Here is a 1153433-nt window from a genome sequence, read left to right as displayed (position 1 = left end):
GGCAAAGTCACCAATGTCAGTTCCCCAGAGACTCTGGAGCAGAATCGAGGGGTGAGGGGGCATAAATGGGAGCTCCCCAACTTTTGCTCTTCTCTGAACTCTGCCCTGGGTGTGCCCCATGTTGAGATGGAGTCCAGCGCTGGGGGAGTCACCTGTCATACCCAAGAAAGAGGCTGATGTGTACAAGAGACCTGGATACCTCTCTTGATGGTGCTTAAAATATTTCGAGGAAGCTGCTTGCCCTCATTCACCACACTTCTTCACCTGCGGCCTCCAAGCCCCGCAACGGCTGTTCCCTGAGCTAGATTAAGCTCTTTCTTCTAAAAGTCTGCCTCTGGATTGTCTTCTTTTAGTCTAAAAACAACCTAACTTGGTAAAGTTTGGAAAAAATATCAGCCATGATCTTGCCAAGCATTGCCATTTTTCCTATTTTATTCCAATCTTGGTTCAAGCGGTAACCTTCTTTTACCACACCATCCTGTGTCCTATTTGTAAACCTGGGATCAGAAGCCTGGTCCCTGTCCTTATGATACTTTCAGTTGGCACAACACCCCTCCCAGGCATGTAGATTCCCTCTGTCTGTCTTTCTGGTCCTCTCTCCATCTTCACCCTGCTCTGGTTGAGGGGCTGACCTGCATGTCCACTTGCTCTCATGCCTTCTGGCTTTTGGTGGGGTTTGGCCAGTGTGGGTAGGGACCAGCCAGAGCTTGTAAAGAAGGAGGAGGGAAAAGTTGAGGTATCTATGTATATTCTTTTGCTAGGGCTGCCTTAACAGAGTACCATGGACTGGGTGGCTTAAACAAGAGAAATTTATTTCTCACAGTTATGGAGGCTGGATGTTCAAAATCAAGGTGCCAGCAGGTTTGGTTACTTTTGAGGCTTTTCTCCTTGGCTTGCAGATGGCCACCTTTTCACTGTGTTCTCGTGTGGTCTTTCCTCTCTGTGGCATGCTCCTGATGTCTCTTTCTGTATCCAAATTTCTCCTTCTTATAAAAGTACCAGCCAGATTGGATGAAAGCCCACCCTAACAGCCTCATCTTAACTTAATCACTTCTGTAAAGGCCCTGTCTCCAAATACAGTCACGTCCTGAGAAACTGATAGTTAGGGTTTCAACATGAGTTTTGGGGAGATGCATTTTAGTCCATAATATAATTACCCTTATTCCCTTTCTGTCAGGTCACTGAGTTCTTGCTGTGCCCCTCAACAGTAGGTCATGACTCTTGTCATGCAGCCCAGACTCATTTTTCTTTGTCCTCATCAGGCCTAATAGAGTTAATGTGTTGGGTTGTTACCAGCCCCTGGAGTGTCAACACACACGCCCATGCCCACACCTTTATAAATAGTGCCCTTATTAAATTCTCTCACATTATCCATTTCGAGCGTGCCATCTGTTTCCTGCTGGGCCCCTGCCTGATACACAAGGTATGGTGGCAGACTCAACAGTACTCTGGGCATGTCTGAGGACTTCTGTGTGGCGGGGCGGGAGCCACACTGTCTTTCCTTGGTGTTGGAATACTCTGCCCCGGTCTCTTACTAAAAGCATAAGGATAGAGAGAGAGAGACCTCATGCGACAGCAAAGCAAAATTCTTAAAACAGAACGTTGCATATCTCTGTAAGAGTCTCGATGGCCTTTCCCTCACACAGATGTCAGTCGAATGTTCTACTTGGCCGCCCCTCACTTTCCTCCAGCTGTCAGCCCCAACTCTCAAATTCCTGTTATTTATTTTGTATTATGCAATTCAGTAGGCCCCCTCTACACTTGGGGCTTCATGTTTCACACCCAAAGAGGCCTCCTGGCACTGGACCAAATAGAGGAGCTTTCCAGGAGACTCTGCCGCCAACTGTAAGCTAACAATTTCCCTTCTGCATTATGACCTCTTCGTCTGGTATCACATCATGACGATCTTTCCACGTGTTCTTAGTCTCAAGATATTTCAAAGAGGTACCATGCCTCAATTTATCTAACCATTCTCCTGTTGTTGGATCAACAAGTTTTTAGCCCCAATTCCTTTCCTCTTTATTTCCAAAATCTTAGGGGTGAGGAAGTGGTCTCTACACACAGTGTTTTCGGTCACCTTTCTAAATGGAGAGCACTGACTTCCCCTGAGTTATTCTGAGCAGATGGATGTGGGTGGTGCCTGCCAAGGCCCAAGGTATTCAGGATCATCATTGAAAGGGAGTCACGAATACCAGAAACGCTCTCTGTTGACCTTGTAGCTCATCCGAGAGGGAACAGTTGCCAGGCCTGTCAGATGTGAAGCCTGTGTTAAAGGAAGTATGAGCTTTCGATCTGAAGTCCTACAACTTGTATAATAAGGCCAAGGAGAACAGTTCTTTTAATGTTGAACTGAAGAAAGGCAAAATTTCCCAAGGTAACATGGCATCCTCAAGAAAAAGAGCGTTGAGTGGTTAAGAAAGTTTGAAAAACATTCTACTCATCTCTAATGCATGTAGTAAAGTCTGAGTCAAGCCATAGGAAACACTAATTTTTAAGATTTCTTAAACTGGTTAGACTTTTGTTGTTGTCGTTGCAACATCAATTAACATCTCACAAAACTTGAGGTTCATGGAATAGACTTTAGGAAACATTGCCCAAATGGCTCGAAGGCTCTTCTGAACAAAAAGAGAAGGTAGAATGAGCACAGATGGTCATTGCTTTATAATCCTTTAAGAATTGCTGGTACAAACACGAGGGTTAACTAGAGGGCTGGATTAACGAGGCCATGCTTGTCCTCGATCGGGCTAAACAGTGGCAGTCCTGGGTTATAGAGCAGCACAGGAAGAAAATGTGAATTAGGTCAAAGAAGGTTGACGTAATTGAGTGGCAGGCTGCGGTTTCACAACCACGGACACGAAGAAGGTGTTAGGGATATTCGGGGCATATTGTGAATCTTTTGAGAAAAATCAACACAGAAAAAAATCCTAGTTTTCTCCTAGACTGTTCCTTACTACTGTGTTTTTTGAAGACTGGATCCTGAGCCGGGGGGTGGGGGCCGTGTCTTAGATTTTCCACTTAACCAGGAACCTGGCACTGTCACCTTTAGGCAGCACAGGGAGACTGGAGTACAGACAATTGGGCTCAGGCCCACCTTTCTAATTAGTTCTGAAACAATGGCATGTGAAGTGGGTGATCCTAATTCTGTGTCATTTTAATGCCTTCATTGCCTGAGTTAATTTTCCCAGGTGCCAAAGAGGACACCGCAGGGTCAGGAATGGCCGTCAGCTATGACCTCCCTCTCCCAGTTTCAGCCTCTCCCCAAGGTCAGAGCAGAGCCCAGGGGAAAGAAACTGGTGGGAGTGTCAAGCTGTGGCTGCCAGAGGCAGGCCCAGGAGCCACGGAGTTCTCCACAAACCCTGAACTGGAGCTGCAACAAGGGAAGAAGTGTTCTCTTCTTGCCTAGAGGGACAACTGCCCTCTAGAGAGATGGGGGGAAAGGAAGGGAGTAAGCATATCTGAGGTGGGAAAAGAAAGAGTCAAAAAGATCATCGTCTGACTGGTCTGGGTGCCCACTTCTGCAATTCCAGTGAGGCGCAGCTGAGTGGAGGACAAGGCTGGTCCTTCTCGGCCTCAGCTTCCCCCTACAGTGATGATTCAGCCCTTGGGTGGAAAAGCTGCCTGGCAATAGGTGCTCAGGGACAGGCTTTTGAGTCACATAGTGGGACTCCTCCCCCATAAGACTGACCATGTGCATGGCTCCCTTGTGAAGCTGCCCCTTGCTCATGCTGCTCAGTGAGAGACAGGACAGTGGTAGCCCCAAAGAGGAGGGTTGCAGAGAAATCAGCTGGGACCATGCAGAGGGCCAAGCCATGTGGCTTATGGAGAAGGACAGGGATGTGGCACAATACCCTCAGGCCTGGTGGTGTTATTGAAAGAACCTAACGATAATAATGATAATAATAATAATAATAATAATAATAATAATAATAATAATAAAAAATGTCAAAAATAACAGCGAGAACACAACAATGATAATGAAAATAGTAACAACGACAAAAGAATATCTCAAGCCTTAGTCATTCAACTAATTCTCACTGAGTACCTCCTAGATGCCAGGCACGTGCTAGGCAACCAGCATATACGTATAGAAGGTCTTTGCTTTTATGGCGTTTACAGTTCAGGGTGGAGTGAGTTCACAAACACATAATCGCACTGTGATCATGGCAACATTTCTGGGGAGAGCTTACCAGGTACCAAGCATTGTGCTCTTTACCTGTACCACCTCATTTAATTCTCACAAAAAAACTTAAATGTGGCTAATGCTTTTATTATCCCATTTTGTAGATGAAGAAGTTGATGCTCAGAAAGATGAAATTCCATACCTTCAGAAATCAAGACAGTGTATAATTGAATATGGAGAGAAGGACCCAAAGTTATCCACTACCTTTCTTTAGCTCTTGGAGGTGAGGCTCAATTCTGATGTAAAGATGAGGAGAGCAGAACGTGTCTGTGGAGGCAGAGAATAGGGGGTGAAGGTCCGGGCAGTACCACGTGTCAGGCAGCCACATGCAGAATGCCAGGCCCAGGCTCTAGGCATCTGTGGGTGAGGATGGTGACATAGATTGTGTCCAGGTGCTTTCTGCCCCATTGTCCATCCTTAGAGGCAAGGACCTGTTCGCTGCACCTGCAAGAGTGCAGGTCGGGGGATCCCCATGGAGGTGTGGGCTGGCGAGGGGTTTTCCTGCTAGGGACCTTTGCATTCCATGGCCTAAAGACCTTGTACATCTTATAGGCCACAGGACATTTGGGCGTGAGCTGAAGTCTGGATGTAAGAGTGGGCAGGGCATTTGGGACAGGAGGGGACACTGGCGGGGCGGGGGCCCTGTGCATCAGGGAGAGGAAGAGGAATGCTGGGGGCAGTTTGGGTGTGTCTTTAGTACCTGCATGAAGCCTGGGAGTTCATTCTGCACGTGAGGGAGCCACTGATGGTTTAGGCTTGGCTGACTTGGCGGAAGAGCACTGGTACAGACTGGCTGCAGGTCTTGGACCCCAGGCCTGCAATGGCTTGACATGGTGGTATCTTGGCTTACCTAAAGGCTGTCTGGAGGACAGTCTGATGGCCCTGTCCTCCAAGAGCCCAGCTGCCTCCCAAAGCCTGGCATACCTGCCCTGCCAGCCCACACCTCCATGGGGATCCCCTGACCTGCACTCTTGCAGGTGCAGAGAACAGGTCCTTGGCTCTAAGGATGGACATTGGGGCAGAAAGCACCTGGACACAATCTATGTCACCATCCTCGCCCACAGATGCTTAGAGCCTGCCCGCCTATCAGCCCTTTGGGGCCACCGATGTTCTCATCAGGAAATTGCCTTCTTTTGGGCTTCTTGCAACGTGACTGAAAAGGGGGAAACTGTCAGTGCCTTGGAGAACCACATCTGGTTGCATCTAAAGTTCAAGGGAATGACATTTTTGAGAGTCAGGGAGGTATCGACAACTAGGACTATTCACCTGGTGTAAAATGGCCCCAGATGCTCCAACCAGTAGGATCTCCTTGTTGCAACCCGGCATTGGGATTTTCAAAGCTGCCAGAGGAGCTTTGATCTGGTGTGTGATCAGAGCTGGGAACTATCACCCAGCAGCATTCTGTAGCTTTTTAGTCAACTGTGACTCTGAAGTTGGTCAAACATCCCCAAGTCAAAGTACTTCCTAGAGACTCCAGGGGCTGATTCTGGAGGTGATTGTAATACTTAAATTTCTTGAAATACCCTCAAGTCCTGAGAGGAGAGTTCTTGGTTCTCTGTGTCTGAGAGGGCTCTGTCCTTGCCTGTCCCCTCCTGTCCATCACAACTATTTTTTCCTGCTCTAAGGCAGGATGCTCACCTCAATCTACTTCTCAAACCATTTTTTTTTTTTTTTGACAACTCTCGAAGATAAAATCTAAAAAATCATCTAAGAAGACATGTGTAACCCACTGGAAATTTCAAGGCAATGAGTCATCACACTCCCGGGCCCCCTCAGATTCTTATGTAAGGTTGAGTCACTTTTTGTGAGGTCCGTGTGTAGCAGAAAAATTGGAAAGCTCTCAAGATATAGTGTGCGTGTGTGTGTGAAAGAGAGGGAGAGAGAGACAGAGAGATCATTCGCAGCTTTAAGAGACTGGTGGTAACTCTGAATTAACTTCTGAGATTCTTCATCCACTATACTTGTTCTCCATTTTTCTGTACTTTATTTTCCATCCACAGTGACTTTTTGCTCCAGAGCGCAGGCATGAATGTCCTGTCACCCTGCTGCTTGGGCTAAGGCATCATTACCCCTGGGTCCCCAGGATGAACATGGGTGGGATGTATCTTCTTGGCTCCCCACCAGGCAGATTCTGGGTGGGGCTGTGTCCATACTAGAAGCAGACCTCAGGGCCCGAGAGGTGGATAAGATATATCTAGGCCCAGCCTCCATGTCTGGGTCCTGTTTATCCCTGGTTTTCCTAGAAAAACACAGAGGCTGTGGAATAGGGTCCAGGAGAATAATTGTAGGTGCATCAAGGGAGCAAAATGAAGGAGCCAGTTCATTGGAGAATGAGGTCGTTCTTTGAGAGCTTGACCACAAAACTGAGACACAGATGTCCAAGCAGAGAGAGGCAAAGTCATCCTAGAACAAGAGAATGGGCTACAGGATGGCAAGACCGATGTTATTCTAGAGGGAAAAGATGTCTGCCAATGAAAAGGGGCCAAGTTTGTGATGGAGATGCAGAAAAGAGCTGGGCCCTTGCTTGTGTCCACAACCAGCTCACACAAGCCAGAGTGGGAGGGGGATCTGGCCGTATCCTCCCAGAGATCGGCAGGTCTGCTGGGGAGGTGGATTTCTCGTACCGTTGCTGCCTGAGATTTTCAATCATCCACACTTAGTAAGGACTGTCCCTAGTTCTGAGTCTGGGCTCCCCAGGACTCAAGAGCTGGGTAGGAGGGAAGGGGAGGGATGCATGGATGGATAAGAGGGCAACTAGGTGTTGATCATTTTCCTTGTAAATGAGTAAATCCATCTTCTGGTTTGATACAGCAGTCCTGTGAGCTGGCCTCATATGACTCCCTCCCTCTACCACCAAGAGACACAGATGAAAGATAATCAGGAAAGCCCCTGGAGGTAATGAAGCCATGAGCAAATGCCATTCCCTGGAAGCCACTTACTTCCGCAGGGGTGTCCCCCAAATTGGCACGGATCTCACCCCTTTTCTTCTGACTTCTTAAGTTGTGCTTGTCCAGTAAAGTAGTCACTAGCCACGTGTGGCTGTGGAGCACCGGAAATGTGGCTGGTCTGAATTTGGATGTGCTATACGGCCAATACATATGGGATTTTGAAAACTTAGTATGAAAAAAAAAATGTAAAATATCTCCTTGATCTTTTTCTATGTTAATTATACATCTAAAAAAATTATATGTTGACAGACAGAAAAGGTTGAAAATCACATGCTATCACTTATATGTGGGATATAAACTTAAAAGCAACAAATGAACAGGACCAACAAACAGAGGCTCATGGACGTGGAGAATGGACTAGTGGTTACCGGGGGTAGGGGAAGGGAAAAAAATAAATAAAATGTTAAATAAATAAATAAGTAAATAAATAAAATGTTAAATTATATGTTGAAATGACAATATTTTGGATATATGGGGTTAAATAAAATTAATTAGAATTAATCTCATTAAAATTAATCTCACCTGTTTTTTTTTTTTACCATGGGTCCTGCCCCAAGCACCATCAAAATGAAAATGAAGAGACAAAGACAAAAGAATGGAAAATAGTGACAGAACGTGGGAGCCAAAAATTAGATGGATGAGTGGCCCTGGACTCTGCCAAGCAGATCAAGCTGAATGTGAAATCGTACTGGGTTGAGTGGTGTCTCCCTAAAATTTATGTCCACCTGGAGCCTCAGAATGTGACCCTATTTAGAAATAGTATCTTTGCAAGTATAATTGGTTCAGTTAAAATGAGGTTTTGCTGGAGCAAAGTGGGTCCTAAATTCAATGACTGGGATTCTTCTTATAAGAAGAATCCCTCTGTGCGCAGCTACAGAGACCCAGAAAGAAGGCCGCGTGGTGAGGAGGACAGAGACCGGAGTGAGACAACTGTCAATCAAGGAATAGCCGGGCAACCAGCAGAAGCTGGAAAAGGCCAGGGGAGATTGTTCCCTAGAGACTTCAGAGGGCGCATGGCCCTGCCGATGCCTTCGCTTTGGACTTCTACCCTCCGTAACTGTGAGAGATAAATTTCTATTATTTTAGGCCACTAGATTGTGGTAATTTTTTACGGCAGCCCTAGGAAACTAATATACTTAGCATGAAAAAAAGATTGTAAAATATCTCATCAGTAACTTTTTATGTTAATTAAAGTTTGAAATAATAATATTTATTTGGGTTAATATAAATATATTGGGTTAAATAAAACATATGATTGAAATGAATTTCACATGTTTCTTTTTTAAAATGTGGCTATTAGAAAATATTAAATTACTTACATAACTCTCATTTATGGCTTGCATTTTATTTCTATTAGACAGAGCAGTTCTAGAGTGAACAAAATACGGTGTTATGATACCCTGGGGTTCTTCATCTGGAGAAGAGAAAGTGGTGAAGCTTTTGAACCGGAAGCCACGAAGACAGGAGAGGTTTTTTTCACGAAGCCCCCCAGACAGGACATGTCAACATGTCGGCAAGAGATTAGGCCTGAAGGAGAATGAAACGCCCTAGATGAGATGGCAAGAGGGGCCAGGAAATGTCTTCCTTTATTTGTAGGAACCCTGTGCTGCTTCTGGCAGGGGCCAGAGGTCAGGGGTCAGGGGGTAGGGGAGCTCCCCATTTCAGGACAAGCACCCCTCCCCAAAAGAGATCTCTGTCCAGGACAGGCCAGGGCAGGCAGGATGGTCGAGGTGGGCTCACTCCCGAGTGCCAGAGTCCCACACTCCCCACAAGTTCAAGGGCAGTGACCTATAGCCAGGCCAAGTTTCTGGAATCCTGTTGGAATGCCGGGGCTGGCTGCAGGCAGTATGGGAGTGGGGTCATGGGGTTACCCAAACAGCTCACTGGCTCCGGAGGGTGGGGATGGGGAGAATGGAAGGTGGGGAGAAAGAAGCCACCTGGTTTAGCCAGACCGGACTCATGTTTTCCTTGGCCAGAGCTGGGATTCCTCTCAAGGTTTCTGCCTGGAGATAGCAGCTGAGCTGAGTGTGGCCAGATGCTGTATTTCATTCTGTTTGTCCAGGCTGAGAGAGGAACCGAAGATCACTCATGGAATGTGTGAGTTATGAAGATCTCTCTTGAAGCGTGTGATTCTAGTGGGGGCTGTGCGATTGATTGTCTTTGGAGGTGGGAATTCAAGGGCGTACGGAGTTATCGAGGGTCTGTCTCATAACCCCCAAACAGCTCCCCCTTTTCAGGGGTTCCTGGGTTGCAGGGAAGCAGGCTCAGCTGCTCTGGTTATTCTTAAGGTTCCAAGAGGGCACTCAGAAGTGACCCTGAAATGACTCTCTAGAGCTCCTGTCAGAAGAGACTCTCCCTCCCTCTGCACACTGTAGCACCTATTATTATTATTGTTGTTGTTATTGTCAGATGACTTGCCTAAAAGAACTCCAGACAGATTAAGAGCTCAGGTCATCCAAATCCCCCATGCAGGCCACCTGCACCTCATCAAGCCCTTCCGTATTTGATTCGAGGGGCACCTGGTTGTCCTTTCTACCTCTGAAATTCCATCCCTGGGGAAATTGTCCCAGCTAAAATACCAGCTCACTCCAAGAGGATTAATACAGCAAGTCAGTCTTTCCACAGATATTTACTGAGTGCCACAAGGTCACGTGCCAGACCTCATCCAGGCCCTGGGGCCCAGGGTTGAGCAGTGCCTCCTTAAACCCTGCGGTTGGATTAGCTCTCCCTTCCCCACTTTCTGTGGAGACCTTCAGGAGTTCTCGAGGCATGGTCAGGGAGTATAGGTTTTGATTGATGAAAACTGGCCCAGCCAAGGGCTTGGGATCTAGCCATGGTATTGGGCCTGGACTCTGCAGTGTCAAAGCAAAGGTCAGAGCCAGCATCCCAGCCTATGATGTCCAGTCTCCCGCGGGGTCTGGATGTCTCTGCCTCTCTCGGCAGGGAGCCTGCTTTCCTCCCTGGGCCCATCTCCAGCTCCCAGGCTTCTCTGGTCTGCTTCTTATCTCTATCTTCAGTGTTTAGAAATGTCATCTTGAGCAGCCAGGGCTGTGAGCTGCTGTGAGAACAAGAAGAGTTTAGCTGAGGGTGACAGGGGTCCCCCAGGGCCTGGATTCAGAGCTCAGAGCTTGTCAGAGCTGGAGAGGCCACCAGAGACCAGCCACTGCAGGCCTCACCAGCCCGCCTCACTTTGGGAAAGTCAAGATTTGTAGTTTTGGTAGATGGGCAGAGAATCAGATGCTTTTTCTATCCCCTTACTTCATTTTTTTTTGAAAAAGCAACATTGGCTTAAACATAAAGTGATCATTTGGGCTTTTTGAAAGCAGGAAAAAGAAAGAGATGACCTTTGAGAATAATGAGTCCCCATCCTCCCTGCCCCCACCTCGCCTTAATTAGGAAAATGCCTGCTGCTGTGGCTTTGACTCCAGAGGAGATGGGAGACCAGATAACACCCTAGTGGTTCAAAGGCATTTTCCTCAAGGGCCCAACTGTTTGTAAAGCCTCTGAGAAAAACTTGGCTAACCTCTTGGTCCAGCTGCTAGCCTCAAAATCAGGCTTCTTGGCCTGTCTGGGAAGCTCATAAATCCTGGAGCCTGTGAGAAGCTCCACTCTGGAGCTTGCCCGTTTGCTCAGATGCCTGGCTGCAGGCATTGGGCCATCCTCAGCCAGTCTAGAAGCCATGCAAATAAGCACATTTATCTGAGGCAGATCTCATCTTCTGAGGAATTGTATCCCTTTTGGGGCATCAGCGACCAAAGAGTCCATTGTTCCCTGCCTTTCTGCTATGGCTCTTCCCCAGCTGACAGATTTTAGCACATCAGATGGTGTTAGTACAGTTCCGACAACACTGTCACTCTTTTGCCCCCCAGGGAGAGTGGTGGTTCTTCTAATATCTATTTAACCCGTTATAAGTCACCTAAAAGGTAGATGTACATATTTCAGGTCAAAAAATTCAAATGTACTGCCCTCCCTGAGGCCAGAACCAAGCACAGCTCGAGGCGAGCTGAGAGGGGTGTGTTTGTTAGGACTGCTTCAAGTCTGAGAGAAAAGAAGGAACCTTCCCATCCAGGGATGTATGGGAGCACTGGGGAAACATTAGTCTGGAGGCCTCCAGGATGTGCAATATCAATGTTAAAGGGGCACAAGTTAGCAGTTAGGGTGGAATGTGGGACTCACCAGGGCCATGCAGCAAGTGTGAGGCTGATGAAGCCAGACAGCTAAGGAAGTAAATCTGCAGATGCTGGGCATGGCAGTGGGCAGGAGGAGGCACGAGAGTCCTAGACAACGTCTAGGCTACTCCGTGCAGCTCAAGGGTATCAGGAGTGGGGCTGTTGGCCAGACTGGCTGCCCAGAGCCTGTGTTCTAGCCCACCCTGGCTCCTCAATGGCTACCTTGCTTTGGACCAGTCCCTTTGACTCTGTGCCTCAGTTTTCTTTATCTGTGGCAGGGGATGGTGGTGCTGAAGGAAAGGACAGAAACACAAAGGCTATAAAAAATGCTTAGTACAAGGAAGGAGCCAGCTGAGGAGAGGTGACTGCTATGGGGACCACCGGCCAAGCATCGCCTGCTGAGTTCCATCTTGGGCCCAGGAGCCATCAGGGTTTATAACCACGAATGATCCCGAAATGGCTCTTGAACTATAATGCCTGACAGGAGGGTGGTCCTGGTCCCCTAGCGGGCACACAGCCTATTCTCTGCTGGCTGGGGGCATTCTGCCTCTTGGGCCAGGGAGGTCTTGGTAGAATGATGTTTCCCCAAGAGATCCTGGCTGGCCCTCTCCCTTTCACCCCACTCCTTCCTGCTCGTGTGTTTGGGATTAACATGTATCCCTGAACCTTTTCATTTTTCTACTGAGATGGAAACTTGGCCAGTGACCAGGCCTGGACGTGCTCTCTGTGTGGCTGGGCTCAGGCCAAGCTCACGATAATTGTAATCACATGTGAGGTGCTCGCTGGCTCGCTGGGCACTGGGGCGGGGGGAGGCGCACAGCTGCCAGAGGGAAGGGCGCTGGGCCGGGCGTCTGGGCTCTGGGTGAATGTACAGACAGCATGGACTTGGGTTCCTGTCTTTGCTTTTCTGACCCTTGGTTTCTTCCTTCATAAAATGAAGGGATTGGCTCAGAGGACCTCTGAGGGCCCTGCCTTTTCTCTGGGACTCTATCTGGGATGGTATGAAATAGGGAACAGCTCTTATGGGTCCCTTTGGTCTTCCCATCCCTGGCCCAGCCTTATATGCTCAAAGAGAGGGACCATGGCCAGGGAATGACAGGAGGGCTCCAAGGAGGCCTGCCTCTGCCCTGCCCCATCTACCTAGATGCTTTCTCTCAGGACACAGAGCAAGGAGGGCTCTCTGAGCCAGTGGGGGCTGAGACTGTCATGCCATGAAGGCAAACCCAGGGATAACTAGGGTGGGATTGAGGGTCCTAAGAGAGGGTCTGGAAAAAGAGGCAGAAGAGTATCCAAGACATTTACCAGCTACCTAGCACGAGGACAATCCTGGTTCCTATCCTTCGCTAGCCTAGGGACTGGAGCTGTCTCGTGCTTGATTTAATCTGCTCTCCAGTATAACATTACGTGGAGCACTGATGGGGCAGCTTGAAGAATTTTTTGTCCAGTAGATTGTTGTGTTTTTTTTTGTTTTTTGTTTTTGTTTTACCCATTCATATCGGAGTCTCAGAGAGCCTGAGAATAAGGAGCAGTTGAAGAGCTGTGAATAGTGGTTACCTGGCTTACTGCTATTGCCAGGAGCCGAGCTACCATTCTAAAGCACACCGTCTGAGTAGGGGGTGATGAGAAGAGTTTCTCTAACCATAACCTTTGGAGTTTCTCCCCTCTCTCTCCCCTTTCTGCTTGCACATGTGTCTCTTCACCCTTTTTCCTTTGTCAGTCTCTCTCATTTCCTCCTCTCTTCTTCTTTCCTCCTTTCTAGGAAGAAAAGCAAAATGACATAGTGGAAAGAGAGCGGCTTCGGAGCAGGCAGTTTTGACCTCGGCGAGAGCCTCAGGCTTCTAATCTTAGAAACTGGGATAATGATATCCTAACCCCGCCATTGCTGGATAGATTAAATAGGATAACATATACAAAACTTCAGGCAGCACATAGAACAGTGTTAGGAAAAGGCGGCAAATACTATTATTTACTCAGAATATCAACTGAAATTTGTCTTAAAAGATTAGTTGTATTTAATTAACATTTTTTTCCATTCTTAATAAAAATCAGGTAGTTTAAGCTTTCTTTCCTCCTCGCTCCCATAACATTGAGTAATTATGCTCAGGTAGATTGCTCTCTGTTTCCTTGTGGCTTCTGGGTTTCCCTCTTTGTGTCTACAATCCTAGAAGCAAAGAGGACTCTCACACTGGCGCTGGCCACACCCCCTGGGTCTCTGTCCTAATGGGTAAGGGTGTGGCAGAGGGGCTTTCCTGTCTGGAACGTGTCTCAGAGGAGAGCTTTAACGTTCATCTTGTGGGTCTAAGGCCACACACTCAAGATGGCTCCTACCAAACAAACAAACAAACAAAACCAAGCCTAGCAAACAACGGTTCAGGGGCTAATTCGTCGCTTTATATGAAAGCTTCCACTTTCTAGGAGAAACTTTTTACATTCCAGAAGGGTTTTCCTCCCACATCATTTTACATAGCTTCTTCATCTGTGCCAGTCAGGATTTGGTCAGAAAGAAAGAAGCCACTCTAGATATCCCAAATACGCAGCATTGTAGCACTGGGGATTTCGGGGCTTTCATAACTGACAGGAGGGCTGGATGAGGGCAGGTCAGGGGAACCCATCAGATCCCACAAAACAGGGAAGCGCCAGGATTTGCAGAGAAGATGCTGAGATCATCCCAGGCACTATCGGCACCGGAATGGGTAACTTGCAGGAGCTCCCCGGAGGCTGTGGTAAAGCCCACACTCGCCCGTGCCAATCCGGAGAAGGAGGGCTTCTCCTGTTCAGCCTTCCGAATCCAGGACAAGTGCCTCTGCTGTCAGAAGCTGACTTAGAACCACTCTGGCAAGGAATGCAGGGGACTGATGACCCCAGGGTTCTCCCCTGGAAGCAGAGGAATGTGCAAAACTAAGTGGGGTGCTGTGGTCCTGGCCAGGCTAGGGGACCGGCACCCCTTCCAGTGCATCCTTTCCTGTCTTTTTAGCCGAGTAGCCACCCCCCATTCCTTTGGCTACACTTGGTAGGAACAAGGGGTTCATAAACCACTGTGCCAAGGAAGCAGGGAAAGAGTGGAACTGGGAGGAGATATGGACCAGATTTGTGGATGGATTTGCTGTGGGGAATATGAGAAAGGGAGGAGTCCAGGATGGCTCATGGGGTGCTGACACCATTCACTAGGACCAGGGCAAAGGAGGATAAGTATGTGAGGAAGGCAAAGCTGGAGGGCCGATGCATGATGGGAGTGTGGCAAAAAGGGCCCAAGACCTGTGGAGACCCCAAGAAAGTGATGACATGAGGTTTCTGGGGAAATGGTGGTATTATCAGTGACAGCATACACTGTTATTTTGATGTGTTTTATTTTCACACCTTTATTGAAATATAATTCACATAGCATATAATTTACCCATTTAAAGTTTACAATTTAATAGTTTTTAGTATGTTCATAGAATTCTGCAACTATCACCACAATTAATTTTACAACATTTTTATCACCCCCTCCACAAAGAAATACTATATCCATTAGCAATCATTCTCCATTTTCTTCTGAACCCCCCAGTCCTAGGCAACTACTAGACTATTTTCTATCTATATAGATTTGCCTTATCAATATTTGGCCCTTTGTCACTGGCTACTTGCATGCAGCATAATATTTTCAAGGTTCATCCATGTTGTAGCATTATTAGTACTTCACTCCTTTTAATTGATGAATAATAGTCACTGTATGGGTTTATCGCATTTTATTTACCCATTCAACAGTTGATAGACATTTAGGTTATTCCATCTTGGAGATGTTATGAATATAGCAGTTATAAACATTCACGTACAGTTTTTGTGTGGACATATGCTTTCATTTCTCTTTAGTACATACTGAAGTGGAATTTCTGGGTTGAATGGGAACTGTATGTTTAACTTTGAGAAACTGTCAAACGGTTTTCTAAAGTGACTGCACCATTCTGAATTCCCTCCAGCTATGTATGAGGGTTTCATAGCCTCACTAGAATTGTTTATTCATCTTCTTTATTATATTCATACTAGTGGGTATGAAGTGGCATCTCATGCAGTTTTGTGATTTAGATTTTCACTTCCCTAATGCTTAATGACATCAAGCATCTTTTCATTTGCTTGTTATCCATCTGCATATCTTCTCTGGAGAAATGTCGATTTGATCCTTTGCCCATTTTTATATTGAGTTATCTATGCTTTTATTTTATTTTTTAATTTTAATTTTTAAATTTAGTTTCAAATATACAGTATGCTGGTTAGACACCCATATAGTTCATAAAACGATCCCCCCAATTGCGCCCTCCCTCCCCTGACCCTCCGCCCAGCCAACATATTGTTAACTGCATTCCCTATGCCGTGCTCCCAATCCCTGTGTCCACCCATCGGCTACTCGTTTGTACTTCTTTAGCCCTTCACCCGTTTCTCCCAGCCTCCAAATCCCCCTCCCCTATGTCTGACACCAAATTGTTCACCATATTTGTAAGTCTGTTTTCAATTAGTTTGTTCTTTTTATTCCTTAGATTCCACATATAAGTGAAATCATTTAGTGTTTATCTTTCTCTGTCTGACTTAAATACCTTCTAGGTCCATCAAAGCACTATCTTTTTCCATCGCCATCCTTTTCACATGTAGGGGTCTTGTTTTCTTATCCTTTCAGCCACTCTTTTCTTTTGATTGGAGCTCTTAATTCTTTTCCATTTAAGGTACTTATTGATAGGAATGTAGTTGTTACCATTCTTTATTCCTGTTTTGATACATGTTTTTTCTTCTTAAAGAAGTCCCTCCAACATTTTCTGTAATACTGGCTTGGTGGTGATAAATTTCTTTAGCTTATTTTTGTCTGGGAAGCTCTTTACCTGTCCTTCAACTCTAAATGATAGTTTTGCTGGATAAATTATTCTTGGTTGTAGATCCTGGGTCTTCATCCTGTTGAATATATATATATATATATATATATATATATATATATATATATATATATATATATATTTTTTTTTTTTTGGCCAAGCCTTTCTGTCCTGCATAGTTTCTTTTGAGAAATCAGCTGCCAGTCTTATGGGTATTCCCTTATAAGTAATTATTTGTTTTTCTCTTGCTGCTTTTAAGATTCTTTCTTTGTATTTAAACTTTGGCATTTTAATTATGATGTGCCTTGGTGTGAGCCTCTTTGGATCCCTGATTTTGGGGATTCTCTGAGCTTCCTCGGGTTTTGTGTCCATTTCCTTCACCAGGTTAGGGAAATTTTCCATCATTATTTCTTCAAATAGCTGTTCAACATCTTGATTTTCTTTAGTTACGCTGATCAGACGAATATTTGGAGCCTTAATAATATCCCATATCCTCCTTAAATTACTTTTATAGTTTTGGCTTCTTTTTTCTTGCCATTCTGATTGAGTGTTCCGATTGGGTATCTTGTCCTCTAGATAGGGCATTTGATCCTTTTCTTTATTCACTTTGTTAATTTCTTTGTTTGTTCTATTTAATATACTTCTCATCTCAGATAATGTATTCTTCATTTCAGACTGGTTCCTTTTTATAATTTCCATTTCCATTTTTATGTTGCCTTTTTTTTTTTTCATCTCTTTGTTGAAGTTCTCACTGAATTTATCTACACTTCCCAAAAGGTCATTGAGCATCGCTATAACCAGTGTTTTGAACTCTGCATCTGTTAGATTACTTGACTCCATTATATCTGGATTTCTGTTCTGTTCTCTTATATGGTTTCTGCTTCTTTGTCTTCCCATTTTGGCTTCCTTTCCATGTCTGTTTTTGTGTACTAAGCAAAGCTCCTAAGTTTCCCAGTCTAATTAGTGTGGATTTGTGAGGTAGGTGTCCAGTGGCACAGTCCTGAGGGGGGTTCAGCTACAGACCAAATTTATCCCTAGCCTGTGCCCCTCCAGGACCACCTGTTAAGATTCAGCAAACAATCCACAGATACTGTGCTTATAGTTGCCTCAAAAGACCACACCAGAAACCGAGGCCAGCTGCCTCCAGTGTGAGTCCAGGTGCTGCTCAGCAAGGACTACCAGACTCGCTGAGGCTATAGCAGGATGTGGCTTGGATGGAGCCATGAGTTGGGGGAGACAGGGTTTCAGGGAATCCTCTGGGCAGAGCGGCCTCTGTTATCCAGTTTGATGACATCACGGCTATGGCGGCTCTGTGTTGGTGCACTGAGAGCGAGGAGGGCTCAACAGGGAACAATGGATACTGCTGGCACCCCTGTGCAGAATGAGTCTCGCCTCAGCCCTCGCTCCAACGATGTCTCCCTGTAAGTCCTCAGTGTACCCTGCGCACAGCCGAATCGGCACTGGTGCTCAGAGTGAACAGGTCTGTCACCGCGAAAATCTGCTCACAGACGTGGCTTCTTTAAGAAGCATCTGCTGCTGCCGCCACCTCCATCTCACTTAGCTGCTTGGGACTGGGCGGCCCCACGTCCTCGCCCAGTCCTACCTTCTACCGTCGCAGAGTGTTTTCTTGGTCTTCTCCCTAGTTGTATGGCTTGTTCCTCTAGATCCCAGGCGATTTTCCTTGCTGTTGCTGCTCCTGGTTTCCATCACTGCTTTGATTTGGTCGCCAGAGGGATGAACAGAGCCTCTATCATCTACGCAATTATTTTTTCTCCTCTATTCTTTTATTTTGTGAATTATAAGTGTTCTTTATATGTACTGGATGCAAGTCCCTTATCAGATACATGATTCACAAATATTTTATCTCACTCTGTGGGTTGTCTTTTCACTTTCTTGATGGTATTCTTTGTAGTACAATTAAAATATTTTTATCATATATAAATAAATAAAAACAGCTTTATTGAGGTATAATTTATGATTTATAAAATTCACTACTTTAAATATGCAATTCAATGATTTTTTAAGTTAGTTTACAGAGTTGTGTGTCACCATAACCATCATCATAATTTAGTTCTAGAACATTGTCACTATCCCCAGAAAACACTCGTGGCCATTTGCAGTCAATTCCTGTTATACTGCCTGCTATAGCAAGCCACTATAGATTTGCCTATTTTGGATATGACTTAAAAATGGAATTGTATAACATGTGGTCTTTTGAAAATGGCTTCTTTCACTCAGCATAATGTTTTTAAGGCTTATCAACGTTATAACATGTATCAGTAGTTCATTCCTTTTTAATTGCTGTCTAGTATTCCATTGTTTATCCATTCACTAGTTGATGGACATTTAGGTTATTTCTAGTGTGGAGCTATTATGAATAATGCTGTTACGATCCAATATAATTGTCTTAGATAACTCGGGCTGTCATAACAAAACACCATAGACGGGGTGTTTTAAACAGAGATAGTTATTTCTCAGTTCTGGAGGCTGGGAAGTCCAAGATCCAGATGTTGGCAGATTTGATTCTTGGTAAGAATTCTTTTCCTGGCTTGTTGATGGCTGCTGTGTCCCTGTTCCCTCACATGGCAGAGAGTAATTTGGGCTTTCTCTTTTTATAAGGGCACAAATCCCATCATGGGGCCCCACCGTCATGATCTCATCTAAATCTATTACCTCCAAAAGTCCATATTTTCAAAAACCACCACATTGGGGGTTAGGACTTCAGCATATGATTTGGGGGTAGGGGGACAGACAAACATTTAGTCTCTAATAGTAATATCGATATGATTAAATTTACATCTACCATTTGCTATTTGTTTTTGATATGTCTATTTTGTTCCTTTGCTTCTCCCTTATTGCCTTCTTTTGTGTTAAATAGATATTCTTCTAGCATACCATTTAAATCATTTTGTTTGTTTTTAAACTGTGTTTGTTGAGTTATTTTCTTAGTGATTGCTCCAGGAATTACAATATGGATATTAACTTATCACAAGATAGGAGGATATTTGACATTTTTTTGATAATTTTTTAGCTTGAACTATTTAATAATTTAATATGTAATAAATAATTTTATTTAAATATTTAATATCATTATATTCAACTTATATTAATTTAAATTATTAATTAAATCAATTTAATAAATATTTAATAAATGATAAATTTTAAATTATTTCCTATTTAGGCATTTGGTATATGGTCTCTTTTCACATCCCTTCCCCAGGCCCTGCACAGGTTGGGGACAGACCTGTCTTTCTTATATTTGTATGCATATATTTTTTTCCCATAGTTATATTCATAGTATGAATTATGTTATTATGAATACTATCATTCTATATCCTATATACATTTTAAACTTAACATTTTGTTGTAGCATTTTTATATGTCATAAATCTTTGCGAACTTCTTTCATAAAAGCTGCATTGTATTTCATTGAGAGAATAGGGCAGACTTTAGTTTACCATTACTTTGCTTTAGACATTTAGGTCATTTTCAACTTTAAGCTTCTTGTTTGTTTTTTTAAGACCACAATGAGCATCTTTATGCACCTGACTCTTTTCATGTTTTTGAATCTTTAGTATAAATCCTGAGTGGTAGGATTACTCTGTTGAAGAGAACCAATATTTTTCCAGTTCTTGGTATCTTATCACTGTATTATTATCCTTGAGAATTGTTAAGATGTAATTGTTATCACACCTGCATGAGCACTGAGTGTCAACCAAAATATTTTTCTATTTAACTTTGCATTTCTTTGGCTATCAGCTAAGCTGGACATTTTTCTATAAATGTTTACTAGTTATAATTTTATGTGAATTGCTTCTTCTTTCTTATGTAAAATGCCCCTTGCCTATTTATATAAAAAAACTCTTTGTTTTTAAACTATCAGTTTGTATGAGTTCTGTATGTAATATTCTCTCCTCAAAACTTTTTAGGAAGGAGGCAGAGTCTAAATAAATAAAAAGAGACAATAATCTTTTATCTCCCTTATTTGCTGTCAATATTTCTCACCACTTTCCCCTTTTCAGTCATTTTTTTTTTAATGTAAAACTTTATGTTTTTCTGTAGTCAAACCTGCTAGTCTTTTCTTTGTGATTTCATCAATGATTTCCAAGTTTAATAAAAGACATTCTCCCTCCAGAGATTTTATAAATGTTTAATTCGTTCTTCTAGTTTTCCTAGGTTTTAAAAAAGTATGTGACTCTCTAATCTCTGTAAAATTTCTCTGTGAAAACTTCCTCTGGTCTGAGGAAGTCTCATTTCAAAGCATGTTTCTCAAACTCAGCGATTTCCTTCTCTGGTTTCTTACTTGTGTGGGAACTTGGGGTCTCAGCCTGACCACTACCCACAGGCCACCTGTCTCGAGGGATGGAGGGTGTAACACAAAATCAGAACTTGCCTCTTGACCTAAACCCACATCTGAGGTGGCAGCACAAGGTGGCATGACTTGGAACTTGAGTTTGATGCCCCCTGGCTGTGGACCCTCAGCCTCCCATTCCTCTTCTGCAAAATGAGCCAAAGAGCTCTGACTGACAGAGCCGCTGTGAGGATGATAGGACATGAGATACAGAAAGTTCCAGAACACTGCCTGGTCCGTCATGGATCTCTCAGGGCTCTGCCTTTCCATTGACTTGGCTCCTGGGTTCCATGTGGTGTTCAGAGGTGTTCCTGAGCCTTACTCACTGTGCAGTGTGGGCTGCCTATCAGAACAGATAAGTGTTTACTTCCTTAGATGAGAAAGGAAGGTTAGAAGGGTTAGATGGCAGAGTAGCAGATACTCTTGACTGCTCTGATATACTGTGTCCTCCAGTATCACTCTGCCTCATTGTACCTCAGCTTTTCCGCTTCCTCAAAATATAAAATGAAGCTAATTGTCTTTATTGGTCTTTACTGCTGAGGAGTTACTTGACGATCAAATGAACGACTCTGAAAAAGGCCATGGAAAAATCCAGAGGCAAGGCAGAGTCCCCATGGGCCGCTCTGTCCACTCCTCCCTCAGCTTGGACACAGACGAAGCCTTGTGTTAGCTCTGCGAGGCTCCCCACCCTTGCTCCCCAGGAAAACCACGCGGAGACTCTGTGAAGGCCCCTTGTGCCTGTGGCTCACCAGGCAGGAAGCCCAGGGCTTGGCTGAGGCTCCAGGAAGCAGAGTGTGGAGGTGAGCCGCACTCAGGCCCAGCTGTGTTCAGCTTGGAGCAGCTTCTGAAGATTCAGAGGGCCAGGGTGATGAGGAACCTTAGGTTTACCCAGGCCAGCCCTGTTTCATAGTTGTGGAAGTTCAGAGGGAGCCAGTTAGCAGCAGTGTTAGAACTTGGGCCCTTCCACTTGGCCTCTGCTGCTGCAGTGGCCTCCTTGGGAAGGGCTCCCCTGAACTTTCTGGAAATTTTTTTGCAATCTGATGACATTTTAGCAAAATTGTATGATGTTAGTGAATCAGAGCGCTTTGACAAGCATGGCAAAGCATGAAGAATAAGATGCCTCATAGTCCTGAGGGAGTTTCCTGAGAGTAGAATTTTCCAGGAAGGGAAAGAAGCGCTTTGAGCAGGAGTTTGGTTTTATTGGAGCAACTGGAAGAACTGGGGGGCAGTGGCTGGAGGCAGGCAAAGGTGCTGTGGAAATCTGATGCCAGCACTCCACCCTGGTAGTTTGGCATTTAAAAACAAAATCACTTTCCCTTGTAGCATGTTTTAGGTTTGAGGGACTAGTAATGGGTCTCAAACCTGGCTGCACATTAAAATCCTCTGGGATGCTTTTAAAATCCCGATGCCCAGACCAAACCCCAAACCAATTATAGGGAGTCTCTTGGGATAGGACTTAAGCATCAGTGTTCTTAAAGTACCCAAGGGAATTCTAATGAGCAGTCAAGGTCAAAAACCACCAGCCCCTGCATTGCTTTGCCAGCTAGTTTGTGAATCTAAAATTCATAAACACGTGGGGCAAATGCGTAATCCTGTTCACCACATGCCTTGTCCACAGGGAGACCATAGGGAGAGATTTCAGTTTTCTTCTCCATCCCCCACCACACCAACCCAATCTTACTTCCTGTCAGGGCCCTGCCAAGGCCTACCTGCTCTACGAGGCTGTCCCAAATCAGGGTTATTTATTTCTTCCAAATCCCTACGAAATCACTGGGCCACTGACTTGATTAGGGACCCAGGGCCAGCCTGCGAATCTTCCCTATGCCTGTTTCATGATGTGGGTTGTTATTTCTGCTTTCAGTCATGTGTATATTCTCTGCCCAACTAGATGGTAAGCTCCCCAAGGGCAAGACCCCCATAATTTCCCTTTTTAGAAGCCCTGGGCTGCCCAAGAGTCTTCAGTTAAGACCTGTTGTCTAGGAGCTGAATGAATTCCTTGGATCTACCTGGGTCACACTCAACGCATTAATTTTTGACAAGGACTCTGGGAAATTGTCATTACTATTATTATCATTATTTTTTAATCTTCATTTTATGATGAGGAAAATGAAGTTCAGTGAGGTAAACAGTTCGTATAAAGTTACAGATAGAGGAAGTGGCAATACACCAGATCTATAGGGCTTCCTTTGGGGTTCTGCTAACACTAGTAAGTCCCCAGAGCAGGCAGGACCTGCCTGGCGGCCAAGCCTGGAGACCGTCTCCTGGAGAAGGCCTGACCTGCCTGTGGGGAGGCCATCTGTGAAGAACTATTTCGTTTCCAGTTCCTCAGACTGGGGAGAGGATGTAACTGGGTGTTACAATGGAAGTTTCTTTTGAGATCTTAAGATGATATATATCAACTCCCAGATTCGCTGGAGCAAAATGCAGATTTTATAGGGAGACATTTTTAAACTTGCCTAATGAAACTTACAGCCCTTCTCATGGTTGAAGGTCAGGTTTTTGAAGATTAATGGGAGATTTTGGGGAAAGGATTCATTTATTAAATGGCATTGTTTCTCCTCTTTTGAGAAAGAGGAATGGATAGTGCCTTCCTCTCACATTAAAAGCATGAGGGGGCTTCATTAGAGCTTCTCATGGAGGTGAATCTGGGGTCCCTAGACTATGGGGCCATTGGTGGTGCTGGATTTTCAGAGAAATCTAGAGGTCTAGAGATGGTTGGCCAGCCGCTCAAGTGGATGAGCTAAAAGAGAGACTGCTGTTTCAAGATAAGCCTAAGGTTCCTGAGTTTTCTGGGAGAAAGGATGCATGGATGTAGTTCGTGGAACAGAGCAGAGAGAGCCTATTGTGGATTAAATTATGTCCACTCCCAAAAGGTATATTCAAGTCTTAAACCCCAGTACCTGTGAAGGTGATCTTATTTGGAAACAGGGCCTTTGTAGATGTATTTCAGTTCAGACAAAGACACGTGGACTAGGCCAGGCCCTACATCCAATGACTGATGTTCTTATAAGGAGAATGAAACTTGGAGACACAGAGATACAAAACCACAAGGGAGAAGGCCATATGCTGATGCAGGCAGAGACTGGAGTGACGTAGCTACGTGCCAAGGAATGCCAAGGATTTTTGGTGATGAACAGAAACTGGGAAGAGGCACGGAAAGATGCTTCCTGAGAGCCTTTGGAGGGAGCTGCTGACACCTAATTTCAGACACATAGCCTCCAGGGCTGTGAGAGAGTACCTTTCTGTCATTGCAAGCCACCAGGTTTGTGGGAATTTGTTATGCAGCCCTAGGAAAATAATACGGGGTCCATGTGGGGCCCTGCGCTGTCTTGTTCAGCGGGGCTGCTCAGAGAGCTTGACGGGGCCTCAACAGACAGAAGCCAGAGAGGCCCACCGGATCCCCTGGGGCTGAGGAAGGAGGAAAGTGATCTTTAAGGCATTCACCCAGGTCCAAAGAATTGTAGGTTAGTGACCTCCAGAGATGGAACATCTTTAAAGAAACCCACAAAAGTGCCTTCATGAGGAAAAAAAAGTCACTTTGAACCATCTGCAGGGCCTAGAACTGATGAAACCAGCCTATGCTAGTACCAGTGAATTAAGAGCGGTCCTTTTCCCCTCTCCTCTCCATGTTCTTTCCCTGACCCATATCCAGTGGAGTCAGAAACAATAGCCAAAGAGATGAAGAGGAAGTAAAGGAGAAAGAAGAAGCCAGTCACCTTCTCCTCAGGTAGCTGGCAGGTAGCTGGGGGAGAGAGAGAGGCTGTAATTATGAAAAGTTCGGGGGCTATTTCATGGGACCGAGTATTCTAAGCACCTTAATTAAAATAGTGTTTTGCAAGCATGTATTATTTAAAAATGAATAGAAAGGTCACAAGACAGAATACCTTGTCCCACTGAATAAAGACAAAAATAAAGTTGCTTTGTAATTTCACCCAAGTTCTGTCTGCTCAGTGTAACAGTTCCATCTGAAGCAAGTGGGAAGAGGAGGTGCCTGCTAAAAGCTAAGAAGTGGTTTCCAGAGGTCACATGCAGGCACACAGATGCTCCTAAGATGCAAGACACTGACTGGGAGATTTGGAGGGGTGGCCACGGACTGTCCTGGTGCCTCTTCCCCTTCCTTTCCCCACCCAAAGAGCATAGTGGGTCAGTGTCTTGTGCAGCCAGGGGCCAGTCGTGGGGTCCCTGAGCCTACTGAAGTCAAACCAGTGAAGTTACCAGGCTCCTGGGTTGGAGGCCAGCTCTGAGACAGGCCCAGCCCTGGGGCAGGGGGCCTCCCTCACATCCTGTGGGAGCCCCTGTGACAGACAGAGGCTGCAGAAGCTGCCATGGAGGGAGGGTACAGAGCACAAAGTGGGTCAGCTATGGTCCAGGTCAGGCCTGGAGGTCCGATCAGGCTGTTCTTCCCCACAGAGGGACCGACCCGGATGGAAAGTGTCTTAGCTTGGGCTGCTGTAATAAAATACTGTAGACTGGGGGACTTAAACAGCAGAAACTTATTTCTCACAGTTCTAGAGGCAGCTCATCTGCTGCAGCTGGGATGGCCTGTACCACGCTGGCCACCAGGCTTCCCTCCCCGCCTTCCTGCCCTGAGCAAGCTCTTCCTATTTTGGTGAAGAAAGAAGCCACCTCTGAGTGGACCCCATGCTGCATCCCCAAATGGACCGGTCCCTCCCGGCGTAAGGGACTTGTTTCTATGGCGGAGTCTGGCTTCCCCAGCATTGCTCTTGTTAATCCATCGCCCCTTCCTCATGCTCTGCCTCAAGCCAACCTAGTTCCTCAGTGTGGGTGGGGTGTCAGCCACTGTCCTTCTAGGCAGGAGGCTTCAGGGCAGCCAAAGCACAGTGACACATGGTCTCATGTGGGAAGAGAATATTTAAAACCTGAGTTATCATTCAGAGACTGTAACATGTGGTTTCCAGAAGCGCAAGGGCACTAATTCCCTGAAGGGGAGGGGGAGGGGAAGTGCGGAAAAGTGTTGGAAGGGCGGGGAAGGTGGGTGGGGTGGGATCAAGACTGACTTACTTAGGGCTGGCCTGGGAAGAACGCTACCTGCCCATGAGTGTGGGTCGGTTCCTCCTAGATCCCGTAAGTGCCCCCCGCCCCCGCCACCCTTGCCCTGTAAAGACCCCACTCCCCGGCATATTTCCTGCAGCATCAGCAACAAGTTTCTATTTTTGCCCAGTCTCCCTGGTACAGCTCACTCCACTCACAAAGTGAGCCTGTTTGCCAAATGCTTCCCTTCTCCGTGTCAAGAGCTATTTTGTGTGAAGGAGGAGTAGTCACATTTTTCTTGTCCCCCATGACGCAGGCAGGGGGAGGCTGGGGAGACAGGAAAGCAGGGCCCTGAGCTCATCAACTAGTTGCAAATGTGCCGCTCAGGATTTGGGCCGTTCCCTGAATGTGGCCAGCTGGACCAGGCGCCTGGCACAGGGAGCAACCCCCCAAACCCGCCTACCCTGAGAAGGAGAGGCCCCCCCAGAGAAGTGGTCACAGGGTGGCCAGTGAGCATAGCCAGAGAGAGAGTGACGACATGGCTGTCTGTCCTCTCCTATGATGCAGGATCCTCAGTTTTCATGGAATCGACAGATGGAGACGCCTTCAGTTCTGGGGCATTAGGGAGGTAGAAGGGGCTTCCAGACTGGGCTGGAGAGCCTGAATGAAACTCAGTGGACTTCAGGATGATGCTTCTGTGTCATTGACTCTCTCCCCAAAAAGCTATCTAATTGACCAGCTAGCCACCATCTCACATAGAGTCCTCATATAGGGCAGAATCTCTGGGCAGGCCATCCCTCCCATTAGCTTCTATGCAGATGCCTTCAGCTAAGGTCTCAACCACTGGTCCAATCTGCCAGAGCAGGTAGAGAAAGCGGTTCTGCTGATCACATGGCATCAGCCATAACAACTTCCTGCAGAAGGAACTCTTTGGGGCCACTTTCCTGCAAGGGGCTCTGGGAGAGGCCTGCGAGTAGAGCAGCCTTAGTGATACCTAGCCACCAGAGCCTTGAGGCAGGTTCTTCATTTACTCAATAAATATTTGTTGAGCGCCTATTCCGTGCTGGGCTGGGGATATAGAGACCCAACCCTCAGGGAGCTTAAAGTTTGGTAGAGAAGCATGAGAATACGCCATGATTATAATCAAGTGAGACACATTCATTAACAGGGAAAGACGGGGCGTTCTGGGCTCTCGCGGGGTCTCGCTCAGCACTGGAGGTCAGGGAAGCTTCTTAGAGAACAAAGACACCTAAGATGATGCCTAATGATGCTAGTTAAATGAAGGGGGATAGAGAAGGGCTTCTGGCTGAGGGGACAATGGGGGCAAAGACCTCAAAGTGAGTACTTTCCAGAACTGATGCCCAGAGCAGGTAGTGGAGAGGGAGGAGGCGACAGGAATAACCAGGAACCACTTACAAAGGGACTTGCACATCCTGTGTTCTGAGAACTGTCTTGAGTCCTCAGCCACAATTTTTCTCAGCCTCCATCTCCAGCAGGAAACCCAGTGGGAAATAGTTACTTTCTGCCCTCAGAGAGAAGAAAACAAAACCCCAACAATCTGTGCCTCACCCCAGAATGACAAAGCTCACTCATGCTGGTTGGGGTGGCACAGAGGATGGAAGACTTTCTCTTCTAAAAACAGTGCTTATTGCTTTCCTATTTATAAAGGTAATACGTACTCTACGTAGAAAACTATAAAGAAGGAAATAAAATCCTATACAATCCCTTTACGCGGAGATCATTAATGTCAACATTTTGTGTTTTCTCCTTCCAATCTTTTTGTTCGTTTGTTTTGTAGCTGAGGTGAAACTATAAATATGATTTTATTACTTGCCTTGTTCCCTTAACAAAAGTATGTTCCCATGTTGTTAAAAAGTCTTCGCTTTTAAGGAGGGCATCATGCGGACTCTCTTGGGTTCCCCACAGCCTGTGGACTCCAGGCCTCAGCAGTGGTGAAGACAGGGATGCTGGAGTCAGCTAATCATCAGAATCACATGGGGGCCCCGGGGACCACCCATACTTTTGAAATCAGATGAGGATTTAAAAAACCCCAGAGGATGCCCTGAAGCTATTCACGACCAGCACCAGGGAGGGATTACTTAGCACCTGCATAGCTTCTAGGAACTCACTGAGTTGAGATGTCTCATTTTATATCTAACAAAATAATACCTACCTTGCAGAACTATCTGGGAAAGACAAAGATCTTGCTCCTGGAGCTTAGGGTCTGGCATATTTTAGGTGCTCAAAAAATAGTAACTGCAGCCGATCTAGTTCCGAGCAGTAGCCTTTCTGCCATTTCCCAATAGACAGACCCTCTGTTTCTACACCCAGGCCTGGGAAGGGATTTGCTGCCCTCATTCTCTTTTACATCAAATACAGAATTTATGTTCCCCCTTTCATTCTTTCAGAAACTCATCTACTGTATGATAGTCATTAAAAAAAAAAAAACAAAAAACTAAGAACACATTGCCACAAGAGAATATATATAATCAGGACTGTCCCAGAAAAACCGAGGCATGTGGCTTTGGATGACCAGGGAAGACCTGGAGGGTTCTAAACACATGGCGAGGAGCTATTGAAACCCCTCTTCCCATTCGGTTGAGGAGGTAAGACTTTAGGAAGGAGAAAAAGTAAACTAGCCTTCATTGAATGTCTGCTCCAAGTGCAGTGTGGCTGTCGTCTTGTACAAACCATTAGTTACCAGTTGCTGATGAGATAAGCCCAGAAACTGTGAATAAACACTTACAAATTTTTAGAACCATTTCATATTGCCACAATATGAAAGTGTAATCATTTTTTCCCTAGTTATTCATTTTTTTTTTGAATTTTACAAAAGCATTGGTCAGTGACTGGACATTTAAAAAACTGGTCCTTCACAGAAAGATTCAGAGGCATTGGTCTAGAGACTGATGCACGATATCTTATAATCCTCACACAGCAGGGTCTTGAATCAGGGGATCCCTTCTCCTTCGCTCACCCACCCATAAAAACAGCACCCATCCCAATGTTGTTAAGCGTCAGCCAGAGGAGGGCAGCTCTCCCCTGTTCCACTCCAACCATGAGGCAAGGCCGAGACTCCCCAGGAAGACCCCAGAGGGAGTCCGGGGGCACCCGATTTCCCCTGGAGATGGGGGCATGAGGCCCTCAGAGTGGGCCGACGTGGGAGACTGCCATGTTCCTGAGGCCTCTCAGGAAAAAAATTCCCAAGATACCCTCTGCCCTTCATTTGGAATCATCCGTCCCTGTCAGGGAGCCTTCCCGCTGCTGTAGCTGCTGACCTGAGCTTGCAATCAACTAATAGGCAAGCCACTGCTGTAGACTGGGAGCCGTGCTAGCTGCTCTGGGGGCGCGCTGGATAAAGTTATTTTTGGTAAGCACTTACTCTGATTAACTCATTTAACTTTTATGATGACCTCATGAGATAGGTCCTATTTTTACCTTCATCACACAGGAAATTCTTAAGAAGGTTAAGGGACAGGTTTATAACCACACAGATAATAGCAGAACTGGAGGTCACCTCAAGCCTGCCCTACTTCAGACTTCCAGCTCCTAACCACAATTCGATGTCATGGACCTGCCTTGGAAGGGCCTGCTGTCTAGTTGGGTCTGTGGGACCCTTGAAGAATCCTAGAAGAGTCAGATACTCTGGACTGTAAGCCCAGGAACCTAGAGGAGGGAGGAAACTGGGGTGGAGGCCATGTGGGACTTTGGGGAAGGAGGCAGATGCTCTCAAGGTCCTGCTCCTTGGCCTTTCGGTACTCCCCTGGGAGCACACTCATATCCTGTGTCCCTGCCCCCTCCCTCTCCAGACATGATCTCACTGCTCCTCACCCCAGAGGCCTCAGAGAAGAAGCTATTGTTTCCTCCCACTCAGGAGAACTTGGAGACTCAGGAGGTCCTTTCCCCCCTGTCAGGGCAGCTCGCAGTCCCCGCAGTGACAGGGATGGATGGCCGTCACTATCCTATGCTCCTCTGTCCTTGAAACAGCTCTTCCCACCTCCTGCCCCAATTTACAGCATAATCTCTCAGCCTCCAAACTACCTCTTTTGCTCTTTTTCTTCCTCTGAGGATATGCAGTAGGAATCCCCGAGGAGAGAGCCCTGCTGAGAGTCCTCCCACCTTCTGGTCCCCCTGTTTCCCCACCCCCACCTCTGGTGCTCTCTGCTCTGCAGAGGGGGCAGAGTGGGGCAGAGTAGGACCAGGCAACTGGCGTCAGGAGCTCCGAGCCAGTATCCGGTGGCCTTATTCTCTCAGTGGCCAGTCATTTAAACTCTCAGCCTCTTTATACTACAAAAGGAGGTTGGTTGTGAAGATTACATGGGATATGGCTGTGGGAGCTCTTTGCCAACTCTAAGTGACTCTACCTAGCTTATTGACATCTTGCCCAGGCTTCAAAGTTCAGTTCAAGCCCCCTGCCTCCAGGGAGACCTCCCCGACTATACCAGTCTGAACCAAGTCTTCAGTCTAAAGGGATCACCATCGCACCTGGTTACCCGTTCGCTGTGTGCTCCTGCAGCCCTAGAGAGCCATGTGAACACCAAGTATCACTCTTATGTTGGAATCCACCATGCTGCCTCCACAGTCCCAGACCCAGCTGAAGCTCAGGCTTGCTCTACTCATAACTTCTTCGTCTTAGGACTTCTTAGGCTTCAAGTGCTTTTACCAGGATGGCCAGATTTGAGGAATCTCTTAACAACCCATGGAGATGGCTTGGGGAGACATTTTTGTTATTCCTACAGTACGGGTGAGAAAAGTGAGGCTGAGAAGCCCAAGAGACCTGGCCAAGGTCACAGGATTGGGTAACTGATTGCAGAGTCAGGATTCAAATCCAGGTTCTGAAGTTCTCAGTACTCCCCAGGGAGCCACATTTGCTCAGGGCCTGAACGAAGCCAATAAGGCATCGGAAATGTGTGTACCTGGGCTCATAAGCCTTTGTAAGTGGGCTTTTGGCTTTTGCTTTTTCTGCTTTCCCCTGCTCCCTCCACCTGGCATCCCTGACCTCCCAGAAGCTGTCCCTCAGTCTGCAGAGACAGCTTAAACATAGGGACGTGGGGGCACAGGGACGCTAATAGGCCCTGCACACCACATAGGTCTGGATCTCAGATGCAGCAGGCAGGGCTTTGCTTTTGGCAGGACAAAAAGTCCTGGTTCCCAAGGCCCCAGAGGCCAGAATGGGGTTTTAAATAGCCAGTGACAGGCTGATTGCGAGGCCCCCGGTTAAATTAGTTGTCAGTGCTTGATTGAATCAGGTTTAATTGTTAGTTGGTGCTGAAATGATGAATGAGGTATGACTTTAAATAGAAACCATAAGTGTTTCAACCTCGCCCTGGGTGGGAACTGCCAAGTGGAGATCTGGTCTCCTGTTCAAGGGTTCCCTGGAGGCGGAAGCAATAGAGAAGGTAGACCGAGCTGGGCTGGCCGGGCTGCCTCACCTGCTCCTGGTGGGTTATTATTTCAGGAGAATCAACCAAGAAGAGCCTGATAGGCATTCAGGAAGATGCGGTCTCAATAATTCAGTCGATCAACCAATCCACCGGTCACTTTCTCACTGCCCTTTGGCCCAGCTTGCTTATTCCTATGTGTGCCCAGATCGATCCTCCCAGAGTCGAGAGGAGAAGAGTGGGGCACAGCAGAGTGGGAAAGCCCACTCTGCTCGGGAGCCAGGGGTCCTGCACGCAGACCTCAGTGTCCCCCATCAACTGTGCGGCCTTGGGAAGTTATATGAGCTCTCCGAGCCTCAGTTTCCACATCTGTACATGAAGATGAAGCTTGCCCTACCTACCTCCTTCTTCGGCCAGTGCCTCCCGTACCTGGCCCTGGGCTAAGCTGGGGTATGGGGTGTGGAGTGCGTGGGCGGGAAGAGGGAACCCCCAGTATGACCTCTAGAGCCCAGGGGCTCTCCTCACCTACAGGTCCCCACCCATTCGGTGGTGCTTTGGCACCTCCCTCGGTGTTGCTGGATAGTTCTGGTTCTCAGGGCCGGGGCAGGAGTCCCCATTTGCTCATTTCACCTGGGACCTCTCTGGCAGGCTCACCTGGCTGCTCCTTTCACCTCCAGCTTCTCCAAATTCCCACCTGGATCCAAGTGGGACAGTCAGAAGAGGGGGCCAGAGAAGCCCACAGAGATAGAGTTCTGATGGCCAGTCTCCTTAGGAGGCTACCCACACCTGTCCCCACATCAGTGCTGGGGCAGGAACAGAGATGGTCAAGGGTCATCGGGGTCATCTTCCCAACTCTGATAAACAGGGATGGCCAAGGGCAGAGATCTGCTTTTCCTTTTTTTTTGTCTGGAGTTAGAATTAGAACATCCAGGTCCTGTGGGAGGAAGTGACAGGGAGGCAGGTTTCAGCTCAATCCTAACACCTTTTAGGAGGAGCTTTCTGGGGGAACACCAGCATTGCTCAGACAAAGCCTGGATGGATCTTCTGTTGAGAGTGGTGCAGAAGAGACCCCTCCTGGGCTGGGACAGACAGAGCTGGAGTCAGAACTGAAAGACTACATCCTCGAGCCGAACTCCTCACTTAACGACCTCAAGCCAACTGCTTCGCCTCCCTGAACCAGAGGCTCTGCCTGTGTGGAAATGGGAAAATAAGGCCTTCCCAAAAAGGTAGTGTGAGGATTCCACAACATGGACCAACAGACGCAAAAGCACTCCCTGCTTGACCCAGTGTTGGCATTTGGCTGCCATGAATCAAAGCCAGGTGGGGGTTTGGACCAGAGGACGGTGACTACCCCCTGCAACCTGAGTGACTCTGACTTTAATCAGCATGCCGGCCACAGGTAGCCAAATCCCCAGGTGCATACAGCACCAGGTGAAGCCCCACAGTGTTGAGAGGGGATCTGCTAAGAGCAGCAGTTAATTGCAGCACCATGTCCTCAGCTTGACTTCTTCTGGGAGGGGAAGAATGGAGGGGGCGGGCAAATCTTATGATCTGTCTGAAGTGGAAAGAAAGCTCTTATCTCATTTCCTTCTCCTAGCTACATATGACAGAGATGACTGTGGCATGGCCATGCTGGGGGAATGATGGGGACCGACAGGCCTGGGCCACATTCTCTAGGTCTTCTTCCCACAGAGGCGGCCAGAGGGGAAAAATCAAGCCTTCTTTGCGGTGCCAAAATAAACTTGCATTGTTTCCAGCAACACAGAGGCCCTGAGTGAAGCAGCTTCTGCCAAACCCTATAAGGAAAGGAGGCTGGGGGAGGGGCGGGAGGCCTGGAGTGGGAGATGAGCCCCCAGTTCAGGTTTCTCCTGACTTCCAGAAAACTCCATATAGGCACGCCCTAAAGCAAATCTGAGACGGCACTGCGGGAATCTGGGCTTTCAAGGGCAAAAAGAAGGGACTGGAACTCCTATTTGTCGAGTATCTATGGGGTAAAGACTTTGCTTATAAAGAGAGTCGTGTTTGTGGGCTGGGGGATGCACACAGGCCTGAGTTCAAATTCTGACCCTGTCATTAGCGAACTCTGTGGCTTGGGCAAGCAAATAATATTGCTGAGCTTCCATGTTTCCAGTTTCCTCAGGTACAATGCAGCTTATAGGAGGTTAACTCAGGTAACACAATCAAGTGCTTAGCACGTGAAATGTACTTCTCATTACTATTAAATAGCTGCTATTAGTATTAATAATAGTAACTTTCATGACAATGCTGAGAAGTAGTTATTGTTCTGTAACTACTGCAAGTATGGAAACTGAGGCTCAAGAGGGATTGAGGCACTTTTTCAGGGCCTGACAGTTCATGAGTGGCAGGCTCAGGATTCAAACTCAGGTCCTACTGGCTCCAAGGCCCAGACCTGTCACACCTGCATCTGAGATGGGGACCCGACTAGGTTTCCTGATACCGATGCCAACTTGCTCCAAGGCTGGGGGACTGGAAAGCAGAGAAAACAGAGGCCGCTGGGCATCATTTTCATGGCCCACTTGCTTTCTAGACTTTGCCAGTTCAGCCACTGTCCAACTGGGCCTGGCCTACCACCAGTGCCCAGGGCTCCCCTTGCCAGGCCCCGGGGCTCCTCTGTCTTTGGAGTATCTCTTTGGAGTGGTGTCTGCACAGCTGGCCTCCAAGGCCCTCCTGGACAGCTTACTGGCTCTGTCACTCACTAGCTGGGTGCCTTTGGACTTGTTACTTATGCTCTCTGGACCAGTTTTCTCATCTCTAACACTGGAGCAATAGTAGCTAGCTTTCCATTTCCCCGTGAGAATTACATGAGATAATGAACATGACAGTAAGTGTTCGGAAAGTGTTAAACCCCCCTCCTGGCCATCCCTGTGTCTTGAGACAAGTACTGCAGGAGCCATGGGACCAGAGGGCCCCAGGCCGGGACCTATTTTTCATTCTTAGATATAGACTCTCTGCATGTCATCCTTAATGAAAAATGAATAACTCATGTGTTCATTTCATTAAGTGCTGCCCCCACAAAAGTGTGGGCTTATGCAATTCTCCGAAGACTGTCAACTGGAAGATATCTCAGAATTCCTCATAAATCAAAAGGTTTCATTTTGCTGCCAAGACAGTCAACTTTCTTTGCCTTGAGTCAGGCAGAGGGTGGTGCTGGGCTGGGATCAGAGTCAGGAGACCTGCCTGCTGGTCTGAACTCTGCCAATTATCAATGCAGAAAAGGGGCAAACTACTTATCTCTGAAGCCTTGGTTTCCCCAACCACCTGAAAAATGGGGAGTCCTACTTGATGATCTTCTATCTTCTCCAATGTTAAAATTCTGGAACCTGATCTTTTCTTCTCTCTGATTCTCTCTACCCTCCCAGGCTCCACCTCTCCAGACCCCTTCCCACCCTCTCCTCCTTCTAATGCATAATCTCTATCTCTCCTGTCAATCAGGCCAGAGCAGCCCTAGGCAGAGACTGTGGAGAAAAAAGCATCTATGCATTCCTAGCAGAGGACAATCTTCTAATGCCCCTTATTGCAAAAGCAGCTCTTTTTTTGGGGGGGTAAAGAGAAGGGCAGCCAAAATCTGTATTTCTATTATAGGGTCCAAGGGAGGGATATTTGCTCATGAGGCTAAGGATGAATACATTTAGAAGTAACAAATGGCCCCTTCTCTGGCTGTGGCTTTGGGAAGGAGTCCTGGGCCAGCTCAAGGGGATTTTGTGGTCGCCTGGTGGTGAAGGTTCTAGATCACCCAGAGAGGTCCGTGGACTGAAGGGGGCATAGTGGAGAGTATACAGGGTGATCGGCCCAGAGGGAATTCAGCTTCCTAAAAAGCAGGCAGTCAGAGCTGGTCTCTTGGAGAGGGGAGGAGAAGGGAGGATAGCTAAAATATTTGAGTTTCTTTGCCATCGGATCTACCTGACTGACAGTAGGAGATAAAAATCCAGGACTGGAAAGACTGCCAAGTGCAGGACTGGAAGAAGAGAAGGAGTGAGAGAGAGGGACAAGGACAGGGATGGAGAGAGGCAGAGGGGACAAAGAGAGAAGCAAAGAAAGGAAAGAGGTAAAAAGAGAGAGAGAGGAAGAGAGACAGGAGGGAAGGAAAGGAGAAGGGGAGGGAAGGAGAAAAGCAGGCAAGAGGAAGGACAACGTTCCCCAAAACTGTGTGATCTGAGTGACTGCCCTCCGCGATTGAGGGGGTGAGGGCACATCGGGAACCAGCCCGCACATGGAGTGACTTTCTGACACCCCACTTCCTGGGTCATGGTTGTGCCCTGGCAAAGGGACACAGCAAATGTTCAGGGTTCTGGACCTCCTCATTCCACAACCCTGGGAGCACTATTTACCTAAAACACAAAGTGAGTAAGTGCCCTCCAGCTGTGTGAGGAGGTAGGAGGCCTTGGGAGGCTGGCAAGAACCAAAAGCAAGTCCCAGTAGCATAATTAGATGAAGACATAACTTAGTATTCAAAATACAGTGTGTATTGTCCCAGTCACTGAATCATTAAACGAGCTTTACAATCTCTTCATTCGTTCTGAAAATAAAACCCCCTACTCGTTAAAGACCTTTAATATCTGTATCCAGCCATCGACCTACCCTTCTGTCCATTCATCTGGAGTCTATCCTTTGAGATGACTTTTAGTCAAGTACCTACAGTGTGCCAGGCACTCTGCTTTACAGGGTCAGTCCTTGCTCTCAAGGGTTTCTATCGCTATTGGGGAAACACACATAAATAATTTATGGTAATACACCATTACAAGTGGAATAATAAAAGCATTACTTATTATTATCTAGGAAAAACAAAATGAGACAAATCTACTCTGCCAATCAGCGACTCCAGGGAGTCTGCAATGTGGGTCCCCTGGCTTCCAGTAGGAGGCGCTCTGCTCTCCCTGACACTCAACCGTAGATGAGCTGTTTGGCTAGTACGTCCTGAGTTCAGAGTTGGCGTCTACATTTTTCTTCTTTTATTTTTTTAAAATCATTTTTAACATTCATAAAATTTATTCATGGTTTAAAAAAAATTGTAAAGCAGAGATCTTCGTAACCACTCATGAGGTCAAGAAATAGGCTAGAACAGCTCAGTACTTGCGAAGTCTCCCCTCCCTCGCTGCCTCAAAACTCCCCCTGTCTCCGGAGGTTACCCTCTCCTGACCCTGTGTTCATCATTACCTTGCTTTCCATTAAGGTTTCACCCTTAACAATATTAGGGCGAACTATAGGAAATTACCATTTTTGGATGTCCTCGATTTCATATAGTTGAAGCGAGTAGTTTAGTCCATTTTTAGGCTTGGTAAATGAATAGCCAATACTGTACGTGTTTGTTTTAAGTTGAGATACAGTTGACCCCGAGAGGCCTGTTGCGCCTCCCTCTTCCGGGAGTAGACTCAACCCTGTCCTTTCACGTGCCTCCCAGTGGAGTTTCCGCGGCCAGGCTGGAGTGACCCACCAGGGGACTTACTCCCGCGTTCACAGTATGTTTCCGCGTAGCTCTTTTTATCCAGTATCATTTTTTAAAGTCTTCCCTTTCTCACTGCTTTGTGATCCTACCTCTCTCATATGTCAAGTATCCACACACATGTGATTCATTCATGGGCTCTCGATTCGGTTTCATCGATCCAGTTCCCTATTTCTGAGCCAATGTCACACTGTCTTAATTACTATGACTTTATATAAGTTATGATATCTGGTAGGACAACTCCTTCATCCGTTTTTTCTTCTTTTCCTCATTGTACTTTTATATGAATTTTCCAATAAGCTTACTAAATTCTACATGCAAAACTACTGGGATTTTGATTGGGATATATAGAACCTATTTAAAAATTTGGGAAAAATGACATCTTTACATTACTGACTCATCATCCATAAATATAGCGTGTCTTTATATTTCTTAGAACATTTTTTATTTTCAATCAAAATTTAATAATTTTTTAATAGAAATTTAGTAAAATTTTATTAGACTCATTCATAAATACTTCATTTTTGTTGTAAATGAAAATGAACAATTTCATTTTCATAATGCTTATTTTTCATGTATTTAAATAAACTCATCCTTTGTACATTAATCTTCTACCAAGCAATTTTTTTTGGAGGGGTAACCTTTCTTCCATTGTTAATCTATAGGTTTGGGTCTTCAGTTATCTTAATAGGTTCTGCTGACATCATCCTGGGAATTAACGAAGCCCAGCGCAGGCTGCCAGCCTTGTAGCTCAAAAGGAGGGAAAAAAGGTTGTGTATTTGCAGCCAAAGAGGAGTTCATAAATTTTCACAAAATTACTAAGTGTGTGTAATTTATGACCAATTGCCTGAGGAGCAGAGAGACGGCGGAGAGGAGACATAATGTTCTTGAGCGTGGCGGGAGCAGCTGGTGAGGGGCTGTGGGCCCCGGAGCAGTGTCGGGCAGGGTGAGCCAAGCTTCCTTCAGCTCTCGTGCCAGGAAGTCTGTGGGCTTCACACAGACAGCGCTGCACCATGGCCAGCTTCGGAATGCTGCGGAGTCCCAGGTAGCACCCGAGTGAGTGACGGCTGCCCAGCACACCAAGAGCCCCTACAGACTCAACATGGCCCTTCCTGCTGCAGTGGAAATCTAAGGTGTCCAGAGACAGAGATGTCACCAAGGCTGGGCTGATGACCCAGGTGCAGGGCAGCTGTAGATATTTGGGTGACAAACTCTATGTCAGCCATCCAGCTCCCCTCCCTTATACACCATGAGTGTTCACTTGTGGAGCATGTACAGGTCAAGAGCAAATTATTTGTGCAAGATGGCCTCCAAAAGGGAATCAATATTCTATCTTGGTACAGGAAGCCGGGAAAAAAAATAAAGGAAAACTCTACAGGTGTCTCAGGACACCCAGAACCTTTTGCGAACCCATTTTTCAGCAAGGACATACTGAAGTCTGGGCAGCTCTGACCTTTCCAAGGTCACACAGGTGGTGAGTGGTGAGATAAGTTTCAAGTTCCTATCTGATAGCCTAATACCCACATTCTCCCCCAGCTGCTTCTCTCAGGTGACAATCAAGCAACGGTGTTATAGCTCCCTAAACCTTCTTACTAGGTCTAATAATATTGAATATTATCTGTACACATTTAAAGTTTTGTTTCTTTTTTCTCAGTCTTAACCCTTACATTTTTTTCTTTCTTTATTGAAATGAGTATGACTCGCAGTTCAACGTTGATAGAAATAATGATAGTAACCATTCTTGTCTTGTTCTCCATCTCAAAGGTAGTAGTTGGATAAGATAATCTCTTGCAATGCAAAGATCTTGATTTTCCTCATAATCACATTCTTACTCACAGCTTTCTAGTCTTTCTCCTGGTCCAGAGTAAGAGTCATAATTTGTATCTAGACCTTTGAGAATTGCACATGTCCGGCCTGAATCTAGAAGATCCTGAAGTCTGATCTCCTATTCTTCAACATTTCATACTTCTTTAGTCATTTCCTCTGAAACTCAGTTCCTCCTCAAATTCCTAAACCATTTCTGGTTCACCATTTGAATCACGACTAATTTTCAAAAAAACTATGATGGCTGAGAGGTTGACTGTGCCCATCTCCTCTTTTTTAAAAAAACCTTTCCTGACCTCCTTTAGGGTAGGAGAGATGGATAGTGCCTTTGCTGCCACATCTAAACTCTGCCTGAAAGAACTGAGGTGTTCTATGCTATGCGATGCTACGCTGTTTTCTCTGGGTGTCTAAGCTGCATTCAGGTGTAATAGCACCAGGAATAGCATAATAGGACTCACCAGATTAGCTCCCTTTCATCGGAGAAATGCCTCTTTGCAAATGTCATTGAAAACATGCAAGTTGGCTCGGAAACTAAAAAGAGACCAATTAGAGTACAACCTGCTGACTTGCATGTTGTACTCTACTGTTACTGAGAACTGATACGAGTTATTGGGAGATTTGCCAAATAACTACTGAAGAGAGTGTTCACCATGTTGTTCAACGTTCCTTGCATAAAGACCCACAGAATACAATCTTTTGGAATTTAATATCAGCACAATTGGTCTCTCCTGTTGAACTAACATGTTTCTGTCATAATGTTAACCCTTTTGGGAATTATTTTCAAATGAAATGTAAATCTTATTGTTCTGGGGTTTCTTATCCATTGAAACAATGTTTGGGGCAGGAGGTAAGAGGAAGGCAGATAGAATACTAACTAGCTTGACATATTCAGATTAAATTTTGTCTGGGTCTATAGCAAGATTCTCAGATGGGAAGCTAGCTGTCATTGGGAGAAAAGGTTTTTCTAAATTTCTTGAACTCTCATGCAACATATCAAGAGTTAGACCTGCCTGACTTGATCTTAGAAAATGAAGAGGGGAAAGCCTGTTTCTTCTACTCTGAAAGACTCTGACAGGGAAAAGAGAGGTAGAGAGAGAACGGGTGGGTCGGGCAGAAGGGTTTTTCTCTGCCACTGCCATGGCCACCTCTTCCGCTTGCCTCATCAATGTCAGGGCACAACCTGGCATGTTGGGAGTTTTAAAGCATCCAGAGAAGTACGAACGAGAAGATAGTGAGTGTCTTCTTATCCAGGCAGACAGGGGTTGGGGGAGAGACCACAAGTCCAGGAGAAGCACCCGCACCGTGGCATGGAGGCGCAGCAAGAAGTGGTAGGTAGAGGAGCCCAAGACAGCACCCGAGCAGGTGCTGAGAGAGCCAACAGAATGGCATAAGGCAGGCCTGGCAAGGGGACTAAGTGGTCTCCCAAACGCCTGGCAGGGACCAGGGGCTGTGTCCTGGCACAACATCTGGAAAAGCAAGATGGGGCCCATCCCACTGCAGTGATCATCGGTTCAGGGAGCAGGCTAGTTCAGCCCCTTGCAGTGGAAGACAGCGAGGATCCGAATCATGCCACAGGAACCCGAGAACCTTCTTCTGGGCTGCCAGGAGGGTCTGGTCAGAATCATTCACCGACCTGGTTCTGCAGGCAGAGAAAGCAGTTTCCCAAAAGTTGAGATTGGCCCAAGTCACCAAGATACCTCGAAAGACAGTTTTGGTTACCAAATCAGACTGAAAGTTTACCAAACTGGGCAAAATTTAGGTTCCCTCCCGCCCCTGATATCTAATGGAACTGATTTTTAAAAATTGATTAGCTATAAATAAAATAAGAAAACTACTTTTTTTTTTTTAACAATTGTATTATAAAGTGAATGCATGTGCCCCGCTACACATCTTTTTTATGAAACCGAGAATTATTTATCTCATCACGGTCTCTTTAGTTTCTGAGCCGACTTGTAGGTTGTACTCAATGACAGCATGCATATTTGCTTAGTTGGGGGGAAGAACACAGGTTTGAGCTAGGCAGTGGAGTTTGTGGCTTGGGGCTGCATTATGACTTTTCGGGGTCTTAGGCACTTTGATATTTCTCAGCCCTTTTCTCCACTAAAAAATAGCAAAAATTATATTTTATGATTCTGTTAGTATAAAGAATATATTAATATTATATATTAAGACATTTTCTCTAACCTAAATTTTTTTTTTCTTCTAATTTTAAAAACAACTTTAAAACATTTTCCTGGGTACAGGAAGGTCTCGTGGGCCCCAGGCCCTGTGCCTGCTGCGCCTAATGGAAAAGTTGCTTGTGCCCACACTTGCCCTGGGCACATCTCTTTGCTCTTGTCTTTCTCGTCTGTGAAATGAGGTTGTTGGATTAAATGACAGAGTGCACGCAAGAACTTGGTGCACTGTGATTATAAATGCTGGTTTCTTTCCTTCAATGTCGTAGATTTGATTTTTTTATTTCAGTGATCTTGCTGCATATGTGGTGTTTACTGTGAGTCACCTTCAAAATCTCTTTGGAAGTAGGTGGGGTATAAATTATAAATAAAAATTCCTTTTTACTTCCTCAGCCCTTAGCACAATGCCTTGCTTTATATTCTCAATTCTTGTTTGTTGAGATGCCGATAAACAGCTCCCTCCCTTGCCAGCCTCCACCCACCACCCTGTCCCACCCTGGGCCTGACAGACTCTAAAAGCATCCTTCTTTCTTTTCTTTTCCCTCTCTTATCTCCCTCAAAAATTTCCTTTCCTTGCTGGCCTGCTCTCAGATGGTTGTTAGAGTGAGGAAGGCACCCACGAAATGTCAGACACTGAACTGGGTGATCCCCCCACAGCCCTGCTCTATCTATGAGGAGGCTGTAAGGAATTTGCTCCATAAATCATATGACAAGGATTTGAACCCAGGCCCATCTGGCCATGACAGGGTGTGGTGTGTTAAGCCTCCGAGATTTGTAGTTTATAGAAGGCTACTTGAGAAGCAACCCAAAGGAACGCCTTTCCTGTGTGGAGAGGGGGACATTTTCAGATGATCTGAGGGGATTTCTGGGTGCTGCTCAAACCAAACCCTGTAGAAAAACATTAAGTCTTTCTCGGTGTATGCTCAGCTTTGTCATTGTCACCCGGGCCCTGCCATTCACTAAGGTGAAGGACTGTGTTGAAGCCCCGTTCCTGAAGTTATAGGGGAGTGACACCAGAAGTTAAGGGGAACAGTAGGAGCCTCAAAGACCGAGTTAGGGGTTTAAAATGGTGTGTCTATTAAGAGGATAGAAATTAAACACATTTCTTTCATTAGTCAGGCCTTTGAGTGCTTATTATCTGCCAGGCAGGGGGACTTTAAGACGGTACCAGAGCACTCAAAGGATTAGTGCACATGAGGCATCTGGCATAAACGTTGACTCAGACAGAACCAAATGCACAGAAACACAATGAACACCTACTGTCTGCATGCTGGGGAGATATGTACGCATGAAACATCTTCCCTCTGATTCAAAAGAAGAATTGAATTGCCTGCGATGGAATAAAACCTGAGATTAAAAAATAGAAGCATGAGCAAGTTTATTTATGTCCTATTACACAAGCCCTTCCATTCTCCACCTCCACCCCCACCCCCTCGATCTGTCACATTCAGGGATACGAGCATTCAAATGAATTAAACAGATTTGATGGCATGTCAGGGCTGGAAGGAGGAGAAAAGGAGAAGGTGGGGGAATGAGATGGAAGCACAAATGAAAAAGAGAACGAGCATCGTAAGTTAATACACGAGTCTCCTGGAGAAAACGTCGGGGGTCAGACGGAGACTTGGCATGTTCTAGTTGGAACAATCCTATTATTAATGATAGTGATAAAAGTTCACGTGTATTAAGTGTGTCCAGTGACAGGCACTGTTCTAAGCCTCTTACACATATTAGCACATTTAATCTTCCCATGATCCTGTGAGGTAGCTTCTGTCACGATCCCCGTATTACGGGTGAGAAAGCAAAGGCTCAGAGAGGGGCCATGACTTAACCCAAAGTTCTGCCACCAAAAGGCAGACTCCCACCTGACCCTGCACTTGTTGGCTTCTGCTCAAGTGCCCATGATGCCCTGGGACAGGTGAGGTCAGGGTGGGCTGTGCAATACCGCTACAACCTAGAGGGATTTAGCGCGGACAGCGTGGAGTGGGGCTGCTGGGGGCTGCTCCCTGCCTCGCCACTCACTAACTCCTTGGGACCAGTTCTTTGCCCTCTCTGTATCTCAGATTCTTGATATATTAAATGAGGGTTGACGATGATGATGGCAATGACACACCTCATAGGGTGGTTGTAAGGATTTAAAACGATTCTACATAGACAGGGTTTAGCATAGTGGACCAGCCCGACCAGCTCTTGATAAATGGCAGGCTTTCCTGAGACTGTGATTTGCTTCCTGGGAGAACTCCCAGTCATCCCGTCGGGGGCTTCGTGGACGCCCTGTGGACACGTGTTGACTCAGCACCAGTGTCTAGCCTTTAGTGCTCACACATGTAGGGGCTGGAGGCCTGCAAGGGAGGCCAGGCCGCAACATGCAGTGGCAGAACGACGATGAGAAGGGACCCTGTCCATGGAGCCTGGCCACAAACTGAAGGCCAGGCTGGGAAACGAGGATGGCTGTGCCAGGCCTGTGGGAACAGCTGAGACTCGGGCAGCCCGGGATTGGCCATGGGGATGCTGGAGGACACGGGCTCGTCTCTACCTCCAAATGGGGGCACAAGACTCTCCTACGCAAACTAATTAGTGGACCAGGCAGGATCCTCCCAAGGTCCCGGCAGTCTTGGCTGTCAGAGAGGTTTGGGCAAAGCAGCAGGGAGAAGGCCAAGTGGCTGTGGGAGGCAGCATGGGGGAGGGGGACGTGACTTGGCCACCCCAAGGGCAAGACTCAGGTCTCCTTTCCCCACTTTTGGTCAGATCTCCATGCTTTTAACCAGATCAATATGACTTCCTCTCCCCTTTTCTGCTTTTTGGTGAGAGGGACACTCTCTGGTCATAGGTGAGCATGGCCAAGGCCAAGTCCTCCTTTCCAGAGCTGCCGTGGGTTGGGCTGACTCTGCAGTTTGAATGTGCCCGGCTCATTCTGCTCTATGCCAATAAATGAACCACTAAAAAAAGAAGACCTTCAGGGACATGTTCATGCAGATGATTCTGTCCCACCTGTCGCAGAGGGAGGCACGGCAACCATCTGTTAGATTATTTATTCCCACCCCTCCCAGCTCATTTTTAACCACAGATTTTCACAGTTTGCATTACTTATTTAAATATGTTATTTAAAAAGACACATAACATTGCTAAGTAAGGAGATGGCAGCTTTTGCCCATTGAAGCCTGTTCTTTCCATCCTCTGTGGCTGGCTGTGGCTCCACGGGAGACAGTCACGTGCATTCCTGAGTGTCTCTTGACCACACTGGATTTAGGCCTGGGTCCCCCCTGGACTATCTGCTCTGGCTGGATTCAGGGTTTAGGACCTGATGCTCTTCCCTTGAGTGGGGAGAGGGGAATGCAGAGCCAGGATTCCAGCCCTGGAGCTTCATTTCTGACTCTCCTTGTCACTTACTGTGAAATTTAACGTGACACATCTTTAACACTAACCGTGCGACCCCAGTGTATTGATCTCTACTCTGGGGGATGTTGATCCCTACTTTAACCCAGGGACGAAACTGTATGGTCAAACACACGCTCTTCAAGGCACACTGTGCAGCCAGACCATTAACTCGGTTATTCAGAACATACTACGTGCCAGACACCGTGCCAGGCACCAGTGATAACTCAGGATGAGAGATGAAGTCCCCGCCCCCATGGAACTGACACTGAAGTGGGGAGAGACCGACCAGAAAAACCAACAAAGGCAAATCGCGTTAAGTGCTGTGAAAGGAACAGATTGGGCGCCATGCTAGAAAAAGGAGACTAGCGGGAGGCCCAAGGGGAACACGGGCCCCGGGGGAGTGACGTGGAAGCCGGGACCTCGAGGACGGGAGGCATTGCCATACGCCACATGGAGAGGAAGTGTGTGCAGTCTTGGCAATGAGGAGAGTTTTACATATTGAGGAGCAGGACAATAATTCGGCCCTGGGCCTCTTTCCTAGTCCCTACCTGCAAGACCCTGGGTCCCCTCCGGGCCTTTCCTGCCTTTGAATGACCAGAAGGACCAGCCCCTGTGCTTCTGCCCATTCCCAGCAGAGTTCCTCGGAGGGCCTCGTGTCCCTATTCACCCAGTCGTTCCGGACACTGCCCGTGCCTGCACCTGGCCAGAGTCCCAGAGGAGTTCTGAACCCGGCCCCTGCCCGGACAGACACTCACATCCTGCCCTGCTGCCGCTGCATGTGTCTCTGACCACCTCCCCTGCAGCCTCCTCAGCCTGCTTTGTTCTGCTGCAGCCACAAGGCACCGTTCGCTGTTCCCAGCCTCTAGCCTTCGGTCCTCCTGAGTATCTGCCTTTCCTCCTGGTACCATCTAATGTCTTCTTTAAGGTCTCTTTAAATGTCACTCCCTGCCACACTCCCAGATGCTTTCCCATCTCCTTCCTCTACATCCCCAGCACTTCCCATTGTTAGTACTGGAGTCTTTCTCCCCAGCAATCCGGGCTCCGATGTGCATTATATTTGCGTATTTAGTAGCTGATGCAGAGCAGATTATCAAAAAAGGTTTGTTAAATGAATCCCTCATGAGCACCTTAGAATAATAATCTCCTTCATTTATTCAGCATTTACCAAAGCTCTTTCAAAACTCTGTTCCCTTTTACGCTCACGACACTCTGAAGAATAGGTGGTGACCCCCTGCACAGGAAGGGAAATGGAGAAAGTTTTCTCGACTTACTCCAGTTCACACGCACGCTGGTTGGTAGCAGGGCTGAGATGCTGTCCCAATGTCCTTACTCCTCGTCCGACCTCGGAGCACTCAAAGCCTGGAGCCAGAGGAAACCCAGATTTCTCAGTGATAAACATTAAGGTATAAGTTGAGCGTACACACCTATTATGACACAAACTTTTAAAAAGTGCATCTTAAGATACAAGATATAGGCTTTCAGTCATTCATTCAAGAAGCATGTATTGAGTACCTGTTGTATACCGAGCTGTACTAGGTTGTATACTGTACTCTGGGAGACGCCAAAGAATTACAAGTACCTTCTTTGTAGCATTCAGAATAATTTGGGGGAGAGGGCCTGGAGTAAATACAACAAATGGAGAACAGGAGTCAGTATAAGAAATACATGATCAGGTACATGCAGAAACTCTGTATGGCACAGGGCAGCTCCAGAAAGGCCCTTGGGGAAGACTCCAGGAAGTGACTGCGTGTGAGAAGAGGAGGGAGCGCAGAGAGGAAGTGTGCGGATGAGTTGCAGGGACAGGAAGGTGCAGTGGGAATCGGGGCACTGTGGGGGGCGGCTGGCTGCAGGGGGGAGCTTCCCGGGGGCACTGTGGGGGCGCTGCTTCTGTGGGCCAGAAAGAACCTTGAGAGGACCTTTCTGAATGTCTTGTCCATAAGTAAAGCATTTCTCTTCCTTGGTTACTAGAAGCAGTTCCGAGGAAAACAAACTCAATCTCGACACGAAAATGATGCCTCATTCCAGGGTGTTCTTAAAGGGTAGGATCCGTCTTTCCGAATCAACTCCGCTTAGCTCAGCTCAGCTCAGTTCAAGTCAAGGCAGCTCAGCTCAGCTCAGCTCAGCTCAGTTTAACCTCGCTCCTTTCATTACCTGCCTGCCAATCGCAGGTGAGCGCTCCCTATCCGCAGCAGCCACAGACAAAGCTTGTGAAGTAAGTCACACAAACAGAGAAGATTTCTATTTCTTCTCTGTCCCAACCTCAGTCATGACAAGTCACTCCCCTTTACCCCCACCTGCCTCTGTCCTGGGCTCTCTTAACCAGAACTAAGGCCTAGCTCCTTTAGTGAACATGGGACCTGGGGGTGGCTCGCAGTCTCCAGCACTGATGGGAAAGCCCCTGGAGGACACTAAGCTCAGCTGAGAGTGTGGCTCTTCCTCTCTCCTTGCAAACCAAACCCATGGTGAAATGGGCAGGAGGAGAGAAGGCCTGTAGCTCTATCTGACCAGACCACTGAAGTTGTGCTGGAACTCCAGAGAGGATCTAGTGTTCCTAAGCTGGCTTTGAGGTGGCAAGGAGGTTCCTGAAAGACCCAGCAATGCGAGTCTCATGAGAAATCAGGTTTAGTGGGGCCCTTCTTTATTTCCTCATTCAGAGTCAGGCATCAGGGCTGAGCAGGCACCAGTCTGGGCTCTACTTCCTTTCACCCTGTCATCAGGCAGCACTAAAGCATTTCCGTAGTTCTTTAACCTTTAAGACCTAAGGGTCACTGTGGAGCAGATCACATGCAGAACATCTCTGGCTGAGCCTATGGCCTCATCACAATGTCCTTGAGCCATTAATGGTCTATAGAGGCCATCAAGCAAAAGGTTTCACATTGTTTTCATGAGTCAACACAGGAGCCAGTCGCTGATGAAAACATTTATTATTTTCCAACAGATTTCCTGGGGAAAGGTTCCCCATCTCTCTTCATAGTGTCTCTCAATGTTTGACATATCTTGTTCAGCTCTAACCTGAATCTTATTTCCTACCATAATATAACCCAGTTCTTTTGGTCTGGTCCTCAGAGTGAGAAACTGGCCCAGTGAGTAAGAAACTCCAGGCTCTTCACCATTATACAGAGGGTGGGAAGGTGGAGAAAAAAGAGACAAAAGAAAAGGGGACATTCTTACGATTATTTTTAAACCAACAAGCCGAATTATGGTAGATGCAACAATAACTATGACCATTCCTATTTAGTGAGTGCTCACTCTGTATTAGGCCCCTTCATGGACTCTACGAACATCTCATTTGATCATCATGTGTAGCCTCATTATCTATTCTATAAATAAGGAAATTGCAGCTCAGAGATGAAGTCACTTGCCTGATATCATAGTAGCTGAGGGCAAAGCTCATCTCTAAGTAGAGGCTTAGAATTTCAATCTTATAATATTCATCTATTTAAAAAAACATTTGTGGAGTATCTACTACATGCCAGGCACTGTTCAAGGCATTGAGGATGTGCACAAAAACAAATATACTGACAAATATCTCTGCCTCACTGGTTTCACAGACATTCACAGAATCACAGCTGCAATGGAAGGCCAGCAGTTATGTACAGATGAGTAAACGAGGCCCAAAGACACTGAATGGCATGTTATTGGTCATTCGGGAAATCTAAAGGCAGAGCCAAGTGTCCTGACTCTTGGCTCCTCCTGGCTATTCCTGCCAATTTTGGAATAGAACATTTACTATATATTCTGGATTCCCCAGCCAGGACGTTCTCCTCACTGCTTTGCAGGGGTTATCTTAGCCAAAGACCACTAGACTCAAGTTCTGAGGATGCTGGCACGTCTGCTCCTGGTGCGCAGAGCTGTCTGGGTGTCTGCCATTGGCAGAGGACTATGTTCCTTGTCTTATGGAAATATATGAATGCAGAGCATTGCTTTTCTTTTTTTTTTTTAAATGCATGATATTTATGAGTTTTCCCCCCTGGGGCTTACCATGTTCTCACATGTGAACATGGCAAGAAGGATAGAGACATTTTTAGATCAGTAAGTACAACCAGATGTGTGGATGGGCCTGAAGAAACACAACAAGCTTTTGTGAGGGATGCAGAGCCCTTAGACCAAGCCTGTTTCCCTTTTCTCTGAGGAAATGAGTTCACGAACTGGCAAAAATCCACAGGTCCAGGTGTTCTGTGAATAGGAGGAGTACCAGCTCCACGTACCTCCTGCCAGGCCAGGGGCCTGTTCCTGCAGCCATTCACCCGGCTCCCAAGGGCAGAGATGATAGTCAGGCACTGGACGTAATTCTCTCTCATCTCACTCCAACAATCACACCCATGGAACTGATGAGGAAACCGAGGTTCAGTTTGGCTGAGTGATTTAGTCAGAGTCACAGGAGTAGACTGCAAGCAGGGCTGAGATTCAGACCAGGGCAACTGGGCTCCAAAGTCCGTTTTCCTTTAGAATACTACATCGTCTCTCTAGACCACTGTCTTTCTTCCAGGAGCTCATTGGCCTGGGGAGACCTGTAGGGCTCCATTCCAGGTAGTGGACAATAAAAAACACCTCCTGGCAGTGTTGGAGCAGGCAATGATGAGGTTACAGAGAGGAAAAAGTACTCATCTTTGAGAAATTCAAAACCAAAGGCAAGGCAAGACACAGAGGCATCCATAAGTTGTGAATGACACAGGTTAATACACAACCATGGCTGATTATGGGGAAGCAAGTGGTGAGTGCTTTAAGAGCTCTGAACCGTGACCTGGATGGGAGGAATTTGGAGGAGCAGAGGGGTGTGAGAAGCATAAGAGGCTGAGAGTGTAAAAAGAGCAGGGGCACAGAGGGAAGTTAAATAGGTGGGGTTGGGGAGATGAGAAGTAACACTTATTGAGCACCTATTGTGTATCATGAGTGGTGCTGGGAACTTGTGTATGTTATTCCGTTTATTTAAATCAATTGTATTTAGTTCTAAATTACATAAAAGAAAACATACACATTTTAACTGCACAGCAGAGCTTCAGCGACCTGTGTGACAGTATTAAGAAGTCTAGTGTTCGTGAAGCTGGAGTTCCAGAAAGATAAATGAAAGGGAGAAACAGAAAAAATGTTTGAAGAAATTATGGCCAAACCTTTTTTTTCCCCCTAATGAGAACTATAAATCTACAGATCCGAATGTCTTACGCCATCCTGCAATATGATCAAGTTTCTGAAAAACAGTGACAAAGAGAACATCTTCAAAGCATCCAGAGTAAAAAGGCACATTTTGTACAAAGGAACAAAGATAACACTTACCACAGACTTAATATTAGAAACAATGCAATCCAGAAGGCAGTGAAATGCATCTTAAAGTGTTGGAAGAAAAAATATGTCAACCCAGAATTTTAAATCTAGCAAAAATATAATTTAAAAGTGAAGGTGAAATGACTTTTTCAGACAGACAAACGATGAGAGCATGTGTTGCCAGGAGGGCTGAACTTAAAAAATACTGAAGTTCTTCAGGCGGTAGAAAAACGATGCCAGATGGAAACTTGGATCGACACAAAGGACTAGAGAGATCAGGAAATGGTAAATATGATGGCAAAAATAAAAGCCCTTTGTTTTTCTCATTTAAAAAATTTTTAAAAAATAATGATTTAAAGCAAAAGAATGTATTGTGGTGTTAAGAACATACGCAGCAGTAAAATGCATGACAACAACGGCGCAAAGTACGGAAGCAGAAAATGGAAGTGTACTTACTGTTGTAGGGTTTTATGTCATGTGTGAAGTAGTGTAATGTTATATGAAGGTGGACTGTGACACATTAATTATGCATATTTTAAACCCTAGAGCAACTACTAAAAAAATAAAACATGGTGATACAGTTAGCAAGTCAATAGTGGAAATAAAATGGAATACTAAAAAAATGCACAATTCATGCAAAAAAATGACAAAAGAAATAAAAAGGAGACAAAGAATGGATGGGACAAATAGGAAATAAGTAGCAAGGTGGTAGATATATACAGTTGACTGTATCAATAATTGCATTAAATGTAAGTGATCTAAACACCTTCCCTTGATGAGTAGATGGGTTTCAGAAACAATGACCGCCTCCCCCCACCCCACACACACTTTTGAGATAGATGGCTCAGAGAAGGGGAGTTTAGTGCAAGGATCTGTGTGGAAGAAATGGAGACTTCTAGAACAGGAGCCTTTACTCAGATGGCTCCCCTGGCAGCTGGGACTGAGATGGAAAACTTGTTTCATGCTAAGGCCACACGTCTGACCAGGAACCCGCAGTCACTAGTCTTTGCGGCTAAGTGCCTGCTCCATTCTCCCGCCTCTGCCTCTGGCTCTTTCTGGTCTTCTGACCATATGTGACTATCACAGTGATCACCTGCTCCTGGACCCTTGCTGTACCACAACCTTCTTCTTTGGTTCCCATTTCCAAATGTCAATCGTTTCTCGTCCCGAAGGAGGCATTGTAGTGGCCCAGATCATCTTTTTCACCAGGCCATAAGCTCAGTGGCCTTGGGAGACGTATCCGAAAGTCAGAGGCCCACCTGGTCCAGTCAGTGTACCTGCGATGGGAGGAGGGGCAGTTTCCATGGAAATGGGTATAGGAGGATGAAACAAGATTGGCCTTGCATCTGACATCTTTTTCCTTAATGGGAACAGAGACAAAAAACATTCTTTTGACCATTCGAAGATGGCCTTCTCATGATACTCTCCAAAGAGAAGACAGATGTCATCTCTAAAGTCCAAGGTAATTCCATGGCAACTGGAATGTTCAAGAATTCACAGAGAAAAAGTTTCTGTGTGGTAAAAACTAGACTCAGACTGCGAAGGTTTGAAAAGAAGATAAGAGAACTTTAGTTCACCGTTGCCCTCTTGGAGAACTAGGCATAACAGCATAACATTCCTAACTGACTCTCTTATTAAAGACTCTCCTTTTTGTTTGATTCCAGCAGAGGGGTTTCATGATTTGCCTTGTTAAGTCTTCACTTTCCCGGGAGGGAACTGAGAAGGATAGAGTGAAATGCTGGTCAAGACACAGGCTGTAATTCCCTAAAGGCGTTGGCTATGACAAACAGGCAGGCGTTGGAATAGAAAGGGTATATCGATCAACACACCTCTCCTCTGCTCCCTAAGCCCCCTCTGGGATTCTGAGTTCTCCCACCCACAAGGCAGCCCCACTCTATGTGGATGTAGAGTCAGTGGGGGCGGGGAGGCCCCTACTTCGGGCTCCACAGCCAGCCCTTCCAGGAAGGCTTGGAGCTGCTCCCTGGCCTGGGACCACCCCTGGGAAGCAACAGGCTAAAAGCTCTGAGCCAGAACCTCAAAACCACTGGAAAGGTCACGGAATTCTGCCAGAGTCAAAGGTAACATGGCCACAGAGCAGCCCACCTCACCCAAGGTCGGGAGAGAAGAAGCCCAGCCCTGCTCACACAGCCTCTGGGAGAATGCACTTTATTATTACTGCTTTTATCCTATTAACACAAGGAATAACTAGTGTCTTCAACATTCAAAATCCCATACTTGGAAGCCACAGGAACTAATAAAAATACAAAACCTACGAAGAGTTGGCCACTTGTGTGGGCTTTAAGAGGTTCAGCTGGATTTGAGACCTGTCACACTCAATCCTGAGCTTGGCCCCATGTCACTGGGTTGCCTTGCCTTAGCAAGGTCAGACAGACACCAGTCAAGTTCCAATGTTCTATCCAAATGTTTTCATCTCTAGAACCACTTGCAAGAAGTAAGACTTGGAAATCTGCTTGATTAGGAGAGCTTTCTGTTAGAGAGTCCAGCCAGCTGCACTCGGGGCCTGAGAAGACAGGTGCAGTGGAATCAGGGTAAGCAGGACTGGCCCAGGCCTCAGGTGTCTGCATCCAGGTGCTGCTTTTCCGCCCCCAGCAGCCAGCCCTGCCCACTGTTGTCTTAGTGCTGATTGGCCCCAGATGGGGGCCTGGAGTGGGGGCGAGCACATGCCGGGCTCTGGGAGGCCCCCACCCACTCCTGTAGGATGCTATCTCTTATACCTGGGAATGAGTCTCAGAGCATGAAGAGGGAGTGGAGGAGAGAGACAGAGAAGGGAAGAGAGCCACTGAGGGAGACTCCCGGGAGCTTTGAGTCATGAGCTCTGGTCAGCTGACAGGTGAGGCTGCTGAGGACCCATCGAAGGTCAGGCAGAATGTATCTGAGAGTCACCCCACTGAGGGCGAGGAGGCTAGAAAGGTGAGGGAGCTGGGCTGTTTCCACCCACCCTGGTCCCTTGTGATTTGAGGAGTGTTCCTAAAAGGCGTTAACTCCCCAAAACTTTCATGTTGACCTGCCGGAGATCAGAGCATGCTTCTGGGACCGGAGGAGGCCCTCAGGAGGAGTCTCAGGTGATTGGTGTAGGAAGTCATCTACATGTACAGGAGCAGTCCTCTGAGCCTGCAGGTGACCTCTGGTGGGCCAAGGCAATGCGCGTGGGACACAGACCATGCCACACTAAGGTCCCCAGGCTGACTCTCACTGCTGAAGCTGCCATTATCTGTGGTGACTCAGGAAGCTGGCTCTGCCTCTAGAGTCAGCCCCGAGCAGTTCTCTTTACCTCTAAGGCTTGTTTTCCTCTTCAGCGGAAATGGGAGTATTCATACTTCCCCCACAAGAATGTTGTCAGCCCCAAAGGAGGAAATGAATGTGAATACCGGAAAGGGCTCTAGAAACAAATGGTCATGGAGAATAAGCAAGTCCCCAATCCCCGAAATACATAGCAGGATGTCTGTCACCCCTGCACACCATATCCCTGTCCCCAGCTCTGAACGTCACTGCACGAACCTGAAAAATATTCTGAAATAGCATTGCTGTGTGGTTTTTGAGATAGATGACATATGCCAAAATTTGTATTATTTGATTCATTTACCATATACTGCAGTTACTATTATAAGCCTGACCAACTGTTATGGAAGTTTCAATATACTAAAAACTGGTGTGGCTACACTAGTGCATTTCTGCTGAAAGCGACTCTCCTTCACCTTACCTGCCTGATCCCAAATGTTCTCACGGCCTCCAGCTCCTTCTGTTTCTTCTCTTTCCTACCAGCACATCCGGCACCCCCCTACCCGCCCCCCCCCCAGCCCCCAACAAGGAGACGTTTCCTAAGGAGCAGTTTCACCCCAGGGCATGCCCACCGAAAAGTCAAGAGGGCTTTCTTCTTTCTCCTCCTGTTGTACTAGACACCTAAGGAGACATTCAAATAAGCAAACAAAACAAGACAAAAACAGTTCCACATGCAACACTTCCTGAGGCCGACTCTGTGTCAGGCACGTGACAGTGCTGGCGGTGCAAAGATGAACGAGAGGCTGTGCTTGCTCTTCAAGCGTTCACAAGCATGTGAAGCATCTGGTGTGAAAGAAGGAGGGGGGTGGGCTCTAATGCAAAACGAAACCAAAAAACCCCAGTTATAATGGAGGTGTGAGCAGAATACTTGGAACACAGAGCGGGTGGGAGGTGTCAGAGAGAAGAACCGAGAGGAGGTAACAGGGCCTGGGGTTGAGCAGTGCTCTGCCAGGCCAGGCAGGGTGGGCAGACGGAAGGAAGGGCAGGCTGTCTGTGGAGAAAGAGCAGCAGGCACAAAGGCAGCGAGCTGAGGGGTGGGGGTGGGGGGTTCTGGGGCTCTCAGAATTCCAGAGTGGCCAGAGCTCAGAGTGCATGGGTGAGAGAGCGGCTAGAGAGAGGTTAGAGAGGTGGTCAGTGGTCAGACCACAGAGGCCCTTGTGTGAGATCAGCCTGAGGGATCTGGATTGCATTTGTGGCTCTGGCAGTCAGTGGAGTTGTGATCCGTAGAACTGATATTCGGGAGCTGTGGTGAGAGGGGCAGGCCCGAGTAACCAGGGAAAGGCAAAGGCAGGAGAGGTGGGAAGAGCACTGCAGACGGCCATCTCTCCCTACGGTCAAGCCTGGCGCTGGCCCCCCAGCCTGGGCTTCACAGAAGGAATGCTTCTTCTCACGATGAATTTTAGGGGTGTCACATTTGCTTGTCATTGTTTTATATAAAAAGCCTTGCTGAAAGCAAAATTAGAAATCACCATTTAATCTCCTTCTCAGGACTCTGAATAACCTCTGTGGGAACGCAGCACAGAACTTGGGACCTGGGATGTTAGAACAAGAAGGGGCCTTCGGGTTCCTCTAGTCCAACTCCTTATTTGTTGGCAGGTCTTCCAGAAACTTTGCTCGAGTCTCCTGAAAACAGATCTAGTGCAGTCAGACCACGAGACTGAAGGGCGGAGTGTGTGGCTAAGTAGGTGCCAGAATGAAAATCGCATCAGGTACTGTTGAGAAAGTGGCTTTTGACCTTCCAGATGCCATAGTTACCACGGAATAGTTTCCATTCTTACCAAGAACTCACATTTATGATTAACATTGCTGAGGCCAAAGAGGTAATGCGGGGAGCAGGGACCTGGAGCCGATGATCAATCCTGGAGGCCCTCTTCTCAGTAAGCATTATCTCATCTCCCAGCCTGGTTTCGAGAACCTGCTACCAGCTTTTATTTAAGTTGCAAATAACGGCCACAATGCTCAGTAAAAGCTGATTGCATCTGTTTATGTCTCACCCTACAGTTCTGAACAAATAATGTATATTTAGGATCTTAGCGTCTCAAAAATTACATTGGGATCGGGAGAAAGATAAATTATCTTGCCACCTGCAGTCATCCGAAATGGCTGTGCCTTTGTATCCCTGCCTCTCTGTCACTGGTTGCAAACTGCCCTGGGAAGAGCATGACCTTGAGCAAGGCAGTTCTTTGGAGCGAGATGGCTCTGTGCAGCTGAGGCCCACCCTGAAGGAGCTGCTAGCTGGCAACTCACGACTGCCCATGCTTCCCGCAGACAGGTAGCAGGATGGGGATCCGGGCGGTGCCTCTCCACGTCTACCACAGACACTGGTGCCCTGACCCTCTTAGTCATTTTATTTGGACAAGCTCTTTTGGCTGACTATAACTCACTCTGGAGTGTCCCTCCCATCTCCTTTTGCTGCCTCCCCCAGTTCTCTTGGTTCGCTTTCTATCCTCCTTGCTCAGCTAAATGGAATTTGAGGGCAGGAGAGTGAAGACGAAAAGAACTAGTCCAGCCCTTTCCTTTTACCTCTCCAGTTCTGGCCATGGCCACATGCAAATATTTACAGCCCCAGTGACCTCCAATCCCTCAGGTGTGGCTCCAGCTTTCGGTGGGAGTGCCTGTGTCCAAACCATCAAGCCCCTGGAGTAGTCTTCCATCCTGCCTCTATTTCTATCCATCCTTCAAGGCGCGTTTTAAGTCTCGCCGTTTCTGTGAAAACCCAGAATCCCTTATGGTACCCTACTCTCATTGCTCATAAACTACATGTGAGCTTTTGCTCACATTTGAGGTAATATTTAACTACATATTTTTTATCATTTTATGCAAGAAACCTTCTCAAACATTAATAATTGAGTAGTAGGGATATCCACCTTTTTTAATCCCTGAAGAGTCTGAATAGTATTGGATACATGGTATGTACTCATGTGTTTCTGTATTGAATCAAAGGAAATTTCTTTTAGAAGAAAATGTTTAAACTATAAAGTGATTAGATTCCCGCGATATACAAACATTTCTAGCTGCTTGCAGTTTCTTATTTTAAAAAATATTAGTGTTCATGAAAGGATCTGGAGGAGTAACGTGAGAATTTAAATTCATTAATTTATCGAACAGCAAAACCGCTATTTCTGGCTTCGTAACCAGGACTGAACGGGCTTCCAGAGCCACACTGCAAGGTGGAAGGAACTAACGGATCCAGGTTAGAAGTGTGGCTCTTGAACTGCTAACCTCAGGAGCCACCAATTATTTCTCTCAAAGCATCAGCGACTCCTAAAATCTAATTTTAAGCTCTATAAAGTGCATCAAATAAAGAAAAAGTAGCATACTCCCTCTTGGCATATTTAAGATAATTTAAACTCATTTAAAACCAATGGCTCCCTAGACAAATGATTCATCCAGTGTGTGGTCTGGGGACTCCTCGGAGCTCTGAGACCTTTTCAGGAAGTCTGAAGTCAAACTATTTTATAATAATATGAAGACATTATTTGCTTTTTTTCAGTGTCATCCTCTCATGAGTATACAGTGGAATTTTCCAGAGGCCATGTGGCATATGATATCATCGCTCTGGCACTAATGAGATGTATGTTTTGTTAATTCTTGCGATTTTGAGGATTTTCTAAGGTGGTAGGTTTAAGGTATAAATATGTGCATTTTCAGAGATTAATTCAGTTTGTTCTTAATACTCTATGTTCTTACTTTTTTTCCTAATACCTGTTATAATTTCTGTACCTACATTATTGTCCAATGTATTCCTTTAAAATCCCAAAATTTTAGTTGTATCTATTTGGAAACTCAACAAGAAATAAGTATGCTTTGTTGTTTTTGCAATAAAATTTTCAAATTTTAAAAAGTTTATTTAAAATTATTATTATATTAGAATTCATCATTTTATTCTAAAATAAAGAGAAAAATTATTCATTGGACATTTTTCTTATCTTTAAGGATAGATCATTGCTTAAAAACAATGGACAAAAAGACTCACTCTCTTAATCTATACCTGTAGCATCTATGTCCAAAGATGTTGAAAAAGATGAAACTGAAATATCAGAGTTCCTTAACTCATGGAAGAATTAACCTCAAAGGAAGTGGATGAAGCTGTTAATAAGAAATGAAAATACATTGAAAGGTACTTCCCCTCAAGTTTATGGATGCTAATAATTCACCTTTTTATGTCTTATGCAACAAAACAATTTCGAGTGATCATTTTGAGACTGATCAGAGTTTAAAGAAAAAGGAATAGCTTAAATGTAGACATAATGTACTCTTTTAAAGCTAAAAATTATTTGTTTCAGGTTTTCAAACTAGAAATAGAAAAGATACTAAACCATTTTACAAGGTGAGTTATTGTATTGCAGTGGCTGGAGAAGTACATCCAACAGCTGAAAGAATAATAAAGCCTTGCACAGTTGGTGTTGCTGGATACAAAGCTGGTAAAGGCCAGTGTCCCTTCTCAAAGACAAAAACTTGTCAAATCGCAGATTTCTCTGCAACATAAAGTTAATATCTAATCTACAGAATTGAATGTGTGCCTTAAATATGGACAGGTCAACAGATATGACTGGTTTGCTATTTTGCTTATATTTGCCTATATAAGCCCCCAATGAATCACTGAAGATCTTTTATTATATGAATGCTTAGTAACGAACACATGTGCTGAAATGGCAAAAGTGCTGAATAACTTTTTTGAATCTCAGGGTTTATCCTACGCAACTGTGTTGAAATTTGCATTGATAGTGCAAAAGCAATCAGGGGCAAAAATGGTGCCTTCGCATCAGTCAAGGCAATGAAAACAATCTGTGCTAGGAATTATTGCATTCTTATCCACCATGCACTGGCAAAACAAAAAAAGCAAGCTTCTGCTAAGAATGTCCTTGAAGCAGTAAGAATTAATTTTATTAAATTTCAACTCCTTGTGTACACATATTTTTAATATTGTGCGACAAAATGGAAGTGCGCCAAAGTATTCTGCTGCATCCTGAAACGGTTGTCTTCAAGAAAAGCAGTTGTGTGACTGTTTTGAGTTTCAAGCTAAATTAGCTGCTTTTTAATGGTACACTATTTTTATTTGAAAGAATGACTGACAAACTGTGGTTATTCATACTTGAGTATCTGGCAGACATTTTCTTTAAAATGTCACTTCAAAGAAACCAACTGACAGTATTTGTTGCTAATGATATAATTTGAGCTCTCAAGCAAAAATTAGAGTTTTGGAAAACTTGTATCCAATATTATGAGTTGCCCAATACTTAAAGATGAGATCAGGGGTTTTATTACAAAATATATATTTTTTTCAATATTGTACATTGAAATGAGTAAACATTTGGAAGAACTGCATAACTCGATGAACTAATATTTTCCAAATGACCAATGCACGATGCTACAAAATCCATTCAGAGTGCAAGATGAACCACTGACTTTTAATGTAATAAGTTCATTGATAAGAATTTCAGACTTTACTTTGCAACGAGCCTTTAAGAAACTACAATTCATTGAATTTTGCTTTGGAATCATTGGAGAATATCCACAATTATTTGAAAAGCTAATAAATATTAAAACCGTCCTCTTCTTTTACAACTACACATCTATGTTATCCAGAGCAACGTATGCCATAGACTGAATCCAGATATTGATAAGAATATCCAGCTGTCTTCTATTAAGCCAGATATTAAAGAGATTTTCAAAAATTAAAGCAATGCTCTCTTATTGCTGAATCGTTTTGCAAAATAGTCTTTTTCAAAATAATGTTATTTATGTTAATGTATAATGGGTTTACTATTTTTAAAAGAAATTATATTTAAATTTGTTTTAATTTCTAATATGGTAAATATTGATTTAAAAGGGCAACAAAGAAGAGGTCCAGGGGGGGGGGGTGGTCATCAATAATTTTAGAGTATACTGGAATTTTGAGACCAAAAAGTTTGAGACTGCTGTCCTAAACTGATGGGAACCTAGAGTATGTTAGGAAATGGACTGCAGTGACCCGAGGCATGCATCACTTAGAGGAGGGAAGTGGTTCTAACTCCAGAAGGAAATAAGAGAACTTAGACACAAGTAAAGGCCACACAACTGCCATGCCTGAAAGTCTGATGGGGACTTAGAAAACAGGTTTTGTAGGGTTGGACCATGTCTTTTCTTGGTAGTCACTTATTAGACACAGAGATTTCCTGGTAGGTATGGGGATATTCTTCTGCCAAGATGTGGGGTCAGGACATCTCAGATGGTTGTTACTATTTTTAACCCCTTAATATATTTAACCAAAAAAATTCAAATTAAGTATATTTTGGGTCCTTCAATTTTATTCTTTCATTCAGTAACAAAATAATCAGAGGATCAAAAACTGTAAGGCTTTAAACTTAACTAGAATTACCCTAAGAAAAGATCAATGGTAAATTGGGATCAGGATTGTACTCACCTCAAAATTTTTCTGGTTTATGTAAAAAAAAGAAAAGAAAAGAAAAGAAATCCATGGAATTAACTTTCTTTAACTTAATGGAGAATCAAATGATTTAAGGTAGAATCGAGCTTCAATTCTAAGGATATGGCCAGAGTAGTCTGTTTTGGAATTCCCTTCATTCACCTTGACCTTCCTTTCCACACTGCCAGACCTAGGAGAAATATGGGCCTAACACCAAATAGCACACATGCTGTTACTCAAGCCAGGACCTAAGGACAAGATGTGCACGGGGATGTGTCACAAATTATTAAAATCAAAATATTACCTTCTTTGGCTTGATCTATACTGCAGTGTTCAGAGACATTCCTTAAAAGGGTAATATAATTTTCAGAACATTCTGTTAGAAACCGCTCCAGTGTAGGTCCCAAGGACGAGATCCTAAACACTTCAGAGAATGAGAAAGCACCGCTCTGGTATCCATCTGGCGTAAATAGAAGCATTAAGAGTGACCTACGTGGCCTTCTACTGATGTCCCACTGCTTCTTGTCTCTTTTGTAGGAAAAACTTTGTTAATTAGGGAGAAGCACTTTCCTCCTTTACTGATGCACTACAGGTCTTGCGAGCCCCACTTCTCAACAAATGGAAGGCACTTGAACTTCAAAGCAAAACTGACACCTTCTAAAGCTCTACAATTCTAGAATCAGGTGTAAATGCCATCTCTTTATAGTTTAAAGGGAGTATATAATCAGCAGAATGCTGCAATGAGTCCTAAAAAGATTGTCTCAATTTCAAAATTAATGAAATCAGAGACGTTTAACTATAAGGTAGTCAGCTAATTGAGTCATAAGGTTAGAATAAAGAACAATGGCTTTTTATTAAAGTTTCTGATATAGGTAAAACTAGTAGTTAAACTTCTACTAATTCCAGAGATAAATTCTTTCGCTTTATGGAAAAACTAGTAAGGTAAAACTAGCAGTTACACAATGCTATCTTATTCTTTCCCTTCAAATTGAAGAGATTTAGGTTTTAGGGCAAAAGATCATTTGTTACGCTTTTTAAATATATGCATAATAGATATTTAAATTACTTTATTTTTGAAAACTTTTTCTTTCTTTCAACCAATATTTTCTGAGTGCCTGCCATGAGCCAAGCACTGGGCTGGGTACCAGGGATGCAGCTGGAAACATAATGGTAAGGTCTCTGCCCTCAAGAGGCCCCCAGTAACAGCTTAGCAATGATTCTGTGTATAAAATGGAGAGTGACAAATGTGATGAAAAGGGACACAGAGAATTTTTCAGAAATCTCAATCACGAAAGGAGCCACACTGGTTTTCAAAGTCTCAGGCAGCAGTTGATAACAATGTGGATTTCCTACAAGCTGACAGTTGTGATCGTCTGCATTGGTGGTACAAGACGGCTACGACAGGTCTTACGGTTTATTGCAGCCATGCCTCATGCCAGGTGTGTGGGTGTGTGTGTGTGTGTGTGTGTGTGTGTGTGTGTGTGTGTCCCAGTTCTATGGTCATAGCCAAGGTTATAAAATAGAATGGTGCATTTAGAGAAAAATAATTAAATGTTGATGAAACTTTTCTAGGTGTATTGCTACATTTCTACCATGATGTAAAACATAAACTAAGTTTGTAATAACTATACTTCTATTAATTTCAGAGATAATTTTTTTTTTGCTTTATGGAAAAACTAAAACATTTTATAAGCATTGAAATAAAAATTCGAATAGAATTATGATTGGTTTTATCCTGCTTCCAAGTAATTTTCTGAGCAAGATTTAGAGATAAGGCTTCAACATTTTGACTAAGTCCCTCAATGAAACTCCACATTAAATCAACAGTGTGTAAGAGAAATACTGGCTGAATTTATATTTCAGTCAAGCTTTCAGCAGAAAAAAGGAAAACCCAATTGTGATCAGCAACTCTAGATTTCAGTTTGGCACTTCTACTAATGGGGTAATATGCGTGATGGATATAAGGATAACAAAAACAATAATGACATTTACCGAGCACTTACTATATGCCAGGCACTGTGCTATGTACGCACTTCTCAAGGATCATTCAATATAGTATTCCCACACCACACGGTGGTAGTGTTCAAATCCTCTTCCTTCATATGGTGTGATCTTTTTAAACATGCATATTTTTAATGAGATAGATGAAGAAAATAAACCTGGGGGGTTAAGAAACTTACTGGTTAGTAGGTAGCTGGGCTGAGGCATGACCTGGGCAGTCTGACCATAGCTACACAGCAAAGAAATTAGAGTTTATCAGAAGAAAAGTGTTATAAAAAGAACAACTTTCTTAGCTTAAAAATTACTTTCAGTAAATCGGTCTTACAGTAACTCATGTACACAAATTACGAAATGTTCATTTTTCCAAATGTCGCAGAGTTCTGAAAATGACCGGTGCTTTATCTGCCATTTCTTATCTGAGATAATTTCCAAAATATGATTCTGTGAAATAGGCAGATATTTTATGACAAGCAACAAAGGCCAAGAGAAATTGTGATTTGACCAAGATGACATGAGTAGTGGTCGAGTCTTCCAAGCTGGACGCAAGTCTGCTACCACCCCCTCCTTCCAACTCCCTAAATTCTCAGAAGGTCTCATATGTTTATTTAAGGGCATTGCTTTCTGCTGAAAAAAAATGACAAAGTGCCATATAATTTATAGCCTGTTATTTCACAGGTATAGTGACGTCCAATGACATAAGACTAGTGCCTTAGTGTTTCCCAAGGCACTCGTTTGTTCTGCATATTATCCATGGGTTTCTCCATTCACCACAGGAAGGTCATCATATTAATAATCTCCTTAGCTCTTTTTTAAAGCTATATGGATGGATAGCTTTGTGCCTACACCACAAGAGAGAATAGACTCCATATCTACATTTCATCCATTCAAATATGATCATGAGTCAGTCCCCTTGAGTCTCTTCCCTCATTTAATGATTGAAGAAATAGCAATCCTATACCACTAGAGGTTCAAGTGGGTGAACTGAGACTATAATCACAGTCTATTTGAAAACACGATGCCTTACTTTGAGTAGCTCTTCATTTCCAAAGCAGCATTCTTTCGTGGCTTTACTAAAAAGCTTTAAGGTCATAAAAGCAATTACTTCTCTCTCTCTCACCTACCTCCCTATCATCTATCATATTCCTTCTTTGTCTTGGAACTCACTAGAAGCTACCAAAAGAACTTTGAAAAAAAAATGCACGTTTTAAAAAATCACACCATATAAAGGAAAAGGATTTAAACACTAAGTATGAAAACAAGATTGGGGAAAGAAATGAAGGGGGAAAAAAGTAGAGATGTGTCCATTTGATTTTATCATCCCCAGGGCCTTGCATTCTGTATATTCAGGCAGAAAACACAATTTATATTTTTTGTAGGAAATGTACTCTGAAACAATTTTAATCTATTTCCCATTTGCCCCAAGAATACTTGTTCGTGGAAGCAGTGTTCACCCCAAGATAATTTGTGGATTATGGTCCTAACCTTAACCCCAAAATTTGCCATGAAATATCTTGCTTTTATTATTATTTTTGTATCACTCTAGTATATTGATAGTCTTTGAAAACAAATGACATCATTCTATTTATAGAATGTTTTTAGTAGTGATATTTCCATTTCTAAAATATAGTAATTCTCCATCTTTGAAAACGTCAAATCCTAGAAAGCATAGTATTCCTATGCCTGATGTTAAATTAATGCTGGCAGTGAGGGACATTTTTTTTCTAAATGGGAAAGGGGTTAAAAGTTTCAGATATGGCATATTTCTAATTTTCTGCTTTTGATAAAATACCTAACTGTATTCTTTTAAATACAGGTATTTTTCCAAAGTTCACATGACTCCACTTCACTTTAATGAAAGATCTACATTAGTACCTGCCTTTGCTAACTGAAGGAAATCTAAAGAGGATTTTCACTTTAACGACAAAAAGCGTTCAGCGTTTACTTTACAGGGAGCCATTATAGAGGCAGCGCACCCGCCCCCACCCCCCCCCCCCCCCGATCCCTCCCCCCCAGCGGTGAGAGTGTGAGAGTGGCCCGCCAGGCTCCTTCCCTTGGAACCGCACTCCACATCTCAGCATCAAGCCGCCAGAGCTTTGAACTGTGTCTGCGAGCATCAGTGCTGTGTCTTGACTTATTTTGTGCATTCATTAGTAAGACATGTCTTAATTATTTCTTTGCTTTACATCATTTTGGCTTATGAAGTTTCATAGGAACGCTCTACTTTGGGATAGTGGGAGCAACCTGCACAGCTGTGACATGTTTAAAAATTATCATCCAAATGCATTAACAAAGATATCTGATCTTACTACCAGGAAAGCATTTCGATTTAAACACGCAGTTTGTTATATTTGAGATAAGTAGATGATGTCTAAAGAGTCAGTGGTAAAATGTTAAAGGATGATGGGAAACCTCAGCTATCCAATTCCTATTCTGAAAAATGCCGGCCAGAAGGAATTGATGGTCCAAAAGGATGAAGAGATTCTAGAAAAAACAGAGCTGCTATAAATATGTTCAAATACCTTGGCTTAATGTTTTCCAGAGAACTAAGAGTCCCCAAAGAAGGTCTCTGAAGGCTGAGTCATCAGAGGTGTTGAGGAAAATGGAAGGCATGCTGGGAGACTAGAGTCTAGCTTTAAAGAGGAGAGGCAGGAGGTTCCACAAACTTCAGACCAATGAATTTGGCATAATCCTGGGCAACATTCGGGGTGGATAACTAAAGGTAGGGCTTGTGAGAATTTAGAAAAGAGAGTGGTAATCTCTGGGAACCAGCACGGGTTCACCAAAAAACTTATCTTTTTTCCTAGGACAAGACATATTAAACAGCATATTATGGAAATAGGTAGAGCAATACAGATTTTAGGACATGTGATAAGATTTTCATAGTTTTATCAGTAGAGAAATACAATTAAGTGGATTAACTTGTTAATTTATAACAAATATTGTGTCTACTCTGTGTTAAGCACTCTGCTAGGTACGGAGGATAAAATAGCAAACAAGAGATACATGGTCTCTGTTCTCAGAGTTTCTCAAGAGGGAGAGTCAAAACCCCAAAACCCAAATAAATAAAATATTTGTAAGCTTTTGTAATAAAAACTGAAGAAAACAAAGGCAGGGCAAAGATAGAGAATAATAAAGGAGAAATCTTCATATGGCATGATCAGGTCTTTCTGAGGAGGTGCCATTCAAGCTTAGATATAAAAAGTGAGCAGAATCTATTTTGCTATGAGGAAGAGTAGGAAGATGAGAATTTTGGGAGGGAGCAACATGTGCAAAGGCCCTGAAGTGGGAAAGACAATGAAGTGCTGGAGGCATTGAGAGAAGGCCAGCGTGACAGGAGAGTAGAGAGCAAGACAGAGTCGTGCTAGATAAAATTGGAGAAACAGACAGGAACACTCCCCAGATCATTGGAGATTATAAATCAAGGAGACCCTAGTGGCCTATTCTTTCAACACTTTTATCAATGGTTTAGAATCTATTTTTATCAGTTGTAACAATCTATTGTCATTTTGAGATGACAATAAAAGAGGACAAAGTGTCAAAAGAAATAATTTGGCTGACAAAAATTAGGATCCAAAAAGTAAAGTGTAGTGGGTAAGAGCTTAGGTTTTGGTCTCAGACCTGTGTCTGAACTCTCCCTCTGACATTCACTCTCTGTGACTTTGGACAAGTTACTTGACCCCTCTAAGTCAGGTATCAAAGACAAGTAAAGGATTAGACCCAGGTAACTCAGGTACATCTTCCCTATTACATAATCATCTGTCAGTATGTACATGGTTTGTTTGCTTGGCCAGGAAGACATTCTGGCAGCTTTCTTTGGGGTTATTTTAGGCATGTCACCTAGCCTCTGACAGAATTGTTTATAGATCAAACGTAGGCCCTTACATTTATTTTGTTCATGTCACCAATAAATTAAACTACCTTTCAGAATATATATTTGAAGAATGAAAAAATTAGCATAGCCAAATTTTAAGAATTACTTTTGGCCTTCAAATCCTATTATCAGCATTAGGAAAGAACTTGCAAAAAGACAATATTTTAAAGATTTAATTTACAAATTTATATCATTCAGTGTTGAAACTACTATAGCAAAGTATTTCTCTATTCTTGTAATGTTATTAAAATTCAATGCTATCTCAATTATATCCAAGGGCACCTAAAAATATTTATAAAATTAGGTGACAAAACTTTTAATTATTCCAGTTTGATTTTTTAAAATATCTTAGAGCTTGAGAAAAGCACTAAACATTTAAAATTCATCCTAAAAAATAGAATTAAATAAAATATAATATTAAGTTCATAATTGTATATATTTTAAGACAGATGAGGAAAAAAAACCCTTCAGTGATTCACGTTATTAAAAAATACCCTAAAATCTTGGGTTTCTCATTAGAGATGCTTAGTAAATATCTAGAGAAATAAATGTCAGGCAGTAATATATTTCTAAATGTAATACTGACTTCTAAATAAAAATTTAATGCTGTTTTCCCTTAATAAAATTAAGAAATGAGAAAAACCACAGCAGGTCTCAAATTATGCTTTGTTGTAATGTTGATAGGATGCTATAGGACCGTAACTCGTTTATATCAAGTAGCCTATGGTAAAATCAGTTTCATTGTGTCACTTTGCTTAAGGCTGCAGAACCTATAGGTGACATTAAGTGACCACTTACTGTAACCAATCACAATAACACTTGGGGGATTAAATTCAACAACTGCCTCTTAAATCTTATTTCACCACCATTTCTCAGCACTTTTGTCAAGTACAATTTTTTTTTTTTTTTTGGTGTTTAGGTTTTACTTAATTTTCCTATTTTTTTTTCTATGTAATTGTAGCTAGAAGTGGTGGTTTTCCTTATTTGATCAAATATTAGTCTTTGCATTAAAAAGGTACCTTTTCAATTATGCTATCTCGAGTTAGCTTTATTTAAAAGCAGGACAACTATGGCCAAGCCACTCTGAACAAGCCCAATCCCATCTGATCTCAGAAGCTAAGCAGGGTCGGGCCTGGTTAGTACTTGGATGGGAGACCACCTAGGAAGACCATGTGCTGTAGGTGTAAAAGAAAAAATAAAAAACCAAGAGATTGTAAACTGACACGGTCCTTGCAATCTGTGAGGTCAACCAAGGGTTGCCTCGCCTAAAAAAAAGAAAACAGAAAACCAAAAATAAAAATAAAATAAAAACAGTACACACATTCATATTAAATAGGAGACACTAACTTTCTTATGATTTGTTTAAATGAGAAACTATGACATATTTAACGAGAAACCTCGCATGCAAGCAAATTGTTTGCTTTTCCTTACCCAGGATTGTGCTGCTTTTTTCTTCTGCTCCTTCTCTCAGATGCACTCTTCAGTTTATTTCAGTGTTGTCTGATCTAGGCAAATCTCACAGGGTTTCCTGCCTCCAATCTCCCCCAGTTATATTCAAATTTGGAGTTTCTGGCATAATTTCTAATTCTATCTTGCTTAGGAACCTAGATACATCCAGACTCTTCAGTCTCTCATATCAAATGATACAATCAAAGGGTTCTTCCGCCTCAGCCCTACCCCTCTCCACTTGCTGCGGACCACTCTATTGCCCCACCTTGCTTCTCTACCTCCTTCTGCTAAGTCAAATTCTTAGACATTCTTGTGATGAAACAAATCCAAGACATCAAATCCCTCTGCCTCCACTTGGGTCATGTTTTTTTTTCCTTATCAAGCATGCAACCAGTTTTTCTTACTTTTTGCTTGGTCTATTTTCATAATTATCATTATACATTTATATATTTGCCCATGTCCTCACTAGTTTGTAAATCTGTGAGGTGAGGGTTCTCATCTTCTAATGAAATTTTATTTCAAGAAAACATCTATTGTCTGGGCCTTTGCAATCTCGGTTATTCTAATCATTGACTGACCTGCCTTAATGTCTGAAGTGATCTAAGAAAACGAGGTCCACACTGAATCAGATGAAGAGTAGAATTTGGAGCACATCTGAGTGTACCCTCTAAAAGTGATTCGAGGCCTATAACTCTTCCCATCTCTGCATGTTACCATCAATCTATATCTGTATTTTAAAAACTTTGATCTTCTTAACTGTTAAAAATGCATGGAAATAGTGGAAGGGAATACAATACACATTAATAGCAGTTACCTCTGGAAGATTACCAAGTGGGAGTTGGGAGGCAGAAGGTTGGGGTTGGTGACAGTAGAGATGATAATATGGACTTTTTAATTTGGTACTGATTCTTTATGATTTTCAGTAGTAAATATTCCATAATGAACTTCCATTTCTTATAAAAATTTGTACTAAAAATACACGAGTAAACTTGACATGGAAAGCATGACAACCAAATTTGATGTGGATAACGTTTTAAAATGAGAGCAAGGTTAAGCAAGTAGTTGGCTTTAAAACAAAAGAGAGAATCTTGAATTAACACATGAAGGTAAATGTTGCTGTAATTACTTCCCCCGAAATACTTAACCCCATGCAAAATTCCTAACTATTGCCACCCTGCCTTATGGTTTTAAATACTATCCATATAGTACCTCCTATTTTACTCCCCCACTTAACTTTATATTCATACATCCCATTGCCTATTCAATGTATTTATTGGGATAATTAATAGGAATCTCAAAACTCAACATATCCAAGGCAGGATTCAATTTACACCCTCAAATTTGCTTTTACTGGTTTTCTTGAATTCTCAGCTCATGACACTATCGTCTTTGCTCAGGTCAAAACTGTTGCCATCTTTGATTTCTTCTTCACATCGAATCCATTGCCAAATCCTGCCAAGCTTTACCACCAAAATATGATTTCTCCCTACAACTACCACCCCAGTCCAGGCTCCCACCTCCTCTCACCCAGATGACTGCAACAGTCTCCCTTATTTTGCCCTTGTCACTCCCCCTACTTAAAAGCCTCTGAATGGCTTACTAACACTTTCAGAATAAAATCTAAATTCCTTACTATGGGCTCAGAGCCCTAAGTGGTCAGGCCTTTGCAAAATGCTGTTTTCTTTGATCTTGGTGATGATTCTCTTCTCACCATTCCAGGTCACTATTCCCCTAATGATCATATAAATGTCTTATACCCCAATGTGTATACCCATCACCTAAAATGGTGACCGGCACATGGGTCTTCAAAAAAATATTTGTTGAATTAATGGCTGAAATGAGTCTAAATGTTCAACCAAGCTTCCTGGGCATGAAAACTCATTTCAAATAATCCATACTCTGCAATGGCAACCCTTCTACCTACCCCCCAAAACCACCACCCACCTTCCACAAAAATCTCACTCCAAACCTCCTTAGAACAAACCATTTAGAAAGTCTATGTTCTGTATCAGCTGTTGAATATAAAAAACACCCCTGAACCTCACTGATAAGTAGTTTTTATGCACACACAAGAAGCAATATTGTCCCCTACAGAAACTTTTCTCACCTTTAGGTCAGCCCTCCGTATTTTTATAAAATTTCATTTAGGTAAAACTGTATGGGGTATAGTATAAGTGAACCAACTAGTGTGATGTGCCCTGTGTTAACACACTCTCAGGGATGGATATAGTTTCTGCATCTTTCCCAGACATCCTGATTCGCTCATTAGCCTCTTTTCCTCTACCAAGAAGCAATTTTACAGCTTTCTTTACTCCAAAAATACGAGATCTAAGACCGCTATCAATAAAACTTACCAAATTACTGTTTAGTGCTAAGGAGCAAAAGAAGCTTGGGATAAACATAAATTGCATCCAGATCTAAATGTCAAATGCAGGGTTCATAAACTTCACATTTTGTCAAAATGAAGCTCAGAAGTGTCAATTTTTATGGTTCAAGCGATTATATATCTTATGTAAACATTCTAATAGACCATAAGAAAACATCAGTTTGTGAGGTATGATTATTTGGGCTAAATTTTGTCTAAGAAATATAAATTTAATTATGACTCTTAATTTAACCAAGTTTTTCAAAAATTTTTTACTGTGATTAACCAGAAAATAGTGATGAATGCTTTCTTTTCATAAGGTGATTGTATTACAAACAAGACTAAGAGTAGCATGATTAAACTTTAAGTGCAGATAATTAAATTAGAATGATACAAGGATAGTCTATGTATATATAGAATAAGGCCTCTAAATGACTTGAAATCAGATGGTAATATTATTGTCTAAAGTAATATTAACATCACAAATGTGTATATATACATATGTAGAGAGGGAATGATAAAGTGAAAAAATGAGAATGAATATGAATCAGAGTAACCTGTCTTTGAATTAATTCCTTCACTATGAAGGATGTGTCTAAACTTCTAAAGAGTTTCCTGGTTTGTATTAAAATGTTCTCCCAAAAGACCACAAAAACACAAATTTCGTTGACACACTACAATGGGATCCAGAAAAAGACACAGTGAATATAGACTTAGGTGCAATTTCATGCTGGTGATTTTTCTTTTTTAAAACGTTAAGCCACTGATTTTTTAAGAAAAAATTTTAAACCAAATATTGCATATTAATATTACACACAAACTGAAACATAAGTGACTTTTAGCACAGTGTATACATGCTTACATAAACTCAAATATTTACACATTTAAAACAATTTCCATTTAACATATGAAAGTTCTGAAATACATAAAAGCATTGATACTTTCTATAAAACTACAATTAGAACATCAATTTGCTACAAGCATATAAAACATCAAGTGCTTTCATAGAGTTTCAAGTTACCTCTTTAAAACAAGATCTTGCTTGCATATATAGTCCTTCTCCAAAACGCAGTATGGACTTTTCCTTCAAGAGGTTTACTTTCCAGGTACATTTTAAGCTCAAGAAAACGAACCCAACAATTATGCAGAATAAGTATGTCATAACAACTTAATTGCACATAATGCTTTAAAGTAGGTTTGGATGAAGTTCTCAAACACTTTGGTATATGTTCTTCAGGGACTTCTATTAGAAATAGCAGGAATTCTAAGTCCCTTCAATCCCCATTTTGTTTTCAAATGGACAAATCTTTGGTTAAAGTTCTACATTTTGGGCATTTATTATTAATTAAGATGGTCCCCAAACCAATAAATGGCACTGACTTCATTTAACTTGTTTCTGGTGCAGTGGGAGGCTATAGATACTTATTTATTATGACACGTCATTGATAGTTTCAATTTTTCACTTATAAGCAGAGAAATCAATAGGTTTAGTCAATATTTCTCTGTTCATTTCTTGTTATAATCTAAACTGTACAGTAATTTGCAGTAAGTATGGATACTGTTCCACAGTATATGTAATTATGATTGGAAAGATATACAGCATTAAATTCAGAGTTAGCTTACTCGGAATAAGTCAACAAAGGCTGTACAGTAATTCTGCATTGACTATAGTAAGTTGTCAAGTAATGCTTATTTAAAAACCCCAAACCATTCCATTTACAAGAGAAATTGTTGCAAATGTATAAAACAGCAGATATACAAGGAGAACACCAAACATACTTTATTAGCACAAAAAAGCAGCCATAACAAGGCACAGCAAGCAGAAACATATATTAGCAGTCAAAGGGTTAGTGTTGCATACAAATATAGCTTTTCTTTTTTTGTAGCCTTGGCAGTAGCCATCAGGATGTAAAATAACTTTCTGTAGCAGCAGGTAAGGAAACTAAGGAGCACTCACCAGTGGTACAGAGCACATTAACGAAAGACACAAGAATGAATTTGACTACTTTAGTGCAAAATGTCTAGGACAGAACTATAAATTCAGTTCAATTCTAAGAAGCAAACACTAGAACTTGGTATTACTTCCAAAATAGCTCACTCAAGTAGTATTGCATACTATTCTAAGTGACAAAAAGGTGCTAAGTATAGTTATTTACAGATACAATGGTTGTACAGTACCTTTTAAATCTGCAATTTAGGTTTCGGATTTGCCATTAAAAATTAACTGCACTGAAATTCTATAAATTGTACTTAAGCAATTCAGCTATGAGAGTTTACAACAAAGAGATAAATACTGCCATCCAAATTATTACAGTTTAACAATAATCTTAACATCAGCAACCACTGTAGTTATTATCTGACTTGTCTGGGCATCTTCTAGTCTTATTTCCTCCATGGTTCACGAACTCATCATGGGTATTAGGAAAAGATCCGATGTTAATGAATCAACAATTAGACTGCACATGTCAACTTTAAAAATCACACACAGGACTACACTGCAGCAGCTAATCCCAATGTGTTTTAAGTTAAAGCACTCGTTAAAAAAATTAATATCTAAGACTTTTAAATAAAATTCTTCTACCAATTTTATATGTCTGAAATTTTAAGAACTATTACTTAGAATACCTGGTTTACTTAACAGTACCTTTTGAAGAAGAGAAAAGGAGACTGACTATAAACTCTACCAACACTTAAGTGAACTGCACTATGCCCTTGTGGCCAGATAATTGCATTTTTCCCCCCAAAGGAAGGCAGTCTTTATTTTTTGGACTTCCAAAGCTTGATTTATAGTAACTACAAATACCACTACTTTTTGGAAGGTCATAGAAACATTTTTAGAAAATATAATAATTTCAAACATTAGTCATACTGTTGAAATACTCATCCAATATTAACAATTTGTTCTTCAGTAAGAAATAGAATTCTTCATAGCAAATGCCCCAGAGTTGCCTCACTCAATTACTAGTCATTAAAAACCAAACGGTTAGCTAAATCAGCAAAATGTTTCTGTAGTCTTACTGAATACCTGTAGTTCTATCCTGTTGTCTCAATAGGCACCAAGTTTTTCTGAGTAACAGCAGATCGCATCTGACAGATACTAACACTAAGCTTACATACTGTACTGAAAAAAACCTAACACTGATACGTGTGCTTGCTATAGGTGTACTGTCTGATGCACATAAAAGCAGACCTAGTAATGCCCTTTGGGACAGGGGAGTTTACTTTGCCTTGACTGGTTCTCGTTCTAACCAGCGAACTCTAACTTTTTGTTTATAATGATACTCTTTTAAAAAATCCTGTAACATTGACGGTAAAGGCAGCCCATCAATGCCATCGTATGTAGTGCATCTGCAGATTACTGCACGGCAGATATACTGCAGGCTAAAAGGGAAAGTCCGATTTAGTGAGATAGTAAGCAATGGTTCAAAAAACATGCAAGAACTGGGATCTTTATAATGTTCCAAAAGTCCTGTTACAGTGGAAGAGTGAAATACACATGGGTCATGAGCATCGAAACTAAAGTTGTGATTCCATTGTTCAATTCGGGCATGCAGGGATCTGTTGTAGCGACGGAAGCTCACAGAGAAGAGGTAGTCCTCCTGCGCAGAGTCCCTGAGCAAAAATGTGCCTTCAGGTTTCCCTTCAAGAAGGGCTTCTGCTTCATAACGGTCCATCACTCCCCAGTAACAGGGATTACCTGTAATCTGAAGCAAATCGGGCACGAGGCAGTGTATGTAATCAATCTGTGTGTGGACTTTCCATGCTCCCTGTCTGCTGACGTGGGCGTGGCTGTCTCCAGATACCTGACGTTGCTTCTGCCTACGTGACTGCAAACACAGGGTGGTTGTGTCCTCTTCTGAGTCACAATTAGCTTGTGGAATTGCAGAACTGTCCCCAGTGATTTCAGTCATTCCAGGAGCTAACTTTGGTCCCAGTTTATACAATGGATTGACCTGTGCAGTGGCTTCAAATGTATGTATTTGTGCATTGGGAGGGGGGTCAACCCCTTCTTCAATACTAAGCCGTCTTCTCTCTCTCAGTCTATCTTCTTCATCCTCTGTAGAAACCAAGGATGGATCAAATGTATCAAAAAATGTTGAATGTGGGCTCACAGGGGCTGTATGCTGTTTAATCAAATGCCATTTTTGGGCTAAATCTGAGCCAGCAGGAAAAGGGCATTTCTCAAGCATCAATTCAGAAAGGTGTATTTTTCTTTTATTAGAAAAGAGAGGCTTCGACTGCTTGTTGTAAGTTCTCATGGGAAAACACAAGCCCACAGTATCTTGCAACCTCTGTCTCAGAGAGCGACCTCCTACAGTTCTGCTGGACACGCTGTCCATATCATGTACAGAGCTGACGCCATAGCGCCTCTCTCTCCTTTGAAGTCCACTTCGAGTTCTACCAAACTTTTTATCAGTATCCAGTGAACTCTGTGTCTTTGTAGAACAGGAATGTTTCTTCTTCCCACCCCATGGAGCATGTCGAGAGTAGGAATCTCTTCTTGTAAGTCTTGTTCCTGGGGTGACACACGAATCATTATCCTTTTCAATGCTTATTTCAACAATCTGAGGAATTTCAGTAGCACAGTTTTGGTTTCTCCTTGAAGAATTCTTTGAAGGGCTTAATCCCAGTTGTAAGGCAATGTTTTCTCTTAAGGGACTACTTTGTTGCTGAGGAGTGGAGTCTCCCATACTGCTGTTTTTCTCTCTCACAGGCAAACATCTGCTGGAGTTCATGTCCACATTTTCACTACGGCTTCCTCCCTCATGACTGAAGAAATTCTGACACCTGTATTTGAAGTTATTCCACATTTTCCCCACTTTATCCATTGATTATAAGACCTAAAGATGAAACAGGAAAAGGAGAAAAATAAGTTAAAGTGGCATGTGGAAATAGAAAAGACAGTACCCTCCCTTCCCAATGGAAATGTCAGTGATGCTGGTCAAGAATTCGCCTTACACCGCAGTGCTAAAGTGATAAGATGAACATTCTGTCAGGTCACCAGGCCCTTTTGTGGCACTGCACCATTATTCAACTAGTCCTCACTTACCATTTCCTTTTAGTAGAATACTCAGAACTCAGGGAAAAGGAAATAAACCCTCTCAATTAAACTCTGATTTCTTTTTATCATGTATCAACCTTAATTTCATTATGACACTGATTGTCTCCTTACTTTGCATAATTTAGGCACATTCTCAAGTTTTAATTAAAAGGAAAAATAGATTCTGTATTGCTGAAGCATATCTGTATTCAACTTCTCAAAAGTTATAATCAGGACCACATTTGTATAACACATTAAAACTAATTCAAAAACCTGTAAGTAGCAATCTTCCCAATTTCATTTACCAAACTGCTACTCCACTCATCTAGCAATCTAAAGCTTACAGGTCAATCACTTGTCAAAATTCCCTATCTTCCCTCCCCACCCTATAATGTATCAAATTTTATCCATGATTTTGAAGCAGTTTGAGTAGAAAGGGCAATAGGAGAAATATAATATTCAAGTTTAAATGGCAAGGTGTCTTTAAGCTTCTCAATTCTCAATTCTAGAAGAGTTTAGAATAGAGTAATAGGAAAAAAGTTATGATACTATAATAATAAACAAAAGAAAAACATGCAATTTGACATCTTTATTCTTGTTCCTATAAAAATTTTAAGCAGTTTAGGGCACTTTACAAATAAATTATTTTAAAATTACAATATTGACAGGCACAGTCTCTTTCAATAACCTAAAAGCCAATGTTAGAAGAAATGGAAAAACCTGAACTTAAAATTCAACTGGGTTTGTGACATGACAGCAGAAATTTTTTTAAAAAGATATTTTTTTCTATTTTGCCATTTAAGCAATATGGCACTCTTTTCCCCCAGAATTTTTTGTTCATGTTTATCTCATTATTTATTATTCTTTACAGTTTAGAATCTATATTTAAAAGCTATTCGAGTATTTTTTCTTAATAGTGGTGAGTCATTGATCCTTCCATAATTCTGACTAATCCTCTTTATCATAAATACTTGTATTTTCAAGAAGCTGACTAAGGTTAAGATAACAACAAAGAATAAACTTTCTTAAACTGAATGATATATCTTCCCTTTAGTTTGTTACAGAAAGAGGTCTTGGACTAACAATGCTCTTGGACTAATGACAATGAAAACAGAGATTTTGTCTCTGAAATCATGAAAGGTACTTTCAAATTACTCTTTATTAAAAGCATATATATACATACGAGTTTACATGGTAGGTGGTACATATTCTAATAAAATCTATGAGATGGAACTGTTAAATTTTGTTAAACTTTATCAGAACATTTTCCCTCCTTCTCCTTGCAAAAACCTTTTTTTGTAAGCCTTCTTTGAGGCTTATACCATCTGAACTGAATATGCCTTTTATCATTTTTTGTTTTTACAGTATGATTTCTGTTCTTTGCTCACAGTCCTATTATATACAGGACTAATTCTTGCCTCATTCTCGATGACTCCAAAATCCTTGTAGATGTACTCTTCCAATAACCTAGCCCCTCCTAGCCTAGTTTCATTCTCATTTATTTTTAAGTTGTTTATTTTTACCTAATTCATACATTTTTATGGGTTCAAAGGTCAAACATTACTACATGGCTTATGACAAAAAATAGCACTGTCTGCCACATCCTTTCCATCCTTGATGCCCAGAGAATCAAGCGAAATTATTTTAAATTCTTTCACCTATTTCTGCTGGTATTTCCTCATTTCTACGTAACATGTTCATATTGTTATTGGTTGAGAAATTTCTAGGTTGGAAATAACTTACTCAGAATTTTGATGGCATTACTCTAGTGGGGCTGTTGCAATGCTCAATATCAGACTTTTTAGTCTTATATGACCTGTTTTTATTTCATGAAAAAGAGTAGCTTCTTCTCTTTATCTTTAGTGTGGACCTTTTTTACATTTATTTTGCTGGGTCTTTTCAATGTCCTTCCCACTGCCCTCTTCCTTCTCTCTTGAAAGCCCTTTTTATTAGATACTAGACCTTAGTTTCTCTTCTGATTATCGTATATTTTCTTGTCAATATTGCATTTCTTTTCCTCTTCTACTGTTTGGTAGATTTCTTTGGCATCACTTTCCAACACTCCTATTGCATTTAAATTTTTCTTATCATAGTTTTAATCTCCAAGACCATTTTCTTGTTTTCTATTCTTTTTAATTGCTATTTTAACTTCTTGGATGTAATATCTCATTTCTCTAAGGACACAGAATTTTAAAACAGCTTTTTTTCTTTTAACATTTCAAATATTTTTATCTGTTTCTTCTTGGTAACTTTTTCTCGAATTTTTAAATCTCTGGTTTTTTATTTTTTTATTTTTATTTTAGAGGCTTTCCACAAGTTTTTGATGATCCCTGGGTATCTATCCATCAGCATTAACATGCTAATGAAAAGCTCCTTCTGCTTGGGCAGCTCTAAAAGACAGAAGTAAAAGGACACTGCTCTGCAGTGGGGTATGAATGGTTTTAAATAAACTACTTGCCACAATTTCATCACCATTTCTCTTTATTTTTGTCATGTATACAGGAGGCCTACAGAATCCTAAGAGAGACCATCTAGAGCATTGTCTCTTAAACTATCCGTAATGTAGAGCCAGTTTCTTTTTAGTTTTGCAGACTGATTTTTTGGTGAAATATAATAAGAATTACTGGAAATATGAAATGTAAAAACAGACATGAAATGCAAGTGTCGATTTTCTATTAGATTGAATGATCAGAAAAATAACTGTCGAATTGCTATAAAATATTTTAAATGCTTATTATGTTAATTTCTATACCTAACTTGTCAGACTGGTAATGAACTGTAGAGACTGGCACCAATTCATGGCCAATACTTTGAGTAGCTCCGGTTTAGAGCTGTCCTGTCCAATACATGTGGTTACTGAGCCCCTAAAATGTGGCTAGTGCCACATACTGAAATGATATAACTGGGTAAATATATTATTAAAATTAATTTCATCTGCTTCCTTTTACTTTTTCAATGTGGTTACTAAAAAACTTGAAATTACATATATGGTTCAAATTATATTTCTTTTGGACAGTGCTGATCTAGAGCAGGGGTCAGGAAAATGCAGCGTGAAGACCAAATATGGCTCGTGGCCTATTTCTGTATGAATTCTAGTTTTTACATTTTTAAAGGGATTAAAAAAAAAAGCCCCCCAAAAACGTTGACAGAGACCACATGTAGCCTGCGAAGCCTAAAATATTCTCCACCTGGCCCTTTACAAAAAAAGTTTGCTGACCCTGGTCTAGTGTGTTAAGATTATAAACCAAACCACTATAGACACTAGAAGAGTAATATTCAAGAGGTCCAGAAGTCTCTCTTCTCCATGTTTATAATATATATTTTGTAGCTATCTAAACATATTCTTTTCACAAGCCAATTATATCAGAAACATGTCTGTTTTAGAAAGCAACCAAACTTAAAAGCACTCATCTCCTTATACAGTTGTTTATAAATTAAACAAGGAAGACAAGCAGAAAACATTTGTACTTGCCAGGTTATAGATGGCAGTTTCTAACACTAAACATTTGGGTTCAGTTTTAAAGATAAAACATGAAATTTAGTAATTTCTTTATTCCTGATCTGAATACTGTTGATAAATTGTGACAAAATATTCTAATTTAAAGAAAGACTATTATGCTTCCAAACCTTTTGGGGATAGAAAGCAGAATTTTTTCTTGATGTGGGAAATGCTATGTGGGAGGCTGTAATATTGGGAATAAAAAAATTCTGATGATTCATAAAAGAGTCCGCATAAGAATCAGGAAGGCATTTCAACTATCTTAATACTTAAAATGTCAGTTTTGAGGTTCTTTTGTTTTGTTGTTCAACTTTTAAAAAACCCTGAGACCTAAATGACAACTCCATTACTCTATGGTTTTATATAAAGTTACACATGGCTAAAAATGTGTTAAATTTCAATTGTATTGATTTTAGAATGAAAGTTCATCATCCATTACAATCTTTCACATTTCTATGCCTGCATAACTATCTTTAAACTATCCAAAAAAAATTTCTAAAAACTCATTCCTTCCCCAAGGACAATCATAATTTTAAACTGGTTTTGTAATGCTGTTGTAAGTTAAGTAGCTTTTGTTGCAACATGATATTTAACAGGATAAGCTATAAATTAGAATTATGGAAAATTAGAGGTCAAATTCCATTACTAGAAAAATTTACATATATAAAAAAATTAAAGACTACAGTCAATGGCCCTCTTCCTGCCAAGTTGTATCTATTACAAAATTTCCACAAAACAACTGAAGTAGTTTCCAGGAATTCATTTCAATGGGACTTAATCCACACTTTATTAGAAAAAAAATTGAATTTGACAAGTTTTAAGACTACATGGCATGCCACAGTGGATAAAGAGGAAGAATGTGACTCAACTCAAATCCCTCCTTTACTGTTTAGTCTAGCTAGACTACTTAGTCATAATAATACCTTTCCAACAGAAATTCCTTCAGTTACAGTAACAAAAATTGGGACGCATGGATTGATGAAAGTATTTCTGTGCCAAATTCTGATACAAGAGGCAGTTTAGGAGATTCAACTTTCGATTAATATTTTGGTGGCATTTCAATAATTTTTAGAAGATAACATGTTTAATATTAAGACTGGCCCAGAAATCCAGGGTTGCATGGCTGTCATAGCTATACATAGGTACAGACCCTTAAAAATTCTGAAAACCATCTGGGTTTTAAAACAATTATTTATTTTTTGTTACTTACATACTTTATTGTGACTAACTGGATGCCTATTTAATTTTTATACTAGTATTTAATATTATGCTCAACTATATAAAATTACTGTTTTGTGGGCAATAAATGGTCATATAATTCAACCTCGGAGTTCAACTATTACAATATACATAATATGTTCCTATAGGAGATCATGTATATGTGCACTCAAACAATGTGGAGCCCGTTGATCTAATATACCTGGAAACTTCTGTTCCCACTGGTTGAGTTATATTTTCACTGGGTTAGTTATGTTAGCTTCCAAATCTGTTCATACCACTTGCACTTAATTATGTGATTTAATTAAGTATTCGTTAACCTAATGAAATGTAGGCGAGCAGGGAAGACTGAGTTGAATGACTTCAAAATACTTAATAAAAGTGATATACTTATGCTATTGAATTAGGTATAGGCAAGAAAAATTTTTAAAAATTAGAAAAAATATTGCAAAGATCTATAAACATTCTAAACTCAGAATACATCAGAACAGTCTAAATTCTTGTTCTATTTAAAAACTCAAACTGGAAATCTTACGTGATACATTATGGGTATGGTTTCTACAAGATAAATATTATGGAACTGTCACAAGTGGACCTACTGTTAAAGAAAAGACCTTGGGCCCTTAATCAAAAGACTGACAAATGAACGTGCAATCTTATTTTTAGAGTAAAATATTTAAGGTGTGCATCCTTTTTATAATTTCATACTTTATTAGACTTTGTAGACTGCTAGTCCTGATTGAATCAGATAAGAGGTCTTCCTTAATAATCATTTAATTAAAATTTATAGTACTTGCAAGAAGGAGTGGTACAAAGTTTTAATGGTAACAGAGAGACATGATCTAATTTAAGGGATGGTAAGTAAGAAAGATTTCTCTCTAAGGAGGTGATAATTCAAAATTTTGTCCTGAAGAATGAGTAAGAATGAATTAGGACAATGTTCTGTAGGCAGAGGGAACAACATTTGCAATGGCCCTGAGGCAGCACTGACCATGGCATAAATAATGGCCAACGTTAACACAGACTAATGAGTGAGGAGAAGAGTGCCAAGATGAAGTTGAAGATGTAGGCTTTGCAATCCATAAGACAACAAGAAAGAACACTGACGCTGAACTGAAGACTACTGCAGGGATCCAAGTAAGAGCTGGACTAGGGTGGTGAGAGTAGAGATGGATTTGAACTACTTAGGAGACAAATCTACAGGAATAATGATTGATTGGTAATAGGGAATGAGGAAGAGGGAGATGTCAAAAATGACTGCCAAGTTTCTGGCTTGCTGAAACAAGTGGATAGAGGTGCTATTTCAGAGAAAGAAAACACAATACAGTAGTTTTGGCAAGTAGAGAGTTGAAGGGAGTTAATGAATTCAATTTAGAAAATATTACAGTTAAGACATTGCGACATCTAAGTGAAGCCTCATTAGTACCTTAGTGTATATTCATATAATGAATTACTATACAGCAGGGATGATAAACTAGTTTCTTGTGTCTATATAAATGAATCTCCAAAACATAATTCTAGAGAAATAATGCGGATGATATATGCATCATGAATTCATTTACCTTTTAAACAGGCAAATCCCCAAATATATTGTTTAGTTATACATATATATAACACACATATATAGTTACACACACACATATATACATAAATAAAAATATAAAAAGCAAGGAAATGGTTACCTATTTGAGGGAGGGATATAGAATTAGGGAACGGTACTCAGGAGGCTTCTAAACACCAAATTTTCTGTTTCTTAGCCTGGGTAATGCATACATGGTTCGTACTTATTAAGTAGTCTTTGGACTGCATTTACATCTTATGCATTCTTTCCTGTACATGATACACTGCATAATAAAAACTTTTAAATTATACAGGTCACATTTTGACCACAATGGGAATAACCAAATATTATTCCACTGGGAAAATAAAAAACTCTCATAATTCTTAGGTAAAAGAGGAATTCAAAACTGAAAATTACAGATTTAGAAAATAGCATTATTAATATTTAGCAAATTTTTTTTTCTGAATGGCAATTTGCCAATATTTATCAAAATACTCTGACTCTTTAACATGCTATCACACATTCTAGACTAGATAGTTAACCTAAAGCGGGCAAAGTTAAAAAATAACAAAAATAAAAACCAACAACCAGAACAAAACTCTGTACTACATTAGAGAAACCTAAAAGTTTGCTGACCTCTGTACTACATTAGAGAAGCCTTTTAGGCTTCTCTAATGTAGTACAGAGGTCAGCAAACTTTTTCTGAAAAGGACCATATAGTAAGTAAATATCCTGGGCTTTGCGGCCATCCATGGGTTCTCTGTGGCAACTACTGAATTCCACCACTGTAGTCTGAAGGCAACCATAGGTAATATGTAAATGAATAAGCATAACTGTATGTCAAGAAAACTAAGGTCAGTGAAATTCAAATGTCATATAATTTCCACTTGCCTATCTATTATATGAAAGTCATCACCCTTTGTGTAGGCTTGAATACCACTTAGAAATATTCTGTTATTATTATAACCAGTGGATCTACATTACTAAGTTCTAATTCTTTTCTAGACTACTACTTTTAATTACATGGTCAGCTGAGTATGTGTTTGAAACTACATGCCTAATTCAAGAGATGAAGTTTAAGAAGTTCTTATATTTATTTCTGCATATCAAGAAAAATATAGTAGTCCACTTTTAAAAAGAAAAAAGAGAACATAAAATTGAATTAAGTCACAGTCTTATATAATATCCCCCCAAAAATGACAATTTAAGGACTGTCTCTTGTTCTAATAAAAAACAAGTATCTAAAATTTGCATGTTTCTTAAATTTTACTCACATAGTGTCATGGATGAGGGTGCTCTAGGCTGTCAAAATACCATTCTTAAACCCATATCATTTGCAGAGACGCTGCCTGCGCTTTGCTTAAGGCACAAGCATGTGATAGTCATTGGGGTAGTGGGAAGAGAGCAGGTTGAATTCCAGCTTTACCACTTAAGAATACTGTGAACTTGAATGTATTCCTTCTCATTTCTAAACCTAAACTGGTCTCTTGGTAAAATAAAGTTAACAATACCTATGCTCATGGGTTAGATATGAGGATTAGAAACCATACCTATAAAACTTTTGGCTTATAGGAGACACTCGAAAGACAGTGGTTTTAAACACATTATCAGTATTATCTAGCATAAAGCTTTAGTTTTTCTTTCTTTTAAAAATAATTCTCTCTTGGAGGGGGGAGGGGAGAGGGAGAAAATAAAAAAATAAAATGTTAAAAAAATTATGTATATATAGCATGAAAAAATAATCATCTGGCATTTGAAGAAAAAAAATAATTCTCTCCTTTCTTATGGGTCATGCTACAAATGTCAATATTGTCCTATGTGTAATATCTGCCAGACTGAAGGTTATATTAATAACCTTCCTAGGAAACACTATGAGGATTTCAATGTTCCTTAGCAGTTGAAGCTACGGCTCATCTGCACCTAAACTAAGCATAGCTAATCTGGATAGTACTGGGCAGGGCCTGGGAACACAGTCCTTGCTTCATTTTTTTTTTTTTCTGCTTCAAAATTCCTTTTCAGCATATAAAACACTGTCACAATTTAAATTTTACCATATAGATATTGCACACTAGAGAAGCATAAAATCCTAATACGTTATGCTTCATTTTCTATGGAGCAAGTATTTTATGTAGTATATTAACAAATATACCATTCATTGAAACGTTTCTTATCTAGCCGGAATTACTGGCAGACTGGCTTGGAACACAAAGAACATGTGCTTTAGCTTCAGAGAACCCTGGTCAAGTTCAAGCACTCATTAGCTGTGTGAAATCTAAGTCTCAGTCATTCCATCTAAAAACAGGACAAATCACCCCTTTTACAAGAGTTTTTTAAGAGGATAACATGACTTAAGGTAAGTACAGCTGAGTATATAATAGTGGCTCAAAAATGGTAGCTTCTGTTTTATAACCAATTCAAAGCAGGAAAGGGTACATGTTGTTGCTAGTAGAAAAAAAAAGCTGTTTTATGTCTAGGGAGAGATTACTGGTGAGTTAGACTTGCCTTTATCTCCCACCTCAAGGGAGGCTACTTCAGTTAGGCAAATCGAGCAACTTTACTAAGCACCGCAACTGTATATGATTGGTATTGCAGGCACTGCCTCTATGGATCATGCTTTCTAGAACACAGGGCATCAAACCCTCCCACAAATCTCCCTCAACACCAGAAAGCAGCTACAAACAAATAACAACAAAAAAATATAACTCTCAGTTGAGGAATTTAGTGAATCAAGCTACTACCTTGGCTAGCCTTAATCCAGAAAAGAATCTCTAATTTAGGGAACCGCCTAACAATGAGCTCGCTGTGATCCTGCTAATAATTTACAAAGAATATTCAGTTATCAATGGTAAGTGAGCTGTTGTCATTTGGACCATTCCCTTCTCTAGGAAGGATAACCATTTTATAACCCTAGCAGTCTAGTATTGTAATAAATACAAAGACTCTAAGGACTAAAATAAAATTATTTTTATTACAATATTTTTTTTTTACTTTTTATCTAAAAATACTTAAATACATGTATCATCCTTTTACAAACTGAAGGATATTACTTTCATATGCCAAATTTTAGGCCTAAAGAAAACAGGGTCTTCAAATAATCTGATGATTTGTAAAAAGGAAGGGAGGGAGGGAAGGAGGGAAGGGAAGATGGGAAGAGAGAAGGAAGAAGGAAGGAAGGAAACATAATCAGGACAACTTTCCTTGTTTTTGATATAGATTTTCTGCCAACATGAGAAAAAAGAAAGTTTAAGCATCTCAAAATTAATCTATTCTTTAGAAGGATACCTGGGAAGGATATTGGGAGAAGAAAAGGCAAATAAAAATACCTTTTAACCATTTAAGAAAACTAATGCCAAGAGAAGCATTTTGGCCAAAATTATAGACTAGGAACTCCAATTAGTACACTCCAGTCTTGTGTTCTATATTACCATATAACATACAATTTTATTTTTAAAAAAATTAGGAAAATTAAAAAAAAAAAAACCCTTTAGCTTGTTAATAAAACTGAAATAAAAGCACATCAATCAAAAGTTGAGAAACAAGTTGAAAAGGTGATAAAATATATTAATTTTAACATTTACTGATACTACATAAAAAAGACATTATAATAAAGTTCAAGCGGATGGTAATACTTAAAGCCCTTGCTCTATGCATATTTACTCTAAGCAAACTTTATTCTCTGGACACCAAGGACACAGCAGCTTAGAAACTGCAAATTAGAAAAGGCGAGGAGGTGGGCAGTTAGAGAGAAGTGCTATGAACAAGTACACTTATCAGAACAAGACCAAAAAACCTTAGAAAGCATAACAGCCTGGGATTATAAACTACTACATGGATACGTACTTCAAGATATTTCAAAAGGGAAGAAACAGATACAAAACAAAGATTTAAAGGATAAGAGACCATTATGAACTTTATGCCAATAAATTAAAAAACTTAGAAGAAATGGATAGAATTTTAGGAAATATAAATTTCCCAAACTGACTAAAGAAGAAATTAATAATCAATAGCTCAGTAATCAGTAATTTAAAAATTTTTGCACAAGGAAAGCACCAATCCAGGCAAATGTTCCAGGTGGACATCAATTCATCTAACTGCTATAATTTCTTATCACTGGTGGCCATAGGAAAAGGTTAGGGTCAAAAGAGAAGTGACAGCCAGCACAAAAAGGCAAGAAAAAGAAATAAATGTAGATTAATTGAAAAGGAAGAAATAAACTTTCCATTTTCAGATGACATGATTGTCCACATTGAAAACTCTAAGGAATCTTAATTTAAAAAATCGTAGAAGAAAAACTAAATTCACAGGATCACAGGATACAAAATCAACACAAAAATCAAATCATATCTATATATTAACAACAGACACGAGGACACTGAAATTTTAAAAAACGTAACAAAGGATGTGACCTTAAAGGGCAAGGAAAGAGACTAATAGGATATTTCTTTAAAATAATTCCTTCAGCAAAAGTCCTGACTTTCGTATGCTCCAGAATGAGATTTAAATGGCAGGGGACAAAATATGCTAGATATTCTAGAGTTACCACTGCTTTTATACTTCCTCTATGGAGTGTGAACTGTAAGAATGTTGTCTACAGTCCAGATACTCTGTAGGCATATCAGGTCCATTCCTCCTCTCCATCCCCACTGCTCCTCTCTCAAGTTCAGTCTTCAACATCATCTGCGCATACATATTAGTTTTAACAGTTGCCTCAGCAGGCTACCTTCTTCCACTCTCACTCACCTCTAGAACATCTTCCGTAACATTGACCCCAGGATTTCAAGCAGCTTAGAAAAAGTCAAGAGACACTATGTCTGGCTACTTCCTCCACACTTTAAGAACCTAGCACAAAAAAAAAACACAACAAATTACTGTCCTCATTATTATAATTTAGGAATATAAAAATAACATAGCTGAAATTGTGTCAACTGGAGAAAAAAGGTGAATGACTGTTTGTTTTACGTGTATAAAAAGTTTTTCTCTTAAAAGGGAGAATTCTGGTTACTCTTCAATCCTTCTGAAGGTAAAACCAAAAAACTCAGAAAAAAATTAATATTTCAAATAGTTAAAAATGTAAATAAACAACCAAAAGTACTTTGTGGGGCAATATTAAAGAGGGTTGGCAACCCTCTGTATCTAGCCAGCCCAGGTAGTCTTTCCTCTACAACCAACAGAATTGACCAAACTTAAAGATCTGTGTTTTTTTTTAATATTAGCCTTTTTAAATATTAGAATGTTTTTAATGCTTTACTCATAGCATTCCACAAACAGATTCAAGTTAAAGTTCTATTAGTAGCGTAACAGTTACAACTCAGATTTCTAATCATACTACTATTCAATTAAGCTAAAGTATAATTACAATGTCCAACACACTGAATTATCTAGATAGTCTTATACTGTAAAGCTAGTCATGTTTCAGTCAGGTGCTAACTTAATGTTTAATGTAAAAACTACAAGTTTAATGCAAGCTAAAAAAAATACTAATAAAAGCAATAATGTTCTGTCAGTCAACACAAACTTTTCCCTGCCTGTCTCCCACTAGAAATATTTCCTCTACACTTTAATAGCTACTTCCAAAGAACACAGCTTAGAGGGTTCTTTTACAGATAAAGTAAGTTTAAATAGCTTCAAAGATGAACTGAGCAGTTTAAAGTACAGTAAATTCTCAATATTCTTTGATAATGAAGAAAGCAGTATTTCATGAAAACAAAAAAGTCTTAGACATTCTGTCAGATCTGAAATGAAGTAAGATACTTAAACAGTATATATTACAATTGTTTGAAGTGTTGCAGGTAAAAATAGTCTGCTATTGCTTGCAGATAATCCTGAAAACTCACTTATATAATTCTCCACCTTGTCAAATTACAAGAGACTCTAGTTTTCATAATATCAAACTTTCCGAATGAACACTTGGATCTAAGGTGGATGAACCATTCCACAATTGCTATTTCTAAGTAGAAATCATAAACATATATAAACCAAAATATAATTTTATTGAGTTTATAAAAGGCCTTGTATCATTCCATGTTCTATAAAAATAGTATCAAAGACATCATTTCTCATATAAAGACCTACATAAAAAATTTTTCTTTGACTTTATTGCTAAGATTTCTCTCTTTAAAAAAGTGATATGCTTCCTTTAAGCAGACAATGAAAAACATATAACTCACTTATTTTCTGCTGTTACCAACAGGAAATCCAAATGGAAAGCCTTAGTTTATAAATTTCTGATAGACCTGGAAATCCCCCTCCCACTTCCTTATATATGTTCAAGTGTGGGTTTATGGTCAATCGTCCTTTTTTTCCCCTTTCTTTTTGGAAGCAGATGGGAATTAAAAAAAAAAAAAAAAAGTTAACAGTCAAGTTTTCTGAAACTTGAAAACTCTGTACTTCTGGTTCTAAAATCCAGTAATTTCAAATGTTCCCATAGGGGAAAGGGTGAGAATTTCAATGGGCTCTAAAACTGGATAAACCTATCATAAAAATAGTAGTAAATTATAAGAAACCATATGACTTCTCAAAGAAGAGAAAGTCAATTTAAGCAAAATACTGAAGAAACCAAAGGAAATCAAAATACTTAATAACATAAAAATTTTAAACTTTTACATGTGAAAACATGTCATAAACAAAATTCAATATATGACAAAGTGTTACTATATTTGTAAGAAAAAGATAAAATACCTCAATAGAAAAATAGCAAAAGATATGTCCAGAAAAGTCACAAAGTCAATATATACTTGGCGATAAATATATGAAAAAAGGTCATTCTTGGAATTTATGAAAGATATCAAAATAAAATGTGACATAAGATTTTTTACTTATTAACTTGATAATCAAGTTTTTTTTCTTTCACATTTTAATTTAATGGTAATATCTAAGCATGGGAATTGCAAAACTAACATATTAATGTAAGGACATAAATCCACGTGGCATTTCAAGAGAGAAATTTTATATTACATACCCAAGCTTTAAAAAGATATATACCTTTGGCTCAAGACTTCACAATTAGAAATTTATTCCTCCAAAAAATAATCAGATAAGGACACACAGATTTATATACAAGAGCTATTCATCATAGCATTAGTTACAGTAGCAAAAAACTGGCAATGACTGCATTGTTCAGTTTATAGAGGACTGGTTAAATAAATTATAGTACTTTCAGATGCTGAAGTAATAGAAAGACATTAAAAACCATGTTTCTATAAGCATTTAATTTTCTGGAAATGTTCATGATACCAAATGAATATGGTTATAAAACAGTATTTGTAAACTGACTTCAACACACATACACATACAAACATGTATTTTAATAAAAAGATTATGGGTAGAAAATACCACTGTGGTTATCTTGGGTGGTTCTTGATTATTGTAATTTTCTTTTCTTCCCCTGTGTTTTCTAAAATATTACATTCAAATTATTAATTTCCGAATGGGGGAAAAATGCGATTTCAAAAGGAAGTAGATCTTGAAAAAGATCTAATTTCATATTATATACCCCAAATTAAGTGTAAAATGCAGAAGAATTAAAGTATTAAAAAAAAACTTTTTAAAGAAAAGGAAGGGGAACAGTGGGAAAGGAAAAGACACACAAAGAAATGAGGGATTAGAAGGGCAGATAAACACAATCGATGGAGAAAGGAATAACAAACAGAGCTCTCCACTAAAGCCAGCCTGATTTTCTCAAACAGTATTGGGGATGAGTAGTAACACTGGATTGGGAAGTAGGAAACACCATTTACAAAAGAGTACCAGTAATAAGTAATGTGCATTCTTTTGGATAGAGATACTATTTATAGGATAACCCACAGAAATAGATTATGTGATGCTATATAACATTAACAATTCTAGTGCAGCTGAGCTTAGAAGATTAGTTTCTAAAATAAATTTAAAAAGAAGAGAAAAAGCAGTGGTAGGAGCAGTGGGTATTCCATTGTCATAAAAATTTTCTACTTGTTAATAAAAAAAGTGGCACTCTGATATGAATTCAACTCTTACATATCAATCTCTTATAAATTCAACTCTTTCCTTGTGTATCAGTCTCTTCTCGTTGTTGGGTATTAACATTCACTCAGGTTGTCAAATGTAGGTATGTGTGGTTGGGGAGAAGTACTGGTTTTAAATGTGAATTTTATGATATGGGAAATAAGAATTCTCACTAAAATCCAAATCAAAATTAGTAAAACAAATGGAGCTAGACCTCAAGGATACCGGAACTGAGAGCCTGGTCCATTTCCATGATTGCCCTAGGGAACCAAACAGCAGGAGTATTTGAATTGAAACCTGTATTTGTAGAATACTTCTTAATGTCTTGTAGTATACTAGAATTCCAGGGGACATGATTTATGAACTGCTGGAATAGGGACTAAAGCATTAAACATCTCTATATTATTACATGCTGTCACAGAATCTTTCTCAAGAGAAAGGCAGTTACTTATCTACAAGGGAGCTCCTATAACACTGTCAGCTGATTTCTCAACAGAAACTTTGCAGGCCAGAAGGGACTGGCATGAAATATTCAAAGTGATGAAAAGCAAGGACCTACAACTAAGGCTATTATTTAAAATTGAAGGAGAGATAAAAAGCTTCCCAGACAAGAAAAAGCTGAAGGTGTTCATCACCACCAAACCAGTATTTCAAGAAATGTTAAAGGCACTTTATGAAGAAGGGGAAAAAAAGAACGTAAGTATGAATAATAAAATGGCAATCCCTATGAAACATACATATGAATAATCACTTTAAATATAAATGGATTAAATACTCCAATCAAAAGATGTAGGGTAGCTGAATAAATAAGAAAATAAGACCCATGCATATGCTGTCTACTAAAGACCCACTTCAAATCAAAAGACAGATCGGGACTGAAAGTAAAGGGACAGAAAAAGATACTTCATGCAAAAAAAAAAAAAAAAAAAAAAAAGCTGGGGTAGTTAATACTTATGCCAAACAAAATAGATTTTAAAACAAAGGCTATATTAAAAGACAAATGAAGACATTTCATAATGATAAAGAGATCCATCAAACAAGAGGATATAACTTTTGTAAACATTTATGAACCCAACATAGGAGCACCTAAATTTATAAAGTGAAGATTGACTGACATAAAGGGAGAGATTGACAGTATAGTCATAGTAAAGGACTTTAAAACCCCATTGACATCAATGCATAAATCTTCCACACAGAAAATCAACAAGGAAACAATGGCCTTAAATGACATATTCACCCCAAAACAGCAGAATATACATTCTAAATTTTCAAGTGCACAGACCACGTGTTAAGCCACAAAAGAAGTCTCAAGAAATTTAAAAAGAATGAAATTATAACGAGCATCTTCTTCAATCACAATGGTATGAAGCTAGAAATCAATTACAAGAAAAAACTGAAAAACACAAACACATTGAGGCTAAATAATATGCTGCTAACAATAAATGTGCTAACGAGATCAAGGAAGAAATCAAAAGATTCCTTGAAGACAAATGAAAATGAAAACACAACAACCCCAAATCTATGGGACATAGCAAAAGCAGTCCTACGAAGGAAATTCATAGCAATACAGGCCTACCACAAGAAACAAGAAAAATCTCAAATAAACAGTCTAACCTTACACTTAAAAGAACTAGAAAAAGCTCACAGTGAGAAGGAAGGAGGGAAATAATAAGAACAGAAATAAATGAAGTAGAGTCTAAGGGAAACAGTCCAAAGATCAATGAAACCAAGAGCTGGTTCTTTGATAAGATCAACAAAATTGACAAACTTTTAACCAGATTCATCAAGAAAAAAAATCAGAAAGAGGAGAAACCGACCAACACCATAGAAATACAAAGGATTATAAGAAAATACTATAAACAGTTAAATGTTAACGAATTGGATAATCTGTAGAAAATGGATAAATTCCTAGAAACATACAATCTCCCAAGACTGAGTCAAGAAGAAACAGAAAATCTGAACGGAGTAATAACTACGAATGAAATTGAATTAGAATTGAAAAAGTTCCCCCCAAAACAAAAGTCCTGGATCGAATGGTTTCACAGGTAAATTTTACCAAACAAGGAAGAATTAACACCTATCTTCCTCAAACTAACTATTCCAAAAAACTCAAGAGGAGGGAAGGCTCCCAAGCTCATTTTACAAGGTCACCATTACCCTGATTCCAAAACCAAACACATTACAAAAGAAGAAAATTATAGACTGAACACAGATTCAAAAATCCTCAAGAAAATATTAGCAAACTGAATTCAGCGATACGTTAAAAAGACCACACCATGATCAAGTGGGATATTTCCTAGGATGCAAGTTTGGTTCAATATCCACAAATTAATTAATATGATATACCACAAAAACAAAATGAAGGATAAAAATCCTATGACCCTATCAATAGATGCAGAAAAAGAGTTTGACAAAATTCATCATCCATTAATGGAAAACTCTCAGCAAAGTGAGAATAGAGGGAGCATATCTCTACATAATAAAGTCCATATATGACAAACCCACAGCTAACATCACACTCACTTTCACCACTTTCAGACAACGAAAGGAAGGGAGGTGAGAAGGGAAGGGAAGGGAGAGGAGGGGAGGGGAGGGAAGGGAAGGGAGAAAGGAAGAAAGAAAAAGAAATAAAAGGCATTCAAATTGGCAATAAGTCAAACTGTCAATATTTGCAGATGACATGCTACTATATATAGAGAACCCTAAAAATTCCACCAAAAGGCTATTAGAACTGATTAAATGAATTCAGGAGAGTAGCAGGCTACAAAATTAATATCCAGAAATCAGCTGTAATTTTATACACCAATAATGAACTATCAGAAAGAGAAATTAAGTAAACAATCCCATTTACAATTACATCAATAGAATAAAATAAAATACCTAAGATAAATTTAACCAAGTAAGTAAAAGATCTGTACAGAAAATTATAAGACACTGAAGAAACTGATGAAGATATAAAAAAAAGGAAACATATACCATGTTCACAGATAGGAAGAGTCATTAAAATGTCCATACTACACAAGGTAATCTATAGCATCAACACAATCCCTATCAAAATACCAATGACATTTTTCAGGGAACTAGAACAAAGAATCCAAAAATTTATATAGAACCACAAAAGACCCTGAAGAGCCAAAGCAATCATGAGAGAAAGAACAACAAAGTTGGAAGTCTCATGCTACCTAATATTAAGCTATACTAAGAAGCTATAGTAATAAAAATAGCATGGCGCTGGCATAAAAACAGATACATAGTACAAGGGAACAGAATAAAGAGCCAGAAATAAACCAATGCCTATATGGTCCACTAATCTATGATGAAGAAGGCAAGAATATACAATGGGGTAAAGATAGTCTCTTCGATAACCGTGTTGAGAAAATTGGACAGATATATGCAAAAAAAAAAAAAAAATGAAACTAGCCTACCTTCTTATACCATACACACAAATAATTCAAAATGGATTGAAAGCTTAAATGTAAGACATGAAACCATAAAACTCTTAGAAGAAAACACAAGCAGTAAACTCCTTTACATTGCTCTTAGTAATATTTTTTGATATAAGTCTTCTTGAGCAAGGGAAACAAAAGAAAATATTTAAAAAAAGGAGACAACACCAAACTAGAAAGTTTCTGCATAGCAAAGGAAATCTTTGACAAAACCAAACAAAAACACCCTACTGAATGGAGAAGATATTCACCAATGATACATTGATAAAGGGTTAATATAAAAAATTTATTTAAAAAACCTCATGCAACTCAACACCAAAACAACAAACAATCCAATTAAAAAATGGGCTGAGGACCTCAACAGACATTTCTCAAGAGAACACACACAGATGATCAACAGACATATGAAAAGATGCTCAGTGTCACTAATCATAAGAGAAATACAAATTAAAACCACAATTAGATATCATTTTATACCTGTCAGAATGGCTGTCAGTAAATCAAACGACAAGAGCTGGTGGGGATGTGGAGAAAAGGGAACCACTGTACACTGCTGGTGGAATAGCAAATTGGTGCAGGCACTATAAAAACCAGTATAGAGTTTCCTCAAAAGATTAAAAATAGAACTCCCTTATGACCCAGAAATTCTACTTCTGGATATTTATCTGAAGAAATCCAAAACACTAATTTGAAAAGATATATGCACCCCTATGTTCAATGCAGTGTATTTACGATAGCCAAGATATGGAAGTAACTTAAGTGTCCATCAATAGACAAGTGAATTAAGATGTGGTATAGATATATACAGTAAAATATTACTTGACCATAAAAAAGAAAGAAATCTTACCGTTTACGACAACATGGATGGACCTATAAGGTATTACACTAAGTGAAATAAATTAGACAGAGAAAGACAAATACCATCTAATCTCATTTACATGTGGAATCTAAAGAACAAAATAAATGAACAAACGAGACAGAAACAGACTCATACAGAGAACAAACTGATGGTTGCCAGATGGGAGAGGTGTTGAGGGACTGGGTAAAAAAGTAAAGGGATGAAGAATTACAAATTGGTAATTACAAAATAATCATGGAAATATGAAGTACAGCATAAGGAATATAGTTAATAATTCTGTAAAAACTACGTATAGTGCCAGGTGGGTACTAATCAGGGGGATCACTTCAGAAATTATATAAATAAATGTCTAATCACTGTGCTGTGTACCTGAAACTAATAGAAAGTAACACTGAATGTCAACTATGATTGAAAAATTTTAAAAATAAAATAAAAAGAAGGAAACATAAACCCTCACTGAAGGAAGACACCTTCTTTCTTGACTTCAAGGAATGCCCACAAGTAATTTCAAGGATAATAAACAGAAGGCACAGTGAACTATAGCATACAGAAGACATCATGAGTGAAAACAAGAGTCCATAGGAAATAAAAGTATCAGCAGTCAAATTCTTTCCAATGAGAAAATCCTAGGCCTAGATGGCTTCATTGGTGACTTCTATCATTTAAAGAAAAACAAAAATTCCAATCTTACACAAGCTCTTTCAGAGATCAGAGAGAGAAGTACTCCCTAACTTATTTTATTAGGCTCATAAAACCTAATACCAAAGCTTTTTAGCAAGGACACAATGAGAAGAAAGGATATAGGGCCAATGGATATAGATACAACTTTTAAAAATAAAATGTTAGCAATCTGACTCCAATAGTATATATAAATGATCAAGTCAGATATAGCCTAGGAACACAAGGTTGAATTAATATTAGAAAATCAATTAGTGTGATTTTATAGCACTGATAAGTTTCAGAACAAAAAATATGATAAGCATTTCATAAAACTCAACATCCATTTGTGATGAAAATTTTTAGCAACCTAGAGGTTTATTTATTTAAAAGTAAACCTCGCCTAACTTGATAAAGAGCACTCCCAAAAAATGACAGCTAACTTTATCGTTGATAAAATGCTGAGACTGCAATCAGACAAAAATGCTTATTATCACCTCTTCTATTCTACATTGTGATAGAGGTCCTAGTCAGCAGAATAAGGCAATTTAAGAAATAAAAGGCAATCCTGCCATGCCCTAGCGCCAATCCAGTCACCCAGTTCAGCCATGACTAAAGTGGTCCTCACCTTCGACAGCTATGGGAAATCATGATTCTCTAAGTTCTATCAGCCTTACAGTGAAGATATGTAACAGCAAATCATCAGGCAGACATTCTACTTAGTATTTGAGAGAGATGAAAATGTTTGTAATTTCCTAGAAGGGGGATTATTAATTGGAGGTTCTGATAACAAACTGATTCACAGACATTATACAATGTTATATTTTGTCTTCTATGTGGATTCTTCAGAAAGTGAACTTGGCATTTCAGATATAATTCAAGTATTTTTGGAAACATTAGACAATTGTTTTGAAAATGTCTGTGAACTAGATTTAATTTTCCATGTAGATAAGGTTCACAATATTCTTGGAGAAATGGTAATGGCCCCAGGGAATGGTACTGAAGGCCAACATGAATGAGATTGGTACACAAACTGATGCACGAAATTAACTGGAGAAATCTGAAGCTGGTTTAGCGGGAGCTCCAGCCCGAGCTGTATCAGCTGTAAAGAATATGAATCTTCCTGAGATTCCAAGAAATATTAACTTTGGTGACATCAGTATAAAAGTGCCAAATCTACGCTTTTTTAAATAAAAAATTTAAAAAGCCACTCCAAAGTAAAATCCAGGGGAAAAGTTATCTAAGTTTACTATGCAGTTGTTTACCAAAATAGAGGAGTGTCTTAACTTTTGCTCTTAGATTTAAGTCAAAGCACTGTATAGAAGTTGTGTAAAATCAGTATGGCAGTTCAGTGTTGCTTTTCTTGCTCAGTGATTTTGAAGAAAACTGAGTAGTTCCAGTGTGATTTTTTCTTTCTCTTCGAAACTTCATTCCTGTGACTACATAAGGTATGCCTCTATGTATTGGTTACAACAGTATTTCAAAAAGTGTTTGAGACATTTCTTTAAAATTATGTACAACCCAGAATGTTGGTGTTTCATATGAATCACAGGTGCAGTACTCCTTAATTCTTTCTGTTATTTGTCACAACTGTTATTTAAAGAACCAAGTACATATTGCATGAACACATTATGACCCTTTCTCTTAGTTTAAATAAACTCCAAGGTTGAGGGGAGGAGGAGAAGAAAATAACCACTAACTTTATCTCTACAGATTAGAAAGGAACAATTATCATTATTCCTGGATGAGATAACTGTATATTTCAAAATAAAAAAAAATCCAAAATGGATCTACCAAAAAAAATGATTAGAATTAATAAGAATTTGGAAAGGTGGGTAGATACAAATCAGTATGTAAAATATCTATTGTGGCCCTATAAGTCAGCAACAAACAGAAAATGAAATGTAAAAAATATATACCATTTGCAATAGCATCAATGCTATTAAGTACCTAGGAGAAATCTAAGAAAAGATCTACAAATCTCTAAACAAATTAAAAAAAAAAAAAAAAGCATGACCTGTAAGGGAAAAGGATTATATATTACATTGAAAGTAGAAACTACTCTATTAATCAAAAACACAGGATAGGAAACAAAATTCTCAACACATAAAATTAAGAAATTAAAAGACTAATATCCAGAAAGTATGAAGAACTCTTTAAAAAATCAGTAAGAAAAGAACAGATAACCAAGTAGAAAAATGGGTAAAAGACTTTAATAGACACTTCACAAGAAGATATCCAAATATAAAAAGAGGCTCACGGCTCACTCTCCTTAATAAAACTATAAGAGACACCACTCTCTCCTGACCAAAATATTTTAAGTTTGTCAATACCAAGTGATGGTGAGAATGTGAAATATAAGAATGCTCATATCCTGTTGGGTGAGTATACATTGGTTTAACCACTTCAGGAAACAGTTTGGTATTATCTAGTGAACTGGAAGATATGAACTTCCTATTATCCAGCAATTCTACTCCTAATTATAAACCTCAAGATACTGGTGCCCATTAACACCAAGAAAAATGTGGTTATAGCTGAGTTTTTCAATATTTTGAAACAGCAGAAAACACGTTATGGTGTATTTATATGGTGGAATAGTGTGTATAGAATGGATTGGAGAAATGAAAACATTACACACAAACATCACATGGATGAATAGCATAAAAATAAGTCAAATGCAAAAGACATCTGTATGTATGTGTGCAAAAGAGGGAAAAGTAAACTACATCATTTAGGGATACATACATAGGTGGTAAACTTTAGAGAAAAGGAAAAAGTATTATTACCAAAGTAAGAATATGGTTGCTTCTGGGAAATTGGAGCAGGTAGAGACAGATGGGGTTTGACTGGAAAGGGCCACCACATAGCAGGCTTGTGGTATACTGGCAACATTCTATTTCTTAACCTGGGTGGCTGAATATGCATTTTAATTACCCACTAAACTGTACCTTTACATTTTAAGCACTGTCCTATATATCTTAGATTTTATCATAAAAATGGGAATTAAGAAGCAAAAATGAAACGTACACGAGAGAGAGAACAAAGAGCAGCAAGTAGTATTTGTTGTAGGCATCTTCAGTGAAACCCAAATAATAGTCCATCTCTATACTAGACTATTATTTCTCTAATTATATTACCTTTATTACTGTAACATATTATATCTTAAGACAATTTCTAATTCAATTACAGGAAAAATACTCCTTTGCCAAGTTTTTTTTCTACTTTACTCCATATGGTTGCTATATACACAAAGAGCCATTCCAAGAGAGAAAGCCATAAACATTTGGTACAGCGAATCCAGCTAAATGTTTCACTAAAAGAAAACATGAAACATTGGATTACATAGTGGTAGATTTACTTCAAATGTTATGAAATTAGACTTCATGTTAAATAGTTAATTTATTAACAAAATATTTAAGAACGCAATTCTCCTTGATGTGACACTATTCTGTCACAATAGCTATTCATACTAAGATGTTATTCTTTATGAAAGAATCTAAGTTCTTGCCCTGTTCTGCATCTTACTAGCCATGTAAGGCAATTTGGATTTCACTTTCTTATTTAATAGTATGAAAGGAGAACTTTAGTTTTCTAGATATAATTTTTGAATTTCATCTATTTAACTAACCTAGTCCCTTAAGTTGAAATAAAGCTAATGGGGAAAACTTTTATTTGATTTTAAGAGTTTTTACTTATATCTAGAAGCTATGAGAACTTATGTTCTTGGCTTTACAGTTATAATGTGGTATTTTTAGGACCAACTATACCTCAAATACAGTTGGATGTGTATGGGAAACACACTTTTGGTCCACACATCCCACCCACTTTTCAGTCCACTAATAGCCTAAAAAGTCTGTCTCAAGTTGGCTATTCCTCATCACACCTCAAATTCACTATATCTATAATTAACTTAACATTTCTCCCCAAACTGGGATATGAGTACATTTCTATGGAATTTCTAGAAATTTATTTTTACCCTTCTTCCACTTAACACTATTATATTTAACATTACCTAGCTGAACAGTTTCTTTTTCCAGCATGGTTCTAAAATTTACCTTTTTTTTGCACTTTCACTGCCAGTAACCTTGTCCAGATTTCTATTGCCACATTCCTAGATTTCTACAACACCTTAATCTCTTCTCTCTTCCTAGACTCATAACACCACCAGACTCATTTCCTTTCAGGAATATTCAACAGTCACATAGGGCATCTTGTGGCTGACTTTCACTCAGTGCTATCCATAATTAGGCCTCATTTTATCCAAAGTTAATTCTCCTTACTCTGAAACATCTCCAACACCTTGTCCTTCACCATTCAATTATATTTTTAATGTCTACATTAAGTTCTGATTTCTCTAAAAAGATTTACTACCTATACCACGATTTGTTCTTTTCTTCTCAGGCATGTACTTTTTCTCTCTAAAACAGTACGCCAAGGGGAGGGATAGAAATTTACATCCAGATTTTTTAGAAAAAGACAAAAAGGTGTTAGAGCCAAGGTGCTCTATTTTATTCTGGTGCTTGGTCTTCGCTCAAGTAACTAAGTAAATCAACAGCTGGTCTGCGAGTTGGCTAGTGAAGTATTACGCACCATTCTGCCAAATGGACTAAATAGTCAGCTGCAACTTCTATGAGATTCTGTTTAAACCACAGGGCGTGTATTCTACTTACGTAACTATTTGAAAACTTGATCAGAGAATTTTAGTAAAAGAATCTGATTGCTAATTTGGACTATGTACCCAGTGGTATAGAGAACAAGACCCAAAATTTTCTAGGCATTAGTCATATTATTGGCAAACAAACATTCAATAATAATTGTCACTAAACTTCCATCTAATAAGAAAAGAGATCAGTTGATAGGAATGAAGCTAATTTTCCTTATTCTACCCATTCTTAACTCTTTTCTCTTAAATGCTAGAGCAATTTCATAAAAGCAAAACCACCAAGCTACAGCTATAATAATTTCTTTCAATGAGAAAGTCACGGTAAAATTTTCACATATCAAAAGGATACGGATTCACAGGGTGTACTCTCCCCTATCTTGACCATATAATCAAGTAATTCTTCATTAAAACAAAATCTAATCTTTTCTTGAGAAAAGCCACTATATTTCCTTCTAATTCCACTCTTGTAACTACTTTCCAAATTTGACACCAAAATAATGATTTTCATAACTTAGTGTAGTAATTTATACTTCAGAAACTATGATTAGGAGAAAGGGTGAATTACTTACTATAAAAACAAGTCCCTGATGTAGATGATTATTTTTATTATTTTAACTTTTCTTAAGTTTTCTTAAAAAATGGTATGAAATTATATGGTTTCTGTTTGGTGGTAGTGGTGGTAAAATTACAATAGAATAAGACACTATTTGTATTGAAAATACTTGAAGAAAACAAAATCTTACAAAATCTTACACAGCATCTACTGATAAATGAAAAGATAAATAAAATGTTGTATATTTTATATATATAATGGAATACATTCAGCCAATTCTGACACATGCTAAGATATGGATGTACTTTGAACTGGCTGTCACAGGTAAGTAATAGCTGAACAGCATTCTAGTCTATAGTAGGAACTTGGTATTTGATGATCAAATACCTTTTCATATAAAAGAAGTTATAAATATGAGGGGAAAATAAATTAATTGCTACTTAAGGTTACTAGTTTTAATTTTTACTCAAGCAGGTAGTATTCTTTTCTTTTCTGCAATAATCATGTATTATTTTTGTACATTTATAGTTTTGTAATTTAAAAACAACCACTCATGCCCCATCAAAAAAAAAAAAAAAAAAAAGGGTAGCAACTGAGGCAGCAACTGATACCTCATAGAAGTATTAGAGACAAATTATGGAGAGAGTATATGGCCTCAGTGAATTAATACTTTCTAAAGTTTTAAAGACCAGAAACTCTTAAAATGTCTCACACAATGTTTCCATTATTTTTGTCTCTAGCTCTTCCTAAACTTAAGTAGTGCATTTTAGACTTTTAACAAATCTTTATTACATGCTGAAAAGACCCTAAAACTTGTGTGGGATACTGGAATTTATTAACTAGAAAACTGTAGGACATGGTTTTAAAATATTTTATCCTCTCATTCTTGTTTTCAATTTGTTTTAGAAAGTGTCTTTGGTATCTTCAATTAGATTATGAGTTTTACCAGTACCGTACTCCGGTAACAGGTATCAGAACACTTGCTAAGAACATTGAAAAAAAAGATTTTAATTTTTTAAAGGGTGGTTAGGTGGCTTTCTTAATTTAGACTTGTTATTCAAATAATTTGTGTCTAACTTTTGTTTGAAAGAATGTAGTTATATTTTTTAAATCCCTGAATATCATTTGATATTTACTCATTCCTTACAATGGTTATTCTGTATTACAAAATAATTTGGGCAAAAATAGGAATCCAGTGGGCAAAGAGACCTTTGACCCATGTAATTATTTCTCAATGAATGCACTTTAAAATAATAAAACTTCTTCAATGATGATTCATCATACCATTTTTAAACATTGTAAAAATGAAGCTAACAGTGAATCTAACTACTGTGAAAGCTGGTTATAAATTCACCCAGCTCATCACCATAAGGGAGACCAATTCTCATGGCCCTAGACTTAAAAAAAAAAAAAGGATTATAGTAAAAGCGACTTCTAAGAATACAGAAAGGACATAGTTGCTAGGACATAGCGTCTACAGCTTTACAATATTCTCAAAGGGGTCAAGCCTATTAAAGATCCACACCAGTTCCTCCAGGTATTAATTACATTACCTCACTAGATTCCCAGACTCCAGTTGAGTCTCCTTTAATCTACCCTCCATAGTGTCACCAGGGAGTGCAACATAAATCAATGTTAGAAAATATAATTCTCTTTTCAAAAATTTTTGGTGTTCTTTACCCCATGAGTGATTAAAATGTAAATTCTTTCAAGTAGCGTATAGGGCCAATAAGAATCTGGACCCTGCCTATTAAATTTTCCTTCCTTCATTCATTCCTTCTAAGTTCTAACCTTCTAACATTGAACTACTTAAGTTTCCTGAACACTCAGGCTTACATTTGTATGTTTTTTCACAATACTGCTGTTCCTATAACCTAGAATGTCCTCCCCCTACTGATACTATACCTGGCCAAGTACTATACTCATTCATTAAGTCTCAGTTCAACTGCCACCTTCTCTGTCAAGTTCTCTAAGACTCCTCCAGGCCTACTGAAGAAGTAAGTGCTCCTCTTCAGTGGGGCATTGGTAAACTAGCTCTCAGAAGGGGGGAAAAAAGCCGATAGTCAGTTCTGCTCTAACGTTTGTTTTGAAAACTCAAATTTGTTTCAGTGTGCCTGTTACATTAGGGAACAACATGGGCACAACATGAATCCCATTTGCTTACGTGCCATTAAACTTTAGATGAATGCAGAAAACTGTACCCAACTGCACTGAGCCTGACTATGAATATACAGCACACACATACCTCAAACATATTCTAGCTACCTCAGTTCACCCATCAGAAGCCACACCCACTCACATCTGGTATTTAACTTTTCCCTCAGATTTCAGGCACCCTCCTTCTACTACCTCACAATAGCTCACAAGTGACAATCTTTCCCGGGCCCACTTCCACAGGCAAACTGAGTGTTTTTTAAGGCAAAATATTGTATTTATTATATTTATATTCTTCTTAACCACTTTAACATGTAAAGTGTGCAGCTATTTTTATTAGGTTTCTACCTTTTTAAAAAATGTGTTACTGAATAAATTTTTGAGTATTGTGCCCAATCCCATTTTTCCCGAAGCTTGGTGATTTTTAGGAATGCACGTGGCCTGTTATAGCAGAACCGACTGCATGTAGCTTTTACTGATTTCTGTGGTGTTTGTACCAGCACAGATGATTTCAAATAGACTCTCTGGTCTGGCCTGGCTCCAACACACCATCCTTGCAGTACTCTGTACGTATCTTTATTACATCCAGCGTTCACCAAAGTGAATAGATGCAAGGCAACTGACTACAGAAAAAGATGTTCAGTATTTTTAGTCATTATGGAAATCCAAATTAAAAGCATAATGAAATTGACCAGCTAAATTTTTTATTAAAAATGATAATGCTAAATACTGGTGAAGATGCAGAACAACTAACTCTCATACATTGCCAATAGGGATGCAAAAATGGAACAGCCATTGTGAAAAAGTCTGGCAGTTTCTTGTAAAGTTAAATATACAATTACCATATGACCCAACAATTCTTCTCCTTGGTATTTATCCTGGAGAAATGAAAACTTGTGTTCACAGAAAAACTTGGACATAAATGTTTATAACAGTTCTATTAAAAATTGTCCAAAACAGGAAATAACCCAAATGTCTTTCAGAGGTGATTAGATAAATTATAGTGCTATTTATCAATGGACTACTACTGAGCAATAAAATGAATGAATTATTGACATATGCAACAGCTTGAATGAATTTCAAAAGCATTTGCTGAGTAAAAAAAAAAAACCAGTCTGAAAAGGTTACACGCTGTATGATTCCATTTATATGACATCAGTGGTTGTCAGTGGTTAAGATGGGATAGCCAGGGATTAGTGGCATTATACAAAGGGATAGCACAAGGGAGTTTTGGGGATTATGGAACAGTTTTGAATTCCAATTGGGGTGCTGGTTACTTGGATCTACACATGAGTTAAAATGTATAGAGCTATCCACCCTTCCTCCTCCAAAGTCAATTTCGCTATATGTTAATTTTTTAAAGCTTTAAAAAAGACATAGCATAAACTATTTTAGAACTTTCTAATTCTTTACAAATTAAAGCTCAAAAGTAATGTTTTAGTTATGTGTACATCAGTGAAATGGGAGTATGCAGAGACAAGCTAGCTAAATAATTTAATTACTGAGTGCTTAAATATTCCAAGCTCTAAGGGTCACGCAAGAGATCAAAATGGTATACATTCTCACACTTGGCTGAGACAACACAGATCTATAAGATAGACACCCAAACTATAAATAAGAAAGTGCTATGTAGAACAATTGAAGAATAACATCTAAACAGATATCAAAACAATCCTTGACGAGTCTCCCATGAAAATTAAATGGTAACGCAGAAGAGAAAATAAATTCATCTGATGTAGAGAGGCACTGGGATACAGTGAAAAGAAGAGTATGTTGTAGTGTAAAGACCTATCTCTGCTCTGCCACTAAAAACGTTTGGGTTAAGTCCCAACTGCTCCACAATGCATAGTTAGTAGGCATAGTACCTGACATAAAAAGGACATTTGTTCATTCACTCTGATTTGGATTTGGCTAAGCAAGGAAGGGAGGGGCAGAAGGGGCTCTTAGAAGGGATTCACTCAGGATCTCTTCAACTGAGGACTATGACAAGCTCACTGATTAAATTCAATACTGTCTGCTCATACCATATGAAAGGATAGTGACACCCAGAAGAAGGAGCTGGGCATTCTCTTTGCCTCTTCCAGAGCACAGCCTCTTACATTAAGGGCCTCATTGTCCTGAGCCCAACTGCACTGTTGCCTCACAGTCCCAGGGACCCCCTACGATTCATCAGCTGTCTGGCTTAGTTTCAGTCTGGTTCTGCATCTCAGTAAGGTCATCTAAAAAAAGGAAATTGGATCAGGTCATTTACAACATCACAATATACAAATAAAAAATTAGAAAGATTAACCATAGAACACAAACCTTACTAAGTTGTCAGCTATGAGTAAAAGTAGATAATATTAAATTTATTATCTGGACTTGTTTGTTCTACAAGAAATATCAAATGAGAAATGCCAAATTGGAAAAGAAAATACTACTGAATTATCTAAAAAATGATTCTTATCTCAGTCTCAAAATATTAAAACACAAACGATGCAAAGATTTGTCACGGTTCTTCACTAGATTGAGTTAATTTTTATGATTTAGAACAATATTTTTGTAAATCAAGTAGTGTTAGCACCTCTGCAACACCAAGTGCAGTAGAGTTCCCAGCAAAGTCTGCATGCAGCAAAAAAAAAAAAAAGGTCAACAGTGCCTTACTCTCCAGACCTCAAATCCTGAAGAAAACAAATCATTTTACAGTTACTGATAACAGTTAATGAATGGAACTGTGTGCTACCCATTGTCTAGTCACTTTACATGGATTACCTTACTTACTTCTCACAACAATCCTATGAGGTAGCTAGTTATCACAATTGCAATGATGAGAAAATTGAGGCTCAGGAAGTTGAGAAATTTGCCCACAGCTACAGAGCACTTCACAAAGTCTAAAAATAAGGTAATCATAAAAGAATGTACCAATGTCTCAAGCCTTCAGGAAAACATTCTGATCAGTGGACCCAGTTATTCACATCTCTTTGGCAAATATAGCCCCATAATGAAGATGTGGGCTATCAAACTATCATGACTTGATATTATTTCTTAATGTAAATTAAGAAATTAGTTTTGTTTTCCATGTAAGTCTTCAGTAAGTTTGCTTAGCATGAAATCAGTTCCCCTGACAGAGAAACAGACACCAGACTATTCAACTTAAGGTAATTCGCTGAGGTCTGGCATGAATGGCACCTCCCTAGAGAACATGTCTATTTCTTTGTTCATTAACCACAACATTCTTTTGTCTCTTCTTTTGAATATTAACTTTCTCCACTGGATTTCTAATATGTTCTATATATAGCAATAAATGTGAAGCTGAGTCACCAAAATGAGTTCCTAAAGAGCACCAGGTCCATATGCTTAACATGCTAGAGACAGAGCCAGCAAATATAATATTTTATCAAGAAAACTAAAGATTTCCATTCTTTAACATAAGGACATCTACATCTACAAGGAGGTGGGCAGTAACAGTGGCTGAGAAAGCAAGACCAAAAATTCTTAAAAAAAAAAAAAAAAAGCTTTGAAAAAAAAGAAAGCCGTATTAAGTCCTTTCAAATGTACAAAAAAGTATTTGACAGAAACCTACAATTTCAAACTATGAAACATGGGAGACTGCCTTCATTTGGAAAAAAATTAGAATATATATATTATACATACAGTTTCAGAATAAATATCTCTTTCACTAAATCAAAACTAATAAAGTTCAAGCTAAAATACCTGCAAAAAAAAAAAGCATAATCAAGATGAAAAAACTAAAATTACTCAAGTCCTTCCAATCATTAATTTTATCAGAATTTTAAAAGTGAAAGTAAGTTGTTTATGGATGACGATGCACATAGAATGTCCTTATTGTAGAAAATATGAAAAATATTAAATAGTATAAGAGATGACTGAAAAATCTAACTACTTGGCTGGCATCTTTTATTTTATATCCTTTTAAATAAATGTTTCCTTTTTAAGAAACTCAAAATAAAATATCATCCTACTTTTTTATTTATGATATTGTGAACATTTTCTTATACCTTTAAAGCTCATGAGTTTTATCACCTGCCAATTATTTTTTATTATAATTGGTATACTGAACAAAAAATTTAAGGAACATGATTTATAGTGGTTCTATAATATTTTGTTATAATGGCTGTAGCATAATTTAATCATTTAAGAGGCTTCCAATTTTTTAATTTTATAAACAGAACTGTAATAAGTTATACACATGAGCACATACGTTTGGCCACATCTCTTATTTCCTTCTAATAAATTCCTAAAAATGGAATTTTGGACAAGGGGTATGAACATTTTTAAGGATTTAGAATATTGCCAAATTGTCATTGTAACAGACTGAATATGTCTCCCCAAAATTCATATGTTGAAATCTCATCCCCAATGTAATGGTAGCTGGAAGTGAGGCAAGGTAATTAATTAGATCATGAAGTTGAATCCTCATAAACAGGATTAGTGCCCTTATAAGAGGCCTACATTGCTCTCTTGCTATTACATGAGGATACAAGAAGTCTGTAGTCTGCAATCCTGAAGAGGGCTCTCACCAGAACCCAGCCATGCTAGCACCCTGATCTGAAATTTCTAGCCTTCGGAACAGTTAGAAATAAACTCTGTTGTCTGTAAGTCACCCGTTGTTTATAATAGCATAAATTTATAGCATTTTGTCATAGCATCCTGAGCTGATTGACATCCATTTAGAAAGTTGTATCAAGTTATGTTCTTACCAACAGAAAATACTTGCCAACAACTTGATTCTTTTTTTACCTGAGAGATCTACTGAAGTATGCAGTCTACATCATCATAATGATTGTAACTTCTTAAGTTTTTTCCATAATCTTATTTCATAAGCTTAGAGAAAAATCTTTTAGGAAGTAATATCTCTTGTAGTAAATAAATACTTATCTATGGCAGACCAATTTTTCCAGTGTTATTTCATTTACAAAATTTACCTCTGTTAATTAAATTAACTAAAAAACTAGTATAAATTGCACAAATCCATTTAAAAAACAAAATTATTCTTCTATGTATATATTTGAATTCTGAGTAGAAAATATTTGGGATTTAAAAATTTGAAGATAGCTAAAAACTTTATAAATGTGATGAAAACAATACATAGATCCGAGGAGCTCAATAAACCCCAAGGATAAACAGAAACAAAACTACACAAAGTGGCATCATAATAAAGTTGCTGAAAAACAGTGATAAAAAAAAATCTTAAAAGCAGCCCAAAGAAAAAGCATATTACACACAGTGAAACAAATATAAGGGATCACGACAAAGTTCTTATCAGAAACTATGCAAATAAGATAATGGAATAACATCTTTAAGGTGCTGGAAGGTGGGTGGTGGAATCCTGAAAACCTAGAATTCTGTATCCACTAACACTAACTTTCAAAACAGAAGACAAAGAGAGAGAGAGAATGGTGTGCTATAGGAACTACAAAAGGAAGTTTTTCAAGCAAAAGATATATGATACCAGATACAAATGTGATGTACAGAAAGAAATGAAGATCTGAAGAAATGGTTAAATGAAGGTAAATATTAAAAAGTTTTCTCATTTTTAGTTGCTCTAAAAGCTCACTTCTTGAGAAAAGCAAAAGGAATAGTGATGGAGTTAAAGCAAACATAAAATCAAAATGTACAACAAAGCACAAAAGGTGGGAGGGAGGAATTAGGAGTATACTCTTAGGTAAGATTCTTGCATTACACATGTGGTGGTATATTATTTGAGGGCAGAATGTTATTAAGTAATTAATTATAAGGGCTACCATTTAAAAATTTTTGAGAGAGCTGTTATAAACCAATGGAAGAAAAAAATAACCACTCCAAAGCAGACGGAAAACAGAGGAAAAAAGAATAGTAAGATGGTACATTTTAATATAGCTATATCAATAATTACATTAAATGTAAATGGTCTAAACAAGTGGTTGGCAAACTTTTTCTGTAAAGAGCCAGAAAATATTTCAGGTTTTAAGGACCATATGTTCACTGTCCCGACGGCTCAGCCTTGCCACTGTAGCACAAAAGCTGCCACAGACAATATGTAAATGAAAGAGCATGACTGTGTTCCAATAAAACTTTATTTACATAAACAAGTGGAAGGTCAAGTTTGTTCTGCCAGCGACAGTTTGCCAACTAACAGTCTAAACGCACCAAATAAAAGAGATATTGTCAGACTGTATAAAAAAGCAAGACCCATATATATACTCTCTACAAGAAACCCACTTTAAATATAATGATATAAACAGGTTAAAAGTAAAAAAGGACTTAAAAAGATATACCATACAAATGTTAATCAAAACAAATTTTAGTATCTGAAACAGACTTCAGAACAAAGGAAGTAAACATAAAAAGGGACAATTCATGATGAGAGAGGGTCAAAATTTAACAATCTTATATGTGCTTGTATCTAACAGTGCCATAATAGTGCTGTAACATGAAATGAAATCCAACAGAACTGAAATGAGAAGCTGAGAAATCCAAAATAGGTGAAAAATTCAACTCTCCCCTCTTAGTAATTGATAAAACAAGTCAACAGAAAATTAGTAAAAATATAAGAAGATATATGAAGACCAACCTAATCCAATTCATATTTGTACAACATGACCTAGCAACAGGAGAATATACATTCTTTTTAAGTATACATTGATCATTCACCAAGAAATACCATATGTTGTGCCGTAAAACAATCAAAAAGCTTAAATAGATTGAAATTATTAAGAACATGTTCTTCTTTTACCACTATGGTGTTAAACGAAAACAAAGTAACAAAAGGATGCTTTGAAAATCTCAAATACTTGGAAATTATTTGACACCACTCTTCAAAACAACCCCTGGGTCAAAGAAAAAATTACAAGAGAAATTAGAAAATATTTTGAATGGAATGATAATGAAAATATACAGCTTTGTTAATATTTAACAAAAATAAATTTTAAAATCAATGATCTAGGATACTAGATTTATTAGGATGACCATTTCATAAGTTATATAATTATTTGATCACTATGTTGTAAACCTAAAACTAATATAATATTGTATTCCAACTATAACTGAAAAAATATATTTAAAAAAATGATCTAAACTTTCACCTTAAAAGCTAGAAAAAGTGAAGCAAATTGAAGTCCAAAATAAAGAGGAAAGATGAAATTTAAATAAAGAGCTCAAATCATGAAACAGAAAACAGATAACCACAGAGAAAAATCAACAAAATCAAAAGTTGATTATTGGAAAGGACTGATAAACTTGATAACCCCTAGCTAGACGATTCAAATGAGGAAAAGGAGAAAATGTATCCATTATCAAGAATGAAAGAGGGACCGTCAATACAGATCCTACCAACATTAAAAGGAAATACTGTTTCATAAAATGTATAATTTACTTTCGAGCTGATAAATTTGACAAGTTAGATGAAATGGGCAGATTCCTGGAAAGACATAAATTACCAAAACAGGCATAAAAAGAAACAGAAGATCTGAACAGTCCTATATCTATTCTTTGAAAAATTGAATCCTAATTCAGAACCTTTTCCCAAAAAATCAAAAACAAAAACAAAAACACCAGGCCCAGCATTGAATTCTATCAAACATTTAAGGAAGAACATCAATTGTACATAAACTTTTCCATAAAAGAAAGGAAGAAAAAACACTGCTGGTAGAAGTGTAAAATGGTAAACACACCTTGGAATTTGTTCTGTCAGTTTCTTATGTTAAACATAAACCTATCTTACTACCCAGCAATTCCATTTCTAGGTTGTCACCCACAACAATATGTGTGTCACAAAAAGCCTTGTACAAGAATGTTCATAGCAGTGTATAGTCATGCTACCCTGAACAAGACAGATCCCGTCTGATCTGGGAAGCTAAGCAGGATTGGGCATGCTTAGTATGTGGATGGGAGACCAGCTAGGAAGACTGACTGCTATAGGCATAAAAAATAAAAAAAAAAAATAAGGGATTATAAAATGACAAGGTCCTTGCAATCTGTGAGGTCACCGAAGGGTTGCTTCACCTTAAAAAAAAATGTTCATAGTAGCTTTAGTCATAACATGAAAACTGGAAACCCTTTCTATAACAATAATAAATTATAGTATATCCATATAATTGAATACAAGTCAACAACTAAAAGGAACTAACTACATGTTACATGTAACATGGATGAATCCACATTTTAAAAAAGAGTTTCATATAAGTCTTAGCCCAGGAATATAATTTTACTCCAGAATTATAGAAGTACATAATAAGAAAAAAAATGTAAGAGATTTAGGTAGTTTACAAATTAATCAGTGCTATATACATCATAAACTATATATAACAGTTGTCATCTTCCTTAAGTGCTTAATCGCCATTTAAGTCTCACTACAATACTCCTCTGCTTATGTTCAATCTTCTATGCATGCGTTTCAAAAAGTTCCAAATCCAAATCTTAGTCTTCAATCATCTAACTATCCTAATTTCTCATTAATCCCAACTCAAACTGTGCATTTAAGATAAGGAATCCTGTTCACCAGTTCCTTTCTTTCTCTTCCTTAATGTTCTACTTCCTTGGTACTGTTTTTCCCATTCCTTTAATAGTGGTATTCTTACCTTTTGCTGCACAGACTTGTCTTTCTGAACCAAAAACTCATCTTTTCCACAAGTGCTAAACCAACCACCTCAGATTCTTTCCAAATTCTCTAAGCACTTGAAAATCTTGCTCCTAATAGATGTTTTTATTTTACTGAATTTGGATATCTCTTCTCAATGACTCACCAAATCCATCCCCTAGTTTAGAGAGAACCTTTGGAGGAGAATTGAAGGGTCTTTCTCTTGTGTTGTTTTTACTTTTCTCTTTTAAAGCGCATTTTATTTTCCAGAGCCTTAAATTCTAAAGGGTTGGAAGGGTAGGAGAGCAAGACAGGCAAAGAAATGATTGATCAGAGTTGCTCTGGACTAGATTTTAAAGGTGAAAAAAAAAAGCCTTTAGGCTTCAGTATCTATTCCTACTTCACAGCCCAAGGAATCAAAAAGTATTTCAAAAAGAGACTTTATGTGAAGAATAAGGAAATGTGTTTGTCTGTAAATTCCCTATATTGTACTGAACGGCCAGACAGGATGAAGTACACTGCCTCAAGGACACTAAAGTAGTTCTGGCTTTCTGGCAGCAAATATTTCTAAGTATTACTTGTAAGGCTAAGGAGTTGAGGTTTGACTGGAGGTGGGCAAAAGGTAAATATTAAAAAATGTCTAAAATACTGCCATTTGCAACAACATGGATGGATCTCGAGATAATTATGCTAAGTGAAGTAAGTCAGACAGAAAAATTTTTAAATCACATATCACTTATATGTGGGCTATAAACCTAAAAGCAACAAACGAACAGTACGAACAGAGACTCATGGACATGGACAATAAACTAATGGTTACCAGAGGGTAGGGGAAAGGGGATGGGGGTAGGTAGATGGGGTAAAAGGGGTCAAATATGTGGTGACAGAAAAAATTTAACTATGGGAGGTGAACACACAATGTAAATATATATATATGCCTTACTGGTAAAACGTACAACTGAAACTTACTGGATTTCGTTCACCAATATCACCATAAAAAAATAAATTAAAAAAATAATAATCTATGATTACTAAAAGAAATTTAAAAAATCTACACACCCAAACTAAGTGCCAGTATTGGCAGTTACTTTTTGTTCTGCATGCATTATTACTTAGGAATTACAGTCATTACTTGTCTAATTTCATAACTTTCAACTATAAACTTTACACTTTCCAAATCACATTTATAAACCTGACCATGCTCCTAAGCTAAACCCATATTTCCAACTAACATATAGGTCATGGTATTATACATATCTAAAAAGTACAACTACTTACCTGAAAGCAAACTCAGAATTCCCCCCTCTCTTATAAACTAATATACATTATTCTACTGCCAAGTCAGGAACCTTAGACTCATTCTCTATCACATCCAAACACTAACCAAGTCTGGAAGACTTAAAACTTCTAAATAGCTCTGCAATCTGCTCTTGTTTCTATCCCCACTACAACTTCTTAATTCGGACCATCATAATCTCTTTCCTAACCTAGGGCACAGATGTAAACGGCATCCTTGACTGTGACCTACCTACCAGAGGCCAGAGAGACGGCCTCATTTACTCACTACCTCCTTTACTCACCCTGCCATATGTATTACTTACTTGGTGAACAAATGTCTCCAATCTGTTCCTCCAGACTATTCTCTTTATTATTGCTATAATCAGTTTTCTAAAACACTGAACTATTTGTGTCACTTCCCTGCCTATAAAACAAAAATCTAAACTTTTAGTATAGCATACAAAATTATTCACAATTTGTTCCCATTTTACCTAGTCTGATTCCCTAATTTTCATTTGTACTCAACAGACCAAACTTCGCTTTTCTCCTTAAACACACTATGCCTTTTCATTTTTAATAATCTAGAATAAATAGTAACTCAGTCCAGCTTATTTTCTTTTTATGAGCACCCTTACACTATTTAAAGCTGTTAGCTAAACCTGTACAGCAGTAATGAGTGAAGAAATGATCACACAATACAGCCACTCTCTCTTAGCTTATTTATTAACATGGTCAGTCCAGACTAAATGGAAAAGTGAGTAAAATATTTCAACTACCTGCTGAGTTTCTTCCTTATAGTAAATTAATACTAAGTTTTCAGTTACAGACTTATTATTCTCCTTTTGATTGACAGGCAAAAAGAGACCTATAATTCAATTTTCTTCACATCCATTTCCTTTCATCTTTAACATGTCCCTTTCCCCACTTCTGCTGTTTCTCCTCTTACATTTTTCTCATCCTGCTATGTTTTCACAGTATCCTCTTTGTCCACCCTTCATAAGAACATCAGTATTTCTCTATCACTCTTATTGCTAGAACTCTTAAAAATTTACAGAGCACTGTCTATAGCCATGCCACCCTGAACAAGCCCAATCCCGTCTGATCTCCAAAGCTAAGCAAGGTTGGACATGGTTTGTATTTGGATGGGAGACCACTTAGGAAGACCAGGTGCCGTAGGTGTAAAAAATAAAAAATAAGGGATTGTAAGCTGACAAGGTCCTTGCAATCTGTGAGGTCAAACAAGGGTTGCCTTGCCTAAAAAAATAAATAAAAATAAATAAATAAAAATTTACCAGGCACTTTAACACAGGCTTACTTGGTTCTAACAACTGCATTTTTTGGGATTCCAAAATCAAGAAATATAAAATGTGTATGTGTAACATTACAAACAGCAGATACTGCCCTTATATGTAGTTCAAAAAGTTCAGTGATTCATCCAATATATTGCTATATTCCCTCTGCCTAGAACTCCGTAACCCCTCTTAACGAACCTGCTCATCTTAAGGCACAGTTCATGGCTTCTCCTCCTCAGAGCAGGAACAGTATGCACGTTTCATTGCTATCAGAATGTTTTCACATCACTATTTAACATCACTAAAAGAATCCAGATCTCTGGACTCCTATTCTGGTGTCTTTTCTACCAAACAATATATATTTTTTAACTGTTGCCTTTATTAATGACCATTAATGATCCAGCATTTTATAAAATCAACAGGAGAAACGTTTAATGGGCAGGCAGTGTTGATTTAGCAATCTCAAGAGTAAAACTGTACACCAAAATATCCCTAGTTCCCTAAAAATCAGGACTTTTTTTAAATCAAGAATTTAAGGAATGTCTAAATCCCTTGAAAATATCTAGATACTATCTCTTGTGGTAATGACATTCAAAGCGGCTACAGCAAGGGAATAAAATAACACTTCATAAACCCTAAATTAAACTATTACAAGTCTTAAAAGTTGCCTCTTAATATCCTGGGAAACATTTAGGATAAACAGTTAAAAGACTAGAGCCTTAGTCCCAATTCTACCACATATTCGTCTGCCTTGGGAAAGTCATTTCACCTCCCTGAGTCGAATTTCCTCTTTGCTAAAATTGGATAATGCCACCTACCTTTCAGAATTAAGAGAATTAAATAAAAGAATGACTGCAAATCACTTAGCTTGGAACATAATAGTCAAAAATGGTAACCCCTTTTATAATTATTTTTATGTACATCATCATTTTTGTTTTCAGAACCATGCCTAACCTGGTTCTTGGACTTTGTAACCCAGCAGCAACTACAACAAATACCTTCAAGGAAGTTATCTTCATGACTTCTGGATTCCCCTCCTGAGTCATAACTCAGGTCCTAAACATATAATTTGGAATATCTCCTAAATGCATTATCTTGTTCTCTGCCACATGAAAACTCATCAAAGAATGTTCCTGTAGCTTCTCCTTTCTGGCTTGGCTTTTAACTACCTGGAACAGCACACAGTCAGCTGCAAACCTGGCAACTTTTACTGCCAGTCTGTTTTTTAAATCAGTTATAAAAAATGTTAAATAAAAACTGGTCCCAACACCAATCACCTGAAATATAATGAGGTTAGACTATTGTTCCATGTTAATAAGAAAAGCAAAAAACTAAATAATTAGATAAATCAGCTCCCCTTTGGCTACATGCATATTTTAACCCTTAAGATACTTGGACTTCTCCCAATGCATTATATTTAATGTTTAGTAAGTTTACCATTTAGCTTTAGAATATATTTTAGCAGTTTTCCTAATACAAAAACATGCTCATCTATAGAATTCAGGATCTACGCAGGGAAAAAACTCCCACAGAATCCTGGTTTTTCTCAACATTTTTCTCTATTCTTAATTCTCTCTTCCTCTGGCTACCCACCATATATGCAGGCTCCATTCCATTATTCTATCTTTCATGTTCCATTTTAAATACACGTATCACTTAAGCAAGTGTTTATCCTTTTCAATTACTTAAAATACAGCATAACATATACTTGATGACCACCTCTAACTGAAGAATCTTGCTCAGAATAAAAAGACTGGATATTATTCCTGTTATAGTAGTCTTCAAATAAAATAAGGAAGCTATAATTTGAAGATAACTGCAGAGGAGATAAGCCTGTTTCAAAAATATTTTTTTTCAAAATTATCATCACTGCTTCCTCTTATTAGCTTTGATAAAATTTTTCTGTATATCTCATCAAAGTAAAGGTATATTTAATTTTGGTGTTAAACGGCATTTAAGTAAAATGCTTATGAGGTGTTAGAGAACCTGTGGAAATACATTTCCACTACATTGTATTTGGCAATAGTGTCATTATGGTCTCTCTTAAGTCATTCCTTAGAATTTTTCACCTACATATAGAATAAAGCCAGGCAACTAATTTTTAGTTAAACCTCTCAGATATAAATTTACCTAACATTACATGAATCAACAGTCTAACCAATTACCCTTCAAGATTACTTCCGCTCTAACCAGATTCAAAAGCCCTTCCTCTCCTTAAAAGTAAGATAGTTGGCTAACCTGGATGAAAAATTTATTAAGCTAGGTAAAGCAAATGATTCGTATTTTCCCTCTATTATTCTCTAATATCTACATTGAAGCTAAGTAGTTTGCATGGTCTATATCCTCAGTCCATATCTCTATGAATTTTAAATGGCAATTCACAATGCCATAATTATTTTTTGAATAAAGAATATTCCAACTTAAAGAAAAATTGAGCAATGGTTGAATTTTATAACACAGTATTTCTGATGTCTTTTGAAACTATATTTAACTAAATATCACATAATTAGATTATGTAATAGACCTAAAGAAAAGATCTGTATGACAAAGTTCTATAAAATTCCTAAAAGTATGTTGAATCCAAAAATGTACAATAAATTGTAATAATTCCATAATCTTTATTATAATAATCAAAAGAAGATTAGGAATCGGTCACTCTCAAACATTAAAATTTTTTATCAGTTAAAAAAAATAATATGACCCTGAAAACTTTTGATGGCTCCATATAATTCGCTTAGCCCAGTTAGCATTACTTCAGACTAAAGGAATGACCCATATATTTATCATCCGAAGTACCATCAAAAAAGTATCTGCCTGAGACCTAAAACAATAGAGCAGGAATCTACTACTGCCATTAATGAAGATGCTCTTGAGCTATAACTTGTTTCTGATTTTAATCTCTAACCAGTAAAATAAATTCATTTTAATGAAACTCTAAAAATAAGAGCAATTAAAAAATATTATGTGATATACATTTTAAAATAATTGCTATTAGCGGTGGCTCCATAGTGTAGTAGTTAGCACATCTGCTTTACATGCAAAAGGTCCTCGGGTCACACCCCAGATGGAGATGGAGCCCAGGACCATACCCCAGTATGCCAGGTCCCTCAGGGGCAAATGCCAGGAGCTTGTGGGAGGAGACGCCCCGCCCTCAGAGATCCAGTTCTTAAGGTGAAACAGCAACATCCACAAGTTAGGGGTGGAAGGGGTGGGGAGTGGGAATTAAAGAGAAGAGGATAAATAAATAAACAAATAAATAAATAAATAAAAACTGAAATTAATGTTTAAAAAGAGGCATAAAAAATAAGATCATGTGTGACAAGTGGTAAGAAATTACATGTTGTTACAGGAGGTAAGCATGTTGTGAGAAGGAAATACCACAAAGATGCCTGAGAATCAAAATAAATGGAAGAAGAGCTGCTATAAAAACAATAGAACGTCATAAAGCAGAACCAAAGAATATCCAGAAGAAATCTACATTGTCACCGTAAAAAACATTTGCTAAACCACATGTTCCCGATACTACTTATACCTGGGTTATAGCAAATTAAAAAGAACAAACTGTTACAAAATTGTTGTTGCACAAATTTTATCACTAAAACCTAACAGTTTAATGAATGAAGTCATCAAAATATTCACTTAATAGAAAGCAAGGTTTAAAGATCTTCTCATGGTTCCACAGGCAGAAAGGGGTCTCAATAAATAACAGACCTTAAAATTCCTGGTTTCCTCATCTAAGCTTACTCGGTAGGCCTCTAGAATTCACTGTATTTTCAGTAGAATACTAGCAAATTAATTATTAATATTTTGGCTCTGAATAATGAAACTACAAGGGTCTCCCAACATCATTCAGAAAAAGACACATCCAGTTTAATTTGATATGCCCACCTAATTAATGGACCAAGATGAACAAAGAGAGGAGGAAAAAAAATGAGAGCATCATTTGTACTACTGCCCCTAAGGCAGACTATTATTATATTATTAGATCATGTATTTACCTAGGATTTTTTTTTTTTTGTAGACTCACAGTGACTTCGTTAATAGCAAGGAGACAAATGGGCATAAAAGTGCCTGTATCTATATCTAAAGAATCATAAAAAATAATATCTAATATTTGTTGTATCCTTACTATGTGCTATACCCTATGAGGTACTACTCTCACTTTACAAATGAAGAAACCTAAGTACAAATGGTTAAATCACTTGCCAGAGATCACAACGTTATTATCTGGCTGAGATACAAACCCAGACTTTCTCTATTACAACTATGGTAGAAATTATGTTTTCACAATTATCATGTAATTATACTACTGCTCTTTTTAAAAGTATTGGAATGTATTTCAACATAACAAAACCACCACCACACTAACTGAAAATAATATTTTAAAGTATAATTTATCTTGCAAATATGACCCCTTTGAATTCTGAAAATCTTTAAGCAATTAAATTTTAGCATAAAAATTATAGAACACTAGCCTACACTAAGAAGTTCATCTAATATTTTAATCTATATGACAATGTCTTTTTCCAATGACAAATAGCAGCACTTCTACCAACAATGCAGCATATCATTTTCAACTTTTCAGTAAAAGCTCATCCAATGTTAAATTATTTCATGTATAAAATTAGTCAACTCAAACTTACACATCCTTAGAAGGGAACATTATAAATAATCCAAAAACCATATATATTTGGCACTATAATGCATTAGAAATAAATGCTGTGAACGTGATAAAACAGAAAAACCCTGGAGTAGAGTCCTCTAGAGACCTTCCATCAATCCTGGCTCTATCACTATCAATTTCATCCCTTCCACTGCTCTGGATCTTGGTTTCCAGATCTACAAAATAATCATCTCCATGGTCTACTCTTCCACTCTAGAACTGTGACTCATACACACAGGTATTTTTTCCAAGCTTCCCATTCTCATTCTGTTTAGGTATTACCACTACTTTGCAGGCATTAAGTAAGCATTGCTGTCCCTTAGGTCTACAAATGGAGAAAATAGTCCATCCTAAACAAAGGTGACAGGGGATAGCCTTTAAAACCACTGATATGCTATAGATAAGTCAGTCCCAAAGTGAGTAACTAGAAGCTATTATAATGTTAAAAGGTGTTAGGTTTCAATATTTTAGGCGACTTGTTTTGTGTGCCAGTACATTCTCTCTAAGGGCGAATAGAAAAATTCAAGGACAATAGGGAGAAAAAAATGTAATTATTCATTAATTATTCGAGAACTAAGAAGGTGCCAACTGAAAATATTAACACTTTTGCAGAAATGTTGTCTCTCACGAATTATATTAGAGAGCAAAAATTTCATCTATAAAATTTTCTCAAATATATTTAAGTACTCCCTAAAAAAGCTTTTAATTTGTAAATTTTGAGGAATTAGTAAGATACCATATATATGATTAAGGAAATATTTAAAATATTAAAGATTTAGCTGTCAATTTTTAGCTGCTGATTGTCAGTGAAGCGATGAACCTTCACTGGCTGTTAGGGAGGTGGATTTTGTGGACTGCCACTGCCTAATCCTGGTACACATTTTCTACGTTTCTAATCCGTTCCCATGAGTGTTATGCAAATACGAGATTATTAAAATTAAACTAAACATTTGATATTAATATTCCCAACTGTTAGAAAACTCAACCTGATTTTAGTATTGCTTTTTAGAGCTGCTAGCTTACCAACATCTTCCAAGTTCAACATTTAAGATACCTTAAAGCTTCTATAGAATTTGTGGTTCAATTTTGCATGACCTTGTAAAGAAACAATTAAAAGCAAGGTAAAAAAAAAAAGCATGTGAATTACTTATTAATCTTGTAGAATAAAACTCAGTAGCAAACTATAATAGTACAGTTCAGCCTAAACGTTAAATTGGGAAGAACTAAGCCACCGCTATAGATGGAGAAATCTGAAGATCTTCAGCAGACGGAGAGGCTGATACAAGAATTTCAAGGTGCAGCTATGAGGATTTCCAGCAAAACTGGAAAAACACATACATACACTTTAAAGGATAATTGAAAATGCTCAGCTGCGAGGCACCTTTTGGTTGGAATGCCAAAAGAAAATGTCAAAATCACCTTCTAACTCCGATCCCCCAGCCTTCAAAGTTCAGAACCAAGACAAAATGTGTAAACTGTTCCTTAGCATCCTTCTTTAAATGCGACTCTCTGTCCAGAAAGTCACTTCGCTTCAGCTACCTAAATGCCCAAATTCCACCATCCGAGAATCTTAGAACCCCAAGTAGTTGCAGAGCGGTCTTCCATCGCCCGCCTGCGCATCCCGTTCAACCTCGGGTTAAACCCCGGAGGTGCTCCAGCCACTTTCCCGATCCAAGAGCCTCAGTTCCCTCTTATCTCCCAGTGGACCGCTTGTCGTCGACCTTGAGGACCCCTGAATCGGAGCCATAGAGCCCCAAGTAAGTTGACCGGTGCCCCCTTTCCTGAGCTGCGCGCAACTGCCCCACGGTCTCGGGTGGCCTCCCTCCAACCCCCCGATCCAGCACCATCCGGATCACGAACGTCCTATCAGACCGGGGCGACCCCCTTCCCCTTAGGCACTCTATGTTCCTTCACAGGAAAAACCATTCCACAGAAATGCATCGAGAGCCTACTAAGCGCAAGCTCCCACTGTCAACTCTAATACCACCACGCGCGGCGCGGTCTGCACCGGGCTCGCAGTCCACCGCCCACCGTCCTCTTCCCAGCCAGAGGGCCGATGCTGCCTCCGCCCGGGTATGGAGGCGCCGGCCGGAGGCGGACTGCGCCGGGAGCGGGCACGGGGGACCAGAGAGGCGGCCGCTAACGGCGGCGCGGGGGCAGGGGAGCGGGCGACGGCCGGGCCGGGAGCGGGCCACTCACCGGTCCGGGCGCGCAAGGCGGCCTCATCCAGGGGCACCTGCGGCCAGGCAGGACGGGCCCGGACGGCGCAGTCACCGAGAGGGCGAGTCTGCCAGCCCGCCGGTCCCGTACCGTCCCCTCCGACTGCCCGAGCGAGCGCACTCTCGCTTCCTCCGAACGCAGCTCGGGGACCCCAGCTCCGCCAGATGCCCCGCCAGGCCCCCACCCCCTTCCCCAGCCACCTCCCCCTCTTCACCCTTTTCCCCTCCCCCCTCCCCCCAACCCCCACCAAATGGAAAATACCTCCCGGGGCGGGGGGCGATGGGGGCACGCCTCTCTGAAGGGCAGCCTACCGTGACCAATAGCAAGCGGAGCTCTGGAGAGGCGGGATTCCTAGTAGCCAATCCGAAGGCATGTAGGGGAAGGCCGAAGGAAGAAGGTAGGGAGCAAGAGGGGGACGGCCCGGGAGTCAAGGAGGTCCGGCCGCTCGGATGCGCGCAGTGCGCGGCTGCCATTTTGGAATCGGGCAGCTGCGACCGCGGCCGGGTTCGGCCCGAGGGGAAAGGGAGGAGCCAGTCAGGTGGGAGAGAGGCGGTCACGTGGACATGAGGGGCGGAGTAAAGCGGGCTGCCGCTCGAGGGGAGGGGTCGGCGGCGGCGAGTCACGGGGCTGAGGGTCATGTGGTCGGAGAAGGGCCTTCAGTGGGCTTGGTGGTGGGAGGTCAGAGGTGAGAGAAGGAGAAAGGCATTGTCTCTCGTTTCAACTGTTAGGGAAAAGGAAAGGAAAAATAATGAATGGGTGGCGTGAGTGCCAGGTCGGAAAATGTGAATGAGTCTCCTTAGCTGTATCCAGCATGGAGCCTCCTCCTTAAAACATTCCAAGATCTACTAGAAACCGGGCACTTCGTTTAATTCAAGTATTGCCATCTCAACTCCCAGCTGTCACAAACATGACTCATAGATCGGATGGAGGAGTATTTGTCTCCCACATTTTCCTGCACTTTATATGGAAGGGCCCTCAGCCTAGAAATGGCTGAAAGGGTAGAAGCACAGTTGAGGCATTGTGACGCTGCCAGGACTCTTACCATCTGGCCTTCCAGAAACCTGTCGTCCTTCACAAACTTAACGGACAGTTCTGTTAGGCATACCATGATTGTGTTCCAACGCGCCTCCAAATTTAACAAAAAACTTGCTTATGCGACCCTGTTAAGCTCTCTTTCTTATTACAATTTATGCTTCAAATACAGGCTAAATTATACTCCCTACTAATCCACTGAAAGTGCGCCTCTTAAGGTTACCAGTGATACTTGTGACCAAGTTCAAGGGTCTCTTTAGTTCTTATTTGATATCTGATGCAGTAGACTCTGAACTACATCCTTCTTGAAGCTTTTTCACCTCCCCAGTGCACCCCTTACCCCAGTTTCCCTGAAACCATAAACCCTAGGTTGTCTTTCTCTTCAGTTAGCCTAAATCTGTTCTCTGTTGGTTCTTTAAGAGAGCCCCAGGATCTGATCCTTGGTCCTCTCCTTAGCAGTACATAGTTTTCTGCTGTATACTTAGTGATCTAACTATTTTGATGGATGAGTGCACCTTAAATGAGGTCCCGATCTGCATATCTAAGTACTTTTGGACATTTCCATATCCAAATTGGAGCTCGAATACTTTCAGAAGTCTACAAAACCTGTGCCTTCTCTGTTCCTTACCTTCTTGGATAACATCACCATCCATTCATTTAGCCAAATCAGGAAACAGGAACCTGGGAGTAATCTTCCAGGCTACTCTTTCACTGCTGTGACACCTCCCTACCCCTTCTTACTTTGTCAAGTTGACTATATTCACTAAATGCCCTTTCCTCTTCATTTCTACAGCCACTGCCTCACCTGAGCCATTTATTCATTAGGCCAGTAGTTACTAAGCACTTTACTCTGTGCCAGGCATTCTTTTAGATGCTTAGATATAGTGATGAACAAAACTGACAAGGTTCCTAAGTAGGGTAAAACAAAGAGACCATGAGTAAATTAGGAAATAAACAAGATAACTCAGGGGGTGCTAAGTGCTATGAAGGCCAAAAACAAACTAAATGGAAACCTGAAAGAATCTCCTGAAGTTGTTGCCCAGCTCTTCACCTCATTCTTCCCCCAGTCCCCCCAACACCTTCTCATCCTCTCTTTTTGTTCTCAAAGAGATTAAGACTCCTTTCACTTGGAATCTTGATTTCATTCTTTTTCATCTGCTAGAACTTTCCCTTATGTTACAGCTGCCTGAATACAAATCCCCCAACTAGAAGATAAGCGACTTTGAGGGAGAGGATCATGCCTTATACATCTTTGTGTCTCCTCAGTGCCTTAGTTCAGAAAGGTACTCACCTTTGTGACTGTTAAATGAATTGGTGAATCCCCTGACACTTGAATCAGCTGCCACAAAAGCATCTCTGGCCCAAACCAGAATGGAAGGTCGGTGAACTCACCTATTAGAGTGTAGTGATAGTGACTGATGCCTCGTGGCAGGAAACGGTAATAATGAATGAGATCACGTGTGTTGGTCCCTTCCGGGCCTGGGATTCCATGATTTTGCACTCCATGCATGGCAGTAGTTGCTTCAGAAACATTATTTACTTGACAGTGCCAAGTACACATGGGCAATTTAAAAGTACTCTTTGTTTCTGGCGATGAGCTTCAGACCCAGAGCCCTCTGGGTGAAATGCCAGGATAGGCAATGCAGGAAAGTTTGCTGTTGTCACTTCACTTTGTATTTCCAGGCCCTTGGGTATTGCACCCCAACAGGGAGGGAGATGTTGCCAGTTCTGTCATAGTCATTGCACTTCAACCCAAGTGCTGGCAAAGGACAGTACGTAATTATGAAGTATTATTATGGTTTTTATCATTATTAGGCACCCAGCCGCCCAGCCCAGGAAACCACAGTAGTAAAACACTGAGAAGCCAAACTCCTCTCCCAGCTGGCATGAATCAATACCAGGTGTATCGACACATAGTCTTGCAGTTCAACTCATCGGAATGAGTGCTTCTCTCCCCTCTTTTCAGCAAAATAAAATTTTAAATGAACGGAAAAAGGAAATGTAAAGAAAGGCCGTTGACACTATCTTTAAATCAAGTTCCTTTTTTCCCCATCTCCCTAGAACGTTCTCTTCAATTTTCTTCTTGACCTGCCAGTCTTCTAAACATCATTCCCCAATGTCTCCTGAGGATGTATTAGGGTGGGAGTATAGAGCCCAGGTAAGAGTTCTTTCACTTTCAAAAAAACTTATGATACAGACTAAATAATTCATAAAATGTAGTCAGGCTTGCCTTTTATTAAGTGCCTATTCAGTGCCATACTCAGTATGTTTGCTTGTGCTATCTGACTTAATCCACATCACCCTGCAAGGTAGGTTTTATCATCCTCATTTTCTTCAAGGTCTCAAAGACAGTAAATGACAGAGCTGAGATTTCAGCATGATGATACAAATTTGATATTTGTATATTCATGGTAGATGTGTCCACACTAGTGGATGAATATAGGTATCAGAATTCACCTCCTTTTATCAAATTAAAAATGTTTTTTGGGTTGTTTTTTTGTTTTTGTTTTTGTTTTGTTTTGTTTTTGTACAAAGTAGATTTTAAGCTGAGCACTGAAAGGACGATTCAGAAGTGATGCTGAGGGAATGGTGCCAAACAAGGAAGCCAAATTGGCCATAAGCCTAAAATCAATCAATAAGGAAAGATTTCTTGTTCAGCAGTGAGTCATATTATATTCTTCAAGTACCTTTATTGTCTCAGCTCTTCCAAATGTGGAAGTCAACTTAGGTGTAACAAGTGTGGGCTAAGGATGGAGGAGGGTGGTTTGGGGAGAGAATACAATTTTGGATAGAGAACTCCCAAATGGCCCATAAACTGGCACATCTAGCACTGGCTTCTGAAACAAATGAAAGCATGGCAGTTTTCCGTGCTGCCGATCAGTTGTTTTTAACTGATATATGTAGAGCAATATCTCATTCTCTTTTTTCTAAAACACTTGATTAACAATTAAAAAAAAATTAGTTAGCACTTACTATGTTGTATGAAGTGGTTTACTTAGTTTTTAAAAGAGATTTAAGATTCAATAAAATGCACCAATTCTAAGTGTAGAGTTTGATCTGTTTTGAGAAATGTATACCCTTGTAACCACAATCATAATCATGAAAAAGAACATTTCCATCATCCCCCCCAAAATTTTCTTGTGCCCCTTTTGCAGTAAGAATTTTAATACAACTTGTATTCTGATGGCTCCCAAATCTAGCTCTCCGGCCTCAATCCTGCTTTCAAACTCTAAGCCCATCTTTTTAGCTACCTGCTTGACATATCTACTTGGATGTTACAAACGGGCTCCTCAAACCAAAAATGAATAAAAGATAAAACAAATGCTTTATCTCAGTTAACAGAAAACCCTCATCTCCTTTCTCCAATTCCCGCCTCAGACTATTTTTCTGTATTCTTCAATCTGCTTGAGAGAATCATCTACCAAGTTGTATAAGCTAGAAATGTTTAAAAATAACCTTTACTCCTCCCTCTTTTCCACCTCCACAAAAGTGATTCTAATTCACAGAAACATTTTGTAATCAGTCCTTTCCATTTTCATTATCCTTCCCCAGACGCTTAAATGCTCTTGCATGATCTCAAAAACCGCCTAACTTATTTCTTCATGCTCCAATTCCTCACTGTTTCAATCTTCTGCACTCAGTGACTGCCCATTTGCATACAAAATGGCACTGAAAATCTTTCACAGTATGGCCCCAACTTCTCCTTCTGGATGCCTTTGCTCCCTGCCACGTGGAGCATGCTATACATTTTCATCTTTCTCTCCTTCACATATCTGTCTGAAATGTGTCTCTTTCTCTACCTGAAAATTCCTGCCTATCTTTCAGAGCCCCATTTATATACTTTTTTTCAGTAAAACCTTCCCAGACCTCTCCAGATAAAAAGTCTTTCTCTTTGTTACACTTAACCTCCTGTAGTATGTTGCACATACATTTATCACACTGAATAGATACAGTAGTGAATAAAACAGGAAAGCTGAGTCAAAGAAATCTGGGTCTAACTTAAAAATCTCACTCATTACTTGCTGTGCCATCCAAGACAAGTCACATAACCTCTCTTAGTTTTAGTCATTTAATTTATAAAATCATAATAATAACAATTATAATAATACCCTACCTCATAGGACTCTTGTGGTGATCAAATGAAGTAATTATAAATGTGAACATGATTTGCATTATGTAGATATTAGATACTATGATTACAAAGTTGTATCTTTTGATAGATTTGACCTTCTTGAGTGAAAAACTAATGTCTGGTCATCTTTATATCCCTTGTACCTAACATGGTGCCTGGGTCTGTCTGTTACCTAGATTGGTTTATGACATTTTTTGTAGAATCATATTCTTGCAATTAACTCTCTTAGCCTATTTTCTAAAATGTTTCTTCAAAAGCTAAACATGACATCTTTATTTCTTTTTATAATTATTTGTTGCCTTTATAATTAGTTACATTAAAAAGTCTCTAAAGAAATAAATATGCTATACATGATTAATTTTAAATTCTTTCATTTATTCAACAAAAACTTTTTAGAGCCATTAATTGCTTACACTAGAGAACCTCCTCACTATTTGTGAATATGTGCAATAGTCTACATTCTAGGTAAAGCTTTAACTTAACTCCTTATGAATGAAAGGTAATAGTTGCCAGCATGGTCTCTCGTTTGTTATTTCTTTGTTATTTCTAGGTGCTGGTCATATGGAGACAAACAAGAGACTTCATAGAACTTACATTACAGTGGGGACAATAAGCACAAACCAACAAATAAAGATATTAATCTATATAGTTAAAGGTGCTACAAATAGGACAATGTTGAGTGTGGGGCTGATGTGACTAGAGTAGTCAGTATAGCCTTCCTGAGAGTGGCTTTTGAGCATCAATGATGAGAAGGAGGCAACCATAGAGAAAGAAGGGAAAGAGCCTTCCAGACAGGGGGAAGATCACAGACAGAGGCCTTGAGACAGGATCAGGCAAAGTAGATGTGAAGGACAAAAAAAGGCCGATGTCATGCAGAGGGAGTGAGGGGCAGTGGTAGGAGGTGAAGTCAAAGAAACAGACAGGAGCCAGATCATGTAGGGCTTGGAAGGTCAGAGTAAAGAGTTTCAATTGTATTCTAATTGTAATAAAAATCACTTAAGGGTTTTAAGCGGGAGTGTGATATGATATGTTGTTAAAAAGATTGCCCCAATTGCATATGGAGAATGCAATCTGGGGGCAGTGGGAGAGAGGAGCAGAAGGCAAACTAGTTATTTTCGTCCACACTTGATGATGTTGGTAGTCTAGATTAGGCTGGTGGTGCTAAAGATGGCAAAGAGTAATCGGTTTGAGGGTGTGTTTTACAGAGAGAACTGGAAGGTCTGATAAATTTAATGACAGTGAGTTAGGAAAAGACATTAAGATGACTGTTAGGACTATGGTCTAAGCAATAAGGTAGATGAAGTTTCAGTTTACTGAGTTTACACAGTGCCTGTAAAGGCTCTGCATTAAGCTCTATGCAAAGCTCAACGAATAGGACAACAGTCCTTGTCCTCAGAAAACTCACAGTCTAATGGGGAAGACTGCCTCCTACACTGGTAATTTCTGTAGGGTGTTTTAAGGGCAATGACAGAATTATACATAGGTTACAATGAGCATCAAGAAGGAGCCCCTAAGTCCAGTGCAGCTGAGTGAACCAAGAATCTCAGTCTCTTAGGAAAATAACTAGAGAACCTCCTCAGCATTTGTGAATTTGTGCAATAATCCACATTCTAGGAAGGTTTAATTTAACTTTTTATGAATAAAGTATAATAGTTGCCAGCAGGATCTCTGGTTTGTTATCCTTTTTAAGAGAAGTGGAAGGAAGGATATGGAAAAAGAACGAGGAGGATAAAGAGACTGGACAGAGGCAAGATATTTAGCTAACAGGAACAGGGGTTCGAGTGGTCTGGGCTTCTGCTGCTGCTGCCCCCTTCTCACACCCTACCAACAGGGTGCCTTCGGTTGAGATGGATTCAGATGTTTTGTTTAATTACAACTGTAATTTTAATAAAATTACCACACGATTCCTGAATGACTTCTCTCAAGCTTTTTTTCTTTTCGGTATTTAATTATTTATATTTGACCAGCTGATACATTCACATGTGAATATGTGCCTTTCAAAGATCAAGGCAAAAGAAAAAATTATATAGTGAAAAGTCTCTGCCCACCCTGATCCTTCCATCCAGTTCTCCATGCCCACCTGTACTCACAGGTAGAGATAACTATTTATATTGAATTCTCTATGAACCCTTCTAGAATTTCTTCGTACAATTCAAGCAATTCTTATATTTCTTCTCTTCCCGCCTTCTTGCACAGAGATGGTATATTATATCCCCTGATATGCATCTTGCTTTTCCCTCTAACAATGTGCCTCGGAGATCTTTCGTATCAGTATTAAGAGAGCTTCCTTTCTTTTTTTGAACAGACGCATAGCATTACACTGCAATATATGCCATAGTTTATTTAACCATTCCTCTATTGATGAACACTTTGGATGTTTCTGGTATTTACTATTACAAACAATGCTGTAATGAATAACCTGGCACATATGTCTACATGTATATCCTTAGGATAAATTCCCAGAAGTTTCTCAAATAAAATCTTCCAAAGAAATGTTCTAAGATGATGTGACTGGGTTTCCAAATTAGAACCTCAGCTTTCCAAGGATTAACTCTCATATTCCATTAAGAATAGTTCTTCATTTTTTGGCCTATAAATTATATCTTTGTATTTTTTCCAGTAAGGACATTTAAAAAATATATTTAATCTGCTACTCCTGCGTAATAGTTGGCATGATGTTTAAAAAAAGAAGAGCAAGAAAGAGAGAATAAAATTCAGTTTGATTATGTCCCAGTTAATGAATTGCAAGCTCTGAAAAAAAACTTTTTGAGTTTTCTTAATTCAACGTATCTAAGCATCTCTAAAACGAAGTCTCAGATGGGGATGATGGGTTTGAAGTTGAGAACTCGTAAGGTGTACATTGCCCCAAACAGCTCTAGTGCTACCCTATCTCCAGGGCCAAATAAAATACTCTTGAGCCACCTTTTATTAGCATCCCTTTTCATTTCCCTTAGTAATTTTTTCATTTTCCCATAGTTACTTTTGGAAAATAGGTTTAAGGGCTTGGTAAATGGGTGGACTTTGATAAATGTGCTTTATAATTGGGTCATGTAAAGTAAGTATTCTATTTTTACACTAGCTTCTTCCCCTCAAGACTTTTCCTTATTTATTAGATTACAGATACATGAGACCAGGTTAGAAGACTCCTAGGGTGGTTAATTTACAGGAGATCTTTGGGAGAACATATACAGATGCAGAAATAATATAAGTGATATGTCAGTGAGAGCTGACATTTTTACATATATCCTAAGAATCTAACTCAGCCATATTGCTATTATTATTATTAGAAAATAAAATTATCTTTCCACATAGTACTTCTCTTTGGTTCTGTTCCATGTGTGTGGAAGTTTTTAAAAAAATTATAGCATGAGAGAAAGCATTTAAAAATAAACTGTGAGGTTTACAAGGTGCAGTAAATAGCTATCCAGAAAGCTTTTCATAGCTCTCAGGCTCTCTTCCTCGGGAATCACAAAATCTACCAATTGTAGAACTGTCTAATCAATCTCTCTGAAGAGTAGCTAGTCTCAGCTCTAGTTGAAACTATCTTCTATTTTTAAAATGGTTCACATAAGGATATTATAGTCCCTCTTTTGGGCATTGCCTTCCTCCCACCTCCCCTCCCCACAAGCCCCCCAATCTGGTAAGAATTAAACATTATCCTTAGGATATAGCCAGAATTCCTTCTTAAGTGAAAAGCAATACTTGATGAAATTTTCTGCAGGTCCCTGAGTACATGTAGAAAGCACCAGTTCTACTAACCACACTCTTATTTTATTCAGGGGACTGTGATCTACCCTTACTCTCAGTCCATGGGCTAATAAATTTACCTTTTTGATTAAACTAGCTTAGTTTATATTTTTCATCTCTGGCAAGCAAAGGAGTTTTAGTTGATATAATACCTTCAAACAAAATTAGACAAATTAAATTCATGATGTTCCAATGGTTTGATAAATTACAAGATTTCCCCAGATAATTCCCAGACTCCTCTCTTCTTGCACTTGGAGTGAATTTACCATTGTAGCATACCCATCCAAACACCAAGCCAGAATTTTCTTCCCCTTCCCCCAAGGACTCCTTCAGTTATATATTTAAACCCAGCCCACTGGTGAGGTAAAAGAAGGAAGGGAACAGATGGCAACCTGATTCATATTCCTTTTACAGGGAATTAAGCCAATTTATCTTGGGGGTCAGTTCCAGTTCAGTTTCAGCAGTGAATGAAAGTTGTTTGGATCTATTTCTGGTTCAGGCCTGTAATCAATTGCAATAATTCAAAATCCTTCACATGGGAAAATATTTGGGGGGGGGGGTTAAAGTTTTGTTCCAGTTTGAGAGAACTAAGTAACATGGAATCAAGTTGCACCTGTCTTATTAGGTCTTTGGTACTAAAAGAGGTAGCATAAGGACAGGATAGGGAGGTGATTAATAGTATACCTAATACTAAGATAATCAGCCTAGACTGCATCCATAATAAGCAGTGTCATAAAACCTACTCTTTGAATTTACTTTTAATAGTTCTAATCCACAGGAGAACACACTATCATATCATATATGACCTACCGGATTTCTAAAATATAGGTTGAAACATCTTTTGAAAATTTTGCCTCTTTTAGAGGAACTAATATCTTATAGTGAAAGAGAATTACTTCTAACTAAAGTGATATTCTGTCAATATCTTAAGGCAGTAAAACTTAGTGAGCAATTTGGGGACAGTATTATTCTCTGGAAATGTTATTTAACATCTAAGCTCATAGTCTATGGCCATGCCACCCTGAATATGCCCAATCTTGTCTGATCTCAGAAGCTAAGCAGGGTTGCACCTGGTTAGTAGTTGGAATACCAGGTGCTGTAGGCATTAAAAAAAAGAAAAATCTAGGCTCATAGAGGATATTGAGCTAAATGAAATAAGTCAGATAGAGATAGACAAATATGATTCCACATACATGTGGAATCTAATGAACAAAATAAACAACAACAATAGAAATAAACTCATAGGTACAGAGAATATTTTGAAGACTAGTAATTGGGATGGTGTTTGGGGGGATGGTGAAAAAGTGTAAAGATATTAAGAAGTATAAATATATAGTTACAAAATAGACATAGAGATATAAAGTATAGCATAAGGAAAATAGTTAACAATGTTGTAATAAATATATACGGGGGAAAAGGGGTACTAGATTTAGTGGGGTGATCACTTTGTGAGTTATAAAGATCTCTAATCACTATACTGTACAACTGAAACTAACATATTATTGTATGCCGACTATAATAAAAAAAAACTCATTGAATTATACAATGTAAATACAAGCAACTAATTGTCTTATATTTCAATAAAACTGGAAAAAAATCTAGGTTCAGAATATCAATTAGACCATTTTTAAACTGCTTCAGATAGTGGATATGTTCTGATGTGAAGTATCCTTTGTTTTATTACTTCATTTATATGTGAAGCTATATACATTTATAAATAATACTAACCATATAAATATATAAATATATAAATATGCTATATATTACTTATAATTTAATATGTATTTATTTTATATAAATAATTTCAAGACACTTATGAAATGTTCCAGGATATTTTTTGATAGTGGGTTGTATGCAAACAACAGACAGAATGACAGATGCCATCTATATATTTTACAAAAACACCTCTTGTTTATGCATGTCTAAGCAGGATGTCAGATTTGACAAGATGCAAAGAGATGTCTTACAGATGGCACACATGAGTGGGACGGGTCTTCCCAAACTAATAGGGCTTGTGAAAGCAGTTGTCATTAGTATGTGCATGTCTGTCACACCTGTTCTGCAAAGAAATTTCTGCTCGTAAATATAGATCTTCAGAACTGGAACCCAGAGCTAGCTGAACTTAATTCAGTTTTCCATTAGTTCAAAAAAGACTATGACCGTCAAAATGGATTGCATATCTTGTGAGACCTTTATGTTTCCCCTGCTCTGTGTTATTTGAAGTTAAAGTTTGGGATTAAAATCTTTTTACTTGGTCCTTGAAAAAAAACCCATAATTAATCTTATAGCATTAAATTAATTGGTGATGTACTTTGGAGAGAATAAACTCATGTTCTGCAAAAGGGCTTGGATATACAGAATTTCAATTCTTAAAATGATGTAATTTTCTATAATATTTAGCCTGTCATTTTTAGTCTGGTATTCATATAATAGGAGATTTCGAAGAAAAAGCTAAAGAGAGGATAATTTGCTTGGTAGTGCTTCTGTTCTTTTGTTCTTTTAGTATCTAAAATTAACCAACATCTGCAGTGTCAACAAGGACACCATATGGCATTCAAGTTTGTACTTTTCCTAAGTAATGCATTCGAGGCAATGTAATCTGAGAGGAATTCTGAGATGATAATGAGTAGAATGCCTTAGATTGTATAGCACTTTATAGTTTCAAAGTAATTTAACAATTAGGACCTTATTTGAGCCTCACAACAACATTTAGAGGTAAGGAGATCAGGTATTCCTCGTTCTTGTTGAACAGTTGAGAAGATGTAGGTCCAAAGCATAGAACAGAAATGACCATAGTCACAAACGTGGTGAGTAGCTGACTGAGTTACACCAGATTCTATAGTTCACCTTTTCTACCATATTACTAGGATCAAGTTAATGATAACCCATGTCAAAATAGCATGTTTTCAAAATTACAGATCCCACAAACAACTCTATAAGAAAATAAAAAGAATTCAATACCAGAAACTACATAATAAACATGCATGTTTGGTTTTCCGAAGTTTAATGGACTTTCTTTGTTCAATTAAGTTAGTAGATGATTTCCACAGAGGTTCATCTAGTTACTCTTGTGATTTCTCATTTTAGCTACAAAAAAGGAGTTCTCACCAAAATACTTTTCTACTTGTGAAATCATACCTCATAAATCTTTATTTGTCATATCTAGAAAATTTAAAGACTTTCCTGTAAGAGATCTTGCAACTAAGAGTGTTTTCTTCACGGTAATAAATTATAATTTACATCTACTTGAATTTTGAAACATTTCATTTCAACTCAAACTTCTATAAGTTTCCGCATCACAGCAATCATTCAGAATTTCTGGGACAAGAAAGAAAGCAGTTTAAAGTTAAGGAATGTATTAACTTGTGACTGATACACAGACATAAATTTAGAAGGACCTTATTTTTGAAAGCATAAATAACATTACTGATCCATACTTTACAGAAATTTCCAGCTATGTAATATTGTCATTTCTACTTTAAAATGCAGAGAAATTCAATTGCTTCCATTTTTGAAACTTTGAGACTTAAAAATCATGAATGCTAGCATTCTTGAAGAGGAACACTGTGAGTTTGTAATTTCAAAAAGGTACTGGAGTTCTCAAACATTGACAGGCAGATATGTTTCCAACAAGTGGAAACACAGAACTATACCGGCAAAAGGAGCAGCCAGCAAGAATTTTAATCATGATAGGGCTCAGTTTTTGCTGTTTTTGACTTCACAAAAGTGCATCTTTAGGAAGCATCTTCTACTAAGTAGAAAGCCATCAAGAAAAAAAGCCATCAAGAAACAGCATTAGAGGTTGCTGACACCGCAGCAACCAAAGCTTACTTAAAACTTAAAAATTTCCTGTTCGTTGTTTAAATATGTCTCGAACCGCAAACGGAAAAGCAATATTTAAATTTGATATTGCCCCAAATATTCTTGCGACTCTAATATCCTACCTACTCTGTGTCCAGGATTAGTGGAAAACACTAAACATTTTGAAAAGGTCATCGAACCTAAGTAGATGACTGTTATCTTTCCATGCATGTGAATACTTGGACACAGGAGCAATAAAAAAGAGAAATGGAGAGAAAGAGACAAGAGGAAAGATATGGAATGCACTTTGCTCAAAACAAGTCATTGGGAGGAATTGCGGAGAGTTGGAGAATTTGGGTAGAAAAGCCTTGAGGGAGGGGAAGCTAAATCATTTCAGCAGGCAGTAACTCCATGTGGCTATGGATTCAGGGGAATCTATAAGGAAGGAGCCAAGGGTGATAGAAAGGAGTGATTGTGGTAATCTGACTGCAGAGAGATGGCAAATACAGAGCTGAGGAGAAGGCAGTAGCATGAGGTGGGAAAGTGCCCAAGGCATCCTGAGAACCTGAACCGTGGTTGTTTTTTCTCTTTGCTTATTCAGTCAGATCTATCTAGTTTTTTCTCCCCTTTCCTACCATCTCCACACCTCTGCCTCCACTCCAAGAAAAATCTGTTTTCATAGGCCCAAGTTTGTTTAATTTAGGCCTTATGTACCCACTAAATTATTTGTGGAAATGAACTAGTAATCATTATTCAGCAATGACTTCAGCATTAATCAATCAGAATTGGAATGATACCACTTTGTTCCCAGTCAGCCCACTCAACCGCAGACCTCCTTAGGCTATAGTGCAGTAACTACAGCTATTCTACTGCTGATTAATGGACTGGACAGAAAAGTGTTGGAAAGGCCAATGCAACTCCCTCAATGGCCCAATGCTTTTTGCCAGATCAGCTTAAAAAAAAAAAAAAAGGGCAGCTTATTATGTCAAACCATGTTAGCCAATACCTGTATTGTTTGCTGAAATATAAAGCACAACAGTACATCCTGTTTTCTTGCAATTTATTAGAAGAAAGAATATGAGAAAGTCTTAGACCATGCCTATAATATACAAGATAACTAGACAATTCTGTACACTCCTACACTGCCCATTGGAACATGTCATTTACATTCTGATATAGTAATGATTACTCTCAAAATTGGATGCAATACCACTGCCACTTCCCCTCCCTGCCTAGATACTCCTGAATGGTGACTCTCGGAGGCAGTGGAAGAAGGACATGCTCTTGCTAGCTGTCACTAAAAAAGATCAATAACTTAACCTCACACATATAGCTAATTCGCCTGCGTCTTCCAAATCACTTACCTAGTCCACATATATCATTGCTACAGAGAAATCAGGTTCCCCAAGGTCATCCGAAGTGTGTCTGTGGAAGATAGCTAGACCCATGGGACATTGCCTTTTCCTCCACAGAGGGACTTTTTCTCCACAAACACTCTTAGGATGGCCTACTGGGGTTTGTGCACTCTTAGAAAACTGATTTTTCTTGTGTGAAAATATGGAGAGCCAGGAAGAACAGAACACAACATAATTCATCCCTGAATCCCTCATCCTGCTGATATGCCCCAGGGTGGAGCTATTCTTGCTTTCACAAATAATTCTATCCTGAGTGAAACAACGTGTTTAAAAGAAGTTTCCAAATAAGTCTAAAACTCTAGGTGTGGAGACTTGAGTGTCAGTTAACAAGGGCAATTTAGAATAGAACAGAGGTTGGAAATTAGAAAAGCCACGAGGCATGGTGATATAGTAAAAGGTCAGTTCTGTCAGTAACCAGTTGCACGCCTTTGGTCATTATGGCCATGTCTGTTTCCTCTACTCTAAAATAAAAGGAATTTGGTGAAAAAAGCTTTTAAGAAATATTGATTTCTGTTCCCTCTGTATTTCCCCCCTTTCTCTCTCCCATTCTTAATGGTTCTGTGTGTCTTTGGCTCAGGAGAAACTTGTGGCTGGACTTTCAGGCTTTAGCTCTGAATAAACCCATCAAGGAGAATATGATTTGAGGAGAGTTATATTTCCGCAGAAATACAGCTGTGAAGATCTGTTCTCTCAGAAACAGCAAGGCTGTCACCTGCTTCATGGCAGTACCTCTGCTATGTATGCCTCAGGGAGGTTGTGTCTTTGCCAAAGAGTCCCTCTTTTCTAGAAAATAGCAGAGAGGCAAACCCAAAGGGACCATGCAGATTGGGACTGGCCTGTGTGGAGCAATGATAGGAAAGGCCTCCAGATGTTCTCACGCTTAAGATGCCTGGTCCCAGCCAGAGCCCTCAGTAAGTGTACAAACTATACTTCAGACTGACCTGAGTTGAACTTCCTGTTCACACAACAGCATGCAGGCTCCAAGTTTAAGTTGAATTACCATACTCTGAAGACTTTAAGGAAACATCAATGGTAAGATTACCATTAGTTTGTGTCTCATTACTAGTTATTAAAACTAAGCCTAAAAAATCTTGCACACCGTAGGAAATCTGCTTTCTTAGCACCGAATTCACCAAGGGTTTACTTTTCTTGCGCCAGCCCTTTTTGGCCTTCATGTTTTCTCATTTGCGATATTTTATTGAGAAATATTTTCAATACAAATACAGTGTATGTGTGCACGTGTATACACATATGAGATCATCATAATATTATTCTACACCTTACTTTTTTTCCGCTTAATAATATGTCTGAGATATAGACCTATCTCATTTTTACTTATTGAGTTTCCACCTAATAGACATTCGCTTCCACCATTACCCCAGCTTTTTAGCAATTACAAACAGTGCTGCAGTGAACATACCTATACATAAATCTTTGCATATTTCAGTGAGTTTATCTTACAGACTAGCAGTGGAATTGCTAGGCCAAAGGATATGTGCAGTTTTAATTTTAAAGCCACTTTTTATTATGAAATAAAACACTAATACAGAAAACCAAAATAAACGAATGCAGAGCTTTATGGTTTGTTATAAGGTAAGCGCCCTTTTAACCATCACTCAGATCAAGAAAGAATTTGATCAGCTATGTCAGAAGCCCTCCCTGTGCTCTGTGGCAATCACAACTATCTCCCTTCCCCTGAAAGTAATCACCATACTGACTTCTATAGAAATCGCTTCCTTCTATTTTTTGTGGTTTTATCAGCCAAGTGTCATCCCTGAACACTGCAGTTTAGTTATGTCCATACAATTTCTCAGTTGAAGAGCTTAGGGCATTTGACCTGCAGAGTTTCCTGCAGTCTGGATGATGCCAGTTGTATTCTCTTGATGCAATTCAGCATGTTCCCCTGTCCTTCATATTTCATGCAGACTGGCAGCTGGATTTGGAGGCTTGGTGAGACTCAGGTTTTGAGTCTCACTTTTGGCAAGATGATGGATACGTCATTAGGAGGTACATAATGTCTGGCTGTCTCTTTTTGTGACTTTAGCAAATACTGATGCTCAATACCTAGATCCAATTAATTTATTGTGAGCTGCAGAATATTCTAATTTTGTTTTTCTTTTTCATTTATTAGATGGAATAGTTCTATAAAAGATACTTCCTCCTATCTATTATTTGTTTAATCACTGGTACGATTCAGAAAAGAAAAAGCAAGTTGATGCTTGATTCTTTCCCTTGATTTATCAATTTTCAAAATAATGAATGTTTCCTGTCATCCTACAAAGGTGATTTTTTTATTTCAGTCATCATGAACTCATGTATTCATCATATTTTATGGGTTACAAGTCATTGCAATCATTGTTCTTATTGCAGCTAAATTTGTCCCATCTTTGGCCTCTTTCATTGGCATTTGAACCCTTTTGACATGACCCTAGTAGTCTTTGGTAGCTTCCTTGTTATCTGATGTGACAAGATGTTCTAACCTCATCTTGTATATCTCATGCCCAAGACCTGAAATCTGCCATTTCTCTGACAAGCCATGGTTTCTTTTAGCAGGAAATGATGTTTCAAAACCACAATCTAGGCACTGAGTGTATTCATCACTTTTCCGTTGGTCATGGTTTCTAGGCCTTTTCATATCTATATCTATATCTATATCTATTTAAAAATAAAATACCTTATGAGCTTATTTTGATACTTCCAGTTAAAATTTAGTACAATAGGTTTACAAACGCAATAGATTCAGAACAATACTAATACCACCAATATGACTGCTCAGAGTTACATTTTTTCATTTGCATTCTGTGTTTGCCTCTATTTTTTAAAAGTAATTTTTAATATATCTACATTGTCAGAATATATAGCCATTGTGTACTATACTCACCCTTTTATCCCTCACTTTACCCTGACTCTACAAGTAGCTATGTATTTTAACATTCACTAGTCTTCATATTAATATGGCACTAGTCACTCTGAAGATTGTTTTCTAGAAGATACATAGGAAGGGTTCACGGGAATAATATTCCCTGAGATCTTACATGTTTATAATACTTTGTGTCCTTTGTACCAGAAAGTCAGTTTTTCTGGATATAAAATCCTCAGCTCACATTTAATTATGAATCTCAAATATTTTACTCTGTTTTCTTCGGACATAAGTGTTAGTGTTGAAATATCTGATGCTAACCCAATTTTCTTTCTTATCACACTCTCTTTTAAAAACTATATATGCCTGAAGGAATTTTTCTTTAAAATTCAGTAATTTTATTAGACCATGTCTTGGATCATTATTTTGAATCTCAGGTACATGGTATGCTTTTTCCATATGTAGTTCTATATATTTTTTTTATTTCAGAAAAGTTTCTTAATTATCGTAAAAGAAATATTTTTTCTGGTTCCTTGCTTTGCGTTTCTTCTTTAAGGATTCCCATTATTGGATGTTGGCTTTTTTTTTTTTGCCTAATGAAAAGATTGGTCACTTTCTCGTCAACCTTTTTCTTTCTTCAGTTCATATAGATTTTTAAGGTTTTTTCCTCCTTTTTACATTATATTTATTTTAAAGTATTATTGTTGCATTTATTTGTTTTTGTTTCTTGTAATTTTGTTTTTACTTTTGAAATAAAAATTTTTATTAAATATAAATAAAAATATTCTTTTCTCAGATCTGCTTCATTTCTGATATTTTTTCTAATTTTGATTCATGTTATCCTTTTAGGCATTGTGTAACTTTTCTAATTCCTTTCACTTCATTTTGAAATAGTAAGTTACAATTTTTCTTTCTTGTTTGAGGACTTGCCTCTCTAGAGTGATTTCATTGTAGGAATGTTATTCTGCTCCTTATTCTCTTTTCTCCAATAATGTTTGCACAGGATTTGACCTTCAATGTTTTCTGTTATTCAATTGTAAAATTATTTTTTTCTGAACTTTTAGAGGAATACATGGTTTAGTTAAAAGGTATGGCTCAGGAATTAGAAAAGCTAACTTCACAGAAGTCCCTCTTTTGTTGTTTTTGCAAAGTCTTCAAAAACAAGATGGCTGGATTTCTGGCTCTGTCATTCTCCCCATTTTTATCTGAAATTTCAGTTCCTTTATCTCTGTTATCCTAGTTCAGCTCAATTTTGATGCTACTCCCCAGAGCTTCTCCTCATTGTGGGCCCTGTCCTGGGAAGATGCCCTCCATGGTTCATCAGACTCAACCATCCATAAGGTTTACATGGCTTCAGCCTCTTTAGTTTATCTGACTGGGGGCTCCATGAACTCATCACCACGGAGAGCAAAATTCTTCCAGATTAGCTACTGGTATCACATTAGCCCACTATACTTTCTAGTGAATGCCCATGGGGTATTTTTTTGAGCTTTACTTTTCACAGATCTTTGGGTGTACTGTCCCCTTTGCTTCCTCCTGCATAGGTGCTGACGTAATGCAGGTCTTGTGTCTAACCCCTTCCACTTGTATTTTGACGTTCATGGAGCTACTTTCTCACCTAGCTTTTTCTGTTACTTTGCTAACTAGTTACTTTGTTTTTGTGAAGGGATCTGGGGAGATTCAAAGCTACACTGCCACCTCTCCTATCTTTGCAGAATCCTCTCCTCGTTTTAAAATTTGATAGACACTACCTGAAGGGCGATGTGTTTCCTGCGAACATTTGCTTTGAATGAATAGATCTCTATTTCTAAACAGCGAAAGGAAAATGGTGAAGATTCTAGGAAGAGGCTATAGATCCTGTGCATTTTCATTCTGAACCAAAAGTCTGTGAATAGGTATCAAAGAGCTTTGTAAATAAGAGCTAGTGGGATCTCAAATTCTGTGGAACCCTTACAGAATCTTAATGGGTTTTTCTGAGGTGATTAATGAAGCTAAAGGGTGGGTACATACTACCTTTCAGAGGCCCATTCAGGAAGAAGGTGCATATGAATCCCTCCATTAGCTATAGCATCTTTGAAGCAGAAACTGAAGATCTCTGCAGGGTCAAGTTTGAATATAAATATGTCGGAGAGTTTATTTGGGCATCTCTCAAACCACAGGTCACATGTCTGTTTTCTTTAGCTTTCTTCAAAAATTAAGTCAGCTGGGAAGGACAGTTGGTGTTTATTATATTCTCTATTTCAACAGGGTTCTCATTAACAACAAGCAGCTTCTGACAGAAACTTTTAGTTATATTCTCAAAAAACGAGCTTTTCTGGACTTCACAGTTTATGTCTATACTATAAAAATGAGTCTAACACTTCTAAAACTAGCAACTCAAAGTATTGTCTAGTCAACTGGTACAGATATTTAAGGTAAAAAAAACCATTTTGTATTTAATTTATCTTTCCAGACTGATGTGCGGAAGAGTCCTAGTGATTGACTAATTATATATTTTAAAATGTTAGACTCAGTCCTTCTTCCTTATGCTTAAGGAACATTTGTCCCAACATTTGTCCCTGTGAATTTTGTTGGTTCACTCCCAATTCACTGATATACAGTGCCACCTACTCAGTGGCCTGATCATGTAAAGTTGAAGATGCCACCTACATCCTCATGCAGCCCTGATGGCATGGAACCCATCACTAGAAAATTCAGGCTGAAAACTCAGTGGAGGCTTTGTTTGGGGAGTTTTGAGGCCGATGATGACTCTCCAGACTAAAAGTACTTAGAATGGACAGTTCAGGGAAGGATTGAAGACAAGCTGGAGCACCTATACTACCAATTTCATCAGCTTTAAAAAGAAGACAAAAAAAAAAAAAGCTTCTCTTGACTGAAAGGGTACAATACTGCCTTTTTAAAAGATATAACAATGAAATGAAATATTTAAAAGCATCAGTTTCTAAAACCAATTCATTTATTTAAATGTATATTGCTGTCATAGTTGTATTATTTCTACAGAATGCTAGCCCACAGACTGTCTCAAAGGTCCCATAGGGAATATTACCTCCTAAAAACTTAAAACCCATCTATTCCATCCATTTCTCATCAGTCCATCACATGATTTCCATCCATAACACAGGAGTCTAGTTTTAAAGTAGTTAATTATTACATAAATGCAAGTTTCACAATTGGCATTTGTGAAGTATGAAGTATCAACAACTGTATTTTTAAGTTCCATGCACGGAAGATACTGTTAATTGCTAAAAGTTATTTGGCTTAAGAGACCTATTGTTTTCCTCACTACACGGGTTGCACATTACCTAGAGAATGAAAATTCTTTTCTTTTTGTTGTGTTTTCAATGTACACCCTGTGGGGGGTGGAAAAAGATGAGAAAGAATCCCTAGAGGCCAGAAAAGAAAAAGAAAATGGAGCTTAGTGAGGAAGTAGACATAGTTAAAAAGAAAATGGAGTGCATAGGGAATAGGAGAGGGTTTGTTGTTTGGTATTTTTCAGGAGAAAAAGTGTTATGTTGTTTTTAGTTTTGTTTTCTGTGTTTATTTTGAGCATGTAGACGAGTGCTCAAGTATGTATAGAAAACCAAAATCAGGGAAGAGAATGCAGCAGCAGGCAAGGAGTCTTAATGGAATATTCTAGACATATTCGCTGCAGTAGGGCTGTTTTGTTAGTTAGTTAGTTTGTTTGTAGTAAGGATATTCACACAGCAAGGAAGAAACATGGATTGATGATAAATGGTTGTATGAAATACTGACCTGCTTATTATTAAAGAATTACATAGGTTTCAGCTTGGACACATAGGGAACCCTGGATGTCTACACCTCACATGCCATCGCCCACTCTTCTGGAAAGCATGCACATCAGTACAAATATGAAGAACTAGAAAAGTCCCAGGAAGATCTCAAAAATGCCTTGAGGACTGGTGACTCACCGCAGCAGGTAGAGCACTTCGCAAAGATAACCAAACAGGAACATGACTAAATTTTATGAAAATATGAAGTATATATACTGTATAATCAGGAATGATTCACCAGATTATCCAACACTAAAACTAAATGGGACAAGGAGCCTCTAAACTTTGAAAGAAGTAATTTTAGAATGTGTAAGAAGAAATTCTATGTTACTCTTTGAGTTATAAATTCATCATACCAAGAAGTGTACTGATGATCATTTTTATTCTTCTACAAAAACATTTGTTGGTTTGTCTATCAGAGTAGTCTTCTGAATGAACTAAGTCTTACCTACTGTGACATCCAGTACCTAGCACAGTACGTGGTAGGAAGTAGTCAATTGGTCTTGGCTTGATTTGTTGAATCCCTTTGTATACCAGAGAGATATGGCCTTCAAAAAACTGATGTTGACCTAATATCATATTTAATTTGGATGAGGAAGTCACTTAAACAATGCAGATAATTGTCATTAATAAATAAACAAATGGAATGAATTGCTAATAGCAATGGGATGTTAATGCACAGGATGCAAGGCTGGGTTAAGACTCCTGAGTTCCACTGTGGCTTCTGCTACTGCCTAAGGAGTGGTCCATTCTCTTAGATAAGTAGAATAACACAAGTAAACAAGGCTAGACCAAGATAGACAGCCTCCTTAACAGGCCAATTTGGTACTGCTTCAAACCCATATTCTTTACATATGTGCCTAATATTTATCTAAAGACAGCCCGACAACCACAAGGGAAAGAACATAGGATAAGTCTTTTCTCTATTGGCTTGAACAATTTAGTTCCGACTGAGACTTGTACCTTCTGCAGTTAACCACATTCTACCCTTGTCTGAAGGCAGGTGAGTGAACTTTTGTTGTTACCTGAGTAACTATCTTGGGAGTTTCCCATCCCAATAAACTTCCTGAAGGGATCCTAGCAAGCATACTTATCTATATTTTATTACATTTCAGTATGCAGATTGATTCAGTGTACAGATTGAGTATACATTTCATTTACAGAATGATGCCTGTAGTATCACTTTTAATTCAACTCTTCAGATAAAATGAAAGGAAGGGTACTACTACTACTATAGCAGTGGCCCTAGATGGTCACCAGATTGGCATTCCATGAAGGTAGAGATTTTGTGTTACTTCTGTATACCTACCATCTAGCTCAGGGTGGGCAATGGAGCGTGCTTACTCAAAGCTGATGGAAATAGTGCATGGATGATTAAAAGAAGGTAGCACTGGGTCACTCTCATTCTCCTCTTTGTTTGGTCCATGAAGGCACCTTAATGACCACCATACTTTATTCTTACACTGACTCATGGTGAGAATCAATTAAAGTTTATGAAAGGAGGAGGCATCCTTGGGAGAGGGCTACTCATTTCATGCTGGCCAATGGCACAGGAAGTTCAGTTTTTAAAGCCCAACTATGTAACTATTCTATTCTTCCCGAACAGATCAAATGCATTGTATTAGATTGAGCTATATGAAATAGTCTCTTTCAACCATTTTTGACCTACAAAGAGGCTAATCATAGTTGAAACTGCACTGTTTTCAGCATGACTTGGTGGAAAGTACATGGAGATCAGATTCTGGAGTTCTGAATTGAAGTATTGTGAAATTTTAGAGAAGCCATTTACCCTCCCTGTGTCTCTGTTCACTGGATAAATATTGAGCTTCCGTTAGATGCAAGACTGTGGGGAACACCAAGATGTGTGAAATAAAGTTTCTGCCTCCTTTAGGCTCATAGTTTACTGTGGGGAGATAAAATTCACCTGCAAAAAATTATAAATCAAAGCAGTATATGATGGCATCCAAGTTGCCTTTTTAAAATTAACTTCATCCTAGCAAGAGAAGCTACTTCCTGTTGCAATAATCAGGAGGAGAATATGGAAGAGAGGACAGTTGAGCTTAGGATGATTAAGTTTCATCAAGCAGAGAACTGGAGGAGGCCCGTTCAAGCAAGTCACACAGCAGGAGCAAAGGTGCAGAGGCTGAAAACACAAGGCTATTCTTGTGTGGCTGGACAGATGGTTTGTGTGGGCGGGCTGTGGGAGATAAGACTAGAAACCTGTTTCTTCCATGGCATGGAGTAGACACTTTTTCATTTTAGTTGCTACACTGAATAAATGAAGTAAGGAAGATTGATAGAAAGAACCCCAGAATGGGAATCGGGAGGTCAGACATCAGTTTTGTTATCAAGTCCCTGGACTCCCTCAGACAAGCCCCTCTGGGGCTGCATTATTTTCAGCTGTCAGATAGAGGTAATTTGAGTAGTCCCTACATGGTTCTAAGAATTACAAGGATGAAATGAACAATCAGAAGGAAAATTTTTGGAAAAGGAAACTGCCGTGCCTTTTTCCCTAACATGAATTGCTATGGATAAAAGTAAATTTAGAAACTCGTGGTAATAATAAATCTGTGTACCTTGTTCCTAAAATATATTGCAGAGTATTCTCACTTCTCAGTTACAAGTGGAAGAAGCAAGGGTGGGGGGAGTTCAGATTGTGATCACCTGGGTCAGATAAGAATACAACAGTCTCTTAGATGGAGGCATGGACAGACAGTATGGAAATAGCTGTTCAATATCAAATGAAAGGCCTATCATGGCACCTGGAGAGAGGCCAAGGAGGAGGCCTCCTGGAAGTAGGAGATCAGATGGAAGAAATCGTTGAGCCCCAGGAATATCATCAGATTGCAAAAGCCTCCTGGTGTCCTTCCAATTCTACACCATGCCCTTGCTCCAGCAGCTCATGACCCATGCACAGGTTTCTGATGCAGAGCAGGGAGAAGTATTCGTTTCTTTGCCAGCAACTTACCTGGAGCCAATCTTCTTTGGCAGCCAGCCACCAGTGCAGGATGGGTGTGCCTCCATCCTGCTTCTTGGATGAGTCTTAGTGTTTTCAGCCAACTTTCCTAAGCCCTTAGCTGTCAGAGTGGACTCTACCAGGTCAGATTCTAAGAACAGCCCCATATTTCCCAAATGAGATTGATTTGACGGATTCTCCTCTGCTGACCCAAATCAGGTAAGATGCCCACCAAGACATCCCCTATGCGGATCCCAGGAAATGTGTCTTCTTTTGGTGCTTACGCTCTGTGGGTATACGGCTACTGGCAGACAGACCCAACCGTGTGGCACTGCCACCAGAGCCGCAGGGAGGAGCAGCAATCTTCTGGGGAGTTTTCCGTGGCACTCCTGGCCAGAGCCATTGCCATCTGTCAGCTCCATGACCAGATGAGCTCATTTTCCACCATGCAGTGAGTTGTTCTAGAAAATCTAGACCTACCCTTTTGGAGTATATGTATACTTACTGCTAAATTCTACACCTGAAATTTACTGGATTTTGTTAACCAATGTTACCATAATAAAAAAAAAAAAAGAAAAAGAAAAAAAATGGAGGTAAAAATACCTGTCATTTCCTCATGTGCCTGTCACTTACATCAATATTATTTCAGAAAGATTGGATGGTGCTCATGACTTGTGTCAGCTACCACAAGATGACTGAGTTTCAGAAAATTGTCGTTCATGGCATTTGAGAGTCTATCAATGTCCTTATATCATAAAAGAAGATAAAGGTTAAGCCTGAAGTATGACTCCAAGAAGACAAGCACAGAGCCCAACAGTGAGCTATTAACAGGACTGGCATTTCACAGCAGAGCTGCCATGAGCGAGATCGACATTACTTAATAACACCTTGGCATACAGCAAGCAGGGTGTTGTTTGGCAGCCCAGAAAAGTCCTGTCAAGACAGGTGAGGGTCTGAGCCTCTAGACTGTAGATTGGCGTGCTGAGGCGTCCAGGAGGACTAGGGTCAAATGAGGTCTCTGAATAATAGGGATAACGACACTCTTGTGTGACTCCTGAAGACCTAGTAAGATAAAGTAGTGAAGAGCGTGTGGATATGCTCTGTAGGGTATGTCACTACAAGTCTGCGGTATACAGATTTATGTATTTGATTATTCATAGCTTATTTTTGTATAATGATACACACACACACACACACACATATACACACACATACAGTAGACATTTATGTACTGGATGCTATTATTTCCCCGCAATGTGGTTATGCTCAAAATTTTAGGAAGCATGTTTTTTCCATGAGAGGTAGTTTGCAGAGTTGGGAGATACATATAGAAGACGTTTCCACTCATCAAACAAGGCGTCTTTCGGGGGATAATTGGATGTGTAGGATTTTAATTCTCTGATACCTTCTGGAAATGTGTCCAAAATAGCTTCACTAAAGCACAGTTCCAAAAGCAACAAAATACTTGGAATGCTTAGGCAGGGTCTGTACCTGGGCTTCCTTCCTGTATGAGTATTGGATAGAAAATGGTTTTCTTTTTTAGCAACTCTTCTTCCAAATAACCCCTGCCTGTTCTCTTCACTCTTTCACTGTGTCCCTCAATATTTATGGACTCATTTCCCTTGGAATTGTTTAGTACATGCTGCTCTGTGATAATTCTTTTCTAGTTAGCCAGATGCTCTCCAGCACTGGGATCCACTGCCTTGTTAGCCAGGACTTCCCCAAAGAAGGAACTGTTTCCCATCCAGCCTTGGATGCTCATGGGGCAGAAGAACACTCTGTACTTCCTGTCTCCTCCCTCTTGGAGAGGGGGCTGTTGGCTGACTGACCTCAGGTTACTGTCCCACCACAGGGTTAAAACAGGACCGCAGGCATATAAGCCTTTTCTTTACAGGAAAAAAAAAAAAAATCAGTCATGGCCAAAGCTAATTCAGAGACCATACAGTCCACCAGAAATTTTCAGGTGGCTCATCCATTGAGTCTGCTCCTTCTCTTTGTTTGCTCACATGCTCTCCTGTCCCTACCCTTCTTTCTGTTTAATGCTTTATTTTCTGTAAACTAGTTGGAAAGCCTTGAAAATGGGAGAAAATCGTGTATGTCTACCTTGTACATTTTGCACAAACTAAAATAAAACAAAAACAAAAAAGTAAAACATAACTGCAAAGCCCTAACATTGCCCTTGAGTTTTTGTTGTTAGTGGGTGGCGTCATAGCTCACGAGCTGGTGAAGTTGGGAGGTGGGTGTGGGTGTGGTGATTGGACACCTATTAGAGAATGTTGGAGCCCTTCTCTGAGCTCCACCATATAATATAGCCCGAAATTATTTGGATCAGTTTTGGGGCAACTGCTTGGCCTAGAATTGTCCCAAGTGCTTTTCTTTTCTTTTCTTTTCTTTTCTTTTGCCTTAAGTGAATTGGCTGTATTTAGCAGAGTAAAGTTAGTGTTTTTAATAGCCTGAAAAACGATATCCAGATGCTCCATACAAAGGAGGGGGCCCTGCCTCTAATTCTGAGCCTGCCACAGTCATCCCAAGCCTGGTCCCTCCCCCTGGAGAGTTGCCCTGTGCTCCCTGTGGGTCTACCTTGGGAGACCGCCCAGGAGCTCCAACTGGTCCTAAACTCAAGGAAGGAAGGCAAACCATCTGGAATGCATTGTCCAGATCTGCTCCACATTGCCCAGGCACCCTGACAGCTTCTTGGGACTGTTCAAGGCTTGGATTTAATCCATCAGGCTCTCCAGTCTGAGACCTCCAGACCTCTCTTTTTCTTCTTCCAGAATCTGGATTCCATGGAGGCTCAATTAGACTTGCTGGTTAGTCACTTCCAACTCTAGCTTCTCAGGAAAAGGACCAAGGTGTGCTCTGAGAGACACTTTCCAGCAGCTCTTGGACTAGGAACAAATAAAAGGATGGGAATGGTTCAGCAATAATCTTTTCCTCTCCTCTCTTTCTAGTCCCACTGCAATATCCTGACCATCCACTAGCTCTGATGACTGACACTTATTTGGAGAGGAGGAAAAAAACTTGTCCCATTCCAGGATGCTTTGGGGAGCCTTTGTAAAAATGGCATTCTGGCTCTCCATATCATCTTCTCACCATGCAAGTTTGCTTGGGAGAAATAAAAAGAAGAAAGTAGTTAGGAAAGGTTTGGAAGTCTTCTCAAACTAAATTAAAAAAAAAAAAAAAAAAAAAAAAAAAAAAAAAGATCGAGAGTTAAAATTTTTTTTCTTTAAAACCATAAACCCCCAGAAACTATCAATGCATTTATTGCAAATTATTTTTTCCTAGGACTAAAAAAAAGAATGCAAGAATTACTAAATTGTTTCTTTACAAAGGTTAAACATTTTTCCTACCATCTTGTCTTTACTACTGATTTGTTTCTTCATAGACAAGAAAAATATCATTTTCCCCAAAGCCCTGACCAAGGGAACACAAATTCCAAGTTAATTGGATCCCAATTAAAGAGAATCTAGTGTGTTCCATATCAGATTAGTTCTCAAATGGCTAAACTGCAGTGACAGTGAATCCCAGAATGACCTGGCTCCATCCTCTAAGAGTTCCCTTTGGAGCCTCCAGTATGTTTAGCAAACAGGGGGGTATGCTTCATGACTCTGCCTGAGTCGTCCACCGACCAGTTGTTTCTGGGCCAAGCACTCATCTCTACTTCTCTCAACCCCTCTTTTAGCCACTGCTCATCCCTCTGGTGTCGACCACCTGGAACTTGTAGATTACAGCCTAAAACTGAGATACAATGCTGCTAGCTACACAGGAGTCTCAGCAGAGGCGAGTGGAGGAGGCTATACTTTTCTACATTGTCCTGTTTTCTCATTCCCCATTCCCCATGTCACCGCCACAAAAGCTGTAGAAGTATATCAAGATTTGGAGCAAGGAGATCTAACTGTCCCACAGCAGACAAATCAAAATTGAATAGCAAAAGTTTGCACCACATACGGAATTTCTCATTGGCTACTTTTCCCCTGGGTTCCAGCTTCCTGCTGTGTCATTCATACTACTCCAGCGCTCTCCTGAACCCGCTCAGTATTTTCTCCCTCTTCCAGTACCTAGCAGATTTTTTTTGCAGAACAATTTACCCACTTCTTTGTCTCCTTTCAGAGCAAGCCTTCAGAGCATCACCTTCATATGAAAAGGGCATTGTGTGGATGGGTCAGTGTATCCTTTCCCCATGCTGGGGAAAAACTGGAAGTGCTTACCCTCTTTAGGACATCTTTGTATTGGATCTCACTGGGCAAAAAAGAAAAAGGAATGTGGCTAGGGTGAGATGGGACTGGAGAACTGGTCCAATGAAGAAGCTGGCTCTGAGAGTGCCAGTGATAGGTAGACAAGCATCCCAGGGCCATGAAAATCTCAGCTTTGATTTCTTACCAGGTCAGTCTGGTAGCCAGAGTGTAGCCTAAAGAATTCAAGAGGCAGTCAGTTCTCAGAAAGCCTCTGGATGGGCAGATACCATGTAGGAGGTTTGCCCATGGGCTGCAGGACCCAGCCACCAGGTTTGGGTGTAGGCCAACACTGCAGCCCAGGGACAGGACCAACAGAAGTATAGTCCCTGACCACTGGATGATCATTCAGAGTGGAACTCCAGCCTTAGAAGGGGACTGGGCTGCTAGGTAGGATAAATGTCAGATACCAAAGTCAAATCTCTGGTGAACATGGAAACTATAGAAAGAGCCATAATTCAGGGCCACTATGCATGACCAGCAGTCCCTGAAGAGCACCCAGATCTACAGTTCATTTAACAGCAAGACTATGAAGGGAGTAAAGTAGGACCTAGGCCTTTGGGAGTGGGCATTTGGCTGTGGGAACAGGACTTGATTCTAAGTCCCACTGGGTGATAGGGTGAGTGGGCTGGACTGGGCTATTTATATACTGAGCTAGCAGGGCCAGTGAAGTTGGACTGGGAAAGCAGAGGAAGAAGGAACAACGTGGGGACTGGTAATCTTCAGCCATAAAGGATAACATGTTTATTATTAGAACAGCACCTCCCTGGCACCCTGGCCATGTACCAGCCCAAAGTGGTGGAGAAAGCACCAGATTAGGAGTCAGAAGTCTCTGTTCTAGTCTGCCTTTAACCAATAACCAGTCGCGGGCCCTTGGACACGTGCTTTCATTAAGCGTTGTGTCTGTGACATCAGAAAATTAGGCTAAGTCAGTGGTTCTCAAAAGGTGGCCCTCAGACTGGCAGCATCAGTGTCACTTGGTCGCTTACAAGAAATGCAAATTCTCAGGCTCCACCCCAGAACTATTGAATCAGAAACTCTGGGAGTGAGACTGAGCAATGTGTGCTTTAACAAGCCTCCAGGATTTTGATGTACAATAAAGTTTGAGAAACACTGGGCTAAGTAATTTCTAGGTCCCTGCATGCTTAAATACCTTTGGATATGTTAGGATAAATGAAATCTCTGCCCCTCCCCACACCTTGCTCTTTCTGTCTGTCTCCCTACTTCTTACACACACACACACACACACACACACACACACACACTCCCGAGCCACGAATAACTTGGCCACCAGTAAAATACCAGTGTTCTGATTTTGTAGTTAAAAACTCATGAGCAGTTCTTCACTACACGTCCCAGAAACCCAGTCTATATCCTTTTTCTCCTCAGCCTGTCACTAAAATCAGAGCCTGCCTCTGAAATGAATATATTAGTGTTCTAGTCAGCAGGTAGCAAATTGTATAATAAATTTTCGTCTCCTCTACCTCCTGCCCAATTAGCTAGAGATGAGAAAGAAAGATTTACTCTTTTCCACAAGCAAGGTCACAACCTGGAGTCATAATAGAAGCCGGTTTCCATCCCGGCTCTCCTGAGGCTGCTGCAGCCGATTGGCTGAGAGGCAGGTAGAACTGCCTGGTAGCAGGGATATAATAGGCAAAGTGGTGCAGGGAGGAGAACCAAAAGGGAAGAATAGCTGTGCTGAGCCTGTTGCCTTCTAGTTAAAAAAAAAAAAAATTATAGATCTATTTATAACCTGTCTTGCTCCACAAAGGATTTGAGGCACTGCCTTCTTGTTGGAAAACCCCTGATGCCAATACTTGGCATTGAGGCTGTGGACTTCCTTGCTCCAGCAAGGGGCCAAGTTTTGTTCACACGGCCTCTGTGGAAGGTATAATGGCTACTCCGGGTGGTCTGTTCCAAAACACCCCTCTGCTCACCCCTTCGTCCTGCCTGCCCCCAACAGAGAAAATGTGGTCACCACAATCTTGTGTCTTTTTGTTTCAAAACCTCATAGCCTGACACCTAGCTTTACGTTTTTCCATTCAGAGAAAATAAATGTGATCCACTAAGAAAATGCTCAAAAGCCCAGGCTGAAGAGTGGTTGTCAAAGATCTGTACATAGAGGAATTCTTCAGCTTCCCTCGGCAATCTGTTCTTCATGGGACCGTGCCAATTAACCCATCAATCATCACTCGGATGCATACTCTGAGTTGATTTGGGATGGGGGAATTTAAAAAAAGTAATACATAGTAAATGCCTCAAAGAGAGCCAGGTCCATAGTGACTGCTCAGTAAGTGTCACCTAAACAAACAAACAAACAAACAAACAAACAAACAAACAAACAAACAAAAACACCAGTAATGGACATGGATTTGTCATGGGACCATGTACATTCTCTTTGAGAGAAAATGGGCTGTTGTTATGGGTTCATCTAGGTTTGTCTCCCTGCCTCAGTCTCAGTTCCCAACTCTGGCTTCTTTTTCCATTTTCACTTATCTCCTTAGCATAGAACAGTACTCAACAACTAAGTCACTGCTAGGTTTTTTTTTTCTTTCTTTTTCTAAATAAATAATTCCATTTCTTTAATAAACCTCCCCAAAGGAGGCTTATGATGGAGGTTTGGAAACTTTATGATGTCCTTGGGCCTCTGGGCTATTAAAAACAAACAGAGACAGCTCAATCGCTTTCTGACATTGCCCGAGCTTCCTCATACCAGTTGGTCTTGTTCTGATTCCCAGAGGCCTTGGTGCCTGGACTTCAGATAAGTTCTGGTCACTGGCACCACCTTTCGTCACCTACTGCGCCCCAAGTGGCCCTTGCTGCTTTGAATGTACATGCTCCTCCCTGTTTCTGCTTCTATCCATGACACTCCCTGTCAGGGTTCTTTCTGGAACTTGACAACCCATTAAAAAATTTTACAGGAAAGATCCAAGAGCAAAGAGTAGGCAATACACTTCTAAAAAAGAAAACAGATTTACTAAATATCAAGACATTATGAAGTTATAGAAATTAGAACTGTGTTATTAGTACAGAAATATATTAATAGACCAATGGAATAAAAGAAAAAAATCCAGGAACAGACCCACACTCATATAAATATACGACAGAGAAGGCACTAAAGATAGATAAGGGAGAAGAGGGTCTATTCAATAAGTGGTACTAGAAAATTGGTTGCAATTAATATGGGGGAGAAACAAAATAGATCTCTACTATATACCAAAAAGGATTTCTGATAGAATAAAAATTTAAATGTGAAAGGCACAATTTAAAAAATCTTTTAAAAGCAACTATAGAATAACTTTATCAACTCAGGATAGGAAAGAGTATCTCAAATAAATCACAAAAGGCACAGACCATAAAGGAAATGATTAATATGTTTTCCTACATTAAAAGTTAAACTTTTAATTCATCAGAATTCACCTTAAAGAAAGCAAAAAGACAATCCAGAATGTAGGAAAAATATTTGCAACTTATGTAATGGTAAAGGATTAGTGTCCAGAATAAATGAAGGACATCAAAGAATCAAGACTAAAGAAGAATAGACAAAATATATAAATGGGCATTAACAGAAGGGAAACATGAATGGCCAATGAATGAGTGAAAAGATGCTTGATATTTAATTTGTCTTGCAGTGAGATACCTATCCTATACCCACAAGATCAGCGAAAATTTTTAAATCTAACAATAACAAATGCTGGAAAGAACGTGGAGAAACCAGAACTCTCATATCTTATCGGTGTGAATATAAATTGGTACAGGTATAGGAAAACAATTTGGCATTTCCTGGTAAAGGTGCAAGATAGGCACACCCTGCAACCCAGCAATTCTACACCTAGGTATGTACCCTGGACACTCTCTATCTTTCTCTCGATCTCCATCTTCATCTCCATATCCATATGCATATGCATATCCATATCCAAAGACATGTGCAAGAATGTTTCATGCCACATGCTCAGAAAAACCAGCCCAAATGTACATCAACACTAAATGAACACATAAATTTTGCAATACTACACAGACGTGAAAATGGACAATCACTACACACATTAATATGGATGAATCTCACAAACAACACTGAGTGAGAAAAGCAAGACAAAGAAAAACACACTGTTGTTTCATTTACATAAAGATCAAAATCTAGAAAAACTAAAACTATATTGTCAGGGAGAGAAATAATGTATTAGTCAGTGTTCTGGCAAGAAACATGGCACACACATACTGGGTCCCTTATTAAAGGGACTGTTTACAAAAATGTGAGTTGAGTTAGAGCAGGCATTCTCAATGAGGACAATATCACCTCCATGGGGGTGAAACTGGTCCTTGGGGGCAAAAAAATTACATCATTTTCATGTACACAGTGTAGAAGATAGTTACAGTACATAAAGAGATATATAGTGTGTCTGCGATATTAAAATATGGTGGGGAAGATGATTAGGAAAAAAAATCTAAAAAGGCTACTCTGCAGGGGGTGAAAATGGAAAAAAAAATTAAGAAACACCAGGTTTGGGAAACCGACAAAGAATGGTGCAGTGCCTTACAGCTAACAATACGGTCAGGAAGCTTATCATCCCCAGGCCAGAAGGAACAAGGAGAGGGGAGGGGAGGGGATAACTGTATCGGGGCGGCGAGAGGGCTACCTGCGTTTGGTAGAGGATTGCAACCAATTTATGGTGGCTGACCCAGCAGGAAGGGAGCACAGGAGCAAACTCCCTGATCCCATTCTTCTCACCCTTTGATTTCCTGTCAGTGCTTCACTTCAGCCAAACCCATCAGGAATCCAGGAATCGAGGGAGCCCCCTGTGGGGCACAAGGCGGGATGGAGAAGATTGGAGCATGGATCTGGAGGGCAAATGGGAATCGCACAGCAAATACATGTGGTAAAATTATAAGGGTCAAAGGAATCATTAGCACACATTTAGAATTTTGGTTACCTTCGGGGCCAGGAAGGGAGGGAAAGGTATAATATTGGCCATATTCTATTATTTAAATTGGATGGTGGGTTTGCAAGTGCTTATTTTATTCTTCTTCAATAATAAATATATATTCTTTATAGTCATTTGCATATCTAATCCATTTCTTATAATCTTTTTAGAAAGTTAACAAGGTGGTAACTAGGTAGGTGAGGTAAAATTTGAAAAAGCAATCATTGGACCTGGAGACAGAAAAGGAGGATTAGAATCTAGGTTTTACCACTAACTAGTTGTTTGTGATTAAGTTAGTTTCTTCAAAGAACCCTGTTAGAGGCTGAGGAACCCCAGCCCCAGAGGGTTCTACTTTTAGGTAAAATTATATATAGTTTGTGAAATCGTGTGGTACACTAACTGGTGCATAATAAATACTTTTTCTCTCTTTTCTATTCTACCTATCCACATCTGTGTCCTGTTGTTTACTCTCTTACAAGTTCCTGTGCTTTAGCCAACCCGATCTCCTCTCTGACCTCACCAGGGCCCAATGTCCCAGACCTGGGTCCATGTCCTGTTTCTTTCCCATCCTGGTCCTACCTCGTGTCAAACAGCTTGGCTCAAGCCCCACCCCAAGCTCCACCCCTCCAGGATGGCCTCCCTCTGGCTCCAATGGTGCCTTCTTAGTGCCTTACAAATCATGGACATTAATAAGAATTAAGATATTATTGCAGAAGCTCTCATCAAATATATTGGAATTATTGTTGATGAGACACTTGAAAAAGTTGGTTAGAGCTGATAAGACAATGAAATACCAGCCTTAAATGTCTTATTTTAACTTAAAACATAGAGATATGGGTTTATTTGCCAATCTTATGATGAGAAGCTTAGGCTTTTCATTTGCGCATGAATTCCTCATCATCTTTCTTGCATCACTGCAGTTTCTCTAAGGTAGAGCAAGAACACAGTTTCTTGAGAAGCCCAAGGTCACAGAGCTTGCAACAGACCTGGTACCAGATGACTCTGTATTCCTCAGCACAGTGCCGAGTGGAGGAGTGTTCTATAAATTTAGTTGAACTTCAGAGAGCAGCTTGGATGGGTGCCGAGAAGGGCTGGGATGGGAACAAAGAGGATAAGCTGTGAGATGCAGGCAAATGCCAAAGAAAACTTGACTTAAATTACTGTAACATTGTCTCTGGTAGTCATCTCCAGATCAAATACTGGGCACAGCTACATGCGTGTGCGCACATGCTCATGCACTCACACACAGAGCTTTAACCACTGTCTGTCTCTTATATCCGGCTGCTCATTCTGGAACTTAATGCTTTTCTGGTGTGTGTATTGGGGAGTAGGCTTGGGAGGTTGGGAGGGGGAAGGGACATGGGCGGTAAGAGTGACAGGCTTTGGCTTCCCTAGTAAACTCCGTATCCCTGGCATCTCCAGGCCCTACTTTGTCCAGTCTGTGCTCTGGGGTCAGAATCTAGTCCACAGCTATTTAAAAGTCTTGACTTGGCTCTGGAATGCTAGCAAGCTCTAGCAAAATTAGAGTTCCTGAGTACCGTTTCCTAAGGCTGTTGATGCTTCATGTGAGAGGCTTCCCAAATCCCAAAGAAGCCATCAGTATATGTATATGCATATACACACATGTATGTATGTACGTGTGTGAGTGTGTGTGTGTGTGTGTGTGTGTGTGTGATCCTTCCCCTCACTTCAGCCAGGCAAATACAAATCTCACAGGGAGTCAGGAAGTGGCCTTTCAGTTCATGGCTCCTAGATTTTGTTTTTGCTCATAAATAGTATCTTATTTCCCTCACATTGGGCAGTGCTCTCCCAGGGTGCAGGGGAGGGCATGCAAGTCTGGCCTGTTTACCTTGGCTGGGCCTGCCCAGGTATAAAGCATAAGGGCCCTGGCTCTCCCACTGGCAGCCAGCTGTGGGGGAGCACATGGGCTGCAGAGGGAAGGATGACAAGGTTGAGGCACACTGGTCCCAGTTGCTGGGGCAGGAGGAGTGGAGGAGTAGTGATGTAGAAATCTAAGTGATATAGAAACCCTTTGGTGCTATGTTTTCTCATCCTCCTGCCCACTCACAGGTCCTGATATAGGAGAGTGAGAGCATGGCCGTACTACTGCTGCCTCGCTGGAAAATTGATGAAAATTCTTGATGTAGTTCTGATTCATACTTTTGTGAACAGAGATCATTTATTTCCTGGAAGATTTAGGTTCTTGAGAGATTCGGGCGGGGCAGGAGAAGTCCTTCTTTGGGGATAAGAGTAATCAAAGACTGGGTCAGAAGGGCTTAAATGGTAGATCTCTCTAGAATAGCCTACTGATTTTACAGATGTTCAAACTATAGCCCAGAGAGGTTCATTGACTTGTTCCAGGTCACACAGCTCATTTGATGGCACACTTTATGAATCTTTTTTTTTTTAAGTAATGAATCATCCAGAAAATGTTCATTAATTTTTATACAAAATAAGAGCAAATTATCAACTGGCTTCTTTGTTTATTAGTCTCGTACTTTGTTTAAGTTATTTGGCCTCCATTTCTTCCTCTATAAAATGGGATAAATGACAACTCCCAAGACCACTAGGAAGGTAAGTTAATGTGTATGAGGCATCTATCTCCAGCAGTTTAACGGCCAATAAATGCGAGTTCCCTTTTCCTTCCCTTAGTGTTCTTTTTCTCCTCCCTGCCCTTTAAAAACACAATAAAGAAAAGTAAAATAAATTCACACCTTATTTCCTTCACACATGCACCTCAAATCCATGTTGCAATGAAATGCAAATAGGTATGTCTTAGCCAACCCAGATAAGTCAATGGCATTGTGACAGGTATCGTGGAAAGGACACTGGGTACAAGGGCTGAGGCTGGAGTGGGTGTGGATTTACTGAAGAGAAAAGGCCTCCGGATGGAAGGTCAGAAGAGACTCTTCACAGTTAAAAAAAGAAGTATGCTGAAGAAGGAGAGGCCTCAGAAAGGGAAGGAAAGATAACAGTGACCACAGGAGATGAGTAATGATGCTTTCCCGGTGAGTACTCGGAATGCCATCCGTGGGTGTTGGATTAAGCAAAGAGGCCAGTGACGACTGTGCAGCCCACAGATCCCAGGAAGGCAGCAAGCAGGGCACTCAACATCAGTCCCTAGGGCAGGAACGGGAACATCAAAAATGTGGGGGCTGCCTGGGAATGAAGTCAAAGGAAAGACACCTCCCTCCTCTGCAGCATCATGAACTAAGGGAAAGACGTGCCCAACCTTGTCCGTTTTTGGTGGCATGGGCCGAGAGGGGCTTGCCAGCTTCATATCCCAGCCACCAAATTAGTGATTCTAAAAACTGTTTTGTGTTCAGTACACTTCTTCTTACAGCTCCTATATTAGATATGCTTGGCAATGGAAAGCAGGCTATTTGATTTGTGTAACAGATATTTTCACATACAGCATAAATAAAAAAAAAAGAAGTGTCATAAAATATTAATCTGGTCTCTTTGTAACAGCAGTAAGCAGCACAAAAGTTTCATTATCATGCTATCTCCTATAGGATCTGTAGAACAAAACAGAACATTCATGGAAAAGAGAGTGCTATCAAAATGTAAAATCGGACTGGAGGACCACTTGGAGCAGAAATGCAGACCTGAATGCACAATGTGGTGGATTACCCTTCAAGCCCATTGAAGCCCAATGGAGAGCTTTCTTAGCTGAATGCTAGAGGCACATGATGACTTCAGATGAGTCTCCTCAGGCAACTTCAGTTTGTGGGAAACAACTCAATTGCCTTTGACCGTCATGGTTCCTGAGTATTTGTTTTCCCCTACAGAAACCCTCCCCCCTTGCCATTGTAGGGTAACTCCTTGTTGTTGTGGTCTGGTGGCTCCATTCTGTAGCTTCCAATCTACAACCCAAGACCCGAGGAACCAGGGTTGAAATGCTGGGCACCAAAGTTGCTGCAGACATGATCCAAGTCCTCCACAGACAAAGGGCCCCAAGGCACTGACCCAGGGTAGAGTGTAGCATCCATCCAAAGGGGAGGAATTAAATTTGCTAACACTGGATGCCAGTGATTGGAGGAGAGCATCCAGCGGAGAAGTAGCAATGAAAATCCAGTACCTTTCAATCCAACCATCTATCCGAAAGGGGCTTAGGGAAGATGGAGAAGCAGTGCAGCCTGAGGTAATTCTCTGAGCCTGAGAGCACAGCTCCAGCCACATTTTTCCCCTCTCTTTAATACCACCCCCCACATCCACCCCTGACCCATGGATGTTGCCATTTCCCCTTAAGAAGGGGTCCCTGAAGGTGGGATGTCCCCTCTCACATGCTTGCAGAATGCACCTGGGGCCTGACACACCTGGAGTATGGTCTGTGACTCCATCTGGGGTGCGAACCCAGGACCTTCTGCATGCAAAGCAGGTGTGCTAACCACTACACTATGGAGCCACCCCCTCCAGCCACTTTTTAAAAGGTTAGAGAGGAGAAGACGGATTGTGGTTTGGCTGGACCACTAGTGTCTATTCAACGCTTATCGTTCTTATGATTCACCCCAAAGAAGGGTCCTTATTTTCTTACTGCTGCTAATTACAACTCTTACTAGGTTTCCAAAATCTAGCTTAATGACCCCTCTGATGAAAAACTTGGGGCGAGTTCCTAGGACTTGGCCAAGAGTCTAGACCTCATCTCTTATCAGAGAGATTCTTCTCACCTCTTCAAGATCTCTCTGCTTAGGCCACATGTTGTAATTTGCCTTGTCTGGAATCAGGACACACAATCAAAAATTGAGCAGGTGAAGAAAGAGGACTGAGTTTAGTTGAGTCAAAGATGGAAGTCTAAATGGATAAAGCCAGAGAGATAATGCCAGGACAATAGTGGTTTCAGGCTGGCAGGCAGGAGGGTGGTCATGGTAGAAATCTGGAACATGGACTGGAGCCTGACCCTACCCAGGCTTTCTACAGCAGGAGGCAAGAGCAGGCCGCATCTGTAGACCACTTCAGCCGTTGTAGCTCTAGGCCCAGGTGTAGGCCTCTCCAGGTACTTCTGCTCTCCTATTTGGGGTTACTGAGGACTTCTTTCCAGAGGCAAGGGCTTGTTTACAGTAATCTCTTAGTTCAGAAAAGTAAAGCCTGGAGTTTGGGGATCAGTTATCAGTCCTTAGAGTCCTCTTCACCATTTTCACCCAAAGGCCTATAACGTCTCTCATGCAAATAGAATTGTTAGGCCTAACCCCCTATTCCTAAATTCAGAGTATTTTATGTACCCCACCCCAGACTTGGACTACTTCACTCATTTGGCCATTTTCTTAAACTGACGGTTATATTTTTGGTAATTAAAGCAAATAATACATGTATTGCCATCCCGATTAAGTAGTAGGTTACTTTGAATTTAAGTATTGAGCACTTACTATGCTCTAGACCCTTTGCTAAGTGCATTATGTAGATTATTTCATCTAAGCCGCATAACATCCCTATGAGGTAGGTATCATAATTTATACCTCCACTTTTCTGGGGGAACTAGGGAATAGAGATGTCAACAAACTTGCTCACAGTTCTGGCTCCTTGTGCGAGTTGAGCAAATTATAACCTCTCTGTGACTCAGTCTCCTGATCTTTAAATGGGATGAATTAAAAAAGTACCCACTTGATAAGACTGCTGTGAGTTCTCAACGAGCTGATATACGCGAAGTGCTCGAAAAGTGCCTGGGCCGTGCGTGTTTGCTAAATAATAAATGAACATCTAAGTGGCTGCGCTGGATGTAACCCAGGTGGTTTGATTCCAGAGCGCACATTCCCAACCACTCTCCATTTCCTTGTTGATTGTGTCCTGCTCTGTTTCTTCTGAAAGCTTTGGCAGAGCTTTTGATTTCCACTTTAAAAGGACAGGGAAACAGCTATAGAAGGTGATCGGTCCAGGGTGACATATAAGTCTCTCTTCCTGAGAAATGCATCGTGACACTTTATGTATTCTTCTGGGCCAGCCACTGCTCTGAGCACTTTACACATATTAACTCACATCGTTCATATACAGTTTTAGGAGGTAGGTACTATTATCCCATTTTACAGATGAGGAAACTAAGGCAAAGACTAGCCTGACTCTGCTATCATGTATGTCCTCCACCTGAGCCCTCCCTTAGGCCTGAGGCCAACCAGTTCTGCCCTCAGGTCCTAGAGCAGGAGCTCTGGGCTGGTGATCCAGGGATTTAGCACAAAGGTATCTTACTTTGTCTCATCTTTTCTGTGTTGGTCTATGACCAATCCCCCCATTGCACCCCAGGTTTCAATAATTGCCTCCGTCTAACTTCCATGGGTATATCGGACCCGCCTACTCTGACTCATTTCTAGGGTGTCTAACTATCGTAATTTGCCCAGGAATGTCCCAGTTTTACAGCTGAAAGTCCTGTGTTCTGGGAAACCTCTCAGCTCTGAGCAAACCAGGACGGTTGGTCACCCTCCCTGCCCATGGCACGGGGCTGAAGCCATTTCCTCACCCAGTAAAGTTCTTTTGGTGCTTGGTAATCCTTCCATCTTCCTATAGGTATCCAGAGAATAATCTCTCTTCTCCAAATGATTCCTCAAAGCATTTTAATTTAGCAATAGCTGTATCACATTTAAATCAGAACATAATGAACATTATTAGGGAGACGTTTTTCCTGATGGAGAAGACCTCTTGGGTTTACTTTTCTAAAACACACTGATGGAGCATAACTAGCCAAGTCAGCAGTTTCCTCTCTGCCCTTCACATGTGACCCACCAAGCTATTATTTTCCCCTCCCATTTTCATTCTCCCCAAGCACTTCTCCTAATGGTTTCCTTTCAGCCAAATGCAAGCAGCAGAATAAAGAGGTCTGGGCGTGGCACTGGGGAGACAGCATGAGTGAAAGAAAGAATATGGACTTTGAAGGAGAAAGACCTGAGTGTGAATCCTGTCTCTGGCATGGCACTGGGTTAAAGTTCCTTAACCTCTCTGAATATCGTCTATAAAAGGATAATCTGAGATCATTAATGATGTATGTGCAGTGACTTGCATAGAGGGGGATGTGACAGGTACCAAATGACTGATGAAAGATACCACAGTTTAAGACTGAAGTGCCCAATGGACTGGCAGGATCCTGATCTGAAATGGGAGCTCAGGTATCCAGAAGGATGCTTGGTGGCTGATGCACGCCTGATGTGGTTTCCTAATCAACTTCTCTTCTTATCATCAATGTTACTTCCCTAGGGTAATCTTATTACAAACTCATAGGATCCTGTAGTCCATACTGTGTTTCAGAATTTGAATTCAAAGTTTAGTTGGGAGATTATTTAATTTCTATCTTCTCCACCTGCCTGTTAACTCCCTAAAGGCAGGGACTATGTCTATCTTGTTCGCCATTATAGCTTCAGCAGCCAAACCAGGGCCTAGCACACAGGAGGCACTCAAAAAATTCTTGTTGAATTGAAATCAATAAATCGATCAAGTGATCATCAAAGTTATGCACTAAGGAAGACTAATTCTGTAAGGAAAAGCTTAGGCAGTGGCAAACCACTAGATGGAGCTCATACCCTGTCAGCAGTCCCCAACCTTTTTGGCACCAGGGACTGGTGCTCATATGGGAATCTCGTGCCTGATGATCTGAGGTGGAGCTGCAGTGGTGATGCTGGCGCTGGGAAGTGGCTGCCAATACAAATGAAGCTTTGTTCACTCGGCAGCCACTCACCTCCTGCTGTGTGGCTCTGTGCCTAACTGGCCACGGACTGGTATCGGTCTGTGGCCTGGGGACTGGGGACCATTGCTGCATATGGCTATCTTCTGAAACTGGATTGATGGGTGGCCCACTCAATTTCCCATCTGAAGTGGAAGCGATTCTTCTGAGCACCTTGGTAGGCAATTTACAATGCATTTTCTATAGTTCTTTCAACGACTGCTGGAAAAAGTATCCCGTTTTACAGATGAAGAAATAAATTCCTAGTAATTTTAAATAACTTTTCTAAAGATACACAACTTATAGATGGTGTATAAGGCTCTGGACCTGGGTCTGCTGGGTTCCGAGCCTGTGTTTTTTCCAGTATACTCCAGTGCTTCCACTTTAGCGGTCTAATGCAACCAAGAACCGTGCTGTGACGGGTCTCCCCCTTTCTTTCCCACTCACAGCTGGTTGTTGTTTTATCACACACCAATCAGAACTCTCCACACAGCCATAGCTTTTGAAAAAGTCACCTTACAGGGAAGGGGAAATGAAAGGCAGAATAGACTCAATGGGTCTCAGGCCAGGCGTTTAAGTCTTGAGCTCATTGATGAGCTTAGGTTGCAGCACTCTGAGTGAGAAGGAAATAATCTTCAATTTATCAATCAGTCATGAACAGTTCTTCATTTGCCATCTGTGTTGTACACGCAGGGATGAGCAAACGCAGAAGGGCTTACAATCTGGTTGGGGATATAAGACATACACATATGGGGCATAACAATACACAGCAATACCTAAGTGCTTTGTGAATTATACATACAAATAAACATAAGAGTACTAGGACTTCAGAGGTCAGAAATATTCCTGTGATTGGGGTGAGTACAGACCTGAAAATCAGAGTTGCCCTTCACAGAAAATGCATTGAGAGAGATGGTGAGTAAACTAGCTCCTTTCTGCTAAAGGTGTGGACCAAGGATCAGGGGCACTGACACCACCACCTGAGAGCTCGTTTAGAATCACAGAATCTTGGGATTCATCTCAGACCTCAACCAGAATCTGCATCTTTACAAGATCCCCAGGTGATCCCCAGGTGATCTACTTTGGGGAACTGAGGATTTATATTCGGATGTCCCTTTAAAAGGAAATACTACTCTAACTAAAACACTCTTTAATTTCACTTAGTTTTAATTTTGGATTTTGATTTGCTTTTTGAAAATAAAAAAATGGCACTAGATACTCTAAGCTTCTGCTATTTCTCTCTATAAAAACCTATGGAGATTTCTGATAGCTAAATTTTCCTTGGCCTGGTGATTTATTAACTGGAAGGAAAGCTCTTATCCAAAGAATCTTTGCATGTATTTAAGCAATGGAAATCGTTCTTCAAGAAACTAGGCCTGGGAAAATCTTAAACAAAATTTTTGAATCGCTAAAGAAGTTTATGTTCAGTGTAATTTTGGTACAATCTAATTCTTTGCAAATTGATCATCTATGTATGATGTATGATGGAACCACAATACTGGATCAAGACTCCTCAGACCACTCCTTACCTCCCAACACTGTCCTTCCTCCATCATTCTGGATAAATGAAAGTTGCTCTGATAGAGAAAGTTATATACTTGGACACTAACATATCGATAAGACTTAATAGCTCAATAAGAAGTGATGAAGGCCCTATGTCTAATTGTGGTCCCACTTCTCTTACCCACTCATGGAAGTTGAATCCATTCAGAAAGGTAGCATGATATAAAGAAAAGAACACTAGAAAACTAAGTGAGGAAACATAGGATCAGAACTGACACATGTTAGCTGTGTAGCTTCGCTTCTCTGAATCTCAGCTCCCCATCTCTATACCTAGGAGATGGAACTAGATAATTGTTAAGGTTCTTTCCTGGTCCAGCATTATATGAGCCTAGTTAACTAGGAGTTAGAGCATGGGTATTCAGTCATTAAACCCAGATTAAATATTCCCAAATAGAAATGGCTCACACTATCCTTGCTTACATAAAAGTTGAGAAGGCTGGTTTCCATAGCAATTCACCTTCATGAAGTCTTTTATAAATTCAATCCTGTAAAGCAACAATATTATGTACCAGCACCTGCAAAACTCCTTAAATGTTTCCTTTCGGTTCCCCTCGTGCTCCAGGCTATGGTGCCAAGAGTTGTCCTAATCTGGAGAAGCAGTCAGAGTCCTCAAGCTGCCTGTCGGTCTGCTAGAACAGAAGGTGCTGACAGGGTGGGAGTGAAGGCAGGCCTCCTTTCGGTTTACTTACTCTGCAGCCGCCCCTCACAAACTTCAGCAAATATTTTGTGATGTTGCAAGGTGTTACGAGAAGTGAAAAGCAAGCTGTGATTCATCTGGTATGAAGACTTTGCAAACAAAAAAGAGTGATCTGTTTTGCAGCAAACTATTATTCTGCCAGTGCCCACAGACTGGAATTCTGGAAGGAATATTTATGTAAGACATCAGCATCGTACATACTGGATTTTCCAGCTAAGACCATTTCAAATTAATTGGCCCTAAATTGTGGATGTTTGACCCTGGGTGCTGTGGAGTTAGTTACCTCAAGGGATCTGCAAACCCATGTACATGTTCCATATGTAGACAGGATGAAGAACGGGCTCATTCATATGGATTACTTCTCAAATATGCATAAATGTTGTGATGAATAAAAGGAATTAACTTACAGTGTTATTGAATATCTTAGCTTTTTGTTATGTATTTTCTTAATCAAGTGATACTGAAAGTAGAGTTAATATTGTGCTTGAGTTTAAGAAAAAATAATTTTTTTTGATGTCCAAACACAGTGTTCACACTTGTCAGATCATTTGACTTTATTCTAAGCTCTGTAAATATAGATACCTTCCCGCTAGGGGAGAACTTTGCCCCCAGTTATTGGCTCCAATTTCAAGGTATATGTTGGATAGTATATCACTATTTGTTATCTAGAATCTTAAAACCCGTTAGGAAGACTTTACTGCCTCCCTCTTTAATTTCCCCCCTCCTTCCCCCTACTTCCACTCCTGACCTATGGATGTTGCTGTCTCCCCTCAAGAACTAGATCTCTGAAGGCAGAGTCTCCTCCCACACGCTCATGGTGTGCAACCTGGTGCAACCTGGTATGGTCCGTGGCTCCACCTGGGGCATGAACCCAGGACCTTCTGTGTGGAAACCAGATGTGCTTTATGTTATGGAGCCACCCAGGAAGACATTTTAAGTGGCTAGTTGAGCACTGCTCCTCTAAGAGAAATGTCCTGGAATACAAGTTATAAGCAGTGAATACATTTCTTAGTCTGCAAATTTATATTAAGAAATATAAATTAATTTTTATTTCAAGCTTCCATTTCTTCACATCTTCAGAAATTCAATTTCAGTGAACTTGTTGATTTCAGCCTTCCCTTTCCCTGGGATCATGTCTAGTTTCTGGGAGGTGATTATAAGCTGCCAACGTATGCAGTAGGAGGAGGAGGAGGAGAGAGAGAGTGAGGAATCTGGTCCTCCAGGGCACCCTTCCATACTGGTAATTTATCGACCCATGCTTCACCTTGTTTGCATGACCCCCTAAGGTCCAGGAGCACCCTCCATTTCTCCATTGTCCTCTTGGGCACAAGGATACATGTTTCCATATCTCGCTGGGACATGGAAACTTTGCAAGCCTTTTAAAGCTCCTTCGGTGGGGACCTACTATGCACCTATTTCTTCTTTGAGGTCTTGTGCCTTTCCTGGGGCTCTACTGAGGATGCGAGGAATATCTTCCCATTCTGATACCCCAAAAAGACATCTAGGATGCGCCACCCTCCCAGGGTGAGCCAGTGGAGCACTTCCCAGAATCCGCCTAACAACATCTCTGCTCTTGGTATTTTCCCATGAATTTACCTCACCTCCCCTCCCCCGCTTCCCTTGCAGGAATAGTGAACTTTTTCTGTCCTAATTATCTTCCAAATATTTTGTCTATGCTGTTTTTTTCTCCTCTTCCTCCTCTCTCTCCCTTCCCCTTGCCCCCTCCTTTCTTCTAAAGGTAGCTTCTGAAACCAAAAGCCAGGAAGACACTCTTATTTCTCTGCCTCTTGCTATCATATCCCTCCTCTGAGATAAGAAGCACAAATTACGCTTGATGAGGTGAAGGGAAGAGGATAAACGCAGGGGAAAGGAATCAGCTGATACTATTCTGTCACAATGTAAATATAGATTCATAGGTCTAGAGCCTGCAAAGGAGGAAGTTAGCCCCCAGATGAAATCAGACACTGAACAAAAAGTGAACTTTCATAGAATAATTAAAATAAGCCCCCAAGCCCTGGTACAGTTTTCCTACATGCTCTTCACATTTTCTGCAGTGCAGTATCTGGAGGTAAGTGACTTTTAGACACACACTGAAATAAAGGGATCTTTTCTAAGGATAGGGTGAAAGATGAAAGCTCCATCCATGGTATATGGAGGCTCTTTAGCCAGTCAGACTGTTGGACAGGCAGCTGTCCCTAACTCTGAAGTTCCTGCCCCAGTCAGATCTGAAGTCCCTTCATTCTTTCATTCAAAACTATTGAATTTCTATGCTGGGCTACATATTAGAGAATAAGTAACCCAATATCTAAGACTCTTGTTGAACAAAAAGACATGGTTTCTGGATTTAAGGATCTTAGTTCACTTGGAGGAGGGAGGAGCCCATGGAAAGATAGGTGAGGAGCAATCTCAATGTTATGATGGGAAAAAAGCAGGTTGCACTGAGATACCGCGGCAGGAGACCTAGCTAAGCCTGGACGTGTTCAAAAGGCTTCCTAGGTAGGACAAGAAGGAACAGATGGAACTTAAGAGAAGGACTCTGGGATAGTGTAAGCTCTGACAGGCCAGCATATCGGCTAGACATCTCTTAAGTGGGAGAGGGCTCAGAATGCAGCTGATCTGGCTCTGAAGCAGCCCCAAATTCCCAGTAGCAGTGATGGCTATACATTTCTAATTTGGTAAGTATGAACGTACATTTTTCTCATTCAAAAGAACTGCTGCATGTCTACACAATAATTTTCCATTTCCTGGTTTCTCAACTTTTGCTATTTGAATCAGGAACCTAGGGAAGCAACCCAGGAGTGGAAGGTCTTTCACTGTGCAAAAGCCACAAAGTCTCTCCCTTTTGCCACTTGGAGAGAAAGTGGCAGACAACTTAAATGATTCCACATTTCAGACAAAGAAGAATTTGTTGACAAAATCATGCAGAAGGCACCCAAGTGCTAAATTAGAGCTTTTGCAAGCAATGCATTTTTGTCACTAAATTCTTGGCTAAACCTCCAAATGGGGTGCCTTACCTCAATATGCTCATCTGAGTATTGAGTGAGTTCCTTGAAAATATAAATTTATTGCAAATAATCCACAAAGAAACCAAATTAACATTTATTTTATATATATATTTTTAAAAAGGATAGTGTGAGATGGCAGGAGGCTTCTTGGCCCACTAAATCATGAAATATGGTTATATTTCCCCAGCTGTGAAGAGTAAAAATTAATATCCTGTTTGGGAAACCTCAACCACATCACCAAACGGCTAACTCCATGTCATGGAAACCAACCAAAGGTGCATTTGGAGAAAGGCCTCAACATTCCAGATCACACAGGGTGTAAGTTACACACTATTAATCTTAAGTGAAGTAGCAAGAAAATAGAACGCTTGGGTAAATAACCACAACAGACAAAAGACATTTGGGTTAAACTGTAAACAATCATCTAGATCAAATTACTTAATAGTTTAGTCCATGAATGTAGAATAATATATGCTTTAGCTTATGCCAATAAAGCAATCTTTAGAGATGCCTAAGTGACTTCTGGTCCTAAACTTAGTACATAAAGTGATTGAGGAATTAAAAATCATCAAAAATAGCCTGGAAAAATATTGTACCACTATTGTGCAGCCACTGACCTTTTACATCAATCCAAAGATTTCAAAAAATACTGATCATTTCTAGAATATTTTAAAACAGGAGTGAGCAAACTTTTTCTTTAAGGGCTAGGTAGTAAATATTTTAGGCTTTGCAACTCTGCCATTGTACACAACAGCAACTACAGATAATCTGTTAATAAATGGCCATGAACTATGTTCCAAAAAATATTCATATTCAAAAATTAGAGATTGGCCTGTGGGCCATAGTTTGCTAACCCTTGATCTTAAACAAGTGCATAGATGTAGAATAATTACGGTTTTTTTGGAAAAATTATGAATTCCTTAGATCTCCACAGCAGACCAATTTCTGCGAGGCTATGTGGCGAGGATATATTGGTCCACTGGCCAGCAAATAGGAAGACTGGATGAGGACTGTCTGGTGCTGTTGGAGGCCAGATGACTCGCAGGCAGCAGACCTGGTGCTGGATTCAGGGATACTTGTTGATCTAATGAGGTACAAACTACTTACATGGATGAAAAAAGCACACTAAGTCAATTCTATAATTTTCACATGTTCACCTCTCATAGTGGCTTGGTGGGGTAGCATGGGGACTCTGTGTCTGATACCAACTATAGAGGGTAAGGTTGTACACTAAAAAGTGTCAGCTTCCTTCCTAATTTGAATTCATTAAAACAATTGTTTTCTTTGGAAAGCTGACCTGCCATATCCATGGTTGCTGCTAAATGGTTGGACATCACAGTATAACCATTCCCTCACCAGCCCTTCCTCTGCCATGACTGGCTACTCAGGTGTGTGTAACTTTCACTCTGACTTGAAAGGTGGAGCTGGGCCCTAATTTTCTTTCAGGAATTCGAACTGAAAGACTAGAGCAAAGAAGGATGCAGTTGGCAGCAAAGATGTACCCAGAAAGGTCATGTGGCCTCAGGGACTGGAAAAGGACCTTGTAGGCCTTGTAGGCCTTGTACAGGATGCTCCTTGAAAAAGCTAAAGTAACAAAGAGAAAGTGTTTCAGTGTCTTCCACTTCCATGATCCAAGAACGCTGATTGTTCTTTAGGAATCCTTATATTCCATTGAGACCACTCTGTGGATTTAGAGTAGCTTCCTTTTTCCTGTCTTCACTTGTCTTGATTCTTTTCTCAGTAACTAAATCAGGTGGTGCTTTACTAGGCACATTTCTTGATATAACTAACATTTTATTTAATGTGTTTTAGACCCGCCATGCATAAATATAAGATTCTATAAGTTCAACTGTGATCTATTTAACTTCCAAAACAGCTGGCGGTAACAAATACAATCAAATTTTCTTTGTCAGTAACTTTTCAATCAGTCCTTTCTATTCCCATCCCTTCTGCTATGGCCATCCTTCCTATCTAAATGTTAGCCAGTCTCCTAAAAGGTCCTTTGCCACTACTCATTCCCTATTCTTGTCCATCTGTTGCCAGAGCTGTTAGATTAATTTTTTAAAATCTACTTTCATTAAATCACTTCTCAGATGAAAAGTCCAAAATGCTTTCCTATTGCCTCCTGGATCCAATCTGATCTCTTCAAACCAATATTTTGAGCTTCGTAATCTCATCCCACCTTATTTATTTATTGTATTCATATCTCCATGACCTGTCAATATAAACTTCGATTTCAACCAGGTTAATCTCCCCATATCCTCTGTTAGTATTCCACTCTTCATTCCTCTTCCACATCTTTGCTTATTTTTGTTCCCGCTACTTCTCCTATTCATTAGAATATTTCCTCCCTGGGTCAAGATATAATTATAATATTATCTATGAGAAATAGAAATCTAACATTATCTTTGAGAAAAAGAGTGAGAAGAAAATTAAGGCTATACCTGTCCCCTTCCACCTGACGCTCACATTCTGAAGAATAATCAATGTCTGGTGACCATGAGAAAAATGACAAAACTACCAGCAATACATAAAATTGAAGCTTCTCAATAAAGATAGCAGAATGAAATACACATTTAAGCTTTAGCCTTCTCAACCTTCCCACAAAAAACTGTATTAAAGGTATTTGGGATGGAGGGGTTGGCATAAATCCTAAAGATAAAGAGGATGCCAAAGGAACCAGATTTTTGGAGACAGAAAAATAGTATCGGACTTGGCAGACTTGAAAGACCAAACTGTAAACTGACATTAAATAAAAATAAATTCAATACGCACCCCAGAATCCTTCAAAGACTCAAGGATTGATGGCATCTCTGGAAGTGGGGTGCACTGAGATGTTGAATTAAGGAAGACTTTTTGAATGAAGGCTGGTTGAGGATCGGGTGGAGTCCTGGATTTCTCTTCTCCCCGCACTCCATACCATTCATAGGCTGCTCCTCCCACACTCTGGCCAAAGTTTAGAGATTTAGGTTTCAGAGACAGGGAAATCATTTCTGGATTGGAGGAACACTGGGCACAGGTGAGCGTGGGTATTAAGTACTTAAAACAGGAAAAATAAGTGAATGCATGTGTATCGAGTACTAAGTCTCCCTGCTTTCCTCCACCACCTTGTCCTTCAGGTAAGAGAAATTAGAGTACTATTCTGTGGAGAATATGATCATCTCAACAAGAAATAGCTAAAGATACTGACGTCAAAAGTCTCCTCACAAACAGCCCCGTTAGAGCATCTCACATCAGTGATTCTCAACTAGAGGCATATGGCAATGTCTAGAAACATTCTTGATTGTCACAAATCTCTATGAGTGCTACTGGCTTCTAGTGAGTAGAGGCCAGGGATGCTCCTAATATCAAACAATGCACAAGAAAAGCCTCCCACAACAGAGGACTATCCAGTCGAAATGTTAGCAATGCCACTGTTTGATAAACTCTGCCTTACATAAAACTCACAGTCAACTTGCCCACCAACACAAGCAGTTTCCAATAATCTCCCCACTCTATTAAGAATGAGCAGAAAACCAAAAAATGACCAGACATATAAGAAAACTTCTGACAAGGAACATAGACATCTAGATAGATAAAAGCAACATAGAGGAAACAAACTGTAGGAAGAAAACTCTAAAAAACCATACTTGACTTCCACCTATGACTATGATGGACTACTGGGGACCACGTTTACTTTTCTGCTCTAAACAACTAGAAAACTGGACAAAACTTAGAAAACTGTTTTCTGATATTGGGCAACAGTCAGAGTAGGACTGCCTTTCATGTCTAAGTCCTGGATTTGACTTTGTGTATGGGTAGGGATCCAGTTTGAATTTACTGAAGGACTCCCCACTGATTTATAATGTCACCTGTGTTATACCACCTCTCCATTGTTGTACTCACCCACTCCTGGCCCGTTTCTTTGTCTGGTACCATACTGTCTTACTACTTCAGTTTTATAATAAACTTCTATACTCAGTACAGCTAGTCCCTCCAATTTGTGATTATTTAAAAGTGCCTTTTGGCCCTTTGCTCTTCCATAAAAATTTTACGATCTGCTTGTTGAGTTCTATCTTGTTCAATAAAATTTTACAACTTTCTATATAAAGGACTTGGAAACCTATTATATTTATTATATTTTTTGGTTGCTGTTATATAGAGTACATTTTAAAATTACATTTTTTTTTTTTTTTGCTGCAAACAGAAATGCATTTTACTTTTATGTACTGATCTCCTTTGCGGTAAACTAGACAAATTAAGTTTATTCATCCTGATAATTTGCTGTGGATTCTTTTGGAATCTAGAAAATACTGGAATACTGCAAGTAATGACAGTTTTCTTTCTTCTTTCTAATCTTTATACCTTTTTCCCCGTCTTGTTTTATTGCACTGGCTAGGGTCTCCAGTATGTTGAATAGGAGGAGTAAGAGTTGGCATTCTATTTGTTACCGATTTTAAAGGCAACATATTTAACACTTGATATATTTGCTCTGGGACTGTTAATGTTATCCTTTACTAGGTTAAGGAATGTCTCTTCTAGTTTACTAACAGTTTTCATTATAATTAGTTGTTAGATTTAATCAAAATGTCAGGATTTTTTTCCATTAACTTGTTAATGTGGGTATTAATAGCTTTTTCTAATGTTGGCTAATCTTGCATTCCTGGGATTAATCTACATTGGTCACAAAAAAATATTAACTGTTATGCACTGCTGGATTTGTTTCCTTGTTTGCATCCATGCTCATGACTGATAATGCCTATAATCTTCCTTTACAGTATTTTCCTGGTTTGGGCAACAAGGTTATATTGGCCTTACGAATTGAGGAGTGTTCCTACTTTTTCTATTGTTTGAAAAGTTTGCGTAAGTTTAGAATCAGCTGTTATTAGAATTTTAGTGTAACTCACCTATAAAAGCATCTTTCTGGTTTCTTTAACTCCTGATAAAATTTCTTTAATGATTATAGGTCTTTTCAGATTTTTAATTTCGTCTTCAGTTTCAATCCCTATTATTTTTATAGAAAACTATTTCATCTTTTTCAAAAATATTGGCAAAAGATTGTTCAAAATATTTAAATCTTTGCTGCATTTATAATTGTTTTTTTATTCCTAAAATTAACTTACTGATTTTTTATTAGATTTTAGAATTTTACTAGTCTTTACAAAGCACTGGCTTTTTGCTCTGTTGAGCTCTATTTCTTCTATTGTATCTTTGTTTTCTGTGATTCATTTATGATCTTATTTTTATTAATTCCTTTTTCCTACTCTGGACCTGTTTTTCTAACTTAAATTCAATTCTTAGCTCATTGTCACTTTTCCTACACAGTATAAATATTTAAAGCTATACATTTCCTTCTAAATTCCACTTTAGCTGTATCCTGCCATTTTGATAAAATGTTTTCATTATTATCTTCTAATTCCACTGATTTTTTGATTCAATGGTTATTTAGAAGAGTTAAATTTCCAAATATACAATTTTTAAAAAGTTATCTTCCTGCTGTTGATTTCTAAATTGTGTTGTGGTTAGAAATGGATTTTTCTGATATCTAATTTCTAAAAACTTTTGAGACCTGTCATGGTTTAGAAACTGATTACTTTTGTAAATGTTTCTTGCATGCTTAAGAAGAATGTGTACTATTCAGTTATTGGGATGTTTTATGTGTCCATTAGATAAAGCTCATTAATTATATTGCTCAAATCTTACTGAACTTTTATCTTTTGGTGTTTATTTTACCAATTACTGTTAAGTGTATAAAATCTTTCACTACAATAGTTTTGTCATTTTTGCTTTGTGTATTTTGCAGTATATTAGGAACATACGAGTTTTTTTTTTAAATCTTTGAAAGTTGAGCCTATTCTCAATATGTAATATTTTTTCTCTAGTAATGTTTTTTTTTGTCTTATTTCCTCTATATATTAATAGCCACACCAACTTTCTTTTAGTTAGTATTTGCCTGATATACTTTCTCATCCTTTTACTATAAACTCTCATTTAGCATATGGCTGGAATTTAAAAAAAAAATCAATTTGACAATATGTCTCCTTTAACTGGAAGTTTTAAGTATATTCACATTTATCGTTATTAGAGATATATTTAGATTTAATTCCTCCATCTTACTTTGTTACTTTTCTTTCCTCCCACCACTTTCTTCTTTCAAATTGACTTTTTTCCCTCATTCCACATAGCTCTGGTTTGGAAATTACGCATTCTATTTTATTCTTCAGTTGTTAAAGAAATTTTAATATGTAATTTTAACTTGACCAAGTTGAAAGTTTGTATCTTTTCCTTCCTGAATATTTAATCTTATCAACTAAACTATATTCTATTATTTTCCAGCATTTTAGTTAAATCCACAAATGTGATGTTATCATTTTATACAATCAATGTTTGTCTACAGTTACCTGCATGTTTACCATTTTTGGACTCACGATTCCTTCTTATATTTTGCATCTTCCTGTTGAGCTCATTTCCTTCTTTCTGAAGTATGCCTTTTGAAACGTCTTGTAGTAAGGATCTGTTAGTTATAAACACATCTGCTTGCCTAAAAATGTCTACTTCACTTGTTATAAGGAAACTATTATGAAACAAATTTTAAAATATCAGTTCTAGAACTTTGGTTGATAGATAAGACCCTTTTCTGCTACCTTTCATACCTCAATCTCTATTTCATATTTTTTATCTCTAAATCTACATAGTCTCTGAAAAGATTTTTAATTTTTTTCCTGGTCTTTCTAGGGCTAAGGCTAGCATATGTGGGGATATTCTAGTAAGCCCACTGAAACTGTTGCCTTGCAGTATCTATCTATACTTTATGCACATCTCTGATCTAACCTTCCCACCTTGCTCAAGCTCAGGGCTATGTCTTCCACATATATGATGCCCTTTAAAACTTAGGCTTCAGACCCTGGGAAACTGGCAGATATTCCTAATACTAAAGCACTGGCTTTAGTATTAGTTCACCCTTTTAATTTGTATTTTCCTTGTTTCTGGCCTCTAAGGATCATCATTACTTTCTTGCCAGCTTAATTATATGCATATTTAAAAATACATACATATATACACATATCGTGTGTGTGTGTATATATAGTATCTTACATGCATATGTATACATGTAAATAAATATTTTCCAAGAATTTAATTATTGTATACTTTCTCTTGTTCATAATGTTGTTGATTTACGTTCATCTATTTGATCTTTAAGTTGTTAAATCTTTTAGCATGATGGAAATTAAAAACCAAGAAAGAACATCATTGCCATCTGGTGGAGAAATCTACTACTACCACATCTAAATGAGACCCACTATACTCACTTTTTCATTTTCTGCATTTTAGTCAACAAATCCTGTCAAATATTCTTTTACTAGACCTTTCCAAATCTGTGCCTTTGTTTCCATTCTTCTTGTACCATCTTAGAAGTTCCTAGTTTTGTCTTTCTTTTTTTGCTAGAATTATTGCTTTTGAATCAGCCTCTCTTTAGTCACTATTCTTTCATTTTCCTTGTTCTTATTGTCATATCTTACTTTAATTTTACATTAAATTTGATTTGCTGCTTCTCAATTTCTTGCTAATAAGCAAAAATTTTAGAATCAATAACAGCAGCCTTACTAGGGATGAGAACAAAGTAGAGGTTCAATAAATGTTAGCTGAATTGAAAAAAATATTTAGTACCATTTGTTCATTTGTCAAACTTATCAGAGACATCATATATACAGAAGTTCCCAAGTTTTTTCTGTAATAACATACCAATAACATCTCATGTATAATTCTCCTATGGGCTTATCTAATTTTTTTAAAAAATTAAAATTATTTTTAATGACCAAATACATGACCAATATAAAAAATGGGTAATTATACTGATGATGTTGAGAGTTGGGGTTCCCACTGTGAAAGAATATAGAAATACAGAATAGTGAAAGGTAAGGAAGAACCCTGTGAAACTGAAATGGAATTGGAGCTATCAATAAAACTCGTGATTTTTAATATATATGTTTTCTAGCTTTCTGTTGAAGAGGCTTAGAGTAATGACAACTTGCAGGCCCAGATCTTAGTTTATAAACATCATTCTCTACTTAAAGAAACTAGGGATCTTTGGAGAAATGGCTGATTCCAGAGCTGGGAAGGGGGAAAAAAATAAAAGAAAAACAATAAGATGAACACTTGTGCTGGAAAGTAAGAACGGCCTCAAAAAATGGTAAAAACATGTCAAAAAGACCCAGAAGCCAGCTTGAATGGTCTCCCGCTGGCTAAATCTGGGACAATTAGACATCATAACAAATAAGAGTAACAGACTGAATAAAAAAGGAATCAATGAATTCATTCTGTGGGAAAAAGCATTCTTTACAATAGAATGCCCAATAAATGTAGAAGGAATGATAGAATTGGAAAAGCAACCATTTGGCAGAATAACAATTCAGCTAAGAAACATCACTGGATGCTAAACCGGTTTCTGAAAGTTTGCTAAGAAACAATATTTATAGTCTTGAAGTATTTCCCTACAAATTGCTTAATAGAAAAAAAATAAAAACTTTATAGTGGAGAAATCTAGCAGATGCCACCTAAATCAAATGATCAAAATTAACACCTTGAAATGGGACAACCGACACCATATGATGCACTGGAAAGTACACATCGCTTTGATGACATTCCTGCCCAACATGCATAAACTCAAACTAATCATGAAGAATTGTCAAAAAAAAAACTCGGATTAAGGGACATTCTATATAATAAGTGGACTATATGGCTCAGTGACTGAGATTTTTGATAGACTGAAGAATTGTTCTAAATTAAAGGAAACTAGTTACATGACAGCTAAATGTAATGTATTATTCTAGACTGAATCCTAGTCTTTTTTTTTTTTTTTACAAAGGCCATTATTGGAACAACTAGTGAAATATGGAAAAGATTAGATAATAGAATTATATTAATGTTAATTTTCTGGTTCTAATAATTGTGCTGTGGTTATGTTAGAAAATATCCTTGTTCTTAGGAAATGAACACATAAATATTAGAGGTAAAGAGGCCTCACATCTGTGGCTAACATACAAATGGTCAGAAAAAAGTATTTATTCTATATTGATACCAATACTGCTAAAGGGAAATCTCTTCCTTAAAGTAGAATGAAAGCTAATACACAAAGAATGATGTAGTCAGAAATCACAATTTTGTAAATATCACAGTAAAAATTTTTTCAAGTAAGAATCATTAAAGGATGCTGATCTACAAGAGGCAGATTTGATGAGAAACAGATTATCAACATGGTCTCAAGTTTCCCTTCACAAATTAACCACTAATTGCAAAGGAAAAACAACTATATAGTGGAGAAAATTGGCAACATCTTACCTAAGTGATCAAAGTGACCATTACCAATAAGGGGCAAAAAGACGTTCTGAGTCTGGATGTGACACAGAGGACATACCACTAATAGTATTTCAACCTACACTGCATAACCTGATTTTAACCATAAGAAAACACTGGAAAAACCCAAACTGAGGGATGCTCTATGCTTTTAACTGTCTTATCTTCTTCAAATACATCAATACTATGAAGGACAAAGACAGGCTTAAGAACTGTTTCAGATTAGAGTCATGGTAAAGTAACATCATTCTGAACTAGATCCTGTAACTGAAAAAATACATACTAATTGAATAAATGAAATCAGAATAGGGACTGTAGATGAAAGTATTGTTACGAATGCTAAGTTCCTGAATTTGATAACTGTACTTAGTATGCTTATTCTTATTATGTACATATCTAGTACTGGAGGTAAAGGGTGTGTCTGCAATGTATTCTCAAATGGGTCAAGGAAAAAATACATAACAAGAAATAGAGAAAATAGTGAATATGACAAACATTAAAAAAGAAGTCAAAGTGTGGAACGATATATGTATTTCTACTTAAAATTCTCAAAATACATATATGTGCATGTAAATGTATATTTCTAGGGTACTAAAATTATTAGTACTCAGGTAAGGGAATTAGGAGCAAAAAACGTGAGGTGGTTGGCATGGGGGTTATAAAGTGTTAAGTCTCTTTTCTCAACCCTCAGTCCCATTCCACAGGAAAAAAACCCAACCAATACTAATAACTTTCAGATGGTTTCTATATGTATACCCAAACTTCTGTATATACATGTAATTCTTACATCTTTTCAACGGCTACATAGTCTAACGAATGTACTCAAGAAGTGTTCTACTGTTATTTGTTTTTTATATATTTAAATAGTCTGAGATTTTTAAAAATACCTTATTTCACCACTTTTACATTTACTTTGATAAAAACTATGTTTGGCCTTAGTTGTGATATTTTATTTAATGTTATAGTTTCTATTTTTAGGCCTTTTTAAAAAAATATTTTTGTTTTGTTTGGGGATTTTCCTTCTCATTTAATAACTTCTATTCAATGCATGGCAGTCATATTATTATTTCAACAACATGAAGACTTATAAAACTTATATTCTTAGGTTTAATACTAACAAAAATCTTCATAGGAAAACCTGAGTCTGGCCACCGAATCATATATGGAAGGTGGCTATTTAAGGCACGAATATAAAATGTGAGTTGCAGAAATCCACATTCCAGTAAATAACAGAAATGTTCCTTCCCCAAAGTCAACCAACCCAACTGTTAACGGATCTGGGCCACTCTCTAACCAGGTTCCACTATGAGTCCCTTATGTTAACTAAAAATCCCAAATTGATTAAAGCATGAGAAGATACTTCCTGCCTTCACAGCTATTATTTATTGTATTTTACATTATTCCTGTGATCTTTCTGGATAAGAATAGCAATGTATCCTAGAAATGCTATTTAAACAAACCTTATATATTAAACAGTTAAAAGTTTACTTTCTATAATAATTTTAAAATAAAAATGCAATATCTATGCTATGTACACCCTCATGTTATCTATTCTACACAGTTTATAGTGGTAAGTATTTATACACATTGTACTGAGGCATATGGAATACTTTTTTGGTCTCCCCTAGTAGGCTGCAGGTTTCCAAAGCAGAAGTCCTGAACCCCTGAAGACAGCCTTAAGAAAAATCTTTCTTTGAAACCTCAAAGAAAAAAGAATATTTTTTTAAGAACCAAAATGTTTGTTTTGTTCTATTTTATTTTTTTATTGTGGGGGTGGGGAGGAGGTAGGGGGGAGAAAGGAGGTAAAAGAAGTTTGGTTTCTGCTTCAAAGAGCTTTCCCAAAGAGTGGTGTTTGTTTCCATTACACATGGATAAACACTGTTCTCCTTTCATGATGGTGTGAACTCAAAGTAACGGAACATGTGTTTTCCTGAAATCCAGTGTTGTGTTCATTTGGACATGTATGGGGTGTCCCTTGTGTCCTTGTTCTCATATAAAAGCACTTGGGCTTCAAGAACAAATTTTCAAAAATCATAAATACAACTTGTGTTTGACTTGAGTCTTGGTTAATTATTAAGGAACCATTCAATAATAATGGTCTCAGATATTTAAATACCCTGTGAAGCTGCAATTAATTAAGGAATTGCTGATCCTAAGAATTATGCAACCAATAAGGGAATAAAGGAAGAATTACGTCTGGATGCCAAGTTCTGAGCAAATATCAATAATCTCCTTCTCACTTTTGCAATATGAATAAAGTAGAGAATAAGAATTATATGAATAATGTTAAATAAAAAGTGCATATAGAACTGAGAAAATATTCTTTTTGTTAAATTTGCCACATCAATAAGATGTTCGTAAGGAAAATAACATGAGGCAGGAAAGTAGTAACTATTGTTATTCAGAACTTCTTGATAGCAAAAGAATGAATACCAGTCAACTTTCCTGGTTTAAACTTAATTGTCTTAAATCATGTTATTTTGTAACTTGAATATCTATAATATGCCGTGAGAATTTAAAGCAGAAAGCAAAATCATATAGAAAGCCAGAAACTTCATCAATACATCTAGACAGACGTTTGCTTGTAGTTTTTGGTATCCAAAACCTTTTTTCCACACATTGCACAGATGCCTAAAACAAAAGAAAACATGTGAGGAATCAAATCATAATACCGACTAATAATAGCAATCAAATGTCTAATACCAACCAACGGATTGGTTAATTAAAGTCAACCTCAAAGTAAAAAAACACATTAACAGCCTCAGAAAAGAGAAAAAGGAAACATACACTTTTAATGATGAACAAGTTCTATTTTACTTGAGAAAAAAAGAGCTTTTGACTACAATAGGATTTATGAAAGGCCACTCCTTTTTCTGTATTATTCAAATCAGTACCAAATGAAACAGGTTTGATATGAATAGAAAAATGACATTAAACTTACCCTTTTTGTAGGCACAGCCCTGGCAATAATGAGAACCTGGTTGGTGCACAGAACTTTTACAAATTCTACAAGTGGAGAACTTATTCTTTCCATATGGATCAAATCTAGAGGGGTTTTTTTAAAGAAAGAAAAGTGTATAATACAATAGCAATACTCTTAAAAACCTCCCTTAAGCAACAAATAGGATTAATTCATTTTTTCATTCTTTCTATCAAACTCTACAATTGATAGGCATAGCACTCTTCCAGCTGGCTACTCTCTAAAATGCCCACACACTTCCACCTCTCCCATGTAAGTTGTATGCTTATAAAGAGTGAGCTGTCCTTAATCCCAAACCTGTTTACATCAGTTGTATTTGTCACTCTATTTGTGTGATATAATTAAGAAAACTAATGAAATATCAGTGCAAAAAGAATGACCAATTCTATTAAAAACTAAGTAAATGCTTTACGATGACTAGGTAGATGTGAATCATTAAAACTGCCATTGATTTAGGTATGGGTAAGACAACTGTTAAAAATTGGGAAAAAACCATAAGCGGGAGGATTTGGTACTTTGCAACTGTCAGTTCATGTTCTATTTTAAAGATGTTGGAAATATATATTCTGGTTATGATTTATGTGAAGGGAATGATGTAGAATTCATATGCAAAAGGCTTTGTGTCAATATGAAATGACTGATGAATGCGCGTATGTGTATATGCTTTAACATAAGGTATATGGTTTTTTTAGTGATTGCCTAATTTAACTGACATCTTCAATTAATCTATCCAATTTCTTTGGATAAAAGGGTTCCTACTAAATAAAAATGCCGCCTTATAGTGAATGAAGTGCAAAATAACTTTAGAGGAAATACTTTCCCCAATAACTTTCTAACAATACTCACATACTGAATGGCAACAGTTTCTTCTCTTGGGGTACAGTAGAACAGCTCATTTTCAAAGGTTAATCTTTTGAAACCCAAGAGAATATCACTTTATTCCTTGGAAGAGGACAGGCACTACGCTTCTTTACAATGAGCTCAACTCAGTTTGTTTGGACCTGTATGTCTGGAGGTTACGTTCTCTTAAAACCACATTTTATCATTCTAAGATGTACATTTTAAAATCTCTGAAGATATTAAACAATTAACTGGCAGACATTTTTCTTTCTTAAAGTAATGATGTATCTTATAAATGATGGTATCTTAGATTCAATGCAATACAGAGGTCACTTTCCAAAGAGAACTATTTAGAGAACCCAAAAGTAATAGCTACTTTTTAAAAATATCAGAATAAGTTTGGGAGCATAAAGAAACTAGAAGAAACTAAAACTGTACGACCTGTAAAAATAACAACTTAGCCAATAATAACTGAATGGTCTTAGAAGACATCAATAAGCCAGTCAATAATACATAGTATGATGCTGCTCATCATTTAAAAGACAAAGTCTATTGTGCTATTTTACGTGCCAAGTACTATATATAGTAAAAGTTTTATTTTTATTTATTTCTAATCCTTTGAAGTCATGAAACAGCAAATATATACTGAGTGCCTACTATGTGTCTATTCCTGTTCCAAATACTAAAGATGAACTTGACAAAGCCTTTGCCCTCATCAAGCTGACATTCTAGCGAGAGGTGACAGACACTAAGTCATGAAACAAACATGCTTTTCAGAGAGTAGTAGGTGTTCTAGAGAGAATTCAAACAGGATATTGTGGGAGACATGAGGCAAAGGAGGGAAGACATTATATTAATGCTGATTAGGGACCCTCTCTGAGGAAGTGACATTTCCACTGAGACCAAAGTAACAAGGAGCCAGGTATGTAAGATCTGAGGGGTGAGCTCTAGAAAGAGGGAAAAGCAAGCACGAACCTCTTCCAATGGGAGTGCGCTTGGCATAGCTGATGTAGGAGCTGGTATAACAGAAGTCAGAGAGGTGAGAGAGGCCAGATATGGAGGACCTTGTAAGAACATAGTTGGGGGCTTGGATTTTATTCAATGTAAAACAACGACAACAAAACAAATGAAGGGTTTTCAGCAAAAGAGTTACATGCCCTTTAAAGGACTACTCTGGTTACTATAAGACTTAACCATAGGGAACTATAGGGGAAAGAGGGAAATAGAAAGTTATTAAGGTATCTGGGTAAGAAATAACAGTGGTTTGGAATATGATAATAGCAGCGAGACAGATAGAGGCAAATGGATTCAAGTTATATTTTGGTGGTAGAGCCATCTGCTGGGAGGTATGGGAAGTGAGGGTGAAGAGGGAACCAGTAAGGAATTCTAGCTTTTAAGCTTGCACAACTGGATTGGACAGTGGTGGAAAGACAAGAATACTGAAGGAAAGAGGTTGCCTGTTAGACGTCCAATTGGATAAGTCAAGTAGGCAGGTGCAGATATGTCTGGAGCTCAGAGAAGTCAGCACTGGGGAATACACATTTGGGAGTCATTAACATACAGTTTAAACTTAAAGCCATTGGACTAAAGTCACTGGAGGAGAAATTATACATTTATAAAAGTCTAGGATTAAGTCAAGAGGCACTTGATTGAGAAGGAATAGTCATGAGTGTCATGTATCAGAGCCAAAAGACTGAAGAGTTGCAAAAAAAAAAAAAAAGGTTGTTGAAAAGTTAAGTGAGGTAAGAATAGAGAAGTGGCCATCAGTTTTAAAGGTCATGTATGATCTTGATAAGAGCACTTCCAGGGGTGTAGTGGGGATGAAAGCCTGACTGGAGTGGCTGAAGGAGAGAACGGAAACTAAGGACATTGAGAAAGTATTTAGATTAGGTCTTTGAAAACTTTTGGTAAAGGGTAACAAGAAAATGGGGTGGCAGGTGGAAGAGTTCATGGGATTTTTTTAGACTGAATATAATAAGTCATAGTGTCAAGAATTGTTTTTAAGGTGGGAGACAATTTTACTCCCATTCTCAGATGAAAAAGTAAAATTAAGGAAAGTTAATAAACTGGTTAAACTTATGTAATCTCACAGAGCTAGACGGTGACAGAGTCTAAATTCAAACTGATGTGACCCCAGAACTTAACGGTCTTTCCACATTTCCCTGTAGCCTCTGATTTGCAGGATAATTAAGAACTAGAAAAAAGTCATGTTTCTGGTGAAATTATAAATAAAGTAGCACTAATATCTTCACGTGTTGATACAGTGAGGAAGAATAAGTTGAAACCAGCAGGTTGTAACAGATAGCTTGGTTTTGTATGCTAGGAACTACCTAACTATGTTTTATCACAATAGAATGATGTATATCAAATTCACTTCAGTATTCTTAATATTAAAGAGTGGTAATTTTATATGTCATTGTTTTATAGATGCTATTACACCTACCTTGCTTTTTTTGAGGTCAGAGCTTTATTTTCATTCAGCTTTCTTCCACCACTTTCTATATTGAAATATACATGTATTTCAATAAGTTAATTCCACAAATTTCACATATATACGTATAACATTTAACAATTAGTTTAAAGTTCATTTTTTGACATCCTACCAATAGACTAGACTTTATCAAAATTTTCAAAAATCTTCGTTTAATAACCAGTGTCTTAAAACAGTACTTAAAACATTTATTAAGAAAAAAAAAAAAAAAAACACAATCATATACTTCTCAGACTCAAAGTAGGACTTCAGAAATGAGTCTACATTTAATTTTTGTACTGTAAAATCTAGATGCCACTATTTTGGTGGCACAGACCTTGAATACAGTGAAAGTATTTCTTTTCCTTCCCCTTGACAACATTTTCACTGTATTTAATGATTAGGAAGGTGAAAACATTTAAATGATTTGCATAAGAATGTAAAAATCAGGTGAGCAGAGAGGGAATAAAATACCAACTGTAATTAAGCTGAATCAAATCAATTACTATGATATACTCACTGAAAATTATTTTAATTATGAGGCCATCTCCTGCCTATCAAAATAGGAACTCTGGTATGTAACTGAGAAGAATAAATAGAATAAAATATTAAACTGTTGTGGGATCCCGTGTTCTTTAATGTTTAATAGATAAAATATTTTGTGCACATATTTCATTTTACGAACAATGTAAAAGCTAAAATATTATTCACAGGAATATTATTCAACTTCTGTGTTCTACAAGGAAAAATACCTGTGGTATTCCTTGCACCGTCTTTCCATGTATCGGGAGTGATAACAGTACCAAGTTTCTTTTCACCTGTTATAACAACATAGTAAAAGTAAGGGGGATTAGTATTTATCATCTAATAAATTCACCACATTGTGCCTAAAGTTAACAATGGTATTAAGTCATATTATAGTAGGAGCCTATTAATTCTGGAGTCAAGGCTAGTGAACTGAGACTTAAGATATTAACTGTGAGCAATGGACAACTGACTCTTAGTAAAATTTGTAGTATAACTGTATGGCTTATAATAAGCTTCCTCTGTACATGTATACTTTAAATAAATCAGATAAAGAAATCTGATGAATATATTCATTGCATAAAAATTTACTAAGCATCTATAAATCATTTATACCAGGCATAAACCATTGTACAAAATACAGAGGAAAAAAAAACAATGAGTTAGATAAAGTTCTAAATTTTAAGGAGCTTGCTGATTTCTCTAACACAAGTCCTTAACTCGAATTTCACAGGTACATCTTGGGAGAGAATGTGAAATATATGAAATTATAGACAAACCTTTTATAGATCCCTTTTTTTACAGACCCTGGTAAGAATCTACAGCTTTCAACTGATCTTCAGAGTTCAAAACCAAAAAAGAGTTACAAACCATACAACCAAAATATAAGCTAGAAAATAAAAAGTATAATAATTGGGATCTAAAATAAATTGAGAGCTAACATACTAGGACAAATTTCATGAAGAAAGAAATAATCTCAGTTATGGAAATCCAGGAAAGCTTTGTGGGAAAGGCAGTAGAAGGCGTATGGGACAATGGGTCTGTGAAGAAAGAGGAGGAAAGAGGATGAAGACAAACTTGGAAAAGGACACGTCCTGAAGAATAGCATGGAGAGCTCAGGGTACATATGGCATGCAACATAGTTTGGTTTGGCCAAAGTGTGACGAGGATAAGGGTTAGTGAGAATGAAGTTGGAAAGATAAACTGAGGTCTCATTGTGAAGGGTGGCTCCAAATATAGAAACCTAAAATTACTCTCTGCACCCTGGAAATTTATTAAAGTAACTTGTCCATGGTCATTCTTTTAAGATCTGTGATTCAAACTCTTGGGGGGCCTGTGTGTTCAAACTTATATCTATTCAAGGTATATAAACAAAATGGATTGTTAATTTGATAACAGTCAGGATAAGAGGGCTTGAAATCTTGTCGCAGGAGAGCCAGACATGTCTAGCCTGAGGAAAAATACTTGGGAATATGACAGCTGTTTTTAAACATATAAATAGTTTATGAGGTCAAAAAAAATCATATCTCCTGGTTTGGCATATTGGACGGCAACTATAGGGAGGAAAGACTTTTCTAAAAGCCAGTGAAATCTACGTAGACTGATTTGAAGGTGAGAATCTCCTGCCACTGTGCCTCAATACCATAGGTAATCATGAAAAAAGCCCTTAAGTCATTGGATGAGGTACTAACTTACGGTTGTTAGATAAAATACGGGATGTCCAGTTAAATTTAAATTTCAGATTAACGACGAATATTTTTTTCTAGTATGTCCGAAAGCACTTACAGTACTAAGCAGCAGCAAACAGAGCCAAGTCTCAAACATTGTATGGGATATACTATACTAACAATTATTCGTTGTTTACTGGAAATTCAAATTTAACTGGGCGTTGGAATTTTTATTTGCTTAAACCTGGCAAATGAGAGTAATTTTTAAGATCCATTCCAATCGCGAAGGTCTGTGAGGCGAGGTGTCCAGTCAAGAAGCTGTATGGGATGAGATCCGGGGTTGTGGGGAAGCAACACAAGCAAAGAGGCGCAAAAATTGAGAGCACGAGAAACGCAAAACACAGGGCTACACAGTTGAGGAGGGTCAGGAATGGTCAAAGGGTAAGGTGGTCAAGGGCTAGAACCAGAGACCTGCGGCCGAAGGGAAAACAAAGAAAGGGCAAAGTTTTCAGGGAACCTCAATAAAGTTCTCCTGCCCTCCCTCTCCCGCAGATGCGGCCCCTTAACTCACATTTTTCGCACACCATCCTCCCCAGACGCTTCCCTACGCCGAGAAACAGCAGCGCCTTGAAAACATTAATTCTAAGCAAGGGAAGGATTCCCCTTCCGGGTTACAAAAATCCACTTCCGACATCTCTGCCCTTCGCCCCGCCTATTCTACACCTGGAAAGCCGAAGGAAGAGTAAACATTAGTGGGAAGGCGGGACTACTTCCTTTGCCCGCCCCTCCGCTGCTGCGGTTGGCTGTGCAGCCTTGGGTGTCCGCCCCACAGGCCTGCGCCTGCGCGAGGATCCGGGCGGCGCGGCGCACCTGATGGTGGGAGATAGTAGCTCCCTCTTCCCTTCCGCGGGCGGGAGAACTAGGTAAGCGCAACTGAATGTTCGGGTACGCGGACCTCTCGGGGGTGCACGCCACCTCCGCCAGGTGCCCAAATGGCTGCGAGTCTCTGTGCTCCTGGACCCCGCGCCCGCCCGAGTGCCACCCTTCTGGCGTGACCCAGGGACTACCCTGATGGACCAGCCCTCTGACTTTCTGTGTCTATCTCCTCTTTTCCTGGTCTTCACGGCTGTACTTTTTGACTTTGCCTCTGCCCGGCCGAGGCCTGGGCAGAATTCCGAGCGACCCTCTGGGGCTCGGGTAAAGATCCCACAATTCCGGCGAAATCTCCGGGAGCCGTTCAGAACGGCCTTCTCCCGCCACAACGTCTGCGATCCTGGCTAGGTCAGACCGCAGACGCCAGGGCGGCGGGCCCCCAATCCCCACCCCCACCCCGCCCTCGCCCAGGGCACGCACTGGTTTCTCAGGAGGGGCACTTGACCCATTCTCCTTTGTCCCTTTGTTGCCTCCTTCATCGGTTCATTCATTCATTCAGCAAACATTTGAGTTTGGGTACTGCTCACAATGTTACATCCGAATCTGCTTATGTCAGTTGGGATTCTGAGAGTGGCCCAATAAAACTCTTTGAAGGGATGTCGAGGCAATGAAGTGCAGATCCCCCTCCCTGCCTCTCAATCAGCTAATAGGGTGAGAAACTTTTCCTTCTCCCTTCTTTCCCATTCATTCTCTTCTCGACCCCTAGTGTGTATATTTATATCAGAGACTAGGTTTTGAAATGGCTTTAATACTTGCGAACTTGGACGTGTCGCGTAACCTGTCTTAGCCTGTTTTCTTATCAGTAAAATATTTGCCTTTTAAAACTAGACTGTGGATTAAATGAGAGCTGTTCGGGTATGGCCTGAACTTGCCGTTTTGCACAACATCGGTGCCCCCAGTGTGTGTGTATGTGTGTAGAAGTATATATGTATTCTGGAATAGTCACTGCAGTTTAACATGTGGACTACTACTTTAAATTAATAGGGTCCTTATTTAACAGTTATATATATATGTGTATGTATATATATATGTATAAGTTCTCTGTTAGGTCATTTGTAAATAAATAAATTACATATAAAAATGTGTTTTATATACAGAGAGAAAGTAAACTTTTTTCCCTCCTTCCTTTTATACTCTACTTTTAATTGGAATCTATTACCTGTAACAAAAATTGTCATTTCGGTATTTCCGGAGCACCGGGATATCTTAGTTTAGTATAATATTCCTTGAACTCTCTTAATTATGCTGACCACCAACAATTTAGCCAAAGTGTATTCATGGGGTTTCGAGAATGCATAAGTTATATTTCCAACAGGGGCAGATCATTAATCCATGCAGTTTTTCACCTCTGATTTTAGCAAAGAAAAAAAAAATTGCTTAATTGGTCCTAGCACATGACCCTTTTGCAGAAACCAGTCACAAATATTTAAGAAATTAAAAAATTCATCATTTTTCGGCTCTGAAAGCTGTCTACCATATTAGTCTACATGTGCATTTACACATTACATCTTCCTGTATTCTGAAAGTAAAACATTATTGCCCATAGAAAATTGTCTTTTGTTCATGACTTATTTGTAGGTGTTGAAGCATTAGGACAATGGAAAAAGTCATTATTGCATATGCTCTTGTTTTTCATTAGCCACTCAAGAAAACATCATGAAAGATACTGATATCAAGAGACTACTGTATGCCCATCTTTTATGCATATTTTCAATTATTCTAAGTATCTTCGTTCCATCCTTTTTCTTGGAGAACTTCTCAATATTGGACACACACTTGACGTGGTTGTGCATCTGTTCTGTTTTTGTAACTGCCGGTAATCTAGTATTATATTTAATAGTGAAACCAAATGCATCCTCTAAAAGAAGTTCATTATCATACAAGGTAAGGCTTATTTCTTGGTAACTGATATTAAATGTAGGTAGTGTTTCTTTTAATGGAAAAATAAAGCATTAAGCAAGAGCTCATTGGGTTATTTACTAGTGACTAGTAAAATACCTAGTAGCCCATTACTTGCTAGAAGGCTGCCCACAGTGTTTAAGAGATCCTTGCCATATATTAGTTATGGAATTAGGAGGCTTTCAGTGGATAATATAACAAATATTTCATATCTCATCACATAATAAGGGTCATGTTTGTGTTTTCTTGTATCCTAGCTGACTTTTATGGGTAAATATTTTCATAAATCCTGATTAACAACATAGCTCAATACATGTCATAGAAACAGAAATGCTTTTTGACTTTAGTGCTGGTTGGGTGGGTGGAATATGGGGGGTGATACTTGCCTGGTAGCCTTTTTTACAGAGCTGTTTTGAGGGCTATGCATTTGACTGTGCCCAGCATATGTAATCTGACTTCAGGATACCCAAATCCAAAGAACATTCAACTGTTTCACACATGGGAATAAGTTATGTTTATAGATAAAAAGGAAGCAATTGCTATCCATTAGGCATTCTCTTGAGTCTTTAAATTATTTATTTCTTTACATTATTCATTTCTTTTTTAGGTAACCAGGTTTTTGAAATGCTGTATCTACTTTCTTATGTCTTGTTTCTTCTTTCATGTAATTTTTGTTCTATATGGAGCACCATTAATAGAGTAAGTCTGAAATTTCTACCGTACAGCAATTGTATTTTAAAACACATGTTTACTAAACAAAGGGCTATTACTGTTGATGATTAGAGAAAAACTGGTGTGTTTGATTATTGGAATATGGAGGGATACTGACATCATTTCCCTTCCTTATCAGTGTTATTCTCTTATAAAACAATGGAATAACTTAATTCATCAAATGTTCCTATTACCTAGCCTTCTGTTACCAAATTGCATTTTAGGAGGAGATGGGTGAGAAATTCTACTGTACTAATAAATGTATGTCCCTCAGAACCTCTAAGGGAACTTACTATAGTGATAACGGATAAGTTAGTTATAATTAGCATATCAGTTCCTAGTAAATGTGATTCTGAAGTACTGAAAAGAGTTTGTTTTCTTGAGAAAAATCAAGATGCCTGTATTTAAGTACTTAATAAGTTAATGTTTATAGTTTAAAGGTAAAATTTAACTCAACACTTGTTCAAAACTGACCAATTTTAAATTAATGAAAATTAAATTTATGAATATTTCTTACATAATGTTCATTAGAGTTTGGGAAACTTTAGCAGTGATTAATGATCATGGTGAAATGAGTGATTTTTTAAATATATATACACAAATATAGCTATGTATACAGTTTATATATAGTTATACATAGTTATGTATATCAACATGTGTATGTATACATACACACTAAATTAACAGGTAATTCTTTTTTAGAGAAAGGAGCACAGAACCTTTGTAATGGTAAATGAATATTTCTATTTAACCCATTTAAGAGTAGAATGAAAATCTAGAGCAGTGTCTTGAAGTGTGGTTCTAAAACCAGCAGCATCAGCATTTTATCAAAATACAAATTCTCAGGCCTAGGTCAGAAACTCAAGAGGTGGGGTCCCCCAATCTTTAGTTTATTCAGCTTTCTTAATGGCTCTGGTATAAGCTGAAGTTGAACCACTGATTGTAAAGAAAGTTAGTTATCTAGAAATGGGGCAATTCTTACAATGGACAGGATGAGCATAGGGTATTTAACACTTCTGAACTTTATCATTAAAGCCATTTATTTGCTAGATTTTTTTGATAGCTTGGATTTTTTTATAGTCATCTTGGTAGGGCTCATTGTTGCTTTTCATAGTAAAGTATAAGAAAATATTTTTATATTAAATCTACCGAAGTCACAAAGATTACATATATGTATATACGTGCTCCTTTAATAAATACTTTTTAAAAAAATTACTGTTTTTTTTTCTAGGTTGGTGTTGGAAACATTTTTATTTGCCGTTACTTTGTCTGCTTTTACTACTGTACCTTGTTTGTGTTTGTTAGGGCCAAACATCAAAGCATGGCTAAGAGTTTTCAGTAGAAATGGGTAAGTCTTAATGTTATGTATTGGTGTTTAAAATGTTTTAAAAATTAATGTCTTTTTCTATTCATGGCAGCTTGCTGGTTGTTCCATGAGTGTATCCCAGCACTGTATGGTTCTTGGAGATGCCTTAGGGCCCACTGCAGTTGGGAACTGGGGACAGGGAAGGGGCGGTATGCACTTGAGGGGGACCCACGCAGGCAAAACTATAGGCCTCTCCCTCTAGCAAAATCAGCTCTGCATTTTTTCAGTATAGCAGAATACCACTTAGCCTTTTGTTTGTAAAAAGGTTTCTGCTACCAAAGGAAAGCTTTGAAAACCACTCCTCAGGGATAATTCTTACCTCGATAAAATTGCTACAGATAAAATTGCTTCCATACATCTTATAATGTAGAATTGGGGTCCACAATCTAAAAATGTTTGGTATAACAGCTGTAATTGCTCATTTAGCTTCTTTTGTGATGTGACATCTGAGTGCAAGTTTTACAGGGTTTTATTTCCTTAGCATCATATAGATTTTCAGCATAGCTAAAAGAAAATTTTAGCTTCTTGAGAGTCCTTGAAATTATTTGTGTCAGAAATAGTTGAGTTGTAACTAGTAAAACTAGAAGGTTATTGGTGCCCATGATTTTGTCCTGTTTATCACTTAACAGCAAAAGCTCTTAAATTCTTACTCTGTATTTCATGTTGTACAAGCTCTGTGTGGGTTCTGAAGTGTTAGCCATGATTTTCTCCCTGAGGAGCTTGTATGTTCAAGGAACAAGAATGAAATGGACAAACAATACGAAGCTAAAATTGTGTAAATCAGACAATAAGTACTGCATAACTCAGAGAGGTAGGAGATCACGAAGAATGAGTTGCCGGAGAAGGATGATCTATAAAGGATTTGGATCAGGATTATGAGATTTGGTGAGACTAAAGGGAAAGGGAAAGACACCCAATTTAGGGGAATGAATGAATCCATAGAAAATGAAATGAACATAATATTTGTGTGGAATTTGGAAGGGAACAGCTCAAGTAGAGCAGAGGGTGCATGCTATGTAGGTAGGCTCCATAAAATTACTGACTTTTTCCTTTTAAAAATGAATACTGTTTTTTCCCCTTCAGAACCATCTTCTAGTGTTCATAAAGTCTCTAGAAAGCAAAAGTAATAATTGAAAACTTTTTCCCACATTGTTACCATAGTATCCCAAATGTATTAATTTCTTTTAGTGTTTTAGTTCCAAATTTTTGAGCAGTGAAAACCAGTTGAAACTTTATTGGTTTGGATTAGTGATTATCCAGCTTCGGATTCTGTTTCTTATAATGGTATATTTGGTGGTCAACATTGTCATCTAATTCCACAGTTAGTCCTGCTATAATATGGCATATGCATTCCTAAAAATCCCTGCACTATGCAAAATTGGACAGTAAAAAACACAGCACAGAGTTTTTGGGAAAGATGGGATTGGGATGTAACACTCAGAAACTTCATCACTAACACATTAGAAACTTAATAAAAATGATAGAACAGTTTTACATGTGTAAACAGTTAAGAAATACATAAATATAATAAATGTGATACTTTTCCTTGGGAAAAACCTTAAATTTGCTTTTGGAAGTACATGGGGGAAGGGTTACCTCTTGCAGGTTATAATGAAGTAGTAAAGGAGGGTTGTTAGAAATCTGAAAGTTAAGACCAGATGTGGAGGTTGCGGCTCATACACATGAGGGAAATCGAGGTAGGTGCGAGATGAGTTTTTAAAACAGTACTGTAATATAATTCAAATACCATATACTTATTTAAAGTGTATACTTCAATGGTTTTTAGTGTGTTCACAGAGACGTGCAACAATCCAGTCAATTTTAGAACATACTCATCTCAAAAGGAAACTTCATACCCTTTAGCTATCACTTCCTATCTCCTCTCCCCTAGCACTAAAGCAACCCTAATCTACTTACTGTCTCTATAGATTTACCCATTCAGAACTTTTCATTAAAATAGAATAATATGTTATCTTCTGCAGTTGGCTTCTGTCATTTAGCATAGTGTTATTAAGGTTCATCCATGTTCTAGCATGTCTCTGTACTTCATTTTTATGGCTGAATAACTCCATTGTGTGGATATATACTACATTTTGTTTATCAATTGATAGACATTTAGGTTGTTTCCACTTTTGTGATTATGACTAAGCTACTATAAACATTAATGTACAAGTTTTTGTATGGACATATGTTTTTATTTCTCTTGAATATGTGCCTAGGAGTGCAATTGCTAGATCATATGTTAACTTCATATTTAATCATTTGAGGAAGTGCAAAACCGCTTTCCAAAGTGTCTGCACCATTTACATTTCTGCAGTGGTATATAAGGGCTTCAGTTCTCTTACATTCTTGCTAGCAGTTGTTTATCTGACTTTCTGATTATCACCATCCTAATGGGTATGAAATGTTATCTCATTGTAGGTTCTGTTTGCATTTCCCTACTTTCTAATGGTGTCAAGTATCTTTCATGTGCTTATTGGCTATTGTATATTTTTCTTGGCGAAATCTTTTCAGATCCTTTGCTCTTTTTTAATTGGATTATTTGTCTTATGAGGCTTGCAGAATAAATCTGTTGTCATCTTGTTTTATACCTATCACCACTTCTCAGAAGGATTTATAAAAAAGTAAAACCAAAAATTGTAGGAAGGGGAATACCATTTTCTAGCTAGCAGATTGACAAAGATCAATGTTTGATAATATATAGTGTTAAGGCTCTGGGAGGGGAAGTAAGCACCAATGGGAGTATAAATTGGTTTAAAGTCTATGAAGGGCAATTTGGTAATATCTACAAAAATTACAAATACCCATCTTTGACACAGCAATTTCATTTCTAGAGTTTTATTGTAGATATGTTTGCACACCTATAAAATATTGAATATACATGATTACTCATTGCAGTTTTGAAAGTAACCTAAATGTCCTTTATTAAGGGATGAATTAAATTCAGTCCACATCATGGAATACTACCAACTATAAAGAAATGCAACCAACTATTTACTGATATGGTGTTAAGTAGAAAAAAGCAAGGTAAAAATGTGTATAGGATACTACCATTTACGCAAAAAGTTACCATAAGAGAGATACCTGTATATCTTTGGAAGGATACACAAGAAACTGATGAAACATAGGTTGTTCTCTGGGGAGGAGATCTGAAAAATTAGAAGACAAGGTAAGGAGACTTTCCACTGACTACCCTTTGGTATCTTTTGAAAGCTAAACCATATTACTCTATTACTTAGTCAGACTGAAAATTTCAGTGAGTTAGATTTGCCAATACTTGTTACTTTTGGGTTATTGAAAGTTAAGCCTGTCAGGAAGCTGTTAGATTTCTCTGATACCACCTAAATTTCAGTAGACTGCAAAAATAGCCTTTTAAATTTTCTAACATATAACCAGATAACATTTCAGCTGGAGAATTATGGTTTAAAATAATCAATTTGTAATACAAAACATTTTCTTTAACATGACACAGAGCATGGCATGAAATAGTAATATACAAAAATACTTTAGTAACTTTTGAAGTATTTTCAGTATCTTATAGCATTTAATTCTCACAACAATCTGATGAGATACTCCTATTTTTGCCATTTTTCTGGATGAAGATACTGGAAAGCTAAAGGTTAAGTGATTTGCCCAAGCTCTGTAGCCAGTAAGAGGTGGAGTCGGGACTTGAAGCCAGATCATCTGATGGTATAAAAGTTTTTAGAGAAGACTCCCCTAATTGAGGGTAGAAAACAAGTACCTGCCCTGCCTTTACTATTTAGCGGCTGGTGATCTTAGACAAGCTACTTAACTTCACAGATCCTCATATGTGATGTGGTTAGAATAATACTAATCGGTGCTTTGCTGGATTATTGTCAGAACTGGGTGAAATGGTGAGAAAAGTCAAATAGTAAGTGCTTAAGAAATGTTTGTCAAATGGATTAACAAATGTCAGAGAGCATTTTTATATTTCATACTTCTAACCTGTCTTAGTACCTCTTCCTGGTTCAGGTAACAGATGAAGGAGTGTAGGGCATAGGCAACCACGGAGGAGAAACAGTTTTTTCAGTTTATTTAATGTAAAATTAGTTTGAACTTTTTCATGAGAGGAGAAGTCTTCATGTCTCACCATACATTAATGATAGTTCGATTTCTTCCCTAGCACTTTTATCATACTCAAAGAATTTAGTATAAAAAGCTTATTAATATTTGAATGAGTTAGGAAGTAATTAATTTTATAGATTACTTGTTTGATGTTGGCCTTCTAAAATTTCACTATTATTCAAAAATATTTTTAAAATTCAAAGCTCTGGTAATTCTGCACTGAAAATGTGAAATAGCCACAAAAAACAATTACTTGTGTGTTATTTTGAAAATCGTCCCATTATACAGTTAGCATTATTTATATTGAGTCACAACTTTAATTTCAAAGAATTCTATTATGTAAGGAAGTTATACAAAACATACGTTCTTTTTATCCTGTTTTATTGTATAAAACATGGTAGAGTTTTTGTTTGTGTAAAGTTGGCCCTTTTAGTATTGTCAAAATATGATAATTCAGATGTTTAGTATAATCAGATAATTCAGATAAGCAGGCCAGTTTTGAGCTGGGTCGACATCTCAATATTGAATCAAATAAATGTTTTATACTATTTTTAAGTGAAATAAGTATTACATCCTAATGTTAATGTATTTATTTGCATATTTAAATTGAGTCAGTGTAAGTCACAAAGACTAAGAAACACAAAAACTTCAATCGTGAGAAATGTATAGGAATTGCATCCCAAGAGTAAAAACCCTTGAGATATCAAAATTCAATACATAATTAAATGACACTATTTTAACAAGACTTTTCCTTAAAGTAAATGTAAAATTATTCCATTTTTTTAAAAAGAATGCTATTTTATAGGAAATTAAAGATTGAAAAATTATTTGGTTTCTTAAAAAATTCTGCCAACTTCTTTTTGGTATAGTTATTACTGAATGAATATACTCAATTTGTACTAGTTTAGTTTAATTTGTTACCTTTGTGTTATAATTATTGATTTTTTTCATTTGTAGACTTTTTATAAAGGAAAGTAATTATCTGAATATCTTAAACCTATATTTCTCATTGAAGTTTGCTTTTTTGACTTATTGGTTTTTTAGGGTTGTTATTTGAATGTTTAAGTCAGAATCTGATCACTTTTGGTGAAATGAAAAAATAATTTCTGAATAGGTTCCTAAATCTCCAGCTAACTTGCCAAAGTAAAGACAGTAAGACCTATTTGTATACACAAAGACAATAGCCCTCTTTTTGTCGTCTTTGTATTGAAACGAATTTTATATTAGAAAAACTTCTGTGGACACTAAAAGTGAAAGATATGAATGACCAGAAAAGTATACATATAAAAAATAAGTAATGTAGCCTTAATGTGGGCACAGAAATTTAGTGGCTAAGAAGCACTGGTTTTACTGTTCACTCAGTGGCCAAGGGGGACATTTATATAAGAATTCTGTAAAATATCTTTAGCCACTAGGAGGAGTTGTGTGATGTCTCTTTTGGATGAAGAGATGAACAGTTAAAAAGATCACCTCCATCTAAACAAGCAGTTTTTTAAGTTTATTCAAAGAACAGTGAGCCTTTATTCTGTTCTCAGCCTTATTAACTATATGTATATACTACAAAAAAAAATTAGCCAAAAACTACAGAATTTAAATGGCTTTATTAGGGAAACTAATGTGAATAAACCAATGTCAGTACTGCTATAAGTTATTTCATAGAAAGGAATTTGATTTTTACATTATTACAAAAGACTACGTATTGTAAAAATTTAAATAATAGAAAAATACAGAAAGTTAAAGATCCCAGTAATCCTACCAAAGAAACAACCATTACTAACAGATATTATATATTCTAATTTTATCTATGCATATAACATGTAATTTTTAAAAAATGATTATACTAGACAGTACTTTATAAACTTGCTTTTTTTTCACTTATTAAGAACATCTTAATTGTATATGTGTATGCATCTTCATAGTATCCTTAGTATATCTTTCTTCATCCATAAATAATAGAAAACTTCAGCTTACATTGGTGTAAAAAATAAGGAAACTTGATTATCTTATATAACAGGTTGTGTGGTTCTAAATACAGATAATCAGTACGTAGCTGTACTTCTCACAAATTCTCATTCTTGGGCTGGTCGTGAAATGGCAGCAGCTTCTCTTCTTTGAGCTTTCCTAAACTAATCAATGGGAAAGAGCGTGGAATCGCCATGGTTTAATTAGTCTAATCATTAGGGATGAGATGAATATTGGGCAATTAATCATTGTTTCAAGTATTCCATGTACCATCAATTATTTAATGAATTTCCTATTGAATATTATCAAGTTTTTATGATTATAAGTAACGTTGTCATGAACATCTTTGAACCATTTAACTTTGTATAATTGTGCAAAGGTTTCTGTAGATTAGATTCCTAGAGTAGAAATCCTAGAGCAAAAGAAGTTGATAGACATTGCCAAACTAAAGTTTTAATACATTCCTACCAACAGAGGGCTGGTTTCCCTGAATCCCCATCAAGGCTGTTTACTTTTTATCCATCTTCCAGGGTCGTTGCCTACTGGGCTCTGCCAATGGGGCAGACTGTACTATAGTAGCTTCATCTGATTTCTAATGTATAATCCCTGGTCATAACTGTTTTAAACTTTTATTTGTGGAACCACCATTTATTACATTTCAGCTGAATGTTACTGATCAAACCTCAGAGTCAGCTTTTCCCTTTCCTTGTCTCTCTGCCTCCATTCTCTCCTGCCTCATGTTATAGAAAACTGGATAGAAAATAAAATCCAATCCTCAAGATGCAGCTTCAAGACGGGAAAAATTGGTGCCAGTTAAGATGAGATGACAGCTTCAAAGAAAATTCACTCATTGTATCTGAGCCAATAGGTAGTCTGGGTACCCTGCCTATGTGAAGTGTGGGCAAGATGAAAAGAAATGGCATGGCTGCTCTAAAAGCACACTAAGAAGAAGAAAAAGGCATGCAGAAGACAATCCAGCCTGGAAGAAAATACTACCCAGGGAACAAAAACAAACCAAAAAACTTCACATAGTTTACCATTCTTAGCAAAATATTGAAATATTTCTGGAGAAAATGGTACAAAAGAAAAACCTACAGCTACTGACATTCGAGGGTTCTTTAAAAGGCAGGGTACAGTGACTCCCTGGTACAGTGGAGCCCAGCAGTTGAATTGTGCTACTTCTGCACAGGACCATCCATTTAACTATTTAGTGTTTTACATTTTTGTTTTTTCTTTAAAAATAACTTGTTATATAACCATACCATAAAACTCACCCATTCAAAAGATAGTTCAGTGATTTTTAGTATAGATTGTTTTGTACCATCACCACAATCCAGTTCTAAGATATTTCATCACCCCAGAAAAAATCTGCTTTTAGTAGTCATCTTCCATTCCTACCTTTCTTTCCCAACTACTACTTCACTCCCTCTAGCTAGGGCAGACACTAAAATACTTTCTGTTTCTGGACATTTCATGTATAGTGTGTTAAGCAGAGTGAGGAATGAAGAATCACTAGATCCACTAGATCTTTGAGGAGAAGCTCTAAAATGAAATCTAATGAAAACAACAAAAAATATTCAGTGGAAACAAAGGCTATATAAAGACCAGAAGATAACTTTTAAAAAGTACATTTTTTTACATCTATAAAACATAAACAGGAGGCAATCAAAAAGAATTGAGAGAACAAAAAACTCTTGAGAATTAAAAATTTGATAGAAAAAAATGCAATAGAAGCAGAGACAAAGTTAAAGAGATCCCTTAGTGAAACAAAAAGGCAGAGACGGGAAATGAATTAAAAGGTAGGAAACTCAGGATTAATTCAAAACGATGGTATTCCTAGCGAAAGAGTAAGAAAAAATTCTTAGGGGATCTGGGCAGAAAAAGCAAGAAAATTTCAAGAACCCTAAAGATCTGAGATTCTAGACTAAAGGCCCATGTATTTTCAGCATAATAGATGAAAAGACACCCACTCCAAGACACCTAATTGTGAAATTTTAGGTAACCAGGAATTAAGGGTCCCAAAAAGGGGATGGGATAGTGGAAACATCTTACCCTACTGAGAATTAGAAGCCAACATGGTCTGAACGTCTCAGGCAGGAATCAGAGCTATGGGCAATGCCTTCAAAATTCTGAGACAAGTGATTTCCAACAATTAAGTCATTTTCAGACTTAAAACATCTCTAAAATCTATTTTCCACGTACCCTTTCACAAGAATCTATTGAAGGAGGGGTGCTTGAACCCTTTTCCTTTTAGGAAAAAAAGTGCAGCTCACTGTCAGCGTTAATTTAACATCACGCTATGCTATGCTTCCTAGGTTTGACATTTTCAGCGATTGAGAATTACTACATTTTGTAAATGGAAATACTACAAAAACCAGAATGCTATAAATAGAATGATGTCCTTGTTTCCAAAGATTATCGATATACTAGAACAATGCGAAAATAATGATAAAAGTGAGATATTTCATGGCAAACTTTAGGGGTGGGGTTAGGACGGTAATCCTCAAGTTATCTTGGGGTAAATGCAGCCACATGCTCTGCTAGTGAGTATTCTTGGGGCAAACGGAAAATGGGTTAAGGAAAAGTAATAGAAGGAGGAAGTCTTGGATTCTAGGAAACAAAAGACCGAAAAGCTCTGAGTGGCAAAGGGAATTCATTCACAAGAAGATGGTAGAGGGAACTCAGGTGACAGACATCAACTGTGCCTCAGATTAGAGCACAACCAGTCCACTTTGAAGCAGGCGAGGTCTCCACAAAAGAAAGCACAAGCAAGCATTTAGAGACAATAAGTTTCTGTGGGATATTTGAGGATGGTTTATTCACAAGTACATAAGCAAATGGAGGGGGGAAAAGAGGCAGTTCTTAACATCCAAGGAAAATTAAAAATTACATTTACTATGGGAAAGGAAATATAATTATGGTTTACTGTGGTTCAGCTGTGATGAATTTTTTTGTGATTATAATACTGTGCTAGGGATTCAGCCGAGAGGAGGAAATGTTGTCACAGAGGGGATGATGAGCCAGAAATGTGTATGTGGGGATGGAAGGTTTGTGGGTAAAGAGTGCTAAATCTTTCATTGTACAAAGGAGAAAGTAACTAAATCTTGAAAAATCTCTATATAAAACATGTTCTTTTAAACTGAGATACATAGAAGAAACAGTGAAGAGCTGAAAGTGTCTGCTGCAGGGGATTTTTATTATTAATAATAAAAATTTTTGACTTTAAAGGTCTTTATATATATTATTTTGACAAATATAAAATTTTAATTTTAAAAAGAGGCTTTTCCTTCTTTTTTTCTTTTTTCATTTCCAGTTCTGATGTTTTTTTTAGAAAACACATTGAAATCAAACAGGTTAGAGTTATTGCTGCTTTGTTCTGTGTATTTCTATCCTCCACTTGTGAAAAGACACAGTCAAACTGTCTTCGTCCATTCTGTGAATGAAATATAAGCAAAAAAGATCACTGATACCTTTGAAAGAATCATTTAGAGTCAAATATAGGAATTTCAGAGTTTTTCTATTTTTTAAACTAGGTCTTATTTTATACATTTATTATATGTGAGATCATAAACACTCTTGGACTCATCAAACAAAATAGAGGACAGCCTCTTAGATGTTTGCATGTTTAATAATTTTAAGGTGGCCACAAATATGCTGTAACAAAAATGTGAAGACATAGATCTTGCCCCTTAGCCCAAGGAACTTGGAGCTTAGAAGTTGGATAAGACATGTACATAAATCTTATTGAAACACACCTCTGATCCTATTGCTGCCTTGATTTAAAACCTGCAGTGGCTCTTTTATTTTGACTTTTAAGGTTTTTCTGAAATCCACCCTAAATCTACCACAATGAAATAACTATAATAAATGATAAGTTTTAGTGAGGATGTGCAAATATCAGAACCCTCATACACTGCTGGTGGGAATATAAAATGGCTCAGCTGCTTTGGAAAACAATCTGGTAGTTCCTCAAAAGGCTAAAATGATACCATATGACCCAGAAATTCTATTCCTTAATAGGTCCCCAAGAAAAATGAGAACATGTGTCCACACATGTGAATGTTTATGGTAGCGTCATGCTTAATAGCCAGAGAGTCAAAACAACTGAAATGTCCATCTACTGATGCATGGAAAAAATAAAATGTTTATCCCTACAACAGTATTTGACAATTTAAAAAGTCATATTTCTATATGCTACAAAATGGATAAACCTTGAAAATGTGCTCGGTGAAAGAAACCAGACACAAAAGACCACATATTATATGATTCCATTTATATGAAATGTTCAGAATAGGCAAATTTATAGAGACAAAGTAGATTAGTGGTTGTCTAGGGCTAAGGGGAAGGGGAAATGGGGAGTGACTTACGGGTAAAGAGTTTCATTTTGAGGTGATGGTTGCACAATTCTGTAAATTTACTAAAAAACATTGGGTTGTGCATCTTGAATGAATTGTATGGCTGGAAAAGGATTTTCTGCAGTAAGTGTTTACTCAATAAAGCTGTATTTTGAAGAATCCTAACTCTAACATGTTTCCAGTCTTATTTCTCATTCTTCCACTCATTTTCAACCAGTTTTACTTATGTTCTTTTTACCTGCAGTGCAGTTCTTTCTCTAGTTCTTCAAGACCAAATGCTATCCATTCTTCCAAATCCAGCTAAGCTTCTTCCCCTAACATAAAATGGAAAGAGTAAACTCTTCCCAGCCAAAAGTAAACTGTTCTCAACCTCTACCAGACTTTGTGTCTCTAGGCACATTACATTATGTATTGCAACATAGAGAGGTTCCATGTTAACTGAAAGCTAGTCAATATTTGTCAGCCATATATAGTCAAATATTACTCTAGAAAGTCCTTTAATTGTCTGAACAGTAGTTCTCTCTTTACGTTCAATTCACCAACTTTTCCCAAGCTTAGAACAGATCTCTGTCCTGTTGAGTGCTAGTTGAAGAAATTGTCTCGGATTTATAGGGTGTTACATGAAATTTAAAAAAAGGATAATAAAGCCCGTCAAATAACACAGGTTTACATATATGATGATTGACTCCAACCTTCTTCCAGCCCCAGTTTTCAATAGAAATAAGCTAAAGCTCTTACCTTGTGTAGGTGAGGGATAGGGAGAAATGACATTAATGATAGAGGGGTTGGTTTATGAACTGACTTGTCACTTGGTACTTTAATTCAGGAATAATTGGCTTATTTCTAATGAAAGAAAGTTATCAAAACAAATATTCTCCCCTTTTTCCATACTAGCTGGAAGAAACTGCATTTCATAATAACCCTGCAACTTAAAACAATTGAGTATTTGGACCCCACTTAACTGCATTGTGGTGGGGTTTTAGTCTACTTTCAGACTCATGTTCCCCACGGCTAATTGGTCACACTATGAAGAGGCAGACTGAAACCAAAACCTACTAAGAGAATGGCAGAATTATGTCTTTCAACTTTTACACTCTAAGATGTGTACTTAATAAATAAGAATGGTAGGTAAAAATCACTGAATCTTTTGAAAAATTGTTTTCATTCTCAAATCCACCAAATAAAGAGTTGATTTATTTAAATAAAATGTACCGTAAGAAGAACCAGTTGAATAAATGATGCTCCCTCCAGACAATGGAATACTATTACAACTTAAGGGAAAACAGCAAAACTGGGTTTATAACATGATGCTTAGAGTTTCGTTTTGAAAGATATATACATATATGTGTGCGTATATGCAAATATGCATGTCATTCTAAACAAATGTGTATTTGTATATGTATAAAATATTCCTGGAAAGATATGTAATACGTGGTAATAGTAATTGCTTTTAGGAAAAGGAACCAGCAGTGATAAGGGCAGGAGGAAGATGTAGATTCTGCTTCAAATGTTCTTCCGTATTGTTGGGCTTTTTACTGTGGGCATATATTACCCTTCCAATTGAAAACTATTTACGTCTTCTTACCAATTAATTATAAATAGTTTATGGTAAGTAATTATGTCAATTCGAGATGCTTATTTTAGATGAACAGAACATATATGTATAGTATTAATTTGTGCTTCTGTTTGATTCTCCAGCAGCTAAGACAGGTACCACTAATGATTTACACATTTATATTTTACAGACTTACATCTATTTGGGAGAATAGTCTCCAGATCACTACAATTTCTAGTTTCATAGGAACATGGCTTGGAGCCTTTCCTATTCCTCTCGATTGGGAAAGACCGTGGCAGGTTGGTTTCATATACTTAAAACTACTAAATCAATGTTTGTACAATAATAAAACTAATGAAGTTATAATGTGAAACTGACATATACGTTTAGTTTTGTTGTTAATTAAGTGAGGATGCCCGTTTCCTCTGTCACTGTGATCTAGGCGATTTCTTATTGGGGCCTGTCTCCGTGCCATAGGTATCCACATCAGCCTGGTTCTATCTCTAGCATTATTTTTTCTACATGTATAGATAAATGAACAAGCTTAGTTTGTGGATATGTATAGTTTTTTAAAAATTGGTGAGAAGTTGCAGGAATTCTTTATTTTTAACTTTGATATTCATTGTCTTTGTGGTTTTAGATTCGTATTTTTGTTAAGTTGATTCATGGCCAGATTGAATGTTGATGTTGACATATTTTTTAAAAACATGTAGCAAAATAGGCTTTTAAAAGAGGGCATGTGACATATCAGTGCAAACTAATAAACATCACAATAGAATATAGCTAATAAGCTAGGTAAAGCACTAGGAGATAAGTGTTCTTTTTCATTTCACAGTTGAGGAAACTGGTACCAAAAAGATAAGTAATATTTTTAACGCCACTGGAAATATATTTTTGTCTTAATTTTTAATGGCTTAGTATTATACCATTATGTAGTTATTCCAAAATTTAATAAATTCACTATTGATCATTTAGATTGCCATCATTTTACTATTATAAACAGTGCTATCATAAACATCTTCGCATCTGTATCTTCACAAATTTTTTCTAATTATTTTCTTAAGATAATTTCCCCCAAATGGAATTGCGATATTAAAAATAAATAGACTTTTTTTAACATTAACAGAATTTTTTTCTGATTGCAAAACTGTACATTTATTAAATTATCAAATATCCTACCATCCAACAGCAATTCCCATTTGTATTTTGATAATTTTTACAACTCTCTCTCCATGTCTATAACTATTCATAATATATATGTTATTTTTAACCTGCTTTTTTTCCAACAGTATATTATGGAGCTCATTCCATGTCAGTGAAAATTTACATATATGTAATATTCCATTATTTGGATAAAATCATATACCAATTTCTTGTGAATGGACATTTAGATCGTTTACAGTTTTCATTATTATTATTAATTATGGTTGTTATCATACTTAAACATACATCATTATACATTGCCCAGTTTTCTCTTTAGTGTAAATTTCTAGGTAATGAATGGCTGGGTTAAATCTTTGATACATATCTCACTTTCCAAATGCCCTTGAGGGATTTAGATTGTATGCCTTGCACTTAACTGCCTACCTTTAAGTCTGTTCTCTGTGCTATTAGATGTTGCGTCTTCCCCAGACAAATTTTTTTACATTCAATAAGTCTGGAGGGTTTGCCATTCCATTTATTGGTTCTTCATCTATTATATGTTATTAAAAAATCCTGGAGGTTTGGAATGTGTGGTATCACTTATAACCCTTCCCAGGGTTTTAGTACTAATAAAGGTTTACTTTACTATTTCCTTGGCTATCTCAGTGATCATTGGGAGATGGGGATTCATTTGTATTCAAGTTACTATCTGATAGAACTTCATTTCATTCAAAAGTGTCAGTGATTTCTAAGTTGAGGGGCAATCAAAATCATTGAAAAGTATACATAGGGAACTGTGTTTTAATCTGTAGTAGGTTCATTTCTTTCAAATACATGCAATTAAATCTAAATAGAAACTATCGATATATAAAACACCGTGGACCATCAGGTTTAATGAGTTGGTAAGGTAAGGTGTAATTAACATGTCAGTTTGCATATAGATGGAATATTTTAGAATGTAAAAGTTTGCTATCTGACACTCGTTTAAATCTTCTGTTTACAAGGCTTTGCAGAAGTAGAAACTGAATTATGAGGAAATACACCTTTGTAAAATCTGGGTTTATGTTTGTTAGAAAATATATATGTTAATTATTTATAATCCAGTTAGTCATTTTGGATTGTTCAGGCTTTTAGCTACTGCCTCATTTTTCAACTTCAGTGCAGGTGAGTTGGATCCAAATTGAAGGAATCAGACTTAAAATTAATATGAAGCTTCCATTTGAATTAGTGACCTTTTAAAAAGATTTCCTAGCTAGCTAATTTAAATACATAACAAGTGTTAGTTTTCCTTAAGAATGTTTAATTTGACTGGAATATCACCGGTTGTTTAATTATCTTTACTGTTGGGTTGTTTTTAGAGTATTCCAAGTTAATGATCCACTTTTAAAATTATGATACATAGTGTTGGTGGAATGGTAGAATTTAATATCTTCTTTTGTTCACATAATAATCACCTGCCCCTGTCCCTTTTAGAAATTATTGACTGGAGAAATGATGAGGTTTCATTTTTTTCTTTCATTTTTTATTTTAAGTAAACAAGGATTTTTGTTTTGTTTTGTTCTTAAGTCTAACTACACAGAATAAGTACTCAGTGTGACCATGTTGCTGACAGAACCTGCCAGCAAAACAGTAAACCAGATAAAATATGGCATTACCTCAAAATGGAGATTTTTCTAGAATGTCTTCATAAGAAAACACTACTGTATATACTATATCATCTAAAATATGACATATTAAAAAGATTTTAGTTCTCTGTTCCTTGTAGCCCAATATAAATTTGATACATTTGTGGTAAAGCAAATTTCTGGATTGTGATCAGATATTATTTGTATTCCAGTCAGAAAAACAAGAGTATCTGGTTAAGCAATTATACCTTCTTTAGAAATACACACAACCCACAAAAACTTTTACATGTCTTAGTTCAGTTTTCTCTACTTTGAACTCATATCTGACTTTGTATAACATTCCAGAGGGAAAACATAAGATTATCATGATGCGAGCAATTTCTAGCATATTTATATTTTTAAAATTATTTATTGCTACTGGACTGGAAAAAGGTCCATTGGAAATATGTAATCTCAATGAAAAAAATTTTTACTTATATGAATTTAATTTTAATGATGGTGATGAGAGATACTAGGCATCTTTAGAGTTGAAGGAAGCCTTCCCTTTGTAGAGGGCAGCAAGATTTGATTAAAGAGAATATAGTATAGAGGCTACTGCTACATTGTTGATCTTTTGTTTTCTTAAAAAAATATTTGAAAATCAACTCCTTTCCATCCTTAATTATTGGCCTTTTTTAGCAAGAAAATAAACATCTGAATTGCCCATGACCCAAACAGCCTTCTTTACTCCCAGAGAAATCTTAAAGTTTCTAACAGAATAAATATTTCAACTGAAGAAAACCTTTGTACATTATAATTTTATGCTTTCTCTGCTGTAACTAATAGCTAATCAGTAAGTTTTAAGTTCTTACTGTGTACAAAGCATATATTCTATGTAAGTACAACAGATATTTAACTACGACACAGGACTGGAATTTATTTGATAACTATTTTGATTCAAATTGTGATTTAGATTGATTCAGATTTAATATGCTCTAAATATTTTGTAGTTATGAGCTTTTCATCTGGAAAAGTCTTAATTTTTTCCTTTATCAAAAGTGGGCTAGTATTCCATTTCATATTTTAAAAAACTAATGGGAAGTTAAGAACTGTTCTTTATTCTGAGCAAAAGAAATTTGCTATGAAGTTTTAAACTCACATATTTCATGAATAAGTAGACAGATAACACCAAAATTAAAAACTCAGGCATCAGATTACAGGGTTCAGATCCTGACGCCGCCTCATGCTAGCGAGGATTAAATAACATAATCCCAAAGTACTTAGTTCAGAACCTGATAGATAGTTACTACTTAATTAACGTGACAGGCATTTGTGACCTATAAAAGTAGTGTAATGACTGTTTTAGCACTACCAAAAAAAAATGTGTATTCCATTATTTGAATTCCCAAAATGTTAGAGAATGTGTTGTCTTAGTTTATTGTTTTCTTCATTCTTCCCAGCAGTCCTTCAGTTGGTAGATTGTTAATTCATCTTTTTGTTTTTCTGGTATTTAAGTTTTTAGAGTATTTGGATTTCACATAATTTTTCATCCTGACATTTCAGATGGCAATAGGAAGAAAATGTAACATTTAGCTATCTCTTCATTATGTACAAAGCATGGGTCTTGGCACTGTCACACAAGTAACTTAATCCTGACAACCGTGGTGCAAGGTAGGTTTCATTCCCATTTTACACATAGGAAAGTCAAAGTGTGGGGAGAGGAGTACACAACTCGCTCAACATGACTTGGCTGAGAAGAGGAAGACTTACTATAGGATCCAGACCAGACCCCTCAGGACACCACGATTTTCCTCATTGCTGGAGACTGAAACATAGCTTTTCTTTTTAAAAAACAGCCATAGCTTCGATCTCTTTGGAAAAACTTTCGTTGGTATTACATTGCATTTCTTTCCCTACATAAGAATTTCATTTAAATGCCAGTACCTCTCTGGTGGTATATGTATTTTAGACCATAAAATTTAATACATTTGCAGGAGAGCTTTTAAAGCTAATATGCAAAGCTTTTGTGCCTAGAAAACCCACAAATGCCTTTAAACTTTGAGCTTCAATGCTACTATCTCCAAAATGGAATTGAACCAGATAATCTAATCTCTTCGGAGCATACTTGTTTCTTTAAAACCAAAATTAATTGTTTTTAAAACAATTTAAAATTCTTTAAAAACATTTGTCCTGATTCCCACCAGATATCAGATAAACGAGGCATTGTTAGATTTAAAAATCCTTTTTGTTTTCTCTGGTTTTATTAGGTTAAAATTTTAATATTTGGGAAACATAGTCATTTTCTAAAGCCACAAATGCCACACACAGATAATGCTTCCATAAATTGAAGCTAGAGATCATAAGGATTATAACTAAATGAATTACTACAAATAATGCTAGAGCGATGGATAGAACTAAGATTATGGATTTAATTATTGAAGAATTGCCTGTTTTTAGGTTAACTGATGTTTCTGTTACCAAAGGTATTATACAGTTTTAGACAGACCAAAATAAATTCAAATGAATGTGATTTATATGTTCCAAACATGTAAAAAACTATTATACTTAACTGACAGAAAATGGTTTTGGATTTAAAAGGTGGGTTCATTGTAGGGTAATCATGTTGATAGAGTTCTATTAGTAGGACTTTCAATGTGAGAGAGAATAGTGCTGAATAGGTTAACTCATTGACGTCATCTTAGCAAGGACCATTTAGCATCACTTTGACAAGAAGTTCCAGACTAGAGACTACACACCTCACCACAACTAGCTCTTCCCAAGTCTGTGCTTAGGCATAGGAGAGTGGTAGAGTATACACATATCAGTGCAGATTTATAGTTAGAGAAATGTGCCCAGATGAGTAGATAATCTGTACATGTATTTATTCCTACAGCAGACAATAGCATTTGCTTTAAGAACATCTGGGAAAACACATAACTTAAAATGATGCAGAGGAAAATAAAATGGTCATTTAAAAAAAGTAGAAATGTCATCAGGCTTAGAAAGATGAATTCTGTCTGTTGTACAAATGCAAATTTGTGATAAGCACAGTAAACAAATACATTAAAAAGTAGCTTGTGAGGAATTTAGAACTGGCTTCCTGGTTTTTGTCTTTTTTATCTGAAAGAGCTAGTAATCCTAATGGTTTTTGGGTTGTTCTGAGTGTTTTGGGGTGTTCTGATCTACAGAAAAGTCAGTTCCCCCTTGATATCTGTGATGGCATATATCCTCCAGAAATTATATTGTAACACACATTTTTAAGAATCTGTTATTCACATATATCCAGAATTAAATAATCTTAGCTTGTACCTTAACTGCTTATTTTGTAGAAACTCAATAAATAGTTGTGGATGGAGTCATTCATATGAGACTCCTAAAAATGACACAAATGTCTACCAGTGGTTAGTTTAGAACCAATTTCTATATTTATGGTTCTGAAATTTTATGAAAATAACACCTAGAAGCAATTGCCCTTCTATTTCTGAGTTAAAGCTGCATATGGTTAAAACAATGTAGTGTGTTATCTCTTGTAAGCTTTATACTCCCCAGACATTTCACGTAAAGAATAGCATGTATTAAAGGGAATAGTTCCTACAGCACAGTATAACGTTGCTCGTGAACTATTTTATTTGTTCTAAACTGTTTTTTTTTATAACCTAGCAGTATCAGTTACCTAGGAAATATATCAGCCATCTTATAAGTTTAATTTGTTTAAGTTAGAACATGTAGTATACAAAATATTGATGCATGGTACTTTACAGCTTTTGTGACAATTTAAAAATATTACTTCATTAATATAGTAACCCCATGTTTGTAGAGGTGATATTATTCCTATTTTGCACATTGGGAAACTGAGGCTCAGGTGTTAAGTGAGCTGGCCAGGGTTATATGGCCAGTAGTAAGTAGCTGATATGACCCCACAAACTCAGATCATTCTCATTCCACTATCCCATGCTGCTTCCCAGAAAAGCAAAGTAAAGCTCCCAAGTAAAATGTACAGTATTTTTTAAAGTAGTCTAATGTCTTAATATAATTATTTTAAAAATTTTGTTGACTATTTTTAACTAATTTCAAAAGGGATCATAATTATCTAATTTCAAATACCTAATCATCATTTTAGGAAATCTGCAGCAGCTTATAAACTGCCATAGTGACCTACCAAACTATCTGTTATATGGAGGATCAAAAACTTGTGAACATCATTTTAATGACATTACATTAAAAAATCTATTTGTACTTTATATTAAAGGAACCTACATAATGTGCATATTGTAATTAAGTAAAGTGTATTTAAACTATTTACTTTTCAAATCACAACAAATGCCATCTACATCATTGAACATGATCCTTAAAATTCTGAAACCAAAATTTAAATGGTCACAGTATTTCTTTGGCCACCTAGAACAGTTAATAAAAATACTTAAGAGTGATGGGCTTCTTACCCAGAAGTCCACAGATGGGCTTCAGGTCTGTGAACCCCTGAAATATATATATATGGATTGTGTTTGACAAGAAGAAAACATAAATTTTGTTAGATGTTTTTTAAGACTATTTTTAAAGTACTTAAAATTTGGGCAGAACATTTTTTTAACAGGAGCAGCTTTAGAGATGGTGTATTTGGGGAATGATGATGTTCTACATTGTAATAACTTATTTCATATGTGCCTATTAGGAATATGAACTAAAAGATTATCATCAGGTATATCTCATGTAGTAGTCACCTGTATTATGTGCCACATACTGTTATAGATATGGTTGTAAGTACTGTATTTATCTTATTTAATCATTACTGCATTTTAACCATTTTAGCAATTCTAGGAGGTGAGTTTTATGATGATCCTCATTTTGTAGATAAGAAACCAAGGCACAGAAAGGTTAGATAACTTGTCCAAGGCCACATTTTGAACAAATGGCAGAGCTGAGACTCAAATACAGTCTAATATGAAAATCAGTGTTCTTAATCATTATTCTGTACTATTTAGAATACGTTTTGAAAAATAAACATTACATAGATATATTAATACATTTTCCTTTCCTAAAATGTAAGCAGAGTTCTATAGTAATGTCTGATCAGAAGAGAGCAGTATGGTCTTCAGGTAGAAATAAGCTTGTAAAATTTTTAAATGTCTTTCAACCAGAAATAATGTCAGTTTGTTTAAGAGAAAACACAGTTGTATCTATTTTATTTACTAGCAGTTTGTATCTATTTTATTTACTAGCAATTTTTTTTAGGTAATTAATGAAATTGTTTTATTTCTGATATAATAATTTATTTCTGGTTACCATGTACCCAGAACCTATGATATTGGGCCTTTGTTAATGTTGTTTTAAGAGAACGCTGACTTGTTTTAAGTGAAAAAATATAAGGAGTCATTTGATTTAGAGGAAGGTTAATAGTACTATGCTAAGCAAGTACTTTCTTCATGATATAGCTGTTCATTTTTTCAAATGTGTTTTAACAGTAATTTTAACAATTTTACCTACTTGTATTATTGTTAACAGGTTTTTTCCTTGTATGATTTAAATTTTTTTTTAATCTTTAAAAAATCTTAGTAAAAAGAAGACAGTCATTTCGATGACACTTGTGAATCATTTGCTTTACATGAATGTCTTTGAGTTTTCTATTTTCCTTAAAAACGATAATTCTAAATAGCCAAATCAGATTACTGTAATTTGGAGAAATGTGTAGAGTGATGCAGTTGAATTGTCTGTTCAATAGATGATACCATGTGAGTTTTTAAAAACCCATTTAGGCATGAAGAATGTTAAAAACATTTCTTGAATGTGAGACTATATAGTTTTAAATGCAAACTTTAAGATCTAATGATGAAAATACATGATAAAGCTAGGTTTGGCAAGTCAATACGACATGTTGCCATAGGGTAGTTTTAAAATGTTTAAAGCAATGATAAGGTTATTAAGAAATTGCTTGGGGAAAGGTAATCAGTGAGCAACCTCCCTCAATTTCCTTCAACTGTACCTTTTGCCATTCCCTCTCTTTGGTCTACAAAAATCTGGAAAGTTAGCCTTTGTATAAAGAAATTCTCTATGTTATGAGTAAGGACTACTTATTTTAGGAAAGTTGAGCAGGAAAAGCCTAATCTATCACTAGGAAACCATCTCAAAGCCAGTCCAACATTTTAATTTACTGATGGCATGAATATCTTGAGATAATAGCAAGTGTTCCAAGCCTTAACCCTTCATTAGATATGTTTTTAACCAATATCTATTTCAGTTTTGGCATTCCACTGGAGGTGAAATATAGTAGCTGTTTAAGGAATATGTGTGTGAATATATGTGTGTATTTAGAAACAAAGAGCCATACTGAAATTACGAAGTGATTAAAATAGAATTTAGTAACCCAAGTTAAAATTTGGCTAGGATTCACGAGAGATTGTTCTCCTCCTTACACTTTTTGACAGTGTGCTTTTTAACGAAGTACAGATGCTCACACTTGACCAGTGGTGAGCAGATTCACAGTATGAGAAACAGGAGAGTATTATCCCAAATGTTAAATAAAAACTATTAAGGTAAAAATTTCAATGCTTTACATAGATAGTAAACTATGCATATTATTTTATTTGTAATCCCACATGTTAAGATGGGACACTGTTAAAGTAACAATCACTTAAAAAACAACCAACAAACCAGTATTTAATTTGTTACTTAAAATTAATAATTAAAAATCAAATGGAAGCAATGTCTAAAGAATTCACAATAAAAACTATTAATTCAGGCTCTTATTGGAAATATAATCATTCAAAATGGGCTAACCTAAAATATACCTTTAGAGATAGAATAAGGTTATAAGTTAGCAAAGTGTTAAATAAGATTTCAAGGAGCCTGTAAAATTACTTTTAAGAACTTAAGAACTGATTATATGCAAAAAAATATTAACTGTAAATTTAAGTTCACACATGGCCTTATTTGAAGCAGTGTATTTGTATTCACTAGTGAAATTCATATCAGTAAGATAATTTTGAAGTATTTTTTCCCAGATTTTCACTATTTTGAACTAGTTGTTCCAGTTACTAGTCCGAATTTCTTATGAAATCTAAGCCTTTAATGAAGACATGCTTCTGAAAAATAAGGCAATTTTCTACAATCTGCTTATGAATAGAAAAGAAGTCTTTGGTTTTTAGTTAAAGCGGCAGAAAGGATTTTGCAAAAAGAAAAACTAAAGAACCAAAGCAATGAAAAGGCTCTTAGCAACGGGAAACCCCAAACCCTACCAAGGTCAGTAGAGTACCTAAGGCACCTCAGGTTCAAAAGACACAATCAAATCATCTTCGCGTAAAGTTCTGATCATCTATATACAAGATTTTTATCACCTTGAGAATGTGAAGCTGAAAAGGTAATGTCTAAACATGGTTATTATGAATAAGAAGAATCATTAGAGTTCACAAATGGGAAATATTAGGGATCATCTGTTCTACCTCCCATATGTATAGATGAGGAAAATGAGGCCCAGTCATGAAAGAAGGGGACACCAGAGCTGTGTTTCCAGATTTTTAGTCCATTTCTCTTAGGGTAGAACAAATTCTAGGTTTTAACTTCCATTGGGCTAGTAAACCAAGTGTAAGAGTTTCAGAGATGTGAATTTGAGGGGGGGGGGGAAATTCCCATTAAATCCCCATAGGCAAGTTGGAAATGTATAATACTTTAATGTCTTAATTCCTTTATACCAAGTGTTGGGCAATTTAGCTAATGTACTAACTGATTTATACAATTCCTTTCAATTCTGTCTAAAAATAGTAGAACAAAATTAAATGAGAAAGTTACGTAAGATTCCTTTTGAGCCTACATAAGGCCGTGGTATTTAATGTGACTCGCCCCTTTTTGGGAGAAGAGGACCATCTTACTGTTTGGTTCAGAGAAAAAAAGCTCCTGACTAGTTACCCAGTAGGCTCTCCACTCTTCATGGGAAAGGCGATGCTTATATTTTTAAAAATCTCTACAAAGCTCACGTACAAGACAGTACATCCTAGATTTGTGAATGATATGAGCATTTAAGGCTGTCATTTTCAAGTATAAAAGTTTAGTGTTCCGTTACCCAACCTGTGCAATAGACGTAGCTATAGCTATAAGCCCACGCCACGGAAATTAATAGCTCACCAAAAGCATAAGTCATAATTTAGGCAACAGCAAATTTTAATGTAGGAAAGGCTGGGAAAAAAATCTATGGGTTAGATTATGCTTCTCTGAACTACATTAGTTTGTTCACACTGAAACTTTTCTAACACTATTGTCTGTTGCACGGGGCGTTTGGAATAAGGCAGATCCAGCAAACCAAACAAGGAAGCTTAATTAGGTAACAGAACTAGTAATGAAGGTGGTTCACCTCGAACACAGTTCTATGGCCTCTTCCCCCAGAGAAAAATTAGAAATGGCTCTAGTATACCAAATAAGCTTCACAGATCAACATGTAAAAATTTTTAAAGCAGGGTCTTTCACATAGGCCCTGCTTATGGCTGAAATAAATTATTATTTACTTCTGGCTTGATGTAATGCTTATGGATGAAATAAATTATTCTTTACTTCTGGCTTGATGTAATGTGAAATGTAATGTGACTGGGAAAAAATGGTTATTTTGTTTACTTTACACTTTAGGTGTTTGACTTAAGTTCTATAATTTCTACTATGGTTTCAATTTCTATCTGAAAGGTGACATCAGTTTTATAATGGAAGCGGTTGCTTTGCTATAAATTCCATGTAACATGCTTGAATTGTAGGCCTTTCTCTTTAACACACTTAAAGTTTCTTGTGGTTTGGTCAGCATACACACTTCTCATTTCATTTGATATACAAGCCAAGGTGGAAATTCAGAAACAAAATTACCAACTAGTTCAGAGAGCTAAATTGAATCCAAGATTATAGCAAAGTCTGACCCAAAATTTTAATTTGTAATTTTAGCATGTCTCTCATGCAGTTTGGGGAGCATCAAACTAAATCTACAGTCAGAAGCCTTGTTACAGTTGAATGCACATTAACTAAAACGTGTACATTTTTAGTGTTCATGATAAATGCAGTTATGACCTTATTACACTTTTGGCATTCTTTAAGAAAGCACATTAAGCTTTAATATAGAAATATTTAGGTTACACTTGTGCTCAAGTAATAAAACATTTGTTCTTTTTTGACCTCATACATTCTCTCCTCAGGCATGGCCCATCTCCTGTACGCTTGGAGCAACCTTTGGCTACGTGGCTGGCCTTGTTATCTCACCACTCTGGATATACTGGAATAGAAAGCAACTTACATATAAGAACAATTAATTGGAACAAAGGGAGAAGATATTTGTGCAGATTCCATAAAGACTGTGCAGAAATGTGTATGTGGTCTAAGCCAAGCAGTTCCATTTACAGCACTGATTTTTTTTATGTAGTTACAACATGATGCGATTGTAGCTTTTTAAACTATGAAACCCCTGAGAGATTGTACCTTCTAGTTGAAATAAAGTATTTATAATGGATTGTGGCTTCAGATGCTGTTTGCTGCTTCTTGGACCTTTAAGAAACATTCTTAATGAACCTTATAGTTCTGAGGACAGGGTTGTTTTTTTCTTTCAAGTTTTAAACTGCTTTAGTATAAGAGGTCTGGGTATAGCTGTAGCATTTCATATGCTTTCTGAGAGCGAAATGGACAGTTTCCTTGGCCACTGAAGATGTCTCTCACGTAATCAAACAACAGTTTATACATCTTGATCCTATTCTTTTTTTTACTGTGTGTTTCTTTGGAGTTAAAATGGCTATGATAGCCTCATCAAAAACAGTCTTCAATCCCTTCTGGGTTAAAGCTGAACATTCCACATAGCAGCACGCTCCTATCTGGGAGGAAGAAAAAAAAATCACAAATATATAAAACCTTTTTTACACAATTGGTTTGACACAAAGACACCATTACAAGAAAATTATAAAGTATAGCTATGCAAAAAGAATTAAATCATCATAATACCCAGAGATAGCTAACTATTAAAAAAACTAGTATAATTAGCTTTCCAGACTTCTTCTATGTCAAATTCATTCATCAAATACTGGGTACCTATTATATGCCAAGCACTGTTTCAGGTGCTGGGGATAATATCAATGAACTGAACACTCGAGCAAAGTCCCTGCTGTGTGATGCTTACATTTGCTTAAGTTCTCCTAGGGGAGGGACAGATGAAGGACTATAGAGCAGACGGTGGCACATGCCCTGGAGAAAAAGCAAAGTGAGGGAGATGGGGAATGCAGAGGAGGGTGTTGGTGGTGGTCAAGGAAAGCTCAACGAGGTGACATTTGAGCAGTGAGGGTTACCTAGAGGAAGAATTTCAAGGCAGACAGAGCCATAGATGCAGGAGCTTGCTTGGACCATTTAGGGAAGGGTAAAGGAGCCAGAGTGGCAGGAGAGAGAACGGGGCAGGGGTGGTAAGAGATGAGTGTAGTGAGGGACCCTCGAGGCCACTCTAAGGACTTGGGCTTCTACTAAGCACTCATTTGCCAAATGAGAGAATACAGCAAGGAACAAAAGTAAGTCTACCAATCATGCTTACACTTTAGAGGGAGAAGACCATGAACTATAGAGGTAGAATATCAGAAGGTAATAAGTGGTTTGGAGAAAAAAGGAGAAGCAAGATAAGTAAAGAGTGAAGACAAGATCAGGCAAGGTCTCATTGAGAAAGTGATATTTGAGCAGAGATCCGAAAGGAATGAAAAAATGAATGGTCCACATGGAAGAACATTCCAGGCAGAGGGAGCAGCAAAAGCACAAAGCTCTGAGGTAGAAGACGGGAGAATAGCAAGGAGGCCGTGACCCTGAGTGAGTGAGGCAGAAACGCAGCAGGAGCCGTGGTGAGGGCTCTGGCCTTTACTCCGAGTGAGCTGGGAGCTGCCGGATGATTCTGGGCAGAGCAGTGACCTGATGGAGCTTTTATTTTAAAAGACTCACTTGATATGTTGTGTTGAGCACAGATTAACATGGGCTAGAAACTGGTATAACAGGCCAGAGGTGGAAGGGCCTAAACCTGATTGATAAAGGAGGGGATGGTGAGTAGCGTTTGGAATCTGGACATACCGTGAAGACAGAGCAGTATGTTTTACTATACGGTTGGCTATATGGTATGAGAGAAAGAGCAAGGTCAGTGTGACCTCAGTAACTGGGTGGACAGGCCTGGAAGGTGAAATTAGTAATTGTTTTAGACATGTTAATTGTGAGATGCTTAGCCACCTAGATGGACTTGTCGAGTGAACAACTGGATAACCGAGTCCAGAGTTTCGAGAAGTCCAGGCTGGAGACAGAAATTTGAGAATCTTAAGTAGTAGCTTGTTCAAACAACAAGACGGATAGAAGCTCACCCAGGCCTAGAGAATGGGTGTGGAAATAGAAGAAAAGATGCGCAAAAAGCTGAGTGCTGATCCCTGAGCCCTCCAACTTTCAGAGACAGGACGATGAGGCATAAAGGAGAGAGGACAATGAGGGGAGAAAAGCCAAAGAGGGAATTCAAGGGAGCCAAGTGGAAGTATTACAGGAAGGAACCAACTGTGCCAGACGCTGCTGCAAGGCCTAAAAACAGGATTGCATTGTTTTTGCAACAACTTTTTTTCTTACATAATAAATATAAATATCTCAATGGATATATTAGTATAAATTTTTAATAGATGCAGGGTTTTTGGGGTTTGTTTTTTTGTTTTTGTGGGGTTTTTTTTGTTTTTTTGTTTTTTGCCATTATGAACAATACAGCAACTTTGTAGACATCTTTTTAAGCAGATCCCTAATAATTTCCTTAGGATAAACTCCTACAAATGGAATTGCTTAATCAAAAGTGTCCATGACTTAAAGGCTTTTGCATATCATCAAGACTGCTTTTACTCAACAACCAACACAGTACCATAGAGTGCCCACTTCCTTTTACCCCAAGGAGAATGGCTATTATAATTAATTTCTCGCTTTTTTGCCAGTTTTATCAGTGGAAATTTAACTTACGTTTGACTACTAAGAAGTTTGAACATATTTCCTATCCTCAATGACAATTTGCATTTTTTTGGTGAATTTTCCATTGATGTTCCTAGCCCATTTTTCTGTTGGGGTATATATGTCTTTTTCTGATTATTTCATTTGCAAGGCATTCCTCTATACTAAAGATATTAACCCATTTTTCTGCCATACGTGTCGAGTTTGTTATATGACTTTTAATTTTATTTCTGGTATTTGACATATTAAATTTTTATGTAGTTAAATCATTAATATTTTCATTTTATGACTTTTCCCTTTATGACATTTAGAAAGTCCTTCTTTCCCCAAGATTGTGAAATTGAACATGCAGACTTTCTAAAGTGATTTGTTAATGAAGCTATTTATCTTTTGCTCTAGGAAAATCTGTCCTCCAAAAAATTTTCTCGCTTTCTTCTACCTCCTGATAGTACAATTTAAAAGATCTTATTAGGCTCTGTTTCCACCAAAGCCCTATTAAAATCACAACATCTAAAAAATAGAATCCAATAATGCTAGGGCCCAGTAGAGAAAAGAGTAAGCCTAGCTTTGGGGCAAGGGAAGAATATAAATTAAAAGGTATTATGCACATCAGTTATGTATTTTTTAGAACGCTACTATTTCCTATCTTTCATAAAAAGATTGGAAAAAAACTCAACTCACTTCTTTTCAAACCTAGCCAATATTTTTTTGTTTTTAACTGCAGATTTAAACTGTAACCCTATGCCGCTCCGCTACGTACTCCATGAGTATTAACTGAACACAGAGCCCGATTTAGCATGGTGCAAATATTTAAGTGATTAAGAAGAACTTAATGATCAGCACTTTTCTGATGCCTCTTTCTACACGTGACCTTTTTAGGGAAATAATATTGGTGGTGTAAGAGCCTAGACTCTGGAGTCAGGCCTCAACTGAAACCCAGCTCTGCCATTCATTACCTGCTTGACCTGACAAGTTACCTGAGAAGTTATCTGACATCACCAAGCCTCCGTTTTCTGTCAAACAGGGAACTAATTAGAATTACCTCAGAGTTGGTGCAAGGATTAAATGAGATAATACATGGAAAGCACTCAGCACAGTGCCTGGCATATGGTAAGTGCACAATGACTGTTAGCATCTATTATTACCTTAGCTGCTTTCGCATTTATTTTTAAATTCTGTAAAGATTCCATTACCTCTTTTGCTAGTTTCTGTCCTTGTTCCACACATATAGGTTTTTCTTTCATATCATTCAGTCTTGCTAAAGTTTTGGGGTCATCTCGGAGATCAATCTAATTAAGAAAGGTCAATAATGTCCCATAATATTACACATCTTTAAAAATACATCAAAGCATGTAGTCCCAGTTAATACCCACATAATAAAAGATTAAACACAAGAACTTAATTTTGAAAACCAACTAATATAATTGCCTTCTTTTGGCAAAAACCTGACAGAATTTATAATAACTTGCAACTAAGATTAAAGACATATATCATTTGCTAAACCTCAGGACCATTTGTCTGAGAGCAATAACACAAGATAGGCCAGAGAGATTATTCTTAAATGGGTAATATCAAAACAGACATACCTGAGTTCCTATTAATAAAAAGGGTACATTTGGCGCGTATTCCTTAAGTTCTGGTACCCACTCCTCTTTCACATTTTGAAATGAGGCTGGATTTACCACAGAGAAGCATATAAGGAAGACATCAGTCATTGGATAAGATAAAGGCCTCAGACGATCATAGTCTTCCTGAGGAAGAAAGAAAAACCTCATTATTTCTGTTTTCATTTCTTTAGTGTACTGATAATGTACACATCACATTACATGATCAAAGAAGCAAAGTTAGGTGTATTTGTGGAATACACAGCACTCTCCATAAAATGTGGTAATTCCATTTGTTTTCATTAAGTTTCCTTCTGAACACCAGTGGGGTAAAAATATGACAAGATCATGAACTACAATGAAACTTGGAGAAGATATATTGTGATTACTAAAGCTGTCACTAGAAACATTAACTGAAAAGTTTGCACAAAGAGCTGATTATAGCTAGATGTTTTCTAAGTGTTATCATTTACAATAACTAATAGGTACTGAATGTTTACTGTGTCAGGTGATCTACATGCTCGCCCATGTATTACTTATTTAATCCTCAGAACAATTATATGATAAGTATCATTATTCATGTTTTCCATTTGAGTGAACTGAGGCACAAAAGTTAAATAAGTTGTGTTAAGGATACATAGCCAGTAAGAAGAGATCATGCAATACATGTTGTTCTACACTCTTCAAGTGTGTCTTGGAGACATTTCCAGACCAGAATACGTTAGACGACCACGTAATTTTAAACCGCTGCTTCATATTCCTTGGAGGGCTGTACTGTTGATGGTTGTTTTAGCATCTATCACAAAAGGCAGTGAAGATCTTGTTTTGCTTTGACTATTTTCCATGACACAAAATTCTGCTTATTTATGTTCTGGTGAGTAAACAGATTCGGGATTCCATTTTTGTCAGAGCCAGTCTGTCATTTGGTTTCAAGGAAACTTTATTTTTGGCCTAGGCCACCACCCCTCTTAAATGACCCCACTTCACCACCAGAACTCAAGTGAACGTGGAAACTAAAATGCTAAAAACATCTTCTACTCGCATTTTCAGCAGCAGTATCTCCTTCATGGAACAATTTTCTTTCATGTCATCGTCTAATATTTTTCTTGGTGTAATGTTCAAATGAAAGCTATTAACATCTCAGAGTCTTGACTTTGAAGTTAACCCTCCTGTTTTTCTATGATTTTGAAGGGCACATCCACAGTCTGGAGCTGCAGTCACTGACAAATTTCTCAGGTGTTGGCTATCACAGCCCAGGAGGGGAAATGTCATCTACAACCTTTTTGTACCTTTTACTTTTAAAAGTGGAAGCCTCTAACTGGTTATGAATAAAGCAGTGCTCTGGTGTTAAGAAATTATTAATGAAGAAATCAAGTAGAGTGGGTATGAAATACATTGTAACTGCACCAGCCAGTTACTATCAGAGGACTCTTATCAAAATAGGAACATGTTTTTAAAAATCAGTTTGAATGTTAAGTAGTACAATTGGGTATATTAAATATACTTTCTGTACTCTGCTGCTTATTTCAAACTGCATGTCAATAATGGGAGAAAAGGGATGGCATTTAATCTTAGCACCTACCCAGCAACTACATTCCAAGAGAACTGGCACGATCAGGGAATGGGGTGCTCTTGTTAAAAAAATCTCTTCTTACCCTTATTTAGATCTCCAATTTTCAGAGAATTAGAAATGGAGATACTATCTCACACGTGTATGAGAAGTAAATGAAATAATGCAACTAAGGCACTCAGCACGGTGCCAGGCACATAAAAGAACCCGTCCAATGCTTTCACATAGATTCTTCATCCCACAGGAAACCGAGTCTCCTATTCTTCCATAAATCCATGCAGGGTCCGGGCGGTCCCACACGAGTCCTGGTTTTGCATCTCTTTCCAACCACAGAGAAGAAATTTCTTCAGTGAAAAATAAAATTTTCTACACTGGCATTGAAATACACAAACCAAACCGAGGTCTCTTGAGGACAGTATAATTTTCAGATTAATAAAAAAGAATATTATTACAGTACTAATTAGTCATTTGAGAACTCAAGAGCCTTGAGACTATTCAAATATAACAAAAAAAAAAAGATTTATATATTTCTGGGAAAACCAAATTAGATTTTTTAATGAAAATTTTACTTTTCAAGCAAGTTTACCTCATCAGGGAAAAAGAATGTACACTCCTTCTCTAGAAGGGCATTACATGGAATAAAAAGTAAGTGAATGCAAGTTCTTTAGAAATGCTTAACAATATTCATCCAAATATTCTACAGAACGAAAGTCTATTGTATGGATTGCTTTCATAACTATAGTAAATACTGACTTTCCTCAATGAGAGACATGTGAGCACAAAAGAAATAAATTCATCATTTCTAGATATTTGTTAAATTACAGATTTTGTTGAAATAATTAAAATGTGAAGGATTTGGGCTATTAAAAAAAAAAAAAGGAAGCATGTTTAGAACTCCTTAAAAAGAAATGTTACCTCTTAAGTCTGAACTATCTAAGATGGACTCCTGCCTGTAATCACCAGCTAAGTAATTGGCAGTTATTATCAGAATGACACCTTTCTGCCTCCATCCAGCTGAGTAATTAGAAGTCTAATAATAGATAGCAAATTAAAAAAATATATAATTTATCCCCTATGCATACTGTACCCTGAATCATATAAAACTGTTTATATTTATTGTACAGTATTTTGAGTGAACTTAATGTGAAATTCTGGATTTGGGGATAAGTATGTTGAAGCATGCAGCATACTTCATCTCCAGCTGGTTTAAATTTGACAACAAAACACAAGTTAAATGTGGAGCAACTGCCCTCAGTTTTAAATAGCCACTTATCAAAGTCAGAACTTCTCAGAGTCAACCCTCTAGTGTCCTAATTATCAAATTAAGTGTATTTTAGTCCTAATAATAAAAAAAAAAGTAGGTATTTAAATATTGCAACATGGTAACAAGAACGTTCTCAGGAATAGAGAAAGAATATTAAAGACAACTGTCTTATATCAAAACCATGAAAAACAATGGCGAGTTCAGTCAACAGGACTATTGGACTGCTAAGTAAAATCTTTAGTTTTCGATCAACTGGCTAAGAACCAAATGTATCCATTTTTTTTTTTAAGGTGTCTCTGGTAGCTTAGGGATTAGGCTCTCCATTTTCGACAAGTCTTTAATCTGTGATGAGGACAATCTTAAAAAATATCACACTTACAGCCTGACAAGGATCTGTAAACAATGAGGCTGAAAAAAAAATGTGCTCTGAGAGGAAACGAAAGTCCTTCAGGTATAACAGAGAACTACAGTAAATGACCATCAGGTGGGAGACCCCTTTTTAAATATGGCTCAGCTAGCAGTGCTCACAAGCATCCCTACTTCTGCACAACTTTTGTCAATGCTTCATGGGGACCTGAGGCTCCCTCCTACTTTAGTGAATTCTCTTTAAAATACATATTTTTTAGTATGTGTATGTTTATTTAAAATACATACCCAAAACATGGCTTTTAAGCAAAACTACTCACACTGGAAAGTATATGCCTTGCTATGCTTTGTTAACTGGTATGCTATCACATACTGGCCACTTAAAATCAATTAGCAAAGATATATTGAGATCATACTGTATGGAAGGTGTTCTAAGGATACATATACATAAATACAAGAAATAATTGTTCCCTTGGGAGTTTATAGTTTAACTGGGAATTCAAGATACATACATATAAAAAGATAGTTACGTACAACAATGGGAGAAAAAAAAGTGTAAACTGATCAGGTAAATATATAAATGCTTCATCCAAGAAACATTAATAAGCACGTTCAAATGTCAAGAATGGTGCTAAGTGCAATCAATCATCAGAGAAATGAAGGATAAGATTCAGATCATATCTGATTTGTATGACACCTTACAAACATTTTCAAAGCTCTGTCATAAGATATCCATGTTAAAAATGAAGCAATGAGTTCAAGTTAGCAATACTACCCACAATGCACCACACTAGAGCTTTGCAGACCTCAAAGCCACAGTCTAGAAGAAAAGAAGCTGCACTGCTGGTGTGAGAACAGGCATAAAGTTAGCACAGAGGACTAAGAGTTTAACAGGTGGGGAGAGACACAAACATTTATAACAGTCTCTGCTCTTAGGGAGTTCCCGGTAAGGGAGACAAATGTACAAGTCAGAATGTGGCAAAAACCCAGAGTAGTAATTAGAGGATGCTAAGGAAAGACTTCTTAAAGGAGGAGGCATTTGAATCGGGCCTTACAGAATGGAGAGTATTGGCCCATATGGGACCTACTAGCAATGTGGCCTTGGTCAAGTCTCTTATTTCTGAGAGGCTTGGTTTCTCTGTAAAATGGGAGTGTGTCAGTGACAAATGCTTTGAAGGCTATAAAGTGCTAGAAATGTTATTATATTCCCAAATAATCCAGGATGTTACTTTGATTTAAGAAGTAGTCATTAATCAAGAGCTTTCCTCTGTAACAACCTAGAAAGAGGAAAAAGTGGGACCACAAGTGAATAATTCCTTAACAGACAAGCCCCAGACTTCTAAAGTCTAAAACAGCTTCTACTTTAAGAGATACATAAAATGTAAGACAGCTAAGGATGTCCTGGACAACTGGTGGCTTATGGTATATGAAGAGGCAACTCTCTGTCACTTCCAAAGAACACAGTAGTAATTTCCACCTGAAACATCCGTTTCTCGTGAGAAGCCTAAAAATAGGTATCAGGCTCTTGAGACACTGCAACTCCCAAAGGGTGCTGTACTGAAGCCAAGGGGCCACATGGACTGAAGTTAGCTTCTGAAGATAAAAAGTATTCTGTCATAAATCTACCTTATAAACTATAAACATTCCTACAATAATTCTTAGTAATAGTAGTCTATGAAACCTCATTTTCCTTTGTGTTGTTCTTTTTGCCACTTTTGAATTCATTTTGTATTTAACTTTCTGAAATTCAAATATCGCTTTTCACTCCCTTAACAATAATTCTGTTTTTCAAGGAAGCTGGGTTGGGTCCATACTGGGAGCATTTTGATAAGTTTGGCTCCAAATGCATCAGTGATGAGTTTATTGAATTTACCTGCCACCTTCTACTATTACTGAACTAAAGAAAATATGGGGAAGAGAAAGAAGTCTTTTAAAGTTCTATATTCCCTAAGAAGTGAGCATTTTTCAAAAACTTTTCAAATATTCCCACCCCTTTTCTTGAAAAATAAATTTCAGTTCGGTTGTAAAATGATATTCGTTACACACACACACATCAGTGACCTGATTAGCTCTTAGTAAAAGAATTCTTGAAATTGAAGGTTTAGCTTCTAACTTTCAGCAACTGTCGTCTTCATATGTTTTTATTTATAATAAGTCACTCTCCCAATTGCTATTCCAATTATTTAGGAGCTAGTGAAACAGATATTTGGCTTCTTTCCCATCACTTTCTTCCTTTTGACTGCCTGACTGATCACAAACCCTGTTTGGGTTGGCTGGAGAAAGAGAAGAGAAAGTTTAAATGTGCTGTAGCAAGAAAGATGCTCCGCTAGAGAACTGGCCCAGCCCTCGTCATTATGGCCCAGGCCGTGTCATTATGAACCAGCACTAGCGCTTCTCTAAAAGAACAGGACTGAACTAGATCGCCACATTACGTGGTTAAAGATGCTCAAAGTAACACTTTTTACCCTAGTGAGCAGCCCTAGTAACAGATTTAATGTGGGAGGAGATTTAAATGACTGGGTAAAATTCAAGCTTTAGGATTCTGTTTTATCTAAGCTGACCCCACAAGGCAGAGGATCAAGACTTAGCTAAATATGGTCCTCAGGCAAGTTGCAGTTCCCCATCTGTGAGGAGAGAATAAATATAGCATACACATGTTAAGATAAATGAGAGAGCTGGTCAAGTGTTTTGAGCTCTTCAACAGACAAGCCTGACGTTCCAAAAAAAGACAAACCACAACTTCAGAGCCAGTGTAGTTTCTTTTGTGCACAATGAGGTGACTTCCCTCATTGTAAAGGATTTAAAGCTGAAATTCTACATTGTCTGGAGCTATAATGATAAGTCTCTTTCACTAGAACAGAGGGCAGCCGGCCTAAAGCATACAGAAAGAACGTAACTGTCAGGTCCCACTTCCATGTGGTATATACTCCTTTTCTAACTTTCTTGGCACAAATTTCATGTTGAGGGAATATTCGTTCATTTGTTTAACCCAACAAGTATCTGCCAGCTCGGTGCTGAGCATGTGTACGCTCTGCTCTAGTGAGGGACAGACAGGGCCCTTGCCCTCGTGCAGTTCACAGTAACACAGGAGGCGGCAAGTGCCTCTCAACTAGGGCATTGTTCTCCATATATGGGGGATATTCTGGAAATGTGGAAGGTGTTTTCGATTGTCAACATGAATGGCGGAACCCCACTGGCATTCACAGTGGGAGCTGGGTGCTACCTGACTTGTGTACATGATTGTTGAGTATACTGCCAGGCTCTGACGAACACAAAAAAACCCTTTTATAATTACCTGAATCTAGGACCTAACTCTGGTGTACATAAAAGCACAGCATATTCTTTTCACAGGTTAATGAATTTTCTAGGAAGGTAATTTCAGTGCAAACTGAAGGAGGAAGGTAGACTGTACTTTATTTTGTTCAAAACATTATAGGAGTTGCTTTCCATTGTAGGAAATTGCATGCCACTGGCAATATTGCTCTTACTATTTGAATCACCAATAAACCACAACACCGTTAAGTCAACATTTGTAGCCGTTGTATTCATGGGCATTCTTCTTCTAGGTGTAGGCACCTGACTACTTCATTATGATTTCTGGAGTACTCAGTTCTGAGAACTCGGGAATTTAATACTGAAATAAATATGTTTACGATGAATTATTTTCCTTTTATTTCCCCTTCATATTACTGCTAGGATGTTACACTTATTTAAAATTGTGTGTACAGAGAGGTCATATTACCTGTAGATTTCATTGGAGGATAAGTAAAGGAGAAACATTTGTTATAAAGGGGGAGATGGGTCTGATTTTGTTGAGACATCAAGCTAGGCATTTAACAAACTGGGACAAAAATAACTGTAAATGCAAATTGGGATACGCCTATGAAGGAAAAGGCCAGGTACAAGGAAAGAGAATTGCCAGGATAAGCAGCCTCAGTCTGGGTGGTCTGGAAAGACCAACTGCTCAGATGGAGTAACATCTAACCTGAGATCTGAAGGATGGTTTAAAGAGCTAGATACAGGTTAGTGTGTGCAACAGCCCTGAGGCAGAGAATCCCTGACCAACACTGAAGGCCCTGGGAAAAGCCAGGGTGGTAAGATCAGGTTGCAGCCCACTGCAATGGGATGTCATTAAAAGACCGAGAAAAGGGAGTCATGTAATTCTTTTTTTTTATAAAAGGCAATTCAGGCTACTTTGTGGAGAACAAAGTAAAGGTGGACAGGAGTATAAGGAGATAGATTATTATAATAATTCAGGTGCGAGAAGGTGGTAGCTTGAACTAAGTGGTAGCAGTTGACAGCTAGTCAAATGGTGGACTCTAGATATGTTCTGGAAGGAAACTCAGGCTTGCATGATGGGCTGGCATGGAGCTAAAGGTCTCTGGAACAATCTAAGGTTCAGCTTGTGCAGTTACATGGATAATGTCTTTTACAGGGATGAGGAAGACTGAGGGTGGAGAAGCACATTAGGGAGAAAACGCGAGAGGCCAATTTTGGACACGTGAGCTTGAGATGTCTGGAGAAGACTGTCGGGGAAGTGCACCTGGAGGAGCTCACTGCATCTCAAGCTCCAGACCCAGCTCCAGACGCCTCCTTTTGGCTAAACCACAAACATCTCAAATTCGACATTTCTGAACTAAACTCATTTCTTCCCTCTCAAATCTGAAACATCTCCTGTGTTTGCCATCTCAGTAAAAGATACCTCCACTCAATCGGACTCAGGCAAGACCCCCAGGGGTCCTCGAGATCAACCCCAAACACACAGCAAATCAGACACTTAACCAGCCAGACCCACTTGTCCCTTCCCTCTCCATGCTTCTTACCTGGGCAGCTCCTACTATCTTCAGGCTTCTCTGTCCAACAAATCTGCACTGACTTTCACATTGGGATTATGCGTCCTCCCCTCCAACCCCAACTCTGAGCATTTCTGTAGCGTCCATGGCGTTTCCTATCACCCTCTTTCTTACACTGTAATACAACTGCCTCTTATCTGTAATCTCCACAGGACTCCCTCAGAGCAGAGATTATTCTTCAAAACCTGGTTTATAGCTGCTGCTTAATAAATCCTTGCTGAGCAAAAGAGGGTGGTGTGTGGAATGGTGAAGTCAGAAAGGCAGACCGAAGCTGGATCACAGGTGGCCTGCACCTCCTTCACCAGCTACAAAGCTGGAGAAAGTGGATCAAGCGTTTGACTTCTCCAGTAACAGGCTAATTTTTCCAACTGCTGTCACCATATTTCAGCCAATAATCAACTGCCTCCCTTGATCAGGGCTTTTTTCTGTGGTTCACCGATGGGCCCAACCTACCTGCCTAAATAATGAGAGCTCTAAAGAAGAAAGCCTCAGACTGGGCTATACTTTCAGCATTTTCATTCTTGCTACTTACTGTTTTTCACCACCGCCTTCTTTTCATTGTCTTGACATTTATTTTACCTATGTTGGATGGACAGTTATGATGGATACTGTTGACTGTCTACTGAGCATCCTATTTCCTTCTTCTTCCCATGGACCCACCTCTCCATCTAGACCCATGCCCTTGGGGACCCTGACCCTATATTTAGCTAAAAAGAATTCCTGATTGGATTAAGCCAATCATGGAGTTTCACTCTCCAAGCCCTGGGCCTGTTCATTAGTTCCTGAGTGGGCACAGGACCTAGGTAGTCCAATCAGAATGAAGCATTCCCCAGATAATCCAAGGCAGCTTCTCACTCACCCGGTTTCTCCTGCCATTCCTCCTCTTTTCTCTCTCACCCCCTCCCTCCTTCTCTCACTCACTATGTAAGGATTTGCCACTCACAGGGTCTCATCTCAGCCTCCACAGGGGCCGTTGCCGTGGTCCCTGCCTCACACCAGAGCAGATGCTGCTGGGATTAGCTATTTAAAGGGAGGCGTAGATAAGTTTCAGGTCTCTCACACTTCCATGAAAATAGCCCTCTCACCCTGTTCAATATTTGGGCTACAGAGGACCCCTGGGTACTATGGATGCAGGTCATCTGGGCTTCCCATGGTGGGGGCAGGGAGGGAACGGCCAACACAACTCTAAGTTATAGATGGGCCAAATCCAGAGAAAACATCATTCTCTTCAACCGCGGACTAACGTTTGCCCTCTCTGCCTCTGAGGCCAGGGAAGAGGCTTACGAAGACTGAAGTCTGTCATTGCAGACACCCTTACACCTGGCCTTTTAATACACCAGACGACAAGAAGCCAAACAACAAGAGAAGACCCCAGGAACTACACTCTGATTAAGCCTCAAATGCTGGTTTCCCCGATGCCCAGATGAGGCAGCCAAGCTGCAGGGAGGAGTTAAACAATGACTAACAGACCCATTTGGAATCTGAGTACTTGAATCACACTTCTTGGCCAAACCTACAGTGTAATCTGCCGTCTGAAGATGAGGAAGGCTTCTCAGCAGGCAGGCGAAATCAGGATGACCTAATGCAGTCCACAAATACACTTTTATGGAACAGACCCTTTAAAAAATGTAGTTTCTGTTAGGAACTCTATAGAGGTGGAGCTTGTGCAACACCGTGAATGTACTAAATGCCACTGAATTGTACATTTTAAAATGTGCAATTAAAATGTCCATTAAAGTGATTCATTTTATGTTGTGTATTTTCACCTTAAAAAAAAATACAGCCCACCACTGTGCAAACCTGGGACCTTGCGGGCACACACAGATACACGCATGCACACATTCACACACATAGTTACAGAGATTTCATTGAAATTCAGAGAGGTGCTGCACTTGGCACAAATACCCTGCAGAGGTTTCCAGAAGCTAACAGATCCACTGCTCAGGTCCTGCACTAGTTACCATGGCTCACGTCTCCAATTTTGAGCACGGCTTCCTTTGTGCATGTTTCATACCCGGCCCCGCCCCGCCTGTTTTGCCCTGGCTCTCCTGTGCTTACAGGAGGCTCCCAGCAGAGCTCTTCCAGGCCTCAGACAAGTAACTTCATCACACTACTGTAGTCGTATTTAACTTCACAGCTCCAGGAACAGCACCCTGCTCCTGTTTTCACACTAACCCCGACTATCTCACTGAACGTCCACCACCAGCCCATGAGACAGGGGAGCTCCCACTTTCCTGATGAGGAAACTGAGACTCAAAAAAACTCATCACTTGTCCAAAGTCACAGGAGAGGATGGCAGATATGAGGCAGGAATGTAGTTCTCCTGACTAGTTTAAGATGCTACTAGCTTCTTTGTTTTAACCAGGTAGTAAGTAGATCAGAGGTTCTACATTGGACCTTTTGAATTTACAGGTTTACTAGTTATGTTGCCTCAGGCGAGTTATCTTTTCTGTTTCCTTTATCTATAAACTGGATTAGTAATAGATGCTCCCCTTCAGCTGCCGGAAAGATTAAATGTCCTAAGGTACGAAAGGCATTTAGCACTCGTGGTGGCTGCTAGCACATGATCACACCCAGCAGCTCTCCTTCACCACTGAGTTTCAGCAGATAGCGGGCAGCGGAATAAACAGGCGAAACAATGTCAATCGAGTTTGAGAAAAATACGCTGAGAAGTTTTGCTGGCTTAGTAAGTGCTTATGTTTACCTGGCCGGCAACGACTGAAGTCAGGTATTTTATTAAAATATCTGAACATAGCTAAATCAATATACCTTAAATGTGTTTTTTAAAAACGATGGTTACTGAGACCTGGGAAGTGAAAAAGAGTCGAGGCGCACATGGACTTTGATGTGGTCACCAAGCCCTCGCCCGCTTGTGCTGCATACAGCCACAGGCAGGTTTCGGTGGCCGACTGTACATAACGAGACACACGTTTGCACCAGCGTCCTTTGTGTTCTAAGAAGCTCAGCCAATTCAGGATCTGGACATCCCGCTAGAAAGAACCTGGCTAGGGAGCCCTGACACTCACCAAAGTGAACCAAGACCTAGGGAAACAAAGTCATAGAGAAGCAACCCTATAGGCAGACGAGGAAACTGGCAACGACAACAAAACTTCATAATAAAAGCACCAGATAAAGGTCATTCCGGTGGCTTCAAGCATCCATTCTCTTTTGTGTGTCCTCATAAACCCGCCGGAGGTAGCCTTGAGATAGTGCGGTCATCACACCCTCCAGGCCAGTAAGGGTGGCAGTAGAGCTCTGGGCACAAGCGGTGGCTAAACTATGACTGTAGCAGTTGGACCAATCAGGATGAGGATGGGGGTAGTCTTCAAACTCTGAGGTGTGGACCAGTCTGGTCAAACTGCACAGGAACCTATGGACTAACACCTGCCCCCTCTGCCTCTGCGGCTGGGCAAGAGCCTGTGTTAACCACCTATGTGAGCCCTGCCGGAGCCTGCAGCTGGCCTGTCAACTCCTTTATTGAATCGGTGTTATGTGCTGCATGGAAAATCAAACAGCCTACATCTCCCTTCAGAGAGCCACCAGCTTAGTTCAGCAACCTAGTAGGACACTGGCAGCAGAAGGAAGTCACCAGAATAATGAATTCTAGATCCGGAGGCAGAGGGCCTGGTTGGAGGTCTAGCATCGTTTTCTCTCATGGGCTGTGTAACCTGTACAGGTCATTTCGGTGTCTCCGAGTCTGTTTTCTACCCATTAAAAAAGGCAAGGCAAGGGATAAGATAATATCACCTACCTCGGAGGGTGACTGTTATGATTAAATGAGATAAACAGGCCTCAAATATAGGCATGAGATTAATGGCAAGAGACACTCATTCTAAGTGCCACAGAATTTCAGAGGGGAGAGAATACATCTACCCTTAAGGACTAGAAAAGGTTGCGTGGAATACCTTGTCCTACCTGTGTCCCTTCCCCAACCGGAACCCATAAGCATATGCCATCTCCTCATCTAGAAAAATGGTCCGGACCCTCCCCTCAACCATCCCCAGAGCTGGAAGTGCTCCTTCCAGTCTCCCAATATCACTGATAACCTGTAGGTACAGTTAATAAGTATAGGAGAGCTATAGTAGGATACCCTAATAATTTGACATAAAGCTACATTTTGAGAATTAATGAAAATCAAACCATAACAGTTATTAGTCATCTACTGTGTGAGTCATACCAACAGATGACTGAGACACTTGAAAACAGCCAAATCTAATCAAAGTAACTAAACTATAGCTAAAGAAAGTTGTAACCTAATAGAGTATGTTCGGCCAGTCTCAAAAATATTAACTGAAAAGTCATGGTCTATAAAGACCCAGAATCTAGCGAAGGAGAAATTACATAATTAGGATATTAGTGTCCGCCCAGCTCTGCCCAACGGTAAGATGCCAAACTCCATGGACACACAGACCTTGGTCACTAGGAAAGCCATGCTCTCAGGTAGAAGGTAAAGGTCATCACATGGTTCTAGGACCCAGAAAAAATCAAACCTCTTCTAAGACTTCTAACTCCTTGTGCTGTAAAGCCTCAACCCCAAGCAAGCTTCTTATGAATTCATTTTCCCAGGTACCTTGATGCTAAGGAAAGATACACTGGATAGCAAGCAATGGAAAGAATATCCATCACTATAACATAGTTTTTCATGTTTCCTAATTATTAAAAAAAATTGCAGAAGACTTCTGTTAATCCCAGCTGATTGAACACATGCACTTATGTCTGATTTTTCCAAAGTCCGCTGATAAGTACAGTAATTCAAAAAATGAAAAAGGCACAAAGTTGCAAAGACAAAGCAAACAGAAAAGGAGACAACAGCAAACCATTTTAGAAGCTAAAAGGCAAAAGAAGAAGTAGGAAGTGATTTAGCAGACCCGGGGAGCCAAATCCTAGGCCAGCAAAGAGGGAAAAGGTGAGAAGCACCACAACAGGACCCCTCAGAGGTGTGGGAAAGGGAGCAGTTTGTTACTGCCCATGGATTGAAGGTGGAGCCACAAGTGAGAGGGTGGACCGAACTTCTGTTCAGGAAGCAGTTAAGTCCCAGATCCCTTTATCATGGTAAACACTCTCCCCAACCCTGACAAAAGGCAGAGGATATATTTATTCTATGGAAATGGTAGAACAGAGGGTTCCCTGGATGGGAGGACACAAAGCTCAACTGCACATAGGAAACACACAAGGCCAGGGTACACAGTGAAAATGGAGACTCCTCACCTGCTTCCTCTACTCACCTCCCAGAACACTGGCAGCCCGGCAGGAACCTCTCAAGCAGCAGAATGGAAGATTCTTTTCTGGGGACTAGGACCAGCCCGAAAAGAAAGACCAAAATCTGGCATGACAGCTTCCCCAATGAAAAAGCCCAGACAGATCACCCTACAGCAGTGGATTTCAAATGAGCAAGTGAGGGGTGATGTTGCCCCAAGAAACATTTGGAGATATTTTTGATTGTCATGGCTGGGATGGGGATGCTACAGGCATCTAGTGGGAAGAGGCCAGAGATGCTGCTAAAAATCCTACAACACACAGGACAACACCCCCCACCCCACACACAGAGCGAGGACAACCCCAAACCATCAATGATGCTGAGCTTCAGAAACCCTGACCCACAGTCAAGGCCAGAGTCAGCCAGCTCATGCATACACAGAGCTTCCCCCATGTTCCAATCACATTCTCCTAAATATGAGGAGACACTTGAGGAACTGCCGTGAGAGACAGAGATTAAAAGGAGAGACGACACAGGAAGACATGAGCTTCAAAAAACTATCATTAATATTCTTGAAGAAATTAGAGAAGATATTCAATCAAAAAACAAGCCAAATCAATTTGGAAGATGCTAAAGAAAACAAAAAGAACATCCAAAGAACAGGAAAAGCCTCTTGAAAATTAAAAATAAAATCACCTGTTAAAAAATAGTAGAAAGCATGAATGATAAAATTGAGAAATTCTCTCAAAAATAGAGCAAAAAAACAGAAAGAAATATAAGGAAATTAGAGGACCATCCTAAAAACTCCAACATATAAAAGCTGAGAGTTCTAGTTTAACAGAGGAGATTAACTAGAAGTAAAGAAATCAAAGAAATAAACCAAAAAATTTTCTCAGAATGAAAGGACATGAGTTTCCCAGATCGAAAGGGCCCATATAGCCAGCTAGCTACTTCAAAGCCCACGACTGAAATTTCAGGAGGGTGAAGGGCAGGTCCTAAAACTTTCCAGAGAGGAAAACCAGGCTCCTGACAACGAATCAAGGACCAGATTGGCATCAGACTTTTAACAGCATAAATTGAAGCTAGAAGACAATGGAGACTTTTGTCTTCAAAGTTCTAAAGAAAAAAGATAATTTCTGATCTATTTTAAAACTGTCAATAAGGTATGAAAGAAATAAAAATATTTTCAAACACACTAGATGTCAGAAAGTTTCACCTACAATGCATCTTTTCAAGGAATTAATAAAATATACACTCCAGCAACATGAGGGAATAAACTGAGAAGACATGAAAAATAAAAATAGGGATCTAATACAAGGAATAGAGCCAAAGGGAATCCCAATAATGAAGGGAAATCGGAGCAGGACAGCTGTGCAGCAGGCTGCAGGCAGCCAGCACAGACCGAAGGTCAGGCCATGAGGGAGGCTTCCAAGAAGAAACTGACGGAATACCTGATATGTTGCATTGCATGGAAAAGCAAGTTTGACACACTGTGAAAAGTAAACAAGAGATGAAATAAAATAATTACTAACTCCAGGGAAACAAAATGTGGTAAAGAAAAAAAAAGTAACTATAGTATACTAAGTGGCTCAGCTGTAATAACACAGTGACCTATAATTGAAAAATAATTTTTTTTTTAAATAAAAAAGCAAATGGCAGCGAAGGAAAAATATATATGACCACCGATCTGTGATCAAATTACAAGAAAGCCACTGGGAAAGGATAGATGGGAAGTATGTATGAAAGATCACTAAAGCCTCATCACACATGGTGTGAAGTCAATAGAAGATTTTTTTTTTTAACCAAAATAAACAGCTAAGAGTTTAAAGGGGTTGCCTCGAAGGAGTAAGAAATGGCTTTCCTGTAGGCAAGGGAAGAGGGATCTTTAGTTTCTCCATAATTGGATCTTATGAAACTGTTGACTCTCTAAGCCATCTGCAGGTACAGCTTTAATAAAAATAAAATGACATTTTTTTTTTTAATTAGGAGGAAACCAGAATAGAGTATAAGGAAATAGATTACTATAAATATTCAATATCACCACCTAGAGCTAACTACTTTAACAATTTGACAATTTTACTCCACTTTTTCCTTGCACAGTATACATATGCATAGTCTTCAAAGTTGTAATCATGCTATATATAGTTTTGATTCCTGCTTTTTCACACTTAACACATAATTAGCCTTTTCACATATTTTCAAATATTTGTTGAAAGCAGTTTTTAATGGCTGTGATTAACCTACTACCCACTTTACAAATCCTTTACTATGCATCGTGTTTGTAATTTATCACTATTATAAATATTACCGAATATCATTTTATGTAAATATCTATGTATTCTGGATATTACCTTGCCAAAAATTCATAGGAATGGCTTATCAAAAATGTACGGGTCTTTGCCAAATTAACCTCTGTGATATTGTGATTTATAAGAAATACGTATTTGGTCTTAGTCCCCTTTTCTGGCATAGAACTTTTAAAATCCTTGAAATTTCCTCAATGGTGACAACATAAAGGTGTCCCTTGTTATTCTCATGAGGTGACTTTTGGACTCCACCCAAGAATGGTGGCAGATCACCAGGAGACCCAACCATGTAATTAGACCCTTCTCCCCCACCTGTGGGGAGTGGGGAGGGAAGAGAGGCTGAAGTTGAATCAATTATCAATGGCCAATGATTTAATTAATTGTGCCTATGTAATGAAGCCTTCATAAAAACCCAAAATAACATGGTTCAGAGACCTTTCTGGTGGTGAGCACATGGAGGAGTTGGCAGAGTGGTGGGTTTCGAGATGGCATGGAAGCTCCGCACCCCTTCCCACATACCTGGCCCTATGCAGCTCTACATCTGGCTGTTCCTGAGCTATATCCTTTTACAATAAACCCACGATGTAGTAAGTAACATGTTTTTCTGAGTTCTGTGAGCTGATCTAGCAAATTAATTGAACCCCCTGTGGAGGAATTCGTGGGAAACTCTACTAGCCAGTCAGTCCGAAGTACAACTAACAATGTGGACTTGCGATTGGCATCCTGAGTTGGAGGGGGTCCTTAGAACCTCCGATCTGTAACCGGTCAGTCAGAAGCACAGGTAACAACCTGGGCTTGTAACAGGCAACCAAAGTCAGGGGTAGGAGAAGAGTCTTGTAGGAATGAACCCTTAACCTGTAAAATCTGATGTTGTTTTCAGGTAGATAGTGTTAGAATTGAGTTGAATTCTCAAACAATCCTGTTGGTGTTTGCTTGCATGGGAGGGAATCACACACACACACACACACACACACACACACACACACACACACAGAGACATACAATGAAATAGTCTCAGAACACTAAAAGAATATCCAAATGGCTTGTATCAGTTCTTACTCCCAACAACAGTGCACGGAAAGAGCATCCACTTTCCTGACTTCTGGGTAACAATTCTTCCCATCTTGCCCAATGTGATAGGTGGGGGTGGGGGGGAGTTTTATTCACATGTCTTTGCATGTCATGTGTTCACTGGCATAGATCAGATCCATGGACCTGATGATCTGTGAGTCCCTCAGTGAAACCAAGTTTCTAAATCTAGGTGGCCCCATTGAGGCCCTGTCTGTCTGCGAGGCTCTGGGCAAGCAGCCAGGCAGTTGAGCGCCTTCATGACACTCCTCACACTATGGTTTTTCGTTTCTCATGACACGTTCCATTCTCTACCTGTATTTTGGTCATCCGTATGTATCTTCCCCTCCCAATGGACTCTAAACTTTTACACAGGAAGAACCCTGTCAGACGGATCTTTGTTCCTCACCTCACCTGTGTTTAACTGATACTCATTTATTTGATGAATATAGATATAAGGGTGGGGACAGAGGCAAGGGAGACTATGAACAGAGGTGCAGAGAAAACCAGAACAATGGAAGGGTAGAGGGGAGACAACCCCACACACCCCCCTTAGGCAGGGGTGAAGGCAGCGCCAGACACACATGACCAGCAGAGCCTCGCTTTCTGCCTCACAACCTGGAAAATGGTTCCCAGAGCCTGGAGCGAAATGCCCATGTAGTAAAAACCGACAAAAGGGAATAAAAAGGAAAGATGAGGATCCTTCAGGCATGAAAAGGAAAGAAGTATGACACATTCTACAACATGGATGAACCTTGAAAATATTTATGTTACGTGAAAGAAGCCAGACGCAAAAGCTCACTTACTGCACGATTCCATTTATATGAAATATCCAGAACAGGGAAATTCACAGAAACGAAGAGTAAATTAGTGGCTGCTAGGAGTTGGGGTTAAGGGAGAACAGAGTGACTGCCACTGGGTGCATGGTTTCTTTGAGGGGTGATGAGAATGTTCTGGCATTAAATAATGAAGGCTGTACAACTTTTTGAATACACAAAACCCGATGAATGTCAATTATATCATAATTTTTAGAAAAGAAAGAAGAATATCTTATACATCAAGCAGTTTGGTCCACCAGGAATTTCTACGTAATCGCTTTTTCCTAACAGCAGCTTGCCTAGACTCTGATGCTTCCTGCCCTATCAGGGCAGGCAGCAGGATGTCAGGGATCCCCCAGGGCCAGCAGGCAGCTTTCAGGTCTCCCCTCCTATCACGACAGAACTGGGCAGGCAGGTCAGCATTCTCTGTGCCCTTGCTGCCCTGCTTCTAACAGAGGGGCCACAAGACCCTCTAGAGAGACACCAGACACAGTGAAGGATTCCTCAGGATCCAGACTTGCTGGAGAACAGTACACATACACATACCGGCCAATATTTTATCCAAATAGACCTGGCGGCCTTTCTGCTAACGGGATCCATGACTTAAGAAATAAGTTCTATTGTGCTTAAATGAGCAATGCATTACAACCACCACCTATAACCTGATTTTAAAGACCTTCAATAATGTCCAGGCAGATCAGAATCTCCTTTAAAGTGGGCTGATAAGAAAGCCAATGTAGAGGTGATGTAAAGTCATGGGAAAGGTTCTTTCCGTAATACTTATCTGACAGGTTCCCCTCAATCCGACACGTACCTGGTTTCTGCTGTGCGCCACCACCCCCAACTTTGTTCTGAGTGCTATGTGCCACATTACCATCTGGCTGCTGAGTAAAGATTTACATGTGAATAAAATCAAATGCCAGAGTATAGCCTACAGACAATTTGTTCAGTTGAAATTGAAAGGAGTTCAACCTCAAGAGGGCTGGAGTCACTGAGGAGGGGGCACAGGATGTCTCAGCCTCAGAAGGACCTTCTCGCTTCTGCAGCTAGATGAAGACCAGAAGCTACCTCCTGCCACACAAGGCCCCTGGATGAAGAAAGCAGGGGCTCCACCTCTCTCCTCTGTCCTCGGCTCACATACAACCCCTTCCTCATTTCTCCAGTGCCAAGGAACCCACTAGAGACACCTTAAGGTGATAACTGTGAGCCCTGAACCAGCTAGCTGGGGAGGACAGCCCTTCGAAAATTAAGCTGGGGTAGATGGAATTTTAATTGAACTGGATAATCAGAATTAAATACTCTTTCTCAGCAGCAGCTCTTAGAGGGAGCAGACTTTGAGCCAACTCATTTATAATCCCAGCCATTAAGCTGTTTGAAAGAGGATGATTTTTCTATACTGGAACAGTTTGGAAAAAAGAAAAAGAAAAAGTAGAGGGGGAAGAGAAAAGGAAAGAGAGGAGGCTGGAAAGAAGAAAAACATTTAAGTGGTTGGTGTGCGTGCATGCGTGTCTGTGTGTGTGTGTGTGTGCGCGCGCGCGTGTGCTTGGGTGTGTGCGTGTGCGTATGTGCGTGTGCATGTGTGTGTAGCGGAAGAATGGAGGAGGAGGACATTTACACAGAAAGCTTGGGTCAGCCAGAGAAGTAATTACCGCCAATATGGGTGTCTGAGTAACAGCCCTTCCTTCAACCTTTCCTGGTGACCTGCCTGAGGAGTTTTAATACAGAAGGACCTCATCACCCAACTGTTGCTTCAGAACTAATTTAGCACAAACCACACTGGCATCCTCCTCAGGGGCAGGCCTGTCACCACTCAAAGGTGCTAATTTCAGCTACAGCGAACAGATCAGGGCCCAGGCCCCAATCTGTCCGGTTGCTTATTGTACAGGAGGGAAAATGGCTTGGCGCTTAGACCTCATCAAGGAATACCCATGGAGCATACTGTATGCACATCCCTGGGCCAGACAGCATACCAATGGAACCAAGAGAAGCTTAGGAAATGATGCTTCCATTTTCTGAGAGTGCCCTGGCCCCATCTCCACCAAGTGAGCTAGGAAGTAGCTGAATGATGTTGCAATCATATGTAAAGAACTAGAAAGGAGGCATGCTTGGGGCAGGGGTTAAGAAATGAATAAATGATGCACTCTGGGGACAGTGTGTAAGGTGGGGGTGCGTGTGTGTGGGTTGTATGTATGTGCGTGTTGGAGGAAAGGAGAGGGAAGGTGGCCTGTCAAAAGGAAGTACGTAAGTAAACAAATATTCACTAACTCACTCGGTGGCTCTGACATTTCCACCTGCATCAGAATCACCTAGAGAGCTCTTTGTTGAGACATGTCCCAGACTATCTGATTCAGGAGGTCTGGGGTGGAGCCTAAGAATTTAGATTTCTAACAAGTTTCCTGGAGATGCGTCTTGGTTCGTGGAGCACATGAGAACCAGTGTAGTAACTCAGACCCCTTCTGGAGCACCTAATACATGTAAGAATCCAAACTGAACATTTTCTCCCCCCAAAATGAAGCTGGAGAACCCCCTGTCAACTGAGCTCTTAGGTGCAGTTTGTTTCCTTGAAAGGACAGACCCCGGCCTCCTCTGTGTCCCCAGTGAACAGTACTCACTCCCCCCCTGTCACTCACTGTGGGCCCAACCCCTTCACTGAGCTCTGAGCTCCTGGGGGCAGGGCCTGTTCCTGACCTGTCATTGTCAGCTCTGTCCCTGGCACAGGTCCCAGCCCTGATTTGGTGCTTGGGGAATGTTTGCTGACTGACTACATGAATGTTTCATACGGCCCCGACAGGCAGCGTAGGCAGGAAGACATGGGAGCCTATGCAGAGGTGGAGTCAATGGGGACATCCCAGGGAGGCAAGCAAAATGAGTAGCAGGTGGCAGAGGAAGTCTCTGGGTGGATCCAGGGCATATTCAGACAGAAGAAAGACAAACAGATTTGAAATGGCAGTTTTTACCTAAATAAAAAAAACTCTTGGAGGAAAAAAAAAAAGGCTTGGGGCAGCTGTCATTTGCAGGCTAAAGGTGCCCTCTGTCCAGCAGTCCCCAAACAGCAAAGTAATGTCAAGTCAAGGCTCGCAGGCAGAACAGGGGCGAGATCGCAAAGGGCAGGGAGGGAGTCCTGCCTCCTCCGCCTGAAGGGTCAGCTTATGACAACATAGGGCAGTCCCAGGTTCTCCGCCTCCTTCGTGGAGGCTACACCTATGCACAAGCGCACAGAGTTTCTTCCACACACCCCCAGCAATGCAGGCCCCCCAGGCAGGCCTCTGTTTAAGCAAGAGCAGAGGTTAATGAACAAACTGACAAAACACCCTTAACTTCCCCGCTGGGCCGGGAGGTGTTTTTTCGGAGCTATTTTAGCGGCAGCCCTTACCATTCCTCCTATAGACAGCATTCTGCCAACTCTTCTGTCTAGAAAACCGACGCGCTCGGAATGTACTTTTCACATGAAATATTCAACAACAGAATACGTGTGATTAAAGGAGACATTGAACACTGTCAAGCTGATTAGTGTGCGTAATTTAACATCAAGAACCCAGGACTGGGAGTTGGACGGCCTGCCCTGTAACCTTGGTGCTGGCCTTTCACCAGCTGTGTGGCCTGGAGCGAGTCTTCACCTCCCCAAACTTCACAATGAGGCAGACACCACTTGCTTCTTTTACTCTGGGAGCAATTGAGAAGCTTGAAGGAAGTACCAAAAGCAAAATGCTTTGCACTCTGTAAAAATGCCACTCAACATAGAGGGTGACATTACCCAATGCTCAGATTCTAACCTGAGCCAGAAGGGCTGACAAGTCTGAGGATCAGGAGAAAGGCGGCTGGTTCACTACTCCCACCAGTCACTTGAAAACAAACAGTGACAACAATAAAGGGCCCTTCCCCCACTTTTTGTTCTTTCTATTAAAATCAACAAGCAACACAGCACCCGATTAATATCTCTCTAATTACTAAGTTGTCAGTTACTGGGTGAAAAACTCCATAATTTAGTTATCAACCTTACTCCACATGTTGACACTGAGAGCAGAGATCTGAGATCCATAAAAAGACGCATTTGGGACACCACCCCCTGGTGCCTGCACTGCCCGCACTGCCCGGCCCCGCCCCGCCCCACCCAGAATCTGAGCTTCCGTGACCCTCTGCCTGTATGACCTCATTCAGTCCAATGCTTCCCAAGCCTTCACTTCACAGTACAGAGAAAAGAGACTGTTCAGCACACAGCGGGTGGGGATGGAGGGACAAGGGGGTAAGTGACTGAGGGTGGACTGTGCAAACTGGAAGGGACAACCCGAGCCCAGGGCTGTCCCAGGCCCCAACCAGCAGCCTTGAGCATGAGAAAATCTGTCATCTGGGAGCTAGGAAGCTCTGATTTGATCCAATTACTCTACAGGAAGGTAGTATTATAATCCCCATTCTGCAGATAAGAAAACTGAGGTTTTGAGAGATCAAACCCTTTGCTGGGAAATGGGCGCTGGCAATGTGAGGGCCCACAGTGGTAACCAAGGTAACTCAACTGCCTCCTATCTCTCGCCGAAAGCCTGGATCTTCCGAAAAGCCTATCCCTCCCACCTCTTGGGACTGTGCAACACTCATTTTCACATGATGAGCTTTCCCACAGTTCCATAGGTGGATTTTTCTGCAATTTGATCCCCCTTTCTTCTCCCACAGAAGGTCAGAACACAAAGCAGGCATTGACTCAACATCAACTGAACTGAACTGGTGTGGAGTCCCCCCAGGCTGGCCTGGGCCATCACTCTCATTACCCCTGACTGAGCACCAGGCCATATGGCACAACTACATCCTCGCCTCTAACCCTTACAGCAACCCTGTAAGGTAGATGTTATTTCCCACTTACAGGGAGGGAAGAAGGGCTCACAGAGGTGAGCTAGCTGGCTGATGGTCTCACAGCTATGAAGACGAGGAACTAGAATCCAAAGGTGTCTGGAGAATCCAAAACCCACACTTTCACTGCCAAGCTGCTTCCTCCCCAGGAGATCAGAGAGTGAGAAGTCTCAGGCAAAATGCAAAGGCCTGAGCCGAGAGATGGCCTCGAGAACTGGTCCACTACACCCCAGGTTCTGGGTGGGGATAAAATTGGTGGCCTGCTGCACATCTCCATACTGTCATTTCCTTGAACCTTAGAGACTTCTATTGTATTAACAAAAAATTTTTTTTCCAAGAAAGATTTTGTGCCTAAAGCTACTCTCCAACAGCTATAACCTCAGTCTTTGGTTAACCTTTTAGCAGAAATGAGTTGACAGACAAATGGGAATCAACTCAACCTAAGAAATATTCGTCGCAGACCTTGCATGCACCAGGCTCCAGGCTAAGTGCTAGAGATGTGGTGGAGAGAAAGACAGACACAGTTGTCTGTCCTAGTGGAGCTTAGAGAGAGCAAGACCTGCCCAGGGGGCGCTGGCGGGCAGTGGATGTGGGAGAACTGTACTCAGGGAGCTGGGAGACTGGGGGGAGTTCCAATGACCCAGCTACCGCCATCATGCCACCCTATGCAGCCTCCCCGGTTGGGTGTTCCCTTGCTTCTTCATACAAAGCAAATGCCTGCTAGAAACCAAAAGAGGAAGAGCAAACTGCTGAGGGCAAGGAAAGCTGCTCCTTGACTCAAGCATGCCAAATTAGGGCAAACACCAAGCCCTGCCAAGTGAAAGGAGACTCAGGGAGGCTCACAAAGTTTAGTTTTTTTAAAAAAGCCATGTGTGGTTCCTTTTGTTTCTTTGTAACTGCTTTCTTGTATTGCTATTCTGTATCTGAGGCCTCTTGGTAAGACCTGCTGCTGCCAACACATGTGTCATTGCTGGAAACTAATACCCCCCAGGAGAGCTGCTTTGTTTTGTTTTGTTTTAATACCATTAGATCTCATCTCTTGAAACCCCAAATTCCACAACAAAACCGCAAACACCAAGCTCTCCATGAGTCCTCTGGCCCATCAGCTTTAAAGCCATGCCTCCTACCTTTTTCAAATCCTGGCACACACAGAAAATGGTAACATATGCTCAGCTCCCTCGGGGCTACACACTGCTCCCCCTCAACCAGCAAAGAGGATGGTATCTCAGCACACCTATAACATTCATTCCTGATGTACCTGCTGGAAAGCTTTGGTTCCCAGAGTGTAAATGTCACCAAATCTCAAGAGAATCATGACATAAGCGGAGAAGCCAGAGGGATCAAAGGGTCAGGAAAGGGACAGGCCCATCTGAGGCAGAAAGAGAAACCAATCAGAGCTGGTGGGGACTGTCCCCACCACAAGGTTCCTGCCTGCCTGTTGAGCTGGCTCATCCCAAACCCACACCAGAGTCTCAATAGGGAGAACATGGGGCATTCAGTCACTGCAAAGGCTTTAGAGCAAACAAAGGCCATCCACCTTCCCAACACAGAGGAGGAAGCCAGCATTCCATGTGATATGGTTCAGTCTAGAGATATAAATAGCTTCTAAAAAGGTTAGCAAAATGCAGACGATGAATCTACAGTACGTTACTAAGGGAAACCAGGATGCTTAGTGCCAGCATCTCACCTGTTGCAGCTGATGTCTGGAAGGAGGCCCATGGCTCCTCCCAAACTCTGCTCCCTGGGCCCCTCAGGGGCATAATGTGGGGCTGCAGGGACCTGGAGCCTGGGGCCAGGCATGAGTGGGCACTTCCTAAGCCCTACTGATGTTCTCTGCAGGCCCCTCTAAAGTAAAAAAAAAAACTTTTTCCTAATCACATCTCTGCTTTCCATAAGCCTGCTCATTCTCAATTTCTCTATCTGGGAAAAGTCAACCTGGGAAGGTACAATGAGGAAGGCTGCCAGCAGGTGGGAGGAGCTCAAAGAGTGACAAAACCTTGGCCCGCCCCTTTCCTCCTTCCATTATACTGAGCCCTTGGGTGCTGCCCCCATAAATGCAAAAGGCAGGGTGGGGCATTCCCAGGCTGCCTCCCACAGAGAGTCCCTTCTGGAGGGGAAGTGCTTTCCCAGGGTGCCCAGAAGTCTTGCAGGAGAGCCACAGCTGCTGGGCTATGTCAAGTGAGAAACAGACCTAGCTTGTCACTGAAAAAGCAACCCCAGGGGATACCTGAGTTAAGGATATTTATAGCTCTGAAGTATGCACCCTTGAACTTGTTTGCATGTGTTTAAGTTAACAGACAAAGCAACAGCCCAAAAGCATACATATGGACTTCACACAATGAGGCCCTGGCTAAATCTGGAACTCTAGAGAACCCAAACTTACCCCAAACACACACCCTCTCGAGTGTGGGTATTCCGGGACCTGGAATAAACTGGGTATCAGTCTCCTCTCTTTAGGGTATCAAGTTCTGTCTTCCTGCCAAGGATTATGAGATCAGTCTGGAGACAGCAGCTCCAAGAGCAGTTTGCCAGGCAGCTCCCCATGGCTTGTCTGCACAGAAAGCAAGAGCTCTTCCCACTTCCCGTGTACTCCAAACAGTGCAGAGGCAGGAGGGAAAGTCTTGCCTCACCAGTCCCTCTCTGAGCAGACAGTGGGGCTGCTGCACAGCCTACGCTGGAGTCCTGAAAGCTGGGCAAGAAAGGAGAAGCTCCGCGGAGGCAACGGGCAGGAAGCCAGACACCCCTGCTCAGGGCCCCAGGGAGGAGGAAGGCGCTGCCCTCAACTTCCACTCCAAAATGCTTGGCAGTCAAAATGTCAGCTGCTCCTGGACCACCTAGGGGCTCAGCCAGGAGAAGCTTCCCTGCTCTGATGTAGTGATGGAGACTAACACTAACCAACACACTCACAAATTCATGTTTCTTCCTCCTTTTCCTTCTCCTTCTCTCTCTCTCTCTCTCTCTCTCTCTCTCTCTCTCTCTCTCTCTCTCTCTCTCTCTCTCTCTCTCTCACCTCGCCCCCACCTCCCTCCCTCCCTCCCTCTCTCTCACTCCTTGTCTCCACCTCACTCTTCCTCTCCCATAGCAGCAGAGGTCAGCCGGGTAAGCAAGGAGCCTGCTTTGGAAGGCAAAAGGTCATCTACTATATGCATACCTCTGTGATTCTGTAGGTTCAGTTCCAGACCACCACAATAAACTGAGCTATAATCTTTTTGCTAGTGGAGGGTCTTGCCTTCAATTTGTGAAAAAAAAAAATGCAAAATATGTGAGGCGCAATAAAGCGAAGCACAATGAGGTATGCCTGCACAGTCATCTCTTGAGTTCCCTAATATATAAATTGGGCAAATGTTTGCCTTTGACTTTGAACTTCACTGGGGTCAGAGGAGAATAAGAAGAGTTAAGTACATTTACTAAAAGTTCCAATCAGAGACAGGCCCTGTTGCTGTTATTCAAATACAGTGAGTGCTCATGTGTATGAGCAAACTTTTTGCAGGAAAAAAACTGCTTTTCAGTGCAGTGAGCTTTCTCCTCATCCCACTCTACCTCCCAAAGTAGAATCAACTGAAACCTACATACCCCACTTGTATCTCTAATTCTACACTGAAATCAGTTTTCCTAAGAGCTTCTCTTTACAGCACTAAGGATGCAGGCTCTGATTAAGAAAGGAAACCATATGACGCAACAGGGCACTTACACCAGGGAGCACTTTACCATGTCCATTGGTCCGTGATGGAGACTGTGGGAATTATAAAGTGCAAAGCTGGCTCCACACCTTTGCTGAGAATGGTGTAGGATCTGGCACTCCAGTGGAATTGTTATCAACTCCAGGCATAATACACTGCCCTCTTCCATACACCTGTGATCCCTTTACCCCACAAAACTGTCCATGTTGGAGTACAATTACACATCTACTACAAATGAAGAACAGTGTCCTCTGCTTTTACATACATTAAACAATACAAGCTGGCCTACGACACTGCAGTATAGAGCCTAATTATCCACATTTTTATTAGATCACAAAGAAGGTAAATAACTTAGCTAGAAGCACATGACCAGGAGAGCAAGGGGGAGATCTGAGTCCAAGCCTGTTTGGTTCCAAAGCCCATGGGCCTTCCTCAGCTGCCCATCAAGCTTAAAGATTCCCTTTGTGTGTGAATGTGTGTGTTTATGAATCATTATTGTTACTGTAAGATTAATCTGATACCGATTCATAGAGGTGGGGTCTCGATGACCAAAAACAACACAGAAATCTACACAACATGCGTGAACAGGCATCTGATCCAGATATTCCCACCTATGGTGTCATCAGCCACAGCAGCTCCTGATCCTTTAAATTCATTCTTTGGTGCCCCCCCAAGTGCTTAGCACAGTTCTAGGTACACTGTGGGCATTTGTCATTAAGTCTCACTGATGACTACTTTGCTAAGATTGCTGATTAGTAATAAACGCTTAAATGCTGAAAGATGAATTATCACTAACTCTGATCCAAAAACAAAAGTCTTAGACACTGGGAGAAACACCAAAGGGACCTAATACAAACCTTGGCCAACAGAGGAGGTGTTCCATCACTGGGCACGAACAGTAATATTTGAACCTTACAAATGGGTTGATCTCACTTGGGATATAGACTTGGTATATATCTCACAATCTCCATGGGAAACGGTAATTGTGATGACGCACTGACACATGTGAGGTGCTGGTTTTGAGTGGGCCAACTTCAGGTGACTCTTTGGATCTGGATTCCCTACTCTGTAGGGGTGTCATTTGACACAAATTCAGAGAATGGCTGTAAAAATTCCAGGTACCAAGTTTATAGACACAGAAGCTATCCAATCGACTCAGGTGACATCTCAGCACCTGCCAAGGCTTCCTGTGTATGTAACCACCACCTCCAAGTGGGCAGATTCAATGTCCTAATCCCAGCAACACCTCTCAGTAGCTGTGTGACCTCAGGTCAGCAGCCTAGCTTCTCTGAGTCTGTTTCCTCATCTGCAAAGATGGAACGTCACCTATCTCAGGGGCTGTTTTGAAGAAAAAAGAAAAATAACATTCGCATGTGGCTGCCCCATGCCTGATATGCAGAAGGAATTCAGTAAATATTAGTTGGGTTCGAATGTGCACAGAACAACTCTGACATACACACGTCCTGTTGAATAGGGTCATGGTCAACAAGTGGTCATGGTGACAAGTAAAAGAGAAAGGGAAAGAAGAAGTAGTGACAAGTTAAAATTAGAGACAATTTTTTAAAACCTCTCTCCTTTCAACAAACGATTTCAACCTTTTAACAACTGTACTGCTTGAAAGTTGGTCTTATTTGATTGAATAAGTTCTCTCTTGCCCTCCACATGTTCTGATAGAAGGAATAACAACTGTGAGGCAGGCAACCAAATGGGGCCCTGAAGAACTGGCTATTCTGATTTGGGTCAGTTTGGTGAAAGGGGGCAGCCTGAGGCACCTCCTACTGCCAAGTTTCTCTATCCTCAGATGCTCCTCTAACTTAACAGTTTAGAAAACAGAGGCCACTTCGAGGTATGCCTCCTCACTGAAGACATCTTCCAGAATCTAACTTGGTGCCACAATTCTGAAATCCAAAACTAGAAGAGCCACAAAGAACAGTTTCCCTTTACTGAGCACCTGCCTAATGTATGCCAGACTCAGTGCAAAGAATCTGGCATATAATATCTGCAGAGGGGAATGGTCTGAATTTTTTAAACCCCTTTTGCAGATGAGGAAACTACTACAGGACATTCCCCAGAGATACTCTAAGCCCCTCAGCTACTCACATGTCCTCAAGAACTCAAGTCTGCATGACACCTGGAAACTTCAGATCTAATCACAGGGCTGCATTCTGCAAAACTTCATCACACACAGTCATTTTAGCCCACAGCAAAAGTAGGTCTGGGAAGAGGATAGAGCTGAGACAGAGACTGAAGAGAGAAATTAATCCTTTAGGAGCCACCTCTGATTTGCAAACAATGGTCACAGGCTGCTGGGAAGTGTAAGCATTTTACTTCTGCAAAAAAATCTCTCCCAGAAAAAAAGCCAGACAAAGTCACCTGGCCTTCCTAGGGGAAAATGAGTGCGGGGAGAAAAATAAAGCTCTTCTTCCAAGATTCACACTGAACTCCTAACGCTTCCTGCCTCTTCCTGGCCCAGAGAGTGGCTGGATGATTGTTGTTTCTTTCCTTTTTTCCCTGTGGTCCCCTGGTAACACCACAAATTACGTTTTCAGGGATTCAAGTCCCAGAGTGCAGTGATGTTGTAATAAACATAACCAGGACCAAATGCCTTCCCATCATATTAGATGATGCCATTTTCCACCAATCAGGCTCCTTGGGCAGGCAGACCACTCACCAATGAGGGACCAGACAGAGGCTGTGAGGGGGAGACCTGGTCATCCGCAACTAAAAATAAGGGCGCTTCACGATTGGCCACTGCCACTTTGCAACAGGAGTTGGGACCCACACTAGGCACCAAACAGAAGGCACACACAGGCAAAAACTTTCACAGCCCAGGGGTTCACATGGGGTGGGCTGGTTTGGGGTTGTTGGGTTTTGTTCCTTTTCCTAATTTGCTTACTTCAAAAAAGAAATAAAGACTTGATCCAGAGCGGCCCCTCGCAGACACACCCTCCCTCCTAGACATCTTAGTTTCCAAAGGCCCTTCGCAGCCAACCAGAATGGGGAGAGGGAAGGGGTGTAGGCCAGGGGCCAAGGCACTCACCTGTCCGGCCGTGTCATAGAGTCCCAGGAGGTACTGCTTGCCCCCTACAGTGACGCTGACTACGAGGGCAGAAGCGGGGGCGGGGAGAAAAGCCCACAATTAGACTCTGGGGCAATTTCGCTCCCCACCAGGACCCTCCTCTCCCAACCCCGCTGGAGGCATGCGGGGAGCTAGCAAGGAGACGTTACCCCTTTTTTTCTCGTGCCCAGCTCACTGTGAAGTGGTGTGAGGTCGGGGTGCGATGTGACCCCCAGCTTCCCGTTCCCTTCTCCCAATTCCCATAGCTACGTCTCTCTCGCCCGGTCCCCCCAAATGTTTGCCGGGGCTTGGGGCAGTAGAGGAGGTGGTTGTGGGAAGGTCATGGAGGTCGGCCCTGGACTTCAAGGGGTTGGGAAGTGTGGGGAGCTGGCACTGGGCGCGGGGGAGGGGGTAGGAAGAGGGGTCCTGCCGGCCGGCGAAGGGGATGGCCAGAGGCAAAGCCTGGGGGTGGGGCAGGGCGCCAGGCTGAGAGCACCGCGGGAGAGGGGTGGGGAGCGCGCTCAGCAGAGGCAGCGAGGGGGCTCCGCCAAAGTTGCTCCAAAGTTCCCGGCCCTGGGAGCGGCCCCTTAGTCAGCAGTTCCGAGGCTTACCTGCGTAGTGGTCGAAGACGGTAGGCACGTACTCCTCCGGGAAGGCGTCGTTGGCATAGCTCATGAGTAGGCATGTCTTGCCCACCGCCCCGTCGCCGACCACCACACACTTGAGCATCAGCGCGCCGGGGCCGTGAGCCATGCTGCAGCCGGCCGACCTCCGGGCATGGTCCCCCCGGAGTCCCCGCCCCGGCCCCGGGCTCAGCCCCAGCCCGCCTGGGGGGTCCGCCGCCGCCGCCCCCCCGGCCCCATGCAGCGGCTCTCCCCGCCCGAGGGGAGGGGGCGGCGGGCTCGGGGCGCCGCCGCCGCCTCGGTTGCTGCCCGGATCCCCGCCCGGGCCCCTGTCGCCGCGTCCGCCCGCTGCCCCCGCTGCTCAGCGCCCGCGCCCTCTCCCCGGCCCGGCCTCCCCCGGAGGATCCGATGGATCATAAGACTACCCGGCCCGCGGGGGAACCGCAACTTTGGGGAGGGCAGAGAGGGGAGGGGCCAGGCGGCTCTCCCCGCCCCGCGCCCGCCGGGGCCCCCTCCCGGCTCGGCCTTGGAGGAGGGCGGACCGAGGCGCCTCCCTCAAGTGCGGGCTCCCGCGCCCCGCGCCCCGCCCGTGGCCGCCACTCCGCCTTGCCGGCTCACCCTAGCTTGACTCCCCGCGAGGGCAGAGGAGAGGGGGCGAGGAGGAGGAGCCGAGAAGGAGGAGGAGGAGGGAGGGGAGGAAGGTGAGGCTGGGGCCGGGGGTGGGGAGGAAAGCGCTTGGGAGGAGCCGAGGGCTCCTCGCGAAAGTGCCCGCAGCGCCGGGAAGCGTCCAAAAGCCCCAATGCTGGGAGAAGACAAGGAGGCCTCACGGGGAACCACGACGACTCCTATGATGACGCAATAGTCATGCAAAATTATACATATATATTTAAACTTCACCCGGAAGGCAAGATCCATCTCATCAGCCTCTAAGTGAACAGCAGAACTAGAAATCAGGAGGAAAAGACGAGAGGGTTCAAAAAAAATTTTTTTTTAAGGCGCGAGGGGTGATGACAGGGTGAGTGGTGGGAAGCGGTCCTTGAGCTGGAAAGTAGGTACTCCAGGTTTATTGCTTGGGCCCCCTTCCCATCACCCATGTCGTCCACAGCAGAAGTTTGAATCATTTACTATGAAACCGGTGACTAAGGGTGTTACAGCATCCTGAATCACTGAAGCCCCCACAACCAACCAGAAAAGGGAGACATAAACTGCCGACTCCGGATGAGACAAATGTACCCATGTTCCCCATGGAGTCTAGATTCTCTGAGGCTCCCTTGCAGTCCCGAGTGTCCCTAGAAGATGTTAGTTTGTGATCCTTGAGGAGTGATACATTCTTGTGCTCTGAGACTTGGCCTTAATCCAGACTGTAACCCGTCCCCCTGCCTAGGCAAAGCTTTGAAACACCTGGCTGTCCAGGACCCATTCACTGGCCAACAGTACTGCTTTGAGCATTAGGCACTGGGGGATGGGGGTGAGGGGAGAGTGGTTACACCCTGACACGGGGCCCCCCTCACCCCCCCACCCCCGCTGACATGAGATTAATCACTTCCTTTTCATTGATTCACAGCATTTAAGGACTAGAAAATGCTGTGCTGAGAGACAGCAGAGGTCAGCTGGACCATCTTCCTTAGATCTCTCTTCCATTGCAGGTAAGCAAACAGACGTGGAGAGGTGGTGAAACAGTCATCCCAAAGGCTTCTCCTAGTTCCAGCATTTAAGGACTAGTAGAGCACTTTGGGAAATATTCACTGTTATGTCCCCCACGCCTCTTTCTCAGTACTCAACTCTCAAATCTCAACCCCCCAATCTGATTTCTGTTGTCCCAGGAAGACTTCCTAGATTATCAGAAGTTCCTTCTGTAGTCATAGGCAATATCTCACTAGACACCTTCATTTCTGTCTGAGTGTGGGCATTTGCATTGCCTGCTTTCCACTATACAATGGATCTGGAAGATACTTTGTATGTACTGAATAACAGGTTAAGAAAGGCAGCCTTGAAGTCAGATCTTGGTTTAAGGCCAGTTACTGCCACTTCTTAAAGGGGAAGAAAGACAGCCTTGCTCCCTTTAGCTTCAGGACCATTTCTTTAGGCAGCATTTGCTGGAGCTGGTATTCTGAAAGGAGGGTCTATCAGAAGAGGTCAAGAAGCTACTTGAGTAACTCAATCAGGAAAGTACATTTGGTCCGAGCTCTGACATTAGTTAGCAGTGTTACTTTGAGCATGCCAATCCTCTTCTCTGTACCACGGCTTTCTCATCCATAAATATGAGCTCATCCATAAGTGTGAGATCAGGTCTCTCATGGTTGAGACCTCTAGGGCCCTTTGGAATGTGTCCTAAGAGCTCCAGGTAACAGCTTTGGGACAAGGAGAGAAGTAGTTGCTGGAGACACGGGGAAGGCTTTTATGAGGGATGAGGAAGTCTGCCCCCAGACTGGAGGACGGAGGCTTCCCTCCTCAGGTCAGGACACTGGCTTCCCAGTTCTCATGCTAGTTCTCAGATGCGCAGACGTTTGCTAGGAATCCAGGGAGCTAGAGGATCAGCTCCAGAACGCTGTTGCACAAGTGTTCTTCACTTGGTCCCTTGAATTGATAAGTTCCCCCTCCCTTTTTTGCTTAGTGAGTATGGGTTAGCGACCCCAGGTTCTAGATGCTTTGGGAATGTCAGAGCCCTACAGGTGGGGAACTGATGTCAGATGAATCATGCACTGGTGACTTCATTGGTGATGGTGACTTCATCCCTTTGGCCCATAGAAAAGCCAAAACTGACTGCCAGGAATACTTAGAGCTCTGGGCTGATTCCACCAGTGTCTGTGTGGAGTGGGAACAGGGAATTATCCTGGATGCCCCAGGTCAGCCTGGCCCACGGATGGGTTAGTTGGAAGGACCACAGATCTTAACAGAAACCTCACTTTCCTACCAATGGTTAAAAAAAAAAAAAAAAAGTTCTCAAATTTCAGTGGTTGAGGGACAGATAGCAACTTTGTTTCTAAGCTTCCCCATGGGCTCTGTGCCTGCTTTTCTCCTTTTGTTTCAAATGCAAATGTCAAAACACCCATTTGTCTGTGTGAGAACAGTGAAATCTCTACTTAGCCTTCTCTTATTTACTCCTGTAGTTCCTACTTTTCTTCGATTCATTCAGTATCTCATTTAACAAGCATTTATTGGGATCTACTAGATGCCAGGCTTTATTCCTGGGTAGGGGACAAACTGCTGGAAAGCCACAATTGCCGGAGGGGGAGGCAGAAAGGAACTGATGAACAAACAGGTAATTACTATATAATGTGATCTGTGACCCTGCTGTGGTAGAGGATAAAGGACAGGCTTGCGGAAGTGAAGGGAAGGCTGTTAGTACCTAGATAGCCATTTGTGAGTTCCTGATTCTAGTTATCCCCAAGACCCTGTTGCACTACCATTCTTCAGTTGGTCACTTGAATTAATAAGTACCCCCTCCCTTATTGCTTAGCGAGTATAGATTAGTTTTCTGTCACTGGTAACCAAAGAAATCCTGACTTTTATGGTATTATCACTGTGGTTCAGATAGGTGATGTGCAGAGAGATTAAGAAATTTGTCCAATGTCACACAGCTCGTCAGTGGCAGATCTAGGTTTTAAAATCATCTATCTTTAAAGCTCATGTTGTTTTCCATGTTCCACATTAAAGAGGCATCAAAAGTTTTTCAGTAAGAAGGCTTAGAGCTGCCATTTGAGATCACTCTGATAATGGTGTAGAAGATGGATTTGGAGAGGATGATAGTGAAGGCAGAGTGTGAAGAGGAGAAAGATCATGGGTGTCTGAACCAAGGATGACAATGAAAATGAGGAGACTGTGGTATCAGGGATATTTAGATGTCAGAATCTACAGGGCTTGTTAGTACAGCATGGGAAGACCTAGGATAACTCTGAGGCTTCTGTGTTATGATTCTATCAACCATCTCTCCCTCTCTCTTTTCCTTTTTAATCTCCTCTGTTTTTAACCTCCTTATTTCTTTGGGTTTATTCCTCACTTTTTAAAGCTTTCCCATCTTCTATTGGTTCCTAACCATGCAACAAACTGCCTAAATCAAGCTAAGAGTAGAACTCTAGGAAAAAATTTTTAAGGGTACTCATTTTCGTCATTTTGTTTGTGTTCCCTCACATCTATCCTAGAAATGGAAAAACTGATTCTAATAGATTATTTGGTGCCATGGCTAGAATGCGTTGGGTTGCCAGTAATAGAAAAGTCAACCCAAACTGGCTTCAACAGCTAAGGAAGTCTATAGATTTATTTAATTGCAACATCCAGAAGTCTCTCAGACTTTAGGTCTGGCTTAATCAAAGCCGAAGCTCTATTTTTCCTTTACTTCTCTCAGTTTTTCTCTTCTCTTTGGGTCAACTTCTTAGTTACATTGCCTTCTCTCCCTGAAACAAAGTGATTGTCCAGGACTCAGCATCACAACCCATTCACCACACTGCCCAGGAGAGAAATCGTCTTACCTACTCATTGAACCAAAGTCTTAGATGCCCTCTGATTAGATCAGATTAGTTCATCCCTGAACTAATCGTGGTGGCCAGCAGAATGTCATCAGGTGGTTGTTGCCTTAGGCTTGGGCCACAGCCCTTCCCTGAAACCATTACTGTGACAAGAGGTCAGACTCTCCTGATTGGGCCTCTCAGGACCCACCCCAAGGCCAGGGCTTTATTCCCACTTAAGAGTGTAGGGTTCCTGCACAGTGGGTGGCAGGCATGAGGAGAGGCAACTAGCAATATCCATTACATCTGGATTGTTGCTCACCAGTAAAATTCCTATGCCCCACCCCACCCCCAAGTAACCTGAGAAATAAAGAACTTTAGGAGAGAAACAGATTTCAAGGGAAGAGATAAGAAGGATCCACGTCAAATCCATGATCTGTTCCAAATTTCAGTTGTTGGTTTGTCAATACATGAATCCATGCTCACTCTGAATCCTTAATTCCTGGCTTGTAGTAGGTATCCTTCCTTTCCAAACCTTCTTCCTAGAATTATTGGTAAGGAGGTAAAATGGTTAGCATCCTTTTACTCGGTCTACCCTGCTCTTCTCTTAATACTTCTTCCCTTCACATATGCCCAGTATCTTCAGACTGCAGCCTCTTTACTCTCCGGGGCTCTCCTGCTTCCCAGACTCCACCTGGCCCACCTTCATAGCATCTTGCTATATTCCATATCTATTCTTTTTCTTCCCACCACTAAAATCTCCCATCTGCATCTTATTCTCTTAGGACTCAAATGAAATATACAATGCACATTTTTTTTTTTTTGAGCTAAGGTGTTAATGGCTTAAACAGTGCAGCAATTTCTTAAAGGTCAGTGGTCCCTAATGATCCTAACAATAAATAAATCCCATAAGATTGGGTCACTTGCTTTTCATTTCTAGTTATGCTTCTAGAATGCAGCTAGTTCCTTTTTTCCAGTTCATTACATAAAAGAAACATAAAGTGTGCCCAGCCTCAGAATTTTGGCTCAGGCACCTTTAATAATGTTTTGTCATCTGCATTTCTGTCTTCTGCTGCAATCTGAGGTCAGGAGACCAGTTGATATAACTGATGGCGTTGCTTCTCATTACCAAACTACAGAGAAGGACACTTCCACGGTGGCTGCTGGTATGGAAAACTCAAATGATCTGGGAGTGGCCCCTCTTAGAAGCTCCAAGGAGGCTGGATTACAGACCCCTCTTCCAGAAATGAAATTAATAACATTATTCCCTACCCTACTGCAGGACTAAGAGTGCCAGAAAACCATCCAAGATTCACGTGTGGTTGTTCCTCCATAGTGGCTGTTTTGACCAGTGTGCACCACGATCATGTATTGAATTTGGGGAATCTCTCATTTTGGGAGTCTTGGTGGGAAGAAAAGATCATCTCTTATAGAAACTGAAAATTAGGGTCTTGCTTTCATTGTCAGACTTAAGAGCTTTTCCAGCTACAATTAAATAAAGGGCACAGTCTTTCTGGAGGTTACAGCTTTAGCAGTGAGTGCACAATTCAGTCCCTGACACAGGAAGTGGCACATAAGGGTAGGCAGTGGTAGTAATTGTGGTGTACTATAGTTCCTGGTGCAGAAGTGACAGATGTACACACTGATTGTCTAGAATTTGGTGGCAGCAATGGTACCAGAAGTGGTTTTCTCATCAGAGCAGTTCCTCAGTCATGTGTTGGGCACTGTTCCTGTAAAGACAGTCTTGAGTAGATTCTCTAGTTCTCCCACAGCCGTGTGAGCTACTCATGATTCTTTGAAGTTCCTTTTCAGTTCAGTCAGCCACAAACAGCTTCTGTTGCTTGAAACCCAGACTCCTGGGAAGGGGCTGGAGGAGCAGAACACTGTTTCCAATATACTTCATGCAGAGGTTCCCATTTCTGCCACAGGCAAGAATCTGGTACTAGACCTAACTTCTGTCTTAGTTTGTTTCAGCAGCTACAACAAAATACCCCCTACTGGGTACCTTGTAAACAACAGACAGATATTTCTCATAGTTCAGGGATACCAGCATGGTTTGGTGAGGGCCCTCTTCTGGGCAGCAGACTTCTTGTTGTGGCCTCACATGGTGGAAGGGACTAGGGAGCTTTATCAGACCTCATGACCTAATCACCTCCAGAAGACCCTTCCTACTAATACCTAAATCTCAGGAATTCAGTTTCAGCATATAAATTTTGAGGAATCACATTTAGCCTATAATACCTTCCTAATGTAAGCAACTCAGAAATTTCACAAAATATATGAGACCATTGTTTTCAGATATTGGACAGCACATAGCACGGGACCATGATTCCTGAAAGAAAAGAGCAAATGAGGCAAGCTCTACTACCACCTTCTGCTGGAAATATTCTCTGAATTGCAGCACAGTGATTTTGCTGAGTTAGGGGGAGAGCTGAGGAGACCTTTCGAGGTGGAGTACCAGAGACGAGGGAGTATAGCAGCACAAAAGGCTCCAGCGTGAACCTCCTGAGTCTGCTGCTGTTACTGAATGGTACAGGCACAAAGTGAAACTCCACAATGCTAGGCGAAGAACTGCTAGGGAACATGAGCTGGTTGGTTCTCAGAGCTAACACAGAGCTGATTGATGTTTGAGTTTCAACCAGCCATTGGGAGGAGACCTTGTAGAATGTCCAGAGGATTCAGTAAAAAACTGCAGGGTTATGCATTCGTAGAAGAGCTAAATTAGCCTTAGAGTAAAAGTAACTCCAGATGACCACCCCCCCCCCAACAAAGTTTATAAACAAGCCTCATAAAGAACAAGTTCATCCACTATTATCATAACTATCACCCAAATTTCATCATTTTTAAAAGTACAATGAAATCCATACATTCGACAACATAAAATTTAGAATGTCAAGAATGACTAGACATGTAAATAAGTAGGAAGATGCAATCAGGAGAAAAGTCAGTGAATAGAAACAAACCCAGAAATGACAGAAATAATTGAATTAGCAGATGAGGATTTAAAAAGGAATTATAAGTATACGAAGGGATTTAATGGAAAAGATGAAGATGGGGAGAAGGGGAATCGAAAATATTAAAAAAACAAAAACAAATCTAACTTTTAGAATTAAGGAATGCAATACCTGAAAGGAAAAATTCATGGGCTGATCTTAACAGCAGATTGGACAGAACATGCTTGAGGTCTTTAGTTAAAGGTGGGAATGTCCAGCAGATGCTGTAGGGGCAGGGTTAACCTTCATCCCTTTTGCAACAGTATAGCCAAATGGGTTGTAAACTGACTGAAATAATTTTATGTAAATGTTCCCTGCCCTGAATCTTCCTCCCTCAGGCACCCTAGGTCTTTTCCTGGCTCCCTCTGACCTGATTCAATAAAAATGACGGATGCCAGACAGAGCGAGGGGCCTTTAGGACTCTGCTCCAACTGAGGCAGGACTACTCTGGTTGGTTAGCTGTTAATTACGCTGAGTGTCATCTCTGGTTACAGGATGTGTTAGGATTGTGGGAGCTTTCCTGGGCCTTCAAGTTACTTTTTTTGCGTAGAATAGACTTAAACGAAAATTCCCAAGAAATTCATTTAAATGACTTATATTTTAAAAGTTCTGGCTGAGTTCTGTGTTCCCGGATTGTAGGCAGTACAGGTAGAGGTATCCCCCTGGAGAAGGCCAGCCCTATGCCTCTTCCCATCGTCCCATTTCTCTCTCTCTTCTCAAAGAGGGTTGCAAATTCCCAAGGTGTGACAGTCTATAGGGGAGACTGTTTCTATAGGTCCAGCTGATAATAATTATTAAGCAACTGCTGTGTTCTGGGCTCTGTGGGAAGTATTAGGATGAGTCAGAAATTGTACTTTCCCCAATGAGGTCATCATAGAAGTCCCTACCCATGGTGAGGGTTGGATAGATACACTCTCTTCCTCGCAAACCAGAAACTTCCCTATGTCTGGGGTTGAGCTGTGTCTCTCAGTAGAGGTGAGGCCAGCCAGGAATGATCACCGTGAGAGTTAAGTCAATAGTAAAGCAATGTTTGACATCTGAATATGTCCTCTGAGCTGAGCATTTTGTGTTTCTGAACAAGCAGAGCATCTGAGCTCTTCTGGGGCTGTCCCTGACCGTGGCTCACAGACTAGAGGCTTGGCCAGCCAGTGTTCTCTGGAGAGTTTGTGTCTCCAGGCTCTTTGCTCACCCCATACCAACTCTCAGCCTCCTGGAGGCTTCCTGAGACTCTGACCTCTAGCCTGGGCCAACCTCCCCATAAGCAGCGAGAGGAGTGTGTTTCTAGGAAGGGCAGGATGAGGGATGGGGTGTTTTATGAATGACATCTGACATTCATCTAGTCTTTACAAAGCTTTTCACGCATTTGACTTTCACAGCTCCATGGAGAGGTTGGCAGAAATCCTCATTAACATCCTTCTGTTACAGATGAGGCTTTGTGTCTTTAGTCGAATGGAATCCAGGCAGATTTTGAGCCCTTATCCAGATCACCCAATCTGTGAGTGACATCAGGACTGAAACCTGAACAAAGTCCAAAGCACTTCTCAGGACACCAAGCTGCTTGCCTGTGGAGGCATCTGAAGCCAAGAAGGAGACCTTTTATTTCAGGAGCAGCCTGTTTCCCACCCTCAGAGGTTCCTAGTATGAAGAGAGAGAAGTGGGTCCTGCCTTGGAGGCATTACCGTCCCATGACATTCCGTGACCACCCAGTTCATGGGGCATGCTCAGTAAGCATTAGTCATAGGAACTGCTTATATATCAGATAGCTGGAATCTTAGACTACTCCCACTCACCCCCAGCTTCCCCTTGGGAAAGGCCTGTTCTGGAGGGTGAATACTTTAAAAGGTGGATTAAAAGAGACTGTCCAAGGGTCGGCTTGAGTAATAACAGATGGTTACTTAACTGCTTTCTGAAGAGGGTGGGTTCAGTTAACTTGAGGCCAATGTTTCTAAAATGTTTTGTACTGCAAATCACAGCAACAAATAGTTTTTACTGTGAATCAGAATACATACATATGTATATGTTATGTATATGTGTGTATATATATATACATAGTTGTACATGTATACATCTATACATATACATATAACAAATTAGAGTTTGACTATCCAACATCTAACTTCACCACCTGTAATTAACTCTAAATTTTCTATTCCATTTGGTTACATGGCCCACACTTTGGAACGCCACTGTAAGATTCTGTTTGCTAGATGGCTACCTGGCTTACAGCTGGAGGTGAGTGCTCATGACCACAGAGGGATAAAGAACTCCTACATACAATTCAACAATACCAAACAACTTTATTAAAAAAAATGGGCAAAGAACCTGAGTAGGCATTTTGCCAAAGAAGATATACAAATGGCCAATAAGCTCATGAAAAGATGCTCAACATCAAGAATAATTAGGGAAATACAAATCAAAACTATAATGAGATGTAACACTTTATACTTAGTAGGATGGCTATTATCCAAAAAAAAAAAAAAAAAAAAAAAAACCCAAATAACATATGTTGGCAGGGATGTGGAGAAAGTAAAAAACCCTTGTGCATTGCTGGTAAGATTGTAAAATGGTGCAGTGTCTATAAAAAAATGGTATGACGTTTCCTAAAAAAATTAAACACAATTGCCATACAATCCAGCAGTTCCACTTTTAGGCATATACACCAAACAATTGAAAGCAGGGCCTCAAACAGATTTGTATACCCGTGTTCCTATTAGCAGTAGTCACGACAGACAAAAGGTGAAAGCAAACCAAATATTTATAGATACATGAACCAAATGTGATATGTACATTCAAAGGATGTTATTCAGCCTAATGAAGGCAATCCTGACACATGCTATAACATGGGTTTATCTTGAAAACATTATGCAAAGCGAAATCAGCCAGTCACAAAAGACAAATATCAAATGTTCCACTTATATGAAGTTCCTAGAATAGTCAGATTCATAGAGACACACAGTAGAATGGTGGTTGCCGGGGCTGGAGGAAGGGGGAAAAGGGGAGTTAGTGTTTAATGGGCATAGAGTTTCAGTTTGGGAAGATGAAAAAAGTTCTGGAAATGGATGGTGGTGATGGTTGCACAATAACATGAACGAACGTGCTTAATGCCACCGAACATTACTTAGCAGTTAAAATGGTACAAATTTATATAATGTATGTTTTACCACAATAAAACAAGGAGAAGAGGTAGATGGATTTTGCTTTTAAAATGGGATTTCCAGCTTCTCTAAACTATCAGAGCTTATGACCCTAAATCCACATTCCCTGAGGAGGCAGAGGCCGGGGTCCTTTAGACAAGGATGGAATCTTCCTAGGGAAACAGGATCGAAAGCCTTTTAGCTATGCAACTTTGAAGCACTTCGCTGTTGGGGAGAACCTTGCTGCTTTTCAAGTAATCTTCCTGGAGAAGTTTGAAAGGAGAAATTAAGGTGTGAATTCTTAATGTAAATTATTTCAGGAGAAATGTCTCTCGCCCTGCCTTGTTCTTCTGATTATATATGATCTGCCTGGCCCTTGTAGGAGTTCTGTGGAATAAAACTGTATGTGTCATATGGTAGCTCTATTCTTAATTCTTTCAGGATCGTCTGCACTGTGTTCCATAGTGGCTGCACCAAATAAATTTAATTAAAAAAAATTTATGCCGCCCCTTGCTCGTCAGCACTGAAGCAGAGATAAAGCTTTCTGGGCACTTCTAATTTTTCTCTCTGGGTGAATCCTTTTACTTCCAGATCAGATGAACTCTGTGGCTCTTGCTTCTCGCTCCTTAGCTTGCTGCAGAGGCAGCAGAGTGCGTAGTGCCTGCTTTTCCACATCCTCGACCTGAGCTGAGCCGCTCAGCTCTGTGAGTGGAGGTGCAGCAGGCACTGCCAGGGCCTGACCCAGTCATCGAATCAGCTGGCTGGCTCTTGCACCTCATCTTCCATCCCAAAGCCTCCATTCTTGTATTCTTAACCATGCACAGTTTCAAACTAGCATTTGGCTTATAGCCAGATTCCCTTGCCTCCGCCACCACCATGCTAATCTTCCTAAACCAGGTTTGGCCAAGTTCCAACCCCTCTCAGAAGCCTTTGGTGGGTCTCCTTTGCCTAATGCCCCAACCTCAGTCTGACATTTCAAACCTTCCCCAGCTGAACTGTAATCATCTTTCTGGACACTGCTCACTCCTACTGCCGCTGCAGGCCTTTCTGCTGCTGCCAAACCAATCTCCTCTCTGCACCCAGCCTCTTACACACCCCCACGCACTGTGCCTTTGCCCACAGCATTCTCCCCATCTAGACCATCTCACCTTCTATTTCCCCTTATCGAAATGGTCGGTCCCTCAATGCTCGTCTGTACTCTTCCCTCCTGGACTCACCCCTTGCCCCCGAGACCACTCATTAGCTGAAGCCTGCAGCCACTCAGCCTGTGGCCTTTCCTGGCTCTTATCCCATCCCTTTTTAGGTGCCAAATACCTTTTCCACATTTCTGAACTGCGATTCTCTCTAGAAACCCAAAGGTAGTGCATAGTGTCAGATGTCCGTACAGACTGAGTCGATTCTTGTCTTTTTGGATAAATTCCCATTAATAGATACTACCAACTTGCTACCTTTTCCAGGTGACTTGCCTCCAAGTTAAGTTATCTATTTTTACCCACTACAAGGGTTGCCCCATGCTCCAGGCTCTGAAGAGCCCCTTCCCATCTTCATTCTGCAGCCTCTAAGTGTCTGTAGGGCAATACGTATAAAAGAGCCCGCGATGAACTTGGAAGGGGACCTAGGGACTGAATCCCTTCATTCACTTAGCTTTCTTGAAACTTCTGGTTTCTAATGTCCCACACTATCATGTAATTATCTGCTTACGGGTTCCTCTCCCCTACACAATGTGGGCTAAGGAGGCGGGGCTGATGTCTGCTTCGTTCTCTACTCATCTCCAAGGCCTATGCGGTATCTGGCACATAGTATAATACTGTTCATCAAACATTTGCTGAAAGACAAACAAAGATATACCCCCTTACCACATAGTTAGCATTTGAAATCCCCCAAAGGAGTGGGTATTCCTCTAAATTTCCTCCCCCACTTCTTGGGCCTTGCAAGTTGCTCCATGCTCCAGGCTCTGAAGAGCCCCTTTCCATCTTCATTCTGCAACCTTTAAGTGTCTGGAAGCCCAAGTTGGGCTGCTTTTCTTTTGCCTAGGGGTAGGGAGCACATACGCAAGCATGTCTGCCCTCAGACTCGCTTGCAAATCCTAGCTGGAATGAACAACAGTTGCTTCAGGGGCTGGGCAGGGCTCCAGCCTGACAGACCCATTTTGCCCACCAAACCCTCCCGCCTGCCTCCCCTCTCCCCTTATGGCACTGTGGATTCTGCACCTCCACAGGGTGCATGCAGGCTCTCCTAGGCAAGGGTAAAGGCCAGGGAAGAGAGAGTGCCAACCTCACACTTCCTCTAAGGACCCATCATATGCCCAGGAACGCAAAATCATCAGCATTGAAATGTCTGCTTTGTGTCATAAAGAAGGGCTTCTGGGATGCTGGCTATGTTCTATTTCTTGACCTGTTGGTGACTACAGGGTATTTGTATATCACAATAATTCATTAGGCCATTTACATTTTATGTACTTTTCTGAAGCATGTTGTATTTCACAGTAAAATGACAAAAAAAGGAAGTCTTCCTCCTAGCCCTTAATCCAACCAATTCACGTTTAATGTGTGCTTTTCTGCACCCAGCCCCTGCTAGAGGAGATTGTTGTCCTCAAGGAATTTCCTGGAAGAAACAAAATAATTTTAAAAACAAGACGCTTAATCCAGCTCTGAATTCTATCTGGAAAACAGGCCATGCTCTCATTATTTTGAGAAGGAGTCCAGAGGTCATGGAGGTGGTAGGGCTCACACAGGGCCTGAAAATACAGGCAGGATTTAGGTAAATGGAAAGAAGCAGAGAAGGGCATTTTAGCTGAGAGAATGGTATAAGCAGAAGCTGTTAGGTTGGGTGGAGCCTGATGTTTTTGATGGGCAAAGAAGAGACCCTGGTACTGAATAGTTTATGGGAGTGAGACCATCCTGAAGAGCCCTAGGTACTGCTCCAGCCCCAAACATGGGCAAGGTGGACGGCACTTACAATGCAAGCCTGCCTGATCTGAATGGAGGGCCTGGGCCCTCACGCAACAGCAGACGTGTACGTTTCACATTTCTCGATTTGCGTTGTGTTTTGCTTGAGGCCCCTGTGACCTCATAATTCCCATCTCAGATAGACTGGAAGTTGCATCTGCCAGACGCATTACATGTGCACTCGGATTCCTGCAGAGACACTTGCTCAATCCCTGGCTTTTAACCCTGCCCCACCCTGCAGCTGCTCTCTGGTCCCAGCCCTGATAAACTGGGCAGCAGGTGGTGTGTGGGAGGAGGCAGGAGGACTCAGGCCCGCAGATTCAGACATGTAACGTGTGACAGGCTGGGAGGTGATCCACCCAAGCCCATGGGTCCTGGCATCCAGGGACTTCGCCCACCGTCATTAAAGATGTGGTCGGCTACCCAAAGGTGCCGTGAATTGTCGGGAGGTTCTCAAGCTCCAGGCAAAGCTACTAAGTTTAATGCAAGTAAGCAAGACTAGACTGTAGGTTGCAGAAACCAAATTGGTCATAGGTGCTCTGTACACACACAGAACAATGACTGTGAGGAGGAATGAAGCGTCAGATGGAGAAGAGGTAATAGTAGTAGTGGTAGTCATGATAATAACAACTACCAAGCATGACGGGTAACTACGAGCCTAGTGTTATGCCAAACAATTGTTTCTTCATTTCATCCTAACAATAATCTTATGATGGGGATGTTATTATCTCCATTACACAGTTGAGGAAATTGAGGCTCCAAGGGGTGAGCTGCTCTACCAAAGTCATACAAACGGTGAGTGCAGCCCTAGGATCTGAATTCTGGCTCTGGAGTTCATCCTGTGGAAGCCGGCGATGCTCATGTCAGCCCTAACTGGGCCTGGACAGGGTGTCCTCCCTCGATGACCAGAGCAGACCAGCTCCTGGCAGTGGGTGTGGCCCTCTTAAAGACCATCTGGCAAATTTCGCTTGCTCTGGTTTCTCATTAAACCACCTTTGGATTTGCCTTTCCATGCAACTCACATACAGGGAAAGAAGGCTAGGATCTGCCAACACAACAGCTGTGTTTTTCATTAGTAAATTAATAAACTGGCTGCCCAGGTTCACACGTGTATCCATTTCTGATGGCTTGGTTAAGGTGAGCCCACCCCAGACCTGAAGCCCACCATGTGTCAACTTAATTGAGATTCCAAACATGCAAGGGTAGCCCCCGGCATGGCCTATGTGCCAAGGAAATCCCTTTTGGCCTCCTCTTGCAGACTTGGCCAGCCTTCTCCAGTGTCAGCGTGGCTCTTTGGATTCCAGCTGCCTGAGCAGACTGCAAGGGTCGTCTGCAGAAAGAAGGAAGCAACAGTGCCAGGTTCCAGCGTGCGTTCCAAGTTCCACATTCTGCCTGCAGACGCCCGGCACCAGAGCAAAGGCCGGTCCTTGGCAGGGGACTGCTAAGGGTTTATCTGGTACGTTCTTTCTCCTACACACATAACCTGGGGTTTCCTGGACCTCCCGCTCTCTCTGCTTTCATTGACGGTGGCTCCCAAAGCTGGTGACCAGCAATATTGCCCAGGGAGGCTGTTTTTTGTTTGTTTGTTTGTTTGTTTGTTTGTTTGTTTTTGTTTTTTCCAACTGTTTAATTGATTTGTTTTATTTAGGAACAGAGAATGTTTTACTCTATTTACAGAAGTATGAGTTTTTTTTTTTTTTTTTTTTTTTGTTTTTAACAAAAATTATATCCTAAAATAATGGGGGAATGGGTGGTCTAAATCATTTTCTTTTTAACTTCCAATGATTGTCTTGGTCTTTGTCATAAACACTGGGTTGTTTTTCTACCAAGCTTGGTGAGTGGTACATCTTTCTGGGATAGTATTCTATTGTTTTTTTAAATCGTATTGAAAAACACATAATGTGAGACCCACTGTCTGAACAAATTTTTAAGTTATAGTACGGTATTGTTAGTATTGTAAACTATATGCACATTGTTATACGACAGATCTCAAGAACTTTTTCATCTTGCAGAACTGAAATTCCATACTGAACACCAACTTCCTGACTCCCTCGCCCCTTTGCCCCTAGCAACCACCATTCTATATTCTGCTTTTATGAATTCGTTTACTGCAGATACCTCATTTAAGTAGAATCATGCAGTATTTGTCCTGTGACTGGCTTATTTCACTTAGCATAATGTCCTCAGGGTTCATCCATGATGTAGCATATGACAGGATTTCCTTGTCATATTTTAAGACCAAAATAATATTCCATTGTATGTATGTACAACAATTTCTTTATCCATTCCTGTCAGTGAGCTCTTAGGTTACAAATAATGCTTCAGTGAACATGGGAGGGCAAATACCTCTTTGAGATCCTATTTACTATTCTTTTGGATAAATAGCAAGACATGGGATTGCTGGATTGTATGATATTTCTATTTTTAACTTTTTAAGGAACCTTCATACTGTTTTCCACAGCTGCTACACCATTTTCTAATTTCCCAATAGTGCACAAGGGTTTCAATTTCTCCACATCCTCACCAACACTTATTTTCTGCCATTCTTGTTTTGTTTTGTTTTTTTTTTTTTAATAGTGGCCATCCTACTAAATATAAGGCGATATCTATCTCGTTGTGGTTCTGAGTCACAGTTCCTGATGATTAGTGATTTTGAGCATTTCCTCATATACTTTTGGGGTCGTTCGTACGTCTTCTCTGGAGAAATGCCTATTCAAGTCCTTTGCCCATTTTTAAATTTTTTTTTTCTTTTTTCATTCTCTCTTTTTCTTTTGCTATTGAGTTGTAGGAGTTCCTTATGTATTTTGGATATTTATCCCTCATCACATGTGTGGCTTGCAAATATCTGCTCCCGTTCCATAGGTTGCCTTATTGCTATATTGACTGTTCTCTTTGCTGCATAGATTTTGAGTTTGATATAGTCCCATTTTTCTGTGTTGTTTTTGTTGTTTGTGCTTTTGGCATCATGCCAAGAAATCATTGCCAAGACCAATATTATGAAGTCTTTCCTTATCTTTTTTCTAGGAGTTTTATTGTTTTAGGGGCAATGTTTAAGCCTTTTATCCATTTGAGTTGATTTTTATGTGTGGTGTAAGATAAGAATCCAATTTCATTCTTCTGCGTGTAGCTATTCAGCTTCCCCAACACCATTTGTTGAAGGCTCTACCCTTTCTCCATTGTGTAATCTTGGTACCCTCGTTGAAAATCATTTTACTGTTATATGTGCGGGCTTATTTCTGGACTCTCTGTACTTTTCCATTGGTCTATATGTCTGTCTTTATTCCAGTACTGTAGTCTTTTGATAATCGTAAGTTTGGAATATGTTTTGAAGTCAGGAGTGTGAGGCCTCCAGCTTTGTTCTCTTTCAGGATGGGATGGCTTTCCTTTTATTTGTGCCTTTTTAAATTGTTTTCAGCAATGTTTTGTAGCTTTTAGTGTATACGCATTTAGCTTCCTTGGTTATTCCTCACATTTTAGATTTTTTAAATAATATTGTAAATGAGATTGTTCTTCTAATTTCCTTTTTAGATTATTCATTGTAAGTATATAGAAATGCAACTGATTTTTGTATCTTGATTTTATATTTTGCAAATGAATTTGTTTATTAGTTCTAACACTTTTTTGTGTGTGGATCATTAGGGTTTTTTAGATATGAGATCCTGTCAGCTGGGAATAGAGATAATTTTCCTTCTTTTTTTCCAATTTGAATGCCTTTTATTTATCTTGCCTAATTTCTATAGCTTGGACTTTAAACATTATATTAAATAAACATGGGAAGAGCAGGCATCCTTGCCTTGTTTCTGATCTTAGAGGAAAAGCTTTCAGTTTTTCATTGTTGAGTGTGATGTTAGCTATGGGCTTTTCATATATGGCCTTTATTATATTGAGGTAATTTCCTTTTATTTCTGGTTTGTTGAGGGTTTTTATCATGAAAGGGTGTTGAATTTTCTCAAATGATTTCTGCACCTATTGAGATGATCTTGTGATTTTATCCTTCATTTTGTTAATGTAGCATATCACAGTGATTGATATTTATATGCTGAACCATCCCTGCATCCCAGGGATAAATCCCACTTGTTCCCGGTGTATGAGCCTTTTTATGCACTGTTGAATTTGGTTTGCTAGTATTTTGTTGAGGATTTTCACATATGTTTATCAGGGATATTGTCTAGTAGTTTTCTTCTATTGTAGTATCTTTGTCTAGCTTTCGTATCAAGGTAACGTGGGCCTCATAAAATAAATTTGGCAATGTTTTTTCCTTTTCAACTTTTTTTGGAAGAGTTTGAGAGGGATTGGTGTTCATTCTTTAAATTTTTGATAGAATTCTCCAATGAAGTCATGGAGTTCTGGGCTTTTGTTTGTTGGGAAGGTTTTAATTACTGATTCAGTCTGCTTGCTAGTTATAGATATGCTCAGATTTTCTGTTTCTTTGTGATTCAATATTGGTAGATTTTATGTTTCTAGGAATTTATCCTTTTCTTCTAGGTCTTACAATTTGTTGGCATATATCTGTTCATTGTAATCTCTTAAAATCCATTTTATTTCTGTGGCATCTGCAGTAATGTTTTCTGAGTATTGAGCCATTACTGGCTAGAAAACTTCTGGACTACATCTGCCCTAATTGTCTCATTATTATTTGATGACAAAAAGGTAGTGAGTGTAGTAGAGCTAGAATTCTAGGAATCCAGGTTCAAGTCTTTATTCTTCTAAGGTATGACCTCAAACAGGTTGCTTTCCTCATCTGTGAAATGAGTCGTGGATAGATGGTCCCCATGGTCCTTCTGTTTAGATTCTGACTTTCTCCTTACTCCCCTTACGCACTCCACAGCTAAGGAAGTGATATTCTGGAGACACTCCTGAAACTCTGCCCTAAAGCAAAAGAACCATGGCCCTGAGTGATGTTGATGTACAGAAGCAGATTAAGCATATGATGGCTTTCATCGAACAAGAAGCCAATGAGAAGGCAGAGGAAATAGATGCCAAGGCTGAAGAAGAATTCAACATTGAGAAAGGACGCCTTGTGCAAACGCAGCGACTGAAGATTATGGAGTATTTTGAGAAAAAGGAGAAGCAGATAGAGCAGCAGAAGAAAATCCAGATGTCCACCATGAGGAATCAGGCAAGGCTGAAAGTCTTGAGAGCCCGAAATGACCTTGTCTCAGAGTTGCTGAATGATGCAAAGCTGAGACTCAGCAGGATTGTGATAGACCCACAAGTCTACCAGGGACTATTGTATAAACTAGTGCTCCAGGGTATGTTCCGACTGCTAGAGCCTGTGGTAATTATTCGCTGTAGGCCACAGGACCATCTCCTGGTGGAGGGGGTAGTGCAAAAAGCCATCCCTGAATACAAAGCAGTCTCCCAAAAATGTGTTCAAGTCCGAATTGATCAAGAGGTTCACCTGGCTATGAATACAGCTGGGGGCGTGGAGATCTACAGTGGAAATCAGAGAATAAAAGTTTCCAATACTCTAGAAACTCGACTGGATCTCTTAGCCCAGCAAAAGATGCCAGAAATACGAAAGGCCTTATTTGGAGCCAATCCCAACAGGAAGTTCTTTGTATAAGCCTCTGAGAAGTGAAGATCATGTTGAACTCCTAAACCAAAAAGCATAAGTTATTAAGACAAAAGAAACTAGCTACATTTCATCCTCTTTGTTGCTCTGATATTATTCTTTTTTGTGTGAAATATTCTTTAAATAGATAAAGGCATTATATGTTGGAATAAAGCCGAACTTAATGCTTAGAAATCTTATTCCAGTCCATCCATGCATACTACAGCTTCTGGTCAGTTCTAAAGTCTGAGTTGAAGGGTGTAAAGACATCTGCTCTTTAGCTCATTCTCCAGGTGAGATGTGAATGGTATTCTTGGCTTATGGGTCTGAGTGCTCTAAGTTTCTTTAATATGTATGTGAAGTGTACTTTCCTTCTTTTGCTTCAACTTTTTTTTGTCAAAACATATCACTTAATGAAGTTTAGAGATCATGTTCATGTGTACAGGGCCAGCTTCATGGGCACGTGTAACCAGTGCAGTCACACAGGGCTCCATGCTCAGAAGAGCTTGGTACTTGGGTTTAATGCTCCGTAGCCAAGGCCTTGAAATTCTTAATTTTATCTTTGAGTGCGCCTGTTTTGTAAGTGAAACCCCATGGGACTTCGGAGCATGTGCCAGGCACTTAGAGCCTTGGCTCACACATGGTGCCAACTCTTGAAGCCTACCTACCTCCCTGGGTTGGGTTCTTGGCTACCCACTTCCGAGCTTCCTGGTGTCCCCGAGACCAGCCTTTCCCTCCCTTGAGGACCCAGTGAACATTGCTATCCTCTGTCCCTGGTGAGGGCCTGGTGTGCATGCAGGGAGGGTCAGAGTGAGGTGTGCATATTCTGCAGTCTTATGACTGGGCATAATGGTGGCCATCTTCGTGCCTGGCTGGCAGCTACATTCAGCAGGTGACTCGATGAGGGTGAGTCTCTTGCTCGCCAGATACTGAGCACATCTGGTGTGGAGGTTTAAAGACCCTGGGGTTCACCTATCTGCTGCGGATTGGGTCAGCCAGCTGACTGGAATGGGAGGTGCCTGGCTGGACATCCCTGACCCTAGCCAAGCATAGCACATATATCTGGAGGTTTGTGGAAAGGAGGACACAGCAGTTGTCAAGCTTCCTGGGCCTGAGTCTCAGGGTGGGGATTTAATGAGCTTACGAGGGTTTGCACTTGCCCTGTAAAGCATCCCTGTGCCTGACAGAGTTCTCTGTGGGAAAGCTCAGTGCCCGGGGGCATTTGGGCTCATCTCTTCTGGCCAGCTTGTTGAATCTCCCAGAAGAAGCTAAGAAATACAGACTGTGGAATTTCAGTGATTCTCCATATAGGCACAATATAGAGATAAATGATAAAATTCATACTAATGATTTAAAAGTTTTAATATTTATTTCCTTAGATATTAAATAGCAAATAAACATCTTGACAAGTCCAAAGAGAGACTGCAGAAAAGGGAAAAAACTTTCTATGTTAGTGCTTTTTGAACAAAGGATACCACATTTCCATTTTGCACTGGGCCCTGTAAATTATTCAGCCTGTTCTGCGTGGGTATGGTGATTTAAAGTCTAATCTATGCCCAAGTGTGATTAGTGTATTAAAATGAAAGTTTTTTGAAGAGAAAGACTCCAAACAACTCTGCCAAGGGCAAAGGTTGCCTTGTATGATCAGGACTATGTAAGGAACAGACATCCTGTGAAGCTCAAGTAGAAAACAGGAATGTCTCCCAGAACTGAGGGATAGGACTATCATGGAGTCAGAAGATGGCTGGACTTGGGAATCGGAAAGCCATCTGAAATCCTCTGTTTGGCCACTTACTTGTTTTTTCTTTAAGGAGTGACTTTCTCTACTGTGCAGGTTAAATGGTAGAGTATGCTGGCCACTCAAAGTTTACATTCCCAAGTTTAAATGTTGCAGTTCCAGAAACAAATTTGCTTCTCTTGGAGTCAATTCCACTCTTCTGAGAGGGAGTCCATTTGGCCTAGCTTAGGCCAAATATCCACTTATGTTTCAGCTGGTGTCCGGGGGGCAGTTCTCAGAGAAAAGGAGGTCTTTGTCAGCTAGACAGATTCTATAAAGGGCATCGTCAGTGTGGGCCATTTTGAATTGCAGTTTCTGTCATTCAGTGAACATTTTCTGAATGCCAGCAATGAGCTAGGCCCTGGGCTAGGTGCTAGGCTGCCAGGAGTACAATCAGGTCCTGTTTTTTCATTAGTCACAGACACATGAACAGATGATGATCGTGGTAATGATACCACATGGAGTGCCAGCCTAGTGCTATATACAAGGTACTGTGGGAATATAGTAACAGGGAGAGGACGCACAGAAGGCTTCTAGGGGGCTGGTAATTGATCTGGGGAAAGTACTCCAGCCAAAGGGGAGAAAGCATGCAAAGACCCTGATGTGTGACAAGCAAGTTGCATTAGAGGAACGGTGTGTAGTTTAGTGTGATGAGTGTGAGGGGTGAGGGGAAAGTGACCGCAGATGAGTCTGGAAAGATGGGCAGAGCCTGATTTCATGGCGCTGCATGACGTGCCGAGAAGTTAGGCTAATTCTGGTGAGTGGGTGAGGAAAGGTCATTGAAGGACTTTAAATAAGAGTGACACCATGAGAGCTGGGCTTTTAAAAGATTATTTTAGTGTCACCGTATGTGGAAGGCACATTGGAGGGAGGGAGAGACTGGAGGCAGAAGCCCTGTCGGCGGCAGTTTATCAACCCAAGTGAGAGATGATAAATAATCTACCCAGTTCTTTTGTGAGGTAGGTAACATAGCCCTGGAAGAGACTGGAATCAGTGGCCTGTGTTCTATCCACGCCCACCTCCCTTCCCCCACCTATATGAATCCTTTCACTTGTTCAGGACTTGAGGCTTTCTGACACAGCTTCTCATCACACAGTTTTTTCTTATCCGAGTCCCTCTCCCTCAGGGCCTTTCCCTCCCACCATTCTAGGGCCCAGCAAAGCAGCGCCCTCTCAGCTGATCCCGTCCCCTGGCAGCCACCCCTTCTAAGAACTCGGACCCCACTTCCTGCTGTAAGCCAGAAATGTACAAACCCTATTTGCCTACCCCAACTCTGGCCCTCTGAGCTGGCCTCAGTTCATTATTAGGGCCCAGATATAATTCCTCACCTAAAAATCTGATAAATAGGTTTTATGAAAGGTTTTGTGAGAAGTTGAGGGGAGCCTTCCATAGTGTTTGTGGGGCAAAATGTCCCTTAAGTCCCATTTAAATATCTCCCTATTTTTCCAAACGTTCCTCTCTCCCAAAGCTGCCAGATACTCTCTCTTTCTCCCCAACCTCCTCCTCAGCCCTGTCAACCCATGGGTTCCAGTCTCCTCCCCTTTAAGGTCCCTTAGCAAAACAAAAAACTGTTGGCCAAACAAGCTCCGCCCACCACGGCTCCTGGCTGCCCCTCCCACTGAGGACTTTGCTGCATTGCCTTTCCGTACTGGTCCCAGCATTTCCTACTCACCTTTTTAGACCCAGCTCCTCGTGGGCTGGGACAGTGTTCATTCTTCCTTTGCATTCCCTTCTTGTTATGTAGGGTGTGCACGTAGTAGGTTCTCAAAAGACATTTATGGTCGCCACATTCTTCTTTCCCAGCCTAGCTCCAGTCTCTGGATGGAGGCTTCCAGAGTCTCTAATCTTTTTGGCCCGTAGATTGTGCCATTTAAAGCAGCAAGGATGTGAGATGCGGACAGGGGCAAAGAAGATGGGGGGTTGTACCATTGTAGAGGGATGGCGGTGGCCAAGAAAATCCTTCTCTGCTACCCATGGGGAGAAGGCTGCGGATGTGCGGAGGCTGGATCTTAGCAGGACTGCGCCCCTGTCTCACCTCAGCCAGGGCTTGGTCACCTCTCAGACAAATCTAGGGCTTTATTGCATCACTTTTCAACCTGGGAAATTAATGGGGGAGGGGCTTTGCCTTGGACCCCGGTGCAAAGGTGGGAGCTATGGAGGGACTGGGTCCTCCTCAGGGGCCTCAGCTTTGGGAGAGGCGAAACTCAGCCTTCTTGTTTCTGTAGTCCCTAATACTAGCCTTGACCTGCAGGGCAGGCTGCTTGCCACCATTCAGAAAGCTGCACTCCTGTAGGGATCTTTGCTTTAGAAATGTTTACACTGGCGCTTTCTGTTCGTTGACTGGTACCAACATACAGGCATTCTTTATTAGCGTTAACTATCCTACTCTCAAGAAGGCATGTTCCTCCTTTTAAGCTCTTCAATCCCCATGAGCCCAAAGGAGCAAACTGTTACAACTGCAGGCAGGCACAACCCTTCCCCACCGCTTTCCTCATTAACGCTTCCTCCCGAGGTGCAAAGGAAGCTGTTTGCCGCTGATGCAGACAGGCTGCGCTGAGGGCAAGGCTGTCTGGTAGGCTCACTCCCTGCTGGGAGAGTACTGGGGGCTGAACACACCAGTGGCCAGACCCTGCCCCTTGATGCAGCCTCCACCCCAGGAATCCTGTTGCCAAGGGTAACTCGGCGGATGCAGAGTGCAGAGTTCTGATTTTGAGCTGCATGGAGAGCCAGAAATGGAGGGGATGCTTTGAGCACGTGCTAGAACCTCAGAGAAAGCAGCGAATGCAGACCAGCAGAACGGAATACGCTGCAGGGCCTCTTCTCTGTCCCTGGGGTCCCAGGACCCCCAGAAGTGAGTCAGCAGATCTGCTCAGGGTCAACTGTAAAACCTCATAAAACTTGCTGTGGGGAGCAAGTGCAGCCCCTCGCTGAGCTTCCCAGTGAAAATTGCTCAAGTTCTTCCCTTTTCCTATGCTTTCCTCTGCTTTTGTCCCTGAAATTGTGCCTGTTACTGATAGTACTGGGAAAAGATGGAGTCTTTCCTCCCACCTCCACCTTCCTAAGCTCTGTTCTACCTTGCTCGCTCGTAGCACCCATGCTTTCCTGCACAATCTCACAGCTCACCAGAGGTGTTTTCTTGCAGGTCAGCAGGCCTTTCACTGGGAGGCAAGCTACTCCACTTCACTCTGCAGATGTAGCAAAAGGGACACCCCTCCCCCCGCCACACACACACCGCTCGGAGAGACAGTTGGGGTAGACCCTTGGCCCAGTCACCGTGCCCTCCCACATACCTTTAAAAAGATGGAATTGAGCACATTCTTTTGTCGCTGGGAGATGAGCCCATAGAGATGATGTTTGGCTCATCCTTGTGCCTACAAACCTGAGTGGATTCACGTCTTGGAGGTTACAGAAGGTTTAGAGCCTGAAGAGATCTGAGAGCCAAATGTTCATTTGAATCTGAAGCTCAGAGAAGGCACGGAAGCAGTCAGGGTCATACTCAGCTAATAAGACTCCTGGGACTGCAGAGAAAAAATCTGAAAAGACCAGGTTGTTGTCATTTATTTTATGAAAACTTACTGTATAGAAGCTTCGAAACTCTGGCTCATGGCAGGACAAATACGTCAGCAAATGCATGGCCATAACTGGATCCTTGAAGCATCCTTTATTTCTCTTTTTTCAGGGTGTTTAGCCTCAGGGCTCATTCACAATGAAGGCCCACAGAGAAGGGGTACCAGTGGACGACTGTATGAGAGATGTGACTTAAGGGGGTCCAGGGAAAGACTAGGGGAAGTTGGGGCACTGGGGACATGTTGAGGAGCAGAGTGGTTAGGAAGCTGGGCCCGTTGCACGGCACCTGCCCAGATCCAGCCCAGAGCAGGTACTAATGAAGCTCTGTGAGCAAAAGGAGGGAAGTGAGAGAGGCAGGGAGGAGAGGAGAAGAGGAAAAAGTGGGAGCAAGATGCACTGGGGCTCAATTGGAAGAAGAGAAAAAAGGAGTGTTTGAAGATTCTTGTCTCTCCTTGTTTGGAATTTGAGTCTTGGATTTTCTTTCAGTTAAATCAGCAGACCTCTTATTCATTCATATTCCACAAATATTTATTGAGGGGTTACCAAATGTCAGGGGTTCTGCCAGGCTCTGCATTCCTTGTAGTGAACAGGACGGTTAAGGCCCCAGGTTTCACAAAAGAGAATTCTGATGTGGATGGTTGGGAGGGAAGGGGGCAGGAGTCAGGACTGGGAAGGGGACACCAAACAAGTAGACAGCTGTTGATTTGGGGTTGATCTCAGTGCCATGGAGAAGTCAGGGCTATGGGCAGCGAGGCCTTCCCTGACCCCTGCTCAGGTAAGGCCCAGTGCACCTAACGCCCGAGTTGCTGTCCATGCAAACGGCAAAGGGGGAGCGTTGGAACGGGCAGAAGGGAATGGCATTGTGAGCAGAAGGAACCACAAATAGAACTCAGCACCAAGGCAGAAAAAGCTCTGCCAGTTTGAGGAGCAGAGAGGGAGGCCAGCGGGGCTACACTAAGCCAGAGAAGGGCAGAAGGAAGGGACAGGGCCAGATCACACAGGGTCTTGTGGATGGCACGTAAGGGATTTAGATTTATTCTAAGTACACTGGAGAGCCATTGAAGGCTTGCAAGCATGGAAGGGACACGACCTCATTTTGCTGTGTAAAATATGCCAGCTTCTCTGTGAGATCCCTAATATAGCACTTGCCTCTCCCCTTCTTTGCTCACACCAACCCCTCAGAAATAGGAAAACAAACGAGCAAGTCATCAGCCAGCTCAAACCAACAGACAGGTCTCTTTATGGGCAGCATTTTTTTTTTTCCCTGAAAAGCCCCCTGTAAATAGCATTTGGTGCCAATGACATCCCTTTTTCTTACAGAAAGTACCATTAACTTCACTTTGTCTTCAGTAGCAGGAACGGCTAACATTCAGGTATTCTATGGTTCTGAGGCGGGAACACTTAAACGCACTGTTTACGGAATTGCCCAATCCAAGCACTCTCACCTCCCTTTTTCATATTAGGAGCCCACCCTGCCATCAGGCTTGGGAAACCTCTTACTCTTTTGTGACGTTACCACAGAATCTTTCAGTTTCTCTTAGCCATTCATAGCAGGTCCCTTTTTCTAGACGACTCAAGTCTTGCCTCCGCCTGACTTCTCCTGCCTTCCAGAAACTTTCCCCACCTAGCTCTGGAATCCTTGGACTTGGACACAGCCTTGGAGACCCAGCGGATTAGTTTGTTTCATATGCTTTGGAGTTTGGTTGGTTTTTTTTGTTTTTTGTTTTTTGTTTTTTGTTTTTTTCCTAGAGAGGGAATTGCCTCCTTGCCAGTGAATTCTTGGATTTTTCTCACCTCGAACTATGGAATCACTTGACCCCCAAAGGGGTAGAATTGGAGTTAGGGTACCTACCTGTTCTCGTCCCATGAAAGCAGAAAGATCTGGTAAACAGGGATGGCACTGGGTATATCTTGAACAGATGAAAGAGCCTGACTCTGTGGAGTTGTGGCCTGGCCTTTGACTGATTCTCTGGGGTTTTGGGTTGGACTCACTCCTACTTTCCCTGGCTGTTGTGTGATCCTGACAGGTCACACTCCATCTGTTAACTGAGAGACCAGTGCCTGATGACCAAGTTCTCTGGGTGCTCGTCAGCACCCCCAGCTCCCCTCTGCTGGTTTCACCCACTATTGCCCACCCTTGACCTCTTCAGATCGTTCTTTCCAGGCTTTCTTCTCTGGTGCTCACCTAGTTTGCAGCTGGCCTGTAGAGTCCCTGTTCCTCCTATGGGGGCTGTGAGCAGGGATGTATCCTAAAGGGAGTGGGAGAGGATAAACTACAAAACTATTGACCTCTCTCTCTCCATCCAAGGGCAAGACATGTTTCCTGGGAGCTTGTTTTGAAGAAAAGGCAGTGGGGCGTGGGTACTGGTGGGGTGCAGTGGGGTGTGGGTACTGGTGGAGGAGTTTGGAGGGTGGCTGGAGAAGGCCTTAGGCGTTCGGACTCTGAAGATAAAAAGCATAAACAAGGCATGCTTCCTGCTCTCAGGCTCTCACCCACTGGAAAGAATCTGCACTTGAATCTCAGAGATTGGAGTCTTAATAACAGTAGCTTGTATTATCCATGCACAGCCATGTAGCCTTGTACATAAGGGAATGACTGTGGTTTACAGGCCAGATCTCTGGAACGGGAGATTGTAGGCGTAGGTTCTAATCCCAGGGTTCATCAGCTAGTTTACTCCAAGTAACTCACTCACCTCCTTTATGCTTTAACTTTCCTACTGGCAAAATGGAAGTAAAAAACCTATCCTCATTGGGGGTGCTTTGGCAATGAAATGAGATAAAATAGAAAGACAAAAGAGAATCTCATGAAATACCATGATAATTCTGATAACTGAACCTTAACTCCATGAAAGTATTTGTATTATTATGTAAGAAATAGAAAAACATTATAAAGTTCCAAAAATTTTTAAAAATCACATATAATTTTACCATCTTGATACGACTACAATTTTTTCTTTCAGATTTCACAGTAATATACTCAAATAATTATGCATAATATGCCTACCATTTTATGCCTTGATTTTAAACATAATAATATCACTTGGTCTTGGTTACCTTCATTTTCAATGCCTGCAAATTATTGCACCTGCCATGTTCAATATTTGAGCTACTTTCAAGTTTTCATTATCATAAATAATGCTGTAATTGACACATGGCTTTTTAGTGGAATCAAGCTGTATATAACATTTTTTCTACTTGTTAAATTAATACACATACATTGTAGATAAATGTAAAGATCCAGAATACTATAAAGAAAATTTAAATCAGTGGTAATTGTGAAAACATGGGGTCTATTCTTCCATTCTTTTTCTTGGCATGTATTATGTGAAGGGGTACACATGTGCATACACATTATTGACTCGATGGTGTGTATATGTAATATATCCTGACTTTTCACTAGTTACTATTGTGGCAAGCAGTTGAGAGCATAGGAGTTAAGAAGCTGGACTCTAGATTCAGATTCTCTGAGTTCAAATCCTGCCTCTGTCACCTACTCAGTTCAACCCTTTGAATAACTCTAAGCCTCAATTTTCATACTTTATTAGCTAGTCAACCTTAGGTAAGTTCCTGCTTTAGGCTGCAGATTTTAGAAGGATAATAATAGTGTCTGTCTCCTAATGTTGTAAGACGCAATTCATATAAAACATTTAGCATCTGACATATAGTAAGTGCTCAACGAATATTCCCTATGGTCACTTTTTCATGCATTTTTCCATGTCATGAAAAATTCTTGTCAATCACCATTTATAATGACAGTCCAATATTATATTGCTCGTCTATACCCCCAATCTAGTCAATTTCATCATATATATGTGTATGTATACATATATGTGTGTATATATGTATGTATGTATGTATATATATGTATGTATGTATGTGTGTGTGTATTAGTTTCAATAACAAGGCAGTGAATTTTATGTACCCAAACTTTTGCCCCACTTTGGATTATTCCCATAGACAAGCATTCTAGAACTGGAATTAATGGGTTAAAGAATATGAGAATTTACAAAAAAAAACCTCTTTAATACATATGCCAAATTGGTTTGGCAGAAAAGATTTTAAGAAACTGGGGCTTAAACATGGTTTCCAAATTGCAGCAGCAAGAACTGCAAGCTTGGACTTTTTTTCTTTCTCTCTTTTCTTTATTTCCCAGCCCTTAAGTTGAAGCATTTGGAACCATACCCTTCAGGGTCCTAGACTTTTGAGACGGTCCCTTGGTGTGAAAGGGGCCAGCTCACAGGAGAGGGAGGAGGGAGAGACAAATGGATTGAATGTCACAAGCCCCGACTGTCTTAGTAATTGTACCACAGTTGACAGATGCAGCAACGGTCACGTGACCTGAGCATGACCTCATAGCTCCCGGCTTTCCCCATCCCCGCCCGCCCCCTGGAGCGGACCCAGAGGCTGGCGGCAGGAGGGGAGGGCGTTTTCGTCACTCCTAGTTTGCAAGTTACCTAAAGCAGACCTGGAGGTTTGCGATCTGTCCTTGGTTCCCGGGGCGAAGGAGGACGCCAGAAAGCCCAGACTTCTGTAATCACTGGCCAGAAAATTTAACCGCACAATTAGCAAGTATTTGCTGAACGCAACTGGGTGCCCAGTTTTGGCTGCAGGCCAGGCTCGGTGCCAGGCGCTGTGCGAATTTCATCTCGTTTAATTCTTATTATTTAGATCTCACTGTTGAGGAAAGTGTCTTGGAAACACAGATGAGAAAACTTATGGCTTTGCTCGGGAATGAGGACTATCCCAAAACAACAGCAAGTCGGAGGAAGCAGTGGGTACCAGGCGTGTGAAAGGGGTATTAGACTGCGGCCAGGAGGCTGCGGGTAGGGGTGGGGGCGCTGTCCACGCAGAAAGCTTCCTGAAGGGAGGAAAGCTTGAGACAGCATGGGAAAACGCAAAACAGATCTCACACAGACCTGTTTTGAGATGGGTCATCTGTAGTGGAGGGAATGGGATTTTAGAGGAATGCTTAATATAAAACAAGGTGACAAAAAAGACGGGAGGAAAGTATTGACAGGATGATGGGAGGGCTTGCTGGCCTGTTTCCCACCAACCCCGCACTAGCCAGAGTCCTCTCCCTTTGAAGGTGCCCAGGGGTCCCCCAAGCTGTTGATTGTGCATTCATTCTAGGAACATCCCTTGCAGGCAAGAGCCAGACTCCTGTGACCCTGGTGTTCCAAATGCTTCTCTTGCAGACTCCTAAAAAATTTTTGAAAATCTAGGTACCCCTTTTCACATTTTTAAGAACATCTAAAATTTTTCATAGTTACATAGTTACATAGGGTGTGCTTTCTGTTGTATGCAAATATTGACATTTAAAAATAAAATTGTTTTGGTACTCTGAAAAATGTCTCTAAATTAAGTATTATAGTGATTGGAAACTCACCATTATCCTTTTAAAAAATACATGAAGTTCTTCCTTAAAAGTGGGACAAATTTCATCATTTTTAATCTATGAATTTTTATTTCCATTCTACTTCCTCTACAGAATTTTATCCTAATATATTTTTATGATCAAATGTCTTTTATGTTTTATCCTATCATGCTTCTCTTTAACAAAGCTATGTACATAAAATGAATTTACTTTCTAAATTTCCTGTGACCATAGACTCTAAATGTTTGAGAGAATATTTTGTCTAGATTTGTACCATGACAACTAGTGCACAATTAATCAAAACAAATGCTATTAGAAATTTTAATAGATACTAAGGAAGCATAAAAAATAAAGCTTAATTGGAAATGCATCTCTTAATGAGACGAAGCTTTTTTTCCTCCACACTAATTAGTTCATATATCCATGGATGAGTATAACTCATTGGTAGAAGGGGTCAGGGTTCAGTGTTCTATTTCTGGGTTTTTTTTTTTTTAATAGATGCAAGAGCTGATCTCAGAAACCTCTTCACATACATAAGTACGAAGGAATGTAAAGAGTTTTGTTAGAGCAATGTCACTCAATTTCACAAACTCCTTTGAGTTATATGCCAAAAATCACATGGGTGGATCTTTAAAAATCAGCTGGCAACTAGAATAGAGTCTCTTTCAAATTGAATCAGAGTACAGAATTGGAAGCTAGTTGATTTGCCCAGTCACTAGTCTATTCTTTTTTCTCAACACAGTTACCAGGATTTAGACTGTTCCTTTGTTGCACCATACATTTCTTTCCCCAAGTCAATGCACCATGGTAAGATTTAGGATGGGTACTATATGTTCCTTTCTTATGGGAAGTGGGAGAAAGGTGATCTCTTGAGGGGGAAGGTAAGAGAGAGAGAGAGAACCAGTAGTAACGTTTGCCCATGTGCTCAGACAGGATGCCTATACGGGAGAGTGCTTGTGGAAGTGGAGGACTTGTGGTGTGAGGCTCTTAAAATATGTATCGTGTGGAGAATCTTCATGTATCTCCAAGAGTGCCTGTACCTGAGTTTGTGCTGGACTGATGAGCAAAGGAAGGGAAGGTAATGGGGTGAGTGGTTCCCGCAGGTTCTGAAGATCTATTTGTAGGAGAGAAATGCTCTGGGCAGAGGAGACCTCCCTGAGGGGTGATCACCTCCGAAGGGCCTTTCTGTGTAGAGAGCAGAAGCAGCAGTGATCTGAATCCCAGATACACTGGTTGCAGTCTGTCTTCTGATCCAGACTCTTCTCTCGGAGCCTTCCTTCTCTTTTTGGTTCAACCTACTTCGAGCTCTTGAAAGAAATTCCTTCTCATCCTTCCACGCAGGGCCTCTGCAGGGCTGGGTGGAGTGCCCACAGACCAGTCAGAGTGGGGAGGGACATACAGGGGCCAACGAGGGACGGAGAAAGCTAGAGTCCCTGTCAGCCCCAGACAGAGTGCTGGCTACTTTGCTGGCTTGCCTCTCCTCTCCACCCCAGGAAGAGCTCATGCATGGGGCTTTGGTTGGTCTCTGTGGTGCCTTTGTGACATTAGAAAAAGGCCCCCTCTGGGCAGATGCAGTACCATGAGCCCATGGGATGAGGAGCACAAGACACCTTTATACTAAGAAAAAGGCTCTCTTCTCTCTGGACCAATGAAGCTATGTGCTAAGGGACATGGTTTGGCTAGGGGAGGGTGGGCTGCATTTCAGCTCCTACTTGTCCCCTCTGCTGGGCGCCTTTTGGCACTGCACAACTGCATGACCGCTAGGGTATGCTGCGCGTTCCAGCCTCTTAGCCTTTGAGCGCACTGTTTCCCCCTCTGGAGTGTGTTGCCCTTCTGGCTAGATGAGTCAAATTCTACCCATCCTTGGAGGCCCAGTTCAGGTCTTCTCTGGCCCACAGCCATCTCCCCCTCTTCAGGCTTCTGCAGTACCGTCAGCCTGTAGACATTCATTACACCGGAAATGGTGGCGTGTTACCCTGGTTCTCAACTGGGGGCAGTTTTGACCCCCAGGGGGAATTTGACAGTGTCTGGAGACATTTTTCATTGTCACAACTGAGACAGGGGACCTTTTAACTGGCATCTAGTGGGTAGAGGCTGCTAAACATCCTCCAATACACAGGACAGTGCCCCGTCTCCGCCCACACCCCCCCCCCCAACAGCAAAGAATTATCTGGCCCCACATGTCAATAGTGCCAAGGGGAAACTCTGAATGAGATGATTTCTAGTCTTGAAAAGACTTTAATGTCACATCCTAAATGATATTGTGGGATTTTTATATTGCGTTTTAATGATTTCGGCATCAATGTTATTCCCTTAAACAGATGGTGACCACTGTGAGGGTTCCAAGGGCTCTAGCACAGGATCCCTTAGGGTTTTTGGCCATCAGGAAGATGTAGAAGGAGGATGAACAATAATACTCTCTGGCCTGCCCCAGCTCTGCTCTCAGGTGTTCCTCATGAGCTTCTGCTAGAATTTCTTGTCAATTGAATTCTGTTGCATGATATATTAACAAAACAAAATAAAACAAAAAAAGAGAGCCAGCCAGACAGGGAATTCCTGAGTATGGCTTATATAACCACCCCAGTCCACAGCCCGCACCTCACTACATGCCTAAGCCGTGGGCTCAGCTGAGAAGACGTTGAGAGAAATCATTAAACTTCAAGGTTGCGGGCAGGCATGTGTCAGCTTTCTCTTTAGCCTGGAGCAAGAAATCTGTGAACTGTGTTTCCCAAATCCGTAAATGCAGCCTGGGAAAACCCCACACCAGGATTCATGAGAAAGAAAAGCTCTAATAGATTTCTTTCTTAAATGCAGCATCTCCCTGCAGGTCAGCTCTTTGTATTTGTGGGGGTCCAGAGCAAGAGGACAAATGGAGGTCCACAAGCTGTATGCTTAAATATTTTGCAACTACAAAGTAAGCTACCAAATTGTTTAATGTTCTAGCATCCTATCTTGAAAAGTATATCTTCGTAATGACCTAGAAGGTCAAATTGAATTGAGAATTCTCATACTCCTCACATCGCCATGCTGCAGTGCAGTGGTTGTGGGGAGCATCGGCCCCAGGCCTCCCCAGGCCCTGAGCTCATGATGTATATGGCCTGCCCTCTCCTCCTCTCGCCCCCAGGTCTGCCCCACCTTTTGAGGGACCTGAGGAGGGCATTCTAGCCTACATATTCAAGTTCCAAATACACCCCTTCTATGTTCACCACCAATGCAGTCTATGCTGATGAAGATAGACCTGGGCTCTAGAAATAGGTCTGGGGCCTTTTGGGCAAGGAGTTCCCTTTACCCTGTATACTCAGGGTATGGTCTGGGAAGGAGTGAGTGTGACAGACACATCCTCTTGGCCTCACAGACTTCTTACCCCATGGGGAGACCAGAGAAGAGCCAAAGCGGGGTCCTCTTAAGGTGCCAGCCCAACATGAGGTCCCTTTTATGCAGTCTAAGGACAGAACTGCCACCCAGGGGAGCAGCAGCTACTTGATGTTTCCTGGGCCTCTGGAGGCCGACCACCCATGCTTGCTCCACCACACACGAGTGCGCAGGAACCTCGAGAGCCTCTTGTTTTTTTTTTTTTTTTGCAACAACTTTATTGAGATATAATTCATGTACTATACAATTCACCCATTTAAAGTGTATAATCCAATGGTATGTTCAGAGTTGCACAACCACCGCCACATCAATTTTAGACCATTTGTGATCCCAGAGGCAATCTTGCAACCTTAGCTGTCACCCCCTGATCCCTCCGCTCCCCCAGCCCTAGGCAACCTCTGATCTATTCTCTGTCCCTATAGATTTGCCAGTTCTGGACATTTCCTACAAATGGAATTATATGTTATCTTTTGTCTTTGGCTTCTTTCATTTAGCATAATGTTTTCCAGATTCATTCATGTCATAGCATGTATCAGTGCTTTCTTTAACTTGCCAAATAATATTCCCACATTTCGGTTATCCGCTCATCAGTCGATGGACATTTCGGTTGCTTCCACATCTTTCATGGTCTGTTCATGGAGCCTTTTGTCTCAGCTGGGCCATACTACCATTTCCCTTGGCAGTTTCATCAATGCCTCCGCCCCTCACGGTGACAGAAGAGGGATGTTTTCACTTAAGGACTGGGGAAATGACTCCCTTCCCTGCTGAGGGGCACGTGTGAGAACTCTACTTCTCCCCTTGTCTCCCAAACTCCTTGTCTTGTTTAGTTTCATCCCTATAGCTTTCTCCATAGGACAAGCTGGGAACAGATGCCACGATGCCTCCTGCATTAGCTATTGCTGAGCCCAGGTTTCACCTCATATAATCTTCTTTCTTTAGCCAAATGGAAAAGCCCCTTGCATGATTCAGAATTCTTGGTTCCAAGTGACAGAAACCCAATTCAATTCAAAGTTAACAGCAACTAAAGAGCTAGGCTAAAGAGCTAGGGATGTCTCTTATTTTATTTATTTATTTATTTATTTATTATTATTATTCTTTATGCCTACAGCACCTGGTATTCCTAGGTAGTCTCCCATCCAAGTACTAACCAGGCCCAACCCTGCTTAGCTTTCAGGGTCAGACATCAGGCTTGTTCAGGGTGGCATAGCCATAGACCATGGACTGTGGCTCTACTGGGGAGTGAACCCAGGACCTTCTGCGTGTAAAGCAGACGTGCTAACCACTACACTATGGAACCACATCCAGGATGTCTCTTACTTTAGGTGGATCCAGGGGGTCAAATCATGCCAACAAGGGCTCAATTTCTCTCTCCTCTCCTTCTCTCCCTCCCTTCCCTCTCTCTCCCTATTTGTGTCTTCTTATTTCTTCTTGACTCTGCTTTTTTTCTCTATCAGCTTTATTTTCAGGTATACTTTCCCCAGTGGAACAAGATGGCCACCAGCATCTCTGGACATAGAGTCCATCCACTTAGTGGATACCCAATGGAAAGAGAGTTTACTTTCCCAAGAGTTCCAGCAAAAGTCTTAGTTCTGAGACTCATTGGTCAGGCCTGGATTGTGTGTCTACACAAGAACCAGGCGTTCTGGCCAGGAGATAGAATGCTCCAATTGGTCAGGTTCAGGTCTCAGGTCCGCCCTTGACTGGAAGTCAGCCCACCTAACCTCATGGACAAAGACTGATGAACAAAGAGTTCCCCAAAAGAAAATCAAGGGAAAATGAATTCTGGGCACACAGCAGATGTCACCGGAACCGTCCTGTGAAGTGGCCTGTCTGGGGTCTGCTCTATCAGTTTATCGTACGTGTTCAGATATGCCCGAACCCAAGACATGGACTTTCATAGGCTGAATCTGAGCTCCCTGCTACATGTGGTAAACTAATTTCTTATGAGATTTTAGAAATTGCTATCTAAGATATTACCTTCTTTAATGAGGGTTTGTAATTAAACATGAACACATCTTTAGTTTAAGAAAATTTGCCTTAATGGTGGAATTATATATAGGCTTTATGGAAGAACAGTGGAGAAAATATTTTTGAATCCAAGAAGTCTATTGAGACTCAGAGGAACAGGAAGTAGGTGCCCACCTAGCTCACCCATGTTTAGGATCCAAATGTCCTTGATGTAATTTCACAGTGATTTATGCATGCCAGGAATGAGCGGAGTCAGGTGGGGGAGGTATCGGAGGGGCCAGGGGAGCATAGACAAGGTGCCTGGGTAGAGACGAGCGAGCTGGTATGGACAGCAGCACGACATAGCTCTTCGCTGAGATTCCCCCCTCACTCGCTCTCCCCCTTTCTTTATTCTTTTGTTACCATGGCAACTAATGATGCTCCCTCCTCCTCTTCCCCTCCCTGGCTGGCTCTGGTCCCCAGGCCCCACCACTCTGTCTGACCAGCCTCACAGAACTGTTGCCAGCCTCTCTCCACGTCACTCAGCCTGGGCCCCCAGCTCTGCCCTTTACCACAACACACTCTCCCTCCTCACCTTTCTGCTTCCAGGTCCCTTCTTTAATCCTGATCCAGACCTGAACCAAATTCCCATCTTCCTTCAAGAAGTTGTATGAAAATTAGATTTTTGCCACTCTAACCTGATTTGAAATGCATTAAGCAGTCTGTCTCTTGAAATACCTCAAGGTGAGGCAATTTGTGAAGAGAAGCATCCCTTACTGCTGCTTCTGTGCTTAAACCTTGTGCTGGAGTGAATCACATTCTATTTTTGTACTAGGAGTGTTTTCTGTTTAAAGAAATCCCCCAGCAGGTCTCTGAGTGTAAAAGACTCTATCATAGGGGAAATCGCATCCCAAATTCAGAGATTATAAGCTGGTGGTCCCACAGACTTTTGTTAGGTCCATAGGGCGGCTAAGAACCTTGAACCAACAGTTCAAAGGCAGCAGGTAGATTGGATTTCTGGCTGCCCTTGAACAACTGCACATGGGGTCTGCATCTTCACGTGGTCAAAATGGGCGGGAGGAGGTGAGTAGGGGCTGCTGCTTTCACCCTGGCTCTTCCTTTCCTGTTAGCTACACCTGGCCAGTGTCCCTCTTTGACTTCCCTACTTGGTTCTTCCTGACATCCCAGTTTCTGGCCCCTCCCCTACGTGATCTGTTTTGGGAATTGGGATTGCCTTGCAGTGTGTGGTTTGCTTAGGGCCACCATCTGGAGTTCCTTTGAAGTCAGTCTGATATCTGAAAGCAGGTGAACTTTCTAGCATGTGGCTCTGCTTCTAGAGTCTTCCAAAGAACACCATTTTCTAGGAACTCACTGGGGCAGCTCTGATACCAGAGCAGACTATGTGTGTGAGAGGATACAGAAATTGCCCAGAACCGAATGTCAGTGAGAGTGAACTGTAAGATTTCTCCCTGGGTCTGACCACTTTCTTCTTCTTTCATATACCTGCCAGAGTATCCTGGTCTTCAGAGAGAGACAAAGAGTGCTAGGCATGGCTGGTTTGAGAGGGAAGACCCCCCAAGCCAGCTACGGGCCCATTCAAAATAGAAGATGTTTGGTGGGGTTCAGAGGAAGCTCTCTAGGGTCTTGAGTATAGACCTTCCAGTTATCTCTCTGGAAAATGGCAGGGAGTAGAATGGGTGGACCAGTGAGTGAAGACTTATATCCTTGTCCATCCTGAAAGACATTTTCCCCTATGGCCTTTGGTGGGGGCTAGTGAGAGTAGGGGTAGAATAAAATAATAGGTTTTTAAGTCCAACGTTTGAATTTGCTACTGCTAGGTGTACAGAGAGAGACATAGTGGGGCCTCACAATCCATTTGAAATAGAGTAACAGTATTTTTTACATGTTATTGAATCAGCTGAGTCTTCATCCACAAACTCAAATAGACAAGACATATATTATTTTGTTTTTCTTAAATCAGCTTTCGGCTCCTTGCCACACTAGGTCTCTGCCACTTTCTGGCTGAGGAAGCTCAGGCAACTCCTGGACCTCTCGGTCTGCTTTCTCAGCTGCTAAGCGAGGATGGGAATAGTGCTCCCTTGGGGGTGGCCGTGAGATGAAATGAGACGACATAAGGTGTTATCGAACAGGCAGAATATACAGCATCTGGTTGCTCCCTTCTCCCCTCTCCAGGAAGACTTCGCAGAATATGTCAGCTCACAGAAACTTTCTCAGGTTGCCTATTGCATCCTTTGGTCCATTGAATTGTTCATTGAATTGTTCATTCATTTATTCCTCAAGTACCTGCTGAGCCCCCATGACTAGGGTGTCCCATGCAGACACTCTATTAGCTGCTCTGGCACCTCCTGGCAGAAGCCAGAGCCGGGTGCTCGGAGGAGAGCTACTCCAATAGGGAGCATCTGGCCCTGGCCCTTCCTGGGGCAGAGGAAAACTCTGGAGACACCCCCACCTCACCCCAATCTCCTCAGCCAAGAGTTGCTTTGCTCAGCACTTTCTGCCTGGCTTCCCGGTGGCTCCCTTCCAAGGCCTGCTTTCTGCCCTAGGACCTTACAAAGACTTCTTTGATGAAAAGTTTGAGGCAAAGGGACTGTGTTATTTGATACAAATGAGACTCATGGGGGTAAATGTTGAGCTTTGTTCTCCTATTTTTGGATTTTCTTGCCCAGAGCAAAATGATTGGCTGAAGAGGCTAAGGGCAGAAGTCAGGAGGGAGGGGGCCATGGAGGGAGGGGGCATGGAGGGAGGGGGCCATGGAGGATCCTGGAGCTTGAGGCTTGTTAGCTCAGTGACTGACAGCTGCAAGCCTGAGGCATGACCTCCACGCAGAGAGGAGCCTTCTGCTCAGTCAGATGCTGCTTCCAGAGCTGGTGGGTAAACCAGGAGACCACTTTTTCTGGGAGTGGGGTCTTTCCTTTTTCCAGATCACCAGCCTCAGCATCCCCTACCCCAGGCCTGCTCCCGTGGTCTCCACCCCCTTTCAAAATGCACAGCACCTGCTCCCCTCCCTCAGGCTGATGGGATTGTCAAGGAAATAGTCTCTCAGGATGGGATTTGAGAGGCACCACAAAAGCCCCTCACCCCAGAGGGTATCCTTTATCTACTCCCAGGCCTAGTCTCATGGGTATATCACCAGGGCAGTGGCACTGGGCCCCAGCTTGGGGGACCCCTGTGCTCAGGACTCTCCACTCCTGGTTGCAGGCTCTGCTATTACCTCCTTGAAATTCTTAATACATTTTAAACAAGGCACTGTCCTTTTGCACTGGGTCCCACAAATGCTGGAGCCGGTCCTCCCACTTCTCTCAGTTCCTGAAATCAGGGGGGCAATCGCTACACCTCCCCTGCTTGACTCTTACTAACACCTGCCCGTTTGTATAGCTCCGCATTTACCATGAGCTTACACCCCATTATCATACTCACCTGTCACCACTGTGAGGTGGCTAACATCACCCACTCATGGCTGAGAAGAAGGTGTTAGTGGGGATTTGTCCCATGACTCCAGGGCCCTTTGATGCCACCCCTTTATTCTCCTGGAGGAGTAAAAATGCCTACCTCCTGACACATCTATAACCCCCTCTTCCTTAAGTGTAGGAAATTTGCAAGCCTGAGGCTGATTCTCCACTTTGTTCTTAAGAACCCACCACGCCCCCTTGGGTGCTTAATAAATACTGACTAATGAACCTGTAGCTGCTGCTCCTTTGTCTAATTAAGTCTAAATAAGTCACGGGCTTTAAATTATGCAACAAGGCTTGGCCAAAACAGCTTAAAAATTCGAGAGCCCTAGCTTTTCTGCTGTGCCCTGTGGAAAAATCCCATCTTTTAATCATGCTTAACCTTCCTGAAGGAACAGTGGCAGCCTTTAAATAATGAATGAATGTGTATTAGCAAGATTTTCCCAAAGCTACGCACATCAGAGCCAGATCAAAAAAGGGACAGAGGCAAAGACAGGGCCTGGAGGGATTCCGGAAGTTTCCGGTGAATCCCGGAGTGCAGGGAGATGCTGGGAGATCTCATTTCGTTTCTCAGAAGCTCAGAGCAAGGACTTCGAAAGAGCACAGAGGGAGGACGACAGATATACTGCCACCCTGGGCTGAGCCCTGTGCTGATGGAGGCTCCCACAGCACTTCTAGGGGCTGCACACTCAGGTACCCGCTCTCTCCCCTTCCTATTGTGCCTCTACACCTGCACCCCACTCCCTCAGACCCTCCAGGCCATGAGCAGTGTCTTCACAACAAAGCATAGGTTGGATTGTGTTAGCTCACATAGAGAGGCAAGCTTCTCGACTTTCTAAGATGCCCCAGGCAATGTGGATGCAGCTGGTCCTCAGATCACATGTTGAGGAGCAAAGATGTAGGTTTCTGAATGTGGTTGCTGGGGCACCTTTAAGGCTACCAACCCCTCTAAACACCATAGCAAATCAATTAAAAAGCAGACCCTAGGCTTTGGCCCTTAAAAAAAATTTTTTTTTTTTTTCAACTAAGGTAGAGTCCAGATAACTTACAGGTCACCAAATGAAGGCTAAAAAGCTTAACGGACTTGCTGGCAGTCGGTCACCTGCTAAAGCGGAATTAGAAACAGACATGGCAGAGAAGTGACTTTTGGAATCAAGCCGCTCCCTCTTCCCTCCTGCGGATTTCAGCAATTTCCAGGACTCTGGTCTTGTCCTTGGGCTCAGGGTTGCAACCTATGGGACTCCATTTGGGGAGCAGGAAAAATGCTTTCACTTTTCTCTCCCTAAGCCTGCCTGAAACTTTGCTATTAGTGTTTGATTGTTTGGGCAAAAGCTGAATGTCAGGTGTATGATCTGTTACACACCCAGCCTTTGGCAGCCTGGCGTGAGTGGGCTGACAGGAGAGAGGGCAGGGGCGCTGGGCTCTGTTCCCGGGGGACCCGGGACACGGGACGGGAGAGGAACACCAGGGGCAAACTTGTCTCCTCTTGCAGCTTTGCTGAGGGCACCGGGCACAGAGGGGCATGCCTCTAAGTCCCCAGGCAAGGCTTCTGCCCTGGTTGTGAAAAGTCATAGGGCCTCAGGCAGAGGTCAGGAGGAGGAAGGCAGAGCTGTTCCAGTCGTGTGTCCACAGAAAACCATGACCTTCCTGCTGTGGTATGTGAATGAGGCCTTAAGGCCAGGCCCAGATTGGCTACAGCTGTGCTCCACCCAATGGTCTCAACCCCCACCACAACTCTGGCTCAGCGCCCAGAAGGGAGTGGGAGCTGGGCCTGAAAAAAAGCAGGGTATGGCAGACGTAGTCACTTGTTCAATATCCATCCCTCCCTTCCCTCATACTATCAGAATCCTGATTTTGTTCAGTTCTGTGACAGTGTCCTGGCAAAAAGTTACCACTTCAGATGCCCTATAGCCACATGACCAGACTGGCCAATGAGATGTAAGCAGAAGTTGCTAGGTAAGTCTTTCTATAAAGCTTTAAAAAGGTGGCCCCATTTTTTCCCCCCTTTCTTCTGTCTTGGAGTTATGGACATGAAACCTAGAACTGCAGCTGCCATCTTGAAATCATGAGGCTGAAAGCCATGTTCTGAGGAGGATACAAGCTGTGTGCTAAGGATGGTGGAGCAAAAAGCAGCCTGGGTCCTAAGTGCCTTCCTGGAGTCGTTTGACCAGTCATGGACTGTTTTACTTGGGACTTCTTAGTATGTGAGAAACACAGACCTCTATTTGGATAAGCCACTGTAGCTGGGTTTCTTTTATAGCTGAATACAATCTTCACATAGGACCTTAGAAAGAATGTTTCTGATTTGGAAATGGGGAGAGGTCAAGGCAAGAACATGGTCCTCTGAGAAGAAGGGAAAAGGTGGCCTTTTCTTTTCATTTTTGAGGGCTCCACTATCACTCTACAATCTTCAGGGAGTTCCTGTTTCCTAAGGGATTAAATTCATATTCCTCAGACCTACAGTCAGGACTGTAAAATTTGGCCCCAAATAAATTTTCCGGGCCTGTTACCTTTATATCATTCACTGGAGCAAGAATGAGCCTTCTCTTTCTCCTGAATACAGCTGATATACTTCTATCCTTATATCAGTTCCTGTGAGTTCTCCCTCCTCTTTACCTGTTCCAGGCTCACCTGCTCTTGTGGGCTGCTCTTTTGAGAAGACTTTCTATCTCCCTGGTCTCCAGGGACCTCTCGTTCTTCGATCTCCTTCACCATTGAGGCCTTTATGTTTTTCATGTGCTTTGAACTCATCACCCCAGAAAGGCTGTGAGATCCTTCAGGGTCAGACCTTGGGGCATGGTAGTATAGGAGCATAATGTGCTTGGGAGTCAGACTTGAGATCTAAGATGATCTTGAGCATGTCACTGAACCTCTCGGAGCCTCAGTATCCTCATCTGTGAATGGGGGATAGTACACATTCCTACCTCCCAGGGTTTGGGTGAAGATAGCCCCCATAAAGCATTCAGTGAAGCGCCTGGCACACCTGAGGTTCTCAAGAAGTGCTTGTGTGTTGACTCGTTGCCTGCTTGGTAACCCCTCAGCTGTGCCTTTTCCCCTTATCCTTTGGGTCTTTTCCCACCTTTTTGTCTCTCCCTTCTGTTTTGAACTTGAACTGGGAGACTGGTATCAAGTTTGGGGAATGACCCTGAGCTGTTCTCGGTTTCCCAAAGAGCCGATCTAAGGCTCCTGGTTTTAGTCTTTAATTACAGTAGGAGGCACAGAGGGGGAGATTTCATGCGCATTGGTAAGGGGGTGAGATGAGGTGCTAACCTGAGTGCTCAAATGAGTTAACTAAGTGTTTTCTCTGGAGATTTGTAAGGAAAATGGATATATTAAAGCCCAGTTTTACCTGACAACAGGCGATGGACTAAATGACTTTATAGCACTTGGTATTTTTTACAAACTCTTAATTCCATCTGCTATAACAAGATAAACATCTGGGCTTTAACTTTTTAAATATCTTGATCTCCTCCTCCTTTTGCCTCCATCCGACTCCAGGATCCCAGATCACATAAGATGGTTGTGAGAAGTGACCCACTGCAAAAAATTCTATCATCGAAAGTTTAATGCAAAACGACAGCTTTATTTCTTTCAAGTAGAAACCTGTTACATGGAGCCATAAATGGGGCTGGATGCTCTGAACTGAGTGGAAAATGAGAAGTCGCTGTAGACTTATATGGCAGTATAATGTGTACTGACATTGAATCCTGGGGCAGTCTTCCTTTTGTAGTGTGTTTTCACTAAGCATCACTCAGAGAGCCCAACAGGACAGAAACTTACTCTTTGTCCCTCTCAAGGCGGAGCCTTCCACCTGGGAAGAGAAGGGATTCATAAAGACTTGACTGATGGCACGGCTATGCCCAGCCTCATTCGGTTTCCTGCATGATCCCTAAAGTCTCTTGTGCTGTAGCCAGACTGCGGACTGCCAGCCACCATTCCTGGGCGGGGCTGGGGGGTAAGTGCGGCTGGCCGGGCTGTCTGCTGGCTGGGGGCGTGTGTGGGACAGCAGGAGTTAGGGGGCTGGCCCTGGAGGGAGCTGAACTGCTTGTCACACACGCACCAGGTGGCTTCGTTTTGTGCCTCCCTTGAGCCCTCTAGTGTTCCAAGTCTGTTCCTTTAGGTTGTGGTTGCTAGTTTTTTAGGAAAAGGGGAGGCAGGTTATGTACATCTCTGTTGTGGGCAACTGTTTATTTGGGGTGTGTGTGTGTGTGTGTGTGCATGCACGTGTGTGCGTATGGGATTTGAGGGTTTGTCCGTGTAGTCTGCTTTTGTCTCTTCCTACTTTTCCACTACAGCTGACTTGTTGTGGTTCCAATCAGGCGTTCAATCCCTTCTTCCCAATGGCCCTGGGAGGACATCTAGATTTTGCCACCCCATGTCACCCAAGCATGTACTGCTCAGTGATAGGGACACCCTTTGCTGTCAGACCCTGAAAGGCCTGGGCTCCCTGGAGCTTCGGTGTCTCTCTTTTTGAAAGATATATGGCCTGAGAGCAGGCTCTAAGCCTATGGGACTGACTGTACATAGTCCTGTTTAGGCGCAGTGCTAAATGGACCTTTGACAGAGGCCTGGTGATGCTATCCTGACATGTTTGCAGAGCTGGAAAGAGCTCGAGGAGTTTTGGCTCCTGTATTATTTTTTGTATTAGTGTCGCTGCTATAACACATGACTACGAACTTAGTGACTTAAAGCAACTCCAGTTTATTCTCTTACAGTTCTGGAGGTTGGAAGCCCAAAATGGGCTGGCAGGGGTGCATTCCTCCTGGAGGCTCTAGGAGGGAACCCATTTTCTTGCCTTTTCTAGCTTCTAGAGGCCGCCTGCCTTCCTTGGCTCGTGTACCCACGTCCCTCCAACTTCTCTTTCCATGGTCATATCTCCTTCTCTGATCCTCACCTTCAAGTCTCCCTCTTGTAAGGACCCTTGTGATTACATTGAGCCCTCCTAGATAATCCAGGATCATCTCTCCATTTCAAGGTCCTTAATTTAATCACATTCCAAAGTCTCCTTTGCCGCATAAGGTGACATATTCACAGGTCTGGGGACTAGAACGTGGACATCTTTGGAGGGCCCACCCCCGAGCCTACCACAGCTCCCCGCAGCTCAGAGATCTATGAACGTGAATAGATGTGATGGATCCCGAGCCAGTCTGGTCATGGTGCGATTTCTGTAGTTCTGGAAAATCCTTCTAAACCCCTTCTTCCTGAAGATACCTCCCTAACCTGCTAACTTCTGAAATCCTCCTCTTAGCACATAAAGCATCTTCATCCACAGTGAGAGCCGAGGCTTAGTATAAGGATGAAATGCATTCCTGCACACTGAGGTGTAAATGGCTGATAGCAGAGCCTTTCCTAATGGCAAGTTCTGGTTGGAGGGAGGCACCATATGAGGGCAGGAGTGCCAGGGAGGGAGAAGGCAGGGAGGCGTGGGCTAACTCAGGTCAGGTCTCAACCGTACACTAACGTAGTGGTTCCCAGTGATGGACAGAGCGAAGGCACTTGAAAGTAGGACCATAAAGTTTTAATCAGACAGAGAAAAATGCCCGCGATGCAGAATAGGTAGTGCTTGGAGAAGAGAAAGAAGATTATCTCCTTGGTGACATAGATTACGTGTATGAAGATGAAGCAGTACAGGAACATGGCAAACTGGTTCTGGGGGAGCAGGAGGTCCTGGAGGCCTCCCGAGAACTGTAGAGGAAAGAAGAGAGCGGAGCTGGCAAAACCAAGGTGTGGGCGTCAGGCAGAGCTGGGCGTCAGTCTTGTTCTTTCCTGAGTGTGACCTCTGGCAGGTTGCTTTCCTCACCTAAGGGAAGGGGAATAGTGCCCACCTCACAAGACTATGAGGAGAGAAAGACAAGGAATGAAAAATTCCTAGCAAGGTCACTGGCACATAGAGGGCAGTCGTGAGCTTTTACTTCTTGAGCCTACTCTTATCCTTCCTGGTTCAGGCCAACCCCTTCCTCTCTCAGTTCTGCTCATCTTGCTTTACACAGGTGGGAAGTCTCTCTCTGACTGAGATCCTAGATCAGGATGCAGGGTCTTCGAGTGTTCTCTGGATGGTTCGCCCTGACACTCAGCCTTGCTTTCTGGACAACGGCACAGTAAGAGGGTGCCCCTTGGACACAAATGACTGACTCGTGTCACATGGGGTCATAGTCCATGGTCTTTCCGCCTAGGGTTTCATCTCCCCTGCAGACAGACAGGTGGTGGGGCCTTCCTAAACCTCAGAGACTTTGGCATAGGGGAAAGCAGCTTAAGTGGTCTGTCTGGTTTTGCCTGTATGCTGTTCTTTTCCAGAATCCATACAATCGAGGTTTGACAGGGCCCATTTTAACTGCAGAAAACATCAGCATATAAGTAAGGCAATAGCTGATACGATATTTTGATCTGTAGTTAAGGTACCACCCATGGTTTATTCTTTAAAATATCTTTTAAAATCATGCCATAGTTTTTTTTTTTTTTTTTTTTTTGTAAGCAGGCAGACGGCAGGGACTGTGTGATTCCCTAAACTAGTTAGAAACATATTCACAGATGTATTTTTCAGTACAATGAAATTTACCTACCCACCCATCCACCCAGAAAAAGAAAGTGGAAAGGAAACTTCAAAATCAAATCAACTCTCCACCTTTCAATACATGACCTCCCCCTCCCGCACCTCCCCCCCCCCCCCCCCCCGCCCAGATAAAACATGTTTGTGAGCTGTTACCAGAGACTGGTGTTTTGGACACACAATTACTGAAACAAATACATAAAAATGGGAGGGGCAACCAAATGAACACACGCCGGCAGAAAATGACTCCAGGGATGCTGCCTCTAGCATGCACAGCAAGGCAGGCTGAAGACCAGAAGAACGGGGTTTCTCTCCCACTAATGTTCTAGTGGGAGTTGAGGCCTGGGCAGATGTAATGCTTCTCTGGAGACCCCGTAGGCTCTGGATCCGTGGACTTCCGGCCACCTTTTGCAAACTGCATGTGTTTTCAGTCTGAAATGCTTACGGAAGATATTTGTGGTTTCAGTAACAAAACATGCATTTGTGAAAGCTTGTAGTCTCTTCAAAAACACTTTCAATGGTCTATCTTTTGAGTAGAAGACAGGGAGCAGGGAGGACTCTACACCAAGGGGTTCCAGCTCACCCAGTAAGGTAAAGGCTTTTCAAACTAAAAATGGCAAAACAAACATGGTCAGGAGGAGACGTCAGCCAAAGCCATAGCACCACACTCTATCTGCTTTTAATAGTTTCAGGCTCCAACTTGTAGCAGATTTTATCCAAGGATACTAAAAATAAAGCCGCAAGTTTGGAAATGGAACTTATTTGTGAGACATCAAAAATATCAGGAAACTTGCCAGAACCTTAGAGACAGGCGATTCTTTTCTAGATTTTTAAAAAGAGGGGGAAAAGAGGGATTCTAGAAATCCCAGTTCAGTAAGCTTGACTTGGCTAAGCAAAATCATTTAGTGTATTATTGAGCAGGTAGTTTGTGAGCAGGAAAAAAATGATAATTGTTAAGACACCAGCGTGTGTTCATTGAGAGTGAATCATGCAAAACCAACCTCAGTTTCTTTAAAAAAAAATAATTGATCTGTTAATTGGGGAAATGCTACAGGTAGTGTACTATCTAAATTTTTGGAAACCATTTGACAGTGTGTCTCAGCATAGTTGTTTTTTTTTTCCGGACAAAATAGAGAAATGTGAGCTGGCTACAATGTAACACAAGGGTGATGATCAATGGAAAACTGTTAACCTGTAGGGACATCTTTTAGTGATACTTATTTAAGTCATATCCTCCTCAACAGTTATAGCAATGACTTGGATAAAGGCAGAAGGCAAATTTCTCAGAATTGAGAATGACTCAGAGCTGGGAAGCAGAGCTAATACGTTACATTCCAATAAAATTGAAAAATGATGAACTTTAGCTGTTGCATTTGGGTCAAGAAGTGAATTGCATGAGTACATAAAAATGTTAATAGCTAACATTTATTGAGTGCTTACCTAATGTGCCAGGCTCACTGCAAAGTGCATTATGTGCCTTCTCTCATTTAATACTCACAATGACCCTATGAGGTAGATAGATACTACCTTATGGATGAGCAAACTGAGGCTCCAAGATGATTAGTAACCTGCCCAGCGTCATGAAGTTTATATGTGGCAGAGCCAGGGTTTCAACCCAGAATTGTCTGATTTTAAAGCCACTGCTTTAAACAATAACATCTGTTGTTATTTAGTACTTATGATGGCCCAGCCACAAAGCTAAGCATGTCATATCCCATTTAACTGCAAGTAGGTGTTCTTATCCCCATTTAGTACAGATTAGGGGAGAATGGTCCATTTCTTGCCAAAAGATGTTCAAGCTTTAGTGGACAACAGAGCAGAGTGATCAAAAGAGAGTGGATGTGGCCCTCATCAGGGGAGTGATAGTTTTATCAAAATCTGCTGGTCAGACTGCAGTGAGGGTTCTGGGTTTTGTCCCAGGCATTGTATCTCTTAAAAGATATGCCGAGAAGCATGGAAAGAGGAAACATTGAAGACTTCTCCCTGAGAAGAAAAGCCCTGGGCAGGTGGGTGAACTAGGTGGTTCTTGACCCCCTCCTAGCGTCCGCTCTCCCTACAGAGTTGAATCTCAGGTTAGCGCGGAAGCTCTAGAGCAGTGAGCAGCCCAGCTCTGGACCTGGGGCGAGACGCAGCAGTGAGGCAGGCAGGAAGGGCTCTGGCGCAGGTCGGGGCAGAGGTGCCCCTGGCCCCCGGCGTCAGCCCTGGCCCTTGGGGCTGGACCTGTGGGCCTCTCGGCCAGGTCCCCACCTCTCCCTGTCACCTACCAGGTGGGGCGCCGCCTGCTGCTGCAGTTGCTCCATCACTTCCTCGTGCTGCCGCTGGCGCTCATTCTCCTCATGCAGGTACCTGAGCCGTGTGAGCTCGAACTCCATGCGCACCCTCTCCAGCTCCATCTCAACGTTGCACTTAGTCCCCGGGGTCCCCAGGGTCCAGGGCAGTTTCGTAAGTTCAGGTCCATCCCCCGCCTGGCCCTTGGTGGTAGGGCCGGGTTTGGGGGACAGCGACTTAGGTGGCCCTGGGTCATCTCTGTTCTCATAAGTTTCCATCTCCTCCAGGTAGTCGTAGGAAGAGTCTGGCTTAGGGCGCTCTGCGTCCTGGGGCTGGGAAGAGGGCAGTCCAGGGATGGTAAGGAGTCAGTATGGGCCCCCCCCACTCCCACGCAGGGCACTCCCGCTGCCCCAAGCCACAATGGACTGGGGTGTTGGAAAGAGTGTTTGAGTTGGAAAGATCTAGAATGAGTTCTTTTCAGAAATGCGCTTACATGGAGTTATCAGGAACTGAGGGTTGAGAAGGAGGAGAGGGCAAACTGACTTAAAGGAACAACATCCTAAAGTTGCACGAGGTGGCATTGGGGAATTGAGGTAGAAGGCTGTGTTCTTGGTGACTTTCAAATCATGGAGGTAGCTTTCCCCCGCTCTACCTAACTTTGAGAAGAGTTAGACACCCAGTCCCAGTCCTCTGGGGACTACAGCAGGAGAGAAGAACCCAGGCAGGGTCTATGTAGAGAGAACCTAAATATTTGGGGACCCAAAAAGGGGTATGGGGGAGCCAGGCCCTATCCACAGAGGGAGGAAAGGGCCCCAGCGGGGAGGTAGGTGAGAAAGACCAAAGCTTCAGGTGACTTCACGGTCTTCTGACAGACAGCCTTCCTCATCCCATGTCACAGCCGGTAGCCAGTTGTGGGGAGGGGGTGCACGTCACCTGCTCTTCTTTAGCAGCTCTCTGGGACCTCGAAGCACTCAGCTCCTATCATGTGTCCCTACAGTACTCTCTCTTACCCTGCGGGGACAGGCTGGGGCAGTGAGATAGGCATTCTCTTACCAAAGCCGCCCTCAACTTCCCTTCAGACATGGGGTCATCAGGCGCCATCTTGGGGAAGGTTGGGCAGCTTTCTCCTGCCCCCTGGACTTCCATCACCTCCCTGTCTTCTGTTGCCATTCAGAAAACAATGCTGCCAATGGGGGCCTAAGGACATCTTTTGAGGCACTGACATTTGGCCTCACCAGACTCCACAGACCAGCCACCATCACAATCCCCTGTCCTCATAATAACCCACATTCTATCAGTTGCTAGGGCCCCTTTGGCAGAGGATGTGACACCCCCGAGGTGCTGCTAGTAAGAACTGCAGCATGGGCCTTTGCTCCCCCCAGGACAGCTTGGAAACCTAGAATTTCGCCAACTGAGATCCAGAATGCCTCGTTTGAAATCGACTCCCTTGGGGTCCTCTTTTAAATGCAGACTGCACTTGGGTGAATCACAATTAGCTCCACACACCCCGTTAGGGGCCTGACTGTGTCCTGACCCCCAACCCCCATTCACATATTGAAATCCTAACCCCCAGTACCTTAGAATGTGACCTTGTTTAGAGATAGGGTCTTTACAGAGGGGATTAAATTAAAATGAGGTCATTAGCGTGGGTCCTAATTCAATATGATTGATGTCCTTAAAGAAGAGGAAATTTGGATACAGATATGCACGGAAGGAAGATGACAGGAAGATAAGGGAGAAGACGGCCGCCTATAAACCAAGGAAAGAGGCCTTGTAAGAGTCAGGGTTTTCCAGAGAAGCAGAATGAGTAGGAGATTATACATATACATATATGTCTTTTCAGAAATGCGCTTACGTAGAGTTATCGGGACCTGAGGGTTAAGGAGGGGGCACACTGACTTATAAAGGAATGATATCCTAAAGCTGCAAGATGCAGCACTGGGGAATTGAGGTAAAAGCCTACGTATATATGTGATTATTATTTGTTATAAGGAATTGGCTCTTTTGATTTGGGGGGCTGAGAGGTGGCACGATCTGCTGTCTGCAAGTGGGGGACCCAGGAAAGCCAGTGGTATAAATTCTAGTTTGAGTCCAAAGGCCTCACACCCAGGAGTGAGCTGAAATAAGTCCCGGTCCAAGGCCAGGAGAAGACGGATATCGTAGCTCAAGCAGTCAGGCAGAGAGAACCAACACAGCGCTCCTCCACCTCTGGTCCTGCGAAGGCCCTCCAAGGATCAGACGATGCCCATCCTCGCTGGGCAGGGCCACCTGCCTCGCTCAGCCCACCCGAATTAGCACTTGCCTTAATGCCAGTCTCTTCCAGAAACACCCTCACAGACACACCGAGAAGTAACGTTTAACCTGGTAGTTGGCATCCCACTAACCATTGCAGGCCCGGAACAGATCCCTCACTCAGCCTTCAGAAGGAACCAGCCCTGCTGACATCTTGGTGGTGGGTGGACATCTAACCTCCAGAACTGTGATAGAAGAAATTTCTGTTGTTTAAGCCACCCCATCCGTGGCACTGAGTTACGGCAGCCCAAGCAAAGTAATACAACCCCCTTTATCCACAGAATGGATTTGGGGGGGCCAGCAAAGAGACTGGGAGCTGGGAAAAATACTGTGTCATCTTCAGTTTTGTGAAAAGGACATCAGCCAGTTTCTGTAGTTGGAGGCAGGGCTGCATTATAGGAAGGGGAAGGGCTGCATTTGAATTTTACCTTGCGACTCTCTCTAGCTGTGTACTCATTTGTAAACGGGGATAAGGATTTAGCTACTCCCCTACACTGCAGCACTGACGTGAAAATAAGATAGTTTATTTGTCCACTACCTGCCTATACAGTGGCTAGGTAAATGATAACCATCATCATTATTATAAGGGGGAGGGGCTTGTCACTGGAGAAAAGAAGGTGCTCGAGATCTACCTTCCTGGAAATCTCTAACTGAAGGGTGGTTTTCCTCTCCGGCATTTTGATGGTGACCATGGGAACTACCTCACACCTTTGTGTCGATGTGGATCCTCCCTTGGCACTAGCAGGAGGATGCCCAGTTAAATTGGAATTTTAGATGAATATTTTTTAATATAAATGTGTTCTAAAAATTGCATGGGACACACTTACACTAAAAATTTATTCATTGTTTATGCAAAATTCAATGTAACTGGGGATCCTGTATTTTTATTCGCTAAATCTGCTGATCTTAACCTGCCCAAAGAAACAATTATATACAACCGAATAATGAAATGCTATTCAAATTGCTAAGTACTGAAATATACAATAAATGCTACGGGTAGTTGTATTAGCTGTATATCCAGCAACCATAAAATCGCAGTGGCATACGACAATAATCATTTATTTAGCTCATGCATCTAAGAGTTGGCTGATCTTTGCTGGGCTCAGCTAGAAGGTTTGGCCAGGCAACTCTGTGTCACGTGCCCCTTGTCCTCCTCTTGGGGACAGTGGGCTAGGCTGGGCATACTCTTTTCATGGCAATGGGAGTAGCAAAGAGGTCTTGGAACTGGCACACCATCGCCTCCATCTTATGCTACTGGCTTTGACCATTCATATAGGATGTTTATATGGCCAAACCCAAAGTCAAAGGATGATGGAAATGTATTCTGTTTCTTTAGTGGGTGTGGAATTGGGGCAGGATGAAGAGTTGGGGTCCAGAAGACAATCTATCATTATATATAGCCAAGAAGGTCAGTGCTGATATGGTTAAAACAGCTGGGGGAAGTTTGGAGGATGAGGTGACATGAAGGGTAGGTGGGATTTGGGCAAGAGGGAAGGATCAGCATGAGCCAAGTCTCAACTGATAATTATTATCCATTTTCCTCTCCATTTCTGCCCTCTGCCCTTCTCCACCTTGCACTTTCCCTAGGAGGCCGACCTCCAAGAAACTGCATTAATTCATTAGGCAAAGCAGTATACTTTAACGCACAATGGAGTCTAGGACTTTCATTTTCTCTGTCCTTAGGTAAGCTCCTCACACACCCGTCCTTTAGGGGACTCTGCAGGAAGCTGGGAAGATAGGTCTCGTAGCCTTGGGTTGGTTCAGCACTCCTAGAAGTATGAAGGATCTCCCCTTCCTCCACTGAGCCCACGGAAAGGAACGCTGTAGGAAGGCTGCAGGAGAGAACAATGGAGCCAGGACAGGGACTTGGGTGACCGGGTCTCGTGGGTCTCTGTGCTGATTCTGCAGCCAGAGCTAGTACAGCTTCACATGCTTTGTCATTGTTACAACTCGTCTGGTCCTGGTGTTTCTGCCCCTCTATATCCTTTCACTTCTCACGAACATACTTCCTGACATTTTCCCCACAGTGTGTGCTGAGGTGTGTGCAGGGTTTGCTTCTTCCCCACTTCAGCTTGCTTGTAACATCAGCTTCTAACAGCCCTCATGGCCTTGACTGCATTCTGTGTTGTTTGTCCTGTCTTAGTCACTCATGACTTCCTAGCAGACTTTCCCAAGGGCAAGAATTAGAATGACCTCGTTTGTCTCTCTTTGGGCAGAACGTTTCATTCTAGCCACTGGGCAGCCTATAGATAGGGAAGATGCCCCACTTGGCTTAGACGGAGGGGGAGATGTGGAAGGATGGGGAAGGCAGGCTCACAGTGCAGTGCACAGCCGCGGGCTCTGTGTGCGGGGGGTCAGTTTCTCTCAGAAGGAGCCCTGGGTGCAGCGGGCGCCATGTTGAAGATTGTGGGCACATTCACAGACCAACACGTCAATAGTAGGTTTGGCAAATAACCAGAGGAGAGACTTGTGTATTAGTACAGCACTCATAAGCTTTCATGTACATGATCTCATTCGATTCTCAGAATGCCCTTGTGAAGCAAATTAAAGCAGGTACAATTATTGCTTCCTGACAAGCAAGGGGCCTGAGTCACACGGATGAAGTGGTGTCTGAGTGCAAAGGATGTTAGCAGTGGAACCAGGACGGGAATGTTGGTTTTACCCCTTGCGCGGGGTTTTATACTAGACCGTGAGGATGGTCTTAGGGGCTCCAATTCTAAGAGGTGAGAGGATTTTCTACCTCAAAAAACTAAAGAAGATAGTATGTACATAGACGTTTGTGAGAACACTGTTTATAATAGCAAAAGGCTGGAAACAAATTAAATTTCTGCCAGAAAGGATCTGGTTAAATAATTAGTGCTCTATCCATATCAAGAATATTATGCAGATTCTAAAGAGAAGAAGATTAAAAGGGGAGAAAAAAAGCCAAAAAAGGTAGATGCATCAGTGCAAATATGAAATGCTCTCCAAGATATATTATTCGAAGATACATGGGGCGGGAGGGGGCCAGTCTTAACTATGCAGCATTTTGTGCTCTGACTTCAAACAAAAACAAAAACAATGTGCATATATTATCTTCTCAATTAAAGTTTTAAAGAGGTATCTGGGAGAGCTTTGTTCGTTATGAAGGAAGTTTGCGATATGTAACTTGTTCTAGATCAAGACAGGTAGGCATCTTGGAGCCACTGGGTCATATCCAATCTACACGTCATCTCCCCACCCCAATGCCCCCGCCAGTCTAGGGGCGTCTTTCGTCAGGGATGAACGTCTTGCTGCAGAAACGTCCTCTTCCCGTCCTGCTTCTTCAGCTATAGACTGCCGTGGCTTTGGGACACTTTAGCTCGGATGTGCAGGAGTGTTTAGAGGGTTATAGTAACAGTAATAATAGCTTACATTCATTGGGCACTAACCATGTGCTAGGCACCAGGGGTTTTTCATGAGTCATTTTGTGTAATTTTTCAGAGGAACTGTATATGAATTAAATACTATGTAAATATGAGTTAAGTACTATTATTACCTCCATCTTTAGAAGAGTGGGGGGGGGGTGGGTTTCAGAGAGGCAAATTCACCTGGTCGCAGTGACAGGAACAGATGAAGCCGAGAGACTTCAGCACCAAAGTCCCTGTAGTAAATCCCTTCCTGCTTGAACACTGAGAGTAGTTTCTGTTTTCCTGACGAAACTTGGTTGATACAGGGGAGACTGAAGAGGAGGAGTGACCCAGGTGCGCGGAACATGCCAGGAAATCACTGGAGAGAAGCTCAGCTGGGAAACTCGAGGAGCTGCCCCGAGATACCCCGAGGACTAGGTGTGCTGGCGAAGCATTGCAGCACTGAGGGAGTAAGAAAAAAGGAAGCTGCACCAGAACCAGGAGTAGAAGCCCCTTCCTCCTGTGATGTTCATCTAGCTCCTTCTAATGAGAGAGCTTAACGTCGTGGGCTGGCAAGAAAAATGTTTATACAGTTCGGCTTGAGTATCAGGAGCAGGGCAATGAAGGGTGGATCTGCAGCGGAGATGCAATCAATTGATAACTGGGTTATCAGGAATTTAGTTCCCTTTGAATACACTCGCCTCATTGAAGTCAGTGAAAACATTTCACGAGTCCCTTCCAGGGTCTCGCCTCTGGTTTAAGTACCAGGGGAACACGAAGGGTCACCACATGCAATTTCTTTTACCTTTGTGGACTATATAATCTACACCTGATGCTCGCTTGCCTTCCTGGCTGTTTGCTGGCGGGTTTTCTCAGCCCACAAAGCCCTCTCTCGTTTATCTCCACCTGTATACTCCCCTCCCGCCTTCAGAGCCCATCCCAGCTACTTACTACCGCCTGCGAAACTGCGCTTTGTGTCTCTGACTGCTTTGTATTAAAATTATCCAGTGCTCGGTTCATCTTTCCCTCTGGATTAGAGGCTGGTTTATTTAATTTAATTTAATTTATTTATTTATTTTATTTTATATTTTATTTTATTTTATATTATATTTTATTTATTTATTTATTTATTTTATATTTTATTTCATTTTATATTTTATTTTATTTTATATTTTATTTTATTTATTTTCTTTTATTTATGTTCTTTTATTTATTTTATTTATTTTATATTTTATTTCATCTTATTTATTTATTTTTTTAGAGATGCTGGTCCTTTATTGGCCAAGGAGGGCAGAGCACATTGCCTTGCCCCCAAGAGGAGACAGAAGAGGGTCGTGTTAGCCATGGCCCTGGCCAGGCTGTAGCTCCCTCTGGCTTGTGTGTGACATCGGCAGGCAGAGCAGCCCGGTCAAGGAGCCACATGCTGCGTATCTTTTCACACCCCAGCAGAACCAGAGGCCTCCCTTCCTTCCATATCCAACCTACGCATCCCTTTTCTTTATGATCCCTCGACTTTAATGGCGGTGAATTAGTAGTAGACGAATTCCCACAAAGCTGGGTGTGGATCAAAGTCTTGTAAGTTTAATTCTGTTTTGAGAAGTAGGGTAATGAGTGTGGGAACTTTGCTATTTAAAGGAGTTTTGTGCATAATTTCACACAGATGCTTTCCTCCAATCTATAATTTATGTAAATTTAATGGCCATTTATGTAAGAGCTTGTTAAGCAAAGCGCACCTGTGGTGACCTCTGAGAGGCCTGAATACAGGTGACCTTGTGCTCTAACCAGGATGAAGCTCCCGATGGGAGGAATATTCCAATGAAGAGCCTGCTCAAGGCTGAAATTCTGAATGTCCGTCATTCAGCGCTGGAACACCCTCCATGGCCCCTCCATGTGTCACAGTGACTCTCAGCAACAACTTCTGATTAATTAATCTGGGGTCAGAGGAACTACCTAGTGGAGTGCAGTGGAAAATGTTCTGTACCAGGGACAGGGGTTCTGTGGTTCTGGCCCAGGCTCCGCCACAGCTAAGCCAAGGCTGGCAAGTCACTGAACTCTCTGGGCGTACAGCTTCTGCAGGTAAAAAGCCGGGGCGGTTAAGGCTGCTCCTTCATCCAGGCCTGTAGTAGTTGTTTCCGCCTTACACCTGAGCTTGGAGTCCTGTGCTGCATTTGCTGTTAGAGTTTCCCCACCTGGCCTTGTACTTTTCAGTGCTGGGTCCAGCTGGGCTCAGCTGGATGAGGTAATGGCATCGACATTGTTGAAGTCTACAAAAAAGCCTTCTTGAATGTCGATCTGACACCTTTTCTCATTTCATGTAAGTGTGTTGTAAAATAAACTTATTTTGATGAAGAACTTTACTCTCCTCACCTTTGTGCGGTTCCATTCCCCTTCTCCCTAACCATGGGAAGGTGATTCTGACTCTGTGAAGCTAGTGTTGGCCAACACTGTCCCCTTGTGGCCCATCTTGTCTTTACTGGGAGGCTTTCAGCCCAGGAGTTTTTCTGGATTCCTGCTCCTGGCCATTTGCGGAAGCATCAGAACGTCGCCCCAGAAAACTGAACCCACAAGACCCTTGGGAGGGGTTGCAGCTCCAGAGAATGGCTGACAGTAGCCCAAATAGGAAGAACTGGCTGTGTAGGGGTCAGCATTGCAGGGAGGAGGTTAAAGTGGGCAGAATATGTCACCAACAGAAATACCTGGAAACTAAGCCCAGACAGAACCATGGGAATGAGAGGGGCACTTGGCATCTGGGACATCTTGTGGGAAGCAGTGGGTAGCCGTCCCAAGCGCGACCCCCGGAGGCTCCCTCGGCTGTGCCAGCAAACAACTGAGTTTGCCTTCGGGCTTGGAGTAGAACCTCTGATCCTTGCAGGGGTGTAAGTCTACAGATCAAATGGAATGACACGCAGAGAACTAAGACAGGAAGAGGGGAGCATCTGGTAGAGAATCTAATTCGGAGCTTAGAAAATAAGGTGGGAGGACAAGAGCAAGCACTCGGGTCTTAGGACTAAGGTAGCAGCTGGGCTCAGTTACCAGAATTAGGGGCCAGGTCAGAGCAGGCCTGGCCCTGAGTCTGACCTGTGCCTTGTAAATGCCATACAATCTCACAGGTGACTCGAGGCTTCGGGATAGATGGAAGTCTCCAGAGCAGGCGCCCAGACCGATGGGAAAGGGTTAAGTGCCTCTAGCTGTATGTGGGGGCTGTCATTTTAGGTCTGTGCTTAGCTTTTAACAAGATTCCATGTAAGACCTGAGCCGGGTAAATTCTGAGAGAGCCGACCTTGCATTTGTTCTCTGTCAGCCCTGGCAGGGCCCTGCTCCCCGCCCCCCCCCCACCCCCAACTTGTGCACTTGCTCTGGGCTGGAAAGTAACTTCTCTGCCAGGAAAACAAGGCTGCCACTGGAGCTGCTACCTGAGAGGGATCTTGTTTACTGAATCGAACCATGTCTGGGGGCAGCGGGTGGCTTATTGTGTGCTCCTCTTCCCAGGCATATTTGTATTTTGATTGATATCAAGGCCTCTGCACCCAAACGGTGGAATTTTAGGTGCAGAAGAATAATGACAGAGATGACTGGCAGTCTGCGGAGCCGTCTCAGAATCCCTCATTGCTCATCATCAAGATGATGAGCACCCTATCAGCTTAAGGTCCAAGTGCTTATAGTGGGACCCTCCTTAAAAACCCACAACTATGCTGTCTTTGCTGGCTAAGAGGCTGCTTTTGTCACTGTGAGATCAAGAGTGGTTCACTCTGACAGGAACTGTGTCCTGCCTGTAGTCGAGAGGCGTTCGGGATGTGGGTTTGTTTTCAGGTGTCATTTCCCAGAAAGCTAGTCCTAAGGGAAGTGCTATACACCATACCCCTGCTGGGGTCCCTAATCCACATACCATATACTTTTGTTTAGTGTGGTTTCCCAAATTTACTTGATTTAGACTTATTTGCTCTGTGTGCTCTGTTTCCCTCCCTTAGAACTTCTTTCCTACAGAACTCACAGGGAACTAGCCTCAGTGGCACTGAGATCATTATCAGAGGGTGGATCAAAATGCAGCTTTGACTCGTAGAAGCTGCCCGAGTTCCCTGCAGCTTTGAGGGGCTTCCATGTCAGCCCCAAACCACTTATCTCAACTTCCTGGCCTCCCTGGATCACCCCCAGCATGGGATTGGAATTAGGGTTGCCAGATCTAGCAGCTAAAAACAAGAAGACCAGCTAAATTTGAATTTAGTTAAACAAATAATGTTTTAGTATAAGTATGACCCGTGCAGTGTGTGACAACCTTTAGAAGATGCTTGAGAGTTATGGGGTGCCTCACATGGGGTGCCTCACAGGTGAATGGTTACACAGCTCTATGGAAGAACCATACTAGTACCTGGACACCACGTCTTGATGCTACCACAACCAGTCGCTTATGGGAGTCTGTATGCATGAGGTCTCGGGCTGGGCTCTGCAGTCATTGCTTCATTTTATTCTTCTCAGGAGCAATCGTTATTATCACCCTGATTTATGGTGAAGGAACTGCTGCTCAGAGAGGTTATGTGATTTGCCCATGTCACACAGCGTTAAGTAGCAATGTTGAGATCCAAGCCTAGGTTTCTTCTACTCCAAAGTCTGGTGTTCTACTTCCTTTTGGCCACAGCACTCATTGCCCACACCCACAGACCTATAACCGTCTTAAAGTTACCTTCGGAAAGAGCCCATAAGCCTTCACCTTGCCCTCTTCTCTAGAAGACCCCCCCCCCCCCCCCGTTCCCAGGGACCAGCATTCTTGTTCTCCTACCAGAGCTGCTCACCACCACAGACTGAAGCAAGTGGTGAGAGTTTTCGATTTGGTAAGACTTAACTGCCCCTTCCCTGCCCTCCCTTTGCTGCTCGCTGTCCGTCAAATGTCACTTTTTCTGTTCCCTTTGGACCATTTCCCCTTTTTGCCCCAGGCTGACTTCTTTTCCTGGGGCCTTTCTATGCATGTGGCACACCCCCTCCCCAGGCACTAATCACATGCAAAAGTTACTAGTGGGTCGCATATTTCTGGACCTCTAGACTTGACTATTTTTTTTTTTTCAAACTTATTTCTTTAAACAGAAGCTTTAAGTTCACGGAAAAAGATTTTAGGCTTTTTATCCAGGACAGGACGGCCTGATTCATCTCTACCCCAGCACCTAGCATGGCATCTGGCACACAGTAGGAGCTCAACTACATATTTGTTGAATGAGGCAAGAAGCACTGGAAATGATTAAAAACAACAAAGAAATATATCACCGAATGCACCTTTGCTGTAGAAAATAAACTTGCTCGCGAGCATACCTTGTCTTACTGCGCTGGCCTTTACTGAGCTTCGCCGACGTTTCATGTTTTACAAATTGAAGGCCAGACCCTCCACTAGCGAAAAAAGTTACTTGACTGTGAAACTTGCTTTATGGCTGTGTTCTCTGAAGTATGCCTGTACTTGTTTCTTGATATTCAATAGCAATTTTTTACCACGCCTCTCTCTTCCCTGGTTGATTTTCAAGTTTGCTCTAGAAGCCTCTGCCCAAGGAGAGGCCTATCCCTGGCAGCAGTACCGCTTTCGTCCACAAGATGGCGAGCGAGGCCAGCGGAAAAGCGTCGCGCTGCCGGCAGGCCTGCGCAGGTGACCCTTTTTCACAAAAGATGCAGGAACCTGAAACATTTCAGCCAACCCTATAAATTCACATAGGTGGTAAGAACTGGCCTTCGAAGTGGGTTCTCTGGCTGATCCCTGTGAAAAGCAGCCTTTTGGAAAGGGTGTTTAAAGACACGATGTGGCAGCAGGCCCCAAAGAGGCTGCTCTTCATAAACCTTCTTTCAGTTATTTTTCTTGAAACACATAGAAAAGGAACTTAAGATAGCACAGACACAACCCTCAGATGCTAGATAAACAGCATCCTTTTTGCCTCTTGAAGGGCATTTGCTTTGGAAATCCCTCGTAGCTCTGTGGCCACCTCCCCAGTAGACCGAAAGCTTCTCTCAGGTCTTATCCCTCTTTGCACAGGTCTACACTCTCTGAAGAGGTGAGCAAAGACTTCTGGCCTGAGCTGAGTGGAAAGACGTGCTGGCCTAACAAAATAGCTTGGGGAATTTCCAGCATGATGAGAAGTTGCCAAATAACTCTTTTGCAGGGCTAACGAGGCCTACCAATATTTGCTCTTCAAAGTCAGCTGTAATTACTAAGGCAAGGCCAGCCACCCCCTGCCCCGGGGGCATAGGTATGATAGTGGGAAGAGGGGAACTATTTCCCCAATATTGTGCTAAAACAGGTTTTAAGGTTGCAGTTATCCCCACCCCCATTTTCCTTCTGACCTAAATCCTCCCCTGAAGCTAAGCCGGGCCCTGGGCCAGGGTGTCAGCTGTGGACAAAGGCGCCCTGTTTTGAAGGCCTGGCTACTGTGTTTTCCTACGCGGTTTGAGGGTTTGAGGAACGATGTCGAACTCCCCCAGTCAATATGATAATGTGGAAATATGCAAAGATGGGAGTTGCCTCAGTCCTACCTCCCAGGAAATCAGAAACACTGCCCTCTCGTGTTTCTACCACACAGCAACAGGTTGTTTATATGAAGCCCCAGATGGGGCTGATTATGTGGTGGACGCTGTGCTGAAGGTTCCCTCAAGCCGGAGCTTGCCCTATTTTTTTCTGGCTGACTGGGGAGCTGACCATTACTCACTGCCTCTCCTCAGGGTCTGTGGAGCGTGAGTGAGTGACATCTCCCCCTACCTCCGCCTCCTCCCAGCACCCTGGCTCCTCTGCCTCAGGGTAGTGGGAGAGGAATGGGCTGCAGACCAGGCCTAGTTCTGCTGAAGCTACCCATTGTTGCCCAAACTTGGAGACAGCTTTCGGCTCCTTAGGCAGTTTCTGCTCCTGCAAAGTGAAGGTAATAACATATGTCCTGTCTAACCTGCCAGTTGTCTAGAGGCCACTTTCAAATAGATGGTGCAGATGACAAGTGGGGTATGTATTCAGGACGGGCAGGGCTCCCTGCAGGCCTGGAGGGTCAAAGAATAAGGGAAGGTTGACAGGATAAGAGAGACCTGGACATGTGTACATTATGGGGGAGGGTGTGCCAGGTGGGGAAATGGTGGGAACGGTGGCACAATGACAGGGATCCATGGAACTTTTCCTAGGACCAGTTGGTGCATCTTTCTGGCTTCGTCAAAAGCTGTGTGAGTGTACACATGTGTGCGTGCGTGTACATGAAAATGCGCTATTAATGGGAGACAAATCTGGAAACTTGGTATGAAATCTAATTTTGGGGTGTCTTGAAGACCTGGCTCATTACTTTGGGGAAAACTGCACATTTATGAGCAAGGATCACATACAAACTAGTGGAAGGAAGGTTAACGTGGCTGTTATGTATGAGAGAGGGAAGGAGAGCGAGAGGAGGGGGCCCATTTAGGAGACTATTGTATGTTCTGGGTCAGAGAGGATGGCGTGGGAGACTGAGATGGTACCCGGGGGACAGATACAAAAGCCGTTATGCAGGAAGTATCAGCTGGACTTGACTGAATGCAGGCCTCAGAGACTAGAAGCGTGGTGATATTCGAGGAGAATCAGGCAAAGTCGTAATCAGGCAAACCAGCTGTGGAGAGTTCAGCTTTAAGGAGGTTCCACGGAGGTGACTGGTTCATTTGGCCAAATATAAGCAGTAACAGGTGAGAAGGAGAGCCCACAACTGGTAGGACTTATCCAACAGGTTCTCCTCATCATTCTCTCAACCCCGGGCTGCAGATGGGTACCAGTCTATGGCCTGTTAGGAACCAGACCGCATAGCAGGAGGTGAACAGCGGACAAGTGAGTGAAGCTTCATGTGTATTTGCAGCCGCTCCCCAGCACTAGCATCACCGCCTCAGCTCCACCTCAGACCATCAGGCATTAGATTCTCACAGAGGTACGGGTTCCTAGTGCCAAAATGTTTGGGGACTGCTGCCCCAGTCTCCTTTCCTTTTCAGAACATGCTCTCCACCTTCACCCGGCGTCTTGCCTGAGCATCTAGCTACCCATCCATCTCAGAAACTGGGCTTGCTGGCCTGGTTCACTGCTGAGATCTGACTTTGCCTGGGCGGAAGGCTGCCTGGCTGTGGCTGGGCTTCCCCTCATCAGGGGCAGGTGTTCCTCTCCTTGCAAAGCCAGATCTAGGCTGTTTTTGCTGGCTAGGTAGAAAGCTTAGCGCCTTTTGGCAGGCTCTGTCTGGAGAGTAAAGACTAGAGGTTCTGTTTAAGAATGGCGAGAGAAACAACAAAGACGGTTGATCACTCTCTGGGAAAAGCAAAAGGCAGCAGGAAGCATTCAGGTGCTTTCAGACAGCCGCTCGTATGATTGATGGAGACATTTATTTGGTGCAGTTTTCTCAGAATCACTAATTTCTGGTAAACGCTCAGCACCCTGCATGAGAACACTGCTGGCATTATGACGGGTGCATTTTAATTCAAAGGGAGTTGCAAGACATTGGTTAAATATAGAACTGGCAGAAGATAGGTGTTAAGTACCCACACGGCAGAGTTAGGTGGGGAAGGGAGGGCCCCTCCCTCCGCTGTGGCTAACCAGTCCCTTCCTCCCTCCAGACCTCAGTTTTCTCACTTGTCAAATTAGAGCCCCCGATGGACAACTTTCCAGCTTCTTTTGCACCTTGATATTCTGCAATTTATTTTGTGCTGCAGTCCCATCCTGGACCTGGGTTGTGTAGGCAGTGGTGGAAAAGGCCACCTCAAAATCGACCATCTCAGTCCCCTCAAACGTTTCTGAAGAAGTCTTGAGCAGCTGAGCAGAATTCTAGTCTTGGGAGTCAGTGTCAAACCTAACTGTCCAGTTGTAAGAAATAATTTTTAGGAGAGATGGTCAAAGACTAATCTTCAAACATTTTTTTTGAAGGAAATTAAACCGTTTTTTTCAAAGGGAATTTTATGTGGACTTCAGAGAGCACAGATAAACTCCAGCTGTTCTGATAGAAGGGACCTGGAGTCCCCAGACTCCTCTGCAAAACAGCAGGTTCTGAGCACCGTTTGAAAGTGGCTGACCTGAGGGTCAGGCTCTCTAATGACAGACACAAGGCGAAGTGAGGTCTCGATTCCACGTTATGCCTTTGCATTTTAGCAAAAGCCACTTTAAGAACCAGCACATGAATGTCCCCTCTGTCTTTCGTCGAAGACACTGTGCTGTAATGTCACGAAATGTCCACTATGGGATGTCCCACATGAGAAATTTCTTTCAGGAGTCCATATTAGGAAAAATTAATCCCTCCCTCCCACACCTCCCCCTGCCCCCCAGGAACTAAAATGTCCTTTGGTTCTTTATTCAAAAACAGCGAACAAGCAAACATTCTGCTCCCCTTGGAGGACCTTGTCTGTAATAAGAAGCGTATCATTTCATGCAATTCCCCTTTGTGCCGTGGGGCGGATGCTTAGATTGGCAATCAAATTCTTCCTGTGTCGTCTTGTACCTGAGTGGCTGGGAAGCCAAAATTGTCATTTCCCAGATTTCCTTGCTCCCGGGATTCTGGATTTAAATTAGCTTCCACCATCAGATGCACTGGGCAGTGTCTGGAGGTGAGGTGAAGGGAGTCTGTCTTCATGCCGTGCTGGCTCTTGCTGGTGACCAGTGTGAATTTTTCTGTAGTTTGACTCAATGTGCAGCCACTAGCTCCATGGGTGTCGTGGCATGGGGGTGGGGTGGCAAACCTCCCCGGTTCTGGGACTGGAGTTTTGGTGGTGCATGCTTGATTTCTCCAGTTCTGTGTATTAGGCTTTGATTCCCTGCCATCCTGACCGTGGCAGCATTCCTGCAGGGCAAGTTTTGTTGCAGAATTCTGATTGGCATTTCTAAGAGCCCAGCCTAGAGCTCTCTTCTCCATTACAGGATCCATTCTGTATGCACCAGATTCCTTACGTTACAGCATTTTTGTTTAACAATTAAACAAGACTAGATTCTTTCTCCTGTACTTGAACCCAGAGTGTTACTCCTCAGTTACCAGGATGCTTAGATCCAAGTTTTTTGCTCCTTGTTGAAGCTCAAAGTTCTTTGAGCCTCAATTTCCACATCTGTAGCCCCATAATAGTAATCTCATTGTATCATAATTGTTTCCTCCAATCTCTCACTGTTGGCTCCCTCCAGCCCTCCATGTCTAACATCCAAGCTTTTACAGTTTACCAAGCCATTCCCCTATTATCCCTTGGCCCACACAACCACCATGGAGGTCCACAAGACTCCCAGGTAATTGCCATGGTGGAGGCACGTGCAGTATGTGGCTGGAGAATGAGCGGAATGTTTCAGGTGGCCTGCGGGAATCAGAGAAGGCTTTTGGAAGATGTTATGCCTGAGCTTTGAAGAACAAAATGTCTACAGACAGGTAGGCAGGAAAAGCAGGCACAAAGGCTCAGAGGCATGAGCAGGCATGGCATATTCAGGGGAGACTGCAAGTATGAGTTCAGGACTGTTGATGGTGGGGCGGCTGGAGGCTAGACAGACATGTAGGGCCTGCATGAAGGGCCTGGCATTCCTGCCTGAGGGGAGTTCAGATTTCCCCTTATAGATGGCCGAGAGGCATGGAAGCAACCTGACAGTGACCATGCTGAGACAAGGTGGAGGATGAGCTGGAGGGGTAAGGCTAGAAGCAAAGAGACTGAGCAGCCTGTGATGGCCGCTCAAGTAAGAGGTGATGAGGAGATGGCACTGGGGTGGACCCAAGAGGGCCAGCGATCAACCGGATGTGGATGGTGAGAGAGGGAGTGGTCTAGGCTGACACCCTGCTTTCCGGCCTGGAGAGTTGTGCAAATTGCGCTCACTGAGAAAGGGAACTGAAAGAGGAGCAGGATTAGAGAAATTCGATTGCAGATTTTCCGGTAACTAGATGATTATATAGGTCTGAAACTTGAGAGAGCAAGAGGACTGTCTGAAGAGATAAACTTGAGATTAGTCAATGCTCAGGTGGCAATTGAAACCTTAAGTGGATGCCCTTGTTTAGAGAGAATGTGAAGACTAGGGAGGAGGGAGGATTGAGGTGGGACTATCACTCCTTTAAAGCAAGAGAAATCTGCACACAGGTGGGAGGAGTGGCCAGAGATGTAGAAAGGAAAGGAAAGGAAGGGAGAAGTTCAAAGGCGATGCAGTGGTCAACAGTGCCAGAATCGCAGGGATATCCAAACAGGGGAGGACTAAGAGTTCCCTCTGGTTCTGGAAGAAGGTCACCAGTGACCTTGACACTTGAATTTATTTTCACAAACATGTTGAACACCTGTATTCCAGGCAGTGTTTTTAGAGCTTGGGATATATTGGCAAATAGTTCCATTCTAGTGAGGGGAGCCAGCTAACTAACAAAGAATGGGTATAACAAATAAGCACATTTATAGCATGCTAGAAGGCGGTAAGAGCTTTAGATAAAGGAAAAAGGTTGAACACGTTAAGGGTTAACCAGGAATGTTGCAATTTTAAATGTGGTGGCCAGAAGTTACATGTAAGCTAAGACCTGACAGGGGTAAGAAGTTGACCATGTGACTATCTGGGGGGAAGCATTTCAGGCAAAAGATGCAGCTGGTGAAACGGCCTAAAGGTGGGACATGCCTGGCAAGTTCTGGGAATAGCAAGGAAGCCGGTGTGGCTGGAGGGGAGCGAGCGAGAAAACATAGTAGGAGATACCGTCAGGGAGGTGCGAGTAGGGTGGAGGCAGATCTTCCAGGGCCTGGTAGACCACTGGGAAGACTTCGACTTTGGGGAGCCCCTGGAAGTGTTTTGAGCCGAGGAATGACATGGTATAACTTGTGCTTTAAAAAGAGCGTTCTGGCTACTGCCCTGATAATAGGCTGTAGGGAGGGCGAGGTAGCAGCAAGGAAACAGTCTGCCATAGTAATCTAGGCAAGATATGATGGTCTCCTAAGTCAGGATGATGGCACCGGGGGTGGTCAGAAGTATCAAATTCTAGGTCTATTTTGAAGGTAGATCCAACAGAATCCCTGGTGGATTGGGCTGCAGGGTATGAGAAAAAGGAGAAGAGGATTATTTTGAATTTCTTAGCGTGAGCAGTTGGAAGGATGATGTTACCTACAACTGTGCTGGCAAGGATTATGGGTGAAGAAGGTCTGGGTTCAGAGACCAGAAGTTTAGTATTAAATATGTTGAGCTTGAGCTGTTCGTTAGGTATCTGAATGTAAATGTCGACCAGGCATTTTCAGTGGCATGGGAGAGGTAAAAGCCAAATTGCCCAATTGTTTGGGGAATGGATTGGAGGTGAGAAAGCGGAAACTGAAATTATGGACTATGTGTCCTATAAGCCTGGCTGTGGGAGACGGGTGTACTATATGATGATAGAAAGGAGGGACGGGTCGAAGGAGAATTTTTTAAAAAGCAGAGGCATGAGCATGTTTATAGGAAGTGTGGAATCCAACAGGAATCTATAGATTGGCAATCACAGAAGTAGTTTCTGATGGAGCCAGGGCCTTGAAGTTAGTGACGATGGACACGTCCGAACACCAGATCGTCTTTCCTCTGAGGAGGGGTAGTGTTGAGGGCAGATGGAGATAGATTTCTAGGTAGTGGCAATGAAAAGACAGGAAATTGGGAGATTTTAATTTATAGTTCTATAAAATGATAATTAGGGTCAAGCAAGAGGGAAGAGGGTAGAGTTGGGAAGGAGGAAAAACAAAAGTAGGGGAGACTCTGAGGGCAACGGGAGACGCTGTGGAGGAGTGGCTGAGAGCGCCGAGGGTGAAGCTGATGCTGTAAACTTGCGGGGTATCGTTCTTCATTCTGGTGAGATTTTCTCCAGCAGTCCTAAAAGTAACCCTGGTATAGAAGGAGGATATTTAGAATAATCCAGGATTAGGGGTTTATGGGGTGGGTGTGACAGAAAGACAAGCAGATGACCAAACCGAGGTGGTTTTTGAGAGAACAACTGAAGTGAAACCCTACCGGATCTTGGCAAAATGGCGAAGGAAGTGAAGTCAGGAGATGATGATAGACATGGAGAACTAGGTAGAGTCAAGAGCTCAGGTCAAGGTGAGGTCGGAGGTAGGGGTAGTAGGAGAACCTGAGTGACCGCTGGAGGAATCAGAGTTTGTGATCTGGGCGTGGAGTATAGAGGTTAAACCTTCAAAGACGAAGTGGTTTTCACATGGGACCAAGGGGATGGGCAGCCCAGTGTGGAAAGGAAGTGATCACCGGAGCTGAGAATGTGAGAGACCTGGAGAGACTGGGATGTTGGGTATCATTTAACATGGATGCAGAATTCCCCCAGAGATGATTTCGGAAATTAGGTGAAAAGGAAGTCAGTGGTTATGGATGATAAACTCCTCAGTTTAAGTTAGGCAGGATTCAGGCAGCCCCTAAAGAATTTTGATAATGGAGGTTTGGCAAAATGCGATGGTTGGCTTGGCCACCAAAGAGGGAAGGGGTTTCGCCCTAAAGCTGAAGAGGAATGGCTTAAGGAATCTTTCCTTCTTTCTGCGGTTCCTCTACATGGTTTTTGCATTTCTACGAAAGCCTGAATTTCATTTGGCCTCCTGATATCACCTTTTTAAATCTTTCTTTTGCAATATTGTTGAGTATAGTATACTTGGGGACAGAGGTAGTGTACCCTCATGTTGCAGGTACTTAATAAATGTCAGTTTAAAAAGGGAAAGTTGGCCAGATTGTGACTTATATGGGTAGATTACTTGAAACAGATTCATGAGAGCTTTACTTTTCCTCCATCGATGTCTATTTCAACACTAATACCCCATCCCCTAAATTCAAGGTCATGCTCGTTTACCTCTCACTTGGAAACTATAAGAGATGTTAGATTCCCATATGTGTCAGCTAGGACCTTGGGATCTGAAGGTGTTCCTGAAACCTGAGTGTGCTCAGGCTCCTGGTGATCTGACACCTGACGGGAACACAAGGAACTGGAAAAGATGCCAAGCCTGGAAGTGGCTGCTGGAAACCAAAGGCTAACAGAGACCAGTTGTACAATGAAAAACAAACCGTACGCAAAAGCAAATATTTAATTTGAGGTGGAGCTTTATTTTCCTTATATCAGAATAATAAAGACTTTGGATCAAAGCCTCAGGGACTAATGCAAAAAAAATTAAATTAAATGTAATTATATGCCACTCAAAGACTCCCGGGAAGCCATTCAAATATGTAAGTGTCCTTCGTGAAAGATGGAGTTAGTTCTTTCTGATTGAGAGAGGCAAACTGAGGAGGAGGTGGGTTGAGTGGGGGTAATTATGTTTGATAAACTCAATTACCACTTCTCAGCAACTGTAATGGGTTCTGCTCAAACATGGAAAAATGATTATGTGTTTTATCCCTTTGATGATGCAAGTGAATAAAAAAGGAAATAAAGTTTCTAGAACCTGGCAACTTCAAGGCAAGACCAGATCCTGAATTGTGAAAGCTACTTCGGGACTCGTTAGTGAATGTAGGACTGCCCCCTTTAGCCTGCTGGTGGCTGGCGGCTATTCCAATGCCAGGGGCAGCGGGATGTTGGCAGCCCCCTGAAGGCAGGTGCTCTTTAACATTCTTTGTTGCTCTTCTGCACATGGCGCGGGAATTGGCCATAGTCGGTTTGGGGATGCTCACTTTTTGTTGTCGTTGGTTTAATCCACGTCGAATGCAGTTTATAAAGAGAAAGGACAAGTACCTTTGTACAGAATATACAGACACAGCATCCTACTCTGGAGCCCAAGGCGGGAGATGGTGGGGAAGACAACACTTTCCCCTGAGAACAGCAGTTCTCATCCCAGGAATGGTTCTTGGCGGAAGGCTGGGAAGCCAGGAGCACCTTCATCCAGCCCCTGTATCAGTCTCTGCTTTGGCTAGGTTGTCATTTTCTGTACCTCCCCCTGTCCCTCAACTCCCTTTATAAGGAGTTGAGGGACTGTCAACTCCTTATAAAGGGAGTTGAGGGACTGTCAATGTTTAGTAAAAGTGTGGTGCCGCAGGATCTAAGACTAAGGAGAGAATCATGTCCATTGGGGCATGTACCCCATGTCTGGGAGAGGGAACATATACCGCTGAACACCAAGCACATGGGAGAGGGAAGGGACACCATTGGAGAGGGAGAGGCAGGCACCCAAAGAGGTGGGTGGGCCAGGGGATGCTCACTTTCAGCTCCCCTGAATAAGGAGGACTTATTTTCTTATGAGGTAGCCCTCAGTGTGAACAAGCTGTGATGGATTAACCAAACCAGCCCCAGTTTACATATGAATGTGGAAGGAAACTGGCCTTCAAAATGTAGTGCTGGAAAAAATGGTAATGCTGAGATAATTGTTTGTTTATATTATTAATTGCTAGGCAATCATTTTTTAAAGAAATTAATGAAAAATGTAAATTCAGGCCTGTGGGGGTAAAGGGAAGAGGGAGAACCTGACCTTCAAATAATTCTCCCCAGATGTCATTTCATCTATTTTTCTTAAATAGTTTTCTTTATACTATTGTGCATATACAGGAATATTTGGTAGAATTATAACCCTAAAATATGTACAGTTTTCCCTCCTGCCTTGGCACCTTTACACATTGCTTCATGAATTTTAAATGATTTTTGCTCAAGGTTGCATAATATTGCAGTGCATGGGTAGTTCAAAGTTAGTAAAATGCTCCCCTTACGATGGACAGTTTGTTCACAAGACAGTATTGTCATGTAATATTTAATGATTTCTTGAAGAGATATGTCTTAGGTGCAAATAGGGAACAATTTAAGAAAGGAAAGCTAGGCCAAGGACTCTAGAAGTGGTCAAAGAAACTTGAAACCAGTGCAAGAGCAGGCCATAGTCAGTTGTCTTTCTGCCTCTCTGGATGGCACTTGAGATGATCCGTTCTCCTGGATGCTGTGGAGCTCCTTCTGAAGCCCCTCCACTACCCCGTGTTAGGTTGGCTCGGATGCTGTGTAAAAGTAACTATTTTGTTTTTTGTCGAGCACGGGAAGGATGGGACCTTCTCTATGATAATCTGAACAGAAAATTTCAAACTTAAAGCATTTTTCACTCTGCAAAGGCTTTACAAGACCTTTAACTAATGATCTCAATTGCATCTGAAATATTTTGTTTCTGATCACACTGGTGTGACTTCTGAGTGAGAGAGGAGATGGACATTAGGGAACTTTAAACAAAAGCCTAGGAGTCCCTGCCCCCTGGAAGATCCATGGAAAGCAGTAAGTACAGTCACACAGTATGCACCTCTGTTGTGGAATCATAGAATCTCAGCCGTGGGAAGGAGTCTTGACCCCTCGTCCTATTGAATGTTTGTTCTCTGAGGTCTCCTGGAAGACGAGCATGGAGCTTTGGGCCTAGAACATTTCCTGGGATGGGGAACATCACTACCCCCATGAGATACCCTTAGATACTCTAATCGTGGTCAAGATTCTCTTCCAGTGGCAATGTCAACTGATTCCCTTGGAACTTCTTCTGGTGGCCATTGATTCTGTCCTGTGGAGCAAAGCAAACAAACTCAACCTCTCTGTCCACCCTTCAGCTGGCCATGGTCATCATCGTGCATCTCCTGAGCCTGCTCCTGTTCAGCCTATTTGTCTTCATTCCTACTTGTTTCTCATCAGACAAGGTTGCTAGACCTTTGCCATTCTAGTTCATCTCCTCTAGACAAATGCCAGTCCGTCAACGTCTAGCAAAAGTGTGATGCCCATAATGATGTTTCTGAGATTAGGCTGTCGATGAACAATCCCACTTAAAGCCTCAGCAGAAACCTGCCTGCAGTGGCTTTTCCTCATTTATGGGACAGTAAGAGTAACGTACGGAAAAAAACAGACTCAGTGACTCCACCAACCTTTATTCATTGGCTCTTTAATGATGATGGCAGTTACTTCTCTGGGTCATTAGGGGTTTTGAGGGAGAGAATGGATAGAGGAGCGTCAGAAAAGCAGAGCTGGCTTGACCCGCTTCTTCCCAGCACAGAAAATAGGATCCATTTCATTTGCAGTTCTAGAATGTAAGAGCTGTAAGATTCTTAGAGGTCACTTCCATCTACTTCCTGCTGCTCATATAACAAGACTGATGTCCAGAGAGGTTAAGTGACCTGCCCAAGATCACAGAAAGATTAACAACAGGCCCTAAAGCAGAGCCCAGATCTCTAGGGTCCTTCCCATCAATTTCTGCTGCCTCCACCTCTCTCTCTTACCTGCTTCCACACTTTACCTCTGCACCTCCTCCCAAACCCCAACCGCTTTGTCCCTTGACCATTAGTCTTGCCTGAAAGCTTCATTTTGAAAACAAAACTGACCAAAGACAGAAGATACCTTGGCACCTTTTTTTTTCCCCCATGAGAATCTTTTACCTTGTGGTTTGTGGAGGAAGCTGACTTTAGCATTCTAGGTGCTGTGCTGGTTACCAAAAGAGAACAGTGGCCGTTAAGATAATGTATGGGTTTATATATATCAGCAGGTGCAAGAGTTGTCTTGTCTCTGTGGGGCTACAGGAAATGTATTCACCCAAATATACAGGTCGCAGATAGGTTAGAGAGATAGCGCAGGGGTCAAACCAGCCACAGTGGGGTTTCTACAGACATGTGGCCTTTCTAGGACCAGGAGAACAGAAATGCCCATCTCTAGAAAATGCCTGCATGTTTATGTGCACACTCATAGGGAGAAAACCTATTTAAATACAATTTTTGCAGAGTCAAGGACCAACTTTAATTTTAATCTTTGGTCTACTCACTGCCTCTGCAATATTGATTGGACATTCCAGTTTGTTCTTTTGTTTATGCTTTTTGTTCATTCACTCATTCAATGATTATTTTTGAATGCCTCCTTTATGCCAGCAACTCTCCTCTCTTTCCTGTCTGAACTCTACTCTGAATCTGTTAAGAATTGGAATCCCGTGTCCTTCGGGATGCCTTTGCTGTCCAATCCGGCCCACGGAATTCTCCCTCTGCGTTTGTACTGCCTGGGACTCTCATCTGCTTTGAGCACGTAATGGTCTCACATGTAGGTTTTGCTTTACCAGCTGGATAAACAAAACATTCATTTAGCCATTTGCATCCAACCAAGTTCATGTGTATTTTCAGCTTTCATTCTCACAACATTAGATAGATATTATTTTCATGGCAAAAGTGAGAAAATTGAGGGCTCCAAGATTAAGGAACTTACTTGTCACATGGCTGGGGGTAACGGTGCAAGACTCAAAACTCAGGTTGGTTCATCTGACTCTAAAAATTCTACTTTTTTGTCTTTTACCACATCATAACTGTCTTAAACTTCCTTTTATTCTCTATTGAGTCTTACACACTGTCAGTACTGAACTACATTCTCATTGATTGAATTGTTCTAAAGCTTTCTGCCCTATTTTGATAGATATACAAGGACCTATTTTCTTAGAAACCATTACAGAAATATGGAAATGTTGGATTGTACTTTGGCCATTTGTGTTTTTAGTGTTATCCTCATTGCTTGGACTGAGCCTGGAAGAAGAGGAAGAAGATGAAATAAATATATTGCTTTTATAAAGCAGCTTATTAGTACACAGCTATCACATTATGCTTTACCTTCCAGAATAGAAGTCGATTTCTGGGGTGGAGGAAGAGAGTGCTAGCTACTGAGTTTGCCTAAACAGAACAGAGAACTTGATATCTGACATTTAGTGAAATTTCTCACTTTTTATCTCATGCCTTAACATCTATACCAACTCAGTTCAAATTTGCTATTTAAATTGGCTTTGTTTGCTTTTAATTTTAATTTAATTTTATTTTAATGTGGCCTCTGGCAGGTCACACCTTGAGATATTATTTTTACTCTCTCGTTTCAAAATTATGCTACCAAATTAGTAAGTGTCTGTTGATGGTGGATGCTAGATTGATCTATTTACATAGGAATCATGGTATCTGCTAATGAAGACAGTTTCATTTCTTCCTTTACCATCTTTATGCCTTCCCCCCCTTCCTCTTCTTGGCTTATTTTAGTAGCTAGGACTTCCACTATGATTGTGAAAGGGATGATGAGAGTGGATATCTTTGCCTTGTTCCTGATCTTAGCAGGAAGCCACTCATTTTTCACCATAAAACACGATGTTACCTGTAGTGTTTTTGTTTTTGTTTTTTTCTGGTAGACATTCTTTATCGAGCTGGTGAAGTTTCTCTCTATTCCAAGTTGACTTAGTGTTTTTGCTATAAATGAATGTTGGATTTTTGTCAAATTTTTTCGAATCGATTTATATAATCATATTTTTCTTCTTTAGCCTCTTGACGTTGTGGATTACATTGATTTTTGGGTGTTTAACCAGCCTTGCATACCTGGAAAAAATTCCACTTAGTCTTGGTATATAATTTGTTTTATACATTTTTGGAGTCTATTTGTTAATATTTTTATTGAGGACTCAGACTGTTCTGTTTAAGCCATAGCCGTGAATAAATAATTCCCTTGTTCTAAAAGCCTCAATGACCGCCAAATATAATCCACTAAAATCTAGATCCCTTAGTCATTCAAAGCTCTCTATAACATGGCCTTATATGATCCTTCTATGCTTCTCTCTCACTATTTTCTATGATGTATTCTCTATTTTTCTAAATATATTCAATACTTTCTCAACATACTGAGTTTGAATATCCTGTTCCTTTTACTAGGGACTAGGCATAACATTCAACTTTTTTCCACCCTCATTTTCTGAAATCCTATTTTTCTTTAATACCCAGCTCAAATTATAACCCTTCTACTTCAGGAATTATGTCTTTTTCATCTCTGTGTCTCCTGAAACACAGTGTTTCATGTATAAGGTACTAATGAAATGGACCTGCAATTCAGCTTTGGCCTCATTTCTCAGAATCTGACTTTCGGTCTTTGTGTTTTGGTTTTAGATACTGATATCATCTAGTCTAGCTTTTCAAGTGGAGTAGCGATCCCTTCTATATTATCTCAGATAGAAAGTTGTTTCTGCGATGAAGCATTCACTACCTCATGGTCTATTTTGTTGTTGGATTTTATAATTGTTAGAAGGTTTATGTGTGATTGAACCATGGTTTGCCCACCTATGACTTCCATCATTGGTTCAACAGTCACTGGAGGAGCTTGTAGTTTTCATGAAGTGTTTTTAGTAGGAGATAGCACAGTGGAGTGGAAAGAGCTAAGGCTTTAGTTTCAGGTGGTCTTGGTATAAAAGCCTACTCTGCTACTTAGGAGCTGTATTGTCTTGGATGAGTCAGTGGATTTGCCAGAGCCTCTGTTTCCCCATTATAAAATGGAAATATTAGTACCATTCTAAGAGAATTGTTAGAACAAATGACAATGTATGCATGAAATAAATTATGTAAAGTTTCAAGCGCAGGACCGCTAATAAAGTAAGTAGTCAGCAAATGACAGCAATTATTGAGCTTCTACAGTGTATGCAATACTTTACTAGGTGGTTGGGGAATCAAAAGCATATAAACGAATCCTTCCCTCCTAAGGCACTTAAGGCTAATTTGAATTGTGTTCTAAATTCATTGCTCCTGACGAATAACAGGAAAAACTTTGTTCCTTCACTTGCCTATGGGATGAGTCCAACATGGCAAAAGAGGGTAGTGATTTCTGATGTGGACAATGTCATAGTTTCTTGGGATCAGGACTGGTCTACTAGACTTAATTAACATATAATCAGTTCAGTTGAAGTTGCCAGTGGTGGTTTGGAAAGGCCAGACTCTCAGCGTGATGCTTGTGTGGGAAGGAAAATGTGGAACGGACTTTCAGGGTTTATTAGGTGAGCTAGTGAACTGTGGACAGTGGCGCTGAAGGAAAAACAAATGACAATTTCGTAGAACTTTCATCTACAGCCATGCCACCCGGAACACGCCTGATCTTGTCTGATCTTGGAAGCTAAGCAGGGTCAGGCCTGGTTCATACTTGAATGGGAGACCACCTAGTAATAACAAGGGCTGCAGGCTTAAAAAAAGAAAATTTCTTAGAACTTTCCTTTCATGTCATCAGAAGACTTTGCAGGACAAGTATCTATTTTCAACAATAATGCATAGTGATCTCCAAACCTTTTTTTTTTTTTTTTTAACATTGGTATAACTCTTCCTCCTTCTTTCTCACACTAGTACTCTCATTCTATGATTTAGAAAGATAACTGTGTATAGCTAGTTTTCGTTAGGCCATGCAGTGTTTTTTATTCATGAATTGGTATTAAGATTCTAAATGTCCTGATCACTTTAGTAAATGTTTTGTGGCCTTAGCAGGCAATTGGTAACGGTTGCTCTGAATATTTTCTAGGCTCACATGCAGTGACTGGCCTCTGTGACACATAGCTTTTGGGCCTACGAGACAGGTTGGACTAGATGCAGAACTAATTCCTGTGGACAACTTTGCTGCCCCTCTTGGCCCATTCTGTGCGGAGGTTCAGTGGATTTTAATGCTGGCTCCAGTCCCGGGTAGGCTCCTTAACTTGGCAGAGGAGGACTTTGGCCTCGCCCTCCACTTGGCTTATGGCCAAAGCATAACCAGCCTTCCTTTAGTAAAAACAATAGATTATCTGAACTTTAGGCTTTTCCTTGATTTTAATAGTATAACTTCAAACTCTGCAGCTCTATTCTGATCAGAAGCTTATTTTTTAAGAAATAATGTTCATGGAGGGTTACTTGAAGGATAAGCCATTCATCTGCTTCTCTATATTCCAAATATTATCCTTGGGTCAAAGGACACCATTAGACAGCTGGAGACTTGGACTACATTGTCTTGGTCTTCAAATAATTCTTCTGATGAACCGAACTTTGACTTGTGTCATTAGTCTATTGAAGAATAGCCTCCTTGAAACCTGTTATATTTATTGTGAGTCACTATTGAAGGTGGAATTCAATGTACTACATTGGAGCAGGGAGAAGATTCTCCCTAGTTTTAGTACCAGTACACTCGTGCTTTGTCTGAGCACCTGTATTTACATTTTAGAAACCAGGAAACATAACCAATATTCTGTGTATTTGCCCTGGGAAGCATACTGTCAAATTTGTGGTCCTATCTCTATCTAGCATTGTATCCTACTTCTTTTTCTCATTTGCCTACTTTATTTTTCCTTCACCACAAAATTCTCATTAAAATAAAACTCTAATTTTACTGTATGGATATCTGTACCTGGCATAAATCCCTTTCGGAGCAGGTCGGGGCAAGTCTAAGTTTGTAAAAGCCTATTCTCCTTTGATGAAAGTCAGTGTGGTATGTAGAAAATTCCAGAGGAAAGAGCAAAGGGGAGGCATTCTCCTCAGAGAGCAAAGGTTAGCATCTGTTTACATCTCAGCTCTGTGAAACTCTCACAGGCAATACACTCAGTCCACAAGGTTCATCTTTCTCAGGAAATCAGGGAGATGGTCTAGAAAAGAAAGTCTGGGCCCACTAACCAGAAATGCAGTCACACTGGGCAGCTGATTAGAGTTGCAACTCAAACTAAACACACCCTTTGCCAAGACCCCACAGTCCCAGTCTGCCTCACTTCTGGGGGAACCAGCAACTGCTCTGAACACCCCCCTCCCTTCCCCGCAGGGCAGAGCATCCAGAGTTCCATGAATCTCTTTGGCTCAGTTCATATTTGCAGGTCTCTGATTAATTCTATATTTCACACACTGAAATATGGTGGGCCAGTGAGCTCTGTACAATCCTGATGAAGAGGCAGAGGTACTTGCCATGAGCCCTAGGAGAAATCATGGTTTTCCCAAGCTGAGAGTGTCATCCTCAATCATGGCCTCTTCTCTTGAGATGTCCTCATGCCTGTGCTCTGTGCCCTTCGTTCAGCCTCTGGCAGCCTCCCAAGGCTCACTCAAGTCCTTTACATTCTCTTCACACCACTAACAGTTATTTCTTCACACCAGGAAGTACCACAGCCTTAGGTCTGGAGCTGCCTGGCCTTAAATTCTGCTGTCCTCGTGGCTAGGCCATTTTCCCACTCTAACTAGATTTTAAACTTCTATAGGGCAACATGTATATCCATCCTAACCCTGGTTATATATTTCTCACAGACATTAATATGATTCTAAGAACCAATAGGTGCTCAAAAATGTCTCCTCCCCTCCTCCTGTTGTTCTGCATTGTTCTTCTTTCTATTTTTCCTGCTGCTTCTGTTTATGGGTCTCTATTAATCAGTTTTGCTGTGGTCTCAAGTAACCCCCAAACCTTAGTGACTTATAAAACATAGATTTGTTTTCGTGTTATGAACACCCTGGGTCAGCTGTGGCTGTGCTCCATGTGTCTTCTCGCCTGGGGGCCCCTGCTGATGGGGAAGCCCTGATTTGAGATGAGTCATGGCTGGAGAGAACAAGAGAACTGGAAGAAACTTGCATTGTCCCTAAGGCTTTTTCATTCATCCTATTGGCCCAAGCAAGTTATATGGCCAAGCCTGATGTGAACCCCACCTACAGGAAAGCACTTCAGTCACATGGGAATGGTGGGATGTAGGATCACCTTTCAAGGAAGGGAGACAAGAGTTGGGAACAATAAGATATTTTATCACAGGCTCTTACTAGGTGCCGAGACCTGTTGGGAGCATCGCATAAGGCGATGTATGTTCATATCTAGGTACAGGAGTTTGATAGTATGTAGCAATTTTAGCCCAATTTTATAACAAGGAAACAGAAGCTCAAATAATTTAAGCAGCTTTTAAATGAATGAATGAATGCATGAATAAATGAAAGAATGTCTGTATATCTTTCAGCTTTCTTAGTTGACTGCTAATGCCCAGCCCCATCAGCATTACCTCTCCAGGCAGTGCTAACAGTATCACTCTTACAGTTTTAGTAGAGTATTTAGAAGGTTTTAATAGATTACTTATCTCTCCAGATTAAGATATTTACATTTTAAAGGGGATTTCTGGGAATGTCTCAGTCCCTGATGGTGAGTCTGATTGTGGAAACTTCAAGTACCACCCACATGTTGGGCTAAGAGAGCCTTGTTCATAATACATGTTAAGCCTCTCTTAATATGTTCCAAATCTGGTTCCAAATCATCAGTGGGTCTTGACTTGAAATCAGTTTAATGGGTTGTCAAAAATATATTTAAAAAAATAAAATAAAGTAAAAAGTATTAGCTTGTATCACATGTAGTAAGGACAAGTTTTATCAAACTTATACCTCAGTTATGTGTATATGTGTTGTATGTATACAGAATTGCAATCTAAAATGTGTTTTTTATTGAATTGACATAAAAAAAATTTTAAAGCCATTGCTTTAGATAATACCTCCTTCAGTTCATTTACTAGGTCCATCCTTTCTAAGATTTAGATCAATGAATATCCTTAAAGGCCAGAGACCATCTTTGTGCCACATTCTGCCATGGAGGGCTGACCTGGATGACAAGGATGAGCTCTCCCTCTCATCCAGGTATCCAGGGTCTAGCCTAGGACTAGGCATGTTGAAGGCTTCCAAAAAAAAGATACATTTGTTATACTGCCTCTATCTACAGAAGCAAGATGGTTGAACAAGACACTCTTAAAGGTCTCTTCAGCTCTATGATTCCATGATCCTATCTCTTTGGTTGCAGAGAAAAGCAGTCACCACAATATCTCATTATTTTATTTTATTTTTTTTAGGCGAAGCAACCTTTGGTTGACCTCATAGATTGCAAGGACATTGCCGGCTTACAAGCCCTTGTTTTTAAATTTTTTATGCCTACAGCACCTGGTCTTCCTAGGTGGTCTCCCATCTAAGTATTAACCAGGCCCGACCCTGCTTAGCTCGAGATCAGACGGGATCGAGCTTGTTCACGGTGGCATGGCCATAGACTTCATTATTTTTTTTCATAACATTTTGGGCTCTGACCTCATACCTCCTATGTCTGTGTCACTAGGTGTTTTCAAATTCTCAAAACTTTGCCAGTTCGCAAGGATAGTGGACATTGTTGATTTTTGTCTGGCTAGCACTCTTTTCTGCCAGTTTTGTTCCTGTTTTCTATTAACAGCATTTAACCATAGCAATTAGACCAGTGGATAAATGTGTGGCCCAAACACAGCCATCAGAAACCTTCTTTGAGATTTTTCTCTATGGAAGCTGAAACAGTTTTCTCTTTCTCTGAACTCATAATTGGACACTCAAAATGATGTTAAGCCTGGAGCCCTTTGTGCCTTTTCTGTCCCCTATCTGCTCAAGGAGGCTGGGTACAGTAAAGGATAAGGGCTACATTTAGAGAATGGGTGTGTGGCAATAGTTTCAAAGAAAAGAGAAATCACATAACATACCAGGTTGAAGATAGCATGGTTTGAACTCTTTGATCCATCTGACCTGAAGCCAGATCTACTCCTTTTTTTTTCTGAGTCACATGTACTAATACATTTCTTGCGTAAGCTAGTTTCGGTTCTGTTTACATATCTTTTGTTTAAAATATTACACTTTTTTTCCAAAAGTATTTATTGAGCACTAAAATGTGCCACACACAATGTTAGATCTAGACAATAACGATTGCAAATCATACCCGTAGCAGATTCTGCTTCAATTTTTTCTAATTTTTGTTTAGTATAAAAAATAGTATCATTAAAGAAAATTTTTCAAAGAATAAGACTTATCTCTATTTCCACCAATGTATTTTTTTGGTTGTCCATGTATCTATCTGGTGTTCCTTCATATGCAAGATAGTTTTCCATGGTTGAAATCATGGTGTACTCCAAATTTAGAATTCTACTTTTTCTATTAACACCAAGGTATAAAGTTTTGTATTAATAATACTTAATTTCTGTAAAACAAGATATCTCAATCTCAGCTCCATGGGCATTTTCGGGCCTGCCCTATGCATTGTAGAATGTTTAACACCATCTCTGGCCTCTCCCTATTAGATGCCAATAGAATTCATCTTTCCCTCCACTGGGACAACAGAAATTGTCTTCAAACACTGCCAAATGTCTCTTGGGAGTGGGGGGTGGGGGTGGGGTAGGAATTGTTTCCAGTTGCTAACCATTGCTGGATATTATTGCTTTGACTCAACACCATAATTTTCTTAAACAATCCCCTATAATTTGGAGTTTGAGATTGCTCCCAATTCATTGCTGTTACAAATAATACAGAAATGAATACCTATGCATGTACTTTTTCATATTATAAAATCTATATCCTGAAAATAAATTCATGAAGGTCAAGTGGTAGGAATGATAGATACTATCGCCAAGCTGCTTTTCAAAAGAATTCCACCCATCTCAAGTATAAGGTACAATTTTGTTTTCTCACTGTCTTGCCAGTATATAGTCTAATCTGTTGCAATTTCAATGCAATTTTAGCTTCATGTGGTGAAAAGAATCTAGAATTTGGAGTCAGACTGGTCTGGATAGGAATCCATCATTAGCACTGATAGCAGGTTGACCTCTGGTACTTTCTTAATCTCTCGGTCTCATGTCTTCATTTGTAAAATTGGTCTAACAACCCCTACAAGGGGTTGTTGTGCTCACAAATAACTATTAACTGTTATTTTTCTTTATTGCTTTAGTTGTTCAAAATACCTCTATCTGTGAGGTTGGCACTGGAAAATATCATTCGTACTTTAAAAAGTCTAGAGAGGGGAAGAAATACACTGCGATCACACAGGAGATCTGTGTTCCCTGCCGAGGTGGAGGCTGTTGCTACATATCGGCCATCTGTATGTGCTGCACTGGGTGCCCGCACTGCTGGAGCCTGTAGGGGCCATCAGAGAAAGGAGTGGCAGAGCTAACTGACACCTGAAATTATAGGAACAGTATGCAGAAATGATAAAATTGAGGGCTGAACTGTGATAACATGGGCTATGGGTGTACTCAGGAGGATGGGAATACCACAGGCTGCGGGGCCCTGGGGGAGAAGGCTTTATGGGGACTTGCAGTGGGTCGCAGGTAAGACCTGAGGTAGGAGACAAGGAGATGGTGATAACAGGGTGTTTTGGTTAGTGGGAACAGGGAGGAGCCAAGAAGAGTGGCAAGCCCTAGCCAGCATTGAGGGGAACAGGAGTGTGCTAGGGGCAAGCAGTGGGGTGTAAAGGCAGGCAGGTAGGGTGGAGCACAGGTAGAGTCAGGACAAGGTGACAGGACTGGCCCAGTGTTCCATCCTGCTGCTGCTGTCGAGGTGTTTTTGACCAGGTATTTGCAAAGGAATTGATGGGTTGCTGAATGGACGAGAAAGCTGATTTGAGCCCATAACAGCAGGACTGTTGATAAAAGTGACGGAAATACAATAGGTACAGCTTTAAGCAAAAAGAAAATATTACTATTGGTGGTTCTTCAAAAAGTTGAGAGAAATTCCATATGACCCAGCAATTTCAATCCTAGGTATATACTGCCCCCCCCCCCCGCCCAAAATCAAAGACAGGATCAAACAAAAACTGTACATGCATGTTCACAGCAGCACTCCTCACAACAGCCAGAAGCTGGAAACAACTCACATGTCCACCAGTGGATGAATGGATAAACAAAATGTGGTATATACAAATACTGGAATATTATTCAGCCACAAGAAGGAAAGAAATTCTGTTACATGCTACAACATGGATAAACCTCGAAGACGTTATGATAAGCTAAAGAAGCCAGGGGCAAAAGTCATATATCATAGGATTCCATTTATATGAAATGCCAAGAATAGGTAACTCCTTAGAGACAGAAGGTAGGTTAGTGATTACTAGGGGCGGTGGAGCTCGCTGGGGACTGACTACTTAGTGGGCATGGGGTTTTCTTTTGGAAAAATGAATGTGTTTTGGAATTAGAAAGAGGTGGTGGTTGCACAACATTGTGAATATGCTAAATGCCCCTAATGGTACACTTTAAAGTTGTTAGTTTTTTGTTATGTGAATTTCACCTCATTAAGGGTCATGCCACAGACTCAGGAAGGGCTGGTCCTCAGAAACAGCGGGAAGCAGGATTTGAAAGCCTCTAAAAGGCTTCCCTCTGCTGCTTTCTGTGTGTCTGCATTATGGTCTTTTATTCCTCATGGAGAAAATGTGGCAGCTCCAAGACTCACTGAGCATGGCGGCCTCTTAGTCTCTCAGTCTCTGACAGTGTTCCTTTTTGGTCCAGCATGGATCAGCTCACTCTCTACTCTAGTGGGCGGTGGGGAGGGGGAGAGATAGAGTCATAAAAGCCTTCAGGGACTGGAGGAACTGATGGAGCCAACATGCTGAGGTGAAGTGACTTGGGGGCCAGATTAGATTAGATTAGATTCCAAGGGAGAATGAAAAAATCTTGCCAAGCAGGTCCAGCTTGCAAATTTAATAAGGATGTTCAAAGTAAAAGCCACCTTTCTGAGGAGCACCCATCTCCAGAGTCCAAAACAGATTTATGGTGGTGGCTTTGCTTTTGAGTTGCCGCTGGGGTCTCACAGGGCCAGCCGTGAGCAGAGTAGATGTTCAGTACATGCCTTGGTGCTGCTACTGATTCCAGGCCTGCAAGGATTCATCTCTTTCATTCATTCCCAACACGTCAGCAAGTCCAATACCAGCCCTACATCATCATCCGTCCTGATTATCTGGACTCTCTCTCCAGTAGGCTCCTACCAGTGCCCTGGTTTCTACTGTTATCCTTCCACAGTCCACTCCCCACAAAACATAGGCATCTAAAAGGTAAATCGGGTCACATCAAACCTTTCCCTAAATCCTTCAGAGCCTTCCCACTGCATTTTGAATAAATACAAACTCTACTGGGGTCTATAACTCCATACCTCAGCGACTCTCAACCATGCCTGTGCTTCAGAATCACCTGGACTTTCCACAGACCAATTGAATCAGTCTCAGGTTGAGGGGGTAGGAGGTCAGCATGAGTATTTTCTAGAAGCTGTAGAACTGATTCTGTATCGAAGCCAGAGCAGGGAGCTTCGACCCTCCATGGTCTGGTAGCTGCCTGCCTCTCTGAATTCTCCTTTATCACTATCCCCTTCATTCCCACACTCCTGCCACATTGTCCTTTTTCTGCTCCTCAAGCCCAGACAAGCTGATTCTGACCCTAGGGCATTTATGCTGACTCACTATTTGGCCTGGAATGCTTCACCCTCAGGTGTTCACTTGACTGGCTCTTCATTTTTCTGATCTGCGCTCAAATCCCACCTTCTTGGAGAAGCCCCTCTAATCATTTTATCTAAAGTTGTTTCCATCTTTTTTTCTCCAGTTGCTTTTTATTGAGTTACCCTGTTTTTCCTTTTTTCATAGCACTTATCACCATCCGAAATAAAAAAAGAAATCTGTTTATGTCCCGTGTCTCTTACAAAAAATTTCAACCCCATGAGAAAAGAGACCGTTCTTACTTTACTCAGACTTTATCCTCAGAGTCTAGAATAGTGCCTGGCATTTAAAATATGACTGAACGGCTGCATCCAAAGTTTCACACCGTTTGGATATGGGCTGTCCATGCAGCTATTGAGCACTTGGTATCTGGCTAATCTGAACTGAAATGTGCTGTCAATGTAAAATACACACTGAATTTCAAAGACTAAGTATAAAAAAAACCGTAAAATACCTTGTTAATAGTTCTAAAAATTTTATGACATGTTGAAATGCTAACATTTTAGATATATTGGGTTAAAACGTTATTAAAATTAATTTTACCTTTTTTTATAATGTGGTTATAAGAAAATTTCAAATTACATGTGGGACGCATTAAATTTCTATAGGATAACTAAGGAGGTAAAAGAGTGGGTGACTTCACCAACAGTGTGTCTCCACCAGCCCCCCACAATGTCATAGTCCCTACCCTTGGAGTTTCAGTTCCAGGAAGGTTTGGTGACTTTCGCGAATGTCTAATTTCTGTAGACAACATCCCTGCAGTGGCCAGGTTTAGGACTTTTATTATGTTGGCTTGAGCCTTCTTGCTTCTGTTTTTTTTCTTCACCACTAGTCCATCTTTGTTCTCTTCTTGCGTTTTTGCTATAATCTTTTCCATGAACAACTGATAACTACTGTTTGGTAAGCACACATTTGTTTTTCATTATATCTTTTCTAAGCCCCCAAAACCATCCAAAAAGAACCAGAGAGCTGTGAGAGCTAAACCAGACCTTAGGAGACATTTTATAAATCAGGAGAGTTGACCTTCCGAATGCAATGGCCTTGCTTACGGTTACCAGGGAGGTAATCATTGAACCCAAACTCAAATGCAGATGTTAATAAGGTATGCAAAATATGAAGTGCTGTACAGATCACAGCCCTTGTACTCGGGAGACCTGTGGTGCAGGTGGATAGATAAGGTGTGAACAGGTGAGAATGTAAACAAATATGTACACAGCAGAACACGAGTGGAGAGGGAGACCCCCGGGGAAAAAGAGCTGGGGCCAAAGGTGGATTCCTAAGAGGAAAGAGGCTCGAGCTTAAGGGATGAAAGGTATCTACTAGGAGCAACTCATTTGGCACCTTCCCAAGCCCCATCGTGACCCATAGGACAGTGGTTTGCTGAGATTTAGACAGTTCTCAGAGTCAGTCATCTTAGGACCCAAAGGTCTCTGAGCCAAGTTTGGTATTAGAATCCTTAGTTTGTCAGGCTGATTGGACTTCCATTGTAGTTCTATGAAAAACCAGGAAATAAACTCATTCATTCAGTTATTCATACATTCTACAAGGATACTTGAAGAACCTACTATGTGTCAGGCACTGTAAACACAGAGTTGACTAAGACACGGTCACTTGGTACCATAAGGAGATGTCATCTAAGAACAAGACAGAGAAGCAGAGACATGCAGAGGACCTGGTGGTCCTCAGTGACATCACTGGGCCTTTGAACTATAACTGCCAGAAGATAGATTATAAAAATTATTTGGGGGCTTAGTTTTATGTGAATCCTTTCCTTTATATTCATGCAAATATTTTTGTATCCTTGTTTCAATCTTCTCATTGGAATGTCACCTTATTGCATATTTCTCATGCAGATTTGACTTTAAGATATCATTTTCTTTAAAAAAATTTGGTGTTAAGGGAAGTGTTAAATCTTTTTTCATGTTTGTCAATGGAAAATTCTAAACATTAGTTCACATCATATTGTGTTTTGTGAGAAGTATTCTCTTGCTATGAGAAGGATGTAGGTGCCATCTCCTAGGATCATTGTCCAATAAGCAGAGGAAAGCTATATAGAGAGGTTTCTTTCACACCTAATATCTCGGTTTTATGAATACAATTTTCTTCTTTTAATGGGAAGGATTTAATTTGTTGCTTCTGAGTTGCGAATTAGATTAATTCTTTTCATTGCCATTGTTTTGAATAGCAATCAAATTTTTGTTTATTATGAAATTGCAAGAGTTTCATCTGATGTGTTCAAATTGTGGATTTGACAAAAATTTGTTTTTATTGTTTTGAGCAAGAAGTAAGGCTTCATTAAGTAAAGATATTCTAATGTCTTTTCCTCAAATTCTATTTTGGGTCATGTTTGACAGAAGTTTGTTTACTTTCATTGCTTCCATTATTTAGAAACTTAAGTAGATTATCTCTGAATATCTGTCTATTACTTTTTCTTTTCAGTATTTTCTTTTTTGAGTTCTAATTTGCTACTCTGTTTCTAGCATGATCTTCACTTTACACATGCTCAAAGATTTACAGTAGTAAAAATTTAAATGTATTCAAATGAAATACAAGTGTTCAAATATATTGAATTTGAATATGTTTTTGCCAAAATTAATTAATATTAAAAGTTAAAATTATCTTTTGTATTTGTATTCCAAAGTTATTTATTTCTTCTTAACTAAAATAAAAGGCGAAATACAAACTGTAATTAAACTATCAAAATTTTAAATAAAAATAAATCTAAAACATTTAAATATTTTACTATATTTTTAACATTAGTTTTTATTAGAACTATTCACAATTCTAGAATTTAATGTTTATCTACTTGCCCTGATGAAGAATCAAAATTACATTTTGTGCATATTATATCTAGTCCCATATATAATTTAGGAATAATATGAATGGTTTAATATTGTAAAATGCTCCTTAGCCATCGTGAGCAACTATCGTGGAATCTGGTAATTTGTGAGTACCTCTAGAACCACTACTGGAAATATAAATGAAGCGAGAAAAAGTACACTCAGCAGTACTGGAAAGTAATAATTTTTTATGCAAGAATCCATTGAATTCATGCTGAAAGTTAGGAGTTGATTAACTCGTCTTTTCTCTTTACATACGTGCTTTGTTACTTAAATCCTTCCTGCATTCTAAAGAAGTGTCCATCTCTGATGTTGGCAGGGCATGACCTATAAATCTTCTGGTATTCTGATGGGTGGAAGAAATTCTTTTGAGAGTCTCTGGGAGCCTGAATGGTATTAGTCATAACAATCGGCATTTAGATTATGCATTGAGTGCCAGATCCTAAGTGACAGAGGTGACCATGTGTTTAATAAAGCGTGTGTGTGTGTGTGTGTAAGGTATGGATGGAGATTCACTTTTTTTCTGCATATAGATATCCAGTTGTTTCAGCATCATTTTTTGAAAAGACTATCTTTTCTCCACTGAATTACCTTTGCATTTTTGTTAAAATTCAACTGCCCAAATCTGTATGGGTCCATTTGTGGACTCTATTTTGTTTCATCGATTGATTTTTCTATCTTTGCACTGTCCTTATTGATATTTTTTATAACATCTTCATTATTGTAGCTTAATAATGCCTTGAAGTTGGGTTGTGTAAGTCTTCCAACTCTGTTCCTAGTTTTCAAGTTTGTTTGTGTTACTATCTGAATTTTAAAATCAACTTAGTTTCTATAAGAAAGCAAGCTGGAATTTTAATTGGAATTGCACTGAATATACCGATCAATTTGAGATAATTGAGTCTCCCAGTTGGTGAACATGACATATCTCTATATTTAGGTTTTTAAAATTTATTTTCAGCATGTCAGTACATTCTTTAGTTTTTAGTGTATAGGCCATGAACATCTTTTGTCAAATATCTTCCTATTTCATATTTATGATTAATTAAAATGTTTAAAAAAATTTATAATTGTTTGACTAGTATAAAAAAGATAATTGATTTTTTGAATGTTGACTTTGTATTCTATAATCTTGCTAAATTTATCTATTAGGCGTAGTAGCTTTTTTGGTAGTCTCTGTAGGATTTTCTACACAGGTAACTGTCACCTGTGAATAAAGGTAGTTTTATTTCTTTGCAAACCAGATGGCATTTCTCTGTCTATTTTTATCCCCTTATTACAAAGGCTAAAACCTCTAGTATAAAGTCAATTAGAAGTTGTGAGAACAGTCACCTTTGCGTTATTTATAATCTTAGGGGAAAAGTATTCAACCTTTTGCCATTAAGCAAAATGTTAGCTGTGAGTTTTGTGTAGATGCCCTTTATTCATTTAAGGAAGTCCTCCTCTACTACTAGTTTGCTGAGTTTTAAAATAAGAAATGGATATTTAATTTTATCAAATGCTTTTTCTGTGTCTATTGATATCATTGTTTTTTTTTTCCTTTTCAGTGTGTTAAAATAATGAGTTATATTGATTTTTAAATGTTAAGTCAACCTTACATTCTTGGGATAAACACCACATAATTGTCATATGTTATCTTTATATGTACCACTGGATTCAATTTGCTGAAAATTTTGAAAGAATTTTTGCGCCTATGATTTTGTTTAGTTAAGTGTCTATGTGTTTTTGATATGGGATAATGCTAGATTCAAATAATGAATTGGGAAGTATTCCCTTCTCTTCAATTTTTGGGAAGAGTTTGTGCAGAATTGATATTGCTTATTCTTTAAATGTTCAGTAGAATTTATCAGTGAAGCCACTGGGGCCTGGAAAATTCTTTAAAAGATATAAAGCTATTTCAGTTATTTATTTCTTCCTGAGTTCGGTCTAGGTATTTTAGTGTCTTTCAAGGAATTTGTCCATTTCATAGAAGTTTTTGGACTAATTGGCATAAAAGTGTTTATAATATTCAGCTTTTATCCTTTCTGTATGTGTTGCATCTGTATCGATGTCACCTCTCATTCCTCATGTTGGCAATCTGTATCTTTTACTCTTGATTCATTTGGTTAAGAGTTTATCAATTTTATTGATCTCTAGTTATTGACTAGTTTTCGGTTTCATTGATTTTCTCTATCGTTTTCCTCTTTCTTGGTTCACTACTCTCATTTTCTTTTATTTACTTTAGTTTAATTTTCTCTTTTTTCATTTGATGCTGAGATCACCTAGTTCAGATATTTCCTCTTTTCTAATAAAAGCATTCCAGTACTGGGGAAGGGGCGGAGGAGGAGAGGAGCGGGCGGGGTGAAGATGGTGGACTAGGTAAACGCAGGGTGCGCCTCCTCTCATGATCGCGTTAAAATTAACACCAAATTATAAAACTTGGAGAATTGCCTAAAGACTAGAGAAACATCATATACAACTGAAAAAATAAAGGAAAATCCATATCGAAACTGGCAGGAGACACGAAATGGGCTGGCCCCTATCCACATATGTTGACTGAGCACTGAAAGGGATGGCAGCTGCAGAGAGCTCCCTGAGGAAGAGATGGGCCCTAGCCCTACACAGCGGCTTCCCAGCCCAGGGTCCCTGGAAAGAGGATTCCCACAAAATCTGAATGTGAAAATCAGTGGGGATTCCAACCGTCCAGGTGAAACGGATAGAACTTGAAAACCCAGACGTTTCCCTTAAAAGGCCCGCTCACAGACTCGCTCGCTCGCGATACTTACCCTGGGCTCCGGTGGAGGGTCATCAGCTCAGGTAGTGCAAGAGATGTACTAGGAAAGACTGAGTTGTATAGCGTGGGTCAAGGGCTGGAGGGACAGCCACCATTGCTCCTTTGTCGCGCCCCACTCTGATGCAGTCTTGCCTGTGTTGAACCCTCCTCCAACACGACCAATTCTGAATCTGTATTGGCCCAGTGAGATTGGCTCACTCCTGTGACTCCCTGAGACCCCGCCCTATCCAACCCACAATTTGCCGTGGGCCGGAAACCAGCCGCACCCTGTGCTCCTGGGAGGGGGTGCATTTATCAGGGTAGACAGTCCTGAGCTCCGGTGGCCCAGGTAAGGCTCGTGCATCTTGGGAGAAAATTTGGTGGCAGGCAGCTGGTGCCAGTGTGAGATGCAATGTCGCCTGAACAAATCTTGGGTTTATGGACACGGGATGGGCAGCAGCTGGCCTCAGTGAGATCTGAGACACTTGCAGGTAGCCACAGGCTGAACACTGGCACCAAAACTGAATCTACATTGGCTAGGGGAAAGCTACGCGCTTAATCCCGGTGATTCCCAGGGTCCTTGCCCCACCCAATTTGCATACTCCCCCAAGTCAGCTGCAGAGCCTTATGGGCAGGAAGCTGGCAGGCAGCCTCAGGACCTTTTGCTAAGTCACCGTAGGTCCTCTACAGAGAGCAACCAGCCACAATTCACAGTGAAGTCTCTCCTATTTGCCGCGCGATCCAGCACAGGCAGCAAATATCCAAAGATTGCTTTGTACCTCCTACCAGGTAGCCCTGGGCAATAAAAGGCAGTGGCTGACCTAGGCCCGCATGGGAGACCTTCCCAAGGGGCCACAGAACCAATACACCTGGAGGCTCCCGTCGGACCATAACAGAGCACCACCTAACTAGCCTCACAAGTGGCACACCCAAAGGGTGGGCTCAAAAGATACATGAGCCCACAAGGGAAAATCCCACTCTGGAGTCAGTCCCCACACAGAAGCTCATAATCTGTGGGTGTGGCCAGTCCTCACAGCCAGTCATCTTAGAGTCAATCCTATCCACTGATACACTGATCAGGCTGATATCTCTGGTGAGTATAGATGCAAAAATCCTCAACAAAATATTAGAAAACTGAATTCAGCAATAAGTTAAAAAATCATACTCCATAATCGAGTTGGATTTATTTCTAGGCTGCAAAGTTGGTTTAATATCAGCAAACCAATTTATGTAATACACTACATTACTAGATTGAAAGATAAAAATCATATGATCATATTAATGGATGTAGAAAAAGCATTTGACAAAATCCAGCACCCATTTATGACAACTTTCAACAAAATGGGAATAGAGGGAACATACTGCTACATAATAAAGACCATATATGACAAACCTACAGCTAACATCATACTCAATGGGGGAAAGCTAGGAGTGTTTTCCTTAAGATTAGGAACAAGACAAGGATGTCTACTTTTACCACTTTTATTCAGCATAGTCTTAAAAGTCCTAGCTATAGCAATCAGACAAGAGAAATAAAAGGCATCAAAATTGGGAAGGAAGAAGTAAAATTGTCATTATTTACAGATGACATAATATTATATATGAAGAATCCTAAAGATTCCACCAAAGAACTGTTAGAACCAATAAATGGATTCAATAGAGTAGCAGGATATAAAATTAATATTCACAAGTCAGTTGCTTTTTTATATATCAATGATGAACTATCAAAAAGAGAAATTATGAAAGCAATCCCATTTACAATTACATCAAAAACAAAATACCTAGGAGTCAACCAAAGAGGTAGAAGACCTATACTTGGAAAATTATAAGTCATTGAAAAAAGAAATTGAAGAAGATACAAATAAATGGAAATATATACCATGCTCATGGATAGGAAGAATTGACATCGTTAAAACGTCTATACTACTTAAAGCAATCTATAGATTCAGTACAATCCCTATCAAAATATCAATGGCATTTTTCAAGGAACTAGAACAAATAATCCCATGAAACCATAAAAGATCTTGAATAGCTACGACAATCTTGAGAAAGAACAAAGTTGGAGGTATCACATTACCTGATATCAAACTATACTACAAGGCCATAATAATAAAAACAGCGTTATACTAGCCTAAAAACAGATACATAGATCAATGGAACACGGTAGAGAGCCTAGAAATAAATCCATGGCCTATATGCTTATTTAATACATGACAAAGGAGGCAAGAATAAACAATGGGGTAAAGATAGTCTTCAATAAATGGTTTTGGAAAAATTAGGCAGATACATGCAAAAAAATGGAAGTAGACCACCTTCTTATACCATACATAAGAAAATTCAAATTGGATTAAAGACTTAAATGTAAGACCTGAAACTATAATACTCCTAGAAGAAAGCATAGGCAGTAAATGCTCTGATATTGTTCTTAATTTTTTTCTGATGTATATCCTTAGGCAAGGGAAACAAAAGAAAAAATAAATGAGACTACATCAAACTTAAAAGTTTATGCACAGCAAAGGAAACTATCAACAAAACGAAAAGAAAACCTGCTGAAAAGGAGAAGATATTTGGCAATGATATATCTAATAAGGGGTTAATATCCAAAATTTATAAAGAACTAATATAACTCAACACCAGAAAAACAATTCAATTAAAAAATGGGCAGAAGACCTGAATAGGTATTTTTCCAAAGAGGAAGTAGAGATATGAAAAGATGTTTGATGTCACTAATCAGGGAATGGCAAATTAAAACCACAATGAGATATCACCTCACACCTATCAAAATGCCTATCATCAATAAATCAAAAAGTGTTGACAAGGATGTGGAGAAAAGGGAACTCTCATACACTGTTGGTAGGATTGCAAATTGGTACAGCCACTGTGGAAAACAGTTTGAAGTTTCCTAAAAAAATTAAAAGTAGAACTACCTTTTGACCTACAATTGTACTTCTGGGTATTTATCCAATAAAAACCAAAACACTAATTCGTAAGGATTTGTGACCTTCTATGTTCACTGCAGTGCTATTCACAATAGCCAAGCTATGGAAGCAAGCTAAGTGCCCATTAATAGATGATTGGATAAAGAAGCTATGGTACATATATACAATGGAATATTACTCAGCCATAAATGAAATCTTTACCATTTACAACTACATGGATGGACCTAGAGAGTATTATGCTAAATAGAAATAAGTCAAACAGAGAAAAACAAATACCACATGATTTCACTTACATGCAGAATCTAAGGAACGAAAGAACAACAAAGCGAAATAGGCTCACAGATAGAGCACACTGGTGATTGCCAAAGGGAAGGGAGTATGGGGGGCAGGGCGAAGAAGGTGAAGGGATGAGGAAGTACAAATTAGTAGTTCTCAAAACAGTCGCGGGAGGGGATGTGGAGTACGGCATATGTGGAGGATAAAGACAATAATATTGTGGTGGCTGTGTATAGTGCCAGATGGCCGCTAGAGTAATCTGGGGTATCACTTCTATAAATGCCTAACTATAGTCCTGTATACCTGAAATTAACTTTTTAAAAAAAGAAATGACACTCTTATGGAAAATAATAAAAGCATTCCAGTATTAGGAATTTCTCTTAAAGCACTGTTTCGCTTTATCTTAAAAACTTTGGTATATTCCACTTAGCAGTTTGATATGAAGTGTTTTCATTTCCTTTCAGTTAAAAATACTTTCTAACTTTAATTTCTTTGACTAATGTCTCTAACATTTGAGGATTTTCGAAATCTTTTTCTGTTATTGCTTTCTCGTACAATGCCATTGTGGTCAGAGCACATATTTTATATGACCTGAAGCCTCTTAATATTTAGGCTGGATTTATAGCCCAGAATATGGTATATGTTGCTAAACATTTAATGTGTACATTAGTGTAATGTACTTCCTGCTGTTGTTGAATTGACTTCTATAAATATTAATTATGTCAAGTGAGTTGAAAGTGTTTTTTAAATATTGCTCTATCTCCATGTTCTATCCATTATTGGGGTGGGGTAGGTTGACATTTCTGACTATAATTTGGATTTTTCTATTTTTTTAATACTTCTATAAAATTTTTGCTTTATATATTTTGAAACTCTGTTATTAGGTCCATATACATTTAGGGTTATGTCCCCTTGATAAATTTATTTCTCTCTTATGAAATGTCCCTGTTTATCCTTGGTAATATTCTTTGCTCTAGTTACTGTTAGCAGGCTTATCTATCCTTTCATTGTTAATGTATTTTTGTCTTTATATATAAGGTGCATATCTAACAGGCAGTATATATTGAGGTCTTGCTTCTTTATCCAATCCGACATTTTCTGTCATTTAATTGGGAGTATTTAGAGCGTTTACATTTGATGTTATCGATAATATGGTTTGGCTATCTTGTTATTTGTTTTGAACAAATTTGTTCTCTTTTCCCACCTTCTTTTGGATTTATTACCTATATTTTATTCTATTTTATGTTTTCGTTGGATTATAGTTACAATTTTTGTTTTGTTTAGTGATTGTTTCAAGGTTTACAGTGTACATATAAGTTATATAGTCTATCTTTAAGTTATAATATACTACTTCATGAATAGTATAAAACCTTACGATGCTGCATTTTCTTTCTCCCAACCATTGTGCTATTTATTGTTGCCATACATTTTAGTTTTACATATGTTATAAACCTCCTAATACATTGCTGTCATTTTTTCTTTAAATATTTAATTGTTTTGAAGACTCTAAACATACAAAGAGACTTTTAAATATTTACCCACATATTAATTCTTTATTTCTTTATGTATTTTGTATCATTTTTCTTTTGCCTAAAAGACTGCCTTTAACATTATTTTTTATTGCAGATCTGCTGCTCATACATTTTTTCAGCTTTTGTATTTCCGAGAAAGTCTTTATTTTGCATTTGTTTTTGAAATATTTTTATTGGATCTAGATTGTTAGGTCATCAGGGTGTTTTCCTAAAATATTAAAGATTTAATTCCACAGGTTTTTAGGTGGCATTGCTTCTTATAAAAATGCTGTGATTCTTATTTTTGTTACTCTTTATATAGTATTATCTTTCTTTGTTGGCCTGATTTTAAGATTTTTTCTTTGCTACTTGTTTTAAGTAATTTAATTATGATATTCTTCAGTGTATTGTTTATGTATGTATGTATGTATGTATTTGGGGTTTATTGAGCTTTGTGTATATCTGGGCTAGTGGTTTACATCATTTTGAGAAAGTTTTGACCATTATTTCTTCAAATAGTATTTCGGTTCTCCATTTCTCCAGTTGTATGTATTTGTCTACTCAGTTTACTGATGCTCCGTTCCCCTTCCCCAATCTTTCTGTTTTATTTTGAATACTTTGTATTTTTATGTCTTTCAGTTCATAAATCTTTTCTTTGGCAATGTCTAATTTCTTGTTAATCCTATCCAGTGTTTATTTTATTCTCGACATTGAACTTTTCATTTTTAGAATTTGATTTGGGTATTTTTAACATTTTCCAAGTTTCTACTTAACATATTCAATCTTTCCTCTATTTTCTTGAATATAAGGAATATAGTTCCACAAATTATTTTAATGGTTTTTGTCTACTAATTTTATCATTTGTGTTACTTTCATATATGTTTCTATTGATTGATTTTTTTCTGTCTCATATGAATCATGCTTTCCTGTTTCTTTTCATGCCTGGTAGTTTTTTACTGAATGCTAGACATTATGAATATTACCTTTTTGGATGCTGGGTATTCTTGTATTCCTACAAATAATCTTTATTTTGGGATGCAATTAAGTTATTTGGAGACAGTTGGTGCTGCTGAGGTTTGCTTTAAGTCAGGTGGGGACATCATAACTTTTTATCTAGGGCTAAATTTCTCCCGAGGCCATACCCTCCTGAGCAGTCTACTCAACATATTGTGAATTACAAGGCTTTCTAGTCTGTAACTTTTGTTTGAAAATCATAGTTTTAATGGCTGTATATGACTTAGAACAGCTTTTGGCCAGTAACCACAAGTCTCTCCCTGCCCAAGCATGGATATTTTAGCCCAAGATTTAAAGGAAATATCAATATTTGGCTGGGAAATAGGGTTGGTCTGTTTGTTATTTGCACAGTGAGAATATTTCTTTTATTTTTATGTTTTAAATCAGGAGCATGAGAACTCTTGCTTTATTTATTCCAGCTCTTTTTGGGCTATTCATTTTTGTGTTTGGCAGAAAAAAGAACTTGGAGGAATTAGCTACCTAAATGTGTGATTTCTTAGTCTTTCTAGGCTTGGCCCAAAGCAAGTGCTCCCAGGACATTCGCGGGTTGTCCAAGGTGGTTTGTAGGGTTTGAGAGAGTCTAGACATCGCAGTAGCATCATTTCCCAGTGTCCTACCAGCTCCAGCACCCTGAGTCAGTCCAGATCTTTCCTGTTCTCTGTGACAGATGCGGGTTGTCGGTGGCCTGTGGGGCTGATGGTTACCCCTAAAACTTAGAGATGAGGGAAACAAGGATATAGGAAGTGTGCTGGGGTGTCCCCAGGAGCAGACGTAGGGTCAGGCTCATGGGTATCTTATCTTCCTCCAGTTCTTCCAGTCCGGAGTCTATGTGGTGTAGGGACAAGAGCACTAAGTGGACGTCGAAGGCCCTGCATTCTGTCCCTAGCCACTCACAGGGCAAATGGTTTCCTCATCTGTAAATGAGAGGGTTTGACTAATGGATGGCCCGTAAGGTCTCTTTGAGGACACACATTCTATGTTCTGTGATCCCCACTTCTCACTCTTTTCTGCCACTAATTTGGAGCCAAATATTAGCACTGAACACGATTGGAAAGAGAGTAGAGGAGGGGTGTCAATCAAGGGTATGGGTAGTACCCCCCTTCCCCCCTTTGACTCTCACTCTCCCTGCTTTCTTATCCTCTCCTTTTCCCCAAGGCGAAAGTGCTGCAGAAATCTCAGAACTTGGAACACCCCTTCCCCAGTAACTTATGAAGCTTATTATGTGATTTATTGAACCAGTCAAGGTTCTTCTGGACTGACAATTAGCTAGAAAACTTGTTGGGATGTCGAGAGAAATGCCAGGTGTCTCAGGTGAATTTGGCTGGGATTGAGGTGACTCAGGAAGCTGGCTTTTGGGGAGGGAGTGAGGGAGTGGGGGTGGTGTGTGTGTGTGTGTGTGTGTGTGTGTGTGTGTGTGTGTGTGTGTGTGTCAGAGACAGAGAGAGACAGACAGCGACAGCTCACTTGAGCCAATAACACACACAAACAGGACCTGGGCCAGTGGCTGTCGAGGCTGAGGGAAACACCTTGAAAAGCTTTTGTCAATAGAACCTCAACTGTGTCTGCATGTGGGCTGGGAGACAAAATTAGGCTTCACGATACCCCAGAGCAGGTCGGCGTACTTGGAGTACTTAGTTTTGTCCTCTGAAAATTGAGCCTAATCCTTTCAGCCCTGCTCTCCCAGTGCCTCTAGGGGGAGAAGGTAATGCTATCCTTGCCTCGCCAGCTCAGGGAAGTTATGTAACCCGCACTGGGAGAGGGCCAGTCCCACCTCTGCTCTCTCTGCTGTCTGTGGGGAGGAACAGTAGGGCAGGAGGCCCAGTCCTCGGGCTGGTTTCCCCTCAGGGGGCTGGAGAGAAGGGAAAGGAGGGTGCCTTCTGGATCCTCCTGGGGAGCTTCCTGGCTGACTGGACCTCTTCCTCTCAAATCCCTGGCATGTCAGAGCTTCCCTCTCCACATTCAGCCCTCAGCCTGCTCCCTTCTCACTCTCATACACTCCCTGACGATTTCTTCCCCTCACACTCTACCTACACCTTACTTCCAGCCCAGGCCTCAGATAAGCAATAGACACACAACTAGCATCTCAAGGTCGTCATAGAGCAGGGGGGGTTAACGATGCAGGATCTGAAAACCACGTCTGGCTCTGATTCAAGTTTTCAGTCACTCCATGACTTGGTTTTCTCAGTTGTAAATTGGGATGATAACGCCACCCTTCTCCAAGGGTGGATGCGAGGTTTAAATGTAATCATTCATATAGAGCTCCTAGATCAGTGCCTAGCACCATTATTTCGTTATTTTTCTTTTTTACACCACCCCTCCACACCTTGTGTACAAACCGGCCCCTGTTCCAGTCTTCCTAGTTCTGACTAATGGTTCCGTGGTGACCCAAGTCATTCTGCACTCTGCCTGCTTCTAACCTGCATCCAATACCCTCCGGGCCCCAGTGACTTACTTCCTCTCCTCTCCTGCTACCGTGGTAAGTTAGGACCTCTTTGCTATTGCAGTAGGCTGCCCACTGGGCTCCTCACCTCCAGTCTCCCTTCTTTCCGTCCATCTGCCTTGTGATACACCCACTAAATCTCGTCTTTACAAAAAGGTCTTCAGTCTCTATGAGCTATAGGACCAAGCACACAGTCTGTGGTGCGCACAGCCTGGCAGCCTCAGGCCCTCGCCTCCCTTCCTGGCCTCATTTCACCACGTGCCCCATACATCGGCCAGGCCAAGGCACAGCACGCACGTTCACTCCCCTGCCTGTTTCTACGGTCCCTGCTTCCTGGAGCACCTTCCCTGGACCCTTCCTCATCTGCTAGATGCCTTCTTCTCCTCCAAGACAATAATATTAACAAATACAGAATCTTATAGCCAATACTCTTCTAAACGTGCATTACATGTATTCATTTAGTTTTTTCGACAACCTTATGAAGTAGGTGCCATTTACGGAATGAGAAAACTGAGACACAGAGAGGTTAATAAGAAGAATGAGCTCATAGAACTAGTAACTGGCAGAGACTGGGTGCAAACTTCAGAACCCTTCCATGGAAGCCCCCCCCCCCCCCCACCTGCTCCAGGCCCAGTTCGTTCCTTTGTCACAGTGTCTGTCATATTGCTTTCTCCTATGAGCCTCTGGGGGCCAAACGCCATGCTTTATTTATTCCCACATCTCCACTGCCCACAGTGCTCGGCAGCTGGGGGAGGCCTAACATATATTTATTAAATAAAAACAAAAGAGCTGGTGAGTGACTTGCTTCTTCCAGGAAGCCTCCCCTGCTCCCACTCCCCGCCTTTTGCTTAAGTTGTTCCTCTTCCTTGTCCATGACCGTGTATGTGGTCAGCTCTTGGTTAGATTTGCTGATGGCAGAGTAGCGTCAGGAGCCAGCTGACTTGAGACAAGCTCTGGTTTTCTGATTCTCTCTGGTCTTGGAGGAGGCGGCCTGGTGGTCAGACGTTGCCCAGCCGGCATGAGGACAGAGGGGAGAAGGGTATGGTGCTGAGGACAGGAAAGAGACCAGCAATGGGCCTGTTGGGACATCCCTCTGCCATCACAGCCACCTTCTCCCCAGTGACACAGTAATAAGGAATCCAAATGCAGAACTAGGGGTCATCCTGTCCCCACATGACTGTAATCAAGGAATCTATATATAGAATAAAGGAAATGTCTTTCTCACAAAGTTTTCATTCTGAAACCAAAACTGTGATTCGGGCCAGGCAGAGCTCTTTGAGGCCAGTGCAAAGTCCCCACAGCACCCGGAAGCTTTTCTTACTCTAACAGCCTGTGTTTTAGGGGTGCTGACGGGGGTGGCAGTGGGGCAGCCGGGACCCACCACTGGGTGTGCCAGGCGCTGGCCTGGGTGCTCTTCACACTTAGTTCGACGCAGTCCTCACTGATGATCACGCCCCTTGTGCAGAGTAAAACACTGACTCAGAAATCAAGTGTCCGTCCCCCAGGATGTCTGGTAACTCTGATATCAAGACTTGGGACATGATTTGTCCCTTCAGTTTGTCTGTCCCACCAAATGGGATGCACACACCAGAAGAAACTGTGGTCTGTGAGCTTCGGCAGCCTGGGCCCTTCCTCCGGGAGGCCTGCCCTCTTTTAACGTGTTTTGTGTTTCGTTCCCTGATGCTTGGGGATAAAGTGGGGATGAAGAAGCAGATTAAAATGTCATTTTTATCATATCGTGTAAAGAGTACGTATAACTAACAGGCCCCTCAAAACCCAGATGGACCCCTGACTGTGGGTAACGATGCCTATTGACCATTCCAGGACATGACCACATGTCCCGTGTCTCTGACAGAATGAAAAAGGAGTTGTGGATTGTAGGTTTCCTCGGGGAGCCTGTCACCACACACCTCTCAAGGTGTGAGCATCCTGCTGGGCTAGCATAGTTACCTTTGAAGATATGCCTTTTCTTTACAACACGGTCCCTAGATGTAAGCCAATCTTTGCATCTGGTGCTCCTCCAAAGAAACCACAATCGTCTCAACACCAGAGGAAAAACTGGTTGTGCGAGGCCAACTGAGATCCAGAGTGTCAGTTTCTAGTCTGGAGGTTCTCCAGGGCCGTTCTGACTTGAGTGGATTTTGCGTTGCTCACTAACTGTGGACGAGACTCCTCAGTATCTCCCAAAGAGAAGCAGTGATTCTTAGTGACCGTACAGTATAAATGTACATTAAGAAAAACATTTAAAAAATCTAAAGTCAACGTGATTTGTACTTCTGTCAGCCCAGACAGGAGCTAACACTTCAGGGGGAGTGCGAGCTGCCCCTGCTCGTCCTGGGCTCCATGGGCCCCTTGTGTCTGATGGCCAGGCTCTATCTGCACAAAGACCTGAGCAAAGATTTGAAATTATAGGTTTTCTTTATCGTTGCCAGATACCCTTAGGTGGTATCATCCTCTGAATAGCTTTCTTTTGGTGAAAGATCTTATTGCCTGGTGATACTGAGCAAGCAAACACTGACACATCAGCGGAGGGGCGAGGTTTTCTCTCGACTGTACTTGCCTTGAGCAGAACTTTTTTTTTTTTTCCTGAACCTTTAAACCTAGTGCTACCCTGTGGGGCCAGCCAGAAAAACCGTATGCACTATGCGTTTCCAGATATTTGAAGGTGGGCTTTTGATCTCCCCCAGATTTATTTCCTCAGGGACAAAAACTGTCTCAACTTCTCCAGTCAATTGTTGTGACATTGTTGCAAGTCCCATCAACGTTTTAGTTATCTTCTTTGAACACATTTCTGTTTATGCGTGTCAAAATATGGTGCCTGGAGAGGGACATAATATATTGGGGTTGCTGCCTAGCCCATGGTATTGTGGAACTGTCAGGTTCTACAGCTCAGTGAGGCTCAGAGTCGGTGCCTAACCTTCAGGTCCTTTGCATGTGGGGTGTTAGGCACGACTGATTGTAGGAACACTCTGGTCAGCATGGCTGTCTCCACATTTTACGCAGCAGGAGGAATGGACGCCCCTGCCTTGGGTTTTCCACATCCATGTGGGCCATCTGGCTCCAGTCTGAGTCACCTGTCTCACCCGGATTTGAATCTGCAGTCGGAACCTTGCCTCCGCCTTTAAGCAGTGACCCCCAAACAATGTCAGCGTTCGTGCTCAGCTGCCCTCGCCTCAGCCAGGCTCATGAGGTCGGGGAAACACCCCTTCGTAGGCCCTCCAGCCGGGGCTGTCTTCCTTCGTTCTCGCCAATGCTCCGCCCACCCGCAGGGTTTAACACTGGGATTCTAACGGAGCCGGAGCCGCTGCTGGCTTCTCTCATACCCGCCTTAGAAAGCAACGGCCCCACCTTAGTCCAATGAGTACATTCCTATGATGGTCCCCAGGTGCTGCGGGATATAAGGAGGGCCTAGAAATTTCCATAGACAGGGAGCTGTCATGCCCCTTCAGGCTGCAGGAGGGTCAGCCCCCAGCTTTCTGGCTTGAACCTAGAAGACACCCTGGGGGTGATACAGCATCTCTCCCACTCTCTTTGCCTCAGTCACTAGTGGTAGACTGAGGCTTCTGGGTCATCTGTTACCACCTGGCCCTTGCTCCTGGACAGTTCATTCGCTTCCATCTCCCACACCTCCTCACCCTCCAGATCTTTCTACTGCACTCTCTGGAACTCTGTTCGATATTAGCCACCCCACTAGATCCTCCTCTCTTCTCTGAACGTGGCTTCGCCTTCTTTTTTAACTGGAGCCAGACTCTCTGCTGAGGGCCTCTGCTCGCCACAGCCCTCGGGGAGAGGCAGGGTCCGGAGGCGGAGGGATCTTTCCAGCTTCCTAATACCGCTGCCAAACCACTTCTCCCTTTGTCCTCCCACGCCTGTCGAACTTCTCGTTTCTCCTCATCTGTCCACCTTGGCCTCTGGTCGCTCTTCCTTTGGTGATTTCAATTCCCAGCTCGCGTCTCCCCTCCTTCCCCATGCTCAGCGTCGTTGTGACACCTGCCATACCAATCCCGACAACATCCTGTGACCCCTGCTTCCTCAGACCTTCCCCGTGTTATTTCAGCCACCTCTGAAACCTCAACTTGATTTTTTTTTTTAATTAAAATATAGCTAATAGACAATAGTATGTTAGCTTCAGGCATATAAGATATTCACATTTCTATACCCAATGATGTGATTACCACAGTAAGTCTAGTGACCATCTGTCACTGTACAGTTATTATAATATTATTGACTATATTCCCTATGCTGTATATTATATCCCTGTGACTTACTGATTTTTATAACTGGAAATTTATAGCTCTTAATCCCCTTCACCTTTTCCCTCTTCCCCTCAACCCTCTCCTGTCTGACAACAATTAGTTTGTGATATATGTACCACAGTGACAGCAATAGAGGGAATTTGGGTGCAGGAACTCTCTATAATATTCTTGCAACTTTTCTATAAATCTGAAATTATTAGAAAATAAAAGTTCATTACATGTTTAAAAGAAACAGCACTTCCCTTGACCACCTTCTTCAGCTCCGCATCATTTTTCTGTTTCCCTTCACAAGGAAACCTCTTGAAAGAGCTGTGGATTGCTGTGGTTTCTCTCCCCCTCACCCCCGCCAGCTTATTCCTCAATCCACTCCCATCAGGCTACTGTCCTTAGCTCCCCATGAGACCTGCTCAGGTCAGGATCAATGACGATCTCCATGTTGCCCAACCCTAGAGACATTTCTTCTCCTTATCTGCCTCTTTTGACTTTTTCCAGCATGTACATGGCCCAGGGCTCTATCTTAGGACGCTACTCTTTGTCTATGCTTTGATCTCAGAGGTATATTTTATCCAATGTTATGGAGCTAAGTACAGCGCACCTACTGTTGATGCCCAAATTTATGTCTCTAGCCTTAACCCTATGAGGTAGGAACTATTCTCATACTTCTTTCATATGAAAGCAGACTTAAGCTCTCAGACATTAAGGGGGCTTCCCCAAGATTGCACAACTAGAAGCTGCAGAGGCAGGATTTGAACCTAGGTCTGTTTGACTCCAGGCCTGTGCTGTGAGTGACCAGGCTGCCCTGCTGCCCTCTCCCTCCATCCCAGCTCCCCATCCTGCTTGCTCCCCAGGCTCTCCTGCATGTGCTGCTTAGTCTGGCCTGACACCTTTGTTCCCCTTGTCCGCTTCTCCTGGAATGACCTTTCCCCCCTCCCTCTGCCTTCCCCCATTCCGCCTCTACAATCCTCTTTCCTCCCAGCTCTGGTGGGGGATTTCTCTATTCCTGAGGCCCAGGTTCATCTCTCCCGGCCTCCTCTGAACTCCCAGAGGACCTGGAGTCTACCGTAAAACAATTGGGGGCCCATTTGTATCTACAAGTTTCATGCTTTCTGAACCAAAGATGTGGGTCCTTGGACCAAGTAAAGTTTAGACTTGGGAACACTGAAGCACAATATTTGGGACTGGGATCGCCTGGGAAAACGTGGGCCACAGGCCTCCATCGTTACATACCATCTCATGCAGGGGGCTGAGTTATCCAGAATTCCTTTTGTTTCCTTTGCTAGCTGGTAAGCTCTGAGAAAGAGAGATCATGACTTCACCAAATAATTATTATTAAAATAACTCGAGTGTATGTGTGTGTGTGTGTGTGTGTGTGTGTGTGTGTGTGTGTTTAGGGGAGTATGTAGTTTCGATCTATGGTTGGGAATCTGCATATGTAAAGGGCTGACTTCAATTACATGTAGATTTTCAACTCTGCTCCTGGTTGGCGCCCCTAAGTCCTGCCTTCTTCAAGGGTTGGCTGTACTTCAAAATCCTATTCTCCTGGGAGGCCAAGCAAAGTTCAGTCTAGAAATGAAGAAACTGATTTAGATTTCACCAAAGTTACAGAGAAGCTAAGCATTTCCCATACGGGCCACTGACTTCAAAGGAATATTTTGAAAATATGGGGCTGATGCTGTGATAGTGATAATTTTGGAAGAACCGAAAGTACCCTGAGGGAAGGGACAAGGAAGAGGCCGGAGACCTGGGAGGTGGCAGTGGGAAGGGCCATGTGTGGAGAGGCCTCTATATTGGATGATAAGTTGAGAACTGATGTCATGGGCCGAGCCCATGTGTTGGGGCTGGGACATTGGCCCCTTTCATCTGCAGCGAATTTGGTCTCAGTCCCTGTGATGCTCCCAGCCCTGCCACCCACTCACTCTATGACCATAGGCTGGTCTGCTTGGCTTCCCTGGGCCTTTGTCTCCTCATCTCTAAAATGAGGAGGTTGAAAAACTAAATGATGGGGTTGGGCTGGCTACATCATTTCTAGTCTTTTTCAGCATCCTGAGTCAATCTGGGAAAATATGCCCAGATCTGTCTGACTAGGGCCGCCCCTGCCTCAAGAATGAGAGAGCCAAGTTAACCTGATCTCACCGGCCTCCTGGTGAAAAGTTCTTTTTCACAGAAAGCAGAGCACAGGCAAGGGCATGACCGTGGATGGTTGAATCTTGCATGTTTTGAAGGAATTAGGCCTGTATTCTATCTCCAGGAAAACCCACATCCCCTCCTCCCATCCCCCAATTTGAAATGCACATCAGTGACCATCTTCAGGAGAGGGTAAATTTTGCCCTGTGTGAATCTGAGGGAGACAGGGCTGGCCCTTCTCCACCAGGTGGGGCTGGCTCCTTAGCTCTGGGTCTGAGTCCCCTTCCCGGAGACACGTCTCATTCAGAGGCTGCCAACCAAGGCTAATGCTGGGAAGGTGTCCCACCCTGCTGGGGCTTGCCTGCTTAGAGGAGAACATTTCTAGAATCAGGTCCTCCAGTGTCTGAATGATCACTGATTCTACACAGGGGTCCTGCCTCTGTCCCACACATCTGACCATGCAGGCACATATCTACTCTTAAGCCACTAGCTTAGGAGTAGTAAAATATGAAATCAGGAGCATTTAAGTCAGTCTTCACTGGATTGAGAGAAAATACAAAGAAAGCAGGTACATCTTGTATGGGGCTTGTGTCCTGGGCTTGAGTGCTTTGGAGAGGCTAAGCTCCTCTAATCCACTGGGACAACAGCCTGGGTGTATTCTCTCTCTCTATCCACCCCCCACCCCCACCCCCTTTGCTAGACTTGGAAATAAGAAGCTTGGAGCTGCCTTCACTCCCAGGGGCTGGGGGACACAATCACGACCTTTGGGTGGCTAAGGCCAATGGCCTTGCCCGAGGATGCTTTGTAGACCCACAGCCTGCTCAGGTTGGGGACCAGGCTGGTACCCGTGTGAGTCCTGAACTTGCCAATGCTCAGAGGCAACTCAGAGGCCAGGCTAAGATGTATCATTCAGAAAAGAGCTTCAGAAATGAACATGTTTTCAGAAGCCCAAGATGGCAGGCAAAGGTCAGTGGGAGCTGGGCAGAGCCCAGAATACCCAATTTGAAGGTCCAGGTACCAAGTCTGGGAAGAGAAGAGATGAGTAGGGTGAGCTGAACCAAAAGGAGGTCTAAAGGTTAAAGTAATAAAGACAAGAATGTTCTTTTTGGGAATGAAAAAGAGTCCTAGCTTAAAATATACCTCCTAGGCGGCAGAGTGTGAGAAGAGAGAAGCATGGCCAAGACTGGGCTTACGTTTCCTTTCTTCCACTAACAGGGCATGACTCGTGGACACCATTTAATTTGACCGTTTCACCAGTGAATTGGGTGCTCGCAGCATTGCTCAGCCTGAGGATCAAGTGAACTACTAAAGTAAGTGGGAGGCCACACCATGTGGACCAAACTCTCAGGCAAACAAAGTGCATGACACTGGAACGGCTGGCTCTAGGACCGGCGACTGAGTAGAGACCGCTGCTGGGTCTCTCCAGCCCCCCCGTCCCACTGTGGAGACAGCCGTCTCCTCACAAGGTCATGATCAGGAAAAGTAAAATGTGAATTGGGGAACCCATCATGCCCATGTCCAATGCGGGGCTTTCGCTGTGCTCTGTCTCAGGTTTTTATCTTTTTGTCCTTCCCCTTCTGTCTGGGAGGGCCCCTCTTGAGTCCTGCCGTAGACCAGCATGGCTCTCATACTGCTTCATGTAGTTTCCCAAATGCAGGGACTGTGAGCTCTTTCCCCGGGTCCCCCGTTGGATACAAAAAGGGCCCTATGACAGGTAGAAAAACTCATGATGCACCGCGCCGTTCCAGTCTCAGGCAGTTGCCGAGTACTAATATGAGTCCTTCCTTCCTTCACCCATCTTTCTGTCAGCTGTCCTCAGTTGTCTCACGAAGATCAGTGCCAATGTTCATTTCCTGTGAACTATTTAATAAATGCTTTTCTTTATATTGGGGTAACCCACGATAAAGCCACAGGAAACGAGAGCCACCAGCAGTGGTAGGATCAGAATACTTTAATAAGATATCAGTGTCAAAATACATTTCCTTATAAAGTTAAGCTCCCATATAGTAATAATGTTGTCAGTAGGAATTCAACAAAATAATAATGTACATGAAATTGTTACGTTGACAGGTAAGGTTAATATAGAAGCTCGAGATATTTTTCAGAGTGTTTTAGTAAAACTACGAGGGTAAGATACCCTTAATGCTGAGGCAACACACAGGAATCAGACGCCAGAATTTACATGTCAGTAACCCTTCAAGCTCTGTTGCTGTGTGTGGTGCTTAAATATGATTTGGGCAACACAGTGAATAGATAATTTTTCTCATAACTTAGATTTCTTTCGAAATTTAAATAGTTTTTGGCAATATATCCATCCGGGCTTACCTAATTCTTGGCCTGCTGTGCTTCGTGTGTATGTGTTTCTAGAAACTTCTTCACTGTACTCATGACAACAAAGTTCTATGTGATTGGTATTTAAAAACCAAAAGGTATCTCCCTCTTACCCAGTGAGTTAAAGTGCCCCAAGAACACTCTATTTCCAGTGCGTCCTACCTATAAGGGTCACTGCAAGTGACAGACCTCCAGAAGGCCTGAGGCTGGGGCGGTCCCAGGGGTCTGCCTGCACCTTGGCCTTGCAGGGTGGGCTGAGGAAGGGCACCAGGATGGGGCTGGTCAGGACCAGCCACCCCCACTTTCTGCACCCTCTAAGTCCAGCTCCATGTGCTCCAAGGTGGCAAGCTGGGAACACAGGGACCGGATCGTTATACCCTTTCTGAATCCTTACTCTCATGAATTCCCATCTAAACCATTTCACGGTAGTTCTGGAAGTATCTAAATGTGCCACGTGAAAGCCCATTAGAGTCACATAGCTCAGTGCACTTGAAGGGCTAGCAACAAAACCTTAAGAAAAGCACTTCCTCTCCCTTAGATTTGCCCCACCCCCACCCCCACGCCCCATGATGTGCCATCAGACCCTCCTGGCAGCAATAATAATATATACATACATACATAATACATACAGAACATGAGAAGACAGCTTGCAGTGCTCCCACTTAATGATTCCACGTCTTGGATTGTCACACCTATGGCATACCCCAAAAGCGAAAGCCGACGGAGAGGGACCTTGAGCAGTGTTAGTACAGGCCCGTGGGAGTGCTGTACAATTCTGCAGTGTCAGCAACACCAGGAACAAGAAAATTAAGAGCTTAAAAAAGACCTTAAAGTGATTTTGTGAACAGGATTCCACTTCCGTTTCTAAGTTTTTAGATATTACAAAGTACCCATATATATGATAAACACTTAACCCAGATATAAATTTTTTAAAAACTCAGTTATGGTTTTGAATAATAATAATTAAAATCCACCAAACAGTTTAGGAAAAGCCACACTGTGCAACTTTCACAGATAACAACATACACTGGAGTTCACCCTTCACATTTCTTTTTTACCTCCCAAAAGTCATCAGAATTAGAGCAAAGAGTTGGCTTTAAAAAATGACTGAAATTTACAATACGGTGATTAGTTTTAAAAAAGAAAGGAGAAGGGCTGTGAGAGGGAATGGCTACAAATCAAGCATGGAAAGCAACATTGTTTCTCTTTGGCAATGACACAATCTTTTTAGTTAAATGAAGCCAAAGCTTTCCCTACAATAGAACATATACTAGACTTGTTAGTATGAATAGTGTGTGGTGGGTGGGGAGAGGGGGAGAGGGAGGGAGAGAGGCCTATGAATAACATAAATTAGAAGTAACTGAAGCTGGGGGAAAAATATCTTACACAATTTAAGAACGTTTTCATTGACAGTAAAATATAACTGGTAAAACAATTGTGTATTTTAAAAATATGGATAATAAAGTGAGCATCTCCAGAAAAAGGCCATTACTTGGTAACCTGGGCAAGTTTGGCAGGTAAGTACATCTTGTAAAAAGTGTGTTGGTGTTAGAAATACCTAGCTGCAAAAAAAGATGCAGAGAGTGAAGCTGGCAGGATGCAGGGGTGCCTGCCCGGGTGGAAGGCTCTAGTTCAAGTGGCCTGGTCCAGGGCTCTGAGGAGGTCTCCTCCTTGCAGGAGCGTGTTGCTTCCTGGTACAGGAACGTTCACCTCACAGTCATATCTGGTCAGTTCAGGCAGCAGGTAGGGCTCAAATGAGGGCCCGAGCAGCCGGCTCGCCATGCCTGAAAGAATGGTTGGTACCGTATTTTAGAAACACAATCAAATATTCAGAAGATAGTCTATTCCTTGAGAGGCTAACAGGGATGAGAAGGGCACACGTGGAGAGCAAGAGGCATTTCCAGTTTTTGTCACTCAGGGGTAGGGTGGGGTAGCCCTAGTTTCAACTCTGTTTCTTCAATGTTGTCTTTCCTGAGTGACCTACTCTGCGCTCAGAGAGTGGAACCAGCAGCGAACGTGTCTGCCTCTGGACCCCTCTCACTAGGTGGGGTGCTGAGCCCTTGGAAGAACGTGCACAGTGCAGAGAGCAGTAAGAAGACGGTTTGGGGGCATTGCACGGCAGGAGCCTCTATGAAGCCTTCCTGGCCTTGGAGGAGATGACCGTAAGAGCCTGGGGCGCTGTGCCCACGGTGCACGGGCAGCGGGGAGGAAGGGCTGCGTGGAGAGGGAATGCTGGACCAGCTACTCCCTGCATGTGCATCCACACGTACCAGCCCCACATGCTGAAGGGGAGGGGCAAAGGGCAACTTCACAGCACCCGAACCCTACTTCTCTGGAAGGGCGGCCAAGGCACCCTTCAGTGGGCCCCTCCAATGGGAAATACCCACTTTCTTTTCCCATGGCTTATGTACAGAGGGCCTTCTTCCTCTTCAACCCCTTCCCACTGCCCACGCCTGTCTCCCCGACTTGACCTGGCTCCCTTGTGGACGGGGGCGGGTCTCACACCTCTCTGCAGCCCCCACAGTAGCCATGGATACTTGCTCATCATCTCTTTCTAATTCCTTCTTTTACTTACTGTCAGAGATAACTCCCCATGATTTCTATAGTTCGATGCTAGTTATCATTTACTAAACATAAAATATACCAGGATTCAACACTTTGAGTGCAAACCTCTCATTTAAAGGCGTGGCTTGCTCCGTCCTTCAGCTGGTAAGGAGCAGAACTGGAATTTAAGCCGAGTGCTGTCAGGTGGCTCTAAAGCCTGGATTCTGAAGCACCGAACAGCAATTTGCCCCAAATCATAGTGCTCAGGAACATGCCTTCTTTTTGTGACATTTATGTTTTGCAAGATGGTAACAGACTCAGGAGGCCCGAGATGGAAGGCAGGTGTCAGGTGACTAACCCTTCCAGAAGGTCTAGGAGGATGACCCCCCTCAGAGCTTTCCAGGCCACCCTCCCAGCAGCATGTTCTCCATGCATGTCCTCGGCTCCTGCCTGAATGCAGGGTTATGCCCCCAGTAGATCAATGGGGTATCAGGCGGTACAATAACATGGAGAACAGGGTAAAAAACTCAATCTGAGGAGTCCTCGAGCCTGTAAGAGCCCTTGATGTCACCTGATCATTGGAGGGTTCCTTCTAAAGCCCTGTGGCTGGCCTTCCGGCTCTTGCTGCAATACTTTTGGGGACAGAGGACTCACCCCTCTTAAGGTAGCAGCCTTTCGTGGCAGCAAGTTCATCCTCACACTGAGCTGAGACCTGCTGCTTTGTGATGTCCACCTCCTGGCCCTTGCCCCTCACACATATCAGACGCTGGCACAGAGGTTCCAATCAATTGCTGAATGCACCCACCTGACACCTTGTGAGCTGATGGCAGACTGTAGTCCTGGTACTGGAAGGCACAGCACTGCGGGGGGAACCCACTCTTGGCGTTCTCCCCAGGGCTCAGGGCAGATGGCGGTTGTGGTGGTGGCAGGTGTCTCAGAGGCTGGCTCATGCCCCTCATGGGATTCTGGGTGAACTCATCTGAAAGATCAGTGTTGGAGAGTGAGGGGCAGTGCTGACCAGAGGGAAGGAAGAGACCTGAAGCCTCCAGATCCCTTCTTTCTTCACAAAAGGTGCTCAGAGCTAGGCTCTGGGGCCTCAAAGCCCAGAGATTTCTGATGTCATTTGAGCCAGAGTGGGAAGTTGGCTATAAGGCAAGTAAGCCAGGCAGTGACTGAGGAGAGGAACCAGGATAGGCCTCTGGGCCTCCCCAGGCAGTGACTGAGGAGAGGAACCAGGATAGGCCTCTGAGCCTCCAGGCCTTCCCTCTGCAAATGCCCTCCCTGCCACTCAATCCCAGGAGACCCAGGCTGGCTTCTCACCACTAGAGACGTTTTCATTCAGCGGCTTGTCAGGCATCAGAGGGCAGTTCCCACAGCCCCTGAGACTCTTCATCCTTTTCCACATCAAATGTGAAGAGTTGCTTCCCGGAGGGTCCCCCTGGGGGTGAGAAAGGAAGTTGTAGAGGGGAGAGGGCCCCAGAGAACCAGATCCTCAGACTGAGTTGGGGGCGGGGTGGGCTCAGAGCAGCTGTGCTTGGAATGGGGCTGGTGCTCCCTCCCTGAGAGGCTACATCTCCACCCACCCTGCTGCTCCTGGCCAGCACTCTGAACCTCACAGCAGCAACAGAGAGTGCCCAGCCAGCCTGGACCTCATCTCTCAGCCCTGCCTCCCGGCTCGACCTTCCCTTGTGGACGGAACCCAGGGCGGCGCCAGTCAGGAGATGGCTCACCCCACTCGTGTCTTGGAAGGCTTGCTCCTCATACTCCAGCTGTCGCTTCAGCTTCAGCTTGTTGGAGAGCGCTACCACAGCTGGGCTCATCGCATCTGCGCCCTGAGGCCTGAAGCCTTTCGCAGACCTGCCAAACCCAAGAGAGTGGGCCGTGAGGGAGTCTGGAGCCCCACACCATCCTGTGCCTTTACCTGATCTCAGGGCCCTCGGAGGGCCCTTCCAGAACTAGTACATATAACTTGGTGGCTCTGAGACCCAAAGGGCAGAGTCTCAGAGAAGGGGTGTGGGCCTAATTTAGCTCTGCTCCCTTTTCTTAGTTTCTTCTACCTAGTGAGATGCTGACAATTCAAGTCTCCTGTATTTCCCTCCACCTGCCCCGCTGTACCTAGGCAGCCTTCAGGCCTGACTTTGTTTGCTGCTGCTGCCTAGCTAGGCGACATTAGGCTTTAGGAGGGTTTCTTCTGCCCCGTCTCCCCCTGCACTGCTCAGATTGCTCCTACTGAGGACTGGTGAGGCCGCTTGGCCACGGGCAAGTGCCCCAGGGCAGCATCGCCAATGGGCCCTGGGAGCTGGAGGTCATATGCCAACCATTGTGCCTTAGCCCGGTGAGGTCCAGCGGTTCCCATGGGGCTTGTTGAGGGAGATTTGAAGGAGCCGGGAGAAGGCAGGGCAGGGAAGGCACTGCTGGACCCTGAGCAGGGGAAGGGCATGGGCATCCTTTCACTTTTCCCACCCAGGGTTCTGTAAGAGTACTGAGGAAAGCACTCGGATAATGTTTCTGTGTGTTCTGTGGCTCAGATAAAAGAACTCTAGATGAGGAAATGAACTCTAGATGAGGAAGGCACTCCAAGGGGTGGTTTGAGAGAGACATTGGCGTTCAAGGCCTGGACAAGTTACTTCTTTCCCTTTTTCTGTCCCCAGTCCCGTCTCGGTCTCCTCTAGCCCTGATAAAAATACATGCCACTTGAGGCCTGACAGCCCTCGAGATGGTCCTCCACAGCCTAAGCTCTTGGGGGTCAGAGAAAGGACAGCTGGAGGACCAGCCGCTGTGGCGTGGGAGTTGGTGATGGGGCAGCACAGCCTTTCCGGGCCCCAGATCTCCCTCCCGCAGGTGCCCAGCTGTCCCTTCCCTGTCCAGCACAGCCTTTGCTGAAACAGGTAAGGGGTCACTGCCACTTACCTCTTCTTGAACACGGAGAGCTGGGGCGAGGTGCTGGGGGGCCCCAGCGGTGGTGCCCCCAAGGCCTCAGTGTGCTGATTCCCAACAGGCCACTTTGTGGGCCTGTAATGTAACGGTGGGTCAGGGGGCCACTGTGTGTTGAATCTGCCCCCCAAAGAAGAGAGAGGGGTGCTGGCCTGGCCACAGCATGGTGGCAGGGACGTCTTGCTCCCTCCATCAAAGAAGATGGAGGACATGGGCTGGTGCTCGGGCTCCGTCTTCTTGCTTTCCAGCTGCTGCTGATACTTGTCCAGGAGGAAGGGGCTCTGAGGAGCCATAGGGGCCAGCGGCTGGAAGATGTTCGTCATGGTACTGAAGCAGTGCTGCGGGGTGAACTGAGGGTTCTCCGGCAGGAGCCTCTCCTCGGGGCAGATGGGGCTGAGCTGGAAGTCTTCTCCATCCATGGGGATGTAGGGTGCCAGCGTCTCCAAGTCCAGCTCATTGAAATCCATCTGCAGAGACACAGAGCAAAGACAAAGCAGCTCAGCAGCTGGCGCTGCCCCCCACACGGCTCCAGCTCAGCCTTTCATCACTCTCTGCCCCTGCCGGAGTCGTTCATCCCAGGCGCAGCTCGACGGGGCACGCGCCTGCTCTGCGGCCCGCCGGAAGGGAACTCAGACTCCTCTTCTCGCCTTCCCATGCGGTTCATCCCCTGTTCAGCTCGTGACACATGTCTCCAGCTTCCACTCAGACATCCCTCCACGGACCACACTGGTGTCACCACCCGCCCCGACCCGAAATGCTCTCCTCTCTCCACTCCACCTGCCCGAATCCTGCCTTCTCTCACATGGCCCGGGCAAGCCCTGCCTCCTCCACAAAGCCATCCCTGCCCACTCTGGCCCACAGTGACTGCCCTGTCCCTGACCTCCTGTGACACTTAGGCCTGTGGCGCACACGATGACTCCTGGAGAGCCAAGGGCAGCTCTGTCCTCTTCCTCATACGCCCTGCCTGGCAGAGGCCTAGAGAGTCAATGTCCAGGATACATCTGTGGATTGCTTATAAGGTGACAGCTGGCCCCAGTGGCGGAGGGACTTTCATTCTACTCAGCAAGTACTTGGAGATGGTCCCTTAGTTCCCCAGCCTCATGATGGACACCACGGGGAACACTCACAAGCAGATGCAGAAAAAAGTTCCTACCCTCACCGAATGATACCCTCGCTGGGAGGATGCTACTTAATGTATTGACGATCACAACTAAACAAAACGGTTAAAGAACAGAGCAGACAGCTATAATCAAGGACTAATAAATCCTGTAGCAGTTCAGAAGGGAGAGAAGGGAGGGCTGAGAGTGAAGGGCTGAAATAGGGAAAGTTTTGCAGAATAGTTGGAACTTGTGCCAGGCAGATATGAGTTGAGGAGCAAGGTGGGAATTTGGATGAAGAACCCAGACTACAACAAACGGGAATTAACGGGTTTTCTGCAACATGCACCCGTCCACCCGCCTCAGCCCTGTTACACAGTTTTTGCAAGAACTTTTGGCCTTATGTAATAAATCCTTCCTGAAAAGTTGTATGTAAATGAAAATTTATGAATCAGATGTCATTTTTAAGTGCATCTAAAATAGAAGTTATTTCAAAGAACCCTAAGATGATTATGTTTGTGAAGGGAGTAATTGTTCCCTATGCTTATAAATGTCTTATGCATCTGGATGTACTTTTAAAAGAAAGATTCGGTCTTACTTTGGGTCTTTGTGCACAAAGAAAGCGTTCTCAGTAAGTAGGAGGTAAACAAGGTGAGAGTTAAAAGTAGAAGAGCTGGGTTTGACACAGGTACAGCAAAGGGCAGTAGTTAGAGAAGGGGACAACCACAGGCTATACTCCCCTGCACCCTCACCCACTTAGGGACCATGGCCTTGGCTAAGCATCTGGACAGGTCTCCACAACAAAGGGACAAGGCTGCAAGAATGGACACAAGCCTTCACCACCACCGGCTGGCCAGCATGGCACACTACCTGACCTCCACGGCCACCAACCTGGGTGCTGCACTGGTCCTTTGCCTCAGTATCCATGGCAAAGAGCTTCTCGATCACTTCGATCTTCAGGTCATCATTCAGAGATGTGTAATAGTCTTCAGGGCTGCTGGGCTAGGGGTCAGGAAGGAGGGTGACCATGTCAAGGGTATGACACTGACCTCCCTGAAGTCCAAGGTGAAAAGAGAAATACATTCTTGGACCTACAGATCAACTCCATTCCATGAACAAGTACTTGCAGAGGGGCCACTCCCTACAGGCTGTGTGAATTAGGTCAATTCATCAACCTCTCTGAACCTCAAACTCCTCCTCATAAAATGGACCTATCTTGAGAAGCAAATGAGATAAAGGCTGTGGCCGGTAGGGATCTAGAAACTGTACGCTCTGTGCCCTGTGCACGATAGTTACTGCCTAGCACAAGGAGGGAGCTGGGGGCTCAGAGCTGTGTGCGACTTGGCCCCTGCCTTTAAGGAACTTATCACTTAGGAGTGGGGATGGGTACCGACAGCAAGCAAACAGCTTGCATCCCTGGCAGGTAAATGTCACCACCTCTCTAGTGGGCTCCAGGATAACCTGAGTCGGAAGAGGGGAGTATTTCTGTCCAGACTATCCAGCAATCCAGCAGGAGCCAGAAGGAGGAGCCCACCCTCTCCATGGCCCCCAAGAGGGCCTGAGGGGCCCTGGCTCACTCCAAGGGGGCCTTACCGTGGAGCAGCTACTGCTGCTGGTGGCACTAGGGCTGGTGTTCCGCGGGACAGCGTCCTGGGGCATGGTGAAGGCGGGCAGGACCCTGGCCTCGCTCTGGGTGCTGTGGTTCTTCAACTCCTTGGCCCATGTCTGGCTTGGGGGCAGAATGGTATTGCCATAGGCTGAAGACTCCTCAAAGCTCTGGCTTCCTGTGGAGATGAAGGCCTGGCTTGGTTAACACTCACATCCACTGGGCTCAGCCCCCAGGGCAGAGAAAGCCCAGAGGTGCATGAAAAAATCCTACAGGGTCTGGAAATCATGCCTGGGGCTAGGCCCTTAGCACTCTGAGGTTTAGCTAGGAAAAAAGGAACTTTAACTAGGGCTCTGAGTCTATGTACAGACTCCCTTTCAAAAGGACACCCTCCTGGAGCATTTACTTTTCGGAAACAAATTGTATTAGGAACACTCTTCGTTGAAAAGCAATCTAGAATGGAGATGGAGGTCATGAGAGGACAATCAGACAGTTAGCCTCGGTGCTGCCACAACACAGGGAGCCTGCATGACTTCTCATCCCAGGACTGTCCTTTGTGATTCTCTGAAGTTGTGATTCTCACATGACCTCTCAAGAATACATCTCAAGTGCTGAGACAGACCAGAGCAAGCACAGGGACATGCACCTGTCCCTCCAGCAGCCACGGCAAGGCTGTGGGTCTCACACTGAGGAGGAAGGGGTGCCCAGGCACACACAAAGGGTGCTTCCGGCATGACAGTGGGGCAGAGCCTGAACTCTGTCTGGGAATGCAAGGACTCAATGTGCCCGTGGGACAGGCACACATTTTAAAGGGACGGTAGCTATGAAGGCTGAATTTGGGCCTCATTCTTTTCTCCATCCTTGTTTCTGGAATTATTTCTCCTGACATTATTTGATCCTAGCCCTCTGCCTAAACAAGCAATTTGTCTCTCAAAGCCCAGGTGGAGATCGGCCCTCTCTGGTGAAATCGAGCCAGCGGCCTTGGAGCAGATCTCTTGCTGTCCCCCCTCCCATCTCAGACCCCCACTGCCTGTGGTGAAGATGTGACTCCCCAGGAGGGAACCCTCCATAAGCTGCCGGGTTCAGCACTTCATGAGGGTGGAAACAGGACCTCTTAATCCGTGGCGGATGCATGTGTTGCATTTTTGCACCTAGTGCAGAGTCTGGCCACTAAGAGATGATTAGTGAGACTCAGGGGAGGGACAGGGCAGCTCTGGTGAAGGAAAAGCTGCAGTCACGGAGGCCTGTTATGGTAAGAACCTCCCCAGCCCCACGAGGGTCCGAGGGGCCCCGGCTCAGCTGAGAAGCACCCACCAAAATCCAGAGAAATGATGGCGTCTCCCGCAGTGGGGGCCAGCTGGGCCAGCTCCTCGGGCTCCTCCTTCAGCTTGGTGAACAGGAAGTTACTCTTCTCAGACACAGTCATCTCGCCATTGTCGTCAAAGATGCTGTTCATGGCCATCAGGTGCGGCTTGAACAGGGATTCCGTCTGGTCCATGGAGAACACCACGTCGTTCTTCTCAATCTCACTGATGGGACAAGAGGGCGCTTCAGACCATCCGCATTTGCTAACAAAATCCTTTTGCTCCCCAGACACATGGAAACCCCGGTGGCTACGCCTCTCAGCCAAACACATGCACACTGTGTCGGCATTCTGTGAAGAACTACACAACAGAAGTTTGACTTGAGGTAACGATGCTGAAAGTGCCCTCCAACTACGAATTTGTCTTAGATTCTATTTTATCATCAGATACTGCGTGGTGTACAAGGATTTGAAGATTTTTGCTTCACCCCAGCAATGATTATCCAGCTTTCTTCCTGGGTGCTACACATGAACAATTCTCTTCCCTTTCTCTCTATTCAGAAAATACTTATTAAGTGACAACTGTACTCTGCCTGCCTCGCTACGTGAGTCAGAGGCATGTCACAGATGACACACTAGGGGCAAAGGGTGAGAAAGCACTGTGAAGGGGATATCCTAAGTGTCCCGCCGTGCCCGAGACATGCATGGCGGTCCTCTGATTAGCAATGCGATGGGTTTGCAGAGCCCTTGGTGAGGCTGGGCGTCCGTGAGGCCTGCTGTCTTCGGTCTGGGGAGCTCGGGCACCCCACATACCCGCCCCCCACTAGCCCTCACACACGCACCTCAGCACGTAGTTCACACACATGATGCACTGGGGCTGCAGGTTGCGAGGATTGTAGATGACCGTGCCCTGTGTCTCCAGCCACACGTAGCCCCCATGCTTGGCCAGCATCCGGTACTGGCCGCTCACCACCTGGCCCTTAGTACACACTAGGGGAGGAGAAATGGAAGCAGAGGTCAGGGAAGTTGGGGAGCACTGACCTCTCAGGGAGGGCGGTCTGTAGGGAAATGGAGGAAACTAGGCAGCAGACCAGGGCTGAGGAAAGTGAGCTGGAGGGAGCTTGGAGGTCATCTCGCGGCTTTGTTAAATATAGGAAAAGGAGGACCACAGGGGTTAAAGGACTTGCTCAAGACTGTCCAGCAAGGGAGTGGCCCATTGCCAGTCACTTGACAAGTGGCTCACCAACTGGCTTAGCTAGCTATAAGCAGAACCTAAAGTGGCATCCATCCCCTACTTTGCCCCCAGGGTTCGGTGACAGGAAGCCCCCACAGGGGATGCCAGGAAGAGCCTCCTCTGTCAAGCACTCCATGTGTGCATGTGTGTGTGTGTGTGGGGGGGGGGGGCGGGGGGCGGGGGGCGGGGGGTGGTGGTACTTGGAAGCAGCCTGGAGAAAGCCCTCCTCAGGGCAGACCTTTGTAGCAGACCTATAACCAAAACTCACTTTGTAAATAAATGCAGTTTTTAACAAAACTAATATCCTTAATTGTTTCAGGTCATAGGTTGGGCCGCCACCTTAGGGCCACAGAAGGTTTGTGACCCATAGCAGAGGCAGAGGCAAGACCCCAGCCCCATGTGGGGCTGAAGAGGGGCTGGGTCCCCAGCAGCCTACACTCAGTCTCCTCAAAAGCTGTGGTAAATCCATCCGCGCCTCCCCCTCCCAGCTAGGTTGCCTGTGTACGACTTCTTTCTAATTCCAGATTTTCAATGTTCAGTTAATATTTATTTTTACTGTATAAAAAACACTGGAAAAGGGGTTCTCCCATCCCAAGTCCAGAATGTTCTATCTGTTCCCATTAAAAGTAAATCAATAAACCCATTAAATGAAAGTTTTTCAATGTTAAAATTTCTGGTAGTTTTCTGAACTGCCTATTTACTTTTATTCTTTGCGAATTCATTCTTCAGAATCCCAACGCAGAAACCCCCAAGTCACAGAGAATTGGAAAGAGGCATGGTGGAAGGATTAGGAAATCTTGCTAGGGTAGAGACTTTGGGAAAAGAACAATCCCTCTTAGTTTTGGTTTCCTCGCCTGCAAAATGGGATAGTGATGATGATGACGATGATGATGATGATGATGATGATGATAATAATAGTAATGACATTATCATTATTAGCTATGCAGTATATCACAGTTGTTTGTACTGAGGGTCAAATCTGCCTGGCTGGCTTATCAGGTACAAGAATGTTGACTGAATGTCACTGACAAATGCTATATAGGAAAAGCCACCTCTTCCCAAAGTTACTAATATGGATAATGTCTAGGCCCTGTCACATTTACAGGACGTGTCTATAGATAATGCTGTGAGGGGTCCTGTGAGAGAATATCCAGATTCTCCTGGTAGGCTGGAGGGCCACCTCCTCCTTCATCACCCCTGTGTGGTTGAGGAACACAGCCTGGTTCCCATTAAAGCTGCTTGTCATCCTTTACACTTATATTTTTCTTTGCATACATTCCCTTCTTCAAACATTTAACAAGCGTCTTCAAGGTATGGGAAAGACCATAACTTAACATGCATAAAGTGCTTTGCAGTGTTCAAAACTGTCTTAAGATGAATTCATTTCTGCAAAGCAATTAGAACAGTGCCTGGCACATAAAGCGACAAGAGGGATTTTTAGTGTCACCATCACCTCACTTAGGACATCATAACACCATGAGGTATCTCTTATTATTTCTACTTTACATATGAAGAAACCGAGACTTAGAACTATTGAGGGATTTGTTGAAAGGCCCTCTTAGAGGAAACAGTAGACAAGATTATAGTTCAAATTAAAGACTCCTAGTCTCAGCTTATTTTGGTTTGGTTTTCACTTTTTAAAATCATCTTTAGTGAGATTTAATTTACCTTCAATAAAAAATATATCCATTTTTTGACAAATGTACAAACGCTTGTAACTATCACCACGATTAAAGGTAGGGGACTTTTCCATCACTTCCTCCCCCAATTCCTGATGCCTCTTGACATTCAATTCCCTTTCCCGGCCTTGGTCCTAGGCAACCACTGATGTGTTTTCTGTCTCTGTACATTGAAATGTTTTTTTCTCCATTTGCATATACGTGGAATTATACAAGAGCATACACTCTTGTGTCTGGCTTCTTTGCGCTCAGCACATTTTCCAGATTCCTCATGTTGTTGCAGGTATTTATGGTTTGTTCCTTTTCATTGCTCAAGTACTGTTCCATTGCAATGGATGTACCATAATTGGTTTATCCATTCACCTGTCAATGGATGTTTGAGTTGTTTTCAGTGTTCAGTTATTATGAATAAAGTTGCTGTAAACATTTGTGTATGAACATTTGCATGGACATGTATTTTCATTTCTCATGGGTGTAGCAAGGAGTGCAATGGCTGGGTCATATACTTAGTATGTGTTGACTTTTAGGAAGCTGCCAAACTCTTTTCCAAAGTGTTTTTTTATTGTTGTTTTGTTTTGTTTTTCCTGTCCTATAGGGAGGATAGAGATCACCTTTTCACATGAGGAAACTCAGGCCAGAGGGATTGTGACCTGCTTAACATCACCCAGGACAATAGCAACTCAGTCTGGGCTAGTCCTGTACTGTCTTACACACTCCCCTCCGCCACAATTCACTGGGAAGACACAGTTTGTTGTTGCTCCTGTCCTGAACCATCATGCACTCTTTGGCCAAAGAAATAACTTCTCTCCTCCCTGACTTCACTTTACCTGCACCACTGAAGCTCCCTGCTGCAGCGAAATGAGTCTTGCACAATCTCAAGTGGCTAGAGTTAACTTATTTAGACGGTTCTTAACGCAGACAAAATTCAGGGCTCTTATTCTTCTTGATTAAACAGTACAGTGAGCAAAGGTTTTAACTGCATTTCTAGCGATTGCAGGCGAGGGCCTGCTCTGTCAGTGGAATATAATTACGCCTGCCTTCTAATCATCTGCTCATTAATGCCAGCCTTGGTGAGGGGCCTGCTACTTGGTAGATAGGCTTTTTATGGCCTTTAATCTTGTTTCCCTAAGAGCACATAATGTCCTCACACAACAAAGAGAAACCAACCCCCAACCCCTCCCCTCTGAAAGTAACAATGTATAAATTACTAATCCATTTGGAAATGGTGGCTTTCAATTATCTAAATCTGGTTTGAGGGCTGAGCTTCCCCAGCAATTTCAATGGTAAATGTTCAGAGGCTAAGATACACATACGTGCGGAAATTCGGGACGCTCGTGTGTCAACGTGGACCAGCTCAAACCTGGGCCTCCAGCTATTCCACAGCATGAGTGTGGGTCTGTGATGCAACTGTATTTGCACAAACCCAATGAGGGAGAGGGGGAGGGGAAGAGAAAGAGAGGGAGGGAGGAAGGGAGGGAGAAATAGATGCTTTTGTTTTAGCTGGCATTAACCCAATTTCCAACCCATGCAGATTTCCCTTTGCTGGATTTGGGCTTGCTGGTTGGATACAGGCCTCAGCTCAGAGCAGCTTTACTTGGTTCCACCAGGGGAAGAAGGAAGTCTGAAATTTCTATTCGGGCTGCGAATTACCTGCAAGTATGCCTAATGTTTAAATTCAGGGGTTCAATAAAAAGCATCACATTTTCCCTGGAGTCAGCAGAAAACTGATATGACGAATTTTTGTTTCTGCTCTCTTTTATAAATCGAAGCTTTTCTAAGAAGAAGGAAAAAATCCTAGAGAGAGGTCATTGTTTCTTTCTTCAGACAGTAGTTTCCTCTACTTTTTCCCATCTCAGAAGACAAAGTATAATATTGTCCTCTGGGAATTTTCAGAAAATTTTACTGCTGTCCTCTGCTTTGATTTCACCCTTGGCTGAGAAGAAAAGCTGGACCTCTCCCCAATTTTACATTTGAAGGAGGTAAGACTCAGAAAGCCTGGCTCTGGGGGATCAGTAGGGCAGCTGGGCTGGAGCCCAGGTTCCCTGAGTCCCTGTATCATGATGACTTTGGGAGCAGAAAAGCATGGAACATCCCAAAGTGAAGGCTGGAACCATATCCTATAATTTCAAAGCTGGGCAGGCTGGGGCTGGGCCACACCCAGTCTTGTGTGCTGGGCGCATGAGAACACCTCCCCCTCCTCCCATCCCTGTGTCCCTAAATGTGGCTGAGTCTAGGTTGGTTACTACATATTTATTTGCTGATCCTGGGAGCCACTGGGCATCTCCTCAGACGCACACATTTTTAATCCTTCTTTAATCCTCTTGGCACCTCTGTCTGCACCCCTGTGAGCACTTATTTTGAAGTATTCTTCCCCAAGTATGATTTTTGCCCTTGGGTTTATTAATTTAGTGCCTGTACCATACGTAACACTATGCTAGATACCGGGGCGAACGGTCTGAGCCACCAGCCTCCCGTGGAGCCCACGGCCCTCCTTTTCCCTCAGAAATGAGATCCCTTAGGGCAGGGATCGATTTCTATGTCCCTCAGTGGGCCAACTATAGGAGTATAAACTCAGAGTTCTTGCATGTCGATGGGTTGTATGGACTCAAGAAGACTGTCTTGGATTACCTGCAGATGGGAAGACTGACCTGGGAATATGGCGAACTGACTGCACTAGAACTGCCTTGTTCACTATGGTAGCCTCTAGCAAAGTGTAGCTATTTAGATTTAATTAAGATGAAATTGTATAAGTTTAGTTCCTCAGTTGTAATAGGCATATTTTAAGTACTGTGTAGGTCACATGTGGATTAGAGAGATGTAGAACATTTTCATTGTAGTAAGTTCTATTGTACAGTTCTGTTCTATACTCTTTTCATAACTCAGGTTTCTTTCAAGCTGCAAAGCACAGTTTCCATGTGCCATCACTGGGCTGTCTGGGCGGCCTCCTCCAACTGAGTTCCTGTGACCTTGCGAGCAAGCTCTTAGAAAACCATGGCCTACCTTGACACATCTACTAAGTCTGTACCCTACTACTTCCCCCTCTATTTAACTCAGTTCTCCCCTATCCTTCAAGATATCCAACTCAAGCGCCCTGTCCTCTTCTTTCCTGAACTTTCCCAGGCCTCCTCTTCTCTGAATGGAGGTACTTACTTCTATAGCTGGGTATCAATCCATGGCCTGTTAGGAACTGGGCCACACAACAGGAGGTGAGTGGTGGGCCAGCAAGCAAAGCTTTATCTGTATTGGCAGCCACTCCTCAGCACTAGCATCACTGCCTCAGCTCCACCTCAGATCATCAGGCATTTGATTCTTAGAGGGGAACCAGTGCCTGGTGCCAAGAAGGTTGGGGACCACTGTTCTACACTACATATCCCAAGGTGATTACATGTTGTATTATGTTACTCTCTATAGGGCTGTTCCACAAGGCTGTGGAGACTGTTGATTCTACAAGGGGCTCAGCAGAGGTTGTATGTGGGGACTGTGATTCAGCCCACCCGCTGCTCTCCCAGCTGTATGCCTTGGCATGGATGTGTCTGTCCTCCTAGAGGAAGGGGCCCTTTTCCTAACTGACGTGAAGGTGTCTTATAGGCTGCTGGCAGCCTTGGTTCGCTAACCATCCTGAGGACACGAGTCTTTCTGCTGCACAAGACTGGCTCTGTGAAGGAAGTAACCAGGTCCTCCTCCTCTTGCCTCACCAGTCACACCCCACTCAAAGCCAAATTCCACAGGTGCTCAGAGCCACACGGGGCACTCCAGGAACTTACGGTTCTGGTGACTTTTGGTCATGTTCTCTGAGTCCAGTGCATGGTAAAACTCGTAGGCTGAGCGGCCGAGCAGCTCCTCTGGGTGGTAACCAACCAGTTCTGTGATTCTAAGTTAAAAAAGAAAAAAAGCATGTGAGGGAGAGAAAAAATATAACAGTGGGCAGAGGCTCAAGGAGCTAAACCTAGAAGGTAAATCAAATGCTCACATTCAGATGAAAACACTCCAAGCTTTCTGGTCACACCATTCATGCAAGCCATAAAAACATGGTGGTCAACATGCAACTACGGGTCTACCCAACCTCCACTCTTCCTGCCCTTCCTGAAGTCATGTTCGAGAGGAAGGAAAAGCACTTCCTCAGGGGACTCCCTTCCCACCAGCCCTAACATACAGAAATGCCTAGTCTCCAACAACCATTGAAACGGGTTCTCGCTGCCCCCTCCCCAACCCTTAGTTTTTGCAGATGAGGAAGTAGAGATCCAGGGAAAGGAGACAATTTGCTTGATATCCATGCATGTGTCTAGGGACAGAGCAAGAATGAAAACCAGGGCCTCCTGATTACTTAGATCAAGCTTATTCTGGTAGAGAGTGATATAAATGAAAAGTGAAAATGCATAGTTCCAAGTGGGGAACAGCATGGAGATGACCTTTGTCTGTGTGTGAACCCCGGGCAGAACCCCATCTATGCTTAAAGCTTCACTCTTCTGAGTGCTTCTCCTCATGTCCTGCCTGGTGGTGACCTCAGCTTCTTCTTGGGTTCTTCTGCTTGTCCCTCCCTATTTCAAGGAAAGGAGGAAGGGCAGGGGTGCTCAGAGAAATAAATACAAAATCACAGTTGTAGAAATGTGCTTCCTCATTACTCTCTGATAAACAGACAGCTCTGAAATGACAGGGCTTGGCTGTCCTAAATGTCCCTTGCTTCATCCTGTTGAGGTTTCTGTTTTTGATGGGAAGTGGGCAGAGAAAAAGCAAATGTGAAGAATCATGAAGAATCACTTAACATTCCAAGGACCCTGTTCTCTGTACTGGAGTCATTAAAACAAGCAAGCCCCACCCAAGAACCACAAGATTAGTCACTTTCCCATGTCATACTTAAATATTATTTTTCATAATCTTTGTTGTCGTACACATTTTTCTAACGGGCTCATTGTCTTATTAATTTGGCCTGCCACGAGTTGGAAGGGATGCTATTCTCATCATTCTATTTCAGAATGCACGCCTTTTAGGTATGGCCCCATCATTTATCTATGTTGGAGATTAATAATAAGGGGAGGAAAGCAGAAGCAGTGGCTTGGTCTCCTGTCTCTACTCTCCTCCTCCGAATGTGTCGTAATCAGAAAACATCACCCTAAAGTATTATTTCCATTGTGTCACTCCCTTATTCAAACATTTCCAGCTTTCCCTAATATTGACCACATCAAGAGTAAATAAACTCTGCCTAACTTCCACATGAGCCCAGAATCTAGTCTCTATCTTCCCAGCAGTTTGATTTTCAACTGATTTGCAGCTTGTCTTGTACCGTCTGCCCTGGGAGGCTCCTCTCCTCACAGCTCTCCACACCTGGCGAACTTATTCTTGCTGTAGAACCTTGATGTCTTCTCTTCTCCCCTTTCCTCTAAGCCCTCACTACTGCGGGGCCAGCTCGAGGCTTCACCTTCTTCACGGCGCCCTCTCCAATTCCTCCAGCCCCTGCCAACGTCTCCTCATGAAGTCCTCATAGGTGAACACAGTGTCACAAAGAATTATGTATTTGCCTCTCCACATCCTAAACTCCTGAACTCAGGGACCATGTTCTCCTTTGGCCTCTCCTACATGGATGCTCAGTAAACACCTGAGTAGCTGACCAGGATTAATTGTCTCTTAGGACCTATGGTACACAACCAGATCACTGCCTATCCTAACACTGCTACCAAATCTGGGCAGCGATGTTCTACTTTTTCCTCATAGGCATGAACTGTCTCAGTGCATGCTGGTAAACATATACGTAGCCCTCAGCAGAACCCCTCGTGATATTCAGTTCACCCTTTCTTCATTCTGAAAGGTGTGTCTGGTATTGACGTGGGCAGAGAAGAGGCAAGTTGTTTGCCTATGTGAGACTGGAGGGTTAAAGCCTTTGTCAAACAACTCAACAGGGCTGAGGAGTTTAGGTCTCAGCTGACCCAACCCAGTGGAGATCTCTCCAGTGAGACTCCCACAGCTCACTTGCCAGAGATAGCTAGCATCTCAGACTAGAAGGATCTGTCCTGTTACTCAGCCCTGAGAAGGGATGTCTCTGAAATCATCAGCGATGGACATAGTCCTTGTCAGGCTGACCCTAGGGCTGGTCCCCAATGGCACCTTACATGATAAGGAACTTGGGGGAGAGTAAGAAGAGAGTAGGATACTGCTGGCCCTTCCTTCCCTACAACCAAAAAAGCTTTTCTGTCAGGTCTAGAGCCTTTCCAACTCAGCCGGAGAATCAGAACTGTACCAGTGGGCCCTCGTGACAACGGGCTGGCCATTTACAGGCTCCCTGGTTTGCCAGATAAGCTGCTTCTGTTCCCCGACAGGTCTAGAATTTTCTAGAGACTCTCAAAAATGAGGCTTTTCTGGGAAAGATTTGATTCTACTCTGTGAAAAAAATTTTCTTTTAAGATTAGAATCTTTAAAACGTTCAAAGCGAATGTTTATTATAATCAGCCTCAAAATTAAATATTTTAAATCCAATTAATCTAATTAATCTAATTAATGTACCATCCATTCAAAGGCACACAATAGGCATGTTTTGGAAGTAGACAAACAAACCTAGATTTCGGAATTGCCAGCTATCTTCCCAGTAACAGCCCTCATTTATCTTGTCAACGAAAATAAATATTTAATGTCTCTTTCTTCATTCCTTTAAACAGACTACTATAAAAACTGGGAAATACGCATACCCCAAACACAATTGAAGAACATTTAAGTTGTCAGACTTCACAAAGCCAGGAAACCCCAACTCGAAGCTAATGGTCATTCGCCTTCATCTGTAGGCACGCAGACGCCAGTGGCGAGGTTAAGAACCCAGCTTGTTTACAGGGTTAGTTACTGCATACGGCGCAGAAGGGCCTTCTCCGCTGATTTCCCTGGGTCGCCGAGAAGCCTCGGGAGCTGGGCCGTGATAACACAATTTCATCAGCGGCAGGGAAACTGTTTTTTTTTCTTTCTTTCTAATTAAGGGCCCCTGACTCACTAGGAAAAATATCAGCTTAGGGTCACCCGTAAATTTAAAAAATCAGCTCCACAGGGCTGTTCTTTTTTTTTTTTTTTTTTTTTAGAGAAGAGGGAAATGTAAAAGGGCTGAAATCACCAGATTTGAGAAATGAAAATAGAGGTCGCTCTTTCATAAGAAAGTGGGAAAGAAACCCAAACAGATCAAGGATGAGGTTGGAAAGGGAGAGGAAGACACAGGCGACCACAGGAGGCAGAGGAAGAAGGAAGGAAAAAAAGAAAACAAAACGTAGAGCGGAAGAAGTTGTTAAATCCTGCAGTTAGTATTAGCCCAAGTCAATGAGTGGGTCAGACCACCAGGGTCTGGACTTCTGAGTTAGATATGCCTTCGCAATGTAAAACGACAGCCATTCATTGCTCTTTAATTGTTCTTTACCCTTAAAAATGTTCAGGGGCTCTTTTCAACACGGACTACTGGTGGACCAGTGATAGCAAGAGGCAGAAGAAATCCAGTGAGGGCTAAGATGGCTTGCTCCACGTCCCAGGGACAGTGACCAGTGCCTGTCCACGTGTGTGGCACAGCAGCAAGCTCCCTGACTGCAGACACCACGGCCTGGTGTCACCCGAGGCCTGGCTGCGGTTTTTACCCTTGTTTGCCACGCAAGTAAAGGATTTGCTAGGTAAATGAATCACGCAAACAAGATGGTGAGAGTATTTCGACTATTTAAGAGGATAAAAGTTTTAAGTACTTTGTAACATAGGTGGTTAAGTAAACAAACCACCAATTTGTTTTCCGAAGACCGCATCTGCTAATAAGCCATACTTCTATTAAAGTTTGCTTTCCTTCCTTCCACCCTCTGGCAATGCCTCTCCTGGCAACACTTGATTCACCTCATTTTAGTTTCTATGTGTTTATGAGATATGAAATTTCATTTCCTTGATGATATCCAGACTATTCTTTAACTCAGATGTCAATGCCTTCTATTCTAATATGTTTCAATCCAGATTTTGCTTGCTTTAAATATCAGTACTTAAGCCTTGTGTTTTTCTCAATTATTACATGATTATGTGAAATCTATAGAACCAGCTTTATAGTTAATAGATAATCAATTTCCATCCTATCAGTGTGATGTGACTTTATTCATAGAAAGGTTGCCCTGGCTCAATTCTAGATGGACCCTGCTCTGAGTGCCACCGAATGCACAGCTGCCTCGCATTACCCTGAAACGGTAAGAGGAAATCTGCCTTGGACTGTCACGGGAGAGAAGCGGATCATGTAGAATGAACACCTTCTGGATTGTGAGGTCTATTAGACTTTGAAATAAAGTCCAGAGAGAATTTGTTGAGCTGCCTATTCCGGGGGGTATTTTGAGTAGACTGTTTCTAGATTACGTAGGATAATATATAAGCATTTCTCATTTATATGCTTAAACTCGGCTAGGGCTGATTTCAGAACTTTGTCCTTGGGAGGAGACACAGGAGAGCACTTTGTTTCTTCTAATTCAGGAATTTAAAGAAACACACTATATCTTCTTGTATAAGGTGTGTAGAGAAAGGCTAATGCGCATGTTTGCAAAAAATGTTTAGAATAGACTACATCTAATATATAAACTAAACAACTACATGTAATATATTAATCTGAAAGATCACCTTGAATTTAAAGATGATACCCATCCTCTAAAGTAAAACAAAACAACTTATATCTCAATATGCGACGAAAGCAAATAATCTTTTACTATTAATTTGCCCGCAGTCAGCCTGTGTTCGCAGACTTCAGTACTTGTCTTCCAAGTGTACTGAAGTGTGTCTATTTTACAACTCGCTGCTCTTTATGATTTTCTACGTTGACATTCTCTATATGATCCTCAACTATCCCATTATCCTTTTTGCTATTCCCAACTTGTTTGTATATTTTAAAAAAACATCATAAATTTGATCCACAGAATTTGAAATGCAGGCATCTTAACTTCATTAAGTTCTGATATTGTCATGCCCTATGCTGACTTAATCCAATGTCAATGCAGGGTTGCCCTCAAACTCTTTATCTGTGAATACTGTATGACCCTCTCTGTAAATTTGAAATTTTTGCTGCAATTTTGATGCCTCCCCCTCCCCCAGTAATACTGCTACTAGCCTTTACAATTAATTTCTAAGATATAGGAGGACTCATAAAACTGACAAAATCAGTGGGATTATGTGAATTATATATAGATTTTGTCCTTCCTTAATGGCTTGGCTCCCTTCACAGTTATTTTCTTTCTCCACTAGATGGCACCTCCACCCGAATTTAAGAACGACTCAATTTTTAAGTTAAACTACTTGGGAACCAATTTTGTCTTCCTTTTGGGTGAATGAAATGCGCTATCATATTCCATTCACTGCGGTTTCATTAAGTTGCTCATGTCTCAAACTCTAAACTCCTGAACATCAGAAACCACCTTTTTAATTTCTTTAATATAAATGTCTCTGGCGCAGGGTTAGATACATAGCCGATGCTCAATAAATTAATTGGTTGCTCAGTATTTGAGGAAACAGAGTATAAATGGAGATGAGATCATCAATTACACTGAAAACAGGGACAGTCTTCTTCTTTAACCTTGCTACTCGACTCTTCCTGTCTGAAGCAGTCAACCGTATACCAAATATGACTGACATATAGATTGTTATATAATTCAATTCACTTTAAAAAACCATTTAATATATTTCGTATAATCAAACAGTACTTAACATGGTCCTCTGACCCTTTATTAAGAGGAACAGAACAAATACATTTTGAACCATCTGCATCCTTCGTTTAATTTCAGATGTTTCAGAAAAGGTTGTTCAATTTGAACTGATTTTGCAAACCTGAGAATTAAACACAGGATTAGAGTCATCTTTTTTCCCTCTTCTGTTTTCTTTCTTTCCCCCTCTTTCTGTCTGTTCTACCCTTTTTTTTCTCCATGATCCTTGTTTTGATTATGTCTGTGATCTCAATACAACTAAGAAAAAGTACCCAACAGCCTCCAAAGTGATTTTTGTGGACTCTAATTGCCTTACGTTTTCATCAGATTCTAATTTTCCTTATGGGAAAATAATTCCTTTTGTGGGAAATTGTAGTCCTTCACGTGTGTCATATGTCATCAAATCTAGTGAATTCTCTGATTAAAATGGAAAGAACCATCCCCCACCATTATCTATATGCAAGTGTTGGTTTTTGAAACATTGACCTCAGAATCAGAAGAACATTAAGGAGAGAGAGAGAGAGAGAGAGAGAGAGAGAGAGAGAGAGCGCGAGCGAGCTCGCACGCGCGCGTATGCGCTCGCGCACACATTAGTACAAGCAAGAGAGAAATATTCTTTCCCCCATCTAAATACAAACAATAAAAGCAAAACACACTACCAAAAGGAAAAAATCCCAGCCCTCATCAAAACAATCAAGAAATGACACTTAGGGATTAAGGACTTAAAATAGTCAGTTTATAAATTGTCTAAGCCATGTCTGTGCCCTTGTTAACTAATCTGCTAATCGGTTAAAGACAACTTCTGTGTAGCACAGCATTCTATGTCTTCAAAAGCCTCTGCATGCATCTCTCCAGCACCACTGAATTCAGAGTCTGGGCCATGCAACGAGGTGTCTTGAAAGGCACGATTTTGCTGAAGCTGCAATGTGTCCAGCAAAACTGACAGGCAATATCATCTTTCACACTCTGAGTCGCAAAGCCCTAAGTCACAGGTTCTTTTCAAGCCAGTGTAGACTTAGCCCCACCAGTCCTGAACCCAACTAAGCAGCCAGTGTGAGGTCACTCCCTCTCTGTGTCCCTTTCCTCTTCAACCTCTTGTAGGCCCCTAATTTCTTATGGTTTTCCCTTTCTTCTTTATCCAAAGGTTAGTTGCTTTTAGGAATTAACCTGAAACTGACTCAAAATGAGATAATCAATGAAGGACAACTCTGAATTACCCTTTCCAGAGTGTTTTTTCCCTTCAGTTTAACAAGAATCAAAGTTCTAAACTTAACTGTAACCTCCTCTTTTCTATTATCTAGGGATGACAAGTTATTTTCTATGACATGAGGGTCTTTCCAGTGCTTCTGGGGCCACATTAAGGACACATTTCATTCACAGGGACTACATGCAGCTTTCGGTGTCCATAGCACTATATCTGTTCCCAGACTGTATGGCTAACACACTGGGAGCACAGCTAACCCCAAAACCAGAGACATGGAGGCTCTGCAGTGGGATTTCCCTTGTCATCTGGGAAGACGACACAGAGGCGTGCATGTTACAAAACTATCTTCTGCCTAGCATGTTCACTTGAATACAAAGAATGTGTCTGATAAACAACCTTACACATAGCATGGATTTCTTTGGTGCCTGCCTTTGGAGCAATTTTTCTCTCTAATCATCATCATCATCATCACCGTATTCACAGTAGTAACAACTGTGATTAATGCTCCCTGTGTAAGTTCCAGGACGAAAGTCTTCATATGTGATATTTTTTTCTCCATGAGGTTAGAGCACTTTTTTCTACTTACATAACCACTCATTATGTTCAAGAGCCTTGAGTCCTGGCACATCGTGGTCAGAACTAAGGAACAGGAATGACTCAAGGACATTTTTAGAAAAATTCTTACATTGTGCCTAGAGTGGTGGCCAATTCTAAGTGGCACCAGCCAACATCGGGTCAGTCTAGAATCGGGAGAGAGAAACAGCCTAGCCTGGAAAGTAGGGTCCCACCCACAAAGAAACCCAGAAATTGGATGTCTAGTGGACGAGCCTGGGAAGAAACCATCTTCCTGGGGTCTAGTGGCTTCTTGCTGGCTAGGAAAGTAAGGCGGTTTCTTGCTGGTGGTCTGTCTTCCTTCCAGGCCCCCAGCCACTACATGTCTCTAGAAGTGATCTTGGCCTCTTGAGTTTAGAGACTTACTCTGGGGGAGGGCAAGGACAGAGGGAGTAAGATATAAGCAGTAACAACAAGCTTCACATCAGTTACAGTGTTTGTACTTTTCAAAGTGCTTTCATAGCCATGATCTCATTTGACAATGCTCCTGTGAAACAGGCTGAGAGAGTATTATCATCTCCATTTTAGACAATGGGAACTGAGTTGAGGAGAGAGGAGTGGGTGAGTGGAGAAGAGTAACCACAAAAACTGTGCCTCTGGAAAGAAATGGGGACTCTGGATACTGTGGAAAGCTGAGGTCACGTCGGGACATCTATATCCTGAAGGGCGCATCTGGGGATACACTTATCAGCCAGCCACAGTGGCATTTACCATGGGCGCAACTACACACACACACGCACACACACATATACATACACATACGCACACATGCACACGCACATAGGTAAAACACACTTCTACCCACAGCACATGCAGTCTGGAGCCCCTACCTGTCGTCACAGTAGGTAAACTTCATGTCCATGCTGTGGCGGCTCAGGAAGGTCTTGCTGTCCAGGGGGATGTCCATGTGGGACGGGTGCTGGATAGGTTCACACATGATGATGAGGCAGGAGAGCAGGGGCTCCTTGTAGCCGCAGAGACTACTGTGAGGGGGGCAGTTGTTGTAGACCTTCACCTGGCCAGTGCAGTGCAAGACCTGGAGACCAGCCATGGAGGGTCAGATGTGGGGCTGAGAGCATGGGGTGGGTGTACATCTGGGACTCCAACCCACACCTGACGTTGTCCTACCTTCCAGGTGGCTGACTTGAGGTTGACGGTTCGGCCTCTGTTGGTGACTGTGCACTTCATCCTCATGAAGAAGTCCCTCTCTGTGGACATGTCTTTGCTTTTCTTCCCAAAACCAGAGCCTGGATGGGGAAGGGTGGAGGGAACCAGTTGAATTTAGTTTTTTACTTATCTTCAGAAGAGGGGCCTGGTTGCAGTGTTTTCTGGGTAATGTACTGTTTGTATTTCCCAAATATCTGCTCCTCAGATAGTGTCTGTGGCCTGTCATGAATGCTGAATACCGTCCTGGCTTCTGGACTAAAGCTTTGTCACCTCCAGTTTGTCTCCCCAACTGGAGTATAAGCACCCCAAGAGCAGGGCTCTTCTGCTGCTTTGTTTCCACTGCACTCAGGGCATGGGCAGTGCTCCCTTTGGAGCAGTGAGGCAATGAGTCACTGTTAGCCGTCATCTCAGCAAAGCTCTGCTGGGGCAGGCCCAGGTTCCCTAGGTGGAATTCCAAGGGACGACCTGGGTGAAACCACAATTATCCAAGGGGAGAAGCCTCTCGGGTTAGAAATGTCCCCCAGAGATGCCTGTCTTTTCTTCATTACTGTCCCCTAGGAATTGGGACCCTTCTATGCCCCATTTTTAACCAGCAATGGCTGAATTCAATGTAGTGTACCATCGGCATTCTCCCTAAAGTAACATGTCAACCTCGAGAGAGACCGCTGGTCCAAATCTCCTGAGATTTGGTGAGCCAGTCCACTCCAAGGAGTAACTCAACATGGATCATATCCTTTCTCAGCCAGAATTAAATAGATCACCAAGAAAAATAATATAGCTTCCTTCCTTATAGTCTCCACATAGCCTGCCCATGCAGAACTTTCTCCACTTTTGGCAAAACGAAGTGGTAAGTGTAGCAAGTGTCATTTGACCGAGTCCCCTTGTCCATGCCTAAATTCTGCCTAACCCACCGCCCCCATCCTGACCTGCCAAGGTACATGCCTTCCCCCTGCCCAGCATCACAGAACAATCCAGAGCCTTGTTTCAAATGCTCACAACACTCCTCCCTCCAGGCATGGCCACCGGCATCTACACCTAAACCTCCAGAGGGCTGTGATTTGATTGACGTATGCCCAAAGATGATCCGTGTCCAGTGAACTGTGTCACCTTTGAATCTCTCTTAAATATCCCTAGGAGAGCCCACTAAGTAATGGACCAAATGGTGAACCTTTTTTTTTTTTTTTTTTTTAAGAAAGAATATCCCTCCATCATGATCATAAAACCATGCCTCTCTAAACTTGTTTCCTACAATTTAAATTTTCATAGGTGGCTGTGCTCACTTTGGTAGCACATATGTTAATTTTCATAGGTGGGGTTTGCATATCGTGAAATATCCTTGTAATCTTGGGGCCTCGACCTACCACCAGGACCAGCTCAGGTGTTGTGGATGAGAGTGGCTATGGCTTGGGTTATTATTACTGTGGCCTCCTAACTTGTTAGCCTCTGGATTCTGGCCATTCCGCCATTTGATTAATCTCTCTAAACATGGTTCCAATCAGATTACTCCACCCCTGGCTCAAGAACCTTCAGCAGCGCCCCTCTATCACAGGATAAAGTTCGAGGCCCTCCACCTGGCTTTCAAAGTCTTCCTCAATCTGCCTCCTGACCTTATCTTCCTCTAGGTACTGATATTAACCCCTTGCTTCCAGATCATGAGTCCACTCAGGCCGGTACCTTCATTAAGGATTTGCTTGGTGATTCATTGAGTTTGATTCCAAGTCCTTAATACCAAGAGACCTGAAGTTCTACTCAGATAAATGAAGTAGTATCATGCTGTGAATCATGGCACTTGAATGCCGGAAGATCCTAGACTTTGCCTGTTCCAATACTGTCAGTTTGAAAAGAAAGACTCCAAGGAACAGAGCAATGAAGTGACTTGCTTCAGGTCACATGTTCAGACAGAGACTAAGGTCAGTGGTTGAACTGAGACCGAGAACCCAAGGACCAAAGGGTTTCTGAAGAAAAAAAGATACGAGACTTTGGTTTTCTCAGGCTTCAAGCACCTGTTTCAGAAAGGGATTCAGAAAGTCTGGTCACCCGTTCCCCAAGGAACTGATAGGACTTTCTCAGCAATGCGGCTAAGACACTGAATAGCCCACGTGGTGGACTCTAGGAGCTAGGTGGCCTGAGGCCTTTAGGTGGGAGAGAAAAGGGGCTGCCTGAGAGGTCAGTGGGTGGCTGGGGTGTAGATAGGGGTAGTTGTAATTCTGTTTTTGCAGGCCCAGACTGCATGCTCAGACTGTAACAAAGGTGGAAGTGGCCCAATAAAGTGTCTGCTTTTGCAGCATGTATCACGTATAGTAACAGTAGCCAAACCTTGCGGGCATAGTACCACTGCCTGTTATTCAGGCTGGACAAGCACATACCCATGGAGGTGACAGGTGAGAGATGTTAAAGGCATGAGCGGAACTGCCCAGGATAGTGATCAAATCTCAGGTTCAGAAGGGATCTCGAAAGTCACTGAGCCCCAGTTCTGCCCAAAGCCTCAATCCTCTTGACAATATCCCCATTTGTCCCTCTGCTTGAATGTCCTCAGTTACAGGAGGTGAAGCAGCAACTCCACTGTCATCACAAAGTGCTTTCAGCTTTTAGGAACCCTCCCACACACCAGTATCTACTGGATGCCCTCACAGGTATGGCACACTACATTAGACCTTTTATATGTCTTCTCCATCAAAAACGACCTGTCCTATGTCTCCGGCATGGGACCGGATTTACTTCTTGGCTCCTGAGGTAGCCAGTCTCTAAAGGCAGCCCCGGTGAGCCACATCTGATAATCACAGTATGTGTAGTTCCCTCCACACTGAATTGGGACTGGCCAACAGAATAGGGCAGAGCAATGCTCTGCCAGTTTCAGCACTAAGCCTTGGGAAGGAATGGCAGCCTCTGCTTTTGTACTTTTGGGAGCCCTGAGCTGCCATGTAAGAAGAAAAGAGAGGGAGGCTCTCAGATTCCATGAAGTGAGACAGAGGTCCAACTGTCCAGCATCCTAGCTGAGCCCAAGCCTCTAGCCACAAAGTTCCAGGGATGTGGGTGAGCACTTTGGTCATGTCACCTGGTCCTGCACCCAGATGATGGCAGCACAGCTGACAAGACATGAAGCAAAAGAGCCACTTACAGAGATAATAAAATGATTGCTTAAAACCTTCACATCTTGGGTGATTTGTTACACACCAATAGACAGCTGCAACAGTTCTCATGAACACTTTGGTACAGATGAGTTTATCGGTTTGGGTGGTGTCATTTGGCACAGGAGCCAAATTCTCAGGTGATGTAACCTCCTGGAGACAGAGTCCTAACCTAAACGAGTGCCTAAACAGCATGATGTTGGACACCAAGCAGGGCCAGAGGAGATGTTTATGAGTACTAGGTCCTTTCGGTGCCCTTGATCTCACCTCTTAGGCTTTGCTGGATTCTTTTTGAGGGATGCCAGTTTTTTCTGGATCACGATATTCATGATCCATCTCTCTTGCATTTGTATGCAAAGGGAAGACAGATCCCCTACCAGGTGGCACAAGAAGGAAGGAGACACACAATAAAGACTACTTTACCATTTTTGAGGCTCAGGTTCTCACGGATCTCCTCGTGGTCACAGGGATGAGTAAAGTCAAAGATACTGTGTCCTGTGAGTTCCACCTGTTTTGGAAACAAGGTTAGGCTTCATTATTCCTAACAGGGAAGTAGAAGATTCCAAGAAGCAGCTGAGCCCCTTCTAGATCTGGCACTAGGGAGGAAATGGAATCAGTTCTTCTCACATTCCCAATCCAGTCTTAGGTCCTCAGACATATGGATGAAACTGAGGACTGCCATTGGTGACAGAAACTTGATTCACAAGGGTTGGCCTGTTAATCTAATCAGCAGAGCTAAACACCAGGCTGGCCATCAGCCGTGCCAAGCTGAATGCCTGGGGTATGTGTTCCTGAGGCTTGTGCCCTGAGATCGGAGAGGGGGCAGGGTGGGTACGTTCAGGGAGAGGTCAGGAGGGATGTTACCAGAGTCCTCCACTAATTTCTACCCCCAAAAGGCAATATTTCCCTTTTCGAAAGAGCCAGAGCAGTGTGTCACCTGTGTGAGTCCCATGAACTTGCTGATGTTTTCTGACAGAAAGATCATGTCGCCATCTTGGGTCACCACGGCAATGAAACCCTCCAAGGCCTTCAGGTACAGGTTATCCATCTGCTGGTCAGCCTCGGCTTCAGATTCATTTTCAGAGCAAACTGGAAAAACAAGAGGGTTGGATGGCATGCATGCATGCGGTGTTAAACAGATGCAAGTGGCGTTGACTAATGTCTGCCAGGAATGGTGCGAAGGCATCAAGTGGGCTTTTCTGGAAATGCAAACTGCCAATCACCTAAGTGTCTGCCACACACCCAAGCAGTGGGCATAGGATGAGCACACAGAATCAGCGAATGTGCCAGAATCACAGATGATGCTTTTAGAGTCAAGAGTTAGGCTATACAGACTAGCATCCTGGTGGTATTCTCTCTAGAAATGATGTAACAAAAGAAGGGAAATTCTTTCCTCTTCATACCCTGGTTCAGGTGGCCAGCCTTATGTCCATATACCACACACATCCCTGTTTAGGGTGTCTGCCAAGTAACTAGTCAGCGGAATGCATGATAATGAACCAACGTCCAGGTGGGGTGATGCCTCTGGCAATGTTAGGGCTCTCACTTAACATCTGTATTTAAACAGAGGCTTTAGGAGGGATAATGACTTAATTCAGCACTTTCATATTTCAGCATGTACCAGTATCACCTGGTGGGCTTGCTAAAACAAGGAATTCTGGGCCCAGGACTACTGTATAATTTTCAGGGCTCAGTGCAAAGTAAAAATGTAGGACCTCTTGTTGAAAAATTAAACCAGGCCCAGGGCCCTTCTAAGTGTGTGTGTGGAACCCCGTGGGACTACACAAGCCACACACCCAGGACGCTGGCCCTAGATGAGATCATCTGCAGAGGTCCTGATTGGTTAGCTCTAAGGTGAGGACTGAGAATCTGCGTTTCTAACAAATTCCCAGGTGATGTTAAGGCTGCTGGCCCTAGGACCACAGGTTTAAAATAACCATCCTAATTCAAGGTCCTATAGATGATCCCAATGCTGGGAAAATATGCCTTTTTTGGCAGGTGGTGACTTATGCTGGGGATGGGGAGGAGAGGTTTTCAATACCATTTAAATCACATCAGATAGGTGACCACCTCCTCCAGATGGCAGAGGCCAGCTCTGTTATCTGTGGCCTGCGAATAAGATTTTTTCTCTTCAATTTCTTTGATCTCAGTGGCAACACTGACTTCGAAATCTGGAGTAATCCCAAGACAACCTTATTTGGGTTAAGTAGGCCCCGAGGAAATAGTTCTGCTTAAAATTTCCTGTTTTTAACAGTTCCGACACAGCTAAACTTGTTTCCATCTGTGCCCAGTACACTTGCTTCCAGGAGGTGGCGAAATTGGCTGCAGCAGTTGGCCAGCTGGCCTCTGGAGGAAGAGGGGTGCTTGGGGGGCCACAAATGGAAACAGAACGTCTTGGAACTGAAGTCACAATGGCTGGAGGATCAGGAAGCTGGCGGGGCTGGCTCCCAAGGACCCTGGGGCAGACAGGACTCTTTCCTCTGTGGAGCTATTTGTTCCCGCAGCACCTGCTCATCCTCCTGGGGGCCTCCGAAGGAGTCTGGCCAACTCACTGTGAGCTTGGAGCTGAAGGTGAAAACCATGGGGTGGAGGCGGACCTTGATGCAAGGGGCCAGAGGCTCACACGCATCACCCCCTGACCCCGCCTCACTGAAGACTGCTCTGCCTTTTTTCCTGTTCTTTCCCGTGAACACTGTGTCTTCCCTAACGTATTGTTCATTTCCCACTCAGTGTTAGGCACTTGAAAAATGTACTTATTCGCTATGCAGTTATTACTCTCCTACTATGTGTCTGCCCTATGCAAGGCACAAAGCAGGAAATCAGAAATCTGTGAACAAATATTACTCTGTGCTCAGTCCTGTCCCAGGGAGAATCACAGATACCAAGATGTATAAGAGTAATCTTTTGTCTCCAGGACTCTACTGGTGGTGAAGACAAACTGCTATAAGCTTATACGGCAAGGGAGAGAAACTCCTGGTGCCCAATAAAAAGGAACCCACAGTAGGTGCTCAGTAAGCTGCCAACAGGAGTCTTTAAATTGCTGTAGATTCTCAGCTTCCTAGGATCCTTTGGGGTCTGACCCAAAACAAGAGGGACAGGTCACTAGAATCAGTGGCACTCTGCTGAGATGAAGCCTGCTCAGCCCTGCTCAGCCCAGGGAGCACAAGATCCTTTAATGCTAAAAATAGCCCCTGTAAACAGGCTTTGATGACTCCCCACAGCCAGGATATGCGCCGGCTGAGGTTTCGGAGCACTTTTTCCGGAGCACTCTGCTCATTTCCTTCAGGCAGCACCACCCTGTGGGGTGGGACCCCATTGGCAGCAGGAGCTGGGCGTCTGGCGTGAGCGGGCACGGTGGCAGGGCACTCTTGACGGGGTCCCTGAGACCAGGCTGTCACAAGGTGCTGCTGCTGGTGAGGATGCATTTTTATTCCACTAGGGTCATTTCTCTAATCTGAGAGGTTCCAGGACTGCTTTGACTCTTCTTAAAACCATTCTGCTGTGATCTTCCTAGATGTGCTTAGCAGACAGTTGTCACTGAGTTATCATCGCAGAGGCTTTCCTTTTAAATGGATTCCTCCCCTCCAGCAATTCCAGAGCCATGGACACCCCTTGCCCCCATTCCTGGGTGTACTGATTACAAGAGCAGTGCCAGTCAAGCCACAAGGAAATTACTTTTGGATCACTTACTGGATCATTAGCCATACCTTTAAACTCCACTTGGGCTACCCTCACATCTTTAGCAGAAGGCACTGAGTTCACCTGATGTTGCTGGCATCCAAAGGGCCTCAAAAGTCCACCATTAGAGATTCATTCTTTGTTCATTACATAACTTACTATCCTGTCTTACCTCTCTGTGTTAACCTTCATAAGCTGTAGCACAGGGCTAGGGTTAGTAAATATCTACTGATCGACTAGATCTTCCTTTGGTTTAAGTTAAGGGAATGATCTGGAAAAGGCCAGCATCTCTACATGAGATTATTAGCTGCTCTTAGCCATTAACACCCTATCATGAATTAGTTTATCGGCTCCTCTCCAAAAAGGAAGGAAAAAGACCTTGGTTTGGAGCGTGGGTGAGGCAAGGGATGAAAACCTAGGCAAGTCTGAAAGTGGTACATAAGGCGCCAGAAACTGTATCTGCCGCCACAATTTCCTCACTTTGGTTCCACTTTTCCTGCATGAAGAAGCCACCGTAAAACCTTTAAAATCATTTGTCCCACATTTTAATATCTTTCCCTTAGTAGTCCAGAGATCAGGAAATCATAATCTCTTATTAAGACTGATGTCTTCACTAAGCAAATCCAATGAATCAATAATAAACCCGACATCTCTCTTTGGAAAGCTTGCTTCGCGTTAACCTGCGGCTCCAGTGTGAAATTAATTTGATTTTTACTATGTATGAGTGTAGAAAAGTCAAAAATCCATTTTATGGTGAAAATCCAATTTTGCACATTCACTGCTGTTGAATGCCCTTCGAATGCAGAAGTGACCCTCATTTGGTCACGGTTTGCGGGGCTCATCTTGAAAGAGGATTTAAGACAATCGAGTGGTATTTCCACCAATGTTCCCGTCAGAGTGTGTTCTGTTCTCGGCCCAGCGTGGAAGCTAATATCATAAAGCTATTGTTTCAGTTTGCTTCCTGTGATACGAATCTCAATCGGCAGCCCAGACTCCTAGCCTAAATTTCTTAGCGTTGAAGTTTCCTCTCCAACATTCCCACACAGAACAGCCTACTGTGAAAATCAAAGGGAAACGTGTTACTAAGTAAAGAATAAACTTTTCTAAAGCAAAACCTGGTCTTTTTTAGCCTTTTGAACTCTGAGGTATGCAACCAGCTATTTCCTATTATAAAATGAGCCAACATCAGTGCTCACCTTTGTTAGAAATGTTTCAGTAACGACCCTGTTTTGACTTGGAAAAGCTTGGCAACTGCATTTTGATAGAAATTGCTGAAAGATGGGTAAGAGAATTGTATGCTTATTATATATATTATTTGTATATACTTATAGATTTACTTGTTTGTAATAATTTTGATTTCTAAGTTATAACTTATTGAGAGCCTAATATGTGGCAGGCAAGAGGACAAGGGCTTTTACTTCCATTATGTCTGTCCTTAAATAGCATCCCAGGGTAAGTACTGTTAGCCCCTTTGTGCAGAGGAGGAAAGACGAGCTCAAAGATAGAAAAGAGATTTTCATGAGGTTGCCGTGAAAAAAGGCAGCCAGATTGAGGTTCCAACACAGGGTCTATTTGCCCACAATCTGTGTATTCTTTTTAATTAAGTCATATGCATTGAAAAAGCAAAATATAATTAGAAAAGGAAAGAGTCCTGTCTCCCATTTAATTCCTGAAGATGATTTGACAGTTGGTCGAGAGAATGCATGGAGGGAGCCTGGAAGGGAGGGTAGGACAAGAGGATGCTGAGAGCCTTCTGGCTCCTCCTCCCCCACAGGCGATGCGTCTTTTATGAGAACTGCTCCTTCAAGGACACCATGACCACATGTGAAATGTAGATACTTTTTATCCTTTTCTGTCATTTCTTTCCTTGAAACAGAGAGGACCAGAGCTGACATGCTGAGGACTCTGGTTGGTCTGGGACTGAGTTTAGCCAGAGGGCAGGCAGTTAGTGTCCACAATTTGCAACAGCTCCTGAGTGGGGATGTGCGATGTCTGTGGCCATCCTAGTCCTATCTCTCTGGGTGTGTCTGGCACACAGAGGGTTCACGTCAGCACACATGCAAGCAGACGTGCTCAGAGGCCTGGCCTCTGATTCATGGTTCTCTCAAAGCCAACCTCCGAACCACTGAGAGGGAAGACCAGGCTTATGTGTTGGAGAGCATGGGAAACAAGGCCTTGCATCGAGAGAAAGGATAGAAACATCTCACTTGAATGTGTGAGGACTTCCTTCCTCCCCCACTGCTTGAGGCCAGCTCCCAGGTGATATTTAACTTGGTTACCCTGCCTTCTTCTTCACACAACCGGCCCTTGCCAGCATCTTCGCCTGACCAGGTTTGCAGATGCTCCTGCCTTCTTGTGTCTGTCTTTCCCACAGACAAAGATTCAAAGGACTTGAACTCCTGGTGCAGATTCCCCAAGAGCAGAAACATATGTGACTTTGGACAACTTTAACTTTTCTGTGCCTCACTTCTCATCCATCATCTACGAAATGTTCTGCAAGTCCAAATTCAATCAGAGAGATATCCCAGGATTGATGTATTACCCCTTCCAGGGCTCTCTGTTGGTAGAGGGATGGGGGTGGTGTTGGAAGGAAGTGATGATTACCCCAAAGAAATTAATGTCCAAGAATAAAATTTCAATACTATAACATGGAAGAGGGGAGTTATTTCTGGGTGTAGGGAAGGGGGTCTTCATTTAGCCATTAAATCCCGCACTGCCTACTCTGTGTATATGCAAAGGGGATTCCAACACTACCAGGTGCTGCCCTCACCTGTCCAGGAAGATGAGCCCCCTTAAAAGAAAGAAGTACATGTGTGCCCTGAGATGGTGTCTCCAAGCCTTTCTTACACTTCAGCCCATTGTTCCCTCTTTCTGTAGCACATATGATGACGAATCTGCCACTGATTGCATTGTTTCTTTGAAAGTATTTATAGAGCATGTCTTTCCCCTTGGTTCTCCCCCGCCTGTCTGCTCTTTTCTAAGACTCTTTAGACTTGCAATACAGGGTTAAGCCTCCAACCCTTGGACCCACTGAGCTGTCATCTTATTTTCTGAACGTCTTTCCCCCGTATCCTTCCTGTGCTCCAGGGCCCAGAATAGCACATGCCGGTCTGGCCTCCCGGCCTCACACTGGATCCCCTCTGCTCAGGGTTTCTTTCCCAGAATAGCTACTTCATAACAGGATGGCAGGATCCACCCGGCTCCCAGGCACCGGGTTCACTCGGGAAAACTGGAAACCAACCAGAAAAGAAGCGGCCCCTCCTGCCTGCCTTCCTCACGCTCACTGCCTCAGATGTTGCCCACCTGTGGCCCCATCACCAGCAGGGGAGGGACACTACCTGCCGACCGATTTCCTTATGAAACCGTCGGACTAAACGAGATATAAGATCTGAAATTGGAAAACTCGGGCTACCTCTTTCTGGTCAAGGCTAACAGGAAATGGTTTTTTGAAGAATGTAAATTCTAACAAAACAAAACAAAACAAAACAAAACAAAACAAAACAAAACAAAAACATTTTGTGAACTTGAGACTTGCGGAGATACCAGGGAGGGTGAGAATGAGCTGGTCCTGTGAGGAGGTTGTTATCCATCAGATGCTCCCCAGTGTGAATGAGTATGGTGGGTCAGGTGCTTAAAGACCTGATCGCAGTTAATTCCCACAGACACCCTGTGCAATAAGTATTTTTAACCCCTTTTTACAGATAAGGAAACCAAGAGCAGAGACACCAAATTATGTGCCTGGCAAACTGGCTAGTAAGAGGGAAAAGACCGCAGGGGTACGCCTCCGCCCTTTTGGAGAGGAAGCTAGAAGATAAGCACTCAAACACTTGCTAAGGATTCGCCCTGGGGTGGACTGTGGGTCTTACGGCCAGCTGGAGCGGCAACAGGGAGGCTAGCAAAGCTGCTCCGTTCTCCCGGCTCCTTCTCTCCTCAGCTGCTAGGTGCCCAGGTGTTTCCTTGGTCCTGTCCTTGCCCTTGGCTTGTATTCATTATAAAGGTCACTGCTGTAAAGATGTGTAACATGAAGGAATAAAGCACCAGTGACAGTTTCTGCGGGTGGAAGTTTTGCAGAGTGAGAGTTCCTGGGTGGAGAGACCTTTCCAGTCACCTTCTAACTCTGGCACAACAGAGCCTCCTGTGTGTGTGGGGACACACTGGTAAGGCTGCTATCGGCACCGGCCTGGGGGAGCCTGCCAGCCTCACCTGAGGACAGGAGCTTGTGTGTTCTCAGGAAGCTGATAGCCAGCCGCATGATGGAGGCCTTATCCAGGTGGGAGCTCACGCTGTGAGGCAGGGGCAGCTCATGGGCCAGCTCGTAGAAGACCTCCGTCTCCTTGCTTCGCCGGCATCTCGCCGCATCCCGGGACTTCTCCTTCCTCCTCTCTGAGCTACTCCTAAATTGAGAGAGAAGAGTTTAGTTCCTAAAACGTCACTGTCATCCTATCCCATCCCTGATCAAGACATCCCCAGGGCGTCCCAACGCATGGTACAGCCAAAATCTCCCACTGCACCAGTCCGGGCTCACACTGGTTGTCTAGCCACACAGAGCCTGCTCTATAGTGTCAGTCGTGTGTGTATCTTCTCAGCTGCCCTCCTCCTGTACGCCCGCAGTGTCCAGGACAGGGCTTCACATGGTTTGAACAAAGGCTTGCCAATTGAGTTCATCTGCTAGCTTGGACGTGGTCCTGGGTTATCTGGGGACTGAGGTGAATGTGCAGCGATGGGAGGGAAGTATGAGTGACTGAGGCCAGTGACCCAAGTGGCTATGTCAGAGGCTCTGGGAAAGAAGATGAAAGACAGCTTCGAGGTTCTCTCTAGACAAAATGCTCTTAAAAAAAAATTAAGTAAGTAAAATGCTCTTAGAAAAAATTAATTAGCTCCCATTCGGTATCAGAGTGATTTCCATGGTGCAAATCAAAAATGCCATTAGAGCCCAAGAACTGTCAGCCAGACATCCGTCACTCTGGTGTCCCCAAGTGCACACCTGCCAAGGGTTACAAAGGAGTGAGCACACGCTCATTTCTAATCCTGGTGGGATTAGAAAGATAGGCTCCCAGCCTGTCTCATGCTCATTTCTCTCTGTTTTGCAGGACAGAAGGAAGATGACATATACTAAAACCTGCCTCTTTCGGGAAGTCTTAACGAAATCCTGCATCTTCTTACAGAGCCTGTGTTACATTCTAACATGGGCAAGTTCAAAAGCCAGACTCTCTGTATTGAAATTCTTTCACTTGCTAGCTGTGTTACATTCAAATTATTTAAGCTGCTTAGCCTCAGTTTTCTCACCTATAAAAAGGTAGTAAGAGTACTTATACCCTACAGAGTTATTGTGAGTATCAAATATGATAATTTATGTAAAATTTTTAGCGCCAGGCCTATCCCAACTGGATTCGATCAATATTAGCTGATATTAATAGGAAACAAATCTGTCCATGAACAAATGATCGTGAAAAACATTACAAAAGTATAGAACAGCCTGATTTTCATAGAAATGTATTATATATAATAGTTTTTATAATTTATAGAGGAAAAAGCCTAGAAATGTAATAACTATTATCTTATAGCTATTACCTATATAGTGCTTAATATATTCCAGGTACTATTTAAAGCACTACTATTTAGCTTCTTTAATTCTTACAACTACCCTTGGAGATAGTTATTATTATCATCCCTAATTTACAGATGAGGAAATGGGTCCATAGAGGCTAATTTACCTGCAGCCTCTTAGCAGGTAAATGAAGTGGGACTTTGCACCAGGCAGGTGGCCCAGCCCCAGGTCCAAGCTCTTAACCATGGGTAACTGTCCTGTCTCTCTATACATAAAAATGTTATCAGTTTCAGGGCAGTGATGTTATGTGTGTTTTTCTCCATGCTTATATGTATTTTATTTTAATATAAATAACTTATATTGCATGGTTAGTAAAGTAGTTTCATTTTTTTTTTTTTAAGTGTCCAGTGCAGTTTATGGCTCTCAAGGCCTCATCCAACCAGCTCCAGCCCACGGTCTCGGTTCTCCCTTCTGAGATTTACAAACCAGAGCTGCTGCTCCTTTTCTTTGGCTTTGTAGCTTATTAACTGGACAAATAATCAATAAATTGGGATTCATGGAATGCTGACATACCCCTCAAACCCTTCAAGATTTGGGGCAGAGACACTGTTTTGACTTTATGACATGCTTCGTTTAAAAAAAAAAAAATAGAACATCTAGCTCCCTGGATGGACTGAGCACCATATACTCAGACTGCAGGAAGAATGTCCTATAGCTGTTGATGGTCAAGAAGAACCTTCAGAAAAATTATGAAATGGGTGAAATTGCTTTTCTTGTCCTATCTCTCTGTTCTGTTTCCTTTAGTTAATCCCTGTTCCCTCCCCTGTCCCTGACTTCCAATTCCTAGAACCCTCTCCCCAGCACCCCAACCATCCCTACCCTCTCAGGCCTGCCTTCAGGGTCATGTTGCTTTTGCACCAGACCTTTAGTGACCCTTTGTATCTCAGTCCCTCCCATTTTCACCTTAATCCTGACCTCTGATCGTGGAGCAAAAGCAGTTGTTCAAGGTTTGCAGGCGTCCTGGCACAGGAAAGGAGGGTAGGAAGGGGATAAGACACTGAAACTTGACCCATCATGCCTGTGTGTCACAGAGCCAGGTAAAGGAGGGCCAGCGTCTTTAAGATGTTGGATTCCATTCTCCAGCACCAACCCTTTCATTCCCCAACAAAAGCTTCAACACAGGGTCAGTCATGAGGGGCATCTAGAGACACCACGCTGAGATGGAAGAAGTCCCCGATACAGGCTATGACATTAACCCCAACATGCACAGAGCTTCCCTCTGCTATTGCCCCTTCCTTAGAGTGGAAGAGCAGATAAGACGGAGAGAACCAGGAGGGGAAAAGGCAGTTTGGAGTCGGTACTCTGTCTAGCAACGGCGTTTGGCATTTGGGTCCTACCATGTTCCCTGGACCACACGAATGTTTATTGATACCTACTTTTGTGCCTGGCACTGTACCAAGAACCTTCCATGTCATTACCCCATTATAATTCTGCTAAGAACACAATATGGTGGGTATTGTGAACACAATGCACAGATGTGGAATCTGAGGCTCAGACATAAGAGTAATTTGCCCAAGATCACAAGGCAAATGCCTGTGCAAGCTCTTAGAGATTTTACAGTCATCGAGCAGACGCTCAGAAGTCCTGAGAAATGTGGATGCTCCCTATTTAATTCCATCCTCACAAACTACATGTGAGAGGAGCAAGAAAGGCATTGCTGCTGTCCCCATTTCACAGAAACTGAGGCCCAACCCAGTTAAGTGGCTTGCCAAGGGCAATCCAGCTAATCAGTAGCAGAGTCGGGACTAGAAACCATCCCTTCCTAGGTCAATACACTTTCCACTGCTTAATGATAAGAGATAGTGGCTCTAGCAAGAAATAAAGAAAAAGCAACATCTTAATATTTAGAAAAAGACTAAGAATCTCACACAACCTCTTGGTTTAAACATCATGAGCTCCCTTTTAGCTACCTCGTTTTTATGGTTGCACTCTGGGGACTAACAGGACTTTAACTAGATTATCTAGTTAAACTTGACACAGTCCAGAGATATCTAAAGTTGACTCTTGGAAGATGAGACAATAATGTGGAACACTGTCATGATTTAATTACCAACACTGAAGAACAGGTATAAGTAACGCCAAGTGTGAAGGTAAGACCTCCCTAAGCCCAGTGAGGCACGCACAGCCCACTTCCTCATACCACTCCTCACAGGTTAGGTCTCTTAAATAGAACAGGAAATTGGAAGTTAGGACTGATGTTTTAATATATTGGCCACAAGACTACCTAGCTATTTGATTTTGGACCAAAAAAAAGCATTCTTTTGTGCCCTGGTAGCCTCAGCTCGAAGATGAGAGAGATCTCATGTCTTATTTGTCAGAATCAAATGAGCGTAGATGGGCTGGAAGTACAGGCATACCTCGCTTTATTGAGCTTAGCTTTACTGATCATAGATGTTGCATTTTTTACAAAATGAAGGTAAGACCCTCCACTGGCAAAAAGATTATGACTCACGTTATTGCGATGCTCTAGAACTGAACCCACAATATCTCTGAGGTATGCCTGTACAAGAAAGCTCTCCACAAATGAAAACTGTGTGACTGATAATAATGACCCCATTATCTGGTATTAGTATTAGTCACATTCAGACTTTGGCCATAATATCCATTCTTTATTGCCAAATCAAGGCTGTCTCAGGGTTAGGGGTATATTTGCAGTCATGCTAATTTAGACCAGTTTTTTGTGTCATGTTGCTGAAACTTCTTAGGTCAATGAGGCTTCATTTTCTAAAAATACTTGCACTTTATTTTCTCTCCCTAGATGGGTTCTAGAATTAACTGCAATAGACCAGATTTTTGAAATGACAATTCTAGATATGGCATGTTAGAACTCTCCAGTTTTTTGTAAACACACACACACACACGTGCATGTGTGTATATATATATATATATTCAGAAGTTTCTTATATCAAGTTGTTCTTTCTGCAAAATTCCTGCTCCTGTCTTTTTTTTGGTGGCCCTCCTGTGACCACAGGGTGGTCCTACACAATATTTCATACATGGAACACACAACAAACCTTGCCCTGGGTAACAGTGTCCTCATGCAGACCCAGAAGTGTGTACTGAGCTCTGTGCTAGACCTAGAGGAACTCTAGAGTAGATAAGGCATACATTCCTTGTTCTTAAGGAGAATGCATCTAGTTAGTAAGCCAATAACTTGAAGCATTTCTATTAACCACAGACATAAGTACAGGCAATGAACACTGTAGGTGGTTAAGATACGAGCTGGTGAGTGTGAGCAAACAAGGTTAGAGAAGGTTACTCAGGGAGGCAGGATTTCAGCTGATCCTAGAAGCACAAATAACAATACCCTTATGGTGTTTAAGGGCACTTCCCCCGCCCCCACATGTGTTATGCGAGTCTCACAACACTGAGAGATAGGAACTTTTATCTTAGTTTAATAGGTGAAGAAGTGGAGATTTAGAGAGATTAAGTAATTTGCCAAAAGACATTGTCTCAAACCTAGTTCTTCAGGATCCAAGAACAAAGATTTCTCCACTGGCAGCAAGGAAACTTACTGAATAACTGCGACATGGACAGTGCTGTGTTATACTTTCCTACCAACGGGATGTTCACATAAAAGACAGGAGGAAGAGGAGGGTTAAGATTTGGAAGAGACAATGACATAAAGATTCCATGGTGGGTGAGGACGTTCTGTCCTTAAGTGAGCACCCACTCCCCTTGGGAAAAGACCTGGAACATTAAGAGTAGGAGAAAGAACTGATATCTGAGTTCACATGAAGTGTGGGTAGGAAGAAGGGGAATCACTGCTATGGGCTTTAGCAGGAGGCTGCCTTCATCATTGTAGGGCTGGTGGGTGGTGTGCTGTTAGCAGAAAAGACTCCACAGTGCTCCATAAAAGCTGTGGGTCCAGCCTGCCTGTACATATCTCTCTATGCTGCAGTTGAAGAACAAACAGTCTGTCTGTCTGTCTGTCTTTCTTCCTTTCTTCCTTTCTTCCTTCCTTTCCTTTCTTTCCTTTCTTTCTTTCCTTTCTTTCTCTCTCTCTTTCTCTCTCTCTCTCTTCCTTCCTTTCTTCTTCTTTTTTTTGCATCTTAATGTACACAAATTTATACTTTGTCTCTCCTAGTTGGAAACTCAAAGTCTGAAACACTGGATCCCAACTAAGGAAAGCAACCAGTTAAGAACCAGGTAGCCAGTCAAAAGACAAATCCAAACACCATCCTAAAGCTCCAGTGGATATATACTATAATTCGACTGGGAAAAAACTCTTGGTCCAGAGCTTCACTATCTTAAAAATGTCTCCTTAACTTTTGGGTCACTGTTCCAAGCCTAGCTTAGAGATCCCTACTTGAGTCAGTATTTGAGCCATTATCAGTTCTTGGTGAAGATGATCCTGGTTTCTGATTTTCAGGTGAACACAGCCTGGTGTGGGGCCTCTAAGATGTCACCAGCTGCACCAGTGGGATTGGTAGCTTAACTATAGTCTCCTGACCTTTAGTATGATTGGGACTCCCATGCCTAATGCCTGTGGGCCATCAGGGAAACAAAACAATATGCTTGTTACCTATAAGGTAGGTGGCTTAGAAGCAAAATGGATTTCAGCAGGTCAAGGGGAGAGAGACTGAGGCTAATTAGTCCTTCTTAGATTAGTCTAATTGTTGGTGGTGAAATTCTAGGTGGGTAAATGGAGAAGATGAAGGTCAAATACAATTGGGGGTTAGGGGATTCTCACGACCCCAGTGAGGCTGTGTGGCTACTGCACAAGGGCTGCCTAAGGAACACACCAGCTTCAGGTCCCAGAGGCTGGGATAAGTGGCTGGCCCACAACCTCGAGGGCGATCGCGCAGTAAATTAGAGAAGAACCGAAGCTAGTGCTTCTCAATCTCGGCTACTCACTGGAATCGTCAGAGGAGCCTAAAAAAGTCATGCCTGGGTCTTCTGTGGAATCGCCTAGGGATCCCAATGTAACATATCTGGGGTGCAGCCTGAGCATCAAGGGTTTAAAAAGTCCCATGTGATTCTCAAGTGCAGCCAAGAATGGGAACCACTATGGCAAAGCAGTTAGCTTTAAAATAAAAAGACTTTTTTTTTTTTTTTGAAGAGGGGAGGCAGAGGAAACTGATATTTATTGAGCACAGGGGCTAGGTACATTTCATAAACAATCTCATCTGATCCTCCTTTAAATTGTGCAGTATTTTGTGGTTCCGCTTTTATAGAGCAAGGGTTCTCAACTTTAGCATGCAGCAGAATCACCTGGAGGGCTTATTAAACAGCAGGTTTCTAAGCTTGTGATCATGTCTTTAGAGGACTGATACCCAGGCTGCCTTCTTAAACCTAACCATATTCTTTCCTTCAAAAATTCACTATGGCCAGCAAATTTGGAGTCAGCATCCTAAACCAAAGTTATTTATCTGGGAGCTCATGTGGCCATCACTGTACCGGATTCTACAGCTGACAGAAAGATGGAGATGAAAATAAAAGGACAGAGATTTGAATAGATGCCACATAAAAGGCGGTTATCCCTCAAAATAGCCACCTCGGGAGAAGGTGCAAACTTTACTCCAGTGAAGTGGCCACTGTGCTAAATATTTTGCGAGGTCTTTTCAGAATTAGTTTCAGAGCCGCACAAGAAAATTAGTCAGAACGCTTCACAACACATGCTTCATTTTAAACCCCAAACAATATTACATCCGTTTACCCACCCCTCCCCCTAGTCGTCAGACTTGGCTGTGGATGGAATTTGGTTATTTGAAAGAATAAAATGTGCCCTCAAAGATAAGGCCTTGCCACAATTGAAGGTTTTCAAAAGAATGGTCTTTGGCTCTGAAAGCAATGCGAAAGGAGTGGCGAAAATGTTTTAGGAGAGGGTGGTGTTCTGGTGACCAATTTTCTGGGGACATTCTGAGGTCTCTCTTAAGGCAATAGTGATTAATCGGGAATCTATTGTTAGCCAGTCAAAATAGAAGGAATCAAGTGAGCAAATTCAGGAGGAACTGGGCAGATCAGACAGACCTGGACAAGGGGGAAAAGGCATTTCAGGATGCAGACTTCTGGTGAGGAACATGGTCTCTGCCCTGAAAGAGACCACAGCCCAACTGGGAGACAAGACTAACACTACAGACTAACATATCAAAAGTCCTAAGAGAGAGGATACAAAGAGGAGGTGAGGCTGGAGTGGCTAAAACTGGAGCAGACGTTTTCACTCACCCCTTCCCTGAAGGAAGATCGTGAAAAGTGTCTCATACCTCAACCTCCCAACCTCCTCTCCTCTGGGGCTGAGCCCCCGGCTTCCTGACTCACCCTGATGGCCTGTGCCCCTGGAGAGAGGGCCTGGACTGCATTCAGAGCTGACAGTAATGTCTGGGGCCCACCCAACATGGCCCTCTAATGGTCAATTCTGCTTGGGGCCCACTGGAGATGCTTATCTGGTGGCCTTCCCTGCCCCAGGCAGCCTCGGAGAAGGGAGCAGCAGATGCAATTACTGAGCAGCTCCATAGGTACAGCCCATCTGGGACTCCAGATAACCCCGCTCCTTACATAATCAGAGGACGTGTGCAGTCCTCGGCCCAGCTGGGGAAGGCCGTGCATGCACAGGAGTCACAGTGAGAAACTTCCCTTCTGCTTAGCTTTACCAAACCCAAGTCTTAGCAGAGGTCACTTTACTCAACATGTTGGCAATACCGCTTTGAGTCTGTATCACTCACTATAAAGCACTTTGTAAGTAAATCTGTAAATCTTAGCCAGTAGGATACAAAGAGCAGGGACTACGATTCCCATTTTCCGGATGAAGGAAATTGAGGCTCAGAAAGGTAATGAGAATGTGTGGAGTTGGAACGAACCCCATGAGCTCTGACTCTCAAGGACACGTGAACAGAGAGCCCATTGCCGACCAGCATTAGTCTTGTCACGCAGTTGGGCATAGACGTTCATTATGCATTACCGCTTCATAACCTAGTTTATCTTAACAGATCATTTCCTTTTAAAAATGTTTTGGGGGAAATAAGGGTAATACATATTTAGTGTAGGGAACTTTGAAGATACAGAAAGGTTAAAAAAAACCCTGAAATCTGATTGTATTTATGGCTCTTTACTTAATATTTGGTCACATTTTAAAGCATTCTTTAAATGTATTTGTAACCGCCAGCAATATCATATTGTATGGGTGGATCACAATGCACTTGACTGTTGTTCAGATATAGTTTCTAATTTCTGGCTGTTATAAAGAATAGTACGATATCTACCTTTGTATCAGGTGTTGCTTTTGATTTTTTATAATTAAAGATGACACATACCCAGCTGGCTGCCAGCTCCCCACAGCTCCCTCAGAGTGATCCCCTGGGACAGCTGAGGAGACTGATTTGGCAACATCAGCACCTTCGGGACCACAGTCACCGAATGTGGGTCCCAGAGGAGGTGAGGCAAAGTGATATCAGGAGGAAAGAAAGCAGGGTGTGAACATCACCTCAGCAACTTTCCCTGCCCAGTCACTGGCTCCTTTAGGCTTTCTCCTCTCTCATGCCATCTGAAGAGAGGTGACCAACGCTAGTGAAATTGGAGAACCCAGTTCTGTGAAGATGGCTATTCTTGTTGGTCAGCAGGACCTCATCCCCTACGATAAGTGTTCTTTCTACCTGCCCATATCTCACCATATCCAGTGCACCGATAGAGAAGACTGGGTGGCATCTGTACACAGGAAAAGGGGAGGACAGCAAGCAGCCACAGCAGGCATACGCCTGGCCCTCCATTGTTCTCTCTGACCTCGATGCCTGCTACCACCCAACCCGTACACTGTGCAGACTCCAGCTGATGAACTACCTGACCCCAGCAAGCTGAGAAGCTGCTGCTGCGGCAGCTAGGAAAGAATCACATGTACTACTTGTAGACTAATAAAGGACTCTCATCACACTGCCTAGGATTTAATCCTGAAACAATCTCATGAGGCAGGTATGGTCTGTCTCATCCTCACTTTACACATGAGGAAACAGGCTCCAAGGATGTTAGTGACATGCTCAGCGTCTCCCAGTGATGGAACCAGCTCCCATTCTTATTATTTGACCATAAATCCCATATTCTTGATTGCAACTGGGCAACCTTCCCCCAAATGCCCATAAGCAGGTCCTTCTTGCAGATTCAGAGGTTGAGCTGAGTTGGGCATATCGTGGGGAAAGCCCCCTAAGGACACAATTTGATGAGCTCTTGATTTGGGAAGCAGAGAAGGAGATATCCTGGTCACCCTCTTGCCCTGGAGTCAGCCCTTAATTGACTAATCAGGCCCAGTGGAATACTTGTTCTCTGCTTAGAGATGTCTTAAAAAAAATGTTCTTTGCTAGCAGAGTCTATAGGTGCCACGGGTCAAGTGTTTCACTCTCACTAGACTATTGTCTTTGTGTCATTTCTACCCCACACCCAAACTGTGATCAGGTCTGATTTAGGATTTGTCCTTAGGGCTTCTTCCTTTGGATCCCACGAGCTTCCAACAGCACACTTTGCGGTCTGGCTCAAGCCATCCTGTGAGTACAGCCATCCTTTTCCTACACTGCCTTCAGCTAAGAACACTGATGGAGAAACTGCACAACAGAAGGAAAAAGAAAAAAGTGCCTGAGATGTAAAACAGATTCCCCAGCATGAAGCAAGCACTCTCTCTGGAGTGAGCGGGGCGCAGCTCACTGCCTCAGATCCCCTAAGACTGGGCCCCTGCTCCTCCGCATCCCCACACCCTTCCTGCAGTCATACTCTTTATTGCCTTGGCCTGTCTAAACCACTCTCATCTTTCAGGACCTCCTTTTTCTCCAGGAAGGCCTCGCTTATGCTGACCTCTCTGCACCCCACTTCAGAGATTCCACACTGTACGATCCAGCCCATGCTGCTCTCCATTTAGTTCACTTCTGTAGCCTGTGTCTCCCTATGTGGACCAAACATTCTTGAGGGAAGGGAGCCCATCATCTCTTCTTTAGGTGTTCTTTAAAGCATAAATAGTATAGAGCAGTACAAACGGGAGACACTGGATTAAAACCACTATTAAATGAATTCTGTTCCATGAATTCTTCAAAGTTGCTCATTGTTCTAGATCTTTCAACAGAATTCAACTCCAAGTTTTAATCAGAATAAAAGGTTTCCATGTGGGAAGAGCCATAGTACAGAGACCGTGTGTGTGTGTGTGTGTGTGCACATGCGTGCATGTTCTAAACACTGAATTAAATCTGGGACCTGAACTAATGCTGGGATCTGATAGTTGCCCGTGGTCACATAGACCAGCACTTCTCAGATTTAACTGTGCACATGAATCACCTGGGCTCTTGGTACAATGCTGTTTCTAACTCAACAGGTCTGGGATGGGGCCTGAGAGTCTGCAGTTCTAACAACCTCCAGATGATATTAATTCTACTGGTCTCTGACTACACTTCGAGTAGAAAGAGACCCAAGGACAAATGAGATCTCGAGACCAAGGATACAATAGAGATGTCAACATCTGGTAGGCTTAGTGCTACCCTCATGCCGTCCTTATCCAAAGCCACCTAAAGTCTAACAAGCCAGGTCTCCTTTTCTACCAGGAAGTATCTTACTCTCTGTTTATATTTCTTTATGGGATTCGCTAAGCTCCACTTTGATGTCTCTTCCTTCACATCTTCCCCACCTCTATCATCTCATCCCTCCTTATTTCTTATAACTCCATCCTTGGGGCCAGTTCAAGCGCTACTTCCCTGCGATGCTCCCCTGGCCACTCTTGCTCCCTTCTCCAAGGCGTTTCCTGCCCACATTACTCACTGGCCCTTATTAAAGGCCTCCCTGTCTTGCTGGCTTTTCTATGCAAACCTCCAGCTGCTATAACTGAACTGTAAGTACCTCGGGTGGGTGCGGGGGGAGGAACAGACATAACATCTTCTACTTCTTTGCATCCCTCACAGGACCTTGGGCCATGGCAGACAAATTGGGTAAATATTTGCTAATTGATTGTAAGGACAATTCGAGTGTGCCCTGCACTCTTTTTTCCCTCTCAGGGAGGGAAGAAAAAGTGATCCCAGCTGCCTTGGCCTCCATCCCCAGCCCCAGGACCTTGTTCCTCTCCTGGAAGCTGCAGCTGGGCCAGCTTAGATTTTACTTCTCTGCAGCTCCTCTTCCCTTCAGTGAAGAGTTAAAGCATTGGGAAGGCTGCTTCCCACTTGGAAATCTCCATTTCCTCATGCAGCGTGAACAAGAGAACATCTATGGACAGAGGCTGAGCGAGCCAACTGCACAGGGAGTGAACTCGCTCTGAATGGGGCTGTTCTAACACGCGCCAAGTCAAGTCATTAAGATGCCATCCCTGAGGTGCAGCCCCCAGCGTCACCTCTAGATATCCCCTGAAGCCTTGCCGGCAGAAAAGAATGAATGGTGAGCACAGAGCCTAGTGAAAGCGAGCTCTTTCATGAGCAGCGGGGAGAGAGGACCTCTGCGTTTGCACTGGAGTGGGGGTTGCGTTGCTGCTGAGGAGGCAAAAGTAGAGGTCCTCCTCTCCCCACTCCCCCAAATCACCACACTGAATTAAAATTAACGCCGATTTACGCAGAGTTGCCAAAACTGCCCCTCAAAAGGCATCCGAGGGGAGGGGGTGGTAATAACATTAGAGAAAATATGTGCAATGCCAAAAATAATCATCGTGTCATGAGAAGACAGAACTGGGCCGCCTCAGGGGCCGGCGCGGGTATATTCAGGAAGGAGGGGGCAGAAATTCCCCTGGCAGTGTCGTCAGACATTCTGGGTGAAAAAATTTAAAAAGCTATAACTGGAAGAGACAGTGTCGGAGAGCTCTTTTCAAGTTCACATATGATTTTAAGGGTCAGTCCTCTCTTCTTTATTTCAGACACTTTAATTTAAAAGAAAATAACATTTATTTACTCTTTTAATAGGGACTGATGCTTAATCATACGCCAATAGTGAAATACCCTAGGATCTGCCTTTCTAATCCCAATTTGATGCCTGAACTTCTGGTGCCTGGTATTTAAGGTATTTTAAAATGGCAAGAGAAGGGTGTGGGGGGGGGGGAAGCACAGGATCTCTCACTTTCCTCCGCCCATCCTATAACCCCCTCTCTTTTCCCTATTTTAAAAAAAGAAGAGACAACAAAAAAAAAGTGAAAGGAGAGGGAAAGAAGCCCGGAGAGAATCTCAGAGACTTCTTCTCCCCTTGGCGTCCTTTAGAACCCCGATTTCCAGCCTACTTACCTGGTCACATGTCTACAGCTGTGGGATCTGATTCATGGCCACAGCGCAAGCCTGTGCTTTCTCCCAATTCTGCCCTGTCATACTACGATGAGAAGATAGATATTCACGCACGTTTGGGAAGCTACACACCATTCCTTTGCAGAGGAGTCATCAAAAGCCATGGGAAATGCCAAAAAGTATTCCCCAAGTTACTGTCATGCTCTCTAATGATAATATGGAGCAATTTGGGAAATAAGGTTTGTTTTTTTTCCCCTGCAGCCATCGCTGCTTCTCTCTACTCATTCAACAAATATTTATGAATCCTCCTTCATGTGCCGGGGCTGTGAGCAACGGAATGAAACACGGAACGACACTTCTGATCTCAGGGAGCCTGCAGAGAAGTGAAGAGCGAAGTCCTGAAGGACTGGCCTGGTGTCAGTGACGTGATGGGAGTCTGAGAGAGGAAGTCTGCAAGGCTGGACAGTACGAGGAGTGCTTGGTGCTGGAGATGGAGTTCGAAGGGGGGGCAGGTATGGGGAGGCAATCAGGAGGGCAGGAGGGATGAGAAGGACAAAGACCCTGCTGAGGAATGAGCAAGGGTAGCTGGTGGGCAGGAGACAGGCTAAAGGGCAGGGCACAGGACAGGATAAGCCAGAGCGGGGAGAATGCATTCACTCAATGAACACTGCTGAGTACCCACCAGGTGCCACGCACCGGGGAGGGCTTCCAACAAAAAGGCTGGTAAATAAAGTCAAATGACTGATAAGTGTCTATACCACTGACTAGGGTGCCTGCTGTGCCAGGAGGTGGTCACGGCAGAACGCAGCCTGGATCCCTCTTTTGCTGGTGGAACACAGGACGGCAAGTATGAGAATCTCTCTTTCTCGGCAGCAAAGCCAGGGGGTATAAGTCCCTTTGTTAGGAGCTCTATATATGGCAGCAACTCTTGGGCCACCACAGGCCGAAGCCTCAGCTCAGCCCACAGAGACCTTGGCGAGGCATTCTTGCTGAACAGTAACTCACAAATGCTACTCATGGGACGAAAAGCAAACTTCACCGAGGGTACACGCCTCCTCTGGCTCCAGCGGTGTTCTGTTTATTTTCAAAGACTTTAGCCCCAGTCTTCCAGCTGTTTCCCCTCGCCCCTCACCTCCGTGACCACTGATCAAATAGAATACAATTCCAATCAGACCTCAGGGAGAGGAGCAGCTCACCAGTCCACACCCCTTTCCCCCTAAACCGTTTTGGCACATCACTCCCATGTTTAAATCCAAGAGTGGCTCCCTACTGTTCTCACGATGAAGTACAAGCTCTAGATACCCCCTTGAGGCCTACTGGCCTGACCTTAATTTTCAATCTTAGCTCCTACAAGCCTGCAGCACCCTATACTCTGTACTATCACCCACCACTCAGCACCTGGTCTGACACTTATGTAATTTTTTTCCTACCTGAAATGCCGTCCTTCCTTTCCTACATTCTAAACCTGACACTTTCAGAAAATGTAGGCCCATCACCTCCACAGAAGTTTTCCTGATCCCTCTTTCCAGCCCGCACTGATCTCCCCTCCCATCCCCACCTTGACTACCTGGAGAATTGATCTGAACCACAAGGCAGTATCACCTCATTATTCCTTTTCTTAGTCTTCTCCAAGGGCTGAGGCAAAATGTCAAACTTCCTGTGTATCACAGAGCCTGGCACCATACCTTACCCCAATGATAACAGTTTCATCTAGCTCTTTCAAATACAGTATGGAGAGCTGGAATGAAGGCCAAACCGGCATGAACCCCAGCTGTAGGATTAGGATGGCAGAGGTATAATGCTTTGGGGTTTTCCAAAGAAAAGTACCAAAGAAAGTGGGCTAATAAAGAGAAGTGATAGTGGCTGCATTCATCACTAGGTTACCTAACATCCGGTGACTCCTCACTATCCCCAGGAAGCTGATCCCTATACCCTAAGGATGTTTTCATGCAGAAGTTGCTGGCTTCTGTATGAAAGTTCCATATCACGGGGGGTGTTCAGTGAGCCAGATGCCAGTCAGCTTTCACTGACACTGGTGAACAAGCCTGGGCAGGGCAGCCCCCTCCTTCCTCTGCTTCCTTGCCCTCCGCTTCCCTCCCAATGAGATCAGAGAGGTTTCTGCCTCTGATCCCACCTCCTTGACACAACAGAACTATCTGTTGCCCAACACCACCGATCACCCAAAGCCCCATATCACATGTATAGATGCCTTTCTTGGAGTCGGATTTCTGCCAGGGAGGATGCCAGAGCGTGGCCAGGGTTCCACCTTTTGGCGATGTAACATGGAGGTGAGAAAATGGGCCAGGCCAAAAAAAAAAAAAAAAAAAAAAAATTCCACCAAACACAAAAAACCTAAGGAAAAAAACCACGAAATGAATTAAAAACCTACCTAGTGACAACCTTAAAAGTCAGCAAGTGGGGGTTTGAGAATGACTACACTTTGGAATAAACACTTTCCATTGGCCCCAACTTTAATGTTTAAAAATCTAGTTCCCAAACCTCAACCTTACCCCCATTACACACACCAGACGAGGAGGGGGTTAATAGAATCCAGCTGCTCCCCTTATCTGGCTAACCTGCTAATGGCAAATCTCTGCTATTGAGATTCTATCAGTGATTTCTGCAAATCACTTTTATTAGAGATAATGTCATTTTTACTTCATTATCCAGCCCCGCAGTCAAAGGGAAAACAAGTCATATTTTTTCTATGAAATGCCAGCTCTGTTCATTAATGCTGACAGGTGACAGTGGACTGAAACTCTTGGCCACACTTTTCCAGAGATTTGGGTCAAAAGGCTGGGCAGTTAACCCTCTGTTTTCTGGGCCAAGCAAAGGGCGCCTGCAGCCTTTTCCTCAGCGACTCTAAAGCAAGGGTTGGTTTCTGTGTGTGTGCTGCTGGCGTCCCTGATTGCTTGGGAAGGGACTATGGTTCCAAAGCCACCGTCCTGCAAACTCAGTTCTCTGCTGCAGATAAAACAGTTGTATAACATCCAGGCAGGCAAGTACAGTCACACTGCTAATTCTACTTTGTGGAAAGCAATAATTAACATGTGAGTCAGCAGCAGAGAAAGACTTTAAGCCCAGGGAAAAAACAGCCCCAAAGTCCCTGAAGCCTCAGAGGCCGCGCCGTGTTCGATTAAACGATTTACAAGATTAGCCCCGGTGCAGGGAGACCTGAGCGGATGGTGGTTGTGCAATTCCGGTGGCTCTCGTGAGTTGTCTTTCAGCCTTGGGACACTCCAAGTCCTGCCGCCAGTGTGGACAAGGGAAAGGTGCATTTCATCAGAATCAACTAAGAAATGCTCTTTTCTGTGTCTCTGCTCAGCTCTTTCTCCTAATTATTTTTAAAATGCCAGATATGGCTTTGGTTTCATTGGAGTAATTTCTCACTGCATCAGAGATTCTGACAAACCCATCTGTCCTATATCCACTGCAGTCAGCCACATTCCACAACTTTGGCATCTAGAAGAAAGTTCTGAAGCAACTAGAGTTTTGAAAAAGCCATGACTTAGCTAAAAGAGCAAGTACCCCTTTGCATTTTTGCAAGAAATGTGGCTCTTTCAGAATTAATATCCCATCTGGTATTTATGTTTTGTGAGCTTTTAGCTTTCATTAATTCAGCATCTACTGAATGTCTACTCTGTGCCTGGCACTGGGGATACAGAAGCAAAGACAGGTTTCTGCCTTCAATGAGCTGACAGCCTAGTGCTGGGGACAGATAAGCAGACCAGGACACGGGGCCAAATGGCTGGCCTTGGCTTCGGGGCTCAGACCCTTCCTCTGTGACCCAAGGCAAGTCACTCAGGTTTTACTAAACCTCAGTGTCCTGTAAACCGCTTACTCTAAAAGTCCCTGCCTCCTAGAGCTCTTGTGAGGATTACCTGGTATATGCATGTAGCGCGCTTAGAACTGTACCTGACACATACCATGCACTTGGCAGCATTGAAGCTCATGCTACAGAAGTCGGGAAGAAGTGCTCTGGGAGCACAGAGGGTGCCGTGACCCACAGTGGGGAGAAAGGGAGTCTTATGCTGGGTTCTCAGTGAGATTTAAAACAAACAAACAACCCCCCCCCCCAAAAACAGGAGTATCCAGGACAAAGAGGTAGTGAATAGGTTCCAAAAAGATGGAGCAGAATCAGGTACACGAGGTCCACTTAAAGAGGTACTCTGCTCAGGTTTTAGGAGCACAGGCCTTACCAATCGGGGCTGACCTCTGTGGCTGGGACCATCCCTACCGAGGTGTCCCAAGGTGCCCTCAGCCAGAAGCAGAACCCTGGGTTAGCTGACCCATGGGGCAACCCTGTTGTGGTATTTCTTCTAGTTTTGCATTCCTTGTGCTTTGACAATGAGATGATTGTGTGGATATTACAAGAGGTGATTATCTCCATGGGCACTGAGCCCGTTTTAGCGCAAAGACCTTGCCTTGCCAGAGCCAAGACTTCTGAGGTCGCAGCTAAGTTGCCAATTCCAGAGAACCTCTGAAAAACCCCAAGGCCACTAGGGAAACTGCTCTTGGAAGGATGGCTTATTTTAAGAGATGAGCTGCATGAAACAGGTGTTGGACATGAGATGGTTCAATTCAGGGGTCGTGCACTAAACATCTATGTGTACCTAGCTCCATGTTCAAGGACTGGAGGGAAGAGAAAGGCAGCCTCTGCCACGAAGTAGTAACAGCTCAGAAATGGTCATCTATGTTTCTGAATTCTCTCTGAGACCTCTGTGGGCACGGGAGTACCTGGTGCAGTTCATGGCATCACAGAGGTGGGAGAACACAGAGCCGGTTTGACTCTGTCATGATTAAAAGCCTTAAAATGGACACTTGGAGGAAAAGTTTTAAGAAAAGGGAAACAAAATATTACTAGTTCTTCTATGCGTTACAACAAGCACAGGGCAGCACAAAGGTTCTGGGAACTCAATCAGAATACTTACAGCAGTTACACATTTTTAGTTGGATTTCAGTCTTTCTGTGAATGATTCATCTTGATGCCTATAGGTAAACTTCATGTCTGTGAGGGAATAGATAACTAGGGAAATGAAAATGTGTCATATTCCATATGAGGCATGCAGAGGCTGTACAGATAGCCAGTGGTGTTTTACCTCCAGGAAACTTTTGTGTGTTTATTTTTTAAAGAAACCTTACTATTTTTATTATTCTTTAGAAATAGAAATAGAGATGAGCACACGCCGACAAACAGGCAAGGTCTCCGGGAAAAAACAAAAACAAAAACCTTAGAGGGTTCCTCAGTCCTATTACCTCTTAGCAGCCAGCTTCCCTTGAATATCCTTTTGTTCCTTACTGGGTCTCCCTTTACCCCAAATGAGGATAATCTACTTGTCCCCCTCCTGCCTTGCAAGAATCCAGAGAGTAGGGGCTGAGTCCTAGGGAAGCAGGAGCATTCTAGAAACTCCACCTCCTACGCTTTTGTTGCCTAGCACCCAGATAACAAATTCCCAAACCAGCGTCAGTGGCCAACCATAGGTCTCCGCTTTTGGACATGGTCTAATCAGCCAGGAAAGATTTCTGGAACTGCCCTTATTAAGAAAAAGAAATGTAATATGTAACTCGACTTAAAAAATCCAGGAAGCTCTAACACTCTATCAAGTTCTTAAGACTTTTTCTTTCCTCCATAATCCTTGGCCAAGTTCAAAGGTGAGCACTTTCCCAGAGGCTCATTAGGAATAATGTTTATTTCATACATTTGGAGGTTGCAAAGTTTGGTTCCATCTTGCTTATTTGGGGAAAAAAATAACTATTTTTTTTTATAAAAGCAAAGGAGGGGGAAAGAAGAATGGGACAAGGGTAAAATTTGGGATAGAGAAAGGTGCTTAGAATACTGGCCTGGAAAGCAGACTCAAGGTTTGAACATGCTTCATCTCTGGGTTTCTCTGAAGGGTTATAATGGCAGGTCACTACACCTTTCATCCTTCTGAACCTCCATGACCCTATCTGGTCTCCCTGCCTTTGTGGGTGCTGTGTGAAGATATATTCTGATGACAAATATGATATGTACTTGTGCCCTCACAGAAGGCACTATATGAACAAAATATACTAACAAGTATGACCAGGATTTCTGGGTTCTTTGCTGTGAAGGAGATTCACCAGAGAGCTCTGTGAGGCTTTGTGGTCTGCTCATCTGAAGCCAGGGTGTCTCCAACTAGCCTATCAAGCCAGGCCATCGCTGACTGCTTGGGTGACAAGTAGAAAGTCTCAGTGATTGGTTGAGGCCAGGGATTTCATGCTTGTGACTCATCTGTCATTTCCATATCATTCCTTTCCTCTAGGATAAAGCACCAGATCTAATTGGCTCTACCCCTGCCTGTGCATGGAGGGTTCTGGAGGCCATGCAGTGGTTCCTAACCTTTTTGGCACCAGGGACCTGCGCTCCTATGAGAATCTAACACCTGATGATTTGAGGTGGAGCTGAGGCGGTGGTGCTAGTGCTGAGGAGCAGCTGTGAATACAGATGAAGCTTCACTCGCTGGCCCACCATCCACCTTCTACTGTGTGGCCCCGTTCCTAATAGGCCAGGGACCAGTACCGGTCCCAGCCCAGGGGTTGGGGACCCCTGCAGGAGAGAAAATGGAAGTCATTGACCCTTCTACCCATCGTGTCTGCTGACCTGGACTCTACTCACTCTTCAAGAAAGGCCCACTGAAGCCTCCAGCACACCCATTCCAGAGGAGTCCTCAGTTGTCTGGCTGAGATGACTTCACTGTCTATACCACTCTTGGAATGTAGCAGTCTCTGCCAAGTATTAAGTCTCTTGTCATCTGTGTAGACCTGGGTCACTAATGGCACAATTTCCTATCTACGTTCAGGAACTATGGGATAGTCAGGTTGCAGGAGAAATTTGAGGCTGTGCCAAGTTCCCTCAAAACCTAAGTTCAAACACTGCTGGGGAGACAGGCCCTGCAACACCTAAGGAGCGGAAACCTTAGGGAGCATGAGAACTCATTTTTGATAAGAAGGGCACACAAGGCATGAAGCAACTCTAAGCTCTAACAAAGCTGTGGCTAAAGGTCTCTGCGGGGCTGCCTCCATGTGCTGCCCTCTAGAGGAGGGGCTGAGAACATCACCAGAATGTCCGGGGCTGTTTGAAGCTGAGTGTGGAGACTGGGTTTTTCCATAAGCCACTCAACAGATGAATTACTTTGTGCCCACTTTGTGCCAGGCACTATATTTTACTGGAATCATCATCCAAGAATATATGGAAAACCAGTGTGAGTCTCTTTATAGTTTCAGTCCATACTACTGCTTTGGGCCAGGAGTTTTATAGATTTTGTTCCGTTTAAATCCTAAATAGGTACCCGTCATTTTCTATGGTTCATCTGTAACTTCAATGTTAATGCAGCGTTCCAGGCTTCAGAATTCTGGGATTTGGTAAACAAGTCTGAGTTCCTGTCTCCAGTCTTTGTGGTCCTCCTACACATGGAATTTATGGTTGCTATCAAATCTCCTGACCGCTCTGGTCTACTCTAAAGTCTGTATGTCTCGCCTCTCACCAGCATAAACTAAGTTTTAATTTCTATTCTTCTCTAATTCTCTAGTAATGTCCCCCCCCCCCCACTTGATTATGGCTTCCGAGGGCTGAGACCACATATTCTACTTTTCCCTCCGCCCCCCACCATGCACATCACAGTACTGGGCATACGGCAGGCACTTAATATAAACTCAATCACCGAATACGAGCATTTTAGAATAAATGAAATGTTAGCATTTATCCAGTTCAATCCAGTTCCTTTAATGTACAAATGGTGAAACTGAGGTCTAGAAGTCGTCAGTCACGAATTCAAGGTCAGCACAGTCTCTCCTTTCTGGTCTTGGAGATAAGACCAACTTGATGAGTGTTAAGACCCACTCTCGGACACAGGCACCATAATGACGCCCATCTTGCAGTTAAGGAAACGGAGGTACAGAGTGTCTGACTCAGCCAAGCTGCTTCAGCTACTAAGCGGCGGTGCCAGGACTTGAACGCAGGCTATCTGGCTCCAGGGCCTACACTCTTACCTCCATTCTATCTTGTTTTTCCTCCCCAGAACCCCTAGCACCACTTCCCCCCACTTCCCTATCACAGTATTTACCATTTTCTGCCTGACCGTGATCACCTGTATGCTTGTCTTCCCCCTGCCCAGCTCCCACCAGACTGCAGTTCTTATGGGCAGAAACAAAGTTGTCTTATTCTCCTTTAATCCTTTGGGGTCTCTAGCCCAGTGCCTTCCCTGTAGTGGTGTTTATTGAATAGAACTCCAGGAAGATATGAAGAAAGTATGCTAGGCTAAGTAAGGCAATTAATTTCTTCCTCCTAAAATGCTGTGCAGAACTTTTGATACCGGCATACCTCAGAGATGCTGCGGGTTCGGTTCTGGATCACTGCAATAAAGCACGTATGACAATAAAGCGAATCATAAATTTTGCTGGTGGAGTGTCCTGCCTTCAGTTTGTGAAAAACGCAACATTTGTGGAGCACAATAAAGCAAAGTGCAATAAAATGAGGGATGCCTATACTTGTTTTCCCCTTGGGGGAGATAGGAATCGATCAGGAGCACATTTGCCAAAGCCTCTCCACCCTGGCCAAACGTTTCCCAACTCTTGCACAACCATGAAGTCACATGGGAGGTTTGTCCCACAGGCAGGGGATCCGACTATTCCTTTCTGAAGCCTATTCATGGTTTTTAGTCCCCTACTCTTTCACTCTGTACATAAGACTTCATCCAGGCCCCCAACCTTACGCCACTCCAAAAAATCTTACTTCGCTTGATATTAGGCAGCTGGGATGGGACGCTAAAATGGAAAGCAGAGTCGCCGCTCCCCCCAGCTTCTCCCAGGAGCCTAAGTCAATGCCCTGCTGGTGAGAGAGTCAGCAATGACTACTGGATTCCAGTGTTTCCCAAACCCACACGGGGGAGGAAATTGGGCTCTCCCCAGGGGCAACTGATGCCTGGAGGGAACTGCCCCAGTGCCAGCGGCACACAGTCATTTCCATCGCACACTGAATGTCACTCTTTTCTCAAATATTCAAAATAGCATCCGTGCTATTCCAAGGCCCCTTCTGAAGACTAACCGGGCCCCATAATTACAGTTCCTTTGTGCCGGAAGTAATCGCTACAGTTCAGCTATTTTCTCTCTTCAGGATTTAAAGGGGGTGAAGGTATGGGGCTTTCACTAACCTTGTAGTTAGCTGTTTTCTGCGTCTTCTATATTTTCTGCCCTCTTTTTAAAAGCTAAAGGCCTTCATATGGATTCTGAGAAAACATCATGGTAATAGAATTTTACCAAATTTTTCGGCCATGTGGCAGCTATGAGTAAATTTACATAGAACTTTCTGGAAGTAGAGGTATACATCCTGATGGAGTTTTTCTGTAACAGATGACAGGAATGGAGAAAAAGGAGAAAACATCTCTTTTGATGTTAAATAAGCTACAGAACATACTTAAATATTAAATAACCACTCTGTCAACGGGCAATTTCTCAACCCAATACTATAGCTAGGTAGGACGAGAGTATGGCTGTATCCACACTAGTTAGGACAGAAAGTGTGGCTCACACAGCCTGTGAGACTGGCTTCAGCGGAATCCATTTCCAGGGCAGAGCAGAAACATTAATCAGTTTTTGATTTCTCTACCCCTGACATTTAACATAACAGTCTCCAGAAGGAGCACTCTGCCTCTCCTGTTAAGCTTTTTATAAGGTGCAGTTAGTTTCCCGCTTACATAGCTGCTTTTAACACATGGCTTTAAAACTTAATGCGGAAAAACCTTGGCATCCAGAAGCTGCTCAAAGATGACCATTTTTCACTCTAACCAGCCGCGCAGTCTGGTTGCCCACCACGAGGCATCATCACAGACAAAGTAGGGAGCAGAAATGATGTCCTTCCTTTTCTTAGGCTCCCAACATCAACATGCTATTCCCAAGCAGAGATAGATATGTCAAAGCATGTACACTATTCAGCCAGGACAGGAGATATCATGAAGGAAATTCTTTTTATTTTTCTCTAGAGGCCCTAAGTTTAAGTTTTTAACAATTAAAAAATGTGTACTTATTGATCTATTTCATTTGACCTGCATCACTATAGCCAATGGCTTTCAATGGCCAATTGAGTCACCATCGTGTGTCTGCACAAGACTGACTTTTAGTTCCATAAATGGTTTCGTCGAAGATCCATGAGGCATTCAGAAAGCTTTCTTGTCTCAGGGCATGTTGTTGGGTGAAGTTTTTTCCCTCTTTTTGCCAGTTAGGCTACATAGGAGGGCTAATTAATTAATTAATTATTAAGATAGCATAACTATGAGCATACTCATATAAAAACATGGGCATTAAGAATGTGCAGAGAAAGTTGAATTTTCTATATAAAGGGGGACTCTTAGGTAGAGATTGTCAAATATCACAAAGTATTTCCTCTCCAAACAATCAACAAGGCAAAGCAAGAAAGGCTCTTCAAGGTATTAAACATAAATGCTCCCTGTAACTGCATCCTGGTTTGGCAAGAGATAGCCCTGGACCATTATGTTCTCAGGGTTACCTTTCCTCACCTCCATCATACACCTTTCCAGGTGATGCTCTTTTCAATCTTGGCACAGATGACTTGAGCTCCAGTGTCCTCTCCCCTCCTTTCACCCTCCCAAGTCATCCCATGCCTGAATTAGATCTGAATCGCAAAGTTACCCCACCAATTAAAAAAGTAGGTACACGCAAATAACTACAGATACATACTTGCTTTCATGTCAGATAAACAGGGTAGACGTATACACATAAGCAAGTCCTACTTGTATGCTTATTGTTTCTTTTCTCCAAGGTTTAAAAAAAATCTATGCTTTCATATAATGAGTATTTACTGAGTATCTACTACATATAGGCCTTGCTAAGTACAGTCAGGGTACTTGAAACATATAAAAACATAAAGCAGCTTGTCCTTGCTTTAAAGCTACTTACAAACAGCAAATGAGACAAGAGATTTCCCTGTATACACAATAGTAGCAGACCAAATATTTGTTGTTGGTGAAGATGAGGGCCAGACATTGTGTGGGCTGGCAGAAACAAGCAAGACAGTTGTGGGTTATTTTAGAAAACAGGAGAATCACACCAGACACAATGTTTCCTTTGATCACTCTCATATATAGATTAGAAGACTTGTTCTTTTGTAAATTCTGGTTTGACTTATAGTAATTCCCTTTGAAAAACTATAAGAAAGTGTCCAAGGGCAATGCTTGATACAATTCAAGATTTTTAGAGGAAAAAAGGAATTACTACCTTGATCTGTCAGTTTGGCCGGTATTCTACTAACCTCTCATTTCATAAGAATATAAAGAAGATATTAGTATATGAATGCTTTTGGGACTCAGAGGTGCTATGTAAATGCCAGGTGTTATCTTTGTTCAATCTTATTTATTATTCCTCCTGCCCATTTGTTAAAAGATCTCATCAAGTGTAGACACAGTTGCTTCTGGCACCTACTTTATGTTTACCTTTGTTAACAAGTATTTACTGAGCACTATTTTCTATCCCTCACTGAACTTAGTGCCAAATAATGGCTAATAACTAATATTTGATTAAATGTAGCAGATGAATTAAACAAATTATGGCAGCTTTAAAAAAAACTCTTCTTAATGTCTATATTTTAAACTTTTTTAGGATAAAGACCCCGGGCTGAGGGTCCTGCCATGCCTGGGTGCTGAATGAAGACTAACTGATGAGATCCCAGCACAGTTTGGGATAGCTGTGCTTCCTACAGCTCCCAATCCATCAATCACTTCCCTCCCAAGCAGAGTAGACTGGAGCTCAGGCTAGGCCTCTTTTTCTATGTTAACAGATTATTTATTACTAATGTCTCTGTTTTAGAGAGACAATATTTGTTGGTACAGGTATAACTAATTTCAGCTCCCATTTATAGGTAGGTATGGCTGTTGAGGGCAATGTATGGATACCAAGGTCACCTTTGGGGTCAGAAATGCTGTGACTGATTAATACTGCTTGTCCCAGGGTGGACTAGATGAGGGATACTCAAAAGCTGCGTACCCGCTATTCCTGATATAATAGAAATAGTAGAGGCTTTGGAGGGCCCTCAGCTTCAAACCTGGGCCTTGGTGCGCTGTCTACATGCCTGAGGCAAGTTATTTGGCTCCTCAACAACACAACTTCTATAAATGGGAATAATATCTATCTCACAGAATTGATGTAAAGCAGTTGTTCTCAAAGTGTGGTCCCCAGATCAGTAGCATCAGCATCAACTGGGAACTTACTAGGAAGGCAAATTCTCAGGCCCCACACCAGACCTCTTGAATGTGAAACTCTAGGGATGAGGACCAGCAATCTAAATTTTAATAACTGCTCCAGGTGGTTCTGATGCATGCTAAAGTTTGGAACTCCTGTTGTAAAGCACTACATAGTAAATTATAAGTCCCGTAATACTATTTTGAAGACAGAAGTCATGTTTTCATCTACTACACAGTGACCAGAAAAGGGCCAGACTTATCACAGATGCTGAGCTGATTCCAAGTTCTTTCTCCTTCTTGTAAAAATACAAGCTGCCAACATAAGGACCTAAAGGGGTGGAGAAGAAGGTGTGTGTGTATTGTTTCAGGTGGAGAAATTAGATAGTGGGGTAGTTTAAAGAGCCAGGAAAACCAGAAGCTCAGGCTTCTGTAGCCAATGACAACAATGATTATTCTCAGGGAAGAGGGACACTTATGCCTACATATCCCGCTTAAGCAGGAAGGGTTGCACAGGGTAGGTCCAGCCCACAGCAGGCTTCCTAAGTTATAGCTCATCCAAAGAGTTCCCGTTACTTCAGCTCCAGAGGCCTTCATTTTAAAAGTTTCACTTGCTCCACAGCACAAACTTTGTAAACAGGTCTGCTGAGGTGCTTGTACTGTATATAATAATCACATGGTGCCTCCCTCCCTTTCACCTTTCACTCCCAACGAACATCACTGCTGTGATTGTCTCATTTACTTCATAGGTAATAAACAATGGGGCAGTAGTGATTTCCATTCCCACACTGGCCATCATGGCAATATATTTATAAAGACAAATAAACTACTAATTACTGGGAAAATGCAAGTTAGAACCACAATAACGCTCCACATCCACTAGGATGACTTAAAAAAACAAAAACAAAATAACACATGTTGGTGAGGATGTGGAGAATTGAAACCCTTATTCACTGCTGATGGGAATGTAAAATGTTTCAGCTGCTATGGAAGACACTATGGCGGTTCCTCAAAAAGTTAAACATAGAATTGCCATATGATCTAGCAATTCCACTTTTAAGTACATACCCCCACAAAATTGAAAGCAGGGACTCAAACAGATATTTGTACACCCATGTTCCTAGCAGCATTATTCACAACACCCAAATGTGGAAACAATCCAAATGTCCATTTACAGAAGAATAAATGAAATGTGGTATATCCATATAACAGAATATTACTCAGCCTTAAAAAGAAATGAAATTTTGACACATGCCACAAGATGAGTGGAACTTGAAAACATTATGCTAAGTGAAATCAGCCAGACGTTAAATGTTGTAAAATTTCACCTTTATAAGGTACCTAGAGTAGTCAAATTCAGAGAAAGTAGAACACTGATTATTAGAGGCTTGGGGGAGCTAAGAAATGGGAAGTTATTGTTTAATGTTTATTTTCAATTTGGGATGATGAAAAAGTTCTTGAGATGGATAGTAGAGATAGCTGCACAACAATGTGAATGTTCTTAACGCCACTGAACTTACATTTAAAATGGTTACAATGGTAAGTTTTATACTATATATAACTTACCACAAGAAAAAGAGTAGTTAACCACCTTCACCCCACCACTGCCACCAAAGGAGAAAACACAATATAAAACCTATAGTACTCCTAAACTCTCAAAGTAAGCATCTTGAATAAAAAAAATACTCTAAAACCTCTCCATGCTTGAAATCTAAAATGATAATGGCAGTACTTTCAAGACGAACAGTATTCCCAATTTGCTTCAGCTAGCCACAGTGCAAGCATATCTGATGTGAAGAAGAGACACTTTGGCTGTGGCTCTCCTGTGTGTGCACTTGGTGACTTCAAAACCCCATCCTTTTTCCTGTTAATGAAGGTTTGCTTCGACCTTTCCATTAGCCCACAAACTACTATTAAAAAAGCCATTTATCAGATTAACACTGAGTACTGCAAAAGTCATCTGCCAGCGGCGTGCGCTTTTCCACGTAGGGGTTGCCATGCCAACAGCTGCTCCATGTTCATTGTACCGAAGTATCAATTTCAACAAAGTCCTGTTTCATAATTCTGAGGACCAATTCAGTCTTGTTGGACCTCCCCACTTCCCAAGTGTGCACACGTGGCAAAGACCCCACCAAAACCAGGTAATGACCAAGAAAGAAAATAATTACAGAGTCAAGTTGCTAAATGTCTACATACTGAAACGTTATAAACCAGGCAAAGATTATATTATTTCCTCTCACTCTTAGCCCCCTCCTAATTCCTCAGGAGCACAATCAAGAATTTGATGTAATAACAGTCTAGCCAATAATTCTAGAAAAAGGAGTCCTGGGTGAATAAATTGAAGGAGCGACTATAATTATGCAATTGGCATAACAGAGTATTCGCCTGGAGGGCAGACAATTATAAACAAAATGGGATAAAATATTTGAATTCTATCGGTGCCAAATTCTGTTGCAAATTTTTGTTTTAAGTGATGCCTGAGAGTTTTTAAATAAGTGTGTTTAAACTTATTGGCATTAAGCTTTTCAATTTAAAAGTCTGAAACAGCTCTAGGAAACAGTGTGTCTTGACTCAAAAGCAGACCTAACAAGCAATTTCCAACCATGAGCACTGAGCCCTAGCCTCCTACTGAAACTCTTGATTAAATTTAAAAAATCCAATTCAGCTGAAAAATGATTAAAAAAACCAAAAACCCAAGTAAATGCCGTAGATACCTGGCTCCCAAATGAACAGGAGTCATCTTTATGTTGCAGTTTACTGTAAATCTAGGCCATATTTCCCACCATAGTCAGCAGTAGAAGAGAAAAAGCTCATAACAATGCTTAAAAATATACAGCTTTCAGAAACATTATGGGTTAGGAACATTATATCGATAGCATCTACTTTAGCTAAAAAAAATTTGAGATCTTCTAGCTGTAACAAATCTGAATGATACTGAATATGCATGAAAGTTTTCAGTATCATGAATACACTACTGTGTAAAGAAGAAAGGGTGCCTTTTAAAAAGATATGGATTGTATCACAAAGTTTCAGGAGGGCAATCACCAATTAAAATTTTAAATGGAGCTTATTTGAAATCTTGGGCACAGGATTGCCACTGAAGAAAAACTCGTTCTCCCAGCTAATGGCTTCTTGCTCAAAGCAGACACTCGGGTCACATTGGGAGACCCAGCCCTGACAGCTCTCATCACCACAGCCTCTTCTCTGTAATCACGTGAATTATTCTAAGCCTAGAGAAAGGCCTACACGGGTACAAAACCTTTTAATTTGTAGTTATTCCTGGGACACCAGAGCTAACACATTGGTCTGGCATATAGAAGAGATGCTGCTTTCCAGGTTTGAGAATTATCTTTAGGCTGGTTAGAGCTTGTTTTCTGAGCCTAAACACATCAATGAATAGAAGTTGCATAATGAAACATCTCTAAGTAGAATTTACTACAGCTATATTACATCTATGTACCTTGATGGCAAGAGATAATTCTGATACATTGCTATATAGAAAATGCATTCTCACAACAGCATAAGATACAATATTCTGTCATTACATATCTATATTTACAATATTGAAGAAGTATGTTCACCAAAGCGTTAACAGTGGTTATCTCTGGGTGGTGGAATTATGGTGATTTTTATTTTTATCTTGATGCCTTCCTGTACTATGACTTTTTACAGGGAACATGTATACTTTTTATAATCAGAAGAAAACAACTTAGCTACTTTAAAAATAATTTCACAGAAGAGATGACTTATGGGGATGTGTGTGTGTGAGTGTGTATACAATTATAAGTCTCCCTAGTACCCTTAGGCTAAAATCTTCCGCCAAGTAATTTGGGGATCCCTGTCCCTCCTGCCCTCGAGCACCCCTGGGTGATATTTGCACATGCCCGTCCTCTCCCTCCACATCCTGCCCTCTATCCAGCAGCGTCAGTGAGCTGCCCCCGCATTGGGGGCAGCCATTCAAGAAGCAAGGAAATATTATGCAAGAGCACAGGAAGTCAGAGGAGACAGGATTCTGGGCAGGCCTGGCAAAGAGTCTGTGTGAACTCCAGTGAACAAGCGGACTTTGCTCAGTGGGGCCGAAGCCAGCAGAAAGCCTTCCCAGGGCAGCAAGGGAGAGCTGTCCACCTCAGGGCTCTGGCCAGTGGGAAGCCATCCAGAACTTGATGTACCTGATGAAAGGCAGATAAAGCTAAGTCCCAATATTTCTACTTTTTTGGCACAATTTCAAGGTGACTCCCCAACACCCGTGCACCATGACTCACCTCTGTCCCACGGTGTGCTCCCCCTCCCCCTCCTCCCCCAAATACAGCCTAACTCCATTCAGTAATTTTCAAGCCTGTTCCCCTGCAAGGCCACCGGCTTTCTAACTAACTCAGTTCTCTCCCTCCCCCTTCCTCTCCCTCCTCCCCACCTTCTATCTGTCTCTGGCTCAGATTAATAAAAGACATAGTCCTTTCAGGAATGTGTCAAGATTGTGTCACTCATCCCACATCAGTATCAACCCTGAACACTCCAGATATGTTCACTTATACACACACACAAATACATATGCATGTATATATGAATCATAGCAGTAATAACCCTTTGCAGTTTATATTTTCCAAGTCCCAAACCAATTGGTAAGGCGGCGATTAATGCAGCCATCTGACAGATGTGGAAACTGAGGCTCAGAATGAGTCATGACAGGCTGCTGCATGGTGTCAGAGTTGGGAGCCAGGTCCCCTCGTCAAGAGTACTCTTCCTAACCCCAGCAGCCTGCCTCCTCCTTCGCTGGCATAGGAGAGCAGACACTGCTCCTCCCAACAGCATAGCTGTTCCTTTTCATAAAAAACCACTGGGCACACTCTGTCGCACACTCTCTTGCACCCGAACCCGGTTCCTTCTTAAGGGTGGTCCTGTTGCTGTTGTGGAAGTGGATCCAGCCCCTTGTCTCTGACATCGTGCCGTGCCCGACAGTGACTTCCAAGTCCCTGCCTCTCTCTGCTTTAACAGCACCTCCTCTTGTAGAGGGGGCAGTTACAGGGGAACTGGAGAGGCTCCCTCCTACGCCCCACTGATCACCTTTAACCTCCCATCTTCCTTCCCTAATGAAGCATCTGGAAACAGGAGTCAGGCTCCACTTAGACTTCACTTCACAATGGAATTGGAACCCTAGAAGGGATCTCTGGGGCCGTCTTGTCTGGTTCCCACCTACTGATCCATTTTAAAGATGGAGAAACTGAGGCCCAGAAGTCACCATCTGATTAGCTCTCTTCTTTCCTTTCCACTAGGCCACAGGAATTCCACTAGACACATAAATAGGACATTTCCCAGGCAGAAAAGGCCTAGGTGTATGTGGTAGGATAGATGGTACCAGGCAGAAATGAGGCTGTGGACCCAGAACTCCCACTCCCTTTTGTCACTGTCAGGAGCAGGCAGTGGTGTTTCGACATGCAGAACCAGTCACACTGGGAATGGCACCCACCCCATCACTACCCCTGGCCTGACAATTGCTAATTGTGGTAGGGACCGACAGTAGCATTCTCCTGGGACTCTTGTTGTGTATTTCTAGACGCCACCACCACACAATGGCCTCTACTCCTCCGGTGTAAACACTGCCAAATAAGACAAACAATAACATCACCATGACAGAAAAATAAGGTGCCTGGAGAGACAGCACTGGTCAGTGGAAAGAGGCTGGGGCCAGGCGCTCTTACCATAGGCTCTGCTACTCTCTGGCTTTGGAGTTCCATTTTTGTACTTCAGTTGTTTTGTCTGTATGATGAGAATGGCAACTACTTTAATTTACATCATGAGCTTTGGGGAAAAAAAACCAAACCCTGAACAAATATAAGAAACGATAATGCAGAGTTGAAGACAAAGACACGACAATCCCGAATTATTTCACTTAACCTATATTTGAGGAGGAGCTAATAGGTGCTCATCACTGCCCCAAACGCTAAGGGTATCATGGTGAGCAAGTCAGCAGTCCCTGCACTCCAGGAGCTTGCAAACTAGAGGGGAGTGACAGATGACAGCAAAGAAATTACAGCATGAGGGAAGTGTTTTTAAATAAATAAGAACAGGGATGGAGGGATGGAGGTTAACTAAGGGAGGTCTGGAAAGGCTTCTCTGAGGAGGTGATATTTAAGCTGAGACCTAAGGCCCAAGTCAGCTGGCTGGCCTCAGGGTGGGGCTGAGGGAAGGGCAAACTCAGGAATAAGAGATAACAGGGCTGCTGCAGATGATGGGTCTGAAGCCAGAGTTGAATGACCTGCCAAGTCTCATGGTCACTACGTGGCAGAGCAAGGCCCTTCACATCCAAAGCCTCTTTCCACTTCTAGTAATTATAGGACGCCCAGGTATCATCTAGGCATTGACATGCCACTCATGTTTAGGTCTTCCAATAAGTCGTCTGACCTTTTAAAGACCTTGGGCCAGGCATTTAGTCCTTTTGGGAGCCAACAATTAGGTCTTGCATGCAAGGTGCAAAGCAACAAGTGGAACCAGAGCAGATGTAATGTGGGTACAGCCTTTTATAAAGGTCTAGGGATTGGGAGGCGCTAAATCAAAGGGCAAATTGCCACTCATGACAGGAAGGCAGCTGGCAGGGACCTTCTATCTCCACAGGTGAGATGAGAACAAGCCAGGCATGGAAAGGGGCACATTTGAGGTCAGGCCATTTTTCAGGAGTCCTGGAGGGTTTCTTGGTCTCTGGTGTTACCGGATTTCCTCGCATCTCAGAGTATGAGAAAAATAACTCATACCCTGAAATCACTATTGAGAAGAGTCTGTAATCCTGAAAAGCCCAGCCGGGGGTAGGGGGTGGATTTAAAGGCCTGAGAACAAGCATCTACTTTTAGATTCTCCTCTGACTCTCTTCCAACTGCAGTCAAGTCAGTCCAACAGGTAATGATGTGCCAAATGATTATGTTGCTGTGCTTGTTAATAATGATGCCTTAATGGTCTGTACTTTAAACTTTTCAAAGGTCTCTATAGTAAGATTATTGCTGCAAAAAGATTTTGAAGTGTAATATGCTTTTTAAATGTACGGTTTTACTGAAATTCTAGCTCATTCCAACCTCATAATAGTTCCCTCGGAAAGCAGTTAGTATGTCTAACTTAGGAATGGGAAACATGCAGAGAGGCTAAGTGGTCTGTTCTAGGTCACGCAAATCAGGGAGGGATCTAGAATAGTCTTTCTGATTCCTAGAGCCTTTTGAGAACTAGGCAGGCTTTGCCAGAGACACAAAAGAAGTGAAGGGAGCATTTATAATCTGTTTGGCAAGACAAAGGCTAAGAAATATGGAACGCTTGTGGTCAGCCCCTGACACTAATTTTGAAGGCAAAGGAATTCAAGTGGGTGAAAGTTTGTCCTTTTCCAAAATAAACATGTACTCTGCCGTGGCCCAGAAGATCTAACTCCAGGAGGATTAAGCTGTCATCATTATCCTTGTAATATTTAGATCCATAGAAGGAGCTAGAGCTATAGGTGGCCCAGAACCACAAGGCTTATGTTGATCTGAATATGGAAAATGGTTTTTACTGTGCTCAAGATAATGGCTCAGAAAAGAAGGAATCGACGTTCACAGTCACCCCAGACTGTCACCCAAGGCCTGTAGCCAGCCAGAGGCTGCGGTGACCACACCACCTCCAAGTGTGCCCAGGTCTCACCACCTCACTGACCCGGGTTGGGAAAACAGTTTGCTAAGAGTTCAGTAGAGATGAAGTTAGACTTTTTGAAAAGGAACTTTTACTTTGGAAAGGAAAAGAAAAGAAAAAAACCAGGTAAGTTCACAGGTTTCATACCCTAATGGTGTAGTTACAGACCAGCTTGGTTAGGACCCCTTCCTTTGTCTTCTTGAGGCTTACCTGGGAAGGTAGACACTAGGCTTACATTTCTAGCTTTGGCTAGATTTGAGTGCACAGCACTTTCTGGCCTAGGGGTTTCTTAGGGCGTCCCTGAGGCAGCCTCCTGGGGACTGGCCAGTGTCTGAGCTGGGCTGCACGGGCTCTGCGGCTCACTGCTGCCTGCGGTCCCAGACAAGGAGGGCCCCTTCCACCTGACTCCAGCAGCCCTTCCCTGGGTTCCGGCCCAGCACTCGGCAGCCTGCACAGAGCAGGTCCTTAAACGATTACTGAGTATACCACCGAATAAAGCAATCCTTCCTGGGCTGGACAGCAGTTTCCCAGTTCTACAATCATTTACTGATTACTGAAGGGATAGAAAAGAAAAGGAATGAGATGAGGCACGGAGTTGTCACAAAGGTTAACTTCCAAGTCAAGAGCAGTCAGGAGCTGCAGTCTCTCTCGAAGTACCACTGGACAGAGTGCGCTAAAATGACTTTCTTGGCCTTTGCTGGTCTCTGGTGTGGGATCTTTTCCAGTGATTCGGGATCTCTGGCTAAGGCCCTGCTCACAAATGTTCAGCCATGACCTCAAGTGCTTTTAAATACCTCTAGGGGAAAGGTTAGACCTGTGGGGGGAAGGAAAAAACCCGAGATGCCCTACCTAGGTGACTCCCCAGAAAGATAGCTCCTTTTTCTTTCTCTGGGGCCAGTTCCTGGCCAAACACATCAGAGGCTGGGCTTTAGGGAATAGTGTAGCCACATCATAGGAAGGGAGAAGGCCAAGGAACGGCTCGGCTGCAGTGCTCCACATAGGGAATTCAATGAATAATTATTGGTAGAGATGACAAAAGAAGTGGTTTGACTTGGATTGAGCTACCTCCTTACAAATAGTGGAGTGTCAAAGGGGCTGTCCTATCTTTCTATAATGATCAGACTCAAAAACCTAGAATCTGGGGATAGAATGAAAGCCCTTACCAAATAAGCAAGGGGTCAAAGACTTGACCATCAAAACGAGAGCACAGGATGAGAGTCACCGCACCCTCCCCAGAGCCTGCAGGATGCTATGTCAGAATATAGTAAACTGCCTCCTTCCAGCTCTCCCCCTCTGCACACTGGGAGACATTTATTACCCAAGGAGTGGTACAGTCCAAAAAGAGATATGTTCTAGAGCAATTCGTGCACATTTTCAGGTGAGTGATTTCCTAAGGGAAGTGGGGGGTGAAGGGGAGGGGGGTGGCATTGTCAGCCTTTGAGGTCATTCTTACAGAGGACAATAATGGTCTCCTTTAGTCACCCCCTGGTGCTCGTACTAGAGCCAGGCTCCTGGTTAGAAGGGAATGGAGGTGCCCTGAGTATTAGATTCCACTAATTCCTAAGAAAGGATGCACTGCGCTTGTAGCCACCGGGCAGCCCAAATATTCCATCACAATATGACTCAGGGAGGACTATCCCTAAACTTCCCAGCACCAGTCCGGGCCTAGTCCTCACCTCTCATCTGTTAACAGAGCTCCAGATTCGGTTCCAGAAGGAGCTGCTCACCAGCCGCCGCCTGCACACCTATTTATTCCTTCCTCCTCCTTTGACTAAAGCTGTTCACCCCAACCTGCTCACCAAAATTCTACCCAATCTCCAAGACCTAGATCTTAAGGCTTCTCCATCAAACATCCCTCTAATCTATGCTGACCGACCCCCTTTCTAACTACTCACAACACATAAAATCTATTTGCCTTTATTCACACTCCATTACTACCAATCTTGCACTGTGCTCAATGTTTTATCTGAGCTAGTTTGGACTACCTAACAAGATAGCAATATCTTAAAGATGGGCCTAGGGCACCCATTAACAAAACCGTCGTGCGATGTTTTAAACAAATAATTTTAGGAATTTCTTACTTTCTGACTAGGCTAGAAGCCTCCTGAGCGCTGGGTCCATTTAACGCCTCTTTGTAACACTACAGTGGAAGTGGCACCTGAATTTGGTAGGTAACCCACAAGTGTTTACACACAGCGATGTTGCCAACATCCCCACAAACCTTACTATGGCAAGGTGGGTGACTACGGAGGATGGATAAGTGTTTCTGCCAATGCCTCTAACTCTGCACTAAGCTCCCAAAGTTTCTGACACAGAATAGAGAGTCTACACACAGTTACTGGGCACCTAAATGTAGGTTTCTGTTCTGGGTGGAGGAATTAAAAACAGAAAAGGATGACTGGGTCTCTGCTATAGGGGACAGGATTACCACCTACGTGGTAATCAGGGACAGATACACACATACACACCCCACGCTTAAAAGCAAAATGTAAAAGCCTCGTACCAATAGTAAAATACAGACTGAAGACCATATAAATCAGGGGTAGCCACTGTGTGGCTCATCACGGACGGCTCCCCAGGGAAGAGGTCTCCTGCACACTTTCCCACCTGGCTTTTTTAACTTTGAGATTAAGATAGAGTACTTTGCTATTTGGATGGTCCTTGCCTGGGTGTATTGAGCATTCCTGAAGTAAAACATTGGCGAAATGTTAGCCTAATGTTTGCTTTTGATGTAAAATCATTTATCACTGAGACCGGCCTGTGGTCTCCTTGATTTTTTCTTTTCCTTTTTCTATTTTTTAAAGAAAAACGAATAAAGAGCTCAAATCTATGTGAATAAAAACAACAGAGCCCAAGAGGCAGGCTTACCGGGGACCCAAGGGACAACAACAAAGCAATTCTATTATTATTATTTTTTTAATTATGGTTTCAGGGACTTAAAATACGCAAGGTATTACAGGGCACATCAGAAATTAGACATCCTTGCCCTTGTCTTGTTGGAAAGACAAGAACACATAAAATGTCATTAGATAACAAGGAAACATAATCAGGCAGGCTCTTTGGCAAACATCACCAAGAGTTAGAAACAAGCGTGGGGTGGGGAGGCGTTGGTGTGAGAATTACTAAAGGAGGACTTGTAGGAGCTGGGAAATTTGGGCTCATACTAGGAAAGTGGGAGATATTTGAGAGGAGAGGAGCTTCCAAGATAGAGGGACTAGGGCGAGGATACAGAGGTGGGAATGAGTCCTGTGACACGGGGTACCCATGCCTTTGGGGGCAGAGGGAGAAAGTATGCAACTTTAGAGCTTAGGAGGCATGTTGGGTGACGGTGAATGGGGTGAGAGAGCTGGGTGGGGTCCTTTACTGTCAGTGAGATAAACTCCCACTGCTGTGTAGGTTGCCCTTAGAAAGAAAATTGGGCCAAGGAACAGTGCTTTCATTTAGGCTCTGAGTGTGTCGAGCTAATCCTTGCAGATCTTCAAGGGAAATACTCATTTCCACAAAAAATAAAAACACTCTGAAGACTCCCTGTGCTGAGATCATGACAACCCTGCCTAAAGTAGGCCTAAAACAGACAGTCTCAGCACCATGCAAACCTCTTCCGAGAGACTAGAAAAACTATTTTAGCAGCCAGGCTGCTCCCTAGCTGGTCAGATAGCCGGGAAATGCATGGGGGACTATGTCCACAGAACTCCAGAAGACTCCAGAGGGCTGGGGGTGGGGTGGGGTGGGGGGGCGGCAGGGCACAGAGTGGACTAGGAGTTCCCCCACGCTTCCTGACCACCTCAAACGGCCTTACCAAATGGGAGGGTCACGTCGGCTTAGCCTGGACTTGCAGAGTGAAGACAAGGAAGCCAAAAAACTGGGAAGGGCCTTGGGCTGGCTCCCATGCCCCACCCACCATTAATTCCCCTGAGTCCTCAGTATAGAATAAAAGACAGACTCCTGCTGCATGGTGATATGGTTACATTTATAGAAGCTCCCTTGTCACCAGCGAAATGTGACCTTCATACTTTTCTTATCTTAATATCTGGGTAAACATTTGTTGTGCAAGCATACAAATAAAGGTTCTAAAGGTGAAATGTGGTGTGTCCGGTAACACCACGCTGCTCCAAACCCAGGCACCAGAAAGCCCTTTTGGCTCTGCAGATGACTTCTCTCTCCCTTTACCCTGGGCACCAAAATTAGCTTCATCAGCCTCGGCCAGTACTGGAGTGAATGCTGCCATTCTAAAATAGCATCTGAGAACTCTTGGAAACACAGGAGAGAAGAAATACAAGGGTATGGTGGTTTACAGACACTTATTGAGGAAAGCAATTTCACTGCAGTGCTTTTTAAAACCAAATAAAAGGAAATGAGCATCATCAGGATTTATTCTAGAATCTTTATAAAGTGAATGATAGTCTTCTAATTCCCTGAATGCCCCACATGGCATATTGATACATCTGATTTACTCCACTGTTTTCATTCAGAAAAATATCGTAGATGTTGTATGATCATAAAACAGTGTTTATCAAATGACCTGTGTTTTAACTTGAAATTTTACTTCACTAACTTGCCCAGTCCTATTATTTCCAGAATACTCTCTAAAAATATCATTAAACATCGTGTGTTCCATTTCCCCATATATTTGATAGTTCAGAATTGAATTTTTAGATTTTGTTTTGAAGTTCAAAGAATAGATTCCCAAACAGTCCCTCGCAAGCATAATTTTCTGTTGTTTGCACATGGAATTCATAAACAGAGCCAAGCAAGAGACTTTTTGTGTGTGCTTAAAACCACTTTTTCCTGCAACCATGTATGACGTATTTTTCCAGGACTATCTTTCTCAATGCTCCAAAGTGCTTCAGCAACAGGAAGTCGTAAAGGTAGGAAGGAGGCCTGTAAATATTTGCTGTAATTACTCATTAGTAATGAGAATAGTTAGTATTAAAGTTGAGTCACCCCCTTTGCGCTCCGGCCTCTTCATTACCTTGTCACAGGAGCCTGAGGTGATACATAGAGGCCTAGCCTCACCGGGGACACCTGGATCCAGTTCTAGGTTTTACTACAGATGGCGTGATTTGCTTTTTTCAGTGGCTCAATTTCCCAAATAGAAAAGTAGTATAATATGTTGTTGCCCTTTCTTCCCTCTTCCGCTTCGCCAGAGGTAGTCAGGACAAATCTTATATAAAGTGACGATATGAAATTTTTATTTTTTTTTTAATCAAGAATAAAACGTGGATATTTGTTAATATAAATACGACATCAAGAGATACAGAGAGAGCACCGCCTGGCTAGACATACAGCACAGTGATTTAAACGATTACTGTGGAAAACCATCATACCCTTTCATTGATGTATTTTAAAAGAATTATAAAATGCTTCTGAACTGCCTTAGATTGAACCCACATATCGTCTTATTCAGAGCAAATCACTGACTCCCCACAGTCACAGGTCAAGAGCAGGGCACCTCATACTGAAAACAAGACCGAAAGAGTCAACTAAAGCTGTTACGGAGTTGATTAATTTCTGAAAATGACTTCCATATTGGCTGTACCCCCAATATGGTAATGGGGGTTAACCCCCATCATCACAATCCTAAGGGAAGCCTAATGGAGTCATTTTCCTGCTCATGTGTTTTATTACACAGCCTAACCCAATAAAACCTCTAATTAGTTATGATTCCTAGCACTCGCCTCCCAGGCCTGAATTTTTTTCTTTTTCTTTTTTTTTAATTGGAGGGTGCCACAGAGAGAGATGCAGGAAGTCATTTGAGGAATATAAGAGAGTTCTAACAATCCACTTCCATGGCTCCGTAGAATTGGGAAAATGCCAGATGGGTGAATAGCAAATAAATATATTTTTTAGTAGGGTCATTTTTCTTACTAATAAATCCCCCTTTCTGAAATATATTTCCACATGAGAAAAGAAACTGCTTCCCAGAGTTATTATCTTGCATAGGAGTTATTTGTAATTTTAAAACTAATTTTTTTTTTTTTTTTTTTTTTTAAGGAGCAGAAGGAATATGCCAACTGGGAATATATGAAGTTTCTGGTAGTCATGCCATGTAACGAGAGATGTAACAAGAGTTTCTCTGATGTGCAAGTGGCTCCTAGAAATAGCCTAAGGCAGTCAAGCAAACCGGTATATCTTGAGAACTTAGGAAAAAAGGCCATTTAGAAGCAGATCACATTCTGGTCTATTCCACACCCATTTCCTCAGCCCCAGAGATTTTCAAAGGCCTGGCCACTCCTCTTGACTTTATGCTTGCAAATCAGTTCTGTAGCTTCCAATAGCAGGACCAGACAACTGGTACTAAATGACATTCAACCTCTACTTGAAAATCAGATACTGTGAATGCAAGGCATGTACCCATACAAGGCTATCACACACATGGCGATGTGCAATTGCCAACATGGCCTACTTTTTCTGTTATAATACACGTTGGTGCAATTGTTTTACATCACTTTGAAAACTCGAAAGGCCCTTCTAGGTTCACAGTGCAGAAGCCAATGGTGTGATGGCTGTGAAAATTTGGGGCTCATCAGAGTAAGGGCTCTATAAACATGCAACATATTATTATTGCAACGATCATAGCTATTCTTTATTCCCCCATCCATTCTTTCCTTCCTGTGCTTCCAATTTCAAAAGATCAAAACAGCCAGAGGAAGTCTTGTGCATCTTGATTTGGAGATGGTTCTTCAGAAGCCACAGAGGAAGACTTCTAATAGGTTATTCTGCACAATGGAGTCAGAAAGCTAAAGTAATTATTGAAGTCTTGCCACCAGTTAAGGGTGGGAGGTGGAAAGCTTTGAACTTCTTGGGGACAGGAGAGAACCACCTCCTTCCAGAGTTGAGGAAAACCCATGAAAAATAAGAATTTCCAGGACTTCTAAGTCCATCCTTCAGATCTTCAGTCCCTGTCTACATGTGAGGTTCAATATAAGTGATGAATCTGTCACAAAAGGGAAAAATATAACTATAAATCTAACAACAAAAGCAGTTATCATTTATGGAATACTTACCACAAGTCAAGAATGATATTAAATACTTTATAGACATCTTGGGGAAGGTAAGGTGGTATGGCTCATTGGTTAAGACTATAGACTCTGGAATACCACCTTGCCCTGTTCAAATCCTAGCTCCACCTATACTACCTATTTCACCTTTTTATATTTCAGCTTCCCTATCAGTCAATGAGGATAACAGTGCTTACCTCACAAGGTTATTATGAGGATTAAAAGAGTTGATGCATGTAAAAGTTCTGAGGATGGTGCTTACACAAATGAGACTAAGTGTTTCTTTTTTTGTTTCATCCTACTGCATATATGGTTTCTACTAAGGACACACACATTCCTAGTGCATAAAAGCACCTCTAAATAACTGAGGATGGAAAACGTGAGGATAAATTTTCATGGCCCTTTTAAGAAATATTAACAGAATGAATCGCACCAGAACTAACTTTGTGCAGGGCCCTAGGTTCTCCTACCTTCCATGATTGAGGGCAGACATCTGGTACAGGTAAGGTTAGGGTGCACCACAGTATTTTTACTAGATGTACACACCAATCTCCTCCCCCAACTCCAAGACAGCGGTAGTGAAGTACAGGAAATATCTGGGACCCAAACAGAAAGATACTGAAATGTAAGGCAGTCACTGAGTCAGACATCGAAGAGTCAGGGACTGTCTTTTCCAGATCACAGAGCCTTTAAAAGGTTATTGAGGGCAGAACAGACTTCCCTAATGAAAAAAAAAAATGCTAATATACATAATACCTCCCATGGAATTTCAGAGGCTCACAAACCACCCACTGAAACCCATTCACAAAGCCCAGGTTAAGAAGCTCCCTCTCTCTTCTTGGCCTTCCTAGAGCCATAGCTGTCTCTACTGTTATCTTCAGTGGGACCAGAAGGAACCTCAAGCCCTGTCACTTTTGGAGCCCTACCAGCGCACGAAAGCAAGTGTGTCATGAACAGCAAACATGCACTGTTGGGGGCATTTCTAACTATGGTGTCAAAGTACACCATACTCTTAAACTCCCCCAGCTCCCACTCCCTGCCCCCCCCAACACGCATGCACGCACACACAGCAGTTTTTAATAATTGTGTGTGCTTGAGTGCTTACTATTGCCTGAAATGGTCCTAAGAGCTTATCTTTAGCTTAGAAAGACTTGATCCCAACAAAAAGTCACATGTAAGCTGCCAGCTACCTATATTTTCAGTTAAACTTCTTTGCATATCTTCCTTTCACATTCATTGCCTTATTGACACATACCATGGTGTGAACAGCAGAGCTCGTTTTCATCATGAGAATAGACAGCGTGGTGTGGAGGAGGGTGGGATACTGGGGGCCCGACAAGCAAACACTACTAACTTTATAATATTGGCAAATGCCCTACCTGTTATGACTTATCAGCGATGTTAAGTACTAAAAGCAAAAGATCAGGCTAAAACGAAAAGGAAAACTTATGTGCCTATGACACAGAACTGGGGACGACACAAAAAAGTAAATACTACTGGATAGATTTCCTAAATGTAAAAAAGCTTAAATCTTGAAATTTTAATGACAGCAAATATTTTCAAAGGTATTGGGCTAAATTCCTGGAGCACTAAGATTCATCTAACCGGTTCCTTCTATTTGTAAACATTTTATACAATAGATTCCTAGAAAGTTGAGGTCATCCTACACACACACACACACGTACAGACAGACACACACACACAGACACGCACACACACACACTGATTTACATTTGAAGTGAATTAAACAGTTTTAGCCTCATGGTTTTCACTCCTACTGAAAATGCCACCTTACTCAGGAATCAATCTAGTAGCTGCCTGACAGGATGTTCTCTACTTCACAAAGCAATCTGCTCCACTGGAAAACAGTCCTTGCATTGATTTTGTTTAATGAGGTCTACATATGAGTAAATTTTTTTCTAAGTGAAATAAAGGGAAAACACTAAAGCAATGAATTCGCACTACCCAAAGTTTACAGACACTGGAACCAGCACCAAGTTTGCTTCCTTTTCTATGAGAAGCAAATTGAATCACTCCTTTTGCACCCTGAAATCATTTATAATTATCTAGGAAAGTAAGTCTCCTTTCTGCAAGGTTCAGTGTTTGGAGCACTGTAATCCTTTGGAACTCTCCTTCATTGTCTAGAGGCATTTCAGGGCTAGGGTACTATTCTGTCAACAGGAAAATACATACTTAACTGAAAATGATGAACCAGGGTTCTGATTCTTACTAGTGCTAACTATCCTTGTGACTGGAGGTCACTTAACCACTCTGGGCCTCAGTTTCCTTATTCAGAAAAAGAAACATTTGACTAGATGATTTCCACAACCTCTTATAAAATAATTCTAAACTACCCATCAGCAGCAATGAAAAAACCTGTGGCCATAACATTTTTTTGAATTTCATGAAAGCTGTATAAATTAAATTTAAATACCTGAACCTATAATGTTACATCAATTCCTAATCATCCCTGAATTCTGGTAATGCAACAGAAACAAGTATAAAATGATGAAGGAATATTTATAGAAAATAAATTAAGAAAAACTGTCCATCAATATTTTTGCCTTTAGTACTGGAAAAAAAAAGATAGACTTCAGCTTTATTTTAGCAAAGGAACAACTATAGAGATAGTTTGAAAACTTCTGACCTTGATGTCTGACTTCTACCACTGGTCCACACTAAGTAATATAAACCTTTCAGAAGATGTTCTGAGCTGGGTCTGGCTTTGGGAATAAACTTTGATCCCTAATTTTCCAAAGATCTTATTTAGGCTTACAGGAACCATTCTCCATTCCCTACAGTACCTAAAAACTTCCAGACTCTCTTCTCCCCCAGGGAAGGGACACAGAAATTGTTTTATCAGGAGATGAGTAATCCGGACACTTCCATAGAATCGGGAAACTTGATTAATGAAGCCTCCACTTCCTTTCTGACAGATAGATTCAGAAAGGTAAGTGTACTTCCATTACCAAGCTTCGGTTTCTGACCATCTCATATCTCCAGGAATGCCCACTTACCACCAAAAGATTACACGTTAATACCATTAATACCCTATCAAGGCCAGCCAGCCAACTCTTAGAAAGCTAACTCTTTATTATTAAATATTAATATATCCATCGACACATGAACATTTTGGAACAAAATGATCCTGCCCACTTCATGAAGGAACATTGAAAGTATTCCGTGCATCTTGAATTTGGGGGAAGAAATGTCCCTGCTGCACAAGAATTACAACTCTTAAGAAGTGATGTGCAAAATCATCTGACGGCCCCCTTGGCAGGGGGAATACTGCACAGTGAGACACTCTGGGAAGGCTAAGGACAGCCACTTACATGTCACATCAACTTTCCATGAATTGGTTCATCTATTTTAATTACACCTATGTCCTGCAAGGAGCCTGCACCCAGCAAAGGCAGGCACAGAAAAGTAAATATCTCCCTAAACAATTAGCTCAACAGGAATTGGGTAACCCTTCATGGGACTCCAGATGGTGAGGGGCATGCTATTTGCTTTGCCAGTCTGCAACACAAAAATCAAGGCAAGTCCTAGGAGGCAGTCACACGGGACACCATAGCACCCACAGTAGCCTTCTAGGAGACTGGAAAGCGATCCTGGCAGTCGTTCTTAAACGCGTTGCTCTCACCAATAATTCGGAGTTTGGTTACCCCACTTTTTTTCTGCTCCCACTCCGGTCCCCTCTATCCCTAACGAAGGAGGCAGTACAGTTGAGTATATCGAAATATTTTCCCCTCTGCTCTCAAGTTTCTTGCGACGATTAATATACATAATAGCACAGGACCCGCGCTGAGCCACGCGGGAAAAGCTGAGATTTCACACATCTGTCAGGATTACCGTCAGGCCCCACCTCTGTGATTGCGACATTCACCAATAGGCATCATAATTGTAAATGTACAATCGGCTCCCTCGCCGGGCTCCGAAGCCAGGAGTGGGCGCAAAGGAACCGACTACAACTTTGTTTTTTGATTGTTCGGTCATTATTATTGGTCTTATGGTGCAGACCACATTGGTTTTACAAAATGCGTTAGAATCCTAAAGTATCTTCTCTGCTTTGCTGCCCCTCAAAGACACAAAACTCCAGGGCTACACGGAGCCCAGGGGGCAAGGGCTCAGGGTGGCTGAACCAAGTCTTCCTCACCTGTCTCAGGCCTAGGGGCGCCACAGTGACACAGGAAGGGGAGCTGCGGTTGGGAAAGGGGAGCCAGGCTCAGTCCCCTCCCCTCGGTGATCCGAGAAAGACCCGGGCGCCCGGCCAGAACCGGCGCAATTTGCTCCCTTTTATCAAATTCTTATCGGTTGCCCGAGGTGGGAACTGCCGCTTTCGACCAGAGGATACACGGGTTCTGGCTCCCGTCTCACAGTGGAAGTCAGAAGAAGCAGCAAATCAACACAGGCACTGAGTTCTTCGGGCCTCCAGCTCGAGCGAGGCCAGTCACCCCCACCCGTCGCGGCTGGGTTTCCGATCCCCGCACCGCCTCACGGCCACTCAGTAACTGCTCTCCCGAGGCTCAGGCTATTCGGCCGGCCGTGCTTGGTTGGATTCCAGCACCCCGGAACCCCAGTCCTGCCAAGCCACCGCCGAGCTCGGAGCTGAGAGCTCCAGCCCGCTGGGGTAGCACTAGTGGGGATAGAAGTGGGGGCCAGACTGCGAGCCGCGCACGACTGCGACACGAGACGCGGTACCCACGTCTGAGATGCCGAGCCGTGAGCTCTCTCACTCTCGCAGGGAGAGGGCCGGGCGGGAGCGGCGCAGAGGGGGCGGGAGGGGACCCGCGGGCAGTGAGAGTTGGCCGGATTTGCCTCTCACCCAGTGCCTAGAGGCTCGGGAGGGCAGGGAGGCAGATCGCGGCGGTCCTTTTCTGTCCTTTTGGGAGAGAAACACCGAGACCTGCCGGGAGCGCCCGGTGTCTCATCCCCTCGCCGCACAAGACACCTGCCCCTGCAAGGCAGCCCGGCCCACTACTCACTCTCCCGCAGATTAGAGGTGCGGGATTAGGAAGGGGTTTCTCCAAGCTTCAGTGGCGTCTGGAGACACGGAATGGGGACCTTCGCTGCGTCCCGACCCCTCTGTGGAGCCGTGTTCCAGAGCCGCGTTCCGCCTGCGCCCCCTTGACAGTCTGGGGCGCAGAGAGGGCATAACAGCTCATCTGGAAGGACCCAAAGAGACCGGAGTAAAAGAAGACTGGATACTGCCCAGCTTCAGAGACTTAAAAGTCGAAAGGTGGCCTGAGTTAAATCGAGCCAGAAATATTTTAACCTGCTGGCCGCGGGAGTCTGGGGCAGGGGTAGATCTTGGAAGGTACCGCGAGAGCACCTCCGACCCGCAATGCCATCTCCCTCGGCCTCCCCGCTTCGTTGCACGCTCAGATTCCCGATCCCTTCGGGCCACAGAACTCTCCACTGCGAAGCCACAGCACCGTGTCCCCAGACAGAGCACCTGCTCTCCCCTCTCAAAACCTTCCAAACCGACCCTTGGTTCTCAAAGACCTCTACGCACTCCTCTCCCACTTGCTCTCGGCCGCGCGGGCCTCGCAAAGCCCGGCCACCCGCCTGAGACCAGCTCCCTTGGCCGTCTCGGACTCCGTTTACCTTTTCTTTTCCTTGTCAGCTGTCATTGTCGCTGTGGCCCTTTGAGACGCCGAGCACCTGGGCTCCCCGGCGAGTGGAGGAGGCTGCAGCTGCTGCGTTTGCTGTGGCCCTCGCTCACTCCGAGGTCTGGACCAGTGTTAAAGGTCCTGAGTGCTCGCAGGCCCGCAGTCAGGTGGAAGTTTGCGGGCGGCTGGTTAGGTGCGGGTGAAGGGGGTGGAGAAAGGTGACAGGGAGGAACCTGCACCGGGAGGCGGGGTCAGGGAAAGGAGTGGGAGGAGGCTGTCAAACGCAAAAAAGAGGGCAGCGAGAAGGGGACCGAAGTTCTTTTTTCCTCGAAAAGGAGTCACTTTCCTGGGTTTTCAAAAAATAAAGACGTGGCTCCAACGACGGCAACTGGAAGAGTCCGAGGCCGGGCGGGCACGGCGGCTGAGATGACCATACAGTCTCAGGACACTGCCGAGGATTGTACGGCCGGCTCAGGAGAGCTGGGCGGGAGGGCGGCGGGCACCGGAGCAGTGCTGCAGGCCGCTCCCGAATGTCTGGTTCCCTGGGCTGCCCGCCCACTTTAAAAACTCCGGCGGCCCACGCGGGGGAGGGCGCGAGGGGCGCGGGCGCAGGGGGCGGGGCGCGCGCGCCGGGAGGCCCCGCCCCCGCCCGCTCTGCCCGCGCCGCGCGCCGGGGCAGCCCACTGCATCCCGGCCAATGGAGAGGCGCGGCCGCAGCCTCGGCTCCGACCCCGGCCCGCCCCTCGCCCCGCGCGCGGGTCCGCGGCGGCCCGCGCGCCCTGCCACCTCCTTCTGCAGAGGCAGGAGTTGTTTATGAGGCCCGAGGGGTAGCGGGTAGCGAGGTGGGACTCCGCGTCGGGGAGGGGCAGCTTATGTGGCTAAACGACAGCAATAGTTGGCTTCTGGGGTGCTGCTCTGCGCTCGTGCCCTCACACCCCCGCACGCCCTCGAGACGAGCGCCGACCGTCCCGCGCCCAGCCGCGCCGGGCAGAGCGGGTGCGGGGTGTCGCTCTCGCGCGTCGCTCGTCCCGCTGCGTAGCCCTGCAGCCCGGTGGGGATAATTCCAAGGACCCCAGCAGCTGCGCTGCAGACCTGGCGATGCGCTTTTTTTCTGTAGAGCGCCCTGACTTTGCCTTTGGAAGGAGAGACTGGGAGACCGATCACCTACTCTTGTCGGGTCTGGAGAAAACAGTGCAGTGAAACTGAACCAGGGTAGTGCCTGTTCTTCCCTACCCTCAACTGGCACGTCGGTTGCTTGCCGGGTTGTGCTGGGCGGTATACTGCTTTGGCTGAGATGCTGGCGAGTAGGGTCTGCCACACCCTACTGCCAGCACCTGCCACCACCGCCAGGGTTTGGGCCAGTTTAAAATTGGACAAGTCAGTCTGGCTTCCCAGTGTTTTCTTGGGATAAGATTTGACAGCATGTCCTCCGAGCAAGAGATCTCAAGCTTGCGTCTCCGGGGTCGGATTGAAGCCCTAGGAACGCGAAAGCTGACAAGTGTTAAGTTGGGGGAGATCGGAGATCTAAGGGGCAGGTAGGTGGAGCTCAGAGGATTTTCCAGCCGCCCTTCAAACCCTGCCTTTAATCCGTGTAGGCCTGGCTCCTCTGTCCTGCGCTCAGCTACTCTCCCAAGAATCCCACCCCCTTCCATACTTCCATAGATCACCTTGATCCCGCATATCTCAGGAAGGGACCAGGGAGGCTCTTAAATCTTCGCAGTTCTGAGAAGGGCCCACAGGCTTCACAAGTGTGAAATGAAGAGAAAACAAGGGCCACAAAACTGGTCTGCCTTGGAACCCCAAACCTTGCTGTATCTTTCCCCCTTAGCCTTATCACATTTTATATTAATCTGCCTATAGAGCATCCCGGACTTTTGCTAAATGAAATAAACCAGTTACAATAAGACAATACTGTAATATTACATTTATATGAAGTATCTAAAGTAGTCATTCAGAAACAGTAGAAAGGTGGTTACCAGGGATTAAGGTTGGGGGGGCAGGGCAGGCAGTGGGAACTGGTGTTCAATGGGTATGGTTTGCTTTATATGGTGAAAAAATTCTGGAGATCTGTTGCACAACATTGAGTATATTTAACTATTGAACTGTACACTTAATGGTAAAGATGGTATATTTAATGCTATGCATTTTACCACAATTACAAAAATAATATAGAGAAAAAATAAGCAGAATTTCAAGGTTATAGGTTTGTGTCACCACCAAAATACAAAATAAAGATGCATTTCCCCCTTGTTCATGGTAGGAGAAGGGGCAGGGATAGCCTCCAGGGGGCTTTGGAAGGCTCTGGAAAGCAGAATTAGGGAGAGGTGAAAAAACCTGCGGAGACCTGGGGAACCAGGCACCTTTTCTCGTTTTCCTAGAGCCACTGAGCAACGTGCACACAAACTTTGACAGTCAAGAGATTCTAACAAAAATTGCAAATCTATCAGCCATTTCTTGGAGCTGATAGATTTCTGAAATGGGGTGGTTTCGTTCTGGATTTCTCCAGCCTGCAATCCTGGTGGACAAATTTATTTATCTTAATGAGAAATTCAAATTGGTAAGACACAGTTTTCCCTTAATCAGCAATGAGCTTACTCACCTCACTTGGGATTGCAGTGAGAGAAGAAACAGGTGCTTTGACAGCTTTCAGGTACCCACAGCCATTTACTGCCAGAACAAGGAACAGCTGCTGAATCCTGGGTTGTGCTTCCAAGTCATAAAGCAACACCTCTGAACCATAGAGAACATTTCAGTAGGGTTGGGCTTATGAAATAAGCTTCTTAGATGTTAAAAAAAAAAAAAAAGGAAAGAAAGGTAAAAATCCATTAAAGAACACATCAGCGATATTAATATAGCTCCTTCCCCATGGCCAGCTTGCCCATCTTTCTAATTGGGATTTTGCCCTCTAAGTGAAGGGTCCCTAAGCTAAGATAAACAATTGGGCAGATTTTGTGGAAATCCTAGCGAGTAACTTTGAAGAGTCTAGGATTTTGGCAGTGTCTAGAGATTTACCAAAGCCTGAATAATTTTACAAGCAGGACTGGACCCAGCCTAGCTTAGAGCAGAGCCAAAGAGCCCAATGACCTCTTAAGATTTCTTGTAGAATTCAGTTCAACAAATTTTGCAGGCAGGAGCTAAAAGTGTAAACCTGATAAAGGCTTGCGGCTAAAGTGTCCCATTTTACTTTTTAAAGCCCATAGAGAACTAAAGGAGAAAAGCTTTAAAAGATGATGGCAGAGACTGATGGATCCCAGAATTTAGGGTCTCTAGAGACGTTGATGTTTTGGCCACAGAGGGCAGCAGAGGGCACCACTAAGCAAAGCTCTCAGGCTGTTTGAAATGGGAGCAAACTGCTCATCTTCCAGCACATCTCTTTACCAGTCTCCCAACTCTAGACTAGACTGCTTGGTTTTAACAAAGGACAAGACTGGATCTCTAGCTTCCTCTCTCCTCTATAGAGCACTCCCTTAAGAGGATGGGATAGAGATAAGGAGTTAATTAATTTACAAATTTTGCAGAGGGCAGGCACCTGGGATGGAGTGGACAGGTGGAAGAAAGAGGGCCTCAGTAATAACAGGTAGTGTGGTCCAGGATGTGGTTGGAAATCAGGTTGGAATGGGTGGGATCTAACAGCAGAAGAAGTCTTGGATGGCTGGTCTGTTTCTTTAGTATTTTACAACTTTCAGTGCATTGAGGCCAGAGGCCCCTGGGGTGCAAAAGAGGGCCTGCACTCTCAGGGTCATGCAAGTCTCTGTACTAGTCCTGGCACCACCACGTGTGTTATCTCCAAGATTATCTGTCTGGCTCTGACCTGGCCAGTTAGTTGGTTTGGGGTTGGGGAGAGCACACAGTCTAGAGAGTGGAGGTAGGAGAAGTATAATCTGGCAGAGGTCATGGCTGCTTCTTTATTGAAACACTTTTACTGAGTCACCCCTTTCTGCACTCTTGCATGATACTCCCTCTGAACAAAACCAACTCTTAAATTGTGACTTCCACAAATCCATCCTCATACTCTCTGCCACGGAACTCCAGGACAAAAAACCATACCCCCTGTGTTTGGCTTCAGGCCAAAGCTGTGGGATATTTCACACAGGTATATGCTATATCTACCATTAAATGTTATGACTTTTTACTCCACAAATCTTTTTTTCATCTTTCAAAAAGAGCTCTGATTTTTATTGAGAAAAGAGTCAAGGTTTTTTGTTGTTGTTGTTGTTTTCCTACTTGAATTTGCAAGTATAAGTATACTGATAGGATCTAGCTTTAAAGAACCCCAGGTTCCTCTACGCTGTATGTCTGGATTATTGATTTAAAGACCAAATGTCTTTCATTTCTAGGTCTAGGGATGAGATTTTTGCCCACAAAAGTTCTAGTATATTTATCTTTCTTACATTCAACTGACGATTAAGAAGTTGTTGGTCTATGGCCACCATGTGTGCTGCTTCAGGGAGAATGGAAAGCATCTGTTTGCTGGAAGAGAAAGCCAGTGGTTCTCATCTGTTCAAGAAGAGACAATCAAGTCGTGCACATACTGCATGTCCCAGATCATGACATATACATTTACCCACTTTTTAAGGCTTCTGAAATCAATAAGCATCTTTTAATGTAGTAATGATTCTAAAACTATTTTTAATTGATATATATAATTTATGTATTCTTAATTTTTTAATATAAAAATTGAGAGCAAAATAATCTAGTCTAAACAGTAGGTGTTGTAAGAAATTGGTGCTGGTAAGTTGGAGGGTAGAGAGAGTGAGTAAGAAAGCAGAAAAAGGTAGAGTCCTAGCCATGTCCACTGCTAAGACCCATCCGCCAGGCTTGTGGGTGCGATCTCTGGTGATAAAATAGCACATACATGAGAGGAATGGCCAATAGGAAGGACATACCAGCCCCACCTTAGAGAGAAAAAGGCACAGCAAAAATGAAGGTGCTATGGTCACTAAAAATTATCATGTTGGGCTCCGAACAGCACTAAAGCTTAGATATCTAAGAACGACATAGAGTTGGGGGTCAGAGATACCCTTCTCACTCTTGTAGTGTGACTTTGGCCTGTAACACGTGTTAAAATGGAGCTTTTCTGACTCATTTTCAACTGAGGTCCCAAGACGTTAGACTGTCCTTGGGGAAGGTGTAAGACCTTTGACAACATCACTTGGGGAAATATGTCTTTTATTCCTGAAGGGTGATCTGGGCAGCAATCACAAGATCCAGTGTAATATACAATGTCTGCAGAACAGATGTGAAATCCATAGGAGAAATGCCTACCTAGGAGTCTTAAGGGATCCTGTCCATGTAGACTTCTACCAATGTATCTCAGCAGAAAAGGGTAGAGATATCACAGGAGGCAGAATCTGAGGGAAGATCACCAATGGCCAACTGAAGGAGGTCCTTCTGGAACCATGAAGGGAATAGCCAAGGAATCCACTGAGACACCAGAGAGGGAAACGGCAGCCATGGCTGGAGGAAATCGAAGAGAAATTACACTCATGCTAGTAAAAACAAACAAACAAACAAACAAACAAACAAACAAAACAACCTTTCCTACTCCTTACTTTTCCTTTTCCTAGCATAGAGAGGACAAAGTAGTCTAGTAGGGAAATAGGAGCAGACATACTAGGTGAGAAAATATCTTAGGGTCCTCAGTGCCTAGCAGGGTACCTGGCGTAAAATGGACACCCACTCTCCAGGTTTAAAACTCATATTTAAACTAATAGAAGTGAAAAAGGAAAATGGGAGAAAAAGGCCTCCCAGGTTCAGAAATGGTTTCTCCCCCAAATCATCCCGTCTCCCCAGCAAACCCCCTGCAGGTTCAAGAAGTGGTCAGAGATGACGAGACAACTGAAGCTTTGCACCTATGTTAATTGAGAAGGATGGTTACATGGCATTTAGGGGATCTGGATACTGCAGAAGTTTGATTTTGAAATGTATTAAAAAACAATGGATGAGAAAAACGTTTGCCCCTTTATGATTTCCATGGCTGTGTAAAGGCCTTCTCTATCCGCATCATTCTGGAAACTAAAGTTGGGTCCTTCCATAGTGTTGGTGTTAGAGGGGAGAGTGTCAGGGGCAACTTCTGAAGCACACATTAACATACCCCAACATACACGTACGAGTGCACACGCATCCATGCACATGTAGCTTCCCAGGTGCCAAGCCAAGAAATAAGTTCCCATGCAAGCCTCACTTTAAACTTTTCATTTCTCTCAAGTGCATATCTTTGTCTTTCCCCTTTGAAGAAAACCAGGGATGCAATGCTGAGAACGCGCCTACACATACTTAAGATTTTAAACTTTGAGGATTTTCTCTTGGTCGCCCTCAGAGGGTTGTCGTCTCTGGTGCATGAATGCTGGAGTTGCAAGCCCAGCTACGACCAGTGTGCTCAATGATATATACCCTAGACATTTCAAAGCCTTTAGACGGTGGGCCTGCGCATGCCCTATCTTAATTGTTAATGTTATATCATGGCAAATTAGCCCTCCTAATTATTCTACCTTAGGCTAAGTTAAAGTGGATCCTAATCACATAGTAATTTATGGTAGAGAGATACCTTCTGACCTAAAAACATCCAGTGGTAAAGCTCTAACTCGTTGACTCCAAGGCAGAGAGCCCAGAGTTCACTGTGTATGAAAGCGTCACAGAGTGAAGCCCTTATGCCCATTGTTTAATAATTAAGGCCATAATCAGAAGGCCAATGGAAACACCCTCAGATAATTCCAAGCTAACTTTTCCTGTTAAGAGTAGAAAGAGCATTTTTAAGGTAATACAATGATAGTTTATAAAGTGCAACTTTCCAAATTCTCTCTTCAAATTCCATTATACTCGAGGCATCATCCCTTGGTGTGTATGCTAATCTTTGTTTAATTAATTAATTTCATTCATTAATTTTTCCAGTCTCCAGCATTTATTGAGTGTCCCCATCATCGATGTTGTTGAAACTCAGCTTAGAAAGATAAATAAAGCACAGCCCTACTCTCTAAAGCTCACAGTCTACTATTGGAGGCAAACTCGAAACCGATAAAAATATTACACTGAAGAAGTTAAAATTCTGTTCTCCTGGGAGTTCAGAATGGAGAACTATTCTGTCTGCCTGGTTGGGGGCTGGGAGAAATATTAGGGAAATCTTCCGGAAAAAAAAAATGACTTTTTGGCTGAATCTTGAAGAGTGGCCAAGAACATGCTAGTTAGAGAAGATGTGAAGAACATTCTGGGATGAGGGTAGGGACTGAGTCCTTTCAAAACTTTCAAAGAAAAAGCTATTACTGGCTTTGTACAGCACTCAGAACACCTGAGTTAGTGCCTGAGAAGGCCTTTTGAGGATGGCAATGACATAGGCGCTGGTGAGGAATGGGATGTGACCCTCATCTTTCAGTGATGATGCTCCAGTTTTTTCACCATGAGTTTGTTTCCAATAATTAGGTGGCCATCACAGCAGCGGTGACACAAAAGTATACTGTGAACATTTCTCTGAAAACTCTAGGAACATCTGTAGAATAGAACGAAGATGTCCTTGACCTGGGCAGCCCTTGGCTCAGAGTACCAGAGTCCTTCACAAGAACAGTTTATCTTTCTCGTTCAGACCAATTTACAAAACCTACATGCTCACTTTATACTGAAATTTTGCACAATAAACATCAGCATCAGAGAAAAATTCCTGTGGGTTCTAGAATCTCCTGTGTATGCCTCCTTTAAGCAAGGAGCCAATTATTATTGCCCTGACTTTGCAGGGGATACTGGTCTCGATGTGTGGCCCTGGAAGTATAGATGGGTGGCTGTGGAGGGCGCTGAATCTTAGGATTTAAATAAGGTCAAAGGCAAGTCAAACTCTCCCCCACAGTCCAACTCAGGGGTTATGTAAGTGTAGGCGTGAGGAGTCCTGTTACTGGGAAGAGTGGACCTAGAGGAAGTCCCCAGGCCCTGCCGGCTTGCATTCAATTCTTGCCCTGAGCAATCCCAGCCCCCACTAGCTCTCTGTGTCTGTTCCTTTTCTTCTCTTCTCCATTTATTCTTTTCTCTTGCCTCATTTCTCTTTCTCAGTGAATATATCATTTTTCTCCAGAAGTTTCTACTGAGTTTGAGGGTTTCGATGACCAGATTTCACCCCCACCCCCAACCATGATGATTACAGAGGGAAGAAGGCCACTTCCATTAGTCCCTGCATAAGAGAGAGCAGAACTGATGAGGCTGCTGTCTGTGGGCCTGGCTGGACTGTTCATGACAAATTGTAGGGAATGGCAAGCATGTGGGAGGTCATGCTCTAGCCAGCTTCTGAGGCTGGAAGTCACTCAGGCCAGTGCCAGCACCCTGATAGGCCCTGGGAGTGGCACTGGGGTGGGTGCGAGCACCACAAATGCTGGAGAGGTGTGGCAGGGAGAGCTCCAGAGAAGGGGTCAGGAACAAACAGATCCCATTTCCTACTTGTTCCTACATTTATTTTTCTTACAAATTAAAGGAAACCTATCTTTATTACAAGATGAAGAATTAAGTGAGACATGGGATGGGTAAAGTCTAAAGCCCTGTGTTCGATCCAACTGAACCAGGTCTGTGTGAGCTAAGGTGCTCTGGACTGGGGTGGAGCTGGAAGAGGAGGCAGTTTAAAGGTGTCCCTCTTCTCCTTTGGGCTCAGAAATCTCCATACAGGAGGGTTCTGTGGAGCCCACTGGGTTTGGGAGCTGGAGTCTGAAGCCGGAGCCCAGGTTCTGGTCTCTACTTCTTAGGTGACCGTTGACACCTCCACCATCTCTGAGTCTTGGCTTCCTTATCTGTAAGATGGGAATACTAGTAATTTCTACCTCACAGAATTAAGGACAGGATCAGATGCAAAAAGGTGCCTAGGAACCAGAGAAACTATAATACAAATGTGGTTGTTAATATCCTATCGATATCATAGTTTCTTATACCATTGTGGATCTCCAAAGGGAGAGCATTAGCAAGATGTAATAGTTTCAGAATTGACTAAAAAAAAAAAAAAAAACAAAAAACCATAAATCTTGCACACTAATACATTTCAAAACTTAGTTTTTCTTTGCAATCGTTTTAAACCAGTTATATTAAAATTAAGGGGCATTTTTTTAAGAGCCAGGAAAGACTCCTTCCCCTTGCTCTCTGCCATTGCTAAATTAGCCCGTTGGAGGGGAGGGCCCACTTTCCCCCTCCCTACCCACTAAGGTAGGGTTGCTTAGGTGAACCTCCACCCTTCCTCTCTGAACAGATGGGTGGGGACAAGGTAAGCCTCTGGTTACAACATTTTAAAAATAGTGTTGAGAGAGAGAGAGGGGGAGGGAGGAAGCACACCTGACAGGAAAGGCAGGTTCTTCTGCCTCCCTCCCTGCCTCCGGTCTCAAGGCAGGCCAAGCAGCTGAGCTCACACACCCCGTTACCTTGTCACCTCAGGGGAACTCGAGCCTGGCCCCACATAGCCTTTCTGTAAGAGTTTGTTCTTCCCACTGATTTTCCCTTTTCCTCAGGGGCCTCCCCCCACATAGAAAGAAACCCCTTCTTTTAACTCATTTGCTGCAAATAGGCCCTGGGTAGCCTCAGTCACTCGGCCAGTCATCAGCTAGGAGCTGGCAATGCTGAGAAGATGCCTCTGTAGGGAAAATGGACAATGGGGCCAGGGTTACCTGGGCAAGCCTAAGACGTGGGTACAGGCTGTACTTGGCACTCCCAATGGCCCTGTCTTGGCCTTCTTTTTTACTCCAGAAGAATCCAGGGCCCTGAGTCTCAGGCTCTAGGAAGGAAAGCTGTTAGGCCCTCTGGCTTTTCCACGGTGGAAGCGGAGCTCATGGCATCTTCTGCCCATTGACCCTGACTCATCTTTAGCCCCTCATTAGCTCCTTCCTAGATGGCTGGCCCTGCCCCTCCACTGGACATAGATGTGGCTGTGTCTTACTCTTGAATTATTCTCAGGTTTGTATACCTCCTGACTCCCCCACCAGACCGCTTGCCCAGGCCCTCAAATAATATTTGATGGATGATTGATTATTTGTCTTTTGAGGAACTGAATGACTAACTATCCCCAAGAGGTTTGATCTTGTCTTCAATCATTTCTGGCCTGAGGGGTTCCCAGAATGTCTGAAGTGCTAGCTTTCATGGAAAAGATGATGGAGAGGTATATCGAATGCTTTAGGACTGTCGGCCTGATATCCTTGGACAACCCCATTATGTTCTCTGAATATCAGTTGATGATACCCACTTGAAGGGATGCTGTGGGAATTAAGTGAGCTTTAACACATACATAGTGCTGAGGCACAAAAATCACATAAATACTACCCAAAGTACATATGTGAATGAAATCTGGCTTCTAAAGTTTTTTTGTTCATTTGAGTATTTTAGTTTTTTGTTTATGTGTTTGTTTTTTGCTGTGTACACATGTATTTACAAAAAAAAAAAAAATTATCTTCTGTTAGAATCCAGCCTGCAGGGCCGGGGCTGGGTGCAGGCTGGATGTATTGGGGGCATACAAAAACCTTTCTTGATGTGTCACAGGCATTCTTTCCCAATCCACTGACAACAGAAGTTGTCCCCTCAGCAGCAAGTCAACACAACCAGCACGCCAATATGTCCCCAAGGGTCTCTGTTGATTTTACATCTCCCTGTGAAGAAACCAAAACAAGATCCTGGAAGAGAAGCAAAGCAACTCAGCCAGCTTGAAGCTGGCGTTTAGTCCCAGATGATGTTCTCATTCCCTTGCACAGGGGCTGCCTCAGCTGTGGGGAAGGGCCACTCTCTCAGTGGGGCCAGTGGTAACCAGTGGCATTCAACTGAAAGCTGTCTGATCAGCTTGGGATCAGAAGAGAAAGGATCTGGCTGGCACTAGGGTTACTTGGTTGAGTTTGGCTTCATTAACCAAATTAGCTAACCAGCTCTGAGTAAGTGAAAGCCACAATGTTTATGAAAATTTACTCATATTATTATTACATAGATCCCACTTAATTGAATTTAGCAAGAGATTAATATACCAAGGGGGCAAGAAGATATCATTGCCTTTGCTTTTGTACAGCTCTTTGTTCTTTAAAAGTAATTTTTAAATGGTCTAGCAATGATTGCCACTCTGTCTCTATGACACAAAGAGCATAAATATTACTATTGGCATTTTAAGGACCGATAACACAAGAGAGACTAAGGGACATATGCGAGAGTGCTTATCTTTTAGCTCATTGTTTGGTTTTGTTGGGTTTTCTTTTGTCACTGCTACAGACTATTCTCCACACAGCAGCCAGAGTCATCTTTTAAATCTCAAATGAGATCTTGTCACTCCTTTGTTTACGCTGTCCAATGGCTTTCCATTAGAGGCAGAATACAATCCAGATGCCTTACCTGGCGCAGCTACTGCTTCTCCAAGCTCCTTTTCTGCCCACCTCTCACGCCGTACTGCCTTCATTCTGCCCATCTCCAGGCCTTCTCCCCCATTGGTTCTTCATAGCCTGCCTCCTGCTCATCAATCCCAGGGTCTTCCCAAACTTCCGGGACTCTCTGTCCTACTGGGATTTTTGCTCTCTGGAATCATGTTAGTTTCTTGTCTCCCACTGTCAGAATATCAACTTGGTGAGGTCAGGAACTTTGCCTTGTCCATGCTTGAGGAAAAAGTGAAGAAATAAAATGAAGTCACTATAGTCAAGCTGCTAAATTACTAAAATCAACTAGGTTAAGGCATGAGGAAAAAATTCTATTTTTGCTTTAATTAGCCTGGAAACTTAAAGTTTTAAATATTTCAGTTGTGCATCAATGCCTGGAAATATGTAAATTCCTGTAGACAACTCTCTGAAGGACTTAGGAAAGAATGTTTACATAACCACATTGCCTGACATTCATTATCCAGACCACCTGATATCTGGAAAACTACCATTTTGGACCAAACTAGAGGCTAAGAATGCAGGACTCTCAAGAATATACTTTTTATTGCGAGAATGCTCAGCTTTTCTTTCTTCTTCAGAACACTCCTATTATTATCTAGTCATGTTTACCACTTGCAAATTCTAAGACCCTCGAATAAATGTTGGCCATTTTTTTCTAACCAAAGCCCCTTGATTCTTTTGTGCTCAGTTGACACTTAAAGTGTCAGTGTTCATTGTGGAATCTGAAGAACATTCTGCTTTAATTCTTGTATCACTCTTGGATTTGAGTGATTGCTCTGTGATATCCTTTGCTCTGTGATATCCTGCTAGCTCCAGTGGTGAGTTTTTCTGCTTCCAACCCCGCTCCTTTCATTGAGGTTCAGACCTTTTATTCTTGGGTCCTCTGATACTGGCTTTTATAATGGGGCATCCTCTTTCCAACTCTGCCCTCTTCTAGAATGCCAGCTGGATTTACTGTCCATTTTCTTCTCTGTATTTGTCTTAATGGATTTTGGATAAGGACAATTTGTAATCACAGTGGCCGCTCTGGAGAACTTTTGAGATTCCAAAATTAGTATGTTCACATGCATAGTTAGAGAATCTTAGAAATATTAAACAAGCTCAATGGGAAACACTTTTAAATTGACATTTAGAGGCCTCTAAAAAATTAAACGATTCAAAGATAGCCTCAACATCGCTTGAGTCTTTTTGTCTAGTCATGATGACTTTCAAGGGAATGTATCTTTAACATGGGAACTTCACCCTCTAAAAGTTCCCCAAAAGTTCCTTCCTTGGGAACTTTAGTTATATATACAAACATTTTGGTCTCTTCTCTTGTGCCTTTTTAATAAACTAAATCAATTTAGCCAAGTAATTTCAAACTCTGATAGCTATTCAGAAAACCTTTGTTTTAAGTCCGCCTCAAGGGCCCTCCCTTAGTGAGAGAATACCAGACCTCTAAGGGACAATGGAATGTATTTTGATTGACATGCAGAAACGTCTAAAAGACGAAATGACATTTAAAAAAAAAATCAGCTCTAAAATGCTCTTAAAAGAAACTTTGGCCATCTGAACAGGGTTTTGTTTTGTTTTGTTTTGTTTTGTTTTTTTACAGTTTCTCCCAGACACCTGACAAGATATTTGAAAGGATTTAATAACTTTTGATTAGAAATTTGGCAAAATTGGAAGCTAAATATTCAAAGTCTGAATAGACTTTTTTTTTTAAAGAAAAAAAACCCTCCTCCCCTTAGCTAAAATAAACTATGGACCCAAAAGAAAAGAAACAAATTAGGAATGATATAGTTGGATGGGTAGATTAACCTATAGCGTTGCTTACTTTACAATCTAAAATTCTCTGGGGGGAATTCAGAATCACTGTCCTTACCTTACAAATCTTTGTGAAATCAGAAATGCAACTCTAGTAGTTCAAAACCCACTATCTTTACCATCCTCAATTTCTAAGACTGAAGGAAAAAGATAGGAAAGAAATGATGGGTTTCTTAAAGCAAGAACTTATGCTCTGGCTCTAAGGCTCCTTGCCAACGACAAATACAAATCTTGTCCTCTCCACAAATATTAATAAGAAAAAGCTTTAGCCATCTGAATGAATAAACTTAACTTATTCCAACTGCCATAAGTCAGTGGGATTTTTCCCCCATATTGTACTTGCAGAAAATTTAAAAAAGAAACTGTCAGGTCTCTGGTTGCGTCTGCTTGTATATGTGTAAGTATGTCTACCCACAGAGGATATTACTAGAATTGGTTTGTAAAAAAGCTCTGTTTAATTAGCTTAATGGAATTAAAGACATATAAAGGGTCTCAAAAATATAATGGAAACTAACCCAAATGCTTTTCGGGATCATGCGATCTGGGAAAATATTTGATATTAAATAGGCATGTCTTTAGAGTTATCACTATACCTGGGTTTATTCTATCTGGGTTTATTAGTCACATAAGTTCATGTTATCTCTGTCGCAAAATTTATCAGCAAAAAAAAACCTCAGTATGATAAAATTTTCAAAAGTAATCTAAACTTAATTGTTAAGAATTAAAATTAAATAAATATAAGTAGGATAAAAAGGTTTTTTTTTTTTTTTAGGTGAACTCTTTCACAATAATTATATTTTATATGTACAAAACCAGTTTCATGTAATCTTTTGGTAACTTGAAACTTTAAATTTTGCTAGCTAAATGACATGATAGACAGTCATTGACTATCCAGGTCATTTCCAGATAAGATAAAATACTGAAATAGTAATTGCTAAATAAGTCTAAGTTTACCTACTTTTGGCTTATTATAGATAAATGAAAAGATAAATTTGGATCTGTTAATGAATATATGTAATTAAAACTAATAAGTAAGTAGGTAGCAATCATAAATAGATAATTTTAAAAAATGAACTACAAGTAGCTAATAAACATTTGAAACATGTTTAATACCATTAATAATAAAGTAAAAATCAAAGAAACAAAGCATATTTTGCTAATGAAAACCACTATAGTTTTAACCTATAATTATCAGTATTTCAAGAGGATGGTAAGATGGACAGTCTCTGGTTATTAAGAATGCTTTTTGGAACACAATTTGGCAATACACACCAACACTTTGACAACATTTAAATACTTTTACCTAGTAATTTCACTTCGAGGAATCTGTTTGAAGGATATAATCAGAGATGAGGTCAAAGATTAATATTCACAGATGTTCAGATATTCATAAAAGTTATTAGTAGGAAATATTCGGAAATAAAAATCTAAATGGGCCATGAGTAAAAGAACATTTACACTTCTATGGTGCATTCCTAAAGTGGAATTGCATAGCTATTAAAAATAATATTTTCAGAGAAAATTAATAACAATGATTATAATACAGTGCTTGCGGATAGGCAGGATATAGCATTGTATATACTGTGTAACAACAATTTTATGCAGCTATATTTATTTACACTTATATGTGTATATCATTGGAAAAAAGACTGAGAAATAAACTCTAAATTTAATAACAGTAATTTAAAAGGTTATAGAAGATGTTATTTTCTTTTTTAATATGTTCTAAATTTTTCACAATAAAGAACTGTTACTTGTAAAATAAAAAAATTAAGCTATTATTCAAAATCACAATTATACTGTTTGACCTACTAATTCCACTTCTTTTAAGCTATCCTTAAAAAAAACCCCAGAAATTCAGAGAAAGATGTTGCTACAAAGGTGTTATCAAACCATTACTAATAATTTTAAAAGATAGAAATCAGATGTCCAGCAGTTGGGAAACAGTTAAGAAACTGGTTGTACGTCCACATAACGGGACACTGTGAAAACACTACAGGTGCTTTTAAAACATTTTTAATTACATGAAAATATTTTTGTCACGAAAGTCAATTTTTCAAAAAAATAAAAAGTTGCCTATACAATGTGATATTACACATGTTTAAAATGAATTTTAAAAACTGGAATATACATATATATACATGCTAATAATATCTTTGTTGCGAGCTTATCTATGATTTTTCTTTTCTTCCTTGCACTTTGATATTATCTTATTATACCTTGTCTGTAATGAACACTAATTACTTTAGGACCAGAAAAGAAAAAAACAAACAAACAAGAAAATAGGAAAAACAGCAAAGAAAGGGCGTGAGAGGAAATAAACTTATGTATTGGGGAATGCAACTAACGACATCTCACAAGACTGTGACATGAGGTTAACAGATGTGAATGTGACTAGCACAGTGCCTGCCTCACAACAGATGTTCAATAAAAAGTTCATCCTTCCCTTTCCCTTTCCCCCACCCCCATCTTTCTGGTTCCGAACCCTATGTACCATTGACAGTCTGTCCCACTCTCCTGCAATCAGGTAACTTTTGTCTCCCCAGTGGGTCTACTAGCCCAAGGGGATTGAATTAACTCCTTCCCACAGCTCTTCCTTTCTGGCAAGGGGCTGGCAGGAGCTCCGAGCTGCCTTGCTGACTAAGGACTGAGGAACAGGGGTGGCACCTGCTTCCCTCCACCCAGACAACCCACGCACAAGTTTCTTCTCAGGAATTTTGTCTAGCAGGGTAAGATTCACATGGCGTGAAGGAGTGAGAGATGAATTTCCTCGTTAGTGGATAGTTCCTTTTTGCTCTTTCTACCCACAAGTCTAAAATCAGCAACACCCAGCAAAAGAGGCAAGGAAAACAGGGTCTAACTGAATGAACCCAGGACAGAAGTTTCTGAAGATGACTCTAATATTGGCAGGAGAAAATAGGAACTGAGAGTGGGTAGAGACCAGACGTTGAGCCAGGAGACAATCCAGGCCATCCATCCAAGTGTGAAGATAGAGACATGGGTTAGAACTGTAGAGGTGAGAATGAGAAGAAAGGGACAGGGACCTTCGAAGGAAGACCAGGCAGGAATTGTGGCTGAGAGGTAGTGGGCCGGCCAGCCCACTGCACTCTTTGTAAGTGCTGCTGCCCCAGGAGCACTCGGAGTCCCTGGGAGAGGGAGAGGAAGCACATTTCTGACCAGGGTTTCCAGGAGTTGTGTGGTCAGCCACAGACTGGCACTCAGGGCAGGGGTGGAGCCAGGGAGTGGAGCGGCCTCTCCTATTCTCTCTGACAACAATGTCCTTTGAGCCAGCCATTTTCTGTGGTTAAAATGAAGGCCCCTCTCCCTGCCAGTCACTCACCCACAGGAAATCCGCATCCCGGGAGTCCGCAGCTGTGAATACAGTCTGCTAAATAGCCAAGGGCAGACAAGCAGCTGCCTGACTTAGGCTCACGGGGCCCTCTCAGGAGACCAAAGCAGCCAAACACTGGGCACTCGGTCAATCGACATGCCTTTACTGAGCACCTGCTCTGTGCCAGGAAGGTGCTTAGATGCTAGGGATACAGAGGTGAGAGAGGCAAAGCCATAGCCCACCAGGGCCATAGACAAGTTTACACATAAATGCAATGTGGCCAGACACCTGCTTGTCAAGGTCTATGCTAGGCATCCTAAAGGCAGAGATTGGGGCTGGGACATTCAGGGGAAAGTGAAAAAAAACTTTATGGAAGAGGTGATGTTGAACAGAATCTTGAAGGAAGAGTAAGGGCTTGTCAGGTAAACACAGGTAGGAGGTAAGCATTGACATTCCAGGAGATGCCATGTGCCAAGGCTTGGAGCAGCATGGTACTCCCGGGGAACCACAAGTCTTAGGTCAAGCTGCAGGTGCAAGGAGAAAGTGGTGGAAAATGGGCCCAGAGAGAGAAACAAAGTCCAAGTAATGAGGATACCTGTGGCCATCCCAAGATTTACAAATTATCCTGCATATCACGGGGAGCCATTGGAGCACAGGCGTGGCTATTCACCGTTGGCTCTGCTTCAGGAGCTGAGCTCTGGGAGTCCAGGTAAGGCACAAGTGGCTGAGAAAGAAAAACATATCTTTATAACTTACTTCCGCTCCACTCAGGGCTTTTCATGGTTTGTTTCCTCTGCCTGGAATGCTTTTTCTCCAGATAGCCCCCAACCCACTATTGATTTCCCCACTCTACTCTACTCTTTCTTGCCATAGTACTTATCATCTACTGTATAATGTACTTATTTGTTATGTCTACTATTCATTGTCTCTCTGCTAGAATGGAAGCTCCAGAAAGCAAAGATCTTTATGTATTTTGTTCCCTGGATTTTTCCGCAGCACCTAGAACAGTGCCTGACCTATGTAGATGCTCAATAACTTTGTGGAAGGAGTGGATGAGAGAATGAATGAATTAATGAAGGTGGAAACTGTCATCGCAATTCCAGTACCCAACACAGAGCTGGGCAGTCATGATTCGGGGGATGAAGTTAGGAAGGAGGGAAGGGACCAAGAAAAGTGAGGGCACCGGGTTTCCGCCGTTAACAACTACAGGCGTGGTTTGGATCACAGCCTGGCGCTGCCCCTCCCACTTTGCCGAGTGGGGTACTTGGCAGGACATGAGGTGAACGTGCCACTCGGAAAATCCAGTGCTTCCTCAGCAGGACCGCCCTGCCAGGCTGCCCAGCCATGGGTCCCGGAAATGCCTCCCCTCAATGCTGGCTGGGCTCGGGCACAATAGCTCACAGGAAGGCAGCAGGGTCACGGAAGCCTGGGCGGGGTTTCTAGGAAGTGGCCTTGCCTCGCCTGGTCTCCTTCTGCCCAGAGAAAAAGGAATGTAGGATTGACCTGGCTACCCCCTCCTCTGCACAACAGCTGCTCCTGGACCCCAGAGAGCCCCTAAAATGGGCCCCAAGCACTGAAAATATCATGGGGTCCCGGTTCCCATTTGTAAGTTTAGAATATTATTTACTTAATTTATTTTTAAATAAACTGAAAGCTACACAAACTGACAGGAATGTAAGAACAGGATTGGAGGCATGACTACAAGGGTGCTCAGCCTATCTGAAATGTTTGTCTTACAAAATAAAATGATTAGAAGCAAAAGAGAAAAAAAACTTAGCTTAAAGTTTAAGGGGTGAAAATGCTGGTTATGTTATTCTTTTCATCATTCTGTAACTTTAAAATATTTAAGATTTAAAATAAAATAAACATAAAGAAGAGTGATAAAATTCATATTTTTCTATTCTATGATGACCATTGGAGGTCCGTTGAATTAATGAAAGTCCTGGGTTCCTGCCTTGGTGCTTCCGTTTAACTATTTAGGAGACGAAGGCATCATGACAGCTTTGTGAGCAGAAGAGATTTGTGAGGGTCTAAAGTATGGGTATGGCTGGGGATAGGGTGCAAAGGCAGTATCTAAGGGTCTTTCTACATAAAGGGCCCGATAGCTCCCTGCTTTTCAGCCACATGAAGGCTAGGCCTATTTCCTTGGCTTCCTGCAATATTTTATTTTCTGTCTCTGAGCTAGACCTCAATTGTTGCCACATGAATGGGAGGGTAGATGAGATGGGTAAAGGGAAAGCAGCACATGAGAGGCAGTCTCTGACAGGAGGAGTGGGGCCAATATCATCTGCTGGTAACTCCCTGCAATTCGAGTGGGGATTTATGAGGATGCTCGTGGACCCATAAGACACAGTGAAATTCAGCACCCCCACATAGCACCCTCTGGGTCCCAGGAGAACACATGAAAAATTTTGCAGATTCCTGTTTATCTACGGTGCAATGAAAATATAAACCATAGAAGGTTTTTATATGCTTTAGTGAGAGACGGTGGTGAAAGTTTTATTTTTTTTATGTTCTGCACATCTCATAGGATCCCATAAGGTTGATATAGACTGAGCCCCATCTCTGGAACCTCAATGACTCTCTGGAAGTGTCTTGCTCAGTTGTGGACGCTATTACAAAAAACCAGAGTGGTTGACTTAAACGACATGCGGTTATTTCTCAAAGTTTTAGAGGCTGGGAAGTTCAAGATGAAGGTGCTGGCCACTTCAGTTCTTGGTAAGGGCCCACTTCCCGTCTTGCAGCCAACCGCCTTCTCACTTCGTGGTGGAGAGGGGAAGCTCTGATGTCTCTTCCTCTTCTTATAAGGGCATGGACTTATCATGACCTCATCTAAACCTAATAACCTCCCACAGGCCTCATCTGCTAATTCCATCACATTGGAAGTTAGGGCTTCAACATATGAATTTTGAGGGACACAAACATTCAGTCCTTAACAGGTGGGAAGTGTCTTGGAAGCCAGCCTTCATGGGTGACATAAACACCCTCTCTGACTGGTGGATAGCAGTCTCCCCTTGAACTTCCCTAGTGGCAAGGGCTCATTATCCCCACCCACTGAACACAGTTCTGCTCTCTGCGGTGTACTGTATTTATCGAGCCCTTATCTGCAAGGTATCCCTTCACAAATTTTAGGCTGAGTCTTCCTTTCTCTAGGGTAAATTCCCTAGCTCCTCTCATAGGTCTCTTACTCTCTGACTGAACAGTTCTGTGCGATGTGAATGATGTTCCCAAGAGTAATGTGAAATCTCCAAATATCTTGAAATATTTCTGAAACATCAGAGGAGGATTGGTTAGGTTTTCTTGACAGAGCTTTACTTTACAGATTAATAAATGATCTGTCCACTAGCCATGGAAATGATGGCTTAGAGTTAACTGAACTATAAAATCAGCCAGAGCTATTTGCTTCCTGTTCAGCTAGGATATAGAGTTGTTTGAAAACAGAGTGACCTCCTAGAATTGTTTGACTTGGGGTCCACATGGTACTTAGAGAAATTTCAGGACTTATTTCCAGGGACTTTTGTCCAATTACTGCTTCATGAAAGTTGTCAATTGTCAGTAGAAGGGCAATGGAAGACTAAGGAGTCCTCTACAATTAATTCAGAAAATAGACAGTGTAGCCTGAACTAAAATCCTGAAAATACATGTTTTATTTAGGTTCCAGTATCCCTCTATATGTCCCCATTTCAGGGGTTGGGGACAAAGTCAGCTATAGCAAGTGTTTGCTGTGAAGAGGAGGTATTGGCCAGGACTCTTTATCTTTAGGGAGAGTTGCCTGGGGTGGGTGCTCTAATTACATAGTAAAAATAGATGCTGGGGGGTTCTGACTTTTTCCTCGGACACCTTCATCATCCTTCCCGCCTCACTCAGAATCTAGTTCAGTCCCCTGGAGGCTCTTTCCTATCTCCACCCTTACCCTTTTCCCAGAGATTTTCTTTGGAAATTTCCTTCAATAGACTGTGGGTCCAATGAGTGAGCCATTTTTAATCTGGGTTGCCTGTTGACTCATTATGACTCTGGGTAATGACACAACACTCTGCAGCTCCTGGGCCTCAGCAAGGCATCCGTACATGTCAGGAGGCTCCAGGGAAGGGAACTACAGGAAACGAACTTATGAGACCCAAACAGCTACTTGATATCATGGATGCCAGCCCTTGGGCACCCAGCTTACCATATGCTTCTGGGCCATGAGTCAGTTCTTACAAATGCCTCTGTGGTTTTTTTCTGGGCCTGTTTGGGGCTTGAGGAGGTCAGTATATAACTTGTGTTTTTCCCATCCAAGTTCTGAAATATAGAATCGACAGATAGAGGTAAAAACGTCAGCTCTGTTACCTAACTGGGCTCTGCTTTCCTCCCAAACTCTGCCCTCGGTTAATGCAGTTCCCCTCTGTGGGAGAGGTAAATATGTGGAGCAAACAACTAGGAGGGTACAGAGAAGTCCCTCTTCATAGAAACCACAAAGTTGGGAAGAAGCGGGCTCCTATCCAGTAATTTATTTCTGAGGAAAGAAGGTTGAGATGCGGGGTAAAGAATTCGGTTAGAAATTGGCTGGAGAAGTTGGAAAGGAATCATTGATGGAGGACAGCTGGTCTCTTTGGTGGGACGGAGGGTGGAGGGGATATGGGTGGAAGCACCCGATTCGGTTCTGCAATACCGCGCGAGCATCTGCTTGTGGCAGGTACTGTGCTCAGGTCTAGGCATACAACAAGAAGCGCAAGGTGGAGCCTCCTACATTTCCAACTACAGTCACGTCATACCGTGCTCTCTGGAACTGAGGTATGAATGCAGAAGGAGAGGAGGGAGTAAGGTTTCTGCCGGGGGTGGGGGGGGGGTGCTTCCTAATGAAGGTAAACAGATGTAGGATAGTCCTAATGAGAGGAAAAGCATAGAAGCATAAGATGAACCTTAAATGACACCCTGTCCTAAGGCGGGGGACTATGCTAATTAAATCACCTCTTAAAACCCCAAACTGTAACTGTAGGGGTGTTTACGTTTAGAACAACAATCCCTCAGAGAGAGAAACGACAGTCCCACAGGAGTCCTAAAGGAGCCAGCCATCTCCTTCATCCAGCACCTCTGCACGGCCAAAGGCTGCACCGGCTTGAATATGCACTTTTACTGGCTAAGATAATCTCCCCTGCAGAAGCTTTGGGGGCCTCAGGTCAGCCTCCAAGGAGCCAAGATTGTCTTCCTAACCCCACTGTAAAACTTTTCCATTCAAAACCAAATGGCAGGTCAGGTTTGGAGAAGTTTCTTAACTTATTAGTGTTCCTCTCGCTTAGAATTGTCTGTCCTTTGGTCAACAAATGCTTTCCTTCCAAAGAGGAGCTTTTTTTTGGTGAACTTTCTTAGTCACAACAGTCTCACCAACCTGAAAGTGTCACTGACAAGATCTCCCTGGTCCTGATGAACTGCTCTAGGCTACAGCCACTGCCACCACAACCCAAGCAAACCAAGGTGTTGGCTTCTGTCCCCAGAACATGATTATGTCAGCTCTGCAAAGCCATTACTCTTTCCACACTCATGGGCCAATTACTGTCCACCCTGGTTTAATAAGATCTTAATGCCAAACAATAACAAAAGATTAGCTGAAGTAAATAAAGAAGCCTGAGCTTGGACTCTCCATGTGTCGAATTGATTTGACTCATTTGGGGCCAAGGCTGGGTACTGGGAGGCCACAGGATTGGTGGAGGGAGTTGTGTCTGCCAAAGACAACTTCTGAGGGGAGGTGTGCCAGGGAGAAAAGGTTAGGGTTTGTCAAAGAGCCCAGGGGCACTAGTAGCTTTCATTTGCTGAGGGATTTATCTGGTGAAATAAGTCTGAATCTAGACGTTCTAGCTACAGGCCATCTGTGTGGGTCAGGGCCAGACATCTGACCTCTCTAGGTCTCAGTTTCCTCATCTAGTCTTGGGGCAGGAAGATACCTCTGGAGAATGTCATGCAAATGAAATATGACCAAACGGCCACACTGTAAATTCATAGCAGGGAGCAATGGAAGCTAATCTTTCCTTGCGTCTTCTACAGTACTTATCAGAGTATTCAGCTCTTAGAAGCCACTCAGCCAAACAAATATTTGTTGAACAAATGAATGAATCTGTTTCCTCCCCAAAATCCCCCATCCCAAGAGGGAAACAAGCTTGGGGTGAGTCACAAATATTCCAATTGTTGTATCCAAGACCCTCTATTTCCATATTGTCCTTAGTGCTAGGAATTTGCTGAGAAACATCAGCACAGTAAGGCTTTGCTTTATAAAGGAACAATGCTCCTGAAAAGTTGGGTGTAAATCAGATTTTTGTGAAACAATTTAGTATTTTAAATGCACAATGGGAAATGGCTATTTTAAGAAAACTATGAATTTGTGTAGAAAGCGAGTAATTTGTTAAATTAGTGAAAAGTAAAACCCAGCTAAATCACAGAAATTAGGCACACACACATAGATACATACTCACTGCCCCCTTCTATATCTTCCTTCATCTGTTGCTAAAATTACATAAAATTATGCAAAAAGAAAAAGAAGAGTAAACACAATAGTGTTTTACTCCCTTAAAAATGCAGATAAGTGATAAGGAGTCTTCTAATCTTCCGGAATTGCAGCCTGATTCCCAGTAGGGGCAGAGGCGAAAACAGGCCAGGGCATCACTGATCATCAGTCACCTGATTAGCTTCTGGGAATCCAGTGAGTCACACAGTGGCCCCTATGGGCAGCCCACATGTGCTCTTCATCAATGACCATGAGTCTTCTCTCACAAGAGCAGAGTAGGACCCTCACAGCCATCTGGACAAACCCAGCCTGAGTGTGGGAATAGAACAGGAAATGAACAGACATGGGGGGAACCAACAGGGCTTTCTAAACCCCAAATTCCCATGTTGGGCTTTGAGGCCTCACTTGCACAGGCATTCAGTGGGGCAGAGTGTGTGGCGGTGGGAGTAGAGATGGAGTTCTCTCCAGGCCCCAAATTTCTTCTTCCAGGGGTGAGGGAAGTGTTGGGGGGCTAGATGAAGGCAGTGGGCTGTATTAGTGTTCCCTAAGAAGTCAGTGCTCTCCCTGTAGTAGGATTATAATTTCCCACCTATTTTAAGTCATGCCGGGCCATACAACATGCTTTAGACAATGAAATGTGAGTAGAACTGATCTGGGTTATTTCCAGCAAAGGCTGCAAGAGCCACCACCCACAGTTACCACAGTGTTCCCAATAGAGGCTGTGGCATCATCCTGGATCCCAGAGCAACCGTGACCCAGAGAAGAGCCACAGCCAACCTGTGGTAGATAAGAAGAATGAGCCAGAAATAAACCTCTGATGTTTTAAACCACTGAGATTTGGGAGTTATTACCACAGTACAACCTCACCTATAGATATGGGTTTGTGCATCAATACAGATGGGGTAAGCATAAACCCTGTAGGAAGATCCCACAGAACCAAGAAACACACATAACTTGAGCCGTCCCCTCAGGGAGTGAAGGAGGAAGAGGGAGGGTGGGCATGCATCTCCCAGGTTACCCCTGAGCCTTGAGGAACCAGGCCTCAGAGATCTGAGGGAAGGCTTATCTTGTCTCTGAGAGATTAAGATAACTTTCAATGAAACCTGTTAATAGTTCCCCCAAGTCAACAGAATTTTCCTTTCTCCACTCCGACCTTTCCCCTCTCCTGTGGATCCCTATCTGTTGGATTAAGCATGAACCAATATCCCTAGCTCTGTCTCAAAGAACAAGCTGTGTTCCAGACCCAGATCACACAAAGCATTGTTGGGAAGGAAAATCTAACCTGCAATAGATATAGTGAGATAGGGCAGAATCAAACATAAACTCTGCCGTGCTTGCTTTGTTTTGTATCATGGTAAAATACACATAACATCAAATCAACCATCTTAACCGTTTTTAAGTGTACCGTTCAGTGGCATTAAGTACATTCATTTTTTTTTTTTTTTGCAACTATCACCACCATCTACCTCCAGAATTCTTTCATCTGTGCAACTGAACCTCTCTACCCATTAAACAATAACTCCCCATTCCCTGTCTCCCCAGTCCCCGGCACTCACCAGTCTACTTTCTGTCTCTGTGAGTTTGAGTACTCTAGGTCTCTGCAGTACTTTTTACTCAAGCTGAAGGACAGTGGTCTCTAAATCTTTTCAACCATGAACTCCCATCAGTTAAATAAGTTGGCATACACTTCACCAATGAATCTATAGTTATTAATTTATGAGTTAATATACACAATTGCTATACTAATATGTATATATGAAAATATAGAGAGAGCAATAAAGCTTTTCGTTTTTTAACTTTTTATTTTGAAAAACTTTTAGACTTATAGAAAAGTTGCAAAAATAGTAGAGGAGTTCCCATATACACTTCTCCCAGTTTCTTCTAATATTAATATCTACATAATCATAGAACAATTATCAAAACTAAGATAGTTACCTGGGTACAATACCATTAACCGAACTATAGACTTTACTTGTATTTTGACTAATTTTTCCACTAACATACATTTTCTATTCTGGGATCTAGTTCAGAATCCCACATCCTTTAGTTTTCCTGTTGCCTTTGTCTCCTGAATCTGTGATAGTTGATCTTTCCTTGCCTTTCATGATTATGACATTTTGCAGAATTTTCCTCAATTTGGATTTGTGTGAGGTTTAGGTAGTGGTTTTACATTTTTGGCAAGAATGCCACAGATCCGACATGCTCCTGTCAGTGTATCATAGCAAGGTCCTTAGAAAGTCCAAGTGTCTTACTACTGGTGATGTTTATTTTAATCATTTAGTGAAGGTGGTGTCTGCTGGGTTTCCCTCCCTGTCAAGCCACAATTTTTCTCTTTATAAATGATAACTATCTCAGGAAAGGTACTTTGAGACTATGCAAATATCTGCTTTCTCCTTGAAACTTCTGTACACTAATTTGAACATCTGTGTGGATCTTGCCTGACAATTACTACTATGGTGTTTTAATTGTGATTTTTCTATTTCCTTCATTCCTTCTACCTTTATGAGTTAGAATTCTTCTGAAAGGGGGAACTATTCTTTCACTTTCATTTATTTATTTATTCAATTATTTCTCTACGTGAGTATGAATTCACAGATAATGATGTGGTTATAATTAAGATTGTTATTATATACTATTATTATTTATTTTATTTCTCAAATTGTTCTAGCTTTGGCTATTCGGGCCTCCTTCAGGTTGGCACCTGTGCCTTTTTCTTTCTTTCCTTTTTTTTTTTTTTTAAGGCGAGGTTGACTAAAAAACCCTTGGTTGACCTCACAGATTGCAAGGACCTTGTCAGCTTACAATCCCTTATTTTTTACTTTTTTACACCTACAGCACCTGGTCTTCCTAGATGGTCTCTCATCCAAGTACTAACCAGGCCCAACTCTGCTCAGCTTCCGAGTTCAGATGGGATCGGGCTTGTTCAGGGTGGCATGGCTGTAGACTGCCTATGCCTTTCTAATATGCTTCCCAACTATTTCAGAGCATTTCCTTACTGTCTGGCTCCATGAGGTGCTTCAGGCTCACCTTGTATTTTTCCTGCCCCTGGCCTGGAGTCAACCACTTCTCCAAAGAGTCCTGGTTCCTTTTATTGGAGAATGGTATTTATTTCCATCTTTATTTCTATATTTATTTCTGTATCTATCTATCTGTATAGATATTTAAAAAACTGTAAGTGTCCATCCACAAATAAATAGATAAACAAAATGTGGTATATATACATATTGGAGTATTATAAGGCCTTAAAAAGCAATGAAATTCTGACATATGCTACAACATGGATGAACCTAGAAAGTGTTATGCTAAGTGAAATAAGCAAGACACAGAAGGACGAATATTATATGATTCTACTTACATGAGGTACCTAGAACAGGCTTATCCATAGAGACAGAAAGAGGAATAGAGAGTAACAGGGACCGGAGAAAGGGGAGAATGGGGAATTACTATATCATGGTTACAAGGTTCCTGTCTGGGATAAAGAAAAAGTTCTGGAAGTGGTTAGTGGTTATGGTGGCACAACATTACGACTGTACCTCAAAACACTGCATTTTACACTTAAAAATGGTTAAAATGGTAAACATCATGTTATCTATATTGTACCACAAAAACAAACAAGAAACATGAGTTTGAATCCAGTCCAGTACCACAGAGCTCATTCTGGCCTCCCCTTTTCTTCTTTGTAACTTCGTTCTCCAACAGTGAGAAATCTGGCTCCCCTTATCTAGAATATATTTACTTATTTATTCGACATAAGTATATCTGTTTTCGGAATAGTTAATGTATACTCAAGTGAGAAACAAATAAAAAATCTCCATTATTTGTGTACAGTTCATTTTTATTTTAGCCTTACAATACTGTTTTCTAAAATTATGTAAGTTTGTGCTTTTTTCCCCATCCCTTCAGCTTGGTGATGTTATTCATTTGTAATATGGTTAAGTTCATTTGTTACAATTTGTATTCTATTTGGATTTTCCCACATCTGGTTGTTTTTTTCTTAATTTACATACTGTAAAACTCACTTCCTATAACGTTCAGTTTTACGCGTTTTGAAAAACGCATAGAGCAGTCTCATCACCTCCCAATTCCCTTGTGCTGACTCTGTCATCGACTCCTCCCAGTCTCTGGCAACCACTCATACGCCTTTCCAGAACGTCCTATAAACAGAATCAAACCAAATAGAGTCTCATAGTTCTGGCTTCTTTCACTTGCAAAATACATTTAAGATTCATTGATGTTGTTGTTTGAATCAATGCTTCGTTTCTCTTTATTGCTGAGTAGTATTCCATCCATTTTGTGGCTGTACCATATTTCATTTGTTCATTTACTAGCTGAAGGGCATTTGGGTTTGTTTCCGATTTGAGACAATTATGAATACAGCTGCTAGAGGCAGGCATTCACACACAGGCTTTTGTGTAAACACAAGTTTTTGTTTCTCTTGAGTAAATACCTAGGAATAGAGTTGCTGGATCATATAGTAAGTGCATATTTATCTGAGACTGCTAAACTGTTTTTGAAAGTGGCTGTATTGTTTGCATTTCTACCAAAAATATATGAGAATTCCAATTGCTCCAAATCCTTACTAGCACTTCCTATGATCAGGATTATGGATATTTATGTTTTGTTTTTACTCTAATGTGTATGTGGTAATATCTCATTAGGTTTTTAATTTTCATGTCCCCGATGGCTGATGTTGAAATCTTTTATTTATTCATTCTTTAAGATAAAAAAGAAATACAAGTAAATGTTCCAGTATTTTCTAGCTTTACCTTAGTAGTAATAAACTATTGGTACTTTGGAGGCCACTGTTCTTGGAGGTGAAGAAGGAGGGCTTGGCTTGGGCTGAGGTAGTCCAGGAAAGGTGGGCAGTGGGGGTGTGTGTGTGTGGGGGGGGGGGTGATGGTGTTAAACTGGCCCTCTAGCAGGGAGGAAGATTTGGCCAGCCCATTGCCTGCCGAATCTGTTTCTGGGGTCCATACTCAAAGTTCTTTAAGTGAATAAGAAGACAGAGATAAGCCCAAGGTACAGAATCTTGTCTTTACCAAGTCCCTGCCTGATTCTCACAACAAACTCCTATCTGTAAGGTGCTTGTACATCTCACACTCATGATCTCCTTTAATCTTCATAACCGCCCTTTGAGGTAGCCACTGAGATTGCTCCTACTTTACGAATGAGGAAACTGGCTTGGAGGAGTTAAGTAACTTGGCCAAGATCACCCAGTTATGAGCAGCAGAACTGGAACTCATGTCTAGATCAGCTCATTCTCAATCTCAGGCTTTTGCCATTATCTGCACATGATAGAAGGGGGCCATTGTTTTCACAGCTCAATCCTGTTTTTATTTTTAAAGATAGATATATTCACACAGTCTATAAATATTTACTGAGTCTCTACTCTGGGTAGGCAAGCCACTTCTAGGTTACGTGGGTGGATCAAAGATAATTAAGACATTGTTTTTGCCCTGACCAACCCAAATACCTGGACCTACCCAAATACAAATAACAAATTCGATGACTCTTAAATTAATGTCTTTGCCCTGTACCACTTCATCAAATTGCACTTTCAATCCAACTGCCTACCTGACATCTCAAACTCAAAATGTCCAAAGTCATGCTCCTGCTCTTCCCCAGGCCCCCTGTCCCCAGCTTTCTTGTCTTCTCCCTTCCAGTTACTCAGTCCTAAAGCCTTGGAGTTATCCTTGATTTCATTCTTTCTTTTATACCCACATTCAATTTATCAGCAAGACCTGTGAGCTAAAGCAAAGTGTTGGAATGTATCCGGAAGCTGACCATGTCTCACAGGCAAAACACAACCACTTTGGTCCAAACTGCTGTCATCTCTCCCCATGTCCTCTACTGTCTCTCCTGAACACAAGTGAACTGGTTAAAATGGAGTCAGATCATGTGACTGCCCCACTAAAAAATAAAAGCCAGTGTTCTTACAATGGCCTCGGAGGACCTGCATGATGTTCTTTGTGGCCCCTCTGATCTCATCTCCCACTAACTCCCCCACCCCATACCCATCCACTCCAGCCAACCTGGGCCACCACTGTTCCTGTGGATACTCTCTTGCTACAGTAGTGGCTTTGCACTTGCAATTACCTTTGCCCAGACTATTCTTTCTCCAGATCAACACATGGCTCACTTTCAATCTCCTCAGGGCTTTCTCAAACTTATCCTCAGTGAGACCCCTTGACTTTGCCCTGCTCTTGCCCTCCACACATGCACATTCCCTAGTCCCAGTTTCCACTTCGTGTTTTTCCATAGTAACTATCACCATCTGACATATGTTATAAATATAGGAAGTTTTGTTTCTTTATTTATGTACTTATCACTTCCCATTAGACTATAAGTCCTATGAGGCATCAGTTTTTATCTGTTTTGTTCAAGATGTATCCCAGGCCCTAGAACAGTGCCTGGCACACAGCCAGTCCTTGATAAACAAACACACGTTGAATAAAGGAAATAACTAATTTAAGAAGAAAGGATTGGTGTCACAGGTAAGGAGCAAAATAGTCACTTTAGGATTGCCTAAGAGAGATAATCACCTTGGAGGAAGTGAGACAGAGGAGGGGAACTATAATTATTGGGGGAGAAAAAGACTTATTTTGTAATTCTGCATGCATGCCTACACATTTCTCAACTCTTTGCTTGTTTTGAGGCATTGAAGATTAAGATTTAGAAGTAACAACTTAAAAGTAAAATAGCTCTTATCCTAAGTGTGTGCTTACACACATGCAAAAAATGGTTCTTAAAAAAGCTGATTTCAAACAATCCCTATCTAATACCCTTATCTCCCTTCTCCACTGCTCCAGGAAGTTGCTCTGTGCCCTAGGGGCTGGGCTAGGAGTGCCTCCTTGAGGGCCCTAAGTCCCTGTGCTTCCCCTAAGCCCACATTGCTCATTTTCTCATCAGTTTCTCAACTTGTCTTGTCACTAGAGTGCTTTGAGGGCTTGGTGTCTTTTTTTCCTGTCCACATCTTTCCCACACCAAAGAAATTTAAAACAAATACAAAGAGGGAAATTAGGCAGCTTTAAGATGAAGTTTTTTTCCATTCCACCCAGTGAATCCAAGAGCAGTGGCTTTAGGAGGCCCCTCCAATCAGGCCATAGGTGAGGTGTGGGGTTTCTCAACCCTGCCTGACTACAGAACATCATCAACTCATTTTACACTGCCCAGCTGGCTTAGGTTACCTGGTGTGAGAGAGGGAGGTTGCTCAAACCATAGGCTCCCCCACAAAACAGAGTGGTAGGCCTCTCTCTCCTTTAGCCCCAAAGCCAGACCCTCTCTATTTTCTGCAGCTTCCCACTGTCCAAAACTTAGCTGCTGGTTCTTGTCTTGCCTTCCTTCCCCAGGTCAGGCAGGGTCCACCCATATTCCTGATTCACTCACTTATTCAATCAACAAACAGGTACTCTCCTCCTACTTGATGCCAGGTCTAGGGCAGAGTCGTGGGCTAGAGAGACAGGTAAAGCTCATTCCTGCACCTGAGGTTCAAGGGACTATGTCTCATGTGTGTATGTTTTAGGGTTAGAATCTTCAAGGAAAGCTATTTCCGAAAGCTTCAGCAACTCCTGGATGAGGTGAGGGAAAGTTTGGAGTAAGGAGAGATAATAGTAAAAACAAACAAAAAATGGATTGGATGATGTTGGAGTAGAAAAGATGTCTCTAGGGGGAAAAAAATTACAATATATTCCCCAAATAGTAAATCAATAGCATTTCAGTATTTCTTAATATGTTTAAAACCCTTCCTATATACTATCTTATTTTCTTATCACAATATCTCTATGAACTAGGTAAGGTAAGATCAATTATCTCCAATTGATCAATGAAGCATCTGAGGGCTCAGATGAGTTAACTACCTCATCCAACCTTGTAGAGCAAAGTCAGTGGTAAAGCTGAGACCAAAATTGGGATTTTCTTTCTCCTTCACCATTGTCAAGGACATTGTCCTATTTTGATGATGTTATGTGAGGCATGTATATATGTCTCCTAATTAGGTTCATTTTAGCTAATTAAGTGTCATAATCTTCTATGAGGACATGAGGTGTTGCTCTTGCCCCAGTCTTCTTTGATCAGTGATTGGTTGGCTAAGACAATGGGCACTATGGTGATGGGTTGGCCACCAATAGCTTATAGGCTTTTGAGAAAAACATTTTGTTAAGAGTAGTCATTATGGATGTTGGTGAGGTTGCAATTCCTAAAACGTTAGTTGGATGTTGCTGTCAAGGCCGTGTGCCCTAGCAAACACCTTTTTCTGGAAATAACATAAAAGAAGAAGCCTCTGCTCTCCTAGAAGTTCCTCATGTTAGTGAGAATGGGGCCCTGTAGAGTCCCCCAGTCTGAAGGAGGTGACTCAGTTCCATTCTCAGTGAGCCATCTGTCTTGCAGGAGTGTCATGTTCATGCTGTTAGTTGTTGTCTGGTTTTTGGGCTGTGTTGGCATCTCAACTCACTCTGTAGGTTTCTAAGGGCTTCTGGTCCCAAACCTTCTCTTTTCCCATATAGAGGTTGGTGTGCTAATTCTCCAACATCAAGTCTTCCTTGGTCAACGCCAATGAGTGTGAGAGCCTAGGCACACATCCTTGGAGTGGGGGAACCTTTCAACTGAAAAAGACTACTCGGCAGCACCAATTGCTGTCCTGTTCAAAAATGTGAGCTTAGTGCTTAGTGTGACCAGACTGATAGTTTTCTAAAAGAAATTGCAAATTAGATTTTTAAGTGAAATTCCTCAATGTTTAAATACTGGCTCAAAGTTTTTTTTTTTTTTAACACTGTAAAGTTTACATATTACATTTCTATGGGTTAGAGTCAATTATTTTTTATTTTTACTTTTTCCAACTTTATTACGTTGAAAAATTTCAAGTCCATGGAAGTTGAAAGAAGAGTAAGATGAATACCCGTATTCAAACTTCATCTAGAACCGCCTATTGTTAACATTTTACCACATTTGCTTTGTTTTTCTTTCTTTCTATATACACTTTTTTTTTTTTTTTTTTTTTTTTTTACTAAATGTTTGAGAGTAAGTTGCAAACACATGATCCTTCACCCCTAAGTACTTCAGCATGTATCTCCTAAGAGCAGGATATATTCCTACATGACTATGATATGATCCTTACATTCCAGAAACTAAACATGATAAAATATTAACTAAATGGTCCCTATTCGATTCCCCTGGTTGTCATAACGATTTCCTTTGTGACTCTTTTTAAATCCAGGATCTAACCTAGACTCACATCTTTAGTGTCCTTTAATCTTCAACAGGTCCCCCGCCTTCTTTGTCCTTCATGACACTGACAGTTTAGAAGAGCCCCAGGCCGATCGTTCGGAGACTGTCTCTGGATTTGTTTGATTATGCATCCTCATGAGTAGAAGGTCGGATATTTTTTGGCAAGAATACCACATGGATGATGCCGTGTCCTCGGCACATCTGATCATGAGGCTCGTGTTGTCAGTTTGTCCCATTATTGGTGATGTCAAGCTCGACCCTGCAGCTAAGGTGGTTTCCACCCAGTTTCTTCATTGCAAAGTTACCCCTTTCCCTTTGTAACTAATAAGTCTTCTGTGGAGTGTTATTTTGAGACTGTCACCTTTGGTTTATTTAGTACCTTTGCAGGTGTTTTGGGAACACAAAAGCAGACGAGGGGGATGGTGGTAACCCAGTGCCTGGGTTCCCAGACAGAAATCTGAGGCCAGCTGCACTGGAACCGCCCAGGGGCCTCTAAAAGCTGCTGGCCTGTGGGATTAAAGGCTGCCTGCAACCATCAGAAGTGAGGACTGTATTTTTTCAGAAACAGCAGAGCATGGTTAGTCTAAAACACACATGCAAACTAGTGTATACGTAAGTTGGAGTGCAGAGACACAGGGAAGATTTCAGCTACGTTCCCCCATGGGCCTTGGTTTCTTCATCTACAGATTGTTAGTAAATTATTGCCAAAAGTCCATTTCAGCTGTAATCGTTTAATTTTTTAAATTATCGAGCATCTACTATGTGCCTCAGGTTTCCCACCACTGCATCTCATTTAAGCTGCCAGGAACTCAGTTTTTACGTCTGAGGAAGATTATGAGGCTAAAAAAAGACTCAGTAACGTCACAAGCCTCGTAGGTAGGTCGGTGAATCAGGCCTTGACTCATGGTATTCCTGAGTACAAGAATAGTGAGCTTCAGTCTATAAGAAAGCAAATTAGTGGCTGTAGGGGTTGGGGGAGTGGGGAATAGGGAGTGACTGTATAATGGGTACAAGATTTCTTTCTGGGATGATGAAAGTGTTCTGGAATTAGATAGTGGTGATGGTTGCACAACATTGTACTAAAAGTCACTGAATTTCACATTTTAGAAAGGTTAAAATAATGAATTTTATGCTGTGTGAATTTCGCCTGAAGAATTTTTAAAAAGTAAGAAACAAAATGTGCGTCTTTCTCTATACCACACTGGCTTTCTGGTGAAAGAGTAAACTAAAAGTTAGTCAGAATTGCGAGCAGATCTGCAGAAGGCTAGTCTCATTATTCTTCATTAAAATGAAAACTCGGAAATAACCTAAATATCCAAGAATAGGAAATTAGTTAAATAAATCGTAAGATAGCCAATGAGGGAATGTTATGGAGCCATTCCAAATTATGTTTTAAAAAAACTTTTGATGACATAGAAATGTGCTCATGATATAATGTTAAAGGAAGTAGAACAGGATACAACACTATATATAATTATGTACAGTGAATGTGTGTGTGTGCTTAAAAGAGGCCTATGTGGAAATATGCCAAACTCTTAACATAAGCTATCTCTGTGTTGTGAGATTATGGATGATTTGTTTATTTCTCTATATTTTTTACATATTCTGAGTTTTCTCTAGCAAGCATGTTACTTTTATAATAAAAAAAAAGTACAGTAAAAGTTATTAAAACAAATTTAGCAAAGTTTTTCCTGTGCTTTCTCTGGCTCTGGGCATAGTTCCCAGGACCTCTCCTCTCCCCGCAGCCTGCCCAGATAAATAACAAGCAGATAAATATTTCAAAAGGTCCTGATCTCAGATGCTGCCCAATTCCAGCAACAAGTTAAAGGGACACTGCACTGTTCACAGGCTCAGAGCTGGTTATGCCCGTGTTTATGGTTGGAAACCCTAGAGGACCTCTCAAAAATCCAGATGGACCTTCAGGGAGGCAGCCATTTACCAGAGGGACAGGAGAGAGAGGGGCATGGATACGGAAGGGCCCATGGCTCCTCACGTTCAGGGCAAGGGATGTCCTGTCAAAAGGCTAACTAACACATGACTATTATCAGTCATTGACAGCTCAATGTGACTGAGAATGGGTTGATAACAAGAGAGGGAAGTCAAACTCCAAGAATAATGACAAAGTCCAAGTTAAATTTCTTTAGCTCCCTTGGACACTGACTCTGAGCAGTGACTTTTAGAAATATATAACATTAGCAAGAATTGAGGCCATTTTAGGGACAGGGCTTCTCAGCCCGAGCTGCACACAGAAACATCTGGGAAGCTTTAAAATGAACCAGTGCCCAGCGCCACCCCCCAGAAATTCTGATATGATTAGTCTCAGGTAGGGCCCCATCATTAGTATATTCTTAATCCCTCTAAGATGCCAGGAAGAGAAGAGAAGTCCTGGATTTATGTATCTTCTTGCAATAACTCTTTGTGGTTAAAAATAATTTAAAGTGCTGGTATGGATGGACCGAGAAGGTATTATGCTAAGTAAAATAAGTCATAGAAAGACAAATACTGTATGATCTCACTTATATGCGAAATCTAAAAAGTCAAAAACAAGTTCATAGATACAGAGAATAAACTGATGGTTGTCAGAGGTCAGGGTGTTGGAGTGGGCAGGTGAAATGATAAAGGGGAATTAGAGGTACAAACTTCCAGTTATAAAATAAATAAGTCATGGAGATATAATGTACAGCATAGGGAATGTTGTCAATACTATTATAACAACTTTGCTCAGTAATAGATGGTTACTAGACTTATGGTGATCACATGGTAAGGCACATAAATGCCAAATCACTATATTATACACATGGAACTAATATAATATTGTATGTTAACTATACTTTAATAGAAAAATGCTGCTAATAAGAGCATTCATAATCACTTGACAGTGAGAGATTTCCTCTTTTCTGAGGGATAATTTAGAATGGAAAAGAAAAGAAAACCTTATCTTACACTTGGACATAATCAACATTCATAGGCTTGGTCTCAATCATTCTACTGTGAGGAAGAGAGCCAAAGAAAATGATCAGAGATGCAAAGAAAGACATTTCAAAAGATGTTATTTATAACATCAAAATTTTTTATACAGTATTATCATCTGTTGTTTTTGTTTCCCTGAAACTTGGTATAAGTTGAGGTTGGTTAAGAAAAGAAGCAGGTAAGTAATTTTAAGCACAATACCAAATTTCCAGACTTGGCACAAGGATGATTCTGTACTTCTCTATGAGTTAGGTCCTCTGTTTGCAACTAGAGGAGACATGTTTAGGTTTTTCAAAAAGCCTAACAGGAAACAACCTCGATTGTACTAAATAGCCAAGACTCAGGAAACCTGAACCATCAATTGGAAAATATTTGATTGTTTAGGATACAACACAGCTGTAGTAACCTGGTTATTTAGCCAATTCCCTTAGCAACACATGCAGAAGCTTTTTCTGTCAAACTCCATTTTTACAGTGACTGGGCCACTCTCTGTCTTCTGGCTGCATTGACTTCCTGAGCCTTTCCAGGGCAGACTCCCAGAAAAGAATATAAATAGTTCTAACCATTTTCTAAATTATCAACTCCACAAATATTTAGTAAACACGTACTATGTACCAGGCTCTTTTCTAAACACCAAAGATACACGATTAGGCAAAATACACAAAGTCCCCATGATCATGCTATTTATATTTTAGTGGAGAAAGATAAAAAAAAATTACACACGTATGTTAAATGTCAGATGATACTACATACAGAGAAGAATAAAGCATCATAAAGGAAGAGAGTGTGAGAGGAGGTGCTGTGATTCAGAGAGCAGTAAGGGTGGACTTTTCTGACAAGGTGAATATTAAAGTGAGATCTGAAGGCAGCAAGAGAGTGAACCAAAGAGACAGTAGCGGAAGAGCTTTTCTAGGCAGCCGGGGAGGCAGAGAAGTGTGCTTGCTCTATAGGAGGAAGAGCAGAGAGGCCACTGTGGCTGGAGCAAGGCGAGAGGGAGAAGGAGAGGCTGAGAGATGAGGTTGGAGACTGTCACAAGTGGTCTTGTGAGGCACTGTAGGGGCTTTGCGCCTCCTCCTAAGGTGAGGCGGAAGCCCCTGGAGGATTTAGAGCAGAGATGTGACATGGTTTACTTTTCTCCCCAGGTGAGTATTTTTTAGAGCAGTTTTAGGTTTACAGAAAAATTGATTGCAAAGTACAGTTTCCACATCAACCTTTCCCAAAGTTTTCTCTATTATTTACATCTTATATTAGTGTAGTACATTTGTTACAATTGGTAAACCAGCATTGAAACATTATCATTAACTAAAGTCTATATTCTATAGGTTTTAACATGAATAACATTATCTGATTTTATATTATAAAATAATCACTGGTTGCTGTGAGTGAAGGGTGGGGTTAGGGATGGAGAAAGGAAAGCACTGGGGAGGCTGTTGCAGGTCTCTAGGTGAGATGAGGGTGACTTGGACCAGGGTAGTGGTCAGGTAGAGCTGACAAGAGTTGTTGATGAATTACATGGAGAGAGAGAGAAGAAGAGGAAGAAGAAGAAGAAGAAGAAGAAGAAGAAGAAGAAGAAGAAGAAGAAGAAGAAGAAGAAGAAGAAGAAGAATCGTCAAGGATGATCTCGAAATTTTTTGTTTGAGCAATTTGAAGAATCAAGTCACTAAGACAGGGAAATACTGGAGAGGAGGGGGTGGGAGATGGCAGGAGTTTGGTTTTGAAAATATTTAGTTTGAGATCCAAGTGGACGTCTTAGGTAGGAATTTAATACATGAGTGGCATTTAGGCTGAAGTATACATTTGGGATTGTCACTGTATTCATGGTTGAATATCGGTCTGGCTGAGCTCAACTAGAGAGTGAATATAGATAGTAAAGAGAAGAGTCGAAGTTTGGACCTCAGGGTTCTTCAACATTCAAAGATCAAGAAAATGAAGTGGATACTGCAGGAGATTGAGAAGGAGCAGCCAGTAAATTTGGAGGAGAATCAAGAAAAAATGATCTTGGAAATCAAAAGAAGAAATACCTCCAGGAAGAGAATGATTGCATCAAATGCTGTTAGGATTTGGAAGAAGATGGAGACAGAGAACTGACCATCAGTTGTACAATATGGTGGCCACCGACAGCTTCTTCGAGAGAAGGATAGGGGCAAGAGCCTCACTAGAATGAGTTTAAGAAATAAGGAGAGGAGAAGAGCTCTTCCTTACAAGAGACAGTGAGTTTAGACAACTCTTTTGAGGCGTTTCGGAAAAAAAAAATGAAGCAGAAAAATGAGGCGATGGCTGTATAGGGTTGTGCAAAAGAGGAGAGATTTTAAGGACGAGGGGTGGCCCTGTATGCATTGTGGATCACTAAGTCAGTACTCAGGGAGTACATCCCTTGCAGGGAAGGGGCAGAAATTTCCTATATGCTATCTTGCCAGCCTAGGGTTACCTACACTTACCCCTTATCCTTTTGGCTATAGTCAAAACGAGTGTCATGTGGCACCAAACCCGATGACCCCTTAATGAGAGTCCCTCAGTGTGCATCACGGCAGCACCCGAGCTCCCAGTAGGGCCAGTTTCTGACCAGCAGCGTGTTTGGCCAGTCTGGAATGATCTCTTTCTTTAAAAGAAATACTATATTTTTAAGTTAATCCCAGAAAACCACCTCATCCTGGATCAAATTAAGCATCTGTTCCCTTGAGGTATTGGTGTTTTCTCTTCACAGCTGCATAGTAATGTTGGTATCGATCACGCCTGGCTCTGCAGGAGAACTTTATATCCTTCTAAGCTCTTTCGCTGTCATATTCCATTCAAATCTCTCAACTCCATGGGGCGGGAAGGGTAAGTATTATTTTTCTCACTTCACAGTTGAAGCCTATGTGTTAGTGACTTGAACAAGGTCACAAAGGAAGCTGGTATTAGGGTCCAGGTGTCCTGTTTTAAGACCAACAGTCTTGATTTCTTCAGGTTGCCTGAGTGGCCAGCCTGCTCCAAGCTCTGAGGTATGTTAGAAAATGTTTTATCTACACTGAGGTTCAGGGCAGAGTCTGAGGCTCAAGAACCCTGTATATGATCCACACATGGTGGTGTGACAGATGCCCTAAGTGGACAAGTTGGTAGTCTTGGTCCAGAGAGCACTATTAGGAAACTTCCACCTGGGCAGAAGAGCCTACCTAGGGCTTGAAGAGCCTGAGAGAGAAATCAGACTGACACCTCCATTTGACATATTGGAACTTTGAATCCAGAGAGCAGAGAAACAGCCAGCCCAGCATCTTGGTTCCCAGTCCAACTGCCTTTCCTTTTGACAAATTCTCCTCACACTTAGTATGGAATTTCTCAAAGTCTTGTTAGCTGTGCTGATGCGAACTTGGTCTTTTTTTTTGTTGTTGTTCTTGGAACCTGTCACTATCTCAGGCCTCAAATCCTACTCTTGGGAGGTTTTCTCCCTCGCAGGGGCGCACCCTCCTCAACACTCTACTCTGGGTGAAATCTGGCCACTGGTATTAGCTCCAACCTTCTTCTCCCTCCTAGACTTTTCCAACTTGCTTTCCAGGCCTCTGGGAATACAGGACCTGCCTTCTGCCCCGAGGTCCTCCTGCCCCAGCAAAGAACAGCTGCTTTTTCTCTTGGGGGAAATCAGCACTCAAAAGGGAATAGCTCAGAAAGGGAATACTTTAGAATGAGGGCATTTCAGTAGCTCCCACGGGCTCTTTGGGAGCAGAAGGCCTTCACTATAGGCTTCAGATACTCTCTCTGTCCCCATGCCTCGTGTCCTCCGCTCTCCTTTCCAGCTACCCAGTCAGCCTTATTAGCTCTCTCTGTCTCTCTCTCCCTCCATCTTCTCTGGGCACACCACCCATCGAAGTAACTGAGTCACTCGGAAAATGTGAGAAATCACCTAATAAAGAACTGCCCTGGGGAAATGGACAGGTAAAAGACTATAAATAAATGACTTCATCTCACGCTTAATTTAATAAGAACTATGCCCACAGTATCTCCGCTAGTAAGGAAGACAGACGGCAGATAAGTGGATGAGACAAGCAAGCTGTCAGTACTGGGGCATGTAACCTCCAAGAGCCCAAACTTTGCTCTCTGGATGCACATGGGGCTGTGCCAGGGAAAGCGGCTCTCTACCCTGCCCCGTGGAGAGAAGGGACTGGGAACCAGGCCAGCCTGATGTCAATCCCAGATCTATGTGGCTTTGGGTAAATTACCAAGCTTCTCTGAGTTACATTCAGGAAATGAAAGTGATAATTCCTATTTAACTCCTTCTCCTTCTCCTTCTCTTTCTCTCTGTCTCTGTCTCTGTCTTTCTCTCTCTTTCTCTCTCTCCTTTCCCCCCTCCCTCCATTCCAATCTCTCTATCTCGCTATCTCTATCTATTTATTTATATATCTATGTATCTGCCAAGTGCCAGGCATCATATTAAATACTGGGGACACTCAAAGACCTGGTATGTCCAGAACACCACAGACTGAGGTGAAATGGCAAGAAAACTGTTATGATAGGACAGGAGCCAGTTTGAGAGCCGGTCAATCTTGACCATCAAGAGTGAAGAGGTGCTGTTGCTATTTGATATCATTGTGGTTAGGAACCCTGGAAAGTCAGATACCTTCCCTGTTTATCAATTCTTTTCTCTTCCTCTCAGCCACACAGTGTTCTTATCGGAAGGAACAGGAACCAAACAGGAATCAAAATTATACTTACTAGATGCATGAGTGCGGATCTTGAACAAAAGAAGGTTTGAAGCATGAAACTTAGACTCCAAGCGGAATAAGACTCCCTACTTCCCTCTAGGCCCAAATCTAAAGTTTGTGAGCTCACCAACTTCTGTCTGGGGTTGTGTGGAGGAAGTAAAGGAGAGAGGGGAGTAATACAGCCAGGTTTGTAGAGTAAGATGTGGCTTAATTTACTAAGTCAATCTGCCTATCCAGCTGGTTGGAGGAAGGCAGGTAGATGTGTATGAGTTATTAATGCACAGTACTTCCACTCACGTCTCTATGGGGCCACATCAGCAGTTCTCAACTTTAAGCATTCAGGGGAGGAACTCTCCTTAGAGGGGAGCTAAGAAGAGGGGAGGAGCAGATGTTATAAAAAATTCTCCTTTCTCCTATGAGAAAAGAGTGAAGAAATGGAGTCACTGTAGTCAAGTTACTAAGTACTAAAATTAAGTAGGCCGAGGCACGAGGAAATGGTTCTACTCTTGCTTTAACTAGCCTGGGAACTTAAACTTTGAACTCTTCAGTTATGCCTGGAGATATGTGTGTGTGTGTGTGTGTGTGTGTGTGTGTGTGTGTATATTATACATCCTATAAGGAACCCTCTGATTAACCCCCTGAAGGAAAGAATGTTCACACGGCCAACCTGCCTGGCATCCATTATCCAAAAAACCGAACATCTGGAAGACCACTTCCTTGGACCAATCCAGAGTCTGAGAATGCAGGACTGATTCTTCTTAAGAATATACTTTTTACTATAAAATTTCTCAAACTTTTCTTTCTCTTTTAGAACACTCTAGGTATTATCTAGTTGTGTTTATGGTTTGCAAACCCTAAGACCTTTGAATAAATCTTTATCATTTATTTCTAGCCAAAGCCTACTGATTCATGTATGCTTGATTGACACCTAAATGAGCCAAGTTAAGAATCCCAAAGCCCAATGGGAAACCACCGAATGCTCTTTAGCCAGGTGAGTGACCGACTGAATTAAGATTTGCTTCTTTGAGGAGCACTACTGCTCTTTAAATGGCTTATGAACATATACTGCTTAAAATAAAGAACACAATAGATGGAGAAACAGCAGGATTGTCATAACTGAGAAGTGAATTCATAAACCAAAAGATGAAACTGAAAAAAACCTTCCAAACAGAAAAAGGAAAGAAATGGATACACATAAAAAGAGTTAGGAGATACCGAATTTAGAGGTAGAAATGCTAAATATCTGGATTAGAAGTTATCAGAAAGAGAAAGAAATAAAAAGAGAGAAGAGGAAGCTTTTTATAAAATAATAGTGAGCAACTCAGATTGAAAGGACTTAGAGTGCCAAAGAGGAAAAAAAATGGAAAGGCTCACACCTATCCAGAATGCACTGAAATTTAAGACGATTAAAGACAAAACATTTAAAAACCTAAAAAGTTCATCAAGTTTTCTGGATATAAAATCAATATTCAAAAGTCAGGTGCATTTCTATATACCAGCAGCAAATACCCAGAAAATGCAATTGAAAAGAAGGTATCATTTATAATAGCATTAAAGAATGTTAAATACTCAGGAATAAATCTAATAAAAGATGTGAAAGACCAGGGAAATGTTATTAGGGGATATCTAAAAACTATAAATAAAAAAATATTATATTTATCAACAGGAAAGCTGAGAATCATAAAGACATCAATTCTTCCAAAATCTATTTATCTATAGGTTAAATGTAATTCCACTGAATATCCCATAGTTTTTTTGAACTTGAGAAAATAATTCTAAAATATATTTGGAAAGCTATAGGGCCAAGCGCAGTCAGGACACTTCTGAAGATGATGATCAGAGAAAGGAATCACCTTACTGGTTATCAGAACTTATTTTGGAACTATCGTGGTTAAGACAGCATGTAGTTCTGTGCAGTTCAGGGAGAGATAGATTAACCAGTGTGATAGATCCGAGAGTTCAGAAACAGAATCATGCATCATGGGACTGGTATATGATAGATGTCATACATTCAACAAATGGGGAAAGAGGATTATGGTACCCAAACTGGAGTAGATTAAATCAGATCCCTTCTTCATAACTACATGTGGATTAAGGACTTAAACGTCAAAAACAAAACTTTAATATGCTTAGCAGAAAAAAATATGTGAATATCTTTTATACCTTGGGTAAAGAAGGATATCTTCAAATACAAAAAGCTTTGGTTAACAAATATAAGATGAATAAATTTGACTATATTAAAAAATTTTGTTTGTTCAAGAGGCAACCTAAAGAGAGTGAAAAGACAAGCTATCCATTGGGGGAAGATATTTGCAATATATACGATATGCAAGATACTGATCCAGACAAGGATAAATATCAAGAATATATTTATATGTGTATATAACAATAACCATCTTAAATAAGAAGATGAGCCTAATCAATTGAACAGAAAGATGGACAAGAGACATGAACAGGAATTTCACAGAAAGGAATCACATATGACCAACGAACATGTAAAGAGATATTCAACATGATTGGCGATCAGGCAAACACAAATCAAGACCATAATGCGATGCCATTTCACACTCATTCAGTGGGCAAAACTTTTTAAAATTCTGGCAATACCAAGTTTGGGCGGTGCATCCACAGGCATATTATCTCTTGTACATTGCCAGTGGGAATATACCTCGGTAGGACAATTTTGGAAAAAAAAAAAAAATCTTGCGTTATTTCCTGAAGTTGAAAATTAACATAACCTATGCCCCAGATTTTTACTCACTCACATGTACTCAGGAAACATATGTAAGAGTATTCATAGCAGCTCTATTCACAATAGCAAAAACCTGGAAACAACCCAAATATCCAACTACAGAGTAGAAGATTGTACTGTGATACAGTGCCACGTAGGGAAGAAACTGCAGTGATAAACAACATTATGAATGAAACTCAGCAATATAATATGAAGTGAAAATAGTAAGTCACCCCCCCCTCAAATTACATGCGGCATAATATCATTTAAATGAATTTACAAATACGTAAACATTTCAAAATAATGTTTCAGAAGTTATATAGACAGACTCTTAAAATGAATACAAGGAAATAAAAAATGAGGGGATTAGGATCATTATTACTTAAAGTAGGGAGAAGGAAGGAAAGTTTAGTTGTGAGGAGTGATCATAGCATTAGATGTATTTTTGTAGAGACAGAAGTAGATCAGTGGTTACCAGGGGTCAGAGTGGGTTGGTAGGGGGTGGGTAGTGGTGGAATGAGGAGTGATTGCTAATGTGTATAGGTTTTTTTTGGAGGGGGAGGTGATAAAATGTTCTGGAATTAGGCAGTGGTGATAGTTGCCTAACTTTGTTAACACATAAAGTCTACTGGATTGTGCACATTAAAAGGTGAATATTATTATATATAAATTATATCTCAATTAAAAACAGAAAAACTTTATAAAACTATAGTAATTAACATAGTAAATATTGGTTTAAAAATAGATAGCTAAATTAATGGTATAGTATCAAGTCCAGAAATAAATCCATGAACATGTAGCCAATTGGTTTTTGACAAAGGTGGAGAAAGGATTTTGTTTTCAACAAATAGTGCTAGAAAAACTGTATATATGTACAGTTTAAAAAAGCTCTCAGTTGAACCATATAAAAGTTTTAACTCTAAAGCTTGTAGACATCAATGTAAAATCTGAAATTATGATAAAAGTTCTGGACGAAGAAAACATAGGAGAGAATGACATTGAGTTTGGCAAAGATTTCTTAGATACAACACCAAAAGCATGATCCCCTTTATTTAAAAAGGAACTTTTTAAAAGTGGGTGTAGGGGGGATACATTGGACATCATCAAAGTTAGAAACTTCTCCTTAAAAGACATTTAAGAGCTTGAAAACATAACCCACATGACTGGGAGAAAATATTTACAAATCACTTTTCCTTAGATGGACCATTTCTTAGACAGAATTTCTATCCAGAATATATACAGAACTCTCAAGACTCTGTAAGAAGTAAACAAACAACTCAATAAAAAACGGGGAAAAATTTCAAAGGACATTCTATCCAAGACAATATATAAATGGCAAATAAGCACACGAAAAGATGTTGAACCTCATTAGTTCTTAGTGAAAAGCAAATTAAAACCATGAGGAAATGTCATTACTAATTTTAGTATACCTAAAATTAAAAAGACTGACCATATCAAGTGTCAGGGACAATGTGAACAACTAACTTTCATACACAGCTGGTGGTAATGTAAAATAGTACAACCACTTTGCAAAAAGAGTTTGGCAGTTTCCTCAAAAGTTAAACATATCTTACCATGTAACTCAGTCATCCTATTTCTAGATATTTGCCCAAGAGAAGTGAAATCAGATGTATACACAAAGACTTGCAAATGAATGTTCATAGCAGCTTTATTTGTAATAGCCCTAAACTGGAAACAATGCGAATGTTCATCGACAGGTAAATGGATAAACACATTGCGATATATCCCTATAATGGAATACTATTCAGCAGAAAAAAGGAATGAATTATTGACACACGCAACAACACAGAAGACTCTCAAAATAACTAGGCCCAGTGAAAGAATCTAACAAAAGAGAGTATGTAATATTCCAGAAAATGTAAACTATTTTACAGTGACAGGAAACAGATCACTGGTTGCCTAGGGAATGGGGGTGAGATTACAAAGTGCACGAGGAAACTTCTGGTGGTGATGGATATGCTCATCTTGATTGTGGTGATGGGTCCAAGGGTGCAAACATATCACTGAACTGTGTACTTTAAATAGATGCAGTTTATAGTATGTCATTTTTACCTCAATAAAGCTTGATAAAGATATTGGTCTGTGTTCATATTTTTCGTAATTGGACAATAGGTATACGGGGGCTCTTTATACTATTCTCTCTGTTTTTGCATATGTTTGAATTTTTCCTTGTTAAAAAGAAAATACGTCCATAACTGTGATCGTTTAAAAAATATTTTCACATATTCTTTGATACATCTCCCTTCTAGAGGTGTAGTCTAATTCTCCTTCCCGTAAGTGTGGGTATACCTAGTGACTGGTTTGTCATAAATAGAAACAGGAAGTGATGGTGTGTGACGTCAGAGACTAGGCATAAGTGATGGTGCAGCTTCCTCTTTGTTCTCTCCTTCTTGGCTCGCTTACTCTGGAGGAAGTCATCTGCTACATCATGAGGACACTCATACATCACACACGGCAAGGAACGGAAGCCTCTGTCTAACAGCCAGTGCAGAACTGAGTCCTGCCACGTCATGGCAATGAACCCTCAGCCCAATCAAGCTTTTAGATTACTGTGGGGCTGCTGACAACATGAGAGACCCACAGGCAGGACCATCCAGCTCAGCCACTCCACAATTCCTGCTCATAGTTACTGTTTGTTATTTTAAACCGTTGTGTTTTGGCACGGTTTGTTAGGCAGCAATAGTTAACTAATAGACTAAAATCGAAAAAAATCAAAAGATAGGCAGAAAAGTTATCCATATAAAACATGACTGAACATCTTAACCAATCAAATCTTCCATTCAACTTCCATTCAGCTTCTACAGCAAGTGTCTTCTGGCTCATCCAGACCTCATCGGGGACCCCCTTTCATGAACTGCTGCAACCCCTGCTTTCTGGCCCATGCAGTTAGTTAGTCCACACTTCTCTGGATAGAAAGCACAATCTTGTCTCCCCAGAACCAATCTTTCTGCCTCTAAGGAGACCTGGAGATTCCAAAGGCCGCTCCCTGCTTCCCTTAGGACATCCGACACCAGGAAAAGCTCATGGGAACAACACTTTTTGATAGATAGAAGCCAGGGAACCCAAATGGTACGATTCCCCGCTTTATTCAAATTAGGGAAAGAGTAGAAATTTCTCTAGAGAGCACTATCTCACTCCAAAGAATGATGAAACCAAAAGTAAAAAACTTTCAGAGGTAAGAACTATCATTTCCGTTCTACAGATGAGGACACAAAGCCTCAGAGAAGGGAAGTACCCAGTTTGCACATGTAGAAAATAGCAGTAGACCAATATTGGAAGTCAAGTCTGTCTTGACTGGGTGCTAGTGTGCTCACAGGGAGTGCATACCAGGGCCTGTCCTCTCTGCACTGTTGGTGGAGGTCAAAATCATGAGTAATGCAACAGCGTGTGTAGTACCATTACCTTGACCATGTCGTTCGTCCTTGCCAAGGATAACTAACATTCTTTATCCTCTGAGCTGCTCCTTGGTGAACCGCCAACACCACTTCCTCTCTCCACATTGCTTTGCTAGATGTGCCCCCACCCCGCCCCCAACCCACCATGCTCTTCCCTCCTGAATATAATACAGCACTGCTGGTATACAGCACTGCTTTCTGAATTTATTACCATTTCCTTCTGTAAGCAGAATAGGTATATCTAGCTCCTCATCCATGGGGCAGTAAATGCACCTCAGAGATATTCCTCACAGTGCTGGGTGCCTACCCTATACTGGGTTATATGACAAAGCTACAGAAAATAGGTCCCGTAGCCACCGCCTCTAGGCCTCTCAGTTGCAAGGATAATGATTTTAGGTAAGCTGAGGTGTCATTGCCCAGATCCTGAGGATGATGTCACGTACCTCCAAAGTGGCTCCCAGACCCAGACCATTTGGCCCAGCTGTCCCCAGGGGGTCAGCTTTACCTGGTCAAGGCCTCTGCGAGAATGGGATTTCTGAACATACTGGAAGGGCTGCATAGTTTCATATCAAAGCTGCAGAGGCAGATGGGGAAGCCCTCCTCCTTCCCACTTCCTCCCCACCCAGGCCTGCAGAGCCCAGTGCCCTGGGGGGGTCAGAGGTGGAGGCCGGCCAGAGCACAGGCTTTGAGCCAGGGAGAGAGCTGCTCCCCGTCCCTGTCCTCAGAGCTGCTGAAGCCATTTGTGAGAGTCAGGCCAGATGGCCACATCTGTCCAGGGCTCCTCCTCTCAAACCAGAAAACTCTCCTACAAGAGACTCCTCCAGTCACAGTGTCTGAGACCACTCAAAGCCAGCACCAGGACCTTGTGACAGGGAGGTCATTCATTATCAGCATCATCTTCATCTTGTAGGCATGAGGGTCTGGGGAAGCAAAAGGGATAAAAAGTCCCTACCCTCAGAAACATATAATCTAGTTGGGGAGGTAGGTATGATGTTAAAAAAAAGTATACATTTGTAAGACAGTGGCTGGGGTATAAGTTTGGATGGCTGCTGCACACACGAGGATGCCAGAAGCGCAGAGCAAGAAGAGTGACTGTGGGCTGCAGAGGTCAGAGGCTGGTTTGAGGTCATGTGCATGGAAATTTGAGAGGCAGGCAGAGCTGAGTCCAATTAGCTAGTAAGGCAGTATGACTTTGGGCAAGTTCTTGGATGTTTTTGTACCTTGGTTTCCTTATCTCGAAAACTGGGGTGCTATTAATGCCTATCCCATTCCATTGTCATGAGAATTAAATGAGATTGTATGTATAATACACATATACACACCGACGTCCATGATGTGCGTAATTCATGCTTCCACCATGCTCGTGCTCTGTGGCAAGTAGCTACCATTATTTACGGTGGCCTGCAGTCTTGAAGGATAGGAGAACATGCCACAAGAAAAACAGCCCATGCAAAAGTACAGATGCAAGACTGGGCAAGACCTATCCAGCAAAGAACAAACAAGTTAGTCGTGTTCCGCATGGGTGTGAGTTCAAGAAAGGTTAGGGATCTGGCGGGGTCTCCCAGAGTTTCCCAGGCAGAGGGAACTTAGGTCCTCTGTATAATAGCTGTGCCTTTTCCCTGTCCCATGCTGTAGCTGAGGGCCCAGCAGGACCCTTCCAGAAGCAGAAGATTTGGAGGCAGGCTGGGCCCAGTGCTGGTCTACTCACGCCTATGGCTCAGCTCTGCCCTGTTGTGCTAAGGTAAGAGTTTACAGAACATGGGATCTGGATGAAAAATGTGAACAATGAAGGAAGTGAAGAAAGCCGCCCTAGAAGGTACAGGGTGGTGAGGAAATGGCTGTGGGCACACACACATGCAGGCTGATACCCTCGCAGAGATATCCCTTCTCCCAGATGTGGGATAGAGAGACCCACCAGAGGCAAAGCACGTTCATGGAGGTACACACGACATCACACGTTCAAAGACTGAGTAGGCACAGGCAGTACAGAGGTGCACAGACATACCCGGAGCTTGAAGCTACCTCGAAGGGTAGACAGGAGCCTCCCTGCGCTGCTGTCTTGAGACGTGTGCTTTTTTCACTGCGCAAGGGTGCCTGGCTTAGCCAAGGCATGTAAGTGGGGCTGAAGTCCAGGTACCACTCCCACTTCCCAAGCTGTTGGACCTTAATTTGGGGCTATGTCTACCAAGAAGAAAAGGCTCCTTTTTCTTTTGCAAAAGCTTACATCAGCAGTCCGCAAGCTAGGTGAGTCTGAGCCCTATTCTGAATCATAGTGTACCTCAAACAATCCCCTGGGCTGAACTTCAGCTTTTGATATGCCAAGTCCTTTTATGTCTTGGTATCATCTGAGCCTTTGAGCACCCTGAGGTCAGTGACATTGTCTTCATTGGCAGGGGAAGAAGATGGGCCCTGGCCCAATCAAGGTCAAGCAGTGAGCGACCAGGTTTCTATACCCGTGCTAAACTCCTGAAGGCAAGGCATTTCTCCCAGGGGCTCTGCCAGACCCTGTCCCCAAAACATTCCCTTGACAAGCCTTGGAGAGATGCTACAAGGACATGGGGCTGATGTCTGTAATGGGCAGATTCCCGGGTGAAAGGAGCCACGCACAGAGGCCACAGTGGGAAGTGAGAGGAATAGAAGAGGAGGCAGCTCGGACACCCTCTCTAGGCCCCTTTCTTCCTTCCTGCCTACTCCTGAGTCCCTAGAGAAGCCCTAGGGTTTACATGCTTAGGACCGGAGGAGACTATGGTGATCCCCTCCTTGTCCCCCTCTCTGCCCTCCAGGCCTCAGCACTTTGAGATGCCATGTAGGGCAGAAAGCTGATTTGCATCCTCAAGCACAACATAGTTTGCATTAGGCCAGTAGTGAGCTGGATGTCGGGTATACTACAGCAGGCAAGACTTAAGTTAGATACGAAGAAGGACTTTCTGCCTCTGAAACTGAAATGTAATAGTCTATGGGTCCAGTCACAGCAGCAACTATGACTCTGCAATTAATTAGGATAGACCAACGAGGGGGTGAGGACTGAGGGGTGTCATCCAATTCTCTGGCTCTCAAAACCTGCTGATAGAAATGATAACAGTAGCATTTACATTGTACATCATTGTTTATAAACTGCTGTCGACTATAGTTCATTTTTTCAATTAATGTATTCATCTGGGAGGAAGAATGGAATAGGGGGTCAACAGTGTGAGCCTAGAGTGGCTGCCTAGAGTCAAATGCTGATTCTATCATATTCTGTTTGGCTTGGGGCCATCTTTCAACTCCTCTGAGTCCCAGTTTTCTCATTTGTAGAATGGGGATAAAGGAAGTTGTTAGCATGAGGCCTGGTACCCAAGAAAGTTCAGTAAATGTTAGCCATTTAGGTTAATTAGTTGATTGATGCCCTGCCTCTATCTATAAAGTTGGCTGCAAAATTGGCTTTAATCTTCCCAGCAGCTCTGAGGAGGGGGTGGGGAGTGACTGTCACCATCCCCAGTGTGCAGCTAAGGCACCAGAGACTCCAAAAGATTAAGGGCCTTGCTCTGATCATTGTGTAAACCCAGGACCCTAGCCCAGATCCTCTGGCTCCAAGTCCTGTGTTTGTTCCCTGCCCTGTTTGTTGACCCTGCTGTTCTGTCATGCAGCGCCTGGAGCTGGTATGGAGTGGGGCGGGGGCGGGGGGGGGGGGTTCCTGGAAGGAGGGTGGGAGAAGGCCGCAGCCCCTTAGCTTCAGAACTGGGTGCTGCTTGGTAGTCTCTATACTCATGGGGCATAGAGTCTGGTGGTGTCTCCTTGGATGCAGATTTAAAAGCTGATCTATGGACATGCACATCAGATGGTGGTTGAAAGAGGAGTGGCCTGAGTGGCAATGGGTATGAGGGAACTTTCTGGGGAGACTGGAATATTTTATAACTTGAATGGTAGTTGCACGTAATTGTCAAAAATGACCAAACTTATATGCACATTTTATCAATATTAATTTATCCAATGATATCAAGTTTGGTATAATTATATCGATTATATAAAAGAAATAAGGTCAAACCTGCCTTTGAGGGCTCTTTGAACTCAATAAGGAGCTTAACTCCCTCTGTGGCTCTCTTTGCAGTAGACTAGGGGCTGGGGTTAGGGACCCTAGCCTAGAGGCCTGATCTGCATTTGCCGTCAGGAGCGTCCACCCTTGAATATACTCACATACACACTTAAATCCAGATGTAGGGAAAGTGATTGGGACAGGGCATGAGGGCATAGAATAATAGCAGCTGAACTCCTAAGGTACGTTCAAATCTTCTGTCTGCCCCATAGACCTGGGCACTGTTGAGGGCACCAGAAGAATGTGGGGTGAAGGTGGGAGCAGAAGAAAACGTGCCCTGGGCTGTAGCTGGAGAAAACTTGCCATCGCCCTAACTTCACTGCCCCTTGGCCATTTTCCTGGCCTCCCCCTCCTGGGAGCCCTCCAGAAATCCTGCTGGGCTGAATCAGCCCTCTGTCTAGGGCTGGGGCATTCATCCACGAACTGAGATGCTGGAGCCGAGTCAGAGGACAGGGGAAGCTTCAAGGACGTGAGGGAGAGCACGCTGGAGCTACCCATGCTCCCCGCCCTGCCCAGGACCCAGCAGTAGTCCAGCCACATCCCAGGCTGCCCTGGCAGGCCCTCCATGCAGAACCCACGGCCACACGGGTTCCTGGGGGGCCCACACTGCCCCCACCACAGGCTGCCCACTGGGACAGAGGGGAGGACTCTGGATTAGGCGGAGGAGGAGCAGGTGGAGGGTGAGACAGAGCAGGTGTTTGGCTCTCAGCATTTTAAAGTCTATTCCTGGTGTTAAATAAATTTATAAGAAGCATCTAAGAGAAAAGAGAAATAATTTTGGGATAATCAGTTTTGCTGGTTTATCCAGATCATTTATTCAGTTATTTATCCAACAAAGTAACTGAAAACTTATTCTATGCAATGCTCTGTATTAGGCACTTGGACTAAACAGGAAGATGGATACAATAGTTTTTTTTCTCCAGTGTTTACAACCCAATTAGGGAGACAGACAGGTAACAACTCACAATAATGAAACAAAGAAGGAAATCAGTGCTAATGAGATGTTATGAGCAACTAACCATGGGGGCCCAGAATGAGGTGTACTTTCCAGCTGGAGGGGTTTAGAGAAGGCATCCTGGGAGAGGAAGGATGGGAAGGGTAGCATGTATCTGAGTCCCGAAAGCTGAGTGTGGCTGGTGAGGGTTCCAGCATAAGCAAAGATAAGGAGGCCTGGAAGAGCATCATGGGTTCTCAAATAGCTGAATCTCTAAAAATGGTGGGTCGGGCCTGTCTGATGGTCGGGGCAGGCCAAGCCTTAGCAGGCTTCCCCATCCACTGATGAGGAGACCAGCTCACCCTGCTCTCAGTTGACTGAATCAGGCTGGCACCTGCTCCGAGTCCTGTCCATAAGGTGGCCTGGGACGAACACTCTGTCCAAGGAATACTGGGACTAATTGGATCAACAGTTACTTTCCCTCTGGGAAGGGGTTGGAATTAGAAAGAAAAAAAGAAGGTATTTTGCTGGTGATGAGAACAGAAGAAAAAAGGAAGAGAGAGAAGAGAAAGAGGGTGGTGTCTCTGTGACAAGCAGGGTTCAAGAGCTCAAGATGGTGATGAGATTGGCTCAGGCTCTGCACCCCTAAACTGAGCCTCAGCCTCAGAAGCCTGGACACTGCTTTCCACCTTGGTCTTTCTTCGTGGCTTTTCCTGGCTTTTGCCAAAAGGTCTAGCCATATGGCTGAGGTTTGTGTTGCTTGATTCCCCCATGCAGATGGCTTGCCCACCCCTGCTGCAAGAAGCAACCTGACATTTGTAACGAACATCATAATGAAACAGGCACCTTGAAGGGTAGGCTAAGAAGCTGGAGTTGCTGGGCTGTGGGTGCTTAGGAGATGTTTTAGTTACTTTGGCAGAAGGATGGGGAATGGGATAGAGCAGACAAGGCTGGGGAAGGAACAGCCATCAGGAGGCTCTTCCTCTGTCCAGTGGAGAGGAGCCGAAGTGGAACTGGGTGGTGGTTGTGGGGTTGAAAGACATGGATGGACTTCAGTGACCTTAAGGAAGTAAAACAGATCAGATTTGGTGATAGGTAGAAAGGGCACTGGGGTGAGAGGAAACCATCAAAGACTCCTGGGTGCAGAAACCATGATGAAGAACAGGTTTGGGAGAGAGAATGGGTTGAGCTGGAAGACCTTACAGACATTCATGTGGAGCTTGGGAGGGATTTATGGGTGAGGACATAGAAAATGGCAGGTATGATGAGAAAGCTTTCAACTCCAAAGTGTGACCAACCTCTCGGGTAGGCTAAGATGAAGCCATAGCCGAGTGACACTGTCTGGAACTCTGTCCTCCTCCTGGGTCCAGATAAGCATGTTGCTTAGGTTTGAAGCACAAAGACATCCCAATGTGACTGACACGACCCAGCAAAAAGTCATCAAGAGACTAGAACAGGAATTTCGCAAAAGAGGGCATCCCAACTGCCAACAAACACTTGAGAAGGTGTGCAACGGGCCCAACTCAAAACACTGACTGTGCCAGCCCCCTGAAGTCTGGGGGGAGCCCAATAACTGAAGTCTCAATATTTCAAATCTATACATGGAATTAACAAACTATTAAGTAAAATATATTCTATCCTCCAAACTTCACAAATATACATTCACGGTGACCTCGCCAAAAGGCCAGGTCCAAAGTGAGAACTTGCCGGTTTCTGGGAGTTTCATGCCTGGGAGTTTCATGGCTCAGGTGCAGAGGGGCCCAGCCTTTAGCGCCAGCCTGTTCTCCGCTGCTTCCCACCCCTAGTAACACCCTGTGCTGCAGAGGACTTCACTCCCACAGGTAGGGTCATTCTAGCCTACATGTCCACGGTCCACCCACATCTAGCAAACTTCTGCCTCGCAGCCACCCTTGAGATAAGAGATAATGTATGTGCACAGCATAGTCCATCCTAGGAAAACAGGCCCGGAGAAGTGGCCTGGACAGGCTGTGGAACCTGGTCTGGGGACATTTGGACTAGGGATTCCAGAGTCCTGAGTGCTTGCTTCATACCTAAGTGGATAACTTAACCTCTAAGAGTCTGTTTGGTCACTATAAAGACTCAATAAAAGCTCCTCCACTCAGTTGTCATGAGGTAAGAACGTTATGTAACTAAATCCCCATTCAAATGTTAGTCCAATAAATTTAATGGTACTGGGCTGGGCACTGACCTGACAGCTTAGCCTGGCCTGTGGGGTGTCACGGGGCATAGTAACAAGCTAAGAGGGGGCTGAGATCCAGCCGAACCGCTCCTGCAGCCCCACTGGGAAAGGGAAGAGGCAGCTAATGAGCACCAGCCATAGCCATGGGCCAGGTGGGCAGGAGCCTTGGTCGGTCTGGCCCCCTCAGGGGGAGCCACGGCTTTGGCTTGGAGGCCTGACTGGGCTCCGAGCTCTGGCACTGTCCCTGGGTTGGGTAACAGGATTCTGGCCCCTGCAGCATGCCTGCCAACTGGGCTGGTTTACAGCTCGGGTAGAGCAGCATGTGTGCCAGAAGCAGGGAGACCTATTTTTGCTCCAGCCACAGGCCAACGGCCGAAAAAAAAGGTTAAATTAAGATGACTTTGCTCTTTCTTGGCACATAAACAGTGCAACTTGTCTATCTTTTAACAGAAGTAATTAAAGAATCTCTTCAGTAACGACAATGAATCCTAGATGTGTGTAGGTCTGCCCTGAGGCCGGCAAAGTGAGAAGCAGGGTGAGGACAGAGGACAGAAAGAGAAGGGAAAGGAAGAAGAGGACAGAAAGGCAGAGGGAGAGAGAAGGAAAAAGGGAGGGAGGAAGAGGAACCCAGTGCAGACGCACAGTGATCCGTCAGAGGGCACTTAAGGGGAGGAGACAGAGGAAGACAGACAGAGACCAAGGGAGACAGGTGGACAGAGAAAGCAAAGATCCAGTGGGTTTCGAGGGGTACATTGAAGGAGGTGGTGAGGGGACGTGTATCTGGATGTGATTTCACCCTGGTAAACCATTGCTTAAGCTCATCAATTATTCTTCTCTGTAAACCCACAGAGGGTCCACGTGAACTAACCGAAACAATTCATAAAAGATGAAGTTATTCTCTATCGCCCCCAGCATTGTCTCAAGCCAAGGGACCACATTTCCTTTCAGTGCCCCTGTAACTTTCTTGAACAAGCACAGGAAAAGAGTTCAGCTGGAGCAGACTCCGGTGGACAGTGTCCAGCCCACCTCATGGTGAACACAGTCAGATGGGGGAGTTACCTCCGTCCAAATAGCTTTCTGGAACAGCAGGGTCCCAGGCCCAGCCAGGGCAGGCCTGACACCCGGGCCCAGTGGGCAGCTGCTTCCCAAGATGAGATTTGAGAAGCGCCAGGGAGACAGCCCTACCTCAAAATATCTCCCCCACTGCCTGTCGGGGCTTTGACCTCCACCTCCAGGTAACAGCCTCGGCTGAGACAGGAGTCAGGGAGCCTCTCTGGGGGTCCCCGGCAAAGCTTTCCAAGTCCCGATTTCTCATCTTACATAGGGATTGACCTTCATTTCCTGCCCACTTCCCAGGGTTGCTGTGAGAATCAACCTGGCCATAGATGGGCAAGATCATGGCCTGAGTCCGAACGTAACTCTGCTAATAACTAGCCAAGTGATTCAGGCCCTCTGCTACCTTACCTATCAAATGAGAAGAAGTAGGGTTGTTGTGATAATGAAAAAAAAAAAGTAGTATTTGTAATGATCTGGCACCGGTTGGTGGCCAATAGAAAGTAGTTGGGTACTTTCCCTCATATAAGCTGTAAAACTGAAATATTATTATGGTTCCTTTGTGTGTAGTGACCCATATCACTTTCTGGATCCAAATGCATATATTCCCGGAGGGAAACACATCTAACCTATTGTTAATATCTTTTCATAAATATTTTCCAGCAGGACAGGCAGCTGACAGCAAGTTTCTGATGGCTACTACAACAGAGCACAGGTGAGATTTGACAAAAAAGGGTGAGAAACTGGTCTAAGGTTGGGCACTACTTGGGTACATCCAGGCAACCAGTCGATTTCCCACCTGGTGAATTCTGACGTGTTCTTGAAGACTCAACTCGAATGTCTCCTTTTCAGTGCTGACTTCCCAGTCTGAGAGATCATTACTCCTTTGGGGCCCATCACTCTTTGTTGTGGTTTTACTGCATTTCCCACATTTTACTGCAATTACTGATTGCCTCTCCTATAAACTGAATTCTTTGAGAACAAGGACTGAATCGTGTTTAACTCTGGATCACCAGGGCCTGATATAGCGCCTGGTCCAGGAAGGCACTCAAAGTTTATTGAACAAATACCCAGGCTTGTCTCCCCTCTGGGAAAACCAGAAAACAGAAATGTTTAACCTCTAAGGGGGTACTCCTCGTTAACAAAATCAGAGCCCTCTCATTTGCATACCCTTTATAGAGTTCATGCTGATATACTCATTACTTCATTTGCTCCTCAAAATGGTTCCATGGGTTGATAGGAAAGGCACTGCGCCCCATACGACAGAGGAGAAAAAGAACTAAGAAAAGTTAAAGGACTTACTCAAGGTCATTCAGTTAGTGAACAGCTGAGCCAGGTCCGGCAACCAGTTCTCCTAAATTCTAGTCCAGAACAAATCTGCTGAGGTCTTGTTGGGTCAGGAAACTCCAGGCCAGCTAAGGAAGGAAATGGGGGATATTATTTTCCAGGTTTTTTAAAGCTAAAGAATGATATTCTTTTTAGAAAAAGCTTTCTTTCTTTTCTTTTCTTTCTTTTTTCTCTTTCTCTCTCTCTCTTTCTTTCTTTCTTTCTTTCTTTCTTTCTTTCTTTCTTTCTTTCTTTCTTTCTTTCTTTCTTTCTTTCTTTCTTTCTTTCTCTTTTTTCTTTCTTTTTCTTTCAATAAGAAAGCCCAATAAGTGAAACATATAAAACATCTAACAGCAGAATGTCACATAATTTCTTTTATAAGTTCAAATTTATTACATTTAATTATTAAGTTAACAAATGTAGGACAACAAAACTATTGTAAATCACACAAAAATGTAAAGTCAAGGCTATATATGACCTCTGCAGCCAAGTGAGCCTCATTATCAAATGAATTTTTATATTTGTTTTGAATTATAATCATTTAGTTTTAATAGCTTACATTAGACAATGTAGCTAAGTACTAATGACCATCGAATAGGTGCCAGATCATTACAAATGCTACTTTTCTCCATTTGTCACACAAATGGGCTCATACTATAAATATTGCTAGAAACCTTTTTTCTTTCAACTTTAAAGTATCTTGTCCTCTCTTCAATATGAGCACACACAGAACCTTTCCTCTGCATGGTACAGGATATTCCATGTGCTATAGACCGAACGTTTGTGTCCCCTCAAAATTCATGTTGAAACGTAATATGTTGATGGTATCAGGAGGTGATCAGGTGATGAGGGTGGAACCTTCATGAATGGAATTAATGCTCTTATGAAACAGATCCCAGAGAGTTCCCTCATGCCTGCCCTGTGAGAGCCCGGAGACAAGTGCGTCCTTACAGGTATCTATGCACCAGGAAGCGGGCCCTCACCAGACACTGAATCTGCCGGTGCCTTGATCTCGGATTTCCCAGTTTCCAGTACTGTGAGAAATAAATTTCTGTTGTTTACGAGCCACCCAGTCTATGGTATTCCATTATAGCAACCCAAATAGGCTCAAACACCATGAGAAGGATGTATCATTATTTGTTTAGCTGCATGTGTATAGACATTTGTGTTATTTCCAATGAATGTCCTTGAACATAGATTGCATACTTGTGGAGTATGTGTAAGAGAAACTCCCAGAAGAGGGGTTGTTTGGTCAAAGAGCAGGTGCTTTATACATTTTCATAATATTTCCAGGTTGGTCTTCAGTGAAGTCCACCCCAACCTGTACTCTGACCTACCTGCTCCTCTATCCTCAGCTTTGCCGAAGATGAGTATAAAATTATTTTATTCTGAGTCAATATGCTACTAAAAATTGGCATGACATCACTTTAATTTGCATTTCTTTAATTATGAATGAGATGAAGCATTACTTCATGGGTCTATTGATGATTATATTTCTTTTTTTTTCTGTAATGTCTATTCATCTTCTTTGCCTAATTTTCTCTTGGTCTTGTCTTTTCTCCCTTTTTGATTTATTTACCTCTGAATTTTAAGGGAGTTCCCACTCCCAATGTCAACCACGAATCCTATATGGACAAAACTGACCTTCAAAAATAAGGGAGAAATCAAGACATTCCCAGGTAAACAAAAATTGAGGAAGTTCAGTGACAACCTGAGGGACCACCTTGTGGGCCCCTGTCTATGTCAAGTTCCAGTGTAAGAAGGATGCAGAATGGGCAGTAGCGGAACTCAATAAGTGCTGATTCAGCAGGCAGGCTGTGCATGCTGAGCTGTCTCCTGTCTCCAACTCCCTGGAGTCACGCTGTTGGCAGTATGATAGGAAAATGTACTCCGGGTGGTTTCTGCAACTTCGTGCACCTGCAACCATCTCCTGGAACTTTCAGAAGCAGCTCTATGGGTGGGGGCCCCAGGCATAGGTACCTCAAAACCAGCCTCCAAGAATTCTCATATCTTACGGCCCCTGTACCCTAAAACAAACCTGATCCTATGCTCCAATAACAATGTCCCAAGACTTTTGAACCCTAAGACTACCCCTGAGCTCCATCCCAAGACCAGCATCTAAGTCCCAATGGGGGGGGTGGGTGGGGAAACCCTAGAAAACCTTTCTAGGCTTCCTATCTCTTTATTGATATTTCCATTTCGTTAATATATAATTTTCTTGACTTTCTTTACATATTCTCTTGTTTAAGTATCTGTAAGTTGATTGTTTTAAAGTCATTGCCTAGTAGATCTGTCAGGTCTTTTTCAGGAACAGTTTCTGTTAATTTATTTTTTTCCTTTGAATGGGCATACCTTCCTGTTTCTTTGTATATGTCATGATTTATTATTATTGAAAACTGGATATTTAGATCTAATAATGTGATAACTCTAGACAGATTGTTCCCCCTTCTCTAGGATTTGCTGTAAGTTTTTATTACTCTTTTTGTTTATTGTTTTTGGCTTTTTATTATTATAGGCTGTCTCTGTACCATGGATCTGCCTGAGGTGTAAACTTAAGGTCTTCTCAAGTCTTTTTCGAATGCACCTTTCCTTGGGCATGTGCGTTCAATTTCTAACTTTTCCCATATGTGTAGTTGCTTGTGAATATCCTAGTCTTTAATGTCTGGCCCCCAAGAGGGGAAAAGGAGAAAATTACAAGGGAAGAATAAGAGGACATCAGTCCTTTATATCCCCCTGGAAGTCCCTTCAGCTGGAGGGGGAGTGGCTAGCTACCATGGGAGGAGATGCAACAAGGAAGGCCACTGGCCTGTTTGTACCGCTGCGAGCAGAAGTAGCAGTCAGCCATCAGAACCCAGATCCCTGATATTTAGAGAACAGAATCCTTTTTGCCCACCCTGGTTCCCATGAGGTTCATGCAAGCTTCTCCTGAAATACGTGCTCAGCTGCCTGACATTGGGCTGAGGATGGAGGATGGGTAGCTGCAATAGTGCTAAGATTTGAACTTGATTGAAATTAACAGCAATTTACTATCCAAACCTTTCCTTGGAAGTTGCAAGCCTTCAATGGACTCCAAAGTTCCAAAACAGCTATATCAGACAGATTCTGTTAGTCCAGTTTTTCTCTGGGTGAGGAGAACAGTCCTGGTGCTTCTACTTTGCCATCTTCTCAGAAACCTGTCTTTAGTTTTATCATGATTAAATTTACATGAACATAATTGGAAGATTACACTAGTGTATAAGACTCATTATGAAAATTAGCACCTTTTCCTCCATCCCTCCACTAATTGCTCTTACCCAGAGGCAACTGGTTTCAACAACTTTAGTGATTCTTTTGATATGTATATCCACATCTCTAAGAAACATGCTTATACTGCTATTTATTGATTTTTCAGTTCTAGATATTATCTATTGATTTCTCACTATGGATTCTGAGGGTTTAGCTCTCTTTTAAGCCCTGCCCTATCACATACGTGAACTTTTCATTCCTCTGTCCTCCCAATACAGTTATATCATAATTTAATTAGATCACTGTTCTGTGTTTACATTTTTTGTAACTTTGTAAATGCCAGTTCCAGCTAAGACATACAGTAAACTTTCCTTTCTCTTTCCTGCTGAGTGCTTTGTTTTCTCTGGAATTTTGCCTGTTTTTTATTTATCTATTATCTTACTTTTGGTGAATGCATCACTAGTTCATCTTCAAACTCTCTCCCAGTTGTGTAAATCTCTCAATATGTTCAAACACACTAGCTGCTCTATCAATTCAACCTTTGCATAGAACAATCTCCTGAGCCTTCTGACCTGTTCAAGTCTGTTGTTCTCTTTGCCCTCTGCACTGGGCACATAGCTGTTGTTCTTGGAATTCCTTTTTCCATCATTTTGGGGATTTCCTTTTTCTCTTCCTTGTATTGAATCCCTTGTTTCCTGGATCTTCTGTTTTCCCAAAGTTTCTGAGAAAGGATGGGTGGGAAACAATTTTCTAAACTTGAAAATATAAAAGTGTCTCTGTTCTACACTAAAACTTGATTGATGGTTTGTCTTGGGTGTAAATTTCTGTGTTTAAAATAATTTTTTCATCAGAATTTTAAACACAGTGCTTCTTATATTCCATCTTATAAACCGGCCTTTGAGAATTATGAAGTAATTCTGATTCTAAAGGTTTGTATGCGACAACTTTTTCCCTCCTCAGACTCTTTTGAGATTTCTTTGACTTTAAATGTTCTAAAATTTCATGATATGCACTGGAGAGCATCTATTTTAATCATCATGCTAGAAATTTAAAGAGCCCTTGAATCTAGAACCTCACGAACTTCTCATCTAGAGAATTTTCTTCTATTTTTTTTATTATTATTTTTGTCCCTTCCCAGTGATTCTCACCTACTGGTATTGATGGTCTTGTGTAGTCCCTTTCAATATTGGAAGGATGTCTGATGTGTCCAATTAGTTGTTGTAGAAGTAATGATGGATGATATCTAAAGCTAGTCATAAAAGTTATTTCAGCTTTTACTTTAGTTTCCTGGATTATTTGCTTGGAAAAAGCCAGCTGTCATTTCAAGAAGACACTCAAGTCTCCCTCTGGAGAGGCTCACACAGTGAAAAACTGAGACCTTCCACCAATAAAGGACACAGACTCAATAGTCATATGAGTGAGCCACCTCGAAGCAGATTCTCCAGCTATAGTCATGCCTTAAGAAAATTACAGCCCTGGCCAATATCCATCTGAATCCCATGAGGACCCAGAGGTAGAACCATTCAGCTAAGACACTCCTGAACACATGGCCACATAAACATAAACTATATAGTTCTCATCTGTGGGAGGAAAGTTTGGGAAGTTTCTCTATACTGGACATCTGTCATTTTGCCTGTTCAGCATTTCTTCTTCTGGTGAAAGAATATCCTTACTCCTCTGGGGAATTATCTGCATGGGTTAGACAGAGCTCGGCCCCTCCCCTGACCCCAGCTCGCAAGATGAGCCAGACCGGACCAATGAAACTCATCACGAGGACTTTGCTAGAAACATCACATAGCGAATTATTACTCAGTCCAGAAGGGAAAGTCTTAAGCTGCTGGTGGCCACCCCTCCCTGTGTGGGGAGCCTGCTTGAGAATGAAGTCAACAGGCAGAACTACTAGAGAGGCAGAGTCTTGCTGACACTGCTGGAGGCTTCGAATCTAGTCGTTACTAATATTAATATCACCTCCTCGAACCTCCCAGTTACCTGAACCAATAAATTTCTTTTTGTTTAAAAATAAAAAAAGGAGATCTTGTCTTTGCAGGACTGTACCTGTCTTTTTCCTGACTTACTCATTAAGTGCTTTGTATCATAACTGGATGTTAGCTTTAAAAAACATTTTTCCACATCTATCGAAATTATTATATGCGTTTTGGTTTATAATTATTAATATGGGAAATTACATTGATTGATTTTTAAAATCTCAATCAGTGGTTCTCAACCAGGGACAGTTTTGCAGTGGGCATATGGCAATATCAAGAGACTTGTCACACAGGGGAATGGTGGAACTACTAGTGTCTATAGGCCAATGATGCTGCTAAACATCCTGCAATGAACAGGAAGGTCCCCCACGACAAAGAATTACCTGGTTCCAAATATTGATAGTGCCCAGGTTGAGAAGCTCTGTGTTAAACCAATCTCACATTTCTAGTATAACCCAACTTACACACACATACACACGCACACATACACAAACCCTCACACACACACACACACACAGCTGGATTCGGTTTGTTTTTATTTTGTGCAGGACTTTTGCATCTATATTTCTTGAGTTAGAGGGGCCTGTTACTTTTTTTCCAACTATGTTAGTCTTATTTTGATAGCACAATTTTGTTAGTCTCATAAAATAAGATGGGGACTATATACAGTGTGGAGTTTCCTCTGTGGAAAGATTTTTAAACTGCTGATTCAATTTATTTTATAGTTCCGTGATTGTTAAAGAGTTCTGTTTTTGTGTGTGTGTGTGTCAATTTAAGTAAGTTTGTGTTTTTCTATGAATTTATTGTCTTTATAATGTCTATAGAATATGTAATGATGTGGCTTTCCAATTTATAATGTTAGGTATGCTTTCTTTTATTTTTGATTGGTCTAGCTAGAGGCTTATCGACTTTGGTCTTTCCAAAGAACCACTTTTAATTTTTTAATTTCCCTCTTTTGTTTGTTTCCTATATTGTTAATTCCTGCTCTGATCTTTATTCTTACTCCCTTCTACTTTCATTGGGTTATTTTGCTGTTCTTTTTTTTGACTTTTCGAGATGAGTGGTCTATTTCTGTTGTCTGCTGTTTCTGTAAGTTTTCGCTTTCTTGTTTCCTTATGTGCCTGATTATTTTTGATTAAAGACTGGTAGACAGTATGTAAAAATTTTTTCAAGGAATAGTTTTATACCTAGAATAATGTTCTCTTCCTCTGCAATAGATCTTTCTTGCTTCTACCAGGTTCCATGCTCCTTAATACAGGTTAAAGACCTGAGACAACTTAGAACTTCAGATGACAGGGAGGAGGGCTGTAAGTTGGTGCCAGAGCTGATGGATTTCTCGTTTATCATTATGAAGACATAGGGAAGCCTGCTTTAACCAGAATACCCACTGGTGAGATCTTGGGTCTGACTTTTGTTCCCTTACCCTGGCTCCACGAGGCAAACAGGAGTTCATGATGGCTTTGCAGTTGTGTACCCAGGCATATTATCTCAAGGCAAACATGGCTTACAATGATTTGGCTAACTCTCTGGGTTCTCCTTGATCTCAACAATTCCTCAGCATTTGGCAACTTCTTTGATGCTTCTAAGACAATTAAATATATATATATATATATATATATATATATATATATATAATATTTTGCCTTTTTAGTTATTCTCAGCAGGAGGGTAGGTTGGAGATAACTAATCTGCTATTATCAGAAGGGAACTTTCTTTATATAACTCTTTATAGCTCTTGATTTGTGAACCTTGTAAATGCCTCATCTATATAAAATTAAAAAATAAATAAAAAATAAAAAACAACAAAGAAAACTGAATGTGACTTTCGTTTTCTGGTTCTGCATGTAAGTAGTTCAATAATTGCCACTCAATCCTAACGATAAGTAAAAAGCTGAAAAAATTGAAAAAAAATGACTTTTCTTGAATCCATAAGAAAGGTGAGGACACAGGACAAACAGCCATTCCCCAGTATTGGAGAGACAGGTAAATACAGGGAGTCTCAGCTGACTGGAGTAGAGACTCTTTTTAAGCTACCACCTTGAATACTTGGCTTGGGGGTTTGGGGGCCTGGGGTGGTGAGGGCTTTATCAATACAAAAGAAGGTGGATGGTGGAGGTTGAGCTGTTTTGAGGGGAGGTTTGCTCAGTGGGTCCTGAGGGAAGTTTGTGGAGGGGGGAAGAAGGAGAACTCCTTGGAGGTGAGTGTGGGTTTCAGGTTCACAGCCCAAACTGCACCTCTTCAGGCTGCAGTGGCCTCAGGGGACAAAGGTGTCTGGGCAGAGATAAAGTCTAAAAGAGATGATTTAGCTAGCAAGTGGTGTCCTGTCCTCTTATCCCTGCTCATAAACCATGGATTCCAAGAATGCTGCTCAGTTCACTTAGGCTAAGCCCAGAGGAGCAATCTTGGTCAGTTGCATAAACACCAGTTTCAAGAAGCCCCCTGAGGGCAAGGCTGGGGAGGGAAGGCCCTAAGAAATGGTGGATGCTGGAGCTCCCCTAGGTTCTGATGATGGGCCAAGAGGTTTCTTCTTACACACCCTTCCTGGGTACTGCCCTAGTCCTTCAAGGGGGCACCTTGGGAACCTTTAGCATTTCTCCCCTCTCAACAAACCTGCAAGGTGGGGGCGAGCGTCTCTACTTTGTCAGCATAAGAAACATGCCCAGTGTCCCATAAACAGTGGCAGATCCCTTAGACCTTAGAGCTTGTGTTTCCTGCCTCCTACTCAATACTTCAAGTAATTATGGGGCACCTACCACGGCAGTTACTCAGCTAGAAGCTGGGGACACCCTGGCTACAGGAGGACAGTATCACAGACCTGATTGCACACCAAATTACCTTAAAAATAACCCACTCTTAGATATGACTTCATAAGTTGAAGGATGGAGCTCAAAGGACAACATTTTTACCTGAACAATATTTGGAAATGACAATGCTAGCTCCTATTCATGGGGGTGGGGAGAGCCTCTTGGTCCACCAGCAGCTGGAGGAGACTGGTTTCCCTTTCTAGGCAGTTAAGAAAAGTGGAGAGATCTAGCTTTGGTCACTCGCAGCTGGGCTATGCCTTAAACAGGGGTGAAAAAGGCAGTGGAAAGCTTGACAGAAGCCCCCCTGCACATCTCCCACTCCTGTCTTCTCGATGTTGCCTGAAAGTCCAAAGTCAGAGATTTGTTCCTTTGGGTTAGGTTTTACCTCGGGCTAAAATATAAGTTCCTCTGGGAGGTCGGTGAGCACATCAGTTATTATTAGTTGAATATGGGCAAGTGTGTCATATTAATGCACTAGGAGAGTAAACAACAAGAAAAACAAATCCTTGTTCAAAAGGATGAATTGTGCTAGGTCACAGCCAGGCAAGTAACTGTGAGAAAACCAGACTGCCACCTGCCCTCTGGAAGAATCTAAAGAAGAAGTGGGGAGGAAGGGGGAATAGGTCCAGAACCCATGGCTCTGCCCTAGAGAAGTAGGCCTGGGGAGGGCCTGCAGGCATCTGGGCTCTGCCAGAACACACAGGAAACCCAGAAGGTACAAAAACAATGTTGGCTCAACCACTGGACCAGCTATGTCATGGGAGCCCTGGCGAGGGGGCACTGTGGACAGAGTTCTCTCCTTGGCCTGGGATGCCAGGGAAGGCTTCCCAAGAGGCCTTCTGATACAACTTGAAAGAATCTGATGGAGGGGAGGGTGGCTGAGAAATGAAGGACAGAGGCAGAGGGACAGCAAGGACACAGGCATCGGTCTACACAGAGGACCCTGCATTTGGGGGAAGGAGGCCAGCCAGGGGGATGCGGCTGGGGGCTTTGCTAGGCCGAGCTGGGCTCTGGCCCACTGTCTGAACTTTGTTAGCTGTGCTCCCTTCTGCAGCTTCAGAGGTAGTAGGAATGGTAAGAGGAGGACAAAAATGATGGAGTTACTGAGCCCTGCACACCTGCGGCATGGCCCTAGCCAGGCACTCCCTGACCCCCAGAGAAATCTGCTCTGAGGCCTGTAGGGGAGGAAGCGTTTTTCTTTCCATCTTTCTAGGTTCCGTGGCTGTTCTGAGAATTACAATGACATAAGACAGACTAACAGGAGCAAAAAATAATTTTAATTATGTACGTATAGGTGAGAGCCCCACAAAGATATGAGACGCAAAAGGTGGCCAGACAGTTGAGGCTTGTACATTATCCTGAGTGAAGGAAAGGAACAGGGGTCTGGCAAAGCTTTTGGTGGGAGGATGCAATTCAAGGGCAGGTAAGAGGAGGAAATGCATAAAAAAACCAAATTTGTCCTGCCGTGCAGATCAGTCTCAGGTGAAAAGATCTGTCTCTGGTAATGCTCCCTTTTAGTACAGATGAAGATTTCCTTTACAAAAGGGTAACTTTTACTCTTTTTGTAGCTTTTTCTGTGTCTGTATTTTCTCAAAATAATCAGCTCAAAATGATCCTTAGGCCCAAGAGGCATATTTCGGGGCGGCATATCCTGTTCTCCTTCGGGCCTCTTTTCTTCCTACTGCCCTTCACACTGAATATCTTCTACAGAATGAATTCGGGTTTTAAAGACTTAGTTTATATTAATGGAAAGAGTTTATTCTTGGTTCTCAGTTTAACTCCAGCCAACGACCTGACCTGCTCTGGCAGGATATTTTTCCCTTTCTCAGAGGTAGCTGGGGACCACAGTCCTTCTCTGGGCAAAATTAAAACGCAGATTAAAGAATTACAACCTTAAAAAAAAAAACTAAAAAAGAAAAGTCCAAGAACAACAGGAAGTTGAACAGGAAGTTCCCATAGCAGATGAAAATATTTGAGAGTTGTGCTAAGCATAGGGGCTGAAGGCAGAGGGGACTTTGGGGACACATAGCCCCAGTCGTGGTATGTGCCGCCTGTCCTCTAGCACACCTTATTTTTACAGGTGCCCCTGGACCCACCGGCAAGGCCCTTTCCCAGCGCTCTGCATACCTGTGCTTAAACAGGCACGTGCACGCACACTTATATGCACACACATAGCAACTTTAACGTGTGCTTGCCCAGCTATCCCCATACCTGCGTGTGCATGCATATGCTCATATCAACTAACATGTGTGCGTGGTGAACCTATATGCGCACAGACGCACGAAGCAAGCGAAAGTTAGATGGCAAGCCCTTCCTCTTCTCACGTGCTGTATCTGACCACCTCTTTTGCAGGCATCCAGGTGTCTGCCGATGTTAGGTGGCTGAGGCTTCTCACAGGAGCGGCCCTACCCACCCACTTCAGGGCAGCCCTCTTCGTGCAGAATCCTAACTCTCTCTCCACAGGCCTACAATTCTCAAGCTTTTCGATCTCAGAACCCCTCTATACTCTTAAAAACTATGAGGACCCCAAAGAGCTTTTCTTTATGTGGGTATTCTATCAATATAGTGGCATCATTTTCTATTTCTACAAGTCTCTTTGGTGTGCAGCTTAATCGAGAGCAGCTGGATTCTGCATTAACCCTCTTATGACATGTTTTTGGTGAAGTATATGAAGAAAATACAGTATCGCAGAAATACGGGGTTGGAAAAGGGAGAAGCTCCTGGATCCCATGTCAGGCAGCCTCTGAAATGTCTCCCAGTGGCCCCCATCTCCTGATCTTCATGCCTTTGTGTAATCCCTTCCCTTTGGGTGTGGGCTGGACCTGGCGATTCACTTCTAAGGAATACATATGGCAAAGGCGATGGGATGTCACTTTGAAGATCGAGTTACGATGACTGGCTTCCATCTTGTGCAGGCCCCCTCGGCTGCCACGGTGTGAGGCGCACTGTGGAGAGGCCCACCTGGCAAGGAACATCCAGTGAGGACCTAAATGCTGCCATAATCACGGCGGTGAGCTGGGAGCAGAACCCCACCCCCCACCCCCAGTAGTCTGCGTAGTGGTCAGAGGAGAATGCAGCCCCAGGGGACACCTCCGCGCAGCCTGTGACACCCTGAGTGGGGGTGGCAGCAGCGCCACGCCCAGACTCCTAACTTACAGTGAGATAACATGCAGTAATAAATGTGTACTGTTTAAGCTGCTAAATTTTAGGGCAATCTATTACATAGCAATAGGTAACTAATGAAATACACGGAAAGATCTTGGAGACCCCAGAAGTCCTCAGACATTACTTTGAGAACCGCTACTCTAGACCCATCTTTCTTTATCAGCTCTGGCGGATTTCTGAGTCAGTATCTGCTCTTCAGTGTCCTGTTCTCAGCCGATATGGGGAGGAGGGCTGGTAAAGTATGTAGGCCCCATGCAGGCGGCCAGTGATGAGCAGTGTGCAGGTGAGGTGTAGGGCAATGCCTGCACATGAAGTTGCTACTCCCTGACCGTGGACTTGCAGGCAGTGTGCACTTAACAAGGGATTTGTTTATTAAGTTAATGATGGCAGGGTGGGACCAAGGTCCTAGATGGTGGCCTGTTCTCTCTAGAGCCAACCCACACTCTACACACTCCTATCCTGGTACTCTTTGGGGAATCAGACTGCAATCTTGCAGCTCCTCTGCCGGGGCTTGGATGGTCTTAGCCATGAAGTATCCTATTTCCTCTACCTTTGGGGTCAACACATAGAGAACTAGAATCTGACTTTGTCTTGCCATCAGGAAAAAGTCTTCTACTTGAATTACACATTGCTCTACAAGCCCATCTGTCTGCTTCCCAAGTTCCTGAATGGCTCGTGTCATAGCTCCTTCATAGATGGAAAAGCTGAGACAGGAAGAAGAATCAATGGTATCCAGTCAGGGCTCCACTGTCTGTGGTGGAACCAAGAAAGCGACCTTCAAATGGGGAGGGATTCCTTGAGTCTCGTTTACCACACAGAAGTAAAAGTGCCTGATCACTTACAGCCTCCTGAGTTTGGTTTCCTAACGCAAACTCTGACCATGACGCATCACCTCCTAGACCACTTCAGGCTTCCACCTTTATCATGTGCCATTGAGGATTGGAACCCCAGACACCATCTGGGCACATCGTTTCACTAAAGAGGAACATGCAGAGGAGATGTGACCAACCCAAGGTCACCCAGTAAGTTCGAGACAGGGTCGAGTTTTCAGACAAGGATCTTGCTCGCTGTCTCCCCCCACAACCCCACCCACAATCTGATTAGAGCTTCATGTGTGGGGCCTATCTCTTCCCTCAGGCTGTAGGGTCTATGAGAACTATGCCGGGCTCACAGAACTTGGCTCTCACTAGAAGCTTAATAAGTGATTGTAAATGGATGAGGAGGCTGGCAAGTATATGAGTTTGGTCTGTGGCTAGGGTTAGGAAGCTATGCTGTGGTTAGCAATGAAGGTTAGTTTCTGACAAGGTCAAGGTTAGAGAGTCAGTCTGTAGCAGGATAGGGAATTCAACCAAAGGAAGGGGCTAGGAAGTCAGGTTTTGTAGGGGGTCGGCCAATCTTTGATGGAGTTAGAGGTAAATCTCACAGGGATGAGAAGTCAGCTATTGGCTGAGGGTGAAGTTTTCGTCCACGGTGAGTGTTTGCTCCTTGCTAAGCTAATTACCTGCTTCACGTGGCATCCCTGGCATCCCAAACCCTCTTGCCTAATCCAGAATGTCTAGTATCCCAAGTAGGGGATGAAGAACTCAGTTCCAGCCCTAGGAGAAGATGGGGCTCATGAGTAACACCAAGGATCACACTCTCGTGGCTTGGGTGACCTTGCTTCTAGGGCTGTCCTCAGCAGCTGGCCTGAGACACAGGCCCTGCATGAAAGGCGCAGTGACTAAAGAAACTTCAGACCCTTGGAGGCATTTCCTGTTTTCCAGTGAACTGAAAACTCAGCTTCCTGCTTAGAATAGTCCGTTGGGATAAATTCTTTTTTCGGTGGTGGGAGGGGTGTTTGAGGGTAGAGGATGCAGACTTTGCTGGGCTTGCAGACCAACTCTCAGGGCCCTACTAGGAGGTGGCATGGGAAGGGTGGGAAAGGAGACAAGAAACTCCCTGAGGCCTCTGCTCGTTTCCTGGCTGTGCCTTAGTGTTCACATTCAAAACCTTTAGAGAGAGCAAACAATTGTTTGATTCTATCAAACAATCATATAATTTCACACAGAGGTGGAATTTCTCTGGAAAGAGCGCAAAAAGTGAGGATTTATGTTGGGACAGTAGCCATGAGCCTAGTGGGAAGAACTGGGTCTTTGGCACCAATTAGAAGGAGATTCAAATAGCAGGCTTGCATTCTGGATCACCAGGGGCTAGCTGTGTGGCTTAGACAATGTTCTGACCTCGCTGAGCCTCAGAGTCTTCATTTCTCAAATAAGAAACCTAATTACCACCTCCCAGGTGTAATAGTGCCCCTCGGCATGTGGCAGACACCTTGGAGGCCAGTCTCCTTCCCTCCAACTGAGCACAGGAGAGAGGAGTATGTGGGCAAGAGAATAGAGGAGCATCTGTCCCTACAGCAATCTAATCAGCTCCACTTCTGCCAAAATAGCTTCCTAGCTGCTACTGCTGACCCTTCCCCGTGCTCCTCAGTCCCCTCCTCCCCACCCACTGCAGGCACTGCCTAGTCTCCAGCTCCTTACTCCACTCAGCTCTTGGCTCTTTCATTGCCTCATTGGGTAGTGATTTGGTGATTTGGGAGGAAAGACTTTGCTTTTCCTCTGCCAGGGATCACCCAGGAGCACTCCCCCAACCCCACCAAATATCCACACAAGATGCAGATTAAACACCTCCATGCGCAGCTGGGATGGATGGAGTGGAAAGCAGGGCCATTTAAGGAAGGATATTAGCATGGCCCACAATGCTTAGGAGGTATTGGCAAGGACCAGGACCCTGTGATCTCACCCATGGTAGGGCTCAGTTCCAGAGGAGGAACTTGCCTTGGCTAAGCTGGGGGGGGTGGGTGATGATGCAAGGGAGCGTGGGGAGGGACCATCCAGTCCAACCCTTATTCTGATTTCATCTGCTGAGCTGAAATCGCTGGAGGCAGAGTCAACTGACTCACGTTGTCCTGGCAGGGACCATGCAAGACCCACAGCTCACCTGAGCAGGAAGTAGTCTTCCACCGGCAGCTGCTGGCTCCTCCCTCCTAGTTTTTCTCCTCCTTTAGAAGTCTCTCCCTCCTTCTCCCCTCCAACTCTCTAAATTCAAACTTGGTCTTCCATGTTGTTATAAAAGCGTCTTTGTCAAGGGATGGGGCTAAGGCATATTTTGTTTAACAATAGTTTGATTTATAACTTAAAACATATTTAGCCCTATCATCTGGATCTCCATTTGTATTCTTGCTTCAAATGTGGTCTGTTATCTTCTAACATGCTATAAGATTCACTTAATGGTCATACTCACTCTTATTATCTGCTGATACCTAGCTCCATGTAAGTTCTGTAAGGGCTTGGATGTTTGTCTCTTTTGTTTACTGATGTCCAGATGAATGGCTGGCACATAGTAGGAATGCAATGAACATTTGTGGAATAAAAGAGAATAGTTCTGTGTGATCTGTCCTATGTGTAAATGTCCTGTCTGAACAGATTTGACTTGTCACGGGCTCTGAGATTTTGTACAATTTAGTTTTCTTATGCATACATGGGCATGAGAATACAACACTTTCATGGAGTCGTAAGGAATTAATAGGCTATATAATTGCTGAGCCTCGCTTTCCTTATCTATAAAATGGGATTCTATCTACCTCATGTAATTTTTGTGACGTTTAACTAGATTACCTATGTGAATTGTTTAGAATGGTGTCTGAAACAAAGAAGATAATAAATGTTAAACTTAATAGATTAATAACCCGAAGAAGGAAACATGAACGGTGGGATTTCTCAATTGGTGCTCAGGAAGTGGCCTTTGCAGAACCTGTCTGAGCCGGCGATGAGTGGCTGCTTGTGCCAGTGTGCAGAAGGCCTGAGAGGGAGTGTGATTTGTAACTGTTTACCCTGGGGGCCCTAGAACTGATCTCAACCCTCAGGCAGCAGCTACCTGAGCTGATGGGGAGAGTAGGCAGTGAAAGGAACTCTCCTGTCACATACAAAGATTGGGTACCTTTATCGAAGGGCTGTCCTGAGCTCTCTCAGAGACACCATCAAACCACTTTGAAGGATTGCAATGACCTTGACAATCTCGAGGCTGCTGTAGCACTGCCCAGGATCCAGGCCCTTGACTCCTTCCAGCCCTTTCATGCCACTCATAGCTGAATAGCCACCCAGAAGACCCTTCTCTGCCCTCTTTTTATCCATATCCTCCTCATCCTTCAGTGCAGTCTCACCACTGCCTCCTCCAGGAAGCCTGCCAGGATAACACAAACCTAATCCCTTTCTCTGGACTTCCTTGGCATCATCCGCAGGGCTACCTTTATTTCTCTTGTTTGTCTTACACTGCTCTTTGGCTTCAGGTCTGTCTCATCTCCTGCTGGCGTTAAGTCTGCTGAGGGCAAGGATATGGTCTTTGCTGTTTATGGTCCCTCCTTGCCCCATAGAGAGTCCTTCACCGATGGGGTCAGGTGCCCCCCAGAAGTGTTGAGGATGATGAGGAAAATCAAATCACATGAGAAAAGAAAAGTAGCCATCATTAGACCAAGTCACTCTTCCCCATGACATAGGCCGTGCTCTAATGAAGGGAAGAGACATAACAGCAATGATACTAGACACTTCTGTGAAACTTTATCTCACTGACATTTCACAATAGGCCTTTGAGGCAGTTGGTCTTATCACCACCATTTCACAAATATGGAAACAGGTTTAGCAAAGTACAGTTACCTGGCCACGGTGAAAGAACTTCAGTGAAACCTCGCTTGCTACGAACTCCTTAAGTCAAGTTTGTGGGTTCTATTTGGTAGAGCTCAGGAGCTGCAAGGGGAGGCTGAGCTACTCCCTAACGCCCTCTCAGACCGCATTCTGACAATCACACACACAGACATTTTATAAGCAAGCAGGCACTGAAGAGCCTGGGGCCATTCTTTAAGTTCCAGCTGTCTGATGACTTAGGTGTTTATGAGCGTGCTTCTCAGGAAAGGTCCACCCAAGGCAAATGCCACTCTGTTCTAGGCAAAGGATCAGGCTATGAGACTTAGGCAACCAAAATGCTTCCAAGAAGGCAGGAAGATGCAGGCAGTTTATAGATCCAGCCTTGGGTGCCATCCCTAAGGGTGAGAGACAAAGGTCAACCTGGATTTGGGGAATAATTTTTTGTTGAAGTATAATGCACACAGAGAGAAGTACAGCTCCAATGAATCATCACAAAGTGAACATACCCTTTTGCTAGGTCCCAGCTCGGAAAGCAAAACTAGCGCCCCAGAAGCCCTTCGGTGCCCACTCCTAGTCACCATCTCTGCTCCCCACAGAGGTAACCACTGGCCTGATTTCTAGCAGCATCGTCTGTTTTTATACTTCATATAAATGGAATCATGCAGTTGATATCTCTTGTGCCTGGTTTCTTGAACTCAACAGTTTGTTGTGAGATCCATCTGTTGCGTGTAGTTGTAAATCATTCATCCCTGTGGCTGTATAGCACTATTGCGAAAATACTCCACAAAGCGTTTACCTAGTCTACAGCCGACAGACTTTTCTGTTGAGTCCAAGATCTCCACATTTGACTGGTAGACACTGTCGAACTTTTTCAAAGTGATTTTACCATTTTATACTCGAACCAGAAACACTGAAAGTTCCAATTGCTCCATATCCTTAGTAAAACTTGCGACGGTCTGCCTTTTTGATTTAGTCAGTCTGGTGGGTTTGATTTAAATTTGCATTTCCCTGATTACCAGGAAACTTGAAGACTCTCTGGGTTCTTAAATCCTTTTTTTTTTTTTTTTTTAACGTGGTGATTTGTCTTAAATATCTTCAGCAATCTACTTATCTCAGACACTATTAAGTGTCACCTTTCTGACATCCTTTATGGTAATTAACAAGCCACCATTTTCCTTGAGGAAATCCTTTCCTAGAATTCTTTATGCTAATAACAAAGCCTCCAGGTGTCAATGTGAGATAAAAGAGAACTGAGGCAGATGTAGGAACCTTGTGAGTAAACACTGTCTATTTATTCAGTCAGCTGTCCATCCCTGGAGGGTGTTTTTCTGTTTAGGGCAGCTGATCACCCTTCAGGTATAGCTTAAAACAAACATACCACAAATGTAGTATCTTTGTATAGGCGGAAGTACTTTAAAATCGGAAATAGAATTCCTAATGCGGCTTCTAAGCCTTCTTTCCACTCTCTCTCTCTTTGCCACGGTAGGTACTATGGCAGTACATGTCACGTGGCTCAGTACTTTCATTGCTTGGGGATCTTCAGACTGCTGGTAACCCAAGCACTGGACTGTACTCAGGGTCAAGGAAACAGAGAAGGGGCATTCTGCTTGTAGATTCCCTCTGTGAGAAATCTGTTAGACCTGCTGATCCTCAGCTCAAGGGCATAGCCACACACGTGGCTTCCCTAAAGCAGTCCTGGAGCCACCTAACCCTGGCCAGGGATAAGCGGCCATGGCTTACCTGGAACAGGCCTGCCAGTGCCTGGCTTTCTCTCCTGGAACGTGGATGGGGCTGGGAGGAGGTTCCAAACTGGGGACGCTAGTCAGCAATTGGTCTTTTGTACAGCTTCAGTGTGATTTGTGGAGCATGTAGATTTGGGAGGATGAGTTCTCTCATCTCCAGGACTTTGGAGCTGTCTCTTCTGGGCCACTAGGTGAGAAGGGTAGACCATCATATTTCAATCAGTAAAATGCTTGGAGATGTCTCTGGCCTTCCTAGAACCGCTTTTGTTTCTCCTGATTTTTATTTAAATTCATGATAAGACAGACAGGCTGATGGGAAGTTTGCTTCTCCTGGTGGTGGTGGGGGTGGTGGTGGTGGTGATGGTGGATGGTTACTGACTTAGAAACAGCTGCCTGACCAGACAGGGAAATATGTGATAAATACAACCTTCTTCTTGGGGTAAGTCTGAGGTCCATGCTTGTATCTTGAGATAGGCAGGCGATGTTGCTGAGAGGGGAAAACTCTGAGAGGAGAGGACTTTCAGGATGATATACACACCAAAGTCACTGGAGAGCTTATGAAGAAGTGATTTTGTGGACTGAGAAGTTAGGCCATCCCATTGCCTTAGAATGACACATAGTAAAACTGCAGTCATTTCTGTAACTCTTAAGAAACAGGGAATTTTAGTTCATTGAAATTTCTGGTGTATATTTTCAAGTTTCGAATGTTCTTTAAAAACCTGTGCTGAAGAAAGAAGAGGAAGAGCCTCACGGAACCAGTACAATATGACTGGAGTGGCAGCAAAGGAGTCCCGGACTGAAGGAGGAACACAGTGCTGAGAAGTCACTACGATGGCCACAGGTACTGGCTGAGTAGGAGAGGAGAGCAGGAGCTTAGCATGGAGCCCCACCAGCCAGTCTGCACCCTGCAGGGGGCTCTCAGGCTGGGAGTCTGAAATTCTGAGTAGCAAATCAGAGACTGAGTTCTGAAGAGGCTTGACTGGGCATCAGCTACAAGGAGATTCAGCATTTGCTTCTCCGAACAGAGGAGCACGAAGGTGCTGCCTGACTTTGTTTGCCCGTGTCCCCGCACTCCTAGGTAGCCCAGTGCCAACAGCCCGGAGCCACCTCTGGTCCACACAGGTCCCTGTTCATCCCTCTGGTGGGCAGTCTCAGAAGCACAGAAGTGAGGCAGAGAGAGATTGGCAAGGCGAGTATGCGGATAAGGTTATTTGCATCCTTTGTACATTGGCAAAAGATAAGAGGAAAGCTAAAGCCCTGTCTAAGTTTTGGAATTTTGGAATCTCTAATGGACATAAGGCAAAAAGCTTCATTAGTACCACCTTGCCACTCACAAAGGAGAGAAAAATGCCCACTGGGATGGAGAAATAAGGTTTTACATCATTGTATTTATTAGGTTCTGAAACAATACACATTCACATCCTTTTGAATACAGTACATTTGGCACAATAATGTTTACAATGAAATAACACTAATGAATGGCAAGAGATTAAAATTACACCCAGAAAGGGGAAAAAATGTACAAATAAAGCATCACAATACAAAAAAAAAAAATCCCTAAAAGTGAATACATTTTATATTTAGCCAGAATTATTTTGCACATAATTTAAAAAGAGGTAATTTTTTTAGTCTTTTTTTTTTTTTTTTTTAAAGCAAGAATGCATTGTTTTTTCACCTTTGGAAAAAAAAAATTATGTTTCCACTTCACAAAGTTTCTCGCTTACATATGGGAGAACACAAGAGGACAGCTATCCTTCATATATTTTTTTGGCATTTTTTTGTACTCTATTTTTTTTTCTTAAAAAAAAAAGAGGTGGAAAGATTAGAATTGGCAGAAATATAACGGTGCGTCTGTCCCCTTCCAAACGCATGTAAAAATTAAAATGAAACAATGAATACTCAAGGAACACACAAGCTTTTTCTCTATAGACTACATGAGATCTGAATCTGCCAGTGTGAGAACCTGACCAGCTCCACCCCACACAGGAGGCGCCTGAGCAAACCTAGAGCTTTAGGTGCCGACGGGGGGGTGTCTCTGGGCCAGGCGACCTGTTGACTGACTGTTTGGAGCTGCTGGGTGGAATGTTTTATTATTTTACTTCCCAGCAATAATGCCAGTTGTTCTCTTGGAAAGGCCCAACCCCCACTGACAATGGGAACACCACCAAGCCCGTGGACAAGGCCATTTGGCATTGCAGCTAGAGCTTGCCTGGTTGTTCAGTGTTCATCATGGTGAAGGAGGCAGAGGAAAAAGAGAGAGCAGTAGTGATGCATGAGTATGATGGGCAGTATTATTATGTCTTCCTAAAAAAAATGAGATGATGCCACCGTGAAGATGTTTCTGTGCTTGTACTCAACTCCAGAAGATAGTCTCTCCCCAGTATGTCAAGTTACCGAAGATAAATTAAATTAATCTACTGTTCTTCATCACTTCACTTGTATGCCAAACACACAAATTGATATAGCATAATATTTGAAATTATCATAAGAACAGATAATAATTACACCTGAGTTTTTAAAAAATAAAAACAAAAGAGAACTGAATGTCACCATTCGTAACAGAGGCTATATCTGACCAGCCAGATGCGAATGTGGATACCAACTCTATGGGCTTGAGCTAGTCACTGTCCAAACTTTGACACCACCATCAAAAAATTCCTTTCTCTTCCCCGTCTCTATCGGGGCATAATAGAGCACAGGAGAACTATGTGTGAGATTTAATATAGCTTAATATATGTTTACATCTTTTAAAACAAATCAAAATGAAATAAACGATACATAGAACCACCCCTCCGCCCCTCAAACAAAACAAACAAACATATCTTATCTCTCGGTAACTTGAACCAATACACTTACAGAGTATTGCACCTGGGCATTATTAGAATTATTCTTTCATAGACTAAAGTTTTATAATATGCCTGAACATGCAGCAGTTGATACCTCTAAATTCAATGAATTAATTCCACAGGCCTTGCAGCAAACACTATATACAAAAATCTCAAATGTACAAAAGGCAAAAAGCTTCATTAGTGCCACTTTGCCACTCACAAGTATATATATTTAGGGGCAGCTGGGAAATCCACGTGCAACAGTTGGAATGGATTCCATTCCCTGCTAAATCAGTTCAGGAAAATAGATAATCAAATGACCTCCGGGAAACATATACACAAAGCCACAGAGAACCCTTGGGAATCAAAGAATGTAACACTGTTAGCATATCTACAGGAGGTAACATTGCATCCATTAAATAGCGTCCACATGAGTTGCCATTGCATGTCACACCGAAAGAGACCTCCAAGTAGGTCTGGCCACGTTGTCAGGTTTCAAACAATTGCTCTTCAGTCTTCTGACACCCTCTGCATAACCCATGTTTAACCTCATTCTGCTTATTTCAAAAGCAGATATTTCATATTCGACTTTACATGTTTAACATTTAAAAACCACGACACAGTAGTACTACCATTTTGTAGAAGTGTGCAAAAATAACACACTGCTGCGGAAAATAAATAAGAGTTTATGCTGGGAACTTAGGACAAAACTGGAAAGAGAATCTGGGAGCTGGGTTTTGCTAGAACCCCAGGGTCTCGGCCATCGCTGTGGTGGCCTTTGTGTTCAGGCAGAACTTAAATAAATGATGACCGCTACTTATCTCCTTTTCTCTCAATTCATAGAGCCCCCAGTGTTCCACTAAAGCGTTAAGAGCATAAACCTTGGACAATTGGTTTCTCATTGCATATTAGCCCTTTAATATCTACCTGTACTAATACTGGAATTTATATCTTTTGGCCAATTAGAAAGCAAATTTGAGAATACATTTTTCAAATATTAATAAAGTTAAAAATCACATTTCTTTTTCTACAAAGAGTGATTTCTTCCACGAGATACATGCTTCCACAACTTTGGCATGCCCCAAAGCTAAAACCAAAGCAAGCAAGAATTGGCCATTCCAGAGCAAACCAACACAGGTAGGCAACCTGTGCATCTCCCAGTCTCTCTCCCTCACAGGCGTGCCTTGAAGGCATGCCCACCCTCATGCTGAAGAAGCACCAGTCTCTTCTCCTGGGCAGAAGGGCAGAGGACGATAGGCCGGGGGATGGGAGGGATGAGAAGCAAGGATTGTTGACTGTTGGAACTCCATGTCCAATAGCAGAGCCGGAGTCTTCTTATTTGCCTTTTTTTTCCCTTTGCAGTATAAGAACTGAGATTGCTTCACTGCCAAGAGTCTGCAAGGAGTGGAAAGAGGCTTGCCAACAGATCAAGCACATCAGTGTGTCCAGCTAACCCAACACGATTATGATGAGTCAAGAACCAAAAAGTGCCTTCTGGTCACCAGGTGGAAGAAGGGAGGAGCCGGCCTGGGGTAAGGGAATGCAATAAATAGAGAGTGGTCAGGGACTGGGGCTCTGGGGCAGAGAAGTAGTTCAAGACCTTCCGAGCCTCTGGGAAATAGGAATCTCCTCGGCACCCCGTCTTGCAGCATTACCAAACTCCACCTGGAGTGCCTTCTCAGGGCATCAGGTCTTCACCAAAGTAGGAGAAGCCTTTGAATTCCTCTTGGTTGATCTGCTTCACAATCGCTTCATCCACAAGCGTGAGTACCGGCTCTTCCCGGGTAAAGTCTTGGTCAAAGTTATTGACATCTCTTTTGGTTTTCTGTGAGAAGAAAAGAGAAAGCACTGACTCCAGGCTGACCTTCCTCCCAGGGCCCCCCACAGGGAGTGGGCATCGCACTGACCAGCCTCTCGCCAAAGCAGGCTGCTAGCTACTGAGAGCAGACATAGAGCTGTTCCAATGAGGTAACGATGGATGGCCCCAGGAGCAAGAGGTGACCGAGGACTTGGAGAGAAAAAATGAGTCCAGGTGAGAGGGAAGAAGGCGTGATAGGGTATGATGGAAAAGCAGGGAAGTGGGATTCCCACAGACTGTGTGTGTGCATGTGCGTGCGTGCGTGCATGTGTGCGTGCGTGTGTGTTTGGAAGAGTGATACGCATAGCTCCCATCTCACATTCTCTTTTCTAGAATCTGCCCTAACCCCCTGGCTCCGCTGAGATCTTCCTCCCCCAAACGCCCCTCCTATAAAGTCTCTAGTGTTCCTTCTTCCCTTTAGGTAGACCCCCATAATTGTGCCATGCCTGCTCCACCTCACATCCTCCTTGCCATAGGAAAATGCTTAGGGGTTGGGACTGCCTTCAGGGAACTCTGCCCGATCCCCATCTGCTCTCACCATACTCCCTACTTTGTGCTCCCACATTATTTCTATTATTACACTCAACACTCTAACTCAAAATGAATTGCTTATGCTTTTGTCTTGGCCAGGAACTTCTTAAAGGCAGGGGCCTTGTCTTATTCAAACTTGGGTTCCCAGCATTAAGTGTGTACTGAATGACTGAACATGCAAACAAACCCACCATGGACTCCCCAGCTCAGAAGGACCCATACCCAGTTGGAGGTTCAAGCTCCTAAAGTAGACCCACGGCAATCAAACAAATCCTGGTTTAGGGAGAAAATCAGGAAGTGTAAATTACACTCTCTGCCTGTAGGGGCTTTCAGTGGAGCTGGGAGCCAGTATTTCTGCCTGGAACAGGTTGCAATGGTTAGAAAAACTTGCATGGAGAAGTGGGGGCTTGGCTGAGACTTGAAGAATGGGTTATAACTGTGTTGGTAGAGATGGAAGAAAGGCACCTTGGCAGGAAGAAAGACAAAAGCAGGGGGGCAGGAACACGAAAAATGTGTACATAGGACAATGGGTTTGCCACGCCGCCTGGGGCAGAGTCCCGCATGAGGATGGCAGGAGGTCAGAGTGGAGGCCGAGGGCAGAGGCCTTCAGTACCACGTCCCCCGTCCCCCACAGCACACGGCGTGATGCCCAGAAGACTGAAGGGGCTCCGGCAGTGCTTTTTCAGACACGGATTAACTGGCGTTACCCAGGATTAGTGATCTGGATGACGGAATAAATCTTGTAGAAAGATCAGCATTATTATTTGTAGGAGGAATAATATTAATATATATTCTGTCCTGTGGAAACCAGTAACCTAAAACATGCTAGGAAGCAGTCTCTATGAAAAGTGGTTTTGAGCTAAAGCTTTATTTTTTACCCTGCTCTTGGAGATTTGCCATGTACCTTGGTAAATTAAAGGCTCTGAGGCATCCTAAAATCAAGAAACCCAGTGCATGGTGTTCAGGCCAGCCCTCCTCAAACTTGACATATTTTTTTTCCTGAATAGCTTATTAATTTCTCTCCTGGGGCGGAGTTCTGCAGAACCTGATTTGGGAAGTGCTGCTTTACAATTCACATTCATTTGCTCATCTGATCTTTGGAACAGATGTTATTATTATCCAATACCTTTGGAACAGGTATCATTATCCTGAGCGTACAGATGAAGAAACTGTGGCTCACAGAGGTTTGGTGACTTGCTCAGAGTCACCCAACTAGTTGAGAGCAGGGCCAGATACAAATCCAGGTCCCAGCATGATGCCTCCTGTGGTGTGGAACGTCTGAAAAGCTGGACGCTGGACAAGTGGGAAGACACGGCAAACATCAGACTCAATCAGGAGATGTTTAGGTAAAGCCTCCAGGCTGAAATAAAGCCAGAAAGGCTTCCCAGCAGGCCAGCGTGGTGGCGCAGGGCTGTGGGCCGAGGAGAGAGTGGTAACGTGGGCCGGGTGAGCTCGGCAGGGAAGTCTGTTTTCAAATTGCCCCAGATCGTGATCAGAATCAGTTGGACAACATGGAGCCGGGATGAGATAATCTTCCAGAACACATCAGTGCCACTTGGCATCTTCTCCCTGGGCTTGAGCTGTGTAGTAGGAAGGTCTCAGAGACCTTGGCGAGGAGACGGAAGGGAGACACAGAAAACCCAAGGGATGGAGACAGGACCTGCCACTGACGGACGCAGGTGTCGCCCTTGAATTGGGAAGGCTGAGTGGCTGAGTCGTCCTTATCAGGAGGGCTGTCCCCAGGCGTGAGAACTATCTGTTCTGCATCTCCAGTGTGTACAGAGCAAGAGGAAAAGGGGGGCCCTGAATGCAGAGGGACTTCAGAGAGGAACGACAAAGCCCATCCCCACAGTGACGCACATTGGACATGGGAGGGCTGGCGCCTGGGGAGAGGGTGTGGCGACTCCTCGCCTGAAGATCTCTATCGAAAGAGGGATGGGTGCACTCTGATCCAGGAGGGGTTGCAGAGTGAGGGCCGCGGTGCTGGGTGAAATGAGTCCAGAAGGAGGGGCAGGACGGGGAGAAGGCGGCAATGACATGGGAAGCACTGAGTACCATCCCAGAAGGTGACCGAGCAGCATCCTCAATGGGGACAGGAGGACAAAGGGGACTGGTGGGGAAGAAGGGCAGGGGTTGGGTGAAGAAGAGAGGAAAAAAATAGGACAGGAGGAAAACTCACTGTAACGTCACCAAGAGTGGGCCATGCCCAGGTCTCCTGCATTTTTAGGGCAGGGGCACCTCCTCCCCAGCTCCCTCTCATTGGTCACTAATGAGGGGGAGTGCGTGCACGGAGAACCGCGGGGAATCTGCAAATGCTCTGGCATTGGCTCTCCCTGTTTATCTACATGGTTGCACTTCACCTTTCAGTCATTAGTGTCTGTTAGTCATGCAAAACAAAAAAACTGGTTTTGTCTCCTGAGGTCAACTGAGCATGGTAACAGACCTAGATTCCACATGATGTCCGAATTTCACAACTCACTGATTATGTACCAGAGAATCAGGCTCAATCAGCGCAGCTAGGAATGTCATTCCCAGAGGTCCTCTAGCTTTATGGTGGGCTAGCTTGGGGAGCCAGCTCAGTTCGGGGCTTTCCAGGGGTCTCAGAATCATCCATGGCATTTGAGTGAGTGTGCCTTCTTTAAGAGCTCTACAGAAAAACATACCTGGCTCACCCACGCCCTTATGCAACCTGGCCCAGGCCCTGTTTTCCTTGGGAACATTTTAGGTGCATGTCAGTTACTCACTCAGATAGCCAACATCCCCAATATGTATAATTCCTGACTATTAACCTTGGAGACTTGGGAAGTTTTCCAAAGCAAATATCTCTGAGAAGTACCACCCCCTATTAAAAGCATGTATACAGCATAGCATCCTCAAATTTGAGGAGGACTGGGGATTATACCCTTTACTCGTTGAGTTTATTCTTTCAAAAGCTATTGCCTCCCCTACAGGCACAAGACTCAACTCCAAGGTTCCAATGAGTCAACTCCCAGAGACATTCCTTGTTAATCTAGATTCCTGGTCATCCTAGATACCTCCCCTAATGTATAAATGCCAGACTCTTAGCCCAAACTGCACAGCCTGACAGGGACACTGGGACACATAGAACAACCTTCTAACTCTTCAGATCTTATCTTCTCTATGAAATGAAGCCCTTCTCACATCCTTTGGCCACACAGGGGAGGCTGCACGGAGTAGGAGAGAGAGCACTGGCTGACCTCTCATCCTCGTACGGTCCCTTCCTGGTTACATGACACTGTGTTGAAGTCACTCTCCGAGCCTTGGTCTTTTCATCTGTGAAATGCGGGTGGTAAAAGGTGCTTTGAAAACTAAATGATACCAAATGTTAGGTGTCTTAGTACAGACCCTGATACATAATGGGCACCCAATAAATGTGAGTTCCTCCCCTGCCTGAGTCTTAGCACTTACGTGCCATCAGTAGGCAGCATGCACATAATACAACACAGTCCATGTGATCTGCCCATCAATGCCATGACTTTCTTGGAGGCAGGGAATGAGTCTTACATTTCCCTGTATGCCTCCAAATCCTGAACTAGTGCTGAGCCATGGCCTGACGGAACTTTCTAGCGCTTCCTCCAGTGATTGAGGTCCTTCTAATGGTGCTTCACTGCTCGTGGGAACGTGGGAAAAGCCCCAGCTTCTTAGACCCACCCACTTCGAAGGCCACTTCTAAGGGATCTCATCCCTGCCTACCTGCCCAGCGTCACCTCCTGAGCCCTGATGAACCATGAACTTCTCTGGACTCAGTGGCTTGCTCCTGCCTCCAAGCCTTTGCACAGCTAGTCCTTTGCCTGGAACATCTTCTCCCCTCCCTGGCTTTTCCCCCATGTCCTCATCACTGAACTGATTTCTGCTCACCTTTCCTATCTTCACCTAGATGTGCTTCCCTTCAGGAAGATTTCCTTATCCCTCCAGGCCTCTCGTGGATGTCCATCATCTCTCCTAACTTTTACCACGGCACTCACACTGGGTGTCCTCCTCATCTCAAGTCATTTGTGAGCTCCTTTGGGGCAGGGGCCGGGCTGAACTCATCATTCTATCCCTAGCTGAGCTCAATGCCTGGCACATAGTGAGTGCCCAGTAACTAGCTGCTAAAAAGAATGAGTGAATGCACCTCTCCTTTATCTAGGCCCAGCAAAGTGATCTAAGTTCAGAACCAGTGGCAGCTGTTCTGCCAGAGGGGTGTTCCATCTGGGGAAGTACCGCTGGAGTGGGGAGAAGGCTGAGTCTGATTCATGAAGGGCCTGGCATGTGGCAGCCCGGACCATCCGAGCTTCACAGGGCCCTGAGATCAGGCAGGCTGAGGCCTGGTTCATGGGGCTTCTCCTCTCAGCAGCGGTCAACTTGGGGCACTTGGGTTTCCTGATTGCTGGTACAAGATAGAAATAGAAACAGGTTCATCCAGGGTTTGGGAAAATTCCATCAAGACAGATGGGCTAAGAGTTTAGGGACTTGATGCATATGCCCCTAATCCTTGTGGTTGGGGTTAGGGGAAAATGACATTGCTATTTCTTTTGGGATCCCTTTTGAAATAAGGTCTTGTATTTGAGAGGTCTCGGCTGACCTTGGGGGAAGGCACATTTCTGGTATCTGCTGCAGGGGAGTGAGGTAGAACTTAGGGAAACAGAGGTCCAGTCACTCCAGACCCTTCTGAGAAACTGTATCTGAGCAGCAAAGCCATTGGGCCCATATTATAAATCACTCCGAGGCCTGGGAGCACTGGGGGCTCAGGCGGGTGTGGTAGTGTTTGGACCCCAGGCGGCCTGAATGCCTGTTTCCTGTAAGGCTGGTGCAATTCTCTCATAGCCCTCACTGCACTGAAGTCATAAACACAAAGCTCTCAGAGGAGCCAGCGATATCTGCTTCTGTCTTCATCTGATTACCAGGCGATCAACAGATGACTTTGTTCTCAAGTACCGAGAAAACTCCCTGATCTTACAGGCTGGGACACAGCGCTGGCTTTCATGTGGCCGCCTTGCTGGTCCCTGCCTACCTTTTCACCTCTGCCTGGCATGACGGCAAGAATACAGAGGTACCAGGGTCACCGTGAACCAGGGGTACCTTGCCTCATGTGTGCAACCAGCATCAGGGAGACATGCTGTCTCCACGTGATGGCCCAAACACCAGCTTTCCCCAGATCCAAAGTCAGGTTCCAATGCCCTCTTAAGTTTTCCCGACACCAGTGTCACCCCATCCCACCCTCTTCCCAGTCGCCATGGCGCTTCCTGGATCACACATTGGGTCCCTTCTTCTAATATTTTACGTGTGCCCTGTTATCCTCTCATATTCCTCAAGGAACCTAATACGCAGCAGGGCACACAGCAGACGCTTAATATTCTTTTGTTCAAAATAATTTTATTCGCTATAATGGTCAAACCCAAAATTTCTCCTATCTTTGAAATGTCAATATTCTTATCTCAGCACTACCTTCCTCTTTTAAATATTCTAAAAGAAACAGCAAGGGTTTAAATAGTTAGAATGCTTGCTCAACATCAGTTCGCTGGATCGTAACTGCATAGTGTCTTGCCTGGCTGGAATGCTGGGTTGGAAGTGAACTTCGAGTTAACTATCGTTTACCTAGAAATTTCTCTAAATACAATCCTCCATCCCTCTCTGCCCCCTTTGGATTTTGTCAACCAAGAGCGGGTTATACTTTTGAACTTTCTTTACAGAAAACAGGGCAAAATGGAGAGCGATCGTCCGGCCCCGGGCTGCTCCCAGAGCGTTGCACAGCGCCTGCCTTGCCCCGGGCTCTCCTCCTTAGAATGTGGTGGTGGCCCGCGCTGACCACTCCATTTCTGACTCTGGTCTGAGCAATGCCAAGTTCAGTGGCATGACCCTCTACTTGGGGGAAACCCTCAAACTGAACTGGTGTCTAAGATAGTATTAATGTTTAATCATTTCTTAAGTAGCTGCGATAAATCGTGGTTTCATCAATCCAATTTAACCCTGTTATAGGCTGGATTGTGTCCCTTCCCCTTCAAAAAAAACCTTAAAATCCCAACTCCCAGTACCTCAGAATGTGACCTTATTTGGAAATAAGGTCTTTGTAGGTATAATTAAATTAGGATGAAGTCACCAGGATGGGCCCTAATACCATTAGGCCGGTGTCCTCATGCGAAGGGAAACTGAACAGAGACAGAGGCGCACAGAAGGAAGGCCGTCTGTTGAGCCACCGCGAGAACACCACAGGAAGAGCAGGTGGCACTGTCGCAAGCTGAGGGATGCCTGGGACTACCGGGAGCTGGGAGGGGCAAGAAAGGGTTCTTCTCCTCCAGGTTTTAGAGGGTTCATGACCCTGCTGACACCTTGATCTCAGACTTCTAGCCTGTTGTTCTAAGCCCCCCAGTTTGTGGTAGTCCTAGGAAACTAATGCAAACCCCAATCTTCTGAGATTGATTTTGCGAATCCAAATGAAATTCTTTACATTTAACCTTGATTTCTTCTTATTTTGGTACTTATTTCTAGCTTGTCAAGATCACCATAAATAATGATTCTATAATTTACCTCTCTGAATCTTAGTTCATTTGCCAAAAAAAGTGAGGATAATAAACATACCTAGCTTGCCGAGGGTTATATAAGAGCATCTAAGTAAAGCTCATGTGAACCCTAAAGCAGTACGCGAATGTCATTTTAATTCTGTAATCCACCTTATCTGCTATATCCTTCAGCTTTTGGTCATCCTAAAATTTGATTGGCATGCCTCCCATCTCTCTAGCGAGATGCAAATAGAAATAGTGTGTCAGGCAGGGTCAGGCTCAGAGCCCTTTGACCCACCCGCTGCAAACAGCCCTCTCACACGGCTGACATCCAATCCCACCAGCACACTCTAGGGGTGCGGTTGTTAAATCCACTGTGAATCGGGCAGCCACGGTCACTTTTTCCATCTTATTCAGGAGGGCGATGTCAGAGATTCATGTTAGATCTCCTAATTTTAAAACGTAGCCTGGTAGAATGGGTTGCACAATCCTCCAGTTGTGACCTCTACTCTATTTAGTAAAATTACTTCCACCTTTTAGTGGAGAAGAAAATCAACACCCATTTGTTGTTAAAGCACAAATGCTTAGCTTCGTGGCATTTAAAAATGGGAAGCCACTTGGTTTCTGGCCATTCCCTGGCCAAAGGAGAGAGTCATGGCAGCATGGTGGCCTCTGTTCCTGGTATGCAGAGATGAGGTGCCACCAAGCCACAGGTGGTGGCCCTGAATGCCTCCACCCCTACGGTCTGGTCTCTTGTCTAGACCACTTGCTTCACTCCTGGGGCAGTCTGTATAAATACCTTTTAAAAATAGACCAAATCCCTTAGACTACCAGGTCTTCTGAATAAAACCACGGCTGAAGTCTGTGAAGTCAGCTGTTTTATGAAATTCAACTATTTCTCCCAACTCCTTGTCCCCTTATTGCTAGACTATAAATATATATATATACATTTTTACAAATTCCACCTGAAGAGTTACTTCGGAAACTCTTAATTAGCTAACACCAATCTCCTCTCTCAAACCCAGCAAATACTCCTGCGATCAAAGTTGTTCATCCAGCTACAACCTGTCTGTGAATCCGCCATCTGCAGAGGCCTACGGACCCAGCCCTCTGGATCTGCATTACAGGGGAGGGTGGGGGTCCCCGTTATAAAGAAGTTGGTTCCAAACTTTGAACACTTGTTATGATGTTTTTTAAACAACACTTCAGGGCAACTACCCGAGGGTTCTTTGGAAGGCGGTACCAGATTTCTGTAGAAATCTACAGAAGCTTGACAGGAGAACCCAAGACAGGACTCCCTGATCCCCTACTCCCACAGGCACCGGTAACATGGTCCTTGTCTGCCCATGCTAAAAGGGGAGCTTGCCAACTTGATTTTCGAAGCTGCTTTTACTTCTAAATTCTATGTCTCAATCACTTTAAATAAAAGTATTTCGAGGAAACCTTCTTAACCTGGGTTCCTGCTTTTAAAGAGGAGGTAGCAAATTTTCTGTGAAGTGCCAGATAATAAATATTTTAGGTTTTGTGGGCCATAGAGTCTCTGTCACAACCACCCCACACTGTGTGTGGTACAAAAGAAGCCACAGACAAGATGTGAATGGATGGGCATGGCCGAGTTTATTTCTGGACACAGACATTAGAGCTTCATATAACGTTCATGTGTCTTAAATGTTCCTCTTTAACCATTAAAAAAAAATGTAAAAATCATTCGTAGCTCTAGGGCTGCCCAAAAAGAGGCAGTGGGCCGGATTTGGCCTATCGGCCAGCATTTGCCAGCCCCTGCGCTGGGTGATGGGCTTCAGGGCTTCTTCGAACTTCATAAAATACAGTATAGCTTGCTGTGTGTATGGACATATTTGGATTTTTCTGGAGAGAGTCCGCTGTATCAGATGCTCACTGTTAAGTACCATAGATTTAAAAGTTTCCTCTCAATCAAAGTGTGAATTTCTCAGTATTATTGTGACTCTTTCTGAGGAAACCACTTAGAAGCGAAAGCCCTGAGAACCATTCTCCGGACCTGAAATGTCCCCGTTAGCTTAAGTCCCCCAGACCACGGCGTGAGGGGAGGGGGCAGCACACGTGTTCCTTCTGTCCATCCGGCGCTTGGTGGGAAGGCTGACGTGTCCCTCTGAAGATGGTTGGGAAAGGTCCCCCAGATGCAGATGGCATCGAAGGCTCTTTGCGGAGGGGTTAAAGACCAGGTGATGCCACATGTCTCAGAGCTTTAGTTCCCCGGACATTTCTTTATTCCTTTTAGGGAAGGAGGTATTTCTGGATAGTTCCAAAGGGTAATGTTTCTACCTGCTTCCGCAAACCCTCCTGGCACACCGCCCTCCCGGGCCTGCCCAGGTCGCACATAGCACACCAGTGGCTGTGCCTGTTTCACTCGAAAATTTGGTAACAAAAGCATGAAGCATACATTCCAGCCAAGAGTCATTTTGGGTCAGGTGGTTAGAGACGAATGAGTCCCAATCACCTGTTCAGAGAACACTGACCCTTGATGACATTCAGTTTGGAATTTATAAATAGCCTAGAAGTGTGTCTAAGTGCCACATGAATCTTGGCTCCCCAGTGAGGCAGGCACTGTCTCGGGACAAGGCGGGCCTGCTGCATCTTCCATTGTTCTCAGTGCCCGGCTCACAGCCCTGGCCTTGCCAGCTCCCAGTTAATTAATGCATGCTGTTGAGCCCCCAGAGAATGGCAGAAAGCAATAGCTTTTCTCACACAGGTGAGCCCACCACCCTTCAAGACCAGACATGAGAGTAAAGGAGGGTCTGTTTCCCTCTCAAATGCAGGAAAGGAGCTCTGAAACCATCGCTGAGGCCACTAAGGAAAAGGGTCTAGGGCTGCTACATGGAAAAGGAATGCCCCTTCCCAGGGAACCATCTCAAACCCAGGCTGGTCCCCCTCACACACCTCAATCGCCCTGTGCCTCTATTACCCAACACTCCTCATCACTGGGGCTAAATAACGCCTTATTCAGTAACTGTTTTGTGCACTAAGCTGCCAGCTACCTCTGCTTGAGCATCTGTCTTTTATTTCTAGCACCAGCACAATCCTTAGCACAGCCTCAGTTTCTCCAGGTGGAAAACATAATAAAGCTCGAGGACGGAGACTTCCTAAATGCTTTACTTGGCTGATTCATTTAACCTTACACAGCACCTTGCTGGGAGGCCACAATCCCCACTGTAAAGATTAAAAAATGGCTTGCCCAAGGTACGAGCCAGCCAGAGGTAGAGCCAGGACTGAATTCAGCTTGTTCTGACCTGAGGCCCATGTCCCTGGCGTGTGCCATCCTGCCTCCCGGTGACAGGCATCAATGTATTCATGTGCTCAAAATGCTGAATGGCTTCTGCCAGTAATGTTGTTGCCATGTTATAAAAAATAAATGAACAAAAAGCTGCCTTCTGCCCTGTACCCCTCACAGCACATGAGGCCACCATCCCTACTCTGACTTTTGGGGTCTCTTCTTAGACATCAGGGGTAAAGAGGCACATAGGCTTTCATTTTTTTTTTTTATTACAAACAACAGTAAGAAATATATTTTATCTATGACCTCATGTACATCACTTCATTCCATCACCCTAGGAAAGGACTCGGCAAGCTACACTGTACCTTTACTGTACGTGATGCATTCTGTGTTCTAGTCTTTTACTTTATCGTATTCTCTCTTACCCTATCCTTCATTAAATTTTTTTTCTGCACCTGATCCACTAAAATGATTGTACAACCCACTACTGGGGAGATCCCAAATAGCGTAAAGGGGTATCCAGTGGAGGCACCTGGAACCGAAAAGGAATAGAAAACACAGTGTGGATACCCAGGAATAAAAAGCCTTGGGAGGAGACAACACCCTGCTTGCCGTGGCTTGCTGCAGGCCTGAGCTCTTGAGCCAGGCTCTGCGCCGAGCTGGCCCCACGCAGTGGGACGTGCAGTGGCAGGACCCGAGCCTGGTGCTGCACCAGGAGGCTGCGTCTTCAGCTGAAAGTAGATAGGCGCATGGTGGCAAACCTGGCCCCCCTCTGACTTTAACCATAGGGCCCTTTCTCATTTATCATCTACTCTTCAAAGCAGTGTCATTGTCGATGGCTGTTGGGTTTAGCTTTCCAGGGATAATTGTTGGTACCCAAAGAAGAAACTTTCCAATCTGGTCCTGGCAAAAGCACTACTTCTCCATGCACTAATCTTTCCCCCCTTATTTATGAAAATGTTCTAGATAGAAATCAGTTCTTTTGGCTCAGGATTTATTATTGCTCTGCCTGCTGGGTTTGGAACAGGAACTATAAACACTCTAATATATGCCTCTCAAGTCAAGATAAGGTCACCTACCTGCTCTTACTATTCAATAATTTCAAGTTTCCTAATGCAGGATCTTATCATCCCTAGATTCCCAGGCACATACTGGAATAGGTCTTGGGCCATAAAAGGTGCTAAGAGATAAGAATTTAGAGATGGATCTGAGAGATAAATATTCTCTGGAAAAACATTGTGTATGTACGAATGTGTGTGCATATACATACACACAATTCATTCACTCATTCCATAAGTATATATTGAATATCTACTATGTGCCAGGAGTTGTTCCTGAGGATGCAGCTGTGAATAAAACAGATAAAAAGCCCTCCCCTAACAGATTAACCAGAGCTTGCTAATTGTTAATGTTTGGTGATGGGTACAGGGGGGTTCTCTCTACTTTGGTGCATATTTAAAATTTTCCATAATAAAAAGTTAAAAATATAGTTCTCAAATGTCAAACACACGATGCTGAGTGAAAGAAACCAGACACAAAAGAGCACATGCTACATGGCTCCATATATATGAAACTCTAGAAAAGACAAATCTATTCTCCAGTGACAGAAAGCAGATCAGGGACTGCTTGAGGCAAAGGGTGCCTGGGAACTATTTTGGGGCTAGTGATGTTCTATATATTCACTGGGCTCATGGTTACGTGGGTATATCCATTTGTTAAAAAGCATAACACTGTACAATTGAAATGAACAAATTTTATTCTATGTAAATTTTATTACACTAATATTGATTTAAAAAAAAAAAACCCTCAAATCCTTGTCCTCATGGAGCATGCATGAAGGGAGTGGCTGGGGCTAGAAGAAATCTTGGGGATTGTGTAAGTCCCTCATTTTATAGGAAGGGAGCAGGGAAATTCACTGACTTGTTCAGGGTTTCACAAATACTAACAGCAGGGACCAGCATCCAGCTCTGTCCAGATTTTCCTCTTATCTCACTGTCTGTGATATAGGGTGGGGGTGAAATTCTGAAGTCTCATGATTTGGGGTGACTATATTCTGAAGGCTTAGGTGGAACGCCCATATCCTAGGTAACTGGGTACCTGCAGCATAAATCTGCCATGCTGCTCCAGGAAGACCTCCTGTTGTTTTTAAACACTGGCTGAGATGCCAGTAGCTGCAGGGAGGAGGAGTGAGTCTGGCTTAAGCCCCACATCAAGGTCTGGTTTGTTTTGTAAGTCATCTCAGTTGATAAGCCCCACTCTAGCTTATCTTCCCATCTCCTTACTGAAGGCAAGATTCATATTTCAGTCTTAGCCATTCTTGACCCTCCTCCACACCTAGCTGGGCTCACACACCTGAAATACTCTACTATCATTCAGGCTCTGTGCTCTAAGGAAACCCCTTTGTGGGTGGAGTAGATCCCAGGAGAGAGTAGCCAGAATAACACAGAGGGTCAGTGGTTGTAGGCTCATGAGCCAGACCTTCTTGCTTTGAAAAGACCGAGGTTAATATGGAATCTTAATGAACCTTTACAAACCTATTGTGTGTTTGTCAAATCCCAGAATTCTTGAATAACAGTTGAGTGTCAAGTTTAGACCCAATCCGATTTTGTTACCACCCACTACTCCAGCACACACACTGGTAAGTTAACCGGGCACCAATCACCTCAGATGCAAATGTGGATTTCCAAAAGCTTCTCTTTCTCCATGACAGATGTGCCCCTGGAGAATCAAGGTGCTGAACTTAAAGGTTGCTATGGGCAGAGATCCCTGTCAGCTTGCAAAATATCTCTTGGTGCCGGCATCTTTCAAAGAGTAAAATGGTGGCTTCAGGGATAGAGGACTGAGCCCCGGGGGGTGGTTTAATGTTCTTCTTGCTTTTATTTTAAGCACATTACACAGCCTCTGGCCACTGCCCCTCTGCTCCTGGCTGCCGGGCCACCCTTTAGCCTTTCCTGCACGGGAGCACAGTTCAAGCAGCCCCCCTAAACAAAATCTTCTACAAGACTTTTGCTGGGAAGTGGCTCCCGTGACTCACAGAGGCCTCCTCTTCATGCCATCTCTCCTGCTCTGTCCAGCGGCAAACCACAAGACTCCCCTCCCAAAGTCAAGTCTGGATTTCACCTTATTGACTCATAGTCTTTAAGTATTTATGTTAGAGTCTACAGCTGCCATCTAAACGTCTCACAGTGGTGACATTAAGGTGACAGTAGGGGATTCCTATGTCAATCTTCCACTGTAAGGCTTCATAGAAAACACAAAGTACATGCTCAATAAACGCTTCTCAAAAAGAGCTGATATGAATCCAACTTTTCCCTTTTCCATGCCTTTTCCCAGGTAGTCCTCTCTTCCTGACCCTTCCTGGCTTTCTCTGCCAAGATCCAGCTCCTCTGGAGAACTCTCCCTGACTGCGCCTGCTCGTCCCTTCTGTCATCGGGCACAGCTCAGTAGGTCCTAAGAGCCCAGGTAGGCTGTATGTGTTACTTCAAGTGCCAGTGGGGCGGGGAGAAGACTTAATTCAATAAACACTAGTTTGATGAACCCATGAAGGTAAATCCCAACTCGATAGCTATTAAGTCATAAATGAAGCCTTCATAGCATATAGAAATGCCCAGCATGGCTCAGGGCCCAAATCCCTCCTCTCGCCATGAGGAGAACCAAAGTCATGTGCAGTTAGGCCCCTCAGCTCCAGGCAGCAGCAATGTTCTTGCAATCAGAATTCGCAGATAGGGAAATATGTCAAAAATAACTCCACCGAGGCTGCTGAGCTGAGAAATGCTTGGGAAGCTGCTGTACTAGCATGGCGCCTCATCACTGGCAGCTACCAGTTCAGGGCTGGGGCACTGAGAGCCACACAGCTCTGCCCAGCAGAAAACGCTGCTGAGGATAAAGGCAGAAGACGGAGAGGTCGTGAGCGAGTTCACAGAATGATGGTGGTCAGAAAGTGTGGGAAATTGGGGTGATATTCCAAGGGGCAAAAGGGCTGGGAATCCTGGCATCTGGGGTGAGTCACATGGTCTTGCACTGCCTCCTTCTTCTAGGACTCCCCCGGCTCAGAAGCGAGCCCTAGCGGGCTCTCTGGCGGAGTCTGAATTGTGTTTTTTGCCAGTCTTCGTGTGCCTTTCTGCCCTATGATGGCTGGTTCCCTGACCCCATGGTGTCATCCCTCATCAGAACTCCTTGCCCTTCCATCCCTTTGGAACAGGAATATCATCCAGTCCAGCCTCCCTTGGCTTAAACCCTCACATATCCATCACTATTGGCATCACACCATCCCCCGCACTCACTATATATCGAGGACTGGTCTAATCACTTCACACGACTAGGCCTTTTTATGCCTCATGGCAATCTAGTGTGGTAGATGCTATTATCCCCATTCTATGGGTCAGCAGACTGAGGCTCAGAGAGATGACGTGACTTTCCCAAGATCCTATAGCCTAAAATGGAATCTGGTTGGATCTGATTCTATAGTCCAGCCCCCCAAACCTCACACTACCTCCTAGAGTCTTCAACTTGTGATTCTTGGAAAAAAAGAGGGGCTTTAACAGGCTGGATAGGGGGTGGTGAATGAAGAGCGAGGAACTAAAACGTATTAAGAATCTACAGTGAGAGAAGCATCTTAGTTTTGTTATCTAATCCTGTTAATAATCCTTTGAGCAGCTGTTCTCATCCCCATTTTACAAATAAGGAGGTTGGGGGGCTTGAAAAGGTCAGAAGTCCAGACGCGAAGTGAATTTCAAGGTGCTAGCAATTTCATTCCACCCCAAGTCTCTCTGAGGTCAAAGCCAGTACCATGTGCACAGTACCATGCCATAACCTGTACCCACTACCAAAAACAGGTTCCTGGGCTGGCCTCAGCCCTGCGCCAGGCTCCTGGCTCTTTGACGGCCCTTGCAGCCTCTTGGGGGGTAAGGGCTCTTACTGTGGTATGGACAATCTTGGGGGCTGGGTGTGTCCTGACTGACAGGCTGCAGGCACCAGTAGGGCCCCGTTCCTGCTCTGCTAGGTGGAGGACGAGGCCAGCTTCTAATGGCCACCTGGGCTGTCTTCATGGTCCATGCCATCAGGTGGTCCCTGAACAGGTGGGCTGACTTTAGGGGAAGGGGCTGCCTGGTTGGCCGGGCTCCTCCTCAGGCCATTGGATTGGTGAGGGTGTGAGGGTCTTAAGCCCACTTCCCAGTTTTCTCTCAGCACAGCCCGATCATGCAGGAGCATGCAGGAAAGGCCTCCCTTGGGCGTCCCGCCATGCAGTGTGGATGGCTGGATGGAAACAGATCATGAGGTTGAACGGGGCCTCCATGTCACCGGGCCTGAGGGCTCACCTACCTGGAGAGACTCCCCACTCTGGAGGCCTTACCTTAAAGAGGGACATTCACACTGAAGCAAACTTGAAAAGAGAGAACACGCATACAAAGAGAAGTTTACTTGGCCGGTATTTCCCCTCATTGCCTTTGGCTTTCACTGAGGACAGCTAGGTTTCTGAGGAGGCATATCTCTCCCTCTTCCACTGGCTTCCCCACATTCCAGTTCCAAAGCCCTGGGAGTCATAATCTCGGAGATTCATGGTTTGTTTTTTTTTTTTTTTTGAGGAAAAAGGGAGTATGCAGGAGGGGAGCTAGGAGTGAACGAAATACCTCCAAGATCTTCAAAGTCAGATGATGCCCTTCAACCACACCAAACACATCACTTCTGCCCTCCATGATCCCCAAAGAAGGCAAGCCCACCAGTAACACAAAAGCTAAACGTGCTACTTTAATTGGCAACTAGATGATGCTACCATCTTGGACCCAAATCCTCAGTGGGAAAGACCAATTAAATCTATGCTTGGAGATTTTTTCCCAGCATCAAAGGTCTAGGTTCCAACCTTGCTAGCTTTTCTATTCCCTCTCTTCTACTGTTGGGTGTCTGCCACCCACTCTGTGTGCCCTAGCTCTGAAGCCAGCCACCCCCAGAAGACTGATTTGAGTATATGATAGCATAAAGCCTTTGGTTCACTGTTGATGGCATATCATTTGTGCAAAATTAGTGGGTGGATGGAAGAAGGACAGGAGAGAAGGTGGTGGAAGGAGAATATATAATGTAGCTGGAAGGACGAGTGAGAGGGAAATCTACATATGGAAGCAGGGGCCACTGAGACTGTCCTGGGGTGGGGGCTCGAGCAAAGGGGCATAAATAAACCTGAAGGCAGGAAACCCAGTGGACTAGTGACAGCTGGTGAGTCGGGGCAGGGGTTAGACAGGGACGCTCAGGCGCCAGGGAGCAGAAATCTCAGTTTAGCAAACATTTCAAGAAGGCAAAGGCCCAGAGGGGACAGCAGCCAGTGGAGGTATGTGATAAAAGCTGACCAGAGGCCAAATTCCAGCTGTGAATCTGGACAATCTCCTCCTGCTATCTTCAGAGGGTGAAGCCCTATGGAGGGGCAGGAATCAGGTCTGGGAGCTGGTCTCCAGTCATATCCTCAGCCTCTTAGGGGTGATCCAGGGACCCCAGCCTCCAGCTACGTCAGCCTGGGCAGAGTGCAGACTCTCTGTGCCCGCCGGCAGGCTATGCCAAGGAGGGGATCTAACCATGCCATGGGAGTTGGGATGGGTAGGAGCTCTGAAAAACATGCCCCTATGTTTTGGCTCTTCTTAAGTCCTAGACTAGATGGCTTGACCTCACTCAGCCTCACCTCTAGCACCTACCACCAGACAAAACCAATCCCTTCTGAATCAGACAGACAGATGCCCTGTCCCCGCACCCCAGAGTTCCCAGATTCAGTACAGCCAGTGGAAGAGTGGGGCAGTAGCTATTCTGCAGGTTTCTGGGGATTGGTGGCATTCTGATGTGAGGTCAACGGGCATGGGTAGGAAGCAAGTGGAGCTAGCCGAGGACACAGGAGACCCAGAGTTCCCCCACAGGCCCCAGGCCCTTGACCAGATGCCATGGGGAGCTTCGGCCTGATGAGATCAGGGGAGTCTGTACAGCTGGTTTCCTCACCTGCTAAAACATATGCCCTGTGTTGTCTTGAGGCCACCACCAAACAGCAAGGCTAGTGATGTTTGCTCAGACTTGTCCCCCCACTCCTCACAGTGTCTTTCCTTTGACTTCAAGTCCGTCCCTAAGATCTAAGAACCTCATTCTGCAGTGGGCTGCTTATAACCCACGATCCTGGCCACTTCCTCCCGGTTTCAGCCTCCACACCAGCTTTCCTTCCTCCCTCTGTCAAATTCTTTCCCGGTTTTCCCCAGAAGCAGCTGATGTATTCTCAAGTCATGCGACACTGAAAGGCTGTCTTGTGATGGAACTCCCTGCCCCATGAGTAGCAGACAACTTCTGTGGGGACATACCTCAGCTTCCCAGTGCCTCTCCAATGACCTCTTACGGGTGGGTATTTATTTTGCCTGTGAGTAAGGCCGACCCTGTTTATGGAGCACAGAACCATGCTTAATGCTCATATCTGAGCCAGGCTGGTACCCACACCCTCAGGGTTAATCCTGAGTCAGTTGGGAGTGTGTGTGTGAAGGCTTATAAAGACCTCGTATGAGTTTTCACATTGGTCCCACAAGGCTTTTGGAGATGAGAAGTACAGTATATTCATCACTGCAATAGGCTTTAATTTAACGTAAGATTTGTTTCTGCTGTATACAAGCCCACAGATGACTCAGGGTGGTGCCGTTAACATTTTTCGGGAAAGAGTTTTCAACATAGGGATAGATTTGGGACACCTTTCCAACCTGGTTACTAGATGTGGGCTATTCTTTCTTTTACAATTTTGATATTTCTTTGAAGATAAATCCCTAGTCTCAAGAATATAAATGTGACCAGATATTTAAAAAACTTGAGTCTTTACAGACCTGTAGCCAAGAACTCTGTGAGGATCAACATTATTCAGCTCAAAATGTGATCTGATACACCTCTTGCACAAGTTAAGTTTCCCTATGTATCCTTCCTTCAGTTGTTCTAATTCTCTCTACCAGATTGAATTAAAACCAATGAAATAAACACCCTCTCCCCTGACCCCAATAAAGGTGAGGATAACTCTGGAATGAGAAGGAACATGTACAGAAGATGATTTCCAAGACAATGAGGAAGTCAGGCTTTAGGAAGGCTATGACACTTTGTAATTGGTGGGAGCTTTTGGACAGCCCCTCCCCTTTTTCCTGCCATCCTCTCAGGGGGTGGTAAGGCCTCCCAGCCAACTTAAGTCCTCCAGCAAAGGAAACACAGAATTTTGCCCTCTGCTCTCGCAGGAGAGATCCTTTCCAGAGGTCCAAAGGAGGAAAGCATGGGGCCCTTGCCCTCCAAGTGGAGATGGGGGTCCCACCTGACCCCCAGGTGGTCCTGACCCCCCAGACCCAGGGATGTACTGCTACTGCTTGTACCTGGGGCCCCCTTGCAGTGTTACTCTTCTCAGGTCTGCACTTTCATTTGGCTCAGAGCTCACTCAGCCCAGAGGGCGGAAGCCCCAGGGAAGAGGCACTGGTGGTACTTCCAGGGCTTTGGGGACCAGCGCTTCTCGGCCTCCTGAAATCTCATAGCGCTCTCCTCCGCTGGACTGGTGCAAGGTTCTACCCCAGTGAGGGACTCTTCTCCTTGAATCTGTACTGTAACACTTCCTTGCACTTTTTATCGTTAAAGATCTCCCTAATTGCTTGCTTCAGTGTAGCCTCTAAGCAAAGACCCCTGCCTCTGCCCTACCCCAGGCCCTCTCTTCCCTTCACACCCCTTGCCCGTGGTCCGCTGGGGCCTGCCCTGTCCTCTTCACCCTCCAGCCCTGCCCCAGCCCTTCACGTGCTTAGCTTTAAGTCGTTTTGTTAACATGGAGTCCAAATTCGAGTTTAAATCATTTTGTAGACCTGTGCTGGCTAATCACTCACTGAACTTGTACTGGGTTCCCATTTTTTGGACCTGGATTCTTTACTTAGCTTTACTTCTCAATTTTCTTTGAGTTGACTAACTTAGATTAAACCTAAATTAACATGTCACCCTTAGATCTGAGGCTGTATTTTCTCCTCCTTCTCTATCTGGCCTGTGGTTTCCAACTTCCCCTCATTTTACCAGGGGCAGTATCCATCTTGTCTTTAAAGACTGCCTGCAGAGACCCTGAGGAGAGGGGAGGCAGCCTTCCAGCAGGCTGGCATGTGCAGTGAGCCCTGTCCCAAATCCACAGCATGGGCTTGGCACAGCGGGCCTCAGAGCTATGTGGGAGACGGACAGGGGTGGGGGTGATGTTATTCCCAAAACAAGATGAACCTAAATCTAGCCTGTTCCAAGCCGTGTGCTAGCCAGTGAAAATCATAAAAACCAAGCAGACAAGGCATGGAGACAGGGCTGAGTGTCCGTGGATGATCAATCAGCCATGCTCTAGTCTGGGGGAGGTCTGGACCATGCCCTTCAGCTAAGAGGTTAACCCCCTCCTGGAATATTTCTGAGACTCACAGCCCTATCAGTAATCACCCCTCATAAAACCTCCTAAAATATAATGGAATGCCTTTCTGATGATTCACAAAGCACAGGAGGGTCGTTTCTGTACCTGGCAGGGAGGGAGGAGGGGTCATCTGACATCTGACAGAATGCAGGGTGACTGGGATGATCTCAGGTCTCCTCTGCCCTACTACTCTGGTGCTCCTGCCCAGTAAATTCCTATGTTACACACCCCCTTCGCTCTCAGTAGGCTGGCCAGCTGGCTACCCAAATTTTCAGTCTGAGTGATTTCCCTGTAGAGCTAAAAGCCAACAGAAATAGGTATTCCCTTTATATGCATGCGTGCACACACACGCATGCACATACGTGCACATGAGCATATCCTCACTAACTTTAAGGACAGTTAAAGTTAGTGCTGACCTTCCCCCTTCAGCAGGTCACTGCTAGGACACGGTCTTTGCTCGCTGTGTTAAGAACAGATTTAACTGTTCGATTTCTCTTTCCAACCTCTGAGCTTCAAACACCCTTAATTGCGCCCCCTCCAAAAGGCATCATTTCAACAGGCCTAAGAACCTGGAAACATATGCTGTGGCTGGAGCGAAGTAAGAAGGGACAGGGGGCAGAGAAGGGAGAGAAGGTCTCTGCATAGTCTAAGGAACAGGCCTCTGAAGGATTCACCCCCTGGGGGGTTCCCATGGGGACAGTCCTTCTCAAATGTCAGCCCCTGAGTAGCAACTTCGAGCTCTGTGTTAGTTCTACATAATGACTATGCCTGATTATTTAGTTAATATTTTTCTTTAAACTGACTCGTTTAAAAAACAAACCTGTTTATTTATAAAGAAACCTTATATCTCTACCATATATGGAAAACTAGTATCATGTGTGATGTTTGATCAAAATAAAGAAGTAAACCTATTAAAATAAAAAATGTCCTGTGTTCATATAAATCATCATCTTGGTTATGGCTATAAATTGTATATTTCCTGCAGTGAGCTCTTAGGGTCAAAGAGACTCTTTTAGGGAGTGTCTTGGCTATCCCCTGCCCTTGTCATTTTGGCTGTAAGATGTGTCCCAAATTATCTTTCTGTGTGTGGTACCCACGCCCGGCCCATGGGGCAGGATGAGCCCTGGGCCCTACTTACAATTCGAGGTTTGAAGGGCGGCTTGATCTTCTTCTGCTCCAGGAGCACCCAGTCAATCTCCTTGAAGAACGGGTGCTGCTTGATGGCGTCCTCGCCATTCTGTGCCGCCACACAGCCCAGGCGCTTGTTGGGGTTCTTAGTCATGAACTGCAGGGATGAGGACACAGAATTAGTGACAGGGGCTCTGTAGGCACAGGCTTTGAGGGAAGGATGGAAGCCAGCCAAGGCAACACCTTGTCCTTCAGGGTACCCTTTAACTCTTCTATAGAACTTACTCTGTGCCAGCCACCATTCAAAACGTGGTGCATTAACCCATTTCATTTAAATGCAACCCTCTGAGGGTTTTGATGCTATTATTATCCTTATTCTATAAGTGAGGTAGTTGAGGCACAGGGAGGCTAATTAACTTGGCCAAGGTCAAACACCCAGCAAGGTACCAAGCTGGGACTTGGTACTCAGGCTCTTACCGACTTTCTGATTCCCCTTACTTCTCACATCTTCTCCTTGGGAAGAAGATAAACTCACTTACACTGAGAGGTCAACAGCCCTTTTTGAAGTAAGGAAGAGGAACAGATATTCATGTGACGGTAAATTATCAAAGGTACTTCCTGGTCTTTTTCTTTTCCTGAATTAGGGCCCTCCAACTTTTTAAAGATTTGAATTTTCAAAATACCTGTGTAGCTCAAAAGATTAAAAAAAAAAAACCCAAAAAACAAAAACGAGAAAAAGAAATGCTTAATGCGTCTCAATGCTTGTCTGTAAAAACCCACATTGATGCATTTCACGTTTGTTTTTCCTTGCGGCAATGGTGAGAACGGGAGGCAGCAGGACTGCCACTCACTGTTGCATAGGTTGTGCACTGCTCAACTCTGTGATGCAAATGGCCTCTAGAATCCTGCACTGCCTTCATGCAGCCAGCAGCTCTCAGAGACACAGCTCAGTGGCCAGGATCATGGAAAACCTGGCCTGGCCCAGAAGCCAGCGACAATGTGAGGAAGCAAAGTGCTCCAAGGCCGAGAGAGTAGAAGACTGCTCCTTACTTCCTCAGCTCCTCCTGTCCTCCCACTTCTGGAGGGAAAAGTATCAGGGCTATGAATAAGCACACAGGTTTTAACGCCTCAGGAAGCTGCCCCTGAGCCAGAGGCTCTTCTCACAGGGAAGATGCCTTCTCTTAGAGATGTCGCCCTCAACAACCAGCTGACATAGACATGATCTCTAGCTTCTGAATCTCTGTAGGTCAAAGTTTCTTAACCTCTGTGCTAATGACATTTTGGACCGGATATTTCTTTGTTGCAGGGGCCATCCTGTGCATTGTAGGACATTTAGCAGCATCCCTGGCCTCCACCCGCTAGTGCCAGTAGCACCTCCTGATCCAAGTTATGACAATTAAAAATATCTCCAGACATTGACAAATGTCTCCTGGGTGGATGGAGTGTGTATGTGTGGGGAAATTGCTTTTAGTTGAGAATCACTATTCTGGGTCATCCAGAAAGGGCTTAGGTGGGGTGCAGACAGGGAGGCCCATAGGAAGGTGTATCAGGCAGGTGTTCAGTGCCTGGGGCAAGTGACCAGCTGTGCTGGGCTGGTGCTCTGGCTGCCTTAGGTGCTACAGATTTTTCCTTAGCACCTGGCATAGCACCTGACACATACTAGATGCTCAATAAATGTTTTGAATAAATGAATGAGTAAATAAACATACTCTATTTGCACTCTTATCCATATTTTTTTTTTTTTAGGTGAGGCAACCCTTGGTTGACCTCACAGGTTGCAAGGACCTTGTCAGTTTACAATCCCTTTTTAAAATTAAAAAAAAATTTTATGCCTACAGCACCTGGTCTTCCTAGGTGATCTCCCATCCAAGTACTAACCAGACCCAACCCTGCTCAGCTTCCGAGATCAGATGGGATGGGGCTTGTTCAGGATATCATGGCCATAGACTCTTATCCATATTTTGACCATGTATGGATGTATTTATTTATTGCCCACCTTCTCCAGTTGGATTGTAAGCTCCACAGGAAGGGACAATGGCTGCTATATTGACCAATATTTAGTGTCTAGCATAATGCCCATCATATCAGAAGCACTCAACAAATAGTAGTTCAATATTAACCAATTAATGAAAGAAAAAGAGTGAGGGAGAGAAAGGGAAGTAGATGAGGAAGAGAGGAAAAGAATGAAGTGAGCATAAAGGGCAAGAGGTAGGAAAAAAACAACGATAGCAAAAAGTAACATGCTCTGGTGTGGTATTTTCCAAAATATGATGTGTGTCCCCCAAGACACCTACGAAACGATTTCAGGTCTTTTTAACATTTTCATATGATGATTTTGGTTAATTAGTTATGGCAAGTGATACTGCTTTTCTACTTATGATGTGATTTAAAATTTCTTTTTGTAAAATTCATATAATTAGGTAAATATTGGGAGTTGATTGAAAGAACAACAAAAGCAAATCATGGTGGAGAGGGTACTTGGATGTGGTGAATTTTGTGAATGTGGTATGCCAACCACTGAACTTTGGGGCATTCTGATGAGTGAAAAAAGCCAGCACTGGAAGTCAAGCTTCCTAGACTGTCACTCCCGTCCTGCCTCAGCCCAGCAGGGTGACTCTTCCCAGGTAAACTGGTCTGCTTAGCTTCCCTGAACCTTAGCTTCCACAGCTTTCCCAGAGAGATAGGCAACTTAACTTACTGGGGGCAGAACAGTGTCTTATGTTGTAGAAAAGGCTGCACTGAGCAAGCAGTAAAACTTTTCACAGGTGAGGGATTATCTGTAGGGGCAGGGATAGTCTCTCTACCACTTGTCCGAACTCAGCATGGCTGCACAGATCTTGAGTGGACACTTCTTTTCTGAACACCTCTTCGGCCACAGTGATGCCATCATGGACAAAGATGCACAGTGCCCTCTCCTCTCTCCTTTACTCTCTCTTTCCTATCACAGGCCCCAGGGGAAGAGAGGCCACGTGGGGTGGCAGGTGTGGAAGGAGGGCCCGGTCCTGGAGCCTAAGCAGCGGGTGTGATCCCAGCACAGTGTGGGTTGGTTTTGCTCCCTCTGAAACACTCACTGGTGGGCACGGCCCCCTTCAGGAAACACAAACCCACTATCCTTTTCCCACTAGAAGAGCAATTCGTCCCAGGCCCCATTGCTCAGCAGCAACCCTCCGAACTGGACCCAAACTCCTGAACTCCCAGTGGTGACTGCCCTCAACTCCTCCCATTTAGTGGTAAGGCCAGGTAGGATAGAGAGAAGCAGAGAGAGAGAGAGAGAGGGAGAATGGGGGTTTGGGTAGATAGAGAGGAGTGAGAGGGATAGAGTGAGGAGAGAGAGAGAAAGATGATGGGAAGACCAGGGGAGCAGAAATGTGGGTGCAGGGTGACGACTCACAGCTTTCAGGATGCTGACGGCCTCCTTACTGAGCCAGACTGGGTAGAGCACATCATCATGGAGGATGGACTCGAACAGGTCATCCTCGTTGTCAGCCTCGAAGGGGGGCTGCCCAGCCATCATCTCATACATCAGAACCCCCAGGGCCCACCAGTCCACCGAGGGGCCGTACTCCAACTCTTGCAGGATCTGTTCGGGAAACAGGCAACATCAGAGCCTGCCAAAACTTCTACCAGCGGCCACGCCTGTGCCACGAATACTCATGGGATGAACTGCACCTTAAGTTCTAGCTTGCTCTTCCACAGAGCAGGGCCCTGTGTTGCATAGAGTTAGGTTTTAGATCAGCAAATTCAGATTGGGAGGCACAATGTTGGAAGCCAGCTATCGACTCCCCAATGTCAGTACCCATAGTTTGTCCTCCAGTGGAGCAATTCATTGTTTCTTTGAGCACCTGATAAAGTTCCTGACTTGCATTTATGGCCAAGTTAAAAAAAAAAAAAAAGCACATTTTGACGGTAAAATCAGGGTCAGAGGAGCAAGATGCAGACTACGAAGGACACGAGCAGGCTGTAAGTGATGGTGTGCAGCCAATTCAGGTCTCCCGTCTCACACACGGTTCAGGACACTGCTCACTGAGTGGAAAGTTGAGTAGAATCTCAGTCTTTGAATGGTAACAATGTTGAATTTACCAGAGCCCTGTGCTCTTGGAAAAGGAACTACAGTTAATAAGTCACACTACCCTTTTGTGTTCTAATCACAAAGGACACTATACTCTTGCATATTCTAAGGAAAGACCCACCTCCTATGTTCCTCAAGGCTCCCACAAACCTTGCTGACAGATCCCCTCCCTGTTTACCTGCCTCTGTAAAACCCCAGGTCCCCTTCCTTTTATTCAAGGCATCCAACATGGCAAAGACCATTGCCTAATCATTGCAGCTTTCAGGACACCTCTGGTGGGTGACTACTCAGGCAACTTGTCCCAAAGCAAGGCTGCGGCTCACTTCTCATATTTCAAGATGTACAGAAGAGGAAGCTGAACCCCAATATATGGGCTTTCTGTAAACTATTCAAGATACCCTTCCAGAGATTAGATTGCTTGGGATTAAATAAAAAGACTTGGGCAGAAGGATTTTGAAAACAGTAAAAATACAATCTATGAATCTTTCCATTTAGAAAGAGAAGGAATGTAAGCAAATATGGCCAACTGTAAATTCTTTGGGGCTGGTGATCTGTTTGGTGAGTATCTCTGGTCTCTTAGGCCAGTGGTTAGCAAGCACATGGTACCTATTAGAGGTCAGAGCTGCAGGCTCCACTGTCCTGAGGAGCCAGAAATGCTGCTCTGTTCTAAAGCCAAAGCCAGCACCGTCCTCAAACTTGAAAGATCTAGCACCCCAACCTGTCTCATCACATCACAGGACACCCAACTGCTGTCCTTCAAGGTCATGATTATCACTCATTTCCTCCAGAAAGCCTTCTTAAAGCTCCCCTGTCTCTCTCCTATCCTCTGACATCCTAAGTCCCTTACTTATTCCTAAGATCTGTAGGCAACTTCCGCAAACTACCGTGACTGCAGTTATTTCTTCATGGCCAACTAAACACCTCTACACAACCAGGCGGCAAGAGCACTAGCTTTCTTCGGAGTCTTCACTGTGACCAGCCCGGTTCCAGCACTCAGGAGACTGGCTGCCACATGTGCCCACTCTCTGTGCCCTACTGGGCATGCTCTTTTCTCTCCTTGGCTCAGAGGACTCTGAGTGCTAAGGTGGCCAGCCTAGAGGAGGTGGCACAGTTGAGAATGCCTCTGCGAGCTGGTGGGGAGGTGGCCTGCTTATATTCTGACAGGATGGCACTGGGGGAACCACAGAGCAGCCCTGCCTACCCTTCCTGGGCCCCTTCCAGAACCTTCCCATTTTGGGTAGCATCTTTTGTAAAATTCCTTTCAGGCTTGGCCTTAATTATCTGCTTTCTAATCAGCTCGTCTGTTATGGAGCTGCTCAGAAGGGCAAGGTTTCACCTGCCATGGGACAGCACCCAGCATGGCAGCCAACCCCTTGAGTGGGTTAGAACTGGGGTAGAAGAAAAGGGCAGGCATTGGGTCTGATGATGCCAGACACCCAGGGCTGGCTAACAATTCCTGGGGAGCAGGGGCTGGATGTGGAGAAAGGAGAGGGGGTGCGATGGGTGTTAGCCAAGGGCACATGGTGAGAAGAGAAGCTCTGGGGCAGAGCTAGTGCCCCAGAAGGTATTTCTGGTTTCAGGGTTAGCCAGGCACCTCACAACAACTCCTATTTGAATAGAGGCTTATGCATTCTGAAACATTTCCATGCTCTAATCTCATTAGATTCTCAGAACAACTTGATGAGGCAGCAGGGCAGGAATTGCTATTCCCATTTGAAAAATGAGGCACCCGAAGGTCGAAAACATTTTGTGAGTTGATCAAGGGGCCTTAGTGGTCAAGTCTGGCCTGGAATCTCAACTCTCAGGCCTATGCTATTCCTGCCCCACTGCACAAACCAGCAATAATGGAGACTCCATTTATTTACCCAGTGCCTACTATGGACCAGGCACTGTGTTAATGCTTTAGAGGCACACTTTCATCTACTCTTTCTGTAGCCCTTGACAAAAGTAGCAATATGTTTATCAGCTATAACTTGCCTACAGGAAGGCCAGGGATTATTTGTCATTTCACGTGTAGTGGTGATTCTGCATCGTGGGCATGAGTGCAGAATGGAAAGCAGGAGTATCCGAGTCTTCTAAACTGAGATAAGAGTTGTTCATTGTGAGTCGCGCCAATGAACTGCCCTTCACGAAAGTTGTGTGGGTATTTTGTTCACCATATAGTGAATGTTTGCCTTGGGCCAGGTCCTTAACTACTACACCAGGCTTTCAACCCTTTGATTCTAGTATCAACTCAGAGAGACTGAAACCAAGCATTCTGATGAAAAATGATAAATGAGAAAGATGCTGAAAAAGCAACTGAGAGCCCTGGCTTTTGCCAATTTCTCCTTGAAGGTTAAATTCCTAGTGTTCCTGATAAGGGAACACAGTAGTAGAGACAGAGTGAAATCTCTACACTTCAGAGCTCTTAGAAGATAAAGGTTCTAACGGACACTGACCTATTACTGTCTTCACACTTCACTGACCCTTCTCAGGCCTCCCTGTGTCTCATCTGTTCTGTGAAAAGTCTCGACCGTTCTTCCCTCTTGCTCTGCCCTCTGATCCACACTGCTGATGCCCATCTTCTTCCTGGGACAAGTCTGATTATAACCTTTCTACAATGGGAAGCCCTTAGTGGGGCCACAGATCTTACAGAATAAAGGTCATTTTCTGTGGTCTTTCATCCTAATCTCGTTCATTACTAAGAACACCAGGAAATCCTCTGTTCTACCTACACTATTTCCTTTCTTAAAAAAGGCCAGAAATGTTCTCACCCCTCTGTCTTTGCTCATGTTGGAGTATCCCAAATTCTCATTTATTCATTCAACAAACCATTACCAAGAGCCCAATTTGTGTCCCACATCCAGGAAGTACCCAGAATAGAAACACAGCCCCTGCCCAGGGATACTGAACCTCCTCTCCGGCCCCACCCCCACTTAATCCTCCCTATTGTTTTCAGGAATGTTCCCCACCCCCACCACCAAAGGAAATCCTGCTAATTCTTTAGGACTCAAATCATCCTCCAGGTGCTTCGAGAAGCCTTCCCTGATTCCTAAGGATACCATCTTGTGTTTCATACCTATTTATTCTACTTAATTAGTTGTTTACTTAGCTGTCACTCCCTCTAGACCAAAATGTTCTTTTAGGAGAGCACCAGTGTCTTAATCAATTCTTCATCCCTACATTGCTTTGTGTCTAGCAGGTGCTCAAATAATGCCCACTGAAAAGAAATTAAATCTAAATGTGCTAACACATACCAATCTACCATGGGCAATGCTTAGTGAGGACTGGTGCTTCCTTCGCATCTTACATGAGTCAGAACCCTCAAGACCATTTTTATTAAGTATCTAAGATAGGTTATGTCTTAAATCTGAATCATATCACATGATCTCTTATTTGGACAAGATTTACCTAGAGAAACTCAAGGCAAATGAACACTTTATAGTGAACAAAACATCTAAACTTTCACGAAAGGCAACCCACTGGTGAGGCTCAAATGAACATCTCTGATCTCCATTTATGGGTCAGTTAGTCTCCTCTTCTTCCTTGATCCATGTACTCCCTATGTAAAATCACCACTGCATTAGAAATGGTAAATAATTCCTGGTTTAACTTGAGGCAGATTATATCTGACTAAATTAATTGTTGCCTTATCAATGGCGCTCCTTTATTCTGTTTATTAAGAAGTGAAAACAATGGTACAAGTCAACAAATTTCTCTTGCGCCGAGTTTCATTGGTAGCTCTGGACTGGATAATGCTTAGGTGGACCCGTCCATTGGGGGATGGCCTGTTATTCTCGGCTCACCCATATCTCCCCCATCACAATCATTTCCTTATGGAGAAATGAGCAGCCTTTTCTCCCTCTTCCCTGGAACCCACTTTTCTAGAGGCTTCCCCCAGCACTAGATGATCCCAGTCCATGGGAGCGAAGCTCTGGATCAGCTGTAGCAGCAAGAGGAGGGGGCCCTTTGCACATGGTCTTACCTCAGGAGCAATGTAGTCAGGAGTCCCACAGAATGTGGTGGTCGTCACACCGTTCAGAATCCCTTCCTTGCACATCCCAAAGTCGGCCAGCTTGCAGTGACCTTCTGCATCCAGAAGGATGTTGTCCAGTTTCAAATCCCTGCAAGATGGGCAGAACCACATGGTTAATGCTTTACTTGTCCCAATATGGCCTTCTGGAGTTGGAGAGAGATGCATATCCTAGGGAAATCTGCTACAGAAAGAAATGTCTTGAGGAGACTTGACCTGCGAGCAACCAACCTTAGTCCAGGTCTCTTGCACACGATAGCCAACCCCCCAAAGGAGCCTACATTCTCTACAACATGAGAGAGGAGTTTCTGCAACCAATATCTCAGGGCTGCTGTAGTTTAATATATTAAGTCAGTAGCTATTTTTTGAAGCTGTGTGCTGAAATTCATATTATTTAGACCTTGATATAAGAGAAAGAAGCAAGTCACCCCCTTTCCTTCATAAGTTAACCATGTGAATCAGCTAGAGGAATAAGACATATTAACATCAATGAGTAAGATAAAACCACATAAGAATCAGTTGCTACTTTATAGGGCACCAACTCTGTGAACTGTGGCATTTCAGAGGGGAAACCACTGACAGCTGGTGCAGGCAGGAGGGCTTCCAGGAAACAATGACTCTCAAAAGAAGCCTGTATAGATGGCAAGGTTTGGAAAGACCATGAAGAGAAAAGGTGGGAGGAAGAGGAAGGCCAATACAGTAGATGCAAAAGGTAGTGAAGAGACCAGAGACCTGGGTCCCAGTAAATGGTGTAGCAAGACAGCCATGCTGAAATGAACCACAGAGAACCTTGAAAGCCAGGAAGAGGACTTTGACATTCATGTTGAGGGCAATGGGAGACCTACCTGCATGCTACCATGTATTTGCAAGATCAGTCTTTTAGGAGCAAGCAGGATGAGTGAGGGAAGGGCCTGGGGCAGGAAGGAAGATACACTGATTGCAAAAACCAGGACACCCAGAGCACAGTAGTTCTGTGCAGTGAGTGAGGGCCGTGGAGGCAGCCAGTCTCAACCAGTGGAGTTCCCTTGTGGCCTGTGTTACAGTTTGGTTTCTGTGTAAGATCATGCATAAAATTTGGGGTTCTGGGTAGGAATTCCCTACTAATGAAGTCTGAAAACCCTGGACTTGTCCCATAGAAGAACATAGACTTTTGAATGGGGGTCTCCCCCCCACCCCAAGGCCTTTGAGCTACTCTGGTAGGGGGAGGGGAGAGGAGGTCTTGCAAAGAAGGCCCATTCCCCTGCATACAGAACAAGAGGGGCCTTTTTCACAAGCCTGCTGGCATCTGAACTTGAACTTCCACCATCAGGATCCAGGCATGAGTATAAAGGTGGGGCAGGAAGCACTTGGGGGCCTGCCTGGCGTGCACCCGTGGCCGTTTCTATTTACAGCTGGGACTTCTTGAGGAAAGAGCACATAAAATGTGCTGCACTAAGCAAATGCTCATGAACTACAGAAAGAAGGGTGAGCCCAACCAGCGAGCAACTGGGACCAGGGGTCCCTGACTCCCAACCCTGGCCACTGTGTGTGGTCAAGGCTAAGCTTCGGCTGGGGGTGGGAGAGCAGTGAGATGAACACCAGCTTGACTCTGGCATGAAGGCCTGGGTTTTAAGCACTGGTGTGGCTTGGTCTTGGTAAAGTCACCTTGATGGTCTGTTACCTCATCTGTCAAGATGGGCCAGATACATTTTTGCTCCTGGGCTTGCTTTTTATTTTTAATGTGTGAAAAGTAGTAAGTTTTTAATACTATTACACTCACTTCCTTCATGAGGAAACTGAATGAGAGGGAACCAGGTATTCTGTCTGCCCATCTGCATTGCTGGAGTCCTTGAAAGTTGGACCTATAGGCCCACTGAGTTATGGCCTCTTCACACTGTCTAGAGTTATCTTTCCAAGACCTAGAAGCACATATAATATCACCGTGGCGACACTCATCAAAATAACAACAACAATAACATGTGGAAAGCACCTCGAAGTTTACAAACCGCATTCTTGTTCTGAACAATACTGAAAGTTAGGAAGAGTGCACTCAGCTATTACTGCGGCGGAAATAAGTAAACAGACGTGGGAAGAAGGTAAGCAATTTCCGTAAGGTGACAGGGCATTGGTGGAACTGGGACCTGAACCTGGTCCCCTGCTTCGGAAGCTGGAACTCTTGCCTCAGTGTACTACACTCCTCTACCTTCCTGCCTTCATGTGGGTGGACTTCTCTGAAATGCCAGCCACCAACCCCAGACTTATAAAGGATCCCATCTGCTACTGCTCAGAGCACTCTCTTTTAAAGCCTTTGTTGTGTCACAGAAAAGACTCGTTCTAATTTGTATGAATGGAAAGATTCAGAAGATTCCATACCAGCCTGACGTTGCCCTTGTTCTGAAAACGGCCACTCAGCATTTCCAGCACATCAGACTCAGCCTTTCCCTTCTGCTCAGGGCTCCTACTCAGGTCAAGAGGAGGTGGACTGTCTTATTTTCCCCCGCCTCCTGCTCTTCTTTCCCTGCCCTGGCCCTGATACAGATGCATGCCATCCCTTTGCTTCCTGCTCCCACTTCTCCCTGGGGTAAGAAGCTGCTCTTACTGAAGGGCCAGGATGGCCACCACGGTGGAGCATGTTCTGCAGGTAGCTGCCCATTTGTCATGGCAAAGGGAGGCCCCACGCTAAAACCATGACAACAAGGATGGACCTTGAGATAATCATGCTAAGTGAAATAAACCAGACAGAAAAAGTTGAAAACCACATGATATTACTTATATGTGGGATATAAACCTAAAAGCAACAGACAGATATGACAAATAGAGACTCATGGACATGGACAGTAGACTAGTGGTTATCAGAGGGTAGGGGGGAGTAAGAAGAGGGAAGGTAGATGGGGTAAAAGGGGTCAAATATGTGGTGACAGAAAGAAATCTAACTATGGGTGATGAACATACAATGCAAAATACATATGACTTACTGTTGAATTGTACACCTGAAACTTAATGGATTTTGTTAACAAATGTCACCATAATAAAAAACAAAACAAAAACAAAAAAAAAAAAACACATTCCTTCAGGCATCCTGTGACTGATGCCTGAAATCCTGCCACTAGTCACTTCCTCAGGGACCCCTTCTGCTGTCTGTATTTCTCTAAAACTCTAACTCCCCACACAAAACCAAGTCCCACGGAAGAGACAGTGACTTATGTTCCTTTCCTTTGTGACAGGAAGATTAGTGAAGCATAACAGAACCCTAGGGGGCCAGAAAGGTCATTCTAGAACTTTATTCTTCTGGGGATCAAAAGTGTCATTTGAAAGAAAACTACTGATATCTGGTCCTGGGCTCTCAGTCAGTTCCTGAGAGGGGTTTCTGTGGGTGGGAGAGCTCAGAGAAGCCCAGGGCCATGTGTGCTCAGGCAGAGTTAAAGAGAGCATGCCCTTCCCTACAAGGTGGCGGGAGAGGAGGGCTTGCTGAGAGCAGGCGGTGCCCCTGGATTCTGCTTGCTGTGCAGCAGCTGAACGACTGTGATTCCCTGGTAATTTCCTCTCCCTCCTCCACTCTAGCACTGCTGTCCCAGGACCCACGGCTATTTCCTATTCCTGCCCCATGATTCTTCCACCTGTTGGCTTTAAGTGCTGCCTCTTCACGAGGAGCCTCTCAGCCTCCCTGAGAAGGGGGATCACGAACAGTTGTTTCCCAGCCTTGTCTGCTCTCAGGCCCCGCTTGCAAAGCTGGGTGAGTGGGCATGTCTCCTTCTTGAGTTCCCATGGTGCTTGGGTCATGGCCGAGCACATAGTAGCTACTCATCAAACTTTTTGACTGACAGCTTTGTCAAGAAGGACTTCTGCTTAGATATTAATCCCTGTTTACTCAGTCCTCAAATATAAAGCCAGGGTACTTTTGAAGGCTGGGGACATTCTTAAGGAGTGGTGTCATTTTTTTAATAGTGAGGGGAAAATGCAGCAAAATCCTTTTCCTAACATATGAGTCAATGTGACTAACTTTTGCTTATTAAGTTTATCTATTAATAGTTTTGTTTAAGTTTTTTTTTCAATTGGTAATACTTCATGTTTTCATAAAATCCAAAGTATAAAAACGCATACGGTAAATATTCTCTCTCCTGCAGCTATTCCTCAGGCGCTCCCTTCTCTCCCTGCAGGCAACTGCTTCTTATTCATTCTCTGTGCATCCTCTTGATGACACTTTACACATAAATAACAAAGTGTTAATACATACAGGTGTACCCCAGAGATACTGTGGGTTCAGTTCCAGATCGCCGCAATAAAGTGGATATGGCGACAGAGCAAGTCACGTGAAGTTTTTGGTTTTCCAGAATGTACGAAAGTCCTGTTTATACTACACTGTAGTCTATTAAGTGTGCAACAGCGTTATGTCTAAAAAACACAAAAGTACATCTCTTAATTAACAATACTTTATTGCTAAAAAATGCTAACCATCATCTGAACCTTCGGCGAGTCGTAGTCTTATTGCTGGTAGAGGGAACAGCCCCAGGAACATCAGAGAGCACTGATCAGAGATCACCATAACAAACACATGAATAATGGAAACGTTTGGAATATTATGAGGATTACCGAAATGTGACACAGGGACGGGAAGTGAGCAAATGCTGTTGGAAAGATTGTGCTAATCGACTTGCTCAATGAAGGGTTGCTACAAACCTTCAATTCGTGAAAAACACAGTATCTGCCAAGTGCAATAAAGTAAAGCACAATAAAATGAGGTATGCTGGTATTCAGTATTCATTTACCCTCTTCTAACTAGATGGAGCGTATTATACGCACTTGTTCTTACCTTACCTTTTCCACTTAATATGTAATGGAGAGCATTCTGTTTGGGCACATAAAGAGCCTCCGAATTCTTTTTTATGGCTGCATAACACTCCACCATATTTACTAGAGGACTTTTAGGATGCTTTCAATACAGGACTGTTACAAACAGGGCTGCAGTGAATAAGCTTGTACATATGATGTCTTGTACATGTATAAAGGTAATGTATGCATTTGCTGGAAAAGAAATTTCCGAATCTGATTACGCAAAAATGTGGATTTCAGTGGATGTTGCCAAATGCCCTCCTTCGAGGTTGAACAATTTACACTTCTATCAGCAGCATATGATGGTGCCTGCTTGCCAACATGGTATGTTTTCAAGTTTCTGGTAGTCTGATGGGTGAAAACAGTATCTTACTTAGTGTGCACTTAAATATCTCTATAAGTTCGAGTACTTTTCGTATATTTAAAAATGATCTGTATTTTTTTCTGTGAACTGTTGCTCATTTTCCTTTTGTGGTATTTGTTTTTTTATTGATTTTTAATAGCTCTTTCTATATTACGGGAAAAACTACGTGTGGGCTGAGAATTATAAATACTTGTTCTAGTTTGTTGACTTTTGCCATTGCTTGCAGTGGTTTTACCATGCTAATATTTATTTATTTTTTTGTAACTGAGTCGATGTCTTATTTTTATGGTCTTTGGATTTTATGTCTTAATTAGAAAGGGTTTACCCCTTTCAAAGTTAATAAAAGTATTTTCCCAAGTCTCTCTTAGTACTTCGATGTTTTCATTTTATAAACTTGTCTTTGATGTATTTGGAATTTGTCCAAATAAAAGGTGTAAAGTATAGATCCAACTTTGTTTCCTGATATCTAGTGAGTTGTCCCAATTCTATATGTTGAATAGTTCATACGTTTTCCTCATTGACTGAAATACCGCCTTTATCAAATATTGGTGCTAGATCCCCACATGTATTTGGATTTATTTCTATAATCTTCATTCTATAACATTAATCTATACCACACTTTTTAAATGATTATAAGTTTATAATATGTTTTAAAATCTAGTAGGGCTGGTCTCCTTATAGTCCTCTTTTTCAAATTTCCTGGCTACTATTGTTTCTTTTTCCATATGAACTTCAGAATCATCTGTTAAAAAAAAAAAATCTTGATGGTGATTTTATTGGTAACATGTCTTAAGTTAAAAATTAACTTAGGGAGAATTGATATTTTATGATGCTGAGTCTTCCTTAGCGATAATATTGCTTGTTTTTCTCTTTGTTTAAGTGTTGTGTTCTTTAGGAGCATTTTAAAGTTCTCATATAGATGTTGTACATGTCTTGTTTCATTTTATGGCAGCCTGCTAGTTGTCCCGATATCCCTCTTCATGTGTATGTGTGTATTAAGCCATGCACATAGCGATGCAGCTATAAACTAGAATTCAAAGCCTTCCTTAGAGCTGGGTGTGGTTATGTGGCTAAGTGCAAACCAATTAGATGTGTGGAAGTCCCCTTAAGAGGAAGAACCTTACTCTGCTTTTTCTTTCCGTCCTCTATCCTGTTGTCTAAATGAGGATATAATACCTGGAGTCCTAGCATATGCTCCTTTGATCAAAGAAACAAGGACCAGGTACCAGGAATGGTCACCAGACTGCCCACCTCCAGATAATGTTCACATGAAAAATAAATAAACTTGCAACTTATTTAAAGTGCTGTTGTCTGAGGTTTATATGTTAATTGCAACTGAATCCACTTCTTTTTTTTTTTTTAGGCACCGCAACCCTTGGATGATCTCGCAGATTGCAACGACCTTGTCAGTTTACAATCTCTTATTTTTTTATTTTTACTTCCATCCAAGTACTTAGCAGGCCCGACCCTCCTTAGCTTCTGAGATCAGATAGGATTGGGCTTGTTCAGGGTAGCATGGCTGTAGACTTGAATCTACTTCTAAATAATCCAAGTTATTCTTTTATATTTTAAATTCCTATTGTAAATGGGGTGAGCGGGTTCCATTATATCTTCTATCTCGTTGCCTATGTGTATACCAGCTAATGGTTTCTGCTTACTATTTTGTGTCCTGCTACTCTATGTACTGCATATTTACTTTTGTAAAGGATTTTCCAGTTAATTCTCCTGGATTTTCCAAATCATCTATAATCAGTGACCATCTTTACCTTTTCTTTGCAGTGTTTACATTCTGAACTTATTTCTTTTGTCTGATTGTGTAGACTAGAACAATGCTAAATGATAATGGTGATAGCAAGCATCTCTGGTAGTCCCTGATTTTAATGGGGCCCCTCCTAGCATTTCTTCCTCAGGCAGAATGCCTTTATCATTGCCTTTGTTGCTTGGCACCGAAACTAAAATCTACCTAACTGTATTCTCTACCAGAATGAGGACTTGCAAGAACTTCCATAGAACCTCCCTTCTTTCCCCCGCTGCCAGAGAGGGCCAGCCAACCAAATAGGCTATGAGCTGTGGGGAAGAGGGGACAGAGCAAGTCACGCAGTGTCCCACTAGTCCAGGGTTCTCGAGTTTGGTGTATTGGAGCTGGATTGACATTTGGGGCTGGATAATTCTTTGTTGTGGGGGCTAGTCTGTGCACTGAAGGATGTTTAGAAGCACCCCTGCCCCAAGTTCCGACAACTAAAACTGTCTGTAAACATTGACAAATGTCTTCTGCTGAGCCTCTCGTGGACAATTACTATTCCAATCTGTCTTAAGCAGTGACGGAGGCTCTAAGATAGTCTGGCTCAGATTATTAAGGCAAATAGGGATTTGGGAGCAATGCTCTGGCTATCAGGAAGGGGTGCATTTTCCTGGAGTGTCCCCTACTATTTTATCCCTGGGAAACAGCAATCCTGACCACACCAACCCTCCTAACATTTGAAATGTCTGGGGAAACCAAGGCTCGGGAAAGGTAAGTCACTTGCCTGAGATTGTGTGGCTGGTAAGAGGCAGAGTTGGGCTGAGTCCACATTACTGCCTGTAACTACCTTTCAGATCAAATGTAAGATCCGTGAATTAGAAATCTCTGTCTGCTGATTGGACCCAAATTCCTTTGGGCTGGGAAAAGAAGCCTTCGTGGTGAGAAGGGGAATACAGAGGCTGAGAGGTCATAGTCACTGACAGGAAAAATTGATTTAGAGGTTGCATGGTATAACCAAGCCTCCCTTGGGGTATGAGCAGACTCTTCCAGAAATTCAAAAGATATCAAGAAAGGAAATTCCCAAAACGATGTACCTTTTTCTTTTCTTTCTTTCTTTTTTTAAAAAATTTTTATTTCCATAAAACCTGAAGTGGGGGAAAATACTTAGCAGTTAGTTTCATGAAGGAAATTAACTTTTACGACTATGCTCCTTCATTGGGGTAGAAAAAGGGGAAGAGATCAAAGACCCCTAAAATGAGTTTGCTGTGAGGTGGGGAAGAAATGAGTTTATAGTGAGGGAGAGGTGGCACGTAAAGGTCTTAATATCAGAGATGTCTGCTGGAGATGGGGTGAGAGTAGTGGTAGGTGAAACTCTACTTTCGCTTTTAACAGAAGTATGCTCTTAATGGGACAAGAAATCAACTGTTGAAATCTCTAGAACTGTAGAGCGTTTTGGCTTCTAAGACTTGCTCCCCCTCGCCCCAGCTATCTATGCGTCTGATTCAGTGTCTAATGGCTTTCATATAAAGAAGTTGGGACGCCTTCGTGGTGAGAAGGGGAATACAGAGGCTGAGAAGTTACAGTCACTGACAGGAAAAATTGATTTATAGGGTCACATGGCATAACCAAGGCTCTCTTGGGGTATGAGGATAGAACTCTTCCAGAAACTCAAAAGACATCAAGAAAGGAAATTCCCAAAACAATGTACTCTTTTTTTTTTTTTTTTTTCCCAAATCTGAAATGCTGGGTGGTTCCCCCAACTTCTCTCTTCCTGAGTTCAGATAGGAAGTAAGGTGGTTCTGAATCTGAATTGTGACTCTGGTACTTATTAGCTGGAGAATACTGGGCTGGTCCAAAATATCTTTGGGACTCAGTTTCCTTATCTGTAAAATGGGGATAATCTTGCCATAACTGAATGATATAACCAAGGTGAAAACTCTACACGGTGCCTGATACGTGGTAGTTACCCAGAAATTCTGCCCTCTCCAGGGATCTTCAATAGTCATTTCTTAAAATACACATCCTCTGTGAGGGTAAGTCAGCAAGTCGGTAGATCCCTAACAAGTTTTTAATTTTTGAAAAATACTTATTACCTTCTATGGTGTATAAGCCTCTGAGACAGACACTGTGGGATGAAAAATAGGAAGCATACGCAACTATAACATATGGGAGAAAGTGATGAGTGATACTTGGGAGAGAGAGAGGCTAAAACTGTTGGCCTCCCTTAATGAGAAAAGTGGGGGATTCCTTTCCTCTGGGTCTAGAAAAGGACACTGCAGGAGGACAGCAAGGGGAGAAAGCAAACCGAGGGAGGTAGGGAGTAGGGGCTGGGGACACACTGGTGTTACCACTCAAGATTGACGTGACAGCTTCCAGACTCTAGCAAACTTCTCAGGACCTGGAATGGCCCACACTGTGAGCAGGGCCTTCTGGAGAGCCATGTGAGCTGTCACGGCTAGCCGCTTTATCTGTCCCTGTGCTCTGAGGTTCACATTGTGCTATCACACACCTTATCTCCTTAACCTGGGACCACAGCCCTAGGCAGTCAGTATCATCATCCACACTTCCTGAAGAACCTGGGAGCTGGGACCTGAACTTCAGAAGTTGGGTGGGGTCCTGTTTTCTTCACATGACACCTCAGTGGTCTCATCTGAAAATCCATCCTCTTTTGGATATTAAACTTTATTTTCCCAACTTGACAGCAGATTCCCCAAGAAAAAGGGCCAGAAACTCTTCTTTGTAAACCACACAGCATTTAGCAAAGGGTTGGCACACACGACAGACTTCACACATAAAGAAGAATTGAAAAAGACTATTTTGCTTGACTTGAAAATTCACCCTAAAGGAGGAGACCCATAAGCCCCTGTCTTCTTCACTCAGGCTCCATTTTTGATACCCTCACTCTCTGGCACGTTTAGCTCACTCTCTGGCACCCTCTCTCTCTGGCACGCTAATCCCACAAAGCTCAGGCCTGAGCACCACATTAACAACAGCAAATTCTTCCATTTATTTGAAGATAAGAGATTAGAAAAATTGCTTTGCAGATGCCAAGTATTTGGATCACTAGAGAACAGGCCTTCAGGGAGGTTCTGAAGAAATTCTTCTTGTTTTTGGACAAATAGTGAAGACTTGTGAATGACTGTGGTTAATCAGATGGGAATACAGGCTCCTCTGGTAGATGGTGCCAAACACCTTCATAAATTTAAAAACACATTCAAGAGGAAGACAATTTTCCCCTTCAATATAGTCAGACTCCCCTCAAAACTGGTGATTGGCTGGCATCTTCCTCCTAGCCTTCTCTGAGCAGCCCCCTCCCAGCACTGAGGAATGCCAGATCACACAAGTCCCACCCGGGCCGGAGAGGACAGTAAGCAAGAACCCTAGGAACGAGAACCTCAAGCCTCTTCATCAAATATAAAAGCATCGTTTGCTTCAGAGCAAATGCAATTGATTTAAAAATTCTCCATTGCAGTGCTGACACCTGAAAGTCAATGTAATATTTCAATCTGGGACAATTTGTTGGGAACTCCTTCTCCAAATCTTTCAATAGGAATAGCTCATCATTTAGGAACAAAATAATAACTACCATTTTTTTTTTCCAAATGCTTTTGTATGCCAGGCTCAGTGTTAAGCCTTTTATATCATGTATATCATTTTATCTTATAAATAGCCTATGACTCTGGTAGGATTCTTATTATCCATTTTAAAGGCGAAGAAGAAGCTTTGTGGGGTTATCTCTCTGGCCCAAGACATGCAAGGGGTGAGGGACAGAGTCAGCTCTGCCCGACCTCAATTCCCATGCTCCTAACTATTTTGCTGTGTTGCCTGAGGAGGAAAAAAATGGTATCCACATTCCTGCCCTTCTGTGGGGCTGGGAACACAGTCATTGCTATTGGGGTGATGGTTGTTCTAGGCTCATGGCAACATGGTTATAAGATGTAATTGATAAGCCAGACAATGCTGTTTTGACCAAACAGATGATCCCTTGTCTGAAGAGAGCAGACCTTCAGCTGCTAGAGTGATAGCTGGAAACCTGAGGTGTGAAACAGCATCCCCACTCACAGCCAAAATAAATAGCTTGTGGCTGTTACCTGAGCATTAAGACTTGAAATCATTGCAGAACAATTTATCTTATTGCATGGTTGTCCAATTACTTTTTTTTTTTTTAAACTCACAGTAATATGAGGAAATTCTTATTCTTAATACTGATGGATAATATCCTGACCTCCACTGGTGAGAAACAGGCCTTGACTTGTGTTCCCAGCAAGTGGGATGGGCTCCCTTCTCATACTTACACCTAGTGCCCCCAGGCCCCTCCAGGCCATCAACCAACTTGCACTTTAAAACGGCTATTTGGGGTTCGGTGTACAGACTGGGTCTAAAGAGAGTGGTGACTTCAAGAAAACTGCTTTGCTGAGCTTTAACGTCCTTAAATATGGGATAAGATCGCTGGATGAGTTAACCCCCAAGCACCCTTCTCATCTAAGATCCTGGGAAGCGAAGGCAGCCAGAGCCCATGAAGCTTGAACTTGCCTGGCTGTCGCACACCAAATGTTTTCCTTTCCACTTCGGAGCAAACCTTTGCCAGCAGGCGTTTTATACAGAATATAAGTCAGATGATGCTCTCCTCCTGCTTGCATTCTTCAGTGGTGCCCCATGGACACTCTTCCTAGCATGGTATGAGAAGCCCTTAGTGGTCTCTACTAGCCTGGACTTTTAGTCTCATCCCTTAACACACCCCCTCACGATCCAAACCTGGAGCCTGTGGACTCTGGGGAGTTCCCAGATGTGTGAGGCTGTCTCCTGCCTCGAGGTCCTGGCGCAGGCTCCACTGTGAGTACCTATCTTCCACGATGGAGTCATGAGGGCAGGGCCCGGAATCCCCCAGTGCCTGATGCATCCTAGTTTCTCAATACACACTGGTCAAATGGATGAAGGGATGAGAGAGTAGAGAGGTGAATTTGTAGATCATGGCCCTAGGCAGAGGACCTGAACGAACATCTTCGAATAACATATAAAACTATTAAAACATATCATCGTTAAAAACTATTAAAACTAAGGCCAAAGCCATCAGAGGCAGCTGAATCTGGTGTTCTCACACACCTTCTTAAACTCTCAACCCCTCACACACAGGAAGAATCCCTTTGCTGATTTCCAGCATCCCTGTGGCAGTCAGTAGAACTCAAGTGCTTTGCTCTGGCTCTGGGGCTAGCCCTCCCCTCCCCCTCATTTGGCGCCACCTTCCCCCCTCTTTTCCACTCTCCCCTCCCCTCAATCCAGCCACAGCGGTCTCTGGCGGTTCCTCAAGCTCACCAATCACCTTCCTGCCTTGAGACCTTTGCCACATTGCTGTTCTCTCTCCCTGGAGAACAGACTGGAGAACAGAATTGTTGTCATTCAGGTCTCTGCCTCCATCCCCTTTCCTCAAAGGGGCCTCTCGGAGCCACCCTGTCCTACCACCACCTGCCTTAGCCACTTAACTTTAATCTCAGTCACGTGCATCATTTCCTCTCCAGCAGTGATCACCATTTGTAATTACTTTGCTTATTTCCTTGAGTTTCCCTCGGTGAGCTCCATGGGAACATGGACTGTGCCTTTGTGTTCACAGATTGGTCCTCAGAGCCCGTAAGTGCCTCGATGTTCATTAAGCATCGAATGACATAATGATCAGGATCTGCATTAAGTCCATTTTAATGACAGTCTAGTTAACGGCATGATTACAACTCCTAATACATTGCCTCCTTGGCCTTACTATGTAATGTTCCATAGTATTTACTGAGTTGTCACACTCAGAGCCTGTTTTCGTGCTAGGCCTTAAGGATACTGAGAGAGAAGTCACAGTCCTTGTCCTCAAGGAGGGGCCTGTAGAGAGAGGTGGACATAGAGCCAGAACACTTGGGATGGTAAGTTCCACACCAGAAGGAAACAGGACACCACCACGGCCCCTTAGAAGGCAAAGGCTGCCGGTCTCGCCTTTTTTGGGCCCAGACATTTGTAGCTCCAAATCCAGCCAGCATTCTGTCATCACAGAAAGGGCCACTCCAGCTAAAGGACCAAGAGTAACCTTTCTGGGGGCAGGCCTGGAGCCTGGGGGAAGTGGGCTGCGGAACCCTATGCAGGGCCCAGAATTCCTCAATGGGAAGGCCAGAAAGCCACCCTTCAAGGGTGAGAAGCTGCCAAAACCAGTAAGCCTAAGTCTGTCATGACCAGCTCCATAAGGAGCCACGTGCTGGAAGAGCGGTCGGCACCTAGCAGGTCACCCCAGCCCAGATAAAGGGCTGACGAAACACAAATGTAGCTCCGCGTGAGTTGAGGGGGATGTAGGGAAAGCACGTCTTCCTGTAAAGTGGGGGGTCACCCAAGTTAAGGAGAATATCAGAGGCCTCCTGCAAGGCCAGGGAGCTGAAATGGACTGACCTCTGAGTGGACAGAGAACAGATTTTATTATTCTTAAAAAAAGAAGTCTTACATTTGTATTTGTTTAATTTGGCTGTGGAAAGTATTTGCTTTAGGACCGTGTGGTGTTTTTCAGCTAATCAGAAACATCATTGTGCGCGCGCATGTGTGCGTATGCATACGTGCCGCTAAGGAGGTTAGGGTTGTGTTCACGTCCACACGTGTGTTTATGGGGTTAGGCCTATGGCTTCATAAATAAGGAAAATACACGGGTCCATAAGGATCAGACAGGTTAAGAAGATTCTCTTTTGCATTAGGGAAGACATGATCTGGTGGAGTTTACAAAAGACAATGACAGCTAATGACAGACTCTATTGTTCCATCTGATGACTATTTACTGGTACCTACTCTGTACCAGCGAGGTCCAGGTTTAGAGTGAGGGTAGGGGTCTATGAGTAGTTCAGTTCATACATGCTGAGACTGAGGTGCCTTGCGGATATCTAACTGGCTATGCTGAACAGATGGTGATGTATGAAGGTTTGGACTGGAGAACTAATGAGCCTGGTTGAGATATTCTGAAAAGAGAGTATAGTGCGAGAAGAGAAGAGGACTAGAACTAGTCTTTGAGCCAGTCCAACATTTGATAGGCAGGACTTGCAATGGAACAACCAGAGAGGAAACTCAAGAGACTGAGGTAACCTGGAAGCCTAAGAAGGAGGGAGAATCTCAACCACAGGGCATGGTCAGTCACTGACATGCTGTCTTGAGTTTGGTGATTTGGCGGCTCAGAGATCTTTTTATCCAGCTGAGGCCCAGGGAAAGAATTATTTGTCTTTATTTACTAGTATTTTATCTTTATGATTTGAGATTCCAATTTAGAAATAATGATGATGATGATGCTAATAATAATAATAATAATAATAAAGTGTATCTTTTCAAGAGAAGACTTTTCAGACCAATATAGGTATTGTGTGCCAGTGTTGGCCCAGTGAACACCTTTAGCAAAGAACCATAAACTTCAGACCCACCTGTGGGAAAGAGAAAGAGATGTCCAGAATTCCACACAGAGAAAAAAGAAAGGAAAGCAACGATTCTGCAAGTGATGCTGGGAGACATGCCCCTGTACAAGACAGCAGCTGTCTCCTTGTGAGAAGAACCCCCATTCAGAGAAAACCCACTGGAGCTCCATGTTCTCTATGAGCCTGTCAGTCTCCAACCAAGAAGCCCCCGGCAGCTTTTCTTTCTCCTCCTCCTCGAGGTTACTGGGTACACTGGTGCCTCAGCCCAACAGCAGTTTAGTTTCTGGGCCCCTCTCTCTCCACTCCACCAGGACAGTGCCTTCTGGCCACCCTCCCCGGCACGCCTTACCTACTGCTCCATCTGAGGGGACGACTGTACTCTGGATAGTTCTTTACTTCCTTTTCATTAAAAATCACCTTCCCCAAACTATGAGCCCTTCTGAATAATGTGAAAATCTGTTCAATGTCATTCAGCTAAGCTGGATACTATGGTTTGCTAGGTAACTTCCCTCAAGGAACCTGCATAGATCTAGCAGATGCATAGATTGATCGGCAGACCCTGGAGAGTTAGTGGAGGAGGTGGCCTGCAGGCATAGCTTCAATACGTCCTCTCAGATCCTGCCTGGAGGTGGCCTAGATCCCCCTCCAGGGCCCTCCTTGCAGCCGCTGCCTCATCACCACTCTTGAGTCCAGCCTGATTTAGCCACTTCCTTTTTTTTTTCTTCCCACTTAACCCTAGGTCCATTCTTGGAGCAGGATTTGGATTTTTTTTTTTTTCTATGTCATTCAGCTAAAATTCAGAGTGTAGTTCATTCCCTGACTTTGCTGGCAATCACTGGCTGAATTTTATCCTCACACTAGAGCAGGGTGTTTGGGCATAGATAATGGATGAAATAGTAGTAAGTTATGTTCAATGAGATGCACACACGGAGCAGCGCGGACCCTCAGGTTTAGCATTTACAGCTTTACTATTCCTGAGCTACTCTGCAGGTCCATGACAAGCAGGAATTACTATCTGTATAGCATATTTTAATTTGGTTTTTAAGGAAGCCAGTGTATGGTATAGCCAGCTGGCCGAGGAGTGAGTCTAAGTAGAGGCAGTGACAAGGTCTGTGACATAGTTCTCAGCCACAAGGCAAGTAGTTTGACCAAATTAAACACAGGAATGCACGATTTGTTGCTGGTTCAGATCTATGACAATTAAGTCCTCAAAATATTCTACTTTATAAAGAAATCATGATTTGTGAACTTATTTTAGCAAGTGCCATGGTAAAAATGGAAACTTCAGTGAAAACTAAACAGGTGATTAATGTGTGCTATGAGGAGGTGCTAAAGCAACATATAACCTTTAATCTCTTTTTCTTTCCTATGTTAATCATACTAGAAACTTTGTTGTGTATGTAAGGTATATATAATAAAGAACATATATGTCATATACAGTATGATTAATATATACAATATAAGGATGTTAAGAGTTATGTGCTTGTATATACACAATAATGTACATCTAGTATGATTAATATATGAAACAAACATTTAATATAACTGTGTATTTATATTTTATATATTATATATAGTATATATAATACATGTACCTATAGTGTGTGTTTTACATAAAATCAGTAGAAGTTTAAATGACTTTTTAGATTATATTTGGTGGTGGTGATCTCTTTCCAGTTTTGCAATTTCTTTTTACCTACTGGTTTATGCTGACAGACATGGAAACAACTACAACAATTACTTTTGAAAACTTAAGAGTATACAAAGGTAAAATCCAGTCATCTTTTCAGGTAAAAAAAAAAATTTATTTTCATGTGCTAACAGCCCCAAATGGAGGTTAATTAAACAAATGTTAATTTCCTAATCTGTTGATGACTGTCAAACAGTTTTTATTGCCAGAGATTAGTTGTTAAGATATACATACCTGCAACCATACCTGCTCTTTTTTAAAACATAAATGTTCTGATTTAATGGAAAATCACTGCAGGGCACAAGTATAAAATATAAAACAATTAAAATCATAATTCCAAATGGCAGCAATTCCCAGTGAGTCTTACAACATCAAACTGAGCAGCTGCCAATCTGAAAAGCTCTGCCCTGGGCCCTGCAGGTGAGCTGGCTAGAGCTGGGGTAAGAGGCAGGCACAGGCGGCTTCCTATGGGTGGCCTCCAGCAAGGACCTAAGGCTGGCTAGAGTCCCAGAGGCCAGTGGGATGAATGGTCAGGGCTCAAGAGGGTCCAGGGCAGGGCTGGCCACAGGTTTCTAGGCAGTGTGTTACCCTTTCACAAAAAACACCATTGAGCATTCAAATATTTATGGAGCAACTACTGTGTGACATGTACTGTTCTTGGCATGGAGGAAACAAATTCCCTGCCCTTATAAAGCTTACGTTTTTTTGTGGAAAGAGACAGTCGGTTAATACAATAATAAATACTATGTTAAAGAATGAAAGTGCCATGAACATTTAGGCTGGGATTTACTGTGGTCCATGCTCTTGTTTCTTTTCTATTAAGTGACAGGTATTTATTGAATACCTTTTAAGTGCCCTGGCCTTTGTTAGATGACTTGCAAGAGAAAGAATTCTGAGACTGGCTTCTGCCATCCACAGGCGAAATGAGGGGAAACCCGTAAAACCACCACACTCAGCAATAGTGTTTGTTGAGTAGTCACTCGTGCACCTCATGTGGTCGACCTCATCAGATTCGCCCCAAAACTCTCTGGCATGGGTACTACTATCACTCTCATTTTACAGATGACAAAACTGAGACTTAGAAGGGGGTGAATATCTTGCCCAGAAGCCCACAGCTAGCATGTGGATAGGGACCAAGATCTGCACCTCGTAGAGGGAGCTGTGAACCACCTCCTCCCTGTGTCTAAACTGGGTGGTGGAGACAGTTGGCACTGAAGAAGTGGCTGAGAAGCTGTAAGTTTCTCAAAGAAGGACCCACATCTGCTACCTCATCTATATTCTCCTCAGGGGAACGGTGCCTGCCCCGGCACCAGGTACCAGGAGTGTTCAGTAAATACTGACTGCCAGTCCTTCTACTGCAGGATCACCCGCCTTTCCATCCCAGAAAGTCCTCAGGTGTGTGGTCATCCAGTCTTAATTTCTCAGCAATGACATGCCATTGCCTTATCAATCATATTTTCAGTGGTCAACCAGAGATCTAGATTTGGGTCCCTTGGAAAACTGGTTAAAGGTAAAAGACATAAAGATAGGAGAACCTTTACCAAAATGAGGACTCTCCAAGATGCCATGCCTGAGATTCTGATATCTCACAGATATGAGTTTGAAGATTACTCTGGTTCTGACTTATTAATGATATGTGAATATAATAACTGAATCTCACTGATCCTCAGGTTCCTTACCTATAAAACAGGGATGATATTCATTTCACAGGTTTACCGTGATGCTTAAATGAGATAATATATAAAGAATTTATTATAGTTCCTGGCACAGAATGGGTGCTTGACAAATATTAGTTCCAATTCCCCTTCATGAGCAATTTCCAAACTTGATCATTCAAACTACTGGTTTTACTCTTCCCTCACCTACAACAAAATGACTTGTTGCCACATCAGCACATTTGAATATCTGCTGTTATTTTTGGACTGACCACATTACAAGTAATACCATAAGGGAACAACACAGTGGCAAACAGTAACAACCAGAAAGGGAAACCAGAATGGAGAAAAACAAAGAGGCATTCTAGAATGGTGGCTGTACTCTTGCTGCTTTGATTTTTATCTTTATATTCCACTGTAGTAGACTTTTTCATGGACGGGAGAGGAGGGTACCTTAGTGCATGAATTGTGGAAGGGTATGAGTCATAAATCACTCCTGCCACAGTATTCATGACAATTAAATGCTTATTTATTTGTCTGTCTCCCTGCTAGGCACTGAGGTCCACAGAGAAGGTACGAAGGGACTGGGATGAAGGCACTGAGTCAAGTTCACCACTTTATCCTCACAGGACCTTGCGTACTGCCTGAGATGTAGCAGGCACTTAGTAAATAGCTGATGGCTGACTAAGAATGAACACAGGTATGAAGGAGAGAACCAGAGAGTTCTCTGTGGGCTGATGGGGCCAGCTTCCATGACAGCAGACACTTTAAAGTACTTACTGAAGAAAGATCCATTAAACATTTTTCTTCTGGAAACTTAGTGTTGCCTGTGCCACAACTCGGATGCCAAGCTGAGAAAATAACACTGCCTGAACTCATTCCACAAGAACCAACCTGTTGGGTTATTAGTACCTTGGCTTGGCAGCCCCAACCCTATTGCTTACGTTTGCCATGCTGTTTGCACAGATTAGCTTGCCTTAAATAATTTTAAATCATTTAAAACAGGTACTCCATTTAGACACAATGAAGACACGTACAACCTGATTTTGATTTACACTCCATTTTGTTATGGCAGTAATCATGTAAGGAATGGAGTTTGATTTTTATGCTTATTTAATCTTAATGTGAATTAGGTAGGAATAACTCATTGTCATAGACTGAACATCTGTTTTTCTCAGAAGATCCTTACTTAAGTACCTACTAAGGGTCTCTGTACTGTTCATGTTGTTTTATGTCTATATTTATTGGCTTGTGTGAACTTAAGAGAATTATTCAAAGATACTGAAGAGTGGAAAAATCCTACCAGTTGTATTTGGATAGATGAAGTCAATGGTTACTTCATTTCCCTCCTGATGATGTACAGTTAACCATATCTAGTGAATTGATCCCCCTTCTCCTCTTTCCCACTTTAAGTCCTGCGTGGTATAAGTCGACCTCTAGTCTGACATACTGACCTCAGAAAAGATTCCTCTTTTCTAGATACATCGATTCTCATAAACTCAAACTTATTTAAAAACTAGTCATTGTTACTTAAAATGTGCCTCAAAAGTCACTGTTATGTTCATTTCTCAGCTGGTTCCGAAGAAATTTCTACAGCAGCATGGTATTCAAGTATCATATCCCCTGGTTTTCAAAAGTTGCTTTACACCTTTTTGCTTTTACAAAAGACCTACATTAGAGCCTGTTTTCGAAAATGTAAATAAATTCAAGGAGGATTTTCGCTTTTACAAAAAAGGGCAAAAAGTGAAAGTGGCACTCAGCATTTGGCTGACAGTGCCGTTACAGAGGCAGTGCACCCAGAGCGGCGGGATCGGCCCCGCCGAGCTGCTCAGGAACCACACTCGGCCTCTCAGCATCGAGCTGCCAGAGCTCTGACCTGTGTGTGTGACACCTGTCCTTCATCTCAATTGATTTTGTGCATCGTTATCAAGATGTGTCCTAAGGTGATTGCTTTTTCGCTTTACATCATTTCAGCTTATAAAAGTGTCATAGAAATGCTCTACAAAACCTGTATCAGAAACCAAACAATCTTCTTTGCAGGCTCATAACAGGGACCTCATCTATGTTTCCTTTCTATCATAACTTGGATCACTGAGTTCTGCAGAATGGATAGATGGACTATGGTAATGACCATTAATCCATTTTCCCAAATACTATTTCCAAAGACATTTCTACTAATATTTAGATAAATGTAATGACAAATCAATTAAATTTTAATTCTCTGAAGTTTACATACATATGTATGACTAAGTGTCACAGTGAAAAAGAACTTGAGAAATCGCTACAGAAAGTATTGGGCAATTAGTGGCTAAAGTGGGCATAACATCACTGCAAATAATTACCAGGGTAATTTATTTGTGACCTAATGAGATAGTCCAAGTTAGACATCTCTTTTTCCAGAAAGGATTTAACTGCATGTAAAGTTATTTTTAAGACTCACCATATTTACCAATTAAGTGGAGTTTGCTAGCGGAGAAATCCATTTAATGGTTTAGCACTACCTGACATTATGTACATATGCATCACAGCCATCCTTATCATTCCCCACATCAACTATGTAAAATCTTTGCTAGACGTGCTGGAAGATGAGAGAGATGTAAGACTTATTCTCAGTCCTTAAGAAGTTTGTAGTTCGTCAAAGACAGATCAATGAATGGAGTGTTGGGTACAAAGAACACAATCTCCTTTCTCTACCCAGAAGCCCTAACATAAAGGCAAAGCTATGGATTTACATGGCCATTTTTAACATAAAGTAGGAATCTCTAACTGGGGGATGAATATGAAGTTATAGGGCAGTGTCAAGGGTATTGATCAAATATGGTTTCATAGAGGTGGAGGAGCTTGATCATACTAATATCAATTGATTAAACTATTATTTAAAAGGAAATTCTAAAATGGTTGTCTGTTCATATTCCTTATGATGTCTCAGGAGGCGGCAACCCCATTATAATTAGAATAGCATCTATCACTTGACACTCGCATCTCTTTATTAACAAGTAAACATTTAAAAACCACGTTTCAAACTGGTATGGCTTGGTGAAATCACTTGACAACTCTGAGTTGCCTGGATTCAGCAATACCTTGAATTTGCTTCCCCTTCGATCAGTATGCACCTCATAACATGTTTGTTTCTTAATTCATTGTTGGCAACTTAATTTCCCTGTGCTTGAAAAGGCACCAATCCTTACCATCAAACACCTTCTTAAGAGGGTCAAGGAGGAATAAGATACACTATTAAGTAAAAATCATTACATTTGCTTTTGATCTATGTGACACAGAATTCTTAAGGATTCTAAGAGTAAACAGGTGAAATCCTTCATTCTCCCAATAAAAGTAATCCCTTGCTTTTTGGGTAACACTTTTGGGTAACACTTACCCTCATTATCTCATCAAACCTTATTTCAGTCTCACTACTTCCTAGTAACTCCCATAATTGGAGGTAATAATTTAAAACATTAAAGTGTGTTGATTTGCTTATCTTTTTACTCTGAGCTTCCTTTAAGTAGTGTGTAGACAAAAAATGGTGTGTATGGATTCTCAAGTGTGTTCCTTTGTAAGGCTTTTCCTTTTCTTGTATTTGCACATTTTTGCTGGTAAACTTGAGTAAACTTTCTTTTTAAAGTTTAAACATACATTCCAGAGAGGTTTCAGAAATGACTATCATTGGGCAGTAAATATTGCCACAATGACCAATGGCAAGGTGGTCTCATGAAGTTTTCTAGAATCTCTTCTCAAGCTTTACTAGGGAGGACTGACTCAATTTTATATGAAAAATAATTTGGCTTCTCTAGCTCTTCTAAGTATTATGGAGGCAAACACTTACTGGCACACAGCTAAAGAAAACAGACTACGGTGTCAGGCAGAGCCAGGTTCCAAAGCTGCTTCCCTACTTCCTGGTTATGGGACCTTTTCACTTCATGTTACAACTTGAAGTCTCAGTTTCTTCATCTGTAAAAAGGGGACAATACTGTCTACCTCACAGGCTGTGTTCCCAAGGGTTAAATGAAAGAATATACGAAAAACACGTATCACCAGTCACAATTTAACCCTTCAATAATAATTATTAATTATTTCAAAGTGGGGAGCTTCACGTATCAACCTAGACTCGGTCAAGATCAGAGGGCTACAATAATGACTACTGAGGGTAATTTGGCAATAAGGTCATTTAAAGAGACCTAAATGTAAAACCTGTGGTCAGAACGGTGCTCTGGTTGCACTCTAGGGGGAGGGGGTGGTGCTGATTGAAGGGCATGGGAGAGCCTGCTGGGGTGCTAGGAACGGTCTATTTCTTGATCTAGATTACACAGGTGTATATTCATGTAAAATATTGTTGACATCTAAGAATTATGGACTTAACTGTAGGCCTATTATGCTTCAATAGAAAACAAAAATAAAAAGTAAGGGAAGATGGGAGGAAGGGAAGGAAGAATAAGAGGGAAAAACAGAAAATAAAAGGGGGAGCAGGCATAAACGCTTTTTCCCATGGTCTGCTTTGCTTCCTTTAAGTTACTCGCAAACCCAATTCAGGAGAGGCTTGTTCAATGAGTAAACTGATTGATTAGAAAAAATAGTGCTATCTTTCCTCCATGATCAGATCCTAACTCTTGTACTGAGGCATTCATGAGTGATAGTTTTGGTATATATTTAGATATAGGAAACCGAAGGGGTATGCATTCAGAGATGGTACATTGGTCTCTTTTCAGTCCGAATATGCCTATTGACATGTGCTTAATGACTAATGGTATAGGATCTTTGTACTGACCATCAACCCAGAATTTTCCATCAACAAATTGGTCAACATTTTCTAGCTACCCCTTATAAGCCATGCCCCCTTCTCTCTGATCAGGTCCTGTAAATTTCCTATAGATATTTATACCATCTCAAAACCCACTATGTTGTGCTGTATAGACTGGGCAGGTACTTGCAGGTGCCCACCCATGGGTGTCAGAGAGAACAGAACAAGGAGATTTCTCTCGGTGTGCAGGGCAGAGCCCATCTCAAAGCATGGGGATGGTGCCTCTCACGCAGTAAAATGTTAAAGGAAGTCTGGTCCCAAGGGGCCATAAACAATGCAGTGTCTACGATGGGTGTACTGAAGTGGAAATGAAAATTGTCTACGTGTGTATTTTTAATCCTTTTAATCTCAAGAACACCAAACCATTACTAGCATAAACCTCGCCAAACCATTACTAGCATAAACCTCGCAAAGGGTGGAGTGAGGTTAAGGTGCTCTGGTAAGATCGAGTTGCAATAGTAAAATGACTTTTAAAAAATTGTTTTGCTTGAAATAAAATTTATCTGGAGAGAAATGGTTTTAGGTTGGGAATAGATCCAAGCAGTCCAAAAGGACACCGCCACGCGTTAAACACACATAAAGCTACAGTGGTGGGAAGCTAATATTAACACATCAATAAGAAGAGAGGATCATATTTAGACTATTCTAGTTTTTATAGTATGGATAGATTAAATCTCATTTTTGATTTAATATTTACGGGGGAAAAAAAAAACCCTGGTTTTTCAAACACAAGTCGTAGCCTTTGAAAGAAAGTTCGGTACAATCTGAGAAGTTATATTGTAGAATCTTTGGAGTGGAGAAAAAGAAATAAAATGACAAATGGGAGTCTCTCCCTTCTGCCTTCCCCTATCTTCAAAAGGGTTTAAGAAGGCTCACCGCCTCGATCTGATTCATTCAGGGTCTGAAAACACTGCACTTCTGGCTGTACTTTACCTAGGCTGCCGAAACAAAGGACCGGTAAACTCACACTGTCTCCAAACCTTTACAGTTGCATAATGATAGACCTTTAGAGCTAGGGCAGGATTTTTCAACCTCTGCACTACTGACATCTCTGGTTGAACAATCTGTGTGTGTGTGTGGTGGGGGGGGGGCTGTCCTGTGTATTGGAGAGTGTGGAAGTAGTAGCACCTTGGGCCTCCATCCACTAGATGCCAGCAGCAGTCCCTCCTCCCAAGTTGAGGCACCAAAAATATCTCTAGATATTTCTGAATGTCACCTGGGGGCAAAATCACCACTACTCAAGAACCATGGTGCTAGAGAAACATCCTGAATCACCTGGTTCAATCTCATCAATGAAGAAACTATGGCTGACAGTGTTCTGAACCTAAAATAAGTTCAGCACTAACCTCCCCCCCTCCCCCCCACACACACAAGTGCTGGGCTCACGAACCATTTTTTTTTTTTTTCTGCCTGAGTTCCAAGCTGGGGAACTTAGTTTTCTATGTCTATTGTCTAGACGTACAACACCTCCTGGAGCCTCAGGGACAAATGAGCCCAGGGGCTCTCTAAGTAGAGTACAGCATCTCCCAGGTGGTGCTAAGAATTTCACTAGGCTGGGTAGGATGTTTCTTACTAGCTCTGGGATGGTGAGAAGTTAGCTCTCTCTGCTGCTAGAACACTGCGTGTCTGTCAGTCCATTGATTTAGAAGGTCTTGTAGCAAGACTGTTGTTACCTGCTAAGAGGTAATAGTTTTTTGGGGGGAAAAATCCTGGAAACAGTATTACTTCTCCTAGTACTAATGTAAACCACCCTCCAAAACAAGGCACTGTGCTAAAAACTACATCCATCCTGTTCAGCCTAGAGCCATTAGAAATTGGAAGAATTCAGAAAATATGAGCCCCCAGGGCTAATAAACCATATTTAGAACTATTTTAATGCATTTTGTTTATGATAAGAATTTGAATGCTTTTTTTTGACACACACCCCCACCCTGAATTATAAAGATTAAGTGACATCATTTAGCTAGAGTAAAGAATGCCCTAAACAGAACAGGCCAAGTTGTTTCTACCATTTAGGAAAGAAAAGGAAAAAAAAAAGGAAAACCAAACCAAACCTAACAAACCCTGTTTCCCCCCCCCCCTTCACAAAAATAACAGAAGGAAAGCTGCTACTGTAATCAGCAGTGATTGCAGGCATTTCCTGTATTTTTATATCAAGCTGGTTGTTTTTTTTCCATTACATACCCAGTGAACTCCAGTTAGGTCAAGACTAGAGAAAAACAGGACTAATTATGTCTCCAAACCCACAAATCTGCCTACTTAGCTCTCCTAATTTTATTTGTTGACTCCATGGTTCCAAGGAGCCAGTGAAAAGAAAAACCTCCACCAGCCATTTGCTCTCCTCCTCCAGGAGCCAATGCCCGGATGACCCTCCCCCGACCTGCTCCACTCCTATCCCATTTAGTTTGCACCACCTTAAGAAGAAACTTTTGCTCCACCTGGTTCAGGTTTGAGATTCAATCAGGTTGTTCAAATGTGAGAGTCTTGGGTTAGATATCTATCCCCTTTCTCAGAAGCTCCCAGGCTCCCTGGGGTCAGTGCTCCAGGCCTCCCTTTGGACAGACCAGTGCCTATACCTCCAGGGCCCCTTTTCCATCACTAGGGACCTGCATGCTCATGTTTTATCCCCAGAAAAGGCAGGAAGGTCTCCTTCGTTAATTATGCCTCACTTCCTATGTCTCTGGCTTTAAGTCTATTTCTAAAGGCTTTGTCTTCTGTGGTGACAAGAGAACATTAGGAGTTTCTTTATTGAAGTCAATTATTATGCAGTAATAATCTAATAGCTTCAGCTCCATTTTTCTTTTTTGTTATTTCAGGGCTTTCCATGAAAGATGTACTCTACTGTGTCTCTGCCTTATTTTTAAATTTTAATATCTTGCTTATAATACAGTATCACACTGGTTTTTGCAGTCAACACAGTGTTTTCACAGCTGCTAGTATCTATTTTCTCTTTGAAACCTTCTGAAAAGCTATGAAAATTTTTTTTTTTTTTTTACCACTTTGAGATCATTATAGAAAGGTGACAAGATCTTTGGCCAACCTTGGGCATTTATTCTTTCTCTTACCTGTCCCACAACTATGCAAGTGCCTGCTCTCCTTTGTTCATGGGATTTTAGGTAGGTTTTCTCATTGGTGATGACTTTCATGCCCAAGTTAAACAAATTACTTCATCATTTTAAACAATGAGGCCACAAAGGTGTCTCTCTAGTTGACAATTTCGCAAAACTGTCTTAAGGTGATCATTCAGGACATTTTCCTCTAAGCTGTTCCTCTGTGGTTACTTGACTCTCTGACAGTTTATTCTTCAATTATCCATGCTACTTAACATTTTCTTTATTGTTCATATTAGTTCCATTGTTTGATGTAATAGCCAAATCCCCAGAGCTGGGGTGGACCTTTGAGGTAAATAAATGCCATTCTGAAATAGTCTTACAAGACTGAGGATTAGAAATGTTTTCCTTGCCCTTCTGCAGTTACCTTAGATGATCCTACTCTTCAGACACAGGTGTCAAAACCTGACATCTTTAGCATCAACCCTGCAAAGTCGACCAATATTGATTACTTACCACATAACTGGTTCTGCATTAAGGTATTAAGAGGGAATAATAATAAACAATTAAGCTCTTATGTGTTTTTCAAGCACTACCTCATTTAACATTCACAGTTATCACACAAGGTAGATATTTTTTAAATGAGGAAACTGAAGATCAGAAGAGAAGAACTGGCTAGCTTGCAGAACCAGGATCCCGTCCAGGCCAGGTGTGTCTGGCTCACAGGTATGTCATAACCCAGCCAGGCTGCTGCATGTCAGCTTCCCTGGAGTTTACTGTGGAGAGTACTAAGGCTGCTGCTTCCTCACTCGATTTCTGGACCTCATACAGAATTGCTTTCAGAATCCATCATTTCAAAGCCACTTAGAAAAATCAGGGTTGTTCCATTATATGCACACATTATTTTTGATATAAAATGATTTTTGGAAATCAGATCTACCCCTAGAGGAAGACTATTAGACACAAGAGGTTATTCAAAGAAAAACCTTGAGAGGAGTGTACAAATATCCAAAGGAAAAGCAGTGTTTTTGCCCTGAGAATAAAGTCTCCCAAAAGGACTCTTTTAAAGGAGATGACAATACTCATTTGGATGTATAAACTCTGGTATGTTTGCTTGAAAAAAATCAATTTCCTTATGGCAGAATTGAAAAACTCCCTGTCTCCTGATGCCCTCCCATGCTTTCTAGAGGAGTTAATTCGACAGGATTCTATAGTACCTTTGATAGTCAATTTTTCCTCCACTTTCCTTCAAAGATTAAATTGGGTTCTTAGCTGTTGAAGATAAAATCCTTTGTTTCATATTCCTTCTTATATGAAATTTGCCTATAATTTTCTTGCCTGATGGCTTCCCTTTGAGCAATAGCAGTAAAGACCAGCACAGAATTCTTTACCTTCTACAAGTAACACATCTGTCCACTGGGCACAGTCTGGTTTTCCCTTCTCCAAATGTAACCACTGCAGTACGTACATCCTCACTTGCTACTCTTTGTCCTTCCCCTAATTTCAGTCTAGGAAGTTTTTAATCCTCATATTTCTCTAGCCTGGCTTTCAATTAGTTTTTTTTTTTTTTTAAATAGATAATCTTCTCAGAAAAAGCATCATTTGTGATCTTTAAATTATTGTCTCTGCCCAACTACAGTGGAGAGTGTAGATGGACAAATGTATGGACCATAAACTTGTCTAACAGCACATGAAGGCTGTGGGATTAGTACTGTTATCAGCATAAACCAAATCTCAGCAAATCAATGGCCCTCTTGGTTTTTGTTAAGGGCAGATGGAGGGGGAGTGGGTAGGAACTCATACTCAGAATAACTCAGTCTTCTTATTTCATAATTTTTTCAGTGTTAACAGTACCAGGTGACCCCAGCAGTTTTCTAATCTTCTTTCACATTTTCCTTTATCATATTATTTTATTTGAAACTATGACGAAAGCGTCCAGGTCACACTTATTGAACTGCTGGTTACTCAGCTCATTTTTCCAGGCATGAGCTCAGTAGCCGAATCTCTGGACAAGGCAGACTGGGTGGACATTTTTCACCAGGGATTTGGGTTTTAGGAGATGTGCATTTCTTTGGGCAAAAAATAAGTTAGGTTTTCAGACTCTCACAGTGAGCATCCAAAGTGACAGGCTGAACTTGGAACCTTTGTTCCGTTCTGAATAGTTGATAACTTGTGAAATAAAATTTCCATGATGCTTTATCCAAGTGTAACCTCCGGCACCTAGGACTAAGGCTTGAGCTGCACTGTGATCAAGAAGGAGCATCAGATGGAGAAACTCTGCAGGCCTGTGATTCATGTGGACAACCACCTGGAACAGGCTGGACACTTTCTTGGAACTGTCCCTGTGTTTATTCTGCAGCCCAGGCCAATGGGATAGGATTTCTTGGGCTCTTCTAGCATATATAATCTTGGAAAAAGTGAACCCTAAATATATATTACTAAGGCTTTGAATTCGTTTTCTCCAAATCCTGCTCTTTTCTTGGCTTAAGCCGTCCCGATACTTGCTCTAATCCATCACAATTTTTAAACTCATGTCAGTATGTGACAGGATTCTCACTGAATCATAAAGCATGGTGAAAGAGGTCTTCTGAGAGAAAAGTTTTAGATTATTCTAGAAGCCTTGGTCTTCAGAAGGGCAATATTGTTTCCAGCCATGTTGGCCAGGTGATGCTCAGCTTCTGGGAAGGTTAAAACCTTGACTTGGAAAAATCAGGTTCAAAGCCCCACGACCATAGACAACTGCAACATAGAAATGTCCTCTGAGGGCAGGCCTAGGTCTCCATGTTTAGTTCTATGCTGTTTGATGTACCGGCCACCGGATTCTTTTGTAAATGTAAATTCACAAAAGAATCCTGCTCATCGGAGTCCCAAGGCCTAACCTGGTGTTATTCAGACATTAATTACTTGCCTGGAGAGTGAAGAGAGAGGCAATGATTCACTCCAGTTAAAGCAAAACTGCAGATCCGGGAAACAAAAGTACAAGAGAAAAATAAATAAGGAAGTAAAAGACAATAAATAACAGCAGTACCTAGAATATTCTTGAAGAGAAAACTGCAAAGACAAAGCACTAGCTCCGATCTGGGGCCCTGTGACAGCCAGGACCGAGACGAATACGTAGCTGGTATTCAATCAGGATTCACTGTTTTCTGGTAGATGTGAAATGGCGGTTACCGGCATGTTGCCCCCATAGCCTACACCAGTCAGGAAGCTCTTCTAGCCCTGGAGCTAACCCCATCCGGGGCTAAGGGGGAGCCCCCTGCACAAGGCATTGTGGGAAGCAGCCCCATTGCCTTTCCCCACTGCCACGTCCACCTGTAGACATTTACCCCTTTAGGTCAAAGCATTTCCACTGCTAATGTTTAAATTGTTCTATGCACGCTCTGCCTTGATCAGGTGCAAAGTACTCCTGCCTAGAGTACTAGTTTCCAACCCTGAAAGGGAGACTGAGTCACAGGGAACATCTTATATAGAAGAGATATGATGACAACTGATAACTATAATATCTTTGGTTTGAGCTCCTTCAAGGTACTGACCACATTCTATTAAGAAGATATTAATAAATTTTACAAGTAAGGAAACAGATTTAGAGAGGTTAAGAAACTTCCCAAAGGTTATACATCTGTCAGCGACAAGTGTGGGATTCAAACACAGAACTGTCTGACCTCAGAGTTCTGAATTTAACTGTGGACTTCAGAACAAACAGGTCAAAAGAATATACTTTCAGTAAGTAACCACAAAAAACAAAAATCAACCCAGTCCAGAACTATACTCCTATGTATTATGGTAATTATTCTCATCTGTGATACAGTGATGGACTTAGGGTATCTAAATCAGTTGTGTGGTCCATAAAATAATTGGGCAGTACTAATACAGTAATTATGGTAATGGTTAACATGTAGTGCTCGCTGCCCAGACAGATCTGTGCTATGTACTTCAGTGCATGCATGGTCCTATTTAAGCCCCATAACATCCCTGTGAGAGGGGGTACTATGACCATGTTTCAAAGATCCTAGAATATACTTTTTCTACATTTTAACAATTTTCAAGTTAAGATGCATCTCACAATTAAAAATGGCAACTTTTCTTTTTAGTAAAAAAACAACACAAAAAGAGAGAGAAGTAAATGAAGAACAATTGTACTGAACAGAAAATAGTAACAAAGATGGCAGGTATTAATTCGACTATATCAAAAATCATTTCACGTGTGAACGGTCTAAATATACTAGTTAAAAACAGAGATTGTCAGAGTGAATTTAAAAAACAACAAACAAGACCTAACTACACCCTGTCTATAAGAATTTATTTTAAATATAAAAGTTCAGATAGGTTAAAAGTAAAAGGATGGAGAAAGAAATATTGTGCTAACACTAATGTAAAGAAAGCTGGATTACCTATATTAATTTCAGACAAAGCAGACTTCACAACAAGAAAAATTATCAGGAATAAAGAGTTAAATCGCATAATAATAAAGGGGTCAATTCTTCAAGATGACCTAAAAATCCTAAACAGGTATGCACCTAAAAACAGAGCAAAAACTGATAGATCTTAAAACTACAATGGGATATATATCACATCCACTTGGATATATAATAAAAGAGAAGATAATAACAAGTGTTGGTAGGTATGCAGAGAAACTAAACCTTCATATGCTACTGCAGGGAATGTAAAATGGCACAGTCACTTTGGGAAACAGCTTGGTAGTTCCTCACAAAGTTAAACATAGTTATCATTTGACACTGCTATTCCATTCCTAGGTATATAACAAAGATAAAGAAAATATATGTGCACTCAAAAACTGTACACTAATATTTGTAGCAGCAGATACACAACCCAAATGTCTACCAATGAATGAATTAATTAAATATGATATATCCATACGATGAAATATTGTTTGGCCATAAAAAGGAATGAAGTACTGATACATGCTATAACATGGATGAACTTTGAAAACATTATGCTAAGTGAAAAAAGCCAATCACAAAAGGCCATATAGTGTATAGACCCATTTATATGAAATGTCCAGAATAGGCAAAACTATAGAGAAAGAAAGTAGATAAACAGTTGCCTAGGGCTGAGAGTGAAGGAGTGAGAAGAATGGGGGATGATGGTTAAAAGAAAGTTTCTTTTTGGAGTGACAAAAACATTCTATGACTGGCAATAGTTGCATGACTGTAATAGTAAAAATACTAAAAATCATTGATTTGTACAGTTTCAAAGGGTGAAATTTTATAGTATGTGAATTATATTTCAATAAAGCTATTAGAAAAAAATTACTGAACTAAAAGGAGCAATGGACAAATGCCCTCTTTCAGTGACAGATCAAGTAGGTAGGAAATCATTAAGGTTATAGTTGCCCTGAATGGCACTGTCCAACTTAATCTACAAATTCATTTTTCAGTGGTATACTGGCAAATGTTTAAGCATACCTCTTCAGGCAGAACAAACTCTGATCTGCAGCATTTGCTGATTTCCATGGTATAAATACTCCCACCATGGCTGATTTCAAACTACCAACAAAATGTCACTGATCATGGAGTTGGGATGAAATGTGCACAGTTGCTCTTCCCTTTGCTGCGCTTTAGCAGGCACAAATCAGACCTAAATTTTCGGGAATTTTGTGAGCCGACTGTTAAACATGGGTGGCTTGAAAATGGCCCTGAGGAAACATTTAAACCGTGGAAATCAGCTACAAATCAGATGTTCCTGCTGTTTGTTCAGAGCTGGTTTATCAACACACCATCAAAAAACGCCAGAGCCCCGACCTCCAATATTCTCTTAAATAGTAGGCCCCTCTTCCCTAATTCTCACATATAATACAAGACCATGCCAGTGTGTACTTAAATTAATTTCGACAGTCATTCTGTGGCCCCCTCAGCATGGGGGCCCAGGCTTCCCTCAAGCCTGGTTGCTCAGCAGGCCTCCGTTTGTGCCTTGAGTTCGGGCATGTGGAAATTCTTTAGACCCACAGATGCATTTGGCCTCTGCCACCCACAACCCCAAGCCTTCACACATCCTGTTCTCACTCCTTGGCACACTCTCCCATGTCCTTTTGCTCTAGCTAATTCCTACTTACCCCATTAGGTCTCTCTGGGAGAGGTCACTTCCCCCAGAAAGCCTTCCTTGATTTTCTCCAACTAGCTGAGGTATCTCTGCTATGTGGTTCCCTGGCACCCCATCCTTTCCCTATCGCCAACCTTATCAGTTTTTATTGTTCCTGCTTGTTTAACTGTCTGGCATCCCCACCCAAACGTAAACTCCAAGAGGGCAGAGAATGTGTATCTTTTCCTTTTCATTCATCTCAAAGGCCTACACCTTACACATACCAAGGGGGCTTAACCATCACTGTTGGCTGAATAAACATACCTCTCTGAACAACAGACTTTTTCTTTGTTGCTGCTCTAAAAAAGGTACAAACTCCAACAGAAATCCCCTAGGGATGAATACTGTTACATTAGCAAATTTACAACAAGAAAGGGAATTTCATCTGAGAGATGCCTAACATCTGAGAGGGTTCTGACCCATGGCCATAAGATTCTCAGTCTTGATGGGGCTACGACTTTCAAAGCAAGCAGCCCTGCTCCTCAGCTAGTTCTCACCCATGTGGTAGGTTTTGGCCCCTTTAAGGAGCTCTACTCACAACAGGTATTAACACTTAACTTGGAAACATCAGAGCCGAGAGAACTATTTGTTTTGATTAAAAAGGAAGGTTGTACATATAGTATAGAAGAGGAACCCACAGACAGTGATTTGATACTCAGAGCAGAGCATGGAACCACCTGCTGATGAAGTCTCATGTTCCATGGAAGTGTGGAAATCACAGGCCAGGACCCATGACCCCTACCAGTGGGCACTGGGCACTCATGCTCCTTGGATTCAGTTCCCTCCAGAGCCTCACCAAGGTCATTTAGAGAGGCCACTTCAGAGGTTCATTTTCAGATTCTGTTTAAGGCATTTCCAGACCCACAATCTTTAGGATCACAGAGCCAGATTATCCAATCCAGCTGTCATGTAGGGACTGAGGCCCAGAGAGAAGAAGCAATTTGCAGAGCTTGATTAGATTCTGGCCCCTGATTCCTAGCCTGATGTTCATTCCATGGCAGTGGTTCATCAACCAGACACTGTGAAGGATAAAAGAACCTGTGGAATGGGACACACAGAAAGGAGGCCCAGGGAAGTGTTGGTCCAGCAAGAAGTCCAATCGAAAATGTGTTAGGGCCAAAAATGCTTCGAAAATTCTCCTGCCTCCCTGGAGGTGTTTTCTGGGCACATTTGAATAGGTTGGCCAAGAAATCAAGAGCTATTAGGTAAAACTATAAGTTCTGCATGACCCATGAAAACTCTGTAAGATCTTCCAGACAAGAAAATACAACAATGTGAGAAATGCTCTAATGTAGCAGATGCAGTGTTAACAGGAGGAAGAAGGGAATAACTCTGCTTGAAAGGGCCAAAGGAAGTGAGCTGAAGCTGAATCTTAAGGGATGAGAAAGAGTTAGAAAAAATAAAAAGTGAAAAAGGAGGCAGGGTACTCCAGGAAGAGGGAGGGGTTGTGTTGTGATGGTTGATGCTCGGGATCCAGGCAATAACCTCACACTGCGTGTGGCTGTGTTGGTGAGGACACCTCTTAGGCTCCAGAAGAGATTCAAGGAGGAACTTGGTTGGAGAAGCACTTGGGAAGACAAGAGGGGTAGAAAAATAACTTCTGTGAAAATCCCAGAGATATAGCTGGTGAGAGGGTCAAGCTTGGCGATGGCTTCGGGTAAGAGGCGGAAGAGTCTGGACACTATCCTGAGATAGCATGGAGTCCCTGCAGACTTCTGAGCAAGAAAGTGCCCCAACTCCATTTTATGACAATATGTAGGAATGGTCAGCCTGCTATCACACGACCAATGAGAGAAGCAAAGCCAATTAAGTGTGGCCCCGATGACCTCCACAGCTGGGATACTTTACCCCACTTCCAGCCTGAGTCAACCTAGACTCAGCCAGGGCCCACGGAGACTGTGGGGCCCGCTCAGAGGTTCGCATGGAGTCTGCTTACCACAAGGCAAAGCCGACTATTGTTTCCTAAAACAATTCCCATTCTCAGCAGCTCAATCATTAGCCAAAGGCATTGAAGAAACAAAATCGAGATGACTAAATCTAGGAGAATTCAGAATCTGCTGTTGAATACATTATAGTAATACATTTTCCAAGAGTTCTACTTTCTATAGAATACTGCATAGTCAAACGACAAAAGCTGATATACAAATATTGAATTCCTCTTCATAAGACAGGTCCCAAATCCTCAAACTAGCCTTTGTATGAGAGACTTTACATGACAAGATGTTTTCGTCAGTTTGCCAACTGGCAGGATACATTCAGGGTGAAATTTTCAAGATGGACAAAGTGAATCTTATGAACTGTCCACTCAGCCATTTGTGAAAGAGAACGGTGACAGGAATAACTGCAGTTAACATTTAGTGAGTGCTTACTCTACACCAGACACAATCGCAATGACTTTACATGTACTAACATGCATTTGGTTCTCACAATAGCTCTCTGAGGGAGCTAATATCCCCATTTTACAGATGAAGAGACTGAGGTTTAGAGAAGGAAGTTCCTTGCCCAAGATCATATATCAAATGAGCAGTGGAGACGGAGTTTGAGCCCAGGAGTCCTTAACCACTATACTGGGTTCTTGGTTCTATGGTAGGTATCATGAGAGACACAGAAGCAGATGGCAGGGTCCCTGATAATTTTTTCTTTGAACACGCACTACCAACTGAAACATTCAAACAAATTTAATCAGGAATTTCCCCTGGTTTCAAACTTCCTGTTTGCTCTGAACCTACAGTGTCAATGGGAGTCAGAATTCTACTTTTGATCTGGTCGACAATAACGTGGCTTCCTCAGAGAAATGTAAACTTGGCTTTCATCCCAACCACTGCAGTCTCTACTCTCTCCCTCTCCCCTCCCCTATATCGTGTCACAGTGACTTCACCCTACACTATCGTAGGGAGGTAACAATGCAAGAAAACAGTTTGGGGTAAAGGTCTGGAATTTAAGTAAACCTGGACCCACAAAAAAAGTGACTACCTCTGAAAAACCCATAATAATATTTAGCATTCCTTTATCAGGCACACAAACCCTTCAATTGTACAACATAGTAGAGGGACAGAATGACTCTCATTACCAAAATGCGCATTCCTAAAGAGAGCTTGTTTGCTGAAGAAGGTCGTATGGGGACTGGGTGGTGGGGGTGGGGCACTCGTAAAGCCGGGCAGATGCAAAGGGAGCCTGATAGGGAGGCTGAGGCGCCAAAGTCAGGCTTTGCAGCTCTCCAATGCAAGCACATCTGCCAGCTGTCCCAGTCCCCTATATACGTTGATCAGTACCTATCCTGTCTCAGCGTCCCCAAGTGTTCGCAGTATCGCAGTATTGCCAAGGAGAGGGTTCCTTCTCTGGCATATTACCTAGCCCTGAGGTCTAGGCTCTGCCCTAGATGGGCCCTTCACCTGCACAGAGGACACGGCCTCACACATCCACCACACTGTTCCTCCCAGACAGGGGCAATACCGCACTGTCATCATTGCTGGTGTGCATGTGCACTTCACTGGCCTCGCTGGGCCCCAACTTCCCAGGGCGTTGCTATGTCCGTTATTTAAATCTTTCAATTTATGCCAAGACCACAGACCTGGTTATCTTATTTTAATATTTATTCTTAGTTCCATTTTACAGATGAGGAAACTGTGACTCAGAGAGATTTGGTCATTTGCCCAGGGTTACACTGTTAGTAAGTGGCAATGCTGGGACTTGAACCTGGGTCCTCTGTATTAGTTTGCTAGGAATACCATAACAAAGTACCACAACCTTTAAACAATAAAAATTTATTTTCTCACAGTTCTAGAGGCTAGAAATCCCAGATCAAGATCCTGGCAGGATTGGTTTCTTCTGAGGCCTCTCTCTTTGAAAATTAGATTCTGAGGTCTTCTCTCAGTGTCTTTACATCGTCCTCCCTCTGTGCATTTCTTGGTCCTAATCTCCTCTTACAAGGACACCAGTCATATTAGATTACGGCTCACCTAACTCACCTCGTTTTACTTTTCACCTCTTTAAAGCCCCTATTTACAAATACTGCGAGATTCTAAGGTATTGGGGATTACAAATATACGTTCTTGGAGGGGACACAGTTCAGCCCATAAGCCCTTTGATTCCATAAAACTTTGTACTCCCCATTTATCCAACTAATATTTATAGGGCCTCCTAGGTGGCAAGGATTGTACTCCGCACTTCTGCAAATATTTTCTCATGTAATTCTTAAAACAGTCCAGGGTGATTCATGTTTTAATTCCCATGGTACAATGAGGAAACTACGTTTCAAATAGTTTAAATATTCTGCACCCCCCCCCCTCCCCGTCCCCAAACACAACAAAGATGAGGCAGACCCAGGATTCAGGCCCAGTTCTCTGACTCTAAGCTCAGCGCTGTCTCCAATATGTAACTTTGCTTCCCACGTGAAACTGCAGCTGGCAGCAATAGGACAGGGTGACCTGACAGTGGCAGTGATAGGGTGGGATCTGGCAGGGTCTCCTTTTTTGGGAAGATCATAAATCCCATGGATAATAGCTGACCTACCGCATAGGGTTGTTGTGATAATTAAATACGTTAATAGGTACAAAGTGCTCAAAATTGTGTCTGGCTTATAACAAAGGCTGAGTAAGTGTCTTGCTATCACTGTTGTTGCCACTACTGCTGTGGGGGTTATTGTTGTTTTTGTTGTTATTATTGACTTCTGGATAAAGAGGATAGCTTGACTACCCACAACTATTTTTCTCTCTTTCCCAAAATTGTGCACAAAGTTCTAAATCCACAAAGATGTGCAAACAAGAGAAGAAACAATAGTGACACAATTTTGAAAGCAGGAAAGCAAAGGGATGAATGGTAAATGACTTAGTAGACCCGAAAAAGAGCTGAATCCTGAACCAACAATGGAAAAAAGGTCAAGAACAATCCCATTTTCACTGCAGAATCTCCTGCCTTTTGCCCCACCAGGAATTAGTCGTAACAGTTACTTCTGGAGATAAGGGTGATGTGGAGAGAAACAAAACAAAGATATCTGGTCAAAAAGCAGTTACAGACTAGATTTTCTTTAATCTTCATAGCCCCTTCCCTGCCCTCAATGGTTTGTTCTCTAGAGAAGAGGAACAGAGGATTTCCACACCCAGGGAGAATGGGGAGAGCGAATGGGCATCAGGGCACAGCACTGAGAACAGTGGAATTAAATGGACACATGTATTCTGGGAGCTGGGCCTGTCAATCCTCTTCCCTCATTTGGCTCCCATGGTACTGGCTGCCAAACCATCTCTCTTCAGAAAGAGCTCTGCTGGAAAAGCCTTTCATGGTAATCTGAGCACTCCAAGGGAAAAGGACCAAATATATTGATAGTCAGAGGTTTCCCAACCAAATGGCCAGCCAGATTAGTTTACCATGAACCCCACTGATTATTCCAATATGCGAATGATAGTTTCGGAAAGAGAAAACAGAGGAGAAGGAATCATTAAACAAACAAACAAACAAACAACCAAACAAACAAATAAGAAGACATTTCCCAGTAATGACTTTCTGAACTGAAAGTGTCTACCCAGGGCCCAGTGCAATGAATAACAAGAGGCCTAGACCTCATAATTGAGTAATTAACAAGGTTCCAGGAATAAGTAATAAGTCCATACAAAGGATCAAGAATCAAAACAACTTCAGTCTTCTTTAGAGCAACACTGGAAGTTAGAAGGCAATGGAACAATACCAAATTTCAGAAAAACGGTTTTCAATCTGGAATTCTATACCCAGCCAAACTCTGTATCAAGGTTGAGAGTAAGATAAAGAAGATTTTAGATATAAAAGGAAGGTCTCAAAAATTTACTTCCCACACTCTTTCTCAGAAACCTGTTGGGGGTGCTTTACCACATCGAGAGAACACATCAAGAAAGAGGAGACATGTAAAGCAAGCCAGGAGCTTTCCAAGCGAGAGGCAAACGGAAGCGCTGGGGTAATAGAGGAGGAAGACCCAAAGATGGCAGCTGTGCAGCAGGCACTGAGGACAGCCATTCAGACTGGAACAGTTTAGAAGGCTCCGGAAGATATTTATCCAGGAATATGGAATTGCTAGAATGCCTACTGCACCCAAACACCCTGGAGGGAGATGTGAACAATTTGTAGAGAGTTTGTATTAACTTAATCATAGAAAACAAAGAGATAATTCTTAGTTTCACGGAAAACAAACCAAATGTATAAAAAAGAAAAAATAATTATAGCTTATACATGGCTTAGTTCTAAGTAGTATTTCATAGACATAATAATGTATACAATGTATATTCATTTAACCAAATTTACTGTAAATGATATTCAGAGGATGGAAGGTTGGGGCGGTGAGTGGGTAATGATGAGACGGAGATCTAAATTCTCACTTCCACAGTGGAAAGTCACTAGATAATGCCTAAAATCAAGTTTTAAGAAAGAAGCAATCAACATGTTATTTAGAAATATACAAGTCCATACCCAAAGGGTCAGCCTAAAGAACTGAAAGTGGTTAACTCTAAGGAAGAGGAAATTGGGAGCAGCAGAGACAGAGGGAGAGCAGAAAATGGCTTTTTATTTCTTAAACACCTGGTAGAACAGTTTGACTCTTTATGTACATATTTGATTAAAATAACATCTGAGCTTTATAACACCTCATTGCGTAAACTTGTGTGAGTTACTGCCCAGTTTTAGTTTCCAAGTTCCATCTATAAAGTGGAATTAGATTAGATAGTCTCTGAGGCCCTCGTTGACCTAACATTCTAACATTCAGATTTGAGCTTCCTGGTACAGTAGCTAGTATCTTCTTATTATATACTCAACCCTTAGATCCTTAGGAGTTTTATTTTGAAATATCATTTTCTATTTCCGATGAAGATGATGAAAGATGAGGATTCTTAGCAGATATGATATTGGGGACTGTAGGAAGATAGAAATAAAGTCAAATGTATTTAACAAAAAAAATAAAAAGATCATTTTCTATAAAGAGTGGGGGAATGCCAAAACAGATCCCCAAGTGCCCTAAATGATTTTCTGAGGGCCAGATCCTAGAAGATTGGGAAGAAAAAAGAAATGGATCATCCCAATTTCTCCTCCTCCACTGCTTTACATTAGCATTAGATAAACTGAAAATGTATTGAAAGAAGATGAGACTCTAAATATTAGACCTTCTACTTTAGCACAGGCTTTAATTAGATACTTCACCATGCCTAACTGTGACAATGGCAGGAGATGATTCCAGGGGTCGAGGCGGGCTCTCGTTCTTCAAACTAGGCACACATTTCCCCCCCTCTGACTAGCAGGAAGGCAAGACTACAGTTTACATCACACAGCACTCTGTATGCATTTTTCAAGAAGGCCTGGCTTGGAGACCATGGCTAGAGACCTCAGTATGTCTCCAACTTTTTCAAGGGAAACTACTTCTATATCTCTCCTTTTGTCCCCCAGGCCTGGAGAGGACAAGGAATTTAAGATTCAGGTATAGTAAGTGCGCTGAGGTTTGACTAGATCTTTCTTTCCTGTTCTTAATTCTTATTTGACTTTTTATAAATGTCATCATCAACAGGAAAAGCCTTTTCTAAGCACCTCTTGAGTGCAGAGCAATCTAGACTGGGTCAAAACAGGGATACACTTTCTCTCCTCTTGTGTCCCCACTGCCCAGTTTCTAGCACCAGGTACACAACAGGCACTCAGGGCAGACTGACTCTTGGAGAGTGATGATGACTGTTCATTAAAGATCCAAAGTCTGGGAAAATTAAGAATTTATAACTGATAACTTCCTTCTCTGTTGGATAATGACCAAATATTAGTGCTCAGAGTGACAAATGTTAATCATTAATAGTACTTTACATAACCACTTTCGGTTCTTTAGGCTGACACTTTGGGTATGGACTTGTATATTTCTAAATAATGTGTTTGTTGCTACTTTCTTAAAACTTCATTTCCCATATGCTTTCATATCCTTCACCTCTATTTCTACAGTCTAACTTCCACTCTCTCAACCATATGAGGACAAGGCAGGTATTATCTGAACTTCACAAATGGAAGTCAGTCACAAAGAGGTTCAGTAACTCGCTCAACAAAATTTCTTGAATTTTCTAGAAACTGTTTAACTGTTTTACCCTGGGTAGCTATGAGGTTGGTAAAGAAAAAACTGACTTTATACCTTTGCTACTTAAAAGTTTTATTTTTCCTATGACCACTACTTTCATAATTTAAACAAAGGAATATAGTTTTACCGGAAAGAAGGAGGAAATTCATTCTTCTGTGATTCCAGGATTCCCTTTTGGGGACTGGGCTGGCTAAAAGATCTCCAATGTTTTTTCAATCCATCTTCATAAAAATCAATTCAAGATACAATAAAATTAGCTAACCTTTATTGAGGACTTAACAGTCTGGTAGGCACTATTAAAAATTATTTGGACCTATCAACTCACTAAATCCCTACAACCTCATGAGATAGGTACAACTACTACTCACACTTTATAGATGAAGAAACGGAGGCATAAAATGTTGAGACGCTTGGCTAGAGCGGCAGAGGCCATGCTCTTCACCACATGCTACGGCAGCGCTCCTGCCTTCTAGATTGTGAAAGAACAAGAAGAAGACAGATTTCTGTCTGCCTAGCCTTCAGTTCTCTTCCCAGGGCCCCCGGCTGCCCTTTGTCTGAGGGAGATCACAGAACCACCCCCGTCTCACGTCACAAGGGCAAAGGAATGCTCTTGGAGAGTCAGCCACCGTTACTGAGTAGCTCATTGAAAAAAAAAAAAAAAGACAGCACTGAGCATGATGTAGAGGAGAAAGTTCCCTGAATTAACTTCAAAACCTCCACCTTTCCTGGTGTGTGTGAGCGTGTAAGGGAGGGGAAGAGACTTTTAAAAGCTGCAGACACACAGAGAGCTAATGCCTTCTGTAATAGCACACAGAGGAGTCCCAGAAATGCTGGTCAGGGGACACAGAGACAGGACTCTGTGCTGTCGAGTGTGGGGAACCTGACCCAGAGAAGAACCAGAGGGAAGGGGGTCATGCCAGCCACCTTGGGCTCTCTGTCAAGTGTGATGAGAAATGACTTCTTCCCTTAGTTCTTGAACACTGGCCAATTAGCTGCTAATTAGTTCGTGTATAAATTCCAACAGGAAGGCTGGAAAAATCAATATCAACTTCAGCAACAAGGTTCTCCTCCAAAACCTGGTTTTGCCAATCTCTCAAATAAGCCCCTGTATCACACAAAATATGGTCTCTGCCTGGGCTTCAGAAGAGCCAATAAGCAAGGGCACACATTCACAGCCTCTCTAGCCAGCTGTGGACTAGCTACCCCAAAGAGCCCTTCTGCCAGCAGCTTTAAGCAAAGCATCAGGGGACATAGAGGCCACATGGTCTTCCTTAATCCATAAAATGATAGATCTGAAAGAATGGGGGAGCTTTTAGGGTCAAGGGAAAAAAACTGTGTGTTCTGTGTTAGGAATGCTTCTAACACAGGCTTTTAAGAAGAACACACATGTGATGTAGCAACCCACTGGACTGGAAAGCTCTGGAGTTAAAGACTAGAAGAACAAATATTTCAGTGAACACCTACTATAAGTTGGGTACTTCCCTAGACCAAGTGGGTGAGCACTCTCGCGTGGAGTTCTCAATCGCAGAATAGGTATCTCAAGTACAAATACAAGGTCAGCAAAGGGCACCTGCCAAATGCCTCGTACAGAGAGATATTCTGTTACTTAAGGAAGGCATGATCTCCAAAACATGCTGGGTGGTCAGGGAAGGCCTCACAGAGCAGGGGCACTTGACGTTCTGAAGGCAGAATGAAATTTTTCTAGATCTGTGGTCCCTAAATCATCTGAGGAACACTTTTTAAAACTATAGTTCCTGAACCCCATACCACAACTTATGAATCAAAAGCTCTAGGAATCTTACCCTTGCATCATTATTCTTTTTTCAAAAAATTATTATTGTGAAAGATTTAAAACACACACAAAAGAAAACAGAGTAGTGAACCCCCATGTGCCCATCACCCAGTGTCAGTAATCCTCAATTCACAGCCACTGTTTTCTTGCCTATATCCTTATCCTCTCCCTTTTTTCCCGTGTTATAGCATTTACATATATTGTAAACCAGGAACTCTGAAGCAGTAAGACCACGGATATGAACTGGAAAGTATTCACTAATCAAGACACAGATTAGGAGCAAGAGAAATCAAGGGATAGTGGGGACAAAGCCTCGGAGAAATGAAAGAGAATGGTATCTGGGGGAAAATGGCAAATAATTTAGAGTGCCTATAAGGTGGGCTACATGGTTGGGGATGGTGGTGATAAGGGACAAAGGGCTGTTGTGGGCCACCAGGGCCCTGTTAGTATGGCGTCTTTATCAAAAACACAAAAAGGCAGCTCCTCTGGGTAGAAAAGCAGCCCCTTCTTGCATAGACGCCAGCCACTCAATCAGAGTGGGCCCCACATTCCACTCACTGCCTGGGCTTCCCAAACCACAGAGCTGTCCACAGAAGTCTCAGGGCCAGGGTATGAGGGAGTCTGAAGGCCAGTGAAGGGTATGGCGCTTTATCTTACAAGGATTATAGAATGAGAAGAAGGGGAATGTGTAACAATCAGCCTGTGCTTTGATAGACTACTGGGCAACGATGGAGGGGAGGTGGACAGATAGAAGGACAGAAAGCTGAGAAGCAGTGAGTCAAATATACAAACTATTGCAAACTAGCCAGGGAAGAAGGAAGAAGGCCTTGAAGGTCAAGCCTTGAGAGAGAAGTCTGAGAGCAAGATCTTGTTTGGGGTTCTAGAGATAACTGTGGGCTGGATATAGCAATATGGGAGTTGGTGACACATAGGAGTCATTTGAAGGCATGCAAATGTTGAAATTGCTCAGGGAGAGTATTCAGGGCAAGAATAAAGCGGAATGAAGGCCTGGGAAAAATCAGCATTTAGAGAATGGGGTTGGAGGGAAGAAGGAGCCAGGCCAAGTGATACAGCAGAAAGTCAGGGAGGTGGGAAGGAGAGGGAGAGAGAGTACGGATCATAGAAGCCAACAGAGCAAAAGTGTTTACAGGTGTGGTAAGAAGGAAACATTTATTTAGGAATGCAGAAAAGAGAAAATTAGAAATGTAAGGGAAAATCAAGTTTTGAAGTACCTGAAATGACAAGCTAAAGAGTTTGGACTTGGCCTTGAAAAGTCAGGGTAACAAATATCATGGTGTACAACATGAGTTCGCTGTTCAGGTACACCTCCTAAGTCTGTTGCTTATCAAGTATGGCCTTGAACACATTATTTGAGTCTCTGAATCCCCGCTAGTAAGCCGTGGATTATACACACTCTAATAGGAATAGCATGGGAATAACAACACAAAGAATGGCAATTCTTCATGTCATGGTACCTAATAATGCACTTCCTGGTAGTACAGGTGATCTTTTCACATATCTAACTTCTGTATCTCTAGCTTATAAACTGCTTTGGGGGCAGAGATTAGAGTTTTAAACTAACCGAAGTTAATGGTCACTTGTTGACTATTTACTCTGTGCAGGACAGAAGAGAATGCAGAATAAGAAGATTGAGGGGTTAACAAATAGAAGAAATGGCCCTTAACGGAAGCTGCACATAGTGAAGGATCCACATGGATGCCTAAACCTAACACGAGGTGAACAGTAGTAGTAGGTGCAACCATGAACATCTCAGATTGCAGTCATTCCCAAACTGCAAATGAAAGTATAGGGGATGGAGAGAATCAATCTGGCTGGTGGGATGAGGATTCTGGGCTGAACACAGAGGGCTGAGATGAGGGATGTAAGCACAGGAAAGTTTGTGATTGGCAGGTGAGTCTGAGAAAAGCTAAGAACTTTGGTGGGTTCAAAAAAAGGCATTGTGGAAAGGAGAGAAAGGTGTATTGGCCTATAGCAGACAAAACCAAAGGCAACCTCCAGTGAATGAGTCATGTTCTGGCATAATTGTATAATTCCCTCCTCTTGAGTTTGGTAGAAACTGTGACTTACCTCTAATAAAAAGAATGTGTAAAGACGATGTGATATTGCTATCACAATTATGTGACATTATAGGGAAAAGGCAAAGGGTTTTTGCAGATATAATTAAGGTCCCTAATCATCCGACTTTAAACGAAAGGGAGATTAGCCTGGGTATGCCTGACCTAATCAACCATCTCTTCAAAGCGGGGTCCAAACCTTACCTAAAGTTAGAGACTCAAATCAGAAAAGACTTTCTCTCCTGTTGGCCTTGAAGAAACAAGCCACAAGAACTCTACAGGTGCACAGAAATGAATTCTGCCATGACCATGTGAGCATGGAAGAGGACCTCAAACTTCAGACAAGAATGCAGCCTGGCTGACACCTGGATCACAGCAGAGAGACCCTGAGTAGAGGGCCCAGGTATATCATGCCTGGACTCTTGACCCATGTACACTGTGAGATAATAAACAGGTGTTGTTTTAATCCACTAAGTTTGTGATAATTTGTTGCCCAGCAATAGGAAATGAATACATAAACTCAAAATGTGGAGGGCCACGAGCCGCAGGCTAAAAAGTATGAGCTTTATTATGCAGCCTACAGGGAGCCACTTACTATTTTGAGCAGAGAGATGCATACTTTAGAAACCTAAGAGACGTCAGTAGGAAGGGAAGCTTAGGATGGGGGTTGGTCGGAACCGCTCGAATAACATTTAATCGGGCCATTGCTCCCAGGAGCAGATCAGTAAAATTCTGGTGAGTGACTGACTACGTTCTGGGTTGAACCAAGCCAGCTATTCTTTTAGTCAATTAAAAAAAGTGAGGGGGCGGGGGAAGCAAAAACCAAATAAAGAAATTGACAGCCATTGAAAAAACCTTAAGAAACTTTAGTGTCCTTGTTGCTAATTATAAATATTTTCTGCTCCCAGAATTCCTGACCTCACAGAAGAGCCTGCGTAAATAGTCCTGCTCCCTTACTGGAAAATTAGTGTGTGTGTGTGTGTGTGTGTGTGTGCACGCGCACGCGTGCTATGTTATCTTGGAAGGGGGACAGGGCAGTAATAAGGGATTAGATGATCTGTAAAGAGTCACTTCCTGTTGGATATTGTCTAGTTCCCTTCCCCTCCTCCGCCAGGATCATAAACCCTGAGACCCCCTTAAGCAACGCCTGCTTCTCTAATTCTATCTGCTGGAGACAACTAAGCCAAACAAACTCAGGAAGTGGCAAGATGTTGGGAACGGGAGGAAGTTCATGGCACAGAGGAAAAAGTAAAGAGAATACCCTGATGTCGAAGGAAGAGGGTGGGGGAGAGAGAGAAATGAAGGTCACCCCAAGGTCGTCGGGCACCGGGCCTTTAAAATGCCATTCTGAGTTTTCAATCGAAATTGGCACAAACAGTGGGTCTCCTGGGGCTATTAAAATATTAACATTCACAGTGATAAACAGATCCTCAAAAAGTCTTCTGTAAGCAAATTAGAACAAACAACTAAAGTGGATTGTTAAGAGACCAGTTGGGCAGGAACCAAAGTCAATTCAAGTGTCTAGAGAATTCTTTATTTTTTCACCTTCGGGAAAGAGAGAAGAACTACCTGTAGATGACTCCATGTTGATGGAGGAACATGAGGGCTGACGTGACCTCTGCAGCATAGAACCGGGAACGAGGCTCATCGAATTTTCGGGAGCGCTGAATCTGGAACATGAGGTCTCCGCCATTTACATACTCCATGACGAAAAAGAGACGGTCCTGAAAGGAGAGGAGAAAATGTCATTCATCTAATTCTACTGCAGCTGCCTACATAGGCCAGCATACTGTGAGCCCAGCGTAACAGAACCAGGACTCAAGGGGGAAGAAGGTGGCAAGGTGGATAAATCCTGGCAGCCCGCACATAACCTAGAGAGAAAAGTGAAGACAGCACACAACTTAAAGTGTCAGGTATTATTTTAAAATCTCTGTCTTGCTTTTATGGGCATCAGCTTGGTCTAGCGGAAGAAGCCCAAAGGTGACAGAAAGGAGACCTGGGTCTGTATAATTTGTCACGACCTTTAAATGCGGCTTTGGGAAAGTTAGTTTCTGCCCCTTTGGAGGCTCCAGTTAACTTGACATGTGTGGTTGGTTGAATGATGGCCTCTCCAAAAGATACCCATGTCCCAATCCCTTAATGTAATTGCTCCCTTTGACGGCAAAAAAAAAAAAAAAAAAAAAAAAAAAAAAAAAAAAAAAAAGGACTTGCAGATGACATCAAGGATCTTGAGATGGGAGATTATCTTGGATCGCCAGGGTGGGCCTTACATGCAATCACAAATGTCCTCATAGGAGGGAGATTTAAGAAGACAAGAGAAGGCAATGTGACCACAGAGGCAGATATTGGAGTGATGCGGCCATAAACCAAGGAATGTAGCTGCCATCGGAAGCTGGAATAAGTAAGAAAGGGCTCTGTCTTAGAGTCTCTGTAGGGAATGTGGCCTAGTGGGCACCTTGGCCCGATGATGACACTGGTTTCAGATTTCTCATCTCCAGAACTATGAGAGAAGAGATTTCTATTGTTTTAAGCCAGGAAGCTTGTGGTAATTTGTTGAGGGCCCATCCTGCGAAGGCTACTTTTCACTTTGGATGATGCTCAGATTCCTGCCTCAGCCTTTAGAATGGCCAAAACACAGTAACATCTGATTGAGGTTGGTGCCTTCTTATCCACAATCCATGATAATGGGGTAAGCTGATGCACTAAAATTCACCTTCGTGCAGTTTCTTGCCTGTAGAACGTGAGGTGCTGTGCTAGGCAGTGGGCAAAAATTATAAGCCGTCACTGTCCTTGGGGGGCTTCTGATCGAGGGGTAGAGTTGAGAAATGGGTGGAATGGTGAGAACAAAATAGGAGCAGAGGGCCTTAAAGGTGCTGGGTAATGAAAGGATTAGAAGCAAGGGGAGCTCTCTGAACTTGGGGGCCATGGAAGATTCTAGGTGGAGCTAGGCCCTGAGAGAAGGAGGAGGTAGGGGGAGACACGAACAAATGCTTGGATGTGGGAACACAGTAAGAATGCTTAGGGACTGACTGATAAACTAAGGTCAGCTGGGGAGCAAGGTTCATGGAGCAAAGGTGAACCGGTGGTGTCTGGGAGGCAGGAGTAGAGTATATTCTTATACATAGAGTCTAAATTAAGCTCCCAGGGGAATATTAGCATACTACATTCAATCAAAATTCACAGAATCATTTCCATTAAGACTGAGTAAAAATCACAATTATCCATATCATCGAGCAATCTTGATAGCACATCTACTTTATTATTGGCATCTCTTTAAAAATAAGCCCATCATTAGGAACTGTTACAAATTCAGACTACCTTCTCCTGTACCATAATCTCCAGAATTATTCAAGCTTTACTGGTATTCACAAAGAGCCCAAAGTCTAGCTTCTCTTCCGTTTGTCTTGTCTTTCTTGTTCAAGGCCTGCCCTGCTTTCTCCCTAGTGAGAGTTCAGTTTTATACTCAGAAGTACAGAGGCTGCCTTGCTGACCATTCATTCAATCATCTATTCTCTATTCAAATCTTCATTTCAAAAACCACATGATCAGGCCAACCCTAGCCCCATGAAACCAGAATTTCTGAGGGTGGGACTTAGGCATCAGTAGTTTTCAAAGCTCCCCCATGTGATTCCAATGAGCAGAACTACTGGCTCTTTCATCTGGTTTCTGCCAAGGTGATTTGCATCTGTGAGATATATGGATAAGTTATTCAAGTTTTCCTTTTATTTCCCCCAAGGATTTCCCCCAAGAATGAGAATTTTCAAACATCCATCAGAATCACACAGAGGCTTCTTAGAATATGACTTCCTGGGTCTCCAGCCCAGAGCTTCTGAATCAGAAGCCTGTGAATCTGCATTACCTCGTTCTCAGGCAATGTTGATTCTGCTCATTTGGGGACCCCACTTTGAGAACCACTGCCCTAGAACCCTGGAGGAAAGCCTTTCATATGGGAAGTACAGCTATGTCATGTATTCAGCATGGCCCTAATCCAGCTGAACCTCATCATCAGGAATTCCTGATGCAACGCCATTCCTGGATCACCAACCGGACTTAGGCTTTAGCAACCATGGAGTATTTCCATGGTTATGTTTGAAAATATCCAAATCTTTAAAGAGGAAAAACCTCCCCTCCCTACTCTCCCTATCTGGCTGCTTTTCATCCTCTAACACTGGACACATAGTATTTAAGGATAGTGGCCGTGGAGTGAGAATGAAGAGCTCCCAAGCCAATTTTATCACTTACTGGTTGTGTGACCTCAGGCAAATGATTTCATTTTTCTGTGCTCAGTTTTCTCATCTGTAAAAATGAGGATGATTATAGGAACTGCCTACAGACTTCTTCTGAGGATTAAATTATATGTTAAAATGCCTGGCTCCTGATTGATGCTCCATAAACACTGTCTATTACTATTGTTACTGATGGCATTATAGCTTATTATCATCATCAAGTCTTCGGCAGTGTTTTTCCCTGATCACTGCCTCTTTCCACAAACACTTGCTTCCCTTACTTTTTCAGGCTGTTTTTTGTTGTTTTTTTTTTCACTGTTTCTGGTAGTGTTTCTCCTGCCTCTTCTTGTGGGCTTCTCCTCTCCCTAGCCCATTAGGTGTTGGAATCCCACAGGAATGGGTTCTAGGTCCTCCCCTTTGCTCACTCTGTGTTCACTGAATGATCTCTTCCACACCCACTGTGTTCAATGTGCCTTGACTGAGATGACTCACAAATGTCTACCTCCATCCTAAACCTTCCTCCAAGCTGCAGACCCATTCATCCAACTGTGTTCCTGACATCTCCCTCTAGATACCCCAAAGGCACTCAAACCCAACATACTCAAAACTGACTTCATACTCTTTCCCCAGCAAACTGGTCCAGAGTGCCTGCCTCAGGGCAGACTACACCAGTCAGCCAGTTGTACAAGTCAGAAACCTGGATGCCATTCTTAATATATCCCTCTCCCTCAACTCTTACACCCATCATCAAGTCTTGGTGCTTTTACCTATTGTACCTTTGTACGTATTGTTTCATACCTGTTACGTTTGTCTGTTTCTGTTCATTTCTACCACCATCATGGCCACCATTCTAGCCCAAGCAATTATCTTCTCTTGTCTAGATTCTTGCAAGCACCTTTTATGAATCCTTCCTACATTCATGCCAGTGCCCCTACCAAACGCTGATCACACTATAGGCAGAGTTACCCTGCTGAAAAAAATATCTGATTGTAATGCATCTTCCCTCCTCCCTTCATTCTACTTATTAACTCTTCAAAAGGCTTTTTGTTGGAATAAACAGAAAACTCTTTAATATGCCATATAGTCTGTATGGTCTGGCCCTACCCACCTCTTCTGAGTTATCTCACTTCCAGCTTTTTGTTATTTCCTCTGCCCCAAGAATAACAGTCCCCTCGCCCCTACCCCAGGGCCTTTACTCATGCTGTTTGCTCTGCTTGGAATGTTTTCCCTTCTCCCTTCACCTGGTTAATCCCTCCCCATCCTTCAGTTTTCACTGCAGACATCTTTTCTTCTAGGAAGCTGTCCCTGGCTTCTCTGGCAAGGTCAAATCCCCCTAGTATGTGCTAGCTCTCCACTGTAGCTTTCGGCACAGTGGAGGTTTTATTTGTATAATTGATCTACGTCTTTATCCCTAAGTAGTCTGGATGTTTTATGCAGGTAATTCTGCCCTGTTTGTTTGTAAGGGAATTAGCCTAACTCGAAAAAAAAAAAAAAAAAAGCTGCTATAATTCCCTTTAAAAACAAGCATCATGTGGGTAGAAGAATCAACAAGGTTAGGGGACTATATGAGAGAAATGAAACCAAAGGGTGTGCTAATATTTGTATCTGCAAATCCTTACTGCTTAGGGAGTTGAAAATGAGTCAGCCTGCCACAGTAAGCCTCTTGCCTGCAGAATCTAGAGATGGGTGCCTACTCTGATCATTTCATCCTTTCAAGGTCTTTCTTTATCAGCACCCAGTATGTAGTGAGAGCTTTGAATGGCATTTTTGTTCTGTGGACAGATGTCTCCACTTCCCAGTGAGATGGTGAGTTCCATGAGGAGCACACCTTATTCTTCCTACATCGCCACTGGCTCTGAATTCCATACTTAAGGAGGCACTCAATAAAAATCTGCTCATCCAATACTCACTCAATGCAAGCATCATGAGGGAAAAATTTTTGTTGGTTTAGTTCCTTACTGCATTCCCAGTAACTTAATGGATAAGGCTCTAGATGCTGGAAATTCAACAGTAAACCATTGTTAGTTTCCTCATGCTATTTCTATTGTTAACCTCATTTTGAGTTATTCTAACTTTAGCCCACTTCGAACTTTAGTTTCAACCTGCTTTCTATTCAGTATAGCTTCATGTGCTTGGCCCCAAGGTATAATCAATCCTTTTTACATAGTTAAGGACATTTTAAAGCAAGGTAAGTTTTTCACTTCCCTTCTCTCCATTCAATGAGTCTGGATTATTTCTGACCTCCACACCTAACACATCTGAGAAGCATGTTTTGATGTAGAGAACTTCAAGTCATTCTGGGAACTACTTAATTACATAAACTGAAATCAAAAGAAAGCTGGCAAACCCAGCAACTACTCATTAATCCCCTCTTGGCATCGGTAGAAAACAAAACAAAACAAAAAACCAGCTTCCTGGTAAAGTAAGTAAATACATTTTCTGAGGTAATCAAAGATTTTAAAAGCCTCCTCCTCCTCCCTTAATCTCACCTGAATGTCTAAAAAGTTACGGTCTTGTGATACCAAGTAAAATAATAAAATTAGGAAAGAGATTATATATCATGGCATTTAGGGTAAGAATAGTTAATGAGGGCCTATAGGCTGGAAAGGCTGTACCATGTGTTAGAAACTCCCACTGGGCTCCATTTTCCCAGAGCACTAACCTTTCCTGCCTTTGAAAGGAAAATGAGGCCTGCCCTGTTCACCTTTCAAGGTGTGATGGATAGCCAGAGCTTCCTCTCAGCAGCACTGCATGTCCTGCCAATTGGGTTTGTTTGGACGCACATTCTCTGTCATTTGTTAGCTGTTTATATGTGTGAAGATTCTATCGCTTTTGCATCAATTTCACATGCATGCCCAACAAAAGACTGGACTTGGAACAGTCTGCCTTTGATGTACCAGTGACAGGATGAATAATTTCTCCAATGGGCCATCTGAGGGTATCATGGGTCCCCGCTCCACTCTACAATATCTGCTTTCCCCCTTTACATCTACATTATTCAACTTATACATTCGGTAGATATGTCATGGATACCCAGCCCATGGGTAGGTGTTTGGGATATGAAAGATGATGTAAGCTATGGCTTTGGTCTCTGGGAGCTAGGAATTGAAGACTGGAAACCATAGAAAGGAACACAAAATACTCTATCATTATACGCTAAATTCCCCTGTAACAAAATCAGATAGTCACACCTATGTACCTGGGCCATAACTTCTTAGCCTCTAGTAGAGGACAACTGTCTGTCTTCCAGGTCTTATCTTAGAAGATCACAAGAAACAGTCACATGAAAACACTTTATTTGTTTTCCATAATACAACTGGTGTTGATGTTACTGGCCACTGCTATAGGAATCTGGTTTAAACAAATCTGTCAGGGGAAAGACCACACTTGAATAGGGTCTTAATGATGAGAGGTGGGAGGAGGGGAAGGCCTGGCCAGTTAAGAACACAGCCCTGCAGGGCGGTGGTGAGCAAAAATGAACACTGCAAGTGTGGATGAGAAGGGTAAGAGTGAGCCAGTGAAAAAACCTGCTATCTAGGAAAAAGTGCATAAATTCTGGATATAAGTAGAAAGGAGACAGATTGGGTGGCAGTGGGACGAGGCGGGGGAGGTGGTTCTGAATACACAGGAGGGAAGTAAAGAAGTCTGGAAATATTTGAGTTATAAAACGGCATAATGAAAGCTGACTCTAAGAAAAACTATTCTAAAAGCAGAGTTCAAGATGGATTGGAAAAAGGTAGCCTGAAAGTTATTCAATTTCTTCCCTAGTTCCACTGTCCCAAATGTCTTATCTTTGAAAAAGAACAACAAGGAGCCCGCCTTTTCCATTACACTGCCTTGGTAAAAACAAGGGAAAGATCCAACTACTTTAAGAAACTTAACAAATAAATTGTATTTCCCCTCAAAGAAAGCACAGAGCTCATTACAATAAACTAAAAAGTCAATGGTGAGTGGAACTTCTTAGATCTTAAGCAGACATGCCACATGTGGACGAGGGGCAGAGCCTTATTTAATTGGTGTCACTGACCTGTCAGCTATGTGTGGTTAAAAGGGAGGTATAATATGATCCAGCAATCCCTCTACTGGGTATTTACCCTAAAGACTTAAAACATATCTATAAAGATATTTGCATACCAATGTTCTTAGCAGCATTGTTCACGGTAGCCAGGATATGGAAACAGCCAAAGTGTCCTACGATACATGATTGAAGCTGTGGTACATACATATACAATGGAATATTACTCAGCCATAAGAAGAAATGAAATACTGCCATTTGCAACAACTTGGATAGAACTCAAGATAATCATGCTAAGTGAAATAAGCCAGACAGAAAAAGTTGAAAATCACATGATATCACTTATATGTGGGACATAAACTTGAAAGCAACAAAGGAACAGGACAAACAAACAGCGACTCATGGACATGGACTATAGTGGCTACCAGAGGGGAGAGGGTAAGGGAGAAGGGGGAAGGTAGATGGGGTAAAAGGGGTTAAATATAGGGGGTAAGGGGCGGGTGAAGTGGGTGAAGAAGGGGATCAAATATATAGTGGCTGAAGGAAACTGGACTTGGGTGGTAAACACACAGTAGAATATACAGATGTTAAATTATAATGTATACCTGAAAATTATATAATTGTATTAACCAATGTTACCCCGATAAATTTAATTAAAAAAAGGGAAGCATAAATAAAAAAGATCTTTGTTTTTACTGAAGACTTACCTGTCAATTTATAGAGAATGAGAGTCTCATCTGAATAATTATGATTAATTTAAAATTTCCTATGTAACGATAAAAATTATCACTTGAATAATGTCAATTTTAAAAAACTCATTTTCACACATTCTCAGCCCTTCCTCTAATAGGCCTTTTCCTTTCACTTCCCATTGTTCAAGGTTTTACTCAAGTATAATGACCTTGTTGTGGTCTTTCCCCAAATTCACATTTATCTTAATCAAATTCCTAAAGCAATGGCCAATTACATCAACACCAATTGTAGTATGGAAAACACAGAATGGGTTTTCAAATGGCTGTTTCTTATAATGATTTTCTATATGCCATAGAGGGTCTGCTCTACTGTAGGTAAAAGAGAAGATGCTTGTTTTCTCGTGGGAAAGCTTTAACTTAATCAGAATTGGCCGAATAGTAAAAATTCCACAGGACATTCTGCTAGCTAAGAAGGTATAACCTTCATTCATGCACATCTTATATTTGTTTCCAATTGCTTACAACTATGATTATTCACTTACACAGGATGCCCAAGTTTAAAGGGACCTAAACTGTATCAAACGGATTTACCCAATAAAGCTGAAATAAACATATCCTGCCTCTTGTTAGAACAGCATTTAGCCTAGGGAACAACCTCAAATTACTGCCAATACATACTTTCATTTGTGCATGAAAGCCAGAGGAAAGGAAATAGTTTGGGTTCAATACAACAGAGTACACTTTCCTTATATAGGGATCATCAACATCTTACAAAGTTTCTATCACATTGTATGACAGTATATATTTGGTATAGCCCCTCAATAGGCTATATCTTGACAATGCTGACCACCAAACTGATCTCTTTCCATGAGTAAGAACAGCATATAAAGTTAACTAGGAATAATGACTTATTGTGAGTTTCCTCTTTGAAAATAAGAGAATCAAGAGGACTCAGGTGGGGAACATGGCCAGTGAAATTACAGCAGTACTTTTGCATCATCACTGCATACACTGTATACATTGCATCATGAGAGCATCGACGTCTGGTACCTCGGTGTCACCTCACAATACCTGGCTTTCCCTTGATTTCCACCCATGTAGCTGGTACTTTGATTTAAGAAACACAGACATCATATTGTTATTCCTGTGCCCAGCATAAAAAGAAGCTCCTACAGAGGTCATACATGAGGTCTGATTTCCAGGAGGCTCATTCACCTACTCTTGTTGTAAATAAAGCTTGCAGTCCTCTGTTAAGTCAGTTCTTGAACCATGTTCTTGCCACTGCTATTGTTGTTCTTGTTTTCCCTTTGTTTGTTTGCCTGTTTGTTTAATTCTACTTATAAATAAATCCTGCTAACCATTTGGGATTAGAATGTACCCACATTAATTTTAAAATGACCAGTCTATTCCATGAGAAGCAATCAAGGGAGCTTTTTTCAATTTTGTATACATGCAACTGACCAGTTAACTGAATTGTTCACTTAATAATCCAGCTGTCAACATCACTATAGTTTCTATTTTCTTACCTTTTCTTTCCAAAGAATATACAATGTTTTAGTGACAGTTTTAAAGATAAACAAATACCAGGTAGCTGACCCTAAATAGAGAAGGTACATCAATATTTCCCTTCAGTTGTGGGAAGAAAACATAGCCTGCTCTAAATGGAAATATTTAGGTTGACCATACCATATGGAGAAGAAAGCAAAGCTGCCTCTTCATGCTCCCTTGGCTCAGTTAACAGTCAGAGCGGATGCTACACATAAAGAAAAATGATGTGGTGACAATATATGCATACCATGTTCTATGCAGCGATTTCCTGGGTTTTCAATGAAACTTTATTTCTCCACTAGGAATACTGGAAGGATGCTACCTCTTTTCTATCCTAAAGCTTACCCACTCACTAGAATCTGCTTCTTGCCTGATAACTTCAGCCAATCCTGATATTTCCCTTCTCGATCGGCTATGAAGCTTTCCATCTGCACCAGTTTGGGACCTTGGTTATCCTGACCATACTCTAGTAGAAGCAGGACATGGTAACAACTACCTCTGTGGCTGCTGTTGGACTCTGTTGGTCAGACATGGTTAGTGTGATGTCCAGCTCTTGGCACCATATTTGACAAGGACAAACTAGAGTTGGTCCAGAGGAAGGCAAATAGGAGGGCGAGGACAAGCTGGGGCCTATGAGGAGTGGCTGGAGAAAGCGGCAATGGTCAGCCTCAATAAATCCACTCTTAAAGAATGCCAGCAGTCTGAACTGAATGAATAAATAAGTGAACAAATGCATTAGCTATCAAACAAAGGAACAAACTGAAGAGAAACTCTCTTAAAACCTTTGAAGGCTTTGCATGTTGGTAATCAAATGAAGGATTATCATGTTGGTCAATTCGATCTGTCACTGAAGAAAACCCAATTAAGACCATAGGGTAGAAAATATAGCGAGGTCCCTTTTCTTTAAATCTAGGAAAGATTTCTAAAAACTCTAACCCTCTGTCCAACACTGGATCCTGCTGCCTTTTTCTGCAATGAGTTGCTTCTAACTTGAAGATACTAGCTTGTCTGGATGATCAGTTCTGCTAACAGTTGTTAGCAGAAACCCTCTTTGTTCACTGAGGGGATGAACCAGACAAGCTGGCTGAACAGCAGAAACCCTTGGGGGCATCTTAAAACATACAGATTTCAGGCCCCTCTATCAGAGTTTCTAACTCTGGAATGGGCCCTGGGAATGTTCACTTAGTTTTAAATTCCCCAGATTGCTCCTGATGATCAGTGAGGTTTGAGAATTACTAGACTAGGCAACTTCTCAGGCACCTTCTAACATCAAAATTTGGGGATTCCATTGCGTTTTGTTCTGCATCTTTTTGTGAGAATTCCACACATTGGTAAATCCAGCTAGAGTGTAAATTCTTGGGCCTTCCTTTATCCCAGCACTCTGGTGGAAAAAACCATGACTTTCCACAACAGTAGGTATCTATTTCCAGGAGTGACCAGTGCCATGTGTCCCATACCTGGCTGCATCCCTACAAATGCTTAATACCATGCCAGGCTCATCCAAGCCATTCCAATAATGTTATAATAAAGTACTTACTATGTAGCTTATACTGAGCTTATTATTATTATTATATTTTTTGCAACTATAGGGCCAATCAAACCAAGGGCCTGAAATTCCCACCCATGGCTAGAGAGCTGTGGTTTCACTACATAATTGTATTTCTTGTCTTTTCCTTTCTATCAGTGGTACTTGGTTTGACTTTTACTCCTACAGATACCTGGTTGGATTCATATGCATGGTTGCCCCGAATCAAATAAACCACTCCATGATGGTAAGAAAGCATGGTTGACACCATCACTGTGCTAAATCTCCTTTCATGTTCTGACTCCTTTAATAAAACTAAAATGAAAATGTGCTAATCTGGGGGAAATTGGCAACTTGGAAATACACTAGCGTACAACTACAACTCCACCCTGTGGATTCTGAACACTTGGTCACATTGTTTTAAACCTTAAGAGGCATGGCTGTGGTTGCGGGCATGCTGAAGAGGATTTCCATATCGCTTCACTAATACTTTCATTTGATGACAGATAGAGCGTGAAAGGAAAATTTTTGATTATTAAATTCTTTGATCTCTATACTTCTGCCTAGGTTCACTCTGAATACTGAGCGGTGTGTTGAGATAAACTTATAAATATTTGGTGTAAAAGCACAGAGTCCTCTCCAAGGAACTGTTTAATCGTGGTTGTGCTATTGTGAGAAGGTGCTAGATTCCAGCACGTGTTGTTTTATGAAAATCTATGAGCACAGACTCCAACTGACACCATGCAGTCCACATTAAGCAGGCAGAGGTGCCTGTAGAAGCAGAACAAAAACAGCCTGTGTTTCATCTGTCCACAAACCTTTTGATCTTAACAACCTGGAAAGGTGGCGATAGAGACAAAGCAAGTGAGAGTTTCAGGACGAAGTCACAGCTCTGATATGAACTGAGGGCCAATAATTCGGGTAGGAGGCTGGTTATCTAAGCAGACTTGTTTATGCCATGAATGAGGAAAAGTCCTGGGGGCTTGAGAACCTCAACTGAAATAGTTCCTGACTTGACTGCACTCAGCCCTTGTTCATGGAACTGTCAGTGGGTGTTTTTACATGTTCTCGTAGCTTTCTCCATCCACATCCTCACCTGTATAGTCCAGCTCAGCCTCTGCACCCAGTCTGCTTGTGTTCAGATCCTAGCTCAGCTACTTACTGATTGTGTGAACTTGGACAGAGTCACATAACTGTTCTGTGAAGTGGTTTCTCAAGGCCGAGGGTAGGTCTTGTCTGGGTAACGGTGTGGTATGCATCTATAGTGTATTTCTTAAAAGGGATTTATTTTTTTTAAGTGTGTGCTTTGCAAAAAATATTTATATCAGCAACAATGACAAACACATATATTGTGCTTTATAGCTTAAAATAGAATATTTGTATATGACTACAGCCTCAACAGTTCCATGATTGGCAATTTGGAGGGATTCATCTTGCAGATGGTGATCACAAGTAAGTGAGAATTATAAGTGAGAATACTGAAGAGGCTTCCATGGACAAGTTGGCTTCCCGAATGCCCCAGATTGTCAGCTCACTAAAAACATGCCACATCTCCACTCAGGAGCCTTCCAAAGGTCTTCTCTGTCACTTGGAACAAAGCCCAAATTATCAGTAGTAGTGCTTTTCAAACTTTAGCAGGCATAAAGAATCAACTGGACACTAAAAACAAAAACAGAAACAAAAATAAAAAAACCCACACACAGATTCCTGGACCCCATATCCCAAAATTCTGAGTCCGTAGGTTTAGATTGGGACCAGAGATTTTGCATTTCAAACAAACTCGGAGGTGCTGCAATGCTGCTAGCCTAGGGATCACACTTTGAGTTGTTCAAGTTAGAACTTCCCCTAGTCCGGTGCCAATCTAAATTTCAGACCATCTCACTACTTCCTACTTGAGTTGATGATGTCTTTTCATATTGCAACAATCCCTTACTCTTAGTTTCTTCTGAACCATCCAGGCAACTCTGCTCCAAGTCTCTACTTTCCACATGTCAAACACTTCCTCTTCCTATTCTCCTCTTCTTTGGTGATGCCTTTTCTAGTGAGGACAACATTTAGAGAATTCTTTTTCTTGTGAATTCATGGTAGTATGTAAACCGCCCATGTGATGATTAAGCATATCCTACACATTATGACCTTATACCATTGGCTTATATTCCTAAAGCAGAGAGAGTTCTTTAACTCTGCATTATTTTTCTACCCTATTTCTTCAATTGCACTTTTCTCAGTCCTTGAGAGCAGTAATTATACCTTGCATATAATAGTCGATCAATAAGTAATAACTGATTAGACTTATCCATCAATATATTTAACATAATTTTGGTTTTGCTCAGCTAAAATTTGTTTGAATTACCAAGGTGGGTGAGTGCCATTACTTTAGACAACACAATTCAACGCTGTTTTATGGTCTTGGTTCCCAGAACAGCCTGAGGTCTCTTTCTGAATTCCTTAACTAGACTGAACAGAAGCATACTCATAAATTAGATGGCTGCTCGTTTAAGTATCTCACCCAAATAGTTACTTCTCTTCATCCTGGATACAGGACAGCTAAGGTGTATACACATTCATGACCTTTCTTTTAAAAATTGAACAGGAGATATTTACCCACCAATGATGTAAAGTATAGGCAAATGACCAGAGTCTCTCATGAACAATGAAAACAAAAGATATTTCAATTGCTTTCTGACTAATTCCTTACTTAGTGAAATAATCAGCAAGCTGGTGAGGAAACCCTGCTTTCAACCACAGTATTATGTAAAAAGTGTGTATTCTCTTGCAATACTGACCTACAAACAATCCAATGCCAGGAAACTCTAAATAAATGCCTGGAAAAGGGATATATTTCCAGATTCACATGCCTTTTACTGTTTCTCTGCTTTGCATAAGATTCTTAGTTTGCCAAGTAGGAGGAGAGTTAAGTAACTATTATGAAGTGAATTGGCAATGGGCAATCTTGCAACTCTGGGGCCCCAGACTCTGCTACACTAACTGTAAATTCAATGCATTAACTTCATAAGTGTCAATCAATTTTTGGCAGATATCTTTTGAGCATCTACTAGAGACAAGGCAGTGTTGCCTCCAACGTGTAAAATGCTCATTCTCCATCTTTCTCTGAGAACTCCAAAACAGGTCTATCCTTGAAATTATACTTGGCGATTCATTTTGTACCATGTAGGCTGGGCCTAAATCTGAATATGTGAGCATGCAGAAGAGGCACACAAGATTGCAAGAGGACACAAAGCTCACTGCCGTGAGCTGACAGCTCTACCTCTCAGGACGGCAGAAACTGTCTCTCAGAGGCTACCTCAGGCTGTCTCTTGGGGCTCTAAACCACTGCTTTAGTACCATTTTTTCCTCTATGAAACCAAACTGTTTGAAACAAATTGTTTTGATGGGCAAGGACTCGCTTCATCCATCTGGCATTTGTTCAAATATGATATGATAACTTAAACAGGAGCAAACTAAAAATTTATATTTATAAAGAAATGTATTACTTGGCCACTTGATAGCCAATTCAAATGCAAAGAAATTTGTAACTAATTGAAGAACACAAAATTTTAGCGGCATTGATGGCACCCATCTAGTTAGTAGATACGCTAATTAAAATTACCCTCATCTTTTTATAATAGAAGGTTCTGAGGAACTGCTACCTGGCAATGATTTGTTAGCAGTTCTAATTGTTGTCCGTGTAAAGAAATAATATAACGTCATCTTTTTGAACATATTCCATATAACTCAGATTTACCACCAATTCTAATTGCCCCCATTAGTTTTCTTTTGCTGTGTATCTATGTTTGGATAAGATAAAACTCTGCCAACTCAGTTAAACCAGAAGCATTGACAAAAGAATAATTAGCAGGAGCTCCCTACCAACCCCAAGGCAGGCCTTACCACAGAACTAACTTCTCCTCCTCCTCTCTGTGAAGCCCTCGACAAAGTTCCCACGTACTTACAACCCAGGGTCAGCCAGTGACAACAGTTGCCTCTAGCCTAACAGCACAGCAAGAAACTTCTGCCCTGCTCTGATCATCCAAATGGAAAATTTATGAGAGATACAGACAGATCAGTTCACAGACTATGCCCCAAGCACTAGAAATAACTTATTTTCACAATATACTTGAACAAAATGTACTGGGTAATATGAAGTTGTTAAATGAACAGAAGTCCAGGATTTCTAACTGGATTAAAAGATTCCCTTACCCCCTTTCCCAGAGACTTGAAAAATCAAGATGCAACCTACAGCCTTAGCCCTAATTCAACCTCTGCTTATCTATTTCCATTCAGAAACTTTGGGGCAAAGAAAGAAAGGGAAGGAAAGCAAGATCTAAATAAAGGTAGGTGACTCTTATTACTTCGACATTTCCTTTGGGGTGAACTTGAGCCAAGCCAGCACTCAAATGGGTGTGCTGGCAGAAACAGTGGGGAAACAACAAAACACAGGAAAGGGAGTATAAATGCTTCTCCTTCACCTGATATTGTACAGGTTTATCTCACCTCCCTACAGACCCCCGAAGCCCCTCACCACTTCCATGTCCTCTCTCTAGGGCACAGCCTGCTACTCCCATTTCCTCTCAGGGGAAATGCCAGGTTAACATGGCCGCTGAGCTGTCGGCATCCAGCCCTTCCGAATGGCTGTGAAATCGTAATCTCTGGAGGGCTGCGGCTGCTGGATCTTTGCAAATGGCGGGGAAGTTGGGGGTGGGGGAGGAAGGAGGAATGGAGGAAACAATACAGTTTCCGAAGAGAGGAAGAGAGCGTTAAGACAAATTAAAGAGCAACATTCTACAAATCCCATATGCATAAGGCAAGGGTGCCCTAGCATCCCAGGAGACGATGCCATCAGCATAAGCATGAATCAACTGGTCTGCTCTATTTTCTAAACTTGTGTAAATACTTGTCCCGGAACATGATTCAAAGCACCTGTGATTATTTATAGCTTGAAAATACGATAAAGATATTTCAGGACAATTTTCTAATTGGAAAATATTTAAATATTCTTTTTTTGCATGTGCGTATGTTTCTGATCTCTAGTGATATCATATCTTGATCATTAATGTAAAGCAAAGACCTATCAGGAGTAGCTGATTCTAGAACAGGAAGGTAAAGGGGATTCTGCTAAAATGTGAGAAGCAATTTCGTCAAACTTAGTTACAACAGATCTTATCTGAACTGTGGTCCTCGCACACAAATAATATTTGGCTATTCAGATGGGAAAAAAAAGCAAATTACTTTCCAAAATGTCTGTGTTCTTTTTCTCACTGTGAAACTTAACTGGACAGATGGTAAATGGAAGGTCTGTTGGTGGTGTTAGAGAAAGTCTTTGCACGAAATGTCTGCTTTCACTTGTTGGGAAATAGGTTGTTTTAAGAGTATATTAAAAATTATGACAAACACAAAACAGTTTCTCAATAAGATTCTTGGAATAAGGTCACCCACAGACACATTCCCTGGATACAAGATAAATAGCATTCTTTCAAGGTATAGGTTTTGAACAGTTGTTTCTCCCTTTTCTCTTTTCTTAATAGTTTAGGTTTTTAGCTTTAAATACACCAGGAATTACATCAACCCCCATTCCTTTACCTGTCTGAATAAAAGAAATTTGGAGATTATCATACACTCTGTAATCCTAGCTCTGAAGTGGGGAAGAATGTAAATAAAATATTTTGCAAAGTCAAGAATGTACAAGGGTCAAATAACTTAAGAGCATGGTCTTTCAAGTTAGAAAGTCAACACTTTCTCCTTCATACTCTAGTTAAAAATGAAGAGCAACATCTATAGAAAGCTTAAGCTTACTGTCAGCAACAACACCCCCCGCCCCCCAACACATACATGCTACCCTCCTCCCTCAATCACATGCAAAGGGAGATAAATTCAACAGACCAGAGACCAGGGACTTAGACAAGCAAAGACAGACAAGTAAACATAAAATAGCAAAATTATATAATACTAAGGAGCCCAAAGAGAGAGCCCAAGAGAATTAGAAAAAATTCTGTAACTGTAACTCTGTCTCCTGCAGTTTATCATGCTGCCAGTTTTAGACCAATGAGACGCTTTATAATTCCCACAGTTTGTATTGTCACCCAGATCAGAGTATAACCAGCCTTAGAAAATGTTTCCTTGTATCTCCCTAATTCTTCTTTCTATCTAATCTGGAAAAGAGATAGCATTCAGTAAGGCTTTGCTTCTGGTTCAGGCTGCTGATGATAATCTAAATCCCTTGGGCTATGGTTGAAGCCTTTGTTGCCAAGACTGTCCTTTCCATTGTCATCATTTTTTTTTTTTTTGAAAGAAACCATCAGTACAAGGAAATCTAATTTGGGGTTGCTGATTAGTCAGTATTAAAAAATATGTCGTTAACTGAAATTCATGTGAACTTCATTTGTAAATATATTCAGATGATTTTGAGGTGTCAGAGGAGTAAGACTATATTTTAAGGCAGCTTATCATTCTTATATACAGTGAAAATGAGCTAATGAAAGATTTGAAGATTAAAACCACATTACAGGCAACTCCTCTTGGGGCTCTGAGAGGAAGTAGGATTCTTTAAAGTCATTGGAAATGAATCCTCTACCTTCTTCCCAGGTTTTTAAATAATGTGCATCTTCAATGAGCTTGATAGGAAAATGCTACTCCAATTTAGGCAGAAGAGGAGTCTCTAGCAGGAGATGAGGTTTTGTCTAGCAAAACACTGCACTTCCTTTCCTGCCCCCTTTCAAGATGGCCACCGTTGTAGAATTCTCTGTCTTGGGAGGAAGTTTGACTTATATTTTCAAATACAGGGGAAAACAAACAAACTTGGGCTGTTTCGCACAGCCTCAGCAGCTTTTTTTAAAGACGGGCTTCTTCCTTCATCAGGTGGGGTTTTCAGGGCCCAGACCACAGAGACGGTCTGGGAGTCTATGCTCAAAAGTCCAGAACAGTTCAGAAATTATTTCAGCTGTTCTCATTTTAGAAGTAAAACAAAAACACCAAGTAGAAACAAACACATACTTCTATGTATCTATTTTTAAAAGAAAAGCACAGCTCTGCCTCTGACTTTTTGTCCATTTTTTTCTGCTTAACTCCAAAATCTTGTTCATAAAAAACTATAATGCAATGCTGGCAAAGGGGGCAATTCTAAAATTCGCTCTCGTAGACTATTACAGATTCACTCACCTAGCTCAGCCTAAAACATTTTAGGTCTTCAGTTTGCTCTTTCTGGCCCTGGATCAATCAAACATAATAACTGGTTGCTAATTTCATCAATGTCTGCTGTTTCAATACAGATGGACCCTCTCAGCTCTACCTTTCCAACTATGATCACCCTCTAGTGGCAAAAGCAATTAACTGCAAGCTACTCAGCAACTGGATTGCAGAGAAAAAAATGACCAGCTTTTCCCCGCTCTGCTTACTGATGTGATTTCCGAGAATACACATAATAAAATGAAAGACATATGTGAAGATTTGTGTGCTATTATTTTAAATATAGGAAAACTGACATTAATAAGCTGAATTTTTACCCTTCGACTCCTAGTTTAAAAGATATGGGTGGTGAAGAAGAGTGGTCAATCCAAAATAAAGGAAACAAAGTTATTATTATATAGCAGAGAACCTCAGCCGTCATCAGTTCAACTTTCTTATTTACCTCTTAGTTCCCATATTTTGTGTCCAGTTCCTAATCTCAAGGGAGAGTTTGATAACCGCAGCAGGACTTTCATGGCATGCTGGGCTTCTCATGGCTCCCTAAGGAGAATGTTTTGTCTGAAGAGCTGACAAGATTTGGGTAAGACACATCCATCCAGTGAGTACCCTGGCAGGAGCAGGAGTGATCTGCCACGAGTACATATAAACTAGCCCATGTACTGGGGCAGACTGTGCTCCTGAAAGTCTAAAACCCTCTCCTCAGCAAGAGGATAGGGGCCATGTCGATTTTATTCATTTCCACACCACCAGCATCTGACACAGAGCTTTATACCTAGTAGGAGAGCAAGAAATATTTAGTTTATGCATGAATAAGAAAAAGATGCTGAAAAGGTGCTCAGGAAAGCAACTATGAGGTAAATCTCTAAGAGACTGATTGCCAGTCCTGATATCCCCACAACTAAACGAGGGGATTTAAAACTCTACTGTAGGAATCACAGGTGCCAAGGAAGTACATTGGGGCCCGCCACCAGGCAGCCAAGTCTCCCTGCTCACTTCAGTGAAAGGGGATCCCTCTTATGATTTTATAGAGTGGGCTGCTCTGCAGGTTTCATTTAAGGAAGGATTCTATTACTATGAACAGCCTGAAACTCCTGTTCTAGGACAGTGGCCTCAGCAGAATAACAATGAACCAGCGAACAGTGCTAAATAAATTACAGGAAAAAAAAAATAGATAAATAGGAAAAATTAAAGGAAAAAATAATTTGATGATAAGATTGAGAAGAGTGAACAGAGTATTCTTGGGTTATTGGGACGCACACGCAGATGTGGCACCTTCCATGGGAGCCGGGCAAATGTCTCATAAGCATACAGAACTCTCCCGGGGCCCTGTTCCCACTGGCCTGCTGTGACTCGGCCACACTGGAGGGAAGGAATGCTTTGTGCCGCTCATGCAAGTGGGTCTCATTTGCCTTCTCCAGTCTTGCCGTTTCCTTCTGGATGTTGCCTCTGTCTCAGTGTATTTGTGTGCCGCCCAGGGCAGGAGAGCCCTGAGACTTAACCCTCCACTGCTTCACCTGCCCAAAGTCTCATTCACAACAGGCATCATGAATCTGTGGACAGCCTCAAGTGGTGCAGGTTTTTGGACTGTTTGGGCAGCGCTCATGGAAAGGAAAAGCTGCGTGACCTTACGCGTGGTGATTATGCATGAACTTGCTTCCTTGGCCATTCTTTTTGTCAACTTCAGCTCTGGGGGGCTGAAAATGCATTCCTAAAGTGAAATCGTATGTTCTTTAGAGAAAAGATATATAATAAAACTACTCTTCTCTCAACATTTAATAGTACACAATTCAAAGTCCAAAACAAGCTCTGCTGCTCCTTTAATAAAAATACAGAATAATTCACGGTTAATTAATTCAATGCCTACTTTTTTCTTTAGTCCTTTAAAGTTTTTCTATTTTGTTTGGTTTTCATTTTTTATCATGTATGTGGTAATAGTGCAAACACAGGACTTTGAGCATAAGGAATATAAGGAAATGTCAAATTAGCAATAAGAAAACACTCCTGCTGGCTAATCTCTAAAATGTTCAGCATCTCTTGAATTTTAGTTTATTTAAAAAATAATTCAGATACTGTCTTAAATGAGCACATTACAGTGGTGAGCAGATGACCCAAACTAGACCCAGGGTTTATGGACCGTTGAGAGGCACAGGCATGCAGGGAATAACCAAACGATGGAATGACTCTCACATCTGCTTGGAAACATTGGCGAAATCACTCATCCTTGCAAAAGCAAGATAAATCCCAATAGTCTCAAAGACGAATTTTTCTGTATCAGATTCTGGGTTAGTCACTCTGTAAGGTCTAACCAAAGACTTACAGCTGTGCTAGTTACTTAAAAGAGCTGAGTAAGAAGGCTCACCTTGGCTGACACAATGATCTGTGAGCTGAGGCCTATACCCAAGAAGCTGCAGAAGAGAACTTCACTGGCCTAGGGAAAACAATTAAAGTGAAGGCAAACAGGCATCAATACTATTTTATTTCACTTAAAAGTGCCATTTTAAGTAATAGAATAAAGGGTCATTCAATGAGACTGAACTCATGGCTTCTGGTGGACCTTCCGGACCATCTAGAAAACTGGAAGCACCTAGACCGGTCCTGCTTCATGTGAGCTTAACCCTCCTCTCCCCAGGTGCCATACAGAGTGCCTCCTACGGTAACATCTTCACAGTTTTCTGACAGGAAACAACTCTCATCTCCCCTTCCCCAATGCCTGTTCCCTCCAAGCCAGGTTTGTGAAATTTAAAATCCAGACTCTTTGGCTTCTTCAGTTGAAGTTTGGTTTGATCAAATAAATATTTAGCATCTTAAACAATGAGCCAGTTCCTTTGGAAACATTTCATTCCATCCCCACACAATGAGCACCTGGCTTCTAGCCAGGCCCGTTCCAGCTTTCCAAAGGCTGGATGGACGGCGTGGCCAGCTGACCTCTTCTTGTCCTGACCTGCCACTTAGCCTAGGACATTTGCGTCCTGCCAGGAGAAAAAGTTAAAGTCACCTGCTCCCCACAGAAGCTACAAACCCTGGTCTAACTTCTGCTGTGTGAGCTGAAACAGGCCACTTTACCTCACAGGAATTGAAGTAGATGGTCACTAAGGCTCCTTCCAGCCTGAACTGCAAAGCGCTGACAAAGGCATGAATTCGCCCCTTTTTTGCTGTTGCAAACTGAAAAGTGAGGGCAAATAGGACCCAGAGGAAAGGAAACTGGGTTCGAAGGTAACTCTTGAGGTCTGAATCTAATTTTCGCATTTCGTCAGTCAATGGGCTGGCGAGTGCCCTTCTGCCTCCTCTGTTTCGGCTGTGCAGGAAGCACACTCCTAACAGATGTGTGCACCCAACTCCTTTCGCAGAGATGGCTCATCCCGTTATCACAATGGCCTGGCCAGGGAGACCAGGTAACTCTACCTAAATCTCCATTTTTGTGGAGGAACAAACTGAACTCCTAAACACTTAACTTGAAAACACAAACCCAAACAAAACAAAAGTCGAGCCATTTAGCAAATCAAAAGAATTTGAAAAGAGAATCTTTCTTTTCGTATCCTAAATCTGACTCTCTTTCTAATACTTCATACCAGTAACTTGTTCAACTATGTTTTATAGAGTCCTACATTGGGAGGAATCGGATGGGAAGAAGATTGTGTTTTCCAGAGTACGGCAACAGTATTTCTCACCCCACGAGTTCCTTAGAACTGGGTGGGCTTTGGAGGCAGCAGTGATGCCATATGACTCTCGGGGTTGCATCATAGAGGACACTGCGGTTTCCACATTGCTCACTGGAAGGTTCTCTCTTGAAATCTTCAGCTACCACAGAAGCAGTCTGGCTGCCCTGAGGCCACCATGCTATGAGGGAGCCCAGGACAGCCCATGCAGAGAGCCCATGCGGAGAGGCTCTCAGACTCCCTGAGGGAGCCAGCTCCCAGCTTCTTCAGCCCCCACTGCTCAAGCCACCAGCTGACTGCCCCGAGCCAGAGCCAGCCCGCCGAGCCTCCACTTTTCGAGGTGATCTCTCGTGTAGCAAGAGTCATCAGAACAACTCTAAGTCTCACTTTCCAGTCAGAGCAGAAGTGCTTTCATCTGTTTCATATACTTAGGTTTTCTCATTATTATTATTAGAACTATTATCTCAATATTGTTAAAACCATGAATTCCACCACTTAGAAAAAATTTGAGGATGGGAGAAGGTAATTTCAGCCTTGCCACCACCCACTGGAAGGATAGTGTGATGAGGATAAACTCCAGGCTTTCTGGGTATCCAATAATTATTTTTAGATAAAGAGACAGTTACTCATAATGCACAGTAAAGCTCTTAATGAATAGTGATTCAAGAGGAAAAGATCTAAAATCTGGAAACACCTAAATTCATTAATTGCTGCCAATTTCTGTCTTAACACAATACCTTTGAGTAGGAAAGGAGAGAGGATTTGAAGAAAATACCATATAATCCTTCCAGGTAACATATGAAATGAACAGCTTTATCAGAAGACCTAAGACAAATTAACCCAGAAGAGCGAGATCTAAAAGTGACAGGGCCTGAAAGTCATGAGAGGTAGTGAAAGAATAGGTTAAAGCAGCGGTCCCCAACCTTTTTGGCACAAGGGGATGGTCCTCCTATGAGAATCTAATGCCTGATGATCTGAGGTGGAGCTGAGGTGGTGGTGCTAGTGCTGGGGAGCAGCTGCAAATATAGACGAAGCTTCACTCGCTGGTCCATTGCTTGCCTCCTACTGTATGGCCCAGTTCTTATGAGGCCACAGCCTAGGGGTTGGGAACCCCTGGATTAAAGAATCGGGGATAATAATGTAAAGAAGTAAGATTAAGATAGCATGTAATTATTGTTTCCAAATATAGTAACAGTGAACAGCTACTGAGCTCCTACCACGTGGCCTACTTGATACCCCTCTAAACAGCTTCTTTCCATTTTACAGGTGAGAAAACTAAGGTCTAAGGTTATAGAGCATGTTTGTGGTAGAGCCAGGATTCAAACCCAGGAAATCAGGCTCCTGTGACCTGCTTTTAATTACCAAGAACTGACACGCAAAAATTAGACTTACTGAGCATAGTTCCAGAGAGTAGAACCAGGATTAGGAATGGTCACAGCCAACTGGGGCTCAAAGGAGGAGGAGGAGCATGTTCTATCTAGCAGGGATATCAAATAAGTGACAGTTATAAGGTAGTGAGCTTCCTCTTACAGAAAATGCACAAGCAGAAGCTACACAATGAACTTTCGATGAATTTTAGCTCAGATGGAGACCAAACTAGGATTTCTAAGGGAAGGCTTTGAACCCCGGGATTCTGTGCAGGGGTGAAATTGCAGATTCTAAATTTGGACAGGAGTTGCCCTAAGGACTGAAGATTTTCATTCTCCTGAAACTTTTCTCTACCTAACACCTTACACATGTGGGATGTGCACCCTTAGTGAGTATGTGATACAGCAGAAAAGCACTAGATGAAGTGGCATGGAACGCATACGACCTTGAACAATCACTTACTGTCCCCGTTTTGAAGTTTCCTCAATTATCAGATGCACATGATAAGCCGTACCAGCGTGCTGAGGAGCCGGAGTCCTCTGGCCATGCTGCCTGGATCCGCACCCTAACTCTGCATCTTACCAGATGCAAGTCACAAAACCCCTTGTGCCCCAGTATCCTCATCTGTAAAATGGGAATGAGAACAGTTCCCATCTCCTAGAGTTAGTATGAGAATTCAGTGAGTTGGTAATGTGTGAAGTGCTGGGAGCAGAGCCTGTCACAGAGCGAGCGTGAAATAAGCGTTAGCTAAAAGGAGGGTGATGTGTAACTCCTTTCTTAGCTCACCAGGAGGTTGTGAGAATTGGGGGGAAAAAAGAGCTACACATAGGAAATAAGAATTTGAAATAAAACATAGCTGTTTTATGTTAGAAAGTAAGCTCCCTTATAACATAGTAAGGCCCCTTATTAGGTCCACATTTCTTAGGCTGCAAATGATTAGCAAAGTTCAAACAGAGAAAGAATGATGCCTCCTCTTCAGAGCAGGGCTCCTCACAGAGTTTTCACTAGTTTTTTTCTCGCAGCCAGTTATTTCTTTGAAATCGCTGAAGTTCTTGACAAAAAGATAATCTTACACTCCTGCTTATACCTCTTGTCTGTGCCCCCAGCATTTGACATTCTCATCCTTGTACCGACATAGGAAGTTGTATGACAAGCTTACAGTTGGGTTTATGATCCACTGTGTTAGTGTGCGGTATGGCACAAGGATCTAAAAGTCCACCACTTGTTGAAAAGACCATCCTTTCTCCTACTGAATGGTCTTGTCACTCCTGTCAAATATCAATTGACCATAAATATAAGGGTTTATTTCTAGACTCTTGACTGTTCCCTTGATCTAGATGTCCCTACCCTTATGCTAGTACTGCACCGTTTTGATTACTGTAGCTTTATATAAAGTTTTGAAATCAGTAAGTGTGCATCCTCAAAATTTGTTCTTCTTTTTCAAGGTTCCTTTGGTGATTTTGAGTCTTTTAAATCTTCATATGACTTTTCAGATCAGGTTGTCAATGTCTGCAAAGAAGCCTGCTGGGATTTTGATAGGAATTGTGTAAAATATATAGACCATTTTGGGGAGAAATGCTATTTTAATAATATTGAGTCTTATAATTCATAAACATAGACTATTTCTCCATTAATTTAGATCTTCCTTAATTTCTCTCAGCAATGTTTTGTAGTTTTTAGCATATAAATTTTCAGCTTTTTAAAAAATTTATTCCTGAGCATTTAAGGTATACCTCATTTTACTGTGCTTTACTTCGTTGTGCTTCACAGATGTGGCAATTTTTACAAATTGAAGCAAGAACTTCCACCAGCAAATAGATACAACTCACTTTATTGTGACACTCGGTTCATTACAGTGGTCTGGAATTAAACCTGCAACATCTTCGAGATACACCTGTAATTCTTTCTGACGCCATTGTGAATAAAACTGTTTTCTCAATTTCACTTTCGGGACTACATTGCTAGTATACAGAAATGCAGTTGATTTTGGTATACTGGTCTTGCATCCTGTGGCTTTCCTCTACCCAGTTATTCTAGTACATTCTTAGAGTGTGCATTAATATATTCTACACGTAGGATCATGTAGTCTGCACACACTGACTTTTGAAAGGGGTTCAAACCTTAAATATACCCAACTACCAGAGGAAAGAGGGAATCATGGTGAAAGTGATACAACACAAGATTGTATAGATTGTTTGCTCTCATGCACTGGAATCATCTCTGAATAATTGTTTCTCACTTGACTTCAGTGAAGCCTTAAAAAACAAACAAAACTGACAATATCTGCAGAAGTAAAGCACCGAAGAGACAGAATAGACTCTAAGAAACTAATACCCAGCATGATTTTGAGGAGGTACTCGAGACAGGAAATAACTTCCAGATTTCCCCTAAAGAGGAGAGCCACCTTAAAACCCACAGCCGGTGAGGAGAACAGCAAGGGCACAGCCTCCCACGCAGGTTACATAACTTCTCTGAACTTCGGTTTCCTCATCTGTTAAAGCCTGCCCTGTTCCTGGCTTCCCAGCCTTTACGGTAATGGCTCAGAAAGTGATGGTTCACTGAGGTATGTGGACAGCTCCTTGCCACCAGGAACCACCAGCCCAGGGGCCCCAGGGCTGTCCCCAGAGCTTAAGGGAGGAGCCACATTACAGTCCTCCTGTAACCCGCTCATGGTACCCTGGTTGGGAAGGTCAGATCTGAGTAACACATGACATGAGCTGAAAGAATTTTGAAAATTGTACCACAAAGAGAATTTATCAGCTTAGTCTTCGTGGGAGGACCTGAAATTATTGGTACTCGTACGCTTGCCAAATAGCAACATCCAACCTGACATGACATATAAATTGTCCTCCTTCTTCCTCTCTCAGTCGGGCACGGGGTGAAAGTGCAGGGAGGTGAGAGGAGGTCACTGAGAATTGGGGCCTTCATGAGCATTCTCAGATGATGGCATAGGAGATGCTTCTGCCCACGGTGGGCATCACTGCTTTATTATTAATATTATTATTATTATTCTGGAAAGAGTGAAGCTTGACAAAAAGAAAGAGAAATGGGAGAAGACACACCCAAAATATGCCAGCCTGCCACCAAATTACTCCCAGGACATGAATGAAAAAAAAAAAAAAATCAAAGCTCTACCAAGTCATGGTCTTTCCATGGTGGCAGTAACCTGAAAGGGCCCCCTGTTACCTTTGGAACTTATCAGAAGGCCAGAGCTGGGGGAGAAAGAGGGAGGGAGAAAGAAAACCTTTGCCCTTTCTCAACCCCCAAGGTCACACCTAACATTTTATAATCCATTCAACTCACCAGGGAGGGCCAAGGAGAAGAGAGAAGGTGGAGAAGGCAGGAAAAGGAGACCAAGAGACTAGAAATAATGTTTCCCTTCCATTATAACCTGAAAACCATTAAACTCTGAGGTGATTAGAGAAATTAGATACCTTTTAAGGAGCGGAACACCAGAGCCTAGGTGTGCCCCAGGACAGACATGCAGGGGCAGCTAAGACAGCTTCTCACGGCTGGTGTGGGGATTAGGAGAAAGGCTGTTGACTTAAATTTCATAAACTCTACAATCACAAAGGCTTATAAGAAATTACCACTGCTAGAGTCTTGGCGGCAGAGCTTCCATTAAGCTTTCCTGCTTCGGCCCTTTACTTGTGAAAGGTAAACATGACCTAAGGGAACTGACTTTATAGATTTGGGGACATGCATCTCAGACCACGGCTCACCTAAGCCACTTCTGTGAAGAGGAAGCAGAGGGAGCAACAGGAGGTAAATGGAGGAAATGGCAAACTTCCAAGACCGCAAGGGCTTGATGTTTCCTCATCAGGCAGGGGGCTCAGCCCTAACCCTCCAGCCGTCAACACTGGCAATGATGACTGGGCTCCAGAGCACCCACTGGGGCCAGAACTATGTTGCATTCAGTAGACAGAAGAACTTGAACTTTGCCCAAGGGTCTTATAGTCATGATGGGGAAATGCCAATGACAGAAAATTAATCACAGGGCATAAAATGGTATGCCACTAAGAGCTAAACTGATGCAAAGTATGAGGAGTTGGGCAGAAGAAAACCAACAGAGACGATCAAGGTAGGCTTTCTAGAGCAGGTAGGACTTAATGAGAGTTCCCAGCAGAAAAGCAGAAGTGAGGTCCCTTACCACTTGGTGACACATGGAATCAAGTGAGAGTACTTTCTCACAACTACAAGAGCACCAGAAGGCATTTCCTGCAGCAGCTATAAAACCTTCGGATGCCTGCCCCCGAGCAGAGTACCTCTCAGGAACAACTCAGGCTTAAACCAGGATGGCTCCTCAAGGCTTGGACTCTGGCCTGGGCTCACAGTTAACTGCAAAGTGTGTGTGTAAAGGGCTCTGTGCCAATCTGGCGTATGCTGTCTCATCTCAGCCTATCTAAGGCCACTTTAAATCAACAGAGGCTTAAAGAATCTATAGGCCTAAGAGATGCAAAGAAACCGGGACAGCACTAACCCAGGGTGGGGGTCTCCCATTACACTCCGAGCCTATTCTGCAAGTAGTGACTGGTTGGGAAGCTTCTAAACAGAAACGCTGAGACCCCTAGAAATCACTAAATAGGGCAACGAATGGGATAAGTAAAAGTTCAGGAAGGATGATGAGTGTGGACAATCTTGCCTCAAGCTCAGTCCAGACGAGGAAAGAAGAGCCTTTTCTCATCCTCTTGTCTTTCCAACTCTGACTATAAAGGTCAAATTGTCTCCATTAGGGGACACCACGGAAGACTTTGGGACTCTAGACCATGGGGAAGAGCCAACTAAACTGTTTTTAGAACTTCCATTGAGTTCCTCCTATAAAGGCCACACATCACGCATCACTGGACAGTCATGTGGCCCAGGCCCAGCTATTACACTCTATGACTGTACCATGTGAAGGTACTAAAGGAGAGAGTGCATTGTCTCTGGGAATGGCAAGAAAGAGGGCAAGAGCCATACTAAGTTGGGTCTTGCAGGATGAGCAGAATCTCCCTAGGTGGAGAAGGCTCTGAGTTCACTGACCAGGCCCTTTTGCATTCAAAACCCAAAGTGTTTCCTATCCAAAGGAAAAGCTCACCTATCACACAGGTTTCCTCATCGCCACCAAACCCCATGCAGAGGCAATCACTTTCAGCTATCGCCTGACTCTCCCTGGAGCAGGCCCACTGTAGCGGAAAAAAGGATCAAAAACAACTGTACTGATCTCTATACTGGGCCAACATGCCCCATCTTTGTGTGCTAAGACCCAGGCCCTTGCTCAAAAAGCCATCTGTTTGGTGGGAGGTACTGGCAGAGGGGTGGTGGTGAGATGCTGAGCGCAGGGAACCCCACATGGGTCTCTGATGAAAGCAAGGAATCCCCAGAAGAGGGGAATTGATGGGGGAATGCGAAATACAAAAAGGACACATGGTGCGACTTTTCCATTTTACTAATATCCTTAGGACTTTTCGAAACGCTGTTTAAGCCTCGGGGCAACCCTGTGAATGAAGTACGCCAGGAGTGTTGTCCCCATTTCACAGATGCTGGAACTGAGGCTCAAAGGGATCCTCATGCCGTTGCCATAAGGTCTACAGTCATCAGAAGAACAGAAAAGAGAACTCAATTTTCCTTGTTTTCCCCACGTGCACTTAAACAAGTCACTAAACCTGACAGAGGTAGGCAGTGGGCGTATCTGTGGCATTCTTGCCTGTTGTGCAGAAGTATATGAGTGAAATTAAAGGACACTGGTTTTGTGACTGTTCATAATAGTTAACATGTATATTGGCCTCCCAATTTTAAAGTACTTTCTACATTTAATGAGCTACCCAGCTGGTCTTGGTGAAACCAAAAAAGAGAATTACATTTTAAAGTTCAATTTTCCAGGATTCGGTTGGTATTTGACAAAAACAAACAAACAAACAAAAACATCCTGTATGCAGGTCAAAGGTCTGCAGTCAAAGTAGAAATGCTTTGATAGGATTTTTTTAGGCCACGATAGCTTCTCTTTCAAAAATTATTTCCCTAAGTTTTTGCTTCTGAGTCATTAAGTCATCTCACTCAAAAATAAATAAATTAAGTAAGCAAACAAGAATTGGGGAGAAAGGGAACTGCTTTGATTTAAAGCTCTGAACCAGTGAAACCACTGAGATTGTCAAGTATGTCCTGATCCACCTCAGTGTTTTGAAATGCATAGCTTCTCAAACATGTAACACCTAAAAATATGATTAATGGCTCAAGCCTCACAGTGATCTCTAGCTCAGCAGGTTACCTAAGATGTGCCAGCCAAAGCCTTCCTTTTTTTGAACACATAGCACTGTGAGCGCAGTGGCCTATTAGGTGAGCAAAGGGGCTGGTGACCTCCCAGAAACACATCTTCTATGACATGTGTTTTGCCTTTTTCTTGCTCTAGCCACATGCCTTCATTGCTCTATAAAAAAGCACCTGTATCACCAGGTGTCAGTTGTATTTATCACCCCCTAAACTAGACATTGTCCAGTTAGAGTGCCTGGGGTTCGCTTGACCAACTGGAGATGAGATTTCTGTACTCTTTTTCCAATGAGATTTTAGAAGACAGTTTAGCAAAGAGTCATCGGACAAGTGACACAGCTCAATGAGAGACGCTGGCCATCAGCTCGCCTGGTCTAACCTGCTCTGAATCCTGTTCTCGAAACAGGGATAAATATGTCCAGAAAGGCTGGATCTCCAGGAACCTCCCTTCCCAACACCCCACTCCCGCACCCCCACACACAGGTTTTCTCCCTCAAAGAGTTTATGGATATCAGACACATCTTTCCTGCCCTAAGAATTCACCTCAGGGGATGGGACACAGAACAAGGCTGAGAATGACCCTTTCATGATGAGTGGAAAAAACACGTGGGAAGTTCAGTGTCAGACCCATGGAGAGCTTTGAAGAGCTTCTTGTTAAATGGCACATCAAAATGGAAATAGGGCTATTCTAACTATGTTCTTTCACAACTAGAAATAAACAGAGAATGTGGTACACCTCTTGAATCCTGTTGAAGTCCTTATTTATAAGATTTTCTATTTTTTTCTTTTTCTTTTTTTTGGCGAGGCTACCCGTGGTTAGTTAACCTCACAGATTGCAAAGACCTTGTCAGTTTATAATCCCTTATTTTTTATTTTTTTACGCCTTCAGCACCTGGTCTTCCTACGTGGTCTCCCATGCAAGTACTAACCAGGCCCGACTCTGCTTAGCTTCCGAGATCAGGCTTGTTCAGAGTAGCATGGCCGTAGACTATGTAAGATGGTATTTTCAAAAGGATTCCTAGTGGAGTCTTTCTCAAGGTGGAGGCCCTAACAGTAGTGCTATGCTGTTGCTTCTATAAACAGCTGACTCCCTTCCCCCCTTGTAAGTTTTCAACCAGATATGTAAAAACCTTGACCAAGAAGAACCCAAATTAACTCACCTTAACATTTTTTCATTATAAAGTAACATACCCTACATGCCTAAGTTTTTCCATCTTTCAGAGTAACATGTATATCAGAGTAACCCTAAAGCTGAGATTTTCAAACTTTAACATGCAGAAGAATCCCCTGGAAGCCTTGTTAAAATCACCTAGGACTCGGTCCAGAGATTCTGCTTCAGCAGATGACTTTGGTGTGAAGTGTAAGTTCTCCGAGCCACTCTCTGAGAAAGACCACCCTGTGGAACTAGGTGTCACAGCATATTGCTAGGAAAAATCACCTCAATAACCCCAGAGGTAGAGCAAGGCTCGGAGTCATGCCAGAGTGCTGGAGAACGCCAAACCGGGCTGGAGAAAAAAACTGGCTGCTTGGCCAACCCTTGAGCAGCCAGTTTGCTCAGAACAAAGGATGGCAGCTGACCCTTTAGGAAGTGGGTCTGCACCCGTGGCCCTCACCCCAGAACTTCCCCCAGGAATGGATCCCTGCAATAGCTAGCTCAGCAAGCAGGGGCACTAATCTCTCCAGAAGAAGGGGAGGCATTTCATTTACCATCAGACACCATCTCCCAGGACAGCTGAGGATGTCCTCTATGATTCAGGCCTCCTTCTGGGTGTTGTCTTTGCCCTCCAGAGATGCTATTTTGGTTTCTCACCTGCTGACTCAGTTCCCTCTGCCAGGGCTCCACACTGTAGGTCAAGACCTGAAGTCTAACACACTCTACTTTCTACAGCATAGTGGACACCCTTGATACTCCAGAGGAAGTTGAGAGAAGAAATAAAACAACATACAGGCCCTAATAACCAGAGCCTGAGGAGTCCCTCTAATATTACTAGCCTAAATGTCTCTGCAAGTCAGTGGATACAGCGATAGGCTATCTTAGGTAGCCTAGTGTTAGATAATTGGGAATTAAAATGCCCTTGAATTATTTTGTGTAGCTAAATCTTCCTTGCTAAACAAGAATATAAGTGCCCTAAGGACCAAGCCCAGATTTTTCCTCTCTCATTCATCCATTCACTCATTCGACAATGTTTGTATCACTAAGCATCAAGTTATCTTTCTCTTATATTCTTAGTCTCCAGACCAGGGTTTTGCAGAGCCTCCAGTCTACACTTAGTGTATGGAATTAAATTTAATGTGCATAATTGGTGACGAGGATTAGAAGTATACTTTGGCTTCAGATCCAAGATGGCCGGCATGAAATTCTAATGAGCACAGGGCCCAGGACATCACCCATCACTGCTATGTTCACGACACTCAAGCCAGTGGGCCCAGATGCTCATGGCCCCTCCTACAGTGGAGGGTGTTCCCCCTTTGGAATTTTGCATCTGCTTGGAGATGGCTGCCACAAAAATAAATGAGAGAGACCCACATAAAAAGCCACCATTTCACTCACAAAACACCCACATTTTCAGACAAATTGATAATGCTATCATGATTCACAGACATAGAAACAGAAATCCTTTTCTGAGTTCTTCCATCTGAAGTTCAATAATGGAGATGCAGGGGAACAATCAGAAGTAACAGGAGAAATCATTTCAGTTGCCTAAAACCCTGCCCCATGCCCCCTTCCTCTACCACATCCCTACCACCCATACATACAACCAAGGACTCATTGTTTACTACTAATGAAGAAGTTTGGTAACTCTTTCCATTATTTACCATAATACCTTATAGGCAATGACTGCCTTCAGATTCGTATATCTCTAGAAGTGTACTATGTAACTGCCTTTGAGTTTAAAAGTGTTAGTGTAATCATTACAAAAGATATCAACTGGGCATTTCTAATGTTACTTTTCAAAAAAACCAAATTGGAATAATTACGACATGTATGACTCTCACTCTTCACTGTTGAAGTGGGAGTTGTTTTTCTTGCCATATAAGCATGTCTATAAGAAGTCCAAACAAGCACTGAGTTATATAACATATTTTGCATTTTGGGGGGCTATAATTAGAGCGATAAGATTATGGCAATCATCCTAGAACAGATTAAGGACATAGTTGTGATGAAAGAGGGCTTTGGGTCAGTAAAAGTACAGACCTGAAACTGTTTTATTTAACATGGTTTTAGCACAAAGCACAGTGATAATCCCATATTTACAGAACACCTTTCAGAGATTGTTTTTCTGAAGTCCCTGCAAAGTTTTCCCACCTCGAATGTTTAATTTGGGTGGAAAGTTGCCTTGTGAGCTTAGAATGAAATTCTAAAACAAAGAGGGTCTCTCAGGAAACCACAACTTTAAAAAGGCTTGAAAAAGCAGGAGCTATGGGGTGGCCAATGTCGTTTGTGAAATTTACTATGCTCTTCTTCTATTAAAAATGTTACACACAAAACAATAGTGTTGGTATAGTGATGTCTGAAAATTGACATGCTGATCAGGTCAGGGCCTATGATTAAGCATGTCCATGGAGAAGCCCAGAGTCAGGTTGGAGTAACCACGCTAGTTAACCTGGGAGAGACAGGAGACGGAAAACTACGACACCTGGGCTTTGGGGTGTGCGCCCCTGCCTCTTGCCTTTGGTATTTTATAAGGTGGATCGAAGACTCTTGTAGAGTGGCCTGGGAAGATGTCTTCTCCCATTAGTTACTTAACAATATACTGCTCAGGGCTCATGCCATTGGTTGAAATTAACTGGAAGGACCAATAGGATGTTATACCATGGGCTTGAAAGAGGGGCTTTGGCCCTGGTTCTCCAGAGGCAATGGGAAAAGAACCACAGGCTGGCATATGTACCTTTCAAGCCAGGCTGGCCATTCTACCCTGTGGCTTGACCTTATTTAAATTTGGAACAAAATCTTGGACTCTAACCTCTCCTGTTTACTTTTATTTTCCCCTCTTACCAATATGCTTTTTAAAAAAGTCCAACTGACTTAGGCAGTAAACAAATGAGAAAAACTTTTTTCCTTACCTCAATAAGAATAAAAAGGGGCGATCTCATTTTTAGAGAGACAAGGACTTTGGGAAGGGAGGGCAGTGAATGGGAAGGGAGAACTCAGAGACAAAACGTGGGTCAGCTATGGAAGCTACCACCCTTCATAGCTGGGAAATCAATGAGATCCACACCTAGCAGGTACTGGTCCCTAATAAACTACTAATTTACCTATCTTGACTTTTCCTTTTCTCATTTACTATTTTCAAAAACATTAATATTAACTAGTTGGTATTCCCAATAGTCAGGTTTGAGAGTTTAACTACAATTCACATGGAAAAAATACACCAAAAAAAAGGGCACTCCCACATAAAATATTATCACCTGTGATATAGAAGTCATACATTGTGATAACTAAAAATCAATCACAGAAAGGCTCACAGAATGTCAGTGTAGAAAATAATATTCAAGCTGAAATGTTAAAATGAAGACTGGCTTTTTCAAAATCAAATTATTGGCAGTGCTGTGGAGTTTTAGGGTAAATTCCTCCAGCTCAAAGAATTGTACATTTCACTAAACAGTGTAATGTAAACTGATCTATACTTTGCTGTGATGCACATGGAAAGGTATTCACAAGGAAACATTCAGTACTATGTTTATTCCACATTAAGCAAAAAGCTATTATTTGTGACTTGGCAGTTAGTTTGCTAAACAAACCCAAAGTCGCTGCCTTCATGGTTACTCTGGGTAATACTTGTAAAGTCCGTCCAAGAATTACGTATGGAGGTTCTCATAGTTCCTGCAAAGGCTGCAACTTTTTGCACTGTGAATTTTTGTATCTTTCTTCTAGAAGTTGGCATGGATGTGACCTGAGTCTGGACAGGAATAGGGAAAATATGCATATGTGATTTTCTCTCTTTAAAACACAACATGTTCCCATGGGGATACCTGTGCTCTATAAGTGTATATGACCCGATGAAAGCCCAACCTAAAGAAAAATTAATGAACAACATTAATTTTGCTGTGGTTTAATATTGCTTTAAAATTCTTAGATAGAACATGGGCATAGCCAGTATTCTATGATCAAGAGCAATTATTTAAGTCCTATGGCTTAATTACTGGTCCCAATATGAGAAATGCTTGAGACTGCATCCTTGTCATGAACTTAAAGACCTATGGAACACAAACCTACTTATAAAATGAAGACCTCATGTTGCTTACTCATGAACAAAAATGATTTTCAAAAAGTAGGATATGATGGTTAAACTGAATGATTTATTTTGAACAGTGGAAATATAAACAGTGCCCTAATTAACTTGCACTTCTCATATGGTAGCTTTCACTGTGACCTAGATATAGGGTGAAGTCTAAACTACATTTCAAATTGAGATTAGTCAGTTTTCAAGCATTCAGGAAATCATTAATATTCAGAGTGCAAGCATTATAATTAAGGAAAAGTAGGGGAAGTAAAGTTTTAGTAAGTCTTTTTATTGCCCATCATGAACTGTTATTAGTTCTTTTTGTTAATTCTGTATCGCAGACACATCTCTTTCATCAATGCGTTTTATCCAAGTTTTTCTAAGTTCACCCTAGAATTCTAAACTTGAGCTTGGAAGACTTAAAGGCAGATTTTGCTATTTCTCCCAGACTGTTGGCAGTTTACAGTAAAAGAGGCCTCCTGGTGTGGGACTCTCACCACATTTTGTAAAGTTTCCCTATAAGTCTTAAGTCAGTGATTCTCAACCCATTCCTCAAACCCTCCCCAGGCCCCGGTTTCAAAGGAACTAGGGTGAGGCCAGGAGTGGCTATGTTTTTAAAATAGCCCAGGTGATTCTAACCTGAAGCCAGAGTGATAACACTGCTCTAACATATTCAGAGAGTGCTGGCATCTGTCTATCTTCCAATTCCCACATGTAACTAAATGGCAGTCCACTTGCTGTTCACCCATCACAATTCCTGCTCCCACCTCTGTCTTCGTTCATGTGGAAACCTCTCCCTGGCATGCCCCTAGCTCTCCAGTTCTTCCAGCTACAATCCGAGTCATCCTTCAAGATCCAGTTCGGTTTAGTTTAGTTAATATTACTTGGGCATTCACTGTGAGCCAGACACTGTGTTCAGCTCAGAGAACACGGAAAAATGCACAAGACATGGGGCCTGCCTTCAGGGAGCTTCCGGCCAAGGTTGAGATGTCAAAATTTTCTGAGATATTGGCCTAAATTAAATGTCCTATTCTTAGTAGGTAAAAAGGGCAATTCTAGGAACAGTGCAGGCTTGTAAGCATGGCAGTTGAGAAGCACAACTACAATCAATTCAAGTAGAGGATGAATAAATCTAGCATGCTGTGGAGACCTACGAAGAACCCCAAAAACAGTAGACAGCGGTAGAACCCCTCACATCCTCAGTCAGTGGCGAACATGAGCCACAGAGAGAACCAGCGAAGCGAGCAGAGACCTGGGTCTAATCGAGGGGGCCTTATCTCAAATATGAATATTGTCATCCTTAAATTATTGCACAAACAATAAATAAGAGGAAAGATACTTTAAAAAATATCTGTATTCCAACTATAATTGAACAACAAGAAAACTATTGGGGGTGGGGGGGACTATTAACTAAGGCTTCTAAAAGAGGAAATTTGAGTTGATCCAGAGAGCCAAGTTAGACTCTGGGAGCAAAGTATTTATCATTATTATTTTTTGAATAACAAAAAAACAATACAACAGTCAGAAGAAACATGGTCAGTATTGAAAAAAGGGACACAGCCTAGGTCGAGGTTTATTTAGCAACGATTTTTTGGAACATCAGTGAAGGGACCTGATGCTCTGACAGACAAGTGCAATTGTAAAAAGAAAACAGCGACAGAAGTGACAACTGGTTTCCAGGCTCCCCAGAATTACTGCTCCCAGAGAAGGTGTGAGACGCAGAGAAAATGGGCGAGAGGCAGGAGAGCAAGAGATGATCGAGCCGAAGAGTAATAAAAATCACAGCAAATTACCTGTCAAATAGTTTGCTGAAGAGTTCACATTATATTCACTCATTTAATCCTCAAATTTTAATTAATTACTGTTCTCTTCATTTTACAGATAGAGACACTGAAGCATAGAGAAGTTAAGCTGCTTGACTGAAAATCACACAACCATTTAAAACAGAAGTGGAATGTAAACCAGGGCCATGGTCTCACCACCCCGCTAAAAGAGAACTGTAACTAACAGTAGCTATCAGGCCTAAGGAACTAGATAAATTGCATTTGAAGACAGTTTCTGAATATGCGCTAAAAGCCAGGAACTGTGCCGGCACCTCAAATGTTGATTAGTATGATCTAGTTCCCAACTTGAAGACATTTCATAGTTGCTACAGCAAAAAGTACAAAAATTCGAAGTAAATCAGTATTTAAAAAAATCAAAATAAATCATCTATTTCTGTCATTCCACTGTTTGGAGTTGGTACAGGAGCTGTGTTTATCATTATAAAGTACAGCTAAGCCTGGAAGATTGATGTAATGGAACAAGGACGTTACAAGGAAGTATCTGGAAAAGCGTTGTGTGTGAAAGTGTGTGTACTCGGGGGGGGGGGAGTTTTTATCACTATGCTTTCATTTCATCTTTCCACATATTTAATATCACCAAGGACCATAGTAAGTTAGTGGGAAACACTGGGGAGGCAAGAGCATTTGTGGGTCAAAACACTTCTTGAGCCTCTTCTGAAGCCAGTTCATTTCAAGTTCACACATCACTTGGGAGCTAACAGTAGTTTGAACTTTTGGACTGCAAGATATCCTGCTCATTGGTAAGTAAACATGCGGTGGGGACAAACAGTTTTTATACAACTCTTCATTGTACAATGATAAGATCTGGGGAAACTTCTTTCCCCCCTAGTTTAGATTTCTTTACAAATATCACACTCAGAAATTCCCCATCTCACTTTGCCAAGACCCGACATTTGTTCCCTCGTCTGGGAACTTCAATAATTTGGCAATTGCTGCCAGTATGTCTTTTTTTTTTTTTTTTTTTTTTTAAGAATTTTAAATGCTATGTAGCCTCTTGAATTTTTTTCTCAAATTTATACCAAGAGTATAATTAGCTTATAAAGAAGATGAATATAGAGGAAGGGCCTCTAGCCATTTAGTACCACGGCCGACTGGTCTCCAGCTGACCATGGACGGGAAAGGAAACTGGTATTAAGTCACTGTGCTAGGCACTTCGTACACACCATCACATTCAAATCCTGAAACAACTCTAGGAGATGGTAATCATCACCCTATCCTCACAGTTTCTCAGCTTTATGGAAACAATTGGCATATGATATTGCATATGAAGTGTTGATCTGATACGTTTATATAATGTAAAATGCGTATCACCACTGTGTTAGCTAACACCTGCCCTATTTATTATTTTAAGGTGAAAAACCTAAGGTTCAAAGAGTTTTAATAATTTGCTGAAAGTCACCGTAGAGGACACTTACGTCTGGCTTTGAAGTCAATGATGGCTTCCTCTTTGCTGAAGCTGAGCTACCATCTTTAAGGCTTTCTCTCCAACTCCCAAAGGCCTCTTAATACTCCCTGTAACCTGACTATAACCCAGACCATTTTCTCTAGATTGAAGGGTGGCCTGCGAAGACACAATAGCCCTACAACATCCTGCCCATAGATGTAAGGTTTGGGCGTTGTGGTTATTTCTTTCAAAAGTATTATTACTAGGTTGAATAATGGCTTGGGTATTTTTCTCCTTTTGAAAAATGGCAAGTAAAACAATACTCAGCTATAGTGTTACCAAACCAGGGATATAAGCATTAGCCTGAGGGACATTTGAACTCTTCCAGAGTATTTTATGTAACAATGCTTCTCTAAACCAAATGGCATTAGTGGGTAATCCCTTTTTGCTATGTCATATGGCAGCAATGCCTCCCTGCTTTTCTTTCACGTGGGTAATTACAGATGGAAGAGGTGAGCAAGTCTCAAGGTTTGCTTGCAGATAAGTCTGACTGGGACATGGGGATCCTTATCTTCAGCTCTCACATGCCTTTTTAGTCCAGAAACTGAGCAATACTTTTCATAAGAATAGCTACTCACTCCCTGTCAGTGGGATTCCAGTGGTTCCAGAAAGATGGAAAGAGAATTCCTGCAAACCTCAGAGATTTACGTCTGGGGAGGGTGTCTGTGTCTGGGAGGGGACCTGGTTTGTGCCCCCTGGCAGAGCGATAGTCATCACTGGAAGGGATACAGGAAAGTCTGAGTCATCAGTGGAGGCCTGAACCCGAGGCAGGGTGATAGGCCTGGGCCCGGGCGGGGTTTGGGAAGCTTTTGAGAGCTGGCATCTTGAATGGCCTAGGCCAAGCTGCCTGCTCAGTGGAGCGAAGCACAGATGGCCAGCTTCCACTGATTCTTCATAATTTTCTCACCATCATCACAGGCCCTTTAAACACAGCGCCTATCTCTGTGTTCAGGTTTACCTTCCACTAGGCCCTTAGGCCTAAGAGCCAAAGCAGATGAAAGAGAAAAAAATGCATTAGTACCATCTAGTTCTTTACCTCGTGCTTTTCATAGTCAAGTTTGGTGAGAAATATGGCTACATACAAAACTACCACGTAAAGAAGCACAAGGTGTGTAGTACCTCCAAGTAACAAAGTCTTAGGAGGATTAAAGGAAGAAGAAATTAGACTTATTTAGAAGGCAAAGGAAGTCGCAGATCACATAGCTTATTAGCAAAAAAAAGAGACATTTTGGATGGCTCTTGAAGGACACTAGGAGAGGAAATTCTATTTTTTACATAGATGGAGTCCTCACAATGACTCTAAGAGCCTTGGTCCTCACATGCAAACTTTCTTAGTGTGGGGTGGCAGCAAAATCCCAGCTGAGGGTCAGAGGGCCTGCACGAAAGACCCAATTCCACCTCATATCACTGTGGAATTTTGAGAACACCTCATCTGTGTTTCTATCCATTAAAGAAGGTAACAATCTCTGAAGTCTTACCTAAGGATTATATAAAAGTGAGTGCACCAAAAATCTGAAACACACTTTATAAGCAGCATCAAGATATAAATACTGAGGTTCTGAACTCTCACAGACCATAGTTTGTGATGACCCAAGACACCCTTTATTTCAGAGAAAAATCTCTAAAAGCCGAGAGTGTTGTTTGCCATCTCCAGCATGGTTTCAACTCAGTCCTCACCAGCTGATGATGGGCTGGGCCACTGCCCAGACCTGGTGCCCATTCCAGGTTCAGTAACACCAGGTTCCGAGGAGCCTTGGCCAATGCCTGCTGAGCCTATGACTTTGTTGAAATTAAGACATATGCTTTCAGACTGGTGAAGTAGCAAGTTCAAGGTTACCCTCACAATGGTGGCTCCTCATCAAAAAATGTCTTCTGTCTCCTCTGAGTCTTCAGTGCAAATCCCATAGTCCTCCAGGTTCGGCTGGAGCCCCATCTCCCAAGACAAGTAGGCTCTCTCAGACCCCCTCCAGCAGTCCAGCCTCCAATTCTGCCAAACCCTGCACTGTCCACTCCATTTCACACACACATACACACATCATAAGGATAAGGCTTATTGCTTATCAATCTTTTGCAAATCCTGGGCATCCTAAGATAGTGAGTAGGGCAGTCACTTGCTGATCAGCTTTAAAGCCAAGTCTCTCACATGAATGAACCCTGAGATAATCATACTAAGTGAAATAAGCCAGACAGAAAAAGTTGAAAGCCACATGACATCACTCATATGTGGTATATAAACCTAAAAGCAACAAATGAACAGGACAAACAAACAGAGACTCATGGACAATGGACTAGTGGTTACCAGAGGGTGGTGGGGGGAGGTAAATGGGGGAAAGGGGGCCAAATATATGGTGACAGAAAGGAATCTAACTATAGGAGGTGAACACACAGTGTAAATATATATATGCCTTACTGTTAAAGAAACTTACTGGATTTCGTTAACCAATGACACCATAAAAAATAAACAAACAAACAAATAAAAACAGATAAGGATACAAATAAAATAAAATAAAATAAAATGAAATAAAATAAAACTAAAACCAGCTCGTTCCATCACTAGGTGACTATGCTCACTATTAGGCAGTGTTTCTCAACAGAAACACTAAAAAATAGAAATACAAAAAATACAAATCCTGAGCCCTATTGAATCAGAATCTCAGGGGTGGGACCTACAATCTGCCATTTCACCAGCCCCGTGGGAGTTGCAATGCATACTAGTGCTTGAGAACCCTAGCATGAGGGACAAGGCTATAATCCACTTAAAACAGCAAGATCCGTGCCTTACAGTGACCAGAAGCGGGGTACGGGTCCCTGCTGTGGAGACCGCGGAAACCTCCCACTTTCATGGGACTTTCAACCACCATGCTTAGTGAAAAGGATAAGTAATGGCTACCTGCTCCTTGCCCTTGCTCCTCAAATGCTGAGGTGATGATGTGTTGTCATTCCTGCAGATAAAATGATATGCCTAAGTCCAGAACTAATGTTTGGTTCACTTTTCTCTTTTGTAATCCTCCCAGAAATGACTGATCTTTGTAAATACCCATGTTAGTTTCTTGCCATTGCATCATGACTGGAGGCTATCTGATCCACGCTTCTACACCTTTCACACTGATTACAGATGAGAATGGGCCTTTCTCCTCCAACTGGATGGCTCTAGTTCTATAAATGAAACCTTGACCTTTAGAAACAGCACTGATGAGAGCTACTTCATTTTCCATACTTTCCTGTTTCCAGTACATGGTGAATTCTTGGCAAAGAGTTCCTTTCTCACAGCCGAAAAACACTGGCAGGCCACAGATGTGGAAGTCTCAGCTGGGAAACATGAAATTTCATTACTATCCCCCAAAGCACAGACTTTGGAAGAGAAACTTAACCCATGACTAATTAGAGAGTCACTCTTAATGAGGAAATAATGGAGAGGATTAAAACGCTTCATCTCTTTCTCTCAGCCTCCCGATTAGGAGCTTCTAGGGTTACTGGGCTTTTCATAAGCCTCTGCTTGCTTTGCCAATCTGACTCCGAGCACAACATACCATCACTGCCTGGGTATTTTTCAGCCTAGCCAATAGAAACTCTCAAATCATCTCGGAAATTTCTGTGATAACTGAGATGCAAGAAAAATACATGGTAACTTTTCACAAATCCTACCACTGAACGCAAGCAGAGGAGGTTGCAGAGGCTGGGGGTGAGAAGGTTGCCTGATCATGACGAGGGCAAGTCCTGCCAGCACACTCACGCCCATCTTAAGAGAGGAATGGTAGTTTCCTCAGGCAGAAGCCTACTGCTGGGGTTCATTTCGCAGGCCAAGGCTGCCCTCTCTCCCCATCGCCCCTAACATGAATGTTGCCAGAAGGGCCAACAGAGTGGGCACAGAAAGATCTTAGTTTCAGTCCCAGCTCTGCATGAATCATGGGCTCTGAAGCAAGTCTCCTCATTGATTTGTACCTGTTCCCTCATCTATCAAAGAAAAATATACTACCAGCCTGCTAACCTCATGGGTGCTGTGAAGATAAAGCGAAGCGATAATGTACAAAGGACTCTGAAAAGCAGTTTAAGAGTTGCATGGGTGCCACCTGCCAGGCTCTGTGCTCATTAGCATCTACATTATCACTGAATTCTCATGCAGTCCTTCGAGGGGAGCATTATTATTTCTACTTTGTGGAGGAGGAAACCAAGACTTATGAGCATCCTTAATATTTGCTGGAAGTTAAAAAAAAAAAAAAAAGACAAACAATAGGCTTCTGAAAACTAAATGCCTGGTCAAAATGAGATACCCTGTTTCTAAGGAGCTGTGAAATGAGTTTGCCCAAGATTTAAACAAAAGTTTGAATTCCTTTTCATGCTAATTGCAATTAATTAGTACCGGCTGTGAGGGGCAATGTGAATAGAATAGGATAGAACCCTATTCAGGATTCTATGGCCATGGGCTGAAAGCGGGAGAACGATGGATTAGCGGCAAGACAGCAGCTGGTAAGTCAGCTGATTTTAATTCTCAAAGTGATTCCTGCTGGGTGTAATCGCACTAGTTTTCACTGCCATCACTCCTCCAGGATGCATGTACTGAACACTCACTCTGGTTAAGTTGGTTTTTCCTATAAACACACATACACACACAGGGCACAAAGAAGCAGAAGTGTGTGTCGGGCTTTGGGTATTTATAGTTGGTTTGGGGAGATAAGTCATTTCTGCGTATAATTCTAAAAGCCAGTCTTGTCGTGTATGCTGGGTGCCAAGTGAGAAGAGTAATTAACCACTAAAGGGGTTCAGATGAACTGAAGGTTTCACTGAAAAGGTGGGATGTGAGAACAGTGGTAGGAGATCTGAGATGTGGGGCTATGTCATCTTAACAAAAGGAACAGGCAGGAAGGCAAGAAACTGCACGGCGTGTCTGGAACTCAAGCAGTAAGACTGAAGGAGTGGGCTGAGATCCGACAAAGGACATTTTACTTCATAGGCCATGGGTGGAGCCTGAAGTCTCAGAATAGGGTGGTAAAAGTGGGTAAGATTTTTTGGTCTGTTTGTAAAACTCCTTGCCTGAGTGATTCATTTCAAATAAAAATCAAAATGGCTATCCTACTATAATCTGTTTCTCTCCCAAATAGTACTTAAGGGAAGTCCACTTATATATTCATCCCTATGTACTAGGAGCTTGCTACATCATTTGCGAGGAAGCCATATAAAAATAGGATGCCCTACAGGTGATGAATTCAAGGACAAGTGCAAAATACACACCATAGAGAAGTTCCCACCTATCATGAAAGGAAACACAAAATGAAAATGACTATGTTAAGGGAGATTTACTTATTCTATGGATGACAGACAGTAAGGATCCTGGAGTTTGTCGGGTAGGTAGATAGGGACTATCCCATCTCATGTGAGACTAAGAGAAACAGGTGGTAAACGAGGAGGGGGAAATGGCAAGGTCATTCATAGTTATATGAATTTGCTGGGACATAGTTATAATTTGCTATAAGAAAGTGTTACCATGGCAACAACTGCAGGAGCCTTTAATTTCAGAGATCCTTAAGGTAGCAGCCTTGCATCTTATACATCACCCCAATCACCTCTAAAAGAGGCAATTGCTTTTCAGAAGTAACATTGATAAGGAATAAGGGACAGCACTTAGGAATCCTCAGGATGGGTGCATGGTTGGAAAAACCCAGAGGCGACTTTAGTAACTGTATCTTCTGCCTTGCTTGTTCCCCCTGTCCCCTAATCCCCCACTGTCAAATACTGCTGCTCTGAGGGGTCATGAGATGGAAAGAAAAGCTTAGGTCTGATAGGCAACCAGGAAAGCCCTCCAGAGAGTTCTAGTGTGGGCTAAACGGATGCAGATATTAGACAAGGCTCATGGCTGGGGGACTGTTGCGTTCACAGCAAGTGTGCTGTGTTTCTGAGTGTATCCTTATCCAGAAGGTTCTCCAGTGCTGTCTTCTCTATGTGCAAGAAGACGCCTAGAATATTGTCCACATTCTTAGATGACAGAGACAGAAGTGAACATGTCCCACCTCCCAGATGTGAGGACCACAGAGAGCTGTCAGCTCAGGCACCCCGCTTGGCCACCTAGCAGTTTTGCAAGTGTGGCCTTTTTACCACTCCCTGATGAGAAGTAGCTTAAATTTCCTGTTTGCCCCAAGAATATTCTCTGGCAGCACTGGCAGCTGCAGCGATTACCATAACTCATGGATCACAGTCCTAACCTTACTCCCAAAGCTTGCTATGAAATATCTTGCTTTTATTATTTTTGCATCTCTCTAGTGTATCGATAGTCTTTAGAAACAAATGACATTATTGTATTATAGAATTCTGTTTTTATTAGTGGTATTTCCATTTACAAAATATAGTAATTCTCCATCATTGAAAACGTCAAATCCTGGAGAATAGCATTTCTATGTGTGATGTTAAATTAATACCAGCAGCGAGCTACATTTTTTTTTTTTTTAAACAGGAAAAGGGTTAACTTTCTAATGTGTTTATAGAATCTTCTAGTCATGTTTCAAGGGTAAACTTTTCTCCCTATATCACAGAGAGGGCACTGAGAAGAAAGCACAATGTGTAAAAATTTACTCAAATATGTGGCTTGAAAAAGGTATCATTATTCACAGAGCCTTCTGTTACAAGGACCCCAGCAAATCCCCCTAAACATCATGTCCTCCACCACTATTAAAATGAGAGAGAGAGAGCTGAAGGAGGTTGACATTTTCTTAGTTTCCTTTTTCCTGACTTTCTCTGTACAGGATGATGTAGTTGTTTACTTTAAAGCTCAGGAGTCAGCCAGCATTGTATGAAAAGCTTTCCCACAAAAAACTCGTAATAAGGCAAACTCTTTTCCATGATGTTTAAGCAATTAGCAATGCATGAACAGGCTTGCTCATGCTCTGGCTTGAGGATCTGCTCGCCCCTCCTGGCACAGGAGCCACTAGCCCTAGAACTGGGGGATACAGGGAGGACTTTTCCATCTTTGGGGGGTGGGGGAGTTGGCTTCTGTCAGGGAGGGGGATGAATGAGGGGGGTGAAGGAGTGGGGGACAATACACAAAGATCTTCATTGGTCCCATCTCCAAGCCACTTTCGTGGCTCCTTCTTTTCAATCCTTCGAGAAATGAAATTTTAAACCTCAGTATGCTTACTCCTAAAATGTGAGAATAACGAAACTGTCAGAGGTACAGTAGGGTAAATCACACCTGTGAGGCTCTTAGCACGTTACCAGAGGCGGCACAGCAGAACGGTGAGCAACAGGACAAAGTTAGGAGAGATCACCTGGGTGCAAATCCTGGTTCCACCACTTATTAGCTGTGTGATACTGGAGAAGGCATTCTACCTCTCTGTGTCTCAGAAGACCTACCTCATAGGGCCCTTGAAAAAATTATATTAATACATGTAAAAAGCTTTAAAAATGACTGGCATATAGTAAGTGCTGTAAAAATATCAGCTGTTATTATTTTTGGCTAATAGAAAACATTTTGTAAATGTTTGCTGTGGGTGATGGCAGCAAGGAAAGCTATTTTCACCTGGTGGCGGGTATGTGAGAGGGTGGCACAGGAAGGGGCATGTCCCCCAGAGGGTATGTCAGAATCTGGAAAGAACATGTATGTATGATGCTTAAAAGCTGAGTTAATTTATATTTCTGTAGATGGAAAATGGAAAGATGTCTATGGTTTTCATAATATAAATTGCCAAATGAAAGGTTTGACTACATCTTCTTGGCTATAAAACACAGCTTTAAAAGTGTTGGGAAACATAAAAGCTGTAGAAACCAGGGAAGATTTTTCCCTGATCGAGAGCTGCGTGCTGAAAGAGTGAGGCTGCGCTGGGTTACTCCTCAAGTATCCTCGGCATGTGAAAGGTTGGCCCCATGATGGGCTGAAGGTGGGCCAGCTTTTCTGTGGATAACCCCTAGATTTCAGGCCTGCCTTGGTCGTGGGTCAGGAGATTGGGACTATCCTTTATCCTTCCAGCTAACCAGACCATGTGGCCAGTTGACATACTTCCTGTCCTTGAGACAGACCTCACTGCCAAAGATAACAGGAAAATCAAAACTTTTGTGGCAAAAAAAAAAAAAAAAAGATATGCAGAAATTGTCCACAAGCTCAGTTTTTTTACAGCGAGAATTTTTTTTGAGGGGATATCATCATTAAAAGTGCTAACATCTATATCGGTCTGGGTACTTTCACGGTCTTGTCTTCACTTCCTTTCATTATAAAATATATGTATGTACAGAAGAACATATAAAACATACATATTTCAAAGAATAATCCAATAACTCAAACTCCCTTTTAGCCATGATGCATCTTGACAAACAGAAGATGGCTGCTGACCTCAGAAGCTCCTATAAACCTCTCTGATTGCATCCCCTCCCCTCTCTCCATCCCGGGGCAGTCGCCATGTGGACTTTCATGGTGATCGCCGCCTTGTTTTTCTTTATAGTTTCATCACCTATGTGTTTATCTCTAAACAATACGTTGTTTAGTTTCTCCTATTTGGGTAGTTTATGTAAATGTAGTTATGCCGCTTGTATTTTTCTGGGACTTACATCTTTTGTCTGTGTATCCTCCTTTTTAATTACCAGCTCTTAAGGCTCAGGTCTCAGTTCTTGAGGGGTATCACTCCTTCTTTTTAAAAAGTATCCTTTAAAAATGTCCCTCCGATGTTCATTCTAAAATATCAGGACACAGCAATTGAACCGACTCATTCTGTTCCCTTGCATGCGAATTCTCTGCCACACTTAGATAAGCTGGGGCCAGTTCCTCATCTTTTCCATTCAAATATAATTTCCTTACATCGAAATGACATTTTTGGTATATTCAGAGCCTCCACATGGTATCGCCTTCCAAAAAGAGACACCCTCCCCCAAGTGCTGCATTAATAGTTTTGCGCAGTTTTCTATGTTTCATTCCAGTTTTGTCTAACTGCTCACACTCCTCCTTATTTTTGTTCTTCTTTATCTATGGTCTAAATGTCCCTTTTTACGGAATTGGGATTTTAAGTTTCACATTTTTACCGTAACCTTTGATTATGAACAATTTGAATAGATTTTCAAAAAGCCCTTCAACCTTGTATTTTTTCCCCCTCCCACAAAAATGATTATTTTGGATTAAAAGGGCTTTTTACCCTCATATTTCTGCAAACTGTTAGTACCATTTCCTACAGAGGAGGAAGGGATATCTGAATGTCTGCATTTTATGCTAAAGTTAGTGTCTTCAAGATTCAGGAATTAACAAGCAACTCAAAGAGCTAAACGGAATCTACCCTTCTGGAGATGGAGAGGTGCAGGAATCACACAGTTTCGAGCTAGAAGTATCTATCATTTAAAGTTTTTGGAAGGGTCCAGTTTGTTCTTGTGTGTGGCATCCCAAGGTACTTCCAGTGTTAACCAGTGCCCAGGACACTAGGCTCTCTTCTGTTCTCATGGTGACTTTTTTTTTTTTTTTTTTTTTACCCCTCCCAGATTAACGTGGTTTAAAGTTGCAGAGATCAACACTGGGCCAGGCAGCTGGATGGGAGGATCTGAATTACATAAACATCTAGATTTGTCTCCAATGGAGTTTGTTCCTTTTCACATAATGTCATGACCGCAGAGGGCCAATCCCATTGATTCAAATGGACTCTCACCACTGTGCTCACCACCCATGGTTCTTGCTCCTGTGAGAAAGTTCTTCCTATGTGAGAGGAGAGTATCCCTCCAATATGCGGGACTATTCCTACCACTACGGCCCACTCATCTCTCCTCTTTCTCTGACTTTCTAAGGTAATTTCTACACCACTATTTCATTTTCTGATTCACTTGTGCTAGTCTTACTTCTCTAGATTGACCAGACATTCTTTGGACAAGGATCATCCTTTTCTATTCTAAGCTGAAGACATACCTGGTATTGAAAAAAATACTGATTGTCTAACATATACTAAAGCAAAACCCTTCTTCCCTGACAGAATGTGTTCCACAAGTCTTCCCTTCCCTCTGTTACTGTTTTTAATGCTCAAGGTTTCAGATACTCAGCTGAAAATCCCTACATATCAGCCACTCCACCTGGCAATCCAAATGGATGTTGCCAATCCATGGTCTTTTATAGTGAATTCTTTAGTAAACAGTTTATAAAAAGAGTTGGCTTTTGTGAGGTGAACAATCACACCTAATTTTTTTTTTAAGGTCAAATTTTAAAGTTTTCTTCTAGTGGACCTACTTATACTTCTTTGTGATGTTTTTACTACATTAATAATTTTACTACATTAATAAATACTTCCTATATCTCTAATAAACTTCCCCAAAAGAACAAAACTCTGCATTAGACTCTGGAAATATTTCAACTTTAATGGCAATATGTTTGATTTGTTTGTGTTTTTAGTGTTACCACTGGTGAATCTAGAAAATTTTCATAAATTGGGGCTTGATAAAGGAGACTGGATTTAAGCTATTACCTGAACAACAAAACAAAACAAAACAAAACAAAACAGGTTGGATAAATGATGGAAGAAGCACTGAGAACAAAGACATCATTTTCTCCACCACTGCCATCCTTGGACTCGTACTGTGAAGCTCCATGCACCTCGTGGAGGATGCAGGAAGGCCACAAACCCCATTGCCACCATGTAAGCATCAGTCGGTCAGGCCCACATGGAGCCTTAGAGCCAGGGCTGGATAATGAGCTTAATTCCTTAGCAACCTGAACAGAAGTGTCCCCGATAAAATGGATTACATACTGCTGATGAATTGCAAGTGAAGATCATGTTGACCCAACAAAGAAGCTAATTTGTACCTCCTGCCACACCACAGGCGTTAAAATAAGAAAAGTGATTTTGCTTGTGAAGCCTCCCAGCACTCTCCCTAAAATGTCATGGTAAAAATAAAATACTATGGTGGGGTCAAAAGTGGATGTTTCAACTTCTTATTGGCTCTGCAAAAAAAAGTTCCCTAACAGGAAGAAGAGGGTCTGTTTTTCCTGCTATTACTTTCCTGACACAATTTAGATTGCCTAAAATATTATCCCCGAAGTTCCAGGGTGCCCTGGACAACAGACATAAGTAGTCTGGTCATCCCACTATAAATCAACCAACTGTCATATTATTTATATCTTGGTTTCTTGGGAGTTCATCAATCTTTGGAAGCCTAATCTCCCCTGGGCATTCAGATGAAATGAAGTTTCTGGAAGCCAACTACAGTATCCCCACCCACCCTCCACCATCCGTTGTTTTGCTGTGATTTCAGTTACCTATGGCCAACCACAGTTCAAAAATATTAAGCGGAAAATCCCAGAAATAACCAATTCATAAGTTTTAAATCGCGTACCCTTTTGAGTAGTGTAAAATCTCACGCCTTCCTGCTCTGTCCTGGGCAGGATGCAAATCATCCCTTTATCCAGAGTATCCATGCTATAGACGCTACCCGCCTATTAGTCACTTAGTAGCTGTCTGGATAATCAGATTGACTCTCACGGGATCCCAGTGCTTGTGTTCAAGTAACCATTATAGCAGCCTAACTCTCTGTCACAATGCCTACGTAATTCACCTCACTTTATCTCATTACGGAGGCATTTCATCATCTCACATCATCACAAGATGGATGAGCACAGTGCAGTAAGATATTTTGAGAGAGGGAGAGACCACATTCACATAACTTTTAGTACAGTATATTATAACCATTCTACTTTATTATTAGTTATTGCTGTTAATCTCTTACTGTGCCTAATTTATAAATTAAACTTTATTATAAATATGTTTGAATGGGAAAAACATAATATATGTAGGGTTCAGTATTATCCGTGGTTTTAGGCATCCACTGTGGGTCTTGGAATGTAACCCCTTTGGATAAGGAAGGACTGATGTACCTGGTTTTGAATCCAGGATCTGCTACTTCCAGCTATGTAATCTCTCTGGGGAAACAGAGGGTTGATGTTAAGATTAAATGATGTAAAATGCCTGAAGTTAAACCTGGCATATAATGGGTACTATACGTGTTTTTGCTCTTATTGTTACTATCAAGCCAAGAACCCTATAAGGGAAGGTGCTGCCTACCTCTCTCTCCTTTCTTAGATTAGGACAGGAGCCTCCAAAGACAAACCACCAGCGGGGCAGTTTTGTCCAAGCTGTTCTTTACTGGAACCATTAACCTTTGCCTCTCACACTGTGGAGTCAGTCCTAGCATGTGATCCCGCACCTTCGGTGATAAGGAGACAAAAGCAGGGAGGCCAGCAAGAATTCACTAAAATCTTGTGGATGAAACAAAGCATTCAGAGGAGCTACGCAGAAGTGAATGTCATGGTGACCCACTTGGGCTGTCCCCAGTTCAGGCTTTGGGTCAAACAGCTACCTGACTTCTAGGGACATGCAACCAAAGATGTGTTCCTTGCATTCACTAGTTACAGTTCTAAATTTATTAGATTTTATAATTAAGACTCAAGAATAGATTTTATATATAAGCAACAAAAATCATAACAAAGCATGTGTCTTCTAGTGGGACATAGACTTCTGGGAGAAGAGAAGGCTTTCCATCATCTTTACCTTGACCTCCTGATATACTTGTGGGATGATCAGACAGGTTAAGAGGTTGGGCCATCACTGTAGTTAAAGCCAATCTGGGCTCAGGTGAGTGGACAGGTAACATATGTTCCTTTTATGAAGCCAATGCGCCTAGAGGATCAAATCTACCAACAACGGTTTCTTAATTCTGGTTCATAAACATTTGGCCAACTGGTCAGAAAAAGTCATCCTTATAGGCAAATAGAAACACGGCAAAGCTCTCGGTTCGGCTTGCGGGGGTCTATCTGTATAAAGCATACTGAAACTGGTAATTGGGTGAGACAGAAGCTAAAAGATATTGTGCTTGCCACAAGCGAGAAACTGTGGTGAGCTTTCAATAAGACAACTATAATACCTCTTGGTCGATCTTCTGAGGTAGGACAATCAGTTATTAAAAGTGTGTTTGAATTTGGAATCCTGATGTGGAATGAGCGCCTTGTGAACATACAGGCTTTGACGGAAGTAGGAGCGTCTACTGAATTGAGCTTTGAAAAAGGCACATTAGACAAGAGGCACTGCTCAGCTGAATTTATCACTGTCCTTCTCTTGCTCATGCATAAGAAACAAGTAATGGTCCCATGGGCTGTTCCCAATGAGCTGCCATTTCACAGGTCTTTAGAATCAAATTTAGGAGTCTTACAGATCATGTCATTTAACTCCTCTCTCTGTGTCTGCCCCTATCTTTTATTAAAAGTGAGGAAATTGATGTTCAGAGAACTGTCGCAGAGCAGACATTAGGGACAGAAGTCCCCAGAGACAGAACCACAGTTTCTGGACTCACAGTGCCCTATTTCCTGTATCCTGTGTTCCCTATAAATCTATACAGCACATGTGGACACGACTAGCCAAATGGGGTGTATCCACCACCTGGAAGATCTTCAAAACCAAAGCATTCAGGGCCAGTAGGGTTATGTGAAGTACCTGAGACCACTGTAACAAAAAGTTCAGGTTATCTGAGGAAAGCCCATTGCTTAAGCTGAATGATGATCTCAATGAATTTGAAATTTCTCCACAAAATATCCCATGTGAAAAACATCAGTCTATTATCAAAATTCAACATAAATCCAAAAATAGACACACTAAAAAAAAAAAAGTAAATCCTGAAATCAAATAGATGGCGGGGGGGGGGGGGTTGGGTGTAGGGGTGTGGCGGATATAGGAGGCCTGACATCAGCCAGTGAGGAAATCGGCTTTGTTTGGTGACTAAATTAGATAACTTGAACCTCCGGTTTTAGATTTCAAGATGAAACTTTTTATTTCAATTCAATCATTATGAACCTATTGAACTGTGGGCATATGACACCTTTGAAGTATATGGGTCACATAACCTAACTGGTAGCAATCTAAGTTCCTATTTCTAATCAGTCCAGGGTCACACAATTGATATTTTCTAGAGTATTTTGTAGAGTGCTCTACTTTCTTCACAGGCAGGCCAGCCTTCCCAGACGCGGAGGGGGAATTCATAGCCTATGGCAACTCTGTTTTCAGAAGTTCTTCTCCACTGCCTCTGCACTTGTGAGTTATTGAAACAGTCTCCTCACCAGGATCTCTGCTTTTTATTTTTCCCTTTAATCCATACCACACGGAGCTACCTCATTGCACTTTCTATGACATCATTTCCTACAGCACCTTCAAAAAATCCTTTACTTCCAAAACAAGTCCAAACCCTTTGTCTGGCACTGTAAGAATTCCACAGCTTGCCCAGGATCTCATTATGAAGCTGACTTTCTCATGTCCTCTCAATGTGAGCTAAGCCTTCCAGAGTTGCAGTTTCTTCACCTGCCCAAAGAAATGAGAACAATGCCTCTATACCCCATAAATCTTATGTAAGATTTATGAAATTAGTTCTTGCACAAGGCTTGCCACATAATAAGCACTCACTAAGTCTCTCCCTCTTTCCCACATACTACCTTTATTCCAAGTTACTGTTTGATTTACCTATTTGTCATCTCTCCTTGAATATTAAGAGTCCTAGTCCCTGTTAGCACCCATGGGCACCTAATAAGGTCTGGCACAGAGCAGATTCTCATGCCTGTCATCGGAGTCATGTCATATCCCGGTCACAGACTCTCTCTCTCTTTCTCTTTCTCTCTCTATAGTGGAAAACCTTCCTCAGTGAGCCGAAGTGGTTTAAACACACGCTTTTAAGTATTGTTTTCGAGGGCTTCTGTTAATGATCCAACCAAATTAGAGACAGCACTCACAGAGAATGCTAGAGATGGAAGTTTTGAATCTGCTTCCAAAACTCCATCCCTACTCAAGTCTCAGGAATGTGCTCATATTAATAATTAAAGGATATATGTATATGTAATGGAAACTTTCAGGAAATGATGCTTGCATTTATATACTTTTGGGTAGGTAAATATCATCAAGACTCACTCCAAACTCTCAGCAGAAGTTGCAGTGGTTTTAACGTTGTTTTCAAAATGGAATCCTTTCTTTAAATGATATGCAACTTGGAATACTAGTATATGAAGTAGCTAAAAGTGGGAATCCTCTCAATGGAGTAGAAGCAGCAGCATGAACATCGTCTTATCACTGCACATCGCAAGTGTCCAGACGTGCGCACACGCACACGCACACGGCAACTCCTGAGGCACCTCCGCAAAACTAAATTCAAAAACTACAGCTTAGAAGAGTAAACTAATAGTTTAGGAGAATGGGTTAACTATACTCCTTACTAGTATAGTTAGGAAGGAGTACAGTGAAAAAACATACCTAGATAAACAGACATACATAATATAATGTCAAAAGAATTTAAATCTGGCTCTACAATATGCAAATGTCATATTCCCTATAAGTTGTCCTCAAGTTTGTTATTGGAAGAAGTATAAATAAGGGGGGGGGGGCAGTTCTGTTGCAGAGGCAAATGCCATCTCTGGGCAGCACTGAGCAGTGTGTTCGGGTTCACTTACTGTGAATGTCAGCTCCACAGGAAGCCAAGGATTTACTGGGGACCTGCGACTCCCAAATGCAGAACTTTTCTGCAAGAGGTCCTTGGATATTGTAGAACCTTAGAAATCATTTGGTTGAGGAATATTTGGTGACAATGAAAACACCTGGTAAGACAGTTTCATAGAGTGTACCAATTTTATAAATATGTATGTATGTATGAACAGGTAAGTATTTTTGAACTAGAAATATATAAATCAAAATGTTAGGAGTAGTTATTAGAATCATTCTTAGTTTCTTTTTTTTTTTGTCCTTTCAGAATTTAAAAAAAACTTCTACAGTTAACAAATATTCATTACGATGATGAAAACTTAAATATTACTTTTTAAAAGCCAAAGCCAATTGTTTCTGAAGGAGACTTTTGGGCACCAGACAGAGGCCAGCATTTTTCACATTGTGGAGCAACATGTTCCTAAGAGGCTTTCAGTTCCATGAGGCCAGGAAACACTTCTCCGTTCACCACTAAATCCCTCGGCAGGTAGCCTGGCACCCAAGGCATGGTACATAGTAGGAGCTCAATAAACAATGGCTGAATGAACAAGTATGACACCCTCATCCCACTCCAGTCCATTTTGCGTAATTCCTGAGTCCATGCCCCTTTTTCTTCCCTTCTCTCTTGCATCTATATAAAACAGAAACATTTCTGCAAACAGGCTGACAGATCCTGCTACTCACCAGCTCAAGGGGCATTTTTAAAAAAATTCCAATCTCACTGCCAGTAAAACAGAGCTGTCACCCTCAGACCCTTTGGCATGTGTAAGACAGCAAATGAGGCCCGGAGAGAAGGGATTTTGAGGTGAGGTATTTGATGTACAGAATTTGGATGGGAAGGAGGGGTTGGAGACAAAATTACGTCCTGTGAACAAGGGCTGTCGGGAAATCTCAATTCCAGTCTTGATGCTGTTTCAGACAGGATATAAAACAGCTGGGCTGTAGTTTTCTCATCCTGAAAGGGAAGTGACCGCCCTTGCCTCACAGAGACATCATTAAGAACAGGTGGGATGGCCGATATATTAAGGGCAGGTGTTTTTAAAAGCAACTGTTCTATTCAAATGCAAGGTTTCCCTAGAGGCAAACAAGTTACATAAGGTGGCAGCAGCATCTTAGATTAAGAGCCAACATGCAGGCCTCTCTGCCGGCGGGGGGCCGGCAGGGGAGGGGGGGAATGTGAGCATAAAATAACTATAACCTTTTGTTTCATCACACAGAATGCTTCCTGTTATGGTTCAAGACCTGGTCCTCCTCCTGCATGAAGCCTTGCTTGATGATGAAAACTGTGATCATTGATTGGGGCACTCCCGCCCCCACAACACACACACCCCTAAACTCTCCTTCCCTGCCAGCCAGCACTCCACAGCCTTTCGACTACCCCTTCTCAAGTGAACAGAGCTTACAACCCCACAAATTTGACAGAAAGCCTAGTGTAAAAGTCTTGTTATGCCCCATGGTGATTTGCATGCTATAGACCCTCATTGAAGGTGTCTTTGTTGGCTGATTAGAAGAAATGGCACTGTTGACAAGCCTCACTCTCGGAAAAAGATGGTTTTCAGAAGGAGATGGATTTTGCTGGAGTCTGATCACTCTGACAACTGATTCTACCAACACTATACCTGTACCCTCTACCACGAGCCTCATTTTCAATGAAATCTGTTAAAAATTTCTGAGGCCATCTCAATTTGAAATCTTTTATTGGCAATCATGTTGATCCCCAGGTGGCTGGCTGATCCACAGAGCAACTCTTGGTATTGAACAACTCAATTCTCTCGTGAGAAACTCACCAAATCCAACAAAATCCCCCCAGCCCTGCCGACATCATGCTGCCTCAGACTGTGTGTTCCAGCAGGAAAGAGACCCACAATTCGTTCAATTGCTTTCCTGGCTGTTTTAGATTTAATCTGACGAAGTCGTTTTTTTTTTTTTTTTTTTTTTTTTAACAAAAATCTACCAAAGGCCTAATTTTTTATTTTCTTTTTCTTTTTTGCTTTTGTCTTTGCTGTTCTTCAGGCTTAATGTCCACATAAACAGCAGGGTTCCTTGAAACTACATTTTCCCCCTATATTGTCAACGCTCCTCAGCAGTTCTCACCCCATGCTCCCACCAATTATTAAAACTCAACTGAAAAATGTCTCCAGTTGCTTTTTAAGGATTTTTCCATTCCACTCGCCCCGGGCAGTGAGGGAGGCTGGCCAAGGAGTTCACCCTCCATTTCCTTCACAGCAGCTCACACAGGCAAAGCCCTCCTTGAGCTGGCTTTCCCGGCCTGGTGGGAAATGCCAAAGAGTGGGAAATAAAGATGATTAGGGAGGGATTAATATTAAAGAGGAAAAATCATAGATGAACTTATTCAAGTCAGATTTTGGGGGGATCCAGTTGGAAGAGATTATTCCACAATGGGATCATTCACAGAATGTAAAAATGCCTAAGAATTTTATTTCCTGTAACTACAAGAACAAAAGCAAAACAAACTTACTACTCATCAGCTCTCTTATCCCTAGGCTCCTGTGGATAAATGGAACCCAGAAGAGGCAATTGCTGAAGTCACTCCTCCTCTTAAGCCCTGACTTTGACCAAGTCCACAACTTTCAGAGCCCAGTTGAGTGCCCAGCCCAATGGAGCAGGCTCACAATATTACCTTCCCCTCTCTACCAATCATCATCTGAACTTGCAGATGCAGAAATTTCTTCTTTATTTTCCAAATACCCTCCCTTTCTTCCTTTCTGTTCTTGCTGTTTTCAGCCATTGTCATTTCTTTGGAAGAAGCAATACATAGAATGATTTGGGTGTTCCAGTGTTGAAAAAATAATAATGAAAATGAGATTTGGGGATAAGTTCTAGGTCTCATCAGCCATCTCTTTGCCCTTATCCTCTTCTAAATGTCACCCATGGTTTAGGGTCCAGGTTAGGTTCCATCTCTTCCAGAAAGCCTTTCAAACTACCCTTTTCAAAGCTTCAAAAGAGTCCCCTATATGGCTCCATTACAAGACCTACCATGCTTTAGAATCTCAAGATTTGCCCGTCTTTCTCCCCACTGGACTGTAACATCCAAGAGTTTAGAGTTGGTATCTGCTGAGCATTGTAGCCCCAGAATTTAGCAGTGTTTGGCATGTAACGGATGCTAAATACTTGTACATTCATTGAAATTACAGGTCATATCTTTTTAAACCAAGGAACAACTGTTGTATGCGTATGTGTGTATGAAAATATTAAACACTGCTGCTAATTTCACACTGTCCATTAAATCGTATGAAAATTTTAGTGTCAACAGATAATACAATTGCTATAAATCTTTATGGCTATGTCCGTCTTGATGAGCATAATCCCTTTATAGAATAAGAACTATGCCCAGGCTTCTTTTAGTTAAAAGAGAGAGAGGACCTGAAAGGAATGAGGCTATTCCATCTTGGCTGGAGTCAGAAGTCCCTTATCCCCTTTTCATACCAGATGTTTGATAGCTAATTAGATACAGTTTTATAGCTTTCTCTAGTTGTTTCATGTTATTCTAGCATTTAAAAGAGCAAATTCAAAACAAACACTGGTTTGAGTTTATTAAAATTAAAGTTATCGGTTTAACTATTGGCCTGTCTACCTTTCTCACCAGCACTGGAATGCTGGAGCCATTTCGTTTGCTTTTTCTCCTTCTGGATCCCACAGAGAAAAATGAGAGTACATGAGACAAAAGCTAGTGGGCGTGGCACAGAAAAGGGCAAATCACTCTTTAACTATAATTGGGTCTTTTAGTGGGCTATGGTGACGAGAACTACCTCGTGACCTGCCCTCATGATTGATGCCAATGTGTTTACACAAATCATTGCCATCGGTCATCCTACCAGACCTGCTACCCGTACCTCACTCACTTCGAGTCCTGTCGGCAGCCTGTGTAGTTCATAGCCAGAAGCTGTATGCAATCAATCAGTACTTCTCAAAAAAATGTTTCCATAGGGGCTATTTCTTCTACATACTGAAAAATAAAGGCTACCTAAAAATAATTAAACCTGACTTAGCATTATTGATGCTCTGTGTGCGTAAATGAAATAAAAATGCAAGAAATCTTAGTAGGATTGCAATCAGGTCTTGTGTTCCTTAATCATGCACAGACTCTTAGTTGAAACCAGAGTCACGGTGGCTCAGATGAACTGTCCTTTCTTTTTAGGAAAAGTGAAACTACAACAGGACTGAATTATGGTTGCTGACCCCAGCTCCCATTCCCACCCCAATCCCGTCCCAACCTTCCCCACTCTTCAAAGTCTGGCTTGAGCTCCTTCCCTTCTCCAGACCCTAACAAGTACCCTCTCCTCTGAGTCCCCTGGTTTGAACATCCCGACCCAGAATGTAACTATGCAATGTCGTTTGCTGCTCTCTGTTTTCTTACGGAAATTAGTATGACCTCCTGGTTCCTTATTGAATAAAGCCCTCCAATTGAGAACCATCTTCCTTTTTTGCTGATAACCTCACACTTAGCACCTACCTCAGAGTCAGGTGAATAACAGCTACTCTTTAAAACTATGAGTAGTGGTCGTCATAAAAAAAAAGTCACATTTTCTAAAAGTTAGGTTGGGGGGGGGTTATAAAATAATTCCTCACATTTCTTTCATTAGTAAGCTAAGGTCCTTCAATGCGGTAAAATATGATTTGCTTTAGAAAAGTCAGATGAACTTAGATCTGCTGTGTAAAGTGATGTGTGCTGTGTTCTGAGTAATGGTGGCATGGGAGAGGGAGAGCAAAGTTGCTCTCGTAACTGTGGCTACCTGACATTGGCCTGAGAAAAGAGTTACTAAATCCCTGAACTACAGAGGAAAGTCTCTTCTCTCCCCAACCTCACCCTCCAGCCACCCAGACCCCGCTCTGTGCCAGTTGGTTACTGTGCTGCCATAAAGGAAACCCATGGTGTCACTCAACACCAGCTTGTGCTCCAAAAGCTGCCACACAGTGAGAAAAGTCAGGCTGGATAGTCTAAAATGCCCTGAGGAGAACCCCGCTGACACTGAAGACATCTACTCTTACTCCTTCATTCACCAGGAGGTATAGAGAAGCTACCACTCCATGGTAGCTTCCCAAGATCAACCATGTACAGGGGTTTCACAGGGTCCCTACAACTAGGCTGAACCCCTCATAGGATGCTGAGTCTCATAGCAATGTGTCCAAAGAAAGGAAGCTGGTGTGGATCTTTGCCCAAGGACCCCTCTCCCCGAACCGGGCAGTGAAAAAGGTGACTCACCTGCTAGAGGGAGGGGGAGAGGGGGACCCTGTGCCAAGTCAAGCATAAGAGAGTAGCAATGTGATATCAGAGCAAGGCCGCACTGATAGGGAGTCCCACAGAACAGATGGTTAAGTCCAACTAGGCCAATATGGAGTATCTCTGGGTAAAAGCCTTTATTTCCCTGGGATCTGATTTTCTCACTGATGTAAAGAATAGAAGAGAGCATTAAAAAAAAAAAATTTTTTTTAACCCTCCAATTCTGATACTGAACACCTACTAGATGTGAGGCCTTGCGATAAGCGCCATGAAAGGTAAAGAAATACAAGATACATTTCTCATTAATTTAGAATTATGCTTGAGTGGAGAAAAGAAGAAAGTTGACCTTGAGATGGATCCTCTATTATCATGTTGGGCTTTGCGTGTGTATATATACACACACAAACACGCAGACCCACAAATCTTAGACATTACATAACACACACCAAAAACAAGAATAACTAAAAAGTCCTGTACTTGTTTGGAAAGGGATTTCCAGATTTTCAGAAAGATGCTTCTTATTCTCCCGAGAGATCAGAGGGGTAGGAAAAATTCCATTAGATTAGTGGTTCTAAGTGTGGGAAGGAGAGAGATGGAGTTTGTGATCTAATAATTGGGAAATAGTAGATTAAATAAAGGTAGCTTCCCCCCGCCCCCCGCCCCATTGCAGGTCTCCTCAGGGACTGTAATAAGCAAGTGTATGTTGAGACACTCTAAGAAATGTCATGACTGCAGTGTCCCAAAATATGGGCCGCTGGGTCCTTTGTTAGAGTTTCTCAAGTGAAGGGCGTTCTGAGAAACACCTTTTGAGAAGCAGTGTGCCAAACAGATGGTCAATTCCCTAAGTCAGGAATAGGGCCTTGCTCACTGCTGTAGCTCCAGTACCTGGCACAATACTTGGCACGAGGGAATGAATCTATAAAATAGGATATAATACCAAATGAGTAACGGTTGAAATCTAAGGGGAAGACTGGCACTTGCAATGATGAAGAGGTAAAGGTATGCCAAGGAGCAAAGACTCGCCTGTCCGTGAGGGCACAGTCCACTGGGCTCCAGTTCCAGGTGGGGCTGCCTTTGCCTTTGCAAGAAGCCAAGGACTACAAATCCATAAGGCACCCTAAAAGACTTCAACTTTCTCCCCCCCCCAAAAAAAAGAGGTAATAAGAGTTTTATAATGAACATCAGCATTTCTCTTCTTTACTAAGCAACGAATCAGTTATGATACTCAGAGGTCAAGCTCCATAATGTAGTTAGATTATCTTTGTTTCTTTACTGCCACCTTCTGGTTCCTAGGCTCCTACGTGGTAAATTTTAAATATCACCTATATTTGTATCTCACTATGGTATTTTAAATAGTCACATCCTTTACCTCAAATGACATTATACAAGTTAGAAGTGGTTAGGGTGGTTGTTACTCTTTTTCATTTGACCTAAAGACAACACAGAACGTAAGTGATAGTTAGGAGCAAGGACTAACAGTGCCTGCTGCGTTTTGTACCAAGCAAACGCTGAGTTTAGTCACTTGGCTTTGTCCAGGTACATCTGCAATGGGTTCTATTACTCTTTCAAACCTTCACAAGCATAACCTTGAATGGAAAACTCCATCCCCTTAAAAAAGAGAATGGTGTTGAAACACATTCTGATCTTTTCCAGGGTAAAACCTATTTCGCTTCACAAGGTCTTAGAAAGAATGCAGAGGGTCTGTAATTGATTTTTCATCTGACAGTCATGACACCATATACTTTCTAGCACTGCCCCAAGATGGTAGTCCACCAGCTTCCTCTGAAACATACCTTGGTCTGGAAGCAGCAATAGAGCTGGGTTAGGTATGGGTGTTTCCGCGCCAGAGCCAAAATCCTCTTCTCTGTCATTGTGCAGTCCACATCATCATCCTGAAGGATGACATCCTTCTTTAAGACTTTCACAGCATACACTTCATCTTTGCCTTTGAGCTCTGCCAACATGACCTGCAATCAACCATAACCACCCCATCAGTCTTCATGTAGGGAATCAAAAGAAGAAACACAAGTCAATACCAAGTGCTTTAAGAACAAACTCCTTTTTTCTTTTCTTTTTAAAATAGTATAACACTGTTTAAAAATACTTAGAAAAACTATCCATCCCGATACAGCTACTATCATTTATTTATTTTAACCTCTAACATAGTGTCCAGGCAAAGAAAAGTTCAACGCATATCTGTTAATCATTCATATGCTCATAATGTCTGTCACACTTGTAATTACAGTGTAGCAAATGTAGTACAGCATTTTTTAACTAAACATTTTCCTACAGTCTCCACATTATGGTTTCTGACACTAAATTCAAGTAAATATGTTATAATTATTTAGCCATTTAGCTCATATTAGACAGTTGAGTAATATGTAATTATTATATAAACTGCATCAGGTATTTTTGTACATATAATTTTTTATTTCTTTGGGATCATATCCTTAAGATAGTGTTAGAAATGAATATGGGGTTAAATATTTTGCACATTCCTGATTTTCAAAAAGAATGTACAATATAATCTGCCACTCGCATTGGAGAAGTGCTTTAGCTTCATGGTAATTTACAAACTTTGGGTGCTTTCACTTAAAAAAGTTATTTCGCTCATGTAATGGGTATAAAATGTTACCTCAATGCTGTTTTAACTTGCAATGAAACTTCTAAAATATGGTTTCTAATTATTTCTTCTGTGTGAACTATTTGTCAGTTTCTTCCATCTAGTCATCTACAGTTCTATATTATTTTCTTATGGATTTGTAAGAGCTTGGCATATAAAGGCACTAACATGTTACTTTCTGCAAAAGTTTTTCTAAACCTGTTTCATAATTTTCTATTTTTTCACTATTAAACAGGATCAGTCTCATTTGTCTTTATGCAGTCGAATTTCTCCTTGTTTACCTTTATGGTTTCTGCTATGGCGTTAAGGCTGGAAATGTAATTCCTTCTCCAGAGAGCAAATGAATAGCTCTATCTCTTAAAAGTTTTCCTATCATTTGACATTTTTGCGCTCATTTTCCTACCAATGTGACAAGCCTTTCTCCAAATAATTTGCTCCTAAGTGCAGTTCTGGTTACGCTGTTAGAAGGAAAGAGCAGTAACACGGAAACTCAATGAGGGAACCGAGGACCGTAACCTGAAGACCTTTTACTGCCCACATATAATGCAAACTCTTAAAAACTGGCTCACCTTGGCTGCGATTTTTCCTAAGAAACAATCTAAATGCTCTAGAGTCATCGAAGTTCCCATCCTGCCTACAAGATCCAGAAACCTGAAGACTCTGAGCCTGCTCATCTCCCTTGAACCTTGCTCACAATGAAACCTGCTCACAGCCCAGGGCTGTGTCTGCCAGAGGACTAGGGTCTGCTTCTTAGTTAGCTAATCTCTGAAGAATGTGATTACTTCAGCTTTGGTCATTTAAGTAAGCCCAGTAACCATCCTGCATCAGTGATTTCAGGGTGAGATGGGGCAGGTGAGATAGGTTGGGAACCAGGCCCTAAGCCCTGCAGGCTTCGCAGAACCATTCCCCTAGGAGTGCAGTGGCTCTGCAATTGAGCAAGTCTGCTGACCTACAGACTACTGCTTTTAAGAGTCCTGGACACGTGAGGGCATGTGAGCCCAGGGAACTCTCAGAGCCAGGCGCCTGGGCCCCTGGGCTGGGCCTCTCTGCTCCTGGAGGCCATAGAAAAACAACTCGCACTTACTCACAGGCATGGCTTTGCGAAGAGCCAGGGAATAATCCTGGATCTTAGCTGAAATGTTAATCAGCTTCCTAGGCTCTCTGGCCTTCAATATTTTTTCTAATACGAACAGGGATTATTTTTATTCTCACCCTTCCCCCTTTGAAATGGGAGCTTGTCACCATGAATGCTTTATTAGGCGCCTTCTGTATCCATACCCCACCCCGTTGTGTCCATCTCGGCAGGGAGTGGGATAAGGGGAATGGCACCATGGGCAGAGGACCTGATCCGAGATATGGGATGATTATTCTCATTCTCTTGCCACAAGCAGAGGATAAATAAAACATTTAGTAAGTGCCAAAACAGTCAGTTACATAATAGTTAACTTCCAAAGTAATGCATGCTGAGATTTGCTTTGAGCCCAAAGTTCACTGGGGGCAGAGATTCTAGAGTTCATTTTCAGTCTTCCTAATGAATTAAAACCAGAATTTCAGATGGATCTCTGAAGAAAACAAATGCAGTTATGTCATTGACAGTGGAATGCCAAGTACATGTAAAGCAATTTAAACTTTTCAAAGTCTTTCCATTTCTACTCAACGAGGCAGGAAAATGTAATAAGACCAGGCTAAAAGGTTTATCGCTTGATCTTAGATCAAAAGGATGAGGTGACAGCGGCCACAGGGTAAAGAAAATCAGCAGTTCCACCCAGACAGGCCACAGACCTTGCCAAAGCTGCCTTTGCCCAACACTTTGATGAAGTTGAACTCCTCCAAGCCCAAGCGCTTGGCCTGGCCTTGCCGGACTTCGCCGTTCTCACCAGGGCTCGCCAGCTGGCCATCCATGGATGATGCTGCCCTGTGCTCCTCCCCTCGGTTGTCAAATGACAAGGCCTTCCGGATGTTGTTTTCAAGTTCTTTAATTTCTAGGGCCAAGGGTGACAAGATATTGCATTAGCACGCATCTCATGAGCCCCTCCCATGAGGACTCAATACCCAGAATCCACCCACCACCCACCCCACCATGAGCTAGCTCACAATCCTCTTTCTGGTTCTTCATTTCAACAGATCCAGTGTGGTATCCATTTATAATCCTTCATTTGCTCTGCACACTTTCACTGGCACCTAACTAATGTACAGCAGGGCCTAGGCATGCAAAGAGAAAGAGGACATAGTCCCTGCCAACTAACTCCTTCAGATTACCCTGGGACCTGGCCACCTCCATGAAAGCTATTTGGCCTGCAGCCTGTTCCATTATTCTTGGTTAGTGCGAGAACCCAGCCTTTCCTGGAAGCATGCAGAGTTCCACAGGTGACAGGTAACCTTTGAAGATCAATGATTAATCAAGAACTGTGCAATCACTGGTGATAAAATTATTTTACCTTTTCTTAAGGACTTTCTTGGCCTTGTTGCTGGGTTTATTCTAAATCCTCATCTCATTCAATTACCCAAATAAGGAATGGGCATATCATTAACCAAAGAACCGCTCGAAAGTAACACTGGTACAAATTTATCTCAGATGGGGCAAGGATTCCCCAGCACAATTTCACAACCATGAGATAGCCTCGTGCCCCTCCAGAGTATGTGACCTGAATTCCCTCCCTGGGGGTGACAATGCTGGATGATCCTTTGATCTTTTCTATTTAAAGAAGCTTTATTGTTAGAAAATCATTCACCAAGACATACACTCCTCTGTGTACAAACGGGCATCTTGTGCATAGCCCAATTTTAAAGGATGCTCACAGATAAAACTGGGATTCTGTAGCCTCTTAATTCTTGGGAATCGGAATGAGGCATGTGCGATCAGGTGCTACTTGACATAAAGAGATCTTCATTTATTTTTGGAAAAACTGAGGCCCATGAGATCTCACTCAAGGAACCGGGAGATTTCTTTTAGATGTGAGCCTGGCTCCCCTGAGATGTGTTGGAGGTGGTGACGAGAGCTTCCGAGTCTCCGGACATCCCCACACCAAGTCAGCAGTTTCCTATCACTTACTCTTAACTAAGTATAACTTTTTAGTCACAGCATAAAGTGAAAAGCCTCAGATTCCAAGTCAAGTTATTAAAAGGATTTTGGAAGATAGAACTTGAGTGTTTAGGGATACTACAGCTTAAATAAAATGTCTTTCTATGAGTTCTTACAATGTTCTGCAATGCCGTGTCGTGCAAAGAGGGTTTCCACATCCATTTGTGCTCACGTCACTGCTGGGTAATACTGGTACCTGCTTTGATGGGGGGCAGAGAGAGGGTCCTGGGAGGGGGGGGGCACTGCATCCTGCCAAGACTAGACAGCACGCTGGGCAGCAGCCAGGCCTAGAGAGACCTCACTCCCACTCGGGGTCCCTTTACCATGTGTTCTTGTCTCCTTAAAGCTCTCAGAGGAGGTCTTAGCATTAAAAAGGGAAACATGAAAACACTCATACCGGGCCGGCGAAAGACCTACTCATCCGCAGGTGGCAGAGAACTGTCAGATAACTGACGAACGGGCCAGACCGTTTTTGGAATGAGGCACAGTATAAATGTGTAAAAAGTGAATCAGAGTAACATGAAGGGAGACTGGGCCCAATCATTTTGTGGCCTCAGCATTTGCATACCACACCTGCAGCTGTTTTATTTATTCCTGGGTAAGAAGAGCTGGGTTACAGTGATGACTTTCAGGCAGGGTTTGATGGCACCGATTCTGAGAGTGAGGTCCTTAAACCAGGAAGGGTATGGTCTCACCCATACCACTGGCGTATAGCCTAACATTGGGACAAATCTTTTCAACGCTCTGACCTCTCACTTCCCGCCCTATAACATGGAGACAGTACTGGAGCACCAACACAGAGCTGGTGTGAGTATAAAATTCAGATAATGAATACAAAAAGGGCTACAAAAAAATCAAGGCACTAGTGTTAAGCAATGATGCTTAGTCCTATTCTTCAGATGTATACAGCTCTTTCCAGGGAAGTCTAGTTCTGGTCACCAGAGGAGGTTTTAAGTGTGTCATGTCTCTCCGCAGCCTTGGAACTCTTGCCTGCAGAATTCAGAAACTTCTAATTACTTTAAGCATATTCTTATGGGAAAGAATGAGACAGCCTGAGCTAAGCTTTAGAAGGGAGTCAGGCCCAGAGCTGACTTCCTCCTCACTGCTTCTTGTAGTCTCCTTCCCAGCTTCATCCTATCCCCACCCACCCAGGCTGGGATAGGAGACATCCTCCCCCACCCATCACCCAACTCTTGCCCTGATCTTAGGTTTTGGGTGTGACAATTAGAATCAGGAAGGAAGGAAGTCGAACTTCACTGAGTTATGCTGGCAGACCTGGGAGCAGACACTGAGGCAGAATGGTAACAGGAGGGGCTCTACCCACCCCTCTCCTTCACTCAGAACCAGGAAAGGAGGAAAGAGAAAAGAAAGAAACAGAGTTTCATATGCTCTTCCTCTCTTATGCTGGCCTGGAAGGGATGTAAGGCAGACAAGGTCATTTAATCCCTCACCCTCAAGAAAGCCTCATCAGAGTGCAGGACAACAAATGAGTCAACAGAGAAAGGTGTCTGAAGACCTTCTAGAGCTGCTGGCTGTTTCTGCTAACAAGGTCATTCTTGGGTGGAGAGGCCTCAGCTCCTCCGTCCTTCCATGACCAAGCTCAAACGTAAAGAAGCAAACTGAGGGGCTCACCCTGGTCACAAGGGGAGGTGGGTGCTGACTTGGACCGATCCTCCTCAGAGGGTGAGCTTCCAGAAGCAGGCTGTGGGGACTCAGCACCAGCCACGAGCTAGAGGGAGGGGAAGAGAATGAGGGAAGAGAGGCATCAGAGAGAGGGTAGTGAGTTTCTCTAAGGTCAAAAGCATCAAAATTACTATTCCAAGGACCCAAGAAGTGCCTGGTGTAGAGTACCACTTGAAGTGATATTCTGATAGCATAGACTCGAGGTTTCGTTTGCCAGTTAAAGGGAAGAAAACGAGAGACTTTAGCTTGTTCAATTTTTATTCTGCTCAAATATAACTGACCTTGTTAAGCAAAGCTCAACCATACCCCCTCCATAAAACCTCCCTGGCCTACCCAAGCAATGCAAGTTACCTCATGCGAAACGATTTGACACTTGTCTCTAACACCAGTCTGGTATTTATTATTTTGTTCGGCTTTAATTAATAATATCTATATGTGTATATTGTGTGGGGCTCTCTCTACTCAGGTAGACTATAGGTTCTTTAAAGGTAAGATTCTATCCAGTATCGGTGCTGCCCCTGGTGACTTGCACAAAGTGATACACATAATAGATGTTCAGTAGATACTTGCGGATGTATCGATATTTGTTGGCAAAATTTAATAGAACACCCCCGGCGGAGTCTATTTCCTGGCAAAGATGCTGGCATACCGACTTCAAGCTCTCATTAAAGTCAGTGGTTTGGTCTAAGAGACAAGCACTTCTGTCTCCTATTACTCCTGACTTACCAGCTGTGTGCACGTGTCCTTTCTGGATGACGAACTGATTACTTGCAAGGGGCAATATGAAGGGAATGAAAGCTCCAGCAAGCCTGACACTCCTGCAAAGGAGCCATTGTAGCTCTGATCAGGGGGAACTTCTCTTATGTCCTCTCATTCTAACTTGAGCTTCTATTGGTTCACTTGGCTTTTTTTTTCAGCTTTTGTACCAGAAGCATCCTAGCAATAAGAATATCAGGACTGAACTCCCTTAGTCTTTTACTCTGCCCCTACTTGAATTTTTCCATGTTGGCTTCTTACCGCTGGGCTCCCCAAATCCAAGATAGACAGATGATGCCTGGCTACTGGCATTCTGGCTCATGTAAATATGGGGGAGAGGGCAGGTACTCAGTTTTCTTTTAAATCTTTCATGACAGTAAAGACTCTGTCTCAATTGACTTCTGGCAAGGAGGAAACAAATAAACAAACAAAAACAAAAAACATATCTCCTGAAAAAGGGTGCTCTCTAGGAGATCACCAATGTGTGTGTCCAACACTGTCATCAGAAGGTGATGCATAACCCACCTCTGCAGGGGGACCCTAGCACTCCCGGGTGCTAACATTCTGCTGGCAAGTTCAAAGCTCTGGGTCAATAAATTAAGACCTGTTTCCTCCACTGGGATTTATAGAGCCGAGAGAAGCCACTAGAAGCACAGAATGTCACAGTTACCCGGGAAAAGAGACTTTTTTTCCTGCGACCCTTGCAAAACAGCTTTGTTTATTGGGAAGGAAGAGAAGAAGTAGTTTAAAAAGATGGAAATAAGACACACCTTCTCATTCAAGGGAAAAGGCTCTTCTGAAAGGCACCAGGGGAAAAGTGTGAGAAGCTTCTAAAATGAGAAGGGAAACACAGAGCCCTTCGGAAAGTATTTTAGGGAAAAATTTAGGGTGTACATTTAGGAGGATTATCGAGGTACCCAGAGTTAGACTTGAGAATGCCTGGTATTGAGCAGTGAGGGCTGCTGTTCACCCCACCTCCGCCAAGAATTCTTGCCTACTTAACTTCGTTCTGATTTTCTCATAACTTACTTTTTTCAGAGACCTCTTAAATTTTCTAGGCTAGAAGCCAAGGATAAGAAGGACCTTCAAACAAAATGCTATGGATGCCTTTAGCTCTGTTTACATCTGTGGGCCCTGACTTACCAAAATAACATTTTAACAAATGGATCTCTTCCTATTGACATTCAGAATGTCACATGGATAGAGGCAAGGCTTTGGTCTCCAAAGAAAAGCCCAGATGTTTCATGTCATGGGGCATTAACAATATTCCTCGGGCAGCTGAGTACCGGCACTATCACAAATCTTCTTGGCTTGCTCCCTAGAAAAGAATGTGGTTCCAGCTCTTCGTCCATTTATCCTCATTACAGTAATACCAGGAACAAAGTTCAAACACTGACATTGCTTTCATGCCAGTTCTGAAGGCAGATAAGTCTATTTCCTTGTCTAGAGTTGCACTGTCTTTTCTAGAGAAAATTCCAAAGTCCTCATTTCAAAGTTTATGGTCCCCTGAGCAATAGACTGCCTGAGACTTGCTTTGTTCCCCCCTCCCCCCCTCACTTCTGGAACTAAAGGAGACTTTAATGTTACCTGCCTGGTAACATTTTCTTTTTCTTTTGTTTTCATGGTGTTTTGGGTATAGTGTCTCAAGCCCAGCAATCTTATAACCCCACTCCAGGGCACTATTAGGGAGCCAGCATACATGTACTAGCAAACAAAGGGGTCCAGAAACCCCATCGGAGGGCCAGCTACCTTTTTCCTCCTCTGGCCGCTGTTGGTGATTTTGTCTGGAGTGACGCCGAGGTCAGCCAGCACCTTGGCAATACCTCTGGCGTCCACTCCGCAGTTGGGAGCCACATTGGTCTCACAGCGTCGGTGAACGTTCATCTTGCAGACTGTTAGGAGACACAAAGAAGAAACTTCACAGTGTTTGTGGCCTAAAACAGTACCCTATTTTTTTTTTCTGACTGTAAAAGTAATACATGTTCGTTTGACTGGATGTGGAAAATGCAGAAAGACAAAGAGAGAAAAATAAAAGGCAGTCATCATCCCATCACACAGAACTAAAATCATCCATCAAACACAGATAAGCACATTGAAATTTCCTTTCAGGAACAGACCATGGAAAAACTTAATCGGTTTATCTGAAGAGAGTTCATTTGGACTGTGAACCCAAATGGGTCATGTGTATACAGACTACTTTATTACTCGGCTAAAATGTGGGGATAGTTCCCAGAGAGGAATGCCCTGGTAGAACCTGCCAAGATGCTCATCTGAAAATGAAAATGAGGAGACTGAATGAGATGACCTCCAAGGCACCTTTCAAATCTAAAATTCAATTTCAAAGGAGAAAAGGCCATGCCCGAATGTTTTCGTTTTGCCCGCATCACTTAGTTGTCCTTCGTGCAGGATATCAAAGCAGAAAACAAACAATTCTGGTAACCAGTCCAGCCTGTAAGGAGCTTAGAAGTCATCACTCTGTCCTAACAAGTAAAAAGCTGAACCAACTGAAAAATCAACAACTCTTCTTAGATTTAAAAGAGAATAAGGTCACAGGGCAAATGGCCGCTCTCGAAATAGGAGAGAGAGACAAGCAGCTATAGAGAATCGCCACTTATTAAAGCAGAAGCTCCTCCCGCACCAGTCTCTGAGGGAACCATTGCTGGGTCCGAAAATCTGAACTGAAATGAACAAATGCTGGAGTCTCAGACCGAGTGGCAAAGTCTGAGAGTCAAAAAGTAGGCAGACCCAGTCAAAGGGGGCCCCTACCCCTTGTGAGTTTTACCTCTAGGAGTTCGACCAGGTTCTCACAGTGAATATTAGAGAAAAATTCCCTTATACCTCTGGCAGAGGGATGGAAAAGGAATTTTTTAAAATACACCAGAGCTCTCAGTTCTTAATAAGGCCTGTTATCAAGAGAAACTATTTTAACAGAACCCAAACTACTGTAGTTTTATCAGATCCTAACTGACCTGGGGGAAGAAAAACACCCAGTGTCGGCATGCTCTAGCCTTCCATGTGGGAGAAAGGACATACCCAACTCCAGTCCACTCTAGCCATCCTGTCCCACCTGAGAGGGTAGAAAAACCTGAGCTTATAGTTCAGAGGTACAGGCTCACAGGACTGAGATCTAATCATAGGAAGACAGAGAACTTCTCTTCCCTCCACACCTTATCACTACCTTACTAAAGGCCAATTTCTACAGTTCCTTTTACCCAGTACATCATGTCCAGCTATTAAGAAAAAAATTACAAGCATCCTAAAAGGCAAAAACATACAGTTTGAAGAGACAGAACAGGCATTAGAGCCAGAAGCAGCCATGGCAGAGATGCTAGAATTATCAGACCAGGAATTGATTAGAGCTAAAGGCTCTAATCAATACAGTGGAGAGCATGTAAAAACAGATGGGCAATGTATGCAGAGAAATGGAAATTCTAGGGAAGTCTCAAAAGGAAATGCTAGAGATCAAGATCACTATAACAGACATGAGGAATGCCATTGCTGGACCCATTAGTAGAATGAAGGGACACAGCTGAGGAAATAGTCTGAGCCTGAACATATGTCAATAGAAACTTACAAAACGGAAAAGCACAGAGAAAAAAGACTGGAAAAAAAAAGGGAACAGAATATCTAAGAACTATGGGACCATAAGGTATAACATGTGTGTTATGGGAATGCCAGAAGGAGAAGAGAGAGAGAGAGAGAAAGGAACAGAAGACATATATGAAGCAAAAATGACTGAGAACATCCTAGAATTAATGTCAGACTCCAAATGACAGATCCATATATCTCACAGAACACCAAACAGGATAAATGACCAAACCACCCCCCTGCCCCCCCCCACACACACACACCCACACCCACACCCACACCCCTAGGGATATCATATATGAACTTCAGAAAATCAAAGATAGGGAAAAATAATCTTGAAAGAAGCCAGAAGCAAATAACACCTAAACTACAGAGTAGCACAGATAAAAATTACATTAGATTTCTCCTCAGAAACTATACAAACAAGGAGAGAGTGGAGTGAAATATTTAAAAGAATTGAGAGAAAAAAGCACCAAAATAGAATTATGTACCCTGTAAAATCATCTTTCAAAAGTGAAAGAGAAATAAAGAATTTCTCAGACAAAAATCAAGGGAATTTGTTTCCAGTAAATCTGCCTTGCAAGAAATATTAAAAGTTCTTCAGAGAGAAGGAAAATGATGTAGGTCAGAAACCGAGATCTACATAAAGATCGAAGAAGGAGTAAGTGACATTAAAATAAAAACTTATTTTTCTTATTCTTAATTGATCTAACAGATAACAATTTTCCAAATAATAGCAACAATGCATTCAATTATGTATGCTTATATGTATTACATATATAAATATATATGCTTATATATAAGTGAAATGAATGACAGCAACGATACTATGAGTGGGAGAAAGGAAATAGGATCATTTCGTTATTATAAGGTACCTGCACTATCTATGAAGCATTAGAGTGTTATCTGAAAGTGGACTAGATTGGTTGTAAATGTATGTTGTAAACTTTAGGGCAATTGCTAAAATAAGTAAAAAAAAAAAAAGCTCTGATATGGTAAGAGAAAATGGAATCATACAAAATGTTCAATTAAAATCATAAAAGCCAGAAAGGGTGGGATAAAAAAAAAAAAAAAAGAGAGAAACAATGAACACGAGCATCAAATGGAAAATAGCAGGAAGAATGGTAGTTATTAATCCAGCTATGTCGATAATCACTTTAAGTGTCATCGGTCTAAATACATCAAGTAACAGAGACTGTCAGGGTGGATCAAAAAATAAGGCCCAACTACACGTTGCCTACAAGAAATGCACTTGAAATAGAAGACATATATAGATAAAAATTAAAGGTACAGAGAAAGATATATGATGCTAACACTAATTTAAGAAGCAGGAGTAGCTCTATAAATTTCAGACAGAGCAGACTTCGGAGGAAGGAAAGTCATCAGGGATAACAAGGGACATTGCATAATGATAAAGTGGCAAATTCTCCAAGACATTAAATCCTTAATGTGTATGCACCTAACAAGTGAACATCAAAATATGTGAAGCAAAAACAGAACTGCAAGGAAAAAGCTGAGTCAATTAATATGACTGGAGACTTCAACACCCTTCCATCAGAAAAGAACAGAATCTAGAGGGCAGAAAATCGGTAAGGACATAGTTGAAGTCAACAGCACCATCAATCAGCTAGACAGATTTGATTACTATATCTATTGACTACTTAGTCTAACAACAGTAAAACACACATTCTTTTCAAGCTCACATGGATCATTTATGAAGACAGATCATATTCTAAGCCATAAAATACATCTTACGAATTTAAAAGAATAGATATCATACAGTGTCTGCTCTCAGACTACAGGGGAAGTAAATTAGAGATCAATAATGAAAAGATAGTTGGAAAATCCTGGAATACTTATAAATTAAATAACACACTGCTAAATCACACAAGTCAAAGAATAAATCTCAATATAATATTGAGAACAGATTAAAATATTTTGAACAGATTAAAAATAAAAAGATAACTTATTATAATTAGTAGGATATAGCAAAAGCATCCTTGAAAGACACAGTCTGCCAAAATTCACACAAGAAATTGACAATATGAAAGGCATATATCTATTAAAGAAACAGAATAAAAATAGAATCAAAAATTAATAGCTTTACAAAACAGATAGTCCCAGGCCCAGATTGGTTCACTGGTGAATTCTACCAAACATTTAAGGAATAAAATATACCAATTCTCTACAATATCTTCTAAAATTGGAAGCAGAGGGAAAATTTCCTAACTTTTTATGGCTGGCATTACTCTATTACCAAAACCAACAAAGACGCTACAAGAAAAGATAACTAGACCAATATCTCTCATATGTAAATATAGATGTAAAAATCCCCAACAAAATAATAGGAAATTAAATTCAACAGTGTACAAAAGAGCAAATGGGATTTATCTCTGGTATGCAAGGCTGGTTCAAGATATGAAAATCAAGTAATATAATTCATCACATCGATAGGCTAAACATAAAAAAATCACTAAACCTATCGATAGATGCGAAAAAAGCATTTAACTAAACCCAATACCCATTAATGACAAAATCTTTCAGAAACCAAGCAACAGAGGGGAAGTTCCTCAACTTGATAAAAGGCATCTACAAAATCTCTATGACTAACATCATCCCTGATGGTGAGAAACAAGCAGCTTTCTAGTTTCAGGAAGAAGGCAACCACTCCTTTTCAATATTGTATTGGAAGTACCGGCTAAAGAAAAGGAGATGATAAATGGCATAGTGATTTGGAAAGAAATAAAAGAAATAAACAAAACTGATGACATGACTGTCTATAGAGGAAATCTGAAAGAACTGACAAAATAACTCCTGGAACTAATGAATGATTATAGCAAAGTTGCAGGATATATGGCTAATATACAAAACTCCATCACTTTCCTATACACCAGCAATGATCAAGTGAAATTTGAAATTAAAAACCTAATATCATTTACATTAGCACCTAAAAAAATGAAATCCTTAGATATAAATCTAACAAAATATGTACAAGATCTATATGAGAAAAATCAAAAAACTCTGATAAAAGAAATTTCAAAAGAACTAAACAGATGGAAAGTTACTTCATGTTCATGGGTAGGAAGAAGAGTCAATGTTGTCAGGATGTCAGTTCTTCCCAACGTGTTCTACAGATTCAATTCAATCTCAATCAAAATCCCAGAAAGTTATTTTGTGGATATTGACAAACTGATTCTAAAGTTTATATGAAGTGGCAAAAGACCCAGAACAGCCAACACAATATTAAAGAAGGAAATTAGAGGACTGCTACTACCTGACCTCAAGACTTACTAAAAACTACAGCAATAAAGACAGTGTGTACTATTGAAAGAATATACAAACAGATCAATGGAACAGAAGGAAAAGCCCAGAAAGAGACTCCCATAAATATATAACTGGTCTTTGACAAAGGAGTAAAGGCAATACAAGAGAGCAAAGACAATCTTCTCAACAAATGGTGCTGGAACAAATGGACACCCACATGCAAAAAATTGAACCTAGACACAGACTTTACACCCTTCACAAAAATTAAATGGATCATGGATCTAAACATAAAACTCAAAATTATGAAATTCCTAGAAGATAACATAGGAGAAAATCTAGGTGACTTCAGATATGGCAATGACTTGTTAAATAAAACACCAAAAGTATTATCGATGAAGAAATAATTGATAAGCTGAACTTCATTAAACTAAAAAACTTCTGCTCTGCAAAAGACACTGTCAAGAGAATAAGAAAACAAGCTACAGACTGGGAGCAAATGTTTGCAAAAAAATACATCTGATAAAGGACTGTTACCATACCATGCAAAGAACTCTTAAAACTCAACAATAAGAAAATGAACAACCCAATTAAAAAACGGGCAAAAAACCTGAGTAGAAACCTCACCAACAAGATATGCAGATGTCATAAAATCATATAAGATGTTCAAAATCATTAGGAAATTGCAAATTAAAACAATGAGAAACCACTAAACACGTATTAGAATGGCCAAAAATCCAAAACATTGACAACATCAAAATGCTGGTGAGAATGTGGAACAACAGGAAGTCTTGTTCAGTGCCGGTGGGAATGGAAGAAAAGGTACAGCCACGTTGGAAGGCAGTTTCGTGGTTTTTAAGGAAACTAAACATACTCTTAGCATATAATCCAGCAATAGCACTCCTGGTATTTACAAAAATGAGCTGAAACCATATTCCCACACAAAAATCTGCACATGGATGTTTACAGCAGTTTTATTCATAATTGCCAAAACTCGGAAGCAACCTAGATGTTCTCCAGTAGATGAATGGCTAAGTACACTGTGGTACATTCATGCAATGGAATATTATTCAGCACTAAAAATAAATTAGCTATTTAACTATGAAACGACATGAAGGAAACTTAAATGCATATTGCTACATGAAAGATACCAGTCTGAAATATATATTGTGATTCCAATTATATGACATTCTAGAAAAGTAAAACTATAGAGACAGTAAAATGAGCAGGATTTGCCAGGGACTGGTGGGGAGGCAATGATGAGTAGTCAGAACACGAGATTTTGGGGGGTGAAACCATTCTGTATGCCACTACTCTGGTGGATACAGGACACTATACTCATGGAATGTACAATACCAAGAGTGAATGCTAATGTAAACTGGGTGATAATGATGTGTCGGTGTAGGTTCACTGACTAGTAAATGTACTACTCTGGTGGAGGATGTTGATAGTGAGGGAGGCTATCCGTGTGTGGGAGTCGGGGGTATAATCAGAAAAGTTCCATGCCTTCCTCTCAATTTTGCTGTGAATCTAAAACTGCTCTAAAAATTAAAGTCTATTACACATACACACACACATGGATATACACACATATACATACATACATACATACATACATACATACATACATACATACATACATATTCATTTCTGGAATGAAACCAGGAAGGATGGCCAGACCTCCTGCCGGCCTTGCAAGGCTTGATCACTGGCCTCGAGGGAGGGAAAACTCACATACCACCTCCCCCTCCCTCTCCATGCCTCCGACCCCAACCCAGGCTTTGAAGTATTCAACAGGCTATGGTGCTGAAATTGCTCACAGAGCCACAGGTTGGGGTTCGGGGGTGCTGTGCTGGTGGGAAAGGGCTTTCTCAGACAATATAAACAAACAGGAAAGCTCCACTTCAGCCAAGCCATGGTGCTGACCCCATGAACTGAATTATTACTAACGATGCCTAAAAATCCTCAGGCCCATCGTGTACTCCAGGCAGCAGCACTCTGTTCTGAATTCCCTGTCCCATTTCTCATGCCCCTTTGCAACAGCTACCCTTTGATACTCAGTTCGCCTTGCCTGCACCTGCCTACCAACCAACCCCGTAAAAGTCTTCTGTCTCTTCAAGAGGTGACAGAAAAGGCAGGAATGAAGAAACCAAGTGAAGAGAGAATTTCTTAGCAAGGGTAGCTTGGGTACATAACTTAACCACTGGCACCCTCTGGTGTTGAAAAGCTGGATCCATCCATCCCAACAAAGCAATTAGCTTGGTTTGGCAGGTCAGCACAATAGAAATGGTCTCTGAGGACTTTGTTTTTCATTTTTTAAAACTCTGTTATTTTTCTGGGAGATCTGTGTAATTGTCTTAACATATATTAAAAAAAATCCAAATGACATATCAGTTAAAATGCATGTCACGAGACTGATTTGACAGTGCTTTGAAAAGTCTGGAAACATGAAAGCAAAGGTGGCTGAGGAAAGGCAACTTGGGATAATTCAGGCAGCCACACTGAGGCTCCTGGAGGCTGGGGGGTGACACCAGAAAGCTGCAGACCAGTACAAGGACGTGGATGTGCCAGCTGGAACCAGAAGAAACCTGAGGTTCGTTCACAGTACCGTGGGCCTAACAAAGCGTCCAAATTCCCACCCTTCCCCAGCAGCACTATTGGTGAGCACTGCAACCACCAGGGCTGAGTTGCCACGTGTAGCCCTAGGCTGCCTGCCCGTAAGGCTTCTCTTTCCACGCTGCCTCTTAGTATTCTCTTTCAGCGGGGTTTGCCGGGATGAATTGTGCTCGGAAGAAACAGAGTAGCCTTGATGGGGCTCTTAAAAGGAGAATCATTCCGCTACTATGACGTAAATTTTCATCGCATATTTGTTGAGCTCCTAGTATGCATGTGCTGAGTGGTGCTGCAGCCACAGCGTCATCCTTAGGACAGGTGGAGGCTCAGGCATGCTGCCTTTCATTTTCGTTTCCACATTTCTAATCTTTCCATAGCTGAGATCAAAAGCTAGGATTGCAGTGAGGTGGGTCACGCTGTTGGAAATTCTTCCGAGGAGAGCAGAAAAGGTTCTGAGAACAATGATAAAGTCATGCTTGAGGAGACAGGTAGGCCTATGTGTCCTGTAGAAATTTCTTATGTTGGGATGATTTGGCCCTTGAGGATGAGCCAGGGCAATGGCTTGATTTCACAACAGGTTACAGTCAGCCAGGCCATGCTCAGAGACGGAGAACAAAGGACTATGAGCAGGGAATTGTGTAGTTGTGTAAAGGGAGTTGGCAGCGGTGGCAGAGTGACTGACTGAAGAGTTTCAGGCAGAAGACAAGAAAGGGAGGGTAGAGGGGGAGCTCTATGGGGTCACAATGGGAACCAATTGTCACCGGATAGTGGACTGGGAGTTCTGATTACACTAGAAACAACATCCGAAACTTTCCAGAGACTGCGACTGGCCAGCTGCCTGCTGCCCAGCTGACCTTCCATGCATGACGGGGGTCACCAAATCGTGATTTATTTTTCTAGGTAATCATAGCAGCAGAACAGACTTAAACCTGGGCAAGAGGGGACCCTGCCTTAGCTCATGCTGGCCTCTTTCAACATGACCCTCTCCACAGCACAAGGAGTCTGCATGGGCAAAAGGACTTGAGGTTGAGAAAGGATCAAGAGAGAGAAGTAAACAGGGGATTGGAGGGCAATGAAAACATTCTATGTGATGCTGTAAAGGTGCAAACATGTCATTATACATTCGTAAATTCATAGACTGTCCAATACTAAGAGGGAACCCCAACACAAACTTTGGACATGGGGTGATTATGATGTGTCAATGTAGGTTAGCAATAGTAACAAATGTACCACTGGTGCTAGATGTCGATGGTGTGGGAGGCTCAATATATGTGGGGGCAGGGGGTATAAGCGAAATCTCTGTGCCTTCTGCTATGAACCCAAAACTGCTCTAAAAAAATAGTCAAGAGAGGGGAGGGGAGGGACGGGAAAGGAAGGGAAGGGAAGATCAAGAAGAGCTGAGTTGGGTCACAGGGGTATGAGGGGAGCAAGGGGAAAATGGCCAAGTCAGGATAATAGAGAAACAGGAAAGAGAAAATCTATGAACTTTTGCTGGGGGCCCTAAATTCTCAACAGCCTTCACCTTCCAGTCTCCATGTGGCCTGATTCCGACATGTTTCCCAGGGATCCTATGAACAGGTATCCTTGCTCTAGGCAGCCTCATTCTCTCATCCTTCACTCGAGCAGGCACAGGAACATTTCCTGCCAAAACAGAGCTGAATACACTGTCTCTGCGCCCTGCCTCTTCCAGGGTCATCCAGGGATCCACAGTCTTAACAGTGACGTCTGGGTGTCTGGGCTGCTTTCTTAAAATATCAATATTTATGAGATGATGGTATCTTGATTTGAATTCCCTAGATAGATCAATAATTAATATATTTACAAAAACCCAGACATGGCCTCATCAGAGTCTCATCCAAGCAGGCTCTATGCTTCCTGGCAACCCCATGCAACTTTCCAAAAATTCGGCACTCCTCTGCTCAAAACATTTAAGATTCCTACTCTGTATTTTCTTCTTCCTTTGTTTTAATGTCACTTAGCGTTGAAAAAGACTTCAGGCACGCCCTGTTTCTTTCGAGGTTGTGCTCTCGAATACTAGAAAGGGAGGCGCGACTGTCCTGGAACCTCACACAGGAAGACAGCAGATGGTTGATGGTCAGCACTTTCCGACCCTCTCTTCCCAGCAGCACAGCTATCTTCAGCCTCATCGCCCTCCTCACGCCTTCCCCATCCTGACCTCTCATGTCAATGTCAAACGGACCTCTGACTTCAGACTTCAGAAAAAAAAGGGACCTCTCCTTACAATGCTCTCAACAGATTCGGGACTTAAACGACCACTGTACCCCCTACCCTCCTCCTGCATTCCTATCCCTGACACAGCAAACCTGCCAGCACCTACGCCTCATCTTAAGGCCTTCCCTTCCTCTCTCTTCCCAAGGCGCACCCCTTCTCTGCCCCTGCTGTATCAATGGCCCCCTCTCATTCATCTCCCCTTTTCCTCTTTTTCCTAATTACGTAAAGCATTCTGAAAATACCGTTCCCTCCATTCTCAACTCGGCCTCTGCATTTGGGCTTCGGTCCCCACCATCCCATGAAGAGAGCTCCTGCCGAACACACCTGTAACCGCCTCATTGTTAAATCCAGCCCCACGTCCTTTGCACCTCGAATCCCCCAAAACACAGGGCGGTAAGCATCTGGTAGCATCTGCTGCTTGCTTCTGAATTTCTTTCTTCGTACTCTCTATTCTTTTGGCTCCCATGATGCCATTTCTGGCTACTTTTCCTCCTGCCCCCGAGGTCTCCTACTGCTGCCTTCCTCTCCTACTGGCCTCACAGGCTCACCCGTGGATGCTGGCAACTCTCCGCCCTCAGAACTCCGCACTGCCGTCTGCTCTCTTCATCTACTCTATGGCTGTAAACACTACTTGGACATTGACAAATCCCAAATCTAAATGCTTGGTCTAAACCTCTCCCCCGAATTTCAGTAAGAATGTCTGGAAGTTGGACAGCTTCATGTAAATTTCCGACAGGCACCTCGAAGCTAACATGTCCCCAACTCGACTCCACATTTTCCTCCAGCCCTGTCCTCCCTCTTGCATTCCCTCTCTCAGGGAATGGTATCACTGTCCTCCCAGTTGGATCTGGTCACTCTATCCAATAAATTACTCCTCAATATCTCTTATTCGCTTCCTCTTTATGCCCATTGCAGCCTTTACTCTATTTCTAATCCTCATAATTTCTCATGGGGATCTCTTCGGTGACCAGTTTGTTCATTGCCTCAGTTCTTCCTCATATTTTACCTCTTTTTCTAATTTTTCCATGATGGAAATTTATTAATAATATATTCGGTATAATAAAACATTGTTTTTAAGTAATGTCCATGCAATATTCCTGCCCAATAGTTCATGGTCATTCAACTCTGTGAGGGGGCTAGACCAGTGTATGGAACTGGACACTCTGTGAGTTCCCCAGAGTATGTTCCCAACTTCCCACATTATGTGCTATTATTCTTGTCACCTAGCATGCCCATTTGAGCAGAAGACAATTCCTGCAGAAGGCAGGAAACAGAGAAAGGAACCCAAGAGTCAAAGTTCTAACCTAAGTAACTTAGTCTCTGAACCTCATTTTCCTCACCAGGGACATGAGGATAATATCACCTACATCACAAGCCTAATGAAGGATCAAAAAGATGTCTTACATGCCAGCATTCTAGCATGGCTCCCTCCAAGAGCGGGCTCTGAAACAGGGATTGTGACAGAAAAATATCTATTACTTATTTCAGCGCCTAACTCTAAAAATATTTTTCCCTTCATCTCAAGTGTATCTATTCTTTAATTTGTTTTTAAACTTTTATAGACTCATCTTGTCTCTCCAGCTTAACTATCTTAAAAGGTAGAGTCACGCCTCCATCCAAGGTGCACTTCCTTTGGACACTGTCAGCACAGAGACGGCTTAACACACTCACAGGTGACTAATACAGTTCTTAGCATGGGCTTGTGCTCAGTCCTCCCACTAAACCTGGAAGCTGATTTCGAAGCTATGAGAACAAATGAAGACTTTTTTAAGAAGGGGACAACAGGGGCCCGCGGCAGGGGGTGAGGGCGGGGCACAGAGCACCTTACCTTTACACTGCAAACCCTGCCGCAAGAGGCCCCAGAGCAGGGACCCGCAGTGGTCACAGAAGGTGGGGACCTTGTAGTTGTGGATACCGAACTTGTGGGGCATGTTGACGCTGAACCGCTGGGAGCCCACCTGCAGGGAAAGCAAAACACAGGGTCACGGTCAAGCTCCTGTGAGCCCCAAAGTGCTTATCACTGGATTCCTACAGAACGTCTTTCCAGAAGGCACCATCATTGCAGGTAGCAGGCTCTAGCTCAGCTCTGAGAGCTGCACTGAGAAAAGAGGGGGAGAGGGTGTTTCTCCTGTGCTCGGGCCTTGCCTCTTGATGCCCTTGACCCAGCCTCTGCTGCTGTCTGCCGAGGCCCGCCCTGCCACCCCAGGCCGGCTCCTCCATGCAGTCCCCTCCAGGACTCATTTGGCACACAGCACTCAATTTGCCCCTCAGACACTTTGGTCAGTAATGAAATGTCACTGTGAGCTTTTAATGCTGCTTTGTGAATAGAAGCCTCACTTAAGCAGTCATTTGGTGGACACGGGATTCTATAAACAACCTGAAAACCCGGCCCAGCTGTGGAAACTGTGGGTTGTCAGTTATGACAAACAATAATTGTGGTGAAGATTGCTGATATGGACTGGTGACCACTAAGGGTGCTAAGACATTGGTGTTTACCAAAGACCAGACACCACCGGCTCATTAAATCCTATCAACACCCTACGGGGCAGACACCGTTTTTGGCCTGAGTTTACAAATGAGGAAATTAAGGTGCAGTGAGACTAAGAAACACAGCTATAAGCTGATGAGTGGCAGAGCCAGGATTCAATGCCCACGAGTCTGAAGTTAGAGCCCAGGCCTTTTAATCACTACACTGCCACTTACCAATTATTTGAAAAGAGAAGGTGGCAAGGTGGATGGGAGGGGCTGGGGAAGGGGAGGCCGGGTATCTGGTGTGTAGGCCCAGGTGTACCACAAGCCAGCTATGAGGTCTCAGGCCAGTTTCCTGACTTTTGGGGGCTTCAGATTCCTTATCTGACAAATGAGGATGGCATCCCCATTTAACCTAACATAATCATGAGTCGATGAGACACCAGAGATGGAAGAAGAGGGAAATAATAAGTGTTCCACAAAAGCAAGGGGTCACTGCATGGTCCGTCTGTCTGTCTGGATCTTCTTGCCCCTCCACAAAGCTACTCTCTATCTATATCACTAGTGCAGCAGCCGCACAAAGCAGATCCCTCTCAGAACAGGCAGGGGCCACCATCTGAGACCTCTACCAGCTGGGGAGAAAGCCGCTCCTGCTACTCTGGGAATCAGGGAGCGGAAAGCATGCAGCTAAGAAGTTGTCCTTGGCTCACTGCTAACTGGTGAGTGAAAGGCCCCTGTGAGGGACTAAGGAGGGAGGATGATGGCTGGACCAGACATGGTCATTGATGTAGATGTGGACTTGAACATGAACACGTTCAGGGTCCCTCAACTTTGCAATGTGTTCCCTGTCACCCTGATATAAGGAATGGCCAATCTTTCCACTGGACTAGAATTTCGCTGGCCCAGCTTGACATGTGTCGGCTGTTGAGTAGGGTTTTACCCCCAGCACAGGACTCTAAGACCTACTGAAAACAATCACACCCACCCCTTCTCAGCTTCATAGGTTAGTTGTGCCTATCTGTGAATATAGTCACATCAATGCTACATCTGACTGCTCAGCCAAGGACATGGATGGTAAGATCACTGTGCTCACTGTTCCTGAAAACGCTGAAGACGTGGTGGGCGTATACTGAGAACAGACTCGTGGTCTCCTAGGAACAGCCTCACAGGGACGTGGATGGCAGACAAAGGTGGAAATGCAGGGAAGCATCCCAGGTGACTAGGAGGTTCAGTGTGGGGCGGGGAGGCTTGTGATCATCAGCTGTGACCACTAAGGACTCTACGGCATCAGATAACGGTGGCAGGAAGATGGTGGAGCACGGGCAAGAGCTCGCCACAGAGTCAGAGTGACTGCGGAGCAAACACAAAGGCTGCACACACGCGCGCATCACTCCGAGGGGGGCTCGGAAACGGGGAGGAGTGAGACCACAGGGAGGAAGAAATGGGCAGGAAGACGGAGTCGGAAGAAAGGAAGGAAAGGAGGTGGCACAGCGAGTACTCCTTGGTCACCTGGAAGCGCAGGACGGGGTGTGGGTCGCAAGCGCTAACATACATGAACAAGACAGGCCAATGCGCTGGCCACGTGCTCAAGGTACAAAAGTTCCCAGGAGCCCACGGGCAGAGCACCTTTAAGAGTAAGACAGAGGCATGGTATCTAGAGCGAGTGCGTTTGGGGTGTGTAAGTATGTATGCTATGTGTACACACATCACAGTGCAGGTGGCTACACAGAAGAATGAACGCCAAGGCGGTCCCAGCAGGGCTGCACCTGGCAGAGGGCACACGCGTCACCCTGATGGCCCGGAGATACACCAACACTAAAAGACGGGCTAAGGAATTCAAAGCCTCCTTCCTCAGTCCTGGGAGATTTACCTCCCTTGGGACACATGCCAAGTTTGGGAACACGCCCTACTGGTGACTTTGTTTCTCTGTTCCAAATTCCAGGAAAGAGGCAGAAGAACTAGGTCACGGGTTAAGCCGGGTTCTGTGCATTTCAAACCCTCTGCCCTGCGCGGCATGGACTCCTGTGGGCTCTTCCCTCCAAGGAGGTGCGAAGAGCTTCGGACACCTGCAGGGGTCGGCAGCTGATGGAACCAGTGAGACCCTCGAAGCCAGGGACACTGTATTCCTTTGTTCCCGAGGAACATGGCACATTAGCTGACACAGGAAGTGCTCAACAACTGCTCAATGGAGTGTCCGTGGTAGGGAAGAAAGCCAGAAAGCAAGCAAGCCACCTCTCTTTTTCATTTACTTGTAAAACTAAGGAGGGTAACAACACACTTTAAGTTATGATCCTCGACCAGGAGTCAGGAGACTCATGTGGTGATGACCTGCAATTCTACCCATGACACCGGAAACCCCGCAAACAACTTTGGTGCTCTGGGCTGTCCGGCCTTTGGGGACATGAAGGGTCAGTGTAAGTCTTGCCCCTTGCTGCCTTCCAGAGACTGTGTGAAAGCAAACGGAGATAAAAGATGGGAAATGCTTTGGATGCCACAATGTCATTTGGTTGACTTATTTTTAAGAAGCAGGTAGGTCTCGGTAAGCCACTCCTTTTGGAAGGCAAATTATAAACCCACCTGATTCTAAGTCTACCCAGGACTGCTCTCTCTGACCCCCAATTCTAATGGCCTATGATCATACAGTATTGATTTCACCGAGAATTAAAAGCATGGCTTGGAAATCAACTATTGTGAATGCAGATAACATCTTCACTCACTTCGCACACTTCTCCCAATCGCTCAGTTAGAAGAAACCTAGATTTGCCGTTGAATTTTCTTGCTTCCTTACCCCTAGCCATGTCTCTAGTAGTCAATCTGAGACTAGTTTGAGAGACAACATAGTATAGTGGTCAAGAGCTCAGACTCTGGAACCAACTATCTGGGTTTGAACAGGGCTCTTTCACATACTAGCTGTGTTATTTGGGGCAAGTTAATTTGACATCTCTTTGCTTCTATTCTCTCTGTTGTAAAATGAAGATGATAATAACATTGATCACATGTTATGGAGTTAAGTAATATATGATAAAGTGCTTAAATCAGAGCATGGTAAGTATCTAATGAATGTTGGCTATTGTGATTACTGTGGTTATATCCGCCTCCTAAGTGTTTCTTAGGTTTGCTAGTTTCACTTCATTCTGCCGTCACCTCATAAAGATAAGATTCTTGCTTGTGTGTTGTGTCTCTCTCACTGTTTATGAGCTGTGTGGAGCCATTGACATGTCAGTTAGCTGCTACACTGTTGTGATGAGATAATAACATAAAAGAATTCACATTTTCCTTGGGGGCTTGAGCTCTGGGCTCACACAGCTCTTGGCAGAGTATCCCATAGACGTAAAACTGACTTTGAGCCACGCTCGTTCTGTAGATTGTACCTCATGCCGGAAGACTGTGGACGACTCCCTTAATTTTGATCAACACAAAGAAGAAAGCAATGGCATCTCGAAGAGATAAGGTTTTTCTTAGGGATCATGGAGGAGGCAGTGGAGGGTGGAGATGGCAGTGAAGAAAGCCCAGAATTTCAATGTTATAAATATTTACCTCGTCGGGAGTTTCCTGTTTCTTTAATCCGGCACACTTCGTAATTATGAGCTCATGGCATCGCTTGTGGACCACGCAAGTGCAAACTGCAAACGGCAAAAAATGAGAAACCTGAGCAACTAGTAGGGGAAAGAAGATTCCACCCCAAGATTTAATCGGTTTCTGGTGAAGGGATGAGGGGAGCCATACCCCATATATCGAGTCTTAATGTCAAACCCTAGTTGAATCTATGCAGTCATTTCAAAGCCCTTTGCCGGCAGAGCCATTGCTGTTTCCTAAATGCTCTGGAGAAGAATGAACCATTTATATCTAAAGGACATCAGCAGTATTCTCTGGTTCCAGGAGTACTGATAAATTTTCTTGCTTCTATGAGCCAAGGTCAGGGAGCGGCCGTCTTGTGCTCCACTCAAGATCATGTCAGCGTTGGCTGGTGTGTCAGGGAGGGCAAGAGCAGGAGACTGGATATTTTGTGGCACAGAAGTTCTTCAGCTTTTTATCTGGTTGTGCCCTCACATGTCAAACTTAAAATTTCTCATTTAATTTAATATCTCCACAAGAAGTGGACTGTAGCTCTGTCTTCACTGTTACGGGGCAGTGTGAGCAGTTAGTCTGAAGAGGTCAGTGACTGTACATGTGCTACCCAAAGGACACGGCAAGGTCCGAAAGAACCTACCCAAGTTCTCAGGGGTGAGACCCAGGTTCTCAGGGGTGAGACCCAAGTTAACCAGTGGCTGAGTGAGGTGACATAATGGTTTCCCAGCTTGAACTGCAGAGAAACTGCCACACAAACACATCTCATATCCACCCTCCAATTCTGGACAGGACAACTCAATCTTGTGTTTGTAATCAATTAACTGAAAACAAACAAACTTCAATCACTTCAAGTGAGATTTAAATGTTTAAGAGCTAATGATTCTACAGTAGAGACAAAAAAGAGAATCGGCAAGGACCATTGGGTGGTACTGAGTAAAACAAGCAATGAGGGAGCTTCTTCAGGGGGATGGGAGAGTAAGGGAGCTGATAGAGTACATGGAACCTGGCTTAGTACCCAGTGGGACCTTCAGAGAGCCTCCAACTGAAGCATCTGCCACACTGGAAAAGAAGAGAGTACTAGCTAGAAACAGGCTAGACCCCAGGGACACCCAGACACAGGCGGTACCTCCAAGATACTCCCATATTATTACTCCCACATGTGTATGTGGGAATAACAGCCAGGCAGAGACAAAAGAGAACAAGGTCTTGCTTCTCAAAGAGGGAGCATGAGCACGCAAACTGTGTAGAGCCTCTGAATGTCATCAAACCCAGTGCATGCCTCCTACGAGCGTTAGTGTTTGGGACTGTCCCATGGGCCCCCAAGGATTTAGTTCAGACAATGCCTCTTACCTTGACATTGGTATCCCTGCTTTCCTATGACACCCCTGAAAAGAAAAATACAACCCTTTAAGAAAGTTAATTTTGGTAGGTCGAAAACCACACACAGCCACTCCAGTCTGGTCACCACCCACAACACAGCTGGCACACTGGAGCCTACCCTGCAGCATGCTTTCACTCCCACTTGCGGGGTGCCTGCACATGACTCCTGAAGGCTGCGGAGGGCAGTCCGGGGCTCGGAATCGGCACAAGGTTTGGTAAGCATCAGAGCTTGGTTTGGTCAATGTCAGGACTTAGTTTCTTATACAAACAGCCATTCCGGTGGGGACAGTGGTGCTCTGGAAAGTCACAAAGACTCTGCTTGGCCTCAGGGGGCCTCAATGAGCTGAATGTGCCCTTCCTCGAGGATAATCATGGAGGAGGGCCACAGCTGGCAGGCACGTTCCCTGGCTTTCCAGAAGCAGTCAAGGGTTATAAGTTAATCTGTGGCCACCATTGGGAGTTCAACTACCATCTGGGTGAAGGCCAACATTAGAGGTTCCTTCCATGGCCAGAATTGGGTCCTTTGGGGTCAGTTTAAGGTCAGCATGGGCACAGAGCCATCCAATCAACCTGGCCTGGCCTGGCCTCAGTGCACCACCACCAACTGCTCAGGGAGCTCCCCAAATTCCTAGCCCAGTGGGAGGAGCTAAAATCAGTTGGGTTATACCTCAGGAAACCTAGAGCTCAGTGGGCTTTGCATGGGGTTAGAGGAGACCTGAATCTGTAAGACTCAGCTTTCAAGGCCTGTCCCCCCAAACACACAATTCATTATCAAAATACAGAAAATGGAGATCAGAGGGCTGAGTCAGCCCTGGGAATGAGACCTGTCTGTAGATGGAAGTGGGGTGTTTCTTTAACTTTAGTTGTTTTTGACCTGTGTCACCTCAGATGCCCATGCTAACCTCAATGACAAGTTCTGAAACACCATGAGGATGAGACTAGTTGCTCCTGGACACTTTGGGAACCCATGGGGTCCTCAGAGTGCAAGTCAAATGTTCCTCGGTCAGGCTTACACAGCAATTTGGCCTCACTCGCTCTCCCCCACTGGATCTGAGTGCATCGGCAAACCCCAGTTAGCTTCAAAGAGCTCTTAGAGGTTGCCAGAAAGGCTGGTGGGATGTTAGGAGAAGCATGAGTTTTCAGTTGTGCTCACCAGGCAGGGAATCAGGTCTCTGACATTCCCAGCTGGAGGACTTCAGGCTAGTCTCATTTTCATTTCTGAGCCTCAGTATTATTGTTAGTGAAATGGGGTTCATAACACGTAGCTTGTAGGATACTAGGAAGATTTAATGAGATATTTCTAGTGCTTAAGAGAGAACGTAACACCTGGTAGTTATTCATTAAAAATCTCCCTCCAACCCCTAAATCCAATGTTCTTTCTCCTTCTCCACCTCCCAGACAGGCTACCACTTACGCATCTGTGCCTACCAAAATCTTAGTCCATCACAAAAGGAAAAATGCCACCTCCTCCAGGAAGCCTTCCCTGAGCACTCCAGCCAATGCTACTCTCTGTCCTCTGAAATCTCAGCGTCTGAACAGCACCAGTGTTACAATAGTTACTAAGAACTGCTTTATACTATCAATTTTGGCAATAGAGTATTTTTATTATGAAAAATTCAAATGCATACAAAGGTGGAGAGAAGAATAACGGGCTCTCATGTACCCGTCACCCAGCCCTACCTATGATGAATACATGGCCCGTCTTGTTTCAACTCTACCCCAAACCCTCCCCACTCCTTTCAGCCTATCCTTTTTTTTTAAAACAAATCTCAGAATCATATCATTTCATTTGTAAATAATTCAATTTGTCTCTCTAAAGATAAGTGTCCTTTTAAAAGAAACCACAATCATAACACCATTATTGGTTATAAAATCTTAACTCCTTAAATCCATGTTCTTAAGTATAGAATCACCAGGAACCATAGTTTCTTCTTTCCATTTGTCCCCCCAAACACCAAACACTCAGTTTTCCAGAAAAGTCTTCTGCAATCAAATAAAGAAGAAAAAAAGCATACCAGCACTTTTTACATAAAATTTCTAATCTCTCAACTTCTCACCACATTATTAGAGGTTCCAAAAGAGAAGGCCTTACCAGATAAAATCTCTGCAGTGGGAGCAGTAGGTGGGCTGCCGAAGGTAGGTGGCCATGAACTTGTGGCCGTTGACCTGGTGGACCCTGCGCCTGACGGCCCCCTGCCTCTTCCTGGGCCGCATGCGCTCCCTGAACACACGCTCTTCATTGTCTTTAGGGGCTGGGGAAGGACAAGAGCAGAGAAGAAAACAGTCTGGATTAGCACACCTTGAAAATGATCCGTACAGGATTGCTACTCCAACCTTGGGTGCCTGGAGGTGTGAGGGAGCACGGGGGTAGCCTTTGCTGGTGGAGGAATTTGGGGGTCTGAAGGATCTCACCGCTCAGCTCCAGTGAGAGAGCACCCGATGGCGTGGTAAGGCCCAGACTGTGCAGTTTCCTACCGCAGCTACACCCTCAATGCCCATCCCAAGCCCAGTTCTGATCCCTGCATGGCTGTTCCGCTCCTCCTATACCAGCTACATGTTGCAAGGATGTGGGGTCCAAAGGCTCAAGGTTCAAATCTTACTGCGTCTTCCTGAGAAGCATGACCTTGGACAGCCAATGTTCTCTTTCCCTGAGCCTCCGGGGCATGTCCTCTGTAAATGGGGTAACAGCGCCTACCACACGGGGGCACTATGTAGTCATCAATGATATGACTTCCCTCTGCACCCGGCCACCTGGCTCAGAGAATCTTATTTTTCTTCCTTTTGCCTCTTACCTAGACTAGGACAATGAAGAGTCTTTTCTCAAAAGTCGGAAGGAGAGGGAAGTATAACATTATGAAAGTAGACAGTTTCTAGAAGGCCAAAGACCCACCACCATGGTAGCCATCTACAAGCCAGGAAGAGGGCCCTCACCAGAACCCAACCATATTGGTATCTTGGTCTTCGACTTCTGGCCTTCAGAATTGGGAGAGAGAAATTTCTGCTGCTTCTAGCCACACAGTCTGTGGTATTTTGTTAAGGCAGCCTGAGCTAATTAATACAGTGATGATAATGGCTAACATTTACTGAAGAGTTACTCTATGGCAGAGTATATTAAGTGCATTACATACAGTAACCCACTGAATTTGAACAGCAGTCCTACTCGAAGGGCATTGCTATTATTCTCATTTTCCAGGTGCGTAGACTGAGAAACAGAGTTTAAGTGACCTGTTCCTAACACAGCTATTACATGGTGGAGCTCAGATTCTAACCCAGAGAGCAGGGGAGAAGCCAACATTCCACTGTCTACACACTGCTTTGAGAGGCGGCCCACTCTCCCTACAGCAAGGCCTTGTATGTAAGTGTTATGTGATGTGAATTAACAGAGTAGATTTGTAAATGTATATATATGGGGATGTGTGTAGTATATCAATTAATATATTATGAATAATTTGTATATTATATAAAATGTAGTATGATGTGTTACTATTATATGTATCATGAACATAATATAATAGTATACTATAATTATACTTTAACATAATTATAATGCAATTCTATTAATATAGAATATATAACATGATATAAATATACAGTTTTGCTGAACCATTTGAAAGTTGCAGACATAACACTTTTCCTCTAAACACATCAGCCTTTCTCTCCTAAGAACAGACATTCTTTGACATAACCACAATATCAGAGTCAAGAAGTTTAACACTGATATAATATTAGCTGATATATATAGTTCATATTAAATTTCTCTATTTGCTCCCAAATGTCCTTTATAGTTGTTTTAAAATTTGTAACCCAGGAGGTAATCAGAGCTCATGCATTGCATTTGATTGCCATGTCTCTTTAGTCTTCTTGATTTGGAACAATTTTCTTGACTTTTTTTCTTCTTATGACACATTTATGAAAAGTCAATGATGTTGTCTAAAAACAGAATGCACAACATAACCCTATGTAAAACATATTTGCGGGTTGAAGGTAACATAGAATTATTGTGCTATACTAGGATGATGAGACTATGTATTGTCTAAAAATATGTTCTCTAATGCTCTTTAATGACTTTTAAAAGCAATCCTCTCGGCCTAAGCATTAGTGGAAGGGTCCGTCATGCTGCAGAAGTTGGGGGCTATGTGGCATGAACAAGGAGCGGGCACCAGATGTTGCAGTGAAAGCAGGAGAGACAAGACAATCATCATCAGCTTCCCAGCTGCCTGTGGTTTTGAACTGAAGTTAGTTACACAGACTTCCCCGCTACACCTGTGCCTCCTTGCTCTGAAGGATGCTCACTGCTGTCACTGGATGCATTCAGCCATGCCCACCTGGTGTGATGGTTCATTGGCTGCAGGCTCTGAGGCAAAACCAAGCCTGCTTTACTCCCAGAGGGCCCATCGGCCCTTTCCAGATCCTTTCTTTTATGGCTGCATCTGCCACATTACAGAAGGGATGACCTTGAGTCAAGGAGAGGCTAACACAAAGCTGGATAACTTTTGTGAAACTTTCTACAGGAATGAAGATCTTGGCTGGTCAGATAATATGACAAGAATCCACAAGGCATAAAGTGAAGCAGAGACGTCCTCTGAAGCAGCTGTGAGACCCTCAGGACCCCCCTCCCTCCCAGCCTCCAACAACATTCCAGGCATGCGTTCTGCTTGGTCTGACTCATCTGTTAACCTCAAAGTCCTAGAAGCTTTCACACCGATGAATATCTCACAGCCCCAGTGCTCAGAGGACTTGATGGCAGGTTGCTGGCAGGTGGCAAGAGCAGCAGAAAGAACCCACACCTTGCAGGTATTATTCTGTTGACATAACCTCACCTGGCCCCTTTTCCTTGGGCAGAGACTGCTTCTCAGCCTAGACCAGGGAGCGCTCAGACTCAGGGAGGGGCAGCCCCCACGCTAAACCCGACACCACCTTTTCCGGGCAGTCTAATTACTGAAGGTCTCACTACTCTGCTATTACCTCCCTCACACTGCTTCCTGCACAGAAAGGGAGCCAAGGTGACAGACTGAACACATGAGGTCTGGGCATCCTTAACCTCAGTGCTCTCGGGTGCCTTTTAGGTTAAGAATATTCAGCAGAGAATTTCTAATAGGTCCAGACTTATGAACTCATGGATGCCAGCACTTCCTTTCAGGGTCTGTGTAGCAAGAACTGCCAAACCCAAGCATCGACCTTGCCTTAGACCCTTGACCCAAGAGGGTGGACCAGACTGACCAATACGTATGACTGGCCACCTCATGGCACCGCTTTCATTCCTCACTGCAGGATGGTCACCTGCCCTCAATGTTCAGGGCACACAAGGTCTTTCCCACAAGCAAGTATGCTGTGGGGTCTTTTTTTTTTTTTTTTTTCCTGATCTTCCTCGTTTGATCTCTTTCTGCCAGCATGCTGGTTGACCTAGGTGTTAGGAAACTGGACAAATTTTGCCTTTGCTCCAGACTTGCTTTATGTCCTAGAATAAGTCATTTAATCTTTTTGGGCCTATTTTCTCATCAAGAGGGGCTAATACAATGGCTCCACTTTGACCCAAGCTGGTATGCTTCTCTCTCCCTGGAGCCAATATGACACTTCATTACTGAGGAAGAGTGCAACGGCCTCACTCCCACCCTGCAAAACCTACTCTGATACCCCCTCGTTGCTCCTACACTGCTGGGGTCCAGCTGCCTCCAGATGTTCCACATGACAGTATGAGTAAAAAAAAAAAAAAGAAAGAAAGAAAAAGAGTCAGCATTCTCCTCCACCCACACCATTCATTAGAGGCTTTAGCAAAACAGACTGTCTTCAGACGTAGAAAACTGTCAGGAAGATTGGGCTGGGCAAGGAACACTGACTCAGCTCTAGGATAAAAGCAAGAAGAAATGTGACTACTTTGAGAAAAGGCTGGGGACTTCCTCAGAAGGCTAACCCAAGCAAAGAATAGATCCATTCTCAAGGTAGGTAATTTCACAACATAAAGAAAACAATTCAATCGTTTTGGTATTTTTGTCTAAATAACTGTCAAACCTTGGACATTAAGAAGGTGAAAAATAACAGCTACCATTTATGATGCCCCTGCCATGTGCTGAGTACATTCTAAGCATCTTATATCCATGAAGTACTGTTCTATACTCATGACGTACTGTTCTATACACATGAGGTACTGTTCCATATACATGAGGTACTCTTACATACTCATGAGGTATTATTACATATACATGAGGTATTACTAAATATCCATGAGGTACTATTACATATCCATGAGGCATTGTTACAAATACACAAGGCATTATTACATATACATGAGATATGTAAACAACTTACATATATCCTCTAGTGCCATGTGATGGTATTAGTCTCAACTTACAGTCCAAGAAACCAAGGGTCCAAGAGGTTAAGCAACTAATTTGTTGAAGGTCACACAGCTAACAAACAGTAAATGTCAGGTCAGGAACTACGGCCTTGGCTCACTCACTCATTCATTCATGCCTCCCAAGGGTGGCAGAACAGCCTGAGTCCCACTATGTGTACAGAAGCCTCCTTCTTCCCGCTGCTGTTCACTCAAATCGCCACCAACCCACTCATGCTCTCATCTAGAAACTTAAAAAAGAAAGCTAAAGAGGACTAACTGGTTCATGGTACACCCACATAATGGAATTTTATGCAGTGGTTTAAAAAGCAAGTACACTAAGTCTACCAAGAAAAAAAAAAAAAAACAGAAAAAGAAAACTAAGGAACATGTGTGCAGTCTGCTTTTGTATAAAATGAAAAAAAAAAATACTCGAACAAGCAAAAATGCCCATTGAGAATATTTGAAGGGTATAAAATAAACTCTTCATTCAAAAGTGTTTATTATCTGGATACTGGATGACAGGATTCTGGGAACAGACTCTTGGCTACAAAGGATAGACTATGGCCACTTTCTCAATTTTGTCCTCAGATACTCTGGATTTGGTCCTTAATAGACAGATCTCCACTAACGAAGTAAGGAATTGCTGTGATACTACAGATAATAGTGGTTATGACTGAGGGGTACTCCTGACAGAAGTTAGATGGAAGCTTTCGCACTCAATCTCTGAGTTTACTTTCCCTCTCAATAATTCTCTGGTTTGACTTTTATTGGCAAAAAAAAAAAAAACAAAAAAAAACAAAAAAAAACGAAAACAAAACAAAAGCAAAACAAACATGATCAATAAAAGGAAGTAGTCAAAACAAATAAAAAATAAAATTATATACTAAAAATCAAAGGAGCAGTGCCTTTTTTTATTTTCCATGAGGAAAACAGATTATAATATTTTCGAGTGAAATAAATGCTTCATGACAGTGAGTTTTAACTATTAAGTAAATATTTATGTGATGCCAAAGAATATGTTCTACATGTTGTACTCACACAATACATTAAAGAAAATTTCTGTTCAAAACAGGAAAGAGGAAACAGCAATGAATTCCCCGAGAGAGATAATGCAATGTTGTCTATATCTTCTCGGAGAGCCATACAACGTGGCTCAGAAATGTCTGAGGGGAGAGGCTTGGAATTGTCTTCATGTGTTATTCTGCGTGTAATCTAATCAGAAGGGCACTGGTGGCATTTCAAGATTAGCATCTCAAATTTAATATAAACCGTTTTCTTCTCTCTCTTCATCACTTTCTGAGTGACCTGTTCTGTGTTCATAACAGAGCTGAGCTCTGTTCACTTATTTAAACAAAACTTAAGCTAGTTTGTGCTTTGTAGGGGAAAAAAAAAATAGAACATGGATAGTGTAGGGAGAGTAGCATTAGTGTAAACTGAGGTAAAGCATGGTGATGGCCAGACAATGGGATGATCGTCGAGGGAGAGAGCCCTAAGGAGAACGAGGAGTGCAAACCCCGAATCCCACTATTCCCATGTTCTGATGCAGAGCACACATGGACACACAGAACCATCGGAGAATAGGAATTTACTTAAGCAGGGAGTCTGCTTACCTTCCTGCCCATCTTCCTTTCATTCATTTATTCGTTCCCTTCTTCCCTCCCCCCTCCATTCCAAATTACAGAGTGGAGTCACTTTACTGCAACTTTACTGCATGCCTCTGGTACCCATGAAAAGTCACTACTTGCCAGAAGGAAACCACAGAGCAAAAACCCTCCAGGCAGACCTGCTAAAAGCTCAGAGCATTCCCAGCCTGGGAAATCAGCCAACTGGGGCACCAGCCAAGGGTGGGGCTGGAGTCCCTGCTGGTGCCAGTGATGGCCTGTGATTCATATCAAAGCAAACTGAGCTGTATTGAATTCTTGGGCACCTGAGCCCTATGGAGCTCATGTCCATGAGGCCGGGTTCTGTCCATTGTTCACGTTTCTAAAATGCTGCATTAAAAACTGCCTATGGGAGAACAGCGGCAGAAGTCCCAGCAGGGCGTCTGTCCAAGCCAACATACTAGCTGGTGGTTGTGGGGAGGGGAGAGTGTCAGTGTCAAGTGAAGGTTAACCACCCCCCCCCCCCACACACACACACACCCTACCTCCTCCCCCGCCTTTTAAGGCCACAGGTACCTCAGCCAAAAAGGTTTACGGAGTTATTTATTGAAAAACCCACTCATCCAGTGCACTTGATATTAACCATTCCACATCAACCAGTCAGCAGTGGGCAAAGTGAGCTGGAAATCAGACACGCTAAAGCCCAAGCTGTCCCCACCGACCTCATCCCCTCATCTGGGCTCCACGGAGCTTCTCAAAATTAAGTGCCGGCACAATTTCCTCAAATACCGCAATGACTTAACTTTTGTTTTCCCCAAGCTTCTTCTTTGCTAAGGCAGTTTTGAGCTCTTACTATTTCAAAGTTAAAATTAAAAAGAAAAACTTTGGCCTGTCCAGGAGAGATTTGGAGTCCTTTGTAGGGTTCCTATGAGGCTGACCAGGTGGGTAAAGAGAGTTTTGGGTAGTAAGAAGATTATAAAAGGCAATGAAAGAATGGTAAGGCAAAAGAGATGGAGAAAGATCAAAAGTAAAGATACTTATTAAGTCACAAAATCCAGGCTAGTAAATGGCTAAACGAACCCCACACCTTTTTAGAAAACAGACAGGTTTGTCTTAAATAAGACAACCTCCTCTCCCCAGTCCTTTGGTCCATACAGACCAAGAAGTGAGCTCACCTTCTTCCATCCTCCCTCCTAGTAACGCAGGCCAGGCTAGTTCCCAGGGCCAGGTGTTGGGGGGATGTACCTTCTTTAGGAAGCTTAATATAGGTGAACAAGCCTCATGGCTTTCTATAGAAACAGCTATAATGGCCACGGCTCTTGTGGAACATATCTTTTCCCTTGGCTTCAAAAACCTGATTAAACTTTTTCTTATAGTTTTATGTTTGACTAAGACTGTGACTAAAACTCTGCACATGAAGGCAGGCATGAGAAGGTCAAAAGTAATAATGCTTTTATTATTAACTGAAAGCATCCTATAATCCAACTCATACTCCTTTCAAGGCTTAAGAAGCTCTGATCTCTCCCTCCCCCCGCCTCCTCTATTTCTCTATCTCTTTCTTTCTCTTTCTCTGTCTCCCCCCACTTCCCCCCTTCCCCACACACACCATGTGTGTCCCACTCCCAACCCCCACCACCGCTGCTGGCACCTCTTCCCAGCCAGGGGGCACTGCAATCTCGGAAACCTAATGAATTCCCAGTTATTGCTTCTTAGGGCCTCAAAAACTCCTACCTCCCCCTGAGCTGTCCTCTGCAGTGATATGAGAATGAAAGATCAGTCACTGCATGAGGAGAAAAATGTTTCTAATAGCTCTGGGAAACAACAGAGACATCTACTAAATTTTGGACTGCATAGCTTATAAACTCTCATGCAGAGATCATGAAAACCGCCAAGAGGAAAAGAAGGGAGAAAACTTTTTTTCTTTCAGTTTAATGAACCTAAGAAAATATTCCGAGGCCACACACACTCAAGGAAGATCCAGTTAGCTTAGGTCTTAGTGCTAATGAAGTTCAAGTGCAGATCGGATTCCCCAAATAAGTAAGTTATCTTTGTCCAGAAGGAAAAGATTACTGGCCACAGGCAGGTGTATATTCTTGGTTACCATGGCCTGGGGGAAGAAGTATTTGTGGCTCAACATCAACCAAGGTCTCTCCTAAAAACACAACTCCCATTCTATACTTTACCTCCTCAGGGAGGCCCAAGAATGTGTCTTTACACAGGAAGATGGTGCTTTCCTAACCCAAAATTCTGGGCCATGTATACAGTGCAGTCACCAGCCTTCCCTTTCAATCAGTCTTGGCTTAAGCAGTAACTGGGACCGGGCGGCAAAGGTTAAGCTGAAGTTAAGGTCTACTGTACTAAGTCCTAAGAGTCTCGTGAATCCTAGGAATGGACTCGCACAGTCCCTGGCCACAGACACCACTGCCATGCCTCTGAAATGCTAGTGAGTCTGGCTGTCCCTAATAGATGCCTAAGATGAGAATTTAAATCCATCTAAAGGAAAGAGGTCAAAAGGAGTTTCAGTTTCTGGGAGAAATAAGAAAGAGCTGAATGAGAGGTATGGCATCCAATCTCCAAGATAACCCCCAGTGAGCCTTGCCTCCCGGTGTTCATACCATGGTTGGCCCTCCCTACAATGAACGGAGATGACCTGCTGACTTGTGTTACCAAAAAGATTTTGCAGAAGTGACAGAGTGTAAGCTATGATGCTAGAGCATAAAAGACATTGCGGCTTCCACCTTGCTCTCTCCTGGATCACTCACTCTGGAGAAAGCCAGCTGCCATGTCAATGAGGACTCTCAGGCAGCCTTATGGAAGGATCCATCTGGTGGGAAACTGAGGCCTCCTGCCAACAGTCAGCACTGACTTATGAGCCATATGTGTTGGCCGTGTTGGAATGGGATCCTCTGGCCCCAGTTGAGCTTTAGTAGACCACAGCCCTGGCCAACATCCCAGCTGCAACCTCATGATGGACCATGGGCCAGAACCATCCAGCTAAAGCTGAATTCTTGACTGACATAAACTTTATAAGCTAAAACATATTATTGTCTTAAGCTGCTAAATTGGGGTGATTTGTCACACAGTAATGGATATCTAATTCGAGAGGTAATACAAGCAGGAGATGTAGGGTGGATGTTGGATGGAACATTTTTTAACTATGGGAATCGTTTATTCCCTTAATATTTACTGAGTGCCCACTGAGTGCTAGGTACTGAGTCTACACGTTGTGTTATACATTAATCCTGCTTTTGGAGAGAGAGAGAGAGGAAGGATAAATACTGACAGGACAGGGTATATTAGAACCACTATCACCTGGATCCCAGGGCCGATGTAAAAGTCAGTCAGGCTGACCTGGTTCCTGAGAGCCACGAATTCAAATATGCTGGAGTCCTAAAAACCTTTAAAATGATCCCTGTTGCTTTCAGCTCCACTGTGTTAGCTTTATCCCTTAAGCTTGAGGCTTTAAGCCCTGTTAAAACACAGAGTCTCCGGGAGGGCCATTATGAGTTTAGTTTGGATGAATTTCAAATCCTTTTTTGAGAAGTAGTGTTGGGAAGGTCAGAAAATCATGGCACATAAAGGACTGTAGGACCTGCAGGGAGACTAGTGTCAGGAGATGAATTTTGTAAATTTTATAGTCAAAGGCTAATGGCTACTTGGCATATCTAAAGCAAAAGATAAAATCCATTTGGTAAAAAAGAAGAAAACCTAATAATAAAAATAACAGACACAGTTTACTGTATCATATGTGGTCAAAACATATTTTCTTTACTTCTCAAAAGAATCCTACGAGATAGGTATTATTATTTCCACTAGGCAAATGAGGAAACTGAGGCTTAGAAGATCTAAGTAACTCGCCCAAGGGTGCGTAATATTAAGTGGCAGAGACTTATTTTGTACAAAGGCCTGTCTGGCTCCAAAGTTCATGGTTTCTCACCATATCACACGTGTTAAAGAACATGGACTGAACACCAATTCTCCCTTTTCATCTCATAATTTCATCATTTCAGAAAATTCGAGCATGCTGTTTATATTTCTCTAACAGGTGGTTTATAAATTTTAAAAAATAATAAAATTTCCTTTTCCAATGGTGTAAATGAAAAAATTATGCCAAAAAAATTATTAACAGATTGGAAGGGGAGAGGCCAACTTCTTTCAAGTGAATATGGGGTTTAACGAGGAGTTCTGCAAGTTGTTTTGGAAACCAGACTGCTGGCAACGTAACAGAGAACGAAAACTCGCAGCGGCAACGCACTTTCACGCCGCAGTCCACACGCCAGGAAGCACAGGAAGCGGCAGAAAGACGACCAGGACCCCTTCCTTCGGCAGACCTGGCCTGACACATCCATTTCCTACAGAATTTTGAAAGGCAGGAGGAGACATGAGGTGAGGCAGAGGAGCAAATACAATCCTTACATAGGCAACCACCTCTCGGAACGAAAAGTTTATATCTCCTCCAGCCAAGCAAGGAAGGAAGTTTCCAATCGAAGCATCCACTAAACCTGATCCAAGCCATTTTGTGTCCGGCAGGAACACCTGGCCATAAGGAAAAAGTCTCCTCTCTTCCCCCTCGGTCAGTCCCCTCTTCCATTCTGAGGCTGTGCAGATGGAACTTTAATGCTGTTGTTTTCTTTTAACAAACATTATCCTCCTTCTCCAAACAGAGCAGTGAGCAAAGGCCTAGATCAAATCTATTACTGGAAAATTAGAATTAAGAGGGTAAAAAAGTGTGTGTGTGTGTGTATGTGTGTGTGTGTGTGTGTGTAAGGCAGAAGAACTAATACGAAGATATGACATTATATCTTGTTTTTCAAACCATCTTCTGGGGGGTGGGCAGGAATGAGTGCAGTGTTGAAGAAGGCATCCTTCCTTTATTCTGGAGCTGCCTGGCCTGGCTAGCGGCCTGGTCCAAATGATCTGTGGAAAGGAGAGCTCTTACTCTCCTTGGGAAGAAGATGGCAGTGATTTTCCTCTTGCACTGGGGAAGACTGGAGCTTTAGAAAAGCTTGTATAATATTCTACTGCCTTATTTGCAGCTTAAGAGAACTCCAGTTGTTTCTGGGTATGGATGACCTGAAACTTGACAACTCATTAACCAGAACTACTGGTTGATTCTCAACCTATTAACCTGAAATATACACCCATCAGACCCCTGACTTGGCCCTATCGAAACCGATGTCTCACTTGTAAATCTTCGTAGAGATCAGAAATGGCCTCTCATTTCTCAAGGGAAAATTTCATTTCCTGTTGGAGAGTGATGGCTAAGGGAGTTCGGAAAAATGTTTTAAAGACTGGAAGGAAGGGAAAAAGGATCTTCTCTCTTTCAGACAATGGCCACTGTCTCTTATCGAATTTGAATTAGAACACAGAAGGACCTAGATTTAAGCTCATTAACATAAATTGTTACATAATTATCATTTTCTTCTAAATGACCTAAATTTTGATGTTTTCTCCTCCTTAATATAATAATGATTCTCAAACCTCAGTATGTATCAGAATTACTTGGAGGGCTTACTGAAACACATACTGCTGAACCCAGACCCCAGAGTTTTTCATTCAGCAGGTTTGGGGAGTGGCTGAGAATTTAATTTCTAACAAGTTCGCAGGTGACGCTAATGCTGTTGGTCTGAGACCACATTTTGACAACTGTGTAGACCACATTAACCACCTGACCTGAATCATGTAATAGTGATATAGTGAACAGAAAGCCAGAAAGCCCATCACTACCATGATAAGTGAAAAAAAAAAAAAAAAAGCTGCTTACTTACTGTTTGATGTCCTCCAAATGACATTCTAGAAAAGGCAAAACTATAGGCACTGACAAGGCATTAAGGGTTTCTGGGAGTGAGCAAAGGGTTTGACTTTGAAAGGGAAAGATAACGGGAGAGTTTTGGGGGTGATGAAAGTACAGTATTCTCTACTTTGATCGTGGTAGTCGTTGTATGACTATATGTATTTGTCAAAAATGGCAGAAATGTACACTAAAATTGGTGATATTTACTGTATTAAATATTAAAAAAAAAAGAGAGGAGTAATTAGGGAGGACCTACTATATCTTAAGCTCTGAGTCGAGAGCTACTAAAGATACAAAGAACCACCCTGAGAACAGTGTAGAATGAACATCTGCCTAAAGCATTTAAGTAGCCTACAACTAAGAACCTAAGTGAGCAGGAGACAGTAAACTGGGGGGCCGAGACAGCTGGGGCATCTGGTACAAACCTGGTCTCCGACGCTGTCTGGCTCTACCCTGAACCTGATGGCCTTTTGTTCTTCCTCTCATGCCCTCACCACACTAACCAGGTCACTCTCCCAACTGCCCCTTACAGAAGTCACGTTTAGTCCTCCCTCCAAGCTTCTAATGACATCTGTCCTCCTTCCTAGGACACAGTTCTTTCCCCCTCTCCTAATCTGGCTCATTTCCATTCTTCCAGGTCTAAGTCTTTGATGAAACCTTAACCAGAGCAGTCCACAGGGGTCTCCTCCTCTTTGAATGACCATAGTACTTGGAGTCTTTACTATTTAATTTGATATATGTTCATTAAACATTTAATATACACTTTGAGTACTTGATGTGGTTTTTGTATTATTTCCCCATCTACACTGCTAGTTACTTTAGAAAAAGCAGCCCTTTAGATTTTTGTATTCTTGCCCCCAACCTCAGCCGTAACATTCCCACTGACTAGTTCTAACCATAATTAATTGAATGAAATACTGAAGTATCAACAATAGTAAGAGAAGCAATGCCTTTATCCACTTATGGCTAAAATATCTTTGTGAACTTTTTTCCTCATGTACAAGGTGATGGAAATGTCTTTACACAAAATAAAACTCATCCCCGGTTCTAAACAATTTAACGATCTCTAATGACCCAAAACAGTGCAGTAAGAATGTGTATTTCTTGACGTGTAACTGTTTCCATGTATTAGAGTCCTTTCATGATAGCACATTGAAATGAGGTTTGGATGGAAATAAGAGTTTGATTATTTTTTATTCTTATTCTTTTTAACAATAATCAAACAAATCCTATACATTTCTTTTTTCTTCTAGAAGTCTCTGGCCAAGGATCTTGAGTTAATACGCACCCTCTATGGCGGTTTCCTATTTCCATGCATGCTAATGTTTAAATTAGATAGGCCAATTTAATTAGTCCTTTAATCCCACAGAACAGCAATGCAAGAAGAGCATTATGCTGAGTTATTGCCAGCATATTCAGAGTCTCATGTTATCCTTCGTTATGTGTTCTTTGGTTATTTTACAGTAAAGTATAAATGGAAAATATAATACTAATAAGGAATTATGTGATTTCAAAGAAATTATTTTTTTGCTTCAGAAATTTTCTACTGGTATTAAACTCTTTTAATTATGTTGAAGTTTTAATGGAAACCATGAGTCCTCACTTGGCTTGGATACACAGACTCCCTTGAATACTCTCATGGAGATGTGTGAGAATGGGTTTGAGACCTGTTTCCTTCCCTGCTCAGAATCACTGGGGCTTCAATGTGGGAGGGGAGAATTGAAAAGTCTTGGAAAGTTGAAGAGATCACTATCCAAACTGATAATTTTTGTCAAAGCTCAGTCCTTTCTAATTATAGCTTAAGGTACGAGTTTAAGTATTATCCCCAAGTAGACAAAATGGACAGGCAAAGGCCACTGTACCAGTGAGTATAAAACAAAACCATCAGGCTAGCTGTTCTCACAGCTTAGCCTATATCACAATCTCCTGCAGTTTCCTTAAAGCACAGGTTGCTGAGTTTCTATTCAGTAGGCTTGGGCCTGAAATTTGCATTTCTAACAAACTCCCAGGTGATGGCGATGTTGATGCGGCTGGGCCAACAGCTGAGTAAATTTTAAGCATCACAGACTGCCCTAGACTATGTCATCCTCTGGATCACTAGAATTATATACTGAGAGACAGGAAAGAGTGCAAGAAAAAAAAAAAAAGAGCAACAGAGGCTTCATTTATCCTTTGGCACTCTACACTGCCCCTCCAACAAGGCAGCCACAAGGGGTCCCAGAGAGGGTGACTCCTGATGCATTTCTATAAACTGTCTCCAGGAGCCCAGAGAGTTTGCAGCCCTCACATCCGTGAATCTCTGAAATAAGCTTCTATGACTAACTGGGTCATCGCGAGGAGCATCTCCTGAAAGAAGGTAACTAAGACTAGAAGGTCAGCAATCGAGGGAACGGAGAGCGAATGGCGGTGTGAAGGGCATGTAGGTACAGAAGGGAGAACAGCACCACCTAACAGAACAGTGAAATTCCATGTCCACGCCGGAGCACCTGCTGTGCCGAGAACTGAGCTCAGCTCTGTGAGGGCCTGAAGGAGGCACTGTCAGGACAGCACAATACCCCCAGGGGAGGAGGCTGAAGGCTGGACACCCAACCCTCCCCTCAGCAGCTCGGTTCTCAGGTGGTCACTTAGGGTTTTCACCATCTGGGAAACTGAGAAGCCCTCACTTATGGTTACTTACTTTCTATGTTCTCCCAGTGAGAAATCTTGAGCCTCCATCCCTATATCACAAGAGGAGCTTTAAAACAGAGTCGTTGGCTCCACCCCTAAAGATTCCCATTTAAATGGTCAAGGAACAGCTCTCCAGGAGGATTTTTAACCAAGCATCAAAAGTGAGAACCACCGGTGAACCAGATCTGGGTTTCTTGGCCAAAAAGAAGTCTATGTTCTTACTCTCCCCATCGTTCATCAGGTGATGAGGGCATTTTCACAGCCAGGCAGTTTGTTTCATTCCAAAACACCAAAAGAGCTATAGAAAATGGCATTTAACTATGTCTCTTGTTTTTCTTATTAGGGAAAGTCATTAGATAAAATCACAGAAAGGGGGGGGGGCACTTCTTTGCTTTAGGTAAATCCATTTTCCCCCTACAAACTTGACCTTCTCTGTGCTTTGCCCACATGAGCTGGTAAACTGGGATCAGCAGGTATACAAAAATCAGAATGCATTATGCTAGCTCTCAATTAGACTCACCTAGAGAGTACTGAAATACGCCAGTGCCCAGGCCACCCCAGACAACTGGATCACAGCCTCTGGGGATGGAGCCCAGGCAGCAGTATTTCTTAAAGCTCACCAGGGGATACTAATGTGCAGCCAGGATTGAGAAGCACTGATGGAAAGAGTGGGTGGTGGTGCAATTGAAAATCAAGAGAGGCAAGGGTGGACGACAGTATCGATGGAGCCAGTGGCATCTGACTCAGCAGTGACTTTAAATAAGTGTTTGGGTTCAAAGATTTTTGGGGTATGACTCAGAAATAGGTATTCTAGAGGAGGTATTCCAATGGAGGAAGGGAAAAGGAAAGGGAGTTGGTGTTGAAGGGAGAGAAAGATGTTCCATCCTAATTGAAAAACATATGAAAAGTGCCCTTGATTGGGAGCCTGGTACTGGGAGATAAGGTCTTGGTTTTGACACTAACCAGATATGTGACCCCTGGGTAGGTCATTTCTTTTGCCTTGGTCTCAGCTTCCCCAAGACAAAATTACATGGGTGGCTGTATGTTTTCAAGTCACTTCTGAGACTTTCCAGGGGCTTCCATCAAAATCACTGGGGTGTTAAGTGGGCATTGGCCTGGATCTTGTGACAACAGGGGAGAGGATGGGGCTTCAGAGCTGAGTATCACCTGGGTAATTTAATACAAATGCTAAGGCCTGAGAACTGATTGAGGGTAATTTTGGAGCTATCAATTATTGGAGAATTTCATTATCTCAAATACCACTCAGTAATGTCAAAAATGGCAGCTGGCTTGATCTTCCTGTCCATGAAATTAGTTTTGGGGGTGAACCCAGCCTACCATATAAACCAAATTCTCATACAGCATAGCTTTATTTGGCTGTGTGTGTGTGTGTGTGTGTGTGTGTGTGTGTGTGTGTGTTGTTAGTTTATAAGCTCCTTAATAGCTAGAACTGGTTGTCCCAAAGAGAACCTTGGTGTTATGTGGCATAGCTTAAACAAAGCACTTTCAATGTTCTTTTTCTACAAAAGTTGTTCTTAGAAAGCTGCATGTCAATGAAATTGCTATCAATCAAACCTAATTTTAAGTATATATTAAGTGCTGTATAAGGGAGCCATGCGGTGAGTGCTTTTGAAGAGTGGCTAAGTTTTTTGGAAATGCTAATAATTATACCTTAATTCAACTGTTTGGTAAATCTAAATTTTAACATAGCAATTTCAATGTAAAATAGAGGTTATTTTATATTCTCTTAATTTGAACCCTTAATAAGGGGTTCAGGGACATATTATAATAAATTCTGTAGTTTGTGCTCCTTTAGAATATTTTCAGCAAAAGGAGGGTGTTTTATTGGTTTAAACTTTAACAAGGTTCTTACATATACAGAACAGAATAGAAATGTCTTGTGTGATGCTTACAAAGCCTGGCAGACACATGGTGTGATGATAAGCATAATTACCATGAGCTGGGGGTCTTGGTTTTCCTGCTCACTATCACCTAGCCGTATGCCCTTGGCTGAGTCCCTTTCCTTTTCTGAGCTTCAGTTTGTTTATCTGTGTGATGGAGACACTGAACTAGGTGATTTATAAAGTCCTTTCAACTCTGGCATTCAAGGATCTTAGGGTTCTTTGGAGAGTCTGAATCTTTGAGGTTGTCCAATTTTACACTCTTAAAACCACTCTATTAGTGCTTTAATCCATCTTGGCACAAGTTTGGAGGATGAAGTGTGAGAGAACCAAGCTCACTGTACGTGACTGTGTAGGCTGTGCACTGCTCAGAATCACTCAGCCTTTGGTACATTTGCTGCCAGCACATGGCTGCATTAGCTCACATGGGGACCCACTGTGTTAGGTGCTGCATGGTCTAGCCTGGCCCTGATGATGGCAGGACCTTCAAACCTAAGGGCAGCAAAGCACAAATCTTGTGGTTAACAACAAAGTGTGGTCCCATGACAAGAGGGCTCCCTGCTGGGCCCAGAGAAGGTTTAGCTCAGGTGTAGAGATAATGTATACATAAATATAACGTAGTTTCAGTGAGAAGGTCAGGGTTACTGGGGAATTACAGAAGCCCAAAGACTTACAAGGTAGAGGAACATATCTAAGGAGATGACTGAGATTGGAAACATTACTTACTGAACAGTCCATATGAAGCTGTTTCTCAGAGCAGTGGTTCCCAACCTTTTTGGTACCAGGGACTGATGCTCCTGTGAGAATCTAATGCCTGATGATCTGAGGTGGAGCTTTGACGGTGATGCTAGTGCTGGGGAGCAGCTGCCAATTCAGATGAAGCTTCACTTGCTGATCTGCTGCTCACCTTCCACTGTGTTGCCTGGTTCTTAACAGGCCATGGACTGGTACCAGCCCACCTAGAACCCTGGGTTAAAGTTGGGTCAATCAGTGGTTCTGACATGCTGCTTATTAGGGTCATCTAGAAACATGATGCAATCATAGACTCCTGAACAATTCCCCAGTCTCATCGGGTGAGGCTCGAAAATCTGTAATTTCAGTCGGCTCCCCAGGAAATTTGGTGCAGCCGGCACAGCACCGGACAGCATTAGCGTTTGAAGAACTCTGGTTTAGAGTGATTGCCCAGGCCCTGGGTAAGGTTTAAGGCTGTGTAAAGAATTGGAATACAATTCACAATCATGACCAGTGATAGACTACACCAGAGGAAGTACAAGAACACTGTTTGGGGCTGTCATGGTGGCCAAGGAAATACCATCCCTGGCAGAAAATCTGGGGCCACCTGGTGGGCAAAGATAGGTCAAAGAAATGAACCTGGTAGTTTGACGGTATTTAATTAGGGAAGCCAAGTTCTCAGAACTACTCAAGGAATACCAATCCTCCCACGTGTCCTCCAGCTGCTAGCCCTCATCTCTGAACACTTCTCACTTAGAGCCAATAGGTGTGTGACCACGCTGACCTGCATCCCACCCCTAGGTACCTATCTCCCTCTGCCTTGAATGTGCTCGCAATAATCTTTTTCTTTTTTCTTTTATATTTGCTATTATTTTTATTGCTCATGATAATAAACTGAACCAAAACCCTCCTGCTAGGTACACAGAAGAAAGTTGAGAAAGTTGAGGCTGAGATTCCACTTTTTTGTCTCCTGCTGTCTCTCAGAAACACTGTCAAATAGGTGGGCTGGTCGGGGCTACAGGGAAGTGCTATCTATGAAAAAGAGAGAAAGCACAGAAGAGTGAGACGGGCAGGGTCAGGAGACCTGGATTCTGGTCCTAGGTCTGACTAACTCACTGCCGGTGTGGGGCAGTCCCCTGCCCTCTTTGAATAGAGGGACCTCCCTGGAAATGAGGGAGGTGACTCTGGAGCCCTGTACCCTAAGGTGCACTGGCATTCAGAGGATGGCATACATTCGGTCTCTTCCGCCTAGGGTGTGTTGTAGGTCTACAGGTACGTAGGGCACTACCCATCATCACATGTCCTGTAATCACAAGTTATCCAGTCATCTCCACTCCCTTCTTCTGGCTGTAAGTTCCAGGACTCATTTTCGCTCCATTACTTATTAGACACTTGGCCTGTGGCATCATCAAACCAGGCATCTGGTTGTCTATGGGGAAACTGGGGCAGAGTCAGGAATAAACCTAGTGATGACCTTGAGAGCTATTTTCTCCTTAGCCAGAGTTCCCTATGCAAATGTGCTATGACACCTTGATCAGCTACCCTCAAAATTAGAAAGGGAGAAACAGAAAAAAATTAACTCTCAGTAAGTGTAACTGTAATTCTGCTGGCAAATTTTAAGATTAAAAAAAGGTGAAAATCAAATGCAGTCATCTGAAGATCAGAGATTGGCTGATATCCATTACATGGTAATATATTACATGATCTATAAAGCAGTGATCTATTTTTATGCCTATTAAAACTAAGCATTAATTTTTGGTAAGTATGTTGATTTTACTAAAGGTATACATGCCAAACAAACATACAAAACCCTAAGCTGAAGAGTTTCAGCATTTGGTTAAAAATTCATTTTGCCTAAAACCATCTTTGTTATGTTCTCCAGGATACTAATTAAGGAAATTTTTTCTAAGGATTTATTTTAGGCAAGTTCAAAAAAAAATTAATTCAGGAAGAAATTAAAAACCTGAATATATCTATAATCATTTGAAAAAATCAATTAACTCAAAAATCAATGAATTTCTAATTTAAACCCTAATAGGTTTTCACAGAATTTGAGAAATTGATTCTAAAATTTATAGAAGAAAAAGGGCCAAAAATAGCACCTCCTCTGCCAAAAGATTAACGAATAAGAATCAAGAATGGGAGCATGCTCTGTCAGACATCAAGATTTGTTTCACGGCCAAAGCAACTAAGACAATGTGTACAGGCTCAGGGATGGACAGATTAAAAGAACAGAATAGAGATCTGAAATAAGAAAGTCAATGGGGAAAACATGGACTGATCTCAGCATGATCTTAGGTACCCAGGTTGACAAAAGAGGAGGAAAAAGAATTGGATTCAAGTGTAAAAATTAAAAAAAACATTAAAACTTTTACTTAAAAAAATAGAAAAAATATCTCTGTTCTTTAGATAGGGAAAGCTAAACAATGCAAAAAGTGTAAGCCAAATATGTGTAAAACTGCACAGAAGACACCATAAAGTACAATGACAAGCCACAGACACTGTGAGAAGATATTTGTAACACATAATAGATTCAGATTTAGTTGTTCAGTATACTGTATCAAAAACTCCTACTATCAATAAGAAACCAACAATCGAAAAGAAAAATAACCAAAAGATATGAATAGTTTCTTCTCAGAAGACATACAGTTGGCCAATAATCCTAACAAGATCCTCGACTTTAAAGGTAGTTGGGGAAATGCAGATTAAAACAATAATAAGATGCTGCATTATACTCATCCACTGGCAAAAATTAAAATCTGACATTACTAAGTGTTGATGAAAATGTAAAGAAACAACTTCTTACATAGTGCCAGTGGGGATGTGAACTAATATAACCATGCTGAAGAACAATATGGCGATAATGAACTACGCTGATGATGTCTATATCCTATAATCCAGTTGCTTCCTATGTAAACTCTAGAGAAATTAGCACACATATATCCAACACACACACACACACACACACACACACACACACACACACAGATGTTTACTGGAACGCTGTGGTAGTAAAACACTGAAAACAACTTAAATGTCCACCGCTGAGTGAATGGATAAAAAGTGTGATATTGTCATACAAACAATATCATCTAGTAGTTAAAATGAATGAACCAGATCTACTATAACAGACTAATCTTTAAAACATAATGTTCCCTTAAAAAAATTACAAAAGATTATGCACAATATTATACCATTTATATAAAATCAAATTCACAAAACGTTTATAAACACACATACTGCAAAAAACAAAAAACAAACATACAAATGGACTAAATGCCAATATCGGCCCAGTGGTTGGTTACCTCTGGGGAGAGAGGAGGAGCAGGGTCCCTCCACAAGAGGACATCGACTGTATCTGATGATTTATTTAGCAAAAACCAATGAAAAAGATCCAAAGCAAATATCAAATTTTTATATTTGCTAACTAAGGGTAAGTATTCTTGTTGTTTCATCTATTTTTGCAGTATTTCCAATATTTAAAAGTGTCTGTGTGTCCATGTACCAATGAGTGTTTGTTCGAACATGCCACATTAGTGTATAGCAAAGACTTAACCTCGGTCCACTGAATTTGGACATGTGACACGTGAAACTCACAAGTGATTGTTTTGCAGAGGACAACTTGAAAACAGATACGATTTATAGATGAACTGTTCCCCATAGCTGTAGTTACTAGCCAGTGTTCAACATGGAGACCATAGACATTTACGTGAGCAATGCCTGAACACAGTCTAAGGACAGGGGCGAGAGAGGGAGTTTTATCACTGCTGACCTCACACGTGTTGTTCTCTCATTTCTTCTTTCTTCTAAGCCACTTTCGCATCTCAAACTCTATTGGGTTTGAGGCTAGAAAATAGGCTCTAAACTCCATTGAAAGAAAGTTTGATGGGTTAGTCCCACTCCAAAGAAATAATCCTAAAGAAAATTTTTAGTTCTGTAGAAATGCTGTCGATGGTAGCCACAGCAACAATCTGGAAAACGGAATGTCTACCATTTGGAAAATTAAGCAAAATATCAAACTGAGAGACTATAAATGATAGTTATAAATAATATGTGACAAAATGGACAAGTATTTGTTAAAAAGTATGATGATAAGGCTACACTAAAACCATATAAAACTATTATCTTCCTGTAGATGAAGATCAAAAGATATGTAAAAAATAAAATAGCTATATTTGCATTGTATTATTATAAAGATTATTTTAAACTTTTAACATTTTGAAATATTTATTCCTTAAGTATCTTTTTTTGGTAACAGCTTTTGAGATATAATTCACATATCATAGAACTGACCCACTTAAAGTGTACCTTCAATGGTTTTTAGTATATTTATCTGTGCAATCATCTCCACAGTCAATTTTAGAACATTTTCATCACCTCAAAAAGAAAACCTTTAGCAGTCAACCCCAATTTCCCCCTCTCCAGGCCCCTGGCAATCACTAATTTACTTTCTATTTCTGTCGGTTTCCCTATTCTAGACATGTTACATAAATGGAATTATCCAGTATGTGGTCTTTTGTTCTGGTTTCTTATATGTCGCATAACATTTTCAAGGTTCATCCATATTGTAGCATGTATCAGTACTTCGTTTCTCTGTATTGGTAAAAAATATTCCATTGAATGGATGTACCAAACTTTATTTATGTGGTACTATTTTTACAATAACAATAAATATACTATGTGATAGAGGCTCAGAAGTATTCTGTCTATCCTATAGTGACGTGAATTACTGTTGGTGGCTGATGGGGTATCTCGAGGGAGCTAATCGTCTCATAGAGTCTAGGTCTGCTGGGTCATAACTGATAGGTAGGGCATGCTGGAAGGGAGAGCCTGGGATCCAGGGACCAAAAGTCTCGAGGGGGCAGAGTTGACAACTGGTGCAGTCTGGTAGAGAGAAAGGGAAGCAGCAGGAGGCGGCTGGACAGGCAAGAGTTCGGAAGGAGAGTGAAGGGCAGGAAAGAGGCAGAGGTGCCTATGGGTGACCAGCTGCCCAAGGAGGTCCAGGCACAGGAGGAGAGGCCCAAGCACAGGACTGGGCCCAAGAGCAGGCCCAGGTGTATGGAAAGCCCTGGGACACTGAGCAGGAAACCAGGGCATGGACCTCTCTGCAGGACCAGAGCAGGTCCCAGCTAAAGAGAGCCTGGTCAAGGCAGAGCCAGGCTACTCAACCAGGGGTTTGCGGCCAGAGATGGACCAGGGGTGGCAGAACTGAGAGGATGCTGTCCCTGGGCCCTGCAGACTGAACCTTAACAGGAGTTAAGAGTTACAGAAACCCTGCAACTCAGAGGGCTAGGGGGGAGGAAGCAATTTCATAATCATGGTAATAACAGGCACTACTGATTATTTGCAGTGCACCAAGCGTGGTGATAGGTGATTTGACACATATTATCTCATTAATCCCCACAAACCACTTACAAGGGAAGTACATGGTTATCCTAATTGTATAGATGAGAAAATTAAGACTTAAGGAAGTTAAACAATGATACGATAGAAAGTAACGAAGCAGGCTCTGAACCCAAGTCTGACTCCAAAGCCTACGTCTATAATTCTGAGGGTGGCAGTGACATACGGTTTGCTAAACCCACATCAGACAGTACTTGGAGCTCTCCGCCACTACAGGACAAGACAAGGCCACTTTACATCACGTGGTGTGTAGGAGTTGGGACTCTCTGAAGAGTGGTTATAGGTAAGGTTTGCACTGGGGTGGCATCCCGAACTGATCAGGAATGTCATCATACACACCTTTATTTGGACTTACTTTCCACAGAAAGCCCGTAGGGCAGGCAGGGGACGATTAACCCAGCAAATCATGTTGGTGCCTTTGTCACAATCTGGTTCCACTGACCCTAATCCATCTCCTCACATACTTTGACAGGAACTTCTCACAACTGGCTGTTTCCCAGGACACCAGCATGGATCTCAAAAAGATTAAGGGGTAGTGGGCTGGCAGGGTGACTCCCCCGACCTCTCACCATTATTGACTTTCTTCTTTGAACAAGAGCTTGAAGACTCCTGTCTCTGGTATTAGACAGCTCTGCTCCCCAGAATCTTGCTTTCTCTCCCCTTTGGAAAGATGTTTCGGCCACATACACTTCACCTGCAAATCCCAGGAAAAGCTGAGCCAGCATGTCCCAAGGTTCTGACTTGGGTCATTTATAACCCATTTCATTTCCATAAAATTTAAATGAAAAGTAGAGTCAGGTAAAGCAAGCCAGGAAACAAATGGGAAGACAAATCGGCCAAATGGCCTTCTTACACAGTTAGTCAAAGATTGACTGAGCATGGCTCATGGCCACTGATAATCTGGTCAGAGCTTGCGGGGCCTGGAGCCTCAAGGTGGCAGGGATTTAAGAAACACAGGGATCCTCTGGGCTCCTTTGCAGTGTGGTCCTGCAAGCTCTGCTCACCTTGCTTGATATTTAGCCAATATCCTGCACCACCCTGGAAGCCCTCTGTCAGGTTCATCACAATCAATCCTCGTCTTGCAGATGAGGAATTAATGGCAGCCCTACTCATTAATAAACACAAAATAACTTGCACAAACAGACCACTGAGCCCACACTGTTTTTCTGGCCTATCTCCTCCGCCATCCGGTGCTGGACTCACGCGTAGGCATAAGTGGCCCTTCATGCGGTCTCACTGAAGGAGCTGGAGAAGCCCCTCACCAAACACTCTTCCCCAGAAGTGCCTGACAGTCTACCATTAGCAAGTCATTCTTGCCTCTGAAGAGACTATACAAAATGGAGACAAAGAGCCCTGGCTTTGGAGCCTGGATTCTAATTCTGGCCCTTACCAGCAGGACACAATTACACGGCCGCTCTTTAAGAGATCTATCTATCAGGATCACAGTAGTAATCACAGTAGTATTTGCCTCATGGAGAGCACTGAGCCCAGAGCCTGGCACATAGTATATGCTCAGTAAATGACGGCTGTGGCTTTGGTTGTTATGTCATGTGTCTCTCTCAGGTCCTCCTCTAAGACTGACACCTCCCCGGAAGGCGTCCTAGTCTTAGCGCATCGGTGTGTCAGTCATTTCCCTGCCTAATCAGAGGCATCTGTAGCAGCTGAAGCCTTAGGGAAGGGAGGCTGGAAGAGGAGCAAGAAATGAAAGAACCCTTACTGGAGAGGAAAAGGGACAGAACCACAACGGCTGGGAGCCTGAGGACAAGTGTCTGCACTTGGCTGAGGGCCTCGTCTGCATCCACAGCAAAACAGCTTTGGGGGTGGGCAGAACTCACCAACCCGGATCTCTAAGGATTTACGAGTGAGGTCATTTCAATTTTTTAAAAAATTCTTTTTAATTAAGGACCGATTTACATAAAGTGGAAGGCATAGATCTAAAGTGTACACGTCAGTGATTTTGACAAATGTACACAGCAGTACAGACACCACCCTGACCGAGCTGTCTTTCATGTGCTGGCTCAGACTTTCACAGAGCTTACGCATCAGGAACCCCCACAGAGGAAGACACAGACCTTTCCTCGTACCTGAGGCAATCTCAGTGTGTGCAACAAAAGCGGCATCGAGAAGTCGGAATGGAGTAAATGGAACCAGAGGAGTGAAGCAACATGGAGAGTAGAACTGAGTCACCAACTAACTGATTCAGCCCTTAAAGGCTGTGGTGTCAATGAATCTGGGCGGGATTCTGCATGGAATGGGCCTGCGGGAGTGTCACAGTGGTCGAGCCCTGGAATTGACTCATGACACCTAGATTCTTTCCACACCTGACTGAGCCGTCAACCCACTCTCTGTCTTTGCATAAATCACACCACAGCTCGGTGCCTCGTTCTCTAAACCTTATTCAACAATGCGAGTGGACTGAATGCTTTTGTGTTATTCTGGCTCTAGCAATTGAAACAATCTTGTGCTGATGATCTAGACAGGGCAGTTTCACTGCACGATGACTCCAAATTCTCCCTCGTTCACTTAGCACAGACACAGCGCCCACCTCCCAACCTGCAGCCCCCAGCAGCTATCTGGTGCATTCTGCAAACTGGGACTCTTAATGAAGAGGACCCAAGAAAGCAGGCATGGAGACTCAGTTTATGCCGAGATAATGTAACTCAGCTGACACATTTTTATATCCTGGTGTCTGGTGAGAACTTCATACTTCTCTGTCCTCTGCAAAGGCATTTGGGACAGTGGAACTAGAAAACATTTCAGAAAAGAATAAAAGTGATCTGGAAGTAAGAAATTCTCTGTAATCCCAAAGATGTTGGGTTTTTGTAAGAAAACTAGTTCTCTTCTTGTCTGTCCAAATTCTAACTGAACTGCAAGGCCCAGTTCAAATGCCACTTTCTCCTGGGAAGCCCCTCCTAAGCCCCTGGCTAGAGGGTCCCAAGGTAATTCCTGTGGCCCTCTACTTGCACCCTTTTTACACACATGTACCTGGTACTGTAGTTACATGCATGCAACTCCTACATACAGGCTGAGATAACAGGTTATGGTCCTTTTAAATTTTCACGGGCTGGTTTTAAGTGCTTTGTACATGTTAAGTACAAAATCCTTTTTTAAAATGAAGAAATAAATATCAGGTTTAGGGTAAACTGAATCACGTCTCTCTTTTTAATTATGTCTTTTAACAAAGGAATTCATCTCCTGTAATTTTCAAAAGTAGAAAACCACCTGAAACGAGGTCTTCAATCCTCCTGAATCCTCACCGCTGTGTCCTAGCCCACAAGACGCATCATTCTCTTTTGCCAAAATGATTGTCAGTTTAGAAAATACTATAAAAGTGGAGAGATTATCTGCACTAGATATTAAAATAATTGTGTACATTTGCACAGCACTTTGAAGCATGTAAGAAAGCTGCAGCGGCAGCTAACTTCTGGGCGTGGGAGCGTGAGCTCACGGAGGTCCGGAGACTTTTATTTCACTCCTGAAAGCACTCTTCTGTATTGTTAAACGTTTTCCTGTAAGCATATATGGTTGTGTTATTTAAACAATGTTTAATTAAAGCTAAAGTTTACAGAGAATTTTGACAGATATGTTCATTTGGTTCCATGTATTTAATTACCTGTATAATTAAATACCATACATATGATGCATCATAATGCATTTTATTGTTAAAAAAAAATTGAATCTCAAGGTTAAATAACTTGCCCAAGAGTTAATTACAGAATCAAAAAACAGTGTGCTTATGTAACAAAAAGTACAGGAGAGGGAAATTTGTATTCCATTCATATTCTGGTCCATCCTGTGAGGACCTCGTCATTAAGCCAACATAATTTATTAGGTGCACACCCTGGGCCAGGACCTGCTGTTCCCCTTCTAAGAGCTACAGGGACTGTGCACATCACCATGGCTGCATGTTCCTTCAGACACGACACATCCATGAAGTATACAAGAGACTTGCTCATTTATGTCACCTCCTAAATGGATTCTAGGAAGGAAATATTGTCTGTATTGGTTTTTGTTTTCACCTGTACAATTTGGAAGCTATCGACCAAATGATTTTATCCTATTACACATGTAAATTGTTTCCAGGCATCTCAGGGTACACCCAGATAAACACTGTTTCTGTAACTGGTGTCTTTGGAACTTAACTAGCACAATGATTCATTCTGTCAGCATTTAACAGGTAGAAATGGAATCAATGTCTTATTGGCTCTGCCTCAGATGAAAATGAGAAGCAAAAAAAAAAAAAAAGGAAAATTAATTTTTAATGTCTGGTTCCTACACATCATGGATCATTCCAGGGGTGTCATGCCTTAAGAAAAAGTCACTAAGAACAGTGATTAGGTCTGGTGTCCAAGAGTTTGCCTGGATAGTTTTTTGGAAAGATGGAGCCCACTGAGACAGAACTTCCAGCTAACTGCAGCCTCTTGCCTGGGTTTCCTGTTTTAATCAGTGTAAAAGAGCTGACCTTAACCCCAAACAAGTGTCTTTTATCCCAGTGAACAACCTCCTCATAATCAGTGGATTTATCACATCCTAGCTAGAGCCAGCCTGGAAAAGCTGTCATGACTTCATAAAATCCCAGGCTCAAGTGGACCTTGAAGGTTATCTAGGTCAATAACTTTCCATCATGAGAGTCCCTCTCAGCTCCTCCAGTGTATGCTTGAATGGACTAATGAGCAGGCCGCTACTCGCTTAAGAGTGAGTGACGTGAGCTCGGTGGGTTCTCAGTCCCTCAACAGATGGAACTGTGCTGGCTGAATCTTCCCTCCCTCTCCCTTTTTAATTCAACTATCCATCCTTCGAGGCCCACTCCTTCATTCAAGATCTTCCACTGACCCACTCTCTCCTGGCCCTTCTTCCTCTGAGCTGCAGAGTCTGGCAGGTTATAAATAACTGTTGGTGTCAAGTTTGACACAGGTCTGCACTACCTCCGAATCCAAATACTAGGTGTCGTAAGGCTAGAGACCATGTCTTTTCCTCCCAGGTCACCTAATCTATAGATGGCCATACCTATGGTGTCTGCCCAAAACTTGTTAAATGCGCAGCAAATGCCCTGGCCACTCCTCTCCAGTGTTCACATATGGACTGTATGCTGACTTCCTGAGGCTCAGGTCTGATCCCATCCATCAGAATAGGTTAAGGCAGTCAACGAGCAGCCACTAGTGCTTCTCCAAGGGACCGGCCGCGCTGCTACTTCCCCTTCTGTTCCTGGGAGCACATGTCCCTGCTTTGGGTTACCATACGAGTTATTTTTTCAGTTGGGAATTAGTGTCTGTTAAGTTTTCAGTCATTGTAGGTTATTAAGCAAAAGGTGCATGCATGTGTTTAGGTGTGTAGTATGTGTGTGTGTGAGTATGAGAGTGGGAGAGTTTGTGTTTGTGAAATATAAGTGTGTGTGGGAGTGAAGGTGTGTGTGTGTGTGTAATGTGCGTGTGGTATGTGGGTGTGGTATGTGTGACGTGTGTCAATACACGCATGAGTGTGTGAGTGTGCAAATGCATGCTGTGTGTACGTGCATGCACAAGTGTATGCACATGCCACTGGACACAAGCCTTTGCTCATGTTCTGATTGAAATGTCGTGTTTCTTCCATTCCTTGGACCTGAGTGGATCAGCTAAGCCAGAGGTCTCCAAACATTTTTGACAGCAAATGCCAGTAAAAATTTTTTGATATATATTGGCTTATGTTATAAACATATACTAGTGGCCATCCATATATTAAATAGTAAAGTGAAATCACTTTCTTGTTTCTTTGGCAAGAAAATAAAAACAAATGGAAGATACACTGCTTCTTTCTCGTATCCCGGTAGCTCATCTTGCCTCGCCTGTGCTGACTGCAAACCCCACTGTCAAGACCACTCTTCTAATACACAAGGGCCCTACTCTGGGTCCTCATCCCACTCCTAGACAGACAGACAGACACACACACACACACACACACACACACACACACACACATCTTACTGAGGGCTTGCTTTGGTTTGCTCAAAACAAATCCAGGCAAAGAACTGGAAATGGGGTGTGTGTTCACTTGCTCATGAGGATAACCTTTAATTTGCATTGCTGATGCCAATTTCTAGAAGGCAATAAGTGAAGTACAAAAGTTGCAGAGATGAGTTCTAAAATGTGAAGCCAACCAAGCGAGGAGACTCTTTGAGGTTACATGGGGGCAGGGGTGGGGGTGGGTGTTCATATGTTTCTAAATGTACTTGTTGGCAGTTCACAGCCAGCCCAACATGGTGAGGGGCTGGAATATACCACACCTCAGAAATAACAGCAGATTCCTGCAATAGTTCACAAGTGTGCCTTAAAAGCACATTAGCCAACTGCAGCTGGAATCATTTAAAACTTTTTTAATTCACTGCATTTTCTCTTAATGACACGGAATTCAGAATGTCTTCTTGAAAGCCTTAGTAATCTAGTGAAAGAGAGTGCCCAGATTTTACTCTACAGGAGAATACAGTACAAAATGACGAGAAGACAGCTAAAGGTCCGCTCTAAGGCCTAACCACCTGACAGGAGTAAGGCTCATTGGGGAATGACGTGGTGAACCCCAAGGAAGGTGGTGGTGCTGGTTTTATACCGGACTGTCTCCTGTCTGTCACCACTGGGGTGTTTAATTAACAACATTTCACACCTGCATCAAATTTCCCTTTCTCCAAACACACCTATATCCACTATTTTACTGAAGACTCACAGTGACCTTATGAATGAGGCTCAGAAGAATTTAATGTATAGTTTTTGTTTTTTTTGTTATTTTTTTTTTTACATTATCCAGAAGAAACAACTCAGAGAGTGACAGTCCAGCACCTCCTCCACCCTGGCAGGATGCTCTGGGCTGGACTTCACTGGGACAGCAGCAGTGGGGTTGGTTGAGGTCGAAGCCAGTGGGGAATTAGCCAACTGCACTGGATTCTGGAATGCTGACTCAGCCACAGGACTCCAGGAGGGCAGAGAGCTAAGTGCCAGAGTGAGTTACAGGATGAGGTGCCCACTACACCTGACTGGGTGAGAAGACTGGCCTCTGCCCTCAGGAGTTTACAATCTAATATATCACACACAGAGCCAATGTGTTTTGGGACATGTAAATGTGAGAAGAAGACTGGCACGATTTTGTAAGTATAAGCTTTCTCAGTTTAAGCAAATCTGTATGTGTGTTCCTTTTGTTCTGAAAGTTGCTGAATAAGATAGGATACAATGAGTTTATGGTCAATTAGGCAAGAAAAGATAACATTTAGGCAAAAGAGAAGGAGTCCTTAAGTTAGGAAAGAATGCAAACTGGAGGCCAGGAAAAGTTTGCTCACTGAATAAACAGCTGCCACAAGGACTGGGGGAGGGGGAGGGGGAGAGGCGGGGGGGGGGGGCGTGGAGAAGGGGGAGTAATAAATGATGAAAGGGCCCCAAAGTCAATCGTGCAAGCAAGGTAAGTTCAGGAACATTTACAGATTAGCTAGGGACAATGCAGGTTTTGATTTGCCCAAGAGAGGCCTAGATTTTGCCTATTTTCCCAAAATAATTCCGAATAGTGCCACTTTTCACTCTCAATCGTGTCCTTTCTTGCACTGACCATAAACTCATTGTATCCTATCTCATTCAGCAACTTTCAGAACAAAAGGAACACACATACAAAAGCCAACAAGGTGCACTGAATCGCTAGACAGCACCACTTTCAGCGAAGTGGTCTGCACCGGCTTCTACATTTGCATGGCCTCTCCAAGGGCTAAAAACCACCCCCCTCAGCCGGCCCCGAGGCGGGAGAGCTCCTGTTTCTCCTGAGCAGAAGTTTAGAATGGGAGGTTACAGTTTTTTTTGATTCTGGGGCTACACTGGCTCCCCAGATTGCAAGAACAATGGAGGTGGGGAGAGGAGAGAGAGAAGGGTGGGGGGTGGAGAGGAATCGCTGAGATTTGTTGGTCAGGGCCCTGAGCAGTGTTAATGGAGAGTACAGTGGAGCTTGCTCTCACTATAGAGAAACCAGCAGGGTGGGGGTGGGGTGAGAGGGCCTGTGTTCTGTCTCCAGCTCCCACAGCCAGTTGCTGAGCCTCCGTTCCTCCTCTCTGAAATAAGGGATGTGAGTATCTGCCTTCCGGAGTTAGTTTCCTCATCTCTAAAATATGAGATAATATCTGCCTTTAGAATGTAATTGTTATAAAACATAAGACACATAGCAGGCACTCAATAATGGTAGCTGTCATTGGAATGACGAAGTGTACCTAAGGGGAATCTTCCTAAAACCAAACCACCTAAAATGTGGGGCCCATCAGGTTTCAGCCCCCACCCCACACCACCATAGCTTGAGTCGTCCTCAGGCAGAGACACAGGCCGCCAACAGGGGTATTCAGTGGGTGATCGTGGGCTTGGGCCAAGGGATACAGCTTTGGCTAACACACCAATGGCACGTTATACACCCCGCCCCCCTCCAAGCAGGTATTTTTATTTAAACACTATTATATAACTGCATACAAAGGAAAACTTTTTATGTAGATATAAACAAATAGGAATGGAAATTGAATCTGTTTTTCCCAAAGGGATCACCCTACTCATTTCCTAGGGAGCACATCTCCTCTCACGATCAGTGCTGGAAAAAACCCATAATAGAGGTCCGAGCATCTGTGGAGTTCAAAATACAGGCGCTGTAAGTCTCGTGTCCGTACCAGGCCCCGGCCTCGATGGTGGACACTCAGTGAGAACTCCTAGCAGGTGTCTGGCAAATGCCTGCTGATTGCAGCCTGAAAGTGTAAAGGCGACAGGCAGAGCAATCGCTTTTGTCCCTGACACTTTTAATGAAAAACATGCACTTGTGCGGCTGTGGGTTGGAGGAAGTCGCCCAGAACTGGGAGGGAGCATACCCTGCACTGACAGGGGACCCCAAAACTATGCCTGACAACTGAAGTTGAACAAGGCCTTAGGATGCTTAACGGTTAAGAAATAGGAGTAAAAAAAAAAAATTTTAAAAGAAATAATAGCAACAATCAAAGATTATGCAAAACATCTGCTCTTAAGGCTGTGTGCAGGGGCTGCAGGCTGCCCACTGCATTCTCCTGCCTTGGTGTAAGGAAAACCTGGTGGCATTTTCTAAATACGTCCACTAAGGGCCACACGGGGGCGGTCGAGTCAATGCCTCGGATCCGGGCTTCCCACTGGCTTCCTCTGAGTAAAGTGAGAAAAGGCGTTGGAGGATGATGACCGTGAGCAGAGAGGTGCTACTGGATGATTGGTTGCTTGGCCCACTGCCACCAAGGCAGTGACTCAGGCTGATCGGCCTTGGGTGTTTCAAAACTACGTGCATGCCAGCCTAAAAGGTTTTCCCCTCACTTTCTAAGCACTTTCCCAGCACCATGGCCTGGAGCACAGGTTACTGTTCTCATGCGAGGGGAGGGGAGCTCGAAGGATGGAGGTGAATTGAATTAATACATGCAATTTATATATATAAAAAATACTTCCTAACTTGCCACAAGAGGAGCAAATGAATACCCCCAAAGGAGGACCTTGAAGGACAGTAGGCTGGGGGTGGGGGTAATAGTCTTTTCTTCAGTCTGTCACCGCAGTGTCCTTGGCATGAAAGGCATGCTTGCCCTCAGTGCCTGCCAGCTCTGGTAGAGTCCAGCATGAGATGCAGGGCAGCAGGCTGGCTCCCAAATAGAGCAGTGCTGAGCTTCTGGCACAGACGGTCTCCCACGCCCACAGGCTGTACCTTCACCAACCACTACATACGCACACGTCCACACCCAGGGGACAGACCAGCAGCCCAAACACACAGCATCACCAGGCACAGCAAGGCACACGCAGGCCTGGGCTCCAGCTCCAGGGCACAGGCTGGCACGCCTTAAAGATGAGGATGGATCCCCAAAGCCCTGATCCAGCAGAGAAATCGGAAGGTGATTTAAATGACCGAACTATCACAGACGAATTCAGTAAGCTGAGATTTTTTAAAATATGATTTTAGAAAATAAAAATACATGTTTATTTTTTAAAACACGGACTAGAATGTGAATTTTGAAGTATTGATATTTTTATGTTTTAAGACAAAATAGTACTTCGAAGAACTGAGGTCAACTGGGGGTTGGAGGAGGTTCATTCCCCTCTGCTCTCTTACCTGAGATGAATAAATAGTGCTTGTTTAATAAAAAGTCAATTAAAACAGAAGAGCATGCAAAAATAAGACATATATACTTTAAATATTTTAACTGACACCATACATCCAAACTTAAAACATTTATCTGAAAAAAATACACACACACACACACACACACACACACACACCCCGCACTTGGCCAATGACATAAGACTAAGGACTTTTCTCTTTGCACTATCTCTCACAGATAATAGATTCTCTATGATTTCTAATTTAGATTTCTCTGTAGTGGAACAAAAACTTAAAGATATTTATGAAACAATCCAAATTTAAAGCTTTTTAGAGCTTATTATATCCCTACCACGCTGCAGGATTTTACTGTTTTCTCTCACACACGTAATTTGACAGCAATTTTATTAGCAACTCATCTTCATTGATTCTTTCCAACATGTTCAACTTTGTTTTCATTGGAACTTCTTTTTCATGCTCGTACTTCATTAGTTTAAATGAGACTGAATGAAATTATGTAATCACAAATAAGAACAACAAACACAAGTGACTTTTGATAAATACACAACCCAAACGCGGGGGACAGCATGGTGTTCTGGAGAGCAGGCTGCTACATTAACCAAGTTAACATGGTTTCAAGTGCTGCCCAAATCCTAGGTCTGTGCTGCAGGCAACCCAGTTTATCTAGGATTTCAAAATTAATCCGTTTGAAAGGCAGTCACATTAAGTGAAAGATAAAAGAGTAAAGCTTTTAGAAGAAAAGATGGGTGAATATCTTCATGATTTTTGAGTGGACAGTACTTTCTTTAAATGGAAAACAAAAAGTACTAACTATAAACAAACAAACAAAGGATAAATTTGACTACATTTATTAAGAATGTCTATTCATCAAAATATACTCTTAAGGAGTGAAAAGGCAAGCCACAGGTTGGAAGGTTCTTGTAACTCATGAATTCAACAAGGACTCATAACTGAAAAAAGATGTCCTACAAATAGATTTAAAAAGGCAGACAATCCGACTGAAAAATGGGCAAAAGACTTAAGTAGGCACTTCCAAAAGAGGGCATCCAAATAGCCAATAATCATATCAAAGGTGCTTATGAGAAAAGCAAAGCTATCAAATGCAAATTAAAATCAGAATAAAGTCAAAGGATGTATAAAGAAACAGAATGTGGTATCCATATAAAATGAAATTTTATTCAGCCTTAAAAAGGAAGGAAATTCTGACACATTACAACATAGATGAGCATTGAATATATTATGCTAAGTGAAATAAACCAGTCACAAAAGGACAAATACTGTACCAGTCTGCTTATATGAGGTATTTGGAGTAGTCGAATTCATAGAGACAGAAAGAAGAATAGTGGTTGCTTGGGGTGAAGGGAGGGGGAAGTCAAGAGCTTGTGTTTAACGGGTACAGAGCTAAAGTTTGGAAAATCTGGAGATAGACAGAGGTGATAATTGCACAATAATGTGAAGGTACTTAATACTATTGAACTGTGTGCTTAAAAACAGCCAAAGTAGTAAATTTTAATGGTATATGTATTTTACCACAATAAGAAAAAAGTCACACTGACAAACACATCTACCAGAACAGTTATTAGTGGAAATGAGATGACCAGGACCAAGCCCTGGGAGGACTGTGAAGCAGTGGCACTCTGCTTGGGGGTGGGGAGGTGTGAGCCGGCGCGGCCGTTCCGGAACACGGCCAGTGCCCACTACCGCCGAACGGCTGTGACCTCATGACGCAGCAATCCTATTCCTAGGTATGCATGCGATGCCGGTGTGCACGTCTGTTCATCAAAAGATGCTCGCTAGAATGTTCACAGCGGCATTATTAACACTAGCCCTGAACTGGACACAACCATATGCCCATCGAGAGAGTGGAGATGCAGTCCCACAGTGAACCATTCTACAACAACGAAGATGAACAATCTATCCACAAGAGCATGGGCAAATCTCATACGCACAATGTCGAATGGAAGTAACCAGATACAAAAGAGTATGTACCGTATAAATCCACTGAAAGCTCAAAGCCAAGTAAAATTATTCTTTGCTCTTAAGAAATGAAGACAGCAGGAGGAGGGGGATAATGACAAGACAGTGGCATGGAGGGGGATGGTCATGTTCTATTTCTTCATCTGAATGTTGATCACATGGTCTATTCACTTTGCCTCCTTGTGAACTATGAATTATTCTGTGTGTATATGTCACTTCGATAAAAAAAAAAAAAAGTCGACTTAAAAGAACAAAGTCCGTCATATGCAGCACCATATATATAATGAAGTATTCAATTATGGAATATTTAAAACACAAGAGTGTGGGGACTTAAGCTAGAACGGAACATTGGTGGAATGAAACAAGGCAGCTTCAATGAGAGTACATCCACCATCAGGGAGCATTTTAGGAGTGTGGAAAATTTAGGTCAAGGAGCTGATAGCACCAGAAGGTGTTGTTACAGTATCTACCATCTATGTCATACGTCTTGGCCTCTAATCACATGGTGCCTTGTTTGTTATTTAAATGTCTGATCAGTGTTTCCCTTAACAGTAGGTCTTTCTGAAAGCAGAGACTCTGGTGATACTTTTCTAGTGTAAATTAGAACCTAGCACAGGGCCAGGCATATCATAAACGCTTGTTTAATAAAAATATACCATAATATTAGAATTATATAACAATAATAAATGTTTTTTCATCTAATGCAAGGACTTAGAAATATTAGAATATCTATTTAGGGGCAAATTTATAACAAACAAAGAGCTTGGGCTTTGCAGCATGACAGATCTTGGGCAAGTTATATAAAATCTCTGACCTCTGCTCTGCAATCTCAAAGTGAGGAGAGTAGTGACTTCATAGGGTTAGTGCCGGGATGAAATAAGTTATGAGACACAGCTGAGGAAATGGGGGATCAGGGACACAATTATGTGGCCAGCAGCACACAGCAGAGTCTAGTAGTTGTCTTCTCCTAAAACCTCTATCTACTTCTGACCCTGAAGACAAGAAGTGGAATCTGGATGCTTCCCCATGCCTCATCTCCTCAAATCTTCCTGAAGCCAGCTGCTAGGGAACTGCCCATCATGCCTTTCTGATCTGTCACCAGGAATCTCCTTTGCAGCCACAAGTTGTTTTTTCATGAGCCAGATGCTTTATTAATTTCATAACTCAAGTCTTGATTAAGTTTCATAACTCATGGATAACTTGATACTCCAGTGGGCAGAGGTTGGTTATAAAAAGCATTACAAATTTCTAAGTACAAATATGGACTCAATGTCACACTTAACTGTTACGAGCCTCTTGCCCAGGTCTCTCTCCCAGTAAGTCCCTTTCCTTTCTCTAACCCGACACCCACGTGAGTCTCCCCATGCTGGAGGCAGGTGTCGGGGAGTTCTCAGCCCTGTTGCAATCCTCAGAGGTTGTCAGTGTACGTGTTGGATGGGGAGTCCAGAGACTGAGATCCAGTTCAATTCTGCCACCCTCTGCCTGTGAGATGGTGGGCCATGGACCTCCCCTCTTTGAGCTTTGATTCTCTTATCTGAAAAGTGAGGAACTGGATGCTCTGCTTCCTCCCTATTTTAGCTCAGTTCAGGTTCTCTCTATTGTAACACGGACTAAAAAAAAAAAAAGCAGCTTCAGCACACGGGGGGAATTTACTGGGAGGACACTGGACTGTCATCAGGAAGAGCAAAGCAGAGCTGTCCAGAACACCCCAGCAATGGCAGGCTGTGGAGCTGCCTTCTGTGGAGTTGTCAATGCAATTCAGCTCTACACAGCCACAAATTTTTGAGTCGGACAAGGACAAACAAACAACAGATGCATTAAGTAGATTCTAGGTGGAATAAATCATGTGGGTGACGGCAAAATATCCTCAACTACAAGGCAGCAGAGTTCATTACGGAGTAACTGCAACTGCGATGCTCTCCACAGACCAAATACAGCTATGCAAATTGGGAGGTGGGCAGCCAGAGCCTTCCCGGAAGCCACCTGCGTGTGGGAGGGCTGTCCCGACTCATGGTCCCTTTCTCCCTAGCAAGGGGCAGGGTGGTGTCTGGGAAGAGCTCCGAATTTGGGTTATGAAGACATGCTCTACATTTGTAAGATTCATTGAGCATCTAACATTAGTCAGCAGGCACTGTCCTGGATCTGCCACTAACTAACCATGTCATATTGGTTAACTTTTTTGAACACTGTTAAGCCTTCATTTCCTCATTTTAAAACTCATCTGTAGGACTAGGCCATCTCCAAATCTCTTATCAACCCATGTGCATTCCACACACTGAAACTAGCCTTCTTCTATTTCTAATTAACTCCATGACATCTTGTTCAGCTATCTTTAGAGTCCTCATGTCCTCATGGTGGGGTGTCACACGGACAGTAATCAGGTGACTGATGAGCTGGATGAAAGTGTCATCTGACTGCCAAAGGAGACCAGCATCAGACCTGAACAGTAAGAGCAGGGTCCAACTCTCATACTGTATTTGTCAGAAACCATAACATACCCTTTTCAGTTTGTCCATTCCTAGATTCACTGAATGACTTGTTTATTCAATAAGCAAGTATTTGGTGCTCGCCTCGGACCAGGCATTATGCTGGGCACTGCGTCAGACCAAGGCCCTGCCCTCAGGGTCCTCGTGTGCTATATAGGAAATGCTGACCTTCAATACTAGTCACATACTATATGACATGATAAGGGAAGACTGAGTGTGCTGTAAGCAGAGAGGGAGAAGCCAAGAGAAAAAGTAAAGAAAGATGCAAAACAAGACAGCACAACTGATGGAGTGAGGTCCTGGGAGTGCGGATGGCAGACGGGGATGGAGCCAGAAGGAGACGATATTCCCTTCAGTTTTTAGAAAAATCCCTAAGTTAAATAATTTCCAGGGCAAAAAGAAGCCTTTGATAATTCAAGTCTTCTAAGAGTTTACATTTGGAGGGAGTCAGAAGTGGGAGCTTCCTTTACCATCTTAATATCTGGCCACAGCCCTAGACACTGCCTCCTTCGACCCTAAGGGGTAGCAGCTCTGCATCTTTTCTTTGATGCTCCCTAAGCCTCAGTTTCTGCTGCCCGAGTTCAGTCCCATGGGAGGACGACTGGGAACTGAACATGGTTTAAAAGCCACAAAATGGAGAGTACGCACAAGAGTAAAATTATTTATATATGGGCATCTTCCGCTGGGAGAAATCACTTCCTTATCACTCTTATGTCTCAGACTAAGGTTTAAGCACAATTCACTTTTCGCTTTTCCATTTCAATTAGCTGCATATTTTTAGCATGTGTTATATAAGGCTCATCTGCCCAAATTTTTTGGCTTGAGGCCTCTCCTTCCTTTCATTTCACTGGTAGATTGACCCACATGATGGGATGACAAGTCTGTAAATAGCCTGCCTGAGGAGGGGTGGATGAAAAGAGAGCTCTCGAGATGAAGTGAGGGTTTGTATTCGGCATGCCAGAGCTAAATTCATCCCTTCTAAAAGCGGAAAGCAAGAAGAACGCATAATTCCAAATTGAACTGCAACGCATTAGGAAAGGGCTGCTCCACCTACAATAAGCACGTGAAGAAGACGAGAGGCACCAGACAGGTGGGGCTAGGCGCCCAGAGAGGGGCCCCCAGAATGCCACTGAGAGAGGCAGAAAGGTGGCTGGCCTCAGGTACAAAATGCTCCAGGGGCTCTGTGAGCTGCAGAATTGTCTAATGCTGTTTTTGCATATACCATATGCACGAGTTGCAGGCCTTTCTAGGAAAATAAGTGCTCACTAGCACTGTCGATGGGGAGGCAGGAAAAAGCATGCAGTGGGAATGAGAAAACCTCACGCTAGCCCCATCTGTCATCGGCTCCTGTTGTTCTAGGGAGGACACTTCATGTCTCTCAGGATCAGCACCCTTGTTAAAAATATCTATCATCACTTCTATACACAGGGTTGCAGAAGGACTAAAATGGAATGATGAATGTGTCCAGAAAAATATCACATTATATTCAAATATAAAGCATTGTTGTTTTGAGTCTGAATCATAGTCAATGATTATACTCCCCAGGTAAAATCTGTGGATGGTGCTGAGGCTAAGCCACCTCCTCTCAGGGGTCACGGCATAAAACAAGCTCCTCTAGAAACAGAGCCTAGCGAAGCTTGGAGGGAGTTGTGCAGGAACCCTAGCAGTCAAGGAGTTTAGTGCTGGGGTACTACCTTAGAGCCCCCAAGAAAGACACCCTTCCTCAGGTCCTGGGCTCACTGAAGGCAAATCCACATGCACTGGGACCCTTCAGCCCTTGCATCCTCTTCTCCCTCTTCCAGGTTATGCAACAAGGCAACAGCTACCTCAGAAGGCACACATCTGAATGAAGCCTTGGATGTTTCAAAGACTACCTGAAGTCACTGTGGAAAAAGTCTTTCTAGAGCTCAAGAAAAATAAAGCTGTCTTTTTCTTCAGCATCCATCGGTAGTTGGCAATTATGGTTTTAGCAATTTGATAGGAAGAAAAATATTCAACTCCTCTGCTGGAGAGAGTATCAGCCTCTATGAGATAAATGTGATCTGATTTGCTGTTCTAGAGATGAAACCCTCTCTCCAATGCCCCCCAGACTGAGCTGAGCTGTGTAACATATGCCAGGCTGCGTACCTACCTAGCAGCATTTATTGACCAGCACTAAGCATAACTGGGTCCTGGTTAGGTGCAGGGGTGCTGTAAAAAGTATGGCCTTTGGGTCATACAGGCCTTTATCCATGTGGCTTTACTGGGTGATTGAGGGAGGTATTTATTTCGTTCATGCATCTGTTTTCAATTCTGTAATAATACCTGTTTCACAAGTAGATTGTGAAGAATAAATCAGATGATGTATATAAAGGAACACATTTTTTTTAAGTGTATATAAAAAGCACAGAGCTCAGCATGTTGAAAGGGAGTCAATGAATATTAATTTCCTTCCCTATCTAGATTCCAAACCTAGAGAAATCCAGCTAAATGTGTTAGTTCACAAATTATATCTTTACTTTTAAATATCCCTTTTCTCTAACAGCATCATACTCCACACACACACTCACACATGCACATACACACATCCTAACACCTTTGACCATCCTGTATCCTACTTTTCAGCCCAAGCTTATAAGCTCAAATTCTATTTCCATTTCTTATTTTCTCTTTCTGATACTATGTTATTGGTGTATAGAAATACAACAGATTTTTTTTTTATCAGTTTCATATCCTGCAACTTTACTAAATCTGTCTATTAGTTCTAACAGTTTTTTGATGGCGTATTTAGGGTTCTCTCTACATAATATCATCTTCAAATAGTGACATTTTACTTCTTCCTTTCCAATCTGGATGCCTTTTATTTTTTCTTGCCTAATTGCTTAGACCAGGACTTCCCATACTATGTTGAATAAAAGTGGCAAAAGTAGGCATTCTGTCTTGTTCCTGATTTTAGAGGAAAAGCTTTTAGCTTTTCCCCATTATGTTAGCTGTGGGTTTGTTGTATACAACCTTTACTATGTTGAGGTACATTATCTTTATACTTGCTTTAAGAGTTTGTACCTTAAATGAATGTTGAATTTTGTCAAATGCTTTCTCTGCATCTATTGAAATGACCATAAGATTTTTATTCTTCATTGTGTTAATGTGATATATCACATTGACCAATTTCTCAATATTGAACCAGCTTAGAAACCCTGGAATAAATCCTACTTGATCATGTATGATCCTTTTAATGTATTGTTAAATTCAGTTTGTTAATATTTTGTTGAGGATTTTTGCATCTATGTTCATCAGAGATATTGGCCTCCAATTTTCTTTTCCTGCACATCCTTATTTGGTTTTGGTATCAGGGTAATGGTATCAGAGTTCCTTCCTCTTATATTTTCTAGAAAAGTTTGAGAAGGATTGGTATTAATTCTTCTTTGAATGGTAAAATTCATTGGTGAAGCTGTCTGGTCCTGGACTTTGTTGGGAAGTTTTTGACTGCTGATTTGATCTCTTTACTAGTAATTCATCTGTTCAGATTTTCTACTTCTTCATGATTCAATCTTGGTAGGTTGTATGTTTCTAGGAATTTATCCTTTCCTTCTAGGTTGTCCAGTTTATTGATGCATAATTGTTCATAGTAGTCTTTTATGACCATTTGTATTTATGTGGTATCAGCTGTAACATCCCTCTTTCATTTCTGACTTTATGTGAGTCTGTTTTTTTGGTGAGTCTAGCTAAAGGTATGTCAATTTTGTTCACCTTTTCAAAGAGCTAGCTCTTAGTTACATTGATCTTTTCTACTTTTCTTTTAGTCTCTATTTCATGTATTTCTGCTCTAATCTTTATTTCTTTCCTTCAACTTACAGTAGAAGTATGGGAAAAGTCTCTTCCATAAATAGTGTTGGGAAAACTAGACAGCCACATACAAAAAATGAAACCTGAGCACTATCTTATACCATACACAAAAATCAACTTCAAAATTTATTACAAACTTGAATGTAAGACCTAAAACCATAAAATTCCTGGAATAAAACATAGGTAGTAAGTTCCTTAGCATACATTTTGGCAATAAGTTTTTGAATCTGACACCAAAAGCAACAATAAACAAGTGGAGCTACATCAAACCAAAAAGCTACTGCATAGTAAAGGAAACCATCAATGAAATGAAAAGGCAACCAACTGGGAAAAAAATGTTTGCAAGTCAAGTACCTGATAAGGGGCTAAAGTCCAAAATATATTTTTAAAAACTTACACAACTCAATAGCAAACAAACAAAACCCCCCAAACACTCCAATTAAAAAATGGGCAGAAGATCTTACTAGATATTTGTCCAAATAAGATATACAGGTAGCCAACAGGTACATGAGAAAATACTCTACGTTGTTAACCATTAGGGAAATGCATATCAAAACCATAATGAGATACATCATACCTGTCAGAATGATTATTATCAAAAAGGCTAGAACAACAAGTGTTGGAGAAAAGAGAACTCTTGCGCACCATTATGGAAAAGTAAATTGGTGCAGATACTATGGAGGTTCCTCAAAAAATTAAAAAAGAATTACCATATGACCCAGCAATTGTACTCCTGGGTATTTACCTGAAAAAGCTAGCTAGCTCAAAAAGATGTATGCACCATCTACCCCCCGCCATGGTCACTGAAGCATTATTTACAATAGCCAAGATATAAAAACAATCTAAGTATTCATCAATAGGTGAACAGAAAAAGATATTGTGGTATGTATGTATATGTGTGTGTAAATACATGTATAAACACAAACAATGGGATATTTATTCAGCTATAAAAAAGAATGAAATCTTGACATTTGCAATGACATGGATGGATCTCAAGGACATTATGCTAAGTGAAATAAGACATACTATGTTATCTCTCATCTATGTGGAATTTTAAAAAATTTTTTAAAGTAAAAAATATTTCATAGATACAGAAAGATTGATGGTTGCAAGACAAAGGGGATGGAAGGTAGGAGAAACAGGTGAACTGTTTTTATTTTTTGTTTAAATAAATTGAATTTAAATTATTAACAAGCCAAATCCAACTGTATATAAAAAGAACTATACACCATGACCAAGTGGGTTTTATCTCAGTAATACAAGGTTGGCTTCATATCTAAAAAACAATATATATAATACACAGTGACAAAAACAATAGAATCATCTCAGTAGAATTGATAAAGCATTTGACTAACCCAACATCCACTCATGATTTTTTAAAAAATCACTTAACAGACTAAGGAGAGAAGGGAAAATCTTTAATCTGATCCAGAGAATTTATGAAACACTCATATCTATCGTCATTCTTAATGGTAGAAGACTGAATGCTTTCCTCCTAATGTGAGGGCCTGCTTTTTCCACTTGTCTTCAACATTGTATTAGAGATTTCAGTCAGTGCAAAAAAGGAAGGAGAAAAAAAGAAAAGAAACAATGGTCTCTAGATTGCAAAAATAATACGGCCTTTATTCACAGATGACAATCTTATATGCATAAAGTCTCAGAAACATTAGAATAAGCTACTTTAACAAGGTTGCAGGCCTACAATGTCAATTTATATATAAAAAAAACTTAAATAGATTATATAGAAATAAAAATACTATAATTTATAATTATTAAAATACTATATATTTATAAATATATAGGAATAGTATTTCTACTTACTAGCAAAGAAAAATCTGAAAATGAAAAAGTCAATTCAAGACAGCATCAAAAAGAATAAAATACTTAGAACAGTTAACAAATACACAAGACATGTACACTGAAAACTACAAAACACTACGGAGAAAAATTCAAGGAGATGTAGATAAACGAAGAGAAATTTCATGTTCATGGACTGAAAGATTCAATATTAACAAGATAACATTTTTTATTAATTCATCTTCAAATTGAAATCAATCCTTACAAAAATCTCCAGAGGCATTTTTGTAAAAATTGATAAGCTGATTCTAAAATTTATGTGAAAAACAAAGGACCTAGATGAGCTAAAACAATTTTGAAAAAGAGAACAAATTTGGAAGCCTCATATAATCAAAGTTCAAATCTTAGTACAAGGTACAGTAATTAAGACATTGTGAGACTGATACAGGGATAGGCACACAGACCAGCGGAACAGACTTTGGAGACCAGGAATATATATTTTTGTTTACTTAGTGCTCAACAAAGGGGCCGAGACCCTTCAAAGGGGGTAGGGTAGTATTTTCAACAACTATTGCTGCAGCAATTGAATATCTACATAGACAATGATGGACTTGGATCCTCACCTCACATTATACATACGAATTAACTCAAAATGAATTATGAACTTAAATCTCAGAACTAAATTATAGAAAATCTTCGATATCTTGGGGTGGGGGAAGGGTTCTTAGGACACCGAAACAATCCATAAAAGAAAAAAAAAACTGATAGATTTCATATAAATTAAAAAGTTTTGTGCTCTGATAGAAAAGACAAGGTGAGCCACAGATTGGGAGAAAATATTTATAAATCATACGTTTAATAAATGATTTGTATCTGGAATATATAAAGAACTCAACAAAATTCTATTTTCGGAAACCTTTTCTGGCACCCACAGGAGCCCCTCTCTGTCTGAATGCTTCTAGCCACGAGCGTCCATGCTACTCATTTGATACTCACTGACGAGTAACACAGTGGTGTAATCAAAACAAACAAACAAATATGCTGGCTTACAAATCCTTTTTTAAAGTATCTCAGCCTTTCAACTGGAGATAATAACACTTGCTGTATCTCACAATTTTGCTTTAGCCTCAAATGAGATTACCTGTATAGAAGAGCTTGTAATCTGCCAGAACTATGTAAGCACATCACTATCACCACCACTATCATCACCACCGCGACTACTCCAATAATCATCACCATCATCACCACCCAACCATAATCATTATCATAACTGCCACTCACACCATCATCACCAACACCATCGCTATCATCACTACCATCACCGCCTCTAGTATCACCACCATCATCACGATCACTGCCACTGCTACCACCATTGCTGTCACCAACATCATTGCAGCAACCACCACCATCATCATCACCATCACCACTACCACTAACTCCACCTCCCACCACCACAACATCATACCACACAAAGCATCCTTAGGATGCGGGTACTCACATAACCCCTAGCTCTTTCCTGACTTGCTGTGTGATGGAAACTCATTTGTGTCAGGCTTTTCTTTGAAGAAAGTGGTTATGTATGACAGTTGGCCTGAAACAGGGAATGGATAACCCCTCTGCCCCACACACCCTTGGCCAAGGCCCTGGAGAAAGGAGAATTCAAAATTAGCCAGCCAAGTTTCCATGCATATCATTGCAAGCCCCAGCAAACTCAATCAGCTGCTGAGCAGCAGACAGAAAATTCATGCCTGCCAAACTTGTCATTTCTCAACATTTCTGAGTTATTTATACTGCACAAGTCTGTGAGATTCAAGTCCCCAGTTTCCCGGCATGCAGGAGAAATTGGCAAAATGCTCTTCTAGAAATTCCCCACCAAAGGTGAATGGTACTAAGGCTTCTAGTATTCCACCCCACTAAACCCCCCCAATCTGATTCCACCCACTTAAATAAGTCTCAATTCCCCACTGAACCCCACCCTCAAGGTACCAGGGCCAGAAATGTCTACCCCATCATTATGTCTACTTCTGGGAAACCTTGAAGTCCTTGCCCCAGTCCTACCTGCTGCTGGAAGTCTGCTGAGGTTTTCCCAGCACACAATGATTGACAGAAGCATTCTGTCATCAACATCACAGATCTTAGCTCTTGAGAAGAGTAACCTCAGTCTAAGTGATCCCTGACCAGCCTGTGTGCTCCTCGAGCTTATGCTCAGCATTCTCCTTTGGGTTCACTGCTGAGCTGGATGCATCTTAGGTACACAGCAAATTCCTGGTAATAAGTGATAATAAAAATGCAGGATGCTTAGAAAGGTCAGGTGAAATGAGTATCAGGCCAATCTGCTAGCTTCCAGGGCCTGTAAGAAAGGAGAAAACCTTCGCCCTTCAGTATAAGTCATATGTCTCAAAAATGAGAAAGTAGACACCTTAAAGAACAGTCCTCAAGCTCTGGTTGCACAATATGAGGCTCCAGGTATTTCTCTACTTTAAGACTTTACCAAGTTTACCCTTGAAGCAGGGTTGGATACCTTTAAAACACCCTGCCTGGCATCATTTGCCCTATTCTTCAGGGTTCCTCAGTTTTCCTTCACTGAGCCTACCAGAGAACTCTGACTGCTCAGCCCTAGCTGCCAGGGGCCCTCAGGCTGGCCCCTTGTCCTCTGTACTCAGCTGTCTATAGCCCAGCTGGCTAATGAGCCCTGAGGCATCCAGAGCTCTGCTAGCTTCTGTACAGTCCAGGCCTGGCTTTGGTAACTTGCCTGTGTCCTCACTATATCTGCCCTCAGTCCAAGTTCCAAGTTCTGCATTCAGCCTCGCTTCTCTCATCACTCGCTTTCTGTGCAACTCTTTGGTACAGATCCAAACACTAGTTTCCTTAACATTGTTGGAGCCCAGTAATATAACAACAGCATTTCTAAGTAACATTTACTGAGCACATATTATTTGTGAATATTCTTCCAAACACTTTACACGCATTCACCATCTTAAGCATTACAACAACCTGATAAAGCAGGGAGGTGGGTACCATTTTCCCTGGTGAGTTAAATAACCAGCCAAGGGCCCACCTCCGGGAAGTGGCGGAGCGTGGATTCAGTCTGGGCTGGAGTCTGCGCCCCAGCCTCTCTGTTCTCCTGCCCCCACAGAACATCCACGAGGCGAAGAACGCTCCCATTCAGCTGACCCCAACCATCACTGTTTCTTAGTGTGTCCTCTGCTTTCAGTCCTTCATCTTCCTATTAAAAAACAACTGGTCTGGGACAGAAAGCCTAGAATTTGGCATCAGAATTTCTTTCTTCTAGTAGTGGATGTATTTGTTTTACCGCATCTCCCCCAAACAAAAGTATATTTGTTTCCCTTTGTCACAATGATCAAGAAATGAATTATTTAGCTACTAAACAGCCAGGCCAGGGATGAAGAGTCAATATCACTGCCCTTTACCTACCCACAAGGAGAGGCTTTTCGATCTGGAGATAGGCCGTGCTACAAAAGTCAGCGCTTAATTATACACCACCATACATTGTTCCACATGTGTCTGCTCAACTAATCTGGGGGCAGAAATCATGTGTCTTACACTTCTGTATCTATCACAGCATCTGACACTGGGCTGAGAACAAAGAAAAGGTGAAAAATACATTTAGCTGACTGATGAAAACTGGAATGTCCCTGGGGTCTGCTCCACCTCAAACACTGGTGTCCAAATGACAATTTACAGACCAGAGTCACGGATCTTACCCACCCCACTTGGCATCTCTTCCCCAGACCCCACTCTGTGAGCCTCAAGGAGCTGGGCTCACGGCTGGCCCCCTGGATACTGTTCTGGGAACAAACACCCTTGTTGTGGGCAGAATGACTGGTTAGATCCTCCCAAATTATCCGGCATGCCTATTTCCAGATCTAAAAACTATCAAAACCTGAAGAAGAGGTAAACGTGTCACAGAATCAGCCCAGGAGTCCAGGGACATGTAATTTCTGCATTTTCTACAAGACTTTTAGTGTCATAGTTCTCACAGGAACTTTCTGAAATGCTCCCTACTTTGTGAAGTCTGGTCCTCTAATTATTTCCCCCCATACAAATAAACAGTCACTCCAAGGAAAATTCAAAAGCACTGTTTTCCTTCCCTCCACTATAAGCACAAAGGCTCAATTTCTGTTTCTTTATGTTATCTGCTTTACAGAAGGTGTATGTTATTTTCTCCCTTCTTATATCCAAGGAAAGAATTGCCAATCCCTGTAAACCTGGGGGTATCAGTACATGATCTTTGTGCACTTATTACTGCCAATGACTAATACGTGAAGGCTGTACCCTCAAGTTACAGGGATTTACCGTAGCATCAGAGCGGCAAGAGAAGGGGTTTGTTGGTTCTTAGGCGTTCAAGCACATCCCAGCGCCAGATGAGATACGCACGTTTTCACCGTGTGGTCTCAACTCCGCGATAATCTCCAGGCAACCCAAAGCCAGCTGCTTAGCAACAGAAGCCGGAGGATCAGCTTAGCTCCTGTGCCTCTACTGAAGAGCAGCTCTCGCCTAGAGGTAAGCATGGGTCCACGCTGGAGGCACCCTGGGCAGCCAGCCGCCAGGCAGAGACCAGCCACGCAGGGTGCGAGCGGCCCAAGGGAAAGAGTTTAATGAAGGCAGCCAGTGGGAAGGGAGTGGGTGGCAGGTTGTCCAGAAGTTGAAGGAAAAATTCAAAGGGAGGCACAGGTTACAATTCCAGAGAGGAGTCGACCCCCTCCAGGGAGCCTGGAGCCCTGCCCTGCACTTATCTTCTTACCCCTCTGTCTTCCTCTCCAGACGCTACACCCCTCGAAATCCAAAGGGCTTTGGCTATAGAAAGGTCTCCTAGCTACTCAGCTAGTACAAATAATTTTGGGGCCTCTAGCCCAGCTATTTTCCACTGAATCACAATAAACACAATTAGAAAGCTAATCGAAATTTGTGAAACCATTATCCGACAGATTTTTATGAAACTCAGGCTTCTGCGGATGCTGTGAGGAATAGAAACAAGAATATAGGGTCAAGGAGCATGTGGTAATTTTGCACCTAGGATACCTGGCTGGAGAGCAGACTCTACTGTTAACCAGCTCTGGACCCATGAAAAAAAGTTCCTCCCAGGCTCCGTGTATAAGAGAGGGATGACAGTGCTTGCCCTGTTCACCCCCGGGGTTGTTGTGAAGAACAAATGAAAAAAAAACAGGTGTCTGGAGGAAGTTTTGCCTTTCTGTGGAGCTGTAATATCTATAGTACAATAGAGCAAGGTACCAGCCCTAGGAAAGTGCCAGACTGGATGCAGAGAGACCAATACATGAAGCAATGCCAAACAGTAAATGGGCGCATGGTGAAGTCGTTGAGGGACTGGATTCTTTCTTTTTTCCCTTTTCCCAGTTTACTCACCTCTTCTTGCCTGAAAGCTGGGCAATGGCAAGCACAGGAAAGCAATTCACGCTAATCCACAGGGTCCTCCTGGAGGACAGCTCCTTTCTCGTCAGTCTTAATTGGTCTGAGTCCAAACCGGTTCTGTGGATTTTAATTATCCAAGGCTACAGCAGTTGCCCAGAGTCAGTGACAACCTCGAACTGATGTCAACGCAGAGACACTTATGCCACCTCCACCCCAGATCTTTCAACCTGACCTCCCAGAACAACATCGGCTCATTAGCAACCACATCGCAGTAAAAGGTATACTTAAGAAAATAAAGTCCCAAGGAGGAAGAAAACCCCTATGCAGAAAAGGTTTGTTTTTGAGATCTCAGAGTACCTACTCACCTGTAATCTCACCTGAACCTTAGTTCACTTTCCTTCTGTGTGGGCACATGTGGATACATATTATCTATCATTCTATCTCCACCAGATATCAAAATGCCAAATATCAAAAACAATTCAGAAATCAGTTAACTGCCTCCATTTATTACACATCCAAATTAATCCAGTCCAAGTCAATAAATATGTATTGAGTCCTTTCTGGGCGCCAGGAAGCCTCACACCAGGAGGACATATCAAAACGAAGACAACACTGGGTCTCCCCTCACAGCTCGCAGAAGGCTGTGGCCCAGGGCCGTTCCGTAACTCTACCTTTGTGTAGAGCTGCACATGTGGAAAGTGATAATGTTTGATCGTTCTCAGGGGTAACTGGATGAAGCTGCTCACACCAGAGAAGACAGGCCCACGGGCTCTGGCCACCGGGAGCGCCCCGTCAGCTTATCCTGGCTCCAGCTTCTACGAGCTGTATCACTGGGGCAAGTGACCTAGCTGCTCTGTGGCCAAGTTCCTCAATCTAGAAAATAGGGATAGTAATAGCAAATAACTCATTGGCTTGTTGTGAGGAACAAGCAAGCTATTACATCTGACACTTATACAACAGTGCCTGGCACAGAATAAGTGCTCAATTTAGGTCAACATCATTTTTCCCATCTTTCTGTTAAGAGGGCCTTGTTAACTCCTTTTATGCACCTGTACCTTATTCACTTTTATTTGCTATAATCCTTGGCCACAATTTCTCTCAGAGTTGGTAGGAATTTGAGCAGCTTCAACTCCACATACATTTACCCCGGGCAGCGAAACTCCTTTTAACAAAAATTCCAGGAGTTTTACTAGGGGCTTTGTCATGTGAAATACACACTCTCTCTCCCACAGGTTTTGTTGGCCCTTATTCTCCAATTTCTCTCAGTTCATTGAAGACCCCTGCCCAATCAATTACTTTCTATTCTGTGACAATGTTTTCAGGTAAACTTTTTAGGGCAGGAACTACTTTCAGACAGCCGTGTTTCCCACTTGTGTCTTAACAGAGTTTGCGGCCCTGTTATTTCATGGGCTCATGTCCACAGCAGTGAGCTGATGGCCTGGCTGTTTGTTGGGAATGCCTGAACTACAGGCATGTACCTGGGGAGAGGGGGCAAGGGGGAAGAAGTTATTTGGTTAATTTAAAAAATTTTTTACTGAGATGTAATTCATATACCATTAATTCATTCATTTAAAGTGTATAATTCAATGGATTTTAGTATATTCACAGACGTGTGCAAACATCACCATAGTTAATTTTAGAATACTTTTACCATCTCAAAAAGAAACCTCTTGTCCTTTAGCTATCAATCCCTTAATCCTCCAATTCCCCACCGCGCACCCTAGCCAACCACTAAGTTATTTTCTATCACTACAGATTTCTCTACTCTAGACATTTCATATGAATGAGGTCATGCAATGAATGGTCTTTTGTGTCTGGTTTTATTTTCTTACTACAGTATTTCCAAGGTTCATCCATGTTTTGCATGTATCAGTACTTCATTCCTTTTTATGGCTCAGTAATATTTCTTTGGATGGACAGTTCATATTTTCTTTATCTATGCAGTAGTTGGTGGACATTGGGTTGTCTCTGCTTTTTGACTGGTATGAATAATTCTGCCACAAACATTCAAGTACAAGTTTCTGTGTGGCCACATTTTCATTTCTCTTGCGAATATACCTAGGGGTGGACTTGCTAAAAAATGTCGAAATTCTACATATAATCAACTGAGGAACTGCCAGACTGTTTTCCAAAGCAGCTGAAATATAACACAGTCCCATAATTGGTTAATTATTGAATAGACAGAAAGTCTAAAGCTTTGAGGCCTTAGTGTATACTCCTTCATCTTCTAAATTTTTATCTTCACGCTAATGTCTCTTTACTTTCTTCCATGAAAACTTAGAAACAAAGTTTTTCTCTTATCTAAGAGAAACTTGACTGTGAGGTTGTTTAGACTCTGCCTGATCACTGAGGAGTATAGCCGTGTTCCTCAACTGTCAATGGGGCTACTAGTTCTTGCCCTACTGGCCCTGGGCTACAGAGGATTAGGATGATGGGAGAGTGTTTGTGCTAGTTGGGCACATCATGCACTCATGGAGAAACAAAGCCTGAGAAGATCTGATGGCCAACCCAAGGTCACTAGGCAACTCGTAGGGCCAGGATGAGAGAAGCCAGTTCTTGCATCCCCAGTCCCTTCCATTGCACCTGGTGTCTTTGCTTAGCTCACCTACCTCCTTTCCATACTTAATGGACACAGGTGCCAGCACTTGCCCGAGCAGTGAGGATCTCACGCACGTGTTTGTTTACCTCTTGGAGCGAGGTCCTTACATTTAGTTCCTTTGGCCTTGATTTGTCAGAACGGACTTCATGCATGCCACGGCCAATGTCCCTAGGTTGTTTACTTTGCCTTTCTCCAGCTCCTACTCTAGAGCCACAGATGGCCTAGATTTAAAAAAAGAAAGGCGATTCCTACCTGACAATGATCTGTGTTCTCTTGAGCTGCCTTCCTCAGCCTTTCCATAGCCTTTGCCTCCTGGTAGCCTTGCCCACACTAGGTTTTCTCCATGTTCTCCAAAGCATGAGCCAAATAGCACCGAGCCCCCATGAGTGCCGGCTCACCATGCGAAAGAGAAGTGAGGAGGAGAGGAACAGGCTCTTTCTTGGAGGAGGAGGGTCCTCAAATTCGGGCCAAAATGAGGCATAAACAGACATTTCGGTGGAAAGGCAGCAAATCCAGCAAGACGAGAGGGTAGAAGGCCAACACCTGACATTCACTGGCTTTCCTGTGGTCTCCCTCACCAAGCAATTTGGGGATCACATGCTTTGGAAAGGAAGAAAACCTCTGGGGCCAAGCCAGTGCTGGAGGATCCAGCCCACCCTGCCCACACCTGGTCTTCTAAGCTAAACCGACGCTAACAATTGCCTGTCTGCTTTCATTCCCTTGACGGGCTGTCTGTACTATATCATCCCATGAGCCCAAGTCATCCTGTTTCCACCCCTCCCCCTGCCTTGTCTCCCCATCCCTGATGTTCTCGTTTTCAAATAAACTAAAGTGAGACCAGCTGTTTCCCTATAACAACCTTGATTTACGTAAACCTCCCTATCAAACCAAAATGGCTCCTGGCCTAACCGTTCTGACACTCTTTCTGGGTGGCTGTCAGTCCCAGCTGTGCCACTCTGACCACTGCCATATCCTGCCAGCTCTTCCTGCGTGAGTGCATCTAGGACCCTGAAGTAGCTTACGAAGGTTTCCCTCCCTCCTCCCCCTTCAGCCATCCCCAACACTTTGATTCCAGCTGGAAGGCTTCTAATCCACAAGAAGCCTTCTCCACGCTTTGGCCCACTGTGACCCCCTTCTTAAGCACTGTCTATATCAGCCCTCCGCCCCGCCCCGTCCCCCAGCATTCATTTTCCTCTGCCTCTGACATCTCTTGAATAGCTACCTTTTTCTATTATTTTCATCATAAACACTACATAAGATAATTAAAGACAGTCTGGGAAATTATACAGGTGTGGAAGAAAATTCATTCAAAATTCCACCATCCAAACACAACACTCAGTATTTTGGGTTATTCCTTCTTGTGTGCATGTCTCTGTGTGTTGCTTTCCACCACAGATTTCGCCTTGCTCATCTTTTCAGTTCCGCCCCTCATATGTGTCTACTTAGAAAGGAAGCTCCTTGAAGACAAGGAGTGTTTGGCATGAAAGAGCAACAAAACCTCTGAACGGAGCTGTGAGGCCTCCAACCTCTGCAGTGTTCTGTATAACACAGTCTGTCCTCTGGGCTTGTGAAAAACACAAGCTCGAGGGACAGGCTCTGTCTGAGGACATGCGCTTTGCCCCTCCTTCCCCACTGCCCCCTTGCCAACCTCCGCCCCCTAGCAGGCTCCTGTATGCCTCAGACCCAGCTTTCAGCAGCCCCACCACAGAGGACTCAAGTCAGCAATAAATCTGGCCCATGAAAAAGAATTCCTATATGTGCCTTTTATTTCCAGCTGGTGGACAGATTGGTTTACTATACATGACCATGAAAGCTTTAGGGATTTGGGCTGAATTTAAATCATATGGTTTTAAAGGAACTACAGAAACCTAAAAATGATTTAAATGGTAATTTTTCTCTCCTCCTATGGAATTAATTGTCTAAACCTTTTTCTTGTCTTTAATGCTACATGGTCTTTTATGATCGTCATCTAAGGATGCACACTGACACTCACTGGCTTTAATAACAACTGCTACCTTTACCTTGACTCTGGTCCTATCTTCCTCCACTGTTCTTGCAAAACATTAGCTGAATAGTAGCGGCTTAATCTCAAAAGTGCACTGTTGATAATACTGTTCGGTATAATGATCAAGAGCTTAACTAAACATAAATGAGTTACGATTTTGCAAAAAAGCTAGCGTAAAACACTATTAGGGACTAGACAGGAAGAGGCCAAGCTGAAGCCCACCTTTCAAACTCCCCACTCATAGTAGGGAAAGAAAAGCACTGCCTTCCTGCCCTTCCATGGCTGGCACATGGGGTTTATCTGCAGTAGTAAGTGAACACTACAATGGGGCTTTACTGGCGTTGGATAGCATGCTCTTTTAAAACTACAGCCTATAGACATCAGGACACCTAAGGCTCTCTATTTGGTTAAAGAAATATTCAATGGGGGAGGATGTGAAAATCTCCAAATTAAAAAAAAAAAATCATTACTGAAGACTTATCTTTATCAAGTACAAAACTTCCTCAGTGCAAAGAGAAGAAAACCATTGCTCTCTGCTGTCATAAGAACACTATATCCTAAATAACTTCAAAGGATAAATAAGTAGCAACAGAGAAGACCACACAAAACTCACCGAGCACCAGGTCAGTCCTTCTCTGGGGGTCCAGCGCTCCTTCTCGACATGGGCATCTTGCATGTGAGCTCCAGAACCATCCCAAACTCTCCAAGTTCCACCACCTTCTCACAATAAGTAGTAGGCTCCCTCACACAAATGGGGAAAATTGTCCTAGTTTTTCTGGTTGATGGCAATTGTGTTCTGAGAGGGTGTAGATGCTACAGAAGCCACCGTGGGGGACAAACCCTTCTAAGTTCTCTCACATCTCTTGCTATTTCCCCCTGGGGCCAAGGGCACACAGAGCTGAATGACATCAAAACAAGGACATGCCCCACGCCCCCTGCCCCCCGCCCCCGCCCCGCCCTCTGCCGAGCTAACTGGCCAACGCAGAAAAGATGGCGCGGGTTTGGTAAAACCTGGGGGAGACTTGAAAGTCTACACCCATCCCTAGGAGGCTCCGGCACGTTTCATTTGTCCTTTGTTCACTCTTCAGGTAGAACGTACTTGCTCCTGGAGAGGCCCCCAGGGAAGCTAACTCTCTAATGATGAAGGCTGAGTTCTTTAGGGTTCACTGGAGCTTTAGTGAATTCCAAAATGCTCATACAAAACAGCCAATTCCCACTCTTATTAATATTTAAAACCTTTCTTCCTGCAAATTCATGCCATGGAGCCTAAAGATGTGATTGGAGGCTAACAACAGATGTTCTGGCTGAACACTTTTTAAAAAATCTATTTATTCCTAAAAAACAAAACAAAAAATACTCATTGGGTCTACGGCCATGCCACCCTGAATGTGCCCAATCTCATCTGATCTCAGAAACTAAGCAGGGTCAACCCTGGTTAGTACTTGGATGGGAGGCCACCTAGGAAGACCAGGTGCTGTAGATGTTAAAAAAAAAAAAAAAAATCTCATTAGGCTGAAAGAACACCATACCCTACTCCTCCATTATTTTAAATTATTTTGCATAAAACTTCAGGTGTAGGGAAAGAACAAAAATCTCTTTAGTCTAAAATGTACTATGTAAATCCTAGCAAAAGGACACATTTTTTCTTTCCCCAGTGGCCGACAATAGGGAAAACAGAAATTTAAGGAGGAAAGGCCAAGAAAGGGTTTTCTATCGGGTCTGCATTGTAATCCCAAGAGCTGGGTGCTCCCAGATAGCTATGCATGGTATTCATTCCTTCCTGTGTATGCCCAGCCAATAAAAGCAACACTTGATTAATCTGCCATCCATGAAAGGCCCTATGGACTCTTTAAAAATTCCTAATGTGATTATGGCTCACTGACTTTAACATGAAAGAGAATAATATCTGCTGTTGAGAACCACATACCCTTCTCCTCCCAGTTAATACTAAAACCAGAACTTTGCAAAGTAGGTCACTCAGCCAAACAGTCTCGCTTTACAAATGAAGAAACCAAGGCCAGAGAGATGAGGTGGCTTGCCCACTAGCACTGGCAGAAGAAAACCCCTTGTTCTCAGCATTGTTTCCACTGTATTTAGTGATTTGTTTTCTCTTTTAAACAGAAGAGTCGTTCAGAGATGCTAAGGCAGGATGAAGAAGGCTGTTCTACTATGAACAATGAAGGATAGTTACAGCCCCTGGAATTTCTTAACTTGAGAAAAAGAAAGCTTTAGAAGAAAACAAAATCTGCCCCTTAGTCTCTGAAGGGCTATCAGTGTGGAGCACGTGACAGATTGATTTACTCTGTAGTGCTCCAGGGGACTGACCAAAGCCGGCAAGAGTGAAAGCCATGAGCAAGCCGGATTTGGATCAGTCCCTGGGAGAAGTTTCTAACAAAAAGACACATCCCAGAAGGCATGGGCTCTTCCTGTATACACCTGGTACGAATACAGAGAGAATGCTGGCACCTAGAAGCTTGATTCTCATCCACCAGAAATAATATAAAAAGGAATTCTCTTTAGGGTAGGAGTTTGAACCAGACCAACAGGTCTTAAACTTGGCTGATGGTTAGAATCTCTGGGAATGCTTTCATATACAGTTGACTGAACTCATGGGTAGAAATTGGCTTGGAAAAAGGTACCTATTTAAAACACACACACACACACACACACACACTCACACTGATTTCAACGATTCTATAAATAGGTACCAATGAAATGGATCAGTGGCTCTCATACTTTTTGACCATGACCCATAGTATAGAAAACATTTTTGCATGGAAACTCAAGATGCACACATATTTACAGAACTAAAAAGAAGTTTAACAAAACAACTGCTGCCCCTACTCCGTATGATGCACTTTGATACTAAATTCATTTCACAACCAACTAATGGGTCACTTTGGAAAATACAGAACTCCAAAACCTCCAAGGACCCAAGAAAGTAAAGGCGAGAAAAAGAGAGTATGCCCACAGAAAAAAAAGGAACTATGGGTTTAGATTTTCTTGGCATTTTGCATGTGGTTTGGTTGTTTTAGGTACAGATGAGAATGGACCAAGCAGAACCTTGAAGCGAGCACTCAATCAAAAAAGTATTCAAAGATGTGGTTGTGGTAATTAAAAACCATCACAGGTAGGCAGTTACTGAATCTTTTAGAAGGAAAATATCTGAGCAAACCTCGATGCACATGAGTTATCTTCCCTTGGAGAGCTTTGGAGGGGCAGCAAAGATCAAACTAATCTATGCAGCTTAATTATGCTAGCTATTGAAAGGGTGTTTTCTTCTTCTGCATCTGATTATGTAAAAAAGATGGCTATTAATTAAAAATGCAGCAAAACTTTCTCAGAACTTAATATTCTCCATCATCCTATAGTGAAGGGGGCCACTGTGGCCTTGGCTTGGGGGCCAGTGAATGACCTTCCTCGTGAAGATGAGCTCTTCAAAGTCACCTGAGGACCTGCAGATGTCTCCTGCCTCTCAGAGAAAGAAGTTGCATGCCTCTCTCACCTATAGCTCTTTTTTTTTTTTTTTTTGTCAGTCTGATAATTCAGGTCCTCTTTACCTGATATCTGGATTACTAAAATATAAAATAGGGGAAAGCACAGAGCAGTGCTTCTCAGTTTAATATGCACGTGCATCACCTGGATCTTATTAAGACACAGATTCTATGCTGGCCTGGGTCTGAGAATCTGCATTTCTAATGAGGTCCCAGGTGATACCCATGTTACTGGTCCCTGGACCACACTTTTGAGTAGCAAGGACCTAGACTTTGGAGCCAGTTATATTGGAATTTGAATACTTACTCTGCCATTTTCTATGTGTGATACTTTTGGAAAACATTTTTAATAACCTTTATTGGGGTGGAGGTGGGATTTATTTATAATGGTAATGTGAAAAAGGCAAATTATTTTACTTCTCTGTGCACAGTCTCCTCTGTAAACAGAAAACCACTCCTCCCACCTTTTGGGGGGATACTGAAATCTCTTACCAATGCTCTCTCCTCTCTTTACAGCCCTGAAGGTAGGGTCTCCCTGCACTTCTCCACTCCTTCACTAGCCTTTCTCTCTAGTCAGTTCAGTGGACTCTGGCTTCTGTCCTTAACTTTTTCTTGAGACTGCTCTGCCCAAGGACCCCAGGAACCAATGGATGCTGCTGCTCAGTTCTCATGTGATCACTCTTAAACACCTGACACTTCTAACAACCCTTTTGTTCTTAAAACGCTCTAAAGTTTGGGAACCAGCCCCCACCCCGAGGTCAGTTCTCCTCCACCGGCTCTGCAGGTTCTCCCTCTGCCTGTCCCAACACATCTGGGGCTGCCTCAGGCTCTGTCCTTGGCTAGGCATTCTGTCAGGTTCTTTCTATACACACTCTCTCAACCATCATGGCATCACGATTGTCCAAATGTTGACAACTCCCAAATCTAGATGTATAGCACAGACCTGAGAGCCACCAGCCCTCTGGACACTGTGTCCCCAAGATATATTCAACTTTACGTATGAAAGAGAACTTATGACGACTTTGTCTTGTGTTCCCATAGTCAGTCCCTGGACCCTCCATTCACCTATCTTGTTTCCTATTTGAAGCACTATGGCATTTACCCTCAATCTAGCTGGTATCATTATTTTCCAATTCACACACAGATATATTATCTCCCTAAAAATTATGTAGTAAACTCCCTAATGCTCTCAGAGCACCTAGCCTGATACCATAGGCACCTTTGTAATTTAAGTCACTAATAAGTTATTTCACCAACCAGAACAGGAATTATACTTTGCTACATGAATTACACTTTGCTACACATGTGGAGAAAACTGCATCCACTAACAGCCCTTGGCATCGTTAATGGTTTCTGCCCAGGGAGAAAAGTACGAGGCTCCATTAAGTTTGTAGGTTACAAATAAAATCTCAGGAAATTCTGCATTAAAAAGAGAGAGAGAGACAGAGAGTCATGTTGGGGGGAATCCTTGTTTTTCTAGGATTTGAGGACTAGACACGCAAGTTTTGGCAGGCTGGAATTATGAGGAACATGCTGGAATTATCAGGGATGAGAGGTACACACTCTCACTATAATGTAACTATTTACACATCTGTCTCCTCTCCCTGACTGCACATGAATTACCTGGATGGCAGGGGCAACACCTGCAGGTTATAACCTCAGAAGAACTGGTGACGCTCCATCTGTTAGAGTTGTCTGACCAAGTGATGGGGTAGATAGACAGGTGGACAGAAAAGCTGGTCTACTGAAGCTGAAGTAAGTCTTTCGGCCTGAAAGCTAGGGCTGGAGAGATTAGGCTGGGCCTCAAAGGCTTCATGCAGCTCTGAAATCAGAAAGACCTAATCCAAGGAACCCCAGAGCCCAGTGCTCCGTGTGGTGTGAGTCTCTTCCTTACACCGTGTTCACAGGTTCTGTCTTGCTTCTCCATAAACTGAGAGTTAGAGAAGACATGCATGATGAGGGCACTTGCCTAGCTCCCTAATTAAGTGGCTCCATACATACATTTCGACAATGTCACCATGTTACTGTTGTGTTCCCACAGGGCCACAGTGAGGTGTAGGCTTGAACATCACCAAGACATTCATTCGGGTGTGAAGCCCCCAGGAAGCTTCCAGGCAGCAGACTGTGAAATGTCCACATGGCCCCCTTTCAGAGACCTGATCTAAGTCTGTCTTGTGATTTCCAAACTCTACATCTCATAGACTCTTTTCTCTTCAAAGCTTTTTCTTTGAAATCCACCTGGTGGAAGCAAGGGGCCAAGAATGGGCCTTGGCTGCTCTAGTGCTGGTTTCTGGTGAGATATTCTCCTAAAGTGTAGTTCTGAGGTGACTCCATGCCACCTGCAAAGGCTGTCTCTCACTGTCCCCAGAAAGGGTCCTTCCAGCCTCCTGAATCATTGCTGTCAGCCACCTTCTCCTCTTGACAAAGGCTGGGGCCATGAGCATCAGCCCCCTACAATCAGGGTCTTGCAGCCTGTGGCAGAAAACTGGCCCCATCCAACGCCACTCGGCAAGAAGCAACAGCCTGTAGGCAAGGCACCCTTCCTCCACCACCCGAAGGCAGGGCAGGCCCATGGTGATGGGGGATGGTGGCTTTATGTGATTTCCTTCCTCTTTTTCTTCTCTTACCTTCCTTACACCTGACACACAGAGGGCAGTGCCACTGCCCTGAAGCTGGGGAGGCGTGGATTATGGGGCCTCCATCTGTCACTTACTAGCAGAATGGCCTCAGGAAGCACACTTATCCCTCATCTCATTTGACACAGGATAATACCATCCCTACCTATCTTTCAGAGTTTCGTAAAGACCGAACGAGATTATTAAAGTACTCTGGAAATGCTTGCTTTTATTACTGGTATTTTTCTTATCGCCATGACCAATATGCCTCATGAGTAAGAAGCCACTCTGGGGGCGAGAGAATGCCCGGAAACACACGCACTCCCTTAAACTCAGCTACCAAAAGGTCTGGGCAATATCCTCCCACCTCCCTGGCAAACTAAACATTCTTTTTTTCTCTAGTTTCTTTGTCAACACCCCTCCTGTCACTCCGCACCGTCTCCAGTCCTCGAAACCAGGTAACGTTAGCAGAAGAGCTACCCTTCGGCCTGGAAGATTCCTAAACGCCCAGGAAATGGACTGACAGAGACTGACGGTCCATCCTCCTGCCTGCAGGCAGGGCTTACAAAGAACATTGTTTCAAAGCAACGTTTCATCTGGTCTCTGAGGTTGAGGGGAAACGGAACTATGTACAACCCAAGGGCATGGCCTGGTCTCCCTGGAAATGGAGAGTCACAGCTGCTTCAAGCCACATTTGGGATTTGTTGACCCATTACCCCAAGAGACTGCCAGGTTGCACATGAATAATGCAGCACTTCTGAACAGGCCCAACACTCACCATCTAGCACTGTGCCGGCAATACATCCCCCACAGCCTATTTCCTCAGCAATTTTATTTTGAGAAATGGGGTTGGGGAGGAATGCATAGTGGTGGGCCTGGAGAAAGTGTTTAAAAGCAAAAGACAAAATTTTGTTCTTTTTAAATATCCCGTATCTTCCTAAGCATTTTCCCTCCGCTTCAGTCAGGAAATAGGTAAAGAAAACCATTTGGGGCTGCAAATGCCAGGGGTCAGCATCTCTTGGGACACTGGGGCAGGATACTCAAACCTTTCCTTAAGTTTGAACAGCGGTGCACTGCTCATGGCAACTTCCCGGATCTCCAACACTGAAAAGATTCACCTGTGAGTGGCGGTCCCAGTTTTTCACCTTGTAATCAGCATCACTTCTTGCCCTATTTCTCATTCCCTATCTCCTGCTCCTCTTCTACACATCCATGACCCTCAACAAACTCCTCTAAGCACACACTCCCCTCCACAGGCCTTAATGTCACATGGTTTTCTGTTGTCCCTCTGAATTCAGTGTGCGTCCCTGTCCACCACCCCCAGGACTGAGCTCTGCTCCCTGTCCAGGCCTGCAGTGCCCACCCCCAAGCCTGGGCTGTGTTCTCCCCTTATCCGTGGAACCTACTTTCCTTCTCCTCCACCACTGCCCCATCCTCGTTGAATAGGTAAGAAGAGAAAAAGAACTAGTGTTCGCTAAGCGCCTGCTATGAGCAAGACACTGTGCTAGGCTCTCAACGCGTATCATTCAATGCTCATAACCACCTTCCCGAGAAAGTACACAAAAGTCAAGGCTCTGAGACATTAAGAAACTCACCCAGAGACCCTGAGCTAGTACATCGGAGAGTCGAGATTTAAGTGGCAGCTAGCCACTAGGTGCTCCCAGAATCCCTTCCCACTGCACAGCTGAACCTCAATGCCAAGCTGGAATAGAGGAAACACATTTGGGTACAGGACTGTCTCCCCTGTACCCAAATGGCAAATCCTTTTGGGGCAGAGTCTCTGTTTTAGCACTCTCTGGATTCCTCACCACCACCTCCTCTCTCTCCTTAGTTACTCCTAGTCCTGAACTCTGCACACAGCCGTGAGGTTCAGAACAACGACGGTTTTACGGTGAGGCTCCAGTTGTTCACGGTAACTTTTTTTTTTTTTTTTAAACAGCAACTTAGCCATGGCATTCCTAGAATCATTAACTACAAATGGAACTTACAAATTATTTGTAGGTGTTTCATTTGCTTTGTTTTTTAAGTACCTTGAAGAGTGAGTTTAGGTGCTCCGCTCACACATTCCTGGCCACTGGGCCGAGGCTGAGTTTACTGGAAAGGACCATGGACAGAAATGCCGCTGTCACTTCTCCACTGCCCGTAAGCAGAAGTGTGATTCTGGTTCTATTTGAGGGAGAAGGCAGTAGACTGTCACCATGGCAACCCCAGGCAGCAAGTGGAATGAAAGCCTAAAGAAGGTTTGGGGAAAATTAAGTTGTGGTTGCCCATGTGTTTGTCCCACCTTGTCATGGAGGGTGGCTTAGAATGCCTGCCTGAAGGAAGGAGACATGTATGGTGACCTGGAGGGGACATTCCAGGAACCAGTCCAACGAGCACTGCAGGACTGACTCCTTCCTGGATGGCTTCTATGTGGAATGTTAACCTAACTAGGAAAACTGAGCACAGAGGGTATTCAGAGAAGGGGCAGGGGAAGGAGGGAGGGAAGGAAGAAGGGAGAAAGGGAGAGAGGATAATTTTAAAACATTTTCTAGCTTATTTCCTTATGGTTTTATTTTTGTTTTTCTGTGTGTATGTTCATTTTATTTGCTATTTTAACACTTTTTAAAACTTTAGAGGATTCTCAGCTATGCACTTTAGGAACAATACAGCCAGTATCATTTCAGGAAGAGTTTTAACACCCAGTTATAGGCTGGCCACAGCTTCAGAGTTGTCTTTGGTATGGGATCATGTTTGGGAAGGGACAAAATATGACCCACAGTATCTGCAAGTCTACTAAACTGTCGACATCCACCCTAATAAGAATATGCATGTGCACCCAATTCTGTTACCCACTGCCCTGTGATCTCTGGCAAGCACATAAACCAATCTGAGCCTCAGTTTCCTGGGGATGATAATCTTCTTTCATCTCATAATGGCAGTTTGAGTATCAAATAAGATAATGCCTTGTAAACATAATATAATCCACAAATGGAAAGACGTAGTACTGTTATCATATTATTAATAAATGCAGGATTTAATGCAAAGGAGTTGCATTACTAATGGCATTATTTTAGCCTTGCTTTATTTCTTCCCTAACCCTTTTGTAAAGTCAAACAGGCAGTGAAAGACAGAAGCCTGCATGGCTGGCTGGCTCCAAGGTCAAAACTCAGTCATGCATTTTTACATGGCACAAAGAGTGGCCAATCGATTGGACACAGAAATCAGAGTGCTAAGTAGAAAGCTGCCTGAACAGATGACTGCAGGGCTCAGAGGAAGGAAGAAGGAGGTACAAATTTGCCAGTTACACAGCCTGCCTGCCCCCCTCTCCCCAGAACTCTGCCCACCCTGGGGGACAATCCCTCTCACAGGGAAACTGTGGCCACACTCTCTCTGAGAGGTGCTCCACTCTGCCCCAGGAGGACCTCATTAGCCTCCCTCAGTCTTGTTCCCATCTGGCTGGCACTGAGAAGACTGTGGGAGTGAGAAAGGAAACAAAACCAGGGCTCAAGAAGTGAGGGCTCTTGATGGGAAAGGCACCCAGGCCACACCAATATGTCCTCAGGACCCTCACTACTCCGATGGGGTCCATGAACAGCAGCACTGGACAGCCTGGGAGCTGGGATGAGATGCGGTATATCTGTACCCATCCCTGACTCACTGAGTCAGAATCTGCGTTGGAACACGATGCCCAGCTTACTCTTGTGCAACTGAAGTTTGAGAAGTACTGCTCTAGGACTCGAGAGCCAGGGTTGGGGAGGTAGCAGCGGGGAGAGTTCCTTGCTGGGGTATTTGGTGAACTTCACTCACCTGACTTGATCCTGACAGGTTATGGCAGCCCCTGCATCCTGATCACTTGGTGAGCAGCAGGACCACCACCCAGGACATGCTGCTTTTCAGCAAGAAGCCAACCAGCTAGATCGGCCCCTTCACACAATAGCCTTCTCCTCCTTTCCACCTAGGATAAACTGTGGCCTCGGCAACCTTTGGCGCCGTGGGAAATGTGCCTTTCCAATTCACTAGGCTTTTGTCCAACGAACGTGAGCATCTGGAGTGGTCGCTTCCAGTCACACTTCCTAAACACTCGGGGAGCAGGCTGCATAGGGGCCTTGGAGCCCAGGCCCTGGGGCCTTCCCGCATTCCATCAGGCAGAGCAGAGCCTGGCCCGCACTGCCATCTTCCTCCCTCTGTCAGAGCCCTGCCCGCTCTCAGCACTCGTTTCTTCCTACTTACAAGGAAGTTATTTTATCATCTGTCTTCATCTTATGCCTGGGAAGCGAAGAGACTGAGACACTGAGGGAAAACGGGGAGATAATGAGGGCCATAAAGCTCGAAGCAATTCCTTCCCCCTCTGAGGTGGTACAGACACACTCAGGAGTGCTTGGTTTTCATCCCTGCCCATCCACTAACCAGCCACTGTTCTGGAAAATCTCTCCAGTCTTCTTGTGCTTTCCCTGTCTCCAAAATGGGGTAACAATCGCCCTCAAGCTTAGAGGATAAAATGAAGCAGAATCATAAAAAGTGAAAACTGGGAGGGACATGAGAGATCTTTTGGGACAAAATGTTTTATTTATTAAGACAGATGCCAGGCACTGTTCTCAGCCCTTTATAAATGTTACCCAGCCCGACCAGCGCAACAAGGCTATGACGTAGGTACTACTAGCACGCCCCTTTTAGGATGGGGCTCAGAGACCCAGAGAGTCCAAGAGTGTGCTCACAGTCAGCCGGATGGACAGTGACAGGCATGCTGTGATCCAGGCAGAGCTCCGAGTCTGCACTCCACCTGGCCTTGGCCTCCCACCTGCTCCTCGCCTGCTGCTCCTTCCCTTGGACAAACAGTCCACAGATTAGTCAAGTCTGGGAAGACTAGTTCTCGCGTAAAACAACAGCTGTGACGAGGGTTGGCCACACCTTCACCCGCTGCCTCCACCACACAGAAAATCTAACAGGACGACTGGTGAAGACTTCGGGGAAACGGGCTCCACTGTGAGTATCTCCCTGTCAGGGACAAATCCAGTCTAGTCCGATTTTTTCCTAATTCCACAGGAGGGTTCCCCAGAAGCCCTTCAAAAAACACAGAAGGGCCTCAAGACACTCTTGGCCTCTGAACCCAAACACAATCTGGTACATTCAAATGTTTCCTCAATATCCAATTGCCTGCTGCTAATTCCTGAAAGTCGCTCCATAGGGGGCTGATTTATTTCTTGCTTTGCCAAGGACCAGTCCACTCAAAACCCTTTTATTCCCAGTCAGATGTTCTGATATTTAAGGCTTGATTTTTCTCTCAGGCTTTCTCCTCCACTGCTGATCCAATCACGTCGACGATTTTAACCTTTGCTCTTCAGCAACGTAACACACTGGGCGCCCCCTCCGACTGCCTTTCTTGCATCTTCATCACGCTTACACCTCCCCTGCCTTATTCTAGAACTGATCAGGGGCGCCACCCACCACGGTGCCTGCAGGAGGCTGTAGAAGGGATGCTGTCTGTGCCCCTCGCACTCACCCAAGGCCTGGACTCACGAGCAGAAGCCCAGTGCAGCCCTGAGAGAAGGACAAGAGGCAGACATCCTGCAAGCATCCCCGGCCAAGCAGAAGGTGGGACCAGTTTACAGGGAGTTTCTGAGAGCCAACCAGGAGTTCCAGTCAGTGCTGGCCCTAGGCCTCAGCGGGGCTCAGGCAGGCCACTCAGAAGCTGCTGGAACACTGACAGCCAGAGCTGCCACCTGACAGAGGGTGGGCCAGCAGCAATGGGTCATAGCCTTTGCTCTTGCTGCCCCTTAACCAGTGGACATGTGCAGAAGCATATCACCCTGTTGCAGCCGAGGCAGTTGTCCTCAATCCAGCAGAGGGTAGACTGAAGGATGACTGCAGGACCCCCGGATGACCCCAGCCAGGCCTGAGTTCAGAATCCGACAAAAGACATTCAGAAAGAACAAGGGGCTCCCCTTGCCCTTCTCCCCAGCCAAATTAAACTGCTGAGTACAGCACCACAGGTAGAAATGAATCGCCTTGTTTTAATTGTGGGCATTTTGGTTCTGTCTCAGTAAATGCACAATTTTTAATCTTCAGAGTATCTCAGAGCAATTCTACAGCTAGAAATCTGCAGGGGTTTAATTACCCTCATTACCTTCAACTTCCTTCCTCCAGAAACCTGTTCTCAGATCCTCGGCAGCGTCTGGCCCCGTGGTCCTGGCCGGGCAGAGCTGGACTCCCGGACCAGCACATGCACGCAGAGCCCGGTGAGCAGGGCGTGCCCAGCGGTCCGGGAGTCTGACACTCTTCAACTCAGCCTTTGCTGACTCGGCCTTCGCTGACCCGGCCTTCGCTGACCCGGTGAATTAGTACGAGAATTCATATTAGATGCCAGGGTGCTACCACATGATGCTCCACACTTGGGGTGCGGAGTAGGGCGGGAAGTCGAGGTGCCTCACTGAAAAGAACCCGATCCCCACCCCTGCACACGTACAGACACATACACACATCACACACACATCACACTGCACATACACAGCCCTCCTCCCATCGAGCCTCTTGAAGGAAAGACCTAAAGAAAATTATTTCCCAATGTGGGAACCATGTCTCACCTAGTTTATGGCTCTATGACCAGAAGAACAGAGCTGGGTAAGCAGTTCAGGTAAAATGTGTGTTCATGGACAGTAAGGGGCAAGAGCCAGCCCACCTGTGCCCTCAGCTGCATAGATTTACCCCCTTGCCTCCTTCCTCCCCGCCTCCCTCAGCACCAGCGGGACCTGAGCTGAGGGCCTGGACAGCCCTTCTGCCTTAGAAAGAGCCTGTAGGGCCATGATTCAGGACCCAGTAAAAACCCTGCTCTGCCGGCTTTCAGGAAAGCACACAGGGATCTGACATGCTGAAAGTGTGTTTTACTAGACTGCAGAATGTTTTTAGCTGATTATTAAAGTCACAGTCTACTATGGCCCATCAACAACCAATTTGGCCCCAGTAAAATGGATTCCAATTCCCTCGGCACTAGTATCCTAGCAATCAGCTCATCAATATACATAATGCTTAGAAGCTAGATATTGATTGTGGAATCTAATGGACTCATTATTCAGGGTTCAGCTTCGCCTCTGGAATAATATTTTATGGGAGCTTCCTCCCGTCTCACTTCCAAATTCCAAAACTGGGGGTGGGGTTGGGGTGCGGATATTGGAGAGCAAGCAAAGAGGTGCCTAGGACTTGGCCATAAATAAGAATGGTCGTGACCCAGGGTGTTCCCCAGCCACTGTGAAGTAGCCTATAATACTGTCTGCCTCCAGCATCACTGAATTAACAAAGAGCTGCTGTTGCCATAGGATACAGCAAGCACCAGTGGTGTGATTAGCATTGGTGGCAGCCAGTTATCCTCTGTGTCATAATGCCCTTGGAGGCGACTTAGAGTCTCTGCCAGTGTCTGTACAATAGCCAGCAGAAGCTCCAGGCCCTGGCACTCAAGCACGGCCTCTAAGGCCCAGGTCCCCAGGGCCCCCCACCCAACTCCTCACCCAGGCCCATCAACACACATTCATAGCACTAGGGCTGCTCATACCCGCTCCTAAGTCCCTGTTGTCAAAATCATGTCCCACATGGGGCTAGGGCAAAGGTGGCCTTCTGGGGCAGAGAAGAGAGCAGGCAAGGCATCGCGAAGAGCAGTGTGGCTGAAGTGAGAGGTCCAGCCAACACAGCAAGTCATGGGGAGACCTTTCCCCCAGAGCAATTAGTTTGGCTCTTTCCTCCTGAGCAGAGCCCACTGTTAAACCCTGGCCTTTCTGTAATCATCACTGATCGTGGAGCTGAGAATTTTCCTTTCCCGGCAGGGAAAGAACTATCCAGAGTCTCCAGGAGCCCAACGAAGCACCTCTCCCCCTTCTCAACTCTCACCTAATCTAGAGTTGGTATAGAGATATACTTTAGACTACTGTTTTATTTTTACATGTGAAATAATTTAGTGTCCTCAATTATATTTTAAATTCCAAAAGTGGGGGGTGGGAGTGTTAAGAAACTTTATTTTACTTTCTCCCCCGATCCCTGGAGGGCCACTGAGCTCACCCCGACTCTGTTCACTGTAGGCAGAAAGTTTGTAGTTCTGGTTTCAGGGCTTCCAGGTCTGGACGACTGGCTTCTTTCTACGAAACTGTGAACCTTTTGCATTTTCAAGAGAAGCTGAAAATCTGTGTTTTGGGTAAAGTTTTGTATCTTACATTTGTTTCTTGCGAACATGTATGAGACAAATAAAATACCTTCCAGGCTACAACTCCTCATGTATAAACTCTCCTAAACTGAGGAAAACAAGAAAGCTGGGAGGGAGCTTGAGGATGTAGTAACCTGTCTCCCAGGAGGGAGCACCTGGGCACTTGAGAAATTAGAACATACCTGTTACCTTGCCATTACATTTTAAAGCACCTTCTGGTCCTTGTGTCTAGGCTTCCCCAAGCATCCTGGGAAAGGGTGCATATTATTAGGAAATAAAAATCCAAGATGCCCAGTTAAATTTCAATTTCAGATAAACAATGAATATATTTGTATGTGTATATCCCATGAGACATTTGGAACATAGTTACATCGAAAAATCATGCAGAGTTGATCTGAACTTCAAATGTCACTGGCATCCTGCATTTTACCTGGCAACCCCAATCCTGCCAGTGCTTTGAACGTCACCTTCGCTCACAGCCCCAGCTGCAGCGCCCCAGGGCTCTGTCCCAACAGTGAGGCCATGCTGTTGATACAAAACTCTTCCCCGTATTTGAAGAGAAGAAAAGGAATGATATTAACAAAAACAGCTTGTTTTAAAAGCCCAGGTTATGTGTCTACGATTGAGGAATAACTTCTGAGCTAAGATGGCCCGAAGGCATTTTATTCCGTGCTGGGCATCCTTGGAGGACCACTTAATCACTGGTGTCTTTATATGTAGTCCCTCAAACTTCCTTCCCATCAATCCCTTTGGAGTTTGAGACCACTGAAAACATGACTCTACTGCTAGTGACTTGGACTAAAAAAAAAAAAAAAAAAAAGGAAAGAAAGAAAATCATTTAGTCTAGCATTTCCTCAGCTCAAATACACTTTTTGGAACTCTATTCCTGCAGAAACCTCCTGGAAAAAAATCATGGTTCAATAGCTGAAGAAGCAGGAAACCAGATGCTATTATGCCCATTTGGGAAAAGCACCATGGACATCAGTATATAAAAGGGGTCTTGCGGTAAGGAAACTCTTAGTTTTTTATTCCAGCAACTTATTTGACCCCAGAGCCCACTGGCCTCCACTTCCCTTTCTATCACCTATCAACCCTACAGAGAACACTTTGGATATTGGAAGCAGATGAATGCTTCTCAAACACAACTAACCCTGGAGTTAACATTTCCTTCTGCCCACTGGGTCAGGTCTGGGGTCCTTCAGCAGTGTTCGTAGCCCTGCTCCTAGACCTGTCCAGTCATGGTCTTCCTTCAAGGCCTTGCCCAAGCTCCACCTGCTCTATAAAGCCTCCCCGACCTCTCCAGCTCACGCCACCCACTCCCCTGTCTCTCTGACCTTCCACTCAGCCACTATTCCCAGCACACGGTGTCGCACCTCCTGGGCCCTCGGGACATTAACATAAGTACCCTGCTTTGATTCTTTCGCTACTATTTTCTGATTCTTTCATTTCTATATATTTTGGCTTTTCAGAGTTGAAGCTACTTTGGGGTGAGACCTTTCCTGCTTAACCATAGCCACTTAGTGCAAGATAGGCTGGGCATCCAATAGGCCTCTGGTCAACGTTGGTGATAGAATTATGTCTATTCATGCATGTGTGTTCCAATTGTTGCAGATTTTAGAAACTATGGATGATTTATCTAAAAGAGCCATGAGCTGGTTTCTCTCATGCACCATGAAAGATGAAAAATTATTCTCAGAGTAGTCTTCTGTGTGCCCCTCACTATCAGTCACTATACCCCTGACAGAGACCCTGACTCTGACCCAAATCACTGAAGGTGAGAAAAACTTGAAAGGACCAGAGACCTTCATAAAGTTGAAATAATTTCCTAGTTAGTTTATAAGTCAAATTTCCCAAGGATTATGGAATCCGCAGCCTAGAAAGTAAAATGATTTCAATTCTTGTGTCCTGGGAAATACCACTCACTATCCGAAGGCAGAGAGAGCCATGTGCTCTTATAAAAAAGAACAGATTGCAAAATGACCTATTCTCAAACTCTGAAGTTACTTAATGTGCCTGGCTGGAGTTCAGGCCTTTACATTGTGCTGTGAGCTCCATCACAAATCCAGGCCCGGGCAGTGCAGACTTCTAACAATTCAACTGCCTTTCCATAGTCTTCAAGGAGCTCTCATCTCCTACCCTGAGATGCTGACTTAAAAAGAAAAATCTGACAACAGGGAAGTCTCTAAAATACATAATGGGAAAGCTAAACACATTGTACAAATCAACTGTGCCCACACTTCATTGTTCCAGAAGCATATTTCTTTCATCTCAATTATAAAAAAAAAAAAATCTTCAAACTCCACACTCAAAGCATTAAATAAATAGCCTTGGTTTCCAAGGTGAAACAGACTGATCCCTTTCTGAACAATAAACAAGTGATAAAAATATCAGTAAAATGATTATTGTAAATCAATTATTTTATAAAAGGCATAAAAGTCTTTCCAAGAAGGCCCCTGGCAAACTTCATTGGATTTAGTTCCTGAAGAAATTAAATGAAAAATATGCAAAGGAGTGAATACATTTCCGGGGTGAAGACATTGCCAAGTCTGAGCATTTGGTATTCGGTAAGAAACATTTTAACATTTTAAACCACTAATGCCTTGCCTGTCCCCATTTCATGCCTCAAGTAATCAGTTGGAAATACTCGACAGAGATGGTGTTAGTTTGCAAACTATTCATAATAAGTTTTGGATTTTGTAGCAATTTCTGTATCTCAGAAATCTCAATGAGATTTCAGGTAAAATGGAGTCCAGATATATTTAGTAAGGTTTGGTAGGTGAAATCATTTCTCATCATTTGGGATTTTGCACAAATGTCAACACCTCAGAGTCCTTTCTGGACCACCCCAGCTAAAGCAGCTCCACTCAATTGCAGACACGGTTCTCTATCACATCAATTACCTGATTTTATCTTTCTCAAAGTCCTTATAGCACCTGAATTGCCTTCCTCATTTGTTAAATATCTACTGTCCATCTCCCATCAGAAGAAAATAATGTAGAAGATCTCCTTGCAGTCAGGCCTTCTATCTGATTCAATGCTGCAACCCTAGTGCCCGGATCAGGGGCTGGCAGCATACATTTGTAAACCAATTGCAGATAAAAATCTTAAAATTTAATTGTGGCAAAATATAAATTACATGAAATTTACCATTTTAAGTGTACAGTTCAGTGGCATGAAGTAATTCACATTGTTGTGCAATCATCACCACTATCGCCGTCTTCAGAACTTTTTCCTCTTCCCAAACTGAAACTCTGAATTCATAAAACACTAACTCCCAATTCCCTTCTCCCGGCTCCTAGCAACCAGTATTCTACTTTGTCTCTATGAGTCTGACTACTCTAGGACTTCATATAAATGGAATCATACAATATTTGACCCTTTGTGTCTGGCTTATTTTACTAAATATAATGTTCTCAAGTTTCCTTCACATTATACCAGCATTTCCTTCTTTTAGAAGACTAACTAGAATTCTCTTGTATGTCTACACCATGTTTTGTTAATCCAATCATCCATCAATGGACAGCTGAGTTGTTTTCACCTTTTGGCTACTGTAAATAATACTTCTCTGAAAACTGGTGGACAAATATTTTTCTCAGTCCCTGCCTTCAGTTCTTGGGGGGTACATGCCTCATAGTTGCATATCTGAATCATATGGTAATTCTATGTTTAATTTTTTTGAGGTAATATCATACTGTTTTCCATAGTGGCTGCGACATTTTACCTATCTCTACCAGCAATGAACAAGGGTTCAAATTTCTCCACATCCTTATCAACATTTGTTATTCTTTTTTTTTTCCTAATTGAATTTTATCTGAAGCAACAGTTCCTACTTATGTCTACTATAGATCAATGAATCCAGTGAGAAGAAACTCTGAACACGACTTGGTTTACCACCTAATATATAGTCAGAGGGTCAAGAACGGATAAATGCAAATAATTTATATCTTGCAGTTCAGGCTGTGCTAATAACACAAAGATTATTTCTGAATCTTTAAAGTCACCTCACACTAGAAACAGATGTGAAAGAAAAAAGAACCAAGTGCTGGGTAGCTTCTCCCCACACTGGTTTCAACCTTTTCTGCAGAGAGCCCCCGCCAACAGCAAGTGGAGTGTGAGGCAGGAGCTGCCCTGTGCAGCACAAACTACAGGCCCTGTCACTCTGGAAGAGCATGAAAGGGCCTTTGGAAACTGTGTGGTGCTGGCTGTTAAGACTTGGAAGGAAGGAAGAGTGGAAATTACAGCCATCTGAATGCAATTGCCTGGCTTTATCTTTGCCCAGCACTCTAAGAGCCTATAAACATCAGTGGAGGGGAAAAGGTTTAATTTCCAAAGACATAAAATTTTCAGAGCTATGTGACCTCTGAGAGAATAAGGCCATCTGAGAAAACTATTTCCTGAAACTCAAATCCAGGCTTGGGGAATGAGGCCACCAGCCAAAGCTCAGTCTTCCACTCAAAAATGTTTGCACAGCAGCCTTTCCTGCTGAATTTGGATGCTGGAGAGAAAAAGCTGTGGCCTATTTAACTATGTGGCTCTTAGCACAGGGCTTGGCACCCAGCTGGGGAGGGGCAGGGCAGAGGGAGGGAGGGAGGGATGGATGGGTAGGTAGGTAGATGACTGATAGATTGACAGACAGATAGGTAGGTAGGTAGGTAGGTAGGTAGGTAGGTAGGTAGGTAGGTAGGTAGATAATTAATTTAGATATTGAAACAATAAATGGATGACCAACCTAAAAAGATTGGGAGCTTTCTGGTTACATAGGTGAGAGAACATTGCCTTCTTGGTACATTCCACCCTGACTGTTGCCTTTGTCATGAACTAGGCTTTAGTGTTCTCCAAAGACCCAAGACAGCAGTCCTTCACAGAAACCCCTTTAACTGTCGTAGCCTCATGTGAGTTTACAGTCAAATAGGACTTCTCCATCCCTGCCTCAGAGCCAGCCCTAGGAGATAATAATCTGACTAGAATAGTTTTCGATTCCCTCTCTACTCCAAATCCATTTCTATGTCCCATATCTCCTCATCTCTTGCACTGGTACCCCTTTCCAACAATAACAGTAGAGGTAATAACGATAGCAAGAGCCAGCTTCCTTTATTGCTCTACAGTTTACATATGGCTTTCAACTGTATTAGTTTATTTGACCTCCAGGATAACTGATAAGAAAACCAAGAGAAAACCTGACTTACTGATTGTATGTGAGGAATATGTGGTAAAACCAAGTATCCAGACTCCAAAAGCTTAGTCCTCTTTCTGTTAATGGCTTCCTCTTCCTTAAATATTATCCAAGCATATACTGATCTCAAAACCCAAACTCTCATCCTTTAAGGGCTGTTCTCAGTTACCCAGAGGAAAGAGAGCTCTCAGTGGATAGATTCAAATCATATTGATGTGTTAAATGATGGAAAATGAGTTCATGCGTTTGTGGCTATTTAAAAATACATCCAAAATTCTTTCATATTCCTCTCTTCAAGAGATGAGGCCATTTTAATTTCTTCCCTTTGAGTGTGAGCTGGGCTTAATGACTTGCCTCTAATGAATAAATAAACTGAAGTGATGATATCTGATTTCAAAGACTAGGTCTTCATTTCTGCTCTTTGATCACTCTCTGGAAGCCAGCTGCCATGTTGTGAGGACACTCAACTAGCTCTATGGACAGACTCACATGGCAAGGAACTGAGGCCTTCTGCCAAGAGTCACATGAGAGAGTTGTTCTGGAAGGGGACCCTCTAGCCCCAGTGAAGCCTTCGGATGACTGTAATACCAGTTGGAAGACTGTCTGCATCCTCAGGAGAGTCTTGGAGCCACAGCTGACAAGACCGAGCTTCTCTTGAAGTCCTGATGCACACAAATTTTGAGCTAATTATGTTTATTGTACAAAGTAGCTAAGCTTTAGGTTGATTGGTTACACAGCAACAGGTATCTCAGACAGTTTTCTATCACTTAGGGAATATTTCTACTTTAAAGTTACCTGTAAAAAACTTTTATTTATTTATTTGTTTATTTACTTATTTTTATGCCATTAAAATTTTAAATACAAATATAAAAATATCCTTATCCAGAGATAATTTTATCATTTTAATGTATAACTTTCCATGTTTCTATTTGTGTGGTTTATTTTCTTATAAAAGTGAGCTCATATTACTTGGAATTTTCTTTTTGTCAGTCAATAATACTGGATATTATTTCAAGTCATTAAAGATAATATTACAATATTTAGAATATTTGCATAGTATTTTTTTTGCATAAACATACCAAAATATATTTAACTAATTCTTTTTTTTTTTTTTAAGATATTTAGGCTATTATGAGTTGTCTCTTTCATTAATGAGGCCACAGTGGATGACTGTCCATGTGCCTTTTGTGTGCTTGCCTAGATACATCTTTAGCATAAGTTGGTAGGAGTGGAACTGCTGGGTAGAAAAAGGTACATATTTCTTAACTGACTGTCATACATATTGCCAAATTATATCAAAGACTGAGCAAATTTATGTCCTCCTAGCAGTTTAACAGGGTGTCTCTCTCGCCATACCCTGGTCGGCAGTGTTAAAAGCCAATTCTTAACTCAAATAATTGAATCTCTAGTGATAGAGTTTCTGGCAGAGCAAGAAAAAGATATTTGGGTGGCTCAAGAAGTGTTCCTTTCAAATCATACACCAGATTGCAACATTCCCTTCATCTAAGTCTGCTGAACTGATCTTGACCTCTTTTATTTCAGCCAGACAGACCAGGAAAGAGGCAGAGATCCTCTCTGCCATGAAAGTCACCAAATACAGCTGTAGAAAATGTGGCACTATCTTCTGGAACACCTCCAGACATCTGGCAGTTATCCTGGGCAAAAGCACCTTTTCTTTTGCCCTAAAGAACCTTAATTGCATTATATTCTGTAACACTAGCTATTCATTCATCCCGTTGACCCATATAAACTTTTCTGAGATTTTAAAAATTAAAATAGGAAAACCACCATATGACTAATTTTTGTTAGTGTGGACCAAGATGGGCAGCCTGACCTAAAAGAGAAGCCTTGATTCATCAGACCCACCGACACACTGCCTTGAACAGCAGTCAACAAGCTGTATCCTGAGGAAAACCAGCATTCTACACGAGGTCTAAAGGTATCAGCTTCTATGAGATAGTCTGGGGAATGCTGGCCAAAGTCATTGCATGGATGGGTGGGTAGATGGATGGATGAATGGATGGATGCCCACAGGAATGAATGGGTAGATGGATAAAACAGGTATTAATGCTTATACTATGGAATTAAAGAGTGGAAAATTTTCTAAATTATTTGAGTTCAATATCATTTTAGCTATTTCAAAGGACATAATATATTTAATGATATCACCAATTCAGTTACTAATGGTCATTATTTTTTCTCATATATTCTTGCTTTAAAGGCTGCAAATGAAAACTCTGGACCAGAAATGGGTAACCTCTGGTCACTTATGAACACATTTACGTTTATGTCAGGATTATTTACCAATTGGATATATTTTCTCTATAATCCATTCAAATAAAAGAAATTGTGTACTTCACTTTGATAAGGGTATATTGACTCTTATGGCCTCTTGTCTTATAAGGAAAATATGTACATTATGCTGTTTACAAAAAAAAAAGCTAATTTCTTGATTCAAATATGTAAATACAATACATAAAAAGCCAGGGAAAGTAAATACAGAAAAAAATGCTGATAGGGAAAATCAGGCATATAGCTAGTCATATCATCCTCGTAGGAAGACTGGGAGATGAGTCTTTAAGGAAATAAAATGGGCAAAGAGGTTCTTGTGTTCCTTCTCACCCATGGTCACTTAAGTCCATGACTTTCAAATTTCTTCCCCTGGAGCTTGTGCAGACCATCTACAGTCAGGGGGGAGCTGACTATAACCATTTAACCAACCTAGAAAAAGCTATATACACATGAAAGAAGTGACTTGGAGGACGTAACAGAGCCAGGTTGAAGAAGAGAGAACCAGAACCCACATCTCCTCACTCCATGCAGGAGCAGTATCAAGGTTACAAACGCTCCTTTGTAGGTGGCCACCCTGGCTTAGGCACATCCAGGGCAGCCACCGTAAAGTCCTAGGACTCTACCTGAAGTGCTCTTCTGTACCTGAGGCCTTCCTCATGAACACATTCACATAGTGAGCCTCTGCCACAGCCAAACACAGCTCCTCTGGAAACCCCTGCCCCGTGCTCTGCTCGGTTCTGTATTAGTGGCTCCACTGTGAGGCTCCACAGCACTTCTCTACCCCTAGGCCTCACCTTGCCGAGACAACTCCTGCTTTCCTAACGCACTGGGATAGGAACTATGACTTCTTCTGTGTGGTTTCCCCAGCCTCTGACAGAGCATGCAAGCTCAGTAAAATTTAACTCAGCTGAGATGGAAAAGCTGACATCATCTACCCTGCATGCCTTAAGAGTGACTTCTACCAAATGATGAATAAAACATGATCACTTTGCATAAACACAGAAACACATTTTTTTCCCCTAATCAAATTGAAGAAATAAAGAATGAGTCAGGCTTTTCCTGGTATCCTACGGCTATTTCTTTTTAAAATCAACGCATGGCTGTCTTGCCATGATCGACTGTACCACGTTTCCCCAAAGTCAGAGTTCAGTCCACTGACATCAGAGGACATAAAGACAGCCAGGCCCACCCTCACTGAACAGTAGAAATTTTAAAAGAGAGTCCCCTGTTTTTCACTGAAACTCCCCAAAGTCAGCATTAGCGGGAACAGGCTCACCGCTGTTGTTGAGCTCCTGTTACTGAGGAGTGACCATGAGTAAAAAAAAAAAAATAAGAGAACAGACATCAATTTATGGAGATGTGCCCAAACTACACCATTTACCCTGGGGGGAAAAATGTATTTTATTTCTCAGTAGACATTCACCTTAGCATGCGGCCAAACCCTCACAACTAATGCCCCAGCAAGCACCTCTGTCTCCCTAAGTTCCTAAGTCTATCCAGGTAGATGCAGATGCTTGATGACACTGATAAGCTCATTTTTAAAATGATTCTTTTTTTTTTTTTCTATTTTGGGAGGAAGTAGACAGGAACTACTATGAGCTAGGCAACACGGAAAGTGTTTCTGATACACTATTCCAATCTCATCCTCACATCAAGTCCCTGAAGTGGCTTTACAACCTCCAGCCAGGAGGAAGGGAACTTTGGCTCAGGCAGCTGATTAACTTGCAGAAGTCTGTCCTCCCAGACACCCACACCCTGCGGGCTGCCTCACCTTAGGAGATGCTTCAGTGTTACCAGAACACTCTCTGACTCCCGGGCATTCAATCTATTTTTCCTGTTATCCTAAGTTTATCCTATTAATTTGTATTGCTCCCTTTATTGGACATTCAACTTCCTCTCTTATGGTCTCTACCTGGCATTAACCAGATAGTCATCGCTCATCAAAGTAATTAGTTCCCTTAATCTTCCTTTATCAAACAACCTGTTTCCTTAATCACTCTGAATAAGACAAGTTCCAGGCTTCTCCTAGGCAGTTTAGTTCTGAAAGCTTGCAGGCTAAAATCAGAGCTTTAAAAGAGACCTTGACAGACTGATATCATAAGGACTCTCATCACCGTTAATTGACAGATGTATTTATGGAACAACTATTATGTACTGATCCTGCCAGGCAACGGTGTAGAAGGGATGGTCAAGCAGTGTGTGCAGAGTATCTACTATGTCGGCGGCATCATACATGTTACCTAACTCTCTAATACTACATACATTTCCATCATTTTACAAACGAACAGACTAAGGTTAGTTAGAAATCCTCCTCCTGGAAGAAGAGATGCAGGATAACAGCCCTAAAGCCCCAGCCCCTCCAGCAGCTTCCCACCTGCTGCTTGGTGCAGAGCTAAAAGCCCTTGGGCATGCACAGAGCAAACCAGCTCAGGGTTTGGAACTCCAGCCCAGTTGGGAAGCCTGGCTATTCAACTGAGAAAGAACCTACAATTCAAGTGAGTGCTTGCAGTGAGATCACGGAGTGTCCAAGCAAGAGTGACCCCTACGGTGGGAGGAGGTGGACTCTGAGGAGACCCCAAGCCGAAAGACATAACCCAGGCTATAATAAGGGAGAGAGAGGTGGATCCTGATGGGTAAGCTCTCCTATGAGTCACTGCACACAGAACCCATGGGACAGAGGTCATTCTCTTCTAATCAACTCTACGCAAGTCGTCTGAGGGAAAGGGATCACTTCTTTCTTTTGTATCCACTAAACTGCCCAACTGAACACCCTAGGTGCCCCCAGCCTTTCCCAATTTCCCCTTCTCCCTCTTCCATATCACAACAGCAAGGTGGGACATGGCCTTCAGGATTTTGCAAGGGATAAAAACAATCAGCCCAGATCAAGGGCCCCTTTCAACATCTGAACAAGGCCGATGGGAAAGGAGGCCCAGACTAACTTTCATAGCAATTCCCTGGATCATCTGGGGATGCTGTCCTTGAGAAGTAATCAGTTAACAGCAACCTGGGTTGTGTGTCACTGACTGTTACGCATTTCTGCTCACTCTTTCTGCAAAGCGTGCAATGACATATATCAAAGTGCAAGCTGTGAGGACAATTCACTTGCCATCAGTGTGTGCTGGTGAATCCACATCTCATTAAGCAGCCAGTGTTGCTCCAGCACACGCCACTCTTACCTCTATTTATACAGACACATACTTGAGTGTCCAGAAAACCTTGCTGCCTGACTCTGAGCCACCTCTAGAGCATCCTTTTAAATCCAGTGTATACTCAAAGTACACCACAGAACATACAACCAAACTAGCTCCATTAGTTTTATACTTCAAACACTTCGCCGCCCCATCCTCCCACACTCACCCTCCATTTCAGTCCTCAAATCCTCAGTTTGTCTGACCTCAACTTATGACAATGCACTTCTACTTCTGCATTTTACATTGGACCTTCCCTGTTTCTTTTTTCCCATTCACTCTTTCTACGAAAAAAGAAAGCATCACTTATCTAGTGAGCTCCCATGAGCCAATACTGTGATAGCACATAAGAGAGATACAAAGCCTACAGCATGTTGTCCGCTGAGTACCTCAGTCTAAGTGGATGGGCATGAGACATGAAAGGGCTAATGAGCAATGAACACATGTGCCATAGGAGCTGAAAGAAAGCAGTCACCTCTCTCTGGGGAGGTCAGCAGAATCTGAGTGGAACAGGGACTTTGTTAGGCAGAGAGCAGAGAAGGTGGTCTTCTGGACAACACCATACAAAGCATGGAGCTGGCAAGGTACAGGGTGGGTTTGGGAACCTGCTTAGCCAGACAGTAGGGTTTCTGGAATGACAGAAGAGGCTGAAAATGGAGACCAGATGTTGACTGCAAAAGGCAGGCCCAATATAAGGAGTTAGCCTTTCTCTTCTAGGCAACACAAGGATATCAAAGATTTCTCAAGCCACTGTGCTGCTTTGGAGATGAAAGCAGTGGCAGCACTCTGTAGAACGGACAGAAGGTGGGAGAAGCTAGAAGCAGGAAAACTGCACAGGGGATGCGCTGGGGCACCTGGGCTCTCACAGTTGCCATGGGAATGAAAAAACAGGAGCCAACAGATGCGAATGGCTTTTTAAAAATGCAGACCTGGTGACTGTGCTAAGAACAATGGAGAGGAAGCAGTCTAAGATGATTGTGATGTTCACAGTCAACACTTATCCTTTTAGGTGCTTCGCATCTAAACCTATTTCCATCTGGGGAGAATCCATCATATGCTTCTTGATGGAAGGCAGGGCTCTATGTCTTCCAGAGAAGCTGAAATAGCCAGACCTCCTTTTTGCCTCCCTTGGCAGCCACTGTTCAATTGTGTGACCTACCTCCACCAATCAGACACTCCCATCTACCTCCACCAATCAGACACTCCCACCTGAGACTTTGAAATTTGAACTGTACTAAGGATAGAGACAGTTTAGGATTCAATCTAAAAGGATGCACCCAGCAGCCTCAGAGGTGTGGCTGAGTCAGAGAGCCTTTGTGGTACGACTTGGGCTGAGCTTCCTGCGGTTTGGCAGAGTGTGGTCCTCCAGCCATGCTCCAGCATGGCAATTCTTTAGTTACCCAACAGGCTCTCAACAAATTCCTTTAGTCAGAATCATAGAGATAAAAATATCAAATCCAATCCATGCTCGATACCTCTCCACAAAGCCTTGGTCCCCAAATACTCAGATCACACTCCGGTGAACCACTCTGGCATGTTCACACAGAGATGCTCATTGAGCATGACTTGTGCTCACTTCTAGCAGCCAATGTTCCAAGGACTAACTGGACTGCAGGTGCTATTAGGGTATAGACTGACATCTATGCTCACTCCACCCCATCCAGCAAAACCTGACCTATCCCCACACCGAGCATGGCACCTTGGGCAGGGCAGGCACTTTTCATTTACCTGCAGTGTGATATAAATATTATTTATTTATTCTAGGCAAAAATCTGAAAAGTTTCTCACATGAGTGAAAAGTCCTTATTGCTTGAATATTTAGAAATTTTTGTAGAAGTATTGAGAAATAAGGTCGAGAAAGAACAGGGGTAGAATGACATTAAAAATATTTTTATAATTTTTCTTTCAATATATATCCAGGGAGAAGAGGAAATGGGTACAAATATAAATGAAACAAAACTGGCCATGCCTCAGTAGATAACTCTTAAGCCAGAAGTAGGTACATGGGGATTTATTATCCTATTCTACTTTTGATATTGGAATGTTTCACAATAGATACTTTAAAAGATTAAATAATAGCAAAAGTAAATGATTATCCTTGAGTATAAGCATGAACAGAGTGGGGATTGAACTCTGTGACAGCATGGTAAGTAATTGCTCAAGACAGCAAGCACTGAGCTCCATGATTTTAGAAAAGCTGGGATTTAGTCATAACGCAAAGCCTCCATTTATTAAAGTGCTTACAGGGGGAAAAGAGGGATTTCAATAAGGGAATCGGCACTGAGGTATTTGAGCTCAAATTGCAGAGAGAGGGGATGGGGTAATACTCTCCACTGTGCAGCTCACAGCATCTCCACATCCATTCTGCAACTAGTGAAGGTATCTAGAGAAGGAGAAGTGGCAGACACTGTGAAATATCTTTGTATACACAGGGAACTGGATCTACCCCAGAACTTCAGTATTAGTAAATCAGAACACGGTCATGCCTCTGACAGACGTTATTTCCATCTTTCAGCAAACTAAATTAATCTGGTAACTCCTATTTTTCCAGTCCTGGAAGGCTGCCTATACATCTACTGAAGGGGTGTCTGGCTGACTTCCTATGGGAACCCAACTAGTGTTAAGAAACAGAGGTGGACACTCAGATTTGAGTGCTTTTTCAAACAGCCGGTGCCCTGTTTCGATGCCTAAACTTAAACTTCGAAAAGGACCTGCTTGAGAATGACACACCCATACCATAAACTCTTTGTTAGTTAAGGCAGAAAATTAAAATCAATGAAAGATGTACTATAAGTTTATCTCTAAGAGGGTCTCCTTTTACCTCTTCTGTATCATTTGATATTTGGAAGGCTCTTGTTGACTACATGTACTGCTGGTCCAATTCTCATCACTATCTCGGGGGCTTGTGCCATTCTTACAGGCAGGGGCTGTCTTCTCCTGCCCTCATGCAGTTCATGCACGCTCAGCTGCGGATGTCACTCACAGAGGTATCTTGCACTCACAACGCTCCCTATCCCCTCCTCCACTTAGGACGCTCTCGCCAGAGACTCTGAGCTCCCTATCCTGCTGCCCTTATCTGGTAAATGTTCCTGATCAAGGCAATTGAAAAAGTCAATTCCCTGAAAATAAAACCTTTTTCCCCAAGGTAATCCTTGGCTTTCTCTTTGAAACAGCATCTCTCACAAATGTTGGAAAACATTCCTTTCTGCATCTTTTAAAAGTGGGGCTTTCTTGAGACCAAATAAGTTTAAGGAACCCTTTCATGCTATATCCTCATTTGAAGATTCACATATACATTAGCATAGTAAAGACTCTGCAATTAAGATAATTTTAAAACATATCTCCTCTAAAAACATCCGGTGAAATTTGAGTTTTCTAGAAGCACCGTGCACCCTGCATGTTATAGCTACAGCGTAACAGTCCCAAAGTTAAGCAGAAGCCAGGGGGCAAATCTGTAGCCTTTTGCTGCTTTTAACTCTTTGATGTTTGTTATCTGGGGTCGTCAACACACAACCCCTTAGTTGCACAACCACATCATGCTCTGGCTATAACCTCGGTTCTGTCCTCTTCGGCCACCTCTGGACATCAAGGTCTGTTCCTCCTGGTCATTGAGCATGGGAAATACAAGGGATAGGTTTTCAACAAACATTCTGCGCTCCTCCTAGTGTGCCCACCGGCCCTGCAGAGGACGGAAAGCTAAAACCACATCTCCCAGAGCTCTTCCAGCTAAGGTTCCAGATGTGAGTTATGTTTGGCAATCATGTGTTTTTATGAAACTTGGAAAACAAAAGTGAGGCAGAGACCATGCTTCTGGGGTTGCTGCCCTTTTCTCAGCATGCCCAGGAGGCACCTGGTTGTTCTATAACAATTTTAGCCAAGATGCCAGCAGCCAGGTGCCGGCTTCATGAGTGTCAGGAGGCAGGATCAGGACACCCGTTTCCTGGTCCAGATCACAGTCTGTGACATAGATCTGATCACGGGAGCCTCTCAATCATGGCAATTCCGATGGGGCTCTGGAGATGCTTCTTCATGACTGGAAGAGGCAGTGGCTTCCTTGGTAGTCCAGTTCTTTAGCTTGGCTTTGAGACATTCATTCCTGAAATCCCCATCAGGAGATCTGTGTCTTCAGAACTTTTAATGATTCTTTAAGCCGCTAATTCTCTATAATAAATCTTTTCCTCCCTAAGTTTGCTAGAGTGGATTCTGCTTTCTGTGACTGAACCTTGACCAACGTTCCAACGGATGATCCAGCAAGGATGATCTAAATTCTCAATCTCACTTGGATGGCTGAGAGATTCCAAATAGAGTCACTGTCTATGGCCTGTCCAGGTAGGAAGCCTCTTGTGTGGCCGACTGCAGCCAAAATTCTAGAAACCTGCAAAGCTGGCTTTCTGCAACCAAGCATACATCTTGTGTCAAGTCAAGAGATGCCTGTCTCCCAAGCAGTAATGATACCAAAACTTCTGGAGCAGTTACTGTATGTTAGAAGCCACTAGAAGTAGAAACCATGTAAAACCCAGTCAGCAGAGTTTACAGGAAGGAGTAATACACTGAGGTTCTAATTCCAGCCCGTGTCACTTGAACCCTCTGGTTTGCCAAGTGGGAACAGTGACATCGTCTACCTCAGAAAGATAGCAAGAAAGAGAAGAGACTTAAAAGATCTTTGGAGGGGGGGATAAAAAGGTAGTAAAGGATGGCATTTAGTATTACTCATTAATATTAATACTAACATCTAGGAATCATAACCAAGAAAAAAACCTTTTTTCCCTGTACTTTTAAAGACACTTGCCAAATCTTTAACACTCACAACTTTGCAGCATATTGGCATTTAGAGACAAACTTTTATGAGCTTCATTAAAAAATCAGAGCATTCAAAGGGCAATGCTTCCTTTAGGTTATAGCCAAGCATGAGAAAGGTTTTTTAAAAAATTATTTCACTTCGATGGTACCGTCCAGACTGGTGCAGGGTCACTGTCTTCATGTCAGTTGTCTTTCTGCGCTATCCTACAAATGGCTGGGATATTTCCTGTACCCATGTAGTTCTGAGTTTTTGTTTTTGCTGCTGTTCTTTGTTTTTAAGCAAGCATCACTTCTGCTTCTTTAGTTTTTGACACAGCAGGAAATCAATATGGCAGGTTTATTTCACTGTTAGTCTTAAAATGCCACGTCCCCTTGAAGCAAATCCTCTTGACACAATCTCAAAATGCTGCTCTAAGATAACAGCCAGCTACATGGCAGGGGTTCTCAGGAAGAAACAGTCTGACAGGAAAGCAGGAAGCAGCCAGACCAAAAGGAAGAAGCTACGACAGGGAGTGGGTTAGAAATTGGGACAAGTGACAGGAGGGGAATGAGCATCACTGGCAGCCAGAGCTGGCGTGGTTGAGGACAATTCTGCAATCAATTGACCATGCATTCCAGGGCCCAGAAGAAAGTCACCAAGCATGAAGGGCCCAGAGGCCATGGGCCAGGGCAGGTTACAGTTACATCTGCCAGCAAAAGCTACGTTGGTAGCAAGAAGCCCTGCCGGCATCTGGATGACAAAGCGGAGGGGAGGAGCAGGAATGGGAGGCTGTGATCAGGAGTCAGGAGAGGTGGGCCCAGCATTCCTTCCATACCTGATTCCTGGATTTACGTTACCAAGAAACCTTCTTCATTAATACAAACACATAATTGCACAGAATTAAGGCTCCTTAGTGCATTCAAAATAAAATTTAGCTTTTTAAATTGTCTTACGCACAACATTTTGGGAAAATATCAACATAAAAATCAAAGCGCCAAAAAACCACAAATCTGTGGATTTTTTTTTTTTTTAGCCATAAGAGAAACCATTTCACACTGCAACATGAAATCATAAGAGTCACTCTAACCCCAAAATATGTGCTTTAGGATGTTTGAAGTGTTTGCTTTAACTAGAGAACTAAACCTCATTTGTTGTCAATGACAGGCAAAGAAATTTGGTTATGGTATGATTATGCACTTGCCTAAACAGTCGGCCCAAATGCAATCAAAGGGACATATGAATTCATGTAGATTAAGTGCTTTTGAAAATGAAGTTGGCGGGACCTGCTTTTGTGTGAAGGAAGACATATTTTAAAATATACAGAGCCACCCTCGATAACCCAAAGCTGGCAACGGGCTTCCTCCAAGAACAGAAGGGTGAGCTGCAAACACAGAGGTCCCAGGCAGAAGGGCTCTGAAGGCAGGGCCTTCTGAAGAGAGCTGTACTGTATTCTCCAGGAACTAAAAAAGGGGAAGCTTTGTCAGGTCCCTTCCCTCCAGACACACACATCATTTTATTTGGAAGTCACATGGTGTGATTAAATTTAACTGGGTGGAGCAGTGGAAAACCACAGTATTAACAACATAATTCTTTTTCAGGAGATATTCTGCCAAGTGTATAAGAGATAATACCAAAAGCTTTGAGCCCCTAGACACTGCTTTCAATATTTATTTTAAATCCATGGGTAGCAAGATAGAAGTATAAATCTGCTGACCGTGGCACGGCTTCTAATAATCAAAATACTGGACACTACTTGCATCTTCGTCATTTGGGCTCTTGGTGAAAAAATTGACCCCTACATAAGAGAGTATGTGCCACTTATATACTTATGTAAGTATATGTATGCGTGTGCCCATGTGTCCAGACAATTTCTGGAAGGTTACAAAAGAAGTAAACAGAAGTCATCTCTAGGGAGTAGAACTGATTAGGGGAAGGGGTGTCTTTATTCTTCACTCTACATCTTTCTGTTTTAGTTGAATTTTTACCATGAGTAAGCATGACTTTTATAGTTAGAAAAACTAACCATGAAGACATTTTTAAAAATCACTTCAGGCGTTCACAGGCCAGGAACTCTGAAGAGCTCAGCGACCAAGAAACTGTAAAGGTAGAGCTGTTTTGCAGCTGTAAAGTTCCTTACAGTTTATAAGGCCTCTACTGCCTCCCTCTATTCCTGTAGCATTGTCGCAGGCATCCAGACAAGACATTCCCGAGACAGTGACCACTTCCATGTCATGTATACAGAGACGGAGTTTCTGCAGGCTAACTGTCCTGCCTGGGGCCACAGGGCCCGTACAGGGGGGCCCTGGACTTGAATCCCGGCCTTCTTCCTGTCATCCTGCCTTCATACTGTGAACCCTGAGCAGGTCACTTTTGGGTCTTAGTTTATCCACCAATAACATGCAGACATTATCGTAGGCAGCCTTTCAACGAATGAGTAAATAGTATCCTATCTACTTTCTCAAAGAAGAAACTGAACTCGGAGAGGTGATTTGCCCAATGTCAGACAGTACTTGGACCCAGAACCCTCTCACTCCACTTCCTGGCTGCTATTCCAAGCTGCCTTCCCGGACTTTTTCTTCCACCTAACATTGTTCTGGTGGCAGGCCCCTAGATGTTCACAAAGGTCTTGGTTCATGACAGTTTGCAAAAACAGGTGTTCTAGAAACTGCGTGGTGGGGACAAAGCCCTACTGGCAGTTCACACAGCCACCAACTCTCAAGGATTTGCCAAAAAGCCAGCTCTGTACCCTAGAAGGCCTCCAGCAACCTCATGGATTCCAATCTGCTCTGCAGAAAACAACAACAACAAATGCTCAGATCTGCAGAACACTGACAATTAAGGAAGCAACTTCCAAGGGAAGATTCCCAGGACCTTTTTCCCCAAAGCCAGAGCATGTCTCCAGGCTGGGAGAAGGAGCTGTCTCCTGCCCACACCCCTGCCTGTGCCATAACCTCCCGCTCTCCCACGCGCTCCTTTCCCACAGTGGCTGTGCAGAAATGGACATGCCAGCCCCCCTGCCTTTCCTTCCGGTGTGACAGGAAGGGAGGGCAACGCCTTCCTAAGGAACCGACGGACACCCTCTGGGCGGGGATGGTGGCGTGGCATTGCGGTTGAGAGAGTTCACTTTCAGCATATACTTGAGAATAACTTCGCATACATGACAAATAAAGTATAACTCTTCCCACCCCAAAAAAGCAAAACCCACACAGATGAGCGAGGAGGAGGAGTCAACTGAATGGAAAACACGGAGAGGTAGCTCTGCTCTGCCGGCCACACAGGAAGCTCACAGGAGAAGGAGACCTCCAGACCCTAGGCCTGGCTCCCTGAAGGCCTTAGCCACTGGCCACAGCTGGGGGTGAAATGAGCTCTGGACACTCGCGCACCCTGGGGCCAGCCAACATCCATCCCCGCAGGACCTCGGTGTCCTCTTTGGACAGCTCCACAATTGAGCTGCAGCTTTCAATCAATGCAAACTCAATGACCAGTTAATCTCTACAAAATCAAAATCCATACTTGGCTCTATTTATGAGCAATCTGTTTAGAGCAGCCCTCAAATGGCAGGGCTGAAATGCAGTAAACACACACAGGGCTGGCTGGAGGAGAGTGAAAACCTAAACACAGTATTAAAATGTGAATTTGAATATGTGAGGACCTTTTAAAAAAAAAAAAATCCCACTAAGATTTAAGGTCCAGAAAGCCAAATATTTTAGCAGTGACTGGTCATCGCCACACACTGCTGTGGACTGTGGTTTCGGCGCAGCTTTGGCAGATGAACCAATGGCAAACCTGGACACTTCTGTGTACTGGCCAACGTTATTAACAACTTTCAAGTCCTGAATGGAGCCTGGCTGCCTCCACACAGGTTCATCCTGTCAGAGGCAATGACAGAGTCGAGCTACCCCGGAATCGGCCGGCTCAGAGGTACCACATGAAGAGTTAAAGAGGAAAGTTCAGCGCAGGCCCTAAGGAGCAGGCGGAATCATACATTCCAGGCCAGAAGGCAGGCTTTTTCCACTCACTTTCATCTTCATCCTTCTCCTCCATTTGTGGGCGAGCCACTAGGGTCGGGGAGTCATTGAGAACAAGGCTGATTTTCTCAATAAATCAGGACAGAAAAATGACCACCAAAAATCAAGGTGCAGAAAAGCACCTGGGAGAGACTCAGTCAATACCTGCTTATTATGCAATGATAATTCTCCAAAACTCATTTTCCCCTGCAGTTGTAGAATGCAAGTCCCTAGGAAATCTCTGTATTCTTCACTCTCAGCAGCTGTAGGAGGACCCAATACCACGAATAATCCATCCAATGAAGCAATCCTCAACGTCGCTGCCTCACACCATTGTGTGATTGAGACAAGAGTGTCACACTAATGATCCACGTGTGCCCCTTCGCAGCTCCCGCAACAAGGTGTGACAACAGGACGGCCTCACCCTGAAATTCGGAACTTGCTCTCCAGATATTGTTAATTATATCACCACGAAATAATTAGGAAGTGAGCCAAGTCACCGAAGAGGAGAAACAGCGATGAAAGAGTGATTTCATCTGTAAACTTTTAAAAATACTTAAACGTACGTTTGGTGTTTTGTCTTTTCACAGAAACACCATTGCCCCCTCCCCCTCCACCCCTGCCCCTTTAGCCAGCCAGATGTGACACATCGGCTTTTTGGAATTAACTCATAAACCCAATGGAAGGGAGGTAAATGTCTCTGCTGAGGCTATGGTAGCACGATGAGCAGAGCTCCATCTGCCCAGAGGTTCTCAAGCTGCCACTGAACCTCTAGTCTCTGGCGAACCTGCGCAGCTGCACGTAGCCCTGGGTACGCTCAGAAAAGCCACTTATCCTTCGATCTCATTCTTTATAACAGGAATGCATAAGATTAAGAACACAGGCATCATAATCAGAAGATCTGTGTTCAAATTTTGGCACTGCCTCTTACTGTGAGACCTGGTTATTCCCTCACAGTGGGCTTCAGTTTCCTCATCTGCAAAAATGGGTATAATGATAGTACCTACCCCATAGTATTGTTGAGATAATTAAATGAATATGGTTAAAATAATTCTTGGGATACATCAAGTACTATATAAGAGTTAGCTATTACTAGTTGTACTTAACGCACATTTATTGAGAACTACAAATATTTTTAAGTTGCAATAATAACTACACTTATAAATTTCTGACAGGTACTTACAAGGTAATCTGTTATATATTATCGAAAAACAGAAATGAGGTCTAGGAATTCTGTTGATTTAAAATGTGTACATCTAGGTATTTTTGAATGTGTAATGCAGATTGCAACATCTGCCTCATCCTTTGTTTTTCAGTGTGTACAGGATAAAATTAAAATATAACATGTTCTATACGTGGATTGCCCTTAATTCTATGGTTCTGCTTCTTCTGACAGATACTGCACAGAGCAGGAAAAGGTGGGCACACTAAGATGCCAGCTGTAGTCTCTGAAGGCAAATGCACCCTGAAATCTTTAAAGAGCGGTTTTGAGTCCTTAATATCTAGTTCTTACTTATTGATCTATGACAATATGACAAATAGTGCTTCTTTATGGAACTGCATTCAAACCACCACAGTACTTTGTATCTAGCCACTACACTACCTACATAACAACAAAGACTCTGCTGCTTTCCCTTTCTAGAGATCAGATATTTATTGTGTACCTACTATGAACTAGCCACTGTGCTAAGCACTGACACACACACACTCTCTCTCTGCCCTCACACAGCCATGCAGGCAGCAAACAGTTTTTAATCATAAAAATTAGCATAAAATTATAAACTGAGAAAAATGTTATGAAGGAAAAAAATAGGATTATGCAAGTGTATAACAAGGAAATCTAATTAAGACTGGGCTCAGCCAAGTCTCTGAAGAACTAACTGTCAAAGTGAGCTCTCCAGTTTCTGGTAATGGTAGACTAGGTTATTCAAGCCACTGTACCACTAAGACCCCATACCACCCCCCCCCTCAAAAAAAAATGCTGGATAAAATTGTTAAAATTCTTCTTTAAAACATCAGAGTATAGACAAGATAGTAATGAAGAACTAGGTAGGACCCAGGGAGCCACTTTGACCTGAGGGCATTTGCCAACTCTGGAAAATTAAAATTTAATTTGGAAGATTTTTCAAGATTAAGAGGACAGAAATAAAAGATCAGGACCTACCCAAAGAGAAGGTCAAATGAGAGATTCTCTCAATATGCTAGGACCCAAAAAGGACCAAACCTTAGCATAAAGGTTGACTGCAAATAAACCTTTGTATAGATTTGTAACTTTAAGACTAAATGTTTGTGTCCCCACAGAATTTATGTCAAATCCTAACGGCCAATATGGTTATTTGGAGGTGAGCCTCTGGGAGGTGATGAGGTCATGAAGGCGGAGTCCACATGAATAGGATTAGTGTGAGACATGGTGAGAAACAGGAAGCAGGCTGTCACCAGACACGGGATCTGCCAGCACCTTGATCTTGGACTTCTCAGGGCCCCAAATTGTGAGAAATAAAATTCTACTGTTTACAAGACACCCAGTCTGTGATATTCTGTTGTAGCAGCTTAAATTGACTAAGACAAAAACAGCAGCTTGTGGCTTAAGGTGGTTCTAGATACCAGGCACCTAACAGAAGCAAACACTAGAGAAAGGCATCATCCTAACAGGTCACAAATTAAAATTTCAGCACAATGAACCAACGATAACCAAGTCTACAGGGAAATAAGGTACCAGGAGGAAGAACTAGCTAAAACAGAACAGAACTATAAAAACTTCAAGTATTAAAAATATCAGACTATAAATCATGCTTAAAATGTTAAAAGATTTTTTAAAAGACGAGTCTTAAAATATCTGCCAGGAACAGGAAACCTAGTGACCCAGAAGATTTTTTAAAGAACCAAACAGAAATTCTAGAAATTAATGTCAAAATACAAAAACTCAAGAAGAGTTTAATACCAAATCAGATACAGCAGGATTGAGACTTGAAAGGTCAGAAGAAATTATCCACAGTATAGTATGAGAAGGCAAAAAGATGGAAAATACAGAAGAGTATAGAAGACAGAAGAAAGGATAAGAGAATGGGGTATAGGATCCTAGAGACAGGAAAAAAGGATGGGGTAGAGGTAATATCTGAAGCGACAATGGCTGATAAATTTCCAGAGCTTTTGAAAGAGTATGTAAATTAGAAAACCCACTGGACTCTAAGAAGAAAATATAAAAAGCTAAACTTAGAACACATTACTATGAAAAGGTACACCATCAAAGATAAGCAGAAAAATCTCAACGAGGCCCTGAAAAAAAAAAATATATATATATATTACTTTCAAAAGAATGACAGACTGATAGGGGGCTTCTCAATGACAACAATGCAAGATAATGGAATGATACTTTTAATGTGCCAAAAGAAAATAATTCCCTTTATAGAATTCCATACCAAAAAAAAAAAAAAATCGAGAACAAATGTTATTGAAAAAAAATTGAAACAAACTAAGAGTTTGCCATGGGCACACTGAAATGTGAAATATAAGAGAATTTATAAAGACTGCATTTTAGGAAAAAGAAAATTATTCCAAATGGCAAGTATGAAGTATAAGAAAGAATAAGTAAAGAAAGTGGTAAATATGTGGATATAGCAACATAAATATTGGCTGCATAAAATAATTATAACATTTTAAGGTAACTTTTTATTTAAAGTTTTCATCAACAATAGCATATGAGTGTGAGGAAAGTGAATGTAATTGATTATTCTAAGGTCCTTGCATCATCCAGAAAGAGGGTAAAAGTTCGATTAACTTTAAAATTTGATAAGTAGGTATAAATATATTTAAGTGGTGATTTCCAAGGTAATCACTAAAAGAACAAAAGAGAATGCAATTTTCCAAACTAGTAAATGTAGAAGCAAATGAGTTTTTAAAAATCAGCCCAAAAGAAGAAAAAACAGATGAGGATACATGTAGAAAGAATAAAGTAAAATGTAAGATTTAAGCCTAAATTTATCAGCAATTACATTGAACGGGAAGTAGATTAGATACCCTAGTTAAACAAAAATTGCCAGACTGGATTTTTACAATAGACAAGGTAAAATATAAGGAATGAGAAGCTGTCAACCTGACTAAGAATAGCCTTCCAGAAGAAGGAACAACATCAACAAAGGCTCAGCAGTGGGAAAGCGGAACTCACAGGTCAGGGTGGCGAGGGGTAGAGATGAGAAGAAACTATGGCCTGAATCGAGCATGGAGGGGTAGATGTAGACAGTCCACACAGGGGCCGGCCAAAACATCGAATTTACCCCCAAATGGTTAAAAACCATTGGAAGAGGTACCAGAGACACCATCTACAATCTCTGGTTGTAATACAATAAATACACTAAGCACAAATCATAAAGAACTTGGTTCACTTGGGAAATGACGTGCTTGCAACATGAATTTTGAGAAGAGGATAAGTCGAAGATGATCTGGAAAGAACTACGGGGGCCAGATGTTGGAGGGTTTGTATTGATAGAGGAATTTCAACTTATATTTTGGAAATGATGGGGAACGGCTGCAGGATATTTAACTGGAGAGTGATTTGATGAGATGTGCATTTAAAACCACTCAGGTGAGACTGCAGAAGATGAAATAAGAGGATTGGAAGTAGGGAGATCAGTCAGACCACTGCTGATTTCAGAGCCACTATCTTTTATTATTATTATTACCCCACCTACTCAGTGATGTACAGAGAAGTACATATTTTTATTCCTTGCTCCCTAGATGGAGAGTCCAAAATCTGGGAAGCAGAGGTGGATGCTTAGCACCCACAGGTTATTCCCTCCACTAACAAACTCTTCAGTAATTGGCTTAATTTTGAAATTCCAAAATCTGCTCACTGTACTATTAATTAATGAACAGTTACTTATTTTTGCATTTCCTGAGGACTAGTCTAGCATGGTGGTAAATATAAAAGACTCAGCATCTTCTACGAGGAAGAGATATTATGTCATTCATTTCCTAAAGCATCTGTAAGGAGTTTGCAAAACGTATTTTGTCCAACCTCCCAGGCACTGTTGAAAACCCTTTCGAGGGGTTCAATGGACATCTGTGTGAATGCTTAGGGGGATGGGAGCTCACCATCCCCACAAAGCAACTAGGTTAACTGTGCGAAATCTTTATCTCAAGCTTATAATACCTCACTGGTCTCTACTGTTTTCCTGATCGATACAGAATAAAATGAATCTCTCATCTATAGAACCGCCCTTCCCATGCAGATAACTGCCTGTAGCTTATATGTGCAAAGTGTTTCTTCCAACTGTCATTAGAGCCTCTGGACCCCTCTCCCTATCCCTCCAGAGCTGGTCTCTAGTGTGTCAACATCTTCCTTAGCATGCAACAACAGAACTGGTCCCCAACTCTTGAAGAGTCTTCAATACAGTTGTGGATGTTGAATTAGCAGGCTTTAAGTCATAGCAACTTGAGGCAATAGGCGAAAATGTTAGTCAAGATGGAGAATAGATATGCTATGAGCACTTTACCACAAATACTGCTGGTTGAACCATGGGCTCAAATGTACAACTTCCTCTATTAATACACAAGGAAATCTGCATCTCTGTTCATACTTTCCTCCCAGATGCTGCTGTACTATTTCTGCTCTGGGTCTCACCTGGAGCAGCTACCTGAGGACATGTGCACTTCAGTCACTCATGCCCACACCATCCACATGCTCAATCTTGCAGCATCTGAGGGGACTCATGGACCTGGTCTTCATAGGTTCCTTTAGGTGAATTATGAAATATGTATATTTATGTATGTTACACATATATATGAATATGTATATTCACATATATGTATAATATAATATGTATTCATGTGTATAATACACACGTATGCATATTTCATAATTTATATATCATATGTATTTGCTCTTACTGAAATAAGAAAAATAGGGTACTCTTCCTTGCTTGAAACATAGGTCAAATAGATATTAGCTATCCCCTCAAATTAAAATAGACCAAAAGCAGAAAAATAGAATGAGGTACTTAAGTCCCAAATATCCCCAGCTGCCATCTGTTCAATGGCATATTTTGAAACCTCTGAGATCCAGTGCCAGCAAAAAGCAGGCATCCTCTCTCTCTGTGAACACTGAAACAACAAGCCACCAGCTGCATATTAATCACTAAGAATTTAGAACCGAAAGGTAAGGGACACTTAAATGCCACTTTAATAAACAAGTGAAGCACCCAAGCTAGATATGTGACACATACAATGGCCAAGCCCTGCCCAATGTGACTCTTCCAAGGGAGAGAGTTTGAAGGAAGGAGGCAGAGAGCCCAGAAGGAGTGGCAGTTGGCAACTGGCTCAGAGGCAAGTGACAAGTTGGAAAAACAGCTCTGGAAGGGAAGGCCTTGCCCAACTGCAGGGAGGGCTACTGGAGAGCTGGCAGCCCACTCTAGGCTGAGGAGCCTCCTCCCTCATTCAGTCTCCAAGACAGCAGGGCGGGAGTCGAAAGAACAGGCACAAGTTCAGGGCAAGCAGAGGCAATCACAGAAGACCCCACAGCTTCTTCCTTCCGTCACCAGCAGGAATGAAGCCACTGTAGTTGTTAGTGAACACCTTACCTGGTGGCTTAGCCAGTATTTTCATATTTAGCACATTGACCATAAAACAGTGCTACCAGAAGGGAAGGGAGGGACAAGAGAGAAGGGGTCTCTCGCCCCAAAGGTCCTGGAATGAGGAATCTGAGAAATGAAAGACTGGAGCAAGTCTGGATCCATAAGTAGGAAGATACCTACAATGTAATTAGATAGAACCTCTGTTGGCAATCTCTTTAGAGCCAGTTCCTCTACCAGGCACCTTACAGCACTATTTCATCTAACCCTCCCAACAACACTATGAGGTGGAGATTTACTGCTCCATTTTAGAGAGGGAAGGGTGAAGACTTGGAAAGGTTTAACAATGGCATCTGCTCAAGGTCTATCTCCCTCCAAAACTCCTTTCTATAATAGCTCAGTGCTCCCTCTAGACTCAAGCCAAAATATATCTCCTCCCTCGAAATACCAAGATGAGAGACTCAGTTCTTGTGGGTTATAGGTATCCCTTAGCACACCATGCTGGGCTCACTCTAAGACAACTCTAAGACAGGTGGGAGTAGCTGGGAGAACTTCTGTCAGGGAAAAATTGCCACTGAACTGAGAGACATGGGACAGTGGAGTCACAGGACCTCCAAGAGGAAGAAGGAAACTGAGATGCTCCAGGGGGAAAAGTAAACTTCTGACTTCATCATTTGTCAAAAGATAACTTGAGTCCTAGACAACAGAAAAAGAAGCATGAGATTCTGCACTTAGATCTAATGAGTATTTACTGAGTGTTTTCCTCAAAAGGCATTGTGGCGAAGGACTCGGATTTTTAATTTAATTTTCAGTTTAATACATGGTACTACTACATATAACTAATATGCAGCTCATACCACAAATGAGTTACTATGTGAGATCAACAACATACAAACTTGTCCATGCCCTAACAAGATGAGGCCACCAATGCTGCCCTTGGGTAATGTGGAGCTCTCGAGTTGTCATGCATTTCTAAATGCTTCCTGCCAATTTGTAGTCTTATCTCGTCACTGCCAGTAGCAGGCAGTTCACGGACAGCACCGCTCTTGAGTAGGACTCCAGGAACTGGCTAGGAGACTGGGGAGTGTCCTATGCTAAGACAGCAGAGAGCATGCGTATGAAAGCCACCTCCCGTTGTCCAGAAAGACTTCCAGCAAATGTTGCCAGTTCACATCTCCAATCAAACACTTTAACAAGGTGTATTTGGATAGGCATTAGAAGACCTGGATTCTAATCCAGATTTCCCACCTGACTCAAGGCATAACTCTGGGTATAACACTTTGCTTCTATGTAATTGAGTTCCCCTTTAGAAGAGGACAAGTTTGAACCGGGCAATCACTAAGGACCCTTCCAGCTCCCAGGTGCCATACTGTCCTCCTGACTCACAGCTCCAAAGAACACCTATACACTCAAGACTCCCCTATTTATATCTCCAGCCTGGATGTCTCCTCTGGATGCCAGAGCCATATGTCCAGCTGCCTTCTTGACATCTGCCCTCTGTATCTCACAGCCATCTCAAACTTACGCTGACCAAAAGACAGCACCAAAACAGCCCCCCACACCTCGCAGTCTCCCCTGTATCAGTTAATGGTAACTCCATCCGCCCACCTGCTCAGATCAAAAATCTCAGCCACCATGATTGTTTTCTCTACCTCATACCGCCCTTTCAACACGTTAATATAATTCTCTACTTACCTGCTCAAATAGATAATAGTTCCAACATCCAACTTCTCATCTCCCCATCACCCCGATCCAGGCCACCACCATCTCACTGCTGGCCTGGCCCGTGGCAGCGGCTCCTAATAGGCCCCTGGTTCTATCCTCTCCCTTCTGCTGTCTACTCTTACAGTAGCCAGAATGAGCCTATTAAAACCCAGATCAAGCCCCTCCTCTGCTCAGAACCCTCCAACAGCCCCCACCCTTACTTCAGAGCAAAGGCTAGATCCGGACTGTAATCTGCAAAGCCCTGCACGAGCTGGCTCCCTGCTCCCTCTCCCTCACGCGCTCTGCTCTGGCCACATTGGCATCCTTGCATGGAGGGCCTTTGCACTTGCTGTTTTCTCACCCAGACTGCTTTTCTATCATTCCTGCATGGCTCACTCCTTCATTTCCTTCAGGACTTTACCCAAAGCTCTCCCTGGCCTCCTAACATATCTGGTTCTCCACCTCCTACAATTTGTATCCTCTTTCTTGCTTCATTTTTTTCTCTTTAGCCATTACGATTATGTAACAAACTGTTACTCATCTTGTCTGTGGTCTGTGTCCCCCACCAGAATGTGAGTGCCATGAGGGCAGAGGTTCTGTTTTTTGTCCACGATACAGTCCCAGTGTCTACCACAGTGCCTGGCACACGGTAGGTGCTCCATGCATTTGTGAAGTAAGGGAAGGAGTTACATGGGTCACTGGTTCAAGGTCCTCTAGTTGCCTCTTTTTTACTTGGCCACCAGGCCCAGACAGAAAACATCTCAGCATCTAGGGGGATGATTCCTGCAGGTATGAAAGAGGCCCACATCCTGTCTCCAGGGCACTGTCTCAGGAGGGGACTGTGGAGAAGTCTGATCCTCACCACCAACACAGCTTCCAAAGCCACCGCTTTGTACAATCACCTCTGCAAAAGAAAATAACCCCTAGGATGGCTTTTTAAAAAAAGTTAATCCCATGTAAACCCTTCAGCTGTTTACCTGAATTCCATTTAATCTCCTATAGAGATGCCTCTAAATCATCTGTTCTCAAGGAGTCAGGAAAAAAACCAACTCCTCCTCTGAAGATGTTTTTATTGCTCTTGCTGCTAAGAAAACAAGACTTAATTTCTATTGAGAAAAGAAGCACAAAGCAACAGAGCAATTATTTATAGCTTTTTTTTCCCCTCAGTGCTGGATTATCTAACCAAAGGCCTCACAGAGCATTTAATCTCCAACAGGAAAAAGGTTTTATCCATTTAAATGCACCTTTGGACAAAGATCCTGGGCCCCAGTTGTAGGTGCATGTGTGAACCTGCTGGACCTTGCATTTGTCCACACCAGTGAGGGCATAAAATGCTCTCAAAGCCAGAGCCACGCAGAAATGAGATTTTCCTCTCCAGGGGAAGGTGGTGGGGCCTACAGGCCAAGCCAGCCACATGAGGGAGGGGGAGATGCTCCCTTTCCCCTCTCTGCGGTTAACTGAGGTGCCTCATTTATCACTCCATATCCAACCCCAGTTCTTCTGAAAAGAACAGGACACTCTGGAATCTGATGACAAGCAGCATTGGAGGAGACCCCGGGGGTATGCCACTCTCTGAGAAGTTTCTTCTTCAACGTCCCTGTCTCTTCCCCCAGGCCCCACTGCTTGCCCAACTGCTTCTGGGGACAGAGCATTCTTCTGTTCCTTCTAAGTGCCCTTGGTTCCAGAAGGCTCATCCTCTTCAAAGATCTAGGGTCTTTGTAGTCACCGAGTGTTCACTTTATGCCCAGAACTCCACATGCCTTACCTCATTTAATCACCACAGCCCGAGGGGAGAGAGAATTATCATCCCTATTTCCAGATGAGAAAACCAAGCATTCTACCTTTCCCACCCCTTTCTAATCACTCTCCTGGTGACATGGATTATAATGTGATATTTTATCTTGTAAATATTGTAACCATTGTCTGAGTCTCATTCTTATTCCAGAAACATAGGCTAGTACCTTATAGAAGCATAAATCCATTTGAGGTCCCAAAGAGAGGGAGAAAAACACAGCATGTTTAGCCTAAGCACCAAGAAAGAAACTGGGGAACAGCCAGAGTCCTCACATGATCAAATAATCAGGCAGGTCATTCTCTTGACTCAGGGAAGACTCCAAACATGCCTATCAACCCTGGGCATCTTCATTTTACCAAGCCCTTCTATCGGTTCTTTACAAAAATGAACAGACATTGCTTTAAAAGCAGTTTTGGGTTTACAGAAAAATTGACTGTGAAGTACAAAGTTCCCAAATACCCTCTGCCCCACCCCCTACTCAACATACATCTTGTTACTTCAGTATATTTGTTACAATTGATGAGCCAATACTGATACATTAAGTAATGTCCACAGTTTACATTAAGATTCACTCTGTGCTATATGCTCTATGGGTTTTGACGAATATACAATGGTGTATCCATTAATACCATATACACAGAGTAGTTTGCCCTAAAAATCCCGTGCTCTGCCCATTCTCCCTTCCTCCCTCCGCTACCCTCAGCCTCACCCCATGGCAACTGCTGATCTCAAATAATTGACAAAAAATCCTGGAACTAATAAGCAATTAGAGCAAAGCTGCAGAATATGAGGTTAATATACCAAAGTTAATTGGTTTCCTATATGCTAGCCACGAACAACTGGAATTTGAAATTAAAAACACTTCCATTAGCACCCCCACAAAAAAAGCTCAGGTATAAGTCTAACAAAATATATATATGGTCTCTATGAGGAAAACTACAAAGAAGACCTAAATAAATGGAGGGATTTCCCGCCATTAAATTTTAAAAGCAAACTCCCCACCTCTCTCCGTTGTCCTGGTCTCACATCAGAGGTTTAGAAAATGCCTTCCCTCACAATGACAGTTAACAGAAAAACGCTCTAAACAAAGGCAGCCACTTGGATGTGCAGCTACAGATGAACAGCTCAGGACCCCCACCCCTAACAACTGCCACACGGAAAGAGGCTTCGGGATAGGGCTGCCAAATAAAACAAGTGTTAAGTATGTGTATGTCCCTAATATTGCATGGAATATACTTATACTAAAAAAATTAAAAGTTCTTTGTAGCTTATCTAAAATGCTAATTTAATTGGACCTCCTGGGTTTTTACTCGCGTTATCTGGCAACCCTACTCCAAGGCCTCACTGAACCAGGAAAAAAAGCAACAAACCTCTTAGGCGTATTCAGTGCTTGGCATTTTTCAAAGCATTTTCAACTCTCCTCCTCTCCGGATTTTCCTACATGTCTGAGAAGAAAGCAGGACAAGTATCTACCATCCTCATTAACTAGATGAGGAGGGTGGGGGGGGGGGGAAGCAGGCACCAAGCAAAGGAACGAAGAACACGCAGGTCAGGGACACAGCTGCCTCTAATCATTCTTAAACCCACCTATTCTTCAGCCCAGTGGGTTTCAATCTGGCCAAATCTTGGAATCACCTGGGGAGCTGCCAAAACCCACTGAGGCCTGGGCCTCACCCCTCACATGCCTGATTGGGTTGGTCTGGAGTGGAGCCTGAACACCTATTTAAAATATTTTATTAGAAAAATTTAAAGATATATAAAAGTAAACAAGAAGGATAATGAACCTTCAGGTACCCAATCAATAGTACAACAATGACCAACTCATAGTTGATCTCGTTTCACACACCAGTGCTGTCCGATGGAATTTCCTGCAGTGATGGAAATGTTCCATATCTGTGCCCTCCGATATGGTAGACCTGCTAGCCACATGTGACTAATGAACATGTGAAATGTAGCTGTATTTTCAGTGTTTTAAAATTTTTAATTACTTTCAATTTAAATAGCCACAGGTGGCTACACATTGGATAGCACAGATCAATACCCTGATTCATTTCTCTATAGTATTTTGGAGTAAATCCCAAACATCATACTATTACATTCAGGTATCAATATCTTTTGAAGTTTTGCAGATAATTCAAATGTGAAACTACTGTTGGAGACCAATGACGAGTCAATTAGTCAATATTATAATACATCATTTAGAGGACAGACTTTCAGCAAGTTAATAACCTTGAGAGCATGGTTCTCAACATATCCCATCACCTGGGGAGGCAGACCTATGCCCAAGCTCCACCTCCAGAGATACAGGTTTATCTGTTTGGAATCATGACATTTTTTGCTTTCCCTCCCCCTTCTTCTCCTCTTCCATTTTCCCACGAGCTCTTCACATGATTCTAATAATCAGAATTTAGAACCACTGCTTTAATGTCTTTCTATATAAAGTGTGTTCCATAGACTAGCATGACCACTATCACCTGGGAGCTGGTTAGGAAAGCAGAATCTCGGAGATCACCCCAGAACTTCTGAATCATAATTTTTTTAAATAAGGTTCCCAGGTGTCTTACATGCACCTTAACGTTTGAGAAATACTACTTTAAAACAGTGGATCTCAGAGCGTGGTCCACTGACCAGTGGCCTCAGATTACCTGGAAATTTGTTAGGAATGCAAATTCCTAGGGCTCACCCCAGACCTACAGAATCAGAAACTCCAGGGGCGGGGCCCAGAAATCTGTGTTTGTATTTTAACCAGCCCTCCTGGTGACACCGACACATACTCATGGTCACGACCCACTGCTATGGAGCACAGTTCCATATTGCCCAAGCTGCGAGTAATGATTATAAAAACAGCACTTCAAAAGAGGAGCTAAAGCCATTCTCAGGATCTCACGCAAATAATTATACATAAATTAAGATATCTCTTTATGATCCACGACATAGGAAAAGTAACAAGGAGTGGTGGGGAGGAATTAAGAATGGAGAAAGCAACCTGGGGTCCTTAGAAAAGAAAAAGCCACTAATTGATGTTTATAAAAATGAGTTGTATTCAGTACATTCTCCTTGAGAAGGCAACCGAGATTGCACTTAAGAAATATTTCTATGATAACATTTTATATTTCTTTCAAGTGAAAAATAATTGCTTAGAACAGTTTATCGTGTCAAGTATTTCGTTCATAAAAATTTGGGGAGAGGGAGATCAAGAAGAAAGGTTCCACTAGGGTGGCATGATAAGACATAAACCATTCTCCAGAGTAGTTATTTTTAAGCTTTTCGAGGTCTTGAATTCTTCTGAGAATTGGAGCAAAACTACGAACCTTCTGCCCTTAAAATGCATGTTCAGAATATACATTTTACACATGCCAGAGAATCCGGGGCCTCTAGCAAAGGGGTCTGAGGCTGAGGTTGCCTATTCTGATACAGAAAGCAGGCAGAGAACAGACTGAAGCTCTTTCAGAAGTAGAGCTATTCAGACCCCATGCCAAATCCCAGCTTGCTCTCCAGCTAGCTAAATGACAATCAGAGATTCAGATTCCTCTTCTAAGAAAGTGGCGGAAGGAAGAACAGTTTTATATTTGCCATTCTACTGGTGAGAGAATTGTAATCTGGAATAGTAAGGATCTAGTCTAGGTGAGGGGGTCAATCTTTAAACCTCAATGGTCTTCTAATTGGCCTGTCAATTATTGCCCAGTTGGATGCAATGCTGCCTTCCACACACCTCCAGGTCAGCCAGGCACACCAGTTCTGTCTTTCCTGCCCATCCTTTAGAGCCAATCTCCCACACACCCAGAGGAAGCCTGCATCAATGACCACTTGTCCTCTCTCAAGGAGCAGATCCATCTCTGCTTCCAAGCCTCTATTCCAAGCCAGGGAGTTTGCCAGCCCATCCTTTAAGCCTCAATGAATCCTAAATAAAAGAACTCTTAAATCACTGCACTGCATTGACTCTGTCGTAATGCCTGTTTGTACTACTGAAGCAGGAACTCCTTGAAAGTAGAGCTATGTGACTCATCTTTGCATCTCCAGAGTTGGCCAGCGACAACTCAACAAATGAGGAAGGGAGGGCAGGCACCATTCCAGCCCTCAGAAATTCACAGTGGAGCAGCCTTTGGACCTTTGCAAGAGTTAAGTCTACTCTGGTATTGTTGTGTTTGCAGTCAAGTCTGTTTCCAGGACTAAACTTTAAGCCCTTTGAGGATACAAATAAGTTTTCCTATCTTTATGTGGGAAATACCAAGAGCCACGTTATATCAGCAACACAGTGGGTGGCCCTGAGACCATCCATTTTCCTGAGGCATCAAGTTCTTCCAAAGTAGGCAATAGACTGAATACTAATGAGATATCAGGAAATGGGGAGCCTAATTCTGCACACCCACCTTCCAGAACTGCCAACACATACTGGCAGAATAAACTGCGAGTCTAGCAGACCTTGCTCACACTCCACGGCCCCTCAAACCACACATACTCTCCCCATGTGCGCCTTTCTCCTCCGGCAGGGCCCACAGCAAGCTCAGCGGAGGGGACTGAGAGCCAGCAGGCACTAGGGAGTAAAACAGAGAACCAGGAAGGCTGTGCTTTTCCTAATGGTGCTCAGCCAGAACACTCTAATCTGGGGCGGGAAACTACTTACGCTTCCAGCGCGGGACGTAGCCACTGCGGAGCTTGGAGCCCAGAAGCACGCTGCATAGGTGACTGCGACTGCCTGTGTGCGTGGGAGCGTGTGCGTACTGCGTCAGTACGCACGCAGGTGTACGCACACAGCCTCAGGGGCAGAATAGAATCCACTTTAGCAATAAGCTGTCTGTCGTGGGTCCCAGCGACATACAAAGTCCTGGGCATTACACCCTTGTTCATATCACCTGTACAGTGGTGAGGAACTAGGTTTCCCAGTACTTCAGCCGTTCGGACTGGGCCACAGAGGTCAGCGATGCAGAGTCTGGCTCCAGTGTCACAGGAAGTGAGGAGAGCCAGGCAAAGAGACCCCTGCCCCTCAGACTGCACTCGGGTGCCTTCCTGTACACCGTACTGTCTCCCCTTCTGATGGTCTGGTTGAAGAGCAGATAACACAATGAAACAAAGAAGAGAAGAACTTAAGATAAGCCTAATGTGCCGCTAAGTTATATGACCAGGGAGTTCTGTAAGCCTTCAGAAAGGAGGAGTCCATGGAGGAGTCCAGGAGGCACTGTGGAGCTGGTGAGTCCGGGAGGGGTCAGTGGGGGGAGTAGACATGTACGCCAGGAGGCAACATAATGAGGAATTCATATGGGCAGATTTTAAATACGTATAAGCTCAGGCAAAAATGTCAATGACTTAAAAGTCCTTTGGTCTCCTTTTAACTTTTCAGAGGTAAAAAAAAATTGTGTATACATAAGCCCAGTGTGTGTAATGTGTGTGCACAATGGGATCATACCATTTATACTACTTCAACTTTTTTTATTTAATCATTTATTTTGACTATCTTTCCCCATTAATACATAACAATCTGCCTAAAAACATGTAATGCTTGCTTATTAGTCCGTTGAGGGAGGTACGAAATGCCCCTTAGCTACATGCATTTCACATATTTCCAATAATTTGCTGTTTCACATCTGGTGATTTGTCTTTGCATTGCCTGTGCCAGTTTGCCAATGGGAGAAACCAGCAGCAGAACTTCTCTGTCAAGGAAAACTCCTGTTACATTCCCACCAATAGTTCGCATGGCACGTACTGAGTACTCACCATGCGCAAGAAAAAGGTAAGAAGAAAACAGCTTTTATTTTAATGGTACTTTAGGTAAACTGATCTTGGGCACCTGGCCCCAAGTAAGAAGAGGTCGTTTATTCATGGATGGGTTAAGGGCATCTCTACTCTTTATTTTTCTTCTCCTGTATGTGCAATTTTTATGATAAATATTAAATGTGCAACCTAATACTTGGGCTATAAAACATTACTGCAGAGCAGGTAATTACATGGCATATTTATCCCAATCTATTATACATCATAAATTCCTTTCATTGTCTTCTGCACAACCCAGTGTGTGATAGCTTATGTGCATAAAAAAATCACCCTGTGCTTTTTCAGAGTTATCTCCCAGGGGCTGCAAGGATTGCCTGTGGGGGTCAGAACCCAATTAGTCTCTCTTCTCAAGCCCACCCCCAGCCCTAATATCAGCCCTCGCAGGAAAGAGCATTAACTTTAGGCAATAGCTCAGCTTGCTGTTTTCCCAGCCAGAAAACCAGTGAGTAGGAAGCAGGGCTCCCAACTTGGGTTCTGATTTCCTAAAAGGCCAAATTCTCATTGCTCTCCCTACCCAGACCCTTTCTCTGCTCCCACACTTTTACCGAAAGTGAAAGTCTTACTGCAATAGCACACAAGAGCTTGGCATCAAAGATCTGCGTTCCTCACTGGTTCCCAGAAAAACACTTGTCTGGGACACGGGTTAAGAAGCAGCCAAGAAGAGGTCATTGATCTCTGTCTCCGAGGCTCAGCAGTTTTGCCACAGGGAGGGGTCAAGGCTTTCCAGATGTTCTGCTGAAGGGCTGGACAGGAGCCAGGGGAGCCCTACAGACAGATCTATCTACAAAGGGATGCCTGTTCCCCAAGTGTGCACCATGCACAATCAGATGCTCTCTGAAGAGAGCACCCTCCAAAGTGGGTAGGGCTTTCATGGAGACTTCTGTGGTGACCATCTTCTGCTGTCCTTACTCACTCTGAGTACACAGCCACCACCCAGCCCTGGTTTTCCACCAGAATACTTCCACAATACCCCCTCCCCCAGCATTCACATGCACACACATTTCCCCCAGACTACCAGCCCTGGTTTCTATAGTAACAAAGCAAAAGGCAACATGGTTTGAAAAAGCAGCAAACTTGATAGCAGCCCTACAGAAGGGCAAAGAAAATAGCCTGGGAATTTCTGTTTTCACCCTAGAAATCTGCCCTCAGAGGATGCCAGCCCATTGGGGGCCCCAGCTACAAATCTAAAAACCTCTCTGCTCCCAAGGGCACAATTCCCTTCCTCTGGCTCCACCCACCTATTCTGGAAAGGAAAAGACCAGAGATACACTGGACTATATACTACATAAGTTTGAAAGTTATCTAAACAGAGAGCAAATTTTAAAAACAGCATTTGGATGATTACATAACAATGATATCATGACTACTTACTAACACCATTGGTTAAGTCATTTACTGAACAAATATTTATTGAGCACCTACTAAGTGCCAGGCACTATTCCAAGTTGCTGGCGATGCAATGATAAAATTATTTTTTCCACTGATTCTTGCCCTCTGGAGCTTACGTTGTAGGACAAATAAGTAAACACTTAATTTCAAAATGCACCAAGTACAACTTAAAAAGCAGCTCAATAACAAAAAAATAATCCCAAAGAGTATGTTATGGTATAAAAATGGAGGCTGTATGATAATGTAGGAAGAAAATTAGACTCTCTATGTATGTGCATGGTGCTTTACTTTCAAAATGTGCCTTTATACTTATCAACCCATTTTGCCATTACTCACTGTTGAGTTAGTACAGTGGGAATGCATCAGTATGCTCATTTAAATGAACAGAAACAAGTCCAAACATGTATTGATTTCTTCAAGGTCCACAAGTTTCATTCTTTGTCTATCTATGTATCAGATGAACAAAATGAAAATAAAATATTACTAACACTTACGAGAAGTTATTTGCATCAAATATAAATGTCTCTGAAGCAGTAAGAAATAGACAAAAGAATAATAGAAAAATGAATAAAAGGAAGGAACAGATATTTTTCAGGAAAGATCAAGCACCTGTATATGAAAAGATTCTCAGTATAATTAATAATCAGAAAAACACAAAACTATACTGACATATCACCAACTACACTAGTAGAAATTTGAAAGTCTCATAATACCAAACCAAGTATTCATGAAGATATAAAGCAACTGGAAATTGCAAATACATCTGATGATAGCGTCGACTGGTACAATCACTTTGGGAAACAATTTACCATTACCCAGTAAAGTTGAATGTACACAGAAATCGAACTATCAAGTTCCACAGCTAAGTCCATAACCTAAAGAAACTATAGATGCAAGTGTGCCCCAGAATATAATATTGTCCCTAATAGCAAAACTTGAAAAAAAAAGATGTCTATGAATAGCAGAACAGATCCATGAATTTTGATATATTAATCTAATGGAATAATATATAGCAAAAAATTGAAAGAATTATAGCCACACACATCAATATGGATGAATCTCAAAAGTTAAATGTTGCAAGACTTGCAAAAAAATTTATATAGGATGATACTATTTAAATAAAACTAAAAAGTAGGTAAAAGGAAAACAGTATAAAGAAAACATACATATAGGTGATCAAATCACAAAGAAATGCAAGAAAATAAGACAAACGTCAAGACAGTAGTTACCTTTGGGGAAGAGAGGATGAAGACAGGATCCATAAAGGGCCCAAGGGGGCTGCCGAGGCTAAAGAGATGTTCTTTTCCTTAATCTGGATCATAGGTACCTATGGCCCATGATATAATTTCAGAATAAAAGTAGTGGAATGGAGGGAGAGTAAGGCTGATTAAAATTAATCTCAAAGGACAGATTGATTCAAGGGAAATAAAGTACAGCGGGTATTTTTTCTGAAGTCAAAAAAAATTATCATTTGTTGGTTTTCTAAGCCAGGGAAGCCTAGTGTATAGCAAGTGAATGTTAAATCAAAAGGACCCTGTTTTGATTTATGTTTTAAAAAATTAAAAATAAAAGCAAAATAGGTCCCTCTCCAGGCAGAGCTAGGTGTTTCTAGTTGGCCTGGCAGTACAGTGGCTACAAGGGCCATCATTACAGCCAGGGAGAGGTCGAGCAGCTAGATGGACATCTGTAATTAAGCAGGTGAAGTCTGTTTTCCAGGCTCCAGCCGCTCTGCTGACCCTAAACCCACATATTACAGGCAATTCGTGACTTTCATGTGTTTAGCCTTTAAGCAAACACATGGATGCTGAGCCATCAGTTGACAGTAACGTTTCACAGTGGTGCTCTCTGCTTGCGAAGCCACTGTGCCACCTCCACACCTTCATACCTGCCGGGGTATCAGTCACTCATTAATTCGTGGAAAAAACATTTCTAGTTATCATGCATCCTGGCACTGTCTTAGGCCATGAGGTACGACACAGACTAAAACAGACCCAGTTCTTGCCTTCATAGAGCTTGGAGTCTAAAGAAAGTGTGTAATTAATTATTTGCATAGTTTATTGCCTCATGCCCTTTTTTGTTAAATAAAAATAATGGGATGGAAGAAAATGAAAACATGGGCCCTTGTGATACACTGTATCTTTTCTACATCAGAAAACAGAGTCTACTATAGCAAATCAGTGAGAGGTACTCAGGGACCTGCAAAGGCCCCTCCTTAACCTCAGCTGGACTCTCCCTGCACTTAAGCAGGTTGATGGGCTTCCCAGATGACCAAGTGAGGGAAAAATGCTGGAAATACCCCAAAGACAGTGTCTAAATAACGAGACATAATGAGAGAATTTTATAATATATTTCAGTTCTCTGGGAGTGGAATCTCCCATTATAACATTAAATTCAGTTATTCAAACTTCAACTCTTTTGACCTTCATATACAAAATTAGGGAATCGCCTAGAAATCTAGCTGTTGGTCCTTTACACATGGGAAGAAGGTTCAAGAAAGGCTTAGGGTTTCATTCTAAAAGGGTTGCTCTTTTTTCTTTGCTTTGCTTTTTTTTTTTTTTTTTTTGAGGGAAGAAAGAGTTAGCTTTTTAATGGGCAACAAAAACTAAAACTACCATCAATATTAAAGCTCCGAAGGTAAAATATCAAGCATTAGACAAAAGGTAGGTCACTGTTAGTGGGGAGGAGTCAACTGCCTTCTTGGTTCCCCACCTCACACAGGCAGTAAATTGTTTAGCCTATGTATGGCAGTACCTCACCTGCCACAGTGACAAGCTATCTACCCCAAATCAAACCCTTTCTTAGAGCAAGAAGTTAAGTAAACCCTTCTCCAAGGAACCTCAGTTTCCTCTTCCTCTTGTAGCTCCCATGCAATACCTTCTGAAGGTTGAGGAGAAAACCCTTACCTCACAGCATGCATGACCAAGCATGACAAGATGATATTTCCCCTGAAAGTCAGGGGCCCTTATTGCCATTTTTCTTTCTCCTAAATAGACCTCTTCACAGATGCATATAAATGGACCACTTTTGAAGTAAACTCCACAGGCATATCCATGTGACAGAATTTAGGAACGAATATTGATATTACAAGAGGTTTTTCCACCGAAAGTCTTCACAGGAAGGGTTCACGTAACTTAGGGTTCATTCAAATAGAGGCCTTCCCTGGTTCTTTGGAAACAAGATTAAAATTATAACATTTCCGTTTTTGCCTAAATTTTCAAGAAATATAACCATTCTGTAAATAGGTGCTAAGATCCAACTTATCCCTATTCTCCATTTCATACAGCCTTTTATCATTTATAATGTGGGCCTTGGATTTTAAAAAATTAAAGTTGCCTTTTTATGCTCCATTTGTATATACTTATGAAAATTTTCTGTTACAAATATTCAGATCTTACAAAAGACCATTAGAAGAAGAATCTTTTCTACAATGTTTTAAAATGCTCAGTCTGTTTGAATACCTCCAGAGATGGAGAACTCCCTACTTACTGCTGAAATGTATTAAACTGGTGATGAGTTCTATCAGAGGCTTTTCCCAAATTCTAAACTAAGCTTAAAGCTGCCTCCCTATAACTTCGACTCCTGTGATCCTAGAACTGCCCTAAGGGGCTACAGGATAAGTTCTCCCCATATTCCACTTGGTCACACTTTAATTTAAGATAACCACCAAGTCTTGCTAATCTCACCTACCACTAAGGATCCTGTGCCATGGTCAAGAATAATTGAGACTGGCTCCCTAGTGGTGAGTATAGAGAGAGATTTAGGAAACCTTCTGATTGACTCACATCTGTGTTTAGAAAGTCTTCATTATGAGAATCTGAAATCCTGAGCATTTACTAAATCATAGCATCTTGATATACTGGTGATGCCATCCAGTTGAGGGCTAGAACACCTAATGATTTTTTTGATTTTTTTTTTTTTTTTTTTTTTTTTACCTTTAATCGACTGGTTAGTAGCAGGGCCAGGAATAGAATCCAAGTTTCTGATTTAAAGAAAGGGGTTACTCCCATTACACCTTACCATAAAGCTGTGTAATGCTGAGTTAAGTGCTACTAATTGGGGCCTTGAGCCCAGTAGTAATGAGGCCCTGCAATAATCAAGGCTCCCGTGGACTCCGTCCAAGTTTAGAGATGGCCCTTGTTCCCAGTCTGGTTTTGTGTAGTCTGAATAGCAGGACAGTGCTCCAGGCTCAGTATTACCATATAAGGAGGCTACCAAGGAGCCTCAAGTGAATTGGGCCAGCTCTCAGCTCTGGGCCCATTTTACAGAAACCTCTATCCTTGAATGGCTTGTGGCTTACTGTGGTTGGCAGGGCACAACCAGTACTGTAGTTATAGATGAAAAAAGATACAGAAGAGTGTGGGAGCAAATACAGTGTCCTGACCCAGCAGGTGGGGGTGGGTGGACCAACATGGGAAGGCCTCCAGGAGGAAAACTTAAAATCCAATTTTGAAAGAGTACAGAAGTAGTTGAATAAACAGGGAGGGGACAGGGTATCATAACTGGTGATTTGGTGTGTGTGGAGGCTCTGAGTACCAGGCAAAGAAAGCTTAACCATGCGTGCCCACGCCCACCTGTGAAATTGATTGTATACTGGAACATGAAACAACTGATTATCTAAAGCAAAGTCATTCCAAACACCTTGTTTATCTCAATAGTTTCCTTTTAAAGTGACACTTTTTCCTGTTATTTCATTTAGTCATGCATTCATTTATCTGACAAGTAAAAATTATGCCCCTCCTGTGTACCCAGCACCTACTCTAGAACTCCCTCTGCATTTCCCCATCCATTAAAGGCAGGTGCAACTTGCCTACCCCAGAGAAGGAGCACATAAAGGTAAGTTCCAGCAAGGTCCCTGGGCGAGTTATTTTAATTAAAGCCCCAGGAAGCAAGAGTAAATTAGCACAATGGGATCAAGTTCAAGCACCACTCAATACTTGAAGGTATTTATAGAAAAACAAACACAAAAACTAAAAAATCCAATATCCTGACTGGTTGTTTTTTGTCTTCCTGGTATAAATTGGTTCTTGTTCTCCTAGCTGAAAAACACTAATGCTATCCATTTGACCTTCTGCAGATGATTAAAGATGGGGCCAGAAAACCAAGGCCTAGCTGGGCATTGCCCACCGAGTACTTTCTCAGCCCCTTTCCCAAAAGAAAGAATGAAGAAGGAAAAGATACTGAACAAAAAATAATTCAAAGGCATTGACTTTGATAGACTAAATGGTTGGAAGTTGGGAAAGGGAGAAATCAGTAGATTTCCCTTTTAATTTTCAATCAGGTAGAAACTGGTGCCTGCTCAGCATTATTCAGAGGTCTCGTCTCTTGCTACTTAAAGTGCTGTCTGAGGACCAGCAGCCTGGGCTTCTCCCAGGAAATGAGGAGATATGCAGCATCTCAGGCCCCACCCCAGGCCCACTGAGTCAGAATCTGCATTTTCAAAGGAATCCACAGTGATTCACATCAAACTCTTTAAGCTTCATTTTTCCCACATGTAAAATAGAGATAATAAAAGCTAATTGGCAGATCTATTTAGGCTTAAACAAAATGATCTCTATACAGAGAGTTGGCATAAGTTTTTTTTTTTTTTTCTGTCCTACTTCTCCCTTCCAGGTGTCTGGCTGTGAGCAAACTTGTCCTGCTTTTGACTCAGAACTAGAGAAGGAGAAGGGGCTCTTAGTCCCATCCCCTCTCTGCCTACAGAGGAGGCAGCCGAGGCCCAGGTGGAGTAGATGACTTGTTGCTGACATGCCCTAGCTTGGGAGCTGCTGGAGGGCAGAACCTAGGTCTTTCTCATCTCTGTTTCTCCAGCTCTTAGCATGGTGCCTGGCATGCAAAAGACTCTTAGTATGTTTGTTCAGTCAATTAGTATATCAAGTAATTAACTAATTGTGAAGCAGGAACTACGATGCAGGTGTCTATGAAATCCTAGTTCCAATAACATGTAGAAACACCTGAAAGTGAACTGAACTTCCCCTGCATTCACTCTTCCTGACAATGCCAAAGAAATTCACACCCGGCTAATAGTAGAAGCCTCTGAATTAAACCACCATTATTTTCAATGTCAGGAAAGAGGCAAACTTGAGTGCCTGGAGAGTAGGAATAACCCATTGGTATCCAGCTTGCCCTACTTAACTGAGCAGAAGGTACTACAGCTGGTGAAGCTACTCAGTCTGTGGAGGTGACCTACACTAGGACAAGTGGAAGCTGACCCAAAACACTGGAGAGTTCTCTCTGATGCCAATAAAAATAAAAATACCACTGTGGGATTGTCCATCCCAAGAGATGTGAGCCTCAGTAGCAGCAGGCTTAGGCATGCAGAGGCAAGTGGCTCCCTAGAATAAATGCTCTGCACACATCATTTATTCATCACCTACCCTGTAGAGTCCAGCTACCTAGCCCACCTGCCTCTCCACATTGGAGCACTCAGTCATCCATGTGAACACAATCTGAAGAAATCCCTAATTTCCAGACATCCCTTCACAAATCAGAGGTGTCTGTGGAACAACGCAGGGCATTATACCTAGGGTTCCCTGTTCTCAGATGTGTTAGTCTGTGGATTCAGTGGATCCTTCCTTTCTGACAGGCTCTTTTGGAGCCTGTCATAGACTCTGGCCATGGGCAAGTCCCTGTCACTTTGTGTGGGAATGGTCACATTTCCACCAAATTTTTATTCAAAATGTTTAATTGTTTTAGTAGATCATATGCATACATGGGAAGGAAAAACAAGATCACAGGCATTGACAAGAAAGGTTCCCTTTTTTCTAAATTCACCCTTTCCCTTCCCCAGAGAGAACTGTTGTCCTCAGTGTGTTATGTATCCTTGCACAGAAACCCTACACACACAGGCATATCCACTGGAATAGAAGGCCCAGAGGGCAGGGATTTGTTTATATTGTTCATTTCTGTGCCCCTAGCACTGAAAAGAGAAACCTAGCACAGGTGCCCAATAACTATATGTTGAATGAATGAATATATAAACCAGGGTATTCCTGAAAAGTTCAAATTCTGGTAAATCAAGTCCTAGTCCACCTTTATCTTCTGATTGGATGCATCTTCAGTGGACAGTACCTCTGTTTCCTCACCCAAGGTAAGAGGATACCTGTTATTACCTGCCTTTCAGGGTTGCCATGGAGAGTTGATGAGGGCATATAGAGGTGTTGGTGGGTGTCATTTATGGGCTGCCTACTCCAGGAAGGGCCCTCAGGTAGAAGGGAGTCTCCTCGATGGTCCCACAGCACCCTGTTCTACCAACAGCCACCCAACAGCTGAAACCAACATTACTGTATTGTACTTACTGGTCTACCGCTCACCTCTTTCTGTAAGAGTACAGACACCTAACAGCAGGAACCATATTCATTAGCTCTACACTCCCAGGGCCTAGTATATCTTAGATAAGCAAATAAGTGATGCTTCCAGGGAAGGAAACTGAGGCTGAAGGGGAGATGGAACAGGTGATTCAGAGACATTTGTTATCATGTGTGTACATGGGCAAATGCACACACCTTCACAAGCCAAGTTCACACCAAAGATTTATAATCAAGGAATAAGATAAAAGCCCCAGTGTCAGCAGCTCAAATAAGATGGTGAATGCACTTGATTGTGAAAATGTGAATGTTTCAACAAAGCTAGGTAATAAGGAATATCAATAAAATTGTCAGTACTGGCCAATTTTGACTGGATAAAAGAATAAAGTAATTGGTCCTAAAAGACAACTCTAAATTAGGTTAGATTATTGGAAATACCCTTTTTGTTTCAAGCCAAATCACGAGATATCAATAACAGTAAATGATTAAATTATAGGTCACTTTGACTCAGTATGATCTGAGCTGCAAAAACAATCTTTATGAGACATAGAAATGATATATAGCAAGACAACAGAGACAGAATTGGAGATCATGGCAGTAAACACAGGGCTCACTTCTTGACTAAAGATCTATTATAAACCCACCTTTTTCATAAGCTTATTTCTTCAATATGACTATTCCTTCTTAAATTACTTCATCAGTAAAGCAGGCACACAAGACAATAGAAAATACACATCTATGCACCCCTAATGGCAGAGCAGAAGGAAGCTTTAGGAATGATCCTAAAGAGCTCTGCTTCCAAACACTCAGGATTCAATTCTTGTTTTTCATCTGCTAATGGTTGCCATTTGGTGTTGTTAACCATGGGTGATTCATTTCAGAGAAAATGCTGTGCATCTAGTGCCTATTTGGAAGGAAATGAGGGTTTCTTGGCTTATTTCTCAACAAATACTTTACCATTGTCTATTTGTGACATTATAAACCCCTTGATGGGTATTAGGTGCTCACTGCTTTCAAGCCGATTCCTCTTGTCTCATCTGGTGCATATGGCCACTTCTAGGAACAAGCATTTATTCCATCAGGAGAAAAGATAGAGCCAAATATCTGTCAACTAAGGGGCACACTCCCTGAGTCTGAGTTTCGGTGGCAAGTAGTTATGCTGGGAGGAAGGTGGGGTACACGTTAGAAGATCAGTGTTTCTTGAACATCTGGATTTTGTTATTTTGACTCTTATCAAGCACTGAAGCTGTCTCTGTACTTCACATGCTACTAGAGAATCTAACACATCCACGCATGTCTGAGGAGACTGTACGGTGGGCCAGACCAGGATCTCATTGCCTAAGGCATGTCACAGCAGGGTGGCCTCACAGGAGGGAGACCTATCAGCCTCTTGGAGCTGGTACCTGACCTTGAAGTCTCCCGTTTAGGAAAGGTGAGGGCTTTCTTTAACCTCCCCAGCAATGTTTCTCATTAGAGATTGAACAGAACTTCAAAAGAGACAGTGGGAGTGTTGGGGATTGACGGCAGGATACTAACTAGATAGGCAAAAGAATGATGAGGGTGGCAGAGTGCTTACCGTGGGACTCCATGAGAATGATACGGGAGAAGAGAGAGACACTGCAGAAAAGGCCACAGAGGGATGCCTGTGCCTGCGCTTGCCCTTCTACTCGCCTAAGTCCCACGCTTTTAAAATGTGCTCTACTCAGTGTCCCAGACATGACCAAACTTGACCTAGAACATTCCTCCTTCTTCGGGGCCAAGGTGGGTGAGAGGCCTTGACCATGAAGATACAGCCTTCAAACTTCAAACACAGCTTAATCATTTAAGGCATTTTAATTTTCTTGTTTGCATAGCATGGAAATTTCTGTCTGCAACACTGATGACTGTCTTTGTTTGAAAACTCCTAAAGATCACAAATTGCATCTACTTAATTTCTCATGTCTATCCAGCCTTAGCTAAAAATAAGAGCGTCAAAGCTACCTTTGACAGCAATGACATAAATCCCTGTGCTCAGAATGGCCTCCCGACTTCTTCCCTGTCAATCCAGGCTACCTGTCTTTTCCTTTTTAGCCCAAGCCCTGCCTCTTCCTTGAAGTTTTCCTGAGTTAGTCCAGCCCCAATTTATTCCCATTTGGAGAATTCCTAATAATATCCAACTGAGCACTCAATATGATATTCCCCTGCATTATTCTCTAATACTTTTGTCCTGCTAGTCTTGGATTCCTAATGCAATTGCAAGCTTCCTAAAGGCAATGCCATGTGTTCTTATAATGCCATCTCTCATTTTCCACCTCCCATTCCTCAAACCCAGGACAAGCACCAAGCTGGGCACGTTTATTAAAGTTGCTGGTGACTATTGTGCATATGAACAAATGGTTCTTTTTAATTATCTTCTGGTTACAGAAGGCATTGGATTAAATAATGTAAATTTTTGAAGGAAAATGGTAAAATTCTTATCAACCGAAGCGTCAGTGGTACTCTAGGCAAAGTTTCAAGAAAAGCTGTCCCTCTATTTCAACCCTGAAGCAGGCAGTACTCTAAAACTCACTATGGACACAAGTAAAAAAGATAACTAACCTGTTGGGATTTGAGTCAGGTCTAGTTGCAGACCAAGATTTACAAAGAGCCTGAGAAGGAGCTGACCATTCCTGAACTGGGACCAATGGCATTTTCATTTCTAAGAGGGTGGGAAAAGATCTGTTTGTTTATGAAACAGGCTCTGGGTCACCTTTGGGTTCAAAGCTAATAATTAGCTTTATAGTTCCATAAAAAGCTTACTGAAGAAAAGAACTAAAAAAAGAGAAGTGAGGAGGTCTTTGCCACATTGGCAAACTCATTATTGGGTCATGATTTAGAATGGTGCACTGGATTGTATCCTGGGGTCTGGACCAAGCATCTGGTCATGTAATCAACTTTGTTGCCTTGAGCACATCACTTGATCTCTAAATGTCACCATCACCTACATGGAGGTCATACTGTCAGGTACTTCTGCTATACACATTATCATTTCAGAATGGAGCAAAGCTGGTTTGATCATGTCTGTCAGTCTGTGTGGCTTGAAAAAAAGTCCAAAAGAGAGCTTCAAAGATGAGTTAAGATTTCTAAACTATCCCTTCAGAAAAGTTAAGGGATTTGATTGATTCAATCTGAAGAAGGAGGATTTAATAATGGTCTTCAAATGGATAAAGGGCTTTTATCCAAGGCCAGTGAGAGTATGGGGACCACATGTTCTCAGTCTGCACTGAGCAGAGAGGCCAAAGCCCACACTCTGACAAGGACATATTTCTGACATTAAGGGCCACAGGACACAAACAAGCTAGAGAACATCCTTCTGGTAAATACTTCATTGGGGGAAGGGTAGAGAAGAAAGAGGTGGGGAGTAGGGGCAGGTGGGGGGAGAAAGTAGGGGAGAGAGAGAGTGCGTGTGTCAATGAGGTAAAACTATGGCAAAACAATCTGATAGCCCCCGCCAGATATACTGGTCTATAAATTGCCTCTTTGTCACCCTGCTCTGTCCTTGGACATTTTGAACATGTACATCCCAGAGTCAGAAACCTACCCTCAAACTATTTCTCTGGATGATTTCTCGGTTTTTCCGAACCTGCCTACTGCTCCTTCACAGGCACTGGGTTAGAGCTATTCCCACCTCCCTGCCCTCAGGTCTCCAGGGCCTTAGGATATTTACTGAGCATCTCTTATATGTGAGGGCACTGTACCAAGGCACCATTCTTACAGCAATTCTATCATAGTACCTATCCTAGATACTATTAGCCCACTTACGGATGAAAAATCTGAAGCTCTAAACTACTACACATTAGATCCAGGATTTAAATCCAGGATTGGTGGAAGCCTATACTCTTTCCACTCTGCGGTCTATTTTAGAGAGGAGACTGGATGCTTTCCGCTGCATGTAGTTGTAGAAAGAAGGAGAGAGGGGTGGATCCTGCCCCCTGCTCCTCATCTGTTTCCACAATATACCATCACTCCAGAACCTGATTTAACTGCATTATTTGCGGTGTATGCAAAAATCATTCAAATTATTTTATATCTTCTGCATTTTATTGGAAAAATAGTTTGGTGATCCAAACATACCAGTGAGGTCTACTTATTTCTACTGTTGGTTTAGGCTCTGCAAAACTCTTCCAGGGGAATGCTATGCCTGGATGGAAGGCAGGGGAAGAAGAGCCTGGAAAGCTCCAGTTCAGATTAATTGCCCCTCCTCTGGGAGCCCACAAATGATAAAGCATTGTCATGTTGTTATAATGAATAGAAATAATATACAAATTATGTCACAATAAGAATGAAATACTAACTAAAATGCACAGCAGGAAACAAGAGTTTGCACATTTGAGAATTCCATTGCTGTTTATGCTTATGTTACCTGGGATAATTATTCTCTGATTTAAGTCTCTGGTGAGTCTGTGGTGCCATGTTTACCAAGAAGACATGTTGTTCTTATGATTAAAAGCAAAACACTAAGAGGCACCTGAGACTGGAGGACCACAAATGAACATTCCAAGAAGGTTTACTACTTGGGATGATGTAGGGAAAGTGCCTCACACAATACCTATCAAAAAGAGTCTCCTTTTAACCCCTTCTACTTGCTCAGATACTAGCCAGCCCTCAGCCTTGTGCTCAGAGAGATGTCTATTCAAATTATACCAAAGGGCAAAATCACATGACCGGAGATGACCGTAACTGTCATCCAGCCTGACCTTCTTACATCTGGGGTTAGGTTGCCTGGTTTAGCGAAACACACACTGGTCAAATCCCATTATGGTGAACTGCACAGGACATGCAAGCAGTGGAATTTTATTAGACAGTTAGAAATCATATTAGCTCCAGCTCTCACAGACGTCAACATCCAGGCTTTCTACACTGTGTTAGCAAAATAAAAGAATCCTTTGGCATATCCTAGAAGAGGGAGGTATATTCACACAGTCTCAACCCCACACCTTTCTCTGAGCTCTTTGGCATTTGCACATGTAAAGTTTGTGCAATTTCTATGAATATATTTTTTTCCGTTGATGGGACCTGAGCGTTTGAAGGGATGCTTGATGCAGAATAATAGAGTGCTGAAAATGCCAGCTATGCCTCATTTCAACTCTCTTTTCATCCTCATGGAATATAAGTCACTAAAGACAGGGACTTAGACAAGAATCTATGAATGTCTATAGACTAGCTGTGACAACCGTTTTCACACTGGATCCTTCTCACAGAGTCTAGGTAACAAATGTATTAACTACTCATCCCCCACTCCTCTCTTTGCCCTCCCAACCCTCCCCAAAACAAAACTATCTCTGGACCAGGAGTCCTCAAAGTCCCAGCAGCAGGACTTGGAGAACAGACATGGAGAACACAAAGTACAGCAAGATCAGCTTCTAGGAAGGGATTGCCGGAAGTCCTTCCCACCATCCAGAAAAGGAATCCCAAATTCAGCAACAGCAAGAAAAAAAAAAGCAGAAAAATTTCTCCCTTTCTTCAGAGCAACACATGCTAGCACTTTACAGAGTCTGGCATGTGTCAGCATTTCTGAAGTAACTCTATTTTCTTTAGATGAAAGAGATAAAAAAAAAAAAGTAGAGTAAAAATTCAGCCCAATGAAAATTGCTTTAGCCATTCACACACAATAAGCCATAAAAGCAAGAAGAAAAAAAAAACAATTGCTTCTGATTTATTTATTCATTCATTTGTCCCTCTAATGTAAAAAAAGACGTCTTCTATAATTTTGCAAGTCATTAATCTTTTCAAAGAAAAAAATAATCCCAGCCTCCCATTGGTTGCCCAGCATCTTAGCACAGGAAACACATATTTATTCAATTATCCTATTGCATATAGATTATGTAAGGAAAAAAGGGGGATTGATTTTGCTCATCAAATGTTTTGCTAGTGTCTACAATTAGGAGGCCACTGTAATATAGGCCTACCTCAGAGATATTGCAGGTTCAGTTTTAGACTGCCACAATAAAGCAAGCATCATAATAAAGTTAGTTGTAATCTTTACTAGTAGAGGGTCTTGCCTTCAATTTAAAAAAAAAAAAAGCAACATCTGTGAAGCACAATAAAGCAAAGCCCGATCAAAGGTGGTATGCCTGACAGTTGACCCTTGAACAATGTGAGGTTAGAGGCACCGACCACTTATATAGTCAAAAACCCCCAAATAACTTAAGTTGGCTCTGCACATATGTGGGTCCCCACTGCGCATAGAAAATATGTACTTTTAAGTCTGGTGAAACTGGACTCACACACTATATTAAAAGTAATGCAAGTCTTCACCTTACGGGATGCTTTATTTCTTAATTTGAGTGGTAGGCACACTGGTGCCCATTTTATTATCCTATGGGTCCTTTTGTACATCTTAAATACTTCATACTAATTGTTGCTAAATCTCCAAATCTTCTACAACAGATTCTATTCTGGGCTGTTGAGAGCTGAGAGCAGAGAAACAAAGCTGGAGACACCGAAACATCATTGCAACAAAGAGTGGAAAATGTAAGAGACCGATTTTTGAAAGGATGTTTAAAGGTTTAAACCCACGCCAAATAATTTCAACCTATTAAAAGAGAACCAAATTCTATTACGAGCTCCCTAGTCACACAATTATTGAATAGCCATTGAAACTGGATGATAAATCAGCCAAATAACAATCATCAGGCTCCACAGTCAAATGCATCATTTGAGCAGTTCCTTTGAATTTACTTACATAATCTCTCCTCCTATTACTGAACCTTAAACTAGAGCTTCTTCCCTAAAGTAAGGGAGACCATCTGGGCTTGTGACTTCGTGCCTGTAATCTCCAGAATTCTGGGAAGATGCTGTTGAAGGCCCAAGTCTACTAGCCAGGCCCCGAGGGAGCTGTCTTTCCCATTGAGCCACAGCCCCTAAACCCCATTTTTCCTCATTGCCAAAAGGAACCAGCCTTGGTTTTCTGATCTTTCTGGCATAACATCAAAACCAACTATTCTGTCCCACTGCCCACAGGACAGGAAAAGAGGAAAAATAGTCCCAATAACTAAATTTCAGTCCTAATTCCCAACCTTCCTAGAGCCCAAGTCTGCCACCATCTCCCTGTTCCCGTTTATTGTCTAGTCTTCCCTTTTCCCCTGGCTGCTGAGTCCTCACCACTCTGCAAGCCCCTAAAGGTAGTACATGGGCAAAGATAGGATCAAGAGGAGAGGGTATAAGAAGAGAGAAAAAGAAGCCAACTATACGAGAACGTCTATACCCTGTGTAATCAGCCAGTGGGAACACACATTCCTTTACCCCATTATTTCTCTTTAAGATCAGGGCTTTCCCCTGCATAAGGACTGGTTAGAAAATAATTTTTTAAAAGTAACACTTCTATAAAAGCTCCAAATAAATAAGATTCTGAAATATGACACCTTATTTGTTTCATTTCTGATCACTGTTAGACCAACTGGTTTACTTCCTTCCCACCACACACACGCAAACCCCACGGGAGCCTCCAGGGAGAGCCTGTCGCTCTGCTGAAGTCTGCCTGGTGCACCAGAATGCAGGAACGCCTGTTTTATTGGCTTCACTTGGTAAGTCAAAAATCCTCCCTCTGCTCCACCAAAGTTAACAGATGGCTGGTCCTTTTTGGCATACAGGCATAAATAAGCATCTTCAAAATATCTTTTATTTAAAAAAAAAAAAAAAGTGAGCCAATTAATTAAATGTCATTGTAAAATGTCCCAGCCAAGGAGGGAAGGGAGAAACTGGAAGACAAATGGTCAATGGAAGAGAACAAAGATAAGGGGTCACACTCTCCTACCTTCACCTGATGACCCGGAAAGATCGATGATCACATACACTTTGCCTTCTGGCTCCAGATCAATCTGCAATTAAGAAAATGACAGTGACTCTGTTAGTGCATTGTGGGGCCGCCCTGAGAGTTCCATGACATTTCTACCCCAAACTGCTGAAACCTAGAGTCACAGCTCCATTCAATTAATCGACCTACAAAGTGTCAAGTGCTCGGTGAACTTGGAAAGGAGAATAATCCTCATTTACAGACTGTGTGTGATATTCTGGGAACAGTTCTAGGAGGTCTGATGCATACCCAGTAGGTTGTTCATCCCAGTAATTCTTCAACCAGAAGTGATTTTGCTGCACAAAGGAAACACTGGCACAGGGGACACTGGCAAAGGGAACATTTTGGAGACACGAAAATATCTGGAGATCTTTTTGATTGTCATAACTGAAGAGGGAGTGGTGCTACTGCTATCTAATATATGGAGGCTAGGGATGCTGCTGAACATCCTACACACACACGAGAGTATCGCCACAACAAAGAGAGAACCAGCCCCAAATTCCAGTGGTGTTGAGGTTGAGAAATCTGTGTTATCTCATTTTACAGATAAGGAAACTATGCTCCAAGTTCCAAGGTAAGTAGCAATGCTGAGATTCTTCCAGGACTGTCTTAAAAAAAAAAAAAAAAAAGAAAGAAAAGAAAAAAAAAAAACACGTGTTCTTTATAGTACGCAAACCACTCACAGAGGAAATAAGAGAAGCATAAGTCACTATTCCTGCTTTCAAGGTGTTTATAGTCTCACTGAGAAGTTCAAAACAAAAAACAAAAAAACAGAGAACAGTGTTGACCCCAGCTTAATGATGAGAGATAGAGAATAAGTGATAGTCTGGTGAGCCTGACATCAGTGCAGAAGACTTCATGAAGGCTAGGAAGGGAAGGCATTCAAGGTAGAAGAAACAGCATCAGCAGAGGCTGGGAATGTGCATGGTGCTCGCATGAGACTAAAGGACCCCCATGCTCAGGTTGTGTGTTGGCACATGCGTTTTGCAAACCCCAGATTCTACCAGGGTTGTAAAGGGAGAGGCAATATTGCTGGTCTTACCATTGACCTTCTCCACCCACCCTAGCTTCCTCCCTCCACCTCCAAATCCAGCTAACTACTTCTATACAGAACCAGGTGATGAAATCATATGATGGGAGAAAAGTCAGAGGGGCTGGGCCTCTTATAGTTGAGACATCTTTGCAAGGTCTGACTTATCCTTACAGAAACTGTGTCCTCCAGGAGACAGAGTGGTAACTGCGGAAACCCTGGATCACCAAGAACCCCCAGTAGCCTCCCCTCCCACCCCCATAATCCCATCTGTCTAATGGGCTTATACATGCTAGGCTTGTCTCCTCAACAAGCTGTGAATTTCTTCAGGGCAAGAAACACTACTCTCCTGTTCTTTTTCATTGTCCTCAGAAAAGAGCTGACACATACTTAGCAAGCACTACTTAGGAAGGGTCGGTCCGGTGAAAACCTCCTCTTTCAAGACAGAGGTCAATTACCACCTCCTCTCTGAAGCCTTTCCAGATGTTCCCAGTCAGAATTAACTACTGCCTCGTGTGTGCTTCCAGAGCACACATACATATCTTAACCACGGCTCCCATTAAACTGCCCTCCCTGGTCCATAAGTCTATCTCCCCTGCTAGACTGGGTATGAGAATCACATGTGCATCCTTAGTGCTTAGCTCACTGCCTGCTCATCAGGAGACACCCAGTAAACATTTGAGAAAGTGGGGAAAGACTCTAGATTCAGAACATCCACAGCCTATTCTGGGATCACTCGCCCCTCCAAGACTGCATCCCCTGGAAGGAAGGCGGCCAGGTGATCTATGCCAAAGTGACATTCAAACGAGGTGAGAGGGGAAAAGAGGCAGCTGCACCATGAGCACCCCATGGTCCCCGTGAGGTTAAAAAACTCAGCTCAAACTGATGATATTCTCCAGGTCTCTCCCCCAACATCTCACTCCACCCACAATCCAGGTTCCCCGAGCCACTCACGAGCCCCTTTATTCCCAGATTCTGCCTTTCACGATTCAGAGTGCTAAAAGTTTTCCTCAAATTTTCACTTGTATCAACAGAGGTCTTCACTGCCTCCCACGTAAGGCCCTCGGAGACATTTCAGTGCTTGGTCAGCATGGAGAGCAGGGGGTACAAGGAGCTCTCAGGCTGCCTCACAGGAAGGAGCCTTTCGTCCAGGATCTCGAAGTGAGATCCAGATGGGAACCAAATAACCAACTGGTGATGCCATGCGATGACTCTCCCCATGCCAAGAGTCCGTGATTTTAGGTTTCTGGGTAAAGAAAACGTTCTGCAGCGCCCTCACCACCAGTTCTGCCCTCCCACCCCTACCCTGCCACAGGCATAGCCTGGCCCCTGCATTGAATTAAAAACAGGAAAACCAACAGTCGGCTCTACCGATCAGAGCCAAACCAGAATCCCGTCCCTGCCACATTTCAAAAACATCAGGGCCCCCCTTGTCCAAAAGCATGGAATTTAAATAATGTATGCCTTTTAGAGATTAGATCATCCCTATTAAACCCTGCCGGCAAAATGAAACGCTTTCTCATATCCTCTAAGTCAGAGATTTCCCACGACTGTGGACTTCATTGGCGAAGCACAATGCTATCTGTGAAAGGCAGGGAGGAGACAGCAAAGGAATGAGATGGGCTGCGAGGCTGATCTGAAGGCAGGCAGCGTGCCTATCTTTACAAAATGGGAGTGAGAACTTGTGGCAGGGGGGACAGGTCATTGCCGATAAAATGTATTAGGATATTAACATTCAAGATAGCAATCAGAAACCATTTTAGCACCCACTGCTGCTTCGATACCGATGAACTGCATTTCCAAACAGAAAAATAGAAATTAAGCTATTAAACATGCCAAAAGCAACAGAGAGCCTAGCAGGCTGGGCAGATGGCCGCAGAAGGCTGGCAGAGGCCTGGCCAGCCAAGTGAGGAGGCTTTGAGAATCCATCTAGGGTGGTGCAACTTCAACGTGGACGACTCGACGGGTTATCAGTACGAAAGGTGGTGGAGTGTGGTGTGACTTCATGGCCAAATTAATTTGTTACAGATTCTGTTCACAATTATGAGGCCCGGGTATTAAAGGAATGAAGATGCTCAGCCCTGCACAGCCTCTGCAAGCTGTCAGCGGGCATCGCCACCAGGCGGCAGGCACCACATGAAAGCAGGCCTCCTCCTTTCTCCCAACCATTCCGAGGCTCAGTTCTAAGCTCCTTTCCTGGTGCTCCGGGTCCCTCCCAATTCTCCCCGAGGCAACCTGTATCAAATCTCTTTGAACCTCAAGCCTTTACTTGATGAGTCTTCCCAGATACCATCACTGTTTCTTTGACAATTCTCTTTCAAGCTCCAGTGTCTTCGGCTGAGGCCAGGAGCAAGGCAGAACAGTGGGGGAGACAAACATAGCCTTCGGAGTCAGACCAGAGCTGGATCCCAGTTTTGTCACTTGCCCACTCAGGCAATTATTTGCTCTCCCTAAGCTTGGCCTCAATCTCTTCATCTGTGAAATGGGTTGTTGTGAAAACTCCATGAGATATACATGCAAATTACTTGGCACATAAGAGATACTCAGTATGTGGTGGTGAAAAGTGAACTTGCTGGCTGTGTGGCCTGAAACAAGCGTCTACCTTCTCTAAGCCTCAGAATGCTCCTCTGTGAAATGAAATTTATAAAAGGTCCTGCGTCATTCGGGCTGTCATGATGTTAAATGAGATAATCTAGGGAAGGTGCTTAGCATGGTGCCTGGCATTAAACACTCTGTAATTATTGTTGTTATTAAAAAGCCAAGTCTTCAAATCTGCTACTTAGTCAAAGGTTCTTTCTACTCTACCAAGCTTTCCCCCAACACAAAAGGCATTTTCTTGCCCAAAGGACATCTGATGACCTTACAGTGTTGTTGTGAATACTAAATAAAGGACTAAGGTAAGAGTTTTGTACTCAACCCAGGAAAAACCCAGGGAAAGAAAGGTTATGGCCCTGGTCATCAGAGGCCATGAGAAAAGAAGGGGAGGGTGACCACACATTGTCTGGATGCCTACTATTCCTCAGACACAGTGTTCAGTGCTTTACCTGTATTAGTTTATTTAACTTCCTGTAAGGCAAGCAACATTCTCTTACCTTCCAGATGGAAAAACTGGGACTGAGAGAGCTTTAAGCCGGACTCTCACCCAGAACGCCTGGAACACACAGAAAGATGACTTTGATGGAGCTCCCATCTCAAGCTCTGCCCGGCCCTTAAAGCCTCCTCTGACAACCCAGTCTCAGAGTTCTCCTTGCTTTAAGCCTCTGTGGGTTCATTATCCTCCTCAGGTGCAACTGACTGGCTTCCCAGCCAGGGTGGTTTAAGACAGAGCAATGCCTCCCAGACTTTGCCCCACCTACCCTCCAAGCCCTTGGAGAAGGTCTGGGCATAAATGGAGGTCCACTCATTTGAGTTAGAACAAGGCAATGAAGAAAGGGCCCAAACCATCCACAGACCCATACAACAAAAACCTCTGAAAAGACAAGACTCACAGGTAATTGTTTTGCTAGTGGTGCCAAACAATTCAGAAAGTCCTTCACACACACTACTTCATGTATTCCTCTCAATTAACCTGTAGGACAAGTATTATTATCGCCATTAATGTATGTATGAGAACACTGCGGTCAAGGAATATAAATGGCCAGTATAGCACTAGCGAGAACATACCACTGCCCAACTCCGGAGGGCACCGTTAACACTGTAGTCTGTCTGAATGAATCCCCTGGAGCTGGGCAGCCTGGAGGTGAGTGCCAGAGGCAAAACTCAGACCCTCAACTCCTGAATCTCAGTCCAATATTCCTGACACTACATCACATCTGCCCTGTAGGAACCCTGGCCACTTGGCCAGCAACCCCCTTTGTGTTACTGCTGCATATCACTGTGACGTACAGGTATCTCTGTGCCTATTTTGGGGGGCAGTTGAGTTCAAGGCAAAGGAGGTCTGAAATTTACCATCTAGCTTCCTCATGATCATAGGCTCAACTTTCACCAGTGCCCTCTAGGCAACAGAACAGTCCACAAAGGTCACACATGCCCAATTTGAGTTTCACTTCCTTCTCCATCTGTTGTCAGACACTAGGCCCTGGAAAGAAGCAAAAAGTAGGAAGTAGGTCAAAGAAAGGTGAATTCAGAAAGGATGAAAAGCAGGAAGAGAGGCTTGCACAGCCCGTGTTACACCAATTAAGTCTTAAAGAATAGACCATTTCTTTATTACTTGAAAAAGGGTGGGAAGTGAGGAAGGAGGGAGTGTATGGGAGAAGAAGAGAGAAGAATCAGAGGTTCTTTCCCAAAGCAGAGGACCTGCTGCCCAAGTCCTGCACCCCTCTATTGCTGGCCATTCTCGCTGGAGTATCTCAGGTATACCATGGTCCCCAGAGGTGTCTGGCATGGAAGCAGCAAGCTAGACAGAGCAGAAGACCTTCACTCAGCAGGCTTCCTCCTAGCTTCTGCTTTTGAAAAGCACATATTGAGGCGCTACAGTAGACAATTCTTGAGCAGCTACTGGGTACAGATTTTGAAGTTAACAGTTAATTAAATTAACTGCTCATCATTTGAGGAAGAGTTTGCTACTTCCTCTATTGGTAGAGTGCATTAACTGGTTGTAAAGCAGAGGGTGCACTTGTAATTAAACATTTTAAGGGTTCCATTCTAACGAGCTTCCAATAGCACTGACTTTCATAAAATAAGGGAAGAGGATTTTTTTTTTTCAAATTTCTTTCATGGAAGTACAAAAATATTATGCAGGCTTTAGTGTACATCCCTGCAGGGAAGAACCCCTTCTGTCCAGCACGTGGGAGGAACTTAATACATATTTATACATGTTGGCTCAATGGTTAGATGGCCTTAGTTTAAACTGCATCTGCACAACTGAATTATGGAGATGATTTACTTGGGAAGCCATCAGCCTGTACACAAATGTTCCCAGCAGCTTCATTCAAATAGCCAAACCTGGAGACAATCTAAACATCCAACTAACAGGACAATGAATATGCGAACCATGCTGCATCCATATGACGGTATTTTCCTTACCAGTAAAGAAGGGGCTACTGATAATGCAACAAAGCAGATGCTGTGGGAAAGAAGCCAGGCACAAGGGAGTATATATTGTACAATTCCATTTCTACGATGTTCCAGAATAGGTGAAACTATCCTATATTGACCAAAAGCATATCTTCTGGAGGTAGAGGTAGAAACTGAATGCAGAGAGGCACAGAGGACCACTGAATGATTTTGTCAGTATTATACTTTGCAACACAAAAGTATATACTCAAGTAAAAAAAAAAAAAAAGAATCATGGAGGAACTTTTGGGGAAGATAGAAGTTTCTATATGCTGATTGGATAGGAGTTACATGAATGTATATCTTTGTCAACCACATCAAGCCATGCACTTAAAATAGAGGCACTTTTTTGTATGTAGATTATGCCTCAATGAAGTCATTTTTATAAAAGGAAAAAAAGAAGCCATCATTTCACATTAAGGATTGCTCCACAATTTTCCTTTAAATAACAAATCATCTTCCCACCCTTGAGGCATTTAAATTCTCATATTCCATTTTTACAAATAAAAAAGTTCATTCAGTTTTTCAAGAGCACATCTGTTATACAACATAACGTACACCTACCTGTGTAGGCACGCATTCACACACCCACCCATGTGTGCAAAACACACTCATAGGCACAGCCACCTTCTTCTGTCTTTTGTGAGCAAAATATAATAATAGCAAGAAAAACATCCGAAATGTAGATTTGAGAGCCTGCCGAATTATTTAAATTTATCTTTCTCTGTGTGGGTCTCAATTTCCTCATATGTAAAACATGACGATTAGACCAAATACTGTAAAATGGCTTTTAAGGACCTTAAGGACCTAAAATATCCATGAATAGGGACTTCTTAAAGAAATTATAATACATTCAGTAGATCAGTATACAAGCCCTAAAAGAAAAAAAGATATAAATGTAATTACTGCTATGGAACAATCTCTAGGATATATTAAGTGGGAGAAAAAGGCAAGGTACAATGTGTTTATTATGCTAGGCTACTGTGTGAATAGAACGGGTGTGTACATGAGTGAGCACACATATACATATATGCACGCACACACGCCCGTATGCTCTATCACACACTGTTCCACATAGATTATCTCTACGAGTCTTAGTCAACAGGAAATAGGGGTTACCTCAGGATCGAGGGACCAGAAATCAGAAAAAGGGGTTTATTCTTTGCTTTATGCTCTTTTGAACCATCTGATTTTTTTAAATCATGTTCTCGATTAAGTCTATGTCATTTTTTGCTAGCTATTTCTAACCTCCAATCCCCCAGAGAGCAGCTTGCTTCAGTTACCAGACACATCTTAAATAAATGTCCCTCAAAACTGGCTGACACAGTGCTTTCCCAACTCCTGAATCCAGGGCACGGGAACTAACTGAGCAACAGCCATCATCTCCATGTGAAAGTCCTGTTGGCTGGACGGGAGGCCTCTGTTACAAATCCTAGCTCTCCACAGGCCACAAATGAAGTAACTCAAGTTAGCACCTGCTTCCTCTTTTCAACGGGCTCAGAAATAGACCCAGAGAGCTGGCTCCCTCTGATGACAGAGTAGCTAAAAATAAATAAATAAATAAATAAAAATAAAAAAATAAAAAATAACTATGTGTACGCAAATGCTTTCCTGCACTGGGAAAACAACCAAAAGTGCCCAACCTAATATTGAGAATGTGTAATGGTATGCAAAGCATCGCCTAGTCACCGTATAGTTTTCCAATCTTCTTTCAGGAAAATGGCAGTGCGTGACTGAGTATCCTACTTAAGAGGCGATGATGAGTACGAAAACAAACAAAACAAAACAAAACAAAAACAGGAAATGTAGCCACTTATCCTCATTGTTCTGAAGGGAAAAATACCTACTACTAAGTTGCACTATGCACTTTGCATTTTGCTTTGCAATGGTCTCTCTCACTGGGTGTATTTGTAATATGTGTTTTATTCTACATTTCCTATTTTTATACAAAGCCAATATACAGCAGCGATTGAGAGTAAAGGCTCTGAAGGTCGCCTATTTGAGTTCAAATCCCAGCTTTGCCTATTATAAGCTGTGTGGCCCTTGATTTTATTTCCTCATCTATAAATGGAGAATGTCAGTGGCACCTGCCTCATGGTATTGGGAGGATTAAATGAAATGGTTTAATTTAGGTACTCGGAGCTGTGCCTGGCACATAGCTAGCCCCCTATAAATGTAAGATGTCTTGTCATTATCGTTATTTCCCTTCCAGATTGTGAGCACCTCTACGGCAGAGCTATGTGCTCCTTTTGGGGATTCTGCAGTTCCTGATCAATGGCTGGGCACAGAGCAGGTAGTCATTAGAGACTCCAAGTGGAACTGAATGGATTCATGTGGAACAGAAGGCAAGCTCAGTTGGAACTCAGAATTGCACAATCAGGAAAATTATCTTCAAACCAGGAACTTTTCTGTCCGTAATATTACAACCCAGTAGAACCTTCTGTTAATGGTTGTTCATAAAGATATTCAGTTCTTGACTCCCTTCAAAGTCCATGACACTCTAAGTATTATTCATCACTCTGAGCCCCTCAAGAAGACGGTTTTATTCTTAATAATCACAACTCTAATGAACACCATCTATTGAGCACCTAACATGTGTTCTCTGGGTGAGGGAGGCAATATCCTTTTCTTAACCATTTCAGGGATGAGAAAACTGAGGCTCAGGGATTTAAGTGACTTGTCCACATTCTCAGAGCTTGAAGAGGAGCCTGGACTAAAGCAGGGATCTCCAACTCTGGACCCAATCCTGTCACCTTGAGGCTTATGTTCAGCAAATGGCATGGGCTCAAGGAGATTATGTGGAAAGAACATGGTGTGAGCTGTTCGAGGAGCTCACACTGTGTACAGGATGACAGAGTTGCTTCTTGGATGCAAGAACAATGAAAGTAAACCTCCTTCATTGTCCTGGAGCTCACAGTCGAAGGTACACCAAAACCTAGTGTAAGCTCTGGGAGGCTCAAATAACGAGAGACAAACACAGTGCAGGATGCCCAACTGTGGAGAATAAATGCCCTCCTAGAACTACTGCTGTGTGGTGATTTTTATGTATATCAAGTCCTATTTGCTACCGCTTTTCATCATGTCATTGAAATTATGTCCTATGAGAAAAAGTTTTATAAAAATCATAGCGGCATGAAATTTGAGTCATAACCAACTTAAAAATCACTTAGTTTAACTAGGCAAAGAAATAAAGGGTAATTTTTTTTTCTTTTACTTTGCCTATCAAATTAGCCAAAGTTGCTTTTGGGCTCTGTATTTGTTATTTGCTTATTAAAATGCAAACAAAACTACCATGATGTGTTCAGTTTTTAAAAATCAAAAACCACATGTGAACTTATGAGAAGCAACAGTCCCCTGCCCCGTTATTCCCCAGAGGGAGCCAATTTTAATCATTTCTATTTGAGTTTTTCTGGTGGTCACTGCCATGTCCCTAAATAAAAAGTTTATACCTCAATTTCCTGATTTCTTATTTTAGATATTCTCTCTTGCATTGCTGATGTGATAGATGAGGATTTAGTTCACTCACCACCTCCCTCCACTTTCCTCCTCCACAAAATAATTATACATTGCAATTCTCAGTTCCTCCTGTTCTTCCCTACAACTGAAAAAAAGTAATCCAAAATGTCAATTTCTTGTTCCATTAACTATAGACAATATTCCTTGACCCCCCCCCACACACACATTCTAACTAGAGGACATGAATGTTTCCAGCCCTCCCTGTCCTCCGCCTGAGTCTCTCCCCACCCCCCATGTCTTTACTGTTAGACTATCAACGGTGGCAACATACTAGTGTTGTTCTCTAACCATATCTGAGTTCCATCTTTTATGTTTACATTGGTTTTAAAATCTGAAAACTAATTAATAGCGTTTACTCTTCATGACTTTATAAATGGTATTATATATACCTTATTCCCATGGGCCCAATATGACAACCCAAGCACTACTGAGTGGAGAAGATAACTAGTGTCAAATTCAAATGGATTCTCCCCCCCCTCCCCTGCTCCCCGCTCTACCAATTGCCTTTCTCAGATCTTCAAGTTTTTCCAGGGCCCTTTGCTCTCAGGGTTTGCCTTCCTGGAGATCTCCACTGTTCTCTCCATGCTCTGGACTGACCTCTCTCTGGTCTGCTGCACAGCTGTAGTACTGTCAGCTCTGTTCACTGCTCTGCTGGGTGCAGCTGCTGGTACTGGAATCCATCATCTTCCTTGTTCTGGGTTATTTCCTTGTTTTTGCCAGTAAAGTACATTCTGATGGAGATATCGATTAGGAGTGCATAGAAAGCCAGAGTTCTTAGAACTTTCATGTCTGTCCTCACATATGATTGATACTTTGGCTAGATATAGAAATCTAGGTTTGAGAAATCATTATCAGAACTTTCATCTAACATAAATATTGCCAATAGACTCTGATGTCAGCTTGATTTCTGTTGCTTAGTAGACGACTTTGTTTTGTTTGGACTCTCTGGAAGTTTTAGGATCTTTTTAATCTCAGTGTTCTGAAATTTCACAATGAAAGGTCCCGGGGTATGGTTTTTTGATTCACTGTGCTGAATGAAACTGAACTTGTGGAAGATGCACTTCTGTTTGTTCTTTGCTACTGGCCCCTTCTCTGTGAAACTCTTGTTATTCAGATATTGGACCGACAGGATTTATTCCTATGTCTCTTACTACTTGTCATATATATTTCTATTTCTTTTATCTTTTGGGTCCATATTCTAGATTCCCACAACTTTACCTTACAATCTATTCACTGAACTTTTATTTCTGACAATAATATGTTGAGTTCCAGAAGAATCTTCCTCTTCTCTGTGCATCCTTTTACATAGCACCTTTTTCTTTTTCTGGTTTATGAATGCGACATATTTCTGTGGACACTGGCCCGTCTGCCTTAGGGTTAGAAAGTGGGAGCTGGCCATTATAGAAGGGGATCCCCAGCCTTGCTAATTCTCCCAAACCATTAGACCATTTCTTTTTAAAAGAAAAGGGTCTGGCTCCAAGCCCTTTGGCAGTGAGTATAGTAGGTATACAGTTGCATATTCAGACCTTTAGATAGTCATATATTTTTAGCCGCATATCTCACTCCTGATCCCTGAGGTAAGGAACTATGATCTCCAAACCTGGAGCCCCCTTAGGGTTCTGTAGAACAGCTGGCTGGCTCTAGGCCAGGCTCCAGTACCTCTACACATGTTCTGGGGTCTTCAGTACCTCTATTCTGTCCCATGAGTTGCCATCCTGCCCTCTACCTTCATCCTCAGAAATTCGATGAAATAGCTTTATAATGTCTTCTTTCTGCTTACCTGGTTGTTACAGAATTTTATCCCCCACCCCACCCCACCCCCACCCCGCCATTTTGTTTCCTTTTCTACTATTTGGATTGGTTCCTGAGTAGGCAAAGAAACAAGCACATTTGTTCCAAGACCACCCTGAATGGAAAATCCAAACATGTTATCTTAAATGACAACATCCAGTGCTAGTAATAGCAAGGAGAAGCAGGCCTTCTAAATAGGCCCTGATGATTAACTATAAGTGGCATAAAATTTGTAGAGAGTGGTTTGGTGGTGTAGAACAAAAATCCTTTGACCTAGCGCTTCTCCTTCTGGGAATTTATCTGAAACCACACATGTGCAAAACGATTTAAACACAAGGATGATCATTACAGCATTTTTAAAGAGTGTAAAATTAGAAACTAATTGCCCAATAATAGCAAACTATTTAAATAAACTGTGACATTCAAATCATTAGATACTGCCACAGTGAAAAACAATCAAGGAAGGATATTCAAAATACGGCATTAAGCAGAAGAAAATGAGATTATAAAGAAATATATATTTTATGATCCAATTTTATAGAAATAAAATGTATATGAGTAGGTATATACACAAAGCAAAAAAAGGTTATCTATGGGTGAGTAGAATAATGTGGTTTTTTTTAATTTATGCACATTTCTAATCTTTGTATTTTTCTTCTATTTTCTACTATAACTTGTGATTTAAAAAAATCAAACAATAAATTTGTTGTCACTTGAAGAATATTATCTAGCTCCATCCTCTTGTTTACAGGTAAGGAAATTGAAGGACAGGGAGCAGTAGGCAATCTATTCAGGTACCTGAGTAAATGATCCATAGCTGAAGTCCTAGGCTTTTTAAAATAATAAGGCTGGACACTCAACTGAGACATCCATGTGCTGAAGCCCACACCAACATCTAAACTAGGAGGGAAGCACATAGCAAAGGGAACCTGAAAATTATTCAAGTTCTGAATGTCGGAATAGTTCCTTAATCCATTGCTGTGTATCATAGATAGGAGATGTCCATAGGATATTTTGGACGAGTACAGCAAAGGGCGATATCACGTGTATGTTGTGTTATAAACCACATAAAAGGGATTCTATGAACTCACCTCTACTTTGTGAGGGCAGTTTAGGGCCATCTACAATCACTACTTAATTAAGGGAGGCAGGGCTTGAAATAAATAGAAGAAATAAACCACTACTCAAGCACAAAGAAAATCCTCAGCCTTTCAAAGACATCAAAGGAAAATAAAGTTTAAAACTTTCAAATATATCCTTATAAGAGTTCATGCTTTGTTTATTGCCCAGAATAGATATAACTAGAAGCTAATCTTAGTTCATAGATCCTTTCTAATGTGTTGAGATTTTGTTGGTTTTCATTTAGAGTATTCCAAGCCTTAGTTGCAAAAAGACAGGTTTCATAGTTTGGGTTTGGTGACTGTTTTTTAATTTTTCTATAATTTATCAAGAAATGCCCTCCTGATACTCATTAGGAACCAGTGGTACAGATTTCTGGGAGGATAATAGGAGCACATCAGGCAGAGGGAAGAGGTAAGAAGGACTTGGCCTTTGCCAGAAGTAGAAGGATGGGTGTGACTGGAGCAGAGTGAAGGAGGAGCAGTGGAAGATGAGGTCAGAGAGGCAGAGTGCACTCAGTACTTGGGTTCTGGCTCTGAGCATCTCGAGATGGGGAACTAGAAGAGAGTTTGAACAGAGCAGTGAAACACTGTGACTTATACTTTGAAGGCTTGCTCTGGCTACTGTGTGGCGAATAAACTAGGCGCACATGAGGAAGCAGGAAGGCAATTTAGGAGGCTATTACAATAATCCAGGTGAGAGTTGGAGGCTATCATAATAACCCATGTGAGAAATGATAGTGGCTAGGAAGGACTGGGAGTAGTCAAGGTGATGGATTACAGGCAGCGTGTGAGATAAAGGGCCTGAGAAAAACATGGAGCTGTCCTTGGCTGAGCGAGAGACTGTGAGTAGTGCAGGGGGAGGAGTGGAGCACCAGGAGCAGGGTTTGGACAGACTCGGTTGTACACAACTCTGAGACAGCCAAGGACAACTGGATATATAAACCTGAAGTTCAAGGGAAAAGTCCAAGCTTAAGATCTGAATTTTGTAGTCACTAGCAGGTAGATGGTCTATATCTAAAATTCCTGAACCGTAATCCTGACATTCAAAAACTCTAAAAATTGGACTTTTTCAAAAGTTTGAGTCAAAATTGGCAACAAACCCTGACCCAATCTGATACACAAGGCTATTTATTGTCTATATTTATTTCTCTTAGTGTGATTATTTATATAATGGTGTTATAGAGTATTCATTTGTTTCATTATGAAGGGCTGTGGCAGAATCTGTTGGGGGTGTTATGTAATATATGGACTATATACTATATTAACCTTCTAAAATCAAAAAAGTTCTGAATTTCTAAAACCTGGCCCTAAAGATTTTAGATAAAAGGCTGTGGATCTGTAGTTTGAGCCATGAGACTGGTGGGCTGCGAACTGATCCCAGAGGCCTCCTAACACATAGACGATGGTTGGGAAGATGAAAGCCCTGCCCAGATATCTAAAAAGCCTTGACACAGAGGCCTGACCTCTCCCACCCTGGGTGGGGTCCACTTTGACTTCCCTCCTTCCTTACTCTAAACCACTGTCACCAAACGAATATACTCGGCACAGACATGTGGGCTTAAAAAAGCCTGGTTTTTTTTTTTTTAGCTTTCTATATATCTTCAAAAGAGATGGCAAAAGTACCTATCGCACACACAGAATAGTTTTTATTAAGTCTGCTTTAACACTGACTCCATGAACTGCTGAACTAGCTTGATGCACTTGTTGCAAGGTGGGGTTTGTGCGGTGAGAAAAAAGAAAGGTAGTAAAACTGAAATAATGCTTGACGTTAGCATAAGAGCATCTCCTGTTTCTAGGAAGCCTGTCAGCCTGCTGCTGTCGCTCTAATTGATTGAGTGTCCCTCCCCGGACTACAAAACACCCTAATTCCAAATTCTGTCAGAAGGCAGTGGCAGGGGTCTGCAGAGGGGCACCCCAACTCCACATCTGTTGCAGGAAAACACTGCAGCGAGAGGCTTGTACCTGAGCTCCCTGCCCAAGGTGCCCTTTTAGGCTGCAGAGCCACAAGGGCAACCTCATATATTCTAAGGCAAGACATAAGAAACAGCTGAGAGGTTTAGACTCAAGGCCAAGTAAAGATGATACTAACATAGCTGCTGTTATGGAAGCTATTATTCCCATATTCGTTCTTGTACATAAACAAGCTCCAGGGTGGGCAAGCTTGCTGAAGATAAGTAGCTTTGTAAACCGAAATAAAAATGAAAAAGCAACCCCACTCAGGACTCTACCTAGCCCACCGAAAGGACCCAGGTTCTGCTGCTCCCGCAGGCCCTACCACCTGCCCTTCATGCAGCTGCCTAGGCTCAGAAAATCTCCATATCAGTCTAAACTCTTGACCCATTGATCTTCCAAGGAAGAAGAGAAAGAAGAGACAAGAAATCTCTATCAGAAATTCTGGAAGCCCCTTTACTCATAAACAGATGGGCAACACACAACAAATAAAAATAAAACAAAACAAAACAAAATCTGGGGTGTTGATAACTAAGTACCAACTGATAAACTGGCCATTGGTTATGATAACTATTGAAATTGGGTGGTAGATACATGGGGGTCATTATTCTACTCTGTCTACTTCTGTATAGTTTTGATATTTTCCATAACAAGACATAAAGAAGAGGAAGAGGAGAAAGGAGGACAACTGGGAACAAGGGAAAGAGGAAGTGGATGATTTCAGTATCCCAGCTGGACCGACGTCCCGCGGCTAATCCTAGGTTTTCTTAAAGACTTCAACTGGTGAACAGGGTGCATCATGTAACCCAAATGCATCCCACTTTCTGCCCAACCATCTAATCAATACCCTGCTGGAGAAAAAGGGATGATTAAACCTAAATTACAGTGTCCATTCTGGCCCTCAGCATGCCCCCTCTAAAGAGACTCCCCCAGTCCCTTCCCTGGTCCTCTCCTGCACATACAGTAGGTGGTGGTTGTTTTTAAGGTTTTGTTCAGTATTCATAATGGTAAGTACTTTGGAGAAAAAAGGAGCTGATCACTTCTGCCTTTCCTTTCTTCATAAAGATGTTTTCCCCGATTTTAAAGGCTGTCTGCTTACCTTAGATGATTAGGGAGGACTAATGGAACTAATTGTGTTAACAATCTGATTATCCTGCTGAAGCCTGCAAATCATCCCTGATTCCCTTTGATTGCCTCACGATTACCTCACCACTACCAAATCCTGTAAACTTCCATGGCCATGTTCAGCTGTGCCCTATAGAAAGCTAGATGTACAAAGCAAGTACTCTACACGGACAGAGGCTTGGCAGCCTCCAGAATGTGAATTAAGCCTGCCAACTTCCCAGCAGTGCTGAGGAAGAGAAAAGCTAGCGATCCAATGAGCATACTCTGTGAGTGCAAAGCTCGGTCCAGATGCTCTGATCTCACACCCCCTGGGTGCTGTGACCCTTGAGCTGGCATTTGCCATGTAAAAGCTAAGAACAGAACCGGCTTCATTGGAGCACACACACCTTAGATGTCTCTATGGCTGCCAGCAGCAGAGTTGGGCATGTTCCCAGAGGTGGAACTGGACCCAGGGAACAACCTGGGAAATAAACAAAATGTAGCCAGAGGAAAGTAAGAAAAACCCATAGCTCTCTGTCACAGATAGATGGAAGATGCTATCTGCAGAAGCCTACAGGTGGCATTCAAAGCAAGCAGCTATGGGGGGACAGCTGCCATGGCCCACTCACTACTTCCTCTATGCTCCTTCCCTTATTTTATCAGTGTGGGTGACTCTCCCTAGAGTGTGACACATACATACCCTGGGACCCGATTAGTCCAATATGAGAAAATCTACCACTTGCATCTCACACGTCAAGTTATGCCCTGATTATTTAATTTATTAATCGATCAATGAATCACAGGTTTCCAAATTTAATGGGATCCCAAACTTGAAATAGCCTATCTGAGAAAGTGAATTCAAGAGCTCAGACAGTGGGTGTGAAATATTTTCCAATCAATTCCAATTTCTCTTTGTCCAGAAAGAGGAGAGGATCAAAGTTACTGTTAATAAACCTGGTAGCCCAGGCATGCTGTTTCAGGCCATGGGAAGGATGTGGTTGTCTGGGCCAACTTCTCAACCTTAAGAACCAAAGCCTAGGAATTCACTCCAGTGCTCAGAGTCCTAGCTGAGGCCACTTCACTCCTTGCCAGTTGCCTGGGGCACAGGGCTTGACAACGAGGAACAACCTCAGGGACAGATTCCCATTCACCTTTCTCTCCACAGGCCTCATATGGCACTTGTGCAACTGGGGTGGTGGTGAGGATAACAGACGTTAGTTACTGGGAAGTGACTCTCCCAATCAGAAGACTAAAGACAGACTTCACTTATCCAGTATTATGTTTAGACTGTTACATATCAATCACAGGACCTTTTACAGGGGATAAGGGTAATTATCAATGTGAGTTTATGTTCTGCATAAGGGAATCACCGCCAACATAAAAAGTTAAGAAGCAACTCTCCTTACAGAGAAAGTTAAGAAGCAACTCTCCTCACAGAGAAAGAAGTTAAAAAGCAAATACTCCCAACTGAGAGAAATCAGTCTTATGACAAATATTTAACACTTGATTATTCAACTCATTCAGTGAGTGACACAGAGTCATACCTCTTAACCCACAGCATCCCCAAACACATTCCTACCACCTCCATAGTTAAGCTATCTGAGTTAATCAGGTTGAAAGCGCAAAACCCGTAGCACAAAGCTCTCTATTGCCCAGAGGCCTTACAAGGGGTCCAAACTAGGCCAAATGGAGGGAAGTAATCATGCAGAGTTGGGGATCGCTGGTAGTTACCCTTCATGTCCACTTGCAACAACAAACTCATCCACAACCATGCAGACAGGAAGCAGGGATCTCCAGGGACTTGTACCCCAGGTCTCAACCTTATCTACTAAGACTGCTAGTGGGGACAAATTTTGGCTGCTTTCTAATTATTCCCAAAGCAATGACACCTCTCTCTAGAGTTGGCTCAAGTTTCACTCTCTGGAAACTAACAGCTCTTAAAATGTCACGGGCCTTCCCCAAACTACAAAATTACTTTTCTCCCCTCTGGAGAGGGAACATTAGCTGTCCTGTCCTCGTGTGCCTTAGTACACAAACAGATTTGCTATACACAATAACTGATATGTGCTGACTTTACACAACGACTTCTGAAAAGATATATACAAAAAACTTGGAGAGTGCTGCACAAGCACGAGAACCTTGTGCAGACAGTCCTCCCAGGCCCTGCCCTCGGAGCCATCCCCACCTCCTCCCACACTGCCCTTCATATCTAGTTGATCACTGAGCCCCTCGAGTCCCTCTTCATAAAGGGCTGCTGTGCCTGCCCTTTGGTTTCATTCCCAGCTGTCATAGAATCTGGCCTCACAGCTCCTATATCTCCCCTGATTCTCTTCGGCACTAATCCACCTACACATGGTAACTAACCGGTATATGATACAATCATTGTGATGCCTCTTTCCCCACAACTTCTTTCTGTCCACAGGGTGACACACAGTTCCTAAATATGGCAACTACTTCCTCTGCACTGTCCCCTGTGTCCTCTCATACCTTATTTGCCACTGCAAGTGCCCAGTGCTCCAGCTAAACACATCTAGCTACCATCCTGTCCAATGACTCCCACATATGTCAGTCTCCAAATCAGCCTTTCACTGGACTCCATATGCATTCCTTCCTGGGGTCCAGCTCAATTCCTTGTGTCTCCCCAGTGTTCTCCATCTGAGCCACTTCTTTGGCATTGAGTATCACTTAGGTTATCAGGAACACTCTTCTCATCTTCATTACTGATCCCCAGGTAGCTCTTCGGGGGGCATTACTTATCTTATATCTCCCCTTCTCCCCTGTCCCCCAGTCCCTATGACCTAGCAAAAGGCCCTGCACATATGAGCTGTTCAATACTCATTTGTTGCTTCCTCCCACTCTGGGCAGTGATGCTTTATCGCTTTCTTTAGCATCTATAACTTAGGGGTAATAATTACTTCAAATTCTAAGTGTTCAATGTCAAGGAAAGTGACTCTAGATATAAACAATATTTTTAAAATGCTGCACTTCCTTTCCATCAATCAAGCAGTTTCTAAGTATTACAAAGAGGTAGTGTGCCCAGAGCCTATGAGATTACCATAGGGGGCTTGAAACAGGTGAATTATCCCAGATGAGTTTTGGAAGTTCTGAACACAGAATCCTCCCTCCCCACCACCACTTTCCTACCCTGAGCTTGGCACCCCCATGCCTTGAAGCTCAGACATGCTGCCTCCATGTAGTCCTGTGTAAGATGGTCTGCCACTAGACCTAAACAAGCTCTCTGAAGGTGAGGGAACTGGAGCGAGGAGGACCTCATAGGATTTCAGCTTCCTGCCAAGGGGAGAAGAGAGGGAGGCCAGGTTTCTCACTTTCCCTCTGCTCATATGACCCAGGACAATCTCCTGGAGCCTCAGTGGCCTCAACCACAAATTCCCAGAGGGGCAGGGTAGAGGTCTGCAACAATTATGCATAAAACAGAGTGTCTAGGATAGTGAAGAACTTAACGAATAAGGAGAAAGAAACTTTCAGTTGGCATTGGGTCCTGAATCAAGACTTGAGGACAAAAGTCCCTCTAGGCACCTCACTACTAAATAAAAAAGTTAAAATCTTCGGTTTTGTCATTCCTACTGCACAAGTCACAACTTCTCTTGCTGGCATTTAACATTCTTTGAAACTCGGGCCCCAACTGGAATTTTCTCCCACCCCCTTATGCTCCAGCCATATTGCCCTCCTACGACACCAGGCCTTTCTCATTCCACCCTCCCTTCCTCAGCACAGTTTGTCCTTCCCGTCCCTTCCCGCCAAGTCCAAACAAAATTTACCTCAACATTCAGGCCTCTCTCCACCTGGAATCTGCTCTCCCTCTCAATAATGGGGCCCCTCAAAGGCAAGTCTGGCTCATCCCTAGAGACTCCCCTCTCCCCAGCAGGAGCACATGGAACAATTCTGGGCACTTGACAAGTGCTCAATAACTCTTGTTTGTTAAATGATGTAATACCAAGAAAAACCGAAGCTCCATGATGTTTCCATTACATTCAGCTGGAAAATGCCCTGGACAAGTCACTCTTTCAGTCCAACCCCCCTAAAACATCCTCCTTTATTTTGTTGCTGAGCTCATTTCGATTCTGTAAAAGAACTGCACCCGAGTTCCATCTGTATTCTCCAGGCCAGTGATCACTTCCAACCCCCATTAAACTCCCTATTACTTTTCAAAGAAACAGCCACCCCAGACCCATACGTGATGAAGGCGGTGGGCTGTGCAATGACACAGCCCAAACCCATCTTGATGCAATTAATTCCTTGTGTTGCTGCTTCCCTGCAGTCTTACCATTGTTCTTCATTTACCCAGAGAGCTATGTCTGAAACTTTGGAGGAAAAATGAATTATGACTTGAGTCACATTCTGCACTTCCCGGTGCGCCACCATGGGTTTCGAAGCTTTAGTCAGTGCCCCGCGAAGCTCCCAGGTGAACAATTTTATAAACCAGCTTGCCGTACAGTGTCACCCAGATCTGGCCTTCATCCTCCAACCTTCCACATCCCATCTGTGCTGTGTATGTGCTGGTTTTCCATCACCTGGACACTCATGCGGAGCCCAGGCACATGAAAAACCACATGCTAACAAGCAGCCAGCCTGGCAGACAGCGAGTTGGAAGGAGAGAATCAGCCCTGAAACCACAGGCCTGGAGGAACAGAATGGACACTCAGCTCCATGGCTGTAACAACTGAGGACAATGTGTCCTCTTGGATTCACTCTATAGACCTCGACTTATAAGAGCGGAGTTCTCCCTGAATGCCCCAGAGAAAAGGCAGTGTTCTGAGCAAGATGAATTCTTAAGACAAAGAAAAGCCATATCACATAGCGCAAAAAATGGACCCGGAAGCCAGCCCCCCGGGGCTCCAGCTCCGCCTAATAGCAGTGTGGCCCTGGGCAGGTCGGTGACTCCTTTCGTGCCTCAATCGCAGTCTGCAGAGTGGGCGTCGAACAGCTCCTACCTCATAGGGTTGTTATTAATTTATAAAAAATGCATAGGAACTATTCCTGACAGAGTCTGTATCTATGATCATCATCATTATGGTTATTATTATTACTTCCTTTGCTTTGTTTAGGCAGGAGAGCAGATGTCTCACCTTCAACACAGATCTTCCTGTCACAGGAGACTATACCCCGAAACCTTTTTCTTCTAGACCTCTTTTTTTTGCCTCCAGCATTTCAAACATGAACTATCCACTCAAGCATTCAAGCCATCACACTGACCTATTCTCACTTGTTTTTGCTCCTCAGCAGACACCTCCAGATTCTTGCAAGCTACTAGATACACTTGGTGGCAAATTCAGGAATGTTTATACAGGTTTGAATCATTATACATGTTTTGGAAACATGCGGGGTGAGTGCTGAAGCAGGGCAAAGGAGAAAGCAAAGCATTAAAAAAATCAAAAACAGGTCTCCTCCTCCTCGTAGTAAAACTGCAGTGGTCACTCCTGCTCCATGAAAGTCAGAGGCTCATCTGAGGTTTCTGTTCTTCTGAATTCAAATTGTCAGCAAAAAGAGCTGCCCAGGGAAGAAGATAAGGCAGATGGGAAAAACTGAGGATGAAAAGTTGAATCCCAAAGTGTCAGATGAACTCTTTAGATGTTCTTGTTTAATAACACGGTTTCTGAGACCTGCCCACCAGAGTCCTGTCGTTCCTAAGCAAACATCTGTTACGATGACTGAGACCCAGGCTAGTTTACTCTTTCTTGGCTAAAACTTCCGGTGGGGTATTGATCTCGTAAATGTTATCCTTATGGCTCAGATGAAAGTCAACTTTCAAATCCAGAAGCGGGTGTGGGGCAGCCAGTCTATCCATCTTCTGAAGCCAAAAAGATAAAAATCTACAAGTCATAGGATTGATTTTTGTTTATGCCTTCAATCCCAAATATTTGGAATGAACACTTTGATGTAAGAAAAACATGTCCTATGAATGCCAAAAGCCATAAACCGAACTTAAATTTCTACATGGCAGAGAATCAATTTTACCTTATGAACCAATTGGCAATGTAAAATGACTGTGAAATTCCTACTACACGGAAAGGGAGAAAGTCACCAAATCCTAAATGTGTCACCTTCTTTTCTCCTATCAATCAGACTCAAGACCGATTTAAACTCTGCAGGACTCCAGGGTTAAACAGGAGATATTCCAGGGAGACTCATCTGATTCCTACATGGCTAGATGAAACCCTGCCTCATCTTGCCCAGTACCCTGAGGGCAGGCGGTGAGATGCCTCCGCCCCTCCAGGCTCTCTGCAGGCAGGTAGAGAGAGCACTGCCTTGACCTTAAAACACAGGACTCCATTTCTGGCTTCTCCTTTATTAACAGGGTGGTGGCAGTCAGGCCACTAAACCTAGTTGAACCTCAATGTCAGCAGAGTTTGAGGGTTACTTAAGGATATGAAAAGATATTCGAAAATTCATATTTGGCAAACTGCAAAGCCTTGTTACATGTAGATTGCAACACCCAATAAGAAGTTAGTGCTTTTAGTGAAAGGGAAAAGGTTGCAGCTGTTGGTTAGAGGAATGCCTGACCCAAACACATACACACATAGACACTCTCTGCAGACTTTCTGTCATTTGAGTCATTTTCTTAAAAAACAATCTTTTCCCCCCTACTTTATAAGCCCTTATGAATTTTTAGCAATACCATTATTATACAAGTTCACAGTAGTTACTGCATAAAAAAGAAACAGAATTTTTTTTAAATCACCATAATCTCGCTACCCAAAGATAATTTACAATATATTTCTTCCATTTCTTTGTCTTTTTGTGCATGTATGTGTGTGTGTGTGTATATTTATATATATATATATATAATTTTTTTTAACAATAATAGTAGCTAACATGTATTGAATCCTTATTATGCACTAGGTACTAGTCTAAGCAGTTTCCAAAGTTTTCAATCATTCAGTCTTCTCAACAACCCCTGAGTAGGTACTGTCCATCCATTATTTCACAGATGAGGATCTGTGTCTCAGAGCAGTTAAAAAACATGTCCAAGGCTACACAGCTTGTAAGTGGCAGAGCCTGAATTCAAACCCAGGCAGAGTCCACTCAACCATTACAACATCAAACCAACATAATCATATGACCTGCAAATTTTGTCACTTAATACATTTTGAAAACCTTGGCATTTTATTCACTATATTTTCTATTATCATGACTGCATAGTGTTCCATAGTATTGATGAGCCAAGTTTTAATCAATTTTTGACTGTTTTTGAATACCTATAATATATCCTTATTTACAATATTCATTTTCTAGTTTTTCCATATTTTTAAACAACACTAAAAAGAACATCCTTTATACATATCTATGATCATCCTTACTTAGAAGTGGAATTGCTGGGTCAAGAGAAGTGTGTATATTTAAAGTCTTTGATACTTTTTGCCATATTGCCCCCAGAAAGATTTTATCAATTACACTCCCACTTGTGGCATATGAAGAAATTCTGAAATCTTCATCAACATTAGGTAGTATTATTATTTAGTTCTTAAAAGCATTCTTTTTAAAAGTGCAAGACCTCTGAAAGGAATTAAATCTACCCCCTCATTCATACCTTGGGCCGGGTCACTCTTTAACAATTAGGGAAAGGGAAATAGAGCCTTGACAGGAAGATCAAGCTAGTAAAAAGGGTAATCAGGAGGCAGGGAAGGAGCAGTGCGATGTGTGGGGGTGGATGTGGGGAGGGGCCAGGGCATAGGAGCAGGATAGTGAAAGACAGGAGAGAGAGGAAAGTGAGAGAATTCCAAAAACAAGGGCCTGTCACTTGAAAAAATAATTATAATAATAAAATGGCAGAAATCTAAGGATAAGGGGGAAAAAAAGATTAATTCAAAACAAAACAAACAAAAGCCAGGAGTTTCACAAGAAGCTTGGAGTCTGGCCAGCACTGGATTGCTTCTGTCTTGTTGACATAGAAAGGCAAGTACATCTCAAGGTCTCAAAGATGATGAGATACCCAGTTATCCACCTACGTGCTACATCCTGGAGAAAGTCCACCTGGTCTTATCCCAAAGAAAAATCGCTAATTGATTTCCTAGTTCCAGAGGGCCAGGACACCCCCAAAACTTTTAACCTCAATACAGTCCCAGAGATAGTGAACAAATACCATTCGGCCTACTCATTTAGGACAAACTACCTGTTCACACTCATGGTGGGTCTGGGACTCAGGGAAGAGGAAAACAGAGCCTTTAAGCACATCCTGGGATCATATACTCTTTGGGGAAAGCTACACATCAAACCTCCGTTATCCACGGTGCCAGGCAGCAACAGCAGCAGGAATTTTAGTATTGTGATAATAGGTGAACAGATGAATAAATACAGTGTATAAATACAAAATAGAAGTGAAAATATGTCTTTCAAGTACTCCTCACAGACCAAGAGAAAAATGGTTAAACTAGAGCCCCATCGATGCTGAGCAGTGTCTTGCCTCAATGGATAGATTCATAAATGTGCCATTTAACATTCTTATCTCTCTTGTGCTCCTTGGCATTGGCAGCCATCCTCATCTCAATGCTGGTACTGAACTGTTGGGGCAGATACTAATGCTCCCATTTTTGAGATGAAAAAATGGAGACTTGAGGATGAGCTGCCCAAGATCATCTCACTGGAAAGTAGCAGAGACAGAACTAGAACCTACTAGTTCAAATGGGAGTAACTAGCAGCGGTGGTTTGTCTACTCTAGCCCCATGTCATTCCTCAACAACATCACCTAGCTCCTTCTTATGAACAAGATCAAGTAGTATGGAATATTCTAGCAATAACACGCTCTCCCTGCATGGAGGGTGGAGACGGGCTGAAAACATGGTTATTTACAATCACCTGAGGGATGTTCGCTTCGGCTGTCTCCCTCTGAAGTGACTGATTAGAAAGTGTTTCTTAGGCACTAATCAAGGGTAGGATCTCTACTGAGGTCTAATGAAGGGAACACAGGAAGAAAAGTACCCAGAGTTGGAAAGCTGGATGGAGCCAATGAAATGCAAAGTAAGAACAGAAGCCTGTAAGAGAAGGTCAAAGGAGAGGATGGATCTGCAGGGGCAGTCTCAGAAGGCACTACCTGAGTTCTGGGGAACTGAGGATTCAAAACCCCCAAAATCATGGCCAGCCTGCTGTGGTCACAGCTCAAAGAACACATCGTTTTCTTTTGGGTCCAGAACCAACACTTTACCAAATGTACTGCTTGCCTAACATTGTAAAAAGAAATAAAAAATAAAAAATAAATCATATTCTTGACCCTGAACCACCAAAGAGAAAGTAAAGAAAGAGGGGAGAAATTGCTATATCGAATTTCCTACATAATCTTCTTATGAGATTAGTGCCTTCTTAAATGGTAATGAGGTTCTGGTTTGGGAACTAAATTATACCACAGAGGTAATTCTCCTATGAGGGGGTGGGGGAGATGTTTGATTACATGACACAGAGTGGGAACATGGACCTCTGCTCCCCTGCCCTAAAGGACTGTAGCTGGAGCCATTTCGAACCAGGAGCTAGGAGCATGGGGCTTTAGATCGTAAAGGAACTTTGCACACAATCCAATGCCTTTATTGGCTCATTTTGGAGGAGGTCATGGTGCTATAGCCTCCAAGCCTGGGACATGGGACGGCATCCCCAAACCCCTTCCTCGGTCTCTTTTCCTCCTAAGGGCCCATCTGGACAACTACAGCCTGTGGCTAAGGTGCTACAAAAGCCCCTCTCCCTCTAGAAAGCATAAAATGCCTATAAGACGTTGTCCAGGGCTAGGACATTTCAGCAACTCTGATGCATCAAATATTCTTGGCACCTAAGTGCTACCTCCTGAATGTGCCTGAGGCCTGAAAGAATCAAGATGCCTGGCTCGCACCCCTGAAGCTAGGAGCCCAGGAGAATTGGGGCTGCTCATTTCCTTTCGAACTGGCAGTGATGCAAGATTATCCATCCCTCCTTCTCCACATACATCTACATATTTGCTTCATGAGTTTTATTTGCCTTCCTGGTTTTCAGCATGAAAGATTCCTAAAATCCCACTGGAGGAGGACTGACCTCAGACCTCAGCAGTGAGCCAGAAATGAAACCGGAGACCTGGACAGAGGCAGGGCTCTGACCTCCAGCTGCAGCCTGGAAACGCTGCCTTCCCCACAGGGAGCACTTCTGTGGAGTCACCTAACATCTTCGGCTGCAGGGCAACGGCACAGGGACCACCTGGTTACCCAGGTCTGCGGTTCTGTGGAAAAATGGTTCCCCGTCATTTCTGGCTTCCTGAATTTGATCAAACCCATCAAGTTTGCCCTTTCCAGTCTCCAGCTCTGGCTTTGTGATTTTCCCCAACCTGGCACCAAAGTCATACTTGGGTCCCCAGGCACCACCAGCCCCATCACTACGGCTTGAGGACAGTTATCCTCTTCACCCCTCCTACTTGAAATCTACCTACCCAAATCTCATTTCCTTCTTAAAATCAATTTCCTGGGGAGGAGGGATGGGGAGGAGCCTTTTCTAATTATCCTGCACACCCTGGGGCTGTGCTCCCTGGTAAGGGCCAATGTGTATGACACACGCTGGACACACACTGACTAGACTCACTTTACAGTTTACTGTACAGGCTCTTGGAGAGTTAGGTTTCACAGATATCCAGCCAAGTTCAGCTGTAATGCAGACATTCTGGAACACATGTTTCACCGGCCACGCGAGGCACCTTACACTATCTCAATAATTTCTGACATACACCCCATAAGGTTGTTCCCATTTTACAGAGGAAAACTCATGACAGACCACGATTTGGACCCAGCTCTGCCGGCTTTTTCCTCTCACTGTCCTGTGCGGCCTCCCAGACTGGGACTCTGATGAGTGCCGGGTCTGGCCTGGCCCACCTCTCCGTCTCTACCTGTGGGTGACCTCCTTGCTCCAACCTGGGGTGTGAAAGGGAAGGCATGGCTCCGAAGGCCAGTTCAAGCCCCACAGAGTGTTAAGCAAGGGGTCTGGGAACACATTTGGAAGGAAATGAAAAGACAAAGCTGACCCCTCCCTCTCCTCTCTGCTCAGGGACAGCCCTGTCATTAGCATCTGCATCTGCTTCACACCAAAGAGTCCTCAGTAAAAGCCATCTGCACCCAGCCATTAACCCCGTGAGCCCCTTCTTCCCAATGCAGCCAGGGGGTCACTTTAAGCCCTTTTTAAAAAATGACCGTGGCTGGCCAGCAAAGCCTGGGTGGCGAGGTGCCTGCGGGCCCATCCCAGGACCTCAGAGGCAGCTGTGCTTCTGAATCGCCTTAGATAAGTGCCTCAGGAAGGTGTAATGGCTTCCTGGCTGGTGATTAGCACACTGGATGAGATAATGACAAATTCTCTGAAGTTTTGCAGCCTGGAACTAGATGCCAAAAGCTTATTAACTCCATCCCAAACAAGGCTCATTTCTAGGCTGCTAGTGGGGCCAGGAAACCCCAGAAATGAAATTTTTCTAAGCCATTTTCTTCTAATTGTTCTTTGTGTTGCTCGTAACCAAGCTAAAATTCTCCTTAAGGTACTCGTTAACCTGCTGAAGCTTAATAACTCTAACATGCCCACTTGGTATCTAAATACTCGCCCGGTATACTATTATTTTACTAGTGTGTGTCGCTTCATATGAGTCTTTCAATCACTAGATTGTAAGTTACACAAAAGCAGAGAATGACGCTATTTATACTTGTACGTCTACTCCTACCACCCCTTGGCCCTGAGGCCACCTTACTGGGCTCCAGGCCCTGTGCTAGGTGCCTCACAATCAATAGCACATTTAATTTTCATCATCTACTATGGTAGGTACTGTTATTATTATTTCACAAAATTTACCATGTGCTAGGCATTGTTTTTATGTTTTACAACTATTAACTCATTAATCTTCACAGCAAGCCTGTGACATGAGGTGGGTACTAATATTACCCCTATGTGCAGATGAAGACTCTGAGACACAGAGAGGCTAAGTCATCAGCCTGAGGTCACCCAGCGGGTAGGAAGGGGCATCAGCACTCATGGAGTTTGTGCTCTTCACACTCGACTGTTCCCACTGCCGTCCTCGGCACAGGGCTGGACACGCACCATGCTCCGTAAATACTGATTTACCGGCTGCCGCTTCCACCGTTCACTCTTTAGGCTTCATGTTTCAAACAGCCTTTCTGCTGCCTAAGATAGAATTTCCTGTATGAGATCTGAGCTCGGCCTCTTCTCTCTCAGTGGGTAATAATAATCCTCTGCATTTGAATTATGCTTTACATGTTTCACAAGTGCTGACAGATCACCATCCCGCAAACACAAATCCTGAGGCTGTTCCTGTAAGGTAAGTGGAACGAGTGTACATGAGCCTGTTTTACCGAGGTGAGATCCATCCAGAGAGCTGGAGTGACTCACCCACAGTCACATAGCTCATCAGGGTGGAGGCTGAGGCTAAAACCCAGGCTTCTTAACTCTTAGTTCACTCTTCTTCCCACCTGGAGAAAACATGGCTACAAAAAGAGCCCAAAGATTTCCCTGTAATTGAATTCCCTGGGCAGGAATATAGAGATATAGATATGGTTACAGATACAGATATGTAGCTACACAGGAGAGGGTGTGCAGAGGTGTGAACATATCTTTAATAGCAACTGTAATTTTATATTTTCATTTAATATTTAAAGACAGCATTAAATTTTTAAAATGATATTAAATCCAAGAAATCCAAAATTTAAGAATAAAATATATATATATGTGTGTGTGTGTGTGTGTGTGTGTGTATATATATATATATATGCAGTAAAAGGACTCTCTATCATGTGTTTTTATTCTAGGGTCCCATCTTTCTTCTTCTTCTCCAAGCCTCCCACTTCTGACACTTGGAAAACTTGTTGTAATAGTCTAGAAAACTTACTCCCTCCTCAGCCTCAGACCAACTCCAATTTCCTTTCAAGCCATACATAATAAGTGACTTTAATTAACAATAGATTATATGTGAACATGGTATAGATTCAGAAAGTATAAAAAACAATTAAAAAGTCGTCTCCCTTTTTTCCTCTGGCCTTCAGTCACCCAGAAACGGTTACTTCTTTCTCTTGTTCCTTTCAGGGAGAATCTATGCATTCGCGAACATGTTCATGTGTTTTTTCCACCTCAAACAGTAGTCTGTTATATACATACTCTTCTGCATGTATTTTTCACTGAACAATCTATCTTGGAGATCTTTACCTCAGTACTTATGCGACTGCCTCCTTCTGTTAATAGCTACATCATAATCTATCATATAAGTGTACCACGACTTATCTAATGGATGTTTAGTTGCCTCTAAGTGTTCACTGTCAAAAACAATGTGGCAATAACCACAGATGATGGCTAAGGCAGAGGCTGCTGGTTCCCTCTGCTACCTGTGTTCCCTTTCTCCACTACAAGAGAAATTTATAAGGACCACATTCCCACCCCACCCCCACTCCTTGCAACTAGGTGCAGCCAAGTGACTCAGTTCTGGCTATTGGAAGTAAGCAAATGTATGTGTATGTGGCAATTTTTGAAACTTTCCTTAAGAGAAAGCAGATCTACAACCTTGACTTGCTTTATCTTTATCTTGTCAGGAAAAATTGTGAAGTAGACAAAAGAATTACAGGTGTCCTGTCTAGAATACACCTCTGTTATATCCCACTGGGGTTGTCTTTGAGCCATTTCTCAATTTTGGGAGTGGTAGATAGAGTACTGTTAATAATGCCAATGAGCACCCCTCGGGAAAAAAAATGCAATTTATGTCCAAAGGAGAGGAAGTTGATATTGCAGTGAATACTGATCAGTTTTGCATCTAATTGTAGACTCACTTCAGTATTCTTAGTGGCCTGTGTGTGTGTGTGTGTATGTGTGTGTGTGTGTTTAGCTCTCCTTTGATCCAGCTATGACATATTACTGGTTGATGAGGTAAATAAAATCTTTACAATGTGTTTGTTTTACATTTGTATGACAGTCGTGATTTTACCTTTCAAAAACATATCCTTTAATAATCCTTTTCTCCACCCCGCTGCCTGGAACACAGAGGTATCATCCTGGACAATAAGACTGAGCCCACCCTAGACAGAAAGAGCCCAGGTCTCTGAGACATCTGAGCACTACGCCCACCTTAGACTTCGCTCAGACTTTTATGTGCAAGAAAAACACGTCTATCTTGTTTAAGTAACTATTATTCAAGGTTTTCTGTTACAGTCAAAACTAACAATGAAACAACTTCTAAGAGAAATTTTTACTAATATATAGTGATCTTATCTTGGCACAACTATAAATCCTTCTTTAGACTGTCCTTGACAGAAATCATTCATTAATCATGGTGCTCACTCTACCCTCCCCCCCTCCCCCCACCGCCAGTCCTTATTCAAAATGCTTCTCAAGGTCACATTCTAAGTGGTCATTAGTATCAGAAAGAGTTATGAGTGACATTTAATTACCATTCCTGCTCTGGAAGGCCAAATCAGCAAGAGATTTTCAATTTGTCCAGGTTCTAACATAAACTTATCAATTTAAATCCCATTTTACTCTTGAAAAGATTTAGATCAACAAACTGTAGGGACCTATGTGAATGCCTATAGAGTTGCAGGATGAGGGTGGGTCTCGGCCTCTTCCCCCAGTCCAGAATGATCCCAGCCAAGTTCCTTCTCTTTGAGGAGTCTACTCACAGTCTCATACCCACAGAAATCACAGAGGGAAGAAGTCCCGGGTAGGTGAGTACTACCAGGTGCCTGATTCTCGGCAGACTGGAGCAGGGTATAGTAGTGATTTTTAGCAAGACTGGCCTGGCAGTGGGTGAGGGGCCAGGATATGTGAAAAGACCCCCAAATTATAGTTCTTCATGTGCCAATTCCAGGTACAGTGGGAGAATAAGCACTAAACTAGGAATCAGGGAAGCCAGCACCTCCTTCGGTTCTGCTCCTAATTAGCTGTGTGGCCAGCCAGGCACCTTCCCTCACTGGATCTCAGATTCTCTGAGACTGGACTAGATGAGTTCCAGTCCTAAAATCTTATACTTCTTTCTGCCTAAAATACACAGTCTCTGCAGCCTGGAGAGCAACTTCAGCTCAGCAGGGCCAGGTGCAGAGACAACTCTCCCACCCACCCTACCACCTGGCAGTGGGGGGTTGGGGGGGGTCCAATCCTGGCAGCTAACTCAGTGGCAGAGGGAAAGGCTGGCAGGACTGGTGACTTTGGCATTCTCCAGACTGTACACAAACAGGAAGCCAGGAAGGGGTGATAATTGTTTAATCAGCTCTCTAGCAACACCTGTTGAGTTTCCCCTAATGATGTGAAAAGGAGGCATACAGGGAATAACAGTTTCTTGGGGAGGTTAGTGTTGATTGTGATGTACCATAAAAGATGACAAGAACGATATTCCCCTGACAGTTTCCTATAGTTCATTTTCTCTAACTTCCAAGCCTATGAATGTCAATTGATCGAGTAGGTATATTTTGAGTATCTACCATTGGTGCTTGTAATGGTAAAACACACACTTTGAAAGGAAAGGAAAGACCAGGAGGGCTCATTCCTTGGCAGCCAGGCACCACCAATTCCAGCTTGGGAGATGACACCCTCCAGAGCAGTTAACTGGTGATAAAACCAGCAGTGAGGAGGTTGGAACCTAAGGGTTACGGATGACACCTTCGGGCTGGCTGGCATGTCCAGGAGCAGTCTAGGCGAGCTGAGTTCTGAAGCAGCCCTGGAAAAGATCTCAGTGAGGTGAGGAATGGAACATTCCAGGTGCAGGGATTGGCACGGCAAGAAAGTGAGGGTTAAAATGGCCCTTGCATTTTCAAGAAGGAAACTAGTCTGGCTGGAGCAGCATCTGTGTCAAGCAGCAGCGGGACAGAAAGCAGAACCGGGGGGTGGGGGAGCACTAGAGCAGTGATCCTCAAACTTGGGTGTGCGTCAGAGGCTGGCTAAAGCACAGGCTGCTGGGCTCCACCCACGTCTGACTCAGTGGGTCTGGAGTGGGGGCCTCAAAATCTGCATCTCTAACAAGTTCCCAGGTGAACTTGTTGATGCTGCTGGTCCAGGGATCACACTTTGAAAACCACCGGGCTAGTGGATGCTGAACAGATGGGAGTTCCAGGAGGTCCTCCCCCAGCGAGAGATGGAACGGGAGCAGCACTGCTGAATTTGCACCCTGTGCTTTTCCACGTCTACAAATGGCTTTTCTGCCCCGCTTTGCTATTTTCTATTTTTGTATAGACAGGATTAGTAGATATCGACCCCTATCTACCACCTTTACTCATATTCCCATTCTCATTCCAATGTGAAACATGTTACTTTTGGCAGCCATGACTCTGGACCATCAGCAGAAATGAGAAAACACTGTGTGGACATTTCATCTTTGAAAATGCCGAGTGTGGGAGCTCATCTTTGATGGTTCTATTTGTCACTATTTGTGAATGCCTACTCCATGCAAGCCACAGGGCCTCACATTTTATGTATATTACATTTTTAGAATGACATTGCAAGGTAAGGATTGTCATCCCCATTCTACAGATGAAAAAGCAGAGACCACTTAAGTGGCTTGTTCAAGATCATTATCTAGTAAAAGACAGAGTCAGCATTTCACAGTCCATGCCAGGCCTGCAGCCTGTCCTTCTCTATCTACTCAGACCTGCAAGAAACCCTTGGATGCTGCTTCAGCATAGTCTGTCAGCCTCAGTGAGGACCATGTGCAGTGGCTCTCTAGAAAATATATCCATAGGGACTCAATTCTGAACAAGCCTCACAGAAGTTCTAATTGACAAGCTCCACCCTCCTTAACAGGCACTTGGAGTCACAGAGCTTTCCCAGCCCTCCTCTCCTTAGGCCCTGACATACACACGAACCCTCCTGGTACACACACTTCCTTACCCACCCTCAGGTCTTCCCTCATCAGCATGCAACCTGAAAACAATTGAGGGGAAAGACTCAAGTGATCTAAGTAGAAAAAGCCGGTCAAAAATGACAGATGCTGTATGATTCCACTTACATGAGATACCTAGAGTATTCAAATTCATAGAGATAGAAAATAGAATGGCAGTCGCCAGGGGTTAGAGAGAGCGGGGATGGGGAGCTGCTTAATGGGTACTGAATTTCAGTTGGGGATGATGGGAAGAGTTCTGGAGAGAGATGGTGGTGAAGCTTGTACAAGGTAAATGTACTTAATGTTATGTATGTGTGTCTTACCCTGGTTTAATAAATGAATGTATGAAGTAAAAGGAGAGAACTGAACTGGATCTCTTGAGTTCTATTGTAGCCAGCCTGTGTTTTCTGCATCTGCTGCTCACACAGGAAGGCAGGGAGTGAAAATGAACATGAGCTGAGGGAGAGATGGACGTGACTGGGTAGGGGTTATGACAGTGCTACTGCCACACAAGTCACAGAAAAACAGTGCTGCACATTCGCATGGTGCACTGCAGTTCACGAGCTTTCTCACGCACAGAGGCTCAGCTGACTGAAGTACTGACCACGCTCCTCTGAGAGCTGGCTCTGTCTTTTACTATCTCTATGAAAATCCTTCTGGAATCTACTTTCTCAATGATGTACATGTGGATTAAGGACTTTGCCCTTGAAGTTTGGGATGAGGGCCCCAGTCTCACCTCCCCCCATCTCCCGGCTGCTAAAAGCCTACATCACAACCCCTAGTCCTTGAGCTCAATTCGGCAAACATTGACTAAGTTGGACATGAGGACTCAAGGGCATGGACACAGACATGCTGGATGGCCATGTGACGTTAGGCAAGTTCCTTGATCCCTCTAAAGGTCATTTCTTTCTGTGTAAAACAAGAGAGCTGTGATAGGATAAATGAGATAATGCATGCAACTGCTTAGCATAAGCTCCCAATAAGTGAAAGTTCTTTAAGGATAATTAATTGCCGGGGTCTGTCCTTATAAGACCTACTTCTTTCTTCCAGAAGTCATGGCCCAAAGAAGCAGACAAAGAAAGAACAGATGCAGGTGAACGACACCATGGCACACTGTGTGAGTGGGCATGAGTGCGGAGAGGGGACATCGAGCCCAGCCAAGGAGGAAGAAGTCATCTCTAATTGTGTCACTCTTCTCACCAGTCTCTAAACTCCTTAAGAGGCCCTAAGTGCAGTGGTTAAGAGGATACAGCAAGCAGTGTAGCCAGACTGGGCTAGAATCCAGCTGTGTGATCTTGGGCAAGTTACTTACCTTCTCTGTGCCTGTTTTCTCATCTATAAAACAGGAATCATAAAAAGTATCTAATTCATTGGGTTCCTTTTAATATCAGACAAATTAATGCTCAGAACAGTATCTGAACAAAAGGAGATACTTCTGACTTAGTTACTCTGATTATTTGGTCTTTGACTTATCTTTTTTACTTTCTTCTCCCTCGCTTCCACATAGCTAATCTCATTCTAGAAAAGATTTAGGCAGCAGACCTGGGAACATTCAGTAAGTACTTAAATAATAGTTGCTGAATTTAACTGAACAGTGTATTTTAAAGGGTTAAATAAAACCCTGTCCCAAAGAAACAGAGAGAAGCGTTCTGAAACAATCAAATTTGATTCTTGGTTGGTCTTCTTCTGCTAAATTGCCCTCATCTCTGATTTCCAACATCCAGACATCAACACAGTGGAGCCTCCTGCCAGAGACTGAAGTCCCTTGGTGTCCATAATCACTGGGTGGTGGGGGAAATAGAAGAGCCATCTCCGCTCTCTCAATTAGAGAGCTGAATTACTTTCTGAGTAGAAACATCTTCCTTCCCCACAATGGTGGCCTCCACGAGGAGCTGGCCAACTCCAAGTGCCTTCTGGAACGGCCTGCGGAGGTTTCCCAAGGCTTTGTCCTTCCCCTACCCACAGCCTCTAGCAACTCCAATAACTCCTCCAGTGTAGAAGGAGTTATTCCTAATCAGGAGAAAGCCTTTCTTGGTTGGTCTTGCTCCAGCTGAGCTAGAAGCTCTCCACCCTGAAACATCATTAGCATCACCTGCAGCTGCCTCACCACGGCATGGTTTGTCCTCTCCTTGGGAATCCTGTCAGGGAGCCTGGGGCAAAACCTGGGCTCTTGTATTTTTTAAATCTGTTCCAGATTATGCTGATTATCAGTCAGGGTTGAGACCCACTCCACAGTTTTTTCTAACAGCTCCAGCTTTGGCCACACTGCCTTAAGTTCACTTCTACTTGCTATAGCACCTTCATAAAGTTCCCACTAGGGCCATGCATTGGGCACTCACTGCAGGCAAAAGGCTGAACATAATGCTGTGGGACTGGTCAAAAACATAAATCAGCCACAGGCAGCCCAGGAAGCCCTGTCCAGTAAGGGAGAACTATGTTCCTGCAAGATCATGAACCTGAGGCTTAGGTCAAATGTGTAGGCCAAAGGTCTCTCTCCTGGGATGGGCTGACGATGAAAATCTGGAATCCTGGTTTCTAGGTTGGCCCATTTAAACAATCTTCTCTCTGCAGAATCTACAAGTTTACATAGACTATTTTATGGAATTATCCCTCACAAAGAAGCATAATACATTGTTTAAAATTAACTAAATTTATGATGTATACAATAGTTTGGGGTGAAAGCACTGTTACTAAAACATTTCAGAAACAATTTAGTAAACATTATTCCATTGGCCTAAATAGCGCAGAGCCCACAGTGGCCGAGCCAGCACTCATTACAGTTAAGGACGGTAACAAGCCCAGGACCGTCCAAATCCAAGCCATTGACAAATATTAAAGGCCAGCTTACAGGTGGAATAGAAAGGTATTAAAGTTAAAACCCTCCTATAACCACTCTCTTTAGTCAATTGTGACAAGCAGGGCCAAAGAGATTCAAGCAAACCCTTCCCGCTATCTCTGACGACACCAGAGAGAAAAGCAGTTGCAAAGCCCCCTTTCAATGGCAACTAAGCCCAAAGGCAGCCAACACCATCCATGTGGCAAAATCCCAGGGAGACCCTGACTATGGACACTGGAAACCTGACTATTCAGGGTTAGCACCAGCTCTTATAATCCCACTCAGACCCCAAAGCAATGTTCAACCTTCTTGTCCCAGGATTTAATTCCAAATGTCTTATTTTGTGGTGCAACGTGGTCACAGTTAAATGAGCACATCATCTGGTACAATTCAAACAGCTGGGCACAGACCAAATCTTGTTCTCCTGCATCTAAACATTCTCCTTTTTCTCCAGGGCTTGCGGTGGTAATATGATTCCTCTAAAACTCACCACTGTTTGAAACATTTTAAATTTTAAGTTTTTCTTTAAAATTGCCTTGGCATATTGTTTAGAAATCAAGTTCCACCTTTCAATCCATATTTTACTTTTAACTTAGAAATATGCATCTATGTCCACATAGCTGCATTTTGTAAATACCCTTCATAAAACAAGTCAACTGGTTCCACTCTAGTGTGGTTGGAATTCACCTAACACCTGAGCCTTCCTCAGTAAACAGGTGAGAACAATGACACTGCATCGTACTTGTTTTGAAAAGTTAAAATAATAGTCAAAAGTACCCTAGAAAACCCTAAATCCCCCATACCACACATAGAGCGTATGTAATACATGTTTATGCTCCTATACCAACGTCTTAATTTGCACTGAAGTTTGAGAACCACTTCATTGAATCCCTGTGGAAAGAATAATAGAAAAGTCCCCAGGCATTCTAACCTTTCTGCTTTTAGAGATCTAACAAGTCTGCTGCGGGAATGGGGACTGGGTGGAGCATTAGGAAATGTTCCAGCTTCCTGGAAGGCTTATTCCATTTGTTTAGAACTGTGCCTTAATGCATTTTAATTTGTTTGTCATTGTATTAAGCCAGAAGACAGCCTCATCTTCAGGGGGTGATAGGCTGTCAAAGACCTTATAATTATCTAACTCCATTGAGATTTCAAAACACACTCAGATTAATTGCAGCAGTCCATCTAAACTAAGACACCACTACTTTTAAGATGAACTGTTATTTTATCTATCATTAAGGAAAAAAATGCTTCCAATTAAAGTATAATGGGCTACCTTTGTAAGATGTATTTGGAATTCATAGACATTAACAGGTAAAAGTCTCAGTAAAATACAGTACTGCTTTTGAAGCTCAGCCTAGATGGTAGGTATTATTATCCACATGCTGCAGGAAAGGAAGGAGAAGCCCAGACTGGCCCCAGTCACAGGACTAGTACAAGCAGCAGAGGTGGAACTCTGTCTAACTCAGTTTCCTACCAGTTCTGCTCACCACCCTCAGACCCACGGCAACTGCCAGGAGACAGCAGGGTAGAACATTCTCTCTGGGACGTCATCTCCTTTCCCGCAGAAACTATATTCTCACTGTGGCCCACAGGCCTTCCACAGACCCCTCTCCACCAGCTCCCAAATTGTACCTGTCATCTTCCCTCTCAGCACCTCCTTTCAAATTCCCACCATCCTGTATTGCACCCGAGCCGGAAACCTGGGAAGCGTTCTGGATTCCTCTCTGTCTCTCTCAGCGCCAACAACCATCAGTCACTAAGTCCTGTGGACTCTACTCCGAAGTACTCCTCCATTCCTCTCCTTTCATTCCAAGTAACGCAGCCCTGGTTCCTGTTCTCACCACCTTTTACTTGGATTCTAAAACAGCCGTCTATAGGAACTGGTTTCCCTCCTCTGGTCTTCTCTCCAAATGCATCCCCCCAAAATTCATTTTAAAATCCAGTCTCTAGTGATGCGTTAAAAATGGCCACTACTTAACTTCTATCATGGCTTATGATATAAGGGGAGAACACCTGAGCCTAGCTAACCAGGCCCCTGGGTGTGGCTGACCCTTCTCCATCCTCACCTCTCACCGCCCTCCATCAAGCCTCATATATTCTACTGTAGGGGTTCCCAAACCCCAGGCTGCAGACTGGTACCAGTCAGTGGCCTGTTAGGAACCAGGCAGCACAGCAGGAGGTGAGCAGCAGGCCAGCAAGCAAAGTTTCATCTGTATCGACAGCCACTCCCAAGCACTAGCGTCTGCCTCAGCTCCACCTTAGATCATCAGGCATTGGATTCTAATAGGAACACTGGTCCCTGGTGCCAAAAAAGTTGAGGACTGCTGCTCTATTACCTAGAGATCCCAGGACATTCCAATGTCGCCACTCACCTCTCTGCTTTCGCTTGCACTACTTCCCCAGCCTGGAATGCCCTTACCCATCTTCTGTCACTTGTTAGGGAATCTTTCTTGATTCGGGTCAGTGATGCATCTTTTTTTTTAATGGCTGCTCTGCTCTCATTGTATTGTAATGATCTCTTCTGGCTACCTTGTATGGTAGATTTTTATCACCTGGTAGGCGTAGATCTGGAATAATCGCTCATTCATACTTGTGTGTGTGCCTAGCACAGTGCATGGTACATAGGAGACAATTCTTTATTTGTAGAAGGAAAAAAGCAAAGAAGGAGGGGAGCCAGATTTACTGCTAGTTGTGCTCCAATTTCTTTCCCCAACTTTAATGAAGGGAGTTCTATTTTGTTCTTCTGCCTCCAACTCCATAGGTTGAAACTCCCCAAGAAGCTTAAGGCATGGACTTGATCCCTTGCCCAGCAGCGCAGTTCAGCCAAGACTGTGGCTATCCCTTGTCCAGCTGTCCCTTATCCTTCTCTCCAGTTCTTAGTCCTTCTGAGAAATGGAGGCTGCCCTTGAACCTGAGTCCAAGACAGAGTTTTCATTGTCTGTTTCCAAAGCCTGTAGCCAACTACCCATTAAAACCTCCTACAGCACCTGCCAGGTGCTGTGGGTGTGCTGGATCTCTGGCCACTCCAGGCCTGGGACTATGACCAGTGACACAGGTGATCTGAATGCTCTCTGGAGTGGTCGACCTGGTGTGAGCCTTTAGGACGGTGCTCCTGCCTGGGCAATGTGATTCAGGCTGGCGAATGATTCCATGTTGTCAAAGTTTATATCCTATACTGTCCACCCTTGCCTGTTCTAGTCCTTCCTGTTTCTTAAAAATACTCAACTCCCACCTTACCTAGCAGCCTGTGGCTGGACTATATGGAGTTTACAGCACTGCTTCATGCCTTCACTGTAATACATCACCTAGTCTCAGACAGCTTGGCTCTCCTGCACTACCCATCTCCACCATGTCCCTTACAACTGTATTTTCGTTTACTCAGTGTTATAAGAACCATAGAACCAGCGGGGATAACCCTCCCCACCTGGCCAGCCTGAAGGGGACTACCCACATCCCTGTCCTCACCCTCCCTAGGGCACGCCATAGGAACAGGTCCCAGCGTGGGTCCTCTTGCTTTGTGGATGAGAAGCCAGGTCATCCAGATGTTAAGGGCTTACCTCACCAACCTGCAGCCTGGTGACACAATTCTAACTCCTGGTCTTGCCTGTGCTGGGCAGTCCTGGCCCTACCTGGGCCCCAATTTTGATAAATACCTCCTTCATCACCTTAGCAAGAAGAAAATGAGTCTGTCCCCTGGACAAACCAAATGTGTGAACAATACCATCTGTAGATCTTGGCATGAGGAGGCCTGCCTGGGCCCAATATTTTACAGAGCCCTGAGTATCACAACACACACACAAAAGTTTCATTTATTTAAAAAAAATAAAATGGTATTTCTGTTGCTTAGGAGCCAGTAAACAGTACAGACCTAGCAAGACCCACTACCCCAAACATCCTCTCTTCTGCTAATGTAGTTCAGGCCCCAGGTTGTCCTAGGTTCTCAAAGCCAAAGCCAATTATATCCAAATGCCAGGAAGATTAGTGTGTTGTGCCGCTTCGGGCAGTGGAGACAGACCCTGCTTTGAGGTGTGGGAAGATCTGAATGATCTCAATGCTTAGGTAAAAGAAGTAAATCAATTAACTTGAACAATTCTTTCTTTAAAGATTGTATCAATGAATGCAATCAAGACTTGCATAACCAAAAGTCTTGTGTATTTCTCAGCAGAGCCAAGTGACCACTTTCTTCCTTCTCTTTGCATAGTTCCAGAAATACTCATGAATTTATGTTGCATTACTGGTTGCCCATGGCAGCTGGGGACATTTTGCAATATCGATTCATATTACCCTTAAATGTGTATAGACTCAGGGCTAGATGTAGCAAAAGAAAAATGGTACTGATTCTGTATATTAGCAACTAGACAGATTAGAATCCTAAAACTGGTTTTACTTTTATAAAAACATTTAATAAAATTTAATTTTTTTGAAGTCAAATTAAAATTTTAGCTTTACTTATATAATTTTTATTTAAGATCTTAATACTTCAATTATACTGACATTTTGTCTTTTAATGTAATATTTAAGAAGAAAAACAAATTTCTGAAAACATTAATTTAATTTTTATATTTACTCCAATTTACATGTTTGATAAACATATATCAATCATTGAATATAATTATATTGTATTGTGTTATTTTTTAGATAACTGAGAAGCAGTATAAATTGAAACCATGATAGAAACAGAAAAGTGGAGCTAAGAAAAGAAAAAATGGAAAAGAAAAAAGAAATAGAAAATCAGTCACGAAGGAAATCGCTTCCATTTCTAAAAACTGAAAACAATGACGAGATTTCTGTTGAATGTGACCTTACATACAATTTGAAACAGAATATCACAAATTCTTGACTTAATAAATATTCAAGACTTAATTACTGATCAAAACTAAAATTTAGCAAGACAAATATTCCCATGAAATGTGCGACCTGAACTTGAAATTTTGCTGGCTTTTAATCATATAAAACTCTGGCTTTACACATTTTTTAATTTTGTCATTCTTAAGGTTTATTTGTCAAACTAGGAGGCTAGAATATATTTTATTTAACAGTTTGTTTGACTTAAAACGTTCCAATATTTAGACATACAGTATGCAGATCTCCGAATCTCTACACCTGGTCCCATAAATGCTGGGGGACAGGCATGTGTGTGAGCCTAAGCAGGAAGCCGTGTTTCAGTGGTGAGAGAGCCTCGACTCTCAAGTTCAAATCACAGCTCTGATACTTACTAACTGGATGACTTAACTTTGGGGAGCCTCAATTTCCATATCTGTAAAGTAGATATAGAAAAACCTAGCTAATATTATATGCTCCAGAATGTAAATTCCTCTTTTTTACTCCATAACTCTTTATTTTTTCCCATTTCCTTTTATAATCTCAATTTAGCCTAATCCAAGGGAACAGTGGTTTCGGCTGTGCGCTTTATTTGCACAAATGACTTTGCTGTGCTCCTTCAAATCAAGCTGGGAGATAGTACAAGCCTCATTTTATTGCGCTTCCCTTTATCATGCTTCACAGATGTTGCAAAACCCTCCACCAGCAAAAAGATTACAACTTGCTTTATTGCAGTGGTCTGGATTGGAACCCACCACATCTCCAAGGTATGCCTGTACATTACAAAGGCGATTATGGAAAACTTATTGAACTTGGCCTTACCCAGGACACCAAGAAGCCAGCCCTTGGGTCTGTCATATTATGCATTCCCGAGAATTCTTCACAGTAATATAAAATGAGGAAATGGAAACAAGCCTACATTCCTGGTTTCTGGCAAAGCAAGGGGCTCAGTAAGCCGCCCAGCATGTGGTTTTGCTGTATTGGCAATTTGCATTCTCCTTTCAGCTAAAACCCAACTGAATGCCAGAGGCCTGGACCCTCTTAACTTCTACCTAGGTATTAGTGTAAAAGCATAGCAGCTTTTACACTAATAGCATAACACCAAAGGTGCCAAGGTAGCCCCAATTCAAAAAGATGGGGCTTGCAAAAAACAAAATGAAGTGCAATGTGGTCTTTCCTGAGTGTGCGGAGTTCCAGCCATCCACTTTAAAACACCGCTGCCCCAGCACGTGAGACTCTCCGAGGAGTCAGGGTGCAGAGCCTGTGGAAATGCACACTGTCTTTCTGAGGGGCTCTACTTCCTCCTGCAGCCACCTTAGGCTTAACTGGTTTGCACAGCAAATAAATTAAGGGACACAATGACCTCAGCCCCAGGCCAGAAGAAGCCTACTGGAAAGTTACAAACTAAGGCAGAAGATGTGGCCCCCAGGCTCTGGAAAGGTCACTGTGAGAGCAAACAAGTGTGCTATGCATTGTTTCACTGGGTCCACAGGTGTAAACTGGGACCATCCTGGGCAAACCAGGATGTGTAGTCACTTCAGTGGAGAGCTGAGTCACTTGGGGTTTTGTGGCTCCCTCTCCCCATCCACCACGCAGTTGTCTTTGGCTCAATGAAAACAGTAATCTGGCAGATGGAATAAGGTGACCTGGACTCTGAACTCTACGAGCGACCCACTGTGTGAATTCAGCTAAAATGGGTTTAGGCACAGTTTCTCCACATGGACAATAACGCTAATAATGCCTTCTGGCCTGACACACAGAGTTGGTAACAGGCACTCTGTGAAAATATCACACAATCCACAGAAGAGCGCTCTGTCCCTCTTCTCAAGTCTATGATGTACCCTCCTGGGCACATACTTTCTTATACTCTTATATCTCAAATAAACCGTAAATAGAGCTGTGTGATGCTGAATGATTATTTAACTTCTTTGCTATCTTCATGTGTAAAGTTAAAAAGCCTCATGACCCCTGAAGTTCTTTCCAACTTCTGACTTGAGCCCAGGGAGAAACACACATTAGCTAATAAAGACGGCTCATCCTTATTGACCACAACACACCAGACACGGTTCTCAGCACTTTACCTCTTGACCTATTTAATCTTCCCAGCTACTGGATGACATAGGTATTGTAGTAACCCCAGTTAGCCAATGAAGAAGCTGAGGCCAGAAAGGTTAAGGTGACTTGCCCGGAATTAGACTGCCCAAGTCAAGCTAAGACCACGCCTCGTCTCAAGAAGTTCAAGTTTAGTGATAATTTCAGTTTGGTAAATATTAAATGCTATCAAAAGAGATCAACAGTAGCCGAACTTTACATTTGTGAAATGTAGTATACACCAAGTGTTGTTCTCAGTACATAATGTATATTTGTTCATAATGCTCATGATATCACCAAAAAGTAGAAATTATTGTTATTGCCTGTTTATACATGAAGAAATCGAGGCCTAGAGAGTGAAGTAACTGCCTAAGGTCTCAGCTAGTAAGCACTAGGACTTGATTCCTAGCTCCAGAGTCTGTGTTATCAACATGACACTACACTTGGACATTTTATGAACATAGAAGAAGGACAACTAACCTAAGGTTCGCACTGAGGTGGGGACCCTGGAGAAGACGTCAAACAATTAGCTACAGTTGAGCAAGCAGAACAGGGAAGGGCAGTCTATACTGAAGGGACAGCATGGGCAAAGGGACAGAGGTGTAAATAATGACTACTCAAAGAAACGCAGATAAGGCCGGAGTGGAAGGAGATGGAGGATGGGCAAATTGTTTAGACAAAATGAGCTGTGTTTTCTATACTTTTCGGCTTTTCTGAACACTTGGAATTTCTGTCAAAAGGCAATTGTAGAAGTACTGTCATGACTCAGTGGGAGCCAGGCTAACAAAGCAGCATATATATATATATATATATATATATATATATATATATATATCTCCCCAGGAGACACATGCACAGAGGCAAATGCCTTGGCCATCTTTGCTCTACTCCTAGCCACCTGGGTGGGGCTGGCAGACATCGAAATGAGCTGCTCAAGGAACAGAATGGCTGACCCCCAGGATGCCCCTGGTGAGGGAACTAGAGCCCCGGGGAGCCAGTGTGTGTAGTTTTGAGGTAGCTGACTGTGATTATTGGGGTAGACAGGGAACCCAGTGTGGCCAAACAGCAGACAGCAGGCTGAGCAAACCGAAAATGTTCAAGCATAAAGGTTTGTGGGAGAGCAGAGCATGGACCTGGGGGAGGGGAAGAGGTCCAAGGCGGGAGGTGAGAGCCTGAGCTCAGCAGGGCGTGTGCCAAGATGTCTCAAGGGTTGAGGCCCCAGGCAAAAGCTTTGGTCCCTGCGGCAGGCACACCCACACCACAGTGCAGCAGAAACTATGAGGCCAGGGGGCCCGGCTGGCTTCTGAGCATGGGTGCTACAGTCTCCGGAAACCTGAGAAGGGAAAACCTGCAAAAGAGGAGGAGGTGCTGGCCTCACCTCCACAGGAAGGTGGAAACGGGCCCCTCAACCAGGCAGCAGTGATCTCCTGACAGGGAAGGGTGGGGGCATAGAGATTAAAGAAAAGTGTTTTAAAGACGACAACAAACCAACAGCAAAAACTGGGCCTGAATCACTCTGTTCTGTTCTCATTGCCTCTGTGATCTGGAAATTTTACTTCTTTGAGGTTCAGTTTCTTCTTTTAAAAAAGAAATAGGGGCAGGCACAGTGCCTCCCCATAGGGTTCCATGAGAAATGAATGAGACACTGTACAATCCAGCAGTGACCAAGCACACAGCAGGTGAGCAATACATGATGGCTACAGTTATGATTACTATTTCAAATAATTAAAAACGGAGAAGTATAGTAGTTCAACCATCCGAAATTGGCAGTGCATGAGGAAGACAGGAAGTCAGAGACTCTCAGAAGGAAACCACTCATATGTCTCCCTCCAAGGATGGCGCCGTTGGGCCATATTCAGGTTCTTTCTGAGATTTCTAGCTACAGCGATGCCCAGTTTCCTCCGCGGGCACTCCAAAACACAGAAGAGGTTTGCATCCAGGCCTGTGCTAGAATAAGGCATGATGAGTGGGAAAGAAAAAGCGTCTTCCTTCAGGCTGGTTAACCCCTCCCTAAAAGATAAGAAACCCAACCCTGAGTGTAATTCCTTCCTGTCCGTCCTGCCAATGCATTTGCCATTTTCAAAAACAAAAACCTCTCCTTGAATAATTCATTATTGAAAGGAAGCATCAGCCCAGAGTGCGCCACTCCATTTATTCTGGCATAAGAGCTAATCTCGGGCCATGTGCATGTGTTTCTGAAAAGGATCCACATGAGAAATCGCTTTTTAAAACGTCGATATCTGAGGAGGCAAGCAGAGAGTTTAAAAGGGCCATAATTCATAAATCAATGATGCCACACTCCCGAGGAAGCGTTCTGCATTGACTGCTCAACAATTCCATTTGCAACAAGCTGAAACATCTGTGTCTCCCTGAGTCGCCGGCTGGGGTCCTGGGGCTGCGGCCCACGATAACGAGGCAATGTTTCAGGAACGATCAGAATCTAACGTTCTCTGGGATTCGGGCACGGGGATGTGGGATTGCTGTGGATTTTATCGAAATCTATTCGTTTCTATTAATTTACCTAGAACCAGAACCAATCTGAAGCAAGTAAAAATAGTACTAATTTGCACAGTCCTGCCTCAGTGTCCTTTTGGCCTGGCTGTTTAGCAAGACTGTTCACGAATTGGTGTGAGACCCTGTCCTCATCCCTCCTAAGCACCTGCGCAGGGTTTGGCTGAGTCCAGATCCTGGTTCCAAACAAATCTGTGGGGAAATTTAAACAACTGTTGCTGTTGTTGATGGTTTCTGATGGCCTCATTCAAAGGACGGTGGTTGGTGTGGATCAGGGCTGCAGAAACAGAACCCTGCGCCTGGAGTTGGCTAACTGCCCACATAAGCTTATACAGAAATAAAAGCAAGAGCACTGGAGAGAAAAGCAGTAAGCCGAGGCTGACGTTTAGAGTTGCTTTTTGACCCAAACCTCACCACCGCTAAAGGAAAACAACCTGAAGCCCGGACTGATCAGGAATTCTCACTGCAGAGAAACAACAGACAGAACACCTGTGAGCTCTCAGGGTTTGCAAAGAGCAGGGCTAGGGGAAGTCTAGTTAGAATTTCTCCTTCCTTCTTCCTCTCTCAGCTTGCCTCCCTCCCCCTGAACTGTCTAACCAAACACAGAGCACACACTAGCAGAGGAAAGAGAACAAGCAAGAGAGAACAGAAGCCCAGGAATCAGACCAAGAACCAGTGGGATGCAGAGCTCCACACTTTCATCATTTGCCCAGATTCAGTGAACAGGCAGGATCCTTTACTGCCCTGTCAGGGTCATCAAAGAGCTTTCCAGTATATTTTGTGTAGTGACTACCTCCCTGTGCCCTGCTTAAATCTATTCTGGAACAAGAAAGGATAATTAATTATACCACCTAACATTTATCAGTGCTTACGATGGGATGGGTATATTTATAAGCATTATCTCATTCGATCCTAAAAACAATTCTTGGAGGAAGAAAATATTCTTAAGCCCATTTCAAATGAGGAACCTCGGCACTGAGAAGTTAAGTACATTGTCCAAGGTCACACGTTAGTGAGCTGCGTGTGTGGGACACGATCTTGGGCAGTATGGCACTGGAAGCCACACTCCGCCACCATGCATTCTGGTGTTTTACAGCTTGAACAAGCTGAAGAGAAGTGAAAGGGTGGGAGAGATGGTTTGCCTAGCTTTGTGTTTAGGATAGCGATGGGAAGTGGCTAGCAACAATAACACTTAATATTTACTGAACGCTTACTAGGTGTCAACTAAGCACCTACAGGTATGTGGTCATTCACAACACCCTATGATGGAATAGGCCTCATTACCCTCATTTCATGCATATGAAAGCCAAGACCCAGAAAAGTCCTGTGGTGCGTATGCACTGAAGCCAGGGTCAGCATCTGTGCTCTGCTGCTGGCAGTGAGCATCTGAGCTTCAGAACTGCTTTAATATCTGCAAGGGTAGACATGAGCCCAGTAGCCAACATCAAGAAAAGGCCGTCTTTAAGGAAAGTGCAACTACTTCGCAAAGCTACCCACAGAGATTCTGAGGTCAAATAAGCTATTGGGCTTTAATTCTGCAGATATTAGTAGGGCTTCTATTTGGTTACTGGAGATCAATCAACTGACTGCATTCCTCTAAAAAGATATAAAAGAAAAGGTAGAGAAAAAAATAGGGATTTATAGAGATACAATGTAATGAGGATCCTATTGGCCCAAAGGTGTGGGCTTGGGGTGGGATACATATGCAAAATGAAGCCAAGATGCCTTTGTCTTAAATCAAGTAAATCAAGTACAGGCCTCGGGTCACCCAGAGGTACCCCCTCCCAGGCCCTCTCCAATACTGCCACCACCACCATCCTGAACACAAAGTTACACTGTCAGCTGCTTAGCTAGAGAATCAACAACCTTGAAAACTTCTAAGGAAGACACAGAAAGAGATACAAAGTGTGTTCACAAATCAAGTTCCACAATGCCCAGAGCTTAATACATCCCTCAGTGTGATAGCCTTCAAAGTCTGCAGAAGATTAAAAAGAAGCAGAAAAAAAGCGGAGGGTTACCCAAGGTTGCAAGCACAATGGCCAGAATGTGTGTAAATACTGGAGTGGCCCTATGCTGCTTTGGATCCCCTGATATAATGGCCATTTCCTGGAGTCCCATTTCCTCTCATTGTATTTCAGTGGAACAAAAATGTTATAGTGAGCAGCTACTCAGTCACACAGGTTATTTTAATAGATACATCCTACAAGCCTTGAAAACCTGCTCTACACACTGATAACAAGTCTAAATATATCACAGGCTCTAATAATGACTTTGAGAATTTAAAACAGTGAGACTGGGACACACACGTGTGTTTTTCTCAGTGCACCCTGCAAGTTTTTTTCCATTCTGCCCCCGACGCATTCACACAATCCTTGCCCCTGAAACTCAGTCTAACTCATCGCTTTCATGCAACAGTGGAGAATTTTGTTGCATTGATTTAGCTCTTTGATGTCCCTCGTTTGGCTGCACATTTATTCAGAAGACGAGAGGATGATGGTCTCCCTTATGTGTATCTGCATTTTTTGCAAATATCACCATGCATGGTAGTCAGTTACATAAGCAATCTCTGTCCAGGCTGCTCCTTCCACGAACCATTCGTGCTCCCCTGCCAGATTTGTAACTCATGGCTGCTCTCAAGATTTCCACTCTCAACATCAGAGACAAATGTGTGGCGTCCCAGGTATTTGATTAAAGTTCTCCTTTCGTTCATATCATGCCAACATGAACGACTGCTACCATTTGGGTGTAAACTTGTAAAGCAGATCTCAAAACAAAGGTCATCATCATCTCCAGAAAAACACTGCTACATAAAAAAAGAAAAAAATTCTAAGCCTCTCAGAAAATACAGATTTACAGATTTGTAAACAGCAATATTGCAAGCAAAACATCTTACAGCAGCATTTCTCTACCCTGACTGCTTGCTAGAAACTCTTGTCAGGGGTATTTTTAAATCCTTCTTAGCTCCTCCAGGTGGTTTTCCTGGGCAGCCAGAGTTGAGAAACCCTGTCTTAAAGGAATATAGTTTTACAAGGGTCTAAATCAGTGGTCCTCAACCTTGATCGCATATGAGAATCTCAAGGAGACTTAAAAATATCAATGCTTGGGCCTCACGCCCAAAGACTCTGACTTACTTGACCTAGGCTGGGACTGAGTCTTGGTATTTGAATATTATTTGAAAATTCAGACAGGGTTGAGGATCACTGGTCTAAATCAATGCAGTTCTCTGATTGGCCTCTCCTTAAACATGTGAAGACAGAGAACTCAAGAAATTTATCTCCATCTATTTCTTCAGATCTAAAAGTCCAAGGGACAGCACTACTTTGTCTACCTTAAATAGGAAGTAAGTAATAAAGGCATCTGAATGAACAATTAAGTTTGATGTTGTGATGTCTACGTACATTCCTTTCAGGCTGAGCTTCCCTTGGGTTCTCATGAGGAGCTTGTTTCATTTAATTTCATACACTGTTCAAACAAAATCATTTCTAAACCAACAGCAGATCAGAATCAAGCAAATTAGAAGCGATAAGAAGGGGCAGGTAGATAAGAGGAGAGAGCCTATTAAAACCGAGTCCTCTGCAATGAGAAGTGATTGCTAATAAGAGACAGAAAAACTGAAAGAAGTAGACATTGCATAAAAGAAAAGCATTAGGGTTTTTTAATGAAGGAACTCTGTGGATATCAAGGTGCCACACCACCAATAATCCTAAGAACAGACCAGAGTCAGAACAAGTTAAATTCCGTTCACTATTTATTACCTGATTATGAAAACTGAAATAAATGAGACGATAATAGTAACAATAAAAAAGCAAGTAAGATTAGAGGGATGAATTTTTAGCCATTTGGAAATCGCAGCCGCCCAGGATGACTCATTTCCTGAGGGTCCCAGGTAGCCAGATTTCTATAGGAGGCATTTTAGCAGGAAAAGCCTCAGGAAAAGATCGCCCTCCCTGTCAGAGTCAGAAGATAGTGAGGCCTGAGGAATTGTAATGGATGATCCTGACCCTCAGGGTTTCTAGGCACCAAGGCACAGGCAGAGTACTCTGAGCTCTCTCTCACTGAAAACCTAAGATCATGCACAGCTCAGTCTGAGAGGAACCTTGCCTGTGGTACGATCTGATTGCTCTGGGTGCGTTTCCTGTTAATTCTATCACCACTCCACAAGGTCTCTAAGCCTGCAGTTCCTTGCTGAGAATATCATCCCTCCAGGCCACACATCCCACCATCCAGGCACTTTTTTTAAATGCAAAACCCTGGGATGGGTAATACCTGAATCATGAACATTCAGCCAATTTGTCAGGTCTCCTTTGTTTATATCATAAGGCTGTAGTTTTCAAATTGTTCCCCTCTGAGATGAAATCTTATATGGAATCAAAATATATTGCAAAAATAAATTGGAACACCTCTGGTTGAAGGGCTCTTGGGAGCTAGAGTCCTATTGTCCCTCCCTCCTATCAAAGTCCCATGAAACACCCAGTTAGAAAACCATTTGGAAAGAACCTACTCGGCTCTGCTGCCCACAGTCAAACTTCCCCTTCCCACAGCCACCTGCAGGCTCTGTGGCCAACATCATCCAGTGCTGACAACCAGCAAGGTGCCCCCGGCTGCTATTCTGGTACAAGGGAGCACCTCCCCCATCCCCATTGCATTTTATTCTAATAGGCTTTCCAGTAGTTCCCCAAATCTACCCCAAACATTATTGAGGTCTGCTCAGTGAGCTCTTGTACCTCATTTTGATCCAGTTCCTCGGTCTAGGCTCTGTACCAGCTAACACAAACTGTTGTCAGGAAGCCAGTCGGCTGCCAGCAGGGGCTACACCCACAGCCGGGGCTCCTCCCAGCTTGGGGGGATAGCACCTCTCTTCCAAATGGCCTGACACAGAATTTCCTAAACCCTCCAGCAGGTGGCATTCACGTAGGATCTCTATTGGACGTGCAGATTCCCAAACCCATGGGATCCTAGACCAGGACTGAACCACCTGCGGAATCTGCACCTTGAACCAAAGCCTCAGAGGATTCCATCATCGGGTGAGTTTGAGAAACTGGCTTTACAATGACCTGTGAGGCTCTGGAAACAGACTGCCTGGGTTTGACTCCTGGCTCAACTATTACCTTGCAATTTTATGCAAGTGACTTAGGCTGTATGAGCCCTCATCCACATCTGTAAAGCAGGGTTAATGACAGCGGCTGCCTTGTGCACTTGTTGAAGCATTAGGTGACCTAGACCGCGTACACGGCACTTAGAGCCCACATGTCATTTGATAAACTCCAAGGAAAATCTGCTGCTATTTGATAATGAACTTTGACAACTTGCCACCTCACCCCCACCTCTGACTTCTCACACAAAATACTCTGCCTTCCCCCATTGAACCTCCAGTGCCCACGAGGATCCTGCTCATGCCCTGAAGGCCTGTCCTGTCCCTGGGAGATGGGTCTGGCCCCTTCAGGTCTACTTTGTGTTACTGTAGTGAATTAGGTTGCGTGCAGATGGAACCTAAAGACAAATGGCTGAAAGGAGACACCAGGAGCAGCCAGAGATGGAGGCGGGGCGGGGAGGGGGTGGGCGATGGGGGTGCGTTGCTGATGGTGGACAGAAACGGAGGGCAAGGTAGGGAATACAAGCTCTGCTGATGTCACAGTTTTCCAGGAACTCCATGGTTGTGGTGGTTAAACAGCAACTGTCACTTAAACTGTCTCTTCACTGTAACTGCTGGAGACTGGGATGAATTCTACTGTATGGTCAGACCAGGAATACATGGAGACACTGGACAGGTGACCCCGGAGAGCCCAGGCTCCCTGGAAACCAGAGAATAAGGAGCAGCATGGGACACAAAAAAGTCACTAGAGGATTTTAATCAATGTTCCCTATACATTATTCATTCCAAAGATTCCCAAGCATGTGTCTATGAAAGGCCACGAATCCTGGGAGAGAAGGGGTACCTATCGGTTCAGCCCCACGATGACCCAGCAGGGCTGTGAGACTCTCAGCCCTTGGACAGAACCAAGGCAGCTTGGCTGTAACCTGTCCCCACAGCAGGGCCCTAGAAAGTACTGGGTTGCTACAACGGGTGAGTAAGGGAGAGGGTTCAAGGCAACTTCATGTCACCGTTTCTGTCTTTCTCCAACAGACAGCACGGCCGGGCCTCCCAGTCACCCCGTGCTGCACATGAGGTGGAGGTCAGAGTTTTGCTACCAGCTGAACCACTCACATCCGCTCCATCTGCTAGGCCTGCCTTATTTCCTCTGGCCACCACACGTGCCTAACCCCGACAGCCATCTCTCAGTGCAGCTAGTGCTGAACGGAATTGCCCTTGTGAGTTCAGAAAACAAAACTGAACTCAACAAGTAATGTGTGAGTGACACCAAACAAGAATAGATTGTTTCTCAACAAGACCCTTCTCATCTGTCCCACAGGGCACCCTAAAGTGACTCCCCATTCCACTAGTGTCCCTCAAAGGTCTGCCACTCACATACCACCGTACGGTTTTCACTCACCACTTATATCTCTTCTTCTTAAGTGATTTTATTTTTTGAAGAAAAAAACATTATATGTACTACTACTACATATGTACTGTATACTACTTAGGAAAACTAGTATTCATGGCTATAAATAATTATTTTCGATGCAATGAAAACAAAATAAGCCTTATGCTTTTGGGAGATAAGTATTTAGGGATGGTATTAACACTGGTCTCAACCTGACAGTTTCTCCTTGATACAATCACAAGAACTAGAAGAAAATTAAGGGGAAAAGAAAGAAGAATAACTTTATTTTTTGAGGTTAGAATTATATGCCTGGACATTAAGTATACATTTACTGAGTCTGACAAAGCTTTACGCCTGTGTCATCGATACCCCGATAAAGACAAAGAACAGTAACTCCTCTCTTAGCACTTCCCAGTCACCTCTCTCCTGACCAGAGGCAACAACCATTTTGCTTCCTAACCCCATAGATTCGTTTTTTACTCTTCTTGAACTTCATAATATTGGCTCTGGTAATAACTTTTCCATTATTAAATAAAAGTCATGATAATGTTATACTTTTGTATACGTTTGAAATTTTCATAATAAATAGTAATTTTTTTAGAGTTACAGAATGCCCTGTCTATACCTAGTCTTCTTCAGATCGTCCAGTGGAATGAGACCTGTGATTTTGGGCACTTGGAACTAATGAAACGGAAAGATGTCAAATTAGGAAATGGTATTCTGACTTCGCAAATCCCAGCATGATCCTGATTATAGCATTGATTTGCCAAAGTCTCTCCCCTAAATCCTAACTAATCTGATTATCTTTTAAGCTCCCCAAAAGGAAGCCTTCTCCGACTCAACATTCCTTCACAACCAGCCCAGTTCCTCCTCCTCCTCAGGTGGGTTTGGCGCCCCTCCTCACGTGCCCCTCAGCCTTTCTCTGGGTGGCTCTTTACAATGCTCCCTCTGAGGGCTGCTTTCCTGCCTACGTCCCACCCCACACCATCTTTCCTCAGGACCCAACACAAGGCCAACACCTCTCCCTTTCAGTTCAAGTTGAAACTATACATTTCGCTCAGCCTTCCATTGTCACTTATCTTTAAATATGAGTACATCTTATCTCTTCAACAAGACCCTGAGCTCCTTAAGGGTGATCACAGAATTACCTTGGCACTGATGAAAAGATACTGGAAATGGAAGGTACGTGTGGATGAACATGTGTGACTCAAATGAAAGGAAAATAGTGTGCAGGTTGGATTCTGACAAGGTTCAAAGTCACAGCCTTGAAGACAGAGAGAGAGGGAGGGACAGAGAGAGGGAGAGAGAGGCACTTTATCTACAGACTGACACTCTTTCTGAGACTTTCCTATCACAGATTCCTGAGTGCCACCACCAGAGATTTAGACTTATGTCTGGAGTAAGGCTCAAGAGTTTGCAAACTCCCCAACTCCTGGAAGATTCTAATGCTGGTAGTTCATGGACCACACCAAGAGAAACACCATCTGTGAACAGAGAACAGGGCAGATACTGAACATCCCCACACCTAGAAGACAATGGAAAACCATGTGTCTGGCTGGCATATGGAGCCTAACTTGTGTTCTATTTGGTTATATTCTCTGTCACTGGAGGTGGGATTAAACAGTAAGGAAACCACTTTGATAAAACCAAAGGTGATTATGTAGTAAAAAATAAATTAAATGCAGATAGAATTCCCAGTGAGGGAAAAACTGAACCCCAATAAAAGAAACCAGAGTTTCTGACCCAGGACCTTGTTCTATTTCCCTCATAACATTACATGGCGGTGTTTTTCGGTTCCCGGAAAGAACACCAACAGTAAGTCAAGTTCAGGGTGCAGCTTTGAGTAGATGGGGGTGTATGTGTGCACGAACGCACTTAGCAATTCAGAAAATTTTTAAAGTAAAAAGGCTGACCACAGGACAGCAGGATGGTGCCAAGAGAGCTGGCACTCTCTTACCACGGCTAATGAAAACGCCAAGTATTTGTCCTCTGCAACCCAGGAACAAAGCGGGTTTGGAGATGGCTGTGTGTAAAGGAGGTGGAAGTCATTCCAGCGCTCAGAGCTTCGATTGGAAATACGCAAATAGCCAGAGCCTGCCCCAGGACCCAGGCTGCCAAGCACCAGCCCGGGAGCACAGGCCGGCCGCTGGGGCCAGCACGCAGCCATTTATACATGTAATCCAATTTGGAAAGAAAAGGCGCATGGACATAAATTGATTATCTTGAAACTGTAAGAGCAAAATTTGCCACGACAAAAAGTAATAAAATAACAAAGAGGAAGTACCTGAGTAGGTCAACTGAGGGGATGTTTCTCATGAACGGTTTCCGACCCGATTTGCTTTCTGGAGTCAAACATGAGAAACTCTAGCTGATGACTTGACAGAAACCGTATGCCAATCTGCGGGTAGAGGTTTGGTGAGAATTTCTCCCTCGTCGTGCGAGCGTGTGTGCGCACACAAGCACGCGCACACACGTGGGCATAAATATGTGTATGTAATCAATCAACCAAAATCACTCAAGAGATTATATAATCGAGAGCTGATTATTTCAACTTAGTTTATGGCTTGGGAAGAAGAAAAATGGGTAAAAAACAACCATCTTTCCCAAATCTAAGGGTCAAACAAAAGCATACATTATCCAGGAAACACTGGCCTTCTATCTCTCTCATGCCTCCTTCCCTGGAGGCTGGCTTCAACTCTGCCTTTCCATGGCAACAATGGCGACCATTTATTAGCACGTGGTGTATGCCAAGGGCTAGAGATATATAGTCAGGAATGGCCATGCCAGTCCTGGGATAGGGACTGCCAGCCCATTTGACAGACAAAAAAGCTGAGGATATAATCTAAGTGACTTGCTCAAACACCACACTGTTCCAAGGATTTGAACCTAAGTCTGTCTGGGGTTGATTTTATTATAGCACACTGCCTTGATGGAAGGAGTAAACGCAGTCTCCAGGATCAACACAGATTTCCAGAAAGATTTCCAGGGCGCCTGAACCTGTGAGCACTTTCTGGGTCAGAGTAAGAAGGACAGGAAAGAGGCCTGGCGAAGCACTGGCAGCTTAGTCAAAAAGTGTTCCTCCTTTAGTCAGCTCAAAAGAGTTTATACGGTAGGTTAAGGAAGGATAATCCCTAATTCACAGATTGCATGTATGAAGGATGCCTCTTATTATGGACTTAGCCTCTGTGTGTAAATCATAAGAAATAACAAGGATTTCAATAAAGCTCAAACAGATATAACCAAAGACCAGGCCCACACCTCACCTTCATTTATTGTCTATGGAACCTGAGAAACAATGTAACTCATCTAGGATTCAGATATTAACTTCTTTTTTCTTTTTTTTTTTTTAAGTAAAAGGACTGGGGAGGGAATGAATCAGGCAGAACCCTAAACCAGGTTATGTTCTGTGGCTTCCCCTAGCGAGGAGGTTGATGAACGTAGTAACTAAGAAAAGTGAGCCCACCCTGTTTTGCATCATCACTTTCTAGACTCCTAGGATGTCGGGAAAAAGATGATGAGGAACTATTTTTAACATTTCAGAAGGCCTAAAGAAAAGCATACATTTCACTGAGATAAGACTACACAGCAAATTAAGTGATTAAGTTTCGTTGTTTGAATGTCAAGTCAGTGTGGAAGCCACTATATTAGCTGCTGGTGATGAGCAGCTCTGGTCCTGACAACAGGAACCAAACTGACTTTAAGAAAAACAATTTATTCCCTTGACAGGAAGAGGAGAGGCTAATCAAAGATATTGAAAAACTGGGAATGATCATTTAAGAAAAATATAGCCGAAGATGGGCTTCTAGAAATGTGATGAGAAGTAGAATTCAGAGCTAGTGGTTTAATATCTAAATTAAGTTATTCTTCCTCAGGAGTTCATGATATGATGTGTAAAGCATTCCAAGAGTACTGTCCAGATTTTTCCTAGCTATGAGTTGAGACAGTTAAGCAGTGTCAACTGGATAAACTGGCTGGGAAAAGAAAGAAAAGTATTTTTATGGTGTGTTTTTGTTTTTGTTTTTTTTTTTTTGTTGTTTTTTTTTTTTTTTTTTTTTTATGGAGATATGTGACTTAGGGAAAGAAAGGAAGAAAGCTACTGCAAAACCATGAGAGGAGAGAGCTGTGGCCTTCCACTTCCCAGCTAGTAGGATCATTTGGTCCCAGAGATCCCTCATGCAAGGTGAGATGAGATGAGATGAGACGAGACGAGACGGGAAGAGACCCCCACCAGCAACTGAGCATCCCTGAAGCCAACCCTATGGAGGTTTGGGGTGCCCTATTTTTTCTGTCTCCCACCTGCGAACCCAAGGGATGCCAGCGAAGTGTCTTCTTTCCTAAAGCTACCACTCTTGCTCTCTTGGTCACTTCATTCCTCTGCCTAAGAAGCTCCAGGCTTTTTGTCAAGAAATCAAATCTGATTCTGCTCAAGCCCCTGGAACTAATCACCTGTATATAAGAAATAAAGGGACAGAGGAACAGGTTCAAAAACACCAAAGGGATGCAATTAGCGGAATCCGGAATGTGGGAAACCCTACAGGACAAAGGGCTAGTTTCTTCAACAAATGAATGGCAAAAACAAAAAAAAGGAGGATAGTAGAAATCCATGAATGAAAAAAACTTAAAAAGCATCAACCAAATGGAATACGTGGATCTTATTTGAATCATGAATCAAAAACTTCAGTGGTTAAAAAAATTTGTAAGACAATTGGAAGAATGTGAATATTAACTAGATATTTGATGATGTCTAGGAATTCATGCTTTTTAAATGTGATAATGGCATTGTGATTATATTATTTTCAAATGTTCTTATCTTCTGAGATACAGACATATTTACAATGAAATGGATGACATCTCGAAATTTCTTTAAAATAATCCAGTTGGGAGAAACCCATGAGAGGGGTAGAGTTAAAACAAGATTGGCCAAGTATTGGCCAGGTATGGTGAAGTTGGGAGAGTGAATTTATTATACTATTCTATTTTTATATATATTTAAATTTTTGAAGAGTAAAAGATTTTTTAAAAGCTAAAAGATGACTTTAACATATTTTTGAGTTTTTTAGGACAAAGAAATTATAAAATTATAGTTTAAAAATAAACCTATTTAAGATAACTCATATTTTATACATATGTATTAATTTATGTACATATAAATAGACATATTTATCTATTTAATTTTATAAGCATAAGAAATCTTCTAGAAGCACATACACCAAACTTTTAACTATTAATCCTGTTTTCTGGTAGAGGATGGAACTGAACAGAGATACCTTTTTACCTTATGTACTTCTGCATTATTTCAATTTCTTCCGTCAAGCATATCTTGCTTCTAAATTTACAAATGTCTCATGGGAATAGCCATGGGAACCCCCTGAAGCCCCAATCTAGCTCTCAAGTGCTCTGTATCCTGGCCTTCCACCCATGACACCAGGCTCGGCTCTGGACCAGTGGCCTTTCCTTGCCCTCAGACACCCCCACTCCTGTGCCACCTCTGTGTCTTCACCTGCAAAATGTTCTCCTGCCTTGCAACTTCCAAATTCCTGCTCCAGACTCACCTTTTCTATCCAGGCAGTTCAGCCGGACTACCTTATGGCACAAAGGTCTCCCTCCTCTAAGTTGGCCAGGACAATGTTGTGCCACTATGGCTGGATAGTACTCTTTCAGAGGAGAACAGGCTATAATCTACATGTTATCAAAGAGGCCTACCACATGGTTTGGATACATGCTAAGTGCTCAAAAAAGAAGCATGTTACTTGATCTGTAAATGGGGACACAGGTACCTATCTCATCAGACTAGCTAGCACCTGTTTCAAAGGTTCTGCCTGAAGTATACAAAACAGCCCCACTGGGACTTGCAAGTTTTAAGACAGTGGAAAAGGGACCTGAAAATCCAGTTGGAGCCATACATTGGGAAGCACACTCAGAACTGCTTATTAGTTTAAATATTAATCACAGACATAGTGTATTGGGGTCAGGAGGAGGAGCTCTGATGGTCACGCTCTGGACTCCCACTAGGTGGCAGTATTGTTTTCTCACCATTATGCTAATAGAGGGGAGGGCCATCAGAAGAAAGAAACAAACATTTTTCTGAGACTGCTACAAAGAACATTTCTATATGAATCGCCCCATAATACTAAAATAGAGGTTAGCTTGCAATAACGCACCGACTTAGACGAACACTCAGTAATACCGATGATGACATCCCACCCAGGATCTCTCTGCAGCGATGGGCAGGAATGTTGGGGATAAGTTGAGGGGAGAAAGGAATGGTGAGTGGAAGTGGAGGCACTATCTCAAAGAGGGGACTCCCGTCAGGAGTGAGAACTTGCTAGAAGTCCAAACTATGGCTCGACCTTCCTCATTTGAAAAGGAACATGAATGTGACCAATCGCGATGAGTTCCTCTGTCAGGGACTCCTAGAGCACAGATTGCATGGCCTTACGCAGCCAGGCACGTCCTCTCGAGAGGTCAGTCTCAGGAGAAATGTAGTTGGAAGACAAAAGCCTCTCAGGTTCCATATTTTCTTCTTCGTGTCGCGGTGCCCAAAACCTCACACTGGCTCCCCACTGCCTCAGGACAAAGCCTAAACTCCTCCACCCTGTGACAGAGTCACCAGCAACTAGTCTGAACTCCACCTACCAGCCAGTGGACTCCAGAGAACATTCTATAACCTGCCCTCACCTTTCTTCAATGTTGCCAGTAAAAAAAAAAACAATGAAGCCCAAGAGATGAACTGACTTACTACCAATGCCAACCGTCTTCTCAGCTGGGTTTTCTCATCAGTGTTGTATCATGTTGTAGAATTACTATCTTTTCCCTCCAGGAAGACCACGGCTCCATGACAGCAGGAAAAATGTCATGCATGGTTCAGCATAAATACTGCAAACCAAGTTTCTGACAGAGGGAAATGCAGGGTAGTAAAAGGGATGTGGGAGCTCTGCGGTCAGATTGGGTTCAAATCCTGACTCTGCCCTGAGATGTGTGATCTTGAGAGGGTTATTTAATCTCTCTGGGCATCAGTTTCCTCATCTGTAAATGAGGAATGATAATAGTACTTACTGCCTGGAGTTGTTAGTGAGGACTGAATATCAAACATGTAAAGCTCTAGAAAGAGTGTCTGACATGTAAAGAAGCAAAAGTGGCTACGTAGTCTAGTCCTGGCACCTCTGCTCGTTAGCTGAGAGGCCTGAGTAAGTCACATTATCTCTTGGGCTTCTTTTTCTTCATCAGCAAAATCTAGGACAAGTAAGGGTAGGAGAGAGTGGTTATATTATGTGTTGCAAATTCCTCTGCAGCTCTGAAATTCCATGCTTCTCTGAAACACTTCTCTCGTGGTCCCCACAGGACCTCGTATAGAACTCTGAGGGGACATGAATTTAAGTACTAATTTTGCCTACTTAAAACTAGCCTTCTATCAACATGCAGCTCAAACATTATCTCTTCGAGGTTTTCCCTGACAACCCCACTCTCACCCCATCCCTCTGCAACTGGGTTCAGTCCTATTGCTTTATGTTCTCATAACATCCTGTACTTTGCATTGTAATGCATACCCCAAATGTCAACTGAATTGTTAATTATGGATTGCAACTCTCACTTTGCAGATGAGCAAACAGAGGTCTGGGAGCTTATGTCATTTATACAAGACCCACGCAGCCAGTGAGTGATAGGGCAGGATTCAAACCCTGGTTTATTTGACCATAGAATCTGCAGGATCTTTTATCTATATCCTCATGTAGCTTATTTAATATTTGACACATATAAAAAGATATTTATAATATACATGTGAGCTATGTGAGCTATGAAACATAACAAGAAGAACTTTAATGAACCCAATATCCAACCTAAAAAGCGGAATGGAACCTTGAAGCTGCAGAGTATGTCTCTCCAATGCCATCCTCCCGCCTTCCCCCATCCCCAACAAGGGATTGCCTTGATTTTGCATTTATTATTCTCTTGCTTATTTTCTCTTTTTAACTTTGGATGGAAGTGGAACATATTTACAGAAAAGTGCAGAGAGTGACGGCATATGTGTAACCAGTGCCCAGATTAAGAAACAGAGTTAAGTATACAGCACTCAGAAGACCTGGTACCCCTTCCGATCATGAGACTCTACAATCTTCTCACTGGGCCATGCTGCTCCTAAGGTCTCCTGAGTTATGTCTAACAAATGAAAATTTTCATATAAAGCTCATTCTTCCTCATAGATGAGATCCTCAATGAGAAGAGTTGGCTCTTGGGAAGGCTTTGGAGAGTTCTGGTCCAGAAAAAAACCAGAGTCATCTATGAAAAAAGGTCAGTGGAGATGTCCAACTGCACGAGGCTGACCTCCTCCAGCAGTTTTCTCCAAGGCCCTGGGACCATAACTGGGCTTCTTTAAACAAAATCGGAGTGCAGTGGGGGAGACCAGTGGGCAGAGTAGCATCATTAAAGCCTTATGTATGGTTTTGATATGATTGTCTGAATTAATAGTTGTCACAGGCAGGTCTTGAGTAAAAGCAAATAAGTTTGTAAATGCACCATCTACTGGAAAATACTGAGCTTGGTGCAGGAGTTAAGATTCAGGTCCCCTGAGGAAAAGCCGGTAAGATCATGTGAATGAAATTCTGGGCTTGATCAGTTTATTAGGACATCCTGAGAAAAGTTATCCCTCATCCTTTTATCTGAAAGTTCCTGGTAAGTGATTCTCTTCATTGCACAGTAGCAGTTTTCATTCCCCTCAAATCAACTGGCATTTACTGAGCACGTGCAAGAGTAAGGGCCAAAGCTTGTATGGGATTCAAATGATGACATCTGAGTCCCTGACATCAAGGAAAAGGCCAAAGGAATGGCTCAGAAAATAAGGAGAGTTTGAGTCTGGGTGGGCCTGGGGGTCAAGAAAGAATGTCTTCTAGGATAGAAGTTGGGTGGGGAGGTTGGACCTGGGCCTTGAGGAGTGGTGGGGTCTCCATCAGATTGTCTCTTCTCAGAAGCTTTACTGTTCAGTCCCATATTAGGTGCTGAATTCATTGTCTCATTAATACATTGGAAAGATTATAACTCTGTAACACTCCAGGGGTAAATGAAATCCAAGAGCTGCAGGAGGAATCAGTTCAGCCCTCCTGAGCACTGTTATAATAACCCTGTTACCTTTCTCCACAGCCCATGAGGACCTGCGGCTAAGGGAAGTGAAGCAGCTTGGGTCCCCTGGTACCTGAGAACAGGCAGAGATGAGAAATGCCTAAGCGAAGCCTTCCAGTCTCCATGGAAACTTCCCAAACTCTCACTTCATTGGAACTCAATGTTCCAAAAGGTATACTCGATGTTCCTAAATATTTCCCTTTTAGTAGCCAACGGGATAACCAGCTGAGGAAGCATCCATGGCACACAGCTCATGGATTATATTTACATGCCTGCTTTGTGGATTTGTAATATTAGGAATCGTATACAGTGTGTCTAATCTCCATGAGAACAGAAATTCCCTGAGTGAAAAGAATGAATTCACCTTCCGCTGATCTTCCCTGACCCCCCATGTGATCCGGACAGTGAGTCCTCCCAAAATGTATGGTGTACGCTCATCCAGAGAGGCTTTTAAACCACTTTCATGCTGGTTACGACAGCTCGGAACACCAGCAGCGGGGACATGTGGGGAGGAGCTTGCAGAAGGATGAGAGGGCAACCTGGTCTTGATCATGGTCTTGATCATGCTCCCTTGCCGGCTCCCTTCACGAAACCAACAACTAAGCTTTACTGGAGAGGAGAGGGCCACCGCGGTGCCCGTTAGTGAGAAGCCAAACACTGCAGTTGCTTTTTTGCAACCTCCTGGCTTACTTTGGCTGGAACAATAAGCAAGCACCAGAACATGACTAATGAGCACCCAGATGAGGGCGGTCGTGGACACCCAAGACCTCACAAGAAAGGAGGGAGCGGCAGGGGGCCAGCCCACACGACACTGGGGGAGGGGAATGAGACCCAGATGAGGTGAGCTCAGCCTCAAGTCTGGTCCTCCACGCAGCTGGCAGGAATGTGAGGGGCAAGGAGCTGGGCTATCGGTGCTGTTTCCCCCAAGGAGGTACAGGAAAGCAGCCCCGAGGCCACACAGACCCCAGGTGAAACCCAGCTCAGTCTCTGAGCAGCTGGGGCCATAAGCGCATCACGTATTTTCTTCGCGTCTCATTTTCCTCCTGGGAAAGATGCAGACAGCTCGAGATGACACAGGCACAGTCCCTGGCACTTACTTCATGCTCAGTACATGCGGTGCTCTTCCGCTTTCCATGCTCACGTTACATTTTATCTCCAAAAAATAAAACTGTTTTCTTCTAACATAACACATTTTGGGGGTGATCCTTATCTTGGGAGTAAAAGACAGGGTTCTGTCATGAGTCCCTCACTGACCTGATACAGGATTTCATTCATTCATCAAATATTTATGTAAGTGCCTACTATGTGCCAGGCACTGTTCTAGATACTTGAGATGTATCAGTGAACAGAAGAAGAAAAAAATGAGTGTCTTTGTAAAGTCTACATGCTAGCCATAAATAAAGTAAGTTATACATTTTAGAATATGATGAGTACTCTGGACAAAAGAATAAATCGAGCAGGGTAAGGAAGGTCAGGGTGCGGGGAGGCATGCCTCATTGTAGGGTCATTGGAGCAAAGACTTAAAGGGAGAGGTTCAGATAGCAGAATTGATACGGGCATATAGAATGGCCAGTGAAAAGCCAGGAACATGCCTGGTCTCTTCTAGGAACAGCAAGAAAGCTGATGGAATGAGCTGGGAGAGGAAAATCCAAAGTGAAATCAGAGAGGTGAGGGTTGGGGTGCAGACCATGCAGGGCCTTGATGGTCACTGTAAAGATTTGGGTTTTCACCCATGACGAGGACCCGTTGTGGGCCTCCAAACACAGGAACAACGTCATATGAAGACCGCGTTGGGGGGACAGTAAGGAGAGGGCAAGGATGGAAGCAGAAGACCAACCAAGAGGCACTGCGATCATCCTGGCAGGAGAAGGCGGGAGCTCAGACTGGGATGGCAGGTAGGAAAATAAGCGGAAAACGACCACTACATGGAATATTTGGGGCCACTTTAATTTAAAACGTCCCCAGAAACTCACAGTATGAATAACCTTGCCAGTGGGGGAAATTCAGGAATCTCGAATTCCATGAGCAGTGTGTGAAGGAGGAGTGAGGGTGGACAGTCCATACGGAGGCTCTTTCCCTGTGTCCGCCCTCACATGCACACGTGCATGTGCACACACACGCACACGCCAACAAAAACACAGAGTAGGAAGACGGCAATCCCTGAAGTGAGATAGGCCTGTCAGGGGCGTGGCTAGAACACTTTTAACCACGGGGCAACCTAACTTATCTAAAGTCCATGAAGCTTAGTTTCGTAGTAGGAGCAAACAGGATAAACACAAGGACAAATGAGGTCTGGGGACAATGATATGAATGAATGTGGATAGAATGCTTGTCGTGATGCCTGCCACGTGGTACAGTCTCGAACTTTGGTTCCTTCCTTACTGCTAACCCCCCTTGGTAACGAAGCCCGCATGAAGATGAGAAAGCTATGGATTATCCGGAATGAAGATGAATCCGCTTGTAAATAACTGAGAAGTGTCTACACTGTCACTGCTGTTTGACTGCCCTGTTTACCATTAATAAAAACAACTTCCGGCACCACACCCTGCTGGGACCCCCCCACTGTGCCCGCCGTGTAGCGTGGTGCCCTGGTCTTGGAAACAGCCTCAGGAAGGGGAGAAGCAGGGCCAGCGCTCAGAGGAACAGGGAAAGGGAGGGCTGGCTCTGGGCGGGCCCCTCCGAAAGGGAGTCAGAGTCGGGGTGACCAGCTTCCTGGCTTGACTCATCTGTCAAGAGGCAGGGATGGAGGGCAGATGGTCCCAGAGGCCAAGGCCTATCTATCTCCCTGGGCCTGTGGCTTTGGGACACTCCCTTGGTGGAATGCCACTCCTCGTCTTACCATGATCTGTAGGGTCACACGAAAATCCGTGCCTACTTCCTAACATTCAGCTCTCCCAAGGCGGACAGCCATGAGCAGGAAGAAGGGGGCACAGAGTGCTTTGGTACGATGGAATGAAGACAGGAGAGACGGGGCAGGGAGGGATCCGGTGAAGAGAAAAAGAAGTGGCACTCGACTCCCGAAGCTATGCTAAGGCTGCCTTTACAGGTCCTGCCACAATTCGGCCCCATCCCGTGTTCACAACTCCGTTCAACATGCATTTAGGGAGCCCTCCACAGTGGATGGCTGGAAGCTGCCGATGGCACGGTGAGACAGCCTGCCAGGCCAGCGTTACATCACCTTTCCAGAGCCCGCGAAGCAGCTGCTGAGAGGATACCTTGAAGACGAGAGCCATTTGCAGGCCCTGACCACAGGGGTGGTTACCTCAGTGTGCCCCAGCCAAGGCCAGCTTTGGAATTCCCAGGCTGATATATCCTGGGCATATCCAGTCCCCTATCCCTCCAAGAGAGGCCCCACCAACTAAGGCAGCACAGATGGGTCCCCCAGATGAGTGGCAGCAGAGCAGAGGGAAGGGCTCTGGGGCCCAGCAGACAATTTCTATTTCTAACCCGATGTGGCAGTGAGCAGCAGCTGCGAGGTGACAGTAACAGACAGCACTGACTAGTGAGCAGGATTCAGTGGGGAGGGTAGTAAGGACCCAGCTCACTAGAGGAGGAGCCTCAGGCATTCTGGCCCAATGCACCTTCTCCAAGGACGAGTGGCTCTGGGTACATAAGCCCCAGGGCTCACCCAGGGTGCTCCCCACAAGGCAGGCATGCTCCAGGTGACCAAGGGAGAAAGGAGCTGGGAAACCAAGCAGCTCTATGCTGCTACAGGCCAAGCAAGGGCTCAGCTACCTGGGTACACTCCTCCCCATCATTTCTGAAGTGCCATCATTCCCAAGGCCAATGCCTTTGCCCCTCAGGGACATCCCCTCTGTAAATGTTAGAATGACCATGCTGAGAGGGACCTGAGCAGTCAGTCCATTCTAGTCCTAATCTTACAAGGGAGAAAAAAGAGGCTCAGTGGTAATAACTAGGGGTGCGCAAGGTCTTGGGTGTCAGGAAGACCTGAATCCCAACTCTGCCCCCCAGTGCCCATGAGTTCCGGGAGCTTTTTTTTTCCTCATCTGCATGAAGAGGGTAATGACATACCTCCTTCATACAGCTGCTGTGAAGATCAGTCAAGCTGGTGTCTATACCATGCTTAGCACAAAGCCAGGCACAGAGAGTGGTGACTATTGCTACCTTTGTCATCATCTTCACTTAAGTTGCACAGCTGGCCAGGAGCAAGCCTGGATCCAGGTCTCCTTTGCCCTCCGCTCCCTCATTGCCCACCCTGCTGCAGCCTCGCATCTTTCTGCATCTTTCTGCAGGGGGCAGTGACAAGCCTCTCTGGCTGGCTCATCCATGAGAGGGCAGAGTTGGAGGGCTGTGGATCGTAGGAGGCAAGGCAGACCTTCTTGCACCCATGGCCTTGTAAGACCCACCCTAGGGGTGAAGGGTGGATCCCTGCTCAGAAAAAGCCTCACAGGGGCTACATGGCTAGTGCCCAGGGAGACTCGAAGGAGAAGGGACAGAGGAGCCAGGTGAAGACTATGAGTCAGGGTTCTGGCCTTTCCAGGAACGACAATGCTCCCTGCTTTCAGAAAGCCTTCCTAGGTTACGTTCAGGCCAGGTACCTCACCTGGCCACCTACCAGCACCACGCCATTCAGGCAAGCTTGATTCTGAACAGTATCAGACAGGGCATTCAATAGGGTTTCACGGGTGCAGAAGACAGTCTCAGGCCGTGGTGGCAGGGCTGCTCGCTTTATACTTCTCAGCACCCTTCCACACTAAGGGTGGAGGAGCCACCTTCTTCAGAGACTCCTCTTCCCTGAAACACCTTCCCCACTCAGAGTCTGCTCCTCAGCATCTGCGACTTGATCCCAAACGATGCTGAGTACATGGCAGATGCTCAACTCACATTTCTTCAATCAACAACCTTTTGCTACGTACTTAACCCTTCCAAACACGGTGGTCCAGCATAGGCTACAAGCTCGCTGAGGGAAGCACCTGTCTCTCCCTAGTCTCAAGGATCCCCGAAGATCCCAGGGCCAGGCAGGGTGCCCAGAGGACAACTGAGCAGCTTTTTGTCTTTAAGTGACTAGTGAAAGTGATTGAGAAATAATTGGGCAAGTTAGCAAAACCTGCATTTATTGGTCGATGTATCCATTGCACTTCCCTCTCACTGCGATCCTCACAGGCAGACACGAGAACATCCCTCACCAGTTCCTAAAACGCTTCAGGTTCCACCACCGCCCTTTTCTTTTTCCCTTAACTCTCTGTTTCCTTTTCCCCTTCAGTAACTCCCCTTGCTTTTCCTTTGCTTTCTGGCTTTGTGAAGAAGCACTAAATTAGGCACCAGCACGTCTGGGTGCTTATTCTGACTCTACTACTCAAACTACCTGCTTAACCTGGTTGAACAAGCTACTTAAACTTTCTAGACCTCAGTTTCGCCTTCTGTCAAATGGGGACAATGACATTTCTAAGAGCCACTGGGAGAAGGAAATGATATGAGGAGAGGTGGCCCTTGCCTTCCCGTCCCTTCCACCCATTCACGGTGCTTTCGGAGGGCAGGGGGCTTTGGCCTCATAGCAACAAGTGAGATCCCAACAGGAAGATGGGGTTACACATGAGGTTCTAGCTCCACACTCCTCCTCTCTGCCTCCAACAGCCTGTACAAGACTGGGACCTGGGGGAAAGTTTCGGGGCGGCGGGGAGGCAGAAATGGCTGGGAGCATCCGGAGAGGAAGGGCACACAGCCTGCTAGGAGTCCTGGGCAGCTCCCCACAGCACACAGAATCACCCCAATAGAGCCCCTTTACTTCCCTTGTGTCTTAGGCAAGTGCGAAACCGGAACAGAAGTTCTGAGAAAAGACAAAAGAGGAGGAAGGGGAAGATGGCCAGGATTTAGTGCATGTCACAAAGGGCAGCTCTCAGAAGGGGAAAAAAAACTGGGCTGCAGAGCACATGCTGCGCTGTGCCTGTGCCTCAGAGGAGACAGCCGCTGTGGGGAGAGGTCAACCTGGGGCCACCAGGTTTCCCATCTCTCTGGGGAGGGAGGTGGCAGCACCAGGGAGAAGGAACCACTCATTAGCTGTCTGAGAAGCTCTTCCCCAGCCTACTGCTAGCAGCATCTGCCAGAAAAAGGATCTGCTTAATGCAAGCCCTATATAAACAGATTCTGCTTGTTTCTTTCCGTATTACCTTCTTCCTGAGTTCTTCCCCGTGTTTTCCTTTCGGTTTCCAGCTCCTCTAGGTCGCCTCCATCTTTGCCAACACAAGACGCGAAGAATGTCAGCTTGGGGGAGTCTAAAATGACCAATCTCTCCTACCCCCAAGCTCCCTGTTCATCAACAGGCCCCCCCTAAATGTAGTGGCTCCTTGTCATCACTGAATCTGGGGGTCACCTGATCCAGACCCAGAGCAATCCAAAGCTAAGAGGGCACTTGAAGAAAACAGTACAGTGCTTTCTAAGAGTCAATCCCTAACGCAGTCAAACTGGCCAGCCTAAACAATGGCCAAACTTAAATATTTTCCACCCACATGAATCAGCTCAATAATTCCTTAATAACTTCCTAAGAAAAGTGTAAAAAATAAAGTCCTCGTTTGTTTTGTTTGGTTGGTCTTTTTCAACCCTTGGTTAAGGATTTCATTGTCTCCACATGGCAAAAGGCAGCCTGGATTTTTAGGAAGGATGAAATAATCTTCTGCGGATGGGCCGGTCTTAGTGACCTACAGGTCAAGAGAGAGAATGTGGTTGGAGAGCTGGCATCTTGGCCCCTGGACTTCTCAATGTCTCAATTTCATCATCCACCTATGCAGTAAAGATAACCATAACTATGGCCTGCCTAAATCACAGGGTGTTTTTGTGGGTTTGGGGGCGGGACCATGGCTGTGCCAGCTCGGTCCTCCTGTGAAGGTATGAAGCTAAAGAAATCCTCAGCTGGCTTGGAAAACAATAACTCGTCCTTCAGCCAGGGCCAGAAGCATTGAAGAAAGGACGCCATACATCTGACATCTCAGAACACATCTCAGATGCCACAAGCTATGTGAATGTGAAGGTAACTCAAATATTACAATCTATGTGAATGTGTAACACTTGAGCAATACTCATACTTTGGAAACAGAAAAGCGACATCATGTCCCTAAAATAAAAAAAAAGCCACGACCAGTGTTGTGTTTTCCAGACAGAGGAAGCAGGATTTCCACCTTCCTGATGCATCTGTATGGTAATTCCAGCTAGTGCCTGACCGCTCAGCACTTGACCCCAGGGAGGACAAGAAATTCCACAGAGGGGGAGGACAGCAGAACACCACACACCGGAAGAGCAGTCCTAGCGATGGAGTTGGAACTCACCCCCAAGCCAGTGCCTGGCCGTTCCCTATACAAGAACCACCTAGGAGAGGGAATAGGAGAGCGGCAGGTACAAGGGAAGGAGAATGTTTCACAGCCCTATCTCTTGCAGAATTGCAAATCCCTTCTGCTGGTCATGCATGAATATTCACCTGGGCATCCCGAGATGTGGGTGAGTGGCTGAGCATGGGGTATGCATGTGCCTGCTGCCCCCAGGTAAGAGCAAGGAACCAGGGAGATTGGCACTATACAGGCTCTATTTGCCCCTCCCCTCCAACTATTTTATCCAGGGTGCTGGAATTTGAGGATTTTGAGACAAGATTGCACTTAGCAAAGACTAAACGTCCACAGGTTAATCTATATCAGCTTGATCCCAGGCCCTGCATACAGCTCCACATAGCAAAGCACCAAAATACACTAGCATAGGATAGTACATATTTCATGCTAAAGGCATACTGGCTAAAGCACACAGAAGAGAAAACAAAAAATTCAGGAAACAGAATCCTGCTACAACTCTGTATCACAGGCTAAAGAAACTCAATGGCAGTGAAAAATAAACTACAATATCTATATGGAAAAAAAAAAAGGTTTTTTTTCTCTCTGTTGGGGCCCCAAATCCTACTTAGCTGCCATGTCACTCATTCAGGGCCTACTCACCAGCAATTGTGCATAAATATGTGCACACACAACACTCAGACACACACACACAGACACCCAGCACACGTGTGTGTACGGACACACAATTTTGTGTAACTCATACACAAATGCAAGTGTACACATACGTGCACACACTCCTCCTGGTCCTGCCAAAGCAGAGGCAGCCTGGCTGTGAAGCCATACAACCTAACAAAAGGGATGGAAGAGAAAATGGCAACTCAAAAGTACCCGTGAGGAGGAAGAAGGAAAAAAAAGCTCTTTGAAACACAGCTTGACTCACAGTTTTTAAGGCGCGAGGTGGGCGAAGATGAAAAGACCTTCGTTGAGAGTGTACAAAGGAAGTCAGTGCAGCAGTTGGGCCTTGCTGGCTCCCACACAGAACAAACCCAGCCAGACTCCAGACGATTAAAAATGAGCTAATCTGATTAGAGATGTTAAAATTTGGATTGATGGCTCAGTTCACCAATAAATGGGGACAAATCACTTAAATCTTGCCCCCTAGCTCTGTGCCAAAATTGCCCAGAATCTGCCAAACACCTAAACCAGGGTTGAACGAGATGAATGTGCCAGCAGCAGAACAATCAATTGGTCGATACATATCTCTGGCTAAATGCTGTCCTGACAAAGTGGACGCGGAAAGATGCCCGATCAGCTCCAGGACACTGGGAACCTACTGCTAAGCGGACACACAACATTTGGATATAAGAAACAGCAGTCAATAAAGAGGGGTAGAATCTGTGTTACGCTGCATGGTAAAGACCATAACTACGATACATATTCAGAGAAGGGACAGATTACTAGAGGTGGAAGTGAGTTTTCCTTCTTCTGGCATATGAAGGACATAGAGGATTTGGATAAACAGAGAGGGAAGACAGCATAATTGCTCAATGCCCATTTCTTTGGTCCGTTATTCCAGTGGGCCTCCAGGGAAAAAGGCAAGGAAGTATCTAATATTATCTCCCAGCCCTGGCTGTCCCTTTCTAACTCTACCCTATCCTCCTACCCATCTAGCCAACTATCTGTTACTTCAGCTTTTGTGGAAGGAAAGGAGGGAAGGAAACACCCAAACATCTATCATTCCTCGGCCGATTTGGATAGAAGGGACCCAACTACTAAAATGTGATATGGCTCTAAACTGTTCTCTAAAACCCATCCGCTTGGGACTCATACATAGACCATGTCATTTGAAGTTAATCAGATGTCTCTGCAGATAATTAGAGCCAGACCAGGATAGGACCAGGGAAAACAGCATTCTCATAATGTGCACTGAGCAATGGAACTGTTTTTTTTTTCTCTTTTTTTGAGGTTATTTCATTATTTTGATTTTTTTCCACTAACAAAATTGCCGGATTTCCTCAGAGGTCATGTCTACCAACCAGAAAACATTTGGGTGAAAAAGGTGTGAAAAGCTCAGCCATCTCAGAGTGTTTCTCCACAGTCTCACACATCTGGGTTTCGGTAACTCTCCGCAGGCCTGGGAAGTGCTGTTCCCTCTCACCAGGCCACTGGCACCAATGCCAAGGAACAGCACCTCTCCAGGACGCTTCTGGAGACTCGGCTCTCAGAGTTTTAACTCCATTGCTCAGTATCAGGCCAAATGTTGCTCTTTGGGGTATTTTTGCATGGATGCACTGTTCTCACAAGTGTTTTCTATCCCTTTGTGTTTCCAGTTCACCATGCTGTGGGCGGCAAACATCTGTGACACCTTGAAAGGAGAGACGAGATATTCCTAACTCCTAAAACAAAGCCCTAAGTCTTCCTCCAGTAAAACCATTCATTAAGGAATCAAACTCATGGGTCCTTCCCAGTGGACAACCATGCCAGGTAGACAGCAAGTCAACAGAAGTTCTGCTGAGAGTGAAGGCATCTTCTTTGTAAGGCTGTTTCCTTGATCCATCCTGAATAGACCTGAGGGCAATGATGAGGGGAAAAGTGTGCTGGATTATAAAATTCTTCTAGGTATATAGCTTTTAGTATTACAAAAACTCTACCAGAGTCATCCTATATAAACTCTCTCTACAATATGAACTTTGTTAATTACGTACTTTCTACCTAAATGTCTTCAGAATGAAAAGAGGCAGAAAGATCAAGACTTTCAGATAAGCAGAACAAGGATGCTGAGACTATATATATTTCTGTATTTCTGACATCAATACTCTTCCACATTCTGAAAGTGCTTAAAAATGTCCATTAAGAGGTAGATTAAAAGGGATACAGTGCAGACTTTTTACTTTTTTGTTCCTTTTTTAAAAAAAAAAAAAAATCACAAAGAGCATCAATGTTTCGAGTTAGGAGGTGGGGCTAATTTCTCTCTACCTTCCTTCCAGAGAGTATTCGAGAAAACTGGTGTCTCCATCTTATTTTTGTGATAATTATTTGTGTAGAGACCTTAGAAGTAAAGAGTACATCTCCATGACAGGCAAACATAAAACCAAAGTGTGTCTGGCCATGTCATTTCCCAAAATTTACTCACAGGGAAGTCAGACTTTTCTTTTTTCCCACGATTAGAAACTTGAATGTAAGTGGAAGAGAAACCTAAGAAGTATGATCCAAGAAGCTTAGGAAATGCTATTAGTACTGACCAAAAAATATCCCCTGTCCCATAGCCTATGCGAGGGTCTGAAATTCCACCACTAAGGTTTATTATTGGGGGTCAAGCAGTCTCCTTACACCTCTGTCTCCTTTTTTGCTTTACTGTGATTTGTTTATCAAACTTCTCTCATTACTTCTTCTCCGTTTCTTTCTGTATCTTCATTAATTCTCTAAGAATTTTTCTGATCATGTTCAAAATAATTAGCAGGTCTTCAGACTGAGGGAAAAAAAAGAGAGTGAAACCAACCTTTAAGTGGCCAAAAGTCTTTCTCTCTTACTGAGGTAAGAAGGTGCTAGATTGGCCTTTCACTGAAGAATTCCTTCAGAATCAACAACCAAAAAGGACATAGAACACTGGCAAAGTCCTTCATATCATAGCCAACCTCTTCTTTTCCTTCCCCCAGATGATTATCTTGGCCCGAAGTTTTTGGATGACCAGGAAACTTAATTGACTATGAAGTCCACAGACCTACACATGTCCATCCACTGCAGCTCAACGCTGTAAATCCCCATGAACACAGATAAACGTGGGTACCTACCAGCAACAAAAGGGAACTGCTATACTTGCCAGAGTCTTGAAAGAATCTCCCATTGCCAGTATCTAAGTCTCCTAGTTGCTGTCTGGAGGTGGGGGGGGGGGTCACGTTGGAACCAGTTTTTGGACTTGCAATAACACCCTTAATTTTTTACGCTACCTACATGTACCCAATGTAATTCAGTTTTCCTAAACTTGGTCAAGACTAGCTCCTCTGGCTGGAAGTGAGAGGAGGGAAAGTGGCAGGAAAAAGGGGAAATCCTCTTCCATGCAGTAATACTCTGTTTTCTAAAAGGAAAACTCTGCCAAGAGCCCAGTTCTGGGAAGCAGCTCTGGGGGACAGCCCGGCATCCTAATGGGTGGTCTCATCTTTGGGCCTAGGGTATGGGGTTAATGGTCCACAGTTCTATTTCCAGCTCCATCAAAACTTCAGCCAAGATACTTGACCTCTTTTCATAAGACATTTACCCCAAATGAAAGGGAGAAGGCGGAGGAACAAGAAAAAAAGTAGAAGGGACGACCACATTGTGCAGAGAAATACTGGCTGTTGAATGAAGACCCTTGGAAGCAAACCACGAAGGTACTGTTGTTACACAGCACAGTGGCTCTCTGTAGGGAAGAAGTAGAGTTTGAGAATGAAGCCACTTTGAAGCTGGTCACCCTGTGGCTTTGGTGCCCCAAGAGTTCTAATAAAGCATTTCTTCAGAATTCCATCCACAGATTACACCTGAACACAACCTGGCTATTCACAAGGACTTGGCCATTATTAGTTGCACCTTTCAATAAACATTGTTTTAGTTGCCAATAAAACCTCTTCAGAAAGCTTAATTTCCAGGCTTACTCATCATCCGACTTCTTCTTAAAAAAAGAAAAAAAAAGAAAAAAAAAACACTGAAGAATTAAGTAAAAATTAATTAGAAAAACATGGCTAAATTTCTCTTAAAGTTATACATGGCTTAAGAACATCTTAAGGGAAAAGCATTTCCTCCATCTGGGCTTGAGGATTTGCAAACAAGGTCTGTGTCAATAGGTGGGCACTGAGGGTCTGGAACCTAGAACTAGCGCAGGCTAAGGCCATAGGAAGGACAGCTTGCAGCTCAAGTAGGGTTCAGGCTTCCTCAGTACATTTGCACCTTATGGCAAAGAGAGAGCCATGAGATGCCAAAGGCCGCCGTGTCTCTAAGGCATTTGAATCGAACCATTTTGCAAGATGTAAGGGTACGATCACAAAGAATAAAGGGAGGAATTATAAATACTTTTATATATAATAATAATGTTTACTTTTTAATGTAGTCTAATTCATTATCAACAGAACAGATGGAAATTTCTTTCCACTCCAAAGATAATAGTAACCCTTTAACTTTAGCCTCAAGAATGGAAGTAATAATTTGGATTTACTTCTAGGTGGGCTTACTAAATGAATGGCTGAATTTTTCTCAACTTTTATAGTAAAAAGTAAATAAATAAGAAATCTGGAGAGTTGAAACCTGCTCTCACTCTCTTTCACTAAGCCTCTCACCCGAATTTCACTGTTGGGTTTCAGGACTATGCTTGTCACATTTCATACATCTGAGCTGCAGATATTAACTTTCATGCACATGTGTACATATGGTCATACCTAAAGACTGAACGCTGACTGCAACAGAAACCAGTTAGTAGATTAATTAATTATTCCTTAAATAGATCCTATTTGGACTTTTATTATCATAATCACTTCTTTCCTTGAACTAAAATCTTCTGCCTTCATGTACAGCCTCTTAGTAAAACATGTCTTAATGAAACATGTGTTTGAATTTCATCCAATTAGAATTTCACCCATCTTGTATTGCACAATCATAACGTAAGTGGGTCAATAGTTTCACCTGTCGACATTCATACAAGTGGGCTTTGCCTTGAGAAATGCAAAATAAGAAAATCACTATATAAAAATTCAGATAAACTAAAGGTGACTATTCTTGGTATGGAAGAACTCTTGGTTCCTCCAAAGATTCACCAGTAACAAAGATCTCCTGGGATATTGTAATCGAAGCACTAACCTCAGCCTAAGAGTGGGTGCCTATAAGCCTTTCTAGAGAATGATAAGAATGATTTAAAAGATAATCGAAAGCATTTGCTCTGAAAGGATCGCACTTCACAACCTCAGAGTTTCCTCCTAGTTCTGAGATTCTATGATTTGACACAAAAAAAATCAGAACCAGCCTAAAACATAAGCGAGATGGGAGTGTAGGGGGAGAATGGAGCTAATTAAGTAAAAGGATTTCAGATCTAAACAGAGAAATCCCAGGCGTGCTGGAGAACATCCACCAAAACAAACAACATACAAAGCTCCCAATCTGTTCGCTGCAGTTTGGGATTCTTTCGACAAGGTTGTATAACTTTTCACTCCACCATGAAGGTGACCTTATTTTGCAGGCCTTTCTCCTCACCAATGAAATGAGTAGATCGAACTACATGATCTCTGAAGTCTTTCCCGACTCTAGGGCTCACCGAGTCTGGGCAGGAGGGCAGCAAAAGAAATGAAGAGGCCCTAACACCTGAATCAGCATGAGGAAATGCTACCAAGGGAGACTCAAGCCCTAGATTAAATATTACAGAATCCAAATGCTGAGACTTTCGGAGAAGTGGGGAAATCAATGAGGACTGAGGTCATCTAGAGAGGACAGCCGGAGAGAGAAACGGGGGATGGCTGAAACCTTGATATTTCCTATACTTGGCTGTGTAGCACTAGCTCCAGGTTCAAATGATGGGGAGGAGGCATGTTATGAAATCATTTCAGCCCCTGCCCTTTGGCACAGGCTTGGGCTCACTCTTCCACCAGGTCTTTGCTATTTTGTGCTGCAAGCTTTCCTTATCTGAGGAGGAAATACCTCTCCCATCTACAGGCCCAAGCCAAAGCACATTAAGATCTACAGGGGCCAAAGAGGGACCACCTCCAAGGAGTAGGGCTTTCTCCCAGCACAAGAAGCATGCTCACTCTGGCCCTGACAGCCTAAAGGCCTACCTCAGCAAAGGGGGGTCCTATCCTGGTCCTGCCGCCTCCTCATCTGTAAAATGGGCTAATAGGTATCTGTTAAGTTGCTATGTAGTTTAAATAGGTCGTATACTTAAAGTACTCAGTGAGTACACATAGATGGTAGCTATTATGTTGATAGAGGAAGTAAAGCCATTAGCACAATTTCAGGCCCAGAAGAGACCTCACAATATATCTTTTAGACACCTACCCTTCTTTGCCTTCCCAGGTTAGTCCTTCCAGAGAAAGCCAAACATAAGAGGCCAATTTGATCCCACTGAAAACACTGTCCTTCAAACACTTCTAAGAATACAAAAGGGCCCTGGTGTTCTGAAAGGAGCTTCCCTCTGAGCCTCTGAAAATGTGCATTTGAGGTCACCCAGCTCATCTCATTCTGTTCCCAGGGACAAAGGTCAGATGGGAGCAGAAGAGAGACTGAGCAGGGACAAAGGCATGAATTTCAGCACCAACCCAAGTTATTCAGCAGGTCACCAAATTTCCAAGCACAGTGGGACCAATTTGGCAATATCCCCAAATATACAATCAAATGGGGTCCAAAGGTAGCAAGCATCTCAAATCCTTCAGAAGAGAGCTTGACAAAATGCTTTCCTCTTCCTCCACTGATGAAAGTGAAAATCTTAATGAATTTAAAAATATTTTTGATATGATAAAATGTCAATGGCATATGGCAGCCATTCCCCTGGAGAGTGGCTGAGTAGAACACCAACCAGGGGACCCAGGTGAGAGAGTGGACTGGAAACATGAGCTGCACCTTCCATTGACAATCCCTGATGTGCGGGACCCCCAGTGGGCAGTAGGAATTCCTGGGAGGTCCTGAAGGAAACGAGGGCTTTAAAAATGAGACTTGGACTCTGCTTTTATGATTCTTGGAAGGGACTGATGGGATGCAGACAGCACTGGCTCAAGCAGAAAGGGCGAGAAAGGGTGTGACTCTGGGGACAGAAAATGGCAGCGTGAGGCCCAGAAGAGCCTTTGAGATCACATGTGGAAGTGATCTCATACCAAAAGCCAGGGACCCACAGGAGGCACAGAACAAGGTTGGAACAGAAGGCCTCAGACAGAGAGAAGGGGCACAAGAGGGGAGAGGGAGAGACCATCACCATGCATTGGATAGGGAACCAAGGCTCGCTCCGCCAGACTCAGAGTGAGGCCAGCTGGAATCATCCTCAGACCGTAGGTGTAAGAGTGATTCTAAATCTACACAAGCACATCTCTCTGACAAAACGGAGATAATAACAGCATACAGTTCTAGAAGTTGGGATGATGTAAATATAATGTAGGTAAAGTGCTTGGGACAAGAATAAATACTCAACAAATGGCAGCTATTGATAGTATGAATAGTTGCAAAGCCACCTACGAGCATATAATCTTTTCTGATGTTGATTTTTTTTTTTTTTTTTAAGAAAAATTACCCTTTCTAGACTTCGAACTGCTTGAAAATTTTGAAAATTTGTCAGGGACAAGAGCGGGTGCTTTAAGGACTCAACTAACATACACCAAGAAGGAGTGTCCCAAGGGGTATTGGTGACAGAGAGAGACAAGGCTGGCTCTGGATTCTGGAATCAGACACGTGTTTCCTTTTAAGCCCCTGGCCGCCAGGACACTCGGGACCAATCTGATACCCAGACAGGGTAATTCTGTATCGGAGAGTAGGAGCACAGAGTGGGAGCACGCACGTCCTTTCCCTGGGTGCAATCTCACCAGGACGAAGATGGTTTCCCCTCTGAATTCCCACCAGAAGTGCTCCATTGGGGTTTTTCTCTTCCACCTACTCTTCTGGCAAATAATTCCAAGTTCATTTTGCATCAAGTCGGAGTCCCCAAAAGCCACATAACGGGATCTTGCCAGCTTAGCCACTGGACCAATTACCTTCATCACGTCACACCTTGGCGTTCAATCTTCCACATTTATAAAAGCTTTTCTTGCTGACAGACTAATAATGTCCATTATGCCCCTGTGTCCTTTGTGTAAACTCCTACATGAGAAAATGATTTTATAAAAATGTGCCAGGAAGAATTTTGCCTCCTCTCAAAAGCTGGTAGGTTTTCCCCTTTCTGATGAAGAAAGCTATAATTAACGTGGTTTTCATTATGTCCTGGCTGCCAGGAAGCTCAAAAGCAAATGCAATGCTCAGAGCCACTAAATTAGCCAATTTCTTTCCACTTGTGGCCTCAATTTTCTATTTACATTTGTTAACTTTCTTGTAGAAGGTGCTTCTATCCTTAGGAGAAAAAGGCAGGTTGAGAAAATCAAGTAAAAGTGAAACATTCTATCCCTAATAACGTCACCATTTCAAAAGGCTGCCTCCTCCAGGAAACCTTCCCTGATCACCCTCGTCCACAGTGACCCCTCCCTCCCTCAGTTCTAACAGCTCTCGCAGACCCTTGCATGTCTCACTTTCAAATGTGCCTTCTTACCTGTGCACAGCTGTTGCTCCTCCTAACTGGCCCCTAAGTTAAGCCTCAAGGGTTGCGGCCTGTGCTTTTCAGTACCTTCCATTAAGTCTAACCTCAGTCACACATTCGGGACCCAGGATAGAAACAGTGAGGAATTTAACCCAGGATTTCCTCCACGACCTGCCGCCTCCCCTCCCCACAACTCTAAATGTCGGACTCCTGAGTGTCCGCTCAAACTTTAAACAGAACATCATGCCATGCAAGGATGATCCCTATGAGTGCTTTTAGAAGATTACTCACCCACACTGACTAGCTATTTCTGTCTTACTCCTGAGAGCATAAGCGAGGCGCTTCTATACTTAAATCAAACAAGTGTAATAACTGACATTTCAGATTAGAGCTAAGAGGAGGTCTGCTCTTAAAGAGATGGTGCTAATTGCTGAACCTGAGAAACAACAGGCGTCTCCCAGTCGCTGCCGCCTCTGCCTCCCCAAGGGGCTCAGGTGTGAGAGCAGCGGCCCAGCCTCCCAGGGACTGAGCAGTATTAAAGTCTCATGGCAGTGCCTGGCTGGCCTGGGCTCCTTCCGGGCCCTGCACTGATACAGATAAATCAGAGACATCTGGCTGGCTCCTCTTCTGACACATGTGTCAGCTCCTCTCCCAGCCTCCACGCCCCCTCAGCCTAATGTACTCCTTATGCACAGAACCTGGAGTCGGCTCCCTTTCAAAACTGAACAGCTCATGACATATTAAAACGATGACCCCATGTACCACTCATTTGGCATTTACCGACACTGCCTTGTTCTGGCATATTCATTTTCTGCATGTGTCTAGAGCAGAGATTCTCAAATGCAGGGCATGGGCAGGAGATAGCACAGTGCCTAATAAAGAGAGGAGAGAGTTTGGAATGTCATGTTCAAAATTACCTTTAAATGACAGAATTCGCTTTGCGATTTCAAAGAGCATGTAGGGGGCAGGACAGGCTTAAGTCTCAACTAGTATTAGCTTTAAAAAAAGGAGGGGAACAAAAACTTGTGTATAAATGTTCATAGCAGCATTATTCAAAATAGCCCGAAGGTGGAAACCACTCAAGTATCCATCAACTGGTGAACTGATAAACAGAATGTATTATACCCAATACAGTGGAATATTATTCAACCATAAAAAAGGAACAACGTTTTCTTACAACAGAAATACTAAAACGCACAAGAGGACATCGCAAGGACAACTATTTACAATGTGAATGATCCTCAAAAACATACCAAGTGAAAGAAGCCAGATGCAAAAGGTCACCTATTGTATGATTCCATTTATATGAAAATTCCAAAATAGACAAATTTGTAGAAACAGGAAGTAGACTGGTAGTCGCCAGCAGATGGAAAAGAGCAAAATGGGGCATGGTTGCTAAAAGGTTTGGGGTTTCCTTCCGTGGTGATGAAAACGTTCTCAAAGTTGGTTAAGGTGATGGTTGCATAGCTCTGTGAATACACTAAGAACCACTGAACTGCACATCGTAGATGAATGAGTCGTAAGGTAGGTGGATCGTGCCTTTAAAAAGCTGTTATAAAAGAGTGGAGAGACGGTTGAGCAACATTGACCTAAAGCAGAAGTACTCTCAGAATCCATAAGACTGAGCACAGGCCCCAGTACAAATAGGTGTTCAAATCCTTGTCCAAAAGGGCACTAACTCATAAGCCGAAAGAAATGCTTTATGTTTCTACATGTCGGTGTGGCCCTGTTGGTCACGGCCACTGTGCTCCCTTCTCTTCTTTTCCCTGGAAGCACTCTTGCTCTACCCCTCCTGATCTTGTGAGCTCTAATGTTCTCCCCACAGTCCCTTCAATGGACCACACCTGCCTCCCCACAGAAGCACATCACTGTCAAGCTGAAGGTCTTCTTAGATGTGTAAATTCCACAATTTACAGGTTAGGAGGCTGAGGCCTGAAGTCCCTAAGTGATTTATCCCAGGACACAGCTTGATAAGTCTTTCAGTCAACAACTATTTATTGAAGTGCTCAGGCTCAGAGGATATAGCTGTAGACAAAATGTAGTCCCTCTGGAATTTACATTCTAGTAGGAGGAAAGAAAATTCAGCAAATAAACAGATCAATATCTAAGGTGATGGGGAATGAGGGCATTGCTATTTTCAATATGGTGGTTACCAAAGGCCTCTCTGATGGGGTGACATTCGAGCAGAGACCTGATAAATGTGAGGGGTGTGAGGGACATCAGGAGCTACCAAGCTAATATTCTGTTAGTCCCTAATGTGTTAGATTTTAACTGTGGTTAGATTTTATGAGACGTACTAAAATGCACAAGAGGACATTGCAAGGAAGAGTGTTCCAGGCAGAGCTATCCCGAGTGGAAAGGCCCTGAGTAGGGACAAGCCAGAAATAGTTCTTGCTGAGGGGATTTTACTGCTGTGCCCAGAGCTTGTTTCCTGATGATCCTGGCATTCAAGGTCCTACTCAATAGTAGATAAATAATAATAATGAGAGTGATAACGGTGGTAGCAGCAATAACATTTACTGAGCACTTACTATATGCCAGGCATTGTTCTAAATATTTTCATACATTAACTCACTTAATGTTCACTATAACCCTATGAGGTATGGACTATTATTATTCCCATATTACAGATGAGTAAAGTGAGGCACGGAGAAGTTAGGTAACTTGTCCAAAGGTTGCCCAGTTTATAAGTGGTACAGCCAGGATACACAGCTAGGCAGTCTGAATCCATCCTCCATGCTCTTGACCACGAGCCCATCCAGCTTTAGTTCTTGATAATCAGCCCTTCTCACACTGCACCCTCGGTCTTCCCTGGACCTGCCTCCCCCTTTTCATTGAACGCAGTTTGTTGAGTCCTTTAGGCCTCGCTCAGTTGGCGCCTCCTTGCTTCTAACATTCTCTCCACTCAGTGAAGTCCATCTCCCATCTGAACCCACCTGGAGCTTTTTCCTGACTAGTCCTCAAAGGTAGTTCTTTTCTTCAAGGTGTACCTTAATTGTGTCCAATTTTAATAGTGGCCCTTCCCTGCCATCCTAAGCTCCTTGAGGTTGTTTATTTTTTCTCCTCTCATTTCCATTGAAGGGTATTAATTCTCATTCAGGGATGGGAATGTAAAAAGTCTGCAATAATGGCTTGTTTAACTGAACTGCATTGAATCGCTCGATCATCACTTTTCTTTGTTTTAACAGTTTTACTGAGATATAATTAACAGATAATAAGCTGAACACATTTAAAGAGTAAACTTTGACAAGTTTTGGCATACATACACACCTGTAAAACCATCGCTATAATCAACATAATTAACATATCCTTCATCCCCCCAAATCTCCTCAAACATCTTTGTCTTCTCTTCTTTCCTGCTCCTTCCCCACAACCTCCATCCTACAGTAACCACTGTTTTACTTTCTGTCACTCCAGACTAGTTTGCATTTTTGAGAATTTTGTATGAATAAAATTATATAGTATCAATTTTTTAATCTGTCTTTTTTTTGCATAATTATTTTGAGATTCACCTGTTCTTTCTTTATCACTAAATAGTATTCCATTACATGGACATACCACAATTGTTTATCCATTCATCTTCTGATGGACATTAGAGTTCTTTCCAGTTTTTGGCTATTACAAATAAAGCTGCTCTGAACATTCATGGGAAATACTTTGTATGGACATATGCATTCATTTATCTTGAGTAAATACCTAGGAATGCAATGGCTGGACCACATGGTAGGTTTATGTTTAATTTAAGAAACTGCCAAACTATTTTCCAAAGCAACTTACAATCACTATTTTTCTAAGTCTGAGACTTTGCACATTTCCATCTTTTCCAACCCATCCCAGTGTTTCTTTTCCAGCTAAATCACCAGAGCCTGCAGGCAAAGAGCCACTTAATCCTCTTCTTCCTCCCTCCTCCATTATCTGCTGTTTGTGGACAAGTTCTTTTGAAGTCCAAGAACTTAGAAAATAGGGTGGATTTCCATCTGATAAGCAAATGTTTCTCTGTCTTATGCAGACTCATCCCCATCAGCCTCACTAGGAACTGGAGTGAACATCACGTTTTAAGAATTTTGTAGCCACCCTTCCCTGTGGTCAGTCTATATAGTTCTTGGTAGTTCAATGTGTGTCTAGTAAATGCCCAGAAGCCAGTGGTACCAAACTAATTAGCCATGCCTTTTCTATACTCATCAGGAAGGTTCTCCTGATGACTCCAGCATCCAGGATGTTCTCTCTCCTCTGAACTCAAAAAGAACCACTGTCTGAGCCATTTCTTCATTACTCACATAACATGGCAGCCTTGTATCTCGTTGGGCAACTAGATTTGAGTCCCTGCTGGTATGTGTAACCTACAGTGCCAGGGCTAAAGGCAATGGAACGAGAAACCAAGGGTAAATGCTGCCCTCATACACCATGAAGTCTAGAGCAGGAATGAGATGTGGTTACAACTGAAATATTTCTCAATGGCCTTGTAACTTAGAAATCTGAGCTAAATATATTTGGGGTTTGCCAGGCAGCAAAAGGTGAGGAACAAGACGTTGAGAAGGGTTTCTCAGCAGAAGAGGAGCCATTAGCAGCCACTCTAGAATGAAGCCTCATTTCTTGGGCAGGTTAGGTGGTCTATGACATTCAGGACCAGCTCAGATTTGTTTCTATACTTTGTGCTTAACCTAATTCGCAACAGAGACACATCCCTTCCCTCCATTGTCCTGGTCTGCAATAATATATTTGCTGCATATTTATTAAGTGTCACTGTGTGCCAAACAGCAAGATGGTCAATGATCCCTGCGGATCTTCCAGTCCAGAGAAGGATAAGGTGATAGCCTGTTGTAATCCACTGTGGTTGGTGCCCTGATGGAGCATGCTGGAAACCACAATAGATGCACAAAGGGCACTGTCACGGGGTCAGGGAGGCAGCACAGGGGACGGCACTAGGCTGAAATCAGGCAATTAGCTAAGCACGCTGCCCTTACTTCCAGGCCCTCTTTGCCAGATCACTCAAGTCATCTCTGTGGGTTACCACTGTTGCTCCCCAACCTTGAACTATTAGTCAAAATCCCCTCCCTCCCGGAAGTCCCTGACAATCAGGTCCCTGTCCAGAAAAGTCCACCCTCCTGGCAGCCTTGTGATTGCATCCTCAGCCCAGCTCGAAGTTGGCAGCCCCTCTTAGCACCGTGTTGTGGGCCATATGGCAGTACAGCTGATGCTGCGTGACGCAGGACGGCTTTGCTTTCCAATCCACGTCAGCCCCAGCTACGGGTACACTGTGGCATTTAAATTGCAGCAAAGGACCTCTGATTGGGATGGGGAAGCTAAATTAGAAGCCTGTAACATGTTTGCAACACCTACGTGAAGGATGAGCACGGCGGCAGGGCTGTGAGGGGGCCGGGCACAGCACATCAATATTTATTTATCATACTTAAGGCAGGAAACCGGGCCACCCAAGGGGACTAGGTGTGTGTGTGAGCTCTCAGAGCCTGGCGCTTGAAGGAATATTTTCCCTCTGCAAAGCCTGGATGGAGGCTGGATTACTAACAGAGGGAGACAGGAAAGCCTGTGGACAAAAAAAAAACACGCGTCTGAGACACTCTGGAACACCCACAGCCAACAGCCCTCGGGGCCAAGAACTCCTTTTTCCAACCCTGGGCAACTTAGCTGCTTTATAAACATATTCTAGCAGATACATACTCCCACATGAAAGCAACTCACTGATCTAGAAGTCACACGCCTGGTCTCCTTGCCTCAGCAGATCAAAGAAAGGAGAAAAAAGTAAAAGCATCTGCACAGGCAACAGAGAGTTTCTAGGCCTTGGCATCAAAATCACACTCTTCTCACAGACCCTAGCTCAAAACTTGCTTTCCCGACTCTAGAGGCACTTCATCAGCTTTGCATACCTAGCAGCAACTGTCCATCCCCAACACACTGCAGATCCCCTGCCCCCGAAGGTAGTAAATTCAAAGGTGAGGAAGTCATGGACCATTTCTGTATACTAGTTCAACTAGAAAGACTCTTTTGAACAGCTGGGGGAATCTGAACATGGTTTAAATCTCAGATGAGACTGAAGAATTACTGCTGGATTTCTTAGTTGTGGGAATGGTCTTGTGGTTATGCAAGAAATGTCTTTATTTTTTAGAGATGCAGTCGGAAATATTTGGGAGGGGAATGTTATGATGTCTGGGATTGGCTTTAGAATATTTCTGCAAAATGAAGCAAAAATGTTAAAAATCTAGATGATGAGTATCTGGGAGTGCATTGTTCTACTCACATGACTTTTATAGGTGTGAACATTTTAATAAGAAAGTTGTTTTAAAAACTTCAGGCAGGGAAATATGCTACAGGCACACCAGCCAGCATGAGGCTGACAGCCTGACCTCAAGGGAAGAGTCAGAAAATGTAAAACGCAAAATAACAACTCCAACAGCTTGAGCCAACCTAAGGTGATCTCAGAGATCCCAAATTACAGACAACAACAATAATGAATAGTCATAAGAATGATTATCAGTACCAAGAAGATACTCTGTTCTTTTTTTGAGTATACTGGTATACAAGTGAGTAATTTTTACCTAAAAATACGGCCAGAAATGTTTTAGTTTTGTTTCAATTTGTACTTAAAGGGAAGTACATTTTCAATTCTTTGGTGCAGTTGATTCTCAAAGTGTGGTTTCTGGACCACCAGCTTCAGCATCGCCTGGGAACTTGGTAGGAATCCAAATTGTCAGGCACCACCCCACATCTATTTCAATCAGAAACTCCAAGGTGGGGCCCAGCCACCTGCGCTTTCATAAGCCTTCCCCTGAAGGTGTTAGATGAACCAGACATCACCCTGAGCCCGCTGCACACACAGCAGAGGCATAAACACGCACACACCGTGCTCAGACAAACTCTGTCCTACAGCCACTGCCCTGACCACAAAGCTGGTAGGGTGAAGAAACAAAACAACATCCCCCCACTAAATGCGTGGGCCCTGGGAAGTCCCATAAATCCTGAGGACCCTCCCCCTAAGTCCATGTTCCAGAAAGCCCCATAAACAGCAGGCACCCCATCTGTAGTTCAAAGGATGCGCACGCTATTAAAACAGATCGTAAATGGATTACATAACCCACTAAATCCCAACCACCCGGCAAACCCCACTGACAGCAGCAAGCTGGCTGGCTGCTTTTCGAGGCACACTGAGGTGGGGGCAGGCACCGGGGTCAGGGTGGCCTGACTGTCTGCCTGCAGAGATAGAAGATAATACGCCTGCAGGTGCGGAAATGGGGATGGGAGTGGGGAAGGACACAACGGGAAAACAAGGCCCTGCTTCAGTGTTTAATTCATAAAATCTCAGAATGTTTTAGCTGAATAACAGAGATCACTGAGACCAGCTCCCAGATTTATAGGTGAGGAAACTTAGGCTCAGAGGTGAAGGGATTGTCCTAATGTCTCACGACCAGCGAGTGCACAGGGAAAAGAAACTCCAGCATTCCTGAGTCCCAGTGCTGACTTGTTTCATCAAACATGGGGGAGGGAAGGAGGAGGCAATCTCAGTGGGTGTGGGGAGGAGGGAAGGCCGTTCAGCACTGAGTGTAGCACAGACAGGGGTACAGGGAGCATACAGGAGACAGCCAGGAGGCCCATGAAGGGGCAGGCAATCTCCAAGGACAGCATCTGAAAGCAGTTTGGGGTAGGAATCACGAAGGAATTTGCAAAGGGTCACGCAATTAGTTTGCGGCACTCCTGGCCCCTCTTCAGCAAGTTGGCATCAATCAGTGTCAGACTAATTAGCCATTTTACCTACCACAGACCTGGACAAATGATGGGACAGAGAATGGATAAGCTTTGAAGTGTGGGAGGAAGAAGGGAAAAGTCTAAAGCAGGAAGAGGGGGCCTGGCTAGGGCAGCCCTGTGAGAGGGGCACCAGGAGCTGGGTTGGTCAGACAGGGACGCTGGGCTCCAAGGCAGCGTTTTGGGGGCCCTAAAAGGTCAAGGCAAACAAACGTCCTGCTTCACCAACTGGCTCTGACTTCATTAACCACTGACTTCTCCCCCTAAGGGAAACAGGGGATGGAAATAACCAAGGAAATCCCTTATTTTAATTTAATTAATGAATAATTATGAAAACTCTGTATGCAGGGTCCAACCTAGGCACAGTAGGATATAAACGTTATAAGATAAGGCCCTATTCTCAAGGAATTTGCGATCTAGTTGGAAAAGCAGGTGTGTACAGATAGTCTTAATAGAATGATATAATGATATGATAGGAACATAACTACTACATCCTAAATAATTACCAGATGTCTCCCACACGTGCGTGCTTTCATCTTCATTAATATTATTACCTACTAGGCATCATCTCAGTCATGCACTAAGTCAGATGATCCTTGAAACAACTCTGTGATGTATATACTATTACGATGGATGAAAAAACTGAGGGAAAGAAATGAGCAGAGCCTTGTCAGATGATGATGAACAGGTCACCCCAACAGAGGGAAGAGCAGGAGCAGAAGCACACTAGCTGGAAAGTCCAGGGGACACTGTGAACGGGCAGTGGCCACAATGGTGGCAGGGATGGGCTCATGGGGAATCAGATGGGAAGAGAAACCACAAAGGGAGAAAGTAAGACACCTCAAACAAAGTTAAAGAATCTGAACTCTCTACTCTCGGCAGTAGAGAGTCACAAAAGTTTCCTAAGATGAGCGAGTGATTAGCGCTGCTCTGGGGGCAAAATTTAGGCTGGCTCTAAGGGCAGGTGGGCCACTGAGGGGCCTGTGCCATTATCCCAGTATATGATGTAGGGTTACTCTAACTCATGCCACCAAACCAAGTATGAGATACTAACACATGCTGAACAACCCTCTATGCAAGCACTGTTCTATGTACTTCCATGTATTACCTCATTTAATCCTCAGACCAGCCCCATGATGCAGAGACTACTATATCCCCATTTTATAAGGAAAGAAAATCGAGGTAAAGAAGTATTAAATAACTTGCCCAAGGTCAAGAACAAGAAGCTTTACATCATTTCACTTAATCCTCTAACAACCTGGACTGGCTCAGAGAAATCACGTGATTTGCCCAGCTCTGTCTCTCTGATCCCAAAGCTATACCCTGCTTAAGACACAGCTCACCACTAGGGCAGTGAGGCTACAAATGTTGGTATGGAAATGAGGAGCCATGAGTGGTAAAATTAACAGGATACACACAAAGCCACATAGTATATGTTTCCATATTTATATACACTTGATTTTACAAAATAGGCAAATCTGTAAAATCAGAAAGCAAATTAACGTTTGCCAGGAGCTGGAGGATGGAGGAATGAGGAGTGACTGCTTAATGGCTACAGGGCTTCCTCTGGGGTGATGAAATATTCTGGAACTACATAGTGGTTCCACAACTGCGAATGTGCTAAAGGTCATTAATGTATATTTTATGTTTTATGTACTTTATTGCAATTTAAAAAAAAATCCTAATAGGACAGGACAACCCTTTGGATGTGCAAACAAGAAAACTGTTGAAGTTGACATGTTATTCGCTACTTGGGCTTAAGAGCCTAGAAAAATCCGCATGCTGAAAGAACTCAAACCACAGACAAGTAAGGTTTCCTTTATTACAGAATAGACGTTTTCTTCAAAAAACCCTCACCCTTTTACATGGTTCTTGGTCCCTACAAATATCTCTGGAAAAATGCTAAGTGTGGCCAAAGGTAAGAGGGATTTATATCAACTTCCTTTTTTCAAGTGATGTCCTAACTTCCGGCAGCACATGTGATAGAGAGGAGATTTAGTACAGTGTTTGAAAGCAGAGACGTTAGAAACTAAACAGAATCATGTTCAAGTCTAGGTTCCATCATCTACCAGTTGTGAGACTATGGAAATGTCACTTTGCCTCACTAATATAGTACCTAAACTTCATAGGATTTTTACAAAAATTAAATGAAATTGTGTTCATAAAACACCAATTTGTTAAATGTTCATTATGTGGGTTATAATCATATAAGTGCTAAGATATGCAATTCACACCATATGAATGCTATTCCATCTCTAGAACTGTGGAATCCCACTTTGAGGCTGATGAGGCCCTCTCTTAATGACTTTCCTCAGTTTGTGCAGAGCGTGGTTGGTCTATGACCTTTAGCAGAACTGCATCCATGAGGTGCAAGCCACATGTCAACGACACTCAGTGATAGAAATTTAATTCCAACTAAACCGAGTCCCAGTGAGCTATAAAAAATGCATAATCCAAAGATGGCATCTCTTAGCTTTGGATCACACTGTACAATTTGTTTGTAGCATATTTCCTTCCTGAATATGTTTTGCTCAGCCTGACAGTGAACAGGTTGGCTTTTCTGAGCACACACCCACGGTGGGTCAGGGAACATGGCTCAAGAACACATAAAAATCCTGTTCCCTCCCTGTTTCGTTTCGGAGCTGGACAGCCTGCCCTACGCTCTTTACTCAGCTTTCAAAGGCAGGACATCTCATGTGGCCTTCCAGTTATGTGTGCCATCCAGTCAAGCCCCTATAGCACGCATGCCTTCAGGGCAGGCCTGTCTTCCCCTCCCCCATCCCAGCACAAAGCCTGGCCTGCCCAGCTGAACTTCCTGTTGAATCAAATTGATTTATAAATGCATGTGAGCAGCTCTGAGAAGTCCTTAGCTAGGAACAGGACAATGCAGATGATATATTTGAAAAGCCAGAGTTGTGTGCCCTCCCGATGAAGGCTGGGTAAAGGGACATCAGGTGTTTGAGTCATGGTGCAAAGATGCAAATGTGGAGAGGGATCACGTTTTGCAGAGTCAGAGGTGCTGGCAGCAGCCTGCTTGCCAGGCACAGGGGTTTCTTTAATGAAATCCAGGGAATGAGAGTGATGAGCAACACGTGTGAAGTTTGCTTGTGCCCTCACACACAACTGAAGGCACAGGAGGGAAGGGGAATTGGGAGGGTAGCTTTACACTCTGGTTCTGCCACTAACAAGGTTGGAGGATCTTGAGTATTTGACTTCTCTAAACCACCATCTGTAAAATGGAAGTGATATTGCATACCTTCCAGGATTGTCATTTTAGACGAGATTCAAGTATGGAAAATGCCTGTCATATCCCACAGATCAAAAAAAAATCCTTTCAAATTACCTTCCAGCTGGCATTTCAGGGCCTTCAAGGGCAGACTCCTATATTTGGTCAATGGTTAGCAATGAGCTCCTTATCGAAGTACCCAGTTATTGCAAATTATGTATCTGATAAGAGGAGTTATATCCAGAATATATAAAGAACTCTTACAACTCAACAACAAAAAAAGGAACCATCTGATTTAAGAATGGGCAAAGGACTTGAACAGACATTTCTTCAAAGAAGATATACAGATGGCCAATAAGCACATAAAAAGATGCTCAATCTCTCTAATAATGACTAGGGAAATGTGAATGGTGGCTACTATCAAGAAAGAAGAAAAGAAAGACAGACAGAGACAGAGAGAGAGAGAGAGAGAGAGAGAGAGAGAGAAAGAAAGAAAGAAAGAAAGAAAGAAAGAAAGAAAGAAAGAAAGAAAGAAAGAAAGAAACAAAGAAACAAAGAAACAAAGAAAGAAACAAAGAAAGAAACAAAGAAAGAAACAAAGAAAGAAACAAAGAAAGAAAAAGAATTAGCAAGAATGTAGAGAAATTGAAACCCTTGTGCACTGTTGGTGGAAATGTAAATTGTTACAATCACTATGAAAAACGATATGCAATTCCTCAAAAAGTTAAAAATAAAATTACCGTATATATGCCAGCAATTCTGGGTCTGGATACATAAAGAAAAGAATTGAAAAGGTCTCTAGAAGACATTTGTACACCTGTGTTCATAGTAGTATTATTCACAATAGCCAAAAGGTGGAAGCAGCCCTTAGTTTATCCATTCATCCATCAAATATCCTTTGATGGATGAATGGATAAACTAAATGTAATATATACATGCAATTGACTATTATTCAGCCTTAAAAAGGAAGAAAATTCTGACACAGGCTACAACATGTGTGAACTTTGAAGACATTATGCTAAGTGAAATAAGCCAGACAAAAAAAGACGAATACTGTATAATTCCACTTATATGAGAATGAGAAAGATTGCAGAAGGAGCAGGCTTGGGGAGAAAAACCAGACGCTTAGGTTTGGACGTACAGAGTGTGAGAAGCCTATTCAATCCCCAGGCAGGTAGATAGATATACAAGTAAAAATTAAGAACCATCAGCATATAGGAGGTATTCAAAGCCAGTAAACTGGACATAGCTGATGGTTTTCCGTACACATACAAATAACAGCAGGATGAGAGAAAAAGGGGAGTGGAAGGGAAGAAAAGAAATTCTCAGAAAGGAGAGACAGGCATACTTAGGATGGTTGCCTAATTTCTTTCAGTTCCACTGCCCGATTTCTTTTAACTCTCACATGTGGGCACAAAATGATTTACATATTAATTTAGGAAAGAGAAAAATATCTTAGTATGGTAAAATTCCTCAGGTTTGTGGCTTTATCTATTATGACCTCTTAGGCCATCTCTTTAAATTAGCACAGTGATGCAGGGCTAGAGAGAATTGAGACAAGGTGGACAAGAGATTAGATGCCAAAAATACTGAAATATAGAAACTGGAATTCTGATCCTCAGAAAGAACTTTGATATTGTTCTGGTTTCCACAAGTCGCCACTCTTCAGATATTGGGAACATGCTAAGGGGCTGGTCCACATCCATGGTCTCCCTGGGAGACAAACCGAGAAGACTGGTCAGAGCCAACTCTCTACTCCACAGGCATCCCATTAACAACCAGAAACAAAATTGCCTGGGATTACGAGTGAGATTAGAATTTTTTTTCATGCCATATCCCCTTCCATTTGGGGGGCAGTTATCTATACACATCATAAACATAGAAAAGCAAAACCTCCAAGTCTTTCAGTTTGAATGAGAAAGCTTTGAATTACAGCAAGGTCCAGAGGTCAGATACCCGCGGGGCAGAGTGAGTGATGTGGACAGGGCAGAAGGAAGAAAAGTTGTTTAGAGCAGGGATGAGAACGCTAAATACCCCCAGAGCGGATGGGGAAAGGAAACCTCAGAGGCTGTGCTTCTAGGCACCAGTCCTCGGGCCACTGCAGAGAGAAGCAGCACAGTGAGACATGGGGCGTCCGTGCACCAGGGCTCCGTGTCCTGGCCCCACTGCTCCCTACCACAATCTGCCTCCATTGCTGCAGGAAGGTAGAAAATACGCAACATGATACGGTTTCTGGGACTCCCGATAATACACAGGGGCACTCATAAGATGTGACTGATCTCGGAGTCCCCAGAAAGTGGCCCTCTTTGCCCTGCAAACCTCCCCTCTTCACACCCCCACCACACCCCACAGCATGTCTAAAATTCTACTCGGGACTATTCAGTCCTTTAGGTTCGACCAGAAGGCACATCAGAATCATGTGAAGAACTTTGAAAAAATGCAGATCCTCTGGCATCACAGGAGACTCCCAAATCAGAATCACCGGAACTGAAAAATCAGGCAAGTGCAATTTTTAAAACCACTTTGTATGATTCTAATGTATGGCCAGAATTAAGAGAAAAACATGGCCCGCTCTAGGAAATGTTTTGGGAAGCAAAATTTCAGACTTTCCACTTGATAAATGGTCGTAATAACAATCACTACCCTTGACTGAGAGCCTCTTACGTTCCTGATTCTGATCCTGAGCTGAGCTGTGCACTTATGCACATCGTCTCTCTTATTTCTCATACCAAACAACACAGTTGGCATCATTATTCCCACCTTACAGATGAGGAAACTAAGCTCAGAGACACTAAGCAAGTTCCCAAGATTACTCGGCTTGTGATGGTACAAGATTTGAACCCAGGGCTATCTGCCTCTTTCCTGTACGTCATTTATTAGATGCACTATCTAAAAAAACAACAGCCAAATCCACAATCGGCTTAGCTCCCAGGAGTCAGGCTCCTTCCTGTACATTCAGGTCTCCGCACCCTTCACCAGGGCCCGGCAATGAGGTCATTCTGGCACTTGGGCCGTCTCTGGCCAAGCCGGCTTCCTATTTTGATGGCTCAGAAGCTGAGAGAACATCTGTAGGGACCAGGGCCGGAATCAAGCGCTCATAGTCGGCTAATGTGGGTGTTAGCTCAAACTATTTGGACTAAACAGAATCTAAGAAACCTCGTGCTTAGGGCAGAGTTTTGAAAAGCAGTGGGGGTAGGGGGAATACCCACGCCCACAATACGGATGTGAGGAATAAGTAAATGTACACAGATGTAGCCAGGCAGGGCGGGATCCGAAAGATAAACCAGAGCTGGCTCAGTGGGAAGGGATGAGCTAACTTCCGACATTAACTTCTCCTGGTTCCTTTCTCCGGAGCAACTTCAAAGGCAGAAAAGCATCGGTTTAGCCTGGAAGGCTCTGGATCTGTCTGTGAGGGGTAGGAAGTAGCAGGAGAGGAAAAAGACTTCCATGAAGTTGTCCTTGGCTGACTCTTTATTCTGACTCTTAGAGATTTAACCTGGTCAGTGTGGATAAGGAAAAAAAAAGAGTATACGTAGGCTGTTGTCCTCCGCTCCCTTTCATGGATAATTCTGAGGCTGCTTATTAGAGACTAGGAGAGCCTTGGCTGTGTCCCCAGGTGCCAGCTGGCAGTCTCCTCCCTGCCTCAGACTTTTGTAGCACCTGAGTCTATACCTCCTTTAAGGAGGCAGGTCCAGAAGGCTGTCTATCACAGCCTTAGGGCACATCTGGTCAGAAGAGGACTTCTTCCATTGCTGGGAGGAGGTGGAGAGCACCTGGAAGCAGGAACAAACACAAGAGTCCTCTGCAGTCCAACCGCAGCCTGTCTTTCCAACATCACTACGGCATAGGCATGCATTGCAGTGCCATCAGAGGTTGAGCAGCTAACAAGCATTGCAGGGGATTCACTGGGAGACCCTCACATCCCATGGCCTCTCCCGAGGCCCACCAAAAGGACTATGCAGCAGCAGAGCCCTGCCGTATTTCTCTGGCCGCAGTGGCTGTTGTGCTGGCGGCCTTCCCAGGTAATCCAGCACAGGCTGTATTAGCGTCGAGCTCCCTCCTCAACCTACCCTTCAAGACCACATCCCGCAGCCTGTCAACAGTGCCATTCAGCCCGGGCACCAGCCCAAAACATGCACATGCCCATCTGCTAGGCTGGGCTGAGTTGGGCTGGCAAGATCTATGACCTGATTGGTGGACCCTGGGTGGGGGCCAGATCAGAGCAGGAGAGCAGGCCTCCTTCAACCAGGGCAGTGCTGGCTTCCCGCAGAGGAGCCCTTGTTCTCTCTTTGCCAAAGCCAGGCCCCATTCTTCTGGCACTATCTGCCCCAGCAGACCCTGACCTTCATCCCCAGTGGGCTCAAGGCCCTCTCTCAGTCCCTAAAACAGATGGGGTGTTTTCATAAAACTTAAAGCCAGAAAGTGTCAGACCTGTGTAGACTAAAAAAAACTACAAACCACCACCAGGAAATGTTTCTCGGGAGTTTTATTACAAGTAAGGTTGTTCAATCTGATTTTTCAACACGCCGAAAATATCCTCTAGGTGGTGAACATAGACAGTGTGCCTGAGACCAGCCTTACCCGTAGCTTAGCGCAAACCGGCTTCCCTAATTGATGGCTTCCCTAATTGATCGCAGAGAGAGGCGATCCCCTCTGCGATTGCTGAAGCCAGTTTCCTGACACCTCTATGTACCACCAGAGCATTCCCTATTTTACTTTCAGCAATTGGTGAGCAACATTTTTTTTTCAGGAGAGTTAGTTCAGAAAACAATTAAAATGTTTGCAGCATATATATTTAATCAGATGTTTTAAATAAAAAAAAAAGTGGTAGATATCTACAACTGAAAGCATTTGTTATTTCTCTGTCAGTAGAGACTTGCATTGAGCAGAAGGCTACTCAAACTTCAGAAATCACTATATATATTATGCAGTATCTCTTTGTCATGCTGTACCTTTGAACAAGTGCGGTATGAGATAAGAATTAGGGTGGGGCAGGGAGAAATCAAAACATTTGGGGGTGCAGAAGTGAATAATCAGACAGGAATGAAAAAGGAAAATGCCCACATTGTAATGAAATGAGCGAGAAGTGACTGGGAAGTTATTTGAGGGAACAGGGAGTACGGAGACTACATGAAAAAGGCAGAAAAGACGGTCCCTGGGGAGACTCCCAGAGCCAAGGACAGAAAGGCTGGATGAGGAAGACTTGCGATGCAAAGGGAGAAAGGGGAATCCCAGTGGGTCCTAAAGAATGCATCGGGTGGCAGAGGAGGAGGAGCAGCGACCCCCCGACCCCTGACTCAGCCCAAGGGAGGGGAGCTGGGCACAGCTTCACTGCTCAGGTCAGACTGCAACAACGGCAGAGGCAGCTGAAGCAGCAGAAGGTTCACTGGGCTCAGGCAGGGCGTGTTCACTTCCCAGGGAATGAGCCTAAGTATTTTTGAATGACTATAAATCTTTGTGGTCTTTTATTCTTGATATGAGATGATGGTAGTATCTCAAAGTTACTAACTTTATCACAACCTAGAGTTTTGATCCTCATTAAAATGCAAATCCATTGTTACTTGGGCCTGAATAGGATCTAAAATCAAGGATTTTTGTTGTTTTTATTAAGGTATAATTTATATGCTGTAAAATTCACCCTCTTTAGTGTATAGTTCTGTGAATTTGGACAAATACATACAGCCTTGTAAACATCATCATAATTAAGTTATAAAACAGTCTATACCTTAAAATTTTTTCCCATGGCCCTTTGTGGTCAGTCCCCCATCTCTACCCTACTCCTGGCATCTGTTTTCCAAATCTATAGTTTACCTTTTCCAGAATGTCATATACATGGGATCAAACAGCATGTAGCCTTTTGAGTTTGGTTTCTTTCACTTGGCACACACTTTGAGCTCAGTATCAGGTTTTTAAAGAGGATGGGAAGAAAAAGGATTCGAAGGAGCTAGGCATTAGCTGAGTCCTCAGATAGGCCCAAAAGGATCCAGAAAAAGGAAGACAGGCTCCCCAAAGATGCAATCTGCTACCTTTGCAACTGGGCCCGGGGCTGTTCCTAAACTGAAAGGGCCAACACATAGACATAAAAAGACATTGGTTGTCCAGAACAACTTAGGGTAATTCAAAGAACATGAACTTTGGTCCGGAGACACGTACTTCAGTCTGCTGTGTGATCTGGAGTTAGTCTTTCTGACGCTCATAATTTCATTTTCTGTCTAATGAGGCCCCGAACCAGCTAATCAGAGCACTATGTCTCTTTGGCTACAATGATGAACTCAAGAATAGACTCTGCCAGTGACTTCTGCTGAAGCTATCAGGAAAGACACCTTATCTTGTCATTCTATGGGTTCCTAAAATATTAATAGTTGAATTTAAGCCATTTCTGCCACCATCTGGGGAGATATATTCATATTCTATGAATATATCCAGCCAGAAGACAGTAGCCCAGCGGGACAAAGACAACAACACGCTAACATTCTACAAGCACCCTGACCCAATTTGGTTTCTACCTATCCCTGGGCTGGTACATGAACCCCATATGATTCCCAATCCTGCACCTTTAAGAACTATCACCTCTTAATTTCCCATAACTCTAAGTCCAGAGGCCAAGCATTTGTTATGCCACATATGACAACAAACATCTAAGACTTTACAGCATCAGCTGGCCTTCTCAGAAACTCACGCTGGCTCTTCCCAAGATGCTCATGTCCAGTACGGTTCGGCCAATACTTACTGGGAACAAAGTATAAGGCTAGGATCTGTAGTTATATAAGGGTTAATAAGATATAGTCTCTATCATAAAGGCAATTCAAAGGAAAGAGAAAATACATCTGGTTGGGAAAATCAGTAGATCTTTAAAGATGCATTATTTGTGAATGGATGAGATTCCAAACAGTGGAGAAGAAAGAGAAGGGCATATAGGGTAAGGCAAGGCAGAAGCAAAGGGAGGCATAAATGAAGAAAATAATGAGCTCGTTCAGAAAACAGCAAATAAGCCCTTTGGTCGAAGTGTCATTAATCTACAGGTGAAGGAACTGAGTCAGAAAGACTGAGTAAATATGATAGAAGAGTCTAGCTGCTAGGCCAGAAGTCATTATTCAGTTCCAAAGCAAAGAGAAAACCCTCAAAGATTTGAGCAGAAAAATAACATAATTAAAACTGTGTCAATTAATGATTTTAATTAATATAATTAAAACTATAAATCCGGTAATAATGTGTAGGCTGAACCTGAACATGAGCGCAATTGGCAGCAGGGAGGCCAGGTGAGAGGAAACCACAGGAGTCTGGGCAGAAAGTTACAGGCGCCTGCGCCAGGACTGCAGAAAGGGGGTGGGGGGTGTGGTACAAGAGGCTGTCAGGAAACAGCAGCTAGCACTTGCAAGGAAGTACTGAGGACAAGGGGGAAAGGAATGATACAGCGGGGGACGGCCATGGGCATCAAAAGAACAGAGCGGTGTGTTATTATCAAGAAAGGAAGCTGAGGTTAGGAGAGGCTATTAAGTTCATTCTGGATTTGTTGGATTTGGGATGGTGGGGTAATATCCAGGTCGAGATGTCCAAGAAGCATTTGGAAGTGTAAACAAGTTAGCAGATAGAGTAGGTCTTGGGATTCAGAACGAGGAAAGGAAGAAATGTGAGGCAGATGGGGACCCTGAGCAGAGCATGGAGGACCTCCAAGAGAGAGGATGGTGGGAGGAATCGGCAGAGGGCACCTGGCTGTACTTGACTCTTCCAGCCTTGACTTTCTGTGTATCTTATGCCTCCAAGGGAGAAGAAGATCCAGTAATGGCAGATGCTGGGAAACATCTACATGTCACAGATGAAAGAAGAGATGCCCTTGAAAGCAGAAAAGGAGCCAGGAGATCAGAGGAGGAACCAGTAGGACTCCACCAGGAATCCAAGGGGAGGAGCCATGGGCCTTGGGCAAATCAGTGTCCACTTTGGGCCTCCATTGCCAGGCGTGTGGATGGACACACTGCTTCCTGCTCTGCCTCCTGGACTACCCCACATAAAGGGTGGACAGGTGATGTATATATGAGTGTTTTGAGGAAGAACACAGACTGTTCCAGGGCTGGCAGGCCTTGATTCCACCAGGCTCAAGGCAGGATGGGAAGGGGAGACAGTTCCACGAGGAGTATTTGGGAGTTCCCGATTTATCTAAAAGATGAGAGAAAGCTCAAGCAAGCAGGCAGCCTGTAAGTGAGCCAAGACGTGGGCCAGGGGTAATTCATGCTCGCTTGCTCACCCACCTCCCATCAGGCTTTCATTTTGAAGACAGCTGCGTAGGAAGAGCATTTGGTCTCGCATTGGCAAAGCTGGCATATCCACACTCCCTTAGGAACTGTCCAGCCCCCTGTGCTTCAGGAGTGACACTAGTCACCAGGTTTGGCCCTCAGCACACAGAAAGAAAGGGTACACACAACTGACAACTATCTGCCCCTCCACCCCGAAGGTAACAACTATCCATCTCCCCTTCAGAATGACTGTGACCCTCCTCCCTCTGCCCTACCTAATCCCCAATCATTCTCATTCCCCAAAATCTGGGCTTGGGCCTCACCTCCTCAGGAAGTCTCCCCTGACCACCTTCACCAAAATGATCTTTATCTCCATTGTATTTCTAAAGCATCTGAGGTTGCAGGATCTAGTCCCTTATCCAGCAATCTCTAGTGTTCCTACTCCTTCATTCTTTCCATAAAACTTCCTGCACTCCTACTAGAGGATACTTGGAGACAAGCAATGTGTAGGGTAATAGAAGGAAAGAAGTTCAGCCTTTTCTGTTTTCTAGAAATTTGACTGTGTAACAGGAGTGAGAATGGCCCCAAACATAACCACAAAATTAGTAGGAAGTAAGAGGAGCCTTAAAATTGATGGAGATGCAGACAGTGTCAGAGAAGTCAGAGCAAGGGGCAAACTCCAGGGCAAGGAAACTCAGGGAAGGCTTCCTAGAGGTGGTGGCCTGTCTGATTTGCCTAACAGATTAATTTATATGTAGGCAACTGATTTCTTCCCATGCCCCTCCAACCTTGACACATGATAGTACGGAAGCACAGTGCTTTAAGAAATATGATCTAGTCCCAGGAACATGGGCTGTATTATCACAAAGACCTGACTTCCAACCCTGCCTATCACGTAATAGCTCTCTAACCCTGGAAGTGACTTATCTTTCGCAACCTTAGTTTCCTATCTATGACACAGGGTTGAAAGTGCATATGTCGAATGAATATGGTAAAGAATAAATGAAACAGTACATGAAATGACTTAGCGCAGCACCTAGCACACAGTAGAAACCCATTTAGTGTTAGTTTCCTTCTCTACCCCCTAAACCCCAACACCAGAATCCAAGCCCTGGCACTTATGAGTAGCATCTCTTTTCCTTGCCTCCATGCTCCCCAGGATCAGGGTCCGGCCTGCCTTCCTCATTCATTTCCATGTGCATCTTTGGACAAAATGCAGAAAATGTTCATGTTCTAAGAGTTATTTTCTGTTTGGTGCCTCCAACACCTGACTTTTCTGCTACTTTCCATCTCCCCTGAGCTCTTGTCCCTTCCTATTAATCTGCTAAGAACCAGCGCTTACATAGGTATGTACCAGGTACCCTGTTAGTGCTTTAGAGGCACTACTTCACTTAATCTGCCAAATGATTGTATGCGGTAGGCACCATTATTAACCCCATTTCACAGATGACAAAACTGGGGCACTGGGAGACGTTAAATGACTTGTCCATGGTCACCAAAACTAAAAATGGGGAGCTGGTGGCAAACCCGAGTAAAGTTTGATCCAAAGTCTCTGTCTTTAGCCCCAAACTGTACTGCCCCATATGTCTTACAGCTTCTTTATGTCTTCATCTCTTTAGAATGCTCTTTTCAGGAACTGAATGGCTCTGACATAGCTATTCGTGTTGAGGTGCCAGTCTCTGAAAAATGCAAAGAGCCAAAACAGAGGCTGCAGGAAGGATGACAAGCTTTAACTCGAAGATATAAACATCTGATGGCGAGAGATATGGCAGACAGCCTTGTCATTGACCTCAGACCATCTCACAGTGTTGCAGTCACATCTGCCCCTAGGACTCCGAGGGATCGTCCACATGACTGTTGTTTCCTCCAGAGGCTTCCCTGGCCTAGTGTCACAGGTTGGGCTCTTGGAAAGCCAGCTCTAAGATGGAGATGTGTGCAGAGGTTGACTGGGTTCTGCTCTCAGCACCAACCCCTGCAGAAGGAGTGATGGAAGTAGGATGGGACAGAGGGAGAAGCTGGACATGATGCAGCCACAAAGGTCTTATCCAATCCCACGGGGAGCGCTACAGGGAAGATGACCTTTCAGAGTTGTCCCAAATTGGGGTAAGGGACCAGGGTCTTTTACTCCCCATAAGCCAGTCATTCCATGCAGACTACCCCCACAGAGGTACATAAACTTGGACAAGAAGGTTCTCTTCAGCTGAGGGTCATCACCTGGGGAGAGGAGACTGCTGTGACTGTGAGCAGTCAGCAGTCTCCACCCTCAGCAGCTGGGGGAATGGGTGCTTCAAGCTTGTAGGGGGTCCGTGCATCGCACCACCCACCATAACACTCCAGGTCAGGGATCATCTCGATATGCACTAGAGGCCCAAGCCAGAGGCCTGCTGCTCCCTTCTAGTTTGCCTGACTCCCCAGCTTCACCATAAAGCTGCTCTTGTCCTACAGACATTTGCTCACTTCCAACACTGAACACATTCCCACGGAGGAACACAATGCCTAAATAACATGGGCAATGGCCAAGAACAGTGCATTTGATCATTCAGTAATCTCCTGGTTGTATGACAGGTACTCTGAAGCATAAGGCTGTCTCGCGAGTTGATACCAATACACAAAGAACCTCCAATATCCAAAGATTTTGACATGTGATTCCGGGTGGAGTGTACGTGCAATGGCACTGGGGGCTCACCCATGGATAAACCTGAATTTCTGAGACATGTCTGTCCTCAGCCTCCCCATGTGGAGCCCTCTGTCTACCCTGAGATGTCTATGATCCCCACATTCTCTCTTCCCCTCTAATAACAGTTTGTCACAGGTAACACTCTCAAAAACTTCATTTATAAAATTGTTCAAATGACTGACAAAAAAGTGTGTTCCTTCTCTTGAACATCTGTATTTTAACCCAGTCATTAAAAGATTTAAGTTATAGGAAAGACCTTCTAAAAGTGGAACAGACCCTCTTTGGAATGGGGGATCATCTTTAATGCTTAATTTACATCACAGATGGCAGCCTGCTTAATAGAAAAATCCGGGAGTTCGGACCTTGGATTTTTAGACTGAGGTCTCCCAGTTACTACCCCATAATCAAGACATTTAACATCTCTGAGTCTCTCTCATCAATAAAATGAATGTGAGAACTAAGGAAGGAAAACTTCATTATTCCCGATAGCTAAGAAATGTAAACAACCCAAATGTCCATCAACAGAAAAATAGGTAAAGAAAATGTGATACATACATACAATGGAATATTATTCGGCCTTAAAAAAGAAGGAAATTCTGCCATATGTAACAATAGAGATGAACCCGAAGACACCAAATAAAATAAGCCAGTCACAGAAGGGCAAATTCTGTATGATTTCACTTATATGAAGTCTCTAAAATAGTCAAACTCATAGAAACAAAGTGGAGTGGTGGTTCCCAGGTCTGGGGAGAGGGAATTGGGGAGCTGCTGTTCAGTGGGTATAGAGTTTCAATTATGCAGGTTGAACAAGTTCTAGAGACTTGCCATACAATATTCTGTGCCATTAGATAATAATACTGTCGTGTACATTTAAAAATTGGTTAAGAGGGTAGTCTGATGTTAAGTGCTCTTACCACAATTTAAAAAAAAAGACAAGAAAAGAAACCCTTAAGGGAAGAGATTCATTAATGAAAAATCTCCAGACAGATGTTTATTACTCTAGTAATACTCCATTTCTCCATCCCCTTGAGTATCTCTCCCAGGCCACACATTGATAGATCATGCCCACATAAGCCATAGAACTAATGGTCCTAAAATATTGACCAGGCCACCACAGGGCACGGGGCTGCTCCCTCTAGGTGAACACTCTGGGCCCATGAGGCTGAGCTATGAAAGTCAGGCAAACTCTTCAGCAAGTTGTCTCCATCCTTAAAACACAGGAAATCACCATCCCTTGCTCACCTGACAGTAGCTATAACCATCCCCCTCTCTAAAAGCAAAGGTAATGTTAACTAATCACAGTCATCAACTGGCCTTAAAACCTATCTTCTTACTAGTCTCCAGCAATTGCCTTATGCCTGAGAATTCTCTCTGGTTTGAGAGCAGCCAAACTTTCACTAATTTCCACATTCCTATTTCCTTCACCTCAAGATTTTCATTGATAGCCTCCATGTTCTGTTTCACACCAAATGAGACCCAAGATCCTTTCAGTTAAATCTGGGAAATATTATTTTCATGTTCCATGAATGTAAAAATTTATTTTTAAAATATTTTACAAATAATAGCTCTCTGTCTCCTATGATCTGTTGTGCAGAAACACAAAATTTCTTTTTCCTAACTCAAACTATTCCTTGAGAGAAGTATCTCTTAAGACACAGAAAACAAACTGGTAGCAATGAAAGTGCTTGACAGTTAAAAACATGTTGTGCTCTGTTAAGCCCCCAACGGCTCTTCAGGCTCGGTGTCCTCGGCAGCATGACTGTACCCCCAGTGCCGTTCTTCTGGTGTGTGGTTTTCACTTATCTTCCTCTTTTCTAAACCGAGGTTAACAAAGGAACTCAAAAGCATGCATTCTTGTCAGTCTTTTAAATTATAAGATTAAGACCCTATATCCCTTTTAAAAATACCATGACCAAAGATCTTCTCCATAGGGATCTGTTTCTCTCATGAGAGTCCAGATGGGTCTAGAACCCTACATTCAGTCTGGTGGGTTCCTAAGCCATTGCCAAGTCTGTTTCCCTTGGGATGAGTTGAAGGTACCAGTCTTTCTCCTGCAAAGGATGAACAGAGCATCCCTCAGCCCCCAATCTGGCCTACATCAGTCGGCATGCAGCCTGATCAGTGAGACTACCAAGGTCCCTTGGAATATTTTCTACTTGAATTTGAAAAACAAGCCCCCATGGAGAATGAAGGCTCTGGCACAGTTCAGAATCCCTAGTACAGATTCAAAAACAGCTGCATTCCTGAGTATGCAGATCCCTTCAATGCCACATAAGACTTCGCATAAACCAGAAATCAATGATCAAGGCCTCACAGGGTCTGAGTAACAGCCTTCAGGCCACCGCATCAGGAAGGGGAGAAGAAAAAGAGAGAAGAGCATGAAAGGGAGAGACACAGATGCATATGCAGACAGAAGCTCTCAGCTAGCCTGGCACCACACTGCACGGACACAACTGTCCACATTGGGGACATACTCTGACAATAAAGATGATGCAACTCACCCCCACTAAGAAGGCATGTGCTTGAGTCGAGGATGGGTTTCACGGAGTCCTCCGTCCACTTTTTCTCCACCCTCTCTTTCTCAGTGTCCCATAAGCCAATGAAAGAAGGAACTGCATTATGCCCTCCGCTGTCCTGACTGCCTAAATTAACCCGCCAAGGACCCTTGGTATCAGTGACATGGTATCAGACCCTTTACATTCTCAGGACAAAGATTCTGTACCACAGAAAAGGCTCTAAGGGAAGAAGCCCAGGCTCTTGAGTCATCACGGTCAGAATCCTACCTTTGTACCATAGTACAAATAAAGAGGTTCCGAGTGAGAGAGGAGAAAGGAGAAAGGGGTGAAAGTGGGAGGGGGTGTTGAGAGGAGGGAGAAAGCCTAACTTGGGACACAGCGTGGCACAGCTTAATGGTTAAGAACCAGTGCTCTGGAGTCACTCCGTTCTCAGTTCAAATCTCCGCATCATTACTTATTAACATCTGACTCTAACCACATTGCTCAACCTCTCTAACCTTACAGAAGGGATGAAAATAATGCCTCCCTCAAACAGTAGTTACAAGAAATAAAGAACGTGATGTGCAAAAAGCACTTAACATGGGGCCTCTATAAGTGGTAGTTGTTGTTATTATTTCCTGAGATACTGAAAAAAAAAACATGAACTCGTGAACAGAGACTTAGACTTGAGTCAGGCGACCTGGGTTTTCAGTTCCCCAATTCATAAAACAAGGGGCTTATAAATTAAGATTGCTTCATACTCAGATATTCTAGAAGTCTGTGACTAAGAGGTAAAGACTAAAATGTAATGCAGGTTACTACAATTGTAACATAACGACACTCAGTAGCACATTCCCCACCATCAAAGAAGCTACATGCACAACAGGATCATGTGAAGAGTGAGAGTGTTTGGGTGTGGGAAGGTTGGGGGAGGGGTGCTGGTGGGGAAAGGGGTGGTTAACCACAACTGACATTGCTCATATTGTTTGTTATTCTTTGGTTTGCTAGACCAGACTTTAGAAAAGTTTCTGGCCATCTAGATACCAGGCAGACAATTAGGGTCTTATTAAAAGAAGTTTCACTTAAAATCAGGAGGAAGAGATTTCTCCTTGCTCTAACCTTGAATCTTTGCCCTTAGAAGTCAAAACCAATAGCATACCTTTAATTTATATAGAACAGCTACTCACCCATCATCTTACCTACTTGATGGGCCACAAAAGGCTTTCAGAAAGAACTGAAGTCACACTCTATGAATTACACTTAAACATAGAGTGAAACATGGTGTTCGCACAAGACACCATCGCCTGCAGTCTAGTTTAAACCAGTGAGGACTTAAGCCTCCACGGCATCTTCTTGGCTCCCCAGAATTCTGGTACAGTGTGAAAATAGGTGCCCAAAATGTAGAGCCAAGAGACAAAGACCGCTGCAACAGCAAGAAACCAGCGTCACCAGGCCTCAAATGATAGCGAGCACATCCAAGCAGAATGACAGATGTTACACAAAAGCTTGGGTGAGTCCTGTAAGCTACTGGGATTGCCCTCTCTTCCAGTGAAATCCTCTTATCCTTTAAGGTAGAGTTCAAGCCCCCGTTCTCCTGGATAATGATAATACTGCACCCCACTGGTCTCTCCCATTAGGGAGACCCATTTGCATTTACTGTCCTGAGCTCACTGGACATACAGAACCTCATGCCATTGCTTGTTCTCTGTCCTCAATACATATCTACTTATGAAAGCACCTCCAAATGGTTTTATTTTATCTCCCACATTACCTTGCATTTTGCTCATGATGAATAAATAACTTTAGCCTCACCAGGTTAAGTGCACCATTCTGAGTATACGTGTAATTTTCTTCTCAGGAGAAGACGGCACCATTGGCCTCATAAAGATTAACTACGCCCAGTCATATATAATGAATTTCACCTTGGGCAGATAAGGGACTGTACTATGCCATACATCCAGGCATACGTCTTCGCCTAGACAATTTGCTCAGTGAATGGCAGGTCTATTAATAAGAACTCCAAGGCTGAATCTTAAAACTGATACGGCTTGACAATACTAAGCCTTCACATACATACTTGTTCTTGTTTCCCAGGAGGAAGGTAAGACTCGGAAAGGTTAAATGGCACGCCTGGGGCCATCCAACTAACAAACAGCGAAGTCATCACTGGAATTCAGTTCCAATCTCCTTTCACTACCCACATCCACTCTACGAGGCCCTGTGCAAACTGGCTAAACAGGAAGGCTGAAAGCACAAGACAATAGTATCAGAAGCCAAAGGCTCCCAGGACATACCTGATTCCTATCAATATTTTGTATAAGAAAACTATATCTTGAGAATCAAAACTATGCAGTGGAGACCCCAACCCCCTGCCCAGAATCTGAAGCCAGGCCGTGCTAATTGGAGATTCGAGACTATTTAAGCTACTCAAAAACAAGAACTAAAAGCGGGATCTCCTAAAGAGTGTAAGGGCAGGCCATATCATCACAGCATGCAGAAATTAAAAGAACATATATCGGAATGTTAAACTCAAAACCAGTGAGCTGTCCTGAGGAACAGAAAATCCGCAGTGGGCAGAGTGAGTGGTGAATCATGACCATCAACAAGGCACACTCACTAGGAAAAAGGACATTATCGTCCCAATGAAGAGCAACAAGCAGCACATACTTTACCTAGAGCCCAGAAGCCCAGAAGCACATCTGTGTTGAAAATTAACACTTAAACCTGAGGCCGTGGAAGATTCCTGGGCTCGTTGCAGGCACTCTCTAATCACCGCCTTGGAAACACATGTGAACTGGATTCTGGGCTCACAAGGGCCTCTCTACCCCCATTACGTATTTTAACACAGAGGATTCACAGCTTTTATAACAAGAATCTGAAGGGCTGAACAACCACATGTGTAAGCCACGTGGACTAAAAGCTCTGAGAGGGAAGAAGTGGCCTCTCATACTCCATTTGCTTCCTACCATCAGCAAATGGAGCATATGCTATTAACTTACCTTCTAACCTACAACAATGCATTCCTGGGTTTCTATGAGGAGAGCCACGAGGTGTCTTTGTTAAACACAGGATGTGAGATTAGAACATGATATGGAACAAGCCAACTCTGTCACCACCACTGAATCACATCTGATCAGTCCACTCGGACTCGAGACCACGCGAACGTTCCAGGAAGTAAAAGGATGCCTCATCTGCTTCCTTTCTTCTCCCCATTTCCCAAGGGAGACCCACCCAAGTCATTGTCCTAAGTTCGGCATCCTCTTCTGCCCACATTTAAGTTCTATTGGGTCACAGTAGTGATTCCTGATGTATGGTCCGGGGACCTCTGGGAGTCCCTTAGACCTTTTCAGTAGGTCTGCAGGGTCAAAATTATTTTCATAATAATACAAACACATGTTTTTGGTCTCTTACACTCTCAGGAGTGTACAGTGAAGTTTCTAGGAGCTATATAACGTGTGCTATGCAACAGACTGAACACAGAAGCAGATAGAAGAACCCAGCTGACTTCTATTAAGCCAGACATTAAAGAGATTGGCAAAACTATAAAATAATGCCATGCTTCTAAGATTTTTGTTTTGGAAAATGTAATCACATTTCACAAAAATATGCCCTTATGTTAATCTGTAATTGGTTTATTTTTAGTTAATTAATTTTAAAATGTATCGGATTTCATTTTAACGTGGTAACTATTGATAAATATGGCCCACATAAACAAAAACTCTCTGGAGTCTTCAATAATTTTTAAATATTTAAATAATTTAAATTTTAGTTTTGAGATCCAAAAGTTTGAGAATCACGAGTTCAGAAGAATGAAAGATGCTCGCATCCCTTCTGTTTCTTTTGAAACTAAATCTGAACAACTCTGTTGCTTCCTGCCCATCAGATCCTACAGTCAGGCTCTCCTCCAAGCCCCACCTCTTCCACCAAATCTTCCTGATGACCCAGCTCTCTGAGAACTCGATCCTCTGATCTCCCCTGAAAACTAGTTTTTCTATGTCACCTAGCATTGCATCACACACTGCCCTATGACATCCACTGCATTATTGTCCTGGGTTATGCAACTTCTGTTGTTATTAACTTTCCCTGTGGGTGTGTCTTGCTTCCCCAAGGCAACATAGAACTGTAAAAATGGGTCTGAATCCCTGCTCTGCCTCTTAACTAGCTGGCTGAGCTTGTGCAAGTTACAGAGCCTCAGTTTCCTTTTTCTAAAACACAGAGTGGGCAGAAACCTGCTCTTCCAACACCACCTAATTCAGGATTTTTCTGAGAACAAACTGCTATAATAATCCTAAGTGCCAAGCATGGTGCTGGCATGCAGGAGACAGATCAATCTTCTTCCCAACTATGTTGACAGGCAGAAATTACCTTAACTATCATGTGCATTTATTTGGTAAATAAATTAATGACGCATGAATCAATACATAAAGTTTTGGTCTCACCAGGGGACAGTATGCCCTCGTAAGGGAACATTTGTAAATGAGTGTGGGCAAAGAGGGCTACTGGCTTTTAGTGAGCAGGAATCATTGGCATTTAGTGGGCAGGAACATACCTAAGAATCCATTCACTCAAATACCATAGATTTCTATCTCAGACATGAATTTTATCATCTCAGTATCCTGGTACCTTTCAAGGTCATAAGCTTCTCACTCACTTATATAAGAGGGCCCCCAGTATTTCTCCCCAAGCGGTTCCTAGGGGGTCTCCAGAGTATCCTCAGATCCCTACGAGGAATACCAGATCTTCGGACCTCCCAAGTAGTTAATTCTCTCACCAAACAACAGAGGGATGGAAAAGTGGTTGCTCTCAGCTTCGGTGGCTTGTGCCCTTCACCTGGGCACCTTCCCACACTTCTACCTCCGATATCCTCCTGAAGAAAGAGAACCTTAATAATTAGAAAGATAGTTTGCCCTCTATAAATAAAACAGTAAGATCAACACAAAAATGAATCAGTGCTAATATAAGCAAAGTCAATCTCTTAGACAAGATCTTGATCAGATTAAACACCAACATAATCTCAGAAAACTTGGAGGCTGAGGTGAGACCTGAGAGGCTTGTGGGGAGGGGAGAACAAGCAGAGACCTAAGGAGGAGGGAAGTCCCAGCATACAATGGCAGTGCCCGGCCCATCGCTGCCCACAGATGGGAGTATCCTCTGGTGAGGATGGGTGCCTCAGGCCTTCTCCACCTGTTGATACTAAACCATTTTTCCAAACTTCAAACTGTGAAGTATAGTCTCAAGAGATGCTGCACAAGTTTTAACATATTTGGGCAACATTAGGAGAGATATAACCCCATATTAGTAAATTAAAGGCTCTGATAAACTCTAAAGTAAAGAAATCTGTTTAACTTTTAATTCAATGTTCCCAAACTCATTCGACCACAGAACCCTTTCTTTATGGAACAACCAGTTAACATCTCACAGAACTAGATTTACCAAGATTCTTAGCCTTGTTACTGTTCCTTAGAACCCCAGAGTAAACATTGAAATTACTGAACTAATTTTCTTGTCTCTGATTCCAGCATCAGAGATGGGCTTTCTGCAGAGCCTGCCTCCAGATCTAGAACAGGATAGTGAACTGACCCTAGAATTCCAGTTGGCAGAACACTCAATTCTCCTTGTAACTTGATGAACTGACACCCTGAGTTTATAAATTAATTGCAGCCACTCAGTTACTGTTCCGTCTCCCCAAACGGCTGGAGCCTCTCTCATGTTCTCCCCTAGTGAGTCTCACCTCGGGGTGTTTTGCCCTGTAGAGTGATGTTTGGTAATGTCAGGAGACATTTTTGGTTGTTACAACTGGGGAGGAGGTGCTATTGGCATCCAGTGGGTAGAGGCCAAAGACACTGCTAAATCATACTACAACGTCCAGGGCAGCCCTCATAACGAAGCATTAACTGGCCCGAAATGTCAATTGTGCTGAGCTTGGGAACCCTATAAACTCATGGTCTTGGTCTGCAAGGCTGAGAGTCTTGGTAACTTTATCAAAACAACGAATAAATACCACCCTCAAAGAAATATTGCCAATCAGCTATTAGCCTCTGCAGGGGGCGTACCTCTGCTTACATATGCAAAAGGAGCCTTTTCTTTAATGTCTGTAAGATATACAACCTGGGGCAAGGCCAGTCACCCAGACAGCGAACTGGTGACAGTGGGCCTTGCTGCCCTGTCCTCAACCCTCTTAGTTAATGACCACATGAAGCCATTTCCACAATTTGCCTCTCATTTGCTCAAAAATTAATGACAAGTTTACAGAAGTAGCCAGGCCAGTGGATACCAGGCTTCTCAGCTGCCTTCTTACCCTCAAGAGACCCTATCACAGGGGAAGAAGCAAAAGACTATACATATCCGCTGCAGACTACATCAGTGGACTAAATATTATCATTACCATCGAAAACACAAGCTGTTAGGAGAGCCTTATGATTCTCTTCCTGAAGTCAAGACAGATTAAAGAACTGAGACAGAGGGGGCTCATGCTCCATGGAACGTGCGGATATGTGCAAAGCATGAGTTATGCTTTAGGGATAGCCCAAAAGCATAAGGAAAGAATAGGTTTTCTTATGTAAGCAAAAGGCTCCAAAATATGTATGCATCTGTGTTTACAGATATGCCCATGTGTAGATAAATATGGAAATATGGAAAAAGATAGATGATGAATAGTTAGATAGATGACTGATTAGCTGATTGAGTGATAGAGATTCCGAAATGGCTGATCTCTAAATGCTGCTCCTTAACTCACAGGTCCAGCTTTCCTTCCTATTTAATGAGACAGACACAAACAACCTGGAAGCCAGAGAAGCTGCACTCTGAGTGACAAATAAAAGGATTAAGCTCCTCCTTCTTCAGCAGTTACCTCATCCTCATCTGGACCAAGCCTGTACTGCAAGGCAGATACAGTGGGAGCCCCATCCGTCACTCAAGGACCTTGAACAGGTTGGGGCAGCCAGACTGTCACCATGGCATTAGCCTTGACCTTTGAAAGCCAGAGAAAGGACTCTTTCCAAGGATTCTAGTTCTGCCTGGGCCCTTGTGTGATAACTGAGGGTGAATGAATGATGAGTACAGAGAAAGAAGGGAGGGAAAGGGTTTGCAGGCTTCAAAAGGCACTTTCTTGGTTAAAAACTAAAATAGGATCTCGACAGGTGGGACTCAGCTGAGAATGTGGGGCACAGCTCTGGGAAGAGAGACCTTCGGGCCTCCACCCAGAAGGGCGAGGTTCAGGGGAATTTTGAGGTGAGAGGCCCAGGGGGCGAGGTGCAGAAAGGGAGGACCAGCAATAAAGGCAGCCCTTGTGCACTTCGGTTTTCCTTCAGCTAACACTGCCCAACCTGTTCCAAACCATTAGACCCCATCTGCCCCGAAAATAGGAGCAAAAGGAAATAATTGAGTCACCAGAGAAAGGCAGTTTGTGTGGTGAGGAGAAATGGCAAGAAGGAAGAAAAATCGAACTAGTGTCAAGAGACAGAAGGGGGGAGAAACAAGAGGACCTGGGCCACATTAGGAACAAAAAAGAGCGACCCCTACCCCAAGTCATTATTCACCAGGAACCAGTGAGAACACTGAGCTCAGCAGAGAAAATGAGGCCCCGTGTTGTCGTGTACACACACGACAGGCCCGGGCTCAGACCCTGGTTCTACCACTGAGAAACTGAGTGACCTCGGCCAAGGGGTTTACTTCCCAAGATTCAGTTTCCTGCTCCACAAAATGGTGCTAACAATGCCTTCCCCCTAGGGCTGTGGGGACCAAGGTGGTACGAATTAGGCAAGGGGTTCTCAGAATCTATCCATAAATGGTCTTCCCCTCCCCACTCACCCCTCCTTCATCTCTTCACTATCAGAATTTATTTCTGAAAGGGATTCAACTCCTTAGAATATACTAGTCTGTTTCTATGGAGACAGTAGACTGACACTAATAGATAATTGCAGAAGAAGCCAAGTCATTGGGAGAGATGGTAAGAGTCCCTTGCTCCTCAGAAGCTCTGTGACGATGAGGGACAATGGGGGTGAAATCAGGAGGAGAGGGATTTCCTCAGCGAGAAAGAGCCAAAATTGGTCAGAGAGAAAAACATTATGCCTTTAACTGATTTTCCTGAGGGTCCAAAAGTCCAGTAACATGATTTAAGATTCACTAGCACCTACCTGGGATGTCAAGGGGCACTGGATGCTGAGGGGGTTAGGACAGAAGAGAAGCCCCTCCCACCAGGAGCTTGAGCCTGGCAGAGGCGACAAGACCAATAATACCCTGGGGACAGTCCACAACTAAAGATGATGGCATACAGTCCAGAGGCTTCTGATGGTGCCACACACACAGCTGCATACAGTCAGTGCTAAAAAATATTCGTTAAGTGAGTGAACATTCATTCACTTCAAAGCTTTGAGTCATTTGCCTGAGGAAAAGCTCTGCGAAGCCCAGTCTCATTTTCTGCAGGGGGAACAATTCCAGCCTGTTTCAGGGAAAACAACAAAGCCTGGGGAGGAATCTGCAAATGCTGGAAACCCTGAGGCCAAGAGGTGAGCTGTCCTGTGGCTGTCCACTCAGCCCAAACACCCCGACCACAAGGACGCACCTGCTTAATCACATACATGACAGTTATTAATACTCTCAGGCCAGTGGCTAATGCATTGGGTCTGCCTTGGTTCTGAGGGACAGAGAAATTAGGCTCCAAGAACACCAAGAGATTCCAGGACAGGCTCGACAGGCTCAAGACCCATCCCCTGAATCAGGGAAGATCTGCCAAGTCTAACTCCTTACATGGAAAGGACATGACCTCTTTAACAGACTTAGCACTGCTGGGCCAAGAAAACCTTTTACTAGGCCAGGGAGAAAGGAAAGAAGACAGAAATACAGACATTATTCGGAGTTTTTCAAAAAGCTAAATGTATTTCATTTAAAGAGCCATCCTCTATTGAGACATGCCTGTCCTACTTTTTCTTGTCCATCTTGAGCACACCAAGTCCTTTCCAACCTCAGGGCCTTTGTACATACACCTTCCTCTCTCTGGACCACTTATCTCCCTTTCCATATCAGTTCCTTCTCTCTCACTGTCTCAGATTAAGTCCACAAAGAGGCCTTCCCTGAACATGCTACTGGAAGGCAAGCCTCCTCTCCTCTCCTCACCCTCATCTTATGTCCCTGCTTTTCTTCTGAGCCCTTCTTACGATGTGCACTTATTGGTTGGCTTGTTTCATGTTGATCCCCCACCCACTCTAAGTCCCATTGGAGCAGAGGCCATGCCTGTCTTGTCTGCCATTAAACAGCCACAATTTAGCACGGTGTTTAGAATACGCTGGCTCTCGGTAAATGCTCATTCGATCAATCATCAAATTAAAATGTTCCATTTATGAAATAATTACAATAGTAATTTTATTTTTTAAATTCTTACTTGGTAAAATTAAAAGAGCATAACTCTACGTTCATACTTTCCCCTTTTGAGGGGTGGGTAATTAGAGGGAGAGGAGAAATGTAAAAAATTTGCGAACCAATGCTTAACGGAATAAAAGTCGTTGTATAGGGCCCCTCTGTTAAAACCACAAACCTAATTCTGAAATAGGTGCCTACAAATGGAATGCCTGCAAATCCAGATCTAATTCCAGAGAGACTCACTTCGTCAGAGGTGTTTTATCCTCATTTCTCATTCACCAACAGTGGACACGAATATCACAGTTAGGGTCTCGTGTCTTTCCCTTTCCTTGCCGAGCACTTCATTATGCAGGTTTTAATTTTTCAACCTATAAACATTCATGAGTTCCAATATAAATAAAAGCCTGTGGATCCTTTCTTTCTTCAAATGAAGAACCATTCTTGATTGCATTAATGACCTCTCACTGTTGTCTTGATTTGGATGTTCATATACTGAGTTTTCTTAGACCACAGTTCCCCTGGGCACTGGACAACTCCCCATGAGCTTGGCCTCCCCATCAGTAATACACAGGGAGGACATATATCCTTGAAGCTACACAGGACATAATGCATCTTTACAGTTCTCCATTTCCACCAGGCATTGCACAACCATGTAGGGCACAGACAGATACACATTACTAACCACTCCCCAGCTTGTGCTCTCTCCTGTTGCTATTCCCATCTGGCAAGGTGATTGGCTATGGAGTCCAAGGGCAAGACATGTAAAACAATGATGCCCTCTGTACGTCCAGGGCTCCATTTCAAACACACTCTTCTATAATCATCCACTTCAACTTTACCAGATCTTCGGGGTGAGGGTGACTGCAGATCATTTACAGGTAGAGAAACTGAGGCCTGGGAAATGACAGCGCTGAAAATTCAGCACAGATCAGGATTAGGAAAGTGCAAAGGTATAAGAAGAGCTCTGAGATCATGACGTGCCCTGGAGGTGCAAGGCACCGCTGTTGTAGTTCTCATCATTAGTCATCTAGTCAAAATCTTCTAGCATTTACCATGTGCCAGAAATACTTCCGGGCTCTAGGAGGTAGGTGTGCGGGGTGAGTACAAAGACAAATGACGCACAGTCCCTGCCCATCAAGGAAAGGGAAGTGTGCTGGAGCAGTTGACCATCTCTTAAGCAAACCTGTACCGTACAATGGAATTCTAGAGATATGTGGCTGGAAGTCCAGAGGAGGATGGTCCAGATCCATCCTGTAAGAGGGAAGAGGAGGAAATATTTGAGCTGGAACTTGAAAGAAGGCTTTGCTAGATGAAAAAAGCAAAAGGCCATTCCAGGCCAAGAAGGTATGACAGGTTATGAAGAGACTGTAAAAGTTGGTGGGATCAGCCAAGGCCAATTGGCCAAAGAGCTTCATAGGTCTTACCTAGGAGGAGAGACTTCCCTGGAGGCCACCAGCAGGACACATCTCTGCTGGGAGCATTAAACAGGGTAATGGCATGATCGGATTTGGGTGTCTAGAGGACAGGTCAGGCAGTAGGTGGGCTGGTGAGAGGCTGACAGGAGTACCTGGGGGCACAGAGACCAGTGAGGAGACTTAATCGTGCAGGCAAGTGGCGGTGTGGGACTAAAGAGGGGATCTGCTCCCATCACCTAACCTTCCACCTGCAGAATGAATAATAGTATTTCTCCTGCCTCCTCTACAGGGACTAGGATAAAATTATCAATAATACTGAGAAAATAATAAAAACAGCCAACATGTATTGAGCACTTATATATTTAATTTAACAAACATATAGCATTTGCTAGGTGTCAGGCATTGTTCTAGGTGCTTTACAAATACTAATCCATTTAATCCTTATAAAAATCCTATAAAATAAGGACTTTAATTATCCCCACTTTACAGGTGAGGAAACTGAGGCACAGAGAAGTTAAATAGTTTACACCAGATCACAGAGGGGTAGTAACTAAGGGAGTGTGATTTGCATCTGGCCCTGGTTCCTGTTCCTGGTTGGGCATGATGTCCACGGCCTCTTGCTTATTACATCTGAGCACTGTGGTAAGTGCCTTACGGCAATTGTTTATTACTTTCGTCTAATATCTATGAGCTAGGGACTCTTTTTATGTCTGTTTTGCAGATAAGAAAACTGAGACATAGAGAGGACAAGTACTTAGCCCAAGGCTATACATCTAGTAAGCAGCAGAGTCGCAAATTGAAAACTGGTCTGCATGACTGCGAAGTTTGTGTTCTTAACCGCTTTCTCCATTCATTTTAAAATTATAAAAAAAAAAAAAAAGGGAGGAGACAAGAAGGAAGCAGCAACCTGGAAGGAAGGCTAAGAGTAGCAGACAAGCAAGTGGACTGGGTTTTGCCTTATGGGATTTTCCCACCCAATGCTAAGCAGCGAGGAGAGAAGGCAAGTGCCTCCTCTATCCCAGCAGCGCTAACTCAGCCTGGCAAAGTCGAGCTCTGTCAGCCAGGCAATAAAACACCCCCATCCCATAGGGGTGAGGGGCTGCAGGCCTCAGTCCTGGGAACAGGGGATGGCAAACAATGGTATCTCAGTCAGGCCCAGGCTTTGCTGATCGGTCCTGGCAAAAACAAGATGTCAGTTAGTAACAGCTATAAATCCCTTTGACAGCAGCTCCCCAGACCCCAGGCACACTCTGGGCCATGCTGGAGCCACAATGTCCAGAGCCTTCTCCTGCCACCTCTCAGGACTCAGAGTCCTGGCCCGGGGCCTGATCATGGAATCATTAATCTATAGACAGATTTCATAAGGAGGAAAACATGCAGAAAATTTTACAGAAGAAAACAGCTAAAAAATAAATTCACTAGGATTCAGCTGAGACCAAACCATCTAGGGCAGTGATTCTGAAGCAAGAGAGCAAGACCCCCAGGAGGACCTATTAGAGGCTCTGTGGGATGCAGACTGCGAGAGAGCACTAATGAGAAGCTGCGTATCACAGCGATCAAGGAAGCGCTCGGACTTCGAAGTCAGATCCCCTGGGTTCAAATCCTCGTCTTCCCACTTGCTAGCTGGGGGCCCCAGCATGTTCTCTAATCGCTCCACGCCTAAGTTTTCTTACCTGTCATATGAGGAGAATGACAGTATGTACCTCATCAGGGTGTTATGAGGATTACATGGGTTAATATATAGAAAGCTCTGCATACAGGGCCGGACACTGAGGCAATACTGCATATGTGTTTATGAAATAAGAATAATGCTCCGGAGGAAACAGGAGACATCTCACTCTGATGGTGGAAAAGAACATAATATCCAGGTTCATGGAAGCAGGAACTGGAAATGAGAAGTTTCTGTTTCTTTTAAAAGAGTTTAAATTGTTTAAGTTGGAAGCCTCTGATTTAGGGCCATAGGGAAAAATAGAAATGCTATTCAACAACATGGCACAGCAACTACACTAAGGCACACTCACAGCCTTGGAATCCGGGGTGGGATGGATGGGGTAGCCCAGGAGCTCTAGAAACAACTAAGGTGTAGTCTGCACTTAAGTTTTCGAACACCCGGAAATATCTGAAATCATCTAGCCCACACTCAGCCCACTGAACAGGAAAAGAATCATGCTGAGGGCCATAGATGGGCCTCGTCCAAGGTCACATAGCTGGCTGGTGTGGGGAACGAGGCAGAAGTCAAGAGTTGCTGGAGCCGGGCCATCTTCCACCACATCGGCCTTTTGGCCTTGCTCCAGGAAGGCTGACAGCCTGGTGTCCAGGTCTCAATCTGGCTAAAGCAGCTGCCACCTTGGCCTTGCAGGGCCTCCTAGTGCGCTAGCCCCAGCCCAGGGTAATGCTGACCGGCATCTGCCACCAAACTCTGACAGTCCCTAGAGGCCTCAGGCCCAACTCCCTCTTTGGGAAGTGAGGACTGGGGGTTCCTCACCTCCTATGCTTTCACACCCAGAAGTGGCTCAGGCCTGGGCACTAGTCCAGAAAAAGCAGCCCAAGAAGTTCCACAATCTCACTTGTCTCATCCAGACTGATTCCATGTTCCTGACTCAAGCCAGCATCTCTGTCCCTGAAAACAGCACATTAGGAAAAGAGGTAAATCTCCAAATCTCAGTAGCTCAATGCAATTGAAGTCCTAACTGTATTCACCCATCCACATAGGAATGGTTCTCCTCTAAGCAGAGATTTGGAGACCCCTTATAACTCTGTCATCCTCAACCCATGGCCCCCAAGATGACAACTGGCTCTTTCACACCAATGGAGAGGGAAGGCACTGCCCCAAGAGGTCTTTATGGGCTGGCCTAGAAGAGGCACTTATTTCTTTCATCTGCCTTCCACTGGCCAGGATTTAGCCACATGGCCACATCTGTCCATAAGGGAAGCTGTTTGCCCAGGAAATAAAAGGAAGAGACTTTAGTGGACACGTTGGCCATTTCTGCTACAACTGACCTCATAGTTGTGCTCTGATGCACTTAATGGTCCTGATCCTGGTCCCAGCTTAAGTGAGCAACTTGCTCTGTCCAGGTAGACTTAAAAGGGTCATCTCATGGCCCTCTATGTCCAAGTTGTGATATGTGGGGAAAGGTGACAAGGATGGACTTGGACCAGGCTAGGAACTCACTGAGAGTAAGAATTGTGTGGCGACTCCCTGCAGCATCCCCAGCACTCCTTGTACATGGCCTGTCACAGAAAAGGTCCCAATATATTTGCTGAATAGGGAGAGGAGGTGAATGAGATCTGCAGGGGAGCCAAGCATAAGCCATGTAGCAGGAACGCTGTGGCCTGGCTAACTGGAGCTTTGCACCTGGTATTCCCAGGTCCGCTTCCTAGCTTTGGAGGGCAGTGGGGTCAGGGGGAGGAACAAGAAGGGGACAGCCAAAGCCATCCTCCCCTCCATGCCTGGCTTTCACATCAGAGGCAGACTCGAAGCTTATGTATGTGGAAAGGAAGAAGAAGCTGTTTCCATTTTATTTCATATTTGTCATGAACTGTGTCCCGAAGATATGAGAAGTTATAGAAGAAACATTCTCCCTTCCCTACTGTAGTATCTCAAAAGCAGGGGTCCGGGGAAAATGTTGGAAGGGAACAAACACCCCTGACTTCAGGGGACAGAAAACTGCTCCCTCAAAAGAGGCCAGCACAGGGAAAAGAGCAAGAAGCAAAGACAGCTATTAGTTTGCTCTGTGACCTTGAGCAAGTGACAAATTCTTTGTGTCTCCATTTTTTCCCCATCTGTCAAATGGAGATAATAAAGGCTGTTCTGAAGTTAGAATGAGATAATCAACATTTAAATGGCTCTGGAAAGTATAACGCTTTGTACAGGAATATAAGGTGTTATTATCCACTCACCCTTCCTGCCTCTCTAGCAAATTCAGATGTTTGATAACAATTACAGTCTTGGCTAGGGCTCCATCTTGACAAGTAGAAGCAATGCAGCAGCCTCCACATTTAAGAGATGGGCACTCTCGGCACAGGCCTATGCCAGAGGCGGGTCTGGTATGTTCTGGGACACACACTCTAATCAAGGAATATGTGATGTGTGTGTCAAATAATGAACTGTGATCCATGAGGGACCACCACTGCGTTCATCGGAATCCAGCTCTCGCAGGCTCAGATGCAGTGTCTGTTGGACTGTGAGGGATACACAGTCCAAAAATCACAGAATTCTACAGTTGGCCCAGACCCCAGTCCCTGAGGGAAAATGAGCTAGTTCCAAGTAAAAGTAAAAAACCGATTCTATTTCCCACTGACCTGTGAAAGGCAAAACAGGTTGAGGTCTATCATCACTTATTCAGTTTGGGATCATCAGCAAATCATTTAACCACCCTGTACCCCAGTTTTGTCCTCACAGGAGTACAAAATGGGAATGCACTTTGGTAACTAAAGACACAGTTCAAATGAAAGGTATTTCTTGCTATCGATGATCAAATTTCTAACCTATGAATCACCTGCAGTGTTTTCAGATTCTCTCACACATGGAAGACAGGGTTTTCCATTTTCTTTCTACTAGAATTTAATTCACTGGGGTGGGGCCAACCTGTCTTGCAGCCAACACAAAATTCTACCTCAGGATGAACAGGAGAGAAGACATCACTGAGATGAGACCACAGAGAATGGGACATAACTTAATTCAAAGCAGAAACAAGAGCAAAGATCATTCTGGATTCCAGTCTGACTCTTGCAAAGACTGAGTCCAGGTTTTCAGATACCTACCTTTCCAGAATGGTTGATAGATCCTGCTTCAAGTCCCACTGACCTAGCAGAACCATAGGCTAAGGCCTGAACGAAGGCATGGAAGACTCAGGAAAAAGAAGGGGACGATGAGAATGAAGAAAAACAAGGCATGTTCAGAGCCTCATTTTCTCATCTATCGAGAGTCTAGGGCAATTCTGTGTAATATTTCATTTTTCGGTCTCCTTCTCTTGTCAACTATGACAGCAGCTGTTAAGTACTATCCTTCCCACCAGCCCCGTGGCATTTCTATTGCCAGCATCAACTCAGAGGCCTTCTCCCCAGAGCTCCCATTTGTTCTCATCCTACCGCATCCCCCAAGCTTTCACCTGGACACGCTTCTGTTCAGGTGAAATCCCTGGCAGAAATGGTTTCTGGCCTCCAAACAATGGAAAATTCAAAGAGGGCCAGAGATCCCTTTTTCTGCTAGAATGACCTATGCGACAGTGAACAGAGAATGGAAAGCCAGACACAAGCTCCAAAGCACACATCTAACTTTATGCATCTGATGATTATAAAAGCTCAGCACCCCGGCTCAGAACCATCTTCAAAAAGCCCATGGTTTCCACCAGCCGCTGCACTGGACAAACTCATTATCCTCAGCTCTGAAGCAAGACAGGAGGCTTAATCAGGTCAGCAGCATTTGATCTGAAAATGAGTATCTTCTTTTGACATTCGTGGATTATAGGAATTATATGTGTAAAGCTACCTATGTCACTATCATGTCAGAGGATATGCAGCTGAGAGAAATAATTAGTCAAAAGCTATCAAACTCACAAAATGAAAGCAAGCCCACTCATCGCACCAGAAGCCAAAGTCTTGAGGTTGGTTTGACAGTGGAAAAAAACAAAAAAATTGCTAAGATTTTTCTTGCCTCCCTTCTTCCATTGAGCCTGTAACCTATACTCAGAGATGGCAGGGGATGGGATAGTGGGTTACACACAGCCTCCTGTGATAGGTATATATGCCCCAATTTGTCATCACTCCTATGTTTTCTGACAAGCCATTGTTTCCAGCTAAAATTTTCCACTCCTGGCCTCAACCCAAAGGTGAGTTTATTTTGGAAAGTCTGAGCCAAATTTTTCTGCAACTAGAGTTTTAAGCAGGTGAAATAAAGGTTGCTGCTTCTTCCCACATAAAATTATGTCTCAAGAGTGCAACAAGAGTTCAGGTCCCTAGAGTTACACAGAGCCAAGCTCCACGGATGCAGGGACAAAGTCTACATTAAATGTGGTATGAAAAGATATGCCTCTGAAAAAGGTATTGAGCAAGAAACTGAAATTTAATTTCGATATATCTAAACAGTGATGACAGTGAGGCATTTGTAAGCTTTATACTTCTCAAAATACTTCACACCATTATCTCATCTGTGCCACACAGCTGCCCTGGGGATAAAAGGAGACCCTGAAGGCACCCATCCGCTACATGGTAAAAAGGGAACAAAAGAGGGGCCAGAATGACTGAAGGTGACACTATATACAGTACGTGAGGTCGAGACCACTCTCTTGACCCTTGATCTTCCTAAGCCAAATTTTATAGGCCCTTAATGGTAAGTACAGAAGTTACAACAGAATTTTATTTATTTATTTTTTATTATTTATTATTATTTATGCCTACAGTACCTGGTCTTCCTAGGTGGCCTCCCATCCAAGTACTAACCAGGCCCGACCCTGCTTAGCTTCCAAGATCAGACATCAGGTTTGTTCAAGGTCTCATGGCTGTAGACCATGGACTATGGCTCCACTGGGGCACAAACCCAGGACCTTATGCATGTAAAGCAGACATGCTAACTGCTACACTATGGAACCACATCCTACAACAGAGTTTTAAAGTATGGCACTGAACTACATTATCATTTCTTAAAACTTTGTTATTTTGTTATCTTATTTGTTATCTTGACAACTTGGAAGAGGAAGAGACTGACATTTACTGAGTATCCACACATGCCAGACACCATACCAGGCATTTAATTCTCACAAAATTGCTACAAACTGGCATTGTGATGCGCATTTTTTCAGAGAAGGTACATGAGAAACCTAAATAGTGACAGGCAGGGTTAGTACTGAGAAGCAAGTAGGTCTGCTAGCAAAGGCCATGTCACTACACCAGAGTGCCAGGCTCAGGAAAAGCCAAAGACCCCAGGTCATATTTTGTACAGAACAGTCACTTTAGGATTTGCTAACGAAAAGCAAAAGTAAAGGCTTAACCCTACTTTTCTGTCACTCTTCAACCACCCAGTCTCTGAAGAGAGAGGGACATAGTCCAAAGATATGGAATAGTTAAAGAAAAGGGAAAGAATGAAAAGGAACAATCTACAAACCAGAAAAGCAACCCCTACATAGCAAGCAAACCAGTAGTGCCCTTCAGATATACTACACTAAAGAGACACATACAAGTTTTTTTCCCTATATTTAATCCTAAAAACAATGAATGGAATTAAATGGAGGTAAAATGCTAATCATCTCAAATACTACATGCTGCTCCCTGCCATGACGACTTCCTTGGCCTTTTTCTGAGCAGATAAGTATTATCTATGTGTGTCTGGGCCGGTACCAAGTAAATGCTCAATAAATGGTTGATAGAAAGATAAATGGATGAAAGGATGGAAGGAATAATGATGTTGTCAGTAATAATGCCTCCAAATTTAGGTAGAATTTAAATCTGCACTGTTCCAATCATTTGATATTTGGAGACATATTTGTCATGTTAATATCTGTACTCCAAAACAAGTTAGCTTTATCTTCTGTGAGCATATGGATGAGGGAATATAAATGTTTTGTTGCAATTGAACAGGCTGCATAGTTGAAGATAGTTTTCCAGAGAATGTGACAGAAGCCAATTATTGTCTTTTTTAAAACAAAACAAAATAAATATTCTTGGAAAGACTCTTTACAGGAACAAGTAGAGCTTTCTATTTAGGACAACAAAAGCGAATCCAAAGAAGGATCAGTTCCATAAATGGACGGCCCCCATCTGTCCTTCTAACGGGAGGAGCCTCAGAGATTCCAGATGAAGCTCAACCTTCCAGGAGCTTCCAGTCGAGTTGTTTACTGGCTACAGAATAAAATTTAGGAGGACAGGAAATGGCATTGCGCCTCTAACTCAGGAGGAGAATACAAAACAAGTCACCAGGATTGCAAAAAATAATTACACAGAAGCTGAGGCCCCGCACACTCCACCTTTGCTAAAGACAACTAAATTGTAAGACTTTTAGTTAAGAATGGGCTTCCTGAGAAAAGGGAAATGAAGGAAGGAAGGAAGGAAGGAAGGAAGGAAGGAAGGAAGGAAGGAAGGAAGGAAGGAAGGAAGACAATCCCTTCCATTTCCAGTAGAGTTTTCAGTCTTGCTACTCTCTCAGTGTAAGCTTCTCAAATGCTCCTACTGGGGTACCATTTGAGAGACAATGAAGAAAGGGAATGGGGACAAATAGAGACAGTCCTTGCCCTGCTTTCAATAAGACAAGTTCTTCTTAGATATACTATATGTTCTGGGGTTCCCCTAGAGCTTTATTTTGAGAAAGAAAAGGGTAGGGGAATCCCTACTGCTAAAAAAAATTTGGATAGCACTGTTGCAGACCATTAGCTAAATCTCATTCAGCAGTCATTCAACAAATATTTATGGGACCAAGTACAGAACTAGATGCTTTAAATAGTCCATATTTGGAAACAACCTAATGTCTATGTACAGATGAATGGATTTTAAAAATGTGGTGCATATGTACAATGGAATATTATTCAGCCATAATAAAGAAGGAAATCCTGCCATTTGCGACAACACAGATGAACAAGGAAGACATCAGTGAAATAAGTCAGACGCAGAAAGACAAATACTGTATGATTTTACTCATATGATTTTCATTCATATGTAGAATCCAAAAAAGTCAGACTCACAGAGCTAGAGTAGAATATTGTTTGCTGTGTTTGGAGAATTAAGGACATGTGGCCAAAGGGTACACACTTTCAGTTATAAGATGAATAAGTTCTGGGGATCTAAGGTACAGCATGGTGACTGCAGTCAATAATATCATATTGTATACTTGATATTTTCTAAGAGAGTAGATCTTAATTGTTCTCACCATTTAAAAAAAAAGGTACATATGTAAGGTTATGGATATGTTAATTAACTTGACCGTAGTAATTATTTTATAATCTATATGCATATTAAATTATCGTATTGTACAACCTGAATATATACAATTTTTGTCGATCATGCCATATTCTAGCAATAAAGCTAGAATAAAATAAAGTAGAAAGAAAAGACCTACATCCCAGAAATCAGCCTTTAGGAGGCATAAAGCCCACAGCTCAGAATAAACACATCTAACAACCAACTAGGCAACTTACAGATTGTATCTCACTTGACCATCACTACAAGACCTGTTTATAATTGTACGTATTATCTCTATCTTAGAGATGAGGTAACTGACACTAAGAAAAGAGAAATTACTTGTCCAAGAGCTAGGACTAGAACTCCAGGCCACCTGACACCAAAGTCCCCCCACCAGCTACTAAACCAGCTTGATCTCTGCATCCACCTTTAGGGGGTAACTCCCCATTTCAAGTTTACTCATCTTTGTATTTGCTTGGTGATGGTGGTTCCTAATTTTTAGAAACCAAGAGAGGAGGGAAGGAAATAAATTAGACACTCCTATGTCTCTATGAATCCAGATGTTTTCTAAAACATCAATGTAAAAGATGAGCCTTTACCACCCTGGAATTCAAGTGGAAATGAGAAGCAGCTTGGACCAACGAGACTAATTCTTCCTGCATCTGGGGCCATGGCAGGTTAACTTACTAGATGGGCAAAACTTGCTTTCTTCACTGAATTATCCCTTCTGGAATGCCTTCTTCCTTATGTCAGACCTTTATTACCCTGGTAGGCTCTGCACTCTCAGGTCAAAACTGCTCCCCAAAAGGATCTGGGCATCAGTCATTGACCTGTTAGTGTGTCTGAGGGTCACTGTGACCCACCTCCCAAGGCACCTGAATTTTAGAGCTCTGTCCTCTGATAAAGGGCTAGAGACCTCACCACAGGTGAACTGACAGGGGCTTTTTTTTTTTTTTTTTAACATGGGAAAGTAAAGAGTAGATACCAATGTGATATACATATAAGGCAGCCCAATTTAATTTTTGAGTACTTTCGGTTTTTCCAAAGACAAAAACAACAAAATACACAAACGCACAACCCATAAAACAAAATGGAACCTGCCTCTTTTTGACCCAGTAAGAGAACAATAGTTCATTGAGCACCTATTATGTTCCAGGCCATGTTCTGGGTGTAAAGGAACTATCTTTAATTTTCGACACAACCTTTCACTTTCTTCCTTTCCTCACTGTATTAGTTTCCCAGGACTGCATTAACAAAGAACCACAAACTGGGTGGCTTCAAACAACAGAAATGTATTGTCTGGCAGTTCGAGAGCCTAGAAGTCTGAGACCAGCTGTTGGCGGGGCCATGCTTCCTCCAAAGCCTCTCAGACAGGATCCTTCCTGGCCTCTTCTAGCTTCTGGCAGCCGCAGGCATTCCTTGTCTCGTGGTAGCAGAACTCCCATCCTTGCCTCCGTCTTCATATGCCATACACTTCTTCCTGAGACTGTCTTAATGTCCAAATACCACCTTTTTATAAGTACACTAGTCATGTGGGATCGGAGCCCACCCTAAATGGCCTCATCATAAATTAATCACATCTGCAAAAACCTAACTTCCAAATAAGGTCTTATTCTGAGGAACTGGGGTTAGTACTTCAACATATCTTTTTGGGGAGACACGATTCAACTCCTAACTCCCACCTATGGGAGAGAATGATGACCTTAAGGTCCTTCCGTGTCCCAATCCAAGAAAGGCTCAGTTCCATTTCCTAGATTATCCTCAAACGGAAGCACAGACTTGAATGTCTTGAAGAAATCCATCACATCAAAAAATGACGGTACTATCCTTCTTGCAACTGTTCCCTCTGCTTCAGATCTCCTCTCCCTCCTCTACCCAACCACGCCTTCTCCTCCTTTACGTCTCAGCTCCATCGTCTTGACCCCAAGGAGCTCCCTAATGTTCCAGACCAGGTCAAAACCCCCGACCACAGGATCTCAACACACCATCTTTCTCTCCCTCAGTGCTCTCATCACCTTTGCAATTTTCCGTCTGTTCTGGGATTATCTGACAGATGCCTCTCTATGCCATCAGTCTCGGAGCCCCTACAGGGCAATGACCTCTCTGCTTTGCTCACAGCTGGATTCTCACCTGAGTGTAGCCCCTGGCTCTCAGTACAGTCTCAGAGGTTAGTCCTCTGCTACTGAGGAGGAAAACTCAGGTAGCCCTTTCATTCTCAGCCTCAAGAAGCCTGTTTAGTTAAGTGCAGTTATCAGCCTTGTGACCCACGTCTTCCACAGGCTGGGCCCAGCTACTTCACCCCCAACACAGCTCAGCCTATGCCTGACAATCACTGAGAACCAGAGAATCGCCCAGCACTACCCCCTCAACTCCTCAGCCCCACTCCACACTGCATCCAGCCCTCATCAGTGTCTGAAACCAGTGTGTCTTCACTCCCAACAGACATAAGAAGAGGCGACATCCTAACTAGCACTTTCCCAGGTCCCAAGAAAGGTTTTTGCTTCACACTTTCCTCATCAGTGGGCAGCAACGACACTGTCTTCTCAAAGCCACTACCTGCTGAGGAGTTTATTTCTTACCTTTAACATTCTACCCAGCCCTGTATACTACACATACCCAATGTGCTTCTGAAATCCTCTAAGACCATAAAAAACATAGCAGGCTTCCTTGGGATGAGCAGTCACCGCAGCTACAGTAAGCTTGGCCTGTGTATAGGTAAGGACAGCAGAGCCACTTCTACAGTGACCCAGCATGGGGACTGGCCTCTCACATCCTACCAGCAACCCTTCAACCAAGGGGCTCTGTGTGGTACCACCAAGGAAGGCCGTCGGGCCATTCCTTTACTCTTTCACTTTGTAACACATTAGAACTCATTCGTGCCTTCACTCAGCCAACCTTTACTGAGCTCTTACACTCAGTGAAACAATTTGAGACATTGGAGTTGACAGGAAAAAAAAAAAAAAAAGAAGCTCATCTAGTTCCTATATTCTAGCATCTAAACTCAAGAGAGACACAGACAAGGAATGAGAGGGCAGTAGGGTAAATGCCCCGACAGAAATAAGTATAAAGGGCTACTAGGGCATGACATCTCTGGGGATTGAGAAAGCCCCTTCTCAGCCTACGAAAGACAGCGAGACAGAGCGGAGGATGAGGGGAGCTGTGAGGCAGAGTTTGCACGAGGAGGGAAAGAAAAATATATTGTGGGAAGAGCAAACCATAGCACTTGTCTGCGGTGTAGGGTGTCCAACAAAAATAGAAATAGATAAAGCTAAAAAGATAAAACTAGGGGCCTGTTTATAAAAGGTCTTGCAATTAGTGGACAAGGTATAATTTGTTACCACTCCCTTGACAATACATAAATTTTAACCTAATACTAACGGTAAATTTTTAAATTGATGAATGTTAATTCTCTCAAAAGGGATGTAAGCAAACATACACCTCTATGTAAGGCCTGTTCCGTTCACCTCTACACATATAACCAGACCCTAAGAAACCCAGACAGCTCTCATCCACATGACTGCCCTTGGTCACCTTCAGGGTTTTCTCAGATTGGCTATTTTTCCGGATGAGTTCCTAGGATATGAGCAGTTGGCATCATACCCACATACAAAAGCCTAGATTTGAAAAACTGAATTTCATCCCTATTGTTTCCTGCTTACATTGCAGACCTCCCTCCCCTTCTCGTCCTCTCTTTCCTCTTCCTTGTTCTCTTCCTTTATATTTTTTTTTCTATGCTCCCTGCTGTTTCCAACAGCTGCTGAATTGCAAATATCTGGGAAGTCCATTAACTTACTGTTTACTTGAGCTCTACAGGATTAGCAGAGGTGCTGGGCAAAATCAAGCCTCTCAGCCGCCCCCCAACCCCCACCCCAAGAAGCCACAGCCCTGGTCAACATGGGGTGGGGGAGGGGTGTGACATTTCCTCCAAATGGCCCTTTCCTTTCACTCCCACCCCCAACTGCAGAGTTATGTTTTATATCAAGCCAGATTGCATTAACTTCACTAAAATAAGATTCTAAATACAATTTGGAATTCTGATAAAAAAAAGTTTCCACCAAATTCACCTACCAGTAATCTGGGTACTTTAACATATATCTATAAAGGAAATAATCACATACAAAATCCTATTTTAACCACTTGTCCAGAAGATTGACTACAAAATGAGTGTGGGTTGCCCATCACATAGCCAAACATTACATTTGCATGCGGCACCCAACAGAGCATTTGTGGAAAATAATCCAGCACTAGACCGATGTCCACTCTGACTGTAGCTGCCTGGAAACTGAAAATAAGTCTACAGGGAGATGACACATGATCAGCAGCTCATTGGAAACGTCTCTTTCTACTGTCAAAAGGCTGTTTGTTTTCCAGTCACTCCAGCTGAGAATAAAGTGCTCAAGAGTTTTAATGTTCTCAATTACTTTCGGTGTAAAAACAAAACAAATACATAGACAATTAAAGAACCTAGGGACGAATTCTACCTGCCTGTAGGAATATCTAGGTGCTGATTCATCAAAAAGTAGCACATCGGGAATTGCGGTGGTCAGCTGAGCTGGTCTGACCATTCAGTCCAGAAATAGGATCCTCGAAGGAAGGATGGGGCTCTGAAACAGGAAATAACTTCCAGGCAGCTCTTGGGAATGGAGGCAGGTGAGGGTCAAGGGCCTCCAGGTGAAGAGGGCACTTGCACCGAGCCATCTGAGGTGTGAGGTGGCCACGGCCAGGGCGCACAAAGGGGCTGGAGAGGCCACCCACATGGTGCCCATCAGTCCACGGCGAGTAAAGAGAAGGCTGCTCCCCGTTTGCTCTCCAAATTCTTTGCTTTCGTTGGGGGAGGAGCGGGCTCGGGTTTCTAATTCTACATTGGTTTGGGTGTTGACAGTAATTGTCCTTATCTATCCTGGCTAAAATGAAGAAAAAAAATGGATTTTTACCCAAATTTTGGCCAAAACCAATGGAGGATCAGAGCACCATTACCAGGCAGAAAGGGCAACGGCATCAGCCAGACCACAGTTCTTCAGAGTTCAAAAAAACCTCTCGAAACCACAGCAAAGCAAAATGTGGGTGGCCAGAGGGCAGGGCAAGGCCAGCGGAGAGGCACCCCCTGCCCCACCACCCAGGCCCTCCCCAGCAGACCATTGGCTTCAAAAAGAGAAACGAATCACTTGTCAGCTACATCGGAGCACTTCATTTTGTATGTAGGCATCCTCCTGAGTATTAAAGCAAACTCTACCATTAATCTCAGGGGCTAACCCTCCATAGCACCACAGGCATGAATGGGACAGTCATCAGAAAAGGATTTGCCTTCAGCAACATATCAAACATGAACCTTTTTGGCAGGTCCAGAAGCCAAGGGGAAAAGGAGTTCCAAAACAAAAAGGAAGTGGGGTTCAGGTTCGCAGAAAGAGAACAGAAGATCCATCAAAGGGCTGGCAGAGCAGCGGGGGTTGGGGGAGTTGTGGTCACATGATCAGACACGTGACCAAATGGTGTGTGTCCTGAACAGTCACTTCTTGGTCCTCATCTACATAGATGAGAGCTTCTTCAAGCTCTGTGATGAGTCTAGAAAATGATGCCAAGTGGCCCCTTCATCTGCCATCGGCCCTGTGGATTCTCTCCTGAGGGCTATGGAATGTGGTGGGGAGGGGGACAATGGCAAACCCAAGATGTGAAATGGAGAAATCAGGGAGGCCAACAGGAGAGTAAAGACACATGAAGTATCTCAATCTAAACATGAAATTTGAGGACAGGGAGAGAATGGGTGCATTCTCTGCCTCGTGCCAAAATTCCCTCAGGTATCTGCAGAAACAAAGTATCTCTTTTGCAGCCCCAGTGAATCAATCGTGAGGCATTTCAGCTGCCATGTAACAGGGCCCCAGAAAGCCTTTTTCATAATTTAAAAAAGTAATTATTTTAACCACTGATGTGTATAATAAACTCTTGTCAGGCTAACATTAAAATCTGTTTCTTTTCTCTGCTCCCCACAAGCCCTTGCATCCCACAAGCATGGCACATGTTCTATTATTGTTATTTTAAGATTTCTTCAAGGAGCTCCATGATGGGCAGTTACCTTGTTAAGTGCCGGTACATTTATCTAACACATATGTCACTTCCCTGAAGCAAAGAGGAGAAAGATTAGAATGCAGCCAGCCTCTCAACCTCCAGACTGGGTTCTCTTCTGTTGGTGGTTTCATTAAAGTCATTGTGGAAATCAGGAAAATCCAAAGAGGAGTGTCATCAAGATCCTTAGGGGCTAAGGGCAACAAACCAATGTCAAGGGAAAAAGAAGAGAAAAACTGAACAGCAGGTTTTTCTCCCTCAAGCTGTACAATAACCTGCATTCTGCATAGTTTGGAGAAATAAACCTAAGCTCCTGGGGAAGTTTCCTGACAGAGCGAGGAAAAACAGGAAGGATGGACAGCCTTCTGGTGAGTTCCACAAGGGCAGGGAACAGGGCCAACACATCTTGCATGAGGCCATTAGCACTTCACAGCCAAACTGAAATACAAAGGAAAGGCGATTCTTTTTCCAAAACACCAGCTTCCTCATGTGACCCCTTTTCTATAATTTCCAGGAGCTCCCGGTCACTCTCAGGAAGAAGTCCACACTCTTTAGCCTTGCAGTCAAAGCCCTCCACAATCCAGGTTCATCCTATCTGATCACAATTCACTCCTAAATACAATCTCCTTTAGTCTGGCGAGTCTCCTCATTGTGTCATAAGCATGCCACACCATTTTCAGCATGTTGGGCATTGATCCTAGATGCTACTGCATTTTTTTTTCCTATCTGTGCAAACCACCCATCTTTCATTGTCCCATTCCTGTCTTCTTTGAAGCTGTTCGCAACTACTCTAGCCAAGGCTGACCTTGCCTCTCCTTTCTGAAGCACAAAACTAACACATAGGAATTTCTCAGCTAACCCTTGTCTCCCCCACCTGTGTAGCACAGGCTCCAAGTCCCACATAAGTCTTATGAAGGCAGGAAACACAACACTCTTGTATCTGTTAGCACTTAGGAAGGAACTAGACAGACACATCTTTGGTACCCAATAAGCAGAGCAAGGGGTTGAGGTCACACACTCCAGACTTCCAGAGCTCATCTCATTCTTGTCCCACTTCCTCGATTCAGATGCAGATCTAGAAATTCAGCTCTAGAGAGAGGTAGGGATGAGGGGAAAAGCATACATTGTTCCCCTGGATGGTGATGGAAGGAAAATTGCTGTTTTTTCTAGGTTCAGGCTCCTATAACACTTCTGTTTCCCAGATGAGACATTTTGCTTGGCTTTACTTCTCGGGCTAAAGAAAGCTCATCTGGGATGCTAGAGCTGTCTCTTAGTTTGGAAACAGCCATAGCATAATAAAGTCAGACAATCTATGGTGAAGTTATCAAGGTAGGGTATGAGCCTTCAGGCCCCATGTCAGTAAGATACAGCAGAGGTCAATAATCATAAAACCCTCTGTCCACCACACAGGTCAGCTTCAGGGAGGGCTGTGGAGCCCACTGCAAGAACGACCCTCATGAATTAAAAATCTCCATGTGATTCAGACTTCATTCACACAACGATTCTTTTATATTTTCTCAAGATTCCTTTAAGAGTCTCGGTTAAGCTTCTCCTTCTCTCCCTGCTACCAATCCCACAGTCTGCCATCTTTTCTAGAAATCGGTTCATTAAAAAATCATCCTCTCTTTTCTGCGTTCCTAACTAAAAATTCCTTCTCTTTACTCTGTTTCCTCAGGTTACCATCCCTTCTCCCTTCTCCCTGCCGAACTCTTCAAGAGGAAGAGCCCACCCTCACTGTCTTATTTCCACATCGCCCACTTATCTCCTTAACCTCTTGAAATTCGGGTTCTGCCCCAATCACTTCCCTGAGAGTTTTCTCGCAATCAGCCTTTCAGACGGAACGTCAGCTGTCGGACCTAACAGTCTCCTTATTTTTCATTCTCAGTTAACTCAAGGCAGAATGCAGCCCTCCGCTCGACTCTGTCCTCCCTGCCTTTCTGGCCTGTGCTGCCTCCCTCCCCTGTCCATCTCCCTAGATTTAGGCCTTGCTCGGTTTCTCTTCTGCCTCTGTCCACTCTCTGTCTAGGTCACTTTATCCACTCCTATCCTGTTGACATTCTGGCCTCCACAGCCCGGACATCTCCTCCAGCATGCCAATCTCAAACTTCTAACTTTGTGCTGGGCACCTATACTTGGAGCCACAATTATCTAAAATTCAACCTATTTACAAGCAAACTTATTATCATCCTTTTCTAGTTTGCTTTCCTCCCGAGGTCCCCATCCGCTCTCAAGGCATCACCATCCTCTCAGTCGACCCCACCAGAAATCTGAGGATCGGCTCTCCTCCGACCGTTCCCCTCAGCCTATTCATGTCACCTCCCATCAACTCCTGCTGCCCCTGCCCCATTCCTCCTGATCTGCCCCTGACTTCTCATCCCACCACCATTTCTGAGTCCAGGCCCTCCTGAACACCCTGGCTGCCCTTAGAATCTCTCAACTCACCTCCCATCTCCAGATCTCCAAACCTTCCCTCACATTTGCAGCAGAAGCATCTTTCTTCCTAGGTATGGCCACATGTGCTTTCATAACGTTGCTCACACTCAGCCTGAAACGCCCTTCTCTATAACTAAAATTCACCCATTCTTCAAGGCCACATGCCAGGGCGAACTCCTCCACAGAGCTTTTATAACATCGATTCTGCATCGTATCGCAGATGAGTGTTTGGTGTTAGAGTGTGTTTATGTATGGGTGTGTATGTATGTATGTGTGTATGGGCGTGAGTATGTGTACATGCATATGTATGTGTGTGTCCTCCCTTACACTCTTACAGCAAGTGCTTGGGCCCCACTGATTTCGCCGTCCTTTTCCATTAGTTTTCCTACAGATTTGGGAGCTTCCTGAAAAGAGGTGATGTCATAAGTTAAACTGTGTCCCTCTAAACGATATATTGAGGTCCTCACCCCTAGAACCTGTGAATGCGGCCTTATTTGGAAACAGGGCTTTTGCAGATGTAATCAAGTTAAGATGAGGTCATCAGGGTGGCCCTCTATCCAATCACTGTTTGCCCTTTTAAGACAGAAAGAGGAAGTGAAGGGAGCCATGTAAAGACAGAGCCAGAGCTGGAAGTTCTGCCGGCACAAGTCAGAGAACACCTGGGGCTACCTACCAGAAGCTGGAAGAGACAAGGAAGGATTCCCCCAGAGGTTTCAGAGGGAGAAGAGCCCTGCCAACACCTTGATTTCAGATGTATAGCTTCCCGAACTGTGAGAGAGAGGATAAATTTCTTTTGTAAGCCACCTATTTGTGGTACTTTGTTACGGCGGCCATAGGAAACTAAGCCTGGTGGGATCTATGTCTTAATTCCTCTTTGTGGACTCTCAGTATCCACTGAGTCCTTGGAACTCATTGACTTCTTGGTGAACTCATGACCAAAATGAGCCATACATACCAAAGGAAGTTTTGCCGTGAGTGCAGATTTTTTTTTTTAAAAAAAATTAATCCCTTAGACTTGAATGTATAATCATACTTAAACCATCATTTATAAGACAGAATTACTGACCCACAATCACTAGAACCTCAGATCTGTGCTTTGTGTCCAGGAAGAGGAAGAGAGAGGCTGAATGTAAGCCACCTGTGTACCCTCTTCACCTCACCTCCCCATATCGCATGGAAACATTGGCAAAGGAGCTGGCTAAGTCTGCAGGTGTCCTTCTCCAGGAGAGCAAGGCGTTCCTCTGTGCAAAGCTATGACCTCGTATTCATTAGTGCAGAGCTCTGTTCCACTAAGCTAAAGGCCTCAAATATTAGCCAGCAGAAATTAGGTTCACTAAAAGGGGCACAAGGAGGAGAGGCTGATACAGACAGTGTCTCCTCTCACACGCAAAGCAAGGCAGGGCATAATAATTATCAAGATGTCAATGCTGACACCAAAATGCTTTCAATTCAACCAAGTGGACACCTGAATGAAAAGCTGTTCACGAATGAACAGGCTGGGGAGAAGGAAACTGAATTAGCCAGAGAGTTGAGTTTTTCTTGTTTTTCTTTCTTGAACAAACATTGAAACATTGTTTTTCTTTCTTGAACATTGAAAACCAACATGTTGGGGGCATTCCAGAAAAACCTCTGCATGGAAAGAGGGGAGACACTCTCTGAACCTGTGTCACTCAGTCTGTCTGTCTCCGCCAGTGTGGTGCCCATAAATAATACTCATGAGTCACAGTGAAAATCCACAGTCTCTCTGGGGACACACCAGAGCAGTAGCAGGTGCACCTAGCCCTGTTCCTGGGAGGAAATCAAATCAGGCGGGAGGGGGTTGGCAAAACTACTATTACTGCCACAAAAATGCAGATGGTTCACTCTTCCCTGTGCAGATTGGAAAGGAGAACTGCCCAGCCAGGCCACTGATGGACATGGCTCACTGGTTTCTAGAGGCCCTGCTCTGGCCTGCTTACAGCCTGTATATCCTCAGTCCTGAAAACTTGATGCTCCCCATGTAGGGAATTTTAAATAAAATTATTATTAAGCTGTAAGAGAAGAAAGTCCAACAAAGTTCAGGCTTTTCCCATGATGACTACTTTGAAGCCTCTTGGTCATTAAACATAAAATTCTTTCCAAAATAAATCTGCAGGGTCCCTACTTAGGTGGCAACCTGAGGTATGTGCTCCATCTGCCCTGGGCCATGCTGCTATTCTGAATTGTCCCTCTGCTCCAGTAGCACCCAGGCAGTTCTCAGTTGCCTCTCCACTGCCCCCACCTCCAAACCCCAAGAGTGAATTAGTCTTGTCATTTGATCATTAGGCATAGAAGGAAAATCATTTGTGCCCTTGACCTTCTGGATTCTATTACCTCCCTGACTTCCAGCTCCTATGTGATGTGCTCAACCCTGACCTTGAGGGGTTCTTCTGCAACTCAAAATTATTTTTGTAACACTTTAAAATAAAATAAAAAAACCTCTCGCATGTATATATAGTTTTAAAAGGTAGTGAATTTTCCGTCTCAATTTTGATTTAACCTTTTACCAGGGACCCAGGAATAGCAGTTCTCATATGGGTAAAATTGACATTGCAAGAGGCCTGACCCAGTTTGATTAAATGTGCTTCCTCCCCCTCCCGCCTCAGCTGACATAAGGACCAGCATTTCATCCCTCACCTTATTTAATATATGACTATGATCAAGGACTGACAACGGTGGGCTTTTATCTCCCAGGAGGAGTAGCACATGTGATTTGTAACAACTATTTTTTTCTTACTCTTTTTAACCAAGATGTCAAAGTCATAGAAATTTAGAGCTGTAGGGAACTGAAGAGAAGATCTATAAAAATAAACTATTCATTGACAAGACATTAGTTAAATTAATTACTGAACACGAATTACTATACTGTAGAGTCTTTCAGAAGAAGAAAGTAGATCGATATGAGCTTATGATTACAATTTCCAAAATTGTTAAGTAAAAAAGCAAGATGCAGGACACTGTTATGACATTTATCCCACTCGTTTTCAAAGGACCTATGTATAATATGCCTATAGAATATTTCTTTAAGGATATACAAGGAACGAATGCAGTGGTTACCTCTGGAGAGGGAGCTGGGTGGGAATCTGGCATAAAAGGAAGGCTAGCTTTTCACCGTCTACCTATTTGCTGTTTGAATGCTTTACAGTGTACATTTATTAATATATAAGACATTTAAATACATAAAAACAAAGCATAGATCACATTCTCAATTTTTGACAAGAAGAAAGACCTTAAAACTGCCTAATACCTCATTTCACCAAGGAGGAAAAAGAGGTCTGGAAACTAGCCTGAGGGTGGCTGGAGGCTGGACCTCTGGCCCTTCGGTTCACTTCCTTCTGCTCTTCCACTGCATCTCCTCAGTCGCCGTCTCGTTCTGGTTGCCCACGGTTACCTGCAGTCTACTCGCAGTTAAATGAGGCGTCACTGGTCTTTATTTCATTTATATTACATGCTTAAACAAAGAATTTATGATCTGGATTTTTTTGTAAACCAAACTCTATTCCCAGTGTGCTACAATAGTTGTGCTTAAATCATTCCCTTTATGAAAAGTAAAGAAATGATCCCTAAGCTATTAAGTTTCTTTAACCTTGCTTTTCTTTTCCGAAGTTTGTTTTAAACAGAGCATACTCGTGGCTCATTTGTGCCTGCAACATTTTGTTCATTTCTTTCTTCTTTCTTAAGTCCTGGCCACATCAGTGCTATCTGCTTTGAAACTTGAGCTCCCAAAAGGTCAGCACCGAAACTCTTTTGATTCTCTTAACGTTGTTGATGCTCAACCAATTAATTGTGGTTCCCATCTCTTCAGTTAATGCCCTTGACCCCAGGCCCAAGGTGCATTTGCCAAAGGTACGATTTATAAAATCATCATAACAAGTCATTAGACTATATTCTTCCAATCCAGATATAAAGCTTTATTTGTAATTCTGTTCCCTGTACTTCATTTTTTCTGAGCTAATGCAATACCTAAAGTGTTATATAAGTCAGGAAGATTCTAAATGCTTGGTTTCTTTCAAGAAATCCACAAACTCAACACAATCATTTGGTGGTTCAGACATTTTGCTATTAACAAAGTCCAGACTGATCCTCTATTTCTTATGCATAATGTATTCATCCAAGATAAAGTCTCGTCATTCTGCTAAATTCTAGCCTCTGCTGTTTATAAACTCCCAGAATAGTTCTTTTCTTAGGCCTTATTTTGAGATTAAAGAGGGGAAAAAAAAAAAAGGAAATCTAACAGTATTTTCTAAATGATATTTTAAAGAAGAACTTAAAACAAATATCCATGAATTTTGGCTTAATTTCTTCTAGTATATACCCTTTTCTGGACAGATATTACCTATGACATCTTATTCTAGGGCTTTCCTATTTTTTTATATTAATTTTTTTTTTTTACCTTCCCACCATTAATTACTTGAAAATATTTCCTTCTGGCCTCCAGCTGCTCAGGGACCTCCCTTAGCAATTTCCTTACCTCTAATTATTCTGATGGACTATGTAACAGGTTGCATCATTATCTGAGTCAAAATAATGTTGGCGTGAATGTAATGTCAAATCTGAGGGGTCCCACCTGCTGAGATCCAAGAAGATGGCCCTAGGGGAGCTTCCCCCTGAAGCATGCCAGAAGGCCTGGATGGACGACCCCACGTGGTGAGGGGTGCATCAACCAGGTGCTCCATCTATCTCCAGGGGCCCAGTGCCAAGAAGGTCACATACAACCTCCGTCACACTGGTCTCCAAAGTCCTTCCGAGCACTTCTAAACGGAGCACTTGGTGACAGAGTAGAGAAACAGGCAGAAACCTAACACAACTGGGCTAACTTTGCCCTGGTATTTCAAAGTACAGGGCAATTACCTTATAATTAGGAGTCTTCATTTTTCTGAAACTCCAGAAGAATGTCTTAAATTTAGACACTACCTTTCTTCTTCTTTCAGAAACCTAACCTGTTTCTAAGATACTCTTATGTCAGCTATTTCAAGTGTCAAGAAACTAAAATTATTATTCACAGTCTACAGATAAGCAAAAGGAAACGAAGAGTAATGAAGACATCAAGATGCTACAAAGAATATTCTCGTGCATATCTTTACTCATACACATTTCTGAAGGACATTTCTAGAAGTGAAATTACTGAGTTAATAGGTATATGCATTTTTCACTTGTATGAAGATTATCAAAATGTCCACTATGGAAACCACTCCAATTAAGGCTCCCATTATTCATGAATACCTGGTCCTCTATCCTCTTTTTTTTTTTCATATTTACCATTCTGATAGTTAAAAAAAAATAGCTTTGTGGGTTGAAACTTTTATTATATGTTATTTTTATTTTTTTTATCTATAATCTGTTCTTGTCTTTCCTCATTTTTCCATTACATTATTGATCTTTTATTAATTTATTAGAGCTCTTTATAAATTAAGGATATTAGTCCTTCAGATTTTATTGTGATTCTCAATTGTTTGTGTTTTGACTTTGTTTTTGATGGTCCATAAAGTTGTGATTGACTTAGGCTCCATGAGGCCTAGGGGGTTTTAGTTTTTTGAAAATTAATATATCAATCTTTTTATTTGTGATTTCCAGGGTTTGTGTTATACCTAGGAAGGCTGTGCTAAAACAAGATTTTTAAAACTTCTCTGTTTCTTCTACTACTTTTAGTATTTAAAGTTTTGACCCATTCAGCATTTATGTTGGCATAAGAAATGAGGTATGGATCCAATTTTTGTTTTTCTAGATGGTGACCCAATTGTCCCAAACTATTTATTGAATTATCTATCATTTCCTTACTGACACAAAAAGCTACCTTTATCTAAAGACAAAGTCTCTGTATATATCCATGTCTAGTTCTGGATTCTGTTCTGTACTATTGATCTTTCTTTCTATTCAAGTATCAACACTATACTAATTAAATATATATAGCATTGTTTAAAATATATAATAATCTGGCAGAGCTAGTTCATCTTAATTAGTCTCACTTATTCTCACTATGAAGGGATGCTTTGCTTCCATTCTATTTTCTACCTGATTATTTTTCTCTAAAGTTGGTTTTACATATTATTTCATGCTAAGCTGCCTTACTGTATCTTGTTTATAATAAATAGTGTATCATTTAGTATATAAGCATATCATATACACACGGTAACTCCACCTCTTGCTTTCCATACATATACTTTATTTCTCTTGTCTCATTGCATAGGCTAGTATCTATAGAACAATGTTTAATAAAGGCAGTGGTAGGAGACATCCTTATTTTGATGGCAGCATGACCCCTAACAATCCATGTAATCCTACTAGCTCTATGTTCTGAAACACTTAGAGGAAGAAAAAAAGGGAGAAAATCAAACTATCAATTTCTACTAAGGGATCTAGGTGAAACAGAAGTAGGAAAATTATAAAGCAGGAAAATCTTTTCTCTAGTCCTCTCCAACTTTACTCCTCCTGCTGGGGTCCTCTGCTTGTCTTCTCCTCCCCTTTATTTGTCACACTCTACAGGGCCAGATATCTGTTTTATGGATGACAAATACAAAACAAGACACTAAGGTCCCATTCTAAGAACTTCTGGGTGTGAGTCCCTATATTATTGCTGCAAAATCTTCCATACTTAAAATTTTTAAATAAAAATAATAAACAAAACTTGCTAATCTTTAATTTTCCCTTGAAATACTGAGTGGTCAGAGTTCTGTCAACGTTTAGGTAGCACTGAATTGCTATAGCGGGACCTTCACAAGCTCTATTATAGGCACATTTGCCTCAGCAGAGAGGTCTAGTCTACAGTGTGTAGAATGTCAGCCAGTCTTGCTCAAATGCTACGAAGTCAATGAAAGCCTCAGTTATACCTCACCCCCTTTATAAGGCTTTCCCACCTCACAGCACCCCATACTTGCTAGTTGCCTACCTCAATATCCATTTTCCTCTTATTCCTTAGTAATAAACCTCCTGAATTTTAGCTATGCCCATGACTGTCTAGAATAAAGACTATATTTCTCAACCTTCCTTAAAAGACTATATGCCCTTCTCCACTTTCTCCAGGAATGACTATGTGATAGCTGGAGCTCTGCTGGCAGCCATCTTGGACCATGCAAACGAGGGCCACACTCTGAGAATGATGGATAGAAAAACTAGATGGAGCCTGGGTCCCTGACAGCTTCATAGAACACCATGTCAACCCTGAACAAGAATTCTTACCCTTGAGAAAATAAAACATGATATCTTTAAACCACTATTAATTTAGGTTTTCTGTCACATGTGGACACACTTAATCCTAACTGACTGAAACTGATACATACTGACTGGAATATATACTGATCAATATATAAGGGAGTCTTAGGGCCATTTCTGGTGCTTGCACATTAGTAAGCCTTACCTTCCTCTCAATACTGTCCCCTGAGGGCAAAGACTTGTCAGTTCTATTTCACGCCTAGTGCCTACACAGTCTTGGGGGACACAGTGGGCATTCAATAAATATTTGCTGAATGCAGAATTCTGAGTGACGCAAAAGAAATGCCAGTTAGTCTTCTGTGCTTTAACATGGTGTTACCAAAAGCACAAGGGGGAAAAAAACCTTTTTCCTACCCAAAGAAACCTGATAATTGTTTTGTTAACTTTAATGAACTCCCTGACACTCCCTTCTGGCACAATAGTCATTATTTGAATAACAGCAGTTAAGTCTCTTCTACTTTCAGGAAATGTATGCTTAGTGACTAACTAGAAGTGGAGAAAAATTATAGAATTCAAATGAGGGCATTCAGGCAGATAGACAAGTCTCACCTTTTTAAAAAAAAATTACTGTAATCCATGGTGACTATAAGAAGCTATTTAAACAACATAGCATTTAATTCTGTTTCAAGTACAGAGAAAGTCTGCAAAAAATATTTGTTGAGCTTATTATTTATTTTCATTTTTTATTACATTTATTTTTCCTTAGTGCTCTTTCCTAATGTTTCCACACAGACAGACATTTTTTGGTCATCTGAGAGGCAGTAGCCAGTGTTTAGATTACGTGGGCCTTTTTGTCTTTGTCTCAGTTCAACACCTTCCTCATCTTTTGACCACGAAGCATAGGGGACATGAGGAAAAGCCAGGAACAGATACTCTAACCAGTGCCGAAGCCATGGCAGACGTCGATTCTTGCTCAGGATCAAACCTCTTCTCGCCTATGACTTTCTATCTTCTCTTTCTCCTGCACAGTGCCTGTTGACAGGGCACTACCAACCACACAGATCCTATTTGTAACTTACAAAATGGTGTTGTGCATGGGGACAGAAGCCTCATGCATACATGCCCTGGGCACACTGACCATCCATGCGCACATTATAAAAGGCACCACTTCCTCTGGCAGACCCAGCTCCAACTCTGGGTGCCCATTTGGTGAGGGAAATGAGAGTCAAGGTTCAGCCCACACAGATTCCCGGACTACGTGCCCTGGTAAACAGTAGCTCAGCCTGGCCGTATAGCTCACGTGCCACTCGTTTGTGTTACCTAGGAAGACTGTGCTAAAATGAGGCTTTTATAACTGCTGTTTTCTTCTTTTAATATTTCTACTTTTAATATTTAAATTTTTGATCCATCTGGCATTTACGTTGGCATAAGAAATGAGGTATGGATCCAATTTGTTTTTCCAGATGGCGACCCAGTTGTCCCAAACTATTGAATCATCTACATTTCCTTACTGACACAAAATAGTATCTTTATCTAAAGACAAAGTTCCGGTGTCCAGTTCTGGATTCTATTCTGTACTGTTGATCATTCTGTCTATTCAAGTATGAAATCAACTTAGTAGGTCCAATTAACCTTTCCAAAATTTAAAAAATAGGTTATTAAAATGGATCAGGTGTATCTTATGTAGTAAGGGTAAGTATAATTCCATGACTCCTCACGTGTACACCCAGTGTCGCAAGGTGGAAAGTATTTTCTACTGTGTTCTAGCTCAGGTTTTTGAAAACCCAGCCTGATGCATGCCTAGGGGGCTTTTTTGAGCATATCTGAGGCAGGCCTCATCTTCCCTACTGTAATCTCAGAATCATGCCTGCCTCTCCCTCATCTCTTTGTGATTCCTTCACCAGAAGCCAACTTCACCAAGGAGACTCAGATTTAAAAGGCAGATCTCCTAAAAACAAAACAAAACAAAAGCGGGGAGGGGATCCCACTGACTTATGGTCACACTGGGGTCTAAATGGCTGACTGCAGATGTTCCTGAGAACAGGTTTCAATGAGGTGGTAAAAGACCATCCCATTACTGAATGGAGAGGAAGGAAATGAAGATAGCCCCACTTACCTTCACAATTTTGCTCAGCTCTGGTATAACTTCTCACTCCCTCCCACCTCAGTTCCCCTAACACCAAGCCAGTTGTACTCTGAAGTTGATTATGGTGCTCAGTGACATGGAAGATTGAAACTTCTGACTAATAAGGCCTTGGGTTGACTTGTGGGTGTAGCTTCCCACATCATTTCTGTCCCCCTAACACCACAAATGATTGATAATTGGCTGCAAATTTTGCTGCCCATCAATGGGAAACATATGTCTAGTCAAGGGATGGGAAAACAGGAACATCTACTATGAAAAACAGACCCTAGGTCCCAGTTAAGCATGGCGGAGACGGGAGAGAGCATTCGAGACTGTGAACTGTTTGTTGTTTTACACTTTATTTTCTTGGCTTCTGTATCCAATTCCAGCTCTTAGGCAAGAAGATGCCTCCTGAAATGGCCATGAATATTGCTCTCAAGAAACATTTACCCAGCTCCCACGAAACATAAAGGCTCAATTACATCCCATCTCTCATTCTTTCCAACTACAGTCAAAGGTACTTGAGAGCAAGATCTTAAGCATCTTTTTTCTGCTATACTAAGCTCACGGTTGGGTTCAGAATGAACACTTCCCGGCACCTTGCCTCTCAGGTATTCTTTCCTTATCTCACTTCTTCCCTGTTTCTGAGAAAGGCGGGACTTGCAGGGACTGAATCTGAAAATAGTTTTACTTCTTTGATGATTCCAAAGAAAGATGTCTCACCTTTCCTAATGCTACTTTGCTGACTGGGGAAGAAAAATTGTTACAGTCTATGGGAGTGTTAATTAGAATCAATTAAAATTCAGCTGGCCTGTCCTGGCACTGAATTACCTTATGAGACTCACTCAGCCATTATGAAAGTCAAAGAGGGATCCAGAAAGAAAGAGATTTTGCAGTGATAGGAATATCAGCTTCCTTTCATGACCGAATCTTCCAACCAAGCCTTGGCAGGCCAGTATCCATTCACTCAGGAAAGTAAAATCATTGCTGGATTTGTCAAGAGGATAAATGCCCCAAATTGCTGAGACCATTATAAACTACCCTCTAGTAAAAAACAAACAAACAAAAACAGTAACTACGTGAGGTCACAGATATGTTAATTAATATTATTGTGGTAATCATTTCACAACATTTACATGTATCGAATCATCATGTTGTATACTTTAAATATATACATTTTAGTTGTCAATTATACCTTAAGGAAACTAATAAAAAATTTAAAATTATCCTCTGTCAAAAATAAACAAATAAAAGATGTAAGATATTCCTTTTTTAAAGGGCAGAGAGATGAAAACTTTACAACTATGCACATGTGACCTTCAGTGGCCAAGATTTATCACATGCCTACTGTGTGCCAGGAGCACCTCTACTCACCATCATGGAAAACTACAATCAGAAAGTCATCTGGGAGCCATTACCCCCTTACCATGACACAAATGTCATTTCAAAAGTTCCTATTTCACAGTCTTAGATAGGCAACTAACATGAAATCGGTGCTCATGGGATTTTTTTTTTTTTTTTTGAAAAAAAGAATGAGAAATCAAGTCATCAAGTCCAAACTTTATATCAAGTTGTACACTTAAAATAAATGAAGTTTATTGTATGTCAAAGATGCCTCAATAAATCTGTTTTTAAAAAGTTCAGTCAATTTATAATTGTCTGCATGAATAACACTTATACTATTATAAATCAAACACCCTTATTTCATAATTAAAACACAAAGTTTGCTCCCCATAAAGCGCACTGGTAAAGAATCTGAATGGGGAGGAACCCCTGTATCCATACCCCTGGGGCAGTGTAGCTGGGGAGGAGAAACGAATGCATGCAAAGTTACTAATAATCCAAGACAGGATGTAATAAGTGCCAAATGAGTGACTCAGACAATACATGTTATAGGAGTAGTGACTGCTGACTACATTTGATTAGGAGGAACCAAGCCATTTTGCTGTTTTAAATACAGGGTGTACATTCCTCTCCTGATCCTCTGTATTTGGATTCCCACGGGGCATTACCCATTCATGTCCACTCATGTGGGCATGGCAGTTGTGTCATCAAGAAACAACCCCAGTTTCTAGTGGCCCTGGTCTCACCCACAGGCAAAGGAAGGGATAATCAACAGAACTAGATACATTTTGGACTATAATAACCAGATGAAACTGCTCCAAGAGTCAAATTGGACATTAACCCACAGGCACAAACACTAAAACCAAAACAGATTTGATTGGTCCTGATTTAGGTGCATAAATTCCTACCTGGGTGCTCACTCTGAAAACTTCAGGACTTGGTTTATAGGTACACATTACAGGACTAATTTCCACATGGGAATTTTTAAAGCATCTGGCTAAAATATAGGATACTGCATTGCCCTAGATACTCAATCAAATTACTTCCTATCATGAGACAAATGAAGAGTGGTTACAGAGTATAGAAAGAAAACACTACGTCTTTAAATGACATTTATAGGTTATAATACCTAAGCTACTAGAGTTTTTAAATCTCTAACACAGTGCCTAGAACTCCAGTAGGTAGTCAATACATGTCTGTTGAATGAAGAACAAATATGCTGTATAAGAACTTTAGAATGTCAAAGACAACGCTCTAATTGTTTTATATGTATTAGCCTAGCTTTTTTTTTTATTAGCACCTTGAGACAATCATATCTTCATATTTTCACTAGTTGTATAAAGCTGCTGGAAAATCTCTATAGTAAGTACATTTTTAAAAGGTTATTCTACTCTCATTCAACAGCAAGATGTATGTATCTGAGAGTATGTGAGTCCTGGTCTAAAGGCAGAAATGGGCAAAGCTTTATCAGCCTGTCTTTATCTTTCTTTCCCAGTTTAGCTCTCCATGTCCTGAGCATGTAAATAGCCCAACTTTAATATTTAACCCTGAGCACCATAAAACTATCAAAGGAGCAGGTTTGAGTCTAAAAGGCTGGGGCCAGCATCCCTACCCTATTTATTAGCTCATATTTAGGACAACAGAAGCATGATCTTTTTCTATTTTCCTCCCAGTGGGGGAGAGAGAGGCATCCAGAGCCCATGCCACCAGCCTGGACACATAAAACTCTCCTAACTTAAAAACAAATCTCACCACTAGGCCTTCTAATATTGTTAGCATTTACCATTCAAACTCAAAAAAGTTGGCAACATCTAGAGGTTTATAGCCCAATACCAAACCACCCCCACGTGATTTATCTAGTGACTTTTATTGTTTTATTGGACAACCAGCACTGACTCTGTGGATCCTAGTTTCAAATCCATACCCTCACCCTTCATCCCAACACAAACCTGTTAATCTCTAATACTTTCTCTTTGCCTCTCTCTCTCAACAGTTATTGCAATTGCTCTCAAAATGCTCTATTAACTCAGAGAGATGCTAATCTCTTCCTTGATCTAACAGCATGGAGTAAAAATATGGGAAACAGGTAGAGTTTAGATTTGGAAAATAGACTTCTTGTGCCCTTGGCTCTAGCAGGACTTAACCTTCATGGTTCATAATCCTCCGGCCAGACCTGGAAGAGCTGAGCTGAGCCAGCCCTCCCTGTCCTAGCTGGCAGGAACCCAGATGAACGAAGGTCAGAGGGCCTACAGAAGTCAGTTGACAACCCCACAGCAGGCCCACCGTACACCCGTAGGCTCCAGGCTCCCTGCTGTTGGTGGTCACCAGCTCACCCCTCTTCACATAAGAATGCCACATATGCCCCAATGTAACCGATCTTTCAACCCAACACTCAAGTTCCACTTCTTTCAAAAGGACTTCATGACTATTACAGCCCTTATACCCACGAGCTTGACCTTCTTAGATCTATAATGCTTCATTTCTGTATCACATACTTGACACTTATTTTAGACTTAGATCTCAATATATGTACATTGTATTTTCTCAACTCCATTGCAAATGCTAAGGGCAGAATTTTCTTTAGAAAAACCACCTTTTGCATAGTAGACATGCTGAAAATTGTGTGAATTAATGTGGAATAAAGATGAAGTAGGTGCCTCTGCCTATGTAGATCTTAGAGGAAAAAGTCTCAATCCCAGAGCAAATGCATAATTAGGCTTCCAATATTGTGTTTTGCTTTTGAATCTAATGTGTGTGCCTGTAGTTCAGTGTTTACAGCAAGAGACTGTCTATGGAAGTCCAAGGGCGGAGTCTGTTGTAGCCACATTGCCACTTACTGCTTGCATATTTATGAAAAATTATCCTTTCAGGATGAAATTTTCCATGACTGGCTTCTGATCCAAAATAAGGGTGTTTCTCTCTCTCTCTCTTTTTTTTCTTTTGGAAAATTTGAACAATATCCAGTCAGCCATGTAGAAGTTAGGCATTAGTAAAAAAATAAAAAATAAAAAAAACAATGACATGTTTTGTCTTTCAAAATCAATGTAAGCCTTTCTTTTGTGTGATAAATTAAAAACCAACTAAACTTCAAAATGAGAAACTTTCCACTTGTCCAGGCCTCATCAAGGATGAACCTTGTTGATAATGAGATAATGGAATGAGAACACAACAGAAACAATTAAAATAGGTAAATCTTCATTCTACTTGCTTTGTTTCACAAATGCGTACAGATACAGCCCTCTTGCTATGACTTCTGAAATTTAAAAAATATATTGTATTTGTGAAATTTTAGTGCCTACTGAGGCTGAGGTTAAGCTCAGAGAAAGTAAAAAAAAAAAAAAAAAAAAAAACAGTTTCCAGACAATGCCAGGATAAATTTCCGGACAGTAAATAATTAAGTTACCTTGACATAAGAGTTTCCTCCAAATTTCCTTTAATATAGATATTTCTGTCTTCTATCTTCTCACCTATTAAACTTCCTTATCTTGTTTTAACACTCTGATTTACTCAAGTTCGTTCTGTCCCCTTAAAATTAGAAGTTTAGAAACGACTGTACACCTGACCTAGCACATGGATTTTTTATTTGGCAATAGTGTTGCAGAGCATTTACGATCTGCAGACTGCAGTGACATTGGAGAAATGTTTAAACCCTCATCCCTCACTAATGTTACCAAAATTATACATTGCACTAGTAACAAATGTCAAAGTAAAATTTTAAAAATCTTAACATTGGCTCTTTTTAACTTAAAAGAGACATTTTAAGAGTACTTTGCATAATGTAATTGGAAAAGAACTGCAGTTGACCTTTGAACAACATAAGTTTGAACTACATGAGTCCACTTATATGCAGATTTTTTTCAGTAAATATGTACAGTACTATAAATGTATTTTTTTCTTATGATTTTTCTTAATAACATTTTCTTTTCTCTAGCTTTATTATAAGAATATAGTCTATAACACATGTAACATACAAAAAATGTGTTAATTGACTATTTATGTTATCAGTAGGCCTCTGGTCAACAGCAGACTATCTGTAGCCAAGTTTTGGGGGAGTCAATTGTTATATGTGAATTTTTTACTGTGCGGGGGTTGGCGCCTCTAACCCATGCTGTTCAGGGGTCGATTGTACATTATATATTATGAACACATTTGAACAAAAATAGAGTATTAAAAGTTTAAAAAAAGAAAGCCAAAAATTTCAATATTAAGTATTCACTTATACATACAACCTGAGACAACCGAAATGAAATCGGTGAGGAAGACAGAAAGCCAGGTAGGTAGACATTCCCTTGTTACAACAAAGAAACAAAACTTTCCCCCTGGATCAGGATATGAACCACCGACTTGGTTGGTTGAGTCCTCAAAGGTTTCTCAGACTCATGTAAAATAAGGCTGATATTTACATTGTAGGAGCAGAGAAAAGGCAGGAAAAGCTCATTCCAGTTCCCAGTACGGCTTCGGACCCTCCATCATGTAATTCACATTGGAACTGTCTTCATTGCTCCTCATTTTAAATAGCTCCATCTATTCTGAAGCAGAATTCCCCAAAGTGAATTGAAAGCGGCCATTGAGGACCACAGCATCCACAGACACTTGTTCTTCTGAATTGCTCATCTCAGTAAAAGGCACCCAGAGTGACCCCCATGCTCAAGCCAGATATCTCGGATTGATTGTAGGTTCTAGCCATCCTCACCCCACATTCGAGCCACTGACAGCTGCACTTCTTCAATCACTATCAGGCCCCTGCCGATTTCCCACTTCAGACCAAAAGCATCTCTAGCTAGCTAACTACGACAGTTCCCTAATCTTTTATCTATCTCGAGTCCATTCTCCAGGGTGATAAAATTTGAATCTGATCAGGATATTTTTCAGCTTAAAAATCCTTCACTGGCTCACCTGTTACCCTCAGGATAGAGCCCAAACTGACGAATTGCTATGCACCTAAAGTGGCCCCTCATGATTCCAGGATTAAATCTTAAGGAAGAAAGGGAGGGAAGGAAAAGAGAAGAAGGGGAGGAGAGAAGGGGAAGAATGGGGGAGAGGGAGAAAGAAAGGAAGGGATGAGGGAAGACACCAACTGACAAAATAATCTTACTCTTCCCCATGTCTCCAACTCACTCCCACTCACCACCCCACTTCACAGTGCAGTCATATTGAATTATTTTCAGTTTCTCCTTTCAGGTCTCCACTTAATTGTCACCTTCTCACAAAAGCCACCCCTAACCCCACAGGTTTTCGTTGGGCCCCTTTTAATTCTCCCATGGCATTCATCACAGAAATTTGCAGAGTATATAGTAATTGCTCATTTGCTTATCTGTCTCTCAATTTGGGTATATGCCTTCAGATGTCAAGGTCCATATCTATCATGTTCCTAGTTATATCCCCAGGTCCTGGCTTGAAGCCTGGCACATGGCAGGGACCACCTAAAGAGGTGTTGAATGAATGCATGAATGATCTAGAAATTAGGGGAACAAAAAGGAAAAGATGGACATGCTCGATACCTCCTTCCTTGGAGAACTAGCGGTGACTGACCACAAAAGGACAGGAATGCGCTGCCTTTACTTGTACCTCCTTACAACCTGGATTGAGCTCTTCAATTCTTCATTACAACAACCTTCCATCACAAGAGAACAATGCGTGTGTCTGGTGGAGAATGTAAAAGCAGTCACTGGCACCGCTTCTTGGCTTCCTCTGGTGTGTGGGGCAGAATTTATTTCAAACAGAACCATCCTTCTCTCTATCCACACTCTAGTCTTGAACTTAGTTTGCCTCTTAATGTAAAAATATAAGCCTTATTGGTGTCATTCTGAACTGCTTGTGTTAAGGGCAGAAAGTCTCTATATCTTTTAAGAAATTATTCAAATGTTTTTAAACAGATTTAAAAGGTTTTCGTGCACTTGTTTTGGTTTTTTAAAATCTCTTTCATAGATTATGACTTCAATCACTGTAATACTTGCTTTGTGAGGCAAATAATTATCAAAAAGCAGGTTGCTGGGGGAATTTGGACAGGTGAGCTATAAAATGTCAATAGAGCTAACCAGCAGAGAAGCAAGATGGGGGAGGAGAACATCCTGAGACTGGTAATAATTCTGGTAATGACCGCCCTCCAGTGAAGCTGCCTTGGGGCTCCCTGAACTCCCCATGGCCCCACTCTGGTAGTAAATAGCTTCTCAAAAAAACAAAAAGAAAAGTAAAATCAACAACTGGCATCCATTACCCATAACAATCATAGTGCCAAGGCAGAAAATCAATCTGAAGAGGCTGAAGCTTCTCATGACAGAGCCTAGAGTAGAGGCAGTGACTCTGAAGAAAAGAAGCAAGACGCTGAGATACTTTCATTTCCACTATCAAAGTTTGCCCCTTCCCTACCCCGCATCCTGCCTGCTGGAGGCTTCTTGGTGGGTGGAGGCCTCCCATCTGGGCCCTCTGTAAGCTGAAGGCCGGCTTCCCAAAGACCTGGGAATTCCAAGTGGCACTGGCTAACAAGCACAGGCCTGACTGCTTCTTGCATGACCTTCATCCCAGCCCCTCCCCACCTACCCCTGCTCCCAACCTAAGATGATGAAAGATACCCATGCCAAGTAGACCAGCACTCTGAAAAAGAGCAAGGTTAGAGGGAAATAAGGGGTGACCAAACCAGGAAACGCATCACTGAATTTCCCCAAATCACATGGACCTTAAAACTTGTCAGACCGGTTTAAAATTAGCCAATACCCAGGAGAATTTATTAAACGCAACTGTTATGAATCATTGAGATTTGCTCCAATTCTAAAATGATAAATGACAGTGAAACGATTGTATTTATTTTCCTCAAACTGGTAGCAATACCCCCAACTGCTCCTGTAATAAAAGATAGGATGAAAGCAAAAACTTAAAAACAGCATCATGTTTATTCACTGTAGGAAAAGGAGAGTTGAAAAGAAGTGAAGGCTTGATTTAAGTTGATAAGGGCTCCCTGGGTCTTTCTGGTCTGAGAAAACATTTTTCTGGAAAGGAGATGCTTAATATATGTCTACAAAGTGATTTCTCATGCTGGCCCTATTTTGTTTTGCAACATACAACATTCAGGACTGTTCTGTTTATTTGTAACTTATGATGTAGTCCAGTCCCCGGGATTGGTCCACTTTCTCTCTGGTCAGCCCGCCTTAGAAACTCCCACCTCACCCCTTCCTTTCCTTCAATTGTTAACCAGCATTGGAATCACGTATATGAATGACATGAAGAATTCTTTGCCTTGCTGGGGCAAATGTAAATTAAGATATTGGATCTATAACAGGCATAATCCAAACACTAAAACTGTGCTACCAAAAAATAATCAGTTCTCTCATCTACTTCCCAGACAAACAGTTCCAACTGCCTGCTTCACTTTGCCTTCAAGTTCATCAGGGTGAGGCCCAGAATTCTCATAAACTACTCAAGGGCACCAGAAGAGTGCCTATGGATTAACAAAGTCTCCTCTGCCTCTACTCCCTCAGGCAGTGCCCCCCTCTTTTCAGGAAGCAATCTCTCTTTTCCATTTGATTTTTCCATAAAGAAGCAGGAGTTTTATTTTTCCTTGGCTTCCAATCTGTGCTTTGGACAGTGCCATAAAATTCCTCAGTAATTTATGGCCTGTTTTTCCTTTAAAGTGGAAAAGCACTAATCCCACACAGGGGGGAGGCAAGCCTTCCAATTGTAAAATAATCTAGAAATATGTCTGTCTACTCAGCATAGGTGAGCTGGGTGAGCTCCCATTGCTGAAAGTTTACATGAAGACCCTAGCCCTTGACAAAGAACATGGTCTCAGTAACAGCCTGGTCGCAACTCCATATCTGGTTTGAAAGATTCCTCTGGACCAAAAAAAACACCCATCTTAATCTGTCACTGATATCTGAAAATTCCAGGGGTAGAGATGTCACCCTGTGGGTAAAAAATTGCTTCTCCTACATCACTCTTCTAAAATGCAGCCTGTATAACTCACTGTGTACATACACCTCAGTGTAAATGAGTTTATTGGCCGAGAGGAGCCCAGGAACCCTGACTGGGTCCCAAGTTCAAAGGGGCTCTCAAGTGGATGAAAACCTGAAATCAATCTTTGCCTCAACGTTTTTTGCTACAAGTCGGCCTCAACGTTCATCACTCAGATCTTCTCAAGTAGCTTTTCCACAATCTTTTCTAAAAATCACAGGGAATGAAATATTAAAGTATGCCTTCACAATAGAGTTGATTGGTAGCAACAACCAAATAACAAATGACTTCTGAAAAGAAGGAACAAGAGTCAAATTGCACTTAGATAATATTCAGCCTGACCTGGTTCAGGAAGGAGGAAGAACCAGAGGCCTCTGGCCTCAGCCCTTGTAATTCTATATGGACCATAACATCAGCTTTGCTACTGCTTTATAAACGCCGCTGGCTAAAGACAGAACAAGTTTGAACCAGTAGAATATCATCTAGAAAATCCTGCTAATAAGGACCCTATTTGCACTCCTATTTTCATATAAAAACATTTGTCCGACTGAGCTTTTCTTCTTTCTTTAGAGTCAGATACCTATAAACAATACTAGGGATCCTATTTTAAAAAACAAAGGTTTAGCCTTAATGATAAAAAGATCAACAGAAATTAATAATGATCCTCTCTTGCTCGCTACAACAGTCTTCTTTGGTTAACAGCTCCAAACATGCAGTATTTGCTTGGGAACCAGATAATGGAAGCCAGATTCTCAGACAGTACTTACCATGTGAGTTTAAGAAATATAAGTATGGTCCTCAAACAGTATTGCATGATCAAATGAGTCTGGAAACACTACTCACTCAATTGCCATTCTGGAGACTAATGGAAATTAGCATTTTAAAGGCTCTGAGAACTCCTGCAATAAATGTTTCATTTTATTTAATCCACTGTTTCCCAAATCTACTTGATTTTATGGCATTCCTTTTTTGAGCATGTATAAACTATTAACATTTTTTATTCTGCAGAACACATTTTGGAAAAGCCTGCTCCAACTTAAAAGGAAGTATCTTGCCATTGCAGTAGATGGAATTACAAAGGAAATGCATCCTGACACCTAGAGAATTCTGGAAGTAGGAGGAGCTATAAGGGGAATCTTTTCAAAGAAAATCATTCACTATCATGGTTTTTACCATGTATTTGTTTGACACATAAAGACCAACCCCTGAGAGATACTCAAATGGTTACCTCAACCAAACAGATATGTTTCAACTTTTGTCAGTCCAAAGAGAGGTCTGACTGCCTCACCTCAGTCAATAGCTGAAGAGCAAATTAAAAATATAAATTAAAAAAAAAAAATCAGCCTCCTTTACTGAACATTCTGGACATATGGTATTGGCATTAACTCATGATCAATAAACTGGATGGATGGATGGATAGATGATGAAGGATGATGAAAGTGTGGTAGGTAGAGGACGGTTGGATCCAATGTGGTACAGCCATGCAAACACCTTACTAGGAATCAGAAAACCTGTGTTCTCATATTTCCTTTGCCTTTACTGGATTTTTTACTTTAATCAAATCACTTAAGTTCTAAGCTATTATATTTTTCCATCTATACATGAAATGGTAATAAATATGTTATTGGATAGCTATTTTCATATTCTTTCAATTGGAGAAAAAATGTTCCATGGACCTTTCCCTCACCTGATCATCACTAAGAGAAAAAGAGAGAGAAGAGGAAAGGGAGGGAAAGAGAAAAATAGAAAAAAATTTTAATTCATCTGAATGCCTTTTGAATAGAATTTAAAATGTATAAATATATATTGGTGCTAAGTGTATGATAGTATTGATGCTGATACCTTCTGGACCATGCCTTGGGTGTCCTGGACTCAATTTGTTTGGGAGAGGACATAACTGTGCATATTCAATAAATAGCCCAGTCCTAAAAACCAAGAGACTGAGATATTCGTTCATCTACCTCAGCTTCCAATTCATCACTTAACTTCCCTGTGTCTTATTATCCTCAAAGGTCAAATTGAGGAAGAACAGGTGTTTACTACCAAACAAACGGGATGGGAGAATCAAGAGAAAAGGTACAGATGTCTGAACAAATGTATTAACACTGTGTGGTCCCATGAGGGGTGTAGTCAAAACACATTATTTTCCAAAGCCCCCACATTCCTGATTGAACAGTGCAAAACTGTCCTGTGCTGGCTGAAGTGTAGTTAGTGCTGGAGAAACCCACCATGCATCAGAGGGCATAAAGTGAGCTCTCTAACCTTGAATTTCTGGCGGTTCAACTCAAGAACCCTGATGTGTCACTATCTGATACTGAATGCCATTTCTAGGGGTTTCAGGACATGGGGGCTCTTGGAAAACATAAGGTATTTGAGTTTATCAGGTCATTTCTGCATCCTGCATTATTACAGATTTGTTCACTGAGGGGTAGTACAGCAGGCTTTTCAAAACCAGTCTATATTACCCATTCTTCAAAAGCCACCTCCTCCCCAAAGCCTTTAATAAGCTTCCCTCGGGCAATCATGACACATCTGCCTCTATGGAAATGTTTGGGTGAGCAAATGGGAAGCTTATTGAGTGCATAGAACCCTATCTTCTTTACTTTCTTATCTCCATCTTACCGGTGCTCATTAAAAGTGTTGAATTAGAAATTGTGTTCTAGGACAATGTTTCTCAGGTTTTTTAATTTTTATTTTATTTTTACTGAAATCTGCAGTAAGAATTAAGATTATTATATAAATAAAACTCATATAAATAAAACTGAAGCAGAAGTTTTATAAAGCAATATTTACCCTTACTGCATGCAATGGATTCTGATAATTTCAATATTGTTCTCTTCTATTTCCACATTTAAAACTGCTGTTTGAGATCTATTTAATTGATTTCATGACCTCAATTGATGGGTCCTCACCCATAGTTTAAAAAACTAGTCAAGATGTGCTATTATTCTCTTTTCTCATGTCTTTCTCCCTCAAAAAGAATAGACCCTCCACAAAAAGTAGACAAAAATTCTAAAAGTTCTTAATTTAAATTTGAAAAAGGCCAAATGATGCTCACTTGCCTAAAATCCCATTAGAGAAGGCACATGGCAGCTTTACTGCATGTGGGCATCTACAGGTCTACCTCTTGAGCCATCAGAGACAAGCTGCTGTCTGGATCTCAAATAATATTACTGTAATATATGCATAGCTAACTTAAAATGGAATTAAGAGTATACATTATCTTGATTATATCTTGCTTATATACATTTTGGTTTTTGAAAATACCACCTGCCAAGCTGTTTTCCATAAAAGGATCACTGATTTATACTTCCACCAATAGGACCCAATTTCCTCATTCTGAAACAGATGTGATCAGTCTTTTCAAGTGGGCATTTCTCCCTTTAATAATGCTGGGGGCAGGCACCAAGACTTCCCCGTCAGAGCCCCCATTTGCCCTTTGCACAGAGCAGGGCCCCGGCCACAAAGGCAAGAGCATAACTCTAAGAGCATGCACATGTAAACCTTGTGAAGGTTTTCCGTCTGGCCTCTGAATCTTCTCCTAGCCCAGGGAAGGACTTTAAAACACATTCCCGGTGGGCCTCATTTACTCTCCAGGCACTCAGGAGACTGTCTCTGTCTACAAAACTACTGTACATCCCACCCACAGGGGGACAGCCACATGACTCCATTTTCCTGCTTGTTTCTGAATCACTGTCTTATCTGTCTTCCTCTCTCTTCCCCCCTAAAATAGTTGGCTCTACAGATGTCTGTGCATAGTCATATGATAAGCAGTGATAAAGAAAAAATTTTAAAGAGCCAAGAAAGGATAAGGAAGCTGAGAAAGAGACGTGTTCTCTTGCGCACGGGGGTGGGCTTCTAAGACTCCAGTTTCCTAGAAACAAAGCCAGCAGATCAATTTTAAACCTTTAGCCCCAACAATGTGAAAGAGTGAGGCAGACTGTTTTAGCTACGAAACCCAAACGCAGTTCTGTTAGGGACTTCGGGAAATAGGATCTGAGTTCTACTCTAGTCCCTACCAGAGACAACCTCGTCTCAATTTTCCCCTCTGTAAATTTTGGACGATAAGCCATGACCTTTCCCCAAATCCCAAAGTGGTTCACCATTACTACTTCCATGTGTGTGACTTATTTCATTTCTCAAAGGTATGCTAAATGAGTCTCGAAACCTGGCAAGGTAGGCAGAGCCAATATGACCATTCCCATATTATAGCTGAGGAAACTGAAGTTCAGAGAGGTTAATTCCTTTCTCGAGTCACACAGCTCATTAGTGGTAGAGTTGAGATGATAAAGAATAAGCCAGAAAACTGTGACTGTAGCACTCCGTGAGTGTATACTAGCCTATAAATGCTCAAAAGCAGGCAGCAAATACAAACTTTGCAAACCACAGTCATTTCTTATGCAACTCACTGCAATGAGAACTATCATCTAAGGCATGCCCCTCAGATGGTAAGCAGCCCCTAACTCTACAACCCTCAGATATATAAAGTCAAATCAAATGGGCTCTGACAACATAATAAATCCCAAAGTACATAATCTACGATTTATTTTTTACAACAGAATTCTATTAATAATAATAGCTAACATTTTTGCATGCTTAACAGTAACAAATACTTTTCCAAGCACTTTCTAATCATTATAGTGTTTATTCCAAACAACAAATTAGATAGATATTACTGATCTTGTTCTATAGATAAAGAAATGAAGCGTCAGAGAGGTTATATACTTTGTCAAAAGGTCACACAGCTGGTTTAGGGGTGTAACCTGGACTACACCCTGCCTCCTCCCTCCACTGCAAAGCTTTCGCATTTAACCACGATGCCATGATGCCGACTGCTTCAACAGGCAATGGCTAAAATGCATGTTTTTCGCCCTTTCTTTTAAAGTAAAAAAATACATATATGTGTGTGTGTGTATATATATATTATATATATAATATATATAATATATATATATACAGAAATAGATATAGATAGATGTAGATGCAGGTATAGATAGAGATACAGAAATAAGATATATTACGGGAAACTGTGTTTGGGGAGGAGGGGTATATCGGAACTCTGTGCTTCCTGCTCAGTATTTCTGTAAACCTAACACTCCTTTAACCCATTTCCCATGCCCTGAGAATACTCGCCTGTGGCACTGGCAGCTATAGCATCTACCTCAAGATGACTCACGGATCACAGTCCTAACATTACCTCCAAATTTTGCCATGAAACATCTCACTTTTATTATTATTTTCACATCACTCTAGTAGATCGTTGGTCTTTGGAAATGCTATTTATAGCATTCTGTTTTTAGTAGTGGTATTTCCATTTACAAAATATAGCAATTCTTGATCGCTGAAAATGTCAAATCCTAGAAAATGTAGCATTCCTACGCGTGATGTTAACATCATTCTCGAACACTTGTTAGCCGAAGATTCATTTGATGAATCTTATTTGTGTATACATTTCTGTTACATTAGGATTAGAGACAAGTTCTGTTTAGAAATAACTCCAAGACCAGGTTTTATATTTTATTTTCATATTGAAAACCAGTCAGATTTGCTTCAGCCTCAAAGAATGTGTTTATGTAAAATTAAATTAATGCTGGCAGTGAGCTGAACTTTTTTTCCTAAATGAGAAATGGGTCAAAAAATAGTCAGTTTTTTAAAATAATGCTGAAATAAAAGATAAAAATCCTGTCCATATGTCAGTACCCTCCCTTGCCTTTTTCTTTTTCAAAGTACATACAGATATATGTATGTGTGTGTAATTTTTAAAATATGCAATTCTTCTCTGCCATAGAAGAAAGGAGAACACTCAAGAACAAATCTTAGGAGCATCTATTTATTTAGGTAAATATTATATTAAATATTATAATTAATTTATTTAATCAATCGAATGAACATCTATTATATGCAAGGCAATATGCCAGGTATAAGCATAAAATGTCATACGCTTTTACTCTCGGGGACCTGTTCTGCCCTTACAAGAGAACAGAGACAAAGAATATCCAACCATCAACACTAGACATTGATCATTTTAAATGGAGGGCACAGACTGTAAATGTTACCAGGATTCTAAGGACCAAAAGAGCTGTAGCCTGAAAAGTTCTAGGAGTGACAGCCCACATAGGAGGGAGATTTGAGTAGGTGGTAACAGTATTCCAGGAATATGGACATGCAGAATCAGAATGCAAAGAAAAATTGCTTTGGAGGACAGAAACAAGCCCTACGGAGAAGGTTCCTAGCACACACCATGTGGGATCCACTTAGCAGAAAACGGGAGAAGGGAAAGGATATCAGCTATCCAGAGCTCTGAATGTCTGGTTTTATGATGAGGGTAGACCCTATCCTATAAGCAGCTGGGGGTAAAAGGTGACAACTGTTGTTTCTGAGTACCCTGAAAGGTATTTAGTATCCTTGATAACTCTTGCACAAACCCCCTGAATTCTGAAGAAGCAGGCTAATAAAGAGACAAAAACCAATCCTAAAGCAGTCATCAAGAATTAAAACTAAGGCACTTGGAACTTAAATGAAATTATCTTTTCTGAAATGAAAAAAAGATTTTTAAACCAGCTAGGTGGTCATGCCTGAGGTTATGCACTTTCTGTGAACAGAGCTCTGATAATCACCATGGGAAAAGGGAGAAGCTGTGGGGTCCTATAGCACATAACAGGCCAATGGGTTGGACTGGACTTCAAATGTTCAAGCAGGAAACTGCCTCCATCACTCTAAAGGCTCTTGAAGGGGGTCCCTGATCAAAAAACATGTCCCCTACTTTTAGATAATTCTGGAATTAGTTTAACAAGATGCTAAGCCTTCCATTTTAAAGTGACTGCAAACTCCCCTCTTCTGCCCACAGAGGGACAGAGAGACGATCTTTGTGAGTATACAGTAATCTTTTCAAAAGGCCAGTTATTCTTCAATTTATTCCTTTGCTAATCTCATGTCCTGGTCAAAAGCAAAGTCCTGCTCTCTAAATGGAGCACCTTTGTGCACTGCCTACATTGGGGCTGGGACGACAGACCAATCAATGCACACTGCATTAGGGGCTGGGCTTGCAGAAGAGACACATGGTAGGAAAATGAAGTCAGATGCTTTGACCCGAAGAAATGGGACATACACCTGGACCACAGCAAATTGGGCTGTAAAAAAGCCCCAAACCTCAGTTACCACATTAGTCCCATAAGCTAATGCAGGGGATGTTCAGGTCAAAATGCAACACTGACTCTGCTTTTTAAAAATGCAAAAGGAAGCAATGTGTCAAGTCCACCCACTGGGACCAAAGCCAGGCCAAGGGCAAGTAATCCACAGTCTCCTCAACTCCCAATGCAGGAGCCAACTAAAAATGGGCAAAAGTAAAGTTCTAATTCTGTGGACTTGGAATTTAGCAAACTCTGAATTCCTGTATCCTATAGCTAGCCTATTTCAGAGAGAGGGAATTAGAGAATGGGAAAGGTTTTGCTTGAAAATCCTCAGTTGGTAATTACTAAACAAGATCTTCAGACAGAAGCACAATTTTAATAAATCTTACTTGCAAATATTTAATAATAAATCTTACTTGCAAATATTTACTATAATAATTCATTGCCATTTATTAAAAACTTGCTAAAAGCCAAGCACTCTTACATGTTTCATCTACTATTATAACTGTACAAGATAGCTATTATTCCCATTTTATAGATGAGACTCGTACAGATATGTTAAATAATTTGCCCAATATCATGCAGCCCAAATTAATAAAACTAGAATTTAAGCCAGGACTGACTGATGCCAAAGCCCACAGTATTTTTTTAGATTCATGAAAAATTACATGAAGGATGCTACAAAGCTATCCTCTACCTCTATCAGTCCTATTGAGAAATAAACAAAAGAAAATTAACTGGAAATACAGCGTGGGAGATTGAGGTTTGCTCTCAGAATAGATTTCCTTGATAATCAAGAGTTCAATATACCATAAGTGATTTTGTTCAACATTTTGCTTCAAGCAAAATTCCTAGAACACAGGAAGTATTCAATATATATTTGTTGAACGGCTGGCTGGCTAGTTGGCTAGGTGGCTAGATGGATGAACAGATTAATGAATGAATGTCCATTCTATCTGTTGCTCCCTTTCTTCAGATAGCTCGTTTTGTTTTGTTTTGTTCTGTTTTGGGGTGTGTGTGTGTGTGTGTGTGTGTGTGTGTGTGTGTGTGTGTGTTTTAATGAAGCAATAATTTTTGGATTGCAGTCCTGCTTTATCCTCACTGGTTTCCTGATGGCCCTCATAACCCAAAAGGCTGGAAATTACTTGTTCAACATCTGTTATGTTCTTCTTCCAATTTAGAAGGGTTCCCTTCTTATCTATCCAGATTCCATTTTCTTCAAGGCCTGGTCCAAAATCTTACCAAAAAGGCATTGCTAACTATCAGAACACACTGGAATCCCCTTCTCCTGTGAATTCCCACAGTTCCTCAATTTCACTGTCCTTAAAAACATGTTAACACTGAATCCCTCGATGGCCCACTTGAGGAAGGCCCATTCCTTCTTTTATCTAATTATAATGTTTTTCAAAACACTAGTTCTACAGTGCTAATAATTTTTTCACAAATAAGAACATTTTACGATGATATCTTCATCATAGAAATACATGGTTACATGCATGGGCGTACAAGTCTCTTTCCTGTAGGCCATCTTGGAGATTTTAATATACTAATGTGCATTTGACTCTGTAATCTTTCCCAGCCTCTTTTATTATTGCAACCTGAAAATACTCTAAGGCTCCTTACTCTTTGGATGATACTCTGGCAAACTGGTCGATTATATGCTCCAGTCTTGCTGGCTGATTGATAATTCCCTCAGCTGCTTAAAATGGTTTAGATAATCATCAATCCAGAAGGTTGGAAGGTGGATTCACAGACCCTGTATTCTAGAAATTCTGTTTGCTTGTTTGTTTGTTTTCAGAATATTTTTTGAGTGGGTCAGTGATACACAGAAAGCTCCATTTTAAAAATAAATGTATTTTTGTGGGACTTGTACACTAAGTAAAGAAGCAAGCTATCAAAAATTGCTTTGTGATTTTCATGACAATGAAGAAAGATAAGGATGGAACAAAAGCAGAAACTGGCAGTTTTTCAGGGGAGACAGACTTAGCTTCATGGAAAACAATAAAGATGAAATACTATCAAGTGTTAGGTTGAGCAAAGTCAAAGCCTAGAATGCAGACAGCCAAGTCAGGACTCTTGTTAACATTGGCCTTACAGAGTATCTAGACTGTATTAACTTCTGCTTTCACACATGTGGAATCTAAGGTTCAACATCACTAATTAATAGAAGTCACCTGACCCTCCATTCAATAAATTTCCCAGGGAAAGAAAAATACATTATCCAATCCTAAAGAGGTAAGGTCTAGACATCCCCAACTCTAAAAGGCGTGTAATAAGCCCTGCTTCTTAGTTGTAATTTTACATACCACTATATCTACATTATTCCTTGATTAATATTGTGTTTCCTACTAGATTACATACTCCATGACAGCAAAGACAAGCTCCTGACATGGTGACTGGCATATAAGGTATTCAATAAATATTTGCTAAATGGATAAAAAGATGGCTGAGACAATGAGTGAACACACCACTATGTCCACTGGTTAGATTCTTTAGTGGGTTCCAACATCATTTTTTTTTTTTTAGCACCTTACAGATGATGAACTCAGAATCTAAGTCTGATTAAAGAATGCTGTCTATTTGAGCTTCTACAAGACAGACCCCAAAGAGTAGGCTTTTATTCAACCAAATGATGAATGAGTAGGTTACATGGACTTCCTGAGTGGCTCATACCCACTGGGGAAAGACATTTCCTGTTCACAGATGCTTACATCTGTCTGGGAAAAGACGACTGGCACCAAGAGATGCTATAGTATGGTGGGGGGAGGGGGGGGGGGGTTGGAGAATCTACTCAGAAAGGACATAAGCAAAATCAAAGTCCTTTTTCCTCAATAATTAATTATAGATTCACTCACCATGATTTTCCTAAAACCTCTTGAACCTGATCACATTTTTATTCTTATCTACTTCTTGGGATCATTAACTGAGTTTACTCCTTGGTGGCAAATAAAAGTGACTTTTTGCTAGCTTCAAAACTACCTCTCTAAGACTGCAAGATGAGGTAGAGGGGACCAGAAGGGGATGCAGGCAGGAGTGATCCTCCTTTCTGTACTTGGATTTGGTTACAGGCTTGTGCGTCTCCTCTTCCTCCCAGGCGGGATATAACAAAGCTCAATCATATTCCCTCTGCAGGCAGTTTCCACTCTGTTTAGAAGTCGGTGAGCTACAATGACAACAGCATGTTCATGTTCTCTTGATTCTCCCAGCACAGTAGACTTTTGGCCACTTCACATGGGTTCTGCCAGAAAACTAGATTTTGAACAGGTGCAGCCCTGCTGATTAGCATTATAATAGATTGTAATTACTTAACAAGCCCATATATACCCAGAGGAACTTGGAAAGAAATGTGTTTTGCCAAGTGTAGCTTTTATTTATGTAAAATACTGAAGGCCTGCTCTGGAGTTCTTTTAATCTTAGTAAAACCCCTGGAAGCTTCGTCTGCATGTGCCTCAATGAGCTCTGTGAGTTCAGGCGCTGAAATTAAAAATTTCACTTATTGTTGTGGCCGAATACAAAGGGTTTTGTACCTTAAGCCCTTAAGTGAACTTAAACTTGATTTTAAACTCTGCAAAGGAAGGACACGTGGGCATTTTCCTTCTCCCCTCATCCTAGCATCTTGCATGGGCCCTGGGCACCTAGAGGGTATACAGTTCTGACTTTTGGAAACCTTGGACCTGATGGAGATGCTCCAGCTTGGTGCAAATTGCCACATGGAAATAATATAGCATTCTCTCATAGAAACATCTTCAGAGATCACACAGAGTTTTATGAAGTAAAATATCTTTTTCTTCTTCCTTCTTTCAGCTGTACAGAAATTTTGTTTAAGAAATTCACCTGACTGCTTACCATACTGGTTTTCTCAACTAGACTTCTTACTTCTTGGAGACTGGAATGATACCATATACAACTTTTCTTTTACCAATACCTCTGTATTTATCGTAGTGCTAGATCATAGTAAGTGCTAGGGAATACATGCTCATTTGATGGAATTCATTCATTCATTCAACAATGTGCCAAGAACTGTTTTGGATGCCAGCAGTGAACAAAAACGTTTGGTTCTGGTATTAGAGATAGACAACAAAGGTAAATAAGAAGAATATATATACTATATTTTTATCTGAATATAGTATATTATTCATTATCTGAATATATACTATATTCAGATAAAAGCTAAAGCACAAAATGAAGCAAGAAAGGAACATATGAAGTGTCAAGGAGAAAGTAAATTTTACATAAGATTTCCAGAAAAGACCTTACTGAGAAAGTAATGTTTAGTAAAGACTTGAGCCATGAAGGTGGAAATATTCTAGAAAGATGGAATAGTAAGTACAAAGACTGAGGCAGCAACATGGTAAATATTTTTAAGGGGTGTCCAATGGGCCAACATGGCTGGGAGAAGAGTGAACAAGGTAGTAAAGTTAGGCAATGGGGTCAGATAGTTCATAACAGGAGGCCTGACCATGTTAGCCTTGTAGATTATGATAAGGACTTGGGTTTTTGCTCTGGACAGTTTGTGAGCAAAGTGACATGACCTTATGAAATTGGGGAAACCTTCTGGGAGGCTGTTGATATAATCCTGGTATGAGATGATAGGGACTTGGGTCAGAGTGGTGTCAGCAGAGGTGTGGAAAGATGATCAGATGTGGGATATATTTTGAAAGTAGGGACAACAGACGCTGCTGACAGACTGGATATAAGGCGTCGAGAATGGCTTTTCATGGTTTCTAGCCTGGGAAGCCAGAAGGATGGAATTGCCATTTCTTGAAATGGAGAAGACTATGAAAGGCTAAGATGAGCGAAGGGAGAAATCAGGTATACAGTTTTAGATATAACTGAGGTTGGGATGCCCTTTACACATCGAATGGCAATGCCAAGAAGGCAGTAGCATATATGAGTTCAGAAGATCAAGGGCAGGTATGGGCTGGAATTAGGAATTTAGAGTCCACAGCATTGAGAATGTATTTAAATCCACTAAACTAGATGAAATTAGGACAGTAAAACCAGAACGACAGCTCCCAAATATCCCTATTTCCAATTACTCATATGCTTCAGTAAATAATTAACCTTTGACCACAGTGGCCACAATCGCTAGACTTCCCAAAATAATCTTATTCCAAGTAATTCTAATATTTTCAAAAGGGCAATTTGTTAAGTGTAACTAAATTAAATTTATTTTTAGGTTATGCGAGACTTTTCACATCAATACATTTATAAATCAAGGAGAAAAATATCTTTCACTGGATATAAGTCCTGATTTAAGATTCCAAAACTATGAATACACGCATATAATTCTTCAAATATTAATATATTGTTAGAATACATTGCAGCCTGGCCCTTTACTAAGAGCTTTACATAGATTCCCTTATTTCTCACAACCATAAGAGGTAAGAACTATTATATTCCCATGATACAGGTGAAGAAGTAGATTTATAATAGATTAAAGAAACAGGTTAAGTCACATGCCAAAGGCACACAACTAGTTTGTGGTAGAAGCATCCTGTGATTAGAACTCAGAGATTCCAGGAAAAGGGGCCCATGAAGAAGCTATGGAAGCTCCTCGTCAAAAACACATAGGAGAAGCCAGCCAGACAGACAAGACCATGAGGCCTGAGGCCCTTTAACTTCAGGACCCCAAAACTATGCAGTTATCTGTGATAGCACTGGGGCAAGAACCCTTAGGAGAGCTGTTAAACAACCAATTATGTACCAAAGGGAGCAATATTTAATTAGAAGGCAAGTTCATAGGAGCCGGTGGTGAGTAGAGCAGCATCAGATCCATGGAACCCTAGCTACTGTTCAAATTCAGGGTTCAGGAGCACAAAAAGGGTGCATCGACCATTCCCAGTCTTTCCACACCCCTTTTCAGGATCCTTCCCACCCACTTCTATTTAAATAATGATGGAGGTTTTCAGAGATCCTCTAAGATTTCCCTACGAATGTCCTGAAGATAGAGATAGAGATGAATACTGGGGCTCAAGTAAAAAGTAAAAGAATCAATATTTAAAACTAATAAGTAAATAACAGCACAAGTAATACTTAGATGAAAGTCTTAAATTTGGGAAACTCGATCCTGCCTGGTCCTTTCTGAGAGCCACCCTCAGTTTTAGCCACGCTTCCCTGTGCTCCAGCCCTGACCACAGGCATTCTCTGCCTTTATTCCAGCAGAGTCCATCCATACCTATGGAATGCTGCCCCCTCTTGTAAATACCTCTGTAAGTGTTACCCACATTTCACACCCAATGCATGCCTCCTTCCAGGAACCCTCCAGATTCTTCTAGCTCTCCTAGCACAAGCTGGTTTTGAATTCCTTTAACATACTCATTTAGAACCTAATTGCTACGTAAGTGTCCATCTGTATCTAGTTAGTGCCATTTCCCTAGTGAAATGGAAGCCCCTTGAGAGTCACCAATGGTCTCTTTTACCTCTAGATTAGAGTGCTTAAACTTCTCTGGTTGGATCTGAGCACCAAACAGGAACTGGATGAATACATTTGAATTCATTGTACCTTTGAATGATATTCTATGGCAGTGAGAGAAGCAGCTGTTTCATGTTCACTATATCTCCTTATTTCAGGCTGGATTTCTTAACCACACCTGAGGAAGGGTGTATCTCTTCATTAATGCCAGGTAAAGAACACAGAGGCCTCAGCCTGGGATCTTCTACCCAAAGGAGTGATTCTTTAGGTGTCTCCTGGCTGACAGGAAAGGGAAAAGTGACTTTTGCAAGTCCAGGTGCAACTTGCCTGTTTCCAAGGGCCAGTCACCTCTGTGGGTGCATGCCCACCCTCAGGCTGGAGGAACCAGAGCAGCCACAGCATCCTCTAGTGAAAAAAATGCTAGATGAGCAAAGAGAACCAGCTCCACTACTTGATTCACCAACCTATGACTTTAGCCTTTTTGCAGCTCAAGTTTTTTAATATTTCTAATACCTTTCATACTTAATTCATACATGCAAGGCAAAAGAGATGATTTTGAAAGCACTTTAAATAATCATGTACAATAAAAACGTTCAGGGACATAGCACCTGAATCTGCAGGGAGAATAGACTGGGAGGCCAGGGGGATTAGTTCTCCACAGGGCAAATGGGGGGCAATAGGAGGTGTGGGCATTACTTCCAACCTCTCTTTGCCTGTCATATGACCTTGGGTACCCACTTAGCTTCTCTGGGACATAATGTCCTTGTCTATAAAATTTGCCTGTGCACTAGATAATCTTGTCTAGAGCCAAATCTTATATGCATTTGAGAACCTTAGAGAATGATAACCAAGCAAGGCCAGTGCCCAATGCATGCTTCACTGGAAGTGCTCAAAAGCAGGAATGGTGCCCTTATGTGCCCAGGGTTGGGGTGGGCCCCAGCAAAGCATCACCAGAGGCACTCAGAAACCTCCCCCTTCAATCACATCTGTTTTGTGGATGTAAGAAGACCCGCTGTTCATCCTATCTGTTCTCGGCCTCCTGTCCAACTCCCTCCTCTGCATACACAGCAAAAGCCTCCATTTCTTCACTAAGACTGTCATGTTTTTTTTTCTTCTCCTTCCTATTCTAGAACAGCAAAAACTTCAAAACTACTGGTTTTAGTATTTAGGTCTGTATCTGAAATTAGTTATGCCTTCGGCTGCCCCTCAGACACACAGCGCTTTCCTGAGTAAAAGGACTAGTGGCCACGTGTGTAAAGGACATAGGGAATGAGTGAGAATTCCGGTGGTGGGAGGGAGGCAAAGGGAAGGGGCATTGGTGAAATGGAATAGAATGGAATGGCACTGGGTTCTCTGGGATTCCTCAAAGGTTTGCTTGCTTCCCCAAGTGTAAGTCACAAATCTCCTAGGGTTGTACTTGGTGCGATATGTTGGCGCTTCCCTACAAGCCACGTAACCATGGTTTCAGGCAGGCTACCTCACAGCCCTGAACATAAAGAGAACAGATTCTTTCCTATTTCCCCCTAAAACCTCATCTCCTTGAAAAATTGTAAGGTAATAAGCCAGGGTGATTCATATGCAACCTCTGACCCTAGGGCAATCCTGAAGTTATCTGTTCTCAATAAATAGGTGATTTCTCCACATCTTTCTCTGAGAAGCAGATACCTCTTTTTTGTGTGTGGATCAAAGAATCCTGAAAACCTATACACCCAGAGCCACACCTGCTCTTCGTAGAAACATGAAACAAATCTGAAAATACAGAAATCCATTTCCTTGTTAACACCATCTCTCCAAGAACAGCTAAAACAAGGTTGCTTCTCCCTGCTTCTCTGAGTGCCAAGGTTGAATGCATCTGGCTTACAGTGCATGGGGCAAGGCCTATTTCCAAGTCCCTAATGTTTTGAAAGTGTAATAATTAACACAGTCTCAGACTTAGAAATGGTATCTCATTGCAAGATATCTTTAAAATAAAAACAAGAAAACAATATAACTTTAAGCGGGTTTCAAAGCATTGATTTCTAATTACAAGCAGAACCATTTTTGAAATACAACACTCATTCTGGATGGGTGGGCAATGCATTGGGCAAAACAAGCTGAGCTGACGTTTCTTGGACTCTGGAGGGGACAGACATCCTAGAGAACACATTTTTCTCCCTGTATGTCGGAAGATGAGCTAACTACCATCCAACAGAATAGAAGCAAGCTAGCTTCCTCCCAGAGGGGAAAATAAAGCAGCTTCTTACTCGGCTCCGCAGGACAAAGCCAGGACGTGCAAGAAGCCTTCAGTCTAGAGCTCCACGTGCCTCTCCAAGGACAGAGGAACCCACCCACACAAAATCACACACAGCCAGCCCACCACGCGCCTGCGGAAGGCGCCAGGTTCTCCGCCAACCTTCAAGCCCTGGAGGCTCAGGGCTCTCCCAGCTTGCAAGATCCCGGTAGCACCCGCTGTCTGGAGGGGGCAGAGAGTCAGACCCTCTTTTCAAGTCTCATCTTCTTTGCTCCAATGCCTACCTCTCCCCAGCTACGAAGTATATCTCTCCAAGGTAACTGAGACTTACGTACCAGATGACAGTAAGTCCCCGCGCCCCACGACCAATGGCTAAGATCATTAGTCTCCTCCGCCCCTTCCACCCGGACCCCCAGCTGGGCTCCTGGACTGGGAAGAGCCCGACTTACCCAGTCCTCGAAGTGGCGACTCCCGTTCTGCAGCAGCTCCTCAAATTGGATGGTGCAGTTGGCCACGAAGTCATCGTAGCCGATGGGGGCATCGTGGAAGACGGCCAGCTCGATTTTGCGCCCGTTGCACACATCAGTAACGAACTCATCGTGCCAGGCCGGGCTGTTGGTCTTCTGCTTGGTGGCGGTTTGGCCGATGCGCGAATCGTCCACGTTGAGGGCGATGTAGGGGTCGAGAAGGAAAGTCTGTGGCCGGGGTCCCACTGCATGGCGCAGCGACCAGGCTGTGGGCTTCAAGCTCACGGCCTCGCAGATTTTGATCTTAAGAAGGCCATTGAACACTACCATGGTCGGGGCGGGGAGTGGGGGCCGGGGTCACTCCGTCCGCCCCGAGGGCAGGATGATGAACCGACGCCCCAGCGCTCGGAGCCACAGAGACTCCTGGGTCCCCCGTCGCCCCACCCCACACTCTCCCTACACCTTGTAGCGTTGCGCGATGCCGCGGGCGATTCTCAGCGAGTGCATGTATTTCCTCGCCGGGTTCCTAACGGAAAACAGGGCGGGGGGGAGAGCTGGGGGACGTCCGTGTTTGGAGCAAATCTCTCCCCCCCTACTACCAGCGGCACCTCCAGAAGAGGAGCTGTCGGCTCCGCTGCCAGCCGTGAGGGCTGTCTCGCCGCCTCGCTGGCTCTCCGAGTCCGGGCTGCAGGGAAGCGGGCGCCGCGCCCGGCGCTTACCTACCTTTCCGAAGCATAATCCCCGGGAAATTTCGGCTCCGGGAGGGCGAGGGGGCGGTGGGACGGGGCGGGGACGAGAACCGGGGGCGCAGATTTCAACCCGGATCCTCTTCGCACACCCAGCGCCTGCCTCTGACCGCGCGGGGCGGAGGATGGACCCAGGGATGTTCAGTCTATCCGGAGGGATGCATGTCGAGAGGAAATGATCCTCCTCGGAGCCAAATTTTTAAAAATCCACAAGCCCCACAGCCAGCCCAGCCGCCGCCTCTTGGGCAAAGCAGCGCCGCGCCGCAGTCAGCGATCCGGAGGCGCCAGGAGCCCGGAATCTCACATCCGCGCGGGCTCGGAGTCGGGGTGGCCGCCGCTCGGGCTCGGGGCGCAGGCCGGCACCCGGCGGTGCGCAGCGCGGCGGCGGGGCCGGGACTGCGACTCCGCGCGGCCCCACCTCCTGGGCGCCGGCGCCCGCCCGCCGCGCTCCCAGCGTCCCCGCTCTCGGCTGCCGCTCGCTCGCCGCCTGCCCGCCGGCTCTCCCCCTCGGTCCCTTCTCCCTCCGTCGGTGTGCTAGCGAGTCTCCCTCCCTCTAATGCAGGAAATGCGCAAAAGACGTCAGAATGTGTGTGTGTGTGTGTGTGTGTGTCTGTGTCTGTGTCTGTGTGAGTGTGTGTGTGTGTGTATGTGTGTGTGTGAGTTCGTGTGCACGCGCGCGCGCGCGCTCCTGTGTTTGGGGAAATAGAAAGTTTTGCCGGTTGGGGGAGCAATACGGGAAAAGTGAGCCGACGAGAGGACGACGAGAGCGGGCGAGCCTGCCGGGGTGGCGGCGGCGGGCGGGGGAGCCGCGCGGGGACCCTGCGTGGGATCCCGTGGAGTGGCGGCGCTGGGGCGCGGGCTGTGGGTACCTGGTCTTTGCTCGGCACCGGAGAGGAGCGAGCCGCGCATCTCTCCAGAGCTCTGCGGCCAACAGTGTCTTTTAGAACAGCGGGTGGGGGAGTGGCGGGGGTCGCGCGGCTGGGGAAGATCGGGACCCTCCCCTAGCCCCACCCTCACTTGGGCTGCGGCAGGCGAGGGCAGCCCGCGGAGTATTGGCCGGTCTGTCTGTCATTCTGTCCAGAGACGCTGGGCTCCGCGGTGGTGGGGGAGGGGTACAGGGAGGGGCGTGCAAAGCTCGGTGCGTGTTTTTACACATTTATTCTCTTTTTCGTTTCTTTGGGGCCATCTCCCCTTTGAGATCTGTCCTGGACTTCTCAGGCTGCGAGGACTTGTTGACAACTGAAAGCTTAGTAGACCACGGCTCCGTTTGTTTATTTTTTACAAAGTGACTTCATATTTACTCTGGACCTTGTCTGTACCGTTTCGGGGGACATGGCTCTGATCCGCGCGTTGACAGCATCTGTCCGAGCAGCGGGGAAATGGGGCGCGCGCTTCGGGGGGTCGGGGACGGGTGAGTGGCTGTGTCCGTGCTAATTTCCTCCGTAACCTTTAAACTCTCTCTGGCAGCCGCCGCCGCGGCTGGTCACGTGAGGCGAGCTCTGGGCTGCTGGGGAAGAATTTCCTTCGCTGGGAGACGGGGACCGGGAAGGCGGCCCGGCGAGGGACGGCCCCGCGCCGTGGGACGCCGACCTGGGAAGGCGGGGCGGAGAGCGCCGAGGGCCCTGGCGCTGCCCTGGCTGGAATACTCGAAGGACTGCGCCTGGAAGAGGTCGTCTCCGTAACCTGAGAAGGGGGGTTGTGCAAATGGGAAAAGAAAACCCGTGTGCCAAGTCAAGTTAGGGAGTTCGTAGGAATCGTGGTGAGCTGAGTGTTTATCTGGCGGGACTGGATAGTGTAAAACAAAATGTAAAACCCACCTCCGGATCACTTTTTCTCAGTGGGAAAAGGTTATCATCGCCTGTGGCTTAAAGGAAAGGAAGGAGGCAGTCCCCTGAAACAATATGATAACTAGTGTAGCACACAGGTAGCAAAAATTATCAGAAAAGTTCCAAGGTAACTGTAGCAGTTCCTCTGTCTCCTAATGCCTGCGGTCGCTGCTCTCCCAAAGTGTACAAGTAATTTCTCCAATCCTACTCTCAACCTACTGAATGGGACAGCTGTGTAGAAAGAGTGCTAAAATGCAGGCTTAGGGACAGAGGAGATGGTTTACGCAGAAAGACGGGATATAAAAGTTATGTCTTTGCTTGGCCACCCCCATCAGCTGGAAATTAGATTTGAAAATATGTCAGTTTAACAAAGTACAAGTGAGATGTCTCAATGCTTCTTATTTTTTATTTATTCGATCATCAGATCTTTTTTCTCCTTGCTTTTTACTTCCACCATTCTGTTCTTAAAGTTTCCCTTCCTTCGCAGGGCATGTGATGGAAGGCAATGGTGAATATAGGTTTATCTTCAGAAAATGCATTTGGGAAGCAGGGCCAGCACTATAGTGAGGTGAATGAGATACTTGAAGAGGCAAAACTTAAAGGGCAACAATAAACTCAATAATCAAGATAAATATTTTAATGCAATATTTTTTAAAAATCAAAAGTAATATAAAAATCCAGCACGAACATAACATCCAAATTTTAAATAATTTTAAATATTGCATTAAAATGTTATTTGTATTGCTGAGTTTATTGGCACCCCTGAAATTCTGTACCCAAGACAAGTGGTTCATTTGATTCACTGTAGCCCCAGCCCTGTTGGGAAGTCTAGAAAGGCAAGGATTTCATGAAGTTAAGGATCCTTGAGTGATCTGTGTTTCACACCTACTCTTTCTCTGGGTGAGATCTATCTTACTATGCAAACATAGGGATTGAAAAACATTGGCCAAAATCCTTTAATGTGTTAAACAGGAGATAAGTTTAGAATTATGGATATGTTGAACTTGAACTTTTTGCATGAGATCATATTCTCTCCCCAGGAAAGGCTCTCAAATAGATCAAATAGAGTCTGTTGCCATCTCAGTGAGTAGGCAGTCTTAAAACCAATAATCTACAAACTTCCAATGCTGTTTCCTTTTAATCTGAGGAAGGTTTCAGGAAGACAGCATCTGCCTCTTAGCAGACTGCTTATGAATAATCAGACTGTAATTCTCAGGTACAACCAATACCAGTGCGACCTCTCCTTCCAATGACAAGTCTTTCTATCTTGGGTAGTGGGGGAGTGTAACTACAAGACTTGGATAAACTGCCTGTTTTATATCGTATGAACATTTAAATAAAAAGGGAGAGTGCCGGTACTCTATATGCAAACATTGCTGAATTCCTGCCTTTATTTCATCTTCATTTCTAAACAAATCTCTTACCACCCTCCTCTCAAACTTGGCTAAATGAAAAGATGTATTCTCCAGGGGCACCATGGAGATACCAGCTATGAGGCTGTTTAGGGAGAACCTTAAATTTACCTGGGTGGTCTACAATAACTCTTTGTCCCAGATTTCATGTGAAAAGGAAAAGGAAGCCCTTGCAGGGAGGAACATTTAGAAAGAAAAGTTCCAATCATTAATTATTGTCTATGTCATCCTTCTCTCGGCCCCTGCATATGGTCCTGAAAGACAGAACAGTCATAGGCATAGACATTGAGTAAAACACCCTTTGGGTTCCGAATATAGCTTAGTCATTTTGTGATCTTCGGGACAGGAAAGAGGAAAGGAAGAAAAATGATATAAAGATTTGAAAAATATGACCAAGATGGTGCTCCTCTCCTTTTAAAATTAGGGCTCATAGGGAAAAGGATGGAAAAAGTAGGAGTCCCCAGGGCAGTGTGATAAGTACTGCTGTAGATGTAGGAGTGCACCAGCCTCTTGGAGAGCACAGAGTAAGGATCAGCCCTTCACCTGGAGTTGCCTGGGAGTCCACCACTCACAAGTTCTGGGCTTTCCTGGAGGAATTCCTCCAGAGGCAAAAAGGAGAGGGAAGGGCTTTGGAGGCAATGGGAACAGAGTGTGCAGAGTGCAGGTAGGTGAAAGCATGGCTGTTTGAAATGAGGAAGTGACCCCCTGTACCTGGCATGTGGCAGGCGGTAAAAGAATGTGCGATGGGTAGGAGGACCATATAATTAAGGCCTCACAGAGCCCGCAAATGGGTTTGAATTCTTTTCTTGAGAAACACTAATCATTCTAAGTTGTGGCAGCTGCAGAACTAGAGTTAATATTTTTAAAAAGCAATTTTGCGGAAATGGATGTATTTCTCTTCTATAATTTCCCCCCAAAAGACTCACCGCAAAACAGATGCTAGAGAGATAGAAGATCTAAATCTGAAGATGATTTATACTCCATCTGATCAAAAATGAAGCAGTCTGTGGATATATTGTTTAGATCGGCTAAAAGAAGCAGGGAGGAGGCGCCAGAACCTTAGTCTAGCATGTTAATATTCATGTCCTTGTTGCTGTGCTGGTCGTTGCCATTTATAGAATGTTAATGGCTTCTGCAAAGGCCTGCCCGGTCAGGATCTGTCAGACATTCCGCACGTGTTCCGTGGAACAGAATTCAATCACCTGGGCCATGGATAGAATGTACAGCTCCATAAAAACCTTCCAGAGTTTTGTCAGTGTGGCCCTGCCCCAGCCGTGCCCCAACCTGAGTTCCAGCCTCGCTTCTAACCCCACACCAGGCCTACTCTTTTGTTGTTGGCTCGCACCTGCCTGCATGTCTTCTTATTTTGGTCCTATCTCTTCTCTGAACTCTGTTGCAATGACCCAGAGACCAAACTTCACTTACACCTGCACAGAAGTGGAGGGATCAGATAGACGAATATGGGCAAGGGATGGCCTGGTGTCCCTCCTTCCTCAGTTATCTTGACCCTGCACCTCACTCTCTCAGGCACCATATAGAAAATAACATCACATGCCATATCTTCTTTGGTCCTGATATTGGATATTGGCCTGCATCTTGGGACCTTTAAGTTCATGAATCAATCCATGAGTCTTTACTAAGTACCTGCTATGTCCAGGATCTTGGGGCAGGTGCTCTAAGGAGGACAACTAGGTCTATGGATGATTCCTACTCTAACTGGGGGAGATTGGAAGAGCAATTCAGTCAATTATTTAGCAGTCAGTATTGAGTGCCATGTCATTTGGAGCACAAAGGAAAGAGATGATGACACAATGACACTTTATGAGTCTGGATGGGCCAGAATTTGCTGCTATAATAACAGTCTCCAAATCCCAAGGTCTTAAAATAGCAAAGATTATTCTCAAGTGTGCTATAAGTCCACGGTGGGTTGCCTGGAAGCTCTGGTCCACATTAACACCATTCTCGCTCCTGTATAGAAGCTGACAGAAAAGTCTATCTGGAACATAGCTGGTCATAAGCAGAGAACAAAACTTTCTGAGGGTCTTACTCAGGCAATTAAATAGTCCACTTTTAAGAAGTCACTATTATCCATCACTTCTGCTCACTAGTTAGCTAGAACCAGTCATGTGGCCTCCCTCCCATAACCACAAAGGGGCCCGAGAAGATCTCCCATCCACAGAGGTGAGGAGCCTGGAATATTTGGTGAGTAGCACTGAAGAGTGCCACAGACTCTATCCTCAAATATCTGGTGCAGAAAGATAACTCAAGGTAGCTCAGGGTAATCAACAGACAAATGTCACAGCCAGAAAGTGCTGTAGTAATTTAGAGGTCACAGTGATCACAATCGATGGCCTAGGCTACTGCATACAGAGCACTTCAGATGACATGGAGAATCCTGCCTATTATCAGAACTAGCAGCCACTTAAGCTCCTTTTTCCTTTCCCTCAATATGTCCAATCTCATAGGACCTGCAGGTCCTTCAAGAGATTCAGAACCAAGTCAGCACTAAGGAGGTATTTGGACACAACAGAACTAAGTAAAACCTTTTGTTACATACACCCTGCAGGATTTGAGCAATCGCCAGGCCCGTATTGTTTATTATGATTAAATTTCTCCATTAAATGAGGAAACAGACCCGGAGAAGGTAACTGACATGTCACACAAGAAAAAAAATTTTAAATAACGAAAACACTGATTAGAGGTCTAAAACCAACTCTCACTTCCTAATTTAATTTTACTGATTTTTCTACATTGTTGTGCTGGAACCAATGCAATGCCATTTACTGGTAATACCTCCAATCATATTTTAACTCCTTGAAAACAAAATATCCAAGGTCTAGGTTTGTTTTAATTTGTTGGTTCCAAATTTAACAGTCTTCACTGTAGTAGGACATCATAAACTTAACAATAATTCTCAGGGGACTATGATATTCGATAGAGTTCTTCTGAAGTTGTTTGAGTGGTATGCATCTTTAAAACAAAGGGACTTTATTGTCTCTCAATTTCTCTATTTTTGCATCTTCTCTCCTAACACCAATTGGATATATTTACAGCATATGGTTTTATGATACCTGTAGCAAGTGTAACAGCTGTTTCTGCAGGCTCCCTCTGGATAGTTTATCAATTAGTAGAATGACTGATATGTCAGATTAGGTTACGCATCTCTAACACATTCTGGACATTTGGTTAATACAGTTCTACTTCTAATTTACCTTTCAGGATCAAGATACTATGGCTCCAGGGCAGGGAATGGTTCCTTTTGTCACAGATAACAATCATGCAGGTATAATAAATGTAAAATCAGAACTGGTTAAACTCACAGGATTTGTTGCAACCAGTCCATGATGCACAGTGGCAAATTCTTCTCTCCTGGGAGTCCCAAATCCTCCATGGGCCAGGTCTTTATTCCCTTAGCTGAAGCTGTAGATTCTCCTTCCTGAACTCTCCCTCCCCTTTCTCCTCACTTCTTTTACAGCCCTTACCTCTGCCTGCACTGTAATCTATGTATTTGGTACCTGTCTTAATTCTGCCACTTTTCTGAAAAGTGTTCGTTTAGAGACGCAGTGACTCATCTCCATACTTACTCTCCAGTATCTTAGACATAGTAGGTACAACTTTGTATTCTATAAATATTTGTCACAAGGATGGCACTTTGAAATAAGAAAAGTGTCACAAATCTTGTTAGTTATTACCTTCCTTGCCCAGATGAGCGCCTTGGCGATGGTTGGCTCACTGAACACCACCGCAGCTGGGTACTGTAGTGAAGTCACTGAGCTGCAGGACAGTGTGCAGACTGCACCTCGGGGCCCGCGGCCACCGAGCTCGGCTTCGCGAGCCGACAGCGCCCTCTGGCGGGCCTGGGCGCGCCCAGCCCGGTGCTCCCGCGGTTCTAAACGCATCGGCTTTCTCTGCTCCCCACCAACTTGGGCTACAAACACTAGCAGCGCTGAGATTACTTTAAAAAGTCAAGGGGCAAACTGCATGGCGTGGGACCATTTATCCACATGCCCATCATGAGCAGGGGGCAAATGCATACCTGCTGTATGAAAAAACTGTAGTCATTTTTTTTTTTAATAGCTAGTCCTCAAAGTGAAGAATTATGTTGCTACCACTGCATTAGAGCAACAGGCTATCCATTTGCCAGTTAGATCCATGCTGGGTTCAGGAAAAACAGATGAGGGAGATGTGGTCTGGGTGTTGAAGAACCTAGAACTCAAAGGTAAATGGATGTTAGGAGCCTCCAGAGAGACCTAGCCTGCCTTTTTCTTGATTTAGACTGGGTCAGTTCCTGTAAGATAAGGATTGTGAGAAATGGCCTAGGAACACCATTGGATAAGTCACCCCAGAATTGGAAATATTGGGAGTAGGAGGGGATTGGGGCCCAGCACTCCACTGGAATGGCCCCGAGACCAGGTCTGGGGTGTCCCAGACCTGCTTCTTTCTACAGTAAGATAGAGGACTGCAGGAAAAATTCAAGGAACTTGAATAAAATATAAATAATAAGGAAACAAATTATGTGGCTAACCAGCTTCCCTTGCAGCCGTGGTTGAGTTTTCCAGCCAGTTAACCCAACTGGAACCCTAATTTATGTGTAATTCTACCTCCCCCGCCCCCAGTGGCTATAAAGTAATAATTATTTATCTCTGTCTCAGAGAAGAAACTGAGATGGAATGGCATTGAGCCATTTGCTTAATGTTCCATGGTTGACAAATGACAGAACCATAACTGTAGGTCAGGTTTATGCTCTTGCCATCTGGGACATGGCCTCCTGTCCCCCGTCCTTCAGCATAGAACTGACACACACACTACTCTATTAGCTCAAGTTCCTACCCTGGTTCCCTCATTCCATGGGAACCAGTGTTCGTACAAGATGGGAACAGTTCAAGAACTGACCTTGCTAACATTATATGTAGCGTGTCATTGTGGTTTTTCTCTAGCAAGAGAGACTGAGAAGTAGCAAATGTTCCTCACATTTTCCCTTGGTGACGTCCACCTGCTCTGTATTTACCTGTCACCACAGAGCATGAAAATTCAACAGCAAAGTGAGTAGGACATACAGAAGGCAAGGTATAGAGGGAGCGGCATTTTACAATGTATTACAATGCAAGTTCTGCTATTTGTTTCTTAAAATACTAATAGTAGTAGCAGCAGTAGTAGTAACAATAACAATAATGATATCTAACAACTTTTGGTTAAGAATTATGTGCCAGTTAGTAACATTTAACAATTCCTTTAATCACCAAAACAACCCAAGGAAGTAGATATTACCATATTTCTTCAATTTTAAGACATTTTTATAATCACATTTTTAGCATTTTATAATGTCAATAGAAAAAGTACTATGCCATACTATAACTGCAGGTGAGGTTTTCTTTATCTCTTATTAGTACATACAATTTGGGTGCTTTTTACAGATGAAGCAACTGAGGTGGAGAAAAGCTAAGCAATGTACTGAGGGTCTCACTGCTAATAGGTAGCAGAGCCTGTATTCAGACACAACTGGTCTATTTAGGTCCAGAGCACATCATTTGTTGGTTCGTTTGCTTGCTTGCTTGATTTGCAATCTCGGGCATCCTGCAGACATCTCCCTCCATAGCCATTGGTCTGTCCATCAGGAGCCGGGCTCATGCTGACTGCTCTGTGAAATAGGATATATATCTTTTCATTCATAATGATTTTATTTCAACTTATATCTGTAACAATGATTCTATTCTGTCTCTCACAGAAAACTCTGAATTTAGAAACTGCCTAAAGGAAAATGGAGGCCAAATTAAACCCGGCTGATTGGGCCTGGGGTGAGAGACAGGCACCAGATACATTTCCAAAAAGAAAATCCACTCCTGTTGCTGCTTCATACTTCTTTTGGACTTGATTAAGTTATTTTCACTTTCTGGCCTCAGTTTCTCCAACTGTAAAAAGAGGCGTCTCAGGTCCAGACTTTTCTGATGATGCATCCTTAACATTTTAAACATTTGAGCACACATCCTCAATATATGTATCCTCTTTTTATTTTGTTTACAAAGAGTAAAATGTATGTGTGTGTGTGTGTACATTTCTATGAGTTTTAACACATATATAGACTTGTGCAACCACTACCCCAATCAGAATACAGAACATTTCCATCACCCCACATCCCCCCGCTCCAAATTCCCTTGTTTTACTGTTTGTGATGAGAATCTGCCAGAGCCTAACATCTGGTATCCACGGATCAGGTCTTCATCCCTACAGTGTTGCTTTTTCCAGAATGTCATATACATGAAACCATATTATGTGTCACCTTTTATCACCTTCACTTGGCAAAATGCTTCTGAGCTTCAATCATGTTGAGTATATCAATAGTTTGTTCCTCTTTTGTTGTTGTTGTTTTTGCCGGATAGCGATCCATTGAATAGATATGCTATGTTTTATTTAGCCATTCACTCAGCGAAGGGCGTGTAAGGTGTTTCCAGTTTGAGGTGATTATGAACAAAGCTGTCATAAACATTATGTGTAAGTTTTTGTGAGCATATATTTTCATTTCTTAAGGGTAAATATCTAGGACTGGGATTGTTGGATTATATAGTAAACATATACTTTAGGAGAAACTGCCAAACTGTTTTCAGAGTGTCTGTACCATTTTGCATTCCCACCATTAATGTATGTGAGTTCGGGTCGTTCCTACTTCCTCATTAGCACTTGGTATTTTCAGTTGTATTTTTTGTCGTTCCTTTTAAACTTTAGTCATTATAATAGGTTTATAGTGGTATTTCACTGTGATTTTAATTCGCATTTTCATAATGACTAATTGTGTTGAATATTTTTTCATGTACTTATCAGCAATCCCTATATCTTCTTTGGTGACATGTTTATCAAATATTTTGCCTATTTTTTAAACTGGGTTTTTGTTTTCCTACTGTTAAATTTTGAAGTTTATTTAATATTCAAGATACAAGTCCTTTATTGGATACGTGATTTATTAATATTTGTTCTCAGTTTTAACTTGTCTTTTAAGTCTCTTAAGAATGGCTTTTAAAGAGTTTTAATTTCAATTTGCCATTATTTTTCTCTGATGGATTGATTTTCCGTCACATAGAACAATTTGTCTAACTTAAGGACACAGTCTTCTATAACTTTTCAAGTAAAAATGTTATACCTTTTGGTTTTACATTTAGATCTATGATCTATTTGACTCTTTTTTTAAAATATAAATTATACCCTTAAGTGTAGGTTGAGGTTCATTTTTTGCAAATGGATATCTAGTTGTGTCATTTGTTAAAAGAACTACCCTTTATCCATTGAATTGCCTTTAGACTTTTGTCAAAAATCAGTTGATCATGAATGATACACTTTAAAGTTATTAAAATTGTAAATTTTATATTATGTAAACTTTATCTTAGTAAAACTATCCTAAAAAGGCAATTGATCCATATTTGCGAGGACCTATTTCTGCACTCGCTTATTGATCCCATTGATCTTTTTACCAATACCACATTGTCCTGATTACTTAGCTTTAGATAAAGTTTTAACATCAAGTAACGTGAATCCTTTAACTCCTTTTTTTGTTTTCCAAATTATTTTCGCTATCCTAGGTCCTTTGCCTTTCCATCTATATTTTAGAATCAGCTTGCCTATATCTACAAAAAATCCTGCTGGGACTTTGCTATTGTATTCAGTCCATAAAATCGATTTGGGCTCAGTAAGCTTGCCAGGTCATATATAGGACATCCAGTTAAATTTAAATTTAAGTTAAAAAATAAATTTATATATAGCATAATAATATCCCAAATATTACATAGGACATAACTTACTAAATATTATTCATTATTTATTTGAAATTCAAATATAGTTTGACACGCTGGAATATTATTTTTGAAATCTGTCAGGAGCTGCTCTGAGAAAACTGCCATTTTGACATTTCCTCTGGAGGGAGAAGAATTACTCCTTACCTGCAGGTCACGGGTTCAAAATCAGCTGAGTCAGATGTGGCTAATTTCCCTGCAGTCTCCAGCCTGATTTAAATGCAGATCTCTAGGTCTTTCTTCCACAAACTTCTTGCCAACCCATTTTCAGCCATATCTGAATAGCCTATGATTTTTCTAAGGAGACGTTTTGAGTTCTGAAAAGAGCTTTTCCCCGGGTGCTGTGAAACCTCAGTATTTTTAAAATACTGAGTGGCAATGTTTGGCTATTTGCCTTATACAAAGTAAGTGTCTTTTGAAAGAATATTAAAAAAAAAAAAAGATCTAGCTGCAATTCATTCTGATGTCTTCTCTCATAGCCTCTCACGTTTCAGAAGTGTCAAGATGGCACATGCAGAAGTGATAAGTGCTTTTCTGTATCTTCTAGCCAAATGCCCCCAATTCGGTATGTTGCGAGTGGTGGAACAATGTGCATGGTTGGGATTGTTTTGTTCTGCTATTGACGGAAGGTTATCTGTTTCTCAGAGGCTGGATCTTCCCCACTTCCCCAGCCCCAGGAGTGAATTCTTGATCAGTCTGAGATTCTAACTTAACCATGGGATATATAATGCATCTCCTTTGCCTGTGATTAGTTGAAGAATGAGCATATGACATAAAACTATACAGTAAGAGGTGGGAATAGGGGAGTCTTTTGAGGGGAGCTTTTGGGGAGTAAATATTGAAAAGAAACCATTCGTTGGTAGCACCTAAAGTACCACTGTTAGGGTTATTTTTCCTTTTAAATTAATCATCGCCCCCCCCCCTTTTTTTTGGTCTATATGATATTTATAAGACAAATGGCCCAGAAGTAGTAATACCTAGACTCACATTGTTATGAATTAGTCAGCTCTCTAAAAGGGTAAGGGTAAGTGATGTAGTGGGTTGCATGGTACCACCCTCCCCTCTCCCCGCCCCCCAAAAAAGATATGTCCATGTCCTAATCTCTGGAACCTAATCCTTGGAACTATGACTGTTACCTTATTTGGACAAAGGATCTTTGCAGGTATAAATAAGTTAAAGATCTTGAGGTAAAGAAATCATCCTGGATTACCCAGTTGAGTCTTAAATGCAGGAGAAGTATTTTATAAGAGTGAAGCAGAGAGAAATTGAAATAGATACAGAGGTGGAGGTGATGTGAAGATAGAGGCAGAGATTAGAGTGATGAGGCCACAAGCCAAGGAAGTCAAAGAGTGCTGACAACCCCCCAGAAGCTGGAAGAAGCAAGGAAGAATTTTCCTCTATAGACTCTAGAGGGAGTAAGGTCATGTTGACACCTTGATCTCAGACTTCTGGCCTCCAGAACTGTGAAAGAATAAAATTTCTGGTTCTTTAAAATTCCCAGTTTATAGAAATTTATTGCAGCAGCCACAGGAAACTATGACAGATGGCATGCACTTGCCGAGTGTTTATATGAAACAGAGACCCCAAAAGGAAAGTCTTTGGGTCACGATAAGGAGTTCATTAACTCTACAAGAGTCAGCCTTTCTTCAGAGCCTCAGTCTTGACTGTAAGTGGGCTAGTTACTTTGTGCCTTGATTCATACTCAAAGACAAACGTAACTCCTTCTAGCCATACTTTTCATCCCAACCCTGGCTAGAGATGTTGTTCCTTGCCTTGGCCATGTGTCTTAGATGTGTGCCCTGTGACATAGGAAGTCAGATAAAACAGTATGGTAGATTGTTCAGTACAAACTTATCTCATTCCTGAGTTGTGCAACTCAGAGGACCCTGTCTCACAAAAAAACCTTCAAGTTTCTATATGAAGAAGGACATGTTTGTTAGATTCACTCCCCCAGGTGACCCTGCCCAGGTAACTGACATAGTTAGAGACTAGTAAAGAGCTAGGAATGGAAGTTTGGGGCAAAGGAACTAATATTTGTTGTGCAAGTACTGTGAACCTGGCCTTGTGTTAGGTATTTACATAAACGGTCTCATTAAATTCTCACAGAAATTGCATGAGGTAAGAGTAGTCATGTGCCCATGATCACACAGCTTGTAAGTGATAGAAGCAGGATTCGGGGTGGTCTGTTTGACTCCAAAGCCCATGTTTTCTACATACAAAGTTGCTACTTCCCCTGTGGAAGTTAGAAAAGGCTCAAGATTGAAGGCAAAGGATGAGTGAAGGAAGCACTGGATTCATGCTTCTCTGTTGCTCCTCCTCCACAAGCAGCAGAATGTCTCCAGAGTCCCTGGAAGGGAGCAACCGACCCTCTGATAAAATGGGTCTGGGCTAATTGTTAAGGAAGAAATACCACTGTGAATATGAAATGACAGAGCTTTAACATGGCTCACTGGAGACCTGAGCTGCTTGGTCACTCTGGGACCACAGATCATTTGGAAGTGAAAAAGTAAGAGTAGTTGCCCGCCTTGGGTTTGGGGGGCATATTTCAACCCAGGTCTGGTGACCAGTACAGGTGCGACCCAAAAGTCTATTCGAACAAAGAGGCTGTTCTCTTGACTTTTCCTATTCCACTTCCCCTGTGCTTCTAGCCGACCCTCCCTCGGCCTGTAGAACACACTACCCTGTAAAAATTATGCTCACTGTGTTTGAACTGGGTCAGTAGCTTTCAGGGTGACATAACTAGGAACAAAATCGGAGCATCTCTTTCCCTCCAATCTTTACAAGAAATTTCCCTGAGAGCACCAGCTAAAGTTTTAAGAGAAAAATGTTAAGCTTGCCATAAGGAACATATGTTTTTAACTCCTAGTTTCTTAATTATCACCAATTTCTCTCTTGTACCCCACAGTTTGGGAAAATCTTGGTTTCTTCTCACTGCCTCCTATCTCCCTTAAGAGAGAATTTGCCTTTTCCAGTAAAGGAAATTGTCCAACTGTCCAATTTTCAAATCGAACAATCATACTCTTGTTTCTTCAATTAGTAAGCTTGGATCAAAAGAGGCAGGTGGAAGGCTATCTCTGGAAAACTGTTCTTGGAATGCACATTAAGACTAGTCTCTTCTTCACTAGTTTGTTTGCTCTAATTAGCTTTAAAGTTTACCAAAAACTTCTCTAGTCACTGCCCATCAAGACCTGTTTATCAGCAGCTCAACTTTCCTTGTAACATTACTTTTAGAACATGGATGGGATCCAGATTCTAAATCCCTGCCTGACCAGTTACCAGCTGTATGATTCGGAGTGAATCACTTAACAACACGGAGCCTGAATGTCCGTATGTACAAAAGAGGTGAGTCATTCCTGCCACCTACTCAATGTGGATCTCAAATAAGGGATGGTGTGTGAAAGTACATTGAAAACTCTAGAAGCCAGTGCAGATGTAAATAATATTGTGAAAACCCTTGCCCCACCAGGATGTTAGCTGTCACCTCATTGCTCAGTGTTCAGACATGGTCAGAGATCCTGAACTCCCAATAGCTTGTAGTTTGATGTAGAGAGAACAACTTTTAATATCTATTTACACTAATAACTCAGTTTTGGTCTACTCTGAGCTATGAACGAGTATCCTAAAACAGGATACTATGCCACGGTGGGGTGGGAGTGTGAGTTGGGGAGAGGGTGAGAATGCCTTTGGATGTCCCTAGACATCTTTTGTCCCTATGTAGGAGCCTACACAACAATATTTCTGACAGTACCATCAAGTGTCAGCTGGGACCTTCTGTTAACTCTTCATAAAGGTCCCCTTCTCATGTAGGTCACTTATGACTGTTAGAAAATGCTTCTAACATAAATGAGAATCTAAAGCTACCTCCACCATTATTTTGCCTGCTGTAATCACATAAAGAAGATCTGCCAATTCTTTATAGGTTGGAAGAGCCTTCCTTAATTTCTTTTTCCGATTTTTCATTGTTAGCATGTAGAAATGCAACTGATTCTGTATGTTGGTTTTGTATCCTGCTACTTTACTGAATACATTGATGAGTTCTCAAATTTTTTTGGTGGCATCTTCAGGATTTTCTATATAAAAGAGCATAATATCTTCAAACAGATCAGAAATCTTTTCTGATTTAGATGGCTTTTATTTCTTTTCCTTGCCTAACTGCTCTGAGTAGTACTTCCAGTACTATATTAATTAGGACCAGTGAGAGTGGGTCATACTTGTCTTGCTCCTAATCTTAGAGGAAAAGTTTCAACCTTTCCCTATTGAGTATAATGTTAGCTGTGCGATTGTCATATGTGGATTTTAATATGTTGAGGTACATTCCTTCCATACCCACTTTACTCAGAGATTTTATCATGAAAGGAAGTTGTATTTTGTCAGATTTTTTTTCTGCATCTATTGAAATGATTATGATATTTATCTTTCATTCTATTAACATCATATATCACATTTATTGATTTTCATATGTTGAGCCATCCTTGCATCCCAGGGATAAATCCCACTTGATTATGGTATGTGATCCTTTCAATGTGCTACTGAATTTGGGTTACTAATATCGACCTGTAGTTTTCTTTCTTGTAGTGTCCTTATCTGGCTTTGGAATCAAACTAATACTGGGCTTGTAAAATGAGTTTTAGTATAGTCACTAGGTTATGCAATCAAAACTACTATGAAATGTCAGAAATAGGACTTGAATCCAGTTCTGTTTTTCACCCAGTTATGCCTATTGTTCTTCATAGTACGTCAGGTGAAAGAATAGTCCTTTGACTATATAGAGGGTACAGTCACTTAGTTTGCTGGCAAAGCAAGCATCTCTTTAGTTCTTTCCCTCACACCACAGCCACAACCTAGCTGTGGCATAACATTTCTAGCAAACCTATCTGGTTCCTTCTATTCTCCTCTTTTTAAATTAAAAAAAAAAAGTATAGCATTTTTAATTTTTAAATGCCTATAAGTGAAATTTTTAATAATGTATTTTAAAACTTGTAAATGGAAAACTTTACTCGTCTGTATTTCCTGTAATCTAAAAGTTCCACTTTTGTAAAAATCTTTTACCTCATCTGCAATCACCTCTTTCCTTCATTTTACAAAAATTCCCAAGAATGGTTTTGCACATCTGTGTTCTTGCTTTAGTGCTATGGCTTGTATTTGTTCAGACTCAGATATTTTAATTCCTGCAAACCTAAATACCATCTTACTATTATTTTCTTTTATGGAAAACTTGAGGTTTCTTCATGATATTTGTCCTACATTTTCCAATTAGAAAACCTTTATCCTTGGAGAAGCAGCAAAATAAGAGTTATTGTGTTTTTTCATTAAGTCATCTGCAGTTTATTCACTATCTTTTCCAAAGAATGTCTTATTTATTGCCTTTTTATTTTTTGACTTGAAATATACTCATTAAAGTCCTCTTTTCACAGTTCTCTCACATGAAAAAGGGGAGGAAATGCTTTACGTACTGATATGAAATAAGCTCCAAAATATATTGTTGAGTAAATCAAGCATAACACAGAATCATAAACATATCTTTTGTGTAAAATTAAAAAAAGAACATAGACCATATTTGATTGATTCTAAAATGCACATATTTTTATATTTTTGATGTTTCTGAAATTAGAATTCATTGTACAATAGATATGAAATCATAGTTTAATTGGCAGGGCTTTTAAATTTTTCTTTTGTAGTAGTAGAACAATATTATAGTATAGTATATATAACATATACTATATAATTATATATAGTAGTATATATTTATATAACATAATAATAGTGCATGTTGCAACCAATGGCATCCTAGGTTTGATAAAATATATTATTTCATTTGATTGTATGTGCAAAGAATTTTCTCTGGGGGACTATGCAAGAAACTGGTAAAATAGATTGCTCAAAGGGAGGGGTACTAAGTGTTTGGGGAACTCAGATGACAGAATTTCTATAGCATTCCCTTTTGTATCTTTCACATTTTGAATCATATAATTATAGTAACAAATAAAACATTTGAAGAATAAATTCAAATTTAAACAGTGCAACCGGACATGGGTCTTCTTGACACCACTATTTTGTTCAGATCTGTGCAAAGTTTTGTGTTTGTTGCTAACAACGGTCAGTGAGAACCGTGAAGGCAGGGCCGTGGCGCTGCATGCACCACTCTTCGCCCAGAGTCCGGCATGGTGCCTGGACAGGCACTAACTCCAACTGATATCATCCTTTCTCCCCAGGCTTTTGTCATTTGTAAATTATCAACCAAATGTTTGTTGGTTAAAAATAAGTTTTAACCAACTTACATTTCTACTGAATTGTTGTGATATTATTCCATAATGTAACCAACTTACATTTCTACTGAATTGTTGTGATATTGTTCCATAAGACGAGGTATAAATATATCAGATGTATAAATATATCAGATGCTCTGCTTTTATTAGACTTTGACCTCCAGCAGAACCTACTAGCAACATCTAGAGAGGCCAGGAAACAAACAGCTTAAAAAAAAAGAAAAACAGTTTAATTTTCACTAATGTACTTGGCAAATATTAGGTTACCATGAAAGCTCACACATGATGTTTGCCAAATGAACCAGGGGATAACTGCAATGAGTGACTATAAGATATTGACGGGTTACGTGTGTCATTAAAACAGTGTTTCTAATCCATTCCTTTGATAATATTTAAAAGTGCAAATAGTCATTTCCCAGGCCACTCTGAATGTTTTATACACACAAAAATAATATTAAATCTCAAGTAAGCAAAATCAATTCTAACAATCCTGGGTGGTAAAGAATAACCAATAACCAGTGCAGAGCTGAGATATCAGGCCTATTCCAAAAAGTTTAATACGGAACAGAGGTAGAATTTTCAGGACCAGAGCTTTTCAAGTTGATAGAGATGGGACTCAAGCCAGTGCTGTTTGGGTGTGGATAAGAGCAAGTTCCAAGGTGATTACCATCAATTCCTGTTGGCATTTGTGGTTCCTGCTTATCAGTAGATTGGTGCAGGTGAAGCAAGCTTAAAGGTCCAGCAATAAAATTAGCCAGTTTTACTGTTTTGTGTGTTGGAGTACAAATACAATACTTCCTAGAATTAGGACAGACCTAATTTTATATAAGTTTACTTTCTAAAAAGATTGATTATTTAATGTGCAACTAACAAAATATTTTCTTGTGATGACAACTTTTAAGATTGATTCTCTTAATAACTTCCAAATATACAATATAATATAATATTTGTTAACTATAGTCATTATGTTGTACATTACATCCCTAGAACTTATTTATCTTATAACTGGAAGTTTTCTCTACATTATGAAATAGTCTGGGGATATCATTTTTACTATATCTTTGAATACGCACTGTTACACATCCAGATTCTGTCTCTCTGGACTCCAGTTCTTCCAGCTTATTTACCAAGAGATCATGTAAAATATTAACAACATTAAAAAACAGTTTGGGGTAATTTGTTATGCAGAAATAGATAACTAATACGTAAAGGTTTAGTTGAAGTAGATATATAACTATTTTGCATATAATTTATTTTTAGTTCTTGAGGTTTGTGATACATTTATTAAATTGTGTTCTGTAATTTTGGGTGAATTACTCAAACTCTCTAAGCTTCAGTTTCATTATCTTAAAATGAGGATAAATATATCACATATCTTCCTCAAAGAGTGACTAAAAAAACCCCAAACAAATAAAAAACACTCCCAAGCTATATGAAGTACTTAGCACAGTTTCTTACAAATAGTAAGCAATTTGTAAGTATAAGCTATTATCAATTAATAAACTATACCATAGTAGTTGATGTGGCTAGCAGAAACTATGAATATCTGGTCTACCTTTTGGAGGGGCAAGTTTGAGGTTGAACACCATAAAACACTATATTTAGAAACCATATTTCTGCGGCTCGGTCCTCTCAGTTTTCTAAATCAAGTGTATAATAAGAATGGTCCCAGTCTTTCTGTAATGTGAACACCCCATCGGACTCACCTGGTGTCCTCACACACATGTAGACACTACCTTAAACTCATTCAGTTGGGATTTTGAAGGCTATAAGCTAGGAATCAGCACTTTAAAAAAAGCTCTGATGGTAATTATTATGCACATTATAATTTGAGAAGTACTAGCTAATGATTTCTAGAAAGAGGCCTGAAAGTTATAAGACTTATAAACCTGGGTCTCCTTACTGACAAAAGCTCGTGACAGAAAGTTGTTATGAAAGGCCCTTATATGTGCAGTACCTATTCTCTTAAACTCCCTAAATTGTAGGATCCAACAGGAGTTTTGGTAAATGATTTGAATTTTCTTATATTCAGATCATGGTCCAGTCTAAACAAAATATCTAGTTATGCCACATGGCTTAGCTAACTTTCTATTTGCTAAAGCCCTTTTCAATTTTAAAGCATTCCTTCAGGATAATAAATTCATGTATCTTAAGCTCATATTTTTATCATCATGAAATTAGGTCATTTTCTACAAAGAATGTTTTCTGGTTGCAGTGATGTTGGTTTCAGGAAAATTCATGTATGTAATTATGGTGGTTTTGATACCATCTGTTAGCTAGCCTTTGTGGTAGAGTTTTCTTCATGGTCAGAGAAGAAATCATTTTTCTGTGTAGCTCGTATGCTGGCAGCTGCCTGTGATAACGGACAACTCTTAAAGCCAGTGTCATATTTGATAAAGGACTAGTATCTACAACATATGAAGAACTCTCATAATTCAACAATAAAAAAATCCAGGTAAAAATCATCAAAATATTTGAACAGATACTTCATCTAAGAATATATATGGGTGACAAAAAGCACATTACAATATCATTAAGGAAATGCAAATTAAAACCCTAATGAGATACTCTGAAACATCAGTTAAATGGAAAAAAGAAAAACAAACAGACAAACATGACAATATAAAGTCCTGGCAAGGATGTGGAACAACCAGAACTCTCATGCATTCTGGTAGGAATGAAAATGGTACAGCCACTTTGGAAAACAATTTAGTAGTTTCTTATAAAACTAAGCACTCCCTTACCATATGACTTAGCAATCCTGTTCCTAGGTACTTATTTATCCAAGAGAAATGAAAATATATGTCCACACAAAAATTTATACATAAATGTTTATAGCAGCATAATTAATGATGCCAAAACGTAGGGGGGTGGTGTGCGTAAAAAAAAAACCTAAATGTCCATCAACTGCTGAAAATATAAACTGTGGTATATCCATGCAATGGAATGCTAATTGGTAATGAAAAGAAACAAACTAGTGATACATGCAACAACATAGATTAATCTCAAATGCATTATACTAACTAAAAGAAACTGGACTCAAATAGCTATATACTGTGTGATTTTGTTTACATGGTAATTTGGAAAAGATAAGATTATTGAGACAGAGAACAGGTAGGGGGAAATGGGGGAGAAGATTGAATACAAAGGAGCACTTTTTTTAGGTGATGAAAATGTTTTATATCTTGATCGTGGTGGTGGTTATATGATTTATGCATTTGTCAGAATAAAAAAGTTGAGTTTTACTCTATGTAAATTATACTCAATAAACCAGACTCTCTCTCTCTCAATCTCTTTCAATCTTTCAATATCTCTCTCTCTCTCTCTCTCTACCCCCCTCCCTCCCTCCTTCCCTCCCTCCCTCCCGCCGTGTGTCTCTCTCTCTCTCTCTCTCTCTCTCTCTCTCACACACACACACACACACACACACACACACACACACACACACGGACATAGATTGATTTGATACACAATGCTTTTCCAAATTTGAATTCCACGTAGTGTGTGATGCATCTAGTATTAAAATTCTGACTATAGGCATTTTGGATGAATGTTTCAAGCCAACCGTCTTCAGGATAGTTCCAGTTCATTAAACTGGAAGATGGGCCAAAGGTACTACAAAGTACTAGTCCTGATGTATAGTCTCCAGACATGGCTCCCTATAGTGATGAGTAAAATATGTCTGGCCCCTCAATGCTGCATTTCATCTACTCCTTGGAACTCAAGCAGCTATGCCATCATTAGGATCCAAATGAGCTCTCTGGGGTTTCTATGTTTGGATCTTGGGCTATTTAATGAATATTTTAGGCCTTTAATAAAGCTGGTCCTTGGACACCACTTGAGGGTGAGGAACTCACCGGGAGAAAATTTCGCAGTGTATCTGCTCATGAATGTAACTGATTGAATATCTTTTAGCCAGAGAATTTGCCAGGCAGGTAATGAGTAGAACAATGAGCCATGTAATAGATACAATATTTTATCTATGATTCAGAATTTTTTTTCTTTATCTTGCTTTTAATTGCATTCACTACAAAAATACTTAGGATTTGTAAAAAAAAAAAAAAATGGAAAAACACTTCAAGTTTCAGTTTTCAGCTAAAGGTAAAAATTATATTCTAGTTTTATATGTAGGTCCCATAATTTTACTTCATGTAAGATAAATTTAACTGTAAGGCCTTCAAATGATGTCTGAATATCATTTCCTTGAAAAATCTGTACAATTAACTTCCTTGGCCTTAACTGATACCTCCTTAAGATCCATTCAATATTTTTCAAAACTCAGTATTTTAATTCCTTGAACCTTTTTAATTTCACACATAAGAATGACAAACTTACTCTGGGCTACAATGTCTTCAGCACTAGACTATCACTTTGGAATTATGCTGCTGTTCCCAGCCAGACTGAAAAAGTAACAGGACAGGCCAAGTTTGGGAACCCGTCTATCAGCCTGTTCTATTTTACTTAGCAAGAAGCCCCTTTCTCATTTGGGAAACTGAGGCAGTTCCCTCTCTGCTTGTGAATCTTTTATTTTTACAGGACATTTCCAAGTTCCTAATTGAAATATTGAAAGAAGCTCATTGAAGCCAATGTATGTTACTGTTTAGGACTGAGAGTTTCTGATAGTGGGAAAGTAGATGGGTAGAGCTAATATGGAAATTTATCAAATAAGGCCCAGTTTCAATTTATGCATTCTCTGATCTGAAACAGACTCTTTTGCCTTTGCTAGGTGATTAACTCTAAGAGACAAAATACTTGAATTTCTAAAAGTACATTTGACTTTTTAAATGGTAACCCACTTCTGTGTGGTGGGAGCTTTAGATTTCTTTTCTAGTAGAAAGATTTTTCTTTACTCCGGGCACATTCTTCAGTCCAGGAGTTAGAGTACTATTTTATTAAATGCTTTGAGTTGGTAGTATGTGGATATCTTTAAGAGTACTGGGTTTAAATCCCAAATCTGCGATTTAATAGCTGAAGTGAGTATGAATAAGTTATTTTTCTCCATACCTTAGTCTTCTCATTTATAAAAAGAGGATAATAGCAACATCTGATTGAGTTAATATGTACACAAATACATGTGAAGGCATTAACTTAGTGCCTGGCCCATAGTAGATGATCAATGAATATGTTATTACTTTTCTTACAGTCTCCCTGAGGAGATAGAACCTACAGGGAAAGAACATGAAAATACAGACAATAACATACAAATGGTAGCATATCAGTAAATATCATACAAGGAATTATATGTTTTAGAGCAAGAAAATAACCTCCAAGCAAATCCAAAATTTGTTTTAACTACTCCCAAACCCTATTACATAGTCTCAGGTGGATGTCCAGATCATTCCAAGCTAACTCCATGAATTTCTTGAAATTCAGCACTTATCCAAAGGTAAACAAGAGATTGGGCAAATGTTTTAGAGAGAAAAGGAGGTTTTGGTGGGGAGCTTGCTTTATACTTAGTGATTACAAATATCCCTTAACAGCTTTCAGCGAGAGTGGCTCTCTTTCAAAATTCCAAGGGAATTGTTTTCTGGACTATCTTACGTGCCTTTTGAGTAGGTTACAACCTACATTAATTTAAAAAGACCGCACCCCAGCTTTTCCCCCAGATGTCTGATGTTTAAAATCCTACTAGGTTATTTACTTTCACTCAGTCATTTTTTTCTTCCTCAGTTGAAAGGCAAATATCCCTGGTGGAAGAGAGGAGAATTAAGGTCTAATACTCTGCTGGCCAAATCCCTACTGTGATCCTTATTGTGTAGTGTGTCTACTACCACACACAATTTAACCTTTGAAGCTAGACTGTCTTGTATGGGTCTCCATCTCTTGTGACTATAACTAGTCCCCAGTCTTATTTGTAAATTGTCAAAAGATTTTTTAGAATATTGATTCACCTTGACCCTTTTTACCTCCTACATTAAACCTGTATAGCACAATTTGAAATCGAAAGTAGGTGAATAGTAAATAGTAAATTACTACAGCTCATTATGATGACCTGATTTACCTCTCCATAATCCCAGACCATAACACGTTCTCCACTATTCTTTCAGAACTAGAAATTGTGGAGTGGACTGTGATTGTGGCAGACCAGTTCCAGACCTTCTGGAACCATTGCAAAAGAAGGAAAGAAAACTTCTAAACAATTTCAGAAAGTGATCCTTATGTATCAAGGATCATAGATATCGAACAGGCTAAGTTTAAAAAGTCTTATTGCCTTCACATTGGAAAAATTATCCAGTGAAATTTATGTTCACTTTGCGTGAATTTGCATGTAGCAAGGATCACTCATGGGTGATTTCAATAACTTGCTTGACTCTTCAGTACTGTGTCCTTGGAAATGAATCATTAACATAGAAAGCTGCTTCTTGGAATCCTCTGAAACAAATCCATGGGGTATTGGTCTGCTAAATTCTAATCTAGACTAACAACAGCCTTAAAAAACACGTCACCAAAAAACAAGTCATTTTCCATTTCTCCTGAAAACTAATTTTGAGAAAATGTATTCAAGGTAAAGGGAATGAATTGCTGGGGAGGCCTTTATAGCTTTTAAATTGGATTTGTGAAAAAAAGTGGGGCTTAAGAGATCGTAGCGTGGTTGATGCTTGGGAATCATTGAAATAAAAAGTAGGAGCCACCTTTGTGTTTTGTGGGAAGAGAAACAGAAATGCTGGATCTGGGGAGCCTCCCACCTACAATACTGTTATTAGCACTTTTGAAGAATCTGAAAATGAAATTGGGCAGGGTTTTTCCATTCTTGCCAGAGGTTAGGTAACTGGGATTTGCGTTTGTCTCAGTTCAATTCAGGATTTACCCCTAATTTGTATGAGGTATCTTATCATGTAAGAGGTAAGATGGAGCAGTAGGCAGTGAAAACAGGTTCAAAGATATAGTTTTGCCCAAATGCACTAGGAAGTTCCTGAAAGAACCAGGTTTCCAAATCTGTGAACTTGGCAATGTAACAAGCTGCCTGAGGGATAACTGTAGGGCTAACCTCTTCCACTAAGGTAGAGTGAACTTACTGGGCTGAGTGAGGGTTTACCAGAAGCCTTATCATAAACTTTGGCTATTTTTATAAGACTGAGCAAAATTCTTATCTTGGGGTTTAGGAAATAATGAAATACGCTAAAACACCCTTATGGAAGTTAAATAACGACATTTAAAAATTGACGTTAGAAAGAATGAAGCTTGACAAGTTTTTCATTTTTCTATTGCAAATTACAAATAATGTAATGAAAAGAAATATTCCTGATTGAATTTAAAAGAGGGTACATGAAGAGGAAAGCGGATTAAGAGAAAGAGAAAGAAAATCACAGAGGCGGGTCCGCATTTGCAGACTCTCTGGCCCCACCTCCGCCCGGATCCGCCGAGACACAGCTTCAGCCTCACCTCAGCGCTCCCAAGGGGCCCTCCCTCTAGCTTCGCCTCTGTCCAGCTTGGCTCCGCCCGGCTCCTGGAGTTGCGCTTTTGTAGCCAGTCAGGGAGAAGCGAGGAGGGATTTCCGGAGTTTGAAAAACTTCCGGCGGGAACCGGAAGACGCTGTCGCGCACGCAGACTCCCGGGCCTTCCGACACGCCGGGCGGGAAGGTGAGCTTAGTGTCCGCCTTGGCGGTCCTTCTTCGGGCTCGGTTGAGCCCGCCAGCCGGGCTCCGGTATTTTGGGGGCCATTTAAAAAGTATTGAGCCTTCATTTGGGAAATATCATCCCTTTTTAAAGTGAGAAGTTTCGTTACATTATACTGTCTGCGGTCTCCGTCTTCCAACCTACCTCCGAAAAACCCCTCCTGGCTGTCGTATGTCAGCTGGCGCGTCTTACTCGAATTGCAGCTCTTAGCGCATAGGGGCAGACAAAGGAAAAGTACGATAAACCTAGATTATTTTTCAACCTCAAACTTTCGGAGACGGGAAGAAGCACCCTTTGATTATCAGATCGTGGTTGAATCAACTGCATTCTCAGCAGTGAGCCAGACATATAGGAGGCGCTAAATTACCTGAGTTCCCACTCTAGGCAACTTTCCTCGAACCTCTCTCATGTAATTGATACTATTTTTGTGGAACGGGGAACGAGCCTAGTCTTAGTGTTTGGGGCTCTGGATTCTAGTCCTTCTCCTGCCATATTGCTCTTCCCTTTGAGTAAACCATTTAACCTCACTGGCTCTCAGGCTTCTCATTCACAAAAGAAAATAGCAAGACCCTCTGATTTCTGCGGCTCTTTCTAGGTCTAGTATTTTGTTTTTGTTACTCAGTTGGGCATATATGCCGACATTCTGAGCACTTGTTGGCACCTTCAGGAAAACTTTAGGTGCCTCTTAAAAAGTTGTTCCCCTCTGTTCTTAAATTTTTTAATTGTGATTTTTTCCATTTTTAATTTAATACTTGTGCGTATGCAGGTTTTTCCACCTCCTCCTCCTGATTTTCACTTGCCCTGCTTTAGTAACATCACAGAAACCTCCAACTTACTGCTTGGAATGTGCTCATGTGCCCACAGAGATATAACAGTTTGGTAGGCTAGAAAATCTCAAGCCACTAAGAATAGGAATGTACGCTGTACCATCATTTTTTCAAGAAAACAGTGCTGCGTGTAATTTTACCTAATAGTGATGGGGGAAAATGTGTATTCCTCTATAGAGACCAAACATGTTCTTGTGTTCATTTAATAAATAGTTACAGAGCAGCTGTTAAATGCCAGGCTCTGTGTAATACAGAATTGAATAAGGTTAATATGGTTTCATCCTTCATGGTGTTTACTGCCATGAAGTAAGCATGGGGGATGTAGACAATAAGTAAGGATAACTATAGATTATGTTATATAGCACTGTGTAAAGGAAATAAATAGGGTCCCGTAATATTATTAGATCTGGGACACCCATTTTAAGCCTAAAATTTTGAGCTCAGAGATGAGAAGGAGCCAGTTTATTGAGGAGGAGGGATAATAGTACTCCAAGCCTAGTGAACCTGGGGTGGGAACGAATCATAACTTGTTACAGGGACTAAAAGAATACTGTGACTATGGCTAAGGAGCTACAGCGAGGGGACAGATGTGGTTAGAAATGTAGGTGGGGATCAGTCTTGCAGGGCACTTTAGAAGGCCACGGTAAAAAATATGATTTGATTTTAAGTGGAGGATGAAAAATCACTGAATGGATTTTAAGCATTTTCTAAATGATCTTTTGGATGGTATGTGGAGAATAGGTTGTAGGGACAAGAGTGGAAGCAGGGAGGCCAATTAAGAGGCTGTTAACAGTAGTCCAGGTAAGAGATGTTGGGAGCTACAGACTCCCTAGAGATCATGGAGATCTGCGATATATTTTGGAGGAAGAATTTATGTGACTTACTAATAGTCTGGATGCGGGAGATGAAAGAAAAAATGATTTTCAAGGCTTTCACTTGGCAAACGAAACTTTGGAGGATGATGGATGTGTTCATTATCTTAGTTGTGGAGATGTGTATACATATGTCAAAACTTATCAGATTTGTACACTTTAAGCATGTACAGTTTATTGTATGTAAAATTAGCTCAATGAAGCTGTTAAAAATTTTCCAAGTTTCTGGCTTAGCAAAGAACCATCCATTTTAGGTGGTTGATGGTACCATTTACTGAGATGGGGAAGACTAGGGTAGGAGTGGGTTAAGTAGGTGATACAGGTATTTAAAATCATGGAAATGGATGAAATTTTGCTTAATCTAACATCCTATGATAAGCAGTAAGAGAACATTGGAGGAATGGAGATAAACAGTACTTAAGAACATTGGTTTTTAAACTGGAATATGTATACCCCTAGGAGTATACCTGGCATAGACAGTTTTTAAGAAATAATTTCTAGGTCTTTAGCTTCTTTACATACTCTAAAACTCATCTGCCTGAAATTGGCCTATGTGTTCATGCATATTCTTCCCCACCTCCCTTTTCAAATTAATATTTTTTTCTACTCGTTAAAAGACAAATTTGCATCCTACTCATCTTGTCTCCGGACTGCCTAAAAGGGACTAAAAGGGATGTTTTGAATTTTTTTTTTCCCCCCAGGGAATTCTTCTTTACTGGGTAACCAAAATTTTATGAGCCTGCCAAGGGTTTGTTTATACTTATTTTAAATACATTTCTGTTAAGGCTGAAGTGTGGAGTTAGAATTGGTGCATGGTGGTCTGTGTGGGAATACTCTGAATTTAGGTCTGTTGTAGAATGGGGTGGTGAGAGGGGATGATCTGGTTGGGTTGTTTGTTAGGGGGCTTATCAGGTTTTTATTCTCGGGCTGGTCAGATTCTCCAGAGAAGAGCCTTTCTATTCTACTTAGCTGGAGGGTAAGGATCTAACTGACAACTATTTGGGAGCTTAGTGGGAAAGAGGACTGGTGGTGAGGTGGGGGGTTTGTGTTTAGCATTCAGTCCGTATGGTTACCATGTCCACAACTGTACTTGGTGTTCTCTAGAGACTCTGTTTTACCCTCTCCAGAGGTCAAACCTCCAGACTTTTTCCTGGCGCAGTTGCCTGATACCATAAAGTGGAGTAGGGCATCTAGAGATATTCCTTTGCCTCAGACAGCGAACCCCTAGCCCTTATTCCCTTCACTCTTAGTTCCAAGGTATTAGGTACTGCTTCCTGTGATTTTTTTTTTTTTTTTTTGAGATTCCTGTAGAGTTAATTGGTTTGGTTTTTAAATGCTCCCACTGCTAACTTGGGATTTTAATTTTTATGTAGTGAAATCTGTTAATCTTTTTGGCTTTTGGAATTTTTTGAGTTATGCCTAGGAAAACCTTTACTCCTCCACCTCAACTCAAAATTATGAAAATAGTCTTCTTTATTTTTTGTAGTTTTAGTTTGTATATTTTAAATAGTTAGTCAATGTGGAATATATTTTTGTTCACAGTGTGGCAATGGGACTTAAACACTTGTTTTATTGCAGAGAGATAGCTGGTTGTTTTAACACCACTTATTCTATAATCTATTTTTGTCCTGATTTCAAATGCCACCCCATCATACACTAATTTCCTCTGTTTTTGTATATATTTTTTTTGTTTATTGTGGCACAATACATATAGCACAGAAATCACAAGTTACCTGTTCCTTTATGATCAGTATCTGAAAGCACTCATTTGAGGAAGGATGACCTGCATAAACATAAGGTTCCAAAAAGCAGGTGAATGAAAAGATGGAAGATTATCCCATCTACTTCCTGGGGACTTTTTGCTCTCCTGGTTTCTTCTGGGCACTCTTCTTCTCAATAGCTCTGTACTGTCTGGACTGAGTTAAGCTATAGCAACCAGCAGAGCATACTCCCTTTTGTGAGAGCCCTTTAGTATTTCTATGAGGCATTTCTCCTCCAAGTGGAAATTAAAACCAGAGGCATTATAACATAAGACTGGTTTAGGAACTTGTTTAAAGGGTTCTAAGTATGTCAGAATCTAATATAGTTTTTGTGGTTTGACATACATTATTTAGCTAAAGTAAATTTGTTTACTTCCTGTGTCATGATGTCTTTGGTTATTTGTCTTAATTTTTTTAGAGCTTGGTCTTTGAATTCGGTAAATATTTAGTGGCATTAGTGATTGTTTTATTTAGATATTTGAACTTTTATAAGGGAATGGAATATCTTGTTTTAGGAATAATGTGGCTGCTTATTGAGTCAATCAACATATTTGACTGTCAGTTTTGTAGATGGACTTTATACTGTAAGAAGACATAGAAAAGGAAAATATTTCTTATATACTTTAATAATAGGACTTTATAATTTAATAAAATCCTTTAACAAAGGACTTTATAATTTAATAAAGTCCTTTAACAAAGGACTTTATAATTTGCTGTTTGGTAAACAATCAAAAACATTTGCTGTATACTCAAGTGTATAATCCTAAAAAAACCTAGGAATTGTCACCCTATAGGAGCTTACATTTTTCCAAAGATGGTCCACGCTCATCAGGCTTTGGAAATCATTGGAAGAATATTAGCAGCTCTTATAATTGGCAGCCACATAGGAGAGGAAACTAGTTTGGTCTTGTGAATGATCCTTTTTTTCTCCTTTTGGCAAATTCTAGCAACAGAGCTGTTGGAGGGTTTTGCATGGCACATCATTTTGTAGACAAAATGATCAGTCATTTAAGTGATTCAAATCATGCTGATATCATGTTCTGTTTCTTCCAGATGTCATCATTGCCAAGAAGAGCAAAAGTTAAGGTCCAGACTGTAGTATCCAAAGATGAATTTTCTTCCTTCTCTGAGTTGTAAGTGTATTTTTATGGGGGTGGGAGAATGATGTATGTTTTAAGGAATTAATACAATCTTTTGCTAATTTCTCAAGTTATTTGGGTTGAAGGAGGTTGTATCATTTTCAGCCATTCATACAACAGGTATTTATTGAACTCATGCTGTGTCTCTGGTTCTGTTTAGGTATTAGTGATAAACTATTGAACAAGGAGAAGAAAGTAACCAACTAAACATAATATTTACACTGGAATATACGCTCTATGAAAGCAGGGAATTTTTAATTTTGCTTTGGAGCAAGGTTTCTTAACCTCAGTACTATTAACCGGATGATTTTTTGCCATGAGGGGGCTGTTCTTGCATTATAGGATGTTTAGCAGCCTCTGTGGTCTCTACCCACTAGATGCCAATAGCATCCTGCAACCCTCTGTTCCAGAATGACAAAAATGTCTCCAGACATTCGAGATGATCTCAGTGAGGACAAAATCATTTCCAGTTGAGAACTTCTGCTTTAGAGCACCGTAGTAGGTGCCCTAAAGATATTCGTTAAATAAATGACTGATTAGTATTAGGCAGTATTAGTACTGTAAAGAAACATAAAGCAGGGAAAAGGGATAGAGAGCATGGTGAGTGATTTTAGTGGGGGAACATTTTGGATACAGTAGTCAGGAAAGTTTTTTTGGAGGATGTGGCAAGAGATCTAAATGAGATTTGGGACTGCAGCTTGCAAAGATCTGAGGGATGAGTGTTCCAAATTGAAGGGATAGCAAGTGCAAAGACCCTGAGGCAGGAATGAGCTTAGAGTGTTCAGGGAACAAGACCAGTGTGGGCAGACCAGAGTCATCCGGGCAGAGAGGGACTGCTAGTGAGATTGGAACGGGTAGGATCTAATAGGTATTCGGCTTTATTTGAATGGGTTGGGAAGCCATTAGAGGGTCTGGGGCAGAGATGTGGCATGATCTGGTTACTTTTGTGAAAGATAGTTCTGATTTCTTGATGGAGAACAGACTATAAGGGAGCAAGGATAGAAGCAGGAGGATCAGTTAAGAGATTATTATGGAAGCTTAGAATACTAGAAGGGAAAGTGGTGAGAAGTGGTCTAATTTGGGATATATTTTGAAGGTAGAGTAGACAGGCTATCCTGATGGATTAGATTGGGGGTGTGAAGGAATGATGAATTTGGGATCAGATGGGAGGTTGGTAAATTCAGGAGTTCTGTTTTGGACTTGGTAAGTTTGAGATGATTCCTAGACATCCAATAAAAGTGAACATACAAGTTGGACTCATCATGTTGGAGATATAAAATTGAGATTGCTGTATGTTCAGCTATAGGATGAGATAAGATCGTCTGGTAAAAGAGTATGGAGAACAGAAAAGAGGACTGAGAACTAAGTCTTAGAGGATCCCAGCATTGAAAATTTGGGGAGAGGAGAATCGTTAAGCAAGGGGTCTAAGGAGAAGCTGACAGGAAAGTAGGAGGAAAACAGATGACTGGTGTCCCTGGAAGGTGTGAAAGACTTGCTCTAAGGCGTAAGTGCCAGATGCTGTTGAGAGGTCCAGTATTATTAGGAGAGTTGACTTGCTATCTTAGAACTGCCTCATATATAATAAAATAATGTCTGCACTAAGTTTGTCTTCATGATAAAGCACTTTTGTGCCTGTCATGTAATCTTTGTAATATTCCTGTGTGAAATTAACAGATGTGAGGCTGAGGTGGAAAGAGGGCATTCTGCTCTGTTTTATAAAAGCTTGAGGAGTAGCACCCTGGTTTTCTGATTCCTTGGTTTTCTAATTGTTATTCCTTTCAATTCCACTGCTATTGTGTTATGCTAATCTAATGATTTTCTGTTTTTATTTTTTTTCTCTATTCTTAGACTTTAGTTAGCATCAATCTTAAAGACTATCAGTAGCTTGACCTATCATAACTATGCTCTCTTAGAGCATAATTTAGGTAAGTAGCCATCCAGTCAGGTTTTTGGCTCTAGGCAGAATTTAAACCATTTAAAAAAAATAGACATCTCTATTCACTAGTTTCAGTGAAGGAAGTCATTGTCCTTCCCACCAATATCGAACTTTTACTTTAGAGATAGAAATAAAATTAACTGAGTTGGCAGGAGCATGGTGTTCCTTTACCAGAGTTCATTCACATAGCTGCTTTTTTTCCACTGTTGCTGTGAGCTTGATTCTTAGGTTGTTAGAAATGTGCTGTAGCTGTATCTTATCCATCTAATCAGGAAACAGATCCACTCCGTGAAAGGAAAAAAGGGTTAATTCAAACAGTTGGAAGGGTCTTGGTATTAGCCTTTAGGTAATTAAAGGTGTTTCCTAGGGCCATTTTCCACTCCTTACATTGGTTTGAATAACTTAATACAATTTAAATGAATTTGATTAGCACTTAGGAAGTTTAAGTGCTTTTCTCTGTTAAAATGGAAAGCCTCACAATGACTGTGGTGTGATCTGACCCAGTAAATTGCTTAAGGTAATAAATGATTTCCTATGCCTTGAGCATATGTGTGTGTATTTATCTGTTAGGCTAGAGGAGAATGGTAAGACCTGTGATTTACAGCATATTGGGGTATTTTACAGTGGTCCCTCGTTAACTTGTTTGTTTCAATTTTTAGCAATATCTCTTCATAGCATGTGCTCACATCACTCCATTTTATATTAAACACCTCTTATTCTTTTTTCAAGAAGCCTTTTTTTTTTTTGAAGCCTTTAACATTCAGCTTCATTTTTCTTAGAAGTTTTTGTCAATTTTACTCCTAGATCATCGGCCTCTGAAGAAGATGACAAGGAAGATAGTGCCTGGGAACCCCAAAAGAAAGTCCCCAGAAGGCCAAAGCAGCCTGTTCCCAAGGAATCTAAACCAAAGAGGGTGCCCCGGGTGAAAAAGAACACCCTACAGATCAGTGATGGCTCAGAAGGTGTGGCCGTTAAGGAGGAGCCGGTAGGTGCTTTCACCGGTACAGGGGCACAGAGTGCTTTCTTAATGGTGATGTTACTTTCTCTTTATACATAGTAGGACAAAGCAGGTAAATGACAACGACTGCAGGGCCATAGTATCCTCTGCCATGGGTTTTAATAGTATTTACCATCTGATCCACTGTGTTGGAGGGGAAAGAATATTTATCAAATTGCATACTTAGTATCTTGTAAGCACCACCATGAATTTAAAAACAATAAAGTATAGTTTTTTTGTGTTAAAAAAGAGGCATTTCCAAAATTGTTCACCGTCGTATTCCTTTGATAACAGCTTCCCTAGTACATTTAAAATAATATTCTTTTAATGCACAGTGGATACCTGACTTAAATCCCGGGACACTTTTATTGTGTATAGTAAGGGATATCGTTATACTGTACTGTGCCCCTGGATAGGGTATTGAATCAGTCTTTTCTTCTGTTATCCAACAGTTATGTTTCTTCATTTTTCCGTGCAAGGTTTTCACTGAGTACAATTTTAGTGGGTGGGCAGGCTTTACCTATAGCTTAGAAAGTATTGACTTCTGTCATCTTGTTAGCAGAATTTGGAGGTTTTTCATTTATGGATGGAATAGCTGCACTTAATAGTAGATTGATTTTCTAATCCAGAAAATATCTCTTCTTTCATGGCATTAGTGATTTTTTGTGTAGAGTTCAATGGTTCTTTGTGTAGAGCTCACAGACCCTTTGAAAATTTGATCAAAAATATGAACCTTCTCTTCAATAAATGAGTACAATGTACACATGTCTATCTGATTTTTTAAGTCTAGTTCAGGGGGTACAGCTTAGTAACCTTTGTCATGGTGATTTCTTGATCCTGCTAGTGATGCTTGGTATATGTATTTTTTAAAGAGAAAAAGAATTTGAGTAAAAGTCTCTTACCTAAGAGACATCTCGGGAAGGAAGGTGTAGAATTTCTTTCAAAACTACCAAAATTCACATCTTTTATAGCTCAGTGAAAGCTCGTGAATCATGTTATAAGATTCGATTTCATTAGGTTTGGCATTTTCCTTTGTTGTAACCACCACTGAAGAAAGTAATTGAAAATCCTATTTTGGATAGAGCTAGAATTAGTAGCCTCCTAATAAATTTAAAATCTGTTTTTAGCAAACACCACACACAAAATTCATCATTACTCTGTTTTTTTTCCATGTTCCTGACATTTACAAACCTAATGGTCACTCTACTTTAGTCATTGAAGACTTAGTTCCTGCTTCATATCTTCCTCTCTGCCATCTTCTGTCATCATCCTTAGTGATTTCCCTACCACTTGGATGAGCCATCTGGTCTTCCTAGGTGGTCTCGCATCCAAGTACTAACCAGGCTCGACCCCGCTTAGCTTTCGAGATCAGACATCGGACTTATTCAGGGTGGCATGGCCATAGACCATGGACTGTGGCATGAACACAGGATCTTCTGCGTGTAAAGCAGGCATGCTAACTGCTACACTATGGAACCACGTCCAATGAAATGAACATTGATTGTTCAGTTTGTCAGAGATTCAGATTAAATAGGAGGAAAAATATTATCATAGAGGCTTATTAAATGCTGAAGGAGGCTATAGAATCTTAGAAGCTTCAGAAATGGAGAAATATTTTCCTGTATTTTTGATAGTTTTGATTTATACTTCTCAAAATTTTTGGTCTTTGGACTGCTTTATACTCTTAAAATTTATTGAGATCCCCAAAGAAATTTTATATATGTGAGTTATATCTATCTATTTATTATATTAGAAATTAATGAGAAAATTTAAAAATATGAATCAATTTAAAAATACTTATTACATGTTAATGCAAATAACACTTTTTAATGAAAAATATATATATATATTTTTAACAACAAAAAAGTAATGAGAAGAATGACATTGTTTTATTTTTTTTTGTGAAAGTTCTTAATGTCTGACAGAAATAACCACTATATAAAGAAAACCCTTCCTGCACACAGATAACTTCCCTGCTATTTGGAAAATGGAGTATGGCTATTTGAAAATAGCTTTTTCAAATAATTATTCTTATTTGATATACCAAATTCAATAAATGGTAGTTACTTAAAGGTTTTTTCCATTGCAGAATCTGGAACCATATTAATGAACTTTTTATATTCTGTGACATTAAAACCCTTTGGTCTGTGTTGTAATTGAATGGATCTTTTACCCTTTCATGACTATAATATGTATAGGGTCATTTGGAAAATACTAGTTCACTAATTTGTGTGTATCTTCTAAGCATTAGTATCTTTCATCATACAATGTCAAAAAAGTCACATTTGTTAATTTAACCACCAGTCTCATCACAGTGTTGGGAAGCTGTCAGGATCACAAATTTTCTAATTTTCACTTTAAAACCTAAATTTTATTATTGGTCCGAATGTCAGGTATTTTCTTGAAGTGACAGTTCTCACTTCATTTATGAGAAAATGTCTGCGAGATACCCAAGTCTGAATAACCATAGTTTTTGTCAATCATTCTTTCAAGTAAAAGTGATGTTCTATGGAAAAAGAAGTTTGGTCAGCTCATAATTCATATGATTGTACAAATGCTTTTCCTCAAGACAGCCACTGTATATCAGCAAGCATTGGTATACAGCAGTACTTTATGTGCACTAATCCTTTCAGTACAGAGTATTAAAAAGGTGTATTTTCAAGGATTGAAAATTTGAAAATTAATAATTTTTACTGCTGCATTCTTAAGTGAAACTGACATTGTTTTATTGCAAGTATGCGGCAGTGGGGGGAACGGTGATTGCTAGTTCAGCTTGGCGCCATTGCCATGGTTTTTGCTACCATTGCTCTTGCACCCTCATTGCAAATGTCAACATTAGTGAAAAAGGCAAATAATGTCTTGGCATTATTATGAATATAACTTTGCCCTCCCAGACCCCTGAAAGAGTCTCAGGGTCCCCCAGGGATCTGTGAACAACACTAAGAACAGTAGCTAAAACTTACTAAAGATTCCAGAGAAGATATCTTTAAGTGTCTCATTAATGATTATTGGCTTTTGTTTCGTTCCTCTTACTTTAAACCTCTCACTTTTAGTCACTTTACCTTTTCTTAATTTTTTCTTTTCCCTCTCCCAGGATGTGGTCTAGGTATGGTAGTGGCAGTAATGAAGGCGGTATTAGCAAATATTTGCGTGCTTACCATTAGCTAGGCAACATGCTAAGCATTGCATTGTGTGAACTTAATCCCCGTCACAACTCATTGAGGCAGGTGCTGTTGTTATCCTGATTTTATAGATGAGAAAGCCAAGGCAGGAGACCATAAGTGACTTACTCACGGTCCATAGATAGTAAGTGATGAAATTGAGTTTCTAAGTCAGGGTCATGATATTGTCAGCATTTCAGAAACCAGTATATCTCTCCTGGATGTTTTTACATCAACCATGCTCATAAAAGTGATGTATAAAACCAGAGTGCTGATTTAATAATAGTTTGATCTAGTTATCACAAGGACTTGAAATTCTTATGACTAGTAATGTCTTTTGGAGGCTGAAGTAAGGAAGGAATTAAATAGTAATCAGACAGTTACTTAATAAACCAGGACTTAGAATAGAAGAATTAGGTAAATCCATTCATTTCGGTTTATTGAATGCCTGCTGTGGTCTAAGCACTAGGCTTGTCACAATCAAATGACAATTAAATGTTTTAATTGCATGAATCTGAGGTAGTCTGATATATCATCTCATAGGAGTGCTGTCTTATCATTGGGAGCAAAATATCTAGAATCTGTTAGCTCAGCTTTCTACTTCCTTGTGTATCACTTCAAAGAATGCCCATCATAATTCCTTTTTACAGTTCTCCTTCTTCTCTATGGCTGACAACTTTCTGTATGATTAACACATTCTTTAGCTATATCAATTCATTTGATTAGGTTATTATCAACTATTAATGAACCTGGGAGTCATTCTATTTTATTTTTCATATAGACATATCCTCATATCCTTTTTTTTTTTTTTTTTCATATAGACATATTCTGGTTGTCATTCTATTTTTATATCTCTGTTTTTATCCATTATGTTTCAGCTAAAAATATAGTACTCAGCAGGTGATTTAATATATATCATTTCCAGGTTCATTGGGGGGGGGCATTAGGATGGGGGCGTGCTCTTTATTGTAGTAGTTGCCAGTATTTTCAGTAGTCATTTATATGTGCGTGTATGTATATATTTAGTTCTATGCAGTTTTATTACATGTGTAGGTTTGTGTGTCCACCACACAGATCCTTGTGGTTCCATCATCACAAGGACCTAGTGTTGCCCTTTCATAGCTACACCCATCTCCCTCCCCCGACTGTGCCCTGTTCCAGAGCCCAATCTCTGACCGCTGACAACCACTAATGTGTTCAAGAATGTTATATAAATATAATCACTTAACATGTAACCTTTCGAGATTGGTTTTTCCTCCACCAATAGAGTCTCTGAGATTCTTCCAAAGTATTGTGCGAATAATTTGTTCATTATTACTGAGTACTATTCCAGGGTAATTGGTTTTTATCTTCTAATTCTCATGTGTTCTCTTTGTGGTTTGATAGGAGAGTTCTGTGCCTATTGCTGATGTTGCTTTGGAAAACAAAAAAAATAAATTGGATACTGTGCCGACTCTGAAGACAACAAAGACCAAACGGAAAAATTCAGTTAAATCACCTTCAACTCAGAGGACCAAAAAGCTGAAAGTTAATGAAACCAACAAAGCCAGCAACTTCGATAGTGGGAGTAACAGTACAGATATACCATCAACAAGCACCATGTGGGAAGGGGTATGCAAGAAGGAAGAGAGTGAAGATGACTGTGCATCTGGTCAGTCCCCTTTAAAGAAAATGAAGACTGAAACATGTCCTCAGGGGCAGCCTGTCATGTTCCCAGCAAATGCCAACAATATTATAGAGGAGGTGGAAATGAACTGGGACATAGTACAGGTACGTGCAGTCTTTTTCTGTCACTTTAGTCCTCTTGATTCCTGTCTCTTTCACTAGGATAAGCATGTCACTGGCTAAGGGAAGGATTTGGAGTTTCCTATTCTCTTTTCAGTTTTGTCATTGATTTCTGGAAGCTTTGGCCACTGGTGCTTTTCTGGATACAGTATTTTGTATCATAGCTTTTGGTCATCAGTTCTTCAGCTTAGAGTTGCGACCTCAGGAAACGTATGTATGTGCCATAGTGTTTTAGTGAACATTGCTATACAGACATTGCACAACAGATGGGGCCCTCAAAGCTTTATTGTTAAGTTTTCACTTTGAACTTAGACTGTATTTCTCTGTAAAAGCAGTGCAGGTGGTTAGGCCATTAGTTCATCTATTTAACATGTAGTGTAATGTTATACTATGAACAAGACCTAGCAGTTCCTTAAAGGAAAATTGTCTGAATTCATATTTATATCTCTGACTACGGGGGAAATCAAATTTCCCCTTGTGTTTTTTGCTGGCTTTTGGGGTAGCAGTGGCTCTCAGGGTAGATGGGGTTGACTCCCTTCCCTGTTGTCTGTCCCATGGAAATTCTGGTGTGTACTCCATCCCCTGCTGTGACTTGCTGCTCTAGAGCCCGAGACCTCTGCAGTATCCTAATACTACTTCTCAGTCTGAGACTGTCTGTGTGTTACCTTTTTCTTCAAGGAACTTTTTTTTTTTTTTTAACCCATGCTGCCTTTTCTTTATATTAGTAGAACATTGCCAGTAATTTTTAATTATGATTTTTCTGCACTCTTACCCCCTAAAGAATACACTGTTGCTTTACAGCTTTCTTCTCTTGTTCCTGAACTGAATAGTCCAAAGTTTCTTAGAGAAAGAGTATAATTAGCCTCCTTTCTATGTCTTCTTTTTATTCATTTAGGTCTATGAGGAAATGTTTTAAAAGGGTGGTTCATGGACTACTTGCATCAGATTCACCCTAGAGACTTTCTTAAAATGCAGAATCCTTGGTTCAGATCACACCTATAGGGGCTGGTGAACATGTCCTATTTCCCTCCTCTTCCCCTTTGCTAACACTTTTAAATTGACATAGATCTATCTCTGATAGTTGACAGTGAGCAGGAGGGAGAGAGGAAGTTTTCAAAGACCCTGAAGTCTCTTAAACTGTGGTGATAAATTATTCATTGTTAATCAAGGGTGAAGTATTCTATGATACTTTGCTTTATACTCCTCTCAGTTTTTGTTACAGAGAGAGATAAAAATGGCTTTGTCTTAGCCATTTGTCTCTTGGTTACAAGTAATAGAAACCTACTTCTAATGAGCTTAAGCAGAGAAGAGTTTATTACCAAAGGACACAGGGACCTCTCAAAGAATGCAAGGGAAAAATGTGGTCAAGCCTCTCTCAAACACCTTGAACCAAAACGTAGAAAATGTTGAGGACTTGAGGAAAATGCACAATTTTTGCCTTTTCAGGTGTCTCATGACTACCATTTCTGCTGCTTTACTTTTTATTTTCTCTTGGCAGACCAAATTCTCTGCTTCTTTATGGGAGGTGAAAGGTCACAGATCCCCAATTTATTTGTTATTGGTTTTAGCTTGTGAGAGAGGAAAACTATATGGTGAGAACAGGTTCCCAACTGCCAGAGGGTGAGTGGCTGAAGAACAGGCGAGTAAAAGCTTCACCATTTATAAGCAGGTAGTAGCAGTATTCATTGTTGGGTTGTTGGATTATCAAATGGAAGCAAGTTATCTCATTTTAAGGTTCTAGGTCTAGTTTATGGACTTTGGCCATATTATTTGGGTACTACGGGTATACTTGTCTTTCCTTTATATTCCAGGCAGTTTTTTTTCTCCTCTTCCTACTTATTGGAAGTGATTTTGACAGCAGAAATAGCCTGTTCTCGGAATTGGGCGTTCCTCTCTAGTGATTTGGGGGAAATGGTTGCTACAGCTGCTACCTTTGTTGAGCACCCTGATGATGAGTAGTAAACTCAATACAGGCATTCCTCATTTTATTGCATTTCCCAGATCTTGCATTTTTTACAGACTAAAGAGCCTCTACCGGCAAAAAGATTACAACTCACTTTATTATGATACTTAGTCGGGAACTGAACTTGCAGTATCTCCAAGGTATGCCTGTATTTTCAAGATGGGCTTAGAGAAATTACCCAGGAAACTTTCTTTAGGTATGATTTACATATTTGGATTTTTAAAAATTTAACCCAATGCAGTCATCTTTGTCTACCCTTTAATTAACTTTTATAGACAAATCTTGTGGATTTCTTTTCCTGTGCTTTTTTATTCCCTCATAAACAGGAGAAACTTTGTGGGGGAAAAAAATAATTTCATCATAACAGTGCATTCCTGCTTCCAAACACTGTTGAGAAAAGGGACAGTTGTTGGGCCAAAGGGGACTGAGAAGAACAACGTCAGCAATGCCACATCAGACAGTCAGGAAGGCCTTAACATTTGGTCAGGGACTAGACCCAATGAAATGACTCTAAAATGCATATTATCTGCCATGAAACCAAATGTATGTCCAAATTGTTTGGGGGAAATCCTGAAAAGTACCTAGTTAGTAAGTAATGATCAATGGAAATTAACTGTCTAGAAATTATTATTACTAATTGAATGTGTGGGAAATGTCATTTTTATTTCTTTTATTTTGTGTGATGCTCCTTCTGAACGCTTGCCTACCATGACACCTGATCCTTTGTGTTTTTCTCTTTGAGGTATGTTTCTCAACTCTGAAAAGTTCATTGCTTTTTCAGGAATATCACTGTCTTGTTTGAGGAAGGAAAAGTATGTTACCAATACTTGATTTATGTATAGACTTTACATATAAACATGTACTAACATTCATTTACTAATCAAGGATTAGAGATCAATGAGCCAAAGCAACCTACTCCTTTTCAGCCCTGTGCCCCCAAACTACAAATGTATGGTTGCCAGCAGAAACTAGTTTTTGTTAAAGTACATTATATGATTATACAAATATGTGGTGAATGACTTTTAAAGAATTTAAAGAGGTGGCTAGCTACAAGCAGTTTTTGAGAAAATCAAATACTCCGAAGTGGTGATTGCTGTTATACAGTCTCTTTAATTTTGAGGGATGGTGGGAATAAGGGAGTGGATCACCCATGTATAATATCTTAATAAAGGTTTCTAAATTAAGGAGGAAGAGCAAGCAAAACCCCTTTATTACCTGTTTTCTGCTTTCTTGCAAGGGATGATGTATTACATGTGTGAAGAAGACCATGGGATGACAAAATAGAGGGGAAAAGTGAGACAGGAAAGAATGAGTATCTCAGTTTTTTTCATTATAGTTCTGCATATAAGCACAGCATCACCCATTCGGTTAACCTGTTTGTTCCAAGAGGGTTTAAGTAAAAGAAACTCTCTTGGCATTCTTTGTTACTAAAATTTCACTGGTAGTATTGTTTTTTTAAACTGTTTTGAAGTACATATAGAGAAAATTGTAGTGAAGTGTATATAGTTTATGAATGTTGAAAAATAGCATCATGTATCCAGCTTCCAAATCAAGAAACAGAACATTACCAACACCTTGGAATTTTCCTTCATACCCATTTCTAATTCTCAGTCCCCTTTCCTTTAACCACTGTTCTAACAGCATAGGTTCATTTTCCCTTTTGTGGTCTTTAAGAAAACTTTTTTGTGTGATAGTAAGTGATACAATAAAATGAATAGGTAAGGGTAAGAAGAACAGCAAGTATCAAAGGCTTTCAGAAAGAATATGTCCAATTGCTGGTTTGGGAATGATTTTGAATAGAACATTCTTAGTTCTACTCATTAGAATACCATTTCACTTAGATGTTCTTCTAAAATGTAGATGCTGCCTCGATGGTTAAGGCTATGGTTTATTAGCTAATACCTAGAATCTGTTTTTCTCCTTTCTTTTTTTTAAACTGGGAATGGGAATATAGATTTGAAGGAGCAAATCTCCACTTTGGGAGAATGCCATTTTGTTGGAGGTTTTAGACACCAGAGGGCAGTATGAAGGCACCACATCTCACTTATCTGCAAATAGGATTCAGGAAGAGAAGTGAAGGCTATTTGATTAATTTGTGTTTTTACCTGAAAAAAATCATCTTGCTTTGCACACAAATGAAATTTTTTAAAAGAAAATATAGCTTGAGACTTTGGGAAATTTACTTAACTACTTTGAGCCTCAGTTTTTGTATCTCTAAAATAAGACTAATACCTCCCTCATGTAGTTTAATATTGAATATGTAAAAGTGTTTAGAACATAATAAGCCCTATACAGGTGTTAACATGAAACAGCAGTGACAAAAAGTGCCTCTCTATTTAAATATTAGAGGTGAAAAATATCTTGAGACTGTCTTGCTTTTTACTTTACTCTCGTTCCTATTCGCCAGTTTACTATAAAAATTATTAAGGTAATAAGTATGAATGGCTTAAAAGTAAAAAAAGAAAAAAAAAAACCTACAGTAGTTCCCTGCCTTACCCATACTTTTCCTTTCCCTAGGTTGTGCTCTGTACTTTTAATTCTTTTTGTTATTTCTTTGTTCTTTGCCTCATTTTTTTAAGATACAGATTGCTGGGCCCCACCCCAGAGTTTCTGATTGGGTGGATCTGGAGTGGAGGCTCAAGCATTTGCATCTCTAATAAGTACCTCAGTGATGCTTTGCTGCTGGTTTGGGAACCACACATTGTGAACAGATCTCATTGGCTTGTAAATGTTGGGGGATGACGGGCATTGAAACCGAGAGGACTCTAGACTAGGGGTTACTAGTGGGGCGGGGGAGGGGGAGAAGTAGACAGGGTAAAGGGGTCAAATATATGGTAGCTGAAGGAAACTGGACTTTGGGTGAACACCCAAATATTATTGGGTAAACACCTAATAGAATATACAGATGTCAAATGATAACGTATACCTGAAAATCATATAATTGTATTAACCAATGTTACCCCAATAAACTTAAAAAAATCAATTAATTTAAAAAAAGAGCTGAAACCAAGTAACGAATGAGCAGGTTAGTCAGTGGCTTAATAGTGACTATAGGATAAAGTTTAAACTCTACAGAATTCATCATCGGGCTCCATCCACCTTTCCATTTCTTACTGCAATACCCCTTATATGTTTTAGTGTTACTGAACAGATACCAACTCTAAAAACTGCCATGGTTTCTCATCAGTGGCTTTGGATATGCTAGTCTCTCATTTTGGAATTGCCCAGAGATAGCCTTCATATCTTGTTGCTTTTCCATTGCTTTAGAGTTAGTTGTTTCTCCCTTGTGCTCTTAAAACAATCAGACTCTCAGAGTCCAAATCACACTGTATATTAACTGTCTTCATATCATCTGTCTTTCTCTTGTTAGCTTGTAAGCTCCTCAGAAAGAGGGACTTGGTTTTTTTATTTTCATTATCACTGGCTTGGTATGGTTATTGGCATATAATATGAATTAAATGTTTGACTAAATCAAGATAGTAGAAGAAATTGGATGATGTTGAGGCCCAAAATGACTGCTTATATGTAGTTTTGTTATTCTGAATTTCAAGGAAAAAATTTGCATAAGCCACAGCATATTCTCCCTTAACATATATGATACTTATGGATTTGTCAGGACCTAGTTCTATCCAAATGTGGGTCTGGAGTCCTAGCTGTCTTGGGCCTTTTTCAATTAATAAGGGTTAACATAAGGGTTAACTGGAGGTGGAATAAGTTCGAAAGGAATGTCATTTTGCAAATGCAAGATTTGAGGGGCCCATTAAGTTTTCAGGAGACCATGTCAAGTAATTGGCTAAATGAGTCTGGATTTCTGCAGAAGAGAGGCCGGGCTGGAGATGTGAAGTTGGCATCCTCGCCAGAGAGTTGAAATTAACCCATCAGAATGGGTGATAAGATGAGGGCCTCAGGATTTAAGATCTGCAGAGGAATGAGAGTATCCTCAATAGCCTCTGGAGTTCAGCCATTTATTTCATCTGTAGTTTTGAAATTCAATCTATTTTATATATTGACAGTTTTGTTAGCTAGTTGATTATGATAATTCTTTAATCATTTTTCTATTTATTTCTTTCCATTTTTGGCACATTTTACACATCAATATTGAAATAATAATAATAAAACTTACACATTTTGTGTTTTACTTTGAAAAATCTACTTAGGCTTTGCGAACAATTACTGAAATTGCATATCTTTCTATTCTCCACCCTGACTTCTTTAAACTTTACTGCTTATGCATACATTTTTCTGAAAACTGTAGACTTGTTTTATTAAAGAATTGACTATTTTGAATATGTAGTACTACATGTGTATGATAGAAAATTTGAAAGATACAGAAGGATCTTTCTATCCTAACTCTTAGCCAACAAATTACCTTACCCAAAAGTAAGCCATGTTCCCAGTTCTTGTGAATCATTTCGTATCAGTTCATAGTTGCATTGTATTATACTCTGTGGGCATATCCTAGGTTTTGCAGACTTTTACTATGCTGGAAACAGTTCTTCCAAAAATTGCTATAATAATATTCTTTTCCTGAGGAATAAACATATCAGGATAAATTCCCAGGAATGGAATTGTGGGATCGAAGACTTTATATATTGTAAATATTGATAGATGTCAAAATGCTCTTCCTCCAGAGGTTATGCCATTGTACTTTCTCACTAGCAATGATTGAAAGTGTCTTTTTCAACATCACTCATGCCAACACAGTGAGTTACCAACTCTTTGATATTTGCAGCCAATCTGAGAGATAAAAGTGCATATCTCAATGAGTCCTATAAAATATGAATGATACAGAGTGCTTTTGGTTGGATTTTATTGAATTAATGAAATGGCTATTTTATGATCGTCAATCTGTAAATGTATCTTGTGTAGTTTTCTTCTTTTTTTTAAACCGCAACAAGTAGCTTCTAAGTGCCTGGAGAACTTAAATGAGATGCTGTATTTAATTTTCAGGATTTTAAGTCACTAAGTGTTCTTAATTTCAGGTTTTATCTGAAAGAACTAATATTGAACCTTGGGTTTGTGCCAACATCATTCGTCTCTTTGATGATGATAACACAATTCCATTCATTGTACGTTATCGAAAAGAGCTCATTAATAACCTTGATGCAGATTCCTTGAGAGAAGTTCAACAAGCCCTAGAGGAGCTGCGGTAAGAAATCTGGAAAGGGAAGAGCCTAGTATAAGGAGAAAGGCTATGTGAGCCAATGAGGAAAAACAGTGAGGGAATGAATGACAATATATTTCCACAATTTCAGTGTTTGTTTTTTTTTTGAGTTATTGTTAGTGCTATTAACAATAACTGGATTTGGTCCTATTCTGACAGAGGAAGTCAGCTCTATTTGACTTATTTAAGGGTGTACAGAGTCCCTCTGCTGGTAGGTTTATGCATAGCTTGGGCATGTATCAGTGAAAAGGTGGTTCACAGTGAAAGTCTGTGCCTGAGAGTTTGATGGTCGTCTTCTCTCATAGATGACTGTGTAATGGCAAAATTAGGACTGCAAAATTAGGAAACTTATAAAAATATATTTTAGTCTCAATCTTCAACAGTTTGCATAAAACTGCCTTCTTAATACTATTAAGTCCCTAAATGGAGAGTTCTTTAACAGTATAGAGTTTAGTAAGAAGTATGTATATTTCCTTTTTTTTTTTTTTAAAGGGGATGGTACTTTTACATTAGTGGATTATAGATTTTGTATGATTGTAGAGTGGAAAATACCCTTTAAAAAAATTATGCCTCCAGACTTATTGTAATAACTTAGAAATACACATATAGAAACTATAAAGACTAAAACTAAATTAGCAAAGTTTATAAAAACACTGTTCACCATTCATGCATTTATTGCATGTCTCCTACATGCCAGGTGCCACGTTAACGTGTGTTCTTCAAGTCTACAAAAAGGATCTGATTAAAATTTGGATATAATACTACCATCAAGCCATTCTAGAAGTTTTAACAGTTATTTTTACAACAGCGTAATAGACTTCTTGTGATTTGGGGGAAACTTGTACCTCGCTAATTTTTCCACCCCTTTTGTTGAAGTTCTTTTAATGCCAAGAGGATTAAAACGTTAATATGTGAAGAGTTATATTTCATTGAGAGACAAAATCAGTTAGCCAACCCAGAAGTATAAATGACTAGCTAATCAAGTGGTCTCAGTTTCAAATCTTCCAGGACCAGGCTAGTATAATCAAGCAGCAAGGGATATGAACTGAAGATCACAAGGCCTGTGTAAGGGGGTAGCCTCTGCTCATCTCTAGCAGATTACTGATGTGCAGTTGTCCACTCAGTTTGTGGGACCTTCCTGTTTTTGAAAAGAAATTGGTAATCTAGATTTTGATGTAGAAAACTTCTGAGCCAAACAAAACCATCCACAGGCCACCAGTTTATGCATCTGGAAGGCCACCAGTTTACGTTTTCTGAAGTAAATTTTGTTTGAAGATTAGGTAATGAAAATCTCAGGGTTTTGAGATCCGAAATGGAGGAAGTGTTACAAACAGGCAAGAATAGTTAATTTTAAAAAGTTTAAGGTATCCCAACAATATTTAAGTGTGGGGTCATATAGAAGCTTTATGTCACAATTATTATTATTATTTTATTGTTATTTTCCTTTTTAAAAAAAATAAAAAACACTTCTACTGAAAGAAAGCTCCATTCTTATATAAGTTGAGGAATGTTTCTTGAAGTAAATGGAGGCATTGACTGCAACTTAGAAGATTTTTTTATGTCATGTAGAGATTTCTTTTTGATAATGAGATCTCTTTTTTCTTAACCTTGTCATTTTTAAATCTAGAGCATTGGCTTTCAATCTGTTAATTACTAACCATAAATGAGTAATAAAACCAATTTAGTAGTTTATTAACACTTTAAAAATATGAAATAGAGAATAGAAAATATATGAGTGCAGTTTGTATGCTAAAGGTAAATATTGTTTCATCAAACTGTTTCAATTATATATATAGACATGTGCATATGTCTATATATACTGGGTTGCAAGGTAAAATATATTTCTTACTGCTGGTCACTGTTAAAAAAGTGAATTAAAAAGTATGATAATGGATAGCAAGAAAAGTTTCCTCTGTTTTCTCTAAAGACACTTCTCTTCTTTATTATATGCAGGCCAATAGGACATTGGTCTTTTGTCAAATGACCCTGGTAGGCTTCAGTCCCTAATAACAGTCTTAGGTTACTGGGACTATAAAAGACACACAGGTTGTAATCTAAGGACTGTGTGTCCTTCCTCTATAATTTACAATCTTCTGCCTTTAGTTTTTTTTAATAAGTAGATTTAGTTTTCATCAATTATTTTTAATAATTCATATTATATCTCTAACTTTTGCCCATAATTTAAACAATACTATTATTAGGCAGATCCTATAAATAGGAACAGGTAATGAAATAGGATGAGAGGTATTAAACAGTAGGATTGCATATTCACAGTGAAAAACCATTATAAAGTGGTAGAACAATTGTGCTCTGCCCCTGCCCCTACCTGTGCATTGATCTCTGTACATTGGTACCTGGAATCAGCTTTTCCCTATGAAATCCTGGTTCTTTCTAGTGAAACCATTATGGGTGCTACGTGTACCCTTCCTGAGCAGTGATACCTACTAGCAGTTACATGCAACCCATGATTCTTAACCTGAAATCACTATGAAAGACATTGGAATAATTGGTGACCTATATATGCTGAGGTCTGAGGATTAGAAGATAGTAACACGTCAATATTAATTACCTGATTTTGATGGTTGTATTATGCAGGAAAAGATTATTTTTCTCTAGAAAATGCACATTAAAACACTTGGAGGTGATGGCAACTTACTTTCAAATGGTTCAGAGGGGGAAAAAGTTTTCTTTACCGGCAACTTTTCTATAAGTTTGAGGTAGCTTCTAAAAGAAAGTTTTGATATATAGGTTTTGTATATTACAAAAGTTTTTATTTTCAGGTCTGTTGCAAAGAAGATTCGTAGTACAATTCAGAAAATTAAGAAGGAGGGGAAGATGTCTGAATGCTTGTTAAAAGCCTTGCTGAACTGTAAGAGTTCTGAAGAACTAGAACATGTGGTAAGGAGCCCTTTTTATCTTTTAATGTAAATCTGAATATATTATGATTTGGGTCTACTTATAGTTAAAGAGGACCTGGAACTAAAAACCTAAGTTGTCTGTCATCGTTATTTAGTTAAAGGTAACATTTATTTTTTATTCAATAACTATCAGATGTTTATCTGTGCTAGGCACTTGGGTTTACAAAGATGAATAATACATAGCCCTTGTCTTCAAGGAATTCCCAGTCAAATAGAGAAAAAAGGAGAGTAGGTTGTACAAGTGCGAAGCTTAATGGAGAATGCTGAGCTGAAAACCTGAATGTGAGCATCTTCAGCATGTAGTTTGTATTTGAAACCACGAGAATGGAAGATTTCACTCAAGGAGAGTTAATGACGTAGATAGGTCAAGTTAGATTATTGAGGAATAATAACCTTTGAAGTTCATACGGGGAAGGGAGAACCTAAGAATGAGACATGGAAATAATAGAAAAGTATAAGGATAGTCAGGAGACAGTGATAGATAGCACAGAAGGCTAGGACAGAGTTTTAGAAGGAGGTAATGATCAATCGTTAAATGATTAAATGTAGCAGAGAGGTTTGACTAGATATGGACTGAAAAATGTATATTTGTAATCGGGATCTTTGAGGACCCTTGTGATACCTCTTTCAGAAAGTTGTGTGGAACAAGAAGCCACATAGTGGCAGGTTGAGAGTGAATGTGGATTAGGAAGTAGAAACGTTGTGTGTTGACAGCTTTTAGAGAACCTTACAGTACTGGCCATCCAGGCACTGAGTTTTCAAAATAAGTGAATTGAAACAAAAAAATAACTTTAAGCATATATAAAAGTATAAAGAATCAGAAAAGAACACCCATCCTCATACAGCTAATATTATGTAGTTACTGTTAATTCATCTCTGAAGGAAAAGGTTGACATAGGATGTCTTTAGCATTTTCACTGTGTCCTCCAGTTTTGTGTCCTGATACAACTTTTACTCTTTGAAAACTGAATAACGTGATATGTTTTCTGACTTTTTTTATAGTCAGCTCCTTATAAAACTGGGAGCAAAGGCACCAAAGCCCAAAGAGCAAGGCAGTTGGGATTAGAAGGGGCAGCCAGGACATTGCTCGAGAATCCAGGGGAGCTCAATCTGCTGTCTTACATTCAACCAAATGTAGAAGGTATCTGTTTTACTTTAAGACATCAGCTTTGTTTCTTTTAATTTGAAAAACTTATGTTAAAAAATTTGTTTTATTAGGTAATGACCGTACAATATAGCATATAAAGAACGAATAATTCTTACAAAATAAATTCCGATATACCTCCTGCTTAGCCATTCAGCTTGCCTCTTTTGATGAAGTACCTCTAGACTTTTGCCCATTTTCTATTATGTTGTTTATCTTTTTCTTATTAATTTATAAGCTTTTTAAGATATTCTTTTTCAGCTATGTGGATTGTAAATTTTTGCCAGGAGTAACTTCTTTTTTCACTTTCTTTGTGCTGTCTTTTGGTAAATAGAAGGTCTTAGTTTTATTATAATTTATTAATTTTTTCATTGTATTAATCTTTATTTTTAAGATAATTATTTTTTTCTTTTTAAAGAAATTTCTTCACATCTAAAGGTTATAAAGATTCTCCTATATTGTCTTTTAAAACTTTTATCCCATTTCTAAAAATTTATTGAATTATAAAAGTCATATATACTCTTTAGAAAGAATTTCAACTGTTCTGACACAGATGAAGTATAAAGTGATATCCTAATTTCACACTTCTGCTCTGCAGGAGTAAAGTGTTTGTCTTTTTCTGAAATGTATCTTCCTATCCTTTTGTGTGTGTGCGTGCACAAGAGAGAGAGTGGAAAGGAGTAAGGCAGAGCTATTCCGAAGAAAAACCCCAGCAAGGTGACATCTGTTACATATCAAGATGAATTGGTTTTATTGTCAAAATGAGGACCTGAGAATGAGAGCTTTTCAAATAAGATGGACTTTTTTTCAAGAGTGTTCTGAGAGTATTTACTGGAGAGAGAGATGTTTTGGTAGTTCCAACTCCCAATCTTGTTTCTGTTGGCCTTCTGTTGATACTATAGGCTGGAAGACATAAGTATCTGTAGGGGGCAGTATCTGATAACAAAATCCACAATATGTGCTAAACTGTAGAGAATCACAGCATACCGTAATCTGCTTTTGTTTTATATAATTCAGCAAATGTGAATTTGCTATTAAAAAATTTGAGTATGTGTATCTGTAAAAAATACATGTATCTGTTCATATACAAATATGCACATCTTAATAACTGTTTTGGAAAGGTCAATAATGCAAATAAAAAGCATATTAGTATTATTTGAATATAGAGATAAGTCGAAATGAATAAAATTCAAATTTGTTTAATTTTTTAATGTGTATTTTTAGTTAGATTTTCAAATGGTTGCAACATTTAATATTTTAATAGTAGCTGAGACTGTATAGCTGTTCATTAAGGGTGGCCACGGTGGGAACTATCTGTGTGCAGTCGTGGCATGTTTTACTAGAATCAAACATTTTCAGAATATTAGACACATAAAGGTTTATTGTTTATTGTAATTTTTCTCTTATAGTTGATTTCCTTTTCTTCTGCTTCTTACCTCCGTGGGTACGAAGTTATCCTTAGTTAACACTCATACTGAGTTCCTACTGGGTAGGCTTGATAACCATATCTCTTTTTACTGTCATATATAGCGATACTCCTGGACTACATGATGGTGGATACTTGGTGATACTTCTGATAATGGGGATAGATCAGGGCCCAGAACAGTCATAGTAGTACTAACACACGTATCAGGAATGCTTGCTTTACTCCCCCTTTCTTTTACTCTAATCATAAATGTAAAAGAATTATAATTCTAAACAAGCTAGATACTGCTTTTTAAAGTTTACTTGGAATATTTTTTCTTTTTTTCAGCCCCCTCATCCTTTATGCTACTCATACTCATGATCACCCTCAATTCTATTACTGTTTTTCTAAAGAAGTATTTTCATCATTCCCATCATTCCTTAAAGAAATATTTAAGAAACCAGATATTTCAGTGGTCTTTTTTTTCCCAGTAGAGGACACATTTTACTTTCTTACTTGCCACTGGCTAACAAGTGTTTGGTCTGAGTTAAAAAGAGATATATATATACTATTGGTACAAATGGATTATAACATAGACAATGTAGAATTTCCCTATGTAGTATACAAGGAGAGTAGCTGGTTGTTCTATTGTATATAAAAAGAAGGAGTCTTAGTGCAGATAATGTGAAAAGAAATGTTGGCCCATCAATTTTTGTTATACTTGTGGAGGTTTGAAGAATCAGCAGTTGGAAAAATTTCACTAAGGCAAGGGATATGATTTTCTGGCTGTGGAACTTATTTTCCTGAGTTCACCGAGGTGCTGAACTTTTGGAACTCCTATTATCTTTGGCTGCATTAAGCCCCAAAGATCAGTTCCCTTTAATGGGGGAAGGTGCTTCTTCAAAACACACAAGACTCTTTAGTCCTTTCACTCCATTGATGGACTAAGAGCGGGTACGTAATGTGGATAAGCTTCCCCGAAAGACTGATCATTTCTACCACCCATTGAGAACCACTGCTCTACAGGTGGCTTGGGGCACCTCCCTAGCAGAGGTTTTTAAACTTTAATCATTTGTGATACTCTGTAAAACAGTAAAATCCCATACTCTAGGCATTTATAGTTTTAACAAGTGTCTACTGTGAATTTATTTTCAGGTCCTTGGACTGTACTTTATAAAACATTGCTCTAGAGTTCTAGAATAATTTTAATTACATAAGGTTTATAAATTGTATTCTCCCAAAATGACTGGGGCTTTTCAAAGGCCTTTGTTATTATAGCAAAATCTATAATTTTCTCTTTATGTTCTTTTTTATTAATGTGTCTTAATGTAGTTTCTGTCTTTACTACTGACTTGTTACCATGATGCCTTCATTAAACTTAGTTTAATGATGCTGTGAGATGTTTCATTACTCCAGGAATTTGTGGGTAGTGAATGGTTTTACTTAGATGAAGACTGATCTAAGGAGATAGCTAACATGAGAACAGATATTTATTGACTGCTTACTATATGCCACAGCTTTTCTAAGTCCCTTACATAGTCTGCTGCTTCTCAAAGGTAGTTTGTTCCTGAAAATTTCTTCATAGAGAAATTCTCTTAAAATGTAAACAATTCTTATTTCAGTGGCCAAATTTCTTTTTTTAAATTTCTTTAAAGTAAATGTAATTACTTCAGGAGTTAAGGTTAGTTATCAGAAAACCCAACAAGACATTTTCTTTTTCTTAATTACTCCATGAGCCTCTTTCTTTTCTCTTTGTCTTTTATACCTAGTACTCAGAAAAACATTCTTATGCTACTCAGTACTATATTTGTGTAATTCAAGCTTTAATGCAAGAAAAATAAAAAAAGCTTTAATGGAAATAGAACAATAAAGACAAAAGAAATAAAAGAAAGCAATGCAACTGTTATCTCTCAATATATAAGTTGATGTCATAGGAGCCATAAGGTACTAGACTTACTGCTGTAAATTAGCAAACCAAAAGCACTTGGAAGAACGTAACATACCATTAATAGACAATTCAACTATGAAGATGAGTAACCTCATAATGGCTTTCGTTTTGTGCTTATGAGACTTGAAAAATTCAAATGAGTCATTGAAAATGTGAATTAATGCCTCATAAGCCAAAACAGCAATAGAGGCACACATTTGGTAAGTGGTGGAACCAGGATTAAACCAGGTAGCTGGCTCCAGAGCTGCCTTTTTCACCACTAAGTTATATGGTATGTGATGTTCCAATATTATTGCTTATGGAGATTCGTTTTGGTTGGGAGGGGAACCTAGTCACTGCAATGATACTTTTTGATTTAATTTTGTCTATTTAAGGTTTTATTTTGATAGAATAAATTTATCGTGATTTAGTTGTAGACTTTAAATCTAATCTGTAGTTCTTGCTTTTGTTTTCCCTTTTACTTAAAGGGCTTTCAACACTCCAGGACATTGCAACAGGAGTGCAGCATATTTTAGCAGACATGATTGCTAAAGACAGAGACTCACTTGACTTCGTTCGGAAATTGTGAGTAACTCTTTTATAGTTTTCTGCTTTGTGGACTCATGCTGTTAAGGGCGGCATGGTTAATGCTAAGACCAGTGTTCATTAAAAACTTTGTTTTCAGACTTTTTTATTAAAGTAGCAGAACTCTTTGTTCAAACAACAGAACCCTAATATATAAAACAGATAAAGTAAAAATGCTTAATTGAATTCTGTCCAGGGAGCCTGGAACTCTGCCTGCTGTCTTCCTTACACTGAAGCACCTTAGTTGAGGGCTCTGAGGAACACAGTTTAAAAACCACTGCATTATGAAATACATGCTAGAGAGAAATTAGAGTGAGTGGCATTGCTTTTTAAACATTTTGTGATGTAGGTACTTAATTTTATATTATCTTATTTCTTTGTTTATCAGTGGTAGGCTAACTTGAGAATGTCTAATATCAGGTATGAATAAAAGTACTGACCTCAAAATGAATTTCTACTGATGGAGAGCAGCTTATCCATGGTATCACAGTCCCAGTTTATAAGAGATTAAAACCCTTCACCCTAGACCCTACTTTGGTTTGTGGATTTTATGCCTCATTATAATAAGGTATTACTTTAAAATCTCATTTTTATATTCTTTGTCCTTCCTTTTTGGCTGTGTATCAGAAGAGAAGACAGGGTTTTGCCAAAGGTCTGCTCTCCCTTTCTCTCCATATCTCTAGCTGTGTGAGCCATGCAGAGGAGAGGAAAGGTGGAAATGAATCATTTGGCTACTATAGCTTGTCAGGGTGTTTGTTAATACAAGGTAGAGAACTTTTTTGTTTTCTCAGTGGTCCTAGCAGGAATGAATTAAAGTAAGAGAATTGCCCAGGTTTTTAAATGTGTTTTTATAAGTAATCATACCTTTGAAATTTCGTCCAGTTTTATCCATTATCATTTGGAAGCTGTCCTGGCACATTTTATTTCTCTTCTTTTTAGCTTTTAATTGATTCCGACTGGCTGACTCAGTGATTAGAGAAGGTTGATATCTAGACCAAAGTTATTGGTTTGAATCTTTGTAGATAGTTTTGGCCTCTTATATAACTGCAGATGGTATCTGAACTCATTGAGGCATTTTATGGGAGGATTAGATTGACACAAATAGATCTGTAGGACCTATGCTAGTTGGGCATCGTTTAAAAAAATCTTTTTTGGCAATGCCATATCTTTTTTGCTAACCTTAATCCATATAATATATTTCTTTATTACACATATTAATAACTACTTTTCAAAAAAATCTGTGTATTTGAACAGGTGCCAAAATAGATATATTTCTCTCCAGTCATCTCTGACAAAAGTGTCCTCAAAAAAAGTAAATGAGAAAGATGTTGATAAATTTGTACTCTACCAGAATTTTTCGTGCAACATAAGAAATATCCAGCATCATCAGGTAAATAAGGAAACTGCTTCTGCATGCTGATAGTAATAATAATAATAATAATAATAATAATACTTGTCTTTGCCTGCTCCCTAAGGAATTAAAGAATTTTAGGTCAACTATTTTTCTTTTTTTTCCCATATAAATTACTATAATGTTGTCATATTCTTTCCATTTCACAAATGGGCAATTCAAGACCTGGAGAAGTTAGTAAGTGACACTAAGAATTATTAGCATAGCTGACAGTATATCACCTCAGGTATCCTGACTTTCTGACCAATGACCTTTCTTATTAGACTCTGCTTCCAAGTATACATGAATTCGAGCTCAATTCTGGATCTTGTTCACGTGAAATACAAATTAGAGATACTTGATTTAGAATAAAGTATGAGAGATCTCAGTTATAGAAATCATCTTTTAATTTCATTTTTAAGTTTACTAATTTTTTTTCTAGTTGCAGTCATAGGCTATATCTACATCATAGAATGTGACTTTTAAATTATAAAGGGGGATAAAAGATGTTATAAGCCAGAAATACAGTACTGGTTTTTATATTAACCTATTAGCTGCCTTTACCAGTGTTCTTTAGTTCTTTGTATGACTTCGAGTTCCATCTAGTGTTTTATCATTTCAGTCTGAAGGATTTCCTGTAACATTTCACGTAGGGCAGGTCTAGTGACAAACTTTCGCAGTGTTCTTATATCTAGAAAATCTTAATTTCTCATTTTTTTAAAAAAAATTTTAACTGTGGTAAAATACATAAAACTAAACTTTACTGTTTTAATCATCCTTAGTGTACAGTTCAGTAATGTTAGGTATATTCACACTAATGTTCACTTTGCAGAACCTTTTCTTCATGCGAGACTAAAACTCTATACCCATTAACCATCTCCTTTTGGAAGGATAGATTTTCTGGATATGGAATTCTTTGTTGACTTCTTTTTTTACAGTACTTTAAATATGTCATGCCACTGTCTTCTGGCCTCCATTGGTTTTTGTGTAGAATCAGTCGTTAATCTTACTGAGCCCTTGCACATGATGAGTTACATCTCTCACTTTATTCAAGATTCTATGGCTTTGGTTTTTGACAGTTTGATTATAATGTGTCTACTTGTGGATCTCCTTGAGTTTATCTTTCTTGGAGTTCATTGCGATTCTTGGATGCATAGGTTGTTCTTCATCAAAACTGGGAAATTTTTTACCATTATTTCTGTACTCTTCCTGTTCATTTCTCCCCATCCCTGGGTCTTCTGTTATACATATGTCATTATGCTTAATCATGTCCCACAGGTCTCTTAGGCTCTATTCTTTTTTTTTTTTTCCTTCTCAGACTATAAAATCTCAATTGACCAGTGTTCAAGTTTGCTGATTCGTTCTTCTGCTTGTTCAAATTAGCTATTGAACCTCTCTAGTTAATTTTTCATATCAGTCATTGTACTTTTCAGCTCCAAATTTCTATATGGTTCCTTTATATATAATTTCCAACTCTTTATTGACATTCTGTAGTTGTTGAGACAGTGTGCTCCTGATTTCCTTTAGGTCTCTGTCTATGATTTCTTTAATCTGAGCATATTTAAGACAGTTGATTTAAAGTTTGTCTAGTAAGACCAGTGTTTGCTTCCTCAGGGATAGTTCCAATTTATTTCTTTTTTTTTCCCTGCGAATGAGTCATACTTTACTGTTTCTTTGCATAACTTGTCATATTTGTTAAAAACTGGACATTTTGAATAAGTTGGCAGCACTGAAACTCGGATTTGCCCCGTTTTCCTAGTGTTTGTTGTTGTTGCTGTTTTGAGTTTTCGTTGTTTGTTTAGTGATTTCCAAACTATTTTTGTAAAGTCTGTAATTCTTTGTTGTGTGTGGCCACTGAAGCTTCTGTTCCTTTAACTTAGTGAACATTTCATTATTTGACAGTGATTTCCTTAAATGCGTGGAGCCAAAACAAAAAACTAACTCACCTAGTCCTTACATATGGGCTATGTTGGGGCATTCCAATGCTTAGCGAGGCAGTTTACAACTCTGCTGTAGCCTACACTTTCTCTTTGCATGGAGCCCAAAGGGCAGTCAGAGGTGAAAGCTCAAGGTCTTCTCAAGTGTTTTCAGAGCATGTGTTTAGTCCTGAGCATGCACGTGTCCTCCTAGATTCCCTCATATACATAGGAACTTTTAAAAGCTTCTTTTGCCTCAAGTATCTCATTTCCCAGCTTTTTCCTTCCCAGTTTTTTTGGTCTGCCTGTCATGTTGCCCTCATTGTAATTCCTTGTCACTAACTTTTATTCCTTACCCCTTGAGACTGCAGCTAATACATTTGCCTTTAAATGCTTGCAGCAAGTGTTTCCTGCTACCCAGGAAGCTGCTTCTGTCCCAGGGAAGCTCTGACACAGGCAAAACAGGCAAACCCTTGAGCCAATTCCTCAAGCGGCCATGTAGATCGAAAAACACAATCACAAATTTTTAAGAATAAATACCATTTTTCTTTTTATGGTATTAGCAACTTGCACAAGAAATCTAGGCTCTTCATAGCCACTGCCAGGATGGAGAGTAGGGCATGGTAAATGAATAAGTTAAAAGTGCTTTTAACCAAAAATTTGCACCTTCTTTCTCCTTTAGGGTTCTTTTGTCGTAAGTTTTGATTAGATTCAAGTGTTTTGAAAAATTCGATTCTGACAATTTTTGCTAATTTGTTACTTTTGTAGAGGGATGGAATTTTGAAGTTCTCTACTCCACTCTTTTGGTGATTTCACACCTAATCACATCTTTAAAGTGTGATATGTATCCTCCTTGTTATATTCCAAAACCAAGATGTGGTTTTAATATTATAAAGTGTCTATCTTATTTAATGCTTTTTTAACTTAAAGTCTATTTTGGTATCGATTGCAGCCTGTGTTTTCTTAATGTATATTGATTACACCCTTGTTTTAATCAGCCCTACATCTATATATGAAATACTTGCCCTTAATCAGGAGACCGTTAGTGTTCTCTGAACCCGGAACCATTTTTTAATTTTTTTTTTCTCCTATCTGCACTTTACTATTATAAGGAGAGGATAATGAAAAAGACTAGAATGTGTTACCTTTTATGTGATATTTACTTTCATTGTTAACAATGTGGTTTTTTAAAACTTATGATGGTACAGATATGAAAAGTATGTGTGTGTGTGTTTGATGTAACATAACATGAAGAGTCTAATTATTCCACAAATATTTCTCAAACACTTATTATATATTGTCATCTATGTATAGATGACATTGTCTCTGCTCTTGAAGATTTGAAATGTTTTACCGTTATATCTAAAGTTGTCAGTTTTACTTTTGAGCATATTGCATTTATCACATCAGGTGAAATGAATACTTTTGATAATTTGAAAAAATGTTAAAAGAGTGAAAATTTACTTGCCTAGGTATAGTCTATTGATAGAGCCTAATGAAAAGACTTTGAAAAGACTTTAACAAAACTAATGACCGACTATACTAAAATTACTTTTGCAGGATTTTATTGTCATGTTTTGTCTCCCTTTTCTGTTGATTTAATTTCATTGCAACTTTAGAAAAAATTTGAGTACTCTCATTCTGTTAAAACCTAGCAATTTACAATAGCCAAGTTATGGAAGCAACCTAAATGCCCACCAACAGACAATTGGGTAAAGAAGTTATGGTTGAGATGATCATGTAATTTTGTTTTTATTGTTATGATGTATTATGGGAATTGATTTTTTTTTTTTTTTTAATGTCAAACCAACTACATAGTCCTGGAATAAATTCTTCTTGATCCTGGTGTATAGTCCTTTTTATATGTTTCTGAGTTTGGTTTACTTATATTTTCTTGAGGACCATTATATCTATATCCATAAGACATGGTGGTTTCCATTTTTTTCTTGTGATGTCCTTGTCATGTGTTGGTATCAGAGTAAATAGAAACAATTGAGAAGCTTTTTTTCCCCCCATGGTATTTTTTTTGGAAGAGTTTGTGAAGAATTGGTATTCTTTAAATGTTTTGTAGAATTCAGCAGTGAAGCCACCTAGCCTTGGACATTTCCTTGTGGGAAAGTTTTAAATTGCTAATTCATCCTTTTGTTGTAAATTCTTTCAGGTTTTCTACTTCTATTTGATTCTGTTTTGGCAACTTACATCTTTTTAGGAATTTGTCCATTTTATTTAAGTGATCTAATTTGGCATACAGTTGTTCATAGTATACTCTTATGATCCTTTTTTTTTGTAGCATCCATGGTAATAGCCTTTCTTTCATTCTTGATTTTGGTAATTAGAATATTTGTCCTTTTATTCTTGGTTAGTCTAGTGAAAGGTATGCCAATTTTATTGGTATTTTCATAGAACCAACTTTTGATTTTGCTGATATTTTCTATTGATTTTTCTGTTCTCTATTTTTGTTAATTTTTCACTTATTTTTATTATTCCCTTCATTCTGCCTGCTTTAGGTTTGTTTTCCCTTTTGTAAGAAGTGTTTTTAATGTGTTTTAAAATGATTGCTCTTTAATATATTAATTAAGAGTACAATCAGGCTGATCTGAGTTTAAATTCTTCCTTTTCTACTTGTTAGCTTTATGATTTGGGAAAACTTAGTCTTGGAAAATTATATAAAATAAAGATGATAATTCATACATCATTGGTGGCCTTAAAGATTAAACAAGATAGCCTATTTAAAGTACTTAGATGGGCCCGACATTTAGTAAGCACTATATATCTTATTTTTTTTTCACAAATATAAAAAGTATATCCTTCTATCACCAGATGATCATTAATTTTCAATTAGTAGAATCTGAACTGAGATTTTGATCATTAAATCACCAGTCTCTTCCAGCGAATGTCATAGGCTTTGTACTTGTATTTTATTTTTTAAGAACTTGAAAAAAGTATTAAGAAATGATTATTCTTACATATATTTTTGGCAGATAAATAATTGATATAGTTCTGGATAATCACCAGATTCGTTCTAGAAATGTCGACTGGTTAAATTGATTATTTTTATATTTTATGAATCATCAGTTTTTGCCATATATGTTTGTACTCAGATTCTGGCAATTAATCGTGGAGAAAATTTGAAGGTACTGACGGTCAAGGTCAACATTCCTGAAGGAGTTAAAAATGAATTCTGTAGGTGGTGCATCCAAAACAGGTCTGTTTATAGATTTTTATAGAATTTCTTTTGTTTCTAAAATACCATACTGAGATCTATATGTGTCGATATGGAAAGATGTCCATTGTATAAAAAACAAACTAATAATGGCAGACCATGGATATAGTATCTTTTTTATATATTTAAAAAATAAATATATATATATATTTAAGTAATAACTGAGAGAGTATATAAGAATTACTAATAGTGGTTATTTCTGGGGAGAGGGACTTTTACTTTAATAATTTTCTGTATGATTTCAATCTTCTATAAAGAGCAGGTCTTCTCTTGTGAAAAAATGAATTAAATACATATTGTATAAAACGTATGTAAAATGTGTTATTAAGGATAATCGAAACAACTTAATTTATTGGATATTGCAATTTCAGCCCCTAAACATATTCTATGTAGTTTACCTAAAATATTTTGTACATTAAGGATGATTAAAACAAACATTAAATTTATTATATATTTCAGAGAAATTTTCAAACTTATATAACTTTTTATTATCTATTTTCATTTGTCAAGGGAACCTTTAAAAATAGTACCACATGTTTGTATTACACTTTTATCTTAATAGTTATGACTTTTCAGCATGTATTTTTTTCCCCACAACAATTTATTTGGTTGATAGAGCAGATTTGTAGCTGCCAATTGATGAATAAGAAAACCAATGGAAAGAGGTAAAGTGGCATGCCTAGCAGTTAGCAGATGGAGATTTTGTATGTGCTAATCACTAACTAGGTCTGTCTGACCTTTGGTTAGATTGCTAGGAATGCTTTCTGAAGAGCTGGATGAATTGTTCTTTGAGAAGAACAAGTTATGTGTACTTTGGGAATTAGCTCTCTTATCCAACAGATTCTGCATTAATTCATTGGAAGCTAGTTTGCCAAAAGCCAATTCCATGAAGGGTCAACTTACTGAATGATGAAATTATAAACCAAGGACCCATCAAGTAAAGCAACCATCTAAATGTTAATCAATAGGTTAATTGCTTAAACCAGTTATGTTATTTTCATACAATGGAATTCTGTGTAACCATTTTGAAAAAGTTGAGATAGAGGTAAAGTTGAGATATAAACATGTCATATTAGGTTAAAAACAGTTTATAATTAGTATTTACAGTATGATTTTTGTAAAGGCAAAAAAAATCTATGTATGCATAGGAAAATGTTTGAAGAGGTATAGTGTACTCTTTAGCTCTGGTGTGAGATTTTAATTTTCTCTTATATGCTTTTCCATGTAGTTGTCATTTTCAAAATGAATGCTTATTTCCTTTATACATAAGTAAATTCCATTAAAAATAAAAAGGAAATAAATACCTAGAAGAAATCCTAGATTTAAAAAATTATATTATGAAATTATATAATTTTAATTTAATATATAATGAAACTTTATAATAGTTTCATAAGAACAAAATCCTAAGTGGCTACATCCGAGTCCGAATTCAAGTTACATTACTCCTGTCTCACACTGTGACTATGAGCATGTTACTAAATTTCTTTGTCAGTGTCATTATCTTTTAAAATGGTGAATAATATCTTTCTCACAGATTTGAGAGCATTAAATGGTATTTCATGTAATTGTTAGGCCTTCAGTGGTATCGATAATTACAGATAGGTGGAATTATTATGCTAATTTTTAGAGCTGTTTTTAATAAATAGATCACAGTAAATTGGGGACAACTTCTAGCTTATTTTTCTATGAATATTTATAGTACTCAATATTAGAATCTGTCTTAAGTTGGTATTAGTTGTGCTTTTAATCTGTTATCTTTATGTCAAGTGAATGTCAAATAATGTTTTTTCTTGTGATTTAGTTGCTTTTTCTTGGCTTTTATTTAATTCAGTTCTACTCCAATTGGATAATTAGTAATAATATTTAACCTATACTATTATACTTTATATCACAGTGGAATAGTGATGTAATTTTCAGTCATGTTCTAGAGGTTTCACTTCATATAGATAATTGAAGAAACACTTCTTTGAGAACTAAACTGAACTAAAAGCTAATTAAAATAGTTCTTTGAGAACTAAAGAACCATTCTCAAAAAATGTTTTTCTTTTAAACACATTAGTATAATTTAAGATTTTTTTTTCAATCTTTCCTCCTCCTCTTTCCCCTCTCCCACCTCCCCCCACTCCTCTTTTCTTTGTTTCTACCTCTCCCACCTTCCACCTCTCCCGTGTAATTATCCATTCAGGTTATGTACTAGATGTTGGGGATCCACCTGTAAACCTGATAAATATACTCTCTTTGGTGACAATGTAGTTTAATGAAGAAGATACTGAACAAATGCTTAGGAGTGAGCTGAGGTTACAAAGAAGTGCAGTGTGTCCCAGGAGTTTGTTATGGGGAACCTTAATGTATCTGGGCTGGATGCCCACATTGGTCAGAGACAAGAGAGGGAGAGGAAGCAACAAGAAGTCAAGATTGAGGCACAGTCCAGATTATACTTAGCTTTCTTAGGCATGCTATTGATTTTGTTCTTTATCTTTAGGTTGATGGGAAGCCAGTAAGAGGTTTAAACAGAGGGATGAAGTAATCAGTTTGTATTTTAAGAAGAACACTCTGGCTGCAGAATAGAGAACTGTTTGAAAGGACCAAGAGTAGGTGTAGGGGCAAAAAATGATGGTGACTTGGACTAGGTGGTAGTAATAGGAAATAGGTCAGCTATGAAGGGTGAAATTGAAGCATCTTCAAGTATAAAATAGACTGTTTAAGGGAGGGGAGCAAGGAGAGGGAGCTGAGCAGTCACACCAAAGGAGGATCTTGAGTTTAAGGAAGACTGTTGGGGCTTCCTGAGAGACTGGGTAGGTAATATTAAGGATTTGTTTTTTTCCCATAAGCAATGGGGAAACCTTGGTTTGGCCTTAAAAGGGAAATGAGCCCAGTAGACATCAAATACATACATTAAAAAAAAAAAATCAATTCATTAGGGTCTTCTTACCTCAAAAGACTATCTTCCTAGCATATTGTCCCATGACCATGTTATCTTTTCCAACTAGCCAAGCTCCATAGCATTGGTGTATGACTCTTAATGATGTGGTCAGTGCCTTATTTTCTAGTTTATCTCCCCAAGCCACCTCTGTCCCCCAAGTCCTGCCATTTCATGCCCTAACATACTAATATACTTACAGTTTTTAACTTACTATTCTCTTTTATGCCAGTAAATTTTTACATATACTACAGTTTTTTTCCCCCCAGAATGCTTTTATTCCTTTGTTTAATCTAATTATATAAACCACAATTTATTTTTAAATATCCATCTCATGTGTTTCTTTTGGGAAGTCTTTCTTGACATTGGGTTCCCCAAAATAACAATAAAAAAATAACAACAATACGTGTCTGATTCATATCCTACTCTTCCCTACTTCTTATGCCCTCAGGTAAAGGTGACAGTAGAGATTAACAGGCATTTGGATAGAAGGAAGGATGTATGTCCTGCCTAAAAGCATTCTCATTCAAATTAAAAGACAAAACTCTATTCTCCTCAATACTCTTTTGTAGAAGGGATTCAGTTAGTTGCAATTAAGTAACTTTGGGTGTATCACATTATAAATGCTTAAATGTTCACTGAAATTTTCTTGCTGAGATAAGTAAGGGAGATGAGAGAATTCCTATGTCTATTCAATGATTAATTAGAAACCATTAATACCTTATTATTCAAGAGCCATTGAAGGGCAAGGTCAGAGATGCTGTAAATGGATGAAAACACAGAAGGTTAGGGCTGAATTAATTTGTTATAGGTTGCATTTTCTCTTACTGTTCTTTTTCCAGTGTCCACTAACAGTCTGTTCTCTGCCGTTTATATTCATCAGCATACATTCATATATGCAGATATACTTGCCTGGTAGAACCGTACAGTCTGAGCAATGGTGTAGAGTAACAAGAGGCAAGGGGGGAAGCAAGAGTTTCTCCTTTGATCAATCTACTTTAACTCTCAGGAAGAAATAAGTAAATGGGAAAAGAAGGATACAGTGTCTGTTTTGGCTCTGGCTGCCATAACAAAGTACCATAGGCTAGGTGGCTTAAACAACAGAAATTTCTTTTCTCACAGTTCTGGAGGCTGTGAAGTCCAAGATCCAGGTACAGGCTGATTTGGGTTTTGATAAGGGCCCTCTTTTTGACTTGCGGATAGCTGCTTTTCCACTATGTTCTCACTTGGTATGGAGAGGGAAAGACCTTTATGATCTCTCTTCTTATAACACTAATCCTATCATTAGGGGCCTACTCTCATAACCTCTTCTAAACCAAATTATATCCCAAAAGCCTGTCTCCAAATACCATCCCATTGGGGGTTAGGTCTTAAACATGTGAATTTGGGGGGACACAGTTTAGTCCATAGCAATGTTTTAGTAATTTTTGATAATTTTCTTATATCTTAAGATTTTGACAATTATTAATAATGTTTTGGAGACACTTCCCAAAATAGGAAAGTTTCCCTTAAGTTTTTCATGTGACCATGGTTACTAGGTTTTTAAAAATAAGAACTCTAGATGTCATAGTTAATAATTTCCAGACATCACAGTCTCTCCTTACAAATTATGGTACTTGGGCTTCAATAAAGTTTCTCCCCCTTTTTCAGTTCCATTTCTGCTCCCCTCTTTTAGGAGCTCTTTCTTGGTCTCATTATTAATTAGTAAATTAGTTTTTCTTTTCATTTTTGCAGATGGAGACCACGTAGCTTTGCAAGGCCAGAGTTAATGAAGATCTTAAACAAATCACTGGATGATTCCTTTAAACGCCTCATTTGTCCTCTCCTCTGTAGAGAGTTAAGGTATGCATCTTGTCTAATTTTGTGTAACGTTCATTATTATGTGTGGTAATAGGCCTATTAAAATAAAGCATGTAGTAAATATTTTTGATCTATTAACTAGATCAAAGAACTGAGTCACAATCACAGTTTTAAATTTAAGCCTAAATTTTAATTTGTAGAGGCATTCATATGCATAGATCAAAAAACAGTTCTTAATTATGATATACTTTTCAAATCTCGACCACTTAATGTGTACCCCTTCCAGTTCTGTAATATCCATCTTGCAGTTTGACAACCAAGCTAAACAAATGGTTTTATTGATGAGAGTTGGCTTGGGAGAAACAAACTAAGAACTTAATGGAGAAGTTAGTTGGAAGCAGTTTTTAGAGGTAGGAGAGCCAAAAAAAGCATAAGGAAACCAGTGGAGCACATGATGAATTTATTACTATGAAGAGAAAAAGCTAATGTTTTTCACCCTAAATGGGAGTTGTTGGATGAGTAATCATCATCAGTGATGAGAAGATATTAAGAGATTATTAAAGCGACCATGTAGATGGACTAGCAGAAGGACTATTTACAAAGAACAGCAAAAGAGGTGAGGTTCAGAGTTGTTTTTAGGGGAAGAGGTGGAAAGAAAAGTAATGTCAGGAAGCAAAAATGCCCTTCTCTTCTTCTCTGTAGCCTTTGTCTTGGTAGGCAATTTTTAGAAACCAGACATTTCTTTATATATTCCTTCCTATGTTATATAGATTTTCTTCATTTTCACTTGTTTATAGGTTTCTTCATTTTCATTCGTTTATAGGTTTCAGCAAGGTTTATCTGGGAAGTGTAGGTTTCTAGTTATCTTTTCAAACGCATTAGAATTTATAACAGCCTTTATGATGTGTGTCTGTTTTTCTTTTACTGTACCTGGCCATTAACTTTGGAGGTATTTAGAGCAGGGAGTGAGGAGGTACTATTTAAAGAGACACATAAAAAGACACATAGTTCTTTTGTCTATCTTCTTGTCAAAGTAATTCATTCTCTTGATTTATCCCTATTGTTTCTTTTGGAATCATTTCATTTCAAGCCTGTGTGAAGTAACTTTTTTTCCTTTTGAGTGCTGAGGCATCAAATTTAAAAATTTAAAAATAAAGATTCTCTTCTTAATGAAGGGGAAAAAATTATTTAAAATTTTATTTCCTTTTGCCTATTTTTCTTTTATCTTGTTTTTTCATGTTGCATATAATGTCCAGTGGCACATTGACATTTTTGCATGTATTTGACTTAACGTAGCTTCACTGCTTGTGGAATAATTTCATTGAGGTTTAATAAAAGTAGTTTAGTGTGGGATTGTTTAATGTATAATCCTTCTCCGACTTCTATTAGCAGTGGCAAGTAAGAGCACTTTCCTTTTTTAAAAAAAATGCTTGTGGTTAAAAAAATATCCTACTTCATTCCATAAATTGGTTTGCAGACAGTGTCTACAGATATGTCTCTTGATAGAAATATTGTAATTACCTGAACAGCAGTTGAGGGGGAAAGCTCCCAATGGATTTTTTTAAATTACTTTAATTCTCTAAAAAATTTGTCCTAATGTAGAAAAATTGAAAGACTTTGTAGAACACAAAGAAAAAAAAACACATAATTTCACTACCTAGAGATAACTATCAGAAAACAGACTTTTCTCCCTTCATGTGTATGTATTAAAAGAAATCATATAGACTATCGTTATTTTGCAGTCATTTTATTTCTTTGACTATTTATGATGGGTAGTCTACTTCTGCATTTCTTATTTCTGTGACTGTCATGACCATTCATCCATATGTCATTTTTCACCCCTACCTCTTCAATCCATCAGTTACCAAGTGTCATCTATTTTACCATCTTTTATTATATTTTGAATTTTGCCACCTCTTTATCACCATGGTTACTAGGGAATAGCTGGATCTATCTGTGGTCAGTTCAAGACATCATTATTTCTTGTCTGAATTACTATACTAGGGTCTTGGATGACCTCTGACTTGTATTTTGCAATACATATTCCACATTGCCATCTTAAAATTTCCATTAGATTATCTCATACTCTTCTACTTAAAATTCTTGAATAGATCATCTTCATCTCTAGGATAAAATCCAACCTCTTTAGAAGAAGATACATGACCCTTTGTGATCTGGTTTCTTTTGGCCTTTGCAACCTTATGTCTTGGTATTTCTTTTTACTATAGCATATGAAATTACTTGCTTTTTCTATAATGAGCCATGAGCCTTTACATATATATGCTGCTTCTATTGCCTGGAGTATCTTCTCCATGTCTTCCATCTACTCTTCCTACTTTTGTCTTCCCGACTGTTATTTATTGTTCTTGATTCATCTGAGAAGAGATCACTTAAAAAGTCTTTCTATTTTAGCTATTCCTCCCATGCATTTCCATTAATATAACACTAATGATTGTTATTTGCTTTCTGTTTATTTTTCTGTTTCTTCCATTAAACAGTGGTCTTCAGAGCAGGGATCTCCTCTTTTCAGCTTTGTATCTCTCACACCAATAATGGTGCCTTATGTAAGACTGACAACAAATGCTCGCTCAGTAAGTAAAGGTAAAAATGAAGATCTAGAAATACTCATAATGACACTTTTCATGTTGCCTGGCTGAAAACAGGGAGAATGGCTGTGAAATGTTAGAGATGAAAGAAAAGCCTTAAACTGAATTAAGCCAGAAAAGGAAATATTAATTAGTTGTGTGTGCCTTCAGATATGTAAATAATTCTACCTCAACAATGATATGAAATGTGCTTTAAATTGCTCTTTTACTCTCGATTTTCTTGTGGCCAATGACATACATTTTTTTAAACCTGGTCTAATAGAAAAGACATACTCTTTATAATTTCTTACGAATTTCAGGAGATAATATTTTGTTAAGTAAACAAATGGTGTGAAACTTAATTTACAAATGCCTTTAAGTACTTTATAGACATATACTTTTATCCTAGAAGTTTTAAAATTTCTAATAACTTTTAATAATATCTCTGGATAAAATTAGGAAATTTCTGTGGTTCTAGACTGGTATTAGTAACTGTGATCATATCACTGTGAGAATGACATGGGGATAGATGTAGGAGTTGGAATAGAGTAAGAAGTTAAGATTGAGTTATGTATAGGTGAAGGTACTGATGATGGAGGAGGCTACTTAGGATTTGGTAATTTATCACTAATTATGCGTTTATATTTTTAATCAGTTGATAAACTTTAATATGACATGCCATGTGATGTCCAAATCTTCATACATTTTGACTCTCTCATATACACAGATGTGTATATATATAAATTTTGTATATAAGGGAGATCAGATAAAGATGGAGTACAGGTAAAACAAATAGAAGGTTTTATACCATAAAATTATTTACGGTATCTCATATTAGTGCAGTTAGCAAAAGTAGACTATATAATTTTGTCTATAATGTTTGTTCTTGTGGTCATTTTGTTATAATAAAAGTTCCTTGAGGAGTAACTGTATAAAAGGAATTCTGTTCTTTTTCTGGAAGAAAATTTGACTTAGTGAAAGACTAAATACATTTCTCTGTTTTTTCTTCTTTTTTTTTTTTCAAAAGAGCCAAACTAACATCAGATGCAGAGAAGGAATCAGTAATGATGTTTGGACGCAACCTTCGTCAGCTTCTTTTAACGAGCCCTGTTCCAGGGCGCACTTTGATGGGAGTGGATCCTGGTTACAAACATGGTTGCAAATTAGCTATAATTTCTCCTACCAGTAAGCATATCTTTCAGCTTTTTATATAAAAGTTGTTTGATTGGTCATACATTCATTTTATATATTCATGAGGATTTGGAAATAATGTTAATTTTCAAAGCTTAGAAAATAGTCTTCTCACATACAATAATATGGGGACCAGAGGTTCAAACTTTATATCATCTTATTTGTTGACAAAAATCCTCAGCATGTTGCCATCATTTATGCTCTTCCCTAAATCCCAATGAAGGGATGGAAGATGAACCAGACTCAGACTTTAATAACTCTATCACCTCATCAATTTCTATTTATCATGATACATTTAGGTATGATATATTTTAATTCTGTATATATCTTAAATACCACAAGATATCCTTATTGTTTTGTCCAGTGATTTTTTTTCTATTACTCATATATTTGTGCTTTCTGTTACTCTTCACTTTCTTCTGAATTTCTGTTTTCATTGAGATCATTTTTTTCCTGCCTGAAACTCTAGGCAATTACCTTTAATGTGAATCAGCTGGTGACAAATCATCTCCGTTATTTTTCTGACAAAGCTTCTGATTTGCCTTTAGTTTTGAAGAATATTTTTGCTTGGTGTATGATTCAAAACTGATAGTGCTTTAAACATGTCATTCCATTTTGGTTTTTTGGGGGGTGGGGACAGGGATGTGTTTGTTTTGGCTACTGTGGTTTCTGTCGAGTCAGCTAAAAATATTGTTTCCTCTGACTGCTAAGATTTTTCTCTTTGTGGTTTTGAGAAGTTTTCTTACAATTTGCTGAGTTCTGCGTGTGTATTATTTATTTTCATTTTTTGGCATGAATTCTGTTCGGAGTTTGTAGAGGTTTTTGCATCTCTTTCTGGAATTCCAATTACATGTGTATTAGACCTTTCAACTTCCTCTTTCTTCTATAGTCCATTCTTTTGTTTTCTAGTGCCTGGCTTTAAGTTAATTTAACTTTCTATTCTGCTGTGCCTTATCTGCTATTAAATCCATCCATTGAGTTCTTTAAGTTATTATGTTCTTAAGTTTTGGAATTTCCATTTGATACTTACTAAAAATAAATTACAGTTCTGTGGTGAGCTTCTTCACCTTTTAATATTTTTTGATCTTTTCAATTTTTCTTATTTTTACCTTTCATATCGCTTAAGGCATTTACTATTATATATATTTGTTTGTTTGTTTCTTTGGTTTAGGTTTTCAATTCTGAAGTAACTTTTTCTTTCATATCTAGTACCTTTCTGAGTTTTCATCTCATTTCTGAGGTTTTCTAATTCTGATTTCTAATATTCTCATTTTCCATAATTTTTTTTGCTGCTTGATTTTATATATTGGGTTACAATATTTCTGTTTGTAAGCAAGGACATCATACTAGTCTTTTATTTCTTATTTTAAAAAATTATCATTCTGTATGAAATTTGTTTATGATTCTTTTCTGTTGGTTAGTGTTACATAAAATTCCTCAACTTTTAGGATGGAAGGCTAGGTCACGAAAGGTTTTCTAGCTGTATATCTTTGTAACTATCACTTCTGTTTTTTTCTATATTATTGAGAAAAAAGCTTTTATATCTATGTGGATAGAGAGATTATCTTATACATTCTAGAGTCTGCTTCCCTATTGCCTTCCCACCTTTTACCTTGACCTTTTTTTTCCTTTGCTCATACTATCCTTACCTTGCTCAATGTGGATATGATTTGTAACAATTCTCAGTGCAGGGTTTTGTTTAAAAAATAATATTCTACTTTTGATAGTTTCAAGAGTTCATAGAGATCAGAGTTTTCCAATCCTTTCCGAACTTACTGAGCAGCCTTTGTAATGATCTATAAATTAGAGTTTGTACAGATTTTTCCTAGTTTCATCTCCTGTTCTCAAATGCACCTGTAGTGATTTCCTCAGAAGTACCTTTTGACATTTTTGGAATTTTTCCGATCTCAGGTTTATGAGCTACTCTGTTGCTTCTCTCTGCTCCCTCCCATAGAAATACTGATTCCTGTGGGTCTTGGTAGTTGTTAGTGCATTGTTTTTATCTGCTCATCTTTTGGATTTTGTGGGGATTCTTTGTTATAGATAGTCATAGATTTCTGAATTTGCTGTTCTAGTTGCTCTCTTTTTCTGCTATGCAATTTTACAATAAATAGGAAGAATATTTTATCACTGTTTTTTCCTACATCTATTGAGCTGTCATACAGCTTTTATCTTTTCCTGTGTTTGTATTGCTTACAGGATGATTCTTTTTTAAATTTTACACACACACACACACACACACACACACACACACACACATCTTCTGTCTTTTTGGTGAGCATCACTTTTTCAAGAATTTATCCATTTCATTATTTAATCTAAATTAACATGGAGTTGTTTATGGTAGTCTCTCTGCAGTCTAGCTTTTAAATCTGTGCTCGAATCTTTAGTTCTAGCCCCTTTTCATTTTTAATATAATTTATTTGTGTTACCCTTTTTATGATTAGTATTGCTAAAAGATATGTGTTTTTCTTAAGTGATTTTTAATTTTAAACTTCAGTGGTCCTCTCTGTTATGTTTTTTTTTTTCTATTTCATTAATTTCTGCTTTTAACTTATTTCCTTCTCTTTCTCTAAGATTGTTCTATTGTTCTTTTTCTAACTTTCTTATTTGGTCACTCAGCTCATTATTTCTATTCTTTAGGTAGATATCCTTAAATATTTAAATGTATTTTAACTGAAATATAATACAGAAAAGCCCACAATTCATAAATATGCAGCTGGAAAAAACTACACAAGGTAAAGATATCTACATATCTACAACCTGATGAAAAAATAGAATAGTATCACAATGTGTCTAATATATAGTAAATATTCAGTAAATGTTAGCTTTTCCTGTTATTAATGTTAAGTGTTATTAAAAACCAATTAATTTTCATTTAGGTATCATGATATTATTTAGTTAATAATGGTTTTAAGTAGTAAAATAGAGTCCTTATAACTTTGGAAGTAACAGAATTTCAGAGTGCTTAGGGGAATCTGATTTAGTGAATAGGAATGATTCAGACTACATTTTAAAAGAGGAACTGGTTCCTTTTTCTCTTTAATTTAGCTTAATCATTGGTGTGTTATGTTTTGGAATTTCTTACAAATTGGCTTATTCTTTTCATTTTTTTTCTAAGGTCAGATACTTCATACTGATGTGGTTTACTTGCACTGTGGACAAGGCTTCCGAGAGGCAGAGAAAATTAAGAGGCTTTTGCTGAATTTCAAGTATGAGAATAACTTTTTGAGTACTTTAGTGGTTCAGCCAATCAGAGATTCTTTTGATGCCCCTAATTTGGAGGGAGGGGTTAAGGAAAGTGCCTTGACGAGAGATAAAGAACAGTGTAAAACCATGCTGGTGCAAATTGCTGGAGATCTCTACATTTGGAGTCTCCAGAGGAATGCTCCTCCCTTCTGCCATCTTCACTAAACAAAGGTGGTAATATGAGCAAAAGTGGGAATTGAATTCTTCTCTTTGGGCCTATACTTCCTCCTTCCCTCCCTACTTTCTCTTCTGGGTTTGAGGAGTAGATGTGGTAGTAGTTAGAAGCTTCAGAAATTATTGGACAACATATCACATAATTCAGCCATAATGTTTTTATTATGGCTTACAGTGCTCCAGAGTTCACTTACTCATGTGTAAATTTAGATGGGAAGAAAGCTGACTATTCTTGAGATTGTGTGACAGTAAAATATTTTTCCACTGCCTGCTATACCAAATGCAGAGGTATTGTCTTTTATTCTACATAAGTTTGTCTCCGTTATAAAATGGTAGAGAGGCTGCTTGGATATATGAGAGAATATGAGCATCATAAAATAGTATTTGTGCATTCTGTACATTTTCTCCCGATTGATCTAGATGCATGCCTTGAGCTCATCCAGTTTCTCATCCTGTTTCTCCCTTGAAGCTGCAGCACAGTGGTGATTGGAAATGGAACTGCCTGCCGAGAAACAGAAGCTTACTTTGCTGACCTGATAATGAAAAATTACTTTGCACCACTGGATGTTGTTTACTGGTAAGGACGTTAGGAATGCTTGTTTTCTTTGAAAGGCAAAGGAACTTCTAAAGTTTCTTCTGTGATGTTTTCTCTCTTCTGTTTTTAAGATACACATATTATTGGTGCCAAAACCTCCTCTTAATGTTTACAAGAGCTTTGCAGGGCAATGTAAAATGTCCGTCTCTTAGAGAAATTTGTATTTCAGTATCCTGAAGCCTCTCACAAAAGCAGCAAAATAGGGCCTACTTAGTTTTATGGCATTTTCCAGACTGTACATTATATGAAGACACTAATTAACTACTGACTAATATATAGGACTGTGGGTAAGTTTGTCTTCTCTCAAAGTTTTGATGCCTGTGAATCGGTGGCCTCCAGAACTGAGAGCCAAAATAAATATCACAAATTAAAAGCATTCCTTTCATTTAACATTGTTTCCTTGTTTTCCCCTTGGACCTCAACTAGCCATGCTTACCTTTTCCCGACTACAGTAGAATATTAAGTTCTAAAGGCTTTAATTCTAGGAGAGAAGATAGTTATAATAGCTGATATCTAGGGGGAGTGTGCAACATCCATCTCCCACTGCTTTTCGAGAAATTTAACAACAAAGTATAGCCCCACTGATGAGTATGTGACTGACAGGATCAACAGAATAACAGCAACAACAACAACAAAATCCAACACAGTGAAGAAGAGTCCTAAGATTCATTTAGATTGGGCAGAAGAGAACAGGCTTGTATGTAGTGTAGTATTCCATGTGCCAAGCGTTTAATATATGTATATTTTCAAGAAACTATCACCACAATCAAGAAAATGAACATGTACCCATTACCCCCCTGAATTCCCTTGTATTCCTGCATAATCCACCCTTCCTGCTCCCTCTTTTCCCCAGGCAACCTCCGATTTACTTTCTGTAGCTGTAGATTAATTTACATTTTCTGAACTTGTAAGTAAATGGAATCATACACTATTATTTATGCTTTTGCTAGCTTCTTTCACTCTATACCATTATATTCGGATTCATCCATAATGTTGCATGTCAGTTTGTTCTTTTTCTTACTGAGTAAAATTCCATTGTATGGTTAAATCACAATTAGTTTATTCATTTACATGCCGATGAACATTTGGATTGTTTCTGGTTTGGGCTATTACAAATAGAACTGTATGAGCATTCCTGTACAAGTCTTTGTGAGGACATATGCTTTCATTTCTCTTGAGTAAATAAGTAAGAGTGGAATGGCTGTGTTGTATGGTAAGTGTATGTTTAAGATACTGCCACACGATTTTCTAAACTAGTTGTACCATATTACCTAACCACCAGCAATGTATCAGAGTTCGATTTTTCAGATTCTCTTCAATCTGCCTCATAGTGGTCAGTCTTTGAACTTTTGCTATCCTAATGAATATCCAGTGATATCTCACTGTAATTTTAATCTACATTCCTTAGCAATCAATGATATTAAGCATCTTCATTTGCTTTTTTGCTTTCTATATATCTTCTTTGGTAAAATATCTGTCCATATATTCTTTCCATTAAATAATTGGATTATTTTTCCTCCTATCATTCATAGTATTTTGTATTTATTCTCAATACAAGTCCTTTGTCAGATACCTGTTTTGTATACACTTCTCCCAGTCTGTAACTTACTTCCATTTGTTTTAAAATTGGTCTTTTGAAAAAGCAAACATTTAAAATTTTGATTAAGTCCAATTTATCAATTTTTTTTTGTGTAGTTCTTGCTTTTTGTATCCTATTTAAATAATGTTTGGAAAAATGAAGGTCACTATGATTTTCCTGTATGTTTTGTTTTAGAAGTTTTATAGTTTTAACTATTTCATTTTGGCTTGTAATCCATTTAAAGTTAATTTTTATATGTAGTATGAACTCTTTTTTGCTTATGGCTATGGATTATTCAAGCACCATTAGTTGACTGATTTTCCTTTTCCTGTTTAATCGCTTTGGCATCTTTGTTGAAAATCAGCTGAACATATACATGGGTATTTATTTATGGAGTCTATTCTGTTTAATTGACCTGTATATCTTTAAACTAATCTATGCATCTTTAATACCATCAGTGCTGATTTGTATAACTTAATACGTCATGAAATGAGATAGTATGAGCTCTTCAATTTTGTTCTTTTTAAAAATTGCCATGGGTATTCTAGGCCCCTTGTACTTATACATAAATTGTAGAATCAAGCTTTCTCCATATGGGCCAGCTGGGATTTTGATTGGGATTAAGTTGACTCTACAGTTTAATTTATAAAGAATTGACATCTATCTATTTAATTTTTAATTTCAATTATATTTTTTCATTTCTAGAAACTATATATTTTCAAGTCTGCTTGATCATTCTTATAGTTTTTTGTTCCTGAATATATTTCAAACATCTTTTATTTCCTTAAGCATACTAAGCATTGTTATTTTACAGTCTGTGTGATCATTCTGGTATCTAAAAATCCTTACAAATCTGTCTATGCTATCTGTTGGTACTTCTGTTTCTGCTCTGCAGTGTTGTGTTTTCCCTTCTATCCAATTATTTTTATCGAAAAGTTGTTTTCCTGAAACTTTATCTGTGGGAATTCATTGAGACCTGGATTGATAGTGAGTTGCTTCGAAGAGGATTTGCATTTGCTTCTGCCAGGCTCCTGTAGACACTACCAGTTTGAGAATCACTTAAATTAAATTCTCAGCTTGAGACTTTTTGTTGGCCACCCAGGTAGTGTGAATTTAGGCTGCAAACTAGATAGATGATTTATGGTTCCATATTTTCATCAGAGATTCTCCCTGTGACAAGGTTTGGGATAGTCCATTTTCATTGCTATATCCCAGGGGCAGGCTATAGTGAGTTTCTTTCTCTTAGCTCCTTAGACTGGGGTGTTAACCCTTTGGGATGTCAGCTTTAGATATGTGTGGGTTGTTGGGGAAAATCTGTTATTAACTACCATTTTAAGTAGACTCTGAGGTTTGTCTTCTCATCCTCTAGTTCTATGAAGCTTTCTGGGGCCATGAACAGAGAAAATAAAATTCACCTGGTTTAGCAAATGTCCTTAGGTGAAAGAAAGCTTTAGAAATCAAGGTTTTCACATTTACTTTATTTTTTTTAGCTCGAGTATTTCTTTCTTGCTAATTCACTGATGTGTTTAAGATGTATTATATCTAGGATTTTTAGTTGTTTTCAATAAAATATTTATCCAGGTAGTTAATCTTCCAAATAACAGGTAAAGAAGGTCACTACTTGATTTTCTATTTTCAATCTACTTTAAATTTAAAATTTGATGTTTTCCGATATCACACATAAATTCTAAGGGAAAATTAGATGATCATTTTTAATTATTTCAATTTGTACTTTTGGATTTAAAATACTTGTTTCTTTTCTTCTGGGTATGAATGCCTATTGAAACATGCACATGACATTATTCTCTGGCAATTTAATATTCTTTATTTACAAAGCATATTGAAAAGAGATTTTTAAAATTCCAGGAAAATACAAAGAGGAAAATAAAAATAATTTGTAATCTCACCACTCAGGATGGCGTTAATATTTTTATATATTTTGTTTTAGGTTTTTTACTTATATATTCATTTATTCAACAAGTATTTATCACATATAAATATTTAATTGTACGAGATAGACTCAGTAAGATGCAAGAAGAAATAACTTTTTATTTACTGTCCCACTCCTTATTCAACTGATGTTTAGAGTAGACTTTTCATCCCTGGCTGAAATGATGGACAGGTCTCAGCTTTTTCAGTCTGTCTTAGTTATTAAAACAATCTCATTTCAGCAATTGACATATCTTCTCTACGGCAATAATCAAAGCTGAAAACTTAATATAAATTAAATTCCACATCAGGTCTGTTTCACTCTGGGAAACCTGCTTTTCTTAAGGGTTTGCAGGTGGCATGGTTAGCTTCCGCTTTCTCTTTGTTTATTTGTCTTTCTTCCCTACTCACTAGCTGAATTTTTTGATCCTTGCAAGTTTAGTCTTCAGAATTGAGAATAGGGAAAAGGAGCATAGTCTTACAAAAGTGGGGACAATTGCAATCTGAGTGTAGGGCCCTGTGGGTGGCGTAAATACAATTGCTGATTTATTCTTTTATGGGGTGTTTTTGAAGAACTTTTTTGTTTGTTTGTTTTCTGGTATTTTCCCCAACCAATTTTTGAACTGCAGTGTGGTTCTTGTGGCAGATATACTTGGCAGATACCTTCTCTGGCTGACCAGTTTTGACTTCCTTTCTCCAGAGCCAGGCTTAAGGCAGGTTGTTCTTGTCTTGGTCACTCCACTACCCAGTCCTCTTGGACAGAATCTCTCTATACCTCCTGTAGCTGGCACAAGCTGGTGCTCGCCCTTTCTCCCCCTCCCTTCCTCCCTCTTTCCCTTCCTCTTTCTCTCTCCATCCCTACCTTTCTTCCTCCCTCTCTCTCTCTCTCTCTCATGTGTATGTATTCTCTTTCTTTTATCATGCTCACGTATTTATCCCAGGGAGGCCCCTTTCACTTAGCATAGGGTCTTTGTTATCCTCCTCCACGTGAGATGTTGGGGCAACAGGAGAAATGCCATAGCATTCCAACAATATTCTTAAAGAAAAATCTCTTTCAGCTCTTTAACTTCCTTCTGTCCCTCACCTCAAACACACATGTATTTTATAGAATGAAGTTGAGTGATTGCTAATGCTGGCAAAACAGACTTTTGGGACTTCAGCCAGAATGGAAGCCTGTGCTCTCATATCAGCAAAGCATTGTTATCACCCAAACTATGTGGCAAGCACAGTGCTGTGTGCTGCAAGTAAGAGCTGTGAGCAAGACAAAGTACTTGTCTTCTCAAAGGTTTATTCTAGTGGGGAAAACAGACAAAAAGGTAAATGTGTGTTTATATGTACTATGTTAATTAAAGATGAATTCTATTTAGAGAATTAAAAGCAAGGTAAGGGATAGCGACAAGTGCAATTTTTAGATAGTTGTAGTTATAACCATATTTATTTCTTGGTGATAGGTATTCTACTTGTGTAATATGGTATATGACATATATTTTAAGACATCACCTAAGCTGAAGTAAGGCTTGCTGAATTTGTCCTCATTTATTCATATATTCTAGATTCACTTCCTCATTATCCTCAATTTTTCATGTCATATGACCCTATAGCTATATTTTTCAAATTGTAAGGTTGGAATTTAATTGGTGGAAGGTGACATCAATATAGTAGATCGCAATCAGCATTTTTAAAAAAATTTAATACAATATGAAATACAATTTATCTTATGTGGTAAGGCTAAGTATTGTTACATGAATATTTGTTTTGGTTACATATATGTATTGTATACGGGGTTGTGATGTAAAGTGTATTTATTTTATTAGTTTCAAATACACAGTACATTGGTTAGACATTTATATAGTTTACGAAGTGATCCCCCCAATTACTCTATTACCCATCAGGCTCTACTTATAGCCATTACAGTACTGCTTATTGCATTCCCTATGTCATACTCCCCATCCCTCTGACCATCTCTCAACTAATTTTTTAAAGTGTATTTCTTATTGTAATGATGGTCAGAAAGTTTGAGAAACATTGCTTTATGCACTCCCATATTTGAATCTCTAAAAATGAAAGGTAATAGATAAGATTGTAATAATCCCTAATGAGAAGTTGGGACACTCAGCATTATAATTTAGACTACCCTATAAAATCGCAAAAGATCCTCTTAAGGAAAGAGAATAGGGCAAGAGTTCTCAGAACACATTGAGATATGTGAGCTGGACTAATGTGCTCTGCCAGTAAAATTAGAAATGACAGTCCTTTCTAATTCTTTGGGAAAAAGTTAAATTAATAGGAAGAATTGTCTCAAATTTCCTGTCAAAGAAAACTTTCCAAACACTTTATTAACACAGTCAAAATTTTATTGAAATCTTTTTGCAAGGTAAGGCTTCTGGTAGGCTAATTCAGAGATGCACTCTTGGTAACAAAAATTTTATAGAATGAGAGTGTAATATAAGATAATAACATTGGAAAAAAAAGTTTGGATGACTGGTTTGCTAACTCTTATACCCATTAAAACATATCAGAAAATTGCTTAAGCTAAGTGTTCTATCGAAAATGCTTACATATTTACTAGAAGAAGGTTATGAATTAAATTACACAAAAAAGATTCTTTACCAAAGTGTGGATCAATTTTTATTTTATTTTATACAAATTTTATTTTATACAAATACATTTTTCATAATTTTTAAATGTTTGCTTTCATAATTTTTAAATGTTTGATTTATCCCTTGTGTATTTAATCACATTATTTAAAATGCGCACATTTCATCATGTTCTGAATGGAGCATGTTGACTTCCAGGGGCTTTGCCACTAGAAAAAGATTTGGAGCTAAAAGTAAATCAATTTGTATGTACTGGGTGCAAACTTTCTTGTCAGGTGTGGATTCTATAAGGACATATGTAAAGCTGAAAAAAGTATAAATCATCAAGGATATATGTAAGAAAAGATCTGCTCAAAACAGTACTGGAAGACTAAAGCTTAAATCCTGAATTCCCTCCCTTAGCTGCCTGCCTCCAGGTCCTAAGCATAGCATAAAATGTTTGTAATGATTACCTTAGAAAAAAAGAGTTGGAAAAGAGATCCCACTGCTTATAGATAATGCCATCATCCTAATCAGTGGGTAAGAGAAAGTGAAATATCTCACTTCCTCTCAATTTGTGAGATAGAATGATTTCAGGGCTGAAAAGGTAGACTATAAACATAAATGAAAAAAAACCAGAATGTAACTAAAATAGGGAGATAGTAAGAGAACTTCTCTTTCTATTTTATCTTGTGGCCTAGATGAAACATTTTCTCGAGTTCCAGGTGAACTTGTGAATTGAATTTTGGTACCACTGTTTGTAAAATTGAGAAATTGTGGAAGATGGACAGATATTATTTTGATGTTCCAAAAGAGAAATGTGATAGGTTATGCAAATGACTGTTGAGTGTGATCTTTATCAAGCAAGATTATTATTAAATGATAAAAAGATGGTTTATGAACGCTTAGGAAGGAACAATAGAACAGTAACCTCTGGAAATCAGCATGCATTTCTTAAAACATTTTGGTCTTATCCCATTTCATTTTCTGTTAGGAAAACTGGGCAGATAGACACATCTAGCTATTAGCAAATCTTTTGATAATTTCTTGATAACTTCATGGAGAAGCTAAAGAATTAGAGATTTGGTTATGTCGCTCCCAAAAAGATATTGATTACCTAATGGATTGATGTCTGATATATGGTCTCTAGGAGCATACCACAGACACTGTATTAGTTAACATTTTAACCAATAATTTAGTTAAGGTTTGGAGGCATGCTTTTCAGGTTTGTGGACATAGAGATGTATTAGAATCAGAATCGGAAAAGTTTTTGAAATACTTGAGTTGTCGAACCCAGTCTAACAAGATGAACAGTAATGGGGATAAAGACTTTTGTGATACTAGATGGAATTTTCCATAGAGATTTTAATGGGATGATTTCTAAGGTTTCCTTGCAGTCCGATGGGTGGAGATTCTAACAGGATAACATGCAGCCAATTGCCCATGTCCCAAACCACCTAGACCTAATTTGTTCTAGTTTAAAGAAGTTTATTTTCTAAGAAATCAATAAGCTTAGCTATACAACTTAAGCTGTATCTAGCTATGTAAAGCTCATAATTGTGTGAAGGTAAAATTATTTTATATGGAGGAAAAGCTGTGTTTGTATTCTGACTAGTGCAATAATTTCCATTTTAGGTGTGGAATGTAAAATCATTTTCTTTGTATTTAAACATACTGCCTTCTATACTGCATCTATAATTGATGGAGGCCATGAATTAGCCTTGGAACTTGATACAGCCTACATTATTTTTTGGATGTCACTTTGATTATTATGCTTAATAATAAGGTGATATAGTATTTGTCTCACTTGTTTCTACGTGGCTTGAGAAAATGTGCTGTGATAGTTCAGGATTTTGTTGCCTTTCACCTCTTGATATTCCTCCGTTTCTGTGACTATTATAAACACTAAACTCTTCTTTATAAGGTTTCCTTTTTGGAATGTTTATAACTTTAAGTAAATTTAAAAATAAAATTATTGTATAACCAGTATAATTTATGTTAACGGGCAGAATATTTTTAAAAATATATATTTAAATAAAACATAAGGAGGTGTGTTGGAAAGGAGGCTTGAGTGAATAGTGTGTGGGGGGTGGTATTTGGTTTTAAAATACTGTTTGGATTCGGATTCAGTTTGACACTTTTTGATCAAAATAAAATGTTTTACCAGTTTTGTAACCTCTGCGTTTCTGTATCCCTAAAGTGCAACTTAAGTATCTAGGAGTTACCCCAACACTCCCCCACCCCCTTTAACCATAGTCCCTCTTGCAGATCTCTTGTTTATTGACTTAGATTGGAATTGGCCTAGAGCCCAGTGATGGTCATTTCTTGTTTTCAGGTTTTTGGTTACAAATCTGCTTTTGTTGCCAGATCCAATAAAGATTCTTGATTGTTTTTGTTAGTTTTATTACAAGTTCTTGCCAAAGATACAGTGTATTATAACCAAAACAGATGTTCTGTTTAGACAAGTATATTTGCTATAAAATAACCTAAAATATAAACAATAGTATGTTCAGCATTAATGTGTTTTTCATAACCTTTAGAAATGGAAGAAACACCTTACTCTGAACAGTTGTTTTACATTTTTTCTCTATCTCAGCTTGTATATGGTTAAAGGGGGTGGAGGAGTGTTGGGGTAACTCCTGGATCCTCCTCCAAACTAACATTTTACTATGATCTTTAAAGTAAAGTGGAGTTCACCAATTTTGTACATACATAGTTCTGTTATTTCGTAAAGTACATACATCAGATAAGTAGTGTTTTCCATCATAGAGATATCATCAGTTGAGTAGAAAAGGATAGATTTTAAGATTCTAATGCCTATAAATAGGTAGGGGAAATAATTACCCATTGATCTTTCCATAAATGCTATACCTAGTGAAGTTGGGAACCCTATTACAGAGTTATAATATAGATCTCTTGAGACTTTAAGTAACCATCTCTGTGATTAGGTCCCAGTGCAGTCTTGATTTGTGCTGAATTCTTTGTTGTAGTGAACACAGGCATGTAGTGAATACAAAATGAATACATTTATATGACATAATTTTAGCTCTGTTTTTGGTCACAGTTTCTAGAATATATTAAGTATGTAAGGGATGAGACTGCATTATCAAGAAATTACTAATGGAATGAGTTTTACCTTGAGATTGTTAACTCTTTGGCCTATTCATATTTTCCTCTTCTCTTTGGTATTAAACAACTTACTGTTTTTTGTCACCTTTAGTCAACACTTTTTAAAATCAGTTTATTATTGGGGCATGATAAAGTTGTTTTATTTTTATTAGAACTGTTTGAGTTGTACACAATCACTGTGGTTCTGTCTCTCATTTCAATTGCATTAGAAGAATCCAGAATTGCTAGACTCCTTTGTTGTTGAGATCTGTTTCATTTGGTTATATTGTACTTGAAGATTTGGGGGCCAGAAGTTGATATTTGTAAATAGGAGTTCTTGAATCCACCTTATTTGTCTTTTCTGTATTTTTTTTTTTTTGCGGGGGGGGGGGACTCTTTTCATTTTAATGTATTTTATGTGGCTAAGTCTTTGTATTATGCTCTCCTAACTTATTGAAATACCACTCTCAAGTTCCCCACATCTGTATATTTCTAAGGTTACACCTAGCTTAATTCCCATTACTTTTCTGCTTCACAGCACTTGCATTTTGAAGGGACCCTAACATTTGGGTTCACATTATGATAATTAAGTTGTAGGGGTATAGGGGATAAAAGATGTCTCAGGTCTGGTTGCAGAATAAAGTTCAGAAGCACTTGTAAAACTTGCCTGATTGCTAGGTAGAGGTGCTTTTATTTATTCACTACTCATGCAGCATTAATCTGTATTTCATCAGGTACCTACAGTGCTGTAATTCTAGATGTGCCCTTGGACTTGATTTACTTCAGCTTCGTTTTCTTTATTAATGTGCCATGAAAGAGGTACATGAAAGATAGCTAACATCAAAGTACCTTTTAAAGTAAAATGGTTGATAGGAATTCCCTGGTATTTAACACTGTCTGTCAAATGTTTCAGCTGGTTTGCATCCTTTTACAAGCTATTGCTTGCTGCACTAAAAGAAATTTAAAGCAGTTGTTTCAAGGCGGGGATAGTCAGGGACATGGTTATGGTGGTGGTGGCAGTGGTTGGGTGGTATTAGCAAAAGAAGAGAGTAAATGAGAAGGTAGGAACATATTAATCTTTTTCAACTGTACTCCTCCCAAGATGGTTGGTTTTGTGTTTGGGGCGGGGAGTTGGGGAGGTTTTAGTCAAATGTAGTACATATGATTAGAGTGAGGAGGTAGTCATCTTGGTTATAAGATTGAAGAGAGTGGCCAAAGAAAATTCATCAAACCTCTGTGAAAGAAAGAATAAAAGACAATGCCATTATCTTATTCAGAGGTGGTTTTACTACTTTAATTTCACAACCTGTTTATTCTTTTCAGAACCATCTAAGAAAAAGCTTTTAAACACAGTAATATGGGAAACTGAGTCTTAAGAAGAACAAAGGAAACAGGACTCAGAGAAGGATTGCCATATGTACTGAGGAATATTTATTTCCCTATAAACACATGTTTCAGGGGCTATTGTCTCTGTTCTAGGACGAATATATAGGGGTAGAGCTTGTAGCTCACATTTGAAGTTCTGATTCCTATTTGTTGGATGTTTCTTCCTCTTACATAAGAAAAAGTATTTAAAGGCTTTTTTTTTTTTAAGATAATCACAAGGATTGTGGCTCTTTTCCTATTGTTTCTACCATAAAACTATCTTAATCCGAATAGTGAAAAATAGAAATCATAGAATGTTTTAGAAAATGAAATTAACTTGCTTTCAAATTTATACTTTATTTTTGACTTACTACCATAACCTTGACTTGTAGAAATCTTTTAAAATCTATTGTAATACAAACTTTTTTTTATAATTAGTATTTGCTATAATGTATTTGTAGTGTTAAAATGATTTAAAATTAGCATATCTTCTTCATATTCTGTAATTTCATTTATACTTACCTGCTTAACTTTTATTCATATATGGTGGGAAAATAAATTTCAACCCAGACTTGGCCTTGGTGATTTATTGAACTAAAGTCTTTGGACTGTAAAGTATAAGAAATGAACTCTACAACTGACACAGAAGAGTTTATGTGGGGAGTGAGCAGTGTCTGTAATTAAGGAAGTGGGTGGAAGAGGTACATCTTTCCCGTTTGTCAATATAGGAAATACAGAAATTCTTGCTGCCATTGCCATACTATGTATGATCACCCTTTGGCACAGAGACCTCTGGGTTGAGAGAGTTGGATATTAGGAAAAAGGTAGTAGAATGAAGGCTGGAAGATGTATATCTTTCCATTCATGCCACAGTTTTCTTTAATGTCTTTCCCCCTTCCCCTTCACAGCTAACAGCATTTTCTTTTGCTTATTTGTTCCTTTAATAATTTGATATGACCCATTAAAGTTATAGTGAATTGGGAGACAATGAATGTGTGAGACTGCCTAAAATGTCATGAAGTTCTTATTTTGCAAGAATTTTAGCCTCCTAAGGCAGAGAGAGCTGTGGAGTCCTTTGTTTGACAGAGTGACTCATGCTTTGATTTTAGTTTATTAAAAGTTCTGAGGTTTTGTGTATCTGGTCTAATTAGGACCATAGGTAAAGCACATGAATTGGCCCAATATTGTATATTTAATCATTCAGACATAATAACTGTAAGTTTAAAGCTTGATTGCTAAGGGTAAACATAGGCAAGGTTTGTAATTGATATCTATTAGCTACTTGATGATAAGCAATTTGAGCTTGCAAATGGTCACCAGCTTAACAATTGATCAGTATATTTTTAACTGATTGTTATGGTTACTTAGTTACCCCATTTACCTAAAAATCTTACTATTTTTCAACGCATTTTTATTTTTCCTTTCTACATAATGATTTTCATGACTCTAGGACTACAAGAGACCACAGAAAGTTTGATGGGCTACCCTCCCAACTCACAGTGCGTTTGAATTTCAGATAGTACAATAGTTTAAATCATGACGTTGCCATTATTGCTATTAGTATATTCCACTTCTTATTTTAAATTATCTCAGTAATGTACTGGGAACATCTCTGGCTCAGAATTCAGATGTTGGTCTGGCCAAAAAGCTAAAACCTTGAGGAGGGATATAGATGTAAAGAAGCCTCCGTTACTGTCTTTAATGTATAGAAATACTTGTTATACATTATAACAAATTTCTATTCAAACCACATGCTTTAATTTCTAGGATTCGGTGATTTCCTTCTCTACCAGGTCCTAGGCTTATTTTCAATTAAAATTCACTGATTTTATAAGAAGAACTCAAATACCTATATTCTTTCTTCTCTCTACTTCTTTATTGGGGTGGGAGGCCCTGCCTCTCAAGTCGTTTGAAAGGGTCTATACCTGATTCTCAATACGAAATGCTACTTTTAGATGGTTTAGATTTTAGTAGTAAAAGTAATAATTAAATTTCTGCCAAGAAATTGCTCTTTTTTCTATTTCAATAAGTTTTTGATAGATTCAGAAAGACAGCAAGGATGTTAGGGACCCCTGCTCAAATTTTTAGATTTGGGACTTGACATTTTTCTTATTCATGGGTTTTGGCAGGGAAATATGAGAAATGGATGAAGAAAGCTAGGAACACGTTAGGCTTTTGAAGCATCTTAGATTTTTCAGGTTTGATTTTCTTCTATTCATTTTCTTACACTTCCCACTCCCCCCCCCCCTTGTTTTCCATTTGGTTGCCTTTCCTTATTTAAAAGCAACAGGTTTGTATTAAGTGGAAAATGTAAAATGATCTGTCTTGTTGAATTTAATATCTTGGGGAAAGTTTGTCTCCAAAATCTAGTGTATGTACAACATCCTTTTTATTATTATTATTATTACGTGGAAGTGAAATATTTAATTAAGTTCCTTCCACTGTTAGAAATCTGAGATCTTACTGTACTATCACAGTTACTTTCATCCTCACCAAGCTATTCAGGTATCTTCTGATTATGCTGGATGACTGTCTTCTCCTTTGTTAGAATTCATTTACACATTCATATTCAGCATATTCAACAAATACTTATTGAATACCGAGGTCTGTGCTAGGCAGTGTGGAGTGAAGGATTCATAAAATGGCCATTTAATGTTCAATCCAGCAGCATCCTCTAAGCTGTAGCACATCTGAACTCCTTTTCACTTTCATATAATGAAACCAAATCTTATTTTTTACTTCTGGTGACCATTTCTTTCTGTGCATCCTTGTCACCTGTTCTTTACTCTTAAACTTAGACACCGTTCTAAATATTTTCTTCCTTTGTCTTCTCTATATGTTTTCTTTTACTTATAATTTCTCCCTTCACTTCTGGGACTTCATCTTTTGCATCAGTGTTAGTTTTAATTCTATATCCCTAGTCTCAAGTTTTCTGGACTCAGATTTCACTGGTTTGCTGTCAGTCTTGAGAATCCCTGTGGTGCCTCAGATTCAACCAAACTTAACTCCTTGCTGTAGCTCCCAAATCTATTTTTCTTCATGCGTTTTTTGTTTTGTAAGCCCCTCTTTCACTGATGGGCTAGCAATTCGCTTGGGCACAAAATTGGTAATCTTTGATTTCATATTCTGCTCTATAGTCCATTCAGACTGCCATGAAAGTCTTTTGATTCTTCCTCTGGAATGTTTCTCCTATTTCTTTTCTTCAGTGTCTCCTGTTTGTCAGTCTTTGTGATTTTTAAACCTTTCATGAGTTGGCCTAAAATTACTTCTCCAATATAATCTTTTGATTCTCCCTTCTCAGCCCAAGATGTGTTCATCATTCAAGTTTTTCTAATCTCAGTCTGTGTAGTTATCTTTATGTTATGCCACTGATGCCATTCATTCAGGAATCATACAATTTAAAAAATTATACATACGATCACCAGTTTATTCTGTATTCATTATAAGAATTAGCACAGTTATAATTTACAAACCTTTATTTTTAAAATAAGCTAAAATAAATCCATTTTTAATATTTTGTTTTGTTTTTCAAGGTAGCCTCATTTAAATCTTCCCCTGCTCTGCTTCTATTATTTGCAATAAAATGTTGGTTCCTGTTTTCAGTGGATTCCATTTAAGTGCCCTTTCCCCTCATATGAAGTATCCTGTGATATCAGTAATTCTTTATGCCAGGTAAATTGGAATATTTATTCTTTGAAGTGTATGGCTTTCTTTTTTTCTACCTATTTTGCAGTTAAAACAACAGGCTATAGAGCCAGGTTCAAATTACAGCTTCATTCTTTTCTGTCCCAGTGATTATAGTCATGTTAATCTCTCTGTCCCTTCATCTTTTAAAGTGAGGATAATAGTATCTACCACAGAATTTTGGTGAGAATTAAATGGGACAATACATTTTAAAATACTTGGAATAGTGCTTGGCACATAGCATACAATCAATAAATGTTAGCAACTGCTATTTTTATTGCAACTACTAAAAGTATGATAATAATTATTATTGTTCACACTGTTTTCTTCCCTTGGAATACCCTTTTTCATTCTCTGCCTATCACTATCCTACCTGTACTTCAGAGCCTGTCTCAGGTGTCACATCCTCCATGAAATTTTTTTAAGTGTCTGTGGTTGGAATTAATCTCACCTTTCTCTGTGTTCTCATAAAACTTTCTACGTACTTCTACCATGACATTTAAAATATAGCTTTCTTTATACTGTATTCATTTGTGTAGCTGTTATTTGGATAATTGTTGATGGCTACGGAGGCATTGTTGTTTGTTCCTTTAAAAGAGTAACTTGTTCATTGTTTTGCCCATGTTAGTACTCGAAACTTTAAATTGATTTAAAACTAATTAACCTCTCCCCCACCTGCACATATATATGTGGAAAGTATGTAAATATACTTATGTACATACATAACCCTTCTGTGCATAAGGCCCCCTCTTAAGGGCTATGGAAGATACAAAAAATAAAGGGTATGCTTTCCAGATTAAAACCAAATGTTATCTATACATTTAAAAAAAAATTTCTTAAATACCACACAAACAAAAGAGAATATAAAATTTAAACAATAGGGACCTGTGATTAACAATAGTAACAATGATTAAATAACCTGTGTCCTCACCTCACCATTCAGCTTAAGATACATGCACCATCGTCACTTGTTTTTAAAGCCCCGTCTGTTTTTCCTTCACATCTCCTGTCTTTCTTCCAGAGCTCTTCACTGTCTTGAACTCTGTGTTAAGAATTCCCTTGCTATTTTGACTACTCCTTTATAGAACTAGAATCTTATTATACGTTTTCTGTGAGTTGTTTTTTTTTGCTCAAGATCATTTTGTAGATTCACTCATTTTGATATATGTAATTGATTCATTAATTTTCAATATCATATTACATAATTAATTATACAGTATTTTTCTCTTTTATAGTTGATGGATATTTGAGTTGTTAAAAATTTGGTTGTTGTTTTTGGAAGTCCTAATTCATTTATTTTGTTTAATTGAATTATATTTCACACCAAGCAGTTCACCCATTTGAAATACACAGTTCAATGAGTTTTAGAATATTCACAGATATGTGTAACAATTACCACTGTCGATTTTAAAACATTTCATCATCATAAAGGAACTCCATACTCCTTAGCTATCACTTCCTACTTCTTCCCTTCTTCCTTTCTCTCCCAGGCCTAAGCAAACACTAATCTTCTTTCCGTCTTTATAGATATTCCTGTTCTGAACATCTCATATGAATGAAATCACTCCACATGTGGTCTTTTGTAACTGTTTTCATTCATTCACTTGGCATATTTTCAAGGTTCATCTATGTTGTAGCATGTATCAAAACTTATTCCTTTTATAGTCGAATAATATTCCTTTGCATGGATAGACCACATTTTGTTTATCCGTTTCATCAGTTGATGAACATTTAGGTTGTATCTACTTTTTGATCAGTATGAATAATGCTGCTATAAACATTTATGTACAAGTCTTTGTGTGAACATATGTATTCATTTCTCTTGTGTATACAATTAGGAGGTTAGCGTGGTAATTCTATATTGAATTGATTGAGGAACAGCAGACTGTTTTCAGAGTGTGAGCACCATTTTACATTCCCTTCAGCACAGTGAGAAGGTTCTCACACCTCCGTATTCTCACCACACTTACTAGTGACTTTTTGATTGTACATATCTTAGTGGGTATGAAGTGGTGCTTCTTTGGTGACTAATGATGTCTAGCTTCTTTTCATATGCTTATTGGCAATTTGTCTATCTTCCATGGATAAATGTTTATTCAGATCCTTTGCTTATTGTTTATTTAGATTATTTGTGTTTATTATTGAGGTGTAAGAGTTCTTTATAAATTTTGGGTACAAATTCCTTACCAAATGAATGATTTGCAAGTATTTTCTTCAGTTCTTTAGGTTGTCTTTTTACTTTCTTGATGATCACATTTGAAGCACAAAGTTTTGGGGTTTTTTTTTTTTTTTTTGGCTTATATAAATATATATATATTTTTTTATTGTGACATTGGTTAACAAAATCTAGTAAGTTTCAGGTGTACAATTTAACAGTGAGACATGCATATATATTGCAACAAAATTTTAAATTTTGCTGAAGTCCAGTTTTTCTGTTTTTTTCTTTTGTTGTTCATGCTTTTGGGGTCATATGTAAGAATCTGTTCCCAAGGGCATGAAGATTTACTTCTATGTTTTCTTCTAAGAAAGGGTTCTGTAGTTTTTGCTTTTATACTCAGATCTTTGATCCATTTTTGAGTTAATTTTTGTATATAGTGTATGTAAGGTAGAGTCTGGTATTCTTTTGCATATGGCTATTCAGTTATCCCAATAACATTTGTTAAAAAAGACTGTCCTTTCCTGTTGGATGATCTTGGCACCTTTGTCAAAATCAGCTGACCAAGGGTATATAGGTTTATCTCGGGATTTTAATTTCTATTTCATTGATTTATATACCTGTTTTTGTGCCACTACCACACTGCCTTGATTATCATTGCTTTATAGTAAGTTTTGAGATGAGGAAGTATGAACCTTCCACTCTCTTCTTCTTTTTCAAGGTTACTTTGACTATTCAGAATCTCTTGGAATTCCACATGAATTTTACAAACAACTGTTAATTTCTACAAAGTCAGTTAAGATTTTGATAAGGATTGTATTGAATGGGTAGATCAGTTTAACAGTGTTAAGTCTTCCAATCCATGAACATGTAATATCTTTTCATTTATTTAGATATTCTTTAATTTCTTTCAATAATGTTTTATAGTTTTCAAAGTAAAAATTTTACACTTTAGTTAAATATATTCTTAGGTATTCTTGATACTATTGTAAATAGACTTTTCTTCTTTCATTTTTGATTGTTTATTTCAAATGTCTAGAAATATAAGTGAGTTTTATAATTTATCTTCTCTCGTACAACCTTACTGAACATTAATTCATTCTAACAGTTTTTTAGTACATTCCTTAACACTAATGTGTGTGTGTGTGTGTGTGTGTGTGTGTGTGTGTATGATCGTGTTATCTGTGAGTAATTTTACTTCTCCCTTTCTTCTGGGTGTCTTATTTCCTTTTTAAAATCATTCATTCATTTATTCATTTATTCTTCATTTTGCCTAACAACATTGGCTAGAACCCTCAATACTATGTTGAATAGAAGTGGCCAGAATAAAAACCTTATCTTGTTCCCGTTCATAGAGAAAAGCATCCATTTTTTACCATTAACTATGATATTAGCTGCGAGTTTTTCTACATGGCCTTTATTTGGTTGGGGAAGCTCCCCTTTAATTCTCTCTCTCTTTTTTTTTAGTATTTTTGTCATGAAAGGATGTTGGATTTTGTCAAATGCATTTTCTGTGTGTCTAGAGGTGATTGTATGAGTTTTGTTTTTAATTCTGTTGCCATAATGTACTACATTAATTGATTTGTGTGCTGAACCAATCTTGCATTTTTTGAATAAGTCTTTAAGGGTCATCTTGATTATTGTTTTTTAAGTTGCTAGATTTGCCTTACTAATATTTTGTCGAGAATTTTTACATCCATATTCACAAGAGACATTAGTCTGTAGTTTTCTTGTGTTATCTTGGCCTGTTTTTGGTATCAGAGTAGTACTGGCCTCATAAGATAAGTTGGGAAGTGTTCCTCCTGTGTTTTCATGAGGAATTGGTATTAATTTTTATTTTTTTAATGTTTAGTAAAATTCAATGGCAAAGCTATCTGGGCCTGTTTTTTCTTTGTGGGTAGTTGTTTTTTTAAAACTAATTCAGGATCTTTGTAATAGGTCTATTCAGACAGTTTGTTTCTTCTTGAGTTATTTTCAGTAGTTTCTGTCTTTTCAGGAATTCATCTAAGTTATCTAATTTATTGGCATACAATTTTTCCTTTTTCCTTTAAAATCATTTTTATTTTGGTAAGGTTGGTAATAATGTCCTCTTCCCTTGTCTGATTTTATTAATTTAAGTTTTTTCTTTATTTCTTGGTCAATCTGGATAATGATTTGTTAGTTTTGATATTTTCTAAGAACCAACTTTTGATTTCATTGAATTTCTCTGTTGTTTTTCCCTTTTTTATTTCATCAATTTATATTCTAATCTTTTTTATTTCCTTCCTTCTGCTTGTTTTAAGTTTAGTTTGTTTTTCCTTTTCTGGTGCCTTAGATGGAAGGTTAAGTTTGATTCGAGATCTTCTTTTTTTATGTATGCATTTATAGATATAATTTTTCCTTCAAGCACCTCTTTAGCTGTATGCTGTAAAGTTTTGTATGTTGTCATTTTCATTCATCTCAAAGTATTTTCTAATTTTCCATTTGATTTTTTATTTTACCCTTAGTTATTTAGGAGTATATTTTTCAATTTCCATATATCCATGAATATTTCAAATATTTTTCTGATTTTTAATTTTAGTCCATTGTGGTCGTAGAACATATTTCGCATTGTTTCTATCTTTTTAGTTTTTATTTATTTGTTTATCACCAATACTGCTTAAAATTTTTTTTACTGTGGTAAAGTAAACATATTACTTATAATTTTAACCACTCACAAATGTATAATTCAGTAGTGTTAAATACATCCACAGTATTGTATAATAATCAGTATTGTCTATATCTAAAACATTTTCATATACCCAATAAAAACTTTGTCCCTATTAAATAATAATTTGCCTTACCACCTTCCCTTGCCACTTCTGATAACCTTTAGTCTCCTTTTGTCTTTATGAATTTGCCTATTCTAGGTACTGTATATAAGTGGAATCATGAAATATCTGTCCTCTGTCAGGCTTCTTTCACGAGCATAATGCTTTCAGGTTTCATCCATGTTGTATCATATACCAAAATTTTATTCCTTTTTATGGCTGAATAATTTTCTACTGTATGTATAATACCCTGTTTTATTTATCCATTTATCTGTTGATGGACATTTGGGTTGTTTCTACTTTTTGGCTATTGTGTATAATACAGCTATGGAACATTGGTATGCAAATTACCTGTTTGAGTCCCTGCTTTTCCATTTAGATCATATGGTGGTTTTAACTTTTGAGAAACTGCCAAAATGGTTTCCATAGCTGCTGCACCATTTTACATTCATACCAGCAATGCAATAGAGTTTTTATTTCTCCACATCCTTATTAACACTATTTTCTCTTTTTGGTTATTGTCATCCTAGTAGGTGTGAAGTGGTATCTCATTGTGATTTTGATTTCATTTCTATAATGACAAATGATGTGGAGCCTATTTTCATGTGCTCATTGGCTATTTATATGTCTTCTTTAGAGAAATGTTTATTCAGGCCCTTTTCTCGTTTTTTAAAATTGGGTTGTCTGTCTTTTTGTTACCAAGTTGCAGGAGTTCTTTATATTATGAAACAGGAGCTCTCTTCTGCTGTTCCTCTAGCTCTCTGCAGCTTTTTGGCTACATCCTCTTGGTGGATATGGAGATCTCATAGCTGTCATCAGAGAGACCAACAGCAAAAACTGCTCTTTGGCATTGTGCACAGCTGTGAGTGTACTCTCTCAGAAGGTTTCCTGGGTTGGAGGGGTATCTCTTTCAGATGCCAGATTCATAACCTGAGCAGACATACGCCTGCAGCCGGACTCAACTCAGCAGTAGCACAGAAGTACCACTGGGGCCACAGAGCCGCCTGCCGTTTTCTCTGCACTGCCTACGCTCACTGCTCACCACTTGTTGGGCCCACCTTGACTGACATCGGGAAACACTTTCTTTTGACTAGTAATTGCCTGGGATGTAATCTTCCGTTCTACTGCTGTCCTTTCTGCATCTTATGTTTTAGATATGTCTCTTTTAGACACAAAAGGCAACTTTATAAGGTGGTTTCAAGGATTAAATGAACTAATGTATGAAAATATTAGACCAGCGTTCCACCACTGTATATAGCAAAGGCAAAGTCCACCTCTCTGAAGGAAAAGCACATTAAAACTAGACATCAAAGATTTTCTAAATCTTTAAAATTCCAGGGAAAATAAATACACAATTGGAAAAAAAAATCACATTTTATATGTGCCTGAGTCAGCAGAAGTAACAGAATTTCCTTTTGAACCAGCAAACGTGCAGTTGTTGGAATTAATTACATAAAGAATATAGTGTATATATGTTGAATATATTTAAGGAAAAAAAGAGAATTTGAGAGGGGAAGGAGGAGCACAATGAAAATCATGCTTAATCAAAGATAACTTTGTCAACTCCTTAAATGGCCACCTGGGCCCTCGGAAGTGCAACAGGCCATACAAACATTATTTTTTACCTTGGTAGAGGCCTTTCTTTCCCTGGGCCAGTGGAGGCTAGGGTTTAGTTTGAAAGGGGTGAGGTGTGAGGTGAGGAGGTGATAAGAACAAAGGGATACCCACATTGTGGAGTTGAGGACCCTTAAGTATAGGCATATAGTAAGGACTATAACGTTGCTCCCTTTATCTTTCTGGGAATAACTGATATTTTTACTTATGTATATTTTAGGAAAGTAAACATTTTGTTTCCTTTTCCAATACCCTTCTTTAACTAGGATCTGTGTAGTCCTTACCTCATTTTTAGCCATGTTCATTTTTAGGAGCTCACACAAAGAAAGTCCAAATCTCCCATTTCTATCTGAGCAAAATGATTTCAATAGTTTTTTTTAATTGTATAAACTAAGAATTACATGCTTTGGCATTTTTTTAATTGGTTCGTTCATGTAAACAAAATAATCAGATCAGATATTTGTGTTTAAAGAGATTTAGTTGTTTGAACACAACTGTGTCCTTTATAGAGAGACGTTTCAGGTCATTATTCTGTAATCTAGACTCTTCTAAACTATCCTTTTATAGTCTGTTGAAAACATAAAGAAGATGTTCCCGTGGTTGATTCTTCAGAAAGCCCCAGGCATGTTGTAAAAGTGTAAAGTGGAAGATTACAACCTTATCCTTAGCTGTGGTTTCTAAGCAAGATGCTGTGGATTAAGGTAATGAGAGGCTTGACCTGGGGCTTTGAGGCCTCAAGGTCCCTCAGTTCTTTCTTCCCTCTCCCACTCCATTCAGAGACAACTGAGTTGACAAGTGCTTCCAGCCTAGGTTGGAAATTACTGGACAATATTGTTCTGTCATTCATTCTGCTCAAAATAATCTTGTACAGCTGTGCTCAAGTAGGTTGGGAGGTGGTGTGGATAATTACTTATTCATTTGGTAGATTCTCTGAAGAGTCAGGACCGCATGTAAGAGCCAGAGGTGGAGAAAAAGTATCACAGTGATTAGCGAGGGGGTTGTGGTGGGTGGAGTCACTGCCTCCTTAGGAGGTGGTAGACAGGCATAGAGCTTAAGTCTAAGAGCAGAGACTTCTGAGTCACACAGTCCTGGGTTTGAACATCAGCTCTACTCCTTGCTAGTTCTCTGACTTTGGGCAAGTTTCTTAATCTCTCTGAGCTTTAGTTTTCTCATTAGTAAAATGAGAAGAATAATACCTGTTTGTACTGTAGCAAATATAATACATAGTTCAAAATAGTGGTTAAGAATATGGGCTCTTGAGTCAGACTATGTTTATATTATAACTCTGCCACTTATTAGTTGTATAAACTTTAGCAAGTGACCTAACCTCCCTGTAATTTAGTTTCCTCAGCTGTTATATGGGGTAATAACACTGTTGTTATGAAGATTAAATAAATTAATACATATGTATCACAATAGTGTCTGACCTGTAAGAGCTAACACTCAGTAGCTAATAAGTCTTCTTTCATTCTTAAGTGGTTTCACACTTTATGTACAGAAGCTTATAATTTTATCTACTCTCTTATTCTCAGATTCTCACTGAATTTGCTGTTCTTGAGCTTAAAACACTAAATGTCCCAATCATATTACTCAGTGGTATGATTTCTCATGAGATACAGAAATTCCTTTTAAAATTAAGAGTGACATCCAGTGATAAAAGGACTGAATACGGATATTTGATGAAGAAAGAATATGGTGTCCTGGCTGTTCGTAATTTAAGACAGACTTGGAGTTTTTGGTTAAAAATGCTTTGAAAATTGTTACTGCTATAAAATTTGAAGGTATAAGGAATTTTTAATAATTTAAAATGGTTTAAATGAGAATTGGAATACTTCGAAAGCATTTATTCCAGAGAGGTGATGAAAAATAGGTATTTCTTCTGGAAACTTTGACCCAGACTACTCAATGAGTATTTGTTTATTTGTGTATTTGTTTTCACTCATTCATGGGTTATGTAAGCATGTTAGAAAATTATTTTTCTGCCTAAAATTGTAGCTTGAAAGCTAGATAAACTAAGTCATAGTTAAATTATCCGTGTTGGGATGTGTTTCTGAATGGTATTTTTGCACTTTAGGACATGTTATGTGATAGTAACCTTTATTCTTTTTCTATCATAGATGAATTGCCAGATAAGTTACTTTTGAAATTAAATATCTGTATTACTTAGTACTTCTGGTTATCCAGGATGCTACCTCAGCACACCAAATTATCCCTGCTTATTTGCTTTCAGTAGGTCACTGCTATGTAGAATTTGATTTTGTAAATTGGAGAATGACTCTTAGTAGGAATTTCAAATAGTTTGTTCCTTTATTTAAAAAAAAAAAAAATTGTTACTCCAGTCAAAAATCAGGAAACTTGCCTTCAAATATTGACTTTAGGAGTTTTACTTTGGAAGTATTTTTACTTTATATGCGTTAGAGTATGTAATATTTCTAACTTAAATCATGAATACTTTTTTTATAAGTTAATGAAAGTAGATTTTAGAAAATTTAGTAAATTTTCAGAAGTATTTAATTCCGACTTTTTTGAAATAATATCCCATGGTTTTATTACTGCTTCTCAAGTACCTTTATACCTTTTCTTATTTATTTCTCACAATAACCACTTGGTTGTATTATTCGTATTTACAGCTGAAGACACTGAACTGCAGTCTGAAATGGATTAAAGATTTAGTGGAATGCGGACTCAAATCCGAGTTATCTGATCTTAAATCTCATTTTATTTCCAGCAAACATGCTTGTCCACTTCTATTATTTAAACATGGCAGGTGTTTCTAGAAAGTTCGACTTAAAGGAATAAATGCCTATTTTTAACACTCTTGAATTTACTGTTTACCTTTACTTGTTCATTTGGAGATAGTGGGGACAATAGCAAAAGTCTTCTGAACAAGACTGAGTTCTTTTCAGGTTAATTAATGTTCTTTGACTTTTTAGCATTAAGGAATATCCCTAAATTATACATTATGCAGTAATGGAAGCAGAATACCCTCAAAGATCTAGTCCAACTCCTCATGTTCTGAAAAGGACCTGCGGCTCAGTGGTCAAGCCAGCCAAATTTTGTTCTTCGTGGGCCCTAAAACTCTTTCCAATAATTTGTTATTGAGGTAGTGAAATGCCACACCTCTTTTGAAGATTTTCCACCTTCTTCCACTTTTAAATGTTTTAGAATTCAGCATGAACTAAATTTGCTAAGTTGAAACTGTTTCATGAACTACTCAGGTTTTTTTGTTTTTTGTTTTTTTTTTCAGGGAGCATTCTGGAAGAGTAGAACTGTCAGGGGTAAACTAGTCCTTGTTATAAACTAAACTATATACTAGTGATAGGTTCTCATCAATACCCAGGTAGTTTTTGAGCCTAAAATCTCAGCATATGACAGGAAATAATCACTGAGGGGTTACTTTTGGCCTAACATAGTTTTATATGACAAAGAATGTGGAGGAAGAATGAGAAGATACCTTCACCACTGGTGATGTGCTATCCTGTGGATATGACCTTAGTAGAGCAATGAGTTATATGTTATCAAAAAAATAGTGGCATAACCAGGAAGGAAAGAGTTTGAAGGTAGGGCTTGATTTCTTGCTTTTGTAGAGGAGGAAGAACTTATCAATCCTCTTAAGGTCCATGGCTGGGCCTGAAAATTAAACAGAGAAAAGCATACAAATTTATTTAATTTAAGTTTTAGATGACATGAGGGACTTCATCCATATGAAATGAAGACCCAAAGAAACAGTTAAGCCTGAGCATTTTTGTATTAGGTTTGATGAAGAGTGCAAAGTTGTGGGAAAACATGATAGGGAACAAAAAGGGTATGAGCTAAGGGTGGTAAACAGGAAACTTAGCAAGGCCTCTGCGTTTAAATTTCTCTTGGCCATCCTTCCATCTTCAGAGATAAGGATGCTCCTTTCCTCCAGGTGTAGGATGAATGACTTATAACTTGCTTTGGGGGAGGTCATAGAGTCTTTTCTGTACCTACCATTTCTCAGATTCCTTCAGCTTAAATAATTATTCTGTCAAAATAACATATTTTGGGGTGACATCCTGAATCCCTTCACTTTCTGATTTTGCTTCCTTTTTGAGGGGATGATCCCCAAGGTAATTTATGAATGGTTTACTTGGTTCTTCTCAGCATGACGTTTTTACCTCTTCCCATTTCCTTCAACAACTTAAACTAGAAGTAGCTTAAAGGGTGACAGACCTTTCTTTTCTCTAACAGTAGTTCATGGAGGTCCATGTTTCCATGATTAACATAGATATGGTACAGACTTATGCAACATCTAAACACAAAATCAAAAATTAAAAGCTCATAATGGAAAAGCTGATCAATTCCTTTACCAGTGAAATTCTTTGCACTGTAAAGATTTTACTTTGTAGTTCTTTTAGCTTGTGAGCTCTCGTTGCATTCAGAATGCATTTAAAATGGAATTTGACTTATGAAAATTCTGGTTAAGAACAAATTTTCATAAATTCACCTACACATAAAGTAGAATCACCGTCCTTTTGTTCAAAGCACAATTTGGTTGTAAATTGGAAAGAGTACTTCCATAAATGCTCTTAGTATAAAAACCTAAATTTGGTGTGCCATAAAATTGTATAATTCTTTGACATTTAAAATACCTCTTCAACAGATAAGTACAAATTAGTATGTTGGTAGGATTATCCTATGTAGATTTGGGATTTTTTTTTTACATTGGGTTAAGTGATGAATACTTTCCCTGAATAGACCGGATTGAAAGTTCTAAGTCTAGTTTCTAAGTCCAGAATTGTGGTTAGCAATAGAACTCTGGAAATTAAATATATTCAGGTTATGCAAACATATGTAAACTAAGGAAGTATAATCTATAGGTAGAAAAATGTGGGAAATGAGAGTCAATTATATGAACATTTTGTTTCTTTAAACAGTCTTCTTTAGAATTATACTTAGAAAAACAATATTTTTAACTATGAAAACCCCTTTGTCAGGACTCAGGTCTTGACAAAAGTATGTGGGTCTGCATGCTGCTTTGCATAAGAGATAGATGATAGTGATGGGGGAGGAGAGAAAGGATTTAAATGTATTTCAGCCTCTTTGCAGGATAAGGCAAAGCAAAGCAAAGCAAATAGCCATGCTGTGTGTCTCAAAGGGCCCCTGTCTGGGTGTTTCAACTTGAAAGGGGATTAGCATTGGAAGTCTGTGATCATGTCAAACATTTGTAATTGAAGGTGGCTGTTAAAAATAATTCTTAATATAACTGGATTCTAGCAGTCTTACTGATGATGAGGTAAGTGGAGTGAATAGGAAATGATCTGTTAGTCATTGCTAGAGCCACAAAGCCAAGAAACTTAGTATCTGGGAATGGAGACTTTAAAAAGCAGCAACATTGAGAAATGTTCGATAATTCAAATCAAAGTTTTTTGTGAAAGATGCAGAAGGAATATATACATGGAAATATATATCATTGAAATTTGTTTTTAACATTGTCCCTTGCCACAGTTAATATGGAACCTTTTGATTACCTTAGCAGCCACAGCTCAAATAATGATTATTGCCAAATTAACTGTAAGCCTAGGTAACCTAAGTACATGCCTCACGTAAACAGTCTTATTCTTTGAGCCTCTTTGTCCTGGTGCCTGCATTTCTGTCCTTTGAAATCAAGTTTTAGAACTGTTAGGGGAAGTTCATGGACAATCACTAGCCCTTTCCAGTAGATGAACATGACACTCTCTGTGGGTGAATTACAAATGTTGTGATATATATATTCATCTGGATTTCCAGTTGAGAAAGATATAGTATCGTTGGCTGCCAAAGAACGTCTGGTACATCTGTGCTCTTAGGCTGCTAATGAATGATCACTTCTACAAGGAGTGATACATAGCTATTGAAAAACAATGAAGTGAACAAGAAAAAAAAATTAGAGGATTTGCGCATCCAGGGCAAAAGAGAAACATTAAATGATTAGTGGTGGATTTTATTTTCCTGAAGCAGCTTCTACAACTTGAAATTCAATCAGTTATTGTGCCAAAGGATGGGTGCACTGACCTTGTCAAAAGAGTGAGCAAGGATTTCATTTGACTGTGGTTTGTTAGTTCACAATACTCATGTATATCTGTATCCCTAACCTTGGCTTTTTATAACTGTAATCCTAGGCAGTCATTCACTATGAAAATACTTGTGTTTCTCTTTTTTCTTTGTATTTGTTCATTTGAAAAGCCTTTCAAAAGGAATTGCAGCCTGCATGCGATTATAGCTATCAGTAGCACTTAAACTAACTGCTGAGATGAAACTTTTCTTTTTGGACACTGCTAATTTCAGATATCAATAGAAAAAGAAAAATTTTTCACCATTAAAAGGCCTGACTTTACTAATTGGTAGCTGTTCTTTGGGTTGAGCTAGATTCCTTAGGGATAGAATTTGATTGAATAATTTTTGACATTTTAATTTGACAAGAAACAATTCAGGGAAATGACTTAGTCATGTTCCTGAAGTAAAGTCTTCTCTTGTCCTGATTGTGATACTCACTTCAGGGAATGCCTTTGAACGTCTGCAGCACTTTGTAAACCCTATGATCCATTCAAAGAGGATGTTTCAAGCTTCTTGGCAGGTGTTTTCATAGGAACTTCACCTAAACTACTTTTACACAGTTGAAAGACTTTTTTCTATAGATAAGATGTAGGGGCTAATACAATAAATTCTAACCTTTGTGACAAAAACATAGTTTTCATAAGGACAATAGGTTTAGGTAAAATATTTAAATTTTGTTTTTTTGTTCTTTAATTATATTATAGTCTACATCTTCTTACTCAGAGTATTATTTGCTTTAAAAATTTGCCCCTGGCATTTGAAAATGGTAGAATAGACTAATTTCAGATTCAAGTTATTTTTTGTGCTATTGTATATCTCTATATATGGAAAATTTGCATTTTTAGATGAAGTTTAGGCTTGAAGCAAATATAGAGTATACATACAGCGTACACGCTAATTTATTTCTGAAAAAATTATCTTAGAAATTTGCGTTTCACCAACTCTATTGGGGAATATTTAAAGGGCCAAATTGAAATTGAATTGGATGTTTGAAAGATCTGCCGATAGAAGCCTGGTTTCTAATTCTGGGAAATAGATTGAAAGAAAAGGAAAAGTGATTTTCAGTTTCTTCGTTGTGTGTATGTGTGTTTTTAATAAGTGAGTTTCTGTTTTTTAACCACTAGATAAGATTAGAAATGGATACTCTCAAATTTTTTCATGATGATTGTAATTTATTCCAGGTGAGGAAAAGACATTCATTTTACCACCAGTATAGTCCCTGAGATTAGAGTGGGTAGATATGGAAAAGTAGACTGCTTAGGGTTGCTTGTTTACATTCTGTTACTTCTTTACAAGCCATTATTAGTTTGTATCCTACATATTTTGGTGAAAAATATTATAGTGAAAAAAATACTTTAATGGATTTGTCAGTCATGTATGTGTGTGCTTGTGTGCTAGCTCTTGCTCTTCTGAAAACATCTCTCTGTCCGCTTCCTTTGCCTTCTCTTTCTCTCTTTTTCTCTTTCTTTTTCCCTCCCATTTAAATATGGGGAAAAGTTTAATATCTTTCATATCATTGTGTATGAGTGCCTTTGTTTATAAATAATTTGCTTTATGAAGACATGATTTGAATCATTTTTATATCTATTTTTGATAAAATCATTTATTACTTTTAGCATTTCACTGTTTATAATTGCAAATAAAGAAGAAACACCACTATTCAGTTTCTTCTAAGAATAAAAAAGTCTAAGTTACATAAATATATGCACATTTGGATTTGTATTCTAACATCTTTTGGTTTTTGTTGTTTTAATTTTCAAATGAAAATGTTGTTGGAATATGACTCCAGGTGTGCGATATGTTACATTAATATTACTTTAGAGATTGTAATTTTGCTTATAGTTGTCCTAAGTTTGAGTTAGAAAACTTGAACTTAACAGGAAAAATTTATTGGAGTTCTTTGATATAAAATACATTTCAGAACAACATCAAGTCACTTAACATTTACTTTGGAATGGAGACTTCATACTTAAAACCAACCTAGGGGAAATAAAATAATTTTAAAAGTTCTTTCAGCCATTGTGCAGAGTTACTGTTGGAGGTGATTGCCAGCACTGGGGAATCAGGAAGTCTGTAGTTTAAATTCTTCAGGATCAGATTATATCGCAGATTTTCTTTACACATGGTGTTAAATACATATTAAGTGACAGCTATAACTTTCTTTTCCTTTCTTACCTTTGGGAATCTCAAGAACACAGCTTTAGCTTTCTTCTAATTTGTGTTATTTTTATATTTCTTTTTAACTTTAGAGTATTACCTTTAAGTTATACTGTGACTAAATATCTATATAACCCTTTCACTTCCTTTTAGTATATTGCTTTTTTTTATATAAATACCTACTGGCCAGGATTTAAGAGTTTGGGTCAGGAAACTTATGAAGGGACTGGGGAGATATCATTACTTTTAGGTAAGATTGGACCAGGAGGTTATGTTTACTCATTTGTTAGTTTTAGGGTCCTTTTCTCCCTTGCTTATGATTTCATCTTAGCATTAAACACTGTTGAGATAAAATACATCTGGCAAAAAGGGCACAACTGTTAAGATTTAAAATTGCCAAGAATACCAAAAAAAAAGATATTTTAAAAGCTTTTAGAGCTTTGACGTGAGAATTGATTCCGTATGCATTTATTTTTAAGTTTTAGAGAATGTTCCATGATTTTAATAAGCATAATCTTTTGTGCTTTGGCTGAAGCAAAGAGGTTTTAGTGAGTATCATTAACCAACTAACAAAATTTAAGTATACTGGTTTATATTCTTGTTTTTTTGTGGAGTGAAAAAACTGATGGTTCTTTACAAGGACATTGAAAATTTGAGATATCTGTATCTGGCTTGTCCTCGTTCTGTTTGTATTTCAGTTTAAATATGTACCAAATCCAATTCCAGTGCAAATCTCATCCTTCTCATGTGTCTCTTTACCATTTTCATGATAGCAGCATCATACTTTGTTTTTACTAATGCTCGTCTTTGCTATATATCAAACCTCTTAAACACAAATTAGTTTTTATCCATGTTAATGGAAAAGAAAAAGTCCCTCTCTTTTTTAATAGGTAAAACAGAAAAACATGAGATGCTGGAAAGTCTGGAATCGAGTTAGCAAAGTGTGTAGGGAAAAAAACAGTAGACATAGAAAATAATTATATCAAAATAACTTGTTTTACAAAATAGAAGCCTACAGACTAAATGGCGAACAAGAAATTAATTAGAAAATTTTACTTTCATTTAATATTTATTTTATTTTAATTTATTTAATTTTATTTAACACATTTGATTTTCAAACTGTAGAATATATATGTGAGAGTACTTAGTCCTTATATGAATGTGGGACTGTGTTAATTGATATTTATTTTTATCCTTTCTATGCTGTGTATGTTAATTGACCTTAAAATAAGATCAGAAAATACAAAGATGAAAAATTAAGTCGTTTCACAGAGTTGAAGATTAGTACTTGCTGCTTTTTTAGAAGGCAAGACAAGGATAATACAGATTCCAGTGAATTGTTTTAGTTTGAAAATAGGCACAAGTGAATGGCAAATAAATAAATTTCAGTGAGATAGCCACAGGGAGCAAAAATGTTAAAGAGAAAGAAAAAAAATTTTCATTGTGAGAGAATTAGAATGTTATGCTTGTTCTAGATGCTTCCAGAGGTCCTCACATGAACACTATATTATTTTAAAATATTGCTAACTTGAATCCAAGTGAAGTCCTGGCTCTTGTTTGTGCTTTGTCTTTTGAGATATGGGAGGAAATCTGGTATTTTGAAGTATCCATCTTTGGCCCAGTGATCCTTTTGTATTTTCCATTAAAGTATAAAAACTTAAATGGTAATGAATTTTTTTTTCCTGTGGCTGAGTCATATCATTAACCATGTAAATCTCATCTGAGTGAATTCTAGTTTGTTTAGTTTCCGTGTCAGTTTTATCATGTTATGTTAGCCTCTGGAACAGAAATGCTTATTGATTGACCTTCACAAACAACTTTTAAGAGGCTCCAAGGCTTCTTATTATTAGGGAAAACCTGCGAAGAGATGATTGGAAGGAGAGGAGTGGGTGGAGGGATAGATATCTAAAGAGAAAGAAGTCTGGCCTAACAGTCCAGTGGCCAATTTTTTCTTTTTTAAGTCTTGGTTTCAAATTATCTTGATCTAATTTTATTTAATTCTTTGGCTCTCTTTTACCCCACAGATAAAATAAAGAGGGTACTTATACTTATGATCCCGACTTCTGTGTAGGAAGTTAGTGCGATTTAATAGATCTTAGAGCACTTTCAGAAAGTGTAAGTATTATGCAAATGCAAGAGATTCATATTATTTACTTTCCACTTGTAGATGAAGCAAAGCATTCCATGGCCATTGTCTTTTCTGCATAGGATGAGTTAGTCCGACCAAATCTCAGACACATAGAATGTGAACAGATGCTATTGCACTCAGTTATTTTCCTTTTCGTGAAAGCCTTGAGTTGAATGTTTGTCTAGGCGGCCAATCCTTGGCACCACAGCTTTGTTCTGATAGTGGCATCTGGCACTAGATTGATTTAAGCAAGTCTGAGGTTTGCTCTTTTCAGAATGTGCTCTCTAGGCAGCTTCTGTGTGGCTCTGACATGACCACATGCTGCTGCTGCCTTTCCTGCCTTCTAGCACCACATGTGAGGCTAAGACATTCTGACACCTGCCATTTGGAACCTTTACTTGCTGAAAAATGTCAAGATTTTCAGACAAGATGAAGACAGATATAACTGATCATTCTTCCTTTTCTCAGGAATAGGCTGAGGGCATTTGTTCACAGATGGATGAATTGCCAGAGTTCTATTTGTTTTGAGAGAGCCCCAAACAGATTTTGTACAGAAGATTTGGGTGTGTTTGTTTATATTTTCTTATTTCCTTGGTACCTATTTGGTGTGATACAAATTTGCTGTTTGTGTAAGCAAAACTTTTAGTAATCGTAGTAATTTTTTATTTATTTTTAATTTTATTCTTTTTTGCATTTCACTAGATAATAGTGAGGTTTGGGGGGAGTTCTTCTTATTCCTCATTTTTATTAAGAACCTCACTAGGAAATTGTAGATTTTTGAGAATGGGCTTGTGTTATGGTCATATTGCCATGTAAATGCACACACTGATGACTGTCAGATCTTAAACTGTCAGGAGTAAGACCTCCTATTTGAGGTCCTTTACTGCTTCTCCTCCTTTTTCCACTGAGCCATCCTACTATTCTAGGACCAGAGGACTGATTGGTAAATAAAGGTCAGGAGAAGTGGTAACCAGATGAGTTTGTTCCCCCTAGTAACTGTATCTAACCGATGAAGGGACTTGAACTCTGGTTTAAGAGAAGGCTTAAAAAATTTATTTTATTTTCCTTATTCTTCTCTTTCAGTCTTATGGGTTAATTTATAATTGGTTGCGTATGCTACTGAGTAAACTTGTTCCTGTTTCTCATCTCATAATCTTTATCTTCGAACTCAATTTCAGTGACATCACAACATCACACAGATGATGATAGCCTAATTTGGTATAATTTGGGAGAGATTTTAATGACTCTAGTTATTTTGAATTCCAAAAAATATAAAGAGGTTGGATGAGTTGCCCTATAACTTACTTAATTGGGAACCAGACTATTTTGAGAGACTGTGGATCACATGTGAAACTCTATCCTCCAACATCTTTTTGGATAGCTCCTAAAGTGGCTTTAAGTGGCTCAATGGAAAAGCAAGGACATATAACAGGATTGTTACTTGTAGTGTCATTTATGAAGACTAGTAGAAATATAAAGTACATCTCCAGCAATTGGAAGGCAATGAAGACTAATGGCTTTTATGTTATCAACAGGATCCATGAATTGGAACATAAATATTTAAAAATATTTTACGGTGGAAGCCTGGTAGTTCTTTAGTAAAAAAAGAAAAAAACTTCTTGCTTCAGGTCCTAAGTTAACTCAAATTATATAAAGAAGGATTTTTTTTTTTTGCAAATTTAAATGGATTTTCTTCATCTTTTAACTAGATCCTTTCTATTGTTATAATTTTTCCATAGGTGCACAGATTGTGTGTTTTTGGTCCTGGTTGTAGAAATGGTGTTCATATGTTTCTTTATATTTGCTTTTTTGGCATTGATAATCTTCAGGGAGTAAACATGTAGTATTTTGGGTTTCACCTTGGAAATGAATAATCTTAATATTGTTTCTATTTGAATCAAACATATCCTATATATCTTTGAGGTATGTTTCATATATTTTCAAGTTACGGTCCTACAAGATTTGAATTTTAGCTATCTTTAGCTCCTCTTAATTCAAGGCACAATAGATTTTCAAAAAAGAATGGACCGTACTTATATATGAATTATTTTAAAAGGCCATGAAACAAAGAAGACTAACAAAAATCAAAATAAGTTAAATGTATCATAATATGTTCTTTTCTCTCGTTTCTACTGTGTTGGACCATTTCTCTTTATTCCCATTAATTTGTAAAGCGGGCATATTTCTCAGATCTTTTAAGTGTGGTGTCAAAAGCCATAGGACTGACCAGTGATTCCGAAAACGCTGGCTCAGCAGTCCGTGTTCTTTAGTGCCAGGATGCCTTTCAGTGTTTCCAGGTGATAGCTCAGGCCTATCTGCAGCTGACTTTATTTCTTCCATATTAGTTGCAAATTCTCCTGGGTAAATACGTTTAGGATAATAGTTCTCCTATTATCCTAAACAAAAGGAAATGCAGATACTTTGAGTGACATTTACATATTGCTTATGCTGATGGAAACCACTAAGCTGTCAACATTTTTCAAGGGCTCAGTATATGTATATATACACTTAATTTTTGAGGCTTTAGAACAGTGGTTCTCAAAGTATAGTCCCAGACATCATCAAAATTTAAAATTTTGTGTTTTAAAAGACCATTAAGAGAATAAAAGTATAAGCCAAAAATTAGGAGAAAATATTTGCAAATCATATATCCAATAAAGGACTTATATTTAGAATATATTAAGAACATTTAATATAAATTCAAGGAGACAGACAAGCCAATCAAAAATGGACAAAAGATTTGAGTAGATATTTCACTAAAGATTAGGAAAGGCCAACAAATACGTTGAATAAGTGCTCAGCATCATCAGTGATTAAACAAATGTAAATTAAGCTACAAGTGGATACCACTTAATAACCGTTAGAATAGCTGTAGTCAGAAAGACAGACAGTAAGTAACAAGTATCGTCAAGAAAATGAACAAACTGGAGCCCTCTTTCTTTGCACCTAGAGTTTCTTAAAAAATTAAGCATAAATTTACAACCGGGATTTTAACTCTTGGGAGTTTATCCAAGAGAAATGAAACATATGTCACATAAAGACTTGTAATGAATGTTTATTACAGCATTATTCCTAGTACCAGAAAACAAACCAACCCAAAAATCCATCAACTGGTAAATGGATAAACAAATCTGATATATCTATAGCAATGGAATACTATTCAACAATGAAAAGGAAGTGCTACTGCTACAATGTGGATGGATCTAAGAAACAGTATGCTAAGCAGAGAAGACAGAAAAGATCACATTTTTATCTTTCTATTTATATAAAATATTTAGACAAAGTAAATATTGAGAGATAGAAAGTAGATTAATGGATACCTAGGGCTAGAGATGGGAATGAGAACTGCAAATAAGCACAAAGGATCTTTTTGGGACGAAAATGTTCTGAAATTGGATTTTGGTGATGGTTATCCAACACTTACTAAAAGCCAGTGACTTTTATACATTTAAGATGGGTGAGTTTTGTGAAATATACACTATACCTCAACAAAAACCTTAAAATATCTGTTCCTGAGACCAGCAGCATCAGCATCAGCAGTGAACTTACAGTAGTGGGAAATGCAAATTCTCACCATCAGTGAAGCAGAAATTATGGCAGTGGTGCCTAGCAACCTGTGTTCTAACAACCTCCAGCAGTTCTAATGTAGGATCAGGTTTGAGAACCTTTGCACCAGAATCAAGGAAAGGAGATGTGTGTAGTTTTTGGTACAGTTTATGCATATTCAGTCTATCCTGTTCCGGTAACTGGAGGAAAGGTTTGAATTAAGGACTGTTGTTGTAGAGTTAAAGAAAATTATAGAGCAGTGGGAGTAAAAATAAACTAGCCTTTCATGTTCTTGATATGTCCCCATGAGAAGCTTTCTGATTGTGATGTTTGTGTACTGCATATGTTAGTAAATTCCTGGGTTCTTTTAGGCTTGCTGTTACTTAACGAACATAGCATAAACAACTTCATTTGCCATAACGACAGTGGAAGTTTAGATCCTTGAAAGGAATTATTGCTCCTAAATATTTACACAGTATAATATAGCGGAGCCAGAAATGTGTAGTGATCCCCAAAAAAGTAAAGATCTGGCCATAGATAACAAAGTAAATGGAGCAGCCAGCTGAACCGAACAACTCAGTCTCTTCTCCATCTGTTCAGAGTACTTTTAAACCCATGATTAGAAAAAAGGGTTGATTTAGAATAGTTTTCTAATGCGTGGCATGTGCTTTCAAGGTTGTACTCCGCCTGCCTGCCCTACCCCAGCCACCCCCAGCAGGATCTAAGTAGCCAAAAGAAGTTCTGAAGGTTAAGGCTGCTTCAGGAAAGGGCTTGGAAATCCAAATTGGAGGCCGCAGGTTGGTGAATGTTATTAGATTAAATTTACAGATAGGGTCTCCCTTAACTGCAGGATGATACCTTCTGCAGATATGAGTTTACTTCTGATAAAAGAAGAGGTTGGGTGGGGGTGGGGGGTATAAAACAAATGAAAGAGAAGGGAGAAAAGGGAGTAGGTAATGGCATGAAAATCAATAAATGTATATCATGTATTAGTGGAATTCACCGAGATCATCAACAGTAATATTTAGAAGACTATAAGGGAATGTGGCACAAACCATTGTTTCTAAAACTATTCAGCTGTAGTTAGAAAGGACTGGGCTATCAGTTTCTTGCAAAGTATATCTCAACTTCTGTCTCTTTTAAATTATTATTAACTTCTCGTTTTCTCTTTCCCTTTGCTTTTGTGTTGTTGTTTCTTAAAGCTATTAATAATTGATATTATATTATTGAGTACTTATTGTTAGCAAAATGTTAGATTTTCTCCTCTAAATTGGTAATTCTGATTCTGACTTCAATTATTAGATGGGCAATAAAGGAATAAAATATTTTGCAATAAGTTTCATTCTAAGAAGTCTATGCCATAGCAATCTGAACTCCTCATATTTATTAGTAGATAAGCTTATTTAAGCTAAAAAGAAAAATAACATTGAATGGGTAGAAAAGACAAAATGAAGCAAACCCTCTGTTTGGTAGACATTTTAAATTCTTTTTGGCTTGTTATGGGTCCTCTCTGTGATTATTATTGTATCATTGTAGACTTGTTCTCTTGGGAAAATGCTCATCTTTTGAAAGATAACTTAGAATTTTTTTTAAGCTGTAGTAATTGGAGAATTGCTTCTAATTGGTCTTCCACCAGATGGGGCTAGTGTTATATACTTGGTAAAATCCTTCAGAAAAACTGGTGTATTTTCTCTCTTTTTCTGTTTCACCATATTTTTGCCTATCATGTCTTCTTTACACACACTACTTTCCTGGTATGCTATTGTATCTTTTATGTTACGAATAGTGAACTGACTATACCTTGGTGATCATGAGGGATATCTTGGGGGATAGATTCAGAGGTCAAGGACTAGGGGAAATTTAAAGATATATAATATGTACTTTCTTATAAAATTTTTCATCATGCATTTGCTTCTTATCTGATTATGTGTACAAATTAAGAACTTATTCTTGACTTTTCTGCTTAGCCACCTTTTATGTTATAACAGTGTCATAAAATGTTATTGTTTAGATCTAGAAGCCATGTTTAAGAGGTTACTACAAATGATACGTTTACTCACATTTAAGTTCAAAATAACTTCAATAACTTTAAAAGAAAGCTTGGTTCAAAAAAATGTTGGCCATTATGTGATATTGAATTTCCTGGCCAATTAACAATTGTCATTTTAAACTTAAATTTTAAGTTTTCCTGTTTACAAGTAAATATTACATAGTTAGTGAAAAAAATTTAAATAAACTAGAATGCAGTTAAGGGACTAACTCATATTTAAGTACTATTAATATTATATTACATAACCTATTTTTTCTCTGGCATATACCTATATTTTAAAAATATGAAAGTAGTTTCATATCATAGTTTTTAAACCAGTTTTTTCACTTAGTATTTTACAATAATCTTTAATGATAGTATAGTTTTTAATTTAATGAACCTTTTAATTATAGGCATTTTGCTTTTCAGTTTCTTTCAGACAGTTGTGCTGTGATGAATAGGGCTTTTTAATTTTTTGTGTGTTTTTGAATTTCTCATATAAATCCTTAAAAATGTAATAGTTTATTCAGAAAGAATGCATGTTTTATGACTTTTGATCTATATTTTCAAATTACCATCCAAAAAAGTGTATAGTTTAGACATCTTTAACAGTAAATGATTTTGCTTGTTTCCCTGAATCCTTATGATCACCAGATTACCCTAGTTTTTAAAGTGACCAAATATTGCTCATTTGTGATTCCCGAAAATAGTAATTTGTCACTAAATAAAGGAATTGAAAATTGTTTTGATATTTTCTTAGATATAAGCCTTATTCTTTAAACATTAAATCCTAGAGTTTCATTTTTGGTGATTTGGTTTTTGGTCTTCTCTCCTGTCTCTAAAATACAAACAGCTATTCTTTCATACTTGAGAATATGTTATCTCATAAACACAGCAAAGAATTTAGATCTAAATTAGTTAACTTTTTTAGCACTTTCTGTTACTCATTTAGGTGCATATGAATATTTTGCAGTCTGAAAACGCGGAAGAATGGTTTTAGATAAATTACTTTTAAAACTTCAGTGAACTCCTATGCATTTAGCAAAGGTGTTATTTAGTACATATTTTTTGGTGGGAAGAAGGAAGAAAAGCAAGCTGCTAGATGTTGATAAAGCTTAAGGAATTCTAGTATATACTTTTGTGAGGAATTAAAAACGATCAGTTTTTATTAGCTTAAGCAATATATCCTGGCTGATTTTTGATATTTTACTAAAAAACTGTTTTTATTTAAGTAGATAACTTTTGAATTAATTCTCCCTTTAACATAAGGAAGCATGTGATTTATTTTAAAATAAAAAAAATAAAAAGGTATTTTAACATTTGGGAAATGGAGAGAGGGCCTTGAGGAGATTCATACAGAGGTTTCCTGTAAGCTTGTAAACGAATGTGAAAACTATTAGCCCAATAACTTGAAAAAACAAACAGCTAATTTTCCTGTTTCATGAAAAGTCTGCCCCCATCTCAGTTTGGTAGTAGAAATTGCCATTCCCTTACTCTCAGAATGAATAGTCATTGTAAGCAAACTACTTGTAAATCTGGTTTTAAAAGATTCACCAACATTCAATCTGTCTTGGTAAAAGAGACTTACAAACTGTAGAATTACTAAGTCCGAAGTTTAAACATTTTTTTTAAAGTAAATTATATTGATAAATGATCAGATTTTTGTAACATTGAATTTTACTTGAAATAATGAAATAAGTATTTTTAACTTACAGAGTTTTTGTAAAAAATTTAATGAATTTAAAAGTAACTGAATCTATATTGTGGGCATTTTATTTGCTTTTTAGCTTGTATTTTTTTTTTTTAATAAAAAAGACTTAGACCTTAGAATAGTGCTGAATGAGATTAAATGTTTTAAAAAGTACCCATCTAGTACTAGAGAATTAGCACAGTAACACATAGATCTGTTAAAATGCAAGTCCAATGGTAACTTCTGAAATGTATTTTCATATATTTAAGGTTTGAGATACCGTATGTATCTATTTGTCTAAACTAGCAATTTGAAGGGGCTTAAGAGTGCTGTAATAATCTCAAAACCTTTGTCCAGTTACAACAATGTCAGTTAAATATCACCCAAATAATAAATTCTGCTTAGTCTTATCTACTTTATGGAAAAATAAATAAAATAATCTAAAGTAATCGAATTGCTAAGATTATGAACCTCATTTGTTTATAGAAATGTGTTTTATGAAATATAAAACTTAATTGTTAAATATCTGAATTTTTACTGTTTAATTTTGCTTTTCTCAATATATTAGAGTTAATTGGAATAATTTTTAAATAATTTCTCAATAAATAGAAAGTGGCTTATAATATCTAGCATACTTTCTACTGAATGTCTATTCTTGAACTCCAAATAAGACTGAAAAAGGGGGGGAGGGGACATAACTTTTGTTCTTAGCAGCTTCTCCTGGAAAAAATCATCACCACTACCAGCTTGATTTGTTTCATTTAATTCTTGCCACATATACTTCTTAGATCCTTATATGTTTTATATTGAAGTAATCAGTGTTGAGGTTTTTCTGTTCATTTAGATTATTTAAACATTCTGATCTGTGCTTAGTAGTGAACTGTTTATTGAATCCATGCTATCTAATAACTAAAGCATATGAAATTTACTGCATTTTGTATTGATTTAATATTAATGTTAATCTAAAATCTTTGGGTGCAGTGTGTCACATCTGTTTTGTATTCCTCAGTTTAAGAGAAGTGGCAGTATGGTATTTGGAGGAATATTTATTATCTGAGTGTTTTTCTTTGCAACAATTTCCCTTAGCCTATTGAGAATTATAACTTCCAAGAGACAGTGAATCACCCAGCAAATTCTCAGGTACCCAATTGTAAAGGCCACAGTTAATTGAAATTCTTATTTACCATTTAAGTTCCCTTTGCTTAAATAGTGGTGATTTTGGAGGCTTCTGGCAATGATAGTAAATAAATCCAGTGAGATTTTTAAAAATACTCTTTTAATAATAGGTCCAGCTTGCACTTGATGGATACTCTGGTTTTTCAGGAAAAAACTGTTTGACTATTGATTTGTGTTTGAAACCAAATTTTTCATGGCTAGTGATTGAATATTCTTATACCGTGGTGGGTTCTTAACCTTTTGTGAGGCAATGAATTTTTTAAGTAATCATGAAAACTATAACCCTCTTTTCTAGAAAAAAGGTATAAACACAAACATTTTGCATACTTTTTAAATTAATTCTGCCTCTCCCTGCCCAGAAGTCCAAGGAACCCAGGTTAGAAAGTGCTACTGTAATGGAAATAAAAAATCACTGCTAGTATGCTGTCTTTAACATCATATTATGTCACACTAAGAATTTTTTTCAAGCTTTATTTGACATTGCATTTTCTTCTCCATCATCATATGGTAGAAGATAAACATAGTCTAACATTTATTTTGGAGAAAAAGCACAATTACCTTTTAATTTTAAAGTCAGTCTCTGAGATTGTAGAACATATTTAAACTTCTTTATGCTTTAGGTTCTACTTTAGATATGTAAGAAAACAAAACTCACTTTACCTTTTAATCAAAATTGAAGGCAGAAAAAGAAAGAAATGCGTTCCGATGGATCTATTGTTTAAGAAAGTAGTTCTTCCTTAAAAAGATGTTGCATTTGTTATTTAGCACAAAAATATAGATTTTCATTTTAATGAGTTGTGAAGCTATTCAGAAGTTACTTGTGCTGGTTAAGAGCTCATTCTTGAGAATCAAGCAGGTTAGGGTTCAAATCCAGCTCAGTTGCTTACCAGTTTTATGATCTTTGGCATATTACTTATCTGTTAAAAAAAAAATCCCCCCAAAATGATTAAATGAGGTAATGTCTGTAAAAGTGCTTGGTTTTGTGCTTTGAGCAAAGAAAGGGGGAGAGGTTTCTAAGAGTGGATTAAAAATAAGCACTAACATGTTTCTGCTTTTGAACCTTGACACGTTGATGGTCACTTGGTAGAGAGCCATAGGTAATTAAATATTTAGGATAGATAATGTTTCTTTGCACATTGTCATAAAGACCTCTAATTTTAAAATATTTGATAAACTGTATACATGTCAACTACCAATCAAATGTCATATGTAAAAGAGTGTTCCCAGTGTGCTTTCAAAAGTATTTGGAGCCAGAGAAGAAAGGAAGAGGGTGATATGTATGATGCTTTCATTAACTAAATGATGACATTAAATGGCTTAACACCTGTGTGAAGAGAAATATTCCATGTTTACTAAAAAGATGATATCAGACCCTCTTGTAAAGAAGAGGGGTAATATCCTGTCTGATCCCTTTCCTTTTCACATTGTGGTGATTAATTATAATCAGGTAATAATAATGGAAGTGCTTATGGCAGTGGTTTTTATGTATATTCACATACGTGAATACACATGTCTGTATGTTTTCCAAGATGCTTTAGAATGACTGATTCAGATGGAAGTCATAGATGTCAGTCAGTAGTAAATTATAAACACAAGAGAAGCTAAGTATATTTTGAAATTTTTGAAGTTGACATCAGGGGGGAGTATTATTGTGTTTGTCTATAAATTATCTCATTACTGCTTACAGAAAACAACTGAATGAATTTATTATGGACTTAAATTTGTGTCTTTCCTATGAGAAGAAAACAAACACTGCTTAATCGCTTTGTGTTAAAGAAAAATTAAATTCTATAGGTATCATTGAAATAGAAAGAGCACTTTTTCCTGCAACTTTTATTTTCTTACCTACTCTTATTATTTTCTGTGACCAGACAAAAAAAATCGGAAGGTGATATTCCCCTTTTCTTTCTTCTCAGTATTGTCAGTGAGGCAGGAGCATCCATCTACAGTGTCAGCTCTGAAGCTAACAAAGAGATGCCAGGACTGGACCCTAATTTGAGAAGTGCAGGTAAGAAGCTTGGCACCATTCACAGAAGCCTGTGATTGTGACAGTTTAGACTTGTTTTTGTAACAAACAAAATATTTAAATATCCAAGAAAATTTAGAAGATATATATTTATGAATAGGCATGTTAGAAAGAAGTGGTTGGTTGGAATAATAATTGGAAAAGAAAAGGAAGAATACTGTTTATAAAGAACACAGCATAGTATTCCAGAATGAAAAATTAGCCCAGAACATCTTTAGTAAAATTAAATTCTAGAGAGTTAACAAAAACAATAAATACTCTAAGCTCCCTGCTTATTAAAACAAAATATTTATTATAGCTTTTTGTTGGCAAAAAGTAATATATTAACATAAAACTATTTATAGTCAAATGTATGAGCCTGCACAGGCTTTCAGTTTATTGCTAAATATTTGTCAAACGACCAGTTTCTCTTTTGCTAATGAGGATTATCAGTGGTATATTGTTTAAATCAAGCCTGTTGTGATTTTAGTTGTATTAAGTTGCTTTGATTTCTACAAGGTGGAAGAGTTAAATTCTTGTGTGTGAAGAAATTAAGATACTTCGATACTTCTAGTAAATGTAATTGGTATCACAAGCAAAATATTAGTTCTGGCCAGAGTATTTTTCTGTGTAATATAAATATTCAGACTACTTTGTTAGAAACTGACTTTTTATTGAATTTTTTTCCTTAAGTATTCTCATCAGTTTTATCAGGTATTCTTAAAATCTATACCTGGAGATGTATATTTGAAGGGTTTTTTTTTTTGGTTTTATTTTTTTGCATTAATTTAAAGCTAAAAACTTCTTTCTTATATCCAGAAAAGCTTGTAGTTTCTCTTCAGTTTTTCATTCCATGAAATAGTCCCTATCTAAAATGATCTTCTCAAACTCAAAACCCAACTCAAAATCTTGCTTCTTCTGTGAAGTTTTTACCTATTACCCCAGTTCAGTATGGTTTCTCTCTTCTTGCCATGTACTTTTTTGATACTTGCTTTGTAATAATAATAATAATAATAATAATAATAATTAGATATAGTGATCATAGTAGGAGCTGCTAATACTAATCTTTTTTAAGCACCTAATATATGTGAAACATTGTGATAAATGCATTACCAGTATTATTTTTTTAATCCCACTTTATAGATGAGGAAACCAAGGCTTAAAAGGCTTAAAGAGGCCACATAGCCAGTAAGAGTGTGCATAATATTTGCATACTTCTATAATTCACAACTTCCCAAGTTGGCACTGAAAGGTAATCTTCGAACAGGGCATTGGAAAAACACGTTGTCTAGGAGGTGATGGTCCTTCAGACTTCCCACTGTCATAGTATTATAGATGACACAAGATTACTACAGTCCAATAAGACCCTATGAAAATAGGAAATAATAAAAAGAGGAATTGGTATCTGTTCCTAAGTACTCTGATTTCAAAATCCAGCTCTGTCTTCACTTTGTGATTCACTGCAGGTATGCATTGCTTCTGTGTTTCAGCTTCTGTCTATGGGGCAGTGACTGCATTTGATTCATATTAACTCAAAACATCTATCTAGACATTTTGAGTCTTCAGAATCTAGTCCTGGAGGCAAATATTGAAAGAAGCTGAGTCTCCACTCTTGCTCTTTTAGGGCCCACTTCCTTTTCAATTCCTGTTTTCCGAATGTGAGTCTTTCCCTTTCCCAGTGATTGATGCCAGGGATGACTTTCTACTTCATTTGAGATCTGACCTACCTGTGGGTGTGAGTTTTACCTTTCATCCCTCCATGAGTTTACTATATCAGAATATAACAGAAGCTCAATGTTCATACAAGTGTTAAACATATGTAAGAAAATAACTTCAAATTACTACATCTTCTTGACCAGTTTATCAACTTATTGAAAACAGAGTTTATCCTTATATATGCTTATATTCCCACATAATAGATACATTATACATAAGAGGCATTTAAATTGGATGGGGAGACTAGTAGATAGATGGCATTAAAATGTTCAGTGTAGATTCCTGATTTAAAATGGAAAATTGAGTATACTTGTTATTCCTTCATTTCTTTCTGAACTATTAAAATCACAGTAACCTGACAGAATAAAGACAAACTCACTAGGACAAAGAGAATGGGAGAGGAGATAATAGCAACAGTTTCTAAGCTGGAAAGCAGATGACTAAGTACAAAGTTATCTAACCAACTTAAGCAGATTGAATACTAAGACAGCATTGTAGAAAACAGCAAACTAATCTAAAATAGATCACAGAAACCGCATAGTATTTTGGGAGGGCTGAGAGTGGGTCTAAAAGAAGAGGATTGATTGAAGGTCTGTTTAAAAAGCAATTACACCAAGTTAAACATTGAATATCATATAAACCAGCAATTCTCTTCTTAGGTGTATACTCAACAGAATTGAAAACAGGTACTCAGAAAATGCTTGTACACAAATGCTCATGGCAGCACTATTTACAGTAGCCAAGAGCTGGAAACAACCCACATGTCCATAGCAGATGAATGGATAAACAAAATGTGACATATTCATACAGTGGAATCTTATTTTTAGCCATAGAAAAGAATGAAGTACTGATACATGCTACAACATGGATGAACTTTGAAAACATGCTAAGTGAAAGAAGCCGAACAGAAAAGGCCACATATTGTATGATTACATTTATATGAAACATCCAGAATAGGCAAATCTGTAGAGACAGAAAGCTGATTGGTGGTTGCCAGGACTAGGGAAAATGAAAAGGGAGGCTTAATAGGTACGTATTTTTTTTTTTTTAAGGTGATAAAATATTTTTTGGAACTTTTTAGAGGTGATGGTTTGCACAACATTTAAGTATACCAAATACCACTGAATTGTACACTTTTAAATGGTTAATTTTATATTATATGCATTTCACATCAGTGAAACAGAACCTCCCATTGTACACATTTCGAATAACTTTCCTTCTTCCACCTTTGCAGAACACTGGAGATTTATTCTCTCAAGAGGGTTATATGGAAGATCTCTATACTGGAGGACACAGGTTGTACATGAGAGTGGGGATACCTACTGAAAAAAGAAAGATTAAGTAATTATTTGCATGCTGTCATAGAGATCTTAGAGAGTACTCAGTCCTCCCTGCAGAAGATTATGGGATTCAGACCAGCACAAGAGAAAACACCTAAAGAAACCGCAATCGGAGAGTTCACAAAGATTGGCCAAATCACCATATAGTGAAGGCCACAGTTGACAAACCTCGAGGTTTTGCATATTTTATTTTTCTTACAGGCAACACACACACACACACACAATGAATGGGTTCTCCTTGATATTTTCTTATTGGTTACTGATGGCACATGGTGGAACATCAATTTTTGCCTGGGTGTCTTGAAACCAGCCCACTGATTGAAATCTTACTAATTCTGACATTTTTTCAGTTGACTTGTTTGGGCTTTCTAGGTAGACAGTCATCATCTGTAAATAATAATAATCTAGTTTCTGTCTGTTCAGTATTCTGTCTGTTCAGCCTTCTTTCTTTTCTTAACCAATTGCATTCATTAACTAGAATTTTCCAAACCATGGTGCATAGTAGTAGTGATACAGACAAATATTGATGTCTTATGTGAGCAAAATAGTATTTGTCATATATTTAGATATACTGCATTTAAAAAATACATAATAGCTTCATTGAGATATAATTTACATAGCATACAGTTGACCCTTTTACAGTATGTCAGTGTTTTTCAGTGTAGCTAGAATTGCGCCATCACCACCACTATCTGATTTCAGAACATTTTCACCACCCCAAATAGAAACCCCATATCCATTAGCAATCAGCCTCCCTTTCCCTCTTCTCCCCAACCCCTGGCAAACACTAATCCATTTTCTGTCTCTGTGAATTTGCCTATTCCGGATATTTCATATAAATTGAATCATTACAATACGTGGTCTTTTGTGACTGACTGGCTCTTCCACTTAGCATAATGTTTTCAAGGTTCATTCATACTGTAGCATATATCAGCACTTCATTCCTTCTTATTGCCAAATAATTTTTCATTGTATGGGTATATCACATTTTGTTTATACAGTTATCAGTTGATAGATATTTAGGTTGGTTTCGCTTTTTTGCCTATTATGAATAATGCCACTATGCACATCCATGTACAAAATTTTATGTGGACATATGTTTTCATTTCTCTTGAGTGTATAACTAGGAGTAGAAATTTTGGGGGCACATAGTAACTTTATATTTAATATTTACCAGAAGTCTTTGACTTCTGTTACTATGCTTTTCTCACCATTCATCCTTTGTCTCTTTTACTGTTTTCTTTTTCTCTTTTTTATCTTGAAATCTGAATGTGCCCCAAGTTTTGGGTCATGACTTTCTCGCTTTTCATGATCTTTATCAGTAATCTATTAACTCCCTTTCCTTGAACTACTATCTGTTTCTTACTTTCAGGAATCTCTTGTCAGCCTGATCATGCTCAACCTACACGTATTATTATTACTGTCTATTGCATAATTCTCTTCTTGGTTATCCTGCTAGCAAGAAAACAGCACCGTCTCTCCAAAGGCTGGGCATTCTGCTTTTTAAATTCTACTTTAAACAGTGTCCATCTTCCTGCCTGCCATCTCTTCCATGCTTGAATTTTTATGCTGTAGAAAGTGAACAGCATCTGAAAGGGAAATATCTGTTCTAGAAATACTAGAGTCTATGTTGCGATTGTTTACTGGGGACACTGTAACTCTAGAGTTCTGAGGACTTATTGTAGAATTAATATGTCACCTAGAAACTGTTATTTCCAGTCCATTGTTGCTGCATTTAGCAATATTAAGATGAACAAGGGAGACACTAGCAGTGAAACAGTGAGAAGGGCACCAGGTAGGTAGAAAATAGTTTAAGACCCTTGTGTGTATTTTAGAAATTTTAAAATATGAGAATCTACCAACATTTATCAAATTATGCAATTGCTCTATCCAATTCTTAAGTTTAAATTTTCATACTGTGGGTTTTCCTGAAGGGTTTGATTTGAGAGATATACCTATTATTAATATCCTTTTATCGAATTTTTAATACTGCCTTCCTGCATACTAAACATTCTGATGCCTTTATCCTTAAGTTGGTTTACTGTTGTGTGGTGTTGTTGGTTTTTTTAATCAATAATGTATTTGGAAAATGCATGTATGTATTTGAAAATTATCCTTATTGCATTATATATAGATAAAGGCTAGACTAAAGAAATATTTGCTTTTAGAAAATATCAGGTGGTGGCATGTATTTACAATGTGTAATTATAAAAGTGGTTATTAGAAAAAAACATTTCTTCTGTAACTTGCAGTGCTTTGCACTAATTAACCTTTTGTGAGGTGTATGTGCAGGCCTTGGAATCCCTATCTCTTCTGTGGGCAAAATAGGCAGATTGTATAACACCAGCTTATTGTTCTCTAAGCTTGCCTTATAAGCTGCCATTTCATGATATGTTAGGAGTAATAATGGAATATGTGAAAAAGACTTGAATGACCATGCAGTGAACTTGGTGTTCACAGTAGATCTTACCTCCGATGAGAGGTAGTGCAAATTAGTGACAGGAGAATCTGGCCATCTCTTGTAAGAGGTGGCTTCTGTTGCCAGACCTTGAAAGGTCAGGGGATTCCTTTGATTTCCTTCATTTAATGAATTTATATTTTATCCAACCTTCTATATGAGTAGGTAGATTAGTTTTTATGTATTTAGAAAATAAAAGCTGTTCATATGTAGGGACTTAATGTAAACTATGCTCCTTGGAAACAAAAAGAGCTGCCTTTAAAAGTATCCTTAAGATTCATATGAAATTTTTCTCTAGCTAGATCTATCTTATAAGCTAAATTAAATAGGAAATTTTGTTAACATTTGATAGAAAAGAAAAAGATGACAATGAATGATGACCAGGTAAAATGACACAAGTAAAGGAATATTTGAAGTTAATTTTCAAGTCTCTTGAACATGAATTATGCTGGTCAGGATGATTAGGATTATGTGTGTGTTATGAGACAAGCAGTTGTGACTCGGATCACTTCAGAGAGTAATCTTGCAATCATATTCAAGGCAATACAAGTGTATTTACTAGCCAACTGACTTGGTCACTGTTTGCAGTAACATGATTTCATCATTCACTTGTCATTATCAGGATCTAGTCCTAATAAGCATATTTGACATACAAATGTGTATCATGTTTATAATAAAGCAGGATTATATAAAAGTAAAACAGATACCTAATTGTTCGTTAAAGTGTGAGCTCCCCTACTATGCTGTATCTGTACTTAAAGAATACACAGGTGATTAAGTACAGCAACTAAATGTTTTATTTATTCTTTCACATATATAACCTGTTCACTCTATTTGTGTTCAGGAATGCCTAGTGGTTCTGATAGCATAATTAATCTTGAAATTTTACATTCACTTTTTGTGTGAAATTGTTGGTCTTTTGGGGAGGATATAAAGAGGGATAGATTTAAGTACTTGTGTACTTGAGGAAGTAGCATGACTAATCATCTGGATACTGCTTTTCACGTTAAGACATACTCGTTTTCTGATTCTGTTTTTTCAGTTTCCATAGCAAGACGCGTACAAGATCCATTAGCTGAGCTGGTGAAAATCGAGCCAAAGCACATTGGAGTTGGAATGTATCAGGTAAAGCAATGTGTATCATTAATTTATGAAACCCATCAATACAAAGAGCAATACTCAAACTTGGCCTACTAATTGTCATTGGGAATAGATTCTAATTTTCAAAGGTTATACAGTTTGTAGGAAGGTAGTTAGGAGTTGTAAGTTATTAGGGAACGAAAGGATTTTTTCTTTTCTGTGTTTATGGTTTTGATCCAGACTTAGAATTGACTGTAGTCAGATTTAAAGACTTTTGGCACATTTGATCTTACTAGCAACCTAATCTAGAGAGCCTTTTCTTTTAACATCATTATAAAAGTGGAGAGGTTATGGGACAAGAGGGATATGTTGGCTCTTTGTGTAAACTAGTATGTGCTATTGGTCTTTATCAGTCTTTCAGAAAGAAGCCTTAGGTACCTACTGTTACCTTTTATTTTTCCATTCCTATTTGATTATTATAGTTAGTTTTTGGTCATTACCCAGCATGAGCTAAAAGCTTTCAATTATTACTTCGTAGTAGTAAAAGTAGTTATAGTGCTTGTTGTTGTTATTACTGTATTTTCAATTCTTGAGGTTGTGTTTATTGGGCAATTGAGGACAGCACGACATCTTGAAAAAGTGAATCCATGTTGTCCCCAAAAACCTCGAGTTGTATTACTTTCCTCTTTGATGAAAGTTTTTCTTAACCTGAAGTAGAATATTACCCTCTGTATAATTTTCATGATATTTGAGTTATAGGTACTATACTTTATCTAAAGAAATACTACATTAGGTCATGGAATCTGTGACCACTAGAAATAGAAGAGACCTTAAAAATCATACAACCCTACCCACTCATTTGACAGAAAAAGAACTATGTCCTAGGATTTTACCTAGAATCACACTGGCAAAACCTGGAGTAACCTGCCATCTATTAGAACTTAATTGGGAGTGTTCCCATTTTATAGAAAGTTAGGCTTTTAACTGGACTTGTTCATTTGGGAAGGGTAGTTACTGAAGGGACTGAACTAACTACATATAAAAATGTCTAGTATCTAGAGTACAACTCTAGCAGTTTTACGGTGTAGGCATTTTAGGTGAAGTTATGGAATGCCTCAGCAAGGTAGTGGAACAAACAAAAGGGAAAGTCAAACTTACAGAACCCAGGCAGGCTAATAAGCAGTTGGCATCTAAAGGTCTTTAAGTGAATAGCAGAGACCTAGTCTCCAGATTTGGATTCAGAGATAGCATTTAGTATGAAAAAAGTGGAGATATTTTCCAACAGCAGTGGGAAGTGATGGAAGAGTTTAAGCACAGGGATGACATGATCTGATTTGCATTTTTAAACGTTTACTCGGGCTATGCTGGGGAAAATGATTTAGAGGGGAAGGGGTGGAGCAGTAGGACCAGTTTGAAGGCTATTACTTACCTCAGGTGAAAGATGATGGTGGCTTGGAAAGAAATTAATGGCAGTAGAATTGGAAAGAAGTTAAATCTATTTTGTAGGGATTACTTGTTGTAAGCGATAAGTGAAGGAAAGAAGTTTTAAGAATTTACTCCAAAGGTCCTGGTATGTGGATGATGCCTGAGTAGAGCAGATTTGCTAAGGGTTAGGTCAGTAATTTCATTTTGGACATATTAAATTTGAGATACCTATAAGAAATCCAAGAAAAAATGTCAAATAAGAGCTGGAGATACAAGTGTGGGATTTAGAGAAATAGCCACGTTAACATTGGAGTAGAGGCTAGCAAATAATGACACCGAGAATGGGATCAAGGTAGGCTAAAAGTTCATAATATTCTTTAACTTCATTACTACCACCACTGGCATATTTACAACTGCAAATTCCATAAGATAAAGTATGCATATATATCTGTACCTATGTAAACCCACATTTATATGACTAAATTGATAATAGCATGGGAAAACAAGAAAGAGTTTCATCAGTAGATGGAAATTTCAGGTGTTTCTGAAAGATATTATGCATGAGGAATCAGACCCATGGAAAAATAAAACCTGATGGACCACATCTCAAAATATATGGATCAATAGTGTTCTCAAGCAAGAATCATATTCAAGTAGTGGGGAGGGGCCCTATAGTATTAGGTAAGGAGGTATATATAATGTGGGTAGGTCTGCAGTAACCCTTTCTGCAATATACTGCGATTCCAAACTAAAGCACTGAGTGTAACACAGAGGCCACCAGAGACTGGGAGATCCTCAAGTAGCCTTTTGATTATCAGGAAGCTCAAGAAGCCCCATCCTGGCAAGATAAACTCCTGAATTATATATGACACCTAGCACCATATCTCATATTTCCCACATTACCACTTGAGGAAGATAGTGGTAAACAGAAACAGCATACACAGACAGCCAAAATAGGGACTCTGAAATAATCTTGCTACCAAGAATCACTAAACATTTAAGGAAAACTTATGATAGAAAAGTGAGGCACCAAACTTAATAAGCAAAAAATAACACAACGAACAGTCAGTAGACTTTGAAATAAGTAAGATTAATATTCATAGAGAGACAAGAGAGGTTATTGCATTTATCAAACAAACATGGGGTAGGATGAAATTAAACCAACCTTAGAATTTAAAAATATGATTGCTGAGATTTTCAAAACAAATAGGATAGAGTAGACACAGCTAAAAGCAAAATAATGAATTGAAGACTGAGCTAAGAGATTCTTTAGAATGCATCTTACACTGAAAAAGATGGAAAGCATGAACAAAAAATCATACGTAGAAGACATTCTAAAGCTTTAACATTCATCTAATAGAAAATTCAAATAAATAAAGAGAATGGAGGGGATTATAATCATGGAAAGAATAGGAGAAAATTTCTCCAAACCGAAGACAGACAAGTCTTTTGAAAGTGCTGTAGAAGAGAATCATAGAAGACCTACACTCACATGCCATCCTGTGAAATTTCAGGTTTGCGGCCATACCACCCTGAACATGCCCCATCTCGTCTGATCTCAGAAGCTAAGCAGGGTCAGGCCTGGTTAGTACTTAGTACTTGAATGGGGAATTTCAGAATGCTAGCAATAAACAGAGACTGATTAAAAGCTTCCAAAGAGCAAACATATATTATCTACAAAGGAAAGAATCAGATTAACATCAGCCCTATTACGAGTTTAAAAAAAAAAAAAAAGTGATAGAAGATAGAAATGCAGTAGTTTTGACGTTCTAGGGGAAAATATTTTGAACTCATAATTCTGTATTTAGGAAAAGTAGCAAATCAGTGTGAGAAGAAAATAAAAACATTTTTAGGCCTGTAATGATTTACCTTTTCTGGTTGTTACATACCTTTTTTGAAAGTATTGTTTATGGAAGTACTCCTGACCAAAAAGTGGAGGAGGGGACCCAAAGAATGGAAGGGCATGTCACGAGGAAACAGTATTGAGTTAAGGAAACAGTAGAGTTTTGCAATACACAAACATACGCAGTAAAAGGTATACAGAGTTGAGTCTCATAGTTTTCTTATCTATAATGTTAATCTTTAAATATTATCAATCTGAATCAAATTAGTTCAACATGGGAGGGTAGAAGAAAAAGAAATGATAAAATATTTGTTTTTTTTTCCAAGAAAACGATTCAGATATAGATTAACTCTGTAATTTGTTAGAAAAACATAATCTGAAATATATGAATAATAACCACAAATAGAATATTAACTATAAATTATGACAGAAAAAAGTTTATCATCTTAACCAAAGGCAGAGAAAAGAAAATAAGCAAGCATAGTAAATAAATGAAATATATGATGACAGGAATAAGTATAGGTAATAGGTAAAGGTTAATGGGTTAAATTGTCCTATTAATAGAATCTCAGACTTCTAAAAATAAAATATAGTACTATATGTGCAAGAGATACTTGTAAAGAAAAAAGCAACCTCAATATTAGAAATTTGAAGAAAAAATTTCACATGAATGAAGAAGAAAGTCATAACAATGTTAATATCAGACTAAATAGAATTTAAGGCAAAGTGCATCAAACAGATTAAAGAGGGATGTTGCAGATTAGTAACAGATTCAGTCTTTCAAAAAGATATAATTGCCCTGAACATTCCGTATTATCTAATACCATAGCTCCAAAAAATATGCGATATTAAAACTTCTAAAAATTAGAGCAAGAGACAAATTTACTTTTTTTCTGTAGGAGTCTTAATAGACCACCACATATTAACACACATATTTTTAAAATAGCCTTTTTGAGATATAATCACACACCATACCTACATGTACATACATACATAAATTCCCCCACTTAAAGTGCACAGGTCAATGATTTGTAGTGTATTCCTAGGATTGTAAAAGCTGTTGCCACTGTCTAATTTTTTAACATTTTCATCACCCCAAGAAGAAACCATTAGCAGTTGCTCTCTATCACTCCCTCCTTCCCTAGCCCTAGGCAACTACTAAGCTATTTTCTGTCTCTATAGGTTTATCTCTTCTGGATATTTCATTTAAATGGAATCATATAATGTGTGGCCTTTTGTGACTGGCTTCCTTCATTTAGCCTAATGTTTTCAGGGTTTATTCATACTGTGTCACATATCAAACCTTCATTCCTTTTCATGGGCAAGTAGTATTCCACTGTATATATATAGATAACTACATTTTTTATTATTAAGGTTTTGGTCTGGTTGATTCGTACACATTTGTATGTGGGTTTATATAAAACATTTACATAAAATACATAAAGAGCCTCTATAAATCATTTATCATAGATGAAATACAAATTTTATCAGAGAAACCCAAATTAAACAAGGGGCTGTTATATCAACCTAACAATTGAGTAAAGTTGTAATGAAATGATAAACATCTTAAACACCTGTACAAGTGAGAAGGATACAGTGAAATGAGCATTCACATACATTGTTGGTGGAAGTGCAAATGGTCACTTTTAAGCAAATAGTCAATACCTAATGAAGATGCACTTTAAAAAAAATGCATCCTTTTGACCTGGTAGTTCTCTCTTTAGGGATCTCTTTTAAGGCAGTAATAAGAACTGCTAATTGGATTTATATACAAGTTTGCTGTTGTAGCAAAATATTGGAAGCAACTGTAATAGAAAAATAGTTAAATTAGTTATGGTATATTCAGTTAAAATATTATATAGCCATTAAAAATTTAGGCTTTCAAGGAGCATTTAATGACATGAGAAATTACTCTGGATATACTGTCTTTAAATTGCAATAAAATTATTGATACTGTTTTTAAATTGCAGTAAAATTATTATTTTTAAATCATAGATATACATTTGCACTGAAGAAAAAAATATCTGGCTGATGACTGATATTTATATCTTTGTTAGTCTGATTAGGGATTTTTATTTTCTTCTTTTTAACTTTTTTTCCCCAATCCTTTCATCATGAATATGTCTTAGAAAAAATTTGTTGTAAAATATAGATCCATTTCCATATCCCAGCCAATGAGCCACTTAATCTTAGGTGTTGATAGAATAGACTTCCAATACAACCAGAGTGGGACTGAATTTCTTTTCAGTTGGGACCTCTAAATGTTTTTATTATAAATGTAATACTTATATGTATTCTGAAGCTGGACAAACATTGCCGACTTTAAAAATGAAAGCTGTTCAAGGAAAGAATGTTAAATAGATGAAATAATAGAAGCTACAATATTATTTCAATAGAAACAAATACTTTTGGTTTAATAACAGCTAAAATGCTAAAGACAGCACTCCAATCCTTGTCTTAGGAATGGGGAGAGCTGATTTTAAAAACACATGCCTGTCATTATTTCTGGAGAGAGAGGCAGCTAGTGTGGTCAAATGACAACATATCCCTAACTGACCCCTAAAGACTTTGCTGGAAAGTGGCTTGGTGTTATTCCCAAGAAAACACTCCAGGGTGAGAGCAGGATGATGCAGGGCTGGCTCCATTGGGTTCTCTGGGACATGGGGAATGGTGGTTTAGCTTGGCCTTGTCATACCCTGAAAGCACAACTTAAGTCAGTTGGATTTACTTGCTGCTTATTTCTTCTTTGGACAGTTTTTAGAAACTTCTATACTCATTAACACCTCTATTTGTTAATGAGATACACAGTAAAGTAAGAAAGACAGAACAGCCCTCTTTCTTCCTTTTGTGCCTCTCTGTTAGATCATTTGATGATGTTAGAGAATGAAATGGTTTTCCAAAATGAGGTTTTGGAACCCTTAGTGGATTTTCTATATCCAGGCCATCTTTATTCTTCATTATTTTGGATAATGAGGAGTCACTGTAAAAGGAAAATAATCTTTCCAGCTGAAATTTTTTATGGTAAAACCTTAAAGGTGGGAATTTGTATTTTTCTTCTTCATTCCTTGTGTGGGATCGGTTCTGGGTAAAAACAAAAACAACTCTTCAGTGGCGACATTACTCTGTTAAAAACTTTTTTGTAGCTATAGTTAACATGTAGGAATTACAAAATGTCGTTTTAGTTTTGGTCTGTAAAAGGTAATAAGGTTCCTCATCTGCCCTATATTGTTTGCCCGCATTCTTTCAAACATTTTAATCCCTTAATTATTTGTATTGTAGAGTGGGATATAGAAAAGAGTTTGCCCCATGGATATTCACTTAGGTGACTTTTACCTGGATTTTTGCCCCTTTTATAAAGCAATGTTTTGAAATAGATGAAACACAAAGGTGAAACACAGAATTGTTCTAAAAATCAGGCATTGTTCAAATGAGTGAGTTCCTTGCCAGAATGTTTTTACAATCTTGTCCCTTATCTTTCTAGTCCCGGAATACAGGCTATACTTGAATCTGCTTTACTGGGTATTATGAATGAAATTCAAACTTAGCCTTGCAGTTCAGGTATTTCATTTCATTTGTGACCATAACTGAACTGTTTCTGTAACTGAACAAAAACAAGTAATTGACCTTGACTGGGAGTATAAACTAAACTCATCTATTAAAATTTGCTAATTATTTCTTAAACTTGAAGTTTTTAAATTTCTATTCTACATATTTTTTTCACTTCCAAATGAATTATGCTTCCTGCATTGAAGTATTTAGTTTTCTCAGGTTCTTAGAAATCACTGACAGTGGAATAAGCCATGTATATACACACACTCTAGTTTAACACCATTACTTATCTTTGAAATAAATGTGAAATGTTAGTATGATTTGAAGAAACTTTTACCAATGATACCTTAAATTGCTAACAGTGAAATATCTAATTTCCTTTATCTTTTGTTTGCTTACTCTTTGTATGTCATTGACCTTGGACGTTGAAACTAGATCAATTTCAGTTTCTAGTTAAGTTCACCTTCTAGTTTTGATATATCAGCACAGAAATCACTGTTAGGATTTCTAAAACTTAAGGTATTTTTACAGTGTTTAAAACTAGTAATTATGGAGATTGAAAAAAAAATTAAACATGACATTAAAAATACTTCCATAAGGGAAAAGATTAATAAATTCATTACATTAGAATCTAAAAACATCTTTGAATCAGAAAACAGTATATAGAAAATCCACAGACAGAGAGAAGGTATTTGCAACATATATGATCTGTAAAGGATACTGCCTATATAAAGGCCTCCTGCAAATCAAGAGAAAAAAAGAAAAACAATTTAACAGAAAGTAAGTAAGGGATATAAAGGCAATTGACAGAAGAGGAGACAGACACAAAAAAGTATAGATATGAAAAAAATCACTAGTAATTGAGGAAATGTGAAGTAAAGCCATAATGAGAAACCTTTCAGGTTGTATGTGTATTTTGCTATTTGAATGTTAACAACCATGTATAGCACTGGGGATCTTGTGCATTACTTGGAGCATCTGGTGCAGACTCTTTGGGGAGTAATTGGAACTTAGTATAGTTGGAGGTAGAAATTCTCTTCAACTCAGTAATTTCGTTGCTAGATATACATAGCCTTGAAAATTTCTCTCACATGTGCACACAGACATGTAGAAGAAATTATTTGAATCACTATAGTGGTAAAAATTTGGAAATAATATGTCATTCGTATGTAAAATAGAAAAATATACTGTGGCATACTCAGTGGAATATTATATAGAAGTGAAGATGACCCAATTAGAGCTACCAGTATTAATATGAATAAATCTCATAAGATAATAGTCTTAATAGAGAAAGCAAGTTGTATGTACAGTATTATATGATTGGTATAAAATTTAAAGCTATGAAAAATAATACTACATACTATTTATGAATACCAATATATGTGGTAAGAGTATAGAAATAAATATGGAATTTAAGATTGTAGTTACCTTGGATAGGGCATGGAATGGGAGGAAAATGGGAACTAGGAGGGGTACAGGAGTTTCAACAGTATTTATAATATTTTATTTCTTAAGTTGTTTGGTGGGTACATGGTGTTCCTTATGTTCTATAAGTTTTGTTAAATAATCATAATTTTATAAAAAGGTGCAAGAAAGCTTGGTCAAATGATAAAGATGCCTTATCTCAGGAACTTTGATTTTGGTTGTGTTTAATTTCTTGTGTGTATATATTTTACATTGAAGATTCATATAATCAGAAAAAAATTAAGCTATTTTCCTTTTTAAATGAAAATTTTTAAAGTACATTGAATATTAGGTTACATTTTTTCATATTTTCATTTTTAATATCTTAATTTTGCATGAAATCAAATACTTCATGCATAGTTTTAATACCATCTTTAAAACTTTTTCATTTGAAAAATATTGAATTTTCTTCTGTGAATTTTAAGAATTATATGTTATTTGTTTTGCTCACATTTGTTTCGGTCATTTCAGAGATACGGCATAGGATGAAGTTGTAGGTTGTATTTCTAGTGCTTATTTACAGGACAGAGTTGGGTGGAACAGATGTTTAAGGAATGTTAATATAATGTTATTATAATGGTATAATATGACTAACATTCATCCTGTGCTATATCCATATCACACACACCCCCCAACACACTCCTAAATCATCTAAATTAGAAACCTTGAGATTAAGCATTGGAGCTTTTAAAAATCATAGCCTGGGCCACATCCTGAGATTTTGTTTAACTGTTTGGGGATGAGCTTGAGATATCAACAAACTTTTTAAAAGTCCACAGGTGATTCTAATATACAGGCAGAGTTGAGAAACATTGATTCTTAAAATATGGTTGCTGAACCAGCAGCTCACTTATCTTCTAAAAACTTGTTAGAAATGCAAATTCTTGCACCCCCATCCAAGACCTATTGGACCACAAATTATGGGGGTGTGGCACTGTAATCCCTGTTTTAATGGCTAAGGTTTGAGAACCACTGGTTCTAATCCTTCCCAAGCTTGAATGTGCATATAAAACCCTTCAGGGTTTATTAAAATGCAGATTATGATTTAGTTGGTTTAAGGTGGGGCATGAGATTCTGTATTTCTAGTAAATGCTCAGGAGATACCAGTGCTATTGGCTTGAGGATTAGACTTTGAGTAGCAAGAGACCTTACTGAAAGCCTTGTGGGCCATTCCCTAGACCTATTGAATCAGATCTGATTTTATATTCTTGAATTGTACACTTGAAACCTACTGGATTTCGTTAACCAATGTCCCATAATTTAAAAAATAATCTGATTTTAACAAGATTTCTAGCTGTTATGAATGCACATTGCAGTATAATTTACGAGGAAAATCAGAACTGGCCAGTATCTAAGGGACATGAGAGTTTGAAGAAGCAAAAATCAATATTGTAAAACACTACAAGGATAAAGGTAGGATAAGAACTGAAAATGTGTCTTATGTGTTTAATTAAAAAAATGTTGATGGCGATCATAACAAGAATAATTTCACTGGAGTGGTAGAGGTAGAAGTGAGACGTAGGTTGAGCACTGAATGAAAGGTGAGTATTTAGGGACAAGTATATAGAAGTCTTTAAAGAAAAGAGGTTTTTAAGGAGGTCAGGAATTGAATGTGTTTAAATGTTGATCCGAAAGAGGGAGAAGAAAAGGAGAAGTTGAAGATGCTAGAGAGGGAGGAAGCTAGATGCCTGAAGAGATGACACCCACCTCTTGCCTATGACATGGCGTAAGGAAGGAAACGGACGAGAGTTCAGAAGAGAGAAGCTCCTGAGGTGGTGGGGTGGTGGGGTGGCTGGGAAGAGGTGAAAGGCTGCAGGACTGGGAGGGGTTCCCTCCTTACCTGGACAGTTTCCTCTCTGAAGTAAAGCCTCCTATTTTACAGCACTCCCTCCCTGCAAATAAAAAGAACAGCCAGTGTTTAAATTTCTGAAATCACAGTATTCTCTCGTTTACTATCTGTGTGTTCTAATGGAGTATGTATGAGGGCATCTGTATCCGCAGCTCCCAGGACCTGGCACACAATAGATATTCAGAAAGTATTTGCTGAATGAATGTAGATTATCAGTATAGTTGCTCATTTATTGTATTTTTAACTCTATTGTGAACACACCACAAAAATTTATAGCCTCTCAAAATTTTTGTTAAGTAAATCTGAAATGTTAGTTACTAGTTTTTTTGTTTTGTTTGTTTTTTAATGAATCTCTTCAGCAAAAGTGTTGAATTTAGGAGGAGAGAGCTTCAGAATAGCCACGTAGTTGGAATGAGAATGACTATAGAATGTGAGGAAGGATTGCTATTGATGAAAGAAATAGAATTTTTGTCTTTGTCACAGAGCTCTAAGGAATTTTTTAGTATACTGAGTAGGCCTGTTACTGGTCGTGTGTAGAATGTATAGTCTGTAGACTAAAAGTAGTGGAATTAGATTATTCCCAAAATGTTTAGTTCTGGCATTTATATAGTACTTTCTGTTTTGCTGAACATTTGTATATAATTATGTGTGGATAACTGTTTGGCATACTAAGAGAGAATCTTGGATGTAATTCTTTACTCAGTGCAAAAAATTACTATTTATGTAGTGTTCACATTAGAATGGTTGAAAACTCAAGTATAAGATTGCACTAGATAATTATAGTAATAGAGAAGAGAAAGAAAATATGTAAATATCAAGAGGGCTACTTCTGAGAATTTAAAGAATGTATTCTGTATTTCTGATATTGTTCAGAAATACTGATTAACTCATTCCTTTATGTACATGTTGGGGTGGGTGTTCATCATGGTCTATAAGATTAGCAAAGGTAAATTTAGTTACTGATAAGATTATAGTATATTTTAAATTCAAGGGAAAGGTGTCATCATCATAGTGACAGTGTGCATTAATAGTATGATACTGTAGAAAGGACTGTGAGGTTGATAGAATTTAGGTAAGGAATGAACCCTGACTGCAAAATGATTATAATGTGGTTTAGAAACAGGAAAACTGCCTCATTAAATTAGGATGTGAGTTCACTCATGGCATATTTCTCCACCAAATCTGTCTCACACTGCATATGGTTCTGTTACAGTGTCTTTTTTGTGATCACGGAAAGAAATTCTAAGGGAAAAAATCTGTTTTGAGGAAAAATTATGTTGAGAGATTTTTTTTCTGGGTTATTCTCAATAATTCTAAATATCATTATAAGTAAGAAAAGTTAATTTGCCTGAATTTTATAGAATGACGTTTGTTTCTCAGTTCCACCAAGAGAAATATATGTGTTGTCTTTTTGAGCAACTACCTTTAGAAGATATCATTGGTTTTGGGTCAGATAGTAGGCTAGCTGGCTGCCTTCTTTGTGCGCTGTTAACTCTGGTGATATATTTCCTTTAATAATCCAGATCTGGCTACCCAAGCTGTTTATTGTACAATATTAAAAAAGATGTATTTTCTTTTCAAATATATAATTGAAAGAGAGAATTTTCTCCTGACATATACAAGGCTTTTGTTTCATTATTTATTTGGAATAAATGGGGCCAGAGGGTATGAGTGCAGTTAGGTTTTGTTGGAGGGGGGCTTGCAAAGACTTTTTGAGGCATGATGTGCAAGTGAGTGTTTTTAAATCTCAGAGGTGTGATTATGTCATAACAGCCATAACCTCTGGGCTTGCTTTATTACTTTTATTAAAACAAATCTGTATAGGGGTGCTATGTATATTTTGGTGATGAAGGAAATGAGGTGGTTAATTTATTATGTGAACAGCACTTTCAACTAACCACAGCGTGATTCACTGAGAGAGCAGTGGAAAAGCCTCGCTCTGTAGAAATGACTGCTTTTTGATTTGTGGACCTTAACTTTCAACACCAGAGCATGAAGTTTATCTACAAAATGGTTCCTTTTTTTTTTTTCTCTGTACTAATGTTTTTGTTCAGTTTTAAACTTGAAAATTTTTCCTTTATTTTATTTTGGTCATTTACTGAATATGAATGATCTAAACAGTCTTTGCCAGCAAGTTAAGGAAGAAAAAAGAAGGGGATCTATGTGTTAGGGCATCAAGGAAGTGGGTAACATCTTTATGGTTTCCAAGCAGCCCACACATACCTCAGAGGATGACTCCATAGAATAAATCAGTTTGCAAACCCTTAACCAATGAGGATAACTACCTAGCATCAGGTGTGGGTTAAGGAAAAGTGAGGCACCTGTTGTTCTTCCCTTTTATAGGATGCATTTATAAATAGATGCTTTAGTGGAAAAGAAAATCATGCAAAATAGTCTCTAATAACCGTTGGCACGCGGGGAGTTGATTATGAGAGGAGGTGAGGATGTAGTGCCACGTAGAAGTCCATACGCTATAGAATGGAATCAAAAGAAGACCCATCTAATGAGCTCTCAGGGTATAAAGCACTTTTTGTATGCTCATAAACAGCCATTGAAAGACCCCAAAAAGGTTTTTTCTCTGGAGTTGAGCCATATCAGGCATCATCCAGTGATATGTACCTGCCTAGAGAGAATAGAAAATAGGGCATTCTCCTTGCAAGATTTGTAAAAGACCCCTTCACTTTCCAGATGTGCCAAATACCAAACATTTACAAACAGAGAGACTCAGAAAATCAGTTAACAATCAGTTTTATATCTTATCTCTGCTTCTTTTCGATTAGCACACCACATTTCTCTTCAGAGCCCTAAATTTGCTCTAAAAATTATGTCATTCCCTCATAGCTCTTCCCCAGAGAGTTGGCAAAGGCCAGGAGAAACATTATTTGTGTAGTTTAAAGACGACTGCGGGGGAAGGCGGTCCAGGTCTGTGGTTTATGTAAGCAGGGTGGACTAGGAGGCAAGCACTGGCACCCATGGTTAAGTTATTGCTCAGTCATCATGAGCAGTCAGTCCTGGTGGGACTGTGTCCACTTTGAGACTACTTCAGTCACAGTGACTAGTAATGATCATCCATAGTCCTAGACTGTGGTAAAATTTTCATTTTTAAAGGAATTGGATTATAGACCAAACTTCATTTTAATGACATTGGTTGAGGTTCCCAAACTTTCAGATATCCTCACTAGTAGGATGAAGCTATGTTTTGAACATTTCCAAGAGACATTATGTTTGACACCATGTAAGCATTTAATTTGTTGAAAGTGTATTTGTCTTCATAATGGTTTAATTACTTTTTAAAAGACTGAAATTTTAAAATTATTCTTGGGAATTGGCTTAAAAAGTTTGTTACATTTCCTTCCTCTCCTAAATGCCCACGTCAAGCCAACTCAGAACATAACAGTTACTTGAAAAGCATGGGTCATAGAGAAGCCTTCAGTCCAAGTGCGCCCTCCATTCTCCTCGGCCTTCCTCAGCATTTTCTCCTGCTGTGTCCTTGCTTATGTGCCTCTTTCCTCATCTCCCTTCCAACTTCCTATGAGCTGCTTTTTGAAGTAGTTTTGTTTCCTAATCCCTTACTTGGGGCTGCTCCCTTCACATGGTGTGAAATACAACCAGGCTTTTAAAAATGTGATTCTACTCTCGTTTACGATTTGAAACCTACTCAGATATGTGTTGACAAATTTAAGCAATTTTATGAGTTTTTCAAAAAAACAAATTTATGGGCATGCTACCAGAGTGGCATTAACTGAACACAGACCCAGTGATGATAGCAGAATACAGAACACATCCAGCCCAATATGCTAGATGGTAAGGGTGTGGTTTTAAATAAACTGGAACACTGTAGTTGAGGGTGAGGAAGGAGGTATCGTCTTGTAGAAGAATCCTGTGTTTATCATTAAGTTTGCAAAGGAAATTTGGATTCTAGATTAAAATACTTGGTTAGTCATATCTGGGGCACATAACTATGCTCTTTGTCATATGCCCCTCCTTGCAGTTAGATAGGTATAAATAAGGGCGCGTTTAATCAAAATTTCTCTGATCGGTAAAGCTCCTATATAGGGAACTACTTTAAACTGAAATTGCATGAACATTTTCACTGGCCCCTTCCTCATTTCAGTGAGGTTCAGTGAAAAAGAACACAGAGTCTCAGGATACCAAAGGGAGCTCTGGTCTTACCTTGGTGTGTGACGTTGGGAAGGTAATTTTACTTCTTCATGCCTTGTTGGAAAATAAAATGTTACCTATGTGCTTTCTGAAAGAGTGTTAAAAGGAAAGTACTTATATACTTATATATACATATATATATTATACATACACACACATAATTAAAGACATGAAAATGCCTGAAGGTACAAATGTTTGTGATTTGCTTTCATATCATGGGACCATAAATAAACAGATTCCATATACCTTGGTGGGGTTTTTTTTATTCCTATTATCTATTCATATGCTAAGCTTATCAAGCATTCCTAAAATCATTTAATTTCAAGTTACAAGAGACATTTAGAAATCATTTAATTCACCTGGGCAGGTATAAGCATGTTCATTGCCTTTTCCTAAAAGGAAGGATGGAAAGCTATGGGGAAAACTTCCAGGACAAAGGATCAGAGTGGTAGCATTGCATAGTGGTCATAATCCAGAAATGAAGAAAAAGGCCCATTGCCCAAGCTGCCTCATGTACTCTAGTAATGACAGGACGTGTTGCATAGGGAAAGATAGGCATTTGAAGTTGAATTGGCAAGTACAGTTTAAACTTCTGTTAGTTATTACCTACAGAATCTTTTTAAGTCTGTGGTGCTTTACTTATTATCTTTGTATACCTGGCTCTTCTGTTGTGGTTTACATCTAATGTTTCAATTCATTCACTATTTTGGAAATGGCAGGGGAAGAGGATAGAATAGTTAAAAACAAACACAACAACTGAAACAAACTCCCCGATTTGTTGGGATGCACGATAGAGTTATGGGCTGTCAGTATAAAACAGCTGTTTGTTGTCAGCCTACCTTGCCTCTCCTATAATCAAGTTGTTTCTCCTCATATAATTACCAACTCTTTAGTATTTGAGACTTGTGCATTCATAGTCGGTTATATATCGTTTGCTAAAATGTCATAGTTTAGATAAAAAATTAGTGATTTCCTTTAGTCATTCTACTAAAATATGAATGTGGGTAGTAGTAAAAGAAAGATGCCTGAAGAGACTTGAAATTGGCTTCAAACTTAAAAGAATGTAGAAGCTCTCTTTTGTATGTTTTCTAAGGAGGGAATGTCAGTGTAACTCTTGTCTTGTAGACTATTGCCAAACAGAAAAGCATGCTGTTCTCTCTTTTTTCCTCCTATGTTCTCTTTCCATAAATGTAGTTAGGCAGAACAGAGGTGGGCAGCAGGATATATCCGATCCAGAAGGACATGATTCTGTTCTTTCATTCTTTTGTTCCTTCTTTTTTAACCCTGTCTTCTTAAAATCCTGTTCTGAGGTTGAAATCAAGAATGAAAGGAAAGTTTAAGTTCTTTGAGAGTCCAAGGCGATGTTTCAGCCTCCTGGGTAACTTTACCAGCTGAGGGGAGGGGGGGGAATCTGAATGTGCCTCTAACCCTGAAGAGAACCTATCTAGGATATTATAAACATACCCTTTTCAATCCAGGTTATGCTGAGAGAGGTCCATTTTGAAATAAGGGTAACCCTGTGTTTTAGAAAAACAAGCCAGGAAAGGGAGGTTTCTATTGCTTCATTTAGTTTTACTCTTCAAAATATAGCAAAAACGTTTTCTAATTATGCTTGTCTCAGCTTCTCTAGGAATGGAAAAGTTTCTCTCCTTAGTAAATCTTTTCACAGTTGCAAAGTTACTTCAAAAAACCCTCTGTGAAGACTACAGTGCCATGGATTTTTATTTTCATAAACTCCAGAGTAATATCACAGTTTCTTCATCCTTTAATAGTTTTAAAATTTTACCAGAATTTAGATATTTTTAGTAATTTTTTCCATTTGATCTCAAATTCATTACATAAATTAATAGTTTTTCTCTATATAAAAATATTTTAAAAGAGAAAGTAATATGGAAGTAGTAAGTGCTTTTTTATGATAGAAGATGTGACTAGGAAAGGGAATGCTTTAGTTTAAAATTTGTAAAAATAAAATTTTGAGGAGAAAAGTGTATTTTGTATGCATATAGTTGTTATTTTTATTATTTGCATATGTTCATAATATATCTTTCATCAAAAGTCCACATCTACTTATTTCCAAAAGCGTAAATCATAGAAATATTTTTCTTTAAAAGAACGTGTCAAAATGCTTGCTCCCTCATAGCCAAATGATCCCAAATATCAGTGGGAATTTGACTAACAATGATTTCACCAGGTGGCTAGTGACAGTAAGTACTTTCATATTACTAGAATATGAAATATTCTGATTTTATGCGCTTTTTAATATATCAGGAGAATGACATTTCACATAGCTACTTTAAACTATCTAATTACAACTAGTATTAGGGAAAATGTTAATTCTTTTTTTTTTTTAACACAAAAGATGTACCATGAAATTGGAATCGAAAATTAAAAGATTATATCTGGCGTAATTGGAACAGGTAGAATGTGTTGGACTCTAAAGATGAATATTTTCAGACATGCAACTGTGCATATGTTCGTAGGGCTCTGTTAGCCAGAATCTGTTGTCTTTGTAATACTAAGGTGCAGAATTCAGTCAGATGAATCACAGATGATCGGTCCATTTTAGAAACACTTTACTGTTTGGCTGTCAGAAGAGAATTTAGTTGTAGTTTTAAGAATTTCATCCCCAAATTATTTAATGGTATATTTAATTTTAGCTGCCTCAGATCTATATGGGCAAAAATTATTGTTATAAATTAAAGATGCGTGAATTCTTACTCTTTTAAGAGGAAGGGAGAAGATTTAGGAGATGCTATAGAATATTATTACAGTTTTCTGTTTTGCTTCTCCGTGTTAGACTTTTCTATTTGGTGAAGCTTTCTCAAAAACTATGCTAAAATTCCACTATTATAGAACCATTAAAAATATTGTTTTATTACCCAGTGATTAATATCCATGACCTTTATTTTTGGATCAGTTTCATAAATATGTACATTTTTCTATGTCAGTCATTGTCTAGAATTTCATTTTTGTTCTGCTTTCCATTACATACCATGAATTATATAAAATTAATTTAATCGCTACTACAAACAGAAATTAAATGTGCCCTAATCCAGAGTTACGTTGTTTGCTTTTACAACTGTAAGTCATAAGTAATTAATTTTCCTTGGAAAATTAATTCACTTACCATTCCCAGTAGCATCATATGTTGACACAGGGTTATAGATAGTTTAATTTTTTCTTCAGCATGCTGGCCTCAACTTTAGAAGACCTTAAATGAAAACAAATTAAATTTACTCAACTGTATATAATTTGGAGTTATTTAACATAAGTGTTGTTGTTATTGCTGTTATCCAGGTGATGACTAGAAAATTGTATCCAAACTTTACAAAATCTCCATTAGCATATTAAGAAGTCTGAAACAATATATTTTTTAAAGTTGTTCATATGACAGTAACCATTAAAATTTTTATTTCTCAGTTCTGAATAAAGCAGTTTACATGACAACCATCTGACAGCAGTAGCATGGAGAGTTTTACCAACACTTGATTGATAGGAAAGCAAAGTTAGTAACTTACTTGCTGGACATTTTGACCGCCTAGAATAGCAAGCCATCATGCCTGCTTCTTAAAGAACTCATTTTCAGTTTCTACCTCAGTCAGTAGAAGGATTTCTCTCGAGGTCATCTTGAAACATAGAACAAGAAAGATATTTTGTTTAACCCCTCCCCCCTTTTTTTTTTATTGACTTTCCTCTTAATTCTTTCATCCTTTCCCGTTCAAAACTTTTTACCTTTGTTTTACAGAAAGGCTAATGTGGAAACTGAAATAAGCAAGTCTTTTAGTTAAATAAGCTAGGTTTCCCCTAGCTGCTTCTTATATTCTGGAAACTCAGAAAATACAGGCAAACCGAGTTTAGGTTTTCTTTTGCATTTGCCAGGAGGTTATTTTGTAAGGTGATTTTTTTTTCTGATTCATAGAACTCTATAAAACATATAGTGTTTATTGCTTTATTTATATTTATTTAAGTCACTAAGGTGAAACTCTAGTTATGGTGGCAATGTTACAGTTTTAACAAGTGGGAGCTTATTTTATAAATGTGCCTTTGTGGCCATAGCTTTCAAAAATGCAGGGGGTTAGCAGTGAAATGTTCTTTATGCCTTTTGGAAAGAAAATTTGCTGTTTAATTCCAGTGTAAAAGTACTACTAGAATATAAAATCACTACTGTTATTTTTTGTGAGTATTCATTGTTAGACTCAGTTTTTTTAATCTGTACTCACAGGATTGAACTATATACATTCCAAAGTTGCATCAGGAAGCAAGTGTTTTATTTATTCTTTCATAAGGGGCATGGCAGATGATTCGCCTTCCCTGTGCTTCAGAGGGTTTCTCTTTCTGAGTGGCATTTTGAATTGTGATAATGACTTTCTTTTTTATCATCAGGCAAAATGAAAAAACTACAGGTGTTAAGTCATATACATTAATGTTTATGCTCTGACTAAAGTATAGATTGTTACACAATCAGGTTTAAGAGAACACAGTCTTTCAAAAACATTTTATGTAGGTATCCTAGGCAACGATTATTCTAAAAATTTTAATCCTGAGTCTATCACCATATACCTACAGTATGATTACATGTAAAAATGTATGATAATTCTGCATACATTCTTACATAGTGTAAAAAAAAGTCTCTACCTTCTTTCTGAAATGAACATGACAGGTTTTGTTTGTCCTCATTTTGAGGTGGAAAAGAAATGTGTACTCGTAGAAATTGATATTAATCTACAATTGATTTCACAATATAATCTTAAAAAATACATTTAAATAAGAAGTTTGTAAGGTTGTGACAGACTTATTAACCTTTTGTGTCAAAATAAGTATCTTTTACAGAAACATTTAATTTTATAGTGAGCTAAGAAGTGTAGAAGAGTTGCATATATACAAAAGAAGGTTGGAAAAGTAAGAAAAGTGCGTAATTTAAGCAAAATGACATTTTATTCAAAGATGGCAATGAATATTTTCTATTAAAATATATAAAAATTATGGATTCAAAAAACAGTTTGGAGAGACAAAACTTTTTTACTTCTCCATGATTATTTTGTTGAATCCGATTAGAATAGAAATGACAAGTCTTTGTAGTAGAAACATGTATGTTTTTTAAAAAATTGTATAATGTGGAAATAATACAAAATTTACAATTTGCTGAATAATAGTTGTGACAGACATTGAAAACTATTTGTGTTATATGTGACAAGTAGACTAGTGCCTGTGTGTCATGAGGATTCTGAAGAACTTTAAGCTGATTGGCTTGAAATTGGTCAATAAGATTTTATTTTTAATCTGTAAACAGAGTATATAAACAATCACAGGTATCCCTGAATAACTGTCTAAAGTATGGTAAAGGTGGGGTTTGCAAACTGTTGGATAACTGTTGAAGAACAATATTGATGATTTTAAATCATGTTACTATTCAATAGAGCCCTTAGCAGTGCCACTGGGTAGAAAAGTAAATTTGTATCTAAAGAAATGTACAACTGTTAATTTGCATTCTGTTCCACACTGTTCTTTCAAAAGACTAAATTTAAATGAGTTTGCACTTCTATGCACAGAGGTAATAATTAAATTAAGGTGATATATGGAAAGGTAAAATGGCAATTTACCACAACCTGAGATTGACAAAACTCTCCCAGGTCCTTCAAAGTGAATCATGTTCCCAGTCATTATCCCATACGACTTTAATCTTACACATTGACAAATTAGGTTATATTTTTGCTTTTACTAGAAACTCAAATCAAATCACAATCAAACTAGGGAATACTGCACTGGCCTATCCTTCTTTTATGCTTCTGGTAGGTTTTTACATTAACATTTGGCCATAGAAAACAGTTCATCTAGACATTGCCCTTTTCTTTGTAACACCATTCAAAGTTTTGGGCCATCTTCAGTCTGATGTAAGAACCCTGCTTCAAGACTGTGTGTATGCAGAAGTGTGTGAAATAATTTCGTGGTCCCCTTTCGATGAGTTTAAATGAACTAGAGATTTATGTTAATTGCCGGGTTTCCACATTGGTCCTACTAAACCCACTAATCAGAAGATGAAAGTGGGCAGAAGAACCTTTAAATAATGTCCTGTCTTCAGATTGTTATTTCATCTTTGCATGTTAGTCCAGAGCATTTTTCCTCTAGTGTATATATTAGATGAATCATTTTCAAATTATGATTTTTATCAAATTTGCCAAAACTCAACGAACCTCTTCCCGGTAAACACTGCTACTACATCTAAATTTACTGTTTTTTAGAAGAAAGGGAGAGTTAGAAACTATTTAATTTTTTTTTGAATTTTATTATTTACCAAATTTATAGGAACCCTCAAAACATTATTGTTTTATCTTTTTTCACCTCCATATATGTAAACAGAACGAAGTTAAAGTTAACTGGTGATTCCTCCCTTGGAGTGATTAAAAGAAAAGTAATATATTGTGTTTGCTTATAATAACTTTGTACTTACATTGAAGTTATTATATTCTATTGCTATACTATGTAAAAATAAAATAAAATAAAACACACAAGGAACATGGAAAGAAACACTGTTCTAGCTAATAAAAGAGCTTAATTCTAGAGAGGCCACCAAGGAGTCCATCATGATTGACAAGCATTCTAGTGGTATCTTTCTTTTTCTTTTTCTCTTATTATTTTTTTTTTCCTATAGCAGTGTTGAAGTCAGTCAAAGTATATATACAAAGCTGAGTGAATACCAGTTTCCCCAGTACAGAGGCTATTTTTTCAGGAAGTCTAACTCAAACCAGATGTTTTGCCTAGACCCAGAGTTTGTTGCTGCCAAGCATCTCATCAGAGGTCAGAGTTCTGGGCTCCGGGCCCTGCTAGAATTCTTTCACAAATTGCTATTCGGTGAGGTTTTAATCCTAATGGAAAGAATAATGTGCCTGTAAAATCTGCAGTTATTACAAACACAGTATACATATTGTGGACTTCAAATGACTACATATTTCATTCCCATAAACAGGGAACGCAGATGAATGCCTTGTGTGATAGCTTTAGACATTCTAACTAAAATCTAGTATACAGTTTATACCACATTAACCATTTGCATTTGTAATACCTCAATAAAAATAACTGTTATCTTTGGGTGACAACTGGTAACCAACTCATGTCCCCCCTCCCCACCACTGATTTTTTTAAACAAGCTCTACAACCTCATAACAGCTGTTTGAACACAAGAATTAAAAGCATTCGGAACTAAATATTGGATATTCTCTTAGGAAGTTGTTTGAATGCTACAGTACTGAGTAAAAAGTTTTAAAAGCAAAAGATACCTTTGTGCCAAGCCTTAACTCTTTCATTTTTGGAAACACATATATTAACACTCAACTTATTTTTTCAAATTAGGATAAAGAGTATTTATAATAGAAAATGTGATTGGTATATATAGCTGACCATGAGTTGTGGCTCCTTTGGAAAGATGAAGGGAAATTAGTGAAGTTTATTATATCTCTGCTTACTTAATTTAATATACAAATATTAGATGCTTATTTGGAGGCTTCACTATTGTTGATTTTGAGCCCAAGAGAAATTCCCAGATACATAAAGGTGTGTGAGACCAGAAATCACAATTTTGGATAGAGAAAAGTATATTAATTATGTCATAACTACTAAACTCTGTTTTTGGTACAGATGTGTGTTAATTTTTGTGTCAACAAAACAGGGAAAGTCTAAATTCTGAAAATACAAGAAACTGAACTTTCTTTAAAAATAAGACAAACTGTAGCGTGCCTGAATTATCCCATACCATATGACAGCATTTTTTATTTTGAACAGTTTGTAGCATTTATTTGAGGGTGGGAATCTAATTTCTAAATACCATTCTTTTGTTTTTATATTTGAATAACAACAATATGGAGTATAATAAATACATAAACAAAGTTAAAACAGGATCTCTAAATCTTCCAAATAAATGAAAATTGATTAACTGTGGGAACCACAAAATTCTGATAGAATCTTATGGTATAGGTGTAGTGCCTTTTAACTAGTTTTGATTTTACCTTTCTACGAAAGAAAATCAGCATTGATATCTCTACTGCACAGACAGTTGCATTGGTGTTGAAAGGAGTCATCATTTCTATGTACTTAAATTCTTCTATCAGCTGCCAACAAATGATAAAAAAAGACTTGTTGAAGTATGTGATGTAAAAAGAAAATATTTGGAGGATATTTGTGTTGTATCACTTTTTTGAAGTTGGGAACAATTTTAGAAAAGCTATTTTCCGATTAATCTTGTTGCTACTTTATGCATCTGGAAATCTTAGCATGGTGGCAGATTTTCTGCAGTCTTATTTTCTCATGTGCATCTCCTTAAGTCCTAGCTCCTTTCAACATAAACTCCCATAATATATCATATTTACTACTCTACTATTTAGTTTCACTTTATTATATCATTGCTTATAGGGACTTTTTCCTCAGAAGAAAGATACAATATTGATGCATAATATTTTTTATTATCCTTGACATCTGAAAAATGAAATAATGTTTCTTTTTTATTTGTACATAAAGTATAGTTGGTGGATTCTCCCCCTACCCCCGCCACCACCACCACGCCCAGTAAAGTCAGGTGATACCATCATCAATTTTTTTAAAGAGATTGAAAATAAATGTCAAAACTTGAGGCTACATTTCATTCTGTATGGCATAATCATTCAAGTGCAATTAAAAGAATAGTCTGAGACTGTGATCAGTTAATGAGAAACAAACAATTTCATATTAATGAGTTCCCATTTGCCAATAATTCTGTCATTTGTAACTTGAATCATTCATCACCCCTGCAAATAACCCTTTCAAGACATTATTTGCAATTTTGTTCTCTGTTTTCTGTCCTTGATGTTGTGAAAATGGCCGTCTACTGTTACAGAAATGAAAAGAGATCCCGTTCAAACATCTTTTGTGTTTCCACTTTCAGTGAAAAATGTTTTTCAAACCTGCAGCTGGTTATTTCTGCAGGAGTTCCCACTTATGCTCAGATTTGATTGACATTTTGAAATGGCAGCTTTTCATGAAAAGCTGTTAACTTGTAGAATTCAGTTATGGTACTAAGACAGACTGACTTTGTTCTGTGGCTGGGACCTGTCCAAACTAAATAGAACCCTGCATCTGAATTTAATAGTGCTACTCAGCCAAGATAGGGCACTTTTGGCTTTTTTTTTTTCTCTAAAATTCTGATGCTGCCTATGTGTTCTAAAACTAACTTGATGGATATTCATCCCAACATCTTTCTATTCTATAATTGCTTTAATTGACATATATAGTCATTTTCTTGTTTCCTTCCTTGACTATCTAATGGACGAAGACAGTGTTTCATTTTAAAATAAGATGCTGATTGAGAATTTATTTTGTAATATATGTAACAGAGCACAAAAATTTTAAAAATATTGTAATTATTTTCTTCCAGCATAGAGGTTCTAAAATATTTGGAAATGTGTTGCTACTAACACTTAAAGATTTATTCATTATATGAAAATATTCTGAAAAACATATTACATATGATACAATACAAATATAATTTATTAATATTTATTCCACAAATAATTATATTATGTCTTCAGTTTCAATGTCAGTGTGCTCTAAACATTAGGGATCATAAAATACAAGATCCTACTCTTAAGGAACTTTGAATTCAATATCTTCTTTTTATACTTAGCTAATAATTAGTGCTTCAAAAATGCACCAATTTATAACATTTTCTAGTGATAATGATGTTTAATTTTTCAGGTACTTAGTTTTTCTTACATTTGTTTTCTATATTAACAGTCTCATCAGATGAATAAGAAAATTTAGTATCCTAGACCCATGGTGTTTCTTTTTTTGCTGTTTTTTGTTTGTTTTGGCCCCATGCTATCTGTTGGGAAATGTAAAACTGGTTATTAATCCTGAACATCTGTTATGTGATACCTGGTTTCACCTGTCTTAAGGCAGAGGGCTGGGACAGATCATCACCCAGACCCTTATCAGCTTTATGAAGCCCCTTGATCTTCACCTCAGCTCACACCTCAGCTCACACCCCTGGGAGGTTAATTGAAATAGCTGACTCAGGATGATTATAGAGTTAATATGTAGCTGGCATATTGCTGCTGCTTTACTTTTAGGTAGATTGACTTTACATTCCTTAGCATATCCACAAAAGTGTGAGCTAGTGCTAAACTGTGTGCCCTCTGAGAATGTTATTGTAAGATACAGTGTTTTAATTTTTATTCTTATAACTCTGAAACAGGAGTTCAGGGTTGATGTTGGTTGAAATATCAGCTGGAATGATAATTTTAATATCCCTGGATATTAAATATTTACTATCTCACCCTTATTTTGCTCTTCAATACCTTAGATAATTGAAATTAAATCATATATACCCATTTGTATTAGAAAGAGGATTTCAGAGGATCAATACATTATAACCCATTATTAGTAAAAGTAATATAACTCTGAAGTTATAATGATACTAATATTAGAATCAAAATCACTTCCTATATGAGTTTAAATTCATTTCTCCATTTTAATGATGTATAAGGAGCAATTTTGGAATCTTAATGTCACATATGTGTTAAAAATACCCATAGACTTATAGTTGCTGAACAAGTAGTCAAAAAGGCATTCCTCTGCCCTTCTGGGGGAATGTTAACTGATTTAACTGTTTCAGTGTACAGAGCAACAGTATGTATCACAGACCTTAAAATGTCCTTTTTTTGCTTTGACCAATTCTTTTTGAGGGATTATGTCCTAAGGAAGCAAATTAATTTTTAAATTTTATGCATAAATATATTCTTATTGTATTACCCATAATAATGAAAAACTGAGAAAGCAAAGGAAAATATTCAATAAAAAATGACTGGATCGACTAAAATGTTACTTCAAATATAGAGTATTTAAATCTAGAATTGTTTAATATTAAGCTTAGAAAGAATCTGAAATAAAGTGTTCAAATATTCAGCCAAAAAGTTGGATTCATATTTGTATTACAGAAGAAAAATATGCCTAGAAGTGGAAGGAAAAATTTCCAAAAATTAAAATGAGTGGCCCCTGCGTGATAAGATCGCATGTTATTTTCTTCTCCTTTATGCACCTGTGCACTTTTCCTAACTTACTGTAATTAAAATGTGTAACTTTTATTCTTTGGAACAAAAATGGATTTATTAAATGAGAAACCTAGAAAAGAATAGTAGTGACACATTGGAATCTAGGAATCTTATTTTCTATTTTCTTTCAGAGCAGCTTGAAGGCTTAAATAATACTCCTAGTTCAGGAGGTGAAAAACAGTAACTTATAGGCCATATTCTACCAGCAGAGGATTTTGCTTGTCTGGCACTGGGATTTTAAAATAACTTCAGTTTCAATGCCCTTGAGAGAAGGCACAAGCCTCTCCAGTGTACCACTAGCCCCTACTTGTCTCTTATTCCTGGCCTGATTCATGTATTTGTGTAATCTCTAAGGCCTCTGAGATGCACATGTTTAACTTATATAGCTTTGTGCCTATATAAGCTGAATACTTTCATTAATAGTAAAATGGTTCACTCTAGTTTATGTTTTGGGGATTTTGTTTTGCTCATCTAGCAAATGATAATGGTGGTGATATTGATCGCAACAGTTAGCATTTGGTGAGCCCTTATGTGCCAAGCTTATAATAAAACTTAATCATGTAATCTAACTTTTACTATTCTATGAGGCTGTATGCTATTTTCCCCTCCATTTTATCAATGAAACAGCTGAAGCTCAAAGAGGTTAAAAATCTGTTACTAGCAGAGCCAAGATTTGAAGCTAAGCCTATTTGGATTCAAAGTCTGTGTTCTTAAGTTGTCCACATAATGATTTTACTTTAGCATCACCAGGAGTGTTTAACCATAATGCTTATGTTATTGAAAAGAAGACTTGGTGATAATTGCCTTTCTCGTTTATGCATATCACAAATGAAAGGAGAAAATGTTTTTGGTATTCTTTATACTTTTATTAAATAATAAATTGTTATTTCATTTTTAGTTTATAGTTGTTCAAATACAGAGGAAATACTGGTATTTACCATGTAACCTTGGTGTAAATGTCATTCTCTGTACTAAGGAATAGTATACCCATTTCTTACATAAAATTATGTTGACTTCAAATATGTATTCTGATATATATTCAGTTCTTATATACCATATTCAGGAATATAACATAACCTCTACAATACTTGTCTAAGTGTATAAAAACAAAGGTGTCCAGTAAATACCTTGATACAACTTTCATAGCTCTATATATTTACTGCCTGTTATCATAAACCTGTTTTGTTTTACCTTTCAGTTTTCCTTTGACAAGGGAACCCAATTTCAGGGGCTCTGATTAGAGGGAAAAAATTAGTTTCTATATGGAACAAAAAATACACGCTTTCTAATTTTTAAAATAATCTCATGAGGGTTACATCACTTAACTCATATCTGAATCCCATTTAGGAAATGTGAAGTGCTGTTTTAAAAGTATTTACAAGTGATGAGAAACGGAAGAAAATCATAGAAGTAGTCTCTCCTTTAAACTCTAGAAAAAGAGTCTTCATTTAACAAATAAAAAACATTTATTACACTATTAGTGCATGGAAAATTTGAAGAGGAGAAAAAATAATAAGTAAAATCCTGTCACTGATAATTGTTTAGAGGTGTGTAAGAGGTAAATGTTCTGAGTTCATGTGTGTTGAAAAGGTGTTTTACTCTCACACTTGAATAATAGTTTCACTGGGTGTAAAATTTTAGGTTGAAAATAGTTTTTCCTTAGAGATTTTATCACACCTATTTCATTGACTTCTATCTCCCGTGGTATTGGTCCTGATCTGGTTCTCATTCCTTTCAGTGACCTGTTTTTTACATCTCTGGAAGCTTTAAGTGCTTGTCTTGTTTCACTCATAAAGCTGAATGCTTCTTGTATCTTTATAATCTGAAGATGTCCTTCAGCTCTGGAAAAATATCTTGTACTTATCTAGGTATTTGATTTCTTTCCTGGATTTCCTCTGACTCCACTGAGGTAGATATGGACCTCTTAGAACCAGAGTCTTTCTTTTCTGAAATTTGCAGCTCTTGGTTTTTGTTACCATTGCACTAGAAGAGCCTTCACCTTTATCTTCTCATAATTTACTTTTAATATTTCATTTCGTAAGCATGTTTTTAATTTCTTTAAAAAAATGGTCTCGATCTTTAATTTTCTTTTTATGGTCTCATGTTCTCTCTCTTTTTTTTTTTTTTTTCATTTATATTTTTATCTAAAGCATTTTCTTTAATTTTCCTAAGAGTGCAAACCAGGGGGAGTTTTCTCTATCTCTTCTCTTTTCCTTTTTTTTTTATTACTTTTTTCCCATTTGTTATCTTGATATCTCTTAGGATGGAGACTGTTTCAGTTTTTTACAAAAGCCTCGATGATCTCTGTTTAAGAGGTGACCATAACAGAGCTTAATGGAGCTTTGCTATAAGCAGGTAGAGTTTGTTTCATTAGTAGGCTTAACCTTATTGTGATCTCTTGAGGAAAGGTGGCTCTTCTTAAATGAGGGAGTATCTGCATGCCACATTTTATAAGACTTTTTCCCTGGGCTTTTTCAGTTTCCTTAATGCAGAACCCTGCAATTCTTTTACCATTTGATGAGGGAAGGTAGAATATTTGGCTGGTTAGGTGGAATAAATATTTTAGTTATTGCTTATGGTGCATTTGGAGGTATACTGGGTTGAGTTATGGCCCACCAAAATTTGTATCTACCCAGAACCTCAAAATGTGGCCTTATTTGGAAATAGGGTCTTCATAGGTAGTTAGTTAAGGTGAGGTCATACTAGATTATGGCAGGCCCTAATTCAAAGACTGGTATCCTTTAAGAAGAGACAACCGACACACACAGAAGAACACCATCTGAAGATGAAAGAGAGATTGTAGTTGTGTAGCTGCAAGCTAAGGAATACTAAGGATTACTGGCAACACCAGAAGCTAGAAGAGAGACATGAAACAGATTCTCCCTCAGTGCCTGCAGACATCTTGATTTTGGTCTTCTAGGCTCCACAACTGTGACATAATAAATTTCTGTTGTTTTAAGCTACCTAGTGTGTGGTAATTTGTCGCAGCAGCCCTAGAAAACTAAAACGGGTGTGCAGCAAACAAGCCTTACTGACCTAACCAGCACACTCACCAGGCCCTTTAAACAGCATCTATTGCCTCCTGCCTTTTGCACTCAGGGACTGTACACAAGAATTTCAAAAAGCCAGATCTCACTTAAGGAAAGAATTTCCTGTCCTTAGGCCATGAGATTTTAGGCTTGAAGATTAAAGATCAGCCCCCTTCCCTGGTATATGTAGGGGCCAAGAAGATTCCGTTGCAGTGGAGTGTGGTAGATCTTTCTGTCTCCACTCCTGTTCTGCTACCTCAGCAATGGTAGTTGGGGGACCACCAGCCCATCCCTGCATGATAAAGAGGACTGCAGCCTCAGGACTTGCCGTTCTGGCACTGAGGATCTTATGAAGTAGTGAGCCGATTCACCACCTTAGCTTTCTATCAAGGTTGTCATAAGCACTGGGCTATTTCCGTGGCATGCTGTGTTGAAGGCCAACTCTTTTTGTGTGAAGTCAGCCTGCTGGGAGTTAGTCTTTGGTATATTAACTTTTACCTCTCTCAGAAGGCATCCCCCAGATGTTTTCCAATATGGTCTCTGGCATATCCCAGTCGAGAGCCTCACTGGAGGCTGCTGCCTGTCTCATGAGCTTCCTCCTCAACTGTGTCCCCTGCATGAATATGCCAACTTGCAACTTCTTCATTCTGACTTTCCTTCCTCAGGACAGCTAATACTAAGGCCTTGAGTAAAATGTGCTCCTAGCCATTGAACGTTCAAGTTATAGCAGGTACGTCATAGAGGCTTTAAGCAAGGGAAAAAACTCTGGCTATTTTTCTTTTTAACCTCTTTACATTTTTATTACATTTTCTGGAGAAAAGAATTGTAGAACGCAAGTCTTTAAATTCAATCCCTGTTAAGATGGAAAAGGCTCCTAGGTGAGTTATCAATAGTTAAAAAGTATGTCTGATTTTTAGTAATAGCCACTATTAAAAGAAGTATGGGCCCTGGCATGGATTTAAGTCACTGACAACATGTGGTTTTCTTTGCTGTTTATGCATTGTTTTCTGTAATGTGCTTCTAACTTTGTTCCATGGCTTGACTAAGCACTAATTCCTTTTTGACTTTTTCTTTACTACTGAGAAAGTATTGCTTCTGTAGACTTCACATTGTGGAGAAACTCACCTCACTGCGACCCCTAACCTATGTAGTAAATCCTCTGAAATTAATTTTGGTTCTTTCTGATCTGTGCCCCCATATGACTCCCCCCAAGATTTCATTATTAGATTTTGACAGCCTTTTAAATTTGTAAGTGCCACAAATTTGTCACTAGAAATGAATGAGTAAAAAGAAAATTCCTTGCAGTGGAGGATATGGGTAAAATATTTCAAGTGACAGATCTGCATCAATAATGTTAATGTTTATAGGGTGATGAAAACCATATAAGTCTTAAGCCAGAATCTTGTTTCAGCTGAGTCCCAGAAATTTTGACCACAGAAGCCAAGGCACATTCCATTTATTCCAACAAATGTTTTTCTCAAGTCCTTTCCAACTGTCTTAAAGACGATTGTCACTATTGAATGCCTGAAACCTAAATGCATTTTCTCCCATATTAGTAAAAAGCAGTGGAAACTTTGTCTAGTATTCCCAAGATGACTTTTGTCTTGCATTGAGTTTCTAAAATGGAGAGCAAATTTGACAATGTTATTTTGCCCTCTGTTTTTCATGTTCATCCTCTAGCAAGGTTTTTAAGAAATTTTGCATCATTCTTTTTTCAATTTAATATTATTTTTATTAAAGTATGGTTGACATACAATATTATATTAGTTTCAGGTGTACAACATAGTGATTAGACATTTATATACCGTACAAAGAGATTACCATGATGTCTGGTAGCCATCCGTCACCATACAAAGTAATTATAATATTTTTGACTATATTCCCTATGCTGTACATTGCATTCCTGTGATTTATTTATTTTATAACTGGACATATATAATGTCTTAATCACCTTCACCTTTTTCGCCCTTCCCTCCCCTCCGCCGACATACCTCCTCTTTGGCAACCATCAGCTTGTTCTCCGTATCTATGAGTTTTGCTTCTGTTTTCTTTTGTTTTTTTTTTTTTTTAGATTCCATTTATGAGTCAAATCATACAATATTTGCCTTTCTCCCTCTGACTCATTTCACTTAGCATAATACCCTCCAGCTTCATCCACGTCACAAATGGCAAGATTTCATTCTTTTTTATGGGTGAGTAATCTTCCATTCCATGTTTTTATATATCACATCTTCTTTATTCATTTATCAATCCACACCTAGGTTGTTGCTTCCATATCCTAGCTGTTGCAGATAATGCTGTAATAAGCATAAAGATGCATATGTCTTTTCAAAGTAGTGTTTTGGTTTTTTTGTTGTTGTTTTTTGTTTGTTTGTTTGTTTTTTGGTTAAATACTCAGAAGTGGAATCACTGGGTCACATGGTAGTTCTATTTTTAATTTTTTAAGGACCCTCCAGACTGTGTTTCATAGAGGCTGCACCAGTTTAAAACCCCACCAGCTGCGCTAGGGTTCCCTTTTCTCTCCATCCTCTCCAGTGCTTGTTATTTGTCGTCTTTTTGATAGTAGCCATTCTGACAGGTGTGAGGCAGTATCTCATTGTGGTTTTGATTTGCATTTTCCTGATTATTAATGATATTGAGCATCTTACCATGTATTGGTTGGCCATCTGTATGTCCTTTTTGTAGAAATTTTTACTCAGGTCCTCTGCACATTTCTTAATCAGATTGTTTATCTTTTTGTGTTGAGTTGAATGACTTATTTATGTATTTTGGTTATTAACCCATATTGTATATATCATTTGCAAATACCTTTCCCATTCAGTAATTACATTTTCATTTTGTTGGTGATTTCCTTCACTATACGAAAACTTTTTAGTGTGATGTAGTACCATTTTTTAATTTTTACTTTGATTGCCCTTACCCAAGGAGACATAACCAAAAAAATATTGCTGAGACCTACATCAAAGAGTTTACTACCTATGTTTTTTTCTAGGGGCTTTATGGTTTCAGGCCTTATATTTAAGTCTTTAACCCATTTTGAATTTATTTTTGTATATGGTATAAGAAAGTGGTCCATTTTGGGTTTGGGCTTTTTTTGTTTGTTTTGTTTTGTTTTTTGGTCCAGTTTTCCCCAATACTATGTATTAAAGAGATAACCTTTTCTCTACTATATATTCTTGTCTCCTTCTCTCCTGTGGATAATTGACCATATAACTGTGGGTTTATTTTGGGGCTTGTTCTCTCCTGTGGATAATTGACCATATAACTGTGGGTTTATTTTGGGGCTTGTTCTATTCCATTGATCTGTGAGTCTTTTTTTGTGCTAGTACTGTACTGTTTTGATTACTATAGCTTTGTAGTACAGTTTTAAATTAGGGAGCATGATACCTCCAACTTTGTTCTTTCTCAAGTTTGCTTTGGTTGTTTAAGTACTTTTGTAGTTCCATATAAATTTTAGGATTATTTTATCTAGTTTTGTGGAAAACACCATTGATATTTTGATATAGATCGCATTGAAATCTGTAGTTTGGGTATTTTAATAATAATTTTTCTAATCCATTTATTTGTGTTGTCTTCAGTTTTTTTTATCAACATCTCATCGTTTTCAGAGTACAGATCATTCACCTTCTTGGTTAAATTTATTCCAGGTATTGTGTTCTTTTTGATGCAGTTGTAAATGGGATTGTTTTCTTAATTTCTCTTTCTGTTAGTTCATTATTGTTGTATAAAATGCAACCAATTTTTGTATAGTTTGTATCTTACAACTTTACCGAATTTATTTAATTTATTCTAATAGTTTTTTGGTGGGGTCTTTAGGATTTTCCATGTATAATATCAAGTCATCGCAAATAGTGACAGTTTTACTTCATCTTTTCCAAGTGGGTGCCCCTTATTTCTTTTTCTTGTCTGATTGCTATAGCTAGGACTTCCAGTACTATGTAACATAGAAATGATGAGAGTGGACATCCTTGTCTTCTACTGATCTTAGAGAAAAAGCTTTCAGTTTTTCACCATTGAGTATGATGTTACTGTGGAGCATCATTCTTTCTGACTTCTAACCTTGCTTTTATGGCAGAAGGTTGCCTTTACTAAGCTCTGAGCAGTCACAGGGTCACAGATTTTCCTTGCTTCTTACCGATACCAAAGGAATTTCCCTAGTGGCTTCTGGCTTCTGATTCTGGTGCAGAAGAACATTAGTATTTGGGGGACTGTGAAGTATATTTTGAGGAAATCTAGAAAAACTGAAATTATCCTGAATATGATGCCAGTTAGTATATGTATATTATTCTTATTTTAACTAAAAGGGAAGGATAAAGAACTTTAAACCATTATAGTATGGTCTTTTGTCCATTTATTTTCATAGTATTTAATATTTTCTCAAAACATTTAATTTTTTCTCAAAAAATTAACAACAAAAAATGGATTTATTAAAAACTAAGCTATTATAAAGTTTCCCTGGGAAATTTAAAGTAGTCCTTAGGGAAAAAAAGAAAGGAAAAATGAGAGAAAAACACCAAGATAAAAATTACCACCACCTCACCTTTATTTCAAGCCAGCACAGAGGTTTCCTTGATTATAGATGTTCTTTATCAAAGTCACCTGGAAGTGATACTATAACAATATAGTAGGCATGATGATTTTACAATAGAAATTTCACATTATACAAAGCATTATTATTTTACAAATTGATTAGAAGACAGGTTTTTTGAAGTGGGCTGTTACATTATATTTTCCTAAGGCAATTTAAATAATAAAACAGTTAATTAGGATTTATGAATCGCTTAATAGGGATAGGATGAGATTGTTCTCTCCTTATTATAGTTGATAAAAATAAAGCAGCAAAATGTGTTTTGATTTGCTTAGTCTTCCTCACTACCTATCATTTTTATTTATTTCCTACAGTTAACATAGCATGGGCTCTGCAGTCCAGTTGCCTGAGTATTTTGGCTCCATCATTTAATAGCCTAGTGACCTTGGACAGATTATCAACTTTATCAGTGTCATCATCATCGTTATCATTCCTAGTGTAGAATTGTAATATGTTAGTAGTGAATGGTATTAAAAAAGCTATCAAACCCAGCCCCTTGTTTTCTAAAGAAGCTAAACCCTAGAAAATTAAGTGACCTACCTACCACTAGTGTTTTAGTTGTAACTAGAACAATGAGCAGATAACTTTTATGTCCTTTCTACTAAAACAGTTTTCAGACTTTTGATTTCATGGACTAATAAAATAATTATTTTTTAAACTTTTGGTCCCGGTAGCCAGTCTCCAAGATGGTCCTCAATAACCCCTGCCTGTTGGTATTAACGCTGTGGTATAGTCCCTTCCCAAATAGTATTGGTCTTTGTGACCAGTAGAATATGGCAGAAATAATAGTATGTCACTTGTGAGATTAAGTTATAAAAGACACTTTGGTTCTGGCTTGGATGCTTTCATTGTCCTGAATCACTCACCATAGGGTAAGCCAACATTCATATCATGAGCAGCCCTAAGAGAGACTCACATGGAGAGGAACCGAGGCCACTGGCCAACAGTATATGAGGAACTCAGGCCTTCTGCCAACAATGACATGAATGAGCCATCTTGGAAACAGATCCTTTAACCTACTCAAGTCTTCAGATGATTTCAAACCCAGTCGACATCTTGTTCACAAACTCATGAGAGCCAGAGCCACCCAACTAAGCCGCTCTTGAATCCCTGACCCTCAGAAGCTGTGTGAGATAATAAATGTTGTTTTAAGCTGCTAGTAGATAACTAATGTAGTAGGGTTACTGCAGTAGGTAACTAATGTAGTGATTTATGAAGAACGGACATATTTCTAGTTTTTTCCCCTCTCACACAAGGAAAGGGGAAAGAACTATTTTAGCACCAAAATAGTAGGAATGTCACAATTATATAGCAAAAGGCAGTTGTTTAAATTAATTATATTTATCTTATTGATAAACTTCAACATTATTCTTTTTTTTCCACTTTACTCTTTTTCTCATTTTGCTATTGACCATTAAAAACTTTGCCATGAACTGACATTTGAGAACCACTGTATTTCATCAGGTTTCAGTTAGTAAATTTCAACTTTGCCTTCTTTTGTGTCCTCACGTGTTTTCTTTTGTTTTCTTTTGAAATGTGGCTATAGAAAAACCAAACTGAGGAAACTCAAGTTGTATTTCTTATTCATGGTTGAAGATACAATAACACATAAAGACTGTCCTAACTTTAATCGCCCTATCCAGTTTCTCTGCATTTAGATTTTCTCATCTGTGAATTGAAGGGTTATACTATATATAATCTCTTGAAGTCCTATTCAGTCCTAAAATTTTGATATTTCAACAGAAGACCTTTGGACATTTTTTTTCTCCTATACTGTTTTCCAGCAAAAGAGAGGGGTAATCATAAAATCTTTGCTTTTTAACATTGTTTAAATTCAAAATTAGAACCTCATCCGAACTAATGTAGTTACTCAGGAGGAGAAAGAGGGAAAACTGCCAGTGGACGGGACATACTCCCTTTCCTCTGATTCTGACATGTGCATATTTATGTCCTATCCTTCATACTTACTATTCTACCACTGTAAAGGAACCACCAGGAATGGAAATGTTCCAAAGCGGTCACATTTCCTTTGAGAAAGAAATGCATCTTTCATTCATAGCTGAGCTGGTTAGGTGGCAAATCATAATTATTTTCAGTGTCAAATAAAATGGTGCAATTGATCCTTCTTAGTGACAGAGGATAAAAAATTTAGAGAGGAAGGGAATGGGAGAAAGTACATTATGGCTTCTTAATAGAAAGACTGGTATCCTGTCAAAGCAAGTTGCCATGTAGTTTCTTCAGAAATCTCTTATCTTTTTTTCAGTATTGCATAGACACTATTATCATTTATATAATATTTGTAATAAGAATAATGTAATAAAGAATTTGAAAATCATATCTATTTCGTTAGAACATTTTTAGTCATGGTAAGCCTTAAGAATGAATAGAAATCTTGTAAACAAAGCAATGTGTTCCTGATTGTCATAAAACTTTTCCTTAAAAAAGAAAATAGGCAATTTCAGTGGGGGTTTTTTGCAACCCAAGCAAGAGAACTGGAATTTGCATTGTTAGATCAAGTGATACTACTTTACTTATGAGAAACAGGGGCATTGTGTTGAAAGCTTGGGCTCCAGAGATAGACCCTTTACATTCAGCTACACCCTGGCAGTATGACCTTGGACAACTTAACTTATCTGTGCCTTAGTTTCCTCTTCTGTAAAATGGAGATAATAATATAACAATAATAACAACCACAGAGTTGTAAGGATGAATTAAGGTAGCATTATAAAATCCAGACACCTATTCATACACAATGTAATTATTTTCTGATGTTATTTCTATAAAATGGATTTTCTTGTACAAAGATTTTAAAGAACTTTAACAGCTGAGTACAACTTCTCTGTAACACTTTGTATTTTTCCCTTTTGTGGTAATAACACTGCGCCAAATTATTAGTTCCCGCTTGAAAATTCAGCCTTGTCACAGACATTTACTTATGGCGTATCTGTCAGTAAAGATTGAGTACCTTATCCAATGAATGTTACTATATGTACATAAAAAAAATTCTGAGGGCAGCACTTCTTATAAAACAAGTAGATAGTTATTTCATCCCTTTTTTTAGATCAATTTCGGAACTATTCACATGTAGCAACTGTAAAAGTTATATTCATTTTATCATTTATGTTTCTGCTTATAAGATGCACATTTCCACTCTGTACCTTGACACTACTGGATTCTCTCCCTACACTGCCTCCTTCCCAAGGTTTTCGATGTTTACTATGTTCCTCCTGTTTGTATGCTAGACAACTCTTACTTAGGATGCTTCACAAATCTCTTCCCCGAACTCTCAAAGTCCGTATATCTGCCTGCCAACCTGACCTTTTACTTATATACCCAACATACCTATGTGTAGCAGATGATAGCAAGTACTGTGGATAAAAATAAAATAGGAAATGGGATGAGTCGTATGGGGAACAGAGTTGTGGAGCCCTGTCTTCACTCCTACGGGTGTGGAAGGCTAGGTGTGGAGTGATTATTTCATATCCTATGGCACTCCTGGGCACTCTGTTGCCATAGTCATGTGGATACAAGGAATATGCAAACAAAGGGAACCTTACATTTCCATATTAAAATTCTAACTCCCTGGAAACACATTAATGTGGCTCCTGTGCTGGCGACATCAGCCTTGGGTCTAATTGGGAGAAACTGACTGCCCATAATATTGATGGACTGGAAGCCAGTTCATATGTGTCTGCATGTGTGCCCACCTATGAGAATATGTATGTATGTGAGTTCAGGGAGAGAGGATGAATCTTTAGAACTTACTACTAGAAATATTAACAAAGAACCAAGTTTCTACAATTTGGGGAGAAAAACTTTTTGATTACTTTATATTAGTATTCCCTTTTATCCCTAACCCTTGCCCCTACCTCTCAAACAACTTAAATATTAGACTCTCGTAATTTCTGTGCACAAGGATCTGTCCGTCTCATTCACACATACATACACAGAATAGTTTCAGATCAGAGTTTCTACACACAGTTTTAATTAATTAGAAGCGAAACTTCTCTTGTGGCTAAATCTTTGCACACTAAATTTTGCTAAAGTCCACTTGTGTGACTAAGCTATAAATCTCCAAAATTAGAAATTTACAGTGGAAATGTCAACTCTTTTGTATTATATCAGGTCAAAATATCTAGCTAATTGGTATGCATTCATTTGTGCATATGTCATAGGTTAAGATTATGTTTTAGCCCAGGCCCTATACATAACCACACATGGGGTGGATAGGTGTGGTCCAGTTCAGATGTCTTAATGTTTTTCTTTATTTATGGTAAATTAGATGGTGCGACACATTAGTTTAGAAAAGTTTGTGAGCAAGGCAGGCAATTAGGATTTATGGACTCTTAACTTAGCCAGCACTGCCCCTATCTGTCTTCCATCATATCGACCTGTATCCACTAGGGGACATAAGAGCACCTTAACTAGAAAACAGAATGAAAGCCAAATGATTAAAATGTAAACACTGGACTCCTATGATAGCACATGAAAAGACTCATTTTTTAGCTTCATGATTCATAAAGAAGATACACATTTTTGTTTAAATTTTAATCATCATGGGAAAGTTTTTAAGACAGGGTCAGTATCTTATGTTAATTATGGAATGAGAACCAAACTAGCAGCTAATTGGCAAACTTGTGCCATCTTAACTCCATACTCTTTTTCTTTAACTATAAGTTCTCAAAGCTGTGCCGAAAATGATTCTGGCCTTGAAAATAACTATATATAGAAAAGAATGACCTTTTAGTTTCAGCAGGTGGGACATCTGGGGAGGACATCTATCACATTCTAAAGAACAAAAACCAAGAGTGATCTGTATTTTTTTTACCCCAGCTACCTGCTGTGGAGCTATGAATGCAGAGAGAGATCTGCCCTTAGGGAATATCACTGTTCCCTCCTAAAATGATTATCTGGTTTAACAGGTCAGAAACTTAGATTGAATTTTTGGGTTTTGGGCTTTAGGTTGTTTTTGTTTTTTGTTTTTTGTTTTTTTGTTTGTATAATCTTCATACAGGAAAGGGTGGTAATATAGTGCAGTGAGTTTTAAAAATGCATAACCCACATCTCTGAAGACAGAACAATTCTATCATCCCAGGAGGTTTGCTCCTGCCCTTTCCCACATAGCACCATTCTGATTTTTTCACCACATATTAGTTGTCTGTTCTAGAAATTTACATAAATGAAACAATACAATGTATATTCCATTGCACCCAAGTTTTTAGCCTAATTTCTGTGAGGCGCATCCATGCTTTTACATGTATCAGTAGTTCTTTTTTGTTGCAGAATAGTATTTTATTATATGAACATACCACATGTTTTAATCTATTCTGTTAATGGACACCTGGGCTGTTCCTAGCTTTTGGCTTTTAATGAATAAAACTGCTGTAAGTATTATTATACAAGATTTGAGAGGGCATATTATAAGATTTTTCCTTAGGTAAACATTTAGCATTTGAATTGCACAAGCATTTTGAGGGTCTGTAATTTGGTAAAATGCACATTTTCTTTGGTAATACTCCTTGCATTAAAGTCTTTTAATGTAGCCACTTTGTCTTTGTAGTCCTAATGCTTGCACAGTATATTTTTTTCCATCCAGTTACTTCCAACCTGTTTGTTTGTTTTATATTTACTGTGTGTCTCATGTGGATAGCATATAGTTATACCATGATTTATTACATTTGCCTTTTAATTGAAACATTTACTTCGTCAACATTTAGTGCATTAATATGACTGAATTAAATCTATAGTTTTGTTATTTGTTTCCTAAATGTCTGCTTTTTTATCCTATTCTTCCTTTTCTGCCTTATTTTGGCAGAAAACCAAATTATTTTTAGTTTTTCCATTTTAATTTTTCTGTTTACTTCTCACTTGTACTTCTTTCTTTTTTTTTTCTAGTGGTCACTCTAAAGATTGCAGTTTATATTCTTAACATTTCAGTTTACTTGGAATTTATCTTGTACCACCTCATCACTCTTCATTCTTTGTCATTGTTTCTGTGTATATATCTATCAATAGGGTGACAGACAGACAGACAGACATATCCCAAAGTACAGTGCTGTAATTTTTGCTTTAAATGGTCATGTCTTAAGTAAAATTAGAACACATACATGTATAAACATACACTCTGTTATATGTTTATCCATGTACTTACCATCTGGTGTCAGTTTTCTTTAGCCTTAAGAATTCTCTTTACATTTTTCGTAGTACAAGTCAGCTAGCAATGCATTCTCATTTACTTGAAAAGGCCTTTATTTTTCATTCATCTTCAAAGATAAAGACTCTTAGATTAACAGATTTTTTTAGTTTTTATTTTTGTTTTGGTTTTGCTTTTTAATCAGCACTTTAAAGATGTCATTTCGTTGTCTCCTGGACTGTGTTGCATTTCTGATAAGAAGTTAGTCATTTTCCATATTGTTCTTTCATATGTAATGTGTCCTTTCTATTGCTTTCACAGTTCTCTCTTTATCTTTCTTGGCCAGAAGTTTGACTATAATATTCCTAGGTGTGGTTATCTTTTTACGTATCCTTCTTAGAGTTCACCAAGTTTTTTGTATCTATACATAACATTTTTTAAAGCATTTGGGAAATTTTGGTCATTACTTCTTCAAATATTACCTACCCTATTCTCCCTTCTCCAGTTACACATATGTAAATACTTCAGTATTATCTCACAGGTCACTAAGGCTCTTTTTTCTCCATTTTATCTCTGTTCTTTAGATAGGATAATTTCTGTTGATCTCTCTTCATGTTCACCAACCCTTTCTTCTGCTCATCTCCAATCTGCTATTAAATCTGCCCAGTAAATTTTTTGCTTTCGATATTAAATTCTCAGGTTTGGAATTTCCTTTATATATATATATCTTCCATATCTCTGCTGCTATTTCCCATTTATTTATTTATGATCATATTTTCCTTTAAGTCTTAGAGCTGCTTTAAAGTTCTTATCTGCCATTTTCAACATCTGGGTTATCTATGGTTGATTTCTGTTGACTAACTGTTCCTAACCACCACTCCGTTATGGGTCAGATTCGCATGCTTTTTTATGTGTCTATTTTTTATTTTTTATTGTATGGGGGACATTGTAGGTGTTAATTATCGAGTGCAAATGTTGTTGTCTTTAAAAGAAGTATTGAATTTTGTTCTGGCAATCAGTTTATTTACTATCAGATTAGGTTGCATCTTACAAGGATTGTTTTTTAAATAAACCTTAAACTTTTTTTAAACTTTCTTTGTAGAACAGTTTTTAGGTTCACAATAATATTGAATGGAAAGACATAGAGCTTGATATCTCCCTTGTACCCACATATGCAAAATCTTTCTCACTATCAACATCCCCCACCAGAGCAGTACATTTGTTGTAGTCAGTGAACCTATATCGATACATCATTGACACCCAAAGTCCATAGTTTATATTAAGGTTCACTTTTGGTGTTATACTTTCTGTGGGTTTTGACAAAAATGTAATGGCATGTATCTGCTATTACAGTATCTTACAGAACAGTTACCCTAAAAATTCTCTGTGCTGTTTTGATTTCTCCATCCTTCCTTTCTACCCCCCTGGCAAACACTAATCTTTTTATTATCTACATGGTTTTGCCTTTTCCAGAATGATAGAGTTGGTATCATATAGTATGCAGCCTTTTTAGATGGACATCTTTCATATAGTAATATGCATTTATAGTTTCTGCATATTTGTTTGTGGCTTGATAGCACATTTCTTTTTAGCACTGAATAATATTTCTATTTTCTGGATGTACCACTCACCTGCTGAATAACATCTTTGTTGCTTCCGAGTTTTGCTATTATGAGCTAAGCCGCTTCTTTATTCTGGAAGAGACTGTAGAGAATTGGTATAATTTCTTCCCTAAATGTTTGATAGAACACAGTGAACCCATCTGGATAATGATGGTTTTATAAACTTGGTTAGGGTGGGTGTAGAGTAGCCCTTACTCTAGGACTAGAATAGCCCCACTTCTAAGGTCTGGCTTTTCTGGGATATCAACAGAGTATCTGAGTGTTCTGTGAGGCCTCCCCACTGTGACTGGTAGACCACCATGTGTCTCCCAGCTCTGCAATTTCGGGAATCCCTGTATCCCAGGCAGCTGTCTTCTGCCTGGTCTTGTAGTGTCTTCTTCTAGTGCCCTGGGTGTATGCAGCTTAGTATTGAGGGGTCTCATACAAATCTCTGGAGTTCTACTCTTGAAAGCTCTTTTCTTTCTGGTATCCCACTCTTAAAATTACAGTCACTGCATCAGTTCTGAACTTCAGCCTCTGGCTCCCCAGCTCAGTAAGACAGCTGTACTGCTTGCGCCACCTCCCTGTGCGTCCTCAGACAGAGGTTGGGGGTAGTTGTGGGGCTCATCTTACGTAGTTCCCCTCTCTCTGGATTCATAGCCCTGCATTGCCTGTTGTCTAACATCTAAAATTAGTTGCCAAATACATTTTTCCGGTTTTATAGTTGTTTATGATAAGAAAAGTATTCTGGTACAGATTCCTCCATCATAGCTAAAAGTAGAAGTCTTGTTTGTTTCTTTCAAAAATGTCTTTAACCAGATGTTAAGTTACACATATGTAAGCCAAGATTCCTTAAGGCCTAGCACAGAAAAGCTGCTGGAGCTTCGTGAGGTGAATGGAGATTCCAGAGGTTACACAATGCCCTGGGAAATAAGAGTTCTTGCCATCCAGAAGGGAGACCTCACTGAACTGTAGGTACTCCTCTGAGACCCCAGGAAGATCCATGCTTAAGGATTGGGGCTACTCTATCCCCAGAGTCACGGTGGAAGGTTGGTTGTTTTTTAAATTAGTTTCCATTTGTCTAGTGTAGAACAAAGAGGAAAATCATTGTCCCAGGGAGCTTTCTGTCAAGTTGGCTTGAATAAATCGATTTAGGTTAAATAACATAAGTTATTGCAAACTGAGTATGTTAAATACTGAGTTAGCGATAAAGAAGTCTTAATCATACTTTCCATATGCTCTATCAGAATAGGAAGATTTACCAAGAAAATCTCTTTGTTGGTTTTTTTCCCCTCTTATGACCACTGGCCATACTGTAATCTGTGTTTCTGGATCTGGAAAAATCCCTCCAGTGCTAAAAGACTAATGCCCTTTGCCATCTTAATCCCAGAGCCCCATAGGTACAGTTAAGTTGCTCATTGTAAAGTTGCTCATTCATTTAAAAAAATAAAACTGTTATACTAGAGTTAAAATATTTGTTTTTAAAAGTATGTACCTATGAAGAAATATTTTTAAAAATTTTTCAACAGTATTTGTCCCATTATATGTAAATTTTTATCATCTAGTAGTGCTAGAACACAAGGTTTTTAAAAAGTTAAAGACTACTTGTATGATGCTGAATGTTGTCTTAGTGTCTAAGGGAATATATGAAGGCCTCTTGCACACTGGATTTGAAGACTTGGAGGAGCTACTCTTAAGCACACACATTATGTTTTCTCAAATGTCTTCCATTCTTCTGTGAGTTCTGTCTTTCATGGATCATTCAACACACACTCCTCTAGATGACTTTTTTAAACTGTCACATGCCAGTCAAGGAAAAGTAGATACAAGGTGAGAAAATAAATTCCCTTTATTGGAAATTGGCTTCCCCTATAAACCTTTTTTGTATCTTTAGTTTCTAACCATGTTTTATACTTCAGCATTAGTAAGAGACAAGAAAGGACACGAGTGAGTGATAATAGCTAAAGAAAATGCTTAACAATATTACATCAGAAAACCACTTGGGAATAAACTTAAAGTTTAATATGGAATATGCAACATGAAATTTTGTTGCTGTAGCTGTATTCCACAGACAGTGTTTCATTTGGAAGGACTTTTTAAAAATAATTGTGAGATAATTTTAGTGCTTTGGGACAAAATAAAAAAAGAGCAGTTTGGATCAGCAATTCTTCAGAAGTTTGTGGTAAAGTAACAATAAAAATGTGGATTCTGACCTCAGAAAAGCTGACTAGCATAAATGACTGTTTATATTTCTTTTTTAAATTCTCATAAATTTTAGGTAAAAACATAATGGCCCAAACAATATTTTCTTGAATTCAAAACAGACTTTTTATACAATCCAAATAATTTGCCCAAAAATTCAAAGTTAGGTAACTTTTTAAAAACAGAACAATTCCCTATGCCGTGCTCCCCATTCCAGTGACCATCTATCAATTATAGGATCATTTCATAAACTATACAAATGTCAAACCAATGTACTATATACTTGAAACTAATAATAAAATAAAATAAAATGCTTAAATAAAGACAGAACAATTTATTTTTCCTGGCATCAGATCCTTGATGATTAGCGCAGACAGTCTTGGGGTCCTCTTGCCTCTTATATTATGACTGCCAGGAGGGTGATGTGTCACATCTCAGCTTTCAGCAAATGTCAACTAAGCTTCTTGAAGACATCTAGTGCATATGATTTTTCCTGTACTTTCAGCACCTAGCACAACTAGCACAGTGTCTGGTACACAATAGTTGCTTAGAAATGTTTTTAAAATGACAAAATCAATGTCTCTGTTTTAATGTCAAAGACTTGGGGACAATAGGGAACTCTTCGGTATTCCCTCCTTTAAACATGTATGACTTTTGCCTCTAGAAAGTAGTGTTAACTCTTTAGTACTTTCCTAAGCAAAATGTTGGAGAAGAATTATAGGCAAAATCCAGGATTATAGATGATGGCAGTCCTTGTAGAAATTTTCTCACAGGAGTCTAGCTGCTAGAGGAATTAAAAATATTTCAACTCAGTATGTTATCTTGGACCTTTTTTCTTTCAGGGTATTTTGGTAAAATATCTGTTCTACTTTACCTTATGCTTTTTAATGACTTCATAATAGTTCACATTGTGACTTTTTCATAATTTATTTATATCATTCCCCTCTGGGTGAGTTTTTAGATTGTACACACACACACCTTTGCACATATATCTTACTATTTCTTTATAATAAATTCTTATGTTACATGAAATCGTATGCACATTTTGTATAATCATTGTGAGGATTAAATTAGATAATATTACAAAGCCTTATAATAGGCTTTTTTGTTAATATGGTTATTGTTAGTTGTTTTTATTGTCATCTTTCTGCTAGACTTTGAACTCCTAGGTTAAAATGATTGCCTCAGTTTGAAAATATCAGAGATCCCAACTTCAAGTGGCTTGAACAATAAGGAAATTTATTATTCTTTATTAAACAATAAGGCAATATTATAAGAAGGTAGGAGAAGAGGTGAGTCCTGAACTGGTTACTACAGGATCTCAAGAGTACCATGAAGAACTAGAGTCTTTCTGTGTGTGCCACCTGCCATCCCCAGTGAGTCAGCTTTATCCTCAGGCTAGTCCCATACACATGACATAATGCTTATCCTGGCTCCAGGAGTCATACATGAGGACAATAAGCATATATAGTATACTGTTGAGCCTATTTTTCTAAATTTCGATCGAGTCAAGATTGAAAATACTTATTTACACCAATATGTCATTGTGAGTGGTAAAATAATCTTGACGATAATTGATATAGACAAGAATCGTCAGCGAGTTCTAGACTGAAGGTGACAAGTGCATGAATACCAGGAGCTGGAGATCTTGAAAACTGCCTAGCACAGAGTGTATGTAAAAAGACAACTAAATGCAATGTTTGATTGTACATTGAATTCTGGACTGGGAGGAAATGCTATAAATTATAATTGGGACAACTGATGAAATCTGAGCGTGGGTATTGCATTTGGTAATATTGTTACATCAATGATAACTTTCCTGAATTTAATTATTATACACCGGTATGTAATACAATGTCCTTGGTATTTGGAAGTATACACTGAAGTATTTATTTGAACAAAGCTATAAGGAAATTCTTTTTGCTATCTTGCAAGTTTTTTCTAAATTCGAGGTTATTGCAAAATTAAAAGTTTAAAAATGACAAGAGAGATTGTTTTTTTAACTGAAAAAAAATGAGTATTTGGTTCTTGAGTTCATATATACTGAATGCATAATATGTATGTCATGTTGTTTAATCCTTTTAATATGCTGTTTTTACTTTGTTTGCTAGCATTTTATTGAGAATTTTTTGCACCTATATTCATAAAGAATATTGGTTTGTAGTTTTGAGTTTTTTGAGTTTTTTTTTCCCCCTCCCCCGGTGGTATCTTTGGCTTCGATATCAGGGTAAGCTGGCCCCATAGAGTAAGTTAGGAATTATTCCTGTCTCTTTTATATTTCTGGAAGAGTTTGAGCAGGATTAGTGTTAATGCTTCTTAAAATGTTAGGTAGAATTCATCAATGAAGCTATCTCAACCTAGACTTTTGTTCATTGGGAGATTTTCAATTACTGATTGAATCTCTTTACCTGTTGTACATGTGTTCAGATTTTCTTATTTTTTTCTTTAGTCTGTTTTGACAATTTCTATATTTCTAGGAATTTGTCCCTTTTTTACTTCTATGCAGTTTATCTAATTATATTGAACAATAAAGCATTTTTAAAATGTGTAAATATATGACTCTATTTTATGTGAAGTTATATTTAAACCATACAAAATTAATCCTCCATAGACCTGCCTTGCCTTCCATATCTGCCCTAAATACATTGACCTTGATAGCATTTTGGATATTCCAGTTGTTTCACATCCCTACCGATATTTGATATTCTTCATCTTTGTCTTTTTAGCCATTCTGATATGGATGTTGTGAGTGTTTTTGTTTGGTTTTTAAATTTGAAGGCTTTAGACTGACATCTACAAGAATATTATTCCCAGCAATACATGTGGGTTCTGTCATTTTTATCATTTTGTGTTTTTTTAAATTATTTTTTATATCATATATATTTTAAAAACATAGGTTTTTTTTTTCTTTTTAAAATGTGGCTCAAGTTAAAGGCTGATTCAAGTCAAAAGTTTCTCTTAATTTTGTCACTATTAACACTTCCCAATCTGGTAGTTGAGCTTGCTTCATTATTTTTTTTTATTCTTGATTCACTTTAAGGATAACTTATATTCAGTTAAAATATTTTTATTCCTGATAATTTGAAAAATGTTATACTCAAATAACATTCTGAAAAATACAGTGAAAGTCTCGAACCAAACTTGGTTGAAACAATCAGCACTTTGCCTATAAATGATAAACTTCTCATATTTTTTTAGTACTTTGCTTCATAACTCTGTAAAGTTACTCGTTAACCTCTGTCTCAATCGTTGGTCAAAATAACCATCACGTATCAGAAAATCAAAGTGATATCAGATAACAGTGAACAAAACATGTTCCTTGCCATTTATGTATTCCTTTAAAATGATAGTCTCAATTGGCTGCATTATTTATTGCACTGTTCATTCCTTGTTAAGGATAATATAACATGCTTGATGTGGTCTATTTCTTTCTTGATTTTTTTTTTTATGCTGGTGGCAAGCCACCAAATTAACTTTATTACCGACTAATTGGGAACAACCTTCAATTTGAAAACCACTGTTTTTAACCAGTCATTATCATCTGCTGGCTATGGGGCCAACTTTCCCAAAGCATATGGCCTCACAGGGTGGGGTAGGTGCATGTAACACAGTCAGGTTTCTGTTTGAAAGGAGAAAAGGTTCAAGGATATAGGTAGGATGTACAACCAAGATTGACTGCTACTCATTATAGCTCAAGCACCTCATGTGCTTTGAAGTATATGGAGTTGTTCATCTTTATTCTCATGGCTCCCAACCATCACTAAGTTTTTCCTATTTGTGTAGAGTTCTGTCTCTTTCTTCAGATAGTATCTCTTGTTGCTGTCATTGTCCTTGCCTGTAAATTGTCATCCATCTTCTACCCTCACTTTTTTTTAAAGTCCCCTTTTCATTTTGTTGCTCCTCATCTATTTAGATGAAGAAAAGACATCCAGCCTCTTAAAAGCTATGGCTCAACAGTGATCAAATTCTCAGTAAGGTCTTAGGTTTTTCTTTATGATTTTTCATGATTATATTTGCTTATTAGGTTTTTTTTTTTTTTTTAATTACATTTGTATATTTTAGCTGTGGCCTGGATAGTCACCAACTAGTTTATCTTTGAAATATAAAAGTACTCTTGTACCGTTCAGTCTTCAGAACAAAAACATTCACTGTTACTAAGTGATAATAATGTAATTACAATACCTAGGGACCCTGTTTACTATAATGTTTTCCTAAGAGTTTAGGGTTATCAGATATATCTTTGTTTCCTTGGACATATGGAAAAGAGATGCTGATGCACGCTGTCACATCTGGGAAAAATAACTAGAGGATCTTTAATTTTAGAGATATGTATAACATTGAGTGTATTCTGAACTATTCATTATGCTAATCTGGCGTCAATTAGGCAACAAATATTTACTTTCATATACTGCCTTTGATCATTTCTAAGATGCAGATTTTCTTGCATTTTAACGCCTTTGAAATCAGGATGCATCTTATGATTAATGGTGTCCTACAGTTGCTATTGGCCCTATGGCAAATTATGGTGTAGTTTCTGTGTGAATTTGATTAATTCTGAAGACATGACTGAATGCCAAACCCTTCACTATTTTTGTCAACAAATCATTAAACAATAAAATGTTTAAAGAACTTATAAGGTAAAAATAGAAGTTTTATTGCTGTCCAGAATCTCTTCTGTAGATATTGTCTGTTAAGGTTGAAATAGGACTACTTTCAAAGCTTACAGAATGAGCATCTGAAGTTTAAAAGAAAATCCTAGAGACTATAGAATATTTCTCTTTTAAGAAATGCTACACTATTAAGGGTCTTGATAACATGAAAGACAATATTGCATGGAAAAACTTGAAAGTCTATGATTCTGAGTAAAGAAGTGATTCACAAGAGTTGAATGCTGAAGAAATTTTAGGGGTACTTGAACCAGTTTAGAATATATATATATATATATATATATATATATAATCTGCATGGTATGTGATTTTAAAACTATAAGTCTAAAACAGCTCTTATGAGATTTAAAAAATAAAAAATCTAATTTAAAAAGTAAAAATCTAATAAAAAACATTGTATCAGTGTAAATTAGCAGTGTGTTTTCTTAATGCTACATAAATAATGGTGCTTCTTATAAGCAATAGTATCTTCAAGTTGATGAAACCTGAGAGTTTGATTTACTGTCAAACTTTCTGAGTATTAGTGTACTGCTTCCTATTATAATTTATGCTTTCTTCTCTTAAGAAGAACTAAGGGAATATATATGCAAGTAAAGATAACACTATAAGGCAGTGAGTGAATGAGAGAGACCAGTCTGTCTCAAAGTGTGCTCCCGGAACTAGCAGCAACAGCATTACCCGGGAGATTGCTAGAATGTAAATTTTCAGGACACATCCCAGGCCTACTGAATCAAAAACTCTGGATGGGGGCCCACCAGCCTGTGTTTTAATAAGCTCTACAGGTGATTTTGACAGCAAGCTAGTGTTTGAGAACCACTGCTATCGGCAGAATTTCAGAAAAGGGAAAAATGCTGGTGCTATTATATATGAATAATTTAGAGAATAAGAAAACAGATTCTTTAAATTCAGCTTAATTACATTTTCTAACAGTGTGTGTAAGAAAAATGAAGGAATAGCTACCAAGTAATACAGGCAAAGTAGTGGAATAGTCCTTCACTTTTGATTGATATTTGATCTTTCCCTTTTCAGCACGATGTATCCCAGACTTTACTCAAAGCAACACTGGACAGTGTTGTAGAAGAATGTGTCAGCTTTGTGGGAGTGGATATTAACATCTGTTCAGAAGTTTTGTTAAGGTGAGACAAGAAGTCTGTGTTTGAAGATCACAGAATCTTGAGTTTAACTGTCTACGCAGTTGAAACTCAGAACAAGGGGACATGTGTATAAAGTTGTCAAGTATAGAAAATCCATGAGTTCATACATTGCTTTAGGTAATCAGTCATACGGGAAGACAGCATTTAAAAAATGGGTTGTAACAATTGACATTATCATGTTTAATACTGGGAATCTAAAGTGAAGAGCATGTGGTTGCCATTGAATGCGTTAGTGTCATTACTAGAATTAAGTAAGGTTAACACGGAAAAGAACTGTTTCCTACCACATGAGGGTAGATATTTTTCACCAGCTTAGTCTCTTGCATACATCTGTCAAAGTTGGTAATAACCAAAAGATAAAGTCTGCGGGTTGAAGGTATAGTTACCATATTTTTACCTTGATTCTGCAGGTCACAGATCAAAATCATCATCATATTATAATCACACCTTATATACTCTTTTTTTTCCTGGGATTATGGAAGAGCTGCTATTTTGTTCATAGTCATGCATTTATTACATAAGACTGCTGATGACACATGAAATTCTGGACCCCTGGAAAAAATCTAGACTTTTTTCCTTTGAAATTGGTATAGCAGAAAATTTCTTACATTTTAAGATGTTTCTTTTCTACAGTAGCTACTAACATTCCATAATTCCATATGAGGAATTCTATAATAGAATTAAGATTCTCTTAAATAGTAGTATTCTTTTAATTAACACCGACAAACTACCTAGCAATATAATTTTCCTATTTTTATACTAACCTTGACATTCATGTATAAGTACCTTTCTATAGTTCAAGTCTTTTAAATTAATGAGAACAGGACGATAAAAAACCAATAGGGAAGTACAATGCAAGTGTAGCTATTGTAACTTCTGCTGCTAACTCACCTTGTAAACTAAACAGAACTAGGCTGAAATGTAAGGAATGTGAATAGTTAGTGTAGTATTATTGTGGGGAACAGTTCTTTTTCTTGCACCAGTGTTGACCAATTTAGCAGCATCTTTATGGTTTTACTAGTTTTGTCATTGTTTTTGCATTCTGTTATCCTTCTCGCCTCTTGGACAACTCTATTCCTTCTCTTTTAATTTAACTCCTTTTACTTTGTTAACTTAGAGGCACAACAATATGTAATTGTAATTTTTTATAATGCAAATGTTTTATATCATCGTCTTTTCAGATGAGATCTTTCAGTACTCTTAGAACTATTAAATCTATCACATTTCTCATTTTGTTTATTTTTTTTAGGCACATTGCAGGACTCAATGCCAACCGAGCCAAAAATGTTATCGAATGGCGAGAGAAAAATGGGCCCTTCATCAATCGAGAACAGCTGAAAAAAGTGAAAGGACTGGGTCCAAAATCTTTCCAACAGTGTGCTGGCTTCATCAGAATCAACCAGGATTATATTCGAACATTTTGCAGGTGATTATTAAAGTGTACACTTTTGGTTCTATTATCAATCTCTTCTCTTATTGTTCCCTGTCATACTCACTGGCGTAAATCCTAGGTGTCTCTTGTTCATTTCTTTAAGTATGTGATAACTGTCTAATCTTTGCTATACAGGAGTGAATAAATCAACACATTTCCTCTTCTCATGGAGTTAAAATTTTAATGTGTGAGACAGACAATAAATTAGTAAAATAAATAGTTTCGGATTTAATAAGTATTATAAAAATTAAAACAGATGTGACACTGTCTTGGGGAGCAGTATAACTGCTTTATATGAGTTATTCATTGAAAAGTTATTTGAGCCAAATCTTGAATGAGATTAAGGAGCTGGCCACATGAGGATTGGAAGGAAAGCATTTCAGGCAAAGCAAACAGTACGGGCACAAGATCCTAAGGCAGGAACTATTTGCTATATTTAAGAAATGAAACTAAAGCCAGTGTGACTGGAGCATCACAAGTGGAAAGGATTGGTGCAAGATGAGGTGACAAAAAGGACTTCACAATGACCATTTCATATTGACAGCCATTTCCTTGAGTGTAGCTAGTCTTCCTCACTGAAAACTGACCAAAGCATCATCAGTTGTGCAGATTAAGAGTTAAATTTTTGCTTTCTAACCCTGGTAGCACAAAAGCAAAGAAATTAGGTAAACTTCTTAGCATTTGGTAATCACAGAAGAATAGCTTTTATATATTTACTACTTTGGGGGTACCTGGTTCATTCATATATTTTTTTTCTTTTGACAAAATTATAATAGTAACATGGACAAACAATCTTTTTTTGGAAAAGACTAATTAAGGGAAAACCACCCCACTAGATAGTGAAATACATTATCAAGCAATAGTATTTAAACGTTTGCTTTTGATTTCAGAAATCTTCCAACACATAGACAGAATTTAGTTTATCAGAAAGATGATATTTCAGATAGTGGAGGAAATTGATTAATTATTCAATAAGTGATATTAAAACAACTGGCAGGAATTTGGTGTGTGGGGGTGAAGCTGTAGTTCTACCTCATACTTGATACCCAAATAAATCCCAGGTGGGTCATAGACTTAAATGGAAAAAGTGAAACTGTAAAAGTATCTGAAGAAAACATGGGTTAAGTTTGCAGAACACTGGAGTGGTAGAAGTTATAGGTAGACCACAAAATCCAGAAGCCAGAAATGAAAAAATATTGGGCATAAAATAATCCCATGTTTTTTTAGTATGTATACTTTAAGGTGTGTATGTTTTTCTAACTTGATTAGAAAATTCAAACAGTATAAAAAAGAATAAAATGAAAAGTAAAGGGCACCTCAAATCACTTCAGAATAGTTTCTTATATATTGCTCCCTAAAAATAAACATATACTAGTATCAGCTTGTATGTATGTTTATTATTTTTAAATGCATACTGAAGGGGTCATGCTCTACAACTATTTGAAACTTGCTTTATTTGTTTCAGTAATATATCTTGGATCTCTTTCCAAATATTACGTATAGATTTATATCATTATGTCTGCATAGTGTTTAATTTATGGATGGACCATAATTTAATCTAATTAGTGCCTACTGATAAACATCAGGGTTGTTTTAAAGCCTCGTATTTTTTCAACTGATAATGAAGCACTTACAGATTCAAGACCATCGTGTCTATTCAATAGTTCATACCTATATTCAGAATGGGCTGTTGCTATCTCGTTGAGTGTTTTTTGCTTTGAAATCTATTTTGTTTGCTAGCAATGTTGTTATGTATGCGTTTTCAGAATATGATTGGTAATTCTTTATTTTCAAACTTTCTATGGCATTTAATTTTTGATATGACTTTTAAACAAATAGATTTCATGGTTTTGCTCAATCTTATATTAATACATTCACATCTATTGTATTTACTGATATTTTTAGAATTAATCTTCCATCTTATATATTTTCTCTTCATTATGCTTTCTGATTCTTTTCCTTTTATACTATTGGATTTATCAATTAACAAGTTTTCTCTTTGTCCTTGTTTTCCCATTTCATCTTTATCTCCCCTTAGTGATTTCTTGTTGTATATCTTACTTTATTCTTCTGGTGATTACTTTTAAATTTGATTTGGACTGACCTCTGGTATCTCTGTCCTCTTGGAAAAGATTAGAACCTTAGGTGTCTTCTCAACCTTTTTCCTTCAACTCTACGTTCCATGATGAGAGAACTTGGGATTTTAGTTTCAAACTGGTCTTTTAACTTCAGTTTATATAGTTTCTATACTTATCATTGTTTCTTGTAGCCCACATTATCATTTTTTTAAATTCATTGTTTTTGCTCTAGTATAACCCTAAGAAATTCTTCTCAGAGAGGGTATATATATTATGTGTGTTGTACTCTGCCTTACATGTCTAAAAATGATTTTAATTTGTCCTATTTGAATGCTAATTTGTCTAGATATATAATTCTAGATCCAAAATCATTTTCTCTCAGAACTTTTTAAAATATTGTTCCACTGTTTTGGCAGTCTGATTCTAGTTTCTTTCAAAGAAATGTTTTATTTTTCTCTCATGATTTATAAAATCATATTCTAAAGTTTCCCCCATAGTATGTCAAATATGAGTCTTTTTCTATTCATCCTGTTTTGTACTCAAAATAGATTCTTTTGAGAACTTTTATTTTTCTTTGGCTCTGGGAAATCATCTTGCCCTTCTCCTTTTCTTTCTTCTTATTTTTTTTCCCCTTCTATTTTTCTATGTTCTCTTCTAGAATACCAGTTATATAGGCTGAATCAGTTAAGAACATTTTTGGCTTTCAGTGACAGAAAACTCTATTAATGGTTTTAAACAAATAAATGATAATTTCTATGAAGCGAATGGCCAGAATCAGGTTGCTCTTTGTGTATGGCTGAGAAATAATCATATTTTTAACAAAAGATTTTTTTCTTTTTTACCTAACCTCACCACCCCACCCCATTTCCCTGCCCCTTGTTTTAAATGGTTGCAGTAGTCAGCACACTGAATCTCCAGGCTCAATTCAGGGAGTCGCCGTGACATCGCCAGCAGGTGTTGAGGTCACAAATGAGAAGCAGGGCAAAAAGAAGAGCAAAATCGAAGTGAATGTTGTGCTGCAGCCAAATCCTTTGGACCAAACTTGCATTCACCCGGAATCATATGACATAGCGATGAGGTAAGTCTGAGGCCCATGTGAGAATTCTCCATGTCAGAGTAAGTTTTCTACAGAAATGGCCTTTGTTTTGGCATAATGGAGACTTTAAAAATATGACCATGTTTAACATGACAACATTTTTCAGAAGTTCCGCATTGCTGAGTTATGTGACACATTATTTGATTTCAGTGAGGAATGAAACCATTATTCCTGGAGCTGTGTCAAGCCAATAAACCCTGGTACTAACAGTGAAGTGTGTGTAATGGAAATTGCATGGCACTCTCCTCTGTTTGTTTTGGAAATTAACAAGACACAAATGACTAGCACCTGGCTAAAAGCTTGTGCTTTTATCTAAAGATAAAGCCCTTTTGAAAGTAAACTGCCAACTCAAGATTTCTTAAGAAATACTTCCCTGCTTGTTTATTACAAAGTCTAAGAAATTATGTACTTTTACTTAGCATACATTACCACACAATGATAGGGGGGAGGTTTTTGGGTACAAGGAAAAGTTTAAGGCATTAAAAGAAAAAACTTTTTAATACCACATTTGATTAGTTCAAAATATTTTAATTAGTTTGAAAACAGTGACTGGCTATATAACTAAACAGTTTAAGGCTTTTAGTGAGTTAAATGACATTGGGCTTAAAAATAGTGAATGTTGATTGCTTTTAGTTTTATATCCCACATATGAATGAAATCTTATGGTTCTCAACCCTTTCTGTGTGACATATCACTTAGCATGATTATCTCAAGATCCATCCATGTTGTTGCAAATGGTAATATTTCATCTCTTCTTATGGCTGAGTAATATTCCATACAATGCAATATACAGATGATATATTATTGAATTTTACACTTTAAACCTATATGATTTTATTAACCAACGTCACCCCAATAAATCTAATTTAAAAAAAATAAAAATAGCGACTCTCTAACTTTCATTGACCCTACAGTGAAATTTTTAACTTGTTTCAAAATAATGGATATTTCATTGTTTTGGTACATGTAACTGGTTTCCTTTCATTTAAAAATATTTAAAATTTTAGACTGTATCCCACATTATAGAGAACTTAGAAAAGAAAAAGAAAAAGTAAAAAATAGTGGTGCCTTTCTCCCAAAATTTTATTATGAATTTTAAACATACAGAAAAGTTAGTTTTTACAGTCAGTTCCTTATCATTAATATTATGCTTGTTTTTCCACTTATCTATTTATCTTTTTGTCTGTCAGTCAGGTCCATTGTTTGTTTTTATGTATTTTAAAGAAAATTGCAGACATCAATACGCTTTCAACTAGTATTTCAACATGCATATTATTTAACTAGAATTCTATAATTCTTAGCAATTCATTTTCCTTTTGAGGTAAAATTCACGTGCAATTAAATCGTAAATATACATTAACTGAGTTTTGGCAAATAAATACCTATATCTGTGAAACCCAAATTGGTACTGAGATAAAAAAAAACATTGCCATCATCCTAAAACATTCCCTTAACACTTCCCAGACAATCTCTGCCCCAGCCTCCTAGAGTTAACTTTATGTTTTGATTTTTCTCTACCAAAGACAAATAAGTTTGCCTCATCTAGAGCTTCACATTAATGATACTTATAGTTATATTCTTGTGTGTAAGGCTTATTCATGTTGTAACAAATATAAGTAGCTTGTTCCTTTTTTGTTGCTGAGAATTATTCCATTGTATAAATATGCCACAGTTTATTCTTATTGAAGAAAACTTGCCTGTTTCCACTTTTGGACTATTATGAGTAAAGCTACTGTGAACATTCTTGTACAGTTTTTTTATACTTACTGACATTTGTTTCCATTTATCTTGGAAAAATACTTATGAGAGGATTTGCTGGGTCATAAGGTAGATGAATGTTTAGTTTTGTTAGAAACTTATAGACTTTATTCTAAAGTAGTTGTACCATTTACACTTCCACCAGTAATGCATAAGAGTTCTGGTTAATTCATATATTTGCCATCATCTGTTGATAGTCTTTTTAATTTTAACTATTCTGCTATGTGTGTAGTAGTATTTCTTTGTGGTTTTAATTTGCATTTTTTCCTGATGACATTGAGCACTTTTTCATGTGCTTATTAGCCATTTGTGTATCTTCTTTTATGAACTCTCGATTCATATTATTTAGCCATTTTCTTTTTTCTTTTTTAATTATTTTATATTAGTTTTATATATACAGTACAATGGCTAGACATTTATGTAATTTACGAAGTGATCCCCCAGTTACTCTAGCACCCATCTGGCACTACACACAGCCATTACAATAATATTAACTATATTTTCTAAGCTGTACTCTACATTCCTGTGAGTGTTTTGTAACTACTAATTTGTACTTCTTCATTCCTTCACCTTTTTCACCTAGCCTCCACACCCCGTCTCCTCTGGCAATTACCTGTTCTGTGTACCTTTTCTGTTTTCATTTAGTTCGTTCATTTCTTTTGTTCCTTAGATTCCACATATAAGTAAAATCATATGGTATTTATCTTTCTCTGACTTATTTCACTCAGCATAATATCCTCTAGATCCATCTATGTCATTGCAAATGGTAAGATTTCATGTTTTTTTATGGATAAATAATATTCCATTGTAGATATATGCCATAACTTTTTTAACCAATTGTCTGTCGATGGGCACTTAGGTTGCTCTCCAATATCTTGGCTATTGTGAATAGCACTGCTATGAGCATAAGGCTGCATAGATCTTTACTAACTAGTGTTTTGGTTTTCTTTGGATAAATACCCAGAAGTGCAATTGCTGAGTCAAAAGGTAGTTCTATTTTTAATTTTTTGAGGAAACTCCAAACTTCCATAGTAGCTGTACCAGTTTGCAACCCTACCAGCTGTATATGAGGGTTTCCTTTTCTCCCCATCCTTGCCAACACTTGTTTTTTGATTTATTGATGATAGCCAACCTGACAGGTGTGAAGTGATGTCTCATTGTGGTTTTCATTTGCATTGCTCTGATGATTGGTGACCTTGAGCATCTTTTCATGCCTATTCATTTAGCCATTTTCTAATTGAGTTGCTTTCTTTCTATTCTTGAGTTGTGGGAATTTTAAAAAATATATTCTGAATACTAGTCTTTTGTCAAAATGTTTCACAAATATTTTGTCCTAATTTGTGGCTTACCTCTTTATTTCTTTATTGAAGTCTTTTGATGAACAGAAGTCTTTAATTTTAATGTCTGATTTATCAATTTTTTTCTTTTATAGTTTTTGCTTTCCAAGTCCTATGTAGGAAACCTTTGCCTACTTCAAGTCATGAGTGTATTTAGTATTTTCTTCTAAAATCTTGATGATATCAACTTTGACATTTAGGTCTGTTATATATACATCAGAAATTACATTTTGTGTGTATGATTTGAAGTAGGGGTCAAGGTTCATTCTCTTTCTCCGTATGAACATTTAAACAACAACACAACTTGCCTTTACCCACTACTTTTGTCCCTTTGTTGAAAATCAAATGATTGAATTAATGTGGATCTCCTTCTGGTGCTCTATTCTGTTTCATTGATCTGTTTGTCAATATCACACTATCTTGATTATTGTAGCTTTAGGATAAGTTTTTAAATCAGGTAGTGTAAGTCCTCCAACTTTGTTCTTTTAAATATTGCTCTTAATATTGTAGATGATTTGCATTTTCCTATAAGTTTTAGAATGAGCTTGTCAATTTCCATTAAAAACAGCAAAACAAAACAAACTGGTATGATTATGTGGGGATTACATTGAGTCTGTCATTGAATTTAGGGACAGTTGATGTCCTAATATTTATTGAGTCTTTTGATCCTGAACTTATTATTTCTTTCCATTTATTTAGGTCTTTCTTTATTTCTGTCTACAATATTCTTTAGTTTCTAGTGTGCACATCTTGCATATATTTTATTAAATGTATTTTGTTTTTCAACACTTTTGTAAATGGAATTTTTAAAATTTGTTGCTAACGTGAAAATACAGTTGATCTTTACAGTAACTTTGTATCCTGCAGCCTCGCTAATTCCAATTACTAGTTCTAGTAGGTGTTTGTAGATTATTTAGATTTTCCTATATAAATAATTATATTATCAGCAAATACATAAAAGCTTTACTTCTTTTTTAAAAAAAATCTAAATGCTTTTTCTTTTTCATACCTACTGTAGAGGCCAGGCCCCTCAGTACTTTGTTGAATAGGAGTGGTGAAAGTGGGCATCCTTGTTGTATTCTCAGTCTTTTAGCATATGGTTCTCATTCTTTTAATATCCAAAAAAAAAAAATGCGATCTCATATTATAGTAATTGTATTTTTAGTGTTTGTTATTTGAGAAAATGCATACATGCACATGGATTTATAGACTTCTTGCAACAACCGATGTTTCCATTGGTACTAAATTAGCATTTTGTTAAATGCAAACCAGTGTCTTTTTTAATGCACATTTTTATTTGTTTCCATAATGTAACTTTAATGTGGTTTATGAGTTTTTCAATTTGTTTTTAATATAAGCATATTTTTTTGTTTCTGCATATCCCTCTTTTTAAAAGGCTAAACAATATTCCATCACATGATTGAACTGTAATTTAGTAATAACAGTACTAGTAGTAATCCTTATGATGAATTCCTAGAAGTGAAATTACTCTGCCAAAGGATTTGAAAGTTTATGTGACTCTTGATATACATTGCCAAGTAACATTACTGATTTATAATGCCACCAGCAATGTTCAAGCCTGAGAAATCTTGAATTTCTCCTGTCAGACGGGACTTTTCTGCCAATTTTTAAATGAGCCAGTTTCTGCATGTGGAGCATAAAAGCCCCACCAGTGACTTCACCCTTTTCTATACTTCCTTTGGGAGTAGCCTTGTCTCTCAGAAGCAGGGTACTTACCGACTGTTTCATGAGAAATTTCTTGTGCTTGAAGTTCAACTCCTGACCTTTAAAATGTGGAGACAAAACTGATAATTTATCTAATTAAGCTTACTATCCCCATTATCCACTTTGGAACTATGATAGTCATTTCTAGCTTTCAAGTATATTTAGTGTAGACATCACTCAACATAGATAGTTCATGCTTTCATATGGTGTTACATAAGTATCTTCCTAGGGAAGACAAGGCCATTAAGGATATGATTAGGTCATCACTGGTTTGACTTCAGTTCTGTAAAAGTAAGTTCCATTTCAGTAAATTCCATTTTTAGTTATATCAGAAAACCAGTAAGAACCTTAATGACTTTAATACCATTCAGCCCATAATGTCACTCTCAGAAATACACCAAAATCTGAAGCCTTAAGTCTTTTCACTTTTGTATTTATGGTGTTCTCTCTCATATTCGTATTTTAGAAAATTGAGATCATGATATTTTGTAACCTCAGTTAGTCATTAGTGGTTTTAGGAGTCTTTTTTTAAAACCACTTTAATATATTACTTTTGAAAGTTTTATTTACATGAAGGATTCTCTATTATATATTAAAGTGGTTTGTTGTGTGAGCTGAAATTTTTTCTAGTTTGTTTACTTTTTATATCTGCTTATAATGCTGTCATGTTTTTGAAATATGAATGTTTAATTTTTAAGAAGTAAACCTATTATTCTTTTTCTTGCTCTTATGCAAATAGCCTTAAGAGCCCTGACCCCTCAGATCATTTCAGTGTTCCTCATGTCTTTTTCATTTTCTTTATGGTTTCATTTTCTACTCTATGACTTTTATTGTTTATGATTTTATTAATTACTTAGAATGTACAAGGCACTGTGGTAGAGCCTGAAGAATATAAAAATGCAAAGAGGTGATTTATGCTCTCAAGGAGACTTCTAAAATAGGATAAAACTTATTCATAAGTAACCATAATAATGGTCTATAATTAGTAAGTGATCTTTGTGAAGCACAAAGGTTGTTCACAAGAGAAATAGGTCATTTTCAGATAGGGCTATCTCATAAAGTTCATGCAGGAAGTGACATTTGGGGTAGATCTTTAAGGATTTCAACCAATAGAAACTGGAAAACAAATGCCGAAAGGGTTAGGGAGTAAAATACAGCTTTAGTCAGGTTTGGGGAGTAGTTAATAATCAGATAAAAACAAACATTCATTGAGTACTTCCTCATTACCAGGTACATTAGAAGCATCATCTGGTTCAAACCTCACAGCAATCTTATGAGGTTGATACTATAATTATTTCTGCTTTAGGTCCAGAATCTCAGATGGGTAAAGTAAATTGTCTAAGATAACTCAGCTGATGAAAGCAAGATTTGAACCACGTCTGAAACAACTCCAAAGCCTGAGCTCTTAACTAGGTCACAATTAAAAAGCTATTTTGGAGCCAGATTTAAATGTAATCACAATGCTCTTTCAGATTTAAGGATATCATGCCCTTAAAGACGGTATGTGTTCAGCACAGAAAAGTAACAAGGGAAAGTGACTTGTTATATGTGCTTTTAAAGGAAAAAGAAAGGGGCTGGGAGGAGAAAGAAAGAAACGAGTGTCTGGAATATGCTAGCTTTGAGTGTTATTCTCTATCATCACATGGCTGAAATTAGACTCTACCTTTTCTCTAGAGAAAACATTACTTCCTCCAATAAAGGAAACCTTGCCTATTTATTTTATTAAGGGATCTGTAGGAAATGGATTCTTCAGTTAGAATGTGTAGAATTTTATGCTATTTTGTCGTAGATGTAATGGTTCCTGAATTTTGCACTAAAAAGAATTCCCTTCCATTATGTTTTTTTAGAATGAGGTGTGTGCATTTCAAAACAAGCAGCTTGATAGGGACCATATTTGGTATCTTATTATTTTAGGAGAGGAGTAAGGTATATAGCAGGAATAGCATATTCATCTTAGAAATATTCCTACCTCTGCCAGAGGATATTTTTAAGTTAAGAGAGAGGGAGGAATCCCGCAGGGTCTTTAGGAAATCTCTATTTGAAAAACTTAATAGGAGAATCCATATTATAAAACAGCGGTCCTCAACATTTCTGCCACTAGGAACTGGTGCCCCTATGAGAATCTAATGTCTGATGATCTGAGATGGAGCTGAGGTGGTGATGCTAGCACTGGGGAATGACTGTAAATACAGATGAAGCATCACTTGCTCACCTCCTGCTGTGCAGCCCAGTTCCTAACTGGCCAAGGACCCGTACTGATCTGTGGCCTGGCGGTTGGGAGACCTCTGTTATAGAGGATATAAGAATATGGGGTTAAGAAACTCTCTGTTGCTACAGTTAGATTTTCTTTCGGTAGTTCTTTGAAGCCATTCTGATCTAAATCTCTTTTACTCATTTCAGGGTCTTCTCCCATTTACCTGATTACTTCCTACTTCACTGAAAAAATTCAAAGCTACCTTACAATCTCCTTCTTTAGATTGTCTTCATGTCTTTACTCATTCAGTTCTATACTTCCCTAAGCTTCCCTTCCTTCTTGTAATTGTTTCTTTCTCTACCCTCACATCTCAAAGGGTGCTGCTAAGGACTCTTGATCTTGGCATTGTCTGGTTCTCTCTGTGTTTTAGTTGCCTCACCCCTAAAAGTTGGGGGCAGTAGGGAGGGTGGCAGCTAAATGAGCAAGATCTTACAGCTTTATAAAATTTTGTGACTGTCTCTTGTATCTGTCTTCAGCACTTATTCCTTTCATTTGGTCCCATAGACATATTATTGCGGTGGTCTCCCCTTTCTGCACTCCCTAAAAGCTAAAAGTAGCGACCACCTTTTATCTTACTTCCCCCTGAAACTTCTATCTCATTGCTCCTGCTTTTCATGGCCAAACTTCTCAGAATTCCCCGCCTCTAATTCTTACTGCTTGCTTTCTCCCAGTCCCTTACGGATTGGCTTCTATCCTTATCACTTCTGAAATTACACTTTCAACTAATGACCTCCTGATGGTCAAAACCAGTAGCCTCTTCCCACCCAGACTCAATATATCTAAAACTGAAACTGGAATTCTCCTTTCGTCCCTTCCTTTATAAATCCTTCTTCTCCTCCCATCAGTCCTCCTCACCAGCTCCACATAAAAACAAGACAGAAAAATAAACAAAAAGGTTTGGTCTTTCTCTCTTGTCCCATAATGAATGGTTAATGGCACTACTGTCTTTTTATTAACTGGGGCTAGAATTGACAGAATCATTTATTTATTCATTAACTATGTACCTTCTAAGTGTCTGCTATATCCCAAATACTGTTCTGCAACCTTAGAATACATTCAAAGATCCCTGCTCTCAAGGAGAGAGATAATACAGAACCAGCATAATAAATCAATTTATGGTATGATACAGATGATAAGTTCTGTGGAAAGAGCAGAGTAATTGGAGTGGGGGGAGTGTCAGGAATTACCAATGTTATGGGTAAGGGCTTGCAAATTTGAGTAGGGTAGTCAGGGAAGAAAGTTTCAATGGAGGCAAAAGAGTTAGCTGTGCATATATTTGAGGGCAGAGTGTTCCAGGAAGAGGAATCAGAGTGTGTAAAAACCCTAATGTGGGAGGAGGCCTGGCATGTTCAAGGAATATCAAGAGGGCCGATATGGCTACAGCAGAGTGATCAAGGAAGTGAAAAATAGATTAGGTCAAAAGGGCAATCAGAGGCTGCTGTAGGGACTTGGCTTTAATTCTGAGTGAAATCGGGAACCATAGCAGGATTTTATGCTGAAGAGTGACATGCTCTGATTTACATGTTAAAAGGATTCTGTTGTCTCCTGTGGTAAGAATAGACAATAAAGGGCAATAGTAGAAGCAGGGAAACCAGTTAGACTAATTGCAGTGATTCAGGTGAAATATGACTGAGACTAAGATCATAGCAGAAGAGTTGATGAGAAGTGGTCAGATTCTGGGTATATTTTAAAAATAGAGCCAATGTGATTTGCTGGTAGATTGGATGAAAGGTATGAAAGACAGTAACTGTGAATATGAATGGCAAACTGAATATGAATACCAGCAACACTGGAGGATGAAGTAGAAACTCACTGTAATGGAGGGGGAAGGGAAGGGAGAAGTTAAAGAACTAAACTTTGGTCACTCCCTAGTGGTGTCTTCTAGTCTCCTAGCTTCAAGGACTTCCATAATCACATGACTTAAATTTCTATCCTCAGCCCAATCCACTGTTCCAGACTCTAGACTCATGCATCCAACATCCCGTTTTACATCTCAAACCTAATATACCTGAAACTGAACTCCAGGTCTTTCCCTCAAATCTTGCTCCAACTATGGCTTTTCACATCTCAGATGATAGCAATTCATTCTTTTTGCTTCTCAGTCTAAAAGGCTTGAAGTCATTCATCCTTGACCTTATAAGATACCCCTGTCTGGAAATGACCTCTTTCTCTTGCAAACAACTTTGTGCTTCCCAAAGGGCACTTAATTACTGACTTCTTTTATGGTTATAAGTTTTGTCCTCCCTATTTTGGGAGGCAACTTCAGGATACCACACCTCTATTCATTTTTATATTCTTCAGATCCTACCACCGTGTTTTGCACATTCTAGGTAATGAACAAAATTATCAACAAAAAAAAAATCATTGAGTAAAACATGAATATTAAAAAATATAGGTAGCATTGATTTGATCTTAGAAATCAGAGATGTTAAGAGATGACCAATCTTATATAAAAGCAGGAAAAAGGAATAGTAGGTTTTAAATTTTTTAAATAAAAAGCTTCTTTTGCTGTGGGCCTTAGTACTGTACTTTATCCCACTTATTCATAATAGACTTAGATGGTCCAAAAGAAGTATGAAACAATAGAATATTGTGAGTTAAGGTAAAGCTATAAGCTTCTCAATTGTCCTTGTCCCTCCCAGCAAAATAAGTAATACATCTGAAAATTTCATAGCAGATTTGCTAGGCTACTAGCAATTAAATTTAAGATTTCTTATAATTTGTAGGTTGTAACCTGGGCAGGGATCGTATAAATCTGGTTTACCACTCTGTCCCCAGTACCGAACACAAACAGCTATAGCAATATTTGTTTAATGAAAGAATGTATGATAGAAATAGAAAATGGAAAGATGACTACATAGAAGAACACTGAGGAAAGGGAACTACTCAGGAATTGACAAGTTTAATTGTCAGTGAGCAAAATGAAATGTCTAGCTTTAATTTAACCTAAATATTTTTTCTGTAGTCTAAACTGCAGAGGTCAATGCAATTGTGTAACCAAAACAGTTGCTAGACCATCTAGGTCATCCTTTTTGCCATTGCCTATCCCACATGTTGAGTGAGTACTTCTTTCACATCCTTTGTGGATTAAAGGGATTTGGTGATCTTCCCTGTCTTTACAGAATAATGTGTCTAGAGCCCAGGCCTTCATAGATTTTACAGGCTAGAAGGACAGGTAGGTTATAAAAGAGGATTACTTACAATTTGCTGTCATCATCTAGAAATTGTCACGATGTCCCCATGTGGGACTGATTTATTTGTGTTGGGTCTTATGGGCCATGAGTAAAATTGCTGCTATGTTATGAGTAGAATGAAACCCAGAAACATCCTCTTTAGGACTAGCCTCTCCCCCATGTTTCCTCTGTTTTTGTCTTACTGTTTTAGTTGATCAAGAGAGCCAAAGGCAAGTATCCGATTTCTCCTTTTCCTTGAATAAGGTTCCAGGAGGTAGTGCTTTGTGCTGCAGATTATGCTGATTTGTACATGTCACAGTGAGACCTGGCACTCTCCCAAAGAATCTGCTGCATTAAGAATTTGATTCACTCCAGATAGTTAAGCTTGAAAGTTCTTATGTTCTTAATTCAACTTGAAAAATGCCAGGAAATTTAATGCCAAGTTTGTCACTCAGCACTCGTTTTGATTAAGCATTAGCTAGTATTTAATTGTTATTTCCATCCTGGGCATTAGGGAGAAATTTTAAAAGACAAATTTCTAGAAGTGATTAGCAGCCTGTGTAGCAGGAATATGACATGCAGCACTAATGGACTAGGTAAATGTATATCAAGGAATGACTTGAATCAATATCTATACTATAATATTAATACCGTGATATTTCCTTTATTACTGATCATATACCTATTTCTGACCCTTACAATCAATGTTGAAAAATATGTTTTCAGAGAGTAAACAACCATCAATTTAAAATACAGATCTGGAACTGTAGTAATCATATAACCTGACAAAATTTGGGGAGGAGGGAATCTTCTATACAAAAGCCAAGCAATGTTTATTCTTAATTTACAAAAATCTTGTGTCAGGTTTTTAAGACCAAAAGTTGGTTGGCCAAAGGGTACAAACTTTCAACTGTAAGATGATTAAGTTCTGAGGATATGAGGTACAGCATGGTGATTGTAGCCAATAATACTGTATTACATACTCAAAAGTTAATAAGTGAGTAGATCTTAAATACTCTCACCACAAAAAAAAAAGAAAAAAGAAAGAAATGGTACTGTGTGACCTGATGGAAGTGTTAGCTAATGCTATGGTGGTAATCATTGTGCAGTTATATAAGTATATCAAATCAACATGTTGTACACCTTAAAATATACTATATTATATGTCAATTATAGCTCAGTAAGGCCAGAGTGGGAGAAACCACAAAAAGACAAAAATTGAATTAACGCAACAGATACACAAGGATTCCGTAATGAGATAAATGGATCCCAACCAGTGCTGCTTAACCAAAAGCAGTTTGAGGTCTACATGGGTCGCTCTCTGCCACGGAGTTTAAATAAGTCAAGCCAGATACTGACCAATGGCCTATGCTGAAGAACTTTAATGAGTCAGCACATCTCAATATGATACTTTCCTTTTCCTGTTGAAGGATTTAGCATCTCCCAATTCTTCTTTTAGTATTGTTTTCAGAGGTTTTATCACATTCTTCCCATCCTTAGCTTTCTGCCCAGCAAGGAAAGAAGTTTTGCTAATAAGCAGCTGTCATACAGGGAGTTTAGATTATTTTTATTTCAAAATAAAACAGCAGAAGTAGAGCAATGACAGTCACAGATATAATATTCATAGTTTCAACTCTAAGCAACCCAAAAGGCCCATCACTTGTGGTGATATGTAATTTTTCTGAGGGGTAAGTCACTTGGTCTAGTGAGTACGTCTAGCACACCTCCCACATCTAAATTCACTGCAGCTTTATTTTGCTTTTGCATGCCAACTAACATCTGCATTAATAAAAACATGTTTCTTTGTGGGGAAATTTGTCTGAAAAGAAATCCACCTACAAATGCTATAAAATAAATGAAGATTAGATAAACAGACCTAAGAAATTATTTGTAAACTTGAAAGATCTTAAATTTTTCTGGACTTGCCTCACAGAGTTGGCAGCATTCGGACATGAAAATTAAGGCAGAATTATTGCTGGCTTTTAATAAGTGATGTCTTCGGATGTGTATCAATAGTCACCCACATTAACTTCTTCTGTAGAGCTACGATTACACAATAGTAATTGCCTTTTCATAAAGAGGCATAACGTCATAAAAGAAAGGTCAAACCTGAAATGTAAAGGTGATAAATGGACAGATTACTAAAAGAGGCTTTTGTTTTCTTTTCTTTTTTTTTTCTTACTGGTAGTTAAATCCCAAACATCTTCCTGTAATTCCTAGGAAGTAACATTCATTATATTTTCAAAAGGGCCTTCACAAAAGAGAAAAATGCTGAAAGAGAATCTACCCACTCAAGAATCAGACAATCAGGGTGTGGGGTTCTTAGGAATTGATCGTCATATCAAATGTCTTACACACCATTCCAACACACACCTCACACAAAGTTTCGGGCAAGGCTGCTAGATGAAACTAGGAAGTTTAAGAATCTGAAACATTTACCTAACTTTCACCTAACAATCTGGAGGGAGTATAGTGCCAGACTGCCTGGGTTCAAATCATGCCTATTGGATCTGGGAAAATTATTTAACCTCCCTGTACCTCAGTTACTTTGTCTGTTAAATGAGGATAATAATAGTACATATCTCATAGGATTATATGAGTTAATATGTAGAGAACCCTCATCATTAGAGACAATAAGTTATTGTCGTTGCTCTAATTATTATTACTGTTATTTTTGTTGTGGTCGAGAAGGGGCTGTGAAGCAGGGCCATAAAAGGGAGCTTATAACTGTTAATCTCACAGGAAAAGGTTTTTTTTACCATGAGATCTGGATATAATTTGGATCATTTTACATTGTTAATTAACAATAATACTAGGTCATGGGCCTGGAGAAAATGTTGGTTACTCTCCTAATCTGGAGCAACCTGTTAGTATCCAGTAGAGGAAGAGTGGTAGGGAATTGTGGGCGAGCCGTAAAGTTGTGCCTGCTTTAATCTCTTCCAGCTCCAAAGTATCTGCCCTTCTCCTCTTCTCTTCAGGTTTAGATCACTCAGTCTGGAGCCTGAAACTCAGTATAATATCGATTTAGTCTCCTATTATCTCCCTCCTCCACCCTCCTTCCTGTCCCCCGTCTAGCTATGGATTTCAATCTTAGCCTGTCTTCTGACTCTCTGAGTGACCATAAGCAAATTACTTCAACCTCAATTGCCCATTCTTTAAATGGAACATGGCTCTGCCCATTCAGACAACAACCTGGCAGGTTATGGAAATGGCAGCTGTTAAGTATTTTTCAATTTCTGGAAAGGAGGATTCCTTGACAGGATGGAATCCATAATAAAAGACTGTTTCCCAAGGAAGAAAGTCCTTTACCCTAATACGTGGGCTTTATCCCCTAGTAGTGCTGGAGCTGTTTAATTTCAGCTCTAGCCTGTATATTTCTGAGCACTACTTTTTTATTTGCCTTTCTCTTTCACATATTCACAGTCACTAATCCACGTTATGGCTTTACAGCCAGTAAATTAAATTATATGAATTCTAAACAGTGTTTTTGAGCTGTAGAGAGTCTGCAGCCTTTGAAACCACTAACTTAATTTTGTCCGACTCTTATTCAGTAACTCAAACAGAGCCAAACTTTTTTCTTTTGAATTTAGTTTTAAAAATAATAAATTGCTCCCAGGCAGTGGTTCTGGGTGCCAAATTTTATCTGGGATCTAAATCTTCTGTCTGCATTGAAAATCCCCCAGAGTAAAGGAGTAAAGAGTGCTAATGAAGATGTGTTATATGACAGCTTTTACCTAAGCTACAACCTTGTGGTCTCAGCTGTGTAACTTTGGGCAGGTCACTTAATCTGAGTTTTGATTCCCTTATCTACAAAACTGTAGCCACAATAAATTTTGAGAGAATGAAATGAAATAATCTTTATTGTGCATTTTCAAAGTATCTGTTTACCTCCATGTAAAATCCTACCTCTAAAAGACCAGATATATGTGGGAAATCATTTATTCCAATATGCTGTTATTACTTAAAATTAGAGTATAAGCTCATTCAGGGCAAAGGCTCTGTTATCACACTTTCACATTGTCTTCTTCCACAGTGAATAAATACTCAATGAAGAAAGTTGAATATGTTTTTCTAAATTACTTTTGATTGGCTTCAGCATTTTGTCACATTACTTTGAAGAGCCTTGATTTTAGCAAATCTATCATTTGAGGATGTGCGGTGTGTGTATGTACGTGTGTGTGTGCACGTGTTTAAAACAATCATGCTCAATGGAAAGAAGACCATAAAGCTGAGTAAGTAATATTGGGTTGGGGAAATTTTGATCCAGATAACTGATTTTTCTTTGTTACTTATTTTGGATGGATATGTAATATGCACTTGGTTTTCTTAAATTATAATTTTATATTATAATCACACAGTATATCATACCCAGCGAGTGATTCTAAAATAAGATAATGTACATAAAAATCAATACTACTTATTCTTTGTGACATTGGTTATTATTTCTTATTTCATTGATCTTAGATATTTTGTTTGATGTAACTATATGACCAGTGTCTTCAACTATTTCTAAAGATATCATCCTAAATCTTTTAGATGATTTCTCTGTATGCACATTTTAACTGGCCTTTTTTTTAACAGTTAATTCCCTGTACTAAACTACTAAAATGAAACAGCTTTCTAAGGATATGTTCTTCTACATACATCAAGTATCCACTTTCTATGCATGTATAATAGACCTTGAAAAAGAAGGAAACATTTAGTCAATTTTTCAGAAGGTAGGAGCAGGTAACAAACAGCTCCTAGAAAAACTGCATTCCTTAACTGGCAGCTTATCCTTTTCAGTTTGTTTGTTTGTTTGTTTGTTTGTTTTTTCTGCTACTCATAGATGCAGGAGTGTGTTTAGATGCAGGAGGTCACCTCCCCCCCCCAAAGACTCCATTGGCACCCAGCCAGTGATAAAAATGACCCTACTGCTTCCCCGATAGCTACATGCCATTTAAAATTATACTCTTGGATCAAAATCACTAAGGGCTTTCAGAACAACCCTGCTACCCTTTTTAAACAGTTTATCTGCAGTATGTAAGTTTTCAAAAGCCAGTCAGATGTCAGTTTTTGTGAAAAATTACTTGCTGTAACTTTCCATGGTTGATTATATGCTAAGAAAAGCCATTTAAATATTAAATATTATCTTCACTTACCTACTAGCTTCTAGAGTACAGTAGATGGTTCTATGGGCCTCTCCATTAATGCACTCTACTTGAATTTACCATTACTCATGGATTTTGCATGAGTGAAGATTTTTAAGGATTCTTACCCAGTTCAGTGTCTCAATTTAAGAAAGAGGTTAGAACTTTGAAAAGCTCCTGTGATGAGTAAAGTGCAGTTTACTTTGCTGCCCCTTTGGTTTGGCTGCTGAAACTAGATGTGGTAAAGCCAGTCTAGATGTGCACCGCGGCCGCTCGCCTGTGTGCACTCAGCTCCCCGTCGCCAGTGTAAAAGAAGTAGCAAGTTTTTCTCCTTTGCCACATTGGAATTTATACTCAGTCTTTAATATTCAGTGCACCAGATTTAAAAATATGTATAATATATGTGGATTTTAGTATAACAAACTATTAGCTTGAAATTCCATTTGTGTTCCACCACTTAATCTGCAATCACAGTTAAGAAGGGCAGGTTTCTCTTAGCATACACTCTCTTTTAAAACCATTGAATGTCTACCTGTATTACAAATCACGACCAGCTTTATCTGTACCTACTTATTTCTAAAATGACTGTGCTCTTGTAAATTAATGTTTCATTTATTGATGTAATTACTTTTAAACTAATATATAAAATTAATAAATACAAAAACCTCAAAAGTATTGAGAGTGGATAGACAACTAAAAGTTCTTTACCTTGCAGCATGGTTTTTATAAATCCTATGTGTTTGGCCCACACATATGGGCTAATATTAAGTCATTTTTAAAGTGATGGCTTTGCATCACCATGGTTCTTCTGTGGTCTGTGGGGTATCATGTTGCTTTAATGTAATGAACCAAGTCCTGGGCTTCTAAATTTTTTTTCTGCATGCTGGAAATGATTACATAAAACTGAATGGCTATATCTGAAGTCATATAAATTTTGAGAATTTCTTATTCAGGAAAAAAATCTTACAAAGACTTTTCTTATTCTTTGAGCGGGGAAACCTTGCTTTTGTGTAACAAGTTTCTGTTCAAAATATCAGTGATTTTAGGTTATATAGCTTTCTGTTTAAAAAACAAGGATTATCTCTGCGGCAAGTTCTATATGTTAACTTTGTGCAGATGTGCACTAAAAGAACATGATGTGCTTATTTGTTGCATTTATGCTACTTTCTTACTTTAAGTAAGATGGGTGAAATTACATATTAAATAAAAACAGCAGCTCAGATGGCAGTCCTTAGCAAATTGAAAAGGCTTTTTCCATAGACATTGGAGAAAATGAGACTATGACTTTTGAGTGAATTGTCTACTTAAATGCATTTATATAATAATTTCTTTGTGGGATTTATCAGTGTTAACTATCTAATGTTTAAAACTCTTCTCCCATTAAATTGTGCTTGTGCAGTGTTACCTAAAGTATTGTTTTGTATCTTAATCAAATATAGCACTTTAATTTTTGACATAACTGCAGTTACAAACACACAGACCGAAGTGTATGGCATGAAACTCCAGTTAGTGAAAATAGCTATGAGGCCTTGGTCAAATTATTTAACTTACCTAAACCTCAATTTTTCTTTTCTGCATGAAATGATACCTACTTTTTAGGATTATTGCCAAGATTACATGAGAACATCTATCAAGCACTAGCACATACTTATCAGTACATGTTCAAAGCTTTAGAAAGTACAATGTATTTTTATTTGGTACTTTTGAGCTAGAAAGTTCTTTGTATTTGTATTAAGTATAACTTATACTCAATTTTAAAAGGAAATTTTGTATTGGATATTGCTTATCACACTCAATTCTAGGGTGAGAATTTAGAATATGTAGAATAAAATTTTTTTTGAATATTTAAAGAGCATGTGTTCGAGTGGCTACTGAGCATAAAACATTGTTTCCTGTCATTCACAGTCAAATATATTTGAAATTCAGTAAGGGAGAGGTCAATCTGAACGCTGTTCCACGTTCATTTTACAGGCCCGCTCCCCTTTCGTTTGCAAGTTTCCTTTTTGTACAGCACTGTTGAAACTTTTAGAAAGTTTTCATAATTAAAAAGCACTTGACCTTGTTCCATAGTCATTTAAAAATAGGCTTGATCAATATGAAGCATTAAGCTAGGAGCACAATTTGGTGCTTTTTTTATTGATTTCGGTTACCAGTGCCCTCAGGCTTAAGTATGAGAATGAAAATGATATATGGAAAATGCATCCAGGTTGAATAGACCAGTCTTCTTTTTACATCTGCAACCACTATAAACAGAATTCTTTATTTGGAAGTAACTTTGGTAGCAGTTAGTTACACATACACACACACCTTAAGACTCCAGATGGCCTCCAGAGCCAGCATTTTTGTTATTGAGGCCAAAACTCGTATAGCAATTTGGGGAGTTTCTGCCATTTAGTTACTTTTACTAATTATAAAATACTATTCAAGGTTATAGATTTACAGCTCATGAATACATTTCTTTGGCATTTTAACAGTTGATTGTAAGCCAGAGCCTTGGGGATTTGAAAGATGTTCTGCCCAATAGCCAGTTGCAGACCAAGCAAGTCAACAGAATAAATACAAGGACAGACTACTCAGCAGGGCACATATTATTGAGAAAGTTGTTCGAGGAAGTCGCCTGTGGGCAGAGGTTGTCATGTGTCAACTGCTCCGTCAGTCACAGCTTCCGCAGCTGTTCCTTGTCACCAGGGCCCTTATGTGCTACTGCTTATCCATCAGCACTAACAGATACTGGCTCCCTCTTTGGTGGGCTGGGAAAGCAATAGCCACACAGATTTACAGTGTATTTTTCACTGGCCACCAGTTTGGATGGAAGGAAACTCATTTCCAAAAAGGAAGACCAAACCCCAAATCCTTGGTCTTTCATCAGACCATTAACCAAAATATATTCTCAAGAGAATTTGTTGGATTTTAGAAAATCTGTTTTTAACTGAAAATATGGAAATGCAGATTGTTCATTTGAACCCAAAGAAACGCTTTCATTAAATGAGATAGGAGAGAGCTTTCTCTACTGGATACCAGATTATCACTGAAACAGCCTTTTGGGGTTGAACACAACAATGCAAAAAAGACTGGAAATCACAAATGTTCCTTTTGTGATGATGCAGCAACCTACCAAATGGGAGACATCCCAATTCTGATCATAGACCAGCCTCCAGCAGTTTCCTTTGGTCCTTCTTCTATTTTAGAGACACCCTTACAAGAAAGGATTTGAAGGCGGTAGTATCACTGTCATTGACATTTTTAAAGTGTCAATTAATTATAGGAATTAAGCTTAATGATGTAGAAAAATACCCAGCCAGGAAATATCAAGACAGTGAACTACAGCTCACTATTCAGATGAAATCGAAAGGAAATTCATCTTAACCCTTTTTTTTTTTCTTAATTAACTTATTACTGAACTCCAAAGCTAATTCAGAGGCAACTGTACAAGCAAGGTAAATGGTAAACATAATAAAGGGAAATTGAGAAAGGCGGATATTTTTATCTTGTACATATTGCAGCTATATAGTGTCTAAAGTATACAAAGATAGTATTCATGTTAAAATTATGTACTTACAGTCTTACTGCTTCCATCATGTCCATTTTTGAAAAAAGTTTTTCTTTTTGATATCCCCTCTCATATTTTGTCTGTTGATGCGGAATATACTTAACGTATTTTCCATGTGAGTCTTGACTGTTGATTGAATTTGAAAATTATTAGGCTGATAGTATGCACAGTGATATGCACATGAATAATCTGTCGAAAGCTGGCAGTGATTAGATATTTTTCTGGATTTTTATATCATTGGTTCATTATTTGCCTATTAGCTAATTTAAATTCAAATAAGTTTTTCTAACTGAAATTTTAGTAAACATTTGGTAAATAAAGGTGTCCTTATTTTAAAAATGCATCCAACACTGACCTACAATGAACATTACACTGTATAATGTTTCTGATGCTGATTCTGAGCAAGTGCTTCATTGGAAAATAGCACAAGGACCTAAATCGATCCCCTCCCTTTTTTTACTAAGACAGATCATCTATTATGGCATAAGACACATGGTATTTTCAGTAAAGGTTGATTGATTGATATATGGATCTGAGATGAAATAACTTTAGAGTGATGTGTATAAGGAGATTAAAAAATAATAATATTATTAATAAATGTTGGGCTTTTTTTTCCCCTGCAGGTTTTTATCATTCATTGGAGGAACACTGTGTGAAATTGGAAAGCCTGAAATGCAACAAAAAGTAAATTTATTCCTCGAAAATGAAGGAATAGAGAAAATTGCAGAAAAATTGCAAACAACAGTACACACCTTACAGATCATCGTAGATGGCCTCAGCCAGCCCGAAAGCTTTGACTTTCGAACAGGTAAACAGCTGAGCTTGAATAGCACCTTTTATTAACATAGTTCACATTATTTCCTATGGCCCTCACAACAATCCTATGCCATAGGTGAAAAACAGTTATTTTCCCATTCTCTATGAGAAAACTAAAGCCTGGTGACCCTCCTTCAAAGTTATTGCAGTTAGTATCCAGAGCCAAAGCTGGAAGCTAGGTGTCCAGATTCCACGTCCTTTGCTTACTTTCGATTACACTAGACTAAATGCATCACACATGTGCTGTTGTGTGCAAGGAGGCACACATTTTTCATGATCCTTTTTGTAAGCTGTTTTTATCTCATAGGAGCCCAAAGTCCAAGGTAAAGGATTCAGTAGACAAACTGAAAAGTGAATCTTCTTCCTAACTTAACAGCCTTCCAAGTTCCTGGATTCTGTGTCAATGAATACATTGAACAAATAAGATACTGTCTCACTGTTGATTTTCCTTCTAATTAAAAGTGCTCTCAGCTTTCAGCACAAGTAGATGGCAAGGGAGGTATAAGAGCCACAGTTGTTGAGAACAGTGACCCAGTGAGGAAGAATTAAGGTGTCAAATGACCTATTTCCCAAGAAAATTTTAATAGGAAGCCCTGAGATTTGAACAAATCTGCACTTGTCTCGTAACCAATTTTGGGATACCATGTTTAGGGCTTGGCTCTTTTCATTTTGGGTTAGGCTGTGTTGAGGTAGTTAGACATTTTGCTTTGAAAAGGTTTAAGGAAATTTAAAAACATATCCAGCAAACTCACTGTACTCTTCTTCAACTTTTCTGTGAGTTAGAAATGAAATTATTTTTAAGTTGGAGAAAGTAAAATAAAACATTAAGACCTATGCCAAAAATGTAGGAATGAATAGAAGCCACCAGGTGGATGTTTCAGTAGGCAAACCCATCTCCATTTAAAGGCCTGCTGGCCTTGTACTTGAATTCCATGGGTGTTGTTTAGCAGGAGTACCAAACAGAGCGTTCTCAAGCAGGGCGGGATTTGAGGACAGTATGCCTAAAACACCACCTTAGAAGGGTGGCAAATATGCTCTAGCTGCAGGTATCCTGTACTGGGTTTTCTTGTCTATCTCTGTTTTTCTCTCTTGATGTCAGTTGCTCCATTATTACAGTTCCACTGTAGACTCAGGGCAAAGATCAACACTCAAATTATGCGGTTCAATTTAAACAACCAACAGTAATTAGAGGTCCTCACCTGGTAATGCTCCTAGTTGAGCAGAAACACAGATATGCCTGGCTTCTGAACTGAGCTTACTAGTCACTGCAGTGTTTATCATCGTGACAAGTGAAATTTTAAATAAGTCTCTTTAAACACATTTTGAAACTGACCTTTGCCCTAGTGTAAGTCACAATTTTCAAGATGCTTGAGAACTTTCCATTTTAATACTTGAAACCATCCCCAAGGGAGAAGACAGACAGTCAAGCTTTTGAAGGGGCAGTTAGTATTTCAGATGTTTCTGCATTATGGTATTTACGTTACATTGCTTTTACTCATTTCCTCAAAAGTATCCTTTCTTGATGCCTCATTCTTTCCTTATACTCATCCTGTCTTCTGTTTTTCTAATGACATAATCAGTTCTACTTTATTTTCACTGTGGTTGCTGGGTAGTTTCCATAATTGGGTTCGTCAGAAGCAGCTTGGTGACAGGGGACTGAATATGTAGCCTCGGTAATCAAAGTGTTAAAGTTTGTCTGGTACATGGAGGATTTTCTGATTTCTTAGTGGCCCAGGCTGTCTTTGGGAACATGTTAAGTAGTTTCTGACTCTGATTTTCCATGCAAAATTAAACTAAGCAGCTGATCAGGAACCCTTTGGGAATCTGTACCAGCTGGATGTCTGCAAGAAAAAGTGGGGGAAAAGAGTTTTCAAGCATAATTACAGTGCCTGTGGGGCCTTGGAGACCATCCTGCCACTAACCCTGATCAATGACTTAGTTTCATTGTGCTTTGGCACAGTCGTTGCCCAGTGTAATGTTACATTATAGTAGGTTTCTTGCTTTTGGAATTCGCTGCTTTGGCGTCAGGTGAAATTCTACAGAATCCATTTCACTGTTAGCATATTCCTTTTTTTATGAGGAAAATGAGATTTGAGGTTTAAAGAGGGCTTCTGTTGTACAGGAAAAAGGTGAGTTTTTTTTTTAATCTTGATTTCAGTTTGGTTGGACTGGGGAAGGGCAACAAAGAGGTGACTGGTTGTTAATACAAATGTAAAGGATAGCTTCAACAAGTAATCAGGATGAAGCCAACAGCTGTGAGGGAAAAGGAGCTGAACGAGTGGGGGTGGTGGGGAATGAGGTCTCAGTAAAAGGAGATCCAAGCATAGAATGTGTTCTTTGTTACTAGAATCAACATTCAGTAATCCTAGGGAAGGGGGCTAAGAAGAGCATGGATAAATGGAATCCAGAGATAATCCCATTTAAACTGTTAGTTCTAACCTTCTCCCTCATAAAACCTTTGTTTTGTTTTAACTAGAGCCATAATGATTCCTTGCCATACTTTATGCCCACTTTTGGGGGGACAGTGTTAATGAACAGAGACATGTACACTAGAGTGAGCAAGAAAAGAGGGCTGTAAGGAACTTGAGAACAGAGATCTAGACATCTGTACCTTTGTGTCTCTGGCACCCAGCAGAGTGCCTGGCCAGGGGATAATAATAGGAGTTAATAAATGGTCGATGAATTAAGAGAAGGAGGAAGATTAAGTATTAGCTGATCTGGGTTTCTGAGCCATAAATTATCGAGAATCCATAACTTTTGATTGGATAAATATATTCAAAATGGATAAGAATTGATTCCTGAGCTCCAAATTTGTGGGAGTGAGAGAGGAGAATATTTGAATTTCTTCCACATTGATCAAACGTTGATGTACTTTCTACCACCTTTAAACAGTTCGAGAATTCAGGCACTGGGAAAAATCTCCCAAGGGTCTTCCCTTCTCGATGTTTTGCATTTAGCTTTGTATATTCATTGGGCAATTCTAACCACCTCCTCATAAATAAGAAATTAAGAGTTTGCTCTTCTCGGTCCTTATGTACAGGCTAATGTTCACATGTTAGCGAGAAGAGAGTTTGAGGAATAGAAAGTGTTTGACTAAACTTTCTTGAATTTTTTCTACGGTGTGAATGCTGTTTCTTCAACTAGCATTCATTGTCTCCGAAGGCAGGCGTGCGTCTTCAGCTCCTTTTGTGTCACCCCTCAGAGCTTAATACTGGTCTGGGCACGTCATTGAGATGTGGTAAATATTTACTCATTTATGTTGTGTCTGGGAAGTAGAGAGTGTTATTATTTACACTAAATGTCCTCTCCCCTCCCCCCCCCCCCACCTTTCCTTGTAGATTTTGATAAACCCGATTTCAAGAGAAGCATAGTCTGCTTGGAAGATCTGCAAGTTGGGACAGTCCTTACCGGCAAAGTGGAGAATGCCACTCTATTTGGCATTTTTGTGGATATAGGAGTGGGGAAAGCAGGGCTGATTCCCATACGACATGTAACAGAAGCAAAACTTTCTAAAACGAAGAAGAGAACGAGTCTTGGACTGGGCCCTGGAGAAAGAGTGGAAGTCCAAGTCCTCAACATTGATGTCCCCCGATCTAGGATTACTCTGGACCTCATTCGGGTGTTGTAAGTGTCCCACTAGAGGCCACTTATTTCCTCATTTCCATGGCTTGCCAGGAATAAGTCAGATGTTTGTGAATTTTAGATAAGGGATAAGAAAGAATTCACTTAATATCAGAAGTATTTTCCAAACAGTTTCCTAATTTTTTCTTCTCAATAAATAGAAAACTAGTTTGATTTCTTTTCTGTGAAAGAAAACAACTGATAGGCATCATTATGCGGCTTTATGTAGTAATGTTTTTTTGACCAAAATTTTATTTTTTGTAATTCATCCTTGACTCCTTTTGCATTTGTATAACAGATTGTTTCACCTGTACTTACCAACTTGCCTTCATGGACTTGTACGGAATTATCTTCTTGATTTGAATTGTACAGTTTTTCTTGACGTAGTAGGGCTGGCACTGTTGAATTCTCCCTTTTTATAAGTTTTAAAAATCAGGCTTTTTGGATTTGATTTGTGATTTTTCCCTTGCTAAGTAAACCAAAAATATACCAATAAAACAAATCCTGATGTGTTCGTAACCAGCCAGTGAATAGCTCAAAGCATTTCTCAAAAGGACTTATGTATTGATCCCTTCAATAAAGTTTTGTGGCTAGTGACCTTGCTTTTGCTATTTGTTGATTTAGTGAATGGCCAAGGAGTCACTTGATTAAAGAAGATGTGGCACACATTCATGCAAATCGCATGTAAACCAGTTGTGTCTTCGGGGAAGAGGGAACCCTCTGGAAATTTGAAAAATGGCTTTCTGTTTGACTTAGTATAAAAGGATGTGTTCTTTCTTAGGCATCAGAATTAAACATCAAATTGGAATATAAATGGCCTTCCTAAAGATTACATATAGATCAGGTGTGAAAGGGTAAGAAAAAAAAGTAGATAAAGCAAGACACTCTTAACTCTATTTGTTGGAGTTGGTAAGTATGACCATTTAGGGTAAAAATGATATAAATAAAGCCCATACTGTACCGGTATCTTGTCTATTCAGGCTGCTTTGGTTGGTTTGCCTATTGGAGTCATTTGCATGACGGAATGAGTTGCTGGTTTTCTCCATGTGTCATGAGTGGAGCATTATTACTAAAGAGAGAAATTAGACCCGTTTTTTTGCCAGGGACAGCCCTGGTAAACTCTCATTGTCATGGAATAATTTTTAACAATGCCTCTTTTTATTCCTAGAGTGCCCTTATTCTGGTTAATAAATCATACGATAACTTTAGTAGTAAGTCCCTTAAAAGTGGTAAATCAGGCTGAGTTTATTGATGGTTCTGCCTGATAGTTTGCTATTCTGGAAAAATACCTTTTAACTCATGTACTTTATCTTTTTAATGCAGTAGGTTCCTTAAAAGTTGTGTAACACAAGTCCTGTTTGCCTGACAATTTCATTTCTGAAATGCTTTTTTAATACTTCCTAACCAATCTTCAATTGACAATTGTTCTTAATGTTGTAACTTTAAACTGATCTTCCTACTCACTCCTCCCAATGTTTTTCTTGGTTTATCATTTATAGGTCAATGATGAGTGAGTTATATACATCTAAAAAGTGTTATCCTGAACCCTGCAGTGCATTTCAAATAAATGCTTTCTTTTTATTGAGGTATAATAGAATACATAACATCTTATTAATTTCAGATGGGTAGCATAATGATTTGATATTTGTATATATTACAAAATGATTACCACAGTAAGTCATTAACATCTGTCACCACACACAGTCAAACAAATGCTTTTTGGAAAGAGACCTTCTCATGGGCATTTGAATATAGCAACCACAGCAGTTGATGGTATGAAACAGCTCTGTTGACCTGGTGGCTAAATTCTTGAAAACACAAGGAGGACTCGATATTGCACTAGATTGCGTGGATTGTCCTGTCCAGCCATAGTATGGTAGAGGCTCTGTAAGGCCCAGGCTAGAAGAAGAGGGCGTATCTCATTCATTATGTAACCCTGGAAGGTACCGTGGTGCTTGGTGGTCGGTCAATGTGTTCAACTAACTAATCCCTATTCTATCATATGGAGCTTAGAGTCTGTTGAGAAAAAAAAGTATCATTAGTCAAAGAATTACATAAAAATATAAAATTACATTCATAATAAATGATATAATGGTGACAGCATTTAATAGATTGACCTAGTCATAAAAATCAGAAAACGTTTCAATGAGTTTTGACTGAGATGTGAAAGATGACCAGAAGTTAATTAGGATAAACATTTTATTGGCCCTAGCAAGAGTTGTTTCCAATAAACAGCAGGGATGAGAGGCAATTGGAATGGGTTTAAAAGAGGAGGAGGAGGAGGAGGAGGAGGAGGAGGAGGAGTTGGATTGGAAATGAATATAGGTAATTTTTTCAGGGGGTTTGGCTATAAAGGAAGTAGAGAAATAGCACAGTGGCTGGAAGGGGAAAATGGAGTCCAGAGACAGTTTTTGTTTTTAAGACAAAATAATAATACACACAACTGGAATGATCCAGTAAAACATGAAAAGTTGATACAAGAGACAGGAGAATTACTGAAATGATGTCCTCGAGTGGATGAGATCAGATAGAATCTAGTACACAAGTGATTGGTCTAAAATAGGAATACAAAGAGTTTATCCATATAAGAGAGAAGATTGAATATATAGGCACAGATGTAGATAGGAAGGCATGGTGATAGGAGCTCACAGAAGGTCTCTTTGGATTGCTTCTGTTCTTGTTGACATATAAAGGAAGGTCATCAACTGAGACTTAAAATGAGGGGTAAGGAAGTTGGTGGTTTGAGATGAAAGGAAAATGTAAGAAAAGGATGAGAGCGTGAAAAGCCGAAGGAAATTGGGTATGATAACCTAAAGTTCCACTTTAGGTTAGTGATCAATTCAGTCTGCTTGGTTATATATTTTTCTTCAACCACGTCAATTGTGAGGGTGAAGGGGAAGAGGTAGATCTAATTGGGTTTGGGGTTTTGGCAAGTGAGTACAGTAGAGAAGGGCAAGGAAGTTGAGGGCATGTGGATAAAGTATTGACCATGAAAATTAAGCTCAGTATGAAGAAAAGTAACAGTATAAGAGGAGTGTGAGGGACAGTGAAAAGGTATAGGACTCATGGGTTGTAGGTCCTCATGGACTTGGAGAAATAGAGTGGGAATGATAGAGGATATAATGGGTGTAAAAAAATGGCGGGATGATTAACTTTGAAATTACAGTTTTGGGGGTTGCAGATTTGGGTAATTATAAAGGATAAAGAATGATCGCAGGAACAATTAGCAGAGATAGGGGTCAAGGATAAGATTCTTAGAGGAGAACATGTCAAGGAACTGAGTTTCAGGAAGAATTATCTATATGGATAATAATTTTAAGAGGCTGTCGCAGAAATGCAGCCATAAAGTAATGGTGGCTTACACCAGAACTATAAAACATACCAAAAAATATCAATAAATAATCTTAACAAGTACTGTATAAGACCAATATGAAGAAAAATTATAAAACTTTATTAATGAATGTAAAATAAAAGCAGAATACATTAAGTATACCATGTTATTGGATTGGAAGACATAGAAAGATCAGTCCTCCTAAAATTATTATATATATCTACTTTTGCCAAAATTCTGGTCATTCCTTCACTTTGCTTTTGTTTATGTCTGTTTAAACTTTAAAATCAACCTTATTTGGAAGAGTGTGTGAAAAAGTCAAATCAGTACCTTAATATAATAATTTAGTTGGATTGTATGGGGGAATTCGTCCTACCAGATATTATACTCAAAAGCTGCCATCATTTAAACAGTATGATTAATAGGAATAGACAAAAAGAAGAGTGGAATAAACAGAATTCAAAATCAGTGGGAATATAATATATGTTAAAAGTGGCATTTCAGATTGGGGCAAAATCGTATTGCCACACTACACACAAAAATAAATTCCAGATGTATTAAACAAATGCAATTTTAAAAGAACTGCAAGGAAACATAGAAAGGCTTTGAGAAACAATCGAATAGCCATGGTGTGGAATGCAAGAAAGAATAGAAACATGGGCCTATAGACCTAAAGTTCCATTCAGAAAACATTTATTGGACACCTATTATGAGACCCTATGCCAGTTGCAAAAGATATTTCAAGTTAAAAATCATGGACATTTTGGAGTTAAACCTGGACTTCAGAAAATGGTGTCATCCCATCTCATTTGACGCTACAAGACCCTTTGGAAAGCTTGGTTTTAAATTAATAGAGTGCTCATGTCAAGGTGTCTATACATCTAACCGTGACCTCAGAGTTAGCACTTGTGTTAAAATTGGAGATGGAAGAAGGAACAGGATGGAAAAACCAAAAATATATTTAGTCAATCTTTTCATTTTGGCTTCCTGCCTAAAATCAGTCATAATGAGTTGGATTTAAATAACAGATCATGGAGAACTCCTGAATGACTG

The 1153433-nt window shown here is 41.3% G+C and overlaps 9 protein-coding genes, 2 long non-coding RNA genes, 1 other non-coding gene and 7 pseudogenes across 33 annotated transcripts in view; 8 read left to right on the top strand and 11 right to left on the bottom strand.

Moving 5' to 3' along the window:
* Positions 1 to 8314, top strand: part of LOC107509561 — a 19080-nt gene extending 10766 nt beyond the window's left edge. Inside the window, exons 2-4 of one of the 2 annotated variants that reach the window (XR_001596557.2) lie at positions 4285 to 4403; positions 6992 to 7075; positions 7686 to 8314. This is a non-coding gene — a long non-coding RNA (uncharacterized LOC107509561). The remainder of the gene's footprint in view (positions 1 to 4284; positions 4404 to 6991; positions 7076 to 7685) is intronic. The other variant, XR_001596558.2, reaches the window with a different exon arrangement.
* Positions 8315 to 65604: 57290 nt separating this feature from the next.
* On the top strand, positions 65605 to 65723 carry LOC118606068 (annotated as a pseudogene).
* A 2877-nt stretch (positions 65724 to 68600) lies between these two features.
* On the bottom strand, positions 68601 to 118475 carry SOCS5 (suppressor of cytokine signaling 5). 8 transcript variants are annotated; one of them, XM_036224185.1, is made up of 4 exons: positions 117974 to 118185; positions 102009 to 102203; positions 84413 to 84511; positions 68601 to 73194 (listed from the first exon to the last, which is right to left on the bottom strand). In XM_036224185.1, exon 4 carries the CDS (start codon positions 73180 to 73182, stop codon positions 71572 to 71574), a length of 1611 nt encoding a protein of 536 aa, XP_036080078.1. In that variant the 5' UTR covers positions 73183 to 73194; positions 84413 to 84511; positions 102009 to 102203; positions 117974 to 118185; the 3' UTR covers positions 68601 to 71571. The 8 variants fall into 8 exon arrangements, with proteins under 8 accessions (XP_036080078.1, XP_015997678.1, XP_036080079.1 ...); XM_016142192.2 differs by lacking the exon at positions 102009 to 102203; XM_036224186.1 differs by lacking the exon at positions 117974 to 118185 and having other exon boundaries at positions 102084 to 103645.
* Positions 93223 to 93808, top strand: LOC107509454 (annotated as a pseudogene).
* Positions 118476 to 155216: 36741 nt separating the features above from the next.
* Positions 155217 to 155290, bottom strand: TRNAA-UGC. Its single transcript has one exon. It is a non-coding gene; the product is annotated as a tRNA-Ala (tRNA).
* Positions 155291 to 174858: 19568 nt separating this feature from the next.
* Positions 174859 to 182302, bottom strand: CRIPT (CXXC repeat containing interactor of PDZ3 domain). Its single transcript, XM_016142199.2, has 5 exons — positions 182176 to 182302; positions 180165 to 180230; positions 179386 to 179440; positions 176064 to 176167; positions 174859 to 175753 (listed from the first exon to the last, which is right to left on the bottom strand). The coding sequence occupies exons 1-5, from the start codon at positions 182189 to 182191 to the stop codon at positions 175689 to 175691; spliced, it is 306 nt and encodes a 101-aa protein (XP_015997685.1). The 5' UTR covers positions 182192 to 182302; the 3' UTR covers positions 174859 to 175688.
* Positions 182303 to 182427: 125 nt separating this feature from the next.
* On the top strand, positions 182428 to 210690 carry PIGF (phosphatidylinositol glycan anchor biosynthesis class F). Of its 2 annotated transcripts, XM_016142200.2 has the most exons (6): positions 182428 to 182527; positions 184177 to 184421; positions 185044 to 185135; positions 186379 to 186495; positions 198662 to 198770; positions 210380 to 210690. In XM_016142200.2, the coding sequence occupies exons 2-6, from the start codon at positions 184194 to 184196 to the stop codon at positions 210491 to 210493; spliced, it is 660 nt and encodes a 219-aa protein (XP_015997686.2). In that variant the 5' UTR covers positions 182428 to 182527; positions 184177 to 184193; the 3' UTR covers positions 210494 to 210690. The 2 variants fall into 2 exon arrangements, with proteins under 2 accessions (XP_015997686.2, XP_015997687.2); XM_016142201.2 differs by lacking the exon at positions 182428 to 182527 and having other exon boundaries at positions 184158 to 184421.
* LOC107509567 lies at positions 188660 to 195788 on the top strand. Its single transcript, XR_001596559.2, has 2 exons — positions 188660 to 190388; positions 193308 to 195788. It is a non-coding gene; the product is annotated as an uncharacterized LOC107509567 (long non-coding RNA).
* Positions 207765 to 244940, bottom strand: RHOQ (ras homolog family member Q). The gene is made up of 5 exons (XM_016142202.2): positions 244402 to 244940; positions 243773 to 243831; positions 214754 to 214918; positions 214361 to 214456; positions 207765 to 211045 (listed from the first exon to the last, which is right to left on the bottom strand). The coding sequence occupies exons 1-5, from the start codon at positions 244541 to 244543 to the stop codon at positions 210890 to 210892; spliced, it is 618 nt and encodes a 205-aa protein (XP_015997688.1). The 5' UTR covers positions 244544 to 244940; the 3' UTR covers positions 207765 to 210889.
* Positions 244941 to 245152: 212 nt separating this feature from the next.
* On the top strand, positions 245153 to 263680 carry ATP6V1E2 (ATPase H+ transporting V1 subunit E2). Of its 8 annotated transcripts, none has more exons than XM_036224133.1 (5): positions 245153 to 245384; positions 245978 to 246059; positions 253277 to 254083; positions 259192 to 259389; positions 262762 to 263680. In XM_036224133.1, exon 5 carries the CDS (start codon positions 262819 to 262821, stop codon positions 263497 to 263499), a length of 681 nt encoding a protein of 226 aa, XP_036080026.1. In that variant the 5' UTR covers positions 245153 to 245384; positions 245978 to 246059; positions 253277 to 254083; positions 259192 to 259389; positions 262762 to 262818; the 3' UTR covers positions 263500 to 263680. The 8 variants fall into 8 exon arrangements, 7 of the variants coding, with proteins under 7 accessions (XP_036080026.1, XP_036080025.1, XP_015997692.2 ...); XM_036224132.1 differs by having other exon boundaries at positions 245153 to 245428; XM_016142206.2 differs by lacking the exon at positions 253277 to 254083 and having other exon boundaries at positions 245153 to 245428.
* Positions 263681 to 288439: 24759 nt separating this feature from the next.
* On the bottom strand, positions 288440 to 292979 carry TMEM247 (transmembrane protein 247). Its single transcript, XM_016141958.2, has 3 exons — positions 292863 to 292979; positions 291806 to 292141; positions 288440 to 288679 (listed from the first exon to the last, which is right to left on the bottom strand). Exons 1-3 carry the CDS (start codon positions 292977 to 292979, stop codon positions 288440 to 288442), a joined length of 693 nt encoding a protein of 230 aa, XP_015997444.1.
* Positions 292980 to 322004: 29025 nt separating this feature from the next.
* LOC118606069 lies at positions 322005 to 322121 on the bottom strand (annotated as a pseudogene).
* A 26298-nt stretch (positions 322122 to 348419) lies between these two features.
* On the bottom strand, positions 348420 to 430442 carry EPAS1 (endothelial PAS domain protein 1). Its single transcript, XM_016142209.2, has 16 exons — positions 429900 to 430442; positions 384878 to 385068; positions 377934 to 378085; positions 377420 to 377504; positions 373830 to 373948; positions 373532 to 373737; positions 364979 to 365085; positions 359144 to 359291; positions 358313 to 358527; positions 356986 to 357176; positions 356284 to 356394; positions 354272 to 354762; positions 353092 to 353218; positions 352682 to 352799; positions 352167 to 352340; positions 348420 to 350601 (listed from the first exon to the last, which is right to left on the bottom strand). Exons 1-16 carry the CDS (start codon positions 429923 to 429925, stop codon positions 350450 to 350452), a joined length of 2613 nt encoding a protein of 870 aa, XP_015997695.1. The 5' UTR covers positions 429926 to 430442; the 3' UTR covers positions 348420 to 350449.
* A 10809-nt stretch (positions 430443 to 441251) lies between these two features.
* Positions 441252 to 953001, bottom strand: PRKCE (protein kinase C epsilon). Of its 4 annotated transcripts, none has more exons than XR_001596560.2 (16): positions 951871 to 953001; positions 787755 to 787818; positions 669217 to 669376; positions 667095 to 667129; positions 665712 to 665797; positions 661534 to 661663; positions 649761 to 649903; positions 647205 to 647301; positions 644273 to 644472; positions 641661 to 641834; positions 581772 to 581926; positions 536608 to 536746; positions 531966 to 532154; positions 528585 to 528731; positions 485450 to 485562; positions 441252 to 441477 (listed from the first exon to the last, which is right to left on the bottom strand). XR_001596560.2 is itself a non-coding variant. In XM_016142211.2 (16 exons), the coding sequence occupies exons 2-16, from the start codon at positions 952216 to 952218 to the stop codon at positions 507580 to 507582; spliced, it is 2214 nt and encodes a 737-aa protein (XP_015997697.1). In that variant the 5' UTR covers positions 952219 to 952414; positions 952612 to 953001; the 3' UTR covers positions 507255 to 507579. The 4 variants fall into 4 exon arrangements, 3 of the variants coding, with proteins under 3 accessions (XP_036080982.1, XP_015997697.1, XP_036080983.1); XM_016142211.2 differs by lacking the exons at positions 441252 to 441477; positions 485450 to 485562 and adding an exon at positions 507255 to 507726 and having other exon boundaries at positions 951871 to 952414; positions 952612 to 953001; XM_036225089.1 differs by lacking the exons at positions 441252 to 441477; positions 485450 to 485562 and adding an exon at positions 504705 to 507726.
* Positions 455700 to 455818, bottom strand: LOC118605803 (annotated as a pseudogene).
* On the bottom strand, positions 530404 to 530522 carry LOC118606286 (annotated as a pseudogene).
* Positions 611541 to 611649, bottom strand: LOC118605712 (annotated as a pseudogene).
* On the top strand, positions 723102 to 723220 carry LOC118606186 (annotated as a pseudogene).
* A 24409-nt stretch (positions 953002 to 977410) lies between the features above and the next one.
* On the top strand, positions 977411 to 1149646 carry SRBD1 (S1 RNA binding domain 1). 3 transcript variants are annotated; one of them, XM_016142213.2, is made up of 21 exons: positions 977411 to 977497; positions 982046 to 982125; positions 984872 to 985052; positions 989612 to 989995; positions 996956 to 997122; positions 999918 to 1000035; positions 1001058 to 1001196; positions 1005020 to 1005116; positions 1006371 to 1006506; positions 1011524 to 1011627; positions 1016300 to 1016407; positions 1019978 to 1020135; positions 1023263 to 1023353; positions 1024034 to 1024141; positions 1065658 to 1065749; positions 1072303 to 1072385; positions 1120956 to 1121062; positions 1122330 to 1122506; positions 1125489 to 1125668; positions 1145236 to 1145420; positions 1148767 to 1149646. In XM_016142213.2, the coding sequence occupies exons 2-21, from the start codon at positions 982046 to 982048 to the stop codon at positions 1149054 to 1149056; spliced, it is 2985 nt and encodes a 994-aa protein (XP_015997699.2). In that variant the 5' UTR covers positions 977411 to 977497; the 3' UTR covers positions 1149057 to 1149646. The 3 variants fall into 3 exon arrangements, with proteins under 3 accessions (XP_015997699.2, XP_015997700.2, XP_036079924.1); XM_016142214.2 differs by having other exon boundaries at positions 1125486 to 1125668; XM_036224031.1 differs by lacking the exons at positions 1006371 to 1006506; positions 1011524 to 1011627 and having other exon boundaries at positions 1125486 to 1125668.
* Positions 1149647 to 1153433: the final 3787 nt, after the last annotated feature.

The sequence above is a fragment of the Rousettus aegyptiacus genome, unplaced genomic scaffold (assembly GCF_014176215.1).
Source record: "Rousettus aegyptiacus isolate mRouAeg1 unplaced genomic scaffold, mRouAeg1.p scaffold_m13_p_7, whole genome shotgun sequence".
In the NCBI taxonomy this organism is placed as follows: domain Eukaryota; kingdom Metazoa; phylum Chordata; class Mammalia; order Chiroptera; family Pteropodidae; genus Rousettus; species Rousettus aegyptiacus.
Note: the sequence above shows the minus strand (reverse complement) of the source record. Positions and strands in the feature narration are given on the sequence as shown.

Excerpts from the sequence above, each read along its gene's own strand:
- SOCS5 (XM_016142195.2), bottom strand. The coding sequence starts at position 73,182 with ATGGATAAAGTGGGGAAAATGTGGAATAACTTCAAATACAGGTGTCAG.
- CRIPT (XM_016142199.2), bottom strand. Across the intron at positions 179,441-180,164 it reads CGGTGCAAGGAATACCACAG|AAAGTGGTGGAAGAAAGCTG; the intron begins GTATTTTTCCTT and ends ATTTCAATATAG. Across the intron at positions 176,168-179,385 it reads CTGACCTCAAAAAAAGCAAG|ATTTGATCCATATGGAAAGA; the intron begins GTAGGTGTAATA and ends AAACCCCTCTAG.
- PIGF (XM_016142200.2), top strand. The coding sequence starts at position 184,194 with ATGAAAGATACTGATATCAAGAGACTACTGTATGCCCATCTTTTATGC. Across the intron at positions 184,422-185,043 it reads GAAGTTCATTATCATACAAG|GTAACCAGGTTTTTGAAATG; the intron begins GTAAGGCTTATT and ends TTTCTTTTTTAG. Across the intron at positions 185,136-186,378 it reads TATGGAGCACCATTAATAGA|GTTGGTGTTGGAAACATTTT; the intron begins GTAAGTCTGAAA and ends TTTTTTTTCTAG.
- RHOQ (XM_016142202.2), bottom strand. The coding sequence starts at position 244,543 with ATGGCTCACGGCCCCGGCGCGCTGATGCTCAAGTGTGTGGTGGTCGGC. Across the intron at positions 214,919-243,772 it reads TCTATGACACGGCCGGACAG|GAAGACTATGATCGTCTGAG; the intron begins GTGAGTGCCTTG and ends TTTCTTCCTCAG. Across the intron at positions 211,046-214,360 it reads GACAGAAACTAGCAAAAGAG|ATAGGAGCGTGCTGCTATGT; the intron begins GTAATGGAATCT and ends TCTTCCTCCCAG.
- ATP6V1E2 (XM_036224133.1), top strand. The coding sequence starts at position 262,819 with ATGGCCCTGAGTGATGTTGATGTACAGAAGCAGATTAAGCATATGATG.
- TMEM247 (XM_016141958.2), bottom strand. The coding sequence starts at position 292,979 with ATGGCAACAGAAGACAGGGAGGTGATGGAAGTCCAGGGGGCAGGAGAA. Across the intron at positions 292,142-292,862 it reads GGAAGTTGAGGGCGGCTTTG|CCCCAGGACGCAGAGCGCCC; the intron begins GTAAGAGAATGC and ends CCCTCTTCCCAG. Across the intron at positions 288,680-291,805 it reads AGCAGGCGGCGCCCCACCTG|TTCTCGGGAGGCCTCCAGGA; the intron begins GTAGGTGACAGG and ends TTTCCTCTACAG.
- EPAS1 (XM_016142209.2), bottom strand. The coding sequence starts at position 429,925 with ATGACAGCTGACAAGGAAAAGAAAAG. Across the intron at positions 385,069-429,899 it reads GCTGACAAGGAAAAGAAAAG|GAGTAGCTCAGAGAGGAGGA; the intron begins GTAAACGGAGTC and ends CTCTCAATTTAG. Across the intron at positions 357,177-358,312 it reads CATCATTTCTCTGGATTTTG|GAAGCCAGAGCTTTGAGGAG; the intron begins GTGGGTGCTTCT and ends TCATCTCCACAG.
- PRKCE (XM_036225089.1), bottom strand. The coding sequence starts at position 952,218 with ATGGTAGTGTTCAATGGCCTTCTTAAGATCAAAATCTGCGAGGCCGTG. Across the intron at positions 787,819-951,870 it reads GTCGCCACTTCGAGGACTGG|ATTGATCTGGAGCCAGAAGG; the intron begins GTAAGTCGGGCT and ends TCTTAATTGCAG. Across the intron at positions 649,904-661,533 it reads GCAGGGTTTGCAGTGTAAAG|TCTGCAAGATGAACGTTCAC; the intron begins GTAAGGTGCTCT and ends GTCTCCTAACAG.
- SRBD1 (XM_016142214.2), top strand. The coding sequence starts at position 982,046 with ATGTCATCATTGCCAAGAAGAGCAAAAGTTAAGGTCCAGACTGTAGTA. Across the intron at positions 1,006,507-1,011,523 it reads GAAATATCCAGCATCATCAG|ATTCTGGCAATTAATCGTGG; the intron begins GTAAATAAGGAA and ends GTTTGTACTCAG. Across the intron at positions 1,072,386-1,120,955 it reads TTGGAGTTGGAATGTATCAG|CACGATGTATCCCAGACTTT; the intron begins GTAAAGCAATGT and ends TTCCCTTTTCAG.